At 41.4% G+C, this 1,153,433-nt stretch overlaps 5 protein-coding genes across 9 annotated transcripts in view; 2 read left to right on the plus strand and 3 right to left on the minus strand.

The window, feature by feature from the left end:
- Positions 1 to 464,222: 464,222 nt before the first annotated feature.
- Positions 464,223 to 961,392, plus strand: kug (FAT atypical cadherin kugelei). 3 transcript variants are annotated; one of them, XM_071596916.1, is made up of 41 exons: positions 464,223 to 467,806; positions 920,280 to 920,386; positions 920,753 to 920,987; positions 921,548 to 921,609; positions 922,077 to 922,241; positions 925,791 to 925,892; positions 926,558 to 926,710; positions 929,095 to 929,308; positions 929,760 to 929,899; positions 929,995 to 930,236; positions 930,474 to 930,718; positions 930,810 to 930,996; positions 931,132 to 931,360; positions 932,242 to 932,494; positions 932,904 to 933,920; positions 934,354 to 934,578; positions 938,289 to 938,312; positions 938,798 to 939,034; positions 939,132 to 939,332; positions 939,668 to 939,862; positions 940,007 to 940,312; positions 940,415 to 940,623; positions 941,475 to 941,619; positions 941,704 to 941,865; positions 942,625 to 942,948; positions 943,063 to 943,344; positions 943,503 to 943,763; positions 944,603 to 944,779; positions 945,384 to 945,626; positions 946,068 to 946,454; positions 946,584 to 946,798; positions 947,879 to 948,016; positions 948,105 to 948,248; positions 948,356 to 948,607; positions 948,909 to 949,728; positions 950,067 to 950,413; positions 952,449 to 953,609; positions 954,124 to 954,532; positions 955,224 to 955,436; positions 958,349 to 958,510; positions 959,978 to 961,392. In XM_071596916.1, exons 1-41 carry the CDS (start codon positions 464,293 to 464,295, stop codon positions 960,598 to 960,600), a joined length of 14,727 nt encoding a protein of 4,908 aa, XP_071453017.1. In that variant the 5' UTR covers positions 464,223 to 464,292; the 3' UTR covers positions 960,601 to 961,392. The 3 variants fall into 3 exon arrangements, with proteins under 3 accessions (XP_071453017.1, XP_071453020.1, XP_071453018.1); XM_071596919.1 differs by lacking the exon at positions 955,224 to 955,436; XM_071596917.1 differs by lacking the exon at positions 925,791 to 925,892.
- A 22,719-nt stretch (positions 961,393 to 984,111) lies between these two features.
- Positions 984,112 to 1,030,132, plus strand: LOC139698001 (nose resistant to fluoxetine protein 6-like). Its single transcript, XM_071596856.1, has 11 exons — positions 984,112 to 984,403; positions 998,147 to 998,433; positions 1,005,842 to 1,006,059; positions 1,011,152 to 1,011,249; positions 1,016,971 to 1,017,161; positions 1,019,978 to 1,020,138; positions 1,021,149 to 1,021,317; positions 1,025,723 to 1,025,912; positions 1,027,877 to 1,028,019; positions 1,028,132 to 1,028,240; positions 1,029,996 to 1,030,132. The coding sequence occupies exons 1-11, from the start codon at positions 984,112 to 984,114 to the stop codon at positions 1,030,130 to 1,030,132; spliced, it is 1,995 nt and encodes a 664-aa protein (XP_071452957.1).
- A 186-nt stretch (positions 1,030,133 to 1,030,318) lies between these two features.
- LOC139697876 (xylosyl- and glucuronyltransferase LARGE1-like) lies at positions 1,030,319 to 1,048,675 on the minus strand. Of its 2 annotated transcripts, XM_071596738.1 has the most exons (15): positions 1,048,653 to 1,048,675; positions 1,048,422 to 1,048,573; positions 1,045,972 to 1,046,198; positions 1,045,683 to 1,045,900; positions 1,045,368 to 1,045,563; positions 1,044,881 to 1,045,095; positions 1,042,406 to 1,042,491; positions 1,042,057 to 1,042,306; positions 1,041,801 to 1,041,968; positions 1,038,282 to 1,038,462; positions 1,037,336 to 1,037,460; positions 1,037,079 to 1,037,234; positions 1,036,593 to 1,036,772; positions 1,032,079 to 1,032,302; positions 1,030,319 to 1,031,116 (listed from the first exon to the last, which is right to left on the minus strand). In XM_071596738.1, exons 4-15 carry the CDS (start codon positions 1,045,833 to 1,045,835, stop codon positions 1,031,038 to 1,031,040), a joined length of 2,013 nt encoding a protein of 670 aa, XP_071452839.1. In that variant the 5' UTR covers positions 1,045,836 to 1,045,900; positions 1,045,972 to 1,046,198; positions 1,048,422 to 1,048,573; positions 1,048,653 to 1,048,675; the 3' UTR covers positions 1,030,319 to 1,031,037. The 2 variants fall into 2 exon arrangements, with proteins under 2 accessions (XP_071452839.1, XP_071452838.1); XM_071596737.1 differs by having other exon boundaries at positions 1,048,422 to 1,048,663.
- A 13,891-nt stretch (positions 1,048,676 to 1,062,566) lies between these two features.
- On the minus strand, positions 1,062,567 to 1,076,578 carry xit (ALG6/ALG8 family glucosyltransferase xit). 2 transcript variants are annotated; one of them, XM_071596479.1, is made up of 8 exons: positions 1,076,454 to 1,076,578; positions 1,076,070 to 1,076,342; positions 1,075,742 to 1,075,934; positions 1,074,186 to 1,074,434; positions 1,071,930 to 1,072,035; positions 1,070,437 to 1,070,573; positions 1,068,054 to 1,068,193; positions 1,062,567 to 1,063,230 (listed from the first exon to the last, which is right to left on the minus strand). In XM_071596479.1, the coding sequence occupies exons 1-8, from the start codon at positions 1,076,525 to 1,076,527 to the stop codon at positions 1,062,810 to 1,062,812; spliced, it is 1,593 nt and encodes a 530-aa protein (XP_071452580.1). In that variant the 5' UTR covers positions 1,076,528 to 1,076,578; the 3' UTR covers positions 1,062,567 to 1,062,809. The 2 variants fall into 2 exon arrangements, with proteins under 2 accessions (XP_071452580.1, XP_071452581.1); XM_071596480.1 differs by having other exon boundaries at positions 1,076,070 to 1,076,356; positions 1,076,454 to 1,076,562.
- A 14,680-nt stretch (positions 1,076,579 to 1,091,258) lies between these two features.
- arr (low-density lipoprotein receptor-related protein 6) overlaps positions 1,091,259 to 1,153,433 on the minus strand; it is a 586,167-nt gene continuing 523,992 nt past the window's right edge. The window contains exons 2-20 of the mRNA XM_071596606.1: positions 1,113,969 to 1,114,054; positions 1,113,038 to 1,113,175; positions 1,112,662 to 1,112,852; positions 1,111,775 to 1,112,065; positions 1,111,235 to 1,111,473; positions 1,109,839 to 1,110,002; positions 1,108,881 to 1,109,054; positions 1,108,155 to 1,108,388; positions 1,107,328 to 1,107,664; positions 1,106,785 to 1,106,929; positions 1,105,522 to 1,105,652; positions 1,105,272 to 1,105,425; positions 1,103,325 to 1,103,601; positions 1,102,849 to 1,103,185; positions 1,101,565 to 1,102,081; positions 1,099,730 to 1,099,924; positions 1,097,995 to 1,098,187; positions 1,095,590 to 1,095,998; positions 1,091,259 to 1,094,479 (exon numbers count right to left, since the gene is read on the minus strand). Coding sequence (XP_071452707.1) covers positions 1,093,383 to 1,094,479; positions 1,095,590 to 1,095,998; positions 1,097,995 to 1,098,187; positions 1,099,730 to 1,099,924; positions 1,101,565 to 1,102,081; positions 1,102,849 to 1,103,185; positions 1,103,325 to 1,103,601; positions 1,105,272 to 1,105,425; positions 1,105,522 to 1,105,652; positions 1,106,785 to 1,106,929; positions 1,107,328 to 1,107,664; positions 1,108,155 to 1,108,388; positions 1,108,881 to 1,109,054; positions 1,109,839 to 1,110,002; positions 1,111,235 to 1,111,473; positions 1,111,775 to 1,112,065; positions 1,112,662 to 1,112,852; positions 1,113,038 to 1,113,175; positions 1,113,969 to 1,114,054 — 5,309 coding nt within the window. The 3' untranslated portion in view covers positions 1,091,259 to 1,093,382. The remainder of the gene's footprint in view (positions 1,094,480 to 1,095,589; positions 1,095,999 to 1,097,994; positions 1,098,188 to 1,099,729; positions 1,099,925 to 1,101,564; positions 1,102,082 to 1,102,848; positions 1,103,186 to 1,103,324; positions 1,103,602 to 1,105,271; positions 1,105,426 to 1,105,521; positions 1,105,653 to 1,106,784; positions 1,106,930 to 1,107,327; positions 1,107,665 to 1,108,154; positions 1,108,389 to 1,108,880; positions 1,109,055 to 1,109,838; positions 1,110,003 to 1,111,234; positions 1,111,474 to 1,111,774; positions 1,112,066 to 1,112,661; positions 1,112,853 to 1,113,037; positions 1,113,176 to 1,113,968; positions 1,114,055 to 1,153,433) is intronic.

The raw sequence follows: 1,153,433 nt of genomic DNA on the forward strand, positions 1-1,153,433 counted from the left end.
ATCCTTGCCTACAACCAATTAAGGGATTTTAATGATTCACGTAATCTTACTTTCGAATGGAGAAAATATCAAGGCTTTAAATTAATGTGCCATTTTAATGTGGTCTCTCGAGCGAATGCGATTTTTGATCTGTTCACCTCTCGCCGTTTTGTAGTTTTAGAATTCAAAGCGTAAGTTAAATTGTTATCCTATTGAAACGTCTTTAAATGGATCCCAGGAGGGATTATCTCAACCAAGACCCTTACGAGACGGCTCTCTGCAGGTGCTTGATTGAACTAATTTTAAGGAAGGGATGTCTTTTCTCGCTGTGCACTTCCCTCATTATTTTTGTTCCGGTTTGTCGGGATAGCATGATTCCCTCACGAGTGAGATCAAACTCGAGGCCGCCATCGTTGACGGAGCGGCTCAAAAAATGCATTCGAGGACACATTTGGCTCCCTTTATCAGTTCGGCCAATCGAACCCCGAATGCGGATTGCCCCTAAAGTGCCATGATACGAAAGCGTGCGTTTATATTCTCTGGCTCTTACTCTCCAAACGCGAAGAGTGATTGTCCGCTTCGTGAAAGTTGCATTTGACACCCTCTTGTTTTCGTAAGGGATTGGTCCCTCGCTCTCGCCTTGGGGAGAATACGACATAAATCACATGTCCTCCGCGGAGGTTTTATTTTTTTCGATGCGGGAAAGAAACCGAGAGTTAAAGAGGGTGATAGAAGGTTTTTTTTCTCTTCTCTCGGGCGTCGTAGTGGAAAACTCCGACCGGAAATGAGATGGTTGTGAGGTCTGCTATGTGGATGGATGTCTGAGAGGAATCGCCAGCATCTTTAAGGAATGCACTTCACTCTTCTTTTCCGGGACGGCGGGTAGACAAAAAGAGCATGTCGGCGACCGCTCTCCGGTCTTCTCCGTTTCCACAGAATTTCATTTGTCTTTTCCTTTCTCTCGTCTCTCCCCCCCATCCCTCTCATTTTCTTCTTTTGAACTTCGACTGTGATGTCCTCGGATGAGTGAAGAAGGTCCGTTCGCCTCTACCCCATTCGGCCGGGCATCCTTCGCCTAGGAATGCAATCTGGAGCTCCTGAAGTATGCACGCGTATTCGTTAACATTCCATTAATGCGGTTTGGAGTTCCGACTGAATCAACCGATTCCCTACCTAGGAGAAATATTTGTAGTTTTCTCGTTGAATTCTATTTTTAAGGGAAAGAGTGTGTATATGCTGAAGTATATACGTAGTGAGTTGATTTTAATTATTAATTCGATAGATGTTCTTAATCTAGTTTCGATCCTGTGTAAAATGGTGAAATGTTCCTCTCTGCTTGAGTACCTCTCTCTTGAATACTCCTCAAACGCAATCGATCTTTCTCGTCGCCCAAGGAGGAATATGTTCAAGGGGTGAATGGATCATATTAAATCTGATTAAACAATCGCGGCGTTGGAATAAAGAGAGGGTTCATTGGTGTATTGCTCCCCCCTTATTATTTCATGCGTAATTGGTGCGAGCACATTCATTTATGAGGCATGATAACGCTTCTGAGTGTTTGATCGAGTGATGAATTTTAACATCGTGCATGTCTTCAAAATTGATCGAATATAAAAATTAGTTTACATCCTACTCGGCTTTTTTTGGCAGAGCCTTGGCATAAGTGAGTCGTGTGTGTAACTCCGGGAAATGTAATCGCCGGGAGAAGTGGAAGAAATTTCATGGAGATGGACTAAAATTGTTTTAGGTCAATGATGGTCGTGTGTAATGAGTGGATCGAAAAAATCCACGGCTCATTTAGATTATGAAATCCAATAGATAATAGAATATTTCTCTAATCCTTGTCCTCAAGTTTCATATTCCTATGCAGTTGTCCAACCGTGCCGTAAGGTGAGATAATTCTCTGGGCATCTGAACATGTATATTGATATCACACACTCGCACTTACAATAGTGTAGCTTAATCATGCGTAAAGTAATAAAAAATGTGTACTGATTCGCGAGTACAGAGACTTTCACAGTGTGGGAGAATTTAAAATTGGACGTACTTATAGTGTGCAAAAGTCTTTAATTAACGGTAATCAAAGGTGGAGGATATAACGATTAATTTTTTATGCGTTCGAAAAGGAAGTGGATGTATGTAAATCTATGCATTAAAGGCGTAAGTACGTTTCTATTACATTGGTCTACGTCTTTGAACGGAATTGTAATTGTGAACTTTTCATTATTTTCTATTTTTAGCGTCTAATCATTAAGAATGCATTATTAAATTAATTAAATCCAAAGATGAAGACTTAATCGTTGAAACATTAGTTTTAGTGCATAATGGTCCTGTGTAATTGAGTGCCATGCAAGGTAGGACTTGGATGTGAAGCATTGACTACTTAAAATAGTGCAATTTTTAATTTAAACGCACCTTAAATGTACCACCGTTATAAATATTTTAGAACGAGGTTTTCTGGTTTTGCGTTACGCGTGTTCTCTAAAAAAATAACGTCTTTCATGAAGCATTAGAATATCTACTTTATGCATGTTAAAATAATGTCAACCTAAATATACTACTTCACCACATTCCACCTTGTCATCGGAGGAGAGGTTTTTGTAGCGATGTCGTGAAAATGATTTGAAATGAAGGAGGGAAATTTATTCTCCAGGTCCTTACAGTGAATGGATTTTGAGTAAACGGCGAACGCGTGTATCCACGCCTTGAAAGAGGAGCGTTAATGTTTGATGAGTCGCGAACACTTCGAGTGACGGTTGGGCGGATGGGGAAAGAGTTGGGAGAGGGCGGGATGTGGGGAGTGGGGCGGTGGTATGTAAAAATTTGAATGATTAAACGGCGAGAGAAATGACCGTCGTTAGGGACGTATTCGCTGGAATTGCCCCTATCATTTAAATGCGCTTGTTACGCGATGAATTGTTGGGTTGAAGCTTTCGTCGTCTGTTGATCCGAGCGAGCTGAACAACCCACTCTCCTCGAGTAGTTTTCGCGAACTAATGAGCCGAAAGAAAAATAAAATGAAAAACAAAAAAAACAATTAAAATTCAAAATGTGTCGCCGGCTTAAAGTTGATGTCACATTGATTGTGTCGATGGCGTCTTTTGTTCATCAGATTCCGTGCTCGGAATCCTCGTGGGGATTTTTTTAAAAATAAGTCCGTGTGGGAGTAGACTGCCATTGATGAAATAATGTCTGCAGTTAATTGTTCCTATTGGGGAGGAGGGAAGGTTGGATCCGGGTGGAGTGAAAGTGGTTTTATTCCAAAAAGCCCCGCTCCCTTTTCTATTCCTCCCGCCGTAACGGCGCGGAGCCGAACTAATTAAATCGGAAGCATAAGGGAGAGGGGTGGGCGCGAAGGCTAACGAACGAGGTAGCGGCTTTTCGCCGTCGCTCCCGGTGGGACGGAGGGAGGGAGGGGGAGCGGAAAAGGCTGCGGACGCGTAATGCGCACCAAAGAGAGAGAGAGAGAGATAAATGCATTTATTGATTCGCGGATTCCTCTCTCGTTGGAGCGGAGGAAGAGGCGCGGCCCGAGGAGGGCGAGCATAAGGAAACAACACGCACACACAGTCGGTGTTCAAAAGAAATCCTTCGAGGTCTTGGCGCACTTTGGCACACCTCGCGAACTCTCGGGAATAATTAGTCTTTGTTTATTTGTGCCAAGCGGGCGGGGTGGGGTGAAGGTGGTGGGTAATTCTTTCCCTGCAGTCCGGTCGGCTTGAAATGGTGGGGGTGAGAGAATGAAGGGGCGCACTTGAAAGGCTGACGACGAGGAAACGTTTTATTTCGATCGCAGGATTCGGTTTCAGTTTGGGTTCGTTCGCGCGGAAGTTTCTTGCGTGGACGAGTTAACAAGAATGCCTCGCCTCCGCACGGTTTGGCGACTAATGAGTCCATACGGATTGCCTTTTTATTTGAGTTCGCTTTGGATTGTTACGGAGGGTAAAGGGTTCATGTTGCATTTCCCCGTACCCTCTTTTACTCTTTCCTTTGCCTCGCTCTCGTAGGTGGCAGTTTAACCTCTCTCACCAAGGCCTGAAACTCGCCTGGATTTCCACTTATAGTCAAGAGATATGTTACTCTAGTTTTAACCGCACATTTTCGCTTCCGTAATGGTCTGCAGAATTATTCAACTAAAACAACGTGATTTCGCTATTACCATTATTTAAATGTATCGTTCTGCTTTTTGCTCAATTAAACCAAAACAATAGCACCAATGAGGCATAACAAATTTTTAATGATGAAGTTAGTGTTTCATTGTCGGTGTATTTTCTTTTTTACGCGGGCGAGATTTTAACCATTATTTAACTAAGGAGGGAAAAATTCAGGTTCAAAGTTTAAATTAGTTTAGCTAGCTCCCTTTCATTTTATTTTTGTAATTTGCTCTCCAGACTAGTCAATTTCTCTCAAAATATGAGCGCGGCAAGTATATGTATGCCTTTCGTAGTCATTTTATTGACTGTTGTTTTCGTGAACAGGATATGATAGCTAGTGACCATATTTACAATAAAATATATTTCACTTTGTGCGTGTAGGACGTTCATACAAAAGATTTAAATTCACCCTTGGATACACAATACCTGTAACTTAATTATAACTAATACAACTTACTCTTAAGATTCTCACACGCGCGCATGTGCGTGCTCGCTTGTATAGAATTGATATTGATGTCTGCAAGCGCTCACATCTACAGGACTACAAACTCATATTATATTACTTATTACAGTATTTCTCCTCTTCTCCATTAAGCCTAATTCTGTTTCATCCTAATTCAGAAGAGAAGAGATAAACATGCTACGCTTCACGACGAAATGACAATGATAGCAGAAAACCAGGAGGGTCTTCAAACGTCACTAAACGTATTGGATCAAGTTCTACAAAGATACAACATGAACATAAACAAGACGACGACTAAAATCCTAGTATGTGGAAGAGAGAAGCGGAATGCAGTCGTCACACTGGAAGGACAAAAATTAGAGCAATTGGATTCCTTCGGCTGTCTCGGAAGTACCATCACATGGGGCGGAAGAAGTGCTGCAGATATCAAGCGAAGAATAGTTCAAGCTAAGAGAGCATTCACACTGAAAAGACAGCTGCTGTGTTCAAATAAGATAGGACCACAGTCGAGGAAACAATACGTGAAAATATTCGTATGAAGCGTGACACTCGATGGATTAGAAGCATGGACCATCGGAAAGGTAGACCAGAAAAGCGTAGAAGCCTTCGGAATCTGGTGCTGGAGGATTACAGGTATTAAGATCAAATGGACGGATAAAATAAGAAATTAGGAAGTACACAGAAAAATAGACGAAGAACGGACCTTATGGAACACCATAGAGAAAAGAAGAAACAGATGGATTTGGCATAACCTGAGGCACAATAGATTTGTGAAAAATATAATAAAAGGAAAAATAGACGGAAAAGTCCCGAGAAGAAGGCCAAGGGATAAATGCATGGGACAAGTAAAGAAGAAAGTACATTGCAAAAACTACCAGGAAGTAAGCCAATTAGCATAAGATAGGCTATGATGGAGGGCTGCAGTCATCCAATCTTATGATTGAATGACCAATGATGATGATGATTATAATATTTACTGGGGACATGCTATTTCAGTGGGTAGAGTGCTCGGCTGCCACCGGAAGGCCCGGGTTCGATTCCCGAGGTCACCTCTGGGCAGCCTTAGCTTCACCATAGCTGTGTCATTTTTCGAGTACCATATCGCTTTGGATAGGTAACTGGTCACCCTATCCTGATGTGTGAATTTTACTCGTCCTTAATTTTAGCACTGAGTGACCTCTACCCTTGCATATCAAATAAATATCGGGGAGATAACTGTGATTTGTTTCAGTATTATAACTTTGGACATGTGGAGTGAATTCATATTTCTTTAATGGGGTTCATTCTATTTCTTCTTGGGGTTTATGTGGAGATTGATATTCCTTCATCTTCCCCTCTGCATGCCTAGCTATTTCTGAGCAGGCGATACGGTATAAATTGCTATAAGTTATAAAAGACAAGAATTTCAGCTGATTTACTTCCTGAAAAGTCCTTTTTTTACCCCAAGGGTAAGTATTGCCTATATTATAGTATCCTCAATCTATCAATGGAAATAGAATATGTTATAGAAAATAAGGTCGAGGCAAAGATAATAAAAAAATAGGCAGTCAATCTCCTCACAGATATTAAATAATATTTCTCTCTTCCGTTTTATTTGCCTACTACTTCATCATCCTGACAGTTTGGTATAGTCGATTGTTTATTTTATGTATGTTGCGTGAAACTTGAAAAAATCTCAAGTCGGCGTGAAAGTCTAGGGTTGCCATTTTTTTCTGGCATTTTCCCGATAAAGTGTCAGATTGTAAGTTTTCGTTCGTTTTTCAACGTCAGCCGTCTCATATTTGTTTTGAGATCTTGTAGGAAATTCCAAACGGGTAATTTATTCCACAAGAAACGCGCTCATCCCATATGAATATCATTTGTCGTTTTCCATCAGTCCTGAGAATCACCTAATCGCCTTGCGAGAAAAAAAAATGATTAGGGGAGTTCCGTGGTTCATAGGTAGTGCATGCGAGAGCTTGGCTCGTGCTCCTTGAGCCCCGCTCAGTCGCTCATTCTCTCTACATCTCTGCCGCCTCGAGAAAAAATCTTAAATAAAATGAGTTCCCAGCTATCCGCCCGAGCCGAGTACATAAATACATTCGGATTCCTGCGCTTCGAATGAAAATTCAGGATGAAATGGAATAAAAGAATAGTGCCCGTACTGAAAAAGAGGATCTAAGATTTATTATATTTCAAAGTCCCCGAAAAAGTGGAAAATGCGATTTTCTTTAAAAGTTAAGCTGAGTAACAGAAAAGATAGAAGCCTGGTCTTGTTTGATTGAGCATTAATAGGAAATTTAGAAACTTCTAAATTTCTGTGATGCCAGTTATTATGTGTATGTTCAATTGATATAAATAAGGGAACGAGTGAAAAGCAACCGCGCTTTAAAATCACGAGCGTATGATAATTTTTTTAAACAATTGAAGAAAAACTTATCTTTTTGTTACTTTCTCGTGTATTCTTAATCAAGCGTGTGATTTTTAAGTTGAAACACATTTTTCACTCATTAGTTTTTTTTTAATTTCTTTTTATTATTCTTTTCCCGATGTTCGCTCGAGCACTCATGCCACCTTGTGGCATTTTTGTTCTGCAACGCTCAACTATCGCGAGTACGTTTTTTTCGTCGCGTGATTCTAACCTACGCCTGCCCCAGAATTGCATGCACATACCGGCGTGGCTTTCTGGCAATGTGAAAATTCGTAGGCAGGAGGGGACATAGGGAGATCAACTCGAATGCGAAGTCTACCCACCAAGGTCTTTCCATAGATATCAGATTGCTGAAGTTGTGTGACAATATGAAAATCCGAGGGAAGGGGGGGTCGGACGGTCGGGGTGTGGAATCAACTCCGACTTGATAAAAATATCGTATTTTCATCAGGAATACGTAAGTACGTGAAGTTTCCAGTCTGGATTGAACGTTGGAAAGTGTGTCAAAAATCGATCGCAAATTTTGGGGCGCACCGAAATAAGACTAAAAGAGTGTAATGACACAAAGAGGGGAGCTCACAGTCGCGCTTTCGAAAATCGCCGCAATCCGATCGCTTTGCCGCTCCCGTCCGGGCGATGCGATCACCGATCCTGCGGATCACGCGCTCTCACCCCTCGACGATGGCTTCGACAATGCTCCCATCCCGGAGTGAATCCGTGGAGATGTATGAGCGCTCGCTGCTTTAAAGTGCAGAGAGTATCTCGTTACCTTGGGCTCTCCGTGATTTCTGTGTCACTTCAGTTTCTGCGACCCCTCGCAAAATACCAAGCGTCGATGGACTTGCGAAATACCATAGATTCTCAATCACAACGATGTTCCGGTGTTGAACCCTTTTAGGGCGTGGCATCTGTACCACCGTTTTCTATAAGGTATCATACGATTTCATTCCATAAACTTTAACATCTGCAACTGATGCTACGCACCTTAAAAAATGTGTGTGCGTTAGGGCATCGGTATTTAATATCGAAATTGTAATACGCTGTGTGAATTGTGCGTAAAATGATTAGGCATTTGGCAATCAGCATTCCGGCCGCTGTCCAAAAAAGATACGCGGTCATTCGCTCTGGGGGAAGAAACGCGTTAACAGTCCAATTTGTTTATTATTTCTTCCCTTCGATAACAGAAGTGGTCATTCGGAGGGTTGGTTATCTAAGGCCCCGTATTATTCCATTTGGAGCTATGGGATCATTACCCACAGCATCCCCTACATCGCTGGTAAGTTTTTATCTTGGGAGTTTGAGAAGAAAGAACGGACTCAAATGCGTGCGGGTGAATGTGGTGTTTTTCGCTGGGAACTGTAGGTGTCCAATCGTATCGAAATTCCCTCCGCTAATCCGCGTTTCTTTAGTGATCCCCGCGATCGATGGTCCGGCCTCGCTATCGAACCGCCCTCGGAAGAGAAAGACACGAGAGGGAGGGAGGGAAAAAGAGAGAGAGAGAGAGAGAGAGAGAGAGGGAGGGAGGGACTGAGGGAAGGCTCAGGGTTATTCCCCTCCCGACCCCCCTCTCCTCCCCCAATCCCTCCGCCTCCTTTCTCCATTTTCGATTTGTAATTGCGTGGGCGGAAATTCAAGGGCCTTGCTCGCTCGCGCTCGCAATCCGGGTGTGAAATTGTTTTCGCCGCTCTCGTTTTTGATGCTCCGACCAGCCCGGGCGAACCTACGTGTTGAGTGAGTGCGTGTGGGTGTGTTCGGTCGTATGTGTGTGTGTGTCTGTGTTTTTAGGTCATTCTCCCTCATACAGTCCGTCCGCATCTTTGTTCTTATTGGAATGATTTTATTTCTTTCATTCCTATCCCAAATAGGAGCCCCCCCCCGTGCCGTGCCCCCTATCCCCCATTCGTTCCCCATTTGCGCAGTCCGATGAGGATAACCGACATTCGTTCGACCCCCGCATGCCACACAGACCATTCTACTCGGCGTGTTCCGTGCCTTTTATGCCCCACTCTGCGTCTCTGTACAGTGTTTGGAGCCGTTAATTAGAGTTTCAGTATTCGGGGTCCGGCGTGGGAGGTCGGCGATAAACATTATCATAATAAAAGTCTTCTCGGGAGAACTCTTATACGATTTATTTCTACTTCCAATCCTCAAGTGAGTTAATATTGAAATGGTTTTCACCAATTTCATACTCGGTCTCCGTTTGTTGCAGTTCTCACCATTTTGCTCTCATTTCTTTAGCAAAAAATGCTCCACTCCGTTGATTTTTTTGCAAAAATAATTTTTTTTGCTTACATGTATAAATAGCTGTGCTATTATACCAAAAAATAAATGCATGGTTGTGATATATACATTAAATAAGTATTAGTTAATTTACAGTTCTTGGCTGAAGAGAAACAATTTAGTCTGTAATAATTTAAATTTTCTATTTCAAAGGTATTTCCAATTTATTTATTTAAAAATGAACCTATAGGAGTGCTATCACTTGCGTTTAAATTATGAGGATGTAATTTTTCCCGATCTGTCGTAGTTGTTTCCAGAAAAAGCGATGATTTTTTTATCGTATAGGTGGCGGCTTTGAGTGGTGTACCAATACAACACGACAGTTTAACGATGGTGATGGGAAACGCATTAAGGAAAATTAAATGAATGCATTAAAGAACATGAATGCATAAGAACAAATCCGTGTACTATATATTAAATACCCTCTGTGAATATTTTATAAATGACTAGTCAAATTTTTATCGTGAATAAGTATCATATGATGATACTGTTTCAGTATTATATTAATGTTTTTTCCTTCTTTTTTCAGGTGAGAGCATTCTCATTTCATTGGAGTAAGAGTGGTTTCCACGATAGGATATTAAGGCTGTCTTCCTTGTTTGATGTCGAATCCTGAATTATGCTTGGTGAGTGCCTTTATACACGTACTTCTGCTCATCCAGTGATTTCAATTATGTTCAAAACCACCTCTCTTAGGTTTTCAAATTAGAATTTTACCATTCCTGTGCTGGATATCCTTAGGTGCCCAATAATTTAAAGAATTATAGGTTTTTGCTAAAGTAGGTGAAACCCTTTCAATATCATAAACAGTTTACTTGGAAAAACCCACCCATAGGCCTTGAGGTAGGACCTGCATTCTTGGTTGGTTTGAATATGCAGGGAAAAAGTAGTCATAAATATGCCTCTGTGTTGAATAAAACAGTCTATAAAAAGCATCAAATCTGTAAAGGTAAAGTTAGAAGATTTTACACCTATATTGTAAATTTGCGTTAATATATCGACTTTTCTGACTAGGAAAACCGACCAAGGTGTGTGAACCTTGCCCTGCTTTTCTGTCCCTCGGAAATTGATTATAATGTCATCTTAAGTAAAAGGAAACGCCGCTGGCACAACGTATCGCTAAGACGAAAGTCTTAAGGTAAACACCTTAAGACTTTCGTCTTAGCTATCGTCTAATACAGTGCTAAGGAATTGAAGGTATCCGCTTGCAGGTACTCGTAGAAATACACACAACTTGGACGAAGGGCCTTGGTTTCCCACGATTCGAGCACGGATGAAAAAGTTTTTAAATCTTCAGAAGATGATATCATGTGCGTGATCGAATATTCTCAGGAAACAATCTGCATCCTACATATCTTTGCAACACAGTCTAATATTCGATCAAAAAACCGTCAGTCTTTTGATAGTAGTGGAAGGGGAGAAATATGTATGGGATCGATATCTTCTCAGGCAGCCTTTTCGCAAGCACGTGCACGAACTTCGAGGTCCGCGCCCGTGAGTAAGTTCCCGGGGCGTATTTGAGACCTCGTTCCATTCCAAGTGACGTGACATCCTGGATGCATAGATTTTCTGAAACCCCTTCTCGAACTTACAAGGGACATGCCTACACTCTTGCAGCCTCCCCAATTCCTCTCCGTCAGCTCCGATCGGCACTTGGCCTGCGGAGGGACAAAAAACAAAGCGAGCTCTGTCGACGGGAGGGAGGAAGAGGTGGTGGAGGGAGGGGTGACCAAAGTGCAAACGAGGACAATGGCGGCCGTGTGATGATTGGATTTGATCGCGCCAAAATCCCCTTCCCTCCTCCGCAATCCCAGCCCACATCGGATCCGACGGCTCCCAGAGTGGTAGAGTGACTCCCTCGGGCGGGAGGAGACTTGTAAGACCGCCGTCATCGTGCGCAACTCGGGGCGAAGAAAGTTCTGCGGGTTTTTGCTCGTGCCTGCGAAGCAGCCCTACATTTCCCCTGCGGCCATTCTTTCAGTAGTTGGCGTCATTAAGTGTGACAGCGTGACTACCTCCTTAAATTATTTCTACGGTCGTCCCCGTCTCAATCCAGACGAGCGTACTGAACGTAGTCCATCAAATATATAATTATGGTATCGAAACCAAAGTGAGCATCCGTAATAATGAAATATTAGTAAAAACCCTTGCTATTTTTCACATTTTTGATGTTAATAGTCGACTATTTTTTATCCACTGCCATTTTCCTATTACTTGGCCCTAGCAGCAAGTTCAAAGCCATGTTTTTCTATTCAATGTCAGTTTGAAAATATTCAGTTAAATGATTTTAATTTCAGGGTCACGATTTTTACCAAGTGACGCTGGAGAGTGTCTCTAATAGAAGTAACCATAAAACCTTCACCAATATTTCCAATAATGATATATGGTCAGCGAAGCTTATTGTCTCTCTTTGTACATTCTCCCAGAATGTAATTATTTTCATATAATTTGATGATTTAATAATTTTTTTATATTTTTATTTTTGGGTTTTACACTAGAAATACGACAGTATTTAACACACGTAGCTAAAGCGAATCCAGCTCGTTCTCCATTCTTCAGTGTCGCTTCATCAGTAAAAGGTTCACAATTGTTTGCTGCCGTCTATTATTCGTAGTCCTAAAATGTTTTTTTTCGTGGTCGCTCATTCTTTCCTTGTTTTGGATAGTGAGCATTCTATCCCCGTCAACCTTATCAGATGCTTTCTCCAAATGAGACGAGGGAAAAAGTTGACTGGCCGTTTAGAATTCTCTTCGCTCTGCTATGGTAAGGTCGTTTTTCTCCACCCACTTCATCATAGAAATATGGACCGGTCACTTTCTTCTGAGATTCTAATACTATTTTCCATTTACACAAATAGCCGTAATTAGTGCGTGTATTATTATTAGACTTGCCTTTTCTGAATGGTATCGTAAGTTTTAGGTTATTTCATCGTTTCCTTGGTTCATGCATCCCAAAAATTCGTCGCATCATTATGTTCCTGTAGCAGCAAAGTAGTCGTCTCATCCTTCGACGGATTCATTTCATATTTCAGTATTGATTTTGTCGTTACTTAAATATTGCAATGATTTTCCTGTCCCTCTATTCCGTCCATTTTTTCTCCCTCTTTCTCTCTCTTTATGAAGCTTTCTTTATGAATTTTTATCTAATCATTCCACGTGCGTATAGATATCATTCCACATGGTGTGTTTTTTTAAAGAAATCCTTATCAGATTTATTCTCTGTTTCAGGATCTCACCTTGAAAGGTTACCGAGCATTATTTTACCGAAGCTAAGAATCCATTCTTTTCTGTCTTTTCCCATTTTCAACGAAATTCCAAAATTTGCTATAAATTCCATTTGTAATCATTTTATCTTTGCTTCCCTTTCTCGGGTCTTATATTTTCTTCTTTCCTCTATTGAATCCGATGCTTCCACTGTGATCCACGGATCCTCTCGACGGAATTTTTATCTTTTTTACACTTTCCCTCCTGCGGTTTTCAGATAAGGTTTATTTATTACTTCCCGACTCCTCTCTGGTGATCCTCTATCGTTTCCATATCCTAAAATTTAGTCTAGTATCCTTAGGAAGGCCAACCTCTGTTTTCCATCCTTAATTTTTTTCACTTGCGAATTATTCTTCATTTCTCTTCTTATATTCTCCTTGATTTCTTTCACGTTAGCGCGTATTCATTACCACCATGATCAACACAGAATCACATGCTATGAAGAAGTAAATTCATCGGAGGATGTTTTTTTTTCGATAAAGGTCGAACGTTCGTAAAAATTATTGTTTTTTCGGAATCAAGCATTTCTTCAATCGATCCAGATTCGTAAAATTTAACACTCCCCCTACATCCTCCGCGTCTACCTTAAAGTAAAAAGCAGACGTTATTGTCGATGTCCGCACATAGATAACGCTTGCAATCTTCGAGGTGGTTTCGAATTACATTTTTCCCCAGAAATATAATCATCTTGTGGGAGCATGCGCACAAGGTTACCGATGCATGTAAAATATATGTTTCTAGTCCCTACTTAATTATACTCAGGTCGCCCTACATGGGCGTCCACGGCGACATCCCACACGAGGATTCTTTTCCTTCCGGAATGTTGAGCGTATCCGATGGAGGATGATTTTTTTCAGGGTTAAGGAAGACTGTTTTGCGAGGAGGGAGGTGAGGTGGTACCGTCGCATCCTTTTCGCCCGTTCAAATCATGCTCTCGGTCCACCCAGCTGGTCACCACCCTCCTGCCGCATAAGTGCACGTTACGGCGGGCCCAGAATTAACGTGTCTGGCGCAATTACTTATCTTCCGCCGCGCCCCTCCCCCCGCTCATACCGCGGCCGCGATAATGACACCGGCCGCTCACCGAGATGCCCCGTAATTACTGGTTTAGCCGAGGTGGGTGCGAGCTCGCGCCGGAGAGCGATGGCTGCGCTTTTCGCACGTCAGATGTTTTCCGGCCCGATCTCTCCCCCGCGCCATTCGAGTGCAACTGGATCGCGTGCTGGGGTTAATTGCTGCAGCCGGTTTAAACTCGGGTTTTATTAATGGCATTACCTCGTCCCCTCGATAAACACCGGATTCCTCAGCGTTCGGCTCCCGGGGTATTTTACAGGTTCCATATTTCTTCGTTTGATCCGTCGCTTTGAATCATTCGTCGCTTATTTCAATGCGGAGTTTTGAATATGAATTTATCTCTCTAGTTTTCCTGGCGTGTCTGACTATTGAGTACCTACATGGATATCCAACTCGTATTCCAACTCCTTTTGAGTATAAGCTCTTGGAATATCAATCCGCAAATCTGGTCTCGATGGCTTTTAGTACGTATCCATCACTGGGCAGGTGCTCCCAGTGGTCAGTTCATAAATATAGATCGAAGGGAGCAGGTTAAGGGTATTTTGTTTTTCATTCAGCATCATTTGTTCCGATTTAATCTAATGACAGTTTTATTTGTGGCATTTATAAATTTGGAATTTTTTTCATATTTTGTGGCTTCCGCACGAAATTAAATCCGACTTTGTTTCATCATTTTATTCGTTATCGGTTGTCTCAAGGAGAGAACCGCATGTTTGACGGAGGCAAAAGAATTGTTAAAAGATTTGGTGTTTTCCCAGCATATTAGCTGCGTAAATTCCTCTCGGGTCTTCCACCGGGTTATATCGTCCATATTGGCCGACGTTTCGACGTCCGACTCGGTCATCGTCTTCAGGGCTTCTGAATGAATTTCAGAAGCCCTGAAGACGATGGCCGAGTCGGACATCGAAACGTCGGCCAATATGGACGATATAACCCGGTGGAGGACCCGAGAGGAATTTACGCAAAAGAATTGTTCAAGGTGAGGGCAGGATGGGAAAAATTAGAAAAGGAGGTTAAGTTCCTAAATGCCCTAAAATTAGCATTTTTCAACTCTTCCTCCCCCAAAAGGGAATGGACGTTGTGGAAGCCATGTTTGTATTTACGGTCTAATGATGTCCTTCGTTTCTCTGAACTATAACTTTTTAGTACCTTTACTGCAAGCATATCGTCAACCCTGTTTAATGGTGCCCTTAAAAAGCTCTAAAAACTTCTGGAAAACATACCTATTGTCAGTCTTAAAATCTGTTAAAATCACTGAAAGGCAGTTGTGTATAAAATTATAATAATACACTCCATGTCTTGACATATATTAGCTTATAAACTGAATTCCCTCCTTCGAAGTAGTCGTGCCCTCCTCGAAGCATACGTAGTCTTTTCTCTGAAGTTGCTTAGCATTTTCTTTTGCCTACGGTTCTGTGCCAAATCAAATAAAGGTTTGAAATTGGTATGCGTCATAAAATTGCTTTTCTTGCCGATGGCGTTTCAATACAGCTTGGACAGTTGCTGTGAGCAACGTAGTCAACTATAAATTAGATGGCATTTTTCCTGGTAATTCGTTACTCCCCTTGGCACAATGAATTCCCTCTGGACGAATAAAATGTCTGCACTCGCGAGGAAAATACGGTAATTGACTTAAATAAATGGCCAACTTCCATAAATTTTCTGCCCGCCAGGTGCATTCTGCTTCAAACGAATGTTAATGGCAACCTCAAATGAAGTGAAAGTACTTTGTTTTCAAGACGAAGATTATCGTGTTACCATATCGTGAGAACCGAACCCAAGAAACACTTTATTGCAGTGATGATTAACTATCACCCTATGAGAGCACAACCTGTATGCTAATATCATTACGCTCATGTGCGTCTGAAATCGAGACCTGCCTGCAGGATTTATTTCCTCATTTGCATCGACATTTAAATCTTATTTTCTTTTTATTTTCATTTATTTTTCGCGCCCGCGGAAAAGCCGGCCGCTTTCGTTCACAAGTGCGGAAAAAAGCCGTCGGGTGACGAAAGGTCTCAACTTCGCAAAAACCACGACACCCACGCGCTTCTTCAGCCTTTTTCGATGACGTCGGCACCGTTGCTGTAATTTTCCTTGATGCGACGGAATAAGCGCGTAATGAAATGTCAAAATTGTGATCGATTTCCCCACGCGGCCCACGTTTCGAGCTTGAATCATTTTTTTTCCGGGCACAGCGCTGTCGTTTCGAGTTATTGAACCATCTATGCCCCGAAGTGGATCGTACGCACATCGGTTTTGGACCAAAAACATTTAATCGTTTGGCTTTGAGTCTCCGACCCCGCACATTGATTTCGTCAAGAGTAATGTTTCAGGAGATGGTAGGGGATGGGAGCCTCGTCGATTGGAATGAAAAGCGAAGTGATTCAATTAACCATTCGTGCGGTGGATCAAATCCCCTTGATCCCGTTTAACGAATCCAAATTCTCCATCGATGTTTGCCTGACATTTTCCGCGTTCCAACTAACGGATTCGCCCCGGTTACATCCCGCGCCATTGTCCTTTGTTTTCTTAATGGGCCCATTCAGGATTGATCGGAACACAGTGACGCTAACGCACTGTGCGACTCCGTCGTCAAATTTGCCCGTGCAGCGAGGAGGCATCATGGGTGGGCGCTGGATCCCCGAAATATTGCGTGGGTTCATTGGAAACGGTTGGAGTTAACGAGTTTGGTGTTTGATCGTGTTTTTTTATGACAACAAGACAGCAACGGCAAAGAATAATGCTCCACTTATCAAGCCTAGGATTTAGAACCTTCAGCCTCCTCGCCAACCCCATTCGTCTCGTACTGGTGTACTAGTGGTCTGTTTTGGCCCATCCGTTGGTCAAAGAAAGCCTTTCTCTCTTTATTTCCGTAATATCTCCTAGAAGCTTTAACTTCCGTTAATGGTCATTAGCTGTTAACTTCTGAGAGTGATTTTCTGCTGCTCTTCTCCATTCTCCAAGAATCTTCATGTTTTTCTACTTTCCCCCTTCCACATCTCGAATAATCTCCTCCATTGACATCTTTCTCTGTATTATTAATATATTTCCTACAATTTACCCTCCATTATGGCCCTCATCAGGCCATTGCCTGAGGATTTAACTTCAACTTTTTCCCTTTATCACCTACTACCAGTGCTACCTCTGTTGGTAACGTAATTAGTCAAAGTTATTAATTTATTGCGCGCCATTGTGTTGGCAGCAATAAAGCCCATTAAAATCATCAGCTCCTCCGTTTGGTCCCTCTAAAACTACAGGAAGCGGTTAGAGCTCGACTCGTACGAAGCCCCGTGGCATGCGGAGGAGAATGTTTTCATTCCGTATGTCATTTCATTCCAGATTTCGGAAATTTTGGTATCCAAAACGGTGCATATTTGGGATTGTAGTTGGTATAGTCCAAATTTATTGCCCTGAATTTGACCCCGAAATATCCTATACATTATACCGCCTTACCAATTGACCACCACGGAGTTCGGACAGCATTTATTATCGCTTGTCCGTATAGCTCCAATTTCTTGCTATAAATAGGACATATCGTCTACTTTTCTGGAACTCGCTCAATGATTTTTACCTCTCGTCCATTCGATCTTCATCATCCGCCGTAACCATCTGTTGTGAACCAATGGAAGATCAAACATTATATGCAAGGTTTAAATTATTAGATTAAAACAATCTCAAGATTAAAGCTGAAGTATAGGAATACTATTAGCCCCAAACGTCATTCGTATGCAACGGTAATTAGAATTTTCCGAAAATTAAAAATGTTCCGAACCACATTAATCTCCATTTATTTTCATTTCTAATGAATTATGGTACTATAGCACCCTGCCAAACGCCGCCGTGGCGGCTTACAGGGTAAGACGCAGATGCAAGTACGTTGCCTCCAGCAAACTTCTTTCCCGGTGCATTGACTCGCTCAAGTCGGTGGAAGAGTCGCTCGGCCCCGCGGCGACTGGTTTCCTGTTCCCCTCACTTTCCTCGAACCATGCGCACGTCCCTCCCGAGGCACGAGGGGATGAAGAAGCATCCTTTCCCTCTTTTCCTTTTTCCATCCCGCTCTTCATCTCGATAGCGCCGCTCGAACAAAGCACCTCCACGGAGGAGGATTGACCTTCTCCGGGCGTATGAGAGAGGAGTCGCCGTGGGGGAAAAGTCACTTGCGAAGCCTCCGGTTGTACTCGGCGCATCGCGAGTATATTCCGTGGGACGGCGAGGACGGGGACAGCGAGAGGGTAGAGCAGACGCACACTGTACAGTGTGGCAAAGCGATATATTAATGTTAAGTCTACAGTTTTGTATACCAAGTCGATAATTCGGTCTAGTTGATATGGACAATATAACACGATATACTCTAGATAGTGGATATCATCCGGTATCCCCGATAAGGTCGAAATTTTTAATGGTGGACGACCGTTTAATGTAGAGCTATCAGCCTTCGTACTTTCCATTATTTTCTTCCCACTACCCCTGCTCCCTAATTCTCCCCTATGTTACATTCTTCAGCATTGCAATCAAAACGCTGTGCATTGACTTCTTTGAATTGCTCCCATAAGTATTCTCTTCTTTTGTGCTAAACTTAATACATATTCGTTTTTAGGCAATCGAAAATTATCGTCATTTCGATATATCGTCCTTATTCAACTATATTAATTTGATTTCGACGGTTTCATGCTGGAAAGAAATGGATTGAAAAGAAAATTGACGTAGAATGAGGAAAATATTAGGCTGGTTAGACGAAAAGAAGGGCGGCAGGAAGTTTGTGGAGAAATATTTTATTATAGTGTTAATTTGCAGTACGTCTGCATACAGGGTTCGTCCGGAAAATAAGTGTACTGACTCCTGGGCGGGGCGCGCCGCTCCAGGCGCGCCCAGCACCGCTCTGACGGGCTGCGATTGGAGGGGGGTATGTTGCCAAGCGACGCTGAAAAAGGCAGTCGGCTCTGAGCTGTGGTGTAGTGAGGAGCTCTGTTAACGCGAACCTCCACGCTTCGACCCACGTCACGGAACGCGATGCCGAAGTTTTTTGAGCAGCGTTATTCCATCAAATTTGCGGTAAACCTTGGGAAATCGTCTACCGAAACTGTCGGCATGATTAACCAGGCTTACGGGGAGTCAGCCATGTCCAGAAACATTATCTTTCGGTGGCACAAGATGTTCGTGGAGGGCAGAGAAGAGGTCGACGACGAGTCTTCGAGAGGTTCCCGATGATGCCTTCGCGGGAGCGTTCCAGGAATGGAAACGCCGCTGGAACAAGTGTATCGACTCACAAGGGTCCTATTTTGAGGAATATTAGCTTAAGATATGTAAAAGTGTAATACATTTTTTTTCCTGAGCTCAGTACACTTATTTTCCGGACGAACCCTGTATCTTAGTCCCCATGTCCATCAAAATGTTATCTCGACCCACTGCCACTGTTAATAATGATACTGGAAAATGAGTTCTAAGCACGCGCACGCCCCCGTTGTCGGAAACCTGAATACGGGGTCCGTTCTGCGATACTCCCACCCGGCTTCCCAGTAGACGTCTCATTCCTCCCAGCACTCCCCTTCCCGTCGCTACCCTTCCCCGCTCGCCGCGACTGCAACCAGTCGCCATCAATTCTTCCTCGCGCTCGCGACCGGGGTATCTCCCCTCCCGGCCCTCACTCTCTTCAGGGATTTCGGTTCCGATGCGAGAGCACAAAAGGACAATCCATCAATGATTGAAATCTCGTTCCGCTGCCGACGCCGCTTCTCGGTTGTTGCTATTTCACCGCCAATAGGGGCGAGAGGAGAGGGTGGTTTGAGGAGAGCTTTTAGAATTTTCCCTCTCGTTATCCGATTGGTTTGAAAACTCGTGGGGCCCGAGCGAGGAGTCTCGTTCGTCGCCCGTTGTCAAGGCGGGAGTCGGAGCGTGATTGCCTGCCTTCCGCAAAGTGGGAGAAAGTCTAATCTTTTGGACGATCCACTTCGGAGAGAGTTGAATGTGAACCTTCGTCGCTGAAGGATTATGGGAATCGGATGAGGAGGGGGGAGGGGGGCTCCTGTGTCGTACCCAAAGAATCGCGTGGGTTTATTTTCGGTCTTCGGCTAATGCATTGATGTGTATTGTGCACCACTTATGTCGAATCGTCATTCTGTACTTATTCATTTCGAAGAGTTTTGATGCCTAAATACGACACAAACGTAAAAGGGAAGCTTATGCATTTGGAACGGAATTAAAGAAAGTACGTGGAGTTTACCAGGGCTGCTATTTATATTTTCAGCCTAATAATTAAAAGCAAGTAATTTATTGCTGAAAATGACCTTTTTGTTTTTAGAATCATTCTCCACGATAATCAGTACACTCTTGCATGCGTTCGGATCAATTTTTGTGACACTTTTTCCACTCCGAACCTCCAAAGCATGGTTTTTGAATGCATCAACGGCTTCTTCAGGCGGAAAAACGTTGGCCACGCAATTTTTTCTTGATAAATGGGAATTAAAAGAAGTCATTTGGTGGTAAATCAAGGCTGTACGGAGAATGACCCATCAATTCGATGTTTTGGCCAGTCAAGTAAGTAGTTTTTTTCAGTCGATCTGTGAGAGCTTGCATTGTCATGATGAAGGGTGATCCTTCGTCGTCACTTCTTTTTCTCGTATTTCACCATACACTTCTGGCAAACCAATGCTCCTGTACAATTCAGAATTCACGGTTCTACGTTCCTTAAACGGTACGGTTGCTACATGTCCAGTTATTCTGAAGAAACATGCATTCATTTGCTTTGATGTGCTACGTGCACGAATCACTTATGTCGGATTTGGCTCGTCTTGGAAGACTCTTGCAGTGGATTGCTGTTTTGTTTCGAGCTCATACGCATAGATAGATCCAAGATTCGTCACCGGTGGATATGTTATACACAGCTTTTGATGCACCGCGATTATATTTGTTGAGCATTTCTTTGCACCAATTGACACGAGCATCGTTTTGAGCTTTGTCAAATTATGCGGAATCCAAAGCGAACAAATTTTTTTCACAGCTAAATGTTTATGCAATATCTTATTGATGCTCGTCATACTAAACCCCAAGGATGCCTCAATCTCACGATAAGTCACATGACGATCTTCCTTTTCTAGTTATTGCACAGCATCAATACTTTCTGGCACAACAACTTATTTTGTACGACCTTCACGACTTTCGTCGCTGAGCGAACAGCGACCATGGTGGAATTCGATATACCAGCGTTTCACAGTGGTGAACGTTGGGGCTTCATCGCCAAAAGTGGAAGTAAGTTGATCGATGCACTCCTGTCTTGATAATCCATTTCGAAAGCCGTAAAAAATCATCGCACGAAAGTGTCCACGAGTTAACTCCATTTTTTTCGCTGTAAAAACACAAGTAATGATCATAGGATAAAATGTTCTGAAGAAAGTGAGCGTTAAAAGGATCTAACTTCGAGATGGAATCATCAGATGGCGTTTTAAGCACTTAGTTTTGACAAGGCTCAAGATATAAATAGCAACCTTTACTCTAGTGTACGTAGTCACGTCGTTGTTGCTGTGTTGAATAAAGCTCTGTCAACTGGTGGATACCGTTAATTATCCCAAAGCTACAGTCGAATTTAAATCGAAGATCTTATATTATATATACATCAGTTATGAAAAGGAGATCATGGTATTTAACTTCCTTTCCTAAAATTATTTTTTGCGGTATCGAATTTCAGATTTGCGCTAGTATTAACTATCTGTGATGTTAAGAGCGACAGATCTAGTCAAGGTCCAAATTTTTACTGGTTAGAAAAATATTCGATCGTAGAAGTTAGTCAAACGACGGGAAATGAATGCATGAGTGTTACCATTGGGATGTCTTAATTTTTATCTGGCGATTTAGGAGATTGTTTTCTTTTTTATTCTGTTGACACTCGATTTATTTTGCGATAAGAAAAATATTGAGTATTTTGGCTGGAATCGTAGGCATATGTATGTATAAAACTTGTGTCATTCGTAGTGTTGGGCATCAACAATGATTTGAAATAATTGCTCTGGAAGTAAATAAATACATTGGATACGAAGTTTGATTAGATTAACTAGGTAGATAATGAAAAATATTATCCCACAACTTGCTTACCAAGAAATTTGTATATTTTTAAGTTTTCCGAAAGTAGGATCAATAAGTGTTTGATCCGATTTGATATTCGAGTAGTAGTTACCCTTTCGACCCAATAGGACCCAACTTGAACGCTACTCCAGCTAGTGCATCATTTGGACTGCAATTTCGTCTCATCATTGAAGAATTTGTTTCAATTTAATTTCCTTTACTTTGCTTAACTATCGTCCATTGAAGAGTTTCTCGTTAATTGTTAAGAACGTCATCACTGTTTTAGTTATTAAGTCTCACATGTTATGTTTATTCCTTGACCCTGAAGAATCTTACGATTTTATTTATTTTATTGGTGCAATCATTTTGCTGTCTTATATTCTATGGCAATCCATAGGTGTCCACCTAACATACATACAGATTGAATATTCTTCCTCAAGAGTACATGTTTAAAATACGTGCAAAAGGGGTGACTTAAATGAAAAATGAACTGCATCACCTTTTCGACCAGTCTGATGGATGCTAGTCTCCTGTTTCGAGGTCGAGCATTGGAGGATATTTCCACGGCCTTACCCGTTATCATGGGTACAAGAAAATTTTAGTATAAGAACAGGAGTGTGAATTAATTCAAGGTGAATCGTTCCAAGAAGAAAACAAGTGAGGGAAAAAATAAAACGTAGTCATTGCCGGGCTCTTTGAGCGGGGATAAAGGAGCTGAGGAAGTGTTGCATTGAATAGAATAAGTGCGTCTCCTCCACGCGCCTTCCTTTTTCCACGAGCGTTAATGATTTTGTCTTTTGATCCGTCTTCCGTGGGGCGGAGTTGACGGCAAAGGCGCGGGTGTTAGATCTTGAGAAGGTGCTTCCTAGGCCTGCGTCGTATCTTCATTAATCTCCTGCACTAATTCTCGCGAAAATCATGAGAAACATATAATCCGGTCTCGACGTAGTGAAGATGCAACCGTGCCCAGGAGGATCACTCAGCAGCAAGGGAACGTCCTCCTTAAAAACAAACTCTGCCGTTCCACTTAATTGATTTTAGACTTATATTTCCTATCAGCAATTTTCACTCGTTTTCATTTAACTTGTTTCAACTCCATTTGCCATCGCCTTTGAATAGTGAATTGACATCGTAGTTCTTTTTGAAAATCATAAGGATGTCAATCTGTGTAGCGGCGGTTAGTCCATGTTCAACTAAAACTTATGTAAATAGTAGATTATCATTAATGAGCAAAAATAATAATTTAAATCCAAAGATGTGTTTGCTGTAGGCATCCGTTCTTCCCTTCCTGATGATGCTGATTTCCTTAATACCTTTCGTCTTATGCCCATTTTTGATCAATGTACATATTTTTCTTTAAGGCTTCTACGTGTGGCCTCCTTTTTAATTGTGTTTCTGGCAAATCTAATAGTATATCTCAAGGTATATCTCAAATCCATCTGGTTGTTCATCTCCTTGTTCATAATACCTGTTTCTTTCATGGAGTGTTCTGATTGTGCTTCAAGTTAACTTTGCCATTTAGATATTTCGTAACTCTGTTTACGTATTGTAAATTTTTATGTTATCCGAAAGATTATGTGTTGCAGCATGTATACTGTTAAAGAGAAGTGTCTAATCAGGAGGCCTCAGAAATGGTTCACCATCGTTTTGTAATGCAAATTTTGGCATCAAAGGGACAACGCGTGGAGCCTCTTAATGTATCACTGAAATTGAACCGCATTTAGTTCTGAGAATTGGACTTGAGTACTAAACCGTCTTCATATAACTGGATACTAAAACCAACAATTAATGCTGCACAATCATATTTTTTTTATATTTAATGCAGAGAAGTTTCTATTCGAACCCACTCAATGGAATTCGACTAAGACTAATCATTTGATAGTGCAGCTTGAATGACTATACGAGTGTGTGCAAATGAACTCAGTTGTTGAGGCTTCCTAAGTACTAAATTACTACAAAAAAATTGAATGGCTATAGATTGGCAAGATACATGTAGTGAAGGTTATTCTACCTACCTCTAGTAAAGAGAACTTCAAATCAGTACCCACGTAATTAATTCAATAATTTGTGCTTAGAAAAGTGTAGAATAATCAATATGTACATTTATCGGACTTCGAGAGTTGAAGAGGAAAGTAATTAATGGACATAATTTAATATATGTCGTTTTTATGTGTGCCAGATAGGTAGGCTGCTATTCCCCATGTTATGGTATATGAAGAGTGACTTTCACGGTAATTATAATTTTTATCAACTATTTCTTGCAAGTTCGAGAGATCCGCATTCAAGGGTATAAATTGTGTAAAATAAATAGCGAATTTCATATTTTAATGGGTGTGTTCCAAAATCAGGCTTTTATGTTGTGTAGGAAATCATTTACAATTGTGTCTTAATTTTAGTCATGGAACATTAAATGGCGTGAAATTACGAATTCGCAGATACCTTCGAATCGCCTGTGGGATGAAGCTCCTGGGAGTTTTTTCCCGTCGACTCTCCCACTCCAATGAAGAACTGATTCCAAGTGTTCACTATCCGTTTTTTTACCCGTTGTTGATTTTGTCGTCACCTAACAGCGTTCACAATCTTGCGTGTTTGACAGTTGCGATGAAATCTCGTTCGGAAATGGTCCAATGGGCGTGTAATTGGATCACAAACAAACACCGATAATTATTCTAAATGCTGAGTGCATTTATTTACTAAGCCTTCGTGTTTACCTCATAACTCGTTCCTTGGTGAAATTACAAATGCAATTATCCCTTGCCAGGAATATCTGCGTTCGGGACCATTTGTCGATGAATCTCTGTTCACGTTCTCGTGTAAAAACTAATCTGCTGCAATAATGCGTCAGTGTAAACGCTGAGTCAAGTTATACTGCATGTTGAGAATTTCCGAGGATTTCATTTGGATCAACCTTGTTCTGATTTTTCATTAATGGAACCTAAAAGAATTTTTTTTCGCGCACTCGAGGCAAACGTATCCGTTCTCTGTGACATTCTACTGTGTGATGTTTGTATTTCCCTGGAGTTTCTTAAGTTTTTTTGATAAAGTCAGCGGTTCCCCTAGAATTTCATGTCGTAAAAATTTGTTACAAGTGAGCACAGGAGTTCCATTTTGTTATGGCTGCACATTGACTTGGATACGTGCTACTTGCAAGCTTGTGCTTCGCCAGTTGAGACTACATATTATTTTCAACACTCAAAAAACCTATTGATTCTGCATTGGGAGTGAGTACAATTCAAATGAAACACAGCCGTACACAAAGTTACTTTTCTTTTGGAGTCGATCTGTTAGTTTCAGAACTTTTCGATGTTTAAGTTCCAAAATATTCACTGAATCTAACGGAACGGTAAACGACAGGCTCTGCTCTCTTATTCTACACAGAAAATCACGACCTCTATTATTTTTGCATCCTCGCAAATTTGAATTTAATTGAAGAGGTTCGTTTTGCCTTTTTAGACCTCGCACCTTCCTGTGTTCCCTGGACGGTTCTGCTTGAGGAGTGCCGGTCACCTCCAGATGTAGGCAACGTTGATGCCGGCGTTACTTTTGTGTGGCTGTTTATTATTGTAGTTATTATTATTGAATCTGCATTTTTTTCTCCGAGTCTCCGGCAAAAATCAGGTATCGTCGTGGTCATATTGGCCGGAGACCATGTAGGCAATAAGCGCTAGGGTAGCCACTGCGTCTGCCGCCGCTGGATAGCAGGGCTCTCATGTTGCCGGGTCATGCGCACTGAGCAGACGAAGGCCTTCTGCATCCCCGCTGCAATTGGATCGGTCTCCGCCCTGCAGGCTGGGATACACCTTAATACTATTCATTAGCGAGTCTTTCACTCCACCAAGCTCGTCCACGACGAGAACAATTAACTTCACGGAGTAGCTCGGGCGCGTTCGCCTCAGTTCGCACTGAATATCTTAATATTTCATCTGTTTTTCCATCAGTAGCGGGTCCACGTTCGTTTCACCTCCAAAAAGCCGAAAAAAACTCAATCATGAACATGGAATGTGTGAGTTGGCAGAGGAGAACGATTCCAGGCTGCTGATTTTAGTCACTGGGCTCAGCCTCGGGTAGGGGTATGAGTTTGTTACACTAGATGTTACATTTACCGTTTCTTTTTGGCAGATTCGAGTACTACAATTTCATAGTGCAGAACAGGTGTCGCGTCGGGGCCACAATGTTATCTAAGTTGGAATTGTAAAACACTCTGTGCTTGTGGATGGATCCTGCCAAGGCTCAATAGCTACAGCCAGACGAAAGATGGCTCGTCATTATTATTATTTCAGTCCTCTTCCATCCCAACGAGAATGTGGCCTTCTCCACCTCCCGGGAGGCCCGCTCCTGCTTCCTGTCCCCAGGAAAGGGAGTCAGGACGTACGGGAAGAGAGAGAGAGAGAGGGGAGTTAAAAGGGGAATCGGGTGCGGAGTGTGGGCGTTCCCGTGGGAGTTACTTGGGGGAGGGGTAAAGGGTTCGAGGGGGGGATGAGAGTAAAGCTCCTAATGTTCCCCCCTCCGCCACGCCCAGCCTGTAGCCGTCGCCCGCATTGAAATATCCCTTCGTATCATTAGGCAGGGGCTTAATGGAACGCGCCGCGGAGAGAGATTTTCTCTTCCCTCAGCTTACACCCGATTTTTTTTAATTTACGCGCGTATTTTATGAATTTTCACAGGCCTTGTGGCTTTTAATGTTACAGCATTTCGGCCCCAAAACGTCTCCATTTGTGCTTTTCCGGATCGTGGTGTTCATTATGTGAACAGAATCGTCAGCTCAGGAGTTGCCTTGCATGAGTTGATTGATTTTCATTCGAGTGCACAAAGTGTTACTATTTTGAAACTGTTATTGTTGAAATATATACCGCAATTTTATTTCGTATTGTACCGTTTAAATAGGTTTTATGTGGACATGAAGTCAACACCCCTTCAATTCTTGACCACACCGCGAATAAAACTGGCTCCCCCTTACTAAATATTCTTCCATTCCGAGTACAGTCTACCTCCCTTCATTCCGTCCAATATGCGTATCCTATCCTCTTTCTTCTTTGCTTGCCTAACTGTTTCAGTCAAGTCAATGAGATTTGTACCCATAATACATTCAACAAACAATATAGCAACATATTACATTTATCTGCGACATATTATGGGAATAAAACATTATGACTTACCCATGTTGAAACAACTCATTTGTTTGTGGATAAATAACTAATATATGTGTGTATGTAATTATATGTGTATATATTAATATTATTATGAGGTAATCTACCGGTTAAGGTAGGTTTTTGGACGGACACGGCTACCAAATAAATATTTTGTGACTCCTAGCAAAAAATCTACATCATGTCCCTCTTCATCTCTGAGTACCTTCTTCCTCCCTTCATCCCGTCCATCATCCCTATCCTGTTCCTTCCCTTTCCTCGTTTGCCTAACATTCTCCCCTCTATTACAGTCTTCAACATCCCACTGCCGGTCAATACCCCCTTCATCCACTTTTCCTGCCTCCACAGGATTGCTCCCAACAAACCCCTCTCTTCGCCCACCATGCCAAGTACTTCCTCGTTTGTTTTCTTCTCTGTCCATTTCACCTTCTCCATTCTTCTCCGCACCCACATTTCAAAAGCCTCCAATCTACGTCTATCCTCCTGCTTCAATGACCACGTTTCCGCGCCGTACATAGCTACGCTCCATATCAAAGTTTTTACGAGTCTTTTCTTAACATCCTTACTCAACATCCCCGTCATCAACTCCCTCCTCCTTGTGAAAGCCTCTTTGCCTAGCGCAATTCTTCTCCTTACATCCCTACTACTTTGACCGTGTTGATCCAAAACACTACCGAGAACGTAAACTGTTCTACCTGCTCTAGTTTTGTCCCTCCTATTTCAGCTTTATATTAGCCCGTATCTTTCTGAACAACCACATAATCTTTATTAACATTTATTCTAATATTATATCTGTGGAACTGAATTTGCAATGCACTCGGCAATGGCTGTGATCCCTTTGCTAACTGACAAACTAAGGGTTGATCAACCGTAAACCTGACTAGTTTTAAAAATTCCGCGCCGATTTTCATTCCCATCTCCAATTCTTCTCATGCCCTTTTAATAATTTCCGCCGCAGATGTGTGTGGGTATGCACATCTTTATTTGTAAACGGTTAGTATATAGTATGTTATGACTGTCCTTTTCTCTGTGCATAGGTTTTACGTGTTTTTCCCCTCCCGTTTTATATACCTATACAATCGTATATTTGTCTTTTTTTGATATTTTTCTTCTTTTCTGCCCCCTCGCCGATTCAAACCTTTTCTTTTGCGTTAAGCCTCTTTCTGTTTCATTTAGCCTCCAACACAGAGTGAAGATAACCCGAGCCTGTGCATCCATAAATATTAATAGTTGTGTCAACACAGTCTCTTTTGGCGATATTTCCCTTCCATTAAACATCAATGAACATTAATTCAATCGTATTCGATATCCCGACGCTGTAGGAATTGGAATCAGTCTCAACTTGGAATATCTTTTTATGGTTAAACACCAACTCGAGGTAACCTGACCATTGCCGTGTGTTTCTTTAAATGTGATTCGTTTAAATTAATACAAAGAACGCTGTGCTGTTGTAACGCTGTCCGTTCTAGTAATAGAATCATCATCCGTCGCGTTTTTCGGTCCCACAACCTCTTGTGTTGATTTTCGTCGATGTAATGGTGCCTATACAATTTTCATGGCATGGGGAATTGCTAATACTATCCGTTTCTTTTGGTGTTTGCTCATGTGTGCTATTTTTCACCAAAGGGTGCACCACGCAGGACTTGCATTGTGATACACGCTTTGGTATTCAGTTTGATGTAGCTTCAGCGCCGAGTTATAATTCTTGGGCTGTGGAAATACGATACCTTTGTCCTGCGTGGGTAATGAACTGGATTTTACATTGTTAATAGTCCAAAATCTAGCACCAGTGGCGTTGCATCGTTGAGCACTGCGTCAAGTTGTTCCTGTTCCACCGAAGCGCATTGCGGAGCTTGTTTTCGGGCCTGGGTCGGGTGTTGACGCATTGTGTTGCACAGTTCCGAGGGAAATATTCCCTTTCAAAAACTTGATTGATATTTATCGGCACATCTCCCCATATGTAAATGCATTTTGACGGAATGAAACTTTTTTTTTAAGTGCGGCACTCACAGTGTGACGACTGCTTGACACAACTTTGGGGGAAAATAGGGGTACGCTAAAATTACATGCATTAAACATCCGAAGAGTTCGTGAGAAATTTCCATTTTTAGCTATAGTTGTATAATTGGTACTAAGAATCGGTATGCAAAGTTATGATTAAGTCGTCGTTTGTACGGTGGGCATAGATTAAATGGCTGCTTCTCTGTACTATGTACCCTATCATAGGGTACTGCTAACGTTAATATGTTAATAATCATCAGATCATTCCTTTTTTTCCAGAAAATACTTCCCCTGAAAACTTTTATTCAGTCGAGAAGGCAGCAGTATTGACAAAAATAAAAGTTCTAAGTCTGGAGGTAATATTAATTTTATGGGGTTTTTTGGTGTGTAATTTCTACATAAGCATGTTCTGTAAATCCGGTAGAGATTTATCGCATAAAATAAATAATTGTGTGCAGTTTTTGGTGAATAGCTCGTATTTAAAAATAACCATTTGTAATCTATTCGATCAGGAACTATGAATGTTGACTTACTTTTCGTTAAACCTAGTACCATGAAAACTCGTTAATGGGCAAGGGTATGATTTTCTTGCTGAATCGGGCTATCCAAACATTTATGTTCTTGTTCACGTTAGTGGGGTAAACAGGAAATTTCTCTCTAGAGTTGTAAATTCATCTTCTTATGGCCATTTTCCCATTCTCCATAAGTATTCAAAATTACGCCTCGAAATATGATTATTCCCGTGTCCACAAGACGACAAATCCCGGAATTCTCTTTCCTTATCTGTCAAAGCATGGTTTAAAGTGGTCGCGGTAGTGGAACTCTACAATGCAGTTATTTCATACGCTACCATCGGAAATTTCTCTCGGCTTGATGTGGACATGATTCCAATTTTGGTTGATATGGGCGTCGCGGCAAGGCGTGGGAAGCCAGGAGCAGTCATCCGATTGTTAGCGAACACAACTAGAACAGGCTTGGGTGAAATAAAGTATTCTGGATCGATTGGAAATTGCAAGGCTTATACGTAGAGGTATTCTGTGGTGGAATTTAACACTCCTGTGGAATACTACCCACCGCTTTCCTCTTTTACGTAATCTTATTTTCATACCTTTTCGGAATCCAATGACTGGGCGTCAATAGGGATTATACACAACGAATGAACGCCTCGATGGACATCCTAGGCCCATACTGCGATAGAAATCCTAGGCGGGAGCATTACAGTGATGGATTTTATCTGCAAAACCATATGTAATTTTGAAAAGCTTCCTGGGGCTGAGTTTTCTATTTAGTTTCAGATTTGAGTGACTCTTGATGTGATCTTTAAATATAAGACTTTGATCTCGTACAGTGTGCTCTTATCGCTGGGTTGATGATAATGAATACTATATTATCTCGTTCGTTAATATTTTGCTGCCAATTCGTAAATGATTTTGGCCAGTAAAATTCTTTTGGAGTAAATTTCCTTCGTTATTAGTATTGAGAATCGTCGTCTCAATGGATCAGTAGAAATTAAACTAAAAAATAATCTTCTCTAATTCTCTACTGTCGGAAGATAAATTATGTGGGCCCTCGAAAATCGTGGCATGGTCCAATCTTGATCGTCTAAGTCGACGCTCTTACGGAATGCGCTCATTGCGCCTGGAATAACTCGTGCCAACCCGAGCAATGAGTTAACGCGCGCATAACGGCGACGCATAACTCCGGTCGGGGTTAGATCCACTGCTCGTTGATCAATTTGAATGCAAATATGCCTGCTGAAAAGGTCCTGGGTTTCTCTACCTTCCGCAAGGGTAATGTGACAAAAGAGTACGAGAGTTGGGATAAGGGGGGCGCGAACAACCGTAGCCACATGTGCAAGATCTGAGCCCTTTATCACGTGCTCAATACGGGGTAGACATAAACAGCATTTCCATGTCTGTGTAAATCTTAGAAAAAACATTTTAGAAACTCCATATGGGTATCAATTAATGCTAAGAATATTATTAGACGCATTATTGTTATCTACAATTTGCTATTATGAATTTGTTGGTGGTATCTCAGAAATCATTCTACTCGAACAAATGCATAATGATGCCAGCTAAACACTAATTCCATTATCGTGGTTACACGCTATCGACGATTTTATCCTAACTGCAGACACGTATCCGTATCCGCAAAAGCCTCTGTTGTTTTGGGGCAGTAATAAAATTTAAAAATTCTCATTCACACAGAGTCTGAATGTATAATCAATTTGGCTTTGATTACCCGTGTAGTGTACAAAATGATGGAGTGAGATCACAGCTTTATTGACCAAATGTTTGTTGACAGCGAAAATGCTAAAATTTGGACGACGAATTAACGACGAAACTAAAAGTCCACGTGCGCTAAAGGCGACCGTGCAGTACGCGGGGAAGGATCTATCACCCTTAATGCGTTTTACGTGCCGCAGTGTTCAATAAGAGGTAATCTCGACCCTCCTACTTGAAAAAATGCTTACCTTATACGAAGTATGACATGAATGTGCAATAAAAGCGATTCGGTAAACGTTTATGAATCCTCCTGAGTATTAATACTATAGTGAGTATTGCGGGAAAGGCTATACATAAAATAATGCTTTGAGACCCAAATTTACGGTAGGAGGGTCAGCTATTCATACTGTACCGTCTGATGTTTCCACCGCAACACTCAATGGGAATGCAGAAAGGGATGCCATGTTTATGATTTGAACACTGTGTCTTAATGTCCGCGTCTGAAATATTTATGCTCCAACATGGTCAACAAGGCTGTGAACGTAATGTCGTGTGCGCATTACTGACTCCTTACAATGTGCATCTGAGTAACAAATCGATCATAGGGCGTGTGAAAGTAGATATTAGGTCCCCAGGCATTAGAATACTTGGAGTACATCGGTATTTTTTGTATCACTTTATTTTCAGGAAGTTCGAACCGTAATGCTCGATTCTTCCTACTGCCGTACGAAAATGCGGAATGTGTCCTACGTTAGCAGGACAACTGGCGTATTTCCTTGGAACTGTTATTAATTTTATTATTTTATCTGACAAAATATCGAAGATGGTGGTTTGTACAAACAAAAATGAACAGTAGTAATCCCAGTTTCTATTGTAAGAGTGAAAGCATCTGTTTAAGGCCTTACCACAAGTAATGGATTGGAATATGCATACGTAGTTAGTATAATATGTGCTTTTTACTCGCACTACCTATTGGTACTTCCGCCTTATTCTGAAATTATGAGAAAGCTTTTGAAAAGTTTTGTATAATTCATTTGTTGTTATCTGGAAAGGTACAAATAATAATATGTAGTATATTATTTTTCTTATTGATATCTTCCTTCTCCCCCAGCACAACCACTGTGTGTGTATGTGTGTGTGTTTACGCCAGGATTTATTTTGTTTCCATTCAATTTAGAAAATATTCGTTTATAGAGCATTTCTCGAATTAACCGACGGTCGCGCGGCACCAGAGCTACGGCTACTAAGCCGGAAAACAACGTAACTTAATTACGGTAGAAATTTACGCGGTGGTCAGCGCTCGCTAGTTACGCATGGCCAAACTTTACGGCTGTAACGGATGACGCGCGTAAGAACTCAGGAAGCGATAAGAAGCCGGGCAAAAAGTAAACTCGGGAGAAGGAGGGAGTGGGGAGGAGGCGCGAAGTGTTGGTTATTGTGGGCGGGTGGATGTTTTGGGCTCGGCTTTTCCCTCGCAAAACCTCGCACCACACCTCATCCCCCACACTCTCCTGTCCCGGAATCGATACCGAGTTTTCGCGCGGGAGATGGGGTAGAGTGGCAGTCGTAGTCGGAGGTTGGAGAAGAGAGGGAGAGAGAGTGACTGAGAGGAGCTGGCAGGGAGGGTCCCTCGGGGAAGATGAGGGGTGTGGGCCGAAGTCGGGAGTCGAGCCCAGAAGGGTCGCGGGTGTGGATCAGGGAGTTGGCATGGGAGAGAGAGAGCGGGGGGCTTGGAGGTCGGGACTGACTGTGTAGAGCAGGTGTGTGTGAGTGTGATAACGGGAGGAGTGATGTGGAATGGGGGAGGGGATGCCATGGAAAGGTGGCCAGTGGGTCATTTGTCCCACTTCCCTCCACGGGAATCTCCCTCGAAATTAATTGGGAAGGACGATTTTCTGCCTTAACTCCATCCGCGCCATTTGTCTCGTCTCCCCTCAGTTGGCTATCCCTCGCTCATCTCTTCAATGTGTGGAAGGGGGAGCATTATTGCGTTGCTCCTGTCTAGGGCGACGGTCACGGGATCAACCCCTCCTGCGGGGAAAGGAAAACGGCCAGGTTTATGGACTGGCTGCAGTTCATTGCGACGGGAAGGTTCGCCGATGACCCAAAAAGGAATGAAATGTTTCCGTTTGAAGGTATTGACGTTGGAGCACGGTATAGGCATTTGTTTTTAATCGGGAGCGGAGTGACATCGTCTTCCAATTTCTTTCTTCCACGCCAGTGACTCAGTTTTTACTTTTGCCTCCGGGGCTCTTTTACTCGGTTAATCCATTCTTCCTAAACATACGAAGGAGCCATTGTTACATTCCGTCCATGAGCAGGCCATGGGAAAATTAGGATTTTCGCGAAATAACTTTTACATTGGCTTTTAAAATGTCTGATACTCCTGTTTTTCTTCATTTTTGATTTTGAATATTTGGGATTTGTGCGCGATAAAATACGGAACTATTTTCCTTCATTTGTTTTCTTGTGATGAAATGGTTGTGAATAGAGTGAGCGCTTTTATTTTAAGAAATTACCCTGTGTCAAATTTTTGTTGCCCGATGATTTTTATTAGAAAATCTAAAAAATGTCTTCCCCTGCGTGGCTTTTTTCAGAAGTTCCTATTATTTTTATTATTAAGAGTAGACTAGGGTAGAACAAGGTAGTATTTTATGTCCGCAGAGATCAATCTACAACTACCACAAATCATTTTTAAACTCTGCATTAAAATGCCCCATCTTTTCCTCCCTCGCCTCGCTTACCCAACATTCCCTGTCTAATGCAGTCCTCAACATTCCTCGACCACTCAATGTGCGTTGCCTTCATTTTGCTGAAAAAAACAATAAATTCGAATTCAAGCATAATTCATTCGGATTTCCAATTTTGTATTTTGGAAAGTACTCGAAAATAAATACTCCCGTGTAGCAGTGAGTGATTTTTAAAATTAATATTTTGTAATTTATTTGTGTTGAAATATAAATCTTCAAGTAATTACTGGTAAGGTTTTAACAATTGAAATTTCGCTGAGCGAGGTGGAAAATAAATTAAATTGCCCCTGAAGCATGTAATGCGTAGCTGATTATTGCATGCCTGGTAACCGAATTAATATAGGTGTTGTTATCATATTATAACTTACTCGTATGCTATTAAATAACATTGATTTCAATGCATAAATTGAAACCCTTCGAGGCTTCTTTCGTGGGATGGTGTTTAGTCAATTTCATCAAGCTTCTCCGACACACATTCGAGTATCATGTTTTTCTCCCTTCCATCCTCTAAATGCACTCTATTGCATCGTTGTTATTTCATTGAGGCATCCCCTGTAGGTTGACATTTAGGGTAGAAATAGCGAAGGCATGTCTCCAGTAAATATTAATGTCACTTTCTGTCACCCTCTTTCTCAGGAATGTCATTTCTTTCATCGCATAATCTTGGTCGTCTTAACGGAGTTTGCAATGTTTTCATGACGAAATGACATACACCCACACATATAGGATCACAGATGTAGATTTTTAAAATATAGAAACACAAAGAAAGGACACTCACATTCGTAATTTTGACAAAAAAACAAAAAATATAACCGTCGGGATACCGGAGAAAGTCTTTCCCCCCAACCACGAGGGGAATGGGCGAGACCAACCGCTGAGGGAGGTCAATGACGTTTATAGGGAGTTCGGATCGTCCTTAACCTAGGTAATGTAACAACGTTACAATTAAATTCTTCTTCCATCTTAATTGATATTTTGTCAGCCATTATTAAAATTATTGCTTAAAATTATCTATCGGCACAAATTGCAGTCGGTAACTCAAAATCTTTAGTCAAATACAAAGCTCACAAAATGTGTTTGATTTGAAAATTGAAGAGCGACCTAACACCCCATGCCACACATCCGTGGTGGGTTTCAGGGTATATAATGTAGACGTAGATGAGTGGCGTGGCTGAAAAATCTCCGTTAGTCCTCTCTCTGCATCCCTCTCACCTCTCCTCACCTCTCCTCACCCATGTAGCAAATCTCCCGGGCCGTGATGGATGCCAGTAATGAGCCCAGAGGTGGAGTCGAAACGGAGATTGTGGGGGGACTCAATCGCCTTCGCTCCGGAGGATTTTTATGGTCCTGGTCTCCGCCGGTGTAAGTGAGCGAGTATGGCTCCTATCTTCCGGGCCAGTTACGTACCGCGTGATCTTACGACCTGCTTCATCGTGGCATTATTAATAATTGTTTCCGGTTATCCCTCGCTGTCGCCCCTCTTTTTCCCGCTGAATTATGGTTGGGTTGGCTTTGGCTAGGGATATTCGTGAGTGATGTGATGTCAGCGTGTCTTCCGATGGGGCGGGCCATATATATTCGTCGCCCTCTCTCCCGTTTGATTGGCGCTGTATGCGAAAAAAACTTGGTGTGCTAAATACATGCGGCCATAACTCTTTTGTTGACTTGGAAGCTGGTAGCACGCATCGCTCCGCTTAAGAGTTATGCCATGGGGAATCAAATAGGAATACTACGGACCGGAAAGGAGATGAAGATATCCATTGTACTGTTTTACATTGAATCAGCCGTGGTAAAGTATATTAAAATGACGTAGGAAAACGGCATGAAGAGAGGTGGATTTAATGCGGAATTGAAGGGTTTATAGTTGTGTCGGATATTAGGTTACGCGATTACGCAATTACAAAATTACGCGAGGCTTAGATTATGTAGCGGTGTTCAGTCAGTGTTCATCCAAAAACCTACCTTACCTACGGTACCCTACCCTCGGTAGCCTACGATTGGGTACCTACCTAATCGTAGGCTACCGAATAATAATAATAGGTAGAATACTTGAATTCTTTATGAATTATCAAATTAAAACATTTGGTACAAAAATTGTTGAATATGGTTTGGGGATTCAGGTAACAATTGAGGTAAATTCAGAAACTTTTAAAAAAAGATAGGAACCCTAAGAACCCTGGAAACAAAACCCTAAGAAAATATGTGAAGGGGATATTAATGAAAGATTTAATGTAGATCGTATTTTTTAATAAGTCGGCATCGAGAAAAGAGGACAAGATTTTGAGATATGTGGGTGGAGAAGAAAGGAAACATTAAGAGAACGGAGTGGAAAACAAACCAAGAAGTGCTGGACGTGGTCGGGGAAGAGGGAGTTTTTTTGGGAAAAATTCGATAGTAGTGGTACATTGATTTGAAAGGTGTTGTTTATATTTATAGTGGAGATCATTGGTTTAGCGAGATAAAGTTAGGTAAGGAATAGGCTGTTTGAATGGTTGAAGTGGAGGTAGTACATCTACATCTACTTAATACCCCGCCAGTCACCGCTAGGACGTGCGGCGGGGGGTGTTAGGGCACCACCCGTAATTTAGAAAAGGAAAAAAAAACCGCATTCAAAAGCCGCAAATTTATAGACCACGAATAAAACATGGTATACATTCATGCGAGAACCCTAACACCCCACACACATGCAAACACACAAACTACCAGCTAACATACACATGCACCTAAAAATGTACCTGATATCTTTGCAATATTTAATTTTGTTCCGACTTGTAAATTAAATATTTTTAATTTTATTTCTAAAGTGACTTAGGTTTTTACTATTATGAGTAGTATGTAATTTTACTATTACAGTAGTGTATGATTAGAATACTTAGAATTGAGTAATTGTTTATTGTTATGCTTGGTATTATATTTTTATGGTCGCGTTAGGTGGGGCTAAGAAAATATACTAGTGCTTAGTCCCCGTGTTCATAAATAAAATTACCTTGATTGTTCACTATTGCTAATGAAACAATTAATTTATTTTATTTCTCTGAATATCCGTTCATGTTTCCACTTTTCAAGGTTTATGTGTTTGTTAAATATTTTGAGGTAAATATGATTATGAATCATAATAGCCAATACGATCATAATGCCAAGTCTAAATATTCCGTTGTTATTTGAACCACTGGGGTTATAATTGCAAAATCCACCGTAGTGAATCTCATGATTCGATAACCACGGTGGTGAAGGACAAATTCAATTGTCCTATCGTGCAACTACATCATATAGCTGTTAATTCCAGACGGTGATGATACGTACTTTCCATCCCCTAAATTTGCAGAATAGTGGAAATCGAGTATGCAAATCTGATCGATCGGTACTGCATTATTTACGCTCGATAATTTCCCCGAACTCTTTTAAAATGATGTCGAATGTCCGTTTGAAATATATTGATCCTCCGGTTGAGGAAAATAACCTTCGGGGTGGGTGAAAGAGAGAATTCTTTTTTTTATATTACGTGTTTTCGTTGAGTGAAGAATGGCGCCATGAAAACCATCAAGAAAGCGTTGTCAACCGACTTTCGTAACTCGGGGCCTTTAAATCCATCATCGGTCGGCCATGAGAAATACACACTCTCACTCACTTTTGAGCGTGAGAGATTACATTCACCCCCGCCCGAAGCCCGTCATCCTTCCATTTCGCCGCCCTCACCCTCCTCTACCGCCACACTCCTCACACTCCGGAAAATGCATGAAAACGGAATAGAAAAGTGCCGATAGAATTTTCTGGCCTACTACATTCTTCCATCTGGCGACTCTATCCCATTTTTCCGTTTCCATAGAGACCAGTCATCAATCACCCCTCCCCGTCACCCTCCAACGCTTCACCTGCCCCGCCAACCCACACGCTCCACCCCATTCACGGGGGTATCCTTTTCACGCTTTCCCTCTCTCGGGGGAGGGGGTAAGGATGGAGGCGTTATTTTTTCTTTCATATTTTTTCTTGGTCCGAGGGCTGAGCGCGTAGGTGGGTGCTAAGTGTATGGATGCGTGAGGTAGGAGAATGATCAGCAAAGTATGAAGTCTTCGGCCGGGACAGCTTGGGCCATGTTGGGTTCGAACGCGAGATGGGGCGCGCATTGTGTGTGTGTGTCCGGTAGTAACGTGGGGGCGGGTGGGGATCAGCGCGGGGGGGGGGGGTTTCTGCCGAAGGTTATTTCGGTCGATCCGTGGGAAGCATCCCCGGGAGACAAACGGCAAAATTACGCTGTGCCTTTCCCTCTTCGACTCGGAGAAGGCGAGCAAGAGAGTTTTGGTTGAGAGTTGGGTTTGAGAAGGTGGAGGAAAAAGTAGAGGTATTCCCGAGCCCAGGCTCACCAAAATAGTTCGGCCGTCTGCAATCGATCGAGATCGCTCTCCAGCATAGAAGTACTTCAGTAATTAGGATCGTCCTGAGGTCTCATCGGTTCAATTAATTAATGGGGGCATGGAAGCACTTCATCATAGATGTCCAAATGTACGGCTAGGATTAGATATTTCCGAGTAACACTCGCGGAATTTGATTGAATATCATGCTAGAATAGTGTGTGCAGATTTCCCTTTTTTGCGAATTTGGTTGGGAGTTCACTTCGATACGGATACTGGCATTTCATTCTGGTCCCTTAACTTTCTATGGATCGCATTTTTTGTGGAACCGTGAAAATTTTCGAAAAAAAAGAACACGATAGATCGGTGGAAATTTCTTTGCTTACACTGACATTGCATGTCGATGTGCAAATAATACAAAGTGCTTTTTTTCTTCGGTTATTCATCATCTTGAATGTGTAATGTTTGGGAAGGATCGCGTGTAAGGTCTATCTATTGAAATGAAACAAAACACAAAGAAAAGCTCAGTGGTTAGAGAAAAAGAGTTTGGAATAGACTAAGAGTGTCCACCCAGTTTTTCCTTGGGTTGCGATCCACTGGTTACATATATATGTATATCGTGAACGATTGGTAATCTTTTTACTATTCACCAACTCCTTACTATAAGCATATAGTAGCTGATTCTATTGGTATGTAGTAAATACATCTACATCTACATAATACCCCGCAAGCCGCCGCAAGGGCGTGTGGCGGGGGGTGTTAGGTCACCAACCGTAAAAAGGAACAATACCACATGCAAAGCAACAACGTGAAAAATTACACCCACAGAGCGCACATACTCATGCAAATATCCTTTCATCCAACACTCGTGCAAACACATATACCGCAAACCAACAAAAAACTGCACCCCAGGGCAGTAATAAATGAAGATAGTTTAAAAAAATCGTATTATGTGTAACAGTAATGAAGGAGGAATAATTTTGTTTCCACGACACACTGGTAGGCGATACCACAACGATGTTAAGGTAAATTAACTGCCGAAGCGGTGAATGGAATTATTTCTCTTGAAAAAATTGTAATCACAACGGTAGGAAATATCATGTGCGGCAATTCGATTTTCCCAAAATTGAAACCGAAAAAAAACATGTAGCCAACGACTTAAGACAAAACGCAACCCAAATCGAAACACCAAAAATATTTCACAGGGGTTTGTAATTCGTCAAAAGTTTGGAGATTTAAGTAGTTAATCTTATTAATATTTTCACTCCAAGTCCTGGAATATGCGCCCTACTTTTGCTTTGATGTCTGTTAACATGACAAATCCCAAGAAGTGGTTTTTCGTTTCTTCTGGCCTCGAAAATATTTTGTATTTCAAGAAAGTGTGCATAAAATTTTTCGCTCCATTTTGAATTTTTTTTCGTTCATAATAGCTGTAATTTTGGGTGAAATTTCTTCGTATTTTGGGATATCAAATGCAGTCTATTTGTTCGTTGAAGAAGTTTTTGCCTACGTTTATATTTTTGAATCATAATTTATTTTTACTAAAGATCCCATGTCAGGGAACAACTTAATATCCCTCGGCAGATAGTATTAGCGGCAGTAATGAAAGTTCTCGCTACAGAAAACCAACATTGTTGGAGACCGAATGGAGTAATCTTTGTTGGGGAACTAAGTAACGCCTAGGTGAACCGCAAGCAGCATCCTTTGAAAATGCAAGGCCGTGGGTTAAGAACACGTGCTGTAGCACGGAAAACTTTGGAAATCAAGGAAAATATCCCGTAAGACCCTGGACCACCGTGCTCCCTTAATCCAGTGCCGCCAGCAAAACCAACTCTTTTCTTTCTTCCCTTTCCGCAATCTCATTATCGGCGCATTAAATCCCTAAAACCACCATTACACTCTCCTGCACTCTCGTTACATCCCGGATGCAAGATGTGCCGCGAGGGTGGAGCGAGGGAGGGGAGCAAAGTAATGGGATAATAAGGATTTGTTCTGCCGGCGGCTCTTCAATGTTGGTGGTGAAAAATGGGAGCGGAGAGGCGTGTAACCATTTGGCGCGCTCTGTACTTCTGGACTGGCCGACACGGCCTCGTCGTTTTGTCCCTCCGCCGTTGTTTGCCGCTTAATTGGAATGTAACTGACGACTTCGAATGTAATCATGCGACGAAATTGCTTCCCTTGGATGATGCGGTATATCACCGAATAGATTCAGGGGTGTGTGGGGAGACCGCACTATGATTTAGCGGTGTCGCCCCGTTTTCTGCGTCGGAATGTTTTTGTCGGGATCACGACAAGATAAAGCACGTTATTTGTCAGGCCGTTTAAAAGTTAAATTTTATTCTTTGCCACTCAAAAATGAGGAAAAGTAAACAGATAAGATGGGCGTCAGACTTCTGAATTGACCTAAGTTTTCTCAGATGTGCTGGCGCGAGTTGGCGACTTGGCTGTCGGAGCACCGACTGGCTACATCGCCGGCCGGCGCGCAACTCAATTGAATCGGCCGGACCCATTTGATATTCAAATTGAGAATTCCACTTTTCTTTTGTTTCATCATGCTACTCATAGCACTGCCAAATCACACAATGAACATCATGCAATGAGGTCACCCATTTGCCAATATTTTAGCCAGCGCAGTCGTCTGAACCGTTTTCCCTTTCACTGTTCTATTTTTCTGGTAAACAGATAATGGTGTATTCACGTAGATATGGTTTACTCAATTACGTCTTTGCATACTAATTTTGGGGGAATAGCTGGGAATGTTTTATTGCAATAGGTGTGAGTAATTGGGTATAGCAAAGTTTCATTTACCGTTGAAATCAACACGAAAGGTTGATTTTGGTGCTCCATTAGATTTAGTTGAAGTGCTGGCAAACGATTTCCTTAAATCTGGTACACGGTGCTATTTACATATACATAATACCCCGCAAGCCGCCGCAAAGGTGTTTGGCGGGGGGTGTTAGGTCAACCGTAATTATGAAAGAAAAAAAACCGCAAGCAAAAGCCAAAAATTGAAACTATCCACAAATAAAACATGGTATATGTATGCTACAATTAATGCCAGCCATTCAGCCTAAGTAATACGTGCCAAAGGTTACTCATGAATGATGGTGTTCAAGGCATATTGAATAAAATTGGACAAGGTATTAAAAATAATTAAAGAATTCTTTAATTTGCTTGAATCATTTTTAGCGTATTCATGATTTGAGTTAGAATTTTTGAAATCCAGCTATTGACATTAAATCAGTAAAACTGTTGCTTGCCCATGAGGTTCGATAGTGCAATTGCTGCCTTATCGATCCTAGAAATGTTTTTTTTAATGCTTATTCGTCAAGATGAATAAATACTCCCGTATCTCTACTGGCGATAATGATTTGCACTCGTAATGTACCGTTACTAATTGAGTTTCTTGCCACCTTCCTGTGTCAAGAACTAAAAGGTGTCCTTAAACACCTCTAAGATGAAATCAACGAAATTTCACTTGAAACGCATTTGAGTGATATTGGATTAGATGAATTGGGGAAATGTGCTGAGGTGATCTACGGCAGGTGTTTCTGATGTGGATGCGTCGGTCTTTCGCCTGTTTCCCAAATGTCCCATCCTTGAAGTCTGCCCCGTGATTTATCAACATCAAGAGGCTCCCCAAGCTCTTGCAAGAAGGTTCGTTATCACGACTGGAATTTTTAATGCCCGAAGAAAGCGGTCTCCCATCTGGAGGAACCGCAATTAGTGTATTTTTACGAGCACCCGTTCCTCCCCTCCCCGACGGCCATTACTTTCAAATTCAATCAGCCAACGCTTCGTTCGTGTGGACCCGGGCGTTTAAAGTCGTTGTCCTCCTTCGCTCAAGGAATCTCCCGATGGCCACTTGAGAGCATTTCGATGAGAAAACAAATATCTCTCCCCTTCCTTCCCTTCCACATCCCTCCCCGCATGTACGTGTATCACTCTCTCTCCCCCCCCCTTTCTCTCTCTTAGGAACTAGACCCAAAGATCATTTCCAACACCTCTCTGCTCCTCCCCTGCCCTTTCAAGCCTCTTCTGCCCCCTCCCTCGCCCTTGTTTCCGCAGATTGAGATCCCATTGCCCTGCGATACGGCAACGCCGCCTGAGCGTCCCGGGAAGGACGTCCCAAGGGGGTTGAAGGTGGAGGCGGGGTATGGGGATGGAATTGCGGGGGTGGTGGAGGCGGTGGTAGGGAGACCGAAAGAAAAGGCTAGAGTGGTTTCGAAGCGGGGGAGGGTACTGCTCAAGTAGTGGATGGTGGATGGAGGGGATGGTGGTTGGACGAGGTCTTTTGAAAATAAAAAGTTAATTGTGCCTATGGAGAACCTTATTCTCTATCTAATGCCCTAATTTCTTTACAGTTGGTACTCGTTTTCATTGAGTGGGCGTAGGAGCGTTAGCATCTACTGAATGTCGAATTAAAATCTCAGTAACGTTTCTTTTGTTTGTCCTATAATATTCTCTTTCCCTCTTTGCCGTAAATTCTTACTCATATAGTATGAAACTTTTTTTAATCTATCCCAGCAGTTCATCAGATTTTATTTTTGGTCTAATGAAGAATGGCCTGCAGTTTTGACGTTCAAGCCGACGATTAACGAGATGATGATCGGTATATTGATTGACTCTTTTCGAATCAGTTTGTCGTGGTAGTGGCTCGTTCTTGTATACTTACTTCATTGTGTTGAGGATTTCAATTAAAGTCTATAGAAACAGGTGTACTTTGGAGAGTCCCAGAGACTAAACATTTCCACGCATCTAACGTCTACCAGGACACCAAGGACTCTTTTACCGCGACACCAAAGATAGTCTCCAATTCCGAATCTTGTAAGGTATGCAGATCCTCGCTTTGGGCCACTGTTGTTTCGGTGTCTAATGTATTGAAATTTGGCTCAAGTAATACCGGGAAAATAAATTATGTATGGATCAGGATCACAGTGAAGTTTCTTGATCTTTTGTTATTCGGTGGACATGTAGCAAATTTCGAAGAGGGTCGAATGTCACCATTCCAGCTAATTAAATGTCAGAACTCCTCACGATTAAGCACAGCGATTTTAAACCTATTGGTTTAAAAGCGGTGCACTGTTTCAAGGATATTTAAACACAATGTATTAGAGGCATATGACACGATGGAAGCCGTCTATCGAGTTCAAGTTGTAGAGCAACAGAAACTATCAAAGTAATTTATGGTTATCTATTGCGAACTTCGTATGCCCAATTGATGTAGAATGGCTGGTGACCCAACAACCCCTGTCCTTGCGACGGCTGCTATGGTCGACGATAGTAAGAAATATCTCTTGGGGATAACAGCGTCGATAGGATTCTGCCTCTGAAGCTGCTATTATTCAAAGGAGTTAACTCGTTTTGGAGTCCATGTGGAAGGTGGAATGTAGTTTCATGTCCAATTCGATAAAAGTTCAAACTTCAAGTATCGAAGAAAAGTATCGAACAAAATGAGGTTGTTCCTTAGATAGAGCGGCCGACGACTAACTAAACATCTGAATGATTTGGATTGGTTCGCCCAATTATTTCGGATCGAAAAAATTATTTACGCCGGTTGAACTTAATTTTCATTTATGTTGAACATACGTCTCCATGCACTCCAATAAATTAGTCTTCAATTGCGCATTATTTCTGCCTCCCTTGAAGCCATCATACCTAGACTTTTCCTTTCCCACAATCGTTTTCCTCCCCTATTACTCGTAACGCCCTGAATCCGTTTTGCCTGCATATTATGAATAATGTAACTAATGGAAATTTTTACAACAGGCATGCATATTGACATTTAACGTAATACTAGTATATGCATGCGATACGGGTTATAGTAAGAGTTTCAACGAAATGTTGTGGAGGAGGTCGTGGCTCCGGGATGCGCAGGCTCATCGGCGGCAATGCGTGCAGAGTTGGGGGGAGGGCATGGACAAGGAGGTTCCCGATCCTCCAGAGAAGACCGGCCGGCCCGCAGTGCAGCTGCGATGGAAGACAAACAAGTGAGCCTATGCCTGCGTGCGTCTGGGAGTGGAGGAGGGGGTAGGGAGTAGATGGCCACATCGCCTAGCGTCCGTCTACGTGGTGTTTTCCGGGAGAGGGGGACGGGGGGGGGTTGTGTGGACCGGCGTAGGAAAGGGTGGAAGAACTGTCGAGTGGGGGGGAGGGGGTGCCTTTAAGAAGGGATGGTGTTCGTCCGAGGCAGGTGAAAGATGAGGGTTTGGTTTTTGGTAGCGGGTGCGGTGAGGACGAGGGAGGCGGGGAAGGAAATGGGTTTTCCTGGGATACCTTTTGTCTTCCTGCCCTCTTTATCTCCCTCTCCTCCTCTCCTTTTTACCTGGGCCGGCGGCTCTTTTTTTTCGGGAAGGTGTGATGCTCTGTTATCGCCATCATCATTCCCCCGCCTTCGGGTCTCCTCTCCTCTTTCTCACTAATCTCTCTCATCCTTCCCCCTTCCCATCTAGACCCTTTGTGTGTGCTTATACGTCATGCCTCCCTCCTCGTCTTCCTTAGTCGAGGATTTTTTTTTAGATTAGCTGCCAAAGATTTTTGGATCTAGACGGATGCCTTGTGGGACACCATTTAGAGAAAAGGCCCTGTGGTGTCTCGGCAGGGGTTTGCTTTGAGAGGAGATGTAAGGACAAAGGATACTCGTGATGGGACGTCGTCCATTTCCAAGGGGCATCCACTGCAATCAGTGGCAGGCAGGAAAATAATACATTCAGGGCCAGGTTTCTTGATCAATTAACTTAACGGTGTGGCCTTTGAAGTCTTGAGCTTTAGCCTGTGTAGAGATTTTTCATTCATAGTCATTGCTAATGCCGATGGTATGTTTAGCACGTAATTATTCTGGAGAGATATTTACAGATATACATTTCGTGATGTTTTGGCTTCATTTTATAGAAAAAATAATAGTTAAGTACGTAAATTGATAGATTTGGGAGTAGTTTGATATAGGTTTCCCAATTTTATCACTATTGCGCAAAAAATAAACAAAATTGGTATGTTCGTAAGATTGAGGGAAATTTCAGGAATGTTATAAATCTAAGCATATTTTACTTTATGATTTTACTTTGCCGGTTCTTGGACACTTCTATTTTAGGTCATGATGTATTAATTTAATTTTTTGTTTGTGATAATAATCAGCACTTTGAAGGCGAGGCAAATTGTTCGGTAGTTAAAATTATTTTTAAATGAATTTGATGATTGCGTTCATCTAGAAAACATTTTCCAAAATTACTCTTGTGCTGCGCAGAATCACATAGTTGTACCTCTAATAAGATTTTTTATCTTTTGTTTATTTTCTTTAGTTCTTCAAAATTTCCCACTTTCATATCTGGCTTTTATGTCTTCGCTCCTATAATATTTCCCCACTCCCAGTGCTACTCCCAGTCTCCATGTTTCGCGTTCGCCTAATTTCCGTTTTTCTATCCTTCCCTTTCCTCACCCGTTTCGCTTTTCCCCTCCATTCGTCTTATCCATTTTAAGCTCCTTCACGATCCCATTCCTCTCGCCCCCCTGCGCATTTCCCTCCGAAATGTGCCCTTGGAAAGTTTTGGCATATCATTTAATGCCCTCGAAGTATACCTCCCACGAACTCTCCCTATCCCTCTGCTTTCGTTTTTCGTCGTTGCTCTTCTTTTTTTTTATTTAAACTTTTCCATTCTCTTGTGAGATGGGAGTTGGTTGGATCCACTCACTCCCCCATCCTCCTCTGTTTTCTACTTTCTCTCTTCTCCTCCTTCGTCCCCACCCTCCCATATACTCTCATTCCTTTTATACACACCTTTCCGCGACCCATTTTTTTTCCTCTGGGATCATTTCTCAACAAGTCTCTCCTTTCTTTCCGCACCGGCTGGGCGGTTTATTTTCCTTTATTTTCCATTTTATGCCCTGAGATAACCTCCCCCACCCGTTTCTCTATTCTTTTACCACTTCACTCCTTCCCCCCCCCCCCCACAACCTTCTCCTCTCTTTCCTCCCTGCGCCCGCCCCCGGGGACATTCCCTTTCCTTTTCGAGATCCGGTTGATTTTCTATCCCATTTCCCAAATTGGATCGATTTTTTCATCGCGTTCTTATTTCCGGTGCGCGCTGCATCAACCGCTCGCCGTGTGGCGGTAACGATCGATTGCTATTATGCGGACGCCAGGGAGTGATCTCCAGGTTGACGCGGCAATGCCCCAGGACATTCGGCCATTTCGCGGAAGAAGGGCGCGCTTCCTCTCCGACAACCTTGGGTTTTCGTCGCGGGTCGCCGCGCTTGTGTCGTCTCATTTTCCGCCGGTGTCTCATAGCCTCCCACTCCCTTTTGAGGGCGGATCGTGTGTTTTTCGTGGAGGAGGTCTTTACCGGGGGAGCGCTGGAGGCAACACTTACTTACTAGACGGGGGATTTTTGTTTTGACGTTTCTATTTGCCTTGTATCGCGTCGCCTCACCGTCCTGTCGCGGGAACGTACCTATCCCTCAAGCGGACTGATAAATAAATTATGAAGTTTTATAAAAATGAGACATTCGCGCTTACCTTGGGGATGTCACAAGAATTTGTTATTTTTCCGGCGTTCAAAGAAATAAATGTTTCCCTCCACCCATTTTCTCGGGACATGATTATTTTCTTCTTGCTGCTTTCTCACCTTGTTGAATTTCAAGAGTGCATGTAAATGGCTCTTAAAGCCATTATCCCAGTAGAAGGAAGTTTTCTGTTAATAGTATCACGCAAATATTTCGAACTCTAGTTTTACAAACGCGCCTGTCAAACGTAACTGTTTCATCAAATGTATTATTGCGAAATACTCGTCGCCGAAAAATAATTGTTTTCGAGTACTTCTCTTTAAATACCTGTATAGTTTTTTTTAAATTAGTCACCTTCATTTTGCTTCCTCTTCCGAACGATAAATTATTTTTGACTCCGCACTAAAATCGTGTTTTTCAAATGCTTATTATTTATATAGTGTATGTGATATAGCCTTAAACTTTACTTTTTTTCAATTGAATGCCAAATGTTTATTTTTGGTAAAAATAATCTATTCTTGTTAGGATGTTTAAAGTTAAGTATATGCGGCTTTCATCTAAGCTTTGGGCTTTAAAAAAGATAATACCCTAACCCTAGATGTTGAACTTAAGGATGCTTGTCAGAGGCCGTGCCACGAACAAGAAGTCTTCAGAATATTTGGCCCTGCTAAATCTATTTAGGCTTATTATTAATCATTGTTATTATCAACTTAATCATTAATGACTCTCCATTCTCGGGATGTCACCGCGTAGGTTGTTTTTCTGAATGGAGAGTCTTTTATCTGAACGCCGCGAAAATCTACGATCCCATAATTTAATCATTATTTTGTAATGAGAACATTTCTCTTTTTGTACCACGTGTTTCTACTATAAATTCACCCTGATAGCGCAAGTACTTTTGCTCGTATTTTCAGTGTGGTGGACATTTCCTACAATACGTTTCCCGAAACATAAACGCCCGCCCACAGTTAACGCCTAGCCATCGCACAATTTTCGGATACGGTCAAGCGCCCTCGTCTCCCCTGGATTGGATTACCGCATCACTTAGAAGGGGGTCGATTTCGGTCCGCCTCGTCCTCCCATTTCTCTTTTCCACGGTCAACGAATCTACCCTCCCTTCCCCCACCTCCACCCGCCTCCCTTCCGATCTCCTGGGCCCATTTGCTACCCTGTCGCCCTCCTCCCGCCCCCTCCACCTCCTCACACCCATTTCCTGTTAAGACCATGTGGACCCACGGACACAGCCTCCGAGAGAAGGGAAGAAGCTTCCAAGATGACGACCGCCACATGTTGCCATAGTATCTTCCCCCCCCCCCACACACAGGTCGTCCCCGCTTCATCTTCCATGGGTAAGGCATCCCCCCGAGCCTTCCCGACCGGTGTCCCCTCCTTCCCTCGCCCCCTTGTCGCCTCCACCACCCAACCCATCCTGTACTCTCTCCTCTGCCCTTCACCTCGTCCCTCGAATCGTTCCTTCCATTCTCACTCGCCGCTTTGCCTGCCTTGGGCTTAGGGAAGTGATGGCTTTAAGGGGATCACAGCACTTCTCGTTGCAGATTGAGCTGAAGGATTTTCGATAAATTTACTTCATGCAGTAAGTTACATGTTTCGATAATCGTTATTGCAATCCTCAAGGTGTTAAGTGCGTGAAAAATGAATAAAATTCTCCCGACTCAATTTTTCAGGAGGATATGAATTTTCATGATTTTTTTCGGAGCTGACAGTGCTAAAGATATTTGAAAATTATTATACCCGCAAGTAATAGCTTAACTCTCATCACAAAATATTATAATGCTTATAAATAATTTGTTATTAAGTTATCAACGCATAGCGAATGCTTAAGGCGATGGAAAAATTTAGGGAAAGAAAGGTGAGGGAGGAAGAGTGTAATTATTTTGAATGGAATGAAAGAATATAGGAAGTAAGCAGAGCTAAAAACGCACTGCGCTGATATTAAGGACGGGATTTAAATAAATTTCGTGTCCCGTGATTCATGGTTTGGGAATGTCGAAACCTATCCTTACCCTTGTCAACTACAGCTAATAAGGGTAAATAGTGCATTATCGTTAGAAATTTGTAATATTCTAGTTTTCAACCCGTTTAGGATAGTATTTTCACATCGGTCGCAATTTACGTGTATTAGAATTGAATCGTTCTTCGATATGATTATTCAAATATGATCCCTTTCAACCCAGATTCAAAAATAATCGTTACCATATGTTATCTGCAATTGCTTGTTTTCCCTATGACTTTAGAAAGTGAGTGAAAGTTGGTTTATTATGTTTACTGTTTACTATATCTTTCTTGAGTTTGAGGGATTTTATTTTGCCAGCCCGAGGGCAATTGATCAACTTTTTCATAAAACTTTCTTGGTCTTGTTCCTTTTTTCATATCTTCCACGTTCCTCGCCTTCATCTCGTCCAATACATTTGGGATTTCTCATTTTTGTTTGCATATGGATTTCCTGTCGGATGTTTCCTTTCCGAGCGCAAAAACATTTTATTTTCAATGTAGAGTTATTACTCGGTTGGTCACATGGTTGCAGAAAAATTTATATCCTTTTTAAAATATTTTCTACGTATTTTTTCCATTGTTAACCCTCAAGGAGAATTCCGTACTTTCAATTTCTTTTATCAAGAGCCGATCCATCAGAAGTTAAGGTAATTGCTTTGCGGAGCCCCTAAAGAAATAATCTTTGGTCGTTAACTAATAATGACTAGCAACAGAAATTGAAGGTTTACGTTATTTTACGTTTATCTTTGCATTCATAGTATTCGACCTTGGACTTGATAATCCTAATATGCCCTCTTAGCTAATCCAAATCCATAGTATTCCTGCACTGAATTGCTTTCCGATGTCTAATGAATTTGCATGAATGAGGTATTTCGTTCTCGAAGTTATTAATTTTGGCATGAAGTACGTTATGGGCATTTAATAGGAAGGTTCAACTGGTCTTTGTCCATCCATAAGGCCGGGAAACATAAGTAACGCAGTGGTATTAGTTTCCCAGTGGAATCATGTGCTCCGTAGCGAAATTGGTCCAGAAACTCCCACCCCTTTTTTTACGGTAAATACTTCTTCTAATTCCGAAACTTCTACATTACTCATTACCCATTTTTGGGAAAAAACCTATTTCATTTTGAATGACGCCATATGAAAATATTGCATTACATAGTGGCAATTCATTCATGAATTTCCGTTTCTCTCCTACTGCCTGAGTTGTTTCTTCTCCTACTACCTATGGATTTCCCAGTTTTTCAACTGACCTGGTTCGGCCTTCGACTCTTTCTTTATCATTTCCCATTCTTCCCTCGTAGTTAACCTTCATATTGCCTCCCATTCATCTCTTAAGTCAATAGATTCTCATCTTAAACCCTACTGTCAATATTCTTTTATACATGCGCATTGATTTGTGAAAAAGCAGTGGTATTTTCTCAATCAGTGAAGGCATTTCTCATCCTTCCCTTTTTTTATCTCTCCTTCCATCGTGTCGTACCTACCCCTATTTCTTTGTTTCCGTCCAACTTCCTCCCCCCTCTCCCGTCCTCGCCCCGCCCATATTTCATTCTCGCTCCTCGTATCCCCTCGTTCGTTTTCTTCCCTTTTAGTTTCCATTAAGGCCACGCGTTGTCACTTGTCTTCCCTTCGTTCCTCTTTCTCGTACCCTTTTGTCCTAGCCCTTATTTCATCTCGCGCTCCTCTCCTTTTTTTTACCTTTCTCCGACATAATTCCTTTCCCTCTGCGTGCGCATTTTCGGTGTGTAGGTTTTTCGGTCGAATGATCACCCCCAGGCTTTCTTTTATTTTTGAGATTTTTTTTCTCAGTGTCTCCTCGTAATCAGTAAGGTCACTTCTAGCACATTTTGGTGCGCAGTTCTTCACGCAATCTATCCAGTGGTTCGGGGGCTGTTTTTGGCGCCGGCTGGCGGATTTACTCCTTGGCGGAAAAAAACGCACCACTTTGTTGTGCCACGGAATTTAATTTTACTGTGGCGTCCAGGTTTCGCTGGCGTGCTGCACTTGAAGATATTGCAACTCAACGCTACCTGAGTAGTGGATGTGCAGAATATTGAGTGACATTGCGGTACATTTTATTTCTTTAATCAAGAAAGTGGGGTGCCTGCCTATATTAATCTAAAAATAATAAAGTTTCCGATGAAAGTATTAAAAAAACAGAATAGTCCTTATGTTATATGGCGCTTCGTGTCTTCCAAAGGAGTTGGATCGGAAACTTTTGGGAGATTGTATTAGGGTTGAGGCCGTAGGCAATCATATTATGGAGATCTTACCTCATATGAAGGCTATTAAACATGAGCCAGTATTCTTCCTTGGATATAGATACGGAAAATAAATAGAAATAATTCTTTTTTTAGCCAATTTTCAATCTCTGTTATTTTCATTTGCCCTAGGCTTTCTACTCTATAGAAAACATGTTTCTGATTACGATAACACACCTGGCGGTGACGCAATGCGCCCGAAACGGTTTATGTTTTTGGCTATTCAATTGAAATATGATTTTTATTAGTTAATTAATATTTTCCCTTAGCTATTGTGCTCATAGTTCCCTCTGGCACTCAACTATGAAATTCCATTTCCTCAACCTCATCTAATTTCATTCCTCAACTTCAACTTCAATCAACTTCGTTATTCTCCCCGCTTTCCAAATTCCGGCCAAGAAGAATCTTAGGGACCCCACGCATTCTGGAAATATTCCTTCAAGAAGGGTTGGAGAGAGGGCAAGCATTTTTAATTTGTCATCTGACGATTTTTTCATTTCGGCAAATGAAAGGCTAGAGAAAGAATCCCTGTGTCTTTAATTTTTCCTGCGACGATTGGCCACCCGGCGCTCGCACTCCATTCTCTTTGTTCCCCTTACAATCTCCTTATCTCCTTCCTCCCTCAACAACATTTTTGTACGGTGCACAAAATTTTGGCTGGTCCTCTGTGCAAAGTAAATCTCAATAACCAGGAGAGATGGAGGTGTGAGGTGATTTTAGTCAATTTCGCGAAAATCACGGTATTACTTTTGGCAGATGATGCCCTTTTTTGTGTGCTCCAAAAGATTACAAAATAATCTTTCCACTTAGGCGCTAAATATTTCTTAACTATTTTTTATTCCCCCCCTTACCGTCTGATCCCTGGTGTGCCTGATCACTCGCAAGGGATTAACTTCCCCCTTGATTCACCACGCCAATTTCAAGTTTTTACCACCTCCTTTCCGTTTTTCAGTGCAGTAAAAAAACCCTTCACGGCTATAGGAATATATTTTCATATAGCCATTCTAAAAAAGGGGCGTAAGAAGCTCAATTTCTCCATTCCCTTAGTTTCAGTCGTGATTTTTTTCATTTAGGTAATTATAAATAGTAACTGAGGAAAGCAACAATGTGAACGGTTGTAATGTTTCATGCAAAATTTTAATGGTGTCAATGCATTTCTTATTGGGACTTAATAAAACAAACGAAGAAAGTCTGGGTATTGATGGGGAAGAATGAACATTGGGAGTAATTCGAAGACGGCAGGAAAAGAGTGTTCAGGAGAGTGAACACGGAGAAATACAGAGAATAAGCCAGGGGGAAGAAGCAATCAGATTAGGGAGTTAGATAGGAAGTCATGCAGAAGAAAGGGAGGCTTAAAATATGCATGTGGAGTTTAAGAATTGTTTATTGTAATCAAGAGAGTTACTTTATGTAGTGTCATGTTAGTAGTTCATTGAAAATCTGTTCGAATGGATAGTGTTACTTATGATAATAACGTTCACATTTCATCCACATCTACACAATACCCCACAAGCTGCCGCAAGGGCGTGTGGCGTGGGGTGTTAGGTCACTACCCGTAAAAGAGAACTAAACCACGTGCCAAATCAACACATCCATGCAAACCTACCGCAACAGTGGCGTATACAGGCATACAAAAACCCTTTCAACCTACACGCATACAAATACATATACTAATTATTATTAAGTAATCTACCGGTTAAGGTAGGTTATTCATGGACACAATTACCAAATAAATATTTTGTAACTCCTAACAAAACACAATCCGGCCACCTACTCTACATATACATATGCTATCAACTAACAAACGATTTCACCCTAGAAAGTAGTAAATATTTGTCCAATAACGTTCAAGCTAGAATTTGACTAGTGAGATGGCAAAATTGCACTACCATATGGAGTGTCGACGCCACAGGATCTCTCCCCCCTCGCAAAACTCCTGTGACTGGTCCTGGTGCGCAGATTGGGTGTATAGCGGAACCTTTCATGAATTCTGCACAATCGACGATTGACATTTAACGGTGCTAAATTTAGATCGCGCAACCAGAGCCCTCTTCTCAAGATTTTCCCTGCCATTCGCCCCCCCCCCCCCAATCGATGTCTTCCTCCGCGGCCTCGTTTTACCTTTGCCCGCGACTATTCCCACTCTCCGCCAAGGTTTTCATAAAGGGAGACGGAATGACGAAATTCGGTTGGGCGTCCCAAACATCTTTTGCCATTTGCCCGCCCTCCTCTCTCTCTCGCTTCCCGTTCTGCTCTTCCCTTGCGCCTCACCCCGCCCTTCCCGACATCCCCCCTCGCCCAAATCCCTTCGGACCCCACTCTCGGGAGTCCCTCCCACTCCGGCCGCCGGGGAAAGCCACCATCGGCCCCACCCGTCCCTCGTTCCGTGACTAATAAATGGCCGGGATAATGAGGAGGGATAGAGGGATGTTAAGGAGATGGATGTTTTAGGAAGGAAAAGGCATACCTTTTTCAGGGAGAGGAGGAGGGGGAGATGGACCGAAAACTGAGGGTTGGGGAGGAGGTTACCTCTCGGAGAAATACGGGCCACTGCCTTCCTTCGCGGACTGCAGCCCCAGAACCCTAGGGGGCGGAGGAAGGATGAAGGTGGAGGGGGGGGATGTCTCCTTTCCCCCATGATACCCCGAAGTTTTCAAGTTTTTCTTCTACCAAACGGTTTTCAAGTTTGGTCCTGGTGTCATTTCTCTCCCCACTTCTCCAATGTTATAAATTAGGCATGAGGAAATTTTAACTTTGGTGGTCCTCTGTAAAAATCGTGTGATCCTTGATAAAATTTTACCCTAACAGTCCATTAACAGCATTAGTTCGATGATGGATTCATCCGTTTGTCTTTTAAATTGATGCAAGAAGGCTGACGCCTCGTGATAAATTACCTTGTAAAGTCTTGGGGTAATTAAAACCATCAGGAAAAATCAGTTTCGCCAACTATTTCTTGCGTGATGCCAAGGTACCTCGTTATGGAAGTCCATTACATCGCCCAGGATTTTGCGTGCGAAGTCTCCTTCGCTTGGACGTGAGTCAGTCAGGGATATGGTTCCGGAAGCGTAAGTAATAATCAAGTAGCATTTTTTATGAGTAAATGTTGTTTTAAAATGCCTGCACAGCACTCAGGATTAGTGTCGGCAAGCAAATTTCCCTCTTCATAACCCGTTGCTCGACGTGATTAAAATAGCCTTTTGGTTAAGTTGTTCCTCGAACGGGTCTCATTTCAACGGAAACTTCGGTTTGACCCCGGGGCGGAGCTGACCTGGGGGATTCGGATTGGAGCCTGAGAAGACGGCGACCCTAGCATGTTGTTCAGAGAAATGAGAGGGAAATGCGTGGCGAATGGAATGGATGAGCCGAGGTACAAGGGCGGAGGGTAGGACTGCTTGGCGGGCGGGCCATTATCCCTCGGCTGAGGCGTATGAGTGACCGCCTCGGTGAGAAATATGGAGGCAGCATAATTCCTCTCACACAAAGGATAAGGCAGCCGCCTCTGGGCCTGCTGTCACAGGAGCAGGGGAATGCACACTTCGTGAAAGCTAAGATTTTAAAAACTTCGCGGCCAGCTCAAGACAGAAACGTCTTTCATAGTCCGGGGAAAGAAATGCAAAACCTGCGTCCAGCCGACCTATCTCCTCTTAGAAGTTGTGGTCCAGAATTTCTTAAACTTGGTTTTTAGTCTATGAAAGAGAAATAATTACACTGCCCATAAGGAAGAAGGTGCACCCAGAGACGACTCAATCGTATGTAGCGTTCTTAGGCAAGCCGATAACCGAGAATGAGTGAAAATAATAATCTTTAGTCGTTCTGCCGCTGTTCAGCACTTGTGCTGCGATAGGTTTAGGTCGCTGTGAGAGGCTAGTGTCGTCTGCTAGTCAAAGCGTGCCAACATAATGAAAATTTTTAACTTCACCCAAATCCTGTCATGCTGTTGATTGCCTGCAGACTTTTTAAATGAAATTTCAAATGTGCATTGCCTATTTTATTTTTATAAGCGGCTGCATGATAGCGTGTCTTCATTTTACGGGGCCATGGGATTGGTACTCAGCCTTGAATTTAGATTGTGTAGTATCAACGTTTTTTTTTGTTTGACCGACCCCCTTTTGGCAAAGCCTGTCCCCCGTCATTTGAATAGCCGCAGTTTAAGAAGTAACTCCTCCGCGTTGATGGCGTATTGGGAGACCTATTGTCTCATGGAATCCGGTTGTACCGTGACTAAAATTTAAATCATAAGCCACCTCGGCTGGAGCAATAGTACTTTCCAAAACTTCATGGTAAATACACATGTGAGTAAGTCTAGGCATTGCATATACAATGTATTAACTATTCTTATTGTAATACGTTTTCCTACTTTAAGCTGCAGATTTCCGCGTGGTATTTCACGAGATTTTGATAACGGTCAAGTAAATAAATTACCAAATGAAATCCGCGAAACAAACTATGTGAACTCTTTTCGGAAGTAAAATAATGGTTTTGAATGAATTCATTTTGTTAATTATAGTTTCTCTATGGGATTTCGCGAGGTGGGGTAAAAAATGAAATTTCAGGCGTAATGGGTGGAAAACGAATGTACGTAAATAGGTTCCAACAAGATCCAATTCCTTGAAATTCATGGGTCCATGCCCGTTCGAAGATGCACCCTGGGGGATAACCCTTACCTCCCACAACCTGGAACCAACGCTGACGGGGATTTAAAGCGTGCTGGCTACCCTAGGATGCAAAGCAGAGCGTGGGAAAGGGTGGTGATTGATTGATTGGTTATAGGCTGTATTAAAGCGAGTTGAGATTGGGTCCATAATGCCTTCCCTTCCGCTTTAAAACTAGGTCGAAAAACGAGATGAGGTGGCGGTTGTGAAAATTGGGGAAAAAACGTAAGGAATGATAGAGAAAGATGGATATATGTAATAGTTGGGAAATTAGTTTATTGTTCCCCAAGAGTATTTTTCCTTTAAGTGTGATGTTTATTGTTCTCTCTTCGTGTAATAGTCATTGGGTACAAACTTGCATGATGTTATTATGTTTCATGTTCGTCCAGATGGTTCTCCATGTTTACACGATCGATGGCGTGAATCCCAATTTCAAGATTGAAACATGCGCATAAATTCATGTAGTTTGTGATATTGTGAAGGATTTGCATCGAGGATAAGCTTTATTAATTGAAGCTTAGCGTGAAAAAGAAACGTTTACGTGCATTTAATTAAAATGTCCTAGCGCCCACGCAATATTTATCAAATCTCGAATTAGGATTTTTCTGTGGCGTAGTAGTCGGCAGTGAATATTTTAATATAATGTATAAATAAAGTTAGAATAAATTGAGTATTTTCAACAAACACTGCATAAGCCTGTTTTTATGTATTTACTTGAAATACCCATTCATTTTTAATAGACTCTCAACCCTTCGAATAGCGATCAACTCGTCTATGCAGTGCTTCCCAACAGATGTGCCGCAAAAATTAACTGCGAAGTCCTGGTTATGGGGCGACGGTTCCGGAGGGCTAAGCCGTCGAGAGTGGTTGTCGTTTTATTGCTGTTTCCCAGCTACGCACGTGTGAAGGCGACCTCCCATGATGTTAGGATCTATTCCTGGGTGGAGTGGTTGTAAACTTTTCTCTGGGTCAATTACCCTTTTCCTATTGTAATTGCCATCAGGTGTTCCATCCAGGTCTTCTCACCCAACCTCTTTTTGCATCCCCTTTGCAAGGAAGTTCGAGAAAACACTTCCCTCCTGCTATTCACCTTGTCTTCATGCTCTCAAAATCATTGAATTCTCTTTGATGATGTGTCTTTCCTTTTTCCCGCTACATTTCTTAGTAATTGTCACGCTTTAGGTCGCATTTAAAACGGGCACAGGGTTGGAAAGCACTGGTCTAATGGGCACGGGAAAATGAATCCGTATCTGATAATGCCGTGGTTGATCATTAAGGCATAATCATCAAAACAACTTTGTTTCCTGTTTGTTATCTTTTTTTGCAATCTCCTCATTTGAAAATATTGGTTAGCTTAAATGTTTCCTGCGGCCGCGGTTCTGTAGCGTTTTGAGATGGCGTTATCATCATCCCGCCTTTCCTGCCTGGAAAAGGGCCTTAAGGGGAAAGGAGCGCGCTTAAAGGAGTTTGCGGGTAGCATGGTGTAAGAAAGGGTTTATGCGAATGGCGAAGAAGGAAATGGAATCGTGTAGGGTGACAGGCCGTGAAATGAGAGCGAGGGCCCGAAGGGGGAATGGTTTTTTTTTAATATCATTATTTTCTCTTCCCTCTCATGAACGTGAATGATTACTTCCCCTTCGACGAAAGAAAGCATCTTCCGGACCTTATTATTGCGGAGAGAGAGGGAGAATAGTCCTTGGAGTGAAGTGGAATCTTTTCTCCTACGCGTAACGACAGGAGGAGACGGTGGGGGGCGCGAGAGGTCTGGAAGTTGAAGGCGAGACGGAGTTTTCTATCGTGAGACGAAAAGCCGAGTTGTTTATCCGCAGGCGGAGATGAAAACGGTGGTGACGACTGCGTAGAGGTGTCGCATAATCGAAAGGACTGTTGAAAAACACTGGGGTCCCCTAGATCTTTCCCCGATTTCCAAGGTTATTATTCCCTCCACCGTTTTTACATCAATCCCTTTAGCTCTGAAATCTCCAAACTTTTTTGACATGGATTTTATGTTGTTGAATTATCGATTTTCTTAACTTTCCAAGAAGAGGAAACATTTAAAAAAATTTTAATTCGATATAGTTGTTAATGTCTTCCACGATATACATTATTCGCGTGGGCGCTTCGCATATGCTTCTAAAGATTCTTAAAGATAAAAAATACGTACTCGCTTTACGTTGGTTAAACGTTTAAACGTTAAAGTCCAAATGAAATTCCTGGCAGTGTTATTTTTTTAACATTTACCTCATTTGGATTGGTTTTTAAAATTTTACAATAGAGTGATAATGTACATAGTTATCACACTCCCTTTTCTCAATTCTTCGTTTCGTTGAAAGATAACAATAAAAATAAAAAAAATAATTGTTCATTTCACATTTGTGTAATTGCAGTTTAAGCTGACATTGTATCTTTTATGTTTCAGGTAAGAATGCTGGAATTATTATGTGGGTGACTTGGTCGCGCCTTGCTAGTCGTGTTTCTTGTGCTTCTTTCTGGCGGTGGTAAGTTTTCATAATTCCTTATGTTAGCCGAAAAAACTTTTTATCGACATTATTTTTAACTTAATTATCATTTATTAGTATTATCCGTCGTACCTATGTTTCCTCCTGAGGTAAGTAATAAATGAAATAAAAGTTGGCTAGAATACTGTGCATCAGATCTCTTCCTACGTGATTTCTGCGCGACAAGTATTGAAGTGGAAAGGGGGTGTATGGTAAAGTTAATTTTGTTTTCATTTTTCTTCAAATTTTAAATACAAAGAGCACTAACTAATTCCCTTCTCCATCTTCCTACACAAACTTCGACCATTGTACTTTATAGGCGCATGAAGTCGAAAGGTTTGAAAGGGTATGAAAGAATGTGATGGAATGAAGCACGGAAGGTATAGAGACGGACAGATGGCTTTTAAGGGGTAAAACTGTGGTTCCATAATTTTTAACGTATTTCGTTCCTACTTCGTAGGTAGTCATCACGAAAACGACCGTGGAAAATTAAAACTCGGCAGAAAAAAATGACCCTAGGAATAAACAAAAATTTGGGGAATGGCGCGAGACACCCAAGTCGGTAGAAAGAATGTTATGGAGACGGCATCAAATGATTCAAAGAAGATGTGAAGCCGACGGGACCAGGAGGTAGTGGGGGTTGGAGTGACTCGAAGAAAAAGATGTAGGACGGTGGGGTTCTCTTATTGCGAGGGGTTCCCTGGAGTGGTGGCGAAAGGGGCATCGAAGTTGGGAGACTGGGAGAGGGGCGAGCGGGATTGAACCAGTCTGGGAGGGAAAAAGGGAAAGGACGGTAATGGGGGTATGCGTTTAGTGGTTATAGTGGGGAAGGACGAGGGGAAAGCGAGACGATCCGTGGAGGGCTCGGGAAGGATGGGAATGGAATCCAATGAGTGATTGCCCGGAGGGTGGGAAGAAAGATTTTTCAGAGGCGGTGCTTAATGACTGGTCTGTAGATGAGAAGCAATAGGAGGAGGACGACGTGAAGAGTGCGTGAGTGCATGCAATAGAGTGATGGGGGCGACTGGGGATCGGAGCGAGGGGAGAAGAGGTCGGGTTCCAGGATCATCCCTTGCGGCACTCACGGCCGTCAGTGGTGGACGACGCCTTGGGTTGAGTGCTGCTGAATACGTCTTCATAGCTGAAGAGTGCCGGCAGTTGTAAATTTATTAAAAACCACTTATTGAATAATTGGGAGTATCTTTGGAGTAACAGCAAAAGGAAATAAATAAAATACATGCGTTTCTAGGAGTGAGTATTGAATCTCGTTGAGAAGAAATATTCTTTAAAGCAGGAGCCTTAGCGTATTCTAATCTCGGCCGGTCGCCATGTATTTGGATTTATTCGCCTTAACGATGCGAATCGTCTTGCATCTACATAATATCCCGCAACCCCCCGCAAGGGCGCGTGGATGGAGATGTTAAGTCACTACCCGTAAAAGAGAATAAAGCCACGTGAAAAAACCAAAACATTCATGCCAATCCACAACCACAAAAGGTGTTTATATTCATGCAAAGTCCTTTATAACTTACATGTATGCACTACTAAATACTCAAACATAGCTCGCAAAGGATTTGCTGCAAAGATAACTAACATGAATGCGTTCCCAGATAGCGCCCGTCGCCATTCAGCTGCCACAGCGTTTTGGGGATGTCGATTTAAAACCGGGGAAACTAAACATTCAGCAAATGTAGGTTTATTTTTATGACTAATAAATTTCTCTTTATGTATAATTTTGTTCGGAGTCATGAATCATTCTCTAATAGAAGATTGTATATAATGGCAATGTAGTTCTTAATAATAAAAAATAGCAGCAAATATTTGTTCCGAAATTGTAGCTCATTGAAAAACTAGTAACCAGTGTGTTTACGTTGGGACCATTTTGCAATTGTGCATATCAATAAATAACCGTCAAAATGTTCAGCTGTTGATGGATAATTACTCTGAAAATTTCTCTTTCCCGTTTTTTAAATATATATATGCTTCAGTGATTCTAATCGAAAATATTTCCACACTGAAAGGAAACACGTTATTCGACGCACCAGAATAATGCAGTATTTCCGGTCCCCAGCATTGCTCCTTCGAATGTTGAAGAGATAGGCAGAAATGGAAGGTCAAGGTGAGCGAAGGCATGAGGGGGAATTAACGGGGAGGAAGGAGGGAAAGAGAGAGAGAGAGAGAGGATCGCTCAGTGAGGATCTCAGCCAATCTATCTTACTCTCCCCGGCCCTCCTTTCCGAAGGTTTTTTTTACGCGAAGTTCAAAGTTTTTTCCACCTCTTCCCCCCCGCGAGCTCATTGCTTATGCTCATCCGCCCTCAACTACCGTGCAGAAGTCAAGTCTTTACCCCCTGATTCCTCATGGCTTCCGGGACAGTGATTGTCCGATCCATCAGCTGCATTGGATTCAGTGGATGTGTTTTTTTGTGTCAACTCGGCTGAAGTGTGCACGTTCGTCCTTTTAACAAATGGGATTTCTGAATTGAAGCGCTTTATAACTCTAGGGGAACCATTCGTTTCCTTTCCTTATTAAAAGAAGCCTTACCGCTACCTTCGTATTTCCATTGGAATGTCTTTTGCGTGAACACAGCCTTTGTCACACAGATCTCACTTTTTCTGCCTGAGGAATGTCTAGAGTGTTTGAAAAGGAAGGTTATCGAGTTAATTCAATATTTCTTCGGCTTCACGCATACGTCCCATCGCAATTAAAAGGGGTTCGTGATATAGTTTCCACACCGCATCGCGTTCTTGGAAATTATTTGCGGGAACGTTTTGGAATTTGGAATTAATCCGTACATTTTCTCACGCCGCCTTGAGTGAAAGATCATATAAGGACCCTGTTTTAATAAGCACTTTTCTTTGGCGATAAGAAATTCCGTATATCTCCTGGAACGTTTCGAAAATGCCGTTATAATCACGCATGATAGCCCATTTTCTCCTCGCTTTGCCGAGTACCATGCTGGAATTTCCAATCTCACAGATTCCCTTTGATAGGTCCATCTCTCTTTTTTTTCCTCAATTGTTCCGAAAGTACCGGACCACTTTCGACTATATCGAAATTGGTCGATCGTCCTTCTCCCCCATTTTTTTCGGATCTCACCGATGATATTCCAATCGGAACCGATGCGGGGTGGGCGCGGGGTTATCCTCGGCTCCTGCATTCGGGGCCACTCGATCAGGTTTTGATAACCCGATTAAATCTGATCGGCCGTTTTCCTTTTTTTTTCGATGCTCACCGCCGTATCTGGACCCTGGGATCTCTCTATACCACCTCCTCCTCACTGGTCCGCGAACCATTCGGGCTTGGGACTCTTCGTTTTACGTGAATCGAATCCTTGGAATCGGCTCATCTGATAAATGCGCTTCTCCGGATCAATCATTTGCTCGAAATTGGAGCCGTGTATTTTTTCCTCGGCCTCCTCTTCTTTATTGCCGCTGGCATAAAAAAAAGAGAGCTACGCTTCCCCGCCGTGTTGAAGAAAAACGATATTCTTGTATATTATTGCTTGGAAAAAATAATGGCCAAGATGGTAGCGGAGTAAACCGCTTTATGTATCTGGACTTATGATGGTGAATCTTTTTCGCTCAGTTCGAATGATATGACAAGTTTTCTTATTTAGAGTCTAGTTGCCTCTTCTCATTCGCAGCGTACTTCAAGTTTTTTGATTCAAAGATATAAAGGAAATTAATTTAATCGTTTCCACCCTTTGACATTCCCGCATTATGCTTTTTAAGTTTTGGTTAGATCGCACAACGATTTATTCAATTACTTTGTGGCTGATATATTAATTTGAAGATTGTACATTAGCATTATTTTTATACCCGGAGATACATTTTTTTCAAAAGACGTTCCTTATACGTTGAAATGTTTTCCAAATCATTAATAAAAGATAATAGTGCTCGGGGTTTTCCAATATGCATGCATGTATATATACGGATGCCTCTTTAAGGTGGGCTACCTCATTATTATCATGATACTCATTAGCGGTATGCTTACGACATCTCTTGGAAAGGATAGGTATCGCCGTGATCTTCTGAAGCACTTCCAGGATAACTCCGTTTGTCAGAATTATTTCCGTCTCCTTTCCTTCAAATTTCCACTCCCTTGATTCCTTTCAAAAGGGTTCTTCCTCCCTCAATCCCGCTTGCCCAACATTCCCCCTGCTCTCGCAGCCCCCGACATTCCACTGTCTCTCATCCCCCCTCCCACTTCCTTTTTTGACCTCTTCGGATTTTCCCTCAAAACTTCCACTTTTCCTCTACCTTATATGACAGTTCTTCTCTCGTCCTCCTTACTTGCAGTTTTGTTCACGTTCTGTTACATATTTACACATGACAGACACACCTGAAATGTGGGCTCATCCGTTGTTCTCAATTACAAAAGCTTCTGAATCATATAGCACTCGACGAGGTATTTACTCGCCTTATCTTGCGTCTTTAACTAGCAATCCCTGTCATCGCATTACTTAATTTTATTCATTTTTCTTTCGTTGACTAATTATTCTCCTGGTGGCGTTACTAATGTGTCCATTTGCGTCCTACAACCTACTCGAATACGTAATGTGTTATTTACTTCTGACGTGCTTTACTTGTGATGTGTTATTTACATAGTAAATAACCCATCACGAACTAGGTGGTTTGATTTTATATTAGATTTTCTACTTCATAAGAATATCATTACTTAAAAACTTAAATCTGAGGAGATACTATCAACCCAGACCCTATTTTGGATTTAATTTCCCCTAGCTTTATCTCGAAATAAACGTATTATTTCTAGGTCAAATCCATTCTCGCCCATGTTACATTTCCATTAAATGTTAAGCTACCTGGATTAATCTCTTTGACATGAAAGTTCTTCCGTTCTTTCTCTCTACCTATCTCTTTCAGATCCTTTTATAACGTTTTTTTCTTATGTCTTATATTTTTGTGTATATTTTTACTCTTTTTTATTTCCTGAAGATTGTTTCCTCCTTTTGAAAAGCGCGTCCACTTCATCCTGTCTCGGAAATTTCTCCGTGTCATCGCACTGCTCTTTCCTCCACATTTCCCTCTTATTGGTTTTCGTTCTTCTATTTTTCTCTCATTTTGATTATTTCTCCTTTAATTTACGGTGTTCTCGTGCTTGCCGGTTGTAAAGTTTGTATTATTTTCTCAGCACTCCTATTTAAGTCTTTTATTTTAATTTCACCTACCATTTCTCTACGATTTCCATGCTTACCCAATTTCATTAAGTTCTTCTTTCTAATTCCTCCTTTTCATTCCCTTTAAAGTTTCTGCTATCAACTTCCTCGCGCTCCTACCTCTTTCAATCCAAAGTTCAATTGCATGCACACTAATTTCTTTTCCCAAAATGCATTTTCCCCTGGGGAGCTGTGTTGTTCCATTCTGTCTTTTTAAAATTATTTTTTTAACTGTAACATAATCTAAATCGTACCTTCCTGAGTCCCCGGGAATTTTCATGTGTACCAATGCCTGTGTTAGTTTTCGGACTAAGTGGTAGTCATTATTGAGTCCCTGTCCTTAGAAAATTCGTTTGCTGTAAAATCACTGTAATTTCTTATTCTTAAACCTTATATCTCTACCTCGCACCAAGCCCTTCATTCGTCTGCAACTAGGTTCGCTGTTATGCATTTTATTTCAGTAACGTTCACAATTATTTTCTTTATTCGATGATTTACAGTATCCAATTCTTCCACCCAATTGATGCAAGTCGGAATTATCTAACCAGGTTATCTGGATTTGTTAGATCTGTTTTCGTCTCTATAATAATATTTTGTCCCGCCAACAACCCTTTAGCTCCACCAATCACCATTCCTTGGTAATGATTTTGGTGACTCCACCACCACCTTTCCAGCCTTCTTGTGATGAACAGCAGTTGAGCATAGCCCGTGATCGTATTGTTTGGTGCAATGTATTGTTACTTGTTATATAAGGTATCTACTTTTAGTAGAATAAATCCAAGACACGAAGTAATTGAGATATGTATTACAATTTGTCTAATGGTGCTCTCAAGCTGGGAAAGTATCTGTTATAGGAAAAGGTGGTGAATCACTGATGTACAGGTACAGACACTAAAAGAAATATCTTTCTTGTGATTCCAACCCTTCTATCTCGTTAGTATGGGTTAAACATGCCTGGACCATTCATTATGGCCCCAACTAGTATAGCCCTCGGGTTCATCGAAACTTGTTCCTTCCACCGCGTCAAAATTTTCATCCTCGGGGATGGTTTTGCTGTAATTATTTTAAATTTTATATATAAGTAGCTTAATGCTAATTATTATATTAATGTCCAAGAAAGCTCCATAGGATTTTGTTATAATCTCGAGTTTCGTTTAATGTAATAAATGTTAAGTGCCCACGTACCCAACTGGTATCTCCTTTGATTTCGCTAAGTTATCCCATTAGCTAGAAAAAAATGTGATGGAAATGACTATAATCAAAACTTCAACCGATCATTAGTTCCTTTTAATAATAGACCGTGAAGGCGTAATCCTCGTCCGAATCTAGAAATTGGACTTCGGACCATTGCACCGCCCCAAGCCAGCCTTCCCGAAGAAGACCGACCGTTTGCCCTAATTATATTCTTCCCGGCTCACCTGCTTCTACAAAATGTCTCGACGGAAACGATTCCCTTGCCTCTCTTTTGTGTTCGCTCACTCGGGAGTCCTCCCGCAGGACTACTTCTTTCTCCACTCACCTCTCTTTCGTTCCGGGGCTGCTACCCTCGTGTGTGGAGGGGGAAAAAGAAACAGGTTCCCTGCCCTGTCCGAAATACCAATCCCCTGCGTGCGTGAATGCATCCCGGCAAGCCCCCGATGCCTTCCCGGGAGCTCGCAGGATACCGTGTGTATCCGTGCTCGCTGCCCTCCAGAGCTTCGGGGGTGTGTTCAAGCCGAGTACTCCCTCGGTTTAATGGCATTTCTATGGTATAGGCCTTTGAACCGTGGTGCTGGAAGAGAACTCTTAAGATTGCATCGACAGAGAAAGTGAGGCAGGAGGAAAGTATCGTAATCAGAAGAGGAAATTACCTTATAGAGAACTCTACGGCAAAGAAGAACTAATTGAGTAGTTTCAGGCGTGATGTGGAGGAAATCGAATATACTGAGTAACTGATAGTAGCACTATTTCACTGGATAAAATTTATTTTGCGTTACCTGATCAACATCTACATAATACCCCGCAAACCGCCGCAAAGGCGTGTGGCGGGGGGTGTTAGGTCACCACCTGTAAATAGAAACAATACCACCTGCAAAATCAACAACATACAAAGCTACACCCACAGCGGCGTACACACTCATGCAAAAACCCCTTCATCCGACACTCATGCGAGTACATACCATAAACCAAGAAACTATTACAACCCAGGATGCAGCATTATATCCATCCAAAAACGCGCAAGCCAGAATATGATTAGTAAGAAGGCCCATTCCACTACCACATGAACATACAACATACAACGCTCTCCTCCCCAACGGGATTGTGGAAGGTAGGGAATGTGACCCAACGCTGCAGGTAGCGGGCGGGTCCCCCACGGAGAGGGACGTGAAGTAATACACCGAAGCCCGGTAGTAAAATATTTTTATCCAATGGAATTTTGCTACTATCAGTTAATAATTAAGAACTAATTATATTGGATATACTATAAGGCACAATGGAATAGTTATAAATACAATAGAAGATAAAATTAAAGGAAATGTCTCTTGAAGAAGACCAAGATAAAAGTGCATAGGATGGATGAAGGAGGACGTAAAACAGAGAAGCTATCAGGTGATGATGGAATTAACGCTGAAAAGGGAATAATGGAGGGGTACAGTAAATCAATCTTGGAATTGAAATGCCGATGATGGTGATGATGATTTCTATGATAATCGGGACGTTTCCCCGGTCGGATATAATAGTCGATAAACTGAAAAATGGTAGTTGAAACATAATCGCCGTTATTTCCCCAATCGCCGTTATTTCCCCGCGACGATGCAAATGGAGCCATCATCACCCCACGCCGAGGTGTTAAAATAATATATGTGTTTGAAAAATGGCCATGCACTTGTGGAAAAGCGTAGAATTGCCCCTGTCGATGCGTCCATTGGAATACATCCGAGATTTATTTCTCTACGATTTTATTTGATATTTTTTCTGTTAATTTCTTCATCGGGATATTTCTTTTCAAATGTATATTGTAGCTTCCCGGGGAGATGCCGATTCGAAATTACCATCCTGGATAAACAGAACTCATTTTTTAACTTATTACTCATTTTTCTCGGTTTTACCGATGGCGTTATTTCATTCGCCTATCATCTCGTTCACCTTGTTTTTCAATCCGCTTGAAGCATTTTCCGTTAGTGAATAGAAAACATAGGAGGATCGGTATGCGGATTCCAATGCGGTTCCTCTGTAACCCTTTCTCCCGGGGCTGTTATTAAGTGCTGGACTATGCTGTGGTTTTAAGTGACAAGCATTCATTTCGGTTGAAAAACGAATCAATTTCAGTCAAAGGATAAATACCAAAAAATTCCCCATGCCCCGAGAAAGGAGCCTTCAGATTACTTTCAATTTACTACCTATTATAAAGAGGCAAGTAGCCTGTCACATACTTATAATGAATTGAGAACTATCCAATTATATTTCATTGAGCCTTTAAGTCATTTCCATATTTAGCCTAAAGTCTGTCGGCTAGCTTCGTGACACGTGCGTAATGGAAGTCATGGTGACCTAGTGGTCATAGAATTCCAGACAAAATCCGCCTTGGTATTTATTCTTTGTTATTTAAAATAAATTTAAGTTTAAAGAGGATAATGCTTAATGATTTTCAAGTAATGACAATCTAGCGGTAATGTATCAAGCGTTTACTGTCTAATTTTAAGTGTATTACCTAATTAGTTAAATTTAAAATATAAATATAATATAATTATTAACGCTCATTAAAAATATTACATTGCAGTTTCATATTTAGAATATTTGATACTCGTTAGTGTCTTTCTTTTTGAAATGTTTAATGTTGCTTTTTTTAAAAATATTCTCTAAATGAAATTTGTTGAGAATATCAGATTCGTGAGCAATAATGAAATACCTCACCTTAAATGACACGCCATCACGAAACAATTAAAGTTGCTTTAAACATGGAAACTATTTTAGTTTTAACATTTGCTGGTATAATTAAGAATCAAAATTAAACTGCATTTTACAATGATTTCGTGGCAAACAATTCTGTAGAATTCATCTTCAAACGATGATTAAAACATTCGTGTGTCTATGCCCCCCTGCTAGCCACCCCAGCGGTTGCATGCTGGGTACCATGTAGACATAGAACGTCATTTGCTAGATAGCAGTAGATTTAAAGAATGCCGGAGAAGATAAAATGGCAAAACCACTAAACTTTTAGAGCTGGATTAAGAAGGAAGCCGCATTTTTATAGGCACACGTTTGCATTTATACAAGTCTATATACACGCTCAAATTAGTGCTAGGTTCGTCGATTAATCGGTCATCTACATTACATAAATATCCCGCGAGGCACCAAAAAGGTGTGTGGCAGGAGGTGAAGGCATCAGGTGGGAAGGGTAAGTGATAGGTGCGGTTATGAGAGGGGAAGGGAAAAGGGAAAAATATTCTGTAAGTAACTATCAAATAAAGGCAAATTTGTGTACTTGCTGGCACAATTCAAAACGAGTGTTAATTCACCTAATGAATTAGATATTTGTTTTACGAAAAAAGGGCGTAAAAATGAACCACAATTTATACGACAGACCTCAACCATAACAAGACAGGCCATGCTGAACTGAAAATTAAGAAAGGCAAATTCTAATTCATCATCGGCTTCATTGTTATAGTTTAATTTTTGTGGTAATCGTGAATTGTACCATTGATTGAAGACTTAATTCTTTCGTCTCAGCTCGTATTTGTACTACTTTCATTGTTTCTTTCGTTTAGAGCCCCCATTGATTCACTTGTAAATGTTATAGATACTATCGCGAGGCACGACGAAATTACCGCCCGGTCCAACATCACCTCAACACATACAACAATTCTCCCCCAAAAAAGGGGTCTCCCCCCGCCTCCGGGGGTGGGGGGATGACGAGGTGGAGGGGGATACCCGTGACACGCGAGGCCGTCGAGGCAGGAACATTTTGACACCAAGCCGTCCTGAGGACATCTTCAGAACACATCTCCGGTAGCTCACGTCATTTTCCCCGGCAAGTCTCTCATTCCTGTGGATACGTGTGGGAGAGGTAGCTATCCAACCGACCGCAGCGACTAGGCGAACGTTGTGTACTACGTGTGCACCCACCCGTCCGCCACTCCCTCGCGTGGGTGTGGGCCAGGAGAGTCGAGAGGCGGGCGATGCCGGGGATAATGCCCTGTGGAAGGACCCCGAGGCGTGTGGGGAAGGGGACGAATCCTATCACCGTGATGGGATGATAGAGGCGGTGGGAGTGTGGGAGAGGAAGAATGGATCGGGAAGGGCAGGAGGCTTAACAGAGTGGGCGTCGGGAGAAATAGGCTGGACGTTTTTTATTTCGGCTGCACGAAATACCTTGGTCGCCTCCCCTCCGCCACGCTGCCCACGGCCGCCCCCGGCTCATCTCCAGGCATTCCTGTGCACCTTCCTCCTCACCCGCGGCCAAACCTCACTCTCCCTCCCACACACCATCGCATCCTGAAGGGATTAATGGTCCCTCCTCTGATGTTCACGAGAGTTCTGTACGGAGATGGTTTTCCTCGTCCGCAAGGACGTCGCGGAGGGCTTTAATATAGTTATACTATATATAGTTATATAGTATATTTCCCTCTCTCACTCTCTCTCTTCTCTAAATTTGAGAGCTCCCTTCCGCTCCCGTTTTGTTACCGGCTCGCTCTGTTTTGTTTATCCTGAGCGCCACCCTTAGCCCGCCTGCTGAGCTCCCCCCCCCCTCCCCTCACTCTTAAAACCCGTCCTCCACTATGTCTGCCGGGATTGGTTTGTTAAATGACCGTCTTCCTCAATTTGCTCCGTGTATACGTTATCCTCCGAAATAATATTCGTAGCGTTAAGTTAATGTGGGCATGTTAGGATTTGTTTGACATTTTCCTTGATGGCTGTCATTATAGGTAAGTAATGCATATAGATTCGGTATGCTTTTGCAGAGGGCGTTGGGTTAAGATGATTGGCTGCTTCCTGCCGAGCTACGGTAGTCTTCTGGTTGAGGTACGCTCCTCTTTAACCGCCGAAATACACCTGACCATATGATCCCAGTATTTGTTGGTTGCCAGCTATTGGAAATCTAGAATATGTAATGTTATAGTGAGAGAGGAAGTACAGTTACAGTTAAAATTGCATTCAATTCTGGCCGAGTGTTACAGAGAAAATGTGGTTGTTAATTCTTGAAGTAAGTAGTTCCTGAAATTGTTTATCCATGTCAGTGATGAAAATTAGTGGTCATTCGAATCGTTTTCATCTCGTATGTTTTATTACTTTAAGTGCTGAAAATGCAAGCCTCTCTCTTAATTATTTAACAACACTTTTTTAAAGTTGTAATTTCTTCTTTTCGGTGGTATTACTTTGATACCTCAATGGTGTTAGTTGTGCGATAGGTCGTCTCTAGTCGTTTTTTGTACTTTATAAAAAAATTCATTTGTTTGCAATCTGTTCAAAGCAAATGTCAGAACCCATAGATATGCTCATTCTTTGGAACCTTTGAATCTTCTAGTTGATGCTTTGAAAAGAGTTTTCTGGATTTATGTAATCTGGAAAGTTAGGATATGTGTATCCTTTGCTGAACACGAGGTAAATGACGCTAGATATCTTAATATTTTTTGAAGGAGTGGTTCATTCTGTAATAGTAACACATACGGATGCCAATTGCATTGTATATCCCTACGGAAAATAATCGTTCCACCTAGAAAGCAGTATGGGGTTTAGCAAATCTGCAAGTGAAAGGAAACGTTCTACAAAAGGAAAAGCAAACTTTGCTATTCATTCGTCTGCCCCCCCCCCATTTACATCAATTTAAAAAGAAAAGAAAACTAAACGGATGATTTGCGAATGCGATCCAAAGGAGTAAATTTTGTGCTTATTTATGAACTTCATTCTGTAGTGGGAGACTTAAGGGAACAAAATAAGGTTTCATCTCTGGAAACTCCATGGTATTCGATTACAGTACTTTTTCTCGACATCTTGAGAGACCGCAGTTATAAAATTGCACGCGACCAATGTTTCAAAGCTTTAAGTGTCACAATCGGTCTATTATAACACGATATATAAACCTTATTAATAGAAAGGTGGTGAGAGAGGAGATTTGGTTAAAGAGGGTCGGCTATTTCGACACTGCTTTGTGGATTAGGGAAAGAGGTAGATACAAACTTTCGACAATAAGGGTGACTTTTATGGTGATATCATGAATAAGAAGCCGAATTCATCAAAAATATATGACGAGTAATTCTTGTACTCTTTATGGTTTTGTGATATAAAAGTTTTAATTGATAATTTATTATGAATTAATAACTATTGATGCTAGATCTGTATAGATATTGCATAAAATAAAAATAAATTTGTAGCTTTTACACTTAACAAGTTCTTTTTAAACTAATGAATGTATGTGTTATGTACTAGTGTTTTTCTTTGATATGCTTATCCCGCACGATTACCACGCCTGCCATAAAATAATATTTAGACACCACAGGGTATAGATGGTGAAAGTAGGCAATGCGCTTGCTTGTCAGATCGAATTATATTTTTCATCGATCAGTGTCCGTGTGAATTCATCTGCACCACATGATTTTCCATCAAGGTTCAGAAGTATTTGTTTAGTGTTGTTTTAGGTGGGACTTGGAAACATAGCTGAACATTGGTATTGGATCCTTCAAATACCTCCCTCATCGGTGGACTTATCTTAATAATAATCTACATTTTACTACATGCATGTAGGCATATTGGCCCGTGCCATATGGTGTTAGGTCACCATCCAGGGTTGCGAAGAGCGTGAGAGCGTCTACTTCGCTTCGCCGTGGAGTATCGATTCTTTCACGTGTTTCATTCCGTCGCACGCAGTTTAAAGTGGGTCGCCAACCTATTTTGTTTTCTCTAAACCTTCGGCCCACCCCCTCGCTCCCCTTATGAAATTTCATTCCCTCATTGGTGTTGGCACCCCTGAGGTGTGAGTCGGCAGCGAGCGGTTTTGACGGAGCAAATCCGCATCCTTCCCCCATACTTCCCATCCCCCCCCCCTACGGAAGACCCCTTTTGCGGAGAATGGATGGAAAGGGGAGGGAAGGTGGGGATTGGGGGAGGTTAGGGGGGACCTTGGTCGTCTCGGGGCGAAAGACGACGACGATATCAATTTCCATTCGTTTCATCCGGAATGAAATTTTCTTACAAATCGAAGCCGATCTCTCCCTCCCTCCAACCCTCCCCCACCCCACGCCCCGGGAACTCCCTCTCCCGCATTCAATCTGACAGGTGTTTCTTCCGCGGAGGTCGATCGATAGCGCACCATAATTTATGCTGTCGTCCTTTCTCCAAACCTCCCCTATTTCTCTCTCCCCCCTTTCTCCACCCCCCTTCCCCCATCCATTCCCTGACCCCGATTTCATCTAATGGAAAGAGGCGCGGTGGCATTTCGCTATAAATCTCTCGCGTGGAGGGGATGGCGCCGGTTTATCTGGCTCTTTAGATCTCTTTTATGCAATTTTTAAATTATTATTCGCGTCGTCTTTGTTTTGTGTTGCGGTCCGCTTTTTATCCTCTCCGTCTCTCCACATCTAGCTTTCTACCTTCCGAGCCGTTCCGCGTGCCACCGCATGGGGAAGGAGATAATGTTACGCCCACTTCCTATCTCACTCCATTCCCTCTTCTAAATCAACCCGTGGGTATTATGTAGTCATTGATTTTTTTAGCTCTTAGGTGATGGAAGAAAGTTTGAGGTGACTGCGGAATCACTTATGCGTGAAATATTTTCTGAAATAATGAAACCGAAATATTGAAAATGCTTGGGAACTTGCTTCCTAATAAACCGTTGTGCGTCGTGTTTCAGTAATCAGTTTGAGGAGTGAACAAGTGTCGTAAATAAAATTGCCGTATCGGAATCCCCATTGTCATTTTCTCACATGAAGATAATCCCATTTCCACTTGTACTCTGCCCGAAAACTAATGCATAGGCGTTCAGCTATGGCTATTAAGGCGCAAGCCATGAGCAGCAGTTCAGCATATCTGGCCAGCCATCTTTTGAGAGCATTAAAACCAATGATATTTTAGCTATGCCTAACATTAGTTGCATTCGTAAGAGCGGCCATAATTATTATTTGAAAGAGAAATACAATTCTAGGATAATTAGGCAAAACTGGATTTAGGGATTGTCTACTATACCTATTGTATATATATATAAACATATATATATATATATATATATATATATATATATTATAAATACATACACACGTACATACATACATATACATTAACTTCTAGGTGAAATATAAGTGAGACGTGACTTCGTGGAACTATCTTGATATTAATGTGGGGATAAATTAATTTTGTAATTAATAATTTCTCACAACTCCTTCGGGTAGCAAGCTTCACTGCGCTTAGTTATTACAATATAGTGAAGCGCGTTGTGCTGCCCCCTCTGGATAAATGCTTAAAATGACTTAATCGGAATATGAAGACTGGCTATGATAGGAGGAGGGAATAACTCACCTAGAATACATGCGAAATTTACGAACTTAGGGTCTGGTTTAGGAGGAAACTCTTACATAATACCCACGGGTTGATTGAGAATAGGGAATGGATTGGAATAGGATGGGGGCATGCATTTGTAAATTTCTGACCCCGGTGAACATGTGATTTCCTACCTACCTCCAGTTGCTGGAAAAGCTACTACTCGTGATGGTGGGTATCCAGGGGCAACACTTGAATTGAGTCCAGAGGTCTCCAGTCAGCAAACGGACGTGAACTGCTCACGTTAACACCACATTTTCAAGAATTTTATCATCAAATTAATATTTACTCCAACTGGTAGTGCATCGAAGGATGCTTTGTCAAGTCGCAATGATGTCGTGTATGGATGTTTAAGACAGCTTTGGCCCTGTTTTACCATAGGAAATGCGGTTTAATTTCAAAGGGTGTCCAGTGAATATTGTGCAGGCTTAGCTTAGTTGGTAGAATGATCATACTTATCGTTCCGTATGGACAGGTCTGGTAATATTTAGATGATTAATTGGCTCTGCAAATTATAAAGTTTTCTCCCGAATGGAGACGTAAAAAGCGTCGTCTCCATAGTTGAATTGGTATTTTGACCGGATTGTATGATTTGAATGGAGATATTCAGAGAATGATGGAATTTGGGGAGATGGGTGAGAATTCTGTGGCTTCAATTTTAAATTCTTCGTCTTGGGCCCTCGTGGATATTTCTGAAACCGAGTGGAGTGTAATTTTGCGCCATAAAACAGTTATCCTTCACGATCCGTCGCCTCCGTGATGTAGTGGCAGGACTCAGCCCGCCAGGAAAAATAATGCTTTTACTCGGAGAGTAAGAGCTTTTTACTCAGCTCGCCAAGGAAAGAGGTTGGAGCAATCTGCATAATTTTTTACAGCTCCTTGCTAGTGAGCTTAATCGTATAATGAGCATATGGAAGTTAACCATGCGCGCGGTTGAATGGCGATGACCGCAGTGGAACTTAAATGATGATTGGATGATGGAGATGATCCGGTGGCTAAATTGTTTGGGGAAAAAATTTAATGGATTCAATCTTCAAGATTCCTGAATTTCAGCGGTGCGCTGGATCTCCCACGCGGTCATTATCGTTTTCAGAATCAGTCCGTGGTGGGTGGACATTCCGTGTTCTTTAGCGGCATGCTACGTCGAAATTACCTTCCGTTATAAGCGGACGCCGCATTTCACATACGGTCGGAGCCATTTCAGAAGCAATGCTGCACGAATGAGACGACAGAGTGTGTGGGAGTGCCTTCATTGCCATGATATGGGAGCAGTAGAAAAAGCGAAGGGCTATGGGTCGAATCTTCATCAGCATACGCAATTTATTTGTTAGAGGTTGATTTTGGAGGATCCACGAAAACGATTATGTTTATTTATATACTACACATCGCGTTGATATCCTCTTTTTTTGCCTCATTTTATTTCCTAATTCAGTTCTCAAATAAATTTGCGAGCGAAAGTTAATTCGCTCGCAATCATCTTAGAAAAGGAATGCTGATAAATTTCGTGTCTGCGTGATGAACTCTTTTTGAATTCGCAAATAAACAATTTTAAATGTAACATTAATTTAATTTATTTGCTCGCATATTATAATACTCTTTTTTACAGGCTTGGTTATAAAATAGAGCCAAATCATATATTCAGTGAAAGTAAACCACTCATTAATAATAGGTCGCGCTAAAAATTAGCAATGGCATTTAGGTCATCCAGTTGCTTCATTCATAGATAATATACGTATTTCCAAAATGTGGGTTTTTGGAAATTCCTTAACTACTTCTACTAATACTTTTTGTGTAGATCTCCTCATGTTTTGTTTGCTTATTTCATTTCATTCTTCATTTTTTCTCACTTTATACCTATATTCATGTCCTTCCAAAAGCCCCTTCTTTTCCCGCATTGGATTTGTTTTTGAACACCCCGATACATATTTATGATAAAATCATTATTTTTGTCTTGTTTCGTAAACAAATCAAAGGCGAAGTGCAGATGAAGAATTAAACCCGTGCTTCGTTCCTTGCCGCGTGGATTCGTCGGTATATCCCCACCCCTGCGGTTCATGCAAGTCGGCCACCCACAAGCCCGCCCGCAACATCACTTCTCGCGCGTTTGGGTCGCGGGCGGTCGGTGCGCGTCCCTCGTTCGGCCACGGAGGGAGTGGAGGTCACGGCCGACCCTCCATCTGGCCGCTTCCGGCGTCGTCGCAGTGACCTTATGCGACGGGCGATTCCGATTGAGACGACCCGGGACACCCACACCCCTCTCCTCCTGGTCCCACAAACGCAATCGATCGGACTCCCTGCCGCCGCCATCTCCTAACTCCCGAAATTTCCCCTTCCCGGGCCCATTCTTTCCCTGGCCGCCCCATTCGAACGCGACCTCTGTCGTTCCCGGATGGTCAGGGACGTGGACTCGGTCCGTAGCCTACAGCATCCCGGAAGAGCCGCTAGCAGGCTCCCTTTTCCACTCCCCCTACCTACCCTTCTCCCACCCGCTGGCGTGACATTCCCCGTAGGCATCTCTTACTCCTCTCGTGTATGACCCACATATACATCTACATGGTGCCCTAAGAGCCACCGATAGAGTGTGGGGAATTGGCTAATTCCACTCCTTACATAAAACATCAAAATAAATTTCTAGTTGCTTTCGAAATTTTAAGTAATTTATTAATTCAATAACTTTTATAACAAGTACCATTATATAATCTAAGTTCTGTGAACTTTTTTCGAGACGAGCTGCAGTTACAGAGAAAAAAATTAAGTTAAGATGCAGAATTTCCAGATCGTTAACATCATTCACCTTGACCGGGATTCGAACCTGGATCCATCGATACCTGCTTGAGTGCTTTATCCAGTTCAGCTATTGAGGCGTCATCTTACTCTCCGAAAGTCTTTGCTAAATAAATTAATAAAAAAGTTAAGTGCTAGATAATGTAATAACTATACGCTCAGCGGCTTGGCATAACTAATTTACTAATAGCTAACTAACACCGTGGTTTTTTGTTTTCTATTCTGGTCCTATTCACTTGTGAAAATTATATTTAATGTTCTAAATCTGTCGGTTCTTCAGTTTATCTCTCGAATTTTACTTTTTATGAACCTACATACGTCAGTATGGAGTAGATGCTAATGTAGTTTTAACACAATCGTAAAAGAGACTTAATTACAATTGATGTATGAGGTTTTAATCTTTGATTTAATCTTCTCTCCGTTAGTGATTGCATCCTAGTTTCTCGCTGCTAGGCGCGCTAATAAGTTTAGCATAAAAATTATATACCGCTTCACTACGTGCGATCCAGTTCGGTAATCAAATCTACTTCGTGAGATTCCCATATTGTAAATTATTCCTAATGAATTAAGGGTAGATGGGAACGCTCTTTTACACTCTCGTCAATTTTTATCCAATACTATTTTAATAATCCATAATTTTGTCCTCATTTCTCCACTTATTTCTCGTGTGTGTTTCCCACGAGAAAGGTAGTAAGCAAGAGTAGTATCTAAGTGTTGGGCTATCGTGATGAGAAAGATGAAGAGAAGCGAGTCGGCACGGGAGAGAGTGGAAAACTGGGAAAAATCTTTTGAATAAAGAAGGCTGAGTTGACTGGGTTAACAGGAAAGTGAAATGGAGGGAAAGTTATGTTCCTGGGAGTTTTATAGCCGGAGGAAAGGCAGGCAGCCCGTTGATAGATGTGATGTGTGGGAGGTTGCTAGCTACGGTTTATAAAATAATTAAATGACTATTTAACCACGACTCGGTGCCATAATTCAGTTGTTTAAGGCCAGAGGGATAGTCTGTTTCACAAATAAAATTATACTAAACTCACTTAGCTCGGCTCGGTAATTTCCTCATTCTTTGCATGTGGATATTGCCCCACTCCTGAACCATGGCAATTAATGAGCGTTGTGCATATGGAACTGCTCAATGATCTAGGTATTTTCCATATAAACAAAAGAACCTCACCGATGCTGGAAAAAATAATCGTGGTGTTCGTTTTAGTTCCAATTGGCGTGAAGTCAACTCAGGAGAGTCGATTATTATCCGCTCACTTCGCACTCATCTACAGTCAGGTGCACGGTCGATAAAATGTTTCGCAAATAAAACGTGAATTTGATTGTGAAAAAAATCACGGAAAAAATAATGCCTCTAAGCAACATATTATTTTTCATCATACTAAAAGACTGCCAATGTCGACAAACGCATTGCTTTAATCGGTTCTTCAAATAAGTATTAGCAATGTTAATCCATATTTTTAAACCATGATCATTCTCACATTGATCACATTCATTAATTTGAATGTGTTTTTTATGCGAACCATTCCTTCGTAAAGCTACGGTGAGGGAATATGTTCAGGGTCAGAAGAATAACAGTCGAAAACTGGTTTTCTTAAACATAGCAGTTTCAGGCTTTACTAGGTGTAATTCCTTCGTGATGAGGGTAGAGAAAAAAACTTTGCCTGATGATGATGCGCAGCATTGAAATCATGGTCGCGTAATATATTAAACCTTTTTATGTGGAATGGCAATGTTTTATTTCTCTACCCTCAATGGTTTTCTTGTTAAGAAACCTTTTAATTGGTGTATTAGTGAACGGAAAGCAGTTTCCTAGAGAAAGACAAAGTCTAATAATTTTTCTTGATAACTGGGAGTTGAAATTTCCGAATATCTAAGGTCAATATATACTTAATTTTTTTATAATGAAGCAATAGGGATACTTTCGTTGTTAATTTTTAATTACCTTCCGACTGTGAGAACTTCGATTGATTCTACACGTTAACATTTATTTTAAGTTAGATTTATTTTTCGAATTCCCAAAAACTTTTTGATTGGCTATAATATTTTAAGGCTGGAACGTATGGCTGAATGTTGGCTATTCTTTACAGGCGGCATGAAAAGAGATGGGAATATGAGAAATTGGATAAAGCACGCAAGGTTAAGAAATATGATTAATCAGAAATATTTCCGAGGCCCACAACGAAGTGTAATGTTTTCACTAAGAATGTGAAAACCCACCTTCGCAATACTGTAATGAGTAATAATACCTTAGTTTTAAACTTCAGTTTTACATCTCTGTGTTTTTAAAATATACTAAAGACCTTGTAAAATTTGAACATCCAGCCAAAAATGCATTTACTACATTTTCACGGTCCTGATTAACGAGTGTTGAAGGTTATTTTGAACCAATGCGCAATTATCTTCTTGTAAAGCTCGAAAAGAGGAAGGAAAGAGGATATTTTGGAGATATTCTACGAATTGATTTTTGTATTGTAAATCCCTTGCGGTTATAATGTTTGTTTCTATTACTTTCAAACTTCATTTGTCTTCTTTATGTATCATACTAAATATTACTACAATGTTTGAAAAATATATTCTGAACTGTTTTAGTTTTCCTCTGAATTATCTTTATAAATGAGATAGGTTTTCTGTATGGTATCTCTGTTTCGCGAATTAACTCTCTCTCTCTCGGCGTTTGGTCCCAATGACGGCTTCTTTATCATTATCGTCTATGGAAATCGTGTACGTTTCGCGGCACAGTTTCATTGCGAGGGAAAGCGCGGAGATTATTTCGTATCCATGCATAAATGCATGTCCTCCGAAAGAATGCACACGAAGCGACGGCTGTTGTGCCGCACCCCCGTCTCGAGTGTTTCATCCACGAAACGCTCACTACTAGGGCTTCCTCTTGATTGGAGGAGGCCCATTCCGTATTCTTACGTGCCGTTGTCCTTATGAAAAGACCCAGCAGTCGACCTTATTACGGGGTTTGTGGAACCAAAAAAGCGATTGGGAAAACAAATCCTCGTCACGGGATATCTCTTCCGTCCCCACTCGGGGCGGAAGAACGATGCAGCCTCTGTGAACCATCCCCTTAAATGTTCTTCGCTTGCATCTTGAGAGGCGGGAAACACCTTAAGAACCAGTCCACCCGCGCGACGAAGTGCAGCTTTGCTTCAGTACTCCTCGCTTTTGTCACATCCGGAGTGGAACCTCTGCCCTTCCCCTCGTGGGGGTGTGGGGGTCGAGACTTCGGGGATGGTACCGGAGGGGGGGGGGAAGTGGGGGCTCGCCGCTTTCGTTAAAAATGGAACGCCTTCCATTTTGTATCATGACCGTCTTGGAGTTTCTTCCGCAGTGGTTCCCTCCTTCGAGGGGTCCGTGCGAATTAACACCGTTCCCGAAACCCCTTCCTCCTCTCTTTAACGCACGCCACCTTCCCCAACCCCGTTGGTGCGCCGTGGTGATACGTGATGTTGACACTGACGCATGAATGTTTAAAAAGGACTCGCTCTAGGAGCTTCGGTGGATCTCTATTTTTGGGGGGATTTTATGGTGTGGTCCTAGCAAAGGGAGTGAGTGAGAGAGAGAGACGGAGGTCCTTCCCTCTCTAGGCTTCATCTCCGTATCCGCGTTCTCTTGATAGAATAAGCAATGCGGCAGCTCCGGTGATATTCATGCATTTTGTTTCCTCGAGAGCATTTTGAAACGAGGGTAAGAATGTTTCGGTTAAAAGTTTTGCTCCCTCTCTCTCGTTGTCATTGAGCGTGGCTTCATATCCTCTGGCAAGGATTTTCTTTTATCCTAACCTTTCAATGATTTTTTTCCCTCTTCAACACATATCATCTCGTGTGTATTCCAAGGATTATTCATCAAAATACCGTTTGTTTTGACCTGCCCGATTCGAAATATTCCAGTTTACTCACTTAATTTTTTTTCCATCGCATAGCAATTCTCTATCATTTCCCCGTTTCCTTCGCCGATTATTTTTGCTTTTTTTGCATCATGGTGCTCCATGCACTGAATCGAGATATTTTGAACGTTTGTTTAAGGGATGCATTTTTTCCAGCACCTTCTCGGAGCTTAACTGAATCTTTTCTTCTTAGACGATGATATTAACGCATCATTGGATGCATAAATTTCTTCTCTCTCATTCCGACTCCATGGGCAAAAAATAGTCGTCCATCCTGGCGTCAGCTAATCCGTCATGCGTATTCATCACTTTTTTCATAGCTGTAGGGTATTTCAAACAGTCATTGTCTTGGGGCGAGTGCAGCGCCGTAGAGGTTGGGTAACTTGTTCCCGTTCCCGGCTTAAACGACCGTCCGTGACCTCGGGAAGTTTTTCACACGACTTCGCGAGAATATTGGCTTTCGTCATATTCTTATCCGTATGCTCTATGCATGACCATTTTGTTGATCAAGATAAATATTTATGCTTCTAAGTATTGACATATCAGAAATTCTTAAATCATTGGTTATCTTCTGGACATGGCTGTGTTATCTGACATACGACAACAACTTTGATTATTGAGGAACTTTTTCCGTTGAATATCTGGGTTGACTCAGCTGCCTGGTTATTTTGAAATTGTTTCTTTCTAAGATAATACTGAAATCCCAACTTATGTGTTGGTGCTAAATTGTTGAGTTTTTATGGCTCGCAAATGCAATTGTAAACAATTAGCTCGGTATAAAATATCTTCATTTAATGCACATGTCTACGTTAGCTGCTAGTGCTGTTTAACCTAATGGCCTTAACTGTAGTCCTGGTCGGATGTGTGTCGTGACGAGAATTAGTTTGGCGTGTGTGAAGTTTCTCTTGGCATTAACACGGGAAATATTTATAATAGAGGCGCAAAAACATGATTCGAATTGGGGCATTAACTCAAACTTTGTTTAAATCTCTAATAAGAGTTTGATAGTTTGTATCTCAGTCCCTTATTTTCATAAAAGAAAAGGCCATTCAGCGGAGAACAACGGGCATGTACATTGTTGCGTAGCTTTTAGGGACCTTTCAGGGAATGCAAGTATTCATGTCATTAGCTTCGATGATAGACGAGAGAGGAAATTAGCATAGGCCATCTTCCGAGGCACCGTGGATTAAATGCTCTCGAAAATATTTCCCTAATATCTTATAGTCATAAATTTTACGTTTATTGCTTCAGTTCATTGAAGTTGTGCCGGGGGGGGGGGAGAATTTACTCCCAGCAGTGAATCGAAGCCTAGAATCTCTTTAACCATGTATAACAAACGCACGGCGAGGGAGTTAGGTACTTGAAACCCTATTTCCCGCGGTAGGCTACACTTGGATGGGAACGAATGGGTTGGAAAGGGCAATATAAATGGCTACTTATTACCCACTGGAAATCGCTGGCTTCACGTCATGGTTTATAGGAGGGAATGATTGTATATCACCATAACCTAGAACACTATTGTATGGCGTCATGCTTTCATAGCTAATCATAGTTATGACCTCAATGGAGAAATAAACTAGGTACTTATTGAACGACTCTTTTTTTGCTCGCTGTCACAAATAAAAGTTAATCCCGAAGCGGCGTTAGAATCGTGGAATGCGTCGAAATGACATCATGATTTGCAGTGAGGAAGCTATTTCCGTTGCTCAACGGAAATCATTTCAGTGACCTGGGCAATGGCGGAGCAGTGCAGATTTAAATGGAATACAACTGTTACTTGTTCCCCAAGAATAAACTGCTCGTGACTTCGTGCATACAGCGATTATAAAATATTCATGTTAGGAGGTAAGTAATTCAATGATTAAAGGTGGATTTAAGGTAATCTCTCTTAAACTTTTAAACCGCATCGTAGACTTTTTTTGCGATCCCGGGCAGCAGAAACCCCTTTCGCAGAAATTTGCTCTTGCAAATTCTCATTCTGCCTTATTTGATGATTTTCAGGACGCCTGTTCTTAACTTCTCTTTTCTTGTTTGCATTGGGATTTCTGTTTTATCAAAGCCTTCAACGAGCTAATGCCAGTCAGGATCTCCGCCGACCGCTTATTTAGCTTTCTCCGAATTTATCCCAGCGATTTTCCCCCTCCATTACCGTACCAAAAGTTTCGTCTCTTTTTCCAGCTTAATTTTCCTTATCTCCCTTCCTTCCTCAGCTACCACGATCCAACTAGATTCCTCTTACGTATTTTCTCACGTCCTATCCAAGACATTGGGCCTATGCAACGCTACGCGACACATTTCGGTGTAAGTAAATGGTCTCTCGGCTAAATTAAAAGTTTCTGTCGTCGTTTTCTTATTCTTTGTAATATTTAGTAGTTAAAAGAATTGATTACACGGTTTCCTCATTTTTTGCTCATTCTCCTCCTAAATACTCGTACCAGCCAAATACGTGAAATGTTAAACGACTCTAATTTACGTCGTCATGTTGGAAGTTCAACTTGCCTTCAGAATTCATGAGAATTTCATTGCCTTCGTTTTATGATCTGTGCTCTTCTCATGCTGACTCATTTATCACGTGTTACGTTCAAAAAAGTTAAGTCTGTTCATTTTAAGCTTAATGATTCCCAAATTGAAGAGTGACTTGATCATTATTCCGCATTAAGCCCCTCCCATGCTTCAATTAACATTTCTCGACTTGGATTGCATAGATATCACTGGCACTACAGAAACAGTAGTCACTCAAATTGAGTAGCTTCAGGCGTGATCTGGTGGAAGTCGAACATAATGAATAAGACCTGATGATGATTTAATGCCCCCGAACCCGGTCAAAAAATAAAATTTATGTAGTGGAAAATGCTAGGATCAGTTATTCATCAGTAGTCACTCGTGTGTCTATCTCATTCTGCCATCCTTACCTGTGCGGTCTCATTCATCGTCATAAATGGGTGATTTTCAACCAGTTGTTCTCCTACCGCCAGTGGTGTTTGATTTTTTGTTTTTTGACGTGCGACGAAGAGGATAGGAAAGAGTTTAAAACATAAATGGAGTCTGCCATCTTATGGTAGATTTCACTGCATTGGCATTTAAAAATGTACCCATCTTACGACACGTAAAACTGTAGTATACTAAGCGCAATTAAAAAGTTTTTCTCTTTTTTTGTAAATCAGTACTTTTTTACTATCTAAGTTAATTGTCCTAAATTTTAGTAATCGGTGGCACTCAATTATTATTATAACATAAGAAGGGCAACGTATTGCCCAATCTTCATGAAAGAAGAATGGGCCATAGGGATATTGAGGGTATTAACTTCCCACTCCAGTCTTCTCCTAAATATTGCAGTTTACAGCGCCATAATCTTCTAACTCAGAAGCAGACCCGCAACGGACAAGGGTGTCTGACAAGGTTCACCTGGCCCAAACCTCCTCACCGAGCTTCGTGGGGAGCAAAATATTCCTCCGCTGCCCACAAGCTTTCTTCCGGGTAAATCGATTTTTTCCCCTCGAGGCAACAACGGGCAACGTTCCCGGGAGCCTTTGGATTTCACCACCCTCTCCACCAATCACTCCCCCCCCCTACCCTCACACGCTCTCCTCCCTTCCCACCGGTTAACTCGCTGGATTATGCAAGGCTCGTGGGGCGCGCAGAAGGCACGTCGCGGAGCCGCGTTCATCTCTCGGGCTGCGGTCGCGGCGCCAGCGTCCCGCCTGGCGCCCACTGTCCCCTCTCCCTACCCGCGTCCTTGCGCGACCCCACGGCCTACGCTAATGGAATGACCCTCGCTGACCCAGGAATGCTATCTCGACCCTCCCCCTCTCCCCCGCAACCTTTCCGCTTCGGTCCCTCTCCCACCTCTCTCCCTACCCCGCGCGACCCCAGCTGTATGTATCTACGCTCCCTCGCCGTTCCCCTTAACATTTTATGCGTCGGCGGAATATGGGTTACTCGGACACCTTGGTTCCTCGGCCATTTCCGCGCTCCGTACCCCCACCCACCAAACTCTCTCCCCTCGATTATCAACGAAAAGAATCGGAATGGCCCGTGGAGCATCCCGAAAGGGGTGGAGGTGCGATGCTGTTTGCTACTAGCACCACCAGTCAAGGTAGGACTTATTTATCGTCTGAGGGATTAAGCACTGCCTCATTTCTATTCTACAAATAACGCGACCCGAAAATATTGTCCTCTATTACAATATACCATTTTTCAAATCCCCTGCCTCCATTCAGTATGTCCCCAATATTTCCTATTTTCCCAACTTTACCTCGCTAACCTAAAATTAATCCTCTCAATCACGGTATTCCGAACTCAATATTCACTACTGCCGGTCCTGGTTGTGGCGGAGTCACGTCCTCGCCTGTCAAACTAGAGGTCGCGGATTCGATTCCCGCCTAGGTGCGTTCTCCTCCACCCAGGGCATCGGTTTTTGTAATTGTCTCAAATATAATCCACAGGGCTTAGGCGGAAGAATGAACTATGAATGAAGGGACCCAATCTCGCGCAAAAAAAATCGTGAAAAAAATATCATAAAAAAATAAATATTTCCTCTATCCAGTTTTCCTACATTCTTCGAATTTCATGATCTTCCTTCCTTTTGTGCGGTGCCTAGAACCTTTCCGTTTGTATTTCTGACTGCTTGTTTGACCTTTTCTCTCCTCGTACAAGCATGTATCTCAGAAGTTTCCTATCTTTGTTTAATGCTTGTTTCAATTGAAGTAAATCGTTATATTATTTCCTTTGCTCTCATGAAACAGCTGAGTATAATTAACGCAGCGAATGTATTACCGGGATATATTTCATCTGAATCGTTCTCTCCGTGTTTTCCGTTCACCTGCTGCTTTCTTCAATGCGCTCAGTCTGATCATTAGATCCGATATCAAATGATGAGAAGGAAGTCAATATTTCTTCTTCTTTTTCCTCTCTGTCCCTTTAAGTTTCGTTATAGTATTCCTTTCTGCAGATTGTCATTTCTTCAAATGTGCCTTTCCAATTTGTTTTCTTTAACTTGTAACTTTTATTGAATTTCTTCCTTATGCTCTCTCCGGGAGGCTTCAACTTTTCATTTTCCTCTATATATAATCTATTCTATTTTCGCTATAGCCAATACTTCAAAGTTTTTTAATGTTAACCACATTGTTTTTTATCGTTCTTCATTTTGATTCGTAAATTGCTACGCTCCAAATAAAGCATTTCACATATCTTTTCCTCAGTTTTATATTAACTATTTTATTCGTTAGTGGTTCTGTTAAACGTTTCTAAAAGCATACATTGGAAAAACAACAAATACTCAAGGTAAATTAGTTAAAAATTGTTTTTGCATATGTTTTTTCCTGTTCAATTTAGCTCATAGACATTTTATTTCGCTTTCTGATTTTAGAATATTGGACATAGTATGCATTGCATTAGTCAAAGTTGCATCGATCTCGAAAGGATAGGTTCACATGGATTCATATATTTTCTGCGTTTAAATGTTTTATCGCTCCACGATGGTTGGATATGCTGGAGACGTAATCCAAAAACTTCGATGCGACTCAAAATCTCGGTGCATCGGGCCAGAAAGTAGCTACGTGCCACAATTACCAGGCGGAGGCTAGCGACGTGACTCGGTCCCGAGGCCACCCTATTTGGTTCCAGCACGACGGCGCACCGATGTCGTTGCACGTCGCCGAAGTGGGTTTGCGGCAAAAAGAAGATATATTCGAAGAGCGACCAGGATGAAGGTCAGTGGCTGCTGGGGGCACCGTATTGTGTGTCTTTCTGCTTTCCCCGCACACAATTCCAGTCTGCAGTGGCCAAATCTGCTTGGGAATGTTAGCTCCGCGCTTTAATTAGGGGATCTCGGCAAAAAAAAAAGAACGCCACGCTATTCCGACGCTCTCGAGGATTGATCGTAAAGCATAAGCTACGACTCGCGCGGATCGGGAACGGATTGTACGCGCGGTCCCAGCTGGTTTCCCCATCGCACTAACTCACTCATCGACCCTAATTGTTGACGGATCCGTTGTTTCTTGGCGTATCTTTGTCGAGATATTCGTTGATGTCTCGTTTTGAAGAATGCAAATTTTGATGTTCCCAATTCCGATGCCTTTAGGAAACATTTTTTGGTAGTAGTTGGGTCTTAAGTGAAAACTGAAGAATGTATTGCGGTAGCTATTAATACAACTAGAGCAGCTGTTTGGTAGTTGTGTCAATCTAAAACCAATCTTGACCATTAGATTACCCAATTATATATATATATATATATATATATATATATATATATATATATATATATATATATATATATATATATATATATATATATATACACACACACATATATATGTATTATAAGGTATGTTTGTTTATATAGATATAAACTGTCTATAAACATGAATACAGTAATCAACCCGAAGTCGGTATGGTAGGTGATGGTAGAGTTCACCCCGCACTAAGCCCGACGGCGTGTGAAATTCACACATCAGGGTAGGGGGGCCAGTTCCTTTCCCTGTGCCGGTTATGGTTTCCGAGGAAGATCTGGCACCCGAAAAATCATATTACTTAGGTGGAGCTGCATGTGCCTAGAAAAGCTTGCCCGGAAATCGAACTCGGGCCCTTCGGTCAGTAATCCAACGCTCTACCCCTGGACTACCGGAACCCACACACACACATTGTGTTGTATTATTGTAGGTAATCAATCAGTTAACATAAGTTGTGGATGGACACAACTACCATGATAATATCTTGTCCCTCCTGACAAAACACTGCCCAACATCCTACTCTACAACAGGCCTCTCTTCATCTCCGTATTCCTTCTCTCTCCCTCCATTCCGTCCAATATTTATAAAGTTAACTTTTAAAACTTGCTCCAATGATAACACGTATCTTGTTATCGCAGTCGTTTTTCACTGTCGCAATAAATAATACGGTCCAACCGTTTGATATGAGCTTCAGTTCAGCTGACAAACTCTCATTTTTCATACTCCTGCATGTATTGAAAAATGACTTCATTAATAGCACTTCCCGAAGTCAATTTATTGATCCTTGGTAACGATTTATTTTGCGTGAACGCATTTCTTAAGCGTTCCTCCGTCCTTCATAATTCTTATTGTGTTAAGTCGCAACACACGTAAAATGATTGCCCCAGTATAGGTTAAGAGTAGCGTTGTTGCCAAGATTTACGAGTTTTACCGCTCTTCTTATTCGTGTCTTAGACATATATTGTTCGAATGTTTCTGTAAATCTCCGCATGAGCTCCTCGAATTGTAACATTTTTGCTTCATTTTCTGTTCGCAAAAATTTCATTCCGGCCTCGGAACTGTGAGCAGTGACGCCAACCTATTGCTACCCATTCTTCTGCTAATATACCGGCATTGCAGCAATGTATCCTGGCCCCTATAGGATATGGAAGAAAAATAGAAACTCTTTTCCTCGGGGGTACAAAACTGCAACTTCGGCGAAGCTCAGCTAATCGAAGCAAACGGCATCGCGTTGTTTGCCCAGGAAAAATGGGAGTCAATTGGTATTGCTTCCGTGATCCGCGTCCGTTGGCGAGTTATGGCGTCGCTCTCTTCTTCCTTATCTTCTTCAATGTGGCGCTATATATCCCTTCGCCCTCGGTCTGAAACCATGCCCCGATGTGCGAGCGTGTCAGTTTTTTATCTCTCTCCCTCTCTCGCCGCCCGCGAGGTTCTTCGTTCTGCCTCGCGTGGCGCCGTGTGCTAGTCCCCCCAGTGACCCGTGGCAGTTAGGGCCGTACGATAAACTAGGCGACGTATTTCTGGTCGCAACTCAATACGGAAATGATCCTCCTCTTCCTTTCATTATTCAGCTTTCGGTGACCACATATTCCACCGCGCGGGCCTTTTCTAATTTCACCTGAGAGTGAGGCGATGTGAGTGAAAATTTTATCATCGACCAGACGAGTAAAAAGGAATATCCATCAAAATAAGCGGAGTGATGGGGGTGGGGGAGTGATTAGGACACCGCGGTGAGCGTCCTAGGTTTCCCTTTTGCTATACTCCCTCTTTCAAAAAAGAAAAAGAACCCTCGTTCTGGTTCTCTATTGTAATACTCCCCCCCCCCCCTCTCTCTCTCTCTCTCTCTTACGATCCTTTTTTTAGGCGTTTATTGTCGTTTCGTGTGCATCGGAGGCCGAACGCTTTTCTTTTTTTTATCATTTTTCCATTAGTTTCCCATACCTATCTTTTCCTTTTTCGGGTCAGCTGCATCGTATATTTTTTTTGCTTCCTTCGATTTGGACATTTTCCAGCGCGGTCCCCACCCACTCTTCCATCCTTCCCGTTCCGTTGCCTTCCGTGCAGCATTATGGCCTCCTTCCCTCCAGAGCCGAGAATGCCCCCCCCTCCTCTCTTTCTCTCATAAGCCCTTCCTCCTTCGCCTACATATTTTTGTGCTCGTGGTGAATATTTCCATTTTTCCGTCCCCACCACCACCACCACTCCCCTCGTGGGTTTTGTTTGCCCTCGTGATATTGGAATCCGCGCGATTGTTGTGTTTTTCTTTTTGAAATTAAACATTATTATTTTTTTTCATTCGTTAATCCGTACGAAATCTTGATTTCTACTCCTGTATTCATTCCCGGCTCTCTTGCGTCCCACTCCAGTGATGTTGGAGGATATGATGTGCCTGTCATCATCTCATACCTGGCTCAGTTGTCTCCGTTTCTTTCTCTCTCCCGATCCGTCCCTCGACATCTCCGTCCCGCGCCAGGTGCATCGGTTCCAGTTCCTGTTTGCTTTCGCATGGCGATGCGGATTTTGTTTGAATTTCCTCCGGTTTCCGTTTATTGGCGTTCAAATGGGGGGGGGCGGAGGAAGGAAATGGGGGAGAGAGTGGGGAGGTGTTTTCTTCTCTTTCCCTCCATCGGCCATCACCCGAGAGAGTGGGTGCCTCATCCCGCGCTTTGTTGCACCGGTTCGTCTCCCTTTCCCTTTGAGCCTGGAGGAGATGGTTCAGCGATATCCGTCGGTATGCACACTGTGGCCACATTTCGTTTTTTTTTCGTCCATTTAAATTCCGCGTACATTCCTCCTCCGTTTCCAGCTGGGGGTACGCGATGTAGAAAAAAATTCAAGTTCGGATAGTGATGAGACGCTTGGAATAATTACGCTAAGATCACCGAAATCTGGGTTGAAGAACGAAGAAGAAATCGGTGGGTTTAGGTAACTACGGGCAAATGGTACTTTTGTAATGTAATTAAATCGTAATATTCCAAGACGTATGGGGGAATATACCTCGACCGAGTTAAACGGAGCGATCACGTATTTCCCAGCAGGTTTCGACCTCAGAGGTTGAAAAAGTTTTGAAAACATGAATTGAAAAATCTTTTGCAAAATCAAAACCTCTGGAGTACACTAAAATATTCCAATTAAAAGCCTTCCCTTGTCTTGCCGTGGCCTTGCACATATATGTTGCCACCAGTTTTACAGACCTGCGCAAGATTTACTTTTTTAAGCGTTTTTAAGTCTCCTTTTTTCCATCTCCAGTCGCTCTTATATTTCTTTCTATGATGTAAATGCATGACGTATGAAATGACAGCGCAGGCAAAAAAATTATTTACAATCTTGATATAATAATCAGAATAGAATAAGAGAGATCAACTTAATTATATATATATATATATATATATATATATATATATATATATATATATATATATATATAATATATATTATATATATATTATATATTATATATTATATATTATATATTATATATATATATATATATATATATATATATATATATATATATATATATATATATATATATATATATATATATATAGATAGATAGATATACACATATGTACCCATAAACTCATCAATCAACCCTATGGTCGATTTCGTAGGTGATGATAGAGTTCACCCAGTACTAAGCCCGACGGCGTGTGAAATTTGCACATCAGGGTAGGCAGGGCAGTTCCTTTCCGTGTGCCGGTTATGGTTACCCAGGAAGATCTGGTACCCGAGAAATCACATACAGGGTTCGTCCGGAAAATAGTTGTACTGAGCTCAGGAAAAAAAAATATTACACTTTTACATATCTTAAGCTAATATTCCTCAAAATAGGACCCTTGTGAGTCGATACACTTGTTCCAGCGGCGTTCCCATTCCTGGAACGCTCCCGCGAAGGCATCATCGGGAACCTCTCGAAGACTCGTCGTCGACCTCTTCTCTGCCCTCCACGAACATCTTGTGCCACCGAAAGATCATGTTTCTGGACATGGCTGACTCCCCGTAAGCCTGGTTAATCATACCGACAGTTTCGGTAGACGATTTCCCAAGCTTTACCGCAAATTTGATGGAATAACGCTGCTCCAAAAACTTCGGCATCGCGTTCCGTGACGTGGGTCGAGCGTGGAGGTTCGCGTTAACAGAGCTCCTCACTACACCACAGCTCAGAGCCGACTGCCTTTTTCAGCGTCGCTTGCCAACATACCCCCTCTCCAATCGCAGCCCGTCAGAGCGGTGCTGGCCGCGCCTGGAGCGGCGGGAAAAAATCAGTAGTCAGTACACTTATTTTCCGGACGAACCCTGTAGCTTGAGGTGGAGCTGCAGGTGCCTAGCTGGGTAGGCGCATAGCTGGGTGGAGCGTAGGTGGAGCTGCAGGTGCCCAGAGGCTTCCCCGGTAATCTAACCCGGGCCTTCCGGTCAGTAGTCCAACGCTTTACCCCCTGGACTACCGCGTCCCACATATACAAATATATAAATGTACGAGGGTCATCCGGAAAGTAGTACCCGTTCGTGAAATAAAGACACAAAAGTAAATATTAACAAACATAAAAAATTTTATTTGAAAGAGGATACTTTAAACTACTTCTCAACATAATCTCCAAGCAAATTAAGGCATTTGTCATAACGTGTGACAAGTTTCTGTATTCCTGCTGCATAGTCCTTCGCCGCCAGCTCATTGAGATACGCGAGGGACCCATCTTGCACAAATTTTTGCATAATGCAGATGGTGTTTAACAATTTCATGAACAATTGTTCGAGAAACATTGGGAAAATGCTCACAGATGTCATCAATTGTGACGCGCCGATCGTTCCTCACGAATTCGTCAACTGAGCTCACCAGTTGGTCTGTAATGACAGACGGTCTCTCCGAACGCTCATCGTCGTGTGTGTTCCCCCTCCCCATGTTGAAGTTGCGACACCACCGCCGAACAGACGACTCGTCCATTACATTGTCTCCATACACCTCCTTTAATTGGCGATGAATATCACATGGGCGAACGTTTCTTGCATTGAGGAATTTAATCACTGCCCTCACTTCACAACTGGCGGCGTTCTCAATTTTTTTAAACATTGTAAACAATCACAGAAACAACACAGGCAATGCTAGCGTCACGCAACTTGGCTCAGAGAAGGCAGACAATCCACTGAAGCTATCTGACCTCGTCCAGCGGCTACTCGCGTCGTCAGCACTTCATGCGGCACGAACGGGTACTACTTTCCGGATGACCCTCGTATATATACGCTCGATTAAACATATTTTAGACTTAAATTGATGTGTCCTAACATTTCCTCACCTTACGCCCTTACGATAACTTTTAGGGCATTGTGTAGATTTAGATATATTTGCCAAACCAAAGAGACTCCGTACCGAGGTATTTTTTATTTTGGTAGTAAATTGCATCACATTCGGCCTATAAGTTGGGATTGTAGACGTATCTCCGTCGCGGATCGTTGATTTCAATCAAGACCATACTTTTAACGATACTGTTGCTTTTTCGTTCGATATCAGTGCACTCTTGAGAACCAAAAATATCATGGTCAGGTGTAGAATATCGTGCGTGTAGGATATCTATTACAGGGAGTTTTTTTGGAAGCAATACAAAATATTATGAGTTGTAATGTTAAAACCCATTTGCTTTTTGTGACTAGGAAATTAATTAATGTGTGTATAGAAAATAATCCCGTGGGTGATCGCCGTCACCGGTAAAATTCATGTTCCTATTATAGATGTTATAGTAATAGAGCTATGGATATAAATAATAATGTGATTAACATTTAATATAAATGATGGTGGCTATTCACATTATTTTCCAACTTTTTATTAAGAATCTCATGCGATTAACCCCCAACCGTCGGAGTATCTTAAAATCCCAATTATTGATAATATATAATTGAATTGAAAATTAAAATCTCCTTAAGTTCGCTTGCACGATTTTCCATGAAAAACCTCCCAATATTTTTTTTCATATTTTCTCCCGAGGAAGTTCCTTAGCTTATCGTTCGCATCAGTTGCGGACCAATTTGGCAAAATTATGACTAACGTCAATGTGATCTCAGACGGGAGCCGTTTCTTCCTTTTAAGGGGGTGGGCATTTTCAACGACACAACAATGTTTTTTTGAGGGTGGAGAATGGGAGGAGGGGGGTGACGGGTGTTGGGGCGACGGGAGTCGGCGGAGCGCGCCGCCGCTGTCAATTTCCTGAGTGACGGGGGTCGCAACCATGGAAACCGCCACCGCAGTCGGCTGTATCCGTCCTCGCCCCCATTTCCTGCCATTCTCTCTCCCTCCACAAGCACCCTCCTAACCTCCTCCATCCCCCTCCCTCCTCAACCCTCTTCCACCCTCTCCCCCCTCCACCCGTTCAACCCATATTAGCAATTGATTCGTGCGCCCTCCCTCAAGTCCCTCCCTCATTCGATCCCCCTCCGGAACGAAATAAAAAACAGGGTCCCGGGGCCGCATCCGTTGCATTTCTGTCGCTCTGGGCGTGGAGGACGAAGCTTCCTGGACCGTTGCCACGCCATCCGAGGGAGGTCGAGGGCACCGCATGCTTCCCCCCCCGTTTTGTCCCCTCCCAAAATCTTTCCTAAACTCTCTCGCTCTTTCCCCAGCCCCTTCGATTTCTTCGCCTTTTCTCCTCTCCTCTTCCTCCGCCTCGTTCGTACCCTCTCGTAATACATGTCTCGCGACGCGGATGTCTCCAGACGCCATTGTTGCAGCCGTCATTGTCGTTTATACATGTAGTCGCCTTTATTTACTCTCGCGGCAGACTCTCCCCCCTTCCCCTCCACACACTTGTCTGTTGCCAGGGGCGTTTTTAATTGTCTCTAGGGGTCAACGCATCAGCATTCTTCGCTTTTTAGTTTGATTGTGTGTAGGACGCGCCAAGGAACCAGTCGAGTGTTTACCTTTCCCGCCGGCTCCCTAGCTTGGACTGCGGACACAGGCCGATGGTCTCATATTTCCCTGGTACCCCCCACGGATAGGCAGTGCAAACCCTGTTGTCTATCAAGGGTCCTGTATTTACCCGTATTGCTAATTGATAGGTGACTGATGAATTAACACGGGAGTAAGATTCGAAAGTCGTGCAGTATAGTTTTAAAGGTGGTCTGCAGCTTAAGATGATTATTGATTGATATGCAATGTTCCCAGACATCGCCAACGAAGGCACAACCTCACATCCAAGACATACAATGAACCCTTATTTAATTCCGCAAACTTCCTTCCTCCCTTCATCCCGTCCTGCATAGTTTCTCTTTTGCTAAGAATTAACATCGGACGCAGGTCCCTGCGGGATTGCTAGCTTGTCTGCGCCTTTATAATGGAGTGCGGGAACACATTGTATTTGGTCGAAGGAATTCCTCCCAACCAGCTACTCCCAGATAATCATGTAACTCTATCGTACTCTAAAAATCTCCTGCCTGTAACTATGGCTGCCTGAAAAATGAGGCGAGTATCAATCAATATTCTGACTAACATTTTTAGCTGTGTCTCTTCTTAATCATGACTGCTTGGTGACTTGGCTTTCAAACGATTTTACGTGTTGTCTTCAAATCTTAAATTATTTGAAATGGAAGGCTAAGGGAGATAATAATCAACTTTCAAAATTCTGTAATAACCTGAATATAGTAGTTTAGGCAAGATAAAAATTATATTTTTTCTTCTCTAAAGTGGATACTGCCTATATGTTGTGTTCTGTCTATTGTAATCCGGTGCACTGGAGCTTGCTTTTCTTTTGAAGGGCCATATTGTTAAGTATGGTGAGGATTTGAAAGAATTTAGTACATGATTTTCTTGATCATCCTTTCCTTAAAGCCCTTACGAACCCGTTCTTTTTCATGGATTGGATTTGGGTGATTGCGTCGAGTGTGATTTTTCCTTTTATTATCCAGTTTGCCAGATTCAATTAAATGTACGCCATGCCCAGGAGACTACCACGCCTCGCGTGGAACGAAATTCCGGAACGTTTCTTAGTTTAAAATAACGAGAATTTGTCGATGAAACATTGGCAGGTGAATGGAAGATTTTAATTCCTTGTCGGGTGGTTACATTATTTTTCTTTCTCGATTACAATGTGTGAGAGGGAGGCAAGAGAATTTGAATCTAATGAGCAATAAGTCTTACTGCCTCGATGTAATCAGTTCCTCTAATTTTATCCGCGTCCAATAGTCTAATTCGAGGAAACTCTTTGAGGCAAGATGATGAGCGTTCATTAAAAACCTTTCGGGTGAGGCTATGGAGAAGAAATGGATAACATAATTTGGCGAGGAGGAGACTCCCAAACGGCGAAGTTTTAAACGTGGTAATAAAGAAAGGAAATTGCATGATGAAATCCGAGAAAGGCAAAATAATTGAACGGTAGAGGTATTTACGGGTTGTGGAATGCTGAAGGCCCTGATGGAAGTGAGAATTTACGGTAAACGAGGTAGAGAAAGGAGATCAGGGTTTTTTGACGTCATCACGCCAGGTAGAATGTACGAATAACTGAAGGGAATGTTGCACGGCAAAAGATAAGAGAATCTGAACTATACGAAAAGAGTCGTTAAATACATTCCAAAATTACGTTTTGTCGGTTGATTACCTGTGAGTCCAAAGTGTCGTATCGTATCATTCAAGGTATTTTTACCAATTTAAAGGTAGGTCTCTAATGACTACTCTTCGTATTACGAGAACTTCCCCTTGTTTGCCCTAAATTATTTCAGACTCCGTTTTGTTGTCAATTGTTGTACCGATGGGTGTTAATGATTCCCTCATTGATAAATGTTGAACTCGAATCTCCTATGCAATTTGAATGAACTTAGTTTTGATCGTAGTTCTGGTTCTAAATTCTCCAACAACCCCTTCAGACTCGTTTCCTTCTCGGAACATTTTTCACGAATTTAGCGGGTCTTCATTCCGTGCATTGTGCCTTGTTTTGTCTTCCTTAGGGCAGCAACCGCCCACGCATTACCTCTATGCAGTCGAGTGGGTTGAGGTAGGGTAGGGGAGGAAGGGGAGTGGATTCCCACCTGTTGACTAATCAATAGAATTGGGGCGAAGTGTGCGGATGAATGACGTGGGATATTCAGATGCGCGACGATGACCACATCTTTGGGATCGTCATTAAAATGTGTCCTTCCTCTCTCGTCGGTCTCTTTCTCTCTCTCTCTCCTTGCGTCGCGGATGTTTCCGGGGTCGACACACGGGGAGGGATGTGCGCCCCATTCCTCTCAGCGTCGTATTTATCGCGATGGCGAGAGCAGGGGCTCGCTTCGCCGCCTCCATGGGAAAGAGGAAGCATTGGGAAGGGCACACGGAGGAGGAGGCTACGAACCGTCCGTCCCATTGGACCGAAAGGGAAAATATTTCTCGACTGCCGCGATGCTAATCGAAGTCAAATAATGCCTTCCTTTTCCCGCAGGAACACGTGTTGGGATGTCGGAAAGGAGTTGAAACAGAACATCCATTTGTTCTCAGAACGACTGGAAGGCTAAGCGTATGTTTAATTTTAAGAGTTTCTTAGACAGTTGAAAGGGTCATCTCGCAAAATAAGAAAGGGTTTTCATTCCTGCGGATATTTGACGTTTATCGTGGATTTTGTTTTTGGTTGCCGGATTTTGTCCTGCCGTTTCCTTTTAGGTAAAATGAGAATAATATTTTCGGTAAACTTCATTTTTGTTTCTCATATTGCATTTGAAAAACGTGTATAAGTGTGCAGTCATGTACGCGGAAATTTCAGTAAACTTTGCATTGTAATTAATGGTTGACCATGGTAAACGCAAACGTTAGCCAGATAGCCAGAGAAGGTGCCATCCCTTTTTCTATAGTAAAGTACCGATTTTAGATTTAATTTTCGATAATTATCTAAAGAAAACACGAATCCGAATGAAGGATACGGTGTAGTTGATACGTTTAGATAGCCCGAAAGTCATTATTGAAAAACTTCGCCGGGGGCGAAGTTTTTAATTAATGACTTTCGGGCTATCTAAACGTATCACACCGTAACAATTCATTCAATTTCCATGGTAAAGTTTTTTCATGTGCTTAATGTTGTGTAAACGTATTCAATTTTTTTATTCTTTCTTTTCAGGTTAGTGACGGTACCACAAGATGGATTCCTTTGCCCCATCCTGTTTGGTGAGTGTTCGAACTTACATATTGACTCGCGAACAGGCTGCAATACTGATAGATTATTACGATATTTATTAGGGGGAACTAAATTTTACAAATATGTCAGTTTTAATCAATGTTCGGGTGATAGAACTGAAAGAGTTTCAATGTTGCCTCTTATAGAAGATTAGTGAATTCCCAATTTTGCAGCAAGTGATCAATTGGCGTTTCTCAATTTCTATTGTCTACACAATTACCTGCTTCCATTTTAGGATTATGGTTTTTAAAGTTGAATGGAGCAAATTATCAATTTCGACGCTTTTAATTTTCATTCGTAGATCACGATGGTAATTTAATCAGCAGCAGCATAGCTCCGGGTCTGAGAATTTACTCTAAACGGCCTTAACGAAGGTCATCTTTAAAAAATCTTTTCACCTTTAAAAAATCTCCAAGCTATTCATTTCTGTGAGTAGTAGGTTTATTTGAAAATAATGAATTATTATCCAGTTATATACTTTTTCGCCTTATTCCGTCAGAAGACTAACATGACATACATGCGAACATGCGTGCTGAACTAATGTTAGGAGTAAAATTTTCTGCAGAGCAAGGACTGTGGAATTCTTAGGACGGAAAAGTATCATGAACGCGTTAATATAACCCGAATGATTTATGGGCGTCCCCTATCAAAAATACCTTCCGCGCGACTTTAATCAACGAGATGCCCTGGTCACGGTCCCCTATTTAACGCTCGGGAAGTAGGTAATTCGTTCGGGCAGAGTGCGAAGGGCCTCCTCATCCCCAAACGCCAGGGTTCTCATCCATCCCTTTTCGATTTCGTCCGCCCGGCGAATAATGAAACCCACCCACCGCCGCACACACACACTCCTCGAGCAGATGTCCTCCATTGATTTCTCCGCCTTAATTAATTCCCGCACCGCGTCGAGACCGTCGTCCGGCGCCCGAGGAATTTCCGCACCCGGTCAATTCGTAGGGGTCTCGCGTCGTGTGTCGGTCAGTGAGCGAAGCCCCTCCCTCATTCCGGTCGCCGTCACCGCTCCCACGTCCGCCGTTTCTCACCTCCCTCCCTCTCTCCGCGACCGGAATGGGCACGACCAGACCCCGCCCCACTCCTCGCCCGCGGACGACATCCGGCCCCATCCCCCCCTTCCCGCGGAACTCCAACAATCCGGGCCATCCCGGGGTGAGTCGTTAAGGATGCAAACGAGGTGGCGGGGCTCGCACGGTCGGTCGCGGGCCGCTCCACGTTCTGTGTGAGGCTCCCCGCAAATGCAAGAGACGAGTCCCTCCTCCGCAAGCCCATTCCCGGAGAGGGGCGGGACCTCTTTACGTAATCTCACATTCCTCCCCGCCCTCCCGACCCATCTCATTCCCCGCGGTCCTCGAGTGTGCTAACGGGGAAGATTTCACTCGAAACTGTTTCCGTGGATGTTGGTTATCTTGGTGTAACCTGTGGTTGTCTTACTAATTTATAGGGAGTGGGCGCGTTGTTGTGGAATGGTGACGTGATTAGCAACGATGTAAAGAGTCAATTTACCACTGGGGGTTACAAAAATAAAAAAAACACTTTCAAACTAGACCCAAGTTTCGATGCGTTGTGTCATCATCACCAGGTGAAAATTAACTGTTAGGTGTCTGCTTGTGCGCGCTACTCAGCCAGGAGGGACTTAATTGCATTTCAATTTTACTCTCCGAGTCGCGTAGAGTGCGTGTGGCTGGAACTGTCTGGTCACAACCCAATAGTATGCAATAATCGTATGTATTTCGGTGATAAGTGGCATTCCGTACATTTTGTTCGCGAAGTAAAAATTTGTGTGAGTTTTACTTTCTGCGAGGTCCTTATCAGGATTTGTTTAAGGGGAAAATGATTCCTTATAGCTTAGACTTAGGCTCATATACATATATTATTAGTTCAAGGGGGTCATAAAATTCATGAAACATTTAATGTTGACCTACCTAGTGTGGCATCACCTCCTGCCACACACCTGCCGTTGGCTTGCAGGTGACCATCTAATAAAGGTCGCTGAATCTCATCTCTTTGTTCAATAGGGTAACTAAGTGGGCACTATGTATTTCTCTCCCCTCAATGATAATGCGGTGCATCGAAATTTACGGTCGCAGTCGAATGTTGCTAACAAAGACATTAGATTCGGTGAGATTTTGTTGCTACGAATGTCTAATATTGTTTTGGATTCAAGAATAACCAACGATTACGTCCATCAGTTTTTAGGGCTGCAGCCATTAAGAAGGATGGGGAGAAATATGTAAAAATCTCGTGCGATATTTTAATGTTTCCTTCTCTTTCTTATGAAAAAGGTGCGTGAGAAATACGAGGACCAGAATCTTTATATTCGACTCTTTTTTTTCTCTCCATTGTTTGACCTGCTTAGCCGATACGCAGCTCGGATTATTTTCCCAATCAATGGCATAACAGTTTCATTGGGGTGTTGTTTTCAACGCCAGCCAATTCAAAAGGATTAGTAGAAATAGAAGTGTGCTGTGTGATTGCCTTTATTTCCAAACAGAGGCCGAGGGAATGAAATTAAATCCCTATGCAACCACCTTTTGACCGAATCTTCCGGGCCCTTGGCCAGATTTATTTAGCGATCAAAATGCTGTCGACTCTTAAGGCATTTGGACACGTATGTTTTTTCAAGCCCTCTATCAAACCGGTGCGTTGCAAATTTATATCTGGCGTGCACTTGCCAACGCTGGCATCGTATGGAGGGAGCTAAGCCCTCCAAATGCCGAAGGCTTCTTGCTCTAATCCGCTGTTGCAGTTGAAGGTTCCTTGTGTTCTCATAATAATCATTGACAGTATTAAAATGGGTAAAAGTGGATTACTTCAGCTTACACAACAAAAGAAAATGCAGACTCGAATGATAATGCTGTATCGTATTCTTATGTTCTAACATTATGAAACATATTACTTTTAATCCCAGTGGATACTCAAGAAGATCAATGTGAGTACATACTGGATGGCAACTTAAAGTGCCAGCTACTTAAAATTCCTGCATCGTGAACTTCTTTTGAACATTGAAGAATGCACATTAAATGTTTTTGAGTTCCAAAATTTACTGTGTATTCTTCAATATTGTCGTTGTTCCACCAAGTTAAGCCTTACGACGTTACTGAAGTTAACATACAATATATCTTAAAAGTATGTATCTTTCATATATCTTTGCCAATGGATCTTTCCACTAAATTTTTATTCGGTAATTTAGTAGAAAGATACATTGATATTTGTACTTAAGTGGTAATGGATTTCCACGAAGTTAAGCCTAAAAACATCGAACTTCAACGTTAAACAAAATTAATTTCTTTTTAATACTTAATCATTCATTGTTAGCAGCTCTCCGCTCCGAAATTGAAACATGTAACCTATTTTTTTGTAAGTGAATCATTTCTCCACCGTCCATTAAATAGACGTATTATGTGTCACTTTCGTTCATCCGATTTTTTTTTCTTTCATCAATAGTAACACCTATAGAACGCTTAACAGCCGTGAAGCACGTCATCGCCTGAACACGAGCGAGTAAACAGATGCTTCATAGAATGAATGACCAGATATCGGGAAAAAAGTAAACCAATCCCTATGCAAGGCTGGGAATAAATTTAAATGCCAGGAAAAAAAAACTCTCATCACCGAGGGGATTTATAAATGTTCAAGTGCAGCGCAAACTTTCGGAACGGCCTGCTCCGTGTGACAATCGATTAAATCTGGTGTGTTTCATGCCAGAATCCATTCTCCCGCGCCCTCACTCAGACGCGTCCTGCACACAGGGAGAGAGCAGGAGAGAGAGCACCCCTTCGCGCCCCGCCCACCTCGGCCCTGTCGGAGTATTGCGAGCGTGCCCGGGTGGGGTTGGCCCGAGGGATCTCCCTTTTTATCCCACCCCCTATCTCTCTCTCTCTCTTGTCAACTCGGCCACATGCATCAAAGCGACATCGACGTAGCGTGTGACGGCGCATGGGCTCTAATGCATCCGCACTCCTCCGGGGCATAATGTGCTCATGCACCAATTCGCCCGTTGACAAATCATCACCGTCATCATCTCTTCTCCCCTTTGAGCATTGGAGAGACGCTCCCACCCATTCTCCCCCCTATCCTTCCAAACACAACCCCACTCCACCCTCTTAACTCTCCTTTTTCGGTCGTCCGACGACTGCCAAAAAATCTCCTCTGCCATCCGGCCCAAACGTACTTCCCGACGGGTCCCTCTACTCCCTTTTACTCTCCAGGTCCCCTCCCCCCGTGGAGCATCCAGCCCCTTTCAACTTCCCGTTTTCCTATCTCCCCTGGCAATCTTCCTTCGGGCTCCCCTCCCTCCTCTATGCTCCCTCGCGGATGTTCCTCCCGGGACATTTCGAAGGCGGCTGCAGCTGGCACCCCCACGCGCCACGACACCAAACCTTCCCAACGCCCTCCTTCCCCTTTCGCTCCTCGGCCAACATCCCTCCCTGCCTCTCATTCTTTCTTTCTTCCTTCCCTTCCTCTCCTCTTCCTCCAGCCCGTCTTGCCGACGACTAATAAAAAAATCAAACGAAAATTTTCAAGGCAAAAATTCCAAGCAACGTAACTTCTTTTTTTTGTAAATAGACTTATTCATTTTGATTATTTACATATTTCTACACTTCCAATTAACGTAGGACCACAAACCTTGAAATTTACATATTTTATAAATTTTATGTATAATTTTATAAAGTCGCCTCGCATGCGAAGCCATGTATTATAAATACCGTATTCCATTCCAGCTTTTGCGAAAAAAATCATTTCAATTCGTGATTTAATAATAATAATAGCTATTGTGCAAGTTTTTAATCAGTAATGGCATTCAATAGCGATTGTCTTTGCCTGGTTTGGAGTTGCATCCCTTGGGGGTGTAGCAGTGTACCGTGTATAGGTAGAAGTCTTTGAATTTACATATATTACCTTATTGGTGATATTCGCGGAATATTTTCATTTTAAACCGTCTGTTCCCAAGTCTCCATGATCGTTATTATTCCTGGATAGATTCCTAGATAGTTATTATTCATCCTGCTATGTTTTTTTCAATACTTTCCCTATATCTTGACCAAGATGGGGTGTGGGGATTTATAGTATTGATCAGGAAAGTGACGCTACGAGGCTAGCATATATTTAAAATGCTGCTTCTTCTTGGCGTCAGTTGACATTTCACGAACGTTAATGTGCTCTCAGCAACTTCGTAGCAAACACTCGGAAGGCCGCAAAGCAGCCTGCATCTGGAGAGTGAGTGCACGGGAGGAAAAGAGACTCTCGAGTCAATTTCGCGTTAATTCAGTCGACAGAGTCCCACGCTATTTTTTTCCGTAACCCAACTCGGATTTTTAAGTGAAGTCGTTCCGCGAATGTCGCCATTGGCGTAAAGGCGTCGCCAGGTCTGAGTCGACGGTTCAAGTTTTTTTTTTTCATGCGCCGTCTCCATTCGTCCCTTCTTTCGTGCCCGCGTCCCTCTCCCCCGTTCTCCTCCCCTCACACTGAAATCGTTTACGGTCCCACCGATGACCCCGTCTCCTTTGTTTTTATTACGCCATCGCCCTCTCCCGGCGGAGCGAAGGGTGGTGGAGAGCGTTATAGTTTCCGTGCCCCGCCGATGCCATTCGCTCGGGCGGAATCGCTCTCTCCTTATCACTCTTTTTTTTTCTTTCTATCACTCCTTCATTTTCTTTCCCGTCATTTCGCGGACAGGATATGGGGGAAAATGTTCCGAAAAATTCGCGCGTTTTCATCGCAACTTAACGATTGGAAATTTACTGTCGGGGACCATTTTTCCTCACCTTTGGGTCCTTGATGTACTGTTTCATAAAACTTAAAAGAGTTTCCGGTTCCGGCTCGCCCATATTGAATGCTTGAGGACCGAAATGGAATGTTATTCAAATGAGAGGAATGGTTTAAATAAATGATCGACTCATACTATGTACTGCATAATTATCAATGCTAAGTTACCTGCTAAAAATATATCCGTTAAATTCTGGAATTATATAATTTGTAGCAGTTGTCCCGTGCTCTTGAATAATAAAGTATTATCCCCATGCCAGTTCTCTCGGCTAAACAGTGACAACACATTTGATATTCCAATGTCTGCATCTATTTTGCGAGATGTTGAGGAATTAATGGAGATATTAGAAATGTTGGGAAGATTATTTTCGTAGTCTTTAAGTATAATTATGTCAGATCAAACTCCAAGGAGGAAGTAGAAGATGAAATAGTGATAGTTGCCTGCGAAATCTGCCGCATTAATATGAGTGAGTAGAGTCTAATGGAGGTAAATTCAAATGGCTATTCTAAGAAATGTTAAACCCATTTTGCGCTCTTCGGATAAAAGTACCGAAGCGAACTGCCGCAATTGGGTAATAGTTGAGTAGATCTTCATAACCCCTGCTGTTCTCACGTTTCCTATTTTCACTGTTTAAAATATTCAAATTATGATGCCCATTGTAGAGATATTCATATTAAAATGAGGAAGCATGTTTTTGGCAGTTGAAATGATAGATCATAATTGTTTCAGAGGTTTGCCATCTATTAGATAATTATAATTAAGTGTTGTGAGTAAATGGAATGTGTGGATGATTATTGTGAGCGTTATGATTTCCAATAAGTTTAGATTGTGTAGGGATAAGGAAATTATATTTCTGTCTCTACTTACCTCAGGCCCTATGATCATGTTGATAGTTGATGTTATCCAATCAATGAAAGCCTCAATACAATATCCCATGTGATTTCACTAACTATTCCGCTCCACTCGAGCCAAGTGTACATCTACATCATCTACATCTACATCATACCCCGCAAGCCGCCGCAAGGGCGTGTGGCGGGGGGTGTTTGGTCACCAACCGTAAAAGGAAAAATACCTCATGCAAAAAAACAACACGGAAAATCACACCCACAGCAGCGCACACACTCATGCAAAAATCCTTTCATCCAATACTCATGCAAACACATATACCGCAAAACAACTTAAAGAACTGCACCCCGTGATGCAGCACGAAAGCCATCCTACAACACGGAAGCCAGGACACAACAAGCAAGAAATTGAAACATCAGTACCACGTGAAAATGCACCACGAAACACTCTACCCCCAAAGAGTCTGTAAAAGGCGACCCAACGTTGCAGGTAGCAGGAATTTCCCCCCGCGGAGAGGGACGAGGGATTGAAAGGAAAGAGACTTAAAAACAGATGAACGGAACACGAATGAGGTCATTCGGAAAGAATGGGTTGTGATAACAAAACACTTAAGGTTAGTGGAAGAGCATGCATTTAAATACAACTAATTATTTTTTAGACGCTGAGGGTGGCAATTGGAATTTTTGCTATCTATAACCCTGCAGTTGCTATCCCGTATTGTCCGTGGGAAGAAGGAGTCCTTGAGTCGGCTAGTTCTGGCATCTATTTCCCGAATTTTATATGCATGATCCAAGCGACCAATGTATGTAGGAGTACGAATAATTTGCGAGACCTCGGTGCTGAAACATGCGGATCTAAATTTATTTAATAATTTCAATCTTGCATTGAATCGTCTTTCAGCCAATGATTCCCACCCCAAATCCATGAGGATTTCGGTGACGCTTTGCGTTTTATCGTAGGAATTTTTTACAAAACGGGCTGCCCGGCGTTGAACCTTCTCAATTTCCCGAATGAGACCTTTTTCACTCGGATCCCACACGCTGCATGCGTATTCTAAATGAGGCCTTACAAGAGCGTGGTAACAACGTTCCTTGACCTTCGAGTCACTTTTGCCGACAATGCGTCTAATGAATCCCAATTTTTTATATGCTTGACCGCAGACTTTACGTATGTGAGTCCCCCAAGTTAAGTCTTTTGTGAATGTGACACCTAGGTATTTTACCGTATCAACTACTGCTAGGTCACCTCCAGCTAATTTGTAAGCAAATCCCGTTGATCTTTTAAAGAAATTTACCACCGAACATTTATTATAATTGAGAGTCAATCCCCAGTTAGAACACCATTTAGTAATGCAATCTAAATCCTGCTCTAGAATAAAACGATCCTCATCCCCAGATATCTCCCGATAGATCACCGTGTCATCCGCGAACATCCTAATTTTACTTTTCACTTCGCCGTTCAAATCATTAACAAAAATCAAGAAAAGCAACGGCCCGATCACACTTCCCTGAGGTACCCCCGACGTGACTCGAACGCTGTCGGAACTAGCGCCATCAAGGACTACCCTCTGTTCCCGCTCTGAAAGAAAATCTTTAACCCAGCTTATGGCGCCCTTGTTTATACCCGCGACCTTTAATTTATGAATGAGTTTACCATGTGGGACCTTATCAAATGCCTTTTGAAAATCTAAGAAGATGGCATCCACTTGCCTACCTCTCTCACCCGATAAAAGTAAATCATGTGTAAATAATCCTAATTGGGTCTCGCAGGAGCGGGTTTTCCTGAATCCGTGTTGATTGTCACTTAAAAAGTTAACATTGTCAAGGTGTCTCATTATTGAACTGACAATTATGTGCTCTAAGATTTTGCAACAGATAGAAGTGAGAGATATAGGTCTGTAATTACTGGGATCCTCCCTGTCACCACTTTTAAAAATAGGCGTTATTTGCGCGGTTTTCCAAATATTAGGTACTTTACACTCAGTGAGGGATTTGTTAAATATAAATTCAAGGTACGGGGCAATGTTTGGAGCTAAATGTTTTATCACCCTAGCTGGTATATTTTCGGGACCCGGGGATTTGTTGGGTTGTTAAAGGTGTAGCACACCTTTGACAGCGTATTCGCTAATATGTTGCTCTGGCGTATATCTCACGTAAGTATTTCTGCTTTGAAATTAGAAACAATATACTCGCAAACTATTCACTGTACCTGGACTGGATGTCTCCCTTATTTAATAAATAATGTGCATCGTGTAAAGCTAAATACAGCCAATAATGTCGATGCTAATTGCCTCAATAATTGAAGAGAGACTGCTATAATGTTTGAGAACATTATATTGCACTCTCTTCTAATTAGTTGACGTATACGGTGCTTATTTTCAGTTTGCCTTATATTCATAATGAAATTGTTCCCTCTTCTTAGATTTAAAAATCTTCCATGTCACGTGCCCGTATTTTTCGTCTCGCCTTGTGGTCGAAATGGTGCAGTTCTCATGCAACTTGAATAATGAGCCACCCTCTATAGAGTAGTAAGGTATTTGGGCCAGCGTTGGAAATGTCTGGATTATCAAAAAGCATACCCTCCAGCCCGTTCAGTGCTCTGGAAAGAATTCTCTTCGTGCTACGTTCTCTCGATATCTATACATACGCTGTCACTCCGAAGCAAATCAAATGTTTAGAAAATAGAACTGCAAATGTCAATAGATATGTGCTCTGTTCACTTAGTTGGACGACAACCACTTCAATGCTTAGAAGAATAACCATAAGCGAATCGAAATCTTCCAAACCCTTATGCCTGCTTAAGTTTCTTGAGCGCTCTGTCGTCTTCTCTATGTTTGGATAGTAACCACTCATATCCTCCAAACATTTTGAAATAATTTTATCTTTAACGTGTATGACTGTAACGGCTGGTACCCTACACTCTCCGTCAAATGTCCTTGCAGAGAAGTAGTGTAGTTGTAGATAGCTATATACTACAAGCAGTGGACGGAGATACATCTAACTGGTACCCTGAAACCCCTCAGGGTTCGTGGAAGGGGGTAATTTAACCAGGTTATCCACTACCACATTGCATATTGCCTACTAATAGATTGGGGAATAACGGAGAAGTTGCGTAATTGAAGTGATGAAAATAAACCGTACCAAGAGCTGGGCTCACACAGTATCCATATTTCAAATACTATTCTGCGCTTGCGCGACGACCCGGTAGTGTTATTGTTACGGCCATGCAGCCTAGATTCAGTCCGTCTCTCTCAATCGCCGGAGTCGTTAACGAGATGAGGTCGTTTAATTGCTGATATACTATCGACATGCGCGGCGAAATATGGTATGTGTTCATCGTTTAAACCTCTTCGTCCCGTCATGCGTTTGTTATTTAGAGCGTGTCTCTTGCATCTGAACCATTTCCATTCACGCAGTGCATCAACCGTATAGACGCAAACTTTTTAATTGCGTTAGCCCTCAGGAATGCATGCATCTACCCTCGTTCATGAATTGTTTCTATACCCTCCCGACAAGGAAAAACGTATTACCACGTAAAACAACTTGCGAATTATGTGCGCGTCAGCGTGACTAATTTCCGCTTTGATAAATGTATCATTTGCTTGTTGATGTTCATCGAATGGAATATGGGGAACCCTATTGTATCCTTGTCTTTAAAATTGACGTAAATGTAGTTGAAATTTGAGATTTCCAGCTATCGGCGTTGCTACCAGCATTAACGGGTGTAAATTGCCTCCCAGGGGCTTACAGACAAGTAAATTAAGCCGCACAATGCACAATACACAATACGAATGCTACTAGTGCACCTTCCGACTAGACAAATGGTATGTTCTCTTCATTTCATCTTTGTGGTGGGTCCTTTACATATTGTTGTGACAGTGTTGATAAAACAATTACGATGTAATATTTATACAGGTTAAACGAGCAGGAAAACTGTCTCAAAACATTTAGAGCCTTTAATTGGAAAATCAAAAGATGTAATTTATATTTCCTAGGTCGATGAAAAAATAAACGAACAGCGATTATAGTAAGATTTCCCATCTTCCGGGTCCGTAATTTAATTTAAATAATTGTAACGTAAGTAAGCCTTTTTTTCCTTCGGATCTTCATACTGTAAACATAATAGACAATAAACACCGAATCAATCGCTATTAAGTTTATTATAATCACACTTTAAGAGTTTAATAGAAATTTTGGTATTTTAGCTGGAGCGTATTGTTTTGATATTGCCAAAAATATAACGATCTCTCTGATAAATCATGCAAAAATCTCTATTTCAATAACGAAAATCAATTCATATTTTATAAATAAAACGTTAAATTCATTTTGCTGTGTCTTATATCAAAGACACTTCAATTCGCATTTAATTCGCGGCTCGACTTTGTGACCTTATATCCACGCGAACTTAAACGTAGCATACTCGCACGACCTCGCGAGTAGGCGCCGGACGAGGGCTATTGGAATGACTACCGGTTGATTCTATTAGTCATTTCTGCATTCAATCAAGGTGTTCTATCTATTGGAGTTTGGTTTTGGACTACTATTAGGGACTATTGAAATATGTATATCGCGTGAACTTCCTTCTGTTTGTCCTATATCATGTCCTTAATTTCTTCGTCTCTTCATGCTGCTTTCATGCCGTGGAAAGACGATATTTCCGTCCTCTCTGTACCTCATTTACCAGACTTTGTACTTTCTGCCACGGCTTTTAACTACTACCTCACAATGGCTTTCTACCCACTAGCCTTCTTCATGTCCCAGCTAGCAACTTCCTCTCTTCTCCCATCATATACTTAGAACTTCCGTCTTTGGGCTTCCTTTCGTCTTACTTTTTAAGTAAACTTAATTTTTACGTTCTTCTCCATACTCACATGAGCCAGGGACGTCGAAATATAGGGCGAAACGTTAAGGGTGTGTCTGGAGTCGACCCTGTTCTTTCGCGGTGGGCTTAGCCCGGCGAGGTAAGCCTCATCGGCGGGGGAGGGGGGGGGGCATGGCCGGTGATTGCTTGTACGCTGCGAACGCATCTTCTCCAGTGGCCAACGCCGCTGTGTATCCCTTTTATTGATTCGCGGGGGCCAGTCCCCGTACTTCTCCAGACGCCAGCCGGGGGCCCAAAGGCAATTAACTCGCTCACGAAAGCCCTCCCACACCAACTCCCCCGCCCCCTCTCCCCCCGTCCCCTTAATTAGCCGAATCTTCGCTGGCTTCCGCGGAGTCGCTACTCCTAAACGTAGGTGTTCGTGCCTCGGCGTACCTGTGTTTGTGCAGTGTATCTTTGATGAAAAGATATCCTAGCCCGCAAACACCCTCTCCCTCCCCCGCCGTTTCGTTATCCTTGGTAGGGATTCCGGAGTTGTAATTTCCATAGCGTTTCTGTCCGTAATTAAGGCCGATGCTGAATTCTCGCGCTTCCTCTCGCTTCTTGTTAAACCTCGACCTCCGCCTCCCTCTCTCCCCCGTTCTCCCCTTCCTGCCCCGCAGACCGGCGTCGTCAATTAGATTTTATTTTCTCTTTTCGCGGGGCCGACCGAGGAGTTCGATCGTTCAAGGCAGTCGGACCCACGCGTTAATTTTAGTCCTTCGGTATGAAGTCATGTGATAATGATTTGTTAATGATGGTGTACTGTGCCAGTATGGTCTAATGGACGGCGAGATTTCAGCGATAATATTATTCTCTGTCCGAGGGTGCGGAACGAATCGGATGGTTATATTAGCTCATATTTTCACAAAATGATCGAATTGCATTTGCGGTTTCCAGTCATTCAAAGCACGCGTTCGTGTACGCTAAAAATGACGAAGACTAGTTGTTTTTATAAACTAACATTCATAGTTTTTATTATGCCTTCTTTTGGAGGTCTTAGGATTTATTTTGTCATGTATGGAGGAATTAAAGACAGTTCGCATTGCGTATCTGTAAAATAAATTTCCTGGGACTACAATTTTATTCCTGAATTTTATATTCCGACTGTTTCCCTTTTCTTTTGAGTACTCTCTCCACGTATCTCCAACTTTCTGTCTTACAGTCTATTCATATCAATACTAACAAAATAAATTTTGCTTGCCGATTTCTTTCCATCTTATTACATTTGAGGCATATAGCAACAATTAATTACCTTCATATCTGCGAAGTACGTGCAAGGTATTCAGAAGCGCCGCTTAATTTAAATAAAATTTTCCCAGGCACAAGAACTACATTTTGTATTGTTATGAAAATATTCATCGGGGAAAGAGTTTGTTGTGAGAGACTCATAGCAGGTAGGAAAAGTATTGGCTAGGAAAGGATTAGGCTCGCTGGACGGAATGAAGGGCAGCAGAAAACATTTGGAATTTGAGTGATTGAATGTAGTACTGTGGGTTATGGTGTTAAGGGTTGTGTTAGGCAAGGTTTTGAAGTCGTGCTTCGATCATCATAACTCCACCATAACCCGTAGACTACCTTGGATAATGATGAGGGTGAGGATGCGGGTATGTTATAAGAGACTTGGAAAAAAATGTTGGCTCCTCACTTGGATTTGTTTTCCAGTTTTATTCAGAGGTCTGACAATTTACTTTCATTGTTCGTGGGATGCACATGAGAATTTATGATGCCAGAACAAACGTCCCAGATTGCTGGTTTTCTAGTACCCTCTTCCCAGTGATCTCTCGTGTTGAAAGGTGAGATAAGGGCGGTCTCACACTTAAATCTAGGATTAATTTTAATTACATGAACTTAGTTCCATTCTTCCCTAATGACGACGAAACTCCTAAATCCTTTTAAAATGCAGTGGACTAATGTGAAGAATGATAGTGGTGCCGAACTTATGTTTCCCTGAAGGGCTTATTTTTCTTACACGAACTCGACGACCTCTTCTCCTCGATCCTCAAAGCAACCATGGCTTCGCATCACGCCGACAAAGAACTCTAAAAGCGATTCGCGAGAACAATCGCGTTTGCTCAAAGTTTTCCCCACACCCAAAAATCGTCGCCAACTTTCTCGCGCGGGAGAAAATTCTGCATCCACCGCACCTCTCCCCTCTCTCCCCCCGGGTTGGTTGTGTTCCCCCTCTTAAACTTTTGCACCCGAGGTGCCGTTTGGCCTCCCCACGCCCACATCTCTTAGCTCCCAACCCGGCCAGCCAGCCAGCCAGCCGCTCATCCGCCCGCACGGATATAGCGCCGCCAAATATTTTCCCCGACCCGAACGCGACGGAAGCACTTGTATTCCCCGAGAAATGGGAAGAAAATTCGTTCGCCCGAATATAAACCCCGCTCAGGGGGTCGGCGGGCGGACGGGTGGAAGTTGCTTTGGGGGAGGGGGTTAAATAAAAGAAAAAAAAGGAACGAAAGCCTTTTGCGTACCTCTGGTCCATCTCCTCGCCGCACCCTTTCTCTCTCTCTCTCTCTCTCTCTCTCTCTCTCTCCCATACACAATCTTTGTCTTCCTTCTCTGTCGTTCCTTTTTTTCATGCGCCTCCCTTTTGTCTAACGTTCTTCCCTCACCAGTTTTTTGGCCTCCTCATTTTTTTTCACCTCCGCGCTCCTCGCGGCTTTTTCCGATGCTAGGCGGTTTGGGGAACGCTCTTCCCCCTCCTCCCCCATGCCCCTCTCCCCGCACCGCCCGACTTCCGTCTCGGGTGAAAAAAAATTTCGCCTCGCCTCCGGACACATTTTTCTTGAATGCAGTCAAATTGCTTTCACGCCATGTTCCTTTATGTCCTTCCTCCTCGCTCCCTCGGCCCCTTTCCCTTCCTCCCGGCCGCCAGGCAACGCCCTAGTGGGACGACCGCAGGAAGGCAGCTCGTTCGTTCGTTCCCCTTCCCCACTCCTCGACCCCAAGACTCTTTTTCCACCCCTCGGGTCGCCGTTACTCATCCCCTCATCTACGCTTTAAAAGCGTGTAAACCACAAACTGGGCGTGTGGCAGGGAATGTGAGGTCGTCGTCCATACGGATATTATTTTTTTAAGTTTCGTGATGAAATTAAGAAGGCGAATTTTGGATTCTTATGCGTGTAATTTTGCTATTTTTCCTTGCATTTTTTTCACTTTTGTGGTAACGTTTTGTGGGTTATTATCCTGTATTACTTCTATTGATCTTATGAATTATTTTCATTCACTTTTCACAGCAGCCTCACATAATCACTGTATTTATAACACTTCACAGTAGTTGACTCGGAAGTTGGGTTTGATTCTTGAGAGCAGAGCATATATATTATGCCCTACAGCGTGTGAAATCCGCATATCAGGGTAGGAACGCCAGCTCCTATCCCTGTGCTGCCTCCGGCTTCCCGCAAAGACCTGGTTACCGAAAAAGCAGACACCTCAGGCAAGACGGAGGAAATAGAAAATCTTTGGGAATTCAACTTTGGGCTCTTTGGGTTAGTAGCGAGGCACTTTATCACATTACCAAGCCCTTAAAAGTAATAATGCTCTGGCTAAGGGTTAAAATCCCCTCGATGCCAGCACTAAGATCGTTATACTTGCTTTTTCACGGTAGGATAATTGTTGAATGTCGTAATCAGAAGGTAGTTGTTTCATATTTCCGTGACGTTACAATTTTACGTTATTTTCGTCCTTTCTCGCTGCGCACCCCCTTATCATCATTCATTTGGCAAATTAAGGAAAAGACGACAATGACTTAAATTCCCTCGTGAATTCGAGGTAAAAATCCTTAAAGATGATTCTTTTGAAAAAGTCGGGATGATAATGAACCATTCTGCAATTCACGGTAAGAACCGTGTTTGTTTTAGCTGTGAAACATGTACGTGTTTAACAGATTCCTTTGCCGAATAGTGAAATATGAGCAGAACCGATTGCGGTGACACCAGTGGTAGGCGCAGTGATGAGGATGTGATGCTAATTGAAATATGATTTACTCATTTCTTTTCCACATAAATTAAAAATGATGGTTCAGTGGAAGTGAGACTAATCAGATTCCAAACATCAAGGTGAAAAATTGAAAAATGGTTCTTCCGTCCGAAAAGAGTTGAGAATGATTTCTGGAAAATGAGTAGGCGCTCTGGATTCTCGCACCTGCCCTACTTTTCCTCCCGTCCTACCCCTTTCCACCCACACACCCCGCCCTCATCACCCTTCTCCTCTTTGATTCCATCAATCCTCGTATTTTCCACGTTTCCTTTCCCTTTGTGTGCCGCGCCTCTGTTGACCCCTCTCCAGGCGACTCGTCTGGGTTCGTGCGGGCGACGAATTTTTTTTCCCTCCGGCTTATCCGCGTCGGAGGCGCGTGCCGGGAAATGGTGGCGTGGATCAAAAGCGAATCGGCAGAACGGGGAAGCATCCTCAGATGAAGTAAGTAATACGTTTGCGTTCCATGGAGGCCGGTGTGAGGGGGAGAAAAGACGATGAGAGGTTGCGTTCCCCGTTTCGCCTTCCGGGACGCAGAAAAATGCTCCGAGAAAATTTTGTCCATCGGTGCCTTCCGAAGGTCCAATTGTTCGTGTATCAAGAAAAATTCAGTCTTATGACTCCGGTGAAAAACCCATTGCGAGTGAAATGGCACTTGAAGCTGTATTTTTCGTAATGTTTCGGAACGTAGCAGCTAGTTGGCGAAAATACTTTATGGATTTTATAAAAAAATGCCTATACTTCTTGAGACAGCGATTAATATTTCTGGATAGACGGGATCTCTATTTTAAGAAGTATTCAAAAATATTCGTCTAATCGGTTAGTTGCTTACAATAACTAATGGTAATTATACGTTTTGATGAACACAGTTACCGCTTCACTTTAAAGGATCATCTATACGACCCTAAGCAACATAAAACACAACTGCATATTAAGTCATTCTTCCACTCTGCATATTTTCTGCTTCCCCTCATGAAGTCCAACATGCCTGTAATAAAATAAAATTGCCTTATTAAAAATAATGACTGTTGCATGTTTTGAGGGAATTATTTTTAATTGTAGAAGTAATAGTAGTTATTTGGGGGGCGACCGACAGCAGAGATCATTTGCCCCCGAAGAGATAGGTGGATAATTCGGAAGGGGTCGGATATTCAAGAAATGGAGAAAGGGTGGAGAGAAACCCGGCTCCGGCGTTAACTTACGAAAGGAGCCAAGGGGTCAAAAATGTAACTTTCCATCCGACGGACGTCGTACTCAGTTTAAGTGCTCTCCACATAGCGCCTCAAGTAGGGATCCGGATACCACTGAAAAATATAGTCAAAACCGGGATTCGAACCCGGGCCCTCTGGTTGAAGGCTCAGTACCTTAGCCATCGCACCATTCCGGCCCCCTTATTTTAGTCTAGTTTAATTCATAGAGTTATTTCAGTATTTGTACAAACTTGTTATTAATTGTGTCAATCCAAACGTAAAATCTACGCACGAGAGTTGATGTTAGTTCCCTTAGTTGAGTCTAATTCCGTTTGACCGTGTAACCACCCTTGATGTATTCGTACTATAAACCTTCGGAACGCCATACATTATTCTCAGGGGCCACCTAACAGCTTAATTAATGAATTCCATTAATTTAAACTCTCACGTCGTACCTACCATTCGCAGTTACTTCATTATCTTGTTCGTCAGAGGAGGCATTTTCACCTCGTCAAATTTTGACTGCAGAATGTTTTTTAAACACGTTAGCATTGACGTCGTGAGTTCATTTTGTACGAGTAGTCCACAAATATCCTGCGCCACTCTCAAATCCGCATTCCTATCGGTCCTAAGCTTTCCCCCGAGGACTGCATTCTATGTATGCACAATTGTCAGTGGCTTCGTAGGCTCGGAAAATCAGCGCACAGAGTAGTGATAACAGTTTATCTCGTCGGTATACATTCAGTGTCGCTGAATACGTTCTAATTTTGGGAGTTAATTAAATTTCCTTCGCATTATACGTAAGTTGGGTTCAGTAGTTCAATTATCGAGAATCATACGATTCACTACTGCCCACTTGCGTTTTTCAATTGTTTCGTTACTCCGGATTCGGACGACTCTGTTGCGCATTCGTGTGATCTATTTGTATGTTCTAAAGCGGATTCCTGGGGAGTTTTGAGTGTAAATTTCATTTGTGTGGTGATTTCACAAACTAGGTCAATATCCCCTCCTGTTGCCCTCGCTAATCAAAGTGCAAGTATTCTTACTCGTTGCGCATCGGCGTGTAATTATATTTCATCGATTGTGTGTGTGTTTGTTACCCTCGGTTGCGCTCTGTTTTCTTAAAAGGATCGATAATTACTCTTGACTTCAAGCGTTTGAGCGAGGGGTTGGGAAGAAGAGGCGTGCGGGTATCGGAGGAAATCTCGGAGACACGTTTTCCGAACTCATTTTCCGGAAAGGGGACTTCAGAGATATAATAAATTATGGCGAAATGAATCGAAGGGATTCCATAGCAAAAAAATATAGAAGAGAAGGCGCGCGAGCGCGCCAGGACGGAAAATTTCGTGTGACCCCCAAAGCTTGAGTAAATGCGATTTCCCCTCCCACGCGAGATCCCCTCTTTGCCGGGTTTTATTGCGGAGATATACACGGAGCAGTCCATTGTGCTGCGTCGGGGCTCCGTTCCCTTTCTTCTTCCCCCGTCCCTTCTCTCCCCCCCCTGAAATCGCACCACCTCCCTCCGCTGCCGCCGCTCGCTCTTGCCCCGTCTTCTTATTTACCTTTGGCTCACTTCCAAGCGAGCTCTGAGGGAGGAGGCGAGCCGGGTGAAAGCCTTCCCAAGGGTTTTGCGAGCGCCTACAGCACTTCGTCCCTCTCTCTCTCTCCACTCTCCCGCACCCACCGCCCGCCTTCGGCTCCGCTCCGCGCTCGCTCTGTCCCGCACCTCGATCTCCCATTCTACCTCCTCTCTCTCTCGGACTTCAATTCCGTTTTATAACTTCTCGCCCCACCTCTGAGCGCCGTCCTCACCTTTCCGCCGTAATCCTCCCGCTATATCGCGTGCACCGAGAGCAGAGAACTTACGTATCTAATTACTCCTAGGTATACTCGTACATGCTTGTGTTGGGGCCTTGGTAGATTACGGTTACCGTGACCTCGGGACCCTGGTTAAAATCCTGGTTTCTCAGCACGCGGTCGACTTTGCCGGAAATGTGTGGTTTTTTTCGGGTGCCAAAGTATCCTGGGAGACCTCCGGCGGTACAAGGAATAGAACCGACCGCCATGCCGTCTCATTGTTATTTGAGGGATTCCACAGGAGACAACGGTAACTTAGATCAGAGGCACGATTTAAACTTTTACAATAGTACAAATAATTCGAGTTAGATGTTTAAACGGAAGAAATAATCGTAAAGCCAAATTAAAACTGTAGGTCAAATCACAGTGACAAGCTAAGAGAAATCAACTATTAGACGGATCGCCATTAAGAATCATTACTAACTCGCACAGATCGAGACCAGAATAGTAGGGAACATAATTTACCTGATATAAATCAATAATTACCATAAAGGCTGGTGACCCCTGACAGACGCCCTCTTGACGGCTGGCTAAGTAAGATGTAACCTCAATTAAATAAAATTCACCCGTGGTAGAGCTTACATTAAGGTGAGCTGTGCTTCACCCATCAAACTGACCTTCGGGTTAATTACTCTGTTTGTCATCGAGTAGCGGAACATTTTAAAACAGAGCATGTTTGCTTGGAAACTTTTCTCACAAACTTTTTTCATTATGGAGGGAAATAATATATGCGTTCCTCTTGTCGAAAAACTTTTTCTTCGATTGAAAATTAGCAATTTTTATGGTTACATCCTCTGCCCAAAGGCTTATTACGAGGTGAGGTGTACTATTTATTAGTTATCTATTGTATCAAAGTTCGTTAAGTGAAGAACAATTTTATTGCCACTGTCCTTTATTTTATAACACATTGTGGTCTTCATTTAATGAACACGAATTTCCACAAAGTTGAGCCAGAAAAAATAGAATAGTTTTTCTCGTATTCATCGGCGAATTGAATGTATATCAATTTCTACAGGATATTAGTCGTTGTGGAAAACTGCTTTTCTCTTTATGTATATTGAGCAGAGATTGTGGCATGCGTGCCTTGTATAATAAATTCCTCAGCAAGAAATATTTACGGATGTATGCTCTAATATATTTGTCAATTAAAGTGATAGATAATGTAGGAGTGATATCATTATAAGTAAAATATCTCCTAACGCTATTAGGTATGTTATAGGTATTGTTTGAAAGTTATTCATGATATTCTCGTTGAAACAATTTATACAATTACGTTTTCTAGCAAGCGAACGTCATAATGTAATTTCGTTAATTCATTTTCTTCCATAGTTCCTCAAGCAGGAACGAGAGAAAGAAAATTATTACTTTAAAACTACACCACCTTGGGCGTCGTGAAAAACACCTCACTTGTTCAATGATGCGCTACAGCTTGTCAGAATTCGCCGTCTGCGTGACCTTCCGCTTAACGGGAACAGTCTTCAATGAGCGGGATAATGACTTACTTTTTCAGTGCCCACCTGAGCCACTATCATTCGAGAGGATGCAATGTAGCTGACGGAGAGGAGTGTCCTGGTGCTACCAGCATAATAAGATGCCTTTCTTAGGAGCAGCATTCGCCACCTGTTTCAACGGAAGTTTTCTCACAAGTGCTAAATCATATTGCTGCGCCGTTGGCCAAACAGTACCGAATGCATGTCAATTAGTCCAAAATTTCTCCCGCCTTTTCCCTCGCAATAAGTCGTTCGTCATTAATTTTGCACTCCGCTTCTAGTTTCTCCTTTCTTATTAATTTCATTTCTTTTTGACACAAACTCGTAAATGTTCACTCTAAGCACACTAACCAGAAGTGCCTTTTTATAGTAATAGCATCTCTTGGGGATCATTAAGGTCCGATATTTTTCTAAATTATTCGTCTGCAAAGTTTTGCCTATAAAGTAGGATAATGAAGAAAAATGCCACGATAAAATTCGTCTGCCCCATTTTTTCTTGGTTTAAGAGTTTTTTTAGGGGACAAAAGATTCCTCTTATCACTTAGTAGTATGTCCTTTTTTCCCCTTTCCTTGTCATTTTGAGGCTAAATTATGCTTTTAGATCTATTCTAACTGTGGTTTGAAGCAATTAGTTCTGGGTTAGTACTGATTTTGAATATATTGTAAGGTAAACTTGAATTTAGAGTGGGAGAAATCCACGCGATATGTTACCCATAGTTTTTCGGTCTGCTCCGGACTTACCTTTAATGGTAAACTTTGATGATGACCTGGAAAGGACCTCTGAATTAGTCTATGCAAACTTTCTTTTATCGATTCCTATATAAATTCTACCAGATTCATCTCAATGTTAGAAATTCTTCCCATTCATATCTGAGAAAATTGTCAAAGGCCAATGTGACTTAAGGGGAACACTGCGGAGTTTAGTGGATTTAAATTTCGTCCTTTCAGCGCGGCATCTGCAACTGCCATTTCGGAGTTGAAGATGACAATATGGCTCTTTTAATTTTACTGATAACTTTAACTATTTTAGTTTTCGTAGTGCGCTATAGTGATGCTGTTCATGCACACCTCACTCTCTCTGTTTTAGAGTTTCATACCACCTTGATCAAAAAGTTCCCGGAATAACCACCGTGTGGCGCTCCCATCGTTCCGATTTGAGTTCTGTTTTTTTTTGTTAAATTGGTACATCTGTTGTTGATATTCCCTTTAAATCTTAGTGTCATAACTTGACATTTGCAAAAGTTACGTAGCCAAGAGTACATCTATCTCTGTGTGTGTTGGCGATTTTTTACAATTGCAGAAATGGATTTAAATTTGCAACAACGAACTTGTATTAAATTTTGCGTAAAAAACGGATTTAGTGGCGCACGGACGTTGGAAATGTTGAAAAAGTGTTTCGGCAACGATTCTCTAAAAAAAACGGTCGTTTACCAGTGGCACGAGCGGTTCAGAAGTGGTCGTGAGTCAATCGAAGATGATGAACGCAGTGGCAGACCATCGACATCGAAAGTCGGTGAAAAAATTGATAAAGTAAAAGAAATGTTGGTCAATAACCGCAAATTAACCATCAGAGAAATAGCGGAGGACTTGAACATTGCCTATGGATCCGCCCAAGACATTGTGGTTAATGATTTGGGTTTCCGTCGTGTAGCATGCCAAAAGACCTCAATTTCATGCAAAAAAGAGACCGTGTTGACGTCGCAAAAGACATGATTTGCGAGGCTGAATCCGATCCCACATTCATCAAAAGGATCATTACTGGAGACGAGACGTGGGTTTATGAGTACGACACGCAATCCAGACATCAGGCAAGTGAATGGCGTTCACCAAATGAGCCGAGACCAAAAAAACCACGTCGTTTTCAGTCAAAAAAGAAGGCAATGCTGACGGTTTTCATGGATTACAACGGTGTAGTGCATCATGAATTTTTGCCAGAAGGCCAGACAGTAAACAAAGAGTATTATTTGGGCGTTATGAGACGTTTGCGTGAAGCAATTCGCCGAAAGAGACCAGAAATGTGGGCAGAAAACTCGTGGATTTTGCACCATGATAACGCACCGTCGCACAGTGCTATCATTATTCGTAATTTTTTGACGAAAAATGCAACAAATACCATCCAACAGCCACCGAATTCACCTGATTTGGCTCCCTGTGACTTCTTTCTGTTCAATCAAGTTAAAAAACCATTACGGGGAACGCGTTTTAGCAGCCGAGAGGAAGTAATGGAAAAATCGCAGGAAGCACTGATGGACATACCGAATATAAAAAATGTTTCGAGGATTGGATCAAGCGCTGGCATAAGTGTGTTGCAGTCGATGGGGATTACTTTGAAGGGGACAATATAGATTTAGATGAATAAACTTGTATTTTTAATTTTCTGAATAAATTCCGGGAACTTTTTGATCAAGGTACTATGCACAAAATGTCTGCTGCATTTGGGAGACGTGCTAGGCTTGTCACGAACTCGTGAGAAGTTGGCAAGAAACGTCATTTCAACGTGGCAGAGAACTAAGCAATGTGATCAGATCCAACGTACTCCGTCGCCGTGTGAAAATCCCTCAATTAAGTTGTCCGTTCGAATCGGAAGTTCATTGGCCACCAATTAAATGAGAAAAATGTGGTTAGTTGCGTAATTAGCTGTCCTCGAAGGTCTAGAAGGTTTCTCTCCCATCAGTTGCAGTTATTTTAGCGTAAACTTAACGGGGCATGCGGCATGAGGAGGCACATTTCCGGCAGCTGGATATAATTAAACGTCTTCCAGTCTTCTGCACCTTCATATTTATTTACTTAACTCTCGTTCATCCCTGGCCTATCTTCCTATGAATACGTACCTAGTATCTCAAAAATGTTTAAAGATTAAGAGTGCGCTGCGTCAAGTATTCATTTTCTTCATAGGCAGCTAATTTTATCAAACGTTGCTTACGGTCTTCTTTAAATTAGGTACGTCATATATTCTAAGGAAGGTCCACACTTTTGAGGCAGCTATTTGTGACAGTTTCTTAATGAGTGAACTTCGTTATGCCCTGGAAATTTAATTGCTTATTTTTTTGAACGAGCGTTGCTGGGGAGTTCCCGGAACGAATCACTTGGACTATACCAGGAGCGAAGTCAATCGTGTTTCGCATTGCGCATGATCAAACGATTCGAGGGGTTTGCTCTTTTTCGGCGATGGGAATTAGGTTTATACAGTGCAGCTTCTCAATTGCATGCGTTTCTCAGGGCATAAAATTTGTTCGCTCTCGAGAAGGAAACTTTAGCACGTGCGCGAAATTTTTCTTGGGTGTAAATGTATAGAAATCTGATATTTCTTATTATTTTTATCTTACCCTGAATATCTTCATTTTGAAGGTAATGAATTTTTATGACAAGGAGCAGACGTTCCTATGTGGATGACTGAAACAACCCCGCGAGCAAAGATCTCGGGCAAACACTCAGGGAATTTCCACTAGTTAAATTTTGGTGGTATTTAAACAAATTTTTGTGTGCCCTTTAGGAGAGGTGTCGGTCTCCAAGCAATGGGAACTGTGGGTCTTGATCGGCGTCCTTTTCCAATATTTATAGCGTCCACTATTTAGAAGTCTTGGTTCCATAAACATTCATACCCTACCGTTAAGGAGTTATAGTGTCTTTTATTGGGACTGTCCGTTCGCACGAGGTTTTGTTTGCTATTAGGTGTCCGTTAAGGGAGCATTCTCTGTATTCGCTGGCCTCTTGACGACACGCTCGACCCGGCGAGTCGTGGACCCGTTTCCGATCCAATTCAGCTGAGTCTCCGTGGGAGTGTACTAGACGGCCACCGCCCGAGGCGCATCAATCTCTCTGTCGATGTATGCGGAGCGTATTCTTCCCGTCGCTGCCGAGGCGATTCTGGAAAATGGAACGCCGCCCAACCTACCGACCCCCCCACATGTCCGTGCCCCAAAACGACGGCCCCTGACCGAGAAGCGGGTTGAACCCTTCTCTCGAACGAAGGGCGGGTACAGTGACTCTGGCAAGAGAGAGAGAGAGAGAGAGAAAGGCGGAGAGAGATGGGTGGAAGATTAATTGGTCTCGAGCCCTAATATGGCGAGGGGGAGTGCCGAGGACGCATTCCAAGGACGTGGGTGCAGTCGAAGGCTGCCGAATGGGAAGCCAGGCGTGCCGCTGCGGTATTGTCGATACGGCACGACCGACGCGAACACGAGATTAGGCCATCGAAATCGATCCGTCCGACATTTTACGCCCTCTTCCCTCCAAGTCTTCCCTCCTCTGTCACCATTTCGTCCCCCGCGGACTCTTTCATTATTGTCCCCCTTCCCCGCATAAACCTTCTCCGTTTCCCCCTCATCCCGTCAACGGTTTATAGGATTCCTCGTTGTTCGGGTGAGCTAGTTAGCGTCTCAGAGTACATACCGCAACCCCACAAAAATTGATCGTTCGCCATCGTCATCAATCGTACACATTTCACAGATTCTGATGAGGATTGAATGCGTATTACGATGGCTTACCTGAGATCTCACTTTCGATGCTTACTATACTTTTTCGGGATTCGAGAAAATAGAAACGAAGCAATGGAATATTGAATGCGCCAGCAAAGGGAGTAATGTTGGATTAACTTGCTAGGGGAGGAAAATAATGGGCGCACTAAACGGAATGAAATGAGGCAGGTAGTACGTAGATTTTAAAAATTGTTTAATGTAATCCAGAGTATTTATTTAGTGCCTTGCTAGTTATATTATATAATATAATAGAGCGTACATGGTAGATTCATCAGAAACCTACCTTGACGAGTAGATACTATTCGTAGTAATCTATCTTAATGCGGTTCCAATAGCGCCTGCTAATAGATGAGTGGACGGGAAATATGAGAATTTTACGTTTAAACGGAGCCTTTTCTTCTCAATGATCATAGTAGTAGTAGTATTTAGGGGAGGCGACCGACAGCCGAGGTCATTTGCGCCATAGGGGATGGATAGGAAAGGGTGAAGGGTGGAGAGAAACCCGGCGTCGGCATTAGCCTACTCTTTACGAAAGGCGCCAAGGGGTCCACAGCTTAGCGTCCCATCCGACGGACGGCGTACTCACTCAAAGTGCCCTCCACAAAGCACCTCAAGTAGGGATCGAGATACCTCTGAAAAATATTCAACACCGCCGGGATTTGAACCCGGGCCCTCTGGGTGGGAAGCCAGTACGTTAGCCCCCGCACCATCTCGATCCCCCTCAATGATCATATCCCAACCCTCCTCAATGATCATATCCCAACCCTCCGCCTCACCCTCCCCGGGGGGTTAAGATTGTTCCTTCTTCTGAAAGAATCTACCTGCAGCGGTCTGAATAATAAATCATAAATTTGTTACAATTCCATTATGCATTGCGTATTCTTTATTATCTGGTCACCGGGGCGCAATGTGAGGAAATGCTCTACATGACAGCATTTCAGATAAAATTAATAATTTCATAGATCCGAAAAAGACTCTCAGTGAATTGCTGAGTAACTTCTCTGAAAATTTATCCACGAAGTGCCCGAGTTTTTTTAGAACCGTAAATTGTTTTATTGTATAGTGGGAATAGGAAAAAATCCTAAGGAATAAAATGAATGAAGTAGTATTTATTTTCTTCGAATTTTCTGGAATATTTCTGAAGACATTTTTCCTTTCAACTTAGCATTCGCCAGAATCAAATCATCTACCTATTCAGGGTTGATGTAATGAATATCATTTTGAAGCAGAAGCACGAAACGATAAGAGTACCCTGGGTTTTTATGACTTGCCAACCTCTTTTCTTTCACTTGCGCTATCCGATTCATTCTCTCTCTTACTCGCTCCATTCACCGTCCCTGGTTTGAAAACATCGTCGGAGGAAGGGAGTAGGTCGCTGATGATCGCAGGGAGATATTTAATTGGGACGTCCCCTCATTTTTTTTCGTACCGCGATCCCGTCCCCCTCACCCCGGTCTCCCATCTCTCTTTTAACCCTCCTCTAACCCCCGGCGTGTGACACGGTGGCACAGGTTTACATTCGGATGTTTCCCATTCCCCTCCCCCGTTCTCCCTTTTGTTCCTCCCCCGGGAAGACGGAAAGCCGAAGGAAGGAAGGCCGGAGGAGGATGAGGAGGCGGGCCTTACTTCTCCCCTCCCTCGTGTGTCTCCCGTCTCTCCCGGCCTCACCTGTCCGCTCGTACCGGCGACCTGCATCATTGCCGTGTACGTTCGCCGCGCTCCTCTCGCTAATCCGATGCGCCATTGTTTCCACCGCTCGCGTCTCTCCTCCCCGTTCCACCGTCAACCCGGCTCCCACATTTTCCGAAAGAACCGCGCCGGTTTTTTTTCACCCCGCCAGGCTCTGTACTTCCCCATCCCCAAGTTTTTCACGGATTCCCCGCCCACCCTCCCCGGAGCTCGATGGATTAAAAAGCAAAAGGAGGGATGGAAGGCTTTTATTTCGTCGCCATGGTCGTGGGTTTTATTTTACCGTTTTTTCTTTCTGCAGCGTATCGGAACGGGTGCATTTTTTCCATCCTGTATCGTCGTTTGGAAATCGCCTCGAAACTTTTATTCCAATTAAATCGCGACTGTCAAAAGCTTTTCTCTTTTTTTTCCCCATCCTCCCTCCTCCCCGCTGGAATGAGTCCCAAAATCTTCTTTTTCTGCTCGTAGGTTCACCGCAGTTTACTGTGCATTCCCATAACTTGAGCCGCGGTCCTCACGGTGTGGACCTTTTTGATGGCTGTGGGCAGTTTTTGTATGGATTTAGTTCTTAATGAGTATTTGGTCATGGATTAAAAACATGATTGTGATTGCATGGCCGACTAAAATTGCTCCTTTTTCCTTTTCCACAGCACTCACCCTTTAAATATACCCCTTGTTTCGCATCTTCCACTCAAGTTTCCATGACTTCCGACTCCATTCATGGTGTTTTTTTGTGGATCAAAAATGAAATTTTTTTTAGCATATATTTTAATTGAGAGTGTTTCAGAAATGTTGTACTGGTAATGCGATATTTTGCATCCCGATAAATGTTTTTTTTTCCAAAAAAATATACCACCATGGGAAGTATACACGTCTCCAAACCTTAACTCATTTTACATGAATGCATTTAAATGAGCACATTTTTAGGCTCATCCCTGTAGAGAAATTACTTCGTACTTTTTCTCTGGAACATCTCTGAAAGAATCTAAAAGGAAGTCATCAAATGACATTCTTTTTCATTGGAAACGCGTCTTTTGAACGTGAAAAACAGGATATTCTAGTGCCATTACACCGCTGTATTTGGCTCCGTTTACCTAGAAATTTCCTGAGCTCCGATGATCAACGGTCATTAAGAACGAAAATTCTTCCTGTGGATAGTCTCTTAAAGAGGTTCGTTAGGAAGACTTTTCCCCCCAGATTATTGCCCCTAACGTCATCCGCCGCTTCGCGGCGACCACGGCGCCGGAGTCATAAATCTCCGGTTTTAACGGCGCGTGGCTAGGGGAAAGTCGGGGGAAGAATTTCGTCGCGTCGCGGCCAAGGTGAGTGAGCCGGCCGGCCCAGGAGAGCTTTAGCGCCATCAGGCTCGCCGCCCCCGTCGAATGCCGTTCGGCTCCCGAGGGAAGCTGCGAGGTCAAGCCTACCTGGTCATTAAAGATAATCGCGAGAGTCGCCCTTGGCATTCCTATAATTAAAAAATAATAAAAATATCACACGAGAGTCGAAAGCCCGTATGTTCCACGGGCGGCAATCAGAAGAAGTTGGCTCCACGGCGTCCCTTAACTGAAATCAGTCTCCAGGTCAATCTCTTGACGCCTCTGCCTGCTGCACTTGCGCGGAAAAAGAAAAACGATCCCTAAACAGCATAAATCCCGTCCTTGGCGGCCCTTGGAAGGCATGTTTTCGAAAGCGTCCGTCAGGCCGCGGTCTCAGCGGGTCTCTTAAATATGTTCAAATACGTCCTTGAGTTGTTTGTATTTGTTTTGTTTGTCCGCGAGGCTTCGCCTCCTTGAGTGATTTGCATATCATTCTCTTTCCCTCGATTAATTTTCCATCAAGGTCGCCTACGACGGCGAGAGGGGTTCGAAACGAGTCCTCCAAGTCATGCGTGCTCCCATTCCCGTACCGTAAAGATCGAACAATATTTCCTTCAGCCCTCAAGTGCGTCTGGAAAATTTCGAAATGATGGATGCGGTGCAATGTGGGTTCGGTACATGTTCCCGTTTTGTTGAATGTTGACGAAGTTCCAAGTCCTTGCCTATAAGAAATGAATGATGCCATTTGCAAGAGGCCATTCATGTAGTGACGTTAGGAATCGGCTGTCGATATGGGGAAACCTAAATAAAAGCTTCTCGTCGCCACTTTGTCGATTCGACCTCTCGTCGGGCATATAAGGAATGACTCATCGGCATATGTGGTAAATTATGCAGATATTGCTTCATGCTCAGACCATCTGTGTCTGCAGAATCACCATTAAATTTTAATCAATCAATGCCCAGGCCTTGGGAACTGATGGCGGTAGCCATAGATTGTTCCAGAACAAAAATGTCGATGCTTTTTAGCGGGATAGATGTATGATTTGCACTGTGCCTTTTATTTTTGGTTTCAAGAGGAGGCAGTAGTTTCGGTGGAGATGTTTGTTTGCATGCCTTCTTTGCTTCGCAAAGCATGCTTACTATAACGTTGGCCACCGCACCGCTATCCAAGTCATATCCAAGCTTTCCACCCCCTGGATGTCCGCTGGTGAAGAATTGCTTTTAAAATCTGGGAATGCTGCGATGGGAAAAATGGGCGAGAGAAGTCCGCTTTGTGCGTAGAACTAAAATTACCTCATTCCATAAGGCTCTCAAGGGGCCTAATGGTCTCGGAATGGACTTCAGAAAAATGATGTCTGCTGTAAATTTAATTTTTCTATTCACGGATAACGGTGCACTCTACATTACGTAAATTGTGGCGGTCATGTTCTCGGATTCCTTTGTAGTGGAACAAAGATTTGTTTGTGTACATGTCCCTTTTACCCTTCTTTCTATCCAAAATCCCTTTCTCTCGCACTTACTTCCTTTCTCATATACCTCCTTCAATCTTGCTCTTTCCGCTGAAGGTGTTAGTTTTGCTGCTGCCGAAAATTCGTAATATATTGTTATATTTTAGTTTGTTAATGTATTTTTGGAGACTCTCTCGACCCAACTATTGTGCACTCTTCTGTCAGCAAGTAAATGAAGATGTGCGTTAAGACGAAAGCGTATTCTCAAGGATGAAAGTAGGAAATTAGGAAGAGAGGTGGCTTACACACACCTGGCCAAACACAAGCGTAGACATCGAAAGAAATGGCTGGTTTCGCGGAATACTCCCTGGGGCGGACGCGAGATGCGAGCATTTCACGGTGTAGAACCAATCATCTAAATGGGGATTCGAGCTCAGTGAAGTCCAACTTGGTGGAAGGATTCGGATTTCCTAGAGGATTCAAGTTTCTTCGTTCTGGGATAGAAGCTTTGTCCTTCGGTTTTCTGGCCCCTGTGACTAGACTGGTAGACTATCCAGGAAGACGTAATTAATACTTAATCTGGAGGTTTTATCTGTATGCCGGATTACCTTGACCCGTAGTTGGACAGGACTTTCGCACCCACTACCCGAAGAATATAGGAGCAGAGGAAGAGTGTAATAGGAAATAAACGTAATTGAAAATATGTATGTCAATAGACACTGATGTCGGAATTATTTATATATGTATATATATATATATATATATAATACATTCAACCACAAAATCCCGCCAAACGGCGAACAAATACTCATTTGTATAGAAACAAATGTAAGGAAAAGGGATAGGAACACACATAAAGGATGAACACAGGAGAGGTGGAGAAGGCGGAATCAAGCAGGTCACTAATGTAAAAATATTTCCTAGACCGGGATTTGAACTTCGGATCTTTCCACTTGCCGGGCGGAGGCTCTTAACCACTTGATCTATCCAGGAAAGGTAATTTACCCTGAGATCTGCGATGCTTTATGCAACCAAGTGCCCCGATTCTTTGGCCAAGAGATGGCAATACTATATGTGTGTTCTTATGTGTGTTCCTATCCCTTTTCCTTATATCTGTTTCTATATAAATGAGTATTTGTTCGCCGTTTGGCGGGATTACGTGTATTAAAGTATATATATAGTATGTATATATATATGTATATATATGTATGTATATGTATGTATGTATGTATATATATGTAAGTATATATAGTATGTATATATATATATATAACAGACATAACAAAGGATATCCAAATTGAGTGCTTAGATGCTGTGAGTTGATTTTAATGGGAATATTTTGGTGGAAAAGGGGGAAAAACAAGAATGGTGGTGGCAAGTGTGTGGGGAGATTTACACTGAGTCATAACTTAAAGAGGAATGTGTGCGGGATGGTGGAATGTTAAGGAAGGAAAGGAATAAATGGTCAGTAGGATAAGGCAAGTGGGATAACGTAAAATATGAAAACTTATTTAACGTCAAATTTACCTACCTTGGAAGCTTTTACAATTAGATGGTCATAGTGGTGGTATCAAAAGAAATTACGATATGCCAAGAAAGTTTCACTATGAGGACGAAATTGATGACGGCGGCCTTCTTGAACAAAGATCTTAAGAAAATATTAATGAAAACTTTGATATACGGCAAGGTTTTGTACGACGTGGAAACTTGATCGTTGATGAAAGATGATAGGCGTAGATTGGAGGCCTTTGAGATGTGGGTGTGGAGAAGGATGGGAAAGAAATCGAATGAATGCTAGGAAAGGATAGAGGATTGTTTGGAGATATTCTAAAGAGGTAGGAAAGCTGGATGGAGAGCATTTTGATTGACGGTCAAGTGCTGCAGGCTGTAATAGAAGAGAGGACATTAAACAAGCAAGATAGGGATAGGAAAAGAATTAGGATGTTTGACGCAATGAAGGGAGCAAGTATACGGATTTGAAAAAGGGTTAATTGTAGTGTCGGGTTGTTTTCTTGGAGAGGCTAAATGTATTGCTGTTCAGTCTATGACCATCTAAAACATAACTTAAATGGTTGACTGCCTAATAATAATATTAATTATGAACATTAGTTTTGTGTATCGATGAAATGGTGTCGATATGTAGGCATATCTCGCATCCCAACCTTGGAGGTATATTCGGGAAAGAAGTAGTCCACCAGAGAATTTCTTTCTGCGCTAGGTTTAGATATGAGAGGGAAGAGCTGCGGGAGGAAACCGCCGGGTTATCTCATCCCCCCCTAGGGTCTGGTTTAGAGAGCGTAGTTCTCTTTTTCCACCACCCCGCCCAATCACGCTCGAAACATTAACGATTAAGCTCATTTGCCTACGCTTATCCATATTAAGGGTCGTAGGACGATTATCACGCCGATGGCGAGGGTTCGAATGCTGAAGGCGGAGGTATTCTCAGTAGTTTTCGAATGTACTAGTAATGTATCACTGGCGAAGTTACACTCGTTGAGCCGGGCTTTCATTGGCTGTAGAGAGAAAAAGTAGAGGGATAGGGAAACAAGGTATTTCGGCGTTATTTTCTGTGACCTTGCGATCCTTGCGCCTTGCTGTCACTTTTGTGTCATGTAAGAACTTCAGTTTTGGTATCCCGACTGTTAGATGATGAGGGGTTTGCTCTTTTGGGTCATTTTTCTAAGATTCTGTGGAGCAAAGCATATAATATCTCTCTCCGACAATCATCCATCAATATATCCTCACGACTTCCTTTTCCGGCTTCAGGGTTGAAGATGAGACGGTGAAGTGGCGCCTTCCACTGCTCTGGTCGCGGTTTTTTCCCCGACTGATTGGATTTTTCTCCACTTAGGACTTGCTTTTTTGAGAAATTCCCTATGGTTATTTCTCACGAAAAAATACAACTTGCGGGCTTACTTTTTGAATTAGTCCTGAATCCAGTAAAATAAAATGAACGGAAATCGCTTCTGATTCCCAATTATCGTCCTACACTCTAACACGGAAGTGGCTCTCCAATCAAGAGCATTCACTAATGAGCGGATTTTCTCACCAGGTAGTATTATTTTCGGCCGATGCGTCATGGAGATGTTTTTGGTCTCCCCCGCTGTTTTTTTTGATCATTCATCACGTCTTGGATCGTGCGCACCAACACGACTGGAAAACACACATTTGCTAATCATTCATTCGATCTTCCCTTATTGTATATTTGCATATTTATTCATTACGCCATTTTTCGCCGAGGGTGAGTGGTGGGCGACATTCCGTGATGTATTGGCTTGCGTGTTCAGATGCGGGAGGGAGTTGCCGCTTTCAATCCGCGTTCAAGTCTCTTCTCTCTCTTCATCATATCTCATTATCGGTTTTTCGCCTGGCGTATTTCGGCGCCCGAGAGAGTGTGTGAGAAGTGGGGGTGTGAGCAAGCGGTGGGAAGGTTTTTGTGAAGAGATCCCGAAAATTCCGCGAGGAAGGAGGGTGAGCAGCGAAACGGACGCGGTAAGAGAGAAAGAGATTGATCGATTCGGTTTTATTGGCGACTCATTTTCCTTCGTGGGTGCCCACTTGGTTGCCCCGGGCGCCGGCGTATCTCGGAGATCGTGGTATTTATTATTGTAGGGCGTCCAGGAGGAGGATGGGCGTTGCGGGAAAGATGAGCGAGGGAAGTAACAGGGCGCTGTCGTTTAATGTCGACAGAAAAATAAAGATAATTTCGAAGATTTTGAAGGAACTGAGTGGTGGAAAGAATGGCTGTGGTTAGAGAAAATGGTATTGAGGAATGACTGTTGATCCCTGGGATGAAAATATTTACGGTTCGTCCCTAAATACGTACTTCAAACGGGGAAATGTTCCCATAGATAATGCCTGAGTGTAAGGGACGATTTATTTCATTATCAATGAACGCATCGAGTTACTTTTTTCGTGCAATATTCACTGTTGCGGGATTATTCGGACGGTCATAAAAAACAATTGAGTATCTTCATATGTTACCTGTATATTTAAAAAAATATCCAGTTGGAGTTACACTCATTGAGCCGATTCAACTGGTCATAGAGACGAAGTGGAATATTAAAAAGAGGTCTTGGCTGTGTTATTTCTATTTTAAAAACTTCATATTTAAAGGATGTTCATCATTTTTTGAAAATTAATAAATTGAAGTTAAATAACTATTCGTCGAGCTCTTCGTGAGGACGTAGGTGTACGAATAATGTAATGTATTATTCCGTGGCTATGACAAGACTATGTAGTAATATAATACTTACAATTTTAGAATTTGGGAAAATTACAGTCGATATTAGACGTACGCGATAAACATTTATTTCGCAGACTTAATATATTGAAAATATTTACCTGTAATCAATCATGAAATTAATTAGTGTTCATGAATAGTTGACTTTATATTATCCATCTGCTCGTACGAATTAATGAGCAACTCCTACTAATTAAAAATAAAAGGTAATGAAAATGTTCATTTTTCCCTATCGTTTCAATGGTTTTTCAAGCCTGGAAAGTTCATATTATTTTGGAGTCCTACCCTCCCCTCCTTTTTGTTTGGATTTAACTTCCTCTTTCTTCCGGAAGCATTTCGAAAAAAGGTTTTATTTTTCATTCGCCAAAACGTTTCTGCAGATATGATCCCTCATTGGATGACAACCATGTAACGAACTTTCGATCCTAGGATTGTTTTTGTAGCCTCCCTACCCATTCATCATCAGAATGAAACTTATCACCGTCCCGACCGTGTGCGCTAACAGTTCCCTCGTTCATTCTTGGGGCTTCTGGAGGCTCAGAGCAGAGGAGAATTCAAAGATAGGAAATTTTCATTCCCTCTGGCGATATGATGCTTATGAATTTGTAAATTTTGGAGAACGCCACCCGGCACTCCAAAAATGTTGAGTGGCCGTTTTAAATTTCCATGAGCGTTAATGCCTCCTTGATGCCGCATCTCATGTTTCGAGTAGGTAGGGGTCAATCGGATCCGGATTACTCGACCCCGTGTGGTTCGCGTAAGCCGGGGAATCTGTTGAATCATGCAAGAAGAAAGCGTAGGGGACGGGAAGTTGGGTAGGAAGACGTACTGTCCTGGGAGGAAATTTGAATTTAAGTTTATACGTACCCCGAGAGCGGTCCACTTTCAGGAGCACGGCACGAAGTTAATTCAAGCCATTCACTCCCCTCCGATCCTGCGATCTGCGGCAAGACCTTCCGAGGGTCTTGATGTGATTTTTCGAGAGAATTGAACTCGCACGATGAATAATTCATCTTATGAGAGGACATCGAAATCCAGCGCAAGGAAACTGTAACTTTAACTGTTATTGTTTGAATACGTAATCGGTATTATTCCGTAAAATTTTAAGGCTGCTCTTCCAGGCATTATTACTTGATCCCCTCTCAGCTCATAAAATATTTCCAGGAAGGAGTAAAATCAAAAAGTTGCGTTGACTTCACTGGCTCACTTGACTATCAACGATTTTTTTCCGAGTTATGATATAACGTGGAGCCCATTATGTTGCATAAAGTTTTTTTACGCTTTCAATTGTTATTATTTTGCTGAATCAAAGCCGAAGCACTTAACATTCCTGCAATATTTTGCTTCGAGGAAAAATAATTATTTAGCTTCAAGACCTGAGGCACGCTTTAAATCTTTCAACGCGTAGTAGTAGTTGTAGTTTTTATGGGAGGCGACCGACAGCTATGGTCATTTGCGCCATGAGTGGAAAAGAACGAAGGGTGGAGAGAAACCCGGCGTCGGCATTAGCCTACTTTTGTCGAAAGGCGCCAAGGGGTCCGCAGTTAAACGTCGCGTCCGACGGACGTCTTACTCACTCAAAGTGCTCTCCACAAATTACCTAAATTAAGGAATGGAATACCACTGAAAAACATTAGTTGTCTCCTGGATTAGAACCCGGGTCCTTTCGGTGGGTAGCCTGTACGTTAGCCACCGCACCATTCCGATCCCCTCAACGTGAAATTTTGAGTGAAAATAGTAGATTACGAGATGTTTGCAATAGTGTAGAAAATAATCCATAATGTTCTATGGTAAATATTTTGACTCCAAATATTATAATGAACTATTAAGTAAAAATGTATTCATCGTGTAAAATAAACCAATTAATTATCAGAGAGCTTATCTGAATTATGAGTGAATATAAGCTAATTTAGTCCTAAAAATCTTTGCATACGGTTGGATAGACGAACCATGTGGCTTAAATTACATGCTATATGGCAAATAACAACATTTGATTATGAATACTTTTGACTGATGACGCATTGTAATTATGGTCCTTGGTGATGAAAGCAGATGGAACCGAACTTGTGTGGTCGTTATGAAATTCCATTTGATTATAACTTCCTCGACGGCGGGGAACACGGAATATGGAAGTGCTTTGAGTCTCCTTTAAGTATCTTGCTCTTTGTGACCTGTGAGTACTCCTGAGGCGGAGCGTAGTGTCAGGCGGCAGCTTACACCGAAGTTTTCCCAGTAATGCCTCATTCTCCATCCTCACTTTCCATCCTCGGGATGAACTGTTTTAAAAAGTTTCATCGTCGGCGATTCAAATGATGTGATTGCTCGGGACTTCTGAGACCCACGCTATTTCATCTTTCATCAGCGTGTGGACCATTTCACTAAGTGCGGGAAACAAAAGATGCAGTATTTATTTCCCATCGTCATTATTGCAATTTTTCTCGTCTCCTCTTCCTTTTCATGTTCACTATGAACGATGTCTTTTTGAAAGTTATTGTTTTTTTTCTAACTCCCTTTCCTCCGCGTTGGTGTCTCCCTGCGTGGGATTTGCTCGACTGCCCTCGCTCTCGTCTTTACTTTGTTTCCCCGCCCACTTCCCTTGTAATTCAAATCTTTCGGTATCATTGGCCTCTTATGTCTACTCCGGTGGATGTAATTGTGTTTCTAGAATTTCCATTCGGTGTGTTTTACGTCCAAATGAATCCGATGGCTTCTATTTCGTGCTGAGAAGACTTCAGCATTCCGATTTCACCGTGTCAGTCATACCCTTTTCATCTTCTCTGTTTCTTCCCAGGATATTTTTTCAGTTCGTGGTTCTCTGATCCCCACTTTCTTTCCCTTTTGTCTTTTAAATATCCATGTCAGCATCGCAGACACTTGTCTCTTGTTTCCAAAGACGTCCTCAATGTCCTTATTTCATTTGTCTGGTTATCTCCAGTACTCAAGTCAAGTTTTTAAAGCAGGTGTAAAGAAATTCTCCTTCATTTTCGGGTTGATGAGAGGAATTGAAAAACATGGGGAATTGGATACTTGGCATATTGAGTGGGAATGGAATTTTGAAGACGCCAAGGACCTTAACTGTCGATCCCCTCATCTAATAACTATTTTCAAGTTGAACGGAATGAAGTGTGGTAGGAAATATGTGGAGAATGAATTATTGTAGTATAGGATTTTACAGTATTTGTAGCCACCTTAGACGGCTTCTAGAGGTGTTACAGTGATTATTAGTCTCAGGGTTTATCAAAAACCTACCTTGACTGGTAAACTGTTGTTATTTATGGCAATTATTTAGTCAGAATTGACTTTCATTCAATAAAAGATAATAATATATTTATCCCCTTGAATGACTCAAAGAAGTTCCATAAATGAACCCAATGTCATCATATATTTTTTGCGCGAGAACTTATTTTGTATTTCATCAATTTCGGATCGCACCATAATCGGTATTAGTGGACTATAATCATGATTTCCCTCAAGTTTTGACGTTGAAATCTTCTCCCGTAAGATAGAATATTGTGCAATAAAAAAATTATTTTCTCTCCAGTTCTTTCTTCCTTAAATCCATTCTTTACGGATTATTTAATGTTTTGTCAGGCACGAAATACTCGTATGTTGCCATTTTTTGCGATAATGTCTTTTTTCATCTGCTGTCTTGTTTCCATTCACTTCAAACAGTTGACTGACGCATTCGAGCGGACTACGTTATACCCGTCGTCAAAGTCGTAACGCTTCTCGAACACGGCTCAGCAAACTTTACACACATATATTTCTGTTTCCGCCGGGTGCTATTTGCGTGGATGACGAATAATAACATTCGCGTTTTCGTTCACTCCTTATGTTTTTTCGACCGTGCTTCGAGTTCATCGAAAAAAAGGTGGTGGCTTTGAATTTCAACCTTGAGCCGACAAACGGCGTACTTCTTCTTCCTCTCGTTTTCGGCTCCAATCGATGGCGCCTGACCTCTTTCGGCGCCCGCCGAAAAACGAGAGACGAAAGAAATGCATATTTTCCTTCATTTCGGTGTATGGCTTCACCTTTTCTCTTACTGTTGGCGCTTTTCATTCCACCCCTTCTTTGTTGTTCCCTTCGGGAATTCCAATCCCTCACCTGTCAGTAATCTCTCTGTGTTCCGCAGCTACAATTAGTGGAGAAGGGGGCTATGCGATCATCTTTTCCAAGGAATTCTACGCTGCTTCGTCCCGTTCCGTTTTTCGCGACGATCCATTAATTCCATACCGTTGTAGTCTCTCTTTTGAACTCTCTCTACTCCTGAAAATCGACCACGATGCGGGACGATGCATTCAAACATACCAGTTGTACTTTGTCCTTATTGCTCGTTTGGATAAGCAGCATTGTGTTCAATTTTTAAACATTTTTTTAAGTGTCTGATTATTTTAAAAGCTTTAATCCAGTACATCCCCTCCTACCATGAAGACCTCAGGTTTTTCGAGAACTTTGCAGCATGGGTACAGTGACCGATCCCTTCGTGCCATGTTTTTCTTTAAGTTTGTTAAAGGCTTTATAATCTAAATAATAAATATAAGTTAAAAGGCTTAGAACCAACCAATTGACAGGCATTCAATATTCAGCCTTGTTTAGTCAATCTAATTCATATAAATTCAAAAGTACGTCAGCTGAAAGCATGAAAAAAGAGGAGGTAGTTGATGACAGGTTTTCTTAATTAGAGATGAGATAAGTGAGAACTGTGACGTTCACAGCAGCGTTGAATGGCTCCGAAGTTAGGTGGTTGAGGTGTAGAGATAAGCATATAGTATGACGAATTTTAGGATGCGGCTGTGGGTAAGTATGGAAATAATCAAATCTAAGGTGAGGAAGGTAAAGGAAGTACATATTTGGGGCGGATAGATAGAAGATTGTTGGGGAATTCGAAGGAAGGAAGGAAGAATGGGTGGCGTAGATGTTGAGAGCTAATTAGATGCTCTAGACTATGATAAAGAGGAGAATGTAGGGCACGAGTCAGGGGGTGGAAAAATGTGTATATTGGACGTAATGGATTGAGGTAGAAACTGTTGAGCATAAGGACGATTTGCTGTTATGCCAAACGTTTTTTGTGCACTGCTTAAAAGTGCCAAGATTCTTGGAAGACGACTGATTGTGTGTGTGGGTTGTCTTGGTCATCTTAAACCTCCTCTGATTAGTAGACCAATGCTGATAATATACGTGTATGTTGCTAGAAATACTTGCACGTCCTATAAAGAACCTAGTAACCTCTCCTTTGGCTACCTGCCAGACATTTGATTCACATTATTAATCGGAAGTAAATTCATTTAAGTGATGTTCCGTATTTTAGGCATTTGTCTGAAATCAAGAAAATCATTAATAACGTTTAACAAAGACAATTTGAGGTTAATTTGAAATTCATTGAATAAGCGTTATTTTTTCTTTCCATTATGTGTTATTGGCATTTTTCGTATAACAATTTGATTGAAAATTGATGCACATATTTCAGTCCTTAATTTCATAATGATTTATTCAAAAAAGGTACAAATTTGAGTGAGGTAATGTTTTACGGATATGTTCTCGCCAGAGAGTTAAGCGTAACTCGCCAGCAGAAGTGGCTATAGCTCTAGCTACGAACAGTTTTTCTGTAGTGTTCTCGATACTAATATCCATGGTATCCTTCGTATATGTTGCCCGATCTCGAATTGCAAAGAAATAGTTAAAATTGATTTAGCCTTCTGTTACCATTAGAGGGAAACATACCTGTCTTCAGTTATTAAGTTTTCCTTTGGTTTTAAAAACGTTCCTAAATATTATGTTCCAATACCGCTGCTCTCAAATTTCATTAAAAACATTAGAATACCTTATACCGTAAATTCTTTCTATTAAGTATTCCCTACCCGAAAGGTGCTGATTGTATTTACATTTGTATGCTTTGTTCCTACATTTTGTTTTTTTTTTGAAACTTCAAAGAGGAATGACTTTACCAATGAGAGTGCTTTTCCCGCTTCCTCAATTGTTCCGTAGCAGTCAGGCATGATCGACGAGTGTATTGCCGAGGAAAGCCGTGATACTGGACTTCTTTCTCATTGCCTTTCCCAGTCCTATTTGCAAGTTTTGGAAAGTCAGTATTAATAATAAACGTAAATGAAATTCTTTGTGATTTACCGTCTGTGGCCCTGTCAAAGTTGATGATTATTTTAATATTTTGAATTTTGTTATTTTTATTAAAATGCTCGGTATGCGCAATTCACGAGGACTTTTGAGCATGCTGACTTGAAGCGCTGAATAATGACCTCCATTCCGTTGATATTATCAGTTTATGAGTGCATTAAAGGGTACACGAGTCGATCAATTTCCATTAACCAATTAAATTATGAAAAAAGTTCACACTCCTCGTGTATAAATGTGAATGAGATATCCAAGCATGACTCCCTTATTTTTTTGCAAAACATCTGTCTGTTTTTCTGCCATACGTACATGAGAACTGTTTGCATTTTCATAAATCATTTTTTGAGTAAATCTTTTGACAATATTTATTATTATAAATATACTTTAAAATCGAGTGTTCTCAATCTCTAAAGTTTTGTGAATACTATGCATACATTCGGCAACCCATTGCTATACTGGTTGAAGAGTTCTTGTTAACAATTTTTAATCCGTGCCTAAGGATATGCATGCGGGAATTTTGGCTAGTACATCTCTTACCCCTGACGATACTTAGAAATGCTAGTATTTTGTGAATGCTAGTATTTTACTTAGGGGCAAGTTGGTACGTCCCTAGTATGCTACATACGTCTCAGTCACTTCTGATTTCTGAGAGTTTTGCTTCTCTTGCAAGCAGATAGGCCGATTGACGAACCGAAACCATGATTTTTTGTTTCTAGTAATCATTGTGGTGTTTGTTGTCCTCTCTTCCGCTTTGTACAGATTTTATGTTTCAGATGGAATTATCTGGATGCCGACATTAAGCGACCTTTCAGAGATTTAATAATCGCCGTCTCTCTTAGTCTCTTAACCGAATTGCCGCTCGCAGGCAACGCTTGGGAGGACCAAAATACACCTCAATTAAAAGATCACGGGGATCTCACATGAAGAATGGTGCGATTAGCCTACGAAGCATCGGCGTTGAACGACCCTGCCCGGTGGGTGACCCGAGAGGTCTTCGTTCAAATATTAATTTTTATTTGGTTCAGAGATGACTAAAAAGTAACCTCAAGTCAAGCATTTCTCATTTTCTTGCTCTTGAATTATTCGTAATGCATTCCACTGCAGTCCCGGGGATTCGCAACTGTGAATCTCCCGTGTGGTGTTGAAACCAGAGGCATCTGAATGGCGCAGCAACAGTGCTTCATGTTGCTGATTGTTATGGCGGCATGAAGATGGCTCTGAATGAAACGAAGGAATGGGTCTTAGGAGTCCCCCGCCCCCTCCCCCGTTATCCCCCGCTGCGAGCGTCCCTCGCTTTGCATCGACAGCGAGGATTTCCTCCTCTTATTTTTATTTTTGAACCTTCCTTCTTTTTTTCCGCCAGCTCCGGGGAACCGGGTTCGCGTCTCCACCCCGGAGGCATCGCCCTCTCTTGCATCCCGCCCTCAAGGTAGCACGCACGGCCGTGTATACGCGGGTTCTCTCTCTTTTTCTCTCCCTCTCTCACTCCATCCGTAAGCCTGGAGATAGACCTTCACTTCATCTTCTACCCCTCCTCTTCTCTCCTCCCCTTCCTCCTTCCCGTACCGGCGGCGTTGCCAAATCTCGCGCCCGCGCGTTTACCGTGGTGTGTGTATGTGTGCATGTGTATTAACGTGTGGGTCGGTCGGTTTGGAGGGAGAGGTGAGCCAGTAAGGGTTTAGGCGCGGTGGGTGTGAGGGAAGGTGGTGGTGGCTCTTGTCCGTTTTTCATAAGTGCCGGGGCGTTGCGAGCTGGTGGGAGATAGTGACGTTGCCTGCTAGCGGGACGGGGAGGGAGTTCAAGGAGGGGGGACGTGAGCTTTCCCTGCTATCCTTGACCTCCACGCCTTGTGCGGCCCCGGCCGTTTCGCGGACTCGAAACTCGGCTTTCCCTCTCTTTTCTCCCCCGCTCATTCGCAGTGTTCATAATCTCGTCTGGTGCTGTCGATATAAATTTGCCATCACGTTCGGAGCCCAGCGATGGCATTTGCTTTTATTTGTGAAAAAAAACGTTTAGGGGCGTGGCGCGGTGACGTCGCTCGCCTCGATAGGTTCGCGGTGCCCCGCCGTAACAATGGACCTATTCATTCCGTGGCCGCTGCGATACGTTCCCTAATTCAAATCCCCCCCGATATGATCAGGTATCCTTGAAAGTTCCACCCGGTTTCACCTTTTGCGAAAAGGCGTGGAATTGCCGAGGTGGTTCCCGAAAGGGATGACGCCCGCTCCTTTTATTGGAGTAGCTCTAGAATAATCGTTAAATCTTGGGTAATGCACACATGTTGAATCAGCGATATATCCATCACCGAGTTTCATCCACACAATTTTTAGACTTCTTTAAGGAGATTTGGATATTGAAATTTACTTCGAAACCTGAACGTTTCCGAGAGGATTCCGCTTCGATGGCTTCTGCGTTGATGGTCAGTCTCTGCTTGTGGCTGTCGGATAACGTTCAACGAAATGACTCTGGAGCTTGCGCTAACTCAGCAGGAAAGGCGATGCGCTAATTAGAATCTCTCGGGCATTCGTAATCAAGGTAATCAGCAAATCAGTATGTTTGGGTGAGGATGGTGGTGCAGGTTAGCGACGGGCCAATAAGAAGTCTCTTGGGACACAAAGTCGTAGCGTTGGAGTTCACCCTCTAATATAGTATGAGCTGCTCCCCGTCTGGCGACTCGCTCACGTACTGCCCTACCTTGTCTACGGCTGGAAGCTACCAATAGCTCTTTATATACCCCTATTCAGTCATTGCGGAATTGACGTCGGTTTGTCTTGCTCGCATTCAGTTCCGAAAATAATTATTTGGTTATTCCACGTATATTTTTTATTAAACACGACCCGGGTTTCGACTTACAAATACATCATCAGGAGATCTTTGTAAGTCGAAACCCGGGTCGTGTTTAAGAAAAAATATATGTGGAATAACCAAGTATTTATTTTCTGAAATGAATCGCTTCCACAAAGTGACGCCTGAAACCATTCTATTCTCATTAAGTTGCTGAGCGGTCGATTGAGCGTTGGATATGTTCATGATGAACGAGTACTATATTCCTAAAGAGATTCTTATGCTGTATAGAATCAACTGACGAACATTTCCTCTTATTTAATTGGGTATATGTTAAAAGAATTAATGAAATGTCCCTTTTTCTATTAACCTAACTGCCAGAAATGATGGTCATTCAGTAACCGTACCAGTTTGTGTGCAAACGAAATAATATCCGCACTAATAACCACTGTCGAGTATCAGTACCACTATGTGCTGCCTTTTGCGTTTTGCATGAAATATTTTATTCAGTCGCCTAGGAGATTAAGTGTGTAAAGAGGAAGAAAGAGCGAATAATTTTCTTCAGGGTGGAGAAAAACGGCGATGAAATTCAGTATAAATACTGAATGGAGGGGTTTTCGAGAGATAGTATAGGCTGTGTAAGAATGGAAAATTGCCGGGTAAAGAAAGGGGAACGTAAAGTAATAGAGAATAGCCGAAGTGGAGGGCTGGATGAGCGGTATGAACAATGATCATGAAGATGACAATGGTAGTTGCTCCTTGGTGTTTATTTTTTCCTGTTTATGGAGAGCATAGATGTGTAGTAATCTTCGGGAGACATCTTAAGTCTTTCTACGGCGAAGACCATCAAGGTAGGTAAAAAGAATGGAGTTAAAATTAAAAAAAATATCATTATGCGTCCACCTTTTTACTCTTAACCACAATTTCTCATATTGATGTAGATGACACTTCCATTATACATACATGTATGTTCTGCGTCTGCGAGAAGAATAAATACCATGCTGTTTTTTTTATCAATACGTCTCGACTATCGAGGTTCTTCATTATCAAACCAAGCGCTTTTAATATAGGTGTTACAATAGCTATTTTCCAGTAAGTGGGAAACATGCGACCCGTTAGGTACTTCATTAATACGTATGATCTCTTGATAATGCCCTATTTGCTTAATTATACGAAATATTATTTCATCGCTCCCGGAGGATTTCTTTGGGTTTATTTCTTTCAGCGATCATCCACCATTCTATTAGTTCGTCGGTTGGTGGAAATGATTTGGTAGGCTATCCGAGGCATTCGCTGAGAGTTTGGTGAACACGCTTTGAAAGAAAGAATTTAATAATTTGGTCTTTTCTGCTCTAGTTTACTCTTTCGCCTTATTATTTTTGACTGTAACTTATTTCCCGGAACTTCTTCGACATGCTCCTCCGGACTGAAATTCTCTTGGATTTTCACTTAATTTTTAGCTATTTTTTCTTTTTGATTTTGCGTAGCGCTTTTCGAAACTATTTCTTGGTATTTGCCCTAGATATCTTATAATGGTGAATGATCTAATCCCGTTTGACCCTGGAGATATATCATTTCATGTAATTTTCGCATTGGCGTGACAAAGGCGCGCTGAGGTCTGAATGATTTTTTAACTACCGCGTTTTACCCTCTAGATTCCTTGTATACGAGGGTCATCCGGAAAGTAGTACCCGTTCGTGCCGCATGAAGTGCTGACGACGCGAGTAGCCGCTGGACGAGGTCAGATAGCTTCAGTGGCTTGTCTGCCTTCTCTGAGCCAAGTTGCGTGACGCTAGCATTGCCTGTGTTGTTTCTGTGATTGTTTACAATGTTTAAAAAAATTGAGAACGCCGCCAGTTGTGAAGTGAGGGCAGTGATTAAATTCCTCAATGCAAGAAACGTTCGCCCATGTGATATTCATCGCCAATTAAAGGAGGTGTATGGAGACAATGTAATGGACGAGTCGTCTGTTCGGCGGTGGTGTCGCAACTTCAACATGGGGAGGGGGAACACACACGACGATGAGCGTTCGGGGAGACCGTCTGTCATTACAGACCAACTGGTGAGCTCAGTTGACGAATTCGTGAGGAACGATCGGCGCGTCACAATTGATGACATCTGTGAGCATTTTCCCAATGTTTCTCGAACAATTGTTCATGAAATTGTTAAACACCATCTGCATTATGCAAAAATTTGTGCAAGATGGGTCCCTCGCGTATCTCAATGAGCTGGCGGCGAAGGACTATGCAGCAGGAATACAGAAACTTGTCACACGTTATGACAAATGCCTTAATTTGCTTGGAGATTATGTTGAGAAGTAGTTTAAAGTATCCTCTTTCAAATAAAATTTTTTATGTTTGTTAATATTTACTTTTGTCTTTTTATTTCACGAACGGGTACTACTTTCCGGATGACCCTCGTATTTTATAAATTTACTCGGAGCAAACCCGTTGATGGCTGAGCGCGTGATGTCAAAAAAGTGATCTCACGTATCCTCAGTATTTCGGTGTTTGCATTCTTTCTTAAAATTGATAAATGAACTCGAGCACCAATGTTAACACGTTATAGTCCCCGTTTTCTAACAGAAAATCTTTTTTCCAGGTAAGGATCCACAACCATGGTCAACTTGGGTGAAATTTCCCGTGCGTACTCTGCCTGTGATGGGTATGTACCGATAACATATGATATACGCATAGTTCTGACATCTATGAAGGTGGAAATTGTTTATCGTCGGTTTTATTTTACTCTTGGGCTTTCCAATGGACATCATTTGACGTATATTTCTAATATGAAAATTCATGGTTAAATTCACGAACATTTATGGATGGTAGATCCTTGCTACTCTCCCGTGTTTTTATATTTTAGAATTTCGGTACTTAATATGATCGCAATTTAGGCGTAAGTCTAGTATGTTAATGAAACATAGGCTGTTTCCGTAAAATGACTTTGGCGTTTTGGACATATTAGCTCTCCTCCTGGTTTATTGAATGTGTTTATTGGCAAGAAACGTGGGTGTGGAGTAGATGAAAATATCAAATGTACGGAAAGAAAAACAAATTAAGGAGTGCTGGTCATGCTAATGGCAGAAGAGAGTTAACTGGAAGAAATTCAAAGAAGACATGTAAAGTGGATGCTTCTTATTGGATGAAAATCAAATTTTGAATAGATACGTAATTTTCAACCTTACCTTTAACATACATGAACTTATAAAATTCGACCATGCAAAAATTGGGAGCTTTAGGTGGCCTCTAATGTGTTATCTCAGCTCGGGTTACCTCCAATTAACAAATAATTGTAATGTGAACATTTCAGCAAATAATTTTAAGAATTAAATCAGACCAAATAAAATAATTTGCAACGAACCGACTGCCGACCCCGGTGGCGTCGGGGTAACGTCCTTGTTTGCCAATTCAGAGATCGCGGGTTCGATTGCCGCCTAGGTGAACTTCTCTCCACCTAGTACTTGGGTGTTGGTTATTGTCTGTAATGTAACATGTGTGGGTAAGGTGAAAGAAGGGGCTATAAAGCCTCGGTCTCGCCCAAATAAAGTCGATAAATAAATAAAAATACAATAAGGAATGTGACCATTGAAGTTGTTACATTTTAAAATTAAATTGATTAGCAAAATGTTCCAATAGAATTTCGTTTTGAATGAAACGGCGAGATTATACCTTGCCAAGAAATGTACAAAAATCATTTGTCATCTTTATATTGTTTGGCAAAAAAGTATGATGTTGGAACCGTATGCAGAAAAGATCGACTAAACTTGGTCAAATTTGGTTTTAAATATTTTAAAATTATTCTTTTTTCATGTATTTTACCCGTATTCTTCAGAAGTGAAGGACGGTGAGTGACCACATCAAATACTGCAGAAAAGTAGAGAATTATGTGTGATCGAGAGAGGGAGGTAGAGAAATTAGGCATTCTGAACGAAATTAACGGAGAAAGAAAGTAGGAGGGGATACAAGGTCTGTTGCAAGGAAGGGTGTTTATGTGTTTAGTTTTCATTTAGGCGGGGCTTAGAAGCGTAGCAGGGATTAGTTCCTAGGTCCATCAATGTCCTATCTTAAACGATAGACTGCCGTTAATACGCAGTAACGCCTCTCTAATTTGCCATTGGTTGAATATACCACTTTCGCCTATGACCTGTGAGTAGGTCCTGCCGAAGCTGCCATCCCTCGGGCAGAGGGCTATTTACTGGCAATGTTCGAGCGTGGGCGAAGGGTTCGGTTTCTTGGTAGTTTCTGATCTGGGCGAGAGCCAATGCTGGAGGGACAGGGAGAGTGTTTTCTCCACTTTCGCCCCATACCCTTCGCATTAATTAGGGCTCGAAGCCCAAAGAGATTACTCACGAGGTCGAGGCGGTCCCCCCTCTTGCTTTCCCAGTTTCTTAAGCCCAAACTCAAACACTGCCTCTCCTGCGACCTCCGTACCACACGGGGGGCGAGACCCCTGTTTAAAATATCCGGCACCGTCCGCCTCCTTCCCCATCCTCCCCTTCCCTATCTCAGTCTCGGGCGTCACCACCGAACAGCATCGGGGGGGGAAAGGTGAGGAACTAGACCTCATCGACCCCCCCCCGTTGGTTCCCATTTCCCCCTCCCCACCCCCGAGATAACGGATGCCGCTGCATTCATCACAACCCCTCGACCCCCGCCCAGCACCAACAGTTCGAGGATCGGAGGGAGATCGAGCTCTCCACGGCTCGTCGAAAGTCAAATCCAAATTCAATCAGAGTGTGAGAGTTAATTAATCAATGAAGAACCTCCCCCCCCCCCACACCAGCCCATGGTTTCTCTCCGGGGGATCGGGGTGGAGCGCCTGTTCGTCCACCTTTTAGGATCGGGAGGACAAGTTCACGCGGTTCATCAACGAGCTACCTCGATTCCCGATGGAGTATTTTTACCCCGCCGCCCCTCGCCGTCACTTTGAAGGAGCATTCTTTCTCAACTGGGGTTTCGTGCGAAAAAGCAAAAAAATACATTTTTCGAGCTATCCGCGACGGCAATTGAGGCACTACTCACACTTAATGTGTCGAGAGTGCCGTCGTCCGTCACTGTTTCGCGGGATATAGTTGAAGTGGTTTTTCGTCACCTTCCCCAATAGTGCTTTGAACCTGATACCATCATCGCATTAAATGGCCACCCAACCGGGGTCAAACGCGTTTGCAGCCGCCTCGCTGGCGGGCAGTCGCTGTCCGGACTACCTTTCGTCGGGCTCATACCCTTCGACCTATCTAGCATCAGTGACCCAATCAGAATCATTAACGCAGACAAGCCAGTGGAGCTCTATGTTTTATCGGGGCTCGCTAACCCTTCCAGCACTTCAGGGTTGTGGGACATGAGGCATAGTCCCAATATAATAGCTGTTAGGTACCGTCCGAAACCTAGATATCTTAGGTGTTAGATTGCTAGTGATGATCAGATGATAATCATTATAACGCTGTTGTATATTCTAAACTCAGTGATGAGCCCGAAGGTTGGTATGCAATTCTATACTTATATTTGATCAAGATCTGCTTGAATTACTATATTTTTGAAAAATGCACGTATAAATTCATCTATAAAAACTACGAGTATATAGTTATGAGCCTGAAAAATATCTTATTCGAATTTGAAAGTCAGCTCATCGACTTCATTCTCTTTTTATTACACGTAATGTACCACAAAATGTTCGTTCTAAAACAAATAAAAATATTCTCGCTTTGGGAGAGATGTATAAAAGGGTGACCTTTTTTACGCAGTGGGACGACGAGAGTAACTTTACTAGAATGTCATTTCAAATATAGCTTTTGACTCTTGTGTATCTCTTAGCGAGCGGACGAGCAATCCACAGTTATGAGCGTAGTTTTGTGAATCCGAGAATGTTATCTTGTCATTAAGTTGGTCTCTTGGCGACTGCGGGCATTCGATTGATGCGAATTAAAAACTCTAATCAACTCATTGCAGTTGAATATGTTTCAGTTAACCTTTATTCGTACAGGCCAAGTTGGCTAATGAATTGAGTGAAAAAAGTCGCGATGCAATTCGCCTCTTTTCTCCTGAAATTGGGTAATTTTGGAGCACAGAAAAAAAGAAAAGGAGAACTGCATCTAAAAAGAGAAACAATAATTATGGTAATTTTTTTCCAAGCACCTGCTGGAAAATGAACAAAAAAGCGGACATCGTAATAACCGTTTTGCATTGTCGCGAACTATAGATGTTAGTTGATTGCCTTCGAACGACCGGAAATATGTTATAAATGAAACGTTCGGAAAATGGGATTCCAACACTGAATATTTCATTCGTGCTGGCTCCCTCAACCAGAACGTGTTTAACCCCTCCCCTCCATAACCCGTACGCGAATCAAATTACGTATTGCGCTAAGCGGAAGCGTACCCGTCGCGAATAACTCAATATTATTGTTCTGCGATTTGAAATTGCTCTTCGCCATTTGATGTGGACACCCGAAGTTTCTTTTTCACCCGATCTAATTCAGCGTGGATATATTTTCAGCAAGGTTTTCGTTCCCTCCCTCAGGCCCTGTTAACGCCAAATTCCTCTCTCCCCTCCCACGCCTTCTGGTTAATCGAGGGTTGATGTGGAGGAGGCAGGAGAGGTTAAGAGGTTCGAATCGTATGACGCCAACAACCACGCACCATTCTTCAACCCCCTCGATCCCCCGTCCCCTCTTCCTTCGCCGCCAGAGGCAATTAAGTAGCTTCCCCCTCTCTTCCCTACCCTTACCCCCCTCTATACCCCGCCCGGCTTGGATTTCACGCGCGACCGAGGGCTCGTTCACCCCACACCTTCCTCATTCCTACGGTTAAACCACCACACTTTCCTCATCCCCATCCAGCCACCTCTCCCGCCGACATCAAGGCGGCACTGCGGAGGGAGTCCTTCGCTCGCGCGGCGTTCGCTCAGTCGAAAACGGCGACCCGGGAACAATGTCGGAGGAATGTTGAGCCGAGGTGGTAGTGTCACGAACCCTTCACATCACGCCACCCGCCCTTCAGGGGCCGCGAGCTGTCCGGCCGCCGAGGAATGCGATCGATATAAATCGCCCCGCGACTCAAATGCCACTACGTATTTCCCGATGCGTTTGCCTCGCGATACTCCGTTTCATATATCGACACTCTGCGCTGTGTAGTTATTGGAGGTCATTGAAACGTATCGATGGCTTTCGTAAGGACTGGAGATTGGTTCGAAATGCGCCGTCAAACGGCATAAAATCGCAGAACTCCGAGATGCGACATGAAACGTGAACGACGTTCATTTATGTGGCAGTGTCGTCATTACGATTGAAGTTTTGAGGGGCTCAGTTATCTAATATCCTACTGTAATGCTCAATTCGATGGGGTATGGGTCTATTTCCGCACTGGACAGGAAGAATTGAAAACTATCCAGGGTACATTAGGACCTTTCACATCACAATTAGGTACAGTGCGCCCATGAACCGCTAATGCCTCCCCCCGTTGTGCTGCGGAAGCAGCTTCGCTCTCATGAAATCAATGATGACATTTTAACCAGTAGCTTACAGTTGATGGTAGCTTTTAGTTCCTTAAAGCAAGCATTCTATGTATTGGCCCATTTCATGTTGTAAAGCTCCTTTTTGGCTGTCTAAGGTCGTATGCTAATTAGTGGTTGCTAATTCTGTACACGTACCAGTAAATTACGTGTAGATGATAAATATTATGACTTGGTTCTCACCCTTGTTGTCCGCGAAACTTAAAAATGAATGAAAGGGAGAATAAATTCTTTGACATCCAATGTGTGGGCCATAAGTTTTTATTTTCGTCGATTCTGACGACTGCAGACATAATAAATACGGATAGAATTTGTCGAGAAATTTTATTTAATCTATTATGGAGTTTTTATGTGAATGTAACGCTATTAAAACAGAATTTTACGCCATGAACATTTTCTTTTGCAGCACTTCGACAGAACAAGGGAAATATATTCGTATTCTTTATTGCGCCATGTTTGATGAGAGACTGCTTTATGAGCTATTTCCGTGAGTTGATCGAGCATTCATTTCTAAAACTTAAGTTTTTTAACGAGCAATCAAAATGGATTCATTCAGAAATCAGCTTGAGGCCGGCCCAGAATTTATTAAAAGGTTTCTCTACCAAAGTAAAAAAATCATTTATCACATACCCCTTACGTATTCACTGCGGTGGACATAGAAATTTTGAATGGACACCGTTGGCTGAGGTTTCTGTACGCATTGATGAAGGTGCTAGAGTACCCAAAAGGATTTATGATGCTTCCATATTTCGACCTGAAATCCAGAAACAAAATGGTGAGAGAAATGACTTTCCGTATAGATTGCATGCAATAATAATCTGATTCCATTAATATGCTTAACCATTACCGTAATATCTGTGCTTGCACATGTATATTGGATTAGCCGCGACGCCTTTCTCTGTAAAATACAATTAGTGGTAAAATCTTTATGAATAACAAGTCATAAACACGTGTTGTTGCGCCTTTACTTTGCGAGATGCGGTTTCGATTCGCATAATCCGTATAACGATTGATGGGAGGAAATCCGATAAGTTAAATGCCACGTTGCCAAATCATATTACGTGAATTTTTTTCTCGCATAGGGCTTTGAAATCGTGATTGTTAAGTCATTGTTTCCTCACTCTCTTAGTGTTCCCTTAACATTCCTCGGCAGTAAACAATAAGGCTTATTTTAGTTGGGAATACTACAGTTTGGTCTCTTTTCCAAATACTCGCTTAAGGAAAGGAAACATGATACAACTGAGGAAACACGATTTTCTAAAAGTAAGATGAAGCAGTGGTTTATAAAGCTGATTGTATATTGCTTGAACTCAGGGTTGGGAATTTGAAATGTTATTTAGCAGTTGGCATATTCCGAATTCCACAGACAATATGATTTCTCCACATTTCTCCACAAATGGCCGGTCCTAAGCCTGGGAACTGGCTTCTTGGAGCGTCCCTGGCGTGACCTTGTTTCGGTCCCTTTGAACAGATTTGAGGAATTCTTGATGTCAACGAATATTTTAAGCGGAGCACCCATCCACCCAGAGGATGGAAATTATGGACTATTCCAAACCATAGGAAATTTGAATCTGAGGCACAGAAGTCGTGAAGCGTGCCTTCCGGCGATCTCAGATTTCTTGCGTGTTGCCTTTGGTTCAGCCACGTGCTCAGGGACCACAATGGCTTCTTAGTTAATGTAAATACGGAAAGGAATTGCGTTATGCGTCGTTTCGGATCAAAGATGCTCAAGTGTATTAAGGGGCGTTCTTAAATTTAGTCATAATAGTTTTTGCCTTTTCCTTACCCCATTGCACCCCACATTCCGCATTCATAGATTTTGTCTGTCAAATGATACATCAAGATTGTCAAATTACTTCCAACTGCCAAATGAAAGTTTCCTTGTGTAAAGGTACATTTTCAAGTGCTTAGTCGGTGCTACGTTATTCTACAGGGTAAAGGAACCTAGATTTTCGATTGTACCTGTTTCATTTAGGACGTAGGACGATAATGCTGTAAGTGCAGTTCCTCATTTGCTCGTGCGAGCTCCACTGAGTCAACCAGTAATTGATAGGGCGGAAAAAATCGCAAAAAATTTTAACTACACGGAACACAAGTTAATGAATATTCGTATAACTATTTTCTCTGTTATTCTCTTCTTATATATATATATATATATATATATATATATATATATATATATATATATATTTATATATATAAATTCCTGGGAATAGTCTTTTAAGCGAAGCTTTAAAAATTATTGGTAAATTAAAAAAAAGCTAGCAATCATGTAATTCACTACCAGGTTGTGATGAAGTTATCATGCGTGTTAACACGCATGAAAGTGGTTGACTGGTGATAGTTGCAGAATCGATGAATGAGAAAGGTGTAAAACGTTGTTATGATAAACTGAATATAGTATTGAAATTATTGGACGAGCTTGGGGGGGGGGGGTCGAGATGGTGCGGGGGCTAACGTACTGGCTTCCCACCCAAAGGGCCCGGGTTCAAACCCGGCGGTGTTGAATATTTTTCAGAGGTATCTCGATCCCTACTTGAGGTGCTTTGTGGAGGGCACTTTGAGTGAGTACGTCGTCCGTCGGATGGGATGTTAAGCTGCGGACCCCTTGGCGCCTTTCGTAAAGAGTAGGCTAATGCCGACGCTGGGTTTCTCTCCACCCTTCATCCTTTCCTATTCATATCCCTATGGCGCAAATGATTTCAGCTGTCGGTCGCCTCCCCTAAATACTACTACTACGAGCTTGGTTGGGAATCACTCACGGAGGGAAGGTTAAATCACAGATAAGATCTCTTGCATAAATTGGAAGGATGTCCTTAGCGATGGCGTTGAAAATGTATTATTAGCCCTTTCGTACTACGGTGGGAGGGATATTGCTAGTAAAATTATAGAGATTTAAGTGTTGAAGAGAGAGATGTGTTAAGATGTCATTTTTCCCATGAGCGATAAGGGATCCCAATAATGTTGTCCGACCGCGCTCGGTGGGATAAGTATTTAGGTTCCAAAGCAGTCTGATGTATAATCATCCCCTGCCTCAAACACCAGGGATACCTAGCAGGGTACTATTCAATAACGGTTTTTTGATAAGGCAATTGAGGACGAGACCGTTGAGGGCGTTTGTAGAAACCTTGAGACATGGCATATAATTCAGTTAATTTTCCTCAACTTTGGAATGAAGCCATGGCACATAAGTGAAATTTGATTTGAGTACGCCCTCTTCGTGGTTGCAATTGCCCAAAAAAGTGACATCAAAACCGATTGGGGCCACGGAAGTGGTTTGCAATGAAAAATTCGGATACGTTGTGTGAGTATATTCTTTGCATCGCCAGCGTCATCTGTATTAATCCTCCCGAAGGGATGTTTTGATGGGCGAGGGTGGATTTAGCCCGCAGTAAATCCTTTTGGCGTATGAAATTCACGTTTTCGCGGTGGTGTGAAGCTTGTTTTAAGCCATCCCCGGGGATTTGAGCCTTGCTCATTTCTATCAGTGTGCTGGTTGAGAATATAGATAACTGTTTCGGCTGGTGAAGGTTTTAAAGGAAAGTCTATTTAAAAACGGACGGGCATTTTTCTATTCCTAGACCATTACATTGTGAAAGAAGGGCTTTGCCGTGTTAAGCTGGGATTACTGATTAGAGAGGGGGTGGAGCTAGGGTCTGCCTTTCCCTCCCATGTCGAGTGCTGGATAACCAAGGGTGCTCCAATACATTCCTTATTGGACTTCCGCGCGGTTAAAATGCTACCGCCACCCCATATCTCTAGCACCCAAGAGCCCTGCCATAATTTATGTGTTGTTTTTGTTTATCAACGCCGCGGCATTTTCTCTTCTTGTTTACCGTTTAGGCCCCACCCCGTTACTTTCACCCCGCGAGTGTTAACCCGCTCCGAAGGCACTACGTATGCGCACCCATTTCATTCCGCGTGTTTCACGACTGACTCCCCGACGCCATTTTCTCCGCCCTCTCCCTCTTCCCCGACAACCCCTGGCCTGTCACTCGTTGCCCTAGCCCTTTTTCAGAATGACTGCGCGGACAATATTCGCGACTGCACCTTTTTTATCCTCTTAAGGTTCGGGACCATTATGGAGTCCCGTGAAACCTTCGCGCTCTCTCTTTCCGCGTTTTGCCTGTTGTCCTCCCTAGAGTTCCATAGTTTCTCTTTCCAAATTCTCGCTATCCTATTCAACATTCAAGAAGCATTCGGTTTGCGACAGTAGTATATTTCCTTTGCCCTTTGTTCTCCAATTTAGAATTGTGTTGGTGGCTGGTTTGTTGCTGTAAGGTATTTTGACACTTGAGAACGAGAAAAAACTAATTTGGTTGTATATTGACTGCTAAAATGATTATCGGACACCATCTCAATTGTCAAGGGTAGTCTACTGAAAGTAGAGATTTGGAATACTCTTCAAGTAAATTGTGTGACTGTTTGGTTCTCCGTGCAATTATCTGGTTATATATTTCTTCTTCTACTGTTCTTTCGTATTTTCCCGAAATCAGAGTTTGAATAAAAATGGCTTAGAAAAAAAAGGTAACAAGTTTGTAACGATGCGGTACATTATACTGACAGAAACGGATGGCCCTGCGATGTAATGACCCATATAGACGGTGTTATATCTCTCAGTGTATTTAATAAACTGGATCAATCTTTTCAGTGTATTATTTCAGTGAGAGATTAAGTGTAGAACCGATAAATAATATGTAATTTTTTCCACGAACGATAAAGGATCAGAGTAACACTATCCGATCACGGTAGGGTCATATTCGGGTCAAAATTAGTCTGGTGTGCATCCACCCTCTGCCACACACCCTAGCAGTGGCTTGCAGGGTACTAAAATATCTAAAATAAAAGAGTGTGTTTCGTTTTTGTAATCGGAGTATGTTGAAACGCGCTGAGTCATTGTGACAGCTTTTCCAAGACTGCTCTGTGGACGTTTACGTACACATGTTTACTTCGTGGTCCCTGACATGTTTTCCGCAAATGAGAATAGTTTCGTGGAAAGAGTTGTCCAGTAAATTTCTCAAAGATAAATGCAAATGTGATGAAATGTCCGAATCCTAGGGAAGGTGTTTATTTTTCAGTTGTGTCCAACCCGAAAAAAGTGCTCATCTGTCACATATTTTTACTTAATATTTCGGCTCCTCTGTGCAAACTGCGCAGTAAAGGCTGTTTTATAGGCGAGCGGCTATTATTTGCTTTCCATTTCAGAAATATTGGATCGTGATAATTTTTGACTCAATTTTTTTTCATTTTCTCGAACGGATTTACCCAACCGTCGACGCTCTCATTTATTTTCAGCTCGTGTAGTGAGGGCACTTGTGAAACAAACTGGCAGTATTTCGAGCGCTCGGTCGAAAGAAGCGCCGCAGTTGGAGTTCGCATGACGATGCTTTCGTTGTTGCAAAATGTTTGTGTCCGCTAGTCGTCGCCCTCTTATTTACCGCCAATCTTACCGATTTATCCTTCCACGAAAATCAAGTACTTCGTGGAATTCCCTGCGAGTGGTTTGAATAATATTTGCTTCCGTTGTAAAACATAGATCCTTAAAGTGTGGAAATTGATATTTTTGTTCTATCAAAACGTAGTTTTTCGTTGCAACGCATGAGGGAAACTTGTATGATAAATGAATTAATGCTTATGAAGCAGCAAAAGTTATTATTCTTACCTAAAGATTTTAAGCACCGTGCAGGTTAGAAATTTAATCCAAGATCATATGCCGTGATGCAACCTAAGTAGTCAATATTAAAACCTGTTGTGATAATGGCTGTGGTACGTTTATTAGATATCCGCTATGATAAATATAAATTAATATTAGGTGCTTTGTTAAAATATAATTGTTATTTTCATATCGCACGGAAGTAGTTAATAACGCTTTGTAATGGTGAAAATCATATGATCATGAAGAATCGTAGCGGGCTGTCAACACCCTATATCATACGGAGCTCGCTTCTCTGGCGAATGTTTTTTTTTTCGCAGAGCTCCAGCAGTGTATGAATCAACCGGGAATGCCACGAATTCCGAGAGCCGAACACAGTCAACAGACCGTGTGCCGCTTTAAAATCACCCGCGGTTGGGCACTCTTCGATCAAACACGATCGACAAACAAGTCCGTCGATATGGGTGGATCAGTGCGATGTTTGCCGTGTTTTTCCCGAGGGATGCCAGTGCTGACAGAAATACTCCCAGCCTTATCTTCGCGGGGCGAAGGACAAATCGAAAGCGGACTTTGGTGAATGGTGGCTAATCGACCCCGTTCACAGTTCCCGTGAGTCCCGGGCGCGAGGTCGTACTCCCCCGCAGCGATGATCGCGACGCGAGTGATGACGTGCGTCCGGGGAATGTGCGTGGGTGACTTATTCGTTTACATCAACATAAAAATACCCCGCAGGCCGCGGCAAGGGCGAGTGGGCAATATTGGAAGCGGGTAAAAAAAATTAGACCACCTCTCAGTTCATGTTGGCACAACCCCGTGCTGACAGCAAAAAAAAAAGGCATCGGAACCTTGAGAGGGATCGAAGAAAAAAAGATCAGGATTCCGAATAGCAGCGTACCTCAGTTCTCGCGTTCACTTTTGTGTCGCTTTAGTCGGCGTGGATTTTTAATTGCTTCAAATTATCTTGCAAGGCTCCTCAAAATGCGGAGGGGAGTAAGATGATGTGTCACCATTAGCCATTATAAATGAAATTTTGCATTTGGTCATGACCTTATATTTTCCGTTCATTTGCACATAGGTGAAGTTAAGAATTTAACAAACATGGCGCTTTGTTCTGTGATTAACACGAATTATGCGGTGGATAAAGGATCCCTTTAATCGCTGTTCGCCTGTCAAATTCCCTTAAGTTTTAGTTGTGGACTCGCCAACAATTGCTATTTGGGGCTAAAATTATTCTCTCCGCGCCTGAGTTAAATGTTAGTGATTTATTGACTATTGTTTCACTCGTGCATGTAATCTTCATGCTTCCAGTGGCTTTATAACCCTTCAAAGGGCATTCGATAATGAAATGACGGTTCTGATCGTTCATTTAGATCCTTCACGAAACTGGCGGCTTTTCTTTGTAACCCTTTAAGTTCTGAAACTGCGTCCTCCTGGACCTATATGGTCTCGCACGCTCGCAACATGTTCATTATTCCAATCGAACCCTCGAGTGAAAACGCCGTGAACATTACCTGACGACCTACCTTAAAGTTCTTCGACACCCTCTCCGCGATGCCGCCACCGGGCTGTTTCGTGGCCGTCCTCCGACGTTGTTTTTTCCTTTCGCATCCGCCATCTCTTCCGCCCTTTCCCCCGTCTCTCTCTCTCCTTTTTATGCGTTCCAGGCGTTCGTTGATTGATAGCGTCCAGGGCGTGGATGTTTTTATGGGGTCCTTCCGGTGAGGACTCCCCTTCTCCCCTCTCGATAATAAAGATCGCTCTTTTGAGTTATTTTTCTCCCTCCTTCCCAGCATCCCCAAAGGGGATTTATGTGTTCGGAGATATAATGCGAAATGCATAAGCCGGTCCCCCATTCTCGCTCCGCGGGACCATTGTATCCGCATCAAATCGGATATTGAGGGCACCTCCCGCGGCGGAAATGGCGGATGGGGTATGCGTCGGTCGTGAGGGTGGTGGTTGTGGTGAGAGGGCGTGCAGGCCGAGGTAGTGGTGCCAAATTAGTATTTTGGCGGATAATAACCGAATCGGGAGGGAAAATATTTTGAGCGTAGTTTACGGCTAGACCCTCGCGTTCGTGGTTCGTGTGCGGGAGGCACACTATGGGTTTCAGGGGGTTGCCAATTAATTACCAAAATCTACTTGGTACTCTTCCAGCCACCGCTGGGGCTTGTGGCAGGGGGTGATTCTGCAAAAAGCATTCGACATCAATATGATATATGTTTAAATGGTTAATTATGGAAAAGTTAAAAATTCAATTCTACAGCAACTTACTTCCGGGTACTTCCGATTTTTGGTGCAGTTCAGAGGATGTAGGGAATAGCAACAGTGATTTAATTCGAAGTTTAGCATTAGGTCACTGTCGGTGTATATGGTAATTATGTTGTTAATTGGCATCTGCACCATTTACCTACATTTTGTATTTAAGGATTAGAAACTTTGATGACAGACTCATCTTTAGCTTTGGCGTGTGTTGGTTAGGTGCACATCCGGACGAGAGTGAACATGAAAGCCGATTCGTTGCTCACAGTTTAAAGCCACCAATGGAATGTCGTTTACTCTGCTATTAGGGTTCACCACAGGATACCCTACTTAGAGCCAAAATAGTGCTGAAAATTCAGGTCATATCCGTTAAGCGAACTTGAGAATTGGTGGCTAGCGAAATTGTGCGTTAATTGTTTAGCCTGTCCAGCCATCAAAAGAAAGTTCGACACACACTAGCGCGTTTGGTTATATGTACGCCACAACTTGTGTATACAATATGTTTTTAATGAAGAAGTGCTGGATAAGTCCTATGGAGGCAGGAAAAATGGATGGAAGGCGTATTGATCGGCAGTGGGATGCTGAAGAATGTAATAGAGGGGAGAATTTTAGGTAAATGAGGAAAGGGCAGGAATAGGAGAGGGTTGTTGAACGGGATGAAGGGATGAAGGAAGTAAACAAAGATGAAGAGGGGCTTGTAAAGTAGGATGTTGGGTTCTGTTTTGTTAGTCGAAACAAAATATTTATTTAGTCGTTGTGTCCATCCAAAACCTACCTGAACCGGTAGATTACTTCAAAAACAATATGTATATGTCATATATGTGGAATTAGATGGCTGTATTTAATTTTTTATGCATATGAACGCATAATGCGAATTACACAGTCCGCGCGTGTACTTACAATGAATAACATTGGTATCATGGAAGTTTTTTGCAAAAATACTCGGGAATTTCATAATATCGAAAAAATTATGTTAGATCGCATTGATTCTGCCTCTGTGAATTCACCCTGAAAGCTTAGGATTCTGACTTTTACAGCCTGGTACGCAAGAAATTTGGAAACGTTTCAGTAATCCTAAAATCGAAAATTTTGAAAATCGTCGGTGGCATTCGACAAATTTCTAGTTATCGAATATGTCACATAAATTTCCAATTTTTTAATATGAATATTTCCGTCGAGGCAGATACGTAAATCGCAGATTCTAATCTCACCTCGAACGTGATGTCGTACAGCAGCGTACTGGTTTTTCTCAGGGGTTGCGATATGGTCTTTGCAAGAGTACCTACCTAAAAATCAATTACTACTCTTGCGTAAGATGATAAGACAAGCTCCTTTATCCGTGTAGCCCCCAATTAAGGGGCATGGATCTCCGTCTAGAAAGTTAAATTTCTCTTTGAAGGAATGTGGTTTCTTTTTACGTTAATAAAATTGTACTTGGGAAATACGGGGGTAGGTTTAAACCTCATGAGCATTCAAATTCAGCCTTGATTTATGTAAGAAGTTTGGAGAGAGAGTATTTATTTGCTTTTCTGTGGGAGGTGAAAGTGTGATAAAAAATACAAAAGTTCTTTTCAGAATCCCTTTCGTTTTTAAATTACCGGGAAATTGCGGGTAAACTTTGTATTGGATGAACAAGGATTAAGGAAAAAACTTAAATTAATCCCAGGGATTATTCATGGATTCAGTATGTGATGTTCTTCGAAACAGCTGAGTTCCTTCTTATGAATATTGCATGTATTGGTTTTTCTTTGCGTATAAGGACATCAGCATCTCGTCTTGAGTATCATTTTATCTCAAAGTTAACAACATTGAACCGTTTTCTTTCAAAGCACGATGACCTCTAGGCATATATACTGTATATGTGGATGAAATAATAGAGATAAACACCGTCACAGAGAGATTCAAGTACCTCATCTTGCCTCGCACGATACTAAGTAATAACAAAAACGAACCCAAGCGCCCGAATATATAAACTTAGAGACTAAAATTTTATGATTTAGTCAAGCACAACACTCATTGAATGATGTGCATCCATACTTTTTAATTGTAGGTATGTATGTGTGAATGTGCTAAGTGTTTTCGTTTGAAAATTAATGTGTACTCAAGTGCCTTTCTGAACTAATTTTTCTGGCTGGTGGCCTAATATCCCCCTCCACGTGATGGCTTGCATGTTATTGTTTAGATTTTTTTGAAAAATTACGCTATAAATGCGTGCTACCACGTAATTATAAAAAAACATGATTTTTATAGAATTTATTCGATGAAGGCCATGATAATCGCCGTTCATTTTACTCTTAGGGTAGGTTTGACGTAACCATCAACTCAATCATCATATTTGTGAACCCATTTGCGCCAACTATCATGTATACTATCAATTATACAATAGTGCATAATTATCTCGCCTGTGGCCTTCCTTTTTTCTTTTACGAACCTAGAGTTTTCAATGAAGTCTAGTTGTTCATTCCAACGTTTCGATGACTCAACTCATCCGTCTCAAAGGACTGAGGACTATGAAAAAGTCGCACATCGAAACGTTGAATGTGAAAACCTGTCCCACTGCAGAATCTGCACTCTCCACTCAGATAATTTTTCGCTTGACCACGAGATGCCTCTAACTTACTGTTTAAGTAGTATGTTTTATTGTTCTTTACTCAGTGGTAATCTATGTTCCAGAATGAGTCAATTATCCCCTAACTAGGTGAAACTGAACTACGGAACCCCTCGATAGCTGGGAAAGAAAATGCGTGTACATACGTATCATTGACGTCGTTCCCTGTCGGAGTAAGCAACGTAAAAAACCGGATGTTAATTGATTTCAGAGACAGATTTCCTTTTACGGATTTTTTCCCATTCTTTCATATCCTTCCATAGTTCTCTCGCCTCTTTCCATGTATTCATACGTTGTTTAATACATGCTCTTTTGTTCGTGGAACTAAAAGGTAATATTTATCATCTTGAGAGTCTCTTCAACTCATACATTCGCCATGAATTTTTCACCACTTTGCTCCTAACACCATTCATTCCACTTCGATGTACGAGTATGTATGCCCAAGGTACCACTTTTTATTCTCTCAGCATTGACAAACCTGCGTAGTACACTTCTTTAAAACCTGTGTCTCTCCGGTGCTGTATACAGCCCTCATTCTTTGATAAATTCATTCCGTTTCATGTTTTTATTCTTTCATCATTCCTCTCCCGATCGCTCGTATTTTTACCACGAACAGTACTCCATGGCCACCGCATTTCTTCTACATCATGGCTTTTCCTGGCCCACCAAGGTTTCGTTTCCATACAGCAGGTAATGTGGGAAGGAGTGAAGTTTCATGCATTGCCATTTTTGCTTCCTTGAGCATACATTTATTTTTTACATACTACCAGCGTGCGACTTTTAATATCTCCTTCTATATTTCGCAAACGTTCTACCAAGGTGAGCGGTCTCTCACTTGTTCATTTATATCGCTGTTTACATCCTCTATGCATTAATTCGTCACATCCAACACTAATAGCTTCCCCTTAACGCTCAATTTCATTCTCTTTGTTCCCGCACCAAATCCATCCGGAGCTCTCTGAAGATCTGTTGAGGGATCGAGATGGTGCGGGGGCTAACGTACTGGCTTCCCACCCTGAGGGCGTGGGTTCAAATCCCGGCGGTGTTGAATATTTTTCAGAGGTATCTCGATCCCTACTTGAGGTGCTTTGTGGAGGGCACTTTGAGTGAGTACGCCGTCCGTCGGATGGGACGTTAAGCCGCGGACCCCTTGGCGCCTTTCGTAAAGAGTAGGCTAATGCCGACGCCGGGTTTCTCTCCACCCTTCATCCTTTCCTGTCCTTCCCCTATGGCGCAAATGACCTTAGCTGTCGGTCGCCTCCCATCAAAACTACTACTACTAGATCTGTTGAGCTCTCAGACAGCAATTTCGTCGTCAGCACATAGGGGAACGAGTACGTATACATTAACATCCTTGCCCATGGCATTCATGTGACGATATGTTACACGTTCGTTCATAAAAACATTGAACAGATTGAATTGATAGGATTGGCCCGTCATGAGAAAGACATGGTAACCGTGCGCGGAAAGAAAATCGATTCGGATATTTCCCCGCGACTCGGAAATATTGGAGTAGGGAATGACTTCTGACCCTTCCGGGAACTCAACAATGCGTGTCGTCACGGTGTGGGGTCGCTTCGTTGTTGACGCGTGAAACTGGGGGGGTGTGGTTAAGGGGTACCAGTGGTGCGTGACTCTATCGTGGTGTCCAACCCCCTCTTCTTCCCATCCCTGTCCCCCACCCTCGCGGCTGGTGCAAATGCATCAGAAAATCACCGACCGATTTACGTGAGGCCGACACACCACGGCGGAGCGTCTGGCCGGCTTTTCGCCGTCCACATTGGCATTGCACGTCGAACGTTGACGTCTGCGAAATATTGTCCTTTTGAATTATTGGTTCCCACGCGCGGTGACGCCACCGGGAATGTGGCGTCCGGTTGTTTCCGGCACGTTTAAATGCGGCCACTCGTGCTACGCGCGCGAGACATCTTAAACGTTTAGGTCGTAACCCGAGTGGATGAATTGTTTTCCACCCGGAGAAATATTGAAACTTTTCGCGTGTAAGGTATCCAGTCAATTTTAAATGTTATTGGACGTCCTTGATATTTTGAATAATGAAATTGAGAAACTTCTTAACGTGTCGTTTCAATACATCTAGTAATATCTCACATTTCAAAAGAAATACGACCGATAATGTATCCCTTATCTAAAATTTGCACTTTGTTTTTTACACCTGATCTGCGCTTTGGTTTTAACATTTCGTAAGTTATGCCTTAAACTCAGTTTTTCTTAAAATGTGCAATACTTACGATGTGTCATACACTTCAGTGTAAACTCTATGCCCTTTTAGTGCTATAATCTATGGTATTTTAAGATTAATAAAAATTTTCTTTCATTGTAGAAAGAGAAAGGCCAAGTTAAACGTTAAAATAGGAGGGAAAAAATTAGAGAAGATGGAAGAGTTGACTTATCTCGGAAGTGTTTTGGACCAAAATGAACAAAGGGAGAATTGCGTGAGGCAAAGGACCTTTCACAAGGATTTGAGGACAGGGACGTTGAATGAAGATGTTAAGAAAATGCTCGCAAAAACTTAGATTTGGAGCGTAGTTATATACGGCGCGGAAGCATGCTTATTAAAGTAGGGTGATGGACGTAGATTGGAGGCTTTTGAAATGTGGGTGCGGAAAAGATGGAGAAGGTAAAGTGGACACAAATGAGGTGGTGCTGGGTATGGTGGAGGGAGGGGGAGATAGGATTATTGGGAGAAGTTCGAAGGAGACAGAAAAAAATGATGAGAAGCATATAGATTGGCATTGTGATAAAGGGGGGAAAGTTACGCAAACGAGGAAGGGAAAGGAATAGGATACATCTACATCTACTTAATACCCCGCAAGCCACCGCAAGGGCGTGTGGCGGAGGGTGTTAGGACACCACCCGTAATTTAGAAAAGAAAACAAACCGCATGCAATAACCACAAAATCTTACATCCACAAAAAAAAACATGGCATACATTCATGCAAGAACACTTACACCCCACACACATGCAAACACTCAAACTACATCTTACATACACATGCAACTGAAAGTATACCTAACAGCTTTGCAGTTTTTAACTTTGCTCCAACTTGTAACTCCCCACGAAAGGCGTGGTGTTAGAACAACCCCCAAATATTTAACTTGATTGGCCGTAGTCAATACTGAACCCTCTATTTCGTAGTTTATATCCTGTTCCTTGCTTCCTTTGTTCCAAAATTTCAAAACTGCGCATGTATCTATATTAAGTGTTAATCCCCATTTATTGCACCATTCCGAGATATTGTCGAAGTCTCTAGAGAGTAGCTCGCGATCTAGAGGACGGGATGAAGGGAGGAAGTACACAAAGATGAAGAGGGACTTGTAGAGTAGTATGTTGGGTTGTGTTTTGTTAGGAAAGAGAAAAGAATTACTTGGTTATTGTGTCCGTCCAAAACTTACCGGTGGATTACATGTAATAATATTGAATATGATGAGAATGCACATTTCACCCAATGCCTGTATATTGAAAATTAATATAATAGCCCCCCTAATATTAATTATGCGATATTTTCATTAGGAACACTTAATATTCTCCGAATCTAGTTAGCCCTAGAGAACTTTTCATTCAGGCTTTTGAGTGGGCATTCGTGTGGGCAAGTTAAAGAAGGGCATTTGTCGCCTGCAATATTGTTTAGCTCCATTTCGTTTCAATGGAATAGATTAACGATGTGATGAACCATCGGTTGCTCTTTTAGCCGGCACGGGGCCTATATCATAATTACCTCTCAGCCAGGTGTAAAATCACATTAGTCATTGAGCAGGTAATTCATGAATGTATGGGGGTGCCTTTCCGAGGTCCGCCCCACGGTTGTGGTCAGAAGACGCCCGTTCCTGCAGTTGAGTCAGGCTTTGCAGTCGACACGTGATCAACAACTGCCTTCGACGGCTTACGTTTCGATCAAGTTATGTCGCCGCAACGTTGGACCCACGATTTGATTTTTCCCCACCGAGAGGCACGGGTTCTCAACCGCGGAGGAAGGCACAAGGGATCACGTCCTGGCGCGGACTCGCGTTGACATCACGGCATCCGGAGCCCGTGTTCCATCGACTGGAACCAGATGGTCACGCATTCTCATTAGCCGCACGTTTCGTCGTAATTTTTTTCATCACTCCTTCGACGATGCAGTGGGGGCAAAGTCTTAAGCAAGGAACTCGGGCGCTCGGGAATTCGAGGAATTACTTGGGGTCCTTGGGATTCAAGCATTTCTCCTTGTGCGTTTGGTGCAAGGGCCTTTCTTTCGGGTGGTTTTTTGAAGGATTGCCTCCGCCGAAGGCCTTCTCTCTCCGGTTTGAGCCGAGCCTATAAGTTCAAGGCTAAACCCGCCGTCAGCTGTTCTCGCGTCCGCATGAGGTAAAAGCCTCCATGGGCTTATGTGCTGGGGACGAAACAAGCTGGGATTTTTTTAACATAAAATATTTTTGCTCATGGCAACTTTTGTATACCGGCGATTTTCATGCAAACATCCGAGGTTTTGTTTCGTTAATTTGTCGGTTGTAATGTGTGTGGCCGCAGCTGACCTTTGGGCTCACAAACCTGGGCTGTGTGGACAGCGCCGAGGAATACCTTGGTTTAAATCATTAAAAGTCGTTTACAGGATTAATTTGTGATATACGTGGCAGATAAATATCGTTGGTATGCATTAAAAAAGACAATCTGCTATTCCAGAGAATGTTAATGGGCTGGACGCGTTTCACCGCTTTACGGCATCATCAGATACAACTTTGAAACATTCAGTAGAGACATATTTACAAAATATGGGCTTTAAAATGGTTGAACACAATTTGTGAAGACAAAATGGCCTTTCACCCAAGTTAACTGTTGACCGTAAAAGCTATTATGTTTTGACAAATGTGTTGAACCATTTCATTTACCCTTCCACTTATAATTGTATATACAGTTATATATAATTTTATATGAAATATAATATTATTATTAACATAATAGTATACTGGTATATATAATTGTTATTATTAATATTGCTATTATACGGTTGAAGGATTTTTATGGAGACAGACTATAAAACGCTACAACTATTTCTTTGCCTCTCCTAACAAAACACAACCTAACATCCAGTACTAGAATAGACCTTTCAATTCTGTATTCTTCCATCCTCCCTTCATTCCGCCCAACATTCCTTTCCTATTCCCACTCCCTCCTCGCTTGCCTCACATTCTCGCCTCTATCACAGTCTGCAATACCCCAGCCATCGCCCATCGAGATGCTTTATCCATCCTTCATGGCTCTTTTAGATTGTGTACCGTTTGATAATATCCAAAGACAGTGGCATACGATACGTGTAATAAACAATATTGTTCCAAAGTAAAGTTAACTTTTTGTTTTCAAATATGATATTTAAACCTTAAAACTGAAGGAGTACAGTTTGGATATTACTGATGTCTAAAACCTTCTGTTCTATCCCACTCTCCAGATGTCCTTCATCCGTAGGTATATCAATCGGTAGAAATCTAGTTACCGCCTCAATATTTATTTTTATATATTACCCACGCAAGCCACCGCTGGGGTGCATGGCAGGGGATGATTTCACATTGTTCGGAATATTCTAATTTCATTGCTTCAGAAAGCGAACGTTGAACTTTTATCTGATTGGTTAACACTGGCTTCTTGTTGCTGGACTGAAATTGTAGAACCAATCAGCACAATTACCTTCGGTGTTCGTAAACGTCTACCCACAAAGATCAAAATTATTGGATAATTACTCCATGCGAACTAATCTATTTTGCTTTGGCGCAGACAGTGAGTGCCTCTTGTTTCATTAGTTTTGCTTGTCGGACATGGGATTTTATTGAAGAAAATGTTATTTATATATCATATATTTCCCCTCGTAGAAGATACAGAGGCTGCAGAAGAGAGTTGGAAATGATACATTGAGTAACTAATGAAGCGGTCTTTTGACTAAAGGAATTTGAAAACAGTGGCCTAATTGGGCCTATAATGAGGGACAGGAGTCTGTTGAAGACAGCGTTGAGAATAATTTAAGGAATAACTGTAGAGGCTCAGGATGACTTCCGAGAAGCGAGTAATGGAAGACGTTAGAGTAGGGTGCTATTAAGGAATAAAGAAGATGGTTGGAGAAGGGTAAGTTGGAGAGCTGCCACGAATGATACAGCTAGCGTCTTGACTTATTGGTGCATTGCCCATAGGTAGTACCTCCTTATGGTGAGTCACGGGTAACTGCGTGTTTGGTAGGCAAGGCCACAACAAGAAGTTGATGAATGATGCCTACCGAACAGAACTAGAAATCATTTTCTCCTTGCCAAATACATTAAGTGCGATAATTAGAATATTATTTATGGAAGGTTTTGGATGAACGCAGACTAGCTACTGATACATTTGTAATAATCGCCTAACAAAACGCCTTGGCGCACCACATTGCAATACACCCTTTTCAATTCCCCATGCTTATTTGAACTCGTCGAAAATAAAATGTTATGGAATGCTATTGTTCAACAACTACTCTAATGGCTTGTGACCTTAAACATCCTGCCACACGGTCTCCTCTCGGCTTGCGGGGTAAGGTAAAGATATTCGTGTATGCTGTCCATTAAGTTCCCTCTGAAGGTATTAAGCCGCCGTTTTTAGAATAGTTTAAACCAGGTTGGAGTAATGCTTAAATTAAATTCGCTTCCGTCGTGCTAGAGACAATGTGCAAAATCAAACAGAAGAGTGACATGCGAGTTAGCAGGGAATGCTGCAAGTAAAAATTGCTGCGAAGGCTAGGCTAAACTTGCTCATCCTCCCTTGCATTACTTACAAAAGTCAGATGAATGCCTCTTTTCGACCTACGTTGATGATTATAGGAAACGAATTTTCTTTCTTGCCGTTAGGGTGTAAGGAGGTATATATATTGTAAGGATGGGTTAGCTCCCTAAAACTGGAATGAAGCTATTGGCGGAAATCAAGGCCGCAATACACATTTCACTTTCTTTCAGGCTTATTTTCCAAGGGGAAAACTTTTGAGCGTCTCTTACTTGGCTTTCATTTCATTAATTGTGGATACATATATCAATGTCCCCGATGCATATTAAGAATAGTTTTCCTCAGAATTGTTGGTTAGGCAGCGAAAAAGGGAACTGTCTGCCTCAAAAAAAAGTATTTCTCTTGACCTCTGCGTCGCCCGTTCCTCCTTTCCTCCTCCCGGTTGCGTCACCGTGGGTCGAGAACCAATTGCAATTGAATTAGCTCCTTCCAAGGGCCAAGGCGGCGTGATGAAACCTAATAATGCACGCGTCTCGGGATGACGAAACGTTGAGGGCGGGCACGGTGACATGCGAGACGCAGTGATGGTGGTGGTGCTCGCGACTTTTAAACGGTCGCTTGAAAGTCAGAGAGAGGACGCGTCGTGAGTAAGGCGATATCTCGAGAATACCGCTGAGGGCGGTGGATTGTTGGAGGGAGGAGGTTGGAGATACGCTTCTGCAGCATTGCGCTATGCGATACGGATTGGAAGTGTGTGATGGTATGGGTAACCACTCTCAGGTCGGGTTTCGAGCTGATTTCAAACTTTACATATCTATCAATTATCTTAAGTTATTATCTTAATTATCTTAATGGCTAGATACTATTATATTATCCGGTGTCGTTACTTCTCTTATTTGTATTACTTTTATTCGTCTACCATATCATTCTTTTTTATCTAACTCCGCACAAAGAATGGTAAATTAACTCCAAATTTCTCCCCTGCGGTGATGTGTCCTTATTTGTAGCTCATCATTTTGTATAAATTGTTCATTTGGTTCTAAATTTCACATTTTTATCGAGAAACATCGAAGGATTTAAATTGTCCTTACTCCTCCCTTGTCATTTCAGGGTTTAAAATATTGTCTCACACTATGTCAGCGATGATATACCATTTTTTAGGATACTCTGCCCTTGATTTAAACATTAGGGATATCCGTTTTAACGTTGAAACTCATGCGTTTATCGGCTCCTGTGGGTTTATATGTGCCTCACGGAAGTGCCCTGAGCAATTGTTTCGTAATAATATAAAAATATATATCTGACGTCGTGTGTCTTTAATTATCTATCGGCTGTGATTTGATGTGGCCGTCTCCGCTTCAGTAAATGCTCATTGTGCCGTCGTGAGATACTCAAAGCGACGCCCCATTAATCTTTTGAGATTTATTGTTCCCACTGATGCTGTTTTAGCGTCGAAATTCGTCGAAAAGCATGCTCAAATGAGATCACCCCGAATTATTTTTTTCAACTAATTGGCTATGCCGGTAGAGGAAGCGCATTTTCAAAATTCAGCCATTTAAGTTTCCGAAAGCTGCGCGCCGATGCGTGGTTGAATGATCTCGCATCAGCCTCCTCCTGCAAGTTGGAAGTTGGAATAAGTGATGGATGGAATGAAATCACTGGTTCGCAAGAGTTTCCCCAATTTGCTGACAAACATTACGATTGGATGGCTTATGCTTAATACGGAAGTTAGATTTAAGTTTCTGCATGAGATTATGTTCCAAAGACGATGCCTACCAAGTCTTACGTAACTTATTGCCGGTGTTTTGTTTTTACTCGTGAATCTTGAGTTGGAGAATTAATTATTCGCTTAAGTTGTCCGTATGAGCTTAATTTGTTGTAGTTTTGATTATTGAAAAAAATTGCTCATTGATTGGAGGTCCCCGATTGATATTTCTTGCCCAGTGTGATAAGACTCGTAATTGCCTGTCAAATTTTTGTAATAGAACTGATTGGGTGTATAAACAAGTGTCCCATATGTTCATGTTAAATGAGCTTGTAATTTTCCACGGACTTCATTTGGAAGTTCAACGCGTTTCACCGACTTGCGGCATCATCATCAAGTAGACATTGATAGAATAACAATTCAATTTTTTCTCTTTTCACAAAAAAGTATAAACATTTTAACAAAGAACAATTTTTTATATAATCTAGAATTAGTTCCAAATTTGTAAATTTCTAATGTGAAAACAATCGAAGAAGAACTAAAAATGATTGAGGAAGTGAAGTGGCTGTTGTGATGCATTCGCAGAAGTTAGGCAAAGCGAACGCAGACTTGGAGAGGTAATGGGGTGTCGTAAACTACGATAGAAGGGAAGAATGTTGGGTGAGCGTTGTAGGGAGAGGAAAATATTTTCATGCTGAGCGGTATTAACCGAGGCAGAAAGCATTGGCTTAGGAATGGTTCTTGGAAATTTTGGTTATGGGTATTTAGGGGGGTGTTTGGCTGGAATTATAATCAACTTGGGCTCTGGAGCCATCAAAGTTTCTACTTATGAAGTGTTGACATCTGTTAATAATGAATGTATTACCGGATTAAATTTTTCCTCCTTAGCACTCGTGACATTGGTGACGAAGGATTTGAATGCCATTTGAATGATGCAGCGGATCCAGACGGTAGGATTTCTTAAATCCCATCGAACACGAGGGCATCACTTTTGGCCAAGCCTTGTTTTTGTAGGTCGGCTCAAAGATGCCGTCACGCCCAAGACAAGATTAATACGCTACCCTTCAAGTCATCTCGCCATAAAAAAAATCTGCTCCGGATCCCCAATATACATCAGTATCCCATCCCCGTGTGCGTATGACGAAATTTCCCCCGCGGGAACGCCGCGACGGTGGAGTCACACTCCCCGGACTATCGCGGTGGTTCTCCTCCCTCCTGCCCCATCTCCCCTCCTACTTGGGATGACTCTCCGAGGCCCGACCGACGTCACGAGATTGATGGGAGCGGGAATGAATGGGAAACGGGGGAGGGTGGGACATGGGAAGGGAAAAGCTGCCGAGTGGGGAAGATGCCCTTGGGAGTCAATTTCGCGCACGCGGAATAAACATGAGGGAAAGCGTGCCCGCTTCGGGTCGGGACCGACGGTCGTAGCCGAGTGCTTAACTCCCTCTTAACCCACCGCCATCCTCCGCGAGCGAAGGGATGGCTCACGCCGGCGCGTGCATTGCGATTCCACGGGTCGAATCGTGTGAAGGATTTCGGCAGTCATTACTTTTTTTTGCCAAGAGTGGTGGTACCCTAGCGGATATAATGTTCAGAATCTTTACCCTATTATATGGTATGGATCCGGGTACAAATTAGGGTTACGCCTTCGGAAACCTCAGGCTGAACTCAAGCCCTGTGGTGTTTCGGGTATCAGGACTCGTTCCTAAGAGCGGCGGGCCAACTTGCAAATCCTCCGTAAATTCTCTGTAAAAATCTAATAGAGTAAAGGGCGCACTATCTTGATGGTTGAAGAGCTCAACTTCTTAACTGTGGTGTCTGGGTTCGATTTCAGGAGATTTTGGACATCTCCAGCTTCATCGGAGTAGGATATTTTTTTTAGCGCCGTATTTACTTGGGGAATCGTAGTAGGCACACACACCGGTAGGAACTGACTCCCACCTACCTGATGAGTAAATTCCAAGTCCCACTTGATTTGAGACGGGATTTACCGTTAAAATTCCAACAAATCTTTGTCCTAATCGCTGCCACTTTTTTAATAGAGGAAATTCTTAGCTGCATATGCCGTGACGTGTTGAATAGTATAAGAGGGCATTCCAGGGGAACGTCCTGAAAGAGAAAACATTTCCATTCTAAATATACGAATGTAACCCACCGTAGGACTTGGCACGTGGTAAGTTCCAACCCACCCTCACCATTTGAGTTAGTAACTGAGGTTTAGTAAATGGGTTGCCTTTTTGTTGCAATTAAAAATATTTGTGTGTGTATTTAAGTGGCTAGAAATATAATTTATAGTATTTCGTGGGAATTAGAACTCATGCAATTATCCACGTAGGAAATTACTGGGCGGTTACATGGCTTACCAATCAGGACCCAGTTTCTTAACGTTACAATTCAGTTTGTATATCACCTGGAATAATATTAAATGTAATATGAATAATTTTAAACCGCAAATTCTCTGAAAAGTATGCGTGTTGCGTATTGGCACCAACTTGTTTCCATCAGAAGTTTCCACACGAGTGAAATACGAGGTTTGGTAAATTGTTATTTAGCTTGACCCCCAGGTTGAGGAGGTAACTGGTCTCACTGTCGCACGGTGGCTTAAAAAGAGGGAAAAATAGTTCATCTGGTGAGGAGCGACTTTAGTCTTCGAAATAATTCCGTAGCGATTTCTGTATTCAACTTACCCCCTCCTCCTGATGTGTGAATTTCATACAGTTATGCTCTTACTACCTTAGTAAAAGGCTGGACTTTTGACCTTCAACTACTAAACCAACCATCTGGTCTATTGCTAATTTTTTTTTGGCAGAGTGTTTTCGAGCCATAAGGGACAACGCCCTCGCAGTATCCGTTTGGCTACCCCGTCCACCCTTCTTCGGGAAATTTCGACGCCCGCACCCCTTAAATGTGGGTAGAGGAGGTCGTGATGACGCGAGGACACGGATGTGCAAGGGCGGAGTGACGATTGGGGGGGAGGCGTGGGGGGGATCTTGGACCCCCACCCACCGCGTGACGTCCCACTGCACCCTCATCACCTGGAGGACTCCCACCTGGGGAATATTTTGGCGTGGGAGAATTGGCTGGATTTTCTCTTTCGGTTTCACGGGATTTGGGTGGGTGCACTGCGTACTGCAATGCTTTCGATTACACGGGGAAATGTTCGTCTCAGGAAATCGGTTTCGAGGAATATCTGTGGTGTTTTCACCGTGGCCACCTTCTCAAAGTGTAATTTACAAGGGAACCCTAGTCGGGTTAAGTAATGTACGCGACTTTTACAACTTCGGAATTAGCATGACTTACATTAGACTGAAGGGGCCCATTTTCGGGAAGATTTAGTGTTTTCAACTATTGTTTTCTATATTTATTTGTTTCTCTATTTCACGCAATGGGCAAACCAATTATTGAGTTTTGAGTCATGCATTTACGAGGCTAAGTGTGATGAGCTTCGAGTTTATTGGGATCATTAACCTTTAAAATTAAATTTTCTGTCGATCAAGAGTACTGCACGTCGTAAAAAAATTCAAAATTCTTTTCTTCCTTGACTTGAGCATGTCAAGTCAAGGAAGTGTCAATGTAATTTTAATGTCAACATTAACGTTATAAATTATTGAGGCTTTAATCCAAGAGTGAGAAATGTATTAGTATATCCATTTGCCATCAATCCATACAAATCGCCATTTTGAAATCATCGTAAATGTGTTCATAATGTCTCACTTTCTGCGTGCTTTTCTGCATATTTTCATTAAAGAAACTATCCCTAATTAAATGAAAAGTTTTTGTACTCTTTTCCTAAATAAGACGTGAATTTTCATATGTTTTAGGTTGAATTAATAGGAAAGAATAAGTGCGAAGGAAAGTGACGTATCATGTATGGCAGTTCCCATTCCATCTGACGAATCCTTAATTCTGAAACTTCAACAACTACTATTTATTGAGCCGAGTAATAGGTGAACTGTACCTGGGTGATTTTGTCGTCCACTTGTAGCTTAATTAAAACTTTGAGGAGTGAACTCTGTTCCTTATTCGTCTGCTTACGAAGTTACCAAGCTCGTTTAAGCTGCCACAACGGTAGGAAAGATCATGGCACCGTCAGTTACTCGTACCCAAAGGAAACATTTATTAATTGCTTTTATTTTTGTATAGCCACAATAATACCTATTCAACTGCACGTTCGGGTGAACGTGAGGTGGTGAATAACTTAGCAATTTTTTCTTGGAACAGTCATGATTTCAGCTCCCTGCTGGATTGAATTGGGTTTTGCTCTCTTTGCTCTTAGCCAAGAATACTTCAAAGATCCGTGAGTTTTCGAAACTTTTGCCTAACAACTACCTCTGTTTTTGCTGGATTCTTCTTGATGACTTAAGTAATTGTCCTTTGACTATTGAATATTATTATTAGAGGTAAATATTTTGCTTAATCGGTTATGACTATACAGTAATGCGTGTCTCATTGTAATGTCACATATACGTGTATTATATATCTGCATCTAATTCTACATCTACTTCATACCCCGCAAGCCGCCGCAAGGGCGGGGGTGTTAGGACACCGCCCGTAATTAAGAAAGAAAAAAAACCGCATGTCAAAGCAAAAATTTATCCCATCCACTAGCTAAACATGGCATGCATTCATGCCAGAGCACTTACACCCCACACACATGCAAACGCTCTAACTACCAACTAACGTACACATGCACCCACAAATATACCTAATATCTTTGCAATATTTAATTTTGTTCCGACTTGTAAATTCAATGTTTTTAATATATCTAAAGTGACTTCCGTTTCTTACTATTATGATTTCTGATTGTTCGGGTAAAGAATGAGTATTTGTATTCATCTGTACTGGAATCTATCTCCCTCATTTTCGGTTCGTTCTCTAAACGGGGGCTGACCTAATACCCCCTGCCTCACGCCCCCGCGGCTGCTGGCGGGGTATTACAATGATGTAGATTTATGTATGTTGGCATGAATTTATTGGTTCATGTGGTTTTATTCTGTTTAACGAGCGGTGACCCAACACCATAACACGTAAACATATATTACACATTTCGGGGTTGAAATGAGTTCGTTTCTCCAAGGTCCTAACATGGTTTCTTCATTAAGAAGTGTCGGAAATGGCTCAATTTTCTTTCTGCCTCGATTGCTGTGTTTGTGCTGAGTGGAAAACACTCTGGTCTCGTATCTTCATTTCTAGTCACTTAAAGCTGCCATTCCGTGCGGCATGTCCCTCAAACGATTCTCCTTGTAGGTCACTCACGATCCGATCAGCTGCCGGCTGCTGACGTCTGCATAGAGTTAGGTGCGGCATTTACGCATTCCCACTGATTCATATTTGCACTTAAAGAGACTCGAAGTTTATCTTTTCTATCACCTCACGTCTTCTTCTGTGCATAAATTAAAATAGTACCGGCGATGAACTCCTCCTTTGTTCAACTTTGTGACTGGTTTGAATTTCAACTCTCCCGCTAGTCATTTGGATTCCTGCACCATTGTGTGAGCTTCCTTTTATAGCTCGTGGCCGCGGGATTGACAGGTGTCTTTGTTTTGATATGATCTGCTACTGGCTTTTACGCACTTCATCAAAATCACATTCAAGGTTTTTCGGATCGAGGTGCCAGGTGAGGTGTTGCTGTGAAATCTCTTTTTTGTTTTAAGAGAGACAAGATAATAAGTTGATAGTTGTGTCCATCCAAAACCAGCCTTAAATGATCGATTACCTATAATGATTCAACCGTGTGAAACAGAACTGATAGCACATTCAAATATTGGCGTACGCTAATGCGTTTTATTAAGTGTTTCACGACAAGATGGAGCTTACGACTCCCTCCGATGACTTATTAATTCGACTAAAGCCGCCTTTTGAAAAGTTTAAAGCCCTGTGCGTCGAGATCTGGCATGGCTACGGGGTTCGTGAATGGCACCGCGGAATATTTGAAACTATATTCTGCGGCTTATTTGAAAGATGAAAAAATCCTCATGGAAGTAGTTACGCGAACTTCTCCGTTTGAAGCTATAGTGGAATAAGTCACTCAAAAAGTTGATCGAAAACCGGCGCGGAGGCAGCGGTGGGGAGGGATGCCAAAAGCTGGAAGAAAGGGAGGGAATGATGGGGTTGAAGCATGAAAGGAGGTTAAAGCAAGACGAGAAAGTAAGCAGCGTTTTCGAGTGGCGTATAAACGCTTGTAAAATAGGAAAGTAGGATGGAAATTCAAAAATAGGATCCCCCTTTGTAAATGAGCATGTAGAGAAAATACTCTTTATAACTGTTTGTATTTCAGTCACCAGGTGAGCCTAATTTTTGGTTGCAGGTTTGTGTAATTAATCCCGGAAAGAGACTTATGCAAAGTCATGACTTGAAGTGATAATTTATATCAATAACTCATCTCATGATTATTAATACTAGCTCATCTGTCTCGATCCAGGATAAGCAAGTATTTGAGTAAGCAGCATGGGACTTAATTATTCTAAGTAAATGTTTTGTAAGAATTTGGAAGTGACCACTCAGAGCACCCTGTTTTGGAATCTATCAAATCAAGGAGAGATAATAATAATCATTGTATAGGGCTTCGCCTATATATATATATATATATATATATATATATATATATATATATATATATAGATACAAAAAACCATAAACACAGTAATCAACCCGAAGGTCGGTTTGGTAGGTGATGGTAGAGTTCACCCAGTACTAAGCCCGACGGCGTGTGAAATTCACACATCAGGGTAGGGGTGGCAGTTCCTTTCCCTGTGCCAGTTATGGTTTCCCAGGAAGATCTGGTACCCGAAAAATCACAAAGCTTGGATATATATATATATATATATATATATATATAAACATAAAAAACAATTTTATTGCTCTGGGAGCAAAGTCCCTTGGAGCGGAATACATGTTATAGGTGTAACCTCCTCTCCGGCAGAGTTGACTGAGATATGATAATTTTTATTTATACCACGTTCGTGCAACCGGAAGATCGATTCTAATTTAAATATATGCCCGAAATAACTCGGCCACAAAATAATTGTCCAAAAGCTGTGTTTTGTATAGGATTCCATCCCGCGTCTGGGGTATATATTTTGGGACGGATTTCGTTTAGACGCGTTTTGTGTTGAAGCACTTAAAATGCGTGCCTTTTCGAGGGCGGGGCAAGGGAACGTGTACCCCCTTCTAAGCCCTTCCGAAGGTAACTTCGTTATTTGATATTTCCCGAGCACGAATGTGTATCAAGTCATCCCAGCTTGGGCATATTTTTTCCGTTCCTATCGGACGCGGGGTGGAAAACGTTTGCGCCCGTGTCGAGTGGACGCGATATCGCGGGAGGAGTGGGTGGGATGTGGTGGTTGGGGAGGGAGAGAGCAGGTTGATCAGATGAGGCAGACGTAATGGAGAATGCATTATCGTTAAGCCCCCGCTCTCCCATTACACGCTCCCGGGCGAGCGAGCACCTGTTCGGTTCGGACGTGGGCGAGGTGGAGGTGAGGAAGCGGGTGGAGGGGTGGTGGATCTGATTGGCACGTTCCGACACTCGCCTGCCAATCAACGAGCAGAAATCGACTCGAAAGGCGGGATGCCTACGCTGCCGTCTCTGGAACTAGCAACACGATAGCCCTCTCTCTACCCTGGAGAGATGTAGGTAAACTTTTATTTACCGATCCAAGCTTCCCTTCCACCCCACCTCATGCGTGCGTTCGTAAAATTTTCCACATCCTCCCGCACACAATCCAAGGTGGAAAACCAATTGAAAACGCCCACTCCACGCCCCGCGGTAATAATCGCTCCGTTACCTTCTCCTCCGCTCGCTTCCTGACACGCCACATTCTCGTAAAATCCCACACCTTCCCACTTCCAGAACTCCCTCTTTTAAACCCTTCCAACGAAGGATAGTAATTTCACTATCTCGCGGTGTCGGTTCTACCCTTGCTTCTGTCCCGTTCCTCAGGATGGAATCAGATTAGTATTTCTCCTCCACTCATTTTTCGGAGCCATTCTGTCAGCGTCGCTCACAATCGCGTCATTCACGGAGAACACGCCGAGGCTGCGTCTGGAAGCACTGCGATCCTCATTACTGCCCGTACCCCAGGACATGGGGTACGCATTTTGAGTGATCGCTTGAGGAAAGGTGTCAGTTAACATCGGCGATAGGATATGTCCATTGTAAGTAGGTATGTAATGCCTCTAGTAAACAATAATGCCGTATTTCAGGGCTAATAGAACTTATTTTTCCAGTTCTATGAGCTGAATGAAGCTCCGGGTTCAAATCCCGGTGGTGTGAATATTTTGCAGAGGTATCTCGAGCCCTACTTGAGGTGCTTTGTGGAGGGCACTTTGAGTGAGTACGCCGTCCGTCGGATGGGACGCTAAATTGCGGACCCCTTGGCGCCTTTCGTATAGAGTTGGCTAATGCCGACGCCGGGTTTCTCTCCACCCTTCATCCTTTCCTGTCCATCCCCTATGGCGCAAATGACCTCAGTTGTCGGTCGCCTCCCATCAAAACTACCTATCTGAATGAAGCTAAGTAACTAATGCTCTACTTGGAGTGATGTGAGTCGTAGTATTTTAAAGTCAAATCCACTGTCAAGCTCATGATAATAAAAGCTTTTGCGAGTCCATCGTTTTTCAATCCAATTTACATCGCTTTGGGAGGAGCCGTTGGTGGAATTGAAAAGTTAACATTCCTGTTTAAAAAATATAAATATATCCTTAATACTTAGTCCTTCAACCTAGTTTGTGATAGCGAATAGCCAACCGAAATATCACGCGGAGATGGTGATCTATTTCAGTGGACTAAATATTATATGGAATTAGGCAGTAGTAAGTGCTTTCCCGAATTATTAGTTTCTAACAGGAACGGACGGAAAGGAAAACAAATGAAGAAGAGGTGGGCGTGGTTTGGGATGAGAAAAAGTTCGGGAGAGGCTCAAAGAAGGCGGGAAAAGTGCATTGAGGACATAATGATTGTGAGTGACAGCGGAATGTTGAAGACTGATAGAGAGGAGACTGTTTTGTTTGCAAATAAGGGGGAGGTAAAGGTATTGCATGCTGGACTGTATGAGCGAAGGCAGAAGGTTTGTGGAGTATTAAATGGTTTGTTGCAATTTGTTGCCCTTAACCATTAGACTACTGTTCATAGTAACCACTAATAAAGGATCCGTGTTATTAACCCGCAAAATACGCTATAATATATGTATGATATGACTCTTTGACTTTTTAAACACCGCTTAAACGAAGGAAACTTGGCGGAGTTCCAAAATAATCTGCATGGACATTCTCTACTATGCCTTCATGAGAGACGTTGAGGCATATCTGAAATTCATACTTGGGTCACTCACTTGATCGCCATTAGCCCGTTAAACAAGTCGACCCTGTAGTGTTTGCCCTGTATGAATAAGCCATAGACATCAAGTGGCGGAAGAATGCCTTTGTTAGTGCGTGTGACGTAATCGATATGTACGTGCTCTTGTCGGGAGTGGAGAGGGTTATGTGTCACGTGACGCGGCCTATAAGGGTTAATTCCCCTGGAGACGGAACGATTCGGCCTGGCGTGACTTCGAGAACAAGCAGCCTGAGTACGTTGGAATCCTTCATCAAATAGTGGGAGATGGCTTTAATCGGAGAAATAATATAACAACTGACTCAGAGCAATAATGTGAATTCATGAGAATCAGTTGATGTGTATAAATGAAAATACTGTCAATTTACGATACGTGCCTGGGGCGATGAAACTCCCCCTGAAAGGCAAGGAATTACGGACCATTTATCCACATAAGAGAGGGGAAGGCTGATGTTTTCAAGTATTGATCCTAATTTCTTGTCGGAATGATGGTTCGTATTTTGTTATGGTGGTAGGAATATATAGAATAACTATGTGGTAAAGAACTAAGGCCAGCAAGGGTAAACGTACAAAGAGAAAATGACGTTGATGAAGATAGTTTAGCTCCAGGCTTAGTCGACGGTGAGATAGAAAGGGCATTAAGGGAAATGAAATCAAATAAGGCCCTGGGGGTAGACAGCCTTCCTGCGGAACTACTTAAAGGATTAGGAAAATGTGGGAGGAAGGGTCTATTTGGACTAATTTGTTGCGTTTATGGGAGTGGAATATGGCCGGAAGACTTTGTGAGATCAGTGAGTTCAGTGTTAGTTGATATTCCAAAAACGGTAAAGGCTACATCATGTGAGGGCTACAGAACAATAAGTTTGATTTCGTACGCACCCAAAGTGGTTCTCAGGATCATCAACAAAAGGATGAAGAGGAGGGTAAATGATTACTTAGGGGATGATCATGTTGGCTTAAGGAAGGGAAGGCACAGGTGATGCCATTTCAGTAATTAAATCACTAATATAGAGGAACATGGGATACATTCAGAATATGTTTGCCTTTTCGTAGATTTCGAAAAAGGGTTTGATGGAGTGAATTGGGAAAAATAGTTAAAATGTTGCATAAAATAGGAATAGATTAAAGGGATAGGAGGCTAATCTGCAACCTGTTCATGTCTCAGACTGCTCAGGTGCGAGTGGGGGACGGAGAGTTCGGACGGGCAGTGTTAGGAAGAGTTGTAGGGCAGTGTTGCCCAAAATTAACGGTGGTGTTCAACGTATCTGTGGAAGAAAAGATTAAAGAGGCATGGGAAGAACTGGAGGTAGGAATGAAAGTCGGCGGAGAATTCGTAAAATCAGTTAGGTTTGCTGATGACCAAGATCTAATTTGTAAGCCAAGGGGTTTCAAGCATTGCTGAGTGAATTGGAAATCCAGTACGATAGATATGGGATGAAAATCAACATTACTAAAACAAAGGTTATGCGGTTTACCAGGAAGAGAAATCCAAGTTAAAAGTTAAAATAGGAGGGCATTAACTAGAGCAGGTGGAACGATTTACGACTCTCGGAAGTATTTTGGACCAAAATGATACAAGTAGTAGGGATGTAAGAAGGATTCATTAGGCAAAGAAGCTTTTACTAGGAGGGAATTGATGACAGGGACGTTTGAGTCCCTGTGAGAATGTTAAGAAAAGTCTCGTTAAAACTTTGATATGGAGGACGTGAAAAATTTCAATTCACGAAATCGGCCTTTGCGTACGAAGTGCAATTCTTTAAATTGTTCCGTGGCTTAAATGCTTGCTGCCGTTCTGCATTCATACCCGCCTGTTTCAGTTGTATGCTTATTTTGAAACCTCTCTAAATTACCGCAGTTATTAATCTTAAGGTTGGGTTCACAGTTGATGTTAAACCGCACCAAATACGTGGCCCAACGGCGTGTGAAATTCAGATATAAGGGGGCCCAGTTCCTCTCCCTGTGCCTCCTTTGATTTCCCAGTAATAGCTAGTACCCGAAAAATCACATAGCTTGTTTGAAGTTGCGGGGGCCCAGAGGCGTCGCCGGAAATCGGACCCTGGCCTTCCGATAAGTAGCCCAGCGCTCTGTCCACTGGACTACTTCTTTCCCCTACCTCTCAACCTTTCATTTGAATTTTCCCCATCTCCATCTGATATCTTACGAATATTCTCTCTTTGTACTCACCAACCACGTGCTACATTGCCCATCCTTCATCGATCTGTTTCTTCCTCTCGGTTGCTGACCCTTGCCTTATCCGGACGTGTCCACCCATTTCTCTGGTAGTGCACTTAATTAACGTCCAATTTTTTTGTTTTCTCGTTTTATACATCGCTCAAAGGAAATATCTATGGCAGAATTAATTAAAAACTCGATGGTTCCCTCTCTTTCCTTCTCGCCTATCGCTAGCCTCAATCGTTAATTGCCCAAACAATCACGGGCTCCGCACACGCACGTAATCACTGACGGAAGCAACGATCGCCATTAGACTTTTTCTTCCTATCAGTATTTAATGGCCGCTTGCTTGACGATCCTAAAAAAAGGAACGCCATCCGGACCTGAGTGAGAAAAAACTGAGGATGAGCGTTTTTTTAAATTTGATCTCTCCCGTCTCTTGTCTTGATCCTCCTCTTCCAAAAGCAGTACCGAACGCCTGGTTCTCTTTCTAATCGTTTTGGCAGCATACGTAAATGACATCAAGCGACTTGAAGTGGAAGGGGGATGAATGGCACACCATGGAAATGGTTGGGAGAGTGATATTTTTTTGTTAGTTACGTCACGGTAGGCGGGATTCAACTAAGCACATCACCAGTTCGCTCTAATCAACTGCCCCTGACGGTGAAGGCATTTGTTTCTTAGTTCATAGCGTAATACCCATTTATCTATTGCCCCAAAATTGTGTATTATTTCAATTCCGTTAAGTTCGTAAACTTCTCTCTTATTTCATATAATTTGGGGATTGCCAAAAGACGACAGAAACTAACGCGAACCTCGATTTGATAGTGGATCGAGCTGCTCACCTGGTCCTTAGCCGTTTGATGTGTGACAGTCGCACATTCAAGGTAACGACGGGGCAGTATCTTTCCAAGAAGATGGAATACTCTTGATATTCGATAAAATCGTAAGAGCTCGGGTGAATTGGAGGTGTCAGAGGCGCGTCACCGAGACTTGAACCCGGGACTTCTGGGAAGTACTCGTCTGCTCTACCCACTCACTACGCCACGATATCGTAAATTGTAGAGATAATTTTGAATATTTTTTCATGGTGATAGACGTCGTGTCTAATCATTTTGAAGAGAGCTATTTTTCGTGTGGACATAAATGCGAAAAATTGACAGTCGTGTGTGCATTGCGCAATACCCATGCAACACCGTGCACAGTAATGGTTACCTTCATCCCTTTTCCCGTGTGGACGCTATTATTAGGTGCTATTTTTCCACCCCGGGAACCAGAATAGAGCATCCCACCCGGATCGTCAGATTATTATCTCGGCTCCCCCTCATCCTCCCGCCCAGTGTGTTCGTCGACCCCCTTCTCTCCATCTCCCGCCTTTCCTCTCCTTTCCCTCCCCGCCACTCCCCATGCCTTCCAAGATCATTCATCGCTCCCATCCCTTTGTCAGCATCTCCACGCTCCGAGTCTCTCGTCTTTTTTCCCCTCCCGCTTTTATTTTCCCCTCTCCTTCTCTACACCGCCCAGCGCTCATCCCGCACGCCGTCAGTGGGCGAGGGCCCGCCGAGGGAGAAGACAACCGAACCGGCGGACCGCACCAGCCGACTCGGGAAAGATGTGAAAGCCGAGGAGAAAACAAACGGGGACCAAGTGTTGTTGAATGGGCGAGCGTTGGGGGGTTGTGGGAGAAGAGGGGGGTCAGAGGACGCGGGAGGAAGTGGAAAATGATAATGGTAGCGGAGGCAAAAAACAAAAGACGTCGGAGCGACGATCACCGAAGCGTATCTTTTTTTCACTTCTCCCCGCCTGCTTACCTTCTTTTTCCTCGTCTTCCTCTTCCTCTCGCTCTTCTGCTCTCTTTATTATCAGGACTCTCTCTTTCCTCTCAATCGATTAATTTATTTTTTTCTTTCGTCCCTCCTCGCCTCACCCTTCTCGCACACTTTTATCTCGGCCTCTCTTCGCAGTTCCTCCGTTCTCTTACCCCGCCCCTTTCGCGTGGGTTCCATCGGCCTGCTCGTGGTCGGCGTGTGGCGGATTTATTTTAATGAAAAGCACGTCCCTTTTTGAACCCTCACTGGGGGTGAGCATACGCGCACGGCTCACCGCACTGTTTTTCACAAATTTGTATCGTTTCGGGATCTCGGGCTGCGAAAGACAAAAGGTGTGGATGGATGGCATTGCGCCCGTGTTGTTGTTCTCAAGGTTGGTTGAGCTGTCGAGGAGACAGTGGCTCCAAAATGAGGGCCGCCTTCTCGGGGGAAGGATAAATGTCTAAATTGATATAAGTGACCATAGCACTAGTGCTGCAGGATTTATTTATACTTAAATTGCGTCTCACTAAAAAAAACTTAACGATTTCTCTGTCACTGTCTCACGATAGGTCGAATTAGAAAGTGGTCACGTTTCATTTTTGTTAATTAGTGTTGCTCAAAACTTTCAATCGTTATATCTAGCATTTCCGCCGCCTTTCTATCGTCGTGTGATAAGGCGGGAGTAATTAAGTGAACATAAGGGGGCTCCGAAGGATGGAGGTGGATAATTAGTTCCAATATCCTGCCGGAGATAGAAACAGGTCTATGCAGGTGCGCCTTGGTCACATCTCTCGTCTTTATATCTTTTACCTTTCGCAACAATTTTTTTGTGGGTGTGTTATACGCAGGGGATATCATTTTAATTGTATCCACGATATGCTCCCACGCGAAGCCTTTGCTGGTATGCCCCGTGTGTCGGCGGCTCGTGTATATTTAATGTAATGTGTTGGGGACATTATTTTAGTTGTACCCACGACATTCACCTACGCAAGACCAGTGCTGGTTCGGCCCGCGTGCAGGGTCGCGCATATTAAATCAGGAGCGTTGGCGTGTCCAGGGAAACTATGAGAAATTCATTAAGTTCGTTGGTGAAAGATCCGGCAATTTCATATGTTTCGGGAAATACGCGAACGGAGGTCGATTTCACTTTAATTTTTTGTGTTATATTCATTTTATTATATTTATATATCTTTATTTTATCTCACGTTCTACGGCTTGGATGCTTTTATTTGTAATCTTCGGCGTTTATCTTGACGAAACTAGAAAAGCTAGTGCTGACAGCGTTTGAACTATGACATACCATTGGGGCGAGACTTAGGAGGTAACTAAAAAATATAACCTGCTGGAAATAGTCTGAACTATCCCCCGATCAAAGGCGGATATGTGGGATTAATTGATTTTAAATATAATTATTCATCTGATAGTGCGCGCGATGAGATTTTTGGTGATTGAATTTTATTATAAACTATTGCACGTTGAGAAAAATAAGTCAGCGCCAAGGATCTGTTTGGAATAGCGAGGTCTCTCCTGGAAGTACCTGATGATTCTTCACGGGTCCCCAATGTTCCTTAACACTAATGATTAGATCTGACTTGCGCGATCTGACAGCAAGATGCTATTAACTACCAAGCCTATATGTTTATGTATTGATAGCGAACGTATGATAAGAGACACCGAATTTTAATTCTGCTATTTGTTTTGTTGCCTGATGAATTCCCACGAGGTATTCTATGCATTCTTAATGATATCAATTGTGATGCTCGTGCTTTTGCTGGCGACTTTCGCTGAACGGATTTTGCATGCCCCTGTCGGTGGTCGCAAAGAATGAAGTTGTTACTGTCAATGAGCGCTAATGCTTATGTATGATTTTCACTGTATCTTTGTTGACAATTTTCCTTTAAGCAAGATCCGTTTCCTCTGGAATATCGGAGAGGGAATGCTTTTTTCCTAGAATTGAACACCCTTAAGATTGTACTCTCTTTAACCGCGAAGACCTTAATGAATTAATCACTCAATCTTTGAACCTTACCCTCGTTTTATTTTCTTCTCTCCACTGATGTTTCTTACTTTTTTCCCCACTGGTCTATGCGCCGGAGACGATAGATATTCCCAGCCGGCTCCCATCATTAGTCTCAATCTTCTCTCCTGAGATTTCTTTTTGTTCGCTTAGGTTTTCCTCATTCCCTTTTCTCTGTCTCTCTCTCTCTGTCCGGATGGTCTTCTTCAAACAAGCCCGCTCCACATGTCCATGAATAAGGTTTATCTTCATTGTGAGGACGTAAACGAGCACGCGAGGGAGGAAAACGGTGGAGGCCCGCGATCTCTTCTGCATATTTGGATCCTTTATGGTCATACCTAGACGTCCTCCCGCGGGCGGCGGTTGGTTGTCTCTTATTTTTCAAGGTTATGGAGAGACGCGGAGAGAGCGTGTCAAGGACCCTCCAACCCTCTCTCGCCTTCGGAATGAGTCGGGATATCTCGGGGTCGCATTAACTTTTTACTTAATGGCTAATGAAAAAGATTAATTTAACGTCATGCCGAGGGAGACGCGAGTGTTACTTGCCTGCCGCGAGTGGGGTGGATTGTGGGGAAATGTCGTTTTCACGGTGTGGTAACACCGAGTTTTTTTTATTCTTTCGATCCGCCGGAGCGCGTGACAAAATGGAACGCGTACACACATGGTTTTATGAATTATGCGTGTCATTCCTGCGTGACCTTAATATTCTCGTTCACGTGTTTGGTGTGTATGGGGGATTGGTACATTTTCGTGATGACGGCCGGTCGCATTCACGCGCGGGTCTAAATTGATAGCGTATTAAGTGCGCGGAGTTGTGTGGATTAATAATTACCTACGTTTCGTCCAGTCGACTAAGTTCATCAGTCGTTAAAATTTTCCCTTTGAGCGGGATATCGCGATGCTCGTATTCCGGTGCTTAGTCGCCCTGTGCCTAGAATAATGTATTGCCTAATGTGAATCGCTCAATTGCAGCTATATGTTTATGCATGAGGTTGCATTGAAACGTGTGAACTCTCGGGTTAGCAGGTGCGGATAACAAGAAATTAAACTTCCCATTTAAATGACATTAAAATATAATTAAATATATATTTATATATTTTTTCTGCTTGATTACACCCCACGTGTTCACTCATAAATGCAGCAATATTTTGATGCTGTTATATCCATTTTTGAAATACGTATATATTTATATGTTAGGAAATTGGAATATTTTCTCTTTTGACCATGAAGATTTAATTTTATTATTCCCACGAGCGGCATAAGTGAAACGGCTCTCCGGAAATTACCCGTGCCTTCATCGCCAACTCGTTTTGAAACTTTTTTTTTCATTTTTAAGAGGAGAGGCATATTGAACGGGTTTGCCTTTGTCACAAATATGTACTGGGGATGGGGGAAAATTGGAGCGCTCGTAGATGATTCGTGAGAGGAATACATAATGATGGTGCAATCAGCAATGATTAACAAAATAGAATTAATACGTTATTTAATTAGTTACATTCATCACTTATGTTAATTTTTACATGGGCATATTTGTGATTGAGTGTCTGTTTAAGGATCGGGGACGCAGGCGACATTACTGATGCACATCAAATGTTTCAGTGTTTACTTTAGTGTCCATGTTTAAATCAGTTTTTATTAGTATCCTGTGCCGCCTCTGTCTAAGATTGTTCCTTGTGTGTGTTCCATCAAGAAATATTAATAATCGTTGTACATATATCCTTATGTTATTGTAATATGTAGCTTGGGGTCTAAAGTAATTTTGTGTCGCGTTAGTTAGGGCTTGGGAGCGCCGTAGTGTGCAGTCCCAGAGTCCATCAAAACCTACCTTAAGCTGGTAGACTACTACTAATGAGCTGGATAAATGAGGCAGAAAGATATTCTGATCCTCATGCTGAAGGGATTTTTTATACCAAAATGGGTTAGTTGGGTGAGTTAACGTGTTTATGTTTCTGTTGTGTGTATCACATTTGTGTCTTAAAATCGCTTCCATTTTCTCATCCATGAGTCTTCGAACTCGGGAGTTGACGTGAGGCGCAGTCGCTCGATATACTATGAAGGGCATCGCGGAAAGTATTTTGGTCGGAGCGTTCGAGGCAGCAGCTCGCTCGGAAGCGCTCGACCGTGTGCTGCCTTCCACGTATATCTTTCTTTGAGAGACCATCGGACGGAAAGGAACTCGGGACTCCCTTCTGACGGGGGGAGAGGCGGAGGACTGTCTAATGCCTTCTGCTCTACTACTGTTTCCGAAATCGTTCGGATACCGCCTCGGGGTGGATGGGGGGGGAGGAATAGTGTGGGGGGAGTCAGGTCGTCGTCGAGTGGAGGGGGCGAGGTGGAAATAAGGGTAAAAGATGAGACCAACGACGTCTTGGGGTGCGGTCTAACCTCTCAGTCGGTCATATTCCCCGCCGGGGGACGTCCCGACGCCGGGAGTTATGGACAAATGTCAACGGGCGATTGTTTATAGCGAGGCGAGGCGAACAGGTGGGGGGATCTCAACCGCCCGCGCGATGTGTGTAGCGTGTCGGTGTGTTCCAGATGGAAAGCTCGGCCGTTGGTGCTGTTGGACCCTCGCCCGTGTTTGGGTGTCGTCGCTGTGTGGCGGGAGGAGAGGGGCCGGTATATCCACCCACCTTCCCCATCCCACTCACTGCCATCCTCCCTCAGATACCATCCTAACAGCACCCCACTCCTTCCACCCATCCCCATCACCCTCATCTTCTTTTTCTCTTTCTCAACTTTACCGTCTCTCCTCCTTCTCAAGGACTCCGTATTCCCTCTCCGCCAGTCCCAACCCTTTTCCCCGGAACCTCTCCCTCCATCTCTCTTTTCACACTGTCGTATGTTTTTCCCCTTCATCTCTCTCCATCTCACCCCAATCCACCCCTTCCTCCGCCTAACCCGCCATTTCTTCCCCGGCGGTGGGGAAAAGAACTCCCCTAGTAATATTTTTGTCGGAATTCGTGGCGGAAGTTGGGCGTTTTCTCACTTTTCGAGGTTCTTTCATGGGGGTGGGCTGCTCCGTCGCGAGCGTCTGCGACTCGGGTTTGTTTTTTCGCTCTCTACCGGCTGAATTCAAATAATGTCTCTGGAGTTCGTCCGTCCTTGTGTCACGCACGTGTTATTTGTCCTATACTTTGTCCTATACTCCGAGTCCTTGTTTGGGTTCATAAATATTATTGAGCTGAGTGGCACTGAATGTTGACGAGTTAGAATGTGCAATTTTTTGCCTTTGGAGGGAAACCGATGAGAAGCCAATAATATGTCCCCATATGCTAGGAGGCTGAGACCAGTTCAAAATTGTAATTTTTTGGAACACGTTCTGAAGGAGATGGAAATTCATACAATAAAATGAATGAGGAATTCAAGTACGAACTAAGTAATAATGGTACTATATGTTACACGCTATTTGTATGAACTTGTTGTTGCCATGTAGCGATTTAAAAAATCCAAATATTAGAAGAATTCCGTATAATTTCACAGCCTATGTAACTGGAGTAAGGAGTAATATTTATATTGCGTGGGTAGTATAAGATGATCTGTTTACATATGTTTTCATTTTATGAAATGTATTTCCACTTGACCATTTACCTCATATAATGCCAATTCATAATATTCGATACCACATTATTGTGCAGTATTCTGTTACGAATTGATCACACTTCTTGAAAACAGTTTTTACTCCCAATAATTTGAATACTAAAAGGTAAATACGTATAGAAACTTATTTATATTTCCAAATATAGATTTTTTTCTTTCTAACATAAGACCATCCGACCATAAGAATTATCTCTCTGTATAGTGTCTGAAAAAGTTTTTATGGAAATCTCAGTAATTCGTTTAATTTGATCATTGTTAAAGTATGTTTCCGAAAAACGTGAAAAATCGGGGTGGCCGAGAGAACTTTCTATGCTAAAAAGTGCATTTAGTTGCCATTATTTTCATTGATCCCGGTGTCGATTTAACCTCTGGCTGAGAAGAACCGTTGGGTCAATGGACTGTACACGTAAAGAAAAACCATTCAATATTCTCTGAGCTTTATAAGTAATGCTGATTTTTTATTACTTAAGCAACTTTTTCTGGAAAAGCAAAGTTGAAATTTAAAGTGGAAGCATGCTGGTTGATAGGAAAAGTAACTTTGATGTCTTCGAATGGACGAAAATGTTAATAGTGCAGGGGTTTTCTTTAAAATTTCGTATTCAAAGCATAATTTAGCTTCTATATTACCTGAAAGAATTTAATTTTATCTCAGGTATTGATTGAATTATCCTGGCCTCTCGATAGTAGGAAAATAATTTGAGACAATTGTAAACGGATTTTCCGAGTATGGAATCTAACCACCAGAGAATTATATTCAGTTGTAAGAAAAATTGGACTTTAGCAAAAATGTAACTCAAGCATATTCGTATTGTAGATCAATCCATTATATGTTGTACTTCGTTTAAATACGTGATTCGGATGTTCTAGGGTAACCGGTATGTTACATGCCATTCTTGACGGAAATTTTAACACTTATCCGTGGGCAGTTTTTATTCCACCTTATTTCTTCAATAATAAAATACCATTTTACATTAATCTGATTATTTTCACTAATTTCATCTGCCACAGAATACATTCTCTGACTTGTTTCTATTTCGTCTCGTTCTATTCATTCCGACGTCATAAATTCTCATTTTGTCTTTTATGTTTGCCGAAATTCTCCAATGTTTTCTCGTGCCACAATCTAGTTATTACATTCAGTATAATCCACACTTAATTGTATTTTAATTGATGAGGTGCGCCTATGAAATAACCCCAAACTCGTAAGTGTTCTGAATGTAGTAGGTGGTGGAGATGATAATTCAAACTCGTCGGTTGGCGCGCATCCGTCGATTGATATGCGTTGCCTACTCGAATATGAGACGGTGGGTGCTGTAATATATTATGCGTAGTATGCTTTCACTTGTTTGGGAGAATTTCTGTTGAAGTATTTCCTTCCAAAATATAATCGCGTTTTAAAGTGCTTCGTGTATTGACTCAGTGTTTTTGACGCCCAATGTCGCCCAGTTGAGCGGGGTTTATCACGTGAGCGCCGTACTCCGTACCAATACTTGTTTGTTTTCTGACATTAGTTACGATAGGGATTTGTTTTAGTGCTAGGTGGTTCTTGGTAACATTTTTGAAATTTAATTAGACTGTCGCTAATAAATGACTCTTTCTCATTCCAGGTAAGGAGTTGAAGGTCCGCTGGAGAGCCGTCTCGTTTTCCTTAGGCAGTATTGGCATGCGATTTAGCTCAAGCTACGCCCTCGCTCAAAAACGATCACAGTTCCTCCTGCTCCGGTGAGTACTCGGCCCTATCTCCCAAGGTTTCTCTCCATTCTTCTCCCTCATACGTTACATCCCCTCCGTTATCGTAGCATGTGGCCGGTGCGTGGAAGGTGAGAATTTCTTCTTACCCTTCCCCGAGAGTCAGGAATCGCACAGCCAAGTCGTTCCCATCCCTTTCCACCTGCTACCAATTTTTTTTTATCTCCGCCAAACCCTCTCTCTCTTTTGCTCCCTCGTATACCTCCATCGTGATATTGGATTACAAGCGGTGAAGGGAGAGCCTTCGACGAGAAATAAGCAAAAAAAATAAACGTGGGGGGGGGAGACATGCGACGCCGCAGGGTTGAGCCAAGCGGTCCTGCAGCTGGGCTTAGGTGGTTAACGTGGTTCCCATCGTCGCTCTGGGCGAGAGAACAACGCATTCTGGCGACATTCAGTGGGTAATGTATCCTTTCCCGTGGGTGCACTTGTGTTGTTATAGCCTCGAAACCTCGCTGGATCCATATGGCAGGTTTTCTTTCAATTTCCTCGTAATTTTTTCGTCTTTCAAATAGGGAGCACCTATCCCAGGCTAGTCATCTGTGATCAGTGTGTATCCGGTAGTTTAGTCATTTATTTCAATAGCCCGCGAGGATAGAAAGTATTTGTAGCTTAAGAGAAATGGTTTATTGTCGGCTGGAGTGTTGTGATGTTTAGTTTGCTGGTAGTTGCGCCTGAAAAGTGTAACAATGCGTGTTTCTACGAGTGCGTGAAAAACTTGGACGTATCAGCGAAATACTGTAAATAATAAATTTATTGAATGTTAATGTTTTTAGTGAAGCCATTGTAGTATTGTTTTAAGAAGAGTTAGCGCGATCCTCATCCTTTCGCCCAGTGATTTAGTTGTGGTGGACATAATTGAATCAGCTATAGAACTCTAGGGGAAATCATATAATGAGTCCTTTGCTGTGTACTTCACGTCATAGAATGCACCCGTAGTGTTCGCACTTTCAATAACCTGACTACGACATGGTACTGCGAATGAGTCTAGATATGCTCGTGAATGGCTGTGCCCTTCGTTCCTTCGTCTCCTACTTGGCCAATGCATTATGTGGTCGTCTCTACATTCTTAGGTGATGAAGAACACATCATCACCACCGGCTATTATTCCGAGGATCGGTTTGTAGAAGATCTCCAAAGTCTCTCTCTATTCCCTGCCAATCTCTAATGCCTCCTAGTTCCTTGCCCTGACTTCTGCCATTACCTATTTGTAGTTAATCCTTGGCCTTTCTCTGTAACCCCCCCCTTGTTTACATCAGTGATGGACTACAGAAAGCTATCGTATCTCACGATGTACCCAATCAAATTCAAACTCTTCTTCATGTAAGTGTCCTCCGTAAGCCTCTCCCTTCTCCTACTCTTCGAAGAAATTCTTCACTTGATTCTCTCTCTATCCATTTTAATTTCATCTGTAGCAATGACTACATTTACATAATACCCCGCGAGCCGCCGCAAGGGCGTGTGGCCGGGATGTTAGATCACAACCCGTAAAAGAGAACAAAACCACATACAAAATTAAAATATGTATGCAAACCTAAGCCCACATTGGCGCACACATGCATGTAGAAACCCCTTTAACCCACATGCACGCAAAATCAATCATTCGTTTTTCTCGCGCACTGTTCGCGACAGCAATGACTATCAATTAGCATGCACATTAGCTCATTAGAATATAGTACAAATGTATCCAATAACGGGCCAATTAGAGTTGAAAAGTAAAAAGGCGAAATTCCGCTACCACATGGACGTGCAACATAAGTACAATGGTCTCCCTCCAAGAACACAGGTAGGGAAAATGACACAACGTTGCAGGCTGTGGAAAAGTTCCCCTTCTACTAGAATTGCTGACTAAAAGACTTGCTCGGACTGCAAGGATTGCTTGGGTTACAGACTTAAAATTTCAGAGAGCTTATTTCGATCAGTTAATATTCACCCTATCCGCCGACCGTCGCTCCCAAACTACTCCTGTTCAGGCAACGCGAGGTGAACATTCCAAGACGTTTTTAGGCTCGAACTTAACCTTTAATAGCAGTAAAATGCGGTGGCACGATTTCCAATAGACGCGCCATAATTTTTTTCTACTGCAAATGATAAGGGAAGTGATAATATGTTCCCGTTCTGTGATAAAATTTAGTAATGCACGTGCATAACGTGAGCTAAGTGGTGAATGGTTCTTCCCAGAAGGGATTTAACAGGCCTGCCAACTTATTCCTTTTTCAGCGCAAGAACTCTCATTCACTTCAGGTGCGCTTTGCGTTCTACTTTGCTCTAGTTCCTGCGCAGCGGTCACGGGATTTCGTCGATTCTGTTGAAGCTCCATCCACCTCCTCTAGTCTTCCATCATCGCAACTCTCCCTTCCATTGTTCTTCTCCGTCTTATGCCTTTAGCTCTTAGCCTCTCTCCCCATCCCTCGTTGTTGTCTCCCTGCGTGGGTTTTGCTTGGGTAGCCAAGCTTGGTCCATCCTTTGCATGCCCGCCAGCATTAAGACTTTCACCTACATCCACTTTTCCACTTCCCTTCTCATCTCTTTGTGCTTACGTTATAATTTCCATCTTCCCGGGGGTATCGAGACATCTGGCGACAGTTAATTACGATTCTGTGCATTTAACTGGGCAAGTTGTTGCCTGGAGCGTGATTTTCCGTGGCCACTACGTTATTTTATTTGTGCTTACATAGTTTTCGTCTTTGACAGCTGCCTTCATGTGAGAATTAATTAGGCTTCCTCCGTAATGAGGTGCACTTAAAAAGTCCCAGGCACACTGCCGGACGTTAGGTCTGCTTCTGTTCTCTGGGCAGAGGCTGCATGAGACGTATGTTGAGAAAAAACGATGCTCTCGGCTTGTTGAGAAATCCTTATGGAAAATAATAATAATTATTGTTAGTAGGCGGTGCAAATAATTGAATTTTCCTTACTCGCTTAGCCGCAAGCCATGTTCTAATCCCAAAGTTTAGAATAATTTCAGTTATGATCTCGCTGTATTTTCATGTAGGAATGAAAATACGAGCGACTGATATCACGCACGTGTTTTCCAATGGAGGAAATTATCCTTTGGGTACATCGTATCGAGACTGGGACCATGTGTTCCCCTCCCACTCAGTTTTTTAATGCTGCGGTTGTTTACCTCATCTTTTTCGTTCGCTGCCCAGAGGTTCATCCATTTTTAGACGAGAACACCCGGTCTCAATTTCACTCGATTAGAGTTTAAGTTCAATCATGGAATCATAACTTATGTGGGATTCTATGTCAGTGACCAAAAATAAAGGAAATAATCCGTTAAATTCCGCGTAAATAGTAACTACATGCAATTATCTGGGTTTTGGATGTCGGGTTGTATTATGTTTATAGGAGAAGAAAGGAATTTGTCATTTTTCAGCATGTGTCCATCCAAAACATAACTTACGCATAGCTGTAAAATATCGCGGAGTAAATAGTTGAATCCAATTTTCGCCACCACAACGCTATTTTTACGTCAATTTCTTCATTCAAACATACCTACGTGAATTTGCGTTTCTCATTAACGATATCGCCAAGAAAAATAATTTTCATGAGGACGCGTTTGATAAAAGCGAAATGTTAAGTAATATATCGTATTTGTTTGATTCCATTTGGTGTGAATCAGTTCCACAGCCGTTGTGTCGTAACGGGGGGGGGGTCATTCTACGGACAGTCTTTGTATTCTTCGCCACGGATTACGAAGTCAATGCATATTAAGGAAATCTGCTATATGCTTACATTTTCGCTGCGACCGGACCCTGTTCGTGTTAGGCAAAGGACCCAAATCTAAAAAAACGAATATCAAGTTATTTTTTACTTTTGAATTTTACTGATACGTGCAAAATAAAAAAGGATTCAAATATTAAAAAATGTTATAATTATTTTTCAACGTAATAGTTGATAAAAATAGTTAAATAAGGAGATAGCTGTGGATGTTCTGTTACGTACAATGAAAAATCGCTGCAGAATAAATCTTATAAGGTGTGCATTACGGTATTTCCTTTGTGGGGGTGTTTGAAACAAATGACGTAAGTGTACTGTATGTTTTCGACTCTCCTTAGACTCTGCCAGAAAGTTGAAGTGGAATAAATTGGAGCATGCGATATTCCAATTCCCATCCGCGATGGGAAATTCACAAAATATCCCATAAATATATCATTTCTTTTCTTTTCCAGCTCTAGGCACGAAAGGGACGAAGAATTCATTCTTCATCGATTGGCTGCTTCGACCGATTTGATGTAAAATGCGCAAACATGCAATGCAATCTCTTTTGGAATGGAAAAAAATTACACTCATCGTGTACCAGCTGAAAATTATCGTTTCAGTTTTCAATAAAAATTATTCTGGGCTTCGCTATGAAATTTTGGGCTAGAAAATACCTGTTCTATTTTTCTAATCGGTAACATCATCCGTGGTGACGGACATGTTTTTCTTTCGCCTCGTGAGATATTTGTCGTGGAAGCGACTATAAACCCTTGTTAGATATCGTATTTTTGAATTAATCCCAATTGAAACTAAATGTTTATACGGGATAAAACATTTCTCCAAGGAAGTCAGACCAAATTGTAATGGGCGATAGAGAACACGCAATTTTATAAGGCCTGACCAAGTACTTGGTGAACATTATGGTACGTTTAGTTATGGTAATCCCTGTGCCTTGAGGGAAAACTTGGTTGATTCATGTGAAAACATTGACGAACTGCGACGATTGGTGCAGTGACCGAAACGCGGCGTTTTGATCGGTATAATTGGTGTGGACTAAGCCCTACAGCGCATGAAATTTACACATTAGGTAGAGGGCAAGTAAGAAAAATAACCCATCTCACATTAAGCTTTTGGTTTTGAAATCCTTGGGAATCGAATCCGGGCCCTCCGGTCACCAGCCGAGTCCTCAATTACGCTCTAGGTACAATAATACGATATAGTTACCGTACATTGGGTGTGTACTGTGCTTATTGTAGTGATCACTAATTCAGTTCAACCCATATTTTACAATGTTTAATTATTTACAGTAGTCTACCGGTCAAGGCAAGCTTTTGATTTGGCCCTGAACACCCTAGCAGTCAACATTGCTGTAGACCATTTCTGAACTCGACACTGGTTCCATCCACCGCCATTTTTTCCTCCCAACGTGCCTGATATTTCCTCTTCAATGTAGGATAAAGGAAGAAGATGTTCTCGCAATGCTTAGAAGTAAATAGTCGTTGAGGACCATCCGGAACCTACCTTTAAAATATTAGAATGAATGACCCAGCAGTCTCCCCTATATGACAGTCTCCAACATTCAATCCCACTGCATTATTTTTTCCCGCCTCTTTGAATTTCTCTCGACAACATTCTCTTCCCTTGCGAGTACTAATTGCAAATCTCCCTGATTACAAAAAGTTGAATTAGTTAAATTGATTCGATGTATCTTTGGATGAAGAAAAGTTACGATGTGTCACTAAGGTGACAATGAATGCCTTATCCTTTCTCTCCTTCCCGACCACTCTCCATTCCGGCCCCATGCTGTTTCTCCTCTTTTATTCTCCCACCGTCCCGATCTCACCTTCTCCTTCTCAACCTTTCGGTGGCACCAACCAACCAACCACTCCTCCACACCCTTAAATCCTTTCCCTTCCCCTCGTCCCTCGACAAAGATCCGAACCTCCCTCTCCACGGCCCCGTTCCATGGAGACAGATGCAGAGACGCTCAAGGGTCCTCGTCTCTCTCTGGCTTAACGGGATTTTCGAACCATCGAGGTGACCACTCACCCAAGGGCTTTCTCCTTCAAAAAGGGAGTCTTTTTCACTCTCCGCCCACCCACACTCACGGGCCTCCCCGTCTCGTCTACGTCCACCCACCGGTTCCCAACTCCCCCACCCTCTGCATAAAGCCCTCCTTCCCCAAGTAGCTATTTCCTCGTCTCAAGTGGACATACAATCCATTTGGCTCATTGCTCGGAAAGGTTCCAGTTTCGTCTTTTTTTTCCTTCCAATCCACCCGTCCCGTTTGAACCGCTCCCCGATCGACGTCGCGGCCGGAGAGGTCGTTGGAGTTTTCATTCCGTGTTCGATTTTCATTGTTATGATCGCCTCCCGGGTTCTGCCGGGCCGGGCCCGTCCCCGCGCCGGGCACGCGCGAGTGGCTGCAGAAGGCGGGCGGAGTGTGCGGTATCGAGAGTGGGGGCTGGGATGGGATGTTTTTGGGGACGATGCACCTGGGCCCCCGAACGATGTATGCTCACTGGCCTAACCATCCCCGCATTACGGGCGGCTGAGCCATGCCTTGCTTCCGGAATCGAATTTCGATGGGATCGGTGGTAAGGCGGGAGGAGATACTATATGTCGGTCGTGATTGGGCGTCATTTGAAAGAGAAACGCCGAGATGGGTCGCCATCGGCGAACGGCAACCCGCGAATTGGTTTCCCTCTCTCTCTTTCTCTCCCCGCGTTCCAATTGTGGGCTTTACTCGTCATCATGTCCGTCTCATGCCTTTAGCCTCACCATCACGTCCAATAATGCGTGCCGCTTTCGTTCCATCTTCAATCTTTTCTCCGTAATCATCGCCTGCCACAAAGCTTCTGTGAATCAGAAGCAGGTAATGACGATGGCGATGTTTCCTAATGTCAGCCGTGATTCTTTCATTATTATTATTATTAAACTTAGTCTCCCGGGTGGTGGTGGGGTATTGATGCAGCCACACACACACACACTGCTGCACTCCCTATGTCCCTCTGAGCACTACCCTATTCAATGTATTCTATCATATTATATCTAAAATAGAAAATGGCTGGATAATTTCAGAATAATTTATCTGACTTTTTCCCAGCCTTTCACTTGCGACGATATTCTCTACCAAATTTGCTAATCGAACATATTTTCTCTCCAATGCGTCACCATCACGCGTTGTAAAAGAATTTGAGATTGTATCTGTTTCCTACTACTCCAATAATGCGCGATGCATGAAAATTCATCACACTAAGCGGTCTGCCCTTGTTTTCTCACGATGAAAAGACGGATCTTTTGACGAGCGAGTCGCAAGAAAGTAACAAATTAGTGAAAGTAAATGAAATTGCCCTACAATGCACAATAGGAACAGTATATGGCTGCGTAGGTTTTCGCGGCGCTGGTTTGAAGGATTCTGCATTCTCGGGCTTCACCGCGTTGTTGTCTAATGCTGACAACAGTTTCGCCGAAGTTGTATTCGACTGGTCGAAGATGAGGACTCCCGAGTCCCTCTTTTTCGACCTGAAGACGCCGAACGCAACTTCGGCGAAACTGTTGTCAGCATTAAACAACAACGCGGTGAAACCCGAGAATTCAGAATCCTTCAATAGGAACAGTAATTTCATTGGTTTATCAATACATTAAATTTGCCTGTTTTAAATTTTCCCTGGGATTATTATACAGTTTTATTTAATATAACCAAGCAGAAGAGCAAATCAGTGAGAAAAGTGTGTTATGCGTGTGAACAAATGCTATTTTACGCCGAGTTTTGTCCGTCAAGACCGTGACACAGAGGTATTGAATTTCTTCAATTAAATTCCTAACCCTCCCCATGGATTACAACCTTCATTTCCTGAAAGGGGTGACGTATTCCTATACACCCATGGAGTTCATCTTAGTAGTTGTGAATAAAATAGCACATTAGACCTTTCCCGGTTGTCGTGATGGCGCTTCCACACTGTTCAAATGGATCTTATGCTTGAGAGCACAAATCCTTGTCTTTGTTGTCTCCGTTAAGCTATTAATTATACATCCCCTGGATATATTCTTTCTCATTCCTTTGACTCTCGGAAATTGATGGCTTTCGAAGGTATGCCATTGTGTATAGTGTCAACGGATTGTGTATGTGGCCGCGTTTACGTTGCTCTTTACTCAATTATCAGCACTTCAGCACCATTAAACTGATTGGAAACTGCTAGGAAAGGCGGCAGTGGAGTAAGCAAATGTTTACTTACAATAATGAGTTGGATTTACTTTTACATATTCTGTAGTTAATTCTCCCTTGCTTCGATTTTTCAAGTTCACGTTCCACTACTCTTCATCACCACACCCTTCCTTTCTCGTTGGTGGCGGGATAATACCTTTCCTTGACTGCCTCGCCTGGGAATGATTTAATGAATACTATAATCGGAAGTGAATAAAGGAGAAATGAAAAAAAGTGGGCGTAGAGTTTTGCCAATCCCGATTTATATTTTATGGATCGACTTCATCCTATCCGGCACGAAACTTTTATCCAGTGACCATTTCGTTCGCGGAACTTGCAAATCATTGCTTATGCATCAGCATGAATGCATTCGCCGGATATCCCCAACCAATCTCTCTTTATCGACTCGCTCTTGTGACGATCGTAAATGGAAGAAAGAGAAGCGTAAAAAGAAGAAAGAGACCATTTAATCGGCCAGCGTTATAGGTATCAAACGACTCTGAGAAATTGAACCAGAATCCAACGACATTTTCCGTTTCTCCCATCTCATGAAAATATATCTCTATCGTAATGGTCCGTTTTCTCCCTTCAATTTCGACCCGTTTGTTCCGTAAAGGGAGCCCCTCCCAACGAGCTGAGATTCATTCACTAAATACAGATTATGGAAAGCTTCATCCTTAACATATGCACCCCTTAAATAAAAGTGTCTTCGCAAACTATTCATTATATCTCTCCCGAGCGCCGATTCGGGACTGGCCATCTGGTGGCCCTAGCGAGTGGCGGAGTGGTCGGTGCATTCACTCCGCGAGCACCTGCTCCGGCGGAAAAAGCGTCCACGCCTAATGTAATTATGCTGATGACGACAGTTCGGTACTTCGGCGAGGCCTTTACGGCGCACGGGTGGGTACATCTTTCACTTTGCAAAATCCGAGGTGTGTTTTTCCGTTTGGTGGAATCTCTCCATGCGATGCTCTCAAGTCATTGACGGCAAATTATGCGCACGAGAGAGATGTAATACTTGCTTTGCGTGGCTTAATTGAAATAGGTCGTAGGGAAGTTTAATTTAGCAATTAGGGAGTGATCGCGAAATACTGTAATCACTTATCGATTTATATCATGGAAGTGAAACTGTCACCCCTATTCGCCACATTTTTTTGAAGCTAGGTTGTTGCCATGAGCTTCGAGAATCCGCCATTAATTCAGATGTCGTGTTGGCGTAACAAATTTACACAGTCAATCGGGAAGTTGGGGATATGGTATTAGATTGTCACTCTTGTAAAATTACTGTTTTTATGTGATTCACGTATAAGTGGTTCAACTTACCTCTTGTCTACGTGGTTTCGCGTGAAACTCGTATGTGGTACCATCCATAGAGTGAGTGAAACCAGCTCTTTGTGGTACATACTCCTAGATTAGCTTTCTTTTGGTATTTTTAATTGCTAATGACAAAGTAGGCATGCAAGCTGTGTAGAGTAATGATATTTTTCAATGAAGTTTCTTTTATTGCTTGGTGTTGATCGGAGGAAAGTTGAATTCATTATTAGTATACGTTTTTATTGAGATGAGAGAGAAATTTTCACCAGAACAACTGAGCGACCGAAGATCGATAAATAAATACCTTGTATATATGTATTTTATCGAAGGCAATTGTCTCAATTTTTCATAAGCTTTCAGTGTTAGATGAATGTATTATTTTTAAATTGAAGTATTGCATGCGGTAGTTGGATCAATTTGAGAAGGAAAAGGATATCGATTGTTAGACAATGGGATTTGAATGGTTTTATGTAATAACGTAGTTCGAGCGCGATACAGGAAGGCGATAAGAAGTTGACGGTGATGAATGATGCCACGTACATGTCAGAGTGTTTCGGTATTCTTGAAGTACTCTCGTATATATTTTTTCAAATATCCGTTACATGTTTTACTTTAACCATTAAAATATCATTTCGCATTATATGGAAGGTCATTAAGCCGATATCTTATGTGACGAATATGTAGAAATAATCTATGGAAGTAATGAGCAAATGTTTTTTCGTAACAAGGCGTCCAATAGAATGCTGCTCTGTTATCTCTTATCACTGAAACTTTCCTAGAGTGGCGGAATGACCTAGAGACAGAATTCCGACAATGGTTAAACCATTAAAGTTGTAATGTTTACAAATCACTTCACGTAGCTGTGAGACACGGATATATGTACACGGAAAATATTCTGCTTAGCGTCGCTTATGTGAATCAAAGTCATTTGGAAGCTGCAAAAGATTTTTTTTTAATATAGCCTTATAATATTTTTTACTGTGCTTTATGGTTCAGGATTTAATGTGTTCACCGTTTACACGTTGATTTCGGTCCAATTAGTTTCTTTGAAATATTTGTGTACTTATTTTTCCAGGCCTTATTTTTGCGATTAAAATTTTCCAATGATCTCAAAGTTTTTCGTAACTATACCTTTCTCCATTTATCACAAAGGTAGCTATATCAATTTTTTTAACCTGCGCGAGACGGAAAGCTTGTTAATCCTGGAAATAGAATGCGGTCTCTCTCTTAAACAAGTTTCGTCCAGAGTTATTGAAAGGATTAATTAAGATCACCTATCATCTTTTCATCCATTATTTATTCTACTGGTATCGCCTTCTACTGATCGGCGCACCTATATCCTTATCGGTTTCGTTTTCCCTAGGCGACCTGTGTCGATAGTCGCAAATCTGCCGTCATCCAAAGGCCGTGACCTCTCAACCTGGGTTCACTCCATCTGCCCGACCCCGTCGCCACGTCACTCGGCTCACTCCTCGAAATCGTCGCCTGGACGCCCGTCAAAACATCCCGGATACCCCTCGAAGGGAGGGAGGAAAAGGCGCGAGATGTTTTTGAAGAGAATGAGAGCATCGGAGACTAAGAGTTGTTTTCGAAAAGCAAGAAGGAAAAGGGAGGGAGGTAGAAAAAAAATGAAATCTTCCCAAGGTTTATCATTTCCCTCGCGAAAAGACACGTCCGATGGGCGGCGGGGGTCTGTTGACTCGAAACGGGTTTACGAATCGACGCGTCATCCGGACGCTCATTTGTTGCTTTCGTGGGGAATGCTCCCGTTTCCATTCTCTTCCTCGTCCACCTCCATCCAAGCCCCCCGAGCCATCTCCGGTTTCATCTACCTCTACTTAATACCCCGCAAGCCACCGCAAGGGCGTGTGGCGGGGGGTGTTAGGACACCACCCGTAATTTAGAAAAGAAAAAAAAACGCATGCAATAACCACAAAATCATACATCCACAAAAAAAACATGGCATACATACATGCGTGAACACTTACACCCCACACACATGCAAACACTCAAACTACACTTACTTACTTACATACACTTGCGCCTGAAAGTATACCTAACAGCTTTGCAGTGTTTCACTTTGCTCCGACTGGTAAATTCAATGTTTTCAATATTTTTAAAGTGACTTCGGCTTCTTACTATTATGATTTCTGATTGTTCGGGGAAAGAATGAGTATTTGTACCGATCTGTCCTGGAATCTATCTCCCTTAGTTTATCTTTGTGGTCTGATCTACCTAAGTAGTGCGGTTTGCGTTGGGTGCGGTTGTCTTCGCACGGGACAAAGGATATTATCTCCGGAAACTAGGAGAGGCAGCCGGCCACGCGAATTGTTGGTTCACAGTTGGCACAACTACAGGTAAACTTGTAAACGAACCAGCCCAAAACTGTGGCATTACATCATAATTTAAACAGAGACATTTTCTTTTGATTGCCACGATTTATCGTTTTGGTCTTACAACTCGTTTCAGCCGCTAGAACATCATCATTGTACACTGATACCGTTGGCATTTCTGTCGCAAAAAGGAGTTGGCTATGTATCAAACACAATTGGTCATCTTCGGATTAAGGGAAGGTTTTGAATTATTCCGAACAACTTTATGCATTACCTCTCGCGTGGACGGCCGCTTGTGTTCTCTTACGCTATTTCCTTCTTCAGGTTTTCGTACATTTTATCTGTATCAATGCCTTCTACGTATCCTATTCTCTTCCTCCTCCTCTGCCCCAATAACTAATCATCCTCCCTTCAATCACTCCCTCCTGCACCACACTATCTCTCAATATATTCTCTATCTATTTTTTCTGCCATCTTCGGATTTCGCATATCAGCATCTTCTCTTTTCCTATCATTTTTAAAAAGTCGTCGTTAATCTTCCTCTCTTCCGAGCTTTCTTTTTCTTTTCTTTTCCGCACCCTCGTCTCAGAAGTCTCTACGCTCGTCGCTTTGACTCGCAGACAATGCTTCAGGTTCATTCTGTACTATGCTCCATGTTCAAGTTCTTCAATGGTTAACATTAAAACCTTTTTTATCGTGACCGCGAAGCCATCACCTTATTTTCGATAGCATCAGTTAACGTTTTATGTGAATTTGGATAGGAACGGGCCAATTCCTTTTCCTGTTCTTGTAGTGTGGTTTACTTGGAAGATTTGGAAAACCCGAATGATGCCACACATCTTTGTTGAAGTTCAGGTTGTCTTAGGCATCTTCCGAAAACTATATCGTCCCCTCAAGACGGTAGCCTAGTGCTGCGACAAGTCCCTTAAGATTGAAGATTTCATTTGAAAATTTTAGTTTTTGTTTCAGAGTGCATCATGTATTTGTTGTTGCTAGGCGTTGCACACTGGAATTTGAAATCACTATCGCGGGAATAATGAATAATATGGTAACTTCGGTGAAAATTGTCAATGGTTATAACATCGATCATCGGTCACTAACTATCGAAGCTTCCGGACCGCAGGCCATCGTTGACCGTCCGTAGTACGAGCATGTGGCTGGCATACTCTTCCACTCCTTTTCGCCTGGCCTCGACGCCTCTGCCCCTCGTCCCCGACTTGTCTTTCCATTTTATGTCCTCAACGGTCCCTCCATCTCTTCCCGTCCTCCAAGGACGTCGGATTCCCATCAATAAGTGTCCACCGCTGCGTCCCCCGCAACTCCTTTCAAATTCCCGTCAACTCTGCACCCACGCGGCCTGCTGGAACGCCTTCGGTGCATCCGCTCGTCACTCCCAGGTGACGCAACGCTCTACGGATTTCTTTAAAGTGGTGGGAGCGGTAATTTCGTCGTTTTTTTCCATCTGCCCTTTTTTATTACCAACTGCCTAGGAACTTCAGAACCTCCTTTTTCTCGGCAGTCATAAATATATAGAAATAAAAACATATCCTTCGTATTTTATGGAGTGTACAGATTATAGTTTTAACTTCTGCGCTCATTAAACGCTGCATTTGCTCCGCTCTATTGGATCACCGCCAAGGTTGAAATTGCGGTAGAAATTTGTTCGGTGCGAATCTGTGCGAAAATTACGGTCGTTTCTGGATATTGGTTTGAAAAATACTGTGGTGCCTATTATTTGATATCTCTCTTATTACCTTTCAGCGAAAGTGTGACTACAAACAGAGGAATTAATTGACAGGCCTGAGTCAGGATAGACAGCGACCGGCCAGCTGGTTTATCAGACAGGGGTACTATTTCCAATCGTATCGCATTGTGAGCTGAGATACTTAGCTGAAGCATACACAAGGGATAAGTCTGATTTCAAACCTCTTAACGTGCATCGAGAATAATTGAATTTTCCAGGTAACACGTTCTTTAGGTACATGAGGGTTGCTATTTATAATTTCAGCCTAATAATGAAAAGACACTAATTTATTGTTGAAAATGGCTTTATTGTTTTTCGATGTGTTCTCCACGGTAATCAATACACTTTTGCATGCACTCGAACCAATTTTCCACTCCGAATGAGGTACGAGTAACTAATTCAATAAGGTTTACTTGGAGACTAATGGGGGATACAGGCTAATGGGAGTATACATACTAATGGGAGATACTAATCTGTCGTTGCCCCTGCATTTGAGGAAATATCGCATCCTCCATAGAGTTATGTTGATTAGATCATTTCAAAACTTAAAATTAAAGATAAAATTAAGAACACCAAAGCCCATCCGTGTACCATTTTCTCCCAGGATTACCACTCAGTCCAGGAAATAGGGAAAAAGTTAGGGATTAATAGATTTCTTCAAAAATTCAGGGACAATATGGGGTTGTGGGTTAATATTTAAGAAAAATGTCAAGTTTGTTGTTCAAATCGGTGAATACGGTATGGGAATGTGGAATTCCTAGTGAGAAAGACGTTCCTCGTAATAGTGAGCTAAGTTTGTGTTTAATGTTGACCATTGCTGTTACAGAACCTATGAAAAACCGAAACTGTAACAGGACAGATTTCAATTATATAGCAGTGGCACGCGAGGTGATGAAGTTTATTAGCGGTAATCTACTTGACAAGGTTAGGTTTTTAATGCACCATAATCTAAGTGATGGGCTACAGTTGATTTCACTCAAAATGCCTATTCTCTTCCTCTTTCCATCTCGCTTTCCCAGAATTCTCCCCTCCAACAATTAGAGGTGATGATGCAAAAAATACTCGTTATTCTAACACGAAGAGAGAAATTGAGGTAAAAGATGTCATATTCTTCAGCAATAAACACAGAAAGGAGCATACGAGAAATTAAATAACTACCATGCAACCTCATTTCAACAGTTCGAGGTTCTCTAAGGAAATATCTGCGGAAATGTCACAGAAATTTACATACATTCAAAAATCAATGCATTCCCCCTCTGGTTTCGTATCGGCTTAACGGTCGCTGCGGCAAAGCGCATTTGACTCGCGTGGCGAGAAAACATGGGTTCGCGTCACGGTTCTCCTTTAAGCGGTCAAGGTTTGAATAAATAATGGAACATTTTTCCCTCTCCTTCTTCCCCGTCCACGAAGTTGAAGAGCTTTATGGGCGTTTGTCTCAGGGTGTTTGTGTGGGGGAGCGAAGGGTGTCACGCGGGACTCACCCACGTATCCCGCGAACTGTTCATTGTCGTCATGTTCATGAGTTGCAAAAAAAAAAGTTCCCTTCTTCTAGCCGTTTAACCCTTGATTTTATTCTCTTCCCTTTTGTGGAGTGATCAATCAAACCGTAATGTGACGTTTTTGGTCTTACCGGAACTGTTAACCCACCGCTGTAATTACAAAGCTCGGATCGAGCCTTGTAACGGTACTACTCTCCGGTTCGCTCGGTTTGCGGCGAGGACATACTCATTATTTGCCAGTTGGGAAGATGAATGGTTTGTGTTACTCGCTGATCTGCATAAATTGGAAGAAGGTGGGGGTGATGGAATTGAATCTTGCGAGTGGCCTGTTCCAGAATGCTGTCCACACAGCAGTTGTTGGGGTTTTTACGGTGGTTTGAAATGATAGTGCCGACTGGTCATACGCGGAGGAGAAGGATAACTGGTTTGTGACTTGCAGTGGTGATAATATCCCATTCTAAGCTGTCTGGAAAAGATGGGACGAAAAATGATGTGCATAAATTATAAATGGTGAAGAAATACCAAGTACCTCTTGACTACAGTTAATGAATCTGGCAACATGCTTGTAATGTGCGGATACCCTCAGCCTAAACTTAAAGCCAAAATATTTGAATCGGTTTCCCAAATAGGGCTAATATTATTGTTACTTTGGTTCATAACGCCTAGCTTTCCAAATTTAGTAACCAAACTGGGTTCCTTTTTATTTTTTCATTTCACTATGACGGCAAATGTTGCCGTGAAATTACATCACTTTTATAAACATGTTTATTAGTGGAAGTGGATAATCGCTCAATACCTACTTTTTCTTTCCGCTAATTGTTGCCTCATCCTATATGTTAATATGCTGTATTGTGACTGACTGCTCTGTGGTCGCACACCCCATCATTCCCTTAAACCTGAATGTTTTCGGTATTTATTTGGCCCTATTATCTTTTCCCTCCATGTTTTTTGTTGGACCACGTTAGATAGAACCTCAAAACGTTTGAATGTGTCAGAAATACCAGTAGCTAGTTGATTAAATTTGAACATATTGTTGCTTTCATTGATCTGTTTGCGTTAAAGGTCAAGTAATAGTTCCGATGAAAATTTACAGAATACCCAATGGACTAAAATCACTGCAAACGTCGTAGTAATATGTAATTTAGTTCAAAAGTCTTGACGTTTTCATTCTTCTACGTAACCTGTGAACTAGCCTACGTTACTATCGTAGCGCGAGGAAAATAAGCAACTAGGTATAATCTAAAACTCATGAACCTATCATAGAATAAACATGGAAAACATATTTGAAATAATTTGCATATTCGTTATGTTTTGCTCAAATAGTAATATTTGTAAAATGGCGTAATATTTAGTAAATAGCTGATGAGGGCAATTGACCAGGTTATGAAAGCTCAGACAATGTTAAAGCTGCCTCTGGCCAGTTCCAATATGACCTATGAGAATCTTCGTAACCGTTTAACAGTCAATATCAGATGTTCTCAGCACACAGCCTTTTGAAACTTACATAGTCAATTGAATAGTTACCGAGTAATAAACTGTTCTTCTACCGGCTTCGAGTTAAATTGTTTGCAAATACAATGAAAAATAATTAAATATTTTGTTTATACGACAGATAAATATCATTCAATCGTATCATATCCATTATCACGAAAGACAAGGTATCCCCGAATTTCTCTAAGAATCCTAACATTTGACATTATTTTCCTAATTCATTTTACATTTCCAGCTAATATTTTAGTTACAAGGGATAATAATACTTTAAACAATTGGCTAATTGCGACCATCCCTCAAGTTCAAACAGATCAGGTGCAGTGTAACTTTTTCTCTATTTTTTGCCAGATCGATGGAGAGTTTTTTCTTGCTCCACACCCAACTCCATCTTTCAATGAAACCGATCCACAATATTGAATGCTCCAAAATATCAGAAAAGTTTCTAGTCCCCAGCCCGCCGCAAAAAAAAACCGCCGTGGAAGTTGTTTGGTTCTTCTATGCATCCCCCACCCCCGTGGGGGGACGTATTATGTACCCGCTTGTTTCCGCGGTCTGGGCCCAAGGGGCGAGAGGGGGCGCTTGGAACGAAATGATGTCGATTCAGGGGCTGGGGGGACTGGTGCAGTGGTGTGGTAGGTTGGAGGAGCAAAGAGGGGGTTGCAATTTCTCTCCCGTGCCGCGAGACGTCCGCATCCGCACCGGTAATTGCGTGGAGGGCTCAATCCTTCGGAGCTAACGGCGAGGCAATTTCGCCGCCGCCGCGGTATCTGGGTTGCCGCCCCCCGGACTGGGATCGTCCCACCCTCTTACCTAATCCACAACCCACACTCCAATATCCACTCATCGGTCTCCCCTTTCCACCCTCCCAGATTTTTTTTAACAGTAATATACCGGTCAATTTAGGTTTTTGATGTTCCCGGAGACTTCAACATTTGTGATACCCATCTAACACGACATTAAATGCCGTAAGACTCTGCTCTACAAAATCTATTTCTCCACAACTTCGCATACTTCACGTCTCCCTTCATCAGTCCACCGTTCTTTTCCTCACCTAACTCCTTCGACCAGTGATCTACTATTTATCACGGTCTTCGTCTTTCTATTGCCACTCCATATGGCTTGCATTCATTTCAACTGCTGTCTTTTAATATCTCCCCACAAGCTTTTCTCCTCTGTCTTGCGTGGAAATCCTTCGTCTGTTTTTTTGTTTATATCACTTTTTTGATTCTTCTTTGCATCCACATTTCAATAGCTTCCATTTAACGTTTATCCTCGGGTCTCAAAGGCCATGTCTTATGGTCATACGCTGCATATCGAAGGCTTTAGTAATATTTAGCATTTATTGCTTCCTCTCTACGAAAGCTTCATTATATATAGTTGGGTCGAATTCCCTTCCTTTTACTGTCTCTTTGGGGGGTTGAGTGTTTTGTGGTGCATTTTCATGTGGTAGTGATGTTTCACATTCTTGCTTGTTGTGTCCTGGCTTGCGTGTTTTAGGATGGCTTTCGTGCTGTATCCTGGGGTGCAGTTTTTTGTGTTTTTTTGCGGTGTATGTGTTTGCATGAGTATTGGATGGAGGGAGTTTTGCATGAGTGTGTGCGCTGCTGGGGTGTAATTTTCCGTGTTGTTTTTTGCATGTGGTATTTTTCGTTTTTACGGTTGGTGACCTAACACCCCCCGCCACACGCCCTTGCGGCGGCTTGCGGGGTATTATGTAGATGTAGATGTAGATATAAGGTATTTCTTCTTTTCATGCGATAAACTCTTTGCCCCTCACCATGGAAAAGACTACCTAATTAGATGAACCATTCTGCCAGTTTATTCCCTCCAATTTCTTTCCTTCCATTCCTCTCTTTATATTCTTCCTCACTCCCTAATCTCAAATGCCTCCTAACTATGCTTTTCTTCCCGCCTCAGCGGCAAAGTTTATGAGTCTCGCGGACGCGATACCACCCCTCCTCTTCCCCCACTCCTTCAAATAAGAAACGAAATCCCACATCATACGAGCCACTCACTCATTGCTACGCTCTAAATTTGAACGTCAATTGGATCCCCTAGCCACCTCCTCCCTCCCGTTCCTCTCCCCTTATAATATACCCCCTTCTCTTTGGCCGATTCCCCGCACGTCGAGACCTCCGACGTAACGTGTGATGGAGCCGTGGAAGAAGAAATGAGGTGCGGGAAGGGGTTGAGTTGTGAGGGAGAGATTCAAGGAGGGGCCCGGGTAAGTAGTCGGCCGGTCGGGCCGAGTTTGTCCGCTCGAGGTCATATCGATTAAGGGCTTCTTCTTCGCTTCTTGCTCCTCTTAATTGACGGATGTTGTGGTCTCATTCAAGGTGCCAGACGTCGTGAATGCTAAGCAACGTATTTAGCATGTCGAAAGGTCAAGTTGTGTACACACTTTATTTCTCGCCTCCTCCAAAGGATTTATTGGGATTTCGTTCATTTTTACACCAATCCGAGTGTCTCAAACAACCGTTCGCGATCAGGATGGCCGAGTGTCGAAAATGATTCGACTCGAAACACATATGTCTGGGATGCATCAACTCTCTGACTGGTTAAAAATGGTCATGCATAGTATTATTAGCTAATATAAACTGAGGCTGCGAGGTCCATGACTCCTGCATACGAGTACACACTTGAAAGGAAATTTCAGTCTTGACCAATGCCAATTGCAGCGAACTCCCGTTGTTGACACATCTCTTTGAAAAATCTGATGTCATCTCTGTGGCATCACCTCATGGAAATTTTCAGCCATTTTAGGGAAAGGCTCGCAGGAAAATATGCGACGCATGTCATGTCTTCAATTTGCGCGAAACAAGCTTTTCCTCATAGGTAGTATGATCGCATTCGTTCTCGTGCGGACTTCGATTAGTGTCAGGTAGAATTTTATCGGCGTTTGATGATGGAATTTTCCTTTGTAAGGTTGCACTTGGGCGTTAAGGCAAATTTAAATGCATGAAGCTCACTTTATTTCAAAATTTTATGCATACTATGTTTCCCTTCAGGTTGCTTCTCGTCAAATGAATGGCAAAACACGTTGTTGTAATAATTTTGATTGATTGTGTTCATGTCGCAATCTGACTTTTATGGTGTTTTATTGGATGAAAGTACTTTTTATGGCTCATAAATGCAACACCCAAGTGTATTCGGTTCGTCGTTCCTGGTGCTCGCTCAGCACCGAAGGGAGGACTCTTTCGACGTTTTCTTTCTTCGCTCACCCCTCGGGGTATCCTCTTGGACTTTTTTTTTCAAAGTCACAAGTTGCTTGCAGTTTTGGCGCACTTTACAGGCCCCGGCGATTGGCTCGACACGGAAAAACGGAGGCAAAACGTTTGGGAGAGGGGAGAAGCTGAGTGCCCTCATCATCCTGGAATGCCCCCTTCTCTCCCCGTCCTGACCGCTCTTGCCCCGCACCGGCCGACAACCAGCCAGCGCCCACAACTTCTCCCACCTCGGTGGTAGTTCCGTTCCGGCGGGTATAATTCCTCCTTCCCTGGTACCCTCCTCCTCCCTCGGAACTTAAGATTTCAAGCCTTCCTAGTCCCCCTCCGGGATCGATCCGGAGGCCATCCCCTCTCCTGCGGACGCCCGTGGTCCCCTCCCCTCGCTCCACCACCTCACGCTTTTATATTTATAATCCTAAAAATATAGACAACGCCTCCTCCCTCTTCCTCCTCTTCATCCCCTCCGCTCGCTCCTAATGCCAGTGCCCCCCCCCCCCAATCCCTCTCCTACCGATCCGGTGGTCGACCCAATGTTGCGTGCGGAAAGCTGACGCGGAGGCGAAGTCGATAAATCCCGTGATTTACCCCCGTTTTATTTGCTTTCTTTTTGTTTTTCACGTTGTGAAATTTTAACCTTCCCCCCCCCCCCTTCACTAACCCAACCGTCCTTCACCACTCTGCCACCCCCTCCACCTCCCGAAAGCGTCTCGTTCCAATTCGCCGATTGTCCCCCCGCCCTCCTGTGCTGTTCCCAGTCTGCATTTGTCGTCATTTTTCGGTCGTTGTTTCCCCCGAGCGGCGGTGTGGAGGGCGTGTGGAGGAGTAGTGGGAGGATTTGGGCCGAGATAAAAACAAAATACAGGCGTTTTCAAGGTTACGCATTTTGGGAGATTCATTAAAAGTGGTCCGCGTCGACCTATAAAGCTCTTGTTGTGTCGTTCTTGATTTACGGGGTAATATTTCCTTTTATTTTCTGCCTGTTGTAGTATTAAGCTCGAAATGGATTTATTTATTCCTCCCCCACCCAATCCCAATCCACACACACACATCCCCCCCCATCCCACGGGCCGGATATCGCGATATGGGCACATGAATTTATCGCCATCTGCACACAGGAAATCGTGTGCGGAGTGCGCATTCAGCGATTGTTGCTGGGTCATACAAGAGGGGGGGGAGTTTGTGGGGGTCTATTATTTGAGATTGTGGATGGAGGGTGAAATGCAACGTAGCGGCTGCCAAAGCTTTTTTTTGCCTTAATGTACTCCGCGTTTAAGTAAATAAAAGTTTTTTTCCGCAGCTAAGACCCCCATTAAACCAGCACTCGTTTTGTGCATATGCGTTCCGAAGTGCGCTTAATGCACTTTTTGAAATTGCAATAATTCATTCACGCTGGCGTTTGGCGCAGGGATACGCCTTAATTGAACAGAAGGTGTAAAAAAATGATGATTCATCAGGGAGAAACGGTAATTATAATGCACTGTGCGTATGTCTAATTCAGTTGCAATAGTGTGAAGTTGTTGGCCAGTTTTGTTTCTATACGACGTGCCTTCCCTCCCGGCAGCATTCGCATTCTAACGCGATTCCACTCTGTTGCGAATACCCTTGTCGGAGTAGCTTAATAGAATATTAATGGGGATAATCATGAAATCATTTTCCAAGCCAATTCCCGTCTTGCGTAACCATTCTTGGAAATGATGCGAGTGCTTAGTCCATGTCAATTCCAAGAATAATATATCTTCCCGCCAAGACGTTAATTCACCTTCGTTATTCAGCCCCTCAGCGGGGCGTGGGCCGCAGCACTTAGGTAAAAATAATGAGTAAAACTTTGATCCGAACCCACTCACGTCGACTCTTGCATCGTATAGGTTGGAGATCCTCCACCCACTCCCCTTTCCCCACGGATTTCTCGTTACACGCGGTCGGTTATGGATTTATGCCGAGCCTTCCGACGGAGCCTCCGTGGACTCTGTGCCTTCGGACGGACAAAACAAGGTCTTTCCCTTCCCCAAAGGCATCTGTAATTTCCCTGAGTGCTCCTTCCGTGCCGTTTCGAGTGCGATTCGATAAACTCCGAAACTTCGCTCTCTCTATCTCTTTCCCGTCCTTCCTCTCAGATGACGATGAACTTGGACCATGTCGCTGGAGTTGAAGCGCGCGTCGTGGACTGTAACTTTAAAAATTCTTCGACTAATATCCCGCGCCCTCCCCACTCGAGTGACTTGAGTTTGGAGTCTCAATATATATCGATACAAAGGAGTATCGATAATTTTCGTATGATATTTTTGTATAAAATATTTCCTGAATATTGATATTTTTCCTTCCATATTTAATTTGATGCTCAGGTCTTTCTAATAAAAAATGAGCATGCCTACATAAGGTTGCGTAGAAATTCAAACTTATATGCTGCGTGACGCGAATTACCAAACTACAGGATGAAGTATTTTACTAATACTAATTATATGTGTGCACTGTGTAATAATCTGTATGCTTTCATGATGAATTGTATTATTTGGTACTTGCGTCCACCCAAAACCTATCTTAACCGGTAGATTTCCTGTAAAAAATGAAATGTAGTCATGTATTTTAACAACTCTATTTGTTATAAGTACTTGTTGTTTTTGCCAACTTAATACAATCTTCTTGGCCATTATAAATTAAATGGAAAGCTCAGAAAAAATATCGGCTTTTTATATGATACCGCTGTATCGATAATTTGTATTCAGTGGCCCATCCCAGCCTCTAGAGACCCTCTCACGCCCGCCAGGGGGCAAAGGGGGGCCTTCTGTGGAACGGCGGGAGCTCATTGGCCCATTTCATTCCCACCTCCAACTACCACCCACCCTGTCCCAACGACCGAGGGAGTTCGGCGATCTCCGCTGGACCGTTTACTCCCTTTCCAACGCCCTCATCCTTCCCTCGCACCCTTTTCCTCATCCTCCGGCCGTTCTCCGCGGCCGCTTAATCCCGAAGGAGGACGGATTTGTAATTTCGAGGGCCTCAGTGAATCTCCCCTTCCTCCCTCACCCCTCCCGCCCCCCACTCTTCGAGCATTGAAGCCTTTCCTATAATTCCCGAGGCCCGCCTCGCTTAATATCGCCTTCATCAATCCCTTACTTTTCTTTGCCCGGTCGGAAGGTTTGGGTTTTTCTCGGGGTGATTCCTTTCTCTTTCCTCTTGCGAAGTATTCCAATAGGAAGAGATTTTGTGCTCCATATAGTAATGAATTGGTTTTGTTCGATCTTTGCGAATAATACCAAGAGACACTCTGGTCCTCGGAATTTCTTTTGAGCAGCACCTATTAAATCCGTTGTCCAGTGTTATTCCCTTCTTCCACTCCTTACAGATTCCAGCCCGCTTTATTCATTTGCTTATCACGAAATTGCCCTTCATTTTCTCATGATATTTATGGTAATTTTTGCTGATCACATTAAGGTGCGCAAGACTTTTGTTTTTGCTATTCATCTTTTGGGGTTTTCATTCGTTGACTATTGTGGACTATTTATGTAAGAGTTCAGTCCTGTTATTTTTATTCATGCCAAGAGGTTACGCATGTTTTTACTTCTACGCGTTTCCATTGCATTAACTGCTTTGGTTGTTGATCAGTCTCTTTCTACTTCGTCCGTTTTCATAGTATGTGAATATCCTAATCTAATTCTAACCTCCTCTCTTTTTCAGTATTTTTTATTTAATATTATTTACTATCGTTTTGTTTCGGTGAATACCAGATATTTATTGCAGTATTGATTTTAATTCATCCTAATTTCATAGATTATTAGAAAACAAAATTTGACGTTTGAAACTCTCTGAAATGCTACCTCCTTTGATTAGTGCGTCTCCAGATGACACCTTCATATTTATTAAAATCGAATAGTGCCAGTAAATAAATTAAAGTGAAGAATTTGGTGAAGTAAGGTGAGGCCTCACTTTTTGATCAGTACTTTCTAATTACTTATAAATAATATTACATATCACTCGCGTGCGAGGATATGACCTTTGTTGAGGCAGTACCCTCGTACGTATTATTTTTACCAAAGATATGCAAATAATCTCCCTTTTCACCTAGCGATGTAAAAATCCTTCATGTAGCCTATTTAGGAATAAAAATAACAGTTTTAATCTTAACTTTGTTGAATTCCTTAGTAATGAGGGTAAAAAAAGAAACTTTGCACTCCCACATAAAGATTTAATACTTCACTTGACCATGGTTTCGATGCTGTGCAGCAGTCGTGTGAAGAATTAAATGTTTATGTGGGAGTGCAAAATTTCTTTTTTTTACCCTCATTATTTTGGAATAGCTTATCTGTTTCTGTTAGATGAATACAATTATCCTGTAATTCTTATATTATCTCATTTGTTGTGTAAATTACGTTCCAAATTCTATGACGCGTCTGTTTGTATATTATTGATGTCGTACTTTTGAGTTTAAATCGAAGCAAGGATTTTACGTTGTTCTTGTTATGACTAACCAAAACACTCCCGAGGTTTCCGATTGCATGAGGTATTTTAGGGAATGGGAAGACGCTAACTTTGGGAGTGCATTAACTCAGTCTTAACGATATAGAACTTGGGTTGTGCTTGAAGTAGTGTCCCCATTCGTCTTGACTAATCATCAAATGAAAATCTGTTGCTAGAGTTTGGTGTATTATCCGTGAAGTAATTGAAAATTATTTTTATTCAATTGGAAATAATTCGAGTCTCCATTACTGGATGCGGTAAAAAAATTATTTTAATTTCATCCCACCTCATGCTCTAATCATTGAAGAAATAAATGGAATAACAAGTTAAACCTGATCGCTTAATTAAGTTATGCGACCTTACTAGTCCATTGAAGTGAATATTAGTTTGGAATGCCTGGAAGGAGTACCTGGAAAATGAAAAATATTATGTAGAAACAAACTAATGTATAATTTTGCATCTGCTTTATGGTATATGATGAAATTTATATTTAATATTTTATAAGCGGTCACTTCTCGAGTACACTCCACTTTTCAGTGAACTGTGATTTGTAGTTTTCTCTAACCCTATACCATCCTGTGTTAGTAAATTTTTTCAATTGGTTATAGTGAGTGAAATTTTCAATTCTTCCGAAGAACTTAGACTTGGGTGGGATTTGGCAGCGAACGAGAAAATAGCGCATATGGAGGGGAAGGTGGAAAATCCAGGGGGAAAATATGTCAGGTTAATTTTTCGGGTGTTTTCCATTTCACTCAGGATTCATTTAAGAAATGACTCTCGTGCCGTCGAAAGCACTGGGCGTAGGGACGCGGGGGTCGCGCGATTGCGCGAGGCATCCAGGGTGTTTTAGTTGGGGGCTCATCATCTCTTCAGAGCAGCTTTAATAATGAGATAAAGTTCAAAAAAAGAAAGCAAATCAAGACATTCCTCGCTCCCTCTCTCCTCATTCATTTTCGTATGTCCCGAGGACAAAGCCCTCCTTTGGAGTCGTCATCCCTCGGATGAACGGCCGTCTTAGCGAGGGGGCGTCGGTGGGCCTCGCTCCCCCTTCGGCCGTCATACGCCCCGCCCCTGCGATCTCTCTCTCTCTCTCCTGCAGCTAGGGTTGCCAACAGTAACGTTTGAAGCCGGGGACACGGGGCGAAGCATTGTTTCTCTAGGTTCAGTGTACGTCATCTAATTCTCCTGGAAAGCTTCGAAACCGTGTAAATGGCCCTTTTTTTGCGGATATTCCATCGATTGAGCGTCATTCTCTCAGAAAATAGTGATTTAAATATTATCCTCTTACCGTGCCTCCCAGTGCAGTTACGAGCTCTGAGAAATTTCGTCAGTATCAGGTGACACCTGCTCAGGAATGTTAATACTCTGGTCTGCAACAACTCTTACAAATATCCACCTAAGGGAAAATGATCATGTAGTTTATTAGTAGATTGTGCCAATTATAATTGATAGCGAGGGTAATATTAAGAACTAAATTCTGTTTTTTGCGATTTATATCTCGGATTACATTTTAAGTAATACTTTGTAAAATTGTAATATCGTGCTTCATTATTATTTCTGGCAATCATGTAAAAAAATCAATTAAATTAATTTCTAGAGATAATAATTATGTCCTTAAAATATTTTATCCTGTTCGAGAGGGAACAGAATTTCAATAGTGCATGTTGAATGCACATACTCGTGTCCTTTCATCCCTTTTTTTGAGATCAAATTAATGTTTTTATAATATTTGCGAATTCATAAAAAATGGACATAACGTAGAGATGCTCGGAATAAAATATCAAGTCACCTAACCAAATTATTAAATTAGATTAGACGGCGTAAAATGAAAAGAGAGTCTGCCAACTGAAATTCACGGGGTCATGAGGGTTTTATGGTTGGTAACCCTACATCCTACCCTTCCCTTCCTCGCCGCTTTGCTCCCCCGCGCTCACTCTCTTTTCCTTCATCTCCTCCCCCCGCGGAGGGTTTGGATGAAAGAAAGCCTTGCCTCTTGTTTTGACTTCTTTCCATCTTGATGATCCCAAGTGCTCTCCGCCATCGCCTGCCCTTCGTTACGAGTCCGCACAGGGGAGGCGGGATGAGAATTGGTTGTGAAGCCCTCGTCTACGTCCACGTCATACCCTCATGAGCCCTCAGCGAGTGCGTGCGGCAGGGGGTGTCAGGGGGCCGCTCCACGTCGCGGAAATTCGGGTGGATGTCACTAGAAAGAATCGTTATTAATCCTGGCAAGACTCATCAGCAGTAGCCTGCCAGACAGTTGATTTTTGATAGACCTAGGAAACATAACCACCGCTCCATTCAAGCCCCGCCCGCCCGAGGATCGAAGGGAAACTGTTTTCGACGCATTATAAAGGAGAGGGGAGCTGCGTGGGTCGGGAACATGAGGCCTGAAGACTTACTCAAGACAATATTGGAAGAGACTGTGTGAGAAAAAATAGCTTGGTCAGACATAAATTGAAACATATCGATAAAATAATGGTAAATACTTGAGCTCCGGCGTCGGAAGAATGAAAACTACGGCAAACTTATCTTAGGATTGGAAACCCAAGAAGAGGTATAATATGGACTAAAATAAGAAATAAACGTATTCTGGAAATAACCTGCAGTGGAGTTCATTGATATTCGGTCTCCATGCTGCATCTTTCAAGTAGTTAAACCGTTATTTGTTGCATGTACCTCACCAAACGGCGGTGAGCGGTGAATTATTCTGGCTCTATCATCCCTACCGTATTACTCCCGCGTCTTCTCTTTCGTACGCCCGGTCGAAAAAAATATTTTTTACGTTGAACCTCGGACCTTTCGGTAAACATAGGTGTCACACGAATGCCCCCGGGGTGTCGGGCTTTCGCCCTATCACGTTTGTTCTTTGTCCTCTGGAACTGCCTTCCAATTTTTGGCTAGTGAGCAATATAATCGTTAATCGAGTGAAAAAATGGCGGCCATGTTAAAATCACGTGCTGCTTTTGCACTCGTACCATCTAGAACATTTAATATCTTGCCAACCACTCAAAATATTCAAACGAAATAATATTCTGCATGTCCCAACCATGCCACCCGAAGTGCAAAAATAAAATTTCCCAGTGTAAAAATTCTGAAAAAATAAAATGCCATGCTCAAAATTCAACCTTCTTCCTCTCTATCTTCTTTCCCTCGGCCAGTTAGCCAATGCATTTCAACACCTGCCAATAAGTCTCGCCAATTGTGCAACTTGTCTACGTGACGATTAACGTGAAATTCGTATTTCAGTCGTAGTTTGAACCCCCTTGCATCCCTGTGCGGGAAATTGCGTTCCTTTTTTTTGGTCTCATTCGATTCACATCCTTCTCCCTCCATTCCTTCCGCAAATTTTATAACGTAAACACTACACCGTATATCTCGTGACGCCCTCCTCCGGGTCGCTCCGGCTCGTCGGCCCGTCTTACGTTGGGTCGCGTCTGCGTTCGGAGACGTCGCTCCTTCCTTTTCATAGTCCTTCATCCGCGCTCCACTCTGAAATGAGGCAGAGCGGGGTGCTCTGAGAGCGAGTAAATAAGAGGGAAGGGGACGGAAATGCGCTGAGAGGATTGGAGGCGAGGCGAAAAAGGGAGTGACGGTCTCAATTGGGGCAGGGATAAGAAAGGGATGGAGACCTGACAAAGAAGGAAGAGGAATAATTTCTTTGCGCAGGGATATAAAGGAGTCTGTAGGTAATTCCGTGTGGCATGGTTCAGTATTTAATGGCATCTTTCTACGGTAGGGCTGCCCGTGCGAGTTTACTGCCGGTGTCAATTAAGGGATAGTTGGAAACGTATTAATATTCTAGACGGAAATATTCGTGTTTGCTCCTCCTACAATAAAACCCTTGAGCTCAAAGAAGATTTTTTTCCGTTATAGTATGCTAAGACGCTCCTGACGAACAATTTAATGTAAACAGAATCTTTAAATGAATGTTAAGGATGCTCGGGGAGATTAGAGCTAGAGGAGTATGAAATACGGACTTTTCACTCCTTAATTTCCATGTGCTCCATTCGACTAATTTTTCTCTGACTATCTCGAGTGATCTTCACTGGCAACGAAACCGGTTATTCGTCAGCATCCACAAAATAATGACAAACTTTTATCACATTTGTCTTCAAATCAAACAGGCCTCAGGCCGAAATGTAGGCTTATGTAGATCGTATTATAGAATGATATAACTTCAATGAACACTCGATATCCATCATCATAGGTAATCTGCCGGTTAAGGTACGTTTTGGATGGACACAACTACCAAATAAATATTTTGTCTCTCTTAATAAAACACAATTCAGTATCCTACTCTACGAATACAAGCCCCACTTCATCTAGCCTCTATCACAGTCTTCAGCATCCCACTGCCAGCCAATATACTTTGCATCCATTATCTCTGTGTCCTTAGATTTCTCTCAACAATCTCCTCTTCTCCCCCACCCCACCCAACACTTCCTCATTTATTTTCCTTTGTGCCCACTTCACCTTCTCTATCCTTCTCCACACCCACCATTCAAAAACCTCTCATCTACGCCTATCATCCTGCTTCAGTGACCTTGTTTTCAAGCTGTACAGAACTACGCTCCAAGTCAATGTTTTTGTGGGACTTCAGTATTTTCTTACTAAACGCCGGTCATTAATTCCCTCCTCCTTGTGAAAGATTCTTTGCCTAGCACAAATGGTCTCCTTATGTCCCTACTACTTTTTCCATTTTGATCCAAAACGCTTCCGAGATACGTAAAGTTTTCCACCTTATCTAGGTAATGCCCTCCTACATGTATTGTGATGTTTAACTTGGCCTTTCCCTTTCTGGGCAACAGCATAACCTTTGTTTTATTTAAATACCCCTCCTCCCATATCTGTCGTGCTGAATTTCCAATTCACTCAGAAATGCTTGCAGCCCCTTGCCTGATTGATAAACTGGCTATCAGCTTGGCTTGGTGATTAGCAAACCTAGCGGATTTTACGAATTCTCCACCGACTTTCATTCCTGACTTTCAGTTCTTCCCATGCCTCTTTAATCATTTCCTCCACATATACGTTGAACAACAACGGTGATAATGGGCAACCCAGCCTTACACCTCTTCCTAACACTGCTCATCCGGACTCTCCGTTCTCCACTCGCACCTGAGCAGTCTGAGACATGTACAGGTTGCGGATTAGCCTCCTTTCCCTCCAATCTATTCGTATTTTCTGCTATAGACTCAAGAGTTTTTACCGATTCACTTTATCTAGCGCCTATTCGAAGTCTACGAAACGGGCAAATACGTCCTGATTGTATTCTACGTATTTTACGCTCGATAATTGATCTCATTACTGAAGTGCCATCACTCATTCCCTTCCATCCCCTAAGTAATCATTTTTTCTGCTCTCCACACTTGTGTTTATGATCCTGAGAACCACTTTACCTGTGTTTGAAATGAAACTTTTTGTTCTATAGTCCTGTACGCATGATGCAGCTTCCATTGCCTCCATAGCCACGACATCCACATCATTTATATATCAGCAAAAAAATAAAGCTTCTGTGTTGAACCTTTCCTTTTGGAAATGTTGGCAACCGCCCCCCATTTTTTCCATCAAAAGTTTCCAGTAAACGTACAGTCCCTTGTGTAAATATGAATGATAGCATTTCAAGAGGAAAAAACTTGTTAGGCATTGAAAATAAGAGTGGTAAGAAGAATGCATATTGCGACAATTCCCCGAGCGAATAACTTATTATCCACGAGTGAAAAACTGATATTATATTTTGAAGTATCCTCTTCGCTAAAAAAACAAACACTATTCGAAATAGGTCAAATGGGTCTTACTGTCCGTGAAAAATCTTCGGATTCGGATATAGGTGTCACCTTATGCCGCATGCGTAGCACATGCTGGAAATCGAATATTCTGCGATCGCTTGGTTTCATTTTGGAAAACATGGATTTTTGAAAATCGAAAGAATAACGGAATAAACGCTGTCTTAATCCCTAAAATCGACTATGAAATAGATCGAAGCGTGTAACCGAATGTTGCTAGATTAATCTGTGAGGGAGTTCTACGGAGCTGTGAATTCTCATTACTTGGTCAAACTCGTCGCTAATCAACCACGTGATCTTTACGGCATCTATAAAGTACTCCAAGCCCTCACATCTCAGCAGCAAGTCAAAAAGCGATGGCAGTGAAGACAGCTTAATGATTGATGTATAGGTATATTCAAGAATCCCATATTATTTTAAGTTTGAAAATTTTCCTAATGTTCCTTTGTCGTAAAATTTAATGCAAAGTAATTTAATACTACGTTTGATTTTCATGTAGAATTACGATTGCCTCGTTTTTGCTGTCAGCAAATTCAGGTAGTTTGTTTCTCGTCCACAGACAGGGTAGAACAGCTATGTGAATTCATTTCAAGTTTCTTGATTCTGCTCAATTTCTTGGTAGCCACCGTTCCTTTAGAAAGGAAACTTGATCGCGGTCATTGTGTCTTGATATTACTCGAGGAACCGTCTTGTTGTAGTCTCTGGCAGCGCTTCGCAATCACTTTTGCCCTCCCGAATTTCCGCTCCCGAGGCATTCGACTCATCTGGTTTCCAACGCCAATGGGACACCTGGGTTGTTCCCAAGGCAATCCTTCGTGACCTGGGGCCTTGAAGAATGCCAAGCTTCTAAAATGAAGTGTCTGAGTTCGCAACAAAGCGGAGAAAATAGGAAACTTCTCCTTTCTTGCTGGATCTCGTTTGACTTCTGTTTCCCGTGCCGCACTGCCCCTTCGCGTTGTTCTTTTTTCCTGAATCAGTCATTCGTTTTCTGCGTAGCCAAACCGCTGTTTACCGCAAGTTCGTGGCTCTTCCGACTGTGCGAGGGTTTCCAGACTGTATGAGGTAATCGCTCGGGTAATTACAGTCACTTTGGTGTTACGTTTACAAAGTGATACACGGGGTGTGTTTTTCTAAATTCAAACAGAATGGGTGAGATAGAGTGCCTTTCTACTGTGTTCAATGGAGGGAAGTCTTTCTTGGGGACTGCATGCAGTCAAGGTTTATCTGGTGTGGATTCAATCAGTTCACGCCAGAGACAGGCACAAGTGGAATGATCGCCGAGCCATTCAATGGAAGCTTGGTTTTACACTAATTGTGTTTGTATTTTCATTTAGAGACACTCCGGCATTGACACAAAAGGGGAATAAATGTTTGATATCGTAAAATAGCCAGGTTTGTAAGTGCTCGCGTATTTGCGTTCTCTTTAGTGCCATCCCTTGAATTTTCTCGCATTACGGGGCTAATTAACTTTCTTCACATGCCTTTTTGTAAAATAAATTTCACCGTTTTCATGAAAACAGTTCAGTTCGGAATTCAATGAGCAAAGCTCCATGGACCACCTTTCATTATTTTTCGGAGAAATCTATTTGGACTTAAGGGTCATATTTGAGCAAAGGTATTCACAATTAGTTGATTTTCTTTAACCGAGAGGCTTCAACTGCGACCGAAGTTAATCTCGGCAGAATGGGCAATATTTACGAACAGTCGAAGGAGAGCAAACTCTATTTCTGAGCTTTTTGAAACTGCCTTCGTAAATGGTTTGATGAAATCATTGACCCTAAGAAATAATGCCTTCTTTTTAATTCTTCTCAGTCTTTTAAAACTGTGCCCTAGAGAGTTGAAAAAGGGGTCACGAAGGTTAGTAAAAGAATACGCCTCGAAATGACGTTAATAACAGAGATACAAATCCCAAAGATAAAATAGATCAAAGAAACCTTTATTTTCATTATTCCTTAGAAATCGTGTACTTAGAGTTGCTAAAGGGGCCACGGCGGGTAGTACTTGAATGTTCCCCGTCATGATTTAATTATTTGAACTGTATCATGAAATATGTTAGGTGGAACGATTAAATATTAAGTGCATTAAGGACCTGGCATGAAAATAATGTAAACGAAATTAATTATAAGTAGTCGTTATTTTTGCAGATGAGGATTTTCCGTGCGTTTCTTTAATGAGTTGATTTTTTTCACACTCGGCTCTTCTAGGCCAAAAACGAAAATGCATTGGAAAAACTTCGCGGTAGCGACTGCAGACACCTGTACATGTGTCTAACAAATGCGATAGACAGAGAAGGCACGCAGTGGAGTTCAAAAAAATAATTCGTTTTTATTTCTTTTCCCTTTTGTTTTCCTGGATGCTGCTTAGCATTTTTCCCGTAACCTTCTTTGGAAATATTTCTTGTGGTGAACATGTGTCTTTCTGCGTGTTGCTGATGTGTGTGTGTGTATGTGCGCGTATGCTTCCTCATTGAATCCTTCAAAGCGACCGAGTAGTTGTGACCTACCTTAGCGGTGCCAATACATCGTCGCATCGCCAAATCCGTGCGACAATACACAGTCCGGCGTTGATACGTTTTCCGCGCCTCCTAGTTACGTTCGAATAAAGAAGTTTCGGCCCTTGCGGGAGACATCCCCTCCTCAGCCTTTCCCCTTCAATCTATTTCCTGGAGACACGAGCCTTTCACTTAAAATCCGCCTTCATTTCCAGGAAGAAGGAGACGTTTCTCGAGTGTGTCAAGGATGGGCCTTGGTTTGAAGTTTTCTGCTGAGGTAATTTGATGCTAAAAAAATGCGAGTCGTGATTACATTTCCTTTGAAACTCGATATTGCGTCGTATAAAGTAGATTGATGCCGGTCCCCGTGCATCCACGGACCGAATATTGCCATTAAAGAGAACGGCCGTCTTTGTGCCTCCTATTAAAATTAAACGATTTTTGCCTCCTCCCCCACGTCCTCACTCCCCCCTTCAAATCTTTGAATCCAATCTCGTGGGTTTCATATTCCTACAAGATCGTATCGCGCGTTTTTTTTCTAATATAACTTCGAATAGTGGTAATTATGCCCGCACCGTCATTCTCTGTGCACTATGACCTAGTATGAGGTAGTAATTGAATTTAAGGTGCTCCGGTGGCAACTTTAATTTCGTAAAATGGATACAGTCGAGGTTAAGCCATTATGTAGCAAGGTAAAGTTCATGGTGGAAGCGAGATTCGAGGCTGAAATCTAGAGCTCAGCCGGTAACCTAGTTTGAATTAACAGCACCGCTCGGCTCGCTGTTCCACAAAGCTGCTGACAATCGTCGAACACCCATAAATGGCAAACTGTCGTCCGGAGTGCTGAACGAAATTGATCTGAACGTGGTTAAAAGTTTTACCTACGTACATGGGAGCCTTCTGGACTCGAAATGGATTTAAGTAGTGGTCGGCATGTCTTCGAGTGTATTAATAAGGGCATATAATACCTATAAAATACTCTGTCCTAGGCTGAGGGTTCATCGTGACCGTAGTATTGGTATTCGAAAGAATAGAGTCGGGAAGGATTTGGAGTTCAGAAATGGTTTACTATCTTGAAGGGTTCTACAATACATAGATTTATCTCTGCAAAATACTCCGCAAGCCGCCGCGTGGACGTGTGGCGTGAGGTGTTAGGGCAACATTCATGGTCAAATATGAATTTATACGTGCATCTGGACATAAAAGTGCATTTTCTCATGCACAAAAAAGGAACACAAACAAAAACTGATGCTGATATGAATAACGCAATTATGGATTATTCATCATTGCGCTCGTATTTGATTATTTCATAAAATTTAGTTTTATAATTAAAAAATATTGGGGTGGTTGGGTAGAGTTTTTTATGATTTTCATCTTGGATGCTATTGGGGAACGAGCACTTGTGAACCTGTCGCTGAAGGGGTCCATCTCTGTTGGCCGAATCTACCAGTGAAACGTGGGGCTATAATAATTATGTTTCTGATGTCATAAGCAATCTCGGGTCTTCTGTACCTTTCTAAATATCTTCCCTAAATGTCTATTCCTGAATCAGAGGGAGGATTGGATGGAGGGATTAAATTCCCAATTAAATTCCTCCAGCGTACTCATCACGCCTACATCCCTCTTGTAGAAATTTCTAAATCATTTAGCGTATATTCCGTATACCTTTTCCAATTCTTTAATAAATAGATGACCGTTTTAGTCGCCACGAACAATTGCCCTTCTCCCTGGGACCACGTTAAGCCCATCTTCAACAGAAAAATAATGCTTAATGAAAAATAGAGGGTGGCCAAACGCAGGGATCAATTTGGAGGTAGCAATGTTGGTTGAGCGTGGAACTCGCCTCAAATCGATTCTCAAGTCGTGTGGCATTGAAAATTTTAACCCAGCGGTGCTTCCGTTTGGAGTTTGCGGTTTCTCGCGTACATCATATGCGTCTCTCGTACGTTCATGTGTCCAGAAAGTGGCGGCGTTTGGATATTATGATGGATTGACCTAAAAGAATCGTATGTGATTGGAACCCGGTCTCTTCCGGTCAGTAGCCGAAAACTTTTCTCATTTTATCGCCAAGAAGAATAAAGGCGGCCAGCAAAACATTTTTCCGAAGTTAGCCACAGGAATTTTGCGAATCAACCCGGATGAATAAGAACGAGGATCATATTCAGTTAACGTGACATCGAATTTAATATAGCTACATATTGGTTACGCTCGTGTCCTATCATAGTTTATTACTAAAATTCCAATGGCGGAAGTGGATGTGATATTGGATCCAATATTGGGACAGTTCTTATTAAACCTCTCGGGAATTCAGGCTTCCAAAGTAAAATACCTCGGTTTTTGCCCTAGTGTTACGCGTTGTGTATCAAGACTGGCCATTGGAAATAAAATATTCGATGCTCATGATTTCAAGACGCCCAGGGTGATGGTCGCAACGTACTCAATCATCTCATGTATCTCTTTTAGTAACATGCCGTTAGAATGCTTATTATTTTAACACGAGTTTAGCTTTAACGTAAATTCTTAGAAACCTGCGAATGGTGTGGGTATGTATGTAGCTGTACATTTTGCCTCATCTTTTCTCAAATTTCCTCTTCATTAATAAAATTAAGTTTCATAGAGTTCGATTTTCTGCGCCCGTTTACCCGTAGCCCTCAGTCCTGAAAATCAACTGCATATTCGTCTTTCAGGAGAAATCAAGTTATAATAAGCCTTTGAACGAAGAGGCATTTGCAAATACCTCTTCGTCCCGTTGTTGTTCGCGATGCAAGTTTTACAGGTAGAGCAAAGTAATGTAAGCATCGCTCGAATTCCTTGAGTGGACGATAATCATCCCCTTTCCCTTCTCCACGGACCCCAAGCCGTTAATCGCGGACGCGAAATTGGGTCACCTAAGGGAAAATAGGAAGAAAAAAGGGGAAACCATTAAGGTCTTGTCCACCAGGGTCCCGTCCCTGCAACGTTAATAAAATATAAAGAGTAGAATAAGACACGACTCAGCCTCTCCACGCCGCCGTAAAGGAGAAGACCCAAGTTTCTCTCCCCCTTTCCCCGGTCATTATTTTTCGTCCGCTCTCTGCCATCTCGGATCGACAATTAAAGACGATGCTCTTCAGGAAGTCCCTCCCTCGGGCTGGTGGGTGTAAGGGATGAAGACTTCCTTCCTTTATGTGGGCCCGTGGTCGTGTGTGTGAGAATTTATATTTATTATGAATGCGTGTATATATATATATATATTATTATTAGGTAATCTACCAGTTAAGGTAGGTTTTTGGATGGACATAGCTATTAATTAAATAATTGGTGACTCCTAGCAAAACACAATATCCTACTCTACATCAGGTCCCTCTTCATCTCGAAGTACTTTCTTCCTCCCTTCATCCCGTAATCCCGTGCATATATTATATATATATATATATATAATATATATATATATTATATATATATATATATATATATATATATATATATATATATATATATATATATATATACACATATAGTACATACACACACACACACACACACATATATATATATATATATATATATATATATATATATATATATATATATATATATATAGACACACACACACATATATATATATATATATATATATATATATATATATATATACACACACATGTAATAATACTCTCGTACTTTTATAAAAAAACAGTATGTACACACACCTGCGAGACTTTTCATTCCCGCTTTCCCCCGTCCACTTTTAGCCTTTCGAATAACCAGTCCGATGCTATTACGCGTGATGTCTGAGAGAGAGAGCCAATGCGGGATGGACGATGGCAATCAGGTCCGAATTGGTCCAACTCCGTAATTTTTTTCTCCTTTCATCGGACGTTGTCGTATCACTTGTAGCAGTCGTCATTCCGAAAATTTCGGAGCGAGAATGAGGTCGTGGTGTGCAGGAAAGATGGGTAGGTGGCGGTAGTGTAGGGGGGGAGGGAGATTGTCCACGGCGCTCGCGTCATTGGCGAGCAACCGGGAAAAATTGATGGATTATATTAAATATTGTCTGCTTAATTGATGGAGCAGTCGCTCTCTCTTCCTCCTGGGATTGGTTATTTCCCGTGAGGAGCGTCCGAAATGTTTCAAATTTTACGATAAACAAAGTTGACGGTCGAGTGAAAAAGTTAAGTTCACTCGTCTTCTCACTTCGAGCGTCGTCGGTGCGGATGCCACAATTCTGTGCCTTTGAACATTGAGGCTTTTCATAACATTGCGAACTAACCAAAAGTAGTGAGTGATGTAATTTTTTTCTTTCTTTTTCGTGTCGTGCGAAAGTTTGCGAATCTCCGCGGGCTGATGAAAGCCAATAATCTTGGTTTCACGATATGATGTTTGTCGTGGAAGAATTTGGTGGCGATGAAAGCTAACGTTTCTCCGGACGATTTTTTTTAAAGAAACGGCTCAAGTTGTCATAGAATATGGCAGGCGTGCTTATGTGTCAGCTGCATTAATATTCCTGACCTCATTAATTTGATTTCGGGAATGACTGCGATATCATTACATAAATATGTTACAAAATGAAACGTTTACTTTGGTATTATTATATCGTTAATGGGTGAAGCGATGAACGTGTCAGGGAGATTATTTCAATCTGAGCTGATAAGCTTACCATCGTTGTACTCAAATTGATTCATTGGCGGAACGGTTTGGCTACCCGTTTCAGCCGTTATTATCTGCCTCACGTTCATTCTTCAGTATTCAGAGTTTCAGGAGTTATTGTAATATGTAGTAGGAGGTACAAGAATATTTAGGGTCATGTTATTGAAGGCTCAGGAGTGCAGTATTTTGTAGTGTCAAGGTCCTTAAAAAAATTCCATAACTCCGGAGACTTCCGCTAATTCCGACAATCATTTTTCGCATAATGTTGCTCCATGACTACTGTCCTACTAGCCATTTTCTTACCACGAGTCAGATTCTTGAAAAAGCAATAAATTTATGAAGCCATGCTGGGAAAACGGAAGTAAAGATATTTATCATCATAAGATATCTGCTTGTTAAAGTAAGGTTTTTACACGTTCCCTAGCTGCTACTGAGATTTAAGTTTCACGTTCACGTCAGTCTGTTTGCCCTACATTTTTTCTTGATTCAGTTCTTCGCACCTTTCGTCTGCCTTCACGCTCTCTTAAAAGCCTATTCTCTGTCTTTCTTTACGCAACTTGCACAGCATTCTCCCTCTTAGGATCACGACCTTCAATTTCCCACCACCGTTCAATATTTCCTCCAACTGCCTCCTCTGTCTTCTCTGAATTTCTTCTTCTTGCAAATTCCTCTCTTCTCCTGCTATAAATTGTCTTCCTCTTTGTGCAACATATTTTCTCCGTACCCATATCTGAAAAGGCCTGTTCATCCTTATGCATCGAGGATCTAGTCGAGTAAATTTCATTATTTTCCCAGACAGTATATTTTCATCGTGCATGTGTGAAGATTAAAAAAAAGTTCCTTTGGGGTGATAATGTTACTGATTTCTCATTTACTCTCGTTAATTTTTTTTTCATTTCACCTCTCCGATTTAGCTTTGAAAGACGCCATTCGTGTAGCTTTTAGTAATACACATAAGCATTAATTGTGGTTTGTGACTCAGTAGTGATGGTATATCACCCAAAAACTGAAGTATATTTATTGTTCTGTATTTAGTTAATTTACTTTTTTTTCTAACCAGTCGTCTTTTTTTTCTAGGTAAGGAACTCCATAAACCCGGTCGACGTGGAAATCTCCCACTTGGTTTTGCTGGCTTTGATCAATTCCGCACGCATTTGATTATCTATTACTGGTAAGTTTCCGTCACATATTGTTTACTGCCAGGTAATCCATTCTTCGGGCAGACAGACACATTAAGTAGCTGTCATCATTATTTTTTTAATATCCTATATCTGCTACTATTTTGAGGTATGTTTGAATGGTCCATTACGTCAGCCTAGGCATAATTTATTTTAATAATTTCTTATAGTCACTACCCGTATTTGTGACGTTCATTATTCCGAGTATTTCCTTCATCTCTCCTGATTTCTTGAATTGCTCTCTTCCAGTATGGATGTCAGTATTCCACCACTTCTCAGGCTCTTCACTGTGCACATTTTATCAGTTTTCTATGATACACCCCATCGCCTGCTTGCCTCTCCAATGTATTTGTGATTTCTTTGTTTCCGCTATCGTTCAGCTTATATTTTTCCATATTGATCCCTAAATATGAAAGCCTCCAAGTTTCACTCACCCCCCGAGTTTCTATATCATACACAATGCTCCATTTTAAAATATTCGAAAAGCGTTATTAATTACTACTTAATAGTACTGTTATAAAGCAATGCTTAGGCAATATTTTTGTTCATTGAGCCCCTTATTCCAGTTATGAAATCGCACCGTCGCTGAATGCATATCAGAGTGCGTAAATTGTGTTTGAGAAAGTGATCCCTTGAAGTAGATTTGTGGTCGATGCTGATGCTTCCCGTGCAACCTGAACGCAACGTGTTTGGTATCTAACAGCCAAGATGGAGAAAAATTCTTATGCGCCCTCTCGCCTGCTGCCCCCGTACTCTATTTATAAGCTATTCATTTTAGTGCACACGAAGCCTTGTCGTTTTGTGCATAATCGGCGGGTTAATATTTCCTCTTCCCCAATCCAAACGCAAGTATCATAACAGAGCCATCCTTCTCCTCTCACAGGCTTCAGTAGCACGCTCTTAATAACGAGGGATTCGTTTCCTCAGGGGTTAATTATTTGGTCTGGCTCCGCTTTAAAAAGCCCTTTGAGGGACGAGCGTCCATGTGGGACGAAGACCCGTGGTGGAGATAGGAGCACGGAACCCGTGTGCTGCCCAATGAAAGAGGCCCTTTGATACGGACTTCCTTCTTAGGATCGCCTTTCACTCCCCCCTTGGGTTCATAGCTATTCTCAGAGCCATCTATACCCCTCCCTCGGACGTGCCGGGGGAGCAGAGACCCTCCTTTAGGGTGAAAATATGTATTTTTTGATGTATTGGCTATTCTAGAATATTTATCGGGAAACATGTTTATAGACATTAGATCGTCATCTTTTTTAACGACGGTTAAGTTTTCCCCCAAATGAATTGTTTTATTTTTCATTTCAATATCTACAGTACCTGTATATTGTACGGCATTCATAATGACAAAATCAGTCTACAGGCCGAGGTAGATTTTTCATGAACCTGGTTCTAAGTGTACACACACTACTAAACTCCACCGTCCACAGAACTAAGTACCGACAGCATTACAGTAAGCCAGTTTTTAACGTCGCATTCTTTCTACCTTCCTTCACTCTTACATGCTATGTTGGGATAATTTTTGGATGCCATTTTTACAATTATTTCAAGCCTATATTTGAGGCAGGTGTTGGACTGACCCTAAAATTTTCGATACAGGGTCTTGAACTTATGAAGCGCAGCCGCACACAGACTTCTCTCAGCACCATTTTATCGTTCAGATCACAATATTTGCATCTCCCTTGACACCGTCCGAAGAGTCGCAAGGGTCATATCCGCGTCTTTTCGGAACTCTCCCTTCTCTTAAAAAGGTCCCCCCAATGTGGCGCAAATTTTCTTTCAGACAAATTCTCTTTACATTCTCTGAATTCCTTCATCCACTTCCTTTATTCTTCTGTCGTATCAGCTAAGTTCTTCTTCCTTCATCTTTTTCTCTCCCTTCAGTTAATTTTATTCATCATTCCCCATGCCCACATCCCAGAAACCGCCAAATCAGCTATTATCCACTTTTCAAAAGTTAATCCCTAGAGCAGAAAACGCCACGCTACGCGTCAGACTCAGGCATAATACGATTGCATTATGTCTTGAACAGTGATGTATTTGGGAGCTGATTTTTTTATGAGACTGCGTTTTTAATTAGGGTCATTGAATAATACAAATTCAGTAATTATCATTAATGATTATATGGAGCCGGATCTAATTAATTTTTTGTGAAAAATTGAAAATGTGAGGTTCAATTGAAATTGCAATTGTTCGATGGAGGTGGTCTGAAATATTGATGTGCAATTATAATTAAAGCCAAATTCCCATTAGGATTGATTCACGTACCTGCACCATCCAAATCACGTATGGAAATGCATTGATGCATGGAAACACGTGTGGAAAATTGGGGGAATTTCATTGGAATAACTTGTAGTAGTTATATTTCGGAACATTAAAAAAAATGCTCATCAATGCAGAAATTACTAAATTCTCGTTGCATAGTGGACGAATCAACAGAACCAGCTTTTAGTCGTGGGAGATTCCATCAATTCGTTCGCGTGAGTGTCTTTTCGCGATGCAACTTTTACATGCCTGATGCTTTTGGGAGCATTGAAGTGGAGTATTTCCACACTCAATTTTCTCTCCCTGACATTTTCTTCATGCCTAATTATTTTGGTCATGGAATGCCCAGAAATGGAATCTCTGAACTTTGAACTTTCACAACCCGGATGTCATTTGTGCATGATAAACGCATTAGCTTTATGTAATGATTTAATCATAAAATGTCTTTTCAAGGGGCGTCCTCACTCTCATCAACGTATAGCTCTTTCTCAGTCTCCCCGGTGCCTGTCTACACCCGCCGTGAGAAGAAGTTGGGAGGGTGGGGGAAGGGATTCGGTTGGAAGGGAGATTTAGTTGGTTATCGCCGGCTCGGTGGGGATACGGAGGACTGACGCTTCGGCGGACGCGTCCACCAGAGAGCGCCGTAATTGCGCGGGGACACTTGGGAAGGACCGCTTATCGCGACTCCTTTGGCCGCCATCTGCCGGCGTCCTCCTCGGTTAAAAACACCCTCCCCTTCACGGTCGACTCGGCAGTGTATTTATCAACTCCCCTTCCCCGCTGAGGGTACATGTCGCGGCTGTGTGTGTATGTGTGTGTGCGTGAAGGCCTTCTTTTGAGCAAGGATGAACGGGGAGGTGAAATTATCTATTCATCCGCTTCCCCATTGAAACCCATTCAAGCCTGCACATGCACACACATGTCCACCCGTTTCGGTGTCCGCGACACCGGTCCCCGACGCGGATGAAAACCGCCGTGCGGCAAGAAACACCGCGCCGGCCGCCAAGATCCCGGTCTCCGTGCTCCGATTCCACAAGGTCGTGTCCGGCTACATCTTCCTGGCATATCTCCCTGCTCCTCCCAAACTCTCTGTCTCCGTCTTCCGCCGCCAACGCAACCCCCTTACAAACCCCATCATGCCCCGCCCTGCCCCTCTGCGTAGCTTTCTCTCTTCTCCCATCACTTCACCAGGAGTCTCGATCGGCGCGTGTGCGTGGTCGTCTGTGCGAGTGATTTTACGGGTAATTACACATTCCCTTCCGCGAATGGTGTAGAGTGCAGATGCCGCTCTTGAGATAGACTCACGCTCGCTGGATAGCGGCTAGAGTGGTAGATATGTGACGTATTTTGGTGCGGACGGGTTAAGGATAAAAGTGAAATATGCATTCACCGCGCTTTGCCTCGTGGATGTTCCTGTTTTCGACGCGTACGTTTTCGCTTCTTCCCCTTCTCCGGATGATGGGAGTGCGGTATGGCGGTACCTATGCACTCCCTCTCTCCATGCGAGCTTCATAATGTTCACTTAGAGGTCACTACTACAAATGGAAGTCGTCCTTGTTTGGTTTTTAGCAAATTGGACAACGCCGCTGTCCTTGGGAACCGAGTCGCGTTGGAATGGATGAGTTTACGTGTCGAGAAGAAGATAAAAGTTTAAAGTGTCATTAGAGTTGGGAAATGATATTAGCAAGTTTTCTTTATGAAAGCAAGTCGCACCTTAGAGTTCGCCACTCCACGAGTCGTGCAAGCGTCCAAGCTATGCCTTTTTTCACGATACCGTGACCTTTCTCTTAAGGAACTTCTCAAGTTTGATTGCTTTCCCAAAAGAATAACCTGCCAACTCCTGTTTTGATAACTATCATGTGACATGGATATGATTTTGTTTCGTCGACTGTGTTAGTATGCGCTGAATTACGGGAAATATTAAACTATATGAAGAATTTCTGCATAAAGCATTGAAAAATTAAATTAAGACCTGTTTTTTTTATGTAATCATTATTAAGGTAGTAGTGAAAGCATGATATATATCGTCATTAATATACGTAGTAGTATACCGGTCAACGCAGTCTGTTGATGTGCCCAAGGGATGAACATTCCGACATTTCCCAACGACCCTGTGCTTAGGGTACTGCTTCACATGACGAAGTGCCAACCTCACACTATCACAACACCTACCGCATTCTCCAATGACTCCTTCTGCATCTCCATGTACTTTCCGTATTTCGTCGCTGTATTTAGCACTCCTAATCTATTCCGTTTTCTACTTCGAGAATGTGCCAAGGAAAGTGTATTGCCCATTTTAGATATTCAATAAATGAATTGAATTATTATTAAATACATAAAAATGTAGTTTGCAAAATAAAGTAGTGCTGTAGTTAAAACGATTGCTAAAGTGCTAATTATTGCCGCAAAGAAAGTTTTGGTAATGTCACGTTTCTATATGAATGCCTGGCTTACTAGGAAATATTATATTTTCACATTCAAACAGTGGTGTACTCAGATAAGTATAGCAATAATAACGGAGAAGTAGACAGGTTAAAGCAGCCGTAACACTAAATCGGATTTCGTTGCCATTCTTGTCAAACTCGTTGATGAAGGGCATTTTTTTTAATCTACAAAGAAATGGATGTGATTCCCCCGTCGTTGGTTTTCCTGGCATTTACCCGATATCACGCAGATGGGCGTGCGCACTTACCTTAAACATTCATGCTTACGTCGGTGAATTCGACTTCCTCAACATCGCATTTCCCCCCCCACCCTTTCTCCGCCCGTTGCTTGCCCTCAACCATCGCCGATGGATATCGTTCCGTGGGCGTGATTGGAGCTTCCCTACCCCCAACGACCTCTTATACTCACTCACGGAAATGCGTTTGTTTTCGTGGAACTCCATTGATTTGACGTTTACGGATCGCTGGGCGTTTATTATATTTTTTCGCCCATTCCACTCCCTTCTTCCACGGCGGCAAGTGAGCCCCGCGACAATTTCTTCCCCCTCCATTCTTCCATCTTCTTTCTCTAGTCACTTTCTCCCCTCCCTCACGATCTCTTTCGACCAGGATCGTTTTGATTACCGCTTTCGCCGCCATATCGGGAGCCACTGGCGAGACGAACCCCTTTTTTTAACAGCGACACATTTTGAAAAAAAAGGAGAATCGTACTTTCTCGTCGCATCGGACGGAGAGTAATTTCTGTATTTTTTTTGGGAAAGCCTTGCATCCCGTAGACCGGAAAATGCGGTACGTCCCTTATTCATAAGTCGAAATATAATTTTTTGTTGGAAAAGGCGAGGTGTAAATTACCAAGGGCACTGTAAATGTATTAAGTATCTCTTCAAGTATTTATTCAATCCGAAGTTCTCGTAATTTTTATTCGAATGTTAAATATTTGTGTTCATTATCAAAATATGAGGTTTTTTCATCATGTCCCTTGGGCTAAACAGTTTGACAGCTCCGCCCGTGTTTCAGTATTTGCATTACCATAGGGACTCGGCTCCGTGTACATCAAAGGGCCCGCACGTTATCCCCGGTAAGCTTCCACTTTCTCCGTGGGCGGAGGAGAGGTGTGCGTGCTAATGGAATTCGCCAAAGACGCCTTATAGACTCTACTGCGGCTAATTGGCTATGCGTCTCGTGGGCGATCAGCCATCTCGCCGCACCAACCCTCCCGGGTGCTAACGCTATTAACCCTTTCCCATCTCTCCTGGACCCTCTCCTAGGGCGATGTAGTGATATATCGATACCATTTGGACATTTTTATATCGACCGTATCGAATAGAAATGCGCGCAAGAGTTGTAATATCGTCGGGGATCTAGCATCTATTCTTGGAGACCATCCTGGCATATCTATTTGAGTAATCACATTTATCAAAACAGCTGGCCTTTTAAAATGCATTAAATCATTTTTTTTATAATCAGTAATAACCGTGTTAGTTGGTTTTCTTTAAACGCGATAACCGGAAAAATGTTCATAATTTAAAATTACGTTAGAATGTTCGAAATGACCCTTGCCGTCGAAGCACCCTTCAAACCCAACACTACTGATAATCAATCATTTCGTTATTTTAAATCGACTTCATTTATTTCTGTTAATCGATTGTGCCTCAATAAATGATTGCCTGGCAGCGACAAATGGACGGTCGATAATTATCATCGATATGACTAAATGGACGAATTGTGATGCTTCCATCATTGACGATGATATGGACATTGTTTTCGGTAATGCTCAATATGGCATTTTTTTCGATGTTCCTTGATGTAAATATTATGGTCGACTTTACCAACTATACCCAATATTGTGTACATTTGGTATAATAGTAGACCTTAGGTATTCATGGAAAAAGATGAGACCATTGATAACACTTGCATCCCTTGGGCTGTAAATAAGGCATCACGTTTTTATCATGGCCATTCTTTTTTATTTGGAGCGAAACTCAACGGGTCGGATCTACATTTGCGAAGGAAATTGGGCTCGTGCCTACCTCCATCGTGACTGCTCGAACCTTTGCCTCCCTTTCCTCACCTCGCCCGTTCCATTAAGCTTTTGCCTATTTCCTCCCATTATTACCTTCCATCTCACCATTGCGTTCGAAAAAAAATTCTGCACGTTGCCGAGTGGAGGAGAGGGAGCATTTTCTCAAGTGTGTCTCCCCCTCTTCACTGTACCCATCACCCCCAACTCGATAAAGAATTTCGGGGACGAATATGGACGAAGAAGGGGGAGGAACGGAGCCGCAGAGTGCCGCGACAAAGCGCCCCCGCGTCGTCGCGCAACTGGTGGGTTTTTGCATCCAATGGGCCCTTCCTTCATAGTTGGATCACACGCGTCCTTAGTACTCCGTCCGCACGCCTGGCCCTATCTTGTGATAATTCCCCCGTGTCTCTGTGTTTCCTACCCCTACTCGGGAATTTCCTGCTGAAATAATCGAATAGAAACGTGGGAGATGTCAAATAAATTACCATGCTGTGTCATGTAACAATTGGTACCCTATCTTTTACTATCATTAGCTTCAGCGTGTGAAAATTATAATGAAGAGTAAAATGGCTTATTTCTATGAGAAACGGGCATCAGGATCCTAGATTCAATTGGAACTCGTACGTGTGTGTGAAGACTTCACTCTCGGAAGGCACGGCTATGTGAGAGCAGAACACAAAGAGACGTGCAATCACTTGACTACATCTTGCTTCCGCATAGATGTGTCTTCCGTGAGTTTGGTGTTTGTACACTTACACTGTTCACACTAATAAAGGTCGTCTGTTGACCGAAATATCTCTATACCTCTTCCATTTGCTATATTTCTCCTACTGGTTTCTGGTTTTCCGTTTCAATTCTATTGCCGAACCGCCAGTAGCTTCTACTCCAAACTTTCTCTTTTCTAAGCTTCTAATGCAGTTCTAAGCCGTTCCAGCGATGCAGACCAACTTTTTCGTTAGTGCATAAGACACCTGGGGCAGTAATGGCTCCTTGGGAATTGGGCCCCCAAACTATCTACGGATTTCATCCCCTTGGTACATGAGGCGTTTAGCTAAAATCGCTGAAATGCGGAAAGAAATATCGTGTAAAAATCATGAAAAAGTAATCCCTGAATGTTCCTAGTATCGCTCAGAAGCAGTTCAAACCAATAGTGAAAACATGAACCCGCCCGTGCTGCCCCAAAAATTACGTTTTAAGTCCCTACGGCCTACCGATCCCGGGAGATTTGCACTACTCCAGAAATTCACTTCATAGTAGTTGCGCACTAATATTCTCTGAATCTTCCAGCACTTAAACCCTTAAGTTATCTGGATTTTAATTTAAGATATTTATGAATCTACTATCGAAGCCATAATTCAAAATTTATGAAGATATAAAGATAATATGAGTTGATTCAGCGTGTTGCAAAAATTAGATGCCGCAAAATTCCTCTCAAATTCGTATTATTCAGCTACTTTTGTTTCGACGAAGGACGGGCCCATAGACCCTCACAGTTTTCAGCGAATCACATTAGTTGGACAATTCCCAATGTGTGATAATAAGTGTGCTGTTAATAAAGTAGAGGGAGCAGTGACGCAGTTTGGGATTAATAAGAGTTTTTTTTAACGCCACCCATTTCTAAATACTATCGTTCTAGTTTTCCTGAGGAGCAAAATGATGTAAGCAGTTGGAAAACTCCGTCTCTTTCGACGAAATCCTTCATCCAACACACACTGTCCACGATTCCTGCATGCAATGAGCAATCCTCTTGCTTTGGGAATGGGTGTGGCCTTGTTAGCCGCTGCGAAGCGGAAATTAATTAGTGTAAAATTTGGAAAGTGTTTATCCCCCTACCGCCCCCCGATTTCTTCCTTCGTGCCCCTCTACCTCAGCTTTTGGCGTTTCCTCGCAGCCTTTCCTACAACATTGCCCAGGACTAATTTATGCATCCTCGAAAAAATTCTGGGACCTAATCTAATCCAGCCTATCCCTCATGACTTCGTCACGGAAGAGCTTTTCCATGGCGTAAATAGACAGTGATGGGTGAAGTGTGTGTTTATGCGTGGTAATGTTTTTCTGGTGGCAGGCGGTGAGATTCTCGCCACGGAGAACAAAACCCAATGCGCATATGAGAATAAAAATTTAATTAATTAATAAGCGGTCCCTGGACGGATCTTTCGATGCAAAATTTCCCTTTGGTGTTTTGCTATTTCGTAAGTATGTATAACTCAAAATATGGAGATTCTAATCAAATTACCACGTATTTTCAGAGGAAAGGAGTTCGAAAAAAATTCTTTCGAATTTAAGCTGCAAATATAATTTCGAGTCTGGATTATGGGTATGACAACCGTGAGAATATCTTGTGGTCTTTCAGGAACCTTTGTAAAATACCATTACTTTAAATAGTATAAAAGTAAACGTATATCTAATCAACGTATTCGAAAGCCCATATTGCCGGTGGGGGTATTTATGGCCCACCGCGTAAAATTATGGGTTGTGGTTTACCCTGTGTCGCCTCCGACTTCCGAGGGAGATTTGTTACCCGAAAAATCACGTTTTCGAGTTAATCTAATGGCGCCCAGAGTCACCTGAATTTGAACCAGGGCTCTTAGGCTAGTACTCTTCCCACTCTCCTACGACGCGACCTTCCAATAGTTAAATTACAAGTTCATGTGATCATAAAAAATATCGAAGCTGGCGAATGATCAGTTGTTATCTGGAATAATATATTTTTGAGCTCAGTCAATAAATTACGATTGTCTGATGGTTTATGATTGTCCTGCGACTTCAATCATTCAGGACCAGTTGTTTGCGTTAAAAAATAACTTGATATTTTTTTAAATTTGCATATAAAATAAATTCCACCCGTTTCACGTTTAATGGTTGGCAATCCAATAAAGCACACTTTAGGGAGAGTGAAAATACGATAAAATTATTAATATTACATTGATAAATCTCTTTTACTATAAAGCATACTTTCATTCTCACTTAAAAATATCATTCGGATTGTTTTTAGGCGATTTTCATCTTTGTATGTTACGTCCAAATGAAACCGACGAAACTTATGCTTTTGAAAAAGAAGGAACTCATCAGTTATTTTGGTAATTTACGCATGGTACAGGCATTTTACATCGAGGAAACAACTAACTACATTTTTATAGTGGAAGTGTAGTCCGGTAGAGGAAGACATTTTAAATAAATTAATTTTAATTTCCAGAAAATGATCCATATTCAAAAAGATTTGTTTTGCGCATGGGCTTAACATCTGTGAGGAAGGGAGGGCGGAGTTTCTTTTGTAACTTTCAGAGGACTGACATTGGTTTGTTATGCTAACACAAAGGCTTGTTCCTGGCTTGACCACGGATTTATAGAAGCTTACTCAATGTTGACATAACATCCACCGAGAACCTTGTTTGAACTATCTGAGTCCTAGACAAACCAAACTATTCCTAGAATGCAAGGCGAGGACGAGGAAGGGGAACGAGTTATATCCTTAGTAAATAAGCAACTTGGCTCATTTTGAAACTTATTTTAGGCACAGGTTTTTTTAGGGAGGAATAAATCATACGCGGGGCAACAGATCAACCTTTGATCTCGGAAGCGGCAACTTTGAAAACTCTTAAAAGCTTTTATCAAGGATGCAAGCGGGGAAGAGTTGAATGCCGAAGCCATGCTAATTGTATGCATGTGTACAAACTACAGTTGGCCGAAACCGTCCATAAACTTGGACGGCTTCCATCCCAGCACAGCGAAGAGGAATCAATAGTCGCGGGGTCGCGCGACAAAAGTTGGGGAGCGAGGCGGCGGGCGGTGATTTAAATACGGCGGAAAGCCCTAAGCCTCTCGAGGCATTATTTATCGCGTTGCCGTTCCTCGCTCCGCGCTGTAAAGGGTGACATCCCTCCCCCCCTTTCAGAATGGGAATACGTAAGTGGACTCGCCGCCCGCGGGAGCGAAGAGTTTTACAGAATCGAAAGCGCATCGCTTCCTAGTGGGGGGTCGGCCCTCCGTCGGTGGTTACAAGGACTCACTTCCTCATTCCCTCCCTCCGCGGGCGAATCGCCCTCCTACCCCGCGGTGATCGGCCGCCGCTTACGTAATGACGACCGGGAGGAATGGCGCGGGATTTGTTCAAGTGTGCAGGATTCCCAAGGGTGGAGTGTTTTTCGGGTCTCGCTCAGCGTGTAGGCGTTCGAAGCTGGAGCCACATTCGATGATCCCGCGAGCGTTCATCTCATCTGGGGTACAAAGTGAGCGCCTTTTAGACCGGTGGACTACCTCTAGTGAGAAAAATTTCCCTGTGCGAAAAGAATTATTTTAGACGAATGATTTTTGCGTAGTCAAAATTATCATATTTGGGTACGCATTAGGGGGTGACCCCGACATCTGCCGCAGTTTCTGTAAGCTTTTCGAAGTAGTTTGCTTTGTGCACTTTTCGTAATTTGTCGTTGCATCTTAGCAAATATGAGCTCGTGGAATTATTATTGTGATAACGTCAACAGCATTTCACAACACCACCGATTTTAGTTTGCCGATTGAATATTTGTTTAGGACGGCCACTAACAACTAACAAACATCTTGATTGGTTTCTAAGCAATTACTCCCATCATGAATCCTCTTTTTCCTTTGCACCCTGTCCCTCTTCCTTTTTTTAATACTCTCCGCTCCGCAGAAAACCAATTTTGGACTCGTCTTCCATTTTCTTTCCTGTTTGTAAAACATTCTCCGTTCAATCGCGACCTTCAACTCCCCACCTTTTCTACCTTTTTGAATTTCACCCACCAACTTCCTCCTCCCTCATCATATGCAAAACTTCCTTGTTTGTCTTCCTGTCTAGCCAGAGTATTTTCTCCTATTATTCCCATGCATACGAAAGAAGGGTATTTTTTCTGTGGTAAATTTTAAGTATAATTTACAGGAATATAGTATTAGTTTGTTCCGTTTTTCTGTTTCTTTGTAAATCGTCTTTTAAATTGTTAATATTATTAACAGTGGTCTATTGATCAAACTACATTTTTAGTGTACTGAAACCATTAATTGCTGCATTTAAACTCCCGTCCAACACGATATTAAATACCATATTGTCCTCCACCGTAATTAGCCAATGGCCCTTAACGTTTTTAATTGTAATTAGATTAATTTGCTAAATATTCTCGGGCCAAGGCATTCGTTACTGGTGAGAAGATGGTGATAGGCAGTGTTTTAAATTCATTAGTTATCAGATCTAACCAAGCGGAATGATTACCTGCGGTAGAAAAAGAAAAAAAATCGAATTTATTCATTGATAACAAGACCAGTGAAAATGTCAGCAAATCCGGTAATCGAGCGGAATGTTGAATTTATGCCTGTTCTGATAAATCTCCGCCCTTTTCATATATTTGTATTCACAGGCCCGGTCCCATTCCTCTCAACAAACCTCAGTTTCGCGGAGCCATATCACGTTACAGCAATTCAAAGTAATTAATTTTCCTTTGTCCTTACTTTCCATGCCCCTTTTATTTAAATCCCTACTTTTGGTGTAAGTTACTTTCAACGAAGTAATTCTCCGCGTTATTCGACCTCAGTGCCCATTTTCCCCCAAAATACAGAATGTGCTCTCCGTTCTCTCAATGTATGCCCTTCGGCGCTGATGTTTTGCTCAAGTCTTCATTATTTTTGAAAATCTCCTCACCAGCAGAATGGGATTTCATATTGTAAAATTTTCTTTCCCGAGGCTAAAACTTCGATAGTATTTGGTGCTGATCTTCGAGATGGCCGACCGGAGCCACATCTCAATGCGAGGTCATCTGGGACGATCACGAATGTTTGTGCCGAAAGGTCAGCACGCACGCGCGCAAAAGAACGGTCGGCGATTGCGTTTCTCCAAGGATTCTGAGTTCATTATGGAGCCGCGTAAATTTACGCAACCTTGGTTGGCGCTCACACTCGAGAGTTTTCCGAAACCACTCGTAGATATATCGACGAAAATTCTGTCCATGGGACTTTTCAGGGGCTTAGAGGTGAAAGTGTGAGGATACGAAAATATCTGAGGTGATTTAGAAATGGGTAAGAGGTTTTACGAGAATTAGAAATCGATTTTAATCACATAATTATCATCGATTTGTTTTTTTAAAGCCCCCATTCACAATGAATGCCCTCTCCCCATGCATGGCCAGCCGCCGTTCACCTCTTATTCTTCTCTCAATCGCCCCACAAAGAGCGCCCCATATCATTTCCCACTCCCGTATTCGCCGTCTTCGGCTCACGGGAGCCCGGAGACCGAAACCACGCGCTCCCTCCCAGAAAGCCCTCTGTACCTTTTCATTGCCCTTTCCTCCCTGACCGTACCCTTTCTCTCCCTCCGCTCACCCCTGCTCCAATATGAATGCGAGGCGTTTCCTTTGCGTCCTCTCCGCACCTCTTTTCCTTCCATCCAAGGCTAGAGAGAGAAATATACAGTCCGTGTTGAGTTGGCGTGTACTCCTTTCCCCAACGTGCTGTGCTGGGAATGAGAGAATGTTGTGAGGAGTAGTGGGAAGGCCTGCGGTGGGTTGCTCACGTCTCTCTCTCTCTCTCTCTGCCTTCAATTTGTATTCATACAGCCAGTGGAATTCCCCTACATCATCGTAAGGGAAGAAAAAAAGAGGCTGCTCGATTCGTGGAGAGAGGATTAGGATTCTGTGTTTTGAGGATGGCTTCTGTGCACTAGATAAAGTTATTCATTCATTCTTTCAAGGTTATATCGTTGTTCAATGTAGGTTTTAGACGGTCGCTAATGACGAAATGTCAGGCGGATCACTTGGACTTTCTCTTGTTTGCCCTCCGGTATTTTTTTCTTCAGTTATTCATAGCTTCTACTTGCTTTCGTAGAGTCTGAAAGGCCCTTCTTTCCTATACCCCGCTGAACTAATGTTCTTTTATCACGGCTTTCAACTACGGTAAGATCATTTTAATTGCATATTGGAGAAAGACGGGACGATGAGTAAAGACGTAAAGAGAAGAATTACGTTAGCAAAGAAGAGGGAGTTGATGGCCAGACCATTTATTAAAGATGCGAAGGAAAGATTAAGGATAGCTTTGACATGAAGCGTAGTTTTGTGCTGCTCGGAAACTTGTCCACAATACCTACTCATTTCCCCTCTCTGCATTCGCTTGATCAGAATTCTTCTCATTGTAGAAATACTTAACATTCCATTATCACTTAATGTGCCCTGCATCCACTTTTTCTTCCTTTTTCGAAAGTCTCCCAAAAATCTACCCTTTCTCCCAACATGCATATCGTAGTACTTATTCGTTTGTTTTGTGGTATTATATAAAAGTAATTTTAACCTTATCCATGGAATGGAAGCCTTTGAAACTTCTGCTCTTCTAGAATGAAATTTAAAAGAGATCTGGTAATCAGAGGTGAATATATTCTGCCAGGGATCTAAGGATCTCTTAGGCATTCTGTGGACGGCTGTTGTGTTATTCTGGTGTCTAATACATTCTATTATCATCTTTTAAGGTCCACGGATACGGGGCCATAAAGCTCATTGAAACGGTGTCCCTTCCCCCCCCCTGGGGTATTAATTCAGGCGTGAGCAAAGTGTGATGAAGCCAGCAGCAATTGGTGTAGTTGCGGATAGGAAGAGAAAGAAATCAAACGAGGTAGGGGCGCTCGAGAGAAGGCAGCAGAACCTCTTAAAGGGTTAGGGCTCTCCGGGGGTCGTGGATTTGGAAGGCAGTCGAGTTGGAAGGGTCAAGAAGGGCGTTGGTAATAATTTATGGGTTCATTAACAAATAATGTATCGGGGCGATATTGAGATTAGAGGGTTCCCCGTATCCGTTGCTTTTTGCTCCAACACTCGCAGCTGTCTTGGACGTGGAGGAAATCGAACCGGGTGCGCATGGGATTTCGAGAAGCCCACTAATTCTTTTCAGATTAATCTTGCGTTCGTTAAAATTCCGTGATGAAGAAATTATCAGCCAATCTCTGAAGGCACACGAGGTTGCTGGCCGGATGAATTAGAAAGGAAGATCAAGAATAAATGAGCTAAAACGCTTCTAGTTGGGAAATAATTCAAGGAACTAAGGATAGGCAAATGAGGGTGTATGGAGAAGTGAGTCGTGGCCCCTGATACCATTTACTCGGAGATTATAATCACAGAGTATTATCGAGTGAACAATTGGTGTATGTCTATTAACACAACCCCTGTTAAAATTCCTTTTCACCGAAAGAAAATGTGGAGTTAATTGGGCTTTTTACATAAATTTTGAATTCTCAACATCCTTAATAAACAGCCCGAATATATTTCTGGTCCAAGCAGAATGATCATCCCTCCGTATCACGTTAGGCTAATGGACCATTCTGGTCATTGATGGGACACGAAAAAATATGAAAGCAGCTTTTACTCTCTACCGTGCAAGATATATTTTATCAGAAAAATGAGGCAAGACACTTATTAGTTCATTGATTAGAATCAACTGAAAACTTGTAGCTTTAACTATAGTGGTAACCCAACCGTAAATTTGGTCGTGAAATGTACTTATTCATATATTTCGTAATATTTAGTGTCCTTGATGACAGTTCCAGCAATGTGCAGGATTTTATGGAAATGCAACCCATTTGTAATGGATATTCGACACTTGTTGTTTCTATGACAATACCCCAGGTTACTTGTACGAATGTAAAAGGCTATCCTCTCTGCCAGCTAATATCCTCCGCATTTTATTCAATTTGTCATTTTTTATAAGTTTGACGGCCAGGGCAGCCCACCACAAGCAATGTTAAACTTATGCTCAGAGATCCCCTCTTGGTGAGCACAAATTTTCCTTTCGTAGCGCGCAATTGTATTAAGATGCGACAAAGAGAGCAGCACTCACTAATTAAAGAATACTTACAACGAAGACAACCTTCAAGAGATTTGGGGTGAGTTGAGCCTTGGGAGGTGATTGTTGGTGAAATCGATTGTGCCAACTGGATGAGTTTAACAAATAATTGAACTTAAAATTTCTGGTCGGCATCTTTTTCAAAGGGGAAACCTAACCATTATCGACGTCCCCACTGTAAATTGTGAATGTAAAGAAACACTGATGACTCGCAGCAGAGATAATCTATGCCGAGCAGCTTTCCAGTGGATAACTGCATAAGCAGGCATCTCCGTTTGCGATGGACATGAATAAATGTCATATTGTGTCCAAATTCACTATGCTAAATGCTTGTGGAATACGGTACAAATCGGTTACTGAACTCGGGATTGGCATTGTGTATCGCGATATGCCAATTTACGAGTGCTGACAACTGGGAATTTATTGGCAGATTCATTCTCCCTAATTAAGGATACCACAATCTCATTCATCTCCCACTTTTATCGTTTTATTTGAATTTACATGGGACCTTCTCCGCTATCCAAAGGTCTGAAATTTGAGAGGTAGCCTATTATTTATTGAAGTTATTCATGGTTGAAGAGACCCTATTATCGTTACGCATTCCTCTCAGAGAGGAATAGTATTTCCTTTAGTCAATTATTCATTTTATGACGAACGATTCCAGCAATGATACTAATATATATGTAATAAAATGTTGCTAAAGTCATTGAAGAATATATTAATATTTTTCAACGGACTTAACCCATGCTAAGTTAAAGAATGAGTAATTATATTATAAAGTATGGGCTTAAAGTATATTTTGTATCGTATTATTTAGGGGTTACGAGTATAGTAGTGTGTAGAGCCAGGGTTCATCAAATACCTTTTCTAATCCGATGAACTACTGCAAAAAAAGACATTACTTGAACATAATACCAATTACTAAGAGGCTTTAATGAAATATGTACGATTATTTACGAAACTCGTTTACGTTATCTCGCGGAAGACAATGGAGCGGTACTCGTATAATGCCTTTTATTGTTTGGTTAGGGTATATTGGAATAATCACTAATTGCTCATGTTAATCAGTATATAATGGCATAGTACGCTCTTTCGTTTAATTATGTAACGCAACCTCGGGTGAAGATCCCGATAAATACAGGTATGACCTGTATATGTAGTTACGGCGGCAATGATATAGGTGGGTACAAATGTGCAATACATGAAGTGGAAATACATGTTTTCAAGCTTTCTATTTTTCTTTACATGACACTCATTGTAATAAATACGAGAATTTGCGAAAATACAGGTGCTGTTTAAACTATTATATAATAATAGTTGCATACATATATGTGAATTATAATTGACGCAAAAGAGAAAATATTACTAAAGTAAACCTAATTTGGAATGATGAATGTGTCACTCGTTATTTTTTAAGTAAATCTCGTAAACATATAAGCTAGCATAATCGCTCATAGAAGAGCGTTAACAATTATAATTTCAATAATTTCATGTGTATTCCGCTTCAATGCCTTCATGGCGTACGTTGACTGTTGATCGTCAGATACCAATCGATAATCTTCCTTAAATTCAAGTTCTTCCAGATTTCCGAAAGTTACACAGATGATCTTATTCATGCTGCGTAGGACCAGGAGTAGAATGCTCCAAGTCCACCGTTATTAAGCTCCTAGCTTTGCTCAAACATTATCGTAAAAATAACGAAAAACGATTGGTTATTTAAAAACCAAAATGCATTTATTTTGTAATGGTACGGATGGCATGCAATAAAAACCCCTTCCAAATTGGTTTTTGAAAGGAATCTAATAAGGTACCGTTGAAATGAAGAGCAAACCAATTCGATTTCACGCCGGAAAAGTTATCAAAATTACTCTTTTGCAATTTCTACTAAACGTCACCAGGTTGTTTATTGCTAAAATTACCTGAATTGCTGTAATGAAACTATTAAAACGAGCTTTTCAAGGGCACTCTCTTAATGTATCATACAAATTAATATCAACCGCATTGGTTGCTTAATTCATTGTGATTGCCCAGCGTTTTACATTAAATTATGTTCCGGGGGCGATCGCATTAAATATGAGACAACCCGCGCTTGCTCTTTCCCAAATTAAAGAGGGAGGGGGGCTAACCTTTTAGGAAGCGCGGAAAAAATTATAACTGGCGTTGTGGTGAGAAACCACACTTTTGTACGAAATATTTTCAGTGGAAACTTTTGGAGAAAAGCGATGGAGAAATAATTTCTCATCGAAATTGAATTCGGTTGGCTGGTGTGTATTTCATTGTACCTATTTTAAATTATATCTTCGGAAGGAAATCACGTGCATCGTCACCGTGTGGTATATCTCCGCTTCAATGCTTTCATGTTCGTAGAATACCTTAATTTCTCCAAAAATATTTTGAAAGAATGGGAAGCATAATTCCTACGAGTGGATAGATACCTATACTTGTAAAATTCTTTGTTATTGGCGTGCCATGATGTAATCTACTCCATTTGGTTTAATTTACAAATACTTAGTTATTCCACACAATATTTATTTGGATACTACCCGAGTTTTGATATGAATTTCATCATCGAGTATCATCTGACCTGGTGATTAACTTATGGTTGTCTTTCAAGTCATCACGTACACCTGTGGATTATGATTGATGTAGAAATCTTTCTTTCTTAACTTTCCCGCGTATATTTTCCGATTGTTATTTTGGTAATAAGGACTGCTGTGTTATAGATAACTAGACTGCTCATTTCCTTCAGTGATCACTGGTGTTAATAAGAGTTGGTAAATTGGTTTCATAATTTCATCCACAAGGTGCAAAACGGTTTAATACGACCTGCCATTGAACATGAAACTTTTGTATGTGACCCTCCAAAGTACATTTTTTTGATATGTGGTAATTTATTGTGTAAAATGAAAAAAAAAGGTATGAAATAAAATGAAGAAAAATGAAAATGAGAGTGCAGGACCCATTTGAGAATTACTCTCCAAGCACCCAGTTTATGAAGGACTAATGTTCGAAATTAAAATCACGGGAATATATTATACTAATTAAATCAGGTTACCATAGACGAGTACTCTTTCTGTTCCATTCTCTTCCGTCTACGAAGTTCTACGAATTGGAAGGAAAACATATTACTTCCGGGAATGTGCTTTTCAATTTCCTGTGGTCCCAAAATATTTCCCAAGTCTCCCCTGACGAAATTCTGCGTTCGTAAAAGTGAGTCGGCGGCGCGCTCAGTTATGGAGGACCGTCGCATTAATTGATTGAAACGCCGGCCGTACGTAAAAATAAGACCCGGAGGAGCTGATTAATGGCAGAAGTCGGCGGGGTGGACACACAGGCCCAGTCCGCGGGCGCCCATCCTCTCTCCCTCTCTCTCCCGTTTCCGTCCGCTAAGCCCGCGTTAATCCCAACGTGAATGAGCCCGTAATAACGTGGGCGTTCGCTAATGTCGCCATTCCCCCAAAATTTCAGGGGGATCCGTGAAGGGTGCGGGGTAGGGGTTGCCCCCCCCCCGTAGTCAAACCCTTTGTCCGGCGGAGTGAACATCTGCTGCTCCAGTCGCGGGCGAAGGGGATGAGAGGACCGGGATGTGATTAGCTCCCGGGGGATGAGATGTGTCTCGCAGTCATTAGGAGCGAGGCTCGACCGAGACGGGAATGCGTGTACCTACACGGCGTCGACCCACACCGTAACCTTCATACTCCCCCCACCTACTCCTACTTCCTTCCTTCCGTCCTTCCTTCCTCCCCGCACCTCTCCCAGAATAGGCACACAAAGACCTCCGTGCTGCCCCCGGCGAGATCCTTTCAAAGAATATTTCATTCAAGTGCTACCCGCCGACAGCGGGTGCTCCTTTGAGCGCGACGACGCCCTCATTAGCGATGCACGCGTGTAACGCGGGACTTTGTGGCCCGAAATGCGGGAGGGAGTCAATGGAGGCGAGGCACGCGATAGGCTCGCGTAGCTCCAGAGGATTAACTCGCCCACCCCCTCCCCTCTCCCTCGTTACGGCCCGAAAGGACAGCTCAGGGGGGAGGGTGCATGATGGGGGTGCATGTTATTCGTTGGTGGCCGCGATCATGATCCGGGTCTTGCGGTGTTCTGGCGCCTTCGATGTCGACGGGTAACATTTCCTCTCTTCTGCACCGAATCACCCGATGAAAATGCATTATTCTCGTGCCTGAGATCTGCAAGAGTGATTTCCAGATGTTGGTTTGAGAGTTCCCTTTTGACTGTGGGCACGTGGCAAAATAATGAATCCTTTGCAATTTTTCCAGGTGTTACACTAGTTTACGGCGTCACGGCGTTTTAATTAAGGCTTAGAAATATGCGGTGTTTTGTCTTTTTGTCCATCCAACACCTACCTTGATCGGTAGACAAACATTTATAATAATATAATGGAAAGGAAGTAGGGAATTTATAAAGGTGGAGGGAATAGGATGAGTTATGGTAGCGCAGTAAGGACAGGGATATACGAGTATGAAAAAAGGAAGAAATAAACATGTGTTGGAATATGTATTTATCAATCAGAGCAATTTTATGAGTCTCCTTGCATGTGTAGTCATTATCAGAGGCGATATGAAACCTGCCTATACATGACAGACTACGTGTAATAATAATACAAAAATGGTGTTTAAGTCATAACATCTCCGCCCATATTGAATAGCGAATACATAGATGTAGCAGTATATGGATGCGGTGTCTATAATAAAAATGGATAATTTCAACAAATGCTGCTCTCGAGTTTTAACTGTGGTGAAAAAGTTATCTCATTTAATCCGATTTATCTTGACACGTCATAAATGAATTTGTAATTGCTAGCTTCATTGTTTTAAAATTATCTGGAAGACCACTAATATAAAATAATGGTATGAGTGGCATTTTATTTAAACTGAAGTAAATGGCAAATAATTGTTAACCCGTATGGGACGGTGTAATTATAGGTTGAAGCGTTGAAAGGGTTGAAGTATGGGGGGGACACGTAATTGGCTGGACTCGACGTGTTCGAATTCCGGCCGTATGGTAGAATTACGTAAAAATTAATATAAAATTCTTTCGCCCGAATGTATGCATGTGTTCAGAACCAGAAATCTCTGTAGTCCACCCCTCATGTAAATGACGCCAGCTACTCCTTTTTCTCCAAATAAACTCAACTCTCTTTTTCATCCTCTCTCAGTATATACTCGCAGGAAATTGTACCTTCTGCCATGGTTGGGTGTCTTAAAAATAATTAAGAATTGCTCTGCTTTATTAGGATGCCCGTCTCTTTCTATTCTAATAGATAGAGATATATATTCTAATAGACTTTAGCTCTGACAGCCATAATCGCCGCCCGATTTGACGTCTCCTACTTGTAGTGGTGCCGAACGAAATAATTTTTATTACACTGGTAGTGTACCATCTTAGTTAGGTTTAGGATGTGGTTGCTGACTAACCTCCGCTTGATTTTTACGCCTCACTCAACACATTACAGCATGATACAGCCATTCACTACAATAAACCCTTCAATTCCGCTTACTTTCTGCCTCCTTTAATTCCTTCCAACATGACTACGTATTCTCTTCCTCCCTCTTCTTCGCTTTCGTAACACTCTCCCTTCTGTCACAGTATTCTTTATTCCATCACCAATAAAAGTACTCTCCCACCCACTTTTCTTGGTTCCTTTGGATCTCTCCCAACAACCCTCTCTCCTCCCCAAGAAGATGCCTTGTACTTCTTCGTTTGTTTCGAAACGAAATAAGTATCGCATTTCGAGGTTCGGAGAATAGGGCGCTGGAGCACCGAACTCTGAGAGAAAGCCCTCGTCTTCCCCTTTTCATCTCGTCTCGCGCAATAAGATCCCCTCCCACACGCTGAAAGCGCTAATGCACCTGTTATTACTCCACGTTGTGTCCATTGCCCTGCGATGGGCATGGCCGGCTCTCGTGACGCCTTACCCAACGCGAATCGTAGGAGGTCGTTGTTTCTATTTTTTCGTTGCTTGCACTCTTCGGTTATCATCCTCGCATACACCCCAGTTCCATCCATCTAGACAGCCATCCACACCCCACTTCTTCGGTTTCCCACGTGTTGTGTATTTTTCTTTTATTTCCCTCATTCCTGTGTTTCCCGAGTTACTGTTCGGAAGAAATAATTCGAATTCTCCATCGATTTGATATTGTCGAATTTTGGAATATAATATTTACTCATTTTTGTGAAGCATCGTCAATCGAAATTATTTGTTTAACTAGTTGAATTGAATTTATTCAACTTGATATGTAATGTTGTTTGGCTAAGCACGAGTTGAAATAGTTAATTATATGTGCATAAACGGAATAATAAATAATAAATGTGTGTTTCTTTGTTGTTATGCATGCACAAGGTTTTTAGAACCTCATATTTTACATTTAACACAACAACATAGTATCTGTAAATGATCATTGCTCACTAAAATAAACTTTTCCAATTGGTTTAAGCGAAGCTTTTCTTTGACGTAGTTAACATTGTGAATTAGTTAGGGAATACTGACAGCATTCTTTTACTCTAATTTCCCACGTTCCCACCTTCTTAGCTCTTCTTGCAAGCCGTGTTTTCGTATCCTGCCGTGTATTAGATAGCTACAATTCCTCACGCTCGTTGCTAATTCTTCACTCTTAGATTTGAGATTTTATCTTAATGGGTTTTCTGTCGATCCCATACCTTGAGGAAATAGAAAGCATTTGCTAGTAGATTTCTTGGATGCTCCAATGTTCTTGGTAGTAGTTTTGAGGGGAGGCGACCGACAGCTAAGGTCATTTGCGCCATAGGGGAAGGACAGGAAAGGATGAAGGGTGGAGAGAAACCCGGCGTCGGCATTAGCCTACTCTTTACGAAAGGCGCCAAGGGGTCCGCGGCTTAACGTCCCATCCGACGGACGGCGTACTCACTCAAAGTGCCCTCCACAAAGCACCTCAAGTAGGGATCGAGATACCTCTGAAAAATATTCAACACCGCCGGGATTTGAACCCGCGCCCTCAGGGTGGGAAGCCAGTACGTTAGCCCCCGCACCATCTCGATCCCCTCCAATGTTCTTACCATGAATGTTCTCCTATCTGGTGAGTTTCATAAATAATGCTCAAATATGTACTCATTAATTTTGTTTGTTGAGCACGTGTTAACTAGTTACGAATTGGAACTAGTTTTGATTGGAGATATTAAGAAAAAATAGAATTAAAACTTGAAGGCATGAAACAATTTAATGAATTCTTCGGTTTAAAAAAAATGAAAATTAGTTCCTGAATTAATTTTGCAGAATTCATGTTACTCTTTTGTTTGCACTAAATACTTTTGGTAGTTAACTGTTTAAGGTAGGTTTTGGATGAGCACAAACTTGGCACTACTACACATCTTGGCACCTAGCAAGACACAACGAGGCACACCCCGCTTTGTGTGTACAGGGTTTTTAATTTTATTAAGTGCTATTCAGTATTCGTTATTGCCCCACTAAATAGTTTTCATTTACCGGCATGAATTAGTCTGATAAGATGATACTAGAGATATCAATGCATAGCCATAGCAGAAGAGAATCTGTTAACTCTGTAGTTACGTGTTGGCAAACTTAATTTTTGCTACATTCAAATGGAAATTAATAGATTGGTATATAATCTCTGAATACCTGTATGTTAAAACACTCCTAAAAACTTTGGAAGCGTAGCTGATTGATTCTAAGCATCCTACAATTTCCGCTGATTTTATTTACCGTCCTTTACCTTCATTCGATTACAGAAACTTTGTCAGAAGTGATCATGCATTTAAAAACTGCCGGGAAAGAGCTTGAAGTGCCGAATGACTATTAATATTCTGATATGGGTGCCTCAGGAGACTGTTGAAGATGAAGTGGCTGATATAACGTATTATAAGAACACCTATCCCCCCTTTGGTTTTACCAGCTGTATCGAGGTAATAAACTTGTTCGGTAGGTCGAAAATTATTGACAAAATCTAAAATATACCTTGCACCATATTGATTCAAAGATTCGTTTTTGCCGATGATTCGACGAGAGGAGGGAGGAACCGATAACTCAGTGATACCTCTCGCTTTGGCCCACTTCTTCCCACATATTTGAATGGTCCCCCCCTGCCAAATGCCACTACGGCACGTTTTTGCCTTGACATAGAAGTGGGCGTTGAAGTTTTTTAAGTATCATCAGTTCGGACTCTGGTGCCATGCACCAGGTGTGACATCCTTGGAGATCCTGCGCCGGAGTTCTCAATCTGTCCTCGCCGCTGAGAGCGTGGCGTTTCCGCTGACAGGACATTCTTTGATCAGTCACTCGGTTTCCGGTTTCATTCCCCCCACCCCCCCTCACCGTTGCAGTCGTATGAAATCTTTCCCTTGCTTTCGTCGCCGGAGATGGGATGGGTGGCGCAAAATTTCTGTTCGACCTGCCCTCCCTATCTCACCCTCCCCTAATCTCTTTTTCTCACTTTCCAGCCCGCCTTCTTCGCATCCATCTTCCGACGACTTTTCCCTTCTTCTCACCCTACTCATCTTACTCACCGGGACCGTTTGTCTTCGGCCTTCGGACTTCTTTTTTTTTATTCGCGTGCTTCGTCGTTTCACCCCGATCCAACCATGCCCCTTCTTTCCTTCCTTCCCCTCGCCCTCGCTCGAACCCCTTTGACGAGCCTTTAGATCTAAGAGCTTTCTCATTTATTTTCTCCTTCTTCTCCACAAACAGTCATTCCGTTAATAAACTTTTCTTTTCCCTTTTTTGAGCGCAGTTAACGACCATTAGGATGCAGTTTTTCCCCCTTCTTCTTCCGCGCGTCTCGGGGAGAAGGAACCTTCTTTTTACTCGCGGCGACTCGCGTTCGCTTTTGAGATCCAATCCTTTTGTCTGCTGTAGTGTGTGGCCAGCTATTTCTTTGTCCGCCTTGATTCGGCGTGAAGCATTCTTTTTTTTTAATTCCCCGACGTCATTAAAGTGGTTGTTTGCCATCAATCAGTTTTCGCTTCTTGTTTCAAGAAAATCAAATGTAGAAGTGCTAGTTCATTTACAGAGCTGTTTTGATCACATTTTTTTCGTTTGTGAGATTCTTCTGCTTAGTGTCACAGTTAAGTATTACTAATTCAGTGTTTTGCGGTGAGATTCCTTTGCTGCAATTTATTTTCTGCTTGTAATATGTTCAATTAAATCGTAGGGATATGATAACAAAATTCCATGGGTCTATAACTTTGTATTTACTGAAATTTCGGCAAACTGTGAGTTGTCATAAACGCTAATACCACGATTGAAAAGACCGAATGGGAAATTTCCTTGTTCTTTGTTTCCAAGATGATATGTGCGAATTCACCCATCATGACTTTATGGGAGAAATGGTGAGGATGCTACGAATTACATAGTGTCTCCATTTGAAGTCGCTCTTATTGCGTTCTTATTTGAGTCCCGAGGCACACAGAGGCTTTTTATCTTCTCCGAAGCAGTCAGCTATTTAAACGATTTCTGAGAACCCAGCACGGCCAGGACGAGCCGTCCGTCCTTGATTCCGTCTACTTTAAGGCTATGAATGATTGCCCTTGGTAAGAAAAAGGAAAATGGCGTTTTCGAAATTCTGCAACTGTTATTGCTGGGAAGCATCATTCCCTTTCGAGAGAGAGTTTAAGTGGCCATAACGTTAAATGTAAATTGGAGAACTTTGCATGAAATATGGGGTTTCAAATCGTTCCCTGGGAAGCGGTGCTTCTCGAAGGAGCCATAACTCAGATGAAATATAGACCAATTTCATATCGCGACGAGTGATGGAAAAAGATTTACGACTCCCTACAATTATTGTTTCATAGGTCTTTCCCTTTTGATTGATTTTAAAGATCCCGATGGCTAATGTGCGAGACCGTTTGAAGTTCTAGTGTTTAGAAAGTTTTCCAGCCTCGTGTACTTGATCATCGTATCAGGCCTCGTGAGCAATATAATTGTGCCCCTTCATAGTTGGTAAATCTTGAGATGGCATTTGATTTTGGTGGAAGGGGGGGGGTCAATAAAACTTCCTTCGTTTCATTAAACTGCCGTCGTTTGGGATTGCATCGCTTGATTTAGTTTGAAAAGGGATAGCTATTAACCGGAGGGGAGCACACCATTATCTTTATTCTACCTGCTGTCATTAATCTCCGAGCAAGAATCTAATCCAAGGCTCCTAATCTCGCTAGAAACTTAATTCATTTCCTTTTTCGTTTTTCTAATCTTCCACTAGGGAGAAATTTCCTCGCGATCGCATCGTCGTCACCCGCCGAGCACCCCTGGCCCTCTTCAATACACCCCCCCCCCCCCGATGAATACCTCGATAATTTGATATCCGGTCGTATTCATTCTCATCGACATAATTTGATTTTCCCGCTTTGTTAAAATTTTCTCATCTGTGCGCGAGAGCAGTGTTCAAATCTCGGAAACGGTTGTCGGTTGGCAGTTTATTCCTCCCTGAGAGATCATGTTTTCGTTCCCTTCAAGTGAGCGCCTAACGGCAATATGGCGTGCCATCGGAAGCTTACAGGTATTTCAAACGACCTCGAGGAGGAATCTCTAGTTGCGTAGCCGTGAGATGGCTGGGAATGGTTGGGTGGGTTAGGAGGCATCCAGTTAATTCGTTCAATTTTGAGAATTGCATGCAGCGCGAAAAGGCACGTTGACAGAGAGTAAGCGAGAGAGGATCGGCGTTTCATTACAACATTTTCGCGGAAACAAATGGATGGGAACCTATTAGGACGTCGACAGGACGGAACGCAAATCTAAAGGAGTCTTGTTTTGGGGAATGGAAACATTTCGGTGGAGAAAGTTTCCCGTCCTACGAATATAATGATCGGTGAGTCGTATAAAAGTAAATAAAGTTTGAGTGTTTTTTTTCCTTTATATGATGGGATTTGTTCGATGAGGAAATCTGGTTATTCCTCGTTTCCCTGAACGCGTCTGCCGTCCTCTTAACGCGATTATATCCTTTTATCTTCCAATTTTACCCAAACGCTTCCCGTTCACCGTGCCCCCCAAACTTTATCCGCGAGTGGCAGGTAATTGGTTTGCTCAATAGGATGTCCTATAGTTGGGTCTGCGAAATTCTGTACGTACTTCTAAGGCTGCCGAAAGCCGTCTTTTCGGCGAGTGAAATTTCCGGTCAACACTTTTTTTAAAAATTCGTCGATTTTATTCCAGACGGGCCTCACTTTGCTTGGCTTTAACCCAAGCTTGCTAATCTCTACCTCAGCTCCACGAATCCCTCCTGGGGAATCTCGTGTCTCACGCATTGGATTCCCTGAGATTTATTATATGTCCTTAAGCTCTAAGATTCAGTATATCTCATAGCCGAAACGGATGCATCGAAATTATTCTTTACGGATGCCATACATTATCATCTTTCTTACCCGGTTCTTTCGCAGCCACAACGAGGAAGTAGACCATATTTATATTCATGATGATTGGAAATGGGATATTCGGGGAAATTTTATCCTCCATTGCTTTTTCCTTATTTATTCATCGAAATCGTACGCTCTGTGTTATCGCCGTTTTCAAATGGGTTTGATGATGATGCAGGGTAAGAATCTTAGCGGAGGGGTGCACTGTTTCCTAGTGTGTGGTTACTTGTGAAACGCCTTGACTCCGCATTCACAAGTTTGAATGAGTCAATGAATGTAATATAGTATGTTTCTTGCGGAAATAAGCCTGAATGCTCAAGTGGCCTATGACACATTTGCCTGATAACGCTGTTGCTGGCTCATTGAGCATTGTTCGACCCGAAATACGAGGCCGTAAAATACCTAATTTATCCCATATTTCAATAAAATTCCCCATATTTTGCGAATGGTTTGCATTTTACCGTCTATTATCCCTGAGGGCGTTAGTCTACTCAAGAAGCAGAACTGCTTGAAACCTACCTTTCTCTCCCTGTAAAAGGGCAATCCCATAGGGTCATTGCTCATGCATAGGTTAAATTTTGACGATGTACCGGGGTTATCTTCATAGATCAAGTTGAACTACTTTGGTAACACAAATTCTAAACGCGTGATATCCTCGCAAGGCATTTAAAACAGTTATGCGTAATATAATTAATTTGTGGCTTTCGTTGGCGAGTTTGAATATTCTCGATTAAGGTGGTCATTAGTTTTCTTCGCTTCCATATCCGCTAAACGCCAATCTCGATGTTTTAATTTTGAACCAACTCGAAATTCACCGCACCAGTGTTTGAGATATATAGTGAAAACAACCGTCCGAGCGGGAGAGGCAGTCTTATTCTCCCAGAGGACGGAAAAAAAACTTGATTGCTGGAATTGCAGAAACATGCGGCAACTCGATTTTCACTCGAATAATTGGAACTCCCCCAGTAGCGGAGATTGGGTAATTGGTGGCTCTCTACTTGCTTGTATTTGCATGCAATTTTACGATTCTTTCCATTAAGGAAAAGTGGGTTCTCATTTAGGGGTAGGGATCAGTGATTTTTTTCCCGATTCCGCAGTGTTTATTTTCATTTTTATTTTGTTAGCTGATCCGTGAAAATTATTTTTACTTACGCTCGCTTTCCGTGTCCTTCTATATACGTCGTTTCAAACTCGTTTTCTCATCAGTCGTTACCTTATTCGTTCTTTCTTCGCGTGGTCCTCCTGCGTGTTCATAAATTTTTCCTCACATTTTCCCCTTTCCCCTTCCTACATTATTTCACTTCATCTCCAATTATCCCCTTCAGCATCTTCCGTCTTTGGCTTTTATATTTCTCTTCCCGCGTTCCTTTTCACTGCGGCGCTTGGTTGCACACGCGCTTACATTGGGGAACAGCGCTTCGGATCCGGTCTGATCGTATCCCGTTTTCCATTTTGCAAAGATTATAAATGATTAGTATAATCGCAAACACCCAAGCCCAGGTGGAGGAAGAAACTTAACCGAAGTGTGACTTGAACCCCTGACCTCTAGAATGGTAGGCGCGGACGTTGACCTGTCGACACCGAAATAGAAATTCAGTAAGAAAATATTAATGGACTTATCAGTGATGTAGTGATTAGATTTAAGTTTGGCTAAATTGTTCCTATTTTAAGCAAATGTGACGGGCTCATTTGCAGGTTGGATTGATGAATCAGAAATCGAGAAAATAATGTATAAATACGCACTGTTTGCTTGGCAGTAAGGAGGATTACATTAAAGCAAAGGGCGGTGACGTTTACCTCGATCAGATTACGAGGCAATTCCCGTATTCCAACCCCTGCTCTACCGTCATTTCCGCTCACGCCATTTTATGCCTCCTCTTCCACGTCCGCTTTTTAAGTTCTAGCTGCTCCATTGGGAGTGGGCACTGTCGGTTTGCACTAAAACGGCCGACCGGGGGCCTTTCTATGAGATGGTATTTCTATGACTCTTCGATGACATCATTATGATAGTATTCTTCGTACAGAATGGTTTCCTGGTAGGGAGGATGTTCGTTCTTTCTACGAAGGGTCTCGGGATATGTTGAATTTGGTCTGAATTCTCCCAATTAATAAAAACCAACCCGTGTGATTAGCTGCCCCTTTTATCGGCTATGCCTGTGCTTTCCAGTATTAATTGGTCCTGAAGGCTCATGTAATGAAGATATTAATCTACGAAACTTCGAAATGCGCACCAATTAATTGGAAATTTCCGTGCAAAATCTTTCTCGTGATGTTTGGCTTTGTGTGCATTTGATATGGTTTTTTTCGAAAAAACTTATCGACAAAGACTAGATGGTTTCGAGCAATTTTTCTACTAAAAACTGATGGAAATAATGGAAGAAAAAGAAGTTTAGCTAAATAAATATAAGTCGGCGGGGGGTCTATTTCGCCGAAGGTAAAATTTCTCATCTTTCAAGAAAATGAGCGTAAATAAAAAAGTGTTCTCTCTCATTCGAAACGCCAGGATTGAATCCTGTGACCTCAAAGTCAAAGCGTCCAGATTAAGGTTATAACTCGTTAGACCGACCAAATTGGTGATATTGAAAAAAGGCGCAGCCTAAACTAAATTATATACGTTGGTGACCAAAGCCTAAGTGAATTTTATTAATAAGTCCCCGCAAAAGTGATATATTTTAGAGACTAGCCAGAGGAAATATAATAATTGAGGGAATGGAATAATAGCTTAGGAGAGTATAAAATAGAAAAATTCGGAGCCTGAATGGCATGCTGTAATTTAATTAACACTCTCCTTATTCGTCAAGGAAGTAGCAAAAACAGTTCCTTTATTAGTAGTCAATGTGAAATATGTATCCTTTCCGACTTGATTATCCTTTGGATTTGGTGATGTTGAAAGCATCTGGCTCTCACAGATAAACATTACCTTTGTTTGGATGACATGTATTCATTGAATATCTCAAATTCACACCTGAAAGAGAACATTACTATTCAAGCTTCGAGAAATAGACGCTTGGGGCCCCAATATTTTCCCCGCTGCTGCACGAAAGAATCGGTCCAGAGGGCATCCCCTGGGAACTGAATCCACGGCCCGCGGCCAGAGAGGCTCAAATCACTGGCCTCCTCCGTCCCCACCCATCCGGACTCATCCATAAATCATTGATTTCCCTGCTAAATTAGTCCGTTTTATTCTCGAAAGGCACTGTGAAGCCATTACGGTCTTACTTATTAGTCCGCTAAGTTAATTCTCCGGAATTCCCAATTCCCAAGTCCGCCGAAACACTAGCTAGTCTCTCAGTGGGATTCTTTTTGTTGGATTTCCGCTAGCGTTTCCCATTCACGAGGGGTTGCAGTCAGAAATTCAGGCGATAATGGAGAGGGTCTCTCATCAGGTTTATTTATGCATGGAGATCGAAAATTTTCATTCCTTCCCTCACTCCTGGACTGGGGCAACACGCGAAAAATTACACGGTGTATTTTATATAACTCGTGCAAATCCATCGCATTTGGGAGTCACGAATTTTTTTCCAGGATTTGTATTATACGGGCATATCCACCAGTGAAGAGCAAATTGTTTTTTCTTATATTTCATAGTGTCGACCTTCATTTTTTTAAAATACAATTTCATTTTAAAAGTTTACTAGCTCTCTAGGGCACATTGGCTACTGTGATATTCCCTTTGGTGAATATACTTTTTTCACTTTGACTTGGGTTATTTCGACTCCCCGACACGCACCGAGATACAAGGTGCATTGAAAGAACAAGTTCTCTCCATTCGAAGTGCTGAATAAATGTACCCCTCTTGTATTACACTACGTGTGTGAACATTTTAGTTAAGTAAATAACTATCAATAATTATGAGAATATCTAGCGATATCCTTGTCGCTTTTTGAAATGATAACATTGCTCTTAATAAACTTCTCGACACGGTTCTCCCGTGCTCATCTGATAAATCTTACGTTTTCGCGAGCTTATCCTCATATTTCCCGTGTGTTTCAAGCGAGAGAGGTCATGTGTAAAAATAACGATAAAGTGTGCAATCAAGTCTACTCTTTCTATTTCGGCATTTATGTTGCAGTAGACGTTCTGCAAAGTTACTGCTGTTGTAGCCTAAGTAAAGTCGGGCAACGGAGTTGGGTGCGCTAGGATCGCGTGTAGATTTCTTTTCTGCGGAGAGGATCCCCCTGGAGTGAGATAAGCGTGGTACACTTATCTTTCTCCGAGGGATATTCTCAAAGAATGCAGCTGTCTCCCGGATCGGATAAATTATTTTAGACTTCCGCAGCGGCGGCTTCCCGGGGCACAGGGGGACGATCCATCAGTCATTTACCGGGTCGTCAAATTGTTATGTTTTTTTAGCTGTAATCTACCATTTTCAGGGTAGGTTTTTGCTGGACCCTGGCATTAATCACTACTATATCTGTAGCAATCATCTAGCATGATACAAATAATCCTTAAGCCCCATACTGGGCACATATTACAATACCTCATTCTTGATCTCTGCTTCCCTTAATTCCATCCAAAATGCCTATTCTTTTATTCCCTCTATTTCGCTTTCCCAGCAGTCCTCCCTCTACTAAATTGTTAATGAACATTCATATTTTAACCAGCTTTAGCACTGGCCGGCTGGGGAATTAATTTTGAAATTTTGGACTGCTGAAGTTAACGTGAGAAAGGGAACATTTTTTTTCTCAATATAATTATTTTATTTAACAACCGTGTTAAATCTCCATAGAAAAAACAACGGAGGCTGCACTAATACCTTTTATGTTGAAGTACCATAAAACACCGCATCTATTCAGCCAAAACACTTACTGAATATATAATCGTGTCGAAGAATAAATCCCAATCTGAAATATTGTTAGTTGCGCCTCAAACCGTAAAAACCTTTTGATGAGTGGGGAAATTCTTAGTAAATATTATTCTTTGATTTTCTTTCCTTCCCAGGATTGTTTTTTAATTAAATTCTCGCAAAATAATTGTTTTTTAACGAATCAATTTCCCATACTTATCTCGCTTGCCGTGACTGTCAAGATCGACCTAACATTTGAGAAGCGCCGATTCCCATGCTTAACACGTGAATGACCGAAGTTTGTGGCTCTCATAATGAACTGAGTGGCATGGGCGATGTCATTTTCGGAGAATCATAATCCGGGAAACGGTGCTTTCGTCGTGATTTAGTGTTAATAAAATCGAAAAACATCTCCGCGGGATTAATCAGTTACGTTTCGGTTGGAGGTTATGGATATCCCTCATTTTTGCATCGTGAAGGCGACACGATAAATAATCCCAATTTCCGATTCAACTAACGCGTCCAAATATCGTCCGGGTCGCCATACAATTGTCGCTCGCTCGAAACGATATTATTGCCTAACGCAAAAGTCACCCTCCCGCTTAAAGTTTTGCATTGCTGTTTTTAGTTTTCTTCTTTTTAATTGCCGGGAAATTAATTTAATTGAGGCGGTCTGGAGCGAGCGCGTGCGGTATTTTCGACGACGAAACACGCGGCGATCAATTATTTCTGGTTCGGCGCATAGACAACGTTAGCTGCGGCGAATGCCACACCGGCGACTCCCTACTAGCCTCACTCCTTTAACCAAAAGCTTGGCCGTTTTCCTTCGGCAATTATTAATTGAAATTAACGATGAAACAGGAACGAGCGGGTTAAATCCTAACGTGCGCTTCCCTTTCGCCTTTTTTCGTCTCGGCGGTACCGTGCGCCTTCTCATCGCAGTGATGGGGGACTTGAACCATTTTCTTTCAATTGACCACGTGAAGTTATACGAGTACATCTCCTGTTTTTTTCCGAAAATTAATAAAAAAATAACATTAATATTTCCTTATTTTTCGTTTGCCCCGAGGACTATATTGGCAACGTTACACCGGGTGTCTTGTATGTATTTCTATTTGACCGTTGAAATTGTATGCATAATATGAAAGCTGCATCGATTGATCCCATAGTTGCATTGCACCATATTAGGTCATAGGTGTGATAGTTCAGTTCTTAACATGTGTTATATAAATCTATTGACATTGTAGGCATGTCATAAAAATTTTGTAGCTCTCATAATTGTAACAATAATAGTCAAATACTGTGATAGTTACTTCATAAATGTCCGATATTACGATTTATAAAAAAATTAACATGCAGTTTATCCTATGCTAAACGATGTAGAAATATCTATCGTGATCAATCATGTTCATTTTGTGGCGTATATTGTGTAATTAATACTCCTGGGACTGAATATTTTAATACACATCTCCTCTACAATGTTTCATATTAGTGAAATATTGTCGAGGTGGAATTATGGTATGTTTGTAGTTTGACGGAAATGCGTCCCACGCTTTCAAAAATGAAATCGCATCCACTCGTGAAAGAAGTCGAGACAAAAATGTGCGACACTCTGCGGCAGATCGGTAAAATCTTTGTATGTTTATAGCCACCACGATGGTTTTCATGCCTATTGCCAAAGTAAACCAACCCTATGTCTTGCGGGTAACATGAATCCTCCTCGCGAATGAAATTTATTTGTAATTACGAGGGTCATCCGGAAAGTAGTACCCGTTCGTGAAATAAAGACACAAAAGTAAATATTAACAAACATAAAAAATTTTATTTGAAAGAGGATACTTTAAACTACTTCTCAACATAATCTCCAAGCAAATTAAGGCATTTGTCATAACGTGTGACAAGTTTCTGTATTCCTGCTGCATAGTCCTTCGCCGCCAGCTCATTGAGATACGCGAGGGACCCATCTTGCACAAATTTTTGCATAATGCAGATGGTGTTTAACAATTTCATGAACAATTGTTCGAGAAACATTGGGAAAATGCTCACAGATGTCATCAATTGTGACGCGCCGATCGTTCCTCACGAATTCGTCAACTGAGCTCACCAGTTGGTCTGTAATGACAGACGGTCTCTCCGAACGCTCATCGTCGTGTGTGTTCCCCCTCCCCATGTTGAAGTTGCGACACCACCGCCGAACAGACGACTCGTCCATTACATTGTCTCCATACACCTCCTTTAATTGGCGATGAATATCACATGGGCGAACGTTTCTTGCATTGAGGAATTTAATCACTGCCCTCACTTCACAACTGGCGGCGTTCTCAATTTTTTTAAACATTGTAAACAATCACAGAAACAACACAGGCAATGCTAGCGTCACGCAACTTGGCTCAGAGAAGGCAGACAAGCCACTGAAGCTATCTGACCTCGTCCAGCGGCTACTCGCGTCGTCAGCACTTCATGCGGCACGAACGGGTACTACTTTCCGGATGACCCTCGTATCATCGAAGCAATCAGGTGTCAAATCATTAATCCTCTGCATTTTCATTCGGGGCGATTTCTCGAAAAAAGAAAACGAAATGATGTCAAAGCTTTAAAACGTAGACTTACATTTGATGATGTTAAGATGATAAAGTTACTTCGGAGAGGTTTTTCTTTTACAATTATCTGTACATGCTACAATCGATAGCTATGCCTGCCCTGAAGTTGCTAAAATATACTGCCTTCCTTTTACATCCCAGGCAAGTTTTGCAGTTTCTCTGTGTTGTACCTTGCCATTATGAATTCAGAATATTCTTCATCCCTTTTGTTTCTGATTAAGTCTCACGCTTTCCTTTTATACCCTGTTGTTCAAATTACTCATGCGTCAAATATATTTTTTTACCTAATTCCATTTGTTCTCCTTCAACCTTGTTGACGATTAATGGCACAGAATATCAATGCCATTTCAATAACGTTAACAGTTCTGTTGGATGGCTGCAAGTAGGGGGGCCATTTGCGTACTTTGATAATAAATGTGTACCCAGTCAATTTATTTCTTCGTTTTCCAGCGTTCTATGGAGAGAGGAAAAATATACTGCAGTATGCACTGACGGAGTTTAAGTTAGTGGTCAGGGAATAGTGGATTATTCACTGTACCTAGTCAAATATGCTAATACGGACTTCAAACATAAAAAGTGCTCAATATTTAATGGTAAAAAAAGAACCCTTAGAGAGACCTACTCTAGGTGCTTTGTGGAGGGCACTTTGAGTGAGTGAGTACGCTGTCCGTCGGATGGGACGTTAAGCTGCGGACTCCTTTGCGCCTTTCGTATAGAGCTGGCTAATGTCGACGCCGGGTTTACTTCCTCCCTTCCCATCCATCCCTAATGGCGTACATAATCTCAGCTGTCGGTGGCCTCTCCTAAAACGCTACTGCTATCATCTAGCTTTGGCTAGTCAGTCAGACAAGGGACTGCAATCATTGCTGCGTGCATTAGAAAATCAATGTATTGAGATGGGATGAGTGTCAATGTTAACAAAAGCAAGAGTAATGAGAATTTCGAGAAGTAGGAAGGCGAAATTAAACATAAAAGTATTCCCTTAGGAAGAAGAATTGCACTAGGCAGAGAAGCTCTTACAAGTAGGGAGTTCTTCGTTGAATTCCTCCCAAAATTCCCAAAGGAATAAATTTTTTTAATTTTAAAAAAATTTGTGTTTAATGACTAATGACGATAATTAATACGAATTCGAAGAAAAGGCAAAGCCTGAGATTGGTGGGGAAAATGCTTAAAAATACGCAGCCCATGTCGAACGCGACGAATCCGGTCAGACCCGCACGCACGAAGAAACAGCCAAAAGGCAAGCGGGGGAAGGAGAAGGGGGGACGGGGGGGCGGGTGATTGTGAGGAAAATCCACGAAAACTCCCCATCTCGGGAGGTGGACGGAAGGGCTTGAGAGAAATGGGGGTAGAACGGTGAAGGGTCGAAGGATGGTGAAAGGAAACTAAAAAAAGGGTTAAGAGGCTGGATTGGGAGGCATACAAAGGCAAGCATTAGGGTGGGTTGGGAAGGTAGGCGAGGAGGTGAAAGGGTCCCGTGGCAGGATTAATTCGTTATACCGTGTCACTCAAGGAGGTGAAAGAGAGGAAGGTTTAGTCCGCCCCCATTTCTTCGCCCCCCCCCCCCCGTCTGGTGGGAAGAAGAATGGTTCGGGGCGTGAGATTTGGGGTTTTTGTGGTCTCCTTCCGCGCGAGATTTTTTAATTAGGATCCTGGAGACGATAGCGTTCCATGAGCAGAAGGGCCTATCCCTCGTTCCCTGTCGCTTCCCTTCCCTCGCCTCCCCTCAAACAGCCAGTCTTCCCCCCTTTCGCTTTCCGTTAGATGGATCGGTCGGACACCCTCCCTCCCGCGTCAACCTTCTTAGTCCTCACCATGTCATCTCCGATTCCCACTTCGCCTCGTCTTCCGCTGGCCATTACGCTGAGACTTCCTCCCGGGAGTGTCTCGGGATGGAGACCGTGAATTGCGTCCGTTGGGAATTTTCCGATTCCGGATGTCGGTCTGTGTTGATTCGGCCTTCGGATGGACATGTAAACGGCCGAACTCAAATAGAGTGAGAATCTCATATCTAATTACTCTTATTAAGGTTCATGGTCATCGTAAATATCATGAACCCAGGTGCCTCGCACTATTTCAGGAGTGTCGATTTCTGGGGTTTTCTTTTTAACGGCGTATTTTGTCATTCATATCATCTGCTCCAATCGGTTATAGCATTTCAGTGATAACTTTTTAATTTTTTGGGAACGTTTTTGGAGGAAGCGCAGCCTATGCGAATAATGGAACGTTTTTACATAAGTATACATCGTATATATTTTGCCGTATAAGTACATATTATGTATTTTTGTACATTATCGTTCATATATGCTCGTATATATTTTACCCTTTGGTGCAAGATGTCATATCGTTTGGCTACTAATAGGGCCTGGTCTGATTATTGAGGACACCACCCAAGCTGTGTTATTTTTTGCTGTGGGAAACTTCTAGCTTTTTTCTAGTGATTTTTACGACCTTTTAATTCTGTAAATCACTCTTAAATTACCAGCAATTTAATGTGATATTTTGAGTCTAGCATTTGGACCGGAGGGTTCATAGGCCTGCCTCCACGGTTACGGGTGCCTCCTTCTTGATTGGCCTTGAACCCTTTTCGAAAATTCATGTTGGCCATTCTACGTGACATGACGTGAAAAAAATTGCGCACTTTGATTTTTACTAATTTTTTTTTTAAATTAGCTCCTTTTCAATCCGCTGGTAATTCTTGGCGCAAGAGTTGCATCCAATGGAATTGCAATGCCGGAGGGATATTATTTCGTTGAAAAACTCCATGAATGCAGCACTCATCTCGCGCGGATCGACGCCCCGTGCCACGCCAAGGAAAGTAGGTCATCGCCTTGATTACTGCGGGTGAAGAGGGTTTCCGGACCCTGCCTCAAAACCACAGCGACCCAAACTGTTGCCGTGCCTGGAAAACGTAGGGTGAATTTTTATCTCGAGCGGCAATCGGAATGAAAATTCCATTGGCATCGCGTACGTATTGTGTGCTGAGTGCGGTCCGGCTTCTCATTTTTTTTATTCCTTAGTTCCTTCCAGCTTTGTGATAGAGGTGGAAGGCGTCGTTCGTTTGCTCTCAAAAGGGAGCTGGAAGCAAAACAATCCCGACGATCGAAAGGAATGGATCTGGAACATCTGTCCTTTCTCGTTCCCGGGGTTAAAAAAGCTCTACCTCCCTACCCCTAATCGTCTTCGTCGTCAGCCGCATTTCGGGGTCAACGTTTCTGTTCTTCACGAAAAAAAATTCGACTCCCCCTATTTAAAGTAACTGTTTGCTCTCCGAGCGGAGTTACTTTTATCTTCTCCAACTTTCCGCCTCCAATTCTGAGGGAGGGCGCTAAGCGATGCAAGAACGTATGCACAGCAACGATTTAGCCGAAGGAGTTTTGTGATGGAGTTTATTTAGGGTCCTGGGACTCGAGGGAAGTTGAGCAAAATAACAGGCCGACCTCACGGTTTTCGCTTTTGTTTTCTTACGCTGTGTGAGGACCGCATTAGGCGAGCATAGAGTAAGGGAACAAACAGCTCATCGCCCCGAAAAATTAATGGAATTATCAAAAGCAGGTTTTTGATGGGCTCTGCAAGCGTATTTCAAGAATCCGTGGTTCTGTTTAGAACTGCTTCGCGTAATTCCAAGGCCACTCTGACTGCATTACGATAAATAATTTTTTTGTGGTGTATACATTCCGCGTTAATTAATCGGATAAATAGGAAAGCAAGAAAGTTAGTTAATAAGGAGGCAGCAGAATTAATACCGAGGAAGAAACGGCCCTGCGGATTCTATCATGAGTGAGGTAATGTACGTGTCTGTTACTCGTTTTAATATTCAATACTTGATCTTCGGTATTATGTCTTTGTGAAATGGTTACTTTCTGGCACGGAATTGTAACTGTTAATGAAATTATTTGAGACTAGGTTGAGTGGACTAATTTTAGAACATATACGATGGTTAAAAATGCATATTGACAGCGAATGAAAAAGTTGTCATCTATTCCCATGAGTTTTTCTGGAGGGATGTAGTTCAGAAAGTGTACTTTCTTTTATTTTTTTAGGAATGACTTGAGGAAGAATCAATGAAAGACCCCGTTTTTTAATCACTAATAATACTCTCCTATTCAGATGTTCCTGTGAAGAAATATTGTTATATTCAGGAACATCTGAATCTTCTTCCTGTGAAGATATATTGTTATTATTATCGTGTTATAATAGGCCAGTGTGCACAATAGATTCGCAATTCCCCTTTATGATGTATTTTGGAAAGGGGAGAGTACACTTAGGAAAAGTAGGTAGGAGTAAGGATAGGGAAACTCTTTAACTGTTCGATGTGAGAGTAAAAATCTTTCGGATTGCCTTTCACAAATCATGGCCGAACCCATCCGGGGGAATTCTGTGGCCCGCTCTCGCTCAATTGGGTAATCCTGCGTTTGAATTCCCTTTTCCCACACTCTCCTTATCTTCACCTCCGTCCGCCTGTTTACGGATCAACTTCTTTCAATTTCCAATCTCCTGGGCCTAATCCAATCCCACCCGCCCACAATGGTAGTTTATCTTCCAGCGTTCACCACAGCCACCGTCCCGTCACAAACGAATCTTTCGATCGCTCTTTCCTTCGCCGTGTTCATTTGCGCCGGGATCATCGCTCGCGGAGGGTCTCAATCTATACCTTACCGCTTATCGCACATCCATCAACCTGCCCTTTCTCCATCCAGCTCCCCATCCTCTCACAGGTCATTCCTTTCACACCGCGATCCGCCGGGTGATGTTCGCCCATCTTGGGGAGCCCTGGGGTGCTCTCGCGACCGCCAGTTTTCGGTTATTTTCTCCGCCGAAACCTTCGGTATTTTTTAGACCGCCGCAGCGGAAGGCTGCATTCCCTCCCGTCAGTCCGAACTCAGCTCTCTGATCTATATTATATTTGCACTCCGGCGTATAATATTCGAGGCAATCTACGGTCAGCAGTTAAAATTTTATGTCCCGGAATTTTGCAGGTTCTATCGTCTTAAATGGAAGAATTATTTAACATAATCCAGTTTTTAGGATATTAATTAATTATCTTGTAATGCAGGCCTTAGAAATGTAGCAGTGCTTAGGAAGTGGCTCCATCAAAAATCTATTTTTACCGTTAGGCTAGTATTGATAAGAAAAATTTTGCAGGTGAACACGTGGCTTTTCATACGGCATCCGTGATCATTCGATGTTAATCCCGAAGAATGAGCAATAGTAATCCTGCCAGTTCAGGTCGTTAAACTGGCGTGGACGCGTGAGATGTACTACTATTTTCAAACGTCTATGGCCAATCACCGGTGAGCCGAGAGCAGGAGAAAGGTGAAATAATTCGTTGTGTTGGCAATTGGTCGCTGCCAAACACTGGGTTCTTTCAAAGGGACGTGCAAATATTACAGCTATTGCTACCACCAGCCATTGAATGCTGGCATAACCAACGATTTTTTCACCTGGGAAAGGTGATACTCAGGGGAGAGGCATACACGAAAAGTAATCCGGAAGGGAAGTATATGGAGGTAAGGTGTGTATAGGGTAGGGAATACGGTTTCCTGTTCATCATCCGAGTAAGCAAGGTTGTTAACGTCAGCGTGCATGCGTGCACAAGAAATGTACTCCCTTCGATGAGTTCCATTCTAAACCTCAACTCACCCTAGCCAAAATCAGTTGCTCCGCAAGGCGTCTATGTGCTGCTCGGCTATCGTAATTTAACAGTGCACGGAGGCGGAATGCGAAGATGCCCACCAAAACGGAATTAAACATGTACGCCATTCGAGCGATGAGATTACATTTTTAAAACTTGTGATTAAGGGCTCGCAAGGCAACTACGTTCCCCAGTCCCCTTTCGATTTATCCGGAATTGGGTCGGGGCATATGCAGAAGCAACCGATCCCTTCCAGTTTCTTCCCGCATTCGTTTCGAGGACGCCTTTCCCTACTCGCCTATTCATCACTTTTTGGCTCCAAAATCGGTGGCTCCGCATCTGTTGTCAACCATATGATTACTCCCTTTCACTCATTCCACCCCGTATAGCGTCGCTTCCCGATTCACCCCCTCCCCACCCTCGTCTGCCTTTCTTTCCAATTTCTCGATCCCTCTCTCCCCATTTCTTTCTCCGCACGTACTGTAGGTATTCCTCTCCGTCCTCATCCTCGGGTTTATCCCTCCACTTCGCCGCCCTTCCGCCGACACCCTTTCGATTCCGCGACACGAGGACCGTGAAATTGGAATGTTTATTCCCTCTGTTCGCTTCCCAAGGCATCTCCTCCCTTCCCCGTTGCTTTTTCCTGGGAGGTTGGAATTTTGGGCGATGGCCAAGTTGGCGGCGGCATAGATGACGGTTTGTGCCCGGCGAGAGGCATATCGTATATTGACAATATGCATTAACACAATGCTGATATATTTTTCTATCTTCATCCTCGTCAGTATTTTGGCACACAAGCCGCCTCAAGGGCTTGCCGACAGGAGGTGTTAGGACATTGGCCATTCGTGCTATGTGGGGTTGTAGGTGCTTGGTTTGATTTTCTTATCGTTTCTGCGAATCATCGCATTTATTAATCTATTCTGTTTTGATTGACTACGTCGATGTCGTGATTTAGTACAAAGATACCTATGGATCTAGTCAATTTATTATTTTTAAATTTCCATTAGGTCATGGGTTGGTAATGGATGGCTATTATCGTCGACTTGACCTATAGGCGATCTAGTTAACAAACGATGCAAAGGGTCACATTCTAGAAATATCTATATTCCACATAACGAAAACCCTCCTAGTGAAGACATTTTATATTATATCCCTGTGATATACTACCTTGATCAAAAATTTCCCGGAATTTATTCAGAAAATTAAAAATACAAGTTTATTCATCTAAATCTATATTGTCCCCTTCAAAGTAATCCCCATCGACTGCAACACACTTATGCCAGCGCTTGATCCAATCCTCGAAACATTTTTTATATTCGGTTTTCGGTATGTCCATCAGTGCTTCCTGCGATTTTTCCATTACTTCCTCTCGGCTGCTAAAACGCGTTCCCCGTAATGGTTTTTTAACTCGATTGAACAGAAAGAAGTCACAGGGAGCCAAATCAGGTGAATTCGGTGGCTGTTGGATGGTATTTGTTGCATTTTTCGTCAAAAAATTACGAATAATGATAGCACTGTGCGACGGTGCGTTATCATGGTGCAAAATCCACGAGTTTTCTGCCCACATTTCTGGTCTCTTTCGGCGAATTGCTTCACGCAAACGTCTCATAACGCCCAAATAATACTCTTTGTTTACTGTCTGGCCTTCTGGCAAAAATTCATGATGCACTACACCGTTGTAATCCATGAAAACCGTCAGCATTGCCTTCTTTTTTGACTGAAAACGACGTGGTTTTTTTGGTCTCGGCTCATTTGGTGAACGCCATTCACTTGCCTGATGTCTGGATTGCGTGTCGTACTCATAAACCCACGTCTCGTCTCCAGTAATGATCCTTTTGATGAATGTGGGATCGGATTCAGCCTCGCAAATCATGTCTTTTGCGACGTCAACACGGTCTCTTTTTTGCATGAAATTGAGGTCTTTTGGCATGCTACACGACGGAAACCCAAATCATTAACCACAATGTCTTGGGCGGATCCATAGGCAATGTTCAAGTCCTCCGCTATTTCTCTGATGGTTAATTTGCGGTTATTGACCAACATTTCTTTTACTTTATCAATTTTTTCACCGACTTTCGATGTCGATGGTCTGCCACTGCGTTCATCATCTTCGATTGACTCACGACCACTTCTGAACCGCTCGTGCCACTGGTAAACGACCGTTTTTTTTAGAGAATCGTTGCCGAAACACTTTTCCAACATTTCCAACGTCCGTGCGCCACTAAATCCGTTTTTTACGCAAAATTTAATACAAGTTCGTTGTTGCAAATTTAAATCCATTTCTGAAATTGTAAAAAATCGCCAACACACACAGAGATAGATGTACTCTTGGCTACGTAACTTTTGCAAATGTCAAGTTATGACACTAAGATTTAAAGGGAAAATCAACAACAGATGTACCAATTTAACAAAAAAAACAGAACTCAAATCGGAAGGATGGGAGCGCCACACGGTGGTTATTCCGGGAACTTTTTGATCAAGGTAGTATATAAGATATATATATAAACACGGATGTAGATTTGTAGAATATAGAGACACATAGAAAGGACACTCACAATATGTTATTTGACGTTTCGACTGCCGTGCAACTATATATATATATATATATATATATATATATATATATATATATATATATATATATATATATAAACACAGATGTAGATTTTTAGAATATAGAGACACAAAGAAAGGACACTCACAATTTGTTATTTTACGTTTCGACAGCACGGCTGTCGTCTTCAGAATGGCGTTCTCGGGGAAGAGCGGAGAGGATGTGCGGGGGAGAAGTGGGGGAAGGAGAGGTAAAGGGACCAATAGGAAATGAACAAGGGGGTGGGGGGGATATGTAGGCAGCCAATTGATGCATTCAGTGGGCTTGGTTCAGCCCGGGCGGTTTGAATGATTGGGCCAACCAGATATGCGCCATCTCGCGGGTTCTCACCTCTATTATACTCGCAGATTTGGGAAGGATTTCAATCACCGAAACAGAGAAGCAGTCGTCAAAAGATTGGTTGTGGGAAGCGGTGTGAGTAGGGATGGGATAATTAAGAAAGGTGGGAGATTTGGTGGAATATCGGTGGTTATTCATGCGGAGGGAAAGTGCGGTCGTGCATTCGCCCACGTAGAAGGCAGGGCAGAAGTTACAGGAGAGGCGATGTATAATATTTTTTGAGGTACAGGTGGCGAGTGGTTGGGAGTTGGTACTGAGTGAGGGGGAGGGTCTTAAAAGATGACAGCATTTGCAGCGTGGGCGGTTGCATGGTGCGGATAGGGGCGGGGGAGAGACGGGGGCGCTTGAAGTTGGATTTGTGGACTTAAAGATGTCTCGCAGGTTCGACGGGCGTTTAAACGAAACAGAGGGACAGTGTGGGAATAAAAGTGATGTGGACTGAGTGTTATTGATAATTGGGAAGAGGTCACGGATTAGATGTTTAATTTTGTGTGTTCAGGGGAAGAAAGTGGTGATAAGATTAGGGCATTTTGGGCGGTTTGGTTTGGGGAGGGGAGTGTATTGGGTTGACGGTTTGAGGATTTTACTGTTAAGCAGTTTTTCAGGGTACCCATATTTTCTGAGGGATTCATGCAGCTGGTCCAAGTATTTCTGTTGGGAGGGGGTGTTGTTGCAGAGACGGAAGCCACGGATAGAGAGTGAGAATGGGATGGAGCGCTTTGTGTGAGGAGGATGGCAGCTGTCGAAATGAAGATATTGTTGCTTATTGGTTGGTTTAATGTGGACTGAAGTGTGAAACGTATTGTTTTGGAGGTGAATATCGATATCTAGGAAGGTAATATTCGAGTCGGATATAGAAGAAGTGAATGATACTGATCCAATACAACCAATCTTTTGACGACTGCTTCTCTGTTTCGGTGATTGAAATCCTTCCCAAATCTGCGAGTATAATAGAGGTGAGAACCCGCGAGATGGCGCATATATGGTTGGCCCAATCATTCAAACCGCCCGGGCTGAACCAAGCCCACTGAATGCATCAATTGGCTGCCTACATATCCCCCCCACCCCCTTGTTCATTTCCTATTGGTCCCTTTACCTCTCCTTCCCCCACTTCTCCCCCGCACATCCTCTCCACTCTTCCCCGAGAACGCCATTCTGAAGACGACAGCCGTGCTGTCGAAACGTAAAATAACAAATTGTGAGTGTCCTTTCTTTGTGTCTCTATATTCTAAAAATCTACATCTGTGTTTTTATATATTTGTGTGTCGCCGAAGAGCGTTCCATTTCGAAGATATTATATATATATATATATATATATATGTGTGTGTGTGTGTGTGTGTGTGTGTGTGTGTGTGTGTGTGTGTGTGTGTGTGTGTGTGTGTGTATGTATGTATATCAATGGTCGCCATTATTCATTATTGCTTAAGGAAACTCGCATTCTGCGTTTTTGCGATGCGAAGAATTAATGACTCCGTTAAGTTAAGTTACCCCTGCGGCATCTCCCGTAGTTTCATGGAATTTGTCAAAGATAAAACAACCTAAGAATAAATCTTCACACGGTGCACTTAATAGTCGATATTGACTACGTGGACGCTATGGCAGAGATTGCTCAGTGTACTCGATGCGGACGATATTTCTCGATATACTAGATATTCTCTTTTTGCCAAATGCTTTCTCCACTTCCCTATGTTTTTTCGTTTTCGATATCTATTCCATAGCGATGGCGATGTTAGAAAATGAATATGGCACGGTCCCTGCTCAGGGGAATGTTGTTCGGGGACGGGAAAAGGGGACTGGCGCCCTTCCATACGGCGCCCGCGCCTCCGCCTCCATTCCCCTCACACCCGCTCCCCCCTGTGCAGAGGCGATATGAAATTCCTCCACTCACACGAACCACCACGGGCGCACAAACAAGTGGAAGGCTGCATGGGATTCGTGCGATTCCGCCTGGCGTATTTGAGGAGAGAGAGACAAGAAGAGGGATGGAGGGAGAGAGCCTTGTCGAGTCTTTTCGCGGACCGTTTTATTTTTCTTTTAGCCGATATAATTTGTTGATTTGCGCGTAGGTCTGTCGGAGGTGGGGGCATAATCGTGCTTGTTTTACGTGTGGGAGCCCACGTTCAAACGACGAGAGAGAGATCTCGTCTCCTCTCCACCCTGAGGCCACCCAGTCTCCATCTCTTTCCCGGGTGCTGCAAATTAGGGAAACATCTCTTGCTTTGATGCTTCGAAGTTTGGGAGGTATTTCGTTCACTCCCCTCGGGGAGGTTAGGCTCATCCGTCTGGCAGTTGCTCTTGGTTATAGTTTCTCGCGAAAAACACGTTAGTTTGGTCAGTAATTAAATCGTTCGTAGATGAGCGGTTAGTCATCATATATGCCTCCATGTATGACCTATATGAGCGAAACGTAATTCATAAAATGTATGAGATTCGAGGGAATCACAGCTGCTGCATCTAAAACTTTTGGCTCGATGACCCTTCTCAGTATGATCGTAATGTTGAGATGAAAAACGAATTGGTACGACTTCACATTGTGTATTTTTTTTAGGAGAGCACACGTGATTTAACGTCTGAACAGCATCATTAAGTGTGGTCTACGTTCAGCATACAGCACGCTTGATGATAACGTCCATACGTTGAAACAGATGTGTTGCAAAAAAATGGTTTTATCTTTTATTATCTAAGATTGAATTTCACCATATCAATGATTCAACAGTCAGTTTTATAAAAGAAATGTTTTCGGACGCCTAACTCCGGTAATTAATGAAGTAAAAAGCACAAATTTGCCTCAGAACTTTCTTCTTAAAGGTGAGACTCGACGTTTTCAGTGCTGAATTACGACCGTGCGATTATTAGTGTAGGGAATTTTCTCTTCCCATATAATTTATATGAATAAATGTTTCACCACGGTGTTCGATGGTGTATAATTAGATAACATGGTTGTAAGGGATGGAAGACTCGCTTACTTAACTCTTACTGGCTTTACATTTAATCGCGGCCACATCCGGAAGATCTTAAATTCCCGTCTTACGTATATGGATGTAGTTGGTAGTATCATCTCTCCAGAAATTCATACTTTCACGACCTACACGCGTTTGTTCCTTCTGTTTCCATCTTTCGTATAAGACTAACTTGATCTCATTAAAGAAGTTAGGTAAGCTTTGGCGTAATGAAGCGCCTTCACTTTTATTTTGTTCTTCTGGAGTCCAGATTACAATCTCTGATGGGATAGATCTTTTTCCACGAATACACATGAAAGGAGTGATGAAAATGGATTCTAAAATTAAGACTTTCGTTTAGATTAATCCCTTCCTGTGCGTTGGATCGTCTATTCCAATGTATGCCTAAGCTTGTTTGAACTTGGGTGCGTACTGTGAACATCCATGGGCTTCACTGTTGACTTTTGCGATGATCCGCGTTCGAGTAAATATTCTGCTACTTGGAATCTCTAGCAAACATTCGAATATAAGCGTAGGAAATTTTTCTGGTCATAGCAACTGTTTTCAAATTTGCAGAATGCGTTGAGTTAGTACTTAAAATCATGTGAATTACATGTATATTCATTTTCTAACATCGGGTGTATATAGTATACCTACCTATAGTATACCTGTTTGTGAGGTGGAACGTTAGGAATTTCAAAATAGAAAAATGTAGGTACGCTGATTTTGTTACATTAAATTTTATGGTACTTGTATCTATCGAGCTGCATGTATTTCATATTCTTGATAAGCTGTGAGTATTCCAGTGTATTTCTTCGATGGCTGAAAAATGTACGTTCATTAAATTTTATCCCGGCGATTTGAATGGCTGGAACATTTTCGTCACACTTCCGCACATTAGTTGGAATAGCTTGGAGCATTGGTTTTAAGCCGTTTACAGTTGACCGCTATCGGCATAGCAAAGACTTAGTATAGTTATGCACATAGTGCAAACATTTTTGCTCCGCCATTCACTTCTGATGCTGATTTTCTCTCTTTTTCTAATGCTATGGCCAGCATTTTTTCCCTAATAATCCGACGGATTATTCGAGAGATCGTCTTGCTAGTTTTATATATATATATATATATATATATATATATATATATATATATATATATATATATATATATATATATATATATAATAATGGGCTGACACAACATAACACAAATAGAAAAGAATAGACACATATAAAAGAACACTTACACGGTAAATTGTTCGAGCTTTCGGCCCTCTCAGGGGCCTTCTTCAAGAGAGACTTGTGCCGCTCGTAGGAGTTTTTCCGGACAATCGTGGTATATATATATATATATATATATATATATATATATATATATATATATATATATATATATATTATAATGTAACTTACTCATTACTTCTCTATCTTCCGATGAAGACGGAGCATAATTCCGTCGAAGTGATCAAGAAATAACGTGTGAGTCATTTTTTTATGTGTGCCTATATTGTTTGTGCTGTCCAATTCATTATTCGGCACTTCCCTGTCACGTCGACGAAATCATCTATATATATATTAACGTAATGTAAAGAAGCCTCTGTGATTCATAAATATTGAAAAGAGCAAGTCATGTTTATTATCGTATCATAATGTAGACATATAAATATTTTGCTCCTCTTTCGGCTATCCTGTTGCAGCACTTACTCAGTGCTGAAATATAGTAATCATAAACTATGGAAACAAAGCACGAGTCTACATACCATAGATGAAGCTTAGGGTAAGGGCACGAAAGGCGCCGCCCCGATCCTTAATTGCATGGTACCCCCCTGGCGCATGCTAAAATATTAATTTTTTTTCATATGGAACGTGCTCGCAAGCAATTCGTAGTTGAGAACACGGTAGCGAAGGCTGGCGCGGTGACTCAAAAGCCATAAATACATTGGCTTAATGGCCCCTATGAACAACTGAGGGCCATTAGCGCCCCCTAAGTGAATTGGCGCCCCCTTAAACACCATTTTCTCCCATTAATCACATTCTGGCTACGCCTATGGTATACATACTTACTCCTTCGTGTGGCGTGACGTTTACTTTTGTCCGTCTTTTCTCCCTCAACAGCCAGCAGAGCAGTTTTCATTAGGGCGGTCACTTCTCCCGCGCTAAATGTCAGGAAAACCTTCAATAGGCGCAGAGGCATCCATCATTGCTTAATAAGTGAAAATGGAATAAAATAAGACGGAACAGGATGTGGATGATCATGGGCGTGTCACTCGCACGAGGCGAGTGAGATAGTTGACAAACCCGTGACAGTGAGTAGGCTTAGTGGCTGTAGTGCATTGCGTTCGGTCCTTGAGAATGCGTGATTTTTACTCAAGAGAAAACGGACCATTAATGCTCAATGGACGTGCCACCGCGTGGCGATAATTACACCCAGCAAGAATTTAGTGCCCAAGGGTGAAGGTTAATGACGGCTAACCCCGCTTATTTCACCTCTGATTAACCACGCCTGTAAAGTGTTTAATCGGACGGCATTATTCGAACACGAAGCACATCGGTGTGGTGAGATCACAGCCAGTTCACCTCTCTCACTAGATCATTTTAAACTAGACTGACAGTGACCTTCTCTTCCATCCGTGTATTGCACGCATATTTTCGGTTCGATACCATTTTCATGATCTTTGTCCCGACGACGTTTTGAACCATCTCCACGCAGCGAAGAAAATGTATTCGGCCGAGGGATGGGTAATTGTCGGAGCGTAACCGATGGAGATGCCGTAGTAGCAGGCCGTGTAATATTGCCCTCGCTCCATTGGCCACTCGCTCGTCAACCTCTATTGCCCCCAGACGCCCTGTCGCTTTACCGCGGAATGGATACCAGGTACCATTAAAAGGGGTTCTCAACACCCCTCCCCCCATATCTTCTCTCCCCCTCACTCTTCTCCCCCCCTTCGGCCATCATCTCAGCCAAGCGGAGGACTCTCCTGCGCGCTCCTCCCTTTCCATCCCACTCGGACGGCCATCGGCTGGCAACGTCTCAATATTTCGATCGCCCGAGAACAGTATTCACCGATCCTCACGTTGGTGCTTTAATCGTGCAGCTTCAAATATTTTCGCGTGCAGTCTCCCCACCGCCTTCATTTGTCACGATATTTTTTTCGCGTGTCCTGTGCAAAATTCATGTTGGAATCAACTGGTCGTGTGTGTGTGTGTGTGTGTGTGTGTGTGTGTTTTACCAATGTGTACAGCTATATCCAGGAGAAGGCAAGCATAGAAAAGTGGGATGAATCTCTCACCTAGAGATGAACATCCAATCGCAATTCCTTCTGAAAACCTATGAATTTAAGTATTGTTATATTTTCGTTTCTAGATATTTCCGAGCTCTTTGTTGGGGCGTTCTGTGGTTTGGTTCAGTTAAAATATCTAGTCGTCGTCAGCCGCTATTTTTTCAGAACTTAATTTATTTCTTGATCTGTGTTTAAGCTAGCGTAATCACGAGATATAGAACTTCTATATTTCCATTACGCTATTCATAAGATACAATGGAGAAAAGTAAGAACAACTTGGCTTTTATTTGTTTCTGCTAAAGTGTATATACATAGTGCAAACAATTATTAACCACAATTAATATTAGCCACAGCTCAGTCAAGAATTACTATCTCGTGATTTTAGCATTGCGTAAATAATGCCATTTCCGTTTTACTTATTTCATGTGTATTTATTTGGGATTATTCCCAGATAATAAGTATTTTGGTTGAAGTATCTTGACGTGTGGGGTTCAGTGAAAAATCCTACATCCTCAAAATAACACTTTTCCTTCCTTGTCTAAATTCTTACCATAAGTATTTACGATAAAGAATTTATTGACAGCCCTTCAATAGCATATACCTTCCATTAATACGTTCGCATAAGCTACAAGGATAAGAGGCGCTTCTTATTTGAGCAAATAAATTCTTTCTTTCCAATCGTGACTTGATCAGTGGGTAGACCTGTTGAAATTCTTTTTTAAGGCCGCTTCACGCGACGCTCATTCCAAGTACAGTAAATCGAGCTGGATCCCGTGCAATTAGATATTCACTTAATCGAAATGTTGGAAGAACACGTATGGGTTCCAACTCTCCTTGGCGATTTTCCACCATTACGCATGCGCAAGCGTTTCTTAGTTTGCGACGGTCGTCGTCATTGTTTGCGCTTGAATTGAATATAGCGTTTCGCTTGTCTCACTCGTGAAGAAATGTGATGAAGATAAGGTTTTAAGTGCCGTCTTCCAAGATTCCTTCGATATTAGAGTCTAATTAAAAGTTTCGTGGAAGAGAAGTTTGTTCCATTCTTATGTGGGCCATGCACACGTAGAAAGATGTTACAAAATATTCCTCGGAAGCTTCACCAGCTACCAAAACAGAAAGTGGAGATACGCTTAAAGAGTGAGTTTTAACTTTTCTGTGACCGTGGTACCTGAAAGAAATCAAAATTAACGGAAAGAAAGTAAACAGTGACGTTAATAGTGGCGAGGTTTGATGCAAATAATACCACGCACACCTAGCTACTTATTTGAAATGTATTCGAAAAATGAAGGGATTATTCTTTGGAAGTAGGGAAAAGCAAGGAAAAATGGGTAAATTGAAGACAGTATTGTCCACTGTAGATCCAAGTGGAATTACTTGTTGAAATGAAGGATTACCAGGGAAGTCCCAAGGATGAATTACTAGTCATAAATATTGGGAAACATAGGCTCAAGGAAAAACGACAGAATGGGGAAATAGGCTGGCGGTTGTAGAGGGTAATTAGATTTATTCAATGTGGTACATTTTTTAATCTATTTTTTTTATAATTGCCATCGCGTACTTTGAACCTCCGCTCCTCTTAGAGATTTTTTAAATTATTTGATTTAACTGGCTTTGGCAATGTGCTTCCTGATGCTAGTAATTTTTCTTTGATAAAATGATGTTCATAACGTTCCAAGTAACTCGTCATTACACTTTTCTCTCTTAAAGGCATCACGGGGGCTCACTTACTGAAGTACCGATTTAATTAATTTGAGGGTAAATAAATTATACGCAACGTGAATAAATGCGAAGGGAAATACCTTCAGATTCCCGATGGCCTCTCATCAGGAGAGAGAAGTTTTTAATGAAATTTTGTCGTAATTTAATGAAACGGCGGGGGGGGGGGTCGTGTAAAAACACCTTTAAGGAGGCGATGTAGAAGGAGAGGGGGAGGGTTGGGAGGATCTATTTCGTCGCCCATGCTGTACTGTGTAATATAAGGTTTCCTCTCTCATAGTACCCCGCCTCCATTCGGTAGACACTGCAATTCCGTGTCGAATCGAAACCAGGTTGAGAGAGGTTTTATGTTGCTTTTTTTTATTCCCTAACTCCCGAACGGAGAACTTGACGGTCTCCCCCCCCCCCATCTCCGTCCTTGCGGAACCCCCTCCCTACTGTACTTCCAAATGCCCCCGACGTCCCTGTCCGTAAGTCGGCATAAAACGGTCCATAGACATATCGGGTCGAGCGTACCGAGTTTTCCATTTTGTCTCTTTATTTTTGCATCGGAAGGGTTTAAGGTCGCACGAGTCAAGGCGGAGCTTTTCGAGGGTGGTTGATCATTTGCCTGGAGTGATGGAAGTGATTCAGATTCCCCCTTTCCTCGTGCGCAGTTCCGAAGGAATGGTCCCCTTCCCCCTCTAGCCCGAATGCAGAAATTCTCTCTGAGATTTTCCCGCGAGATTTTCATTAATTTGTTTTCAATTGCCGTCGATTGGATCAATTATAATCCGTTGCACCGTCCATATGCGTAATAATTACTGTGTTATGTTTATTTTAAATTTCTTGTCGTTGATGCACTCTAATTCCTCACAGCGCTTTTCGGTTTATATGTTTTAATCAAGCGTTAGAACAATCATACATTAAATATTTATGGATAGAACCTCGATAGTTAGTCGAACTAAGGAGTTATTGCCTGGTATCCGTATCTTCCAAGTGCGTGAGATTCGCAATATCGTATTAAAGGAAAGTTTGCGTGAATTTCGGTGTGGAATAATGCTTATAGGCTTAATTTTCTACTATTTAGTAATCAGATACCCTAAATGGAAGCAAAGTGTGTATTGGTAGGTTTATAATGGTCGCCGAATGTTATTGCAAATATTTGTGGCCTTGTAAATACACTTCTGCGCTGTATTTGAAACCTTTTTAACTTTAAATTATATTATATTCACGTCCTAACTTTTCCACGGTTACATTTCGTTCTCCATTTTTTTGTGATAGACTTGAAAAACCCGCTTCTCACTCTTTCCACACTCCCGCAACGGTTTTCCGCTTTCATCAAATTTCCTCCGCCAACTTCCTCTCTTACGCTACTCCATCCAAAATTTGTTTTTGTTCCTTCTCGCTTACTTTTTTTTCTGAATTTTTCCATGCTCGTGTCTTAAAATCCTCAAGCCTACGTTCATCTCCCCCCGTCGAAAATCAAATTTCTTGACTCTAATCCGTTAAGCTGAATATTAAATTCTATTCCGTGTAAAATGTTATTTTCGGTTGAATGTTTTCTCCAGTTATACATATCGCCAACATTTTTCTCGTTTCATTTGAACTCACCATATTTTATATTATCTAATTTCACTTATTTTTCTTTTCACTCTCTCGGCATTCAAATTATGTCGCTTATCTGGAAAGAGTTAATCGTTCTGACATGTTATATAATAAATGTTCATAGTGCGAGTCGTTTTATTATACTTGCCATTCTACCATGTAATGTCAGTTTTATACGGACATGGACTGAAAAAAGGTGCATTTCTTTACTTCTCCTAGCAGCCTGCCTTGCGACACTCCATTAAACCTATTTTCAATTCCGCATACTTCCTACATCCCTTCATTTTTAGCTTAGGGTATTATGTTGCATATTAAATGTTCGTAGTGTAATATTCACTAAATATTATTACAAAGCGGGAATTCTGGAATTAAATTATCTAACTATAAAGGGTGGCTTCTTTATGACCCGTTTTCTCTTTTTACCTTAATACACATGCCTAAGACATTCTTTCAACCTCTTTCCTTGAAATTTGTAACCAAAATTTTTTCGTGCTGACAGTAAAGTACTGTATCCTGAAAGATGCATAAATTGTTCTGCATTGACTTACCTCGCCGACAGAGTTGACGCTGCTCATCATCCGAAGCATTTAAATCAAGATTTGCTTTCCCGATTATTCCCAATGTACTGATTGCTATTTTAGACTGTCTTCTATTGCTTAGAAACATAGGTCTTCCGCTCACTTGAATTTGAGTTTTATAACTTTTCGTGCGATTTACTCGTATATTTTCTCCAAAAGACTCGTGAAAACTTTGATATGGAGCATAGCTATGTACGGCGCGGAAACGTGGTCATTGAAGCAGGAGGATAGACGTAGATTGGAGGCTTTTGAAATGTGGGTGTGGAGAAGAATGGAGAAGGTGAAATGGACAGAGAAGAAAACAAACGACGAAGTACTTGGTATGGTGGGCGAGGAGAGGGTTTTGTTGGGAGCAATCCTATGGAGGCAGGAAAAGTGGCTGAGGGGGTTATTGACCGGCAGCGGGATGTTGAAGACTGTGATTGAGGGGAGAATGTTGGGCAAACGAGGAAAGGGAAGGAACAGGATAGGGATGTTGGACGGGATGAAGGGAGGAAGAAAGTACTCAGAGCTGAAGAGGGACCTGATGTAGAGTAGGATGTTGTGTTTTGCTAGGGGTCACAAATTATTAAATTAGTAATTATGTCCATCCGAAAACCTACCTTAACCGGTAGATTACCTAATAATAAATAATAATTTTCTCCAAGTTCTGATTAAAGAGGTTCTTGAATGTTAAAACAGTGATATTTTTAATTATTATCATTTACAATATTCTATGGCTGGGGTAGGTTTTCGATGGACCGATGCACTATACGCAACCGTACGTGCAATTGAGAATGAAAAATTGAAATTGAACTGAAAAACTCAAAAATCGAATATCCTTAAACCACCTACTACGTTTTGAAGGAAGTCATTTTTAGCGCATATCACAGTAAAATTATGTCAATGTACTTCTCTTGTCAAGTTCATACGAGAATCTGTATCCATCCTAGTACCTGCTGGAAATCTACCCTCTATCTCCCCGCCTAATTTTTTTAGCGCAGATAGCAGTGATATTTAGCCAGTTTTCTCGTGCAGTGAACGGCATCATTACTTCAGAGCAACGGTCTGAAGCGCAAGAAAATGTGCAGCCGTCTCGTCTCCCAGTCCGCTCATGATCTCGATTGAAATGGAATAAAGCGCGGAAGGGAAGTATTGCATTGCGTCAAGAGATGCGTCGTAATGGCTTTCATTGTAATAACGCCTTTCCCACCCCCCATCTTCCCTTCCAAGTCTCCCCTCGCGCACGGCCCAGCCACTGCTCTTATCGGTCCCGCAGCCGTGTGCGCGTCCATTTCCTTTCCCCATTCCAGGTGTATCGCACACACGAAGGGGGATCCTTTTCCCTCCCTTGCGAAATCGTTTTGCATTCTCCTCCTTTGTGGATGTGTGCGGGTGTGTTCGTAAGCTCTTGTGTGTTCCTTGCCTTACTGTTCAATTCACTTAGCCTTCTCTTCTCCTCCCCGGGTCCCATCTCAATCTAGATTGCTGTTAGGTACCGCCGCTCGCTCATTCCTCCTCTCCTCTCTCTCTCTCCGGCAAAGATCGGCCGGAGATTCAAATTGGGTTTATTTCTCAGTTTCATCTCAGGACCCTTTGTCCCTTTTCGAGTGAGTGAGGGGGGCGGGGGTGAGAGAGAGGGAGGGATAGAGACGTAGGCAAGTGGGGGTTCTTTTCTTTTACCTCAGTCCAGGGGCATTATTCCCATTTGCTCTCCAGGGTTAACGGTGCCCTCTCATTCCTTGGGTCTTTCTCTTCCTTTCTCCCCCCCCCCTCGCCCCCGTACACTTCCCCACCCTCGCCTCATCTTATTTCTCGTTATCCTATCTAACCCAGGCTATACCCGTAGTCTGGAGGGAGGGCGGAACCGTCTTCTCTAATGAGCGAGATCAAAAGTTCTCACGGTTCACCCTTTCTTCCCTCGAGTCCCGGCCGTAAAAATAAAATGAAAAAATCGTTGCAAATTCTTATCCCCAGAGGGAGAGAGTTTGTGTGAATGTGTGCGTATGTGTGTGTGTATGTGAGAGAAAGAGAGAGCTAGAGGAAATATATGCTTAATCGTGAAAACTCTTCTCTCACTTTCCACCTTCCTGCTGTCTGCTCTCTTATCCAACTTTTTTTTTGCAATTTGTCTGGCAATTTCAGGAATCCGCGAGACCGATTGCGGCCTGGGTAACGGTTTCGTCGAAGTGATTTTCGTTCGCGAAGTTTGCTTCGCGATCTGATTTTCCAGTCGTGATCGCTTTGCGTCATCGCTATTGGGTCAATATTTTTCGGCTCATCAATTTTTCTCTCGCGGTGATATTTTTCTGCCCCTTTCGCCTACTATTGTTGTCAGGTTGGTAGCGTGGCTGGCGTGTCAAAGGTTTTGCTTAAGAATCCCTCCTCGAGCATGGATTTTCCGTCTCCCAAGGATTAGTTGATTATTTTTGATGGTTTGACGGTGTCATAGCCTGTATCATTGCAGAACTCTCAGTCAGAATCAAATTCAAGGTAAACCCGTTTTTTACGTAACCATGGTTAGCGAATTTCTGGATTTTCTAAATCTAATTTTGATTGACCTGTTGTGGGTTTACGGCAAAAATTATAGTGCATTATTTTCAGTAATTATATGAATCAATATTTTAGGAAGATATACATATTTTATTAAGCCGTCTAGAGAAGTCTACGAATATGTCAAAAAAGCTAGGAAGTGTGCAAAATGTACCCCTAATTGGTCGAGTACCTTGGAGCATATTATTGCATAAGGCATTGCATACGTGATGTGTTGTATTTCATTGAAGTAACCTTTATTCTCGCCCGAAATTTATTTTCTTACAATATAATGAATACAATATAATGAAGGTTATTAATAAAACTGAGGCCCGAACGATTGGGAGCAATAAGCTTGTTGGTTTAAATTTTGAAAACCAAGACGATTGAAAAAAGTGTACACTATGAAAAACGGGCTTGAAGAACCGAGTTGTGTGTTGAATCCCTTTGAAATTGGGTCGATGGAAACTGCATGCTCCGACTCCTGTGCTCCTCTATTCCTGGTCGGTGCCCCTCCCTTCGATAGTGTCCCGAATCCAAAAGCTCACTCCCCTTCTCTTCTCTCCCCCCTTTAGTTTGAAATTGTGTCACGTCGTGGGGTGCCCTGTTTGCCCTTTCCGAAATGGGTGCCACACTCAGTTGGGATAATTATCTTTTTTTTATTCGCGTTTGCAGCCTCCCTTCAGAAAAGTGTGGAAAGGAGCGCACTCATGAATCATGAGAGGGCGTCCTGTGAGGAAGATGTTAGCAATTTTCCAGTAAAGATAACCCAATTAGACGCTCCTTGCAGCCCCTCAAACCGTTCTGCTAAATAAGACGCGGGCGGGAAGAGTAACTAACTTCGCATCAAGTGAGAAATGATGATGACACCTTTTTAAGCGGGATTAAAAAGAGAGCTTCTGTAACATAGTTTCGAGAACGAAAACCCCCGGGACCCATCTTGCCTCTATTTAGGCCCTACTTAGCACGCCGGCGACGCTCCCGTGAAAATACATGCGAGGAGTCTTACCAAGTTTTTCTTGTACCTATCCGCTCGTAATTAATTGGTTTAGTACCTGTGATACTTGGTGATGCGAGGGAATTCTCTGGCGTTCTGAATTGAGTGCTGGTTTAATTAAGCCAGGGTCTAGTTAGTAGGACGCGTTCTTCTGTCAACCCGAAGGTTGCAGGTTCGATCATGACTCGGGCGTGGCCGTTGCGTTAACTCTTCTTCTGCTTTCGGTCCTAAGAAGACCGGTTGATGTGGAGGCGCAGGCTTCTGTGGAAGCCGGGTCACAAGGACCAACAGAAAAAGGGACAGGGCAAAAAAAATCTCCGGGCTTAACTGTGTTTTGTCGCTCCATTAACGGTGCACCCTTTAACCAGACCCGTTGTTTTCGAGTTTGAATTTCTTGTTACCCCTTGACATCAAATTATGGTAAATTTGGGTTGGCAAAGGATTTTCAGCCCTTGGAACTGTGGCAAACCCCAATCCTGATTATGCAGAACTGGATGGCCGTGGGTGGTCGCCTGGGATATATCTATGCCTTTGTCGAGATTTGGGACGAGGGTGTGTCGCGGCGTGTATTACAGGCGTAAGGAAGTCTTGACACTTGAGTCTCCTGCTACCTCGCCTCCTTTTCCCCCGTGACCGCTTGACGATCGAATTGTGATGAAATATCATTCAGTAATGAGGAAAGTAAAGCAGTTTTGGGCAAAAATTTCCCCAGGATCTTTTGTCATTTGTTTTTTCCCTTTTTCCTGAGCATCGTTTTAGGCATGTTTCCCGTCTCATGGTCGACCCAATCTCATTCCATTCCTTCGCAGGCTTCGGAGTGTGTATGCTCTTTTTCGAGAATTTTTTTTTCATGGAAAGTATCCGAATAAGTCAATGAGTATCGGTCACCCTTTTTGTTTTGTTCGGCCACCCTTTTAAACTACAGGGTCGCACCCAAAAGTGGTAGGACTGATTTTCTCTGGCGCGAACGGAGCGGTTGGAGGGGGGTCTGCCTGGCAGGGTAATGTGGAGGGGGCTCTTAGAACAGACCGACACCAACCTCAGTCGCCTGCGGGCTGTCGTTGAGTGAGGACACCGTTTTTAGTGAAGCAAGTTTTTGTCCGCGTCGAAAAACAAAATGAATCTGAATTTAGAGCAATGTTATTCCGTGAAGTTTTGTGCGGAACTCGGGAAGACGGCAACTGAGACCCTCGATATGATCAAGCAGGCTTATGGGAACACTGCCTTAAGCCGTTCCCCAGTATTTGAGTGGCACGAGTTGTTTAAAGAGGGTAGGGAGCTCTTGATGAAAAGACAGCTCAAGGGACGACGTTTTGACTCGATAAAGGCCGTTCAAGAGGCTTCGACGATGGTCATCAACGGCATCACGGGGAATTATACTTATATTAAGTGTGTAGCAGCTCAAGGAGCATACTGTGAAGATTATTAAGTCGATGTAAGTATATCGTCGATGAAATTCTTGTAAAAAAATCAGTCCTACCACTTTTGGGTGCGACCCTGTAGGTTCAGCTTAGTTTAAAGAAATCCGTAGCCACCGTCAGTCTGATTCGTTTTAAGTAGACACTTTCAGCGTTTGAAATTCACAAATCAGTTTTGAAGGGCTGTTCTTTTCCTTGTGCCTCTTGTGGTTTCCATGGAAGATCTGGGATACGAAAATTACACTGTTTAGGTGAATATGAAGGTTCCCAGACGTTTCATCCGGAATCAAACTCGGGTACTATAGCCTTATCTGAACCCTCTAGACTAACGCGGTCCCAGTGGACGCATTAAAATATTTGTGGAAAAATGTATATCAAATCTACATTAATGCTTTTGAGTTCGACTAAAAACGGAGCCATTGATAGTATTAATTAATTTAGACACTCCAAGAACACAAGATCGCATTTAAAAAGGAAACTTCTGGGGGTCAAGCGTCTCAAATTATTTGTTTTTCATTGATATCGCCTTTCCCCAGAGTATGTGGATACTCCACCCTCTGGGTTAATTCGAATGGCACCGAATGATAGTTCTTTCGTCCTCCGAGATAGATTAAGTGTCCGCAGTGCTTCTTCTCCTTGGCGAGAAAGGTCTGCAATATTAATATGTATCCCACCGTGGGCAGTAGCAGATAGGGGAATTCCAGTTCGGGGAATTGGGTATTTAGAATGCTAGAATTATCATCATCCTCCCAGTAAATTAGGACATTGCCTTTACAGCCATATTCCTCTCGTCATTGTTGCGCTTTTATATTTCTGGTATGTTGTTACACCTCTTCATTGGCCTCCCTCTTCCTTTTCGTCCAAAGATTTTTCCTTCTATTATATTTTCTAGACTGGAAGTGAAGAGGAAAGTGAAATGGACAGAAAGGGAAATAAAGGATGGAGTATCAGCCATGGTGTGGTGGGAGGAGTTTTGTTGGCAGAGATCCAAAGGAGACTGGAAATGGGGAATCACAGGATGTTTATTGTCGATGGGATGTCGAAGACTGTGACTGAGGGGAGGACGTTAGGCAATCGGGGGAGGGGTAGGAAAAGGATAAGCAAGTCGGAAGGAACGAAGGGTGGAAAGAAATATGGGAAATTGTTGAAGGGTTAAGCTTGTAAGGCGTCAGGTTGTTTTTTTTGGGAGAGGCTAAGAAATGTATTTGGGTTTCAAGCGTGTCCATCCAGTGCCTGCGTTAAACGGAGGCCTAGTTAATAATATTAATGCTAATAATGTTTTATAGTAAGTTTTTTTGCCGCAGAAAATGTCTAAAACATTATAAATTTCCTTATCTCGAAATGGTTTTTCAAATCCCTGTCCTCTTATAACACTCTATAGAACTTCTACTGTGTTGTTTTTTTTCTTTTATGACTTGTCATCCTTCTCCAGATCTCGTTTCCATAACTTCCACGCTCGACTTTTCCATCTTTTCTTCCGTCCACGTTTGCTTTCCATATGGCAACGCACTGCAACAAAATGATTTTGCAAATGATTTTATAATTTCAAATTTCATATTTATTTTCCTGAAGCATTCTTTTTGCTTTAATGTGCCCTATTTGGCATATATATGTTTTTACTGCAGTGAGGCCTCTACTATCTTTTGGAATTACGCCCTACAGGAAGGAGTATGTTTCCACGTGATTAAGGTGTGATTCCCCTATCATAAAATTTACCCTGGTTTCGTTTCTAATGACATAAGAATTAATATGCAATTAGAATTCGGATAATGATTCATGATTCTCAGGGAAGGTTTCAGTGTCCCACCGATTTGTGCATTGAGGGAGATGCGGGTGCAATGCTGCGACATAAACGATGAACACTCACAACATCAACTATGTCCATGTTATCAGTCATCAGCGATTCCATGGACACACCTACCTACGAGTATTTTAATGGTAGAAGCAAAAGCGCGTGCGTCGTTTTCATTACTATGGAAGCTGAAGATCTAATACGTTTATTCTCGTGCTTATATTGGTTTACATAGGCGTTACCGCTCCAAGTGATATCGAACTGAGATAATTGTGCTCATATCGCATGTTTGCATAATTTCGACAAATATTCCGAGGTTCGCTGGACCTTTATAGGTAGAATTCATAACTCCTAGTCACAAAAAATATCCGGGCAGCTGTTAATGTTGAAGTCAATTGACAATGGCTAGCTTTAGGAATTCATCCTAAGCCATATTGACAAATGAGTTAATGTTTAATAACATAACCGTGCGCATGGTCATTTCACAATAATTAGTGTAAATTCATGCCCTTTGAGCGGAGACATTTTCGTCCTCTAAATTATCGGCATAATTGTTCCTGTAAATTATCAATTATCTTTCTCCGGTCAGAATGTGTTAAAGAGAGAGACTCGAAATGAACTGAGTATCAATGATATAGATATCTATGCCCATGGTATATCCATGTTATCCATTATTTATATAAATAGTCGACAAATTATTATGTATATGCTCAGTGCTAAACATTTATGATGATATCGTCGTCATAAGGTTGAAGCATTTTATTAGAAAATCGGTAGTCCTTTTCGAAACTTACCTCATATCGTATTTTTGTTACATTTTTTAAGTTGAAATGCAATAAATCTTTCTTATAGAATTTATTCATTCTTAATTAAATAATAATAGCAATTTCTCCCCTCGCGTGTAAAAGAGTTCCGCAGTTCGGAAGGGATCAGTACTGACCGATTTTTCGCGTGCGGTGGTCCTAAGAGAGGGGTAGTAAATTTAAACGGTTTTTTTCTGGTGACCACACAACTCAATGGTTCCCAGAGTCGTGACTTATCGGATAAATTGGATGGCATTTCGTTAGAAAAAGTAGGTAAAAGGAGAAAGAGTGGGAATGAGATGAGAGGGGAATAGGTGAATGGGATGGTGAATTGAATGGCTTCTGATCCGATAGCTTCCACTCCCTCACCATCTCACTTATCTCCCCTGTCCTCCTGCGGATAAATAATTCGATTCGAGTATGATGGACTGTAAGTCTTCAGTCGCATTCACACCGGCACGCACACATTCCTACCACCCACCCACCCATATCTCCCGCGTCGCAAATAATCCTGTATGGCCCTACCCAGAAACATCGGTCTGCCAGAAATTATTTTCCTCGACGCCCTTACAATGCGTCGCTCTCTCGTAAAAATTAAAGAAAAACTGCTTTTCCGCCGATTTTAAAGAACAATTGCCACCTCCCGATTGATTGCATGCTAACCTGATTTTCAAACACCGGCATTGCTCTTAGAGTATTTCAAGTGATCAACTATGTATTAATTTATTCGGCGTTATATCTACGATCACACTCACACTTCAATTTCAGCCGTCGGCCATTCAATGCCTTACGTATTTGCATATTGTTTTTTGATTCCTTGCATGCACGTTTCATGTTTTCTTGCGAATCCCCAATTCCCACTGACCAAGGGCTCTCCAATTTGTTAATGCTCGCTGTGGGATAAATATTTAATGTTGCAGACCTTTCTCACGGGGTAAAAATGTACCGAGGATATATTAATGTCTTTCGGACTGCGAGAAAAATATATGTCAATGGCAATCCGAATTGCACTGGATGCTTTCGGTATAAATTATCGTTGAAACCTCTCTTTAGGATTGTCTTGATGACCTAAATTTAATGTGGTACAATCATTATGGACCGAGGTAGGTATCAAGTGAATTTAGATCATCTCAATTTTCAGTCACCCAAATGAGCCCATTATTTTTTTCTCACATCTCCGATATTTTTCTCTATTTTGTAAATGCTCCAGGGAACGTGTCCCGGGGCGAAATAAATTAATTCATTCTTCTCACTTTCTCTCCACCAACCCAAATTCCCTTTCCCGTCTCCGCCGTTGTGTGGATTTATCGGCACCTTCGATTACTCCTTGCTTTCCCATTTCCGTCTCCGCAAAAGTGAATGAATATCTCAATTTTTTTTACTGATCCGCCTGGGGGGTTTTCTTTTTATCCCTTATAATACTGCCTCCCTTGCTGCCTTCCACGGTGGTCCCTGCGGGCCCGGGAGGTAATCCCTTTTCTATTCCGTATTAGAATGCGTCCGGTCGCCCGCTGAATTATCTCCAGAATATTCCCGTGGCAATTTTGGTTGAATTTATGTCGCTCCCCCGAGCAATGAAGACAATATGGTGTGATGTCATTGTTCTGATTCGCGAAATCACTCTTTTTGTTGGATGTTATCAGTCCACCAAAATCAAATTTTGTATCTTTAGCTTGTGCTGTATTATTATGATACTTAACTGATGTTGTTATGGTAACGCTTGCTCAATTATTGTTGATAGATTTCGTTTTTGGATTAAACCTTATGCAAAGTGGTATCGGTAACAAAAAGACGTTTTTAATTTTTCACGAATATATATTCATGGTCAATGTTTTCAAACCATTACATTATTCTCAACTCTTGAAAATTCATTCTTTCTGGCTTTTCAATGCTTGACCACGATGCAGCGAATCGAAGCTATTTTTCCAGTTGAAATATTGATGGAATATAAAAGCTATGAGCTTTTAATTTATTTTTCTAGCTATAAATGCTGCAAAATGTGTTGTAAGTTTTGATCAAAAATAGTATAATTTATAGGTTTTTCGTATTGATAAAGGCCATCTGAGCATAGGTAAATCTGCCTTCGTGTAAATGGATTAGGACATTTTTCATTAAACTTCCTGCGGAGTAATACCAGGAATTTGATTTATTTTATGGAGTGTTTTATAATCCTAAGATATAAATTTCCATGCTAAAATTTGAATTAAAGTGTTCATAAATACTTAATCAAAACTCCACTCTTCCCAGTAATACGGCTAATAGCTCGGATGAAAAATAATATAGAATTCCAAGAACTCTTATTTGCTGAAAATAGTGGAACTAAGCGCAGAATTTAGGAGCGTAAGGCTAAATTCACGGAAAGTTGCTTGAAAAGGTAAATGAAATTGAGCTTATACCCATGCATCGAGATATTGTCAATCAGATAGATAATCGTCTATATTTTGGGACGGGATTGAGACTATGGAGTCTCTTCTACCATCAAACCCCTAAATCAGAGCGGAAATAAGATATTGAATCCTACGAAGATAAGATGCTGGAGGGATTTGCATTTTTCTTGCCAACCAAGTTGCAGCATTTCACTTTGCAAAGGAACTTTGGGATCGATTTGGCCCAACCTCAAAAGAAGGGTAGCTTAAATATTCCCCGTCTGGTGAGCGAAATCCTAACCATGGAAATAAAATTATTGATTTATGTATGGTTTGATCCATTCATGAGTGCGTATGGATTGGAATTATCCCACATTCCTCCGTTCACAATGCCAAGCCATTGTCATCCTCCTTAAGGAATAGCTTGACGTTGCGGAGAGAGTGGTTTTCGTGGAAAATGAAGCAAGGATTCAGGTCGATCCGGCATATGGTTTTTAAATGAAGAGGTCTGAATCGGCGTGAGATAGTTGTTTGCGCGGACGGAGGGGAGGGAGATGTAGGCAACGGTGATCGAACGAAGAGTATAAAAAAAATCGGCTGGAATTCCCGTCGCATCTTCTTTAAAAGAAATGTTTCAAAAGAAATAAAGTCAATCCCTTTTCTTTCTTCCTCCCTCTGCGCTTGCCGAGGATTTAGCCCGGGTGTGCGCATGCGAGGAGGGAGAGAGCCTGGGCGACCCCTTTAGAATTTCATTTCCTTCTTCCGGAGGTGAATAGAATCCGGCGGATTCAAGGGCCCTCGAGTTCGCGCCCGCGCGGATGGAAGTCAAGTTTGTTTTTAAAACGCTGCGGGAAGATGAGGGGAAGGCGGATTTGCCGGCGAGGGAGATCATCGAGTGCATGGCTTTGAGGTATGGGGGATAGGAAAAAAAAGGAGTGCCGGGAGAGAGGAGGGGATTAAGCATTCGATGTGCGCAAATATTGGTAGGAGCGGTACGGACGATAGTTTTCCGGTCCCCGGGTAAATAGGATGGGGTAGCAATGATTCACCCGCTACTCCTCAGTGAATGCGAGCGACGCATGAGCACAAAGGCAATTCGGGCGCGAGAGATGAAGCGATTTGCTCATTGAGTCTCGCCCGGTCGCTGATCCGCCCTTGCGGGATGCTGTCGCTCTCCCGTCTTGTTTTCAAATGAGGTGCGTGTTATTTGGAAAAGATTTACTTCTCACCTCTTTTCATAAGGAAAACCTAGAAAGCGTAAGAGCAGGGCCATAGGACTTGGGGTGTAGCAGTCGAGTCAAGACAGAGGAAAATCAAATGATTCTGACCTCTACATACTAGCAAACGACGGCATTATTTTACCGCCTGGAGAAATATAATAGAATAAAATGGTGAGCATTTCGAAGAATTTCGTTGCGTCCTCTGTTAGAATGACTGCGAATGAAATACAAGGAATATTGCACAACATGCTGGGGACATTTGGAGTTCGTTAACTCCATTTGCTGATATGTTCCTTGGACTTTCATATTAAATATTTGTCTTAGCACTTTCGATATATACATTGAAAGTGGCATTGGAATTATTTTAACTGAACAAGTCTGGGCCCGATTGTCAATGTGGCATTGGTTGTTGGCGTGCGGATGACGTGGCAGAGTAGATGCGGGAAGGATGAAATTTGTGTGATGTTGGACTTTAAAATCAAAACACTATTTTATTCCAAAGTGTACCTTCTTTCCACCTCTGTTATCTCCAAAATAGCGCTCAACTTGAAAAATATTCGCTATGCGAATTCAAAAAGTAGTTAGTGAGGTGTAGATACCAACTTAAATCGATAGAAAAGGTCGTAAATTGGTAAATCAATGAACTAACGTTTTTTAGATGGGTTTTTTATGCCAAGATTTAATGTTTTGGACCAAGAGGATCAAACAAGCAGGGACATAAGAAGAAGACTTTGCGTTGGGAAAATAATACTTCACGATAAGGAGGACATTGATGTCAGGGACGTAACAATGCTTAGGAAAGACATGAAAACTCAGCTATGGAACTCAATGTGGTACGGAACGCGGAAACTTGGTCAGATATTGGAGAATAGACGTAGATTGGAGTCTTTTGAGATGTGGGTGTGGAGAGGGATGGAGCAGGGCAATTGGACGGAAAGGAAAGCAAACGGAAATACTCGGAATCAAAGAATATTTTAATGTAGCCCGTAAAGTCAGTGTGTCTTATTGGATGAAGCTAAGAAACTTAGCGACGTTATGTCTCTGGCCATCCAAAAACCGTCCTTAAACGGTATATTACCAAATGTTAATACGTTGATACCTAGATTTTCAACGATCATTTTGACAAAATCCAAAAAAAACTGCGGGAGATGCCGCGACAGTGACTTTAAACGGAGTCACCGCTTAATGTAAATTACAATTCAACAATTTCGGAGTGTAAAAATCGATCCGGGTCAAGGAGAAAGATTTTTACACTTCGAAATTTTTGTACGATAATTTTAGTTTCGTTGTTGTCGCAGCTCAGCTTCAAACCTTAACTGGTGGGGGTTCCCCTCATACATGAGTGGGGAAAAGGAAGAATTTCAGCCGACTGTTCGGTAACCTATTTTCCATCGCTCGTGCAGATTTCAATCCATCCCTCGGTATTGATATTGAATAATGTGGTTGGTGAACTATGGACTGGTTTAGAAACTTAATTAGTTAATTAGGCCTCGATATTTTTTTGTGTTTTTTTAGATTCCTTGACTTTGGAAATGGACGTTTGCGCTCACCTCTCTGGTGGCGTTTCACGAATAAGTGTTCTTTCAGGCGGGATGAAGACAGTGCTAAGTTTTTGCTTTGTTGAGTCACACCCGAAGGAGGGGATAAAAAAAATGTACTCTGTCTCTGTGAATCGGGTGAAATCAGTAAATAGGTTCTGGTTTATTAAATTTCCTCCCACCGAGAAAATGTTTGCCAAGATTTTTCTGAATGCTTGTCAAAAGCGAGTCTTTCGCCTCTCCTCATTCAGCCCACAGGCGAAACCTAATAGTTGTACGTTCGTGGAGACCAAATCGAATGAAGTATTGAGTCACATTTTAGCGCTTCAGTCGTTATGGAGTGGGATTTCAAGTGTCACTTTTCGATCTGCATCGATCGATGGGTAAACGATATTCCTGGTGTGACCCAAGATTTTCCATCATTGCGGAAGGCATTTTTTTCTCTAAGTCAATAGAAAGTAGAAATAACTCGAATGTGAGGTATCCCAGAATTCTGGATTATAATTTATGGGGCTTGATTTTTAATTTCACTTCAGTTAATTGATCCATCTAGGTTCTCAATACGATATTTTCTCCTTTCCACTTCGATAGCCTTGAATCATTTGATTTTATTCCATTCCGTCGTTACTCAGTGAAATCACTCTCTGCCCCATCCTTTCTTAAAATATCTATGAGGTGTTCGCTCGTGCTGTGAAGGTCTTGAAATAACCTTTCATTTCGATGATTCGTGTGAATGGGATAATGATTTTTGAAATTTATCATTGACAATAATCGGAATTTGGAATCATCGTGGGTAAAATGAGTTGGATTCATCCCGTGATGGATGTGTCAATTTGGGTTAAGCACTAACCAACATAAATTCCGTGGGTTCGATGCATTAGTCAGCTGGTATTTGTAAATGTAAATTGTTGGACGTGATTACATCTATAGACGTGTCATCTGTTCGAGTGAAGCTCCTTTTCTCTTTTGTGTAAAATACATGGTGTGAGTACTGCCACTCGCAACTAACTATCTTGAACCGATCAAATTAATTACATCTCGGCCTTTGTAATGTTTCATCTGTAATCCGCTTATCTTTGTTTTGTTGTTTATGAGCAGAAACGCTTGGTAAGAGGTGTCTTATGCAGAAAGGGTTGGAATAGATTAATTAAAACTTGGAAATGACGTTGATTGAATCGTAAGCATGAATTCTATAGTATAAGGATATGTATATTTAGAGATGTTTAATCTAAATCCGGAGAATATTTGAGAAATTGAGTTGATGGGGAAAATTACTAATGGAAGAAAAGGTTTTATTTGTTTCGGGCGGGTGTTTGTTTTATTTGTCAACGGGATAAAATTGGATATTAGAGAAGCACTGAAATGCCATTATCATTGGGAATGTTCGCAATGTATGTTAATGCTGGACAGTCCCTATCGACCATTAGCTGTGTATTTATTCCGCGTGGAGTTCCCGCTGTCTCCCGTATACTATTTTATTCTTCTTCATACTGCCCTATTATCTTCATACCGTCGATGAACCATATAGATTACACGTATACCTCTTTACTATTCCTCACATATTTAGCATTCTACCTGAAATACCGCTATCGCTTTCCTAGAATCCTGCTTATATTCAATTTATAATTAACCTTAGTACCTGTCAACGTTACCCTTCTTACGGATGACTATATGCTCAACTCTTTTCTGCGAATGACTCTGCTGCAAAAATAGGTTACGAAGGGCAGGCATTAATATACAACCCTCTCCGACCGTTCCTATTCCGTCTGCACAATCCTTGACTCATCGTATCTTATGCATATGAAGGATCGGATAAGCAGTTGTTTACTTGGTCTACTTTTATATTCCGAATCCCCTCCCACTAGTTTTGTTACTGAACTGTGGGATGTAAATATTTTTGCATATTTGATAAATTTATTTAAGTCCCAGATAAAAATGAGAATAGTAAAATGTATCGCAAAGAACGCCGAAATAGAAATCTTTTTCTTTGATAATATTGAAAAATCTCATGTTTAGTAAATTTTTTGAAATAATTAAATCGTATATTATTTGGCGTTGAAAATAGAGTCAATTTGTAAAGAAAAATAAGTGGAAGTGATTGATTAAATACGAGATAAATTTAACTATAAACTACGAACGTAATGTTAAAAAATGTTTGTGGCTCCCATGATCGCTAACTTTATTTGATGAGTAAATGCCCCCCATTTGTTACCGAATTCCATTTTTGGTAGAAAACATCTTTTAGTTATACCTCCATGAATTACTCAAGACTTTCTTTTCACAGGGAAAAGACAAAGAGAAGAAATCAAAGAGTGGAGGATAGTAATTGAGTGTGATAGTCAGATATGAAATTCAGATTTCCATAAAGCAATTTTGACTACCTTAATGGTGTCAAGGAATTTTGGTTTGAAGAAGGGAGTCTAACAAAGACATGGTAGCATCTAATTAGGAGAATGATGGGTACGATATCTCTCTTTTATCGATGTCCATCTTTTCCCTCTCTTAAATTTCCATGACTCCATTTATTTAAAGGTTTGTGCAATTAATTGTGGTAACTTTTCAGATTCGTGACACAAAGAAAAATCTGATGCCCCACGCAACTCAAATGAAATGGCTCAAATGTCAAGGAATTATTGACGGTAACTTGGGAAAGTTCTGAGGAGTAATGATTTTCGTATCTGGCGTTTTCCGAATAAATTTTTCCACCGTTGACTCCGTAGAACTTTTGAATATTACAATGCACTAATTATAATTTGTAGTTTTCCATAAAATAACAAATAATTGCACAGAGTGTTTCCCCATATTGTGATAACCTTACGTAGCTTATTATGCCACAACACGGCGTGACGCGTCGTGCCATTCATTTATATTCATCGGAGAAGTACAAAACCATAATAGATATGAATGCTGGTGCCTTATGCTTTGAGCTGACAAGTGGTGGGAGGTTCAAGTTGTGCCAGTAATTGGGGCAGGGAAACTAATGACTCTCAATCTCCCCTCCTTCGCCCTGCGCCACTCTTTCCCTCTCACTCATTCTCCACCTTCCTCATTCACTTCCAATCCAATCTTCCCGCCCGATACCGCCCTCTCTCATTCTCTCCCTCCCGCCCACCTTGTTCAATTACGCCGGGAACCCATCTCATGCTCCATTCGTGCGCCTGAATCTTCATTTGGAGCGTTGTTTCCATGGCCTTCCCGCTCTCCCCTCCCACTGCCCCATTCAACCTGCCCCATTCCGCTGGCCATACTCCTGTTCGACCGAGCCCCTCCTCCATTCAACCGGCCCTTACAACTTTTTCCTCACTTTCTCAACTATTAATTCCACCTTCCTCCACCCTTTATCCTCTCCTTTCCTTCCTTCCCCGATTTTTCTCATTTCCTCCTAATTGCTTCCCGATCTATCGGGTGCAGTCCCCTGGCGTCCCATCCCCAGTCGCTGCACACGGTTTTTTTTCGCATCAGATATCTGCCGCGTGGACGAAACGTCTGGAAGTCTCCTCCTCCAGGCTCGAGGGGTGACTGACTCACTGAACCTCTGCTTCCACAACCCTCACCGGGGCGGCGGGGGCGTGTTCTCAGACCTCTCCTCCGTACGAATGCCCCCTGCCCCTAATTAAGGCTTGTCCAGGGTTCTGGAAAAATGCCAGGCTCTGAAGTGTCAGTGTTTTTGTCATCCTGAAGGCGTTACTTAGTTGCTTCGGAACTTTTTTCCTGCATGGAGACTTCATAGCAATACCTCAGAAATATTTATTTTCCATTTACGGCTTCATAGAAGTTGATCATGATGAAATTTAAAAGAATTCCGAGCATATTTCCAAATGCAGTCATTATGTGCTGGGTGGAGAAACTTGTCATTAGTGTCACATTTTATTCAAACTCATTTCTCTTTCTTGTTCTAAATATTCTTTGTTGGTATTATAATATATTATGTAAAACTAGCACGTGACCTATGCTTGTCTCTTGGTGCTATTCTTAAGTAGAATTAGGTAAAGTTTCATATTTTGTAAGTTACATGATTCTGGGGAACACCCCGAGTCGTATCTGTATTCTTCTTTTATTTACTTCTATCACATTCTTTTCTGCTTCACTCGACGGCCATTCGTTGCAAAGTGTGACTCCTTTAAGGTTTAACCATATAGAAGCGATCGCCTCATCGAGTAATAAATTATTTTCTTTCGCGTTTACTTCTGATGTGTCCCCAATCTTTCCGTTGTTGTGGGCCATTAATGGACGTCAGACCTGAACTTGAAACAAATCGAATTCATTCATGCCGTCTTGAGAGAAGATAGTTGTCGATTACGTATTATTGCATGTTACAGAGTTAATAGTATTGATGTATACAGAGTTAGGGTAGGTTTTCCATTGCCGAGGCAACACGTGCTTCTGTATCCACTTCTAAGTTAGCCATATTTTCACAAATGATTATTCCATGTGATAGATTCCCTTTGGAACAGTGGTCATAAAGGGTGTAAGCTTAACTAGCAAGGAACAAAATAACCTTAATCCCCATTATTATTATGTGGTAGTCCACCGCTTGAGGTAGGTTTCGGATGGAGACAGACTCGCTACATTTCTTAACCCCGCCTAACAAGACGTCCTGACACCCTTTACTGCAATTAGCTATTCTTCGATTCCGCATCCATACTTTCTCTCTTTGCCCCGTCGCAGATGAATAGACTTCATGCTAATGATCATTTAACTCAGTACATCTCTTCCTCCCTTGATTCCATCCAAAACTCCTTTTTTATCCTTCTACATCGCTTTGCCAACATTTGTTCATGTATCACATTATTCAGCATCCCATTGCCTCTCGGTATCTCATGAACCCAGTTGTCTTGCATTCTTCGAATTTCCCACGACTAACCTCTCTTTTCTTCCGCCATGCCTAGAACTTCTCAAGTCTTTTTCCCTATTGTGTAGCAAAGAAAAAAGAACCAAGTGATTATTCAAGTAAGATCCAATGTATCGAACTAAGTCTTAAGGCAACTTAATCTGTGATCGTCAAGAGTTCTTTCATCTCCCCGAAACTCGAGTCCCTAAGCAACCCGAACGGGCACGTGCTCTTGTGAGGAAAAAAAGAGAAGTTTTCCCCCCTCTTCGTGACGTAACTTGCCAGTCAAAATTGAATTGGTTGAATGGTCAGGTTATCTCGTGAGCGGAGCGCGGACTGGTTGGCTGGCTGCATGTAGGTTAAGGGAGGGAGCCGAGTGAGATAGGGAGCAGAAGCAGCCTTTAGGAAGAAAGTGATGAATCCCATCGAGAGAAAGAGTGGGAGAGACAGCGCCCTTCGCCCAAGTGCTCGTCTTCCTTACAGCCGATCAGCTACGCCTTCCCCCCCCCCCTCAGCCCCTCTCCAACCCACCCGGTAACTTCCTCCCTACTGCTGCCCCCCCCCCCCCAGACTGGGTCCCAGCCCTATTCCCATCTCTTCGGTCCCACTTTCCTCCTATCACTCCAGGCCCTCCCCCCAGCTCCTTCGAATCCCATTCCGCACCAAAGGCCCGCGTTAGTTTTTCGCAATTTTTTTATTTTTTTCGCCAACGCGCTCCCTCGTCCTTTTTCTCCCTCGCTCGCCATCCATACATCTATCTATCTACTTCTCTCTCCCCCCCCTTCTCTTAGTTTGCCGCGAGGACTTTTTCGAGTGTGATAAAATGGGGAGTGAGTGGCTGGGGGAGGGATTGGGAGGGCTTCGGTTGGAAGTCGAGGGGGAGGGACTCGGCGGTATACTAGGAATCATCCCGGAGATATTCGCTTTAAAGAGAATGGACCATCATTTTGGAGGATTCTCTCTACTTCTCCACTTTTGTTGTGCGATGTAAATTCTGGTATGGCACGAGGGACTGACTCCCTTCTGGAAGCCACGAGCCAATTTTCGAGCGTCCTGTAGTGGTCTGGAGCGTACTAGCACACGATGTGTTTGAATGGGAATGCTTAGATTAGAAGACTGTGTATGCCCTCTTCAAGGTCTTATGAATACATTCGTAGCTTTAAAAAACGAGCTCCTTGTATGGATTTTGTTCTGTTAAGAATCAAATTTCAATTAAATCAAAGCCCAACGTTATGAAATTTTAAATTAATGCCAATTTTTTAATCATATATTTATACAATGTATTTTGTTCACACGATTCCAAGAGAATCTTTTGAATTGCGGGTAAAATTTTAAAACTTAATTTACAATGGCATTGGGGAATTTCTTTTTTTCTTGTTGTGTAAGAGTATATTCAATGTGTTATTTTTATTTTCCATTAATGATGCACGAATATCTGTAACACATCATAATATGTTAGCTTTAAAACGTGTTTGTTGTATTTTTTTCTGTGATAAGTAGTTTGGTGCTCTAATTGGAGTTATTTTTTGTGCTGCAGATGTCACTGGTTTAATTTATTTGTCCACATTGTTAATTAATTGTTGTATTTTTACCTCCGTTCTTGTATTATACCCAAGGGGATTAGTCCCGGAACAAAATAAAGTCTATTGTGTTCTATTCTCTTTCTTCTCCCGCGTGCCCTTACATGAAATTGACATTCAGGGCAGGGATTCTAAAACTTTTTCAATCTTCCAACTCCTCTCCGAGGGAAATTTTGTTCGCTGCACAACTACCTCAGCGAGTACTTCAAAACACCCGTAAGAATCCTCCCTTATTTTATACCAAAAATAAAGTAAGCTTTGTTCAACAGTCTACTATCGTTTCTTATTTTGTGCCTAGTTTCTCCTATATCTTATGCATTTTATTTTATATTTTCAGTAGCCGTTTACTTCGTCGTCATTGCTCATTAACTAACATTTAATTTCTTCTAGTTACACTCTTCTCTCATTCCTCTTCTCTCTCTTTTTCCTCTATGTCCCTTACTAATTTGATTTAGAAGAAACAATACCGACGTCATTACCTTGAATTTGATATTCATCCACCTTACAGGGTTTTTCTTTTTCTTTATGCTTCATCTTTTACGTCCGGTTCATTAATAAACATATCATTAAATATTTGACAAATTATATGTTATTTAGAACGATGAATAAACTTGATTTATAAGTTATGTATTTTAATTTCCTGATTATTCGAATTTAAGTTAGGAATTAACTCTTAAATTTTTTTTCGTTGTTTGCCTCATTTGTATCCGATATTTTTACGGACAGGTTTCCGTTTGCAACTGCTATTTGATCCTTATTTAGTTCAGTTAATTTTAGCAATAGATGTAATTTAGTAGTATAAATTCTTAAGTTAATCCTGTAAGGTATAAATAAAAATGCTATTGATAAGGTTCACGTGACTTTTAAAGGCAAAGTAAATTAGAAACGAAGGATGATGAGGAAGTCAATTACTTTTTGTTTAATGAAAACCATGCCGAAAAAAAAACCTTTTCCTATCTTCTTCAGCTCCCATCATCCGAAAAATTTCCAAAGCCTTGAGGGATTCGTTAACCACCGCCGCCGAACCACTGCAGTGGCATGTGCCGAATGGGGGGAGTTTTGGAGGTTTTGCCACCCACTCCGCGGTCGGAGTTTATCGAAGTTCCCCAGCGCTCTTTGTCTAAAAGCTGAACCCCTTTGATGACTGCGAACCTGCCGTAGCGTTCGCAGGTCTCCGTTCCGTTGGGGATCTGTGATTCTCAATCATTTCTGCCTCTTGCTTCACTTTCATTCGCGCTTTGATGTCCAGGCACGCAAATCACGGATTTCTGTTCCCTTCGGATCGTAGCCGGGAGCTAACCATCAGCGGGATTGGTTGCGGTGTGTGTCCTAAGTCGCTTGTCAATGTCCTGTGCTAATCTATCCGGTTTGCCTTAGCGTAACATGAGGTGAAAATCAATGTTCAATCGAATTGAATAGAGGTTTTAATGAGGATCTTATTGTTGTAATGAAAAGCCTCGATTAGTTTAGTGTCAGGATTTATATGTGAAGGAATATTCCTTCCATAGGTAAAAATCAAGGGAATGGCCGAAGAGCAGGAAAAGATAGAAATTTAATTAATTCTGTGATATGCCGGATCGGTGAAGATACATCCTTTATTCAAGGCTGCCCGATATTTCTTTCGAAGGCGATATTGGAAGTATAACCATCGTATTATTTCTCATCAATTATCACATTTAATTCTTTAAAGGTTCTGCAATCAATGCTTGAAGTGCTTGGCTACTGACTGGCGGTCATGCGTTCCGGGTGATGGCTCTGGGCATTAACTGCCGTCCACAAGTTTTTTCGGGGAATTGCAGACTGCATTGGGAGAGTTGCTGATCCTCTCTCACAATTATGAGGTTAGACTTAGTGCAAGGTGTTGGAGCCTGGTGATCATCATTTATGAAGTGTCTGAAGTAATTCGTTTTGGCAAATGAGCCCACTAAAGAACCGCGACGATATGGAAAAAAATCGGCGCTCGATTACACCCACAAATTTAAAATTCCCACCTTTTCCCGTCAAACGTATTCTCTTCTCGATGAGAGATGACGTTTCTCGTTTTTAATCTTCCCCAAGGAGATATCATTTGTTCGCCTGAGAAAAAGCATGATAGAGAAAAGTAATTTCAACTGTATGACTCTTATCATGAGTGCGAGTGCTGGTAAGCGATGGGCTTAGTCCTGTACATTATCCATCGAGAGCAATGAAGTTCTGCGGTCAAATGTATAAGGATTTTTATTTTCAGAATTTCCCTCACTGCCGCTCTGATGGTCTGGAGAATCACTTGGCAATTCAAACTTCGCCGTTTTCGCGTCACAAACTTTCGGAAGGATTTTTGAAATTTCACTTTTTCGTATGGCTGTGGAAGTTGTAAACGAGAAGGAAGAAGTGTTCTCGAAAAAGCCTAACGCCCGGAGTTCTGGTCTCCATCGGCTTACCACCATTTCACATCACTCATCATTCCGCATTCCCCTTCTGCGATCGCTAAGTCCTCGTCCTCGCATCATTTCGCTCGATTGGGGAGTCGCCTACCTCTCAAACTCGCTCTTGAGGATATCGGTTTGGAATTTAAACGTGGAGGGACACTTATCCAGAATACCCGAACCACTTCGAAGAACCTTCAGAATATGGTCTTGCTCCAGATCAATCCGGGGTCGATGTTGTATTCTCCGCATTCCTCTCAGTCCTCGAAATTTCATGGGTTTTCGGAATCGATTTCATTTTTTTCCCAGAAAGGGCCTAGCTCTTGAAACGAGAGCACCCTCTCGACAAACCTGTTTCGTTAATATTTACAGATCCCTTTTTACGTGGTCTACGAATGTCAACAGCTATCGAGGATTGGAAACAATTTTCATTCGGTTGGGAGGAAAAGAATTGCCCAGTTTCGTTTGCACGCGCTTCGCGGGCATGATCCCTCTGGTGCAGCATGGTGACCCCGGGTACAGAATTGGGTATCTCGAAGATGGATAGATGAAGGTGGGAAATTGTTTTCGTGCGATTTTGTTTGTTGCCTTCCCACAAGCGGTTGCTAAACTGGCCGGGAAAAACGAATATTCCAGTGTATTTGTCCCGTGGTCCCGCCTCTCTTCATTTGTCGCTATTGTCTCACTTGTCAAATTTCAGGTTCTTGATTGGGTATAGGAGATCCGAGGGAGATGTACTGAAATAGAAATAATCAGAAAAAAAACAGAAACGTATGTTTAACTTGTGGGACTGGAAATTGCATTTTTTTCAATCGAGGCTATCATGGACGTTATTAAAATGGTAAAGTTGACTCTCACCGTGCAAATTTAATCTAACGTGGATACCTTTCGTTTCGTTATTGTGTTTTTATTGCAGAAGAGACGGTCAACATAAAATTTGAACCGATTCTGTCGGTAGTGGTAGTTAACTTTTTCATTTTTTATTTGAACAACACCTCCCTGTCCGAATTTTGTTAGGTTTAGTCAAATTAGTACCGCGTATAGAACAAACAGATACTTTTCTTCATTTTAGTTCCTACGTGATATAGTTTTCAAGTAATAATATTCTTGGCGTTTCTTTGAACATTTCCGCGTGTTCACGTATCTTACCTAACACGAATATGGCTTTTTTTTAGTGTAAAAAGTGATTCATTATGGAGTAATAAGTAATTAATGTTGGAGGAAAATTCTTGACGGAAGAAAAAGGAGCAAGAGTTGATTTTTTCAGGTGGTGGATTGCTGATGGTCATGATAAAGTAAAAAATAAATGTGAATACCGACAATTCAGGGAAGAGAAGAGTTGGGATTTTCAGACGGAGTAAATTGGGCCGGTAAGTTTTAATGATTCAGAGAAAGCAATACTGTTGGACGAGAGGTATTGTTATATTTCAAAAGTATTCCAGAATCTCTCAATAGTGTATGCTGTATTCGCCGGAGACTCCTAATATCAACAATTCCTGGTTTTCCTCCGTGACGATTCATTTTTGGGAATGAGTTTCTAATACAACTGATGCGAGTAATAAATTGGTGGAAGGCAGTTAATGGTAGGGAAACGAAAGATATATATATAGTACCTGTAATTACGACAATTAGTTAATCCCTACACCATCGCCGTCGAACAGCCATCAAATGTCATTAAGGTAGTCAGCTCTTAGAGGTTGACTTCGGTGATATTCAACCTTCGGGTTGCTAACTGTGATTGTTCGGTTGGCTTTTAGTATCTACGTCTGTGATTAATACTCCTTGCTGGCGATCGTACATGGCGTAGTCCTCGCGCCATGTGCCTCTCAGGAATTTCCTACCGGACAATTTAGAAGCGGTGCTGAAGGGCGGGCGTCTTGGCCTAGTTTAATAACGTGCTTCTTTAATATTTTCCAAGGTGGCAGTTTTAGAAGCAATTTCTGGTGCTGAGCGAACGTGAGATTGCTGAATTATGCGTACTCAGGCTGTTATTGTTGGGTATGGTGAACCAATAACCCGGAGTATGGCGCTGCATGCCCTGGATGGGGATGTAAAGAGATGCCTGAATGACGAAGGGCTGTAAAGATGTATGGATAATTGAGTCTATATTTGGAACTAGATTGGGACTTTAAATTCGCCTTTACCACCCAATCCCCGTAAGAGAGGAGGATGGTGTGAATGGATCAGGTCTCAGCAAAGAGTTGAAAGGTGGTGAATATAGAAAGAGAGAAACAGAGAGAAAGCATGAACTAGGTTCAAATACTGGGGGTGGAGATGGGAGGCCATTTGGTGAATTATTGAGGAGTCGGGGAAAGGTCTTATCGTGGTGCCCTTGTTGGATATTTTACCTCATCGTAGGGAAGGAGTAGTTGGATTAGTGTGTGTGTGTGTGTACGAGACCTTGTTTCAAGCTATCATTGTTGATTTAAGAGTATAAAATAATTTAAATATTTTATTTAATTCAAGTCTCGTGCGTCTTCATTCTCATTTCTGAACCGATATCGGATGTTTTTTCGTTTGAGGAAATAATAATCAATATCTTAGGAGCAAATGAACGGATTTGAGTTTGTTCCACTTTTTTGGGGATTTTTATTTCCGTTTCTCCATTATACTTACTGACTTCAGCAATGAATTCCTAAAAGGTTAGGCCGAAGCTGAAATTCTGAGGCAATTTATGAAAAAAAACAATGTGTCCTTACATTTGTGAATTGGCGCGACTTGAAGGCATCATAAATGCCTTTATAAGTGTCAGTAGGTGTTTAGAATTAATTTGATCTGCAGTTTTTATTTAGGTTTATCTGGACGGTTTTCAGTTTTTCTTAAAAAAAATATTTGAATATTTTATTTCGATTATATTCTATTTTAAAGAAGTACGATTAAATCATCCGGACGATGGAAAACGGTTTTGCATGCAATCAAATGGAAAACTATTCTACAACTGTTCCAATTTTGAAACTTCCTGGGTCGAACACAGAACATCCAAAAGTGGCAAAAGAAAGTTTTCCTTGGAGTTTCTGGAAACGGTCGATAAACTACCGAAAACCGTCTCTTTTTCCAACCTTAATTATTATTAATGTTAGACTCCCATTTGAGGTATGTTTTGGATGGGCTCATGGGCTAACTAACCAACAGAGAGGCACTTCAAATTTTGAAGCCTGATATCATACCACAGCGAAATCTCTCTTCTATTCCGCATTCCTTTCCATACGAAGTATTTAATTTAGTGCAATGTGCATACGAAGCCTAACTCAAAAGGAAGAAAAATATGTTTTAATACGAGGGTCATCCGGAAAGTAGTACCCGTTCGTGAAATAAAGACACAAAAGTAAATATTAACAAACATAAAAAATTTTATTTGAAAGAGGATACTTTAAACTACTTCTCAACATAATCTCCAAGCAAATTAAGGCATTTGTCATAACGTGTGACAAGTTTCTGTATTCCTGCTGCATAGTCCTTCGCCGCCAGCTCATTGAGATACGCGAGGGACCCATCTTGCACAAATTTTTGCATAATGCAGATGGTGTTTAACAATTTCATGAACAATTGTTCGAGAAACATTGGGAAAATGCTCACAGATGTCATCAATTGTGACGCGCCGATCGTTCCTCACGAATTCGTCAACTGAGCTCACCAGTTGGTCTGTAATGACAGACGGTCTCTCCGAACGCTCATCGTCGTGTGTGTTCCCCCTCCCCATGTTGAAGTTGCGACACCACCGCCGAACAGAGGACTCGTCCATTACATTGTCTCCATACACCTCCTTTAATTGGCGATGAATATCACATGGGCGAACGTTTCTTGCATTGAGGAATTTAATCACTGCCCTCACTTCACAACTGGCGGCGTTCTCAATTTTTTTAAACATTGTAAACAATCACAGAAACAACACAGGCAATGCTAGCGTCACGCAACTTGGCTCAGAGAAGGCAGACAAGATCCTCTTTCAAATAAAATTTTTTATGTTTGTTAATATTTACTTTTGTGTCTTTATTTCACGAATGGGTACTACTTTCCGGATGACCCTCGTACATGGCTTTGAAGGATGTTAGGAAACAGTGAAATTTCGGTGATATAAATAAATGAAACTAGGCATATCCTTTTTTTACGATCCGCTCTACCCGCAAATGACCTAGGCAGTAATACGGGGTTGGTGTCGAAGCAATAACATTTTGCGAAACTTATAAACAACTATTAGTTGGATACCGAACACCGTAATATATTTAATTAATTTTTGACTATTAATTTCTATGTTAAGTTTGCTCAGTTGAGGATTATTCTGGTTAACATTGGGTTATGGAATGTTTACATGAGTTTACTCAAACGTGAAAGTTCACCGAGCATATGTTAGCTTGCTTATGTGTCAGCCTTGTCGGGCCATTAACCGCGGTATCCTGTTTTCGATAACATCTCTCTCTCACCCACGTATGTATTTATATTTCGACAGTCAATTTCCCCGTTAAATGCAAAGCGATAAGATATATCTTTGCGATAAAGCATATGCTTTTGTTAGCATGCTGTTTATCCCAGTAAAGTCAATGTTATCTATTGCTAATGGAAATTAGTTATTTACCGTACTCCCACCAATCGACAGTTACACGAAAATTTTGATGATTTTTAAATAGCGTTTCCCTGTTCCAGTGAATGCTAGCATGCAAGCTGTGACGAAATTTTATGCAATGAAGTACAGTAGTGATTTTCGTTCAATAATATTTGTGTTTTGTTCCTTGTAAATTTATTCTACACTCAGATTAAAAGGGAATTCACTTTAAAATCAACACTCACTGATTCCTTAAAGCGCAGCGTAAATTATTTATCCTCAGTTATCTCACATTTTCAGTATTTTTTTATTATTTGTTGTTAAATGCAGATTCATGGATAATCTGTTTTAATCCACAGTAGATTAGATGGAGTTGATCACGCAATGCAAACTCAGAGAAGTAAGACCGATTCCTTCACGGAAAACATAGAATTACGCATTAGCTACAGAATATTGAGGAAACGGTGGGCCCTTGAAAGAAACTTCCTATTTTCTGTACCGCATTGGGCAACTTTTTATGTTCTATGTGAATTCTTAAGTTAAAATGCGGAGGGCACCACTCCTTAGAATATCGTCTTGAGCAATAAAATGTACACCATGTTATTCGCACTCCCCAAAATCCTACTCTAGAACAGGCTCCTCTTCATCTGTGTATACTTCCTTACTCCCTTCATCCCGTCCAACATCCCCATCCTATATGTATTCCTGCCCTTTCCGCGTTTGCCTAACATTCTCCCCTCTATTACAGTTTTCAACATCTCACTGCTGATCAACACGCCCTTCATCCAATTTTCCTGCCTCCGTATGATTTCTCCCAACAATCCCTTATCCTCCCCCTCCATACCCCAGCACTTCCTCGTTTTTTTTCCTTTCGGTCCATTTTACCTTCTCCATTCTCCTCCCAAACCGTATTCTATCACCTCATCCCCATTTCTTGCTTTGCCTACCGTCGCATTCCAATCCCCCATCACTATCAAATGTTTTCCTGTGGGAACGCACGCTATTATGTCTTCTAACTGATCGTATATCCTATCGACTTTTTCCTCCTTATGATTGCTCGGTGGCATGCCTACCTGGACAATGACCAAGTTCGCCGGTTCTGCTTTTATCTCTGCAGTCTGCTAATATTCAATCCGTTACCTGCTCCGTGTTGACTACGCTTCTTCCTACCTCTTCATTTAATACAATGGCGACCCCTCGTTAGCTCTCCTCCCCGCCGCTGTATATTATTCTATACTTATCACTCCAGTAATCCCCGCTATCTTTCCATCTCACCTCGCATAGACCTAAAATATCTATATTTCCCCTTTCCACTCTCGCTTAATATTCTCTAATTTTCCTGTCCTCAACAATATCCTAACATTCCAAGTTCCTATTCTAATTAAGTTGGCTTTCTTCTTCTGCGTCTTTTGTCCTGCTGCTGTCGGTTTTCCCTTGCAGGGGTTTCGTGGTATGACGACCACGGAAGCCTTGCCTCCTCCGCTGCCGGACTCTACACACTGCCGATTGGGCCGGGTCCCGTAGCTGCAGAAACTCATTTCCTCTGTATTACCCATCATAATAAACTTGGGATTAATGATTGAGCTGGTTTCCCGTTGCCATCCTCAACGGTGTTTTTATCATGACACCATGACACAATTGCCGCCCCACTGGGGTCAGACGCCTTTTTCAGCCGCCTCAATTAGGAACAGACGCTACGTGGACTACCTATTGTCTGGCTCCTTAACTTCGACCTATTTGGTGTGGGTGACGCTACCTGGAGAAATTATTATTACTCCCTCCAGCACAGCTCTAGGGGTCATCGGGACGCCCAAGCCCTTCCACCACGTCAAGTTTGTAGTCTATGTGAGGGTACAGTTGAATACTTAGTAATATAGTATTTGTATTATATGAATAACATCTTAAAAACGAAAATAGGGCGTGTATTTATCTTAGGTCGATTATTCTTTTTGCTTTGAAGGAGTCAAACTCAATTTCTGATTAAGTGCATGCACGTGCCTGTTATTCAATTGGACATCTGCTAGTTTCTTTTGTCAAAAGAAAATCAGGGGATTTCTGGTACAGTTTGCCCAAAAAGAGTGGATGACAACTCGTACAAGGCGGCTAAATTGATTCGCTTCGGCTGACACGCTTTACGGCGAACGTGCGATGAAATATATCTAGATTAGGATCTCTGAATATGTATACAAATGAATAAATACACTCGACAATACTCCTCACTCGCCTCCTTTTCATTTGGGGAGTTTTTGTCTTTCGCCCGTGAATTGATTTTCTCCCCTCTTAACCGGCCTTTTCTTAGCGTGACCGTAACCTCCTTTACCTCTTCCTCCTCTCCGCAGCCTTCGTCGCTCTTTCTTTTTCTTCCTCTCTCCCCGTCACTGTACTTCTCGTTCCTCCACAAAGCTTCGCTCGTATTCACCCTCTTGGGTTAATAAAAAATCGATTAAATATTTGTAGAGATTTATGTACATGTATATGTGCATGAGTATGTATATGTATACATGCACACACATAACTACATACAGTAATTAATCTACATAACTACGTACAGTAAAGAACTGCTGTTCCTTCCTTCTCTTACTTGAGTAAGGTGGCTCGTACCACCGAAAATTGGAAAACGTGCGAGTTTCTTTTTTTTTGTGTGTTCATGTATTTTTGTCTTTGCTCTTTTGTTAGTCCCTTGTGCGTACCTATCCCTTTTCCTTATATCTATTTCCTTGTGAATAAATATTTGTTCGCCATATGGCGGGTTTTTCGTGTTTGAATGTGTGTGTGTGTATACATTTTTTTAACATCATTGGCTGTAATTTTCCTCCTTCCGCCCTACATCTTCGTCTTTTCCCGCGGTTTTTTCATTATTTTATCGCAATGGCAACCCCGCGTGGGCGTTATTCAGAAATGTCGCCAAAGGGTTTCACTCCCCTCCCTCCTCCTCCATCCCCACCCCGTGGGTCCCAACCCTTTCCCTTTCGGAAAGCGCTCTCTCTGCTGTCGCCGCCGCACTCGATGCACGTGTGTCCTCCAAGCGTGGTCACATCCCACGCCACTTTTTTTCGGCCTCTCGTGGAAAAATCCCGGTTATAAAATGTTCATTCCTTTCATCTTTGTTGGTGTCATAACAGTAGTTATGCCTTTAAAAAGAATACCGTACAGACACCTTCTACAGGTCGATTTGGGTGCCCATCCATCTATCATTGTCTTAGTTACGGATTTGGAAGTTCACACCAAAGGCTACCAGAGACTCTTTTAGTCAGTGTTATTTTTGTTTGTAAGAGTAATATATGAATGCTATTGTCATGGAATTTATGCTTATTGTTAAACCATTGGTGTAGTTTCATTATATTAGCATTATTTTCATAGAAGATAACATTAATATGCGAGGTAAAATGTAAGGAGGCTCTTGAAGTGAGATTTCATTTTGTATGGCTTTGTAATTGAATCTTTAAAACAAGATTTTTAGGGTAGATCACAGAATTTTGAGATGTGGGTGTAAAGAAGAATGTAAAAAGTAAAATGGATGGAAATGTACACAAGCAAGTTGCCAATGATGGTAGGGGAAAAGAGAAGGTTATCGGTAGTAAAAAATAAAGAAAACAGGGAACATGGATGCAGTGTGTACGTATTATGTAGCGATTAAAGGTTTAAGACAGTTATAGAGGGTGGCAAGAGAGGGAAATGGAGAGAAATTTTAGACGTGTTGAACGGAAAAATGAGATGTATGAAGTGTTCAGTACGAAGCTGTTTCATTATAGTGTGGGTACTCCGACATTTAGTATCGGGTCAAGCAAAGCTTAGGTGGGTTAGTTGTCCTCAAAAATTTATTTTGGATGATATGAATTAGTCGAACCGAAATAATTTTCTTATTATTTTATTTCTTGGAAACCTTTAATTTATTTTTTGTTCGGGGTAATTATAGCTTTTAAAATAATTTTTTTTAATTTAACGTATTGCATTAATTTCAAGTAAAAAGAATTCTTATGTTCGCAGGAGACCATTAAAACCCCAAATAACTATAGCTAAGTGTTGCCTTTTCGTGTAAATTATAGTAGTGTGTGTTTCTTTCTTCTTTCTCCACATTCAGCAGTTATGTCTCCTCCCTCCATGGAGTTTTGAAATTGGCAGCGGCTTAATTGAACTTCGTTCGGGGCGCGAGGAATAGCCGTACTCTCCAGTGCACTCGTTATTTCGCCTCGCTCCAATAACTAGTTGTAGGGCATTGCATTTTCTCTTTATTTCGGTGGAGCCGAAAGAATCGGGATTGAGGGTCGTTCGCCATGTTTTGAGCGTATTTTGTTGCAGATGAGAAGGCCCCCGACTTCGATTCATCTGCGAATGCGTATATCGTAGCGCGAGCATTTGCGAGATTACATGCGGGTGTAGTCCCATGCCGCAACAGGAGGAAACGGAAGAGAAATGAGTCCATGAGAAAGAAGAATGAACATTTGGTAACTAGCTGGAGGAAACAAAGGTCAAAGGAGGGAAATTAGGCACAGCCAAAAGAGAAATGGTTCGTCTGTAGAATTAATTAGTATTAGTGCTGAGGCTCACTAGTTCTAGACAGAGATGGCATACGCATAATTGTGTTTAATTGGTGATTTGCATATTAATAACAGAATTAATGAGTTTCTGATGACGCGAAAAAATAAACTAACACGCCATGAATTCTAATGAAATAATGTTGTAAATATGAAAACTCATGCTAATACTGTTGGTCTTTATAAAGAAATAATTATGTATGCATTGATTGAGCCTGCGATAGGTTAGTTATAATTTCGTTGTTGTAAGAGTGAACTGATAATTTCGTATACATTTAAAATGCCCGTTAGAATTTTGTGTTAACATATCCACCGCTGTCAGTAGTCAAATTGAGAATAGGCAATGTTCATTTCTGTCTTTAAAAATTATTTTCATCTGGTTTTATATTTTGGAAATGACGGATTATGGGTTTGTGCGCAGTAATTAACTACAGATAAATTTGATGTAATAAAATCTTAGATAAGTGGCACGTTGATGCAGGAAGTAACAATGTGCGTCTACTCTTCTATTGGACGTTCATTGGACGTTGTTTCCAGTTGATAATAGCGTTAAAGAAATGTTAACCCTTGACATAAGATTAATCTGATAAGTTATTTCTGGAAGTAACGATACCGTGTGTGCGATGTTTTGGGGCCACTCTCATTCTCCCCTATCGCTAGGCTTGCGATCCAACCTCATGATATATTTCGGAATCCACACAGCTATCTGCCATCTTCCATACTGGAAATGTTCCCGATGAAAATCTCACTATCAGCCTTGGCTTGGTCCCCCACTGTTTGTTCCATGTAATGTTGCCTTTCCGTAAGATGACTCGGTAAGTTTTATCTCATTTTAATTTTGCGACAATTCATTCATGGAATAATTCGTTCCATATTCTCTTTTATCCTTCCCGGTTCAATATAACGATTCCATCACCTCATGATTAGGTTATCGTGAGAAGGTGGGAAGAAGATATTTGCAATCACTTTGATACGAGTCAAATTATGGTTTATGGCTCAGAAGCTTGGACATTGTGGAAAGAGAATAATTTTAGCCTCAAGGCCTCTGAGATTTGCGCATGTGGAAAGGGCGAAAGTAATGTGCAGATGGGGAGGGAATGTTAGAGATTCTAGATAGGGTTGGAGAGCCCAAGAAGTATGGGGAAGAGTTTGGAAGAGGGCAGAAAGAGTGAACGGGTAAGATGTTGCTGGGGTAGTGGGATGTTAAAGGGTTTACTGGAAGGAAGAACATTTGGTCGATGGGGAAGAGGGATGAAAATTCAAAATTAAGGCGATGTATGGGAGAAATTATGAGAGTCAAGGGAGGAAAAATTGTCGGGGACAAATAAAAATGAATTTGGTTGAATACTTTTTCCAGGCTCTCGGCTACATAGTACTTGAGGAGCTCACTGGGTGTAACTACTCTCTGGAACCGTACGAAATCTTTCTCCCTTCATTGTGAAATGCATAACGATTAAATTACTCTATATAACCGATTATTTCGCTTTGACGTTTTGTAAACATTCAATTTCGAGCCTATTGTTTAGCGTAGACATTGAATCCATGTGAAAAAATCAAGTTGTATGCCTTGAATTATATGCTTGATGATTAAGGAGACATTAGTTATGAGAGCGACATAAATGATCGTACCTCTGTAAACATTTTTTAATCAATTTTAATGAATGAAAATTTAGATGACATTAAGATGATAATACAATAACAGTATGCCGTAAATATTCAAGATTTACTAGCTATGTGTATTTCAGTGCTGCCTTTGGATAATGTTGCTTCCTTACCAGAATCACCCTCAGTGAAAAATTAATTCTTCGTCTTCGTTTAAATCGAATTTTTTATTTGTGCTTCCTGGTTTTTTCAATTTAATCAGGTATTTGAAAACTGCCTGTGATCAACTCATTTGATTGAAATCATGCAATCATATCCTGCAATGTACGCTGTCAAATGAAAATTCCATGCAATGATAAATGAATATTATTGTTTAATTTTAGTTTTTATAGAATAAATGAAACGTTCGCCCCCTTTCCGGCGGGCGTTTTACCAAACTGTATACCATCATATTCCATCCCCTAATGTGAAATTTTTATCTCTTTTTAGGTGAGAACCTGATTCAGTCCTAGGCCCAGTTTACGAGTCTTAGCGGTAAGTTCTTACCAAGCAAGTGCTAGTAACCTTTTTGCGTCAATACCTTATACAGGGTTCGTCCGGAAAATAAGTGTACTGATTTTTTCCCGCCGCTCCAGGCGCGCCCAGCACCGCTCTGACGGGCTGCGATTGGAGGGGGGTATGTTAAATATATATATATATATAAAGCTAGTTAATTTTCTCATCCTTTCATTACCCACTCTACCTCTAGCCCCCATTCGCCATTCTCGTCTTTATTGCACCGCCGGGATTCATCTGCGCGGCGAAATGGTGGAAATCCTCTCCCATTAATTGCTGCGGATCTCTTTAATTTTTCGCGCATTCTGCTCCATTTTTTCTCTCCCCGTTCCTTCCTCCTCGTCACTCGTGAGGAAGAAAGTGGAAGCGGCGGCGGTATAGTCGTTCGTGTACATGTGTGTGTGTGTTCGAATGAGTTGGGCACCATATCGCTGTGGGGAAGAGTTTAAGAAGACAAAAAATAGGAACGGTTGGGAGTTATGAGGTACTATACGTTGTGGCACATGGTCGGTCACTTATGCTCATCGTTCGCTGGCGAGTTCAAGCGAGTGCGTGGCGGCGGGGGGGGGGGCAAACCCCCTATCTCTCCCCCATTGAACGTTCCCGTGGGCAGGTGACGTGGGGCCCCTTCTTTCTTTCGCTTCCATCCCCCTCCACCCTCTTTTTCTCCGTCCTCGGCATTCGAGAGAGTGCATGATTCAACAGGGTGTGGTGGGGGTACACGTACAGGGTCTCTCTCTCTTTTTCCCTCCCTTGTCGTGTATGTTTGGGTGTGTTTGTTTATATCTCTTCCATAGTTTCCCGTGCAGTTGTCCGTTTGCCGCCGCCGAGCGCTACAGCGGCGTTGGGGAGAACGGGAGCTTCAAAAGGCAAACGATACAAAAGGACTCGTGAGGGAAAGAAGGGTTGGGGGCGTTGTCTCCCTCCCGACGTAACCGTCCTCTCTCTCTCACAGACAAAAGGGACGCCGAGGTATTCGGAAAAAAATGTGTGTGTGTGTGTGTGTGTGTGTGTGTACACAAGCCGCGACCGTTGTGGGGGAGGGAGAAAAATAGTGAGTTTTTTCCCGTTCTGGTGGGTTGGAAGAGGGTGTGTCGGGAGGAGGAAGCACGAGAGGTAGATAAGGCGTTGAATGAAGCCGCTGGAGAATGGGAGGGAGGCAGCATCCCGTGTGTTTCAGGGGCAGGGGGCGCTTGTTCTTCTCAGTGGTGGGGTGGCGTGATACGGTCCGAGCGATGTGGCTTTATTCAAGGGAAATTAACACCCTCCCCGCCCACAACCCCGGGTCCTCCCTGCAACCCCCTCCTATTGTGCATCCCGACCGTCAGCGGAACTAGAGGGTAGGCCGACCTGCCGTTAATGTTCCAGGATAAAAAAAGGAAGCTGGGTGTGTACACGGTATAGATATTTGGGGAGTGCGTTGGGTCCTGCACTATGGTCCATCCTTCGCCTATCTTGGTGTAATCCCTCCCTCCTTGGGTCCCTTTAAATCCTTTGTCCGGCGTCTGAGGGCGAAGGTGGGAGTTTATTTTTCGGAAACTTATTCTCCTTCTTGTACGTAGTCCCCATGGTCACGGTTTAAGAAAAGGACTTTCATTCGCCTTGCGTCCAGATGGAAGTATTTCTCTGTGGACTGCATTGAGAGCTAGACGAATTTCCTAAGTGCATCGGTTGTACGTCTTTTAAAGATGAGCTGGTGACTGTGCCTAACTATTACGTTTTACCCATCGCTTGGACTTCATCTGTTGTCAACCGATTTGGTGCGGCTTGTGGTTTATTTCCTTGATGCTGTATGTAAAATAGATAATATTGCTTGACTATTAAATGTTTCACAATGTCTTGTGGTCGATGAAGCAAGAGGCGGCATTCATTGGAGACTTGGGAGATGTAGGTGTGTAGAATGATACAAAAATTAAATGGACGGTAAAACAATCGAAGATATAATAAAACAAACGAAATGTTGTTTTGACCGGTTTAGGGAAGAGAGAAGGTTATCCGGAGGAAATCGAAGAAGGCAGAAAAAATGGATTCAAGGCATTGGTGGAAATAGAATGTTGAATACTAAGGTAGGAGGGAGAATGCTAAGTAATTGAAACAGAGGGAGAAAAAGATTTGGCTCTTAGATTGAACTAAGAGAGGGAGTATGTTAAATTATAAATAATTGAGCGTATGTATGCATGTATAGTTGTTTTATGTTGGACTAAATGTCCAATGTTGCAAACTCTGTCGTTGTACAAATACCTCCCTCAGCCGTTAGACTATTGGTAATAATAATTATGCATGGAAGAGAAGCATGTTACGAACAAAAAAAATGTTTAAAGAGTTTTATCGAGGTTAGGGAGAAAACTAAAATCATCACAAGGGTTTATCCAGCAAAAAAATGGAAGATATATTTTTAAAATTTGTTCATGTGGCACATAGGTACACATTATTATCTACCTCCCACTTCCATTATTACCGATTATTGTTAAATCATCGTTAAAATAGCAATAAGGCTGCTATAAATCAGTGACTCCCATCCCATGCAGTATTAATAAGTACTTAGCGGTAAACGATTCGACAGAAAGCGGCGAATGACGTTTAGAACGTTAATAAAATCTCACCTAATGCCCTTGTCTTTTTTTTATTCCTCGGTCAAAAGAAAAAGTGCCCGTGAGGAAGGCATCATTTTCTACAAGGGAAATGTTTTTTCTAATGTGTTACGTGCTTGGATCTTCGGTCGTATTTCCCAGATATTTCCGCATAATCCGCGCGTTTTCCGTTTACTATGTTAGTATTTTCTACCCCACTGGAATTAATTTAATGCTGTCGTAAACCATCTCTAAGTTTCCAAGGTAAATTTGATTTTTACGGACTCAGGAGTACGTCTGTGCCTGGTCAAATTAGTCCTTTCCGAATTTGGACTCAACTCAACTGCTAAATAATTTTGTGAATATTTTCACTAGCTATTATTCCCTTCTGATTTTGAACCAAAATATTTTCATCTAAAATGTGTTAGCGATTCAATAGGATTTTTCCCGATAAAGGAGATAATTTAATATGAATCGAAATACTTGCTATCGGTTATTTTATTCGCTGCATTCGGCAAGCACGATTTAATTGTTGAAACTCATTTAACTCTTCGTTGAACGTTACACAGGTTAATAGGTCGTATGTCTGTGCATCACCATACACAATTACTGTATTATTATTAGTGAACTACGCCAATTTTATTGGCCATGAAAATAAAAAAAACAATTGGGTAATGTTTTTGAATCGACCATTTGGGAAAATCAATTTTCACTCTAATCACAGACGCCATCGTTGGAATTGGGTCGTCGGGAGTAGTAAAAAATTCGTTGACCACGTCCCCCAATGGTCAGTGGGCTGCTCCTCATACATGGCTTTACGGCGGGAGTTCCCCGTATCCATGGAGCTAGATAAAATGCCTGACGACAGTGAAACAAAAGTAAAAAGACGCTTAATGGAAGCCTAAGTAAGAATGACTGCTGGGAAACCGTAAAAGCGGCTGCAGGGGAGGGAAAGATCAGTAGGATTGTGGGCGGGAACCAAGTGTCTGCATAACTGGGTCAACCTATTAAAACGTCTCAGAATAGCGAGTGGAGAGCAGGGTGACAGACGGACAGAGTGGAAAGCCGCAATGTGAGGTAAAGTGGGGGGGGGTGGATATGAGATTCCCCAAGAATCCCGTGCACACAGCATCATCACCTCTCCGAGAACGAAATGTTGTAAGGGATACACGCGACACCAAATGGAGATTTGCATATAAATTATTTCTAGCCGCACAATCAAAACTACGTGCTTGGCCGCCGGGTGTTGGAAGAGGGAAAGAGAGATATTTCTGGGGACTGGAGAATTAAATTTCGGGTAATGCGGTCAGTGAGTTTTAATGTCATGCGGACAAACAAAAATGAGGAAAGACGGTTGACGATAAAGTTGTCATTGAGGCGCGTGACTGCATCAATCTCGGTTGGGATTCTCCGTTCCCCATATCACCGGTGACAATGCCGCAGTCACGTAGCCCGCGGCCATAGAAATGAGCCCGTTTGTAAATTAATTTCGAAATATAATTTTCTGATAGAGGGTTAAAAAATGAATGAAAACGCAAGTTTTTCTGTCTCCAGCCCGGCGCTCTGTTCTGACTTCCGTGTGGGTTCACATCGAGACCCTAGCAACTATTTAGTGTTTGGGGTAGGACGACATGTCTATCTTCGGACGGGTCTCCCTCACCATTGCAACAAGAGTTGGTGCCTGTTTCACACCAACTGGACATCGACGTTCTATTGCCATTGGAGGTCTCACGTGACGCCAAATGTGAGCTAAAGTGTGTCAAGTAGGGCAGTGATATCTTTGGCCAGTTCAATTTCGTTCATCGAGGGAAACGGCTGGTGGTGAAAGGGAAATTTTTGTGCCATATACCTCACACGGGGTGGTGAAATTTTATGATTTTTCTTCACACTGAATGCACGCATTTGCGTTCTCGTTGGCCCTCTAAAACTTGATTCAAATTAAGTTCTCGCCTTCCTAAATTTAGGTTAATTTCACTCGAAATATGCTTCTGTGACTTAAATTTCCACGATTAGACTCCTTAGATTTTATAGGCGAGAGGCCTAACGAAGGAATTAATCATTCTTAGCGGATAAAAAGCCGCAAACTTTTTCATGCAACCCTCAGTTCGAGGAAAGTTGGAAATACGTTGAGAATAATTAGATTTTCTTTCCATCAGTTCAGTAATGTTTTCAGCTCATTATAACTTAAGATGAAGAGAATTCATATGGCTCATTATGATTTATTCAAGTGGTTTTAGGAGAGAGAGGGTAATTTGTTAATCGAACTGAAATGTTATTATTGAAATGAAATGAAATTATTGACTTTGTAATTACAAAGTCAATAATTTTATTTCATAAAGTTACGCCAGAGACAACACATTTTACGAAATGTTTCTTGTTGGTAAAGATCGAGTCGGTATGCTTAAAGACCGAGGATGCAATGCTGGTTAGCAACAGTTACAGGAATACCAGACACCGTTGGATTAAAACTTGGTTCAGAAAACCTTGTCAATTGCACTTACGGTTTAATCTAGAATAGATGAACAGCAGGAGTATGCAAGGACTCTCGAATCACGAGTTTAATGCTGGACGAAGAGAAGATTACAGCTGAGAATAATAAAAATACGTTTTGAGAACGGAGGAATAAAATGTTTAAGTGAAGATCACTTGCAGAAAAGGAGGAGATATTATTGACGCGATCCTAATTGGTTGTGGAAATTTAAGTAAAAAATAAATCTGGGGACTGTTAGAGAATTATGTTAGAGAATTGGATTTACAAAAGGCATTTAACAGAGTGGAGCGCACCAAATCATTGAAAGAAGTGCATGAAATGCTACTCAAGGGAATCGTTCTATACGATACTATTTGCTAGAGTTATTTTAAAGTTTTACCTGGTTTTAGCTGGCATAAATTTCGCTAATATCTAATAATCTATTATTTGCCGTTCTACAAATTACTACCAAATGATTTTGGTGTAGTTGGAGGCAGATAACTGTTAAGGGTGGCTCTAGAAAAATTCTTCCCACCAAATTTCATATACGTAGTTCATGTAGTAGGATCTTCATTTTTATTAACTTTCTTACTATTCAAATATCGGAATTTCGTATGCGCAAGAATAATTTTATTTGATATGATGTCAAAGCCTTTTGTTGAATTAGCGGTCTAGTAGATAATATAATGACTTGAAAGCATCATTGTTTTTGGTAACAACGTCCAATGTCAAGTATAATCCTGGAAGATATTCATTTTTCAGTCGTAATGAATGTAAATTTTCAGCGGACACGAATTCAAATTGAATTGGTTTGACGAAGAGGAACGAGAAACACGCCGTATTTTTCTTTTAGCGCCATTGGTGAGCCCTGGGTTTCACATTGGGAAATATTAAATTGGAGGTATTTCCAAAGTTCCAAAGCCTGTAGTTAGGAACGATGTTTATCCCTGTGCTGTATGCATATTCAACAAATCTCTATATTATGTACACAACTTATTGGTTTATTATCGTGAGCAATTAGCCAATATTAGCTTAAGTGGGTTTCATTTTGTTATAGTTGGTCAATAAATTATAAATTCGAAGCATTGAATTGAAAAAATATCAAATGCATTCGATAGTGTGTATGTGTACATATTAATTTCCCTTGTAGGCAAATGATTCCCCGTTGTTAAATTGAGAAGCGTAGGCTTATTTGGCATTTGTTGATAAAGTTACAGCTAACTGAAAATATCTATATGTACTCATTGTGTAATGGAGAATCCAATTATTTTTGCACAATGTAACTCTAGTTTAACCTATCGACTTCTTTATCAGCAGCTAGTTCTACTAAATGAGTGATGGCATTTATATGAAATTTCAAATTAGGAACTAATCGAATTTGTCGACTGAGATCCAATTACATGTATAATAATGTCGGACCCCTCGCTTTCTGTGATTAATGTCACAGTAATATATGTTCTTGAGAATGTAGAGGTCTGTTTAAAGAAATTCGGGCCAGACAAATACAAAATGCTGTAAACTTTTGAACGCTACAATAAAATGGAAAAAGGCAATTCATTGAGGCAGATTGATGGCATATTGGATGAAGTAAAGGGAGACAGGAAGTATGCGAAGTTAAAGAATGGTGTATTGTAATTTAGAATGTTACGTTAACGGAGAATTTTGAAATTTGGGTGTGGAGAAGGTTGGAGAAGGTGAACAGAGAGGAAAACAAATGAGGAAGTGGTGAAACAAAACCTGGGGGAGGAAAAAGGAATATTAGTAGAAATACAAAGGGTACAGGAAAGATGAATACAAAGCATTTCGTTTGGGAATAGAATGTTGAAGACTGTGATAGAGGAGAGAATGCTAGGCTAGAACGAGGAAGAAGTAGGAACAGGATTGGCATATTCGGCGAAATGGAGAAGGGAGGAAATTGCTGTCTTGAGATTTTACTGTCGGATGTCAGTGTGTGTTTTATTGGGAGAGGCAAGGATATGTATAACTATACTATTTTATAATGTGTCCATCCAAAACCTACATTAACCAGTAGAATACCAAGAAAAATAAGATTCCTACAGGGTTTGTTGTCGTTAGAGGCGGAACTTAGAATTGTAGAATAGTTTAGTCCCTACTTCCGTGAAAAGCATACCTTCACGGGTTGACTTCAGTTAAATATAATATTTAAATCTCGGAGTTTACATTAAGAAATTTTAGAGCCATTTAATGAAGTTAGTATTTAATATAACTGGGATTCGGGATCTTGTACAATGTTCGGACCTAAATTGCATTCATACGAAGCACGAACACCGTGTTGCATTTGTGAATGTAATCCACTCTTAATCGGCCTCTGTGAAAAAAATGAGAGGAATCAAGAATTAAGGGCAGGGAGCGGTGTGCTTCATGAAAACTGGACGATTTGCGAAGCGCAAGCGATTAGACGTAAGGGCACTAAACTGGACCTGGGAGTATCGAGTTGCTGCCGTGGGCGAGTTGAATTGGGAGCAGTGGGCGTCCGGGAGTCTCGGGAGCCGTAGGGACGGAGAGACGGGAGCGGGGAGGGGGGGACGGGTGGAAGGAGAGACGGTGCTTTTTCGTGGCCAGTCGGGGCATCCGATGCTTTTTATTGCTCCACTTTCGTCTTGCTCGCGAGTTCGTTTTTATCTTCCAATCGAAACATTAGATCCTTCGAACTGCGTGCTGCCGTTTATTTCCTTTATTTGCAGCGGTGCAGCAACACGTGGGCGCATTTCGTTTCATCGAAGCCATTGTACGTACGTAATTTGGGATCGATAAGTGTTCTTCGGGCGATGCCTTCCTTCTTTTTCACCATGCCATTCCGGACTTTTAAAAGTGGAGATGGGAGCCCATGCTCTATCATGGACAAAGTCTCCTAAATGGAACGTCTCGTCATTCGATTCTTTGGAGCAAAACTTTGTGATTGCGGATAGTTTGGTGGTTTTGGTGCGTATTGGCAAATATATTGGGGCTGGAATCTTGTAGTTAGCTATGTCAGAGAGCATGCTTTGTCATCGTTAATCGTATTCCGATTATGTACACGTTAAGTAGGGCAAATGGTCGCTGGTTACTGACACATATATCCGTTGGTTTCTGCGTACTTCCTCTCAGTTCTGTTTTTACTTGCTGAAGAGTAACGAATGAAAGTCACTAAAATAAATTAATTCATTATAAGATTGGTACCTCAATCCAAAACGATACCTCAGTTCTTTATCTCGTGACTGTAATATATGGAGGAGAAGAGCACAGAGAATTTTAGCAGTAGGACCAAGAGATTATATTTTTTTAAAGTTTACATTGTTTGTGTGCAATTCTGTTGTCCTTTTGCTAACACTTGGAATGTTGTGCCGTTAACTCTTCTTAAGTAAAGTATATGTATGTCAGTACCTGATGGTGCTTTTTCGGGTGTAATCAGTTGTACTTTAGCTTATTAAATTTCTATGCTTAAAAACTTACACAATGTTTTAAGTGTGTGAACATGTTTCGTTTTCCCTTGCATGCCAGATTAATCTTCACTGCTACCTTAACCGTTAGTTAATAAATACCCAAATATTTCATTGTTCAATACAGAGTAGAAAGTACTTTGAAAATGACGGTACGCGTATTCCTTTTCGGAGTGAGTCGTCTTGGCGGATTTAAGTGGAGATGGCCTTTGAGAGGCAGCAAGCACCCCACCCTCTTTCCGACGGAACATTGAAATAGAATGCTGTGCACAGTGCCTACCTCCTAGGATAATACGAAAGTCGATGGACTTCGCCTAGCTAGTGCATATCCCAAAATCCCTTCGGATTTGCTCACACGGAACAAACGAGAATCAGTGAAATGCGTAGCCTTTTCTGTGTACATAATTCGTGCATCAAATTTAGTAGTCCATCGCAACTCATTCGCGTTTTTTCCTCTTCCCTCTCCGCCTCCGCTATCATGTTTTTGCTTCAGGGGGGATAATATATTTCTCACTTTATCGGGTCCCACCCCTCCTTAAAACTCACCCCGTTTGATTAAAAGTCGCATTTATTTCGGCCCTCAGTGTACATCCCCCCACTCGCTCACACAACCCCTCCCCCTCCCCCCGACGCGAAACGAGTGCGGAGCGTTCTCGGGCCCCAACCTCGCTCTTCTTGAATGCTGAAAGCGACCGATCGCAATAACTCAAAACGATCCATTTTCTCCAACCATTCCAGATAAAAGTGGTTTCGGAGGGAGGGGGTGAGAGGATCTTCCTCTGCGGTATCGTGGTCCCACATCTCCCCGAGTCTCCGTCGTCACGTGGGAAAGGTGTGGGGAGGCGTAGCTATTTTCATTTTTATATTTTTCCCCAACCTTCCGATGGTATGCGTGTCATCGTGTGGCGCGTTCCCAGCATCGGAATGGGACGTGTTTTAATGCCTCTATCTCTCGGCGCGCGCGTGCGCTGTCCTTGGGAAGGAAAGTGTTCGGTGGGGCGTTCGTCGTTGCGGGGGCGGGAGGAGGAGATGATTGGGGCGATAGGCCGATGGGAGTCGGTCGACGTGCCCGTGGGATGGGTTATGTATGTACGTATATGCATATAAATGTATGTATGTACATGCCCCTCGTTCTGTTGGAACCTTTCGCTGGTGGGGCCGATGGGGAGTATCTCGCATCTACTAATGCCCGCCATGACACCGTCTCAACGTGCCTCTTCCCCCCTCCCCCGACCGTCCCGGGTCCCGTCCGCATTGAGTGTTGTCTGCCCCACTATCCAATTCCATCAAGTGACGAGTATGCGCTCGTTTTCATATTGCCTCATCTCTCATTCTTCTCGGTATCTCTGCCAAGCTAAAGCGTTCGATGTCGAGGATTTTTATGGTTCGGAGACGCTGCTCGCCTTCAGGGGGAGAGATTTAAGGGAAAGCCTCGATTTTCAACTTCGCGTCATGCTACAGAAATTCGTCCGTCGAGGGATGTTTGTGCGAGGGGCGATAAGGTGAGGGTTCTCATTCCGGTGCACGGGTGGAGTTGAAATAATTCAATGGAAATCAGTGCTAATTGTTTGTCATGGGTTTTTTATGGTCTGATGCAAGTTTATCGACAGATTATGAAGATAATACCATATGATTACGTCTATTGCCTGTAGCAAAAATTGCAAAAAAATCGTATTTAATTGTGACACAAGTTTTGGCAAAACAGTAAAGAAGATATATCAACTTTACAGCTATATCTACGCCTTCAGGAATCACTTGTCTTTCGCTTGGTTTACCCTTAATAGCAATTTAAGTATGTCTTTGTTTGAAATGGGAACTTGAGCACTTGCATACTCCTAAGCTCCGCTTCATTCAGCCCTACTGTTAGAACACCTTGACACCTCGCATTGCCATACTACAAGAGTCGTGTTGATAATCGAAAAGTTTTGTTTTTAGTGTCCACGTTGAGTGTTATTGACTTTATCTTATTCATTTACTAATATTCTCATCAAAACCTCAATTGCAAAAACTTGATTTCGTGTTGGAGCAAAACAAAAATCGGTGCGTTTTTTTTATCGTTGTCAGTTTTTAACCTTAGAATACAGTTGGACGTGTAAGAAGAGTTGATCAGTGGCGGAATTCATTTCCGCCATTTTTTTTAAGATTCTTTAGAGGGAACATAGAAAGGGGATGTGATTGGTGCTTATGACATTTTCATCTCTAAGTGAAAGGGAACTGCAGATTCGCGTCCAGTTAATCGGGTGGGATGTTGCTATGGAAGCGCTCTCCCGAAGACATAACAGTCAGGGAACAGAAATACTATCGATAAATCCTTCCCTGGGATTCGTGCAACCTTGACATGGGAAGGATACATAACTAGCTTTCGCCTCCAGTCACCTTTCCACCTCCTCTTTGCTTTCTGACACCTAAGGTCGCCACAGATTCACAAAATTCGAAGTGTGTGAGCACAAAGGGAAAGTGAAAGCCTTTCGAGAAACATCTTTGAAATTCTTGGGAACTTCCCCGGAGAGTTTGGAACTAAATAAAAGTTCTTGTCGTTGGTGGAAATAACTTCAAAACGCCGTCTCGCGACGTGTCGAAGAAGTGCCTTCAAACGGCTCTCCTTAGCAAATCGTAGTTATTATACCTAGTCTACCGTGTAGAGGGTGTTTTGGGCGGTACTGCAATGTATTACCAAAGTTCGCAGACATTTTTGAACAGTAGAATATTTTTCCCTGTCTTATTCAGCTTCTCGTGGTTTCTGCCCCCCATAATGCCGTCTAAAATATCTATTCAATTCCTCCCGCTGTCTCCCATACTCCTGTCCCATCTGTCACAGCCTTCGACGCACACCTGTCTCCGCCATTCTCTTTTTTCCCTCTTCCATGGATTTCCTGCACCATCTTCGCTTCTTGCAACCTATATATCACGTCTCGTTTTTTTCTTGCCCTCCAACCAGCTTACTTATTCCCCATTTCAACTGTTCAGATCTCAAAAGCTGCCAGGGACTTTTGTAACGTGGCAAATAGGCGTAATAATATCCATCGCCGTGATAATGTTGAACCACCATTCTTTAGAATTATTATGCAAATGAAACATGCTCATACATGGCTGGATTAGCGGAGGATGAAATGCGCGTTCGATTTTAACTGTTACAGCCCGTGGCCAGGATTGGGAGTTTTAAGCGAGTGTACATCCTGCGAATCCACCGTGACAGTTATCCGTTTGTGTCTGTGTTGAGGGGAATGAAGTAGATCTGCGTGAATTATGTAAATTTGTTGGGCGGGCTTCTTTTTTTTAAATTTAATTTTCGGAAGGTCGTCACATTTTACACGTCGGCATATTTATTGTTGTAGTGGTTTTATTTCATAAGTTATATTATTATTTATTTCATAAGTTATATAACTATTCATCGGCCCCAGTTTTCATTCCTCAGTATTTCAGAACAACTGCCTGTAATGCTAATTCAGCAGCTGATGTCGTTGCATGAGTAGTTGTAGCTAATTCACCCGTTGGTGCTAATAGTTTCACGATGAAATGAAAAATTTATCTCGGACAGGATTCGAACCGGAATCCCTCGATTTCTGGTAGAGTTCTTTAGGTTATCATTTAAGTTAGTGGATTAAATGAATGAAACGCTCTGCCGGAAGTCTAGCGATCCCGGATGCAATTCCTATTCCGGCCAATGCCTTTTTTTCACCGTGGGACGTCTCGTATTTGTTCTTTGAGAGTTTTCATCGGTCCGGTTGTAGTTTCGCTGGATACCATCTTGATTTACTCGTGCTTTGTAATATGACGAATATGACTCGGCACGTTCGGAAACGCTGCATTTCGATGGCTGCATCATATTTGATCCTCTGAAATCCCCACGAGCTCTGTGGCGGTGGGATTAGTCTCTCTTTTGAAATGCTTGTGAGTGAGTCACTTTTGTGGGATGTCGATGGGCACTTTGTTTTATGGGGTTGGACTAATCCAGTTAGTTATTTCATTTATCGCCCGCACAAAGTCTACGCTCAGTTCTCGTAAGACATAAATTGTCACAGTTTTCGTCTGACGGAGAGAGGAGGGTGTGAGAGCTGTGGGGGACCGCATTGGTTAGAAATGGGCATTCCCATCTGAATCTTAATTCCTCCTCGCCCCCCTGACTCCGTGTGCTGGAACCCCCAGGCCGCATTATTACTGGGTTTTTCTATTTACTGGCTGACTTGAAGGAAGGGGAGTATCTCTCAAACGCCAGTACAAATGGAATGTATTGATGATTGAGACGGAGGGGAGGGGTTCCGTGATCGGGAGAGGGTCTTCTTCAAAGATTCAGGACTCCGGTCTCTTCTTGGAATTTAAAGGGAGAGTTTCCAAGATGGTTTAGGGGTTGATGATGAGGCCTCGTTTTTTTGAGTGAATGGCCGTAGTAGTGTCTGCATTCCACGCTAATCGGCATTCTCGACCGCGTGCATGAGCCCACTCCCGCAGCTGTGGAATATTGTTTCTCAGTAATCTCACCACCACCCCTCCATTTTCCAAAACGCCATTACGCTCCCACCACCGATCCGTTTAAGTTAATGTACGTAAGTACTTATCGTGAATGAAAAGCCAATAATACGTTTATATTTTAGATTTATATTCCTTAAATCCTTTTAAACGAAAAGTTTGAAAGAGTTTTCTCGGCCAAAATTTTAAATTCCGCAGCAACTTGGTTGAAATAAAAGCATAGGGAAAGCAATAAACAAATTTAGAATAATATGCATTTTCATTTTTAAAAAGGTTTGCGTTTTAATGCAATTAAAATTTACCGAAAGGAAAACATTTGGGTTGCTAAATACTAAAGGATGATAATTGGTATCAATCCGACTTCATTATCAATACATTATGGCCTTAATTTTATTAGTGTCCCTTTTTACGCAGTGTAAAAGTGGTTGCACGGTGGCAGTTTTTTTAAATATTAAATCATGCTCAAATTCAGTGTGTATTCCGAGTGATTGAGTGCACATTCACATTCCTATGGCTTGGTCAAGGTTATTTTGAATCGGACATAATTATATTATGTAATTAAAATTGATTGCGTTTGGTGACTCATGGTCAATTTAACATTCTATATTATTAGGTAAAATAGCTTCCTCGTGTTTTATGAACCGTGACATAAACAAACTCACCAAAGTTAAATCGCTATTAATCGTAAATATAATGGCCGCTAATGTCAATACATGTATTCCAATTCGTATTTCATTTACTTTGTTCTATTAGATCTGGGAATATGCTAGTACAGACATTGTGCTGATTCCCTCTTCTGACATTTCGTCGAGTAAAATGAAACAATTGTTGAAAATGTCAGTTAATACATGAAATCTGATTCGTTGAATTTAGTGATAGTCTGAATCATCAGCATTACTCTGTATTCCCTCGGCAAACACTTTACATTATTGTGGTGAGTTAACTTCTATTATCAGGAAAAGAAATTCCACTTAAGTACAAACTGTTACAGATTTTATCATCAGCTTGCCGGTCAATCGATGCAAAACGACTTCATTTAAAACGGATCCGAGGCGTGCCCCGCTAAATTTTTCCCCGCGCGGAAGGAATTTGAGGAAGCCCGACGGCTTTCCCTTATGGCCCCCAACATCTTATTCCAAGGCATGGGGTTCGGGGGAGGAGGGGAGGGAGGAAGGGCTCAACGGATGCTACCAGGAGGAAGCACCACCGAACCCCCCCCCCCCCCCGGTCCCACTCAGCGGACCGACGCCTTCCTACGGCCCGTTTGGATATTCGAGGCAGGATATCGTTTCCTTCGCGGGATTGGATGCCAATCCGGATCGGAAATCTTCCTACCCGCACGCAATCGAGCGTGATGCATGTACTTTTTATTCGAGCCTGCTCCCTCTCTTCGCCTAGCCTGGTGACGGCGACGAGCGAGCGGGCCAGGGCTCCTCGGCTGCTGCCGTCTCGAATCCCGGGCGAGAAAACGGGGGTGACCCGGTCATGGGAACGGTTAAGTTGCCTGAGTTTTGGTACCTCCTTCAAAGAACGTTTTCATCGCCTGAAAAAAATATCCATATTAAAGGTTTTGGTTTTTGAAACGGAGACTCGTGCGTGGAAGAGATCTGACGTGTGGTGCTCGCAAATGGCGGAAAATGGAAACTGCGTGTTCAAAGGACGAGTTGCGACCACGCATAAAATGTATGTTAATCGGATATGTTATAGTCATGTTAGGCGAAGGGAGAAAACTGTTGAGAACAGTTCAAAGAGGGTATCAGGTCTTATACTCTTAGGCTGTCACACCACAAGCAGAGCATTACATCCCAAAGATGACTGGAGATGACAGGTGATGGAGAATATGTTGAGAGGCAATGCTGACTCTTGGATGTTGATTCTGAGAGAGGGGAGAACATAGGGTAAAGCATGTGGTAGGAGTGAAAATTATGTATTTTGGACGTGTGAAGGGAGTTAGAAATTACGAGCATGTGCAGTATTTCATTACAATAAAGGTTTTAGTAATAGATTTAGAATAGAGTTAAAACCTACCTTTATTGGGTAGGCTACTGTTATTAATAAAATAAAAACGGACACGAAAACCCGTCAGTGTTTTGAGTAACCAAAATGTTGCAATAATTAACATCAGGTATCGTCAGAGATTTGCATTATATCGATAAAAAACCTAGGTTTACTCGTCTTTTGTCCAATTGCCTGGGGTTTATTTTTGAAGCGCGTTTGCCGTCACAAGAAAATTTGATCTAAAAGGTATAATTATGACCACTTTCATAATGATCATTATTGCATAATGATATGGCACTGGTCATGAACTTTTGCATTATCTCGAAAAGATGATTGATATCATTAATTATTTCAATTAGTAAACATAAAACCTTTATTTTCTCCATTAAAACACCTTGACGCAGAGGATCAGTGTTATGGTCATGACATGAATCTAATTCACCCTAATGAAAATTTTATCTGATTACCCTTCGAATGAATGAGGGAGAGTCTCTTCTTAACTGCCTTGAATTTCACGATGGACAGTTGTATCTTCACTCTGCTTCCTTGAGCAGAAAGGAATGAGGAAAATGGAATTACTTAGGGAGATCAAAATTTCGATTTTTGCGAGCTAATTGGTGGGGCTCCCCAGGTCAGCGTTGGTTGTCAGACCAATGATTTAGAGGTATTATCGTCGCTCGAGCCAGCCAAGTGAGTTTCCATAGATTGGATATCATTCATACAAGTAGCCAAAAAGTACCATTTAATATTTAAGTTTTTGTTTCATTCCTGCTTTCCCTTACTTGTAATACGTAGGTTATATTTTCTTTGTTTTGTTATAACGCTTATGATTACTGCAATGAATCCATCTCTCGCATGTTTTACTTCTTTTGTTATTTCGGGCTCTTTGTTATAAATTTATTCATGGGTTCAATTTGATGTATTTATAAGGAGCCATTCCTCAGTCACGTTTTGGGTATCAAAGATTCCTTACGCAAAAATATCAAAATGAATAAAAATGTTTTTTCGCCTCATAAGTACCAATTCCAACGACTCGGACATATCTATCATCTTGCATTATTATTAAAATACCATTGAATAGATATTAATATTGTGGCGAGAAAATATTTGTTACCATTTTTTTTCTGACGGGCCAGGAACGATCCCATTTGGCTCGTTATTTTTATGCGGAAATCAAATTAGTAGCTAAATTCATTCATCAGTATAGTTTCTCAGTGTGTAGTTCCTCAGTTTAATTCCAAGAAATTGGATGTCGCCTTGAAGATACTAATCTGGATTACGTTTAAACCTTCGGAACTAATCATGAATTGGAACAATATTTTGATTAAATGATTTCCTATACGAATAAATTATCGCGGTCTCTCGCTAACGAAGCCTTCCTTCCTCTTGGCATGCGGGAATGAAAGGCCTTATTGGGGACGGCGTCTCCGCCTCATTCCCAGTATTAATTTGCAAAAGAAAAGAAAAGGGAATGATATATGTTTTATAACCTTTCTCCTCCACTGTTTTATACATGAGATACGTATTTTAACGGATATTTTATTTTTTAATCCGCATAATTAAAGTCCTCTTTAAGGCATTAGCATTGTGATGCTGCTTGGTATGATGCTGTTATGACAGTTAACGTAGACACAAATGTCTATGCATTATTCATTAGTTCGGAAGAATGTCATGCGTTTAAATTTATGAGAGCGAATGTTTAACCGATTTTTTTCCGATTAAACAAATTTGGCTCCGGAAAATGGAATAGCAAGCATCATAATTAACTAAATGAGCACTCTTTAAATAAAATATGAATTTTTTTCTTTCGAAGTTTTAATTAATTGGTAAACACCAGCTAATTCATTTTCCAATTCTCAAAAATGCACCACTGTGGAATGTGTTTTTCGCTGCCGCACTTGTAACAGCACCAAATTGTCCACCATATTATTTTTAATGAGTCGACCAAACATGTGATAGCATCAAAGTTTAACTGGTGTAATATTTTCGCCGTATAATTCCATTAGCGCTAAAAAATATCCACATGCGCCTTTTTTTATGTAGCGGTTAGCGATTAATTACTAGAGATAATCAAGGCTTTGTGCTATATTTTTTCCTATTAAAAATATTTCCTTCGCAAAAATGCTCAGGGCATTTCCTATCGGATATCGTCAGTTACTCGGTCTCAACGCGTACGTACAAACTGCTCAGGTGAGACTTAAAAATCAACCGCATTAATCTGGAGCATATTTTTCTTCCACAGCAGAGATTACCTCGTGTCGCACAACGAAAGCGAAAATGGCGTGGGAGTTGGGGAGGGAGGTATCTTTCCGGGCGGGAACAATCAACGCTTCGATACCGAGCCGCCCCCCTCTCGAGTTTCTGTCTGCATTGAAGTATTCCGTCTGAAGTGCTAGGGATAATTGAATTCTTCCCGTTGAAAAATCGTCTTTGAGTCCCGGTGAAGTACGTGATTACGTGTCGACCGAAATGCCCGCGGCTTTTTTTCCGATTCCATTTCCAGGCGTTAGTCCACGGTGACTCAATAATGAAAGAGTGTTTCACGAGGGAGGTGACAGTATGGCGTGTGGAGAGAGAGAGGGTGGGGGGGGGAAGAGAGGGAATGGGAGCAAACGCGCCGGAATAATCAGGACCACGGGAGACCGACCAATCGTGTTGCGGTGTCAGGGCGCCATCTTCCTTACTCGCACCCGGCTCCCTCCCGCGGAGAATAATTCCGCGTTTAAAAACGTAACTTTTTGCTGGGCGGAATTTTAAATGGCTCTCGTAACGGAGAATGCGGACCCAGTTGGATTGTCTTGTTTTTACGTTCCGTTCTATTTTTTTTAATTCCCGCGTTTATGCTCATCCTGCTCGTCCGAGAAAAGGTTTTGACCTAGAGGTGTTCAAATCGGCTTCTAGCCCCTCCCGACCTTCCTGTGGTATGGGTTCAACCAAATTCCTTCAAGTTGGACTCGTCCGAAACTTCCATGGTGGGACCCATGACCATTGAACTGATCAAGCAAATACCAAACCCAATGGGCTAGTCTCTAGACGCCTACGCCGTGATCCATAACCTTCGTGTGTTAACTAACCGCACTGCAATTTGTTTCCAATTTTATGGGCCGCATTAAGGAAATTGTAGTAAATATGCAGGGTGCGTTTCCTCAATAATGCAATTGAATTTCTTGCACCGCTCCTATTGGTCAGAGAGGGATCGAACTACTTGGGGTAGGCGGGAGGGGGGGGGGGGACGCAAAGCTTTGCCACGAAACCGGTCTCAGTGCTCTCCAAGCTGTGGAAGAGGCAGGACGTCAGTTATTGTAAACCTCTGCGCGCCGACCATGTGACGAAAAAAATGGAATTGACGGTCGACCAGCATTACGCGATTGAGGCTTGTGCTAAACTGCAAAAAATCACTTGAGGAGACTAACGAAATGATTCGTGAGGCTTACGGGGACTCTGCTCTGTCCTACTACAAGTTTCGAGGTGGGTAAAGGCCTTTAAGGAAGGAGCAAAGATTGAGCAAATCAAAAGTGAAAACAATGCTCATTGTCTTTTTCGACAGTAAAGGAGTGGTCCATAAGGAGTTTATTCCTAAAGGTCAGACAGTTAACGCTGCCTAATACGTGGATTAGTGGAAAGACTCCGAATAAGGGTCATCAGGACGAGAAAAGACATCTCCGCTCCCTGGCAACTCCATCACGACAACGAGCCTTGCCACAACACACTAAGAGTCCCCCCCCCTCCCCGCCTCTAGTTCTGATGTCGTCCCAGCAAACTTCTCTTTGTTCCCTCGGATTTAGGCAGCCCAGAAAGGAACCCGTTTTTCGACCATAGAAGAGATCCAATCAGTCGTGACGAAGACCTTGCGAGAGGTCCATGAAGACGCCTTCCAGTGCGCGTACCGGTCAATGCAGAATCGCTGGAACAAATGTGTTGAGACCCAAGGACAATACTTTGAAGAATTTTAAGTGTTTGTGCAAATATGTTCAATAAATTAATTTGAAATATTTTCATGACTTTTGTAACACACCATATAGATTACTTCTTGCGTATAAATTATTTTACTATTGGAATAGGTACATAGAGTAATTTAGAAATTAACGTATTTCGATGTCGCATTAAAATTAAACTTAACTGTATAATTAAAAAAACTATTGCGTCAAATCCCCCCCCTCTCCCCCCTCTTCCCCTCCTGATTTTTATTGCACTTATTAAATTTTAAGTGCTGCCTGGCTCTTGGGGTGGCCGGCAGCTGGTAAGTTAGAAACCTCTCCCTGATTGTTCGGTCTGCAGATGATTCTCCCCGCGGCTGAAAGTGGCGTCAGGGCAGCGGTGGATCCATCGGGGGGAGGCATGGAGGTCATGACCTCCCCTCACGCGAGAGGGCTTCCGTGTTGGCACATTTCTTTGCCAATAGTTCAAAATACCTCGAATACTTTACACGTAATGTCACACTTCATTCCAACACCCTCTCTTTTCTAAACTGCGGGTCATCGTTTCTTCTGCACGAGGACGGAGAGGTTTTACCGCTAGGGGACGAAACAACGCCCGGGGTGGAGTGACTGCGGAAACAAGAGAAGAGAGAGATGCGTTTCCAGCAATGAATAATGCACGCATGCATAGAGTTAACACGCCACGCATTCTGATTTCGGGGCTCACACGCTCGTGGAATATTTCTGCTTCCCCGGGGGATGGAATCCTGGGTCGAACGGTGAGTCGGAGAGTTTGAGAGTGAGGAACCACGGAACCGAATGCTCGCCCATCTCATTTAATTCCCGACCCAATTAAGAGATTTCCATAGGCCGCCTCCTTGTTGATTCGCTACTTAATTCCCTCTCATGTCTCTCTTTCTCCCTCCTCTCAAGATTAATTCTTCCTTCTGGAACTCTCCGTCCGCTGTTATGAATTGGTGCGTGAATGGATTAGTCTTCAAGCCTGTAGGGAAAGATAATTAAAGGATAAATGATTCCAGCACTACTCCCGTGCAGTCGTTTTAATGGAGGTTTTCTTCCGATGCATAATATTGCTTGTCTCCAAAAAAATAATTTCCCTGATTTTTTGGAAGAGTAAGTAGGTACACCCCGTCAGAAATGTACTTGTATTGCCAGTAGCCCTCGGTTTAATGAGGTATTTTAAGAAATGGACAAAAAGGGCTGCATGATAGATGTCGTTGAGGAAGATATTTTTGCAAGCGTGTTCTCGACATATGATTTTAGGTCATTTTCTCGCAATCCATAGGATGGTTAGGTAGTTGAATTTTCAGCATTATTGTCAACTTATTTTATTATTTATTTACCTATGTCAGCAGTACTTGTGGTGCTTGGTAGAAAACATTTTCGTGGCTACTATTGGTTATAACTTTGCGCGTTTTACGGGTATCATTTGGAAAGGAAAGAACAAATGGGTAAATAGTATCAGTATCAGGGTAGCGGGACGGAGTGAAAAGCATCGCTTATAATTGATACGTACAGATAAGGAAATGTCATAAAATTTCAGGCAAACACAAGTACACTGGTAATAATGGAGTAATGTGAAGTAAAAATATAGTATAATTGACACAAAACGGGTATGACACAGCTTGTCTACTGTCTTATTTCCTTCATTGTGCCCGTGCAATAATGCTTAAAATTTGCGATAAGTCTTTGCTGATGAGGAACAGACTAAAGGCTAAGCCCAGAGTGGCACAGAATAAGGTTAAAATTTGGTTGTACACAGAGGTATAGATAATTTTACCTAACCTCGTTTACATAGTAAACTTTCATCTGGTGTAATATTTTGATTTATAATTAAGGTATTCACCAGAGTGTTTGAGTTGATTCGAAAATATAAAACATATAAAAAATATAAAAGTGTGAAGGTTCAATTTATGAATAGTTAGCATCGTGCTGCTGATTCCTGTAGGGATGGGAGTGAATTCTCTGCGGATATGAATTCTGGGATGGTAATATCATTAGCATTAATGACGGCATTACCTTCCTGGCAACGATTCTCCCACGCAATTGAAGAGTCATGCCCGAGTACCGGTGTCGGTAATGATTGTTTTCCGTATTATATACGTCATTCTCATCCTTGGCGTATTGAAATCCTGCGGCTAATCCATATAGCATTAATAATAATACTCGATCAGTCAAGATAGGTGTTAATATGGACCTAGGAAGTATCTACGTAGTTTATTTTATAGTGTGGTATTTCTTCTACTTACCTTGACTGCTTAACGTTCTCCTCTCTATCAAAGTCTTCAACAGTCCATCGCCATTGAAAATGCTCCTCATCCACATTTCATGCCTTTTTTGGATTCCTCTCCATAACCCTACCGTACATCTTCCTTTGTTTCCCTTTCCGTGTATTAACGCCAAAAACTAAAATTCAAATCTCCCCTAACACGGCACTAAATACCCTGTCCTGCTACTTTAAAATATGTACATACCCTAATTTTTAATTTCACATGTGCTCTAATTCCCCGAGTCCTGTGCAGCGTACAGTACTTTCCTCTTTGAATCTCGTTTACTCATCATTTTTACTTCTTTTTTTGTCTTCAACGTTCCGCTGCTACTCAGTATGCCCTGTATCCAATATTCCGGGATTTTTTGACTTTCTCCCAACTATGTTTCGCCCGCTTCCATGCCTGTTCTCTGTTTGTTTACCTTTCAGTCTATTTTGTTTTTTCTATTTGTCACCTCGCACACATTTCACAAGTCTCCAATTTACGGTTACGCTATTCCCTCACATACCGAATTTCCGAGCTATATATAACTAAGCTCATTATCAAAATGTTCATTTTTCGTTTATATGTGTATTTTTATTTACGGTCAATCTAAAAACCTCCCTCCTGTTGGTGAAAGCTTCTTTTCGTAAAACAATTCTTCTTTCTATGTCTTCACTGCTTAGCAACATCTTCACGTAAGACACTTCATGCGTAAGTAAACTTCCACTCGCTAGTATTAATAATGTTGTCCAACTTTTATGTTTATTTCAGCTTTTCTATTTCTTGAGTCCACTCGGTGTTAAAAATTGAGCGCGAATTACTAGAGATATGTGATTAATTATGCTGGTTTTAACAAGGACTCTTTGTTTGTCCATTGCTCCAATTGCTCCAATGGTGTGGAATATGCTAGTGAAAACTTAACATGCTGTGCTTTCCATGAAATACGTGGAGTATTTATTGAATTGTCTTTTTTGCGGTGCGTTTTTATGGGTCATTCGACTTGAGTTCAGAAATTTTTACGGATAATTCTCTCAGGAAAGCTCCTGAAACGGAAATTTTTAGGTTTCATATTTTTATTTCGGTGGTTAAAAATTAAATTGAAATTGTTTAAACTTTGAGATACCTATATTTATCTACACAAACGTTTTATTTGAATTTATTGAATCTGGATTGGTTAGTTCTCATTTTTACCCTGGAGAACCTTGTGTCGGGTGCCACAAACTACCATGTCGGCCAAAACAATATGTACACATATTGTTTTGTAGGTATGTGTATATATATATTTATATATATGTAGAAAAAAAAATATATATATATATATTATATATACATACACATATATATGCGAATATATTTTTTGTTGTCACTTTTCTGAGATATTCAACGCGCTTGGGACGGCGAAGGAATGTCTGCGGGATTACCTTTGATGGATTGCCGTCGTAATGATACTTGCACCCTTATTCGAGCCGCTCTTGGGAGGCAGAAACAATATCCTGAGTTGGGTGACGTCTCGGGAGTGTAGCCTGTAGTGTAGGTGGGGAGGTAGGAGGGATAACCTCATCGCCCGCGGGGTATCCAATCCCGCCTCGACGATCGTTTCAATCAGCCGGCGCTGCGGGCCGCTCGCTCTCTCGTCTTACGACGGCTCCTTCCTTCCGTCGACTTGTCCAAAGAAGTCCTTTTTTTCTCCTCTCCATCCCACCGTCTATTTCGCTTTCCCTAGGGATAGGAGAGGAGCGCGAGGGATGGGAGTGGCGAGGTGGACGAAGGGGAAAGAAAAAGAGAGAGAGAGAGAGCGGCTTTAGGGGAGAGCGAAACTCAATTAAGATCGGGAGATAAAAAAAGTTTCGACTGCTTTTGCCTGGCCTCCGGAGTTTAAATTAAGTTTCCGTAACTCTGTAGTTTTCGAGTGGAAAAATAGAGGCCTTGTAGTGGGTATGTGTGGGCATGTGTGTCGGTGTGCGTGTGCCTTTTTAACTCTCTCTCTCTCAAACACACACACATGCTACCCCTTGTAAATAGGTGTTTATTTATGTGCGTGTATTGATGGGGGGAATGCTTGAATAAAGGCACTAATTTATTGGCCAATTTGTAGTTTGTTTGTTTGAAAGGAGCGATTATTGAGTGACTTAGAAGAGTTTAAATTGACCTGGCGTCTCTTGAATTAAAAACCAAAGAGGGAAACATGGATTTTAGGGTTCCAGAGGGATCCTTCTTTGTTACTGTGTCTAGCTTTCGGGCCTATGAAACGCTATGTGCGAAATTTCAATGGCGTGGTACCAAAACATGTGAAATCATCCCACATCATAATTTTTTACGCGTACCTTAAAGCCTGTGTACACTGATGTTGAACTGACTGTAATTACAGAAAATTATTAATGTAGGTACAGTATCTTAATTAGGAGAGTAAAACAAGTTAGGATTAGGCTAAAGCTGTAATTTGTTCTAATAAAATATTCTATATTGAACTTTTGTCCATTTAGTAAGGGTTTCCACGATCAAGGCCGTCAAAATGATGGGGGTTCATTCTAAATTCACCGTAAATTGCCGAAAATAAATTCAATGTCATGCGATAAAATATTGCCGAAAACGTTTGGACCAATTCCAGCGTAATCTTAACGTTGAAATTGTGGCCGGAGTTTTTTTTATGCACTCTCTCATTAGCGGAGCAAATGCCGTTGGTGCGGGTTGTGCAGCGAGTCACTATTTCAAGATTCCAGGGCGATTTATTTCACGATGATTTCATTTTTCCCCAAGTATTTCAGTAGGGCGGTTCGTCCGTTGTTAAGTGCCATTGACAAGCGTTCCCCCAAACCAACGGCGTGACACCTGCTCAGGCCCCTCCGACCTCCCTCCAGCGACTTATTCAATGCTCCCTCACCTCAGACGATTCTATTCGAGACGCCCCACCCCCTCCTTCTTCCGGCGAGATATTGAACCAACCGCCCCGAGGAGGTCAATAGATTTATTGGGGTCAAGGCGACGGGCAAACCCTCCACCCCCCTCCCGACCACCAGTCAAGGGAAGGAAAGATTTCATCCCGGATTCTTTTTTTTCATCGCCAAGGAATTGGCCCATTGTTGGGGCAGGTCGCATTCTGCGGGGAGGCGAAAATGTGTGCCCCGGACCCCTCCCTCCTTTCTTTTACCCCGGTATATCCCCTGGGTCGCGCCCAGAGTCCGTAAGGTATTCATTCAATCCTCCTCCTTCCACCTTCCATTCTCCCCATGGGTATCCCCCCTCCCTCCCTCGCAATAAATTCGGCCACATTCCTCGAACGCCTGCTTGCGCCCCACCCTCCCGTCCGCATAGTCCACGCAAGTTCATTCCCTTCTTGTCCGCCTCCCGTCTCCTAATGGACTTGCTTGTGTCGCGGAAGTTCAGAGGGTGACAACGGTGATTCCACGTGTGACTATTATGATTTCGTCGGATTAAGTCTCACCGTGTACGGATCAGGCTTGCCGTCCCATTTAAGGCGTGGTGCACTTCCACGAGCTAATTTGAAACATTTCGGACGGTACAGACCTTTTTGTCAAACTAAGTAAACCAACCTAATACCCTACCATTGAACCATGTAAGTAAAGTTTAACGAAAGGTCTGGAAGGAGAAAAAAAGGGATAACACCGTCCCTCAGGCATGTTTTCAGATACGATAACCCGATGGCGATGTCGTTGAGACGCGAGCGAACGGAGAAAATAGCAAAGAAAATCTGCAGATGATTGATTGGTACATGAACAAAAAAAGGCAATCGTCACACGGAAGGCATATGTTGGCATAAAGAAACTAACGGATGGAAGAATATACTGTGGAGAGTAGGATTAACTAATTTTTAGGTTTTTAAATAAGGCTTCCGCGGTGATGTGCAGTTCTTCATGTCCGAAGTCGGCCTGGATATACTGGATATATAGCCGGATGAAGCAACGCGGGAGTAACCCGAAAACCCTGGGGTCTATATTTAAGTGTTATGAACCTTATCTTCTTCACTTAGTATTAGTTTCCACCCCCCCCCCCCTTCGTGCTGTTCAATCCGTTTTCCATATTCGTCCCTGTCTATCGGATATTCTCCATCCGATCGCAAGAAATCCTCCATCCAATTTCACTTATCCTTCTCATTTCCACCAAAAACGTAGGTGAAAAGTGATAATTGCCATAGTATTTTTTTTACTTTTTAGCGGTCGAAAACAAATAAATAAATTGATTTACAAGACGATAGCGCAATCTTTGTCATCTCAGCTTATCGGTTTTCGAAAAATACTTCGGTTTCTACCAAGAAAATTGCACTGGTACCCTGGAGGTTTTGGGATGTGAAGAAGGATGAAATAATTGAAAGGAAAACGTGATACACGGGGTCGTGGTAGAGAGTTGATTGTTTGGAGAAATTCATAGAAGTCAGAGCAATTGAATGCGGGTATGTCGAGTGGTAGTGGAAATCGAAAACTGTCATATAGGGTAGAATGCCGGATAAGCTAGGTAAAGAGAAATAAAGGTCAGAATTGTTGGATGGAATTAAGGAAGGCAGAAATGGCTTATTGTACTTAATGGTTTTAGTGTCTTGTAAGACGCTCTCCGGATAGTGACCTTTTTTAAACACTGTTAAACAGATTATTCTAGTATGATCAGTGTTTGTTTCCAAAAAATCCTACCATAGCTGAATATTTGAGAAATGGAATGCATTCTAGCTGGTTAGCATTATCGAGTATGCTTTTGGTAGGGCGTGGTAGGACATTCTTATTACCCGTACCCTAAGGCTGCTAGTCCCTTTCGGTATTTCTTTTACACTCCACCGCCTCCTTCTTCCTCGACCCCGGAAAACCTTCCTCTGTTTCCCCGAGGGACTGTTGCGCTCCTCCGGGGGGCGTGGCCGGATGTGCCGCATGTAAATTTTTCTCCCCGGCTCCCTCTCAAATGAGGAGTTATTGCCGCCCGCTGTCCCCTTTATCTCCCGCAGCCTCGCTCATTCCCCAGGACCCTGGGCGCATCGCACTGCGTCTTTCGGCGCTCGTGTGAGTGAGGGGAGGGAGAGCAGGGAGGCCATCGTAAAGTTTTCTTTAGATCGTCGCCGTTTTCCTCGCCTTCCGACGGCATGGGGCTCTCATATGTGCTTTTATTTCCGCGTGGATGTGTGCAGACTTCGGTTTCTTCTTTTTGTGAGCAGAAGTGGGTACGTCCGTTGAGCTGATCAGGGACGCCGTAAACATGTCAACTACGGTAAAAGATGGCAATAAATGGGCTCATCATTAAGCTGCACTAGCGTGCGTCCGTGGATATTTTTGCTTTCGTGGTTGTTATTTCCCGCATCGGATTTTGCTCATGAACTGTGAACTAAGGAGGAATAAAAGTATTTTTCGAATCAAAATCTGGCCGTTGACTATTTACTTGCTGATTAATTTTTGAATGATCGTCGGGTGTACTGTGCTATTATATTTATGGAGAACTTCGTGATGTTCGTGACGAACCGGTGGAGTTCATGCGAGAAATTTTCGATTTTAAGTACCCCGTGAAACGTTTACATAAGTAATGCACAAATGTTACGTGTTGCTTCATCCATTTCTTAAATATCATATGCTAGAATCAGCGTTTTAATCATATAAATAAAAGGTTTTGATAGAACATTACTCTATCTCGTTTGCGTTGCAGAAATTATTTCGAATTGTGAATTGAGTGCTTTTTCTTGCTTGAGTTCACCCTTGCTCACGAGTGCGCCTGTCAGTTTAATGGGTTACTTGCGAGAGACCGTCTGTGAAAATCTTGAAACGGCTCCGTTGAACCACAGCATACATTGATATCAGTAGTCCGGTGAAATTCTATCGCTAGGTTTTTAGATGCAAAGCGTTTTGAGTCAATTTTTTTGCCGTTACATTTATTAAAATGAACTTCATATCATTTATTTCAACCGGGGGGGGGGGGTTCATGTGCCTACTCTTCCAACCACACAACGTAATTCGAACCCAAATAGAAATCGATCGAGGGAATGGTGAGGAGAGGAAGGAGTAGACTAGAAGTTTTTTAGGGAAATGCTGTGTGGCTATAAGTAGAAGGGCACAGGTCACAGGATACTATGGAGGAGTAGGTAACACCTGCCTAGCAGAAGACTAAGGTTGAATTTTAATTATTAAATGAAGAACAAAATGTATTTTTCCACTGTTTTTTATTTTGGTTCTACCAGTTTCAACGCTTAGGTGTCATTAAAATACATTGTGTTCTGCATTTAATGAACATGAGCATCCACAAATTTGAGTCAGAAACCATCGAATATATGAATTTTAATGTCCATCGAGCCGACAGCTAATGAATATTGGTTACTATTAAGACTTAATTCTTGATGATCAAGGCTGTGATTGTTGAACATTTGAATGTTGAGAATCAACAAAAGGTTGATGAAACCGGGCCTAAGAGACATTCTTATTCTAGCAAAGAAAAATTTGGTTGTTTATACTTTGTGTCATATTGAGAGCCTCTTCTCCCGTCTAACCCATGGAATACCGAGTTTTCGGAGTTGTTGGCTCTGGGTTTCTACTCTACCAACTGGTTTCCTCTACCCGAATTGGATGTGGTGCGGTGTCCTGGAGGAGACAGATCGATGCATAAGGCTACCAAGGTTTTTTTTCATTGCATACTGCGGATGTGGGTTACGTGACCTCTCCGTTAAAGTTAAATACGGGATCTAAAAAGTGCCGTCCACGGGGACTGATTACCCGCTCTCGTGCCGTTCACAAAGCAACGAGAACACCAGTTGCAGACAGGCGGTAGAAGGGGTTCCGATTTCTCATCGCCCGTCTTGGTTGTTGCAGAAGTTTTTTTTTAATTCCGTTGATCTCTCCATTCATTGGAAGTCCGACTTTTCCACTCGCAATTAATCCCTTTTCCTCGTTCTTTATTTCGCTCGTGGTCGGGAGTATTTCCGTTGACTTTATTTCTTAATTCACTTATATTTATTTGAGGATGGCGATTATGACACTTTCGTTCGAGCATCTGCTGTACTTTAAAATGAGTATTGTCAGGCGTATGTGTAATGAAAAAATATTCCGTGTAGTATATTCAACTGGCCTGCACGTTTTTGCTGAAATTAAACTTTATCTTACTTCTGAGGGGGACGTGTCAGTTCAATTATGTTACCCATCCGACACACTGTGTAACGTAATAATATTTCATTCGTGAATATGGTTTTTCAGGCCTCGGTTTTCCCTCTCACAAAGTATAAAAGTTCACTCTTCGCAGATCAATAACTTCACATAAAATTATTGAAAAATCAGCCTTGCCGTTCGAGATACAAACGAAATGGAATATTCCTTTTCAAGGTTATGGAAAGTGCAACTTTTAGGTAGACATAAGAAATTGCAATGCGTGATTTCAATAAAATTGTAAAAGTATTCAGATCGCTGTTTTCAGGTTTTTTAAGAGTATAAATACACTTTCGAAACATTATTTCTCCATTCTTCTGTACTATCCCTGAATACACCCATGTGAAATTATCTTTTTCAGGCGTATGACAGCTTTTTGACCCTGAAATTCGAAGAAATGTGACTCGCATGCTTAACATACATTATTATAATTTTCTATACTTTCAATTAATTTAATGGCCGTGAGGTTGATGATAGATATTTGTATTTGCATTTATTCGATATAGCATTTGAACAATCTGGATCCCTTGGTGTAACCGTAAGTTTTCACTCTTGAGGAAATAAATTAAGTGTCGCCGCTGTGTTCAAAGTAAATTCGATGCTAATTTTTGAACCAAGCTGCAAAAATTTGCTCGATTTAAATCATCGTGAAAATTCTTTTGACTCAAGATAATGAACGATGGCATGATTATCTTTTATGTGGCGTTACTTCTTGGCATCCCACACATTAAAAGTGGAAATAATTTATGCGTTTTCGAGGGAAACAAACGAAGATGCGAGTGAGTTCCCAGGATCCCCGTAGAAAAATGGATGGACAACGACGTCATCCAAGTCCCATATGAAGTACTCTCCCTTTTTCTCCCTTGTAATCCACGCTTATGTATTCCATGCAACGAAGTCGTAATCCTCCATTTTTGTCCCTTCTCCTCAACGTCGGCTTTTCTCCCCCTGGCTTCAACGTACGGCGTCCAAATGGATCACGCCAGAAAAAAGAACCCATCTTCTTTCTCCTCACTCCTCGTGTCCACCCCCCTCGTTTCGTCCCTGCTCGTTTGTTTGAGAAAATCTTGGCTTTCAGAGCCACAAGTCAATTTACAACCATCCTAAAAACAGTCATGAACGCTACATAAATCTTTCCCATGAAAGGTGTACAAGCGATGAGAGTTGTATCGGGTTCATATTTTATGGAAGGCTATGAATGAGGAATCTGGGGGACTTAAAAAAAAAAAGATGGATGATACTGCTTTGGGAAACGGACCTGATCTCGATTCGTTTCCCTGGAAAATTATGTTGAGGGAATTAATTGTCGGAGGAAAATGACGAAATGTGTCTCGAGCTTGTAAAAATCAAGTTGAAATTTTTTTTCTATTAATTTTAAGTCCCTCCATGCGTTTGACCATTCTTAAACAATAATGCAATCAATAAAGTTCGCTTTTCCGAATCGAGGTTAGGAAAATTCACTATTCCCAGCCCTGTGGTAGTATCGGTATCATTCGAAAACGAAATACAAGTATGTAATAATGATTGAAAAACACTTCGCAATTTTCCACGCTGATTTGTGTATTACTTGACTGGTTTCGACGTTTTGGCATCATTATCACTTGATTCGAGTTAAATATATATTTCATCTACAGTACGTGTTCTTCAGTTTGGCTTATTGATCTGTATTTCTCTGCTAAGGAGACGTGAACTGGATCACATAAATTTCCTGACAGTGCTCGAGTAAAACGTAAATTCATTGCATATCACGTGCGTCTGGCTCATCATTGCATTATCAAGGATATTAGCTTATCATTCCATGTTGAAAAAATTAGGTAAATCAAAATAGAATTTTTAATTAAATGCCGATTGTCATTATGAAAGGCAAATTAAGCTTCGTATTTTACTGATTTTCCTCTATCTCATTCATTTCCTCAGAAATTAATCCAACTCTCTTGCACCAGTATTTGCATTTGTGTTTTTTAGTTTTGGATGTATGGATATTTTTATAAATCAGCAACTAACGATTTGAAACTTGTAGCTGTTCTTTAACTATTTCGAGTTCTTTAACTAGTACAGTAGATAGGTGATGGCAACGAAAATTTAAAACTTTTCGTTGATTCTAGATCGTCAATTATAGTTATTTATCCAATTTTCCCTACGTGATTACTTTTTTTGAACAATATAACGTTCTTTGCAGTGTTATCTTGTTGGTCTGGTCTGCATGACTTTTACGAATGTTATGTTTTTTTATCCAGAATGATAATGCAGACTTTTCAGTTGACTCACTGATATCACCCCAATAATGGTTTTTCACGTGCTAGAACTTCGTTTTTTTGAATTCGTTTTCTCCCAGCTGTGGTTATCTCCACGAGTACTGAATACCGAAGAGGGAATTTTATTATACTTTCTCATCGGCAGTTTGGATTATACGACCAATAAAGTTAATAATTAGTCAAATCTACTCCAATTTAAGCTAATAGCGTTGAATAGCTTACTTTGAATACTTCTCTTGCAAATGAAACTCACAACGAATGCGTATTATGCATGTCTCTGATAAACGAGCAAGCTTGCCTTTTTCTGAGTCTCGTAGTTTTGAGCGGAATTTTCATGCGGGTATTTTCACTCCGAGTTAAGTTTAGTAGAAGAATTTTTCGTTTTTTTTGTGTGAATGATGCTTTAACCAGTCAATTTTGCATCCTCGTAGATGAACGCATCTATTCATTTTCGCTATGGCTTCGTGCATCTACTTTCATTTTTTTCATCGTCTATTTTTCATTCTACTCTCCATCTCTTTTTTCATTTTGCTTCGGTGATATTTATTTATTGTGCGTGAATATATTGAACTTTGCAATAAGAAACGCTTTAGTTCATTCTGATTGATGTATGAATGCGTGTGTATTGGTGACCTCCCCAAGATAAATGGGATAAGAGTACTCAGAAAAGTAATTGGCAGCCTCATTTTTTGTTTTCAGTGTCGTGCTTGGTTCGCTCTCCACCCAGCTCAGCCCTGTGAAATGCTATGCTTTCCGCTGAATACTTATGCGTACTGACACAAAGCAGAAGTCCAAAACTATTTTAAACACTATCCCTAACGCCATTGGTATGGGAGAAAATGTCACGCTTTTAACGCCTCTGCCAGTTTCAAGGACATGAAAACGCATTTGTATGGATGAATTTTTCATTTAAAATGTTGATTAAATTAAGGCGCGTTTATTTAACTTTTAATATATCTCCCAAGTTCTAATGAGATTTTCATTGAATAGAACATTTTTTCATTAGAATTTAAAAACGCTTTCAGTTGCTAAATTTTCACCAAGGAAGCCCGAGATGCGTGGCATGTTTCCGGGGTGCGGCAACTTAACTTCCTTTTTTAGAAGGCAAAACCTCTCAAAAAGAGGGAGTTATGTAGCCGCAGCCTGTGTATGGATGCATTTATGTTTAATATGTTGCGCCTAGACTGAACCCTTGGCATTACTGTGTGTGACTAAATATAAGTATTCTGATATCCTTTCATTTTTTCTGAGTATTTATTTGGTTCGCTTTGCGCCCCAAAAATATGGGAGTGAAAGCTTTTCTCTGAATTATTCATAAGGGAAGGAAAATATATTCACTTAGTAGGTCTATAAAATAAACGCACGGGGAAGTGTGCGTCGGTGATTCCACGTCCCGGGCGCGAAGTCTATTTTGAAGGTCTATGAGTAGGATGAAAGTTTCTCAGCGGGTTTATTTTTTCAATACCGGAGCCTACCATGGGAGCGTCGCGCTTTAACTATCTATGTTTTTCGGAGCGACTAAATGTGAACACCTAGATCTGTCATCTTCTGATTCTGACAGCGATCACGTTCCTTGCTCATTCCGCGTTTCGGGAAATTTCCTGTCTCGAATGGACCGAGAATATTTCTTTCTTCTCTCAACTCCTTTGTCTCGCATTCGTCTTATTCCTCGCCTCCAATGCTGTTGAATCCCGTCAGCTCTCTGTTTTTGAGTGAAATTTTTCTCTCTCCGTTTTCTCGGTGACACGTTTATTTTTTTCCCCAACTTTCCATCGATCACGGGGCATTTATGTCATGCCTAACGATCACATAGTCATACGCGCCATTTCCAGGCGCAAGAGGATAATTTCGGAGTCAGTAGAGTTTTGTACCCCACTTTATTTTGTGAATAGTTAAGCCCAATTAGTTATGCATAGCTTTTGTTACCAGGACTACCTGTAGTGACCCAAATTTAAATTTAACCTGAATTCCAATTTGAAGTTTTTCCAAATATCAAAACAGAATTAACATTATTTTAAAGGTTTTTTTATTTATTTTTTCTTTCCCATTTAATTAAAATTGTTTTTTTCTAATTTATTTCAGGTAAAGGATCGTATCTTATTGCTAAAATAGAGCTACAATTTCCGTCTTTCAGGGGTTGAATGTTTAAGTGCCTACGGTAACATTCTCGGTGAGTGAACATTTTCGTCATTTTTCCAATTTTCGAATTTTTCTCAGAAATATGCCATCACAGGTATAAAATTAGGTTTAATGAAGAAACGATCATCTATGATCATGTTCTACCTAGTATGGTTGGAGTTTCCGGTCACCTTAAATCCTTGAAATAGATGAGGCTCCTCTATCTTATCTTGAAGTACTTCATGGCACTCGGAATCTTCTTGATATTCTTTAAATACGTGGGTTGATTATGGCAGCAATGTATTCATGAAGCACGCCAAAATATCTGAATAATAAAGCATCGTCGCAATAGTTCAAAGAAGCAATCGTGAAATCGTGTTTGCGTCATTCCAGCAATGATATCTTAAATGCATGCTGCTATGTTATTATTCGATTATCAGTATTAAAGAAGTAAATCAGAATATTCTACAAGGTTGGCAGTGTGTATGAATTATAGTTCGAATCTATTTGACCTAGTTGCTTAAAAATAACTTGTTTTACCTTCCATATTTGATAAACATTTAAGATGATTACATCTTACGGGAAGCGGTAGTCCAGGGGTAGAGCGTTGGTCTACTGGGGCCCGAATTCAATTCCAAGGCACGCCTCTGGGCACCCTCAGATTCGCCCAAACTGATTTTTCGGGCACCAGAACTTCCTGAGAACCATAGACGGCACATTGAAAGGAAATGCCCCCCTAACCCGAATGCGTGAATTTCCCTCGCCGCTAGGCTTAGTATTGGGCAAACTCTACCATCATCTAGCTACCTTCGGGTTGATAACAGTGTTTATGGTTTGTATAGTTCTCGATACTTAATTCAGCTTCCATCTGTATGTAGGAATAATATGAAAATCGTAAATATCAGAAACACTGGAGATCCGTTGTAATGTTTGTGAGGCTTAAATGGCAAAGCCTCTCTCAATCTGAACAGTGTTTCGTAAACTGTTTATAATTCCCGAGTAAAATATTCCATAATAATTCAGTCAATGTTTCGTCGTATAATTTGTTGGAAATTGAATACAAATTTATTTAGAGTTTTTAGAGAAGTGTTTATTTGAAATTTTAGGGAAATATTTATTTAGAGTTTCTTCAATTGTGTCACTGCGTGCTTGCGGACCTTCCGGAAGACAATCAGGTATCCTTCTTCGGTTAGTTTTCTGTTTGGAAGGATAATTTGAAGTCATAGTAGGGGAAGAGGTTGTTTGGAGAATTTCAAAGAAGGTAAGAAAAGTAGGTGAATGGGTATATTGGATGGAATTTTGATATTGATGACTGAGGTAGAGGGTGGAATACATTGGTGGAGGAAGAATAAGAGAAGCATTTTGGGACGGGATGGAGGGAGATCTAGGGCTAATGCAAAATGGATTATTGTAATGTGTGGTGTTAATTTGCTCAGTGTCATGTTAGGCGGGACTTAAAAGTGTAGCAATGCTTTGTCCCTGGGTTTACGAAAAACCTACCTCGACTCCGGTAGGACAATGTAAATGAGAATAATCGGGGTTCCCAACTGGGGGGAAGGTGTGAAGGTTGTTGGAGCCCCCATCTTTGCGGCCTTGTGCTTGTCCTGGTTGTTGTGCTAGGCTGCGGAGGCCGTGAGGTTTCCTCCGAGGGAAGCATTGCGACTGCTCGTTTGACACCTATCCCCATTGAAAGGGTAAGAACCCCGTGGCAGCCGCTGTTGGGCCCACGCCCAACTGTGAACGCCTGTCCCTCTCTCGCACGCGCACATATCCGCCCTCCCACATTGACGCCTCATTCTCTTTCCCCCGGCCTTATCTCACGCCCACCCTCATTCTCTTTGTCGTCCGTTTTCCTCCCAAATAGGCGGTGGGTGGGGGAGTGAGAGAGATCGCTTTTGCAAAGGAAGCCGCTCGAGTTTCGGGTTGAGAGAAAAGAGAACCTTCCAAATCCCTGCCCTCTCACTTACTACTTTTCCCGTTCCAAAATCCGAAGTTCACTTCAAGCGAGAGTGAGAGCGGTGTCCCTTCCACTTTTTCCAGCCCCCGATCTAGGGTGGAGGGATGGGTGCGCATTCGACTGTAAAATGAATCCCCGCTCTTGGGGTCACCCTCGCCCAGCGTGCGCGAGAGCGAGGACGAAAACAATTGAAACGCGACGTCCATCCGCTATCCGCCGCACACACCGGGCGTTTATTCAATATTCCGCCGTTGGAATATTGAGTAAACAAAATGGTGTGTCGGCGACCGGACATGTGATGGCGGGGGAAGTAGGAGAAGGGGGGAGGAGGCGGACCTGAGAAGAGAGTGAGTGGGAGGACAGAAGCGGGGGTGAAGGGAGTCTCCGTTTATGCGCGTGCTTGAAGTTCGATTTGGGATTGCTTTCTTTCGGGGCCTTTCAGTCAGCCGCGTTGGTCTCCGTGCACCAAAGCATCAAACCGAACTCTTGCCTGTTCAATCTCCGCCCATTCCCCCACACGTCCTCCGCCTTGCTCTCCTCCGCTTGCCCTTCTTTTATGCATTAAACATCCCATTATTCTCCGGCGCATTGCTCTCCACTCTGCCATCTCCTCCGTTCTGTGTTTGCCCCGGGGTCGTTTAACCTCCGTTTCCTTCGGTTTGATGCGACTTTTAAAATTACTTTTGCATGAACTTGCCCCGCATCTTGCTCCTGAGCTCACTCACTTTGCTGGAATTCTTGAGTATAGATCTAGCGTACCCCTAGGCGGTCATTCGCTTTCAAATCCAACGTGGCTTTCTGAGAGCAGTTCGTAAATTATCGGTGTACCCCTGAGGTCGCTTCTTTTCGCTAAGTTTTGGAGTCTAATTAGTATTTCATATATGTTTGAATATAGAGATGAAGCGGTACTTCTTGTACAGTAGCATGTTGGGTTATGTTTTGTTATTATTATAAGGTAATCTACCCGTTAAGGTAGGTTTTTGAATGAGCACAACTACCAAATAAATATTTTGTGACTCCTTACGAAACGCAATCCAGCAACCTACTTCACGTCAGGTCCCTCTTCATCTCTGAGTACTTTCTTCCTCCCTGCATCCCGTCCCACATCCCTATCCTGTTCCTTCCCTTTCCTCGTTTGCCTAACATTCTCCCCTCTATTACAGTCTTCAAGATGCCACTGCCGGTCAATACCCCCTTCATCCACTTTTCCTGCCTCCATAGCAATTCTCCCAACAACCTCATCTCTTCGCCCGCCATACCAATTACTTCCTCATTTGTTTTCTTCTCTGTTCATTTCACCTTCTCTATTCTTCTCCACACCCACATTTCAAAAGCCTCCAATCTACGTCTATCCTCCTGCTACAATGACCACGTTTCCGCGCCTTACATAGCTACGCTCCGTATCAAAGTTTTTACGAGTCTTTTCTTAATATCTTTACTCAACGTCCCTGTCATCAACTCCCTCCTCCTCGTAAAAGCCCCTTTGCCTAGCGCAATTCTTCTCCTTACGTCCTTACTACTTTGACCGCGTTGGTCCGAAACACTTCCGAGATACGTTAAGTGTTCTACCTGCTCTAGTTTTTGCCCTCCTAATTTAATGTTTGGCTTAGCCTTTTTTTTCTAGAGAGTCGTATAACCTTAGTTTTATTAATATTGGATCTCATCGCATACCTGTCGCACTGAATTTCCAATTCACTCAGCAATGCTTGCAACCCCTTGGCTGACTGACACACTAAAGCTTGGTCATCAGCAAACCTAACTGATTTTACGAATTCCCCGCCCACTTTCATTCCTACCTCCAGTTTTTCCCATGCCTCTTTGATCATTTCCTCTGCATACAGGTTGAACAGCAACGGTGATAATGGACAACCCTGCCTTACACCTCTTCCTAACACCGCCCATCCGGACTCCCCGTTCCCCACTCGCACCTGAGCAGTCTGAGACATGTACAGGTTACGGATTAGCCTCCTTTCCCTCCAATCTATTCCTATTTTCTGCAGGATACTCATGAGGTTTTCCCAATTCTTTCTGTCAAATGTCTTTTCGAAGTCTTCGAAACAGGAAAATACATCCTAATTGTATTTCTTTCGATTATTGGACTCCTTACTGCAATGGCATCACGCGTGCTATGTTTTGGTTGGAGAAACAAAATACTTATTTGGTAGCTGTGTTTATCCAAAATATACCTTAACCCGTAGATTACCTAGCAATAATAGTAATATGTTTAAATGTTTACCTATCCAGTTATTCAAAGGATGGTTGCTTTACAGTAGATTGGGTGATGACCGGAAGGTCTGAATTAATGTGTTGGTGCTTTGTAGCAGCAAAACATTCATGCCCGTGGCGGGAAACAGAGCTTAGTATTTGTCTCTGAAGGTGGTAACTGAAAATCATTTCCATATTATGGTAATTGGTTTTGGCTTTCCGAGTTTAATGTTATGTTATGTATTTATAACTTGCAATGCATGTATACATTGTTAATTAGTAAGATAAAATCGAAATAGTGTGACTAAGTTTGGATGATAAACTTATGTTATTAAATCACAATGTAAGTTTTTTTTAAGATAGATATATCAAATGGCTGGCGTATCGTTTTATTTAGAATATGATAGCGATATTAGCCCATTGTAATTCCTTAAAAAAGTAAATTTCGACCGGTTTCGTGTCGTCAATTTGCAGGCAATACTGTTCGACGTATGATTTTTCAATTCTTATACAATTGATTAAGATGGTCGGAAGTTCGTACTGTACTGAAAAACTTTCCCTTTTGCTTTCACTTGATCACACCTTAGAGAATAATATGGCAGTAGTGAAACTGGTCGTGGAGCGGTCTTTCATGATTTTGTCTAATCTTCATTAGGTGAGACGCTGAACCGTTTCCCGTTTAAGTGACAGCGCGTCCGTAACGAAGTGGGAGGTAGGTGTGCCCGAGGCGAAATGCCCTTGGGGGGGCCCCCGGATTAGAAGTCAGCCATGCTAAACCAGTCGACTAGGACTCCTCTCACGTAGTTCACCTTTAACATTTTATTGTAGGTATTTGGCGGTAATTCCATTTGCGTCAATGACCTCCCCGTCGCCACCAGGGTAATTAATTTGCACGAACTCCCTCCTCTCCGTCCTTCTCTCTCTCTCTCTCGCATGATTCCGTATCTCTACTTTTGGAAACATTTCACTCTCTCTCCGTCCACCGGAGTTCGTCTCACTTCCAAGACCGGCTTCAACTCGGGTCGGTTCGCTTGTGTCATATCCCCTTTAATCCGATCCCGGGTTTTTCTCCTGCTGGGCCCGGTCTGAGAGAGGCCGGTGGGCAATGTCAGTCTTTCTGTGCACGAGTGTGCACCCATTTGCTTGGTCGTTGATTTTGAAGGAAGTTATGTTACCGTCAACCGGTGAAATCATCGAAGCGTTTTTATTGAATTAGGGACGGAAATCTGCAGTCTACCATTTATAACTAGGGCAGTGTCTGCTTACGTCCATGCTCGGGGTCCCTCGCGTTCCTTTTTTCCACACGGGAAATATTAGTTGTGTGGGTGTTAGTATTTCGTGTAATATACGTATACCCTGCCGCAATTCGCTTTATCAATCCTAACATATTTCACGCGAACGCAAAGATGCGTGGAAGAGTTCGCATCAGAGGGTAGTTCTAATTTGAGGGCTTCATAAATCGATTGGTTATAGCAATAAAAACCTGGTGGAAGTTTTAAAAATGGTTTCCCCAAGTGACTTACATTTTCTCTGGTTTTTAATTGTTGTTTTATTTGTAAAAATGTGTGGAGCGCATTCTAAATTTTTCTTTTAATTTAACTATCACTGATATTCAGTATGGTAGTGCTAGATGAAGAACTAGACATTCCTGTAAAAGCTTCCAGTTACAGTCTTTCAAGTTCCTACGATGGAGGCATCTTAAAGAAGTTTGAAAAGGTACACCGCGTGGTTTCGATTAATCCGCCAGAGTCACCGTGGATTAATCAAAAGATATGTTTAATCACTATCTCGGGAACAACTCCCCTAAGCATTTGCTCCAGGAACCAGTTTGCTAGTTGCGACACTATTGCATTTAATCTTCCAACCTGAAGGGTAATATTTTACAGGCTGACTTTGTGAAAGCCGAAAATTTTTCAATTTAAAACGTTCCATCCAAAGGTTAACCCGGGAGGATCGGTGGGTAAGTACCTTCATCAAGATATGCGTATACCGTTACTATATAATAAATGTGACACCGTAAATTATTTCACTCTATCAAGAAAGTCAATCGTCAGAATAACTCAACTTGCGGCTTGTCACCCTTTCCGATACCTGCCGAACAATCTTCCAGCTGCATCTCCTTGCCCCCGGGGCGTGCGGGGTTATCCACCGTTTAATTAACCGTCGTCGTCTTCGCTGGAGTCGACCGCATGAACCACAATTCCTCCCCCACCCCCTGTGAGCATTATTAAAATTAATCCGGTACACTGGAGATGCCTCCCCCACTCATACACATTTGCCTCGATAAAAATGTTCCCATGTTGCCGACGAGAAGGACCATCATCCGTGCGCCACCTGTGGGCCGAAAAAGTGGATATCATAAAAAAAAGTGACGGAAGTGGTGCGAGGGCCGGCCGTCGCAAAAGCTGGATGAGTCGTTTTCTTCGACCCAGGCGATCCTCCCCTCGGGTTGGCAACCATTCTGGCGTCCACTACATCCCATGCCCTGGAACCGGCCTTCGGCGAAGAAGGGCGGCGTGAAAGGGGGATTTTGATGATAAGATCTATGAGCAAAAGTGTTAAAAAAAAGATAGGTCAAAAAGTTTGATATGGTGCTTAGTAAGCCTGGGAAACGCGGGTTAGTGAGGCAATAGGATTAGTGCAGATTTTGTGTTATCAGTTTGAAAGAGAATGAAAAGAATATGACGGAAAGAAATTAAGAAATATCGCACTAGGAATGATGGGGGGAGTGTTTTCAGGAGAAATTCAAAGTTTGTAAGAAAATTGGATTCAGTACATATTGAGTGGTAATGAAATGTTGAAGACTGATAGAGGGGAGACTGTTGGGATGAGTATTTTCCAAGCGAGGTAGAGGGATGGATGAATGATTTATGTATGTTGGACGGGAAAAAGGCCGTTAGAATGCGTGGATAGTTAAAAAATGGTTTATGGTACGTAATGTTGGGTGTTCAGGTGCTTAGAAACTTGTTATACATGACTCAATAGTGTAGCATTGGCTCGTCTTGGTGCCCATTAAGAACCTCTCTCGACTGGTAGACTAATGCTAGAACAACGTACCACCGGCTTCCGTGTGACTTCGGTGGTGGTTACGATGACGGTGGTTGGCGTAACGGGCTGTAGTGTCGGCAAAGGGCGTTGACTCAAGCCGTTCCGTCGCTCGTCGCAAGGGTCCTTTCATGTTCAACGGGAGAGAAAACTGGCGCCAAGTTTCTTCCGCCAAACCAAACACGATACTTGAAAATTGACTGACCCAAAGTGGCGCTAAAATCCACGTCGGGCAAAGTCCCGCTCTCTACTGTAAAACGGCAATTCATTCATTTTTATGACTCCCTTAAAATGATAACTTATATAAAATCTTAAATGCATCATTTTTATGACTCCCTTAACATGATCATTTGCTCTAATTTTTTCTGCAGGTTCGTCTTGTAAGTCAAAAAGATCGTGTATGGGTAACGACGTTACCTACTTTAAAAGACACAATAATTTAGTCAGTTCCGAACTCTAGTTCGACCCCTTTCAAAAAAAGCAGCACAATTTATCCACCTTAAGCCTGATGGATGAATTGTAATTATGTCTGTCAAATCTTCCAATCTTTTAAATGATATCACCTACGTCGGTTCAAAATGTGTCGAGCTAGTTATCGCGAATAGTTCTGCTACTCTTTCAGCCCCAGAGAGCAGCGTATACGGAACGGGTTGGGAAAAAGTTGATCCGAGACTCCGGTATTTGTGATAGCTCCATATGAGTATTGCATCGCGCTAAGACATAATCCAACAGCTTTCAAGAGTGAAGGGAAACGGATATCCCATGTTGGAGAGGGGCCGACTTGAGTTCTCATACACCGCCCTCCCAACATTTCAACAATCCTTGTATGCATTCAAACAATGTTTGCATTAAAAAAATATCGGAAACATTTTGCCTGACGTGCTATGTTGCAGCGCTCTCGCGCGGTGTAGTCTCCGCAGTGGGGGGTCTGATCTTCAACACGCGCCAATCGCCTTCGAGCGTTCGTTCAGGCTAGATCGTGTTTTTAATGGACGCCAGTCGAGTTATTCTGTGCAAGCGCAAAATGCAGCGAACGATTGAACAGCGGTATGCCATCAAATTTTATGTCGGACTGGAGAAATTGGGAACGGAGACTATGGCCATGATTTTCCGAGTGTGCAAGGATGAAAGCATGTCACAAACTGCAATTTTTTACAACTTCCAGCCACTGACTCTGCTTTTGGTCATCCGTCAAGACCGTCGGGGCTTGTTTAGCGCAGATCTTTTGCATCGCCAAATTTTCAGTGATTTCCCATCATTCAGTGTCATTTTTAAGTGAATCTTATCAATGCCAATACGATCTGCGGCCATGCGCACATTTAACAGACGGTCTGAATTCAGCACTTGTGGCACACGATGTACGTTGTCGTCGGTTCTTGGCGCTTACGGCCGTCCAGCGCGGGGCTTGTCCTCCACACTCTCTCAGCCATCTTTGAAGCGCTTGTGCCTCTTAGAAACTGCAGTTTGTGATATGCTTTCTTCATTGAGCACTTGGAAAATCATATCCAACGTCTTCGTACCGGATTCCCCAGCCCTAGACAATATTTGATGGTGTACCGCTGTTCAGCCGTTCGCTGCATTTTGTGCTTGCGCAGAGTAACTCGACTGAAGTCCATTAAAAACACGATCTACCTTGAAATCACGCTCACAGGCGATTGGCGCTTGGTGCGAGTTGAAGGTCAGGACCCCACCACCGAACCTGCACCGTGCGAGCGCGCTGCGGCGTACAGGCACGTCAGGAAAAAATTGTCCCCGATACTTGTTGTACAAGCCTTGTATACGGGTTTAAATAGGTAAGTATTTGAAATGAAGTTTCACATGTGAAGTTGACCTATCACTTTGACATATATGATGTCTTAGGTTTTGGGAAAAAGAAAATATATTAAATTTAATTCGCGAAGTTAACCCTAAAAATCAATAAAAGAAGAGCCAATGACAATGCTCAAGTGTAAATTTAGTGTAAATGTTTCCTTGTGACTTTCTTGGAATCGTAACAAGGCCTTTGCTTACTTGTGTACACAAGTGATAATAATGAAAAAAAGCCAGTTTTAATTTTAATTGACCATTCTACAATTTACGGAGGATGTTTTGTGATTTTAGGAGAAACAAATGACGTTAGAGAACCCCGCACACTTTCAAGTGATTCACCAATTAAAAAAACAACGAGGGATAGCTGTTGGCTTTGGATTGATGTTTATTGGATTCAACTCTTATGTCAATACAATTATATTTGGTTAGGATTCACATGAAAGTCATCTGCGAAAAGGATGGTTTGATAAATAGGATAGAAAGGTTTGATAGATTGGATAGTTGCGAACATTGAGAGAGTTACGAGGGTCATCCGGAAAGTAGTACCCGTTCGTGCCGCATGAAGTGCTGACGACGCGAGTAGCCGCTTGACGAGGTCAGATAGCTTCAGTGGCTTGTCTGCCTTCTCTGAGCCAAGTTGCGTGACGCTAGCATTGCCTGTGTTGTTTCTGTGATTGTTTACAATGTTTAAAAAAATTGAGAACGCCGCCAGTTGTGAAGTGAGGGCAGTGATTAAATTCCTCAATGCAAGAAACGTTCGCCCATGTGATATTCATCGCCAATTAAAGGAGGTGTATGGAGACAATGTAATGGACGAGTCGTCTGTTCGGCGGTGGTGTCGCAACTTCAACATGGGGAGGGGGAACACACACGACGATGAGCGTTCGGAGAGACCGTCTGTCATTACAGACCAACAGGTGAGCTCAGTTGACGAATTCGTGAGGAACGATCGGCGCGTCACAATTGATGACATCTGTGAGCATTTTCCCAATGTTTCTCGAACAATTGTTCATGAAATTGTTAAACACCATCTGCATTATGCAAAAATTTGTGCAAGATGGGTCCCTCGCGTATCTCAATGAGCTGGCGGCGAAGGACTATGCAGCAGGAATACAGAAACTTGTCACACGTTATGACAAATGCCTTAATTTGCTTGGAGATTATGTTGAGAAGTAGTTTAAAGTATCCTCTTTCAAATAAAATTTTTTATGCTTGTTAATAATTACTTTTGTGTCTTTATTTCACGAACGGGTACTACTTTCCGGATGACCCTCGTAAAAAAGTTGTCCATTTGGAAAAAGTTAATATTTTTCCTTGGTTAGATTTCAATCTGAATACATTTGGACCATATTGAAATGTAATGAAATAATTGACTTTGTAATTCCACACACTTCATTTAAAAAACACGACCCAGGTTTCGGCGTTGAACGTCATCATCAGGTGGTCCTCATAGAAGCACGCTGGCTTTATATACCTTCTGATCATAGGAGGGGGGGGGGGTTGGTCAGAGAAAGAGGTTGGAGGGGTAAAAAGGTTACTATGAGGACCGCCTGATGATGACGTTCAACGTCGAAACCTGGGTCGTGTTTTTTAAATAAAGTGTGTGGAATTACAAAGTCAATTATTTCATTACATATCAATATGTTATGCAAATTCCACAAAGTTACGCCTGAGACAACACTTTTGGACCATTTGGGCCCAAAGATTCGATTCGAGGATTCAACAAATTGGAGGGTGAAGAACCTTGTGGTTCACAAAAAAACTGCTCTGGAAGAACACACACACCGTTGCACTATTGCCACGTAATGAGGAGTTATAGCCCGGGGAATCACCGGAAAAAATTAAAGCTTGATGACACCCATTGCAAATGCATCAACCGTTGTTTCATTAGCGACATCGCGAAACTAATCCAAGGCTCACGCCTCCAGAGTATTGCGACAGGATTAAAGGGATCTGTTGATTGAACAGTTTAATTCTAGGATACGTTTTCCGCTCTAACAGTTCTCAGTGCGAACACAACACAAAAAGAGGGAAGGTTTGAAAAATGAAGTGACTACTTTCTTTGGATTTCTTTCTCCCTTTTCCGCGACCGGTATGCCACTATGCCCATGCCCAACGCCCCCACGGATGCTTACCGGTTATTACTATCTGGATGTAGTAAACAGCATTGTATCCGGAATCACAGTAGTTTAACTCGCATTACCGTTGGGATTATCCCTAATTACGGCTAATAAAATTTATTAGTTTCACGAGAAAGCCCTGATAAAATTAGCTGAACCACAATCCACTATGGGGATTGGATGCGAAATCGCGACCAATGATTTGCCTTCTGAATTCATTACCCGCCCCCTTTGGCAAGTGCGGCAGTCGTTAGCTTTGGCTGCTAACGAGCTTGCATTTACTGAATTAGTTCTTCAAAATAGCATAAATGACCGAGTCTCCATTGCAACCAAGTTTTTAGCTTAGTTTCACGTGGAAAAATCGCATCAGGTACTTTCTTGAAAACCGCGATTTACTTCCCGGCAATTTACCTCACCGTGAACTTCCATGAAGTTAGAGGAAGTAGGCAAGGTGATTCATGAGACGTTTAACTTGTTTGAAGTGCTATTTTGGAAATAGTTTCTTTGTATCGATAGCCCTTCCCCCCTTATGTTTAGCAACTTCCCTTGCCCTCATCCCGCACGAAATGCATCAGGAGAATAAGTCGCACTGGTAAATCCAAATTCTTTTCCTGGGTTGGGTGGATTTGATTGACATAGCACTCGCATTCGTTGTTGGCATTAATTTCTAGGTCGGGGGTCATCCCGAAATGTGTGAGGAATGCATCTCATCGTCGAAATCCTTCCCCCGGGACCGTTCGGAGTCTTGGGTGTCAAGCCTCCTGGTTTTCCTTCGGCCGGACGAAGTAGATTCATGCGCCCCTGTCCAGCCCGAAATTAATTGCCTCTCCTGATGCCTCCTGGCACTCTCGGAGCTCCTGAAAAATTGAGAGATTATTTCAGGTCTCTCAATTTTTCAGATTTGAAGGTTTTGTGGATGTCCATTCGTAAAAATATTTGGAACGTGTGTAATTGGAAAATTTTCCCTATACTCGCGAGACGGTTCTTATTTATTGCTGGGTTCTGTCGAAGCTCGCCGCATCGTCGTCCGAAATCCGGATAGGGCCGACTTCACTTATTTTAATTCTTGCACACGATTGGAATTTTCAAAGGGAATGTTTATATACTTTTTGCGCCATTCGACTTAACTACGACATTTTCGGAATATGGATGGGTTTGTTTTTCCTTAATTTAGCGTGATTTTTTTATTATACGTAAATGTTATTACTACCATTATTCGTAGTAGATCGAGTATCCTTTGTGTTTCATACTACATTGTGAGTTTTTGATCAGATCACCCTGAAAAAAAGAAAGTGAAGAGGAAGTTTTGATCACTGTGAAGAGTTGATGAAAAGCCGTCAGCTGCAAGCGAATAATCATAGCACTGATTTGTTTTAGCATATAGAGGAAAGCGACTCACATTTCCTATTTAATGTCACTTGAATGTGAGGGCCATGTAACAGCTTAAAATGAATTTACTTTAGCTAAAGTCATTATCATGAAATTTTCATGATGATGGGAAATAGGAAATATCAATGTAAATGATGGAAAAAGTGAAATAACTTCCTATCAGAAGAATAGCAATGTTTTGATTGGAGCTAACCAACGTTTTTGGCAATTTTTCAAGCCCATTGTGGCACTCAATAGCACCGGGTAGTTTGTTGAGCAGTTTAAATTCTGCTTTGTAGTTGCATAATCTATTTATTGGTGACCAATGGTGGGTGTTAACGGAGCTGGACAATCAAATCTGCTTGACTGCATTAAAGTTTGTTATTTTTTTTCGCAATTTTACTGCTGAATTTTTTTTTAGTGTTGAAACTTATCTTTCTCTTTTATTTTTACGTATTGGCAAGAATTGATATTATATTTTCTCGTTTTCAATCGTTTAACCTAAGCGTAATTAATGAAAATATTGACATTGAGATCACGACTTAAGGAACTGAATTGGTTCTACTGGTTGAATGCTGGACATATTTGTGGCATCACAAATACTCTGGTTTATCCTCCGATTGTCTTCCCTAAGGTATAAGTAAATTAGTAATATTTATCTCTTGACCTTAAGACCAATGTGTTTTTTGTATGGGCCGAAGAAACTTGAGCGGTGTCTCTTAAGGATTTATCCTCGCATGTCTTCCTTGTTCGTGCGAGTGTCGAATTAAAGGTGGAAAACTTGATCTTATGACACGAGCGAACTGGTGTGGGAGAATGGGTTAAGATAACACGGAGAGACCTCTTTTCACCTCTTCGGCGAAAGTACGGACCAGCGCTCGAGAAGAATTCCCTTCGCGCTTAATCTTGCATTTCGAGACGCCCGCACGTTGCAAATGGGTTGCAGCAGCCCTCGAAAGAAATGGTGTTTTTCCAGCTGTCGGCTATGAGAATACCCTCGAAAACAGTCATTTCTGAAGAGCGGCTTCCGCACGCTCTGGTGCGAGGGAGGGGGTTTGGCCAAGAGATTTTTTTTGAAAGGAATTTCGAACGGTAGACAGGAATTTTTTTCTTTCGCATTGCTCGCCATGAATCCATCAAACGCGGCGCCGCGATGAGGTTCTGCAAATTCCAGCCGCGGGAATTAAGTCAATTTTGGGTCATGCGCTAAGTCGAATTTCTCGTTTTATCCTCGAATATTCACCCGGGGATCGGTGGGAGTAATTTCCCTGGTGATTTTCCCTTTGAATTCATGAGTCCACTTAAAGACGGCAGTCATGTTTTTTTCGTGATTATTTGCTCTCATTTTCCATTTAAATTTTTTAATCTCTGCAGTCTTGCACCACTTGTGATTGCTTCTGTTTATATTTTTGTGAACCTTCACGATATTTTATTACTCTTGATTTTTTACTCAGTTTTTCCTCTTCATGCAATTTTCCTACTTTTATTCGCAAGTTTATAGTTTATTTTGCATTTTCCGGAGCCTCAATTTCCAGTAGTAATAATTCGGGTTTTGGGGGTGTTTTTAAAGGTATGAATACGCCTCGCGGCTTACATTCAATCACAGTCGATCCATTAAGCGCGTGAAAACGCAGTTCCAGAGGTGGATTTCGAACTCGCAGTTCGCTTGTTATCCTCTGAAACGATATCTACCAGAATAAAAGGGTACTGAGCTCCATTGCTCTTGTCCGTTATCTCGCTCTTTGTGTTAAATGAATGTACCCTTTTAATTTTTTTGCCATTTTAATCAGTGGTGTAACATATTATACCTATTTGTCAACACGGTTTCACAAGCAAAGATGAAGCTAAAAACAACTGTGGACTTCATCTCGTCAGAGATTTCGTGCATTAATTTATTTTGCATTAGCGATGAAGGGCTTTACCCAAGTTTCTCAATAAAAAATTTAGTATCGCTCCAAATGTTAGTTTAATTACTTATTCATTCATTACTTATATAATGTATTAATTAAATTTAATTTGACTCGGAAGACTGTGGGGAAAGTTGGCTAATTGTAACGAATTTTAAAGCAAGTCTCCTAAGTACAGAGCTCAGGGGGGCACTACGTCGACGTCAATATATAAGAGGCACGGAAGGGGTTAATTAACAAATAAATTAACGGGAAATATGAATATTTATGTTAAGCTTTTATGCGTATCGTAAGCTTTCCCATTTCCATCCGTTGCTAAATGTTCCCAGCGCCAGGTGACTTCGACGTTTTTACCCGAGGTGTAAGAGTTCCATATGTATTATGATATTTTATTCATATTGCCCTAAGTCACCTTGAACGTAGATTAAACATTTATCTTTAAACTTGAACATTATCTTTGCGTCGTGAAGTTCGTAAAAGGTTATTTATAGGGAAGAATAATTTATCAGCTAATATTAAAAAAATAAAAGCATGTTTCACGAGTAAAATGCATCAACGTCCTTTCTGTCTCAATCGTGCGATCCGACCCGACAGGAGGGATTTTTATTGCTATAGTATCTCCATTTCTCACAATGTCGATTGTTTAAGTCAGTTGGAATTGTTCTCTTTCGCCTTGGCGTATTCCTACGGTCCTGTTTGGCTTTATCCTAGTCTCAAGGGCCTCGTGTGACCAACGACAGCAAACGGGTAATCAATCAATCAACCACCTTCCTCACCCTCTCTTTTTATCACCCCACACTTCTTTCAACCTCCAAACTAACTCGTATTCCTTTTCCCTCAGATTCTCTCCACCTTCCTCTCATTCCGTTAACTTCGCTCGATTCCCATCCCCCGACCCCCTGTCCCCTTCGCACGTGCCCCCCCCGCTCCTTCTCTCCACCCCGCTCTCGCCAACTCACCCTCCGCACTTCACTTCTACCTTCGGCCGACAATTGTCCGCCAAACGCAAGCATTACATCCCCACCCAACACTCGCTCCCTCCCTCACTCCTTCTCCGTCCTCGCCCCGTAGGCGGCCACCTGAGACCTCAATTCGAGTGCTCTCCACGAGTTCGCAGGGACGGGAGACTCTAGGGGTGACCGTTCGGGACGAGGCGTGGACTGAGGGTTTGGGACGAGAGGGTCCGGGTATACCGGAATGGATAAGGGCCGGGCGAGAAGGGTCGGAGGATGGCGGACACGGGGAGCAGAGATTATAATGGGTCATTCGGACCCTGGATTCGTTGTTTTTTTTTGTTCAACGGCACCGGTGAAAGAAATCTCGCGGTTTTTTTCACGGTCGTGCTCCTGCTCTTTTCTTTATCCCGTGATATTTATGTATACTTGTGTACATTAATTTTTTTTCCAGGTGAATAGCATTCCCATCGTCGAGTGCGAGCAAATGATTCTATTCTTACGTCGTGAGATAAGAGTTGTAGTACGCGGTCCGGCCCCCATTGTCCGCGTCACCGTTGAAATTAAAATGGCGTGCATTTCTTTCTCCCGCGTACTCATGACATTGTTTTCCTTTATTTTCAGCCCCGTGAAGTTTCCAGGGCTCTTTTTGCAGTTTAAATCTTATGAAAGGCGAACGGCATTTCATTTAACCAAGGCAGTTGGGAAATTGGCGAATCCCTCCCTGCTTTGTGATGCGTGCATGACTTGGGTATGCTTGTTTCCTTAGATCTATTTCCTTTTTATAGACTTGTCATTGTTTTGGCCGTACCAGTCCCCTCAGAACCCTCATGCTTAATTAATACGTGTGAATGCTTTAGTTTTGCAGTCAAATGAGTGTTACCCTTTTTTTTTAAACTGTTGTTGTGTTAGTCGAGGTGTACACGTGTACAAACGAGTGCATAAATGGTTTTATTTAAAAAGCGTTATTAACTACTGTTAATTAATGAATTATTTAAAGGAGCGAAGGGGCACAATCAAATCCATTTGACTAATCAAATACGCAGAAATGATGCTTTCATTTCGTCCTTTTTGCCTTTATTATTGAACATGTAATGATGTAATGAATTCCCAGCTTCCTGCACGCATTGAAAAATGTTTCAGGGCACTAGCTAAATATTTTCTAGGGAATAATAGGAATTGCGCACAATGAAGTTTTCCAAATCATTTACATGTTTGCAGTCTCGGAATTAAATCAGAACACCGCTTAAATCATTGCTTTAACTAAATTGGTTTTAATTAAATCCTGTTAATTCTTTTTCATTAAACTTTCAAATTAAGGAATGCCTAACCCCAATTCTTTCAGGCCCCCGCGGACGCTATAATTAATAGTAATTACATATTCGTTCTTTAACTCTAGCCTAATTTAATATTCTGTTGAATTCTTATGTTAAAACCGTTCATGACTATGCATCCCTGTGTTATTAACATGTTTTCAGAAACTTGGGAGTTGTTCATTCATGGTCCAACCTACTTGAAGAACGGGCTTTATAATAGTTCTGGGACATTTCCATATCACAATAGTGTTCACTTTCCATTTATCCTAGTTTTGCCTTCCAAATTAGGAGTAATTTTTGGAATGCCCTCGTGGAATTAGATGTCACAAATATCCTGGTAGATAACGTGTCCTTTTACGTATCGGCGACCTAGATAAAATTAAGTTCTCAGAACCGCGATCCTGAGAACTAAATTTTTCATAACAAGTTGTTTCGTGAAGGTTCAGTAGATTGTATGTAGCCTCAAATCGTACCGCTTTTAGTGTTTGTTCTCCTGGCATCGAGGGAGGGAGCAGTACACCGTGACGTGACAATCCCATCCATCTCTCCGTTTACGTGAAAAGGACGAGCGGGAAACGGTCGCGGGGCCGATTTCCGAATGCATGTTTTCTCTCATTCCCTAATAATTATCGACTTTCGGGAATCTCGCCTCCCGTCATTTGTCCGCGCCCCGAGCGCCATCGATTCGGCGGAACCGGTAGCGAGCTTTTCGTGGGTGGGGGGGGGAGGAGTGATAGCTTCCCCGCGGCCACTGGCATGTGTACACCTAGTGTGTCGCCCCCCCCCCCCCCCAACGCCCCAGGCCGACTGGTTAAATGCCTCCCCACCCTCCCTTAATCCCCCTCACCCCTTCCCTCAATCTGCCCCACCGTGCTCCCCAGCCCAGCACACACCACCGCACTATGCCCTCGTCCCATCTCCCTTCCTTCCTCAATCCCCAGCTCCCATCTGCCCTCAAGTGCCCTCGACGACGAATGGAAACATGGTGGGCATGATTGCCGGCAGTGGCAGACGAGGTGGGGAAACATTTCCCCCCCATTTTGATCGCCCTGCCACCTGGCGGCGTGGAACGGTGGGGGATTAACCCCTTCCCCGCACCATCGCCGTCCGTATAAACCCTCCCGCTCCCTTCCCTTCGACGCAGCCTCATCCCTCTCTCATTCGCACGACCCACGGCGCTCTCGCCACACACTCTCTCTCTCTATGTCCTCGTCGCATCTCCCCTCCCACCACACCCCCAGTTACTCCGCCTCCGGGGTTGTGAAATGTTCGCGTTTGGGAGCATCGCGGTTTGATGAAAATTGAAAAACCCAAAATGTCGCGTGTATCGGCGTCGCGATTTGTATAAATGTAGGGCAAACCATTCGATATCGACATCGCCTTTTGAAAATAGGTCTGTTTGATTCGACTACAATATTTACGACGTGTCGTTATACAGGTACATCCGCAATCCGGCTGCCGTTAACGATGTCGTCAATTTTTCGCGATGCGTACATGCTGCCGTCAACTTTCTCATACCTTACTACTTCGAGGGATTATGGAGTATTTTATTTATTTTGAGGTTTTATAGAGCGTGTATTGAAATCTGTAGTGTTAGGGTATTTAGTGGCATGTGAGGCGGGGCGCAGTGGTGTAGCAGGGCTTTAGACCCGTTTGTCATTTTTGTGAGCATCTCGGTTTGGTGAAAATTGGAAAATGCCAATTCCATGTCCATCTCTTTCGTCTCCAATGTGTGTTTACTCGTCTTTCTTAGAATATTTTTTCATTCCTCATTTTTCGACATTTTTTTGTCCTATGCGGCTAATTCTGGATTATTCGAGTGTTTTAATTTAGTGAAAATAAAAACGGCTTTTGTTATGATTGATCGGTGCATGAGAGGGAATAACCTTCTTTACTTTCCGTCATGTTTCATTCAGAACCTATTTCATGGAATTTTTCCCTGTTTATTTTGCAGTTATTAAACTCTTTATTTTACTTCTCTCTGGGAATAATTTAAAGGAGAGTATTTATTTTGAATCTAAAATCGAGATACGGTTAAGAAATAGGCTCATTCTCAATACTCTTTTCAAATATTCCTGCGGTACCATTCACCGTACATTGTCATTCGTTTTTGTTTTCCGTTTCCTCAGTCAACCTGGACCGATGTCGGGACATTTACGGTTTTAAATCCTTAGGTTCTCCTCTATAAGGGAAGACGCGGAAGAAACATAAAAAATTGAAGTACACGTTTTGTGAATTCCACAAATATTTATTATATGAATGACTTCTCCAGTAGAACCATTCATGACTATGCATCCCTGTGTTATTAACATGTTTTCAGAAACCTGGGAGTTGTTCATTCATTTTCCAACCTACTTGAAGAACGGGCTTGATAATAGTTCTGGGACATTTCCATATCACAATAGTGTTCACTTTCCATTTATCTATTTCCATAAGAATCATACAGGGAGCGTCATGGTTGTTTCGTAACCCTCTCGTAGTTCGAAGTTCTGATCTCCATTTCGGTCTTCATGTGCGGCGAGTAAGTGTATGATTCAGCGGCAGGTATTGCAGGACTTGTATTAAAATCACTGTTGAATCTGTTGTATTTCTGCCACTAAAATCTCGTGGAGGATTTCATCGATTAAAATTTACAACTCCCTCGCAGTTAAATACATATGTTGTGATAAATTCTCATCCCACACTATTCCCAATGATTTCGTGGGAATTAATATAGCTATGCGTGTTGGATTGTAGGATGCAGATGGCAATCGATTTCCCGTGATCATTGTTCGTTCACTTTGCGGCTTAATTGTGTGGAGGCTAATGCGAAGGTGAATGACTTTTTCACTGTGGACTGACTATATTGATTTTACGACGGTGGAGCATAATTGCTCGAAACATGCACTGGTCGGCCCAACATGCCCATCTGAATAAACCACCTACATTATTTCAAAAAAATTGTTTATCAAATATTTTCCCCTTTCCTCATTTCCTCTCTGTACGCGTGGCCGGCTCTTTCGCTGCTTTCGAAAATGTGTTAAAAACATAATGGACTCGATCGTAAATCTTTCAAATATAAAACTGATCGTCAGCCAAGTTTCATTGAATTTTTTCATGCGTGTATCGCTGTATGGGAATTTCAGTGCACATTACCTCCACGAATTGCCGTAGTGAATTTCAATTGTAAACTGGTCAGTAGTCACTACGACAGAAATCTTTCATTACATGTTAGCTCACTGAAGTTACACACCGAAAATGTGTAATAATGACCATATGTGGATTGTTTGGATCGGGAAATTTTTCGATAATTGGCTTCAATACTGGATAACCATGCAATTTACAATCAATGTTGCAATGCCAGCACTTGTGGAATATTTTGCAAAGTAATAAATTAACCGCGAGGGGAATATGCTGAGAAAGGGAAGTAGAGGGAAAAAAGAATAGGCTTTCAGGGTAGAATTAAAGGACAAAGGAAGTTTGCAGAGTTAACGAATGTGTTATTGTATCATGCAGTTTAAGGATGCTTTGTGTTATGTTTGTCAGGCCTTAGTAGTACCTTAGTGCGGTGGCCCATTGGAAACTTAAACCGGAATACTTTTCCTAATAATTATGATAATTATAATAACTAGCCGTTTGCACGAGTAGTAGTATGTGACATTTCGCGCGCCGTCCTGTTTGTTTCCCTCAAGTTTCTCTGCTCCCACGCACATTCTCCCCGCTCGATCCTCCCTCGACTTCCCCACCTTCTTCCTCTCCTCCCGGTTCTCCTTCCTCCTCCCCCTTTAGCCTCCGTTCCCACCTCCACATTCCCGCCCTCCAATCTACGCTTCCCCTCCGTCCCTTCCGCCGACTCCGGCATCTCCTCCTCCCACCGCTGCACGCTTTAACTGCTGGCTCAATTTTCCTCGCCCATTTATTCGCAAAACCCTTCATGCATATATACATGCCGAAGAGAAAGGGTCTCTCCCTTCGTATCCCTTTCTCTCTCTCTTCTTCTGCCCTCCGTACCCGCCCCCTCCCCAACCGTTACGGATCTTTTTTTGATCCGCGGCCATATTCTTTTCGTTATGTGCAATAAGGATTCCACTTTCTATATATATGTGTATATATATATGTATATATATATGTGTATATATATATATATATATATATATATATATATATATATATATATATATATATATATATATATATATATATATATATGCGTGTGTGTGTGAATATAAACAGGGTTCGGCACTTATATTCGGACAAGCACACGTTTCCTCGAATGAGATTTCCTCGCCGGGTTAGCGAAACCTTCCCCAGACTTCTCCGAAGCATTATACTTGGCCACAATATCATAAACAGTTGCTCTGGGGTACCAGAAGAATCGAACTATTTCTAAACATAACGCCTTGCGCGAACACTTTCGATAATAGTGGCTCTTGTGCTCCGCACTTGTACGTAACATCTCGGCCATTGTAAGGTTATGACTGTTTACTAGATGTCTATAGATGATTACTAGATTTATATGTGTATATATATATATATATATATATATATATATATATATATACACACACACAAAAATAATATACACACATGTGTGTATAGCGCCCCCCGTCCTCCGAATTGGCCATGGCGAGAGCACGCCGTTCGTCATTTCTTCTTCGTTCTTCATCGCTCTCCGCCCCTCATTTCCTCCCCTTTCTCCAAATATCCCGGAAGCCTGCTCTATATTCTCCCTTCCTCTCTCCCCAGCCAGCCTCGATTCTTCCTGATCTTGAGCTCTTAAGCATTCCTCACCACCGGAGACAAATAAATGTCCATCAGGCACTCTCTTCGTTTTATTATGTGTGCATTTTTTTATTTTAAACCGCTCAGTAGAGTTCGTGGTTACGTCCTTTTTAGGAGGTAGCGCCCCATTTCCGTTCAGTCCGGCCGTAAAAAAAAAGAAGAGCAGTGCCATCTGTAGATGGGATTCTTGACGAAAATGTCAGCTTTCGCTCTCTCTCCTCTCTCTACCGGTCATCGGGACGAACCTTGCTCCCTTCAAGAGAAATCCAAGTGGGTTTTGCAAATGTCCTGCATCATGCGGGACGATCCGTATCGCGTTGGCTTGTCCCTTCGTCCCGGAAGTACGTTTATCTCTCAGGGTGTCGGATATAGCAATCGGAAATTCACGTCTACGTCGGTGGAGGATTGAAACATAAAATATTTTGTATTTTATTGTAAAATCGCACGACTCACACGCGTTATCGTGTTATTATTATGTCAATTATTTTAGCGTGTGACACGGTACCGTTTTCTCACGCCTAAAATCAATACACGCTGCTCTATTCAAAGTTTCCGTCATTTCAGCTCGTTCTTAGTTTTTTTTTTTTATAACTTCCCTCGCTTCCATAGTGATCAGCTGGAAGGTTGGCTTGATTAATGAGGGTAAAACTCGCTTCATATTAATCCCCAAGGTCTGTTAAATTCACACTTTCAGGGGAGGGGTGCCTTCTCCTTTCCCTGAGCCACCTGCGAATTTCCAGAAAGTTCTGCTGTCACTTCCCATAGGGTTCATTGAGTGTCCTGAGGCATTGAACCCGGAACTCTTGAGGAAAGCAGTGAAACGCCTGCTTCAATAGGCTGCTGCTCTGTGCGTATGGTTTGAAATGGGAGAACAATTTTCTTTCACTGTAAAACTTGTGCGCACACATATGTTAAAGCCTGATTTCCGTATTGGAAGACAATCATTAATTTTACAGAGTATTATTATCAAAGGTAGTCTCCCAGTTAAGCTGAGTTTTAAATTGAAACGGACCCAAACCTCTGACAAACTCCTGAAGCGTCCCCTAACACGACGCTGAACATTAACACCCTTCACTGTAATGGACCAATCTTGAGACCCTTTTATTTTCAACGATTCTTCATTCCGTCCAACATGCCTATCTTTTCCTCCCCCTACTTTGCTTGCCCAAGCATTCTCCTCTCCCTCTATCATATCCAGCAGCCCTCAATCTCCACGCATCCACTTTTTCTGCCTTTTTTGAATTTCAACAACCCTCTCATCTCACAATTGTCGTCACTAGTACTTCTTCTTCTTCGCTTGTTTCTCTTTCCGTCCATTTCAGTTTTACGGAAAAGGGATATATTTGTGTATTGTTACTGTTTTTCTACAGGTACGCGGTGTATACATACTGTACATAATAATATATATCATATTAGGACTTCCCGCTTATCCTACGAGATTATCGTCCCGTGCGGTTGCTCGACCAATCTCCCTCGGCTGCGGAACGGAGAGTCGCAGTTTCAAACTGTATTGGGTGTGATGCCTCTGGACACTTCTGGCTTAAAATACGAGTGGTGTGATTTTGTGGATACCGGAACTTCATGGTAAACCTCAGGTGGCTCGGGGAGAGGAGCTGGCCCTTCTGTCCTGAGTGTGTGAATTTCATACGCCGTAGGGCTTAATACGAGCTGAGCTCGACGCTCACCAATCAAAACCACGCTTCGGGCTGAATGCTTTTGTGTGTGTGCCTGTGCATGGCCCTTTTGATTTCTGAATTTGCAAAAAGTCCCAAACTGGTAGATTGAGGACAAGTGTTTTTTTAGGGTGAAGTGGGGGGCAGAATAAGTGGGAAAGCCTCAAGAAAGTGATGGTGAATATACATATAATGTTTAAGTACCAGCATATTGTAGAGTGTGTTTGAAAGAATGCCAGGAACGACACTACCAGAGTTATAATCAATGTTTCCCGTTGTATGCAAGGAGAAGTGGTAATTGTATTTTAGCGACAGCTGAGGTCATTTGCGCCATTAGGAGTGGACAGGAAAGGATGAAGGTTGGATGGCAATCCGGCATCGGCATTAGCCCACTGTTAATGGAAGGCGCCAAGTGGTCCGCGGCTTAACGTCCCATCCGACGGACGGCGTACTCACCCAAAGTGCTCTCCACAAAGTACCTCAAGTAGGGATTGATATATCACTGAAAAATATTTACCGCCTTCGGGATTCGAACCCGGACCCTCTGTGATGGAAGCGAAGACGTTAGCTGCCGCACGATCCCTATGGAAGGAGAAATAGTGCCAGGTAGTGGTAGTACTATTGACGAAAATTTTAGGAATAAGAGAGATGAAGTAAATTCTCTTCAATTTAGCTGCCACTAAGATATGCGTCAGATGAGTATTTGTGGGGAGGAAGGAGATAAGGGGATAGGGATGGTGCCGTGGCTAATTTACTGGCTTCACACCCATAGGTTCGAATCCTGGAGGTGGCAGATCTTTTTCAGTGATATCCCGATCCCTACTTGAGGGGCTGTGTGGAGAGCACTTTGAGTGAGTACGCCGTCCGTCAAATGGGACGTTAAGCTGTGAACCCCCTGGCTCTTTTGTTAAGAGTAGGCGAATACCGACGCCGGGTTATTCTCCACCCTTCCTCCTTTCCCAACCATCCCTAAAGGCGCAGTTCACTTCAGCTATCAGTCGACCTTCCTAAAAATACAAATAATACTACTAAGGATATAATATATACGATCAAATATTGTTAGTAAGTGAAAAAAATACATTCGTAAAAACATCTTATTATAGTTAGCTTTTGTAATATTATAAAGTGAGAGTTGGGACTGTGGGGTAGAGGTTTTGGAATAAGGAATGTCTGCGTTGGGAAAATAATTGATTTCTAAGGTAAAGTTAGTTGGTTGTGTAATAACAAACGCCATCATTGGCGTAGTTATAAACGGATTGTATAATAGTTGGAAATAGATTTATAGAGGGAAAAATGTAGATAATTAAGGTAGAAGGGGATCGAGATGGTGCGGGGGCATTTTTCAATTTAAATCAAGTCGTCCTTTACGTAGCTATCGTAATGGCTTCCCACCCAGAGGGCCCGGGTTCAAATCCCGGAGGTGTTGAATATTTTTCAGAGGTATCTCGATCCCTACTTAAGGTGCTTTGTGGAGTGCACTTTGAGTGAGTACGCCGTCCGTCGGATGGGACGTTAAGCTGCGGACCCCTTGGCGCCTTTCTTAAAGAGTAGGCTAATGCCTACGCCAAGTTTTTCTCCACCCTTCATCCTTTCCTATCTATGGCGCAAATGAACTCAGCTGTCGGTCGCCTCCCCTCTAAACTACTACTACTTAAGGTAGAATGAGAAAAATATGAGACATTTTGAACGGTGTGAATGGGGTTAGGAAGAATGTGTAGCGGAAAAATGCTTTTCTGTAACGTGGGGTGCGAGGGTATTTTATGTCTTGGTAGATGGAACTTTTAAGCATAGTCCCTAGGCAATCGAAAGTCTACTTTGACCGGTAGACTGCTGTTAAACGTTGGCATGCGAATAATGGTTTTGGATGTTAATTTGTTTTTGTGTAAAATATTCATTCATTCAAGGCATTCTACATATTAAATGAAGGTTTTGGACGCTCCCAAACGACTATTATTTTGTAAGTTATTGAGAACTTCCTTTTGATTTTCCAGTTTTATGTGAAATATTCCTTAAAATTCAAATTAAATGAGAGCCGAAAGAGAGTGTAAAGGGTTGCAGGAAAATAAATAGGAAGTATTCTTAGGATTAAGTCGGTGAAATTCCATGCGAGGATGAAAAGCAATGAACATTGAGGAGAATAGGAAGGTCGGGAAATGAGAAAGGCTGAGGGAAAAGTGGAAAATATGCGCGAATAAGATTTAGAAATCAGGAATTTTAGGACAAATTTTGAAGAGGAAGAAATTGGAAGGGTTTGAGGAGGGAGGGTTCAAAAAGTTGAGTTGATGAACTTTGAATAAATTGAATAAATTATTTAACCCAAAAACGTGAAACAGATGGTAAGTAGAAAACATTGGAAGGAGAAATGTTGTAGTTTTGTTAAGTTAGTATTATTACATTACGAATTCGTGAAATTATGCGAAAGAACTGTAAGGAGGCAGAAAGGAAAATAAATGTAATTTAATACATGAGAGCGATGGTTCCAAAAATAGAAAATATGACGACTAGCCTGACGACCGAAATTTTGTTAGAAAAAAAAAGATGTATGTTTCGTAAGTGATGTAGAAGTTTTGAACATAGTGCAATACGTTTCAGTTTCAGTATAATCCATTTCTGAATATCCTTTCTGCCGTTGAAGTACCTCTAAATAAAATTGTATTCTTTATTTTATTTAAGGAGGTTTTTTGTTTCCCCATTGCTTCAAAATTAAAATCTGGCAAACTTGACCTCAAGGCCCACATTAGTAGTCAGAATGGAGTTTCGACGTGGAAAGAGCACTTACCAATGCTTTGTTCGAATCGGTTTTGTACTCACTGAGATTTAAATGAAAAGCTTTCAAATGAACGCAAAATTGCATTTCGTAATTTTTGAGCGCCCTACAGCCTCATGTGGTATAAGAGAATATATGATTTACCTACATCGTAATTACCATGTATTTTTTTAAATAAAATTATATGATGTGTGACAACTATTTTTGGTCGCCTCCCTCAGTGAACATTATTATTATTATTAGGTAATCCACCGGTTAAGCTAGGTGTTTGGATGGACCTAACTACCAAATAAATATTTTGTGGCTCCCATAAAAACACAATCCAGCAACCTAGCCTACATCAGGTCCCTCTTCATCTCTGAGTACTTCCTTCCTCCCTTCATCCCGTCCAATATCCCTAACCTGTTCCTGCCCTTTCCTCTTTTGCCTAACATTCTCCCCTCTATCACAGTCTTTAACATCCCACTGCCGATCAATACGCCCTACAACCATTTTTCCTGCCTCCTTAGGATTTCACTCGTTAGAAAACCCTCTCTTCGCCCACCATACCAAGTACTTCCTCGTTTGTTTTCCTTACGGTCCATTTCACCTTCTCCATTCTTCTCCACAACCGCATTTCAAAAGCCTTCAATCTACGTATATCCTCCTGCTTCAATGACCACGTTTCCGCACCGTACATAGTTACGCTCCATATCATTAAGATTTCAATTCGGCGTGTGCTGATTGTGAGTTAGGTTTTCCAATACATCATTTTTAATGTGGAATTAATTGGGTTTAAGTTACTCTTTCATGTGGGGTCATTTTGCGCTGCTTACTCAAAGCCTGCGAAATCCTCATCGTAAGAACACAAAGTTCAGGCAAAATACTTCCTCTGCTGGGCCAGTAAGCTTCTGGTCTGCAGGTGTAGGTCGCGTTACCCAAGAGGCCAACTGGGTTTCTGTATCGGATACGTCAGTACCTTTACTTCTTCTGTTTCTCCTTGGGTGGGCGATGGAGAAAATAATATTCTGTCGTCAAAGTTCCTCCGTGGTGCGGAGAGTATGCAACGCCATCCATGGGAACGAGCATAGTCGTTGCGAGGAAGGCTCTCCCCACCCCGTTCCTACTCCTCGGTTACACAAGCCCGCCTCGGGCAATCGCCATCTCTCCCCGTCCCGGCGTTAGCTCCGAAAAGACCTCCCGCAAGTAAATCTTTTGGTCGTTTCACGGAGATGCACGAGTCTGGCAAGCCGCGAGTAACAAGTGAGCATTCTAAAACTGTAACTTCGCGAGCGTTACATGAAGGGGGCTTGTTAACTCGTGCGGACAACTTGTGTGAAATTCTAACGGATCTTCTTTGAGGCGCGCTGGAGGAGAGAGAGGGGGGGAAGGGTTGGGACGCTGTCTTGGAAAGCCAAATTTTAACTTTTTGACGTGAGGGCTTCGTGTAGCAGATCCGCTGTAACCGCTTAGGCAGAGTGCTCGACCTTTGAGGGAATGACTACATATCTGAACACGTTTTGCTTTTGAAGTGAATGCCTGATGTAGTATAGTCGTTTCATTTGCGCTATTTTGCCTTCCTCTATGAGTTGAGTGGGCAGCAAAAATTGCCGGGAAAAAATGTTGGATGGAGGAAACGGTCAGGAATAAATCCCATTTTTCTCCTGATCTCTAAAAACTTTGCTACTATCCCAGTTTTAACTTTTTCCAGGATTAATAGTTTTAGTCGTTTTGAGAAGGTTTTATATTTATAATATTAACATCATCTTGGTCAAACTTTATTTCTGACTGTTGTAAGTTGCTTATTTTAGTATAAACTTTTGGTTTTCTCGCTTAAAATCTAATCCTCTGTTTGCGGCAGATTCTTTGTCACTATACTTGTATTTTTCACCATTTTATGCCTTTCTTCATTGAATTGAATATTTTTTCGGTGAACAATATAATGTCGATGAAACCAGTAGGGCCACTATAAATCGAATTTATTTTGAGCATTTGTAACAATATATATCTATCAATATAAATTGTAATTTCATACTTCACGTTAACATTTACGCAGACAAAAATACAACGCGGTGCTCATGAAAGGTTTACAGTAAATTTCATAGCACCAGTGAAAAATTTTTAACAAATGAAAACCGTTTTTTTAAAAAGCAAAATGAATTTCGTACCCGAAATTCTTTAAAACCGTTTCTTCTTGGGGACTTTAAAAGTAAATGGGTTAATTAAAATTTATTATATCTAAGGTCGTTTTGTGTTATAGGTTTTTTTAACTTTATCTTTAGATCAACCAGTTACTAATATTTTTTCAAAATTTTAATCTCATAACGCTCACTGTCTTCCTTTAAGAGTCCTCATGACAATCGTAAACCCCTGGATCCATGCGCAGCTTGATTCCATGCTTAATGGGCGCTATACATTTTGCAATTTAGGATTTAAGATGAAAAAGTACCTAAGGATTCATATTTTACTTCCACATTTGATAAATGGAATAGTGAGCCTCTTAGAATTCCCACAATAACGCGATGATGCAAGGATGACACGACATGAATCGTTCTTCAATGAAGGCAGCATTGAATGTTTTTGGAATTTCTATGGTACATACTCTCTAGAATCTTTGTTGTTTCCGATAATGTTTTCCCTGACCCAATCTTACTAAGGTCATCTACAGCAAATAAAGTACTACTTCGGGATCAATTCGAAATGCCATTTGAGTAAATTGGACTCTAATGTTTTACGCTCGGTATAAATATCACAACGTGATAGAATTGGTTGTAGAATAAATTTAGGGTATATCGGTGGCAAAGTTTATGTTAACAAACGTGATGCACGTAGTTCTGATGCTATGACTACCTTACGATCAACATATGCTCTGATCCAGACGGAGAAGAAATTTAACAGTCGAACCAAGGATTATTCATACAGCACGACAATGATACAAAGGTGTTTACTAGCAAATAGTTCTGCATTGATGTTCACCTGTCGTTAGAATAACCCTTGGAATTTAATTCGTCAAGTGTCACCTAAAATTGTTATTCCACTCGGTGGCTTTCGTAGGTGTATATGAACGCCTGGTCTACACGTTTGTACTCTTTTTCCAAACCCTTCTCGTGCGTTAACCTTTGTCTCTCCCGCCAATTACTCACCTTGGATCATACTATTTACTCCTTCATACTGGGTAGCGCAATTTTCCACAGTAGTGGTGCTGCAGTTCGCAGAGCGGTAACTACTGAGACGACGCCTGGACCGATACTCCCATCTTGCGGTCCCCGAGACTTTTAATGTATTTTAAACTCGATCAGAGCGAGGGAATGGAGAACCTGGGTGTGGGGGGAGTGGGCAGAAAGACTCGGGGGATGCCAGTTCGCCCATAAACTTTCAATCTGTTGTCTTCTCCGTGCCCCAGAATTAAATTTTCCACCCTTGTCACTCGGCCATGGCTTTCCATTACCCAGCCACGGGTCGTTTGTTATCCCCCTCCTACACCCGACACACAAAAGGCTTTCGGACAAATTAAAACACTTTCGGTTCGTTTTCGGAATCAGTAGTCCTCCCGTAGCTTATTTGAGAGCCCCCCCTCCCTCTTGTTTCCCTCCCGCCGCCGCTTCTCTTCGTCTTTCTTGTGCAGTTGTTTGCCAGGCTATTCCCCATCCTGTTTCCGTGCATGCCTATTCCTAATCTCCTCCATCCAACTTTCGTCTTCCGTGATGAGTGTACTCGTTCATAACCCTTCTTATTTATTCCGTGTTCTCCCGAATCCCTAGAATCCTTTTGACGCCGCCGTTATGACTTCCAATTTCGGGGATGTTCCGCATATCCCTTTCTGCCTCACCGCATTAAGTCGATGGGGAGGGCCTTGGGACACGTGATTATTTCCGTTCCTCGGGCCGCGCGAGGCGGGTGTACGAGTACGCAATTTGCATGTTTGTGAGACCTAGGACCACGGCCGAGTAAACGAGGCGGAATTATACATTCCCGGGAGAAATGCTTAACACCGCCTCCTTAGCGATCTTGCCACTCGATACCGGGTCGAAGGTTGGTTTTCGGGGATATATTGTCCTCTAGTGGACGGCCGTCCTGGAAATTAGAAATGAGGGGGCACTCCGAAAGATATGTTCATATTTTGAAGCGATCTTGCTGTGCACTTTGGCGACTCCTTCCAGTTTCGTTGATTTTCCCCACTTTCTCCCTTAAGCAGGCGTCAGGAGATCAGTAGTATAAGGGACCATTTGATTTTCAGCGTCACCCCGAACATTGAGTGCCACCACTGTGTTTGATTTTGAGCATCGTGCTGACATGCATGTTCTCGCAGAAGTGTCAATACCTCGACAGTTTGATGGAATAGATTGGACATTGCTGTTGCCTTAAACACATTTTTTTGAGGCTTGTCGATTTGATCCCATGCCACCTTACAAGTCTCGGCTATGGCTTGTGGCCGAGGATTATTCGTGTTGCGGCCTGCAGTATTTCAGCATACATAGGAGCTGTTTGTAAGTTTAGCAAATTTATAAAAAATTACATATTTGAAACTATGGCATTTGTTGCTAGCCAAACATTTATATGCAGCATATGCGTTACTTTCAAGTTGTACTATATGACTGCAACTGGATTTCTTGGTAATGTTTACTATATATTGAGAGTTGCATTTAAAAATGACTAAAATCCTGCTTTATTGTGATTTTCTGGGCCGCTTCGTAGTAGAACAAAATTGAACTGAAAAAAATTGTGTGTGTGTACCTATTCAGCTTTCTGCTCTTGGAATGCATATTATAATCTACTCATTAATATATTTACGATGACATTTTATTTTAAATTTACATAGAATTGAAACGTATTCCTCAAATTTTCTCATTGGGCGATTCGCACGGAGGATCTTCTCGCAATCTGGCCACACGGTCAAATGTGATCATGACATCTTTTGTTTTACAAATCTAACTTTTGTCATGAATAACTGATCGAAGCACTTCGATAGTGTTTCATAGTTACATAGTGCTTCGATCAGTTATTCATTATGTTCGACTTCCACCATGTCACGCCTGAAGCTACTCAATTTGTTCTAACATTTGTCCGCTGAATTTATTTTCATTGATATCCTTTCCTTAAAGTCTCTACCCTCAGGACATGTCTCGTACATGTTCTCACCGATCAATGAAAATGCCGGTTGTTACCTAGTATTGCACTCTTCACCCTAGGCTCGTCGAGTAGTTCATTGTAGTCGTAAAAATAGACTCCAATCCACTCGATACCTGTCGGGCGAAAAGTTCCGTATTACACAAGGATAAGCTACATATATCGAGTATATATTGTTAGATATCGAGTATCTATTGTGATATATCGATTATCCATTGTGGAATGTGATATTCGAATTGGAATGCCGCGCATTAACTATGATTTAGTTTTGTTAAACCGAACTGGTGATGTCGAAACCAGTCCACCAATGGCCGAACTGTTCCCTAAGAGACCCATCGAATCACATAGATGGAGCATATCGAATGTATTACTCAACTGATGCCCGTTTAACTGTGCGAATACTAATTTTTTCTAAAGTTGCGGAGGGAGACTTCGAATTCCGGAGACGAGATTGTTGCACTCCACCGTTGCCGATGCCAAGTGGAATGATTCCGCGGGAAAATCAAGAGATGGGCGTCCGATCGGGAGGCAGTTAGTTCCAAGGGTGGCCGGCTGGGGCGGGCGATCAGTCGCTGAGACTCCCGCCTCCTCGTTCCGCGTTGCCATGGGCGGGTGGGGAAGAAGGCCTCGCGGTCACGGGTCAACGCACACGCAGCTCGAGAGAAGCTTCCGCCGTGGAATCACGGCCCTCTCGCGACCGGCGTGCATTGGGAATCACGCATGTGGATTTATCCCCGTCGAGGGCAATACCAGCGTGTGCAGTCCTTCCAGAGAATGCATCAAGTTGTGATTAAACAGTAAAATACTCCAACCCGTTTATCTTGTGGGCCTGAACAATGACTTCTCTTAAAATGTTTAGGTTCACACCGCCGTATTTTAATTATGTTATGCTGTATTTTATGTTATGAGCCAACTGGTGGGTGACTAAAAATATTAAATGTAATGAATGGCTGACGGGAATCAATTTATAACTCCATTTTCTGTAATGTATCGTTTTATTGTAGTTTATGCACACACCGCTACGCGTCCGCCATTATTCTTGAGTTCTCGTTCTTTGACGTGTAGGGTTGTATATATTGTTCGGAGCGGAAACTTGGTCGTTGAAGTCAGATGATAGGCGTCGATTGGAAGACTGTAAGATACGAGTTTCGGAGAAAGATGGAAGCATTAAAATGAACTGCAGAGAAAATAAACAAGTACAAAACATGAAAGGGGAGGAGAAGGTGTTGTTAGCAGAAATCAGAAGGAACCAAGGGAAGGTGGTTTCAAGCTATAATGATTGGCGACAGAATGTTGAAGATTGGGGGGGGAATGTTAGGCATGCAATTTAGGGCGAGGAAAAGGATGGACTTGTTGGGCGGGAGTAAGGGAGATCGTAAGTACTAATGCGGAGTAGGAGGGCTTATTATTAAGGGAATCACAGTTTAGGGTGTCACATTGCGTCATGTTACGTGAGGTTTAGAAGTGTAGCGGTGGTTACTCTTTTTGTCCATTTCAAACGTACATTAAACGGTAGAATGTCATGAATAATAGTAATCCTGATGATACTCGAGGTTCGCATAATTCCCACAAGCTCATTATATCGACTAATTGATGCGAATAGCGCGAAACCTTGCATCCGCCTGTGTATTTTAAGATTTTCAATAGTGCTCCAGTTGAAAATTCTCGGGGAATACAAAAGACCTCGGCCTCGTTTTCATCGTGTTGGCGAACATAACGTTGACCAATCGTGTAGGCCATTGAATGATGCTCAAGGCTTAGCACCACGGAAGTCTGGCGATTCAGATCGCCGAGGTCGCCTCTTCTCTTCCGGCGGAGGGAACGGGAAGGGTGCCGGGCCCGCTTGTTCGCAGGCCGGAAGGAAGCAATCGTGCCGACTGTTGTGGTCTCCGGATCGATCACCCACACCCCTCGCTTCCTCTCGCCCTCCCTCCTCTACTCCTCTGTGTACCAATGGCCTTACGACCTTGACCCATCACATTCATTTTCATGGTATCTCCCCTTCTAATACCACGAAATGAAGGAAGAATGTGGATGCTGATTTTTATAACCAATTAAAACCAACCTTTTAAAACCAACTTAATTACAAATTTTCCTTAGCTAGAAAACATGGTAGGAGCCGTCTTTTATCCTGGTGTATTGGTATTTACAAAAAAGAGACTGATGTGCGTTCTGTCGTTCAGGACACCAATTTCCGCCGGATATGAATAAATTTAGTAGCGTGTTACTTCACATTTTGACATTGCGCATTCTCTAAATATTCTTTTAGCGGAATTAAACTTCATTAATGCTTTCTCAACACTTCCACCGGTGATGTTTTCCCAGCCATCTTTCTCGATGTTTTATTTATCATATTTAGAGAAGAAAATCGTGGAACGTATAAGCAGTACACTAGCGGATGGGTATAGAAGAATTGGAATTTATCAGGTAAGCTAGGAAAATGTGAAGAGAAGCTAAAAAGAACTATCGACGTTGTCTTTCACTTGTTAAGCTAAGGATGCTATTACATACCTGGGTCAATTTCATTGTCGACTTGGATGGAATGCCGTGAAGACTAGCTACGTTTTTGAAAGGACCTCTTTAGTAGCGTGACTGATTAATTATGAGAACTAAGTGGAGAATCACTCGCGGACCGGAGGTCAACTCGTACACTCTGTTTCATAAATCGGGTGTTGAATTGGCTCCCAGCAAGGTAAACTGTCGCGGTTACAATTCAAAGTTGTGGATTTTTCCATTTATTTTAAGGGTGAATTAGCCTACGGATTATTTCATTTTACACATTTAGCTATCGCTTGCATTTTTGTGTTTGTTAAACTGTATTATTCCCACGAAAAATTATATATATATATATATATATATATATATATATATATATATATATATATATATATTTATATATATTTATATTATAAGTTTTTTTTCGAATCGCGGGGATACGCTTATCCATATCAATGAAATAATATCCCTGTGTGTAAATGAGATCCAATAATGCCATGTCCTTTTTTGCAAACGGTCAGTTGACGTGGATACAATTCATTGGCGTGCTAATGACGTAGTCCTCAATGCATCACAGTTCACGAACAAGAAGGATATCGCATATGAATCCTGGGTTATCGGCGTGACTACCCATAATGTGGCCGGCAGAAGAATAGGAGTCAATAAGAGCTAAATGTTTAAAATCATCAATTTGAAAATGTAGGAACATCATTGTGTGTTTTTACTTTCACCAACTGGTAAAATCAAACATTAAATGTTAAGAATTACGACTTGTTGAGTTTACCAATTTTTGCGCTCGGTATACGGTAGCGGTAGAGAAAAAATAATTTTAGAGAGGTAAACTATATAACCGACAGGTTGTAATAGTTTTTTTGTCGCGGACGACAACGGGTTAGGATAATTCCCATCTAAGTCGTGTTGGTAAGATAAATATTTTTCCTAGGTTCCCTAGTTTTTTACATAATTCTGTGAAATATTTGTGCATTTTAAACCTTCTAGTAGCTCATGTATCTCCTGCGCAGAAATAGTTAAAACAAAGATATCAACCATGGTGCATTTAATCTGCTGTTGAATTTTTTCCATCGGTTAAATTAATTTCTGAGTTTGTCCCTGACCTGCCTATGATATTTTATTTTAATGGATCATACTATACCTTGGCGTGGAGCTACCCTCTGCCACACACCCTAGAGGTTGCTTACACGGCATCACATACGTACCTATTTGTAGAACCTAAGGCTGTGATGTGAGGCGGGAACGTGTGTGATAAAATTGGATTAGCGGATTCAAACCTCGGAAGCAGCAACGGATGTTCTAATTGAACACCTGTCTTATGAAAACCATTTTTAAAGTAACGCACCCATTTTGTTTTTAACGATGATTTCGCAAAAGTTTTGAGGCTTGGTCAAAACCTTGCCACCCGACATAATCAACTTTTCCAAATTATTTTTATTTACTAACCCAATTAAAAAGTTGTTTTGAAACTAGGTTCTATTAGCAGATTTCAGAATACTCCACGATATCACAAAACCCTTATCTCTTCTTGTTCGGCTTTTTTCACCGCTCACATATTTGGAGGACGACAAATAATTGATGATGCTAAAGAGTAATGAGTTCTGAATGCATACTTGAATGTGGTGTTCGATCGTCGTGAAATTAATGTTAATTGGAAACTAATTTCAAAAATTGCAGCCTGTGAACCGCGTATAATTTCGTGGAAACACGAAATTCCCAATAGTATGAAATTCTCTCTTGCTTCTCCAGCGGCGACTTCCCCATTTCCGTACTAATGAAGGTTAACGAAAAATAAACAAATATTCCTGAATGGCTATCTCGTAAATGTTCTTTCTCTCTCTCTCTCTCTCTTGAGTAATCAGTAGACACAATTTCAACTAACTGTATAGAAAAAACTTTTTTTCCATTGAATGAAGAGGAAGTTTTTTATTTATTCTTTTTAATTGATATTTACACAATATGATTTACCTCGCTGATTTTTTTCTCTTTTCTAATTCTCAGAAAAAGGGGCTTCCTTTGTGACCGTCATAAAAAGGAAATTATTTTCTACAGGGTATCAAATAAATCTAATTATGAGCGTTCTTTCAACTTTCTCGACATGTACAGGGTACCTTTAATGCAGAGTCGGGGAGGTCTTTCCTTTCATTCAAGCCGAGAACTCCGAAAATATTCAAGAAAAATTCATTTGGGCTAACAGAATACTAAGGAGAACATCTAGGTCTCTATTCCGGCCGAAATTGGACAACCCTGTGGTTGTCACATGTAGTGATATTGTGGCCCCATGGAATCTTTGACTGCCCCCATTCGACATCAGCGTTCATTTAATTGATTAATTGGTAATAAAACTCACTTGTTGGCTAAGTAGTTTTGTTGTTACCGGTCTATTTTCTTGCATGCTAGAAGTTGAGAGTATGTTTAAAGACTATCGAGGTTTGTGGATGGTGAATCCGGGAAAACATCCACTGGGTAGTGAGAAAATTGGGGATGGTTTAGTCCAAGGTAAGCCTTTTTAGAGTATTTTTAAAAACTGCTGCTTGTAATTCCAAAGAAACGGCGGGAGATGCCGCAACAGTAACATTTAACGGAGTCATCCGCTAATGTGCATTGCTGCGTGTAAGTTCCTAAGAAAACGAATTGTTTTATAACGGTTTCTTATTTGGTTCATTAAAAGCCAACCTTTCAATGTTAGACTTCTGCTAATAATGATAGAGAGGAATACAATATACGAGTACAGTCTAGCCTGGAAGGTTGTCATATCCATAAAGAAAGAGAAGTTTTTCAAAAATTCATTTGATTATGAAACTGAGCCCTTTCGCTACATTCGCATCCGTATTCGGGATGCCACGCTGTAGCGAAAATGTGGTTCAAATCAGGTAGATGTCATGCAGGTAAGCTAGGTTATCTAGGTAATCTACCTATTAAGATAGGTTTTTGGATGGACACAACTACCAAATAATTTTCTTGTCTCTTGTAACAAAATACTTCATCTCCGCATACTTTCTTCCTTCCTTCATCCTGACCAGCTTCCCAATCCTTTTCCTGGCCCTTCCTCGTTGGCTGAACATTTCCCCTCTGTCACAATCTTCAACATCCCACTGCCGATTAAAATGCTTTTCATCCATTTTTCCTGTCTCCATTGGACTTCTTCCAACAAACCCCTCCCTTCGCCCACCATACCAAGTATTTTCTCATTGGTTTTCCTTTCCACGCCACCTCCATCCTTCTCCACACCCACATTTAAAAAGCCTCCAATCTACGTATTTCATCCTGCTTAAGTGACCATGTTTCCGCGCCGCACATATTTACGCTCCGTATCAAAGTTTTAACGAGCCTTTCCTTAACATCCTTGCTCAACATCCCCGTCATCAAGTATCTCCTCTTTGTGAAAGCTTCGTCGCCGAAAGTAATTCTTTTCCAAATGTCTCTACTATGTGGACCATCTTGGTCCGAAACACTTCCGAGATAGGTTAACTGCTCCGCCTGTTTTACTTTATTCCCTCCTATTTTATTATTTAGTTTATCCTTGTTATTTCTCGAAAACAGCATAATCTTTCTTTTGTTTAAATTTTTTCAGTGCTCAACCCTAAAGAGCTTTGAAAAACGGCAAAGTTCTCTCATTGTACGACGAAGTAGCAAAACCAGAAAGATTGAAAAATGCAATCCCGACTATAGTTTCGTGGGTAGTCTACCGTTTACGTAATGTTTTGAATGGGCACCGACAGAACATCGACACATTTCTTAGTTTCAGCCATATTCATTGGGATGGATGATAAATTCTTCTTGTGAGTAGCACACTTTTATTGGACATATTTTCCGAAGAGTTTTTTTGTTATTTACGTATTTTTTATGTTTTTTATAATTTGTAGCCATTAACATTTGCAATTAGTGATAACATAGAGGGGAGACAAAGACAAATGAATTAGACGGAATTGGAGATGAGAGCAAGTCTGTAGGTAAGAAACCAGACGGCTCAAATGTATGTAAAGCTTAGTGTTGGTAGGTGGATGTTTATGGTTGTTGCGGAAAGGAGAATTCTCGGTAGGATGTGGAGAAGGGAATATAGTAAGGATTGATTTTTAAGCGGCTGGGGAAGTAGGAAACACGAAGAGTTAAAACAGGGTGTGCACGGCAAAGTGCTCATATTTTTATCCAAACTCTTCCAAAAGGGAATTCAAAAATTGATGTAATTGTTTTCAAGGAACTTCTTTAGTTTACCTATCCTGAGTGCATTGCGTCGACGATTTGTAATAATTCAATAGAGTCTGCCTGTTTCCGCGAGACAAGAAATAAGAAAGTATAGTGCCGGCACCTGGCCTCGCGTAGGAATGCGACATTTTATGCATACCCGCCTCTGTACAATCGGATGACTGGAGTTTTTTTTTAGCCTTGCCTTGAAAATAACCTCGATGTGTTCATCGCCTGCGACCGGTAGAACTAATTGAATAAATGTGCCTTCCCCGTGAGAGGCATTTAGACCTACGCCAGCACGTTGGAAATGCGAAGTGCGACTCGGAAGGAATTGTGGAGATTTATAAGGGGTGGTGGTGGTTTGGTGGAGAAATACGATTTGCGTCGCCAATCTCTTTCTCATTCCGCAGTTGCCTCGCCCTTCCCTTAATGCTTCACAATTGCCCCGCTTCGCTTCGAAAGGGGGAATAGTTAGTCGCTTTTGTGCAGTGCATGCGCTATTTATTCACGTCACCTCCTGGAGGGGATCCGCCTGGTGGGAAGGGGTGGCGCCCTCTCGCTGGAAGAAGCTCGTAGCCTTGACTCCCAAGTCAAAAGAGCGCAAAATATTCCGCGCCATGAAATCCATTTCATTAATGCGCCGAGCTTCCCCTTTTGAACCAATTGCTCGCTTCCTTTGTTTTATTTGTGTTTCTTTTTCGCCGTGTATTCCACGACACGCACGTGGTCCCGGGGATAAGGCGGCGAAATAATAAATCTAAAGGTGGGATCGCGAGGAGATTTTTACGCGATAACTGACTCTTCCGTCCGCTGAACTCGGATTATGGAATACTGCGTCACGTTTAGTCGTGAATGTTTAAGTTCGTGGGGTCAGGTGTTCATTTTTTACGGCGTCGAGAATGGGCATGTTCTTCGAGCTCAAATGAGACGCGGTCATTCATTCTTTAAGGGAACGAGGTGATAAAAATATGAGCGTGATGTGAAATATCTTACGACGTCAGATGATTCACACGTACCCTTAACTCCATTCCCTTTCGGGGAAGACATAGTCGAAACTGACTTGCTTTTTAAGTGTTACAAAGGCTGTTATTACCTTGTGCTCATTTCTTCCATCTGCACTCCCTTTGAATGCGTTCTTATTTCGATCCTGTCAAATTATTTTCCTATTCGTGAGAAAAAAGTGACCTTTAAAAGAAGCACCTCTAACTTTACCTTGCAATATTTGTATTTTTTTGTTGTTTATCCAGGTAATTTCATAAGGTATGGATGGAATTTCATGGAATCCCTTCCTCTGCATCTCCTCCGATTGGGATTTACTATAATTTGTATTTTTATTGAGGTGAGCGAATTTGAAGTTTTTTCTCAAAAGGATGATTGATTTCATGAAATAAGTTAAAACTCCTGACGCTCCATAGCCTATCCCTTAAAATGGAATGCTTACTTGGATAAGATAGTAGAGACTTTATTCCTTCGGCGTGACTCCCAAAAACCACGCCCTCTGCCTTGCATCTCCATTTCGCCCGATTAATTGACTCACTTTCCGTAACGCAATGATCGCATCTTCTTCGGCGACACTGTCTAAATTACGCACCTGTAGTTCCATTCGCTTGTTACCCATTGTCGTTCATCCTCCATCCTCATGTTGCCATTTTAATGCCTGTCATATTGCCATATTTCATTAAGCGGGTTTTGTCATTTGATTTCCGGCAAGTAATGGTTTTGCTTCATCATTGAAGATTCTGATAGAAGGGATAATGTTAGGCTTGCATGGAAGAGGAAGGGGAAAGATAATATTGGATGGAATGAAGGGAGGAAAAAAGTAGGCGGAATTGAAGAGGGAATTACTGTAGTGTCCGAAGTCAGGTTGTGTTTTTTTTTGGGCGGGGATACAAGTAAATGTATTTTTGGTAGAATTGTATAGGTTGTGTCAATTAAAAAAACTTCCTTAACCGGCGGAACAACAATAAAAATGTTGTTCCATTAACAAAATCACCCGTGTGTGCAAACGATTTTTTTCCCTTCCAAACTAAAGCGTGTTAGTGGAGATATGTTTTTGGGGTAATTTTTCTGGAGAGTACCCCGGGGGTGAATTGTTCCAACGAGAAGCAATCGTAATGCTTCGCCAAGATTTAAATGAGTTCACATGCGCAGGCATATATTTAATGTTGAAAATTGGTGTTTTTGTTACGTAGCTTTGCGTTCACATGCACTGAAAATGTGGCCGATGTACGTAGATCGCATCTCATAAAATAAAAGATCACTTCAAAGAAGATTTGGGAGGAGACATATGCTTCTTAGTTGAAGAACAAGCCGTCCACATGCCTAGCTGTCGTTATTCATGATTTTTGCCGAATTTTAATGTATGCTTGGAATTAGGGCACAAGATAACATAAAGAGCATGGATGCACATTAAAACAGGGGTATCTTCCTAGGACACCAGTGCTGGTAAATAACCCATAAAGTGATAAGTTTGCTGTCCATCCGTGAAATGCCTGTATTCGGGCTGTTTTTAATATCGCTTTTATGTCCGTCGTTCCCCATGAAAATATCCCACCCTCCGATCTAATAAATTCTTTTTGTAACCCCTTATCCACCCGTTCCTTTTTCAACTTGCGCCCTGGCTTCTCTCCCATACACCCTCTACTCCGCCCCGTCTCCGTCCCGCTGGTCGTATTCTTTTTGTCCTTGCTTTCCCTTTTGAGTCCCTGTCATTTTTACCATCATGTTCTCGCTATAAGGTTTTGAAACTCTTTGTCGCATGCCATTAACGACACCGGAGCGGTTCGGGAGTGAGGAGCGCGGACGTGAAATATTATGAAATTATCAGTTGCAGGAATGCGAATTTCCCTTTTAATGACTCGAAAATTAAGTAGAATTTAGTCGGTGTAGTCTAGAGTGTACACATACATACATACACATTCTCAGGAGAATTTGGCCTTTGACCCCAATGCTGTTTGATATTTTGCCCTAAAATTTTATATGTTGTGAAGCGGATAAATCTGCGAATTTTATTAGCTGTTTCAATTCAGGGAGAATATAATATTTTTCAAGTGTGAAAGAACTGCGTACGATTGGAACACAGAACTCTCTTCATACGAGAGGGAGGTAGATAAGTAGCTCCCTTTCGTGTCCCGATGAATAACTGAGCTTGATAGAATAGTTCCGGGTAATATTTGATTTACGAACCATTAGTGTCTGAGGCCGTTGTAGATTATTGTTCCTGTAGTATAATAATCCCGTTGTACCACGTGGATAGGCGATATACCGGCTACCCCTTGATAATAACCGCTCACACCGCGTCTCACTTAAAAACTTATTCCCTTAGAACTCAAGTGTTATATTCCATGCTGCCAGTTCGAGCCTCGGTTTTACTGCTTTATTTTTTATTCATGCTGAAAGACTAAAAGATAAATTCAGATTGAAATAATAAGTTCGTGGGTTTACTTTCTTAGGGTGTGTACCCTTTAAATATCTTTGGAAGTGTCTTCTTCGGCGACGTGCCTACTCTAATACATACTTGGGTCAGTCACTCTTATTAAGGGCTAGATTTTACAGATAAGGGCGTTAGTTTTTTTTCTACGCTCACGAACCAAGTTCCATATTACAGTTATCTACCTCACCATTAGTTAGTTCATTAGAGCCTGAGACACGTTGTGGTGTGTCTGCTATATCCCTTTGATTTTGTTTGAGAAGTTTCTTTCTTTGATTTGACCTTACTCTCAATTTGTTTACTTTTATAGATTCAGGACATTCTGTTTCCTTTAAATTCACATTAAGCTATTGACTCTAATTTTTCAGATATAATCATTGCTTTAAGTACAATTTGCATCCGATTCCGATCCTTTTATTGGTAGGCACTTTCATTTCGCTTCCCTTATGGTCCTTAGTCTTAACTAATTTTCTCTAAAAAAATTTTACTTTTAAACCAGTCTGCTTTATTTCCCAGTTGCTTCACTTTGGCCTTACATGTAATGTTGCTGGTGGTGGTGTAAAAGTTGTGATCCAGAAATGTAATGCATCTCGATGTATTTTCATGGAAATTGCATATTTAAATGAAAATGGGATGTGAGCGTGTTTAACCTAATCGAATCAGTCTACCTACTTTTCATATTGTAGTTTCTCGAATTTCATGAAGTCGTGGAAGCATCGGGTCGTTCAATTCCCAGGCACCAGTCTGTGTAATTTTATGCATGAAGTTTGTTCGTGACTGTTATGGAGATACTGCGCAACTTCTCATGGGAATATCCTACGTCCTATGATTCCGATTGTCTCCTCTTAAATATGATGGAATATTCATTATCCATCGGGCGAATAACGATAAGGTTGTATTGGGTTTCGTGTTGTGATATTATAAAAAAAATGTTGTAGAATATTCGTCAACGATCGCGTGAATAATTTTATCGATGTTTAGTTTGATATTGAAAAATTGGGAGGAATGGCGATGCTCGTTATCGGTCGCGTCAGTCGTCATAGCCCGCGCGAGTTGTGGTTATCCATGATTTCGCCCATGCTCATGGTCTTCCCTTTTTCTCTCAGATTAGTTCCGGCCATACCTGGCCAACGTGAGTGACGATTGACGAGTTTGGATCCGCAGATCTCATTTCAAGGACCAGCGACTACATCACGTTTAGGAATGAAAATCCCGATAACTGTCTCTCATGAAAGCGCCGCGACTTCGTAAGTCTCCAAAGACTGCTCTGAACTTATGGACGTCGCCCTTTTGGCCGATTCATATTGAATCTAATAATAACTTAACTTAAGGGACACGATTTAGGATCCACATAAGTCCAAACTACCGCTTCGTGCACCATGACATTTTATCTTCCGAGTTCAGTCAATCAATGTGCGTTTCTCTTCCCGTATGCCAACCGATAGGAGCATTCCGTGCATTTCTTGATTTTTTTAAGCCTGTCTTAGAAATTTGAAACAGTGTTACATAAAACAGAGATCTCGAAAAGGATTTCAAATATTTGTCGTATGCTTCTCTCGTCATTTTCTTGTTCTCGTAAACCGCTTACAAGGGATCGCACATGATTGGAGGACTCCTGACAGTTCTCGGCCGTGATTGGTTTTTGGCTTCGTCTTAAAAGGTGAACATGGCTAACCTTTTGCATCAGGTTGCGATCTTTAGGCGCAGTGTGAATGGTCCAGTTCCCAACCATATGCTCCGCTCCAGATTTGGCTGACTTTAGTTCGTTAAGTTCTTACGATCAACGTAAGCCGACCCTTAATCTCCCTCCCGAAGACTTTCCGACCCCCTTCCAAAAAAAAAATTAGAACCAAGTCCCTCATTCCCGGGTGATGTCCGCCGGCCCCATTGCGGGCCGAGGGGAGAAAGAGAGCGGAGCGCGCCCGTATTATTTTTATATATTTTTTTCCCCATAATCCCACTCTTTCCTTATGCTTTCTTTTTAGTTTTTACGTTGTTCTGTCCGTATAGGGGAGCAGGTCTCGTCGATTTGGTGTCAGGTGAGTTATCATCATCTCGAGAGAGAGAGAGAGCTCGAAGCGGTCACGGAGACGAAGCGTTTCGATTGCGAAGGAAGAAAAAGGAAAGGCGTCCGTCTATCCATTGGGAGGAGTGTTCTCTCTTTAGATTTACACACCGACGGGCCTCCGGGTTCGGGCCTATGGGGGCGGGCGGTGGCCGAGTGGGTTGAGCGGCCCCGGAGCAACTCCCTCCCACCTTCCGGGTCAATCTGACGTCTTATGAAACGCGAACCGCACGAGGGGTGGCTGTTGCGTGGAGGGGGAGGTGTTTGATTTCTCCCGCGGGGTTTGGGACTTGGTATGGCCGATAAACGTCCAGCCAGCTCCCCTGCCATCGCTCCCGCCGGTCCTGCTGTTTCGCCGGGAGGGGTGAATCTGGGGCTACTGTCTCCCCTCCCTTCCTCTCCTGGTGTGAGGAAAGAATATCGATAAATACCTTTTAATAATAAACCACGTTAGACCCCTATCGCATCGTTCTTTGGTGGGCGTGTCGGTTGGAATTATTGTATCACTCAATTCATTTCCAGCTATTATCTGCATGATATTTAATTTATGGTGCCCCATGAGGTTGGAATTTTGGAAATTGTGTTTAAGTTAATATATTACATTAGCTTTTGAAGAGGGAATACCAGGTATAAAGAAGGGGAGACAGACCGCGGCCCGCCACCTGTGATGTCGAATTTTTTCATTGAGTAATTTTTTAAATTGTCATTTCATTTTTGCCTGGAGAAAGTGTTCAACAATTTTGCTTAAAAATTTATTTAAAAATGCCTCTCTCTCTCTTAGTTGCTTCATTTAGCTAACAGTGCAATAAAATGCTTCATATGCATGAAGTTATTTCTATAGTTATTATAATTTTACTGATGCTTACTTCAGACTCGAAAAATATGTTGTGCGGCACTGTTAGAGAGCAATGTATATCTGGTGACCAATTGTAAAACATTTCGTTAAACAAATCTAACAATTCATTTGGGCATCACTAGCATGATCAGGAAATATAATGATTGATTACTTGCTGTATTTTAATATTATGTATGTATGCATAAGTGTAAGTAAACTAGAATAAATTCTAGAAATTACATTCAAATCAAGCTCCGACTTTGAGTAAGAGTAGCTGACTTCAATGTTGTAAATGTTACCAATTTAAAACTTACCGTCTCCCAACAAAAGGAATGTAAGGTTCTTTTTTTTAAGGGTTTGCATATCTATTGGTAAATATTTTCTGTTCGCTCATAGTTATTAGCTATCGTGTGCGCGATAGTTGTCCAATGCGTTGCTCAATGTGTTGAGACATCAAAATTTCAACTTGGTGTTAGCATCGTATGATATCGAAGCTGTATCAAGTATCGATACGTTCTAGCAATAACCACTGCCGCTACGTCCTCGGAAACCGTTCCAATACCCGGGACACTTTACGATCCGGGCCTCCCTGTCATCCCTTCACCGACTCCCACGCCTTATTTCCAATCCCCCCATGCGTCCCTTCCCTTTCCTATATCTCTCCGTCTTTCTCCCGCCCACTTTCCCCTGGCCAGTCCGCACCAGAGTGGCTTTAAGGGTTGAAACCCTCCTGCATTCAATCTCGGCGAGATTAAGTGACGGCTGCTTGTGTACGTACAATGTTTGAGCTGGGAGTATGTACTGTGTTCCACCAAATATATATATAGCTCTCACATGTGTTCAGATTTTTTGTTTGATCGTGAATTATGTTAACGTCTTTTACAAGAAGCTCAGTTCAATATGATATTCTCACTACTTACGTTTCGAAATAGCCTATGTTCTTCAATGATTTAAAATGAGATTGCAGAGTTGAAGTGAAAGATTTGGTATCAGAAACCTGCATTGTTGTAAAACGTTGATTCGTAGTACTCATATTAAAACTATTAAGTTTATCCTTTTTAAAGTCTTGGCTGTTTCTTTAGGAATTATTAATCGAAATCTTTTCGTCATCAACCGGATATTGTAATCAATTGTATGTTTATAATCATTGGATCAGAGAAGGTGTCTTTTTGTTGTTTAGGAATAAATTTCGCGTTATAAAAACCCCTATTTTCATATAAAAATGATCATGTACAAGTATGTCAAAATCCTTACTATTTATGAAAGAGGAAACAGTTATCACGATCTTTTCAACATGAATATTTCTATGATGATTACAATGAATATGCAACTCTCGGGTGTTGATTTCCCGTCAATATGATATGACACTTCTCAACTGCATTTTCCTTTCGTTTCTCAAATGTCAAATTAAATTTGTCATCGGGCATCTGTCAGTTATACATTATATCCATCTTGTAGCTGTTTTCACCATTCACTTGCTACCAACCGTTGACCTATAAATATTAAAAGCGGCAAATATGTATTTGTAGACGATCATTTCGCTTGTTTCACAATATAGGTACATGCACTATTTTTTCTACCAATCGTTTGGTTTTCCTTCCTATTTCGTGCATTCCCCGCAACTGGCTCGCAGCCTTTGTCGAAAGATAAAGTCCCTTTCCTACTGATTCCAGGCACGTCAGTTCTTGCACCATCCCATTTCCAAGCAGCTTCTACTTCGCTTTATATATTTTCGTCGATCCATTTTTCGTCTTCCCTTTACGGCAGCTGACGGAAAGGCGCAACCTCTCGTAAGATTACGACCTGTGTGAGCTCGAAACGACTCTCTTCCCACACCGAAATATTTTTGATTTTAACATGATGTGAGCGGAATTAGCTTGAAAATGGGATGTTACATTTTTTTTGTAGCTTTAACCATCGAATCTCGACGATAGTAGTGCATGTATCTATTATCTTGTATCTTATCTAATGTCAATATATTTTTTCTATAATTAGATATAATCGGATAAAGAAATTCTGCTCTTATTTGGGAGGTCATAAATGTTCTGCTGTTACATTTTTTTTTCTGTAACTTAAACCATTGAAGCTAGTGAGTGGGATCAGCGTACTTATAATCCCTATGCAGTAGAAAAGAATTGCCCGGCGAAGAATACTTTTATGATTTGTGGGATTATTTTCGATTGTCATCGTAGCAGTTTTAATCCACGCTGAGCGGGCGATGTTAGCATTTTCGACGGCCATGTGCACAAAGCACCCTAACAAGCGTATCCCAATCGCCCGCATTTATAAGTCCCCGGTTGAGCAAGCCGTCTGGGAGGGCAGTAAACTCGGGATTTAGAGGAGGGGCCTCATAGTGCTCATCATAGCTCCAGGGCCACGCACCTCTGGATATCCCCAGGCGACTCAGGTGCCTCACGCGCCGGGCACCCCCGAAAGATATTTCGTAAGACTGTATTTTACGAGTGTTTTCTTTTGCTCCGTGGACGTGATATCCGTGAAGGTGGAGCCTTCGATGCTAATGAGTCAATGTAAAGAATCTCGGTTCCATTTTCCAGTTGAGTAAGTCGTATTTGACGGTTAGTTATTTTTATCGTCGTCGTTGATTACTTTTGAAATTGTTATCTTCTTTATCCCCCCTTGGTGACTGCCCTCAGCCACTTATTCAATTGTGTCCATGATTTTACTAAGTTCTTGGCTCAGGAAAAAAATTATGGGAGATTTAACTTTCAGTTACGAATACCGATTATTCGAAGGGTGTTTGGTCTTTGATGCATGATTAATTTGCATAAAAATCTCTGGGAGTGGATTGACGTTAATTTACATCATCATTTAAATAGTAATGGTGACGCTCAGGTTTGCCAAAAACATTAATGTAATAATCTAGCTTTTGGCTCACCATTGATGTGTTGGAAAACATCTCTCTTGCGAATACCCTCAGAGCAAAGTAGATGTTTACACTTGAAAAGGCATATAACCATTAATTATGTTTACTCTTCAAAAGACATATAACCATTAACAGCTGCCGCTATTAGTCTACTCTTCCATCAACAACAAGTGCCCTGATGTGATGTAATTAGTGATTTTTAAAGCTAAATGGAAAGAAGAGAGCGTTATGCGTATAATAGGTAGGCATTGATAGGAAGGATTTTTTCAGAGCGTCACGTAACTTGTTGTTTATGCTATCATATATGTTGAATTACCATTTTTGAATATTCCAATGCGTAATATTTGTGCGTACACATTGCCTTGTGGTGGAGCCTCAATGCCATGGGGGGAAAATGCCTTGGTTTTTTAACACAGCCTCACAGTTTGCCGATCTTCCCAATCCTTTTATCCGATCCCCCCTCGCACTTAAATCTCCAGAACCCTTGCCTCTGAGTTTCTCATCCTTAATCCTTAACCCCCGAAACCCTTAGTAATGACCTTTTGTCACCCACCGCCCGCCCCAGTCTAGGGCTAGAAGATATTCATTTTCCAAAATCGAACGTCTATATAAAAGGAATATATATATATATATATATATATATATATATATATATATATATATATATATATATATATATATATATATATATAGAATCAGATACTATTAACGAGCGTATCAAGAAATATCGTTAATAGGTATCTCCCCTATCGTCAGTATCTAGAGTATCGTAATAACGTATATACTTTAACTATTTGGTCATGTGATGCAGGGATAGCATCACCATTGCCGATACATGAAGGTTTTCTCTACGCTCTCCAATTACGTCCAGGGTATCACCGGAATTATCCGCTAAGGTCAATTATCATCGATATTGTAATTCCAGTGTATTCACATCACCTTTGTCGACACGTAAAAGCTTGGTTCGTCACTTCATATCGTCATTATCTCCCATATCGCATATCCGCGTCCAGTTGATATGGACAGCAATCTTCATCTCGAAAATGTTCATCCTAGTCCGAAATCAAATCATTCGTTTCGGCATGATTGATGCGGGGTTAGAAAATATGGACGCAGTCTGTCGATGTGTATCGTCGGGCCCGTAGCCCCCCCCTCCCCAAATCACCCTCCTTCGCCCTCCCCCGCGCCGCAAATCTCCTCGCTGTGCTGCCCGATCCGGTTTCCGGTCCTACTCTCACCCATCGTCATCCGTTTACGGGGAAAACGAGGTGGGGGGATGATGTGGTGGGTGAAGAAGAGGTCTGACCGACTGGATGCGTCCCATTCGCCACCCGCTTTCCCTTCCACGCCAGTTTCGGCACTGCTCCTTCTGAGGATCCCCCTTTATTGCTGGAACTTGTGCGTATCTCTCCGGAGGCAGAGTGAGGGGGAATGGGGATCTCTTCCTCCTCAGTCCTCTTCTCATCGCAGCCAGCGCCGAAGGGCCGGTGAGGGCTTACCCACCCCTCTCTTCACCCCGCTCCGTTATCTCTCTCTCTCTCTTCCCCACCTCCCAGGGCACGCGTCATATTTTTTTCCTGCGATCTCGTGGGCGTCATTTCTCTCCTCCGTCGGACACGAGCGAGAGCCGCGATTTGAAGTGATGAATGTTTGTGGAAGAAAAGGGAAGGGGGTGGTTGAGATCCGCGGGATTCGCATTTAATTCCGGGGAAAATGGGCGTCCAGGCGGTGGTTCAACATTGAGGTTCCGTTCCTTAGGGCGGAGGTAAGGTTCTTTTTCGCTTTTGAAAATTCGGAACTCGCGCGAAATGCTCTTCGTTAAATGGTCACCGCTCCGAGTTCAGGTGCGGGATATTCGCATTGAAAATCACTGAGGACGTAAAGAAAATGTTCGGATTTATGATTGTTGTGTGGTGCCGAAGGGCGTGAGTGCGATGGTGAATTACATGGAAAACGAATCATTGCTCATTTCGCGTAATAGGTTACTGTACTGTTATATATTTCCGCCCATATTTTTTCCCCATTGAATGTTTCATGTAACGTAGGCAATCCATGTTTTCTCTGAATGTTTCGGCGTGGTTTAATGTTTTGTATTTCACATGCGAGCATATTTTGCATCAGGATTCTTTGACCACTGATGCCGAACTTGTCGTTTAAATGTATACATCCGTTCCAACGCTATAAATTTTATGAAATAAAATTACATATTTCAATAATTCAACCATAGCGGCTTTTTATCTTCCGGAACTTTAACGATACGTACGCGGAGAAATTGGCTAAGTATGAAGGAAACTGTCTCAGATAAGTGAACTTCCTCAGAGTATCTTTCCACCGATGGGTGAACTGCTCATTAACACAGTTAATTCTTTTAAATTTTGTATTTTTAATTTCTCGTCGCATTTCTCCTCGAAACGCAATAAATATATTCGAATTTTGTTCAGAGAAGTAGTATTATAAATTTAAAACAAGTTGGGATGATGAATGTGGAATGCGTAAGTAAGCCTCACATTCGACTCCATTAACCCAAAATGATCATCATGAATTCGCGCCTTTTCACTTCCTAATACTATTTTCATGTTGTATTTCTGTCTTCATTTGTTCACTTGGATCTAATATCTAAATCTTTCGGTGCCACAAGTTGCGTCCTCCTAAATTTTCATGTGGATTATATGAGTTTTCATTTCTATTATATTTAGTAAGTTTCCCCGATGAATTTCTTGTCTCGCAGGATTCGCATCGATCCGTCTGCGTGTAACTCATTACGTACATGCATCTCTTGAGGCACCACGTTTCAATTTCTCCTAGTTAGTGCATTCCTGGCACCCCACCATCTCTGCTCTGCGATGGTTCATGTTGCTAGGTATAGTCCATTAGAAAATACACGGAGGAGCGAAATGGACCCGGAGGCCTCCCTGATTATTGTAATAAGACGGCGAATACCGCCCGTATAGCGCAAATGGTACTTACTTAGCCGAGGTGTTTCGCGGAGGAGATGGTTTTCAAGCCGGAGGTGCGGTGATTACGACACCCACCCCGGCCGTTTCATTGTTTCCTCACGCCGTGCATGCTAATGCGTGCCTTGCATTCATTGGGAGCGTATGCACCTACGCCACCCCTCTCCGGTTTCTTCCTTACTAACGTATCTCTCCACCTGTCTCCCCACTTGTGATTCCTTCGCATCCTCCTCCCCTTGACCATATTTGCCCTTAATGCTCCTCCCTCTTATTCTCACGTTATTTCAACCCCCCCACCCCATTCACGTATCCAGGGTGCGCTTCTAGCCTACGGGCCCACCCCTACCTTTGTCTTTATCTTCCACTCGCTTCATTTTCTTAGTGTTTTCTACAGAGCAGGTAATTACTTGCCTACATAATAAATTATTGCTCTCGTAAATGTTTTTCTCGTTAATGCCGATGCACGAATGCATAGATATTTTGGATGCTTATTTTCTTTGCATGCTTTTTTATACGCCAGTATCTCATTATTTCTTGTTTTTCAGCCGTTTCCTGCATGTAGTGACGGTCTTGAGGGAGACTTGGTGACCAAGTCTCATAAATCGTCAATTTTTTGAGACGTCAGCGATGCAAATTTCGTACTTCATTTTATTTTTCGCGGCAATTTTCGTTGCGACGCAACGTCATGAGGGAAGTTCGACGGACCTGAAGTTGAATGTGATGCAACTGAAATAAAATCGTGTGTGGAAACTTAAAGTGATATTATTTCACCAAACTTTCTAAGGTCGCTGTAATATCTTATCTGTTATTTTTCCTAATCTTAAATGGAATATTTCGACATGTATCTTTATATTATGGCTTTGTAAAAACATTTTACGCTGTGCGACTTCCATATTTCTCATTTTTGATATGATTTATATTAACTTAAAATTTATTTTTACAATTTTTTATTTCCTATCGAGTTACTTTGGCACAAAATTTTATTTTTTCGTAACATTGCCCCCATGGGGTAACCTACAGCATAATGGACCATTCTGTTCTATTGTGTCATCTTTCCTCGAAATCCCGCTGCTGCCACCTCCCACGCGGATGTACTCGTTCTCAATTCTTCCCGTCCTTTTACACGTTCGCTCCATCCCCTTCCAGCACCCAGCTTGCTATTCTCGCAACCCCCCAGCCCCGCGGCCCAGACTCTCATAACCCACTCCCCTCACGCTTCTCCCCATGCCAATGTTCTCTCTCTTTCACGCACTATGCCTTGCTCTTCAGTGTGACAATTCCCCCAAACGCGCGCCCTTCCCTCCCTCATAATCCCGTTCTCATAATCCACCTCGCATAATCCGGCCGTGCGCCACGTTCCCCCCCTCGCAGTCTTCATCGCGTCCCGATCCCCTGCTCCCCGCCCTCCCCCTTGGGGTAGCCATGCCCGTCGTGGTGTATATCTCGAGTGTGCCCGCGAGAATGCTTAGCTCTAGGGCTTGCCTGTGCAGTTGGGGGTCATTAGCGCCCTCCACGAGTGGGCAGAGGACGATGAAGGACCGGAGATAAAAGAGGGGGCCCCGTTTGGGGGGATGTGAGGTTACGGAGAGGGTTACCATGGCGACGGCGTTGTCATTGTTGTTATTGCTATCGTCATCATCATCTTCGTGGTGATCCTCTCGGCATAAACCACCCGACCAGTGGTGTGCAAAACGGTAGGCGACAGCTAGTTCTGGAAGGGCACCAAGGAGGGGAGTAGACTCGTAATCCTTCTCTTCATAGCTGTGTCTATACGGGCGCACCTAGAATCCTTGTGGTAGTTAAAATGAACGAAGTGATTCGAGGGGAGCGTCCCGGACGCCGTTTGGGGACTCGGGGTAAAAACATAGGGCGAGGATAATGTTTAACGGGGGTAAATTTTTGTCTAAACCAAATCTTTATTCGGTAATTATGTTGCTGGCGTATACGGTGGGAGAAGAGTGGAATTTGATGGGTGAAATGCGAAGAAAGCAAAAAATTTGGGTGGAGGAAATATTTTGAGTTAGCGCGATATTGATGGCATAGTAGAAAGAATGCGGTGTAGAGGAAGGAGATAATAGCCTTTTTAGGGGAAATGAATACAAGTAGGAGATCTGAAGAGCTGAAGAAAGAAATAATACAGGAAAAAATACAAGAAGCAATTCACGTGATTAATAGAACACGAAAGCCTTTCGGGATCTTCCAAAACTTAATAATAATAGTTGCAGCACATTTGCATTAGATTGTTTTGACGGAATCGAAGAAAGGGCAAACCGAAACAATTCCAACCGTTATTCCCTCTCATCACTGTATAGTGCGCCCTATGTAGTTCGTCTTTCAACATTCGGAGGAAATGATTTAGTCGTCAATCTTTACGAGGACAAACTTCTTTTCGTATATAGATTTGGACCGGCATGCTTAGCAATTACGTATGTACAAGGTGAGATCAAAAAAAGACAGGACTGATTTAATAACTTGTTTGTTCGATGGATACAGCTTAATTAAATTTGTCGCCCTCAAAGTACATGCCTTTAACATGTCCCTAAGCTTGGCAGTGCATACCTTAGCGGCGAGTGGATCTGTGAAAGAACTTTGTACATAGGATTCTAATGGATGAAAATTTCAGAATGTGGTATAAAAATAATCGCTCAGAAAGGAGAAAATCTCGATTGGAGTTATAAGTCTATTGAATGAGATTGTTCTCTAAAACTAGTGACTCTATGAAGGCTATAAGACATTGGTTATCTTTGCAGGGATCGTTTCTTTTCAAAGTTAAAATGATTTCCTTTTTCTTTACGCTACGATGAATCTTGAACATGGAGGGTGAAGAAGGAATTTTGACCGAATTTTCGTCTGAAAAATCCCATGATTCATAACATTGAAAATATCCGCGATTCGATCAGCCGTAGAGGCATCTTGCCTCGAATATAAAGCAAGCTAGCGGTTGCATTTTTCGGCATTAGAGACTACTGTGTAGATATGCCCTGGAAATCGTGCTTCTTTCCGTCCTTAAGTTTGTAGTAGGAGGAAAGAGAGAGAAAGAGCGTGTGTGTGTGTGTGAGAGAGAGAGAGAGGGGGGCGGAAATTGGGTCAAAGAAGCTCACGCGAATGCGAATACGTGGGCCCATTTGTCATTAGCGCCTGACCCATTTTCGTGAGGCGCTCACGTTTTGGGCACCGCCAAGAGTGGATTCCCTCGTAGGGAGGCGAGCAACGCATTGAAACGCTCCGGGGGTGTAATTATCGGGGTACAACTTTTTGCACGAGTATACACTTCCTTACTAAGGTAGACGAAAGCGGAAATTAATCATATTCCATGGGATGCGTTTTGTTTCGTACGTGTGACTTGTGAATAAGTTAGGCTTCGTCTAGGACGCCCCTTGGTTTTGCTGGGCCACACGTCAGCTACACACACCTTACACCCATTGCATTTAGCGCCATGATTTTTCCAGCCTCCTTCCCCCAATACAACTTCTCTGTAGTTGCACTCTTTGCTCTTTCCCTTGAATCATTTTTTGACTGCGATTAAAAGACTAACAGTTGTGGAGATGTCGCGAGGAATCTTTCGGTGCTGATGTAGCATTTTTTTTATCACTGGCGTTTAAACGAAAACTTCATCCAGATTAATGTATCGTTAGTTCTCCGTAGAATTCATGCCTGTTTGTGTTAGCTCGTGGTGTACAAAATTTTCGTTTTAATCAAACGACTCCAACCGCGTCGGCAAGCAAACTATCATTTGCATATTCTTCGGGGAAATTAGCATTTTTGAGGCATGGACCGTGGTGGAGTTAATAGGCGTGAGACGAGTACAGTGTGGGATGGCATACCATACAGTAGTGACTCACCGAGGGTAGTTTTTTTTCAAAACTTATTTTCTTCATTATCGCCTCTTTGAAAATGACTCCGGAATTAACACTTTTTCCAACCAATTGAATTGCAAATCTCTTGCGTAATTCTCTCGGGACGTCTCCGAAAACGAGAAACAAATTATCCGGGAGAATATTTTGCGCGGAAAGTCATAATTTCGGCGCCGAGGTTGTGCGTTTGCCAGGAAAAAACTCAGCTGGGTATTCGCTATTGGGGAATGTGAGCGGGGGCGTAGTTGTGTTTGCCAAGTGCCATTGGCGGCGTCCCTTTATCGTTTCGGCGTAAATTGATTTGCAGTGACAAATCAGAAAAAAAAGAAAAAATGTTTAAAAAATGAATGGAATCACACGTGAAGAAACTACCGGTATGTCATTGTCTCCGCGGCTCGGACGTACCCGAGCCGTTTCTCCCTCTGCGGTTAATAAATTTCGGCCGGCTAAATATGGACCTCACTACTCGACGCCCGTAGGCGAGACCCGGTCAATCTGACCTTTCGGTCGAGCATCGAAGTCGGCGGAAAGCGAATCGAAGCGTTGTCCCTGTTTCGATCATCTCCTATCATTTTCCTTTTCTTTTTTGGTTCCTCCCGATTTTTTTGTCACCTCTTTTTCTTTTTCCGGAATGCAATTAAGAATGGTGGAAAGCTTTCATTTATTTTATTAAGCGTATTTTTTTCGCGTTGCGCAAATCCCCCACATTTCTCAATTTCTTGTTTTCTCACTCCATCCGGAACGCTTGTGCTGCGCTTTCTCGCTCACCCACTACCACGTCTTCGCCCCTTCCCCTGGGCCGCCAACCCCCCCCCCTTCCATCCTCGGGCACCCCTCGACCCCCCGGGCCGCGTGACGCGATCCGTCCGTCTACCATTGGCGTATTAATGATATAGTCTCTTGTTTGATGGATTTCGATTACCGCCCAACCCATGCGTCATTTTGCAAGAATGACGGTGTCCACACACCAATATCGCGGATCCATTTTACGCGGGTTTCGTACATTTTCTTCTTCGTTCTTCACTGAGTCGGATGTGTACCTCTTGTTATAACTTCGTTAATATTTCCAATGGGGGAGACTTAGTGGTTTTACTACTTCAACTGTACCTTTAGTTGCCGGCTAGAATTAAAGAAATTCTCGAATGTCAATCGGTTATTTAATTTTCCAGCATAGGTGTAATTGTAGGAGGTATATATTATTATTATAAATGCACGAGAAACTAAGCGTATTGCATACGTAGCCATACGTATCATAATGTAGCTATATTCAACCTATTATGACTACTTTGAAATTCCACTTTCATCTTATTTAATTATCCTAGTGATGGTATGGGGATCCACATTTCCGATAGAAATATGCGTTTTGCGTATTAATCTCCAAATATACATGCATATATGTGTGTTTGTATATGTATATATACGTATAAAAATATAATTATTTAATCCAAGTAATTGAAATGTTATCAATTTTCGTTTGTCTAATTCTGGTTTATTTTGTTTCAGGTGAGGAGACTGGTAATACGGTGTCTGGTATTCATCATCCGTCATCTTGGGATAGATCCATTCATCTTTTTCTATTATTAGACATTTTAATCATCTTAGGTAAGTTAATAATATTATCTTTGTATAATATTCTTGCTGCGGTGCGGTTTGCTAAAATATATATGTTTAAATAATTACTTCAAATTTGTCTTATTATCCTGAATTTCCATTAACGAATATGTACATAGTGTTAAATTAACTGCCGAAAAATGATCATGCAAAATATACCTCACGAAGTAGTTCATTTAAGGATTATTTTGCGTGGTGACTATCCTATTCAGTAGAAATCGCTTCTTCTATGTAGGAACAAATATTCTTTGCATTGAACTGTCGAGCTGACATTATAATTTTTAGATTGTCTTCCTAGTTGTCTTGTTAGTTTAAGTTACGTTTTGGATGGACGCTGCCTATTCTAATATACAACGATACATTCATTTGCTTCTCCTAAAAAACAACCAGGTATCCGACACTACAGTAAGTGCCTCTTCAATTCCGCATACTTCCTTCCTCCTTCCCTTCCTTCCTCCATTCTTCCCATTTTACCTATCCTATTCCTGCCTCTTCCTCGTTTGCCTTAAATTCTCCCCTCGCTCACAGTCTTCAACATCCTATCTCCAATCAATATGCTTTGCATCCATCCTCCATGTCTCCTTATGGTTTCTCCCAACAATCCGCTTTCCTCCTCCACAGTTCCTACTACTTCCTCGTTTGTTTTCCTTTTTGCCTCCATACTCTTTTCAATCCACCTCTGCACCCTCATCTCAAAAGCCACCTATTCATGCCTATCATCTTAGCCACCTACCCATGCCTCTAATATTGCTTCATCGACCAAATTTCCGAGTTGTTCAAAATCACGAAATAAAAAAACTTATTTTCTGTTGTTGTAACTATTCCAGTGATTCAGCATTACACTCGAACGATTGGTATACCTCCCTTTGGCTTTAAACATCCGATAGGTCGGTGCAATCTTGGTACATTGATTGGCAACCATCTCAAGATTTTTAATGCGGTTTTATAATTTGGGTTTTTCAGTGAATTCGTCTCAGCAGTGTTTATTTAAAAAATTAAATTCATCCACCGGATTTAAAACGAATTTATTTTTCCAAAAATTACGCCGCTGGTGTAGAAATTTACCTCACATTGCCGTTAGACAAATAATTTTACTCGCTTCTCGTATTTCAGAAACTTTTAACCCCACTTAAATTCCCTTGGAGCAAATCAAAATATATTTAGCAATATTTATTTTTCTAACATTGTGTTTTAACGTTGAGTTATTGAGTTATGCTTGATGGATCGAAGTACCGAAAAATAAGCTCCATCAATATAAGAGTACTGAGCACCATAGTATGGTACAACCATTTAGTTATCACGCTTCGTGACCAAGTAGTTTTTCCCTAAGATTTCCCTCGTGGATGTCCTCGTAGGACTCTTATCACCGCTAATGACGAGGTTCTCCCGTTAATTAGATAATTCTACATATCCTCCATCGGTGAAGATGTGGTAATTGCGGTTTTGTAAGAAGCCATCGAATTAAGACGATAAGAACGTAAGATTGAGCACTGGGATTCCTCTTGAGTCAGGGGGTAGGCAATTTCCGTGATCCCTCCGGCTGCGTAGGCAATTAGGTAAGCTTTTGTGGGCCCGATTCCGAATGAATTTTAGACGCATTCTCAAGAGGAATTGCTGAATTTTCCCCCCTTAAATCGCATATCTAACTTTGCGTGCGTCGTTATTGAAAGACTTTGTTGCTTAACAGAAGTAAATATGCCTGCCTTAATTAATCAGATGCGAACATCTTTGGGATTAAAAGATTTTCATATTTGATGCTGAGGAGGCTGAAAAAAATATTTGCGTCATAATAATAGTCGACAAAAGACAGGAATGCAAATTAAAGCTCGTTAACAATAGCGGTACCGTTTTTTCCCAGATGAGGTACTTGCAAATACTCGGCAGAAAATCGCCAATGAAAAAGTATCCGTTTACGTTTTTGAAGAGTATTCTCACGTTTTTCGTTTAACAAATTTGCGGTAAATATGAAAAGCGTATTCGCTATACCGCTACTCCAGTTTTTCATATTCATAATCCCCTTCATTCTGCCCAAAAATGATTTCCACTATTTTTTTCGCTTACCTAATATTCTGACATTTACGCAAGATTCAGTATATTGCTAATGCTATCTTCCACGTCCAGATTTTCTGATTTTAACTTTTCCCTGATTATTTTCTTGTTGCACCTAACAATCCTTTCGTTGTCTCAGGCGTGACTTCATGGAATCGACTTAACATAATGAAAGGAGAAACTTTGTAATTCCACATAGATTTATTCGACGGACGACCTAGGTTTCGACGTGCCACGTCGAAACCTAGGTCGTCCGTCGAATAAATCTATGTGGAATTACAAAGTTTCTCCTTTCATTATAACAATCCTTTGTTTATGACGTGCTCTTTTAACATCCATTTTCATGTCGGTATCTTAAACGCCTCAAATTTTTGTGTTCACCCTATTTCCTAAAACACCAGTGATCTGAGCCTCACTACGAGCGCAATTCTCAGCGTCTTGACACAGCGGTCCCAGGCATTAAGTACATGTTTCATAAATGATTCCTTAGCTGACGCAATTCCTCTTGTAATGGTGGATAAAATGCACATATTTTTCTTAAATAATGTCCAATTAAATAACCTCTAAGATATATGCCGTAATTATTAGGTAATATGTTAATTGTCTCCCTAAATCTTTGCAGCGCCAATATTTTCGGCTTCGTATGATTTATCTTGAGCGTATATGGGTACGTACCCCACATTGCTTCTATAAAGCTTTGAACTATGTGCAATAAATTGAATTCCTCATGCTATCTATAGCTTTATCACCCACAAATCTGACTTAATAGGCTATCCCCCAACTTTCGTCCATGTCCATATTCTGATACTTCTTTTTACAGTTTCGTCACTGGGCTCTCCTTAATTTAAATCTATGGATGATAACGGGAAACCATAATTTCGCTCGCCTTTCCTTATGGCCTGTACTAAATCGGACTAATGACTCAGTCCTCAATGCTAACACTTTCATTTGGGAACACTTGATACTTACGTGAGACGCAGGACTGAATATTCAAGGCAGTAATTTGCGTTTATAAGTTAAAGTTTTATTTTTTTCAAGATGTTTACATGAAAATAAAGGCTTAAACACCAGCGTTTACTGAGTCCATTTAATCTTTTGTTTTAATATATTTAAGTGTAGAATTGTCTGTCAATTCGTCTGAATATCGATGACGAAAATTCGGTCATAATTACGTAGGAAGTGTGCCTATCTGTGATTTTTCTACCCTGCTGCTCCTCTATGCACCTGTATGTCTAATTTGTGTCGCATTAAGATTAATTTAAGTTTTTTTGTGCATTAATAGCAAATAAAATATATATATATATATATATATATATATATATATATATATATATATATATATATATATATATATATATATCCGTCATGCGAGATGCGCGAACGATACTAGAGTTTTTAGTCTTGCTTGATTAGGCTTAAAAGTGTAGAGACATTGGGTCTTTCAAGAAACTTCTTTGACCTATTGACTGTGACTGAAAAAATGGAAGTATGTGAACACATTTAAGGTTAAAATATAAGAATATTTGTTTGTTTATTGAAATTCCGCCACTTTAAGAGAGAACTAGACTTAGAGTATGTGTACGTATTAGCGCTTATTACATTCATGGTACTTTCACATATCCACTGATTTATAGGAAGCCATCGGTTGAGTTATAATTGATTTGGAACTATTTAAATTCATCAAAAACATGGCTGCAGTTGTTATTTTGGTGCTTTTGAATAAATAAGTATGTTCGCCTTTTGTCGATGGACGCTTACAAATACGATGCGATGAAGTAATGGTGGGGGCCTTCTTCGCGCCATTTGATCCCATTGCGGAACAAATAATAATATCTCACCTGTATAATCCAATTTTAATCCCTGGGATAGTCTTGTAATACCCCAGAAGGGTCCCCGGATTACCCAGCCATTACGAAAACACCCTTTGGCTCATTCGCTGCTTGGTAGGCGATCGAAGTGACCCACATTCCATTCCATTGGATACATATTCAGGTCTTCCCGGTGTCGTCATACATGCAGACGAGAACCGACCAAGGAATGCGGCCTTCCCCGCGTTCTTAGCAATTGCAGCCGATAAACTTGTTGGTATAATGTTTCGCGGAACTATCTAATGATGTGTAGTAGGATTCTCTTGGCACCATGTAACAAGATTTCTGTTCCCATTACGACTTTGAAAGCATTAGAGCTGGTGAATCATTCCTGGATAGTGAGATTTAATATATTTTAGCCTAGTATGTAACGAAATTTTTCGAGTAGTTAAAATTTCATTAATGCCGATAAGTGGTGTAAAACTAGGTAAGGGGGATCGAGATTGTGCGGGGGCTAACGTACTGGCTTCCCACCCTGAGGGCGCAGGTTCAAATCCCTGCGGTGTTGTATAGTTTTCAGAGGTATCTCGATCCCTACTTGAGGTTCTTTGTGGAGGGCACTTCGAGTGAGTATGCCACCCGTCGGATGGGACGTTAAACTGCGGACCCCTTGGCGCCTTTCGATGAGAGTAGGCTAATGCCGACGCCGGGTTTCTCTCCACCTTTCATCCTTTCCTGTCCATCCCCTATGGCGCAAATGACCTTAGCTGTCGGTCGCCTCCCCTAAAAACTACTACTACTAACTAACTAGGTAAGGCTAGGTTTTCATCAATTGTTAACTTAGGAAAGCTTCGTGTGTTGCAGTAAATCATGTAGTAAGAACGTTCTCGTTGCAAAATATCTCATAAAATGAACAAATCATTAGGGCAATAGGTGGTGGATGTGTAAGCGCTTGGTATTCATGCGAAAGTTCTTTTTCAGGGAAAGAGGGAATGGCTGGTCCGTTATGCAGGTTCCTGTTCCTGAAATTCTGTTCGCCATGCATGCATTAATATATCCGTACACTTTCTTTTCTTTGGAAAACACTCTTAGTAGTCGAAAAGAAGTCTCAAGAGAGTAGGCTACTTGTTCCTTCCTGCTAGAAAAGTGTATCTTTGAATGCCTTTCACCGCGTCGCGAGGGAAGAGCGATTGATTTTCGCCATGCCAACGAGCGTCTTGGTGCGGAGGACCGTTTGGGCGCATGCACACCATCTTTGAATAATTTTGAGGCATTGGAGCAATATCTGTAATAAATCTATTTTTTTAACGAAACTTATCCCGATACTTTTTATACAAACCATGTAATGGGATGGGGATTCGAGGCCCTATTTACAACTCATGTGTTAATGTGTTGTATTTGCACTTTTATTCCACATATTTTCCCGCTGTGAGGCCACCGCATCTTGTGTTCACAGCGGTGAGTGACTCCGCTGGAGTTACTGCTATTTCAATTTCTATAGTGTCTGTTATTGCACCTATTGTGGTCGCCACCGATCGAAAATTCGTTGTTTTCACCTCACGGGTCACGCGACTTGTGATTCTCCCGGCACGTGGTGGGAGAACGTGAGGGCGCCTTCACCGTGTTCGCTACCGTCTTTTATTCACCAACGTGGGCGGGAAATTTCGCTAAGTTCATTCCTGCCGTCCGGATTCAAGACGTGGGCGGAGGGTGGGGGGTCCCTCCTTGTAGTTCCCAGAGGATTTGGTGGGAGGCAGGGGGGGTAAGTCGTACACCGCCCACTTCTTCTCCAGTTCGCCCCTCCTATTTCCCCCGGATCCACGAGCGTACGAAACATCGGATTTGACACCCCCACACCCTCTCCGGGGGTCGGGGGGGAACCTGACACCAAGGTCGTGGAGCCAAAGACAAAGGGGGCTGTTGCCAAGGGAATGGCTGCGTCTCCGCGGCCCCCTTGCCTCCCTCCCTTCGCTGACGGAGGAAAGGGGCGAGAGGGGGAAAAAACAGTCTCCGTTCGTGTTAATTAAGGGACGCAAAACCGTTAGCTTCCCTCTCTTTCTATCTCTCCTTTTCCAAGAGGGGGTTTGTATATAGAAGGGGTTGAGGGGCATTTGGTGAGAAACCCCTTCCCCCCGAAAACGCTTTGACTCTCAAGTCGGCCCGGGGGAGGGATGGAGGAGGGTCCGTATCCGCGATGAGGGTGTGGGGAGACCTTCCCTTATCTGTCAGGCGCAGGGGCGACGAGATCCTGTGAGGGAGGAACCCATCTTCCCAACCACTTCTCACTCACTTTCTTGTCATCCCGTTTCCCGTTCCTTTTCTTCTCCCCCTTTACCCCTCGTTTCACCAGCGAGTTTTCGCGTCCATTCCACTCTCGATTCTTTCCCACCCCCCCTCCCCGAAACCTCTCTCCGACACGAGATCGTCGTAATTTTCCCCAATGTTTATCCCTCTCTTCGGCTTGCGCGTTGAGGGAACAGTCCAGAAACTTCCACCCGCGCTCCTTGGGCCACAAAACCGATTTTCGACGAGGGAAACTTTTTTTGTGAAGGTCTGCCCTCGCATTATTGCTGCAGACAAATTGGAGGACACCAGGCACGTCTTGTCGGTGTTTCGGGGGACGAATTTTTTTTTCTGTCCGTTATTAAATCTCGCGGTCATTCCCGATGATTACCTACCGAAGCATAATTGTCGTGACTTCCATCCCACCCTGTTTTCGTCGGTTTAAACTACATTCTTCGGTCCCCTTTCTTCCTCGAAATTATGAATTCGTTAGCTGGCTTTGAGACTTGTCTCGTACTTCGAAGCCATTTTCGATCAGCGCCTTTAAACCGGAAAAGGGCCTATTTTTTCCTTCAATAAACTTGGTTCTCAATTGCAAGTACCTTTAACCTTTGGATGGGGATGGCTAACTTAAATTTGGGAAAGAATCGTGAGTCATGTCGACTGCAGTACTTTTTAATGTGTTACCTCTTCGCCGAGAGTTTACAAAGTTTAGGAGACTCAGTGTGGGATAAATATTGTCAAACATTTTATATTAGTCCTTTTGTAGTCAGGCCATAGGTTGGTACTTAGTTATTCAATAAAAATTACTCAAATCCTAAAAGATCTTGTCACCCTTCTTTCACTAAAATCGAAATACCTTAGTTTATCCTCCCCGAAGGTTACATTCTTGTGCACATTGATTCACAATCTTGGATAACCTAATGATAGGGAAATTACTTGAACCCCTAAATACATTGAATTCTGAAGTCACACAGATCCTATACTTATAAATTGCAGAATAAAACGACATAAATTGAGCAGATATTGCATGAGATAACGCTGAACGCTGTTTCTTGTCTTCAGTTTTTTAAGATTTATTGCCATAGATAAGATCCCTATGTTATCTTATTTCCCTTTGGCCATATGACTGAGGCCCCATTAAACTGCAAAATAGTTTTCTTTTATGGTTCATTCAACTTCGATCAAACTTGAACGTATAAACCAAATCAGCTAAGGGATTGAGTATTTAAAGAATGCCAGTTACCAAGCGGATCTCATTTAGATTATCAGAAAATCTCCTGGAGACCGTGGAGAAATTTGAGAACTCCTGCCGTATAAATGTTTCTGTCGCATTGCCGTTTTCATTTCCCGACGCACCCCCTACTTACTTCGATTAATGCACACAGTGGGCGCCCTCTCTTTTGCACTTCCTCGCATAACCGTAATCACGCGCTCATCCTCAAAGTACACCAAGGGAATGCTTCTTCGCCGTTAACGCACTTCAACCCTCATGATGGCTGGCTACTTCGTGCTCGCGTCTCACTTTCATTCTTTAGCTTCTCCGTCTGGCACCGCGTGCCCTCGTGGAGCCACGCTTTCCGGCCTTCTTTTTTCTTCTCCGAGCTTAATTGGATCATCCACGAGGATTATGGCGTAATGCGTATTTTCTGCGTGCATGGCCATTCCCCGGTCTTTGCGCGACAGAAACATTCCGACTCGTAAGCCTCTTTTTTTCCCCTTCCCCCTCCCGCCCTCTTTTCCTGACGCAGTCGGAAAACAGCGACCCTTTCACTGGCACGCTTAGCGGGCTTCGCCTCCTCCTAATTACTTCGTCAGTGGTAACGGCCTCACGGCGTGCATTGCACTCCATCGGGTCGCGCCACCGATCGCCTTCCCCCCCGTCGATCGCCTGGTCCTATAGTCAACTGTTTTCCGATCGGAAAAATCAACTCAATTATGGATACTCGGGATGCTTTCAAATGGCGTCTGAGAGACTCCCACCGAATTTTGCGTTTCCAGGCTTCGTAAGGATTTTCGTGTACTTAAATGGATGCCGAAGGGTGGGATGTTGGATAAGCGACGTATAGGTTGAAGATGAATTGGCATGTTGGTCGGAGCAGAGAAAGAAAGCAGATTTGAAGAATTGTATACCTAAGTGCAGGGTTTTGTAGTATAGCGTGTTGATAGAAATTTAGCGGTTTTGAGTTTTGTGTCCATCCTAAACCTACCTGGACGGTAACTTCCAGATAAGAATAGATCCACTCTGTTACAGCTGAGTTGGAAACCTGATTTTCGTAATGAAATTGATTTATTTTTACGTAAATGAGGGCTCGTTGGAATTATAGCCAGTCCTTGGGTCATTCTTCCTTTCCGGTGGAATTCACGGATGCCGCATCGCTATTTTGTAGAGTTTTGGAAATATTTCTACGCTACGAGGAGCATGAAGAAAAAATTCAAATAATAGAAACAGTTTTGTGCTTGTTATAAATCACAGAGGATTGACTCAAAAAAAGTCATGGAAAGGGAAGGAATAAACTTTATCAACTTCAGAACTCTTATCAAATCTCCATTGGCTCGAAAATTCATCCAATATTTGAGGAAATTAAAAGTTCGTGCGATGTGATTCTATTGCAGACATCAATGTTTCTCCAGGGTTGAAATTTTGCTTTTTCTTGATTTAACGAGATAAATAATGTTTGTGCCTCTATGGTTTGACAACCAACAACAAAGTTTCCAATCACTTGCATCGTAATCAATTAGATTTTAATAATTTCGTACGGTGGGCTTGTATATAGTTTATTTAAATACGGGGATTATTTTCAAACGAAAAAATAGACAGTTCAGCAACACACTTTGATGATGATATGAATTACGAGTTATTTTTACGTTGTATCGTTCAATATAGAGTCAAAAATGAGTGGCGAATAGTTAAGTTTTTAGATGTGGTTCACCGATTGTTCGATTTCATGACTGAAAATTTGAAATGAATACAGTTGCATGTTAATCATAATCAACGGATATTGCATACAAACTTGAAGGCGTTTTTAATGGCGGATATATTACTATCAGGAGGCATAAGGGAGAACTTATATCGTTTCACAGGGCCGTAAAGTAGTTTATGCGTCCAATTCCTAGTATTTACCAACATGATAATAATTCGCTTTCCAAAGGTCTACGTAGACAAGTTTAGTATTTTCCCCATCCGTTCACTAAATGTTTGCCCGGCAAAATGGCTTAGAAATATGCCATCTCAGCGGTCGTACTTCCATAATATTCCTCGCCGTTGGTCGGCCTTTGCTTCGGGAATAAGGGTATACGCGCAGCCAATCATATGTGGGATCGCTTTTAATTTCCTCGATAGCTTATTTATGTGAAGGACACCTCCTGCGCACTAGGGGAAGAAGTCGAAAACATCATCAATCCCTCGGTGAATATCGCACTCTCGCTCCTACCCGAACCGCCTCTGAATTATGAGGTTCTAGGGTCGGCGGAGGAAGGGGATGGTGGAAGGTTTCCGAGAAATGAGGGAACGTCGGCCACCCATGTCGGGGGTTGGGGCGCAAACGTAAGGGAAGGGGTGGAAAAGAGAGTGGAACTCCCGCCTGACCAATCCGAGAATGAGTGAACCTCCCTCCCAAGCACTCGATCTCACCCTCCGAAACCCCTTACAATTCATTTCCACATCCCGCCACTCAGCGGCCCTCGTCCATCTTTCCTTCTTCTCTTCAACGCTCCCCCGGCCTCCCAATGCCGCCGCTGTCCTGGCCCCTGCCTACCCTCTCCCACCCCACACCCCCCCCGGGTCGCATCCAACAATGATCTCATTGTCGCCTCACCGCCTTAAATGGGCGCGGCTTCTGTGCGGACGTTGTTTGAGTGTGCGTGTTCGTATATGCTCTGCGCTTCCATCCTTTTTTACGTCTTTTTTATTTACCCTCCGTAACCGGAGAACGGTTTTCCAGCTTGCGCTATCTCTCTCTCACTCTCCCTCCCTCTCTCTCTACAGAGCGCGAACGTTTGCGGGTTTTGTGTGCGTATGGATCCAGTGAACGCTGCGTGTCGAGGGCAGCCACGGACGAGGGGGGGGGATAGAGGGGTGCTAATTAGCGGTGAGGTCACTCGCGGTTTATAAACATATGATGTGGGATGAAACAGATGAGAGAGAGAGAGGAGCCCAACGTCTCTCCTCTCGAACCGCCCGCCGACTCGGCGTCTCCCCACGTACCCCCACCCTCCCTCCACACCCCTGCTCGCTTCCCCATGTCCTCAAACGAATCGCACCGCCCCCTCGTGGAATTTCGAAAAGCAGTCGGTTCTGGGGAAGGGTCCAGGTTTGGGGATGTGGCTTGATGTAGAGGGATAGAGATTTGATGTCGAAAGCGGGGAAGCAGAGGGGGATAGTCCTCTAATCGAGGGGGCTTCATGAAACATTTTTTTCCTCGAAATTCAGGGCCGGAATTTGAGAATTCACCGTCTCTTCCAACTGTTGAAATAAAATGTTAAATTGTGAAAGTATTCTCGTTTGTGTGCTTGAAAATACCCGACTTGAATGTTTATCTTCTAATTTAATATTATTTTTTAGAAGATAATTTTCTCCTTGTTTTTTTATTACCATTCCATGACATTTCATTCGATGTAATACGTACGTACGGATTGCTACCGGCTTGGGAGTGTGGGGAAAGCCGGGATCACTCAGGCTAGTAAAATGAATGATTATTAACAGTTTTCTACTAGCCAAATCAGATAATTAGTCCTGAAAGTTCAAGTGAGTAGGGAGTATTCGATAACACCAAATTTTTCCGGAGTTGAATGGGTGCAAAAAGAAGTATGGCATTGGTATGAATGTTTCAAAGTGATCGGGTTAAAAGGTTAGCAAAAATGTTGTTAAACTTGATCACAATATGTCTAGCATCCACTTTTCCTTCCTTTTTTTATATTTTTTATTGACCTCTTTTATCTTTCCCTGCCACCTGTTAGTGTGCTCTCCTTTTTCTTCATTTGAATTTTTCCGTTCCTCAATCCACACACATATCTCAAAAGCCTCCACTTTGCGAGTATCGTCTTTGCTGATCGTTCAAGCTTCGGAGCCGTTGTGCTTCACGCACCATACCAAGTTTTCACTAATATAACTGAGGTTACGTATGTTTATTTTAGTATAATTGAAGTGCTTCGCACTTTGCACCCACCCTGGGAGAAATACTCCACGATCACCCGCCAGTCAAACCTCCACCTTCCGCGTGTGCGTCCTGATCCTAGTTCCCCCGCATCAAAAAATAAAACTCCGACTCCGTGCCGCCTTCGTCGCGACATTCCAAGAACATCAAACGGTCCTTTGAGCCAAAGGCTTCGAGTAATGGACGGAAGGATGGATGGATAAACCGAGGCGAGCGCATGACGGCGACCACCGACATCGCTTCATTTTAAAAAGAAATCCGTTTCGGAAAGATTAAGCCGGGCTCAAGGGAGTGAGTGATAGATTGGAAAGAGAGAGAGTGGGGCGGAGAGGGAGGAAGAAGGGAGGGAGCGAGGAAGATGGGGACCGAGCGTCGAAAGGCAGCGAGAGGACCGATGATCAATAGGAGGGGTTGGGTCGGGGGAAAGACAGACAAGCCAAAGGGGACGAAAAGGCAAAAGCATTATTAGTCGAAGGACATGCCACGCCTGTCCCTACGTTCTGGAATTGGTGTAGCTTGCTGGCGTCAATTTGCATGCCATCTCACCGTGGATGACATGTCGGTGTTACCCCTTTGGAGTCATACCGAGGGAGATCGAGCATTTCTCTCGTAATCACATTATTTTAATTGAGAGTAGTCTATGGGTCAAGGTAGGCTTTTAATAGGCACGGCTAGCCAATACTACATCCATTTGCTCTGCCTAACATAACACTATATATTTAACACCCCAAAGTACGATAAACCCTTTTTCAATTCCTCATTCATTCTATCTCCCTTCGTTCCGTTCAACATGATACCCCGTCGAAGGGCCGTTGCCACCTTAGAGGGTTTCCGGAAGTCGTTAGGCATCATTAACTGGCCACCCAATGTATATGCCCTGCCTTTGGGATTGGGAACGACGTGTTTCTGTTTTTAGATACCATTTTGGAATTGGCATCAGGGGCATTCCCTGCTTCATCCGTCTGAATATTGATATATGGTGTGTGGCCTATAATTGTTTAGAAAAATTACTGCGTGTATTCGATAGAAATAAAATCCATTTATATTGGGATGCGAAGTATGTGTGGAAACTGCGAAAATCGTAAGTGTTTGCTTTTATAACTCTAAACGTAATTGTATCTTTAATCATATTCCCTCCAAATCCTTGTTTCACTTTGTCGACGTTGAGCAAGGATGTTAAGAGAAAATAATGGAAAACTTGGATATGGGGCGTGTTTTTGTACGGCGTGGAGTCATGGTTGTTGAAGCAAAATATAAGGTTTATATTCTAGAACTTCGCGATTTGGGTGTGAAGAATGGAAATAGTAAAATAGACAGAAAGGATAAGATATACATGTATTCAGAGTGGAGGAGGGGAAAGGAATGCTGGGAGGACTTTAAAGGAGGCGGCGGTGGTAGGTGCAGAGCATTTTGATTGGCGATGGAGTGTTGAAAACTGTGATAAAGGGGATTACGTTAAGCAAACGAGGTAGTGGAAGTTTAGGAATGTGGGACGAAATGAAGCTTGGTAGAATGTAGGCGAAATTGAAGAACAGTTAATTGCAGTGTAGGGTGTCAGGTTATTCCAACGTGTCAAGACTAGGAAATAGTATAGGAATGCACAGACTGTTTCTAAAAATATCATCTAAAATTGCTGTAAACGGTAGACTAATAAATAATAATAGTAAATATTAGGTTCCTTCGATAGTTTATGAAACATGCACAATTCCTAATGAGTAAATAAATTTGAGCATATGATTAATAGTGCGATAAAAGTGGTTTTTACATGTATCGTTTGATACACGAATGAAACAATAAAATAATAAAAGTTATAGGGTAGGTCTATTGAGGTGCAGATTTGTACTTTAAGTTGTATTTTTAAGTTGACTGAAGATTAATTTGTCGTTTTATCTAATCACAAATACCTTTATCTTACGTGGGTAACATGGATACCTGATAATGTTTTTCTTATCGTTTCCAGTATTCCTTGTCAGTATTTTGTGTATTATCATGTGGAATCGCTAGGCAAAAAGGAGAATATTGCGTATTTTAGTTGGAATGAAAAGTGTTGGAAGTCGAATTCGAGAAGAACTGTTGTGAGGAAATTGTTTTCATAGTGTGGAGTCAATCTCACCACAGTATTTAAAACAGCATCTCAGGATATTAGATTCTAAGTACTTATCACGGCTAAGTTGAAAATTGCAGCTGGAGAAATTGAACCGCAGTAGTTTTAACAGTTGACGTAGTTACCCTATATTAGAAGGCCTTGTTTTGTGGACCTGTAGAAGAGTGGAGGAAGTAAATTGGACCAAGAGGAAAACTAGAAAAGAAGTTTTAATATGGTGTAGGAGTGAATAAATCGCCAGGTGAAACCCGGAGGCATAAAAATTAGACGGGGGAGATGTAATGGGGTGTTGAAGACCGTGATTGAAAGGTGAATTTAAGGTTGGGGAAGGAGGAAGACGAGAATGGGCCTGCATGAAGGTGGGTGGAAGGTACAAAAAGCTCAAGAAGGAAATGATGCAGAGCACAGAGAGGAGGTTCATGCGATACGTTGTGAGCATTGAGGTTTTTTTTCGGGACCGTCCAAAAATCCGCCTCTAATGCCTAGATAATGTTCATTTGAATTGAATTTTTCGGAGGGATTTAAAAAGTTTATGAAGATGGATAATAGTTTTCAGGGACCATCCAAGTCCCAAGTCTATGCGGCGGGATACATGGAGTAATAAAAGTCCGCGCAATACGTCAGTGCAGAGGAGTGATTTGGCCCCTACGCACCTTGCGTTATTCTCATATTTAGTGCCCTCAACGGAGGAGGTTTTATTTCCGAGTGGTCAGGTGAGCACGTGGGTGTTACTGCCGGTTGATTGCATTCCCTCCTCCTCGGGAACGCGATAAATTATGACGCCCGTCGTGTTTGGATTATCTCCCTGCCTGTCTCTCTGCGGTGGGAGTCAATCGTGGACGCGCGCTATCCGATTCCGCTGGAAATTTTATCCTTTTACGACCGTACCGTGGCGGTGTGTTTTGTTTGTGATTGGATGTTTCCCCCACTTCCCATTCCCGCCCCCCTCTCTCTCTCTCTGCTTTCACGGGTACTTTTCGAGTGATTCGCCTGTGTTCACTTGATTTTGTCGATAAGGATGCTCGGGAGCTCTGAATATCAGTGCCGACGTAGGTGTCACTTTCCATCGGCATTGAAAGGGAAAATGATGTCGACAATGAGAGGTTCCTATGCTCATAGTGCATACTATTCGGGGCATCTTTTGTTTGAAGACTGAAAAAGATTTTCGGAATGGTAGTAGTACTCATCGTTACGTTATGAAAGGGGAGGTTTGACGACTGATGACACTTAAGATTTGCGTCGTTGTAGTCTGCTAGTTATAAGTTGACGGAGTGACGTCAAGGATTTAAATGACGACATCAGGTCTTTCCGCCGATGAGGGAATTCGAGATGAGCCCCCATCACAAACTTTCCCTTGTGAACTTTTCTAGGAATCCAAGGGCCGAGAGTGTATGTTCATTCTCAGAGAGGAAGGGAAAGGGAAAGAGAGGAAGGAGTAAAGAAATACGACTACGCCGAGCAAAAATTCGTTGCGCCGTCACTCTCAAATTACGACGTACAGACTCTGGAGATAGCTGGAATTTAGAGACTGAGTATAAGTCGGGGAGACGTAGCATTGGAGAGTAAAATCCTGTGTCGGTATTACTATACTCTTTAAAATAATAGGTCTTGTAGATACCGTAGTTTAACAGCGTTCCTCGCAACAAACTATGTGAAGATAGGCAGTGTTCGGTAAACGCAAGTGTGCTTTTAATTGATATTTGTACGAGAAATACCTTTCCTTGTAATTTGCTCGGTTAATGTGCAATTAATACGTATTTGGTCGTGAATATTTCATAACCAAGTGGATCATGAGAGCTTAGGAATGCTTCCCACCGTTAGAAGTGCCGTCATGACGGAGGGTTGAAGAAGTCGCTGAATTCTGCTTCTGGAGAAGAGTCAACCATCTACGCCACTGTAAGATCCCAGACCTTGAAAAGGGAAAATTCATTGCAGGGACAGAAACTGAGCTGCCTTTTCCACGCTTCGACGATGAAAGGGAAGTCTGAAGAAAAATCCGATAATGTAAGCGTATCCGAAGTCTTGAGTTTGAAAGGGCAAAGAGTCTGATGCAGGACTAATTTAGGTAAAGAATATTCTGAAATGCTGTCCCAGTCACGTACTCTTACCTACGGTGAAAACATTTCGTAATTTCGTACTATAGCCACTCATAGCCTCGGAAGTTTCGCACCGCACACCCCACCGCCACATTTGGCTCGGCGACACTGAAGTAAAGGTCAGAATACCACTTTAACGTATGCCGCTTACGTGAATCCGACTCGGGTCTCTGGTTTGATTCGATAATAAATCAAGATATTATCTCCGAACCCCAGCCAAATCTCCGCGATCCGCATGATCCCCGTGAGAAGTGCGATACCTTTTTCTTCCCGTCTGGAATTCTGATTTTGTCTATTTTCACCAAAGAGTCTTGAATTGTTACGTCCACTCGTCCATTTGCATTTGTAGGAAAAGACTTTTCGTTTCTCTTTGATCTTTTATTCATCGATAAGCCCTGGAACATTTGTCACGATTGTGGAAAAAGGAAAAAGATTATCTAATCATTTTGATGAGGACAAGCAATTTCGATATCTGCCCTAGTTGTTTAACTCTTTTTATCTTTCGGATTTCATCGTTGGAAAATGGGAGTTAACAACCTAACCAACTTCAACACTTAATCACGCTGATTGCATTCGCTGGCGGATTTTCCTCATTAGTAGAGCCCAAACCTGCGGGCTGATTTTTGTCTCTATCAGAATATGTCGTCAGTCTCAAAAAAAACTCATGCTTTGCCGTAAATTTGTGATGAATCTCGTGATTTCACATTATACATTCGCCTTGGAATTACGTATTTAATTCCTATCATCCACTTGAGATTTTATGTCCAAAATGATAATAATATCTCCGTTCTTTGTATCTAGCGAATGAAAGTGAGCCATTGCTAGATATCAAAGTCGGAGTGGATACATTCGAACCGGAGTACACTTATTTCATTTGGACAGTAACTTGAGGAAAGAATTGAGTTTGGAAAATAATTTGTTTTATTTTCAAAGAGGACAGAATTGATGGCAGGGACCTTAAATGAAGACGTGAATAAAATATCAGTGAAAACTTTGATGTGGATTGTAGCATGTTTGGTTCAGAAGTTTGGTAATTGTGGGAATATGATGAATCTAGATTAGGTTGTTTTTTAAACGACGGAGTGAATTAAACGACAGGAAAGTAAAACAAACTAAGGCATGGTTGGGAAAAGGACGAGTTTTCGAGGAATTCGAATAAGGTAGGAAAAGTGCGTGGAAGAGAATGAAGAGGCAGTGAGAAATTGCATATTTTGATAGAGGAGAGAGTACTTGGTAAGCGAGGTAGAGGAAGGAAAAGAATTGTTCTTTTAGAACACGTAACAGTGGGATGTGTGGCCTGATGGCGTGCAAATGGTGTGTGTCGTTGAAAGATTATCTACCGCAATGCAAGTGCAATTGATGCTAAGCAGTGCTTTATAATTACAAAGTTTCTATGGGAACCTGGGCATTGTGTTCTCAAGATTTATCAAAATCCAACTCTGATTGGTAAAATACCCTCATTACTACTTATAATAAATTGAATGGAAAATAGGAGCTCGGGTGAAATCTATGTGTTGCCAGGTAACGCATCCACCAAGCCTTCGGTAAACTCTACATGTCACTCCCTCTGCTTACAAATGACGAAACACCATTCATAATTCCTCCGTTTTCTGTTTAAGCTAGCCATTAAATCATCACCCTTTCCTAGGGTGTGCATGTTTGCACACGCATAAATGCATGAGAGTGCATGGTGTGAACCGAGCTCGTATGAAAGCTCAGGCACGCCCCTAACTCTCTTAGAACATGATTTCACGTGCGTGGGAAGGTGTAAGCATGCGTCTCTTCAAGTGCGCATTTAATGAGTGAATTATGTTGAGTTCTCGCACGAACGAATCCGCCTTAATGAACGAGCTCGAGAAAGAATTAATCGAATCGTGTCTTTTTTTTTCAAACGCAATTCCATTAATCTCTCTCTTGGACATGGAGTTTAATTAGGGGCTCGTGATTACCATTTGCCGAAGCGAGCCTTTCCAAATGTCTTCGCCTTTCGTCTTAAGAGACATTGGGTTCGGGAAGGAAGTGACCGTAACTGGCACGCGCGAGGGTGGGTGGGGAGGGCCGGGCGGGGGGGAACGGATCTTCGTCGTGAATCGAACCGTGCGTTCGTAATTCGCCCAAAACGAGAGCTCCGTCCTCCGCCTCCGCGCTCGCGCCGTTTCTTCTTGTGTGCTCTGCCGAGTGTGCGTTTGCGCGACTTATTATTTGAGCGTTCTCGGGGGAAGGGAGCGGGTGGGGTGGAGAAGCTAAAATCCCCCGGGAATCCGCCCCGTCCTGTTTGAGCTCGGTAATTACGATTGGCCTTGGCATCTCATCTTCCTCCCTCCGCACTCAGCGTCGTCCCTCCGGGATGTTTTCCGTCCTAACCGAGAGCCTCGCGAAGGATCCTCACCGCCCCTTTTCCCCCACCTTCTTCCTCCCTCTCACTCCTTTAAAGGGAAACGCATCATAAAAGGAGCATCTCGACCTCCTTGAGACGTCACAAGTCGGTCGATGAGCGCGTGTGTTAGTGCGTCGGCTGCAGTGTTTCTTCCAGATGGAAGCAAGGGTTATGCACTTTCCCCCGGCCGTTGGCGGTCGTCGGTAACGGCAAAGGAGGTTGAAAGGGTTGATGCGATGGGAATCGCTAGTGAATAGTGACTAAGACGTCTTGTTTGCAACATATAGTAGTCTTCATGCCTAGCGGATAACCCCAAAGGGTCGAGGACTATCCAGGGTGATGGCGTGCTGCTTGATGGCCCGATAGTATAGGTTTTTCTCGATGAATAAGGTCACCTCATGGCCTAAATTTACATGTCATTGGATTAAATATATTATTACGTGTGTGCGTATGGAGAAAACATAAATAATAGGGAAAGAGTAGCTTGGTCGATCATTGAGTAGAGCTGTTTCCTGTGGAAGGAATGCTCCGGGTTCAAATCCAGATTATCAGATGAATTATTAAATGTGCGGTCTACCGGTCAACGGACATTTCTTCTGCACTCAGGGGCACTGCCTACGATTTCAGTGAATACCGAAAAAGCAAACGTAACAGCAAACAATTTAACTCGTCCTTTCTGCCTGCATTCATTTCGTCCAACTTGCCTGTCTTCTCCTCCCTCCACCATGCCTTGTCAACGTTCTCATTTCCATCTCAGTTTTCAATTATCCATCTATTGTAAATCCGTGCATCAACACCCTCAGCTATTTATGCGTTATTGGATCGATTATTATTGATGATAGGATTACTGAGGATTTATTTCTATGACATGAGGGAATGGAGTCAAATTAAGCGGCCTGAGAAGGTATTAATGTCTTAGGACTTCATAGCAGTCTTTGACAGATTGATACTGAGAGTAATAATTGGGCTCTTATGATAGACCTATAACTGGAGTCATATCGTACTGTGAGCCTTGCGTAAAAATATCCGAGGCAGAACAACCCAGTATCCGTGCAATAAGTATTCCATTCTCCATTCAATGCTCATTATGAATGAAAGGTCAAGCATGTATTTGACACAAAAATAATTCATATTTTAAGCTGAGAAAAGGAAATTTAATGTATGATATTTATGAAATTTAATGTATGATAAAATAATGCTATTACACTGAAATTGTTTCAGTTTAATGCGTATTAGCGGATGTTTCCTTATAAAGTTACTGTCGCGGCATTTTCCGTAGTTTCTTTGAAGAATGACATGCCTAAATTGGTGGTTACAAAATAATATTATGCAATAATGTGAATTCCAGACCCATAATATAATGGATGAAATATTAAAGGGATCTTTTTAGCGGCTAGAAATTATTGGAGGGTGTAATTGCTGCTTTTGCCTCGATCCAAATGTTGGGAGTGGGGGCTGTAAGATTCAAGCCTTTAGTAGTCTAATTAGCTATTCAACCAACAGTAGCATCTTGGAAAAAGGGAGACGCATTGCCCCTCCTCCCTTCCCATGTGTAACTAGGTCGTAGTTTTTTCCACGAAATACAACGATGTCGGTCGGGGTCATGTGAACCTCATTTCATTCGCTCCCGTTGACTTCTATGAGCGTGTTATTCGTGGTGCTTTCTTTGTTTCATCATGTCTATTTAGGAGCCATCAGATCTGGAAAACTTCATTAAAATCAGCGCGTGCGAATTCAGTTGTCCACCATGGACTGTTTTTTTCGATATCCTAGTCGCGCTACGCAATCGAATTTTCAGCTGTATGTAAGAATCGTTAAATATTGTGCTTAACTGGCGAGCGCAGGTACGTGGTCATCACATTTTCCCTCCCGCTTTTGTTTACCCTTATTTATCCCAGGTAGGAATTCAAATTGAATTTTTCTTAATTCTGACCGACCCCCGTTGAAATGTGTATGCGCGTCATTTTTGTTTTCCCGCTTCCCTGGGAATCAAATTAGCCAAAATTAATTGGGGTTTTAAAATGAAGTTGGAAGTTCATAATTCTCGTGCCAATGAATCGCGCGCCGAAATTGATTGTTGTCCAATTTTTGGAATTGGGAAGAGTGGAAATGATTAGTTTACGTTTCTCGCTGAATTTTGGAGGCGTGCTGACCGTGGTGGATATAAACTCATATGCGGACAATACATTGGACATCCCGAGCTAAACCCAAGCCGTGGGATTAAGTCGAGCAGTGAAGATAGAACTTCATGGGAAATGAGTTAGTCCTGCTAACTCGAGTTCATTAATTGCACTCTCCGAAGGTTTGAGGATCTACCATTTGACCTATAAGCCCTCACCTATCAAGGGGCCGTCGTGACGTCCAATTTGGTGCCCAAAACTACATGTACATCCCGACGGAAGACTATTGTATTAAGGATTTATATCATACTCCTCGTATTCTCCATCAGCTTTTAAGGATTTTTGTAGAAAACAGAACCTACTCGCCAGAGCGAAAAAAACATTACATTGATACGTGAGGTCTCTCAAGTATTTTGTCCGCATGAAATCTCGGAAAAAGTGGTAGAATTCGTGCGTGCTTAGTAACTTTCAGGTGAAAACGACGCTTTAAAAGACGCCGGTTGAAATTCTTGGCGTTCAATTATTTACATTAGTGATCAGATTGTAACAGCGTCTAGTTCCCATTTTTTTAAATTCCAGATCCAATCCAGGAATATTCTATTGGATGTAAATACATTGAAATATTGAAACCGAAATTAGGAGGCACCTCGTAAGACATGTCAAGTGCTAAGTTATTCCTCACGTTATTTATTTCTCCCTCTAGGCATTTTTTTCTATGTTTGCTTTCCTACGGCTGTCGATTTATCCGTACGTTGTCATTATCTAGTTCTTTTTTATATTATTAAGCACTCAAATGTAATTATATTTCAAATAGTAATGCAATTGAAGATATATTAGATGGAAGAAGGTACTGCCACAGTCTCAATCTTGCCCGAATAAAACCGAATTATTATTATTGTTACGTTAGGTTTTGGGTGAGTGACTGAAATCGATGCGGATCCGAACACGAAATTCAACTAACTGGTGCCAATAGGCCGTATTTGATTTTAATAATTAATCCACTAATGTGTTTTGTGTGGTGTCAATGAAAGCCGACGGTCCGTTTCAGAAGATCAATCGGTATGCCCTGAAAATTTTCATAGAACACGAAAACCTTCTGTTTTTCACCATTCCCTACTCCGGGCGAAGGAGGTTGCGTAGGAAGCGTTAAGCAAAAAGTGAATTCGGCGTCAGTTTGGAATTGACTGGGCCGCAAACGTGCAACGAAGGAAATGGATGATAATCGAATTTCAAAGGACCAGGGTCAAGTAAAAAGTCACGAACATAAACTCAACCGCCCCTTCCCAAGTGTTCGCAAAATTAAACTAGGGATAGCCTACTCCCTTTGGTCCCTCGTAAATACTTCAAAAGATGGGAAAAACAATACCTCTTGTATGTCAAGTCGCAGTGGAAAACATCGTTAGGGAACCTCATGTCCTTGCATGTTACACGCTCAAGAACTCACACCGTGGCGCGGCAGACCCCCGGGTGGTTCCGGCAGCGTCGATGGCTCGCGCGCGGTGTGTGGCGGTGGGTGTATGGTCAGAGGGAGCTGTGATAAAGAGCTTGGGGGGGGGGGGCGAAATGCTTCGTCACGCCCCCGCAAATGCCCGACCCGCGGCGGCCGTTCATGTTTCATTCATCTCGACCCACTTAATCCTCCCCAAACGCTTAATTTTCAGTCTGTGGGCCTGGTGAACTACCCGGGTTCAGGGGTGTTGCCTTACAGGAATAAAATATTTTCATGCGGGAGAGAGATGGGTGAGGATCGGGATTGGATGTTTAATCGCATGCGCATCCGTAATTCCTCTCCCTCGCGGGATGTAAAGAAATATCGTAGGAAATATATATTCCTTGAAACTACCAATCTCGGCTTCCCGTACTCATCACTATCATCTAACTACCGATGTACTGCAGGGAATGGATTTTTCACTCTTTGCAATAAAAGTCGTAAGATTGATTCCTTTGTTGTAGTTGCAACTCATAAATCACTATACTCCTCGTTTTCGAAGAATAGTCCTAGTAGTCGTGGAACACGACTTTAGCACAGGAAAGCCATCAAGCCATCGAGTAGTCTTAGGCGAGGCGACCGATAGCCGAGTTCATTTGCGCCATACGGGATGGATAGGAAAGGATGAAGGGTGGAGAGAAACCCGACGTCGGCATTGGCCTACTCTTAACTAAAGGTGCCAAGGGGTCCGCAGCTTAACATCACATCCGACGGACGGCGTACTCACTCAAAGTACCCTCCTCTACTACCAAGCTATCGACCTTACAATTTGTTTATGGTGAAGAGCCAACCGCTAGTGAAGATAAACGAATAACCAGTGTGCAAAAATATTGGACTGGAATATAATGTTACACTCTATGGGTCATATACGTAGAGCTTCAGAAACGGAGAACAGAAAGGAATTGAGGTTGAAGCTTGGTGCTGGTGGTGGATGCTGAAGATAAAAGTGGGCAGGTAAAATAAAAAATGTGGGATTAAACAGAAGAATAGAGAAGGAAAGCGTGGTGCACTACCCGGAGAAGAAGAACCTGATGGATTGATCTCACCTTTACACAAAACGGATATCTAAGAAACGTGATGAAGGGGAAAGTAGGTGGTAAGGTCAGAACAATATTAGCAAGGAAGGAAATACTTGGGCAGAAAATAAAGTGATGTAAGTTTGAAAAGCTCCCAGGGCGATGGCGGGATTCTGATGGGGAAGAATGGATTGGCGGTTCTGTTCAATCTCCGAAACGAAAGCCTAACGAAAGAAGGCACTCGAAATCGCGTCCGTTCTCACTCTTCGCCCACACTTCGGTTTATCTCTCGCTGAATTGCATTCCTTTCCCCGCTTTCGGGATTGGTTTGCACAGTCGGTTTCTCTCGAAAAATCTCTCCCCCTTTATCTCCTCCTTATTCCCTCCGTTAATGTCTTTGCGGATCCGTGCGACATCCTCTGCATTTCGTCGAGCTTTGCCAACATTGCTGCTCGTGGACACCTAGTACCCGTCCAAAACATTTCCAGACGGAATTACTGGTACTCTCTCCCCCCTTCGTGGTTTTCTCCGCACCTCCGTTTCCGTGTCGCGTGAGGTTTACCTCAACCCGTCCCATTTTTCCAGTAAAAACATTGGACTCATTCTTATTCAGCCTACGGCGTATGAAAAATGAGAAGGAAGAGAGTAAAAATATCATCATAGTTACCCCGCGTTTGAAGCCCATGCCACGGTGAGAAAATTTTGTGTTCTCTCTGTGTTGAGGGCACTATCAAATTTAAGAGTCGCGAAATACAAGAGTATTATTTTTTGTTTTGCTCTTGTACACAGGTGCGGAATCCTTGATAATCCTGTAATAGTATCCTGTGAATCACTGGTTACGAATAAAATATGTCAAGAAGATGTCAAATTGAATTCTCGAACTTAATCATTTTTTTTAGTTCTATATGAAGCACGTGTTTTTGTGATGGAAAAAATAAGTCCAAATGCGATGCCCCAACAGCCTCATCGATTAATTTTTTTAATGTACTACTAAATATAATTATGTTCGGATGTCCTGTTGTTGTGTCTGGAAATTCAAGAAAATGTATCGTTTTACCCTTGTACAGTCTGTATCCATCCAAAATCTAATTTAACAGGTAGAATACATAAAAATAACAATAAATGATAGTTGGAATGCAAGATTTTTTAACCATCCGGTACTAAAGGAATAATTTGTATTACATTATTTTTATTTGATTGTGAAATAATTCAGCGTTGTATGATAACGTTTTGAACGCCCAGTAGTAACGGCGTCAAAAGTAATGTCATGGGAAATTGACAAAATTTGGAAATGCATTGAAAGTAATGTCATGGGGTACATTTAATTCTTTAATTTATTCGCTATAATGCCATTTACAATTTATTTAGTTAATTGTATAAATATAATTTCTCTTTCATACTTAGCATTCATTTTTACATTACCTAAAAAACGATGCGGATCTCACATTTTTTTAATATATTCACTTCTGCTGCCGGTCTAATTCAGCTATTCATTAATTCTCCCCATTTAATTTCTCTGGACTTATTTCGCAGAATTTAATCTTCTGGAATACGTTTCTACGAGGGGATTTAGTAGAAAATTCATTAAAATTCCGAGAAAATCCGTGAGTTGAAAATGGAGAGAATTTCTTCGGTAATATAAAATATTAGACATTATTTTCCGGTTCTTGTCAATATAAAAGCAGTTCTTCATAATTGTACCTTCACATTTGCAATAGAAAGGCTGTATTTTCCATAGTTTTAATACATTTTGTAAATAATCACGCGTGTTCTTCTTCATAATCATCAATTGAAGGGAAGGAGAATTAATGTTGCTGTCAATTAAAAAAATAATTGTTGAGCATCGATGCGAAAACAGCATTTTTTAAACTCATTACATCGATTTCCGGAGAAATACGTCATTCCGTTTGGAATTCGATCGCATTATTTTAACACTCAAACATTTCCTGCGATACATGAGTGGTAGATCTCTTACAGTTTCAAATGAATGGTGGAAAATGGTCCCCGTACGCTCAGAAAAAATACCACACCAGATTACGTATTCATTCAATGAGCTAATTTTGAGGAATTTAAGTTCTCTATTATTTATAAGGTACTCTTGGTGGTATATTTTGAATTATTCCGGTAAGCAATTCGGCAGTTGAGGTCGTTGAGTTTACTCAGTTCTTATATTTTTATAAATATATTTAGATTTTAATACAATCCCGTTTTCACGAACGTAAAACGAGTTCTCGAACTTAAATTATATCAAAATGTATAAAAGTTATATGTTTGTGTTTCGGAATAATATTTTTCAACCCTATTCAGGGCTATAGTTGCTGGGAGGAATTCATGGATGGAGGAAAATGGGGTTGGAAAATGATAGGTGTACATTTTGGGCGAAATAAAAGACGGTACTTATATGGAGTTAAAGATGAGTGACTGTAATATGAGTTTATGAGGCATGTATAGTGTCTTGTTAGGTGGGAAACAGTTGTGTAGTAGTGCTAAATTTGTGGATCAATAATCATTGTGTAATCCATTGATGAAATCAAACAGTGGTGGTAATCCGTCATTCGCAGAGTTTGACCGTGGAAGACTTGAGTGACACCTTGCAGAAAATCACGCTATAGGTTATCTCTCATTTTACGTTCTTCAGTCTTACTCTTCCATCTGCCAAAATTTGGCTCCCCCGCTCCCCAACTCCGCCCTGTAGTATCATTTTCCATTTTGAACTTTGAAGTGTTCAGTGGCCTTCATTTTGAACCAGTGAATCGTGAGTCTTTGACCTATCACAGTCTGGGGTGATAATTGAGCTTTGAATTCTTGGGGGTCAAGAAGGGGAAACTCCCTGGAAAAAAAACTGGCTTCCATATTTTCCACTTTTGGGTGTATTTGTGTAATTAAGATTTCTCGTTTCTGTCCATGGGTGTTTTAATTAGCATTTTGTTTCGGAGAATCGTTGTAATTAGAAAATATGCGAGATATTATTTTTTAAAGTCTCGAAGGACAATTTTTAGGCTTTGAAAACGTATCTTTCCATGGAAAAATGAATTTCCGTTTTTCTGAGCTTCTGAAGCCCGGAATTACTTCGTATGCCTCAATATTTCTTTAAACGGGACTCACTCGTTAATTATAGGTAATCTACCGGTTAAGGTAGGTTTTGGATGGACACAACTACCAAATAAATGTCTTGTATTTACTGGAAAAACACAACGCAACATTACTCAAACGCCAAGTGGAAATTTAAATGTACATATGTATGTTAGTTAGTCTTAAAATTTAGTATTATTATGGCGAAATTATATGATCTCAAATTTTTGGAAAAAAACAGTCGGTCTCCTTATGAAGAGTATTCCACCGATCTCTCTGAAGCATTATTTTATCTGGTCGTTGAAAATTATCTGTCAATTACCTATCAGCTTGAAAAATAGGGCATTCGTGGAATAAATACCTTCGTCATCTGAAATGCTCAAAGACCAATACTTCATCCGTTTCACTAATCACAGTTAACCCTGACAAATTTGATTCACATAATAATGCTTTAAACAAAATACTCTTTGGAGTTACGGATCGTGTTTGCTTATGAAGTATTAGTTACCGGGAATGGCGCAGCGCTTTTATCCACGAGGCAAACTCGGAAATGACAACATCGATGGGCATGTAATTGACATGCGGAAGTGGGTGAGAAGACAAGGGAACTGGCAAGCCTTCGATGGCAGGGATTCAAGTTCAATTTATGACGAAGAAGAGAATTTGGGGCAGCATCTGGGTCCTTCCAATATGCTGTGTGAAATAAGTCCCTTACCATCATCCATCTGACGGTTCAGCCAGCCTAGTTACTGTTGTCGGGAGCAAACCAACAGGCTAGTGATAACTTTTTCTTCGCCTACTTCCTTACTTGGTACATCGATGGCCTAATCACACCGTCGTCTTGTTGGTTCGTGTGGCCAGAGTGGTTGAAATTCTCGCCTCCAATAACCATGACATAATAAAACGCAAGTTTCAACCACTTGGTCGCATTTCCGATATTTGTGAATTTAGGTGTGTCACATCACTAGAGGCCGTTCTTATTTCTTTTATTTTAGCTTATAGCAGTAATCCGACGGCAGCACTTATTTGTTTTTTACGTCGTACTATTAACAATGATTGTTGATATAAAAATGGACATAATTACAAACAACCCAGCCCTAGGTCAAGGAAAACCCACGCAGGTGTGAATCGAACCCACGACACTTGGCTTACCAGACGAGGAGGTTACCCCACCGCCACCGGGGGCGAACGTGAATGTTTAGTGGCCAAAACTTGCGACATCTTACAGCACGTTAATGGTGTAGCCGAGTGTCTTCTTAAACGGCACTCTATTTGTTAAAAATGCGCTTATTCGGAGGTTAATTCGTATCTTTTCATTTTGTTTCTAATCCCAGCATATGACTCCATAATTTTCATCCAAAAACGGATGCATTGCAAGCCATGAAAACTTTATTTTAAAATAATTACTACTTCACAAGGAAAAATACAAAAGATAAGTGCAATAAACCAAAGTAAATTAAAAGTAGGAAACAGGTAATATCCTGGAGAACCATTATTTTGGGCTGGAAATTTTAGAATCAGATAAATGTGGCGGGCATCCCGTTGAATTGCAAAAATAGCCATGAAAATGTGTTTGTCAGTTAATAATATACTAAGGGACTTTCAATCGCCAAGAAAGGAAGCGCCTAACTAAGCATTTTTGAGAGGAACACACATTTGAACGTAACAAAATGTAAACTATAAATCCCCAAGTTTAGAAAAAGAGATAATAAGCTCTTCTTCCTTTTAGAGAGAACGAAAGGAAATATATTCACGATTCTTCTCGTTTGCTTGCCTAGCTGAATACCTGCGGCCACACACCCATCACGGGGTCTCCGTAATATGATGATTTATTTTCCGTCGGCCAAAGCCGATAAAAACTATTTTAAAAGGCATAATGGACGTGGAGTGGATTATTAACCTGTCTTCCGTCGGCATACAAGAAGGGATTTGTTTTAATAATAACGCCGGCACCCTTCCCCTCCGAATCCATTCGCTGACAAAGCGACGTGCGTTAGAGCGAAATCTTCCTTGTTCGAACTGGCGAATCCGTGGATGGGAGGAGGGATTTTCCAACAGTTGGCCTCCAGCCCTACGAGTCAATATAATTCTCGGCGTATTAGTGGAGAGAGAATCCTCTCAAACGCGCTTCGCGGGTAGAAATAAGCATATATTTGTTTTCGATTCCTGATGGCGTGTGCGAATCTTATTAAATGTGAGTGGCGTGAAAGGTTTCGATTAATAATGTTTGGTCTGCTTTTAGGCGTGCGAGGATATCTCGTGTTACTACAAATTCAGTATCGGCTTATTATATCACACGGATGGAAGCCTCACCAGATGACTGTGTATGTGTACTGTGTGGACTACGTTAAGGCGGAAACGTTTACTCATCAATTAATTTTTAATTAGTAAATTTAATCTATAAACTGGTCGAATTGGTAGTGAGTTACTAATCAAAAGAACCTGGATGTTTCATGAAATCGTGATGTTTTATTTGCTGGTTTGGGAGGGTTTTCAATTCCTTGGAGTGTATTATTCCTGGAGACCGATGGATGTTTTATTGATATAATTTTCGAATCCGGTTTTGGGAAAAAGCAGACGATGTTTGAAATGATAACCACCCAAACGCATGTACTCGGATAATTATCTAACTATCAAAATTCATCACTGAAAATTAAAACTCTATCTGAATGGTTATGGAACAATTCGTCCTATTTTAGTATCGATTTTTATTTCAGCCTCTTAAGGCTGTAGTATAATTATTTTTACCAAATGTGAATTCAGGCAAATGGTATTCTAATCATAGTTTTGTTATTTTTAAATAAGGAAACAATAATTTAGCAAAATTGTGTGAAAATGATTTCTTCCTATGCATGGGATTTTGTATTTCTCGTGGAATGTTAGCACGTGAATAATATTGGAAACAAATCACCTTTCTATTTTGCGTAATCAATTTTAGTGGTTAGCAGAATTCGGCGGCGTTCTAATGCAAACTAACTCAGCGATCTCAGGGAAGGGAGATAAACAAGACAAAGTAATTTGCGCGGTATTTCTTTGCACACAATCCTCTCTATATTTATCATTCAAAATTTATCGTACGAAGGCTACACGACTTCGTGTATCGTTTGTGCTGCGTTTGTAGACGTGTTCTGTGTATCTTAATGTATATTTCTCATTCTGGCTAGGAAGAGTGTGGGCCCATTAACGGGGACAAAGAAAGGGAATTCCGAGAGGATTTTGAGTAGGCTCGCGTCGGTAAAATGTTTGAAACTCTCTGATACCGACTTAAAATAAATAAAGCAGGATTCATCCGCGGTATTACGTGGGCTAAATGCCTTTTCTTGGGTGGCGAAAGTCGCTCTGCGGTCTCTCCCGCCTTTATAAAATATTGCCAAAATATTAACGGGAAACTACTCCGCATTAGTTGACAGAGAAACAGAAAAGTGATTGAATTAATTCAATCTACATGGTGGATGAAGTAAATTTCCTTAATCCAGTACATTCGCAGTATTTATGATTTAATTTTTATTCTCCTTGATCAAGTATTTATGTTCCCATCACATTTGTTGTGGAAACAGCCTCGAACATCCACCGCGTGTAGTCCCCTTTTGTAGTTCTTTATTCATCATAACACTAAATGCCGAGAAATTAATGCTTTATTATTCGATGGGACATTTTGGTCAATGTTCATTTGAGATGATAAATGATGCGGTGTGAATATAATGGGCATTGATTGAGTTCATTTTCAGAGAGATTTTATTCACACCGCATAATTTAGAGCTGCTTTATCTGCCTAATACATATGTCGCCTGCGGTTTATCATTTACTGCAAGGTTCGTTCATTCGTCGCATAAGCATAAATCGAACAATACGTACGGCAGGGATAAAAAAACCGCCATCTGTTGCCTCTTCGCCGATACATTTACATACTCTCTTCATAACATGCGTCGCATTGTATTCCGAGTACAAATCACTAGGGCTTACTGCAGATCAATGGGTTCCCCTTTAGATTAATTTTTCTGATAGTGGAACTCGAAGATGAAAAGTTTCAACACCTTCTCGGTGTTTCCATCTGGTATCTGGAAATCCCAGATTTTCATCGAGTTGCCGTATAATGGACACGACATAGTTCTGACAGCAAATGTGTTCCTTCTAAACTAATGGAAATTGTGGAAGTTTAATTATTTTCGGGGTTTTCGAAAAAAGGCTTTGTGGGTTTAATGCATACTCATCAAATATAGTAAAATAAAAAAACGCATTATACAACCCTTAGGTCGGTTTGGTAGGTGTTGGTAGAGTTCACCCAGCCCGTTGGCGTGTGAAATTCACTCATCAGGGCAGGGGGGGCAGTTCCTTCCCCTGTGCCGGAAATGGTTTCTCAGGAAGACCTGGTACCCAAATAATGACAAAGCTTAGGTGAAGCTGAGCGTGCCCATAGAGGCTTACCCGGGAATTGAACTCGGGCCCTCCAACAGTCCTCAGTAGTCCAACGCTCTACCCCTGTACTACGCGACCCCTATACGTAGAGTAAAGTAAAAACAGATTTGTCCAAGTTCCATTTGGTACTTCAATTTTATACTGTATTATACTTATCCGATTATTTATTACACTAGAAGGGTCATTATGATGTTTTAAGAGCTCAGGTTGGGTTCTAAACAGGCCAGAAAACACTGCCCTCAGTACTGGCAGCGCATGTTAAAGAAAACAGAAGAATTACGGTTAACTTGGGTCATCGCCCTCTTCCGCTCTAATATGGATCTATTACGAGCCGCAAAGGGGATGGGGTTTATTCAGGAGCACGGCTTTCCGGGAGACTCAGTCCACTTCAGCCACTCGCCGCGCCCACAAAGATTCTTTCAGTGCGGGGGAGGAAAGCTGCTACGGGAGTAAAGGAAGAAAATCGACGCCGTCCCCCCTAGTGTGTCACGGAGGCGCCGAGAGGTCGACGCTCACCCACTCGGTGTCAATCGGCGTCAATGTGGACGGGCACGGGGGAGGAATGGGGTAGGGTGCGGAGATCCAAAGGAACCATTCCCCCCTGGCGAGGCAGGGACGATCATTCCAGTCCCCCACCCCCCATCTCCCAGCTGACCATGGCGATAAAAAATTGCCCAGACATTTTTCAAGAACTGAGGAAAAAGATAAGAGTTTGTGTTAATCTCCCAGTACTTTATGTGTCCTATCCACTTTATTCACATTCAAGTACCTTAAGGAGTTAGGTGATACTAATTTCTAAGTGTACCGTTGAAGTTAGGTTTTGGATGGACACAGACCGGGCACCGCTACACTTGCAAGCGTACCCTGATAAGACACCTGAAGAGACCTGTCCCCCAACAGATTAATGAATGGCTCTGCTCATTCCGTTCATCGTGCCTATTTTCTCATGCCCTCGTATCTCATTTCCTCGTCTGCCTAATGATCTTCCATTCATAACTATCGTCAACATTTCATCGCTAATCAAAATTCACTGCATCCACTTTTCCTGTCGCCTCTTGATTTCGCTAAGCGATCCTCCCCCCCCAATCCATATGCCTACTACTATTGAAGTCCATTTTATCTTTTCCAACTTTCTCCGAACCACTTATCAAAGCATCTAATCTACGCCTAACAGCTTACCTCAACGACCAATTTTCATTCTGGTGTAAAATATTCAAACTGGAATGAAGAATTAGGATAAACACGAAGGACGAAGCAGTTTTTTTCTGTTTGGATTTCGAAAACTACCCCAAAAACCCTCTGACATTGTGACTTCCCTTCAGTATAACTTATGTGAGCGTCCTTTTTTTGTGAATCCATGTATAAACTAGTATCCATTTTATAATACCTCATGTTGCCGATTTTCTACATGAATGTATGTATGCCGATGTATTTTTTCCTTTCTCCTACTCCTTTCATCAGTCACTGTCGTCGCACCTCCCTCCGGTCCCTCCCTCAACTCCTTCCCCACGAGCGACCGCCATACCACACCACCACTCGAACACTCCCATTCTTTACATACTCCCGCTCGCCCAGAGCAAGTTTTCAATCGAAAATGGAAAATCCCGGATCGCCAAGTTGACGGACGTCGATGTGAGCGGAAGAAAAAAATGCGCCTTTAACTTCATCGAATGAAGAAAGGCGCTTCGATTGAGAAGGCCGCTTTTCGAAAGGATTTTTTCCTCGCGGGCACTAGAGGCTTTTTTTCCCCTTTCATCATCCGCGTTGCGATGTGCCTTTTCGTCCCATCACTTCTCTGTAAAAGGGAGAAAAAAAGGGATTGCGGTGGATTAATTCCAGTATTATAATCCTCGAATTTTTGTTCCCTCTCTCTCTTCTTTGTTACAAAGATTTTACTTGGAATATTAGGAGACGCGCATTGAATATTTTCTTAGAGTGTAATACTTGAATTAGTTTTTACAATGTTCTGCAAACTCAGTTTAGATTACTATTTCAAAATTAGAAAATATCCTGATTGGCGTGAATTAAGAAAGGCCCACTTAGAATTTAAGCCAAATTTCACTCCTTGTGAAATTGATTTCTAGCGCTTAGAGTGCTGCCACTAATTATTTCCGCTGTTTCGTACGATCATCTTGATTTCATTCATTAGCGATTTGACCCAAATTGGCTATGCGCGTGAATTATTTATTGTTTTAGTTAGTGTTAGCCAGCTAGTATTTTAAGATTTAGTTTTAATTCGTGTAAATATTCAAGTGAATTGGCTGCCGGAAATATTATTTTATTTTTTACCATCGCTCTGAGTACTTTACTGAGATACTCGGGGGATTAGTTCTAAAACAATTTTTTACTTTTCATTGGTTTCCATTTATTTATAATAGCGCCAAAGGAGTGAATTTAGGTCCAATTTTTAATGAAAACGTTACTTAACCGCTGTCTTACCTTCGCTTACCTTGATTGCCTCTCTTTTTTATTTTAAGATAGTAGAAGGATTGATCTTAATTCCTTATTCATTATTTATTTGCAAGCAAGTTAATGAATGTGAAATATTACCACAGATGTTCTCCCTGCATTTGTAGATTTAATTATTATTTATTTACCCTCCGTAGATTTATTTATTATTTATATTTCCGATTAGGGAAGTGGTTTTCCGGTTGGTAGAGCGCTGGACTACTGACCGAAGGGCCTGGGTTCATTCCCGAGGACGCTTCTGGTCAACCTCAGATTCACCCAATACGTGTGATTTTTCGAGTGCCAGTTTTTTTCTGGGAAACTTTAGGCAGGACATGGAAAGGAACTAACCTGCCCCGGTGTGTGAATTTCCCACGTCATTGCATTGCATTGGTCGAGCTCTGCCTTCACCAATCGAACCACCCTTTGGGTTGAACACTGTGGATTTGGATTATTCTAATTTTTTTATTTGAATTCATTTTACCGCTTAGGTTTCGCTGCTCTAACTCTTCAGCGAATAGCCTGTGAATTTTTCAGTTAATGATGAATTATAGACATTTTGTTGTTCAGAGACTTTAAAAGACAGTTTTTAATCGTCGTTAGTTTAATTCATTCCTCAAATACAAGTTGTCATCGCGGTTCAATTCATTTTCGAGCCTGTTAATATTTTAACCGAATATTTGCTGACCGTATTAGAAACTTTGGTTCTTAAAGTACCTTTAAATAGATCTTCAGCTTTTGTTTATGGTGAGCATCTGTGAAAACATGCCCTGTAGTACCAAAACATTTATTCCGATTTTTACTCTAAAAAGATGGAAAACGTAAGTTCTAATGTCGAAGTAACTCGATTAGAGAATTTAGCTGGTATTGATATAACGATTTCGAAGTGTAAAAATCATATATTGCATATATTGATTAAGGGAGATTATTTGTTAGCGTAAATAAATTGGAGCATTTTTAATTCTTGGGTAAGAAATTCGGAGTCCACGCTCCGAATAACCTGAACGAACTAGTATAATATTTTCCGGTCGAATTGTTGCATGTATTCCGGGCAGCATTATATTTTGCGGTTATTCATCGGTAATTAACGTCAGCTCTGTCCCGAGGCGGACGAAGTAGGTGGATATAAAAAATTGAGATACAGAATGATTTTTAAGGCATCAAGAATTCCTTTGTCCTTTTGAGAGAGTAAATGGGATTAATTGCGAAAATCATCCTTAGTCTTAATTGCCAACTTTAATGCTGCCTGTAATTGTTCTAAAAGATGGCATTTATGTCGGAATAAACAGAACGAATAAATACTCTCCATCTGCTGCATGAGAATTCATCGATATTCAAAATTCTTTATTACCGTTCTCTTTAGCTAGACAAGATACTTTCCCTTATAAACACTGAAAAATGTTACCATGAGACCTATTACATAAATTAAATTCTGCTCGGGCTTGATTACTGTTATTTCATGTGCTTCTGTTCATTTGATTTTGACGCAAATTTATGGAAATTCCCATTCCAAATACCGAAATTGCTCTACGTTTCCCTTGTTTCGTCTCCACCTTAAATGTCAGAGGACGGAATGCAATTAATGGAGGATGCAATCTCATCCCCCACGTCATAAAACCTTATTAAGGAAATGCGCCTAATTAACCTTCGCTCGCTTAGTGCTCTCGGCACCGGGCGCCCCGGCAACTATGGCCACATCACAGGGATCCGTCGATTTTCCCCCGATCCTCCCGTGCAGCCCATGCACTTGCTATTTTGCTTGGATTCAGTGCATGAATTTTACATCTCGCTTTGCGCCATTCAACCTCGGCTGGAACATCATTGGCCTTATTTCCCGGATCCCTTCCATCGCCCTCTATTCTATCCACAAAATCCTCCGTCTTTCTCCGCCTACTCATCGCATTGCATGAACGTATCTTATCCTTCGAGTTCTCGCGGCTTTTCCCTCCATTTACTGGTTCTTTCATGAATGACAAAGTTAAATTCCATCCATCTTAGATAGTTGCAATCAGGTCATTACATTTCTTCAACTTAACTCACTCCAATTGTTTGAGCAAAACCTTGTATGCGATCCACGTACAGCACAGTATCGTAGAGACGATTCGTCCAGGAACGTCTGACATGTGAGATGAACAGTATCCGATGTCGGCAATCTAAACTAGATTAAAGGAAAAGAAGTGATAAAGTACGGTTCAAGTGTATAGAACAATTTGGGTAAAATGCATATCTTTTGTATGTTCATCATGATCGCTCAGATAAGTGGATAAACAAATAGAGCGAATGTCAAAATAATTCACCAAGGATTATCTCAAGGCGATGTGCGATGCCAATTCACATGGGAACGTATCGAAACTTGTGTTCAAATCAGTGTTCGCTTTGCATCGACGAAGCTCTGTCGACGTTTTACGATGTTCAAAATTGAAAACCGCACAGTCCCAGTCCCGTTCTCCGACTAGGTAACTTGTTGCTTTTCCCTCTTCCCATTCTTTCTTCCTTCCTGATTCGCGGTCTTATCTTGGCGCGACAGCAATTCTCTGCCTCGCCCAAAAATTCTTCCATCTCTGCTCGACGCCGGGAGAGTTATCTCCCTTCGGAGCCGCTGTAGAAGTCTGTAAGAAAAGACAACGGCCTCTGCGTATTCAGCTCCCTTAAGCATTGCGCTTATCTTTGACGTCATTTGGTCGCAAACAATGGGACGGGTCGTGGGTAATTTCATCTTCGATACAAGTCATTGACCTCAATCAGCGTCTTTTATATTGCAAGTTGTAAATGACAAAAATGTTTCAAATTTTAAGCGTACTTTATAACCGCATTTTCCATTGCATTTTACTAAGTAAAGTATTAGTCTCTCCACCATGGATATATTCAATAATACGCCCTAAAGCAGGGAATTCTTTTGGTATTCCCTGCTTTGATTGACTAATGTTAAAGGCTTGGGATTCTTTTCTATGTCACAAGTATTCGTCAGAATGATTCCCAGATTGCTGTGTGCAAATTTTACACGGAGCTAGCGAACGTATTTGGTTAGTCAAAAAGCAATTGTTTCAAAATACCGGTTTGATTTTTGCTGGAGTGTGAATTTTATTCTAAAGGGAAACAGAAATATTTCATCTTATGAAGATTGAAAGGATTTTCTTATTGGGAAGTAGTGTGTGTTGAGTTTTTATTTGCACGGGAAGAATGTGGATGTGTCACCAAGAATGTGGTTCGTGTCACTGTCATTTTATTTGCAGATGGGACTATAACAAATATCCCTAATAATTTTACGTTGTGCTACCGATGGAAAATTTACCGTGGGGCAAAAAGAACCTGTGGTTGCACCCGTATGTAGTGATATACAAACGCATGAAATGACGCAAATATTTGTGGAGCACCTACATAATGGTCGGATACGTTTTCGCCGTATAAAACCAAATTGAAAATATTTGTGAAACGGTTCCCGTGATTTGCTCCTCAAAACACGGTTCTCTTCACTTCACCCTTCCGTTCCGCTGTCCACTTCCCACACCTGACCACGTTTTCACTTTCCATTCACCGCAGTCTGCTGTTTGCTTTACTTTCACCGTCCATTCCGTCCACTCTCACTCCGGCCCTACTCTCCTTTCATCTTTCGCTCCCCGGTGTTTTCGTCGTTCTCGCATTCCCCGAGGAAATTTTTAAGATCGCCGGGCTGCTGCTACCTAGGCCGCCCCCATCCTTTCCCGAATTTCCGTGTCTTGGAATCCTTTTCATCCTCCGCGGTGACGGTTAAATGCCACAGCTGACGTTATAATTGCCCGAGCGAGCAAACACACCCTTATCACCTTCCGCGTCGACGTTATCCGTGAAAAAAGAGAGGGAGAGATACCTTATCGTGACATGATCTCCTCCCTCGTGCTCTGCGTTCGCATCAGCCATTTTGGCGAATCGCTCACTTCGAGTCCGATTAAACGAGGCTTTAATAGCTGAATGCGTCTGTTTGCCACCGATGGGCTCACGTCAAGCGTCAAATGAAAAGCGTGAACTTGTTGGTTCTCAGTCATCGGCGCATGTTAACGAGAATATTCCCGCATTATGCGCGTTCATTATTGCATTGGCGTAGCAAATAAGGGGTGTAATTACGTAAAGGTAAATATAAAATATTTTCCGGCGTAGGCACTTTCATAGCCGTCCAGTGCCATTTAGTCCATGAGGTGTCAAATTGTTAAGGGGTTGGGGTATTAGCTGTCGAGTGCAATTGTTTGTTAAGTGACCTAACCCACTGGATAAATTTACTTGTTTGTTGTACATTTATAATCAGATCAATAGATTACTTGGTGAATACGTGGAAGTGAGGAAATAGAACACACGAGGAGACATCAGCTAAAACTTATTTTAGGGTTTTTTTGCTGCGTAGTGAGCATGTCAAAAACTAAAATTTTTCATGCTGAAAACGTCTTTTGTAGACGATTTAAAGTGTCCTCGTTTCTTGCTGCATTTAATTATCTCTAAGAAGTCACCCAAGACTTCAATCAAAGGCACGAAGAGATTGGTCGAATGGAGAGCATAGTTATACCATTCCTCAATTTTTCTCATGAAATGAGATGCAGTGCAGTAGTCTCGCCCTGGACTGGTTATTTTTTTATCATGTGTTTAGCTTTGTCGTATAGGTCGACTATGTATCGTACATACATCTGTCACTGTAGCCAACCATAACGAGCATTGTTCGAACGTATCGGAGGCAACTTGTTCTTCCCGGTAAAGTTTAAGCACGGGAAAATATTACCGGAATGCATTTACAATCAGTATTTTCAGTCGCTAAACCTCTTACACACATAGCAACCCTCTGTTATTGAAATTTAGCTACCCCTTTCTCCTCTCCAATTCTCCGAGGAAATACAGTGTTTGAATTTCCTTCCGCCTCATTTGGGATCCTTTGTATGACATCTCATCGCTTGTATAATTTATACTCATGCAATCCAGAGTCTTTCTTTGACATGAAAGATCTTATCGTTTGGATTCTCCTGGGTTTCATCGGGGCGGACGAATTATAATTTGATCTAATATGCCGTTGACATTGTCTTTCGGGGGACTAATTCGAGGAAAATGGGCAAGCAAAGCATTTCGTTCAGTCGGAGGGATTTGTAGCGAGAATTTCGGAGTCATTCCTATGCTCAAAGTTGCGTGTGGTGCTCGCGGTTGGCGCATGAATGATTCATCTCCTCCCCGCCTCTTCCTCTTCTTCCAATCTCGCCTCTCACCTTCGTCGTCCGCCCTTCGTACCCCTCAGGGAGAGGAAATCCCGGCGCCACCTTCCACCCTTGTCGACATCGAAACGGTTCTCCTTCTCCGCGTCCCGCCTGGCGTCGCTCTCCTCTTTGCCTTCGCCTCCGTATTTGTTCCCTTCGCCTCCGTATTTGTTCCCTTCGCAAATTAAATCATCCTCCCCCGCGTCATTTTCTCTCCCCCTTTCTCCCCTTTCAAACACTTTCCACTATGTACGTTTGCGAATATATGGTGCCTCACGTTTGCCGAACTTGTGAAGGTGTTTGATTCCTCATCCTTTTCCTCGAAGAACAAACCCGCTTCGACATTTGTCGGAAACGCAATTTTAACATAGCTGCAAACATTTTATCACGGTCTTGCTACCACCCTCTTCCCCTTGCCCAAGTGTAATTTCCCGATGTGGTAAATGGGCGCTCCTTGCCTCCGTTTTCTTTTTGTATCGCTCTATGCTCAGTGTGCGCCGGTGGGCAGTTAGTACTGTTAATGACAATCTTAATTGTACTTTTTTTTAAAAGCCCCACCCTGTTGGCTTTCCTTTCTAGTTAGGTTAAGATTTCATATTTAATTCCTAGTTTTAAGTGGCGCATTCTCGCAAACCACACTTCCACTTCAGCCATGTTTATTTCTTGCAATGCAATGTCTTTCTCATGTAGAATAACCGGTCAAGGTGAGATTTCACCCGCCGGAATGGTTTATGCTTGCCCGTTTGGGCAGTCAATGAAGATAGCGACCCCGAAGTCCCATTATTATTTCAATTAACACTAAAGCGGCCTAGTGGCTTAGTAGGCTGCGCGTTCGGCTATTGACGTGGGTTCAAATCGGTTTTTTCTTTTAGGCAGTACAATTAAAACTGAATTCATAGGTAATCTATCTGTAAAGAAATGAGTTTGTACGGCCCGTAATAACTATTACGCACCATTTATCGCATGGACTTCTTCTTGTTTGCCATACATTGTTTCCTTCATCCTTTCTTCTTAATTCCACCGCAGGAGCGCCTCGGATAAGTGCGGTAGTAAGGAACGGTTAGGCCCTGCGCCGATGCTAGATAGCGTACATGGCAGTAAATTACTTATTTGTAAAGTAATTAATCGGGCAATGTTAATCAGTTCATATGGTATATAAAAACGGAAATGTGTCATTATTTTATTAAGACATTCATTTTTTTCATCCCTGGTTCCTGATTTCAGGAATGTAGTTTGCCTTGTCTAGAATTATTCCTGTAATTAAATGATCGAAGGATTTGAGTACGAGCAATGTTAGTTTTCTGAGATGAATGATGAAGTTGGAATGAAAATACGTATCTTTGAGTTGGCAGTGAAACTACTTGCATCGCTGCTAAAATAGCGTTTTTTTCACATGTCCATATGGACTTTTGTAGGAGGAGAATGTACTGTGGCTACATATTGTTTTTGCACGTATAGAGGAGGGAGCCTAATTTCGATGTCTTTATCGGCTGTAGTTGCCGTAAAGGATTGCTAATTAGGCACGGTGACTTGGCACAGTTATCAAGAACCCGGGCGTTAATGATGCACGAATAATAAATTCTTGATAGGTTTATCTTCCTTATTATTTCTCTTTGATGCATATATGAATAGAGGAATCTAAATTAAATTACTTACTTCATGATAATTGAACAAATAGGTGAAATTTGGTACTTGATGCAAGTACACAGTGGTCTCTGTGGTTAAAATACTTCGCACTTGGACCCCATTTCTACTGTCTTCGACTGTAATACTATCAGCACCTAGGACAAATGTTATCGTTATTTCTTGGTGACTATAAACCGGTAACAAGCGCCTCGATATATATAACTGACCTCACAGCCTGAAGTTATTTCCTTTGCCCCCATTACTCTGCTTTCTTATGTCTATCTCTCTCTCTCTCTCTCTCTCTTTTCCGCCTTGATCCATTTGTCCTTTCCTCTTGTTGATTTTGACTCTCGCTAGTGAACTGTTGTTGAATCGCCTCTTACCCTTCCCCCATCCCTCTTACTCCTCTCGACTTTCGTTCACCCCCGCGCTTTCCCATATCCCTCATCGCCCCCATGCCCCCTCCCCCGCAACGCCCACTCTTCGCTAGACCTTCCTTTCTTCCCCTTCCTTCCTCATGTCTCCCCGCCGACTCCCCCGCCCGGCGTCCGCTTTGCCTCTTTTTCTTTCCCCACTCCCATGCCCACCCCCGTCGGCGTTTTCCACTCCGTTGACGGCAAATAGTGACATCATTTCCCTCCCCGCTCGACGATTTGCTTATGAATGGTGTAACTCTCCCCTCCCCAGTCCTCCCCTAACCTCACGCCCTACTTCCCGCTAACATCCCCCCCCCGCATCCTACCCATATTCTGCCCTCCACTGTTTTCGTCCCTCATTCCGCCTAAATCTTCGCCGCTTCCCCCCCCCCCCCCGTACCCATTCCTCTTTTAGTGTCGTGCCTCCGCCCTTCCCCCATCCCTCTCCCTCCGTTTGAATCCCACGCTAAAGCCTTTGGTTCCCGCTTCCTTTCACGTCCATCGCCACTTCCCCGTCCCGAGAAAAGACAAGCTCTCCCTTACACCGTCTTCTCTCCGCCGTCCGTCCTCTAGATGTTCCAATGCTCGCCGGTGTGTGATTTTAATTACTCCTCCGGTTCAGCTCCGGGATTTTCGGGCGGCGAGTAATTTCGGCGCGCGGCCGGGGGTGGAGATGTCATTTCGCGCCGTGGATTACATTTAGGACGAATTACAAGGGCGGTACGGGCGTTCGTTACGGGGATCCAACCGGATACCTTTGAGTCGGCCTCGGTGGTGTCTCCGTGCGACAATCTGCGTAAACGGGGATTGCTTGACTCATGCTTATATACATGGTACCCTCCAAGCCACCGCTAGGGTGTTGTGACAGGGTTTGATTACACACACCAAACCACTTTTGACACAAAATACTACGAAAAACAAGGACTCCGTCGGACCAGTACCTTTGAGGTGTTGAGAATTCTCAAGTCATGATTCTCATTAGGCTGTATATACGAGGGTAGGCTGAAAAGTAATGGACACATGCTTGTAGAGCGCGAACAAAAAATAATAGAAATATCGGGCAAAAATTACATACAAGTGCAATTCTTCCGTTTCAAAATCATGCATTTATTTTTCAACATAGTCACCGTTAAGGCTAACACATTTCTCTCAACGTGTAACAAGTTATTTAATTCCGTCACTGAAAAACCCTTCCGACTTTCCTCGAATCCAGGACTTGACAGCTCCATTCACCGCATCGTCCTAGGTGCAATGATTACCCTTGAGGTGTCTCTTGGGTTGAGGAAAAATATCGGGGGAATAAGAAGGGTGTGGAATCGGTTCAAATTTTCAGGGTTCGCCGTGCCCCTCCAGTTGCGCGCTAGGTGTGTAGTAGATGAGCGTTGTCATGTTGCAAGATTATTGGCGCCAGGCTGCCTTTAACACGACTGACTTCTTCCTTGGGTGTTCCATTGTGATTTGCGAAACGCTTTTGAGTGATTCGCCGGTCATTTTGAATCAAATCTTCGACGAGTTTGCGTTGTTTATCGTCTGTGGCAGTGATCGCTGTGTGTTTCATCAACAATTATGGCTTTTCTAGGCTCGCAACCCCGAAAATTTACTACCCATCCATTTACAGCAGACCTATCAACAACATCTTCACCATAAACAGCCTTTAAACGAGGATGAATCATAGTAGGAGTCACTTTTTCAGCAGTTAAAAATTCGATAACAGGAAGCTGTTTAACTCGAGTTGACATGGCATTAGAAGACGTCTTCATACTTCCGCTTCTCAAAATACACTGGATGAATGAAACGATCTCAAACCCGCGCATGCATGTTTAGGGTGAATGTAACTTCCACATGCCACCAGGAGTGCTTCTGAAGGTCATTTTGTGTGTGGTCTGCATGCATGTGTGCGTTAGTTTTCAGCCTACCCTCGCACGTGTGTTATAGCTGCATTGCCGACGGTTAAATTCATAATATTTAGGATTTCGCGGGTTGAAATGGTTACGAGAAGTTGTACTCATACTTTTTTCGCTGCAAAAAGGTGAAAGTTAGTGCGTAATATTTTCTTTGCTTTGCTACATTTTCTTGAACCCCCATGAAATCAAATATAAGAGGGACCATGACCTATAATAGTGATCTTTCTCGGATAACACGATTGACTACTGAGCATGACATGCGTCAGTATTTCACCAAGTTTATTTTACAACGAACCGCGATACCTACCTATTTTCCATAGTCATTAGCCATGAAATTAATTTAATTCCACAATCCTTTCAACACGCTTAACTGCTATTTATGTATAAAGTGAATATTATTACTCATATAGTTGAATAAATATGTCAAATGTGAGATTATACTTTACAATTACTTACCCAATAGTCTTGAAAACTATAATCTAAAGGTCTCACAAGTTTCGATAGATCTTTAATATCAGCAAATATCAACTTACCCCATGAGCATGGGGGATAAATTTGTGATTTTATTATTCTGGGATGTAAGGAGTTTTGCGATAGAACTTCTCCGTAGAACTTCTGCTATAGGTCCTTAAAATGCGCGAAAGCCATCAATAGGAAGCCATTTCCATCCGTTTCGATTTTTCTTTTAATTGCATGGGATGATTCATATCTTCTAAAATGAAATCCATAAATATTCATAGCATTTCCTAAATGTCTATTACGCTTGGATACCCGTCGTTTTTGGGACAGAATCCTTGTAGTAACTCTCTTTCTATAGCCTGTATTGTAATGACAACTCTGAAAGTAACTCTTTCTTGCAGGCCGTTTGTAGAAAGAACTGATGTTTCCACAGCAGCTCCCTCTTGGAATAGATGTAAGGCAGTAGTATTGTCCAAAATATTACTTGAAGTCGTACGAGAAGCGTTGCCTCGGACTCGGTAATTCATTCTGGCTTTAGCATCCGCCGGTAAAGAGCCACCAGATTCTGTGGCATTGACCCGTGCGTTCCACGTGGTTCGTTTGATTCCACTAGACCTCTGATAATCGCTTCCCCGAGATCGTTCACGCTCTACTTAGTGGATGACGCTTCCGTTCAGCCGTGGCTCTTGGCGCCGATGTAGCAATCAGCGAAGAGCCCTCCTTTCAATCCTTCGGGAGTGCGTAGTCATTTACTTAGGATCGCTATAATCCAAAATCCCTTTCTGAAGGGAGGTGAGATAGTGTGATCGAAGTGGGCATGTAAGCTGGACGTGGGAAGAGGAAAACGTTTATGTAAATTGTAATGTTGAGGCTGAATGGCGAATGGTAATGGAATGGGGATAAATGGGAGAGGAATCTTGTCTAAGTAACTGGGGAAGGATATCGCCGCTCTCACTGTTGAACGAAATTTCCGATTTTGTAATACACTTATGTATAGGCATCCTAAAGTTTTCCTTTACAGCATTTCAGTATTTAGTGTTTTTAGTACCCTGCTAGCCACCAATGTGGTGTGTACACCACATTGGTGTGTGGTGTGGTGTGCAACGGGGTGAGTACACACCAGACTAATCTTGAGCCGAATATTTTTACCCCTACCGCGGTCGGACAATGTTATTCTGATCCCTTATCGTTCGTGGAAAAATTGCATCTTAAATCTAAATGTTCTACACTTAATCTGTCAGATTTTATGGACATGATCTCGCTAAACTAGTACTATGGGGCTAATAATACATTTTCAACATCAGTGCTAAAGAGACATCCTTCAATTTTATGCAAGAGATTTAATCTGTAATTTAGCTTTTTCCCCGTGAGTGACTCCCAGACTAGCTCCTCTAATAATTTTGATTCACTATTCAGTTGCACATAACAACGTTTTACAAATCTAGCTCCTCTACGCTGCTCGCAATCCAATTCGGCAATCAATCCAACTTCATGAGGATCCCATATACTAGCAGCATATTCTAAATGAGGCCCAACCAGAAAAATATAACATTTCTCTTTGACCCTTCACCTCATTTACCCAGTATTCGTCTAATGATTCCTAATTTTGTTGTTATCTTTTCCACATAGTCCTCGTATATGTTTCACCCAGGGGAGGTTGTGAGTGAGGGTAACGCTCAAGTATTTAGTCGAGTCTACACATTGCATTTCGGTATCCATGATGCAGTAGGTGTTGGGAAGGGAATTGATCCTTACCCTTAAAAATTCATCACTACGCAGTTTTTAAATTTACATTTTAATTACCAAGTATTGCACCAGCGTTTGATAGCATTTAGTTAATCTGACAAGCTCTATTTATCCTTAGGACTATGGATATATATGTTAACCACTACATCATCGGCAAATAAACGTATCTTAATAGTGACTAGGGGGTAATGCTGTTAACGTAAAGAAGAATTAATAGATGTCCGACAAAACCTCCCCTGGGGAACACCCGAAGTGACTTCTACTTCAATTCAGCTAACTCAATCTGTCACTACTCCTTGTACCCGACCATTCAAAGATCTTCACTCCAACCAAGGATTTTTTTATCTATGACACATGCTTCTAGCTTTGTTAGTAGTTAACCATGAATAAATCGATAAAAACTAGAATGCTCGGCCGAACACTCCGCGGATAATCCTACAGGTCATTCATTCCTGCAATGTGGATGTGGTTGAATTCCAAATTCCGCACTCACTAAGTTTCGAAATAATACCCACATGTGATAGTCTCAGTATATGTAAACTAGGCAGTGAGTAAAATTGGCATAATTGTTCGTGCTGAGTCGACTTCAGATCTAGCCAGTCATATGATGTTTCCATTGTGCCTCAAAATCTGATAACGGCAGTCTTCCGAGAACATTATACACAGCAACGTGTAAGTCGAAATAAAGTACTCTCGATTTAATTTGAACTTTTGCTTTATCTAGCAGCGTATTGTGTTTGTGTACACGCAGTAAACAGTAAGAAGCGCGATCATATCTGGAGAGGGAAAAAAGAACCTCCCTCAGTCACTTTGCCCTTCGCCTGAATCGGAAAAGAGCTGAAGTAAAACTTTTTTGATCCCCTCCCGGTCGTAAGGGCGCCGCAGTAATTTCGAGAAACAATAGATCGACGGAGGAAACAATGCTATCTCAGCTTTCTGGGCCTTATCCTCTTCAACCGAATGAAAAACTTCTCCCCCCCTCTCTCTCTCGGAGCTCTCCTCTCCACCGCGCCACTTCACTATCAATAAAGACAATTCGATCTGGATAACATAGTCCCGACCCAGCCCACGCGGCTTTTATATATTTCCGATCTTCGATTGCTCTCCCATTCCCTTTTGCCATCCCTCTTCGTCCAGTCTCCCTTCCCACGCATCTCCCTCGCTCGCTATTCCCGATCGTCGACTGTTTTTTCTCGCTCGCGTCTTTTTTTCTTCGCTTCCTTCCCGTAAACTCGCATGGGTCCCTTATCTGCCGCGCATTGCATGTGCCTCTACTGCAGGAGATCCTCCCGAATTCTAACTCCCAAACCCAACCGAACCCCACCCCCCTTCCCCCTTACCCGTGAAAGCGCCATCAAGACACCAATGCCGCCACAACCCAGTCCTCGTTTTCCTCTCCCCAATGTTCTTCTTTTTTTGTGCGCTCTTTCATTTTTGAAAGCCGGCTCCCTCCCGAATTTTCTCCGTTCTTTTCTCCTTTCCATTCGCTGTGGTGGTATAAGTGTTTCGCTCCGTTCATCCTCTCTCTCTTCTTCCCCCCCCCGTTTACGTATTTTTCCCACCATCTCCCCCGCGGGCGATGCTCCTTTTGTTTCCCTGGGTGATTTCCTTCTTTGAGGTGCCATCTTGGTGAGCAAATGGAATACGATCGGATTTACCTGTGTCGTGTATCGGTGCACTTGAGTGCGAAGAGGGCGTGCTTCCCAGCCCTCGGAACGCCTCCTCCCCTTCCGTCCGCCCCCTTTCCTCCCGCACCCGAGGCGGCGTTTCTCAATCTTTCCCGTCTTCCGTGTGTTCTGTTTGAACCGCAGTGGCCGGGGTATCCGGAATGTTAAATTTGAATAGTTTGTCGCTCGGGCGAGCGCATGTTCTTTTTTTTGGCGGCGATGTGTTTTTTTTTGTATTTATCGCACATCGGTGTCGATCTCCTGCACGCGAAGCAGATTTTATCAGTCCTGTTGGGATTTCTAATACCTACCCTTTTGCCGCGGGCACCGCCATACCTTCGTATTTGATTTCCTGCGCGAGGTTCAAATCAATGGGTGTGTACTCACTCATAGTCCCTTCACCCCGGGGAGTGGGAGTACTTAGGTGGAAAACCCTTTGTGAACATTGAGCGTCTCTCCTTTTCGCTTGAAGTAATGTGCTTGGAGTTATCTCTCATCCATGCACGGAATGGTAACCCGAAGCATATGGCTTTCCAACCGCGTTTCCGGCGTAACAGGTCGACAGTTGGGCCAAATATCATCTTGAGAAGGGAAGAAGGGGTGAAAACAAATAATCCCAATGGATAAAACTGTACGACGTTTGACAAAATAAGTCTGTAATTCTGCGATTTTGTAACCCTCCAATTTTAAGAAGTCCGTTTCGCAAAGCTGCAAATCCTCTAAAAATGATCATAATTAATCCGATGCCCTCAAAAACGCACCACCTCTAAAAAATTGGAGTGATAAATATTGGAACGGATTTAATTTTCTTAGATGTTCCTGAAACCACAAACGGTTTATAATCATGGCTTGTTTCGTTAGGAATGATCCCAGGTCTAAAGGTTTTTTCCCCCCCGAGGGTTTAACTACGGTGTTCAAACGCCTTTTTGCCTTTCGATGCGTGGACTGTGATATGATGCACAGACGGCACAAGAGGTGCGTCCAGTCCTGGGCGAGCCGAAGGTTGACCACTCAAATACCATTTAACAAATTGGTATATACATACTTCGTTGATGACATAGTGTTTTACGCATTGAGGCAGTTTTTGTGACGACACGATCTCGGTACTTAGAGCATCCGAGGGTTGGCCTGATTCCAGGGATGCCTTTACCTACTCGTGCGGCTTCCCACTTCCGATACGCGAGAGCTCGCTAATTTTCGGCGCCCATGGTATAAAACTGAGAGCGCCCATTTCGCCTCAAGTCTCGCCGAAGTGCCGCGTTAACACGGCAGATGCCATTTTCTCCCTTTCAGCGCCACATTTGAGATTACTCGGTGGGTAGCCGAATCATTTACCGGTCGTCGACCTCGGACCTTAAACTCTTTATGCCCAGATAACAGCTTCTCACTCTTCCCATAAGAGGTGAAGCTCTCTCACTCTCTATCGTTGCTCTCTGAAATCGGCGGAAGTTTCCGAACCAATCCCTCGCCAAGGCCATCTCTGGTCTCCGTCGACCCTTGCTAGCGAGGGCGCAGGGGAGGCAGGCGTAAATTGCATGTGCCTATGAAGCTGTCGTTAGGATCGTCCGGAGGTCCATTCTTTTCTCCTCTCACGCTGCCGGAGATCAGAGGGATACCTCCGATCAAATTCCTCTCCCTCTCCCTTAACGCGTCACCGGATTTTTCGGGGAAGGGGTCACGGCAGTCGAGAGGTGATCAATCAGATTACTGATCTCTGGGACTCGTCTCCTTCGGCCATTCCCCCTGCAGCCGTCCGCTTTACTTTAAGATCCCCTCCGGCTCGCCTGTCTCCGCCTGTTCAATCTCCTCACTCCTTTGTCCTTCGTCTGTTATGTGCTAAAGGAAAAGTTCTCTGGCTAACGGCTGGGCCATATTTTACAACATCAATGGTTAAATAAATAAAATTAGTAACGAAATGGCGACGATGCGTCGACTTGTTGATAATTTGCTGGCCTATTTAGCTATATGGCCATGGCGTTCGTGCATAAATTCATGAATTCAAGTCACAAGCCACCGCTAGGGTGCATGGCATGGGGTGATTACCCACCATACTTCTTTTGACACAAAATACTTTTTCCCCCTAGCAAGGTCTGATAACGCTTTTCTGATCCCTTATCGTTCGCGGGAAAAAGGAAATCTAAAATCCATCTATTATATATATTTATCTCTCCAGTTTTATTAAAATAATCTCTCCTGCCGTAGTACGATGGGGCTAAAAATACATTTTCCAAATATTCGCTAAATAGACGTCCCTCCCGTCGAAAAATGGACTTAGTCACATTTACTTGAAAATGAATTGATACGAGGCTTAACGTATGGAAAGCGGGTGTTAGGATCACTTAATGAGGTATTCGAACTTTTTTGCATTTGCTTATAAACATAAACGTGTGTTTTCCGCTTTTGAAATCGTTGTTGGTTCCGATTTTAGACCGAAAATCTTCGTAAATGTAAAGAATAACTTTCCTATAGGAACGATTAGACGGTACTTATTGCCGTATGAGTAATGAAATTTGCACTAATGGGAAGCCTGTGTTTCTTTGATTTGAATGAGATATGTTATTATTCGGGTAATAGGGAAAATGGCCTGGAATTTTGAAGCTGTTTCGCGTGCCATTGTTGATATTTGTCTTAGTATGCCGGAGCGAGTAGATTTTCTACCAGAGAAGCAAAAATGGCTGTTCCAGGAATGGAACGGAAAGAAAAAAATCATCTAAAAAATGTATCAATTAATCCATTCACAGTCTCGACCGGGTCCACATGGTGAACGGGCAGGAATACATAGTTTTTGGTTTTATCATCCCGAGAGATATAAACATTCGGCCAATTCCCTTGCGCGATACTCTTCGGTAATGCGATCTAATAAAGCACACACACCAATTCGCATTAAACAGGTCTCCGTCAGGGTTTTGGGTTCATCGGTTCCACGGAAAACCACGAGGGACCAAGCGCAAAAATGTTCTCGTTTTGCCGATGGGACATGGAGCTTCAAATTACTCCGTTGTCCTTGCATGACTGAATGGATTTCAGGATTCGCGCCCGAAAGTCCCAACCGAGTCTGCGAATTCGCGTAATTTTGCGATTGTGCGATCCGGTCCAGATCGCTGGCAAGTTTCGTTTTTGGGACCGAGGCACGCGGGAACTGGAAAAATATAACCCTTTCGGAAGAGAGAGAGAGATTTTCTCGGATTTTTATGTAGCATTTCTCTCCCGGCCCTGGCTGGAAGTCCGTCCCGTCATCTCTTCCATCCGTCGCACAAGGGCCTCTCCGTGCACCCTCCGCGCCCCGCCTCCCAAATCCTCTTTTTCTTTCCAGTCGGGAGAGGCCAAATTAATTATTTATCACTCAAGCCCGTGCCTTTTCCTTTTGCCAACCCCGCACTCTCCCATCTAATTAAAACGCCCCATGTTTTCTGCTCGCTTCTCTATACCAGATTCCTCCGGCTTCAATGTTTCTTGCTCTCTCGCATGCCCGGTTAATTAGGATGCCTTCCCTTTCTCTCGGCATCATTCCCGGTTCCGATCGAGGCACGCGTATCCTCGCCTGCCTTCCTCCGCCCTCCCCTCCCTCCCTCGCTTCGTAATCATTCCGTCTGGCTGTGCCTACTCCCCCTTTTCTTTGTCCGGGGAAGCCTTCCCAGGAGCTGGCCACTCTCAATGGCAACGGATCTTGCGAGCGGAATATATAATTGAGCCATCGTGAAGGGGTTTCCACATTTTCCAGCCGACCAGCAGGCAGTGGCCCTAATCAACTGTTGTGCGATCGTTAAATGGAACAAGTGCCCGGTACTGGCTTGTCGGTGTATTTTCCCTTCGCCCCAAGGTTTGGTAGCCCGTCCCGGTTTTTTCTGAGGCATTGTAACATTAATGCTGTTGTGGTCCAAGCACATTTTTCGTTTTAATCGTGCTTTGGTATCGCTACGTTCAAGTTTCATTTGCTGCTCCCGTGAGCGATCCTGTATGTAATTACCTTTACCCACATGTTACAGCCTGCGCGTAGGTCGTTTTTTCTCCGATCAAGGGTCGTCTTTTTAAGTGTCCTATGAAACGAGAACGATACACATCGTACGGTCACGTGAAAAACTGAGCATTGGATTTTAGTGGAGACCAAACTTTTTGCCATCCACTTTTGTGTCCTGAAGACATGAGAAAGCTCAGTAAATTTATCGTATTAAAATTTAAAAAAAGTCATGCCATGTCATTCAACATGTTGAATCTTTGGATCTCTTGTGATTCTTCATTACGGTTTTTTCCCCCCGCTGTTTTCCTTATTCCGTTTCTGGTAGTTTTCTTGATTTTGTGCTACCGTTAGTCATGAACAAGTGGGATTAAATTTTCGAAATGTTGTTATTGAAAATTTATTTTTTTCTTTTTCCAAGAAAATTTTATTTAATTAAAATTTTTGAACTGTTATTCATATTTACAGGCATTGTTAAAGATTTCTAAAGAGTGTTTTTTTCGTTAGCAAATGTTGAATATTTCACGAAACATCAATGTTTTAGGTGGTGAGAGAGTGGCAATTTTAGGGAACTTTGACCTCGCCGCCATTTTGAAGACGATAAGATTTTTTAGCTATTTATTTTTATCGTGTGGAATTGTTCCTAGTTTTTGTAATATGTGTTGTTCACTGCTTTAGTTGATGTAGGCGGACGTAGGCGACGCAAAAGTCTTCACAGTCCAGGACGTGCTGAGCTAGTCATCTCATGTAGTACATAACCCGTATTTAAAACGTTTTGCGTCGACATCAAAAGGCTCGTGTTAGCCAATAATATCAGAAATGGACGTCAATAAAAATAGTTTTGTCATTCATCAGTTCTATTGTACTTTTCAGTTATCTTTACATAATGCTTTTTTTCTCTTTTTCGTCACAGCATCAGGCATTTATCTTGAAACATATTGACCATATTGAAACATTTATCAAAAATTAATTTTATTTTCCTCCAATTAGGATTAGGCAATTACATTCTCTGTTTCAAAACTTTCATGATTCAGTTTTTCATGATTTTGCATATCCAAGGAGTACTTAATTTTCCACGTGTATTGACTGAAAATAACGTGCAAATCGCACGAGATCAGTTCCATGAAATTAAATGCGATGGAATTGAATAAAGATCTTTTGTATTTTGTGGAGTAATGTTGTGTCGGAGTAGATGAAACTTCGAAATGTATCTATGATTAGTGTGTACGTTCAAAAACCTACATTTCATGGTTGGCTACCATCTATAAGAATTTGGTAATTCATTTTAAAAACCTAGTTAAGTTGCTATTTGTTTTAGATGTACTGATGTGTGAATTTTCACACGCCGTATAGGGCTTAGTACTGGGTGATCTCTACCATCACCTACTAAACCGACCTTCGGGTTGATTACTGTGTATGGTTTTTATATTCTTCTTGGCAAATGTTAATTCTAAGGAATATTCAGAAAAGAAAATTCGTCTTTTTGCGTAATTTTTTCGATGAAGAATAGTATTGTAAATATTCAAACAGTGTATCAAATTAAAATATTGAGTCTTCCGATTTAATTCTCTTGCCTATGCCTACTCAAAAGCGTCCCTTCCAAGGGTGGATGGGGTACAACCCTTCTTAGGGTACCCATACTTCGGGGGTCCAGTTCTCCTTTCCACTTGCGAGAGGACGAGATGCGCGTATTCCTCTTCTACATCTGCATACTTTCTTGCTCGCTCTTTCTTCCCGTTCTTCTCTCTCCCTTCGAATTTTGCGGAGACTTATCCGGGCCTCGGAAGCTGTTAAGAGCTATTTGCGCGGCGGACTCCCCCCGCTTCGGCTCCTTAGTGTGGTGAACGAGGCGAGGGGTGAGCGAGAGGTGTGTAGGCCGCGGCATTAATGGCTACCGGTCGCCTTTGTGTGTGTTCGCCCGTTCGGGAGTAATAAGGGAGGAGATAGTTTAAGCGTTTAAAAATTAAGCCCCGGTGGGAAGGTTTTCGGGGGTATTGGGTATTTCGGCATCTAGGACGAAAAGGCGAAATTCCCACTCCTCCCTTAATCCGTACTCAAACCCCGCAGGAGGGTGAATAGGAGAGGTTAAGGAATGGGGCTGAGCGCGGGTCGCGAATTGGATTTTTATCTTCGAAGGAAGAATTAATAAGAGGCAGCAACAGAGATAGCGCTTGTAATTTTTTGGCACGGAAATTTCAACTCGCAAGTTCGAAGAAGGCAGGAGGAGTGGATGCAGGAGATTTCAAGAAGCAATGACACGCTGAGGACGGTAGCATGGAGAATGTTGGGAATGCGATTTGGAGGGAGCGAAATACACAGTCGGTATTTTTAATGAAATTAAGGGAGTTAGGAAGTATGCCTAGTTCAAGAACGTATTATTTTAATATGTATTATGAATTTGAGGGATAATATGAAAAAAACCGCAAAGTAGACTTATCGTTTCACATAAATTAAATTTATTATTCCGATGGTAATGAATATTCATGTATGTGTATGTACGAAAATCTATTTTCTTGGAATGCAAAGTCTACATTGTGTTAACTTTCCTGTCATCATAATGGAATTCTTTAAGTGTCGGCCTAGACCCTTTCGAGTTTAAAGACATTTTTTGTAATGTTAATCAAGCCCTTAGAATACAGTGGTGTCTTGTGTGAAGGCTCATTGACAAATAATCCTTATTCTAAATTCTGCTGTAATTGTTAATAATAAGTACGGATAAATTATTTATGCAACCGTACGACTTCCAATTTCTTGATCAGATGGTAATTAACCTTGTGTGTTTTCTGGAGGGTGAATTTTTCCTAGTCTTTATTTCGCAATGCTTATCATTGGCGGTGGTCTAAACTATTGGTCACAGTAATCGTTAGATGGACTCAAGGATTTGCAATAAACTCATCGACACTTCTATGCCCTGCCTAACTCGACGCGAGATTCCTTTCAACCCCATATCACGATTAAAATCAGTAATAAGAACCTATTTTTTGCATTCGAACCCCTCTCGTGTATCTCATCCATCCCACCACCTTTAGCGTAAGAAAACGTTCATTGGGCCACTTCGCTAACGCAGGTAAATTGAAGTACAGAAACTGATATTTCATGGTCAGAAGAGGTTGAAAAAATGGCCTCTTCCCAGATTGATGACAGCGCATGCCTGCATATTTTTTTAACGAATTTTGCAAATTTCGCTGTACGAACGATCCATGAATTAATTATTTTGTCCCTTCGGATCAATGTCACTCATAAATTCAAGCTTGAATGCATCGACTTTTGAAGCGCTGAAAAAGGTATTTATTGATATTTTGCTCTACACTGAAAAAACAGGTTTTTTTCAAACCGAAAAATTGGCAAAATCAACGGATGGAGAAAATTGATACGGCGCCAGTCAGTTTCGGAAAATTCTACTGGATTTGAAATAATGGAGAACTGCAGTCAGTCATTCTCGGTCTTGAAACAATAATGATGAAATATGAAATCAATGTATCGCGTTACATGATGTTATATCATTCAATGTTAACATTCATGGTGTTATCGCTGTATAACTACGAAAATTGATGAAGGATAGAGTGAGAGGAAGTGGAATTTTAAAGGTCGTAATTTTTAGGAGAATGCTAGGGTAAGCTGGGAAGAGAGCTTTTATAATCGTTTAATGGCACGCCGATGAGTTCGGAGGTACGAAGGTAAGGTCCTGAAGAACTGGATAATTAATACGGGACATAAAAGAAAAGGTATACGCCGTACGCATTGCTATTAAGGGACCCTCCAAAATATACCCTGAAAAGTTGATTACAAATTATGATGGTTACTAGTATGGACACATTTAGTCTTTGTACCCATCCAAGATCAATCCCAAATGGCAAAGGACGATTAATTATAGTAATAATTCCAATCATATGGGTACATTTATTTCAATGTTTCCGCAGAATTAGTCTTCACTTGGGCTGGTTTGACGACAGTAATAGAGAAAATGTGCGTGGAACGATAGAATCACTCGGCCAAACGAATGTAATTCAATGTATTCAATAGTTTCATGCTCAACTTTGTGGAAGTTCATGTTCATTGAATGAAGAATAGAATGGATAGAAGAACAGTGTAAATATACATTTTGTTCTTCATTTAATGAATTTATGTGAAAATAACTAACTACACGTAAAAAGTAATATCAACCTGTATGCTAAAAAATCAATTTGGTAGTCCCCGAATATTTTTATTCAGTAAATATGGCTCCCGAGTCCATCACTCTATCCTGAGAGGCATTGTCACTTTGCTCCGCATTTTGTTTTACTTGGCTCCATTAATATACGCCTCAGTCCTTGCGGAATCTTTAAAGTTCGACTTCCATAGAAATTACGCGAGAAATAAGAGATGGCTGTCACTCAAAGTTGCTGGTCCGTGAAATGAGGAGAAAATTGGAAACAACGGAAGAAGTATGGGGAAAACATTTAAAATTTCCGTTCCGCCCGATCGTGGCTCATGAGTTATTTACTCCCGAGTGATCATTCCAGACCCAGAAACGCTCCCTTCACCGTGAAATTTGATTTCTCCCCCTCCCCGACCCCTCTCCCCGTCCGAGAGGCTCGACGTGGAAATGAGCGGGGTTGAGGAGGAAGAGCGAAGGCGAGCGGTCTCCGTAAGCCTAGATTGAATCGTTTCCCCAACTTTGCAACTTTCGCCGCAGTTAAGTGTGAATGCGGAGGAACTGTGAAAGATGCGCCTCGATTTCGACTGTCGATGAGTCCTCCTTTTGGCATCACAGCTATCCCGAGCTTCGAAGAAATGGTGGCTGCAAGCGATGGAAATACGGTGCCACAGAATATTGATGAAGTTAATACCTTCGGCAGAGTAGCTGAAGACGAATTAGTGACTAATTGTTCAAGTAGTTAGTTCACTGAAGTGCGGTGCATTGCACGAATTAACGCCGCTTGACTACTTACGTTAGAATTAGATTGGGAAATTTCTGGAAGAGCTAGGAAGGCTAAACAAACCAAGGACTGATATCTTTCATTATCGAAGTGCAAACATTTTTTTGCGGTGTCAAGGAACCCTTACGTAGCCCACCCCACAACGGTAGAAAATTTAATTAAATCAGAATTCGAGAATTATTCCGAATAATTCGAGAGTAATGATAAGATTAGACTGTAAACTGCCCATTTTTTCTCACTTTCGAAAAGGGACCAGTATTCGTAGGGATATGCTATGAGAAGAAACAGTTACCAAAGGATAATACTAGCCCTAGGCTACACATGATGAAGTGGTTCATCACGATGGATTTTACTTTCAACGAATGCTTGGCATGAGTGATAGGAGAGACAGTAAAAAGTAATGTGTAAAAAATACAAATATGATGCTAGAGAAGAATAATGAAAATAAAATTGAGTGACTTAGTAGATAATATGTACACGTCACTATACATGTACTGTAGATGCTTTATTGAAGAAAACGCGAAGGGAAGAATCGCTGGGAAGACACGGGTATATTACGACATTCGGGTAATGCAAGACGCAAATGCAGTGAGATACGAAGGAAATAAAAGATTGGTGACATGATAGGCGGGCTGTTTGAAACAAATATTCGGATTGATAATGGATGGTGATGACCACCTGTATTTCATATTATCCCCTAAATATCGGCTGTGGGTGATACCCAGGCATTTTAACCGAATACCGTGGTTAAAGTGTAGATTTGAATGACCTCCCTGAAATGTAATGCCCATCCTAACCAACTTCTGTCATCATAAGAACTCGTGATTTTTTGTTCGATTAATAAGTTTATCTTTTTTATTCATAATGAACACAGGAGTAACCACAGTTGGGGATTCCGGTTTAATGAACAGGAATCACTTAACTCATTAGCGTCAGGAAATTCGAGCAGCATGCATTTATGTGGTAGAATGCCTGCTAATACTCCTTTTTAACAGTCAAATTTCAATCGCTTTTTATTCAGTCTATTCTTCTTTTCGGTCATATATCCTCGAGGGACGAAAAATGAGGCAATACTCGCAACTACTTTTGATTAATTTGTGAATTTAATTTTGATTGGTTACTTCATAACCTGGCAATAAATATCGAGTTCAGAGATTCTTCAATCTGATTTTCCGCCATGGATACTTCTCATTTCGGATTTTAACTCGGTGCAGGCTCACAATTAACACGGCGGAATTTTTATCGGGAACGAGAGTCGAATGCTCCGGAGATTATTAGATTCGTGATGTGATTCCGAAAATAATTATTTTTTTTGCTTCACGCGATTCGGATTTGCCCTCGATATTGGTGTCGTTAAAAGGTTTCGTTCTCTCCACCTTAAGGGCCCGGGGAAGGGTGGGGGTGTGACTCGTGAAGTTTTAGAGGTTTACAGTAGAAGTCGTATTTAGAATCGAGAGCTCACCGCCTCCATTTTTGTCCCCCCTCGAACACCTCGCCCCCTTCTTCGCTCTCCTTTCTTCCTCCTTTCTTTCCAGTCCTCGGTTTCCCGTTTCCCCGGTCCTTGCCATATCTCGTTTACCCCCACTCCCGTCCATTTTTCCTACCTCCCAACCTCTCTCTCTCTCCCCCCGTATCCCCCCTTACTTGTCGGGTGTAGTTCTAATCGGATTGGGAAACTTCAGTGCGGCTCGCCGTATAAAGATGCTTCGGCCCACACGCTACTGCTTACTTCCACGGGTGGGTATATAGTTTATACGAGGTGAGCTATTCCTTTCGTGTAATTGGATTTGGTGACTCTGCCCACCCGCTCCTCTTCCCTTCCTCCCTCCCTCCATTCCCCCTTCTCCAAATGCTCCACCCCCGGGCTCTTTTATTCTATCGGGGAAGTGAGTGAGGGAATAATTTTTTTTCACACGTTATTATTTTTTTTAACACAGTGGCTTCCTTCGCCTCATCTCCACGAACCGGAATGAGTTCCCCCAAAAGTTATTTTATAACCTTTTTCCCTCCCCGTACCCGTCTACTTCTCTGCTTTTTCCCCCCTTCCCTTTTGCTTCAATTTTTCGTGGGTGCGACGCTGAGCCTTTTTAAAAAGGACCGCTGTTTAAGCAAGTGGCTTCGAGTTTCTTGTAGTATTTTTTCCAAATAGGCGTGGGACGGAGGAAATGTGGTCAAGGGTTTTGTGGGAGGAAGGGGTGGGAGAGGAGGGGAGACTGTGACAGCGCGTTTCCGTCCAGATGGTGGAAAATTATTATTTTATCAGTTTATGGAATTTTTTTTTCGTGGAGTCATTGTGGGATAAAAGGTTTGTGGGGTAAAAAGTTTGGGGAAGCCTCTGATAATGATACTTAATGGAAGGTTTGATCCTAAAAGTTAATAAGTCGCTTAAATTTATTTCTTGTCGTTGAGCTTTCTCACATATTTCATCGACGCATAAGAAAATGACGAAGAGCATTTTAGTCCCCTTTATCGTGCTACATTGCTTATCGATTTTATTTCGTGGACGAAAATTGAAAGGTAGAATTTGCGCGAGTGGTTCAAAATATTCGAAGGAACACAAATAAATTAATAATGTTGATCCATAAAATTTGGAGGTCTTATGCCTTCATCTTTTTTATGTACAGAAACCAATGAATATTCATTTTTCAGAAATCCACTACCGTAAATTTTTGAAGCATTTTAGGCCTTCATAAACCACCTTGAAGAGTTCCTAAGACGGAGATATTTATATGAATTAATTTCATATTGATAGGGAAATTTCGGCAGATTTAAGTACTTTTCAATGGCATTATTTCCTTGAAAAGTGTGCCAGCTAGTTTGAATTGTTGCTTTCAAGTATTTTTTTGCTCAATGTAATATACGTTTAATGATCGTAGAAAGAGTTCGTTTGATGATTAGTAGGTTAGAAGTAACGAAAAGATTCTTTTCCTCTTTCTATTCGAAGTAATAAGAACAGATTGTTATGGAAGAGAAACATTTTCAATTACTGGAGCATCAATTCATGAAGTCCTTGTACTTGTACCTGTTGCTACTAGCATTGCATTGCCTCTATAAAGAGCATCTCGCTGCTTGTCGTTCAATTTGAGAGAGCTATCGGCTCCCTTGCTCTTAACGATCCATCACCTTTTTCCTCTCCTTTTTTGTATGAGATACATTTTAGATAAATATACTTTTAAAAATCTGAATTTTCACTAGTTTTCTAATTATTAATTACAATTTCATCATTATCACTTGGGATTATTTCGATTATTAATTATTTCGGAGATGAGCTTGAATTCATAACCATAATCACGCATGAAAATTAATTGTAAAATTTAATTTATCACTGGAAAAATCATTGTGTAGACTGTACCCAGGATGGGATGCCAGTGAAAATGTGTATTACATATGATTTTAAATCCCCTCTTAACATCCGAGATTTTATAAGATCTATGCTTCTTTTTTAATATAATTGCAAATTTGGAGTCTTCACTACGTACGTTATACACGTATTTCTTATTTAATTGGTAGCCTACCGTTTAAGGCAGGTTTTGTATGGACATAGAGTGAATATTCTTACATTTCTTCGATTCCCTTAAAACACTCAACTCGGCACACACACTTCAGTAAACCTTTTTTTAGTTCCGTGTACATTCTACATTCCTTAATTCTGTCCAACATGCCTATCCTTTCCCTGCGCCTCCTTTGCTTACCTCGCGTTCTTCTCTCTATCAGCGTCTTCAGCAATCCATCGCCAATCAAAATGCTCTGCTTCCATCTTTCCGGTCTTTAATTTCTGACAACGATTCCCTCCCCTCCCCCACCATGTCCGACACTTCCTCGTTTGTTTTTCTTTCCGTCTATTGTACTTTTTCCAACCTTCTCCACAACCTCATCTCAAAAAGCCCCTAATATATGTCTATCATCCTTGTCGACGACCACATTTCTGAGCCGTACAAAACCATGATCCCAAACCAAGTTTTCACTAGTTAATGTTTAGCATCCTTAAGTAACTTGCCTGTCATAAACTCTCTCCTCCTTTTAAAATATTCTTTGCCTAGCGCAATTATTCTCCTGTTACCCTTACTACTTCGGCTATAAAAACACATCCTAGATGGGTAAACTGCACCCTCCTATTTTGATATTTAACTTAGCTTTCCTCTTTCTTAAAAACCTCAACCTTTGTCTTGTTTACGTTGATTCCTATCCCGTTCTTTATATTCTATATTTTTTCACTTCTGCGCCAGTTACATCTTTTAATCAATGGAGGTCAAGTGCAAACGTTTCATTCGTAGATGAAAAATCATTCATGACTTCCAATTAAAATTTGATTTTGCAAAGTTAATGGATTTGTAACGTTTTTTTTATAAATGAGATATTTTCATATATTTCTATTTGAGTATCATTCCATGTTTCTCATGCGAGCAGAATCGCTGCTGAAACAGGCGAATTCCCTTCTGTGTTTTCGCGAGCCCTAAATTTGCATCTGATGCTTTCTCTACCGAATATATTGAATGGTGTTTCTATAGTTTATTTGCTGTCATGGAAATAGTAAACAATGTTTCGACGTTCTCAACCTCTTGAAATGACAACTGATAATTTTCCCAATCGGAGGAAAGCATTTTATTTGTCGATTTCATTCACGAGCTCCCCTTTCTCTTGGAGTTACACTTTTTCGAAGCCCAGTGAGGAACTAAGCGTCGACTATGTCGGTGCGTGTACACATACGAAAAATATTAGTTTATTTTGAGATTTTACTAGTTTTTCATTTAATTCGGAATTTTCCACACAATTTGTAGTCTTGTGACTTGGTGCATAATACCTATTGAGTGACCGAACTGTTCCTTCAAACTCAATGACTTTGACAGAGACAGAAAGCAACCCGGTGAACGGTTATAAAGAGAATGTCAAAATATCTAACGGGGCCAAATGGTGCGGAATGTGTGGGAAGATATTGACGGGGAAAATAAAGTAACGTGAGAATCGAGTCTGCCTGCAAAAAAACTAAGTTTAATATTCGTTAAAAGCCACGTAGAATTTATTTATTTTTATCGTGTGTAGTCCGTGGAAAGATACACTCTTAAATGTATTGGGGTGAAGGATCTATTTCTCTTGGTCTTCGATCAATGTCAGCCCTATCGACATGATTAGGTGTTCGGAGAATGGGGTAAAGTTAAGGGGTCTAACTTTCTTCGCGAGTTCAAGCCCGGCTCGTATCCTCCTGTCTCCCCTGAAAGTTTCCAATCTTATTTCAGATATTGGCATCTAATCGTTTCATGTTCCCTCTCGGCAATGTTTCGCAAAACTAGACACTTTCTCTATTTTTCATTGCTAGCCAGTTATTTTTTCGGATACCAAGCAATCGTAAGGATAGGTATTCGAAATTAGATCCATGTATGCTCGTATACGTATAAAATGAATCCATCACTGTGTCGCTTTTACATATTATTCTGGCCATGAATCATCGTGCTCTGACGAGGATGTAATTGGTAGGTTATGGTGGTTACTCTTACCACCAACCTTAGTTTTGCGAATGCTTCTCCTCGACACAATTCTACGCGCACGGTTTTTTTGCAGCCCGTTTTGTTTGCCATAGCGTCGTCGATTATGATACGCTGATTGCAGGGGAGGGTGTAAGTTTGTAGAGCACATACAATGCAATAGTTGTCATGCAATGTCAGTCATTTTTCATTCGAGCCAGTCCAAGTTAAGAATGACGCCTATCGAGGGGAGTGTGTGTAATGGAAACCAGACCCACAATCGTTCCTCTACCCTCCTCCCCTTCTATTTTCTTTTCTCCCTTCAGGATTGCTGTTCGCACGCATTTCTCCGAGTTAAGTATCAATTACCTCCCCTATTATTCAAATGACTAGACACACCGACGCGGTAGATTTCCGATTGCCGTACAGGCTATGCCGAACGGATAGTAGCTGCTGTGTTGGGTAGGCTAAACTTGAAGGAAAACATTTACACAGTCATTGCCTGCTGAAAATGTTCCCTCTCCATTGGTTAAAGGTGTGCAAAGAAATTATTCTACAGCACCCGATTTTGATTTCAACATTCTAAGTAGATATTGCAATTAGGTAATTGATGCTCACCTGCAGTTGTAATATTACCTATTAACCTTTATTTTTTTCGTATATTTACAAAATAACTAAATCAGGTACCTCGTGTAAAGTTCATTATTTTGAGTTTACACTTCCAGAAACACCACTTTTTCGTATGTCAGAACGCATGCCAGTAAACAATAATCGAATTAACATATTCTTCGTTCCTTCCGAGGCCCCTTGGTTGGCGTTGAATTTGTCATTTTAGATATTTGCGTGGTTCTGAAATCCCTCGGAATGTACATATATGAGTGCGTCATCCCAAAGACTATGTTCAAACTCTTAATTTTGACTGATGTATGTATACTCATGGCAGACTGCGTGCAAAGTTGATTGAATTATTATTTTAACCGCATGTCTGAAGAAATTATTGCAAGTATCGGAAATATAACGTGTATATCAGTACATACGTATTCCGGCTCGGATCAAATCATCCACTTTAGGGGGCAAAGGGTTCCCAGGTGATATTCGTTCGTTGAGTGCGAAGAATTGTTAAGTCAGGAAATGATCGGCACTTGAACGTTGATCTTTGATTTTGAAGCCATGTCCTGTTGTTATTGGTGGCTTTTATCTCGTGTTTTTGCTCTGTATTAGCTTTTTCGCATCCATGATATGCTCGGAAACGGTTTATTTATTGTTCTGTTAGATTTCATTCAATCTAAATTGAGGTGTCGAAAGGCGGTGCGTCGCGTGTTGCGTCTCCGTGTCGCCACCGAATCGAATGTCTCCCGCGCCTCCGCCGTCGTCGTTATCTCTGGGCGTTCATTCTTCCCGGACCGACGGCAACAGCGGAGGCGAAGAGGGCGCGAGCGCATTTGGCGAGAGCCCGTCGGGTAACCTTTTTTTTTGGCCCCGGCATAAAATGAAGGAGACGTCCGGGGAATCATTCTTTCTGCCTCCACTCACCACCTCGCCCATCTATTAGCGATAAAAAAGTCATCTGACTATGAGGTGGGACGATCGGTCGTGATTGCGATCGGCCGGCCGACGTCCGTCTTGGCTCCCACGTTTCTGCGGGTCTCGCTTTCAGCTGCCTCCCCTCATTCCCCCCCCCAACCTCCCCTCTCTCTCCTTCCTCTCGACTCACTTCCCTCCTCCTCGTCCGTAATCTTCATCGCCTTCACGTGGAGGAAGACCGGGAGAAGAGTGGGGGGTGGTGGTGGAGTGCCTCTTATCGGCGGTCGTTTTTCATCGGCGGGTCGTCCGATCGAGATTTTTCGAGCGTCTCGCCATGGTCTCAACCCTTCACTCCCCCCATTGCCGATAAAGTGAGGCGCATTCGTGTCATCATCCCCCTTAAGCCGGTCGACCATCCCCGTGACGTTTACATAGCGGGTTACACGGGCGTAAACTTTAAGGGATTCCTGGCCCGAATCCAGGGAGCGTCCGAAAACTGTTAGCAATCTTTTATGACCAGCCCTCCTCCCTCCCCTAATGCTCATTCGCCGTTTTCGCCCGTGCGAATGTTGGGGTTTCCGTGTTCTCGCCAGTATTTATTTCAGTTTTCCGACGTTTTTACGGGTTTTCCTCCAGGAATAAACGCGTTTCGAATGAGCTCTTCCTCACGCACGTAATCACTTTTCACTCCTTTGAGGGAGGCTGAGTAAAAACTAGCTCCGCATCTCCTCTCTGCTCTGTAGGCCAAATTTGGCATGGATTTTTTATTTAGCTTTAGTCATGATTCCTATGTTAGCCCGAACCCAGCTATCGGTGGATGTCGGAACCTTCATATTTTGCTTCATGAATGTTAAGAATTGAGTTCCAACCCTATCGTAATGTTGGAACTGCTGAAGTTATTGTAATTCAGGTTTTCCTTGTTTTATAGTTCCTGAAGTAGGCATATCTTGTAACAGGATGTAGCAGTTTTAATGGGAGGCGACCGACAGCTAAGGTCATTTGCGCTATTATGGATGGATGGGAAAGGAAGGATGGAGAGAAATCCGGCGACGGCATCAGCCTACTCTAGTCAAAAGTGGTCCGCAGTTGAACGTCCCGTATGAAGGACGTCGTACTCACTCAAAGTGCTCACAAGGCGCCTTAGGTAGGGATCTGGATACCGCTAAGAAATATTTGTTGTCTCCAGGATTTGAACCCGGGCCCTCTCGGTGGGAAGCCTGTACATTTAGCCACCGCACCATTCCGATCTCTCGGGGGGAAGTAACAGGATTTATAATTCAAAGATGATCACTGTGTGACGGCATTGTCACTTATCCTGTCCTCCAAACGCTTTTCATTATTTCTGACGGTTTTTCCAAAATGCACTATATCTGTCATTTCGTAGCATTATCATATTTATCTTACGCTTATTGACGCGGAAGCGACTGTTGCTAAGCATTCTCGTCGCTCTGTAACACGCTCACTTTTGCTTCAACAAGTTCGGAATTTGATTTTTTTGCGACCACGTCGTTGGTGCCTTCCTCTTTAACGTGTTGGCTCGTTCCAATTTCTACTATTACTTCTCCCTGAATGATTTTGTTTTGTATTTCGTAGGTTACTTCCCATTGTGGACACTTGCCAAGTGCTTTTTCGATGCGTGAAATAGAGGCCCGTTACTAAAAGCAGGATGACTAGGGATCGTCTGGAACGATATGGAAACGTCATTGACGCCATCAACTGGCGTTACCTCTCGGTAACAGAAATACTATACGCCACATCTTTCAAGCAAAAACGAGTCTCGTCGAAATTATCAGTTCCGCCCGTCTTCATCGAATTGAGACGTTTCACCCTCGGCTCCATGGTTACCTTTTGTTTAGAGTGGCTCTCGAGTGAATGTCGACACTGAGTTTCTCTCCTCCCACTCCTCAATTTCTCTTGGTCCCCGAATTTTCGTGGTAACTAAGATCCAGCAGTACGAATTACTATTACTATTACGAATAGTTTTAACTTACATTTTGATCCATTGTCATCGTAACACTCAGCAGCCCTTAGTCCCGCTTAGAATCCTGGAGAGCTGAGCCGTGCATGCGCCTGTCCTCACCCTGCCGTCTTTCAGTTCTTATCCCGACATTTATCAACCCCCCCCGGCATTAACCACCCTCAGTCCAATTCCATTTTAATCATTTTCCAGGCCAAGCCGTGCGATCGCTTACCCACCCTGCCTATCCCGTTTGCTTTCCGCGGGAAAAAATAAAAAGGTAAACCGCAGTTGAGGATTTGTTGTCCGGCTTATCTCTCCATAGCCACTATCCAAAGGGGGCATTCCCCCATCAGGTGTAGTTTAAAATTAATATTTATCCTCGGCGTAACCTACGTTAGATTGGGTTGGCGAAGGTTTTAGTTGAGCGTCTAAGGAGTTGAAGTAGTTGTGTTATCGAGCACGGCGATGGTGCTCGAACGGACGTCGTGGTCGGTGTAAGTGCGATCATTTCACGGGCCGCGACGGGATTTCGACGAGCGGGGCATACGAGTTTTTCAACACGTAGGTCGTACGCCGGATCAGTCGCACTTCGATGCCCGCCGGAGACCGCAATCCCGTGAGAAGAGTCACACGAAAGATTTTTTTCCTTCATTATCCGCTCGGGATTTCGGGAAGTCGTGATTTCGCGACTCACTTGAGAGGTTTTTTTTAGCCCTCTCGGTGAAATCAATTTTCGGACGTCAAGAGGGATTGGTGCCGACGGAACCGGTCGCGCGCTCAATATAATCGCGGGGAGGAATCAAAACGTATCCATTTCATTTATTACCCGTCTGGAGCCATTGAATCTTATGCAAAAAACCGCGCGGATTTCTGCTCGCGCTTTTGTGAAATTCGTGCCCTCTATGTCATTTTATTTCTAGACCCTAGGGGTGCTTTCTTTATACCTCATCCTGCTTGTATCAAATGGAGTTGATCACTATGTTGTCGGTTCTACTTCAAATTATTTCGTAAAGAAATTGACAAAATGCTCAGAAAGAATGAACGCTTTAAAAAATATTTTATTTCTATTTCAAACATACCGATATTGCTCAATTAGTGAAATTTAGTGAAGAACCTGACGGACCGTGACACTAATCATTCGCAATGAGCAACCATTTCGTTATTGGCTACAAGTCTATTTTTGCCCAGGAAGCTTTGTGTATTGTATGTAATACCCTTATTCTAGTCTTTATTCAGGTATATTTTTGGGAAGAATGCTAAATTTAGTGCAAATATAGATTTTATAGTTTCATCAATCTTATCAACTATCGTGATCATGCATCACATTTTTGAAGAAGAGATTGTTACGCTTGTATATTTACTCTTCTTAGCATTGATGTTTCTAAGGACGAACCGACGTGGTAATAAGCCTTATGAACATGAACTAAATTCTCTTTGAATTTAACTCGTGCTTTAAGGCAAGTTGTGAAAAGTTACTGCTGAAATGGTGGTGTGTGTTGATCATTTTGAGTTTTGTGGGCATGGAATGTCACTAATTCAACAAAATTTGTCAAAATGTGGGTTTGATTCACAATGGATTGAATAGACTGTCGTACTAAGGCTTTGCTTGTACTAAATATCCAAAGTTAACTTTTTCATCAATTGCATTTTCAACTTGTGACTTTATTAATCATATTATACAGTCATTGCACTGTTGCCCTTAACTGAAATTTACGTGTGTATGTTTATTGAAGACTGAATATTTGATTCCATGCGGTGCTGGCCTTGTTCCCGATAGTAACAGTAGAACACAGCTTAATTACGAGGTTCTTGCTGCATACTTTTCATTAAATATGGGGTTATTTCTGGTATCTCTTTTGATGTTGTTGTAGAAATTGTGAAAACCAAAATGCACCTTCGTGCAAGTAAATTCACGCTTTGACGAAATGGACAGGTACGTAGTGCTGTTTGAAATTTCATATTATTTATTTAAGAAAGTACAAGGTAATACAGAAAGACCTATTTCTCGCCTCTTTTGTGCTTTCTTACCCATGCCCATTCCCAATAGACACTAATGGTCCGACCTGTTTACTTCCCACTTGCGGATAAAGTACCGACGCTAAATGCTAGCTTATTATTTCTCCTACCTAACTCCTCATCCTTTTGACGTTTAGGGGCTGTGGCTGCTGTCATAACGCAATGGAAGGCAAGTCATCCGCCTCCATTTTATCACCTTCAATACTCCGCTAATGAGACAGGGTGTGATTCGACACGCGGGAATCGTAAACATAATGTGGGGATAATTGACTCAAGTTCTTGGAGAAGGCAGGCAAGGATAGTCAGTGTAGAAATAAAAAAACATCAGGAAAATACCAACTAAGGGTCGAATCAAAGGGATAGAAGAGGTATTTTTAGATGGAGAATAAAACTCCATTTTCTTCGAATTCTTTGACAGGTAAGAGTTAGCTTCCAAAAGTAACGCTTTCTCCCGATGTGCCTTTCATACTGTATTAATAATGGCCTGTCGTCTGCGTCTTGTCATCCGAAACACTACCCTAACGACCATTTGGCCACAGATCCTAGAATGACTAAACGAGTCGCCATATACATACCGCTTTTGCCAGCCCTACCAAAATGTTTTGACCTGGTCGCAGCGTTTTGAATTCCACCAGATATTAGGTAAATTTTATCTTCAGACATTATTGTGATCAATGTTTGGCGTTCGTCTTGGTGGCAATTCTGTTGCATATTATCCGCATTTTTCCTGGCATGAAGAGGAGGAAAAATATAAAGGATTTGTTTTGCTTGTTCATCGCCTTCTGCATGCTTTTCTACATTTGCGTGTTCCTCGCCTGTATTATTCATATGTCATCGATGGAAATATCTTCATTCGTATTCTATGCGATACAATATATTGATACTTGTTTGAATCATTACTCAACTAAATTTATCCCACCCTTTAGTCTTTAGCAAAATTTCACCCATCCTACCTTCTTCCAGCACAGCTTTTCGGTGTGGCGAATATTTCCCTTGCCATGTGTCCTACGACAAATTAACCAAAAATGGAAATAGCTCTTCTTGGATTAATTTTATACTTAGGAGTAGGATTCGTAAGTAACTCCTTTTTAGGTATATTATATTTTACCCAAAAATGAAAATCGTTGTTTTTCTCAGTCTCTTTGCTTTTAAATCTTTTCTTAAAAATGATGGATGATTAACAATTATAGGCAATTCTAATTCTGTTAAAAACAATGTTTTCAAAAACATATATTGACAAAGCAAAATCATTCTTTGTAAATTTCAATGTAATAACATGTTCTTTGTTACTTTTCGATCTAGGATTAATTAAAATGAATTAACTGCCTTAGGTTATTCATTTTGATGTTTTTTTGTATCTCATTCGACTCCTTTTTTTATAATGCAACAATCTCAGAGTGTAAATATCATTCGCCTTGACCGGGTTCCCGGTCCGGATTTTCACGCCCTGAAATTGTTGCATAGCACATTTAGCGGATGACTACGTTAAAAATTACTGTAGTGGCATCTCCCGCAGCTTTTGCCTTTTTTATGTTAAAGAAGGTACGGTATACTTTCTGTGCTCATTGCTGTGCACACCTTGATATGTTAATTGATTGTAGCATGGATGGAGAAACGAAAAGCTTTCGGGGAAACTGGTTAAGCTTTACCGTTTTATATATTTCTCATCGATGGAAATGAATACTAAGTTTTTCCGTCAATATACTGTGTAAGAATATTTCGGCGTATGCTTTTTGACACCGTATATTATTAAATAAATTCCAGAAAGCACTCAATATTTAATTCAACATAGCCACTCAGAAGTTTTCATCATATTAGGTGTAACTGTCATATTATACCTATTTAAAATGTTTAGCTTTCTTGCGTTGGAATGCCACCATTGGCAGTGCAACTGTATGATATATTTAAAATATAAAAAATATTTTATACGCTCATTTTAAAATGTACTGCACTTTCACCAAACTGAAAAGTCCCATCTAACTCTTTTGTAACGCGACGTTGTTTCTTTTAAATCTTGTGGTGTTTAATGTCGTTTTGCATATGCTGTGTAGGTTGAAATGCCTACTTATTGTCCTTAAGAAACCATACTTGACCGGGAGTATGATTTTTTTATGATACAAATACGTCCTAATCAAAGTCTTCTCAAGCAATCTCCTTATGTTTTATTTTTCTTTCTCTCCCTTTTCGCAGAGTGCATCTGGATCGGTCGTCATGAGCTGAGGGTGCGCCCCACCCCTTCTTCGACCCTCATCCTCCTATCAGACATGGAGGACCCCCAACATCACTTCCGCCGCCGTAGGCTCCGGCCGTCGTCCAAAACCCAATGTCTGCTACTGTTGCTCATGCTGGCGGGCGCCGCCTCCACGCCGCCTTCGGCCACGAAGGACGCCTCCCCACTTCCACCTGGCGTTGAACCCGCGGGAGAAGGTCCCGAAGCGGATGACTCCGTCTCCGCGGAAACGACGGCCCCCCCACCCGCCGACGAGCCGGGCCCGCCCTCCTTCCGGTTCACAAAGGAGTCTTACAACGTAACCATCCCAGAAAACTCCTTGGCCAAGACTTACGCCACGCCCACCGACAGAATGGGCATTTCCCTCGGGGAGGAGGACTCTGACGTGGACGTGAGATACAAGATAGTGGCGGGGGACAAAACTTTCAAAGTGGAGGAGCGAGTTGTTGGGGATTTTTGCTTCCTACTTGTGAGGACTAGGCAGGGTAGTGTGGTGCTCAACAGGGAAAGGAAAGAGTGGCACCATTTAACCGTGAGGGCGACGGGGACAAGAAAGAATTCGACGAGAAGGACTATATGGGGGAGGTCGGATGATGTTCTCGAAGCGGAGGCCAAAGTGAACGTGATGGTTTTAGATGTAAATGACCTCAATCCCTTCTTCCTCAACAAATCGTATGATGCGGTGGTTCCCGAAGACACCCCCCTGCATAAGAGCATCTTGAGGGTTCAGGCCGAAGATCCGGACCAGGGAAAGAATGGGGAGGTTTATTTAAGTTTACGCGAGCCCTCCCTTCAGTTCGCTATACATCCAGTCAGTGGAGAGATCTCACTGACGCGTCCGTTACGGTTTTCTGATAAAGCGATGCACGAACTGATGGTCGTGGCCAGGGATCGCGGCTCGCTTGCCAAAACGTTCAGTTCCCATTCCGAAGTAACGGCCAGAGTGAACATTAGGGTGAAGCAAGTTAACCTACATGCGCCTGAGATTTTTGTCCACCCTTTGCCAGATCTCGTTGAGCACTCAAATGCCCACGTTTACGCTATCGTTAGGGTGGCAGATCGTGATTCCGGAGCGCACGGTGAGGTTTGCTCCCTCGAAATTGCCGACGGAGACCCCGACGGACACTTTCGCATCAGGCCCGCGGGTGATCCCACTTCCAGACCGGGAGAATTTACTGTGGAAGTCATGAGACTTCTGGACCGGGAGAGGGCACCTAGAGGTTATAATTTGACTCTTAAAGCAACAGACTGTGGTGTGCCTCCTCGGCAGAGCTACCGCGCCCTACCGGTCCGACTTACGGACACAAATGATAACGCGCCGGTGTTCGACCGAGAAATTTACGAAGTGGACGTGCCTGAAACAACTCCTCCGAATTCACCAATCATAAGACTGAAAGTTACAGACGCTGATGAGGGCAAGAACGCCCAGGTCTTCCTAGAGATAGTTGGAGGGAACGAGGGTGGGAACTTTAGACTTCATCCGGACACTGGAATGCTGTACACTGCCAAGCCGCTGGACGCTGAGGAGCGGGCCTTCCACACCCTGACTGTTTCTGCAATTGACCAAGGTAACGCCGGTACCAGGAAGCAGTCCTCGGCCAAAGTGAAAGTTAGCGTCAGAGACACGAACGACAACGACCCACTGTTTGATTCCGCCGAGATGAAAGTTGAAATGGACGAAAATGAACCCGCCGGGAGCTCGGTTGCAAAAGTGACAGCGAGAGACCGTGACTCAGGGGAGAACGGTTACATATCCTACAGCATTGCCAACCTGGCGCCCGTTCCCTTTGAAGTTGACCATTTTAGCGGCCTAGTGCGGACTACTCAAGTTTTGGATTATGAATCGATGAAAAGAGAGTGGGTATTGCGGGTCAGGGCGTCAGACTGGGGACAGCCGTACAGGCGCGAGACTCAGATGACATTGAGGGTGATAGTTAGGGACGTGAACGACAACAGGCCGCAGTTTGAGAAGGTCGCGTGCAGCGGACACGTCTCCAGACGTCTCCTTATAGGAGCAGAGGTTTTGACGTTATCCGCGCTTGATTTTGATGCAGGGAACATAATAAGCTACCGCACTGTGTCTGGAAACGAAGATGGCTGCTTCGCGCTTGATGCTACTTCCGGTGTCCTCTCTGTTACTTGCGACCTCACTGATGTCGGCGCCAACGAACGTACGGTGAACGTGACCGCGACGGATGGAACTCATTTTGCAGACGTCGTGTCCGTTCACATGGTCCTCGTGAACGCCAAACCAAGCGAGACGAACCCTCTGGAAGCCGCCGCTTTCGACTGCCGGGACACCGGGGTGGCGCGAAGGCTTACCGAAGTCCTTGCTGCCGCGGAGAAAAATAACTTCCCCAGCCAGGCGAGGGAGGATTTCGCAATGATGCCCGGCCGCTACGGAGACAACGTGCATTCTCCCGAGTTTCTCGACTTTCCCATCCAGCTGCTCGTTAACGAATCCGTGCCGATCGGATCCTCCCTGCTGAAGCTGAGGGCCCGGGACAGGGACCGTGGCTACAACGGGAAGATGGTTTTCGGCATTTCGGAGGGCGACACGGACTCAGTTTTCAAGTTGGACGCGGACACTGGAGTCCTCCGTGTTGTGGGCAGGATGGATCGGGAGAGGGAGTCGGAATACATGCTCAACGTCACCGTCTGGGACCTCGGCAGACCACCCAAGTCCGCCTCGAGGATGCTCCCCGTCGCTGTGCTGGACGTGAACGACAACGCTCCGAAGTTCGAGAGGTCCGTCGTCAGTTTTAACGTCCCCGAGAACGCCACCAACGGCACCATAATCTTTAAGGCGAACGCAACGGACGCGGACATGGGAGAAAACGCGAAAATTACCTACTCTCTCGAGACAGACACGGAGGAGTTTGCTGTGGACCCCGTTTCGGGTGTTTTGACCGTTTCGGGACCCTTAGATAGGGAGAAGAGGGCGACGTACGAGCTCCGACTGCGCGCGACGGACGGCGGTAAGGAGAAGGCCCTTTGGACGGATGCCCTGGTCAGAGTCCTGGTAGACGACGTCAACGACAACTCCCCGCTCTTCTCCCTGCCGGCTGGTCACTCGGTCAGGGCGAGAGAGGACCTTCCGGTAGGCACGGTTGTGGCCGTGGCCGGTGCCACAGATCCCGACCTCGGCCCCGGCGGGGAGGTGCGTTACTCATTGGTCGGCGAGGGCGGCTTCCCAGTGTCGGCCTTCTCTGTCGACCCCCTCACGGGCACCATCCGGACGGCGGCGGCTCTGGACTTCGAAGAGAGGCAGTCCCACCTTCTGACTGTGGTCGCGCGCGATCGTGGCTCCCCCTCGCTCTCCTCCGAAACGACACTCTTGGTCGAAATAGTTGACGTCAACGAGAATAGGCACGCTCCGCGTTTCGAGGATTTTGTAGCAACCGCGACGGTGCCAGAGAACCAGCCAGTGGGGACAGTGGTGACCAGGGTGACGGCCAAGGACGCCGATCCTCCGGGGGATGACAGCAGGTTGGCGTATTCTATCAGGGGAGGAGACGGCCTGGGATACTTCTCCATTGACGATCAAGGTAAGAATTAGTTATCTCTCTGACATTTAATACCATGTAATTCTCTTATGATTCTCGTGTAGCCGTCCATGCCTCAAATTGGAGTCTGCATACATTTTTTTCTGGAAATAGTATCATTAAATGGGTTCAAGATGTATTGAGAAATCACGTGATGGAAGGTATGGGAGTACGAGTAGTCGACATAGAGGAAGTGGTGGAAACATATTAAACTGCATAATAGTGTGTAATTTCAAATAATTTTTTATCGGTCGTGCTATGATGAAAATTACCACCAAATTAGAAAATGTATTCGATTCAGATAAATTTCTGGTATTTTGCAGTAGGGTAAATGTAAAATTTACGATCAATTGATGGATGATCAGGACGACACGAAAATGTGTTTCTCCTTTAATATTCACAAAGTGATCAATATGTGTATATTGTAATAAATAATGGCATAGGGTTTGATGTGGTAATATTGACAGAAACCACTGCTCTTGTGGGGAGCAAGAACTGAGCTTTCTTTCTCCCACAATAAATGGCATGAACACTTCTTAAAGGACTGAAAGCATTAGGACTGAAAATCAATAACTTAAATATAATATGTATTCATTTCGGACGGGACAATGATGAACATGTGAGACTCATTGTAGTAGATCGTGTTATTTTGAAAGTAGATGTGTCCAAATATCTTGAGGAAGCTATAATGTACATTTTATTCTCTGCACCCAGACAATAATTTGCCACATTTGCCCGATTTCTGTGCAAAAGACACTTTGCTTTTAACTCGGAGGCTTAATTTCAATAATTTCTATTGTATTTTCACATTTTGCTGTAATGATGTCATTGAAAATTAGGTCAAATATCGGTGCACAATTAGTTATTGCAATATTTTTTGTACCTATATGTGTAGAATTAATGTAATTCAATGTCAACTGGTTGCATGATAAATAGCGGGCAATGTGTATACATATTTATGAGGCTTTCATGGAAAATTACCAAATTTTATGATGGACCGAGGTATTCCTGCAGAGATAAAAGAGAGACTTTGATTTAATCTCCTGTAAAGTTAGTGGAAATATTATTTTTTTAAGTGTGCGTTGTATAGTGGGATTTTGAAGTAATAATGCGAACATTAACTCTCATCGAAGTCACCATATTCGCCACTATGTAGGCTAACGAAAGTAAATAAGTAATTTCGGGCATATGCGCATCTACATATCGCATTAATTAAATGTTAAAAATTCCCTGAAGTTCAGGAACGGCGGAAATGCTCAGCGTGAGAGTCTTTGGATATATTTCCTCCAGCCGTAAGGTTTCCCTTGATATTTTCGTATTAATTTTGTTTAATAGTGGTGGCATCTCTTTTCTAAGGGAATATTTTTTGGGATGTCAGCAAACGTAAAGCACTTGACTGTTGATATAATCATCTCTCTTCATTTCTGGAAATTTCAACTCCACGGCTACTTGAAGAATTCGCCCCCAGATATTAACCTTTTACCTCCACCGGGTCGTAAATTGAATGAATTGCTCTCCCAACCCCCCTCTGCATGAATTTCTTTCCCTAGTGTTCTCATCGCCGGCTCATTTGATGTCAAAGGTCAACCTTTTTCGGGAACGATATTGCGCGCAGTTGGGAGAGGGGGGGGGTACTTATTTTAAAATTTAATATCCGCGATATCTAAGAAGGAGATGAAAGTTTAAGGGATTCCGTGCAAATGCCCATTTCGACGTCAGGAAGACAAACCAATAAAAGGTCCCTTTCGAGGCCATCCCGAAGTTTTTAGGTATTAATTACTGGACGGGTTGAAATATGCGATGCAGTGTTCTGGGGTGGATTATTCCGCGAGGAATATTTTGCGGAGGAACGAATTTTCTTCCTCCGCACTCCGTCTATGTGCCATTAAAATTCCGGGGAAATAGTCCGTGCTTGATTTCCTCATCCCTTGCCTCTAATTAAAGTAATCGGCATACTTGTGTGGTCGATCTCATTTGCCTAAACGGGAAATATTTTATTCCACGTGTCCATCCCCCTAGTCATTTGCTTCACTTTTCCTAAGTTCGCCGTGGTGTGTTCAGCTTAGCCTTTCTCGCTCGTATGCTTCAACCGCTATGATAACCCCACTCCGGTCGATCAGTCATCTCTCACTCTCACTTCTCTTTGTTATACTCCTCCGAATGTCGAAGAAGGCGCTTGTTTCTACTTGGTTTCGATCTCTCCCCTTCTTATTCTTAGAGATGACTCAGCTGTGACCCATGATTTTTCTTATTATTATTGGTAAGCCTACGTATTCGACTGGGTTTGAGTAGATCTTCCATGGAACTGGGAACTACCCATAATAAAATGAGACAAAATATCGTTAAACTGACGATTGCATTGACTCTTTTATTAGCTCTACATTTTTTCTGTATGCCCTAAATCCATCCACAATCGTGGAAAAGGCAATCTTTTACCTCAAATTCTCCCCTCTATTACCATCTTCAGCATCATATTCGCAGTATCATTCTGCTCGCACTTGTCTTGCCTTTTTCGCATTCATCCAACAACCTTCAGTCTGCGCTTAGCAATTTGACCCAGCTATCACAAATATTTTATTCCTTTCCTCGATCGTCTTTTGCACACTTCTTTAGAACATCTCGAATTGGCGATATTTTTATAAAAATTCCATTATCGGCCTCATGTCTTGTTGATTGTGGGGGAAGGGTTTCATATGAACTTTCACCAAATAAAATATCCGTGCGTCAAACCATTCGTCCGTCCACATATCCCGGAAGCAGCCTTTTTTAATAATGAGTGGAGCAGATGAAAAAGGTTAAAATGTCCATTCACCCGAAGTGTTCAACGAGATAGATGGTTTTGAAATCTAGAGTAGAGCTTACGTTGGGCTAAGGATAGAAGAGAGCGAAATCCACCCGTTTTCGATAGAGAGAGGACAGCAGCACCTTTCCACGTGCCACTATTTGTTCCCACTAAGTTTTATCGACGGAAATTCTAACCTCTTGGATTTTTGAAGAGGTTATCGAAGGGCAGCACCGGTGGTGAATTGTACCAAGGACAATCCGGTCATCAGCTCAACGAACCCACTAGTCTTACACGCTATCCAGTAAAGAGCGTAAGACGGGCGTCAATTGAATTAAGGCTATTTTGGCTAATATTGACAAAATAGATTGATACTAAAGCTCATTTTATAAATCCATCCTAGAAGAAAACGTAATCTATAGCCCAGGTAAAATTTCATAATTTAATAATGTGCTCATTGGAATGTGCTGTTTTTAAAGATGATGCCTTTTGGGGAAAATTGTTTAAATTCGCATGCTTACCATCTCTCGATGTAGTTCACAAACTCTTCAATTGCATTCCTGATTTGTGTTATTGCCTCTTAGTTTCTTGGTGATTTCTTGTAAGTGCACGAGTTTAGAATTTACATTGTTTAGCTCTTAACTTGATAATTCCTAGTCTCACCAACGTAGCTTATTTTTTTCAAATCATCAAAAAGGACGAGCATCGAAGCGTTGCTCTTATTTTTTACGTGTGTTTTGGATGACGTATAAAGAAACAATCCTCCTTTGAAATATCTTGTGAGATAATTTGAAGTTAGTGGAGGAAATTCTTGGTAACGATTAAAGGACTCGCTCTCCAATGTCGGTTCATTGCCTTGTCAATTGGCGACCAGCACTTAAAGTCGCTGACGAAGCACATCAAGATTTAATGCCGCAACGATTATCGGTTGTCTCCTCTGAGAAAGACTTGAAAACCGCTCTGCATTCGAATGTCCTCACAATGGCTCCACATCATCAAGTCCATTACAATGGAAATTTTAAAAATACTAAGTTGATGGCAGCGCCTCTATTCAATATGTTCACCGTGAATAATCGCAATATCGAATATTGCCAGATATTCTTTACGATTATTTAGAGTCGTATTTAACAAGAATAAGCCGATGGGAGGGAATATGCCACTCCGCCATCACCTCTATTCGTGGGCTAGAAAAGTCCGGTCCGTTGTACTAAACCCTTGACTTTCACCTCCCACGTACCAACGCAAAAAAAAAAGAATTTAACCCGTTGATCATCAGATCCTAAATTTAAGTTTCGCAAACTTAATGTCAATTTTGATGGATCATCGCCGAAGTAGGTTTGGTCCCTCTTAAGGCATCGATGAAAGGTGAAGGGTAGGACACGTTTGAGGAAAATATACGATATACACCCGTATATTGCGACGGGCATCTCTTCCGCCTTTGCTCCGTTGGTTTTCGGGCATTTGATTGCCGATATTATATTCGGCATCGCTACTCACTTCGGAAAATGGCCTCCTTCGTTTCTCCCTTCATCGTCGGCGTTCTTTGTCCTCTTCCCACCCTTCCTCCTTCCCTCCCCACTCGCCTCACCTCGCGATGACCGCAGCCTCTACCCTCCCCCCACCCATCCGCTAAACCTCCCACTTGCATCCGCAGATCTCGTCGCCGATGTTGCCACTTCTAAGCGGTTTATCGTTGCATGATGCGCAAGTTCGCCGATCCCTTCACTGGTGCTTGTAACCATCGTGCTTTTATCTCAGTCGTTCGTCAAATGTATGGGGGAGTCCGTCCAGATGTGCATAGGGCGAGTCGGATTCCCTGCTCCGTGGGCTCTTAGAATACTATAGAAAGGAATATAAAGGACGTACACCGATGGAATTACCAAAGCTGTCCGCCGTAATTGTAGATTTAGTCCAACCAGTGGAACTGAGGCCCCTTCCCCCAACTGAAGTAATTCAATATCGATAACACAGTTCGTGAACACCGCAAAACTGAGACTAGATTTTAGATATTTGAAATATCTTCTTTTTTATCAACACTTAAAAAAACGAGTTACTTAGAAATGGAATTAAATTACGTCCCAATATTTAATGCTACCTGCCTTATCTGAAACCGCAGGTAGATAATTTTGATGAATATTTTTATGATTATTCGGGGATAATTTTATGACGGGTAATCGTATGGAACTCATGTGGTTCGCTTTCATGCATTGATCTCTTTTCATTCAGGAAATTTATGAGTTTTTCCTTTGGGTCGAAATTAAGTGTTAGCAGAAATGAGATTTCGACAAATCGAGATAAAATCAAAATTGATGGTAAATTTCAATATACTACACGCGAGGTTCTTACTCATCCTCAGGAATATCCTTACAGTCCATTATCCCAAAAGTGTCCCGAGTGAAATTCCATGACTTGAAAATGTCATGTTCACCAAATGTTGCACCAAATTTTTATGATTTAACTCCAATGTTTTCGTTTCCTTCTCGATCCCCTGACGTTTCATCTGACATGCTTTTCAAATCCTGTTTGTTTGGGCGGAATAGGACTCCAGTCATCGGGCTAACTCAGCCTCTTATCGTGCGTGAAGGGTCATCACAAGAAACTCGGGCTCAATATTTTCATCATGCTCCTTCGTGGAATTTCACGGGGATTCGGGCGCCATCCACATAGCGCTCGCTTCTTCGGCGCCGATTATTTCCCGTTTTGGATCTTCTCCCTCAGCTCCCCGCGAAGGTGGATGTTATAAATCTGAGTTGGCAACGCTGGATCTCATCATCGCCCTCCCTTCCCCCTGCCCACCTCGAGACCCATCCCGTTCCCCTCCCACACCAGACCGGGAGAGATCAACGCTCCTTTCGTGCACCTGCCATCTGGCGGTCGACGTATCCACCGCACTCGTAAACACTCCGAGATTATTGCCCAGACTGAGGATGGAGAGAGAGAGAGAGAGCGCTTTTTTTATTTCATACATGCCCAATCCTCATCCTTGTCCTCCCCACACACGTCCCTTTGGCCTCCCGGTGCTCGCTTTTTATCATCGCCCTTGCTTTGTCACCCCCGCCCTTCGTCTCTCCCACCCACTCCCCCCCACCCGGCGGTTTCTCCCTTGACATTCACCGACTCCCACGGACTCTCGTTACCCGGGCAATCTGCCCCAACCTACTTTCGCCCTCCCCGGCCTCACTATGTCCTCTCACTCTCTCTATCCCTGGTTCCCCGTGCATTCTTCCCTCTCCACCCTCCTCGTCGCCTCTCCATTCTCACTCCCCCGCTTCCTTCTGCCCAGGTCTTCCCGTGGCCACCACCACCACTTTCACTTCGCTTGACCGCCTGCCTTTTGGCCGCCCGCATTTCGTGCCCTTCCCGAGTTCTGGAGTCGGTATCGGCTTAAAGGTGGCCCAGGCAGGTCGGGAAATCAATGCGTCCTGGTAAGCGCGTTGGGAATCTTGAAATTCGACAGTTTAAAAAGGATCCCGGGCGTTGAGAACGACGAAAGTGGTGCGTGCCTATCGACTGACATGCAACGATGTTGGTGGTGGCATCGCATCGGTACCCCGAGGGAGCTTAGCGAAACGGTAAAGGATGAGATAAAGGAACATAGCATGTATTTCGTTGACAGGGACGAAGCATCTACGTTTTTGAAACATATCATGAATTTGGGCAGTTGGAGAGAGGAAGGGATGAAGAAAGAAAAAAAATTATATATATATATATATATATATATATATATATATATGTATAATATATAATAAATATATGTAATATATATGGGGCAAAGGAGGGGCTAAGGAGAGAAATTTAGAGCGATCCATAGCACATACTTAATAGCTCTCATGGTACGTCCAAAGCTTACGTTAGAAGTTAGATAACCTGTGATTGAATCATGAAGAAGTAGCGAGAACTATTTTAACGATGTTGATCGTGAGGTTTTTGCTTTTCATGACGAAATGGTGATAGTTACAGACTCATGTGAACTGGCCGAAGTTTCTCTGCAGCTCTTGTGTTACTATTTCATGAAGTATATATGTATTTTCCATCCTAGCCTTCTCCCTTAAACATTAGCTCACTCTTCACAATGCGGCCACGACTTAATCTGCGTCTATTTGGTCTACATTATCCTTCCTCCGCCCAAGTGCTCGTATGATTTAAATTTTATAGACAATGGTCAGTCTCCGAAAACCATTTCGCTTACTCGTACGTGACGGAAACAATTCCGCTCCTCATAAACAGGATTTCTCCCCGAATATCATTAGTATTCTCTTCTGCCTCTCTTTCTTAGTTTCCATCTCTTTTAAGTCCATGCTGTCCAGAACATCTCTCGTCCTGACTCTTCCACGCTTGCATAACCTCCTTAGTTCTGTCGCCGCCCTCAGTAGCCCGCTGTTTCTCAAACTCTTATTAACACATTTTTATTTTCTTCGTCAGATTTCTCGCGTGTCCTCCTTTCAATCTAGTTAATTTTTCACAACCTTCCCCATACCCACATCTCGGAAAGCACCAATCTATGCGCATCCCCTTACTTAAGGACGTTTCTTCTTTACCTTTGTGTTTGTCATGAATTAGTTTTCCATTTATTATCTGGCGTCATTATTTCTCGTGATAGTGGCGTAAATGATTTTGAGCTGTTATGAATTGAAGATTTTTTTTATTATTCAAAAACGAAGTCGTCATGAAATATTGCCCACCTGTGCGTGCTGAGTGGAATTGGTGCGTTCATTGGGTGCTGATTTACAACTATAATTCCATTGTTTGGCTGCTCAGCAGGGTTGATACTTGTGCCGTTTTGTTTCGCCTAAGGTCATCTAGGTGTAACACAGAAGGAAACGGAAACATCAATGAAAACAATTCATTTCGCTCATCGGATCAAGTGGGTAATTTCGTTGCGATTCATTGCATTCACTTCATCGAAAAAGTGTTGGCAAAGGTCTAAAAAAGAAATTTCATCATCAATCCTCATCATTAACCCAAAATATTTGTAATGGCAGGATATTCCCTTCTTAATTCATAATACACGTATACATTTGAAGTAGCTCTGGATTCTCTAATCTACGGAGACAAATTATGTCGCTATATATTAAAATGCAATTCAAGAGTGTTCTGTAATTGAAAATTACATGCTCAAGTATAAGTTTGAAAACATGCAGAGCGGTACTTTTAAATGGTATTTAACTTTTTCTTGGCGTAAGGAACGGGAATGAAATCGAGAGTATGGGAAAATTTCATTTTTGTGGTTTTATTTTCCTGGTAGTTTTTTCAATGACAAAATTAAGAAACTTTTGCATTTATAATGTTTATATTTTACATTTATTGTGTTAAAATTTCTTATTAGCCTTCATATCTGTACAAAACGTTTTAAATGGAATGATCAGTAGTGCTCTGGGAAATTAACTGATAGGAAAGTTAACGTGAATTTGTTCATCCCTCTCTTTTTACTCTTTGTATTTTCCAACATTTCCTTGCACACACAGGTGGCTTTCCATTCCTTTTCCTCCATATCCTTGTCTTTCATATCTCTCTCTTCCCTCCTGCAGTCTCCTGTGGTGTCCGAGTTTCTCTGCAGGATATAGCATAATTCGCCCAAAAGAACCACATGGCGTTGCTACCCCGTAACCATCAGAATGGCAGCGCAAGCCGTCTGTCAATTGTCTTACGGCCTCGCTGTCCTAGCCTCCCCTTCCCCACATCCCTTCTATATTGCTTTCCTCCCTTCAGGCCCCAGTTCCCATCTTGGTCTGTGATATTGCGATGTATCGGTCGCGATTTTCGATGATATTGAGGTTGGGGGCATGTTGGAGGTGTACTTCCTTATTAAAATATTATATTGAAACAATCATTACACTTGTAGGCTCTGTCATACAATGTCAACAGTATCGTAAGCTTGAATTTGTTAGGGATATCGATATTGTTCATGGAATATAGGGGAGGGGGGAGTGGAAATGAGTCAATACAGATAGAAAAATTCCCGTAGATAAATACAAGCCCTTGTACATCTATTTCCCTTAACTCTATTTCATTTTAGGCTTAACGTAGTCTTAGCAAAGCCTATTATTTGGAAACGGTAGGTAAATTACTATATTTAACCTATATCTATGTTAGCAATGTTTTAACCTGTAACTGACTGCCCACTATTGCATTCTTCTAACGCCTCCGCAGTATTGCTGAAGTTGCTAATATTAGTAATATTCCTCTCGTTTAGAGTCTATTTAGACCATATTTACCCACAGCTATCTCGATCTACTCCTTTCTTTCAAACAATTCGTTTTTCTTTCAAACATCCAAAGTGGTAATTCAGCGTTCATCTATTCTGACAATACGACCAAATCAGCGTATCACGCTTATTTCATACTTTTCTGTGGACAATGCATTTCATTCACACTCTCATGACTCAATCATTCTTCACCCTATCTCTTTCTTACGACATGAACTTCTCATGTACCCAATGCAACGAAGAGTAATTGTATTGTTATAGAGGTATCAGTAGCCACGGCCTTAATCTTAAAAATGAATAGCCAAGTACGCAGTTGTTGAATGATTCGGTGCGGAGTGGTAGTTTGCGTATTCACTTCGCTGTGCCGATACTTCAGCACTCTGGCGATACTCTTTTATTCTAAGTTGTCATCGCAACGCGGTGTTAAGCTGTGAACATCGCGCGGGCCTTTTTTTTCGTTCGCAATTTTCCACAATTTCTCTCCCTCTCGACATCCCCTCCTTAAAGTGGGGCGTCTCTCCCAACCCCACGGCAATTTACCGGGTCCCATTCATATTCGGCGTAATGGGTTCTGAGTCCTCGCACGGCAGTCTAAAGAGATCGATCATCACCGAGAGAAAACGTTCCGATCTGAGACGTCGAAGGTGTTTCGTCAGAAGGAGACCTATCGACCGCGGGGATGCTATGCGGGGTTTTTGGGAATTCGATCGAGGAATAGGAAGGAGTCTGCTTCCACGCATCCCCTCGATTCGCGAAAGACAATTTTCAAATCGCCCCCCCCCCTCCCCTCGCCTCGTAGTAATTAATGCCTTTTCGAAGGTAATCGTGTCAACTTTCGTCGCCCGGCATTTTCAATGCGACCTTAATAAGTTACCGCCGTTTGGGGGTGACGAAACAACGGTCAGGATGAAATATATTGCCGATCGAAAGCAAAAGGAGCCGCGCATTAATCAGGCCTTTCAATGTATCTTCCCTTCCCGTGGGAGGTGGTTTTGTGATCAGGCGTTTACCGTTAAAAGCATGCGGCGTTCTAAATTAAGTTATAGGCCGGGGGAATCTGGGAGGGATTTATTTTTTCAAATCCCCGTAATGTCTCTCTGGCGAATTTGTTATAAATTGCGAAGCCATTCCGTTCAAGTTAAAAAAAAGATAACTGTTAATGACTGCGATTGTGTAATGATGTCAATCAATGAATAAATTTACCATGCCGTTTGAATAAATCTTTAAAAGTATCTTAAAATTAAGACAAGCATTTAAAAGATCCATTGGTTCACGTGAATAATTGTGTGAGGTTGGTGTAAAGAAGTAAGCAACGATTTTGGTCGTAGCTCAAATTAACTCATGGCCTTTGGCAATGGAAGGGAGTCGGAAACATCAGGCGTAGGTCGGCGCAAGTATTGAAATGCGTAAGTGTAACAAGATGAATTGCTTTACATGCGTCACTCACTAAAATGAATCGGAATTATTTGCGTCATTAGCATTTTTATTGACTCTTTCCCAAGATCAAGCTCGTAAATGATTAATTTATCATGTATCAATAATTTATGGCGATTTCCGCATGAAAATATGCCTTTTCTTTTACTTGTCCAGTACGCTTAATAATATATTCTTGTCTTAGCCGTTTCGTTCATTTTCTTCTAACGCAAGAAAGCGAATTCAGAAGAACAGCATCTACAGGGAGTAATAAGTGCTTACGTAATGACTTTAATGCTGTTGGTTCGAATCTCACGTAGTGCTGGACGTCTAATATTATCATCGAGGCTCAATTTTCATCTTGAAAGAGCGGTAAACGATGACTTAAAACGCTCCCGTTCTCTATCTAAGGTCAGTGGTACACCTTGCAGCAGTGACAAAATTATGATTTCTCTCTTTCTCTCGTAGCTTAATCATTTGCCATACATCTTAATTTATAAGTATAATTATTTCAAATCCAACGGAATGCTAGTCATTGTGGATCGTGATCGAGGGGTTCTGTCCATCATCTAACGTGAGCACTTCATAAAAACCGTATAACGTTCCTTCCCTTCGCTCCATTCGGCTGTAGGGGGCCGTGATATACGCTTTGGTTTACGGTTTCTATTTAATCGTTCCGGAGAGCACACATTTCTTTTTTGCCATCCGAACCGCTCAACATTTTCAACCCTCCCTCGATTAATAAAGTATATGGGTAAACCTCTCGGTCTTACCGTTAGGGGATCGCATTACCCTGCCTTGATTTGTGTCCCCGCTCCGCGAGAATTCCCATTCACTTTCCGACCTCCAAATGTTTCCCCCAACCGGGCGTCGGCTCCGCGTCGCCGGTCCCTCGCTGGCGGCGGCGGTGGTGTTTCAAATATCGCATATTTTCGTGCCCACGTGTATAATTGAAGGGGGTCTGAAGTCATTTTCTCCGGGGGTTCATTGTCGTGTTTTATACTCCCCGGGGTGTACCTGAGGGGCCTCTCGACGTTTTCCAATTGCCCTATCCCCCTTCTTTCCGGATATGACGGGTCGGTAGGGGTTCTGGGCGTGACGATCGTAAGGGTGGGAGAGGAATTGAGGGTTTTGGGGGGGAGGGACCTTGCGGGAGACTTTTATCGGTCATTCCGCTGGAGTCGCCATCTCGCAACAGCTGCGTGCCCCCGGGTGGTATGCGTGGGAATGGTGGCGCCTCTTCTCTCAACTGTGCCGTACCCTCCTCGTCTGTGGTATGGACTTGGGACGCCCGCTGTCCGTTTTATTGACACCCCCTCGTCGAAGGCTTCGTATTCGTTCACGAGTGGGTCCAGGGGATGCATGAATGATTCACGTGGAATTACCGAATCATCGCGCGTAGGCGGAACGGAAGCGGATCGTGTCGGGAAGATGGGCTCATCTATGCCCCCTACTGCCGCCATTGGCGTGATGTTCGTGGCGTAGAGTGCACCGGGAGGGGATGTTCGATGAAACTCAGTGGTGTGGCGAGGGTCACGATTTGCCTTTAGACTATTGGATGGTGACAATAGAATAAAATGTATTTATTTATAAGTGAAAACATTCCGATTAACAATTTTAGAATAAACGGCGCATAAAGGGTTTAAAAGCCATTTTCGATTTTTTTGAAGATCATTTCCAGTCTTATTCCCATTTTTTATCACTGAAATGTGTACGCTATGGAATTGTCTTAGTGTGTCCTATTCTGTTCGCGAACGTGTACGGGAGCATTGAAATGTTCTCCCGGTTCAATAGCCAGTAATATCAGAGGTGCAGGCACTGTAGAAGTTGTTTATGTCCACGTTGGTGTAGAACTAACTCTTGCTCAAGTAGTTTTTAATTCGTCAGTACTTAAAAATTAGTTCCCTGTAGGTGGGCGTTTAGGAATCCCTCAATGACGCACTCATACAAATGTTTGCGAAAATTCCTTTGCCCCATTATAAGACCGTGACGTTGATGACGCAGTCTTTGATTTGTTCAATTTCCACGATCCGCGATATTTTTACGTGTAAGAACAATACGAAGATCGACTACATGCTCCTATTTTCCCCGCCGCAGTCCATAGTGTGTTTTTATCAAGTTTCTCAATATGTTTTTATTTCCTTGTTACGTGTTTAAAGGGTGCAAGCAAGAGTTTGTAGGCTAGAAGAATTCCAGGATGATGTGTATTATTTAAAAGGGGCCGTTCATAACATACTCTTATCAGTATGGTACATGTGATGATGATTATGTAAACATTAACACTGCATTTGGCCCATTGCCCATTATCTTATTACTGTCTTAGTCGAGAGAACGTAAAAACCGTGTGACATTTAAAAAAAGTCTGGTAAAGTGTCCGGATGAGATATTGAGAGGTAGTGGATGTCAGTGGTTATATAGTGGAGAATGTTGGGCAAACTGGGGAGAAGAAAGTGGTTCTTTAGAGGAAATTAAGACTGGTGGAAAGTTTGAAGAGGAAAGTACGAATAAAATATAAGGACTAGCTGGAGATAGTGAACGCTCTATGTTATTCGAGGTCTGTTCTGACAAGGATCGAACTTTTTTAACATCCCACCAACACTCAAAGAGTATATATCCTGCGACTATTGAGCGCTCCCAGCGGCAGATTTTGACAACGAACTGTCATTTCCCTCTTGTATAATAGATGTTAGGGAACGCTTAATGCCTACCTTGGACATGCAACGGAGTCTAAGGAGGATAAGTGTGTCAAATTGAATAGAGTAATGATATTCTCCGGGTCCAATGGGTGGGGAAGGGTTTGCGAGGAAAGACTGGGTAGTGGGTGGTTTGGAGAGAAGGGAGCGGAACCCACAGCAGTTCGGTCAGCCCGGTTGTCGGTCAAATCCGTTTGGGTTTCCCCGGAGCGCGAGTGGTCTGGAGGGCGGACGGCGGTGTGGTCTCGGTGGGAGCCGCCTGCCTTGGATGAGTAGATTTCGGGAGAAGAGGCGCGGTCTCGGTTCCCTTCCGTCCATTTCCTGTTCGAAAGTGCCCCCTCCCCCCACCCGGCCGTGTGTGCGGTGTTATCCGCCTCCACGCGAGTGCGGCACACCGATGTTGGGCTCGGTCTGTTCCTCCGCCTCCGCCCGCAAAGTCTGGGTAGCCACCGTCGACCTCCTCCTGTCTCTCCCAGCCAAGACACTCATGCGCGCGCGAGCCCCCTTCCGCGAAAATATCCATCCCAACACCCCCTCGTACCCCTCCTCCCTCCCCACTCTGCTAGATGGAAGTCCATGGAACTTCCAGAGACTCCCTCCAAGGGCGGTGACCCACGAAGGGCGAGGAATACGGGGAGGGAGAAGGTTGGCTTTCCGAAGTTTGTTTGAGGTGTACCAATTTCACGCTGCGGGATATCCCGTCCGAGTTCCGTCGTCTGCATTTCCGCGTCCGCGACGGAATCTCCAATCCATTTACCATCTGGAGAGCCGGCCGTCGAGTCTCCTGGGAAGGCGAGAAAATTAGCCAGGTCGGTCGGCCTTCACGGAGTCCTTTTGTGTCTAAGCCCCTATCATCCCGGTTGACCAACCGCTCGATGTGTCTGTCGTTTCAAATCTTGCCGATTTCGGAAACTTGAAGAGATTCGTCATTTCGCGCGGAATTTTTATGCTCTTCTTTGAGTTTTCCTCCCAGTTTTGCAAATACCCCAGCCTGTGGCCCCTAGTTACCGCCTTATTATTCTCTACTTGTGCAATCATTGCTATTTTTGGATTTGTGCAATCATTGTTATTTTTACTCTAGTAGTTTGCGGCAGAATGTATGTTTTGAATGCACAGGCCGCTAAATTGCTAATCACCGTTCAACAAAAAAGCTGAACACCCTACATTACTATAAACTTTTCTTCGATTCCCCCCACTTTCTCTAATGGGTGCGCTCATTCGTATTCAGCTGTGATGAAAAAATATGGGTGACAGCCGAAGCCATTAATCCAGTCCACGAAGGGTTGAATATTGTGTCCTATTATTAACATGAATTGTATTCTACCGGTTTAGGTAGGGTTTGGTTGGGCTCAAAGACTCTTCATCGCTAAAATTGTATGCCCCATCTAACGGAACACTACGTGACATCTTGCATCATATTTGGTGTGAAATCTGCGGTTTATTCTACTCATATAATTCTACCGGTTTTTTGGGGTGGAAAGCGGATAGCACAGATTTTGACCCTAATATAAAGGTACTTGGTTCTTATTTGACTTCTTAATTAAATACAGAAAAATGAATATCCCGAATTATATACCTACTTAATGTCTCCTTGCGTAAATGATTCGTAATAGATTGTCACGCTGAAAGAATAGCAACAAATTTTAAATTGTTTTCTCGATGGCTGAATGTGTAAACAAATACTTCGCTAAAATCACCAACTTCAGCTGAATACTCTTTAAGTTACGAGGATTAAATTGCATTTTTTTTAATTTTCTCGTTAATGCGGTCGGTATTACATAAAATTTACTATCTTTATCGTTTAGAAGTAGTTTAAGCGGATAAGATAGCAAGCAGTTCTAATCGCCTTTGCTAGCTAGTTGAAGATTCGCATACCTCATTCATTACATATACATATACGCGTAAGTTCTAGACAGTAATCTAAGTTCATATATGAACTTAGATTACTGCTTAGGTGCGTTAATTCCCTTTGCAAAGTTGAATCTTTAGCCATCCACGTAAATGATCTTCAATGGCTAAGCCCCTTCTCCCGTACCGACTATCTTTTATCCTTATATTACTCCACTTTTTTCACTCATCACGATAGAATATTTTGACAAGAACATAACCTTCGTCTTCTTCAAATCCCGGTTCTGCTGGAGACGATTGGCTATTATTTGGACCGAAGTATCAGATTTTATTTTTATTATCCCACCATAAATATGTAGATTAGGATATTGCTGCAAATCACGACTGCATCGGAGCCTCTAAGGCGGCTTTCTCTTCGCTCTCCCCTCCCACCTGGCGTGTGGTGATGGGCTTAGGTTTCAACCGGCGATAATGCGACTGGGTAATTTATGCTTCTCATTCAATAGATCAGCCGTAACGATACCTGTCCTAAGACAGCTGGATAAAATGAGTTGAATTTAAGGGTTGGCGCGCCCTTAAAAACAGGGGGTGCGAGATCTAATTTGGAAATGTATTAATCATCATATATCCCACGGCGTTCTTATTCGCTCTCACATGAGCCTGTTTTAATGATTGTCATCGATGTTCGGCTGCCTTGAATTGTTTAGTTTTTGCTTTTGCTGTCTTTTCTGCGTGATTTCCCTGTTGTTAATTATCGTGGTTTTCTACCGCGCAAAGTATGTTTTGAACGGACCCACTAAACTAATCGATGTTACATATTTAAGCTTCGCCTAACGAGGCATAACCTTGACCGCTACAGTGCACAAACCTTTCAATTCCACACCTATTTTGCCTCATTTCATTCCGCTCGACATGCATTTTCCTGTCATCCCCTAGCTCGATTGCCTAACGTCTTCCCCTCTTGTCACAGTCATCAACATTCCATCGCGAATCAAAACGCTGTGCATCCAAATTTCCTGTCTCCGTTGAATTTCTCCAAACAATCCTCTCCTCCCCTACCATGCCTTTTACTTCTTTCGTTTGTCTTCCTTCGCTCCCCTTGTACTTTTGCCATCCTTTTCCACGCCCACCTCAGAACACTCAAGTCTGCGCCCATCATCTTCCCACAACAACGTAAAGTTTTCCGCGCCGTGCAAATCTACACTCCAAAATCTTAAAGTTTTCGCAAGCATTTTCTTGAAATCGTCATCTCCCTCCTCTCTTTATAAATGGTACCTCTTAGCTGCAACAATTATAAACAAATAACCGCGTCCGCACTTTCGTCTCGCAAAATTGGACTTCCGATTCCATGGTAGTCCGTCGCGTTCAATCCGCTGACTCGTCCCGTCCCCATCTCCTCTCTCCGCGTCCCCCCACTCTCTTGCCCCCCTTTCTCCCCTGAGACTTTACCTAGAGTCCTGAGGAGGAAGGTGGAATCCCATTACTTTTTTTCCTCCCCGGCGCCTCGCGATTCGAAATGGGTAGCACGCGCTCGCGAACTTCTTTGCCTTACGAGATGGGGCCACTTGTGTTTGCCGTGCGGATCAGCAAGTCCCCCCCACCCCGTTGCTTCTGCCAAGCCGAAGAAACAACCGGGGGAAGGGTAGGGGGTGGAAAGTTTTTTTTGGCGTACGTGCGCAAGGGAGGGATTGCTGTCGGTGCGTGCGAGCAGGTGCGTCTCCCCCTCCCCCCCAACCCCTTTAATCTCCCCACTCAACGAGGTCAACGCCCCAGCACCACGCCTCGAGACTTGTGGTTTCTTTCCTATTCTCTCCTTCTCTGTACGCCTGCTATATTTTTGAGTGTTAGAATAGAATAGGGTGTTATGCTGTAACTTACAAAATGAGAAGAGTTTCGCCATAGACGTGAGTTCTGGGTTTGAAAGGTAATGGGGAACTCGAAAGGCCTTGCAAAAACTTCAAATGAGGTAGTCATGCCACGGAAAAAGTTGTAGCATTGTCGTAAAACAAAGATACACGTCTTTGTTTTACGACAACTCATTCAAGAAAAATAATATTGCAGGATGGCAGGCAGAAATAACAGGCGAGAAAAATAAACTGGCCTCAATCTACGAACGAAAAGAAAACAAGCGTGCACATAACACGAGTATAATCCAGCAGTGGTATCAACGTGAATAGAAATTATGTTAACGTTGGTGCATTGAATAACCTGATGTACTCATTGATACATTTCGTAAACAAGTGCTTTTATGAATTTGTCTTTGGAATAAACGGTGTAATTATTGATTCCCACTCTTCTCCACAACTCCGGCTGACTTAGTGTGGTATCGGTTTCTTTGTGACCTCGGTGGGACTCTGCCTGATCCAGTACGTAATGGAAATTTGTTGAAAGCGATCTGAGCGGCGCATCAAGCTCGAACCTTGGTCTCCCTACTGTCTCGAAGAATTTCGACCTGGTATCCTGGTTTTTTAAAAGATTTTCGGCGAATCCAAATGAGATTTCAAACCTTCCGAATGTTTGTTGCTCACTTCATCGTTGAAGAATGATCGAAGGGTTGGTAAGGGATCGGAGTCTTGAGATCACGGCACGCTTCGTTTTGGGAGGATGCATTTTCAAATGGGGGCGCAGTGGTGGATATTATGCATGAACGCAGTTCCCCGCGATGCCATTGTGATCTGAGGTTAATCTTTTCGGACGTTTGGACCTCCTTGCTGAAAATATTTTCAAAAAACTTAAATTATCAGTGAATAGGCAACCTTCTTTCGGAAGGATTATTATCTGTATAATACACGCGAATTGGTAGATTTCAGTATTTCTTACATTATGTTGATTATTCCATTAGTTAGATATTGTATGGCCCGCACACTTTAAGTAATAATAACGAATGACTCTAATAGTAATATCTGAGTTTCGGAAAAACTGATGCCTTTTCACGAAATTGGTATTCAAATTAGCTACTTAAATGAGAGGTTCTGGTTTGTTTTTTATCGTGATTGAGTCAAGATTGTCACATATTAATTGGCAATTCCGTGCCCTTTTATTTAATTTGTGATCAAGCGTGATGGGAGACCTTTCATTTGGCATTGCCAACGGTTATTTAAATATTCTACGCGCATGTCACGTATGCCATTCAATTAATTGTGAATGCCTTTTAAAAATCAAGCGGAAATGGCGTAAATCGTTGAAACTAACACACGGCATTGAAATATCGTCGTCTTGCGGAAGAAAAAAAAACTGGCTCCTTGAGTAAGAAAGAGGATTCCCAATTTGTCCTTTATCCAGTGAGTAACGCGGTTCTCGGAATTAACGTTGTGTTCAATCTTCGATCCAAGGTTTCAGTTCCCCGCATTTCTCTGGGCGTGTTAGATTAAATATTCAGCCTTTCTTAAACCGTTTTTCGAAAGCAATTTTTTAGAAGTTCCATTTGATGTTTTGCTCTGGATATTAATTTTCCCAAGACGCTTGGTATTGCACATTGAAGGCCCAGGTGGAGGTGATGGCAGTTGGAGTGTGGCGTGTCACCGGGCGGAAGAAAAAGTAGACGGCGAAAGGGGAATTTCAAAGTCCCTTCAAAAGGTAATTAGGGCAACGTAATTTCTCCACCCACGGCACGAGTCTGTGTGTGTTGTGTTCTCTCTTGAATCGGTCCCCAAACTCCAGGCAGGGCACACACTTGGAACTGGAATTGATAATTCCATCCGAATTTGGTCACGTCCGTCGCCGACTCGGCTGACGGAACTCCCGAAATGTCGCTTTCGATGTCTTGACCTTCTCTCTCTTTTTTGTTCTCGCTCTCTCGTACTCTATCACACACCCCGTTCGTGTCGCCAAGGCGTGCATTCCGCTACTCATTTGTCGAGCCCTTCTCCTGCGAGTGGCGGACGCGGGGGTTTCGACGTTGATATCCCATCGATCAACCTTCCCCTTTTCCTCATATCCGAGGACCGTCGTCCGAAAAGTAAAATAAAAGGAGAAAGATACTAGGGTGGTGGTGTGGGTGTGTTTTTTTTGTTTTTTTCCCGGCCCTCGCTCTTAAGAGTTGAGAGAGTACTCTTAAAATCGCCCACCCACTCCTAGCGTCGAGAAAGTTTCGCCACGATGAGTTTCTTATTGTGCCCTTGTTTCGCTCTGTTCTTGTCGCCCTTTCCGCGCGAAAGTAATCGAATTACGCCAGGCGGCGTTTTTGATTGATGGATTTATGCATTTATTCATTTCTCCCCGCCCCCAACCTCGTCTGACGTATCTCATTCTTTACCTTTCCGTCTCGAGGAATTAATTCGACGTTGCGGACGTGGATTTCGTAAAATGGCAAATGGTGAAAAAAGAAAAAAAACTTTTCGGCTTTTCGAAATTCGACCCACTTCGTCCCACCATCGTTTTCGTGGTGGAAGTGAATCTAATTATTGAAATCTGTTCATCGGTATCAGTAACTTATCTATGCTATAGTATATTTTTTGATCCCTAAAGTGAAATGTATTACGTGTGTCGTATCGCTTATTAATGATTTACCCAACATTATTTCCTTCTCGTACTCTATATTCCCTACCCGAATGCATGCCCTCCAAAAAGGCTTTTCTTGTCTTCCTTATCGTCGCGTTACCTCTTGGTATCTTTTCCACTAACATTTTCCGCCTTCTTTGGATTTCTCACAACTTTCTTCTCTCGAAATATTTAAAACGTCGTCGTTAGTTTTCAACTCTGACCAGCTTAATCTCTCATTTCTTCGCCATCTCAAATGTGTATACTATCTCCGCTCATCCTCTTGCTTCAAAAGCCATGGTAGTCTTTTACAATCTGTTGGTTAAAAATTACTTTGGAAACGACCTTGCGATAAGTTCTTCTTATTTTTTCCTTTATTCAAGCGTTTGTTAGCATTAATCGGTATTTCTTTCTTGTTTTGCTATCGGGTTATTCATGTGTTGGGAAATTAACTCGATTGAAATTCAGTACAATTTAGTTCAGTTTACAGACAAGTCAGTAAAATATTTAGAATAAGGTAGCCAATACCATTGCAGTGGTGCCTTTTTCCTTCGCGGACAATGCTGTACAGCAACAATTTTTATGAATCCTTTCCTTGGTCCAATCCCTGGAGTCTAATTCTTATTTTATTTCCCATTCCTTAAAATCATCTTTCCCCATTAGTTGACAGAATATATGTACTTATAGTAAAATGATCAATTCTTAGTGACTCGATACCTTCGTACATCATTTGCGGTGTACTCATCATCATCATTAATATTGAACCCTTTAAGATTTATTTACTGCACCCCTTCATTCTGTGAAGGGGTGCAGTACATCAATAAATATGGTAATGTATGATATTTTCTCAGAGATTAGCGAATGGGGATGTTATTAATGACTTCGAAAGTATTTGGAATGGTTTTCGTATATTTAATTTTAACTTCCCATTTTTCAATTTAAATCAAGTCGTCCTTTACGTAGCTATCGTAATGGCTTCCCACGCAGAGAGCCCGGGTTCAAATCCCGGCGGTGTTGAATATTTTTCAGTGGTATCTCGATCTCTACTTGAGGTGCTTTGTGGAGGGCACTTAGAGTGAGTACGCCGTCCGTCGGATGGGACGTTAAGCCGCGGTTCCCTTGGCGCCTTTCGTAAAGAGTAGGCTAATGCCGACGCCGGGTTTCTCTCCACCCTTCATCCTTTCTTATACATGGCGCAAATGACCTCAGCTGTCGGTCGCCTCCCCTAAATACTACTACTACTACTCGTCCTTTACCATAATTTTATTTTGAAACTTTTAAACTTAAATTAAAGTAGGCTGTTTTTTTATAGCTTTCGAATTATAATTTTAGTAATATTGTTAGGTATAGCTTTGATGAATGATACAAGTTTCCAAGCGTAATTAACTTTTAATCAATATTATTGTGTTTCTGATACTTGAAGTGTCAATATTTTTGAATGAAAATGGAATATATTCCAGGATATTAATACATTTCCAAATTAAAAGTAGTAGAATTCGTCATTTAGTAAGTCATTGTCAACTTGAAATATATTATTTTCTCAAGAATTATACCGCAGAAGCTCGTAGAAAGCTGCAGTATAAGTAACAATTTAATCAACTTCATAGTTTCTCATTGCCACTCTGGAGTTTAATAGTGCTAAGAATAGCGTGATTCAAGAGTGAGCGTTCGTGTAATCATTTTATTTCTTGATTTTAGGGAAGCAGGTATTAATCCTGAAGCTAATAAATAAATTCCTAAATTTATGTATTTTTTATGTTGCCTTTTTTAACGAGAGATACATAAATTAGATCAAGAGCGCCTGAGGAATAATGGAAATGAAAATTTATGCCTCTCGAGATGCATAACGACTAAATATTACTTCGCTCCTGGATGAAGTGATTTAAAAAATTTCGTTAATTTGTGAAAATGACTAATAGTGGTATGCCGTGCTTACGGCGAGGTGCGGTCGTTGGGTAGTGGATGAAAGTACGATAGCCATAATTCTGTGCTGGCACTTGTAATTAATGCTCTAGTACAATTTATCGTTCATCATTTGTCATCGAAGAAATGTTAAGGGAGCAGAAAAGTTGCAATTTCCTCTTAAGTCTATTTCACGTGATTATGGTTTCGTAGCGAAACAACCTCGTCCGGGATTCTAGGATCATTAACAGGAACAACCCTAGATGATGCTTCTTCGCCATGACACGCGTTCGTAAAGAATGACGTATAATTGTGGAAATTAAACAGTTTTATTTTGTTATGTCAAGTTTTCCACCATTTGGACGATTCCCACTAAGTTACCCTTGAGATGCTACTGTATGTATGGCCTTGCATTTACTAGAATGATCTTGCTTTTACGCATCCGTGGTGGCATGTACACTTCCCGCCGTCTTGACCACCAATTCGATCTCCCAATGGGGAAAAATATAGTGAATAGTGAAACGGATGGGCGAAAAAGAATTACTGGGGGAAATTGTGGGAATATTGATTGGATGCAAGGCATGTTAAGTGGCAGGGATGAAAGCAGGTGTATCGGGCGGAATGAAAACATGCAGGAAGAATGCGAAGTTGAAGATTGGTTTATTGTATTGTGGGATGCTAGTGTGTTTAGTGCCCCTCTGGGAGGGGTTTAGCAGGCTTAGTTTTAGTCCCTGCATCCATCAACAGCCTATCATGACCAGTAGACTATTCTTGATGATGATAATATTCCGCCAAAGTTGTCGTCTTAATCTTGGGCTCTCTCTCATTCTAGTTCGTCGCCTAGACAAATGTGACGATTCCGCCCTTCCTTGATATCTCTTTCATCATAGGTCGTAAACTTTACCGGCGCGACGTGTCTGAAAACTTCCCCGAAAGGAGTAATATTTTTGAGCGATAGATTACCACTTCCAAAAACTTACCCCTCCCTGTCCCCCTGTCAACCTCGATCGGATCCATTCACTCCACCTCTCTCCCTCTGCCCTTCTGCCCCCCCACCCTCCCACAGACACCCACCGGGCGCCCCTAATCTTTCATCAACCTGTCGCCATTCGCATTCCAAACTACCCAGGATGATTTGCGGCGTGACAGTGGCGGGTCGCCGCGCACTGCGGAGGATGGGAGCGAACGGGCGCGCGATTTTGAAAAATAAATGCATAAAATATGTATAGCGAATGTTTATTAAAATTTTTGTTAGCTGAAATTTTTGCCTGGGCCATGGCTGAAGAGACTCTCTCCCCCTCATCGGCGTCGAATCTGTCGAAAGGTGGTACGCCATAGTGATTCGTCGAAAAAAATTAAGTTTTTTTCGGTTTCTTTTTATTCTTTTGCCCTTTCTGCCTTTTTCTTCCAACCACCTTTCCCATGCGAGTCTCTGGCGAGGGGAAACCGGTCGCTCCGCGACAACGGAAGTGAGGGATGTGACGGTCAGTCCGTTGTCAGTCGATTGCCGCGCTTCGTGCATGTTTTTAAAGTCAACGCGATGATGGGAGTTCCGCGGGGCGTAACAGACGGCGACACATTTTTCGAACTCCAAATTAAGTCAGAGAACTCCCATTCCATCCCCTCCATCCCCTCGCGATAAGTCGATTTGAGGATGGAATCGACTGGCCGGAGTGACGTGCGAGGTCGATCAAGATTTTAATCTCCCGTGATTAGTCTCTGGGAGGGCCTGTTTCCTTCGTGAAATTGGGATTTTTTTGGACGGGAATAGTTGTTCGTTCTATCTTTCATCATGAAGGTCCACCTTCCCCTGCTTTAAAAAAATTGTCATTTTCCGGTTTCGTGATTTCGGTCTTTGCAAATGTCTTAAAACGTCGATTCCATTTTCAACTCGCGTTGGAGAGCTTATGTTGAACATAATTGTCGGTGTGGTCGTTTTCAAGTAAGAGTGCTCAAGGGAGCTAGTTTTTCCTTGCACTTATCATGAATAAATGCAAATAAAAATTACTGTCCGCAATTATTATCGTGATAAAGTCCCGAAATCATCTGAAGAGCCTGTTACTCTCCTTCTACAGTTGTTTCTATATTACTGCCCAAAATATGTTATTCCTAGCATGAGTAAATGCAGGCACGTAATTATTGTACGAAATGAGGATTCTCCCCCATTATGCTGAGATGTTACGCTTCTGCGGTTCTAATTTAGAACTATTATTTTGGTGAGATCATTCCCGTCGAATTATTTTAATATTTTATAAAACTTACTGCGATGAAAAAGAGGATTGCCTCGCGATGCGCATTTTCTGTCTAAATTTAATACTTCTCTTTTTTCCTGGTATAGGGGGTATTTTAAGAAAACGAGAAGAATGAGCGGCAATGTAATTGTTCTCGATATCTCTTGACGCCCAGCTTCTCAGCATCAGAATCCCTTATTCTGATTTTTCATATCTCGAGGACTTCTTTCAACTATTCTTTGGCTCTTTAATCACGCTAGCGTCTTCATATTTGCCATCTTTTCGCCCCGTAGAAGAAATTGCTGCTTGGAATTCCGAGTTCAGCGGCGAGGAAATGCGCGGGAGCAGGTAGTACGGCTCGTACTCCTCGGTCGGCTCATTCGGCGTATCCCAGGGTCCGGTCCGCGCCTCGATAAAAATCCTATAATGGCCCCTTTTCCCGGCGAGACACGGCGGCCGTGGAAATGGGTCACGGTAATATTCGAAAGGAGTTGGTGTGCGCGCTCGCCATTTCTTTTATCCCCCTCCCTCCCTCCGGGGCCGTATGTTGCGAGAATGGCCCCATTCTTCATCAATCGATCCCTTTCAGCAAAGCTCTATCTCTTCCGCCCCCCCCCTAAACCCCTGCCTTACTTCCAACTCGGCTGCGGTTTACTTCAAGGAAAGTGAAGGATTGTGCGATTGGAGTCATGAAAGGAAACTTTTGTGATGAAAATGATCGTCCAATCTTCGTAAATTAATTGTAATTAAAAATTCAAACTTCGTGTACGTTAAGATATTTAGCTCATTTTATTTTGCGACCCAAGTTCCGTCTTATCTTGGTATCTGTGGGATGGGAAACGACCGTGAAAATTTACTGGGAACAATCTGGAAACGGTCAAATTATGTTAAGCGAAGTATGGACATTCATCACCTGCTGGTGTAATCTTGAGGTACTGAGGTACTACTTTAAAAAAATTGTTAATCGATCCTTAATCAGCATTAAGTCACGATCCTGATCGCTTGTAATTCGTCTGAAGAGTGTAAACTTCGTCCGCGCTGCCATAATTCTTGTTGTTCCTCGCAAACAGCGCACAAACAACAGGATTGGGAAACGCTTCGGCAAAGGAATCAATCATATGACTCTTTCTGGCATATGATTGGTTCATCTGTAATGCAGCATTCATGCTCTTTCACTGTGCCAGTAATTTTTGCCTAGTGCACCGTACCGTGACCAGTACCGCGGAGAATAATAAGGTCTGTGGTTGCGGGGGCCGTAGTTTCCCCACCTCCGCGATAATATTGAATTGAAGTAATTCCGCTCCGGTGGAGTCACGTGTGGCTTGAGATGTGAGCTCGTGAAATTTCGCCGTTTTATGAAACTATCCTCTTAACGTCGATGGCATCACTTTTAACAGTGGTGGGAAACGCCTTTATCGTTTGCAAATATTTATCAGTGTGTGACGTCTCAAAACCTTTTGTAGAGAAAGAGGTACTAAAGGCACTGTTGAATCATCAGAGCTTTTAAATGTTAGAGGGAGTTTAAAATATCATTTTTCCTTTAGCGTTTCATAATTTGTGGCGCCTGCAAGGGGCTATTAACACTTTCGACGATGTGCCCTAGTCTTCGGTTGTTTCGATAGAATCCGAGATGTGCTCTTTGTAGTGGCCATGTGTTATCACGAACAAGTCGTATGAGTGCACAAGGAAGCAAACTTTTTTCAGCATTTTAATTGCTACGCACACTAATTATTTGCTCTTATCCTTCCAATTACTGTCATTTTGAGTCTTATTTTATCTTGGATCGCTTATCAAAATTACACATAATGGTCACCTAAAAACCATTTTACATGGCACGGCAAAAACTCTTTAGCGTATTGAATCACTGGTATTATTCGTTCAAACTCCTAAAACTTGAATCAAGCCTTCGACAAGGTTTTCGTATTGTAAATGAATCTTTGATTAGAATAGTTGCACCTTTGACCATCGGCGCGTAAATTGGCTCCCGGTAAACTATGTATTTCTTACAGAGTTCTAAAGAAATAAATAAGAGCCTAGAGAAATAAAAAAGAGTAACGACGGTCAATGGAATCGGAAAGACATGTAAATAATTGCATGTTATGAAAGTTGGTAATTAAATACCCTTATTAGCTGACACAAATTTGCGCATCGCTGAGAGTGTTTCAGGAGCATGAAGTCTAATCGGTGAATTTGATGCAATAGCATTGTTAGTCAAAGAAATGTTCGAGAAGTTTTCTTAAGGTGGACTTGAACCGAATCTGAAGAAGTACAAGTCCATTAAAAGTTCAACATGAACGCAGCTGCGACATAATTTACACCGAGGTATTCTGAACTTTCGGACGACATTCGATGCAAATGTTGAGGGAAGTGTGTGAGGAGCTTAATAAATAAGCAATGTGTGCGCACTTATTCGTAAATCCTGCTCTTTCCTGAATACGCTCATTGGTGCGGAGGGTTGTTGCTCGTCCCACCGGAGATCTCAAGGGAGGGATTCGGCCATTGACTTGGATTGCGTGAGGGAGCGGCGCGGCGAAATCCCTTTATTCCGAGATAAAGCCCTTTGGTTCTTATTAATCGTTTGCTTTTCCTCGGGCCCACCGCCCATTTCACCCCTGGCCGCGGAACCCGCCGCAAACGCGGTCGGCCTAATGACGTTCTAATGGCCGTCAGCGGTCGTTGGGAAACGTCCAGCGAAGGCAATCGGTAATGAAATTTAAATGACGTTTAGCGTCCGTGATTGATTCGCATGAATACTCGGGCGCTTTGTCATTTGCGATCGGTGGGCCGCGGATGGCGGGGAAAGCGCTAATGTCTCCCACCCTCTTTCTCCCACGTGTGACGAAGTTCGTTCTTTCGTATTCCGACCCCCCCCCCTCTCTCTCTCTACTCACGACCCTCTCCCTGCGTCCCACTCCTCCCCCCACGGCCTCCCTCTTTCCGGGAAAGAAATAGAGAAATAAAAAGTGCTGGAGTCTTATTTCGTGTTAGGACGACGTCGTCAGTTCTCGCAAAAAGTTCTCTCCCCACCCCCTCCACTCCATCCCCTCCGTCCATTCAAGCGGTGATGACGTAATTTTTAAAAATCCCTTTTCTCTGTGCTGAGTGAAATTACCGCCGCTGCAGTGGTTCCCTTCTTTTATATATATGAATATATATATATAATTATATAATTTAATCCTTCCTTGGTGTCGATGCGTGTAAACGATGTGGTTTTTTCACTCCGTCCCCCACCCCCCGGCTTTGCACAACTACAAGTTAGTTTTATTGTTCGAGTTGTTTTTTTCCTTCTAACCGTGCGTGACATCTTTCGTTTCATGTTTAATTCAGCGTTTCGGGAAATTTCCCTTTCGTTCGTCGTATCATTCGGAGCGGTCGCGTTTCCCCCGCCTAGGTCCTCAAAACTGGTTACCCCCGTGTGGAGTTCGGGAGAATTTAAAATGCAGCCGGAGAATTGCACCTTTCGAGTGGAAAATCGCCCCGCGTTGCTCTGCGATTTCTCTACGTTTTTCCACCCTGCAGATAAGTACATGCTTATCGTTTGAAGTCGAATTACCACTCTCAAGGCTATGTACCTGTTTTCCTGGAACGAGTCAATGCGATGCATGTAAGCCATCCGTTACGTAGGTTATTTTTTAAATGGTGGTCTCAATTTGCTTAAATTAATTTTCGTTGTGATTACTTGTTGGGATAACGTCGGGAAAAGGTACAATTGAAATTTTGATGCTCCTATGAATGTCTACATGCGACTCTTTTTATTCTTTCGAATTTTTTAGCATTTATCTCGTCGACGTCTCGCAATACATGAATTCGTGTGATACGGTGCCATATAATTAATTAGTTATATTTTTTAATTATTATTATGTTTATTTAAATGTCATATTCGGTGAAAATCCTCCTACTAAGCAGTTTTGTATGACTTCCCTGTGATAATCGACGAAAAGATTCATGAATACTTCATAACCACCTTAAAACTTACTGATCCTTAATCGATTGTGCCATATGCGGAAGCTCGATGTGGTGGCAGAAATCAAATTCCGACACTTAAGTAGGAAAATTTGAGCTCTCCACCTGAAATGGTTTCGAAATTTACTGTGAATTTCCTTGGCCGTGAGTACGAAGTATAAATGTAATTACAAGTTTGACCTTAGAAAGATCGTGAGAGTGGATTCATAGGAACTTAGTAAAAATCTCACGTTTTGCGTCGAAGCAATTTTCTTTCAGGGCGGCAATTTGAAAAATGGACTGAAGAAATTGGATCAGATGATTACCTTCACCCTTGTCACGCGACCTTGGTATCTGATGTTCTTAAAAGAAGTTAAGACATTTTTTCCAATCATTTTGCGAAAAATAGGCATGAGATTTGGGAAGTATGCATCTGAAGTTCATCATACTTGTTCCTTGAGCACCCTCCCACAAAACTGATATTATCATGTCCTAATACGAGGGTCATCCGGAAAGTAGTACCCGTTCGTGCCGCATGAAGTGCTGACGACGCGAGTAGCCGCTGGACGAGGTCAGATAGCTTCAGTGGCTTGTCTGCCTTCTCTGAGCCAAGTTGCGTGACGCTAGCATTGCCTGTGTTGTTTCTGTGATTGTTTACAATGTTTAAAAAAATTGAGAACGCCGCCAGTTGTGAAGTGAGGGCAGTGATTAAATTCCTCAATGCAAGAAACGTTCGCCCATGTGATATTCATCGCCAATTAAAGGAGGTGTATGGAGACAATGTAATGGACGAGTCGTCTGTTCGGCGGTGGTGTCGCAACTTCAACATGGGGAGGGGGAACACACACGACGATGAGCGTTCGGGGAGACCGTCTGTCATTACAGACCAACTGGTGAGCTCAGTTGACGAATTCGTGAGGAACGATCGGCGCGTCACAATTGATGACATCTGTGAGCATTTTCCCAATGTTTCTCGAACAATTGTTCATGAAATTGTTAAACACCATCTGCATTATGCAAAAATTTGTGCAAGATGGGTCCCTCGCGTATCTCAATGAGCTGGCGGCGAAGGACTATGCAGCAGGAATACAGAAACTTGTCACACGTTATGACAAATGCCTTAATTTGCTTGGAGATTATGTTGAGAAGTAGTTTAAAGTATCCTCTTTCAAATAAAATTTTTTATGTTTGTTAATATTTACTTTTGTCTTTTTATTTCACGAACGGGTACTACTTTCCGGATGACCCTCGTACAAGTAATTAAATGTATGTTTTTCCGTTCTTTATTTTATATTTTTTACTTTTAAGTAGCTGGAGTGCATTGTAACAGTTTTCATTAGCATGTTAATATGTAACATTGAACAGTTTTCGTATGCATACGCATTCAATAAACACAGAATTGGATTAAAGGAATTTCAAAGAGGTAAATAAAAAACTGACGAAGGATTTTATTGTAATATTATGGAGGAGGAAGCGTAATGGAGGACACAGTGCCGAGGGTATGAAAAGTTGGCCAACGAAAGGCGAAATTGGTGTGCTCTACAGAAAGGTTCAAGATCTATCAGGAAGTAAGAACAAAACATTCTTGTACCCTATTTAATATACGGCAGAAAAATAACTGATTGAATTAGAAACTATTTGAAAGAGATGGAAAGAATACATAGAAAATATTTGTATATCGTATGGTGCTCGTATATCGCCAGCAAGTTTATATACGGAAGAAGAATTAGACGGAGGTGGGATTAGCTTAGAGCCAGGCGTACTTGATATGAAGACAAAAAGAATATTAAGAGAATTGAAATCTAAGGAGGCCTTAGGGATACATTACATTCCCGCGGAATTACTCAAGTGTTTGGGGAAACTTGGAAGGAAGACATTTTTTGGGGTATTTCGTAGCATTAATAAGGGAGGAAATTGACTGGAATATTTCGTTGAATTAATGTTAGTTCCCATTAAAAAAAGGAAAAGGCTGCTGTATATGATGATTGGAGAACAAAGTGTTTGATTTCACACTCGACACAAGTTGTACATTACATGCACGTAGGTACATAAATAGGAGGATGAAGATGAGGAGGAGTTTATGATTACATGCGGATGATCAGTTTGGGCTCAGGAAGGGGAGAGGTACGCGTGATGCCATGGTAGTAATGAGATCACTAATTGAGAGAAACATAAAGCGTAATCATGATGTACTTTGGTTCATTTCGTAGATTTCAAGGAAGAGTTTGATGGAGTAATTTGGGTGGTATTAATGAATAGAAAATAGGAGTAGATTGTGGGGATAGGTAACCTAACCGCAACATGTACCCCTGTAAGATTGCTCAGATGTTAGAGACGGATGGTGAGTCGATATGATGATAAGTTAATCCATTGCAGTTTCGGTTGACCTCCAGTCTACGGTTTTAATCACCAAGTATATTAAAAGAGCGGAGATTGGAATTTGAAGCGCCGGCTACCGAAATGGGAAAATAAATCAGCTGTTTTCCTGCAGTCGACCGAAAGATGAGTCGAAAACTTAAATGCTGATTTCGCGTTCGACGTCAAGATGCAGGCGTGCGTTCAAACGCGAGTGGTACGCGTAGTATTTTCGCTCCATCGCCTCCCGGCTAGGTGGGGGAGTTACGGCGCTGGGGGCCTCTCACCCCGTGGCGCACGAGTCTGAATCCCCGATTGGCTCTCTTTGAGGCCCATCCGACCGTGCACAAGAGAAGGGGGCATCAAAAAGGCGAGTCCCCAACTCTCCCCGACTCCTCCTTAAGCCTCCTGCGCCCCCCACCCTCCCATTCATCCCGAGCCTTTCTCGCGGATCAACCTCGCTTCGACGCCTCCTGTTTAACTTTCTTTCCCGCGAGTCTCTAGGATCCATTTTATTTTCTCGTTTTCTTTTATTTTTCTCTTTCATTTCTCCCCCGGCCGGGGACGTCGTTATCTGCCCCCGCACTCCCCCAAGCCTCCCATCCGCGGTCACGCCACGCCCCAACAACCAGCCGCACTTCTTTTTCCCTACTTCACGGATTTTCCATCTCGATCCCCTCCCAGCCCTTTCCCGCTTTCGCACCCTTGCAACCCCACTGTGGTTTGTTTTTGTGCTCCCCGAGGAGTGGGGAGATGGAGGTATCAAGCAAGCATCCAATCTTTCTTCCTTCTTTCTCTCTCTCGGTTCGCGCCACACATACTCCCCAGTCCTCCCCGCACACTAGTGTGGTTCACTCCAGTCGTCCGACGGATTCATCCGCTCCGATAACCCCCTCCTCCCCCGAGTAAGGCGCCCAAAGCAAAAGATGGGGAGTCGGATTAATGGAGTTCGCGTCTCCCCCTTCCGTTACCACCTCCCTGCACCCCACCCTTTTCCCGCAGAGTGAAGATTGGGACGAGAGATATTTTTTTCTTTTCCCTCCTCCGGAACCCATAGCGGAAATATAAAAGCATCGTTCTCTCTCTCTTTCCATCACCTTCCTTCTCTTTTCCTTCATTCTACCCTCATCTTTCATCCCCTTTCTAGCGAATTCGGTCTTCTCCCTCATCCATTTATGTCTTTTTCTTCTCCCTCCCTACTCATGCAAGGATTCCCGACCCGCTGGCCATGGCCGCCTCACCCCGAGTTCCCTTAGCACCGTCTCGTCCAGCCGGCACCAGAAGGTAGGGGTGGGGGCGGCGCAGGACACGTGTCCGTGGGTGGTCGTCGCTCTCTGCTGCTTGTGTTTGTTGTTTCTGCGAGGGAGGAACGGGGCGGCTGCTTATTGCGGCGTTAAATGTTTAATTGTGTGCCTCGATAGGCGTGAAGGCTGTCTTCCATCTCCCCCCCCCCACGAGATTACTATGTGCGATCCGCCTTTGGAGGGAGAAGTCGGGTGGGTGTCGGCCATTCTCCGCGACTCTTTGCCGTGAGAGGGTTTCCATCGAAGGTAGCGTCCGCTGGAGAGAATGGCGCATCTGATGAGTCATCTTCACCTTGGCTGTGCCACCCTAGGGATTTTTTTGCGGCTTCGTCGCTTTCGCGCCAACTACTCCCGCAGTGTCGTTGAGTTAGAACTACTGCATTTCGTAGCCTGAGGGCAACAAGCATTGCTTGTTCTCTGGGCTGGATTTTCTGAGTCTCCCCATGATAATTTCAGAATTCACAAACTATTTCCTTATACACAAACTACCTGGGTTTAGACTGCTGCCGTGTCAGTGTTGTGGTGGGAAACCGTGTGTTGAGTTTTCGAATTTTGAATGTACACTATCGAAATATTTTGCTGAAACATAAAAAGTGTTTGATGGAAATATAATATTAATAATTTTGGAACTATCTTTTTCAATGATTTCTTCGAAAGCATGCGTTCGTATTTCGTTGTGGCAGATTCAATTTGTGTGCTCAGAAATATTTCACTGATTAACTCACATAATTTGTATTTTTTTGAGGTATCAAGGGTGCCTTTATCAATTTATCAAGTTCTTTTAAAACCAATAAAAGATAAATAATAAGTTTATGCTTACGAGAGAGTGTGTGAAAGACGTAAGTATGATTATTCATTCTTAAACTGCTAAATGAAAGCGTGTTGCTGATGTTACGTCAGTCTATTCCAGAGTGAAGAACTCTAACACTATGTAATCGGCATGCTAATTCAGCTGTTATCATTTGGACGTTCGAGTATTTCAGTAGTAAAATATTTTTGCAAGAAAACATCCTCTTTTATCTTTTGTAGAGCCAGGCCGTTAGTAGGTTAGGCTATTATTTCGTTTTTGAGACTTTTCCTAATCCTTGTGCAACTTATTTGGAACGGTTGCCTACTTCTTGTCCGTAATACTATCGGCGAAAATCGAACGGGAGTGTTTAAATTGCAGATTTTGAGCGAGTAAAAACTTGTTGTATTGAATCTCTCGACGCGCTATATTCAGTAGTAAAGAAAGTATGTTAAGTAAATGATAACTGCATACGAATTTCATATCTTCGAAGGAGAATAGGAGCGGAATAGGGTTGCTTGAATAAGAGGTGCTTGAATAGGGTTAATGGAGTGTAGACTTTATTCACGTGCATGGAAGACATATTTTTCAATTTCGAAGTGAAATAAAAGATTAATACGGAATTCTGAAATCCGACGCTCATTTAATATTGAAAGGTGAACAGGCATATAGTCTTGGGATAATGCGTCCCTCTTAATGCGCTCTTAGCTTCCTGCGAGTGAGTTCAGTAATTACGAAATTGATGGATGGGGCTTTGGTTTTATAGCTTAAACGTGAATTGAAATCTCTGGAAAATAGGTTGGAATTCATTATCACTTTATTATGTGGCGTCTAGAAATGCATAATACCTCGCTCGTGTTATTCCGCATTGAGTGGAATGCACTTCGCCGTAATTAACCCTAAATATTGATAGAATCATGATTGCCATATTTGGCGTATGTTTGCGGAGGAAAATTTTATAGGCTGATTCGTGTGCGAGATTAAGGGAGCCGTAATTGCTTCCAAAATGGCAATTAAGCATTTTACGCTTCCGGCATTTGCCTCTGCAATACGGGGCCGGCTGCCTGCCTCCCGGCCAAGGAATTCACTGACTTCACACCGCGGCGTGGCGAAGTGGAAATAGAGAGATACGAGCATTTAGTGCTCGAAAGAGAGCTAAAGCTGCTCTTCCAAGTCGCGAGCGTCCCGAAGATATTGGGGGAAATGCTTGCGTCGCGAAGCAACGCTCTTAGGAAATGGTTTCTTATCGTCGAAATTCCCGCGTTAACTTTTGTATCCTCCAAGCCTGACGTCTCCTTGGCTTTCGTACAATTCATGCGAACTCCTCGAATTCGGCAACCTGAATGGTTAATCGGTATATTTTAGATGAATCATTGAAGCTGGTCATCGTTTTTGTTTCTCAAAAATCTTTCTGCTTCCAAACAAATGAGTTATTTTATGATGAGAGTAAATGGTTTGAGAGGGAGACTTTGGCGGGAATGAAGTCATGGGTGAATGCCCTTGAAGAGACTCTCAAGACAAGGAATTATATAAGTCTAAGGGATGTGTTAGGAACTTTATATGGATGTGCCATAGTCCCAAGGACAGAAGGCATTTTGTACAAATTAAATTAGTTAATATTTTGAATAGTATTTTACCTTTTAAGTTAGGTTTTGGATGGGTAAAGGCTACCGCTACATTTTTAATCCCCTCCGACAATACGCGACCTGACATCTCACACTCTAATATACACTTTTTCAATGCCACATATTTTCCACCTCCCTTCATTCCGTCCAATATGGCTATTCTCTTCCTCCCCTACATCGCCTGCCTGACGGTCTCTTTTACCACTGTCTGGATTTTGAAGACTGTGCAAATGAAAAATTGGTATTAGTTAAAGGAAAACAGGGTAAGGATTTGTGGGAAAAAATAAGTGTGTTACCTGAAATTGCTTAAAATCAGGTTTTTCTTGGCGGTTTCTACCGCATCAAGGCAAAACCTGAATGTATATGCATGTAAATCATCATTCAGATCCTGACTGTCTCGTTTGCATAATATTTTCATTCCTCTTCTTCCCTTGTCCAAATTCTCTCTTCAGTCTCAGTCTTAAGACACCCTTTTAGGTTAGTTCTCGGCATCTCCTCCAGTACCTTCACTACCGCTTTCGATTTTTTCCCACGGTATTCTCAGAGAAGAGAGAAGAATAAATGCGATTGTTCCATGCACGTATTATTTCCGCCACAATGCATTCACGTGGAGGGCCAATATATCATGCCATCAGGATTTAATTGATAAATTAGGGTCTCTGGAATTAATTTTACCAGCTTTTTTGTTTTTAACGCGGAACGATACTGATAACATGGTCGTGAATTATATAGTGTTGATGAAAATGTACGGAAATGTCATCTTGGGACAAACTCAATTCCGTAATTATTATTGACAACATCTGTAAGGGCTTGTTTCTCGTAAGGAACGACTGCCGATTCCATTCCCATCGGGGTAGAATTTTTTTCCTGGGGACTTTCATTTTGGTTCTTTCACTTAAGCAAACACTTTGATCTTACTTTCTGGAAATAACATCTTTCTTGGGAAATTGAGGAAATGTTCACCCTCAAATGTAAACATGAAACGAATCGATGCGAGAGATTCGCCGTGGTAAAGCTATTTGTCGGTTATTGTTGACCCGAGACTCCCAAGCCTGATCGAAAGACTGGAAATGGCTTTCTCACTGCGAATTTCTCGTATTTTTGTTCATGCCAGCACGTGAAAGTTAACTTCGTCGGAGTTTGAGCATCACAGCTTTCGCGAAAGGCATTCAAGTGCGTCCGTGGTATAAGTAAATTATTTATTATTTCAAGGAAATGTGAGAAATTCCACAGCAGTAAGTTCATCATAGGCACCAGCTGGTGCGCACATAAAGGAGGGTAATTTCACTGAGTGAAATCCTTTCGCCTAGACCGGGATTCGATTACGGATCCATCGATTCCAGACCGATTGGTTTAGCCATGTACCGAGATGCCGTAAATCCAGTCCGTAGTTCTAAGGGTCTTTGAAAACACTCCGGTTGTAGTTCTCGCAGTTTCTCTAAATTTGTCTAACAATAAGTCGAACGACTACAGATATAAACGTTGCAGTAAAATTACGCCTCGTAAGCTTTGGTACGGTTACGATTAATACGTACATGGCATTGTGTTTGTATAGTAATTCGTGAGAGCTTCTTGCTCACCTTTAAAAAGTCCTTATAGCAGCAGAGTGGAAGACGATGACCTGGTAATTAGCATTCGTCCAGAAATAGATAGAGCCGGGTTCGAAGCCCGGGCTAGGCAATTGATTTTTCCGCTGTGAAATTTTGAGCACTTCCTTCATAGTCGCGTGACAGAATGCAATTTGCTTGTGGGTAATAAATGAGAAGTGCACATGTAATTATACGCGCAGCTCCCTAGTGGTTTAGCGATTTCAACGGTCGATGCTAATTTTTATAGTGGATTATCTACATTTACATCTTCATCTGCGCATTACACTGCCAGTCGTCTTGATATTTGAATTTTATATTAGTTTTTCTCGAAAATCGTGTTACCTGTGTTCTGTTTGCATTAATTCTCATTCCTTACTTATCGCACTGCCTTCTCAAGGTGCTCAGCAATGGCTAACCGCTAAGCTGACTGGAAAACTAAAGCTTGGCCATCTGTAAATCTAACTGATTTTATGAATTGCATTTAAATAAATATTTTCTAAAATAGAGTAACATTGGTGGCCATGCACTCATACGTACCTACAATATGTGGCGTGCTATAATTTGTGTGTTTTATAAAATTATTAAATGTTAGCCTTAGGTTATATTAGTACGAGGGGCGTGGGCAAAGTATAGCATAGTACTTGTATTTGGGCACTTAGGTTCGAATTTTCTATAATTAAGTGTTGTACAAGGGACCAACGAGTTATTACTATTTCTCTTATTTAGTACCGTGGATAGAATGCATCAATATAGTTTGGTTTCATAGCATTTCCCCCGGTGTCGCAAGAAAACTCAGGGGTCCAGTTCCTTTCCATTGCAGTCTTAAACCTAGTCTCCTCTTTTCGTGAAACAAAGGGCTCCGGAACTAATTCCTTCAACGTACCCGTGACGCCTATTCTCTTCTCGGAGTACTTTTTACCAAAGATAGCAGATTTTATAATGAATCTTTTCTAATTTCTTGAGTAACATATTCTCCATGTATCCCAGATACTTGCCGCGTATTCTAAATGCGGCCTTACTTAAGGGAAGCAACGCCTCTCTAATACATATTCATTGCAATATCCTGCAGCCCATCTAATGGAACCTAGCGTCTTGAAGGCTTACTTTCCCATTCTTGTAATGTGCGTTCTGAATGACCGGTTCCATGTTAGTGTACCACTCAATTATTTCAGCTTTTCCGAAATGCTTAACAGGATCCCATCTGTTTTATGATTTACGTTTTGTTCATCTTTTTTTAATTATACGCTGGAAGTGGCGTCCTTTGTGTAGAGTCCTGGGCTACCTACCGGAGGGCCCAGTTTCGATTCCCTGCGAGGCTATTGGGCAGCCCCAGATTTAACCAATCTGTGTGATTTTTAGGGTTCCCAGTCTTTCTTGGAAACACGTTGGTGCAGAGAAATGATGTTGTCCCACGATTCATAAATCCTTCCCTGCTGGAGGGTTTAGACGATCCTATCCTGATCCAATAAATCAGCCTTATTATTAATATTTTTTAAATGTTTTAATTTTTTAGTACACTGAAAGCCACCGATAGAGTGTGTGGCATTGGGTGAACATACACCAGACTAATTTTGACCCGAATATTTTTACCCTTACCGCGGACTGAAAATGTTATTCTGATCCCTTAGTCTCTAAGTGTGTTGGTTACTGTGTTTTCATCCGCTGATCTATCCTCGTATTTGTATGTATTCTCGAGGGCGTTTTCTGGGGTGTCCTCTATCATGGGAATAACAAGTTTGGGAAGTGTTATCCTTAGTGCCGACCCTGGATGAGGGCTCGAGCTGATGGAGTTATGTCGTGAGGGGTTTGGCATCCCTCTCTTCCTTGGCGCAGTGTCTGTGTGTTTTCATGCGTCCGTGTGTGGGAAGAAGATAATATGGTGCCATCGTGTTTGTTCGACTGCATTCGTGCTCATTGCCTGCGAACTTCCGCTTGCTTCCCTCGCCGCCACTTTGTTGTCAGCGAGGAAAGCCCTCTTGGCGGAGTCGGCGAGAGTGACCTTCCTCCTCATCCTTCCACACCTCGCTTCCCCGCCCGGCCTATCTGCTCTCCCCCCCACTTCAAAAAACTCTTTCCCTCCCTCTCGACTCCTCATCTTCGCCGTGTCCGTGGGCGATCACAGTCTTCTTTTGAATGGGCGAGAGGCCTTTACTTTGCTCTTTCCATCTACTTCCCTTCCTCATCTTTGTTATTTATTTTTACTATTTCCATCCGTCCATTCATTTCTTTTTCTCCCGTGTGGGCGTCGAATCCCTCTACTGTAGCCCGCCGCGTCTATGGTACGGTCGCAACAGCTGTCATCCAAGCCGAGCGTGGGACCGCGCCACCGGTGGTACGAGGCGCGGTTGTTCCCAAGCATTGATAGCGAATGCCGAAATTTACATTCGCATGGAAATTTGCCCAGACGCGATGCTGCTTCGGATCCACCGTCGGCTTCAAGAGTTCCTTTTTTTTAATCTAAAAACTGCGCAATGAATCAGCCACGGTAATAAGAATTGAAATTTTAAGTGCACTACCAGTTTCTTAGTGACTTAACTATCGAACCGGCGCTGTGGTATCCTGTTTCTTTTTACATAGCACCCTGCAAGTTACCGACCGCTAGGGTATGTTGTAGGGGGTGACTAATCACCAGAATACCCTTGGCCCAAAAACACCTTTCCCACCTATTCAGCATTCATTGTCTTATTCGCTGCTTCAGGAGGCATAAAGAGTTGAATATCCCAACCGTTATGTCAACTAATTGCTAAGGATACCATCTTAAGTTCTTATTTGAACAATAAAATTCTCAACACATTGCTCAGCTCATAACTTACTTATCTTGCGTTTGTATTGTAAACGAACCTTCCAGTTCGAGAAGTCCATGAGCCGCGAGTCTTTGTTCAGAATCAGAAATTCAGAGGTATTTCATTCAATGTTGATTCGAAAAGAATTGCGATAGTGAGCCAAAATCAATGGCGTATCCAAATGATTAGAGCATCTAGGCTGGGAATCGCGCTCGGAGCGAAGGTTAAATTACAGATTATATCTCTTGCATAAATTGGAAGGACGTCTCTTTAGCAGTGATGTTGAAAATGTATTATTACACCCATCATACTGCGGTAGGAGAGATCATGTCAATGCAGTTAGAGAGATCAAGTGTAGAGAACAGATAGATTTAAGATATCATTTTTTCCACGAACGATTAGGGATCAGAATAACATTGTCCGACCGCGGTAGGGTCATATTCGGGTCAAAAATGGCCTGGTGTGTATTCACCCCTTGCCACACACCCTAGAAGGGGCTTGCAGGGTACTAAAACAACTAAAATAACCAAAGGGTCGGCTGTCTCTTTTTTCAGCGAAATCCCGGTGCAAGAGTCGTGAGGAGCAAATTTGATATATTGATATTGTAGTACTCGCCAGGCCACCGCTAGGGTGTGTGGTAGGGGGTGAATACACGCCAGACTAATGTTGACCCCAATATTTTTGCCCCTACCAAGGGCAGGCAATGCCATTCTGATCCCTTATCGTTCGTGGAAAAAATGATATCTTAAATATATCTGTTCTACAACTAATCTCTCTAATTGTATTGACATGATCTCTCCTACCGTAGTACGATGGGGTAATTATACATTTTCAAAATCACTGCTAAGGAGACATCCTTCCACTTTATGCAAGGTACGTATTCCGTCTATTAGACGTGTATAGTGAAGTATGTATGGATTTAGTGGCGTATCTTACCTTGATGAAACTAAAAAAACGGCGCCAGGTTTCCTTGTACCATTTCTTCGCTCCTTCCTCACTCTCGGCCCGATCCTCTTCGTTGACTTTCGATTCCCTATGACGCAAGTCATATCAGCCATCGTCAGATCCCCTGATATGTCTCCAGTACGAGGTATGTGGACACAGTCAACAAGCTCAGTGCGGTGGCCATGGCAGTTAAAGGATGTGGTGAAAAACGCAACGAAACAAATTTCCTAGGTTCATTAATTTCCTTTTTGGCAACAGCGAAGTCACGAAAACGACATTTACCCCTGTGTTAATTTGAAAAATTTCCTTTTATTATTATTTATTAGTCTACTGGTTAGGTTAAGCTTTGGATGAACACAAACTACACGCTTCTCCATTTTTTGGCTTTGCGTGGCCTAAGAAATGTATTATTAACTTGTTGGAACCATGCTGCGTAGTAAAAAGGTAGGGGTGATGGTGTAGGTGGAATTGGATGCAATGCTATTATTATCAAATCCTGTTTAACAGACTCATTCGCTAACATATCATGCCAATGCAGTAAAAACAGCAACCCAACTATCGGAACCTATGAACAGCAATGTAATACAAAAACTACCCTGATCAGACCGGAGAATGGTTTAATTGCATTGCGATATGGTTACGACAGCACAAACAACCTTTTTATTCAAATTTCGAGCGGGACGGGTAAGCATCGATCGATCGGTTGCGAGTCACCCTGGGGCTGTGACTATTTGTTATGTGGGGCCACATGTTTAGGGGCCCGTAGGCGTTTGGCCGCCCTTGGGGCACGTGCGCGAATTCGAATGTGCGTATTGTATAAGTTCGCGTTGGCGTGGCGCGTGGGACGTCGGCGTGCGCATGGGAGGGAGAGAGAGAGTGGCCGTCAAAGGAGCGAGTACGGGGCTCCTCGGAAACCTCTTTGCTCCGCCGTCTTTCTCTCCATTCCCGTTCTCTCGAGTGTCCCCTGGGCGAGGAGGGAGGGAGGGATGGCCTCTCGTCGCCCGGGGGAAGAGAGATGAAAAGGCTGGCGAGATCTGGGAGGGGAGTGGTTCCAAGCACGGGCGGAGGTATGTTTTTCGAGTAGGAGGTCAGAAGGGATCGGGTGTCCATGCATGTGCGTCCTGCGAGAGACCTTTGCCGTCACTTTCCCCTAAGGGGTGTGTGGGAGCAAGCCATTGATCTCTTCCGTGGTATTCTCGTGAGTCGACATCAACACTTCCGACATTCATTCATCCCACCTCGGATTAATTTTTCATGACTTGGATCAGTGTGATCACAAACAGTGTGCCGACTTAAGGTCTTGGGTGGTCCCCAAAAATTATCGTAAGTCTTCGTGGACTCGAGATTACTTCCCCCAAGACCGTAATCTCGTACATGCCCTGCGTCATTTTCCCCTTCAGTTTTTCGTTTTTTCTTCACCATTCCGGTTTGTCCATTATGGATGTTTTCTTTGACTCTTAACAACCAATATTTTCCATTTTACTTTGTACACCCAAAATAATAATGGGAAATTCCGAGTTGGTATGCATATCTTCCACCCATTTTTTCCGCCGAATACTAATTTCGCTAAATTTTCTCTCCTCCCACACCTACTGTTGGTTTATCTCCGTTAGCCTTTCCATCCAAATTATTTTCTCCATTTATTAGTTCTCTGAAGCCTCTATCATAATATTATCCGTTGTTGTTGTGAAGATCGGGTTTCTGCTGCATTCAGCGTTACGCTCCGCATTTCATTCTCTGCTTATCTTTTATGTATCATCGTTCATTGCTTAACAGTCAACGTTCTCGCCTCCTCACTATTGCTTCTTTGGTCAGCGCGACAGCTCTCCTGTCCCAACCACTACACCCGTTCATAGTCAAAACGTAAACATTATGAGGGTTATTTAGATCGGATTCGTATCGAAGTGTTTATTAATTATTTACTTTCGATTAGTAAAGGATTTATTTTGGGAGTATTAATTATGTATCGAGTGTTGCATTCGAATGGTCCCGAAGACTTGCGAGGCTTTGACTTAAATGCCGAGTCTGTATTCCATATTTCATTGACGACTAATTGTCAATATATTTCTCTGTTGGTGGTAATTATTGGTGGTAAAACTTTCATGTTATCAGGACCAAACGTAAACCGTATCGCTAATGCCAAAGGGTCTCTCGTCGAAGTCGGTCGCTCTTGAACTAAAAGGTATTTTTATTACTGTTAATGTCCATGATTTGAAAAGAACCCCAATTTGTAGCTTATCGGTGCGATTCGCAGCCGTTTCATATCATGAAAATTACCTTTTTCCCAAGCTTCAAATTAATAGGTTGTTTTCGTACATAAAGATCAGAATCTTTGCTTTGATATGGGATTGATTACTTCAGGTTGGATATGAAAAGGATCTTGAACTGTTTTTCATCGTAACATGGTACACCTTAAAGTGGTCGTTTAAATGTTTGTACTTCCTGCATTTGTGAGGGAATAACGATAAATTAAATCTGTATTTAATTTGATTTTCTGAACGTAGTATTCTGGAGTGCCAAATTTGAATGCCGTTTAAAATCAGCTGATATAATAAGGTATCAATTCGCCTCCAAAAGAAATGGAGCAGCTAGTAATTGTTTTTTTAGGTTTGCGATATCCTCATGGCACTTCTTTGTTTGGCTATAAGCACAGTGTATTAAGTCGGATATTTCAAAGGCAAACTCATTTTAAATCGGAAAATACATTTGCAATGATTTCACCGTTCAGGGAATGGTTTATGAATGAATTTAATTTCATTACTCCTATATCCCGGATAGGAAGAAACATTTATCTAATAACGAAACTTAGGTAGGATATCATCCCGTAGTCCGGAAGCATGGGCCCGTAATGGCCTTATTTAAATGATTTTCAAATGAAGTGCATCGCCCCTGTACCTAAAACTATTAGGAAATATGCCATCAATTACCTGTTTATTTGATTAACACAGTTGATATACAAATGTTCATTAATCATTATACCTTAAATCTTTAACATTTTTTCGAGCTATTAATATTCAGTATTAGCTCTCTCTGATACTTGGCCATCTTTCCATAGGACACAAATAGTTGCCTTTAATCGCGAAAATTACCTTGACGAGTCATGCATGCTCTTAGTGCGCCAGCTGTTTATATCAAAAGGAAAGTGTTCTCTTTCCTTGAGTGTGGAACAAAAAGACTTCGGGATATATAATGCCGGTCCATGCTTAAGCGCTGTCACGGAGCATGACATTAAATTATCGCTTCCATGAATTTAAAAAGAAACAATATGACCGTAAAGTTCTTCCTCTTCAAAGTAAACCCTCTCGATTACTTTCCATGTCTTATGTAGTCTCATTCCTCAAAACCCGGTTTTGCTCCAAGGAATTGGATTGCATTGCTCGCATTGCGTACCTTGTCTTCGACCGAAATATGTCTTCTTTTTGGGTGAGTTGGACTTTCACTTTAACGCCTATAGCGATGAGGCAAGGTGCACAAGCGGCTTAAATATTCGCTTGGGCGGGCATAAATTTTGCCGTGGTGGGGCGTGATGGAAAACGTGGCAGGTCCGGGGATAAATATCGGTGAAGTTCGGCGTTCGCTCTCATCGGGGTGATGGAATTTCATTGCGCCCATGGTTCCCCCAACCTTCCCCGCACTTCCTGTGTCTTCGGGGCACATTTTAAGGGACCGTGTCCGAGAATAGATTTTCGATCCCCCGGCCAGCTCCGGTCCTCCTAGCTTTCCCTTTCACCTCCTCCAACGAGGGTACCCTTTGATAAATACATGTACATACATACACATATGTATGTATATTTCCTCCACTCACGTCCGTCCCTTCCGGCGTCCAGTTTCCTTCGCACTGCTTCCCCGAGGCGTTTTCCTCCTCGGGTCTTCTCTCATTTACCATCGCTTCGTTCGTTCCCTCAGATCTGGAAACGCGTCGACCGATATTAAGGTTTCTGGTTCACGCCTCGTTGCTACGCGCGAAAAGAAGCGTACGCCATCCCGATTAGTGCGAGATGGAGAGAAGGATTAATGCGAAATATTCGATTTTGGAGGCATTAATGATTGGATCATTAACGAACTACTACTTCCGAATTAGGTATAGGTAAATCAAAAGGATTAATCTTATCGAATGTGGGTTGCTGAGCTTTCGTTCTTTTTCCTCGCTCTCTTTGCTGGGCCGCCTATTTTTTTTAAATAAACGCATCGTATGAAATTGATTTTCTTCCCGCAAAATGTTAGTCTACAAGGTCTGTCCCTTAAGCAGTAGGACTGAGTCGATTAAAAAAAAATTTATTGCCAGAATTGATGCATGCACTCCAAAGTCTTCGAATTTGAACACTTTGGTGTCCACACACCGCTCCCAGCGGGTTTTCCACGCCTCGTACGCCTTTGGAAGCCGGCTCCCGGAATGCTCCTAAGCTCCTTCGTCCCGACCTGTTGTAACGCTTCCACCGAGCCGTGGTGACATCCATTCAGCACAGATTTGAGACGGGGGAAGAGGAAGAGGTCTGGTGGGGCATTGTCTAAACATTTTGGATCCTCACTCACATAGTCGTGAAGAAGCTCTTGGCGGATCCGCGTACGAATTTCCTTTTGTTCGTCCGAGGGCACGTGCGGCACCAACTTCGCACACATCATTCTCATGTCCTTGTTTTCGGTCACGAGTCGATTCACATCACTTTTAGGGATGCCAAGTTTATCAGAAACCTTGGGAACACTTTATCTGCGATCCCTGTCTAAGAAATCCTTTACTGTTGAAATATTTTCGTCACTTTATGAGGTCTAAAGGCGTCCTGAATGTTGGGCGTCTTCAACATCTTCTCTACTCTCCCGACAACTTGTGACACTCAAAAACCACCGATCTACCCATGGAATCATCACCATAAGTTGCCTAGAGCATGTAATGAGTCTCTTTCTCGGCTTTGCCAGGTTTCATGCAAAATTTGATGGCGTAGCGCTGTTCCAATGACCGGTTCATGACGGGGCGTGACGAGGTTACGTTATAAAGGTTTCGCAAACGAACGATCCGCACTCTGATAAGGCTGGGAGCCTCCAGATTTTCCCGAGAGTCTCCTCTCTTGAACCTAGATAGAGAAACCGCCGCCCTTCCGTCTGTCTATCCCGGAAAAAATGTCCTACTACTTTTGGAATTGACCTCGTTGTCTTCACTGTATATCGGAATTCGTGTCGAGTAAATCAGTTCGCAAGGTTAAAGATTAGTTTAATCCATTAAACGTCAAGGTATGAATTCAGTATATTAAATGATTACTATTGTACGGCTTGACTATGTGTGAATTCATAAGTAAAGGTTTTAAGGATGTCTACAACAGAACTACGCTCCCCTTATATTTGATATGCTCACTTTATTGCAGGGCATCATTTTTGGAAGTTTCATTTAATGCCTTTTTCATTCCAAATCCCCTTTCTTGTGGTTCCCAAGGCTATTCTAAACCGTGTTATTTACTCTGGCTTTGAACTAAAAACATTACTCAGTCCTGACCAAAATTAATGGGGCCTCAGATTCTACTTTTAGTCATTCATTCTGTTAAATTTCCGAACACATTGTAACTTATTTTAATTATCATTTGAGTGGACCGAAGACAACGGGGTGTGGGTATGATTCAAGTTCCTTGCAATGATTTATCGAAAGTGGAGACAGAATGGCTACATTGGGCAAAGGAAATGTCGATACGGAAGCAGTAAAGACCACTGTAATCCTAGTAGATGGCGCTCGCATTCAGGCCAGCAGGCTCCATGATCATTAAAGTCTTAAAGTCAAAGGAAACAGATTTCAAAATTACTAGTGGAAATGGGTGGACGGAATTTCGTATAATTTATCCTTTCTGAGCATACCTATGGTTATACTAGACTTTGAAGGAAATTACGATCGCAGCTGATGAACTGGAAGGGGTACTGACGGTAAAAGAAATAACGATAATCCTTCATTGCTAAGCATGTTGCCCGAGACAGAAACATTGTTACAAATTCCGCAGCATCTGCGAGGTGAAAAATATGTTGTGCCATTCGGCGAAGATTATTTCGTATTAGTGACGTCCATTAAGTAGTTTGGCGCTAAACACCTCGCCATTAAGAGCAATATATTTTTCCAATTCCTGTCTGGTTGGGCGAAATAAAGTGAGCCAGTAAGTATGTGGAATTGAAGAGTGTTTTTTAGTGATGCAGGATGTTAGTACCTCTTGTCACTTGCGGGGTTTTTAAGTTTGTGCCAATGCTTCTTGTTAGTGCTTCCAGATCCAACAAAGATCTACTTTGACCGGTAGGCTACGCTTAATGGTATAATAATAACCACTTATTCAGGAGTCCATACTTAAAAACTTGCGTTGTGTAGTTGATGATGGATTGACAATGAAACTCGTTGTTCGCAATGAATCACTGCGGAAAATTGTAATTTCCGTAATTTCCGAATGTTTTATTTCTACAAATTAGATCCTGGATCAACTCTACTCTATATACTTCTGATGACCGCTGTGGAATAGTCGAATGAGGTGGAAACATCATTTATGTAGCTTAGGTGGTGCAGAAACATTGTTGAGTCTTCACACTGGGCATTAACATCAGTCGTTTTTGTGTACGTGAGACATTTAAAAAATGTCCAATTTCCGAAATACGCTCCGTATACGCATCTGACTCCTTCCTCCCTTCTCCATCGTTGGGGTCAGTTCAGTAACGTTCTTTCCCCGCAACGAGCGTGGGAGTCGTGTAAGAGAGCTAGCGCGATATCGCACGCCCGCAAGCGTGACGTTCCCTTTGCTTATACGCTTTTTTTCGCTTCCCGTTTATTCGAGGGAAGAACCTTTTAGCCCCGCATTCTTGGGCTGGAAATAAAGGGAAGGAGAGAGCGAGCCCCCCCCTCACTTCCTCGATTTAATTTCGTCGCACTTGCTCACCCTCACCCATAGGCCATGGAATTAACAGCAGCTGCGTGAAGTGAAATAAAGTAAATAATACAGTCAAAGCCATCTTCCCGGGGCGTTGTGGAATTGTCAGGGTGAGGCACTCAAATTGTTTATACCAACGCTTTAATAAATCCTCCAGTTTTGTTTGGTTTAGCTCAAGAGTTTCGTCTTGAAGTGGTCAATTCTATGCGATATGGATATAAGGGAGTGGGCCACGTACGTGAAGACCATACGCCCAGTGCATGCGATTCGTCATTGCGAGGTTAAAACGACTTTGTAAAATAATTCAACCTGCGTACTATTCTTTACTTGTTTACAGAAAGGCTGACTGTGGTGTCCAGTCATCGTACTTAGTATGTATACTATTAATCAGCATCGCTTAAAAAGATTTAAAATTCTCGTGTAGTCTATATTTTCATTACTTAAATTGTGAGGGAAATGGTAACTGTGAAATTCAAGTGCCTTTTTCTGGCTTCCTTCCCTCAGGATGGAAAAATTAACTAAGTTAAGCCAGAAAGTGTCCTATACTTAAATTATTCAAGGAGTTAAGAATATCAATTAAGTGGCACGCTGTAAATTTCTTTTACGAGATTACTCGAGTCATCGCTCTAATGTTCTAATACATCATCTCTTAGGAATTGCAGCATTGCGATTTGGGTTATCTCTCTTTGTGCAGCTTTGTTGTCTCAGGAGTCTCTTTGTGAAGATTCTTGGTTTCTGTTTTCAGTAAGATAGAATCGCGGGGGTTATTGCAAAATTTTTGTGCACACACTTTCATTATCAAGGCGTAGATTAGGGCGATATGAAGTGCAGTGCGAAAGTTTACGATAGGGCGAAAATATTGCCAGGTGAGCGACTATAAAATTGACTGAAGCAGTAGCAAACTATGTATTTTCAATTAAAAACTATTTATCGATAGTCTTAAATGCATATTAGGTCCAGCAATGCGGCGCACGAAAATACTGTATTGAATCTTTGTTTAACTGCAAGCGAACTTTAATGAAAAAGATAACCACGGGTCGCAAGTTGTTCGCCACTGAAATATTTTGTTCGCACCATTGGGACGAATAATTTTAATGTGCGTGAGGAAAAGGCCTTTCAGTGAACTCATGTGGGCATGCGAATCCCGTTTCCCGAGGAGCCTAGTAGCCTGAGCACGCGATCTCTAGTAGTCCGAAAAAACACCTCGTTTACGTGCATAACACCGTATCTCTTCCACAAACTCCCCCCTCCGCTTGAACATGTGCCTTTGCGGAGAATCAACCGCTTGAGGGGTTCGGAGTGTGTCGTGAAATTAAAACCGCAGTTCGTTTACGGAGTGAGGCTCGGCTGTTCCTCACGTCCATCCCGTGATGAATGGGGAGTGATCGATCTCCGCGAGTGTCAAAGATTCCTTGTTTAACTTCGGACCGACGTGCGCTGTCACAACGTGTTGAAGTAGGACGTCCGATCTCTCTTTCCCCTCTCTCTTTTTCTCCTTCGGTTTCCTCCCGATATTGCATTGAAAGGCGCTGGAAGCAGAAAGTAATACCGTCCCTCACGTTCCTTGGGCTCCACGCTATCGAGAGGATTATGAATGCCGATGCGCAGCTGATGAAACGATCCCTCATGTGAGCACTTGAGTCTCAAGGAACATTGGAAGGGTGCTCCCAATGAGCAGTTGTCATAAGACACTCACTTATTCTTTCCTTTCAGGTCTTTTGGAGATAATGGAGACGCTCATTCTCTCATTATCCTTCCGAAGCAATATTGAAATAGGTTATAATTTCAAATAAGTCGTTTAGAGAAATGTAATTTTTAAAGCCCCTAGTTTAATGAAATGGTTTCTCTGTGTGTTGTTGATATGTTTATTAATTGTTAAGTTCGCGTCAAATATTGTACCAATGAGGCATGCCCAGTCCCAGTCTCCATTATGAATTACTCAGTTAAATCTCCTTCAATTTGATAAATGTATTCTCTTTCTCATTACCCAATGCTCTGACTAATGAAATAATGGGATTTTCGCTTTTACTAAAGCGAAGGCGGGTCAGTCTCTGTGAAATACCTTTTTTAAGAAAATCGGCTCACAAAAGTAATTTGTTACGAACACCAAATTTACGAGGAGTTTGATCGAGGGTAAGGAGAAAACTCCAATGCCTGAAAGTTAAGTCTTGCAGAAAAGTAAAATAATATGCAATTCACCTTATTTCATGTGGAAAGGATCATTTCTCTTCTTTCCACTTGCATATTTACTCGAAAATTATCACTTTCCTGATCAAATTAAACCCCTGCTACCTGACGTTAAAATAACGAGCCCAGCATTCTTATTTCCCCTATGCCCTCTTTTAAAATTTCACTACATATATTTTCCTTCCATCCCAAATGTCTATCTGCTGTCGTTAACGCAGCTCGTTCTTTGAACTATTTTCCTTACTTAAAAATGTGTGCGCTCAAAGGGTATTTTTTTAGGTTGAACTAATGTGCCTTCCTCTTATCTTTCAGGTAAAGATATAGAAATTTCTACTAGCCACGCGGTCTCTTTGCGAGTATCTACTCGTTCTGTAGAAATCTGATACAGTTGACAGTAAGTATATGCTTTTAACCGTCAAAAAATGCAAAGGTTTATGCCAGCTCCTCCTCCTTTTCGCCTTGCAAAAATTCCTCGTCTTGCAAATTGCTTTTGTTGCTTTTTTAGTAAATTAAAGGGTGCATATAATGTAATGTCGTACCAGAGGTGCAATTATGTGGAGGATCTGGAAATCCAGAAATATATCATTAATCGTAATATTTCTCTGGGGGCGTGGGTAATCTCAATCCGTCTTCGTCAAAATCCAGTAATGATGTGACACGTTCAAGTGCAGCACGGTGTAGGTACGTGAAATACTCAGCTACCGGGCAACATTTTTCATCACGTTTCTGCAAATGAATGCGTCAAGAGGATTAGCTGCACTCCGCGGGCATTGAACGCGCGAACATTGATTTGTACGTTGCAAAATGTGTGTTGAAATAAACATGTAGCTGAGTGGGTTTGCTTTAAATCTGGACAACCCCTTGTATGGGAAACACATGGATTTTCTTGTTATCTACCGGCTAGCGATTTACTTCCCACTTTTCCCGCCGTTCGGTAGACTGTCCTCTATGAAACACATGTTGAGACTTATCTTTTTTTTATTTTAGTACTCTGCAAGCCACCGCTACGGTGTGTGGCAGGGGGTCGGACAGCGGTTGGACAATTTTATTCTGATCCCTTATCGTTTGTGGAAAAAATGACATCTTAAATTTATCTGTTCTTCTCTTGAAATCTCTAATTTCATTGACATGATCTCTCCTTCTTGTTATGATGGGGGTAATAATACATTTTGAATATCGCTGCTAAATTTAGGACGCATAGCAAAAACTAGTTGGTTGTGGGGAGCAATTCAAAATTTGGCAAAAATCCTTCTTTGAGGTTCTGCATATTTATATAGAACGATGATGATGCATTAGAAGAGGGCTGTGGTTTGGTAACTAGATACTTATGAGAATTTTGATCCCCCGCATAACCAAGCGAAAAAAAACCATGCCCGCTGTCGACCAGTTATTCATGTTTGGTTTCGTGTCGTTCACATCGAGGCGATCAGTGCGCGGAGCGACGCTTGAATAAACCTTTCAGCGACGACGTTAAACGCAGCGCGGATAATTGGAGTATCAAGTCGTCTAGTTGTCGCGGGAGGACGCACCCTTCAGTAGGACAGGTTGAGCATCTCCCGTCCGCTCCATCCAGCACGGGAGGAAGCCCTAGAAATCAGACAGGGAGAGTTAGGGGGTGAGACCTGGGATGAAAGGACCAACGCTACTTACACCAACGGTGGCGTCTATCTGGCGCTCACCAGGGCTACGTTCGAAGCGGGGGGAATGGTCGGGGGAAGGAAAGGAAGGTTTGCTGGTAGACAGGAGGAAATGATCGCTCACGCGAAAGAATGGCTCGACTCCTCTTCTAGTCTGCCTTTAATTACTCACCGCGAGCGCACACACGGAGGCGAACAAGGGTTGGCGTCGCTCGGGGGGGCGGTGGTTTGGCGTGCAAGCAAGGAAGACCAAGCATTACATCTGCTTCCCCCCATTCGCCTCCACCCTTCCTCGTTGTCCGGTGGTTTTTCGCGGGCTTCTCATCACGAACGCATCCCTCCCAAACACGGAGTAGCCTCCCGCGAATCCCCTCGGTACTCGTTCCATCCGGTCCGGTCTGCCCCACGCCCTCGCTCCATTTGACGAGTTAATGCCGTTAGCGCCAGCGCGCCCTCGCCAAGCAGAGAGCGCGCGCTCTCGCCTCCGTGGAATTTTCCGTCGAATCAGTGTTTTCTGCGAAGTCCCCCAAGTTATTTAATTAATAACTTCGTCCCCTTCCCCATAGCTCATCTTCCTACTTCCGTCTCATCCCCCACCCCGCACCATCACGGCGGGGATGGAAGACATTTCTCATCCCTACGGAAAGCTCAATTGTTTTAAACTGAGACAAATTAATCCCCCATTGTCGGGTAGGAGTCATCGTCTTGAATAGTATGTATATTTTTATTTGTTCGCGGTGAGCGCCGTAGTGGTAGTGGTATTCAGGGCTCATTTTTTTATAAAACAAAAGAATTTGTATTAATTTACCCGGTGACGAACTTTTTTTTTAAAGTTCTGTTCTTCCAAAAGTCGCCGAAAAATTTATGGGAGATTTTAATTGAATCAGCGGGCCTTTTTCCATTTAAATATGGCCTCTCGGATGTTGTCGAGCGGTTGGATCCAATTCCCTGAAAAAGGGACGCTTCCCTCCTCAGGCAGGAAAAAATATATAGCCGAGGAAAAACGCGTTTTGTGAGGATATTGACACAATGGTGTGACTGTGGCTGCCGAATTTAAGTGTGCGTCGGGCGACAAGAGGAGGCGATGATTCGTTTTCGTCGGACTTTTTTCTAATTGTTCTATCCAACCTATCTAGTTTTTGACCTTTGACACCAATGTTTTTGCGTCTTTCTCACGCTTCGTCACGAAGTGCTTAACGTTCACTTGAATTTTATTTGTTATTTTTGCAAGAAATAAATGGGTTGTAACTCCTAATTGGCTTAACTCGTCTCAGTAAGTTTTGATAGCCGTTGAGATGTCATTTTTGTAAAGGTTAAAGGTAAGAAGATTTTATTTTCCAATATGTTGTTTCCACGTACATGCATGTAAATTGTTCCTCCATTGCCATTTTCTTCAGAAATTGTCTCGCAGTTGTTTGTTTTATTTACTGGCATTTGGAAAACTAAATTTTTATTCAACCGTCGGTGATAATTTCAGTCGTCGTTCAAAATCTTTGAAAGTCCAGGAGCTCGTAAGTAAAAATACTACTTTGCGGTTCGTTTTATTTTTTCCAGAGGCAGAATGGTATTTAGTTTCCAAGCGAGTATGTAACATTTAATCAGGTCTTTTAAGTTTTTGCATCTTCTACAAGGTGGTTTGTTTTTACGTCAATTTTTTTTGTTTCAATATTTCCCTTCAGTCTTCGCCACATTGTCCCATGAAAATCGTAATTTGATCGCTCGTCAATAAAGTTCATCTTTGAAGATCGTATGCGTTATTCGAACGAACGGGAGATCGCCTTCAAACGGAAGTTTCAATCTGTCTCATTGCAAAAAAAGGGAAGTGCTCACTTCCAAAACACGTAAATGATGACATATTTTGTTGAATGCTGGCTGCATTCGTATCCCATAACTCGGAAGGAAGGGACTCGGTCCTTCTGAAGAGAAGTTATGAACTTTTTATTTTTCCTTTCCGTCGTGAGAGGAGCGACCCATCATTTTCCTTGAAAGCACGCCTGCGCGTAATCCCAAGTTTCCCAACGCATGCACGTCGAGTTCAAGTCCACATCCGGTAATGATGATCTGAAGTGTTTCGTGTCCGTGAATGCATTCCGCAAGCTGGATGAGAGATCGCTGACTGTCCCACTGCTCTCAAGTGAGGGGAAAAAAATCATATAGACCACCCATCCATAGGCTCCCGCGAAAAACAAATTGGAAGGCGTGCAAATCCTCGGGCGTTCCTCGGATCTCAGGTGGGGAAAATATTCATCCGTCTCTCTTTCTTGCCCCCCTCTCGTCCCACATCTGCTCTTCTCGAGCGTCCGTTATCCAAGAGGGGGTCCGGAGGAAGGCTAATTTTAACAGCAGACAGTCGTAACCCGAGCGGTTAATCCTGCAGCAGCAGCGGACGGCACCACCATCGACGCCGTCAATTTCTCTCTCGTTTCCACCACGAGAGAGCAGTTCAATCTCCCGCGAAGAGGAGAGGGAGAGAGGTCCTTAGCTTCACCGTGTGTGTCCTTGATCCATCCTCCTGCCCGCGGGGTGAGACGGCTGGCGCCAGAGGTCACGTGTCTGCATCCCCGCTCCTTCACCAACCTCTCCCCCCCTCTGTCTCAACCCTCCCTCCCCGCACTTTCTCCTCCACATCCTCCCTCTTTTCCTCCCCGCGCCGAGGTTTCTTTCCCTCCGACTCACGCCCAACGGCAGCGCTTTACCCACGAATACCCCCTTACGAGTCATTTCGCAGTCTTACGACTTCTTCCGCTCTTCGCCGCCCTTCTTCACCAACCCCCCTCGTCTCCTTCCGTCGGTCCCCCCCCCCCCATTCTACACTTTCCTGTGCCTCCGTCCATTCCGTCTGCTGCCGCCGCCTCCTGGTTTTTAGCTCCCCCGACCCGCCTCTCCCTCTCCCACTTCCCTTACTCTCGTTCTCCTCCGAGAGGAATATTATATTTTACGCCGTGTCGCCGTTGGACTGCCAGATGGCCCCTTGTTTCCTTCGCCCTTCTTCGTTATCGCACGAAGCGGTCGGGGCAGTTAAGTATACTACGCCAAAAGCGTCAAAATGCGGTGTAGGTTTTTGTCTGAGGATCATTTTACAATTTCCCTAATGCCTCTTTAGCACGAAATTTACGATATCTCTGGGTACTGGAAATGATTCCATGATGTTAGTCTTTCATTTAGCTCACAATGTGGTTCGACATGGAAACACGGAATAGACTGTGTTTCACCGCTGCCGGTGGGGGTAATAAATAATGATTATCTAAATATCTAACATTTTAGGCACAGTGAAATACGACTATGCGGGCGTAGTGTGAAGTTGCTTGCCTTGAAATCCAGCTGACACCGAATCCTAGGGAATTGCTTTTCAAGTTGAAACCCGAAAGCTGCAATACAGGCTTCGAATTAGAACAAAAAGGTAACATAAAGTTTATCCATTCATATTATACCGGTTTCATTATCTTTTGTCGTATATTTTGCAAAAAAATGTCCAGACGTGCCTCTGTCATTATCTCGTGTGATGTGGTAGCTTATCTATCATCTATCTGCTTGGTAATTTTAATAATATTTTCTCAAGCATTTTTCTGGGATATCCCAATGCAGATGTAACAGTGATGAAACGGTAAACAATTGTGCATGACTCATAAAAATTATACTTGCGATAAATTTGGCAGGTGCAGACTATTTTAAGGAGAGAAATTCGTTTAGATATAGTTGGAGCAAGGTGACTTCCGTAGGAGAAATAACATTGATGGTTGTACAACGATGGTCAGACGTCAGATCCGGATGTTTGGGTCATATGTGGGCAACAGATCACGTATGGACGGAGAGTAAAATGAAGGCGAAGAGGTCGCAAAATCTCAGGGTCGGCCGCGAAAAATCCAACCCAGTGGGCGAAATTCACGGTAGCATGAAAAAACCTACGGTTCTATGCGGTTCCTGACAACTATTGTACATATGTGAAATTATGCAGCACATCCACTCAACATAGACACACCTTTCATAATATACATCATTTAATTTTTAGTCTTTCATGGTTTCTATTGTAATCCATGCCTCCCATAATGTCGTGTGTTTTCTAATATCACTTTCATCCGGAATTCTCCATACTGCAATAATCTGGAGCGCCCTTACTCCATCCTCCCAATTCATTTATTTGCTCCGTCGTCATCGAATTTCTCCCAACAACTTCCACTCTCCCCAAACTCCGCCTGCCACTTCATCGTTTGTCTCCCCTGCACTCCAATCTCCAACTTTTTTCTCCATCCCACTCCCCGCTCGCATGTGAAGAGCTTCCAATGTGCACTCTTCCTCCGCCCTCGAAGACCAAGTTTCCAAATCGTACAGCGCTCTTTGCTCCTTGCCAAAGTTTGGACTAATATTTTTCCTAATATCTTAACTCTGGTGACCCGGCCATCAATATCCACAATAATATCACAGCATAATATAATAATAAAATAAATACGGGAAATCTTTTAAGAATTCACCAGAAGGGCCTCTCTTTTCGGCATATAGCGAAATGCTTCCCTCGCCCCCTCTCTTTCCATTTCAAGTCACTACATACATACAGCATCCACTAATTCCCGCCGGCCTCCCTCGTCCCTTTCCTGGCTTGGGATATCTCTTGTCAACCCTCAGCATGTCCTTCGCTTGACGCCAGCGCGCACTCCCCTGCGGCGGCTCCTCGAGGAACTAAGTAGCCCCGTGATTGACACTCCGGCTTCGTCCCACTGGAGGAAAGGGAGAGGTGGAATGGGTCGGAGGGAGGGAAGGTTGGGAGTGGGTAAGTGAGGGAGGGAGGTATGGGGGAGGTGGTTCAGGAGCGGGGCCGGCAGCGGAGGGGAAGAGAACGTTATCTCAACGGTGCGCTTAAAGAGGAACGATGAGGTGTCCCTCTGGCGGCCGAGCCATAAACCACTCCGCTTGCTTCCTTCCTTCCTACCTCCCTCGCATCCAGTCTTAAGGGCTTTTCGAAAAGAGTGAGGCGGAGAGAAAAACTATCTCAGACTTCGAGATGGGCAGGGAGAGTTAAAAAACAAACAAGGGGAGATCGTGGAGGTAGGTGCGCCAGAGTATGTGTGTGTGTTTATGCATACGTCGGTATATTATGCGGTGGGGCGGAAGAGATATTTTTGCGCCAATCGCCCCGGGGTGAATTCTTTGTTAAGGTGCATGGGACGGTAAACAGGGGAAGCGGAGAGGCGGGCGAGAGATGGGGGCCCTTATACTCCAGAAAAATGATGACTCGTTTTTGTATGGCTCACTCCACTCCGGGTCTCCCCCCTCTCTCTCTCGCTCTATTTCTCCCTCTCTAGGTCATTGCTTTCTCTCCCCAGTCGTTACGGAAAATTATTTATTCGGAGGGATTTCCGTTTAATTTTTAAATTTGGCATTTGCTCGCATGCTAGCTCGAAGATTGTTTCGTTTACCGCAGCGAGTGCGTATTTATCTGCTCGCGGGTTCGTTGGTTTGCAGGCAGAAGGCCCACGGTCGATGTATAATTTTTTCTTGGGTACTTTCATTTGAAAATGGGCCACCGAATGTAAAATGCCATTGTTGCAGGAAATCCCTACTGTCCGGTTCTCTTTGAACTTTGGCGGAAACCTAGTGATTCTAGTTGAGTATTACATAGAGACCTCTGCCCTTTTTTTATACCTCGGTCTGAAAGGAGCGTGATGGGGTATAAAGCGCTTAAAATCTATATTGAACGAATTCGTTTACAACTCCAGTCCTGTGCATTTCCACGCTGCAGATTGTGCGGTCACGAATTGAACATTGCAATGGTGTCAAAATGTATTTTAAAAATTACTTAATCCGAAAATGAAACGCTCAAATCTAATTTATTCTATTGTTAATGACAAAGTTATTAGCTTTAGAAATTCATGAGAAATGTCTATCACTTCACTTGATTGGGATATCGAGTGCTTCACGAGGAAACGATGCGAAGTTCAAACCTGATTTTTGCGGGGCCAAATATTGTTATATTATCTATGAAGCAATACCTTCTGTATATCGCTCAAAATCAACTATATATTGTCGTAAACAAAAAGTTATAAATATTTATTTATGTTGCCCACCATAGCGTAGAATGTTCATGTTAAAACGTAAAGGGAACCATTGCCCATCAACTTATATTAGAAAAAATATTATTGAATTTCTTGCATTTATTGCAACCCAAATGCTTAAAAATAAAAAAAACCTTGTCAGCAGTAAAGTATATTTTAACGTTTATTACCTCGTAACTCTAATTTGTAAAGTTTTCATATATTCTATTATGTGAGTATTTTAGTGGATATTTGGAAAATATTTTTGAGCGGCGGGTTTTTCCGTATATAGTATATATATATATATATATATATATATATATATATATATATATATATATATATATATATATATATATGTATGTATATAATTAGTCCAGGGGTAGAGCGTTGGACTGCTCATCGGAGGGCCCCGGGTTCGATTACTGGGCAAGGCACTCTGGGCACCTGCAGCTACCCCCAATCTATGTGATTTTAGGGTACCAGATCTTCCTGGGAAACCATAACCGGCACAGGGAAAGGAACTGGCCCCCCTACCCTGATGTGTGAATTTCACACGCCGTCGGGCTTAGTATTGCGTGAACTCTACCATCACCTACCAAACCGACCTTCTCATCTATTTTTCACATCTAGTGATGCTGGGATAACTCTGTCGTGTCTCCATTGCTGATAATTTTCAGTCTATCAACCCGTTTCCTATTCTTACCTTGGAAAGTTGTCGGTTACATTTTTCGTTTCGTCTATTCGAATATTAAGGGTATTCAGGAGCGCAAGGCTCAGAGGGCACCAAGTTCATTAATTTTGCTCGCGAAAATGTGTGTAATATTTTACCACAAGGATCGTAGGAATGGTATATGTACAAAGTTTGGTCAAAGAACCTCACTTAGGGTAATGAACGTCACTGCCGGAAACTGGCAAATAAATGGAATTTTTATTATATCTACCGATTTCAACATAGTAAAGAGTCTATGAAATGCACGTCGTGGTCTTCATTTGGTTTCACTGATGCTTTTGAAAGCACTTGAATGCATGCAAGGGAGTATTCCCCATAAAATTTGATTTTTTGCGGTCCCTAGACCATTATATGCACTACAAATCGTATCACGTGAACTTCCTCTTGTTTGGCTCTCATAATTTTTATCTTTGGTTCTTCGTATCTTCCACCTTACCCACTGCCATGCAAAAAGTTCTATTCTCTTTCTTCTTCTCCCCGGTTCCCCTCAAATCCTCCCGTAATTCACTTAAAATCCAACTTCGCCCCAACGTATTTTTAAACCTATTTTTCTTCCTTCTTCGGAACACGCTAGGTAACTTCCTTTTTTCCCCCATCGTATTTGAAATTTCGCCTTCCGTTCTCCTCTCTGTACAACTTACTTTATCTTCTTTCCTCCATGTCCACATCTCAAAAGCCTACGCTCATCCCCTTTTGCCCAAGAGACCAGGATTTGCATTCACTTGGTGCCACCACGCTCCATATTGTCTTTTGCTAATCTTTTATTTACGTCTTTATAGAGCGAACATGTCATCAATCCAGTTCCTCTTGTGCACGTTTTCTTTCGCCAACACTGTGCTTCTCCTAAAGCGCTCACGCATTTCAAAATGTTGGGGCATCACCGTCGTAGAGCGAGAGTTAGTGTTCGCTTAAGGGGGGGGGGAGGATGTGACTCGGTAAATTATCCAAGAAGACAACGAGGTAAGCCTCGGCGGTGTCGCAAACGAGCTCTTCTGCACTCCGCGGCGTGCCCCAGCGATTAGTCCCGCGAGTTGTAGGCGAACCGCGCCCCCGCACACCCGGCCGGATTGAAAATTAGCCCGAAGGACCGAGAGAGGAAGGGCGCGGAGGTTCGGGGCGCCCCCTCCGAATTTTGCCGAGACCCTTCCCGCTTCCTCCCTCGTGACCCCTACTCTTTCGTTTACCGAGCGATCGGATCGTCTCGTTGTCTCTGCTCTTCCCTCCCAACCCCTCCGCCCCCCTCTCTCTCTATCAGGCGGAAACTTTCTTGGAGAGAGGGTAGGAAGGAGTGTTTACTCCGCGACCCTCGCAAAATGGGGAAGAAGCGCGCTGCGGAGGGATGAGGGTGAAGTTTAATGAGAACGGAGAAGGGAAGGTTTCGGGCGGGGCTGGGGGCTGGGTGGAGACAACCGGTAACCAAGCCCCTCCAACCCCCTTCTCGACTCCCCCGTGCGATCGCGGGGGCCCCCGAAGTTATATTGGATTTAGGGGGCGCAATTAGGTGGAACAAAAAGTCTCCATTTAACAGACGACGACGATCGGGCAAAAGTTACCAAGATCTCGGGGAAGGGGGAAGGAGGGACCCGGGGAGTGGAGAGGCCTCCGCTGAGGGTGGGCGTGGATTTGGATTTCGTGAAAGTAGCGAGGTGAGGGCGGAGGATTCTCTTTGGATCCCGTAGTTTTTATCCCCTCTCCTTCCCTGGATGGAGAGGGTCTCTCACACCACCCCCCCTCGCAAAACCCCATCTGGAGAAAGGCAACGTTTTCAGGGTCCGAAGGAGGTATTTTTTTTACTACTCCACCTCTCCGCCTTCGAAGGATTTGAAGATCCTCGCTCGGCTTTGCATAATCAATCCCCGAGCTCTGCCGTCCCTTCCACCTCCCTCATAAAAAAGATAAATGTCCCCTTTGAATCTATTTTCCCAACATATTGGATTATATGTATATATATTTTTATTAATTTCGAGGCCAATCTTTTCAATGAAAAAATCTAGTTCTACTGCTAACGTGTTGGTTGTCTTCATTTTTGCAAGTTCGTGCGCATTTTCCCTTGTCCAACTCTCACAGGGTTAGTGCGTGATTCATTTCCCTTCCCCCAGTTGCTCAAGTCGTCTCTAATTTCCGAGGAACGACTTTTTAAGTTTAAGTCCTTAATAGAAACGAGAAGATAGGGGTCTCGGAAGGGTTTGGACTTGAGTTTTTCTTATCGTGAACATTGCGTGACTTTACGGTAGGGGAGGAAAAGCAAGTCGAATTGCGGTTCCTGTGGTTCGCGGTTGCGGCCTTATCGAGTTCGTCTAAGATATCCAAGGGAAAGACGAGAGGGAATCCAAGAATCCGCAGCATTTTCAGCGAGTATTATATTGTAAGCAAAACCACAATTACTACGTTGTCTCCGTTGATACTTATGTCATGCGTATTCCGTACATGTTCAATGTCTATGATCGAGACCATTTAGTAGTAGTTCAGTACGGCTGGGTTGCAATACAAGTTTAAAAAAATGTTATTAGGACGTATAGTACTGTCGCCTTTTTCACCTAACGTTGCTACATCAAGTATGATGAGGCCTTAAGTCGTTATGTATCTTGTATTTCAATTTATAATTTTCCCGAAATCGAGCTGTTATTATTTGGGACCCTAATGAGTTAACTACTCTATTTCTGCTGTTCATTCCAGGGCCCAAAATACAATAACTTAATCCTTTACAAAATAATAAAAAATCTTTAAGTTTCTGATTTCGAACCTGCATCGTCTCGTTAAATGTTTTTTTCTGACAGGCGACAGTCTTACGTTAAGCTTTCTCTGGAAGGTATCCAGCAATCTATATCAAATAATTTATTAGTTTGCTTTAGCACTGATTACACTATTTACTTATTCATCTGGAATAAAACTCCTCGATGACTGAGCGTTATCCTTAAGTGCATATGGTAAATAATATTTGATATTCTCTTGAGAGACCTCCTTTGTTGACACTGCCTGAATTAAATGTAAATTATTGGAGGGTAAAAATCAGCTCTCAAGCTTCTTTTTGTTCCATTACGCTCTCCAGCATGTTTGAATGAAGAGCATCGGAAGTCATTATTTTAAGTGGAACCATGATCATCACGAATTATCAATCCGAGGATTGCCTTGTGGCAGCTCTTCAAACTATCTTGTTCCCTATCAATCTCTTAATTCCCTCATAACTGGCTCCTTGCGCTGACATGTTCCATTTGGTGCCTGCATTTATTAATTCATCTTGCCCTTCTTTATTTTCCTGGTGGATTGAATAAAGGAAAAACGTCCTGATTTCCCACCGGGTGACTATGAAGATTGACGGCTAATACGCCGCCATCGTGATCTTAGTTCATCTTCCAGACTTCTCCCTAAGAGTTGGAGATAGCGTTTTCCTCCATTTGCCACCATGATTTACGAGTTCCATTTATCTGGGTTGGTTGGAAGAACACATTGCCCTCTTCCCCCAACCTAGGGGTAAATAGTGTACTCGACGCTTTAATTAGGAAATTGAAAAGAAATAGAAGAAAGTCACAGAAAAATTCTTGCGAAAAAAGTTGCAAAATATTGGGACTTAAAGGAATCTACTAGTTTAAAGAAAGGTAACATGGTGTTAAAGGAGTATTAATATTGGAAACTCTAAAACGCTTCGTCCACGGAGGAAATGTGGTATTTTGTGCGGAATCCACCGTATCGGAATTGAATTACATCTAGTGTCGTCATGGGATTCGGTGAAATTCTTTGGCGGTGCACCGGTATCCCGATTCTTGTATTATGTTCCCCTTGTGGCACGAGTCGAGAAATAGCGAGCCAGGGTGGCTCAACTTCTACCTGGTTGGAGCAGCGTTACTTCGGACAGAGCGGTCGTGGAAAATTGCAACCACCCCCCCCCCCCCCCCCCGCTTTCCGGGAAACGCCGTACCGAGAGCACCTCGCCGGTTCGCAATCGCTCCCCCGTCGATTATCTATTTTCCCCGAATCCCTCTTTAAGGCCCCTCCGGTGCGACCTTATTCCGCGTATTACCCCGCGCCGCGGTAATTCCAGTCCCAGGCATTCTCCACATGCTGATGCGCTCGAGATTTTCCCCGTCCCGCCCCCCCGCCCTCCTCTTCCTCCCGCCCAGGGACGTCAGTTTTCGCTTTCATCCCCCTTCTCTCTCTCTCTCTCCCGCTCTCCCCCATCGGTGAAAGGAGCGAGCGGGCGAGTGAGTGTGAGTGACTGTGACGCGAGGGGAATATATTTTACGGCCGCATATTTTCATTTTTCCGAGAGTGAGAGATCATTTTTTTACGTCACCCCCGCCTCCAGTGAAAAGTTCTTCCTCCACGCACACACACCACACACACACACACACACACACCCTCTCTCTCTCTCCTCCTCAGCCATTTCGGCTCATCTGCCATCTTTTATTTACCCCCCTCGCTTCCCCCACCCTCCCCATCACACGCACACACACACTCACTCACCGCTTTCCTCTCCCTTTCACCTCCCTCTTTCCCTCCCCCTCCCCCACTCAGCCCCATCCCCCTCTCGCATTTTGCCTCCATTCTCCCCCCATTTGCTCGCATCACGCGGCGTCAGTCTTCTTCCCTCGGTGATGTGTTGCCTCCCCTCAGCCAGAAGCCCACCCTCCCCACCAACCCACCCACCATCCCGCCCCCCGCCTCTCCCTTCTTTTGTTAATGGTAACTGTATTCCTGGCGGAAACGACAAGTATTCCCTTCTGGGAGTGATTGTTGAATGAATGTCGGTTACCTTTACTTGTCGTTGGGGTTATTATCGACTCTCCGTACGAGTTTTTTCTGTGTGACAGTACTGATGCGCCCATTTCAATTGTGGAACGTATTAAAATACTGATTAATTTCAATAAGTAGCCAGGAATTAGACGAACTATATTTCCTCCTAGTATATGCCACTCGAGTTAATTATTGAAGATTATTACCATAAATATGTATTAGTTCACTGTTCGAAGAAGTCGCTATTTCTCGTGCATGAATTTATTTGTAACTATTACTGCTACTCGTTGTAAATACGTATATGTACGTGAACGTTGATATTTCGTCGGCGTGTTCTTCTTTCGTTATGAGTTGTGTATGATTCTCTTTCGTGGTCATTTACGTCATGATTTTTATTTTTTATTCCGATTTTCCTAATAACTAACCTGAAATTTGTGGCTTGCGGTACCCTTTTCATTTCCCGTCGTATTCTGGCGGGGTAAAGTTTTATCCGCAATATCTTCTCGCATTCCGTGAGCTTCGCCCGGTTTTTTTTTCAGTTAGAAAAGTAAGTTATATGTAATCTTCGTGCTCGAAAAAATTAGTTTGCATCAATTCTTTCAGCCAATCAAAAAGTTAGATTTGTATTCGTGCTCGTGGCAATAAATAACATGCAAACACTGCGTATAACATCGTCGCCGAATTCTTTTACATTTATAACATTTGTTTTAGTCTTTCGAACGGGAAAATGACAGATGCACCCAAAAATGTCGATGTTATTAAAATGAGGATCAATGGTCTGTGTCTTTGTACAAAAATATTAATATCTTGAGTTTATGCGGGTGAATCCATGTTGACGGCAATCGAATACGCCCTTCTAAACAATAATAAGAATTGTCTGAATTCTCTTGAAAGAGAAAAATCCCGCGTCGGCGAAGTTCCTATGCAAGTCTTCCAGAAAGGCGGTAAGTCGTCACCTCGCTCCTACCGAAACCAGGTTATGTACACAAGGATAGATGAGATCGTAATAATAAGATAGAATTAAAGAATCGTTTAATAAATTATTAAGGATAGATTTTGATAAATAGATTAAATAAAAATGATGCAATTTAATAAATTAGGTATGCAGTAAATTAAAATGTCCAATGTTAAAAGGAAATATTTCTTCAATCATGGATAGATAGTACATGGTTCATGTTATGTAATTTTTTAAAAAATATTATCTGTGATGATTATATTTTAAAAGATGAAGAATGAAATATTGGCTTATTATATATGATCCTTGATATTATTGTGATTAATATTCCAATGGTGGCATTTTTCCACAAGTTAGAAATTTTACACCCGAATGTTTCGCAATGCATCGAAACCTGTTCCGTGATAACATTTTTATCTCGTGGACAAGGACAACAATTTGGTCATTAATATTTTAGAATTCCACCGCATTTTGCGTGATACTAAAGAGTTCATTATTTTGGTTATATTATTTTAAATTTATTGCAATTATCATTTTTGTAGAAGGAGCATTTCAAAAGCTAAAAATATCTAAAGTAGGCTCTTGGGACCGTCGATATACTACGTGTATGAATGGGGTCGCGAGATGAAGAAACACTTCCCTAAAATTCGTGCGCTGGCGTTGAGATTTCCACGGCTTTTCCCCCCACCCTCCCTCCCCACTCATTTCCTCTCAGCGACTCCCCTCGCAGCCGATCCCTTCGCCTCCTGGATTTCCGCCTCCCGCCCTCGGAAGAGACGGCGCCCTTGCCCATCCCATTTGTCGCCCTCCAACTCCCTCTTACGGCGTCGAAATTTGTCGGATTCGTCCCCGGGAGTGACTGCGTCGCTTCCTCTCATTTCCCTCCCCCACTCCTCGAGTTACTCCCCCCTGCAAAGCGGTTCAAGATTTTTCCCTCCTGGGTTTCATTTCCTTAAGACCGGCTGCATTTACGCCCTCCCCGCGTTGGATCAACGTGGGTGAGTTGTCTTCGTGGATTAGCGCCGGGAATTGTCCTCGCGAAAGACTTGGGCACTTGAGAGATGCGCGAGGGAAGTTCTGGTGAGAGGGCGGAAATTCTCCCAGGCGGCATGCTCGTGCTATTGATGAAGCGCTCCTCCAGTCTCTCAGATTTTAATTTTTTTTAACGAGTGATTTATCCCAAGACTTCAATTCAAAACAAAGATTTTCAAAAACAAGTTTTTCTCGACTCCGTTGAACAATGCCATTTATTTTCTCGGTCTCACTAAGCATACCCACTGTGCGAAAGTTATAGAACGAGGAACATTCGTAAGAAAACGAAAGTGATGAGGCCCTAGAGAAGTACAAAGTCTAAGGGGAACTTTGGGAAAAATTTATACTTCATCGTGAATGTTAGATTTTGCAAATCGGTGACTGCATTAGTTTTTTCAATTTTAGTTTTTTCGTTCCCTGCAAGCCACTGCTAGGGTGTGTGGTAGGAGGTATTTGCACAGCAGACTACGCACTTTTGACGCGAAATACTTTTCAGCATCATCGATAAAGAGACATCTTTCCAGTTTATGCAGGAGATTTAATCTGTTATTTTTTCACCTTCCTTCCCGTGAGTGATATCCAACCTACAGATCCTCAACAAATTTTGATGCGCTACTCAGTTTATCAGGGCGTTTTACAAATCCAACACACTACGCTGCACGCGATTCAATGCGGTAATCTATGCAACTTCATGATGATCCCATGTACTAGCAGAAAATTCTAAATGAGGCCCAGCGAGCGAAATATGACATTTCGCTTAAACCTTTTCATCACATTTCCCCAATAGGCAATTGAAAGAAGTATTGCAATAGGCACAAATGCTTTCAATTAGATGAACTTTAGGTAAGGAAATGCGGACATGATTGGTGAAAAATTTGGACTTGGCTTGTTGTTTATCCTGCCACAGGAAATTAGCGGCTGAGACGAGAGAGTAAGTGTAGATTGGAGAATTTATAGATATGGGTCCACACTCACATCTCTTAATCCTCCAATCAACGTCTATCCACCCACCTTAGCCATCAAGAAAAATGGGAGAAAAAAATGGAGAAACGGTAAAATAAAGGCGATAACAGTTTAAAGAACTTCAAAGAAGGAATGAATGGAAGAATTGAGGGAGGGAATACTGAGCGGTAATGCTATGTAGAAGACTGTTAAGTATATAAGGCAGACTTTCGCTTACACAGCATTCTCCCATGTCTACGTATTGTGTTGTATAACGGAGAATGTTGGGTAAGTGAGATTTTGAAAGGAAAGTATTAACCGTGGTAGACTGAATGGAAGTGGAAAAGTGCGTAATTAAAAACGGGGTATAACAGTGCTGGCTGCTATGGTGCTTACTATCGCATTAGTGAAGGTTTAGAATTGTATTCATATTTATTTCATGGGACCATCAAAAATCTACCAAATCCGGTGAAATCCTCTTACCATTACGAGCAATCATACGTATGCTAGGAAGATTCATCTTACAAGCGTGCATTCCATTTCGATACTCGCAGTCATTCTAGTGTTCAGGCCCCATTAAGAGATTTGAAAGTAATTAGTGTCAGCAGTGAGATAGTCGATCTGGATAAAACGTTTTGATATCGATTTTGTTTAACTTCATTGCTATTTTAATTTCGGAATGTTTTTGAATTGTCCGACGTTCGCGCGGCGCTGTCGCGAGGACGAATGTTCCCCAGTTTTGAAGGTACAATTTTGAAAGAACACGATGCGCATTCGAGTTTTAACCAAAGAGTTCAATGAGCTGCGCTCTTATATTTGTACAAGGGACACGAGAACGTTTCCCCTTTCCATCTCCTATCTGTAATCCAAATATCGGCTATTTTACCATTGGACTCTTATGTCGAAAAAAGTTCATGTCACCACGGAAATACAGAAACGTGGGAGAGAATATGGTCGTAGCATTGCGCCCTGGTGGAAACGGAAGTAAATAACTGTGATGGTAAGTCACGCCGTAAGCCAAGGGAATGCATGCATCAGGTGTGGAGGAGTGCATTTTGTAATTTAGCGGGTCAAGGTGTATTTCGTCGGTTTTTGAGTGCCTGAGTACATTTCCTTGTCCGTTAGGTCTTTCGCGGTCGATCGAACCCTTCACGTCACCAGGGATTTTCGATATCTCAACTTTTCTGGGGTCTTACTCTTAATGGACCGGTGGCGTCCTCAGGGGGACGTCGAACCCTTAAATAATTTGCCGTTGCGTCGCTACTCCTCTCCGGTCTCCCCGTAGCACATTGGCCGTGGCGAAGGAAAAATCACCGCAGGAGCGGTGAGCGACGAAATCGCTCCGCAAATGGCCGGGACGAGAAATTTTTCGCCTTCCCTTCCTTTTTCTCCTTTTCCCCATCTAGCCGGAAAATGTCTCGGTCCCATCTCCACAAGCTATTTGGCGACCACGCATCCGCCATGCCTCACGCCCGAGCCCAATATCCGCGTAGGTTCAGCTTCATCAGGCCCGAAAGCGCCGCGTTCCACTTTTCCCCCGCCCCTTTTATCACGCTGTCTCCTTTTTTCATGAAAACCCATTCCGGATCCGAATCCAGCCTTTCATGCGCTCCCTTCGACATCTCTCCTCGCCGCTCCCAAAGGGTATGTGTTCAAAAGTAGTTCACATGAGGTGAACTACTTTTGAACACTTACAAGTACGCACGCTGACTCGCAGTGCGTCGCCTGTCGGATGTGTCGTAATCGTATCATGATGAGTTTTGTAGGCATTTAGTGTTTCAGTTATCCTCGGTAAGGACGTTAAGATCCGCATTCTACTTCAGGTTTGCTCAATTTTGATCATTAGAGAGTTCAAACTTAGTCAACTGAACAAGCTTAGAAAACGAACTTACTTAAATTTTGGTTTATATATCTTTGAAATTCAGTTTAATTTTTATTCTGTGCACAGGTTTATTAATCAATTTGAATTAATAGTTATGTACCGGTCAAGTAAGGATTGTTATGGCTACAGGGACTAAGCACTGCTGCAATTGTAAGCCCGGCCCTACATGAGATTAAATAGCCTTAAAACCACGCATTGAAATAAAATACATTTCACATACTTCATACCTACCTTTTTCTCCTAGCAACAGCGAGAAATTACAGCTAACCTCATGTAAACCAGATATATTCGCATCTAGGTATGTGAAACCGAAATTTTGAATTAGATACTGGTTTCGTTTTTTAAAATGTTTTTAGCAGTACTTGTAGATACAGCTCACACGCCACTATATTTTTTACACACGAGGTACTTAACTTTTATTTTCATCATTTTTGCTGTTTATGTTGAAAAATGCATATGTTAGCACATTTTGCTATCTGATAGGTGCAATATAGCTATTTAAATGTCCTTCATGGAATAGCGAAGTCAGAAAATACTCATTGACGTTGATCTCATTATTGGGTAGCAGTGTATTTACGTAAGTTACGTTTATATGTGGGTAGTTTGAAAGGTTCTCAAAATCACCACCAGATGTCAGCGCTATTGCAACGAGTTTCCCGCGTAGTAATAGGTACTTTTTATGAGTGAAAACGTAACGCGTCAGTTCAGTATTAGGTATTAAGTGTAGTCTCGCTTTTTTTAATTAAACGTTCAAATAGCTCCCTTCTGTCGCGCGCATCTCACAGCGTGATAGTTGATATAATGTCAGTTTGGTAGATATTTTTGGGATGTAACGATTGTAATTTTTGATTAAACATTTTATCATGTTAGTCAATATGTTAAAGTTTTGAATAACTAAGATTTCCAAAATATATTCAATCAGTGCTTTACTTATTTTTCTCCATATTATGTGGCAACTCAACCTAGTTACTTGTTATGCCTGTCCTCCGTGGGATACGGTGAGTTGTATCTACGTGGTTGGTTTGCAAATGTAAGTATGTTTGTTTCCGCTAATCTATTCAGATTTTTTTTAACCCAGTAATATAACCCGCTTCCTGGTTTCGTTAAATTCGTTCACTTTTCGACGTTCAAAAGAGTTTCCGTATGCAAACGTTTCTACGTGACGTTCCGTTAAATCCAAAAATTCCCGTTTGCTATTTGTCTCTCTAGATGTCAACGTTGCAGCATTCAAGATTAATGCCGTTTGAGATTTCTGGAATTCATTTTCATTTACTATGTTGTCCCTCACGTCATCTATCATTGGCTTTCGTAATATTTTACGTTATCTCCACCTGTTTTTCCCGTCTCTACGTCTGCTCATTCTTCCTAGTGTGATCTGAGCCTTAGTGTTCCCCACGGCCTTTTTACTCAAACTTCATTTTTATTTATATCGGCTTCTGGTTAGGCATTTTTCCCTCTCCTTTGTAGCCTCCTTTTGCCGAAATATCCACCAGATTCAAATTCCATGTTTGTGTTGGTTCGATTTCCGAAATTTTTGTCGGTGACATATGACGGCGTTTTTAACTTCCCGATTTTTACTAAGCGCTTTAGCGGAATTTTGTCGGATCCCTTTCAAGTTCCATTTGGACGTTTCGTTTTGTGGTCAGTTTTCATTCCCCCTCCTAATATTTTAACTCCCTGCGGGCACTTAGAGATGTGGATCTGCCTACTTGCCGCCGAGTTTAGTATTGGCTCAATCGTCATTTTCGTGAATATTAATTAGCGATGTCGGTGTTGGTTTTGCGGAAGTACTCTCTGGAGTTCGCGACTGTTTCAATCATGATCGAGTCCATCATTTTAATGAGTTGGAAGGGTGATTTTGGAGTTACACGTGGGGATTGTTTTAATTTCATGAAAACGACTAAGAGATTTATTGCGTGTCCTTCGAGATGGATCTTTTCTCAGACGTTATATTTGTTGACTTCCCTTCAGTATCCCTTTACTCAGGATGATGATAGTTATGACGCCATAATAACGAAAGATCGTTTGTATTTTCAAAACTACTAATTGGGAGTTATATTAGTTGATCTCTACCTTTATTTTTTTCATTACCGTGGGATCCTATAATTATACAGGATCCTATAATTATACACTTTTGTAGGAATAATTGTTATTCAGGTACGGAGCGCTTAGTTTTATTTGCTTCTGCTGGTAAACCTCTCCTGACCTGCGGACGAAGAAAAAATAACTCCCGAGTTTTCCAAGAATACTTATATTGAAAGTGTGAGTTTTAATCTCGATTTTAGTCATTACAATATGAGTAGGTAATCAAACTAAAACTGCCACGTCCAATGAAGACTTACGATAAGCATGGCTTTATATCACGTTCACAAAATAACGAGAGAAGAACAGGATTCTCTTCACCGCGTGGACTAATGATATCTTTGAAGGCAATGAAGTAATTTAGTTCTTTTTCTTTAAACAGCCGTAGACCTTGCATTCAGTCCTTGCATCTGCTGCCGTTGGAGTTCGACTGTCCAGAGTATTTTGGAAAATGAAATGATTTATGCTATAGCGGTAAAGAATATCAGTGGCTCTTTGTTCTTTGACGTAAGAGATAGCTATTCTTCTTCCCAAATTTAATTTGTTGATCAGCGATAACTTGTCACGTAATTGTTTGCTTAATTATTTTCCTTACTCAGAAGGTTGAACTCGTGTATCTACGAATAAGCCAGAAAAAGTTATCCTGATAATCTTTATTCGGTCGACATGAAATTTTCTTCCTTAGGGAATTTCTCTGTTACGTACCTCTCATCCCAAATTAGAGAAAGGTTCGTAAAACCCTTAGATGGCAAGAGAGAGATCAATATCACAGGGCTTATTGTAGCACACGAAAGGCACTTATGTTTCGCGGTAACTTGCAAATTCAGCGGTAATGATTTCTTTCGTCGGAGCGTAGGAGGAACGTTATTCACCTTATGAATGTAAATATAAATAAATATGCACTCGCATCGCAATGATTTCGTGGAAAATTATTTTCCGGGTGTAAGAGGGCCTAATCTATTTAAGTAATAAGTCTTTAAAGAAACTGGGCTCAAAGTGCATTTATTAAGAGAGTAAGTCGTGTGCTACCTCCCAAAAATTATGTCACAGTGAATATGTGCGACAAAGCTTCGGAAAATTTTGTACGTTTTTATAGAAAAGAGACATTTGGTTAGGCTTTCGAAAAAGGACGTAGAGTTTGATTTTCCCACCGATAGAATTAGATTACCACCATTTCCGGATATGCACACGAGATCATATGGAAAAAATAAAAAGAGGATTCAGGATACCATTGATTTCAAATGCTTACATCCCAAATCGTGGTCAAATCACCGCAATAATCAAACTCTCCGGCAGGCTTTGAAAGGATCATCTATTTGCCATCTTTCTTTTGGAATCTGGCCATGTAACAATGATACATCCTGTCCCTTTGTTCATTTTTTTCAGAAATGTACCCTTACAAAAATGGATTATCAGTGCCGTGCAACGTAGGTGTATGATCGACGTACAAACTATGCAGTGCTCTGCTCTTAAAGGCCTCGTCTAGGACGAATTTAAATACCATTGCACCCAATTTTGCAATAAACCAATTTTAAATCCACATATTTCGACCTCCATTCAGCCCGACATGCCTAATCTTTTCCTCGCCTCTCCAATATTCTCCATTCTGTCACCGAGGAGCAGGAGCGGTTTTATGAAATGCGTGGGCCTGAGCTTTAACATGATGACGGCTGCCTCTTGTGGTGCTTCCCCCGGGGGCCGGTCCCTCTCCCGTCCGTGCTCTCCATCCCCGCGGTCGTTTTCGCGTCCGATCGCGTGCGAGTCGCCGCTTCTCTTGCCGCGACAGCCGGGCGTGGGACCGGGCTCCGATTCGGACCGCAAAACCCGTCCCCTCCTACTCCCCACCGCCCTCTTCCGGTGGCGGTGGTCGTTGTTGGCGGTATTAAGTTTGATTTGGAGACGGCGTGGGCGGAGCAAGGGGGTGGAAGATGGGTGGTTGGTAGGGGGTGCGGAACGGAGGGGAGAGGGCGAGAAGGTGGTGGGAGAGTCACCCCGTCCGCCGCAATGCGTCCACGTGGGTTTTCCGATCCATTGCGGCGGCCAAGCCGCGATTCGCACCCAGCTGCGCCTCCGATGACGTCTCGTCCGGCCCGAAGGAAAGGGAGTCTCTTCCTTCTTCCACGCCCCGCCACCCCCTTCCCTCAATTCCTTTCCGCCATCCTTCCCTTCGTCCGTGTTTTTTTTTTCATTTCCTCAAACGTGGCTTGAGTGGAGTCGATCGGATTTTCGTCGCCTCATTCATTCTTTCCGTCCATTTTTTTTCGTAGCTCTCGTTTGCCTTTGTAATGCCGCACCCCTATTTGCGCCCCCCCCGATTAAATGGCAAACAAATTTAGTAAATGTGTCGAGTAGAGGGGGAAAGGCGATATTGACCGCGATAAGGAAGAGAAGACCCAGATGGATTGGGCCCAGCTCGAGACATCTCGATGTTAAATTAAAAGGGAATGCGCCGAGATGAAGAAGGATCGACAAATACGTAACACACGTAAAGATGTTAGACGGGAGACCTGTGGGAACGAATGGGGGAATGTAACATTAGGAGGGAGCAAATGGAATTCCGCTGTCAACCAATCCTCAGATTAAAATACTGATTACGTAAACGGGATTCTTTCGTACGCTGTGCGCAGTTTTATCGGCAAACAGGTTGCTATATTTGTATACGCAGTCATTCACGGGAATTCGCATGGAAGGAGGATGAATAATATTGGAATATTTACCTTCACGTTCAAGAACGCGGTAGTTAGTTTGATCAAGGCTAGGTAAATTAAAATGGACTCTAAATTTGAATGTTCTGTGGGTGATTAATTGAAGAGTAGTTATTTGTTCTTGGTAGGCTGTATTAATTTGATGGAAATAGTTCCAAATTGTATGATGCATAAAAAATGTTATTAATTATTTTGTATCCTAGTGAATATATGATGTGTTAATGACTAAATTATTATTTCAGTCGTGCGTTATTTATTTAATGATGCGCTTCCCCTTGAAAATTGATATAATCTCATGCTTCTAATATAATTATGTGTACATTAAATTAACTGCCCATGATATATAGTATACACCAGAAATGATTATGGCAAAATTTCTATAATTTGTGTTTTGCTTACACCTAAAAATGCAAAACTGAGGTGGATCTTGTGATGTAGATGATAATTAAAGAAATGCTTTATGCATTCAAAAATATTCCGTTTTTTTTCTCGTGGTGACCCTTTTTTAAACTTTATTGTGAGGTGATTTCCTAGACGTCAACTCGGGATCATTTTGTTCACTGGATTTGGCTCCTGAAAATTGGCGTACAGAGGCCTGGAGTTTGCAGCATGTTAAAGAATATCTCTCACGATGTTATTTGGTACTGAAAATGTCCCTAAATCTTGTGAATGCATAATAAGGACCTTGGGCTCTCGTTTCTTTCGGACGGTGCCTCCGATAGAAGATAGTGGGAAGCAGAGGTCCAAGGGAACAGAAAAAATTGAACTTGTGTATGCGCAGAGAAGTGGTTCATGGGCGTGACTCTCCTTATCCCGAGCACTTGTTTCCGAGAAGGAAATGGTGGGTTTTTATTACATCGCTCGCATAAGCCTGAAACATGTTTGTGACGGATGACATGTGTCCCTTTTTCCCTCCCTCTAGGGTAATGTGGAATTTCAGCATTCATTTTTGCTTCATCTCGCCAGCGCTAATTTTTATGAAAGTCCTTTTTAAACCGCACTGAGGCGACACTGAGAATCGGAAATTCTCATTTTGAGTTTGGAATCGAAATATTATTTCGCCTGTCGTGGTGATTTCTCGGAAATTTTCCCGTGGGGACGAAGGAATGGGGTTCATTGATAGTTTGCGAAAGCATCGTACCTGGAGGCATGTTCGTCCATGATTTTTTCATGAGGTTGAATAGGAATGAGAATGAATAACTTCCTCCCTGTAACGATCCTATTTTCCATATCCATACTTTTGCTTGCAGTAGCCTTGTGATTCCACGCCTTACTACTTGTTTCCGGAGAAACTTTCCTATGGGAATTAAACATAAGACGATCTAAAATCTTGTAATTTGCATTGAAATAGAATTTTGGTTAAGAATAGTTTCAATTTTTACGCGTAAGCATGCTGCATTTGTCGTGGAAACACTCGGGAATTCTTTTTCTCCGTCTTGAATTATTTAATATTATCTTTTAGTTGGCTAGTAGGACTTTTCATGTCTCTCATTCTATTGCAATTTTATTGCCTCATATAATATTACTGTGCAGGACATAATTATTCCATAAATATTACTGTATTATCAATAAATATTACACTAATATATTACACATTTGCCCTAAACACCTTTCGGTTTCGGAATAGGCAACACGAAAATGCCCGATTTTAGGTCATTTTATGATATTTAGCTTTATCAATACCATCTATATTTGCCTATTTATTTCGCCTCTATTCCTTTATTACTCGCCTCGTGCATGCATTACATTTTTTCATGCTTACTCTCATGTATCCGAGGGATGTTTTCAGTCCACCGCCTCCTCTCAAACGATTTACTTTTTATTAATCTTTTTGGTGATGCGAATCTCATCCATTCTGAACGCAGCACAAAGTACTACAATCCTTTCATCGTTCCCTTTATTGCTACACTAAAGGAGTCCAAAGTTAAAGGAAATATTTTCGGTTCTCACCCAGCAGTACCGAATCGGTGGCATATAGGAGCACGAATACATAGACATTTCTTATCATTACACTTGCCTTATACGTGCAACTATCTCTCACACCTTTGTCCATAAATATATTGAACATGGTGAAATTATGGATCCCTGTTTTACGCCATGTCTATTTCAAACCAATCATCTTATTCCCATTTACTTCATATTCCCTCAAAACCTTCAACCATTTGCCTCCCTTTACTCTGTCTCATGCCCACTTCGAAGGCGGAATATCTGCACAGTAAGTAGTTATCAGCACAGGAATAAATTATATTTTTAAACAGTATAATACTACTAATCAAACTTCTATTAATCATATGTTAGTTCGGAATCGTGTTTGATCCGCAGTAATTAGGTCTAATAATGGATAATGTCAACTACTAGTTTTTCTGAATCAAGTAATTTCGAGTTTTTATATGGCTTGATATACCTGTGTATAGCAGCATCGGTCCTCATAATCTGGGACCGTTAAAATAATTTTTATCATATTTTTGTCATTTACAGGTATGTACCCTGCAAGCCACCGCCAAGGTTTGTGACAGGGGGTGAATACACACCAGAATAATTTTACCTGAATATGACCCTACTGCGGTCGGACAATGTTATTATGAACCCCTATCATTCGTGGAAAAACGACATCTTAAATCTATCTGTTCTAGACTTAACCTCTCTTATTTTATTAGCATGGTTTATTTTACCGCAGTACGATGGGGATAACAATACATTTCGTCGTATGAATAGGGTCGTAGAGGGGGGGGGGTCTTAATTGGTGTTATTTTCCCCTAGTTCTCACAATCCCTCCGACATCACCCTACATCCATAGCTGAGTAGTTTTTCACTACTGCCGGGCCCGTCTTGGGAGATAGGGTGGGTAGTTTTCGCGTATGCCGCCGCCCCATGGCATACAATATAGCACTTTTATGATTCCCTCGCACGATTGACTGCCCTCACCGGACGTATTTAAATCACTCGGGCCTTTCGAACAGCGACCTTGCTGCAAGTTGTTATCACCTGCGCTGCGAACGATTATCGCATCGGATCGTCGCTGAGCCAGCAGTCAAAGACCATTACCCTGGGCTTTCCCCGCGTTTGAATAGTTGAATGCCGTCGGAGGCAGGTCGTATCTGCCGAATCCATAACGCGCTCGACGTATTATTGTGGGTGGCAGGTAAAATTGTCCGCGAGTCCCGCGAACAGCTCGTCGTTTTTTTCATCATCACTCCCTTTCGAACGAATGATTTTTAGATTTTTCGTTCCTTTCTGCCTCGGGTGCTACGAATGCCATCAACCTGAAGAGTTAATGGTGTAAAAGTTCAAAAATAGCTAGTTTCTGGCTTCTCCATTGCCTTATCTAATGCATTAAAACTTTGTTTGTGTAATTATATATTTAGTGGTGCATGGCGCCCTGAAACTGGTGGAACACGTCATCTTCGCCAAAGGAAATTCCTGCTGTCGCTAAATCTCGTTCGTTTTCGTGAAAGTTTAAATATTCTTCAAAATAATGTAAAACATTCATGTCTTAAGGTGATTGCGATTTTCCATCGTCGAATGTTTTGAAAGTGAATTTTTCCTTGCATTATTTTTATGCTCCTATAATTAGTACGTGTAATAAAAGCGGACTCGGCCCACGGTCATATATTTTTTCGTAGTTATTTATTATCCCCTCGGCAGTTCTTTTGCAACCAGATTGGTAAATGCTCGCGTTAAAAGAGTTGTAAAGAATGACATTTTTTGTATTCTGGTAATCTCTGGTATCAATCAATTAATTTATGCGCCCTAATTATTAATCGCATATATTGAGGAAGTGTTAGGTATGGGGGGGAGGAGGAGAGGGAATTATTGAGAGAAATCATAACGACAGGAAAAATCGATGCAAAGCATATTAATTAGTAGTGCGATGCTGGAGACTGTGATATTCATTTGGTAGTTATGTCCATCCAAAACCTACCTTCACCGTTGTTATACCTATAATAATAGGATTACCACGTATATCTATTCTATCTGCCCATGGTTACTCTCGATCTCTTCCTCGGCTTATGGGACCGCCTGCAAAGGTTTTCAAATCCACCCGCTGCTGGTAAGCAAGCTCGTGCGCTTGGGGTTTCTGTTTGGCCGCATCTTCCCTCATCCGTAATGATGCATTGTTTTTGGCACGAGGGGGCGTTCCGTTGCGAGGTGGGCGGGGGACACAAAAGGTTGACGCTCATATTATCACTTTATTCAGCCCACTTAGAAGGAAAGGGAGGTGCGGCGCCATCTCCAGGTAAAGCGCTTTGCCTTTCGTCGCTGTCTGAATTAAGTGCTTTTCATTCGCGGAATGAGCTTCGACTAGTTGCATCAACTGCCACACTCTCTCTCTCTGTCTCTCTCCTGCTTCCCTTCTCGCTTGTTATAATTTTTCTCATTTTTTCGCATTTATCTCTTCCTCTCTCTTTTTTTTCCTCCTCTCCCCTGGGCCGTAATCCTCAGGGATTCCGCTCGGAGGCCGAAAAGTACCGTGATTCGAACCCGCGTCACGGAATGAAGTCATTTGCTCGTGTCGTTAGGGGTCCGTAAAAAATATGTCGCTTCCGCATAAAGCGAGTTCTGCACGCATACAGAGTTACTGTCCATAATTTAGACGTCCTCACTTTGAGTCTCTCTAAGTTGGGAGCCACGAATTGGATTCCAACAGGGACCTAATATGCCTATCGCGCGTGCGAGTGGGAGATCCCAGTGAAATTACCTTTTTCTCGAATTATGAATGCCCCTAGAAATCGTATGAGGAAAATGTAATGTTATATTTGGGGAGTCTATGTATCAACCTAATTTGAATTCTTCTCAGACCTTTCGGTGGTTATCATTTCTTTGCTGTCTCGATTTCATTTCACTCATTAAACGAGACGAAGAATGAAATCGAGTCTTTCAGTTGAAGCTATATTCACTGTTATTGTTCAATCTGTTTATTATCGAGATTTACGGGAACCAATTGTTTTATGAATGAAATTATTACGCCGAGGACTTCTCTTTTTTGCTATTTAGAGAGAGATTGAGAGCTTAAGTTTGTATCGTCCGCAAAAGTTATTCATTCCAGGACTCGTGACTTGAAAAATTGGTTTGCGGCACATGAGCTATCATCTATTCATTTGCGAGATTCACATGAACTTATAATTTTCAGAATAGAGTTATTATTCCGAAGGGTACACTTATTCGCAATTCATGTCAAGCCTAAGTGTACATTATCCTCAAAATTTATTCGTCACGGGATTATGTTAACTGAAAATATTGGAAAGGTAATAAAGATGGAAAACTTGATTAAACGTAGTTCATATCTTAAAGAGATTTGAAAAATCTTAACCCCTTGAAGTCATCCGTAACTCTTGGGCTGCAAGGGGAAAATGTAGGCCAGAGAAACACGAACAGGATAATCTCTGCCAGCGGAGGGGATTTTGTATCAACATCGCATTTGACTACATATTTTACGGCAGTGTGTGGCTCTCAAGTTATGATAAAATTATCATAACAATATAATTATTTTTGAAAAAAGGAAGTGCTACCAAAGTTGAAAATACTTTTAATAATTAACACACCGTGATGAAGTTCCCTCATCCCTCGCAACTTTTGCAACACCTTATTTCATTACGTGGCAGTTATGAAAAGGTCTCATGCAATCATGTCACGGAATAAAGCAATATATGCGTGCCATTACCGGCGAAAGTAATTGCTTCCACGGGAAATTTACGAGCGAGAGGAGCAGTAACACGTGCAGTCCTCCCTCCGAGGTGGGAAAAAGTTGTGAGTCACTGAATAGGTGCAAAGTTTAATTTTTTTTCACCCGTAACCTTGTTTTTTGCTCAATTGACGACTTGGGCTGTTTCACTGTGTTTATACCTCGTTTCGTTCAGACAAATCGTATAGTGTCACGCAGCTTTCGAACCATTTGCTTCACAGGTGTGGTGTAAAGAGCACGCCACTCACCTGCTTGGCCAGTTAAAATCATGGGTAAAAATCAATGGGATTCCATGTACCCATAATCATAAAAAATTCTTAAAATCGTATTGACATCTGTGGGCGTAACGCCCTTCTTTTTAACTTAAAAGGGTAACTATGTCCTACAATGGGAGGGGCAACGTGTACGTATCTCTTACTGCTTCGGGTCAAAAGAGATGCGTGCCAGGTGATCCAAATTGTGTCCTAGTCGTCAGAATCTCCTTTTTAAGATTGGTTGACTACCTCCGTTCTTCCCTTTCAAACGTCTACTCCCTTGCACCTTGATGGGTTTTCCGTCTCACTTCCATCTTTACCTGGCTTACGTATTTATCCCGTGGCTTTCCTCGTCGGACCTTCCCTTCTAATTCCGCTTCCATTATGTTCCAAAGCAAAGGAATCCATTGTGTCAAAGGTCCATCTGGCTTTCCTTTTCCTTATAGAGTCTTTTATCCCCATCTCCTCTGGAAATACTTCCTCGTACCTCCTTTTTCGTCCATTTGATACTCAGTTCCGAGTGGAGTTGGACGCAATACCATAGTCAGCAGATCTTTTGGCTACTGAGTGAAGGGACCCGGGTTCAAATCGCGGGATATGTATTAGACTAACCCCATATATATTAGGCAAAATGCCGGTTAAGGTTGGTTTTGGATGGACACAGCTACTAAAAGAATATTTTATTTACCCTAACAAAACACAACCCATTATCCTACTCTAAAACAAAGTCCTTCTTCATCTCTGTGTACTTCCTCCCTCCCTTCATCCCATCCGACATCCCTATCCTATTCCTGCCTTTCCTCGTTCGCCTAACATTCTCCCCTCTATCACAGTCTTCAGCATTCCACTGCCGTTCAATATGCTTTTCATCCATTTTTCCTGCCTCCGTAGGATTTCTCCCTGCTAACCCCTCTCATCGCTCATCATGCCTAGTACTTCCTCATTTGTTTTCCTTTCTTTCCACTTCACCTTCTCCATCCTTCTCCAAACCCATATTTCAAAAGTCTCCAATCTACGTGTTTCATCCTGCTTAAGTGACCACGTTTCCGCGCCGTACATAAATACAGTTCATATCCAAATTTAAACGAGCCTTTTCTTAAAATCCATGCTCATTGTCCTTGCCATCAATTATTCTCCTAACGTCCCTACTACTTCGGCCATTCTGATCCAAAATACTTCCTAGATAGGTGAACGGTTCCATCTGCTCTAGTTTTTGCCCTCCTACTTTAATGCTAACTTTAGCCTTTCTCTTTCTGGAAAACCGCACAACCTTTTTTTATAGTCATAATGGCTATGAGATACAAAATTTTGAAAATTTGCATGCATTTTCACCCCAGTTACAAAAATAGGGTGAAAGAAATATTGTTACCGTTCTAGGGTTAGTATTTATTCTCATCCCATATATATCGCTCTGAAATTTCAATTCACTCAAAAATCTACTAGCAAGCCCTTGGCTGAATGAAAATTAGAGCTTGGTCATCAGCAAGCCTCACTTTTTGCAAATCCTACTTTCATTCCTACCTCCAGGTCTACCCACGCCTCTTTAATCATTTCCTCCACATATACGCTAAACAGTAACGTTGATAATGGCCTGCTTTACACCTCTTCGTAACTCTGACCATCCGGACTCTCTGTTTCCCACTCTCACTTGAGCAGCCTGTGACATGTATAGGTTGCGGATTAGCCTCCCATCCCTCCAATCTATTCCTTTTTCTGCCATATACTCATCGGTTTTTCCCTATTCACTCTATCAAAAGCCTTATAAAGCGCTAAAGGTGCCCTTTCCTGAGTGCCCGAACGCTGTGGGAAACCGAGCGGTGGCAAAGTGAAAGGGACCGCTCCCCATACTCTGTCAACGTGTGAATTTCACACGCCATAAGACTCGAGGTTCTGGGTGAGCTTTACCTTCACCCTTCAAAACCAACCGTGGGGGGTCGGCTGGTATGGAAGGTGGATTGACCGAATGATCAGTTGCGTGTTCGCGTGATTTTTTTTCGCTCCACTTCGTATGAGGAGTGATATCCTGAATCCGTAGAATAGAATCTTGTGGCGCCCTATATCGGTCAATCAATTTTGACGACAGAAAAAGATTGAAGCCGAAATTCTGGCTCTGTAAGTTCCGACGCATTCAATTTTCCGGTCTCTTCCTTTCCTCCTCCCCTCTTCCTCTATCCCTCGTGGTCCTGAGCCTTTCTCTCGTTTTCCGAGTCAGTTTCCACCCGCCGCATAAACCCCTCTTCTGGGAAAGAATAAATTATATTTCTCGAGAAGTGTGGCTTTCGGTTTATTTTGCCTCGCGCTCTTTTTCGCCTGTTTGTGTACAAAAATAATAGAATGACTTTCGAGCACCTTAAGTCTCTCCATTACGCTATTATGTTCCTGAGCGTTTACGTTAAATATTTGATTAATTTCGTTTTAGGGAATTGGACTCTAACATTGTTTTCTTCCTAATGAGGTGATTGCACGAATCAGAATTGGGGGAACCGATGATATAATGATGAGTTCAAGGCGTTAATAATCTCAACTGAGTGATCAAGTCTTTCGGAATGAAGAGAAGTGAGAGAGGAATGTAGTTGAATCGCCATCGTAAGTTTCCCTTTTCTCTCAGGAAAAGGGAGTCATGATTCGTTTCCCGCGCGCGGAATGACGTACTTTTCAGGTTGTCTTTCTATGCATTTACCGCCAATTGTTTTAAAGAAACCGCGACATTTGACCGACTATCTCCGCGGATGGATGCTGACTGGCTAATTTGTCACTGAGCAGCATTCCCACCTGAAACGCTAGGCGCAGGGTCCGTCAGATCCTCCCCTTTCAGCTGTTCCACTCGTGCTTCCTGCGCATCCCCCCTCTTTCTCCCAAATTCTTCGCCTATCAAGCTATCCGAATTGGTTGACGAGTACATTGCTTATCATGTTCATTTTCTCAAAGGTCTTCTGATCTTAAAACTGTCCACATCTTATCCCTTCCATTATCTGTTAGGCGTGCTCAAATCTAAGTTGTCCTCTATATATTTTTTTTTGATATTCCTTCCAGCGTTTTACGATCCATCTCTCCCGCAGCAGCAAGACCAAACCAACGCGTCCCGTCTTCCTTCGTAGTAGTTTCTCCAGAGTCCGCTCTTCTACATTCCCCAACATTTCTTGTTTGGCCAGTCGATCTGCCCAGCTTATCTTGAACATCCTTCTGTCGCACCACATTCAAAAAGGATCAGTCATACAAGATTACTTTATCTCTGGCGGTTAGAATTCCCCAAGCATTCGAACTATCTCACCCATCCTCCTTCTCTGGAGGGTCGCCTCGTTGATCAGGATGTGGCGGTGAATGCGGATCCGATTCAGAACAATTTTTCAAAAAAAATCCTTTTTGAGTTGAGGATTTATACGAAAAACTGGGATACTTATTGGGTGGAGTTGGAATGATGATAATGTGCTAGATGAAATTAAATGCTGGCCTAATATTTCTACGATAGACGGGTGAATAGGCAAAGATGGGAATTGATCAGGGAGTGGAGTTCGATAAAAACTTGAGAGAGTCCACTCCATTCCTCCCTTAATGGTCCACTTCACGGATGGTTGATTACCCCTTAAGAATATAAACTCTTCGAAATGATCGAAGAAAAGGGGACCATCATACTCGAAAGGTCTTGCCGTCTCTAGGAATCGGTCCCGATCGCACGTCTTTGGACGCTGGGTAATTAGTCACGGTTTGATTTGAAGAGTACCTTTATTTAAGATCGAATAATTACGCAAAAAAAGGTTTAATTCGTCCATTTTTGCGCTGTCTGGAGCAAGAAAATGGACGCTAATAAAGCGCCGGATGCAGTGCCAGGGGCGCCAAAATGGCAACGCTGCCAACGTCGGTCCCGCCGCCCATCTTCCACATTCCCTTGGGTGAGCGGAGGAGATTCTCTTCTCTCATCTTTTCCACGCCCTCCCCCTCCTGCCCTTACATCTTCACCCTTGACCCCCATCTTCCCCTCGCCCTCCTCGCAACATATTCATCTCCGTTTCCCTTCATTTCCGACCCACCCCTCCAGTTCTCCCCTTCCTGCATTCTATATTACTTATCTCTCGTGGCTCCTCTCAATTCCCTTTCCTCTCTCCCCCCTCGTTCTCCCTCCCTCGTACCTCCGCTAACGTGACCTCCCTCCCTCCCAGGTCTGGAATTTTGATTACCCGGTCCCCCAGCGCTTACCCCACATATATCACATTAGTTTCCCGAACCACACGTAAGCTCCCACACCTCTGCAAGCCGGAGACATAACGTACTTTTTCGCTTGCTCTTAGAAGCGGGCAAAGCATTACATCATATTTTGACCGTATAGAAGTAGGAACGTCTACTCGCACATTTCTCCTGCGCTACTTGAACGAAGGCGATGCCGGAAGTGGTCCTGAAAAGTGCAATGTGTAACACGTTTATTTTTGGTTTTTCATGGCGTAGTTTAATTTCTTTCAGGTTCAATCTATTAATCTTATGCTCATTGAATGTTAATGTGAGCCGTATTGCCAGTTAAGGTGTGTTTTGCATTCATTGGGGATTATGATCGCTTCTAGTCTATGGTTTAATTTCGATCACGCATCGCAAAGCCTGGTCAAGGGCATATTGGTATCAAATACGAGTTGAATACCTTGCCAAGGGAAGGATCGAGTTTATTTTCTTTGGAAGACAAAAAATGTTTCGGTCGCCCGTTGCTCATCTCCATTGAGGAAATTTTTACGCGCAAGAAAATTCCATCCGTTCTTAGAAGAGGAATATTCTTAACCAAGGTTTATGGTAAGACCTTTCGTCTGAGATAATGTATCATTCCTGCGTACGTTTGTTTCCTTACCGATAATGCTTTCGTGTTGAATAAAGTTCCATTCGTATTTCCAATTTTGATGTGGTACACGTATTCTTTTAATATCCCTCTTAGTGAATTTCGCGCCTTTAAGTATATTCCCTTCCTCATTATTGTTAACTGTATATTAGAATGTAATTCACATTAATCAAAAATCTCCATGATTCATTCTGCCCTTCCCGGCATGACCTCTATCGGCCTTTTAGCCATTCGTGGGTATCCCGCCCCTCCCTGCGTCTCACGTTCAGGCCAAGAGTTGCCGACCGTTTCCTTCTCCTATTATTCCATTATGGTCTATTTTTACGTAGTTCTCGCTGCTTTTACTATCCTCCCAATAGATAGAGCCTTGGATTTCACCCTCCAAAAGCCGGTGGCCATCATGTATTTATGCCCGTTCACATTTTTACCTAGAATCAATCCAGCTCTCTCTTCTCTTCGCATATATTCCTATTCATGCGAACAAAACGTCTACGGGCGTTGCCAGGGAAACCCTTTCTGTTAAGCCTGGGGTACGTTTCCATGAGATAAAAGCCAATTTGCACGTTCTGTTAGTTTGATCGTACAACAGAGCTTTCTAATGACAATGAATTTGTTCCAGCCTATCGCACGCATTTTCGCCAGTATATGAGATTTATAGTGCTTGATATCACATGTACAATTAGTGTGCGAAATACATATGCAATTGTGCATTTCTGCGTTTTCTCTCAATCTCTCAAATTTGATTTGATGTGATTTCTTACCTTGTCAATGGATATGTTTCGCATATGTCGCATTTTTTCCAGGTTTAATGACGTATATTTCCATATTAGAAAGTGTATAATTTTACAACCGAACACTCATGTGTGTATCTTAGTATTCAAGCACATTATTGTTGCCTAACAGCCTATTTTGCTCGCCTCAATGACGGTCGCAGCGGAATGTTAGCTAGCTAGTCAATAATTATTGTGCAGCATTATTAATTAATCATTCTTCGAAATATACACGTTGTGAAAAAATATTTCCAAACTTTATTGAGTGGTTTAAATAATTTAGCTGGAATATATCAGATAGTCATTCATTGTATAATGTTCCTGCTATTACTCCAATTTTCCTCTTGGAGCTTCTAAAGGCGTTCACATGATATCCAGAAGATCTAAGCTAATATTTAGAACCACGCTAAGAAAGCTTTACTGTTATTATAATCCGGAAAAAATCGTAAATTTTTCCTTAAACGTGAAAAAGTCAGGTAAATTCACAAAGTCGGAACTTCGGCGATCCTTCCATCAATTTCATTTTGACAGAGATAGAATTACTTAAACTTATCCAAAACATCCTTTCGTCGTCTGTCCACACGCACTTCTCCCGCCAGGCTGCTCTTTACATATTTCTACGGCATTGACTCACTCCTCAAGACTTAGATACTTGCCAAAAAACTGCTCCATCGGCAAGTTTCTTTGCCAGGAGCGATTTTTCTCTTGGGGAGGACTTCGCTCTTGTGCCGGAAGTTCATTTCCGAAAAAGACGTCCTGAAGACCCACGTGGAGTTTCTCTTCCTTTTTTCATGTATCCTTTTTGATGGCGTTTAACACTCGAAGAAATTTCCTTTGCGTCCAGGGTGCATGAATTCTTGCCAAGGTTTATCTGTGTTTTTATTTTCCGTCCTCGGAGACAACAAAAATGAGACCTGTCCCACGACCTCAGTGGTGGCGAAACTAAGAGACCACTCCCACGACCTCAGTGGTCCCTTAGTTTCGCCTCTCTTCTTCCCGTTTTTTTGGTCAGCGTGTATTTTTTCCTTATTTTCTCCTGTTCCTTTAACGTTTCATCTCTCAGTCCCCGGACATTTCTTTCTACCTTCCTTCTGCGTTTGTTGCCGCATGGTTGCCTCATATCCAATTCCGTTGCAAATTCAAAATGTATAACTCATGTGTATATGTATATAAACCATAAACACAGTAATCAACCTTGAAGGGTCGGTTTGGTAGGTGATGATAGAGTACACCCACTAATAATCCCGACGGCGTGTGAAATTCACACATCAGGGTAGGGGGGCCAGTTCCTTTCCCTGTGTTGGTTATGGTTTCCCAGGTAAGACCAGGTACCCGAAAAATCACATAGCTTGGGTGGAGTTGCAGTGCCCTGAGTGACTTGCCCGGGAATCGAACCTGGGACCCTCTGGTTGGTAGTCTATCGCTCGACCCCATGGACTACCGCGCCCCACAGATATGTTGGTATCGCTGCCCAGCGAGGCACAATGCGATTTGACACTCTATATTACAATAAACCTTTAATTACTCAGATTTATTCCCTCTTGTATGCTTATCGTTTGCCTCCTCTAACCTCTATCATTTCTAACGTTATTTGATATTTTAGTACCCTGCAAACCACCGCTAGGGTGTGTGGCAGGGGGCGAATACACACCAGACTAATTTTGACCAGAATATGACCCTACCGCGGTTGGACAATGTTGTTCTGATTCCTTATTGTCCGTGGAAAAAATGGCAAGGGGGTAATCATACATACATATTGCATTCTCTTGGATGATCACTATATAGAGCTAATATATATTCAATACCGTTAAAGTGCCAAAAGTCAATGCTGAACATAATTTATGTCCACTTCAAAGTAGCAACCAAGTAATCGGTCGATCACGGCGCCGAACAACGAAGGGTGTGGTCGCCGCGGCGCCTTAGAAAAATGAGCGAATTCCTTATGCGCCATAATTTCAAGTCCAAAAAATATGGATTCTTATTCCAATGCTTGACTATATTGACTGATTTCTGGAGACGGGAGGTTGTAATGTGGCTAAGTATTGCTCTGTAATCATTCATTGGCTGATTAAAGGAGGGTCATGACTCCCCTCACATCGGCATAGTGGTCTTGCTTTGTTCTGCGTAGAGATAGCTCTATGTAGGGACATCGATTTCGGTATCGAAGCCGTAATCGATAGATTTTGCAAAGTGCAATACTTGGGGTTTAGATTTTGTTCTGTAAATAAGCTTTAATTATAAATAATAAATCGTTGACAAATTTGTAATTTTCTAAGATTATTTTCTTAAATCAAGACATAAACCGTTATTCTCCCGAATCGAAAGTTTTATATCCGCCCCAGTAGGTATTGGGCCCATGTCACTGGGATCCCGTCGAGGGTCGCAAGAATACTCTTTCGCCCTGGTTGTCACCAAACCATTGACCGGCCTTGTTTACGTACAGTCTTGATTTTAATTAAAACTGCAGGAATCAACCTGAAGATTAGTTTGGCTGACAAATGTGGAGCTCGCGTCGTACCAAGCGCACTGTTGTGTGAAAATCTCGCGTCAGGGTAGAGAATCCGATAACTTTGCTTGTACCGCCTGTGGCTTCCCAGGAGGATTTGATCGGAAGAGAATCTCACATATCGGTCGAGAGACATTACCTGGATTGGCTCCCGGGTATAACCTATCGTAGCTGAATGCTCTAACCCATGGACCACCTTGTCCCACTTACTTAATTAACATTTACGTAATTTCGATGCCGCGAAAGCTTCGATTCATTTGCTTAGTTCTGGTTGCTTATTGATTTGTTTATCACTCATCTAAAAACCATATATTTGCAAGTCATTAAAAACTTATAGTACTATTACAGCAAGATATATCATAAACCCCTAGGTCCTAGGTAGTTAGGCACCTATCCAGGTGAAAATCGAACTGACGACCGCTCGCCCAGCAGGCAAGGACGTTACCTCGCCGCCACCAAGGCCGGCGAGCAATATCACCGCGTATTACCCCTCATATATAATATTATCGCCGGCATTCAAAAGCCGAGGGTCTCACGGCCCCGCACCGCCACGCCCACGGCCACACCCTATCCTCCCCCCTCCCATTCTGGGACGTCGTCACATCCGTCGCGGCCCCCGCGCTGTTCTTTTTTTTATCATCCGGGGGTGCGTACGACGTGTTCGTTCGCGAGGCTCTGTGAGCGTTCCGAGGGCGGACGAGAGCGTGCGTAGCTCGGAGAATCATCGGTCCACCCCTCGCCGTCCTCGCGCCATCCTCTCTCCCGTCTCCCTGCCTTTCACTCCGTTCGCCCTGGAGATCCTCTCTCCCCCCGAGTGTCGAGATTTCGCGCGGTAGTCGCGGGGGAAAGAGGGGTTCGCTCCGGGAGGGACACGGGACTTCTTTCCCGTCGCCTCTCCTCTGGGGTAGTCCTTGGCGAACAAGCGTTTTTCTTCTGCTCGTTCCGGTTTCTTCTCGCTCTCACTCCCGAAAGGCCTCCCTTCCCATCCTAGTCGTCTCGCGCTAGGCCATGCTCTAGGACAATACGAGTATGTCCGCATCATCACGGGATATCCATTTGAGAATTGGCCTGTGAGCAGTTCTCCTAGCTTCCTGTTCTCTGACAAGTACTACATTCCCTCGTAGCTCCTTGCACCCACATTTTCCATTAAATTCTCCTAGTTCATACGTTGTTTTTATCTGTTATTCCCCTCCCCTATGTTTCCTTCTGTTATCGTCTTCAGTGAACTAATATGCCAGAAGATGTTACCAGTAAATTTCCCTCAAATTCTTGCGAGTGTCATTCATCTGCTTCACTCTTCTCCTGTTCTTTTCATGAACTACTTCATTGTTTACTTTGCTCATCCATTCTATTGTTATCATTCTTCTGTAGATTTGTATATATACTATCACTCTTCTTCTGCGTACAAGTGCGAGCTTGAATGAGTGTTAATGAATAGCTTTCTAATCCTGGAGCCATTTACCATTAATAGTTGTTTCTTTAGATGGGCAGGGTCTTTAACCATTCCTATCCTGCTTATCTCCCTTGATTCTACCAGTGCTAGTGATCTTGCTGCTTTATAGTTTATCTTCTCCTAGTCATGACTACATGTTGATACCCTGTAAATAATAAAATTAATAAAATAAATTTTAATTATGATCAGGTTGGTATGGGTGTTTTAAAAGAACCGATTTACCCAACTTCTATATGTATATTAGTCAATACATCGACGAAGTTCGTATGACGATATGGACGATATTGTTCTTTCTTTGATGGTGATACGTTGATGATATAAAAAATAGAGCCACTCCTACACAAAAGCGACTGCACTGACAGCATGAACTGCCTAAAAAAATGTGGGTTTAGTTTTGGGTTAAGATATCAAAATGAAACTAAATCTTCCGGAAGAACATCGGGATATATATCCCTGCGGTATGTGACTAAATCGTTGATATAACGATGAGGGATATTTTTGACGCTTCCTGATATTCCTGAGTGGTTCCCACGTCGATATATCTTCTCTTCCTCGATATTAATTTGATATTGAAGGTCTATATTGGAATTTTAATTCCTCAGTCCTCTGGGGTCCTTCGGCACACCTTCGACACGAGAATTGTTTTTGAACATTCGGCATCATTTTCGTGGAGTTGGCCCACGTCCGTTAGTGAAAGAATCATCACGGCGGCCACCTTTTCGTTTCGATCCCCTCGAATCAACGCGTGGCAAGGTGGGTTTATCCTGTGTTGTTTACGGCCTCCCGATTTCTGTGAAGTAATGGTGGTCCGAAGTGGTTTTCGGGGCGATGAAAGTGGTTCTAGGGGTCTCGAATTGAACAGAAGGCGAATGTGAATGTTCTCGTTCGTGGGAAAACAGGGGCACTTATGAAATTGGGTATAATTTAACGCTGCGGAAAGACCACAATCTTGTGTAATCATGATGGAAACGTTCGCGTCTCCTCGGGACGTTTTCTGAATCAATCATGCGAAACCTCTCTTGGCTCCGAGTTGAAGGAATCCCTTAAGTTATACAGTCGATTTTGTTATAACTCATCTTGCGACTAATTCATTGGAATTTCTGGATCAAAGAAATGCTAGTAAAAATTTTCCCTTGGCAGTTTTTACATCGCAGATGAAGGCTAGCGTTTTCTTCACGTAATCCAGGGAATATTCATGGGAGGATTTTAAAGGGACACCACTCTCCCAAACTCGGAATTTCTGAATATTCATTTGCCATTTAAGCCTCCCTCCAACTCTAGCGGGCGTTCAAACTATGATAGAAGCCACGATGAATCAACTGATTAACGTATTGATTAATGGTATTTATACAAACATAACCTTCTCTCGCATGAATCAGAGTAGAGAAATCCTGTTGGAAATAAACGATATTAGGCAATAAAATCGCTTGTTAGAGTATAATTTCTTTTTTATTTTAATAGGTTTGGCCAACACGATGCCTTTCTTTAAAAACACGTCCACCTTCTATTGCCACCATTCGGCTATGCTTGATAATAGTTATCTACGCCTTTTGCTTTCAAATATTTTTATTAAAATGTCAATTAAACGATATGATATCGTGTGCTGCATATAATTGATAAATTGACACAAACTAAGAGTCTTGTCCGGCATCGATACACTTTCTACCTGTAGAAAAAATCTGACTGAAAATTACTTTTCGGCCCCAAGGGGCAAAAAGTGCTCAGTTGTGAACAAGCCATTAATAATTTAATCCTGAAGCATTAATGTTTTTGAAAGGCCTCTTCCTCTGCATAATCCAGTGTGGTATGAATTCAGTTAACCATGTCTTCATGGAGAGCGACTGCTGCGTCAATTAGATTTTGTTGGATATAACTTCCGTCATCAGTAGCGCCTAAAGGAGTACTGGAAGAGTTCTCATTTTTTTCCGCTTGGAAAATAAATGTATCATTCAAAGGAGAGTGACTGAGTACCAACGGAGCAAATGCAGTCACGCGGATAGGGAATGTCTCGATTTAACCCCGTTAACCAATCCGTAGTCCCCGTCAAACTCGGTCCGCTCGCACCACCGTCCCCCCTTTGCTCTCTGCCGCAGAGGGCGCCTTTGTTTGCGGCATCGACCCGGAAACCGGATCAACCGAGATTTATTTATCGCGATATAAAACTTTCATAAGTTTTAACTTCCCCCGACAAACCCTCTCGCCCTCGAACACTTCAATGCATTCATGAACAGCATTTATTTGATTTTTTTTCTTCCTCCCCCCCACACTCCTCGGCTCTTGCATAAATGATGGCCGCGTCGTCCTGTGGCGGTTGCCGCGTATCCGCGCACTTTGGCATGCGCACGATTCCGGGCGAGCGGCGAAAAGAGTTCGCGAGAGAGCCGTTCGCGTTTTTTTGGTCTCCCACGCCGAACGGCCCAACTCATCCTTCGTCATTCCCGTCTCTTTATCTTTCAGGGTCCTTCCTATCCTCCACATCCTCTCTCCCTCCCGTCTTTCTCTCACTCCTTCGACGTCGAAATCATCATCCATCCGAAGCTGTGAAGACAATGTAAAATGTTCTGAAAGTATGAGGCCTCCGGGATTTTCCCGATGTACTTCACGTCTGAGTGACGTTTGCATGTCATCGATTTGAGCTCCTAACAATTTCGATTGTTGCCTAATCACTGAAGACGACGAGAGTGGTATTCACTACCATTCTACCGTGGTAATAATGAAGCGGGTGTGCTTCTTGTCAAGGTTTCAATTCGACGTAATTTAGGAAGACGAACCATTGGTATTTGATATCTATTCAATTTATAGTGATGGGATAATTAGACGTACTGAATGTATGAGTGTGTTTATCGGGAATGAGGGATTATTGGCTGTCACTAATTTTGTACAAACAGTTTCTGCGTCAATTTTAAATGAAAATTCCTAGCATTTAAAGTCGATCCTAAGCTACTCCAAATAAATTATGTGTGAAGGATCCCCTTAGTATCCGCATATCATAATGCGTACTGTTATTGCGAAGGTATATGATTTATGCAATCATCTAGGATATGGTTTTGTGGCCCAGATGGCCGAAATTAGATATATCGCTGTTTTCAGAGTTAGGGAGTAATGATATTTTTAAGAAACCTAAAAAAAATAGATTTTACTTTCATAAGCATCCACTCATTCGGTGTGAAATATTTTGAATTTTAATCAACTATCCGGCCTCTGTGGCGGCGGGCTAACGTCCTTGTATGCCAACCCAGAGGTCGTGGGTTCGATTCCCGCCTAGGTGGGTTTTCCTCCTCCAAGGGCGTCGGTTTTTGTAATTGTCGTTGATGTAATAATGTGCAGGAGTTTGGTGGAAGAAGGGGCTGAAGTCTCAATATTGCCCCTATAAAGCCGTTAAATATTTTTTCACTACCGCATATCATTTTCATTAACTAAGAGCAAACATTTCTTTTTCAAATGAAAATTATCTTTGTCCATCGGTTGGTTGAATTTAATTACCGAGTGTGTTCGGCAGTAAAACGCCTCCTTCTTTAGTCCTCCTTGAATATTATTTTTACATTCTTGAAGATAACACCTCTTCAAACCTTCTCCTGTATTCCCCTGTGCCCCCGAGTGTGCTTCTTTTCCACGAGATTCTTTTAGTATCCTTTTCTTTTTCTCGTCTAAGTAGTTTTTAATCAATCGGTGCGAATCGCAGTTCATTGCCCAATGCTTCGAACCAAGAAAATTACATGTATGAACCGCGCAGTGTGGGTGCGTGTGTTTGGTCAGCAGAAATAGACATCGTTACATTAAAAAAAATGAAATCCTTCTCGACCTTCCGCGGATCTTTATGACACGGACTTTTCTCCTCTCTCCCAACTCCATCTCCACCCCAAAATCATCCCTCCACCTTGATGACGCTGTTCCCCTCCCTCACGCAACACACCGCCGCCTTATTTGTCTTCGCCCCCTCTCTCTCTTGCCCCTTCCGCCCTTCCCCCAATCCCCGCTCATTCCACGCGGACCTAACCCTTCTCCACACACACACCCCACACTCCTTTCTCTTCCGGCATTTTCCTCCCAATTTCCCCGTCATTCTCGCTTTTTTATTATCTCACCAACCTCCATTTCCTTCCTCTCGCAGTCGCATTCCACTCGTTAATCATTCCCCCAAATTGGTTCCCCTCTTTACTCTCCGAGTTCCCTCGTGGTCCCTTCCCTCTCCCCCAGTCCCGCCATTACCACATCCCCCTCCGCTAACCTACCCCCATCTTCTCCCCTTCCATCTCTCCGCACGCTCGTGAGAGCAGCCTTTTGTTTCCGCCGGTATCATTCCTCCCTCCCACTTCCCCTCTCCCCGTTGATGTGCGCCGTGCCGTAAGCGCGCTCCTTCCGCGTTGATCATTTGTACCAGCTAATGTGATTTTTTTTTTTAATTTTACTACCGTCTTTCGGAAATTTTTTATTCTTCTGAAGGAGTAACCGCAGCCAGCGGTTTGATTTAAGCTCGCTCCGCTTGATTAAAATGGGCGCGAATATCAAAACGCAGACGCGCCTTAGAACAAAGGGACGTACCATTCATTAAGTCACGTACGTATTCTTCTTCCTTTCCCGATCCGATCCTTTGTTCTTGTCACTCTGTCGCATTGATGTTTGAGGTCTTCTCGCTACCCTTAGTCCCTTCACCTCCGCTCCAAGTGTAAACATTCGAATCGATATCGAATGTAGGCGGGGATGGTCATCGAACCGTTCTCGTATTGGCGCACGAAACTGAAACATTTTTATGAAGTGGCATATATAAAGACCCTAGTGACCCACTCCCTGGCATCTTCCCTGTTTCGCATTTTTTCATTTGCGTTCAATTTCCACTCTCGCTACCTTACAACTTACTACTTATTACCCTCTGCTAATAGTTTACAAATCTTTATGATAATTGCCAACTGTGGACACATTTGGCTGTCGGTTAGTTCACGCATTGCAGTATAAAAATAAAGCATTTTGCAATTATAGCTCGCTTTTATTGTTGTGGTGCTTACTAGGGAACGTCCATTTCTATCTTCCTATCTACTCGTTCATGAAGTCCCTTTTTTCCATGTGGCAAACGTCTTCCAACACCTCCACCCTTTCGTGCGTGACATGACATATGCCGTATTCGAGTATGTGGGCATTCACTAATGTCGTCCATCGTCACGCCAAACTACAGTATATCCAGTGTTATAAAACACGGTTTGCCTTTCAACACTGGTTTCATTACAATAGTTTCGAGGTGATGCATCTTTTTCAAACATTACCATGTAGAGAATTCGCGTTTCAAATCATTATTGGACGTTTTCACGTTGCCAGATCTGATGCCGTACCATGTATTCGCCTCCTCCCTTTTGCCCTCCTCGAGTTCGGTTTGGATACCGCTCACGATAATCCCTGGTCGTAACTGAGGGGCCACGTGGTGCAATCGCCAGAATTTCAATATTTGGATGTAATTGTTCAAACACAGGGAAACCTCGAACCGCTCTTAATTGGACATAGCAATTGTTTTGCGATCGAGAACTATTTCGATGTTTTTCAAGACACACAATCACGAATGAGGTATTTTGTGGACCGTGCTGCCGCCAGTTCTGCATCAGGTTATATTTCTCCAATTAGCTCCGTTTTTTAGGGTCATTACGGGAAAATCAATTGCCTAGAAGAAATATTAGAGGAGTTGAGGGATCAGTCGACCGAGGCCCTGAGTAGTATCCTTAAGAAAGGACTGGCGACGACTCTTTAAGCCCAGAGTTGGCTGTGAGCCTAAGCGTAATGGTCCAAAAACTTAGTTTATGTGGAGGGATGGGGTTGGTGGATTTTCGAGATGCTACGGCGGATCCTGAAAAAAAAAAACAAAATGGATTGGACGAGGCCAACGATTGAGGGCTATGAGTGGATGGGAAAATTGGAAGTCCGTGTGGGAAATGAAATGAAAACAGAAACAGTGGATAAAGGGGATATGAAGGTCATGGAAAGGTGTCACAAAAGTAAGGATATTTGCACCATGGGAATAGTGAGAAGGAATTTTATTTGGAAGTTGGTTTCTGTAATATTCATTTTCCTATGCCGTCGAAATAAAGTTAATATCGAGATAACGACGTTACATCGACTCGGCTATACTTTTCGATTTTATCAAATCAGATCGACCGTATGACGAATAATATCGACCGTCTCGTACGTATGTCAAAATTATCGATAATATCATTTATAAACTAAATCGTTCACTTTGATTTATCGATACATTCTCATATGAATAAACATCTTTCATGTCGACCATAGTCATCAATCCTGATACGTCGGCTCCTTTAGATGTCCGGTGGTAAATATTGACCTGGTGTTGGCGGAACGTCGTATCGCTCTCTCTGAAGTGGAGTGGAAACGAGGAGGAACTAGAAATAAGTCAGTGGCGTAGGGCTAAAAAAGGTTATTTGCATGGTTCAGTAATTCTGCTCCGGGAATTCAGTTGGATTGGCATTCGGACATGGCCCAAGAAATAACACGGTGGGCTACCAAAACAAAATATTTTTTTATTCAGCCTTCCTTTGCGTCCATTTTTCATCCCTCAGTCCTTGGTGCCAACCTGGACTCCCGGTGGTGTGTCGCAAAACACGGGAATCGGTCATGAATGTGGCGGGTAGGGCATTTCTTCCGCGGCTCCGGCACGGGCTCGTCACCAGCTTTAACGTTTCGAGCAGTCGGGACGACGCGGATTGATTTGCCTTGGAATGATTACTTTTTTGGGGGATTATTATTTTCGGAGAATGTTTTGGGGAAATTTAGCGAAATGACATCAAAGGAAAGTGACAGATCGGAATGGCCGCTCGCATGGTACTAAAAATTCAGGCTTTCCACTTACGTTCCTCTCTTCCCTCTCCACACAAACACCCCCCCACCCGATCCTTTTATCCCGCGGGCTTTCCTGCTGACGTTTCGGGCCTTTGATGGCATTCAACGTTCCGGCATGTTTTACATTTTTCATGCCTTCCATGGAAAAGTTCTCCTTCTGCGATCTGAAGATAATATATAGTATGGTACGTGGAGATGGTACTGATGAAAGCTTTTAATATTACAAAAAAAATTTAATAATTTTTTAATCCAGATAATGTATAAAAACTGAAGTGCTACATGATATTTTATTCTGGAGGCGCTGACATTGAAATGGCTTTTACTAATAGGCTGTCTGAGTTGCAGACAAATAAAAACATCCTTGTGCTACGAGTAGTGGCCGTTGCCTTCCTATCCTTAAATAGGAGTTCATATGGTATTCAAATTAGCGGCGTAGTCAGTTGTTTATCGTTTGAGTGACTGGGGTATAGGAAGTGATGGAATAGCTTTAGTAATTCCTGATGCAAGTGCCTATATTAAAGCATCTTCGTAATTATATTGAACATTGAAGTACAGTGATTGTTTATCTGATGTCTTATGGCAAGCTTATTTGAAGTCATGTATCATCACTATTATTAATGGTTCTTTTATGATCTGTCTAGGAAATACGTTGAGCTTATTCAGTATGTACGACAACGCACGACTTGTGGCACACGGTTTGGAGTGAATGTTTCGAGCAGGAGGCTGGGCACAAGGGAGCATTAACACTCGCACGACCGATAAGGGAATTATTCCAAAGGATATGGACAAGCTTTGAATATTGTATTCACCGCGAGGTCAAATCGTAGGACTCCACGATTCCATTTCATTCCTCTCTCTCAATTTCGGTATTCATATTACTTTCTGGCATAACCATGTGCTTACTGAAGGAAACTTCGGCCCAGACTATCCCAGGTGAAAGTCCTCCATAATATGTTGTTCCAGCTGCTGTCAACGGTTTCCCATGTCTTTTAAGTTTTCCTCATGTTGCACTTGAGCGTTTCCGAAATTCTTTTATGACATGGCTGACTTTTGAATGATGCTCATTCCTTTTTTATTCCTTCATTAATCATTGCATATTTTGTTCCTATTTTGAAAAGCTTAGGATGAATTTCTGCAATGCTTTATCGAATGTTTCTAATTTTAAATTGGGGATCCGAATTGTTAACTAAAACAATGATAATTTGACCCAGTAATCCTCTGTTAACCTCTGGTTAAATTAGTCTTGGATTGAATGGTATTTTTGTGATGAGCAACTCTATTCCCACTGGTTTTTGCGTAGCTTAGTTTTTCTGAGGATAAATACACAATATTTGTTGGATGTACGTTCCATCAAGACCCACAGACATGCCATTAGTCATCAATGAGGGAATAGTTTGGAGTCTTTATCTCGTGCAGGAGTGTAGACATGACTTTAGTGAGCAACATACCTTGGGTGAACGATGTTTTGACTTGTATTTGTCGGTTGGATGTGACCATGAAGGGGGAAAGGATTTGGAAATTACAGTAAAGATTGGTTTCCAGGTTTCATCGATCCAGTATCCTTGATCCCTGTGGAAAAATATAAAAATGCAGTCAAATTCGATTATAGTGAGATGTGAGCGAAAGAAGGGTATTGCTCGTATTATCCTTTTCTCATTACATATAACAATATGTTACATGTTCGGTCACTCATAGCTTTCCTCTCGGACTCATACACTCGTGCTCAAAAATATACATATACTTATGCGGAGGTGAAATAAACGACAAAGTTAAACACTATGAATTTCGTTCCGATATTCCTCTGAATATGGAGTGCAAATGGCTTTAAATTGATTGGCAATCGCTCTCGCCAAGGATGTGGAAAGAAACATGGTGGAGTATTACACATAAATGAGTTAAGCTGTGTATAAAATGTCGACCTCCATTCAAACTTGCTTGCTCCGATGCGGAATACCTCGGCATTGGACCAGAATCATCGGGTTACTTAAAGAAGGACACGGAAAACTTCCCCAAAAGAATATAGCTAATTTGCTATATGTACTGCGAAAGTTTTAACAGTTTGATTAAACGCTCTCTCTTATTCAATTCGGGACCATTGAACGTACAGGTAATTCTCTCTGAGGATCTAGATATTTCCATCGATCATGGGCGATTTCAACTCCCCACCACGCGTGAGGTAGAAATTCAGTTGCGTGGGACTGGGGTTAGATCGCGCACGCTAAAATTCCGCGAGTTTTTGTCCTGCAAACAAAGAGTGCCGTTAGCTATGCAGCGATATGTTTTTTCTCCATCCCCCGTTGCCTGTTTTTTGTGCCGCAAAGTCCTGAGCCTATATCTTGAATGATATATCGCATCTTGGAACAAATTGGTTCGCGTTGCTCGAAAATAAATTCGAGAGGTATGACGAGCATCAGTTCGGGCCGACAGGCTTGATATCAAGGTTTGACAAAACGTCCGAGGTAATTAGTGACGCCGGCTAACAAATGCGATGAAGTCATTGCGGGGGCATAAAAAAAATTGCGAGTCATGAATAACTACTTTTCGGCTGATTAGTCGTCTGGCACCCGCCGAGGAGGGCGCCTGTGGCACCGCGCAGGTAGGTAACGGTGAATTAAAAAAATTCAAAAAAGAAAGAAACTCGGGAGGATGAATTTGGAAACAGTGTTGGGAATTTTAATTTTCGCATATTCTTTTTGCATGCAGTGCGGTCGGAATAAAATTGTCCCCATTCGGAGGATAACAGAAAACAAAGGTTGATCGTTGGAGGGAATCCATTTAGGTAGTCGGCGTTAGTGATGTTTCGTCGTTCGTTTGTTTGTGCCGTGATGGTTGGCTCCGCGTATGCTGTCAAGTTTTGTTTGGTGGAGGTATGGGAATGCGAATGAGAAAAAAAATGCTTGAAAAATTAATGTGGATTTACGGTTGAGTGAATTTATAACTACTGGGGATAGCGGGAAAGCAGCCTGTAATACAATGGATTTTGTTAACTTCATGTTTCGGCTTACGTTCAAGTGGAACCATTCATTAAGTAAAGCTCACTGTAGAAATACACAGATGCATCCACTATTATGAAAATATAAAATTTCATACATTAATGTTCGAAGTAATTATTGTTAAAACCGTGATATTAAGTTCATTGTACCTAATCTACCCTTCGACGTCATTTGTCGTCATGGGAAACCAAATGTCACCAGATTATCATGTTTTACATCTTTACAAAGGGCGATTTATAATTATAATTAATAGGTTCCACATTTTTGAAACAAAACAAATTAGCTAATGACGTCCCTAATGTAGTGAGATATTTTGGGGCTACGGTTTCACACACCGAGATGTCTGCCGTTATTCTCGAAATCCTTTCGAAAAAAGTCGGTGTTCAATTCAATCCTCATATAACTATAGGTATGAATTTAAATAATCATAAAAAAACAAATATTTAATGCTTCAAATGCATGTATGCCTGTGTTAATCTTTCCGTCCTTATAAACTGAATGGCCACGTTATCAGCGATAGGGCTTAAGTTTTCTTTCATATTTATTAAGTTGTTTCACAAATGTAACGATCTAATATAAGTAAACAGAAATACCCAAACAGCATTGGGTATGTGTCACCATTTCCTCATGTACAGGTACCTGTATACGTAATATATGATGTTACCAATCTTTTCCTCGCCCTACCACGCTTAACCTACATTCTCGCGTCTACCACTGCCTTTAAAATTTCATTGACTATCTACGCCCTTCGTCCGTTTCTCTTTCACTCTTTAAATGTTTCTTAAGCATCCATGTCTCCTCTTCTATAATGCCCAACACCTCTCCGTTTGTTTTCCCTTCCATCCATTACATTACCTTCATTCTTCTACAAATCCACATCTTGAAATCCTCCAATCCACCCATGTCTTCTCTTCTCGATGTCAAAGTTTCGGAAACACCCTGCGCTACGCTCCACATCAAAGTTTTCACTCACCTTCGACTCACGTCTTTACTTTAGGGTCTCCCGTCATCCACTCCAAACCCTTTAGTAAAGTGCTTCCTCAAGCCGCGAGTAACCTCCGCTTTGGGCGGGTGGAGGCACGATGTTTCGCGGCCGGAGATTCAGTCGGGAGGCGGCGTTGGCCCGGGGGGGGGGGGGAGGTGACGGGGAGGGGGGGAGTAGGGTGAAGGGAATGGCGAGCGTGGCCGGGAGAGTAAAAGGGGAGAGAGTCGCTATTTGGATCGGGTGCAAGTATAAAACCGCTTTCGCTGGGAAATACGTCGGGATCCCTCTTGCCATTCCTCACCCCGGCGACGGACCTTAATTAATGGACTTTTCGGCGTGTCGCGCGATGCTTTTCCTCTCCTTCCCCCCGCTCACACTGCCGCTTTTGTTTTACTCGCGAGCTCGTGTTGATGATCCGTAGGATTTTGCTCCTGCCGCCCCTCTCCGCTCAAGCAGTCAAGCTTTTTTTTGGTTGTCAAATCCCTCTCTCCGCTCCATTGTTAAAAGGTTGACGATTGAAAAATTTCCGTCGGAATCTGCCAGTTTTTTTTTCTTGTCCTCTGGGGGGGAAATGTGCGGTCATTATTTTATCAAATTCTTGTTTTATTGCTCTACTCGCCATCAACTCGTCTCGCATGCGTAGAGGAGTACTTTCATTTGTATACCGTAGTTCATATCGTGGTGAAAATTATTATCATAATTTGAATCAATCAAAGTTTCTATTATTGTATAGCATTGGCGATGGAATCTTGAAGATCTTGATAGACGAGAGAAAGTTAAGCAAGCGAGTTAGCGGTGGGGAAAAATAGATATATTCGGTGGAATGAAAGAGAGCAGTATGCGAGGTTGAAGTCGTAGGAGGAATATAGGGTGTACCGTGCTAGGTATCACTTTGAAGTGACACGATCTCTGTATGTCCATCCATGTTCTACCGAAAGGTAGACCATGGATTAGTAGTAATTATTGCCTATCATTTAGATAACAGTAAATATTTGATGGTGCATGCCTGGTGTGGGGGGTGTCACCCCCTGCCATGCACCCTATTATTGGTGTTTAGGGTAAAGTAGGTATAGATGCATGGGGGGGATGAAGGAGGACGAGAGGTGTTGTGGGTATCCTCGATGTTATTGTTGCATTCGCAGCATGACGAGCACCTCTCTTTTGTTCAAATCCTAGGGTTCGGCCCATCCACCTTCCTCACGGTCCTTTTTATCTCATGCCAGTGGTGAATCCAGCGGGCGTTCAATATTTGAAGCCTCCGTGATTGCCAGTTTCGGGGATTTTGGCGTGGGGATAATTCTGCTTTTCTAATTAGGACGATGGTGGCTGGTGGGCGGGATTCAAGGACGTGGATTTGTTGCCGCCCACAGGAATCCAGGCCACAGAGTTAGTTGGAAATTTTATTTTGGAATTTAAAATATATTTCTCTTCCATCGCCGCCCATAATTGTACATACACTTGTTTCACAGCGACCGAGGGCCCGCCGTTGTTTTGGCTGCCATGGGGAAAATAAACTGGTTCGTCATGCCAAATTAGCGATTCAATTCGATGACAAAAATCGAATGGTGCTCATCCATTAGCACTTTTTCCCATTTTAAATTCTAGCCTGGAATGGGATCAGATGCTCCCCGCTCTAGGTGAAGATTTTACTCACGGTTAGACTGGTATACTATACTCTTAAAATCAATAGTAGTAGTAGTATTTAGGGGAGGCGACTGACAGCTGAGGTCATTTGCGCCATAGGGGGTGGAGTGGAAAGGATGAAGGGAGGAGAGAAACCCAGCGACGGCATTAGCCTACTCTTTACGAAAGGCGCCAAGGGGTTCGCAGCTTAACTTCCCATCCAACGGACGGCGTACTCACTCAAAGTGCCCTCCACAAAGCACCTCAAGTAGGGATCGAGATACCTCTGAAAAATATTCAACACCGCCGGGATTTGAACCCGGGCTCTCTGGGTGGCAAGCCAGTACGTTAGCCCCCGGACCATCTCGATCCCCTCTTAAAATCAATTTTCGGTTCCGGGCGACGTAATTTAATCCCTTGATCATTGTGTCAAAAATAGTTTCTATTCGGGTAAAGATATTTAATTCACTTGAATTGGTTTAATTGGAATAAATCATTAGTGGCAATGTGACGATGTTATTCGGCGGTCGATTCTTCGGTTAAAGAATTCCAATCTGAAAATTAAGTAATATATAGTATTTACTTATTTTTTCGCTAAGGTTGTTATTTTTAACGCTAGTTTTAACATCAAAATTTCAAGATTATGCAGGGTGTCAACGTAACTTCCTTTTTTCCAAAGCAAATTGAATTGAATAGAGGAAATTATGTTGACGCACCCTGTAGTTATCATTTTGCTAGGATAAAAACTCATTGTCGCCCTTAACAAGCTTATATTGTTGTGACAACTTTTTGCTCTCCACTGCAGTTTAAATAGTGGACCTATGTCATCGTTTGTGAATGCGAAGATTATTATTTGTGCCATTTTCGTTTCCAGCTGCTTTATGAGACCCGATTTTTTCATATTTTAGAAATAAGGAAATAAGGTTTTAAATATACTCTCATAAAAAACCCTTAAATACAGCAATCCACCCGAAGTTCGGTTTGGTAGATGATGGTATAGTTCACCAAGCACTAAGCCCGACGGCGTGTTTAATTCTAACGTCAGGGTAGGGGGGCCAGTTCCTTTCCCTGTGCCGATTATGGTTTCCGAGGAAAATCTGGTACCCGAGAAGTCACATAGCTTGGGTGAAGTTTACGGTGCCCAGAGACTCTTGCCCGGGAATCGAACCCGGGCCCTCCTGTCAGTATTCCAACGCTCCACACCTGGACTACCGCGGCCCATAAAATATACACCATATTAAAAATAATTGTAATTGCATCAAAGGTCATTGTTTTGCGCATTTGGTTTTTTTTGACATTTTTAATTAATTTTTGCTCGACTTTGATAATAGGCAGGAAGTTAAGTATGAAATATGTGCAGTTAAAAATGTTTTTTCACATCCATCGGTTACGGTAGTTACTGTAACGTTCAGCAGCGCATGGAATTGCCGTGTACCACATTAAACGATCAACGGCGTAATGAAATATCTGCTCGTTTCATCTATGACTACTAGAACAATAGCATCTAGCCGCATATGAGTAAAAAAGCTCATTGAAAATGAATCCGGGTAGGCAATTGTGGAGATTGCGCGTCTTCCAGCTTATTCTCAATCACTTTTCTCGCCATTTTCCGAAAATAGGACATTAATGACTGATCCGCACGTATTATTTCCATTTTAATTTCCTTTTGCCGAACTCAGCGCCGTAAGTCAACCCTTCATCGCAAACGTGGCGTCATTCGGTGCAAATGAAGTCCTCGCCGGAAGACTCCTAGCTGGTGACCCACCCTTCCGAGTTTCTGGCTTCCGCTCACGATCCAGCCCCGCGCGTTGGTTTTTAATGACATTTTTATCTGCCCTTGATGGCTGCAAAAAGCACCACGCATTTGGCATGTTTCATCCGAATGTTAAAAAAATAAAGTAATATAAAATTTAAAAAGGTTTTTTAAAAATTGTCGTAAACGGTCGCATGCCGGCGAAACAATTAGCCTACGGCAGCACGTTTGGGCCATTCCCGTGGCTGGGGTGAGTATTTTCGCATGCATGCTTGCCATAGTCCCCGATATGTCCTCGGTTCTGTGTATGTTTGTGCCCAAGTGTTTGTATGCTAAGTAGTCTTCCTTATGGTCTTATTATTTTATCTCACCCTTACTTTATTTGTCCCCGTAGCTCATCGTGAAGTGTATAAAACCTAGATACCGTAGTAAATGTAAGTTGTTGTAAATATTTTCTCCTCATCTGATTTTTTTAACGTTTCTATTAGTAGCTTGCTATTAGGAGAAGTTTGATGTTGAAGCTGCACTCCTTGGTGTGGGGTCACCCCCCGCCATACGTCCTAGCGCTAGTCTCTAGGGTACCGTGTAGTTGTGGGTGCTTCTTCACTCCCACGCTTGACTGCCCACCCTCTCGCTGGACCCGTGGGCCCCGGATCGCATGAACCTTAACAACCCGTAGTGTAAACCGTCTCGTCGCCCGGCGTCCTATTCATCACCTACGCATAGAAAGCGGGGAGGGAGAATGTGGGGGACATTGCTCAATTTCGTTCCGACCTCGGGGCCCGACTCTCTGACTAATGGTCGGAGATATCTCAAAAGCGAAGCGGACGTTCGGGGTCATCGGGAATTGACCCGACGTTTGGGGTCCTCCCTCCCCACCCGATTAGCCCCGGCAACGTCCAGCTGGCCCGCGATTAATGCGGCCCACTTTGAGTGCGCGCGGCCCTATGCCTCTCCCCACCACTCCCGTGCGGTCAACGTTGAAACTCTAACACTATCGCATGAAAAGATGAACCGCCTGCCTTGTGCATCTCTCCCGAAGTGAAAGGGATCGAGTCATTCATCCAAAAATAAGCTTTGTGCGAGGGTAATCTTTAATAAATTTATTATTAATTAACATTAGAACCAATATTTCGATGACTGAGTAGGCGAGAAAGACACTTTTCCATCGTAAATCCTGCGCGGCATAGCAGTGGAAGAAAAGCATGTGGATGTACGATAGATCAGGTAATTTAGAAGGGAGAATGACAGAAGTAAACTAAGTATCATCTGAGAGAACAACATTGTGACCACCTGTAACTGAATTCGACCTATTGGATTTTTCCTCACATTGTCAGAAGTCTGTTATGCTTGTAACCAGTTGTATACTATTTAAAGAAGTTTATTGACGGATTCAGACTTAATTTGAAGCAGCAATATCAAATCGGGACGGGATTTTCCGCAAACCAAATTTTCGCGTGCCTTTGGCTTTCCATCAACACTGAATGAATAGCTTAGGCATCGATGGCAGTTGACATTGGAGAAGATGGAGTTATAAGATTAAGTCTGTTTTCGGAAATATTTTTGATTTTTTTAAGTTTTTTATCATTAATGGGATATCTATTGTTGGGGTCTTGCTATTTTCAATTTTTAATGTTCCCGTAAGGCTTTGAGAAATGTGCTAACAATTAATGTCATTTGAAGGAATATGCAAGTGTATCCAAGAACTTCACTATGGGGTTAATTAGGGAAAGCATGTTTTAAAGAGGGGCTTAGTATTTTGTTTTCGAGGCGACAGCTTTCGATTAGGTGTGAATTAGAATTTGATTCCAAAGAACTGGAAAGCTCCCCAGTTCTGTGGTTCGAAGCTTGATGTCATTTCGGTTTTTTCAGAATGCAATCACTGCTATGGATACAATTTGGAGCATGTAATAATATTTTATAAGAGGTGCGTGGAAGTGTTATCACGAGGGATACCTATTTGTAAACTGGTCGTTGGTTACGCAATCGTCCCGGTGGGAGAGGATTCGCAAAGTGAAAAAGAATATATAGGGTTCAGGATGAAGGGTGCGTGATGAACTTTTGTGTACAGGGCGGAAAAAAAGGTATGTACCCTACAGCGGAAATATACTCATTTTGTGCAAAGTATAAGGCCGTTAAACGGGAAAATGGGGAACGTTTTTGATATACGAGGTCTGTCCGGAAAGGATCTAGTCATGCAATATTTCGAGAAAAATACCCCACCTAGAACAATTAGGTCTAGGTCCCCTTCGATGTACTTCCCCTGGGACCTCATACATATAACCCAGCGTCTCTGGCTAGTTTCCGGACAGACCGAAGTTCATATTTTTAAATGACTATTATGGAAACTTAGATTGATGTATCTGGTTGAGCGTCAACGAATCATTCTGCGTAAATAAGAAACTACATCGTTGCTATAAAATTTTAACATGTCTTTACAGGTCGGTTTTTATCCGGTAGATTCATTGACTTAAAAACTGTAAAATCGACAATCGTGCTGTTGCCTATGTTAAATTTAATGAAATATCGTGGAATTTGAATCTATTCATTGAAAGTGGTGAACTCAGACTCTTCTAAATCCATCAATGACGAAAGATTGATTTTTTATTCATATTTTTATCGGAGCATGTGATCATTATTTTCCCGGTATTTCTTTTTGCCGGCAGGTAGGTGGTATTTTGCTAACTATACCTACTGAAAGTTAATTTCATCAGAAATATGTTCATTTTGTGATGTTTCTCCGTCAAGGTGTACCCGATCGATATCTGTGGTATTTTCTACCTTTGGAGTCCTCGCGGTTCCGCGGTTTGAGCCCCCGTAAGCCTGGCGATCGACCGCGGTCAAGAATCATGGGTTCGGGCAGTCTTATACGATGCTGAGAGAGGATTAAGAGGTCTCCATTGACTTCAGTCTATTTTCATTATTTCACCGTGGCTCTCCCGTGTTCGTTCTCGAGGACACGAGAGTTTACCTTGCTGTTCTAATTGGACGTTTGCTGGAGCCTAATCGGCTCTTGAAACAGTCCCGCAAACTTATTCTCTTGGAATATTTCAAAAATCAAGTGCTTCGCCCTAAGATTCAAGAATATTCGCTCCCCGACTGGTCCTTTCCCCCACGCCAACGTTTCTGTGTAACTAGTTTATAAGGAGAGAATGCATTTTTATCAATCATATTTTTAAAATCAGTGTTACTTTTGTTAATTATGATAATTTGACCTCATTTTACGATTTTTTATATTGATTTTGTTTCCTCGAATTACTTCTCCTTTTTCTTGTCTTAAAATTGTGATTTTAAAAAGTCTTTTTCCTCCACATAAATTATTTCTTTTCGCTTTCACATTTTTCTCCGTTGAATAACTTTTCATACGTTGTCGTCCAGAAATAACATCAAGGAATATTTACCATTACCGACGAGCTACGAGGCGGTAATTCTTTCTTTCACTTAGACCAAGCCTTGGTAGTCTTTCTTTCGAACTTCACATACGAGGGTCATCCGGAAAGTAGTACCCGTTCGTGCCGCATGAAGTGCTGACGACGCGAGTAGCCGCTGGACGAGGTCAGATAGCTTCAGTGGCTTGTCTGCCTTCTCTGAGCCAAGTTGCGTGACGCTAGCATTGCCTGTGTTGTTTCTGTGATTGTTTACAATGTTTAAAAAAATTGAGAACGCCGCCAGTTGTGAAGTGAGGGCAGTGATTAAATTCCTCAATGCAAGAAACGTTCGCCCATGTGATATGCATCGCCAATTAAAGGAGGTGTATGGAGACAATGTAATGGACGAGTCGTCTGTTCGGCGGTGGTGTCGCAACTTCAACATGGGGAGGGGGAACACACACGACGATGAGCGTTCGGGGAGACCGTCTGTCATTACAGACCAACTGGTGAGCTCAGTTGACGAATTCGTGAGGAACGATCGGCGCGTCACAATTGATGACATCTGTGAGCATTTTCCCAATGTTTCTCGAACAATTGTTCATGAAATTGTTAAACACCATCTGCATTATGCAAAAATTTGTGCAAGATGGGTCCCTCGCGTATCTCAATGAGCTGGCGGCGAAGGACTATGCAGCAGGAATACAGAAACTTGTCACACGTTATGACAAATGCCTTAATTTGCTTGGAGATTATGTTGAGAAGTAGTTTAAAGTATCCTCTTTCAAATAAAATTTTTTATGTTTGTTAATATTTACTTTTGTCTTTTTATTTCACGAACGGGTACTACTTTCCGGATGACCCTCGTACTATCGTTCTCTGCACAAAACCGAGAGCTTTCCACTGAGTGTGTAATTGTGTGAAGCCCTCTGTCAATCTCGGTTGACCCTATCTTCTTCGCTTGCGCCGTTTTTTTTGCTCCTGCTGCAGGCGTCTGGCCTTGCTTGTTCCGAAGCATGCATTAACCAAAAGGACATTGGAGAGAACTCTTTCTCTTCTGTCGTTAATTTTATGTTTCCGTGCTCCCTCCCTTCTTGTCACACCCACTCGGGTGTCTGCTGTAGACTCACAAGCGTCTCCATACATATTCTGCTGAAATGAAAAAATGTGCAAAAACTTGGTGGTTGTTTTTAAGACATTACGAATCCTCTCTCCCCTTGCCAGTAGGGATATGCTGATACCTTTCACTCCCTTTGAGTGTAGCATAAGGTTTCTTTTTAGGGACTGACGACATTCGGCTTCTCCCTTACCGAAAAATTCGACGCCGTATGGCCAAAAAGCACTTCGCCCGACTGTCGCAGGTATTCAATGGCTTCAATCTCGCATGCAATGAAAAATTTATGCTTACGTCCTGTTAATTACCCAGTCGCCCCACGAAAATGTTTGCCCAGTTGTTTCGGCAAATTGTTCACTCACGTAAATCACGTCGTGGTGATTTCCAATTTTCAACTGCGATCTGCAATGTACGCGCCCAGGCGACTAGGAAGGAAGTCCACTTCTCCGCACCCATTTCAGATTTCTTTTTTCCCGGTCGTCGATTTTCAAATCTTTCGACAACAGCGATGCTCCCTCCGCCCTCTCCCACCCCTCCCCGCACGTGGGACTCGTCCCGTTTCAGGGGCATACGCGCCTTTCCCGTGCCCACACCCCAATCCTCCGACGTATGTATGTAACCGCCCACCGTCCCCCTCAGCGCCACGGCCCATGTGGTCCATTGTTGCGAAGGCCTGGGCGGGTACTACCACCACGCCACATTTGCTCCGCGGACCCCCTACTCTCACCCCCCCTCCCACCTTATCTGCATCCTCACTACGCCACCTCTCCCTCTCCGGGACTCTTTGTCTTCCCGACGTTGTCCCCCCATAGTAGTCGTCCACATCCTCCCCCGCTTTCCCTCATTTCCCCACCGCCTTCTACCCTCACCCCATAACGCACAATTTCCCCTTTCACGGCGCGTCTCCCTTCGTCCCTCCGAGCCTAAACACTTAAACAATCCTTCCACCCCCTCTCGCACCCCACGCCCCTCATTCCCACCACAGCGGGACACACACTACCCTTACCATTATTCCCTTTAACGATCTCAGCGACAAAGGGTCCCGGTGGTGAATGCAGAACGGTCATAATCATATCTTTGCCCTCCGAATTTCTCTCTCTCTCTCTCTCCATCCCTCCCGCACTCCTCCCTCCTCTCTCTCGCTGTCTCCACTACATCTCAGTTCCCCAAGCATACAGTCCAATTCATTGTCTCCTCCCGACCCCATGTTCTAAGGAGGTCGTGTTTTGTTTTATCTGCGACCCCACTTCAACACACTCCCTCCCTTCTCCGGTCCATTCTAAACTTTTGCGGTCGACCCTCTCCGTTCGGGTGGATTGCATCATTTCACGCGTCTGCCCTCCTCCGTCCGATTGGAATATATTAGGGGGGGGTTCTGCCTGCGTGCCCATTGTTTGTCTCTGCCGTAAGATGGTTTAAGCGGTGGAAGGGGTTGCTCGGGGGATGAATGCATGGGCCGTCCTTCGTTTTTGCCCGGGCGGTCGCTCGAATGCCTTCCGCCGCCGACTGTGACCTAGTGCTGCGAGTTTCCAAATACCGAGAATGCACTCGAAAGGGCACGGGGCGGTAATTAGTGTTCTTGGTGAATAGGCCGTGGAACCGAGTGCAATGTTTCAGCTCCGCGAAACCTCCTCACCTCGTGCTCCCTCTGTTTTTGGCACTCGGTTGAGTTTTCCACTCCCACGGGGACGCATTTGTGCACGTGGTGTTGGTATAGTTTACGATCCAGGTTTGCATTATGCGTGTCGGTTCCTCTCGCGAATGGGGAAACTAATGCGGTTTGGTTATGCTTTATCGGGAGCTCTTATGCTTCTCGAATTGGGAAAGATGGATCGCCACGAATGAGGAGCGGTACGGAACTTAAAATGTGTAATTTCAGGTGAATTAACTTGAAATTAGTGAGAGCAGAAACTCTCAACGGAACTTCTGCTTGAACCTTAGTGGCTCTCATAAAAGAATTAGACACGAACCCGTCAATAAATGAATCACGATAAACTTGAATTACGGTCATAATGGGGGAGAACGCATGGTAATAGTTAGTCTTATGATATCAACAGTGGTATATGGGAGATAGATTCCAGGACAGATGGGTACAAATACTCATTCTTTCCCCGAACAATCAGAAATCATAATAGTAAGAAACGGAAGTCAGTTTGGAAATATTAAAAACATTGAATTTACAAGTCGGAGCAAAGTTAAACACTGCAAAGCTGTTAGGTATACTTTCAGGTGCATGTATATGTAAGATGTAGTTTGAGTGTTTGCATATGTGGGGTGTAAGTGTTCATGCATGAATGTATGCCATGTTTTTTTTGTGGATGAATGAATTTGTGGTTCTAGCATACGGTTTTTTTTTCTTTTCTAAATTACGGGTGTCCCAATACCCCCCGCCACACGCCCTTGCGTCGGCTTGCGGGGTATTAAGTAGATGTAGATTTCTCAAATTTTTTCAAGGATTCTCCTTGCTTCTCTAACGCATTCTTTTTCTCAATACGGGTTTGGTACCCTTATGAATTTTAGATTTTGAAGATTATAGTAGGTAAATAGACGGTATCTCTCACGTTTTACCAATGAAATTTATGACTGATATTTCTGCTTAATCCTCTATGCAATGGCGATGACGAAATAATCGAAAATGACGACATATTTTTGGCACATTGTATACATTTATATTGAAGGAGAGGACTTTTGGAGGAGGGTTGGGGCGTTGACCTTATTTTTTAAATAAATGATTCCCTTCGTCCGTTTAACAAGGGTAATGGACTACCATGAACGAAAATACGCAATCGAATCAAAGATTATAATCTGGATGATTAACGCGCCCGCGCGAATCTTACCCCAATTGTAGCTGGTTCGAATCACACCTCGTGCCTTTTGGACCTTTTATTGTCATGTTTCAAATATGTCCGATTGAATTTCGCAGTGAACACCCTCAAGCTTTTGGGGCTTCTCGAGAGCTCACTCAATGCCGCGGACATTTGATGTGAGTGGTACAAAGAGACTTAATGCGCATTAAAGACGCCAGGACCGTGGAGAAGGCACTCGAAAGTCCGTTGGCCCGCGTCGAGTCGGTTGAGTCCCCTATGAGAACACGCTCCACGCACCGTGAACCATCTTTCTGGTGCCGTCGCCTTCGTAACGGGTACCACGGGGGTCCCGGAGCCATCTGCCGCGTTATGAAATAATGCGTGAATCATGTTCATCGCGATGGCGGTGGATCTTTGATTCGATTTCAGATCTCTCTCTCTCTCTCTCTCCCTCCGCACCCGTCCATCTGTCGAGGGCAGGGACGATTCGGGCCATCGAGAGTGGGTTTCGAGCGGTGGGTGCAATCGGCGAATCATGCGCCTCGCTGCGTCGAATCAAGTCACCCCGGGTGCGCTCCTCGGACCTTTTCCGTGTCGCAACAGTTGTGGTCCTTCTCCGGTCCACTTTACAAACTCTCTTTCAGTCCTTAGCCCTTTTCCGGTGTGGCGGTGATCGGAATGGTGCGGTGGCTAACGTACAAGCTTCCCACCAAGAAGGTCCGGGTTCAAATCCTGGAGACAAGAAATATTTTTCAGCCGTATCTCGAACCCTACTTCGAGGTGCTTTGTAGAGGAATGAGTACGATATCCATCGGATGGGACTTTAAACTGCAGACCCCTTGGCGCCTTTCGACAAGAGTAGGCTAATGGCGGCACCGGGTTTCTTTCTCCACCCTTCTTTTCCTATCCATCCTAACGACGCAAAAGACCTTAGCTGTCGGTCGCATCCCATAAAAGCTACTACTACTACCGGTCCGGCTATTCCGAAGGGGGATATAACGGCGAAACTCTTCGGTATGGTAACTTGGGGAAGTGGTACACCAGTCAAACAAGGCTGCTGTCTCTGTACATAGTCACTACAATCCTGACAAGTGAGCGATTAACATGCAGGGCAACTGTTTTTTTGTTCGAATTTATTTAACCAGTGTATGGCCGAGGAACCCTTTCGGTCGGATTAGACGACATTTTCTCTGCACAAAATCAACTCAAATTCATTTTCTAACAATATTGAATAATTGATTTGAACATTATAATTTCTTTCTTTGATGATATTTTGTTGGCCATCTGCTCGAAAGATTTGTAAATGGTTTAATCTTTTTTTTTATTTCTGTAGTGTTAAAATCAGTCAAGTAAGGAAATGAGTAAATGCCCATACTACCTTGATCAAAAAGTTCCCGGAATAACCACCGTGTGGCGCTCCCATCGTTCCGATTTGAGTTCTGTTTTTTTTGTTAAATTGGTACATCTGTTGTTGATATTCCCTTTAAATCTTAGTGTCATAACTTGACATTTGCAAAAGTTACGTAGCCAAGAGTACATCTATCTCTGTGTGTGTTGGCGATTTTTTACAATTTCAGAAATGGATTTAAATTTGCAACAACGAACTTGTATTAAATTTTGCGTAAAAAACGGATTTAGTGGCGCACGGACGTTGGAAATGTTGGAAAAGTGTTTCGGCAACGATTCTCTAAAAAAAACGGTCGTTTACCAGTGGCACGAGCGGTTCAGAAGTGGTCGTGGGTCAATCGAAGATGATGAACGCAGTGGCAGACCATCGACATCGAAAGTCGGTGAAAAAATTGATAAAGTAAAAGAAATGTTGGTCAATAACCGCAAATTAACCATCAGAGAAATAGCGGAGGACTTGAACATTGCCTATGGATCCGCCCAAGACATTGTGGTTAATGATTTGGGTTTCCGTCGTGTAGCAGCAAAGTTGGTGCCAAAAGACCTCAATTTCATGCAAAAAAGAGACCGTGTTGACGTCGCAAAAGACATGATTTGCGAGGCTGAATCCGATCCCACATTCATCAAAAGGATCATTACTGGAGACGAGACGTGGGTTTATGAGTACGACACGCAATCCAGACATCAGGCAAGTGAATGGCGTTCACCAAATGAGCCGAGACCAAAAAAACCACGTCGTTTTCAGTCAAAAAAGAAGGCAATGCTGACGGTTTTCATGGATTACAACGGTGTAGTGCATCATGAATTTTTGCCAGAAGGCCAGACAGTAAACAAAGAGTATTATTTGGGCGTTATGAGACGTTTGCGTGAAGCAATTCGCCGAAAGAGACCAGAAATGTGGGCAGAAAACTCGTGGATTTTGCACCATGATAACGCACCGTCGCACAGTGCTATCATTATTCGTAATTTTTTGACGAAAAATGCAACAAATACCATCCAACAGCCACCGAATTCACCTGATTTGGCTCCCTGTGACTTCTTTCTGTTCAATCGAGTTAAAAAACCATTACGGGGAACGCGTTTTAGCAGCCGAGAGGAAGTAATGGAAAAATCGCAGGAAGCACTGATGGACATACCGAAAACCGAATATAAAAAATGTTTCGAGGATTGGATCAAGCGCTGGCATAAGTGTGTTGCAGTCGATGGGGTTTACTTTGAAGGGGACAATATAGATTTAGATGAATAAACTTGTATTTTTAATTTTCTGAATAAATTCCGGGAAATTTTTGATCAAGGTAGTAATTCATTTTGCGCTATGAAGTTATGCTTTAGTGCTTATAACTGCGTGTGTGTTAGGTTTGAAAGTTTGAATTTCTTCCCAGCTTCAAAATAACCGTGAGTTTTTTTTAAGTCTGAAGTTAAATAGAAATGTATGAAAGAAAAGTCATATTTAAGACGTGTAGGAACATACGCGTGGAATAAAAGTTCCTCTGCTCCTCTATTTCATGGCTAAAATTACCGCTCGCAGACATTTTCTTGCTTATGTTCCTTTTATTCATGCTCTGAAAAAGTGACTGATATTTAAATCACGTGAAGAAGGAATGCGTCGGGGCATAATTCAGAAATGCACGCAATATTTTTATCATCCAGTACAATTTCATGCCCTGACTTTTTTAATACTACACTCAAAAGCGACATAGGTCAGCTCTGAACTAAAGGAGAACGGAATCCGAAAACATATTTTTAGTTAGTACCGTGAGTGGATCTGCGTGAAATGTCTTCCACCATCCCCCCCCCTACCTCCATCAGAAATCCTCTGCATTTGCAACGAACTGTGCGGATGAATCGTCAATCAAATACACCTCCAAGTGCGTTTGCGTCGGTGAAAAAGTGCTCCTTTACGCACGCACGGTTCACGCGTGTAATACTACTTCCGACCACTTGATTCCCTACCCCGTTCCCTCGCTTTGATGCTGATCGACGCCGTTCCGAGTGGTAAATACGCGGGGCACCGAGCCTTTATAAAAACCAATCGAGACCCTCATTGGTGCGAAGCACTTGGGAGCCGCGACAACAAGGGGGGAAGTTCGGAAATTAAGGGGTTTGGGGAAGTCGAGAGCCCGCGTCGATCCTTTCAACCCCATATGCCGTCTCTTTTGTTCTCGCAAATAAAACCCTTCCCTGCACTCGCTCGCTCGCCCCCCCCCCCCGCTACCAACCCCCCTCACCCGCCTTTCCCGCAACACCCCTCGCCGAAATTGCACCGAGCGAGTGACAACCTCCGCTACCATCGGGATACGAGGTAGCGGAGGAGGGGGTCCTACCCTGCCGTGAGTCATGCACGCGCACACACTCACTGCCCCGGCGCGCGCTTGACCTCCGGTGTAGTCCTGACCCTTTTGGGCACTCCGGCTTAATCTGGTCGTGGCCCTTCCCAATCCTATTGGTTTCCCCAGAAATCGCTCGGCTCCCACCCCTTTCCCACGTCCGTTCTCCCTCCTTCACCGCCACCCCCACTGCCTCCCCGGACCCTCAAAAGCCTTCTCTTTTAAACTCCGCTCTTTATGCTTCGAACCTCGTCTCTTCTCTCTGTCCCCTTCTCTATCTCTCTCTCTCTCTTCCAACATTAAGCTCCTTTACTTCGCCCCCCCCCTCACGCAACCTCCCTTCGCAAACCCCTCACGTCCACCCCCGCACCATATAATTCCCTTTGTGCGGTTCATTTGTTTACTCAATCCGCCCGCAGAGGTTTTTGGGGGACCGACCGCCATCACGCTCATTGGCCCTCTTCTCCATAGTTCTCTCACCTCATCTTGCCATCCCCGAAATATCATCAACCTTACCCATGCCCGTCCCCCTGCTCGTTCCCAGCGGTCGGGTCGGTGCGATACGGCCCTATTTTACGCCGATATTTTACTCCACCAGATCGATATGGGTAATTTTAAGGGTGTAGATTAAGGGAAGATGTTGGAACAAATCCACCCTTGGTAGAGACATGTAAGAGGAGTGTGCTTCCCTTATTCGATCGTGTTGGGCACATCGACCAGTGTCGAATCATTAAATTGATAAACGAGAGGAGAGGGAGCGGTTTGAGAGAAAGTGGAGGACCGGGGCAGCCATGGGTGAGACTAGGAATATTGGGAGTCTCAGTAATAATGCAGGTTGGCCCACGAAGACGGGAGTCGAACCGGCGACACCAGGAATAGAAACGGGGGAGTTACCCCGCCGCCACCGATGCGTAGTTCCCATATCTTTACGTAGATATGACGTTAAGAGCACCACCATATCGTCGATGTTGTCGAGATGACGAAATTTGCTATACATTGGATGTAGATAATGGACGCGGTAGTTGATAAACGACATGGTAGACGCTAAAAATATGATCCAGGTAATATATTGAAACGATATTCCAAGCGAATAACGAAGTTCGAGTATTAATGAATCCCTTCCTTGTATATGCCACCACCAGCATTTATTTCTTCTAATAATAAGACTTCTTCCCCATTCCACTTCTCCCTACGAGGTGCCTTCTCTCTTCTTCCATCGGAATTGATCCTGGTGCCTAAATTAACACCAAACTGAATGAGATCCAAGGAAAAAATGAAAAGTTCTTTTCCTTGCCGCAGAATTGTTCCCTCCCACCCGCAGTTACGATTAGTCCCGAATATATTTTTTTGCTCCCTCCTCTCTCCTTCGCCTCTTCCCCTCCCTGCATCTATTCTTCCTCAACCCTCCGCGAGCCTTTCCCACCCTCCTTCCATATCTCCACCCCCCGCCGTCTTTTGAACTTTTATCGTCCTCCCTCCTCCTATTCCCCTCCCCCCTAACCAACCATTTTATCTCCCATCTCACGCTCCAACCGACTTCTTCGAAAAACCTCCCCCTCCCAAAACGTCTCCTCTCAGACCACTCGCGCTCCCTCCCCTGCAAATGGCTGCTGTCCTGTCTTCGCAAGTGTTCTTCGATTCCTCCGCCGAGATAAAAGGCTTTAAGATTGTAAACCCCTCTTGCCGTGAGGCCTGTCCTCTTTCTTTCGGAGGAAGGGGTGATGGGGGGGGGGGGTAAAAGGGGGAAGGTGACAATCGGGTTCCGTTGGGTGGGGGGTGGGTCAAGAGATAATTGTCGTGTCCTTCTCGCCTTTTGTCGAGGGCGTCTGTCGCCGTAATTGTTGCGGACGAGGGCCCGATAAAAAGGTCGACCTCTCCTCCTCCTCATCCACCGCCAACCAGGATTTATGCCCTTCCTTCTCGCCCACCTCTCTCTCTCTCTCTCAACCCTGCACTCCTCCCGCAAAAGCTCACATAGCGGTTGGTCACTTTTGGGAGATTTCTATCATCCTGACCCTCAGCCACCTTGTTCGAGGGCTCTCCTCCAGGTCGTACGTGAGCAATCTCCGCTGCCTCCGACCTTCTTTTGTTCCAAGCAGTTCGCGTCGGTCGATCCTCCCTTGTACACTCCAGTATTACTTTATCCATTTGACGCGGTTCTTGCTTGCGTATATCAAGAGGAGGAACTTGCTAAATTTAATCGCCTAATGGATGGCGCTATTCCACGGCCAAAGCTGGGCTATGATTCATCAAGGGTTCTTTCGTATGCAAGTATATCAATGGCAATCGGTTCCGTGTCCGTGGGTAGTTGGCTTATGTATGATACGCGTACGAAGAAATTACGGAGAACTAAATTTGCTCGCCAATCGCATGAGGTGTATTTGCCTCTTTCGATGAAAGGCTGGATGAGGGTTATGATGAAATATATTTTGAGCAAGTATTTAATTCATGTGGCAATCGTTTCGCAATTAGTTAGAACTTTTAGAAATTGTAATATTTTGACGGGCACTAATTCGTTGTACATTTTGAGTGATATTTCTCTACAGTTAATCTGAGTCTTTTTCGCGTTTCATGGAGAAATAAGGTTAATATACTCTGTGTAAGGTACTGAAGGAGCTGTTAACGTAAAGGGCAGAGCATCCGCCCGCTGAGCGGAGGTCAGATCGTGGTGACTCTCTTGTGCATCACGAATTTCAACCCAGCTGTGTGATTTTTCAGTCACTAGAACATCCTGAGGGACAGGGAAAGGTTGTGGCTTGTCTATTCTGATGTCCATTTCTCATCCTCGAATTTAAATTTGGTGAGCTCATCTATCAAACCAACGTTCTGATTTCTTCCTCTAGTTTTGGATGGGAAGACGGTAAATCGCAGCATATAAATGAAATTATTGATTTATATAAGCCCACCCTTTATTTGCACGTTTTTGTTCGTCCATAAAATAATTTTGTCTTCGCCAGAGGTATAATGTTCTTCCCGTGTCCCAATCCTCAGAATCCACACCCATCTGATGAGTGTCATCGTGTTCACAATGAACTCGGTCGTGATAATCAGTGTGGTGGGTCTTATATCTCTCTCTGTTTGTGTTATTCCATTGTTTTTTTTTCATTTTCTTTCTTTCCCTTTCGTATTTCATTCTCGCCCTTTCGATCGCCAACCGTCTCCCCACGCTCCTTGTTGCTCACCCAAAAAAGGAGCCACTGCTCTCTTTAAAAAACAAAATCCACGCTCCCGGTAACAAATCGTCGAAACGGAAAACCCGCTCTCCTTTCCCTCCCGCTCCCGATCCATTCTTCCGGACCCACCGGCTCGATGTGCGTCTCAGCCCTAATGGGGTGTTCTCTCTCCCCTCGGGATGTGGCGTCGAAGGATAAGGGTGATGGGATTCTCAGAGTGTGGACGATTCAGAGCCGGATGACGGGGGGGTAGAGGGCGGGACATCGCCCTCGATGCTCGAAAGGGGCCGTCTTTTAATTACGCAAGGCTTTTGGGGGAGTGGCGGGGACTCTGGTATCAAATTACGTTTTCTTACGGCGGTTAGGGGACGCTCTTGCTACGAGACCTCTCTTACCTAAGTTTTATTGCTGCATAATTTCTGCCAGTGCCCCGGAAAGAATTTTATTAATCCTTGATCGCGTTAAAAAAATCACTGTGCAATTGCTCACTCATGAAACTCTCGTTTCAAATTATTCGAGCACTTATCAACTATTTGAAAAAGTTTCAAGGTTTTTATTTATTGACCTTTTGCGTATTCTAATGATACTAAAATGAAAAAAAATCTACATCTACGCCACATCCCGCAAGCCGCCTCAAGGGCGTGTGGTGGGGGTAGTCTTATCACCACCCGTAAAACAGAATAAAACCACATGCGAAACCAACAATTGCAATCTGATTCAGACCCATTGGGACGTGTACATATGTACATGCAAAAACCTTTTTAACTGACTTGCAAATACATTTATTAGCAACTAACATACATACGAATATACCTTATGTCTACGAAGCGTTTAATCTTGTCCTCACTTGTAAATCGAATGTGCTGACTATTTCTGATTTTTATGCAATACAGGGAAAAATCCTTTTAATGCAAAGACGATAATTGAACAGTAATCTTATTGGCAAACGCTTCCGTCAAACCAAAACACTTTTTTTAAAATTGGAATTTGATGTCAGTGATGTCGCCGATAGTGACGTAGTAAAGGGACGAGGGGGGTATTCATATCTTGCGTATCATTACAAACTGGGACAAAATAAATCGACCTAATCGGTACGGCCTAATACACAATATAGGGACTGCCCCAAAGGGAATGGAGCGACGTTTCCTACAAAACTCCCACCTCATCACTTCCTTTGCACGCCCCGCTTTTTCTGGAAACTGTAAAACCGTGGACAACGTGATCTCTGCATAATACCCCCTCAGATCGGAACTTCTCACCTTTCGACTATGAGTGCAGAGTTTGAGCGTCCTTCTCTCCTCATGTACCCTTTCAAGTCAACCCATTAAAATTGTACTCGTCAACTACTCTTTACATGGTGCCGAGAAAAAAGCTTCCCGTTGCATGAAAAATCGTATTGACCAAAGAGAGTTGAAAGACATTAGTATCGGATATCCTTGAAGGGAAGCATTTGAAGCGCTATGATTACGTTCATCACTTCAACTATTAGGTAAATACATCATTCGGTTAACGCTGGTTCACAAGGCATACTTAAATACGGCATTGAATTAGTAGGTGAGACCGCAGCGTAAAGTTAAGGGGAATGGACGACGAACTGATCGATACAAGGAATCGGTTTGCCAGTTCGTGATCTACAGCAGTATGAAACCAAGCGGTGGGCAAATTGAACTTCATGGACGCCATTAATCACCATTCACTCTGACACCGCCTGCCACATGTCCTCGTGGCAACTTGCAGGATAAGATTCAGATGTACTCCCAAATCCACACTTACTCGTCCCGTTCCCTTTCGCACCCTTTCCGTATCTTTTCGAGAGACATTGATTATCCCCCTTTATAATGGGACATTAAGCTGCGCCCTGTTCTCTTCCCTTTTCACCCCTCCGCCACCTTCACCCTTCCTCTCCAACGCCTGCTCTCACCTCGCCCACCCCTTCGACACGACCGGGAGAGCGGTATTTGATGTCGGCCGGGGGGGTGGGCGGGGAAGGAGCCCACGAATTCTTCCTGATATTTTCTCGCGAAACGACGACTTGTCTCCAGTGGATGGGTTTGGGAGGAAGTTACTCCCTTTCCTTCGTAAAACATCTCTCCCTTCTTCGGTGTTATCGGTTGCGGATCAGGACGTTATCCGGATTGAAGTTTAGACCAGAAAATGGTTGGAGGAGATCAATATCAAGGGGGTGTTTCATTTTTTTACGGCCACTGAATCGTTATATTATTATTACTTATTAATTATTATATTATTGTACGAGAATAAAATAACATCATGCATAAGGTATTTTTTTAACGGTTGATTCGTTTTGTTCATTCATTCGGTATCTTACGCTTATAAGGTAAAATAATTATTATTAGGCAATCTACCGAATACTACAAGACTACTCAACAAGGATCACCTCAAAATCCCCTAAATACATTCAATATAATTTCTTACTATAAACGACGCCATTTGTAAATAAATTTTGGGATTTCGTCTAGCAAATACGAACTATAATGAACTTTATTGGAAGATAAACTGAATTTATTGAAATCGTGTAGAATTTTTAGGTGAATACGCAAATGCCATATCGTAAGTGATAACATATTTGTTGACTATAAAATTCCGGTACCAGTCCCTCGAATGTCTCTTTCTGAATTTTATTGCATAATACCTTAAATAAAATTATTCACAATTTGGAAATGAGAATTCACTCTTATGGAGTGTAAACCTCCTTTCTAAATATACTGCAATCGCAGTTGTAATGGGACCACTGAGATTCATCGAATAAAACTAAGGAAGACGTTTTTAGACATAGTTTTGGGCTTTGGTAACTCTTCCTGAAAAGAAGACTTTGACCTGGAAAAGTTTGCAATGGTGGGTGGCGTAACTAGATGGAACTCCTTCATAATGCGTAGGAAAGAAAAAGCCTGCCCTTCTATAAACATATAACTTTACCGCAACTGGTTTCGATACAACGTATCATCATCTGGCCAGTAATAATAATATCAATATTTTTGTGGATAGCAGTGCATTTTTCCTTCCTACACATCTTGGAAAAAGCTTAAATAGTGTCTACATATCTGTCTGCAATGCAAAAAGAGGTGTCATTGTCATTCATTTGGTAATGACAATATTTCTCGACTCATAAGACGCGCTCCAATATCGATTACAATATTCATGAGGAATTAGCAGCTGCGGTTTGCATGCATTTTCTGATTTTTTATGGAACAGAGGGACTGACTGTGTAATTTTAATTTTAAAATGCAATTATTAGTGTCTATTCCTTCACGATGGCAAGGTTATTGACGAATCTACGAGTTATCCCCCAATGTAATTGCAAAAGAGTAAGACTCTCACGAGTGAATCTAGGACAATTTTCCTGACTTTTTGTGAGATATTTTCCCACCCTTGAGTTTCTGATGGATGCCAATATATATATATATATATATATATATATATATATATATATATATATATATATATATATATATATATATACACGAGGGTCATCCGGAAAGTAGTACCCGTTCGTGAAATAAAGACACAAAAGTAAATATTAACAAACATAAAAAATTTTATTTGAAAGAGGATACTTTAAACTACTTCTCAACATAATCTCCAAGCAAATTAAGGCATTTGTCATAACGTGTGACAAGTTTCTGTATTCCTGCTGCATAGTCCTTCGCCGCCAGCTCATTGAGATACGCGAGGGACCCATCTTGCACAAATTTTTGCATAATGCAGATGGTGTTTAACAATTTCATGAACAATTGTTCGAGAAACATTGGGAAAATGCTCACAGATGTCATCAATTGTGACGCGCCGATCGTTCCTCACGAATTCGTCAACTGAGCTCACCAGTTGGTCTGTAATGACAGACGGTCTCTCCGAACGCTCATCGTCGTGTGTGTTCCCCCTCCCCATGTTGAAGTTGCGACACCACCGCCGAACAGACGACTCGTCCATTACATTGTCTCCATACACCTCCTTTAATTGGCGATGCATATCACATGGGCGAACGTTTCTTGCATTGAGGAATTTAATCACTGCCCTCACTTCACAACTGGCGGCGTTCTCAATTTTTTTAAACATTGTAAACAATCACAGAAACAACACAGGCAATGCTAGCGTCACGCAACTTGGCTCAGAGAAGGCAGACAAGCCACTGAAGCTATCTGACCTCGTCCAGCGGCTACTCGCGTCGTCAGCACTTCATGCGGCACGAACGGGTACTACTTTCCGGATGACCCTCGTATATATGGCTTAACTGACAAGTAGGCACGCCAGCGCCCCTCTAGTAATCCGGAAAAATCGGCCAGGAAAATTATGTCCACCATTCTGAGAACGTGGAAATATCTCATAATTTGGATATACTACCTTGATCAAAAATTTCCCGGAATTTATTCAGAAAATTAAAAATACAAGTTTATTCATCTAAATCTATATTGTCCCCTTCAAAGTAATCCCCATCGACTGCAACACACTTATGCCAGCGCTTGATCCAATCCTCGAAACATTTTTTATATTCGGTTTTCGGTATGTCCATCAGTGCTTCCTGCGATTTTTCCATTACTTCCTCTCGGCTGCTAAAACGCGTTCCCCGTAATGGTTTTTTAACTCGATTGAACAGAAAGAAGTCACAGGGAGCCAAATCAGGTGAATTCGGTGGCTGTTGGATGGTATTTGTTGCATTTTTCGTCAAAAAATTACGAATAATGATAGCACTGTGCGACGGTGCGTTATCATGGTGCAAAATCCACGAGTTTTCTGCCCACATTTCTGGTCTCTTTCGGCGAATTGCTTCACGCAAACGTCTCATAACGCCCAAATAATACTCTTTGTTTACTGTCTGGCCTTCTGGCAAAAATTCATGATGCACTACACCGTTGTAATCCATGAAAACCGTCAGCATTGCCTTCTTTTTTGACTGAAAACGACGTGGTTTTTTTGGTCTCGGCTCATTTGGTGAACGCCATTCACTTGCCTGATGTCTGGATTGCGTGTCGTACTCATAAACCCACGTCTCGTCTCCAGTAATGATCCTTTTGATGAATGTGGGATCGGATTCAGCCTCGCAAATCATGTCTTTTGCGACGTCAACACGGTCTCTTTTTTGCATGAAATTGAGGTCTTTTGGCATGCTACACGACGGAAACCCAAATCATTAACCACAATGTCTTGGGCGGATCCATAGGCAATGTTCAAGTCCTCCGCTATTTCTCTGATGGTTAATTTGCGGTTATTGACCAACATTTCTTTTACTTTATCAATTTTTTCACCGACTTTCGATGTCGATGGCCTGCCACTGCGTTCATCATCTTCGATTGACTCACGACCACTTCTGAACCGCTCGTGCCACTGGTAAACGACCGTTTTTTTTAGAGAATCGTTGCCGAAACACTTTTCCAACATTTCCAACGTCCGTGCGCCACTAAATCCGTTTTTTACGCAAAATTTAATACAAGTTCGTTGTTGCAAATTTAAATCCATTTCTGCAATTGTAAAAAATCGCCAACACACACAGAGATAGATGTACTCTTGGCTACGTAACTTTTGCAAATGTCAAGTTATGACACTAAGATTTAAAGGGAATATCAACAACAGATGTACCAATTTAACAAAAAAACAGAACTCAAATCGGAACGATGGGAGCGCCACACGGTGGTTATTCCGGGAACTTTTTGATCAAGGTAGTATTTGCACACTTTGAATGCTCTTACAATATCGACAAAAGGAATCAAAAATGTATCGTGTATCGTGGATTTCACTGCCTCGATGGCACGAACGGCAAGGGCTCGTCCTTAGCCCTCTTCTCTGTCATTGCCTCCTCTGTGATTATCATCCCATCCCATCGTGGCATAACAGGAAACCCCAATTTCATCGGCGGCGTTCAAAAGCGAACAGAATTGTGGTCCCTGCTGGAGTAGATACGAAAGCTGCAGAATCTGTTCCGGTAATAACGTACGAGTATCACCTGATTTGCGTTAGTGTGTGCAGGAGCAGCGTCTCTTTTTCATGATTGGCAATGACAATGAATTCGCTGGAATTTTCGCTACGTTTCAGACTCTGCGTCTGAAACTACGCTTAATGAACCATTTCGCTGCACTAATAATGAAAATTCTGATTTCCGTCAACCTGATCATGATTTAGTTATCCACAAATACTTATGTTTATCCACTGTGAGCGTCGTACCCGCTCTTACCGAGCCTGACGTGCCCACTAGTGTCCTAATTGTGTCGCATTTTTTTCCATCTGCTTGTACCAAATGGGTTTAGAGTTATCCGAGTAGTGTTGCCCATGAGCTGTATTAAATAATGCTCGCACGAAAGTTAAAAGGTCCAATGGCCTAGTGAGAATAGTTCTACTCTCTAAACTGAGTATTTATGAATCAAGTTCAAGGACTTGCTGGTTGTGAAAGAAAGATCAATTCTAAAGATGAGGCATGGACGTTTCGGGGCCCAAATGTGGCCCCGTCGTCAGCGGAAGTATGGAGCTACAGGCAAAGTTTCACGATTAAATATCATAAATTTTATTCATTTGGAAGCGACCTTCTGTCTTGACGGGCAAGACGTATATTAATATCAATACCATATTTAATGGGAATTTGGAACTATTGACTTACATTAGTAATTATATTCTAAATTCGTGAAAAATTTCTGTTTAACCTGTTTATGTGCACCATTCATGGAAGTGAAACAACATTTATGTATGTTTGTGTGTATATATTCATATATGTAAGTACCCACACCCATATATATGTACAGTGAGTGATATTTATAAAACAATATGATTTAAAATCAAATTAAGTACTCAGAGATGAAGAGGGACCTGATGTAGAGTGGGGGCTGTTGTGTTTTGCTAGGGGCCACAAATTGTTGAATTAGTAATTTTGTCCATCCAAAAACCTACCTTAACCGGTAGATTACATAACAATAATTATATATATATATAATTATTATTATGTAATCTACGGGTATATATATATATATATATATATATATATATATATATATATATATATATATATCACTCACGAGAGCAATATAATATTTGGACGATACAAACGAGCACAAAATAAAATGGAGAAACACGTAAAAGGGCAGACATTTTAGATTGCTTCAGTTTTGGGCCTTCTTCAGGTGAGAGACTGTGTGTTATCCATTTTATTTTATATATATATACACACACAATCCAACATATGTTATTTATATTTTTTGTTCGGTAATTTTCTCGAACCAGGACCTGCCCCACTTCCTCTCAAACTCAAGCCGTCCCCCATGCTGCTGATTACGTCCTTCGTTTCTTTGGACGGCGATTCAGTTTGTTAATCCAAAGGAAAGGTGTTAACCTCCTTTCTTCCCTTCGACGGTCTCCACTCTCGCGGGAGTATCGCACTGGGGAGGGGGAGGCAGGGCGCTGGCTCTGCCGCACTGTAACCGCCAACGCGCCACCCCTTGTCGCACTCCGCGGGAGAGACTTCTACGCCCATCCCACCCTCCCACCTCTCCCCTCCGCTCTCTCTTCATTGCAATTTCATTTCGTTCTCATTTCGCCTCTCCTTCCTCCGCAGCCGGGATTTCATTCGCGGACCGGGACTTCATTAAGTGACTTCTCACCTCGTCCCTGCTTCCCCCCCCCCCCACATCCTCTCAGTCCTATCCCATCCCCACTCCCGGCGACTTTTTTTTGAGTTTGCAGTTTGCTTTTTCACCTCGGGTCTTTTCTCACCACTAACTCTCTCTCTCTCTTTCTTCCCTCCCCCTCCCCAGTCTCACCAACCAGGCCCGCCCGCGTGTTTTATTATGTCACCCCGGCGGAAACCCCACCCGACGCCGTCTCTACTCTTTTATGCGTATGTACATAGGAGTATATGTGTTTTGAGCAGGCTCATGTAGGTATGCCTACGTATACCTTTTTCCAACCCTCATCTCCCGTCTCCTCTGCTCCTTTTGTTTTCCGAGTTCCAACGGCTTTCCCTCCTTCCCCCTCTCTCTCTTTCTCTCCCCTTTCTTTCTCTCCAGTCCGTCTCGTTCTCTTCCCGGCCTTTTCCTCCCTCCCTTTCCCGTCCGTTCCCTCCTCCCCCAACCGCGCGCCGAAACCCCTTCAAACCTCCCCGCCCCCTTCCCATGATTACGCGACTGTTTCCCCTTCTCGGAAATCCCTCCCACTTCCTCATGTGTTTTTTTTTTGCGCCGGCTCGTTCTCACACTGTTCTGTTCCTCTTTGCGAACTCCCCTCCCCCCGCTACAACACCACCACCACCAATTCTCTTTTGTTTGTCTCCGATTAAAGGTGGGAGAGTGGTGGTAGTGCTCGAGGCGGCGGTCTGGTAGTGGCATGGGAGACGTCTCGAGTGTTCACGCACCACTCTCCTCCACTTCGACGGTTACCGTCCCATGTTTCCTCGCCCACCCCGCCTTGGGCCGAGTGCACGCGACTCGGCGACGCAAACTTTTCCGGAGCCTTTGCCTCGCGGGTTATTTCGTTTCCCATTCCCAGTTCGTGGCATCGGTGGATACCCTGGGGATAGCTACCCCATTCCCTCTCGCACATTCTGCGGCATAGCCTTTTGTGTGGATTCAGTCGTGACAACTTCATCCCACGCGAATTGTCCCGACCCGATATGAAATTTCATCCTTGTAATTTGGCTAGCACCTCCCGCGGAATGAATATAAATTGCTCGTCCATTGTAGCTTCGCTCAGACGCAACGTCATTTAATTTGAATGGTGTTCGCCGTTTGAATTTGTCTTGAATGTTCGTCCTTTGTGTTAACAGTGCTAATTCGCTTGAGTTTTGCGTTGCCGTTCAATAATAGCCCAATTAATTGGGTGTAGCAACAAAGCCGAGGACTCAGATATCGGAAAATTGAGATTGAAATATATGTAACAGTTAAGCATATTACGATTGTTTCGATTTACTCTTCTAATACCCTTGGATTTTCTTTGATGCTATAGATCAAGGAGAAAAATTGGAATATCCTGTGCGCTTGGAAATGCTGCTTTCTAAGTATCTTTCTTTGAAATTATACATACTTGATGTATAATCTTTTTGTATTCTGTGGGAATGTTAATCCTTAGCCGTTAATTTTATATAATTGAAGCTACCATCGAAGGTAATCCGTTACATTCTGAAAATGCTACCGCGTAAATGAAATCTTTCCTTTCTTTATTTATTTTTAATTATACACGAATCAGTTTAAGAAATGGAATTAAACCCATCGATGGAAGAAGGTACCTTGAAAATTATAATTATTCTCGACTACCGTGTTTTTATGAAAACAAATTTATTGGAGTTGAGTGTATAAATAAATGCTTAAAAAAATATTTCCTCTTGGTGTAGATTGTAGTTTTTGGTAAATCGTATACATGTCCTAATTGATTTGTTTTCTTTTTAGGTAAGGCGTTTTTCACACGCGGTGTTTGATGTCTTTCTGGTGTTTTGAATGCTAAAACATGCCTACAACGGTAAGAAAATTATTTATTTTTTTATAATAAATTTAGACAGCTACTCTCATTCTTCCCATGTGTATTACTGATGTTTTTCTAAATTGGGAAGCAGTTAGCTAACAAAACTATAGAAACAATCTCTGTGTGGAGTAAGTCGCGGTTTCCGTTCAGGTAGGCAACAATTGTTAGCATACTTTCTTCCACTTAGTCGTTTACCCTTTATAATAATTTTCACATGCCCCGTCTAAAATCCATCTCCACACTGATATGTTGTTATCATCTTTCGATGAAAGGATACTATCGTCTCAATATTATCTGATCATGTGTGTCACCTATTTGTCATATAATTTACTGCATCTCTTGGTTTAGATATGTTCATTATAAAGAGCATATTACCATTTTCATCGAAAGAAGCATATTCGAAATGCTAAAATAGATTCATGTGCGAAAGTTCGGTTTCCTTTTCTTTAAATATATGTCAGTTCATTAATTAATGTAATTAATATGTACATTTAATGCAGGAAAAGATAAATTTTCGTAGAGGGCCAAATATTTTTTGAAGCAATTTTTCATCACTTTTATGCCTCATTACTTGACGTCAAGCACGTCATCATTACGGGTTTTGTCGGGCACGATGCATTTTCCTGCGTGGATGTTTCCCGAGTTCATTGGAACTCCTATTATAGAATTAAAAAACTTCTACCCCTTCACATACCAGCCGACGGGATGACTTTCCTTCAGTGCAGGAAAAAGGGCTGTTCACGAAACGCCGTTTCATTTACCTTCACGAGGCATATTTTTCATTTTCGCGTAAACATGAAATTCTCTCCCGGTATTAGGTAGAATTTTTACCCAGTGCGTTTTCCGGCAGGTTCACCACGGTCGCATTTAATACGGAGTAGATACACCATTGGCCTCCGCCGTAGGTTTTTTTTCCTCATCTCCCTAGTGGATCTCAGCGGGTTGTTTTTCTTTATGGTTGCTTAAAGCGACATGGGATGAAGTTTCCTACCCCTTTCACACCAACCCCCCCCACTCCCGGCGGTATACGTCCCGTCCCGTACGCCTTCTTCGTATCGGTCCACGCCCCCCCTCCCTTTCTACCGTCCATCCCACTTCCCCTAAGTGGAAGGATCTTCCGCACACCAAGCTTAGAAGCTTTGATCCTTACGTTTTACGAGATAAATCCCCCGCCTCTTATCTACCCACGCGCTCTCTCCCCCTCCCTCCTCCCGTCTTGTCTGTGGGATGGAAATTTTTGTCTCCCAGGTATATGTTTATATTAATTTTTTTCCTTCGAAATTGCGAGGGGGTCGTCGGTGGGGAGCCGCGAAAAAGATGGTAGAGAAAAGCTTAAACCCTTAAAGGGGACGAAGCGGGTGGTTAAGGCGTATTGAGTTTGGTAGGGATGGCGGTGAGGTTGGATGAGAGAGGAAGGGTGTTGCGAGAGGGTTCGGGTATTAAGGAAATCGACTCCTTTTAAGAAGCGGTGCGTTAGGGGTGAAATACAAGAGGGAGGTGTGGTTTGGACGTGTCGTTGAGGGCGTGGCTGGTCGAGGTCGTTCATTTTCCTCCTCGAGATGCGTGGAGGGTCGGTAGAATTCTCTGAGACGCAGGTCCTGTGCGAAATTGACACCGTGTTCAAATTTGAATGAAAAGGGATCCTTGAACAGTTGAAACTTGAACATTGCATTCTTTTACATTGCTTACAAGGGCCACTTTCGGTTTATCGACACGTTGACTCCGGGTACGTTACGTTATTCCTCCCATCAATTTATTTTACTGCGGTATCTATGTTAAACATTTTATTAATAACGCTAGTCTATTAGTCAAGGTTGAATTGGATGAACGCAGGGACTTAGACCTGTGACACGTAAGTAATGCGTTATAATCAACCAGTTTATATTTCCACTCACTAGTTATTTGTTAATTCAAATTTTCTCCAATCACGGCCCCTAGCTTGAGGTGTTGAAACTTTTTATTAGAAGTGGTAATATGCCGACTATTTCTGATATTGTTTATAGTTTTCGAATAGGAAAGCAAAGGCAATTAAGCCTAATTTTACTCCATTTTTTTCGGGCTTTTGCTTCTATGGGTTCACAGATTATTTATACGTTACTTAAGGAATAGACCATTTCGAACAATGTGATAAGTCAATTTAGGATGGCAAAATTCTCGACATGATCTTTATAAGATTAAATACCTTTCCAGCTTATCTTTTGTTACTTCTTTCGCATGTTTGCTTAGCTCTGAAATCGCAATGCTTATGTATTTTTTGGTGGAGCATTTAATTATATTGATGGTTGCCACCACACATGTATTTCCTTAGCGGCAACCTTAAGAAATTTAAAGAGACAGATTTGGGGGGACAATTTTTTCGCTGCAGTTCTATTTACCATAAATGTCCCATTACGTAGCTTGGATGTTATGCGGATTATCCTGGGATCCTCCTGTCAGTTTCTGAATGCTCTACCCACTACGCCACATTCCGTGTTAAATAGATCCCCTTATTCTGTTATTTTGTTAAATCTGATATTTCTGATGTAATTTGTGCCAATTAGGAGAGAAAGTCGGGATTAAACCAGAATCATCTCCATCATGGACAGTATCAATCTATTACAGCAGCACAATACCCTCTTTCTTCAATTCGCATCTCCTGCTAAGCATAGCAAAATCAGATAAATGGCTGCTATCATTTTTAACGATACTCATGTCGCCATGATAGAGTTCTGTTTGACTCAGGGTCTCTAAGCTCTGATATAATTCCCACGAGTCCCGCGGACGCGACACCGCATGTTGCATTACGATAAACTTATTTTTAACTCCATGCACTATGTCCCTTAATTATGTCCGTTAATTACAAGAGCAATTACGCATATTTTTTTAAATATAATATAATTATGTAAATAAATTATAATTTATTTGTATGAATGACATCTGAATAATTAATAATTACATCGTATTCAAATTAAATAACGCGGATTGCGGGATATCGTGGCTGGCGTGATTTTTTTCTAAGGGGTACTGTGTTTCGCTGTATGATTTTTTAAGTTCCTCCTATTACCCTCCTTCGGCAAATAAAAAGATGACGGATGATGAAGACGTAAACGGTTTGTTTAAACAAAGGAAAACGTGCGGCTCTTCCGCGGAAATAAAATTTCCCCTGCAAACAGTGAAACGTCGCGGCTCGTCGCCCTCCTCTTACTTCTTCCTCCGGACTTGGGATCCACTCATCCTCCCTCTCCGTCCTTCCCTGTTTGTGTGCATGAACGAAAGTCTCTTCTGTCTCTCTCGGGGAGTGGAAATGATGTCTTCGTCTGAGGGGGAGGAGATACACCACCTTTTCACCCCAATAATCACGGGAGGAGCGGGGGCGAGGGCGGCAAGGGGGGGGGGATGAGTCGGTTTGTTTTACGAGTTGACTTATTCGCGCGGGCTCATTTTTACGACGCCCGTATCTCTCGGTTGAAGTAACTCATATCTCGTGGAATTCATCCCTCCGGGGTCGGGTTTTAAATCCCATGTCAAACAGTTTTTTTGCACGGTCGGCTGCGGAGTGATTCCGTTGTTGCTGCCGCACCGCCCACTCGGAAGAACTTCTCCCAAGGGGCCCTCCTCTTCCTTTGCGATGGGGTTAATGGTTTCCAAATGTCCGCCCGTTGTGTTTCAAGACGTCGGCGGCATGGCTCCCCCTCCCCCGACCCCCCTCTGCCGCAGTCCTCATTCCGCTCACATCCCGAATTTATTGCCTGCGGGATGCAGCCGATTTTTTCCTTGCCCAAGTAGTAAAGAGACCACCGCGCCGGTCTAATATTTCATCCAAAAGGGAGACTTCGATGGATGATTTCCCGTCAATATTGTGAGCTACTCTCAGTGGTGTTTTCCTCTTGCCTCTCTCTCTTTCTTTCATGCATCGATTTGCTGGAACGTATGCTGACTCCCCGTAATCGATGGTGTGACGTACAACTAGCACTTAGACCGAGCGTGCGTGACTTAGTTCGGGAGTCTTTAATTCGTTTTGGGGAAGGGATTTCAGTGTGATTTTTAGGTTCCAGTAAATGGATTTTTGTTTCGACAATAAATAAACATAAGCATAGTTCAGTATAAGCCGGTCATTCCGAAACAAATTATGTTTTGAAACGGTAGGATGAGTCAGCTACGATGGTAATTTACTCCAGAATTCCCCCCGTACGTTATTTGGTGCACCCGAAACCAATATTCAGGTAATCACGAAGGTTTGGTTTTTTTTTACCTACCACTTTTCCGACGTTTGACGCCGTCCTTGAGTGACGCCTGGCCGTTGTTCGTTGTTTTCAAAACCCCTGCTGCTACCGCAGTCGCACGCTGTCACGCCAGGGTATACTTTCCTAAAATGACATCACGCTGTTACCGTAGGCCCCAGCTCCTGATAGTTTAGCAGAAAGTCCTCGATGATTGGGTGCGATGATTTAAAATCATCATCTCGGTTTTTATACATGCTAAATGAGGCACCGAGATAGTTGCGTCGCTCGCGTAGAAGGAATCCAGGAGGAATTGCAAAATGATGAAGAAGTCACCCAGGAAAATATTTTCATATCTAGTTGAGTAATATAACTAACTCTTGTTGACTCGAGCAGACAACTCGTCATTGTTTGATTATCAGGTATAAAATGTCTGATTTTCTTATCCTTTAGAGTAATATATATTACATTTCATGACAGATTAATAGAGCAGGAGAGCCATTGGTTATTTATTTTACGTATTAATTTGTCCATGGTGACGTGATGGTTTGCTAAACGCCTCCCACCATCCGCGTCACGATAGGCCACACCCCTTCCACCCCAGTTTGCTCGCGTTCTTTATGGTCAGCGACTCTTAACTTTCCCCAGGGGCCGGCACTAATAGCATCAAACCCTCCATCAATTTGTATTAATTGCATCTCTACGGGGGGTACTACAACAATGCACGGCGTAACTGACGCCGCAGTCAAACAAGAGTTTCCAAATTCTTTACCGTCCCGTGGGAGTGCGCGTTTACCTGCGCTAGCAAGCGGCTTTCATAAAACATTTAGAGATTCATTTTATCATGGCCTGTTTGAGTAACTATGGGCGTTTAGAAAATGGTTGATATATTTTTTGGAATTGGAAATGGACTGATAACGGAGAGAGGTGGACAATCGTTTTCTCCCATGCGATTTTATGGTCAGAATCGATCAATCAAAATAGCTGGAAAAGGATGAAAGTGAACAAAGAGTGCTTGAGGTGGGAGCCTGTATTCCGACGCGAACTGCTTGATTAATACTGAGGGTAATGCCCGCACCATGCGTGTGATGTATCTCCCGTCATTCTACTTTGGATATTTTTTTATTGCAGCAGACGCACCACCATTCGGAGATTTGATTGATTAATCATCAACGTGCCAAATTTTCAAATTCCCACTTGGCTACATGAGTGGAATATGTTTGGTAGGCGTGATTAGATAATTGGGGTATCTCGACGTTTTTGGTCATACTGTTCCACTCGCATATATATATAAATAAATAAATAAATATATATATATATATATATATATATATATATATATATATATATATATATATATTATATATATATATATATATATATATATATATATTCATTGAATTAAATGTGTTATTAAATGTTTCCTGGAAGGATTTTGCCTCAGATAAAGTGTGTAGGGGATATTGAGTGATTGTAGTGAGGGGCGGATGTTGAGTAGGCGAGTTAAACGTTTGAGAATATTTGGCATTTTGGACGAAATGAAGGATAGTGTGTACGCCGAGTTAAAGAAAATGGTACATTTTAATTTGGGGTTCTAGCGTTTTTAGTTTCGTGTTAAGGGGAGCGCAGAGGTGTTTCAGTTCGGTCAGCCCCTTGGTCGTTCAAAAACCTACCTTCACCGGTAGGTTTTTGAATACCAGTTAATGGTTAATTAACATCACGGGTAGGATATACCCTTGATGTTAATTAACTCATTTCACCGGAAAATAAATTTATAAATCTGTCGGATTTAGAAATTATCTCTTAAATCTTGTATGTATGTATGAAATCATGTATGCCATGTTTTTTGTGGATGTATGAATTTATTGTTCTTGCATGCGGTTTTTTTTCTTTTCTAAATTACGGGTGGTGTCCTAGCACACGCCCTTGCGGCGGCTTGCAGGGTATTAAGTAGATGTAGAAATCTTATTTTCATTATCTCTCTTGCCGTAGAGCGACGAGGTATTAATACATGTTTAACATCATCGCAAAATAGACTTGCTTCACAACTTATGCTTGAGATTTATTCTATAATTTAACCTTCTCTACGTTCAATTGTATAACCAAGGTAAATGACCAATCTGTTGACTTAAAATATATCTCGAGGCACTCATCACAGTGTATAACGGTGTGTATATCCTAAATGAACTCGTGGTGGCTATCCCGATTATCTTGACGGAGAGTCAAACTAGCCGTGAATTCCAGTGTAATGTTAGTGTTTCGAGATTTCTTTTATTGCTATCGGTTGGAAATGGCCTCGGCCATTCGGAGGACTAGGAGAAAATACTGCCACCGGTCCGAACTATTCCCTGTTCATGAAATTCAAATAGTGTCTTAGTGCATTGTTTTTTGAAGAACTGAAGATAGGAAGAGTTGAAGAAATAAAGAAAACGGCCAAATGTTGAAATGAAACTATGAAATTTAAAAAAAAATTATCATCAAGATTGGAGTTTGGGTCAGTAAACGATGTTTTTACATGGGTATGGTTAACTGTTCGTTTTGATTTACCGCTAATAAAATAATGCTCCACTCAAGTTCATTGACAAAGAAAATTTAGTATATTAAAAAAGAATTTGCTGCCCTCAGTTATGGGGAAATGCTCTGTAGTTGTACTGGTGTAGGGAGGTGCCCTATAGTTATGCTGATACATTTTAGAATTTGGTTTTCGATAGAGAAGGAAATAAAGGAAAATATAGTGGAGTAAAATCCATCAAATGCAAAAAAATTGGAATAGTGAGCTGATATAATCGTCTAATTTCCAATTAAAGCCCTTATAAAGACTATCCTGAAGCGAAGGAAAAAAAATCTCCTTAGAATTACTTGTATGAATAAGTTGCATTTTTGTAAAGGTGTTTCAAAGTGGCTTATAAAGGTGAAATATAAAGGCGGAAATATAATTTCGTCCGGAACTTGAAATAATTTCAGATAGTCTGGTGCGGGCTTGAAATTACCGAGTGATTAAAGACCAACTGAATCCCTTTTCGATGAAGTCTTCTAACTTTTTTTCTGAGCCGGACTTGTTAAAGTACAAATATTATCTGTTATTATTTAGGTAATCTATCGGTTAAGGTAGGTTTTTGGATGGACACAACTACCAAATAAATATTTTATTACTTCTAACAAAACACAAAGTCCAGCGTCCTACTCTACATCAGGTCCCTCTTCATCTCTGAATAAAGAAGAGATAGTAACAATTTTCCTCTAGATAAGTTAAATAGCACGACCCGGTTTCGATGTATTGCATTATCTTCAGGTGACAAAATGAATTCAAGTCAAGACTTGTGCATTGAAACCGAGTCATGCTATTAAACTTATCTTATGGAAAATTGTTACTATCTTCTCTTTATTAAGAGATATGAGGTCAAATATAGTTCGTGACAACTTCCCTGGCGTGAGCGCAGAACTCCGGTTTAGAAATGCTCGAGATCACGTCGTTAAAACTATATTGTTCTGGAGTGAATTTGCCTCGGTTGGAAACGAACGTACCATCCGTCATCTCCCTCATCCTTCCCCCCCATCTCTCCTCCGGACCCCCGTCCACCCTTGCAATCCCCTGGTTAACTTATACTTCAGAAAAAAGGCTAGACGTAACCCGTTCCTCGTAGTACCGCACCGCGGCCGATGTCAAGGTCCTCTCTCCCGCTCTTCACTCACCTCTTCAGTCCCTTTCATTTGCAGCGAGTTAGCATCTGGCCAAGTTCCCGCGGCGAGCTAGCTGCTTTACGGGGCGGAAGGGTGGGGTGGGGGGTTAGCACCCTGGACGAATTGTTATTTTTGTTGCAGTTTTTTTCCCCTTCCGAGGAAAAGCGGGAGATTATCTCGGGGATGAAGGGCGGCACTGCCCTGGGATTCGCGAGTAATCTTTTTAAATACGTCATTCGACGTGACGTCTCGGTGGACTTTCCTACATGCATCATATGAAAGTTTGTTTGTGTGTGTGAATGAATTAATATATACGTATATACACATACAATCATACAATACAATGCATACACATGCACATGTATACCTGTATATACCCACAGTATACATATATACACACCCTACACATCCCGTCATAGCTGAAATGAGTGTCCTTCGGTTGACGAAGGGGCCGTCTCCTCGGCCCGAAGCATTCCCCGTCCGTGAGTTTCACGGCATTGTTATTCCGATTATTTTAGTGTAAATTTTTTTATAAACAAATATGAAAAAATCAAAGTCAGTCAAATATCAACATTCTAATCAATCCATAGATTTGTGGGGGTAGAGATTACCTAAGCCCTAACAAAAAGCGTGTGTGAAAGTCGCATATGGTTTCGAGCTAGTAGTTCCGTTCCCCGAGACTCCTGTACCGTAGAAGGTGTGGTACGTACCCGTAAAATCACATAGCTCTGGTGAATCTCAGGGTGTCCAGAGGCGTCAATCTGGAGTTGTACCCGAGCCCTTCGGTCATTATCCTAGTGCTTCAACTCATAGCTATGTATTCTATCTATCTTTATCGTGTATATACATGTATACGCTCACATTTATGTATATTTTTTTATAATCCAGATTTCTTTCTCTCTCGCCCTCATAACACCCCTCTAAAAGCTAATTCCCTTCCAAAATCCCTCTTAAAGCTTTCGAGAGGAAAAAAATTGTGCTTAGTGCAGGGAAGGGAAGGGTGATACGGAGAGAGACGAGTGGGTGGGATGGTGGATGAAATATGGCAAGTATCTCCAGTTATGGGCATTATGTAAATGGCATGTAAATCTCTTTTTATCTGGATGAGAAATGTCCCACGTTTTCGTTGACACTGTCGGTTAGTCGTTTGGCGGGATGTCCTTTTTATCGCTTCACAACCAGGTCTTATCGGTTCCTGTGTTTTTTTCTCCTTCTCTCTCTCACTCTCTGTTCGCACGCGATCCATAAAAACTCCAAATTTCGTCTTTTCTGTAATGATCGTAGAAAATTAGCCGCATTGCGCTACAATGATCAGTCATTTTCTCCTCCCTCAGGGGATTTCTCTGGCCGGTCGGCATGTCACTTCGACGTCGCTCCACAACGCCCGGACACATCCTACCATCTGTCGGAGGAAACTCGCGAAGTGTCGATAAGTCGGAATTTCGTGTAACTCTAATACCAATCCCAGCGAGGACTCGTCAGGCATAACGTGATTTTCTGTGAAAAGAGCGTCAACGGAATGGAAATAAACGCTATAGGATTAGCGTCCAGAGTCCAATCTCCTTCGTGGCAGATTTCGTTTATATTTTTCCCCCTTAGTATTCACACATCTCATTGTGTTTGATGGAGTGGTTTACGATGAGTGAATGGGACTGTAGGAGTTAACCGTTAATAAATACACAAGCGACGAGGGTTTTTGAAACGCCATCATTATTAATTCCTCATTGTATTAAAAACAATAAACTTGATGTAATATATTTAACTTATGCAGAAACGAAGTAACGTTTGATGTAGCTTCGTGCAGTTGAATATCTTTATTGTGGTCTCGACTGGAATATATTCTCATCTATTACAAGATGTATTGTAAGTGTTATTATTTCCTGTTCTATTAATATTTTTTTTCGTAGTTTATTCATGAATGAAACGTTGAATATGAAATTTGTGTTTGCTGAGGAAATTATAACTCCTGATATATAATTCCTTAATCCTATTTAGCATACTTCAAATGTATCTTTGTCTAGATTAAACTAAAATATTACCTCAGGGGTTAACAGGTTAAATTAGTATGCACTCTCTCTTGCTCTTATTAACGCTTGAATTAACGCAAAAGAGATCATGTTAACTTGGAGTGTTATGAATGTATTTCACTTGATCTTTAATGAATATTATGATAGACTGATGTGTAGGAATTATCGGATATGAGTGATGTGAAGGCCGCGGTGCGTCTATATTATAATTTCGTTCGTATAATCGCACAAACTCGTCGAAACTGCGGTATCCATCGAAAAGTGAAGTACCCAATCGCCATTATGATGCCTCATTATCTCTCTACCCCAATACAATCGTTGTTTGGCTTTCTCTCCATTTGTGTAGTTTGAAACAAAAAATACGGTGTTTTCTGACGAGATCATATAGCCATGTTTTTTGTTCGGTGTTCCGTGAAAATTAAAACCTCGTTTTTGGGTGATTGTTCCATTAATGCCTAATGCAGTGCACATCGTCGTGAGTGGGGCCGGTTTTTTTTCGAGTGGGGGAGGGAAAGAGATTCGTGGAGTCGAATCACAGATTAAAATCGATACCACGGGGTGTATACGCGAGCTTTGGAAATGGAAATGTTTTTCCTCGCATGCAATTTCGTGTACTTGTCCATCGTGTAAGTGTTGCTTTTGCCTGGATTCTGTTTAAATTGCTGGTTGAAAATTTCTCCCTTTCAGCGTGGACGTTTAAGCATATTTAACACAGCAATCGCTGTTCATTAAAAGGAACTATCGCGGAACCGTATCCGTTCCTCTGGGTGTGTCCTATTTTGTATATTTTTGGGCATGGTAATATTCGTGGGTGGGGGATTAAGAAACCTTCAATCATCAACCATTCTATTTAAATATGGGCCAAATCCCTGTGAGAATGCATGTCTGCTTGTTTGAAGCCCCCTTATCGCGAATTATGTAAGCGATAACGATTGGCTTAATAATCTGCGAAGGTTTGAGTGCGCGTATACATCTCCGCCCCCTTGCTCAAGCTTTGTAAGTATGCTAGTGTCATTTATGTGTATCAACCGCGTGTTTACTCATTTACGATTTGTTTGTTTTCTCCCTTGGTTTCCCTCTCGAGGGAAGGGTAAAACTCTTTGCTAAGAGAGGAATTTCGACGTGGAACCTTGATGTGACAGTTGCTTTGGCAAGTAGATTGGTATCGTGGCGTCGTTCGAGATCTCGTGGGATAAGACTGGCACGCTGATCTAAAATAAAAAAATGAGCTGAAATAAAAAAATGTAATATAATTCGTCTGCTTCGCACGATGGGTGATTGTGCACACTTAAGTGTGAGAATTGATAATGAAAGGGAAATGTATTATTTTTTAATTCGCGCACACCATGAAAATTGAGTTAGGCAGTTTCGACGCAGGGTGGCGGAGAGGTGCGGTGGGTGTCCCGAAGGAATATTTGATCCTTGGCGTTCCTTCATAAATCGCTGAAATTGAGTTTATTAATATGGTAGACTGATATGATGGAATTATCGACTAATGACTTGATGGAATTAGGTACTTCGTGGACTCATTCTGTAATCGGATCAACCTTCACGCCTTGCGCATTTCAGAGATATTGCCAACTTTGGAGTGGTTGTTATTATAAATAGAATTTCGAGCGCGTTAATGTCTTAACGATGGAATGACATCAAGAAATGATTTTTAATATTTTATTAACGCTTTTCATCATGCTTGGTTGACTTCATGGGAAATTGACGGGCGTGGTGTTATCGTTTGTCTTCACATATATATCGCGAAGCTTAGTATTGATTTGAATATTCCGTCATCCAGTCTGGCGTTTAGACTTCAACGAATCGTTTCCAATAACTATGATTTAAATCGTGTTCACTCATGATCATGAACATTTCTGTGCTCTGTCTTTAGCGACTGTGACTAGCGACTCACTTAGTCCAGATGGTCTAATCTTGCGAGAGCGTTTGGGTGTGTTCAACTGTCGTGATTGCCGTTTTTCAATGTTGCGGATTCCTCGTTCACTCAACGGAGTAGCGGTCTGTTTTCATGAGACCATGGGTGGTGAATTCTGAAACAAGTTAGTTCCACATTGCCAAGAAACCGCGTGCGTATTTTACGTGCAGGAAAAGTTCTTGGAGAGAAGTTTCCCTTTCGGTGGTTTTGTTTTGTTTAATAGAGTTTCTGCAAGCTTAGCCAATCTGGTAGCGGACGGAGGAAAGTCCGAGATAATGCACATTATTAATGGTGAATTCCGGAATACTAGAAAGTGGCCGGAATTCCGGAACAATTGGGGTCAATTTTATAGGATTATCACATACATGTAGATGTGGTTATTTCATAATGCCGTCTCTCTTATTTCGGAAAATCTGAGGCATTATACCGACATTACCTGGGATGCCATACGTTTCGGTTGAATTGGGTTAGTCCCCACGTTGTGGCTTCAGCGTTGGCCCATTCCGGGCATGCGGACTCTGAGCTCGTATTGGCTCGAGATAATTATTTCGAAGTATTTTCGGCTTTGATTCAATGTCGCATCACAATTGAAAGTAGGAAATCGTATGCAAATTTGAACAATACGCGAGAGTAGCTCCCGTTTGTCGCTCGGCGTTGCATATGATTTCAGAAACCCAAATACAATCAACCCCTTTTATTTTTAATTTTACACCAGATGTTTATTTTAATTTTAAAGTTTAAGTTTACACCCTCAATCCGCCGCTGAATTATATCAAGTGATCTATTTTTTCGCTCTCTCTCTTTCTCGCTTAAAAATAAGTGATCCATAGGCGTTTGTGGTTTAGGTTTACTTCTACAGCACAACCAATAGCAAGTTTCCATAAATGGTTCTACGTCGCACCCTTCTTACCTCTCTTCATTCGACTCATGTTGTCTTTTCTTTCCTCTAACTTGCCGGACCAACATAATCTTCCATCGCAAATCAAAATACCCTCACCCCCTTTTCCTGCCTCCTTTGAATTCCCCTCACCTTCTTTTTTCCCCTACAATGCGTGGCCCATCTTCATTCTTTTGCTCTCCGTCCAGTTCACTCGCTCTCTTCTTCTCCATGCTTACATCTCAGAAGGCCTACAACCTTTACCAAACCTCTTGCCTCAACATCTAAATTTCCGAGTCTCACAAAACTGTTGCTCCCCATTACAGTTTTCCTTGATCTTTTTATGACGTTTTTGTTTAAGAGCTTAGTCATGAGCCCCTTGTTTATTGTTGTGCACTTCTATGCAAATTGCAGGTTTTTTTCTGTTTTCCTCGCCTGTTTTTTTAGCTATCTTGGCCTAAAAATGTTCGATTGGGTCAATATTATCCAACTGACTTTACAATGCGGTGGAGGTTTATGAGCTCGAAAGCGTCCGCGAAGTCGTCCACGAGAATTTCTCACCTCCGCATCTATTTCAAAGGTTTGGATCCAGAGTCCTCTACGGGGTCAGGGAAACTCAACTTCCCCGCTTGTCCCCACAATTTCCGTTCACGGAGTCTCCTTTGAGATCACGGCGCGGACACAAATTACAAAGTCCCCCTTCGCCTCTCCTGTTAAAGTGGGAGTCCATTGCTTTCTCGGTAAAGACCATCGCGAAGGGAAGAGAGGCTGTGGCTCTCTTTCTTTTTTCAGTGCGGAGACCGACCACACACGCGAGGGCAGCCTTTTAAATCTTCTTATGTCAGCTGACGCCTCCCCGAGTCATCTCGGCGTCCTTAAAACAGGCCACCAACAGGGATGTATATTACTTGACCCGAAATAAAAGTGGTCCTCGCCCTCCCTCTGCATCTCAACCGTCCCTTTTCCGTCCGTCTCCCCCTCTCCCTCCTCCACCTGGTCATCACAAAAGCGTGCGGCCCGTCCCAACCCTCAACGTCTGAGTGGCAACCTCTGGACGTCCACGCCCCCGAAATCCACTAGAGGCCTTGAGTCTGTTGGGACTTTGATGGTCGGTGAGAGGGACGGGGCCCTTGTCGGCACGCCGCCGCTTTCCGTGTCGAGCCCGTTCGAAGGGTCCTCTTGTTTGCTCCCTCTGAACACACTGCCTCATCCCCTCACGCCCCCATACACGCTTCTTCACCCGCTAGTCGAAGCTACGAGACAATTTGCAAGTCCTTGTTTACAGGAAACTTGCCGCAGGAGCAAGATAATGAGCGTGTATCGGAGGGGACTTTTAGGATGTTGTTATGGAGAAGAATGGAAAAAACAAAGCGGACAGGAAAGAAACAATCTGAAAAGAGGTTGGTAAAGCAATTTAGAAGAAATTGTTGTTGTTGGTCTGCTGTACCCCCGCGTATAATCCAGCCCTAAGGTTGATTGCTAGCATCACGATGATGTAGTGGAGAATTTAATCATATCTGTTGGTTGAAAATGTAGTATGCATTGATATTGTTTAGGATCTGCCTAAAATACCTTTAAATAACAGATCTTCAACGAATACTAACTCGTCTATATAGCTGAGAAAGTTTCAAAATAGTTTTACGAATGTTTTCTGAGGGTTGAAAATTCGTATTTGAAGCCCTCTTATCAATGCATCATGATAGTTATTTGCGTGGATATGTCAGTTGCGTATGTACGGTGATCAGTTTTTACATGTCGAACCCAGTTTTGGCAAGAATGATGGAGGCATTTTAATCGATTTTAATTGCAATCTTTTTCGCTACTCCGTTAAATATTGGCATTTGAAAGAAACGGTAAAAAATACTATCTAAACGACGAGCGATTTTAACATGCTAATTGAGTACAAATTTGAATTTAGGGACCCTGTAAATATGTACTAATTACTCGAATTCGGTTAATTAACGTTCGAATTCCAAATTATTAAATATTTACGCCTCGTTGCTGTAATTGGAGAACTCTAAATGACATAATTAAGGTTAATTAGTACTTATTATTCACGCTATTGCGTTGTCCCTAATTCCGTATCGTGATTGGAGGGAGTTTTTTGTCGAGCGTTTGAAGTCACGTCATCCCATCCAAATCGATTCTTTCCTTCAAATTGACCGTATTCTACCGAATACCCGTGGTTTAGTGCGCGGGTCGGGGACGCATTTTATCCCGGCCGGAGGGATAAAATCCGAACCTCCCTCGTCGAAAATCGTGTCAGGACGATCAAGGGTGTCCCAGTAGGCCAAGTGTGCCCACCGAAATGGATGCGTCGTGGCCTGCAACAGAGGTACATGGCGGGTAGGGAGCCTGAGTGCCCGTCTCCGGCAGGACGAAGCGTTCGGGTCCGCCAATTAGGCGCCGGCTTCCGCGCTCCTTGGACGAAAGGGAATAAGCAGACAGAATGGACGCCCGATTTAGTAGGTGGGAAGGGGAGCATTTAGTTTTTTTCCGCGTGAGGTGGAGGCTGCACAACAAGAAGAAAATGCAGTTGCATTCGAAACGTTCGTCCTCACGAAAATATTGAGCATAACGAGAAAAGCCGTTTTTGAAATTTTCCATTGTAAACGTTTGCCATGCATATTTATCGTTCTAAATTCAGCCAATAAAACTATTATTTTTTACCAGCCATTTATTGAATGCCTCTTGAAATCGAACAAATATATCGTAGTGTTTCTATTGTTGCTGTTCTGTATAAAGTCATTAAAATTCATTTGATTCATTGTTTTCTTGTTAAACATTTAGGCTAGGAGGTACAAATTAGATCGGGTAGAATAGTTAACCAATTTATAAGTGTTTTAGACGAAAATGAGCAAAGTAGTGAGGGCATTTATAAAATAATTGCGTTAGATAAAGGATCTTTTCAAAGAGGTGGGAGTTGTGGCCGAGGACTTTACATAAATATGTAAAGAACATATCTGTGTAAACCGATATGGAGCGTATATTTTCATGGCTACAAAACTTAATCGTTGAGACAAGAAGATAATAAAATGGATCAGATGAAAAGGATGAAGGGAAAATTTCGTGAAAGGCAGCAATTTTAGATTCCGTTCGTACTGGTTGGCAATGTTCAGGGGTAATGTTGCCGAAGCGAGGCGGAGGGAGAAAAAGAGAAACGCATGTTGAACGGAATGAAGGGAGGTAGGCATGATCTCTGGTTAAAAAATTGCTCATTGTGCATTTATGTTTACGCAATATTTCGCAAGTTGCCGCAAGGGCAAGTGGCAGGAGTTGTTCGGAAACCAGGCTTTTAATGTACATTACCCATTGTAAAGAAGGGTTACGCGGTATTTAGTGTCTTGTTTGGCGATATTAATGAATGTAACAGTGCCTGTATATACATTTATGAATGTAACAGTCCCTGGGTCCATGGCAACCGTACCTGTACCGGTAGACCACCGTTAATCATATTCTTTTTAATTAAAAAATATTGAGATGTGCATTGCGCACAGTTTTCCGAGAAGAAAAATCGGTCTTCCGATGAATGTAAGTTAGTCGTGGATATGTTATTTTGCGACGTTTAATATTAGGTCGCTTCCGTGGACGGCGTAATGAGTAAAATTTTGCAATCTTCAAATCACTGCCGAGCTCATTGAAAAATATTAATTTAAATTATGTCATAGGCCTCTAATTTTCAGTCGGATGACTATTCGACGAGCGTGTGCCATTGGTTTTGTTGTATTATAGGTAATATTCCATACTATAAAAAACCCGGGTCCAGCTCAATGATTAATTAATATATAAATTCATAATTTATAAAGAATTTCACTGTCAATTATTGGCCGCGATGTTAATAAACAACGAGGTAGATCATTAACTTCATTAATTGCTAATTATAAATTCTGGCTTTGATCGTGAAAATTTTCCAATAAAGATGTAATTAAATTCAATGAAAGCAGCTGGTGTCAAATCGACCAACGCCTGCATTTCGCTCGTTGGTGCATTACCAAGAAGTCGCTAGCAGTATATATTTCAATCATATCAGAAAATTGATAACATTTTTAATTAGTTAAACCTACATACCTATAAAGGTCATAACGATCTTTCATTTATTTGATAAAGATTTTGCTCAGCATTTAACGTCTTGACATTGTAATTCTCAAGAGGAAAAATGTTTCTAGCCTGTGTGAATAAAGATTAATAGAGGTAAGTTGACGCTTGTCTTTGGTTCTTAAAATGTGTAAACAAAAATAATTTAGCTACATCGCTCACGACAATCCACCTCAATGGTGTGTGGCATAGGGTGTGGAGGATTAATATTAATCTTATTAGTAGTCTACCTTTGGAATTAGGCTTTATATGGACACAGACGTAAAATTGCTACACTTCTCAGCTCCGTTCAAAAAGACACAAGCTGACACCCCGAACTCTATTCAACTCTTCCTCAGTTGCTCATACTTCCTTCTTATATACCTATCCTTCCTTATCTCATCCCTGCCTCCCTTGCCTTACGTCCCCTCTATCACAGTGTGTGACCATTTCCAATCAAAATGCTCAGCATCCATATTTCCCATATCCTTTGATTTTCTACTAACAATACCCTCCCCTCCCAACCCATTTTCCATCGAAAGCATAAATTGCGCAGTATCTATTAGACGATTGGTAAGCCAATCGAAATGAAACAAATATACTCAGAGAATCCGCCTATTGTATACAGTGTATTGTCCAATTTCACAACACCGTAATTTCGGAACTAATGCAACAAAACCGTAAACGAAATTAATGTTGGGCAGAGGAAACATGGCTATAAACAATTAATTTTCGTTATATTCCGTGTAAATTATCCTAGCAATGTTTGGAAATGAGCTATGGTCTAAATCATTCCGTGGTCTTTTCATAGTATATTGTTTTAATTTAAAAGTACTGAAATACATTAAAATATTAATGCAAAATAATGTACGGATATTTTGCGTCGTGTTTCGCTGAGAGATCTGTATGCATTGTCTGGGTCCATCAAAATCTTGCACTGTTCTGGTAGACTGGTGCTAACAATGATAAGTACGAGTAATATGCCCAACGATATTGATGATTATTTTTATCAAAAACTCGTAAATAGTCGTTTTATCCGTTACTAAAATCTTATTTCAGTAATCTGATGCATGATTATTAACACTTCTCCTCATTTTAATTTTACAGGCATTATAAAATTGTTGAAAAAAGAAAAGTTTGCTCAAAAAGAAACTCCTATCAACAATATATGAAACCTTCCGCTAATCCATGATGGCAACTAAGCACTGTTTTAGGCGAAGACATTTGCTAGACTTGATTATATGGAGAGCGTCTCGCTTGACAGGGCATTGGAAATTCATGAAAATAGTACTTGTTTGTAGGTCCTAACTTCATTCACCCCATGACCCCCCTCAACTAAGCGCAAATTATTGTCACCTCTCATTGTCTCCGTCTCACATTATCTCTTCCCGACCGTCAACCTCACTTACTCGCATCTCACACCCTGTCGTTTCGACCTTAGCTATTAGGAGGGAGAGGGAGGGGAGAGACAAAAGACGATCGTCTAGCGGCGGGAGTGAGGGTGGGTTGGCGGGCGCGGGGGCGGGGGACGCTGGGAACGAGTTTGGTTGGCGCGCACTTCAACCTGGCGGATTTTTCGTTCGTGTTGGTGTGTTTTGTGGGCGTTAAAGACCTTCATCAATCTTCATCCCACATGTCTCTGCGCGTTAGGTGTGTGCGAGAGGCTGCCCCTCCGCGCTTTCTGCCGTGCTTTGCCCTATGTCCGCTTTCGCAACCGCGTGTTGGTAATTGAACTTATGACAGATTACATTATATATATATATATATATATATACACACATATATATATGTATATACACACACACACATATATATATATATATATATATATATATATATATATATATATACACACACACATATATATGTATATACACATATGTATATATATATATACACACACACATATATATATATATATATATATATATATATATATATATATATATATATATATATATATATATATATATATATATATATATATATATATATTTATGTATATAATTATTATTATCGGTTAAAGTAGGTTTTTGATGGACACACGCTACCAAACGGTATGGCGACAATCCCTTGTTTTACTTATCAAAACACCGCCCAACATCCAAACAAACAATAAACCCCCCTTAAATTTTGAATACTCCATTCCTCCCTTTATTCCGACAACATCCCTATCCTATTCATGCCCTTTGCTCGCTTGCCTAGCATTCTCCCTTATATCACAGGTTTCTGCATCCCATCGCCTATATGTATATGCATATTTATTGACTAAGGATACCAATATATATATATACACACACACATATATATGTATATACTACCTTGATCAAAAAGTTCCCGGAATAACCACCGTGTGGCGCTCCCATCGTTCCGATTTGAGTTCTGTTTTTTTGTTAAATTGGTACATCTGTTGTTGATATTCCCTTTAAATCTTAGTGTCATAACTTGACATTTGCAAAAGTTACGTAGCCAAGAGTACATCTATCTCTGTGTGTGTTGGCGATTTTTTACAATTGCAGAAATGGATTTAAATTTGCAACAACGAACTTGTATTAAATTTTGCGTAAAAAACGGATTTAGTGGCGCACGGACGTTGGAAATGTTGGAAAAGTGTTTCGGCAACGATTCTCTAAAAAAAACGGTCGTTTACCAGTGGCACGAGCGGTTCAGAAGTGGTCGTGAGTCAATCGAAGATGATGAACGCAGTGGCAGACCATCGACATCGAAAGTCGGTGAAAAAATTGATAAAGTAAAAGAAATGTTGGTCAATAACCGCAAATTAACCATCAGAGAAATAGCGGAGGACTTGAACATTGCCTATGGATCCGCCCAAGACATTGTGGTTAATGATTTGGGTTTCCGTCGTGTAGCAGCAAAGTTGGTGCCAAAAGACCTCAATTTCATGCAAAAAAGAGACCGTGTTGACGTCGCAAAAGACATGATTTGCGAGGCTGAATCCGATCCCACATTCATCAAAAGGATCATTACTGGAGACGAGACGTGGGTTTATGAGTACGACACGCAATCCAGACATCAGGCAAGTGAATGGCGTTCACCAAATGAGCCGAGACCAAAAAAACCACGTCGTTTTCAGTCAAAAAAGAAGGCAATGCTGACGGTTTTCATGGATTACAACGGTGTAGTGCATCATGAATTTTTGCCAGAAGGCCAGACAGTAAACAAAGAGTATTATTTGGGCGTTATGAGACGTTTGCGTGAAGCAATTCGCCGAAAGAGACCAGAAATGTGGGCAGAAAACTCGTGGATTTTGCACCATGATAACGCACCGTCGCACAGTGCTATCATTATTCGTAATTTTTTGACGAAAAATGCAACAAATACCATCCAACAGCCACCGAATTCACCTGATTTGGCTCCCTGTGACTTCTTTCTGTTCAATCGAGTTAAAAAACCATTACGGGGAACGCGTTTTAGCAGCCGAGAGGAAGTAATGGAAAAATCGCAGGAAGCACTGATGGACATACCGAAAACCGAATATAAAAAATGTTTCGAGGATTGGATCAAGCGCTGGCATAAGTGTGTTGCAGTCGATGGGGATTACTTTGAAGGGGACAATATAGATTTAGATGAATAAACTTGTATTTTTAATTTTCTGAATAAATTCCGGGAAATTTTTGATCAAGGTAGTATATATATATATATATATATATATATATATATATATATATATATATATATATATATATATATATATTTGTGTGTGTATAAATTGGTACGCGTAGTTAGTAAACAAGTGCATGTCTTAATCACTCCATGTGTGTACTTGTATGCATGTTTGTATGTCTGTATATGTTTACAAAAATGTACGTCAAACAGTACAGAACCCTCTGGGGTATAGGAAGTTAGGATATAAAAACGAAAAACATTTTTCTTCAACAAGTGTGTCACTCCTCTTTCCGTTGTCGTAATGGCATTTTCCGTATGTAAATGAGCATTTGTTTAGTTTATTTGTGCCCGCAAACGTGTGGCGGTGATGACTTCCGCTTTATATATGCCGTCACGCATCGCAGGAAATAATAATACATTGATGAAGCGGTTGTGAGGATTTTGCCGTGGAAGTTGTGTGAGGTCGGGAGTCGTTCCGGAAAGCCGTTGTGTGGAGGCCTGTTCTCTGCCTCTTTCGGAGGGCCCCTCAATTTTCTCCCTCCATCACTCTTTTTTCACCCACTCAGCGTCCCTCTAAACTTCCTACCACCGGCCATGCTGGCGCTCTGGTGTTGTCTCGTCGCTAAAAATTGTACTCACACGAGAAAGCGTCCCGCTAAGGAGAGTTTACTTAAGCGAACTTTGTGGACCTAACTGGATTCCTAAATGAGTATGAAGAGCAAAAACGTAAAGGTGGAAAGGCTAACAAACATGGTTATCTATTAGGAAGCGTACGAACATGTTACTCGTGCAACGAATACGAAAACATGGCAACCTATTTCTCAGTTTGTAAATTTTGTTCCGTTGTTAGAATAGGAAGCTGATGAAGTTCTTCAAACAATTGTGGGGAAAAAGACAGGGGCTGTGTTCCTAGAGTGAGGGGTTGTTGGAGGAAATATTAGAAATATTTAAAACATTGAATCTGTACATGAAATATACCTATTTGGTGGTCATGAAGTTTCTGCATATCTAAATTAATAAGCAATTATGTTAGCGGACAAAAAGTGTATGTACCTGTGTTCCTGAAGAATTAAAAACATATAGTCCTTAAATTTAGTGCTTATCGATCGATATGAAGCTGCAATGAAAACTTTCGGTATTGTAGTGGTGAATAAGAATAGATTTCTCCCCATCCAATTTTCAAATCCTTCCATCTTTCCGTAAATTCGTGATCCAGAAATAGATAATGCATATAATCCCATTTGTATAATATATTATTTAGGGAGAATCGGTGCACTTGTCAATGATTACTGTTTGGTGTGTAAAATATATTTTTTCTCTCGCGATCCTTCTACTTTTATTCATTGGGTATCCGTTTTATATTGCGGAAGAAATATCAATTTCCGCTTCAGCCGGACAAAAGTAATCTTTTACGTACATTGACGTAATAGGAGAAATTTTTCAGTCATTTCGAAGGTTTGCCTTAGCTGTGCATTAAAATTATAATTATATCGATCAACATCGATATATGTAAGGAGGTTAAATGATTTGGGCTGGTGGGCTTATATGCAATGCGTTAAGTAATACTTAAAATCCATTGGGCACCGCCGAAAATTAAGTTATAATAGTTTTACTACCTACAGTGATGCATCACTATCTAATTTTAGATGTCTTTGGCGTACGTATGCTCATAAGTTGCCTGAAACAATGATCTTTTAGTTTTGGAAGGTATGGAATTCGTAGTCTTCGGTTTACGACAATAACTTGATAATATCTGGATTATGTAAATATTGACGTAACAAACGGTGAGTCTTGGAACAACAAACTTGTTACTAATCAATGATGATATGCATTCATGTGAGCTGCGAATTATTTAATATATTCACATAGTAGAAAACTATGTAAAATTACGTTACGCGTTATGCTACAATTATAGTTTTACCTGAAACTAACGATTTCATCTCTTACATCTAATTAGAAATGCTGTTGATTACGGCGTAACATGCACGAGTCGTAAAAATTCGAAAAGGTCGTTCACATTTGCTTCATCACCACTGTCAAAGCAGGTAACACGTTATATTTTTATATTTCTATGGTTTTATTTAGCATTACGCGTGTTGAAAAATGCGTCCTTGAATACTTCTTGTATTATAAAAGAGACGCTTCAGGCGTGATATGGTGGAATATCATGATTGATTAAAAATGGCAATTTTCCACAAAATAACTAAGTAATTATTTTGGGTAAAATCACTATTTTTAATTAACGTACTTGTATTCTTAGTAGGAGTATTAGCATCTATTGATACTCGGAGACCTCAGCCTTTGCTTCAGGAAAGTACTTCTCATTTGACGAACACAGCAAACGGAAATTTTGCGTTCCACTAAGCTCGACAATCTACTTTGTGTGCGTGTATGTGTGTATATATATATTTTTCTTTAATATAGGTAACTTAGCTCGCGTAGTGACGTAGTAAATGGCCACCCTTTTCTTTCTCTCGCTTCCCATAAATCGCACGGTTCCTCGCCCATAATTTTTATGCCTCCAAGAAACTGAAAAAAATTGGAAAAACACGGGCAGCGTTGCGGAATCTGGTGGGGAAAAAAATGAGATCCGATTTCGCTTTAACCGGATTATTCGTGTTATTGATGTCCGCCGAACCGTTCAGACGGCATGTGCTCAATCGTGTATCGCATATTTCACGGCTCCTCCGAAGGGATAATCCATCCCTGAGCGATGGGAACGCCTGCAGATGAAAAAAAATAATAAGCGTATAGATATAAATGTTACACACACGCCCCAAATAGAAACTAGTTTTCCCGACGCGCTCTTCTCCCTGTTGCTTGCGATCTCGGTCTCGTGGTGGATCCGTGTTCCCATCCCGCGGAAAAGGATTCCCTTAATCAGGAGAATGAAGCCCTTCCGGGCGTCTTCGTCGGCCGAAAAACACACCGTTATTTTCTTTTTTATTCGGCCCGGTGGGTCTTTCATCCTCCATGGATCCTCTGCTCCTTTGCGTCTATCCTGTCCGAATAGTGCGATATTCCTCTCCGATCCCCCTACCAGTGCCCCCCCCCCTCACAATCCCAAATTGTCAACCCGCGCGCCTGCCATCTCGCGCATCCCCTCCGAACTAATTTGATTGATGGTTTCCTAGGGAAGGAAGTCTTCCTCCGGAGGGGTTTTTCTCGCCTGGAAGTTGGCAACTCTTGTCTCAGGCCGTTTTCCCCGAATGGGCCGATGTGTCCTCGGGCCTCTTCTTCGTGTAAATGTGCAGCAGCGTTAGTCTTTTTCTTGGATTACGGAGTCCACCTCCGACCGATCCATTTTCCCAGGGCGTACTTTGAGGTGTACCGGTAGGGAGCTCACCGGCCACCCTGTGCCGCGGATGACAATCCAGCGTCTAGATGAAAGGTGGTAGACTTAAGTTAAGTGTCTCGGCCCCATTACTCAAAAAGGTGGATTTACCTGACGGTCCATAGCCCAGTGGGATATAGAGAAATGAGTTTTTTAATGATGAATGAACGAACGCTTCGTATTTTCCGAGCTCCATCATATAGAAATAATTTGGACGGATACGATCGAAACAGATGGGACATAAGAAATATAAAAATTGCTTTAGGAAAAGAAACTATTTACAAAGGGGGAGATGATGGTTATATTCTGTACAGCCATGAGTGAGGACGTGAAGAAAAAATTATTGGCAACTTGGGACATAGTTTTGAATGCCTCCGTAACTTGATCGTGGAGGATAAACGACAGGAATAGAATAAGGCTTTTGAGATGTGGATTTGGAGTTCGGTAAAAATAGGAAACTTACGGAAAGGAAACCAGCAAGTCATGGCATTAGAAGAAAGGCTCTTGGGTGATATTTGAATGAAGGTAGGTAAAGTGAATGTAGGGCATATTGCATGGCAATATAATGTTGAACACTCTGATACCAGGTAAAATTTTCCTTTTTCGAGGAAATGGGTGGAATAATAGCCAGAATGAAGGGAATTCGAAAAGGTTGTGTGGTTAAGTAATGTTTAGTTGTAATATGTCGTTTTAGGGTATTTAGGCCGTGTCAGTCGGGGCTTAGAAGTGCGGCTGTACTATACTTAGTCCCTGGCTCCATCAAAAGACTACGTAGGCCTTTAGATTATCTTACTGTATTTAATAATAGCCTACGTGTTCAACATTATTGTATCAACTCTTCATACTAAAATTATGTTGAATATATATTTTTATTCAATTGGGTTATTTATTGGTCAAGGTAGGTTTTTGGATAGACACAACTACCGAGTAAATACTTTGTTACTCCTAACAAAACACAGCCCCACACACTACTCGATAATAAATCCTTTTCCATGTCTGTGTGCTTCCTTCCTCCCTCCCTTCATCCCATACAACATCCATATCCTATTCCTGCCCTTTCCTTGGTTGCCTAGCAGTTGAATATGACAGAATTATTATTATATTATCAGGGTTCAGGTTACGATCTACGCAATACTCCTATTCGTAATATTTGTGTAAATGTTACAAGTCATAGTAAATCTTTAAGTTAAAATAAAAAAAATATTCCAGTGAAATGTAACCACTCATCACGTTACCTGTCGCATGCTAAGCGTCGATGTCGTTGTAGGTTTTATTGTTCAAAAATTCGGTTTTCGTTTTAAATGTTTTTGGTGTGATTAATGGCGTTCAAAATGTCTACGAATATTGGAGATTAAATTCTGTTTACACTTTTGAGGAAACAACTCGGATTATCCCAAAAAATACACCAACTCTGAGGAATTTTAAATGAGTAAGTCGGTTTAGAATGCTGAAACTGATACTGATTCTTACTAATTAGCTGTGCTGATTGATATTGTCTGACAATCTACTGTTTAAGGTAGGCTTTAGATGGGCATAGACTGAATATCTACGCTCTGAACCTCGCTGAACAAGGCACAAGCTGAAGCAACCACTACAATAAACTGTTCTTCAATTCCGAAAACCTTCTACCTTCCTACATCCCCTTCAAAATACATATCCTCTTCTTCATCCAAACCTCGCCTGCCTATCGTTCTCCGTTCTGTCATAGTCTTCAACATTCCATCCCCAGTCAAAATTTGTTTCATTCACCTGACCTGCCTTCTATGGATTTTTCCAGCAGTCCTCAATCCTCCCCATTCAGCATATCTAATATTTCTTCGCTTGCTTTCTTTTGCGTCCATTTTACCTTTCCCACACCGACATCTCAATAGCCTCCTCATTTTTCAGACACATTTGTTAGATTGAAAATATGGTGATGAAATTAAGAATACAAAGTAACTTTCCACTGTTCTTTATAAGCGTACAAATGGTTTCAACGCTCAAGCGTCATCATCGATGACGCTTGAGCGTTGAAACCGGTTGTACGCTAATAAAGAACAGTGGAAAGTTACTTTGTATTCTTAATTTCATTAACATGAATTTCCACAAGGTTGAGCCAGAAACAATTGAATATTTGAAAATATGGTGGTTCTAAACACGTCTATCGTTGATTTGTCCCGTCGGCTCGGGTGGATGTTTACTGTTCTCGACCGTAGTAATCAAGAATTTCAATTCTACGGTTAGTTTATCCCATCCCAGGATCCGCAAAACCGAACCTATTGGAACGCTGTCAAAGATGAGAGTCTATATGTGATCACTTATCTTAGAGTGAGTCTGACCGAGGCAATGGCGCCACGCCATTTCATCTCTCTTTAAGGCGACTGCCTCCCTGTCCAATTGCCATTATCCGTTCCCCTGGGGAATGGGGGACCGCTCAATCTGTGTCAGTCGAGCGAATTGAGTGCCAGAAATCTGGGAAGGCCTACCTCCCCCCACACTCTAAGCCCTTACAAGGTTCGTGTCTTTCGCGCCCGCCCAGGGGCTCGGATGTACGCCCCGTGAGAGAGTTGCCTTTCAACGATGCAACATCTACTCCTCAATTTCCATGCCTCTCTCGAAAAGAACGGATTTCAGAATCCCCATTGATTCTTGGCTGTTTAATAATGGCGCCCGGGGGTTTAGGTATTTAGTTCGCACTCATCTATAAACTCACACGTCATTCCATATTCTTTCCGCAGAAACGGCTATATACTGGTGTGTGTGTGAAAATATATATCTACATGTAACATATTATATATATATATATATATATATATATATATATATATATATATACACACACACACACGCACACGCGCACACACACACATATAGGAGACCTATGCATTACATTTTATTGACGGAGTTGGAAAAACGTATAAAAATTCAGATAATCGCAGTGAATTCACTGGTTTTCGCTCACACGACGATTTTTATATTTTTAATTATTTAGTTTAGGTTGATGGATATAGGTGAATTCTTGGGGTAATAATTGAGTTTGGTATACTCGAACAAAAAAAAATCATTTTACAATTATACCGTCCTCAGGGTGACACACTACCATAAATATTAAGGTTGTCTTAATGATTGCAAATGTAGTTTTTTGACGGTTGTCACATAGCGTCGTAGATTTCCTTAGGTCTGACGTAGTTAATATACATTTTGTTTTCCCAACGTTATTTCTAATAAATTCATATATGCATTCTACCACTGTTGAAAAGCATGTTCTCCTCCTTTCTTTCCACCCCGCTTACATAGATGGCAATCCTCCCTCTATCACGAAATTTTACAATGCATTGCCTTGAGATAAATATTACCTCCTCCCACTTTTTCTCCTTTGAAGTTCATATAACAACTTCCTCTCTACCCACACCGCGTGTGAAACTTAATAGTCGGTCTTCTCTGTCTCCCTCATTTCCTCCATTATATTCCATACTCGCATTTCAAATACTCTTATCTACGCTTGTCCTTTATAATTTTCGGGAAAGGACAGAATAAAGCATACTGCATTTCTCGCCATACCTTCATTGAGCACAATTTAATTTCATGAAATTATGCTTTGAATTAATAGTCGATCAGGCCTTTATAGGTGTTAAGTTTCAACGCGCTGACAAGCTGCGCTTAATCGTGACCGAGATGCTTGAAGGATTTCGACATTCCCGTGATGTATACTTCCGCCCCATTTTTTTCGTGTTATTCCAAACGGATATGGAAGGGGTAATCCATTCCGATCGTGGCCCATGTGATTCCCGGGACGAGACCCAGGCGACATAATTTGTGGTCCCGCATATCGTCCGGATTAAGCGCCGTCTCCTGGCGGAGCCGCCGGGACTTCATCTGGCACAAAACCGCATCTCTCGCCATCTCGGGACCATTCGTGAACCCTCAGCCTCTGACAAGGAAGAGGAATGTTTCCGTGGGGTTTAACGGGGTTGTGTCCCTCCCCTCTTTTAACGCGGCCGGGGATTGCTCGTTTGCCGTTCAACCCCCTCTCGCAGTGTCGGCTGCCCCCCCTCCCGTCTGTCAGGAGGAACGAAGAATGAACACACTACCCCAATCCCCCACACTTTCCACCCCAACCCCTACCCATTACGTAACCTCCCCCGCAATAACACGCAAGCTATCTTCTTCTCCCGTCTCCCTCCCTAGTTCCACGCCACGCTCAACCTCTTGCCACTTTGATGGATTGCGAGATTGCTGCCCTCCCGTGCGGGAGTCATTCCACTCCCGTTCCAGTCTCTCCCCCACCCACGGGAGTACCCGCCCAAATTTGCCTCCGTCTCCCCCCCCCATCTCCCGGGAAACTTCAACCCCTCTCTCCCCCACTTGCATCCATGTCCCTCCAGTCATGACTCACATCAAGCGGGGGAGGGCGGAGAACCGCACGGGAATACGGTTAAGGATTCCCAGAGGATTTACTTTGCTGGTGCTGCTTTGCTCGGGCACGGGAGTGGGATCACAGCCGCCCGGTAAAGCCAGCTTTTTTTTCCTGAGACGTTTTGTCAAAAGTCATTTTAGGCTCAGCGGTATTTTTCTAACGAAATAATAGATATCCAATTGGGTCGGGTGAAAGGTTGTATCCACAGCACATTAATACACTTCATCCGTCCTCGGTTATTTACCGTGCTTCGTTTGTCGGTGTTTCATCCTTCGGAACGCCTCAGATCTTGTTTTCTCGTCCAATAAGTATTTAAGATGAAGAGCCACATTCTCATGATTTGTTTCTTCCGTGATATTTTCATCCCGAATCTTTTGTTGCCCAGGGGGGTTATATCTAAGAGTCTCATTTGTCATCAGCCGCAGTGTAACTCCTGGCATGCATATTTCAATGAGCGTCCTTAGGTAGATAATCTATTTATGATGCGTCCGGGATGTGAGTTTGAATGTTTTACAATGTTTTTTCCCGAATAATTATCATTCACTCTCAGATAAAGCGTAATCGATCGCTGGATTACAAATTTATTTTGAGGTTGAGTTACTAACGGCTAGGGTAAAGAAAAATTGCTGCTCTTATTTCGAATTTCACGCAAAATAGGACGAGGGAATTGTGGGTGCCTTTCTTGCAGCCTCGAAGTTTTCCACGGGTATTCGATGGTGTGTTTGACTTGGAATTCATTAATTTAATTTTTTACCCTCAGTTTTCGCTGGGACGGTCGAGAAAAGAAAAATGGATATGAAAAATTCTTTAATGGTTATCATGTTAAATTACCATTTTGAAGTACATATTATTTTCTGCCTTTCGCATAGTTCTTCCTCCGACTCATGTGGCTGGAGTCCTTGCGTAGCTCTCTTCGTCATTAGTTCGGTTGCTGTGAATAAGAAATTTCTTATTAAGGAAGGATAATTGACATGGGTGACATTGTGATATTACTGTAGGTTGATACAATCCTAGTCCATAAAGCTTTATCTCAATTAAATTGATCAATTTACACCGTTAGTACGCGTTTTTAGATACGAGACTTAGATACCAATTTATCAATTAAGGTCACTTAAAATTAATGTGAAAGCACCACCGATACTACTTCGATATAAGAGTAGCTATGGATGGCTCCTTTAACGTTCATTTAATTGCATATCGTATGATATTCATTTAATTTGATCAATTTCTGTAGTTTCCGAACAAAATAAATAACATGGTAGCCACCCTTGTTGGAAATTTCTTATTCGAGATCCTGGCTAAGCATCGGAAGTAATTTATCGCAGGTCAGTTATGCATGATGATCCTCTTCTGTTTTCAAACGTTTTACATTATTCATAACACAATAGGCCATTTATTATGCTCAATGAGATGTGTCAGTAAAAAGGGCCCTACCTGCTCCGCGCAGGCAGCTAAATAGAGATCTCTTTTAAGGCGAGTGATTGATCTCCGTACAATAGATCTGCCGAGGGAAAATGGCGATTGTTGATCGAATTTCGATGCATCGATAATCGCAGACTCGGATTGCAGCCTCACCAGAATTGCTTCGGAAACAAGCGCGTCGTTGGAAATGACATATCGACATATCGGCGTTTCATTTTTCATCCGGATCTCAACCTCTCCTGCGCCCCCCTTCCCCCGCCGCCGCGCCACACCGTCTGAGGAGGCAATGAAGTGCACCCGGAGTACGTCTTCACTCACGTAGCCCTTCGCGACGTCTCGTCAAAGTCGGATTATTCTTTTTTCCGTAATCTCTTCGCCCTCTTGTCCTGCCCTCCCGGCAGAACGCCTCTCTCTGTCGCCTCCAGCCTTCTTACTGCTCCGCGGGTAACATCCCGCGAAATCGACGACTAGGGCTGCTTCCTCGATCCACGCCAACTTGACGGCACGCGTCCGAAATGACGAAAACAAATGAGTGCTGCGGGATGGATCGCCTTCACCTCGCCTAAGACCGGTCGCCCCCTTACTCCTCGTGTTCATTACGGGTTCCTTCCCCCGCTTGGAACCCGGCGAAATGGAAGTACGTCGCCGTAGGATTTATCCGTCGATTTCCATGTGTTCCTCGAATCAAAGGCAGCTAATCAGTTTTTGTTACGGTGAAATATTTTTCTTACGAAACCTATGTTTCTGCAAACATTGCTTTTTGTTAGAATTCCTGCCATGGAAGCCCTGAAACTAACAAGAATGTGTTAGACTGCTAAAGAAATACTTACTGCTTAACATAGTTTAAGCAGAAACTGATGTGACGGGAGGCATTCATAGTAGTATGATAGAATTTAGGGGAGGTAACCGACAGCCGAGGCCATTTGGGCCATGGGAGATGGATGGAAAAGGATGAAGGGTGGAGAGAAACCTGGCGTCGGCATTAACCTATGTTAACGAAAGGCGTCAAGGGGTTCGCGGCTTAATGTCCCATCCGACGGACGGCATCTCAAGAAGGGAACGGGATGCCACTAAAAAATATCTGCCGCCTCCGGATTCGAATCTGGGACCTCTGGGTGGGAAGCCAGTACGTTAGCGACAGGACCATTCCGATCCCCGGGAGGCGTTCGTTTATCATCCTATAGCGATATCAAGTGACCAATACGTTTTCCGTGAAGATAAAGTTTGGATGTGCGTTTTTTTATTTTTGAATGCCCGCCATTTTTCACACACATCCAAATCTAATCCATATTTTTAAGGCGTGTATGAATGGATAACGACTAAATGTAATTGTGGTGATTTTCTTGAACCGATACTGGCTACATTTGAGAAGTCACACATTGATTACACGATGTGATTCAGTATTTAGAAATTATATAGAATAACGGCCTTTTACGTGGATAACGCCTACTTCTAGGGTCGTTTAAAATGAGCATAATTATAGCATTCTTTTTATTTGGTATTTGCTTGAACAATCGAATAAATTTCTAATACGTATAATAAGTATATTTATCGTTCAAAGGTTGTTAGAGTCTATATAAGCGTTGCCATTATTGAAAATGTGTTGATGATACGTTTGAACATGGTCTACCCGACTGCTCTTCCAAGTGTGGTCGATTTATTATTCCTTTCGATAGAAGTCGATCAGTTACAAGTCAGCCGCTCTCTTCAACTTGAGGTGTGAGAGGAGAAAGGGGAAAAAATCGATGCACCATGGAAGATGTCAAATAGTTCAGCCCTCATGTCAATGTGACCTTGTACATTTTGATGTGCGAGTCGATTCATCGACAGTTTTTCGATACGTCGCAGTTATATCGCAGAGCCCAAGCACCTTAGCTTTTTTTTATTCGCTGCAGCCCCGAGGGAGCCCACGTGCCGGTAGTAGGTTCACCCCATTCCAGCTCTTTCAGCGTTAAGCATCCGGCTCATTGACTGTGTAGATTGGCCCAAATTTCCGTTATTATGGTAGAGAATTTATAACTAAGCGATCTATTAACTGGAGCTCCAAGAGGGGTTATTCCATCGGCGTCTTTGAGACGTCTTTGGCGTCGACGAAGACAACCCGCGTACACCTCGGAGTTTCTCACCTCTGGAGAGTGACTTGCCGGCTGGGTTTGAGACCGCGCAAAAAGCTGGTGTGCTAGCCCTAAGTTGATTTTACGATTAATTGTAGGTAGGTTTGACAAGGCCGAAAAATGAAGTCATTACTGAACGCTACGAATTCCTTTTCGGTTTATTTTTTTTTGCGTCCATGCAAATTTTTTCGGAAAAAAGGAAGGCCAAGTGAAACTAATTAGAATTGGAGGGGATAAACGAGAGCCGGTGGAACAGTGTATGTGTCTGGGGATTTCTTTGTACGAAGATAAAGTCAAAGCATAGTTGATAACAGGAATAGTGAGAATATTAAAAAAAATGAAAAATTTGATGAGGGGCGTATTTCTGTGAGGAAATTTAGTAATTGAAGAAAGAAAATGGACGTGGTTTGGAGAATTTTGAGATATGGGTGTAGGGAAGGACGCAAGCATTAAAATGGACTGAAGAGAAGACAAATGGGAGTACGAGGCATGGTGTGGAAGGAGAGAGGGTTATTGGGAGAAAATCAAAGGAGGTAAGACTATTGAATACAGGAAGTTTTGAAGGTATGCTGACTGGGGTGAACGTAGGCCGAAAGTTTGCGCAATTGAGAGGTTTATTTTAGTGTAGGATTTCAAGTTGTGTGGTATTAGGTTGTGGGGTTTAGGAATGGCACGTTGGTTGGGTTCTGTACCAATTCGAAACCTAAATAGTTTGCCATCTTTAATGTAAGCTGCTCGTAATAATAACGAAAATAATAATTGTCATACACACCCTTCACACTGGGTTAGTGACGGTGGAAAAAGGTTATCCTAGGAAATTTTGTTTTACCGTTTTCGTTGGCAATATGAAAAATAATCTCTTAATATTTTGTTTAAGTTTTAACCCATCCTTGCCCACTTCCTTCGCTTATGGCACGCTTCATGTACGTATAGTTTCACGCGTTTTCTTCCGTTCCCAAGTCTCGGAATATTCTGGCATGGGAAGTCTCTTGCACAAGACTTGCCAATGAATGGCTCCCTTAGCCACTGCGAAATTATTTTATTATGATTCCGATTTCTTTTCTGGTGTTCTTCCAGTTGATTATGAAAAATAATCTTCTTTCTGTTTCCATTCGTTAAAAGTACTTGCGTGATCGGGGTTCCGGGTGAGTTCTTGCTGGAGGAAGGCACAGACGACGCTGGTTACCTTTTAAAATATTTGCGGGCCCTGGCAACTGGGGCATCCATGAACTTCTCAAGTTGCATCATGCCCTTACATATTCCCGGGATATGGGTCGAGGCGGTTATTAAAATGTAACAATGTTATCTGTGTGGTTTCTAATTAGAATTTCGTTTGCTCTTATAGTTAAAAATTCTCCAGATACCTCGAAGCTTACTGAATAAAATCGGTTACCCCTGGAGACTTCTGTGGAGCACCTGCTACCGGTTTTTTCTGTGAAAATCTTAATTCCTCGCGACACAATTCTGGAAGTAGGAAAGGAAAAGCAAAGGAAGAGCAAAGCTTTAATTAATGCCGGTGTGTCCTTTGCTTAATTGTTTATTACGCTAATTTAATATAGCACAGGGTTTTCATGTGTGACTTTTATTTGGAGTAGGGGTGAGTCGAAGTTGACCGAAATTAAGGATATATTACTTATTAATTAGACACGTTATTGATAAAAAATATTATAGGTTGTTTTGGAAGAATTCAGTTAAGGAGTAATGGTCTTGGGAGATAGATTGGAAATAATGGGTAATTCGTCGAGTTTTATTTTATGGTGATCGCTTTCCCATGTTTCCATGTTTTCTCCTTTGAGAAAAATTTCTTTAAGATGGTGGGTAACTTCGCTATCGAAAATATGAAACCATTCTTAAGAAATACATCTACTGTTTCCATGCATTGATCATCACTGAGAAAGATATTTCACTTTATTTGCCCCTGAAATCTGATTAAAAGCGTACGAATGCTGCTAATATTTTCAGTATAGAGGCCTGTAAACCACAAGGTTAGGAATTAAACCATCGGATTTAGAATACAAGCCATTATGGCGTAAACCCATGTCCTCGAGCGGGTAGTCAGGCCGATGGTTTATTTAGATTGTTAAAAAATATACTTATAACTGTAATATGGGAATGAATGTGTTAAAATCAGATTGGGTTTAATGCCAGGGTGAAATTTATGTACAGGATGATGGTAATATACACACAGCTCTAAATTTAGTAACCAAGTTTCTATATTTCTTTTCGTTTGGAAAGTTGTGAGGGACTTAGAATAATGCTCAAAGACAACATTAAGCGCAGCGACTCCATTATAGTTGGGTAATGGGGCTAGCGTGGGATATAGACGAAAGATATTACGGAAAGAGTTTCGTAGATATTAGGAACTACGTTCAATTTTATCCAATAAGTTTCTTTTAGTATTTTTCTTTATTCACGTTTTATATGTTACATAGTAACGATCCTAACTTACCTTAAATGGTTACTCATCATGAGCAATAAAAGTTATTTATATCATATTTAATTTCGTGTAAATCTTACATTTGTTATTTCTCATGTTTGATTAATTTACAAATACAATTATTTTGAACATTTACTACAGATTAATGGAATTTTTATATTCCTTCAGTACCGGATTCTTATTATGTTTTCCCAGACGTCCATCGTTTTCGTGTTTCGTTTAAATATTTATGCTTTGCGTTCTCATTCCTGGACTTCCACTTCCCCCTAGCACGCTCATCTTCTTCGGATGCTAACCATTGTGTTTTGTCACTTTCCTTTCGAAATCGAGCATCTTCTTCCCTAATTTCGCGCCCGCTGACTTCGGGTGGAGTCCTGGTACATTGACGGAGCACAAAAAGAATGGACGTTTCAATTCGTCACAGGTCGTACCTCGCTCTCGAAGGGAATGCAGAAATGTATTCGCCAGCAGCGGTCACGTGTCACACCTCGACTCTCTCTTTCTTCTCGATCCTCTCACTTTTTCTCCGATCCGTGTCCCCACCTGTCCTCCTTCCGCCCTCCCACCGCCCTTCGCCGTGCGACGAAAGCCATTAATCATCACCTCCGCTTCCCTCCCCCCACGCGAACACACCCACCCACCCACTCCTGTCCGCGGAGCGCCCTATATCTTCCCCAACCGCTCCTCAACACTCCTTCCCCTGCCTAAGACGTTTTTTTCCTTTCGGGAAGGACGGGTGCTGGGAAGGAAAAAATGGGTTTCCAAACAGGCCCCGTTCAATTAAGGTCACGTAATTGTAATATTCCTCCCCCCCGCAGTGGTTTTCTCTTCATCCGATCGGTTCCCCCGAGTCAGCGGAGATTTATATATTTTTTATTCGGGTTCGCCCTTATCGTCGCGTGTGCGGCGTTTTCATTATAATTCACAGACCGTCGTGGAGTTACATGTTTGAGCGAGAATTAATTGATTGATCGATCGCACATTTACTATCGAGCCCTCGAACGTCGACGTAATTAGGCTCTGACATAAAATACGCGGTTTTAAGCATTTGCAAACGACAGTGTTGATTGAAAATTTTAGAACAATGAGAGCAAGTGGCGGATGAACCTATTTGCGCTCCATTTTGGGAATTTCTTGCCGTTGATTTGTATGCAGACGACATTATTCCAATTTTGCGTGAAAAACATCCTGCCTGGAAATGCGTTAAATAGCTCAGGAATCGCAACTTTAAGTTTTTTAGGAATTTTTAAGAAGGAATGAGAGCTCGGAATTCGGCACAACTGGTTCTGTCAGTCCTCCCATAGGTTTTCAACATGCAATGTTGCTTGTTATGTGTGGAGTAAAGTAAATATAAATGACCGAAACATAGGTAATCTACACACACACATTTGAAACGCACAAACTGGTAAAGGGAAATTGTAATAAAATATTCGAAATAATATAGTGTTTAAAAAATAATTTGGAACTGCAAAACAGTCTAAAATTTGGGATTTTAGTTTCAATGCTAATCATCTTATTTAGTTCATAACCATTAAAACACGTATCGTGAGTTTTGTTCAGTCATTTGGTTTCACTAGTATTTGTGCAGTGATAAGTAATTGTGAAATGGCATGCCACAAAGTGGTAAATTTAATTTTTCATTATGTAGGCACACGCTCGTCGTATTTAATATGTATGTGTACGTTAATCCACGTGTAATTTAGGTATTCTGTGTAATATAGTTAAGTTTTGAACAACCCCAAACTACAATCCAATTCTATGCCTTTGAGTGAACTTTTTGCATCATTCATTTTATTTCTTCGTACTTTCTTCCTGTCTCGATACCGTTCGAAATGCCAATTACTTCTCTTATTTCCTCTACCCCACTTAGCTAATAGTCTCTATCAGGGAAGTCAATATCCAACGGACTCTCGAATGTTTCCCTTCCTCATTTTTTCCGCTTCTTTCATATTTCACCTACCAGCTTTCACTCTCCTCCCACCATATTTAAAACGTCGTTAATCTTTATCCTTATCCAGGCTGTTTTTTTCCATTTTACGATTATTTTCTTGCCGCAAAGGCAAGGTATCTGCGCTCTTCGGCGCTGCGCTTCTCCTTTAAGTATTTGATTATCTTTTCTTTACTTATTGTACATTTATCAGCTACTTTCTTGGGAATGCGTCTTTCAGCAACTCCATTCCCCCAAGAAGTCTATATCTAAATTAATTTGGGTGCGTTCTCAGTGTCTATTTGTGAAATAGTGTGTGTGTAATCTTTATATTTTACGAAATTGATACTTTCAAGAAAATTTTGAATGTAAATGACTTCCGCGTACATTCTGCTTCATCGCAACTTTTTTTCCAGAAGTTAACCCTTTCTCTCAGGTTTAAATTGTGTTTGAGATGGCACGTGTTCACACTCTTGATATTTGTTAATATGCATCTGATGTAGTTACGTCAAAACCTTGGTCATAATAATTTAATTTCTAGCGCAGAATTGCAATTAAGTGCTTATCAATTGAGACTTCTTTGATTTAACCCATCAGCGTATTTTTATGAAGAAGGTGGAGGATGCCGATTCCGTCATTCGGGATTTTCTTCAGCCAATTCTGTCGCTTAATATTTTCGCTGTTGCGATTTCATAGAACAAGTCTTTCAACTCGTAAGTGTATCACAGTTTTTTTTCATCACCTTCGCTCACCATCTAAGTCACGCGTCTCATCCATCATTCGTCTCCACTCTACTCGAAACGCTGTAATTTTCCATCATATTGTTTGCTATCGGGGTGAAATATAACCATGCGGGTCATGGGAAGTGCTCATTTGGGTCATTCGACCGTCATTAATGACGACGATGTTTTCTTTTGGCTCCACGGAAGAGCACGAGAGAGATAATATTATTTTTTGTTTCCTTTTTGTGGAGAGCATTTATCTTTTTTCTTACACCCGGGCTCCCGCCCTCTTCAGGTTGGAATTTTTTTCATTCTCTCAAATACGCAAAATTTGCCTTAATAGCATTCCTCTGCGTTTGTGTGTTTCATTGACCAATTAAAGGCCTAGCGATAAAGAGAGAACTGGAAAAACCTAACCCAAGTTTGTATGTAAAGGCAAACACGCGTGTTCATAATTCGACTGCAGATAATTGCTGTAAGTTTTTGTTTTACTTATGTGTCTCTCTATTTCCTACCGCTGAAGAAGGTGGTTGAGCCACCAAAAGTTTTAATCAATCCTTTCGTCAATTATTTTTTGTGCATCTAAGTTTCCATTAATCTGCGTCTTCTTAGTGTTATATGTAGAGAGAGAAAATGAGGCAGAGGAAGATAAATTAGGTCCAGGCATACTCGAAAATGAGATAAGAAGGGCATTAAGGAAGATGAAATCAAATAAGGCTGTGGGGGTCGACGACATGCCTGCGGCACTACTGAAAGGTTTAGGAAAATATGGGTGGAAGAGGCTATATGGATTGATTCGTAGTATCTATGAGGAAGGAATCTGGCCGGAAGACTTTGTGAGATCAGTTTTAGTTCCTATTCCGAAAAAGGTAAAGGCCACGTCATGTGAGGACTATAGGACAATTAGTTTGATATCCCACGCAGCTATAGTTGTTCTCAGGATCGTTAACAAAAGGATAGAGAGTAGGGCAAATGATTACTCAGGGGATGATCAGTTTGGGTTTAGGAAGGGGAGAGGTACGCGTGATGCCATTGCAGTAATGAGATTATTAATCGAGAGGAATATAGAAAACAACCAGGAGGTATTTGCCTGTTTCGTAGATTTCGAAAAGGCGTTTGATAGAGTGAACTGGGAAAAACTAATGAGTATATTGCAGAAAATAGGAATAGATTGGAGGGAAAGGAGGCTAATCCGCAACCTGTACATGTCCCAGACTGGTCAGGTGCGAGTGGGGAACGGAGAGTCCGGATGAGCAGAGTTATGAAGAGGTGTAAGGTAGGGTTGCACATTATCACAGTTGCTGTTCAACGTATATGCGGAGGAAATGAATAAAGAGGCATGGGAAGAACTGGAGGTAGGAATGAAAGTGGGCGGGGAATTCGTAAAATCTGTTAGGTTTGCAGATTACCAAGCTTTAGTTTGTCAGTCAGCCAAGGGGTTGCAAGAATTACTGAGTGAATTGGAAACTCAGTGCGATAGATATGGTATAAGAATAAATGTAAATAAAACAAATGTTTTTTTCAGTAAGGGAAAGGGAAAACGTTAAACTGAGAGGGCAAAAACTAGAGCAGGTAGAACAATTTACGTATCTCGGTAGTGTCTTGGACCAACTCGGTCAAATTAGTAGGGACGTAAGGAGAAGAGGCAAAGGCTGTAGGCAAAGGGGCTTTCGCAAGGAGGAGGGAGTTGATGACAGGGAAGTTGAGTGAGGATGTTAAGAAAAGACTCGTTAAAACTTTGATATGGAGCGTAGTTATGTGTGGCGTGGAAACGTGGTCACTGAAGCAGGATGATAGAATAAGATTGTGGGGTTTTGAAATGTGGGTGTAGAGAAGAATGGAAAAGGTGAAATGGAGCGAAAGGAAAATTAATGAGGAAGTACTAGGCGTGATGGGCGATGAGAGGGGTTTGTTGGGAGAAATCCTATTGAGGCAGGAAAAATGGATGAAAGGCATATTGGTCGGCAGTGGAATGTTTAAGACTGTAGAGGGGAGAATGTTAGGCAAACGACGAAACGGTTGGAACAGGATAGGGATGCTGGACAGGGTGAAGAGAGGAAGGAAGTACCCAGAGATGAAGAGGGACCTGATGTAGAGTAGGTTGCTGGATTGTGTTTTGTTAGGAGTCACAAAATACTTATTTGGTAGTTGTGTCCAGCCAAAACCTACCTTAACCGGTGGATTACTTAATAATAATTATATGTATGTATATATATATATATATATGTATATATATATATATATATATATATATATATATATATATATATATATATATATATATATCTGAACAAGGGCCAATTTCGTCGGTTTTGCTTTTATCTCTACTGGTAACATAGTATCCGCGTCTTTTTGTATGTCGACTACGGTTCTTTCTACCTCTTTATTCAATACTAATGCCGACCCTCCCTGGGTCTCTTCCCCTCTCTTAGTATATTACTCTGTACGTATCTATCACTCCAGTAATCCCCGTCATCCTTCCATCTCACCTAGTACAGCCCTGAAACATCTATATTTCCTCTTCCCATCTCTCGCTTTTTGTTTTCTAACTTTCCTGTCCTCAACATCGGCTTAACATTCCAACTTCTTATCTAACTAAATTGGTCTTCTGTTCTGCTGCTGTCGGTTTTTTGCGAGGGTTTTATGAGATGACGACCGCGGAAACCTTCCTTCTCCCAGTGCCGGGACGACACACGGCCGATTGCCGGGATTCATATTATCTATATTGTTCATCATTGTATTCTTGGGAATAATAATTTATTCGGTTTCCCGTTTCCTGCCTTGTTTTAACATTAGACTATCGACACATTTAGTGTTTTTAACGTGACCCCATCACTCAATGGCCGCCCCACTCGGGTCGGACGCCTTTTCAGCCGTCTCCCTGAGATACAGACGCTGCGCTGACCACCTTTCGTATAGTTGCTGAACTTAGATCTATCTATTCACCCTATCATGGGCGACCCTACCAGGAGCAATGATCATTGCTCCCGCCGGCACAGTTCTAGGGTCATGGGAACGCACAAGCCCTTTCACCACGTCAAGGATGTAGTCCATGAGAGGGTAGTGCTATGTAGTATATATATGTAAATATATATTTGTATACATGCATACTTATTTATTTACGAATAATGTTACAAACAAATGTGAATATATGGTTAGTAACCTGCGTGGCGATGGTATATAAAACTTAGAAACAAAAAAGTACCATCTTTTTTTCTTGTTTTTAAGCTTCCTATGCAAACGCTACGCCTTGGACTAACCTTGCCGGTATGTATAATAAAAATTAATATATGAATGTATTTATATTTGCATCGAGTCTCATTTATTTATCGAAAGACAGAAATTAGGCAATCTGGTAAATGTCTTAACGTTTACGTCTGCCAGCGAAAAATGTGATGAATATTTTGTCATTATTTTGTAATAATTTAATATTAATTACACATTCTGAAATCGGCGCTGCTTAACAAATAACGAGGTAAAACATTTTGAAACTCTCTCTTGAAATAATATCATTCAGGAGGGAATTCGAGGCAAATCGCTTAATCACTCTTTGCTTATGTGAGCTTATTACACGAATTTGATAGTGTTGGTGTGTTAAAATGTGGGAAAACAATCCCTTTTAGAGACCCTATGTCAATTCAATGTTGCCTCGATTTCATCCCATGTGTCAATAATCCTTAATTAAATTGTTTTTGTGCTTGGAATCCCGATCAAATGCAGTCTGCGCCAAACATTTTTCCTCAAAACCTATCAATCCTCATCATGGGGTAATTATTTGAAGGGCAGTTGGGAGCAGATTTCATGTCTATTAACGGATTATGTAACTACGGTTCAAATAATTATTTCCGAGTTCAAAAGTTCACTTGATCTCTCAATTTTTCAGTGTTTTTATTTTTTAGTGCGTTTGATGAGCTTGCCACAGAGATGTGTTTTCCGATCTATTTCATCTTTCCATCCCGACTGCTACCTCCTTCAACCCAACCCAACCTCAACGTCCGTAAACATTTTAGGCATGATTTTCCAGTACTTGATACTAATATGAGATGAGTAATAAACATGGCAACGTACGAGTATTAAACATTTGTCTTAAAAATGAGAAGGTCGAGGTTATTCAGCCTACGTAGCTATGAAGAATAATGTTAATTTTGTAAATTTTAGATGTTTTGATAGGCTCAGGGACTATTCACTGTTGTATTTGTAACCCCTCTAATTGCGAAACTAAATATCTGAAAGGCACGTGGAAGGTTTCACCCTGATTCAGCTCTATACCTTTTCTTTTTCGCGTCTTTCTTTTCAACATGTTTATTCCTAGACAGTGATTTCTTGCTGCGTATTGACTGTGTTTTCAAAAGACAAAACGTTCTGTTCTTCCTACTGAGAATATCGTCAGGAGCTAACTGAAGAGTTTGCTTTTTACAAATATGTCGCCCTTTCTTGTGCGTATGGCCCCTCATGATACTTCAGTAATTAATAAGTGTACAAAATAAAAGAAATTGAGCTCTATGACCTTGTGAATTAATAAAATAAAAAGGAAATTCCTCAAGCCGTAATGAGTTTAGCGTTTTACGGTTATGGAGTTTTCATTTTATTTTATTAATTAGGATACCGACCATTTAGTTCAATCCAAGTGACTGGTTTACGCTAACTTGTTCAAATTCATTGTGGAAGCATTTTCTGTTTTTTGCAACAAGACCGTGAGTAAATACCACTTGCAAACCAATCCGCAAAAGGCAGCACTTCTGTCACTTTGTCAAATATTATACGAGTTTCTTCTTTTCATAACTCTGCTAAGGATATCTGACACACATTCAACCGTTAACCATTAGTGTATATAGCCTCCCAAGTTTCAACTTCGGTGGCCAGTTATATCTATCCTCCTGGGGATGTGCGATTACTCAATTACCAATTATCTGCTTCCATGTTTTCACTGAGCGTCAATCACGTCGATAATTTAAGGCTTTTCATGCCTTTGATGTCCCCGCAGTTCGTTAAATCGAGTACATTTGTTGCAGCGTATTAATTCCATTGAAATGCTTGCCCAGATCATTCTCTCCTATACCGCACCGAGAGTGTACGTAACATGCAAACTACAGAAAAATATTTATGTTACAGATTAAGTGCGTTTAGTTTACAAAGGAAAATCGATGTGGTTAGCAGATTTTCTCTTGGGAATGTTGGCTTCGAGCAAGCCTGGGATCGAGGTAATGCAGTTGAACTGCCTAATGGGATGCTTCATGGTGAATGATTTGTATGTTTAATATTGTGGCATGAAACATGCCGTCGCTAGCATCCTGATAAGCAAGCTCCGACGTTAGTGCTATACCCTAGAACTCTTCATGACGCCCCTACGGCCCTCAACACTATCCTTATGGCAAATTGAAACTTGTAACATTTACCCATATCATTTCTCGGCATCCTAAAAATATTGTTCTTCTCAGTTTAAAGTTAAATTATCTCCGCAAACTTTCAATATATGGCAATTATTCACGCGAAAACACCGGTATTTCCGAGAAGGGGCCAGGATATGAGTCCTCTTAAACGGCACCTATTGTTGTTGGAAGTTCCCTTGCCCAAAAATGTTTAAATAAATCCTTAGCTAAAAACTGCGAACCTCCTTCTGCTTCCTAGTTTTCGTTAAACTTTGATGGGTAATACTTATTTATTTATATTTTTGCCTATTATAATAATATTTTCATAAATAGAATACTACAGCGCACTAATGTGACAGAGGTGGAAGAGGTTTGCAAGGATAGGTAAAAAACGAAATGGAGCAATTTGACTTCCGTTACTAATTCCCTAACTTATCCCGACTGTGCTTGCCTCAGAAGCAACGCCTCAAAGGATGGTGTGTGTGTATAAAGGAATGTGTGTGTGTGTGTAACCTTAATCATCATAAAGGGGCACATCCATCCAAATTTCTTCATTCAAAACCACCCTGCGCTAACGTTTCTTGCGGTGTTGGTTGTTCTTGGTGGTGACATTAGTACAGTAAGTACGCTGGTATTGACATGGTTTATATGGCACCATAAACTTGGGGTATCGCGCTGAAACTCTTAAATCACGACTCCCTGGGGTAACATCGCCGTACTTAAACTAAAGGAAAGAAGTTCCGCACGCCAGCCATTCGCACACTGGTCTTCACCCCCCTCCAGCTTCCTTTCCCCCCCCAGTCGCCATTTCTCCAATTTTCATGGATACTCTCGCGAAAAAAGAATCCCCTCCCGCCTCATGCGAGCGGAATAACGGCTTTATCGGCGAGTGCACTCGGGCGTGTGGAGGTGGGTGGCTGTTTGGACGATTTCAGCACCATTCGCTTCGCGTCGGCCTTTTGTGGGCGAGATAGAGGAAGAGAAGGAGGGATACGTTGACTGGATTGGCGCGTGTTCCTTTCCCCACTCCCGTCTCTCCATCCTCTCGCGCCTTCCCTCGACTGCTCGTCCCGAGAAAAATTAACACGCGAACCATCGCGGTTCACTCGGTTGGTTATGTTGTATCGGATCGCGCGAGTCACGACCGGGAATCTATTTTTTACTCTTCCATCTCGTAATCTACCCGGCTGTTGAGAGTGAATCGACCCTGTTCCTTCACCGAAGGCCAGTATTTTCAGTCAGTGATGTTTCCAACGCTCACAATGAATGAGCTGATTTGAGAGAATGACGTGAGACTGCGTTACGTCTGCATCTTTTAAGTCTTCCAATTGCTCTAGTCTAGACATGTGAAAGCACTTCACTTAAGAATTTGTATGGTGTTTACTTTTCTGCGGCCGTTAGATACGGACGACAGATGCGGCGGGGGAAAGATGATTGAATGCGATGGGGATGTGTCGCTACGAAAGGACGGTGAAAATAAATCACTATGCATTGTGAGCAAATTAGGAAGTACTTCGAAGGGATTGGTGAAGAGAGAAGCCTGCGAAGGACACTCGAAAGAAGGAGAGGGAAACTAATTGGACACATTCTGAGGCAATATAGTTTAGTGAAGGTTATAGAACGCATAGAAGCAAGAATTACATGGGAATATCAAGGACAAATTACGAGACGCAGTCGATGTACGATAATATGTACGAGAAGCAGTTCATTTAAGGCAAAAGTACATAGAATTTTCAAAGAATGAAAAAATTGACCGTTGAGAGTGAGTCGTCCCTTTTCCTGAGCAGACAATAGGATACCTTAGATGCTGCAAACAGATAGTTGACTTATTATTCCATGATCAAACAGCATAACCCGCCACGACAGTTTCAAAATAAGTAACTAGCGATATTGTACAGATGGGAGGCGTGAGATGAGTGCAAATCAGTGTCTGTACCGGTACCGTATAAATGCCATCAATTCGAAGAGTAAAAAGGTAATTGAGAAAGGCGATGACGTACACTTGAGATGAATCGGTGCTTTTGCAACGCCTAATTTAAATGCTTTGTAATCGGTCGGTTGCTTATAACAAAAATGCACGCAAATTGAATGGGCTCTGCGCGTTTCCTTTTTAATTTTCTCTCTCTTCTTTCATTTATTCCGAATCCAACTCGGGGTCAAAGGGGTCAAAGCAATACTGCGAAGGCGCGAGCCACGACCAGTCCTCCCCCCCTCCCTTCAGTCGTCCCATAAATCATCCGCTTGTCGTAATGTTTTGGCGCCCCCAAAAGGTAAAGGGATGAATTATGCGGAACGCATGTCGTATTTCATACGTCTCTCTTCCCAGTTTTTTTTTAAATCCCTCCTCCCCACAGTAATTCTTTATCGTCCGCTTCCTCTCGTGCCAAAGAAATCACGCTCGTTGTTGCAGGGTTCATATGGACCAAAATGTTTAGATATTTTAGTATGCCGATGAATTGAAACCCATTAAAAACTGAGAAAAGTATCAATTTGGCGATGTAAATTAGGAAAGCATGGAGTAGGTGCATTAGGCACAAGCCGTACGCGGCATGGTGATATTTTTCTCCAATAGCTTGTGCATTGTCTCCGAGGTTTTATAGTGTGTGGAATTGCTCTCGTGTCCATCTCGACGAGCGTCGAGATATAGGATTTGTTCTTTGTGTATATGTGAGTGTATATATGTATACTTATATGTATATATATTATATATGTATATATTCGAACAATTGTTGAGTGGAACACCTTACCTGCAAAAATATTCGAGCCCTTTCCTAACAGAGTGTATACTTTTAAGAATAGATGTAAGGCATATATGTAATAATTTGATTGATGTGTGGTGTATGGTATTATATGTAATAGCTTAATTTTTTTAATTTATCTTTTTTTTTCTTGTTGATTAATGGTTGTAAATGGGATGGGGATTCACTTGTTTTGTTAAAGAGATTTGTGTTTTGAAGTCTGGTTTTATGTATTATCTTTTGCAATTATTTGGGACTTGTGTGCCACCTGACAATGTCTATTAGCACATGTGTATTTTTAATAATAATAATAATAATACTTATTTATGTATTATATCTATAGTTATATTTATAAATACGAGATACATAGTACACATGTGATTTTTTTATTACATACGTGGATCGCGGTAGTCCAGGGGTAAAATTTGCTCTACTTACCGGAGAACTTGGGTTTAATTCCCGGGAAAGCCTCTATGAGCACTATCAGCTGATCACAAGCAGTGCGATTTTTCGGGTACCAGATCTTCCTGGGAAAGCATAACCGGCGCAAAGGAAAGGAACTGACCCCCTTACCCTGGCGTGTGAATTTCACACGCCGTCGGGGTTAGTACTGGGTGAACTGTACCATCACCTACCAAACCGACCTTCGGGTTGATTACAGTGTTTATAGTGTACACATATTTATATATAGCGGCAAAATTTAATTACCTGACTTTTGACACCAATATAAATCAATTATTTTCGAAAATTCAAATTCTTTCGCATCACACATCCCGTATCCATTCCAACCCGCCATGCCTGCTGGTGCTTGATTTCCCAAGCCCTTGCACGAGGAAATTTGGCTCCGCGACGAGTCAAGTCGTGCTCTTTCCATCAAGATTGTGGGATGGTAATAAGTGGAATGATTTAAGGGGGATATTTTTGGCATTAGAGCAATAATAAGCTAGGATCATCGGCTCTTCTTCTGCTTTTCCCCTGCTCTGATTCTTCCGTCTGATGAGCCTGTGAAGAGTCGGTCGTAAGTTCTGAGTTTTCTTCCTCTCGGACCTTAAAAGTGGATTTCAGGCCTCAAGAATAGGTATTTGCGACTCTAGTGCGATTGTTGATGCGCTCCGTTGGACTCAAGATTTCGTGATCCCGCCTCTCGCAGCGGTCCTCATTTCACCTTCGCTCCCCGCGACGAGACTTATGGTTTCGTGAGGTGGACTCGCGAGCCGTTTTTACCCCGCCCCTACCCCTCTCTCCCCCCAGGCAATCAGACCGACGTGGGTGAAACCGTTAGACAAACGTTTCATCTGACACTCCCGCTCTCTTTTCCTTTCCCACTTGGCGTTGGATCCCTCGCTTCGTCTTCCTAGTCTAAATGCCGAAGGATCTCCCATAGGCCACGATGAAGATCAGTCTCAATCGACGATGCCTTCTACCTTCATGCCGTAGCGGCAATTTATCTTTGCCCGCCGCGTTCATAGTTAAATGCTCGCTTGAATCTTTTGAGCTATGCTGACATCGTCTTCTGTCCCGATTTCTCGCCCGCCCGGATTTTGTTATTTGTATTCTACGTCTGTGGAGTACAAGACCTCAAAGGGCGTGTAGGCCGGGGGGGGGGCGGATTTGAGACGCCAGGAAAGTTGTGTTTTAATTTGTAATGGTTTACCTTTCTTTGTGCGGTGTTCCTTCGTGGGTGAAACGTAATTTTCAATCAAGTTGGCTGTGTATGTATTTAATTTGAATGATGGGAAAACATTTTCCACTTAGAGGATGTATTTTGCTGAATTTCAGTCTTTCCTCATCATTAACATTTTGATAGCGTCCTCTTCTTCTTCCTCAATGATCCTCCTTTCGTCTTATATTCCCCATGCCCTCTACTACGTTAAACTCAAAACCTGGTGAACCCAATTTAATACCGCAAGTGATACCGTGCAATAGGTACTTTATCATTACGTTTCATCTATTGGTCCTCTTGACACTCACATCCCCGATCCTCCATTTGAATGACGCTCTTTTCATTTTACAGTGTTTCACGATCTTAGCAGCAATCCTGTGGAGTTTGTCGATTTTTTTAGCTATTATTTCTTTTCTTTCGAGGATCTTAAAATGCTCAAAACTTATCCGATGTGAGTTCCGTCCAAAGGGAAACATGGCAAGCGCCCTTCCTTCGCTATTTCATCGATATATTTCTCATCAAAGCATTAAAAAAATTTTAGCTTCTTCCTGAAAGCATAGGTATGCTTCATTGATTCCTTTTCAATATCAACTGCCATAATCTTTTTAGTATTTAATCATAAAGTATAGTCGCTGCATCCATCATCCTTGAACTTAACATTGTGGTGTCAGGTCCTTTTATGGATTGCCGTTCCCTCTCTGCGTATATTGCTGGTAAGTCGGTTCTCCTTTTGGTTTTCGTTGTTGCGTTAAATTAATTCATGTACATAGGAAAGAGTATGAGCCCTTTATACTTTTCCGAGGGTAGCTAGAAATAATTTGGGCGGAAGTCGAACTTAAGTTTGCTATTATTATCCCATTGTTGTAGTTGGAGAGAAATTCGTGCATCCAGTTTATTATCTGCTCGTTTATTTTACACCCTTGTGACTGGTATCTCAATTTGGCGCGCTGATGTTTATCAAAGTCTCTCCCAAAATCCATAAAGATCGCGTTTATTTCTGCGTTCCCTCCCCTCGACACAAAATATCGACTCTTAAAATAGCAATTCACATGATCTACAGTATTCTGTCCTAAGTGGTGCTGGTCGCTGGATATCAATATAGAGCCATTATATCGGGTCATTTTGATGGAATCGCGATGTAATTTTGTTTTCTTTTCTCCGTGAAACACTTTCTCAGGAGTGAAAAACGACAGCGGAATGTTCGATCAATGTTTAAATATATTGTAGTATGTTTCATAATGTGGCTAACGTCGCCGTGGTTGAAGAGAAGGCACAAAAAGATAGGTATGAAATGTTGCAGGAATACAGCTACATATATTCTGTGTCAAGCTTTGTTCTAAGCCTTTCACGTGCCTTCCATGCAGTTATCAGTTTTTTTTATTTTCGTTATCGCAGCATTTACTGACTGTAACATCCTTAAGTATTTCATTAAATATTAGAGGTACAGTTACCTTAAATTTTTTCTACCTTGATTGGTATGATATTTTATGTGATATACTTAATATTTTCCGTCAAATTAAATACCTTTTTTTGTGTATCACGTGTTTTATATTTGTCATTGAAATATTTTCCTATTGTAATTGCATAGAAATACAACCTTTCAACAGGTGGAATTACCAATTGCTGAAAGGAATCTCTTCCATAGAGAATATTTAAGAATAAAGGAGCAATTTTTCTATCGAAACCTAAAATTATCTATTTTTTATTTTGCCAAACATGAAATAGGATGGCTTTAGACATATGCACGGCGAAACATAGTATATACGAATGCAGTTGTGGCATGGCATACCTATTTAACTCTTTCAAAAAATTATGCTAACCTTTTCACCAAAAGCTGTTCGAAAAAAATATATTTCCTTGTTACACACCTCATATTTTCAGCATTATCGCTTCCTTATGATGCGTCCTCGTCACTTAAGGAATTCGAAGAACGTGCAATTAAACCAAGGAATAAAAATTAATTGAGATCCAATTGCTCGAAAAATACAGATGCAGCATTGAATGCCATTATTCCGAGTCTCAATTGCAAACAATGAGAAGGTTCAATAGAGCATAATGCTCCTCGGAAACGAGGGGAAAGAAAAGGCGGCACCCAAGGCTGGCTGGCACGTTTTAAACCGATTGTGTTTTTATGGCGAAAATTTGAGCGTCGCGTCTGTCTCGCCGGAAAGGGCGACGCGAATGCTTGCTTTAGGTGTAGGCCTTGTATTTATATTAGTGGATTCACTGTCGTCTCAACGAAGTCGCAATTCGTTAGCCCCGTCGAGAGGCACAATTCCTAGCGTCATCCCAAGCGTTGATGTTATTCCGACACTAAATTTCCGAGTCACCGAACACTGCTCCCACTCCTCCCTTAACAGCTCTACGGCCGTCCTCGCAATAACAGCGTCGTGTGGCGGGCGTATAAAAAAGCGGTACAATGGCCCGTCGGGCTATCGTTTAAAGTTACGCGGCCTTGAGGTCAGACGGGGTGCCGGAGGATCGACGGTGGAGGAGTTTGGAGGTAAGTATATTGGATACGATAATTTTGCGGCACTCGATATTCTTCATATTGACTAGGTTGATGTGGATCATCATCAGTATTTTCAATCCTAAGATTGGTTTACTGCAGCCCTCCATTCTTCCCTATTTAGTGTTAATTCCCTCACCCCCTATTAGGTTCGCTGTTTTACGTCCTATTTAATTTGCCCTATGTACTATTCTCTTTGCCTTCCTTGCGGGATCTTTCCTTCAATTTTTCCTTCTATTATCTTTCTAACTATTTCATTGTGCCTCAAGGTATGTCCAACCATCTAGTTCTTCTTTGCCGTAGAGCTCTCCATATGCTCCTATCCTCTTCTTCTCACCTATATACTTCATCGTTCATCACTTGGTACGCCAATTAAATCTTCAGCAATCTCCTCCAGTACCATGTTTCAAATGCTTTTATTCTTCGTTGGTCCACTTTTCCAATATACCATGTCTCAGATACGTAGAGTGCCATGCTCCGCACGAACGTTTTGGCAAACTGCTTCCTTATTTGCAATCATATGTTCTTTGAACATGGTAGTTGCCTCTTCTCAATTAACACCATCTTTGCTTGGGCTACTCTTCGTTTGTTTTCGGGCGAACTAGTTCCGTCCCATGCTATACTGCTGCCCAAGTAGATCAAGGATTCCACTTGCTCTAGCTTCACTCCTCGAATTTTGATATCTATATTCAGCTTATGTGGATATGTGACTTGAATATTTTTACGGTACCGATATGTTGAGAGTAAATAATACTACCAATATAAGAATATTTTCGATATGCCATACGATTTAATGTGCGGTAAAAGAGATATGACTGTAAAATATAGCTTTGACCGTAGCGGGCCCATGGAAGTCGGATTAGGGGGTAGGCTTTTCGTCATGACGGAATGTCGACACTACAAGTGTCGATATCCCATCTTATATGTCGATATTTTTTTTCATTTCGACCAGGTCAATAAATGGAGATTTTATTACGGGAACCGATTCACCAATAACGAGATCCGATATGTATTGTCGTTACGAACCGTATGGCCGCTAAGGACGATACCGCTGATATGGACGAAAATGTGCTGGTGGTGGATGACACACTCAATATGACGCTGAAACTATTGGGAAAATACCCGAATTGTGAACGATGTTTCTATATGGTCGATTTGGTTTGACATCATCGTACAGTCGAAAAATAAAACCATGAGATGTATCGTCACCGCATCGTTATTGTATTACATCGGATGTCGATGTGGGAGAATGAATATCGAAGCGGGGGATGCTGTATTGGATGTCCTCACAATCCTTTTTAACCTTTTCCCCATGCTGCCTACCTCCCCTTTTTCCCGCATTGACATCCGATATCTTGATATCTCCCACCGGAGGACGGGTGAAGAGGTGTAGTTGGGTGTGTGGGATGGGTTGTATACGGGGATACTGGACGGACGTCCGTTCGGACATGCATCCGAGCGATGGGCCGCGCGCGTGGCCCGTCTCTTCGCGTAATGATACGACGCGATGTTTGCAGGTCTTCCACATCCGAACCTCCTATCAGCCCCCCCCCCCACCCCTACCATCCTGATTTATGGAATCTGGGATGCGCTTTTATTTGCTAAACTCTCCGTTGCCCATGCTATGATTACAATGTCTGTCCTAAATGGATTATGACTTATATATTCCCGAATAGACGGACGGAGAGACGGGAGGCGGTTGACTCTCAGCCTTTGCGGAGTGAGGATCGCTGGTTTGCGAAACCTCTATAGCGTGACCTCGTTACGCTCCGTCTTGAAGCGGTTTTTGGAACAGCACTACAACATCAAATGTTGCGTGAAACTGGACAAAACTGGGAAATAGACTCATGACATGCTGAAGGCAGCTTATGGTAATAACGCCATGGGTAGATCGGGTGTTTTTTGGGTGACACAATTTGTATCTAATGCAGTTAACACAGCCACATATAGATTCGGAATCCCTAGGTTTTAATTTTAAATCTATACGAATTTGATTAACGCTCAAAGGTATGTTGAAATTTCGGATTTTGAATGTTTAACTGGTTCATTTTAGCATAAGCATGAATGGGAATTTCAACGTAAAGAACGGAGACGCCTTATTTTAATATTTTTTTCTTTTGTTTGCTCAAGTGTTAGCAAGGTTGAGATGAACCATGTCCCTGTTTAAAGTTCGACTTTCCATTGGCACCGGTACCTACTTGTGCTTTCATTTAAGCCTATCTATAAAAATTCACTGGTCTTCTCCATTGGAATAACTACAATCTGTTGGCGCTAGTTCCAGGCTATATTTTCAGATGGGTCATTCACATAAACTTCTGACACTCATATGGCTCGTTGCCTCATATCGTCGATCCGATCCAATCACTTTTCTTCCGACAACTTGTCTATAAAATATGGCCGCATTGGGTATGCTGACATTTGTTAACTCGAAAACCACATGACGTTTCTTCCTAATCCTTCTGACCAAGAGATTAATTCATCGCCAAGCATGCTCATTGGCTACCCTGCCAGCGTTTCGAAAAATGTTGGTATTTTCCTCGTAACGAAAGAGTCCTTCGCATCATTCACTGGCTTTGCATGATTGAGGCTGTTTTTCATGGCCATACGGCGACTACGTTTTCGAATATGCCTCATAAATGCTGCGGAAAAATGCAATAACCGTCCAACGAGTAAACAAACATTTTTCAATGAGGTCATTTTCAAGAAATGTATATCTTTTCTGGGTGCTCAATCTCAGGTAATTTGTGGCTCACTGCTACCGGTCTTGACTTTGACATCTTGACTGTTTCAATTAAAAAAATTGATTTCAATTAAAATTTTTCCCCGTATCTCTATTTGATATTGTTTATTCCCCCTAGTCACCGTAGATGGATCTACTCCTATATGTTTAAGTCATAACAAGCGTGAATTTAGTATCTGAGAAGAAATTTGACAAATGTCAGTCAATTTAGTATCATTTAGCCATAATGATATTCTCTTGGGCATTAAAATTGATATTTTAGTGGAAAAGTGAAAGATTTTTCTTTTGTCATTTAGATGTAATAGCCACGGTTATCGGTGGCCATTTAATAAATTTTTCACAAGTTTCACGGAAGATGAAACCTGGCAGACATCCCCTGATTTAATATCGGCCAATATTGAACTTTCTGGTTCTAAAACTGTTGCTGATAGAAGTGCATTGAAACGAGAAATCCAGTATTATATATGTTCTTAAGGATGCATAAGTTTGACGACTTATGATACTCACGTCGGGAATCGTTTACAGCTGTCATCCCTCCTTGTGTTCTTTATCAGAATGAAATCTAGCTTCCAGCAGAGACAAATCCACATAATTTTTGAGCGCAAAATTTTTACACGCGTCTTAAGCGCATCAAACCGGTTTCCAGTCGGATATTTTCCGATCCAGTCGAAGTAATTGATTACAGATTACCGAGAAGTGAAATGGGCGTCTGAAAAATGCTTTATTGACATTTGAACCCTGGTTCAATTCTGATGCCGCGGGAGCCTATTGCTTTGCATTTTTTTTAGAACGTAACTGTAATTTTCACGAGAAGGAAGGACCTATGGTGCCTTATAGTGCAACCCTCATCCCGCGGGTACCCAAGATCCAAGGGGGAAAAGTGAACTCGTTTCGATGAACCGACAAGCACTACATTTCACCTCCGGCGGCGCGAGTCAACCCTTTTCGGGGATTGAAGGATTAGTGCGGTCGTGAGAAAGGGTTCGAGGGAGAGAGAATGGTCGGAAGAAGACTTTGGTATGGCCGGGATAGGATCCATGGACAGCCAGGTCGGTGTGGAGGGGGAGAGAGCGAATGGAGGTCAGGAGGGGGCAGCGGAAGTCGGCGGATGGATGTTCTGGACTGGGAGAGGGACATATTATGTGAGCCGAAATCTCGCGCGCGGGAGGAGGGTTGCGCTAGAGCTGGAAGAAGGGGAGGAGGGGGCCGTTGGTCGTGCGCGTGGATGAGTGGAGGAAGGGGGAGGGGAAATTGTGGAGCGAGGGGATTTAAAGGCACGGAGATAATGGCTCCGATGTGTCATTGCCACGACGGCGGCGTTTTCGAGTGGGAGACGGGGAGGATGGAATTTCGGGAGGTGAACTTGGGTCTTGGGCGTCGCGTCGGTGGCTCCGGGGATTGATGGGAAACTCTACGTCTGTTTTCTTTCAGTCAGTGAACTTTTGTCCCATCCCTCCCTCCCTCTCTCTCCCGGCGATCTCCATTGCTCCCTTCTCGAATCTCGGTGAGAAACAGAAGGGTTGAGAGGGATTAAGTCTGAAAGATTTAGAGAGAGCGTTGAGGGGGTGGGGAAAGGCGAGGGGGGTAGAGTGGAAAGAGAATGAAAAGGGATCAAGTGCTATGGGCGGATATTCTAAAAAGTCCGACGCTCTCCCGGCAATGATGTTGTCGTTTGTAGGTCTTAGCTCATCCAATTTATGGCTTTTTAAATAAAAACCTGAATGCAATCACTTGTGTTGGGTGCGAAACATTCATCAAGAAATGGTCATACAGTGGAGGGTGACGAATTAATAAAATAAAAAATTTTTTGCTCTCATCAAGGAGTTTTTATTCCATCCAAGAAAAAATCACTATGTTTTAAGTTTTTCTTCATAAATAGTTAACAGCATTAGGCATAGAAAATTAACTAAAGATCACCGTAGTCTACGTACAATTCACGTAATTTAATTTGAAAGACAAAATCCCCCATCTAATGTTATTAGAGTACAATACAGGGCTCATTTATTTATGTTAGATTAATTTTTTAAAACTTTAATTAAAATCCGATTTTTTTCAATGGAATTCCTATCAAATATCACTACTAGAAGTAGACCGTCGGGATAGAGTAGGATTTCGATGGGCCCAGACACTGCAGGCTGGTGTACTTTTAAGCCTTGAATTTCGCGACTAAATTTATCCTTAGACCCAATACTACACATATTTTAACAAAATACAAATGAGTCTCAATTCACCTTAACCTTGGATTGTATTCGCACGATTGAAATCATGTCGCATGAATATATTTGTTTAGCAATATGGGAAAATTTGATTTTTATAAGATAGTTTCATCCTAAAGTTAAAAAATATACATTGAGCGCGGAATTTAATATCAATTTTGACTGAATATTGCTTGAACGTCGTTACCGCATTGATGCCGCTGAGCGGTTAAAATATTTCATTAGTTTATAGTCTGGTGTAGATATCGGTGGAGATATTAAAGATGCGCCAGAGGGGAGTATGGCTACCTCAGCTTGAGACGTAAATAAAGAATACTTCTCTCCAGGATATTTGAGTCTGGAAAAATCTCCGTTACTATCTTGAAAGCAAGTTCAACCGTGTTGCACTGACAAGATAATTGCAACGAAACACATGGGGAAGAGAGAGATTCGGAGAATTAATTTCCAGGGTAATAAATGAAACAAGTGCGCTAACTCTCATGCTCAAGGGATTGGTATTTACAAAAATATTACTCGCCCATCATCCTTCAGAAAATTGACCCAAGCACCGTCTTACGCAGGCGTTGGGGGTGTGTGGAGGGAATTTCATGGAAAAAGTGTATTGGATTATGGAGGATGAATGTATTTGATCCAGATAAATTGAAGTGCTCGAAAGGAAAAGGTCATCTTATCTAATTCAATGGGACGTAATTCGGTTCCCCACTCGCTGGCAAATTTGTCGTCTGCGGGGCCGAAGGATGGGAGCGCGACCGGGGTTATTTCATATGCATGCGTGGGTGGGGGCTGTTTCGGGACGGGATTGGAAAGGGGTCGCGCGTGAGTGCGTATATGGGGTGGGGATTGTGAAGATCGTCAGGGTACTCTCTCTGTCACACACCTTCTCTCTCATCCCGTGTTCCCTGCAGGGTAAAGCCCCGTTCCCCCATGATCACACCGAGGATGTGGCGACCCACGTTGGGGGAGGGCAAAGGGGGAGGAAAGGGAAGCAGGGGTCGGGGGACCCAACTCTCTTTCCCTCGCGACCCCTCCTCTCTTCCGAGAGACTCGAGGTGTTATTACGGAGGGTGTTCGGTCGCCCGGGGGGAGATGAATGAAATCTCGGAGGGAGTGTCGCGTAAAGGGGTGGAAGTGGAGAAGGAAAAATATGGAGACAACTCCTCCCTCTTCACCCTGGTGTTCCCGCCCACCACTACCACCCCGACCTCGACGCGCCCCCGCTATGGAGAAAAAGAGGGTTCTCCCCTACACTCTTTCCTCACGGTCGCGTTCCCTTCGGGGTGCGAGAGCTCATTTTCACCCATTGAGCTCCCGCACGCACGCCCCAATCCGATTCGCTCAGCCCCTCCCTACCGCGAGATGGTTACTTCATCGGGTCCAGGATTCGTACGGCACACTCGCTTCTATGCGTGTATAATGAATGAGGCCCTTCATCCGGCCACACACCACCCTCCATCCCCCTCCATCCCTTCCCCAAAACCTATCATTACTGGGTATTTTTTGCCGTTTCCATATTTTCCTCCCTCCGGGACGGGGGTAGCTGTTTTCTTTTGCGCAATACGTACCTCGGTGACGGAAGAGGTAATCAGAGAGGGGGGGAGCACATTCGGACGAGGAAATGGAGTCCGTGCATGAAAGGGAGGGTGTGTGATTTCCGTCTCATGAAGTGGATCCGCGCTTGTGTTTGTTCGGGTGTGAGATTTAGTGCTTCGCTGAGGACGTTCCTTGCATGTGGGTAGGTGGGTGGGTTGGACGGAATCACTCTCCGACTCCCGTCTCAGGCGAGTGTAAATAATGCGTTTCACATTGCATAATTTGGCGTTGCATACAAATGAGCCGTGTTAAATTTCGATGGCCATGTCGTTTGGTTGACGGTCGCATCCGGATGACCGGTGCTTCATTGTTTCACTCCGTTGTCAATATTGCTCCCAGCCTCGTCGGACCCCACGTGCAATTCCACGGAATGAGTGCTCATTCTCTATCATTTAATTTGCTCTAATATGACGAATGTGAAAGGAGTGTAGCCGCGGGCAGCTTCATAATACAGGGTGCGTTCCGAAAGTAATGCAATTGAATTTCCCGTGCCTCCCCAATTGGTCGGAGTGGGATCGAACCGCTTGGAGTCGGTGGGGTGGACACTAAGCTTTGCCGCAAAACCGGTCTCAGTGCTCTCCATGCTGTGGCAGTAGCCGGACTTGAGTTATTGTAAACTTCTGCGCGCCGGCCGTGTCACGAAAAAAATTGAATCGACGATCGAGCAACGTTACGCGATTACGTTTTGTTGAAAAATTCTCTGGTGGAGACTTACAAAATCATTCGTGAAGCTTACGGGGGCTCTGCTCTATCGTACTCACAAGTTTTGAGGTGGTTGAAGGCCTTTAAGGAGGGTCGATTAGAAGAGGTTTACACAATGTGGTTCGTGTTCGACAATTGTTTGACTCTGACCGTCGATTGAGTATCAAAATGGTTGTCAATGAACTGAACTTCTATATACTACGTGGATGTGCTGGAAAGAATCGGAAAAAGGGTCATCAGGCCGAGAAAAGACATCTCCCCTACATGGCAACTCCATCACGACAACGCTCCTTGCCACAACGCGCTACGAGTCCGCGAGTTCCTGGCCAAGCACCAGCTACCAAAGCTCTGATGTTGTCCTAACGTCGCCCCAGCAGACTTATTTTTATTTCCTCGGATTTAGGCAGCCCTGAAAGGAACCCGTTTTTCGTCCATTCAGAGATCCAATCAGCCGTGACGAAGACCTTGCGAGAGGTTCCCGAAGACTCCTTCCAGTGGGCGTACCGGTCATGGCAGAGTCGCTGGAAAAATGTGTATAGGCCCAAGGACAGTACTTTGAAGAATTTTAAGTGCTTGTGCAAATGTTTTCAATAAATTACTAAAAAAATAATTGTATTACTTTCGTAACGCACCCTGTATATAGTATACTCGATGGAAAAGCATGTTGCTTTCGTCGATGCACACTCGTGAATCCTCCGTCCATCGTAAGGCTGTATCTAATGGAATTCCAGAATTCTCACTTACTTAAAAGGGTCATTCTGGGAATATGAGGTCATTCTAAATTCATTAGTTTCGTTTGTTTCCCTCCATCAGAACATTCGTTCTCGTTTAGGAAGTGAACTGCGCCAAAACCTGGAAATTCTGGGTTAGAGAAATGCACCGAGCGCGCTAGATCGTGCACTTGAAGAACCGATGAATACTTGATTGGTTGGAGTTTAATATTTCATCCTGTCGGTTGAGTTTATTCTTCCAGTTCTTCTGTCGGAGCGGCCTGAATTATTCTCTTCCACACTCGAACACATGAAGGTATTCCGCGGTGATATTTTATAAACATCCAATTCGTGTCCCCATCCGTGATGGAACTTGAGATTCGCCCCGCGGCATTAATCCACGGACAAAACGAAAGCCCGAATGAGCATTCTTTCCAAATCCGCTAGGAAAGGGGTCAAACTCCGATGCGTTTGCGAGAGGGCCCGGCGGAGGGGAAACTGTGTTAATATATACGATTCAAATACGGATCCGCGTTCACCGAGGGGCGGGGTTGTGGGAGAGGTGGGGGTCAAATCGCCGTACTGCTTCGTGATCCGTAGCGCGATGGGGTGGATTTTGAAGTTTTTCCGTCCGGTTGGAGAGAGGGAGAGAGATGGTGGTCTCGGAACGGCGTCCGTGCACACGCGCCCGAAAACACTCGTGAATGGACGAACTCTCCGGGGGGGGGTTATTTTAATTTCCCAGATCCCCCCGGCAGGGTGGCGCCACGATCGAGCGTGCTTTCCTCCCGCCCCCCCCCCCCCCTCTGTCTCTCTCCCTACGGTACCCGAAGCCTTTCACCCACTCGCCCCGCTTAAGATATATTGCCATCTTCCACTCCCGCGCAAATGCTTTTTAATACCGTATCGCTTTCTCGCGTTGAATTATGCCTCCCCCCTCTCCACCACCATAGCTGCGAAGTTCTACTCGCCCACCCCGTCATTTCTTTGAATTCGTTTATTTTATCTTTCCCTTCCGGGTCGATAAATGAAAATATGACCATATTGTTCGGCGGTCGTTCGCGTCAGTATTCTCTCTCGTGTTTCCGTCCCTTTGATTTCTTTCCCCCCGTCGCGTTTTGCGTGAGAGGAGTGGACTTCGTGAGCCGCCACCAAACCGCCCGCAGCCATGCGATGGTACACTTTCCCTCGGTGCGATTTTTGGATCGGAGTCGTGAAAAATCTCGGCCTCTTTGCCAGCGTCGCATTAAATTAAGTCGTTAAGGGCTCGGGAGAGTGAGGGAGACTACGTATTCCAAGGCGATAACGCAGGAGGAATGCAATCGGGAATTTCCTGGAAAATTGGGCAATTATTCTATTTCGCCGGGTGTATTTTTGCCCGTGCCCGCAACATTGAATTCCAGACGGTGGAATTTATGTTTAAACTTGGGAAAAATTTATGGCCCTCGGCCCTGGCTTTTGGCACGTTTTGTGTGTGCCCGCTGTTTGATTTACGCCTTTTTCCTTGGTTATTGTCGGTTCCGTTGCGCGGCGTGTTGCCATAACGTCGCCGGCAATTAAGGGCTGTAACCTCGCATTATGTCGTCAGCTGTTGTGCCGCGGTCAACATTTAATGCTGGCTTCGTATCATTTCGCGTTATTTTTTGCCGCGCATAAGATTCTAATTGACTTTTCTTGTAATGTAAAAGCATTGTTGAAGGATTTATATCGGAGTGTTGGGTGGTGGATTGTAAAAGTCTTCTGCGGTTTTGGTAACTTTATATTGTGCTAACGTTGCCTTTCACTTTTAGGCACTTCATGCATGGTCTGATATACGCACTTGTAGAACAGACTAACCGCTTACGTATGTCGTAATATGGCATTTGGTAGCTTGAAGGCCCGCGTTGCCCTCACTGGGATTTGTTGTGTTTCTTTCGGTAAATAAGATTTTAATGCAGTTTCTGCGTAGGTGTATGACTCCTACTCTTTGAAAGTTTTCATATTAAAAAAAATAATTAATTAATTTTCTATCAAATTTTTGCATGGTATTAATGTTATCGTTTCGAGTACGAATGATTTCTATTTAAGAACGGACGAAGTTACAATGTTAAATGCCGTTGATATTTTTGTAATGTGGTTCAATGAGACAGTGCAGCTCGCATTGTATCAAGGCTGTTGGTTTTAAGTTCCTTTTGAAGACGTAGCTGTATACTGAGAGTGAAAATATCGTCTTTCGGTATTGCCTTTACAATTTTTGTGTTACTTGAAAAGTTAAGCATTATCATTGCGGCATTCATTACATTTATGACAACCACGTTATCGTTGATCTTTTTGATTTATCTCCTTTAAAAGCTAAGTATTTAGAAAAGTTTGAAATTCGGCTAATAGATGAATGGAATTATTGTGAAATATTTTCGAGAAAAATTAATAGCCATCGTGTACAGCACAACGGTGAAGAAATATTGACGATGATTGAACGACATCGTCGGTGAAATGGAAATATTGCTCGTAAAATTATTGGGAGCAATGCGGAATTATCTTACTGAGTATCGATATCAATCGATGTTCAATCCCATTTTTCATATTTTCTTTCGCTTCAGGCCACGATTAAAACTTCGATTTTAATTTCTACCACCGTTTAAGTCAACAAGTCAGCGGATTACATGGCAGTTTTTCACTCTATCAACTTCGATTTTTCCTCAATTTTATCCCATTTAATCTCTTCCTTAAATTTCGCAGTTTACTCGCCTGTGAGTTAAGGTCAAATTTTGAATCAGAGGTGATCTAAGGACTTTGCCTGGCACTGGAAACTGTCAGTCTACAAATAATTTCTACCGTACTAAGGATAACTCATGTCTAAAACTCAAACTTTTGGCCTAGTTTTTCATTAGATCAAGGTTATAAACGGAATACACCAATTTAACAATCTGTCCTTAATCTTTACTGCTTTTGCCGTTCGTTTCCAATAATGGTTCTTTCACACCATATTTGTTTATAATTTTTAATGCTTTATTTTAATTTATTTTTCTATTTTATTCTGAGTACCCTTAGCTTCACTCAACCTGGGTGCACGAGAAAGGGAGCTAGCCCCTCTACCCTGATGTGTGAATTTCCCACACGTTTTAGGAATTACTACAAAGTGAACTCTACTCTCACCTATCAAACACAGACTAACCCTCGCTACATTTCTGTCTAAAAAATTCGTTTCCCAATTCGAGACTAACCCTCGCTACATTTCTGTCTAAAAAATTCGTCTCCAAATACCAGTCTTGTCGTTGTTTTACTGGTTTAGTTTTATAAATAAGGCGGTTATAACGCAGAAAACTCTGTTTATTTGTGATGGCATTTTTTTCATTCCCGCTCGAGTAGTTACATTCAAAAGTATTTAATTTCTTTCGGTTTGGTCGAATGCAAGTGAACAATGAGGAGGCAGTTTTCGTGCATTTGTTTGTCTGACGGCGACCTATTCTTTCCCGCTCGACGTCTACTTCTTCAAGTCCAAAGTGAGCGAATTTCCAACCCATCCCCGGTCATAACCGTTCCAAATTATTGCCTATCGCCGTTTTATTGTGGCTTGCGCCCCGTTTCGTCGGGACTCCCCGAGACCATCGTAACTGCTTCGAGTGTCGTAAAGTCCACCCAGGGCCAATCGTTCCCGCGGACGCGAGTGTGTTTGTGTGTAAAGCGACGTGCATGCAGCGGCACCGACCATTCATGCTTCGTTTTACTGCCCCCCCCCCTCCCAAGCATCGTCCGCCCCCTGCTCTTTAGCTCCTCGCGTTGAGAGCCGACCGTCGTCGCGGTCTGTGAATCCGCGCGCAACCGCTTTGGTTTCTATCGACTCTACGCGAAGGTATGAGAGTCCACATCCCGCCCAACTCGCGGTGCCGGTCATCCTCTCTCCTCCCCAACAACAATAAGGATTTCGGACGGGATGACGACTCACCTACTTCTCCTCCCTTGACATCCTCCACCTATCTACCACCCTCTGCCCGGTGCGCGACGGCGGCATGTACGAATGCCTAGTGTCATTGTGAAATTAATCTCATCTTATTTTTTAAATTGTCATTACCACATTATTTCGTTCGTTTGGTGAGTGTGGCGCCGTTCCGAAGTTTTGGACAATTCCATATTTCCAAGAGCATCTCGTTCTGAGTGCAGTTTGCCTTGGGTTCCGTCGTGCTTTTGATTTCTTTCCGCCTGGCGAGAGGAAATTTTCGGGCTAATTTGCCCCTCCAACAGGAGAACAAGAGCGTTAGCTTTTGAAGTGGGGGAGGCAGTTGATGATGGGGACCTTGTGTAAAAACATGTTGAAAAGATTAGTGAAAACTTTGATATGGAGCGTGGCATTGTAATGGTTCCGAAACTTGATCGTTCAAAAGAGCAGATAAATGTGAGAATAAAATGGATTTGAGGCCTTTGCGAGTATGGAGATGAATGGAGGAAATAAGTTTTGGACAGAGAGGAAAAACTGATGACGAAGTTTTACAGATGTTAAAGAAAGGAGGAAGTTGCTCGGTGAAATTCGAAGAAGGCAGGAAGTGTGGTTGGAGGAGATTTTGTGAGGTAATGGGATATTCATCTCTTTGGTAGAGGTGGGTAAAACAGGAATTTTGAGCGGTACGAAGGGAGGAATGAAGTATGCACGTAGATCTTAAACACGGGAGTCCAATAAGCATGATTTATGCTAAACTGCGTTTAAAAGTGATGTGTCCTTTAAATCCATCGCATTTCATTATAGTTTTCAAGTGATAAAATATAATGCAGTTTAAATCTATTTTTAATTAGTTGATTATTAACTACTGAAGAAAATCACGCCGCAGCGAGCGTGTAACATTACTCCCCGCGGGAAAGGTAGGAATTAGCCAACTGCGCGTTTTGTTCTCCTTTGGGTTGTAGCTTTTAGTGTTATTCTTTGACGAACATGTGGCATTTTGAATATATAATAGAAAATTGTCCCAAAATTGTAATTGCTTGGCTACGATATTAGCCATTGTCATCTTTAATTATTTCTCAACATGAGGGTGGGCTTGTTAAACAAGGGTGTTCCACGCCGAAAATAGCCTCTCTTAAATTGGACAAAGGGATCTCTTAGGTTTAGGGATCCCTGCCCTATATCCAAGTAAGTTATGCCCGAGGCAGGTCACGTTCTACCTTCACGTCCTGTGCACTCGACGCCCTGCTTCAAGATGACCCAAATGGCGCGGTTGAAATTCGTCTAGTTCGGCCGTGGCCGTCTTTGATCTCGAGGGGAAATGTGGTATTCTTCTGCACCGCGTTCTGTCCTTCGAAAAAATTCCTAATTCAAGAGGTTAATCATCTTTAGCATACATATGTACTGATTCACTGTTATCTTTCTCTGGTTAGGCCTCATTTAGAATATATGCCGCAAGTACGAGGGTCATCCGGAAAGTAGTACCCGTTCGTGCCGCATGAAGTGCTGACGACGCGAGTAGCCGCTGGACGAGGTCAGATAGCTTCAGTGGCTTGTCTGCCTTCTCTGAGCCAAGTTGCGTGACGCTAGCATTGCCTGTGTTGTTTCTGTGATTGTTTACAATGTTTAAAAAAATTGAGAACGCCGCCAGTTGTGAAGTGAGGGCAGTGATTAAATTCCTCAATGCAAGAAACGTTCGCCCATGTGATATTCATCGCCAATTAAAGGAGGTGTATGGAGACAATGTAATGGACGAGTCGTCTGTTCGGCGGTGGTGTCGCAACTTCAACATGGGGAGGGGGAACACACACGACGATGAGCGTTCGGAGAGACCGTCTGTCATTACAGACCAACTGGTGAGCTCAGTTGACGAATTCGTGAGGAACGATCGGCGCGTCACAATTGATGACATCTGTGAGCATTTTCCCAATGTTTCTCGAACAATTGTTCATGAAATTGTTAAACACCATCTGCATTATGCAAAAATTTGTGCAAGATGGGTCCCTCGCGTATCTCAATGAGCTGGCGGCGAAGGACTATGCAGCAGGAATACAGAAACTTGTCACACGTTATGACAAATGCCTTAATTTGCTTGGAGATTATGTTGAGAAGTAGTTTAAAGTATCCTCTTTCAAATAAAATTTTTTATGTTTGTTAATATTTACTTTTGTGTCTTTATTTCACGAACGGGTACTACTTTCCGGATGACCCTCGTATATAGGATCCATATGAAGTTGAATTGATTTGCTGAAATAGGTTGCGTGCAGCATAGAGGAGCGAGATTTGTTAGCCGTTGCCATGATGGACTGAGTTGCGTATGAAAATTATTAGAGGAGCTAAGTTGGAAATCACTCCCGGAGGTAGTTAAAACTATTCTAAGGTAATCTAACGGTTAAGGTGAGTTTTTGGATGGAAACAACTACCTAATAAGTATTTTGTGACTCCTAACAAAACACAAAATCCAGTATCCTTCTCTACATCAAGTCCCTCTTCATCTCTTCCTTCCTTCCTTCATCCTGTCCAACATCCCTATCCTGTTCCTGCCCTTTCCTAGTTTGACTGACATTCTTTCTTCTATTACGGTCTTCAACATCCCACTGCCGATCAATACGCCGTTTATCCATTTAAGTTTAAATAGTACAGTTAAATCACTCATTTAATCTGTTGTATACATTGGGAAGAGGTCTCTCTGGCAATATTGTTAAAGATGTTAAATTAGCCCTATGGTATTACGGTAGGAGAGATAATACAAATAAAATTGAAGATATAGTGTGTAGAAAAGATTGATTTAAGTTGTCGTTTTTTTCTACGAACGATAAGGAACCAGAATAGCTTTATATGACCGCGCAAAGGGGAATAATATTTTGCGTCAAAAGTAGCACCCTCTGAAAAACACCCTCTCCTTGGCTTGCAGGGTACGATGGATGAATGAAAAAATTAATGCTGAGACATAAATAATATGCGCATTTAATTGTATACCCTTCACGCCATTTTCGTATTTTTCCGTATAATTTTATTTTTAACCAGGACATTTTACTCCGTATTACGTACTGATTTCATTCATCGCTACTAGTTTATGTTGTTCATTTCTTTCGCCCCGTTCATGCAAAATTTCAATTTCAAAGTTATTAAATTTTAAATAATACGTCGTTTATCATTCTATTCTTTGCACACTGCGCATTTTAATGGTAATTTACTAGTTAAAAAAACAGTGTCATGTGTTCCTCGGATTGATATTCGATTTTGAGCAGGCCCAGTGTGTCTGTGTGTAAGCTGTTTTGATTATTCTGGGTTTTATCTTCTGAATTGGGCGCCCGTGTAAACTAAACATGTATTCATTAATGTTTAACGAATGCGAATACTTCTTTAAATCCCTGATTTCCGTCGCAATTGGATGAAATGCAGAATACTTCCATTAAACTTCCTCCTCGCACATTAACAGATCGGGAATTGTGGTAATCTTGCATGTGTTTAGGGTGCTGTTGGTATCGTCTGTCCTTTCTCTGAGTTAGCCTTAGCGTATTCTGATATTGGATAATTGTGTCGGTATGTATAGTTTCCGTTAGCACTTGGGTGATAATAATTTCCAATTTTATTTATTGGAGGGCACTGGTGGTTGAAGATGCTTGTTAGTGAAGGTAAAAGTGCGTAGGTACACGCCATCTTAACCGGTATTCAGGCCAAGGCATCATTCCTGATGTTTGCACTTTCTTCCATCACCGCCGTTTGTTACCAGCGAAAAATCTTAAGCTGAGAAATACTGGTCGTCTCTCGTGTGATGCACTCATTCTACTCCCTACACTCCGAACGCGAGATGCGTTCTCTGCGGTGCGCCCGGGTGAAGCGGGGGCCATAAATTAGGTATCGCTCGGAGATTTCACTTCTGTCCCCGCTCCCTTCTCCGTCGCCCTCCATCTCCCACTCAGTCCGGGGTTATTCCGCATACAAATCCCTTTTGAGTTTCGCTCGCGTGTCGTGCGGCCTTCTTGTGGCGATCTCGAGTGGGAGTAGAACTGCCTGGAAATGAGTCGGGGCTTCTAATGAGTGCCCGTCTTCTTTTTACGAGTCTAAATGGTAGTTCGCGGATTATTTCTTTTCAAGTAGACGGGATGTGGTCGGATTGCGATGCCGAGACCCGCAGCGGGCCAACGTAAGCACTCTTGATGAGGAGGTTCGCCTTGCCGCCGATAAATGGGGAGAATTACTTTTTTCAACACAAAACGCTTATTTTAAGAACCCCATCCAACTTGATGTCACTGATGATACATCACTCTTATCACTGATGGTATATCACTCTTAGAATGCTCAAGGATATAATTGAGGGGAATAAGTAGTAGGAGGGAAAGATTTAAATAATTCTCTAAGTGTACTTCACCATGTTTTTTGTTAATCAGTACTTAGAAGTGCATAGTAACTTGTATTTCCACAGCATCGAGTTTCTGGGCCCAACTTAAGATTGAGTTTCTACCGGCTGACTACTGTTGTATTGTTTCATATTTGATATCAAATTATGCATGGATGTCAAACGACTTAAGGTTAATGCAAGGTGAACTCTAACCTCTCTAATCAAATCATACTCCTAGTTGGTTAGAGTGGTAGGCGCGGAGTTTCGCTACATTTTAATACGGAGAATATCGTTTTGTCCTCGGAAATCTTTTTTACGAGTTTGTTTCGTTTTGTGCGGAAAAAACTATCAGTGTGTAACTCCATGTCAACACTTTCTTTGATTGGTTGACGCTCTGGGTCAATATAGGGCATTTCTTTTGCAAAGTCAACGTTAAATATTGTTTCGATCGAAACTTGGCAAATTTGACGCCGAACTCCTCGGCGCCAAATTGTTACTCCGCCTGCCAAACTTACTTTAGGGAAGGTCTGCGCCGGAAATTCCCGGCGTCAAATATTTGGTCTCTTGCCTCCTCCATTTAGGCTTATTGGATTCATGATGTCGTGGCCAAGTCGACAATGGCGGTTAGCTCTGTCGCTAACCTGTCTCGAGCAACTCCAACCCAAGTTTATGCCCGAGCGACGCCGGCCCTCGGAGGCCGTGCAACCGATCGAATGGCTCGGGTAAATGTACATATTTACTGTTTTGATGCGCGTCATAAAATTGGCATTACTACGACAGTGTTATGAAATTAGTCGTCCAAAGAAAATTAGCGTCTCCTTCCCTCCCCTGCCAAGTTCCACATGAACCGCGATGAGTTCAGAGGTATTCTTCTCGCCAATCTTTCTTCGCGGAGACGTTTTCCGACTTTTATTTCTTCTTCTTCTTCCTCCTCTTTTCAACGTTTTACGCTTGTTTCATTTGTATGCTAATCTTCGGCTTCACCCTCTCCTCCCCTCTACCCCGGTTAAGACTCCCGCATTCCCCCGCCACATCTCGACCATATTCGCCTTTCTACACGGCCCAATTACCTGAGAACCATGCTCGGTTCGTTACTGTCCACATTTGTTAGTCTTAGAGATAAGCCTCGACTCCTCCTACAAGAGTTGGTCATTAACTAATATCCTCGGCGGGTGAGGGGAGGGACGGGTCGGGGGAGGGTTGGGAGTAGGTTGTCCATCTTGGCGTCTTGCGCGGCAGACGCCGAGTCTGCCAGCTCCATCTTTTCCGTCCTCCTTCCTCACCGCCCGCTCCTGTCCCTCCCCTCGCTATCTATCCTTCCGTTCATTTGCTCCTTTCAAAACTCCCCGCCCCCCTCCATTCCCCAAATAACCCACTCCCCTGCCTCCCCATCCTTCCAGCCACAGTTAGCCATGAATGGAAACTTCGCGTCTCATTGCGTATTCAGAAACTGATTGAATTAATAAGTCCGATGCGGAGTAGGAGACATGGTTAACGTCCGAAAGCTCTCCAAGAGTGGATTAATTCGATCTAGTGGAGCGTGAGGGCGCCTCTTGTGTTAGCTCAGGGGATAACTTTGGGAGGGTCGACGGGGTGGCTTGCGGGGGGGGGGGTTAAGGCGGTTGGAGGACGAGTTTGATAGGCAGCGGAGGAATGGACCGTGGGAAGTAATAATCTGACGTGGGAGTCCTCCCCTCCGACTCCGGTCCCCCCTCGCCGTCCTACTTGCTTCGAACACCTTCCCTCTCCCCCCTCCCTCGTTCCATTTCTCCCGGCAGCTTAACTCGCGTTGCGACTTCAGAATTAAAATTGTCCATGTTAGCCGAGTCCATCTACTTGCGAAGTCTGCATATATATATTTTTTTATTAGATCGGATAGTTCGGGGCTCGCGTAATCCTCCCGCGTGGGCTCCCGCTTGAGCAACCAACGGTGTCAGATGTCGATACTGGATAGTTTGTGGCAGGTGCATAACTTTTCTATTTCCCGTATCATTCTATCTCCCTCCTCCAGCACCCCCTTCTCTCCCCTCGATAACCATGAGGTTCGAAGTAAGGAAATTATCGGGACAAGCATCCCGTCAACATCCGATATTCTGGAAAACGTTAAGAAATAAGGCAGAGTATCCCTTACGTACACACAACTCCCTTTTTGTGTCATCACCTCGGGGGATAATTTCGTCCGCGTGTGAAATTTTGGTGAGATGCTTGCATCGGCGGAAAATTTATGACGATGTAGGAAAGGCAATATATTTTTTTAATGCTAGATCACGGCCAACCGATCTGCGCCTCACTATACACCCTCCGTATCCAGTTTTCTCAACGTTCTTCCCTCATTTCCTCGAATCGGTTATCTCTGGAAGATCACATTTTACGGTTATTCGTTTAAAAGCTTATCCAATGTCACGTGCTCAATTCGTCATTGTCGAATGAATTTATTCCCAATTTCAAAGATGAATTTTTTTTGCGAATAAGTTGATTTCTCACGTCCAGAAATGTTATTGCGGTGGATGGTGGAGAGAGATAAGTAGAAAATTAGATGGTGGAGAACTCTTCGTCCGTCCCTATAAAATAATTGCGCGAATCGTAATTGCGGGATGTTGAGAACGGCTCTCTGTAGGTTCGAATGGGAATCATCCCATCACCATTCCCGTCCCACCCCTTAAGTGAAATTCTACCTTTCCTTCAAATTTGTCCCTCTACCCCTTTGCCTCTTTGCCTCATGCATAAATTTTCCTCATGGCGTGCGAATTGATTGGCCCCCAAATAAAGATAAAATTTTCTCCAACCCCCCGTGTATTAAAATGCGCTCACTGTATTTTGATGTTTCCCGACAAATGAAATGGACACTTCTGCGGAAGTGACATTATTGTTGTCCTGTTGTGTGTTGAATTTCGTTTGGGTATACCATTTGCGTCTTTTGGAAAGGAATTTTTTTTAAGAGCGTAGAAGTCTCACGCTACTCTCATGGATGAGGGTGAGCTCAATATTTTTGTGTTCGACAAAACCCCTTTGCTATCGATTGCGGTCTATGACTGATGAACGTGTGAAAGACCCTTATGTGCTCTTGATCAATGAACGAGTAAGAATTTCGGATCAATTGCGTGTGTTTTTTCGGTACAGTAATAGCATTAGGGTCCACGGAGAATCATGAGTGTCCATTGCCATCTACTTTATAGATCGTTAGGCATGTAGTGAATCTTCGTTTGTCGTCGTATTTCTACCTAACAGTGATTTTTTTCTCAAAGCTCATGTGGCGAGTAATTTAATTGACAAAAACAGCCTAATTGTTCTACTCATCAAACCTTTCTTAAAATAATTTAGGTTTTCTCCCCTTTTGTGCACACTTACACATTTCCCTGGAAAAGAAATTTCTCAGCCTTCCGGGGTAAGGAAGCCGACTAAGCTGAATGGAAACCGAGGTGACCCTTATCTACTCGCTCAGCTTATCGCCTACTCAACTATTAATTAATTTTCGTCTGCACCTCACTCACGGATTTACAATGCCGTCTCCCCTAACGTAAAAGGGCATTTTGTACGGACGATTCGACACCGAAATTGACTTCCTTCAGTCCTGAAATGAGAAATAAACATAGGTGGTATGAATTAATTCGTTTGATACCCTTTCCGTGCGTATGGCATGCTCTCCAGACTGTAGGGGCATACAGTACGGTCATCCATACCGCTCCCCTCGTAACTCCGGGAGGGTTAGTATCAGATTTGAAAAAAAGTGAGCGGGCACCGTGCGGTATCCTTTTCCAACCCTCGTGTGGCGTTCGGCGAAGCATCGGGTTGGCGAATTTCGCGCACGTCCTCCCGAGCACGCAGTGATCGCCACGCGATTTGCCTTAATTGCGTTCCGAATCACCGTTGCGTTCCCATCCCCCTTGCCCCAACCGGCCGGCGAGCTCTCTCCGGCTCGCTGGGAATCCATGCTCACTCAATTACCGCGGCGACGGAATCCCTGCGTACTAAAACCCTCCCTCTCCATTCCTTTGAGCCTCTCCTCACCGTCGCGGAAATGAAAGAAATGCGATGGGATTCTCAGCAACAACTTAACTGCAACGTGTCGCGAAACGTCTAATGCTGACGGGTTGAAATTTTGCTGTCCCGCTGATGCTCTTGATTCAGTTTTTGGAATAATTTTCGGCCTTAGCGAGCCCTTCTCCTGTGTCTACTTTAGTTTTTGGTAGTTTTCTATGCTGTTTTACGGCAGTCTCGACATGGTGTACGTGTACGATAATATTTGGCGAATGAATTTTCAAAATTTAGGTTTTTCGTTATTTTAGCGAGTTCAATATTTTTATTGCCAAGCATTGCTAGAGATTTCTACAGAGTACTTTTTTTCGTTGAGTTTATTGATTCATTCACGTGTTATTAAACGTTTTAGATGGTGACAATGTTGAAATTCTTAGGTGATTTAACACTGCTGCCATTTTTTTTTATTTTTCTGGATTCTTCGATGATTCTTTTCTTTCTCTTTGAGACGTACTAGCTACTTTTCAAGCAGTACATCGTTCAATCCGCTGCTCTTAGTATGCGCGGAGCAGTGTGAACAAAAACGTAGGCGACGTGAGTTATACGTAGCGACCGCCGAGGTGACGTGAACTACTCTACCGAAACGTTTAAGACGTTTCAAGTAGGAAAGGGAGAAAATAATGAAAACTCGTCCGAGTGAACGGAACCCACCAGGTTCGCGAGGGAGAGGAGGGGGTGGAGACCACGGGTGCCGTATCTCCCCTTACACCCCTCGCGTTTTCTCGGAACTTGGTTGTCCGCGGGGGGGGGGGTATCGGGGCCAGCCGCGGTCGGCATCTGTTGGCAATTATATAATTAGCGATAGCGGACGGGCATACCAGCGTACGTCTCGGGGATTGGGCGGACGGACAGTCAAGACTGACGTCGGAAATCGCGGACGTGTTGAGTGTGAGTCGAGAGGGCGGGGGTTGCCATGGGAAACGGTGAGGGTTTACGCCGAAGGGGCATTTAGCACGCTCGAAACGTCGCTCCCGCCTACCCTAACCCACGTACTTGTCCCCCGACGAATGACTTAACTACCTGCTTTTTAACGTCCTTGCTCTGCGGAGAGGATTTGCCCATCCTCCCCGCAATGCGGATTACACCCACCCACCCCCTCGCTATACCATCATTTCTTTTATTAACCCGGGAGAAACGGTGTACCCCATATTTTTTGTTCCCGTGCCCCGCTATCTCTGCGTGCGCTCCAGCTATCGACTCGGCTCGTCCGTTCATCGCTAGGGAGAGAGGTCAACCGCTGCCTGCGTTCGAGACCCTGGGATCGTTAATCTGAAAAGGGTCTCCTTTGCACTTGACCAAATTAGGGAATTGCACCTTGTTTTCGCGTCTCCTTCACGTCCCGAGTTCCTTGCATCCATTCAGAGTTAAGAAAGCGCTGCTCCGCTTCGATCGCCCTACTACCCAGCCATATTCCGAGCCTCGCCCGGCGTGTCCGAGTTCTTTGCATTCTCGTTTTCTCGCCGCGCGTGTTCATAGCGCAATATTTTCACTACTTGTGCGGAATGGTATCCATATTTCGGCTGGTTTGGAAATAACGTCCCCTCCTAGCCGAGAACTGGTCCAGCATGGCGCATTATCTGGAAAATAGAGGAAAATTTGGGAATGACCCTGATTCTTCAAGAATTCTGGAATACCTGTACATGGGGCGCCCCCAGACGCCTCCGATGGTCCGTGTACCTTTTAAGTTCACGATAATCCCTTGGCTTGTCATCAGATTTCTCAAGGGTTGAACCTCCATGGAATTATCTCAGCGTCGTTACCCGAGGCGGGACCGGAAACCGCTATATTTGGCTTAGCAGGCAAGCGCGTTGACTACCTGGGGCAATACTGCCGACAAAGTCGAGAATACCAGAATATTCGAATCGTGAATATGATGTGGAAGTCGGAATTTCGTGGTAAGAACGGTGTTTCTTTAGCTGCGGGATCAATTTGTGTTTGTCGTGGGACATTTTCGCGTTCAGGCCCGGGCATAAGCCGAAACAACGGTATGACCAAAATGGTGCCCTCCTGGCGTAGTTCTCATGGTGAACCAACTTCGGGCTCTCCACCGGGTTCAATTCTAAATAACTGTCGACTTTTCGAATGTAGAATGGACCATCATCTTCAGGGCTTGAACAATCATTCAGCCCTGAAGATGTCGGACGAGTTGTTTCTGGAAAGTCGGTAGTGACCCCAAATTTTTACCCGTTTGAGTTCGCGCGAAGAGCGTGCTTTGGAGATAAATTTTGCTTGCGAAGTGATGGGGGATGATCCCCGTGAAAAAAATACCTAATCGGCCAAAAGGGCCGCGTATTCGTCGCAAAATCGGGAAAAGGTATGGGATGGGAATCTAAATAAAAATGGGTGATCAGCCGGAGGCCAGTTTTGCACGACGATCGCTCGAGAGTATCCGTTCCGCTTAATCTGCGGGATGGGGATATTTTATATATTTTTATTCGGCCGTTAATATTTTTGCGCTTCCTGCCGGGATGCTCCGGGATATCACCGAGGGCGTGACTTTCGTGAACATTTGGCATCATTGCGAATAGTTCGGCGAGACCGGATTAAAAACTTTATATAGTCGAGCATCAGGACGGTTTATCGTTTGCTGCGAGGCCTCCTATCGGACGCCGCTCCGCGATCGTGTCTTCCCCCCTCCCGCCGCTAGTAGAACGAAGTCCGTCGGCAACTGTCCAACCTAACAATTCCAGGACAAAATTAACCCCGCTCCTTTCTCCTATGGCGAGATAATAGAGCAAATCCCAAGTGACTGTCACTGTCGATTACGGTTGCTTAGTCGAATTTTAATGAGAATTGATATCGCTTAAATTTGGCGGAATTGTAAGCTCCTTTCATTCGGATGAAGAGAAAAAGCGTGTGTTTTGTAATTTATCTTGCAAATTCAAGCACATAAATAGCTCGTCCAGTTCTCAATTCAACTTTGACAGATAAAAAGAATAAGTTATTTTGCCTCGTATCATTGGGGTCATATTTCTCTTTGAATAAGGTTCAAGTACGAAAGTAATTTTCATTTAAGCTTTCTTAAAATGAATTTGGTTATGTATTTTTATTTTCCATGCGCTTTTGACATATTTGAAACACTCTCTCAATGGTTACAAAATATTCTTATTTGAACTCCTTACGTCCCTGGAATTTATTCGGCACATGGTATTCACTCTCTGATGTTAAAGTGAGATGCGGTGACATAAAGGGCATGCTATACATTTAAATGAAATAATAACTAAGGCTAATTACACTCGGCCAGGACTGCAGCTCCAATCACTAAGAGAATAACCAATTGTCCAGCTTAATTCAACTACGAACTGTTTTGAAAAATATCCTGTATCCAAACGCTAAGCTCTGAATATGCTTTTCGTCGCGTGAGATGGCTTTTTCATAGCCAGGATTGTCGGTTACGAAAATTCAAGTTTTGATTCGTGTCATAGTGTATTTCATACGAATGCCCAAGCAGTAGATCCGTATCATTTTTCTTATTTTTTGTACCCTTAAATTTATCACTTGACCATTGTTAATGTCAATCAATCCTGCAGAAAGCTGCGGGTAAACGTCACTATTAATATGCTTATTATATTATTGGGAGAGAGGAATGCTAGTATTTTGGCTACGTACGTTATCATGCGTAACGAAATTACCGGCGAAATTTGAATGTACAGTGTCAGCTGGAAATATGTGATTCCGCACAGAAAAATAATGCGCCGGTACCTGGTGTATTCCAAATTAAATTGCGAAGTTATTATTGACAGTCTTTAATGCACCAGTTGCGCCTATAAAGGTATTTTTTCTAATTGCTGGGAATTGAAATTCTTTACATAAAATGAAAAATTGCACTGCTTTATTTGCGAATGATGATTCGTCGGAAATCAGTTTGGTCGAGTCGTACTTCGCATTTACGAAAAGAAACTCCCCTCCACTGATTTAATCCCTGCCACCGCTCGTCAGTCGTAAAATTGGAGTGAACATCTCCGAGAACCGGGTTGGTGGGTGGGGAGACTGAGCTGAGTCGTTATACACCCCGAGTATTATTAGATGAAGATTCCTAGGGTTTATACTGCACTCCCTCGTTAAAACTCTCTTATCGAGTGTGTGCATGAGACGTGCAATAAACGCGAATCCCCCTTCTATTCAAAGTGGTTTGGGGGAGGGAAGGAAGGTGGGAATGGGGCTAGCAAATGGGTCGAAGGGGTGGCGAGGGAATTTACACGTGCGTGGAAGGAATGGGAAGGGAGTTAACGCGTGGGGTCTTGTTCGTTGGACTTTTTTGCCACATAGAGTGAATAACATGGGTGAAAAGACTTTAGATCGTTCATAAAAGACTCTGAGTGATGGTATCGACGCCCTAATCGAATATTTCGATGGTGAGAGCAGCGCATTAACGAGAACGTTCTGAGGAGTCGTTGATGTGGACAGTTTCAACGGGTTCGAAAAAAACGCCAGCGATGCTAAATCCTACGCAAAAAATGATACGCAGCTTTAGATCTGCGTGTGGGTTATGCAGCCTTTGTTGATGATGAATCGAGAAGCAGTGATGGAATGATAGCAAGAACTTAATTGTTTCACGTGTACTTTTCCACCGGAAGTACGTAATCGGAAAACGTACTTATGCATCGTAATAGGTATTACGGCGTTAATTTGATGAATGGAAAATGTGTATCAGGTAATCAGTCCAACGGGAACAGTTCGACGGAAATTCACAATAGCGTCTTATTGTTTGAAACTATGGTCTGAAATTGTCTATCATTGACCTGATTTATTTTCACCGGTATTGCGGCATGTCTATATTCCCTTGTAGTCAACCCCGCGAAGAGTATTCGTGTTTTTATGGTTTTAATCTTTCTGGCCCTACATAATAGAGTAAATAACGATAGAGCTAGATTTTTTAATTTATTAATTTGTACATATTACTTGTCTTTTTTTATTTATTTTTGGTGCTAGTGTAATTAACATTTTTATTCATAAAAATATCGCATGGGAAATAATCGTTTCCACGCAGGTGTGTTTTCATTTTTAAATTTGGATGCCGTAGCTTGAACTTCGATGCTACGGAAAATCTTAGTACTGTATTTAGACAAAATTTCCGCCGAGTGTGACGTTAGAAATTGTGACCCCTTGATGGTTTAGAAGCCGCATCAACGTACATCTGCACATCACCCTGCAATTCGCAATGTGTGGCAGGAGGCATTAGGTTAATAGTCGTATTGTGAATTGATGATGAATGAAGAATTCATTCATCATAAACTTAATAATCTGATGAGGTAATATTTTATTTCCTGTTAGCTTGAATGACTGTGCCTTGATTTTTTTACTGATGTGATGAAGTGGGAAAATGGTTTCCTTCCATTTGTGAGTGAGACAATCGATTTCCCTAATTTCTTATTGTTGTCCTGCCTCACATTTTGATGCTGGGATAAATTTATTCCCCTCGGATTTCCGCACTTAATATATGCGATCCATATTTACCCACCGGGTGTACTTAGTCATTAATGTAAACCTCGTGTCTACAGGGACCCCCTCATAAGCTTTCCGATAGTCGTGTGACGCTCCCCGTTCCAGCGCAACAACTGCAATGTTAACGATGCCGGAGCGGAGACATTCTTCATCCCCTCGCGACCCCCCTAGATCATCTATCCATTTCCCTAATCGCCTGTCGCCCTCGACTGGTGTAAGCGGCCCCATCTATTGAGTGGGTGCCTCGGAAAGCGTAATTGTCGGCTGGAATTTATCCGTCCCGTATGACGGCAGGGAGAAGGGGTCTCGGCGTCGGTGTCTTATCTCGGTCGCAACGGTACGCCCACACGTGCCCGGGACCTCCCGATCCGACTCGGTCTTTCCCGCCGCGTCGTCCCTACCCTTTTCACCCTTTTGGGCCGTCATTTAACTACGTAACTTTTTTTGGGGAGTCGAACCGTACTATTTCGTTAAGTTCCGTACAAAAGATGCGGGACTCAAAAGGAATCTTATGTACGGTTATTTTTATTGAATAATTTCAGCCACTGTTAATGAAATAATTCTAATTTTTTTCTATCACCAAAGAAGAGATTGCACAAATACTCCCAATGAAATTGTCATTTTAGAGTTAATTAAGCATTTGTCAACCCTCAGCATAATTTTTAACGGCGCCTTTCGCAGTTTATTATCTATTATTAGTAGTTGTCTGCCGAGTTGGGGTAGATTTTGGATGAATCCTGGCACAGCACATAGATGAGTTCCTATAAACCCTTCACATCACGGTCCAAAATATCCTTAAACCCCATACTCTATATTTTAACAACTTGCTCTTCTTGGTAATTGTAATGACGCGAAAATGAATTTTTTCAATCAGTCTTTGAAGATAGTGCATTGTACAAGCACGTAATAGAACTTACCGCTGTGAAAATCGCTCTGTCCTACTATAAAGTGATTTTTATTTTATTTTGAATAAGGTGCTCGTTTGGTATTAATGATAGCGCCGATAACATCATAAGATGAAAGGAGTTCACGTCTTAACGGATCCTTACGAAGGAGGTAAGAGTGAACAAAAAGCCGAAAATGGTTCCAGGTATTTTAAGGGCGGTTCCATCGGGTGATGATCCCCATAGTCTCCGCGTGGACCACGGGGAATGAGGTTGAATCTCACCATGCGTCGGCGACTCGCACCGTCATTCATCATCGCCGCGGTCGGCCTGCCGATTCTCCGTCCCCTCCTGCCGTAATAATCGCACTATCCCTGTTCTCGGGTCCTGGAAGGTCTGGGCCTCGACCTCTCCTGCTCCAACCATGATTCTCATCAACGGAATGGAAGCAAGTATAGCACACCTACTAGACGTAGACAATCGAGCTGTATTTCCCGTACAATCTCAAGTACTATTACCGGCGGAAAAAGACCTTCACACTCGCTGGGACTTTGAAGTAGACGCGACCGTAACCAGTAGTTAACGTTCACGCCACACCAAAATAGTATACTTTTTTATCAGCTGGCCGGCCCTATTCTGTGGACCTGCGTAGAAATTTGTGAGCATATCATAGATTTTTGCGAACACACTCGAAAAAGTTAGAACGAAAAATTCATTTAATAATTAGTTTGGCAATTTAAATCATTTGATGAACAAACTGACAAAACACCACTGCATTTTAAAGCACCTTACTCATACTCTGCAGTAAACTCATCTTCAGTTCCTCATAATTTCTGCTTCCCCGTCATTCCTTTGCAATATTCCTGTCGTTATTAGCACTATACCTTGCCTGCCGAACATTCTTTCTATCTTCTTCAACAGTCCATCGACAGTCAAAACTGCCCTGCGTCCACTTTTCCCTCCCACTTGAACTGCTTCAACAATCCTTTCCCTTCCCCCGCCTTGCTTAGGGCGTCTTCGTTTGTTTCCTTTTTGTCCATTTAACTTTTTCCATTCTTCTTCACATCTACATCTCAAAAGCATTCAAACTACGTGTATGCCTTAACGAAAAAGTTTTTGTGCCGTAAAAAATAACGCACCATACCAAAGGTTTCACTGACATCAACGTTCTTCTCTTATAAAAACTTCCATGCCTAAGGCAGTGCATAGTGCATAATTATTCTCGCCATCTTATTCCAGCATGATTCGTTGAATGAATCCACAAAAATAAATGAAGTCTCACCAGGCAGCTTGAAAGTAATCCATTGTATCTCGAACCATGTTAGGGTAGGTAAATTAACGATGTACTTCTAAAAAAGAGAGTAGTTTTAATAATAACATTATGTCAGGTTTAATAAATGATAAGTCCTTAACTAGTTATCATTGTGGAAATTCGATAATTATTTATCATTAATATTTCATTGATCCATTCTCAATTCCCGCAAAAAGTACTGATGAGATGAGTGATATAATTTGGTTCCATTTCCGTAGATATTCTCACTGTATTAACGGTGATATCTAGCAGTACATACTCTAGTTTTCGAAAAAAAACGAGTCTAAAAGTAGAAAAATATATAAGAAGAAGATGATGATAAATCTCATCTCTGTTTTCGACTCATCCTCATCAAATGGCCATCCCGGAGTCGACCGGTCCCTGGGTTTTCACCCAGTTCACTTCGCACCGGATTTAGCCCTTATCTCTTCATCACCCGCTCTCCTCACCTGCCCTCACTCCTCCTTCCTCCGAGCATGGCCCTATCCGCGCAATCGCATTACACTGTGATCGACAGGTTGGGAGGGAATTTTTTGAGGGGGGCGAGGAGTTGGGGGTGACGAAGTTTCCCCCTCCCATGTTTTGCCGGTCCAAAGTCAGGGTGCCACGGCCTGGAGCCCCTTTGTATCACTCTCCTATGGAGGTCGCCTTGACTTAACAAGGCCGTTGCTGTTCTGCTCTGAATTAAGGGACATCCTTGCATAATATATTACATGCCCAGTGGCATAAAATGGTTGTTCTCATTCTACTCAATAAAAAATTGTTGTTTCATTCTTCTTCTTGGCGACTTCTGTATTTTAAGATAGCTTGAAAAGACACTTTGTTTTATAGATATTGTGTATCAATTTTCCGTGTGTTAGAAACATTAGCAAGCTCAGTAATTTTGTGTTTTTTCGGAAGATGACTGATTCACCAGATGGGAATTTTGTCGCTGTTTCAACGAGGCGTTAAGTATTTAGTGCTTTAAAAAGTCTCAGCCTAGTTTCATCGTAAACGTAATTTTTTTGGTCAAATCTCAATCTGTTGATTGTGAAAAATGTATACCCGAAGGACAACCCATCTAATTTTGCTGCGCATGCCAGTAATTGCGATGTATCATTTTATCGAGGAGTCATCTTAGATTTTAATTTTACTTTTTTTATGTCCTAATTATGGACAGTTTTTCGAGTCTTTATAGCACTTAAAAAAATGTTTTCGAGTCTTGATATCTTGAGCCTAGGAATCGCTTTTAATAAAATTGTTTTTTTTTTGCCTCGCAATGAATTTACTCCTGAGGAGGGGAATCGGATTACATTATTTCAAGGTAAGCCTTACTTTATCTCGTTGGATAATCAATGTTGTAACGATTAGTTTTATCTGAAGTGATATATTTGTTTATGAGATTTTTACGCAGGGTTGTGTGTCATCGGGTTTCACGAACAATTTTTTCAATGTAATCATCGAGGTCTGCGATGAAATGACGACAATTTTGAAGTCAAATTCCGAGGGAAAACTGGATCGTGAGGTTTCTCTGCGTTAAGTGGATGGCAGCATTCCGCATGAATTGTCACCCGCCGCATTTCCCTCCCGAGTTGCGTCCTCTGGAACGCACCGTCCCGGCAGTCACGCCCTCCATCCCTGGGAAGACGAGAACTCCTCTCTCCTCCGAGAGTGCGTCGGAGCCCACTCCTCCCTCCCCCTGTCGGCGGCCCTGGATTTTATTCCACCCACCCTCTCTTCATTCTCTGCACCATCTGTGTGCTTTTTGCGCGGCCGCGGAAGGGACGGATAGGAGGGGGAAGGTGGGCGAAAGTCGTGTTCCTCTCCCCGGAGGAGAAGGCGGGCGGGGCGTGGAGGATGGTCGCCCCTCCGGGCGCGGTGGCTGCCGCACGGGTCGGGTGAAGGTGAGGCTGGGTGCTTTGGGGGGAAGGGGGCACGGGGTGGTCGGAGGGGAGGAGGAAATGCGTGGGTGTGTGGGCCGGGGAGGGAGTGGGTGGGAGGAAGGAAGGCGTTTTGGTCTGGCCGTCGCGTCGCCGCCACCCCTGTGCGATGGTCTCCAGCCGGCGCCCCGAGTTATCATTCCCACGCGGCTGGCCCGGAAGAGGGAACAATTCTCGTCCCGTCCCGAATCTTCTCCTTCCTCCGCCTTCCCTCCGCCAAAGCTTCCCAAATTCACCCGACGACATCCTCGTCCTCGTCGCTTGCAGCCGCCTCGTTCCCCGCTCCCTCCCTACCCCTCTCTCTCTCTCTCTCTAGCTCTCATCCCGCGAAAATATGGAGGGCACAACGAGGGATTTGACGGGTGGGAAAATGTCACGTTTGCAAGGCTGGAGATAATTGGTGCTCCTCAGTGCATGGCAATGTATGAACTCCTTTCGCCTCCGTTGGGAGGTTGTTTAGTGGCATTTTTTGCTCACGACTAGAATTTCAAGGAAAAACTACATTTTTAAGTAGTTGCTTTTCCTCTCATATTTAAATTGCTCATTTTACGCATGCCTTAAAAGTTTTAAGAAATATTTTCATATTGCAAGATGTTTCCTTGTGGCAATTTTAGGTCATATTTATTCATATTTTATTTATTTAAATTTAAAAAAATATTTTCATGTTGCAACATGTTACCTTGTGGCAACTTTAGGAGATATTTTTTCCATCATTTTGGTAATTAACACAGTTTTGGTGTGTCTATTTGTTGAAAATTTTATCATATAAGCTACTTGTTTTAAATGTATCTTAAATCATTCTTTTTCACATACCTTGAAGCGTTTATGCCTTTTTCGATTTTGTAATCGAAAGCGAAACATGATGTGGCAGGCTAAGTCAGCAAATATGTCGCAAACATCAGCTAGGTAAACGCAGAAGCTGTTACGAACACTTCATTGGGAACGGTTCAAATATCCACCGTATATTCCCGACTTACTCCCCAGTGATTTTCATCATTTCGAGCCTTTAAAAATGCATTCCGTTGGCCGATGTTTTGTAAATGAGGATGCCGTAGTTCCTGAGGTTAGTCGTTAGCTGAGACAGGAAACAAAAACGACTTCTTTGCTGCCGGCTATCAAGGAGTAATGAAGAGATGCGATAAGTGTCTGCATGAGCAGGGTGTATACGTGGAAAAGTAAAATAAATTTCAGAAAGTCACTTTCATTATAATTGTTTGTATCTAGTTTTGCCAGTTATTTATTGACTTAACCTCGTTTAAAAGTTTTTTATAAATAATTCAAATGACCTCTTCCCTGTCGTTTTTGTATCATTGGCTAAGCTTCTGTAAATAGTTAGCCAAAATAATAAATTAATGGGTGTAGTGTTGAAGGAGGGAAGCTTTTAAGATATTGTTTTTTGGATGGATTAAGGTGACTGTCTGATCAACCTGATTGCTAATTATCAAATTCCCTAAATTTATAATTTGGTCAATCTGTAATCCTTTTGCTACGAATATATTGTTTATACTACTGAGGAAAATGTAGGCAACCATAATTTCTCGACGCGTGACTATTCGCCCTTACCGTACTTCCAGGCCATAAATGTCTGAGAAATGTGTTAGAGTGTTTACTACCGACGTAGATAAAGTGTTATGATCCTCAGCGACAGTAAGAATTGAAATTACGCGTCCTAACCTGGTCTATGATTTGTCATCGCTAGAATTAATACTTAATTGTAAATTATGTGATACGACCTGCTCGTACAACCTGCTGTGAAATTTGCAAATTTGAGAAATCCGTAGTGCCTCTTTCATCTTGGAAGGAAATGAAGATTCACGTTACATGGAATCTCGTGTCGTAGTGTGAAGTGGCGGTCTCAGGGAGGTGGAAGCGGCCAATTAATAGGGCCTTGATAATGGTGATTTCGTTAGCAACGGGACGAATTGTTATCGTTGAGGCGTTGAGTTTCATCGTTTTTAACTCATCCTTAATTAATCGGTCTCTAGAAAAATGCTTGAATTTTTAACTTGGGGCCTTAAACTAGCACATCTAAGTTAATTGAATTGATAGTGTGTGACCAATTGTGTAGGCCTTCCGGGGGTCATATTAAGTTGTAAATACACTTAAAGCGACGGTTACAAATGGCTTCATATGTTCGTTTACGGTCCTTTGGAAGAAAATTTGTGTTTGTCCAGTGATCCCCTCGATGTTAGCCCTTTTATCTCTTAGAGATGAAGGATTTTACTTGAATCAGCGATAATAAAAAACCTTGGCCTTAAAATTTGCATTATTTATGGATTTCTCCGGGAAAAATGCGTTCAGGATAAAGAGACGTGTGAAGTTCTCGGGGTGCAATGCATTTGTTTTTGTGCGCGCGAGCTTAAATTAGTAAGTTTCTTTGAAGGAGCGCCAGTAATTTCCACGGGGTGGGGCATTAAAATGCTGAACCCTCTCCCCACACCCTCTTTTTTTTAATTAAATGAAATTAACGTTTTGGCAACGTAGGAGTGGCCACCCTTATCAGGCTACCTACTCTAATTTGTTTATATTCAAGAGTGGAGAGGTGGGTCGGGGGGCGGGGAGCGTAGTGTGGCCCCCAGGAATGGGGAGGGGAAGAGGTAAAAGAAAGGGGGGAGGGAGGGAATGGTGTTTTCTTCCTCTCTCCCTTCCGTTCCCACCCGAGACTTGCACACGCTGCCCGACCACAATGGCACCACCACTCGTTCCTTTCATTTTCTCTCTCTCTCTTTCTTCCCCTCCCACTCAAAATTTGTTCTTCAGCTCTTCTTCCATTCCATTCTTTCTCCCTCGATTTCCCTCTCAACTCTTCCTCCAACTCATCTCGGCCCCCACGCCTTTTGCTCCCCACTCTTTCGGACGCGTGGGGCTGTTGGGTCTCTCCCCAAACCCCCCTATTCTCTCTCTTTCTCGTATTTCACGGGGGCTCTCCTCTCCTCCAGTACTTAACCAACCACCACGGCGAAGCCTCCCACTCCCTTCTCGTCCCCGGTCTTTTCCCCTTTGCGTGCGTCCCAATTTACTCGCGCCGCGTACTCACACCTCTCTTCTCTCTCCATCAAGCCTCCGTTCTACTCCTCCGCCGCGGGGGTTCACACCGGGAGTGGACGCACTCCGCCGAGGGAGACTTCTTCCGTCGTCCTCCTACGCGGAATGCTCCTCGTTTATCCCCCCCCCCGCCGTTTACCTTCCTTTCCGCTCGGCTCTCAGTTTTTTTGTGCCCTCCCGAAGGAAAAGGCCTGCTCTAAGTGAAGCGAAGTATGTTCCTCCGCGCTGTAGTTCGAGCTCTCGGACAACAATGGCCGTCGGTGGACCCGGCGCAGCGCTGAAGAGAGAGGGTGGGGTAAAATTGAACGATAAGTAAAGTATTTAGCACTTCCGTGATCATTTTCAGTCGTTCATTGTTCAACGAGAAAAGGAGACTGTAGGAATCAGTGCTGTAAACCGCGTGGTGTTAATTTCGGGCGTGGCTGAATAGCATGAAAGCCTTCTCCAAAATGGATGTTTACGCAGCTGAGGCCAAGATGTGGTAGTGGAAAATCTCTCTTTTCGCTAAATAATTTTCTTTTCTTAAAGTGTCGGGTGCGCTTAACGTATTTGGCACAATAAAGAGATTGCGTTCTTTATATATTATCATAACAAAAGTCTTGGGATGACGTAATTTTTTTGTCCGCCAATACCCCCCCCCCTCCCGTCAACCGTATTTTCAAGATAGGAGGACGCTTAAAGGAGGAAACCAATTGTTTTGCTCAAAGGACCCTTATCCGGAGTTCTTGCTATAAATGTTGGAAATTGTAGTCACTTTTCTTGTATGACGCGAAACAAAATGAGGAAAAAATGAATGTTTTATTTTAGAAGACGGGAAGGCATTCGCCTATATATCTTAGAGGTTCATGCGTTCGGCTATCAATCTGAGGGTTCCAGGGTCAAATGAGGGTCATACTTCTGGACCCTTTCAGCTTCATCCAAGCTGTGTGATTTTTGCCATCCTGGGGAACTAAAGTAGGCACAGGGAAATGAGCTGGCCGCCTTGCAGTGCGGGAGTTCCACTCATTGTAAGGTGCAATGCGATGTTAATTTTACCTTCAGATATCGAAATATATTTCGGGTAATTTACCGTATTTTTGGAAGACATTTATTGAGGCAAATGCAGATGGAAAGAAATTTTTATAATATAGTGGGTCAAGATCGCCGAAAAGATCAACTCTGCTTTAAAAGGATGAATACAAGGCTGTATATTGTGTTGAAGAACATAATGGCAGAATGAAATAAATAGTGAATTTCAGTTGTCAGAAGAGGATTCTGTTACAATATCTATGGTAAAACACGTTAAGATGGAGGAAATGACATTTATTTAGAAAAGCATTTCGTTTGATCTCTAGCTATTCCACCCCTTTGTTAGTAAATTTTCCTTGGTAGTGGTTAAGTTTTGAAACTGCCCGACGTATAAGATCGTAAATTAAAAGTCCGGATAGTAAGAATCTTAATGCGTAATGCTTCCCTTTCCGCTTGGTTATCCCGGGTTAAAATTCGTCTCGCGTCAAATACCTGACGCTTGATTTCATTACTTTTCCACGCAGCAAATTCTCGACGAAAAGAAAGGGCCTTAAGATCTTAAGATTTCGCCCGCAGGGATTCCATTCCTGCACCTGCGGGGCGCGACGCCTACACCTCCGTGCCCGTGCCCCCTCTCCCTTCCGCCTCCCCTCCTTCCATTGTCCTCCTTTTTAACTCCGCTTAGCACCCTCCCCGCGACCTCCCGCAGGCCCACCCACTGATCCCCTTCCTTTCTCTCAATTTCCCCCATCCCACCTTTACCTTCACCCTCGTGTCCTCAGCTCTCGAGGGCAATTTCATGTCGGGTGTGAAATACGGAGACACTTTTTCTTGCGATAATTAATTATTTTCATTTGTTCTTCGGGTTAACGTAAATGTGTGCCAGGGAGTGGAAAATGCCCCGGCACATTTCCTTCTGTCAAATGGCCCGAAAAGGAAGTCCCAGCTTCTTGTTCTGTAATTAATAGATGAGCTTAGGTTCATTCTATAAAATTTTGTGCGTGCAAAATGGGGTGGCACAGAAATGTATGATGTGGCATGTAGCCGTTAATAATGAAATATATGTCGACCCCGCTTCCTTGGAAGTGGCATTTTCTTGTATCGAGTCATTCATATTATTAGTGTTAACGGTGAAATATTTTAAAAATTAACTATCATTGATGGAAAATTCGCGTTTTGATAAACTGGTGTAGATAAGCAGAAGCTAGAGCTCTTCTGCCCATGGGAGAGTATTACGTTTAACTCCTAAAGAACTGCTAGATATAATTAAGATTAGCGGCTATCCATTATTTTCTTAGTTAAGAATTGACCCCATTTATTTCTTGAATCTTTAAATGTTTCACCTGACATTTTTGTTCTTTATTTTTTACGTTTTTAATGTTGAAAAGTTTAATTTACTACCCTTAAAAGCCTTTTGCAATGGACAAATTTTATCTGCGCATGGTCCTGGTCGTAAATTTTTTATATTTTTCTTAAATTTGTCCTCCGATTGCTTCTTCTTCTATCTCACTGTTTTCAGCGTTAGAAGGAAAGGAACTGGATCGATTTTTTCCGATTTCGCATGGCTGGTGTTTTCCGGAAAATTTTCTTCTCTTATCGCCGTTAGTTTTCTCATTTCCTTGGCTTCGGTTCACTTGTTTATGGCTCAGCCAAAGAAGGGTCTGAGTCTGAACAAAAGTACCGAGTGAATATCGATACGTAGGAGTACAAAAAAGCATCAAACTTCAAAAACTAGATTGTTTATATCATACGTTTTGGCGGAGATTACGTGCTTGTTGGAGTTATATTGGGAAACCTCTTCTAAGTGCAGAAGGCGCGTGCCCCAGAAGATAAGAGTGACGCAGTTTTTTGCGAAGGTTTATTCAAATTCAAAGGTTTATTCTACTATGGATACATAATTATAGAGTTAAACGCCTTGTAAACGCTACTGGTGTTAGAGTAAGGGAAAATTGGCTTATCACAAATCGGTCTATTTATTTCAATATGAACTCATGAAGATTGGTTTTGATAGAATACTGTAATCGATATTCATTCAGTGAAGGCTTCTCTTGTAAACTGTTTCTTTAGGGGTAGTATAAAATACGGGAACTCAGGTGAATCATGAATTGCATCCGAATTTCATTGCATTGAATTTGCATTAGGCCAAATGATATTTTTTTTTATGTATTCGGTTGATTATCTCGATAAGTGTGACTCATTTGTTGTTTACTATGTTTCTTTTATTTTCCCCTCTGATTCTTAGATTCGTGATTGACAGCACTTTGTGAAAAATTCGAGCAATGGTGAAAATGAAGAAACTAATAGAAGAGGTGGATTATGGCTAATAGAAGGAGAGATTATGTTGCTAGAAGAGGTTCACTATGAATAATAGAAGAAGGGATTATGTTTCTAGGGTGGCTACTCAACTAAGTTACTCCCCTCCATCTCACCCAATGATGGAAATGAAAATTTAAAAAAGTAAATTAGCCATCATAGAAAGTCGTTCCTCCACAACCGTAACCCCATCGATCGCGGGTTAGAATTCAACATTTGAAAAGTAATTCGTAATCGTGGCTCATTTGTGTGTTAGTTTTAAATCAACTTCCCAACTTCACGAATCTCTTGTTTTGCCCCATCGAACCCGGGAATTCCGGATGCTTGAAGCGTTGGCCTCAGCCCGCGAGGTTTCGTCCAAATTCCGTTAATATCCAGCACTGAGACACCAGCTGAAGATGGTTACCCAGCAGTCAGTCGGTCGAACCGAGGAATCTGTTGCACGTTTCCTCCACGAATGTGACATTCGTCTCTCGGTAACGCCACACTATCACTCAAACACGCCCAAGCATGCATCCCCAGCGGCGGTTGACACGTCGGCTTCCAAGCCTTCCTGCTCGACCGCTCTCTGCAAGTCTTCCATGAATTCCTTTAAGCGCGTAAAATATGCCTCACATATGAAACCATATTCACCGGAATAAGTTTAGACTTCCAGCTTATAATCTCAGGAATTCACATGTTAGCAGCGTCCTGTGATTGATAGTTTTTTTTAAACTTTTTCCAGAACAAAACCCTATACCGAAATCTAGCAATGACCGAAGTGGTCCTGAAAACTGCTGTATTCATCTGCAGCCATCCTCATTAGTGTGCCTAGTAATGTACCACGCCAAAGGTTGTATTATCTTCTGACTGTCCCTCACATGGAAAGCTATGCTACTTTATTTTATATCGTTATAATTTCTCGCCTGAATGGCCGGCGTTACCTACACAAACATGGAACACCAACACAGAACACGAAGAGGATTATTTACGTAAAAAGTTAATAGCGTAGGTCAAAGGCTTTATTTTTCTTTGGTATATTTCATGGAAGGATTGGTTGTAAAAGTCAACATTTTTAGCTCAAAAATATAGTGAAAGGTATACGGTCGATGTTATGCAAATAGAGAAGGAAGAATATCAAAGTCGGGAGAATGGAAAAGTTAAAATATATTTTGGTCCGTGATAAAATGCCTTCATGTTTAACGGCAAATATTGGTGCGGAGATAGTTTATTAATCGGAAAATATATTTTACGCGAAAAATATCTAAATGAACGTAATACTTTATTATGGAGAGAGAATTACTTTGATGAGTTAATGGAATGCGTATGTTGTGAGTGTGCTGTCTCAGTTTTGACTATTTTTTTATCAAATGTACCTGTTTCTGAATGTGATGGATTGATAATTGGTTAATTTGACCGATGGGAATTGTAACTCTGAAATACTTTAAATCTGAATTCTGCGTTCCCTTAAAAGGACAGGAATTAAGTATGACTACAATGAAACTGTGGAACGTGTTAATGCGAGAGTTATTTTATCGTTTTTGATAGACAATGTGTAGGTGCTTGGTAATACACAAGGATAATTAAGTCCTCGCAAAACGGAGCAGTATCAAAACCATCTTACGCTATGGACCCCGAATCTCGGTAAAATGTTCCGGCGTATAGTTTTTTTGTGTTTCTTGTAAAATATCCAGTGGTGATGGCCGTTGTCCAGCCCTTATAAAAATACACTTGTCAAGTTCACGCCAATTTTTCACCATCTCTCTCCGCTTTTGTGCCGACTCGGGGCGTAACGAGCCCGGCTCGGGCGGTCCCTCGCAGCCGGTGCGCCCCGAGAGTCGTCGTGTTGTGCCCCCGGGTCAGCGTTTGCCGTCCATGTCGGGAGCGGAACAGAACCGATCCGGAGGGTGCGACGGATTATCTCACCGGAGGCGACGGTAGTTTCGGGGGAGGGTTATCCGAAAAATATCTCCTCTTTCCCACTTCGGTTTGTCTCGCTTATACCTATCTCGGGAGGGATGAGGAGGGGAATGCGGGATTGAGTGTGTGAGTTCATGGGCAGGTATACGAGTATATACCTCACCCCAGTCGAAGGAGGTCCCTCTCCCTCCAAGTTTGCTTTCCCCGTGGGCGTGGCTGCGGTAAGGGAAGGTACTGTATTGCGTGGTGTCGGGGGAGAGGTTGAGCTGCATTTGGGGGAAGAGAAAGGGCGTGAGGTGGGAGCGGAGTTTGCCTTTACTTTTATTCAGCTGGCCAGGGGGAGTGTCGCCACGTTGCGGGTGTTTCATTTCTGTCTTTCTTTTTTTTTGTTCCTCGAGTGAAGAGAGGGGGGTCGCAAGTGATAGTAGAGAGAGGGAGGCGTTTGGAAGGGAGAAAGAGGAGGGGGACCCTGGACGACGGGATTGCTGTTTATCCGTGCAGGGATTTTCTTTTATTCCCTTTGCCTCCCCTGCCCAAAAGCGTTTCGGGGAGTGGGAATATATTATCGGTATTTTTTTATTTCCGACCTCATCGGTTTTTTTTACCTATTTTTCTCCTGCCTCGTCATGATAAGTTCTTCCTCCACTCTTGTGTGTATTTTTTTTCGTTTATGTTTCCGAGTTTTTAGGTTCCGAGGCTGGGGGAAGTATAGGGTTTATGGCTATCGATTCGGCTGTTCTCTAGGAAATACCGGCTCGATCCTCGGTAACCTGTGTGTTGTACTGGGACGCGTCATTTCGGTATCGGGATTGGATTATACCTTGGGCGTATGCAACGGTGAATATTTTTTTAAGTTTTCATTTATTTATTTTGGCTCCGAGTGAATGGTAAGGCATGTTATGGATTTAGATAGGATTAAAGTGGCGTGGATAATTCGTTTAGATAACAGCTTGCTCTAGTGGAGACTCGAAATAGTTACTCGTGCTGAATCGCCGTTTCTGTATTTTATTTTAATTTATTTTCCCTTTTTACGATGCACACAGGTTTTAGTAAAACAACTTTGAATTCATGATGCTTAATTATTAGTCATACGAAATTCTATTTCGTGCGTTTTAATTTTATGATTCAATTTTTTTTCCGCTGTTTTACTCGCTATCACATTAATTATGACGCGCAGAACGATTTTAAACAAATATTTTTTGTTAATTTTCGTTTTTTTTCACGAAAATTTAAGGATTTCTTCATCCTCTATCATCCGAGGAAAATTTAAATTCTCCGAGCTCGCAGCGAAAAAATGAAGAGCGGCTGCATTAAAAATTAAATCCCAAATGAATTCATCTCTCGTAGTAAGGGGATGACCTGTCCTATGAAGATTTGATATTTATTTCGCGTGTCTTTACAAAAGTCAATTAAAACACCTACCCGCGTACATGCAATTTGAGCGGATTTTCTCCAAGATTATCGTGATGAATGAGTGCTTGGTTTTTTGTCTAAGCAAATGCGTGCAGCTGTCTTACTTTTGCGGTTGTAACGAGGGAGTCGGCTAAATTGAGCCCGTGTGTCCCTGCATGGACGGGCGCTCGGAAATAAATTGTAGTTTCCTTTCCATCTACTCCAGGACTGACGTCGGCACGTAAAGTCAACCTCGACCGCCTCGCTTCCACTGGCGCCTTCACTTCATTTCCTACTACTCTGTTGTCTTCCGTCTCTTTCCTTTCCTCCATGCTTCATTTTCTTCGCTTGTGTCCTTCCATCTCCTTCCCTTCATATTCTCCTCTCCGGCACTGCCCTCCATTTCAACGCCAAACTCCGTGCCTCACACCTTTGTGTCTTCTATCAGCTGTAGTTCAGCCGCCTGGCGGACGGGGACCGCGAAAAGGAATCGGCTCCGGGCAAGGGGGGAGGGGTCGTCGCGCAATGTCGGAGGACTGTGTGAGGATTTGGAGGGCGAAGAGGACGAGGGGGCACACGGAGGAAATGTCAACAGTGAACGGGGGTTGCTTAGCAAAGGCGTCGGCGATTGACCTGTCTTCGCCCACCGTTTTTCTTTTGTTCTCACCTTCCATCCCGATTTCCCTCCCCCCCCCCTAATTGTCGCCCCACAACACGCCTCCCATCCCAGTACACTGCTTTCCTCTCTCCCCATGCAGGCACCCCCTCCCCTTCCCCCAAACGTTTCATTTGTTTCGTTTTAATGAAAGAGTTTTTCTTCTTCTCTCCCTCGCTCCCTTTCGTCGTCCCCCCGCTCCCTTGACATCCCTCCTCTTATCCCTTGGAAAATGTCTCCCAACGCACTCGCGTCGTAGTCCTCGCGTCATTTAACTCCCCTGGCCCGGCGCTTGTCTACTACCACCCCCCATTAAACACTCGCCGCCCTCTTCCTCCGCGTTTCCGAGGAGTGTCGCTTATTGTGTCCCTCCCAGCGCCACGCCGTCTTTAGACTTTGGATGCGGTTATTTTCCCTCCCTTCTCCTTCGCCTCGTCCCACTCAATTCCTCTCCATCGTTACCCATACTCACACGGTCCCCTTCTACGTCCTCGCTCTCTTTCTTTTTCGTTCATTCCCTCCGAGGGCATTCCTCTTTAAAAGATTTCCTTCGCGGCACGTCCCCTACCTCTACCCGACTAAGCTAAGTGTTCGAACGTCGGAATGCATCGCTTGCATCCGTTCGTCTTTTTTTTTATAGGTACTTTCTTCCTTCCCAAGCGGTTCGGCGTTTCCCTTTTTCGTCGAGTTTACGAGCGATGTAGCGGTTGAGTGCGAGCAGAAGGGCTAACAGTGCTCATCCCTCCACTCCCCCCCCTTTCCTACGAGCCCGAAGAGTATTAAGCTCATCGAAAAGGTGGGCGAAAAAGTGTAGAATGACGCATTTTCCAAAGGCTTTGTCCTTTGGGATAGGCGCATGCTATATATATTTTTTTGCGCGCGCTCTTCTTGTCTGCGCGCTTTTGAATGAGAATGCAACTTCATCGGTGCGATGTCTCGAGGTTGGAAGTCTGAATATCTCCGAAGTGTGTCGCTGGGATGAGCGTTCCTATTCTTCTCTCGCGCAAGGAGCTCGGTGAAACTATTATATGCGGATGCATTGGATCGCGTCTTTTGCTCCAAGATGGTTATCCAGAAAAGTTGGTCAAATCGAATTTGAAAAAAAATGAGACGGATTGACGAGGAAGAATTCTTGGAAAAAATAGACGCATTCGGGAGAGTTTTTCATCTGATGCAAAAAAATTCCTTCGACGGTAAACGCCGAAATTTAGCAAAGGTCTGGAAAAGGTAATGGGAAAAATAAAGATTGCTTGAAATTGGAAATATCAGTGAATTACACCCCGCCATTTTGCCATTCCCAATTCTTTAAGTTTCCGGGCCGTTTGCATGCCAAGGCATTTCCCGTCCGATCGTGTTTTATCCACCTATGCATTCGTAACTTTTTCATTTACCCCTACATTTTATCCAAACGTACGTACTGTATTTCCTTTTTAAGTCATTTAGTGTAGTTCAATAATATACTAGGTTGTACGAATGTGAGTTAATTTTAAAACATTCCTCGACTCATAATAAATAAGTGCCTCTTATTATTCCCGGCTATTTCCTTACCTCCTGTTTTTTTATGGGGAAATAATAAATCTTCCCCGCATTAATATTCTTACGCGCAATCGATGAACTCGACGCTTCTCCCGATGTGAGCTTTATAGTTACGTGGCTGTCGTCTCTCATGCGCCCCCGTAAAAGACGCACGGTTTGATCTCCATGCTCATTCGGATAACTCAAGCTTAATCGGTTTCTGTCAAGAAATTCACATCTGCAATGGCACGCTGACAGCATTTCGTGAGTGGACGACATAGTTCTTTCGGGGAAATGGCATGGGAAATCCTCCTTTTACGCTGATGGTGACTCGTGGAATACAATTGAGAATTAGGTGCACACAAGTGGGGACGTTAAGCATTTCAGGAACGGGTCTTCCCCCTCCATATATAGTTTGGATCTGAGTGGCAGCAATATTGCTTCGGGCTATAATTGTGTTCGTGTTTCTACCTACTTTAAACTGAATGTTCCACCATAAGTTGTCTTCCTAATAGCATTATAGTCTATCGTTTTATCCCGTGGACGCCTACCGAGGCCACAGTTTCCATATTTATGTCGGGTGTGGGGAAATCTCGGAGGTAATGGATTGGTTTCATTACAGGGACATATTATTCGGGCTGTAAGATGACATTTCTAAAGAGAATGTATTTGATACGGTCCAAATAAATTCATGGAATCAGTTATTGGCTCGCGTATGTTCAACGTTAAAACATTGGTAGCAAAATCAGTGGTTTCCTTGCGAAAAATTATTTCAGCTTTGTAGAATTACAAAGTTACGTATTTCGTTTCAATATGTTATGTACATTCCATAATTTTTCGCCGGAGGCAACAAACGAAAAATAGTTTTGGCAAAGATTCGAGATATGAGATCTGTTGGTGCGCTTTTTGGGTAATTTTCTGGGACTTTACTAATAAAGCCTAGGAACTGGTTTTCCTGAACGAGTTACTTTTGAAATCCCATTAAGAAGACAGTATTATCGTGTGAGGGAAAAATTAACTGATTTCCTTTTCTCATAGCGTCCCTTCCGTATTTGGTGTGCATTTGATATATTTGGGTCGGATGGTCCCGGCGATAAGAGATTTCGAATAATAACCGAAATATGTCCGTTAATAATCGATGAGATTGTAGTTTTCTCGCCGTTCCCATCTTCACGGAATTCCATTTGGCGCGGCAGACTGCGACGATAAGGAGGAGGAATTTTCATTTTTGGTAATTGTGATCGCCTTGAATGCGAATGTCTTAAGCTATTTCCCCGTTAACGGAGACATCTTGCCAAGTGTGCTCCTAGTGACTTGGCACTTGCATTCTGTTGACATCGGACCAATAAAAATCGTCTTTAAATGGTGGAAACCAAAATAATTTAAGGGTCTTTTCCCAATTCCATGCGAAAATTGTTGAGAAAATCAACTTTTTTAATTGGAAAATTTGCGTTGTGAATATTCTAGATTTCTCTTAGATCGAGTGAACTGTGTTTCCATTCTAGCCAATTTCAGGCGTAGAAAATAAATAGACCGGCATGTACCTTAATTAATCATCGTAAGGCATTAATTGCTTTCCCAAGTACCTAGAATTTAGAGCTAACGCGAAGTAATGTGGCGGCCATAATTTATTGCCATTTTGAATGCTTTTATATTGTATAATGCTCTCTTTTTTCACGTAAACTAACTACCTCTATCACGGAAGTGTTAATCTCTTGTTTGCTTGAAAATCTTGGCCTAAAATAATTGAACTGGAACGAGTTAATATTTTGAATGTTACCAACATGAAACGTGACAATGGATGTTCGAGTAACGTAATATTACTGTTTTTTTTCCTTATCCTTTGTCAGCTCGATTTCCAGCTCAAATGATTTCTTTGACGACGTAATTAGGATAGAGGTTTTGGAAAGAAAAGGTAAGGCCGCATTCTTCTCGTCGCTTTCGGGTATCCCGTCGCAAGTTTCCCGAATCTATAAACCATAGGTCTCATTGACACGTTTGATTTGGTCTCCTTTTAGTTTTTAATAAATGGGATAAGTAAGAAAAGAATATTTTGCGCGACGTGAAAAGTTGAATAAATGATTGATCGGTCAACCTTTGCTTGGTGTATAATTTTTGTCAGTGATTTTTATTTACAAAGCTACATTCTCGTCGTGGAATGCGAAGCTCGTTAAGAAAATTGTGTCAGAGCCCTCCTTGGAAGTAAGCTACTTGCGATGTAATCAACGAGCCCTTAAATACCCACAGTCTGTTTTTTCTCGTGTGTATTATTGTCATTATATAAGTCCCCGTTATTATTCGAGAACACTCTCTTCGCCACATCCCGCTTCCTTTTTATATTCGGATTCGCAATGTTTCCTCCTCCCGGGTCGGTCATGTCTGCATCTCGTAAAATGCATTCGATTTCCAGCCGACGCCCTCTTAGCCGCGACGGCAGAGAAATTCTGCACCCCGCTCCACCACTTCTCCCTCCCTTCCAATCCACGAGTAGAAGATTCTTCGCCACAAAGTATTATTTCTTTCCATGCCCTTTCTCCCCTTCTTCCTTCCCGAGACGCTGCTGCCTCTTTGCTCGGTTTCACGAGAGGGGGGGGGGGTAGGGAAGCAAGGATTCCATCCCAACTCCCGGGGACACCCTTTAAAAGAATTTCCTCTTCCACGCACACTCTCCTTTCCTTCCAGGGACCATTCTTTTCCGACTCGGTTGTGATTGTGTACTCTCGCTCATCTCACTCTACCCTTCTTGCTCCTCTCTTTCGCCTTTTGTCTCCGCGGCTCCGTCATCCAACGCATGTCCTCCTCTCCTTTCTTTTCATTCTCTCCTCATCTCTCCTATTTTCTCTTTCTCCTCCTGTTCTCTTTTTCTTCCTGTTCTCTTTTTCCTCCTGTTCTCTTTTTCCTCCTCTTCTCCCTCTCCTCCTCTTCTCCCTCTCTTCCTCTTCTCCCTCTCCTCCTCTTCTCCCTCTCCTCCTCTTCTCCATCTCCTCCTCTTCTCCCCCTCCTCCTCTTCTCCCTCTCCCTCCTCCATCTCCTCCTCTTCTCCCTCTCCTCCTCTTCTCTTTCTCCTCCTCTTCCCTCTCTCCTCTACTTCCCTCTCTCTTCCTCTTCCCTCTCCCCTCCTCTTCTCTCTCCCCTCCTCTTCCCTTTCTCCTCCTCTTCTCTTTCTCCTCCTCTTCTCTCTTTCTCCTCCTCTTCTCTCTTTCTCCTCCTCTTCTCTCTTTCTCCTCCTCTTCTCTATTTCTCCTCCTCTTCTCTCTTTCTCCTCCTCTTCTCTATTTCTCCTCCTCTTCTCTCTTTCTCCTCCTCTTCTCTCTTTCTCCTCCTCTTCCGCTATCTTTCGTCGTAACGTGGAGGGAGGACGGGCATTCGCGGAGAATGGGACGGAATTGTGGTCGTAACCTGTATGGGGGGGGGGGGGAGAGTGGAAGGGATGCGGCAGGCTCGGGACTCGGCTATTCTTTTTCTTTAAGACGCGCGAGTCTCGGTAATGAAGGGAAATCACGGAGTCGACCTCAGAGAGAGAGAAAGGGGGGGGGTAGAAGGAGTAGGAGAAGCGTGGAAAGACAGGGAGATAGAGAAGGCGAGGGGTGAGTACGTGAAGATAGTTTGCAGTCTTGGGGATTAAACTCGTAAGCACCTCTCAGGCGCAGTCAGCGCACTTTACGGGAGCTAATGAGGAGAGGACGTCTTCTTGAAGCGGAGTGGGTGGGTGTTGGAGAGGGGTGGCAGCGAACAAAGAGGCGGTTTGGTTCCAGTTGGAAGAGAAGGGGAGGGGGGAGCCGAAGGAAAGGCTGCTGAAGATTGGGGAGGGAGGGCAGTTCGAGTTAAAATGAAGCTGTAGTGGGAATGGGACAAAACGTCAGTCCGTGCGGGAAGGGGAAAGCCCTCTTTCGCTGTCTTTTTCTTGGAGATCAAAAGAGCAGATAGAAGCGAGGGAGTATACCGTTGTGCAGAAAGAAAAAGGAGTGTGTAGCGCGATAAGGAAGAGAAAAGCTCCAATGGTTGGGGGGGGGCAATGAGAAAGAAATGGACTTGTAAGAAACATAATAGGAGTTAAATAAGAAGGGAAAGGTTCGCGAGTAAGTGCTTGCGACGTGGGCCGAGTGAATGATGTTAGGCTTTGGAGCCAAAATGGCGTAATACTCGTCAAGGAGTTAGAATCACGAAGGGTAAGGTAGTAGGTTGCACTGAGGACCAAACTTTGGACTGAAAAGATGAAGATGATACCTTTATCATTCTTATTGGAAGTTATTTGATTTTTCTCCATGCCCACCGCTTTCTTTCATCCCCTCCTCTTACTCCATTACTTCTGGACTGAGTGAATTTTTGAAACATTATTTTATTTAAATCACGAAGCGAGCGTTCACGAGAGGGCTTCGGGAGTGTTCTCCGGGAGAGCCGAGGGTGTGGCGGCGGTGGTCGGGGAGGCAGTGCCGCAGTCTGGAAGGATGGAGAGGGGATGGCGGCTCGGGAAACGGTAGAAGGTGGGGTGGTCTGATTCTTCGTTTCGTTTGCTTTCTCCTCTCCCTTTCCCCTCCCTTTGCCCGTACGGACTCTCGCCCCCGGTAGTCGGAGGGGAGCGGCAAGATGACGTCTTCTGGGAAGGAGAGAGGTGTATTTCGGAATGGATTTCGCGGCAGAGGTGCCTTCCATCTCGGAAGTCTTGGTATTAGCGTTCTACCGGAAGTTTCCGGGGCAGCGCTTCCGAAGTTGCGACGTTGCGGAACAACGGTCACTCTTCGAGAGTTCAACCGAGATATTCTCTCGTCGAAGACTCTCTTGTGACTCTTCTCGTCTGGTGTCGCGTGGCCGTGCAGGTTCCTGAGAGGTTTTTCCAAGGGATTTGTCTACGGAACAGAGACTTTAAAATGAGAGGTGTTGACATGCCTACGTTTATATAATACTCCGTGGTACTCCCTAGGATGTATCAAGAAGCCAGGCGGGAACATATAATGAAAGAAAATTGTTAAGTAGAGATAGTATTGGAAAAGCGGCTCACTGCTCAAATCTGTTGGACGCTGAATCGTCCCAAGTGTGCCATTGCTGTCCAACATTTATGTTAAAAAATCCGTAGGAATAAACCCGAAATTTACGTAATAGGTAAGAGTGGAGCTCACCTCGTGTTAATGTCAGTTGCATAAGTAAAACTACGGAAATAACGGACGATGATATATCTTTGTCTGGACTCTAGTATTTAGATTTGAACTATTGTTCTACTAATCGATACGAGGTAACTTTCATGGCTTTAGTAAAATAAATTCGGTGTATAATAAAAACCCACTGATTGCACGATTTCATTATTTCCTGGGTGACTTCGATAACAATTACTTTGAGCTTTTGTCGTTTCCGGAGAAATAACATTTAAATGGCATAACGACAGCTGTCTTCACTAACTTCAGCTATGTCTAAAATTTTACCTCACTCATCTCTCCCATCGAATAACAATGGGTTGTGTTATGCAGTTTTAGCATCGTCATAAAAGAGAACTGCTTTAAATATCCGTTTTCCTGAGACTGACTGTACGTCAAAACCTACACGCAACGGTATGGAATGTGACAGATCGGCTTAATTAGTGAAAATGGACCTTTTCACAGAGCTCAGCGGATTCTTTTCATCCGGTCACACATTCGGTCTTTAAACTCGAATTAAACTTGCGTGACGTTAGTTGCACGCAATGTCACCAGCATGTCATACCCTGTTCTTCAAAAACCAAGGCTGGAAATAAATCAACTTTGGTGCCATCAAATAAAATATAGCGTTGAATATCTCTCCTCTCTACAGTTTGTTTTTAATAGATGAGATTACTGGTCACCTCGAACCAGATCCAATTGCATTCATAACAGAGGAGGCTTTTTCTTTTCTTGTTTTACTCAAGGTTCCTCTCGACATATTTATAATCAGATTGACACTGCGACTGGATTTATTTATGCGGGGCTGTCCAAAGTCATTATTCATACGTAACCCAGGATTTGAAACCTTGACGCTAGTCAGTAGCCGACGTTTTAACTGCCCTCTGGCTACCGCGTTGTTGGAGTGCTATAAAATGTATGTAATAACTTTGCTTCTTTTATTCACTCTCATCATTATGTAACAACCTGACGATTGGTTTGTAGTAACTCTCCTAACTATCCTGCAACCTGCCAATATCGTCATCCCTTCGAAGTTCCTTTTGCTCTCATCTTCCATAGCCGCCTCCTCGTAAGCCATCATTGGACATCTCCTAAATTCCTTCCTCTTATGGTTTCGAGAGTTATGGTGTGCCGGAAACTTTAGTCCCACAGGATGCGTCCACTTAGTTTCCAATTTTTCTGGCAAGGAGCTTCTCTAGGTTTCTCTTTTCAAGCACTTTTCGATGCACTTCTCCATTTTTTACTTAATTTTTCGTGTTTATTGCGGTAATTTTATTTTGGATGTAAAAATAAATGTGGAGCGAAGTTTTTTTAGCGCGGATCAAGTACATAATGACTTATTTAAAAATCCAAGGGCACTCCTTAAAAATCGATTAAATTGTTCATTTTCTTACTAACGCGCGAAGAATGACTGCCTTAGACAGACCCTCCGAGATATCGCCAGTTTTTTCCACCGATTGTCCAAGTTGCGTGAGTGAAATCATTCAGAAAATCGCGTCATCCACAGCTAAAGTTCAATAGGGTGAACGGTTCGTGTGTGGAAAGATACTCTGGCCGGAGTGAGTATAGCTAGGCATTGGTAAGGTGTCTGGATCGGCGTCTCGTAGTCCACCCCGTTCTCAAGCCCATCGAATTCCCAGAACGGAAATGAAGCGGCTCTGGGCTTCAGGAGCCTCCCTTACCCATCCCCCCGGGCCCTCTTGGCGCCACCCTGTTCGCCCGTCCATTTCGATTGCGATTTTCCGGTTGTTTCCGCTCACTCGACGCGGGAATGAGGAGGAATAGACTTCCCTTTTCCCTCCTGGGGAACTCTCAATCTTGCTAATTCACCTTTCCCGTATTAGCGCTCCGGTTGAGTTTTTGAAGCTTTCCTCTTCTGCATAAGACACCTTTATTCTGGCTTTCGACTCATCGTTGTGGATTCACCTCATGTTGCTGTTTTTACCGCTTTTGGTCGGCAGTGATTAGGCGTGCAAGGCTCTGTGTGGCCGATGGTTGCACCGTCTAGTAGCTCGGAATGTCTTTGACGAACCTCGAAACCGGTCGTCGGTTGATTGGGTTGGGCTAATTTAGGAGCAATTAACATGGTGTGAAAGGGTCTTAAGAATGAAGGGTAGGTAGATATTCAGGGAGTGCCGTCGAGTTAACATGTAAACACGATGCAATGATTACCCCGAACGAGTTATTGTACTAGAATATCAATCTGCTGGCTATGTATAAGATTATAAGAGTTATAAGATGTTTTAAACGTAATCTAAAAAATGGAATGTCGGAGAATGAGAATTTTTGCCTCAAGTCTTAGTCAAGTATTCATTATAGAACCAGTATTTTTTTTAGATGAAAATAATTTTAGTGATTTCAAGCTATTTACTATTTGGTAGTTATTCGAGCTACATCTTTTGTGTTGGCATTGTTGTTTATTCAGACTATTGTGAAGTTTTCTGGAAAACTCCGTGGTATGAAATTGTACCAAAATTAAAGCGGGCTCCTGGTAACCCATGTTCGATAATGATTTTCTGTCGTGCGTACCCCATAGTTAACCATCGATCTGATATTGTTTCTCTTTTCTCCCTTCCCTCAATCTAACTCTTAACCTCACTCTAGCGAGCCTTTCCATTTCATTTTTGCAATGACTGCATCTATCACTCCCGATTTCACCTTACAGGAAAATTCCATCTAAATACCATGATTTTATCCCTCGCCTCATCCCGTTCATCTCCATTCCGAGACTCTGTTGCGATAATTTAGGAGATTCGCAGTTCATTTAATCGCCCTAATTAAGAGGCAGGGGATGTTCTGGGAAAGCAACGAGGTCCGATAGCCTTTCCCGAACGCGGATGACAAAGTAGAACATTTATGTGGGAAATACATGCTCACGTAATGGCGAGAGAGACGATTCGATTGTTTCATTTTGTGTTTCGGCGAACACGTAGTCGACACGACTCCACTGATTGCCTCCATAACCGGATTTTACTGCAAAATTTACCCCGACTTGGAATGGAAAAATAATGCGTTCCTAATTTTTTAAAAATAATTTATAATCATCGCCAGTCACGTCACAGAACCCATTTCTTCTTCTTGGGTCATCAGTATTCATAGTACGTAGACTTAACACCACCAATATTAACGCTTTTGGTGTGCCGTTACGTCATTTTATGTGAGGATGGAATAAATATTAATGGCGGAGAAGTGAACGATGCGTAAAATGTTTTTATTTATCGAGAAGACCTTTAGTGTTTTCTGTATTTATTGCATCTTTGCTTAGTGTTAATTATTATTTTAAGAGGTTCACATTTTGTCGTACTTGTCGGGTTGATTTTTTTGCGCGTTTAAAATTGAAGGCGGTCGGAATGGTGCAGGGTGAAGTGGTTAATTGGAAGAGGGAATGAGTTTTCTTGGAAGCCGGAGCACTTTCCACTTGAAAAGGCGATGCATTTGTTATAAAAAATATTTATTCCTGTTACCATCCACCGCTTCCTCCCGTTTGACTGTAGCGAGCCGATAAAAGGATAGTTTCTCCCCCACTCCTCTCTTGCTGTCATTCTCTCTCTCTTTCTACCCCTCGCTCTCTCTCTCTGCCTCCCTGACATCGTTACGTTTGTTGCATGAGGGGATGGCTTCGTGAAAGAAGGCGGGAGAAAAGGTACGACTGAGTCCCCCCATTTTAACCCCCCACTGTCTTGTCTCTCTCCGACTCAAAAGGACGGGGAATTCTAATAAAATGGAAGTGTTACTGCTCGTTTAGAGAAGATTAGGTGTCTTCGGTGCATGTGCGAGGTAAAAACAGACCTGATGTACGATTGAGATAGGTGAGGAATCCCTTAAGAGGAGTTGGGGGTGAAACACGGGGTCGAAGGAAAAAAAACCAGAAGGACACGAGGGCATAGGGATTGGTGGGGAAGAGGGGACGCGAGTACTGCAGCGGGGGTGATGGAGTAAAGAGGGTGGGTAAGGAGAGGAAGGGTTGAGCGGGTAGGTAGAGGGAAGACAAGGGGGAAGAGCAGAAGAGTGACTGAGGTGGCTGGCGTTGTAAGCAGCGGAGATGGTATGGGACGTCGTTAGCGCTAATGAAGACAAACTGCGACTGGGTCCCGAGAGTGGAGGGAGGCGGGAAAAGAGGTTGGCCGGGGGAATGGAGCGGGAAGGCGGCGAGGGAGTCGTGGAGGTCTCATGGCTTGGAGCCCTGCGTACCCAATTCCACATCCGTGACCCCCCCCCACCCTCTGCACTATTTCCGCATCATTCTCCCGAGATCCCCCTTTCCATAATGATTCAGTGTTAAGGAGTCTTGGGGGCCGGAGGGGGTGAGAGACGGCTATCTGAATTTTGTCCCGCCGAAGCGTTTCCGTGTGTCGCTCGGCCTCTCGATTCCCCTTCCTATGGATGGTTCCGCGAGAGCTTGATTGCTACCCCTTAGCGCCCCCGGCGACGCGGAAATATTTCGACGCCGGGCGCCGAGGGAGCGGGCGAGGTGGATCCCAACCAGCCTTCCCCTTTTCTCTCCCTTTCCGGATAATCAGGACCTGTTAAACTAGCCTCCCCTTTTCAGCGCGGGGATTTCCCTCTGTTATTTTAAACAAGTTAATTTTACTCCAGTGCTTTCGGCGTGATGCTCCGTGAAGAGGAACTTATTGCATTCATTGAAGGGGAACCTTATCACTTAAGGTACACGATTTTAATGGGTGTCCATCAGCCGTCAATTTTCCTACTGTAATTTATAAAGGGGAGAATAGGTTGCATTTCAGTTTGTTAGTTTTGAAAATTCAGGATGAATCTCGAATTTTAGCTGTACGACCAATCGATTCAAATTTATTTTATTGACGCTAATTCCTTATCGAGCGTTAAAAGTGCAATTTACGTCTAATGTCTTTTGTCGTCGCCATGCTCGTCATACTAACCCTTTGAGATACGCGCAATATAAGGACAAATAATACACGAAGATAACGAACCCTGGCTCGAGAGCTCGGCTCGGCAACGCTGGAAACGAAACAATTTCTTGTTGACTATAAGCGTTTGCTATGCTTCCATGGTGTTATACTTTCATGTTCGAGCTTAACTGGTGAATCGGGGAGAGACCACCGCCGTAGGATCATCATCAATTAGCATCATTTGAGTGCCACGTACCAGGGTGTGAGCATAAAAAAGACCACTTCTTGACTTTTCCCGCACGCCATTCAGCCCATAACATCCCACGCCTGTCACCTTCGACCTCCACCGCCCGTATCCTACTTCCGCACGCGGGGGGTATTCTCCGGAATGTTGCAGTAGTTTCGGCTGAGTCGGGAGTGTGAAGTGGTCGGGGAAGGGCAGGGGGGGAGGGGCTGCTGTGTGTGTATTTTTGTGGGGCGAGAGAAATGCTGTGCTCTGGTGGGAATTTCCGGGTGGAACGAAATAAATAAGAGAAGACCGAGGTCGGTCCCCTGGGGTGCCCCTTCCCTTTGTCCCTTTGCTGCCGTCCGTCCCTCTTGCGCGTTGGGGAGGGGGGAAGAGGTCATTCATTGGGCATTTTCACACCACCAGCCTCCTCCCGCATTCCGTCATAGCGACTGTTTGCCCGCCCTAGACGGTTCTTCCGTCCAGGAGGTCGCGCTGGGGCTTTAAATACTAGATTACCTGAACCCGTTCCCTTTTATTTTTATTTCCGGCGCCTTCAGGTTGTCTCGTCCGACGAAAAGGGATGTGTGATTGGTTTTCTCCCACTTCCACTCTGTTCGGTGTTGATCGTCGATTGAATGTTGATTTGTGTTATAGCTGGACGTGGTAGTCCATTGGGTATTGTTGGATTACTGACCGGAGGGTCCGGGTTCAATGTCTGGGGCGCTTCTGGACACTCTCATATTGACTCTAGCCCTGTGATTTTTTGGGTTCTTGAGCATCCTGGGAAACCGGAGGTAGCAAAGGGATAAGAACCCCCCCACTTGGTGTGTAAATTTCATCCGCCGTTGGGCTTAGAACTCGTACTAGGCGAGCTATCTCCGCACCGATAAAAATGTCTTTCTGGTTGATAACTGTGGTTTTTGTTTGAGGTAAATCGCTAAAGAAACGCATTATAAAGCCAGAGAGAGGTGGTAAGGCATTCATCCACCAAGAGAATGGCTTGGATGAAATCAGTTATCGGAACAATTTTTGCAGCTATGCTGCCGATCGATGGTCATTCTCTGGTAGGATGTTACCATTAGCTTAATGTTCGGTTAAAAAAGAATCGACTCAGTAGTAAATTCAAGGCATTCCTTACTTGTACCTATTTTTTATTCAATTATTTTACTTTACCCTTCGCGTAAACTTGTACTCGCGAAGAATAATTTAATTATATTTTCATTCAAATCAGAATGTTTATAAACAATATAGAAAAACGTTAGGTTTAAAACTAGTACTTCAGCATTGAATAATTGAAACTAGATCGCACTGGAAACGGTAATAATTCTGAATAGAGTTATATTTTAGTGGTAAAAAGCAGTTAAAATGGTATTCTACCAATGAATGAGAATGTCATATTAATTTTTGTTTAGTTTATAATTTGTTTAATGAAAAGAGGGGTTTTTTCAATCCATAACCTTCAAAATTACAAGTTGGAACGTCACGGACTGAAAATGTTTCCTCCCTTATGGCAGGTGGGTGAGTATTACTTTGATTTGAATATGCCAAAGTTATCAAATACTATGAGTCTCCTCATATTCATTTCTCTACCAAAAATAAGTATTATTTAATTAAAACGAATGAGATTTTTTCATGAGGCGTAAAAATAATATACTTACTCAAATTTAAGTCATCAGGCGTGATTCTATACATGCAAGTATTGAAGATCACAGTCGGCATTAGGCGTCGGTAAATTTAACCGGTGTTGTTGCTTGAATTGAATTTTTACTTTTTCATCGGTCTCATTCAATCCTATGCCTTGATGTTCTTTACTCGCGTTTCCGTTTTTTGTCTCTTATCTTGGCAGAATAAGTTTTGAGAGGCTCATTTACTTGGAGTGAGGTATTCTTTGAAGTTGCGTTACACTTGTCTTTCAGCAATCGTAATGTGTACAGTATTTATTTATTTTTATAGGTAAACACATCTCCCGTCGTTTCCTTAGCATGTGCCTGCTTTCAATTTCGAAGATAAATACCAGATATAAGTACTACCTTATGGAGGGAATCGCAGGACATTTAAGACATCGAATAGAGCGTTGCATCACAGTTTTAATGATGGATGAAATGACTTTAAGAATTTCATAAACTGAAAACAACTTCAGTGAGAACGTCATAGTCAAGATTGCAGTTAAGAAATAATTTTGTGACTCTGTGCTTACAAATTTCGGCGCTGTCATGGCACTTCGGAGCGGTCATTGCGGCACTTTCATGTGTCTTATCTTGTGTGTCCTTTCCCTAGACATTTCATGTTTCACCCGCCGTGTATAAAACAGGACTGTGGGCACAAAGAGGAGGACGTGGGTGTAGTTAACCTAATGGAAGAGCGTGGCTATTCATTTAAAACACGAATTACGTTCTCCTAATTTCTTCATAATTAATTTACACTCAGTCGATTTTCGCGCTGTCAATAAATCACTCGGCGAAACATTTTGTCTCTTTCGTTTTTTAATAAAAAATGATTGAATTCATTTCAATATTTTATTCATCATGTTTTTTTTTGGTCCACCAAGTACATCGTCCCGCCGCTGGATTTCATTGCGCGCTGACGTCGTCCCTCATTCTCGAGGAATGCAAAATTCCATTCCGGGCATTGTGCGGAGGAAATAAAAGGCAGAAAATGTTTTCCCCGTCGCTATTTGAATTTAATAACGGTGCGAATGCGCTTTTATTTTTCATTTCCCTCCTTGCTAATGAATATTCGTCCGAGATAATTCTCCTCTCCCCCCCCCCCCGCCTCTCTATATCAATTGCCTCGGAACATTCCCTCCGTATGAATTATTCCCCCCCTCATTACTATATTGGCCTAAAGTTCGCGGCTTGCCAGAGCTATGCGAGGACGCCAATGTAGCATATGCCCTTTGATATACGCCGACCCGTTTAAAATCCCCCTACGCAATATATTTATTTGATTTGTTAAGTCTGCCGGAGCTCTTATCTTAATTTATTTTTTTTTATTTACAGGTGAGGTTGGAATTCCCGGAATCCCGTTCCCTCTCATAGCGTGGGCGGCGACCGTGAGTACTGAGCGTGCATTGGTTCTATTTTTGCCGAATTATTTCCTTTCCAGGTCAGGAATGACCGTGCAATTAAGGCTAAATACGTGCCGTGTGTCATCCTGTCGAGTCGCGTGCGGTATGAAAGTACCTCGTGAGTCGAAATGTTTGATAGGTAATTTCAGAGGCGCGTGGCAATTTCATGCACCATGAATTGTGGGTTTAATTTTGCGCCCGGGTTCCCTCGCATGCACCTACGAAAGTTCAAAGTTCCGCCGTGATTCACATAAGTATAATTAGTAGTTAAGCGTTATGATGACCGCGTACTTGTTTTTGAATGAATATTCCATAGAACTTTTGTAATGGTTATACCCAGTCCGGTTGGGTGTTTTGAGTCAGAACACCAATTTTACGCCAAGGTTATATATATATATATATATATATATATATATATATATATATATATATATATATATATATATATATATACACACACATTCAAACACGAAATCCCGCCAAACGGCGAATAAATACTGCTATACTATGCTATGCGTGCCACGAAACGCACTGTTCTTTTCCTGTATGATGTTGTATGAATTCTAACCACTCTCCTTTCCTCTTGTGTATTGTCTATTTCTCCTTTGGTGGGTGAAACAGCCCCCTGACGCCATCTCTTGGCTAAAGAATCGGGGCGCTTGGCGACATATAAGACCCACGGATCTCAGGGTAAATTACATATCCTCGATAGCTCAAGTGGTTAAGAGCATCCGCCCGGCAAGTGGAAAGATCCGGTGTTCGAGTCCCGGTTGAGGAAATATTTTTACTCTTGTGATCCGTTCGATTCCGCCTTCCCCACCTCTATTGTGTTCGTCCTTTATACGTGTTCCTATCCCTTTTCCTTATATATGTTTCTGTATATATGAGTATATATATATATATATATATATATATATATATATATGTATATATATATATATATATATGTATATATATATATATATGTATATATATATATATATATATATATATATATATATAATCATAAACACAGTAATGAAACCTAAGGCCGATTCCGTAGGTGATGGCAGAGTTCACTCAGTACTAAGCCCTATACGGCGTGTGAAATTCACACAACAGGGAAGGGGGGCAGGGTTCCTTTCCCTGTGCCGGTTATGGTTTACCAGAAAGATCTGGTAGTCGAAAAATCACATAGCTTGGGTGGAGCTGCAGGTGCCCTGAGAGGCTTGCCCGGGAATCAAACCCGGGCCCGGTCTAACGCTATACCCCTGCTAACTATAAAGTCTAACGCTATGCCCCTGGACTACCGCGACCCTCACAAAAAAATAATATATATGTATATATATATATATACACATACGTATATATATATATATACATACGTATATATATATATATATATATATATATATATATATATATATTATATATACATAATTGGTGTCCTGTACCATAATGAATTGGACTGGGTCTAATTGGAAGTTGGTCACATTGAGTTTTACCCACGCCGATAGAGGCTGTCCTCGTAAAATGCCTTTCTCCAGGGCGCTGGATTTGGGGAAATGCGCGCCAAGTGGGAAGCACCGAACGATATGTGTTGCAAAGATGACTCTGGAATATTTTATTTTCGTTCTTTGCGTGGAGATGCGATAGTGAGGCTAATTGTGGCGAATTAGATCCTTATCTAAAACAGCTATAAAAAAATGAAAAGATGAGAAGGAAACTTAATCCCATTGAGAATTTGGCAAGGTTGTAAATGTGTTTGGCAATCGGGGAAGGGGATAAAAAATAGCCAAAGAACATCGGACGTAGGTTTTTTGCTATCCTCATGCCTAACATAAATCAGGATATCTTGTAGGTAATTTTTTTCGGTGCACGATCTAGCGAAAAAGTGGGACTCCGAGAGTGATACTCCGCTATAGCGCCTAGCTGAAATCGGAAGATGTGTGGTATGACTTTTATCGTGAATGTTGCTAGCCTACGTGGAACGCCTTTGTCGTGCCCACAAGATATCTTTGCCACGGTGGACGTGAATTATCGCAAAATAAAAATCAATTGCCATAGGACTTTGCCATTTGGTTGTATCTTCGCAAAAATGGCGAAACAAATGAGATTTGACAGAATCAATTCTGCGGCGGTCTATCACCGATCCGAATTCACCCCCTCTCTCCCTCTCTTGCCGTCATTATCCTATACTCTCTTACTCTCTCTCTCTCTCGGCGCTAAACCCGCAACAACTTTCTATTTCTTCCACGCGATTCCTCCGCGTTTTAGTTTTTGTGCTGAGCTGGACGTCGATCGGGCGTTGATTTATGATGATGAAGTTGATATGGTAATGAAGTTCTCATCGGTGAATTTTGTAATAAGGGGCCCGGAATGGTCCACCCTCGTTCTCTGCCCGCCTCCCCAACTCTTAAATCCTTGTGATGCACGCCATCGGGAATCTTCCAGTTTCATAGCGCGCGGCAAGGAGACGTTAGCTCGGCGCTTACGGTGTTCCGTCCGCTCCCTCAGCCCCGTTAACCGATGTTAAGAAAGGGTCTGGATGGGAGGATGATTATTACTTATTTTAGTTCAGGAGGGGGCGGGCGTTCTAATCGAATCGCTCGTCTATCGCCCGTTTTTTTATTCTACTTGCTTGCAATTAATTCTCCTTTCGCACGGGTCGTCCTAATTTACGTCCGAGGGCATTTGGAATCTGGGTGAAGGGGGGAGATGGATGCAACGGAATCGCGCCCGTGCCAGTACGAAAATGAGGATCAATAATGGCGTACGAATTTTTGACTCCTGCGGCGATTGTTGATTAATCATGTCGGCGTATGAGGCATCCAGACCACCGTCAAACGAACCTTTTTTTTTTGCATTTGTTTCAATTTGATTTTTTTCAACCTGCCATCCGTGGAGAATCGAGAAGTCCGACCCTTTAGGCGATTGGTAATAATCTTGACTTCCGGTGTTGTTTTCCCCGCGGCTTGACGTTCCCAATTGCCGCAGATTCCCTTAACATTGTGATTTCTCTCTCTTCCTGATATCCACCCTCAAACTCATTCTCGGGTCCGCACTAACTGCCCGGTAACAAACAAATGTGAAATACCCCTGGGTGGATGGTCGAGTTTCACCTGGAATGGGTCGTTAGTAGGTGGCAACGAATCGCACTCCTGAGTACAATATTATATTGCGCGTGTCAAAATTATTCGTTCAATATATACTATATAGTGGAAGTGAATGTCGATTGTGAATGTCGGTAGTAAACCTATCTTTCTCTTCGTTCATAATACTTCAATAGGATGTACTTTCAGCAATAAAAAAATATAAGAAGCACATGCAAGTTTTTCTTTTCGGCCTAGGCCTTTTTACATTTTAATTGAGAATAATTTGTTTCCCTACATTTAATTGGTCTAAACGGTGAGTAGGAAATTTTACTCTTTATAGTGAAACAGCAATATAAATGGAGCCCAAATCTATTTAGGTCAGATCAATTCTTTCCTTAAAAAATTGATTACTCTAACTTATAACTCTCCTTGAGGGTAATTACGAGTATTTTGTGCATTAAAATGTTCTTCGTTTAATTGTAAGGCATGCATGATTACGCTTAATTATTGAATTTATTCAATTACGTATTCCACCCTTCAAAGACCTTAGAGGGTAATAATTTCATTTAGACTAGTTTAGACACTTAGACTAGTTAGTAGACGCCCGCATGCAAGCGACAGAAATTATTTGGTCACATTGGTTTTGGTGTGCTACGATAAATTTCATTCTTGAATGTTATTTTTTTTATTTATACATATATTATTTTATACGATATTCGACGCATTCTCGCCTTATTCAAAAAAATAATTAATTAATATGTGATCAATGTCCGCCTTCAAGCATTTTGCTGCTCGGGGAAGTTTCCGCGTCCAAGATCCCTGCGAGGCCCATGTTTTTAGGTTGTTTCATACGGAACATTCTTCAAATTCGTATTCAATGGAAGTACGTCACGATCGCCGCCGACGGCATTCTTCTGTGATTGCATTGAGTGAAGTTTATATTCTCGCTTTCGTTCCCCGTGCAGTTCGCTATGGGTCTTCCCTTCTACTCGACCTGCTGCTCCGTTAGACCTTTATTGAATGCGGGGGCACATCCCATTTCACCGGAAAGAATGTTAAAAACTCTCCGTGGGGCGTATCTTTCTGTTCTCATGCACCCCGGCGCCTTAAACCTCTCTCTCCCCATTCTCAAATAAGGCCTGCCTTCCCGGTGGGCCTCCTCCCACCCGCCTCGAGGAAGGACCCGAGGCCCCCGCCGAGCGATGGTCCCCGCACGCAAACAATCCCAGTCCCCTCAGTCTCAATCCCTTGAACTCTCCAAACAAATACTCGTTACTACTCCTTCCTTTCTCTCCGGCGTTTCCCTTTCATTGCGGCGGGCATCTTCAAGAGAGAGGTGCAGATTCTGGAGATGCGTTGGGCCAAAAAAGTGATGCCCCCCCTCCCTCCCCCAATGCGCGATCAGCACTCGATACGCACCGCAGCCCTTGCACAAATCGATGCGGAAACCTACAATCCGCCAAAAAGAACTTACTTTCCCTCTTCTGTCGGAATACGAAAAATATCCGAACCGCCGTTGTAGTAACCCTTTCCACTTCTTTTGTTTCGCTTTCAGCCTCAGCCGACTCCTGAGTCCGGACACTCTAAATTCCCACGGTGGTTCCAGCATCTTTTTTTTATTTTTTGTTGGGATAGCAAACCACTCTGGTGTTCTGCGTGGATCTTACTTTCCGGGCTCCCCCACCCCTACCAACCCTTCCCCGTGCCCCTCCCCCTCAGTCAAGTGGTATTAATGCTCCATGGCATTCGTTGGGGAGCGATCTTACCTCTCGTCCGTCACCTCCACGGGGCGGAGAACAAGCCCGCCCCCTCCTTCTTTCAAGAGGGAGCCGTTACTACTCGCATCCCTACCCGGCGGTTTCATCCAAACTCGTCCCCTAACCCCTCCCGGCCCCCACCCCGATCCCTCCCGTCCTCTCGGGGGTTGTCGGGAAAGGATGGAGGGAGGGATGTTTCTTTTACGTTGGGGGCTGAACAGGATGAGGCGGTAAAGTTGTCGGGTGGGAGGGGAGGAAGACGTGAATGGGTGGGAAGTGGAAAATTACCCACCATTAAGGGATTTGAATGCTGCCCTCTTTCGAAAAGGGGAGATCGCGCGGAAAAGAGGTTAAGAGAGCGGGGGGGAAGATGAGAATGGATTTAGGAACTTTCTAAAGGGGGCCGGCATGATACTCCATCTGCATGTAGTGTATATTGATGTGTATTCTGGGAAAGTGGAATTATTTAGATGGCGTTGAATCCATATAAAAACATGCGTTATAATTTAAGCAAAAACAAACGAAGGAGGCTTACGAATGGGAGAAGAGGAGAGAGGGTTGCTGGGAGAAATCCAAAGGAGAAAAGAGAAGTTGATGCATTATATTTTGATTAGCGATTGATTGTTGAAAACGAATAGAGGGGAGAACGTTGGCAAGTTAGATAGGGGAAGGAAAATAGTGGATATTTTGTCAGGAAAGGAGGGCAGGTAGAAAGCAATGGGAATTGGAGGGTTTAAGTGTACAGTGATAGGTGATTTTTTTAAGAGATCCAAGTACGTGAGGCTTAGAGATGTAGCGTGGTTAGACTGTCTCCATCCGAAACCTGTCTTAAGCCTTACACTACCATAATAATTATAATAGTTACCAAGAATTGGCCTTATTTTTAAAAATAACCCATTTTTACAATTAATAACCGGTATGGTAAACTGTAATTGGCCCCATAAAAAACTTCATGGAAAATGTTATATTTTCAAATTTAACTTAAATGTTAGACATCATGGCATATGACTTGGGTTCCTGTCCGGTGAAAACCGTAGAGAACTGTTTCAACTGTAATGTAATGTAAAGTGGTCGGATGGTGGTGAATATTGTGCTTCCCTCTGATAAAAGGGGTGGGAGACAATCCGAACTCCTTCCTTCCTTCCTCCTTTATTTACTTCCTTTCTCTCTTGCGTAATTTCTCCCACTCGGCCCACGGAACGTTCTCTCTTTCTTTGGCCCTTCGTTTGTTTATCCGGGTCCCAAATGCACCGTATCTCCTACTCGGGAGGGACCCGCCTCTCACGCCCTCTTTATACCTCCCACTCGCTCGTCCCACCACCCGCTCCCGATCCCGCACCTCGCCTCCCCCCTCCCGCCCATCACCTCCCCTCCTCCGGCGAATTTATACGCCACGCGGGCGTTTACGATGCCCCGTTGCGTAATTGGGGGCCGGGAGAGTTTAACGTGTGGGAGGGCGGGAGACGGTGCGGGCTCGCTCCGATTATTTTTCTTGCCCCCGTCTCTGCCGCGGTTCTCGGGGTGCAATTACTCGGAACGGGTTGGGGGGCGACTTCATTCCGGGCGGGAGTGGTTGGATGCAATCGGAGTTTGGCGCCATCTCCCGCCCGCGTTTTGCCTTTGGCCTCGACTACACGCGGAATCACGCAGGCCCACGTATCAATTTCCTGACCATTTCGCACGCCGTTTCTACTCCTTGCGTTCAACCAAACCAACACTCCCTCTCTCACTCCACTTCTCCCTGCGTTGTAGGGTAATACGAAAGTTTTAGTACCGCGCCTCTTGAATGGTGCTTCCACCTCCTCAGTACACCAATTTCTATGCGACTATACGTGTCCATCCCCGCGATTATGGTTGATATTTCTCTGGGCTCCTTGCAGAAGCGTTGGAAAAATTATTGTTCCCTCGCCGCATTTATTTATTACTGAAAAATCAAAAAAATATTAGTTACTTCTGTGTGATCAAGATTCATCCATTAACGAATTAATTTTTCGATTCGGATTTATAAAAAGTACTATCTCCTGACAGGCTTGCTTGCGATTCGATGGGCCAAATTATTTCTTCGTGCTTTGCGTTTAGAGCGATTCTGATCCTGATTCGGTTCGGTAAGTGAACGAAGCAACGGAGATAATTAATTCATCTTTATCGACCTTCATTGTAGTTGCTGTAATGTTTGGACGTGATAGTTGTGAGATTCACATGCTTTTGAATTATCGAAATCGGGATGTCGGAATGGGAAATTGGGAGCGACTGAATTTAGACTGAAGTAATGAATAATTAAGGAACGCGAGGCGGACTTCCAAGCCGTGTGATAAATTGGAGCGATTATCCCTTTTTCCCACTGACTCAGCGTGCAAGAATTATTTCCTCGGGAATGTTTCTTGCCGTTTTGACGCTATCTTGACAAAGCCTTTCTCTGCATTCGGCCCGAGTGGTGACTTGACTCTTTACGATTGAGTGAGTAATTTTATTTTGGCTTCCTTCTCACCATCCTTGGCGAAAGGTTACCTTGAAAAGAGTTCCTGGATCCCGATCTCCGCCCGAACCGCCGGAAAGAGTGTCCAGCCGGGTGAAAACTCTTGGGAGTGCGACATTTTGGGCTGACTTTATTCGATCCGGGGGGGCGTCGAGGAGTTAAAGCGGAACGCTAACTGGGCGACCGGTGCCCGGGCGCGGGGCATGTCGAAAATTTTCGGGCCGGGTGGTAAGCTGGCCTTTCCCTCCCTCTACCACGAATATAAAAAGGACCCCTCGGATCCTGCATTCGTTGGGTTAACCGACCCCGCTTCTCCGTTACGAGCACGCCGGGAGATCTCACGTGGCGTCTTTCATTAAATTTGCCGGCTCCCTCATTAAAAAACCATGAGGGACGTGAAGAGGTCTTGCGAGTAGGTCCCGGAATCGGCGGTTGAGGAAGTGGCGAAGAGAACAGCTAATTGCTTCCAGGCGGGATGGGATCAGTGTCGGGAGTTTATTTTCTTGCGTTCCCGTGACCACGGCTGAAAACTATGTAGAATCCCGGCCAGCCGTTCTTTTATTTCGTTAGTATCCTTGCAGGTTATACAGCACGCATGGTATGTACGACAAGCTTGGTGCATACGTGCATTTAATCCAAGGGGAAGATCCTGTCCGGAGGCTGTACTCGAAAGGTTATTTGCACGCTTGGCTCGGGCCAACGGTCTGCCGGGTTGATGTGTGATTTCAGATCCCGAGAACCCGATGCCACGAACTTAAATGCAACCAAAGTGACAATGTATGTGCTCTGCATCACAAATGGACACGCATCCTTTTTAATATAGATTATAAAATTCTTGCTGTTTGAAGATAAAGCGTTGACTATGAAAGAATACTAAAAGCAAAATTTTCTTTTTTTTTAAGCATAAAATCCCAAGCAAATTAAAATGTTTGATTCTTAAATTGCATTACTATAATTTTACTCGTAAAAACGCGAGGAAAAAAGATAAGAATGAAGTGAACTAAACTTCATATAGTATGTATTACACTGTTTCAGTTCAATAGGAAAAATAAAGTCAGTCTTCCTGTCAATTAATCTTTCTTTAATCGGGTTATGTACTCGTTAGTTTTCAGGATCCATGAATGGTGAATGTGCGGTCATTAATTTTTCGTAGTTGTGGTGTCTAGCTTTCGCAATGCTACTCAGCAGAATAAGCCAACTCTGGCATACCTCATTTGATTCATTTATATTAAAAACAAGCGTAACTATTCTTTAAATTAATCGTAAGACTCGCCTTCAGTAAGTTAGCGAGAAGTCGTGACCTATTTAAATTTTTCCCTTCACTCGAAAACCGTGTATTCACTCCGTTTCATTCAAATCATTGGGCCTGTTCCCAAAGTTAAATATAAATTAAAACAAAAGTATAAGAATTTCTTGTGGACTAGGTTAGGGATATTTCATATTTTCATCACACTCCAAATGCAGGCGGTATCTCGAGGTTCCATCTGTAAAAGTAAATATCCCATATACCTGTAGTATATCGCGTACATTAAGTTTTATGGTAGCACGGCTTTGCTCTGCATTACATTTCAGCATCGCGCGACCATTTCGTATACCACTCGACACCTCGTATGGTGCTATCGCGTGCGGTTCGTATACGGTTACTTCGTAGTTGCCGTCGCTGGGGTCGCGGTGTTCTTAAAACCGCGTCCACATGTGCGATCTCGGTAAGTATGTCTCTCCGATGGTACCCGATTCGGCGTGACTTGTAATCGCGCCTCTTATGTCCAACCCCTCCTTTCCTCTCTAGATTGGAAGGAAGAAGCATGGCGTCCAGTGCTCGGCTGGGGAGTGGTTGGAATTGCATGCGGTTTACACCGAGCCCAGGGTGACATTCCTCTCGGCGATTCGCAAGGAAAAGTTAGGGGATATTCCCGAGTGAATATTAACTACCCAGGTGCTTGAGGTCCGATTAATTACGCCCGACATTTGTGGAACTTTCCTCGCAGGAATCCAGACTTGAGATAGAGATAGGGAGAGCTTCGGAGAACGGGCAATGAGAAATGGGAGTAAGGCTCGAAGATCCCGCCTTCTCTTCTTCTGACATGTTGAATCGGTTAAATTTGAGGTATTGATGTCACCATATTTTATGTCAGTAATTCATTTTTATCTTGTTTATCGTTATTAGCTAATGTAATGTCTCACAATGAAGTAAATAAAAGGGTTTATCAAGGTTTTTACAGCGTTTCAGGTATTTCAAAGTTCATTCCTGTAAATGCCTATCAAGGATTCCGGTCGCACTTTTGAGTTAAATCTACACCCAGGTGTCTTTGTGAAACAGAATTAAACGATTACTTGCATTTAGAGATTAATATATTCATTTCGGTTACATTAACTTAATATTATAAATCATCATAGCTCTTATTTTGTTCATTGAAATTTTACTGTTACCATCGTATTATGTTTTAAAATATTATCATTTAAAATTCAAAGTGGCCGTCACACGTCTTATCACATATAAATTATGGTTAGCATTGGTACTTATCAGCTTGAATATCGTCAATTATTTGAACAAATAGTTGCTTGTTTAGTTGCTTCAATCGCTTTAGGGTAATAAGAAGGTCCGGAATTCCAATTTCCTCTTGATACCATACGTTATGTTGTCATTTAATGATTCCCGATAGTTGTAATATGAGATTCAAAATTAGAAAAGAGCAGCAGCGCTTATTGTGAATCGCGTGCAACCTCCAGGGTAATTAGTGCTCTGTAGGACGGACAGGAATTAAGGAAAATAGAAGGGTGGATAGGAAGACGGTGTTGAACTAAGCCTGCCCTTAGCGAAAGGCTCTGGTGGAATTGCCATCGGAGCGTTCCATCCTGAGTGGCGGTGGCCTACTCCTAATTTCTCCCATCCAGCTGCGAAAAGTGAAAGGCCATGGAGGCGCGCGATTCCCGCCTCAAATCGAACCCAAGTCCTCTATCTGGGATGCCGCCACTGCCGATAGACGAAACCCTGCAGTGCGATGAATCCAGTCGCCTGGGGGCACGGAATACGGTCTCTGTTATTCGATTAGAAATCCGCACCGCCACCCATGCACGCGATGAAAATTATCTATGGTAGTAGAGTCGAAGCCGTATAATTTCCTTCTTACGTGTGAAGCCCTTGGTACAACTACGGCCGAAGACTGTCCACGGAAGCGTTGGGAAATGGAGAGGGGTGTCGGTTTGGAGTTGAGGGGAGAGTTGAGAACATGGGACACGAGACTTGAATGAGGAGAATAAGAATAGGCGAGGAGAGGAGACGGGAGGAGTCAAGTCCCCTCTCTCCCCCTTTCTCGAACCCCTCTCCGATTCGACCCGGATTTCCTGTGGAATTGACATGAATCATACATGAACTCATACAAGTTTCATAAGGAAGCGACACGGCGATTCCAAAGGACGCGTGGGAGTGGAGTTTGGAAGGTGGGCCGGTCCAAGTTGGGAGGAGGTGGGTGGTGGGATGGGCGGATTACGCGGGTGGTTTGTGTGTGAGAGGGGAGGTGTAACGGTGGGGGTAAGCGGAGCAGACTTAAGGGGGAAAGTTGGTTTGGGAAGGGGTTGGGGATGGTTGGATAGGGAATATCTCTCCCGCGTGGGGAACGTGGGACGTGCGGGTGAAGGCGAGGGTGACCACAGTGGAGGATATACCATGCAGGTGCGTGCCTGCGAGTGAGGGGGACACATCGCGACTTCATGATCGTCAAGGGATTTTGATTGGACGACTGAAGCGGTTTGTGCTTCTTGGCATGTTTTCCTGACTGCTTTTCGAATGTTTTTTAAGACGTGAGAGGAGGGAATGACTTCGGGGCCTTTTCGGTCCATCTGGCACACTCCCTCTCCAAATCTTTCTCTCTTTTTCCCACTCCCTCTCAGCGTATCTCATCCCGACGCCTAGTTCTCGCGATTGCATTTCGAGCAAGTGAAGGGTGATTCAGTGAATGGCAAGTCAATAATCACTGCGTTTACGAGTTAGTTACGGTTCCCTACCAGCTCCGCCGAAATCGTGCGGCAAACTGGGCAGGAAGTGAGTGCGACCGAATCAGTTTTTGCGCTTGAATTTCGAGCGCGCTCTCGCTGCAAAACTTTCTACACCTTTCATCGGATTATTCTACTTCTGTTATTTAACCATTTCTTGACTCTATTTGTTTACACTATAGGTCAGTATTTTACGAACCTATTTCAATTACGTATTTTAATCGAAAAATAATCGAGGTGTTTCTATAAGGATTGCTTAATAATATATTTTTGTATGGTTATCAACAAGTGTAAGACTTCCTTTTTCAATTTATTTATTCATTTATATAATCTTAATGTAATTAACACCATTTTGTAGAAATGTTTCAAATATGAATTATTTCCTATTATGCGATTATTTTTCTCGAAGTAGCCTTCGTGTTAATTGTAGCCTCCACGTAAAACCGTGATTGACAACTAGTTGCTATGAAAGAAAATTAGATTTCCAGAGCTGCGCCCGTCCAAGAAATAATTGATAAGTAAAGGATGTTTGAAACACTTGGATGTAATATCTTTGGAAAACATTTACTCGTTGGGCAAAAATAAGGATATTGGATCTTAGTTTAATATAATCTATTAACAACCATTCCGATGCCCCATTAATTGTATCATTAAGAAATTAGGATAAAATGTAACTGAAATTTCGAGAGAAAAAAAGCAAAAATAATGAAGTTTCTCAATTCTCAATGGAAACGTTATAAGGTAAAGTTGTAGGCGCTAGGCGAAATGATGAAAATGACCCAGTATTACCTGTCACCTTGTGCTCTAAAACATAAAATTTATTAAAATGGCAACAATAATTAAATGTAACTCATGCGGACCCTGAAAATAGCAATTGATGATATTATGCCTCCGATAAAATTAAACAATTGCCAGTGAAATAATAGGGAAGAAATGGTACTCAGTTATATGAACTAATGCTATTTAATATACTGATCTATTCAAATTCCCATGAAATATTCCCTCTCAATTTCGAGTGATGGGAAATCTCATATTTGTATTAAATTAACGATATTATTAGTCGAAGTACTTGTTTTATTCCGATTCATGAAAAGGAGTAACGATGGAGCTAGCGTATGCTCTCTCAGATGTATATTGATTTTTATTTTTACATGCCACGACATTTGGGTCTCATCATTTTGCGAACTTTTGAACGAGTCAAATGTAATCAAACCCGTCGGTAATTTGTACACGATATTGAACGGAAGAGCTTTGCTGTCCCGTCCCGGCCTATTCGTATCAAACTGGTCCCATGCCCTCGGCGGGGTGCTTCATCGGGGAGACATCGCGTTGAATCGAGGGGAACCCTGCGAACGCAAATGAATCCGGATGGCATGGTGGAGAGCCTGAAAATCCGAGATAATGGCCCATTTTGCTAACTCCTCCGATGGGACTTCGGGCGGAGAAGCCGAGGGGCGGAAAGGAAGCAATCAGCTCTCAGGCACCGAGCATTTACCGGAAGAGAACCCCGTCGTTGTGACCACGCTTGAATAGTGAGAGGAGTAGGCGTTTCAGAAACAAACTGAGTGACGTCCGGATGTGCCGCTCTGTAGGCGAGAGTGGAATGATACAAAACTGTTTCCGATCCGCCCGACTCTTTCGTCCTCCTACGCCCCCCGCATTCCTTTCCATTTCTGTCTTTCGCAAACTTGTGTCCTTTTCCACTTCCCTACTCACCATTCTGTCCTCTCTTATCCTCCATATCTGAATTCCTTATCGAGATTTCACGACATCGAAAGGGGCCATCGTCAAAGATAGTCTACCGTGTAGGGGACGGCTTAGGGTGATCACTGACAGCTATTACACGTCCCTTTGGGTGTCTAAGTACTTTTAAACAATGCGTACCCGAAACCCACTTTGCCCTTCTTCTCCCCCCTCTCGTTTCTTCCTTGTGAATTCTGTTCAAAATGCCTAATCACTTCCTCTTTCGCGATTACTCTGCATTCTTTCTACATCCTGTAGAATCCAGCCATCTTTCAGTGCATTCATCTCTTTCCGTTTTAAATTGGAGCTCGAAAGGAATAATCCATTTCACGTGAGTGTATTTGATTAACCAATAGTATACGCATATGTGCACGATCTGCATCGAGTGGAGTGATATTTTCCCTAACGAGCAAAAAGGACAATTAGATATTTATACAAAAATGGTCCTTTAGGCAAGTTCAGGCTTGGAACGGAACCCAGGAAACGCAAATTTCGCTTTGGGAGCTGTCAAGTATGCTGAAAGTACCAATGTGAGAATCTCAGAAAATATGTATTAGAATCTAGAATCTAGAATTACTCAGGAATTAGTAAGAAATTTCCAGTCTGCGAAAGACCTCAGCCCGTTATCCTTACAGAAGATTTTATGAATGATCCCTTTTACGTGGTCACTTTTTCTCCTCGATTTCTGAGTTTTTGTGATCCATTATACATACGAACCTTGTATAATGGAGATCTCCTTTAAGTTGTTTATCTCTTTTTAAATCTTCTGGCTTGATGGTCAGTGAGATAATCCAGCGGCGTTATCATTTAGAAATTTGTTGTCCCCGGCGTAACTTAAAGTAATCTTAGGTTTCTCCGCCACTTAACTCCTTACATGAGGCACAAAAGTAAAAACTTGGTACTGCCTTTCCCTTTCACAGTCTAAAACATAAAAAAATACTCAATTATTCCATATTTTCACAAATAAGACATTTGCAAGGACATCTTACCTCCAATTTCTAGGATTAGTTTTATAGTCGGATATTGTTTCATTTCTTTCAGTTTGGTTTTATTCTCGCTGATGTGAGATATTATTGGTATCATGTTGTTACATAAGTATAGTATTACCTTTTTTCAATGGATAAGTGACAATGAGTATTTTTTTAATCATAATTAAATTTATCTCAGATATAATTACCGTAAAATGTATTTTGTAGTGCCCTGGTCCATGTATTCATTCATTGTGACATCCATGCTTGTTTTAAGTGTCTCTCGTTTGATTTAACATTCTAAAATAAATGATGTCGAACCATTTACTGAGGTGATGGAAAGCGTGTTTATATCTTCGGAAGATGCCCAAATGCTCCATCTTGGCTCTCAAGCTCCCCAGGTCGTAGGCCGTCGGAGGTGGGCGTAAAGAGTTCTCTCGTACGTTTTCGATAATGCAAAAGCCGTCCACTTCCCTCCCGTCTTTTATTTTTCGTCGTCAATACTCTCCCTACTCCCGTGTCTTTCTCTCTATATCGTTCCCTCCTCCACCCCAATTGTCTTGTTTCCGTCTCCGGATTCCCCCCACTCTTCCCGTCGTCTCTTCTTTCTTTTATCCCTCTTTCCCCAACCCATTTTCCTCCTCCCCCGGATCCTCCTCCTCTTCCGTTTTTTCGTTTCCCTCCGCGCCGGTGACCTCCAGTAATTGAATCCATCCGAAATGCTCCCGGCCGTCCTCCTCCACTCGATTTTCGTCCCCCTCGGCTTTCCCTCTCGCACTCTCCTTTACTTTGGTTTTCAGCGCTCTTTTTTTCCTCCGTCTTTCTCCTCCTTTCTTCGCCTCTTCTCCTTTCGTCCTCTTCCACAACGACTACGAGAGGCGCTCCGACGTGGAAGGCTGTGGAATTTTCGTTCCCACTGGGGATTCAATGTCTCCGCCCACATCTTCAAAGCCGTGCGTCCGCCACAAGGATTTTGGCCCGCTGGATGTTTATATATTTATCGAAAAATTATCGGCATGCACCAATGATGCCAATTTATAGTGTCACATATAATGCCCGGGGCGTTACGAGATAGTCTATCTATGCATCGTTCCGTAGAATATTTTTTTCCTGAATGTGAATTGAAAACTAATTGGAAGGAAATGAAAAAATAGTAACTTTGTGTTTTCACAGAAAATGTATTGCGATACGACCCGGATTTTGACGTTCAAAGTCATCTTCTGAAGATGACGTTGAGCGTCGAAACCCGGGTCGTATCGTAATAAATTTTCTGTGGAATCACAAAGTTATTATTTTTTTCATTTCCAATATGAATCGATTCCATAAAGTTACGCCGGAAACCATCAACCAATTGGAAGGATGGGGTAACCGTTTCGTTACCACATGACATCTATTTAACAATACCTTGAAGATGACGCGTAAAATATCGATGATATAAAATCATGTCCGAAATTACCTTTTATTCATAAACGTGGAGAATCAAAAAGTTATAAGCCAGGTGCCATGGACTATAGATGATCCGCTCTTGTGGTTAATTGAAGGTAAAATGAAAATTGTGAAGTGTGTGTTGGACGGCAATATATTTCCCGTTAAGTCAACGCGTTGATTAAGGTTCAATCCAGCGCCAAAACTGGTTGTGGAATTCCTGTTAAGTACCCAGTTTCCAAATGCAAACGCAACCATCACCGCAGACGGAACAAATTGTCCTCGCGGTGCAGTGAAATATTCAGTGGCAGGCAGAACGCCAAAAAAGCGGTGAAAATTCCCGAGGCCCCACCACTCACTCGATCTCGTTGCCTTCGCCCCATAAGGCGCTCTTTTGGTGCAGTAACTTTTTAGCCTCCTCCCTCCTAGCTAGTGGCGGGTTATCAACCATTCCCCAACTTCCGTTCGAAGCGCTACTTGGAGTGATTGCGAGCGTCGAGCTTGTCGCAGTTCTTCATCTCCATTTGGTTTGGCCGTGTTGTACGACGTCTCCTCTTTACGTGGTGTAATCCATTTCACTGTCTCCCCTCCCACTCGCTCCCCCGTCAAGCAAGTTAGTCTCACTCTTTTGATCTCTTCTTCGGCCATTATTTTCACTCTCCATTCTCGTCGCTTTTTCCTTTCACATCGGAGAATTCGAAGGAAAAGAAAACGGATGGGAATGAAACCCCTAAAACAAATCACGGACCTAAACCTGAAGGTCAGGTTAATGGGATGGGGAAGAGATCACCCGGCCCTAAACCCTGCGGCGTGAGAAAATGTACACATTCAGGCGAGTTACTTTCCCTATGGTCTGAGTTTTCTTAGGGTGTTTTCAAGAATTTCGATCACTCATCTCTGAGTTTAGCTTTTGATCTCCTTCTGACTTTCCTTTATATCAGGTTGTATAGTATATAGCGCAAAACTAACGTCTAGAATGATGGAAATAAGGCCGAGGGTGAGTTTGGTAGACAAGGTACTAAGGACTATGAGGTGTATGAAATTCAATCATGCAGGGTATAGGATCCGTTCCTTTCCTCGTATCACATACGTATTCCTGCACCAATATTCTTTTAACTGGAAAGCTGGGAATATAATGGTGTCCGAAAGCACTATTGCGATTTGAAGACTTTTCGACCTGTAGCAAAACACTTTCCCCACTGGGCTGGGCCTAACAAAATCCGCTACGTCTTTCTGAGCACCCAGATAAAATCTCGATTAAATCCCATTTCTTTATCTGACTTTATAATTTTCAACGTGGATGATTTATATATTTTGCTTGTTGCATTCATTTACGATAAGCATCGCTCCGCAAAAATTGTGTGTCAAAACATTTTCCGGGATTAAAAATGGTAATGAAATTATGATACTGTTTGCTAGGCCACCACGATGTCTCTTCATTAAAAAGAATAACATTTTTTCTCGCTGGCTTTCAGGTTAGCTATAAATTATAAAGTAAATAAAATTTATTCCTTTTTTTACGTTCACATACGTGTTCAACCTTTCCGTTAGTGTACATGAGTGAACGTAGTCAAGAAATCTTGATTCAGGTTCATTCAGGGAACTTACTTCCCTGTAGTGATTTAATTCATGCTGCTCCACCTTAGCATAGTTTTCGTCTCCGTAGCATTAATGTGTTTCTCCGTATTTGCTCTTTTGCTTGTGATACTTCAAATTTTCTTTTAGAATATTTTGTGCGTTATTTAAATCCCCATGAAAATTCCGAATATATTAATTTTATTATACAAATCTCCGCCTTCTTTCTGAAGGATGACGCTTGGGTTACATGTCCTCTGGGAACGAGATTTGCCATTCATGTAACTCTGAAAAAGGTTCTTACACGCTTGATTAGTGCGTATTAATCATTTGTACACCTTAATCGTTTCCTATCATTTTGTTAAATAAAATCGTGTGCTAATGGTGCATGGTATTGCCGAAGAAATATCCAAGTATGGCGGAAAAATCAATTATTTTGCTATATTTTGAGATTGATCCGTTTACACTACCGATAAAAGACTGAAACTTACTTTAAAAAATAATTTTATTTGCCCATGGGGCAATTCGTGCGTGTTTGATCGCGTATATGCGTTACACGCTAAAGTTATTTACACTCCAAAGTGAGATTGTTCCAAAGTGAGATGGGCATTAAATCACGAAAATCCGAAAATATTTAAGTCATCGCTGGAAAATCAGCAAGCCTCTTATGCTATGGCGACGTCGGGTTTAGGTATTTTCGTAAAATTAATTTTGTCTGCTCACATTCAACCCTTAGTTTCAATGTTTTTACGAAATATCTGGGATAATTAGGAGTATTTACACAATATCTCGATAAAGGAAAGGGTCGGAGAAACTTAGAATAAATTACCTCGTTTATTGAAATTACTAAGTCGGAATAATTTCCTGAGGATTTTTTCGTACCAATTCTTAACTTTGGCTCAGAACAGAGTTTATGTCTTTTATACGATGTAAAAGTGCGTAAAACATTCCCCTCAGTATTTCCTTACTCTTTACTTTCTTAATTTATGCAATTACCTCCCATGAATCTCTGGGTTAAATTCCGTTTGTTTTGAGTGATAAGAAACTTAAAGATTGTAGTACTGTACACAAGATTATTGCTGATCTGATCATAACTTCTACCTGCCTTCATGCTGTTAAGAAAGCGTATTCTCTTCCTTGTTTACCGCAGTTACCCTAAACAAACCGAAATAATAGTAAGTTTGTGATTATTGACTTTACAATACGACTTTTTCTCTCGCGCGATGGTGAGTGCATGTTTGAAGCGATGCTTCACGATCGGTTAATACGAGGGTCATCCGGAAAGTAGTACCCGTTCGTGCGTCATGAAGTGCTGACGACGCGAGTAGCCGCTGGACGAGGTCAGATAGCTTCAGTGGCTTGTCTGCCTTCTCTGAGCCAAGTTGCGTGACGCTAGCATTGCCTGTGTTGTTTCTGTGATTGTTTACAATGTTTAAAAAAATTGAGAACGCCGCCAGTTGTGAAGTGAGGGCAGTGATTAAATTCCTCAATGCAAGAAACGTTCGCCCATGTGATATTCATCGCCAATTAAAGGAGGTGTATGGAGACAATGTAATGGACGAGTCGTCTGTTCGGCGGTGGTGTCGCAACTTCAACATGGGGAGGGGGAACACACACGACGATGAGCGTTCGGAGAGACCGTCTGTCATTACAGACCAACTGGTGAGCTCAGTTGACGAATTCGTGAGGAACGATCGGCGCGTCACAATTGATGACATCTGTGAGCATTTTCCCAATGTTTCTCGAACAATTGTTCATGAAATTGTTAAACACCATCTGCATTATGCAAAAATTTGTGCAAGATGGGTCCCTCGCGTATCTCAATGAGCTGGCGGCGAAGGACTATGCAGCAGGAATACAGAAACATGTCACACGTTATGACAAATGCCTTAATTTGCTTGGAGATTATGTTGAGAAGTAGTTTAAAGTATCCTCTTTCAAATAAAATTTTTTTATGTTTGTTAATATTTACTTTTGTGTCTTTATTTCACGAACGGGTACTACTTTCCGGATGACCCTCGTATAAACATTTCCTATCTTTCTCGTTATTTCAGTGGCTTATATCTTTCAAAAAGTATTTTTCCTACTCACAGGAGAAGCGTAGACAATCCCTCGTAAAACCTGCAGCGTGGGAAAATCTACATAGCTTTCCACGGCGGAGAGGATTTCGTGACTTCAATCTTTGCTCTTCTCCTCAAGTCTTCCCGCTCCAAAGATTCGTGTTAGCTCTGTCCCACTCTTGTTCCTGTCAGAGCACATTTTTTTCGGCCTCCCCGTTTCCCATCGAATTATTTCCATTTCCTCAAATTCCCCGCTTCAAAAGCTCCCCCGTCTCGTAAATCCTTCGCCTTTCACTTTCTGCACAAATCGTTCGATGCATACTGAAAACTAAGGCGGGCGAGGAATGTGAATTTGGTATCGAAAAATTACCTGTGCCTCGGAATTGCAATGTTGTCGCAAGATATCACGTTATGCATTTGCATTGAAATTCGTATCAGTCATCGAATTTATATTATTGTTAACGTTAATCTAACCAGGTAGGTTTTTGATGAACGTTGAGGCTAACGACTTGCACGCTTTTAAGTCCTACCTATGACGACCCTAAACAACGGAACTTTTTCAACTTTTGATCTGCCAGTCTTCAACTCCGCGTACATTTTTGCCTCCCTTCAACACGCCTGATCTTTACCTCTCTGTACCTCGTTTTTTCAAAATGCCACATAAAGGGTATCCGATGGTGAGAACATTGTTACTTCCTGTGGACATTCTATATATCCCTTGATGATAACACCCCATGTTTAGTTCATGACCAAGCATTTTTACGAATCGAGTTCGGTTGGAAGGAAACCCGGGTGTATGCGTTCAAAACTATCGCCAGCAACGTCGAAGTAGTGGCAGCGCTCAGGTCTAGGGAAAATATTCGTAGAACTTACGACGCCCGACCAGCGAGGTCATCGAGTTCATTCGTTGGGACGAAGGCGAGGTTATCCAAGCGTCGATCATGGTTGTGATCGTGAGTAAACTTGCGTAAAAAAATGACCTTTCGAGTGGACCCAAATACGAGACCACTCAGAGAAATGACTGCTTGACCACCTCGTCACCTCTCGATGTTTTTCACATCGAGAGTCGATATTCAGGATGGGATATCCCAAAACTCAGAGCATTGCGTGTTTCGGCGGCTGGGCCTTACCACGCGATCGATGTCGAGAATCGCTCTGTTCAACGCGCGAGCGGTTTGATTCGGCCCACAATAAGAGTTTGCTCTTCCTCCCCTCGTGTTTACTTTCCATTTGGACTGATGACGCTAATCATCTCAGTCACGTGTTCAACTCGGGGTAAAAGGGGAGTAGGAGGTCGGGTAGGGTGAAGCTCGAAAGAGGGAGAGAGTGAGGGGTTTTGCCCTTGAAATGGTGTCTTTCACTCACACACACGCTCTCACTCTCTCTTCCCTCCCGAGTTGTAGAGAGCTCGTGGAGTCTTCATTAAGGGAATCGAGACGGTGATTGATTCTGACCGCCGCCGAGGGTGTGGTGTAGGTGGGGGCGCAGAGGAGAGGGGGAAGCGATGTTTGCATTATTGCCTTCCCGGGGTGGTGTAGGGAGGAAGGTGGCGGCGCGTTGATGGGGGAACGAAGTTAACCAAGTTTAACAGTGTGTGTGTATAGGGAAGGAGGGGCTGAGTGGTGCGGGAGTAGTCGGAAACTACATAGAATCCGGGATGGATTTCAAGGGGAAGAGAAATTTTGCGAACGCCGAAACTCGTTCTGAATGTGATAAAAATTCTTTATTTTCCCTCGTGATTGCGCCGGAATCGAAAAGATACCCTCATTCGTGGGTTCGCAAAACAGCGTTGTCTTCGTTATTCGCCCGCCCTTAACGACAATCAATTACGGTAATTTGGCAAATATGTAGACGATGCGAATAATTTTTCCACAAGTAAGGGCAGCATTACACCCGAGTGCAAACCATGTAAAATTTCTGACGGAACGTGTCCGATCGTTCCTTTTGAAAATATTGCTTCAATCATGAATATGCTAGCATAGAGGAAAAAGCATGAAAGGAATTTTCCCGTGTACATTTTCCGGAGAATATTTTCAAATGTGCATTATCACCTTTTTATGGAGACGACATGGTTTATCAGATTTATTTCCATCATTTTACACCCTTGGTATTACGATGATAGATGCATATTTCTCATACCCTATGCATTTCAAGAAGATTTTTCAATTCAGGATCGGTACTGTCGATTGCGCTTACATTGAGCAGAAAGGCATGGGGAAAGCAGCTGTTTTACTCGGTCCGATCACTTTAACCCCGGGATGCTAAATGTCCCGCTCCGCCTTAATTAAAAATAGCTTAAGCGTTTTCTGATGATTACGCGAGGAGAGGGTAGATACTCGTGAACACTTAGATAGTTGGTCCCGGGTGGGGAGGGGAGTGAATGGTTTGGGGAGGGTGGTTAAGAGGGGGGAGGCAGACTTTGCATCATTTAGACACTTAAAACTGATGGGGAACACGCGAAGATTGACGGTCCCGAGGAAGAAGTTGAAAACTCTTCTGGGGATTTTGAGATTCTCGGGGAAGTTGGGGCCCGAGTAAGATTTTAATGATCGACTGACACTGACTGCCAGAAAGAGTAACGAGGGAGGATGGAATAGCCAAACATAAAGACTCCGAAAGTCCCTCTCTGAAAGTCTTCATCCAAAAATGTTCTGCTGCACGGTTGGATGAAAGGCATAGGATAGGCAGTTACCTTTGAGAGGGATTGAGTTTGAAGTATAATTGAAAGACCTAAGGTTGTTCTGGTTGTTCTTCAAAAGTCCAGTAAACTCTCTTTACGTTTCTTAGCGGCTCGCAAACGGAGATAAGAGTTAGAAGGGGTGATGATACGAAGTTTGGCGTACTTAACGGGACTCTGTGGTTAAAAGTCTTCTTGAAATAAATTCGAAATGAGAAGTTTGAAATCTTTCTTGATCTTTTTTTTTTTTGAGAACTATAAGGCCTTAGTTTTCCGCATGGCTCAGAGAACGTGGTTATTTAAGTAGCGTGAGTAATTTACTAAACTAGTTATCGGTGATCTGCCATGTGGGAAATGAATAATAATTTAAATATGGAACGAAAATATTATTTTGACTTCAGTCTATTTACCATTGTGCCTCTTAAAATATAGGTAGCAGAAATTACGAAATATTTTATGTGCATTTCGATGAAATGTTTTAAGAACCGTTGGCCAATCAGTTTGCCTATATCAGGAATTCTAATTAATCTAGCACCATTAATCATTAAATTGAACAGTGGCACAAGCGTGTGATCGCGTCGTCTGCAGGAGTTGTAACTCGAAAAGCTTACCATAATTTGTGAAGCGATAGCAAAATCACATGCATGTGGTATTTTTCGTGATTAATATAAGTTTTTTGATATTCTTGTTTGCATCAAGTTGCCCCGTAATCTCTTCGCGGTATAAGCGCGTCTCCATTGTTTTTATCTTTGTTAAATTTCATGTGTGATATGATTAGAATGTTGTTATTGTAAATTTATGATTAGGAGTAAATATTGTATATTCATTTCAATAAACGGAATCTATTGATGACGTGACTTCGCCCTCCGACCTCGATTTCCAAGTCATTCTTGAGGGTCATTTCTTCGGTTCCTGACGTGAATGTCGAGTGTTACATAGGAATGGATCTCTTGTCAGAGTTAACTGGTCTTTGCCTAGTGAGTATTCCTCTCCGAAGGTGGTTATCTAGTGACGGGGAAAGACTGTTTAATGTATATCCCTTGTATTTCTATTAGCCCTGAATTATCTTCGATTACCGTCGGTCATGACGTCCCCCGTATCTAAACGTGCCACTTCTAAATTTTTGGCAATTAATCATCCCTTCACTGCCTCATCCATCGAGCGTAATTCGGCACAGTTTTTCCCCTTCGACTTCATCAAGTGGATCGGCAATTTTTTTTTCCTCGCGATCCTCCGCACCCGGTTGTCTAAACTTCTTCTTGAGCTCTCGGGGTCTCGCGCCGGCCTTCCCGTCTGAATAATTTCGGCAGAAAGTTTTGGGCGTTTCGGAACGGAAGAGTGAGAAAGAGAGAGAGATAGGGAAGGGGGACTTGGGCAGGAGTGCATGCGAAAAGGAATTAATGAATATTTTAACGGAGGGAGGGGCAATGACGCAGTGATCACTGCCCTCCGCTCGCGTGGTGGGTGAGGCGAGGAGTGGGGTTGGGGAGGGGAGGTTTGGAAGGAAGGGGAAAGGAGGTGCATCCTCACGAATGCACACCAGCATATTGTCTCGTCAACGGTCGTGAGGATTTCATCCTAACCCCCCTCCCCCTGACGCCTTTTATTTCGTTACGGTACCATGCCCAAGCCCTCATCAGTCGCTCCAAGGTGGTCATTTGTTTCCTCCCAACAACCCCCCTTCCTACTCCAATTTATTCATTCGATCTTCGGCTCCCCTCCATCGTGCCCCAGAAACTCTTTTACTTTTATACTATGTACATACACTCGTATCTCGAGGCCCATAATATAGGTTTTCGTAGGTTTTACACTCTCCGCTTCACGTGTGAGTGTTTTCCTTCAGTGTATTTTTTCGTCAAGGATAGAAACCTAATGCCCCACATTTTTTCCACAATTGTGCATATCTTTCTACACTCTTTTTACTCGTGCATATTCATTGTAAATAGATTGTCATTGTCTAGTTCTTTTTTATATTATTAAGTCCTCAAATTGAATTATATTTTCATTGAATGTATTTGGCGATGGGTTAGATGGAAGAGCGGAGTGCCACAGTCTCAATCTTGCCCAAATGATGCCGAATTATTATATCATGCCCTTTCATGGGTTGAGGTTGCGCACAAAGAGTTCAGCTATTTATGTGAGGGTTCCTGATTCCGTTCCCAGAAAATCCAAGCACTTTCAGAAATACTAAAGTTGTGTGAATTTTGGGCTAATATATTTTTGTGAAGACTGATGGAGAGAATATCTTAAGGGAAATGAGGCGAAGGGAGGAAAGGGTTATGAACTATGGACATAAGGAAGTGAGGCAGAAATTGCGTAGCTGAAAAATTGTTTATTGTAATGGATGAAGGGAAGTAGAAAGTATGTTTAGTTAAAAGTTGATGATAGTACTAATGTGTGCTTTAAGAGTGTTAAATATTGCGCTAAGCGGAGCTTTGAAATTTAGCAATGCTTAGTCCTTTGGTTCATTAAACTCAGCCATGACCGCTAGCCTGGTGTTAATAACATCGTCTTAGAATTCCTCAGGCGACTAAGGGAAAGGAATTGAGCCAATTTCCTTGAATTTCAGATGCCATGTCTTTAGAACGATCTCATTTCTATGCTCGCCCCTGAAAAACAATCCTCAAGGCTCATTGCTTTTAGTTTAGAAGCTTCGAAGCATGCGCCATCATTTTCAAACACAATTACATACCATACTTTTCATTTTCTTTCGGGATAGATGCAGTCAATTTTAGGTTGTTTAGGGAATCTCAAAGCTGTCATACTAAAATCTCCCTTACTACCCTACCCATTGAAGCTTCATTCTCCTCTTAACACAGTCATTCAACGTCTCATGCATGCTCCTCTGTTCCTACGGCCCCTACTATTCATAATTTTAAGAGTCCCTTCGACTAATATCCTCCACGACTTTCTTGCCCTATGCCTTATTCTCAAGATATTTAAATTTGTTTTATATGGCTGCTTGGTGATTCGGGTAATTTCAAGTAAGTTACTAGGCCTAATGCCAAATAATACGACTCGTACTTATCGACCATTCGATTTTCACGGATATCTCGTCTCAAAACGTCATTAATAATATTTTTACAGCGAAGATGTTTGTTTAGTCTTTTGGGCTCGATATCGGACTTACTGACTAAACGAAGGAGAGCTCACCACTCACTCAGAATTGCAGCACGCGTCATCGGCAATTCAACTGCTAATAAACTTTGCAGGTTTATGATGTACATGTATTCCCGAAGGGAAAAAATGTGTCTAATAATCCGCAAAATACGGTAGTGCCACCTTCCCCTCAAACCCTGGATGCTGGAAATGCCACTTCCCTTCCTCACCCCTCACTCTCTTCCTTACGTTCCGCTGTTGATGCCGTCTTCCCTTGTCGCCACGCTCTCTCCTCCGCCCCTTCCCCGTCTCCTCCCGAGGCATTGGTAGCCCTCATCCTTAGCCCTCCCATTGCCACTATATTCGCGCCCACCACCCCCTCCCTTCCCCGCACCCCCTGGTGTCTTATCTCGTCCTCGTTCTCCTTCCCTCACCCCTCTCATCCGCCATCACCGTCCCCTCCCTTACCTCACCTCATTTACATCTCCTAAACTATGCAGATGGTGCATTGCGGTGGTTTGACGTGCGCTCCTCCCCATCCATGCTCATACTCACCTTCTTATCTCGTCACTTAATTCACTTTCAAGGTGACCTTTTTTTCGAAATTTTTTTTGAGAGATAGAAATGGAATGAAAAACGAAACAAGTGGCAAAGGAGAAACAAATAGGTTGAATTATCCGGGTGTGGTCTTCGTCCCTAGTCAAGTACCCTTATCGGAATTCCTTCCTCGACTTTGGATGTATGCAAGATGTGAGGCCTGGTCTTGAATAAATTTGTCGGGAATAAATATGCGTGTATGTATGTGTATACATATATATATATATATATATATATATATATACATATATATATATATATATATATATATATATATATATATATATATATATATATATATATATATATATATATAATATATATTATATATCCGAGGGTCATCCGGAAAGTAGTACCCGTTCGTGAAATAAAGACACAAAAGTAAATATTAACAAACATAAAAAATTTTATTTGAAAGAGGATACTTTAAACTACTTCTCAACATAATCTCCAAGCAAATTAAGGCATTTGTCATAACGTGTGACAAGTTTCTGTATTCCTGCTGCATAGTCCTTCGCCGCCAGCTCATTGAGATACGCGAGGGACCCATCTTGCACAAATTTTTGCATAATGCAGATGGTGTTTAACAATTTCATGAACAATTGTTCGAGAAACATTGGGAAAATGCTCACAGATGTCATCAATTGTGACGCGCCGATCGTTCCTCACGAATTCGTCAACTGAGCTCACCAGTTGGTCTGTAATGACAGACGGTCTCCCCGAACGCTCATCGTCGTGTGTGTTCCCCCTCCCCATGTTGAAGTTGCGACACCACCGCCGAACAGACGACTCGTCCATTACATTGTCTCCATACACCTCCTTTAATTGGCGATGAATATCACATGGGCGAACGTTTCTTGCATTGAGGAATTTAATCACTGCCCTCACTTCACAACTGGCGGCGTTCTCAATTTTTTTAAACATTGTAAACAATCACAGAAACAACACAGGCAATGCTAGCGTCACGCAACTTGGCTCAGAGAAGGCAGACAAGCCACTGAAGCTATCTGACCTCGTCCAGCGGCTACTCGCGTCGTCAGCACTTCATGCGGCACGAACGGGTACTACTTTCCGGATGACCCTCGTATGTATGTCTATATTATATATATATATATATATATATACTACCTTGATCAAAAATTTCCCGGAATTTATTCAGAAAATTAAAAATACAATTATTCATCTAAATCTATATTGTCCCCTTCAAAGTAATCCCCATCGACTGCAACACACTTATGCCAGCGCTTGATCCAATCCTCGAAACATTTTTTATATTCGGTTTTCGGTATGTCCATCAGTGCTTCCTGCGATTTTTCCATTACTTCCTCTCGGCTGCTAAAACGCGTTCCCCGTAATGGTTTTTTAACTCGATTGAACAGAAAGCAGTCACAGGGAGCCAAATCAGGTGAATTCGGTGGCTGTTGGATGGTATTTGTTGCATTTTTCGTCAAAAAATTACGAATAATGATAGCACTGTGCGACGGTGCGTTATCATGGTGCAAAATCCACGAGTTTTCTGCCCACATTTCTGGTCTCTTTCGGCGAATTGCTTCACGCAAACGTCTCATAACGCCCAAATAATACTCTTTGTTTACTGTCTGGCCTTCTGGCAAAAATTCATGATGCACTACACCGTTGTAATCCATGAAAACCGTCAGCATTGCCTTCTTTTTTGACTGAAAACGACGTGGTTTTTTTGGTCTCGGCTCATTTGGTGAACGCCATTCACTTGCCTGATGTCTGGATTGCGTGTCGTACTCATAAACCCACGTCTCGTCTCCAGTAATGATCCTTTTGATGAATGTGGGATCGGATTCAGCCTCGCAAATCATGTCTTTTGCGACGTCAACACGGTCTCTTTTTTGCATGAAATTGAGGTCTTTCGGCACCAACTTTGCTGCTACACGACGGAAACCCAAATCATTAACCACAATGTCTTGGGCGGATCCATAGGCAATGTTCAAGTCCTCCGCTATTTCTCTGATGGTTAATTTGCGGTTATTGACCAACATTTCTTTTACTTTATCAATTTTTTCACCGACTTTCGATGTCGATGGTCTGCCACTGCGTTCATCATCTTCGATTGACTCACGACCACTTCTGAACCGCTCGTGCCACTGGTAAACGACCGTTTTTTTTAGAGAATCGTTGCCGAAACACTTTTCCAACATTTCCAACGTCCGTGCGCCACTAAATCCGTTTTTTACGCAAAATTTAATACAAGTTCGTTGTTGCAAATTTAAATCCATTTCTGCAATTGTAAAAAATCGCCAACACACACAGAGATAGATGTACTCTTGGCTACGTAACTTTTGCAAATGTCAAGTTATGACACTAAGATTTAAAGGGAATATCAACAACAGATGTACCAATTTAACAAAAAAAACAGAACTCAAATCGGAACGATGGGAGCGCTACACGGTGGTTATTCCGGGAACTTTTTGATCAAGGTAGTATATATATATATATATATATATATATATATATATATATAATATATAATATATATATATTCTTACACACATATGTTTCATTCATGTTTTCGCCGAACGCGACGTCCTTTTTCCTCTTTGACTCTCTATTTTATATGTATAGTATTCCCTCTCCAGGGAGATTTATCATCATATTCCGTTAATTTTTTATTTCCTCCCAAATTGGAGCTCGATTGTCCATACGAAATTAATATCGGAGGAATGAATTTTTATGCACGCGATAGAGAAAGAGAGAGTGTGTGTGTGAGGAGGGGAAATTGTGATTTTTCGTCCCTCCCTCCCAAAGTTATTGGGGGTTGATAAATTGTGGCGAATCTGCGGTTATCATCCATTGATAGAGCCTGATTAAAGTCAATGAAAACTTTTATTCACGAGTGAAACCAAATGACAGCCTTTAGCAGCTGTGCTCGACATTATAACCAGAGGGATGGATGGAGAGTGGGGAGGGTGGTAATATAAATATAAATTTTATCATCCTTTTTACTGAAAAGGGTCCGTGGTCATGTTCATGCGTTTTCAATTTTTTACTCCTCCCCTTCCACCGAAATCTTTTCGCTTTAATATTTCAAAATGAGGTTGGGGAGACTTAAGCCAATATTTGATGAGTGCCGCGGGGCAATTTAATTTTATTCGAATCGCAGCAATTTTAATAATTCTGATCGTAATTTTTTTAACATCGATTTCTTGTTCATTATGAACGTTCTTTCGGCACACAGTACGTATCTAAGATTGTATATCTTTTAATAGTGGAATAAACTCTGGGGCCCAGTTAATGAGTTAGATAATGAAATTTTCGTCCAATCGTTGGAAGTACTATGTCATAGTTGCGTTGCCACTTTTTTTTATTTAAGAAAGTTTTATTTACATATTTTGAAGGCTCTAACTTTCTCATTTCATTTAGTCCGAATAAATTAATCTGGTAGCAAACATGAAGTGACATTCGATGAAAAAGAAAATATGTTTAAGAATATTATTTGATCGTAAATGTTCAGCTCTCCATCAGTATTCGCCTCATGAGAGTGTGCCTATCCTCATGGTTGTTTATTTCCATTTAAAACATTCATAATAAGAGCACCAAAGCTTACACATTAAAGCAATGCCTGAATTATAACTTTTTCTACTTCGGTATAGTTAAAAGGAAAGAGCTCTTTTCATTCTCGTTGAGTTTGGAGTTAAAAAGTTTTTCAAAGGAAGTATTTTTGAAGCAAATAGGTCCTGGATGAGCTTCTTGTTGATAAGTTATAAGCCTTAGCCCGTGGTAGCTGGGATGAGAATATATAAGCACTCGTGTATGAATTTATTCCGTAAGCTTAGTGTTTCCCAGGAAATGAGCATACAGTGAGTGGAGAGACTAGTGCGCTGGAAACTCGGAAAAGTCCGTGAATGGGACTCAAAAGCCTTAAAGGGATCTCTTTGTGTACCGTGCTTTGATTTTCTTGCTCAACTTCCTCCTATCGTTTCCTAATAACTAACTATTCTCTTTTTTTGTGTTATAGACTCTTTACGTGAAATTGTTTGCATTAAATAGTCTGTGTTGATTTTTCGATTGACTTATTCTCACAGAAACGTTCTCTTCGGGGTGCTCTGATTTAATCAGGAAAAGGTTTGTTTTGAGCGGGGTGTTATCGCAAAGATCGAGTTAATTTTATTAAAATCTGGGAATCATTTGCTTTCGAGTATTGTCTCTTATATTGCCAAATAATGGGAATCAAGCACCTTGAGGGCAGCGCCGATTTTTCCGGACTTCAAACTTGCCAATTCCTTAATAGAACTGTTTGTCTTTTCTGCAAATTGAGGTGACTGCCATAATGGCGAGTGAGGGAAGTGAACTTTCCTACTTTCTCGTCTCCAAATTTTATGGGATATCAAGGCAGCCGGTTGAAAGCTGTGCTTTTGAATGCCAAACCTAATTTTTTTATACGAGGGCTTGATTTCATAGTGTACATGCACCATATAACAGGCGATAGATGTTAATAATGCACAATAGCCTAGGAAAATCCTTTTAATTGAGTAGCGATCAAAATTTCCCTATCGAGTGCTATCAACAATCTGAGTCTCCCACCGCACATGAACCCATATAAACAATGCAATAATATTCCTACGAGTCAATTTTTGTTGTCATCACGCTGAAGGTCGTAGCCTGTTAAAGCCAAAGGTTGGGGGAATGGGTGGTGTGATGGGTTGTGAAACGTTTTTCCATAGTATTAAATATTAGGAGGGGGTGCAATGGAATTGCAAAATACTATTGTCCCATGAAAAACACGAATGAAACTTAGTAAAGAAAAAGTATATCAAGACCGGGACTGGATGATGGATATACATTGCGAACTCGCATTAAAAATTCTCGATTTCTACGCGATGGCTAACGGTATGCTATCACCATTATTTCAATTGTTTTCATAGAGGTCTGACCCGACGCGATTCCTGTCGCTGTCACGAATCACATGAGTTTGGTCACAAGTCCGGCGTTCGCCAATTGTTCTTAAAGGGGTAAATCCGCGTTATGGAAATGGTGAGCGATAGCGCCGGAAAAATGTTCGTGATTGTATCCCTGTGAATTTTATGAAGGCAGTTAATTTTTTTTATATATTACAGATTTTTTAATCTGCGCCCTGAGGAAAACCAATCTTGCCCCGCGAACGCCTCTAATTTCCTTCCACCGGCCGCCCGTCCTCTTCGGCTTTCACCGTTACTCCCTCTCTCCCACAGCGGCCAATCTCCGCTCCTTCATCCGACTACTGCATGTTTCCTTCCCGTCGCCGCTTCCTCCTGCACATCTCCGTGACCTTTCTCATTTCCTCCGCATCGTCGCCTGTCCCTCTCCCGCTCGTTCCACCTTCCCTCGCATTCATTTCGCCCCCCCTCCCGCCGCCAAGAAGTTCCTCCTCCCGGAGATTTCCTCAGACCATCACTCCGGAGTTTCCCCGAAGAACTCGACTCGACGAAAAATGTAAGTTCCAGACCCGCGCTAAATGCCAAGCTCCCGGAGAGGTGGTGGCGTATTTTTAATTGAATTAGCTTGGAACGTGTTTATTCAATGACTCAAAGGATGTCGCGGACAAATTTCAAGGAGCATCGCGGTCCCTTGTGACGTCGCGCAAAGTATTCTATGTATATAGTTTGCCGTCTCTTATGTATCTCCTTTGGCTTGTACTCCATCCATGTAGTGATAGTTTATGCACGTAGTACTAGTTGTGAGCGCTTCAATTAGAGTCGTTTGAGACTCCAAGCAGTCGGTGGGTGGTTATGGAAGGGTATCCCTTAAAAAGAGCCCGTTCCATGTTTTATTCATGAATAAAATGATACAAAATAACATGAAAATGATGAAATGATCGTATTGCACTTGGTGGGTTGGATAATTGGTGCTTTTTCTAAACAGCTGCATTGATTGTTAGTATTTCACTTTTTCTACGTTACAAACTAGTATCTACCATGCCTTTCTTAATGTTGATAATCCCAGGTTTTTGGATAATCTGCCATTCATGTCGCACCGTAGCGATGTTGTCTTGAGGAGTTCACCCGTTTTGCCCGGTAATCGAAAAGAAATCAACTGGAAATTGCAAAATTCACCGCCCAGAAGTGATATCGCGGAAAGAACCCTCGCGAATAGTCCTCCTTCCTGAGCTATTAAGAAAGAGCGACATATATGCAAGATTCGATGGTGGCGATGGACAAAGAGTGTAAAGTGCCTTAATCGCGGGCTCAGTGGAAAGGGCAGGAATTGTGGAGTGAACAAAATCGACCTTCAAAATTGAATAACTCCAATGACACATGTCTGCATTCGTGAATTAAAAGATATTATTCCAAGCAAAACCTGCGCCATCTTCACTGTCTATTGATTAATACAAGTTTTGCCGATCTCTATGAATATGATTTTGGGTTAGTGGAATTTAGGACGCAGACGATTAATTTGAACATAAACTACTTTGGTAAGTATATGTTCAATTGGCTCGCCTCAGATCTATCTAAGCCGAAATGACTATGACGGACTTCAAATTTGAACCTAATAGCTGGTATCGTAAATGAGAAATGAATCACTTGCTTGAGGATATCCGAATATTTGATTGACAGCCACACAAGTTAAAAGTTTGTGGTCATTGATTTGACACTCCACTGGTGACATTCGTAGAAGCATAACCCAACTTGGAGTTGACAATATCGAAGTTCATTAAATATGCTCGAATATTGTCACATTCATGTGTGCGCGACACGTTAGCGTGAGATGGATTCAGCCGTGCGTGTACGTGTTTGGTGTGGCGAGTGATTTCAAAACGTCGCCCGGTATTTAAATAGTGGTTTTGCGGCTTCCTGATGGAAATTAGACGCACGAAACCGAGAGGCATCGGATTTCCACTCCGTGGCGAGGTACCTGCGCCCTGCCCAAAGTTTGGCGGGACACCGGATCCATCCATCTTTGCGATCCCGTCGTAAAAAGAACTTACCGGGATCGAATTTCTCGGCTCACTTCCCGCGGGTATGAAACGTAGATCCGTCCGAAGTTGTTACCGTGTAGATTGTATCTTTTCTTCCTTGGTCCTCTTGAATTTTTTGTTGCGTTGATAAAAACCGCAATTTCCAGACCGAGGGCCTGTTCGATAAGGGATGGCTCAGTCCTACGACGTTGGAAATTCACTCGTGCTAGGGGGATCAGTTTGAATTCCCTTAAAATCTGCGATTAGGAAGACGATCCTGAGAGTAAGGGGTTAACTTGAATGTCAGGAGTCATCACTGAGATTTGAACCGGGAACCTCGAATATGTAACCGATCGCTCTATTTAATACTATACCACTTGACTTTCAATAACCTGTTCGTTAGAGAATAGGTCAGGCTGCGTTGAGTCAAGTTTTATGCTCTCAAGGAAACATTGCGCGTATTTGTAATATGCATGAACTCAATTAGCAAATGCCGTCGTGCTTTTCGCGCACCGTGTCTGTTAACACTTTTGGTTCAATTTATTATGGTTTATTAAATTCTTATCAGAAGGTCTTGAGTTTTGAAGGGGAGGGCCGGGAGGTTATTAAGTCGGTAAGTCTTTCGATTTATCGAGCAGTAATTAGTGACACAGCAAGAGACTGTAGATTGCAGAGTGCACTACAGGACAAATGCAAGGAATATACATAGACTGAAGATCAACCGCTAGAAAACGAAAGAAATGATTAACTCGAGAAATTTGAAGGATATATTAAACTTTAAATTTGGAGATATTAACCTACAGCTTATGGATGAGTAAACGTAGCCGGACAGTATTTATCAGAAAAATAGGAGTAGTAGTTGAGATATTTGGAGAACATTGGACTTGGAAGTGTTCGCAAAGAGGAGGTTATTAATAAAAGGCACGTTAAGCATGAGAAAAATTATTAATGCCAGAGAGCGTAGTGCTGTATGGCTCCGAAACCTGGTATTCCGTAAGAGGATGAGCGTACAGGTATATCGGAAGCGTTGGAGAAGTTAGTATGGCTTAGGATGAGGAAAATAAGTTGGACAGGGATAAATATGAGCAGTAAAGTCTTACGTATGCTGCGAGAGGACTTGGATTGATGAAATTTAGAGAAGAAAAAAGTCTATAATAAGTTGGGAGGAAATCCTGAGAGATTATGGTTACTACACGTAGGGATACAGGAGGGTGTGATAGAAGGGAACGTATTTGCACAAGGGGAAGTGGAAGTAACGGTAAGTATTTGCTTTTATGATGGCAGAAGGGCAGGCAAAAAGGTTCGGTGAGCATAATAATAGAGAGCAATAAGCATGCATATGCTCGCCGATTGCATGATATGCTAAAAACACTTAACGTATTCCTCATTTTCCTTTCAATACTAATTTAAGCTTTGAAATCAAGCTTAATGTGGTTTTTGATCGGAAATTACTTGATTTGGAGAAAGCTGATGAATGGGAAAAAAACAGATTGAGGTGTCTTGTAAAAATAATAATGCTCTGGCCCGCTTCCGTATCTATTACGGGCATCAATTTTTCCAAGAAGGCGACGAGAAGGAAAGACTTCGGTAATAATCCCTAAATGGATTTTGTGATTGTCTTTTCAGCTGCTTGACACAAAAGCGATACCATTGATTGAATTTAATTTAATTTTGCACCGTAGAATAACATGTTTTTCCTAGTGATTTTACGCTTTGGTCATGATAATATGAGAGAAAAGGCGTTGAAATGTATGCAAATGTATTCATCTATTATTTTGATTCATTTTCTGAGGTTCTTTTTCATTCTCTTGCGTCCTGTACTCATTAATTTTCTTTTATTATCAAAGAAAATGTATTAGCGGGTTCGATTTATGACCTAGTTTTCCATTTCTCTTACTTGCGTGATTCCTTACCCTCCCCACTATCCCCACCTGTTTGAATGACTTTGGGATGCCGGATTTTGAGCGTCATATTTCGATCTAAATTAAATACCGTCGCAATGTCGGTGAATCGACGTTTGCAACTTTAACGAACGGCGTCGCATGTTAAATCTCAATTACATCTCACATTCAGCAGCACTCTGCGCATCAGATCCAACATACGTGGCGATCGGGATGGTGCGGTGGCTAACGTACTGGCCACAACCCAGAGGGTCCGGGTTCAAATCCCGGTGGTGGCAGATAATTTTCAGTGGCCCGATCCCTACTTGAGGTGCTTTATGGAGGGCACTTTGAGAGAGAACGCCGTCCGTCGGATGGGACGTTTAACTGCAGACCCCTTGGAGCCTTACGTTAAGAGTATGCTAATGGCGCGAATGACCTTAGCTGTCGGTCGCCCCCTTAAAAATACTAATTCCAATTCATCTCCTTATCAGAGTTCCATTTTATACCATTCATATCGCCCTGTAGTAATCCGTGCGTCGCTAAAGGTGGGAGATGCGTCGAAATTTCCCATATATTTATTACGTAGCAATATCACACGTGAGAGTATGCATAAAAAACCTAAGTATCCTATCCGATTGATTGCAATATTACGAATCAGAATCGATTCATAATAAAATCGCAGGTTCCCTCCCTTCCACCTCGCACATTCCTTTCTTCACCTTTTACCCCGCCCTCATTTGTCTCCGGCCTCCACACGGGACCTCCTGCGGGCCCTTTCTGCTCCCGAGATCATGAAAATGGCAGGTAGTCGCAGCGCTCGTGGGGTGGCTCCATGGCTCCACTAAAGAAAAAGAAAAGAGGTGCCGGCGGTTTCCAGATTTCAGCGTGGCTGGGCGCTCAAACCACCTTGGGGGTGGAGTGGGTGCTAAAAGGTAGTAGGGTGGAAGAGAGAGAGAGAGGAAGGATTGGCTTTATGAGCCCCCGAGCCTGTTCTCGGAGATAGGGAAAATCTCGGTGGCTCCGCGATGCTTTTACGACGTCGTTGCCGGGAGTAGCTGAGGAGGCTACTAAGTCGACGCGGAATGGCTCGGGGAGAATCTACTCCGATTCGCGCCCGCCGGCCCTGCGTACCGTGTGCCTTTATATTTTTGCGATGGCGTGGGTGCCCATGGTGTTCTGGAGGCCGTGGCGAAGGGGCAAGTTGTTCGCGCGTGAGCATGGGTTCGGGTGGGAGTAGCGGAGGTGGAATATAAGGGTTTCGCCGTGCTCAGTAGAGGGGTGGACTTTTCAGGAATCGTTGCGTTTTATGCCCACGCAGCTCTGTCCCATAATAGCCTCCCTGCCTTGGACGGGAAGCGGAGTTTTAATCCGATTTATTTCGCTCGGCACGAGAGAGAGAGGGTTTGCGAGGGAGTGTTGGAACCGATTTCTGTTATACGGACGAGTTTTTCTTCCCTGGTTAATTTAAGGGACTGTTTAAGGTATCATTTCTTTCCATCAAGGGCTTTTTTTGTGGGGCTGTTTCCGCTTCTCCCCTATTCCAGGCGTTTATCTGCCTTTACCATGGAAATGAATGTCTTTCCCTTCCTTTCAGACGGCACCATTCTTTAAAACGTTCCCACGCGGGTCCGTTTAATTTCTTAATCCCCCCTTTAATTCCATCCGCCAGTTGAAAACATTCCCGAGCACCGTTTAGGGTAACGTCAGGAGAAGAAATGTCAACGTTCCTCTGTGCAATATCCATCGTTTTCATATTTGTATGCTGCCCTCCAAGAAACCTGGGTCCTCCATGTCACGAGTGGGTTTGAAATAACAGAGTCATATACAAACGTAAATTACCGCAGGGCTATTCTTCCGAGGATAAATGGAAAGCGTCTAGTCCTCGGGGTCATGGGGCGGTCTAAAACCGAACTAAATGAGCTGGCACCCGTCGTGTCTGCGGGAAAAATATTCTACGGATTGCAAATGTTTGCAGCGGACTGTCACACATCCATATGACACTTGATGAGTCGTGCGTCCAGAATTTGGTATTCCGTATGTCCTAGGGTGAAAGGTTTTGGACAGAGTTTTGGTTTCATTAAATTTTATGAGCGGACGAGGGGGTATTGTGGAAAATTTAGCCTTCCAACCCGTGGAATTATTCGAAATTTCCCTCGACGCTAGCGTGTCCACGGTTTTCGTGAAATATTTAATGTTGAAATTCACATAAGATTAACGCGTTTATCTTTGGATATATTGTTTTTTGATCCAAAATAATTTATCATTTAAAAAGGTCATTCATAATCTTTAGGGTCAAGATTGTGCCATCGCAAATCAAATGAATTCTTTATACTTGAAAGATGGGAGTGGGTCATGAAATAGTATGAATCGAATCGGCATTTGTATAAACATTCTTACATAAATGATATTTAGTCTGGAAAACTAATTTGGGCATATCAAATCCACGGTTGAAAACTAACAAAAACTTAGCAATAAAATTTTGTACTTGTTGGAAGAATTTCGCAGCCCGAAGAAGCTACGGCCAACAGCGAGTGTTGCTTGTTTTGACTATTTTCTGTGCACACATGCCAAATAGGACCCTAATCATCAAGCCATAAAAACCTTTGATACTTATAACTGAATAAAAGGAAGAAATGGTAGGTATTTAATCATGATCTAATAATAATAAGATATGCATCAATTTCATGGTAATATTTAAGACTTTTGTGGAAAAATATTATAAAATATATAAATGACATTGATTTCTTGAATACTTACAGTTTCGTTGCGATCGATAGGAAATGCAAAACTACTGACTTGTTAAAGTCGTAATTTATCAACACATTACTTTTAGATTTAGTGAAAATGGTAAATTATTTAATTAAGGAATCGTATGCTTAATTTAGAATAAAAGAATGATTCTGATTCGAGATCGACTTTTGCTCTTCCTCTTGGAGACCCTACCTTTCTTATCACGCGAATGGGTAATAGTAAAATGTACGAAAGAAGAGTAATCGAAAAGATAGTTCCTTTAGTCTTCTTCTTCCAACCTTGCTTTTGAGTATAAGTAATAGCGCCTGCAGTCAAACCGAGACGCTTCATTGATCACTTGGACAGAAATTGAATGCAAAAAGGTGGGACTGGATGTCATACTCAAACGCAAGCAAATCTCGATATTTCATTCAGTCGCCATACATTCTCCTCAGTGTCGCACTAGAGCCTGCGACTTTGGTGTCATTCACCGAGCATGAAGTCATCCCACTCCCACTCCCCCTTCCAGCTGCGACACGGACAGTGGGTTATATATCGGCCATACTTTCACGAATCCCTGTGCAAAAATAAATCCGTCGTGGCATTTTCCTCTCTAGCTCCAAAAATAATCCTTGCGCCTTGAAGGGAGTCCTTTGACGGTAACCTTCCTTTCCCGGCTCCAGATTTCCTTAGAAAACTGAGCGCGCTGAAGTGAGCTGTCTCCCTTTCCATTCTCCTCCGAACCCACCCTCACCTCTCCCCCAACCTCTCCCGTCCTTCCCGGAATTCCTCTCCGAACAAACGTCTCCCTGGGGCTGGGAGAGGAGTTGCTGCTACCCTCCAATGATTTCCTCCTCAAGGCCCCTCCATCTTCTTTTCTGAGCATCGTCCTCATCCCCTTCGCAGTACAATAATAGCCGTGATCTAACTGATCGAGGTAGGTCTTTGATGGGTTCTGGGACCAAGCACTGCTTGCACCTCAGCTCAAGTCCCGCCTAGCAATGCACGGAGCATAATCATTTTTCAGCTGCCCTTGCCTTCTGCCTCCTTTCACGTGTTTCTTTGTTTTACTGCCCGTCCTCTTTACATTCTGCAATCTTCTCCTCACATCACATCGCCAATACCTCCAAATCTACGCTTGAACTCTTCTTAGACTCTAGTACAGTCCCCTCATTCATTTGTAATATATTATCTATTTGTCCCAGAAAGTTTGTTTTTTCCCTCTGTAGATGCTTCCTTTGAACGTTAATTCTTATGAGATTAGGTTCTAATAAAATTAATTCTTCATCTCCTTCCTCTTCCCTGTCCTTCACCCCCCTCCACCTTTAGATCGTAGGGTAAGAAAAAAAATGATGGAAGAGCAGGATAAATGAATCGGAAAAAATGCCTCTTTCCTCGCGAGGAGTGGTGTGGAAAATCGAAATTACCTCTTAAGATAGAGATTTGCCCTTGCCATCATCAAAATCGAGTATCATCATCCCCTTCCACTATTCTTCCACGATTTTGTTTCAGCGTATTGGTATGGGTGAGGAGAGAGTTAGTGTGGAACGCGCTGGAGTAGGATGAGTCAGTTGTTGGTAAAAATATTACCATTTAATGTCCCCCATGGTTTTCGTTGTAACCTATCGTACGTATTGATATAGTCCTCATGTCGTCATTTATAAGGTGTCAACTTCAGGATGCCTAAAAACAGTCCTCTGAATTGGTCTACAGGAAGGGAGCTAGTTGGTTGCTCTTTTTGCGAGGGATAGTAAGAACTGGGGATAACGGTGTACAAACCAATATCTTGCTCGTGGCTCTGAAATGCGGGAGTGTACAGGGAAATCAACGGAGAGTAGGCAAGGAAAGAATGGTGAGTAGGAGATAAGTGGAGAGAAGAACAAGCAGTGATACCAATACGACCGTTCTGTATTTATCATTCGAGCGTGCCTCGACGTTTACGCACGATGTACGTGTTTATTATTTAAATATACGCTGTCCAAAGTGAGGTACGGTTAATATTTTCTGTGGACTTCCAACTTCGCGAGACGCGTGTTTGCACGCTTTCAAGTTAGCCACAGAGGATCCGTTTTTCCGGGAAGAGATTTCCGCACTCAAAATATCATAACATTCTTTTTTTGTGACTTGGGATCTTCCTTCTTAGACGTGTCTACTGAGTCGTTCCCACGAACTTTGGTTTTGTGTGGAACCTAACTTCAAATATTAAGGTTTGGTAGCAGCAGTTTATTTTAGTATGTTAAATATCTGTGGTGGGGAGGTGTTGGAGGGAATGAGATTTTGGAATATGTAATTAAAGTACATTTGATGGTAGTGGTGAAAATTCGAGCTCATTATGTGCCATTTAAAATTAACACATGTATTTTTATATGGATCGTCGCTCGATTTAAAAAGGTTCTTTAACAATTCAGCCTTAAGTCTCGCCCCATGTTAGTAAAATTTGAATCCGGAATTAAATCACTCTTGTGGCCGGGTTCAACCCAATGTTTGTCGAAATTAAGATTGCAGTCCATTGAGAAAATCTTCGTCCGGTGACACTTCACGGAATTGTTTCCGTTTGTTGAATAATTGATCAAAGAAAGAATCATAGCATGTGGCATGCAAAACATGTAAAGTTGTGCATTCTAATCTATGATTCTTTTATGCGTAAAATCAATTAAGTTCTGGTTATCGAAGGTGTGTATGCTTTCGCTGTAGCGATACCTATACTCCTTTCATAACGACATCGGGGATGGCTCTGTGTGTAAGTTCCCGTAACCATTCGAATCCACGAATGAAAGATGCGGGAAGAAATTCTCGCTAGGGAGAATTCAAAGTCAATGTCGCTCTGTGCTTACAGTCGATTTTCGGCAAATCACATCTCTCTCTCTCTCTCCAACAAAATCCAGCATCACTCGAAGAGACTTTGTGAGAGTTCGACGGGAATCCAAGAAAGAGCTCACCTAGGTCTATCCTAGCCTGATTCCAGCATTATTGGTTCTCCTTGAATCACGTAGTACAAGTACTCAAGTCTCAAAATTGACCCTCCCCCGGACCCAAATGGCATTTTGAAAGCAGTAAAGATGGTGTGTAAAAACTGGACTTTAGGAAATGACTTCTTTTCTATTTTTCATTAAAGGCTATTGATTTTTCACTCTAGAGGAGAGGGCGGAGGATTTGGTGTGTTGAGGGTTTTGGCTGGGGAGGGTGGTCAGGGTCCTTCCTTCTCGAGGATGATTGCGAGGGAAGAGTGAAGATGAATGCTCATAGATGGGGAGAGGGGTAAGAGAGGGCTGGCTGAACAAGAGTTCTGGTCTCCACATATGTCCGCGTATTTTGACTGCTCGCACGCATGCGTAGTTCGGGAGCGCGGAGTCCCTAGAGATATTCTTTAATCTGCTTAATTAAAATTGTATTAGTTCTCTCTCATATAAGTTCCCACCACTCCAACCATCTCCCCCACACCATCGCCGCTCTCCCTCTCTACGACCCAACTCTTTAAGCACTTCTGGTGGAACGGTCCTCCACGCCCAGGAGGGGTGGGTTTTGGGGGAAGGGAGGGGATGGGATCCCGCTGTCCGTGTCCTTCCCTCTTCCTCTCACCCACACCCCCTCCCTCAATGTTCCTCCTCTCCCTGCGAACCACCCCACTCGAGTCCTCCTCCTCCTCCCCTCCTGAAACCCTCTTGACGTTTGAGTCGAAAAGCCAATTCATTTTCTCCCGATAGATTGGTTTTTGGTTTTGCGGGCGTTTGATTCTTGAGAAATGATATAGGAATGAGTTTTTGATGAGTTGGCCGTGCGGCGGATCCGGTGGTGAAATTACAGCGTTTCGGGGGAGGATATTGGCCCGGGTGTGAGTACGCCCTGAACGCTTTTCAAGCTCCCGTCTTCCACGGGTGTGAATTTCATTCGTTCCAATTGGTGGGGGTCCCTAATCGCAATATAAACTATTAACCTATGATTCCTCGCTCTATGAATTTCGCTCCGTTTCTCCGTTGTATTCAGTGAAAGTTCATAACTCATGCGTTTGTGCTCCTGTGGGTTATAACCGTGATTATATGAGAATAGGCATTTTTTTAGGTCCCGTGTACCATTATCTTAGATAGTCTTGCTGTTGTAGCTACGTTTCCGAAGGCCATCAACTAATTCCAATTATTAGATATTACATGACGCGCAGACTTCCCCTAGAATGAATTATTGATGGTCTACATTGTTTCCTTAATTTTCCTCATTCATTCCGTCCAAAATGGCTACACTCATCATTCCTATGCCTCGATTTTCTACCATTCTTCCTTCTATTACGGCAATCCACATCCCACTACCTATCGGTATCTGATCCAAGCACTTTTTTCTGCCTTTTTTTGAGTTGATAAGGCAACTTTCTCTTTTGCTGAAGCATCAGCAAAACTTTATTTATCAAAGTTTCTCATTATGATCGTGGATGGTCTGCCAATTAAACATGTTTTGTGCGGTATCTTAACATTGGATATTATTATGGCATAGAATCCCTCCTGACAAAACTCTTCCACACTTTTATATAAATATTAAATAATTTTATAATCTTTCGGGTATTTTTATAATGATTTCCGAACACCGTATCTTTGAAAACTGTGAAATGTTTCCGTAAATGGGACTATTTTTCATTTATCTCAATAAAAATTGTCCATGATGACATTCTTTGGATAATTGCGGTGGTTTCTCGTTGCCATTCTCAGAAGTGTTTTTAACGTGACACCATCACTTAATGGCCGCCCACTGGAGTCAGATACCTTTGCAGCCGCCTCACTGAGAAACAGACACTGCGTGAACTACCTTTCGTCTGGCTCCTAACCTTCGACCTATCTGGCATGGGTGACCCTAACAGGAGCAATTATTATTACTCCCACCAGTACAGCTCTAGGGGTCATTGGAACGCACAAGCCCTTCCACCACATCGAAGCTCAGCGCAGAACGCTGAAGCCCTTCCACGGCGTCAAGGTTGTAGCCCTTGGGGAAAGTCCATGAAAATTTATGTGGTTTTCGAAAAAGAGAAAGGATAAGTTAAATGTTAAAATAGGAAGACAAAAATTAGAGCAGGTTGAACAGTTACCGTATCTCGGGAGTTTTTTGGATGAAAACGTCAGAGTAGAAGGAACATAAGAAGATTGCGTTAGGCAAATGTATTTTAGGCGAATAAAGTCCTCTTTAAGATTTCTTTTTCGAAATGACAGATGTGTTTTTGAGGTTTTAGTACCTAAATGTTCAGCCCCGGCGCCAACTGAACTTATGTCTTGACAATCCATGTACAGTTAGGTATCAGTATGTTATATATTTATCTCTCCGCTTGAATCTATTCTTCAATCAAATTTTGGCCATACCAATTGGTGATTAGAAACAAGAAAATAGCAGAATTTCTCTCCTCAATCGATAAATGCCTGAAGTGTTGCAAAATTTTTTCCTCCTGTCGCATTCACAAATTACTCTGCATCAAGCGTAAACTTTGAAACGCTTCCGTATGGAGAACATTCGGTTTTCGGAGAAAAACGGCACCCCTTATTAACGTCAATTCAGATTCATCAATTCTTTTTCAGCCGTGGAGGCGTTCGGGAGTCATAAGTTCCCCGACTACCTTTCCCTTTGACCTTTCCACACTCACCCTCTGTCCTAAAACAATTCCGTTAAACGAGACAGGCGTGTCGATGACCTCGCGGGGCAATTGAAATTCGAAAAGCCTCCGAAATTCAATTAAGCCCCTGCGAAGAGACGCGTATTTGGGTAGTCATTTGATTAGCTCTCGCTGAAGGTGTGGTTTCCCCCGTGCCGTCTTAAAACTCTCTCCGTCCACTTCGCACCCCCTTCCCCGCACGAACTCATCCCCTCACGATCCTGCCCCCCCCCTTCTTCCCCGTCCTTAACCCCGATCTGGCCCCTCCCAGTTTCCCCAAAGCCTCCCTCGCAAGGCTACTTAAACCACTCCGTCCGTGCCACCTTCGCTTCGGCATCCGGTCCCCTCCTTCTGCTCTGTCCCGTCACGCTTTTTGCCCTCCCCTCCCCGCTCTCCCGAGTCCTGGGTGAAGGGCGAATGGGGCTCCCTTAACGGGCCCAATTTGTCCGTCAGGATACCACCCTAGAGCGCCTCGCGCGGGCGTGCATGCATATTTATCGCACGTGGCGCCGAGGAGTATCAGGTACGCCCCCGTATTATACTCCTCCCGACATGCTCCGCGTGTATCGTCCATAATCCTAGTCGGATCCGAGGCGTGGTAGGGTTGCTGGTTCGTCGGGGGTGTGCGGCGAGGGAAGAGCGGCTCTCGCGTACGGCGTTCCTCCGGATTGGGAGGGAGAAAAGGGTGGGGTGTGTGAGGGAAAGGGTGTGTCGGGTCGGTGTGGGAAGGAAGGGGCTTTGGGACCTTCCGGGTGCGTTGCTTTGATACGCTGCGACATAATTCGAGGGAAGAGGTCCCACCAAACCCGCCTTCCCTCTCACTCTCCCCCCCCCCCCCCCCCCCGACCCCACGTAAAAGGGGTCCTATCCGTCCGAAACAAAAGCATAAAACCCTTGTCGCCTAATGAAGGCATTTTGAGAGAGTGTAACTAGGACTTTCACCCAACTTTCGTATTTTTCCCTCCGTTTGCTGGGTCCTTAAAGTGAACGGCACCGTACATTACTTTTTAGGTCTCAGGCAGGCGTGGAATTTAAAGGGAATCAGTCTATTTCTCCGTCTTTAAAGTGTTCACGTCGTTTATGAGGTGTTACATCCTTTGAAAATTTCGTTTGATCTTATTTTTTTTTAATTCGTTCCTCTTTTAAGCTTTCAACGTTGAGTGTTAAGGATTCTCACGATTGAACTATCAAAAGTCATACATTTTTTTTCTTCTTTGCATGGTGTTTTACTTACGGTGTATTTGTGCATTAGATGTTTCGTTATCATCTATAGGAAAGAAAACTTTAAATTAAGTGCAGTACCCGATAATGAGCAGGCATTTAATTTTGCCCCAAGTTTTTATGTCCTTATGTTGGTTGAAGATTTTACAAACGTGACTACTATAAGATTAGCTTGAAGAGTTGCTTCCCAACAAATCTCTGATTGACTTTAAATTTAATGGTGGGCTACTGTTGAAGGTAGGTTTTGAATGGGAACACATACTAACCACGGCTACATTTGTAAGCCTCACCATTCATGACGCAACTTGACTCCCTCCCTCTTTTTACAAAACCCGCATTCAAATCCACATACCTCCCTTCGTTCCGTCCAACATAATGTACCTATTCTGCTTTTCCCCCTACCTTGAGTGTCTAATGTTCTCCCCTCTATCACAAGCTTCACTATTCCATCACCAATCAAAGCACTCTATCCAGTTTTTTGACTTTGGATTATTCCCAACAACTCTCTCTTTAATTTCTCCCTCTGATTGATTACAGCCATAAAATGCATAAGCACTTACGCCAAAATGAGAACAGAAGCGGTGGAATTGTATGCTCATCATCGACGCGGGAACTTCCTTTAGCCCTGGAAACCACTTAAGCATCCGGAAATTCCATGGTAACTCATGTACATGTCCTTGTATTGTGCGTGCACGCGCGTCAAGGCACCCACAGATATGTGGAGTATATGCTCCCGGAATTTCTGTAGGCATCCGATCGATATCGGGATCATCAGTGGAGATTTCCCCCCCACGCGTGTGCATGCGAACTCGGCTCGAGGTAACGACAAACATCCGCTTTGGGCTCTCAAACGGGGTTGAACCCAGAAGATGTGATTTACCAACCGAATCGGAGCCGAAAAAAAAATTGCGACGGTCCGGACCGAAGAGCTACCGGAAACCGATATTTCTTCCTTTTCGTTCCTTTGGTTCAGCTCCTTAAGAGTGGTATGTGTGTGGTGCCATTGGTAGTGAATCAGAAGTCACATGCGGCCTCCGTTACAGCCATAGGCGTAGAGAAAATATTGTGACCCTACTGATAAACGAAAGTCCCTCGTGAAAAACTCAAGGAAGGAAATGAATATATAGCCTTCCTTTTTTTATCCAGACTTGAAATGTCCAATTAGACCGCTTAACCTTTTTTTATTCGTATTTGATCCTTCATTTTGGCTGTCTGACTATTTATTGATATTCCAATCGCATCATTTCCCATCAGCAGAAAGAATGAAATGTTTTCTGCTGAGTTCTTTAAATTTGAAGATGTACTTACTTTTATGTATCCGTAATTCTACATCGAGTTTATTGTCGGCGTCGCGTATGGGACGCCCTAGGTACGATTGATGACATAGTGATGTCTTTATTCGTCCTTCATCTTCATTTTCAAGCAATTTGGTATTACTTCATCAGTTTTCACTGGCTTCTGGTTAAAAAATATCTGTGTGAATGTCATCAATCGGATCATCAAATAGACATAAGAGCAAATAATTTGAGAGGTAGCGGTAGTTCGAGAAAGCAATAGATAAATGCGGATGAAAGGACTCAAGGTGATGAGTATTACAAGTATCAGGAATAGAAAAGCGTGTGTAATATGTAAAGGGTGAAAGAATCGCGAGACGAGGATAGGGGAAGTGTGGAAGGAATAATTGCAATAGAGTAAGTTTCCTGTTTAACAACCTTTTACTTTGCTGACCTTATCCGAAACAGAACGCCGTGTGAAGGTTATGTATGTAGGTATGCTAAAGAATATGCCCAAAACCTTAAGTTTCCATCAGGTCGTAAAGTTGAGTGCCCCTTACGATTCTTAATGGATTGCAAATTTAGTATTAGGATTTTCGGAAAGAATATCGCTGTCGCGCGAATTCCCAACATATTCTTGTTAGGAGCAGCGTAAGCTTTGAGCGCTGTAATGCCGGTGTGGGGAATCTTAACTAAGGGTCGCGTGAGGAAATGCATCTTGACAAGTGGGCCATGTGTACTGCAGGAAGTACGCAATTGGCGAAGCTTCCCGACGTAATATTCGCCAGGTAGACCATTTCGTAATTCCGGTACAGGGTGTTGTGCTTGGCGGATTGTAGTTACCCCTCCTCTCGAATAATGCAGTGAAAACCCTAGATTACTCCATGTAACTCCCATGGTCGAAAATCAATTTTCCAGTACACGAGGTTATAACGACGACGCTGGTCGGTGCTCTCTGAGTGCTACGGAACTAGGGTCCCTTTTCTGTCAGTCGTGGTATTTAGAAACACCTCGCCTGTTAAGATATTCACAACGCGGAGAAGGAGATCATCATAGGATTCAGGCACGAGGGAATATTGGCCAGTGGTGTAGCCCTAAGTAGTTGGATTAGACGCTGGTATCACCTTAAAAAAGGTTCCAGATAACAACCGGCCTGCTGCCACACCTTGATCTGTAGAACACTTATCTCTTTTCCTTATACGTATGTTCCAGGACAAGGCGAATGATTTTTTCGTTGTGAAATACCTGCATTTTAATTCTTTTGATTTATTTACCCTGGCTATTCAGATGGAGAAATGTTTAAAACATTGTTTTGGGGCGGTCCATATTTTTAGAATATTGGCACTATAAGAAATGTGTCACGAATCCTTTGGTGGAAGAGACTTAAGCGTGATCACAGGAGTGACTTTCCTTCTGAGGAATAATTGACCGAAATGAAAAAAAGAAAATATGAGACGTCCATAAACTGTCTCTTTTAAATCCGCATGAGGCGCGAAAATTTTATAAAAAATCAGCAGCATTTAATTCGCTGAGCGCAATGTTGTTTATAATATAAAAAAATGTTCTTACTGATATGTTGACTCTCTCTACCGTTGTTCAGGTCTTTGTTAATTCAAAACATGCCTCAAGTGGTAAACTACCCAATTAAATTAATAGTAATAATGATGATTTTAATTCTCCTTCCTGAAGGAGATGACATGCAACGGAATACATACCCGCGCGCACTTTTTTTTATTTTCAATTTTTGGAAAGATAAAGGAATAATGAGGTTGAAATAGTGCCTTTCCGGCGTCCAGCGCCTAAAAAAAGATGCGGGAAAAGGAAAAGGGCGAGATCCTTAGCGCCTAAAAGCTTTAAGAAAAAGAACACTGTACTGTTTGCGGAATTCGCCAACTCCTCTTTTTTGTCGTAAGGTGCCTTCCCACTTTCCTGCATATGGGTAGGAGAGGCCGGAGTGTGAAGTTCCCTCTCTTCTTTCTGCTCTTTTAGAAGGGTCCCGGAAAAGGAGAAGTGATTGGCCTACGGGAGAGGAGCCTTTAAGACGTTCTCTTTCCTTTTTTTCTCCTCCTTTGTTGGAAGGTGTTTTTCCATTCCTTTACACTCGGGCTCCGGGGCGAGCGTCGATAAATTTTCGGCAGAGCACCTTTAGGTGTCTCGGGCGGATGTGCAGATTGGAACGAGGACTGCGGGGAGAGATTTCTCGTGAGACTACCCTACGTTTCCTGCGGTGAATGGAACGTTGAGGCCCTCTGGTCTATATTTCGCCCAAGTGGAGCTTTTTCTACTTTCCCGCATTCCTTACTTGTGCATTCCTTCCTCGCCCGCACTGATTGAGACTCCATTCTCGTAGTACTGTAATATTTTTATGTATCAGGCGTCAGAAAAAGTGTTTTATTCATGCAAAGTAGTTATTTTTAATTGGCAAAGTGTGGAAAATGACTGCAAGTTTAAATATCACTGATGTTTAATTTCATTTATTCAATTTTCAGCGGATTAGTTTAATGCTACTGAAGAAATTTATCTAACCAGAGTTTTGCTAGATCTAACAGGGAGGTGATGCATTGTTCATTCTGTTCATTTTATTGGTGATGATAATTTGTCACTCTTTAAACTATTATGACTAGTTAACTTTGTTAAGGAAGCCTGCATGTAAACAATTGAATTCTAAATTTGTCCCTTTTAATTCCCTCGGACTTTATTTTAATAATCTGTGCAACACATTATAATGACGATAAGCATGAAAGTAAGTGTATTTTTTTCATGCGATGGCATGACATCGTTTATAAATGCATAAATTTGTTGCTAGTTTCGGAATCAGGATCTTTTTTAGGAGAGCTACTCCCATTTAGATTTTTTGGATCATAGTTAGAAACATATACTTATAATTAAAGCTATAAATCACTAATTTTTAGTCATTTAAAAATCGTTCTTTGGGCTGCCAATTTGAATATGTCAGATTTCTTCATAAAATACTTTATGAAGAAATCATAAAGTCATACTAACATTTATGTTAGTGAAAGCTTTGTTTCCACAAAAAAAACAAGTACCGTAATATAACCCACTCCACCCCGACTACATTGGAACTTTGCAATGAAGAGTATGTAGCGACAGGAAATTCGCACTTTCGCCGATCCGATTAGTTAGTTCAGTGGACGGAATGTTTTCCGGTTGTGGATTGCATTCTGGCTCGGTGTTCACGCTGTAATAATTAACCCGAAATTTGGATTTGACATTCTAGTGTAGAGCACACTCCGAGCTACGTCAAGCCATTATTTTCACCCATTGACAGAGCAGTTGGGGCAGCTCCTTTCCCTGTCCCAACATTCGGTTCTCTATCCACTAAATAATCATTGCCTCTGTCAGTACCTCCTCATTCCACTTGTTCTGACTTCTTCGAATTAATGCCAACATTCCTCTCTCTGTTGGGAGATTTTGCGATTGATTCCTTAATGAGCCCAGTCGGTGGAATCCTATTTTTAATCTATAACGCATTGATTTAAGTGGTCATTAATTGCTTTGCTTAATTAATTTTATTTTTTGTTCAAATTTCGATTAACTCAAGCATGTTCATAGATATATACCTTAACTTATATCTTGTGGTAATATTTTTGTTTAGCTCGGACAGCCATACCTGAATGGATATATGGGTGGTAATGTACGTAAGAGGAAATCGGTATCTTGCTCCCGTATTGATACAGAATAGTCAAAGTACACGATGCATAGTCACGACGGAGCCTGCTTCCTGGAATAATTAGTTTTGAAATGTGATATAATTTGAGAATTTGACGTCGAATGAAACAGCAAAAGTCAGTAAAGATGGCAAACGCCCCCCAGATCTGCTCTTAGCTTCGCTTCTGGTGAGGATAATGGTCGTGGAGCCAATTATTTAACCTCATTCAACTGGTTTTTCTCCTGTCCTTCTAACATTAGGGTTTTAGCGACTGATCGTGTGTTCGCAGCATCGTGGATTCATAAAATAAAAGCTTTTCGCAAGCTCAAAAATGGCGCTAAAATAGCGCGGACGGAGCAATAGAATAATAATGAGAACGGAAGAAAAAAAATAAGAGGGAACGAGCGTCTTATTGGATCAACGGATGATTCATCTCCGCTGCTACTTTGTTCGCGGGAATTTTCTTTTTCGGCATTTTTTTTGTTGACGGGAGCCGTGAGCGCGATCCCGGAGCTGCCTCGCGGTGGGATAGGGAACGAATGGATTTATAATGAAGGGCGTCGGATGATGATGATGAATGGATGGACACCACGGCATCAGCCAATCAGCTCGCGGTGATGATAGCAGTGGTGTTGATGATGGCGGCGGTGGTTGTAATTTCACTGCGAATGGGAGTCGTCCCTTGATGGATGGAACGAGTGAAGCGGTCCTCGGCACTCGTCGCGGCTCCTCTCTCCGGCGGCTCGCGCGACGGCGGGCAAGTAATCCTGGCAGTCGTCGTTGCCCGTCGTACCGAGGTGCGTCCTTTCTCTCCCTCTGGGATAGCCGGGGGAGCGGTGAGTCTAGAGTGCTGCGTCCAACAGGGACCAGGGGCGGTGCATAAATGTCACAGACTCGCGGTGGCGGGATGAATGACAAGAGCAGAAAGACCGTCCTCTTCGTCCTCCAGGCCTATATCTTTTGTTTCCTCATATTTGACGTGGAGTGTTGGATCAAATAGTGATCGGAACACTGTTGAAAGGTTTGCCAAGTAAAGAGAACAGGAAAAGTAACTTACCAGTATACGTGTGTTACTTACTCGTACGCTGTGTCGCCACGCCGGAAAATGCAAAACATTTCAATCAAAATATTCATGTAGTAATTGAGCGTACTACTGAATCTATCTGAATCCCGTGAGGTGTCTACCAATTTAGTTACCTGAACGTAATTCTGCACATACGAATACTTACGTGGATAGAGATGGTGCGGGGGCTAACGTACTGGCTTCCCACCCTGTGGGCGCGGGTTCAAATCCCGGCGGTGTTGAATATTTTTCGGAGGTATCTCGATCCCTACTTGAGGTGCTTTGTGGAGGGCACTTTGAGTGAGTACGCCGTCCGTCGGATGGGACGTTAAACTGCGGACCCTTTGACGTCTTTCGTTAAGAGTAGGCTAATGCCGACGCCGGGTTTCTCTCCACCCTTCATCCTTTCCTGTCCATCCCCTATGGCGCAAATGACCTTAGCTGTTGGTCGCCTCCCCTCAAAACTACTACTACGAATACTTACTTATGATGTTTCTCTTATTGAAATATCCAACGAATCCAATGAAGTATGGCTCATCGAACATGTTTTTCCGTGCTTTTTAGGAATTGAAAAGGAAAGCGTAATATTATAAGATGTATTTTATGTATGTTCCTCGTATAAAATAATATTCTATCTAAATCTGCTCTAGAAAGCGTGGACATTCCATATTTTTATGCTATTGGGGGATTCGGATCTTAAGAGCGCTGTATTAGACCAGCGGTGGCCAAACATTCAAACCTCGCGGGCCACTAAACTCGTAAATGGTTTTGATCCCGCGAACCACTCATAAGTTTTTTCTAATGATGCAGAAACATCGAAGCATAAAATAACGGTCATCATTATTCTAATTGTTACTAGTTTATTTCCTAATAGGGAAATATGAGGAACTCGTATTATTAAAGCTATTTTATTTTTTACAATATCAATAGTTAATCTGTGATTTGTTGCTGCTTGTTTGAAATTTCTCTGCAGACAAGACGTCGTCAACCGCTGTTCCAGGCCATTTAATTCGTATCGAGTGGACTCATAAAATGTATTTCCAGTAATTTATACTTGTTCATGTTTGAGTTCGAAGTTGATATCAGAAACTTTTATTTGCACTCTTTTTATAATCTCCAATTCCCTCGAAACGTTCGGTAACATGAACATCACCGTCGCCTAACGTTTTCTGAGATCCTTCCGGACGCAAATAAAAAGGATTCCTCGAAAGTGCAAAATGCGTTTGAACTTTGCTCTCGAAAAAAAATCAATCCTCTCAATCGGTTGAGCGTCGTTCTCTTTCTCCATGTAAGTAGGCACCTGCAAAACAGTCGGAAGGTTTCTTGTAGCACTCCCCGTTCTCGGGTGCGGAAGCGTATCCAGAGAGATGGATCACCTTTCTTGCGCCCTCGGGTGGAACTGAAGGGAAGACGCGTCAACGGCGGCGTCTCGCGGCTCCCGGCCGGCAGTCGTTTATCTGAGTCGAACGTCGGGACGATGCCGCGTATAAGAGTTCCCTATCCCCTTCGTCGCACATGCCGCGGGGAAATGGCACTTGCGAACAGCTCCGCTCCGTTTGCAATCCCGCCCTTCGCCGTCACGACGTCGAGAGGATAGAGCGCTCGAAATGCGACTCGCTCGTCTGAGGATGATAAAAGTTCGATTCAATCGATTGGAAAGCGAGTTATTTTCGCTCATTCGGTCCCCGGCTCCATTTCTAATGGTGTAGTTCCCCCAAGGAAAGATATTGACTTGTATGTCTCGTTATATTTTTTTTATGGTATCGCAATCGGTTGAGGTGTCTACTCAAATCAACCGTGTTGGAAGAGAAGCAGTGTGGCGTAAAATAAATGAAGTGCACACGTGGTTCTGCCCTATCATTTATTCTTACAATCACAGAGCGCACTTCAAGAATAAACAAGTGGGCGGTAATGCCATCTGTGTTCGGCATTAATTTTACGTGTATCAATGATTTGTGACTTAGTAAACAGTGATTTTACATATGTACACTATTGTCCTGTCCATTGAATTTTCGCCCAATAGCCTTCGGCCTCGGTGGCGGCGGGGTAACGTTCTCGCCTACTAACCTAAAGGTCGCGGGTTCGATTCCCGCTTAAGTGGATTTCCCTTCATCTAGGGCTTGTTGTATGTAATCGTCTGTGATGTAGGGTTAGGTGGAAGAAGGGACTATTACTCTCAACCTCGCCCAATTAAGTCGATAAATAAATAAATAAATAAAAGAAGCTGGGACTTAAAAATCATTTTCATATAAATTTCCGTTGTGCGTTGAAGAAAAATATTAGTTAATAGGCTTATTATCATGTTCACCAGCCCTTTATTTGGAATAAAAGTAAAGACGCAAAAGGTAGAATTCGTGCACGAAAGGAAAGATAAGATGGATGGACGTAATTAGTTAGCGAAGACTTTGCCTATACACATAAATCTACGTGTGAATTTAGTAATCACCTAGTCACGCGATATTTTTGCTATCATGGGATATGCTCACTGATAGTGACTCATGCATAAATATATCATTATACGTGTATCATATACGATTTAACAATGTTCGTGCATGAGAGCGTTTCCAGGCGGTGTTTTCATTCTCACTCATTTATATTCAAATGAAAATTTTCTAGATTCTGAAACCCTGGGCTTGCATACTATATCATCACCGTAAATGTTTTAATTAATGTTTACCTTTTAGCCTCCAATGGAATGTGCTCTTGAGAATGGTTTTAAAAGCAAAGTTTTGCTTTCAGCTGAATTTTTATAGCATCACACTACTTCCGCTATGCAATTCTCGGGATCCTTCTCGAATTAGGTAATATAAATGAGGCAGTGATTTATTTCATTCCCATTTTTTTCTATCAACAAAGTTTATTATAAATCTTTTTATAAAATGTGTCATTAACCATTCGCGTCCAAGCATCAAAACCAAGGAACCAAGCGTTCCAAGCATCAAAAATTGTGTACTCAAAATCCCGTTCTTGGTGCTTTTAGAGTTCAATTCTTAAAAGGCAAATATAATCAAATCATGCTACTTTAATAGAAGTCATTGAGTAGTTGAGCCCTTTTGCCAAATTTAACAGGAAAAAAGCTCTCATGGATAAAGGGTAGCTCTGGAGCAGTTTGATAGAGTGAAACAAAAATCCCTCTATCGACATTTTGTCCTTTTTTAATCCCTATTTAACTTCGTTTCACACACTTTCAAGCATTAGTGCAGGCTATTTTCTTGGGATTCCTACATTTTCATTCTCTCATTGCGACACAAAGTAATTTGCTTATACGTTATGGGCATAAAAATGTCAATGGCATTCTTCTACTTTAGCCAGTTATCGTCCCCCTCGAATGTAGCCGACTCTACGTGGATAAACGTTATTTTTTAACGGTTATTTATTTTCCCTTGGGATTCGTTCCTAAAACTCTTCAGCGACACATTCCGCGTAGGTATCGTACCAAGATCTTGGAATTGTTATCCCGAAATGTTAATCTCTGGGAACAGAAACAATGTGGATCAGTCGCCATTGGACGGTTCGCCATCGGTTGGTGCCTTAGGGCTGCTATCTTGAACCGTTCCTCTTTCCGGGAGCAGAAATGGTGGGGATCATTCACCGGAAGAGGGCAGTTTGGCACGTCACCGGTCTCGTGTCCCGGGCGTTGCCTCCTCCGACCGGTAAGGCATGAGGAAAGGAGACACCTGTTATCTCCGCCTCCTTAATGGACAAACTTATGCGGGAAGGTGTCCGGGGAGGGCGTTAGCGCACTGCGGCCGTCCAGTCACACATTTATAACGCCCCCCGAGGATGATGATCCGTTCATCTATCATCGTCGTGTCCGTCTCCCGGGGGCGGGGAGGGTGTCGCAGGACGTGCCGGCGTGTTTTATGGTTCTCCAGGATGATCGAGCGACGGGTAAAAAGAAAAACAGAATGGAAACTTGGCCTCGGGAAAAAGCATACAACCTAGCGGTTGACCTAATGCAACGTCATGCTCACAAGATCTGTCCCTCGTTTTCCTGCGATTTAAGTACCAGTCCGTGTAACTTAAGCATTTTCTTTTCTGATTTTAAAGCGTTGTTTGTAAATCGTACGGAGCATTCGTCCTATACAAACCATGGAATTCGACGATGTTGGCCTGTTGTTTGAATGAACTGTTTTGTAGCCAGGCTTCATTTAATTGGAATAATGATACAAGTTCAATGGAAATAGTTTCGAGGGAACTTGCTGTTTCATTCAAAATTCTGATATTTTATTGAATTCCAGTTCTCTGGAATTTTTGGTAAAGCCGTTGAAATTGTTCGGCTTTGTAAAAAAATAAATTTCAAGAACTAAATGGCCATGCCGTTTTAGTTATTTTGATGAAGCGAAATTAGAGCTTTTCAGTGTTTTTATGGACAAATTTACGCTCAAGAGTTCTATCCAATATATTTTTAGAGAAGAGATTTTCGATTAGATTCGCTTGCCTTCTTAAGAGATATGATGTTCAGTTGGTTGGCTTTTGATTTATCATTTAAAGTCCTTTTTCATTGAGCCGTTTTTGGTATAACTTAGTTACTTATTTTACTTTCGAATTGGTTTCTATTTTGGTCATTGGTTATCTTATCTATTGTAAAAGGCTTGACACGAGACAGTCAGGTCTGTCAGGGCACGCTAATAGTGCACTATAAATCTAAATGAATGAAGTCTAGGTATGGGAAGATCTACGAGAGACATCTTATGCTTCAACTCCTCCGGCTTAGCGAACCAACGGCTCTCATTCAGGTAGTCCCCGTTCAATTTCCCTTTAGTTCCCATGTTAGCGTATTCTGCGGTACTCGTTGTTCAAACAAGTATTCAATATCACGTTAAATATCTCAATGACGGCTGGGTATACTCGTATGTTTTGCGATTGTGTACGTCTACATGGCGAGATTTCATCATGGCCTGCACAAATGTCGCGCACTCTGTCGACGTTCGAATGCAATGCGTACCCCCATCGTGCAGGCATAAGTGCCAAAGCCGTTTCGATTCGTAGGCTTTAAACGTTTATGGGTGCAGAGGGTGGCAGTCGCGAGTCTAGCCCTCGTGTCTGGCGAAGGAGCGCAGATGGTCTCGCCGATTAATTCGATAATGCCCAATCGTTTTCGCAACTGCGGCAGCAGGCATCGCATTTCATGCCCCTTCCGTTGGTAAAAATATTTTAGGAGCAATTCTCGCTCTGACTTCACGACTTAAAGAATCCTTCGACTTTCATTTTAGCGACCTTAACTTTGTGGAGATCGAGACAACTCTAATCTTCATTCGTTTTGGAAGCTTATCGCTGGAGAGCTCTCGTGTTATTCAAGAAGAATACTCGGTTAGCGCTACATTCTTCTACCCAGGAAGAATGTGAATCGTGAAGTGAAATGACCGTCCAATCCTGACATTTTGATTTCATAGCTACGTCTTTTCCTTCTTCTTTTAGGAGCCTTTGCAAGTTATGTGAGGGTATAATATTTTCCAATTAAATTCTCCATGCGATAAAGGTTTCCTGTGGATAATCTTTGCGCAGTAATTCCCTTATTCAATCAAAAAGGTCTTTCTTCAATCAAATATTTTCAGTGTCTACTTATGAAGAATTCTAAAATCTGTCACTCGTTTATCCGAGTGAGTGCTGAATTGCATCGAATTTGAAAATGATGGTTACTAACTTGTATTCAATCGTTTCTGAATACTATTTTTTGTGTTAATACACTAATCATACCTTTCAGGTCGGGAATAGACTACGGAAGGATACCCATTGTGGTATTATATTATTTTTGTTGGTTTATCCTTATACTTTAATGCATGAAAACTACTGGCGAAATTCAACGTAAAATGCTGAACTCATCTGGGGTACATCTCTTCTTAAATTTTGCATCGATGTTTCCACATGATCGATTCTTCAGTCCGAAATCGCAGAAAATCTGCTCTTAGTGCACTCATGTAGTTACATTATTAGGATAAATGCTATTTATTTATTACAATCTGGGAAAACTGGAATATCTGGGCGAAAATTATTTTAAGGCTTGTATGACAGTTTGTTCTTCTCTAACCTTACGTGCCCGTATGTTTCCCTTGCGGCGTTTTCATATCAAGAGTCTTTGGGTGAAACCTTCATTGAAAGGGGAAGTTTTTCCATACTAAAAAGAAAGATTGTACTTTTCCGCAGATTTTATTATTTGGTACGCAGATTTTATATATAGTACCATATAATAAAATTTGTGGAAAAGTACAAGTCTTTCTTTTTAGCATGGATATTAAATACTTCCACGAAGTGAAGCCTGAAACAATAGGGGAAGTTTTTGATTGGCACTGTTAGAAAAAACTGGAATAGCACAATCTCCGGAATAATTCTCACGTCTTTTAGGGGTTTTTCAAATTTCAATTATCATGCAAGTCGTAACAGCTCAAAGTCCAATTTATTTTGCTTCCCGTTAAGTTAACTGATTTATATAAAACTAAGCAATCAGTGGAGGGAAGTTTTGACCGGAACGCAAAATACCCTTACATTTTCTTCCCTGGGACTCGTTTTTCGGCAATAGGTACTTGCCAATTGATATATTTTTTATCTCCTTTTGTAGAGGCTTCTAATGCCAATAAACCTGTGCCAACGATTTACGAGTAAAATTTCAAGAGGACGTGACATAAATTGTTTTACTTAGTGATTTCGGAGAATTATGTGATCAACGTGTATCTTTGAGAAATGGGTCATTGGACTCTTTGTTTTCTCCGATATGTTCTAATTAATTCCAAAAGGATACTGCGAGTTGTAGAATCATGCCTGCCGTTGAAAAGTATATAGCTACGTTCAGTCCTAAAGTCATCCCAGGAATATTAATGGTGCGTGAGTGAAAAGCTGAAATATGTGGGGTGGAAAAAATTCAATACGGTTCGTTGAAACCCATCGCGTCGTAATTGATTGCGTTGCGACGCTCATCCCCTAGCATTGGGACATTCATTGGATTTGGAGACGTTAAAAAAAACAATAGGATCTGTTTTCCCCTATAAACTGCAGCATATTTTCCTCTCAAAGGTTGCGAAAAGCCGCAGCGTTATCCGTAATCGTTCCCCGGTTCAAAATTGGGGGAAATGTGCAGAAAATATACGCGACAGCTTGTTTTTGTATGCTTCGCATTCAGTGGATGTCGCACTCCACTTCCATGCTTTGCACGTACCGCAGCGTGATGCCTAGGCGCCTTGGCTCCCCCTCCGCTCCATCCCGCCAAACCCCACCCCATCCTCCAAATCACCCCTCTCGTCAGGGAGTAGAATGGCGTGTGGAATTTCAAGAATGCCCGACATTGCCTGTTTTCGATTGATGGAACTGTGAGCGAGGGAATGAAATAAAACGCTTAGCATTTCCCTGGCGCGGAATATTCAATAGTCGCGGTGCGGCTGCTTCTCAGTGTAACACTTTAATTATCAAGGCAATCTTTTTTTTCCATTTGCGCCCGCGCCATGGATTGTTGAAGATGCTCGGAATCGCCGAAAATATCCCAATATTTCCGGCCGCGGTGGGATAACGTCCTATTCTGCCAACCAAAGGGTCGCGGGTTCGATTCCCGCCCGAGTGGGTTTTTCCTCCACCTAGGGTTTGGGTGTTTACAATTATGTTGATTGTTATCATTGTTAATGGTCCGATGTAAATGCCAAAAGGTGCTTTTTAGAACTAATTTTAAATAAATAAATAAAATAATTCAAGCGATAACACAGTTCTGGCCCGCAGTTTTGCGAAAATTGGATTGCTGAATGAAAAGTCATAGTGGATTAAGTATGCAGGATCTCCTATGTCGTCAATGAATCCGTTACCATGCTGGTGTGTTTAGAACGAGGCGTTCATTTCACGTTTTTCTTTTCATTTCCACCCCTTTTCCCTGCTCCTATTTGTTCCATCTCCTCTTAATCTCACGCTTTTAATCAGTATAAAAATTCAGCGGGTGAATTTCTATGACTTGGGCTCTGGCAATCCGTGTAATATTTATGGGTTATCGAGTAAATCACTGAAAAAGGTTTAAGGGTTGTGAGACGTTCAAGCCTTACTCATTTAATAAACCCATAGTCATAATTTTGGAGTTGGGGCCCGGGGATGTACCTTGTGAGGGCTTTATGGAGTAGGGACGTAAGCTGGAAGATTAAGATTAAGGACTCCCCGCCCTCTAGGAATGAGATTTCCCCCACCTGTCGAGAGCCTTTCCAGCGATAAATATGTCTAAACAAAACGCTTTGATGAACAACATAATAATTAGTTGATTTCATGAGGAAAGTCACATTTTATGCGCCCGGGCTGACTCATTTGTCGTTGCATATGTAGAAGGCAATCACTTATAATAAAGTGTATTATCACTGTGAGCTTTGTTTCGTGCTTCTGAGACAAGATTCATTCCCATCTGGTATGAAAGATATTTCGATGGAGATATTTTTTCCACCCGTAAAGCTGTAGTAGCCAATGGAATTAATTAATGGTATTTTGCGATAGAATTCAGGAAGCAATAAAAACCGTGAAATTCCTTGATTGATGATAGCACCTGATGATTAAAAGCGATATTTTCATTCGAATGGATTGTCCAGCAGAGGGAAACAAAATAAAAGATGCCTAAAATACTTTCCGTCCCACTGATACTTTCAATCTAAATACCTGTCCAGTTGCTCTTCACAGTAATTTTCCTCTTTGCCCTTTAAATGTCTTGTGCCGCGAACATCGAATTCAATAATTCGCTGTCGAGATTTAAAGTATTCATTCCGAAAGCCGCCCATTGTAGCCGGTATTATTTGATTTAATAAACACTTGTCAATCTGTGTATGCATGATCACTACCTAATGAATTTTTTGAGTGGTTTTGAATGTTTTTGTTTTGTTAAGTGCTTTGTTAGTGTTTTCGTGGTTTGATGGTGTTGTTAAGTGCTTCTCGTTCCGGGTACAAACTCTCACTACTTGTGCTATTTTGAGTAATTTTAATAAAAACAGTTCAACATCCCTTTCTCTTCACAGTTTTGGGGAAAAAATATTTTTCAAAATGATACCAAATGTTATGTTTAAATCTTACATCTGAGTTAGGTTTCCGTTCCATAGTAGTGCTGTAAATATAACTCAATCCTTTTCACCTTTCGCGAACACGTTTTATAGTTTTAATTCGAAAATACCCATGCCTGAGTTGATTTTTATGCATCGTTAAATTCGATATACTTGGCAGCAATTAATTTAGATAAGAATGTCATGTAAAACTCTTATCATGTCATGTAAAAACGTCATGGTGACACCTCAGTAATAAGTAATAGATGACTATCCGTGGTTACAAAATGCTTTATTTCAGGGTTCTATATGTTTCTGTCAATATATTCGCTACGGTCTCTCTATGAACGGTAAATTAATGCTCACTCTAGGTTTTCAAAGGACCGAGTGAATACACTCTTAAGCCCAACTTAACATGACACTAAATACTGTCCAATTGTACATTACAATAATTCATATTTTTAGACTTCATAATTCCTGTTCCCCTTCATTCCATCCATTTGCCTCCCCCTACCTCGCTTAGGAAACGTTCTATCGCATCCTTCAGTGTTTCATTACCACTCGGTATGCCCTGCATCCTTTTTCCCTTCTTCATTGATTTCCTCCCAATAACCTTTTCTCTCCCCTTACACTCCGCTTTTTTATTCCATTCATTTTATTTGTTAAACATACTTCTACACGCTTACCTCTCAAAAGTCGCCAATCAAATGATGTCATATTGCCATATTTCCATCGACAGGTTCCCACAATAACCCAGTCGGAGACGTGTGCATTGCCTCGATTTATGGCGTCTCTGTTTTATCAATTTAATCTGACATCGACATTTCAACGCTTCGATCACACGATCAAGAATGGTGGTTAATTGGTCGGGACGTCCCGCGTTCCCCTCACAAACCGTCCCTTTACCACCCTCTCCTCCAGCCTCCGTTCACTTTTCCAAAAAATGTCCCACACTGGAATAAAGTTAATCAGATACCCCGTTCGGAGTTCGTCATTCCGATACCAAATCCTCCACCCTGACCATCGATTCCTGACCCTCAGAACCACATGCTTCATTTCTCCCCCCTCTCCTTAACCTTGGAGGTCACCGTCGCCTTCTCTGCGTTCCAGTTTCCTTCCACGCGCGCTTTCCTCTCTCCCTTTTCCTCCACCTTTGATGCATCGCTGGCTCCCGTCCAAGGGTTCGTCAGCGCTGCGAAATTTTCCTTTTTGGTTTTTCATTTCCCCCCGGTGTTGAGCAAATTGTCTTCATCTGCCCCCGGCGACTTTATTTTGATGAGTTCTGTGTGGCGGCGTCCGCCCCCGTTCGTCTCCGCCCTCGTGCCGCGGCGAATGTGAACTCCCCCCGAGTTCCCTCTCGGTTTCGCCCCTCGAAAATCAATCCGTTTCCCGTCGAGGGGGTGAAGATAGGTGGGCCTCTCCTCCCCCATTCCTCCCTCCGTAATTCACACACTCTCCCTCACCTTCACACTCCCCACCATCGCCTCTCCTCGAATGGACCTCACCTGGTCGTCGAAGGGACGCGAGCTCAAAACAGGCGTGCCTCTTGCAGTGCCTGGAATTATTTGCTTTTCGTTTCTCCCTGATGTGGTGATAAGCCATTCCCAGACCCCTTCCCGTTCTCACACCCTCCGGAACTTCCGTCGATTGGAGACGACGTCTGCGTTGAGTTCTGCGTCCACCACGCCGTGAATTCACCTCCACCACTCATCTCGCTTTCGGGGATCCCGTTGTAGGAAGGGAGGATTTCAGCCGTAAATGGTTCACTTGCGTTTTGTCAATTGCTTGAAAAATATGAGCGCGATGAAAATACTTTGAATGGCGTGATAGGTCGTATTAGTAGGCCAATTTATAAAACTGTCTTCTGTTACTAAAAGAGTCAAGTTTTGTCTCTCATTAATTTGGCGTTACAATGATAATTAACTTAGTTTCTTCTGAATTTCAAAAGACGCCCTTATGTGGAATGCCAGGCTCTTTGCTCCTGTCAACATTAGAAGTAGGTGTAACTCGAGCGCAACTCAATTGGTTAGCCAGGCGAATGGGAACAATAGTTTTTAAAATTAAAGAGAGATTTTTTTTATCGATGGCCATAGCGTGCAGTAGGGTTAGATATTTTATATTAATGCTGCTGGGTAAAAGCTTTTCACCTGCTGTGTGTAAAATTTAAGTTCTCGGTAAATGTTACATTGCCCATCATCAATTGACGACACTGTTTTCACGAAACCACTGGAGGCCTATGACGAGAAAGTTAATTACCGCGTCTAGAAGCAGCGATTGTGTGGAAACCTGGAGGGCAGGAGGAGAGGGTAGATGAGGGAAAGAAAACCGACTGAGTGGTGGCGGGTGAATCCTGGCTGTACTCGGTAAGAGGTAGCAGCCCAGAAGCATAGGGTGCTCTGGAGGCTCTCGAGAGTTAAGAGTACTTACCACGAGTGGAAAGGTCTCAAAAAGTTCACTGCGAATTGGGCCTCCATCCTTTTTATATCGTGGCCCCTATTTTACTGGAAGGTCAGCAATCGACTTCGATCTCTCAGATCATTTGTCGTCGTCGCACGAGCATTCTTCATCTCTCTTCGAGGGAGTCGACCACTTCATGGTCTACTCTTTGAGTCCTAGGGTCAAATTCCGTTTCATGCCCTCGATGAAAAAAACCCAGCGATGTGATTTTCTGGATGCCAGAATCGTGTGGAAAACCTCAGGTGACATTGGCGGAATAATTATTATCCATTTCGTGAGTATGGCTATTTAAAATACTTGACTTTTCAGTGGATATGTAGGCTGTGTATATTTTCACAGTATATGTATTTTGGTGCGACCGGTTTCAACTCAGAGGTGACATAATCACTCGTTTGGCTTTTATTTGTTATGGTACCATAATCTATTAAAATAAACCTTCGTGTTAAATGAATCGCGCTTAAAATAAGTAATTCGTTATTTATTTAAATGATTTTCATAAATCGTTACTCGAGAGCAATGATTACAGGGTTGGCAGAACGACACACCACTTCATGCAGGCCATTCATTCGAAGGCTAACCAATTGCACTTAGGTATTAAGGAGAGCAATAACGAGAGTTGAAGAGAAAACTGCTCGGTCAGCTGATCAATAAACCTTTCAAGTAGCCTTCGGACGGTGATTTGACGTGAAAGGAACGTACGGCGACGAGCTTTCGGGATTTTCGGAGCCATATCAACCAGTGACATTTGGAAATCCGCCGAAAAGTTCCGAACGAAAAATATTCTCGGGCCTCGCGCTCTTCTCTGACCTCGCGTCGTCGATCTGTTCTCGCGTGACTTTTTTTTAACTCGAAAGTTGGCCGGACAGCGCGGAATCCGTTTGCAATAGGAGCATACGAATAGCGAATGACTCCTCCTCTTATCCCTCCTTCACCCCCGGACGCCGGAACTATCGGTGAACGTCGCCCACGTCCTTATCCCATCCTCTCGCCATTTAGGCGTATTTGTCATTCGCCCACCGATGACGCAGAGCTCATCGGTGGATCTGGTGGTCAAAGTACACCGATAAGAGTCAATTTGCCTGATGGGAGACTTCGGCGGAGAGTTGTAATGGAGTCGTGAATGTCGCATTTGCACGGAGAAGGAAATTTAATTTAAGTAGACTTGCCTAGTGAAAACTTTGATATAATTATAATAGGTAATCTATCGGTTAAGATCGGTTTTTGATGGACACAACTAGCAGTAATTATCTGTTCTCTCCTAGCAAAACAAAACCCAAAATCCTACTCTACAACGAGCCCATCTTCATCTCTTTGGTATAATATGATTAGATATAACGTACTATTGAGCGTAATTTTGTGTGGCTCGGAAACCTGGTCGTTGAGATGGTAGGATGACCATAGAGTGGACGGTTTTGAGACGGTGTGGAGGGGAATGGGAGAAATAAAATTGATGGAAAGGTAGACAAGCGAATGAGTAGTACTAGATATCAATGGGAGGGATTGAGGGTGGTGTGGAGGAATCCAGAAAAGGAGTGAAATGGGATGCAGGGAACACTGCCCGGCTGACAGGAATGTTGAAGGCTGTGAGAGAGGGTAGAATGCTGGGTCAGTGACTTATAGAGAGGGTGTGATTAGGCATGCTAGAAGAATTAAGGAGAGGTAGGAGGTGTGTTGAATTGATTCATTCAAGGTATTTTGCCCATAAGGTAGGTCTAGAAAGACAATTATCTACGCATCACAAGCACTTTCTGTATTATTGCCCACTTAATTTATTCTTGACTTCTGCCTTATTATTGTCTATAAAGCCTGGTCTCTGCCGTTCTCTGCCCAGATTACCCAACAGTGTTCCTTCCATCATGGCCTAAACATACCAACACCTTGCAATGTTTCCTTCATATACTTCCCGAGACTGTTTCTGATTTCTCGCAGAGGCGTCCTTTGTTCGCCATCTCTGCTTCAAATTTTGGTGTTTGTTTCCCTCTTTGTCCAACTTATTTTCTCTATTCTTCGTCACGCCCCCATTTCAAAAGCCTATGATAAATTCTCACCCTCTTGCCTCCTGGAGGCGAGGCATATGGAGTAACATTTACAATCGATTAAAAATGACTGGACAAAAAATTTAAAAATCTATAAAAATGCACACGGAGCTATTTACAACTATAAGGATATTGTGTATATTGTAGTTACTATTGTTTTTTCCTTATAATTCCCCATCCATTTCTAAATTTTCCGTACGTAGTATGTATTGTTGGTTATTTAATTATTCATTACTTTTTTCCTCTCTCTCTCTCTGCCTCTTTAACCGTTTGTCGAAACTTAAAAGTCACCGTCACCTGCCCCGAGACGTGTCGCCGACACGTTCCGGTCCAATACAAATACTCGCCTTGGTCTGCCCCGCTTCCAGGCGAGGCCAACGACGCTATTCGTTTGACGGCGTGATCCCGCGCGAGCGAACGATCGTGCGCGGTCACCAACCCCCCCCCCCAAGTCACCAGGGAGGTCAATTTCCCCTCGCCCTCGGTCTCTCTTGCGTGAATCGGTCTGCCTCGCGGACGGTGTGAGTGGGGGTGTGGGCGATTGTCCACCAACGCCACCTCCTCGAATTACTCGCTCGCTGCGGACATTCCGCGTGAATATTTCCCCATTTCCGCCGTTCTCCTACCTCCATCCTCCCTTTCGATCGCCAGGAGAGACGTAATAGCTCGTCAAAACAAAAATAAAATCGGTAACCCGTTCACGCAGTTAGAGAACGCCGACGACCCAGGTCTCTTCTCTAATCGTTCATTGCATTTCCGGGAGGTGTCGGATCCAATTGTATGAATTGTCCACGCTCTTGTCGTCGGTTTGCAATTTTCATTTAGTCCCTTGCGTATTTGTACTCGACTTCAGATGGTATTTTTGATGTGTATGGTGAATTTGACTTGGTGCTTAGCCATGGAGCGACGTGAAGTTCAAAGTTTCCTTTCCTCGTTTTACATGTTTATTTGGGCAAAGAATATAAATATGCTTACTGCTTGATTTTGAAGGTTCCAGTAAAAGTAATATAGTCGCTTGAGTGTGAAATCGTATTGCCGATAAAAAACTAAATCTTGCCTATTTACTTCCATAATTGCGATGTATTTGGTGATAACCTTTTTGAAATCCTTGTGTCTTCTTGGGAAATGGATTTTAACTTCTTCCGTCTGCGATATCCAATTCCTGATTAAAAAGGCAATTGTTTTTCATAATTAGTTACTTTTCCAGTATGGCTATTAATTTAAAGTTGTTGTCATTACTCCAAATCGAGATTGTTTTTGTCACCGACTACTCGAGTCTGCACATTCCATCTTTTTGTTCCCGAAGCAGTAGGCATTCGGGAGGGATTTTCTCATTTTCTGAAAATTCATCACTAAGTACTTTTAAACAAGTTTAATTCTAATTGCCAAGTGTCACACCAACGTTGTATAGTATTTATGTCATCTGATAAACTGCTGTGTCCATAGGATCACTGATATATCTGTAAACGATTGCATGATCGGCGAATAAACGTATCTTACTAGTGACTACGGAGTTAATGTCGTTATCGTAAAGTTGGAATAAAAGAGGTCTGATGACACTCCCTGGGGAACACCTGAAGTAATTTCTACTGCATCTGGGCCAACCCCACCTATGACTTTTCTTTACCCAACCATTCACAAAGTCTTTAATCCAGCCCATAATATTTTTATCTATGCCGTGTGCTTCTAGCTTTGTAAGTAGTATTTTATGACGTACTTAATCTTAACTTTAAATCTGGAAATCGTTAAATAAAAAAGTAACGTGAAATCTACAAAAAGAGCGTCCACTGGAACATTTCTCTCTCCCGAAATAAGACAACAAGTTTCATCAATAACTCCTGACTATATTGGTGTTCCATGATCAAACTGGCAACTATATGTTCCATAATCTTGTATGAAATGGATGTTAGAGAAATAGGTCTGTAATTGTTCGGTTCCTCTTCGTCTCCATATTTTAATATTGGTGTTACGTTCGCCGTTTTCTAATCCATGGAAACCTTGTGATATACTAGCAACTTCTTATGTATGATTTCTAGATGCGGTGGAATTTCCAACGCTAGTTCCTTAAATATACGAAGAGATATTTGATCGGGCCTGGAGAATATATTAGGTTTATTATTTTTCAGCAAACGTTCTATTCCATTATATGCGATTTCAATGTTGGGCATCGGTTGGCTGGCACGATTTGGTACGCAATTGGTGATATTTGTTAAGACATTGGTGAAGACGCTGTGAAAGAAAGAATTTAATAAGTTAGCCTTTTCCAAACTGCTGAATTACCTTGCGCCTTTTATCTTTTTTAGTGAATTAACTGTTAACTTAATATCCCCGACAAAAGAAACATAACTACGTAATTGAAGCAGCTATGGCAACCGGAGTATTTTCGTTCGAAAATAGGACGAGTTACAAATTTTATATCACAGTCAGTGAAAGAAATGTGGTGGATGTACTATGAATCGGTGTTTGAAAAAGAATGTTTGTAGGCTTTTCAGGAACTAAGGGCAGAACAGATGTCCCATTGTTTTACCCGTCCCACGGTTCAGGGCAACCAGACTAAAAAATATGCGCGTACATTATTACTATTACTGGTTGAATCATGGCGTGTGCTGTTGAAATTTCCCTATGGATGTTTCGCATGCAATTCTGGTCGGTATTGGGGGCTTGTTTTAGAATTCCAAAAATACGGAAACGGAGTGAGAAATGGAATCGTGTGGGTATCGTTTGAAGTGTAGGTATTGTTTTTTTTTGTCTTCAGTAAAAATTGAAGCATGATTTGACGTCACCGATCAGAATCAGATCTTAGATGACTACGTAAGATTCGTGTTCTGGAAGATTTCCTTCCAGTGGACTTAAAGCGTTCTTTCGTGCCCGTATCTCAATATTCAAATTTCGCCGTCGAATCCGTAGTGGGAATATTTTTTCCCGTGCGAAAACAAGACGATCGCTCGGAATATAGCGAGTCCCCTTGCACGCCGTCGGGTTTTCAGGGGAGGAATAGAGGAGGACACTCGTCTCATTTTTCCGCGCTCCAATAGGGAGAATTTACAATCATTTCCAAAAGTCTGCAGGAACTCACGGTTCGCCGAGAATCGGAAGATGAAAATTTCGTTATGTTGGCATGCAATGACTGATAGGCACTCGGGCCTCACAGTCGAGTTCTTCTCCCCTCCCCCATTCCCTGCCTTATGAAAAGTAAATTAGATTATCAGCAGGTAGTCTGTCTCTTAGAGGTGGGTGTTAGACAGTCCCTTGCAACTATTATAACATAAATCGCAGTAGGCCTCCCATGACGTAAACTCTTTTTTGCGTTATATTACTAGCTTGTTAAAATTTTTCATCCCTTTCACGAGCCTTCTTGTTGTTCCAAAAGCCCCCTTCTCTTCCGTTTGCCTGATAGTCTCCTCTCCTCTTTCACGGAAATCTATATTCCAACTTCTCTTAGTATTCCCTCCACCCACCCATTTTACCGTTCGCGACTTGCACTTAATTACTTCCTCTCTTCCCCTGTCATTCCTAAAACTTCCTCGTTAGTCTTCTTCTCTTGCTTACTATCTATACTTTCTCCATACCCAGTTCTCAAGAGCTTCATCTAAAACTTCATTTTCGCTCTTCCTCTTTGCCCGAAGGCGTGTTTTTTGATCATATGTCATATGAGGTCCACCAATAGTATGCATTTTACTCATCACGCCAATTAGAACAAAGAAACTTGGTGAAAAAGACATTTCTGAATTAACTCAGCGAAAAAGAAATGACAACAATAACGTGCTATTAAAGTTAGCGTATTCTGTTATTATTCAGTCTCGTGTTCAGTATGAGCATGCTCTTCTCCTGTGAGAAGCTAGATAGAAAGATGTAGAGATTTTTGTACCCTGCAAGCCACCGAAAGGGTGTGTGGAAGGGGCTGAATACAACTTCGTACTAATATTGACCCGAATAAGACCCTGCCGCGGTCGGAAAAAGTTATTCTGATCCCTTATCCTTTTTTCATTCCAATTTCTTTCGCGAAAGAGAATAGTTCATCTCAGGGCAGTTTGATTAGTTAAAAACTTTTGAGATGAAAGATATCGTCTTTAGAAAGAGTATGATGCTTTCAACGCCGGTTTTGGAGATGATTAGGTGTGCAAATGAAGGAATTAAAATAATATTTTGATATCTGTAAGCGGGTGGGTTCACGTCTGAAATGAAATGAAACACTCGTAGACAATGCAATTTTATCTGGCAAAGAGTATAATATTAGAGAAATAGATCTCAAGCTGTATGTTCTCCTTTTATCCGCAAATTTAGTGATACCATAGATCCTTAAACCCTTCGTCCAAATTCTACAGTCCCCGTTCAACCTCACCGTTCCGTTACATTAGTAATTCCATACATCTTCGGGTGACATTGAATCATTGGGGACTCGTAAATACATATAGGCACTAAAGTCAAGCCAGGGAATGTATTGCTTGATTTTATGGGTACTCACTAGTGATATTGTTTTTATGGTTGTCTACTACGTAGGTATGGTTTGGATGTACGCACACCGCGGATTGACCACCGCAATATTTTTTAATCCACATCTTAAAGGACGACTCTAATTTTATATACTACTTGAAGAAAATTGTGCAACCCAAACCTGACTATCTTAGAAGAGGAGTGCTAGAAGTGGTGCGTGGGATGACGGTGAACAAATCACTACAGGCGAACTGAAATCAAATAATGGGTGCTCGTTATTTTCTTCTGGAGAGTCGAAAGCTTTCCCGAAGTATATTATATGATATATTGCTCCGAGAAGCATTGAAAACACCGCGTTTGGCAATGAACGAATAAATTGTGCTCAGATATACGGGGTACCTTACGTCAGTACGGTCTCTCCTCGCAGAGTTGAAGACGGCAACCCTGCCGACACGTGCACGAGACGAAAAATTGGCGGTGGTCGTAGTTGTCGTCTCCGATTCGCTTCTTGCCTTGGTGCCTCTCCGACTCGCGTCATAATTCGCTCCCCGCCCGACCTGTCTCGGGCGACGGGGAGCGTTCGGGTGGGAGAAGAGGAATATGTGATGACTGAGTGAGTGAGTGGAGCAAGAGGCTCCCTCCCGCCCAACTTCCTCCCTCTCCGTCAAGCCAACACTCCCTACCCCGTCACCCCCCCCCCCCCCCGCCCTCACTCGGCGTTAGTGCGAGGAGCGAGAGTTGAAAGACAAATTGCTTCGGATTGTGGGGATTCCTTCAGAGAAGAGGCCCCGGGTGGGGGAGGGGAGGGAGTGGTGCGTGCGGGCGGTTGAGTGAGTGAAAGAAGCTTGGGAAAGTAGTTTTTCGGGGGGAATTGCCGGTAGAAAAAGAGCGGAGGGAGGTGGTTTAAGGAATGTTTCCGGGGAAGAAAAGAAAATCGGCCTCCGGGATGAAAATGGGGGAGGGAGGGTGTTTGGATGGTCGGAAGAGATGGGAACCGGAGGATTGGAGGCGGATGAAATAACTGGGTGGACGGTGGGGCCGAAAATGGTCTTAATTTCTTGGGGAACGGAGACCATCGTCTCCGGATCATTCCCTTTCAAACCCCATCCTGCCCACCATCCTCTTCCCCGCCCACCCTCTCATTTCCCCCCAATCCGATGAAAGAAACCCCAACCCCCCCACTTTGGACTCCTATAGAAAGTACTGGCAAAGGACCGAATCGTCTCTCCCTCTTATCTTTCCATATCTCTTACTTGTCCATCTTTTCCACCCTCTCTTAATGCCACTCCATCTCCCCCTCTCTCTCTCTTCCTCACCCTCTTTTTCTCACACTTTCTCCATCCCAACTTTACCTCTTTCTTCATTTCTCTCCCCTTTGCTTCATACCTCTTCCTTTCCCTTGTACATATGTGCATTCGCACTCCCCTTTTCTCCTCTCTTTCCCTCTCCCTTTCTCCCCGTACCTCTATCCATCTCCCTCCATCCCTCACTCTCCCTTTCTCCCTCTTTTTCGGTCTCCCTACCCCCTCGTCCTCTTTTTCCCATTCCATCTCTCCCCTCCCCGTGAGCTTTTATTTCCGTGTGCTCCCTCGCGTGTGGCCGACGGATATCATCACGTCGCTCGGGGAGCAGGCGAGATGAAGGAGGTGATGGGTCAGAGACATTTAAGACCGTTTCACGCAAGGTGTGGGCGTGCATTGCGTTGCCTGCGGTCGTTACGGGCGATCATACGCCTATTTTTTTGATAGAGTCAGGCAAAATGCCTTAGTAGGATTTATAAATTCCTTGTTGTTTAGCAACTTTTCGCTTTTACCTGATATTATGAAAGCGCAACTTCATAGTCTGGTCTGCAGTAGCGTTTTTTTACGAGCTGCACGCGCGTTCGCAATTTTTCTTCACAAATTTAAGAATAAAGATGCTTATACTGGAGAAACTACCAAATAGTTAACTTCTCTTTAAACTTTAATGCACAATATGAAAACTGAGGTAATTTTGTGGAAACATATGATATACACTGGTTAACGGTGGAGAAATATCAAATGCATTCACGTTGACATGATCGTGTTTACGTCGAAGGTGTTAATGATGATGATTTTTAGCAAAAGTCGTGTTTCCACTAACAAAATCATTCATGCGACTGCGTAATCAAGTCGAGTGAGCATAATTCGAGTTGCAAATGTTCTACTTTTGATCGTGCGATCATACGCAACGAACTTGAACGTTTTATAAAAGTTAGAGGAAGGCGGAAAAATTAATTACGAGTGCGGGAATTGCTGTATCACGTGGGGAATTTCAGTGATTGAAATGAATTGAACCATCATAATGTGGAATTAATGCCTCCTCGTATAAAAAGGGCGTTTGGGTTGTGGGTGAGGAGAAAATGTCTTGGATAAATTTAGAGGGGGATTAGTGGCAATTGTTGGCAATCCCGAACAGGGATATACATAATGCTTTGTAACTACCTTTACAGTTACAGAGCTTGTAATGTGTTTTTTTTGCCTATCCAAAGATTTTGTTTTCGTTTTTGACCTGTCCAAATTATGTAATAAAGCGAGGGATTCGGAACGCCAAGTCTTTTCGAGGAAATACTTTTTATTTGACATCTGGACTTGATTCGCTAATGTATGACTTTTTTCAAAATAAAACTTAATACCTAAGCAAGATGAGAAAGCCATGATAGAACTGTAAATTCTACTCAGATGATTTATTATTACGACCAGGCTTTTGACATGGTGTCATCTTCAGGTGGCTATAGAAGTAAAACATTTGAGTGGTATTTTCAGTTCATATAACTTCGTGTGTGATGGAAAATTTCCACATTGTGAAGCGTAAGAGTTTTGAATAGGGTAAAATAAAATAATATTTTGCTGATATATTATAATTGAAATTATCCTCTATGAAAGAGCGGATTAATTGCTAATGTTAAATACGCGAACAGTGGCAAATCTACCGAATGATAAGAACTAATGAAGATCAATTATCCTTCTAAGCCTTCAGCAAAGTGATAAAATTCATTCTTTATGATTGTATGACGAATTTTGCTATGGGTGATTAAACAACTCAAATACCAGAATGGGTTTTTTTCCTCGTCGGAATATATATCTCATTTGAAACTGAAATACTTTCATTCTGAATTTATTGTTGAAGTGTGAATCATATTGTCGTGTTTTTTTCGTTAACTGAATGCGTTTCTTCCAAAAGATTAAGGTATGATGAATTCCTGAACAAAGCACGCGTCATGTTGGTTGAATAGGTGGCAGTGCCCTGAGGTATGCGCGGTAAGCATTATGCACCAATGCCTGAGTTTCTCTCTCGGTAAAATTAAAGACGCCCACTTAAAGATAAGCTCTGTGGTTAGCATTCGTGACGGTTCGTTCAGCAGACTCGAACGGGCGGGGCATGTCCAATGCCCCGCATGCCCCCCCCCCCATCATACACACGACGTTTATCGTTCGGGGAGGCTTGAAGGAGTGGAAAGCAATGAATAAACAAGAGAATGTAGAGATACCGAAAGGGGTGGGAGAAGGCACGGCAGGCAAATGGTTAAGGGGTGGGAGGAAGCCTCGGGCTTTGCTGGGAGCAGACGGGGAAAGACCCCTTTCCATTGTAAATCTCGGAGGCCGGGAAGCGCCCCGTAAGGCCGCGGGAAAGGGGTGAAGAGAGGCATGCACGGAATGAGATTCAATTTGTGGTGAAATTAAGACGATGTGGCCTTCTCCTCTCCCTCCCCCCCCTCCCCCTGGGCCCGTCATCCTCTAGACCCACCTCTACTCCACCAAGGAGTCAATAGGTAAACTCACGTAGACGCGCGAAACTCCCTTTGAGAATCAACCTCGAGCCCACGAACAACAGACATTCTCCTCGCTATCTCGGCAAAACATCGCCCCCGCTTCGAGCGACTCATTGCTGTTTTGTCCCGACTATTCGAGTTTCCACCCCTCACCCCCCCCATCTTCTTCCACTCTTCCGCTTGTAAATGTTCTCCCGAATGAGGGAAATTATGTGCACACGCATTCCTTGTTTGGAATAAACAGATGAGATTCTTGATGTAACTCAGTGATCTCTTGGTAATTGTGAGACGAGTTGTCGTGCGCGGGATCATTTCGGGTTCGACCCCAGGCGTACGTGACGATGGCTATTTGAAAAAATAATAAACCGAAAACATTCTTTTTTCGCGCCCTCCGAGCGCTCGATCGCCTTGCGCCTCTCTTTTTTCGTCTATAAGGGTTTTTATTTTCCGTTTTGCTCCTCGCCCGGCTTACCACAGTCGAGTCATCCTCCACGCTTTTTTTCTTGGAAGTCTTACGTTAAAGCTGGGGGAGCGTTTTCGTAGCAAATGACTCCTGTGGGAAGCAAGGAGTCGTCAGTAGAGCGCGATAAACATTACGACGGAGCCCGAAAAGGTGACAACTGTGAAAGCCGAATGCGCGGCCCCGAAGCTAACGCGAGGTTGCGACGCAGGTGTTTTGAAGAATGGTCCAAAGGTAGGCATCTTCACACCATTCGGAAGAGTTACGCGTTAGAAGAGAGAGATGAATGGATTATGAATGGTTGTGTAAATTTCGTCGGATATTTTTGAAGGGATCGTTGTTTGTGGACATACCTAATTCGAAATCATGTCATTAAAATGTGAATGCTTTATGATATTTCTTTTAGCGCAATGATGAAACATTGCGTGGCACCCAAACGTAGAAAATACGCCAAATTACTCATCGACGCAACCGTTGTTATCATTTTTCTTTTAGTTTTCTGGTAAAAATAACTGAATCGACCTCTCTGTTAAAATTTCACAGAATATTTTATTTGGTAATCTGGCCCTCAAAGCAAGAATTCTTCGTTTTGGGAATTAAAAAGAATGAAAATGATTAATTCTTAGTGTTTCTAGCTCTCATTTTAGACATAAATTTGGTTCATGATTATAATTCATGCGAGGGAGGCAACTTTAACACCAAGTTAAGGGTTTAAGGTAGGACGTCATTCCAACTCAATGAGCTGAAATCAGTCGTAAATTCACCCGCATTCATACTGTTTATGTCCTGATACGTAAACTGAATTTGCGCCGTTGGCTGGATATAGGAATTATAGCAAACTTAAATGAGGTCGTGGTCTGACAGAAATGGGTCAAAACATGCTCTGCCTTAATGATATTACCCGTTTCGAATGCCATAATTCAATCTCGCCGTGTTATATTGGTTAGGGGTTGGTATAAATTTTACTGCCGAGGGATTTCGTGAAAAAAATAGAAAGCCAAGGTGACCCCGACCCTGGTGACTGTCGTTGGAGTCAACATTGAAATCAGCAGAAATAATAATATTGGAATAGAGCTGAATATATCTCAGAGACCTATTTCCATTTCGAGGCCAAATACGGATTTGGACTGCCCGTAAAGAATTATAAGCCGAGTTTGGTACCTTGTAAATGCGATTTCAACGAATAAATTTTCCGGGTGACTGGTAAAAGTGGAAGCCCAAATGTGTCCCGCAGATTAACTCCAAAAGATTAACGGAGTAGTCATTTAGACCTTCCGAATCGTCTCATGAAGAGCAATTCCTCCTATTCTTTTTAACGTGTTAATGGGTATTGATATTCGATTGGAACTGAAACAGATAACCTTTGGGAATTTTATTGCATGGCCGTAGTCGGTTATTTTCTCGCCATAACCCTTCCTGTGGTCTTCACACTTCTGGAATTGTTCCGACCATGAAAAATTATTGCTTACTCAACTTGAGGGTAGGTGACACCTTCGCTTGTTTAGTTGCGACGATGAATTGAAATGGAATAAAGAGCGCAAGACGAGGGAACGGTTTCCTATAGGGAGTGATGGAAAGTAGGTAGTTCTCTTTCCCAAGCTGTGTTTGTGTGGAAGGTTTTGTGAGCGGAAGAAAGAGACGAATGGGTGGCAAGAGAGGGCAGAAAGAGGGAGGGAGGGAGATTTACATGGGATCGGTATGGGAGAGAGAAGATGCATTGTTTGGGATACGCCCGCGTTGCCTCTTTGCTTTCCATCTCCTTCCATCAGCCGACTCCGCGACATGCCCTTACCCCAGACCTCCTTTTAGCCCCCCCACCTTTCTCCTTCTGGAGAATGCCTCCACTCTTCCCTCCACCTTTTATCACTCCATCCCTCCCACCCCCCTTTGCCTTCGTCCCACACCCCCCCGACCCACTCCTCCCTCTTCCGCCGCCCGACTTCGCCTCGTTTCCCGAACCGAGTGTTTCCCAGAACTGTCTAAATCTGGCGCCCCGCCCTCAGCCGTTTTGTCAGGAAACGTTTCCGTCTCCTCGCCTTGTAAAAATTGAACAAAGATCATTTTTCGACGTCGCCCTTGTCACATCTTGTCCTTTGAATTTTCTGTTATTTGCTCACTCGCTTGAGACATTATTTCATCATTGACTACACTGCAGGACGATGTCGTGTCGACTGCCTACCACGTACATGTCTTGTAGCAATTGACCAATATAATCGATGTGACTGGAACGACCGGCTCTCTATATAATATTTATGAAATATGAATACGAAATCTATCTTTTAGGATACGATCCGCTTTTTATGAATTTCGTTGCTATGCTTTATTTTTGGTCCAACTACTGCAATCAGCACGAAGTTTAAAAATAGGTTAAAATAGAATTCACCTCGTATGTAACCCCATGTCTTGTTGAAGTTCGCGTATCAACGTAGTGAGGACGTTTCTCAGAAAGGTCCGGCTCCCGAAAATCACGCACTGAAGCTTGTGGTAACTAGAAATGTCGTCCGGATTTGAACACTAACCCTCTGGCGAGGAGCGGATATAAAGCTCTACCCACTAGGCTTCTGAATATTTTGGCCATCCATTCTAGATATATGCCTCTGTTACTTTTTAGTTTTTGGGTTAGATACCTAGGTTGATTTCTTCTCATCTCACTCCTTCTTGTCTGTAGTCAAGTGCATTCCTGATGTGGACGGAGATGTTGATGTATCGTGGCGAAAGCGAAGGCCAGCTCGTGGATTGTGATGAGTAAACGCGCAGCATACTCATGAAATTGTTTATATACACTCTGTTGCTATGGCCATCTATATAGAAAGATCTAAAATTCAAATATGCGTCTTCTATTCTAAATAAGTACTAAAACTATTTCTGCGGAATTTGGCCGGCCCTAACCTGGATGTGGACTTTAAATCTAAAAGTTTACAAAGTGATTGCTCAGAAATTCGCAGAATAGGCAGGATTAGCGTATTTCTACCCTTCAAATACTCAGCTTCTTTGCAAAACACGTTTTGGACGAAGTATAGATTGTTTTACATAATACTCGCTATGGAGAGGCTTCAGCTCATTTTTAAGATTTCCGCTCACAGGGAAATTATTTTCATAAAGATTTTTGAAAGAGATTTACGAAGTATGTCATTTGAAAAACTTTGAAATTTAGTTCGTCCAAAAGGACCGAATAATTCTCAAACCGTACAAATTAAAAATTCTTTATCCTTGAATGTATGCCATTCGCATAACTTTTTCTCTTTCGAGTTTCAAGAGTTATGCCTCGGCGTTTTGCGGAGAAGGAACTTCGTTATTCGCGGAATTCGCTTCACGTAAAGCGGCTTACAGCTTACGCAACATTTGGTATTAGAATAAAAGTTATTCTTTTTCCCTTAAAAAAAGTCGACAAAAATTTTAGTATTAGGACGAGATTTAAAATGGCATGTAAATATGCTAGAAAATATCCTTTCTGATTATTGAAATGCGCTGTGCAGGGTTGAAAATGATGACCTGAACGAAAATGTGGGCGCGCTTGGCAGATTTGACCCCTGTGAACTCCTTTGTCCTCTCCTTTCTCCCCGGAAAATATTCTACCGACGCCACCGCTTCCAGTACTCCATGGGGACTCATTGCTTCCGCCTGTTGAGAAATGCTGCCCTTGGCTCGATCCTCTCCTCTCTCTCTCCCTCCACGCTCCGATAGAGGGCGGGCTCGCAGATAGACAAAAGACTAACGGATCGCCCGATACATCCACCAGACTCTTTTCTCCTGTCTTCGCCCTTTCCTCACAACCCTTCGCCCTCTTCTCTCTCTCCCTCGTCTCGGTGTTGTGCTCTGGGATATCTTCCATCCTCCACTAGCCATCCTCCTGCCCATCCATCACCCGGGAAACCGCCTCCTATCTCTCTACCCACCCCCCCCCCACTCTCTCTCTCTTTCTCTCGGTCTCCACTTCCCTCGGCTCTTATCCCTGGGATGGTGAGTGAGGTTAAAACATTTTGCCGGGAACCCGTGCCTCTGCTTATTTTCCGGTCCCCTCCGTATCGCATTCATTTTTTCCCCCGTCGTCTGCATTTTTTCAGCCCTTGTGAATTATAGATCACGATTTATATCTCTCTAAAAGAATCGAGGGAAAATGTTTTATTCGTTTTTTTTCAAAAGGTTGATTTGGCCCCTATAAAATTTGAAACCTATCGTTTTCACCGCCAGAGAGATGCTCCCTCCTCATTGGTGGTATTATTTACCTCTCTCTCGGAACCGTCTCAGTATCGCGGTAAGTTGATCGGTGCGGTTAGGAGAAATTGAAGTTAAGTGCGAGCTCTTCTTTTTTTTGCGCGAAGGAGAGATTTTTTTCAGTTATCCTCACGGAAGCGTTGAGATCCGCCGGGCGCTTCCGAAAAACAGGCGAGTGCTGCGAATGCGAGCATTTATCGAGTGGTCGCATGTCTTTTTTTATGCCGAATTGAAAATATTTTTCATTCGTTTTAGCGTTTCTCGTTCCTACGAGGGAATCTAATGTAACAAAATCACAAATGAATGGATTCAGAAAAAAGGATCCATGAATTCTGAGGAGTAATTTCGGCTCGTTGGGAAGTGACGATTTGAATTTTTCTTTCTGTGTGGGGCATTGTTTATCCGCAAGAAAACTGATGACTTACATAGTATGTCCTGTACGTAATAGGATTCATTATTGTAGTCTAGAGTGTTAACTTCTGTCATATATGAGATGAGGCTTGATAGTAGTGGTTAGAATGCGTCCCCGTCCAAAACTTACCTAAACTCGTGAACTACCATTATATAATTAGTTTCCCCACTATTTTTTCAGGCTATTCTATCTATAGATCATTAATGAACATTGAACGAACGAAACAACTTAAGTTATGCCATCGCTGTCGAGGTATTAACGTATGGTTCTCAGGCCCTTATCTCCGCGGCGGTGAAAGAATATCACTTTTCTCCGGACTATCTCTTTGTACTTCCCGCAAAAATCTGTGGGTTGGGTTAGTCGCCTCTATTCCAAGCGCCAACTCACCATTAAATGAATTCACTCTTGTTTGTTCGGCTAATGTCATATTGGATACGGTTAATGCCGTTATGTCGACTGCAAACTTCCTTATTGGGATGAGTGAAAAGGTGCGCCCTCCCCTCAGGAAACGGGCTGTCTCTTTTGGTGTTGTCTCTTTCCCTTTTGTGATACGCCCCCCACCCTTGGGACTTACGGCGGCTTTTTCGACCCCGAAGCCTTCCCCAAGTGGATCCACCTCTGAGGTTGATCCACTTGGGGCATTTTGGTTTTTCCCCAACTCGTGCTCTTCTCTTAGGGAAAATGAAATGTTGAGATTAATCGAAAGCTGACTGATCATATCTTCTCTGAGAGATCCCGTGGACCTACTATTGAGAATTTAATATTCCAGGAGCTTAGTGGATCGTATATATGTATGTATGTGTGTATAATATATACATGTACATGTGTAAGTATGTATGTAGATATGTGTATATATACACGTATATAATTTGTAATCTACCGGTTAAGGTAGTTTTTGCATGGACACTCTACAAAACGGCACAACGACAATTCCCTTGCCTCGTCAAGCAAAAATTGCATGTTCATTTATTACTGAAGGAATTCATTTACAACGGTCTAATGGCCGTTAATATCTCCATAAACCCTCGTCTTGGTCTCGCCTCCTAATGTAATGCTGGGCTAAAAATATTCCCTCGGTGTCAGCATTAATATCACCCAATGCGTATTAATTTGTTCTAAGTCGTGCGTGTAATCTTGGTTGGTTGGCTCTCAACCGGGTTTTTCCGATAGTAATGTGGCGCTTGAAGGCGATGTGGGATTACCTATCATGGAGTCGTTTATCGATAAACACATTGATAAGCAAGATACTTGTATGGCATGTATGGCGAGAGGACAAGGATGACCCATACATTTATCAAGGGACGGGCTAAGAACTATTTGTCTGAATGAGTGTGCGATCTATAAAATATCAATGCTAGGCATTTAGTGGCGTCATGACCTAGTGTGCAGAGCCATCGATTTGTTAGGACTGAAAGGTCTTAGGATGATGATGGCAATGTACATCCCCAATAAAAAGTCTAAGTAGCCGACTTTCAGGGTACGAAAAGTTTGTGATTAACCAGGTAGTGACACGGGGAGAGGAACCGAACCCCCGGCGCGATTTTTTCATTCACTCGCCTTGGATCTTAATTCATAGCATGCCCTTCACTTGCCAGTCAAAATCTCAGGCACCTCGAGTTGGTTATTCCGCAGTTTTAATGGTTTTTTTCATTTCAGTTGGTGGGTATTTTTACTCGAATTCTGGCTTCGATTATTTAACCCTAAATGGCTTTTCATGATGATAACTTGGCGCTTGGTAAGGGATCTCGTGCAGTATTTTAAATCCAGCTCTTCCATCGCTGCCAATAGCTTTAGAATGTAAAGTTGAATATCTGTTCGATTATTCGTGTTCGAACGAAGTTCGGACGATCAAGTGTAAGTCTATTGCCTTTTATTTTCAGGTAAGTTATACATAGGAAAGGGACCTCTCAATCCCTTTAGAAAAGCAGAAGAACTGCTTACTAAATGCCACCATCTCGAGAAGTAGATTCACTTCATGTTCGTAACTACTCACCTAATGCGCCATTACTCTTCTAACCAGACAATTTCGAGGAAAACGCTTGAATACATTTTTGAAATAAGCATCTAATCGCTCAGTATGCATTATGTGTAGCCCTTCAGTTAACCAGTTTCCGGAAAGCGAGAGAAGGGCGAGAGTCGGAGAAACGAAGAAGACGGGTACAATTGGTTAGTCTAGCAATATTTTCACGGTCTGGAGAAAATACGAAGTAAGAACGAGAAGAGGAAATGATAGAATTCTATATTATACTCTAAAATAGAAGAGGCTGAGGGAGGAAAAGATATGACATGTCGGACGGAGTGAAAGAGGGCAGAAAATATGTGGAGCTAAAGAATGATTTATTATAGTGTAGGATGATACAGAGTTTAATTTTGTATTAGGTGAGTCATCGTATTGTTGGTTTCGATCAAATAATTACGTTACCCGTTGTACTACCGGTGTAAATAAGAGAACAGTAAGAGGAAAAAGGGCATGCTACAAATTAGTCATAATCCCAATGTAATTGAGTCGTCCCCACGAGGTCAGATTCCCACGCAGTTAGTTCATTCCTTTCCCGTCGTGTGCGCGCCGATATTATTATCAACCGGTGGAAATAACGGAACGGCGAGATAAGGGAGCGTCGGCGACGTGAAAATACATAATCAATAAATCCGAACGAGTGTGATGAGCTTGTTATTCGATAACCCTTTGATTATTCACCGATTTGAATAACGGTCCGGCCTAGCTCGGTGTAAACGGAAGCAGCGTCCATGCAGCCATAACCGCCACCGGCAGAAGTGGTCGTTTCCCCTGGCATACCGTCCGCCGTTCATGTGCGCACGCCCCCTCAGTCGTAACCGTATTTCGGGTTTAATGAGCGACGTGCCCGAGGGCGGTAATCGAATGGAGGGCAGCCTCGAATCCTTTGCCGTCGGAAACTCCCCTCCGCCTACTCCGTCGGCGTGCCCTGCTGCGATCCCCAAACTTTCCTTCTCGCGAAAAAGGTTTTGTTCAATTGTGGGGGTCAGTCTCGCCCTCTTCAAATTCGGAAGTGCCCGGGCCGAAATGGCGAGTGCGCGATCACGTTGTCGTTCGGCGTCGCTAAACGTGCGCCCTCTGGCGGCTTCACGCGTGTTGGCTTTGCCTTCAAATCCCTTCGCATGTGCTTGGGGAACGATGGTCTTAAAACGAGAGTTGAAAGTTCGACATACACCAATCAATGTGTGGCTATTTGAAGTTTAATACTCCTTTCGCCGGAATCGTAGGCGAGTAAGTGCGTCAGGAGATAATGAATAAATGGGATGACTACGGTTTTGTACGTTCCGAATGAAGCAGAGCGCATTCAAATAGACTTCCCGCTATACTCCTTTGGATTTTAGAGGTTAACTTAATTTACTTGCGTGCGTCCGTTCACGAGTCAGATTTAAAGAAATCTGATGTTTGTCCGTTTGTAAGGAAAAAATAATAATTTTGCGTTAAGCAAGTCTCGTTCAAATTAAATCTGTAACTTTTTTTCGAAGGAGGTAAATTGTTTAAAGGGAAATTAATTTGTATTATTTCTTATGATCTATTGTTATTAATTATATTATCATAAACGTGAGCCTGCGAAAATTTTCTTTGCTCGTATCGAAGCCTAGAAGTATCGCTATATTTATTTCACCCAGCTCCAATCACTAGATTTTTAAAGTGTTTAAAGAGTATGTACATGTAGTATCCAATAGAGCTTTCGACAGTAGTAAGTAAATAATAATAGTACTAATAGATATTGCTCTATCTTACGTCCCATTTAGTTCCGAAAATTGCTGTTCTCCAGTGAATGATATACTAACTGGTTGGACAAATGGAAGAACCATCTAGAAATAAATATGTGATTGTCTAATGAAAGTCGCATTCCCAACGATTTTCGGAAACATTTGCTATAGAAAGCCCGTTACTGTTTAGTGTAGGTATTTAAGGGATTTTTGTTTCTCTCGAAGCCATGCAAATGGTAGTTTGACATGGGGTTCCCAACAGGTAAGCGAGATTCATTAAGCTCATTCTTAATCGGTAACATATATAAATGAAGGTTACTAATAATGAAATTAACTGGAAACTGATAAAAAGCAGCTTTTCTTTATTTTGGGATTGACACTAGGCAATGGCTACAATGCATTAAGATTTTGCATGTCGTGTTTGTTACAACCTAGACCATCTACTCTTGCGAGGTGTCTTCTGACCTGGCTTCAGTAGCTATTATCTTCGTCCTTCATTTTCTCCGAAAAAGCGAAGTATTAAACCCGTCCGATCAAAAATGCGTCCCGCTGATCTTATGTTCGCAAAGACGAAACGTACTACCAGAACGAAAAACTCTCTTTTCTCCGACTCCTCGAATTTATTCTGTACGCCAATAGATGCGTATCTCTGCTTGAAATCTGAAATTAGCTTTATAAAGGTCCTCGGATGGCTTAACTTCAGTTCATTTATTCATTTGTAGGTTTGTCTCGTGGTTCTGGACTCGATCGTTGTAGAATCAGCGTTCCAATTTAACTTCCCATAAAAGATGTAACGATGGATTTCCCTATACTCAAGTCTTACGTTATATTCGTTATATTTACGGAAGCATTAATTTATTTTTTATGTGATACTAAACCGATCAGTATGCGATGAAATTTTATTGTATTCAAGGTGAATAGCTCGCAATTAAAGCCTCGTTGAGTGTATTTCATTTGTGCGCATAAATCTATCTTGTGCAGTTTTACAGCCATTTTTATTATCGTCACCCTATGCTCTAATATTCTGTCATAAACGGTGTGTTGCACTTCATTTTAGCTCCTTTTACATTTTTAATTTTTTTCGAAAATTGTCCATGTATTCCAGTTAAATTTTATAGAAGTCATGAAAGGGATTTATTATTATTTTAAATTAAATTTAAAACTCTGGTTTATTTTTCTGGTCATTTTTTTAAGTTATTTTCTCGGAAGGCTACTGTGTGAAGTGACAGCAATAAATCTTGATATTTTATTCCACTGCATGCGTCGGGGAAAGGCGCGTAATATTAATTTAATCGTATATTTATTTCCTAGAAGCTGAAATGATGACAAATAAAAATAATTTCCCTCTCGGAAACAACTTAATTAATTTCTCCGGAAAATAGGCTAAGATAAGTAAAATGCTGTTGAAATGTAGTGCTCATAATTATTGGTAAGCTTTTATTAATACTCCGTCCCTACCTTTCATTTGTGTAATATGTGTGATTGCAGCAATTGCCTGCATGAATTAACTCATAGCCAAGGCAATGCCCGTTAATATATGCGTGACTAACACAGATGGTGTAAAACCGTTGAAATTTCACTTCGTTCTTACCTCTTTCAATTCTTATTTTGGTCTATCTAAGTCTCCACGAATTTCTTTAGAGTTTTTAGTACCTGATCCTCGTCATACATACATGGTAAACCTTTCACGGGAAGATTAACAACACCCTTGTCTTCTTCCCGTATCCCTGGCACGGCGGCAACGAGGCGATCACTGCTCGGCGACAAGCGCTCGATTAACGCTTACCGTTTAAAGAATGGGATTTAGAGGCTCTTCAGGCATTTCCTTTATCCCTCGCTCATGTCACCTCATTTTCATCTTCCCATCGCTAACACAGCGCTGGTAATTTTCACATTATCTGGTCTAACGATAACATTTTTTAAACGTAATCTTAGCTACAATTTTTCGTCCCGAGGATTATCCCGTTTTCTTTAAATAGGTGCCTGAAGTATTGGTACTTGTTTTTAACAGCGGTTTTCTGACTTTTCACTTTTATTGCGAGGATTCGCGTTCCAAAATGATTTTTATTGAAGATTGGATTAGAAGCCACATTCACCATTGCATACTCACTATGGGCAGCGTTATTCTTTTTATCGACAAGATTTCATGATTAATTGGTAACTATTCCCACAAAATTCTTGTCAGTTTACTACTTCATTGTCGAGAACCCTCCTCTGACAAACCTGAAGGAAACTTAGGATCTGGAGCATTACAATATTACAGTGATAGCCTGTATGACTAGTGATTCCTCTGTAATCGTGGATATGACTTGTACGTTATCAGAATGGTTGTGATTTTTTTCCCGTCAAGAGAAAACGGGCACAGTTAGTTTGCAAGTTGGAACATCTCGATGCGAAGAAAATCGGTGATAGTTGTGTTCTGATCCCAAATCCACTTGCAATGTAAGGCATTTCTTGAGGCTTTTTATAACTTATTCTCTCATTGAGCTCTTACTTTTCTTTGGTTTGCTTTTGCGATCTCGAATCCTCCAACTTGAAATTGTTCGTCCGTGCTTAGTGGAGAGTTGGAAGTTTTTAACGGCGCGAAATTCATCTCTGGCGTTTTCCTTCTCCAAAAGTTTTAGTTTCCCAAAGAGCTAGGGAGGAGAGCGATCTATAATTTAGCTTCTACTCGAGTAATTTCATTTTAATTTTACGCTTTAGGATGCGAATCTGCCCCGGCGTCATTTGCCGTGAAGACAGCGCTGTTGGGCCATCGAGAAGCGTAGACTCGCTCATAAACACATGCTGCTAATAACTTGGTCCCAGAAAAGAAATATTCCGAGAAAGTCGGGTTTAAAATATCCGCGATGATTTGCATGGCTTCTGATAGCACTAATACATTTTTCAACCAAAGTTGGTTTTGGTTGAGTTTTTTGGGGTAGACCTTTGGAGAGCACAGGTCTTGAAATGGTCGGTTGTGCTGCCTGCATGCTATTGTACGAATTCATATAGATATTATATTTAATGAAAACTTTCATAAAGTAAAGGGAGCGATGTAACTATTTATTTTCGGAAGTTGTGGATTTATTCCATCCCTCCAACGAGTTTTCTATTGATGTGCTGTGCGAGTATCATGCGTCAAATGCGTTCTTGCTAAAGGAAGAAAATAAACACGTTCCGGAGAAATCTCTGCTGTTGGCGGAATGTTTTGGTTTATCCCTTTGTATCTAGCCTCATGAAAATTATAGAAATTTGAATTCAGAGTTGTGGTTGGTTCAAGCATTCTCTTTCAAGCTTCCCTGGAATTTTTCCAGTGACTATATTGCAACTGAATTTGAACCCGGGGGCACAACACCTAAACTTAAACAACTTCACTACCACATTATTTGAGTTAGGCAATGAGAGTAAGCTGGAAAAGTTAATTTGGTATTTTCTACCATAATATCGGTCTTAAAATTCATGTCCTTCGACTTGAAAAAGGAGAAGCGCCAGGAATGCCCAGTTGAGCAAAGAGTTATCTCAATTGAATATTCACTCGTCTAGCTCAGATAAATATTTGAAGGAAGTTAAATTAACCAACTAAATGTTTCAAAAAATGAAAATAAATTGCGTAATTATTTTCGAGTGCATATATTGAGTGGACCCGTAGATTTTGAAACCAGCAAAGGAACATAAATATTTCTTTAAAAAAACAAACTTTTATATTCATTGTAATATACGAGGGTCATCCGGAAAGTAGTACCCGTTCGTGAAATAAAGACACAAAAGTAAATATTAACAAACATAAAAAATTTTATTTGAAAGAGGATACTTTAAACTACTTCTCAACATAATCTCCAAGCAAATTAAGGCATTTGTCATAACGTGTGACAAGTTTCTGTATTCCTGCTGCATAGTCCTTCGCCGCCAGCTCATTGAGATACGCGAGGGACCCATCTTGCACAAATTTTTGCATAATGCAGATGGTGTTTAACAATTTCATGAACAATTGTTCGAGAAACATTGGGAAAATGCTCACAGATGTCATCAATTGTGACGCGCCGATCGTTCCTCACGAATTCGTCAACTGAGCTCACCAGTTGGTCTGTAATGACAGACGGTCTCCCGGAACGCTCATCGTCGTGTGTGTTCCCCCTCCCCATGTTGAAGTTGCGACACCACCGCCGAACAGACGACTCGTCCATTACATTGTCTCCATACACCTCCTTTAATTGGCGATGAATATCACATGGGCGAACGTTTCTTGCATTGAGGAATTTAATCACTGCCCTCACTTCACAACTGGCGGCGTTCTCAATTTTTTTAAACATTGTAAACAATCACAGAAACAACACAGGCAATGCTAGCGTCACGCAACTTGGCTCAGAGAAGGCAGACAAGCCACTGAAGCTATCTGACCTCGTCCAGCGGCTACTCGCGTCGTCAGCACTTCATGCGGCACGAACGGGTACTACTTTCCGGATGACCCTCGTACTATGGTTTGGGCTAGTAATTCTTTTAGAGTTATTGGCCCTTTAACTGCAAATAATGAAGGTGAAATTCATTATGCAAGTTCTGTAAGAACTATCTAGTGTCGATGATAATCATTAATTGCTTTTGCTTTCTGGGCCACACACAAGTCCTGGAAAAATGATTTTAAAAAACATCAAAGACTTAATTAGTTTTTGGCATTCATATAGTTGTGATTCCAAAATGGGGAAACATTTTAGTTTTGATTCCGTGAAGCGTTATTGATTTTATTTGGAAACTCAAAAAAAAACGTATTTTCTCCGCTAGCGTTGAGTGCTTTGCTGTGTGTACTTACCCTCAGAGAGCATCCCCGACAAGCCACTCATCCTTCGGCTCACCACCTACCGTCACGTTGTGTGAGGAGTAAATACTCTCTCGATAGGTTCACTCCATTATCAGAACAGTCACGGATCATTAGGTTTCCACGGAGACACCGTTAATCCGCAGCACGGCGTTTCACACCCAAGCGTCCTCCCCGGTCACGCCTATCCCTCCGGCGGTTGAGTATTTCTTCCCCTCGGTGTTATAAAAATGCCCACCGTTCCGCTTTTCATCCACGGGACTTTGCCTAATAAACTTGCTTCCACTCCCAGCCACGGCTCGGCATTTCCCCATCTGATGTCTTCTGTCCGCACGTCCCCCCTCCCCTTCACCCCGCCGCCGACGGGGCGTCCGGCCTCCCTCGAGGTTTCTAACCTCTTAATGTCTTCCACGCGGCGGCGTCGTCGACCGGCCTCGTAAAAATTCGCATGCTTCCTCCTGATCGCGCGAGTTGGTTCGTCTCCCTCCTCCCCCTCTTTAGTAAGATCCACGGCCGGCAACAGTGTACCGGCAAATGTGCGAAAACTTCGTTTGTTACTCGATTGTGAGTGTGCAGATGGGGTGCGTCGAAGCACATACCATGCCATGAGGTAGCGGCGGAACTGATTCTTAATTAATTCGTAACGGAATTCGATTCTTAATTAATTCAGTAAAAGTAGTCTGCCGGTCAAGGTAGGTTTTAGCCGGGCCCAGAGACTGGGGACTGTCACATTTATAACCCACACCCCACACGACACTAAATACCCAAGAATAACACGTTGCAATTAATCATTTTTGAACGCGTACTCTGCGTGCACATTACCTCCCTTCAAATCGTCCATAACTTGCCTAGTCTGCGAATTCTTCCCTTTTTTTGCATCTCGACCACCAAACGTTTTCCCCTCAGTCACATTCTCTGACATTCCATTACCACCCATTATGTCTGACATCCACTTTTCTTTTCTTCTTAAAATGTCTGCCAACGGCCTTCCCTCTTTCGCTTTTATTCCTAGAATTTCTTGTTTTGTTTTCATAAAGGCCATAACGAGTCTTTAATTATCTTCATTCAAAAGGTTAATTAAACGAAGATTAAAGTGCAAAATGAATTAAATCTGCGTACTTTCTGCCTCGCATCATTCCTTTCAGGATACCTTATCTTTTCTACCCTTTATTTTTTTTATTTATATATACCCTGCAAGCCACCGCCAGGGTGTGTGACGGGGTGAATGTAGACCAGAATAATTTTACCCGAACATGACGCTACCGCGGTCGAACAATGATGCTATGATCTCCTATCGTTCGTGGAAGAAATGACATTTTAAATCTATCTGTTCTACTGTATATCATGTATTTCTATAGTATATCATATACTATATCGTATAGTTCTACACTATATCGTATTTATATCGTATACCATAACCTTCAATATTGTACACTCTCTCAATATCCCTGGCATCCTTTTTTCCTGCCCCCTTAGATTTTGTCATATTTCCGTTATTTAAAAATTTATATTAAAGATATTAATTTTTATTTTAATAATTGATATTGCCAACAAACTTCTGCGCCAAGACGGCTTTTCATGGTGGCACGAGGTGATATTTCCCAGCAATTCAAAATTTAATTCCGCCCTCGCCTGATTCTGGGAGCCACTTCGGTCTACTATTCTTTATACGATGACCCTGCTTCGTACCAACACGAGGCCCTAGAGGTTATGTTGTCCGTCGCGTCGGTGATATTTCTCTCCTTTTCACCAAACCCCTTCCCCCCCTCCTGCGTACCCCTCCCTCTGATTCTCTTCTCAACCTGTTTCGGTGCAAGCCGAGGTGAGAAGAATCCGTTGCTCTTCTCGCGTTGAATCCCCTGCGCCATCCATCGAGCTCACGAAATGTGCGGGTGACGGGGACGTCAAAAAGGGAAGGAAAAGGAGACCCTCCTTTGTATTCAACCGCGTGGAAGGAGACGCTCATTCGCACCCCGAATATAAGTGGAAGGAATAGCAATCCCCGCGCCCCTTACGGTCGCCCCTCCCGCCCTCCTTTAATCACTGCGAGGTTCGTGCGTGTGCCTAGAGGTGATCCGTTCGGCCATTTTTCGAAGCGACGTTTACCCACGGCGGGCGAAGACTTCATATTTTCCAGCCACGCCTCTCGCCACGCAGAGAATCCGTTCAACACATCGTGCGGGGTCGTAATTTTTGGCCTGGTTTCACTCCCCCATTCTTCCACTCCTCCCCACGGTCCCCTTGCCTCACACTCCGTGCCCCTTCTTCGCCTCTGTGTTCGGGGGAAATTATTAAGATCCATGGTACGTGGGACCCGAGAGGACCATCCGAGTAAGATAAATGAAGAGGCCCGTCCGTCCGCAGTGATGGATATGGAATGTTCCTTCCTCCCTCGCCTGAATCAAAATCACGGCATGCGCAAGTTAAAGCAAACAAAAATGATTGCTCGGCCTTGTCATCGTCCATTTTTTTATTTTACGCTTCGAAAAATAAATCGATGATTCCCTGCGGGCACACGAGGAATTTTTTAAGTATGTTAAGGGGAGAGGGGACGATACCAGCTGAAATCAGAACGGTGGATGGAATAGATTTAGGGTTAATTCAAGCTTTAATTAGAATAAAGAAGCGTGTAAATGAGTATTAAATATCATTTGCATCAAGGATAGCTGGTCACCAGGGAAAAGAGTACGTTTTAAGGAAACGTCATTGATGTGGCGCTACTATCAATATATATCTTAGCAGACTTACAATATTTTAACCCAGAAGTCATATACCTGTATGACACTCACCATGTATTTTAGATAATTTTACTGAGTGGGTACACCCGAAAAATTAAGTCTATCTTCGTGAAACAAGTTTTCTTCCTTATGTTAGGCAAGTTAAAGGAATGGATGAAGGTTGAATGACCAATGGGTGAAGATTAATTGGATTGAGAGGAAGGAGTGCATCGAAAAAATAATAACTTACGTAATTCCATCTAAGTACTCAAGACCAAGAATATAATTTTCAGGATCAGAGGAGCATTCATGAAGCAGTACGTATGAATGGCGCTGAGGGGAAGGACGTTGAAGGGCTTACAGGACGATGGGGCAGGAATAGACCAGGTATTGTCTTCATTAACTACAGTCCGATTTTCTTTAATGTGTCTTCCTCGAAACGAAATGGTGTGAAGGGTGTTTGTGTATCTGATATTCAGTTTACTAAATGCTTAGGTACAGAAGGAGAGTGTGCCTAGATTTAAATGGTTATCTTTTGAGTTTCAATAATTTTCCGGGGGGCAATTGCGTCCACTGCCCCCAACACTTTTGGAACTCCAACGCTGGCGGGGTACCTCTTTAGACTCGGTCCCTGCGCCCCTCCCGCCACCTTTACCGGATGATTTGAGGGGTGAACACTGTTTGATCTAGCGAACTGGTGAAATGGGTCAATTCTTTTAGCGCTCCCAGAGTCATCGTCTTCCTTTGCTCTTTCCCGCCCCGGCGTTCTTTTTCTTCCTCGCGTAATTTATCAGTTTATACTCCTCTGGAGAGTTGGGTGATTTTATTGCCCCGTGTTCGCGCCGAGTTGCTCTCATCCCCCGCATAACTCTCATCATTTTTCCCGGCTGTAATGGCGTCATTCTTGAAAGTAATCGCCCGCGCATATACCCTCCTTTGTCATTTCAGCGGCGAAGTGTTTATCATTCGTAATCCTTGAAATAGAAGGCTGCGGAATAGGTCACACAAAAACCATTACGGTTCGGTTGTTGGGATTGTGTGTGTGAGTGTGTGCATAAAAATATACATGTATATATATATATATATATATATATATATATATATATATATATATATATATATATATATGCACACACACACATATAAATTTTTTTCACTCCTCATATCGATTGGGGAGTAGGTACCATCGACATTTAGATTGGGGATTAAAAAATCCGTTTTACGGAACGGGCGGTGTTTTTTCATGCCCTGGTTACTAGTAGGTCGTAAATAAGGTGGTAATTTCCCCGGAAATTAGTTCTCAAATGAAAGTAATTGGAAAGAGAAATGGATTTAATTACGCATTTACTTTCTGGGCTTAAAAGTAAATTCGCAAATAAATTACAAATGGGCTTGTTGCTGGAGACATGTTGGGTACATTTTATGCGCCGGGATTCGTACTACTCGTCCTTGATTAAGGGGTTTTTCGCATATTTTACGAACTGGGTAATTAACGGACTGACCCGACCATTACTTCGGAGACGTTTTTATGTGCGGCTTGGTGGGCGGGCTGATTCCTCTCATTCGGTCATATCGGAAAGTTTACGATGTTGTCGGCAGCACGGCGGCTTCTGTATAACTAATTGAAGTTGAAGACGGTTTTAATTTTTCTTCGCCTAAAGGCGTCAGTAAGAAGGAAAAACGTCGGCTCCAGGCACAGCTTGATAGAAATGCACTTCTATGCGATTTCTCTGTCACGACTCGTAGATAGTGGGTACTTAACTTTCCGCTAGGTAGTAATTTTAACAAAGGGACGAATTGAACACGGAAAAATGCTAAATCGATCATTTTACAGGTTCGTGGCTACTGCAACAAAGTCGTCTACATAATATTCGAGCTTCATTCGATACTTTTTCAAATTAAGGCTTCCACTGAATGTTATCAGGTATTCCTTTAAGGCAAATAATTTAATTCAATGTTTAAATATGGGTTAATCATCGTGATATATCGTCCCCGACCAGTTAACTTATGGATTACAGTTGCTGTTAGGGGAACAGTATATAAGTGTGTGTGTGTGCGTTGTAATGAACACCGCAAAATGGCGAATAGATATAAAAATACAACAAAAAAACAGTTTTCAACCCCAAGGCCAGTATGATAGCCGCTAGTGAAATTCCAGGGCTAGTTCCTTTCCTCGTACCGCCTATGGTTTTCCAGGAAGATCTGGTAACCGAAAAATCACACAGCTCGGGTGAAGCTGGGGGTGGCCATACGCGTCCCCGGTAATCGAATCCGGGCCCTCTGGTCAATAGCCAAACGCACTACCCACTGGACCACCACACCCACCAAAGATAAAGGGAAAATAAATAGAAACCGCTAATAAAGACGAGCATAAGGTAAATAACATAAATACATACGTAGCTCAGTACACCTGGATGCTCCAAATCAAATGGACACCAAACGCACGAGAAATTAACCTAAGGAAAAAAAGCAGTTAAAATCCTAAACCACTTAAAAGTTTTAATTCGTTTAAATATCGTCTACTGCACCATTAAAAATTCATATTCAGGCAGCGCTAGGTGGAAATAGATATTAATATTCATTTCGAATGAGGTGGGGGATGTCCTAGCTCCTACGGGAATATTTCGAGGTCGTGACCACTCGGCTTATGGGGCATTCATGAATATGCCTTGACCTCCGAAGAGATGGAAGAGCCTGGCATTCTAAGAGGAAGCGTAAAAGAGACAAGGAGGAATGTGGACAAATGCCGAGTCCCGGCTCACAACGAGCTCGCAGGATGCGAGCCCTCCCACTCCCCCCCCCCCCCCTTCGGGTCTCCTTTTGTTTCCTCGCCGGAGATCTGTAGGTCAGCGGCATTTGTCCCTGGGATGGTCCTCTCAGCCAATTCCTGGGAATGATGTTTTCGATAGATGGTGACACTGAAACCTTGAAAACTTTAGTTCCCGTCATCTGATAATTTCAACGGTGAAAGAAATAGTCCGTCTACACGGGGATATGATCCGGGATACCTTGATTTCTGGCCAGCCGGCCACGTTTACTTGGCTAAGTTACCATGGCGTCTTCTTCACGCAATGAATTTCTGGGGTATTTGAAGTAACAAGCTCTTCCGACGAATTGCCGTTCGTACAATGTTAGGAAGTCTCTATTTGCAGTTAGTTTCCATTTAATCGTATGGAAAGTATCATTTGAGAGCTATACGAATAGATTTAGTATCAGGGGGTAGTGTCATTTGAAATTTGCTGCGTAATGTAAATGCGTACCCTGAAATTTAAATCGGGAATATCTTCTCCTTCCTCGAACGACGAATCTTCTCCGCCTCCGATAACACAGAGCGTAATCAAGAAAAATACATTTTTCCTTCGTTCTTCTTGACTTTTCAGTATTTTATTTTCGCACGAAGATGTGCGCAAGAGCATGCGCACATCTTCGTCGCATATTAGGGCGTTGTTGGAGAAAAAGAACGCCGCAGATGGGTATAGAGATAGGGCTTCCCGGCCGTCTATTGGAATTGAGTCACCAGGGACTTAGGGATGGATCCATACCGTTTCACTCTCTAGTGGAAAAACTAACACTTTCATGTATCTAAGACTAAATTTTACCCGCCGCCTACATCTGTATAATCTTATTGTTGCATTAGCACTTATGATTGCTTAATTAACTAAAATCTATATTGCTTAAGTTAATGTTCCTTCAGTCACGGGCTACTTGATAAAAATGCATGTATTCCGTCATAGTTAATTATATTAGGTATGGTGAGTGCCGCTTAAAGTTATTCTTTATTATCACAGATTGCTATAGTTTGGCTAAATGGATGGTGGCAACATTGTTGGTGTCAATATACAGACTTGTTTTAATAATATGATAACATTTCAATGTTTTCTCAACACATGAGGTATAGTTTTGTTCTGCTCCAAAACTTCGGTTGTGGCAAGAGGATACGAGCAGATTGGAGGCTTTCGAGATGAGGGCTTGGAGTGGGATAGAAAAAAATGAATGGACAGAAAGGAAAGCAAACTAAGTTGTGTTGGCCACAAAAAGGGGAGGGAGAAGGCCATTTGGGAGAAATGTCGTAGACTGTGCTACAGGGGAGAATGTTGAGTAAGCCTGCTAAAGGGAGGAAAAAAATGTGCATGTAGATAGAATGACGCATGTTGGGTTAAAATATGTATTTTTATTATATCTGAAATATAGAATGGTTATAGGATAGTTTTACTTGATTCTTTGGAGCTGTTGTATATGTATACTCGTTTAGTGTTCATTCCATTCCCCCAACAAAAGTCTACGTGTACCGGTAGTCGCCTGTTAAAAATTATGATATTCCGTTAATAATGGGTAGCCCAAATGGATTGGATGGTGAAATATATGTTATATTATATTATTATTGTTAATGGTAGTCTTTCGGTGAAGGGGATTTGGATAGGCACCGAGATTAACCACCGCTGAACTTATACGTCTCACTTAAGCCGACTTCGGCAGCAAAGCACCCGGTAGGCAATATTCACTCAACAATTAAAGCAATTTGAAACTTATTCCTTTTGTATTTTCAATATAAAGCGATATTATTTTGGTAACACCTTTATGTCGACCGTGATAACACGTAATAAAATATTTTACCCCACCCTGCTCCAAATCTTAAGCCTCATCGTCCAAGGACATCCTCACGGGACCACTGACCTAATGGAACGCCATCTCGGATGCGATGCGTAGGGGGGGGGGTACCTTTGGGAGGCGGATGATCCAGGATTTTACGCGCACGCTCGCTTAATGGAAAGTTGTATCCGAGTTGTAATTCTCTCATGACGGCCGTTAATGCCGTGCGCACCCCTCTCGGAATGGCGGAGGTCGCAGTTGGCGGTCACCTTATCCGGGCGGTCGGAAGCGACGGCTCACGCAATCCCCGAGTGTGTCGCGGACCGTGGCTCCCGAAAAAACGTTCCTGGGGGCGTGATTTACGAGCCATACGCTTCTGCGGGGTTTATTAAAACGTTTGTGGCATCTGCGCGGTGTTGAGGCGGAGGGCGAAGCCGGGCCTCGCGGCAGTAAGTAATCATGCGCCCGCGAGGGATGACTCCAGGAGTGTGACCCCAGCGGAGACAGCACCCATCGCCGGGGGATCTTACGAATCGCCTCGACGGTTGATGCGATCTTTTGCTAGCGAAATCGGAGGGAGGGATGAAGGAGTGCCGCAGCGTCCACGAATGGTGAATCTTTTCCCGAACGGCGACGTCGCTGGTTTCAACCGCTGTCACCCCGCCCCGGAGAAACCAGAACACTTTCTTCCCTTCTCGGAGTAGGCGTTACCCTCCAAGGATACTGTAATGATGTTTTTCCCCCATGTTTGAGACGGTGCTTAAAGACCACGGGTGAGAGATGGAAGATGTATTTACGACCGCGTTAATTATATTTCACGTTCCAGGACCGACAGTGAGGGCCGCGTTAGTACTGGGCCGGCGGGGCCCGAAAGATTACCGGTTCAAACCCTAATGAATCCAGTTAATGCCTCATGAGCGCGTCCAAGCCAGGCCAGTTTATGCGCATTTTTCTCCCTTCCAGGCTTTCAGCTTTATTTAGGACATTAAGGGCAGCAGAGGGAAAGGGGCTTTGCCCTTTCATTTTCCCTTCATTAATGCGTAGAGTCACGTGCCTCAGGACGCCCGTAGCAGGAAGTTAGTTGCGTCCCCATCTGCGCCATTGTGTCCCACGGGCATGGATACGCATTTTTATTTTTCTGAGTAAACGGAATAGAAGATGCTTCAAATCTTTAGAATTATTTTTCATTGCGATACCGCTGAAATGCTATTTAACGAATATCGATTTTTTTCGTCGTAGTCGACAAATCAGCACCCAATTTTCTCATGGCCGCGTGTGGTGTGAGTGTTGAAAAGTTTCTCCCATTTTTTTAAATTTCTGGGTTGCATGAATAAGCATGTTTATTTCCCAAGACATAACGGCAAATGCATTGACGTGTTAATTTACTTTTTATGCTGGTAAAAAGTTTCATGAGATATGTCACCGCAAGTGAGAGTAAGTATCGTAATAAAAGAGGATTACAGGTGGTTAATCTCGGTGTCCATCCATATCCCCGTGCAATATCGTCACTGTATCTGTCTTAATCTTGTTTGAAACTTCAGTCGTCACTCCTTGTACATCGTTCTTGGCGTGATATTGAAACTTATTCAATTATATATTCGAGTGTATCATAAGTGAAAGGATATTACATGAGTGAATAATGCATATCCCTAGCATTGTATAAGAATGCGGGACTGCATTTGTGTGAGAATCTTTATTTCACCACCGTCAGCATCATAGGTCATCAAACCTCAGATTGTTTTGACAGTATACTCAGTTTTTCCAATCGCTAAAATCTTCACGTCCATCATCTTCTCTTTGATGTCCGTAATTATAACTTGTAGGTCAATGCCTCCCATCTGCGGCATTCCATCGTAGTTCTCCCAGTTCATTTATCCCATTACCGCAGTCTCTTATCATACCGTCATGCCTCAAATTCTTTCCGACAAGCCCATCTCCCTCAGAGTTGCTATCGTGATTATTCCCTAATCATCGAAGAACCTCCGCGCTAGTTATTCAATCCGGCCGTTCAATCTTCATCCTTCAGGAGAACCTTATTCCCCATACTTACTCTCCCCTCTTTTTCCGTAGAGAAACATGCTCATGTTACATGTTTTTGTGGAAATGCTTCATGTTTTCACCGGCTGTTAACTAACCGGCTTATATTTGCCTGAGCGGTTTCAGTTACAATTACTTATTTCTTGCCCTAACCGCATTGAATATTCTGCTTCCCTATTTGCAAAATTCATCTCCACTTAAAAATTTTGATTCAACAATTACATACGTGTATGTATGTATGTATGTATATATATATATATATATATATATATATATATATATATACATATATATATTATATATATATATATATATATATATATATATATATAACACTTTTTGAAAGACTCACGGACGTGAATAATAATGTATAACACTTAGCACTAGTGGACACAGACAAAAACACAGAAACACACAAAAAAAGAGACTCACTATTTTTCGAATTTTCGGTGGTCGTTGCCACCTTTATCAAGGAGGAGAGGGACAGAACTGAAGGGAATACGAGGGCTGGAGCGATGGATGGAAGGGGAAGGTGGGGAGGGAATTCCGAAGGGACGGGTTTGGAGGGGCAGCGTTAGAAGGGTGGGGAAAATGTAGAAGGTGATGGGGGTGGAAGGGGGATGAAAATATAATTAGAACAGGGTAATTAGTGCCTAATATTGATTCCTGGCCAGTTCCAGGACTCCAAAAGCCAGATGAAGGATTGCTCTAGTGTTTTCAGTTTCAGAGGAGGATCAGAGGGTGGGAGGGATGCTATGATTGATACACTATAGCATTTATCAAAGGGAGTGTTGTGTTCGGAGGCGTGTTTGGGGATAGGGAGCATGTCAATGAAGGAAGAGTTTTTGCATGAGGCTCGGTGGTTGTTGATTCTGATATTGAGGGGTGTGGTGGTTTGCCCAATATAATAGGCAGGGCACAGTTGGCACTTCAGAAGGTACACTACATTGCTAGAAGTGCAAGTAGAGGAGGGAATTGGTGGGAGAGAGTTAAAAAGCGGGTGGGAGAGGGATGGGATTTTGGTTTTGAAAATAGGGCATGTTTTACATCTGGGTTTATTGCAAGGCGTTGGAGTGGTTTTAGGACGGGTTGGGGATTTAAGGAGTGGATTTGTTGATTTGAGGAGATCGGATAGGTTGGCGGGGCGTTTGAAAGTAACTGAGGGGCATTTGGGAAAAAGGTTGGCGGTGGCATTATGATTTTTTAGGATAGGGTAGAGGTCTTTCAGGATTGATCGTATAGATTCTAAGCCCGGGAAGTATGTAGTGCAAATTGAGAGAGGGTGGGGTTCTGCGGTGGAGGAAGGTTTGGGAGTGTACGCATGTTTTCGGATTCTTTTGTTCAGGAGGGATTCGGGATAACCTCTTTTTAGGAGGGAACAGTGTAGACTTGAAAGGAAATAATCAAGGGAATCAGGGTCACTACAAATTCTGTGTCCCCTTGTGGATAGGGAGTAAGGAATGGAGCGTTTTGTGTGATATGGGTGGCAACTATTGTAGTGTAAGTATTGCTGTTTGTTTGTGGGTTTAATATGTACAGAGGTGTGAAATGTTTGGTTTCTTAATGTAACATTTACATCTAGGAAGGTGATTTGGGAGGAGGATACTGTAGAACTGAAGGAAATAGAGGACGAAGCATTGAGGTCGGAAATGAAAGCTTTCAGGGAATCGGTACCATATTGCCAGAGGAGGAAGATATCATCGATGTACCTGAGCCACAATAGAGGTTTCAGTGGTTGTTTTGACAGGAATTTCTTCTCTGCGAGACCAAGAAAGAGGTTTGCATAGGAAGGGCTGAACCTGCTACCCATGGCACAGCCCTTGATTTGTAAGAAGAATTTGTCGTTAAAGGAAAAGGAGTTGCGGGTGAGGATGAACTCGGAAAGACTAAGGAGAAAATCTGTGCTGGGTATGTGTGGCTCAGGGCGTTGGGAGAGGTAATGTTTGAGAGCGGAGAGACCTTCTGAGTGGGGAATCGATGTGTATAGGGATGTTGCATCTATGGTGGCCATAATGATCTCAGTATCTGGAGGGAGGGAGGTTGATTTTAGCCTTTCCAGGAAATGGTAAGAATCTTTGGTGTATGACGGTAGGGAATGGACTATCGGTTGGAGATAGTGGTCTACAAATGCAGAGATTCTTTCAGTTGGGGAGTGACGGGAGGATAAAATCGGACGACCGGGATTCCCAGGCTTGTGAATCTTTGGAAGGATATAGAAATGAGGGGTGCGTGGGTGGGGAGGGGAGAGGAGGTCCAGGTCTGAAGGAGATAGACCCTCATTTGGCCCGTTGGACACGAGAAATTCAATAAGTTCCTTCTGAAGTGCGGGGTTTGGGTCTTCGGGGATTTGCCGGTATGCGCACGTATCCGAGAGTTGCCTGTCAACCTCCGTTATGTAATCCGATCTATTTAAGACAACAACTGTTGAACCTTTGTCCGCGGAAGTAATGATGATATTAGGATCCTTAATTAGCCTTTTTAGTTCAGTGGATTCGGTTGGAGACAGGTTGGGTCGAGGATTTAGGGTCTTGAGGAAAGACGGGTTGGAAATTCTGGACAGGAGAAGGTTTATAAAAATTTCAATTGGATGATTTGGGGGGAGGGGATTGGGTTCTCGGGCAGAAGCCGGCTTGAATTTATGTAAGGCGTTGTGAAGGGGTCTGGAAACTTGCTGGAGTGACGGTTGGGAATCCCAAAATGCCTTCCACCGGAGATTCCGGCAGAAATGCAATACGTCCGCGAGGATTGTCACGTGGTTTACTCTGGGAGTGGGGGTAAAAGAGAGGCCCTTGTTCAAAAGGGAGGCCATATTTGGGCTAAGGGGTTTGGAAGAAAGGTTAACCACGTGGCTTGCGGCGTCCGTGTCTTCGTCTGGCGGGATGGGGGTGGTGGGTCTGGAGGGTCTGGAGCGGGGGTGTCTTTGGGGGAAAGGCCCTCGAGGGTTCGGTGGAGGCAGATTATACATGGAAGCAAGGTCCGGTTTGAAGAGGTGTAGGGGTGGGGGAGGAGGGGGGAGGGTGGCCAGGCATAGCGGTAATTGGAGACCTTCTCGGAAGTGCGACATGCAGAGGTTGGAAAGTTTCCTGAGTAATTTTTGACGCCGACGTTGTAGCGAGCGCGCGGACGCCCTAAGAGTCTCTTCTACTCTGTGTAGGACCTCTACCCTATCCTAAAAAATCATAATGCCACCGCCAACCTTTTTCCCAAATGCCCCTCAGTTACTTTCAAACGCCCCGCCAACCTATCCGATCTCCTCAAATCAACAAATCCACTCCTTAAATCCCCAACCCGTCCTAAAACCACTCCAACGCCTTGCAATAAACCCAGATGTAAAACATGCCCTATTTTCAAAACCAAAATCCCATCCCTCTCCCACCCGCTTTTTAACTCTCTCCCACCAATTCCCTCCTCTACTTGCACTTCTAGCAATGTAGTGTACCTTCTGAAGTGCCAACTGTGCCCTGCCTATTATATTGGGCAAACCACCACACCCCTCAATATCAGAATCAACAACCACCGAGCCTCATGCAAAAACTCTTCCTTCATTGACATGCTCCCTATCCCCAAACACGCCTCCGAACACAACACTCCCTTTGATAAATGCTATAGTGTATCAATCATAGCATCCCTCCCACCCTCTGATCCTCCTCTGAAACTGAAAACACTAGAGCAATCCTTCATCTGGCTTTTGGAGTCCTGGAACTGGCCAGGAATCAATATTAGGCACTAATTACCCTGTTCTAATTATATTTTCATCCCCCTTCCACCCCCATCACCTTCTACATTTTCCCCACCCTTCTAACGCTGCCCCTCCAAACCCGTCCCTTCGGAATTCCCTCCCCACCTTCCCCTTCCATCCATCGCTCCAGCCCTCGTATTCCCTTCAGTTCTGTCCCTCTCCTCCTTGATAAAGGTGGCAACGACCACCGAAAATTCGAAAAATAGTGAGTCTCTTTTTTTGTGTGTTTCTGTGTTTTTGTCTGTGTCCACTAGTGCTAAGTGTTATACATTATATATATATATATATATATATATATATACATATATATATACACACATTACACATTATATGTTTATATTCTATTGTGTCGTCCAAGCGTTATTTCGCTAATGTGTGTGTGTGTGCTACCTTCTGCTCTTCTATTACATGCTATATTCTCTTTGATTATTTGTCCAAAAAAATATTTTTTTCATTTGTAAATAGGGACTATGATTCGTATTAAATAAATGATTGATAAGTAAAGTGGTGTTTCATGTTTTTTTTTATCTGCTGATTAAGGAAACTATCTCATCTTAATGGTCGGAATATCTTATGCAAATACCTGTATATGCAAGTTTGCGGTATTCTTAAAAATTATAAATTTCCCATTCCTTAGTCTCGCACGGACCTTGTAATTGAAAGTTAAAATATTATTGGTTTATGGAATGAGAGCGCAATTATCGTTCTCTCTCTTGATCCACTGAACCTTATTTAACCATTTTTTTCTTTTGTTTGCAGGTAAGGAAGTCGTTTGTCATGCTGCCAGCGATGTGGTTCAGCCTGCGTAACCACAGTCTCATACTATGCTCTCGACTGTGAGTACAGTTTTATGCAAGGATGTTCTCCCGATTTGAGAATTCAAGCGTTTGCCTCTTAAAGTGATGGCTTAAACGCGTAGTAAATATCCCTCGGATTCTTGAGTGAAATGAATTCCTGGAGCGCTCGTATTTTCTCATTCCGTATTCGTGAAATGGCTTCATTTCAGTGTTTATTTTTTTCCATTTCCCTGGGGTCTCGCTGTCCTGTGAGAAAATTTTACCCCCACCCCCCCCGCTTTTGTAATCGGGGAAGAGAGAGTATTTTTCTGCCATACCATTACCCGCCATACTTTTTCAAGACGCAGTAATTACGTAGCATTTTGTGCTTCATAAATTTTATGCCTTAAATGTAGTTTTAGTAAAAGGTTTACGAATGAGTGTATTTTTCATTATACTTATCCATTATGCACTTGGACGAAAGCCCATTTTCAAAACTTATAGGGCATTTCATCCTCATTGCCACTGATATGTTAGTCTCACGGCGAATTGCTAACTATGATATATTTACTTTGGTGCTCTTGTATCTGTGACTTAGGTTTCAAAAATGAAATGAAGGAGGCACCACACGACGTAGAATACGGGTCATGAAATAAATTGAAAGTTGTAATATCAGTCAGTTATTGGAAAATGGAACGCGACAAATATAATGGAATAGCCCACAATCTTGTGCGGAATGCAGAAAAATTACAGAATGGTACAAGGATGAATGCCATTGCGGTGGATTTTCATTATTTCATGCGTGCCTTTCAAGCGATCAATCTGATACCGCACGTGGTGTTGCGTGTCGGTGCGTTCCCTCTAGTTTATCTCTGGTCCTTACAAGCGCATCATGTGTACTATATTAAGCTTCTTTTATTCGTCCTTAAATCCTTGCGCCGAGCTAAGGTCGGTGGAGATAAAAGGCTGACTCCGCAGCCAACTGCGCCCGCTCTCTCCGGAGGGACCTGCCGCGTAATTGCTGTAACAGGTGACGGGTTCACTTTGCCCTCTCTTACTTTCCATCCTTCCTCACATATTGCGAATGTAATTCCGCGGGGAGGAAAGTAAATTCACGCACCGCCCGCATTCTTCCGCGAGGCCGTAAGAGAGGCGTGGAGGATGTCTACTCACGCTCGTCCTCGTCTGAGTACCCTTAAAGATAATCTCGATTAAATTGCATCGTCTCTCTTGCCCCAATCGCCGTAATAGAAAATAATCGTGGAATTCAATAATAAATGACAGGTTCAAAATATAACTCTGGTGATGGACTGATAAAATGAATCCACATAATTTCATTTCATAAAACGTTACACCCAGTGAAGATGAGGCGTCGCGCCGATGAAAATCGAACGAACTCCCGGTAAACATATTAGGCCTTCGCCTTCTCGACACTTTTGTCACGTCCTTTTATGGGGTGCTTATCTGAATGGTCTTACTTTATGATGGTCAGTTATCGACCCTGAAAGTAGGAGAGCCGAGTTTTTACTATCTATAACTGAAGCATTTATCATTGAAGCAATAATATAATTTTCTTGACTCAAAATAATATCCCCAAGTGTATCGTTGGTGGTCTGAAAACGATTCGGAGTTTAGCATGCGTAACACGACTTTATGGGACCTCGGAAAAGTTTTCCGTAGTTTAATTCATGGCACGACATATTTTGGACCTTCTATAAAAAACCGTTGAATGCAGTAAATTTATTTTTATCGTCGTTCTATTTATTTTAATTATTTTATAAAATGAAAAAAAACGTTCAAAATAAACATTGTATGCTATTTGACATTCCAGGCGCGCACTTTATGCGGCTTTTCGGTGGTCCACCACGGCTTGTTGAAATAATACCCGCCGTGCAAACATTGTTTTCAATTAGATGTTCCGGTGGAGTTAGTAATAAAAATTGCCTCTATAAATTTCATTTCCTCGGTATCCGAGTACACCCAAATTGAACTCCACGAGTCGCTTCTCCTTTCCACTCTGTGAGATTCGTCATAAATGTTATTTCAATTTCATTCCCACCGTTGTTTTTGGATGCCAAACTGACCTCCGTCAAAAGGAGTAGACATAACCTTTCTCTCCCTATTCTTTTACGAAGGGGGAGTATTTACGACGTTGAGGAAGGACATTGGGAGACGATCAGTGAGCACGTTAATATGACACGTGATTTTGTACAAAGCGGAAACTAAATCATTGAAGCAAGGCGATACACATAGATAGGAGGCTTATGAGATGTGGTGGCCTTGGAAGAGGATAGAAAAGGTGGACTTGGGGGAAAGAGAATCAAAAGCTGAAGTACGAGGCATGGGAACGGAGGAGAGAGGTTCGCTGGAAGAAATTTTAAGAAGGCAATAGAAGTGGATGCGTGGGTTTTGATTGCTGATGGAATGTTGAAGGCAGCGATATGAGAGAAAAATGGGTAGGATGAGAATATGTATGTTGGACAGAGTGAAAGGTTGAAAAAAAAATAAGCGGTTTTGGAGAAGGATTAATTGCAGTGCAGGCTCTAACGTTATGTCGTGGTAGATGGGGCTTAGGAATGTGGAAGTGGTTGGTATGTGTGTCCAAATTTTATAGATGCATACTAGCTTTAATAATAAGTAAAAAAAATAAGTTCCACCTTCAATGCGTCGCATCTTTCAACTCTCCCCGCCGGGGAGCGTCGGGGAGGTTCTAGCCCGAGGGTATCTTACGTTGCCGAAAGTGGGACGAAAGGCCGTGTTCTGACTGGCTCCCGACTCTCGCCACCCAGCGGCGAAATCCCATGAGGTTTCCATCCCGCGGCTGCAGCTGTGCGATTAATTTTCCAGTGTCGCTCGGTGATGCCGAATAAATATCGATGCACCGTGGATACAGGTGTATCTGGATATAGGCGTTACGATGTTTATCAGGCTTAATCCGTGGGCGATTGGTTGCTCAAAATTTCGACTGAAGGGATGGTGTTGGGAAAACGAGGCAGAGGTAGGAAAATAATATTATTTCGGATGAAATTAAGGGAGATGGAAAGTATGCAGAGCTGAAGAACAGGTTACTCTAATGTGCAGGGTGTGGTTTAAGGGCTTTACATTTTTCTTAAAGGTAATCTTTCTGTTTAAAGGTAGGTTTTGGACGGTCCCCAGTGGCTCTTGTCTTCTACGTGCCATGAGAACTCCCTCGTGTTTTCCGTACATTAGTCCCTTCTATGGTTCTTCGCAACTTGTAAATGCCGTCATGCAGTCTAAATAAAATCTATTCTCCTCTTTCCTCTGCTCTACTTAATGGGCGTTCTCTCTTCTAACATGTCCTTAAAAAGCGCTACCTTTTAATTTTTCCTCCGCCCAAGGTTTCTGCTTTTCTTGTTATTTAGTGGTGTGTAAGGCAGGGATCAGAAGTGCAGCTGTTTGTAGTGCCTTGGTCCATAGAAAACCTACTCTAATACGAGGGGCTGCGGTTTCTAAGAGTACATTCGACGATAGTAGAAAAGTATTCAATGGTGAAAGGATCGTACCAAGTTGTATCCAGTAATTTGTTCATGTACAACAGGAATACTGCATTCGTTGTCGTGACATGGAAGGCTGTCGCATCGACAGATACAGCGAAAACCCCCATAGCCTAACCAAAGTTTGGTTTGTTTGATGAGGTTAGGGTTCACTTCTTGCGTGTGAATTTGTGAAAGGAGCACTTTCAGGGTGAGGAGCTCCTGTTCCTTCCCCTATGCCTCCTAAGGTTTCCCAGAAAGGTCAAGTTCCCGAAAAATCAGCCTTGCGGAAGCTGGGGGTGTCAAACGTACCGGGATTAGAATCTGCTCCCTTCAGTCTGAAGCTCTTCACCCAAGAAGGTAACGGAGTTACTATCTTGGATGAAGTTGCCACATGTCAGCAATGTCGTCCCTACTGCCATATTGACAATATCATCCATATCGTTTATAGAATGTAACGAGAATAATAATCGATCCTTGATACATAGATTCATCCAAAGTATACTTATCGTCCAGTCGATGTGATAAAATATATCGTGTTGTATCGATGTTGTATCGATGCATTGCAAAGTCATCTGCCTACTAGAATAGGCGGAGGGCTTTGGAGGGAGTAGACCCACCTCCCCCATTTTGGCTCACCCCACCCACTGACTTCCCTCCTGTCTCCGCTCACCTACAGTTTCCCATTGCGTGGAAGTGCACTCGGCAATCCTCTCTTGCAAATGGGATCGCCGCCGTCGCCTGCGAACCTCCCCCACCTTCCTCTCGTCCCCCAAGTCCCCGGCCTCTCCTACCATGCCTCCCTCCCGCCAAGCACGTCGCTCTTCCTTCCCGGCCTCCACCACTCCCTCCCACTTTCTCCACCCGTGGGCTGCGCCGTGTACCTAATTCCTCTCAAGATGAAGCAGACGGCGATCCCCTCCGGGCCGTGCGCGTTGGTAGGCTCATAATGTTGGCCCTTACTGATGCATGCATAGGTGTTCTTGATAGAAAATTGAACTTATTAATAGAATTGCCCATGGGTGTTTTCTGTAAAGACACTTGTAACTGATATAATTAAGATTTTCTACAAATTAATTGCTATGCCAGCACGAATGTATTTCATTAATAACAAAAGGTTATTTGCTCTGGATGCAGTTGCCACCAAGAGAACTTAAAATTCACAGTGTGGCTCCTGTGCTTAGAGTGTACGACGACATAAAATATACATGTTTAATTCGTATTTGGAGGAGCTCTACTGGAATAAAATCCCGTAGTATAATAATTATTATAACACCAAAACTGAGGTTTATTCTGATTAACAGATAAGGACAGAAGTTATGACTATATCAAATAGATAATGCAAAGTGATGGAAGTTTTTCCAAGATCACGGCAGTTGAGCATTTCTACAAAATACTTTCTTCGGTGTTTCGGACCCTAAAATCGTGGCTAGAATCGCTGTTCCAAGGTGCATGGTTGTCATTCAAATGCCCAATTAGACCCTTTTCCGTAATTTATCCTAAGAACGATAGCGCGTGCATCGGCGACGGAGCGATTGACGCCGTCGATTGAATTAATCAAAACAGATACGAATTAAATAATTTAATTTCCACATTTTTGTGGATTCTTTATTGGTGCTGTACTCTTTTAAACGTTAAGGTTGATCGGTGGAATTTTCCTCTATGGCAAATATACTGAGATCAATAGGTGAAATAAGGCGGCAATGGGATTTCTCTTGACTTTACGTGCCCTCTTTCCCGTGCGTTTCTCAATCATCTGAGTGTTTCAAATTTAAGTATTCTTTCCATTTTTGGTTGCCATAGGAATCCATGTATTGAACTCCCCCGCGGCCTATATTGGTCTTCGACGTTCTATCAGCAGTAGCAGTCTACAAGTCTAGGTAGAATATTGATGGTAGTCTAGCATTTTGATGGAAGTTTTCGAAATCGACTTCTAGCTAGTGGTTATTATCTGGAAAAAGTCTTTATTATTAGTCCTGCTGTATCAGTGTTATATACATTTTAAACCGGGGTAATCGGATGTAATATTACAACTCGCAGAAGGAAAACACATTCAGTGGAAAATCCCCGCGTCTGTACTAACGCCGGCACTTCCAGTTTCGGACTCATTTCACCCTCCCGAAGGATCTTTTTCTATATGCACAAGTTTCGCTCTCAGCGTATCAAATTGTAAATTTTAAACCCGAATGTAATATATGTTAACTTCATGCAGCAGACTCCGTGGAATTAGGCTTTCTCTTCACTTTGTTTTGCCTCCTTACCTCATCCGCCCGAGGCCTCTTCATTTTCTTCTGAGTTGATCTCCGCCGCACCCTCTCCCACCGCCCTCTCCCGCCGCCCTCGCCCACCTTCCACCCCCGACGGACGAACGAACGAGTGCGCTGATGTGCACGTGTCGCCTTCAACGAACTCACTACCCCCCCACCCCCCACCCCCAAACTCCTCCCGCACAGGGCCGCCCCATGCGCAATTGTGTTCGTTAGCGGACGCGTTCTCCACGTGTTAATTCAGCTTTAATTTTTCTTGTCCCCGAAAGCAATCTTTCCTTCGCTCCGACGAAAGGAGGTCGAATCGGCAGGTGTTTCGTTTAGTTTCAGTTATATGCTCGGATGTATCGAAACGCTGAGATATTCCACGCATATTTGTGTTTTGTTAAGAGAGAAAAGGGATTTGTCGCGATACCGATTGGTAGCTTGTGTCAATCAAAAACTTACCTAAACCGTTAGATTAACAATAATAATATATATTAGGCCAGCAAGGAAGGAATAGGTTAGACGGAATGAAGGGAGTTTGCGGAATGTCGTATATGAGGTCGTGTTTTGCTATGGGACCCAAGGAAATAATGTATATCCTTGTACCTTTGCATAGTCTGTGTCCATTCAGATCTACCTTAACTGGTAGAATAACAGTAACTATGTACGATTTGACTTCATATCAACTGCCTTCAAGATTTAATCGGGTGGTTAAAGAGGGCGCTTGCTAATTCAAATATCGCTAGTTCGAGTCCCGCCTTGGGCATGGGTGTTTTGGTAACGGTGGTGTTTCGGTCCTTGGGTGAAAGCCAGGAGTGCCTTATCGTATTGCCAGGGACAGACTGGTCGCCGATTCGTCTGGTGAGAAAAAAATCGAATGAGACTTTTCGTGCGTCGTTACAATAATTTTGAGAAAATCGTGTCATAAATTATTGGCTTAGAATAATTTTTTTAGAGCAAACCTTATTCTTTGAATTTTTTATCTGATCTTCTCCGATGTCCCATGGTATGGTGCCTTAGCACGCGTATTCTTCGTCAATTTAATTCCAATAAATATCTTCACAAATGGGTTTGCAATGAGATGATGTGGCTTTGATGATGGATTAATAAGTAAGGACGAATTTTCTGGCTTGGTTTATCTTTATAATATGTAGGAGGGTAGAATCAACAAATAGAATTGCGAGAGGAGATATCATTGATTGGTTTGAGAGGAAGGGGTAACGGGAGAAGGTCATGGGACAATTTGGACGAAGATACTATATCAGACTTTCTTCACTTTCCTTAGTTCGAAATGTACGAGTAACTGCGTGAAGTGTGTATTATATCATACCTAATTGTTTCTTGTTCATTGTAGTGTTAATGGATTAATATGTCGACATTTTCATATTTATGTTTACAGATCGTACGGCACTCATTTTTTTGTACTTTCGAGAATACCTCGGATGACTCGGGGTCTTACATACGAGACACAGCTGTCCACTGTATTCTCTTCCACGCGAGACGATTCTTTACCGGACGACGCTGGCGTCTTCGTGAAGTATTGTCCCTGTACCCTCCGGGGCATCTCATTCTCCTCCCTCACCCATCTACCTCTATGTCTCCGTGACGGCGAGACATCATCGGTGAAAGAGAGCCTTCGGCCATCACAGCACCTGTCCCATTTTCCGATGTAGACCTTTCTCCTCTCCCATCGCCTTTCTCTTCTCCCTCTTATGACTTCCACTCGACCCTACCCCACGAGGGACCCTGTGTATATACGTAATTCCAGCGGAGAAGGCGTCGAGGTCCTCTCATAAAGCTTCCCCGTCAGGTTCTTGCACTTTCCTCGAACCCCTTACTCCGATCCGCTTACCTCACATTATTGAAAACAGCGACGTCGCTAGTATATGGGTGCCTTCGATGTATACTGAACTATTCACTCGAACCTGACTTTAGTTCAGTTTGTCTATCATAAGTACCTCAATGTTGAAATGAAATTACGTATTGCTTAAAATAATGTTGACGTCCGAAGCCATTAATGTGGATATTCATTTTCTAAGTTCTTCGGAGTTCCCTTCTTCTTTTTCCGCCAAAAACACTAATATATTTCTTCAGCAATTATGTTGTATGTAATTACAGCACCGTTTAATGACTGTTCTTATAATTTAATGGAGAATATTTTGTGAGAAGTAATTCTCAATGTTAAGTCTCATAGTAAGAATAGCCAAGGAACAGATGATTGCAGTTTTAAGAATTTGTAAACTTTTCCATGCCAATATGTTAAGTCGATATTTGTATTTGTATATACGTTTCTAATATATTTTATTGAAATATTATATATTTTGGTAACTGAGAGAGATCTGGAGGCACGTCCTCTCTAACCACGAATTCTCGATCGACTGTTCGTCTCAGGATTCATCCCACCTATATACCAGCCCGGACCCCGAATCCGAGGCCGAGCGGGCATAGGGAGGTAGGACGGTCCGAGACGGACGGTCGGCCGGATTCTGGTCCGAGGGGATGTACCTAACTACCCAAAATGTATGTGCTACTCAATCTCTAATATCAGTTTTTCTTTCTTCGCTGCGTTCTAGTCCACTGCAATTTTTTAATCTTTCCGGCAAATGTCGGTCTTATGACATGTGCAATTTCTTGATAATCATGATTAAAGCATTGATTCCTTGAGAAAAGTTTGTTAAAATGTCTTAAAATGGATGAATGCTAATCGATTCCTATTAGATCAACTGCATAGGGGTTCCCCTCCTTCACTTGACGAGAATTCGTATTTTTTATTTTCCATTTAACTCGCGAATCCTTCCTTTTGGTTCATTGACATTTGGTTTCGACAACGTCGTATGCTATAAAATAATGATTATCCGATGGATCAGTACAATTTAATATTTAAATAATCCTTCTACGGTTTCTCTCCTCATAATGACTCTTAATATTAGACACATGGCAAAATAAACTTGATTTCAAGGTAGAAAATCTTGATACCAGAGGCGGTAAACCTTTGACTCGAGTCGTAAGCTTGCTATGTAATAACTTAACCAGTTGTGATTTCATTATGTCTGCAAAAGGGAATTTTCTTACGGTTTATTCATTTGAATCATAAAATAAATCTATTGTCTTGGGTCAAGTTTCTACTTTTTATGTCCAGTTATATGCTTCATTGCGTATAATTTCTAATACTCGTATTATTCCGTCACTCAGTGAGTTTTCAGCGTGTCATTTAATCATCGATCGAATTTTCAAGTGGAGCGTTTTTAAAGGGCATCTGTCTAACTTATGTGAAAGCTTCAAATGTAATATCACTAGAGTGCAGAGTTTTCATGGAGTCTGTTGGGAAATAAATAATTTCTTCGCTTCCAAAAAATGTTCCGGCTTCCTTGTTCCTTGCTCTCCATGTCTCCTCCATCCGCCTAAGTATTCCACACTCCGAGATCTTCCACACTTAATCTTCGGAATCCGAGATGCATCAAGTTCTTCATAAAGGCACCGCTGTCACGTGCGCCCTGAAAAGTTTCATAAAAGAAGTACCATTGCATCTCCATCTCATGAGGTCGCCTCCCCTTTCACGGATGTGCTGCGGTTGTCGCGCGGGTCAGCAGACGACCCCTAAGCCTTAGATGTTGCATACTGACAATTCCGTGGTTGACGTAGCATGATTATCCAGAAAGATTTATTTTTATCCTTATTGCTAAGAATTGTAAACATTTTTTTGCTCTCATTTATTGGTATTGCTCCCTGCCTTCGACCAGTCTCGTATATAAAAAAATGTCGTGAAAATACCGTGATTAAAAATGAATGGATGAATTTTTGCCACGTGCACTATGTATAAATCATCATTGTGTTTAAGTTTCTGTGCAATTTAAAGTTCACCTGCCTGTTAAAGGTATGTACTTATGTTTCAGAAGGCCTTTACTATTATTTATTACGTATCGTGTGGACGTCATACATCTTATCTTTAGTTTATCATTTTTCAGGTTTGCAAGATCGTCGTGATGTCCATAAAGCCCCTTCTCTTCATTCCTTTTACCCCTAACGTTGTCCCCAGTATAATGCGACCCTAAGCATCCCGTTACCTCTCAGTATTTCCTCCGCTCACTTTTTCTGTCTTCTTAGAATTTCATCAAGTGACTTCCCCTCTTCCTCGAACGTATTTCAAACTTAGTCGTTAGTCTTTCTCTCCTTCCAACTTATTTTCACAATTCTTATCCTTAGTCATCCAACTTGTTTTATTATTTATGTAGTTTGTGGAGAATACTATATTTGAGTAAATCGGTGGAGTGCCAAGATACTATCGAATTAACTGAAAGTATCAAGTGCATTTTGAGCCTAAATTCAGCGATTCACAGTTCTTCAGCAATTCAAAGAGAAAGAAATAGGCGTAATTTGACGTACGTTGCTCTCCTCTACCAGGACGGTCCCAAAAATACCCGACCTAACAAAGGGAACGCAAAAATTTGTAAAACAAAATGTATTTATTTTTCAATATAATCTCCTTTCAGCTCTATGCAATTTTCCCAGCAATGTTCAATAAGTTCGATACTCTTTTTATAATGAGAACTGTCTTGCTCCTCAAAATAGCCTTTAACTGCCGACTGGAAAATCTTTGACCACTGAGCCGTTTTTTCCAGTTTGCGAACAGAAAATAATCCGAGGGGGCTAAATCTGGCGAACAGGGTGCATGAGGTAGCAATTCAAATTTTCATTCATGAGTTTTGGCCATTGCAATAACGGATTTGTGAGCTGGTGCATTTTTTCATGATGAAACAGCACTTTCTTCTTAGCCAAATGCGGCCGCTTTTGCTTGATTTCTTCGCTTAAACGTTGCAATAAGTTCACAAATACTCGCCGTTGATAGTTTTTCCTTTTTCAAGATAGTCATTGAAAATTATCCCACGCGCATCCCATAAAACCGAGTTCGCTGTTAGTTCCCTGCGTTTATTTTCCTTACAGTTTTTTCGCAATACTTTCACCATAAAAGGAAGCATGACGCCTTGGCATAGTGCGCTGTGAAGATTGCCAATTAAAACTGTGTGCTTAGAGAGGGCGAATTTGTTTTTAGGAAGCCCAAGGGGCTGGCTGCCTCTTACTTAGTTTTTAGAGTCCACGGCAGTCACTCGGGTCGGGTGCGTAATGTCGTGGAGGTGACGTGGGTCGTCCGAGTTGATCGACTTCAGGCTGGGCCGAGTTTTACTGCGGCGAAAGAGAGGAAAAAAAACTGGGAAGAGGTGCGGGATAGAGTGAACGGTCTCACGCCAGTCCAATCGCCTTCCACCCATCTACTCCACTCTCTCTCGCCCCCCAACCTTTCCCCTCTTCACCCACCTCCACTCGCCCTAGCGCCTCCGACACCCACCTTCCAAGGGAGTCCGGAAGGATGGGAAACGGGGGGTTGCAGCGCAGGGACCACCGTTCGAAATGGAAGAGGGTGAGAGAAAGCCCTTGCCACGGCGGAAACCCCCTCCCTTCTTTCCCTTCCGACGGAATACTGATTCCGACCTCTTCCTCTTTCCCACTTGAACCCCGCAGTTCTTCCGAAGAGGGCGGCGAGAGATGGGCTAAAAAAAATGAAGGCGAGAGATCGCATCGGGTCCAAATCTTCCCTTTCTTTCGCCTCCTCCCCCTCTTCCCATCTCTCCTCCACTCCCTCGTAACCACCCTCTTCCGCCGCCTTTTCTTTCTCCCCCTATCCCTTTCTTCCTCCCTCCCCTCTTATCCCCTTTCCTCCCTCCCTTTTTTTACTCCTCCCCTATTTCTTTCCTTTTCTCCTCCTCCCGGTAAAGGTTACGATCTTTGACTCGTCGAGGCGTGCTTACTTTGCTTGTTTGTTCCGTCCCTCTCTTCCTTTTCACGGACCTTCTCCTTTACTTTGGGGGAGGGGGAGGATGGAAGGAGGGAACTACATAGTGTAGTGCGGCTGTCCCTTTTCCTCGTTTATATTATTTATCCTCCATCAAAAGAGTTCTCTCCATCTCTCGCGCGAGTTTTCCTTGTGTTTTTATTCTTCTCTCCATCTCTCAGTTGTGAGAAGCCGCGGGTCCATCTCTCTCTCTCTCTCACGCACACACTCCTTCCCTCATCCCTCGGGTGGGGCGAGAGAGGGAGAGAGTTATTTCGCTGCCTCTTTATTATAAATACAGTTCGTCTTTCAGCGGGATTCGGCCAGGCCGTTGAAGCGCAGATTGAGTTTCTTCTCCTCGGTGATTGTTCGACGAAACTCGGGGTTTGCTATTCTCGGACTCTTCCCCTCTTCCAAGTCATATCGTCGTTTTTTTTCTCCAAAATGGGGACGCATTTGACGCGCTAACATTGGCGGGGAAGAGAAGATGAGAGAAGTACAGGTTTGGCATTGTGGAGGGATGACGGAATTAAGTGGACGATGGACGAAGTGAGTCACCGATGAAAGAGTTCCCTGATGACAACAATAGAGGAGGGAGGCCTAAGGGAAAAACTGCTAAGGGGAGACAGCCTAATTGGACGAGATCTATGGTAAATCGGCCCCCTTAAGACAGTTGTCCAGTGAGTGGGGAGGAACGGTAGAAGAAGATCAAGTCTGGACAATTTCAAGCAGATAATGGGATATGAGGTCGTAGGCGTTTGATAAGAAATGAGATTGTGGACGAAAATATATTGAAAGTAAGATATAAAGATATCTTTCCGCAGATAAAATGGATGCTGCATTATGTATCTCCGTTAAATGACTTTCTCAGAATATTGTACCAAGTAAATACGTTTCAGCTAGTACTCTCCGCACGCGATAAGAGCTGCTAGGAGGACATAGAATGAACAAGAGTTATAGTGGAAGAACGAAGTAACCAAGTCTGTAAACTTGTGTTTAAGCAAGTTTTTCCATTGTTTCACAACCGTAGGTACGTTCGCTTTACATTAACATAAGAATTATAATAATCGCTGCAAGCTCTGCTGCTTGATTTAAAAACTGTTTCCCTCGTTGTACTTTTCATTTTTGTTTAATACGAGTATAATACTTTGGTGTCACCTTCACATGAGACAAAACGATAGGACGATGCCGTGCGATAATATAAGCGGCGTTCCCAGGAGAAACTAGCATTTTTGAATCGCATATTTGGAAGAGATGGTGACGGAAAAGTGAAGAAAAAATGTTATAATTTGTTGGTTAACACATGAATTGGCAGCGAGTATTCCCAGGACTCGTCCCAGATGATACAGATTCAAACTCAAGTGAAGTGAGAAAGTCATTCCTAGCGAGTACACGCTTATTCCACTAAATATCTTCATGACTGGATCCGTAACACCCCCTGCCGCTCGTCGGTGTTTGGTGTTTTTTAGGGTTGTTGTGTAAATGTAAATGAATGTACGTAGCTGTTCAGGAAATCGTTCAGCGAGTGTTGGAATTTAATGGCAAGTACTTAAATACTGAGAAAGATTCCGGGCTGTCTGTTTTGCAACGAGAATGGTTGCCTCTCTCCCGTTATACCGCCTTTCCCCCTTTCCCGGCTGATTCCACGTTTTTGTAGCTTTTGAAATATGATGACGCGTACGGCACGTCAAACATTTTTTACGAATACGATAATTCTGTTAATTTAATTTTCATCCACACTTCGCCACCTACCGATGGGGTGGATTTCCGCGTGATACGGCCGCGGATGCCTTCCCGAAACTGAATTATGGACGGAAAATTCGAATATTTTATTTTTTTACTCCCACGCGGTGGAACTCATTTTCCATAAAAGCGCCAGCTTGTGTCCCTGCACAAATTATAAGGGATCGGTTGATTCGCTTTAAATGCTCCCACTCTCCCGGCGTTACAAGCGGAGGAGACAATGCTTCAGGGAATGGATCGCGGAATTATTCGAAATTTATTTCCTCGTTTGCCTGTGATGATGTATGAAAGTTAACGCGGAAGCTTTCTGTTTCATTTATTTGTTTATGTGGCAGCTTATCCGAAAAAAATTTAGTTGAAATTGACATCGAAATGTTTACCATGGGCAGTCACAAATACCCAAGTATTTTTAGGGGAAGGTGCAGGTAAACGCTTTGAGGCGGGAGTCGAACCGAGTCGACCTATGGATTAACGGGCACGCCGTCGAGGTCGGTAATACTCACTAATTTTTCCCTTCCATCTTGTATTTTTATGCATATGGCACGCATTGAAAAGTTTTGATCAATGTTAAACATATTCCAGGATTTTTAACAATTATAATCGCCGGGAGTAAATTCCTCCTCTCTCCATGTCATAATGTTTCCACGGACCTAATTAGACTTCAAAAAACTCCCCTTCGTCATTATCTTTTGCTCGGGATTTCCTCACCCACCCCTCGTTCCCCCAGTCACTCGTCCCAACTTCAACTGAGGCCCCCGGTTTGTTCTCATAATTACGGCAATCTTCACTTTTCCCTTGTTCTTCCGCCACCACGCCCAGATTATTGTCATCGCCCCGGAGGCCCGCTCGAGAAGGAACTCCATTCATCGCAAGGGGCGAAAGGGGGGCGGGCGCGGCCATTGAGAGGGCCTCCGAGGCAGCTTTTACATTATGCAAATCAAAAAAGACAACTCGCTCATTCCCGCCGCTCTCCCTTTGTGAAAAGTTTCCACGTACAGTTTTTTTTTCCGCGGCATTTCGAGGCTTCACCCATACTCCTTTCGGTACGGGGGCCTAGGAATCGCGTTCTCCTCAAGAACGGGAATGGGCGAAGGAAGGGAAATACTCAAGAGGTGGCGCGGCCCTAGCGCCTTTAAAGCTCTTTATTAACGTCGGTGATGGGCGTGGATGGAGAAGGGTGCGCTGCTGAGTGGGCGGGGTTAATAAACTGCCGAGGCATTTCTTCCTACCTCCCCCTTTCTTAAAACCCAACCCCTGCAACAGCCAAGATGTCGGTATCACCCAAAATTCTGGCGTCTCCGATAAGGGGGAAAGAATGGATGCACATAAGTACAAACCAGGGACTCAGCCAATGGAGCTTGTCTTATGAATCCCAATGCCCTGCAGTGGGGGATAGTTTTTAAAGTTGGGACGGTACGTGGGAGCTCTTCTCATATGCCCTTAATTAGGTGACTGATTGAGCAGCCGGTCCTGTCCAGTGGCACCGGGAGGTAACGACGTGTATCGTTCGCCGTCAGTGCCGTTTCGTCCTCCAGTATGCACTGCTCTGGCTTTCCTCATTAGTGGCATCCCTTTAGCGAAGTAATGCATCAAGGAAAACGAAGGTTATAGGGAACCCCATTTATCCGCGCTCATAAACTGGGCCGCCACTTGCACTGTAGAAATATTTCATCTCGAGCGGTTGGTATTGATTTTCTACACAAAATGGACGAGGATTCTGAAAATCAAATTGAGAATGCCTCAGGCCAAGCAGCGGGAAGAATTTTCACCTCTGTTCTCAATCAGATAAATTAAGCCTGAAGCGTTCACTCACCGTATAACATTGATTAAATTGAACTGCCGTGCCTTTTACTTAGATTGGCACGTTTGTGTATCTTGATGTTAGTTACTCTCTTGAATGCGGAAGTTCCACACGGGCGAATAAATGTTACGCGCTTGTTTACCTGCGTGGCTTTTTTTTGCCAAGGATCCAATGCCTATTTCGACATTTTACCGTACAGATTAATGTACATTTCATGATGGCAGTCTAGGTCCAGGCTTTTGTTTTTTTTTCAATTCCGATAGCTCTATTGAACTCTTAACTTTGTGATGACAATTCATCAGAGGCACGTGTGAGAAAAAAGGAAACTATCATATTTTCAGTAACTTATTTAATACAGTATTTCAACTTTTGTTAATGAAGTTATCGTTAAGTTTCAGTAGCTCTCAGACTTATTAAATAATTCTACTGTCTAAAAACTTTCGATAGCATCTTGTTCTATACCACATCCCATATGGACCTACCTTATTACGAGAATTTTCCGAGCCCCTGATGGTACCATCGATTGAACCAAGTATTAGAGGCGCAGACGATTATAATCGTCTGTGCCTCTGTATTCACCTTCGCATCTGCATGAAATATCGAAGGCTGAATCACCCCGAAACATTAAAAAAAGCTCATTTATTCATAAGATATCTGCACATACTGCAGATTCTTGTGGAAATTTCTAGTTATTTGATATTTCCACAAAAACTCGAGTGCGTTCCTCATGTTCGTAAACCGTTTTCGCCATTCCATTTTTGCCGTTTTCATTTTAAAATGATTTTGTGGCTCTTTTTATTTTTCCTGTTACGCTCATGGCAATGCGTTTAAAATTAATAGCATTAAACAATAGCAGTATTTATTTTATAGAAGTCACATCGTGGTTCTATCAAATGAAGTTAAAATCAATTTTTCGGAAGTCTTTCAAAAAGGGAATCGATGTATTGTCTCATCGATGGTTTCACTAAAACGCGAGCGAAAGAAGTAAGTGAATTTCCGTTTCACCTATTTCCCATTTCCCTCGATTCCGGCGCATAATGTAAAGCCCTCAGAAAACACCACATCTACATTTTTTTTGCTTCATTTTATATATTTTATAAATGTCACGAATGCGAATACGTCAATAGGAATTTTCTATCAAAAGTTTTTTTTTTGTGGATTAAGTACGCGTTGAAACTCGTCCACTGATCGATGATCCTCGGCTTACTTTTCGCTATACTCGCCGTACAAATCAAAGCGTACCTGAGCCTTCTCTTTTATTTTGATCGGTTAAAAATGAATTTTAATCGCCTAGGTGTGGGTGGAATGAATCCAATTGGGGCGGGATCCCATCGTTAAAAAAGCCTTAAAGGAAAATGACACGATTAAGCGAATATCCCTCATTTTTCATCATTCTCCTCATGAATTCATTGATCCAATGGTGTGCGAAGATATTTATTATGCGTATTCGCCCCTGGCTGTTAAAAATAATAGTGTAGAGTAGTGAACACGCTTTCTTCGTTCGAAGTGAAATTAAAAAGAATATATAACTTCTATATTCTATTCCTGAAGTGTCAGAGTTGTACATTTTTCGATCGGCTAAGAAAAAGAGCGGCTTCGCTTCTTTACAAAGTTTGCTACTTCTTCACCCGAATCCGGCAGCGTTAGCTTTTGTCGGGTGATATTTTTTTTCTTGATAGCCCTCGAGTTTTCCTTCTTAAATAATTTATGGCCAGCCGCAGCCTCCTTGACGTATTATAATGCGGCTGCAGCCATTTCAGTGTCGTGCTCTGATTCCTCTTATCACTTGATTTATTCGTCCTGTTGGAGGTTTTGCTCATCTCCGTATTAAATAATTCATGATCTGGAAAATGAATGAAAAATTTGTAATTTCAGAAGGTTGTCTTGAGATACTTTTTCATTTACGTTTTTGATTTCATTAATTTTTTTGTGATGTAAGAGAAATCTTGTCGCGATCCCAAGGAACATTGGTGACATCATATCTTCGCTGAATATTTGCAGAATTAAAGGAGGGTTATCCAGCGAACCACTGGAACCACTCGTATTAATGCCTTCCCTTTCGACGGGGTTTCATACTCGTGCGAAACTAAGAGATCCTAGCGTAATGAAATATAGATACTACATGCATATGATTCTTATGGGAGAATATGAATATGACAGCTTGGAAAACTTGAAAAAAAGGGTGAAATATCACTTTAAGTTGCGTTTTGCTATTTATAAAACATTGGATATCATTTAAATATTCATTGGTGAGTAAATTTTGTGCAAATTGTTCGATTCAGCGAATCAGCATTTCCCTCCGCTTGTTTTAATAAATACTTAAAATTATTGCACATTCGTATGGAATTTTACTTTTCTATTTTCCTAATTGTTATTAATTGCTTTTCAATTATTATCTGGAAACACTGCCTTGCATTTGCACAATTATAAGGATGGACTTGTTAATCGACTGGCATCCTCGGCGGAAAGCCCCCATATTTCTATGACATACGTTGAAACTCCATTTGGCTTACTGCCTTTAAAATCATAGTGGATCGCTTGCCTTGACATCGTTTAAGGTGAGGAAATCATTTTTTTTCTAATATTGGCCATTAACACGTTGATAGATTCTTTCAGAGTTCAAAACATCCAATTGAGTTAAAGGCGCTTAGTGTTAGATGGGAAATGCTGAAAATTATTTCTGCCTGATTACGTATTTCTGACTTGACTATCATTCTGTGATTGTTATTGAGGGTAGAATGTTAGGCGAGTAAGGTAGGGAATTGAAATGGATAGGCGTCTTGGATGTGGAATGTTAGTGGAATTGAAAAATGTTAATTTTAGTTCAGGTTGTTTCAGATTGTGTCTTGTGCAAGGCTGAGAAATAGAACGATGTATTATTTTTCCATCCAAAACCTAACATAACTTAATAGTATTCAGAATGGCAATTACCACCATGATAATCGACCCCAATGTTAGGGTAGAGTTCACCACGTACCGAGCTGTATCCGTCGTGTGACCTCTGGTCAGTAGCCCATTGCTCTACCTGCCGTCTACACCTAACCTTATCGTTTTTAATAATATCAAACAATTTTATGCCTGTTTTATTAACAGTCATGGCTTTCAATTACATGCATGCTATTTCTCATCCCATGTTCTCTATTTCATGTTTTTCCATTAAATAATAGACTTAACCAAGGTGGAGTTAATGCGTATAGATGTATACGTATAGACTCGTGCGGAACTTTAACATTTGAGTTTTTTTCAAATCCCCTCTCCCTCCTCTCCACCCACGTCCACCCCTCCAGCTAATCAATCATCGCGGTCCTGTCCTAATGCCGTCCGCTTCAACAGAAATCCTAATGAATATTCGCCCAGTTGTCACTTGCAGTTTCATCCGCGAAAAAGGCGGGAGCAATAATTTACTGGGAGGGGAGGTCCCTCGGCCGTCCGCTGGAAAGGGCGGTCGCGCGACGGGGACTCTCATCATCTCGTCTCACGTCCCCAGTTCCGTTCCCATCAGGGAAAAAATGAAACAAAAGAGAAGGAAGCGAAAAACGGGACGAAGATGGGGAGGGCTCCCGAGTTAAGCATCACCGAAGTTGGGGCGACACGGGAGAAAATGGGTTTCGCTCCGAATCGCCCTGTCCTTCACTCTCCCCCCCCCCCTCACTCCGTCTCCGAGATTGCTTCCGAAGTGGGGATTATTCTGCGTCGTCGGCGATTACCCGAACCGTGCACACACTAGCGTATCGATGCAGTCATACGTTTCGATGTTCGTGAAAGTATGCTGTGTTATGGACGGGGGATTGAAATCAACCGTGATAGGCAGGGCGGTCCATCATCTCATTTACCTTATTTCCTTCCGGTTTATGCATAGGTAAAGGGAGGAAATTAATAGGAGTTTTGGGTTGAATTAAGGGAGGTAGAAAGTGTGCAGAGCTGAAGGAGAAGTTATTCTTATAGGTAGCACGGAATTAGATGATATATCGTATCGGGTTATTCGAAGCATAGAAATAAATCAGTGTGTATTGCCTGGGTCCATCTTAATTCCACTCTAACCCAGCCGAGTAATAGAGGAATAGTGAGAGATCGTGAGTGACTGGGCCTTGGAGTGATAGTCCGCGGGTTGTGTTTATAGTAAGCCTTTTCGCTTTTAAATGATTAAGCATGAGTCATTCAACCAGTTTAAAGATTGTAGTGTTCGCTGAAAGCATTTCGAGCTGGCCGGTAGATGCATAATCAATATCAAGATTTAACGTCGGGACAAAAGATTAATGAAATTCATAGAGTGAAACATTAAAGCAGAAGGAACAAATAATATCTGAAGTTTTAGATACATAAGCTTTTCACACGAGAATAAATGAATTTATTACACCACGTTTCACTCCACTGTAGGATCTTCGGGGCTACACCCGCGGAGTTGTGGATGTGTTCGTAATGCATTCATTTAGGAGAGGAGCATTAGCATTTAATTTTTGCGATTGAAATGAGATTACATAAATTTTTGTCTCAAACATTAACTATATATATATATACCCGGGCCCTTCGGTTATTAGTCCAACGCTCTACCCCAGGAAAACCGCTACCCCCCCTTACACACGTGTGTGTAGGTTTATAAATGTATACACACATTTATATATATATATATATATATATATATATATATATATATATATATATATATATATGTATATAAATGTGTGTATACATTTACAAACCTACACACACGTGTGTAAGGGGGGGTAGCGGTTTTCCTGGGGTAGAGCGTTGGACTAATAACCGAAGGGCCCGGGTTCTATTCCCGGACAAGGCTCTATGAGCACCCAAGCCGCGTAATTTTTCGGGTATCAGATCTTCCTGGGAAACCATAATCGGCCCAGGGAAAGGAACTGGCCCCCTTACCGGTAATGTGTGAATTTCACACGCCGTCGGGCTTTGTACTGGGTGAACTCTATCATCACCTACCAAACCGTCCTTAGGATTGACTGTGTTTATGGTTTTATATGTATGTGTGTGTGGCAATAAAATAAGAAAATTGAAAAATGCTATTTTTTTAATTAAACCTATTCATGTGAAATTACGTACTAATGAAAACTTTTCGAAAATCAGAGAATTTGAAGGTGATGACCTCTCGTATTCGCGTAATTTTTCCTGCTATAAAGACTTCCGTTAGTCACCCAAATGTTAGCAGTGATTTTGGAGTGCACGACATGATCCGAGATGTAGGACATTAAAATGAGTCAAAAATATAAGGAAGGCAATGGCATCCTTAAGATGTGAGTTCGCGTATGTCTTCAACAGTTTAGCGCAAGAGTAGGAGGGAATTTAGTAATGGCGTACAAGTAGTCCTCGAGGTAAGAGAATGAGCGGATATCAGATAGAGACTTACGACAAGCGGGATTGGAGAGGGGCGGGAAAGGTAGGCTGACTAAAGAGGAACATATACGAAGAGATTCAAGGGTTAGGGTTGAAGGTAGCTTTGGAGAAAAAGGCGAGAAAGAGGATGAAGAAGATACCAAATGGTAAGTCTGCTAAAGAAGAGAGATTGTTAATTCAAAAGAGGAGTGGAAAGAAGGAAGGGTACTTTGAGTGGTGTAAATGAGAGTGCAAACTATTTAGGAGCTTCAGAAACGCCATAGTGCGAGAAGATAAATAATAAATTGTGAACTGATAAATTGCGAAAAGATAAATTGAATGTTTTAACATCTAGTGAATAACCTAGTTTTTATATTGCGAAGTCGTTATTGGTGAGTTCAAAGATACATAGATATATGGATACATTCGATTTCGTGGACATTAATAAACCGAAGTATTTCTAACGACAGAGTGGATACTCGCTAGACAAAATAGATATCTTAGCTTTCAATTTTTTTCAGAAAGTCGTCTTTGAACTTTGGAGTATTCACTGAATTTACAAATAACATTCACCTTACTTCTATTTCTATCTATTTCTCAGCATGAAATATAATATTTTTTGGCTCACGGGAGCATGAATGATTTGAAAAGACCAGGAGGAAGGATACTGCGTTTACTTTCCGTTCATCGGTCCCATCCCTCAGACGACCCGCAGTGGGGTTTGCTCTTCCTTCATTTTTTATAACCCAACCTAACCGATGGCCGGGGTCGTAAACCTACGCCCCTGAAACTCACGACCCTCTCTCAGCCAGCTCAAGGTTGTAGGTAAGAAAGACGCGGAGTCGACGTTTCACTCGGCAGGAACTGAAGACTCCCCTCCCCCGGCGACTTCACCTACCCGGCCCAACGGGGGTTGAAAGGGTTGTTCCCCGAGAGCGCGTGCCCGACCCTCCACTTAATCTTCCCCATCCCTGCGCACCCTCGATATCCTCCACCGCGGGAGCCTGGCGTTTTTATACGGGGAATGGGGGTTGCCATCTCGCAGCCCCCTCCTTTCCCACCCACTCTCGCTTCCTCCGCCATCTTAATCTCCATCTCGCGGCTCGACTGGTATTCTCCTCCCCCTCCCACGGTGCGTTTATTAAAAAAGGAAATTAGAATTAGATGATTGAAGTGGAGAAAACTGCAGGAGTATCCATATTTACTCTGATGATAACCTAGCCAAGTGATTTCGGTCATTGCCGAGCATGTTACAGTCTTTGTGATAGATATGGGATCTGAGCAATTATGAGAAAAGATGTTCGAGAGAACGCAAGATTAAACGTTACTATTGAATGGCGCAAGTAGAAAAAATTATCTCTCTAGGAAGTATATAATGAATAAAATAGAAGAATGTAACAGAATGAAAAATATATGGAAAGGTCCCACGAGGAAAGCAAAAGGGACGGTTAAATAGTCCAAGTAAAGAGGGTTGTGTAACTGTAGTGATTAGTTTTCTTTTTAAGTTCTTTAATAACTCCCAGCAATGAATAAGATTGGTATGGATAATATTATGTGAAGAGATTTGCTCAGAAAGTCAATCATTTATCCTTAAATTGTGTAAAGTTAATATATCTTAAAATGCGCCTCGTTTGGAGGTCGAGATTTTCACAGGGAAACAAAAGTATTTTTTCCTTTTTTTTGCAAAATTACTCACTGTGAACTCCCTCCCTGACTCATAGCCCCTCCGTCCTAAAATCACGACTACCTGACCTATTCGTCAGCCGCTGGAGCCCTTGTGCCCGCTGGGGTCCTGAGTGGAATGCGAGCCATTTCCCGCCGGGGTGGGCCGGAAAGAGTTGAGGATGGAATGGGGAGAAGAGGGTAACCTTCGGCGGAGAATGTAAAGGTGAAGGGTGATGTGAGGTTTCAACAGTTGCTATATTCTCTAGTCATGCGAAAGTTCTTCAGCGTGCATCCATAGTCGTTGGCATGGAAGGGTTTCTATCGAGAAGGTGATTAGGAACATCGCTCAGTGGAAATCTGACTACGGGCGGTTTCGCTTTAGTTATGGAGTAAGTGAAACGGAATTTACACGAATGAGCCCTGTATTATGCAATTCTGCTACCCTGAGAGGAGCTAGCTCCAGGGGGCCATATTTTAAAAGTTTAAGCGGCATTTGACAGCGTGCTTGCTCTCCTACTCTTATGTTCCAAGAACTACTTTGTGACTAAGACACGCGAGCCCTTTAGATGTACATTTTTCATCGCTTTCATTTGCACTGGGACAAAATATTTGCGCAACCAGTATTCCTTGACGTTTTGTATGCGGAATGGTACATTTTCATTCGATTGGTACGTTTCAAGTTGATAATGCTATAAAGATAAAAATTGGGTAATCATACATTGAATTTTAACGTTTGCATATTATTCAAAACGACCCTATTGGGGGATTTCTTTTCATTATCAATGAATCACGGATGCCCTGAATTGTCGCGCTGCTGATTTCAAATTGTAATGCTCGACTTCTTTTGGTCCCTCCTCTATATCATTGCTTAATATACCTAATACTTGCTATTTGCATACGTAGCAGTGCTTTAATGTATGTTGTATCCATATATCCATGGAAAATTATATTTTCCCCTTGGTGGTTGAAATTCCATTAACGAAGTACAGGAAGAGTATTTTAAGTAGTTGCTTCGCAAATGAACGACTCATAGGTCTTTTTAGAAATTTAAATACGTTTTTCCGCCTCTTCGAAGGTTCACACCCTACATATTTGTTTGGCATAGAAACACGTTCATCAATTTCCAGGTCTGTCAAACGCTGTAAGAGCGCAGTTTTGATCGTTACTTTTTTCTATGGCATCTCCTTTGCGTCAGATGCAAATATATTGTACTACGTTTTTTTTAATTATGAGGAAATCCGTATCTAGTAGCTGATGTAGAGGCTTTGCCCTCTACTGCCAATTACGCGGCTGTCAACCCAACGAGGAACACATGATAACTGAACAATCCGGAAAAAACAATCAAATTGTAAGATAAACGACCACAAATACCCATTTTGACGTCGTTTCATTGAGGGTGGAAGATTTCGTTACCTGTTTGGAAATCGGGGACGACAACTTACCCTCTCGACTCGCTTCCTCGACAGTCGCGACAGCAAGACAAGAATCCAACGGGAGCATCATCTCCTTTTAATTTCCGACATAAACCCTCACCCCCTGTTCCCTCCCCTCTTCCCCCCTCCACGTCGTTCTATCTTTAAGAGATCCCTCGGCAAATCCAAGCCTCCGACACCAGGCTATTCTCACGAGGCGAGTGGAGGAGGGTGGAGTGGATGATGTGGGGATGGAGGGGCATCCCTTCGGTAATCACGGTTGAAGGAGTCGTTTAGATGTCGGTTACCATGACAACGGGTCGGCGGCGTCGTAGAGAGCGGCTCCCATCTCCTTAAACCCCCTCCCCAACAAGTGGTCTCCCCCAACGATGGGTTTGTGTTTTTTTTCTTCGGTTTATATCCTTGGGTCATCCGCTTTCCTCCTATCGACTCCATCAACCACCCCTCCCCATGGCTGTGAAACGAACCCTAATTCGATCCCGGGCCGAATTTCATATGCGTGCGAACACCTCGCGGGACTGAACCAAGGATGAAGTGTGTGCGGGTGGGAATATGGGGTGCCGTAACCTATATCGGAAAGGTCCTCATGTTTCCCCCTTCTTATTTTTCGGTTCACTCGTATTCCCTCCCTCATCCGACACTCCTCTTTCCTTCTACCAACCTGCCCCCCCTTCCCTCTTCAATCTACCCTCTTATCTCGCACCTGCACACACACACCGCACCCTCGCCTGTTTCCGTGAGAAAAACAATTCGCGCGGTGTGAGGATATCTTTGGGACGACGTTCTTTCGCCGCCGAGGGTTTTTTATGTGCACGCGCATATCTTTTTTCAACCCCCTCCTTCTCCGTCCTTTTCACTCTTCTCCCGCTCCCGCTAAGGAAAATCCCCTAGATTTATTTCCACTTCTTCGTCGTTCTCTTTTTTTTCAAACTTGGCTTGAGAGTGAATTAAATACTCTTTCGGGTTTTCGCTCTCTCCCTCCCCAACATTCCTTCCCCCAAGAAGTTTGTGATTTTTTATTTATTTTTTTCTAAATGTTTCGCCTTCCTTACTCTCGGTGCCCGGGCTGGATTTAGCGAGTGAAATTGATGTTCCCGTAATTGTTTGCCGATTTAAGAAGTTTTTAATCTTCTTTCGAGCTGAGAGAGGGTTTCCATTGAATTCCTCCGGAGAAGGGAAAGGTTCGTACCTGACGGCTGGTTATGCGCGGGCTTTATGTTTATTTAATGCCCGAGGGTTTTCGGTGTTATGAATCTCGTTAAAATCTTCGTTTCCTCAGGTGGTTTCGCGCCTATGTGTTTGCTATTATTATCTCGATTCACTCTCTGCTCTCAATTAGACTCCGGGATGAAAAAATTCTTTGTGATTCTTCTCACGTGACTGAAACGTTTATCGTTATGTTGTCTCATGAGTAATTATCCATTTTTCCCGTGTGATATTCTTGTTCAACTCAGACATTTCTTGTCTGTTCTTGAGCGGCGAATTCCTTTGTAGCGCCAGTGGTTTCACATTCCACTCGCAGCCATCCTAATGCTTATCTCGCTTGAGTGTACCAACGCTATTAATTACAATATCTTGTTATTGACATTTCTCTCGTATAAATTCTTTTTCAAGTGCAGGTAATTACGTCGGACATAGTTCAGATGAGAGGTTGCTCTTGACTGTGTGTTATGCATGTGGAAAATTGATCTTATAAAGGGAGCAAATTTCCAAGTGTTTACTTGTGATTTTGCCAAATATTGACTTTATTACCACAAATAGTACTAAAAGTACTAGTACTTTTTATCCGGTATCTTTGAATGGGTAGTTTCCACATTTTTCAACCTTGAATCAGGTGTAGAATACCAAAAGATTCAAGAAGGAAAATTACGGCTGTTCGCAAAACAGATCGTTTTAGTAAAAATATAATTACTTCATACAAGTAATTCAAGTGCCAAGAGATGGCCGAGTACTAATTAAACTGGAAGTATTTGAAAGTAGGTAAGCTTGAAATGAGCGCCTGCAAAAGAGCCGCTTAGTAACGCTCTGCATTTAGCTTTTTTCTCGGAGATACCTTGGGTATGGGGAATACATATAATTTCTACCCTCTAGCGAAACCTAGCCAGTGACCTTCTATCTTTCTAAATTAGAAAAATAAGCATTCTTATTTCTCTCTATTTGTTCTCATCTCGTTCCGGGAATTTAGGTGGTTAAACTCTTAAGCAAGTCTTCTCCTAATTGATAGATTATTGCGAGGAAAAAATGGATTCATGCGCTATCATTTATGAGTCGAGGACTTACTGACGAGAGGCACTTGACCTAGAGAGGTAAGTTTTGGATGTCGTTCGACTATGACGACTCCTCATTTCACTTATTCCAGAATATCGGTTAAAACATTCGCCCCAGAGAGTCGACTCTCATAGTGTTTAGGTATAGTTTTTCTGCTTATTGTTGTTATAATCTCATGGGAGTCTAAATTAGGCCGTACGGTAAGATAAAGGTGGAGAATAGGTTTTTTAGGAGAAATAAAAAACACTTGAAAGTAAGAAGAGCTGTTGAAGGCGAACAATGTTGGAAGAATTTTCTCTCTTACGTGTGGTGACCTAACACCCCCCGCCACACGCCTTTTCGGCGTCCTGTGGGGTATTATGTTGATGGAGATGAATAAATATTCTCTGGTTGTGCCCGGACCTACTTTTCATGATTGGAATACATTATTATAATTCAGGTATTATTCCTGTTGTATCCTTAAAAGATTTCCTGCAATGGCAACTTTACAAATTATTTCATTGTTAATGTACTGAATTTTGTGTAAAAATACTTTTTCCGCGAAGCACTACCGGTTTTCATGAATACCGTCTGCATTTTGCGAAGCCTCGGGCGTCGTCGTCGTGATCTGGTGCTGTACAAAGACCAAAGACTCGAAAGTGCAGTCAAAGCGTTCCAGGACTGCACGGATAAAAACAAATAGCAGGCTCCTCGATTTATTTCTTGACGTTCCATTCTGTTCGGAATAGTTTCCTTCTGCAGTAGCATCTTCGTTTCGTTATCAAATAACATCGCACCGTTTTAAATGTGCCACTATCATATCGAGTTATTGGTTGACGGGTTCTTTCCAAAAAACCCTTTGTACTCCAAACATCAGTGGCCGTCTTTTCAAGTTTAAAACAAAACCTTACCATCGCGTGCTGCTGTTTTGCACGGTTTTATTTTAAAATATCAGAAAATCGTATCTGGGCAATGACATGCCACTAAGTGAATATTCTATGGAGAAAAACCGCGTTACTCTACCTACGTTACCTCGACAAACCTGCTAACCTTCTGTGGATTATGCAATTGGGTTAGTGTGATTTGAAAATTGAGGGCGTATGACTAAGAGGGGGGATGAAATTATTTTACTATACTGGGGTCGTGCGTCAGTCACTTGAAATATATCTCCTTGCTGGTCTCAGGCGCCATTGCAGCCGACTCACGGAGGGACAGACGATTCGTGGAATGCCTTTCGTCCTTTTCCTAACCTACGATCATTCCGGTATGGGTGTGGCCCTTCGAGGAGCCATCCTCCCTGACTGCTCTCTCCAGCCAAGTCAAGGGTCTAAGGGAGGAGTCATTGGAACGCGTAATTCCTTTCATCACGTCAGGGTCATAATCTCCCTGGATGCTTCAGATCCCAGTTGCGGGTGCGGAGTTAAGTTGGAATTCGCACGCGAATGGGGTCGGCTTCCCTCGTTTTTTTTCAGATCCCTCTCCGCTTCCGAAACCATGACCGAGTAAAGGGCGGACGAAGCGACGTTTCTCCACCGCCGCCGCGCTCGGCTCCGATGTGAGAGGGAGAGAGCTCCCTTTCGCGGAGGGGATAATCCTGTTACGGGAAAGAATGCTCGGAGTGAGCTTAAGCATCGTCTTAATGCGGAGATCCTATTTTTGGTCGCGGAGGAAGCCGATTTCGGATGAACCCGGCCGGGTTAGGAGGCGGGCACCCACCCCTACTGCTTCTCGGAATTCACTCCGCTCGTGACGAACCTCGCAGCTCTTGAGGTAAAAATTTGCCGCAAATAGGGTGGGGCACTTCGCCCTTTCCCTCCTCCTACTCATCCGCACTTGATGGCGTTAGATCGGAGTGGAGTCCTATGGAATATTACGTGGACCACTATATAAATGCAAATCACTCGAGTTACACCGACACGAGGGATAATTTTAACTCCGGATTAAATATTTACCCTCGCACAATCCGTGACCTCAACCGTGGGAAACATCACGCACAACGCTCCTGGCCTTTTGAAAATAACATTTAACCCCACGCTAATAATGGCTGATGGTCCAACACTCCCTGCCCTCTACACTCCCTTGTGATGGCTTTAATTGTAAGATCTTAAAGTCGAAATCTGAGAACTCCTCATCCAAGCTGGCATCCGGGAAAATCTCTGTCCGTGTATCACAACTCCTTTAGTACCCACACAAATTACTGATTACCTATAAATCGTTCCAGTTGAACGCTGGCACAGAGGGAATAATTGTATCCTCACAGTGCATTGTTACGCGAGACCACTACGAGAAATCGATTGCCAAAACGACCGATGCGAGGAATCTTTTCTTTCCCTCGCGCAATTTGTATTCAATACTGAATTAAGTATCGTGCAAAAAAATGCGAACTCCAGTAAATAAATTTCTGCGGATTGCCAATAATAATGAATGAATCAAATGGCTGTTGACCTTAAACCGTACACAACCACACGACCTCATGGAGGCTTACAGGATAATGTGGGCATGTTAATTGACTGGGATGACGAGTTGGGAAAGTAATCGACAAGGATACTCTTCGGCGATACCCTTGAGGAAATATTTCGTAACAATTTTCTCCTTAAAAGAAAAAAGAAACGGGGACTTGAGTTCGCGTGGAGGCTTTTTCCCTAATGCTTGAGTTGAGTGTTCACGAGTCCGGTATAATCATTTTTGGATCAAAAAATCTCTCATTTCGTTTACAGTGACGGTTGCCCTCACATTTCCTTTATCTCTCAGTTCTTGTGCTTCAGTATAATTTTTTCCGAGTCTGTGGAAAACGGGAACGATGAGTGGACGGTAATAGTCGCGGTGGGATCCTCATATCAACCATTCTCGCTTGTTGAAGCATTCAACATTTGGGTACACATAGCGGATTACAGGTGGTGGTCGAGCGACCACGAACTCCACATTGTTTCCCCAAATAAATACTTGGAAGAGTGAAATTTTAATCATATTCTAAAAAATAAGTACTTTTTGAAGGCATTTTATTCAGAAAAATCTCCCCACTCAACTCCCAAAGGGATTGCACGCAATATGCCTTTTGCCTTGAATATGAGGCTTGGATTCCTTCCAATTTTCTACTACGAAAGCATTCGTATTCTTACCCTAACATAGCAATTTGTATTTGCTTTGAAATTTTTGTATTAGATCCTCTCTTCGATTGGTTTTAATCGCAGCCTGTGAACTTAAAGCTCCGAAAACAAACCTTTGAGTATGCAAGTAAGGAAAAAGAAAGAAGAAAAGGGTGATTTAATATTAGAGCTGTTGAAAGAGAAACCTTGCTTGAAATGGAACGAAAAGATTAGGATAAAAGGAGGGAAGGGTTTTTTTTTGTGTGGAAACGCACGTGAAGCGGCAGCGGGTGTAATTAATTCGAACCGTGAGAAGAAACCACGGCCGCCTCCATCCTCCCTCTTATTCTCCATTAGGATGAGTTCCGGAGGAGGGAGTGTATAAATAGATATATCGTATAATATAAATAATAAAAAAAGGACGGAACGCAGAAAAGGAATCTCATTTCAGAGGTAACTCGTTTCGTGTTTGTTGTCGGGGAGTTTTTCCCCTCCGGGGGCATTAACCGTGAGCGCCCCTAACGAAGGAGCGGCGGCGGGAGGGAACTAGCGAAGCAAAGCAGGTGGAAACAAAAGACTGCGGCCATTGTCCGCATCGCCAGTCGTCGTCCCTTTTCCTCCCACTCCCCGCATCCCTTTCCCGTCCACATTTTTCTCCCGAGCACCGAAAAAGAAGCGAACGAATGTCAGGTGAAGCTTACGTAAGTCCGAGGGAAGGTGGCGTGTTACGGAGCGCTGTTGTGAGACGTTTGACGTCCCTGATATTAGGTTTTGATGGCGTTTCGAAGTCCCAGGTGCTGCGGGCCGCATGTAAGTTTCTGCCCATTTCGCATCAAAGATTTTTGAAGCTTGTCGGAAAGGTCTTGATTGGATATCTGAAGAGGATCGAAGGAGCGTTTCCCTCCTTCGGTGTCTTCTGTTTTCATTCCTGCCCCACCCTATCATTTAAGGCCGGTGAAGACATCCACTTTGCGGGTACCGGATGACTCCCCCATGCCAAAACTCCCACGTACGTCGCTCGGGACGTGATGCACCTTGCCGTGTTTGCTTTTTTTGAAATGTTCCTCGTCCTGTCAGAAGATCAGCAATTTTAGGATAATGCCTCATTCGGTCTACGGGCGTGGAGGATACTTTCGTGTTTTGACGACAGCCAACTCAAGAGGCTAGTATGAGATAATTATTCCCCAGCACATGAAATGATTTTGGTGATTTGTATTTCCTTATCGTCTCTAACTCTCGCCGAAAAGTTATGCGAAGTATGTCCAGCGCCTACGACTCGTGAATAATTACTGTAATACGGACTGTCTTTTACAACGGGGGGTCAATCACGCCAGATATTTTTTTTTCAGGAAGAATGACAAAAAAGAGGAAAAAATATCTCAGTGGCATATCGTTCTAGTCTTTCATCTTGTCACGTATGATGTTTCAAAAACCAGGAGAGCTGACATTAAAAAAAAGCCCGGAAGATTTTTATCCTTTGTCCTTGAGATAAATCCATTTGAAATTCGCGTTTTCATGTCCAGCACCTCCGAACTCAAAATCGAGTCAGACTCAAAATGCCCATTTGAATTCGCAATTTTATTCTCTTGCCAACCGAACGTCAAAGAGGTGGCATTCAGACTTTTTTTGTCGGCCCCAAATGACTAAATAAAATTCAAGATGACTTGTGTACGTCAGATAGTAGCTTTATTTATCTCTATTCGTCAAACGTGAAGCCAACATTTGTCTCAGGAAAGCCTTTTTGTCGCTATGATCCTTCTGTCCAGTTTTCTTCCCGAATGCCTTTATGTCCGTAGTAGTTTCATTGTAATGATTCCGCTCCTGGTATATTAATTACTATTAATCAACTGGTGGGTTTTTAATATTATTGAAATATCTCTCTAATTATTTAAATACATGCTACCTGAAAATGATGTTGCCTTAATGCGGCTAAAACTTTCTTTGTACACGAAATTTAAAATTAGTAATTGGAGTACTTCCTTTGCGTGTGCGTGATGAAAATTGCACCAAACGACTCGAGTAACAAGTACGTGCAAGAGATTTCTGGCAACCTCCGTGGAAACAATTGGGTCTTTAAAATTTAACATCTTTGTATACATACTTGCCGCCATTTAAAAAAAATTGTGAAAGTAAAATTTTTCGCAGGTGGTTTTTCAAATAGCAAAAGAAGGAGCGAAATGCAGATTGTGAGAATTTCAAATTGACTTCTATGACGTTCTAGAGTAGTGGTACCCCTCGAATTAACAAAATAAATACGTGGTAATAGAAAAGAGCAGGCGAATAGGTTTACGCTCACTAACGAGTTGTTCAGCTGAGTGTCACGGTTCATGTAAAATGTTTAAAAGTAAAATCGTCTCGTACTTGCATGTCGTATCCACTTGAAGAAGATTGTATGGTAGATATAGCAATGAAGAATTGGAGGAAAAGGCTTTTTATCTTCGGTTAAGCCTCGAATATGTTGCGGGCATTAGGCATCCATATCAGATATAGGTAAACTGATTCGAATATTGAACGGAATAGTGATGATTGCCTGCCGGTTCGTGAATAACTGTCGTTATGGGACACAAAGCATCGCTCAAGGTACATGGAACCTGGAACTGGAGAGTCTGAGACTCAACGCCAGTGTTGAACCTCTACAAACTTATCGATCGTGCACTTTTACCTTCGACGTTGAGAAAATATCCCGTTCCACACACAGTGCAAGAGCAGGTGTGTGGAATGGGAATTGTGATAATAGGATGATGAATAAATGAGCACTTTTCCTCGTAATAATTATAACTTTATGAAAACATGTTTCGGCTCAGTGACTCCCTTCATTGATGATAAATTACAACTATTAAACTTGCACTCAGTGATTGAAATTTCGTATCGAAGCAATGTCGTTATGATAACACAGCGTAAAATCACTGTGCTTTGAAAATGGTTTAACCATTATTAAACACATTTATACAGTGCATTATTGATCCAATGAGCATAGAGTATGGTTCATTAAGTTCAAACAGTACATTGCATTGAAACCACCCATGGTAATAGCTTTGAGCCCTAGTTTTATCAATTACCTGTCAGCACTGGAGTTGGACACATCCCCTTCGGCATTTGATTAATCAATAAAATTCTGTTTCGCGTGTATAGACCGTTAATGGGCGAAGGGGAAAGCGCGAAGACTGGTAAATGGTGTCCGTAGTAATGTAAGACATTGGAGGGTTAAAGTGGAATAGTGCCAATTTTATTCATCATTCAATATGATGCCTTCCCACTGTATAACTCCCGAAGCAGTGAAAAATATGCCACCGAATATATTGACCCGGTGATTCGATTTTCCCGACCACAAGTACGAGGATCCGCTGGGGTATGAAAACATATCTTCCCTTAACAGGATTCCTTTTCTCCACATTGATACACTGTTTACAAACCCGCCCGTCCCTGGCCACAAGCCCTCAACGAACAAAGGTGTATTTGTTAATAAAAAACACAAACTGATCCTGTGACTGTTGAGATCGAATAACGAAAGTAAATAATTCGTCACGCTCATTATCTTCTCGGCTTCGACCGCATTCTCGTTACTCGCCCCACCCTGCTGAGTTCGCGTGACCTTCTTCAGGTGACCTATAGCGAAATCTCTTCCTCCTTCCCATTCAGTCAGATGAATAAATAATAAGTGTTTTATTCAATATATAGCAGAAAAGAATTAGGTGATTGATTGAAAGTGAAGCTTTGGTAATACCCAAGGTTAACCTAATACACGGTGGCATCAGAAATGTTATGCTGTGAGAGATATGAAAAAGCGTCGTTATCATCATCTCGTATAAATTATTTCTGTGATGAGATTTCTTTATTTCTCATATCCTCCTTTTAAACTTGAACAGCTCAATACTTCCTTAGATTAAGTTATGGGAAATGTCTTTTCAAGGCTTTGAATAAATCTTCGTTTCAAAAATTTATTTTTATGATGAAATATATAAAATCACAAGCCGCTTTCGCAGATTTTGAGGAATCTCTTTAATGTTAGGTTGCAGGCGAAAATAACGACGTTTAAAGTTTTTAAATTTATTTATACAAGTTGGTAAATAACTTTTTCTATGAATTTCACCGATTTGAAGCAAAAGTTTGTTTTTATACTAATGGCTCTGTGAATCGTAGCCCTCCCAGTGACACTGCGAGCCCTACCCAAGCGGGATCCATTTGAAATGTGGAACTAATTACACACTTAATATTCTAGCCGACATGATCGACGATCGACTCTAGCTCATCGACCCTATCGATTATCGACGTAAGTAACATTAATTTTCAATGTGAATTATAATGTGCAGTGTACTTCATATTATTGGGATATAACAAGTTAATGATTCTATGCCGGAGAGCATGCCGTCCGGACACAATCCCACGAGTCTGCCAGGAGTATTCGAAAAAAGATGTTCGTTGAGACCCTATATTCTTAAATGAAATTAACGCCGATAGCAGCAGATGGCATTGTGTTGCAGATACAGATGGTGCACCTTCGCGACGAGTTGCGAGTATAACGAAATCAAAGAGCCCGAGTAGGTAGCTGCCCCTGCAGGATTGCTACGCCAAACTCACCGTTTCCACCCTTTCATTCCCCTTTATCCCTCCCCTTCCCCCAGGGGACGCTTCCTTCCCACGTAGCGCCTCAGCCGCACCTTTTCCCCTCCCCTCCCCACCACCCGTCCCCTCGAAATATAATGCAATGCGCATCCCCTTCACTCTTTGGAAGCGAGCCAACGCTAGGGTTGGGAGGAACCATACCTACCCCCCCTTGGGTCGACCCCCTCCATAGAATCGCCCTTACCCCTCTTCGCCCCCTTTCGTTCTCATCCGAGGGTAAGTGGCCCCGTGCCCCCCCCCCCCGTCATTGCCAATAGAGGGGGTTAGAGTTGGGGAGGGGTGAGTAGTGGGCATACCTTTCTCTGCCGCTCGACCTCCCTCCCCCTCCTCGGGTCGCGCAGCAGGCACGCAATGAATCACGGGAGTACCGAACGGACGACCCCGGACCTCCTCCTCCTCCTTTCTACCCCCCCACTCATTCCCTCTCGCCGAAGGGAGAGGGCGATGAATTTCCCAGAGCCAAATGTCGTCGGCATGACTGCTCGGGAGATACAGTGGGAGAGAGTGTGGGTGAAGTGAGGGAAGAGGGTGCGGGAGGGAGTATTGGGGTGAGTGTGACGGTGAGGGGGTTATGCTTCAACAGTGCTGGACGGTGGCGACCGTTAATCTGGAGGTCTCTCTCCCAAATCACGCCGCGGTCGCTGTAAATATTTATCGGGCGACGTCCTTCGGGGACGTGGGGTGGATGAGAACGGGTTCGTGACTCGTCGGCTGTCGCTCATGTTTCTTCGAGGACGGCGTGTTTTAGGTGCGCCTGGATCACTCATCGTCGAAACTCTCGAGAGGAGCGCTGGACATATAGTCCAGTGGACACTTCTTGCAAGAATGGAAATGAATTTGTTCCATTTGTTGAATGCTTTTTTATTACGTTGTATTAGGTGTCGTAAAACGCCTATACGCTCTCGAGTCGTGAATTTGTTGGAATTATTGAATGTTGTGGAATTGAGGATAAAATGTGTGCACTTATCATTTCAGTAATTTTTGAGAGTGCGATCTATATCTATGTATATTTTTCATATAGGTAATCTACCGGTTAATGTAGGTTTTGGATGGACTCAACATCCCAATATTTCACCTTTCTCTCCTAACAAAACACAACCTAGCAGCCTAATCTAAAACAAAGTCTCTTTTCACCTCCGTATACTTCCTTCCTCCCTCCATTCCGTCCAACATCCTTACCCCATTCCTGTCCCCTTCTCGTTTTCCTAACATTCTATCACAGCCGTCAACATTTTACTGCCAAATATCAGCAAAGAATTTTCCATAAATGAAAATACCTCGCATATTTTAATATAAACTAAATTTAATGAATATTTAGTTAATATTTTGAGTAACCTATTAAGTCAAAGGTATACGTTAGCCAACAAAATGATATAGTAAGGTTTTTTGAAACTTAATGTCTTAGAATTGACTAGACTGTATATTTGTAAAATTATTCTTCCGAATGTCATAATACATGTACTTCTGGAGGATGATAGAAAAAAATCAGTCACCGGTTGGTGCAATTTGTCTCCAATGTAAGGATAAAAATTGTACGCGGAGGAGGAAGAACATGATTTATATTGCTTACAGAATATTCACGCCTTTCTCTTTGTTTCATCCTGTTTCTTCAAAACTTCTCCACTATTATTCTCTTCTGCATATCTATTATTTTGTAACTACCCTTCCATGAATATGAGATAAAGTATGAAATAGTCACTATCAAAATAAATACCTGTCTACGTACTCCTGGGAACCACCTAACAAAGTTAGTATTTCGACGAGATACAGTTTAACAAATTTTGAAAAGGCTTTTCCCTCCGAGAGGGGAGAAAACATCAAAGTACCTATGATTTCAAAAGTACACATATTGTTTAAAAGTCTAATACTTATATAATTCCTCGTCGTAATGTGTGACACTAATCGAATTCGATATCGCAAATTTAATGATTAAATTCATTTTGCCGAGATTCGGTCGGATTCCATCGCCCAGTAAAAATGATCATCATTGGGATAAGTAGGACGCTGAGAATGAAATCGAAATATCTCATGAATTTTTCATGGTAGAATGTTGTCCTCAACATTGAATCAAAATCCCATCTTTCTCAGAATTGAATTGGTTTCTAAATGCTGCCTCAGCTCTTCGAAATTGGAAATTTAAATTTGTTTTTGTCCTCCTAAGATCGCCAGTAGTCCATATCTTCCCAGATTCTCCATAAAACATTCTTGGTTTTTCATCATGATTCCCACATTCCGAGCCGCCGTAGTTTACGCTCGGCGGAACACGAACCCACGACCATTTAGTTGGGCGCCGGGCGCGTCACCACTCTGGCTTTTCCGACCGCCTTTTATTGCATCTAGTGGTGTGAGGAAAAATGGTCGGCTAAAAATTCAATTGAGAACTACATAGATTAATACCTCGTCAGGCTTAATTGGAATCATTTCTCTTCTCTGGGGTGAAATTAACTTTTGTTTAAAACTAAGACTGGTGCTATCATTTGTGTGTGCTCATTGGTGTGGGGTCTACCTCTGATCACCACGAGAACTACCTTACTCGTGCCTTTTATGGATTGTAAGTGGATAATCCCCCCTTCCCTCACTTCTTAAACAACCTTCCCCTCCCTCATCTCTTACCCTTTCGACCTGGTGCTTGCGTCTCCCGGACACACACCCCTTGTGGTAGAATGCGGGGTATTTATGTAGATTTAGATGCGCTCTCATTTTCGAGTTTGGTTTCAATGGCGTCATAAAAGCGCGTCCATGAATATGTTTTCTTAGGAAATGCAGCAGTTCGAATGCCCAAAGGGGAAACCATAGGCAGTCACCTGACATTTAGGAGCATCTCTAGTCCATTTTCGCCGATAACTTGGGTGTGCATCTTGCTTAATGGCCGTATATATTTTTAAAATCTTGAATTAGATATCATGTATTGTGGAAACGTTCTTAGGTGGGCCTGCTGGAACATTTCACGACCAGAGCATAGCTTGGTGCCCGGCATTGCACAGAAAATTGTGACCGTAGTGTAACTATGACATTATTGCCCTAAATTTGGCACATTCGACTCACGAAGTCTAGGAATCCAGGAAGTTGCGAAGTTTAATGGATGTCTCCAATCTGAATTCGCGTGTCTAGCTTGGCCCACTCGGGGGAATACGCAAAAATTATGGATAAGTGCAAATTAAAATAGCAAGGCGCATAAGATGAAATTCATACCTCCGTGGGTCGGAATGTCCGGGCTGTATATATCTGGGAAACCCGATACAATTAACGTGGCGCCCGTCGTCACCCGCGGATTTTATGCGCTTGCCCTCGTTCCAAGGGAGCCTTAACGGCGGCCGCCAGAGCGATATAACGCATTAATTGGAGTATTTGCTAATTACTAACCGAGTTATCCCTCATCGGAGGAGGCATTAGCATTGATACGGCCCGGAGCGACCCGCGAGCACCGCGCGCGATTTATATGCATGGCTCGACTGGAAAATGCAAACTTAGTGTGTCGTGCAGGAGCGGTGAAGGCGCATTCTGCTGCCGCTCGTCCGCCCAAACCCCTCCCCACCTCCCTTTTCCCCCACTCCCTATCTCCACCACTCCGTTCCCGCATGCCTCATCCTCCGCCTCCCCTCACTCTCCTGTAGCCTCGACCTCTGCCCGAAGCCCGCACCGCAATGTCACCCAACTCATCCGCCGTCTCCCCCCCCCTCCTCTTCTCATCCCGGCTTCCCGGCGCGCTGCGTCTCCCGAGGCGATCCCGATCCCTTCTCCCCCCCATCCCGCTGCCACGCTGGCCCACGTGGACATCATTCCCTGGGCTAGCGAGCATGGTGTCCGGCAGGGACGGTGTTCAAGTCAGTCCACGTTGAATATGAGAATTGGAGAACGCAAACCTGGCGTAGACTCAAATTCTCGCATCGCTCACATTGACGACATACCTATGTCTTCCTAGTGGAGCTAATCCTTAAGCGTTTCTCACCTCGGGTCCACACCACAGGAGCACTGCGTGCGTTGTTTGATTTTTATCAAACTATAATCATATATATGGTAATCTACCGGTTAAGGTAGGTTTTTGGATGGACACAAATACCAAAGAAATACTTTATTACTCCAAACAAAACACAAAATCCATCATCCTACTCTATATCAGGTCCCTCTTCATCTCTGAGTACTTTCTTCCTTCCTTCATCCCGTCCAACATCCATATCCTGTTCCTTCCCTTTCCTCTTTTGCCCAACATTCTACCCTCTATCACAGTCTTCAACATCCCACTGCCGGTCAACACCCCCTTCATCCACTTTTCCTGCCTCCATAGGATTGCTCCCAACAAACCCCTCTCTTCGCCCACCATACCCAGTACTTCCTCATTTGTTTTCTTCTCTGTCCATTTCACCTTCTCCATTCTTCTCCACACCCACATTTCAAAAGCCTCCAGTCTACGTCTATCCTCCTGCTTCAATGACCACGTTTCCGCACCCAAACTATAATATTAATGGGAAATAGTGTTATTCAATGCTCGGAATGAGTTTCGGTCATTATACGAGTGCTTCTCGCGTTCGTTGCAGTTTATCTCGTCGACTGTTTGCATCGTTTATGGTGGTAACGTAGTTTTTGATCACTCGTGTCGCTAGAATTCAACCCATGGCTGCGCGTGATTGGAGACCATAAGCACACATTCTCGTGCGTGGTTTCGTGATTGGGGAGCCAAACGACTTCGATTTACAAGATGACCATCGTCGCGTTACGTCAAGTTGCTAATAGACAATGAAAACCATTCTTTCCCACGTTTATATTCAACTCCAAAATAAGTGCCCGTGCGGGCTCAACTTTCAGGTTTAAGCGCTCCTCCCAGTTTAGTTGCACGTATTGCTCCCCAAAAATTAACCGGACGCAGGAACGAGGGATCCATCTCGTATTTATTCCATAAAATAAAAAAAAACACTATCGGAAGCACTGTGAAACACGATGGCCTGATGAAGATTTATTAACCCCATCTTAATACGGTTGGAAAGATCATGTCAATAAGCGTTGAGAGATTAAGAAAAAAGCAAATAGATTTAAGACGTCATTTTTTCCACGGACGCCTAAGGATCAGAATAAAATAACGTTTGTCCGACCACGCTAGGAAGGAAAGGTGTTTGGGTCTCGAGTTGTCTGGTGTGTAATCACCCCCTGCCACGCACCATAGCGGTGGCTCGCAAAGTAGTTGGTAAATAAAATTAAATTAACTAAGACAGTTGACGACGAAAAAATGAACACGTACAATTTAAGGACTGAGATACATGGAGCAAATGATGACAATACGACGTAGCGGAGAAGCATTTACTCACAAAAAGGTTATTTGATTGAACGATTGAGTGGATAGCGCGTTTCATCAATCAATCATAGAATTTATGGTCGGTGATGATGATTTAATTTCGTGAAAAATGCTTAAGCGAACCTTAGCGTTAAGTGTTAAGTTATGAGGCAAAGAAGTTGATGGAGGAAAAATTGAAAGTTTGTGGGATTTTGAAGACCTAAATGGAAAGGAAAATGTTGGGTTAGTGGGCAGGGAAAGAAAGAAAGTAGGCTTTGTAGACAGTTGAGCAGGCCGGTAGAAGTTACAAATAAATTAAGAAAGATTAACGTAAGAATAAAAAGAATTTTTCATAATTTATGAAGGATAATCGTCGTTAGGGATTGTCCCAAAACCTACATTTGATAGGTAGAACCCCTCGAATGTAAACCTATGAAGTTAGGGGGCTTATGTTACCTGCGTGGCTATCCATCAAGATATGTCGGATATGAAACTGTCAGCTTTAAGCCACTTCAAAAATATGATCCGCGTCCAGCCCAGGATGGAATATGTAGTCCAAATCTAACGATGGGGGGCCGATGCCATAAATCCACCTGTTACTCACCGAGTTGGTGTTTATCACGGTTTTCATAGTGCAAGTTTAGATGCCGACTGCTCCTCGCAAGGACTCAGGCAAGGAATATATTGAGTACGAATATGGGCTCGCCGTGGCCGTCACGCAAGAAGCCGTGTGCCGTGATTCACTACGGGGATGGCGGGATATGCGGTGGCCAAGACGGTGAAGGTTTGAACCCCGGGCCGGGAATGATGATTTACGATACGCTCGGAACCGAATCGCGCCGCAGAACGACCTCGGTCTTCGGATAACCCGAAAGAGCGAACGATGTCTATCTTACCGGCGCTGTGCGATGTTCGGCTTTCGGTGCCCTCCGTAGGCGTTGTGCTAACACGGAAATGGCATCACTGCCACGTGTATCTCTCCACCCCTGAGTGCGATTTGTTCGTAGCTGCCCTGCGCACCTCGTCAGTGCGGTCAGTGTAACGTTAGGATGGATTCTCTATGGAGAAAACCTCAATTATAGGAAACCATCCTGAAAGTGCGTAAAGAAATGCTTGATTTTCCTCCCAAGGGATCTCTATAATTTTTTACCATATATCATGGCATGTCCTCATTTAATTACTAATTATCGAGAGAGAAAAAGAGGAACCATGCTTGAATTATATCCAGGAAGGAGAATTTGCGGACAAAATTATTGCCATTTAGATGGAAAACTTAGTGAAGAAGAATGCGATCTTAGAGAACTCTGTTGGTAGATAATAATTTACAGTTTTTGTACCTAGCGAGCAAAACGTGTATAGGAGTTTTTTGAATGAATTGTTGCATGAATCTGTTTGATGAATTGAAGCTATGGTACGAGTAAGTTGAAGGATTTAGGGAAAGGTAAGATGTAGGTATGTTGCTATTTATTTTTAGGAGTGCAAGGAAAACGTGTAAAAATATGAATTTAGAACATAGCAGGAACTGTCTTCACATTGTATTAATCGGCTCCAAATTGTTTAAGGAATTAAAAGCACAAACTATTTTAATGTGTATTGGTTTTGTAAATAAAAATATTTCTCCGAAGAGAGAACGCTCTCATTTCCCTTAATCATAGAAGGAAATGAGAGCGTCATCCTTTATATTTTACCATCCTAGATGTAATACTAGTCCTAATAGGCTGTATTAATAAATGGTTTAGTAATTTCGAATTTCGCAAAACGTTGAATTGCCCATCTGGTTAGTAAGTAAATAGTAGCCATTACAAAAACACTGAGATATTTCGAGTCAGAAGCTGGGGAACTATTTTTATAGTTATTCTATAGTTACTCAGTTAATAGCATCTTCATAAGATAGCATCTTCATAAGATAGCATCTTAATAAGAGCATCTTCCTAAGAGCATCTTCCTAACAGAACGCCTGGTGGCATGTGGGAGTAACATTCCCCCTCAACACGCATGTGCATGTTTGAGGTCGTTAAATTCATCCAGTGTATTTTGAGAAGTGGAAATATGGAGACTTGTTCAAGTGCTATGTCAACGCGAGTTAAACAGCGTGCTGTTATCGAATTTTTAACTGCTGTAAAAGTGACTGTTACTGATATTCATTCCGTCGTTTAAAGGCTGGTCATGGTAACGATGCTGTTGATAGGTCTGCTGCAAATCGATGGGTAGTAAAATTTCGTGGTTGATAGTCTGGAAAAGCCGTAATTGTTGATGAATATGACTCGTATGCATTAATTGCTTTTTGAAAAACCCTTATGCATGCGTATACAACCAAAAGTGTTGCGAATGGAAATCAATTGGCATAAAATGTACATACTACTGATAGCAATTTAATTGGTTTCTCCCTCCCTCTTTATACGTATGCCTCCAGCGAAGAGGAATGGATATTAGACGTGTGTCCCCGAATGTGAGCGAGGGATCTTCAGACGCACGATTACGCTGCCTTCGTCCCGAAGGGCTTAGTGTAGAGCAAAGACTCGTCCCGCTTCACGATTCCTCATAATAACGAGGCGATTTGTTCGCGACCGTCGAGGGTTTCCATTTCCGGCCATGCAGAGCAGAGAGACGGAGTTCGGGTTGGGTGACGAACGACAAAGCAGGGTCAGAAACCGAGAGTAACGAAGGAGATCGGAGGAATTGCGTGGTGGAGCAGTCGAGAGTGCTCGCACTCCGTCAGCCGGATAAAACATTCTGAATTTTTCCCGTCGAGGCGCCGTGTGGCGGTCAAAAGCGGGGGATTCTATCTGGATGACTCTTAATTCTACCGGTAAGCAGAGGTTGGGAGGATTATTGATGTTGGGAAGGCTGTAATCACAACAAAAAACAAGGTTTGAGTACCTGAAAAACAGTAATCTAAGAACTTGATTGTAATCCAATTGCATGTACTGGATACATCTCCTCTGGTAGGTACTGTTTGTGGTGTATCGGGTGTTTCTCTTAAACTATGTCGGTCATTATCTAATCTTTATAAAAGGAGTTGAATGAACTTATTTAATATTCCCCGAGGATTTGTTGATTTGAATTTGTTTTCAATGTCTCCCTTTCATTTATTGAAATTTGTATGCGACAAGGTCATTAAGGGTGTTTAAATGTTTTTGCTTTCGTTTAAAATTTTAAAATGAAGATTTACGAAAGCAGTTGACCGTTCAATGAAATGACATCATATGTATTTTGTTATAAATGTTTGTATTGTCATTTTTGTTATTGTTACTTTGTAAATATTTTTAGTGGTAGGCTAATGGTAGGCCGATAGGATATTGGTTTTTGACGGATAGCAGCAATACCAGCCGCGTAATGTCTTGGTTGTCCTGGAGACTCTGCACTGCTTCACTTCTAGTCCAGCAGATTTCCAGCACCCTAACAGGCGTATTATGTGAGAAAATAATGTAGAATTATTATATAGAAGAATATAGAATGAGTGTATGTGTTTATAGTAAAATTATTTTTTTGCTATAGTAAAAAAAGAGTAAAAGAAGTATGCAGGTCTCGCATATTGCTGCGTAATTTATGATGAGGAAGGACCTTCGGCAGTTGGGGAATTGTTTTCGATCCAGAAACCGTCATTGACTATTTTAACAGCAGCGATCGCATAATGGCCCGCCCGTCCGCGCTCGACATCACGGCAGAGGTTCGATTTAAATATAGCCGGCGTTAATCAGGGAGCGGGCGTCCCCTTCCACGTGTGCGACCACAGGAAACGAGTTTTCAAAAATACCACCCGACCGTGGAAGCCCTTAATAAAAATCCCTCCCCACCTCCCTTTCATTTATTTGGCCGTTCGTCAACGACGAAAATATTTCGTCGGGGACTCAGAAAGGGGGTATTTCAAGGGTTTTTATTCACGCTGCGAGTTTTTATTTCGGGACAAAAGGGCGCGAGATCTGTCCTTTAATCGAGGTGCTTTCGTTTGATATTGTGGTCCCTACGGGAGCACTCATTATGTTTTTTGTTTCGCCGGGCGGGGTGTAAATTAATCACTCCGGGGAGAATACGAGTCAGGGGAGCACCCCTTGGCTTTGGGTCGATATTTGAACGCGGATTCTCTTGATTTTTTTCCATCCTCTGGATCGGGAAGCGCTTCGAGAAGTTCACCTCTCTAGAAGTCGAGATTCGACAGAGGAAGGGTTCGGGGACGCTCGCGAGTAGCTACTTGTGGTTGTCATTTCGACAACTTCGCTTTGTCGTGAGGTCACGAGTTATCGAAGCGGCTTCGGTGAATCGAAAGTCTTTTGATGTGAAATACTGATCTGCGCTCACTTGTCCTTACTCACCTTACCTTTCGCCCTACGCCTTACTCACAAGACGCCGCTGATGATGCAAGGCGGGGACGACCTTCAACCACCTTTGTTGACGACAATATTGATCGTATGCGGTTCCTTATCTTTACCGATCGTCGAAAAATTGTCCGAATGATAGCTGATGAACTGAATTTAGGAAAATCAACAGTGCAGACTAGTTTAACCGAACATGATGGATGGATCCTTCATCATGACAATAAACCCGCACATTCAGCATTGATTTTTCTTCAGTTTCTGGCAAAAATTTCAATCACCATCCTTAATCATCCCCCTTATTTGCCAAATCTCGCTCCCTGCGACTTTTTGCTATTCCCAAAATGCAAAAATGTGATGAGGGGACATCACTGGGAAGTTGTGGGCACAATACAGCAAGAAACGACGAGAAAACTAAAAAGCCTAACTGCCGAGGACTTCCAAGGGTGCTGTTAATAGCGGAAAAGAAGTCGGAATAGCATAGCAACGAATAGAGAGTACTTTGAAGGGGACAAAATCGGTGTGGACTAAAATGTGCAGAAAAAAGTTTTTATGGCCGCAGATCGCGTATTTATTGGAGAGGGTAGCACGTATATTTCACGGTCGGACTCGCGTTTCTAGGGTAGCTCAATCTTAAAATGTCAGTGGTGCAGTAGCAGGCGGATGATGTTGGATCTCTCTCGGAAGAGATCTATCGGCGCAATGCATTTCTTGAGCAAGAATGTCAAGTAACAAGAACCCCAATATTACCAGTATTCCACAAGTACGAGGGTCATCCGGAAAGTAGTACCCGTTCGTGAAATAAAGACACAAAAGTAAATATTAACAAACATAAAAAATTTTATTTGAAAGAGGATACTTTAAACTACTTCTCAACATAATCTCCAAGCAAATTAAGGCATTTGTCATAACGTGTGACAAGTTTCTGTATTCCTGCTGCATAGTCCTTCGCCGCCAGCTCATTGAGATACGCGAGGGACCCATCTTGCACAAATTTTTGCATAATGCAGATGGTGTTTAACAATTTCATGAACAATTGTTCGAGAAACATTGGGAAAATGCTCACAGATGTCATCAATTGTGACGCGCCGATCGTTCCTCACGAATTCGTCAACTGAGCTCACCAGTTGGTCTGTAATGACAGACGGTCTCCCCGAACGCTCATCGTCGTGTGTGTTCCCCCTCCCCATGTTGAAGTTGCGACACCACCGCCGAACAGACGACTCGTCCATTACATTGTCTCCATACACCTCCTTTAATTGGCGATGAATATCACATGGGCGAACGTTTCTTGCATTGAGGAATTTAATCACTGCCCTCACTTCACAACTGGCGGCGTTCTCAATTTTTTTAAACATTGTAAACAATCACAGAAACAACACAGGCAATGCTAGCGTCACGCAACTTGGCTCAGAGAAGGCAGACAAGCCACTGAAGCTATCTGACCTCGTCCAGCGGCTACTCGCGTCGTCAGCACTTCATGCGGCACGAACGGGTACTACTTTCCGGATGACCCTCGTATCTTGTAGAGGGGACTTACTTACATCACCGGGGTAATGCACTCCTGAAAGATAGTGCTCGTCATCCTGGGCTTCTGAAGTACTTCTGTGCATACATATATGTGCCTCATCAGTTCTTTCGTGAACCTTTAATGCTTTTAATTCCTCTGTGTGCCGTCTAAAATACCCATTTCCTCGCTTCCGGTGGCGGCGGGGTAACGTCCTCGTCTGCCATTGCAAGGGTCGCGGGTTCGATTCCCGCCTGGGTGAGTTTTCCTCCACCTAGGACTTGGGTGTTTGTAAATGTGGCCATTGTTATCGCTGTTAATAGTTCGATGTAAAGGCCTATATGTGCTGTTTCCGGACTAATACTGAATAAATAAATAAAATAATTTACATGTTCATGCACATTAATTGACTGCGAGCAGTCGCGGGGTCATATGAGTGGGTGAGTCGTTAGAGTACCTCATTATTGGGTACTTTAAGGGTTAAGGTGATATGAGCTCAAATATAGGTATTTCGGACACAACTGTTGGATACACCTTAATTCTATTATGATCCAGAATCGTGCGACGGAGAAGAGGAGGGTTTCAGCGGCCAGTGCAACAATTACTCTTATTTTATCATGGATGGATGGGTCCAGTGTTAAAGGGATTCCCTCGATAGCGAGTCATCTTCAGCGTCATGACCTTTTCCAAAGGTCTCAGTCTCGCCTGTCTTCGTGCTTGGAGGGCCTCCGATTTCCCTTTTCTCAAGCAATCCCGTCACATTTGTTTATTTTTCGTAGCCATCTCATGACCTTGATGTAGCGTACCTTTTTCGAACTGCTAATAGGAAAAAAATCGCGATTAAAAATTTCCCTGAGGAATCCAAATTAAGTTCCGCGTATTTCAAATGAGGCAAAATGAAGCCGAAGCGACATCTCCTCAGCTTTCTCATTACGCTCTCCCGCGGTAATTCGCATTAATTGAAGTTTCTTCGCGCCTTCTAATAAGTGTGATGCGTGCAGATTGTAGGTAAGAGTAAAAATTATTTTATTTGTTCCCAGTTACGTAATTCGATCTCGTCTTTTTTTCTCTCCATAATTACTGGAATTTTAATTTTATTTTCCTCTAATTTGCCAAAACGCTAATCCTCTGGCGTTGAGATGAGCAATATATGATCGACGAGGAATCTCATAAGACGGTTATCGTCATGGGCATCAGCCATATCGGTTTCTCAAATTTGAGTGCTGATTGAATCCAAATGTGCATAAAAATAGTCAGTTTCTGGAGGGAATATATTTATTCCGTCCTATAAAATGTTGGGTGATGTTGACGTTGATGACGAGCATTCCGTTTTATCGTTTAAGTTGAAACCTCCTTCATAGAGTCATGCCGAAGCAGCAAGTGTAGTTTCCTGAAACATATTCACGCTGATTTTTCTCATAAATTGAAAAATATCCCTCAACCTTACTCTTGGCGATTGTGCCAAGGCAAAGTTATGGTACTAAATATTCGTGCTGATGGTCAAAATGTACAAGAGTAGAAGAGTACAAAATATTATGCTGTTTAAGGCGGGAGAAAGTCTTCCATACGAGTTGTGTCGTCTGAATAGAAGCATCAATCGAGAACTAGCGAACAAGCTCTCCGGATCTCGTGCAATGGACCTGCTACAAAAAGCATCCGCAAATTCACCACGCGCAAGGTGTTCGTTATATTTCTACAGCGCCACTATTATGAGCTATACTGTCGCATTACGGCTACACGGGACGGAGGAGCGTTCCACGGGGAGGATTGGGCGGCGCGAATGCCGGGAAGGCCGCCTTCGGGCGAGAATCGCCCCGTGGTAACGGGTTAACCACCCCTTTCACCGTCTTCCTCGCAGGGGCAACTAAGTGCACGGTCCATTGGGTCGCTAGCGTTCGCGGGACGGGCGGCGAACACCCACCCCCTCCTTGTCTCGCCGCATCCCCGCCCCGATGGCAAAACCAGTTCGGCGCGCCCGCCTTCTTCCACCCTCGCCGCCCGCTTCGTCTCCCCACCGCCGGGCGTCTTGAGGCGAGGGGGAGTCGCCCTCGTCCGGGCATGAGAGGGCAGGGAACCCGCTACCCCTCTCTCTCTCCCCCCAGCCGTCACTCGCCTCGTGTCTCTTTCTCTCTCGAGGGCAACAGCGGGCGTTGAATCCCTCCGAGGAGAGGCCTCGGTTCGTGCCTGGGTTCGGCTCGTTGTTGTCTGCGGGGTGGAGATATGTGAAACTTGGAGGGATGGGAAATTTGGATCGGTCGGCATTATATTCGTGGATGATAGTTTATTCCGAAACTTATTAAATTGCCACGTTTTCTTATAAATGACTCTCACCCTATAAGATTTCAGGATATCCAAATGTAATAAGTTTCTCTGGATATAGGAATGTTACAATAATCTTTACTATCTAGTAAGTGTTTTAAAAGAAGGCAGCTTAAGTAGCAGGAAAAATAAAATAAGTATTTTATTAGGAGAATGGTAAGTAAGCGATGTGAGGGAAGTAAAAGATTATGGATTGAATGAAGGGAGGCAGAAAGAAAGCTGAGTTGATGAATTATTTATGGTAGTGAAGGGTTTGAGGGTGCCTGCCATTGCTTAGAAGTGTAGTAGTGGCTAGACTCGTTACTTCCAAATATACAATAACCGGGAGACTCCCATCGCCAGAGATATCGAAAAAGCAGCCAATTTCTGATTTTCTTTTAAGCCATTTCCGTAATCCCATAAGCATCTGAAGATAATAGGTTTTTCACTTCCTGATGCGCTCACTTTCATAAATTAATTAATATACTCTCTGAAAATGTACGAAATCAATTGCATCATTCTCCGCAGGTCATCCCAGGGACGTATGACAGGGAGTGTTAAGGCACCAGCTTTCAGGATATGTGTTAGGGTGATGTATTCGTAATAAAAATCTCATGTTACAGTTCTTCGGTCAGAGTCGTTTGGGTGCTTAAATTCAGTTTTGTTTTCAAAGCGAATTGTTCGAGGGAAGAAAGATAATTGAATCTTTCCGCGTCGGAAAATAATAAGAACAGCGACATCACTAGTTAACTTTAGTGTCCTGAATCTTCCTAAAACCCTCAGCCTGTCTTTCTCCATTTATGTTTAAAGGGACTCCTATCCCGTCACGATTGTTTTATTTTTGCCAAAATATGTTACGAATCAATTGACGACGATTTATCAGTTTCTTTCTGTGCAAGAGATTACCAGATTGAGCCAGGGTTGGGTTACACTGTACATAATCAACGCATCATGGGTTGAACACTAATGATGAATTTTAACCGTGGGCGAGCTAATCGAGGTATTGTGAAGAGTAATTTCACGCGACCCTTGGTGTTGTGAACAGTTGTGTGCATACATACTTCGATGTAAGTATGCAGGATCTTGGCACCGCGCCTTCAAATATTTAAGGGCGGAGTGTTATTTATGGCAGTAATATCGGCGCCGGGGGTTATTCCATAAGTTCTTAATAAACCTCACGACCTACGCGTTGAAATGCCAAAAGGTAAAATTTCGCCTCCGGCATGGCTGTACTGTCATTTGATGCTTCTCAGTGAAGGGGATTATCTAGTAATATGATCCCGTGGTATGTGTGGCCTAAAATATACGTTGTGCTATTACAACATTATATGAGAAAACCACTAGTTGTTCAAATTCAGGGTTACGTGATGTTTTGGCAAGATTAAACTTTTGCGACGTCCTCGATTTTATGATCTCTTAAGATCTCTATTTTATGTGCTCATATCCTACACCGTGTGGACATGAAGCGCGTATCGTACAAGGAACCACGCGCTCGTTCATATATTTTAATGGCTTTACCCTTTGCCCTTCATACTGTTAACTTATTGCAGCAATTGTGACCCCTGCTCAAAATTATGACAGTTGTTCAACTCGGTAGTTATTTCAATCACGAAATTACACGACCTGCCGATTCCATGCGTCAATGTTACATGCCCGCACTAAACTTGGCGTTTTATGGGAAAGTGTAATGAGAGAGTCAAGGGGAAGTAATTGTTGACCTTTGCGAAACCGCTTGTGGAAAATGTAGGTAATACCCGTGATCCGTCGTTGAGGGTAGTAATTACAGTAGATAAATTTTAAAGACTTTTTTTTATATTCGCGAAGCTTAGAAGAAAGTGTGTATATGTGTGTGTGCGTGTGTACGTATCTGTGTAATATACTTGTATAATATACTTCTATAATATACTGGTGTAATATACAGGTATAATATTCATGCATAATATACTTGTATAATATGTTATAATATCTGCGGATCATTCCATGGAAAAAACCAAAGAAATATACTCCTACGTGAATTGAGTTTTAAAAATCTTTCATCCCTTTGCGACTGCGATCGAAGAGCCTAAATCTGGCAGAAAGAGCCACTCTCGTCCACCCAATTTTACAATATAAAGGAAAATGTTCTGATAACACCTGCCACAACCCCTTGGTACCAGGGAATAAAGTATATGTATGTAACTGTTTCTGAAAGAAATGTAGAGATTTGGCAAATGATATTATCATAGTTCTAGGGTGTGACCCCGGGGTGGCAGTATTTTCTATCCCTCCTCTTTAAAGTGCGACAGGATAGTAGGGCGTGACCTTAAATGAAATGTTTGGGGAGATTTTTGTCTGGCTGCTATTGGAGGAAGCATTTGCATCAGCGTCCTGTTTTCCATTTTGAAACTTTCGGAAAGGAGCGCGCCGAAAGTTACACCTGTATTATTACTATATGAGGGTATACAGAACAGCTTTCCCCATTTTTTTAACTATTCCAATTGTTGGAGTTTATATATTTTATCCCTACGCCTTATGTAAAGATAAAGTGTATGAAAAAAGCATAAAGTAAATGAAGTTGTATCTCCTCATTCGGACCGTCTGAAGGCCGATCATTGTTCACACAACTCGCGACACATCTACAGTTGTGCATTCCCTAGGGTGAGAATAGAAATGGGGAATGAAGGGGATCAAAGGAATGTTGGCCATGGTTAGGAAGTATTTTCGTCCTGAAAGTTCGCTGTTAGTTATCTGTAACCTAATAAGGTCGCATTCTAGAAACTTCAATAAGAATCCATTTCAAAATGAACCTTATGTACCGTGCGTTTTGGGATGATAATTACGTCAATTCTTTTTTAACTCCGACACTACGCTCTTCTTTGTTATTTTAAGACTGCTTTTTTTAATTATAAAACACACGTAATGCTAGAAGAACCAAAGAAAATTAATGAAAAGGATTTGTTCCGCAAAGTTTTGATCCATTCCAAAGGTCCTCCTTCAATGGCCAATATTGGCGCTGTTCATGCACGCTTGTTCTAGGCTCTGCAGGCTATTAGAGTTCATAGACGAGGGGTATCTTAGTGTATAACCAGGAAATTGTGGATACCTGAGGAAGTGCGTTATATTAACTGAATTGTTCCCGTCGTATTGCTTGGATGAAAGGTTCTCAGATTTTTACGTCAGCATCATACCCTGCAAGGGCGCGTAGCAGAGGGTTACGTCAACAGTCTGTAGTGTGATTGGTTATTATTAGCGTTTGGTATAATTTTATTTTCTAGAATTTCAAATTTCCTGCGTGATTTTTCCATCGGCTTTCGTCTCAAATTGTACGTGGGAAATAGAATACCTTAAATAATAATTTTTGGCTGTCGGTTTCCTTTATCGTTTTCCTCTCGGTGTGGGACCTGAATCAATCCCCTTGTGCCCAACTCGAATTCGTTTTATTTATCTATTTATTTAAGTCGTACGTGTAATCTTCGTGCTTCCATCGGCTCCCAAACCAGTCGTGTCTATTGCAATCCGACGCTTTAAACTCGTTCACCGGGTTGAGAGGTCAAACACCTGAGAGTGTATCTGTATAGGTAGGTGTAGAGTTATTTTTAAATGAATTGGCAATGTAATGGTAATTGCGACATTTCGGATAGTCATGTCTACGGAAATTTTCGCCCTTGATAAGTTACAGGGCTAAGCTGCCTCCGTCGTCCCGTGTTGCTACCTAAGAGAATACACACTGCGCGTGGTCGTCGACCACGATTCTTTAAAATAAGACGCCGAGTTCGCTTCTGTCGAGTGATCCCGGGCGTTCGTTTGATGTGGCCGTAGAGAAGAGAGGCAGGAAAGCGTTGCATCGGTCTCTCAATGCTTTCGGTGCAGCCGACGCCTCTTTGGGATTAAACGCTGCTACTCCCGGGGATGGAATTCCTTTTGTAGGAAGCACACCGTTTGTTGTTGATGCAGTAGCCTCCAAAACATAATCAGGCTGAGTTCGTACCTCCTCTTCTTCGTACCATATAATTTTAATGAATGTGCCCTATCCGCAAATTATTCGCTGTTGTAATCCACAAAAGATCTTGAAATATCCACTCTCCTTAGAGTCTAAAAGAAAATTTGGAGTGAAAAACTTCTCGTGCCACAAGAGCTGGCTGCTCGATGGCAAAACGTGATAATTAGACTTTTCTCACGGTGTCGCTCACTGTTGTTAATACCGACGATGGTGCATCTCTCTTAATTATCATCTACAGTCACGTGATTCCTATTGTTGAGCCTGTCTTCAGTGCATGATGATCATGAGCTTGAATTGTGGTAGATAGTGGAAAATCGGTGCTGCATAATTTGTTTTGGTTCAGTTGATTGTCTGTTTCATTTATCATACTACATTGAGCCGTGTTTTGGGATTTCGGTTGAAATGCTTACCGGGCTTCAAAATGCTAAGGGAGTAGTAACTGAGTTCATGTCGTACTTAATTTTCCTCCACATTTTAACGAATTTAACGGAGACGCAGCGAACGTTACCGAGTCAGGATTTTTGAATCGCGAAATTTTTTTTTTGTCAGCCGACAAGAGTGCTGCTCGTTGGGCTAAATCGGGTTAGCCATTACTTCAGCGACCATCCCTCCCCAGAACGTTTCTGGAACGAAGTCAGCGAACCAGAAGGCATCGTTCGTATTTCCGTTAGATCTATCTGTTGATTGAAGCCTGGAGATTAACCTTTTCGTTTTTTGAAACATCCATTGGGTTTTTAATCAGCAGACGCATAAAAATGTACCGTCACCACGTCGCGCAAAATAATCGTTGAATCGACGAATGAATTTTCGCGTCGATCGGCATAACTTCGCCTGCTGCAATAAGCGAAGTCAACTCCAAAAAAACCGCCTCCCTTAATTTTCGCAATAAAAGGAGGCGAGCGTCGAATGTCTCCTGGTGGAATTGCAATGCTAAAAGTCTAGTCGTGCTCGAAAGAATATTCCTTTTTGAGTGCATACCTTCATGATTAGTTTAATCACCCCTTGGGTAATTTATAATATTTTTTTTGCATGTGGGTAGCAAATCCTCTCTACGGAAACCATTTGGATCTAATAAAGTTTGAACTCATAATCGAAATTTATTTTCACCCGCGGAATAAAATGGCTGGACATTTTTTTTCCGTGAAAAGGTTCATTAAATCAATACGCTTCGCTTACGGTAGTGAAATTTTCATCGCAGGGTTCTCGAAAGTACCCGGCGACATCGCGGTGGTTATGTGTGGACCATCAATGGTGGGGTTCTGCGTCGTATTTCGCGTTTATTTTGGATGTGCGTCGGTAGGTTTCAATCAAGCCTCCCTCCCCACCTAGGAAATTTATTCTCGAATGGGGAATAAATCACGCTGGAGAATTCTAGTGGGCACCTTCGAGTGCGTAGCCCGGTAATATCATCTCTCCGGGTTACATACCACTCGTTCCACCGTAGAATGATCCGCGGGTAATCCTTTCAGAAACTAATGATGAGCTCGTCTGATACAAGACGCCGCTTCCACCAATCTCGAGGATGACTGGGGAAACCGGAATGGCACTCGCGTGCTGGAGTGCTCTCGTGTGTGGGGTTAGTGCTGGAATGGTGAGGGGGCGGGGAAGCACAGATAGAGAGAGAGATATATTCAGCACGAAATCGCATTCTCTCGGGAAGCCCTCGGGACGGCAAACAAACGGCGACCGTGCGCTCTTTGCCCTCTCGCTCCCGTTCGCCCACTTTTCACCTCATTTATATCAATCCTTTGCTTTCTTTCTTTTGCGACATCCTGGTGTCGACTCTGGTGTCGATTTTGCTGCGCAGTCATCCTTCTTGGCGTTCGAGTTTGGTGCATCGAGAAGTCAAAGGAGTGGATTATGGCCATCGAGGGCGTGTGGCAGTAGGATTCAGGGGTGACCTCAGGGTAGAGGAAAGTAATGGGAGTGAGCAAATAGATACTTTTGGGTCAACTTTTCTTTGGAACCGTTACATCATGCCTATCGTCCATTACCAGCCCCCATTATGGAATCATGCTCCCAATGTAATATCTGGGTAATCAGACCTCGCTTTTTTTAATGAATGCATTCCAACAATTGTAAACTGAAGCATCTTTGCGGCGTGTATCTCTCCGCGTGGGTTCACGTTTGCAGATTACCTCCCATGTTGTTTTACATTTATCATGTCCTCTAATCAGGTTTTTCGATTTTAAATTTGGGAAAATGTGATCGCAATGGAATGTTGAAGATAAGAGGGTAGAACGGGAGAACGCAAGCGGTGTAGAGGGAGAAAAAAAGTAGGCACGTCGGGCGAAATGAAGGAAAGCGTAGAGAATGTGGAATTGAAGGGGTCATTGAAATGTAGGGTGTTGTGTTAGGTGAGTGTTTGAAATGCAGCAATAAGTATTTGTATCCAGCAGAAGCTACCTCAATTAATCAATTACCTGTAGAAGAAATTATTTGCTAAATTAACGTTAAGCTAATAAGCGTGTTCCAACAGTTTGAGGCTAAAAAGTGGAAAAAATGTGCCATAGTGTTATATCATTTACCCGAAAGATGTTAACATTCCTGATGTGGAATTTCGTAAAAAAATCCATTGAATCTATCTTTCGCCGACTATGCAAAAAAGTAGATCAACATGGTTGTGTGAGTACGTAGCGCGTGCAATGGAAAATAATTTCGCGAGCAATTTTTTATCGTGACTTTCCTGCTATGCGCGCGCTAGTAGAATTTATTATCCCAAAAAAATATTTCAATTACGGAAAACAAGTCCGTCCATGCATGGTCTCGAAAAGAGGAAAATTTTGTTATGATGAACAAATCTAGCGAAATGTTATATTCCGTCATATCATTATGTACCCACACCTAATCCGCTAATTGGAGCCTTTTATATTTCAAGTTTGGCCCTATATCATTTTCTTTTGAGTGCGGCCACGATGGAAGCTACAAATCTGAGTCGGTGGAGCCGTGCTTCCCATTCCCCTTCCCATAGCCCCCCCCCCCACCGCCGTACTCCTCTCCCCCCTCCCACCTCTCGCTCCCACCCCCCACCCCTTTCCCGCAGCGAGCTAGCTAGTATTTCAATTCTCCAATCGACCTGATTAGGAACGAGGCGAGCTTAAAAGTGCGCAAACACAAAAGCCTCGCCAAATAAACGAGAGATACCTCCTCTCGCCCCTTCCTCCCGCCCCATCCTCCCCTCCGAGAGTCCCACTTGTACTAGAACTTCGTAAGTCGGTCCGCCTCGCATGCACGCAACACCCCGGGAGCTCTTTCCGCTACGAATCCCTACCCTCCCCGTTCTTGTGGGTTAGGGGTAGTGGGGGAGGGTGATCCTCACGAGTGGCCAGCGGGGAAGGATGTGGAATATTTATCAGGGTTTTATTTATCCATGGCTTCCTCCTCTCCGCACCCACCTCGCAGCAATTCTGGAATGGATTTATGCATCGCGGGATTTCCATGACGGAGAGCGGTAGCTGGGGAGTGTTCTTTCCACGCGCCATTATAGGATGAGAAATTTTCAAGGAGAAAAGAATACCCATCGAGAAACAAAAGACTGGGATCCTTCTAGAGCGGTATCGAGATGAAATTTGCATCGCCCGGTCGGACACGCTCCTCTACCCCCCCTCCCCCCCCACCTCACCGTCCCCCGACCCATCTCCTCCGCCCGCCCCTCCCTGTAGAATATACAACGCGAGATGACATCCGAACTCGATTTTGGGTGCAAATCCCTTAGCCCGCCTTCAGATGAGTGGGTCGTTGAACCAAGATGAAACGACAAAGGCAAGAGATTTCAGTGTGATAATCATTTGTCCTGTATCGAAGTTCGATCCCGGGTCCCTTGATATCCGGCCGAGGGCTTCAGCCAGTTAAGCTACCGAGACATCCCCTGCCTCAATTAGCTGCCTAAGTGGAGCCACCGAGTGGGAATCGATGAATCCGGGTTCGAATTCAAGTAACTTAGCGGGGTTGCTGACTGGTGTGTACAAAAAAGCAAGAAATTAAGCGGTCCAAAAAACGGTGATTTCAGGCTTGACTTTTTAAGTTTGCAGCTTGTGGAAGTTATACATCACGAATAACTGATCGTAGCACTTTTTCACTTGATAAAATTTTTATTTTACGACCGGGTTTCGATGTATTACATTATCAGGTAATACATCGAAACCCGGTCATGAAATAACAATTTTATCAAGTGGAAGAGTGCTACGATCAGTTATTCATTATGTTCGACTTCCACCTCATCACGCCTGAAGCTACTCAATTTGTTCTTATCCATAACTTTGTTGATTCAGCTTATTGTTACATTAAGTTAAATCAACAAAGTTGCAATTTTTCTATCCGGTCCAAACATCGTTAAAAACAAATTAGCCTATGCTAGTGGTGCAAACGTTTTCTCTTTCAATATTTTCATATACTCAGTGTATGATTAATGGTACCTTTCTATTTGGGCTTTAAACCCGGCTATTATGTACCCGATTGTCGGGATTTAAAGAAATAGCTGCAAACTCGATTGGGAAGCCTCTACCAAAGTTGAAATTTTGACCAGGTTCAAATCTGCATTCATCAAGCTTTGGAGCTAATGTGAATTGATACGGAGTTTTATTGTTACAGCATTGTTTATTTCTATCAGTATGTGGTAAACTTTTTAATCCTGTTTACTCAAGATTAATTGCGCAGCTAATCTCCAAGAGGTGTATAATTAAAAGAGTAAGAAAATGCCCCTTTTTACTGTTTGACTAATCACTTACGTTTACGGAATTGACGTATCGCGACTCAAGCAATAAGGAAAATTCAGTATTACCTCCAGTTTACCGAGATTCGATCTGCATATTGTGTGTCCTTCAATTACGAAAATCAGGGAACCTGAATCAAACTCTCATTGGCTGGATAAGTAGAGCACTGGTATTGAAATGAAAATATAGTATATTCTATGAATTTGGATATGAATGCGAGAAATAGGCGAAAAAAGTCATTCACTTGAATCGGGATTCGAACACTGATCCCGAGATTTCCGTTTGAGAGTTTTGACTGTTTTAGCCACCTGACCAAACCGGGAAACCGGCCGGAGCACGTGAACGGAAACAGAAGGATCCGTTCGAGAAAACAAAATTTTTCCACCGCGAATGTCCTTGCATTTGTGTGCGCGACATTAGGCGGACGGTTCTAGTATTTCCCGTAATTTCTTTTAATTTGATGCGAAGTGACGGGCCACTTTTACACGTATGGGTGTCCCGAGGTCGTATCCAATCACGAGAAGGAAACGAGGGCGGGTGGCGCTCCCCTCTTACCCCGTGCCGCAAGCTCGGACGGTGCATGTTCTGGTAAAAAGACGGCGCTGTATCAACGTGCAGTCTCCCGTTCCTTTTTGGGTCTCGTGGAAATGTCATCCGCATTAAGAGGAGACGCCGAAAAAGAATCGCGACGTCCTCGGATTGTGCCTTAGGCCCCGCGGTGCGATGGGGTGAAATTGATGGTTTCAGCTACTTACGCCGCCCCGCCCTTACCCTGTCCCCGTCGGGAAGAGCGTTCGGAGGCATTTGGAGATGGTGAATTTATAAGGAGGGTGGATGGTAAAGAAGTGCTGGATGAGTAGAGAGAGGCGTTTGTGGGGATGAAATGAAAACGAAGTAAGGAGGAGTGATTGTGGTGGAGGACATGCGTATTCGAAGGTAGCGTTTTTATGACTCGTGTGATAGAAGGAGTAAAATGTCAGCTTAGCGGGGAAGAGGAAAACGGAGATACACTACCTCAGATCAATCATGGAATCCTTAACTATGTTAATCTCCATCTTTATGTAGGAAAAATACGCATGCACACTCACACTCTAAGTGAAACTTTAATAGTTAAAATTTTTTAAAGTTATACTTAGTATTTGTATATGTTTAAACATTTTTTTCTTTCTACGTGTCGTAGATCACACTTGAATTGAGTAGAATTGAGTACATAATGGCTTAGAAAGACGTAAGATTAAGAACGAGGTTATATAACTTGTGGGAGAAGAAAGTAAGTTGCTAGTTGTTACTCGAAGAAGACATGAAAAGTGGTTGGAAATGTTGATTATTAGTGGGATTTTGAAAGCCATGATGGAAGGAAAAATGATGGAAAAGCGTGATATAAGCATTTAGACGGCATGAATGCCGACAGAAAGTATGAATAACTGAAGAAGGAAATAATCTAGGACAAACCAGAGTAAGTCAGCGTGAGACTTAGTTGTTCGGGACCTCAAAAACCAACTATTAATAGTTAGGTTATAATATATCTCTCTATTTTGGGTGGAAAAAGTTTTTTCAATGTAATGTCGTTGACTCTATATATTTGTCTGGGACACGCTCGTCTTGGTCGTTTGAGCTTTAAAGAGCGGACATGTTTTTCACAGAGGACGAAAGCTGCTGCTGTCCCTGAATGAGATAGCCGTGGATGAGGAAATAAGCACCCACCCTAACATCGGAAAAATCCGGAAAGAGTTGACGAATGTGGAAGGGAATATTGCTCGAATTTACATAGTCACATTGTCGATATTATATCACATTTCCCTGTTCGATATGGATTATTTTAAGGAATAGATATATCGAGGGTTAAAAGTCATCGCCGACACGGGGGATATAGGTGATAAATGATACTGCGATATAACATTTACCATTAAAATGAAATGAAAATAATATTTTAAAAAATAATAAATGTTTCTTCTTACGAGATCCTTGATGGCTGATATTTTTCGATATGCTTGCAAACGTCGACACCTCGATATCATCGGTAGTCACCTCGATATTTCTCGTGTATCGACGTTCGATGTTGGAAAATGAACATCGCCCACCGCTGGTGTAAGGGGAATAGTTCGTGGAGGAGCGACGGTTCAGTGGGGGGGGGGGGAGAGAGGGGCTTCTCCCCAGCTGTCTTCCCCCCCTTTCCGTTGCACCCCTTGACGCCGCCGCCGGGAGCATTCTCGCAGCAATGAACGGTTTGAAACCGCTCATAAAGTCGGAGAGATGTCTCAAGCACGTCTCCTTCCTTCCTCTTTCCTCCAAGACCCCTACTCCTCGGCACATAACTCTCGGGAAAACCACGTCGTCTCCCTCTCTCTCCTCCCCTCAGGCCTTCTTCCATTTCCACCGCCTTGCTCCCCTTCTCTCTCTCCCCCCCTCCTTAACCGACCTCCTTCCTCTTCCTCCCCCCTTCTCCCCTCGTTCCTCACTAACCCGGAAATGGCCAATTCATTCAGGACTATGATTGTTAAAATGGCGGCGGTGCCCCACTCCCGCTATCCCTAGGGATGTTAAGGGGCGAGCGCGGTCGCGGATCCCTCTTCCTTGCTCTGCGGCGTTAACCCGGGACTCGTCGTGTGAGCCGCCGTGGTTTCGGGATTATCATTCCTCACTGCCACATCGGTGGGGGAAATGTGGGTGTTTTTCTTTCCGATTCCCTCTCATTCCTTTGGTCGCTTTTTTATTTTGGCGGAATTATTTATTTGGTCGAATTGATAGGGTTTTCTGGTGCTTGCTCCGACGGCTTGGGTCATTTCCCTCCAATGGCAAAGTACGAGATGGTTGTTGGTTATCTAGATGATCTGAATAAATGTGAGTGTCCGATGTTCACATCACGATTTCTTGCTTGCATGACACGATATCTTTTTCATTGCGATTTATAGCGGTGGTTAATATCTGTGACCATCCAAAAGGTACATTCGTAGGTATGCTATCATTAATAATAATAATCCGCATATAGTATTCGAAACAGCAACAGTCTGGTTTGCTGGTAAGCTTACTATCGAGTTCCTATTTTGTGGTGTTCCTGTTATCACACTGTTCATGCTATCGAGTGGTGATATGCTATCCTTGTTGGCTCATGTTATGTTGCTGATGTCATGTTTAATTTTGCGTTACCATACTCGTTCAGCTTTTACTATTTTTTTAAGCTTTTTTTTTAGCTTTTACTATTTAACTTCACGTATTTTTTTGCATTAAAGTTGTGACTGTAGGATCGCTCGGTTCTCAACGCTTTTTCTACGGAATCTAAAAAAATAATCTATTTTTTGCCTTTGCTTGACCTCTATTTATTTCTCATTTTTAATTTTTAAGACCCTTTTTAGCATCTCCGTACGTTGAGCCCTTCCTTTCGACCGCGTTTCATTTCAACTCTTATTTTTTCTTCTATGCTCGCTCCCATGTTAATTACAGGATGGAGTACGAGAGCGATGTAGTTTTCTACGAGCATTAAAGCGGGGCATTTTAGATACCATTCCATGTACACTACGAGTCATGAACGGTGTTTTGCTCAGTATTTTAGCAGTCGCTTTCCTTGTATCCTCCTGAATTTTTTTGTACTGCTTCTGGTGCTAAGAGGAAACATTGAAAAAGTTGCCAATGTAGTTTTTTTTATGAATCCATTGGCGCGTGGTCATACGTTTAGTTCTTTACTCTCTCTCTCTCTCTGCCTTTTGTACACCTTTGCCACTTTGTCATTCAATGGCGTTCTTTTCTTCTATAGCAAAGGGAATAATGTCTTTGATTAGCGAAGCCAATACGTACTTACCGTTTGCCTCTGGCGGATGCATTGATCCATCGGTCAAAGAGTATGCCAAGATTACGTGGGGGGATATGTAAATTTAAGAGTAGTGTACATTTACGAATGTAAAATACAATAGTAAACATACAGGAAGATGAATTCTTTTGAAATTTTCAAGGGCGATGTAAGTTTTAGTAAGCCAATCAGACCAGGAATTACCATCATTACCGAGACATAACCTAGCGTTCAATTTGTAGGCAATGAATATTCATCATGAGAAAACGAATGTAAAAATTCAATCAAGGAAACAGAAAGATAAGTCAAATATTGAAGTTGTAGAGCTCAAAATAGAGCAGGTAGAACACGTATTTAGGAAGCTTGGATATGGGTAAAGGCAATTTATATTTTCTCAGATAGCAAAGAAGCTTTCACCAAACGGGTAGAGTTGATGAAAGAGCCCTTGAGTAAAGATGTAAAGAAATTTTCATGAACTTTGATATATGGAGTGTTGTTTTGTGCGACTCAACAAATTGATCATTAAGGAAAGTGGATTAGCGTGGGTTTGAGTCATTTAGACATGGATTCGGAGACGAATGAAAAAAACAAAATGAACAGAAAGGAAAACAGACATTTTAAAGGGAAATAGAGGTATTTTTGCGACAAACGCAAGCAAGAAAAATGTATGGAGGAGATACTGATACGTAGTGAGGTTATTTAGGATTGACTAAGCGAGGATGTTATTCATGAAAGGTGCAGAGAGGCCAAAATTGAGCATTTCGGGCTGTATGGAGCTAGAGATAAGTTTGTCGTGCCCAATAATGGTTTATTAGCATTTGAAATTGCTAGGGTATTCATGGTAGTGTTAGGCGAGACTTAGAGATGTATACGTTCTGAGCTCCCGACAGAACAGTAAAATTGGGTAATAGTTTTGCCTTGCCCATCTTAAACTTACCTTTAATTGGTAAACTACCGATTGTTATTAATATTGATAGGTATTTTTTTCGTCCTGAATTACATCCCCAAATTCCCAGTGACTCGAGACATCTCGTTCCACGACAGATCCGGCTGCCAGCGTTCTGAGTTTTCCGGATAATAGACCCCGAACCCCTGGTTCCTCTCTCCATCTCCCCGCCCTCGCGTTGTCAGCAGCTCACGTCGACTCGTTCTACGACCTGGTTAGAAAGGAATTTCATCTCCGTCAACCCTCCTCCTCTCATCCCCCTCCTCACCCTCTCACTCATTCTCTCAGCTCACTCCCCTTGTGTCATGGAAATAGTCCTTGCTCCTTGGATTTCCTCCCTTGAGGTATGACTTCCATTTTTACGTCGCGGTTCTACTCTTGTTCTTGTGATATTCAAGTAACCCCGACTGACAGTGCATCATGGCAATCAATAGTAATCCGTCATGGGTTTCATGGAAATTAGTGGATTTCCAATGAAAAATTTTTATTTTACGAAAATTCCCATGCGTACCAATGTCCTTTTCCTTTGAATATTCCAGTTTGGACTTGTGTGTACATTTCCTTTACTCATACGTAGCAATGTGAGAGAAAAAGACATTAGGGCAGTCTAATTAATAACTAATAGTATTTTGTTTTAAAAATAGTCACAATCGTAGGAATCCGAGTGCGTCGTTGTCTAAACATTAGGTCGCAAGCAGCCACATGCCTACGTAGCAAGGGCTTTAGGACGCGATTCTTTTAAAAGGAAAAGAAGAAGTTCACATGGGTTAAAATTTATTGATGCGATATTGTTTCTTATGGTCGTTTTTTATTTTACTCCGATTTTGATTGTTACGAATCAGTACGCCCTTAATATTTTGGGAGGTATTGTCTGTCCTTTAATGTACCAGCTACTTTCCGGAAAAAACGTGCAAAGGAAAAGAAAAGGACTGTAGAAATTGGTATTTTTATGAGAGCGCGTTGTTAATGGAGAAGTTTCAATTGCGACGTTTATCTTTGATTTTCATCCAATCAATTAGAGCAGCGAATTTCTTCCCACTGGAAAACATGTTGGAATGAGTGACTTCAAGGGACATATGACCGTTTCTCGAAAAGTGTCCATTAGTGAGAGAGAACCGTAAACAGAATTAACCGTGAAATCTTTCTTTTGGAGAAAATCCCTTTCCGTTTGAAGTCATTCGTCTATTGAGAAGCCGAGGGCGAGTATTTAAACGGAATAACTGGAAGAAAATATTCAGGAGCATAGAAACACCTTCCACTCAAAGAACGATAAATAGAGACGTTTCTTCCACCCAATTTAAGTGCTCATCGTTTCCATCCTTGGGAAATTTAAAAATTAGCTAGTTTACTTCACTACGAGGTTTACTCTACTCGTATTAGCTTAATCGCTATCTTTTCAAAGGAAAATATAAATCGTTTCAAAGAAATTCAAAAGCAGTCTCCCCATTTTTTTAAAAGCCTTTCGTGCATGTTTCAAGATTATCTCAACAAGAGGGCAACGCTTGAAATTTGGCGAAAAGCTTTGACCTCTCCATCGTCCCGTTCCCCGCCCCATTTCCTTCCGCCCGCCTCCCCTTCCGCGCCTCCCACAGATTAAACGAGTTGGGAGAAATGATCCTCTTCGCTCTGATAAATTCGTCCAGCTCTCCGCGGATCTCCCCGAGCATTTTCACCCCTTCCTCCCCTCTCCATCGACGTCTTTTCACCTGGAGAGATATTCGCCTCACTCCCCTCACCCCTCCACTAACCGAGTCCCTGAGAGTTCATCCGGGATGTTGACATAGCTCTCGGCCCCTCGGATAATTCCTGCCGAGAGTCCGACCCACTTCATTGTGGCTGAGCGAAGGGTGGTCACCGTCTGTTTTATTTTGGCGCCCTTATCCGTAGACGGAATCGTCATGTGGTCAGACCATTTATCTTCTCCGAAATTTTCTCCAGCTTTAGCTGAAGTTCTCTGATTATTGGATAGGCACGTGTAAGTTTTTGTGTGTTAAATATGCCATTTAAACGCTATCATAGTATTTATTTTCTGTTATATGAAATCTTGGTTTTGCTTATATTATGTGTACATACGTTTATGTTTATATATGTACATGCGTAGTATCAAGGAGTGTACGGCGTGGAAACACTGTCATTGAAGCAGGATGATGTGCGTAGATAGGAGGATATTGAAACGTGGGTGTGTAGGATGGTGAAGATTTAGTGGGTGGAAAGAAAACGAATAACAAAGTTCTAGGAATGGTGGATGAGGGAGGGCCGATGGGAGGTATAATTAGGAGAAAAGGGGATTGCTGGGAGAAATCATTAGGAGACGGGAAAAATATATGCAAAGCCTATTGATCGGCAGTGGGATGTTTGACTGTGATAGAGGGGAGAATGTTAGGCAAACGAGAAAAGTGCAGAAATAAGATAGGGATGTTGGACGGAATGAAGGGAGGCTTGTTGGAGAGTAGGATGTTGGGTTGTTTAGGAGAGACAAGATATTTATTTGGTAGCGGTGTCCATTCAAAACCTACCTTAACCGGTAGATTACCTATAATAATATCATATTTATTGAACTATGAAAAACAATGTGAACGTCAATACATGTCAAGGGGTCTATTCAGATTCGGTTAAATAATGGGAGGAATGCGGATGACTAGCGTAACTCAATTGATATTCGAATGTATTCCCTCAGTGGACGTTGCAGCCTGGTAGGGTAAATCGCTCGGATACTCACCAGATTCACAATCCGGATAAGTATGGGCACTCTGAGCTTCACTCAAGCGGTGTTATTAGTCGGGTATCAGATCTTCCTGGGAAACCACCGGCGGCGCACAAAGAATAGAACTGGCCCATCTACTCTGATATGTGAATTTTGCACTCTCTAGGACTTAGCTAGAGGTGAATTTTACCATATGCTCATCTAACCAGCCCTAGTTTTGACTACTTCATTTTTGGGCATTGCCATTTTGTTTAGATTTCAAACTAAACAAACCCACCGATAATAAATTCTCAGAGCTCTAAAAACGCCTCCGTTACTGTAGTTGTTTTTAAAATAGCTTATTTTTATTCTAGTGATTACTCTAGGATTTAAGGAGGACTGGGCTGTGTATCAAGTTGTTTAAGACTTAGGTGACAGTAGTGTGTAGCGTCACCCTTCGGAAACCTTCTCTAACTCGGTAGAATACGGCTAAAAAGTTGTTTCAAATTTTTTTGCGGTTATCCCGTGGATTAGCCTACAGAGCACATTAACTTACATTAGCACATCAACACGGAATTTAAATTCTCAAGGAAATCATGGTGATATTTCCAATTTTTACCCAGTGGTTTGGTTGACACTAAATAGTAAAGCATTATCAATTATATAGCATGTAACTGAATTTACAAATCAAATTGCCGCTCAAGAGTGGTCTAATAGATGTTTCCCATCTATCAAAAAATCGTTTCAGAATATTGGCTCAAGTTTATTTAGTGGCGGTTTCATCGTATATGATGGTTTCGTTTGATAACTTAGTTAATTGTCACCAGTTAAGGATTGTAGTATAGTGGGAACGCATACATCTGGGAATAGCAACTTAAAATTAGTGGATTATAATTCCGAGCCAATGATAAGCACCATCCGTGTTTTATGCCCTAGCATGTTACAATTTACGTAATGCACTAAAGGAAAGAAGTAATGGTCCGGTTGTTAGGGTGCTAGTCCTTGTAACATTTCTGATTCTAGGAATATCGTGAAGAATATAGCGGTATAAACATCAGTAACAATTGAATTTTTTTTCACGACATAACTGTGACATGATATGAAGTAAACTTATGTAGACTTGTAGTTTTTTCTTCGCTCCTGAATTTCAGGTTCTCGAGATCAAGTCGCTTGGCATTTTTATCCATTCATAATATCCACGGGGTGTGCGACGGTCACCCTGGGGCTGCCCATTGTACCTCTGATAAATCTTTTCCTTTCCCCTCCCGAGTGTGAGCCGGCCTACCAGTTTCTCCCTCCATTTTTCCTTCCTTCCCTTCTTCTGTCCTCTTCCACCTCTCTCCCTCCCTCTCTCCTCTTCCTTTACCACGTCCCGTACGCCTTCCCACTTCTCCTCCTCGAAATGCCTGCAGACGTTTTAAACCCTCCGAGAAGCATTCATTACCGCTCCGGCTCGACAGTAAACCCCGCTCCTTCCCTCTCGCTAAAATCCTTTCGCTTGAGGTCCCGCTCCTCTCCTTCGCTTCATTCTCAGAGCTTTGATTTTTTAATTCCATCCGTCCACCCCTCTCCTACGAAGGAACACCCAGAAATAATTCTACCCCGAAAGATTTTGATTTAATCTGCGTGATATCCCCCCAAGGATTTTTAATCCCCCACCTTTCCTCTTCGATATTGTTCGCGAGAGCAAAGACGCTGTTGGGGGAGGGCGGGTCGCTCCCTCATCGTGAAGAAATTATGATTGTTATTATATTTTCCCTCCGTGAATTTCCTCTCCGATCTGCTTTGTCGCTCCCTCTCGACGGGGGACCTTCCTCGGGATGTTTTGAGAGAGGGAGGAGAAGAAGGATTTGTTTCCATCCCCTCGCCTACCCCCTGAATGTTTTTGAATCGCTGACCTCATTCATGTCGAGTTGATAAATTTCGCACAGAGTGGGGCTCGGCCCGACAGTTGTGTTTCGAGTTCCGCTCGCAAGAGTTTTCACTTTTGTTTCCGTAAAGTTTTGCCGCCTGTTTTTTTTTCAATTTTTTTAAGTGTGCACAATAGAATCATCGCCGGGATCGCTCGGAAATAAATCCCGTCGATGTTTCCTTTGAAATGGTTTGCGCAATTCTTATTTACGATTCATTTGGTCGTTTGATTTCCAAGCGTCTCCCAGCAGATTTGTTTTCCCTTCCCGTAGTTCTTGATTTAATCAGTGCCCGGTCGCCTTTGTGGCAGGATGAAGGTGAGAATATCGACGCCAACTGGCTCGGTCAGGCATAGAAAATGAGGCTGAAGTAGTGTAGCGTTGAAATTTCCGATCTTACTTGAAAAATATCGCTTCTATGAAAGCGAGATTTTTCAAGTAAGATCGGGTATGAGTATTGAGAGGTGATAAATGGCGAAATAGATCCTGGGACTGAATTAAACTTCACCAGCCATAAATGTTTGTCCGTCGATAAAAACATCACCGGAATAAAACTAGTTGAATTTTTGTCTCACCACCACGAATTAAGCAGCTAGGCAAGGGGGAACGTCAACTGGACTTGAGTTTAGGGCTCTTCTGGTCCTTCGTAACCCGCATGGTAGACGCGCAGGACCCGGCCCCCGAAATCCGTAAATCTTCGGGGATTAAAGGATGATCGTTGGGAAAACATCTGAAACCGAACCAGTAACGCGATGCCATGGTACATTGACCGTTAAAGCTTACAAGTCTCGCCACACCTTAACCGGTAAAGCTTCGCCAAGTCAGAAAGCAAAGCCCGGATTACATAATTTGCTATGCCCAAAGCAGAGGTTATTGTTTCGCAGCGGTTGGGCCCAAAAATGCTTGTCTCATTATATTCGCATTAAATTTTAAGATATTTATCGTTCTGATTTTATTAGTGTGTTTCTGATGGCGACATGTTAAAATATTGTACGGCTTTAAATATCGCAAATGGCGACTTCATCTTAGACAGAGGTCAAGGCGCTACACTGTTATTTATTTAATTATGTCAGACAGACTCAAGGCAACTCTTGAGAAAAGTAGATACTAGTATTTATCTTGGAATACCTAATACGTCATGCAACCGGGCCAACGAAATCCACAGAATGGAGGATAAGAAAACTATCCTAATTTGGAGTAGTCAAGTTTTTTCTTTTAAGTTCCCATTTTTCCTGGGCATTGTCTTTTGAATATTATTGAAGAATTATTGAAATCATAAAATCGCTTCATCTCTGAGTCTACGTCGCTGAGTGCACCACGAACTAAACCCCAAATAATCCATTAACTCCTAGAGCTGGTTTTTTCAGGATTTAATTTTTGTTTGGGAAATTAGAGCCAATTGGTAAAAATAAGCTTTTAGAACTGCTTCTATAAATAACTGGTGCTGTAAATAATGACCATCATGATCTGACAGCAGTAACGTTGAACGAATATGCTGAAAATATCGTAGGTGAATTCTAAAACTCAAAAAGCTATTGAAACGGCTAAGACAATCGTCTGCCAAATTTTCAGAAACAGAGTTCCATTAGTTAGTTCCATTGCCATCCTCTGCATTCCAGTTCCATTGCATTATTCACAATAACAAAAAAATTGAATTATGAACGAATGGTCTATGTGATTTAGCTTATTCAATTGGAAAGGAAATACGTTTGAATATTGATTACTCATTGGTTGTTGCGATTTTAAGGTATAAACTTTTCCCATAGTTGTCAATTTAGTTTGATTATTGCATCTGTTTTCTATCATACTAGCTTATTAAGTATGAATATATCTTTGGGGTTTTTTGTTATTATCCTCGTCACAACCTCTTTAGTATGGTCCCATGAGGCTTGGAAAGCCTAAAGGCTTACGTTGGTATCGAAGGCAACCATTTTCTTTGTGTACCTGCTGATGGAATGAAAAGTTCAAAGAGTACTATGTGAGTTGTAGACGCTTTTAAATGAAAAAAACCGATTCGGTCTATGCAGAATTCCTCGATTATGGCTCTACCTGAGGAGGGAAACAAATTTCTAGGGCAAAAAATGAAGATAAAAAAATGGGATTTCTCATGAATTCTCTTGCACAAGAGTATACATGAAAAAGGTTCCTTTCATTTCGATAAATGAACGAGAACGGCCTCTTTTCCGCTCGCTGTTGTAAAGGCTCCCAAGGTTAAACTTTTTCATATTCCTCCGCAGTACATATTATATTTCGATTTAAGGAATCCCAACTTTAAATATCTTGGTGCATGAATGGAACATTTTGAGAGATGGTAAGCATACAAGAAGCACCACGGAATAGTTTCTCGCCCTCTCCTACTCGTAGGTGCGAGCTAACACTGGCTCTTCCCCGGCCCCGGTGGCCCTAACCCTCGGTGGGCGCGGAAGAAGCTTCCCGCTTCACGTCCCTAAGCCGTTAATCGAGGTGTGTGAAGCCCATCAAGTGCAGGTAGTTGATGGCACAAGGAAAGGAAAAACGACTTGCGACTTGGAAATCTCTGCACGGTGTGTGTAAAGCCGAATCCCGCGCGTCGGCGCTAAACTCGGGATATACGTGATTTGTGGCGAAATGGTTCTCCCTCCCGCCTTCATCCTGTTGAGGCCCCATCTTCCTTGTATCGGGAGTTCGGAGGGGTCCCTCCCTTTCAGCTCTCCCCTCCCCTTCCCCCCGAACGAAGGGCACGAGGCAGGATGTGGGCTCTTCCCCCCCGCCCTTCCCTCTTTCTTTTCTCATCATCTCGTCTTCGCTATTTCGGCGCTCACTTATTTTGTCCTCGCACACTGTAGAACCCCCTCCCCCACTTGTCATTCAGGATCCCTCCGGCCTCTGTCCCTTCCCGACCTCCGTTTTTTCTCGTCACCCCCCCCTCGAAGCGATGCGATACACGGCTCTTTCCAGAAAGACGCGTCGACGGATATGTTATTGCTAAAAATACTATATAACTCTTTAAAAATTCAAGTATGGACGATGTTTGGCCTGGGTTAGGTGCTAGGCGATTAACTTTTGACATCGGTAGAAATATCGCAGCAGTTCAGAATGGAGTCGGTGGCAATTAGTGCGCATTCCATGTGAGCATGGTACATGGTTTTTGGAAATATTTAACTTAACGTAATGATGAAAAATGACATGGTATGATAAATGGAAAATATCAATTTCAAAGGTCACAGTTTTGTCGGCATGTTGTTCCAGTTTTATTTGTCGTTCGCTTTATCTCAAACTTCTATTTTGGAGAACAATGGTAATAATATTTTGGTGTACGCGCTTCCGTTCCCAACCTCTTTTTATTCCAAGAAAATATTTTGTAATTTTAAAAATTAAAATCTCCGTGGAATCCTGTCACTAGTTTGAAATCTGAACATTAGTCGATGTAATTAATTCATCTGAAAATTTTCCGGCATGGAATTCGTGTAAAGGGGTAAAGGATATGGATTTAGTATCTTGCTTCAGCCGCTCTAAAGTTTCATTCTTTTTAATATCTTAAAAAATCGGAAAAATCCCATTTAATCTAAAACCTTGAGATTCCCAGCATTCACAGTGGCCTTGCAGACATGCATTTGGCCTTGTTGTTACATTCGCTCCATGTAGCAGCTATGTCTTTGTTTTCAATTTTTCGCATATAATTCCTCGTGCTTACTTACATATACGCACCTTGACACCGTGTTTCTTTTCTCTCCCGCGGTTTTAGAGCTAACTTCAATACCTTTGCTCTCCGCTGCTTCCCTTTAACTCTCGTCGTTATTACATCTTTTTGTCTGCCCTATCCATATCCTCGATGTATTTCTCTCCCCTCTGGGAAAGAATCACGTAACCCCTTTGAGGTCTTAATGATTTATATGTACATTCAATCAGATGACTTGCCATTTTTTCCCCTTTTTTCCTCTTGCCTGCTTCTCCTTGCGAAAAATTTCTCCACCCTCGCCCCCTCACTCCCTTCCGCCTTTCATTTTCTTTTGAGGAAGCTCGCCAAGATCAAAGGGATTACACGTCAATGGAAGAAGAAGAGTCTGGTGATTGCAGATCCGAACCAGGTCGCGGAACATCGTCGTTCCGAAGTCATAGCTTCTCTTTTAAAGTTTATAGGGAGAGGATATTGAATAAGAACAGCCACCAGTCAGTTCTCTTCGAGAAGTAGATATTCGACGCGGCCTCTTCACGTCGCGAGATTAAAAAAAAAAGTTACTGTGAACCCGAAGATTCTCGCACAATTCCTTGGAGGTAAAGGAATTTAGTGCAATGCAAAGTATGAAGCTTCCTGATGTCTCACTATACGGGCGGTTATTGAAAACTAGTCCCGTTCCTGTGAAAGGATTCTTTCTATTTTCCAGTTTATGACATTTGTTGTTTGGTTTTATTTTCATTCCGGTAAGGCTTAATAAGGTACTCGTCGCTATGCAGTATTGCTCGAAAATATTATATATTCAAATCCGCGATTCCTTGGCTTTATCACAGCCTCTGTCCCGGTGTTCTTCCATTAGTGAATGTGACAGGAGGCGGTGTAATTTGAGGAACTTAAAAATAGCAAAATCAATTGGTAGCTCTCTAATTGTATTTTTATTTAGTACAGCATTCGTCGCTTTATGACTTCCTTTTATTTATCGTTGTAATTTGGAGTTGACAACATTTGAACATGTATTATTATTTATTTAGGAAGCCCTTGTTTCGCCCCTTTTGAGTTCTTAGGAGAGGGTGTCATCTGTCCTCCGCTACTGCTTTTAAATCTGTTTTATCGTGCTTGGGCATGTTATCACCAAGATATTTACCTGGCAAGTAATTTTAGCTTAGTTTTGAAACTGATCTTGCAGCGAGCTTAGTTCCATGTTTTACTCATCACGGAGCGTTGAATTCGTGTAAATCTTTTTTCGCTTTCCATCCTTTCTGTTATCGAATGTAATATCTGAATGTTTCATCCCAAGCAGTTGTAGCATCAAGGCTTGAAAGTTTCAAACTTTTGCCTTTGCCACTAAATGCTCTCTTTCTAGAAGGCTCAGCAGCATGTCTTGAGTAACAATATCGAGATCAAAGTTCAGAATTTTTTGAAATTAATCCACCTCCATTGACAGTGCGGCATTAGGAACCTCTGGAAAAAATCAGCGACATTCGAAAATTTCCGAAGCTTCCACTCGGAGGCATCGTCATCATTCGCCGACTCTACCTATCTCAGCGTCTGCTTGCGTTCAGCATTCATCTGGATGATGAAGTCCTTCGATGGTGTCGAATATAAATATTACTCTGTCGACCTATCGAAGGGTCGGCCGTATTGATATCATGTTTTGAATTTCAATAATCTTAGACTTATCGATGTCGACACTTCAAAGTGCCTTCGCCAATTACTGCATGGCGAGGTTTAGTCTACATATTTCGGGAACCGCCCTGCTTTCTGGACATTCTTCTACTTTCCTCCAACTCCTCGCCTCCCCATTCGCATCCAAATCTCTAAGCTCCTTCATCCGCCCTCCACATTTTCGACCCCGTGCTTATTTTTACCCCTGCGTCCCGCAGAAAGTGTATCTACGAGCCGGGTACGTATTTTCCCAGTCTCCGACCCGCATCACCCGGCTAAACTCTCCCTCACTCCATTTGCAACGTGCTTCCTTCTTTTTCACTTTTATTTCTTAAACATCCGTGAGATAAACTGGTGCCCCTTGAAATGCACCTGTGTGTTGAAAGGCTCCCGGTGATTTTCGGCTGGAGTCGTTCTCTTTTACTCCATGGGGGGGGGGGGCGTCGCACGTGTTCGGGAGCGGATTTATGGTCGCGTGAAGTAGGTACGTCGCCCCAGAAGTACTTGCCCCCCCCCCCCCGTGCTTGCTCTGAGAGCCACCAGGATCACAGTTCTAAGCAATTGAATGCTGTCTCCTCCTCCGAAGAGCCCGAACCCTGGGACCCCCACGAAGCCGTAAATTCGTCCTTCCCATGTGCTATCGCTATCGCCGTTACGGCCGTCGTGTCGGGACTTCAGAATTCGTCGTCAAGGATGCAGATATGCGTCCGTTATTAGGCTCGGGTATTTCTCAGTAATTGACTAAATGTCGATGGTACCTCGTTTATCGATATTAATAATATGGGGTAATGCAGATTGGTCTATCTGTTTTAAACAAAACGTAGCTTTCATTGGTACCTGCGTGTAAAAAAAATACCCCATTTTCTCCGACCACTCTCGGTCTAAGATCTCTGGCTGGATGAACTTATGGCCGGTAATACAAAAACACGTTCTAAATATGTTTTTCGAGTTATAAATTGGATGCATTGTGCCTGGGAGCTTTTTCATTATAGACTGGACAACTGTGCTTAAGGTTGCACATAAATAAAATATTATGCTACATATTCCTTTCTCTCCAGTTTTGTGTTAATGTGCAAGTTAATGTGCAACAACCTTTCTCGAACGTATCTTAGCGATTAGCTTTTCAAAATGAAGAGCTAGTTGTCTCAGCAAGACATCTTGTTTCTTTGCCGTTTTTATTTCTGAGCTTGGATGAGAAAGAAAGCTTCAGATCTTGTGTGTAAATATAAATATTTTCTAAAATAGTTTTTTCCTGAATAAATCGAGTGCGAGAAAACAGGAGCAGTATCGCAGCTGAGTTGTCTACACGATCTAATGATACCGAGGCCTGTATGTAGTTATATAATACCACACATCCGGGTACGCGATATGATACCTAATTAAAAGTATATTGTAATCATACACACCGTCTCAGTTTCTCCAGAGGTGATTCAGTATCTCGAGAAACCGTGACCTTATCGGAGATTTTATGTGATATACGCTTTATACTAAATTTTAATCAGCATTTCAGATTAAAAAGTTAATATTACACATATTTTCTATGTAGTACTAACGTTAGTTTGGTAGTCGTTTAAATATTGAAAAAGCCGACAGTTTCCAATGATTTTCAAAAATTGATTGTTTAGGGATCTTAAAAATTTTTCTCGAGAGTTCAAAATTTCAAAAGAGAACTTTTTTTTCCATTTTGGATTATTATTAATCGTGAAATTGCGAAGGCCACTCATAACGTTTGGCTTCCGACTCCCTTGATTTTTAAATCGGACTCTCGGGTCTCTGGATTTCGTATTTAATTTTTAACCTTTAATGGCTCCCGGTGAGGTCCCGTCTTCAAAGGAGAATTACGACATCAGACACGTTGATGATGTCGACTTCTTGCTCGCCCTCCGCCTCGATATTCCATTCCTGCCCTTTTAACATTCCGCACACCGTCCCACCCCACACGACTACTTCATCTCCCCCTCCCTCTGCTGCTTTTTCATCCCTTCCACCCTCACTAGCCCACTCGATAAACTTCTTCCTCCCTCCACCCTCTCTCCCTTTTCCCATCCTCCTTCCTGTCGTCTTCCTCTTCTTCTATTTATTCCCCCTTCTTTAAGTCAGAGAGAGAGAGAGACCTCGCTCTATTCCAATCCCTCTCACGCTCTACCCTGACTCATTCTTTTCCGCCTCCCTCACCCTCCTCCCATCCTAAACGTACAGATCCTTTATATACGCGGTGAAGTAATCGACGGATAAGAATCCAAGTTATAGAACACTGGTATTCCATGCCAGGAGCTAATGCCCGATATAGGAGGGGGGTGACGGCGACCAACGTTCCAGGATTATAAAAAACTCACCGTCATGGTCTTCAGTTAATACTATTGAATCCGGATCTACAAAGTTTTTTCTACTAGAGTGCTGACCAAGAGTTTTCCTTAAAAAAATCCTTGTGATGGGTTTTAATACTCCAATTGTGTGTTCGATGAAATATTCTTCTTCGAAATCCTCAAACACAAATCTCTTTTATAGGCGATCGTATAAGCTTCTTCAAGATTCGCTTCTCTAATATTTTTTGTGAAGCCTGGCCTTATTTTTTTCAGTTTTTTTCAATGAAAGCAATTGAATAAAATTTGAATATATTTAATTCGTTATAATCCTAGAAGTAATTCGCACACAGCTGTAAACATATTAGAGAAATACGACATTAACCCAATAATTAAAAATTCCTCCACGAAGAGGAGTGTAAAAATTCTTAGCTGCGCTCTTGCTTTGTTGTAGTATGCAGCTAAATCCGAATCTTGCCGCAAGCCCATTCCCGAGGGGTATCCGAGAATATCTCGAAAATCTAATCATCCCGCATAATTAATGTACTGCAAATCATATTGGAAGGCCAGGGGGTAAATCTACGTTGAAATCCGTAGAGCAAATCCTTGAGGTCAAATTGGGACCGCTTTGGGCCATTTGACCTCAGTTACCGTTTGCCTCGAGGGGCTTTGGTCTATATTCGCCGTCTCCGCTCGTCCCAGACCCATTCCTCACTCCCCATTCCCTTCCGAGTGTATACACACAAACTTTATTTGCGTGTCCGTTTGTATATATACGCACCGCGCCTCACCATGCCCCTCCGCACCGGCCCTCCTCCGACCCCTTCGGCTTCTTGGCCCTCTCGCCTCTAATTGGGTTCCACCATTCCTCTACTCTCCGCCCAGCCCCGAAGTTGTGACACGAGCCACGCCAATCCCCTCACACTCTCCCCTTCCTTGCCCCCCCCCCTCCACGTCCTCAACCGCAGCCAGCCTTCAACGCTGTCTTCGGGCGTATTCCTTCCGTTTCCCAACGCGAGAGGGCTCGTCGTCGGGTCCCTTTCCCTAATAGCGAGCAGGTTAAGGGGGAAGAGGGGGAGGGTCCTCGCCCGCCCCTTTCCACTACCTCCATCCTCCTTCGCCCCGCCAGTCGTCTCTCTCCGTCTTCCTCCCTCCAAAATTTCGTCGAGGGTGTCGTAAGGTGTGCGGAGAATTAACGATTATTTTGTAGTATTGGTTCGGCGAACTAGGGTCGTTTCACGCCAGTAGATTATTCATTTTCACGTTTCTCTCCGAAATTTTTCTTGTTTTCTTATTCTTCATCGTCGAATGATCGGAATGGCAAACCCGTTACATTCCAATGATCAACAGGCGTTCCTGGCGGATCATTTCTCATACCTTCATCAGCTTCGCGCTAAAAGGTTCTACTCGATCAATAACTTTTCTTAGCGATATATTGACCAATCTCATTGTGCCCATTATATTATTAGCAGTATTGTACCACTCCAGATATTTTTAATGGATCCAGGGTCTAAGCAGTACTGCACCTTCAGGCCTTGTCTTAATGATAGCGTGGTTGAGCGGTCTAAGGCTCTGGTTTTATGCAGTAGGTTTGAATCTCACCCTTGCCAAATTTTTTTGCTTGCCACGTTTGCGGTGTCGCCCTCCGCCAAACCTTCTTGCCAACGTTGAAGGTATGTGTTCAATTCCCGCCCAGGTGGGTTTTCCTCCACCCACGGGATTTTTGTTCGTTAATGTCTGCAATGATATGCTTAAGGGTTAGGTTGAAGAAGGGATTGCATATCCCTAATATCTCCCCAGTAAATACGTTAAATAAATGAATAACACGAAAAGAAATACCCTTGAACCACGCGTTCCTAGACACTATTTGTTTAACTTCACGCACACTCTGCCTCCTTGCATTCCGTCCATCATGCCTGATATTTTCTTTCCCCTCTAGCGTTTGCAGAACACTTCCCACTATTCCGGGGTAATTATGCATTAATCCTTAATGTATTCCGCCTGAACTAAATTATCGATTCAACTTCTTCATTCCCCTACTTAATTAAAAATCTATCATAGAGATTGCCGCTCACTTAGCTCGAGAAATAATTAAAAATTTTCGTGAATTATTTCCCAGCAAAATGTCAATCCCTACAGAAAGCACTTTTACCCCAGATTGTTGGCTCTATTCCGACAATGATGCATAACGAATCACTAAGTTATTTGCAAACACACGAAAACTCCCAATAGTTTTCTGTGCGTAACATCTCATGCATTCAACTTCTCGTAAATTCCCAGCAATTGTACTTAAACCCGCAAACCTTGGTTAAAAATGCAGGCCGCAATAATTTAACCGCAAAAATTAACCGAATCATGGTTGGACTGGGTGAAGGTAGAACTCACATTTAATTAAGGATACAACTCACACGTCATCGTTGAGGGGGGACGTTCCAAAAAGATCTCGTGGCCGAATATGTCGGAGCAATTTGAAGCCCCGGCATAATCGGAGGGCCACCCCGGTTTTTAATTCTGGCCATCCTGTCAGCATCCTAGTAAGCATATTTTAATGGTGCCGCCAAAACTGTATGAACTCAGGACTCTGAAACTGTCTCGGTGACTGAAATCTCGTGGTATCAACGTTCTCTGTAGATTTCGATGTCGATCAAGTGTGTGACACTTGAGACGTGACGTCGCGAGTAATATTCCAAGGCAATTCAATCAATCTTCTCAACATGTAGACGCTCAAATAGGCACATAGTAAATTCATCAGTGTGTTTAAATGCCGGGGTATGATACCTAGAAAAATGAAACTAGTTACTGGGACGTAGCTGAAGAAACTTAGTTACTTCTATGTAAAGGTACCAACCTCAGTTCTCCTCAATAAATTATTTTTTTAGATACTGTATATCATAATGGTATCGATGTAAGATGCTCTTATTCTTTGACTGAAAGTGCTTTTCTTTTTTTTTCAGGTGAGTCTCCCGCTTTCGTGGGGATACTTCCATGGCGTGTCCGCCGCTGGCCTTCGGATGAATGGTCCGCCTAAGGCATCGACAGATGAGTGATTTACATTCATAATTGTACTCCCGTCGTTTTCCTGTAAGGCGCGTGTGAAATCCATAATCAGAAGGGGGGGCTTCCTTTCTCTATTCCTTTTGCGGTTTCACAGTAAGTTTTGGTGCTCAAAACAGGATACGTCTCGGTGAAGCTGGGGATGTCCAGAGAAATCACCACCCGGATGGGAACCTGAGAACTTTCGTTGAGTTGTTGAACTCTCCACTTATCGAGATATCACACCGCCCCAACCAACGCACATGAATTAACTGAATGATTTCCGGAATGAGCGCATGGTCATGATAGTGTCATGATGCTCTGCTGAACGGCATCGACTGGAATGTTAATACTCACCCATCAGGAAATCCAGTTTCATGTCCCAAGTTGGTATAATATCTAGGCATCCTCATCGACCCCAAATGTTTTGTTTTGTACGAATAGGTCGATGAGAAGTCGCCCTTGAGTCAATATGCAGTCTTTTTATGGACATAAGAATTCTGTTTTCATAGACCATCGTTAATTTTGTCGTGGGGAAAAAGGTGCATTGACAATTTTGTTCCAGAATCATTAACATACATGAGCTTTAAAAATGCTAAGAAAATGATATTTAGTGCCAATGACAAATGTTTATATCGTGTTAAAAAAAACACATTATTTAATAATTCGGGTGGCAAACACTTTTTATGCTCCGCGGATCGAGTTGGCCTAGGTCCAGAACCTGGTGAAGACACGCTGATTTAAAAGAAGGAGGTGTGCGCAAAGCCTATTTTTAATCCCTAGTTATTTATTTGCGTAAAAAGGGGACATTTTATTTTTTTCGCGCCCTCAATTTATTTCCCTTCTCCCCGAGTTGTCTTGGACTCCGTTTCAGACCACGGCTGTTCCCCAGCCGCCTCTCCAAAATCTCTCGCCTTCTCCTGCGGCCCCTCACTATCGCTCTTGTCGTCTTTCCCCTTTGTTTCATCCTCATTCCCTACTTTGGTGTATTTTTCACGTTCTATTCTCTTCTTTGCGGTTTTATCTTCATGATGTCGTACTAGCAACGCATCGGTCGCCAATGGGAAGGCTGCCTCACGGATGTGAATGGCGATATTCTCTTCGAATTTTTTTTTTAAACAATTCGTGCAACTGTCGTGAAATAGCGTTAATATTGCTGGGAAAACCGATCGAGCTTGACTAGGTGGACATGTAGTTTGTTTTTTGTATCTAATAAATACAAAATTTAGGGAATCGAAAGAGCGACCTTCGTGAGAAAAGGTCCTGCTTTCAGCCGAGTGCTTCGCCCATCAGTCTGCTTCGTTCTTCAGCCAGTCAAGATACCTTGGCAGTTCTTTAAAATTACTTCCTCCTGGACAATATATATTTCATGCGATGAAAATGGAGAGTCCTGGGATGCCTTAAGTAGGGGCCGTCCCCTCTGGCGAAAATCCTGGGGCAAACTGCTTCACCCTGAGTATTACCGACGCAGCCAGGCGCGTTAAACGGACGATCGACCACCCCTGCTTAATCTATCCCTTATCAGGAATCTGCCAGGGAACGCGGCGAGAAAAAAGAGGTACGCGAGGGAAGCCGCACGTCGCGGTGTCTCGTCCCTCCGCCCTTCCCTCCCTCTCTCTCCCGTGAGTGGGGGTGGGGGGACGACCTTTTTCCCTGGGTTTCATCACGGCTCCCCTCACGTACCGCCCACTCGGCAGATTCCCTCCTCTCCCGGCGGGAACGCCCGTCCCGGTCGGGAGTCTTATTTAGGAAGGCGCGTGTATTGTACGTTCCCGGGCATGGGGGCGGCGGAAGCGGGGCGGGAGAAAGCGAGATTACCACAAATCCCACATACCCGGGATCCGGTGGGTGGGGGCGAGGTTGCCGGTGGAAAGGGGAGGGGAGTGTGGGTTTTGGGGGTCGAGGGGAAGACGGGGGGTGGATGAGGAGCACCGAAATACGCCCACCCTCCCAATTGGGGAGGGGTGGGCGGAGAAAAAGAAAAAAGACGGTTGGTGGAGTGGGGGTGGAAGCTGACGGGGCGACAGGCGCTACGTTGTGTTTGTGTGTGTATTATTGTGGGTGGTGTAGCTCGGGGATTGCACGCGTGGCTTCACAGACGCGTGACGTGAACGCAGAGCGACACGCACCAGCGGGAGGGTCCCTCAGGGAAACGGATGGAGTTCGTCCCCGAAAGAAAAAGTCGACGAATTTTTGGAGAATTCGGTGTAGTTCCAAAGAGTTAATACAAGTTGGCCTGTAAAGAGAAGGTGGGTGGCGTGGTATCTTTAAGAATGGCCCACTTCCTCCTCTATGTTTATAATTTTCATCGTTTTTAGCCTGCCATCATTATCGGTAGGCTTAGGACGGTTCCTGACCACTATCACGTATCAACGTTTTCTTTCTTAGAGGTGATGTTGTGGAAGGAGTCAGCACTTGAATGATGAGTGTACTTGCACTTCTCCACTTAAAAAAAAACTTTTGTCGTACGTCTTTCGGTTTAATCAGGTACACTATGCTCTCTCATGTCATCATATTGTACACTTGATGATGGCTAAGAAAACCGAAACATGTTTTGAAATAAACTTGTTTGTACATCCAGAAGTGCGATCGTGTTTTGTATTCAAGTACTATAACGGAACGCTTATCACGCTTATCGCTTATATTTTCTGCTTGCCTGCCTGGCGACCAGAGAGCCCGTCATCTTCTTCCCTCTCCTTCGCTGGTCCACAGTATTCTCCCTCTAGAATATATATATATATATATATATATATATATATATATATATATATATATATATATATAAACCATAAACACAGTAATCAACCCGAAGGTCGGTTTGGTAGGTGATGGTAGAGTTCACCCAGTACTAAGCCCGACGGCGTGTGAAATTCACACATCAGCGTAGGGGGGCCAGTTCCTTTCCCTGTGCCGGTTATGGTTTCCCTGTAAGATCTGGTACCCGAAAAATCATGTAGCTTGGGTGGAGCTGTAGGTGCCCAGAGTGCCTTGCCCGGGAATCTAACCCGGGACCCTCCGGCCAGTAGTCCAACGGTCTACCCCCTGGACTACCGCGGCCCATATATATATATATATATATATATATATATATATATATATATATATATATATATATACATATATATACATATACACATATATATACATATATATATACATGTACATATATATATACATATATATATACATGTATATATATACATACATATATATATATACATATATATATATATATATATATATATATATATATATATATATATATATATATTCTAACTCGAAACATTCTCCTTTGCCTAATTAGATTTAGGCAGATTTTTTTTTCTTTTTAATCTCCCCGACATTGATGAATGAATGAATACCAACAGTTGACGTATACATAACCGTAGGTAACAGACGAAGATTAAAAGCTATTGCACCACCTTGTTATAATACGATTAATTGCCAAATTTTGTAATAGTTTTTCCGCATTTTCTTTCCTTCTTCAGCTTCTCATTGTTTTAGATACTCTTCGCCCAAGCAAATTTGTCCTTTTCCTCACTCTTCCTCCTCTTATCTACATGTTTCCTTGCTATCGCAGCCTTTAACATCCCATTGCCTCTCAACATCGCCTCCATCCACTTGCCCTGCTTTCGAATTACTCCCGCCAACCTTATTACGTCACCTCTTTTAGCTAGCACTCCTCATGTTGCCTTCCCGTCCATTTAATTTTATCCGCCGTGCTCCATACCTGCATGTCAAAAGCCTTAAAAGTACACTCATACTCTCTCCTCAACGACTAATTTTCTGAAGCATGTGACGATTTGAACCATATCTTAAGCCCATTCACGTGCATCAACGCGTCGTTGCGATGTTGTCCCTGCACGTTACCGGTTAGTTTTCTTCGTTTTAATGCATTTTAATAATGTTTTTATTAATGCATCTTCTTTGAATCTTTTACTGGGCGATAAATTTATTTTACTCACAAAGCAGATGGGAGAGTAGCGTAGTAACCTAGTTCGTAGAGCAATTGGGTTCATTTCTGGATGGAATTCGTACCTTTGGGCAGCCCCAAATAAAAATTTAAGCAATGTGATTTTTTGGTTGAGAGAACTTCAAGAGAATCGAAAGAGTGGCGCATGGAAAGAAACTGGACTCCTGCCGTTTATGTTTGAATTTTATGCCTGCATAGCTTATTTCAGGGTGAGTTTGAAATTCATCTATAAAAATCAACCGTCGGTTTGAAGACTGTGCGTGGATAAGTGAGTTACGATCATAGTTAATTTTGAAATTGAGGGAATAACATATGAGCTTTTATCGTAGTACGATTAAATAAATGAAGTCTAGATGTATTACTTTCAATACGGTTTAATATTCAGTCCAGTTTTCACATTATGCATGTTGTGAGCAGTACTATTTGATTCACTCCGGAAGGAATATGTAAAGGTAGATTTCCTCAGATCATAGTTTAGTACCCCATGCCATGATGAGAACTGTGATGGAGATTGATGGGGGTTGTGTTACGAAAGCTTGACTAATCACCCGTGTGAGTTCTTTGATTAAAAAATGAATTCGCTGGGAATCGACTCTTAGCTTCCCTCTAACTTAATGTAATATATTTAAAAGCAATAGGTACATATTTTTCATCATGCTATCTTGAGTCATTTAATTACTTAATAAAAAGCCGAGTTTCAGGCGCAACATGGTAGAAATCCTATATGATGAAAGAAGACATTTTTTTCCACGTAGAGTATTATTATTACATACGTATTAAAAATACTAATAAATGTGGAAAAACAAAGTGTCTTCTTTCATTATCTAGTTACTTATGTAGATAAGTTTTATTTCATTAGTTAATGAATTATAATTCTATAGATTTTGATAAGCACATCTTCATTAAGACCGAATTAACATATGCTAAATATCGTAGCCCTTGCATAAAACTATGGTAATTAGTCATTTCTCTGGTTATAACATGCCTATAATTAGGTACGTCGTAATACGGGGACTCAGATACATCCTCGCCATCGTAAGCATGACAGGATTTCGCGTGCTGTTAGTTTATTGAAAATATCGGAAACGTCCTCATAAATCAGAAACTAATATTATTCACGATATTTTTTTCGACATTGCTTCCTTGTTGCAAATGGTGACATCTATTTACGTAGCGCCAAGTTCGCCGCCGCTAATCGTAATATGTGCACTGCTAGGTAAACGCTTTTTGATTGGCTTTAGTCGGGCTCCTCGGCTTAACCATTTTACCTCCAACCTTGTTATTACCGCGTGAGTTTAAAATATACCCATTTCCGCTGCGCCTAATTGAAAAATTAGCTGGTTTTAATGAAATCGCGGAGCTAATGCACTTACTTTAAACTGTTTCGGAGCAAGCGGCGAAGTTCCTGGGGTTGGTTTGAGGGAATGAGGAGAGGAGGGGATGAAGAGAGAGGTTGCAGCGCCATCATTCCAGCTGCGGGGGAGGGGAGGGGACTTTCGTGGCGAAATAATAAGCGGATTTACTACGACGCCGAGGAGGAATCCATGAATACCGAATGTAGCCATTATTCGCGGGGAGGAATCGGCGGCCTGGCGCACGGGAAGAGGTTAGACGGATGGAGACCAGGGTCGGAGCGGAATGTAAACCTCCTCCCTTGAAAAATCATGTGTGCTCAGAGTGGAGTATGTTTCATTGCCACCGGATGAGTGTTTTTATTCACGTAGGTGTATGCTTACTCTCTGCATGAAATGTATTTTTTTTAATTTCACCTTTTCAGTACGTATGCTTAAAAGATGGATTACTATGTTCAACATCTGCCAAGGGGCACTCATTCCTGCTTGCGATTTGGTATACTTTTATGAAATTGTTTATGCTTACTCACTACTGCCCACCTCATAAGGAGCATTCATATTTACTTAGAGGTAGGTACGCATAGCTTAACCGCTGCATACAAAATCCAGCGTGCGATTTACCGTACACAGGATATGAAGAGATAGACACCCAGTTCGGGATATTGTAAAATCATTATTGTGGTGCGTGGATTTTTTTTAGATCAATTAGTGGTTTCCTCGCGGTTTAAACATTGGCCTTCTTCTTGGAAGGAGATGTGGTGAAATTTTGATGATGCATTTGAACATCTAGATATGATCAAAACTGTTATATGTGATTGTCTGTCACCGAAAAGGATTAAATACCACTTGATCTTCGTTTCACCTTTCAAAATATCCAACCTTCGTTATAGATAACTGTGGTTTTTAGGTATTTATGGGATTGGCGAACTGTTGTAAGAAATACTCTAATATAACTCCGAGCCGTAGGTGCATTGTAATTTCCAGATTTACTCAGTAGTATGGGTATTCGGAAACCCCAACGAAAATTTCCCGACAGCTTCATTAGCGGAAATGCTAGTTAATGTTTTTATTCAGCGCTAATCCGAAACTAGCCAAGTTTTGACCTTTTACATCAGGTTGTAAAAATGAAATAACAGCAAAAGCAATCACAACCCAGCCATAGATGGAGAAAAACGCCTGGGCGTTAGCCGAACCCGTGACCTCTTGGTTACAATACCCTATCGCCGTCGGCACCGGCGAAAATGTCAATAGACAGTAGGCACCCGAATAATCGCGAATCTTGATTGTAACTGAGGGTGCTCAGAGGGGTCACTCAAAATCAAACCCGGAACCCTCGATCGATTACCCAGCGACCTAACCGCTTACCTACCGCGACCTCTTTGCACATGATATCACCTGATTTTCAAGTATTTCCTCGTCATTGTTCATATAATTAAGGGCCGGCTTTGGTTGTAGGTTTTCTTCTATTTGCTCCTATCAATGGATTCTCCTCGGATCATACGCAGTCCTCTATTCCCCTCCATGCTTTTCTGGATTTCACTTCCTCCTGAGAGTTGCATCCTCCCACTTTCATACTCCCGGAGCGAATTCGAAACCATTGATCCAGCCGGTGCACTTGCCGCCAGACCAAGGTCCTCGAAGGGACCTGTTTTCCATTTTTTTTTCTTCGCCGCGGTGGAAGGAAGCGTTTTGTCACCGGCGGAATGCTTTAAACGCTCTGGTGACACTGTAGACTTCATTCGGTCGGTGCTTTTGCACAGTTAATTTCCTCGCCCCGTCGCCATTTCACCGAGATGAATGCCGAATGGCAACGGCGCTCTCTCTCCATCTCTCTCCCCCCCCTTTACTTCCCCCGCGCGCCGGCGGCAGCGCGGAGAGTGTCTCTTCGGCTGGAGGCGCCTTGGGAAGTCTCGCGGTTGCGGGGAGCGGCTCGGCGCGCGGCATTGGATTAACTCCTCCCGTTCCGCCTGCCGATATATTTCAGGGAGCCAAAGACTTCGGAGGAGTCTGCGGAGGAGGAATTTGCATGGCTCTGTGGCCGCGATTCCAGAATCTCCTTCCGTGGGTTAGCGATTCAAGGGCTCTCCTAATTGGCTCGGCTGAGATTGCTTCCGAAATCCGGGGGCATTTTCAAAGCATTTATACCCTCGCGCAAAGGGAGCGTCCTTGAACCGCCGTGCTCTGTCGCCGGCAATATGCCTCGCTTTACCCCCTCCCCCCCTCTGGCTTCACAAGGCGACTGTTTTTTCTTCTTTCCCGGAGTACATCTGTCATCTCTGTGTGGGTCCCCTTTCACGGCAGCTCGATTTTAAAGTCTCTCCAGCATCCACTAATACCAAATTCAAATTCCGAGTCTTTATTGATACAGCTTAAGTTACGATATCGACTGTGGTAGCTGGGAGATCGTTGGGTAGGCGGGCTGGCGGGATTAATAGTTAAGGCCAGTTTTGACGGCATTAAGGGAGGCAGCAAGGGTTGAGGAATTGTTTATTGTAAGCGTAGGTTTATTCCTTCATCGTCGGGTGATTAAAAAACTTCCCTGACCGGTAGACTCTCAGTGTGAGTAATGAGAAAACAAAATCAGAGAATGATAAACACTCGATCACTGATTATAGCTGAATAAAAGCATGTTAGGGGAGGAGCAGACACTTGTATATTACACATCTAAGGAAGCATCATATTCTGTCTGAACCAAAATAATTTCATGAATTTTATCCCCTTAGTCTGAATTATTGTTACATTTGAAGATAATTGTCTTAATTAAGAGATCGCAACGCACGCTACAATATGTAACGTTGGGGCAGTAGGTATTCATAGCTGGTCTCGGACGTATAAGTAATATTAATTTTGAATTTTATTATAGCCAAAAACATTCCACTAGGGAGATTTTGACCTCCATGGTGCAGGGTGACATTCCGGCTTATGGAAATACCTATGCACATGTTATATACCTATCTATGCGCATGTTATTTCTGAAAAAAACTATACAAGGCGAGAAGTATTTTTTCCGTAAAAGAAAGAAGGCCATACAACTAGTTCAAACTATCAATCTTATTAGCAATAGACTTCCCTATAGTAGGTCAGGTCAATCCTATTATTAGTCTAACAGTCAGAGATACGAATTTCATTGAGGCAGAAGAATTCTGAACCAGTGTACCGTATTTCCATTTTTTGTTAAATCTTTTAGGAATTAAAAAAATAAAATATAAGTAACAGAAAAGAAATCAAACAAAGAAGTGGCGTGTGTGGTTAGGAATGCGGGAAGTTTGTTGGAATAAAGTCAAGAAGGACAGAGGAAAGAATGCTGGGCGAGCGAGGTAGTGGTAGGAAAAGAATATACATGTAATTAAGGGAGATAGAAATGGTGTAAAACTGCAGAACGAGTTAAGGTAAATTATATGTAGGTAATGTGAGGTAAATGGTATTTTGAGCCTTTTTGGGTTGGACATAAAAGTGCCTGGGTCTAAAACATACTATGATACGCTGACACTACCTACTGATAACAATTGTAAAATAATTATTTCCGAAGCTCTGTTCCCCGAAACGAGGGAATCGTGAAACACAATTTTACTTTTATCTCTTTTGAAGCCAATAATAATTATAATTTTTATTTCATTGTCCCTGGTTATCAATCCTAGGTTTGGTATCACATAACACTCCTTGCGTAAATTTATCTTACGATGGGAGAATTGCGTGGAGTGTCATCTCATATTTTCAAAAACTAATTACTCGTCGATATAATTCGCTCATTTCTTCGGTGAACTCGTCATCTACATATCAAAACAACATCTGTCGCCTAATGCGGTGGTTAAACTTTGTACCCGAGAATGATTTTCTGGGACTAATATACGTATACATTTCCTTTGAGCAGATCATTCCAATGTTAGTTTTCAGAATGGATAACATTTATTGAAGTATAAGTGAACATCAAAGGATTCCAGGTACTTAATCTCCGTGAATATAAATGAGATAAACTTTTTATTGCTTTTAGTGTCGTCCCTGTTATTTCACGTCGACTGAATGAGGCTCACGGTCACTTCGAAATTCCCATTAGATTGGTCCCAAAGGACAAAATGTTTCCATGCAGTTAATTGCCCGTTGGCATCAAGTAACATTTCCTTCTGTGGTCCCTTTCTACATCGTTCAAAAAGAATTTTAAATTTCATGGGTTTACGAATGGATATCTTTAGCCAATGGATTTCGCATGGTCAGAGAAAATTAAAACGGCATGATATTCTACTGCGGAAATGTATCCCTTACCTTGTATAATTCTGCCTGCCCCGCTTCCCCAAGTGCCAAGCTCGGGAGACGGTAAACGCAACAGAGCTCGTCGGATAGCTCGACAATTTGCCGGCGAAGAAGCGTTCTAAGACCATGGAGAAGGAGTAATTGACAGTTTTTGACGCAGTTTTTCACGAAACGAGATCCCGTGCGGCGACGGCCTTTATAATAAATAGCAACTTTCCAGTTTCCATACCCGTGGTGAAAAATATGTGCAAACGAAGGAACAAAGAAGGGACTATGGTGCTCATTCAAATTTGGGACGTTGGGCGGAGTAAAAATATTTTTTACTTGAAATGGCATCGACTGGCTCAAAGTAGATTTCCGAAGCGCGGCGTGTTCCCTCTCATCGTGAGGGCCGCAGAGTGCATTCTTTGGTACGCAACAGCGCCACCCATATTTCCACTATGCCGCGTTTCATGTCGTCAAGGCTCTGCTCTTCGATTCTGAGCTATGTAGTTTTTGTTGCGATGCAATTTGGAGACCCTACTCACCCACGACTTCTCGCTAAGAGAACCGTAATGCCGGTCGAGTTTGCTTTTCGTCGCTGTCTGTCCCTCAAGTGTGGGGATATAAATACATATACATATATAATATATATACTTGTGTATATATATATATATATATATATATATATATATATATATATATATATATATATATATATATATATGCGCGCGTAATTCTTGTACCTATTTTGAAAGACGACTGCGATTGTGATGCAGCGATTTGTCTTTGAAGCCCTAGAAATGTTGTCGTTCCTTCTATTTCGAGAGGAGTCTTCTGAGATATTTCTGAAATTTTAGGCCGCGTTGAATTTGAGGGAATTCATAAATAAGGATTTCGCGCCAGAGATCCAGTCGTCAAATCGGTATACTTTTTCGTTCGGCAAATGATTACGCTCCACAATCGGGATGGGATTCACTTTTGTTTCTACAATTTGAGCCAAGAATATTTAAATGTGGTTTTCTTTGTACAGAGGTAGATATGTTATCCAAATTGATAGACCTATAATTTTTCGTTTCTTTGTTTAATTTCATTTATTCAATATCTTTGGCTTTTTTATTTTATTTATATCATATAACTGATCGGTATATGGTACAATTGATCTATATTATACCTCTTCCGGCGAATTATGCTTTTTTAACGCTTTGGTGATCTCGTGTAATCATGTTAGAATTAGTGAACATAAATCTTGGGAATTTAAGATATGGAAGTCAAAATTTCGTCGGAACATGAAACAATGAAACGAGAAGCTGTGAAAAATATCATCGAATCTTTTCAATCTTACTCTCGGCTCAGTTAACAGGTTTCTAAATGTCATTTTTTAATAGGGTTGTGTAAATCTATGCTCCCATGATACTATGAACAATTTTGATGAGATTTAGGGGGTATATTTAATTTGCGCTTGGCTCCATTTGAAGTGCATCACACTAGTTTGTACCGTAAGGTTGCCTACCGAGTTCGTGAGTAAATATTATTATTTGCGTAATAGTTTACCGAAATGGCCAACTATGGCTGTGTATTCAATATTCGACCACTATTTACAACATCAGGTACCCAAACATAGAATAAATTGTATTTAGAGATCATGCATCTTGGAGTAACGCTAAATAACATTTGCGTGTTAATTAATGTTAACAATATTGACTTTCTGCCAATGCTTTTTTACCGTGCGGTTTTTTAACTCTGTTTCTTTCCTATAAATTGGGTTTTTCTGTATATTTATTTTGTTAATTATTTTAGATATTATTTTTAATTTTTTTGTGTTCCTTTGATATGTATCACCCCTTCACCGCTATTAGGCATCCGCACATTAGTCATTTCTCAATAGGTGTGTGTGTTTTCCTGTTATGGGTTTTTTCGTTAAGGATATCAGTTCACAATTCTTACGATTTTTCCACAAATATACCCAATTTTTCCCTCATGCAGCATTTATTTAATTTATTATTATGTTTAAAATATAGTTTCCTTTTATCACTATAAAATGTCACACGCTTTCTTGTAATGGATGTTGATGTATTTACGATATGAATGTGGACGACGAGGGTTTTGGTGGAAGAGGGCGCTCTTCTAGTCGCAATTTCGCCCCAATAAGGATGTTTTATTAATGTTATTACACTGTTAGTGTCGTTGAAGACAATTTGATAATGAATCAATTTTCTCGAAAGCTTCAATAATGTTGCGGCGTAATTGTCCAGTGTTTGAATAACTTAAGTTTCATTTAGAAAGATTAAATTGTTAATTGGCAGTTAGATGATCAAAGAATACATATTTTACTTTAAACTTAATTTTCCGATACGTAGCAATAATAATTCCAAAATAAGACGCATTCAGTGTTCGTAAAATTATTTTTATGGCTGGAAAATTTTCACGTGGACGAAACCTTTTAGGCGAATATACTCTTGCTTTCATTCAAATTAATTCGTTACTATCATGATTTCTACGTGAAATTTATATTTCAATGCCTCTCGTGAAGCTTCGGTGTCAATATTTCTTACTTCTTTCAGTGGAGAGAAAATTAGAACGAAATTGAAGTTTTAGGTGAAGTAATTCCTGCACTAAGTACTGAAAACGGTAAGCATTGACAACTTTAAACCAAATTCAGTATTCAAATCGAATACGGTTCTTTCTAACTTGCGTTTACTCGGTGCTAACATTAGTTAGTGCATGGGAGCGCTTACCGAACAATCGCCGACTCAACTACGCCGTCTATTTTGCATATGTTATTTTTATTTGGGAACTAACCGTTTAAGATGTTTTGAAGTTTTGGATGGACACTGACTGAACACAAAATATATTTATACAGTACGTAATCAAAGTCCATTTTAACTTTTATTTTAAGTTTGCCAATAGCCGAAACAAAAACTGTTATCACAACTGGACCACGAGGAACAATTCGTTTGTACAAGTATAATGGCAACTTGCCAATCGAATGGAAATTATGTTGTGATAATGGTTACATCGATTTAGGCGGGAAAGAAAACGAAGAAATATTTGAACCAGGAATCGCTTCACCAGATCGCTGTTGATTTTTTGTTGGAAAACCATCCAGGCATTTTCATCTCTCAGTTTTTGCTCTCTAAGGGATTTCGATATCGGTATAAAATTCAATTTGAATAATTGGGATTTGAATTCAAGTTTCTGTGGGAAATAATTTTCTGCTAAAGGTAGAATTTAAATTAATAAATAAATCATCAGATTTTGAAGCACATGATTTTGGAATTGACCTTTTGCTGAAGGATCCGTAGTTCTTTTGTACCTTTGTTTTGAGACGTGGAAATCAAGAACCGGAACAGACCCCGGGTACAAAAGGCGGGAAGTGGTTTAAAAGTGGGTCTCTTGGCCTTGAGTTTTTCGGCGTCGTCTCTTTTGTAACGCTTTTTCGTGTGTAGGCACTTCTCAATACTTGTTTTGCTTTCATCCGTCCCTCACCGATACTTAAATGGATCGATTTGGATTTTTGGATGGCCACATCTTGCATGTTTGGCATAAAAATTAATTTTCAAGTTGATTTTGTTCTTTTTTAATATAAACAAAAATCTGAAATTTTTTATAGAATATTATCCATAACGGTAATGTCGTGACGATATTTGCTGCTAGTCGTCGTTATCTCCAAAGTGACTTAGAACATTTGTTGCTGGGAGAAACGCTGAGATGTATGGGACTGCATTACTGTAAACATGGAATCGTTTGCCCGCAAAATTGTGGAGGAACCTTGAAGTTTTGTTCGCTAACTAAATATTGCTTCATCTAGACCTGATAGGTAGCCATTTTCCAATATCATCCGTCGATATGAAACATATTGAGATGCGGACAGGCGATAATTTTTTGGCTGTACTAATGGTGTCAACAATATCGTCATATAGGCTGAATTACGTTTAATTTCAGTTCTGTCCATGACATCAAATCCGTTATTATCAAACCTCGTATCAATTTTATGACATTCATATTATCGACCGGGCCCTCAGAAATAAAATATCGGCATGACGTATATCCTTTACAGCCTTCCTCACATCGATCCACTTCGGCGATTCTCTACTCATGGGCGTTTGCTGTGGATTAATTTTACCAATTAATTGTTTTGTTCAACTTATTTTTTCTGGAGTGTTATCGGTGACCTGCGGATTTTTTTTTGGAATGGATGGAGTGTCTCCTTTCCGCAAAAATATAATCGTGGATTCCCATATTTTGTGGTCCCGGAACTAACTACCTTACACTTCTTACGCGTCCGGCGGTTCCCGAGTGTTTTTGTAATTCACAGTTTCTTCTCGATCGCTGCCTGTTACAGCGACGAGTATACTTCCGAGGCCGAGGCGATATTATATTTATTTAGGCAAATAAAGAATGAAGGGACATGCATTAGTCCAAATATTCAATTACTTACAAATTCACCCGATAGGAAGGACGCTTGTAAACGTAGTTCGCTCATAATATACAAAACAGTTTGATTACTGGCGTTGGTGGCATTTTATCATTCAACTGCTTCGACAAAATCGTACACGAGCCAAGGCAAAAACTCTTCTGGTGTAAGCGTTGGGATTTTATTAAACTTTGCATTACTCGAGGCGAAGTTTTCCACAAATCGCTAAATATACGTTCTCTCTCTTTTTCTACAAATTTTTAGGTGTGTCTGTTATTGTTAGTACCTCTTCCACCGAGCTTGTGCGCCTGCGACAAGATGGTATGCTAGGGAATTGTGCGACTTTCTCCCTTCCTCGAACTTTCCCCCAGTCTTCATACAGAGCAGCAGTCCTCCTGGAATGCAATTTAACCAATCGCACCGAATCCTCGAGTCTCGGCCGAATGTGCCACATTTGAATTCGGATTTTCATATCCGAGACGCTGGGCCGAAACCAAAGAAAACCGACTTCTGGTCCCGAAGTTCCCGAGGCTCATGCCACCATTCCGACCGCCTATCGAGCCTACCTTTCCACTCCCTTACTTATTCCCTCCACACATTTTCGTTCGTGCGGGACTCAATTCCCGAGTGAATTTCTACATCTGTCGATCGGGGAAATAGGGACTCGGGAGTCGGTCCATCCGGGACGCGATTTTCATTTCCCCCGGCCGCCAACGCGACCGGGAAAGGGGAGAGGGAAGGTGGGAAGACAACGGGTTGTGCGGTCGGAAATCTTATTCTCTTTTTCTTGTCCTTAGGGGGTGAAGGGAGGGATGGAGTGAAGGATTCCTTTGGTCCTTATATATATATATATATCCCTTCAAATCCTTTGCTGGGGGAACAGAGGAGTGGGAAGGGTACATTTTTCACCCCTCTTTGGATGTGCCGTATGTCACCGAACGTAAAGTGTAAAATAAATATCTTTTTTCTTCTATCGCCGCCGCGAATATTTTCATACGCCCGATTTTTTTCCTTGCCATTGATTGCCATGGGACCAGTTCGTTGTTTTTGCATCCGGGAATAGATCGAGGGAAGCTTTATGTGGAGATTCGCTCTGCAATCGTCGTAGTTTACGGCCGAAGGTCCGGAGTGTTATTTTTCTTTGCATAAGCCCTAGTTTTCCGCAGTGGTCCAAAAAAGCAGTTTCCAATTTTTCATAAGTGAATTTTTTATCCACGCTTTACATTTGTCATCTCTTTCAGGAATATTGGCTAAAACTTTGGGAAAAGTTATGACATGATAATCATTAACCGCTCATAGAACTACTTCAATCATATGAAATACACTTAAATTAGCATTTTAGCGTTTTTATTTATACAAAGTTAAAGGAATTGCTTTTGCTGAAAATATTTAATTATGTTCTCAATGAGGAATGAAGAAACTGTTTTAAGGAAAGAAATGTTTGAGGTTAATCTTTTTAAGTGTCCCCTATACCATGAAAGCGAAATAATTCTGCATACCATTCTATGATTAATTTATTTCCTGGACGGTGCTTTGCCCTTACCAAGCGAGCATCCCTCTTTCTTCCTCTCTCGCCCAACTACTACAGGTACATTTACCGGTGTTCCTCTACGCATTCATCTTCCTAGGTCACGCACGCCTCTCGGGAACTTAGTAATCCCTACGGTAGCCTGAAACAACTCGTCGGAACTCCGTCGGAAACATACTGCGTGCCCTGTGAGGAAGGAAAAATGCCAGTCCTTGTGTTGGTGAAATTAAAGCATTCTTTGAAGAAGGCCAGCCATTTTCGTGCGCGGGAGAGACGAGTGGTGATCTACGGCTACCATTCATCCATTACGTTATAGAAATCGAGTTCTCACTTTTCTCCGGCTCGATCAATATTATTACTACAACAATAATATATTGGTGGTCCATCGCTTAAGGCGGTTTTTGATGTACACAAACACCAATCATTTCCAAGCCCCGCATAAATTGACGCCAAACACGTGAAGGGGGTTCGACAGTGACTACACGAATCAATGTGTCACTTGAGTTCATGTACGAGTATTAATGTAGAGTGATGAAATTGATTTAACGCCTATTCCTGCGTATTTCTTAAACAGATATGAAGTGATTGTATTGTTTTTAAGTACTCTGGGATACTTATTATTTTTTTAAACATGCTCTAAAATTTATTTTGGACTAGTTTTCATGCGCCAATTTTTTAAACGATGCGATTTCGGCTGTTTCTTCACAAATTATTCAATATCATTTAAACAAAGTCGGCTAGGTAGTTGGACAAATATTTCTACTACGCCAACAAACTTAGTTATCAGCCCGAAGGGCGGATGGATAAGCGAAGGTCTCACCTAATACTAAGCCCGGTGGGGTGTGAAATTCACCTCTGGTGAATTTCACCGAACTTCAATTTCACGCGAACTCCGCGTGCAAGCGTTATTCCCATCTGGTCGTGAGTTCAGAAGCTAATTAATTATTTACTAAGAAATGTTCCTTCATTCTTTCTCTACCTAATTTAATGGATGTCATACCATTAAAGAAAAATAAACCGCCATGGTATGCGGCCAAATGAGGGAAAGTATTAATTTTCTGCACCATTCATACATAATTCTTCTGGTGGCATGTCTTTCTCTGCCTTAAAAGCATGTCTGAAATGTTGGATTTTGTATGTCGATTTCTATGAAAAAAGAAATGTTAACAGTATTTTACCATCGTCATTTGATGAAGTGCACTTAGCACCTCAAATTGAAGGAATTAAATCACACAATGACGTATACCTGACATTTCGATGCAACCTCCTTAACACCCTACTCTATAACAAGCTATTCTTCAACTCAACATACTTTCTCCTTCATTTCATTCCGTCTAGCAGGCCTTCCACGCGGGAAGGGGGGGCGGAGTTACTTGCGCCCCTCTTCGGACCTCTTAAAATCGGCCAACCTTCCAACGAACTATGACTCTGTTCTCAAGCTCCCTCATCTCATTTAGTACCGATGGCCCTCGCAGCCGCCACCTCCCCTACTCCACCGCGCTCCTAATCCCCTCTGTGAACGCCGCGTGAAACCAATATCTCCCGTCGCTCACCACGCCCTCTTTCCTTTCCATGCTTACTTTCCTTCCCTCTTTCTCTCTCTCTCTTTTTGGAAGTCGCCAATATCAGACTCGGGAGGTAACGCACGAAACATTTTGCGTTAGTTCAAAAGTTAATTTTCCAATAACTCGTAACTATTTAACTTATATGAAATTTTTATCGTAAAAGTTGATACGTTAAGATTTAGTGTGTCAGACGATAGGGATTTATCATGTGAATAATTTTGAGTTGGTTCACGCCGATGCGAAAAATAAAGGAAAGAGAACGAGATTACTTCAACTTCAGCATGGCACATCTGTCTTACTCAGAGAAATTTAACTCTTCGTTAACTTCTAGTATTATAATTATTGCTTTCGTTCAAAAGAGATCAAATTTGTGAACATGAGTTTTCGCGGGAGCAAAAATATTTTAAGGAGAATACCTACCAGTTCTGATTTATATTTTATGTATTTCAATCTTCTCATGGATGTAACGGAACAGCTATTTATTTGAACTGTCAATGTCAAGCTAATCGTTTGTGTTCACAATACCCCAGCCTTTGTATTATATCCCCTGGTTTCTCCCAAATGCTCATCGCGGTTCTTTTATACATTTATTGTAACAATATTAGCAATCAAAGAAGTAATGAATACACACGCGCATAATGTTCAGGATTAGCGCGACGAGATATCGAAGGTACTTTTTACTAATGCCAAAACGTTGGGAACCGGTTAGCATTAATTTTTCTGTTTGACATTAGGAAATTTCACTGTCTCGGCCCCAATCATCCGCTACATTTTATGAATTAAATTCTTGCATAACCGTAAATCTGAACAAAGTTTTACATATTTCTATTGAAACGATCCTAGATATTTATCACTCATGTAACGCGTTCTTGCTAATGGATTCGACCTTGAAGCCTCTATAAATCCGATTCTCGTGCTTTTCGCCTGGTTTTATGCACCTTCCAGTCTTAAGAAAAAACATTCTTCACCACCGCCAGAAGCCTTAAGCACACATAAAATCTTAAGGCTTGGAGTAATTTTCTGTAGAAAATCTTAATGTTTCAAATCACCGTTTGTTCTCTGGCATCGGCAATGAACCAAAAACGTAAAGCATGCGCACCAATAGAATCAACCTACCCTAACTTTTACTCCACTCCCGTGCGAACAAAAGTGCGAAAATAAAGAAAACCTTAAAGTCACAGGCTTGAAAATTTTGGCATGAATAACCCCTTTTTTTCACGTTCCGTGCTCGTTAAGATTTGACTGAGATTAATGTTGTTTTTCCTGGTTGTGCATTCCCTTTTTTTCCAGTGGGAATATGCGATGGAGATAAGAGAAAGGACGAGGAGTGAGGGAGGGGTGGGGCGGGGTGGGGGGGGGTAAATAAGCGAAAAAGAAAAATGTGCGACCCCCGCGCCTCGAAAAGAGTTTCGTTCCAATTAGTCCGTGGGATATTTCGTTTTTAACCTCTACGCGACGCGCTCGCTGCATAGTTGGAAGTAAACTGCCTTCCGCGCACGAGTCGAGAGATGAGCCCTCCACCACTTGGGGAATAACGCGAGGGCGATAAGAGGGGATGGGTGGGCGGGAGAGGAGATGTGGAAGGGTTCAAGGTGGTGGAGCCGCGTGGGGAAGGAAAGGGATAGTCCTTTTGAGGGAGAGGTATAAGAAATGCGATCGTTCCCCCCCTCCCTCTCCCTACCTTTTGCTACTTTCCCCCCCATGAAAATGGTGACTCCAATTATGCAAATTAAGCTGTGTGCCTTCGAGGAGGCGACGAGGTGGTCATTCAACCCTCCCCCCCGTTCCCACCCTCCTCCGCCCCTTGCACTTATCATTGGACTCACGAGAAGCAATTATAAGGACGGTGAATTTGTTTGGGAGTGAAAGAAATTGGGAGTTGCGATTTAAAAAAATATTTTCTTTTCTCACCTCTCAAGAGAAGAGAGAGTGTGGGTGAAGGGAGGGGGGACGATTGAGGGAGAAGGAGATATATTTATTTTATGAGCAAAATCTTCCCCCCCTCCCGTCGTCGCTGGAACATTTCCAGCGTAAATAGTTGTGCAATGCGCCGAGCGCTGTTTGTGCTGTTAGCTGAGACCTGTATAATGAGACGGACTAAGTTGTTTAATCATGGGAGGGGAGAAATGTAGAAGAGCAACTTGGAACTTCCTGGGCTTTGCGTCGGAACGCATCACGCCGTTGTCATTATCTTCGTCATTTTATTTTTGTGAAGGGAATGTGTATTCTTCCCCTCCTCCCGTCCTGAAAAGAGAAGTTTTGTCGTGCGCGTGTTCCATTTTAAAAGTCTCTCTCCTTGTAAAAAAAATCCGTTTATTAAGTCTTTTTGTGTGCATGTTTTCCACGCACCGACTTCATTTTGCCTCCGAATCTTCTACCTGTGCCACATTGTCCGGGGAAAATACGATGGAGTCCCACTCAGCCCCGATTCTCGAAATTTGGTTACATCTCCCGAAGCCTGAGCTCCCATTAAATGTTTCACTCTCCAATTTTGTGCCCGCGGAGCTCTTTCGCGCCGCAATTTTTTTTTACATGTGTGGGAGAGAGATTGGACGGCTAATATGAAAAACCTTCGCTTTGCCGTTCGAGGCTGCTGAAGTAGCGTCGACCCTCTTCATACCTTTAATAGAGAACGTTCGCTAGCGGTTACTGTGGGCTTTATCCTCCGGTGTTCCTATACCTGTATATGTATATCTCGCTAGTCCGAAAGTATTTTCCTCATTTACTCTCGGGATTCTTTACAGTTGACAGTTTAGCTCGTAATTTATTTATGAAATTAATTTGTTCCCAGCGGAGAAGCTCTTAGACCGAGGTGAAATTGTTGATTTTCAGAAAAAATGTACAAATTGAAAACAAGGGGGCTCAATCCAAGTAAAGATGTAATTATGTTAAAACGTTGATATCTGTTGATATTTGTGCGTATCCTTTCAACACTATTATAGAAATCCCCTGAATTTTAAAGAAACTCAACGATGTCCAGTCACAAACTTGAATATTGGTGTTGGAATGTGTAGTCTTTATCGTAAAATAAGTAAATAAACGTATATATCCAACCAATTATTCTGACAGGGAATGAAGGTGGCAACTTTTAGTATTCTTAGGTGATTGAATTATTTGGGTAACAGGGATTTTTGTTGTGGATTCAGGCGTGATGTTGTGGAAGGCGAATATGATCGATTCGTGGCTAATATTAATGCACTATTCCACTGTTAATAGAATGTATGTATTTAGACCTATGTTTCGGCGTTACTTCATCATTTACAGGTACATAATGTTTTCGCAACATGTTTGCTCAATTATATACCTGAAGATGACGAAGTTACATGGAAACCTTGGTCGAAATATACATGAACCTGTGTTTTATGAACAATGGATTATTATTTGCTTCGAATCAAACAGAAATAGTATCCTCTATTAATCGTTTCCAATTTTACTTCTCACTATTATTATTTTTATTTCATTTATTATTTTCTTTTTCTCATTCTATCAGTTCGGTATATTTTTTTGATTTCAGGCTTTAATAAATTAATATTTTCCACGATAAATATATTGAAAACGTATTGTAATTACAACGTGCATAACTCCATCCCTGCAGGAAGTACTATACTGTATTACATAATGATGTGCCGGGTAAATTTACTGTACCGACGGCAGTGAAGGTGGAGTGCTTTACTATACTGGGGAGAACGCCTCCAGAGGAACGTGTTGGGCCAGCCTGTGATTTTTATAGTACTTTTATCGCTAAATGCGTTAGTATGCAATATTTATTAGGTGAACCTCTTCATTTTGACTAAATTATGGAGAAACTTGTGAAAACTCGCACATTTTTTCCACTCTAACGTGATCGCAGACGCAGTAATCAAGCTGCGAACCGCGTTTGGATTCAAGTCCTAGTTGAATATGGCTATTTTTTGCGTCGAGAAAATATTTCCTACGTGTAATTTTTTTCTCTCTCCGAGGATGTTTACTAATTGGTAACTAGTCGGTGAACGTATTCCATCATTACCGAAGGGTGGAGGAAAGCGATTTTTGCCTGCCGCTCGCCAGGTAGAGAGACTTGTGGTTAAGCATGACGCGAGGAACTTCCTCTTGGCTCGACCTTCACCTTGTCGGGGTTCGGAAACAGCAAACTTCTTCAGATTGGCTAATTTCCGCGCGTTAATTCAAACTCGAGTCGAAGCTATACGCGAAGCGATCCTCGGCCGCCCCTGGCCCCCGTCATCACCCCCGCCACCCCTTGTCGTAATTGATGATCGATCCATGTTCCAATCTCGAGTGTGCCAGAATCCTACCAACTCTGCAAGGGTCCTATAAGGGGGCGGCGTGGGAACATTTTCCGTGAGGCCGGGTCGAGAGGCATTATGCCGCGCTCCAGAATCAAAACCTGAACCAACACAACACTTCTCCCTCCTCCCCCGTTCCCCCCCCACTCCTAGTATTTCCACCTGACTCACCTCCGCCATCCGCAAACCCTCCCCTCCCTTCGCAGTTCGGTTTTCGCAAAATCGAGCGGGGCGACACATTGTCGCAACTAAAACCACCGCTCTGCCGCGTTCCCGAAAATCTCCCATACCGCCACGCAGTTCCCCCGATCGTCCGCCAGGGGCATCTGGGAGCGTTCCCCATGCATAATCGAATCACGTCTCTTTTCACCTCCCCACTGACACCGCAGCGCCCACTCCTAGAAGAAGAAACGGGGTGGGGCCGGACGGAATCTTCTTTATAACCGTGGATACTTCAGTGTTTTGTATATAAATACCCTCACCTCTCAACTCGAAGGTCGGTTTTATAGGTGAGGGTGGAGCTCACTTAGTACTTAGCCCAGCGGCGTGTGAAATTCACACATCAGAGTAGGGTATATATTTAAAACTTTGTTATGGAACGTAGCTATGTACGGCGCGGAAACGTGGTCATTGAAGCAGGAGGATAGACATCAATTGGAGGCTTTTGAAATGTGGGTGTGGAGAAGAATGGAGAAGGTGAAATGGACAGAGAAGAAAACAAATGATTAAGTACTGGGTATGGTGGGCGAGGAGAGGGGTTTGTTGGGAGAAATCCTATGGAGGCAGTAAAAGTGGATGAAGGGGGTGTTGACCGGCAGTGGGATGCAGAAAATTGTAATTGAGGGGAGAATGTTGGGCAAACGAGGAAAGGGAAGGAACAGGATATGGATGTTGGACGGGATGAAGTGAGGAAGAAATACTCAGAGCTGAAGAGGGACCTGATGTGGAGTAGGACGCTGTGTTTTGCTAGGGGTCACAAATTATTGAATTAGTAATTTTGTCCACCCAAAACCCTACCTTAACCGGTAGATTACCTAATAATAATAATAATATATATACACGAGTATTCTTTCAGTATCTCTCTGCCTCCTTCGTGGTCTTTTCTTCCCCGCCATGTTAGGAGTCACATGAGATGTATCTCGGACGATATTTATTTCCCCCCCTTTATTTCTACCCCCTCCTTTTCTTTCTTTCTGTCTCCCTCCTGGTCGCAAAGAGGAGCTATACGGTTTGGCATTTGCGAGTGGTCGGGATTCGGTAGCCGAGACACGTACCCGCCCACGTCGGGCGGGGTGACTGAAGAGGTTGCCGCCCATTGTTTGCCGCTCCATTACTCTAAGTTGGCATTGTAATCCGAGCCATTATTTTCGTTTCCGGGTGGGTTGGCAAAAAAATCGTCATTTTTTTTGTAAATATACTCCGAAAATCTCCCCCCCCCACTTTCCTCTTGTCTGACACGTCAAGCATCGTTTGAACCCCTGATACAAGTAACACGGTTCGTCCATACCGATTTTTTAATGAATTTCTTGGTAGGGTCATGCGTGTCTACCATCCATCTGATTTCACCCATAGGCATTCGTGTCAGTGCTCTTAACGCGGGGAGCGTGAATCACTGGCGCTATTTGTTGTTTTTCAATTCATTTTTTCCCAACCTGCATATCGGATCCGTTTAATTCGAAAATTAGTTTCATTTAGATTTTCCTTCGATTTTGATGGTCGTGTCAGCATTTGATAACCTCGGCAACCTGAGCCCTACTCGACGACAGAAATTCATTTTTATTCTTCTACCCACTAGGTTAAAGTTATCGCGGAAGAAAACTCCGAAGGCATTGATTTTACGAGCATTGAGCCTCGTACGTTGAGGAAACAACTTGTGGGAAAGTTAACCAATTTTCTCATTGTCTGAATGTCCACATGGACTTCCCATGACTTCGTAAAATTGGTCATTTTACCCGATTTGATACTTTGTGCAGTTAAATTAGGCACTGGTATCTAACTGCGAGGTCGTAGGGGGCAAATAGACCTAGACACATCTCAGTACATACATAGCGAGATCGCGTAAGTTTTACGCTTTCTGCGCTGGAATTCTTATGCTGACGGTCCATCTAGGATATCAGTATTAATCACTTACATTTTTCTTACAATGGCATATGCAAGTTTGCAATAAGTAAGTATCTGAGATCCGGATGCATTCCAATAATTGTTTATAATATTGGTAGTTTGTATTAGACTAATGCTTAGCAAGCGGCATTCAATTGTTCGTCGGCAATAAAGTTTGGCGAAGAGTTAGTTGGAAGAAGGGATCATTTCTTTTACAATCTCGTCCCGATCTAGGCTCTTTATTATAATTACTGCCGTTGCCAACTCCCAGTATTTTCCTCCGTTTATTTATTTTCTATGATGTTTCGCTTTTCAGAATATTGAAGATTTTGAAGCCCTTTTAGTTCTTTGACCGCATATTTTTTCTCCTTTCCTCCGATAGGTGAGTTTCGCATGCGTAAGAAGACCTGCTGTGACATGTTCACCGCTGGTATTCGGATGAATGTTTGGTCAACGATATATGAGTGTCTCGCTTTCACAATCGTATTCCGTCGTCGTCCGCCTTCTAAGTCGAGAGAAATCCTCGTGAGTATTCGAATCAAGCTCTTTATCCGAGAAAAACACCTCCTAGTCCGAATGGAGATGACACGCCCAATATTTAGTCCATAATGATGGTTGTATTTTTTTCGTTCTTTCTCTGCACTCAGTAATTATAATTTAAAATGGAGTAAAGATACTTGGCAGTCTAAAATGGCACACACTTCCTTTGTTTGGCTCAGGCAAAGATTGCACGCAGACCAACGTACCCTAAGTAGCATTTGTTTCCTCATCACTTTTTTTCAAGTCATTAATTATTCCGTCGCTTTGGGATCCAATATTGAACTCGCGCGTAAATCTGGAGTATTGTATCCACTTTGCAATTTTTATTCCGGTTTTTAAGTTTGGTGTTTTGCTAAGGGAACTGAGATGGTGTGTTTTCGTTAGAGTTGAATGCATAATTTGGTTTATCATCAGGTACTTTTTAGACCTATTCCGTAATCGATTGTTTCGTTTAAGGAGTTATTATGAATATTTGAATTTTTGTCAATGTAGAGCAGTCTTGAAGGTTTGGAGCATTGCAGTCTTGTATGTATTTTTCAATATTTAGCGTTGAAGGTGAAAGTATTCCAATACAAACATCGTTTTAAATGGAATAAGTCCTGAGATATCAAACAAAATTGCTCCGTTTTCCTGGAAGGAGCGCGTATTGATGGAAATAATGTATTTGGTCTATTTCGCACGTGCCAGAGTTTTGTGAATCTCCCTTTGAGCTTTTAGAGTTGTTACAGATTGAAATTGGTATTGGGGTATACCAGTTTTTTTGTTCTTCATGGTACATTCCCATGCATCTCAAGTAAATGAATGCATTATGGATGCATACACATGTTGAAGGCTGTAATGGAGGGGAGAATGTTAGGCAAACGAGGAAAGGGAAGGAACAGGATAGGGATGTTGGACGGGATGAAGGGAGGAAGAAAGTACTCAGAGATGAAGAGGGACCTGATGTAGACTAGGTTGCTGGATTGTGTTTTGTTAGGAATCACAAAATATTTATGTGGTAGTTGTGTCCATCCAAAAACCTACCTTAATCGGTAGATTGCCTTATAATAATAATATTCAATAATATCGCATTCATAGGCGGAATAATAATAATATGGGGATTGGAGGCATTGACTAGTTTCAAGGTGGTTAGGGATAAGCTCTATTTATCCTTCTTGGAAACTCTAGGCGCATGAGAATTAGCTGCCAATCCACCATGAGTTTTGCAGTTTTCGCAACGCCGTCGAAAAATGATATTTGCCTCCTGGGCGTGGCCGCTAAATCGTTTTTGGTATTGCCGTCCTCGTTCTCTCAAATCGTGTCAGATTACCTCATTGCTTTTTGATTTAAATAAGGTATTTATTTCTCCAATATATTTGCCGCTGTCATCGGAGATAAGCTGTACGATGAGATCTAAAGGGAAATATGTAATGCAGTGTGTGCAGTCAGTAGGAGATAGATTCGTGTTTTCAGGTGAAATATTAAATTCATCAGTAAAAATCATCGGTCCGAATAGTGATAAAAAGGTGAAATCAGGCGAATAATTACCTACGGTTGCTCTGTGGACGGAAGCTGCGGAAAGCCGTGTCCAACATGAAATAATGGAAATTTAATCCAAAGCTTTTTGTTCCAGTTGAATTGTCGATACTTGCCTAAATCTCATTTCCGTTAATGTCGTGATGAAACCGAGCTCTATGCTCTGCACCAAAAGGTTCATGGGTAGTCAATATTATAATTTTTAAATAAAATTTTCAGATGGCATTGAAGTAGAAGCACATTCATAAAAGGTTGCGAGTGTGACGTTTTTTTTGCTTTGAATAATAAAAGTCCCAAATATTTTGTTTTCTTGCCGCAAAAAAAAGTCACTCCGAAAGCTTTTGGGTTTTGTCGATAATTCACACAATAGTAAGCAACCTAAACGAAGCCCTAAGGTGTGTGCAGTGTACACTTTCAGTGTGGGTGTGTGGGAAGCAGTTTCTTTCCTCATTTAGCTTTCCAAATGGTACAATAAAATTGTACCATTTGAATTTTAGATGGGGTTAGTATTAAGAATCATTCGCGGACCATCATCCCACCAATACTCAAAAATCATTCTTTTAGCTCGGTTATGAGTAGTTCGATTTAAAATTGTATTTTGCGATGGTGTTAATTTCGTAATTAATAATCAGTAATCGATGTTGCCATTTGGTCTAACCTCTTTGAAGCTCTTGTATAAGAAAATAGATTCCCAACCTTTCCCTTTTATTTTGTTTCCTGCTCGTACGTGATAAATCCTAGCTTTCGGGTAACAGGCAGGGTTATCCGTTCCAATGAAAAAATAATTCCATTTATTTTTCACATCTTAAATCATAAAGAATATTTCTCCTTAAAAAGTTTGAAATCGATAAATATTTGGTCTTTGCTTCCTGTTTTTCTTTCTCATTGACTTCGGCTCGTCGTGACCTCGTCATGGACACGTATATGACCGCATCTATGGCGAGCTTGAAAGCGATAGTTGATGTTACCAAATGGTGTTGGCATTTCTACTTTAATTTACGAATGTTCCCGACTTGTCCCTGATATCCCATTTCTTATTGCATCTTTATTTTCTCTTATTTTGTTGTCTTCCGTCATTTATTGATTCGCGGTATTTTCATGCCAATATTCTGTTCTTTTTTCATCTCCCCTTTAGATGAAGTCTTCGGTAAATACCGTAATAGCCACTTCCGGGAATAATGAACTGCTTAATCAAATGTTATTCTTATCACAGTTGTATACTCTCTAAAAGTGTTCAGTGAAATTTCATGTGATACGTGATACATAATACTTCTAAGAAGCAAAGCAAATAAAATTAGGTCCATCATCCTAACGCGCGCGTTCCCTCTCGTATTGCACTTCTAAATTCTTAAAATTACATGTGTCCATACGCGTACTTAGTAAATAGTTTCTTCCTCTGCATTATCGTCTTAACTTGCCGTTATTATTTCCCTACTCAGCGAATGGATGTCATTGGATTCGGTACTCCGTCACCGATCGTGCAAAGCGTTTAATGCGCGAGGAATTTTATGACCGCATCAGTGATGCGCTTTTAACGAGTGTACTTTTTATTAATGCTCACGGAAAATGTGTAATGTATTTTCCCTGCGATTTACAGCCAATGAATTAATTCCACGCCGTCAAAACCGGGTGCTCCTCCCGGGATATGGGCGATTAGGCCCGGGAGCCGCGGCGTGTAGTCCAAAATCCCGTTCACATCACGCCGTGGACGTTAAATACCCACGCAGCGTCGTTCTCCCTCCGTGTAGTCTCCACCCGCAGACCTTACGGCCTCCGTGGGCCTTCCGGTGTCTGGCAGACACCCGGCCAATGTACCCCCTCCCTTCGTCCCTTCCACGCCGACCTCATCCTGCCTCGACCCCGGCCTGGAAAGTGCATGTTTTGCGGTCATTGCGAGTGGAGCCTTGTGCCTGCTACGCATGACATGCGTGCGGTGGTATGGCGTTCATGGAGGAATAATATTTAGCTCTAGGAAATACGTTTTCCGCTGTCGCGTACATATTGTCTCCGATGGTTAAAACAAAACTGGTCTAAATTGTGCGATCAAACTATGCTGGCACTCAAAGCATGGGAAGTTTTCTTATGGAATTTATTAGAGCTGAGAAATTTTTAGTTTTCCATTCCAACCGTATATATTATGCTTATTAAAATAGGAATTCTTAGACTAGAGGAGGCGGAACAGTTTACCTATCTCGGAAATGCTCTGTACCAAAATGGTGAAACCAGTAGGGGCATAAGAAGAAGGGCTACTCCAGCAAAGGAGCTTTCTCAAGGAGGACATTGGTGACGGGAACATTAGGCAAGGATGTAATGAAAAGACTCGTTAAAACATTTATTTGGTGATAAGTTTTTGCACTGCGCGGAAACATGATCGCTGAAGGAAGGTGATTGACGTAGATTCGAGGCATTTGAAATGTGAACTATGGAAAAAGTAAAATTAATGGGAAGGAAAACAAACGGAGTGCTAGACATGATGGGGGAGGAGAGGTTATATTTGAGAGAAATCATAAGGAGACAGGCAAGATGGATTCAGAGCATTTTCAGTGGGAATGGGATGTTGGAGACTTTGTTAAAGAAGAGAAAGATAATAATAGCGTATGTCGAACGAAATCAGCCATATTAATCAATTCTTATGTGCACCATATCGATCGTATAGAAAATCGATTTGTTTGTCCCTTTATAGTTCGGACGACTTGGCCAGTTGCTACATTGATAGACATGTACATTGTCGTCACATGGCAGGTTGATTTATTACTCTCTTATCTATTTATGTGCACCCAGAATGACACCCAAATCGCCTGCATACTGCTGTCGCACTTCACGCCCCGGTTAATACAGGGCCATGAATGGCGACAATCGCTTTCTAGCACTCGCGGTAGTAGTGGTTTCCTCAACTGCCTGGGCGACGCTCACATTCGGTCGTGTTTCGGTCGGGCTCATGCCGCCAACTAGAGGAAAATGCCGTCGCGTGTCGAACGGAGGGGGGAGGGTGGTGCATTCCCCCCGGCGGCAGAGTCTCCTCAGCCGTGCCCGCGCCGTTACCCGCGAGCGGTAGTCGGGGAACGTTTTCGCGGGGGAATATCGGGTCGCGGCTCCCGGTGGTTGTTCCCTCTGGTTTCGAGCGACATTCACCTTCAGGATTTTTATACGCCTCTCCCGGAATATCCCCGGGAGGCCGAGGTGAATCTCGGGCGGCAAATGGCAAGTCGCGGTGGGGCTTGTGTACAACGCGGTCCCGCGTGGGAATTTCGGGTCGTCGCGTGGGAGTTAAAAGTGGCTTTGCGGGCTTATCCCGTGCCGTTCACCTCCCCCGACATCCTCCGGGTTATCCCCAACGATATACCTCTCGCACTCGGAAACGATTATTCTCGGTGAGGATTTTAAAGAGGTCAGTCGGGCGTATCTGGAGGTGGGGGGGAGGGAAATTTTGGGGTGGGAGACCTTAGGGTACCCTCGGGGGTTTAAAAGTTTAGTCGGGCTATTTTAAGGGGTCTTTGGGTTTATTCAGTGAGCCGAGAGAGGATCTTGGACGGTGCCGGTTTAATTTTTGGTGCTTGTCGCCTCCTTTTTTCTTCCGCTGGAGGATTAGGTGCAGCTGGAAATGAGCAATTTTGTCGGTTCCCCATGGAATCGTGTAGAGTTGCATAAGAGCCTTTTTGAAGCCGCTGGGAATATTCGAGCCTCTGTATATGTGAGGCGAGAGTATTTCGGTTCAGCTGGGGATTTCCGATGTTCTTTCGCGAAAATTGTTCTGAGAATCAAGCGAACGTGTAATCCTTATTCGTCGCATTTGAGAATTATGCCAAAATTGTGGTTGTGGAAATACTTAAACAGTCAAAGGTGCGAGCTTTCATTGGTTAGCTTTAATATTTAAGTGGTATTAATTATTTTTTGTTGAAATATCTAATAGCGCATTAGGAGAAGTACGTTGGTATTTTTCAAGATCGCCGTAGATTTGGGGCCGTTCTTAAGTTAAGGATGGCCATTTTTGTCATATTTTTTCCGATTGTAACAATCTGCGGAATGAATGAATGAATACGTATTTAGATGCTTTAGAAAGCGTTTTATCAATACAAATATATACTCATCACTTCGAGTAATTGTATGTGCTGGATTAAAGTACTCTATCGTCAAGGACGTTTTGTAAAATTGAGTAGTAATAGAGTAACCACTGAGAAATTCATCGAAAATTGGGGAACCATTGTAGCAGATTGATAGATGTTTTAATAATTTGAAGCAATTCCACGATACCTTCTTTGGTATATAGGATAATTTAATTTCTTCCTTCATGAACAATGACTGAAATAATCCCACAATAAACCATAAGTAATATTCCCCTTCACCCCCCTCTGAAAGGAAACGTAATGAAATTACACTCTCCTCCTCCATCTCTCACAAATAATAGACAACCGATCACCTTAATATGACAACACAAATCGTAAATCGAGTTACAAATCCAAGCCAAATTTAGTTACCTTCATTATTAGAGAATTACGAAAAATAGTGTGAATTCAACTGGAATTATTTTATATTCTGAATTTATTGTAAGCCTTTTTTCTTGGATATCTTCATTCTAAGGAGAACTTCTCAGCCGTCTGTTGCACCGGATAGATTATTCTGTTAAAGTTATTAAATTATGTTATTTTCTACCAAAAATACATTTTTTAATTTTTTTTTCACCCATGAAAAAAGTCATCTTCCATGTCGATTGGCATGAAAAATTCCTAATCTTTCGAGAAAATTCCTTTACATTTTCCTGTAATGTGGATATATGTACCCATTTGAAGGGATATTTTTTGTCTAAGAACCCTAAAGGTTTCAATTTTTTACTCCGCCCGAATAAGTGCGCCACATTATTTTATCAGATCCAGGACAAATTGTGAAAATGTTCCATTCCAACTTGAGCCATAATTAGTTTTTTTCGACTCTTAATCGGTCAGAGAGTTGGAGAAGTCTTCCATAAAACCTTCCGAAGTAAGTCGGGAATGTTATTGAATGGTGCTCTGGAGGTTCTGACCTCCTGAGCTTCGTGGCTCAGCTCCAAAGTAAAAATTTCTTGACCAAAAAATCCTCTCGGCCCTGCCTCCACCTTCTATCTCAATGTCGTCCGCCGGCGTCAAATTCAAAATCCTGCGATGTTCCGTCCTCCTTTGGCGTCCAGTGGCAATCCACCCACTCCCCCTCTCTCTATCTCTTGGCCCGAGCGCCCGCCCAACTCTTCCAATTCATTACTCGGGAGGATCCGCCTCTAAGAAAGAATCACTCCGAATTCTCTAGACCGGAAGAAAAAGACCCCTTCCGTGGACAAAGAGGACTTGCAGTTTGGCGCCGGAGGGCGAAGTTTTCTTTCTCTCTCTCTAAAGGCAGTGAAATGAAACAGGAATTCATCATTGCTCCGCAGGGGTGTTGATTCATGCTCGTTGAATAATGTGCGCGGTATTGCTTCGTTATTTTTTTCCATCTTGCTACCGGACGTATTTTTTTCCTGGCCATCCCAAGTATCCCAGCGCTCTTCCTGACGAATTTTTAAAGATATAATATTTTTTTCTTCGGAAAAGTTTCCGTGAGACCGTTCCCCCTTACTCTGAAAAATGTTTCAGTTCACCCACCTCGGGGGAATATCATGGAGTTTCCTCCGCTAGCAAATTATCGTAATTTCTGCGCAAATTATGCCGCGGCGATTTCAGAGCCTCTTTTGTTTTCACTCACCCCGCGTATCCCGCAACTCTCCATCCTATTCCCATCTACTGCATGAATGGATGAAAAGTTGAATGAATTTTATTTCATCTCCTTCCCTAAACGTTCATCTCTTCTGTCATTTAACGGCCGTAAATGAGGAATTTTCTTTCGAGGAGACCCTCCGGGAAACGCTATCGATCCACTCCGCGCTTCATATCGCCACTTTTCACTCTTCTGCCCGGGAATTCGCATTGCATATTGCACCCGAGGGTAACCCATGCTCTCGTCAGCAGTAAATAGTAGTTTTTGGGAGAGGCAAACGACTGATGATATCATTTGGGATAGGTGATGGGAAATTTTGGTGGATTTAGGATTTTCTGGGAATGGGGGATGGAGGTGAGAAACCTGGCGTCGGCCTATTCTTCACGGAAGACACCAAGGGGATCACGATTTAACGTCCCAAGCGACTGACAGCCTACTCCATTTGAGACCCTCTCCACATGACACCCGATTTGAGACCGGGATATTTATTAATCAAAGATATTCTGCCTATTACGTGTAGAAATTGAACGGTCCCTAATGACCATAATCATCGTATACGTATCGCGAGAACTTCCTCATGTTTGCATCATATTATTTCCTTCTTCGGTTTTGCGTGATTCCTACCCACTTTCGTGCTATATAAAAATCCTGTTCTCTTTCATTCTCTTACCCCCTTAATTAGCATTTTTCCTTCTATCGCGGCCATATCAACATACCACTCAGTATGTTTTCCTCCCACGTTTCCTGCCTTTTTCGAACCCCCCCCCCCCCCTAGGAACTTTCTGTTTTCGCCCACCTCATTGAAAACTTTCGTCCTCTCTATCCTACTTATTTTATTTTAGTTCTTCTCATTACCCTCATCTCAAAAGCCTAAAGGATCGGGGTTTCCCCAAAAATGTATATCAACGCCTGGGTTCGACCCCGGGCCCGAGTGGAAAATCAGCGCACCGATCAGATCCAATGCATCTACGATATATTATGAAGAATCTCGAGGCATTGCAGATATATCAGAAATAAATCTATTTTTCCGAAACTGTTTCCACTACCTATTATACAAACCATCTATTATCCTCTATACCAAATGGACTCGCTAACTATGGCAGTGTTGTTAAGAATGAAGACCAGACACAGGTAATGATTTCAGTAACAACGGCTTGCGACCGCGGGGAGTGAGGGGCGAGATGCGGTGAGGAGGAAAGACCTACCCCCCCTCCCCGCCCCCGGTCGTCACCATTTCTTCAATCCGCTGCGGAAACTAATTTTCACAGCGGCCTTCCATTACACAAGCAAGATTGGTGAGCGACGGTGCGGCCGGGGATACGTGCAGGGGAGACCGCTCGGCGGACCAGAAAATAACAAAAGTGACATCCGACGCGCGGGTTGTGATGCCCTCCTCCTCTTTTTTTTATTTGTGGCCATCGCCGCGGCGTTTGCGAACGAACTATCCTCCCCCGCCCCCGTTGTAATTTTCCCTCCTCCTTCCGCGTCGCCCTCAACGTCCCCGTTTATCCCATCAGCGGCGGTGGTGCATCCATTCGCCGCGTTTATTACGTGCATTCGGGTCGTTTATACTTCGGTGGGACGGCTCGGGGGTTTTCCAGGAAATCCTTCAAGCGAGGAGGCAAGAGCCGGAAACTCTTTAAAAACCCGCGTCGGCCCCTTTTTCCACCCACCTCTCCCGTCCGACCTTCCTCCCTCTTGACCCACTCACCTCCCCTTCCATTCCCCTCGAGCGTCATCCACATCCATGAGAGCGGTCAGTAGGTTTGGTTCTCGAGGCCGTAAGACCTCCCTTTGAATTAGAAGAGCGCAGGTATACGGTGATTCGGGTAATTTATTTCCTACCTTCGCTCCGTCCTCCTCAGCCCGCCCCCTACTTTCCTTTCTGGTACTTGCCGCCTGTTCGCTTCGCGTCGCGTTACTTATGCAGAACTGGACACACCCTGGCGGATGCAGAGAGAGAGAGAGATCCGCCACCGTCTCTTCCCCTGGCCTTGCGGTATCATTTGCCTTAAAAAATCTGCAATCTGTCCCAATTGCACATCCGATATCGCACGACGCCGGATAAACGAGAGAGACGGAGTATATGAAAAGTAATGCAGGTGCAGTGAGGGAGGAGGCAATGAGTGACATGTAAATAAATTGCAGAGTCGACTATTTGGTCACAAGAGATTATTGTATGCAATTCCGGAAAAAATGGGGAGTCCTTTCGATATCGACTCCAGGAATGTAGTAAGTACATGTAAGTGTACATATCTACTGAATCCTACCAAACCGACCCTCAGGCTGATGACTGTGTTTATAGGGTGTGTGTGTGTGTTTATATATATATACACACTCACACGCACACACACACATATATGTATATATATATTATATACATTATTATTCACGCTCGTGAGAAATACACTAAAGTGTTATATATATATATATATATATATATATATATATATATATATATAATATATATATATTATTATGGTGGTGGTGGGGAGGGAGGCCCAATATATTATTATATTGGCGACATATAAGACCCACGGATCTCAGGGTAAATTACATATCCTCGATAGCTCAAGTGGTTAAGAGCATCCGCCCGGCAAGTGGAAAGATCCGGTGTTCGAGTCCCGGTTGAGGAAATATTTTTACTCTTGTGATCCGTTCGATTCCGCCTTCCCCACCTCTATTGTGTTCGTCCTTTATACGTGTTCCCATCCCTTTTCCTTATATATGTTTCTGTATATATGAGTATTTATTCGCCGTTTGGCGGGATTTCGTGTTTGAATGTGTATTTGGCCAATGTGGCTCATCTCTTTCTTCTGGCTATGCGTGCCACGAAACGCACTGTTCTTTTCCTGTATGATGTTGAATGAATTCTAACCACTGTCCATTCCTCTTGTGTATTGTCTATTTCTCCTTTGGTGGGTGAAACAGCCCCTTGACGCCATCTCTTGGCTAAAGAATCGGGGCGCTTGGCGACATATAAGACCCACGGATCTCAGGGTAAATTACATATCCTCGATAGCTCAAGTGGTTAAGAGCATTCGCCCGGCAAGTGGAAAGATCCGGTGTTCGAGTCCCGGTTGAGGAAATATTTTTACTCTTGTGATCCGTTCGATTCCGCCTTCCCCACCTCTATTGTGTTCGTCCTTTATACGTGTTCCTATCCCTTTTCCTTATATATGTTTCTGTATATATGAGTATATATATATATATATATATATATTTAATATATATATATATATATATATATTTAATATATATATATATATATAATATAACACTTTTGTTGAATTCTCACGAGCGTGAATAATAATGTATATGAAGTTAGTGCTAGTGGACCAAGACAAAAACACAGAAACACACAAAAAAAGAAAAACTCACTTGGCTTAGGATTTACGGTAGTCCAAGCCACCTTTCTGAAGGTAAATGAGGACAGTCCTACTATGTCGATGCAAGCAATCTTCATCAAAAGTTATAGAAGTAGAGGTGGCCGGGAGTAGTATTAATTGAAGCATTCTAACCATCCATATCCAATTGGCATTATCAAGGGCACTAATTTAGAGTTTGGTGAAAATGAATGTTTCTCTAATTATAACTTTTCCTCTTTCCTGCCGAGAGAAATTTTATTTGTGGCCTGTACACTTGTGTAAGTTTCAGTGGCGCAAAATTTAATTTCATGACCTCATACCCTGTTATGCTCTTTGCCAATAGTAATATTTCCACCTCTTGCAATGCCTGGGGAGGCTTTTAATCCTCGTTTTCCGCATTTGAGTGGCGCAGCAGAGACATGTCACGATCTAATATGTTTCGGTACAGTAGAAAAGGGTGTAGGTAACACGACCAGGCAGGGACGAGGGAAGAGCGGTTATTATGCGGAATAATGATATCGGTTCATTCCATTGTTATTGTTGTTCATGAGCGGAGCCATAGAAAGAAGCCTTGGTCACAGTGAAAGAATGTTTGAAAAGATAAAACAATGGAACTACAGATTACTTGTGTTTGGTTTATATTACAGAAGTAAATCTGTTTTTTATGCCAAAATAAAAGAATGTTCCTTCGAATTCATCCTCATGGGGCATATCGTATGCCAAGCAGCCAATTTACATAGGCGCGTATTTTGTAATTCAGAAGAAAATGCTATCCTGTGACGTTAAGACACACTCAGCTATGCTTTATGCGAAACGAATGCGTTATCCTCAAACATTTTTCATATTCCCGGAATCTCTATTCTATGCGTTCTTCTCGGTCCGGTTTATGAACTATTCTTTATGTATTTCAAAAGGTAGGCTAAAATCTTCGTTAAGCTCTTTGATCGAAATGGTGATGGAGGAAAATTTTCAGTTCTTAATCTTAATCTAAAAGGAAAATTTTTTCTTCGTTTATGTTTCGTTTTGCGGAAAGGAAACTTCATCTAGCGTATAAAATACAGGCTCTCTGCAAAATGTTGATGTGCCATTCTTCGCATTATTTTCTTTGAGTTATACGGGGAAATTGTACTTGATCCGGTCATGGACTCACAATTATTTAATCTTGCCTGTTCTAACGCAAATGGTGCTGTCTGTTATTTTAGGCATTGGAGTCGGGGGAAAGCGATATATGAAACAATTCCCCGAATAAGGCAATACTTAAAAGGGGACAGTGGATAGCAACTATGAAAAGTTAGAATGAAATCAATAGTTTGAAACGGCGTTTCCCCTGTGCTCCATGCTATCGGACTCTTCACTGAAATTGGCCATTCTTTGCTTCTTTGCTCCGAGTGAAACCCATTTCATGAATTTCGATTTTATTTCTGTTATCATTCTTTCGTGCTAATTAAGGGACACTTTTTTTCATTTTCCGTTCTTAATTAATGGCTCATTTTATCCGTCAAGACGAAATAAATTCGTTGTCACAGAGGCCTTACATTGTACAGGAAGTCCTTTGCGAGCTGCCAAGTAATGCAATTATCTTTAAACATTTTTTAGTCCTCAATTTCATTGTATAAATCACACAAAGAGTAAGTCGTTAAAAATACTTTTGCGAGAGGACGTGATATTCGCCGAAGGAAAGGCCTTAGTCATGTGACGTTATAGCGAAATAATTATAGCCTCCCACAATCTTTTCGTGATTCGTTCGCGCTCGGAAAAATGAAAAGTATCGTTTCCAGCCACGCGAATAACGTTTTTATTTACCATTCGTCCCGAAGCCGCACACTGGGCACTTCATTACTATTTCATAACTCAAAAGTGTGTGTGTGTGGGAAGGGGGGCGTGGGACTGGCTTTGATATGCGAGTACGAAAATCCCCCGGTAAAATGCGCCGTTATTTACAACGTAATGGTTAATTTCGTTTTATCATGCTCCGAAAGGGGCTCGTTCTTTCGTCGTCGTCGGGAGAAAAAGTGTTTGCTTTGCCTTGATTCGTTTTTGTTTCCTCCTCGCCATCCGCCCTCCTCCCGAGCGGCACACTCGGCCGACCTTCCCTCTTCGCCTCCTCCCCCGGGCCTCCCTCCCGCTCTTGGCCCATTTCCCCAATCTCCCGTCGACCCCTCACCCCACCAGGCGGCGGGGAGGGAGTGGGGAAGGGGTTCCGAGTGTGTAAACTATCCGCTTTCCACCCTCCCGTGCGGCACTTGGCCACACCCTGTGCCCGAAACCCTTCACTCCCCCCCCCTTCCCCCCCGCCGCCACCCCCAAAACACACTCCTCCGGAGTCGTTGCGTGTGGAACGATACGACATGATAAGTTTATATGCGGGAGTGGGAAGTATTATTAAATGGCAGGCGTTGGCACCGCGAGAAATCTCGAAATCTAGTCAAGGAGGATAGAGAAGACAGGAGATAAAGTGATCGCGCATTCCGTGAAAGTAATAAAAGGACGAAAAAAGTCGATGTGTAGGAATCATTCGCCTTTCCCGGGACCCGATTTCGGATTACACGATGTCCGGCCAAATACTCAAGCTAATTAAGCTACCGAAGAATTCAAAATATTAGAGGACGCCTCGGCAGCCCGGCATCCTTGCCTCACTCCTCTAATGATTAACCGTTAGACAAAATCCATGGCGGAATTCTTGATCACGCAAATTTATTCATGACATACCGAGGGAAGCGATGAAAAATTCCAAGACAGAGGTACAGGTTTGTCACAGGTTTGACCACTTACTCAAATTTTTTATTTTTTATTTTTTAATTGTACTGAGTAATGAACACTGCATGGCAACAAATAGAATCGCCAGCATCGGGAACATCCGCGTCACCACCGAGGTCGGTGCGTGACTCAGACCGGTGATTTTTCCCTGGGCTCCATTTGCAAGGTTTTCAACCTATTATTGAAATATCTGAGTCGAGAAGTTGCATGTTAACTAAGTTATGAATGAAAATATGTAAACGAGGGAATACATTGACACAGTTACGAATGAGGAGCGGAAAAGTCTGAGAGCTAGAGAAAACATTTACGCCTTTCCTGGAGGTTGGCTGGGAATTCCGCTGTCGAGCAAATGGAAACATTTCATTTTTCTTCCATCGCCAAACCAGAAACAATGGCAGAGTGACAGAATAGAAGCAAACACCATGTGACCTCGTTCCGTAGAATAGTCCAATTGCTCTAATTATATAATTCGAAATAATTACAGCAGTCTTGCGTTACCTTTTTAATTCAATGCGTCACATCATTTATGCCTCGTAATCTTTATGCCTTTCTGGATGGAGAAAAAGTTTGAAACATGTAAAAATGAGTAGAAATTTAAATTTTTAAATTTTGACTGAGGTAATCTTTTTAAATGTTTAATGTTGCTAATTGACATGCATAAACCAGGCAGGAATCCAGTTCTCAATGTTAGTAAATAATAGCTTAAGTACTTACTCAGAAGGAAAAAACTATTGCCCACACTTACATATATCATTCGATTCTACATAGTCACATGGACATACAGGTATAATTAATGACGAGCACACCGGTCAAGGCAGGTTTTTTATGGGTATAGTGAAGCTCTGCTATACTTATTAGCCCCGCCTAGAAACCTCCTTGAACTACACCTCACAAAAACAATGTTAATACGTCGAAAAACCTGGTCGTTCTATTAATTCTACCTTTGTGAATATAGATTTGATTTTACAGTCATCATTTAATCATCCAATATATGGACGTTGGGTTTATTAAACCTTAGAATGTAATGTACAAACGTGTGTATATATGTTCTTATATACATACGTGTGTATATATAATGATATAATGCAAACGGAGAAGCGAGATAACGCTAGCGAACAAAAATGCAGAGAAACACACACTCATGAACCTCAAACGTATTCTGAATTTTTGGTGGCCAAACCACCTTTCTCAAGTGAGAGAAGGTACCCTATCTATATATATTTATATATAAATAAATAAATAAATATATATATATATATATATATATATATAAACAAACACACATATGCCCACACACGATATGTCCTTATCTCGTTCTAGTTTTCTTGCTTTTTTCTTGTATCCTCGGCGCGAACCAATCCGAAAAAATGCCAAGTCGTTGAAATGTGTCGTCAAGATAATTGGTCGCCCGTAATTTCCTTCCGCGCCCGGCCTGAACGTAAATATCGTTCCCGGCGGCCTCGTACCGTTTCGCTTTTGCTCGCGGAAAGCGTCGGCGACCTCCCATTCATTCCCTCGCCCCCTGAGGTCCTGCAAAACCACTAGTCTCCTCCCCATCTCACGTTTCCTTCCTACATCTTCAAGTTCCACCCACGCGTATTCGCCTCCTCCCATAGTCTTCCCCGTTCCACCCACCCAACCCCTTATCTCCCACCTCCTGACTGAGACTTGAGAGTGATAAAGCCAGCCAAGTGTGCAATCTCTGGGCGGCGGCTGAAAAAAAAACACAGCCTTCCGTCCATCCCGCGCATAAAGTCTCGTTTCGGGTAAACGGCATTAAATGGCTTAATAAACGCCCTTCTCCTCGACGCTTGTTCAAAAAAAGTGTGAGGCTAGGTCTTTGGGATCCGGGTAAATTTTTTTCTCCTCTCTCTCCCCTGGGTGTATATTTTCCTCGTGGTTGAGTGCCGCGCTCGGGGTGAAGATCTCGTTCGTGTTGAAGGGTTTGAATAAACTCACTCCCCGGGTTCTCTCTTCTCACACACACATACGCTGGTATGATGGAATGGATTATATGTTTGAGTATATCATTATAAACGTAAGAAAAGGGCATTCACATTAAACATGTGAATGTTCGTTCTCGTGTCATCTATATAAAATGAGTGTCTTTGCTATGTTTGATGTCGCCACCCTCTAGAATTCTTCTTAGAGAATGTTTTAGTGCGTGTGCACATATTACCACACACACTCGTATGTGTGCATATTATATATATATATATATATATATATATATATATATATATATATATATATATATATATATATATATATATATATATATATATATATATATATATATATATATATATACACACACACGAGGGTCATCCGGAAAGTAGTACCCGTTCGTGAAATAAAGACACAAAAGTAAATATTAACAAACATAAAAAATTTTATTTGAAAGAGGATACTTTAAACTACTTCTCAACATAATCTCCAAGCAAATTAAGGCATTTGTCATAACGTGTGACAAGTTTCTGTATTCCTGCTGCATAGTCCTTCGCCGCCAGCTCATTGAGATACGCGAGGGACCCATCTTGCACAAATTTTTGCATAATGCAGATGGTGTTTAACAATTTCATGAACAATTGTTCGAGAAACATTGGGAAAATGCTCACAGATGTCATCAATTGTGACGCGCCGATCGTTCCTCACGAATTCGTCAACTGAGCTCACCAGTTGGTCTGTAATGACAGACGGTCTCTCCGAACGCTCATCGTCGTGTGTGTTCCCCCTCCCCATGTTGAAGTTGCGACACCACCGCCGAACAGACGACTCGTCCATTACATTGTCTCCATACACCTCCTTTAATTGGCGATGAATATCACATGGGCGAACGTTTCTTGCATTGAGGAATTTAATCACTGCCCTCACTTCACAACTGGCGGCGTTCTCAATTTTTTTAAACATTGTAAACAATCACAGAAACAACACAGGAAATGCTAGCGTCACGCAACTTGGCTCAGAGAAGGCAGACAAGCCACTGAAGCTATCTGACCTCGTCCAGCGGCTACTCGCGTCGTCAGCACTTCATGCGGCACGAACGGGTACTACTTTCCGGATGACCCTCGTATATTTATTCATGCATACGAGTATGCGTGGTAATTCTTCTGCTGATATAGGGGCCCTCTTCTGGCTTCAAACGTCCACCAGCCCTGATTTTCGCGAGTCTTTTTCTACCTGTTTAAATAACCTAATATATATTTGTGTACTTGTGTGTATGTCCCTACCCCCGTGCGTCCATCTTTGCGGTCGAGAATCCTCTCGCAGCAAGGTGGAGAGGGAGGGAAACTATTTTCCTTGCGAATCCGCATGTGGCCACCCTGCTTGATCCAGCGGCCTGTCTCCGTATATTTTTATATCGGGAGGCTTATGAAGGTGAAAAAAATCGTAATGAAGCGATTCCAAACAAAATGAAAACAAGGACGCGTTTCCCCGAAACCTTCTGGCTCGGGAATTATGGGGAAGCAGCGTGTTCCGCCCCCGCGGCCCGCGGATCCAAGCCGCGTGCGGTTAAATGCGATAATTTGCATATCCCCGCGGGCGGGCGGAAAATAACTTCGATTGGATTTTTTTTTTAGGCGAGCGACAGTCGGGGTGGGCTGGCGTGGCGTCGCATGCCGTCCTCTTTCATGTCGTCGGACCCTCCCGCGCGCCGTGTACTCTTCTCGGTGATTCTGATAGCGGAGGAATCCCCTCCCCTCTCTTCCCCTATTAAAGTACCTCTTGTGTGTCAGTGTCGTGCGGAACCCACCCACTACCCTCGTGAAGATTGGTGGACCCGTTCTAATCGTCTCCCATTTTATATCATTGGTCCAGAGTAATTAAGGGTTACCTCACTGAGGGTATGGTCAATTACATAATCTGACTTAAATATATGCTGGAGTATTCTTGACATTCTTGTTGTCTTCTTGACTTTTTATCGTACATTTTCCTGAATAATGTATCTCAGTAATGAATATAAATTTTTTCATTAGGCAGTTGATATAGTTTTTGCAGCGTATGTAATTTTCATCATGACACAAGTATTATAGATTCCAAGAAACCGCGGCAGATTCCGCGACGGTACCTTTTAACGGAGTAGTGCGCTAAATGTGCTTTACAACACAAAATGGCTTTAACCTTGTGGACTGTGGCGCTTCACATACGACTACGAAATCCTGTCACATCGTCATGTACGGTATTTCGTCACATCTTGTTATTTTAAAGCTCCCTTAATTTCTGAGTGTAAGAGGACACCTCGACACTGGCTTAAGCAATCGGCCGGACATCGAGGGATCCGGGTTCGAATCTCGGCCAAGGCAAATGGTTTTTACACTCTGAAGTTGTGGCATTCTAGGACCGGTATTATAGTTGAAATACCTAACACTTCCTGACTTCATAAAGTCATAGATAATGAGTCACCAAGCTGTGGATTTCCAAATAAATGCCAGTGTATTTTTATGCATATAAATATGTAATAATAATAATAAACATATAACAAAACATGTGACAAACCTATAAAAAATGTCATAATAATAGTGATGACTTTTTGGACATTTTACCCAAACAAAACTTGACTTAAAATCTTCGTATAGTTATAACGGTTCAAATTCGTGTCAAAATAGCAGTGGCTACTGCATTGAATGTAACTCCTACTTCAAACAGGCATTGCAAACACGTTCTTAGTATTTATGTAATTCTGCATGAAATTTATAAATGAGAGCAATCAATAAATATAAGTAGTAATAATATATATGTAGCCATTTCCAATTAAAATGTTTTTGGAACCAACACATTTTATTTATATTCGATGTTTTCAGGCTTAACTTGGTCGAAATCCATTTTCACCCTCATTAAAATGTAATTGACCGAAGCTCCCAACTATTTTTGCCATGTTTAAGTGCCGATTTATTCAAAAGTGTATTTAAAATGAAATCTCATCAGTATTAATTTGGCACCGTAAAATCTCATACAGAGTGTAGTTGACTTTATTTTAGCGTATTTAATTAAATGGGGCAAAACCTGAAAATATATATATTCAGGTTGTATCCATGGGCAAGCTTTTCATCTGGGTAGCCACCAAAAAATCCCTAGTCGAATTTTCTTTTGTGCAATATAATGGTCCAGGCTACTTCTGCCGGAATCGCCTTCGAACTCTTCTCGAAGTTCGTTTCTCCCTTCCGTCTTTCCGGGCCTTTCGTCCAATTTCGAGAACCCTGAATGGCTGCGCAATAAACATGCATTGATATATCGGTATATTCGATATTTTCCCCAAGTTAATAAAGCGAATACACCTTCGAATATATGCATCAAGAATACAGCGATATGCAAATTTCTGAAGCTTAATGAGGGTTAAAATTATTTATAACCCGGGAAAACTCAGGAACTCGGGCAGAACTGTTTATATTTCCTTCTAAAAACCTCATCATCTTAATCATTTTGATGGTAGTCCACCGACTTAAGGTTAAGTTAGGATGATGCCTGACTTTTATTGCAATTAATGTTAGTAAACCCACCTCTTCAACTTTTGCTTGCCCAGTATTCCTTTCTTCTTCGGTCGTTTTTAAACGATGTTAATTTCGTCTAAAGTCTCTCTTCACTGCGGGAACCATTTGCTAACATTATATTTTTTTCGGAAACGAATCCCGTAACTCACAAGAAATCTTTCCTATGTGTATATCCCTAAATTACTTCTTACAGTCAAAAGTTCCCCCTACCTATCGCCTGTGTGCTGTCTTTATTGTTTCCTATATTTGTAATCTCTTCTCCGGATCCCATCATATATTGGAAAAATTTTATATGGGTATCCGATCTCCTCGGAAGAAGGGTGTATACGTATTATAGTCAATTTCACAATGCGTTCCCAACCATAAATGTATCTGTTGCTGTTCTTTTCGTGTAGTTTGCAGGCCTCAGTGTGAGCCGGGCGTTAGATGATGGGCTTAGGTTTCCTCAACTGAGGAAAAGAACTTAGGTTGCTGGAGCAATATAGCAGAAGAAGAAGCACCCATCTCCGGAAGCCCTTTTCACCTTCTAATCGATTCTACGTACTCGAAAGCCCCTTTATTCGGCAACCGAGTCCCTCCGGAGGGGCGGAAACATTTAAGCCCACGTCTCCCTTCCCTCGTGGGCCCCTCTCACGGCATCCTTGACACCATTCTCTTCCCAACCTTCAAACCCTTCCGGAACCTTCCTCTCTAACTCCTTGGCTCAGTTCTTCAGCCAAGTTTTCCTCCTCTCACATCGTCTCTCCCATTCGATTGCCCGTGGATGGTTCTTGGTTTCCGAAACAGAGGCCGTATCCGCTTTTTAATATCAGCGGTCACGGGACTTGGAGCGACAAATTTGTCCATTAAATATCTTCTGAGGATGTGGAGCGTATGGAAAAGCTTCCCTTCTGGGGCGCGGTTTTAATAAACCTTGAAACCTTAGATGCTCTTTTTTTTAAGGAAAAGATAAGGGAGAAATTTGACATGCAGCGTAGTTTGCTAAGACTCAGAGGCTTGGTCGTTGAGACAAGTGGATAGGTTTAGATTGGATACGTTTGAGATGTGGGTGTGGATAAGAATGGAAGAAATAAAATTAACGGAAAGAAAACAAACGAAGAAGTGCTATGCATGGAGGGGAAGGTTTGTAGGGAGAAATCCATAGGAGGTAGGAGATGTGGACGGCGATTATTTTGATTGGCGATGGAACTTGGGCGATTGAGATAGAGGGTAGATGAATATTAGGCGACTAGGTAAGGAGAGGAAGTCATAACTGAACGTGAGGCTTTTATGACGCTCTAATTGCTCATGCCATCGCGTCGGAAGGGGCAGTTTCGAGGGTGGAGAAGGGAAAGGGAGATGGAGGAAGGGGGTTCGCGGAGGAGGATTCGCATATTGGGGAAACCTCGAAATATCCCACCGCCTGACGAAATAGGAAATCACTCAGCAGGGAACGAGATAGAGGGAGAGGCAGGCTTCGGCAGGGGGGCTTGAAGGAGGCTGGCTTGGACGAGGCGGCGGGAGAGGGGAAAAAATTGGAAGCCGTACATGTTTCCATAAACGATGAGAAGGGCGTTCGGAATCGAGTCGGAGTGGAAAGAAAAAAGGGAAAGGGTAAAAAAAGACTAGTCTGAGAAAAACCACTGATGTGGGTGCGGGAATGTGCCTAATATGCGATGCAGGTAGGTGAGCTGTGGGGGTTTTGAGGGTGTATTTGGGGAGGGAGAGAGTGAGGGATCAGTGAGGAGGGAGGGTTGTGGAACCTTTGAGGGAAAGAGGGGGTGCTGCCAGGAAGTCGTCTAAGGCGACGAGATTGGCTGTTTGGCATGTCTTTTGGATCGAACGACGATGAAGGGCGTTAGGGGAGGAGATGGTTTAGATGGAGGCCCTTAGTGATAAGTTCCTCGGGCCTATGGCTCCTTGTGTGGTTTCCGAGGACACAGCGGAATCCGGTTGCCCTGGAAAACTCGTGAGTTTATTATGTAAGGGCGTTCAGGGTACTGGAACGTGTGAGGGGAAGGGTGTGTGGGAAGCTGTTAGATGCCTGCAGGAGGGAGGACAATTATTACAAGCAGAACCTTTGTCCGAAGCTCCTGAGCAAAGCTTTAACCCTGGCATTCTTACGTCACTTTGTGAGAATCGCTGGATGGTGAAGGTAGTTACCATTTTTGAGGTTGTCTTTAAATCATTCTTGACCGATTCGTTCGCAGCTGAACAAATCTAGATACTCTAATTGGAACTAATTTAAGTTCACAGCAGTGATCGATAAACTGTTCATTGTGAACTGAACTCAGTATTTCGTCACAGGGGGCTTCCACTAATATGGCTGACCGCAAATGATTGAAAGATAATGGCCAGTTGTGAAAATTCAACGGTCTCAGTCTTTGTCCTGGTTCTCTTAAAGTCTGATTTTTGCTTCCCAGTGATTTTGTTTATTTCGAATAGATGGAGTTAATTCGTGTCGATTCGCCTTTAAATCTGGTGTATTCAGGTACTGTTATTTGTCAAACATCTAATTTTTCTAAAATAATGATTTTTTAAACACGTCTTAATAAAGTGGCACTTTTTGTTCGCCTAAATAATGGCACAATCTGAACTTCTAGAAAACTTAAATGTTCATTAGTTTTCGGGTGTATGTAATCACTTCTTCCCCAATTACAAAGAAAGATTGAAAAATATGTCGGTTAGATCTTTAAAACCAAGGAAGAAGTCTACAAAAGATTGGGAAAAAAGAAATTTGGTAAATGAACCGCTAAGGAGCTATAAAAGTTGGACGGAGAAAGTGTGGAAAGGTGATGGAGCGTTGAAGGCTTTGATAAAATGTAGAATGGGAAGGAAGACAGAAAGATGGGGGGAGAGAATAAGTATGAATGGAGAGTTAAACTTTAAGCCGAGATGAATAAGGAAATGATGAAGGAAAATTGAAGTTAATGTTATGTAATTACAGACATGAAATCACCAAGGATGTGAAAGAATTTTCAAGGAGTTCCCAAAGCCTACCCGTACATGGCACTGTACAGACTATATAAAGACTACTTGCAATGATAACAAGAGAACGATTACTTGTAGTTAGTCAGTTAATTTCCGGATACTTGTGGCTATGGTCTTGTAAGTCCGTAATCATCACCGTGTTAAAGTTAGGTTTAGATAGTCTGTAATGGCTATAATGCATGACTCGCCTGGAGTGTCTTTTGTTTGACCTACATTATTTTCTTCTTCACTTCTTCGTACTTCCTACATGGTTCCATGCTGGAAAGCCTATTCTCTTCCGCCCATGCCCATTCAGTTAACATTCTTCCTTCAATTGCGATATTTAACATCCCAATGCATCTCAATTTCTCCCCATCCACCTGTTTTACTCTGAAGGAATTTCATCTGTCAATTTTCCCTCTTATTTCGCCCCATTAAACTTCATCTGTCCAATATTTTCTCAATATCCACCTGCCAAAAACCTTTATGAATCCACGTTCGTACTCTTATCACGAAGACGAGTTTTTGGATACCTACTACGGTCCAAATCAAAGCAACATCCCATTTTCTTTCTTCGAGTCTTCACTCTTCAGAGTTTGTCATCATCTGCTCTTATCATGTGTTTTTGGCTTTTTTTTTTACTATTCCCACGGTGTCTATGTGAGATGTTGTGGATGACACAGATTTCATCCACTATCCCTGAAATTGGAACTACATTTGTACAAGCACTTCAAAGGGCACTGCATGAGTTAGCGTTGCACTTGAAGGCTCTTGAGTTGAGCTTTTGTAATGGCTTTAGGACTCCGTGAGCCCTTCTCCCGCGATATGAGGATCTGTTTTCCCTAGTATGAATAATGTGAGCATAAAACTATAAAGGCACTTTCCCAGATGCAATCGCATGAGCCACACGACGTATCCTATCCAGCCGGAGTTGCTTCCCTTCAAAGACAGTGCGATAAATCTAAGCTGAGCTGAAACAGCTCTCCATCACTCCGGGAGTGCGTGGCAACTCACAACGTAAAGTTTCCCCCGGGATGACGCTTGGGCAATGCATTGCCACAGGGAATGGTAAAAGAGCTCGCGTAGAGTCATTACGTGTAACAGAACGGGGTGGGTCTCTCGCCGTTTGAACTGGACCCCTCTATGAAGATAAGAAATGTTATGCGAATTCTATGGTTATGTATTTTTAAGCAAAGTGAGCGAGCCAATATTTGTATATAGTTATTGGAAATTAATAATTATTGTTTTTGTTTATTCGTGTTCTATCAAATTACATTTATCCTCAAGCAAACTATGAGGTGGAAACCATGCAATCTCTGTTCAAAGAACGTTTGGAAGGAAAAGTGTTAAATAATTGCCTAGGCATTTGAACCACAGAATCCTGCAGTTGAAACATAGGGGAGGAAAAAGTAGCTTTACAAAGTAACCGTGTTTATTATTGCATTACTATGTTTATATCTTTCATGTTAAGTAAGCTCATCAAACGATCTTCACGTGGAATAATTATATATGTTTTGCATAATCAGTAGCTTGTTAAAAATGGCATGTTTAGAAACTACTAGATGCTCTAGAGTATGAGAGCGTATTTTTTTACTCTTTGCTCACCCGGATTTCAAGTTGTAATTTATTGAAAGACATTTTGTTGGTGAAAAGGAATGTTCTCTCTCTGGAAATAATTACTTCGGCCTTGATGTTCCGCCATATCAAGCTTGAGAGCCGAAATTTTTCAAAGATTTTTCATTTCTACTGGGCAAATCCAAGCAAAAATATGTGGCCATAGGATTGAAACCAAAGTCGATGGTAAGAGGCCAGCACAATCAGGACAGAATTCAGTGTCACGAACTTAAATTAATAGTGTGTCTCAAGTCGTTTATCTTGATAGGGAAGATATCAGTAAAATGTACGGATGATACATTTGGGAGGAGAAAATGTAGTTAGATAGTGGAATGCTGAAGGCCCTGATAGATGGGGAAATATTGTATTTATATTAATGATCATGTGATGTGCCTTTGAAATATTTTCCCAGTTACGGACCATTATCGCAGGGAGTGCCGTATTTCACGTGAAACAATTCCAATTCTATTTGTATCCTTAACCATATGCAATTCTGCACGACGCGCGTGCTTGACACGGTCCCATATCTCACCACGTGTCGCTGGCTCCTATATCATCACGCCTGTGGTTTCTTTCGCGTGTTATGTATTCGCATGAGGTGTAACCACTGAATTAATCATGTCTTCTTACGATTAAAGTTATTGTAATACGTTAGGTAAATTGTGCTTCGAAAATTCAGCATTATTTATCTCAGGGTGCCGTAATTTGTTGCGATTTCATCAGAAGAAATATACGCATCGATCATCAAATGACGACGACATTCGTCGCATCCGGCCGTGTTGTCTATCAAAAATTTAGTCGGGTCAAATGAATTTTTTTACTAAAAGATACCATGTTTTAGAGTGACATGAACCTTTGCGATGTGTGAAATACTGGTGTATGTACGTCAGTGAACTCCGCCGCCATAATTGCTGCGATATTCATTGCTCGTATGGATGTTTTTCGGAAATGTTCTTTACTTGTAATATTACGGATATGGATGCAGCAAATGGAGTAGTTCTACGTTATGAAGTGAAATATACAAAGTGTTTCCGTTATCTATGTTTCCGCGTAGACAAATATCAAATTGACTACAATATTGCATTAAATTTACGGAACCTTCATCGTATTGATTCATTTTTACGTAAGATTGGAACTGTTTGGCGCTTAAAATGATTTTAACCTCGCGAGTCCCGACTCTCCTCTCGGGAGAATTACAGTTTTCCCCCCCTCTTGCTTCGGAAATGCTGGGAAACGGATCCCACTTCATTCCTTCCAGGCCACCAATTCCCCTCATCGGGTCCGCGTCGGCAGCCGTGCTGGGGTGACAGGCGGACGTTATCCGAAGGTCCTCCTTCCCAGCCCGACGGGACCCACCTTTTTTTGCGTCCCGCTTCCCGGATCTTCTGCTTGCACTGCGCTCGTGACGATTCAATTATCCCCGTTTCAAATCCTCTGACAAATCCCCTCTCCTTCCCTCTCTCCACTTTTTGCGCGTGATGCGCCATCTTTTTTTTATTTCTCTCCCCCCCCTCACTCTGAGTGCACCGAGACGACGGCCAGGAAACCCGTTTCCGCGAGTGAACTCGCATTCGGACCGAGCACCCTGGTCGGTTTTTTTCTATTTCTATTTTTTTGTTGCGTCGGTCCTCCTACCTCAACTCCGCAATCGAGGCCCTAAACGTTGAAGTACGCCTCGGTTCGCGACGGCGAGTGGGGGGAGGGTAGAAATGTGGAAACAAATTTAAAGTTTCCGGTCTTTCGGACGACTTCCATTTTCCCGCACGTCTCGGAGAGGTAGGGGAATCCGTTGAGTTGACGGGGTGGATATTAATATACACGTCGAGGCCCTGGATACAGCGCAAACGTCTCTTGAGGCTGATGCTCAGCCCTGAAAAGGCAGGTGTAAATGCAGTTGTGTAGTCGAAGGAGGTCGCTTCAGTAGTAGTTGAGGTCAAAAATGAATCAATTTTAGTCGTTCATCACAAACTCTAACATCCGAATCGCTCGCTCATGGAAATCAGTAAGGGATTATTCCTCGTTTGAAAGTTTCGTTCTTTTCAATGATGTCGAGTTCAACTTAGCGAAATTTCTCGTTGTGAGCTTGAAATGAACGGCAACTTTGTATTAAGAAATGCGGCCTTCCGGGTTTCATTGCATGCGCGACATCATCAGGAATAAAAAAATTAATTATTTGTTGGAAATCTGCGATTGTCCCGTCTTTTCAGTTTTGAATCGTTCCATAACATATTTTGGCATAGGCACTGAAGAAAACTGGTACTACTGGTACTCGTATTCACTTAAGAATTACAGTTCCTAGTGATTGATAATATTATATGTATTAGCGTAGTTGTTGTAAAGAAAAAACGTAATTTTAAAAAACAAAATGTATTGATTTTGTTTTAATTTGCAAAAATAAAGTTGTTCTTTTCACCGTGAAACAATTCCATAATATTGCGACGAAACTTTAATTTTAATGGTTCATAATATCATGAAGAATATTACCTTAATTATGAGATAGCAGCATTCTAATGTATTTTTTAATTTATATTTTAGCTAATTGCTTTCTTTATCTTTTTGTCTTTTAGGAACCATTCGCACACTTGCAGTTCTGGACAGAGAAAGCCGGCGACATTTTTGGGTGACTGTTTATGCAAAAGATCACGGAACCGTTCCTCTTCATGCAAGACTTGAGGTAAGCCTGATTGCTTTATATTTTTTGCTGCGTTCATCAGCTCTACGAGTACATTTACTGGAATATATTTCATTCAACGTTATTTCACTGTACTCAATCCTCCAATACATACCCCGGAAATTTCAGCGGAATTAATTCGTAATACTTCAGTTATTTATCAACAATAAATTGATTTCTCTGCTATTTAATCCTATTTTTAAATTTAGAATGAATTATGATTTCCCAGGATTTTTGTTAAATATTAATTTGTCAAATGTGGCGCACCGGATAAATTTTGCTGGATTATGAATATTAATATTGGCATTTCAGTGGCGATTGAGTATTGATTGTTTGATTAAAAAGTATTGTTGCTCATTTCTTCTGCAGGTTTTCATATCCGTTTTGAATGAAAATGACAATACCCCCTTAACGGATGAGCCAGTGTATTTTCCGCATGTACCAGAAGGATCTCCATCTGGACAGGTCATTGTTCAGCTACATGCAACGGATGCTGATATCCCTGATGTAATCCCATCCTCTGATGGAGGGTATTTCCCCAAGTTGTCCTATCGTATAACTGCTGGAAACCCTGAAAGTTTTTTCTCCATTGATAGTGAGACAGGTAATTATAGAATTCTCTCTACATACTGTTGACCAGAACATTTGAACTCAACATTTTGAGAATTCCATGTAAATTAGTATTAACATGGCTTTGGAATTTGCTGAACTCAGATTAGTCATTATAAAAACAAACATATAACTTTGATAATGGTGAATTGATGCCCTCCAATGAGTCAGCAATAAAAGCCATGTTTTTTTAAGTCCTCTCCAATACAAAAAGTGAATTATTATTGTGAAAAATCTGGCAAAATATCCTATCTTTTTAACATTGCTCCAGGAGTTTAGCAAAATTTTATCATTCATACCTAAATAAACTAACCTAAAATGATATTATCCTTAAATTCCATACTAATTTTCGACAATGCATAAAATGTAAAATATAATGCAAGTAACTTCTGACCCCATGCTATTCAGCAAATAAATGTTATAAAATAAATAAATTTTGTGATCCCAAGTTCTTGAAGTATAAAGAGTTCTGCTTTCAAATTTATAAAGTAGTTTAGCAAATTAGAATAGCTTAATTTCTCTGCTAATGATCTAAATATGTTTTGTTGAATTTAGGTACAATCTTAACTACTGGTAGGAAATTGGATCGTGAAAACCAAGGGGAGCATCTTTTGGAGGTAATTATACATTCATCTAGATGACTTACAAAGACATGAATTTGACAGTTGTGGTAATTAAAGAGGAACAACAGGAAAAGCATATTGCTATATTTAACACGTAGTATTCACATATACTATGGGAACTGTTTCAACTCAAGCTTAATTTTTAAATGATTAATCTAATGCCTAATTTTTTTGTGGGTTATTGTCACCTGTATCTTACTTCATTTGGATTCAAAGTATTTAAGTAGCTCATATTGATGATATGAGAAGTGAATCAGTTGTCTATTCAGTGGTTTTATCATTTCTCATGTGTGTAGTTTCTTGTCTCACTCACTGTTCCTCCATCATGAACTATGCCTGGATGTATGACAGCATTTGTTTTGCAACTAAACTTAGGTTAATTTTTAGCATTCGTACTGTAAATGCCTTCACATTCAGTCAGCTAATTGTGATAAATTAATTTCATTTTTTGTTACATGTAGGTCACAGTGAATGATGGAGGTCAGCCTCCTCTGTCATCCACCACACGTGTTGTCATCGCTGTGGATGACATTAATGACCATGCTCCAGAATTTGAGCAAAAGTTTTATAAAGTCAAGATACCTGCCAGCATGAAGGAAACATTGAATGATAGACCTGTTTTTCAGGTAAGCGCAAATAAATCACATCCGCAATAAGATTGATAATTGAATTTTATCATCAGAAAACTTAATAATGATATTTCATAAGAGTACCACATACATGATATGAACATGCTCACATATATATTGTTTGCTCTGTAGGAAGGTAATATTTTAAGTATCACATGATACTGTGGCTGTTCAGGACATTCCTATAGCACACTAAATAAATTATTCTAAATCTCATCACAGTACAAAGTTAAAGGTTATGAATAATGTGCAATTCTTGTTATTCTTTAGTTACTGTTGAATTTCCCACATTCCCAATTCAAAATCAGAAATGGCATAATGGTTCAGCTGCATTATAGCTCTTAAATATTATGGCATAATGTAATAGAAAACGTTTTTCGATGGATAATAATTTATCACCCATAAGATATATTGTAATGTTTGCTGAAAAATTTACTCTCACAGTGCAGTAGCTAGTCCATGACCTCAATATTTTCTGTTATTCCCATATTAGTAGTCCATAACTCTTGGGTGATGTAATTATTGTCAAAAAAGCAACATGGTTTAACCTTTCCCTTTGTGAAATATGTTTGTAGATATGGTAATTGAATGAGTCATAATACCTATAAAGATTTTAACCGTTGAATTCCCATAATAGTTGATATTTATCGTTTGAATGTTTTGAAATGGTAGAGAAATGGCTCAAGCATTTGAACTTTTTTTTATTTTGCATTATTTGAGAGATGTAATTCTCCATTTAAAAAATCCTTTCTGTGTACTCTTGTTGACACAAGAAATTAATTCTCCCATTATCATTTTTCAACTCATTACTAGCTCAAATTTCCATTGTAAATTTGTTTATTTGAAAGATACCTAGAAATTAGTTACTTTTCAGTAGGTAGTTAAGATGCATGAAATAGATTCTATCTGTATTTTTTCTTTAATAGTTACTGTAAATGTTACATCCTAGTACTTCCTCATTGTGAGCATGAAATCATTGAGCATTAATTGAGCATTATTTGCTATCATTTTACCTATATTACTCGTACATTAATCGTAGTATTCTGTTTTCTAGAGTTAATCTTTCTTTCAGTATCAAGCTTTTATGTTAGATCAGTTAGTTATCTAGTTTTCCTTTGGTAAAAATACTTTTTCAGTAAATTCAGAGGGAATAAATGGATCCTGGGTTACATTTCTCCTTTTAGTTTTCCAAAATAGGTATTCATGGCATAGATAGTTTAATGGCTAGAAGAAATATTTTCTGTGTTTGCATGAAGTAGTGTTGAAAAGTTTGAGAACTTCTAGCAAAATTATTTTTGCATGTGAAGTTACAATAGTGTTTTTAATTAGCATATTCATTCATATAAATTATTTTCACATCATGTGAAGGTATTTGAAAAACAGTTAAAAGTCATGTGATAACAAAAATCTAGATGTTCTTGGTTTTCTTATGTGATTATTACTACATTTTGAAATATCTAAGTGTTCATGTTTATTTATTCTCTTGCATGTGTTGTACTCTTTAATAAAATGTTCCATGTGATGTTGTCATTCATTCATATTATATATACTTTTATATAAATAAATATTTGCAGTGTACAGTATTCAGGTAAAGTGTGTATTCATAATTTACAGTCATGTGTATTTTATTTCATTACACCATTATTTTTAAAACACAGGGTTATACTCCTGTATAGTATTTACCTGGAAATTTATTTTGGAAAGTTAAACAACTACTCACCATGTAATAATGATTTATGATAATTTCATTTAAAATGACTGTCATAAGTTAAGCTAAAGAGACTGAGCTAAATTTATTATCAGTCAAGTAATTGCCAATAACTCTGTAACAATAAAGTTTATTTTGGATGCACATTACAGTTGAGTAGTTGCTTATCATGGGAGTGATTGCATAAATTCATAAAGTTTAATGATTAAGATATGTTAGCTTGTTGAAGGAAAACTGTAAGATATTTTGGTGTGAAAGGTTTCATGATTTTACTTCAAAAGGATGTATTCACTTTCAAAGGTTGTTATAGTGATTCCGTTGTTCCTATTACAGTTTTCAGAGAATGTTGTGCATTTATGGTCCTGGAATGGAAGGAATATAGTGAAAATTTACAAGAAAATATTTCTATTGTGTGATGTCTATGATATCATCGTAATAATGATTTTTACCTTGAGATTTAAACTATCCATTTTTTATGAATTAATCTTATTAAGTTAATCACTTCCTATATAATGTTTCTTAGTAAAGCAGTTGGGATTATTAAATGATGTATTTATTTTTCAAATAAGATGACAGCTTCTTAGCTTCTTTGGAGATTAGTGTTAGATCAGATGATAAAAATAGTAGAATGACATTGTTCCAAACAAAGTAGTTCCTCTTGATGTTGTGTATGATTATATTATACACGGGCTAGCCTATCCCAATCTCATGGAGCGTGAATGTGGGTTTATGCATTCTTTCACACAAAGCCTTCCTTCTCCATATCCAGGCTTACATTAGTGATACAATTTTTTTAGTATGTTGTGCATGTTCTTATTAATGTTTGACTCACTTGAGTGAGATGCATGGGGAAATTATAGATAGATGTCGGATTATCATGTTTGGAGGTTTTTTAAAAAAAGTGCACCTGTTGGTATTGCAACTTGAATGGATAGTGCTTCATTCTAGAGCTTTAGTCTGGTCACTTAACAGTGGAGTAAGGGATAAATAAAAGCCATTTTGAGAACACATTCTTACCAGAGTATAGTTTAGTTTAAATTTCTTGTAAAACCTTCGTTCTGAACCTATGACAAAAAATGAAGCATTTTATCACATTTAGTAGATAAAACTATATTTTAGTTGCTCTGGTTTCATTGGTTTTATCCCTTGTTCCATCTTAAATAGTCCGTAGACATGCATAATAATAGTCCATATTATTAAGTACAATTGTAAATACATATTGAATGGCCACCAGATAATTGAAACAAATTAAATGGCATTGTGTTGTCACTAAGTGTGCTTATCAATGCAAATATACTTTGTATCTGCTGTCACTTTGCAATTGTCCCACAAATGTTTGTGTAATTGTTTAACTGTGATGTTGAAAACTTGTAAATTACCTGTTTGATTTTGATTATTATGATATTTTTTATTTTTTTTCACTAGATTCTGAACCTATAATCTTTTTGAAGTTTCCTTAAATGAAATTGCCCACTATGAACACACTGGCAGAACTTATTTCGTATTCTCACACATTTCCTTAGATACAGATGTCACCCTTATTTCATGTCTGCGAGTGCACACCCAAAAAAAAAGGAACTAAATGAATCATGAATAATTTGGCAAATTTTTAAGTTGTTTTTCTCGTTGTGTTTTTTTTTACTTGATATATAAGTAGCTATGGGTGTTGGTTAGGTTTCTTTGCATATACACATATTTTTCATGCCTTTCTACTTCTACCATTTATCTCCTGACAAAGTAGTTTTGTTTCGAAGCTGTTTGTTGTCTATCTTTCTGTCTATATTCCTTGGGATCACTCACCCTCTTCATTGCGTGACAACATTCTCTTTATGCCACAGAATGGCACAGTGGAAATCGAGCTCGGTGTTGATACCTTTCTTGAAAATGGAACGTGGGAGAGTTTTGAACCTGATTCGCTTGCCGGAGAGCCATTACTGAGGGTAAGGAAAAACTTCTGCAGCTGATTTGTAGTGCACCTCATTAATATCATAATATATATTGTGTTCAGCTTTCTAAATCTTGTGGGTTTTTTGCTCTCTCTCTCTCTTTATATTTATATGAAAATTTCTCTGCTTTTCTAATGTTGCATGTTGAATGGAGCTGTGTATTCAATGTGAAAGATTACACTTACTTGAGATGGGGATTGGCTTGTATTACATGCCTGAGCGCATTTATAATGATTTTTTGGCATTTGTTTGATGTGTGAAAATTTTTGAAGCTGTCTAGAAGAGTTTTTTGCCCCTATTCATTGACTGCCTATTTTTATTGTTTCATAACATGGTAGGGCAATAATAATGAATCTCCACAGGACTCGTCATTTGCTTGTGTGTGTGTGTGTGTATGTAATAGATGAGTTAATCTTCTTGCCACCAGTTATCTTGTATTTTTTTTTAGATTGGTGTTAAGACATTGAATTTTTGCCTTGTATATACTAATATTAATAATAAGTATTGAGACTTTTTTGATTTTTTTCTCTATATGTTGGGGTGAATTTCATGATCTTATTCTGTATTGCATTTTTCCTTTTAACACTAACATCCTTGTATGTTTTCCAAATCCAGACCATGTGAACATCTAATGTAAATAACCTATAAAAATTTTCTAGGTGTTGGCCTTTGATCAAGACATTGGTCAAAATGGAGATATAACCTACAGTATAAAATCAGGCAGAGGGAAAGGCAAATTCAAGATACATCCAAAAACAGGAGTTGTGTACACTCAGCGAGGATTCCAACCTTTGCAGGAATTTGACCTGTTGGTGAGTGCATAGAGAAATAGATTGAATAGATTGGAGAGTTTTGATTTTGAGTGACTGGTTTAGTAAATTGATTCAATTTCAAGAAGGTAAAGATTCAATATATATCCATAGTTGTTATACATACAGTACCCAGTATTAGGGTAACGTATTATACACATTCTATGAGCACCCATTATTTCAACAGAACGTGGTGTGGCTACCATTGGGAAAGGGAGCAGGTTTGAAAAATTTTTTATTGAATAGTTTACATTGAGATGCAGAAACAAGTAATTCATGACTGTCCATAGGGAATGGACCGGGTAAATTATGAAGTTTTTGTGTTATGTTATATATTTGTGTTATGTATTATAAGTTTTTGTGTCCAGTGTTCCCCACAGGGGGTATTCCCCTCCCAAACAAACCCCAATTAACAGCCAACGATTGACACCAAAAGCTGTAGCTCCCATTCTCTCCCATCTACATTTTAACCTTTTTTACCCCTCTACCCTCTCTTCTCTGCCCACTCTGACCAACTATCCCCTGCTGTGAAGGTATAATATACTAAGTTGTCTTTTGTGAGGACCACCTGATGATGTTCTCCAATGTTTGCACCAAAGTGCACCAGAAGTTGACGGAATAAACGGAGAAATAATCAAAGCACTTGGGGTCATAGTGAAAGATTCCCTCAATGGAATAGTCGAAGATAGCTACGACAGCAGAAGATACTAGAAGACTTTGAGAAAAGGACAATGATTGCAATACCAAAGAAACTGAAAACAGATAAATGCAAAGAACACAGAACATTGAGCCTTGTGACTAAAGCATCAAAAATCCTTACTCAGATAATTAGCCAAAGAATAGAAGGAAGGATAGAGGGAATCCTCTCAGAAAAGCAGTTTGGATTCAGGAAAAACCAAGGAGCCAGAAAGGTAATTCTCAGCTTGAGACTTCTGGCCGAAAAAATGAGACACATAAATAAGGCATTATATGTGGTATTCGTGGACTTGAAGAAGGCCTTCAACTATGTTGAATGCTGCAAAATGTTCAAGATACCAGAAGCGCTTGAATTGGACAGCAGAAGAATTATCCATAACCAATGCAAAGAATCAGGTTGCAACTATGCAAGGGAAAGTTCGAAGAAAAATAGAAGCCACAATAAACAAAGGTGTAAGACAAGGATGTAACCTCTCACCAGCAATATTCAACATATACCTGGTAGAGGCAATAAAAGAAACACAAGAATTTGATATCAAAGGAGTCAGGGTAAATGGAGAAGAAATCAACATGCTCCGGTTTGCAGATGACATCACAGTACTGGGGAAAACTCGATAGGACCTTCAAGCAACTGTAAGTGCTATGTATCAAGTACTGGGGGAATATAATGTGAACATCCACAAGAAGAAAACTTAAACTCCTAGTGTGTGGAAGAGAGAAGCTGAATGCAGATATCACAATTCGAGGGGTGAATTTAGAGCAAGTGGAATCTTTCATCTACCTGGGCAGCAGCATAACATGGGATGGAAGAAGTTCCACCGACATCAAGTAAAGAAAAACCCAAGCTAAGAATGCATTCATGAAGAGGAGGCAATTACTATGTTCAAAGAACCTAAGACTGGAAACATTGAAGTCATTTGCCCAGACTTAGTGCTCTATAGTTCCGAGAATTGGAACATTGGCAAAGTGGACCAGCTAAGAATAGAAGCCTTTGAAACATTGCGCTGGAGGAGAATGCTGAAGATAAAATGGACGGACAAAGTAAGGAACGAGGAAGTATATATAAGAGGATGTGACCATATGGAGAACTCTATGAAAAAGAAGAAATAGATGGAATTGGACACACATTGAGGCACAATGAATTGATTAGGAATATAATAGAAGGAAAAATAGAAGGGAAGATTCCACAATGAAGACCAAGAGACATGTATATAGGACAATTAAGAAGGACATAGAACAAAGAAAGTATCAGGGATAGAGGGAATTAACTTGAATAGAGTGGAATGGAGGGCTGCAGTAAACCAATCCTAGGATTGAAATACTGATGAGTGTAATTTGTTTTCTTTTTTACGGCATGTTTTCGATGTTGAAAAGTAATTGAATCAGTTGACTATTCCTAAATTTCTGTGAAGGTTGTTTGACTGTACAATGATTTCAATCATTTGAGATGCCATTTCAAATAATGTGCACTTATCAGTGCATTGAATATTGTGCAATTAGTGATATTGAAATGTAATTGAATCAATTGACTATTTCTAAATCACTGTAACGTGTATGTAATTTTACAATGATTTCTATCAATTGTTATGCCATTTCAAATCATGTGCAATGATCAATGTGTTGTAAATTATAGCGAGGTAACTAGAAAATTAATATCACTATTATTAATATCTTTATTGCCTCTTACACAGGTACGTGCTGCAGATGGTGGTCACCCAGCAAAGAGCCAGACGGCCAGGGTTGCTGTACAAGTAATCCCTGTACCTAAATCTTCACCACACCCTCCAGTCATCAAGAGCCCAAATCAGAGGGTTCATATAACAGAGAGTGATAAGGTTGCTTTCTTGGTGACACTGGTGTTAGCAGATGATGAAGATGGAGACCTGTTGTGGTATGATATAATAGGTGAGCAAAATTCAAATATTAACTAATTTCAACTATCACATTGTGCTTAAAGCCTTTACTGATATATTGTACCAATCAGTTTGTCATTAACACTAAAATAAATGTGTACAGCAAAAGTTATGGCAACATCCAACAGCATTTTCAAAGTCATAAATGTATAGGTATTACATAATAATTTTGAAATTGTACTAAATAATAAGAATTAATTGTAGTGTTTCATTAAAGTAAAAAGCATGAGGTTAAAAATAAGTCATAAATTCACATAAAATGTTATTGAGAGTACCTAATTAATGCAGTGCTATTCTTTGTGGGACCACAAAATAACATGTTAGTAAAAGGGTTAACAGCTGTGTTTAACTGCACTATAAGCCAGTAAAAGGGTTAGCAACTATTTATAAATGTACCAATAATATGAGAAGTGTTATAAAATTATTACTCATTACAATTTTAGATGGTGATGCTCGGAATGAATTTTTTATTGGAAGAGATAAAGGAAATATATTACTAGCCAAGAAATTGGACTGGGAGACACAATCCGAGTATAATCTCACAATATCTGTGACTGATGGAGTCCATGTGGTGCATACACAGGTAAATTTTAAAGCCTTGTCTCTTTCCAATTTTCATAAAGCTTCATTATTTTTACTTAAAATTTGACGTGCTCCCTGTGTGATCTTTTTTTTCAGTTGTATGTCACTGTGCTTGATATAAATGACCATCGCCCAAGTTTTTTAGACAAAGTTTATAAAGTTGAGATATCTGAAAATGTTGAAGCAGGCACAAAAATTATGCAACTTATGGCTACGGATGCTGATGAAGACAAGAGAGTGTTTTACAGCCTCCATGCAGCAAGAAATCCAGCTTCTCTGTCTATTTTCATGGTTGATTCCATCAGTGGAGCAGTTACGTTGAATGAGAAGTTGGACAGGTAAATACAGAAAGTATCAGTTAGTACTGTCATTTGAATTAATCTCGAAGACCAGAAATGCCCTACTTGGTTCTAAAAATGCCAAATTCACTCCCATTGTAATCATTCCATTTCTTATTTAGGCTCTCCTTGAAATAAATTGGCATATCAATTTCAATTTTTTTAATCGAGGGTCCTTGGATTTATTATTCTTGAATTCATTATTTCATAAATGCTTCCTCTTCTTCCTGACCATAGAGAAAACATAGAAGAGCATGTTTTAACGGTTATGGTCAGAGACCAAGGAACACCATCGAAAAGGAACTATGCCCGAGTCATAATCACTGTTCATGATTATAACGACCATAGCCCTGAGTTCACGAGTGAAATAGTTCAAGGGAAAGTATATGAGACTGCAAGTGTGGGGACAGCTGTTGCTCAAATATTTGCTATTGACCGTGATAGAGGGGATAATGCAAAAATAACTTATTCTATAATATCTGGTAAGTAATTTATCTCTGGGTGCTTAGGTGCTAACTACTTTAGTTATTCTTCTAATTGCCAAGTAATTTTGCATCTTTATATCTTTTGCAGGAAATGTTGGAAATGTTTTTGCTATTGATCCAGAGCTTGGTATGGTCCAAGTAGCGAGACAGCTTGATTTGAGTGTGATGTCTGAATATATGCTCATTGTTAAAGCCACTGATAGTGGCTCTCCACCATTGTTTTCTACGGTACCTTTGCATATAATGGTTACCATGGCTGACTATGCTCCTCCAAGGTATATTTATATGTTGTATATTTTCTGTATTCCATTTGGAGATGTAAATACATAAAGCATGCTGTTTTATTTTTGATCTTTTAATAATAAGTGCAACTCCGCCAAGATTTACATTAAAATTCCGATGATTTTCAGGTTCACCATTCAGGAACATGCTGCAGAAATATTTGAAAACCAGCCAGTTGGGACTTATGTGAAACATATTGCTGCCAGAAGTACATCTTCTCTCTTCTTTGAGATCGTAAATGGCAATCAGGATGACATGTTCTTTATCACACCAAGCACAGGCGTTATTATAACTAAAAGAGAGCTGGATTATGAGCTGAATAAATTCTACAATTTGACTGTACAAACTACGAATATGGTAGGTAACAGTGAATATTTTGGTATGGTATGCATTATAGCTGAATCACTAGTATAATGATGTAAAATCCACTGGCTATTAACTTTTATGGCTCTGCATGTATTGAAAATCTTCAAATGCATTTTTTAACATCATTTTCTATTTAAATACCGGAAGAATATTTCAAAATGACATTTTCAATGCAGCTGACTAGTTTCAAAGTGAAATGCTCTACTGTATTAGTGATTTGTAAAAATTGACTTTTTCTAAAAACCATATGTTTGAGCTCTCAAAAAGTTAAACATACTGTTATTCTGTTATAATTACTTGTCACCTTGTCTACATTCGCATTTGTAATATTATGAGCAACTTTGACTTGTTCAATTCAATAACCTTTCAATCCTCTTAATCTTCTATGAAACTAAATAAATGTCTGACTGCGGATTTCTACACAATTTAATTATTTTATGAGACAAATGTGAGTATTAATTTCTGATTTCCCAATAATTGAAATAGTTTTGTTGATTGGGTGATATTAATTGAATGGACTGACTGATATCTTGCATTAAAATCTATTCCTGAAGCTATTTACATCATCTTCCATTTTAAATTCTCATGGAATTGCCTCAGAATTAAGAACACTGGACAAGTTAGTATTTTTGAGGAATTACCCAGAGAACAATTGGTGCCAGGTTTCGATTCCTGTATCAAGGGTTTTTTGTATTGAGGACATTCATGTGCTAATGAAGAATTTGTGTAGAATCAACCAGAGAATTGTTTCCTGAATTTAAGTGAAGGATTGAACAAACTCATTGTTCATAATTTTACATTTATCGGTAATGCAGATTTTTCACTCTTGTGTATCATCTCTGTGCTATGACCTTCTCTATTTGTTTTCACAGGCATCTGCTAAGGCTACGTGTAGTGTCGTCATTCATGTTTTGGACAGAAATGATAACGCACCAAAATTCTTGCAAGATCTGTATATTGGCACTATAAGTGAAGCAGCTGATATTGGCTCTCTTGTTCTCACCAACAAAAGTACACCTTTGGTTATCAAGGCTGAAGATAATGATTCTGAGTTAAACGCTCTATTAGATTATGACATTGTGGAAAGTTTGCCAAGGAAGTATTTCCGAATTGATTCAAGCACAGGTAAGTGATCAAATGTTTTCTTTTCAATTGATAGTTTCTGTGGCCGCATGCCTGTCTTCATTTTATATACTCTAATAATCAGGGATATTGTTTAATTACAATGCTCTGTAACTCATATACACTGTTAAAATATAACGGGGTTTATAAAATATAGCTGCCTAGTTAGTAGTATTCAGCCTGGAGGGTACATGTTTCAAAACTCAGCCAATGACTTATGGCCACACATTTAAAATCCAGGTGGTTTTACATGTATTTACTTGATAATTCTGTTCACACCTATCAATTCAACCTAAGTTGATTACTGTTGAAAGAGAGTACATATTAAAGACAGAACATATATTAAATATTACTCTGCTAATAATGTCAAAATGCAATCTATTTGACCATTTGCTTTTGCTATGCATTGCAGGTGCCATTCGTACTGTCTTGAACTTGGACCACGAGTTATGGCCTGAATTCAATTTTCACGTCAAGGTTTCTGATCTTGGGAAACCTCGACTCTCTTCTGAAACAACAGCCAACGTCCGAATTGTAGTGGGTGATGTCAATGACTCACCGCCTCGTTTTCTTGAAACATCATACAATGCCACAGTCCTCCTTCCAACATATTCTGGAGTGGCCGTGGCACAGGTTTCAGCTTATGATCCAGACTCAGCGGAAGAGACAGAACTTCGCTATGACATCATCGAGGGAAATGAGGGGCGAGCATTTGCCATCCATGAGCAGACAGGCCTCATCACAGTGGCTGACCCGCGCGGCCTTGAGCACCCCCCCTCCATGAGACGGCTGCACACACGCGTCTCCGATGACAAGTTCTCGAGCATCACCCAGGTGGAGGTCAGACTGGAAAAGTCAAAAAATTCTGGGCTGAGCTTCCAGAAAGGGCTCTACACAGGTGCAGTCCTCGAGAACTCGACCAAAACTGCCCAGGTGACAGTCGTGAATGTTATTGGGGGTGCCTTGGGGGAGCACATAATGTTCTCTATCTTGAACCCTACGGATTTGTTTGAAATTGGAGTCACATCTGGAGCCGTGCAAACAACTGGGAAGCGTTTTGATCGTGAGATGCAAGACTATTACGAGCTCATCATTGAGGCTAAAAGTGAGGAGGGTGAGAAGGACAGACCAAGATTTGCCCACACGAAGGTGGGCGTGACGGTCTTGGATGTGAATGACAACTGCCCACTTTTCGTCAATTTGCCTTATTATGCAGTTGTATCAGTTGATGCTAAGAAGGGTGATATTGTGACTAAGGTTCATGCAATTGATCTCGACAAGGGAGAAAATGGTGAGGTGCGGTATGAGCTCATCAAGGGCCATGGGGAATTGTTCAGGGTTTGCAGGAAAAGTGGAGAGATAACATTAAAGCAGAACCTTGAAGGGCACAATCGAGAATATGATCTCATCATTGCTGCTTATGATGGAGGTAAATATTTTCCTTTCATGTCGAGTAAAGTTTTGTTTCTAGTGAAGATTTAATTCAGGGGCTGAATTAATTATTAATTCTAATTAAATATATTCTTGGAAACAATTTATGAGCTCTTAAATAATAGCAATTTAGTTCTTCAGAACTAATAGTTTAATATGAAATGGACATCAGTTGATATTTTTTTTATTAATATTGTATACTTCAGTCATTTGGTAGTAATACAATGAGTGATATCAAATTTAACTGTGTATATCAGCCATTGTGCATGGAAAAATTTAAGTTTAAGTGCCTTGTTCAGAAGTAAATCATATTAAATCTGTATGGAATGTGTGTGAATTTGTCTGGCATTACTTGAATTTGAATTTTCATCAATTTTTTGTCTATGTGCATGGTAATGAAAAATGGCTGAATTGTTTTGTTTAATTGACAGGAATGACACCATGTGCTACTGAAATTACTGTCCACATTAAAGTAATTGATAAATCTATGCCAGTTTTTGATAAGCAGTTCTACACAGATCGGGTCAAGGAAAATATTGAAGTCAACTCTCCCCTCTCAGTCAGTGTTCAAGCACGTTCCCCTCTTGGGAGAAAGTTGATTTACAGCATAGTGAAAGGGAATGAATTTGAAGAATTTTCTCTTGATTTCAATACAGGTAAGTACATAGGGTATTTCATAAAGCAAACCCTACGAAATTGAAGGCATGAATGTGACTTCTAGTTTCACAATAAATGGAATAATTTTAATGTAGGTGTAGTGATTCAAATGATTTTTGTTTTTTGAATTTGATGTTTTTCACTAGCAAAACTCATTGTATGGTTTTTCTTTAGGAGGTTAGTGGCTTTATTTCTTAACTTATCTGTCATCCCCTTCTCATGAACCTTAATATAGTTTCTGAGTTAATATTAGTTGAATGGTACCTGCATAAAATACAGATAATTCAGGGTGTTTTCATGAATTCTAATTGATTTGTATGTTAAATAAAAGTTGTACAGTCTGTGCAGAAGGGTTTGGTTGTTGGTTGAAAGAAGGAAATATAATTTTAAATATATAGGAGCTAGATTTAATTAAACTCTCACTGCCTCCTAGTATGACACAAGCGATGAGACTGCAAGTTATTCTTAAAATGATTTTATGGTGAATTATACTATACTACTTCAGTATTTATTGTAGCATGTACCATAAATGCTTAGAATTTGCCGTTTGTGGTGTTAAATTAGGTCCTAGATAATTATACAAGTACTATAATTAACCAAAATGACCTTTTGAATGCTTTTAACTTTAATGGATTTTTTTACATTTGTTTGTGCTGCAGGATAATTTTTATTTTGAATTCAGTTCATAATGAATTCATAATGAATAGTGATCGGAACACTGTTGAAAGGTTTGCCAAGTAAAGAGAACAGGAAAAGTAACTTACCAGTATACGTGTGTTACTTACTCGTACGCTGTGTCGCCACGCCGGAAAGTGCAAAACATTTCAATCAAAATATTCATGCAGTAATTGAGCGTACTACTGAATCTATCTGAATCCCGTGAGGTGTCTACCAATTTAGTTACCTGAACGTAATTCTGCCCATACTAATACTTACGGGGATCGAGATGGTGCGGGGGCTAACATACTGGCTTCCCACCCTGAGGGCGCGGGTTCAAATCCTGGCGGTTTTGAATATTTTTCAGAGGTATCTCGATCCCTACTTGAGGTGCTTTGTGGAGGGCACTTTGAGTGAGTACGCCGTCCGTCGGATGGGACGTTAAACTGCGGACCTTGGCGCCTTTCGTAAAGAGTAGGCTAATGCCGACGCCGGGTTTCTCTCCACCCTTCATCCTTTCCTGTCCATCCCCTATGGCGCAAATGACCTTAGCTGTCGGTCGCCTCCCCCAAAACTACTACTACTTCAATATAAACTATGTCCATTATGTAAGTCATTATATATTTGATGAAATGGTTACCCAGTCGTATCATATCAGTGCTTGGAGTCCCTGGGTTTTCTTTTGGTCTAATGCTCCCATTGTTGGCGCTAGAAAAATTCTTTGTTAATAATTATAGTAGTAATTGCCAAAGTACATGTATGCACTGTCAAAATGGAGGAATCAATATAAACACCTGGATACATTCTGTGCTGTTTTTGCTACAGGTCTTTGGTTTAAAATATTTCAGTTTTTTTTCAGTGTGGCCAGCATCAAATCCAAGATGAAACCAATTAATATCAATTAATTATTTGCATAACAGTGGTATCACATATAATTTTTTCCCTCAAAGCTATTTAATTATCACATTTTCCCCAGAATATATTGTCTTATGGCTTTTGCTTCTTGATAAATATTAAAAATGTGTCCAAAAAAATACTGAGAATACTTAATGGTGCACTCACAGACCACTGACCCTTCAGTAAAGCACACCAACTACTTTGTTGACCTTGCTAAGGGGATACCTATAAGTCATTAAGTGGTCTATCGGATATAATTAGCTGGAGCTTAAATATGAATTATCTTGATAAAATAACTAACTAAGTTAAACCTCTTGAATTACTACACATACCTACCTAATATGCTAAAAAATATGTTTTAAGACTCAAGTTGTAACATATTCCACCTCAAATGGTGATGACAGATGTCTGATTAATTTTCTCTAAATCCCCATACATTGGTGGAGGTGTTTAATTTAATTGAAAGCATATTGATAAAAACTTATTATGGCAATTGGATGTAATAATGATTAAGGTTCTACTTTAGGTTATGTCTGTAGAAAGAAATACAACAATATATTTATTATTACACTATTATAGGATATAGTTGAATATACTAGTACTAGTGTTATAGCTTTCCAAGAGTGATGTGGATGAAATTTGATAATTGTTGATGAGAGTGATTCATTGAACAGCATACATAAAAATAATGCTCTTAAAATCTTGTTCATATTACAGTAGAAGGCACTTATCCTACCATTGAAACACTGAAAACTTCACTCTATGATGTAAATTGCAAGTAATCTAAAACAGTCGGTTAATTTAAAGTACATCTCAAAGCATTAATTGATTGAAGCACATGTTCTTTTTGGTGGCATGTTTTTTTTTTGAGTTGCGGTAATAGAGAAATGCTATTTAAGCGAGAACAATTTGTAGGTTTGAAAATAAGTTATGTCCAAATCACCCTTCAGAAGCTCTGCCTGGATTTTAGTTCTCATTGTATTACCTTTGAATGTGTTCGAAATGTGATTGATGTTGTACGAGATTGGATTGAACCAAGTGGGATTGTGAGAATGAAAGAGAGATCATGTACATATCAGCCAGGTCTAAAAATTCCTGAAAGAGTCATTTGAAAGTGTAGCTAACTGCCTCCCGGAATAAGTGCAGCTATCAACTTTTACATACTGTCTCACAAAGTCATCAAAAGACACTAACTTTATCAAAAATTGCTCCAAACATTTGTCTTGAGTTGGCATAAAGAATACCCACGAGGTAATTCAAACTATTACAGGGATCGCTTATTCAGCCAGCCACCAATCATCGCAAGCAACTCTTTTATCTGCAATACTGAATAAAATCTTGTGACATATTAACTCAGTTCAGGTACTCATTAAGCATCAAAACTTGCTAGTTTGTTTGATATCCATTCCATTAAATTTGAGGTCAACCTTTGAAAATATGATTTTTCAGTCACTTTTTTTTGTGAAATATTGTTTATCCAGAATAGATACAATCCTGGGCATTCTAGATAGGTGGTCTTCTAATGTATGTATGCAAGAATTTTCTTCATCACTCATATACAAACAAACAAAATAAATAATCTATGGTGCATAAACTAATAAATTTGATGATTGATTGATTTGATGAACTCCTAGAAGGTGATTCTGCTAGATCAGATGCCTCTTGTAGATTTATAAAAATGGTTATGCAATAATTATCCTATTAATATTAATGAAGATATCCACGTCTAAATAATCCTACAAAGATATTTTACCATGTATCGGAGAAGTACCCACTTTTGGATTAGTATAAACTGTCGATGCATTGGGGAAGAACTAATGGAATCACTTATGGAGTATATTCTTTGGGTCTGCGTTCAATTGAACTTTACCGTAATTGTCATTACAATTAGATATATTTTAATTGATGACATTAATCTGACTTACTGACCTATTCAGTTTTTACTATATTTAAACATTTTGATATAGTTTTAAAATTTAGTGAGTAAGATGGTAAAGGGATACCTATTAACAGAAAGACTCATAATTTTAACAATATTAAATATGAAAGCATGCTTTTTCTTCGGAGGGAATTTTTGGTTTGCTTTCATAGTTAGAATTCTACCCATACATTGGCAATACTTATTTACACTAGTCTTCTATATCTCCATTCACAGCCCCTGACAGTAACAATGGTCCCTGTGAGTATTTCAGATTTTATATTTTTGCTTTTTCCTTCATGCTGCTTGCATGGTTTTAGTGGTAGTGACTATTCTATTTTCTATTAACCAGCTACTAACAATAATCAAAATTACTCTAATATCTTCTCACGCATAGCTATATTTGATGGCAAACTACTGTAATCATGCAAAAACAGCACATATTTTTACAAAGCTATAAATTTTCACCTAGTAGTTCATTTAGTTTTTCTTTTTCAATGCATACAATGTATTCAAGAATAATCTTGAGGAAATTTATTTGCAATTGATGATTTGTTTAACAAAAGATTTCTTTGGCAGAAACACTCTGATGTGTTTTGCTGCCTCAGTATCTCCACTAAAAAGCTTTTTTTCTTACCTGGTTGGATTTGAGTTGCATGATTTGCATACACTCTTTCATAACTTCACCTAAGGCAAGTGAATTTTTTTTCAGTGTGAAATTATCCTAATGATATTCCTTTCAACAGGTATGATATATGTTGTGGATGAATTGGATTTTGAACTGAACAAAGAGCATGAAATGACAATTCGAGCCACTGATAGTGTATCTGGAGTCTATGCAGAAGTCCTTGTGAGCATTCTTGTGGAAGATGTCAATGATTGCCCTCCTGAGTTCACTCATGATTCGTATAACGTTTCTGTGTCCGAAGCTGCACCGTTTGGTACCTCCATTTTGAAAGTACAGAGCCGGGATAATGACACAGGTATTTTTGCATATGATTAGTTGCATAGTTCTGCAATAATTAGCTTCTGATCATCAGTCCTATTGGTAAATTGAATATCCAACTTTTCTCATTTTAGGTGTGAACCAAAATGTAAGATACGTCATTCAGCATAACAGCAGTAACTCCTCTGATTACTTTCACATTGATCCTGAAGATGGGACGATTTACCTGAAGAGGTCTTTGGATCATGAATTACACAGCTCTCATCACTTCACTGTCCAAGCCTTCGATGGTGGAATCCCAACTCTATCCAGCACTGCTCATGTCTGGATCACTGGTAAGTCTTTGGGTGGTTTATCATTTTGTGCCACTGAATATTAGAGCTGGTAAATAAAGACAAATAAAACAAAATAGGAATCATTTTTCCCAAGAAATAATTCTTCACTGTATGCACAGAATGCATGAAATGCATGTAATATGTTTACATGCATGAAATTCTTTGTATTACTGTATCAGGATATACCCTCTTGAACCATAAGTTTTGGTATGATCCTCAACATAAATTCAATAGCGACCACAATTTCAATTTCCCTGCAATTATAATGCATAATTATAATTCACAAGAGTTCATTTGTATTGAATTTGTATATTTTATTCCAATTTACTTTCCAGTGATTGATATGAATGACAACCCTCCTAAGTTTGAGCAGCCGTCATATTCCTGTTTCTTGTCTGAGCACGCAAGAAGGGGACAGTTTATAATGTTGGTTGTTGCTAGTGATCCTGATGATGTTGACCAAGGAAATTTAATTTATACGATTGTTGGAGGAAATGAGCAGCAAACGTTTTCTATCGACCCCAGGAAAGGTTAGGGAAATGTGTATATTACCCAGCTATGTTTAAGTTCATTGAAGTCTCGTATCTCATATGTTAAATACATTTTCTTACTAAATTAGTGGCTGAAATAAATGTTATGACCACTTTAACAAGACTTTTTTATTCTTTTTCCAGGAATACTGTCATTAATAAACCTACAAAATTTTGCCGATCATCCTATGTACACACTCAACATCTCCGTAACAGATGGTGTTTACACAAGTTTTGCACGTGTGAAAATAGACATACTTTCAGCAAACAAAAATAATCCAACTTTTCCAAAGGTCCAATTTGATGTCAAGGTTTTGGAAAATCTTCCACCGGGTACATTTTTAACGAAAGTAACTGCAACAGACAAAGATCGTGGATCATATGGCACTGTGACTTATTCCATAGCATCTGACCGGATGAAGGAATTTTTTGAAATTGATGCTATGACTGGTAAGTGAAATTTTATAATATTTTTCCAAAAATCTGATTGTATTGATTGCACTCAATTTATTCATCATCATAATTTTTATAACTATTACTCTTTCCCATCAGGTGAAATTGTTACAAAGAAGAAATTAGATCGGGAAGCTCAAAAATTGTATGAAGTTTTAGTCATGGCTACCGATGGTGGAGGAAGATCAGGTTTTGTTACTTTAAGAGTCAAGGTTGGGGATCAGAATGATAACCCACCCAAATTTTTATTGAAGGAGTACAAGGCTTCAATTTATAGTAATTTAACTGCAGGAACTGGATTCCTGAAGGTAAGGGTTAATGAGATCAATCTACCATCTGTTTTTTTAGCAATAACAGATCCGTGAGGGATTATTCAAGAGTACTTAGGAAGACTATTGTTTATAACTATGTACACTTTCTTAAGTTCTTAATACTGTGGTCAAAGACTACTTGTGGGACTAGAATGCTTGGAACAGAATTGAGTTAACAATAGAATTGGATTCAGTTTTTAGTGTTAGATTTGAATGATGCTGATATTCTAGCACTGGAGGAATGGTACCATTTAAACAGTTTTGTGCATTTTGAGCTAAGTTAAAGTGCAGAATTTGCATCTATGAAAATCCGTTAAATAATTTGACTAATAATTTTTTTAAAAATTACTGAAGCAAGGTGAAGCCACGTTGTTTCAATTTAATTGGAATAAAGGGATTTTAAAACTTGTGTGCAAATTGGTTTTTCTTTTAGTCCAATTAACTACTTGATATCACTTAATTCCTATGTGTGAAAAAAATTACATGAATAATCTTTTTATGTTGCCATTCTATTTTCTCTATATTGAAACTTATTCAGAAATGAAAATCTGTGGGTGCATTATGAAGCTATGATGAGGGATTTATTAACAAGTGTATAGTTTTATACTTAGAATGAATGAAGTGAAGTTAGGTGCTATAATTTGCACATAATTTTTGTAACTACAATCTGAGATATGAATCTAGACCAGGTTTAATCTCGTACCTACCATATTGCCACGAATACTTTGGTGGAAATCACTGGGATTGTTTTTATTCCTTCATGGATCCACCTTTGCTAATGAAACTATTATTCTGGTCTTAAGTAGATATTGAAAGCCCATTCCTATATAAAACCATTATATACACAGGTTAAGGCCGTTGATGCTGATGAAGATTCATCCTCAGTTGTTGAATACAGCATTTATGAGGTTGGTTCATCTGGAGTAAAGGATTTATTTGGAATCTACCGTCACACAGGAGAATTGTATTTGGTTAAAAGTGTTGCTTCCAAAGGTTAGTGCACTTCTTGTCCTCGTTCAATGTTTCCAGCCTACTTTGTGTAACATATCTATAATTGTTTTTTTATTCTTATTTCAGAGAACCAAATATTCCAGTTTTTTATTCGTGCTCAAGATCGTGGTTCACCTTCTTTATCTTCTGAAGTGCCTTTGGATGTTTATATAATGAGTCCTCAAGATGTTGCTCCACTTTTTGAGCGAAGAGATGATAAATTTTTTATATCTGAAAATTCTCCTCCCGGTAAGAATATTGTTGATAACCATAGTATAGTTATTAATACAAATATGCACTAGTCTAAAGGTTCCATGGCTACATTTTTTTGATCTATGATTCATTTTTCCATTAGAATTTCTAGATATAGCCAATTACCCCAAAGCTTAACTATTTAACTTTCTATGCCTGCAGACATGAGTTATTGTAATATATGTGTAGTGTGTGGTTTGAGAATTTTTTGTGCCAAATTATTTAGGTTTTAGGTACAGTAGTGTATAATTCCTGTGTCCATCCAAAATTCCCCAAATTTGTTAGACTGCTGCTAATAATAAACTTTGAATTCATTTATTTCATAAATTATATTATATTTCCACTGGAGTGATATATGTTGAATAATTAAGCATGGTTCAACTAGTTTCTGATAAATGCAAAATTGAGTGTTGTTTCTTTTTGTTTCTAAACAAATATAAGTTTTCACTATTGAAAATGGAAAATTAGAAAAATTATCTAAAAGATCTCACCAGGGATGATTGAAGGGACAGAAATCAAGATGCAAAGTTTATGTTTTGTTGTAAATACCAGAATCGTAGCCTCCGAAAGGTAACAGGGATTTAATTCTTTAAAATAGGTATTATGTCTTTTATTGTGACCATAAATCCCTTAAACTAAATGGCTGTCCCTCTGTGAGATGTTTCTTTCACTAGATATTCTAAACCTAGTTTTTTGAATTGCAGAAAATAATTCGGATTTGTTTTCATGTGATGCAATCAATATGTTTACCCACAGGTGAAATTATTACAAGACTCAAAATGGTAACCAATGGTACGGTCAAGTTCCGTATTATTTCTGGCAATGACAATAGTGAGAATCCATTATTTGATGTCAATGAGCAAGGTCAGCTTTTCTTGGTGGGAAAACTGGACAGAGAAGTTCAAGACACTCACATAATTGCAATAGTTGCCGAGACAGACTCCAGTCCTCCACTTACAGCTCTTACAGATGTCACCTTAATGGTTCTGGATGAAAATGACAACTCTCCTGTCTTTGAGAGTAGCCCATACAAGCTATCACTTGCAGAAAATATTGAGGAAGGAACTGCTGTAATGAAAGGTATTATATCCTTTATCTTCCCCTTGTTTTTCCAGAGAGTAAATATTTATGCATCCATGATACCTCACCATTTATATGCCCTACTTATGCCTTCTCATTTTTCTTTTTTCATAGTGACTGCCAATGACAGAGATCTTGGGAATAACGGTGAAGTGAGATATTCTTTTGGGTCTGAAATTGGTGAACTGGCTAATGTTTTTGCGATTGATGCATACACAGGTTGGATCACAACGTTAGTGCAGTTAGATGCTGAGAAAAAGCCTCACTATGAGTTTCAAGTTGTTGCCACTGACAATGGAAAGCCTAAGCATTTCGCTCGCACTAATGTATTCATACACCTGAAGGATTACAATGACAATCCTCCGATTTTTACCAGCAGTCACTACATGGCAGCTGGTAAGTGTTATATCTAAGTTCTTTCAAGTCTTTTGTTTCACGGTTTGCTCTTCTGCTTGGATATGCATGCTAAATGTTCCCAGGTTATTATAAGCTTTCTCTCTAATATTCCTCCATTTTCCTTGTTTCATGGTATTAATTTTTCTCTTAATTTGTAGTGAATGAAGATGCCCTACCTGGCACTGTTGTTGTTCAGCTATCTACTAAGGATAAAGACACTAGCTTGGTTTCTCCGGTCCAGTTTTTTATTACTAATGGGGATCCCATGTCTCAATTTCAAATAAGACAAACTGGAGAGGTCTATGTTGCAAAGTCACTGGACCGGGAAAAAGTGAGCAACTATATTTTGGATGTGATATGTACAGATGGTACATATATTGCCAAAACTTCAGTCACCATTGATGTCCTAGATGCAAATGGTGAGTTAATGCATGTAATATATCACCTTATGGTTGTATAAATATGATGCCTAAAATTAATAACTCACTGAGTTTGATAGCTGCACCTTTTCATTAATTTTTTAGGGTGTATTGCAATTTTATATTTTTAGAGCTTTTCCATTATCTTTCAAATATTCTGGATGATCTGTTAGAAATATATGTGCATATAGAAACTCAGGAAATGAGTCAAAACCTCCTTGTAAAATAGTCATAGCACTTGTAAGGTGGTGTTATAAGGTAATGGATAAGGACAATACTTTTCATTTGTCATTTGATGCCATTAATCCCTCACTGTTGCACCATTGATTCTGGTTATAAGGGAAATTAAGAGACCTCTGTTCTTATTCAGTTATAAGGAAAATTAATGCATATTTAATGGTAGGTCCACCCTCATATTATTCACAAATTAATTACTTAAGATGGCATGGATTAATTATGAAAAGCATAAATGTTGGTATTCTCCATTACATATTATGACATTGGCTTATCATTTTGAGGGCAGAAGTTAATTTTTATTAGTGTTTATCCTTATATTTGATCACAAATATTTTTCTATTCATGCTCCCTAATTTCCTAGGCACACTTCTTTCTTCACATGCAGTCTTTAAAAATATGTGTACTCATACACTTTAAGTTCACTATGCTTCTTGTCATTTATGTGTAAAGTGCACCTTTGATGCTTACATAGGTACATGATTTTATTCCTCAATAAAATGCACTTAACATTTTTCCTCTGCCTCAAAAGGAAATGGAATAATCATTGTATAATGGCTGAAATGTTTTACAAATAGAAAGTACATTATTTTATGTTTCTCCAGATAACCCTCCGTATTGCTTGCGGTATCGCTATCGAGAAGTTCTATCAGAAGGCTTGCACCCTGGTAGCTATGTTCTTACAGTATTAGCTACTGATATGGACGAAGAGCCTAATGCCAACTTGCGCTACTACTTAACTGGAAATGGAGCCGAAAAGTTCATATTGGACAAAACATCTGGTAAGTACTGTGAAATTTATTTTCTAGCCTCCATGGGAGGAACATGAAAGTTTTTTTCAAAAAGTTACTTTAGATTTCATGTTGAAAATTCCTTTGAAAGTTTTTCAATGAAATTATATCAAAATGTTCATGCATTGGATAAAACTTAATTTGAATGCTATAAATTGTTCATAGGAATTACATATTTTGATTTAATAATGTTAAATAACAGGATAGAGTTGTATAAAAATACCTAATATCCAGTGTAAAAATATATTAATTTATTTTCAAAAATTGGCATTGAGCACACTTGTTACAAATTGTGAACGTTATCAGTTTTTGATTCTAACGGGAGAGAAATTGGTTGATACATTTATTTGAGGATTAAGGGTAAATAATAATTCATGAATCATTTAATATGTATTGATTCTTGGCTCACTGTATGTATGGTGAGCATCAATCTTGATTATTTTATCGCATTTGATTGATTTTTGTTGGTTGGATTGCAAATAATGATCCAGTTGGGTCATGATGAGAGATATTGCCTCTATTGTTGATTAAACTGGGCCTTTAATGTTTCTGAACTCAGGAGTATATATATCAAGCATTTTATTAACTTTTTCAGGTCATCTGAAGACAGGTGCTCGACCACTTGATCGTGAGAAGCAGTCAAGGTTTCGGCTGATAGCACACGTGCAGGACAGAGATAGGCCTGAGTGGGAATGCTCATCTCAGATTGAAATAATTCTCTCTGACCTCAATGATAATGCTCCAATTTTTTCAATGTCCTCATACAGTGCCACTCTGCCAGAAAATACAGACATTGGGACCCTAGTGGCTAAGGTCCATGCCACTGACCTAGACATTGGTGAGACATTAATTTCTCTTTGCATGTTTTTGAGAAGGTGATCTGTTATGTTTCTGGCTATGATGTCAGACTTGAGATTTAATTCCCAAGGGCTGCAGTATCTTTTAAGTGGTGTTTCCTGACCCTCTGGTGGCTCCAGTCCTCTAAAATTGGGACTTTTTGATGAAGTCATTAAATTTCATCACTCCTAAAAATTCCAAAATTTGGAGGACAGTCCTTGAAAGCCATACCGTTGTTGTAATTATTCAAAGTTATCTGTTCTTCCTACCATTTTGTAGCCACTTCTTTGTATCAATATTTGTAGTACTGCAATGTATTTTAAAAGGTTTTTTCGAGGATACAACCTTGCAGTTCTTATTATTTACACTTGCAAAATTTTCTATTTGCTGCAGAACAATTATAATTGATGTAATTTATCGTTTCTTGATTCTTCTTTTTCAGGAATAAATAAGAAAATAAACTACTCATTCATGAACTCAGCAAATCAGCATTTTAAAATTGCTTCAGACAGTGGTATAGTGACTCTAGCTAAGCCATTGGACCGGGAGCAAAGGGCAATATTCAATTTGACCATCAAAGCCACTGATCAAGGAATTCCTCAGCTCTCGACCACTGTAGCTTTGATTGTAATAGTTCTGGACATAAACGACAACCCACCTGAATTTGAGAAGAAATTTTACTCTGGTGTGGTGGCTGAGATAGATCCAGTTGGAACAGAAGTTGTCAGAGTTTTGGCAACATCAAGAGATGCCGGTGTCAATGCTGAAATCACCTACTCAATTGTTGGGGGAAATGACCATAAGAAGTTTGAAATTCATAATAAAACAGGTGATTTATTCTTAAATATTTGTACTGTATCATAATTCTCAGCAATATGCAATTTTTGTGCTGCTCTGCAGGAAATTAAATGCCTTGCCAGGGGGTGACAATGTTGACATTATTTTTTTATATCTCCAGGAATCATAAAAGTAGTTGACCATTTGGATTATGAAAAGGCAAAGGACTATGTGCTCACTATACAAGCAGTAGATGGAGGAACACCTCCATTGAGCAATCATGCAACAGTAAACATATCTGTTACTGATAGCAATGACAATCCTCCTGTGTTTACTCAAGTGAGTTACAATGCTCGAATAAGGGAAGATGCGCATGTTGGAGACAAAATACTGCAAGTAAGTAGTATTGATAGAATACATTTTTCAGGGTATATATTTGGGGAGGGAATCCAATAATCTTGTTATTTTCATCTATGTGGTAGAATTGAAATGTACTAGAAAGTGCTCTTCCTTAAGTCACTCTGCACTTTCTATCATATTCTCTTCCTGAGTCTCGCTTTTGGATATCTGCTAATAACTTTGATGTTTTCCTTTTTAATCAATCTATGAATTTCATGTAGGAATTCCTAACGTTTGAGTACTTACCTACCTTTTTTGACTACTACGTTTTTGACTTTAGGTTGATAATTTAAACCAAGTTTCCAGCATTGTTATGTTGTACATTACTTTCCATTTATATTGTTAAATTGCTATTGAAATATCTTATATAATTCTTTCAGAGTCTCATTTAAGTTACTGGAAAGGGTAAATTGAGGTTTTTTCATCCTCTTATTAGCCTGATTATATTAAATGATATTGCCTTAAGCTGTAATCGGTAAAAGCCATAAAAAGTTTAAAAAAAACTATGAAAGGTAAAAGCTCTAAAGCCGTGAAACCTTTTACAGCTTAAGGGAATATTATTTAATATAATCAGTGTATTTATGTTGCTGACAAAGTTGCTCATCGTAGATCTAGAATAAGTGTATATGCCATTCATGCCTTTCGATAAAAAGCAGTAACTCTTGCAGTGGAAGAGTTTTTCTCAATCCAATCAGAGTCAAGGCATCTCTCCCCCGTGATATGTATTTCACTATATTGCATTCATAAAACCTGCATGAAAGTCAACCGGTTTGATCCAGAGAGGTGGTTCCAATTACTACTTATGCAACCTAATATTAAAGCTGCTTATTTGGAGGGGAGGTGATGCAAGCTGCTTCATAACCACCATACCAGAATCCCCTGTCAGTAGCCTTTTGATAGTGTGAGCTCATGCTAGAAACCATTCTGCTACATGTTGGGAATGTACCTACCAGATGCAGTTAGGCATTATTACCTTGATGATCTCGTAACTTGAATGATGTAACGGCAATTTTTAAATGGTCAAACTGCACGATTACAGTGTCTATCATCTAATAATGGTTCATTGCAATCTCATAGGTTATAGCAAATGATTTGGACAGTAAGAATAATGGAAAGGTAACATATCATATTGAGCGAGGAGACAGGCACCAGCAGTTTGCTATCAATGAAAAAACAGGCTACATCTCAGTGGCCGGACGACTTGACCGGGAAATGGTAAGATATTCCTCATGGTTTGCCTGTCATCATCATTTGTGTCATCTGCAGGTCATAAATCTTTTATTAAAATATGATTTTGTTGCAGACTTCAAATTATGTCCTCGAAATCTATGCCCAAGATCTTGGAGTGCCAAGCCTTTCATCCTCTGTTATGGTCAACATTGAAATTTCAGATGCCAATGACAACCCTCCTGTGTTTTCTAAATCAAATTACACAGCTATTGTTCAGGTATGCTGCCCGACTGTATTATTTTCAGTTGTAATGTATATTAAACTATTCACCTCTATTAGTGTTCATCATGGTGACTTATTTGATTCTTTTTTATCTCTGAATAGGAGGACAAGCCTCTTGGCTTTTCTATTTTGAAGTTCATGATCACTGATGCTGATGGTCCTCCAAATGCTGGTCCTTATACCTTTGACTTCCGTTCAGGCAATGAAGGGAATGTTTTCAGACTGGAGCAAGATGGTGTCTTGCATACAGCAGCAAAGTTCAACCACAAGATCAAAGATAGCTACCTCCTTCATATACGTGTGTTTGATAATGGGACACCACCTTTGTACTCTGATACATGGGTCAGCGTCAAGGTAACTTTCCATATCAATGTGCCATCATGAAATAATTGTCGAATTCCACTCCAGCTATTATAAGAAGCCTCCAAAAGCTAGTATAGGGATTGACAACATTTTATCAGCAAATTTTGCCATTGTACGAAGAAATGATAAATTATTCAAATAGCTCTTTGTGAGAGACAAAAACAATTCATAACAAGTATTATTCCTCTTAAACATTTGTAATTCAAAATTTTGACTACATTTTGTTTATATGAATTAATGATTGATGATTTCTATGACTAATGAACCACTTCCTTCTCTTCTTTTTTCATAGGTCATTGAGGAATCTCAATACCCTCCAGTGATAACACCATTGGATGTGGTAGTGAATGCTTTTGAAGATGAATTCCCTGGCGGAGTCATTGGAAGAATTCATGCCACTGACCAAGATCCATATGATGCCTTGTCTTTCCGATTGGTACCATCAACAACTATACCCAATCCAAAAGAGCTTTTTGAAATTGGCAGGGAAGATGGCACTATTATTGCCTTACCGCATCTTGACACAGGAGAATATCGTTTAAACATTTCAGTCTCAGATGGAAAATTTGTGTCATACATCATAGTTTCTGCAATGGTGCGTCCAATAACTGAGGATATGATTGAAAATGCAGTGACCTTGCGTTTGCAGGGTGTCAGTCCAGAAGAGTTTGTTGTCAGCCATCTGAAGGGGTTCACGAAAGCAATTCGTGAGGCTGTTGTGGCTTCATCCCTCAAGGATGTTGTCATCATCAGTTTGCAACAGCCAAATGACTGGCCTGGAACACATCTCCATCGAGGTTCAAGAGCTGCCGGGTCGAAGGATCTGGATGTCCTCTTTGTGGTTCGGGCCAAAGGGGGTGGATATTACCTTGCAAAAATGGTGAAAGAATTAGTTTGGGGTCGGCGTTTGGAAGTTGAGAACATGTTAGGATTCAGCATCAAGGAAGTTTCTATTGAACGGTGCACCAACACATACTGTATTCATGGCCTTTGTCAAGACAAAATAGCTCTTGATCCCAGCTTGGTGGTCACTGTTTTAACAGATCTGGCAGCTTTTGTTGCACCACGGCACCATCACAAAGTTGAATGCAAGTGCAAAGAAGGCTATGAAGGTGAGCTCTTGTGTATCATTTAGTTTAATAATAGTCATGCAATCATAATTTATCTTCAAGGATTGCTTGCTGTTGTTATTACAGTATAGCATCCTGGAGTAATTCCTTTGTGGAAAAGAATTCATAGGCCTAGATTTTTTTTAAATACAAAAATCCTTGATGAAAACATTGTATTATGCATCCTAAATTGTTTTTACTCTAAAAAAGTGAATATGTATATTGAAAAGACGAACCCCAAGTATGAGATGTGTGATTTAAACCTATAGCCTTTGAAAATAGACTGAAGTAACAATCATTTTTCTGCTGGTTTTCTAATCCTCAAAATGTTTTTATATCAGGGGAGCGCTGTGAAACAATGGTGAATGAATGTGCCCGAGATCCATGTGTGCCTTTCAAGGTGTGTATCCCAGATGCATCAGCCCAAGGTTATTCCTGCCAATGCCCAGAAGGATTTGCTGGACCAATATGCAATATCGACATTTCTAAATGTCATGATGAATCATGCTACATACCAAGAAATCCAGTGTCATTCAGTGGAAAAAGTCATGCTCACTACAGAGTGGAAAAGTCACATGTGAAGAGAGTTTTGGAGCAAAGACTCAACCTTTCCCTTCGAATCAGGACAGTTCAACCAACAGGAAATCTTATGTATGCTGAAGGAAAAGTGGATTATAATGTGCTTGAGGTAAGTCTTGTACCATTGTATCATTTTTCATAAAATTTTAATTGTAATGGTTATCAATGAATTCACACTGTTTGCAATACTGACTCTACTGTTGTGGAAAATGCAAAACAGCATTAAGAAGTCAGTTACTATATCACATTTTAAATCATGTGTGATTGTTTGTATTTGGCCTTGTAAAATGAATTATCCCCGACTTCCCTCCTCTACAACCCCCATTATGTCACGGCTTGGTTTTCATCTAAAAACCCTCCTATTCATTTGCTGTATCTATGATTTCAGAATGAAATCAGCTTTTTAATGATTCAAAAACTTTTGTATGCATGTGTAAGTAATAATATTGAGACTTTCAGGTTAAATTAATAGTTCCCAATTAGTTTGATTATTTGCAAAGATAATATGAAACCTATTTCAGTTATTAATTATTATTATTTGATAGTTAACCATGTAAAGTAGGTTTTTGATGGGCACATGCTTAGGGCCACCACATTTCTAAGCCTTACCCAGCATCTTACCACCACAATATTAACTGACACACTGACTACAATACTGACAATATCTTAAATACATACTATATTAAACTCTTATTTAATTCTTCCTCCCATTATTTCATTGAGCATACTACCTTGATCAAAAATTTCCCGGAATTTATTCAGAAAATTAAAAATACAAGTTTATTCATCTAAATCTATATTGTCCCCTTCAAAGTAATCCCCATCGACTGCAACACACTTATGCCAGCGCTTGATCCAATCCTCGAAACATTTTTTATATTCGGTTTTCGGTATGTCCATCAGTGCTTCCTGCGATTTTTCCATTACTTCCTCTCGGCTGCTAAAACGCGTTCCCCGTAATGGTTTTTTAACTCGATTGAACAGAAAGAAGTCACAGGGAGCCAAATCAGGTGAATTCGGTGGCTGTTGGATGGTATTTGTTGCATTTTTCATCAAAAAATTACGAATAATGATAGCACTGTGCGACGGTGCGTTATCATGGTGCAAAATCCACGAGTTTTCTGCCCACATTTCTGGTCTCTTTCGGCGAATTGCTTCACGCAAACGTCTCATAACGCCCAAATAATACTCTTTGTTTACTGTCTGGCCTTCTGGCAAAAATTCATGATGCACTACACCGTTGTAATCCATGAAAACCGTCAGCATTGCCTTCTTTTTTGACTGAAAACGACGTGGTTTTTTTGGTCTCGGCTCATTTGGTGAACGCCATTCACTTGCCTGATGTCTGGATTGCGTGTCGTACTTATAAACCCACGTCTCGTCTCCAGTAATGATCCTTTTGATGAATGTGGGATCGGATTCAGCCTCGCAAATCATGTCTTTTGCGACGTCAACACGGTCTCTTTTTTGCATGAAATTGAGGTCTTTTGGAACCAACTTTGCTGCTACACGACGGAAACCCAAATCATTAACCACAATGTCTTGGGCGGATCCATAGGCAATGTTCAAGTCCTCCGCTATTTCTCTGATGGTTAATTTGCGGTTATTGACCAACATTTCTTTTACTTTATCAATTTTTTCACCGACTTTCGATGTCGATGGTCTGCCACTGCGTTCATCATCTTCGATTGACTCACGACCACTTCTGAACCGCTCGTGCCACTGGTAAACGACCGTTTTTTTTAGAGAATCGTTGCCGAAACACTTTTCCAACATTTCCAACGTCCGTGCGCCACTAAATCCGTTTTTTACGCAAAATTTAATACAAGTTCGTTGTTGGAAATTTAAATCCATTTCTGCAATTGTAAAAAATCGCCAACACACACAGAGATAGATGTACTCTTGGCTACGTAACTTTTGCAAACGTCAAGTTATGACACTAAGATTTAAAGGGAATATCAACAACAGATGTACCAATTTAACAAAAAAAACAGAACTCAAATCGGAACGATGGGAGCGCCACACGGTGGTTATTCCGGGAACTTTTTGATCAAGGTAGTATCCATCCTTTTCCTCCACCTTCCTTGCATACCTAATGTTTTCCCCTCTTTCACTTTGATGGATATTTTTTCTGTTCATTTTAGGTGGTCAATGGAATGGTTCAATATAGATTCGACCTCGGGAGTGGTGAAGGAATGGTTCGTGTGAGCAGTATTTATGTGAGTGATGGCCGCTGGCATGAAATCTGCCTTGAAAGGGAAGGAAGTAATGCCCACATTGCTGTGGATGGAAGGCATGTGGCTCATGGTGCGGCACCAGGTGCAAATGATTACCTCAACCTACAGTCAGAGGACATATTCTTTGGTGCAGAGGTCCGGCGCCATCCAACCGTCCTTGGATTTCAGGACACACAGAGGGGATTCTCAGGTTGCATGGATGACATCAGGTTAGATGGAATACCAGTCCCACTACACATGAGCGGTGGTGGAATGGGTGCTGGCGGCAGTGTCGCTTTGTTGAGACAGTTTGCCAACGTGGAGTTCCGTTGTGAGGGCCAGATGACCCCTCCAGGACCCTGTGGTTCCCAGCCATGCCTAAACGGTGGCACTTGTGAGGAGTTCCAGGTGGACGGATTGCCCAGCCATAGGTGCCTTTGCTATGGGAGGTTTGTTGGTCCAGCTTGTGAGATTGACATGGATCCATGTGCCTCATCGCCTTGCCTGCATGGGGGAAGATGTCACGCCACGACCGGGGGCTACAACTGCGAGTGTGTTGATCCACGGTTGAGTGGCAGGCGGTGCGAGTATGGTCGCTACTGCAATCCGAACCCGTGCCGAAATGGCGGGGTGTGTGAGGAAGGTGACTCAGGGCCGATCTGCAAGTGTCGTGGGTTTACTGGTGAGTTCTGTGCCATGGACGTTGACGAATGCGTGGAGGGTGCACCAGGGATGGCCGGTCCATGTCTTGGAGGTGGCACTTGCATCAATGAGCCGGGGGGCTACCGGTGCGTGTGCCCTGCGGATGCCACTGGCCCTCGCTGTGGGAGCCCCCTCCATTCGACCAGGGTGACTTCGAACCAGCACAGCATCACCATGGAAGAGTTGGTGGGCATCATTGTGGCACTCTGCGTGCTACTATTCTTGGTCATCCTTTACATACTTTTCCGTCGATTTCGTGTCAAGCACTCACGTGAGAGGGCCAACAACATCAACAATGAGACAAGGAAGGACATGGTGTTGAATTCGGCGAGGCCTGAACCCGACTTCAAGCGAAGTTCCAAGCTGAGTAACCTGGAGATCAGTCAGGTAAGTGTTCTGAGTGGATGTATACCCTCATCTGCCTTCCTTTTTTACCCTTGTATGTGCATGCTAATAAATTGACATTGAACTTGGAAACGTAATTTAAAGCAATTACTGTTACTTTGCTCGGTTGTGTCTTTTTTGAATCATTATTACATTTCCTTTGCTCTGTGAGGCATGACACCCTAAATTCCTAACTCTTACTGGTTTTCTCCCACTATTGTCACAGTATTAATGTTGCCAAAGCCAATTATTCATATTTTTATTTGTTCTTTGCAGAACTTTTTATCTTGTGAATGGTTGTGAATTGAGAAATTTATTTTTGATATTTTCATTTCTATTAATCTATAATTTCTAGTGTGTGAAATAACCTTATCAATTTTGATGTACTGTCATATTTTCATAATATCCTTCCTTGCGTTTGCTCTAACGTTTAGTGTGTGACCTAAGTGTGCTTTTTGGTTTTCCTCTCTTAAAAACACGTGCACCTCTTGGCTGGAACTTTGACCGCAACGAGAAGGTCCCTCCCCAGTGTCCCCCCCGCCCAGCCTCTTACACTCCAAGCGGGGCCAATGACCCCGCGGCAGCTGCCGCCGTTGCCTTCACCACACTCAACAATCTCGACACCCTAAGAAGCTATGGCTCAGCGGGTGACGAACTGGAAAGCACTGTTCCACCAGATTATCTCCGTAACCTGAACCATAACCACACTCGTGGGGGTGTCAGTAATGGTGGGGGGACTCTAGGGGGTGTGGCAACAACTCAGCTGCTGGTGCCAGTGTCCTCCCCAAATAGTGTTGGAGGCTCTGATAGCCTCCAAAAGCCTTGGGCCACCGAGACTGCCAATTTGGGGATGGGGGAAATGTTGGTAGTGGGTGGGGGGCAGCCCAACCCACACTTCGCGGTGGACAACAATAAAATAAAGAATGGTGAGTTAGCTTGTTGGAAACGGGGAGATGCTCTCCTTCAGAATTATTTCTTCTTAGTGGTATTTCTTCTTTATTTTACTGTATTAAGAAACAATAGGATGTAGCTAAGCTTGTAGCATCAATATTGAAATAGTTGAGTATTTATTTGTGTTAGCCAATAGAGTATTTATATGCACAAGTTCATGTATGCTGCAATCATCTTATTTATATAAGTTGGTAAAATTCAAATATTTGTAGTAATTTTTCTTCCTTTTCATATTTTATTTGGTTTAAATCTTTCATTTTATCATTTGTGAACTCTGGCATGAAACCTGATAGCTTTTTCCTTTAAACAATCTTGCAATATAATGACTACCAGAGCTTTAAAATCTATCATGATTAAGTAGTTATGCTAAATAGTTATAATTATTTAACATCTGATGACTCACTCTTTTTTCACTACTATTCATCTTAATGAGATACCTAATGAAAATCTGGCCTTTTCAATACTTGAGATTGATGACTTAACTTGGTAATGAATCATATTGCTTTAATTTACTGTATGAGCAACATATTACTAGGTATGTATGATTGGGTGAGTTTTTTTCTCGAGAGAAAAACCCTCAATATTAGGATTTGAATAGTATTTTTTTTTATAAACTGTAGTGTTGTTTTAGAATTATTTAGAAGGACCACTTCAAAATCTTTGCAGACTTGAAGTGCCCCTCGGAAGGAATCTATTCTCATGAGGTAACCTCGAGGGGGTTGATGGGTGGAGGGATTGGGGGAAGTGTGTTGCGGAATGGGATAGGTGTGGGAGTGGGTCGACCAGGGGTGGGGGGCACCAACGCCCCCCATGTGGGCATGGCTGGAACCTCTATCTCCTCGCTCAGCTCCATAGAGGACGATCCCCGCATGCTAGGGGGTATGTACGCAAGTCCCCTCCCCCCTCCTTCCTCCCCCCCTCCCACCCCATGCATCCCCATGAGGGATGTCCCGAGACTTGTTGGCATGGTTGATTATTCAATGCAGTGTGTCTGGAATGTACACCCAATTTATCCCCCTCCTCAATGCCTGGATTTTTTTTCATTCCTGCGTTTTCTTCCAACTGCACTTACATAGTTTTCTGCACCTTAACCAAAAATTATCTCACCCTGGTTATTTTCCCCTAGCCTAGTTGAATGTTAAAAAATTTTGATTTCATGAAATGTCTTTCCTCTCCTTAGGTTAATTGCTTATTGCTTGTAATTTGTGTTTTACATTCCAAAATAACCTTAATAAGGTTTGTCCTTTATTGGTCATGGAAATCTGTGAATAACCATTTGATCACTATCCACTAGTTCACATTTTGGTTTTAATGTCAACAAGATTCTAATCTGTCATTTGCTTGTACTGAAAAAAGGTATTCCTTCCTGGGAAATTCCTGTTGACCATGATAGAAGGGTCTTAATTCTGGCACTTATATAGACACTGAATCTCACTCCTCTTATTTTTGCTATAAGGTCAATAAATAATAATTGTCTTTTTTTGTTGCATAAAGATTTCTCATAATTATTTTAATTGGTTGCTTAATTATATGTATATAAATAGAAGAAGACTAAATCATTTAAAAACCATTACATAGTAAATTTTATCCAGTTACCTAATTTCAAGGTTTTTGATTCCCTCTTTAAATTGATTTTTATCCCCAAGGTATTCCATCATGACATACAAGTTTCTCCATATTTAAATTACTATTTTCAATTATTTGATATCTCATTCATTAATCACCTAGTTTTTATTTAAATATTACAGTGTAACAATAATCAAAGATATATTAAATGGTGATTTAACTGTTTCTTATATTGCCTTACTATGTATATGCATACATAGGTGCTGAGCATACTACTTGTAAATATACAATGGTATGACAACGAGTATGTATCTTAGAAGTAGGAAAGTACATTTTGGAAAATCAAAAGTGAATTTTCGTATTCTTTATTTTTTGTGCACTTCATTCTGTCTCGAAAAGCCTTAAGCTTAAATGATTAGCCAGGCATATTAACCTATTATAGTAGAAATGTATACATCCTGAATGTTTGCAAATATGTTATTACCACTGATTTTGTGAAGTTATTTAGCCTTGGGAAGGGTTATGGGAATTTAGTATTAATTTAGTAAGATATCCTATGAGTATTCAGTAGGTAATGATGTGTACGCTGACAATAATTAGTGGGATGCTTAAAATAAGGATAGTATTCTCTTGGAATATCAGCGGGATCATATTCTCAGGGAAATTGGAGAAAGTAGGGAGAGAAAAAGGTCATGAACTAAGCATCATACAGAACTAGGGTATTTATTATATTAATTACTGTTATCTGAGTAACCCAAATATGTATTATGTAAGCATGTACATATAAAAATCTACAGGGAAAATTATTTAAAATCCATTATGGAAAATTTGTTTTGAAATATTTGCAAACTTGATGCAGAAAAATTCAAGTGGTATGTATCATAACATTTGTAGTCCTATGCATACATAATTGAAGATTGAATTATAGATATTGTTTCTGTTTACTTATCAATTTTTTTAAAGGATTATGTTTTTCATATTTGATATTCAGAGCAAATGCATAAATATAGTAAACATAGTAGCCAAAATATTTTGCAATCGTGCCCTTTTTCTTTAATAGGCAGTGTCTGTAGTATTTCCTTGAGTATGGCTGCTGAAGATTTACCCTGTCACCATACCATTATTGCGAGAAGAACTTATGCTTATGCTCATTGGCCTTAGGGAGTGCTTTGTGCATTTTAGCTGTGCACTACATCATTTCTTTTTTGTTTTAAAAAGTTGCATAGCGATAATTAGTTATTTCATTATTACCAAACCTGTTCACTGCTTTGTAATATGCTTGTTAATTATCAAAATTGGCCACTACTCAAGCATACTCAGTAGTCAAAAAACCGCATTCATGGTACCATTTAATATAATATGAAATTTTTATAAGGAAAAGCATAATTTATTATCTTGAAATGATTATATGGTCTGTAAGCAAGTCAAATATAAAAACAAATTCCCTCTAATATATTTTTGGTTTTTTAACTTTTGAAACTGCAATCCTAAATAATTGAAAGATCGCAATGAAAACATTATCATATAAATGTAACATAGACCAATGGCTTTGATTTTGAAACTCATAGAATTTAGGAATGGGATTGTGATTGAATGGACTACATTTCAAGAGCATATGAAAGTAGCATACATTTGTAAAATTGCATCAATATTTTGCTGGTGTAATTCAGGGTATTTAATTTTTTGGTCATGATTCTCAAGGGAGACCCCTCAATATTATTTCTCTATGTATTCTTTCTTCGGTATGATGTAGACAATAAAGCAGGATTAGGTCATAATATATAGTACAAGTTGTTAGTAGAACTTGGAAAGGGAAAAGAAACAGTGGTAGGTAGGTAGAGTATCATGTGCATGTAAATCATTATTTATATTTATGGTGAATATGAATTTGTACTGGTAAATCTTGTGAGCTCTTATGAAAATCTTTAACTCTATATCAAGAATATCAGATGAAACAGCATAATAATGGATAAACTTAGCTAAACAGAGAACATTTCTTGTCATAAGCAAAAACCTTTTTTTTCCAGATATAGATACTCATGAAAGCAGTTATTGAAAACTTCTCATACCACAGTGTTTATATGATAAAACTATGTGATTGATAATTTGATGAACTCTAGTTAATTTGTGAGAGCATAACATTGTCCATAATTTGCTTTTACAATCAATTGCTTTTTTGCCAAAAATGCTTATGTCTTGCTGTTGTCCTTGGGCACATTGTGTAGGCTACCACTGGGACTGTTCAGACTGGGTTCGTCCAAGCCAAAACCCCTTGCCCAACATCACAGAGGTCCCTGGCAGTGAAATTCCCGACTCTTCCAGCTTCCACAGCAATGAAAGCAATGAATCAAACACTCACCACGGGGGAGGAACAATTGTTCCGGGAGGTAATAATAACACCAGTTGTTGATGGAAGTGTATCTTTGAAGGAAACATGTAAATCTTTCTGGATGTTGAGTAGTTTTGCTGCACTAATTTGGTATCTGGGATTGAAGCATTGACCAGAGTTGTTATGATGCCCTTTTCATCATGCTTTACTCTCTTTGGCTGGTTCTCAGTAACTGGGGTTAGGTAACTTGGAAAATTAAATATTGTCGCATCAGGATTACTTTTTATTCGCGATCATTGGGTTCTTCTATGAATGTACAATTGGTACTCATCATCTGTTCATCATTATATAATTGATACTCATTACCTTTCTCTTCCATTGATTGAATTTGTCTCAAAATTTCAAAAGTAGTACCCAATTAATAATTAGTTCACTGAAAGTTGTACTGCTGCTTTATACAATAGATAGTTTGTTACATCGTGGAGAGTTATGTTAGAATTATGTTTCACATAAATTTGTTTTCTTTTGGCAATGGTTTTTCTGAAACTTATATAGCCTGAATGAAATAAGGAAGTCCTAAAAAAGTGCTGAAGCCAAATATATATCCTAAACAATTGTGAAAAGTCACATTGGTATTTATTCATAGTAAAACTCCTAAACTTTTGATACTATGTAGTTGAAGTTGTATCCATCCAAAATGAAGTGGCAAGAGTTGACATCACTTTCTTAGTTTTGGTGATTATCCCATCACTACTATTTTATGATTTCAGATACCAGTGCTGTAATTTTGGTAATCATTTCTTTAAAAAAATTGGCCTGTAACATGCTGGTGCTATCACTTATTTTGCACTCTGCAATAAGCAACCTTTTTATATTACTTTTATCATCACTTATTCACCAGCTTTTTGACATCCACTGCCATAGTGCTAGCTGTATTAAATAGTGGTTACATAATATTTCAAATAATATTATTACTTTTATTGAAATGCCCTGGTGCACATTTCAGCTGAATCATCATAATTCAGAATATTTTATCTGTTATGCCTTGTTGCTAGATGTGCAATAGAAGGGTCAAATATGTATAGTGCCATATGATAAGTGATACATACCTGTACATTCATTTTATTACTAATGGAAATCATGCTACTTTTTTATCAAAGTTAATAGTTCATTTTTCATTGAACATTTTATCTTTTTGATCATTTTAAAAAAATGCAAATTTTTACAAACATCATGGCAAATTTCATCTGATAAACAATGTGTTCACACACTCTATGACATTTATGGCACTATAATTAAGAAGATCTAGTTGAAGAAAGCTTGGATAATTGACTCATTTTATCAAGCCATTTTATGCATATGGCCATTTTGCATATTTGATATTAAGTATGAATATATTCATGTGCATATTCAAATATATCATTTCAAAGGTAACATAAGTAAAATATTAGGCTGCAAAATGGGAACAGTCATCTGTGAGTTATTCTGTGGAATGTTGTTGACGTTGAGACTGCATTTCTTTCAGTGGTTAGGGGCAGTGGGATGGCCGACACAGGGAGAGACATTGAGACACTGAATGAGGAGGAGGATGGAGAGTCGGAGTATGTGGTGGACTCTGAGTGTGGGACTGAATTTGAGGGAGAGTGCCCCGACAGCCCACTTTTGAATGGTGGTAGGGATGAGGGAGGGGGACCAGATAGTGGGAGTGGTGGGGAGGAGTACCACTTCAAGAAGGATGGCAGCTATCTTCGGCACCCAAATCAGTACCTGCCAAGGTACAACGTTGGAAGTGAGACTGAGACAGATGAGGCGATGGTGCCCTTACGCGGTGGGGTAGCCAACTCGCGGCAGTTGAGTGGGGGGGCGGCAGAGGGTGATGACTCAGGTGATGAAGATGAGGCAGTGGTGGTTTATGGGTTCCCGAGGCCAAAACAGACTGCTCGTTTCGAGCCCGAGAGGTTGTCCAATGGTGAACTGGGGACCAGTTTGGGAGTCTCAGGACTTGACGAGCAGATGTCACTGTCAATGGGGGGTTGCACCAGCACCAGTGATCTCTCCAATGTGTGCGACATAGAGGACTCTGAATTTGAGACAGACATTAAAAAACTGAATGAAAAGTGGCCGGAGATCACGCATACTTCCGTTTGAGGATGGGTGGGAAGTGTAACCCTGGCCAAATTTCAGCTGTTCCCACCTAATGATGCTACATGAGGGTGGAAAGGAGTTAACTTTCAACCTTCATAGCTCTGGTGGTGACAAGAGAAAACCCAAGCACAATCCTTCTGTGATCTAAGAATGCCATGCATATGCCGGCTTACTACCACTGCTTAATGGTTTACTTTTTGGTGCTATGAAAGAAGACTGCTATTTTGGGATTGGCTATTTATAAAATGCCCATATCTTCGTCTCAGACATACACCTTCAATTTTAAACAGAATTGTACTGAGAAAATAAAAGATCCTTTTCAAATTGGTTTGAGAAAAGGCATGACCATGTGTTCCTTTTGTGCTGAGATGAATCTGTGGATATTTTGTGATAAGGAAGCTACTCAGGATAATGGATATAGAGGGCAGCACAGTGACTGTCACGCAAGTGTACTTCTCTCAGGTGGAAATTGTTTCAAACGTCCCTTTCTCACCGTTAAAAAAAATGAATGTAATGCAGTCTGTCTCATGCATTTTCATTTGCAATCCGAGTGAAAAGCATTTTTGTAAAACCTATTTGAGGTATGTGGTATCTCTTGTGAAGGAATGATTTTTTTAAAGAGACCATTCTTTTTTAAGTGCTACATTTGTGTCTCCTACTGTACTGTTTTTATTTATTTATTAATAAAACATCTGACACTGAAATAAAGAGTGGATGAAAGATATCAATCGTAGATTGAAAATAATATCTGTAAACTTGTACAGAAAATATCTTTGTACATACAAAAATGTTGAATATACATTGCCATATTTTTAAATATCCTGTAATGGTTTCATTTTTTCCAATCATGCCACTTCTTTCATTATTTTCAACTTTTTTCTAGCTTTTTTTCTCAGCAACACTGAAGAAAGAATATCAAGGTTGCTCAGTTGAGTGTATATCAATATAGTTATCAGTCAGCTATAGGGTAAGTAATGTAATGGTTATAGGTGCTATGACTGATTTTTTAGAGTAAATTAATTTGCTACTTGTAAATGCCCACACCAGTTGTTACAACTATAGGTTCAGTAAAGTGGAACCTTGCTCAATGCACACCTTGCATAGCAAGCAATTCACATAACGAGCCAAAATATTTTTTTTAAATGACTGACTTAATAAGTGACTTTCAGCGTAACAAGTGATGAGGAGAGGGGGATCCCTGGGGTTATTTTGTTTCTGTTGGTGTTAGTACTCGCCACACATTCCGCTAACATCTTAGTGTCACTAGTGATCACACATTTTTCCAAATCTGTGTTCAGATGTATTATTTGTGATTTTTTTGTGCAAATTTCAATAACCCTGGTAAAGATGTCCCTGAAAAAAAACCAAAAGAAAACAGCCAGAGGACTTAGGCCAGGGCTGACCGTAGAAATAAAGACAAAAATCATTGAATAAAAGTAGAATGAGGTGTGAATGTGGCTGATTTAGTGTGTACATACAATCAGTTGGCATCAACGATTTGTGCTATCCTCAAGGATGAGGTCAAGGACATAGATGCATCAAAGGGAGTGGGGAGTAATAAGAATAATTGCAAATACCTCTCATGTGACTAAATGAAAAGTAATTGCAATGCAATGCTATTAATGAGAACATCAATTGTGAGAAGGCGAAAGTGATTTTCGCTGACCTTGTCAAGAAGATGCCTGGATCATCAATAGCCAAAAAAGAAGTATTTAAGGGAACCCATGAGTGATTTGAGATGCTTAAGAGAAGAACTGGCATCCACAGAATTGTGAGGCATGATGTAGCACCGAGCTCTGACTCAAAGGTGGCAGAGAACTTGATCGGTGACTTCAAGAAGCTCATAGATTCTGAGGGTTACCTGTCACAACAGGATTTTAGTTGTGTTGTGATGGGTCTTTTTTGAGTAACCTTGTGAAGCATCAGCAAAAACAGATAAATGTCTCCAGACTGCTTCATAATAGAAAAGATTTAGGTGTATACTATAAATAATACAGTAATTATTTTGGTTGGTTTTGTTTTCTACAAATCAAATTTGCATTCCAGGTTGGTTCATTCCACAAAGAAGGAAAGGTAAAGATGATTCAAAATCTTAAACAATTTTTATATATATTTCTTTGAATAAACCTCGAGCATAATTTATTATTTTGGCATGGAATGCATTATTGTATTTTGCATTAATTTATATGGGAAAAATTGTTTCGTCTAACAAGTGTTTTCCTCTATAAAAAAGATTCCAGAATGAATTATACTCGTTGTGCAGGTTATATTGCACTATTTAAAATGAATTATGAATTTTTGTAAACGTTATCTTAGGTTCTAGTTGTTGTAACCATAGAAAAATTCTTATGAAAAGCCATTTTTTGTCTTTATCACTATAAATTTATAAATAATTTTAATTTCCAGTAAATATATGAGCATTAGTAATGAAATTAAAAATACAAAGTAACTTTCCACTGTTCTTTATTAGCGTACGACCGGTTACGCTAATAAAGAACAGTGGAAAGTTACTTTGTATTTTTAATTTCATTAACATGAATTTCCACAAGGTTGAGCCAGAAACAATTTAATATGAGCATTAGTGTTTACCGGAACATTTAGTTCTCACAAAAGAACATATCTTTTGTTAGAACCTAACTCTTATTTCTCAAGAGATCGAACTTTATATATGTATGTATAAAATAATAAAAACGTGTAATAAAGATACAGAAAGAGAATATGATGTAGATGAGGACAGCCTAGGTCCAGGATTACTCAACGGTGAGGTAGAAAGGGCATTGAGGGTATTAAAATCAAATAAGGCAATGGGCGTAGACAGCTTTCCCATGTAACATCTTAAAGGTTTGGTAAAATGTGGGAGGAAGAGTTTTTGGTGGATTCATTCATAGTATTTATGAGAGAAATCTGGCCGGAAGACTCGGTCAAATCGGTGTTAGTTCATATTCCAAAAAAGGAAAGATGGCCATATGTAAGGGCTACAGAACACTAAGTCTGAATGCGCATGTAGTGAAAGCGGTTCTCAGGATTATTAATCCTGAAACACTAAGTGAGAGAAAGCAGCAACAAATCATAGAGAGCAGGGAAAATGATTACTTCGGGGATGATCAGTTTGGGTTTAGGAAAGGGAGAAGCACATGTGATGCCATTGCAGTAATGAGAGTAGTAGTAGCATTTAGGGGAGGCGACCAACAGCTGAGGTCATTTGCGCCATAGGGGATGGACAGGAAAGGATGAAGGGTGGAGAGAAACCCGGCGTCGGCATTAGCCTACTCTTTATGAAAGGCGGCAAGGGGTCGGCTGCTTAACGTCCCATCTGACGGACGGCGTACTCACTCAAAGTGCCCTCCACAAAGCACCTCAAGTAGGGATCGAGATACCTATGAAAAATATTCAACACCACCGGGATTTGAACCTGGGCCCTCTGGGTGGGGAGCCAGTATGTTAGCCCCCGCACCATCTCGATCCCCCACAGTAAAGAGATTACTAATCAGGAACATAGAATACAATCAGGATGTATTTACCTGTCTTGAAGATTTCAAGAAAGTGATTGATAGAGTGAACTGAGTGGAGTTAGTGAATGTATTTCAGAAAATAAGAGTAGATTGGAGGGATAGGAGACTAATCTGCAATCTGTACATGTCACAGAGTGCACAGGTGCAAGTGGCGGATGGAGAGTCAGAATGGGTAATGTTAGGAAGAGGAGTTAGTCAGGGATGATCATATCATCCTTACTGCTCAACATATATGTGCAAGAAATGATCAAAGAAGCATAGGAAGAATTGAAGATAGGAATGAAAGTTGGTAGGGAATTCATAAAATCAATTAGGTTTGCTGGTGACCAAGCTTTAGTTTGCCAGTCTACCTAGGGGTTGCCTACTCTGCTGATTGCATTGGAAAGTCAGTGCGATAGTTATGGGATGAGAATAAATGTAAATGAAACAAAAGCTATGTAAATTTCAGGAAAGAGAAAAACCTAAGTTTAACTTTTTAAAAAGAGGGTAAAAACTGTAGCAGGTGGAACAGTTTACATATATGGGAAGTGTTATGGACCAAGATATTCAAAGAAGTAGAGACATAAGAAGTGATTTAGGCAAAACCATTTTCACAAGAAAAAGGAAATTGATGACAGGGAAGTTGGGTATGGATGCCCAGAAAAAACTCTTTAAAACTAAATAACTCTTTAAATATGGAGGGTGGATTTGCACACCACAAATACCTGATTGTTGAATCTTGAAAACAGGTGTATATTGGAAGCTTTTGAAAAGTGGGTTTGTAGAAGGAAAAGGTGAAATGGACAGAAGGGGAAACAAAGGTGTAGTCACAAGTCATGGTGAAAGCAAAGGTGAGGGAATCGTTGGTAGAAATCCAAATGAGGCAGGATAGTATATGGATACATAACGTTTTGCTTCACAATGGTATGTTGAAGACAGTGTTAATGGGGAGAATGTAAAACTAGTGAAGAAGTGGTGGGCCAAGGACATGCATGTTGAACGGAATGAAGGTTGAAAGTATTCTGAATTGAAGAAGGCTTTGTTGCAGTTTGGGTTGTCGTGTTGTTTTTTCCTTGGCGCTGATCAGAAAAGTAGCAGTGCTCAGTCTTTCTAAAATCTTGCTTAAACAATAGAATACAAAATATTACTTAAATTATTTCCAAATGAATTGTTGAGCAGAGGTTAACCTTTTTCATCACTTTTCCTGCCACATACCGTGGTAGAGAGACTAGTTGTCAAACCTTAACGTCCCAATATTTCTACTTTTGCTGGATGACACACTGCTTCATGTCCATTGCTGGATCACATATGTCACTTTCCCGGCGTCAATGAATAGGGATTATAATAATTAGGGATTAAAGTAAGGGGGAAGGTCAAGCAATTGCTTTCAGAAATGTAGTCGTAGTTGGCATTTCATTTTATTCCCAATCTCATTTAAACTAAGGGTCTTGAAACAATTTTTTAAAAATGTGGTCCCTGGGGTTTACAACATTTTGATGAAGAGACCCAAAGTTTGAAAGGAAAATATTAAATTTTTAATGATCATATTATCGCAATATATCCAGAAATGTAACAGTGGACTAAGTATATACCAAATTGATAGTTAAATATCAAATACAAAACCAGTGAATTTCAAGAATGTTCTTTCACATTTCTTGTTCAAGCTAAGTTCATTTACATTAATTCCTATTCAGCCACAGGATAAAACATGTTCATTTCAGTACTTATTTAGGATTGCTCTTGCAGTTTACTTTTTATGTGCTTTATTTCAGATTCATGATGCATCAAATTTATCAGCTTATGTTTGGTACTGTCAATAGGCCAGAATTAGATCAAAACATACTTCATTTTTTACTATACTATTTTATGGTCAATACATGAGTTACACAGCAAAACCCTAAGGAAAGGGTTCGGGATATTAGTTTAACTTTCAGTCTCGCTCACACAAAATCATATATGCATTGCTGAATCATGTATTATTTCAGAGAGTAGTAATTAGGGTTGCCACGGGATTGATTTGATTAAATTTTTGAAAAATAACTCAGTGGGAGTGAAAGTATCAAATGGAAAATAAGAGGAGAAGGGTGAGTGGCAGGGAATGTGGGCAAGTAGGGTGGGTGCAGAATTGAAATAATACACAAAAGAAAGAAATAAAACAATATTTTTTAAATTTGTCTTGATATGCTGATAATGAGTTATTTAGCACGCAAATGCTTCCTTACAAAGTACGAGTACAATAAATATCATTGGAAAAATTAAAAAAATAATTTTGAGAACCTAAAGAAATTCATGCGACCATGGAAAACAGGCAATTAAGGTCATTGAAGCATGCAGCACAGATTGCTGAAGAAGGGAAATATTAATTACTGAATCCATGAGTAAAGAGGATTCATTTCAAAGCAGAAGAGTTGATATTCTTCCATGATCCAGGCATCCTTCCATTCCACCATGGTGTCCATGACAGCACATCGACCTCCATGATGTGTGACCCTCCATAGTCCAAGAAGGTGAGTACTATCAGATGGAACCCAACAGAGCAATGATCCATCACTGCCACGGCATGTAAGGAAGAATCTGTTTGAGCGCCTGGTTGTGAAATAATTAAGAAATCGTCATTTTTAATAAATTAAAGTATGCTAGAGTTGGAAAAGGATCTGCTGTTTTCCCAGAATATGTTCATAATGAATTATCGTTGGGATAGCCACTGGGTTAAGGTCTGCATTGCTTTTTAGCGTCTTGCATCACTGGACTCCTGAATGCCCTTGGGTTATAACTGGCCACAATCCTATCACCCTTGCTATGTCATTACTATTCAGTTTTGCCATGCTTATTGCCTAAATTATGGCCACACTGCTTGGAAGGAGCATGGAGATGCCAACGCTGGATATCCCAAAATTATTTTTTATGGGACCATCGGAAGCGGGTGTCAAATGGAGCATCACTCTCAGGGAGACCCAAAACAATTTGTTCGTTTTCCTCCATCTCTCGCTGTTCACGAGAAATCATATCTTTAAGGTTTTTCGAATTTTTTGCCCTTAGGACTCTTTAGCTACCGAAAATTCGAAAAACAATTAAGACATAATATATATATGGGGAACAGTAAGAGATAGAGAAAAACAGACAACATTTGGGGGTGCACCCAAAAGGGGAGCGCCGGGTTTTGCAACATCATAGATACCCCTTTCATCCGTTCGATTCAACACGCTTAGATGTTGTCATTTGTTCGTTGTTTGAATTTTTTACCTTATGGATGAAATGACATTCAATGGATATTGGAGAGGAAAAGTGCTGCGAATTTTGTGAATTCTACTATGTGGACTGGATCGGTGATAATAGCTATATAATTATAATCATTGATTCGATTTGTGAAGAAGGAAATACTTGTATGAGTATTTGAACTATTTTAATTGATTTTGTCGGGACATGGTTGTGTTTGAAGCAATAATTTCTATTTAAATCGTTATCAAAGGTTTGCTATCATCGACATAGCTGTTGAAAGGTATGCCGGCGTTTCATTTTATTAAGTCTATTATCTATTGGAACGGATCTCCAGCTATGTTTGACATTTTTTATTTAATATTTGTATTTAGCTGCCAACGCTGTAGTGATGTACAATTGTCACAGAAGACTACCGTTCCCAGAAATATATGGCCACTTTTGCGACGGGATTCCTCAGGCATTTGCAAATTTCCTTCCTATATGCCTCCTAATTTCACCATCTAGTTTCCGGCTTCTACGAGTTAGGCTTTATTTTACTTCATAATCAGAAAATCTAGAAAATTGTGTTGCTGCAGATAAAATTAATGCAAAGCACTTTCATCATCGCAAAGCTGAGTAATATTTCATTCCTTAAATAGTTCCCCTACATGTTAAATAACATTCGTATCTATTGATCAACATTGGTTCTTTAAATAGAAATTAGTTCTTGGGCAATGTAGACATTTTATAAGAAAACATTAATTAGTGGATTAGTCAATAAAAGATAAATATTTAAATGCATTTGTTGCACTGTAGCTGTGAAGTTAATTCCTTTTACGTATTTAAAAAAGTGATAACGATGCTTTATTTACTATTGGCCGGTTCTGCATGGTTTCATCATAAAAGAATATACATCAATTTTCAGAGTATACGTCACATGAGAAAAGGTTATTTGCATTGAATAGGGATATTTAACAAAAAAATGTCAGGCTTTCTATCCATAATGTACCAAATTTATCCACTGAGTTCAAAGGTTTAACAAGCAATTATGCTCTAAGATTACAATTGATATTATTTGAAGGAGTTGCTTTCAAATCTGGAGCAATCATGATAAAAATTTGGCTCCTTGGTGGTGTGATCCTCTCCACTCAAATTAAACGATCTCGCCACAATGTGTAGGTCAAGTTCAGTACATGTGTCATTATGATGGATATTTAGGTTTTGTTCCTGTAGATGTTTGATCTCCTTTACAAACCTGATTGGATTGTATGCAAGAAGGGCAGCCAGTGGCATAATTTGCAGCCCATTAAAATGAGGCCTGCAGGAGGGTCATCTGAAAGGTACTTTGGAGATATATCTTATGCCCTGTTTCTGAACTTTAAAAATCTTATAGCTCTGGCTTGGGCTACTCCAGAATATTATGCCATATGATTATCGAGATGGAAAATTTAAATGACAAATACATTTTTGGATATTTAAGCTAGTAATAAAAACAAATCTCCCATAATATTTAAAAAAAAGGTAGGAAAAAGCATTGTCAACGCAGAGGAAGCAACTAATAGAATATTACTAGTAGAGACAAAAGCAGAACTGACAAATTTGGTCATTGTTCAGGAATGCATGCCACCAAGCAAGCATAAGGAGGAAGAAGTCGATAGGATACCTGTATACGATCAGTTAAATGACGTAATCAGGTGTGTTCCTGCAGGGAAACATTTGATTGTAATGGCGATTGGAATGTGACCATAGGCAAAGGAAGGTGATGAGGTGGAGGCCTGATGAGGTGGAGGACTGTCATTTAAGTATCAAGGAAATATGTCAAAAAAAGGGATATTGAAAACCACAAATGAAATGATAGGAACTGTTGATGGGAAAAGGACGAGAAAACCATGGCTCATGGATGAGATGACTGGACAGATAGATGAGAGAAGGAAATGGAAGAATGTAAACATTGAGAGTGAAGAGAACAGTATATGGTTTTTCAGATTTTATTTACATGATTGGTTCTCGTTAGATTTTCATTAAAATTAATCCCAAGGTTAGATGCTGTGTTATGGAGGGGTATAGGAGAGTCCAGAATTTTTAGTGATGGGAGTGCAGCTAAGTTGATTTGTTAGAGGAGCCTAGCTACTGATACTGCCACCCCCTCATAAGAACTTATTTTGGCGTTAGGGTTTGGGAAGCTTGTGCCCTTACATCCCTGCGACGTCGATATAGAAATCGTCTGGCTTTATTGTTTCCTTTCTGGCCTGTAGGGACCCCCTTGGCCTCTACATAGATAAGCGTAGAGGGGATTTCACACTGTACAGGAGCACAATGAGGAGACTCTGGGGGACTAAATGGTGTCTCGATTGGCTTCAGTCTGCATCTCTCTAAGGGGAGTCCATCCTAGGTGGAGGCCCAGCATTTCTTGAATTCCAGCATGGCTGCATCCCACCAGTAATGGAACTGGCACTCCTCATACCGATTTACCAATTCACCCACAACCTCTGCTGGTCAAGATGTCCTGCAGGGGTGAGAGGTGGCCCTTCCTCCGGGAGTCCTCCCTCAGGGTAAAGCCACCAACCTTGCAATGGATCGTCCCAGTCCTCTTCACAAGAATATCATCTCTCCCTGGACAAAACTTATTGCTAAGAGAATGTCCTATAGGCCATAGGTCTATCAATAGTGGAACATTTACTAAAACATTACATTTAAGATAATTTCCTAAGTAAATTGTTGATTTTCACAAATGTTATACTCAGTCTAAATGCTTCTAAATATGGATTTAACATTTTATGTTATAACTTATTTTCGTATCTAGCCTCTTTAAAATGTGATTTTGTATATTTTTACATATATAGTTATCTGTAAAACTATAGCAGTGTACTTTCTTAATTAGCTCCAAACCTAATGACCTGAGCATTCTCTAAGGGTAAGAGTCCCATTCTGTTAATATTTGAAATAGTTTTATGCAAACTAGGTCAAAACTTGCATTTTTACGATCATTCTCCTAGGATAAGTAGTGGCAGAGGAAATTTCAATTTGAACCTTTCTAATTGGTCCATGATAAATTATCCCAATGCAGACTTATTGTTATTTTCAATTAAGGTGAGCATAAAGTAGTGTGTATTGGTCACTCAAAATCCTATCATACTGATAAAGTATTTCATAATGAATTTTCCGTAGTTAATTTAAATTTATTTTAAGATTTAAATTTATTTTATGAAGAATACTCTATACTTTTGCCTTTTCCAGGTTACCTAGGAAATATAGGAAGAAATAAATTCATTGCCGATGGTGGATTGCAGGTTAACTTACTGAATGTGAAATGAGCCTGTACAATATAAGCAATTTTCTTGCTTGCATTTCTGAGATAGTCTTTGCCCTTTGGTGTAGAGTAAAAACATTTCCAAGGAGGAAGGTTGTCACCGAATGATGGAGGGAATATTATATTGTGATTCTAAAAACACATCTACATAAGGCGGGATGGTATACATATCAGGTTGTAAATTGTTTCAGTGCACAATATCAGTAAACTGTATTTAAGAAATTCATGGTTTATCTAACAGCTCCAATAAGTCTTTGTAGGCAGACATAATTTCTTCTACTGGAAACATTTTTCATAAAAAAATAGCAGTTTTTGGTTAATCATTTGCTTTGTGTTTAGGTGTTCATAATCATTATAGAAGTTATCCTGGAGTAATTAAATGAGGGCAATTGAAGAGCTTATTTGGAAAAGGAATATGCGTTCACGCCTGGAGAGGATTTAAAAGAGGGCATATATGAAGAGGATTTCAAAGAAGGCATATATGAAGAGGATTTCAAAGAAGACATACATGAAGAGGATTTCAAAGAAGGCATATATGAAGAGGATTTCAAAGAAGGCATATATGAAGAGGATTTAAAAGAAGGCATATATGAAGAGGATTTCAAAGAAGGCATATATGAAGAGGATTTAAAAGAAGGCATATATGAAGAGGATTTAAAGAAGGCACATATGAAGAGGATTTCAAAGAAGGCACATATGAAGAGGATTTCAAAGAAGGCATATATGAAGAGGATTTAAAAGAAGGCATATATGAAGAGGATTTAAAAGAAGGCATATATGAAGAGGATTTAAAAGAAGGCATATATGAAGAGGGTAGTCAAATGAGGAGAGTAATTAAATAGTTGTACTTCTGAAATGTCATCTTCAGAAAACATTTCTAAGATTTCATTTTCTTATGCATATTTTTAATTTTTACTTACTAGTTGATTTTTGTGGTAACTTTTAATTGAGAATACATTTAATGTTCATAAAATTTTGTTTGGCTCGGGAATGGCCTTGGATTATGTTGCCTTGCATTGAAAATATTTTTATCATTCAAAGAGAGTTTAGATAAACAGATTACATTTAATTAGAAGTAAAAATAAGTATATATTTCTCTTCGAAGAAATATTTCTACATTTCATCCTTTCAAATTCCCTTAGGTGTAAGATTTGAACTATTTTCTCGTACTAATGTTACATTGTTAATAAGGCTAACTACCCCATGCATTGTCTCTAAAGTGTCTGCATGGGCTAAAAATATATTTCCACAATTATTACTGAGCTAATTTTATCATTTATGTTTCAATGGTGCTTGTTAAAATTTGAATTCAGATAAAAATCTGATGTATGAATATTTTTCAGCCTTTGTATTTTACTTCCTAAAATGTTAAGTTATTAAGTTACATGTAATTTTCATGGAAAGTTGTTTTTTTGCTTGTGGATTGCAAAAGTTGTACTGATTTAAATAAGGTGATAAATTAGTGATTAAATGCATACCTAACACTTTAAATTGTACTTAATGGAATGTCATAATGCTTAGGGCTAAAATTGGTAAGTTAAAATTATTTTTAAGGGTATTGGTATTTTAATATCTATAGCATATTGTTTCCTTCCTGTGAAACTTACAGAAATGTGGCGAAAATTAACTATATCATTATAATAACCTATAAACTATAAGGGTTTATGGTGGACATCAGAAACTTAACAAAAGTTGAATATATCTGTTTGACATTATGGTGAATGCATTATACAGTGATGTACTATATCCACAATGGTATGGCTTTTCCTTGAAGGTTAAGTGTGTGCTATTCTGTATTATCTTGGTAATTTTCATTAACTGGGCAAATTTTCTATGTAATTAGAATACAAAAATTCATTGCGGGATTAATTCAATGAGAAAAAGCTAATTTCTTGCACTCTTTCAACACTATATTTTCTGATTACAATTAAAGTGCCTCAAAAGTATGACTAGCTTCTTCATAGCAGCAACGCATATACTGAATACCTTCTGTAAGGTAAGAGTGGTGTGACTGGAGACATCGGAAACCCATATAAATCTATCTTCCTAATCATTGTAAGTATTTTATTATGATTTCAATTTTGCTAGTAACTCACTCTTTGTTTATTTCATTATATTAAATTTGTACCAATTTTGAAATTTTTCTAAAATATTGGCCCTGTTATATTTACTGTTAATAATCTGTTGTAATGGGACCTGTATTTTTCAATTTGACTAATTGAATGAAAAACAAATGAGAACATATTATTATTATTAGGTAATCTGCCAGTTAAGGTAGGTTTTGGATGGATACAACTGCCAAATATTTTGTGACTCTTAATAAAACAACCCAATATCCAACTCTACAACAAGTCCCTCTTCACATCTGTGTACTTCCTCCTTTGATTCTGGCCAACATCCATATCCTTTTCCTGCCCCTTCCTCATTTGCCTAACATTCTCCCCTCTATCACAGTCTTTAACATCCCACTGCCAATCAATATGCTTTGTATCCATTTCTCAGGACTCCTTGTTAAAACCTCTTTGCCTAGTACATTTCTTCTCCTTATGTCCCAAATACTATGATCATTTTGCTCCAATATATGTAAACTGTTAGTTTTAATGTTAAGCTTAACCTTTCTCTTTCTGGAAAGTTGTGTAACCTTTGTTTATGTATATTGGTTATCATTCCATATTTATCGCACTGAATTTCCAATTCACTCAGCAATGCTTGCAACCCTGTGGCTGACTGACACAATAGAGCTTTGTCATCAGCAACGCATTGACTTTCATTCCTATCTCCAGTTCTTCCTATGCCCCTGTATCATTTCCTTCACATATATGTTGAATGGTACTAGTGGTTCTGGACAACCCTACTTTATCCCTCTTCCTAATACTTTCCAACTGGACTTTCCATTCCTATTCGCACCTGAGCAGTCTGAGAAGTACAGGTTGTGGATTTGCCATCCAATCTATTCCTATTGGCATGGTCATGTTCTCCAATCCTTTTACAGGTAAATAAAGTATATAGTCATCCCATAAGACTGTCTCTTAAGTGTTTACACTCTAGTGAGCAGTGCTATGCAATATCTGTAGTTCAGGAAGGTGATCCTTTTAAATGATAAAAAATAAATACGTAACTACATCAAGTGATCAAATTTTTACCCACAAGAAAAGGGCTTGTATTTCCTGTATTTGATGGTATGTAAGATGCATTTTTTTCCAGGATTATGGTTGAAAAAATAACATAATCTTTGATGTGAAGGTTCGATTTACAGGGTTAATGTACATGGGTTAATCTTCAATACTGAATGATATTTCTACTCCAGATGATCAGTTTTACCTAGTTTGACTTCATTATATTTTCATGTTATAATACATATTATTCACTGGAAGAATGTTTTTGTGTTTGTTATTAGCTCATCACTATTATGTGACATGAGCAATGTTGCTTGTTTCCGTGATTTTGAAAGAGCAAGATATTGAACGAACTTGATCATATTAATTAACAACTCATAACAAAACTTCATGAAGATCTTATCAAGTGAAATTATTTGTTTTATAAAAATAAAGATAACAACAGCTGGCAAGAGATAAAGTTGCACAATTCAATTTAAATTAAGTGTACCAGACAACACTAAGGAGAATGGAAATTATTTTTGTAGTTGTATCAATGATGGTGTCATGTATTTGGATTTTCTGAAAAGTAAGTTCTAAAATGAACTATAACTTAAGTTAAGAGTTTAAGGGTGTCACACTTTAGTGACTGTAAGAATGTTTCTCTTGTGTGCACCCTCCTGAAATGAGGGTGCATCTTGTATTTCACAAATATGGAATTCACTTGAGGGCAAACTGAAATTCACAATCAATCAACTGGAGATATATGCCTTTCTTAACTTGGAAGGTCTGGTCTCTTGCTTGAATAAGTACTGAAATAAACCATATAATGGTTAGGGAACGTAATTTATTTTGAGGAGATGAGGTATTGCATACTAAAAACTAGTGAGGAAATGGTAGAGACAACCTGATCTCACTAAGAAATTGGGGGTAGGAGAACCTTGGAGGCTCTTTCCGGTGTGGAATGCCATCAATGACTCTCATGGTCAGTAACTTGATTTTTCTAGGTTTTTGTATTTTCCTATCCCTCCTTATTCTGAAGAGCCAAGAGGATTTCCCTTCATAGGGCCTTGGTCCAGCCTGCCTGAATGCAGGTGGACTATTACACTGAGGTCAGATTATTTGTATTCAACTTCTGCAGATGAATTTACCTTGTGGGATATGCTGCCATTATCTACTTATGATTAATTACCATCTCATAGTCTGAAGGAAAGGTTCACTTACCACGTTATTTTACCTGCTCAACCTAAACCAATACATCTTATTGAAACACAGCCTCCTTCCTGAGTAGTTGGTGAGAATTTGGGTTTCCTGTTCTTGATATTATTAGCTTTTATTTTTCTTGTGGTATGCTGAACTTTGCACCATTGTACAGTAATTATTAAAAGTATTCAGTTACTTAAATTTTATGGCTCAGCATTGAGTGAAGCCAAAATATAAGATATTCAACCAAAGAGACCCTTAAGAGTTGTTTCTTTTCCATCTTGGTAATTAAGAGGAATTGAAGTAATTCTTTTTTAACATGTAGGACTTGAAAATTGTTTCTTCATCCATGTGTTGTGTAAATTTTATTTACAGCAAGTTCATTTTCAGGAAAGGGGAAATTTGTGAGAGGCGAGGGAACTGGATAATTGTTTCAAGATTAATACACCAACTTAGCATACCTTAATGCTAAATGAAGCCTTTTTTTTACATTTTAATGATCTCTCTTGTCTTTCTACATGTCAGCAATAGTTGGATTAAGTAATAACTTTGTATGATTTTGGGGAATGTTAATTACTTATTCTGGTTTTACAGATATCATTGTATAAATATAGTATTGCAAATTATGAATATGCATGATACAAAGAGGATAAGTATTCAGAAGTGTTCTTGCTTGGAGAGTCAAAGATATTCATTCGTATAATTATTTAGAAATTGTAAAAAAAATCTTATTCTATCTCACCAGGGCCCCTTAAAGAGATGCCATTAAAAATATCTGAAGAAATTTAGAATGCTAAATGTTGCTGTGTGAATATCTGTACATGTCAATAAGTTTTTCTTTATGTCCATTATGAAATCCCTATTGATACCACAAGGTCTAGATGATAACTAAAACTAATATTTATCATTTTGTACCATCATCTGGCCTGTAACAAATGCTATATTTCAAATACCTCTTCCATTTTTTCTTTTGGAATATTATTTATATTTTGTCTACGTTAATTAACATGTCTATGTTTGCCTGCTTGTATACAAACTGAAAATATCTTCATACATTGCAATTAAAAATTCTTTAATTATATTTTAATTCTCAAAACGAGTATGTAACTTTATGTAATATGTACCCATTTGTAAATGTTTTTTCATAATTGTGGAGCTAATAAATGTTTTTGTTCAACGGGTAAAATGGTTATTCTCCTGAATAAATAAATACAACATTAGGTTGATATGTTGGAGAGCATTATACTTAAAAATAAAAGGTACTGGGCAAAAACAATTTTCGTTTTTATTGTATACCTACACGATGTATTGATTCCTTATTGAAATGCTAGCTAAGCTATTTAAGAGCGTAAGTATTGACAAAATGCTTCTCTCTACGATAATGACAGTATTTCTGCATGAATTTTATCTGGACCAAAACAATTTGCTATATTTTTATGATTTTTAAGTAAGACAAACCCGAGCTCGTGAAAATCACCTATTAAAGTGTTAAGTCGAGAGGCAGATAAATTGGAAATTTCCGAATGCATTTGCACTCCCTGTGTAAAAGTATCCGGGTATTTTTTTTGGGAGTACACACTTGCGCAGCAGTGTCGTGGACAATCTGCAAATATCAATTAAGAACCGTCAACAGAGCCGAAAATCCATTTCAAAAGACATGCACGTAAAAAAAGGACGGCAAACCTTTAAAAGCTGCGCCGGTAGCAATCCTTGAACGATAAGGTAAAAGGATTTATTGCTTCAAACTCAATCATATCTCGAAAACAACGTTTTAAAAAGCTACAACACAAATGAATACTTCTACAATAATCGAAAGAACGGTTATGAGCATAAAGTCATTATCATTTATGCTGTCTACGCTGCAGAATTTACAATTTACTGTGCATTTTTTGTATCTGATATCCACTGAATTTTTGTTAAAACTTGAGAAAAAGTAAGCTGAATAAATAACAATGTAAAAGCAAAATATACATACCATTTTAAAAATAAATTTATCTGGCTGTCACCGTTGGTATAAGTTTTCACCGGGAGCTTAATATCGGGTTCCAAAAGTTCCACCAACTCTAGTAGCTGCCAAATAGCGTTAAGACGAGCGAATGAAAATTAATCACGATCGACATATGAAATATTAATTAGGAACAGAGTAAACAAACATATCAACTATCTGTTGTTGCAACTCGATCTCTGTAAATTAAATAGAAGATTGTACCAAGAATTGTTTGTCTATTGCGCCCATGATCAATACCAAAAAGATTATTTATGTGGCAACGACAATCAATCGTACAAATACTTTCAAAATAATCTGAGATTGCGATCATTAAAAAGACGCAAGGAAAATTAATGCAATGCTCCAAATATATATAAATATTGGAAATTCTGATCAGGCTGTATGCGCTTGGGAGACAATTCAGAAGACGGCATTGCAGATGGACGACGTCAACCGTCGCTATATGATAAATACATTGTTCTTATATAACCTTTTTATTTAATGAAATATTACGTATACCTGGAATAACTGTTAAAAAGAATGTAATCTATCATTTAGTGTAAAGAAATATTTGCATATCATGCGATAAATATGAACTAATACGCGAAAATGATGAAGTTCGACAGAAACCAGACGCAGCAGAGACGCTGCAACGCTGAAAATCCGGCGGTTCAGAAGCTTGGTATCCGGCGCACATAACATGCTAGGAGGTATGCTCGTAGAAGGTTCCACTTAACTCATACTCCTTCCACCGAAGGAAAATTCTCCCCCCTCGCTCACGCCCGGTAGTATCCGATTGGCAGAGAAAACTGGGAGGCGGAGTTCGCAGGACATGTAAAAGGGAATCAGCCAATTCGGTGATATCTCCCACTCCACCGTTCTGGAGAGCGGAAAAAATTATGATTGGCCGGTTGTCCCTGGTAGGGATCGAGGATCCACCCACTTGACTGAAGGGCCAATAGGCCACCTGCGACTGGTGGAGTGGTGTGAGACAATTTTCACAGTACCAGGGGCAGGAGTCAAGTGGAACCTTCTACGAGGATACCTTCTAGGGTATTATGTTCGCCGGATACAATTCTAAGAAAATGCCATGCCTCCTTCGTATTTATCACCGAATTTTTAAATATCCCTCTGAGCTTTTTGATATTACAGTCCTTTTATTTCATATCCCAGGTATGCCTAATATTAGGTGAATTGCAATGCCAGAACTATGGTGTTTGTACGGAGTTTACAAAATGGTAGTTGCCTTATTTTTATTTTAGAATATCATTTCAAATTACAATAGTCTCTTTCCCATTTATGAAAATGATTACCTATGATCAATATCTTCAATGATCATCGCTAAAGTCATAATCATGTTATATATTCCCTTTGTAATTTTTTGCGATTTTACGAAAGAAACTATTACACTTGGACGCTGCCGATAGCTACTAATGTTAGCTACACTCAAGATCAGATTTTCGTAAGGTATACGCAAAATTAAATGAAATACAATGTAGTAGGACTCTTATTTTATAGTCAGTTTTAAACTAAAGTTTATTTACAAAATCTCCATTAAGCGAATGATTTCAAATGAATGAGCAGTTGTAATGATGGTCACACTAGTTATGTATTTATTGCCAAATTGAAACTTTAACATCAAAAGCAATTATTTATTTTCGAATAATATTTTGGGCTCTGCAAAAAGAACATGTCTCTTCGCCGTCAACCAATCGCTCTGTAATAAATGCATTAATGGGTAACCACTTTATTGCATGAAATATTACGTATACCTGGAATAACTGTTAAAAAATGCATTTATCATGTAATGTAAAAAAATATTTGCATATCATGCGATAAATATGAACTAATACGCGAAAATGATGAAGTTCGACGGAAACCAGAAGCAGCAGAGACGCTGCAACGCTGAAAATCCGGCGTTTCAGAAGCTTGGTATCCGGCGCACATAACATGCTAGGAGGTATGCTCGTAGAAGGTTCCACTTAACTCATACTCCTTCCACCGAAGGAAAATTCTCCCCCCTCGCTCATGCCCGGTAGTATCCGATTGGCAGAGAAAACTGGGAGGCGGAGTTCGCAGGACATGTAAAAGGGAATCAGCCAATTCGGTGATATCTCCCACCCCACCGTTCTGGAGAGCGGAAAAAATTATGATTGGCCGGTTGTCCCTGGGAGGGATCGAGGATCCACCCACTTGACTGAAGGGCCAATAGGCCACCTGCGACTGGTGGAGTGGTGTGAGACAATTTTCACAGTACCAGGGGCAAGAGTCAAGTGGAACCTTCTACGAGGATACCTTCTAGCGTATTATGTTCGCCGGATGCAAATGTCGAGAAATCCTGCAGCGTTTTGTTACTCGGCGACTCTCGAACTTCGTAATTTCGCGTTTCCCTTCACCGAATTTGAGATTATTCTTTTAATTTGCTTATAGTTTACTTTATTTTGAATATTCAAAATTTTATTTTCAATTTGATGAAATTCAAAACTCGAACTTCCTAATTTCGTGTTTTCCTTCGTGTTTATCGCAGAATTTGATATTATTCTTTAAAATTGCATGATATTTCACATTATTTTGAATATTTATGTAAATTTTACGGACAATTTAATGAAATATATTGTTGTAAATAACGTTTTAGGTTATTTTAACATTTTCATTTAATTTTTTCTTCACCGTTGAAAATGTTAAGACAAGCTCATTCTTTTTTCGTCGAACAAATTTTTGAGACCCCATCCAACACTCATTTGCTCACTTCTCCACGCTGACTTTTAGCTGGATTTACCGGTAGTTTGTTAGGCATTCTTTTACTTTAAAGAAATCCAAACGTGCTCAAATTGAGCGGTTTCCTAATGTTAAAACATGTGTAGATATATTTATTAGTTACCCAATTAAATGGATTCCATTTTTATTTTTTCCATGGCAGATGATCGCCAAAATTATCAAGCCCAACATGCGAACAAACCAACCAAGTCTTTATTATGAAACCATAAAAAATCTCACCTCCAAGTTTCAGAAAATTGATAAAATTATAATTGAGAGTTAATTCTGAGGCTCTAAAAAAATAACCCATGCGGCCACGCGACAAGTCACTTTATTGGAGTGGCAGTATGGAATACAGAGCACACAGGCAACTTGAATGTCTTGAATGTCTTGAATAGATGACAATTCACTCCAGAGCGGCAATTGAAATTATTCCACGATAGATGCCTCGTTTCATTCCAATGTGATGAGCATCGACAGCATTGATTCTTATTTGGTGTAGTCCAATATGGTGAGTAGTTACAGCGCGACCACACCACTGTCGACTCGAGCCATCTGCATTGGGGTTCACCACTGTGACGACACCTACGGCAGAGATAAGAAATAAAAATAAGAAATCATCAGCTTTTATAAATTAAAGGGAACTATTGAACTTTTCGATGGAAAATCAAAAAAAATTAATGTTTAATTGTTGTATAAGATGTGTCTTAGGGTTATTCCAGATTTTAAATAAACCATTGGCATAACATAAAAAAACAAGAGATGGTATTTGAATATATTTTGATAAGAGCATACCTGTAGGTTGACATAATCGTTGGATAGGAAAGCTGGCTCACAGAAGATGTGTAGCAAACAGTGACGCTTTTCCAAAAGGTTTCACGATCTACTGTAAGCACAGGCCTAACAGACTTCGTGGACGAGTATCAAAGTAAATCACAACTGAGTAGCCAACGTTATAAATACGACGAAAATGACGTAGAAAGTGTTTGGTGCAAGCTCAAAGGCTATAACGACGGCAGTCTATCCTTAGGTTCATTTTATAGACTCTCAAATTCCAATATAGATGTTATACATAAGCTCGGCGACCAAATATCCGCATTTGGCAAAAAACACGGAAACAGCACATTTATAATCGCTGTTAATATAAGCCTATCGTCAACTAATTGGGGCGCGTAGGAAAATCTGCAAAAAAAATCCTGATTGATGCGAAGAACTCCTCCAAGCCCGAGATAATTGCAAACGTGAAATAATGGACGGAAACACTGACCATATAGAGAAAGAAGACTTTTTCATTCTTGAATAAATGAAAACTATGTTCGCGAAACTATACAAGGAAATGCGTAAAGTATACGTAATGCAAAAATGCAATTTTTAGCGGTCTTCAAGGAATTTTACGATAACTAGTAACAAAAATTCAAAATAAATATACAGACCGCCGATACCGAGAGCATTTGGAAGTATTTCTTAAATATTGTAAGTGAGGGAATGGAGACAGGCGTGGGTTCCTTTCAAAGCTAAATGCAACAGTAAGGAACCGAGATTGTAGAGCTGAGAAACTAGAGGGAGGTTAAGGAAGCAAAGAAGGTGGCAGTCGGATTTTAAAAAAGCGTAAGGATTAATGATGTAGTTTTTTATTAGTACATCTAAGCAGAAGCTCGAATAAAGACGTGGTAAAATAAAAATTATCAAGCGCAAATGCTTATAAACCTTAAAAACTAAAATACTAGGCTAATATCTTAAGGAAAATCCGAAGTAATTCTGATCATATGTTAGTGAAATACTACCGATAAACGTCCTAGTCTACATTATTTCAAGGGAAAAAATAGTGGATATACCTGTAGCTTGATCATGCTATCTGTAGCTGCTAACTCGTTACGGTCAGCATTAAAAACTGCCAATATTTTAAAGAAGTGTTTCCAGGGCGCCTCTAATGCGCCCTGGAAACACTTCTTTCGCCTCTAATAATAATAAGAGTGCACCAAACGAGCTCCCTCAGCCATTCGGTGAACTTATCTACACGAGGCTTAAAGATGTTACGAAAGAATACCTCAGCCAAAATCCAGTGAGGATGGTGTACATAAATAATTAAATAAATTGAGGCATATGAAACAATGTCTGGAGCGGAAGAATTAAATTCCTTCGTCTGACCATAAAAGAGTCGGGTTTATGATCGCAATCGCCAAGAAATAATCAGTTCACACCTTATGACACCATATCACCCCGCAAGGACGTCACCAGCCATACTACACGTACTCCAATACAATTATTCACCACCAAAAGGGGACGAGGAAGGTGAGGAACGACCGGACACCATTCATGCAACATCCGTAATAACAATTGTTTGACGGTTAGCATTCCACCGACTTCAAAAATATGACAAACAACGAAACACATTCAGAAGGATAGTCTGATCGCAGTCACTAGTCGTAATTACGTGGCATTCCAATCATACAGGACCGACAATTCGCAAATGCATTAGATCTTCAAATTTATCGAAGAACAGGTATAGCAGTTCATCAGGAAGGACACAGGAAGACTTGTGTAAAGCAAAAGTACCTTTTACAAGTGCGAGTTGATAACAGTTACATCAAGTAAATATGTACGGAAAAGGCTAGTGAAAACCATTAATGAGGAGCGTTTTCATGTGGCTCGAAAACTTCATCATTGAGGCAAGAGGGTGAGCGTAGATTGTCCGCTTTTGAGATGTCGGTGTGGGGAATGATCGGAAATGTAAAATGTAACGTAAAAAGAGGACAAACGAAGAAGCACCAGGCATAATGTGGAGGAGAGATGATTGCTGGGATAAACTCGAAGAATTGAGGATAAATTGATGCAGGAGATACTGATAGGGAATAGGATACTGAAGACGGTAATAGAGGAGAGAGTGCTAGAAGAGTGAGTTAGAGGGAGGAATAGAATGCACATTTTGGATGAAATTAAGGAAGGTACAGATAATGCAGAGTAAAATAACGAGGTATGTAGTTATACTTGTATGTAGTTCAGGGTTTTAGAATGTGTCCGTAATGTTAATTTTTAGGTGTTAAAAGTACGGTGATGTGTAGTGCCAGGGTCCATTCAAAACCTATACTAATCCGGTAGAGTAGTGCCAATAATAATACAAAAATTTCTAGGAGAAAATAATTTCTAGGATAAAAAAATTTCTACAACTTCTAGGAGAAAATATATCCGTTATGGGTATTAGGATAAACCGAACAACTTTCTACGTCGACGGATTTACTGCCGTCCTGTGTTGTACTAAGCTCTTTGCCGGACAGTCTTACTAGCCTGCTTCAAACTAAACGCCAACATCTTTGTTCATAAGATAATTGCTCAGGGACCCACATCGCATGCTAACAATTGGCTCTAAAGTTAAAGTTGAATACATCCCCATGACCTATATGATAGCCTACTCCCTACTCTGAGTACCCGGGTCAAATTCTTGAATTAGGAAGATATCTTAATGGCTCGTTTAATCATTACAACACCCGTTGTCCATATTCTTAATGGCAATCGGGAAGTGAAAATGCGTCGGTGGAATTCAGAACCAAATCCTGCGGCCATCTGTGAAGCAAATGTGCGCATTGTTCAGTGGAACATTCCCTCTCCCTGTGGGTTCGTTTAAATTGCTTAACCACCGAAAGAAAATACAAAAAAAGAATACCAGCCGTCCCCATACATGCTATATGGCACGCGCGTGCTTATTCGAACGTTTGTGGGCTACGCGTGGCAGCGTACGCACGCGACAGCCTTTAAATCAATGTCGACGTGAAGCAAAGACGTCTTGCTGATGCCGATACTTCCCCATTATCTCCCCGCCCCCCACGGGGCCTTCGGATCTGAAAAAGCACCGTCGTCGTCCTTGGTCTACCGTCCATCGTCGCCTTATTGGAAGCGAGGGACTCAGGGGAGGTACAGCCGTCGGCCAACTTTTCTCCTCCTTCGGCACCAGCCTCTCGGCGTCGTGCTCAATCTCCGCCTGCCACACTGCCGCGACGGATCGGTCAGGCCTGCCGTTCGGTAATTAGCGCAGGATACAAAAAAATAATCGTTGAGTGTACATAGTGTCTTCATCGAGGGGCAGGCTGCAGTGGAGCCTTAGACAGCGCGGTGAAATAGTCCGTTCGAAATACAACCCTTTACCTCAAAAGAGTTTAAAAAAAAGGATTCGGAGCCGGTAATCACTCCGATTCTCGCGGCTATAACACTTCCTCATATCAGTATTAATATCCCGTACCCACGGAAGGACTGAGCAGAGTTCGGGATATTATAATTACCAAAGATAAGTGTGGTGCCAAGTCAACGACAGACGGCCGGAGTGAAGAAACAATTCAATCTAGAAAACACAAACGCACGACTCTACAGGCTTATAAAACGAAGAAGTAGGGTCAGGGTACACCTCCAGGGGCTACTGGAGGGAATCCCCGCGGGACAGAGGACGGGAGTGGTATCCGTAAAGCGGCGTCGCGCCCAGCCATGCCGCCGACCGCCCCCGAGCTCCTGCTGCTGATCCTCGTTGCGGTGGCGGGCGGGGGACCATGGGGCGCGGCGGTAGCGTCCGCTGCGACGAAGGTCCCCGGGCCCACCTCCCCGGCCCCGTCCCTCCCACCGGCGCCACCACCTTTCGCACTCCCAGGCGGCCTGCAGACCTCTGCCCTCCTCTCATTCTTCGCACCTGTCTCCCCCAAAGTTCACAACGAAGAGTGCCGCAACGACAGCCGGAGGTACCTCCAGGAATTGCAGAACCTCACATTGTGGGCGGCGCAGAGTGAGTCTAGGAGATTCCAACGTCCGAATGGCGGCGAACATTCCGTTCATGACGGCGTTCTGTATACCCTTTTCGTACTTGATTATTTTTCATTTGGCGGATGGTAGAGAGTAGCTTCAGGTCCTCAGAAATAGATCGTAATTTATTTATTTATGTATTATTAATCCAAAAACAGCCAGTTTTTGACCTTGACATAGATTTTTTAAACTTGAAGTTAACGACAAAGACAATTGCAAACACCCAAACCCTATGTGGAGAAAAACCCACCCAGTAGGAATCGAACCTCTGGGTTGGCAGGCGGAGACTAGCTCGCTGCTACGAGGGTCGGTGAAAAGTAATTAAGTATCCTAAACGCTAATATAAAGGGGTCAGAACAATATAGTTTCAGGAATGCTGCTTCCTTTCACCACAAAATAAAAACTAGGAGGGGGCAGCTGCACCCCCTCCTACCCTCTTTTCTCGGATCTCTGGGTGCCTCGGATCGACATTTTATCCAAAGGAGAGGTTCACTTCAAGGAAGTTGTCCTACATGAAAAATAAAGAAACTGAAATATTAACTATGTTATCAATGTTCAAATATGGAGAATCCATATCTCAAATTGAAAAAGTAAATGCATAAATTATTAATAAAAGTTAACAGAATCAGATGAGGCTTCGTGGAAGTATTTGATATTAATTATGAAAATACGAGGCTTAATTCGAAACTTAGTAATGATCGTAGCTTTGTTTGACATCGAAGCGACGAGTTTCACTGCAATTAACATATTTACGAGGAAAATCTTACGCAGCAAATTAATGATGGAAAAAAGTATTAACTAAGATCTTTATCATGAATTTTTTCTCTAGTTTTACGCAGAGTTGGCATCAAACGTAGATGAATAGTGAGGAAATATGAAAACGCTACCGATAACAAGTAGGCTTTAAATCTAAAAACTAACACAATCATGCAGCCCGCTAAGAACTTACCACAAATTAGCCCCTTGTACAGCACAACTTATCTAAAACTACATTTTGAAATAAAATAAATTATTCTTCGACTCTAAGTACTCTCTACATTCCTTGATGGCATAAATACCTTTCTTACCCATTATCTCACGAACACAATATCATCCGCTCTATCACGGCATTCAAAATCCCACTACCTCTTAATATCATATAAATGCAATTTTCCCATCCTCTTCTAAAATCCATCAACAAATTCTTCTTTTCCCCTACCACGTTCAATAATTCTTCATTTGTCTCCCTAACTGTACAGCCTATTTTATCTGATCACCTCCATATTCACACCTCAAATGTAACCAGTGCCGGCTCGTAATATCTCTTTTACTTCTTCAAGATCAACGTAAAGGCAGCCAAGATTGTTATTTTTTTTACCACAAACAAAACAATTACACGATCAATAATAAACGCCCTTCATCATCCGAGGTTTTCCAAGTTGGGGGGAAACCCGCTTCGTCGGGAATCGTAACCTTAACCTCTGGCTTTGCAGGCGAGGATTGCCCACGATAAAATTAGTCTTTCTTCAGAGTTTCGGAACAGTGAAATGTTTCGGAATCATAAAACGCTACGCTCAATATCAAAGTTTTTTCTCATGTCGGTACTCAAAATACCCGTTATCATTTCCATATCTTCGTCACTGCTTCTTTCGCTGGAAAAAAGCTCACCTCCGTATACCTATACTGGTATATCCACTTTCATTTATAATAAAGTCCAAGTAAGGAAAACGTCCTTACCGCTCTAATAGTTTAGTCTAGTATACTTCAACGTTTAAATTGTCATTCCTGATTTTGAAGAGCGTAATCCCCTACTTTCATTTCCTTAAGATTAATAAATTTGTTTAATTTAAGGTTTGTTTCTTTGAAAAAATGAATATTTCATGTACTGGAAGAGTATTTATTATTTCAATTTTTAATACAGACTTTGTTAAACCATTGAAAACCATGGAATTGAAAATATGCTTGTAACTCTTCCCTGATTTACGATACCTTTCACACTAATGCTGCATCCATATCTTTCTTAAAATCCCGGCCACTTCTAATAGAAGATAGCAACACAGAAGTTGCATTAAATGACTCTTCTTTTGATGAGATAATGATAATTGAAAATTTTTGTTTCTTACCAGTTATTTCAGTGTTCACAATCATAAATATTGCATTCATGCATGGAATTTATGATTAGCAACTTGAGATTATTTCTTCAATCGTCCAAAACTTCATATACCCTGTAAGACACAACGTCCGGCAGGCAATTCACGCCCCGAAAGTGAGGGATAGCGGGTAGGAGAGAGGGTTAGAGGTTTGAAAACGGAGGGGGTTTTGCGAGGAGATTAAATTGATTCTTATATAAAATTGATTAAGAACTTAGCCGACTGAAATTTTTACCATTAAGAAGGCTTTAAGTTATACCCACGTATTTTGTTCACGTGAAAAAAGAATATCAACTTTCTATATTTTGGCAACTATTTATCCATATCTAAAACCGTGATACAGTTTTAAAAAATAAGTGAAACCACGATTGATTAGTTTCAATTCAGAAAGAACTGACGCGCTCTTGATAAAGTTTATAAAAAATATAGTTTTCTATCTTATAGAAGTACTTCCCCATCAATGACTACCGCTCAGGACTTGATCGGTCATAAGCAAAGAATCATTGCTATTCAGCTTGCATCTCTATTTAAATAATTGATGCCTCCTTAAAATCTTAAACCTCCATTTACAAGTTGATTCATCCCTAAATCTTCTCTCAAGATATCCGGAATGTGTTACGGAATTTGCAGGAGGGATGAGGGAGGGATAAAACGTGAGAATTTAATCCTTACTTTTGAAGTACTTTTTGACTTGAAGTAGTTACTTTAGTTGAGGTGGTAGCACTTACAAATTTCTAGTAATTATTTTTTATTTGACGTAATGAAGCTGATAAAAAAGAGAGTGTTGATATTCACTAAATATGCCTCGGACTTTTTTTCCTTCTCATATTCAAAGTTATTTTGTACCTTCCTCAGTTAAACTTTTAAAATATTTATCGAATGCACAGGGGTTCTTTAAAATTAGAGACACAAGAATGAATGCTTATTTTTTTAACTGTATGTTTCTAACATTTTTGAGGGAGGGATTTGGTTGAACGACTTTGTCAGATCAGTAGAGGGGGGAAAATGATTACTTAGGAAATTATCAGTTTGGGATCAGAAAGGGAAGAGGCACGAGGGATGCCATAGCAGTTATGAGGTTATTAATAGAGAGAAATATAGAATCCTACCATCTTGTATTCGTTTTTTTTTAGATTTAGAGGAGTTTGTCATAGCAAATTGGGTAGAATTAATGAACAAGTTAGAGATTGGAGTAGATTGGGGGATAGGCGACTTGTCCGCAACCTGCACATGTCTCTAACTACTCAGGTGAGTGTGGCGGTCGGAAAATCTGTTTGGGCAGGGATAGGAAGGTCCAGAATTCCCTTAACCCTCGTACCTTTCAACGTATGATTACGCGGAGGAAATAGTAAAAGATACATGGGAAGAGCTGCAGATTCCTATACCTTATAGTATTATGCCTATGTTCAGGGTTTTGAATGAGGGACTATTTAAAACCAAATTGTTAGCTCATACTTTGCCTGCGGAATTAAAATTAAACATCCTTCAGGACCATATTCTGAGGAGTTCATTTATACTAATTTCGGCGTACAGTAATACAGATGCTTAAGAACAGTAAAATGTCAAGATGGCAATAACTATTTTAAAGGCTTAATTGGAAATTTTCTAAACTCTTCAAGAAGATTCAAGGCGATCTGTAGGTTAATAAGTTATGAGAAAATTGTTACCTAGGATTACTAGAATATCTGAAATGGGACATCCGCCCATCACGAAACGAGGAAGCGAGGTTAAAAATAAACAATTCAAGAAAGTTACTGAGTGTTTGAGTGGACTCGACACGAGGTGAATTTTTTAGACGTTATACTAACTTCGCAGATTAAACCACCAAGATATAATACACTCTCATTATTCGAGCCAACGGGTATCTGGGAACTAAAGTATAACCACATTCGCGAATAGTTCAAAAATAAGGAAAATCGTTGCTGAATTTACATTCACGGAGAAGTCTTTAATATAAAAAAAAACAATACTGATTTACGACTTAGAATTAGATACCTGCGACTCAGGGGTTAACACAAAAAATATAAATGAAATTAAAAAAAAATTAAATGTGCCAAAATACTTTGTTTAATCATTAATGAGAATTATTTCATGAGTAGATTAATTTAAAATTTGTTTTCCGTTAGAAATTCACTGCACACATTCATGTTCAATAATTTCTGCGATCGCGAACAATTGACTTCCAGATATTTACTTAAGATTAACAACAGAAGTAAAGACTACTTTTCATCTCGCACAGTTATCGATTGGAATATACTTAAGTTTATTGGAACAAGACTAAGCTGAAAACTATTTTCTTATGATAGAGGTGTCATTTGCCATTCCTTTCTTGAACACTTAATGATTTTTAAAGTACGTGGCAGTCCAGTGGATAGGGTACTGGACTACTGAACACATGGCCCAGGTTTGATTCCGTGTCCGACTGACGCCTTTGGCATCCTCAAAGGAGTCTTGCGGAGAGATCTTTCGGGTACTAAACCTTCCTGCAGGACCGCAGGTGGCACAGGTGAAGGAACTGCCCCCAACCATGTTGTATGATTCTCACACGTGGTATAAGATTTTCTACTCGTATATTAAGTAAGCTCTACCATCACACCATTCTTCGGGATTATTACTTCGGTGGTAGCCCGCGCAATTTTAAACTACAAAAATACAGTTTCCTAAGTTTAATAAGGAACGGCTGGTTTCCAATTTCTGTCACACGTCCGAGGCAGGACGTAGGTTATGATTTGAACAGTTTGGTAGCAGATGGCAACACACCGTGTCACAATAGACCATGCTACCATTATTTCCAGGCAAAGAATTAAATTATCATGAAATTAATTTATTTTCCTGGCGTAATACGCAACGAGTGTAGGTTTCCTAATCTACTGCTACGAGGCAGATGGCAACGTGCAAGTTGTTTGCGAAACTCTCTCCAATAATATATATAAACAATTTTTATTGCTCTGGGAGCAAAGTCCCTTGGAGCAAAGTCCCTTATCTCCAATGAGATAAGTTAAGTGAAATAAGTCTTCCAGAATGGAAAAAGACCCGTGGGAGGAAGGTATTTTCTTGCCCTGTTGCACCTTTGACATACTAACGTGCCATATAGACATATATAGATACGATATATAGACAGGACTCTTCACAAAAAGTGTACTTAAAAAAAAGACTACAACGCTGATAGAGTTAAAACCTATTTTCCGTCGCAAAATTCTCGATCACAACAAATTCAAGAATTATAAAAAATCCAACAATTTCGATTAAAAGGACCTCTTTTCATCCCCTATTCCTTTCGTGATAACCTAGAAATTCAAGCACCTCACAGTTACGTAATGTAATTATTTTGTCCTGACAAGCGCCACCGAATACCGTCAATGCTGCTACCGGGGAATGCAGGTTTCTCCGATTAATATGGTACCCACCCATTGCGTTATCGAACACGGCTAGATTTAATAAAATTGCTTATTTTTGGATTTGGGACCAACAGTTGTGTTCGAAAGCTCAAAAGTCACTCGACCTCCACCCCTATCAAATGCAGGGAAACCGTGAGCAGCTTAAATATGGAGCAATAAAGTTATTAAGGTTCTCGCATCGCTTAAAATTGTCTCACAACTTAACAAGAAATATAAAACGCTATTCTTCAATGGGACTTGTGTCACATCCCTCCTATCTACCTGGAATTCTTCGCGTTCCCAAAAACACGTTTTTGAACGGTAGGTGCAAATGTGACTTTAGTATCGCACCCCAAGTTGATTTGGCAAGACTTGACCTCATTACAAAACGGGTTTGGGGCACGGAAACCGAAAACACAGCCAATCGACCTAGAGAAAATGCTGATCGCGAGATTAAGGATGATGCCTTAAACATACTCTCCCTGGCTGGGGAAGAGCTCGGATATCCTTGGGTTTAACCCCGGGCGTCTCCGGCATCGCCATGGCGATGCTGAGATGGTGTTCGGAACCGGTCCACCTCGTTCTTGAAAGCTTACGGCGCGACCAACGATGGGAAACGTACAAAAAATAGAGAGGAAGGATGAGAGTTAAAGAGCCACCCCTTCGTCTGCTTTTTAAAAGATTCTCTTCGATAATAAACAATCTTCAGTAACTTACGAGTCGTTCGTACTTACCAGAGTATAATTGCTTTCTTATACGCCTGATTCCCCTCGAATTCCTGTCGCTAACCTTCACAGCACAACAAGAAGCGACTTTATTAGAATACCTGCATGGAAATTAGGACTACGTATTCATATTACACACACTAGATTCGACACGCTCAACACAGTCTCAGACGCAGAGCATGCGAGGCAATCAGCGCTGACGGTGCAGCTTGTGAACAAACTAGACAGCGATCATTTTCAATCATACCCCAAAGAATTAGAGACGGACGGGAACAGTATGATTGTCACTGGGTTAAATATACATTGTGGCTGCTCTCAGATTAGCGGGACAGAAATGTGGAGACCCAACTTATGGGAGCAATATTTGTTGCCGTAAATTTCAAATGTGAACCAAAGCAATGTATTCGTGAAGAGTTGGGGCAAGGTTACAGCTCTAATTTGAAGAATACCTGTATATATTATATATATATATATATATATATATATATATATATATATATATATATATATATATATATATATATGTATATGTGTGTGTGTGTGTGACCTTGGCTTATTTACCCACAGTTTGGGTGGGATTCATGTCTGACAGTGAAATAGTATGTTCTTTTGACCAAGCAAACCAAATTATTCCGTCCGAAGGTTGGTTTGATAGGAGAGGGTCGAGCTCACCCAATAAATACCATACTAAGCCCAATGGCGTGTTAAATTCACTCTTGGGGGGACGTCGGCCAGCTCCTTTCCCTGTGCCACCTGTGGTTTTCCAAGAATCTTGGTACCCGTAATATTTCTGGAAAAAGAGCATTTCACTCTAAAACACTTACACCATACAGGAAGCCAGCATAAAAAACTAAATTCGTTGACCCTTTCAAATAAGTCCCAGGGAAACACATTGTGAAATTAGCGGAAAGACAAATAAAAAGTTATCATTCATAAAACGGATACCTGGAAAATGTCATGAAAGAGTCAAGGAGAGATTTGTTATTTTACGTTAGTTAGGCCCCACCTAGGGGATGCTGAGGGTGTATGGCATCCACTCGAGGTAGGCTTAATTTCGGAATTAGATCGAGTACAATATAGGGCAGCTAGGCTGGTGAAAAGTTGTTATGAACAAGGCAGCAGTGTCACGACATTATTGGAAGACTTAGGATGGGAGTTACAAGTTGATCGTAGGTTGAAATACAGATTATATTTACTGCGTAGACTTGGGGCAGATTACTTATCTGAGGATGTCAAAGATATATTACAGGCCTACACTGACTACGGTAGATCAGATCACGAACGTAACATCAGGGAGATAGATAGTAGAACGGATAGATTTAAAATGTCGTTTTTTCCTCGTTCCATCAGAGATCAAAATAGATATGTCCGCAGGTGTGAAGGAGATAATTAGTATTGGTAGAGTATACATTTTGGCTTTATCCTACATGCTTTTTAAATAGACGCATCTTTTTAACACTCCTCCCGCATGATTTGAATATACTCGTATGTATCCTGATAGTGAATATTCTTGAACTTATCAGTTTGATCATGCAATGGATGAAGGGTAATCACACGAAAGAAGTTTTTTTGTTTAGAGGTGTCATGATTGTGATTGTGCATGCATGGCAAGTGACCTAACACCCCCGCCACAGGCTCTTACGGAGGCTTGCGGGGTGTTATGCAGATGTAGATGAATATCGCACAGCTTACGTGTAGCTGAGGATGTCCATAGCCATCAACCGGAATCGAACCTAGGCCTTCCAGTCAGTAGCTCAACTCCCTACCCATTAGGCTATCACCCCCTCTCTTTTAACTAACGCATTAAAAAAACCCATCTTCATTTTGCACGACAAGAGTACTCTTCTAAAACGGTTGTCAAGTAAAACGGCGATGAAGAGTGGAACTCAACAGAATTCAGAGGATTTCGAGTTTTTTTTGTACCAAGTATCAATCAAGAACGCTTATGGTGCAAATTAACAACATAAAGAAAATAAGGAAGACCATCGAGAGTGATGGCAGGTGATGATCGCCCACGTAGTGTTTTCAATACCGCGAAATTGATAAGTGTGTGGTGAGGAGCCAATTAATTAACAGCCATGAGTCTGCAGCTAGGTTTTATAAATGAAAATTCTTTTGGGCGATTGGGAATTCTTTATCGTAGACATGGTACCCGAAAATTAACAAGACTTGATTAAATCTGGGGGATATTGCTTGGGACATCACTCGCCCCAAGCTACGCTGGGAGTGTCCAGAAGCGTCACGCCTGTTTCAACTCAAAATTACCCTTGTACACCATACTTATTTGTGAGCAGAGGAGCAGATTCGAAGGGTAGAAGAAAGTAGGAATGGGCAGCATGTTATCCATCACTTCGACTAACTGATGGAGGAACATTTTTAATGGAATCATTTTTGCTGCAAAAAGAATATTCTGGCAACAAAGGTGATGGTCTCTAATTTCGCAGTTCAACGCGGAAATTTGATGAGTAATCCCAAGTAAAGGTATGGTCCTTTTATCACTTAAAAATCTTCGTGGGCAGTACCATATAGGATGGAGTAAGGTTACCATTCGCCGAAAATAAGGGGAAATTTCTTTCGACAACGCCACCCTGATTGTGAGAGTTGCGATCAAGGCGAGCAACACGAGGATCTCAGACTGACTCGTCACTAACCTCGCTTGCCCGGCGAGAGCTGAATTGGTCGCCATGTAACAAGTAGCATTTGGACCGCGAAACTTTCCAGAGGTCATGGGCGCGTCGATTTGGAGTTTAAAAATCAGCCAAAATTATTTTCGAGGACACATCGATGAAGTAATCAGGCCGCATCGCGGCAATCGGGAAGACATGAGGATACATAACATAGTGGAAATCCGTTATGGAACTTTCCGATGTCTATGTTTCGAGCGGAAAGGGCTGTTGTCAAAGATTGCACCACAATTTTCTAGATCTTTTCCAATGAGCATACAATTGACTACTCAAAAATTCGAAAATATTTATCTACATTTCAAACTATATCTGTCGTACGAAAAATTAAGGGATATACGCCATGAGTAACCCACGAAAGGGAAAATTACAAAGGAAGAATGAGCTGCTGGAAGAATTTTTTTATATACCTGCAAGCCACCACTAGGGTGCGTGTCAGGGGCTTAATACACACCAAAATAATTTTATCTGAACATGACTCTACCGCGGTCGAACAATGTTATTACGGTCCCCTATCGTTCGTAGAAAAATGCCATCTTAAATCTATCTGTTAACCACTTAATTTCTCTAACTTTATTGCCATGATCTCTCCTACCATAGGACGACGGGGGTAATATTACATTTTCAACGTCACCGCGAAAGAGACGCCCTTCCAATTAAGGCAAGAGCTTCAATGTAATATAACCTTCGCCCCGTGAATGTTTTCCAACCTAGCTAATATTTTGGATACGCCACTAAGTTTATCATAACAACGTTTTAAAAAACTAGCTCCTCTACGATGCATGCGATCCAATTAGGCAATTAATCCAACTTCGTGAGGATCCTATATAATAAATGAGGCCTGTCCAACGACAGATGAAATTTCTCTTTGACCTTTTCATTACATTTACCCAGTACTCTTCTAGTATATCCCAATCTTTTGTTAGCTAGTCCACATATTCTCATATCACCCAGGAGATATCGTGAGTGAGGGTAACTCCTAGGTATTTAATTGAGTCTACACATTCCATTTTGGTGCTCCCAATGCAGAAGGCGTTTGGGTGGGAATTGCTCTTTTTCCAAAAATTCATGACTACGCATTTTTTTAAGTTTAATTCGATTGCCAAGTGAGGTAACAGCGTTGTGCCAAAAATATTCAACCCCGGATATTTTTATCTATCTTATATGCGTCTAGCTTTGCGAGTAGTTTACTATGAGATACTTTGTCGAATACTTTCTTAAAATCAAGAAAATCGCGCGAAGTAAGAATATCATGAACAAAAAGCTCAAGTTGTGTCTCGCGGTATCTACCTTTTCGGAAACCGTGCTGATGTTTTGTTAATAACTTATGATTATCGAGGTGTTTCACGATCGAACTAGCAATTATATGTTCCATAACCTTGAAATAAGTCGATGTGAGGGAAATAGGTTAGTAATTGCACGGTTCCTCCTTGTCTTTGTTTATAAATACTGGTGTCACATCAGCCGTTTCCCAATCTCTGGGAACCTTGTGATCTGCCCGCGATTGCTATTTCAAGATACGCCGCAATTTCCGAAGCTAGATCCTTAAATATACGGGCGGGTATTTTATCGGACCCGGAGGATTTATTAGGCTTGATATTTTTCATCAATCGTTCTGTTCTATTATATGAGATTTCAATTTTGGGCATCGGTTTACCGGCACGATTTGGTAAGCTATCGGAAATATTCTGTGAGATATTGGTGAAGACGCTTTGAAAGAAGTAATTTAATAAGTTAGCCTTATCCAAACTGCTGGTTACTCTTTCGCCTGTATCAGTTTTGAGTGAATTAACAGTTGATTTATATCCCTGAATTTCTCTGACGCATGACCAAAATACTTTCGGATTCTCTTTCAAATTTTCTGCTAATCTTTTCCTTTTGAATTCACTTTCACGCTTTCCGAAATTCATTCTTTGGATTCGCCCTGGTTGTCTAATAATTATAAGTGATCTCATTCTTTATGTCTCTAAAGATATCTTTTCAAATATTTTTCATCTTAGCGTGACATAGCCTTTGACGTCGTAATGTCTTTCTAACATCCGCGTTGTACCATCTAGGTTCCGTGTTATCTTTTATAAATTTACTGGGAATGAACTTTTTGACTGCTGAGTGATCGCGTGATCTCAAGGAAGTGATTCCACGTATCCTCAGTATCTCGTTGATTACTATATTTCTTAAATCTAGAAAATTTATCTGTAACACACACTTTAGGCAATTGAAGTGCCAATCCACGGTTGCCAATGGGCGCAAATATTATACTGTTAATTTCTGAGTTCATTGAACTGTATGGACTCCGAGGAAAAATCAGCGCAAATAATGAGAATTCAACAAAAAAAATTGTTTTGCACGAATAGACACAAGGTTAACGGGACAGCGATTAAAGAAAAGTATGGTGTTTTCGATGTAAATTCTAAGAATCACATTTTAGCGTAAATTTAGAAGAAAAAGATTGAATATAAAGGGAAGAACTGTATTCACCGTGAGTTTACGTTGTTTGAGTCTTTTTAGAATCTGAAATAACTGATAAAACCAAGCAAATGATAAACCATTGTTTTTCTCGTGTACAAGGGTAGTGTATACACATTCTCGTTTCTTTCACATGCTTGCCTAGTTTCATCTAAGTCTTAACACATCGTTAATTCGTTGAAAATGTCCAGAGAACTAGAGAGATACCAGTTAAAAAAATACACTGTAATTAGACATTCACTAAGACGGCGTCACTAATTCGCAGCTTAACGAAAGGAGAGATTGATAAGGGGAAGACGGGCTAAGAAACAAGAGGGGTACGTGTAATGTCGCGGCTTAATTAGGTCACCGATAAGAATAAATAAAGTAACAATGATGTGTGTGTTATTTTTTCTTCAAGGATTACGAGATGGCGTTCGACAAAGTACATTTATTGGGCACAACTGAAGAACACATGTATTACAGAATGAAATGGAAGGCTAGATGACTTATTTTAACTCTACATACTATCTCTCAGCCTACGAGGGGGGCCAGATGGAAAATCAGGATAGCGGTGATAATCAGGTGGAAAGACACCAACAATTTTCAACTGACGTTCGGGGGAAATGTTAAGAGGGGCATGAGAAGTACTGGAGGTTGAATTGAAATTAGATTGGAAATAAAAAGAGACGTTTCATGCGTAGTATGGTGAAATATCATAATTTATTAAACGTTGGCAATTTTCCACAACATAAAATTTAATACGACCGGTTTCAATGTAACTACATCATCGTTACCTGATGATGATGTAGTTACATCGAAACCGGTCGCATTAAATTTTATGTTGTGGAAAATTGCAAATTTTTAATCAAATAGATTGTAAATGTTCAAGTCAGATATACAGAGAATCAAGCTACAGTTACCTAGCCATCCAAGGGATTGTAATAATTACTCAATGCATAATAGACTCAATTTGAGAGGTTTGTTTTCAGACAGTTTGAGAATTCATAATTTGATAAAAAAGGCAATGAGGATCCCAATAAAGAGAAAAGCTAAGCCCAACACTATTTTTGGAGGGCATACCATAGAGTAGAAAGAAAAGTTTACCTAATTAGAAAATGCTTTGGGCGAAGACAATCCAAGTAGTGTGTATACAAGAAGAAGAATTGCGTTTGGTAAAGAAGATTTTCCAAAAGAAAAGGGAGTTGATTTACAGGGCCCTTGTGTAAGGAAGTAAAGAAAAGATAAGTTAAAATTATAAATTGGAGTGTAGTTTCGTAGGGGAACTTAGTCGTTGAGGCAAGACGATGAGCATAGCATTTTGGGATGTGGATGAGGAGAAGAATGAACAACAAACGAAGAAACCCAAGGCATTACTTATTTATTTAACGACCTCATTGGGATGAGATTGAGACTGTATAGTCGCTTCCTCCAGCTAACCGTAAACATTAAATTGTAGACAACCAAAAACACCCAAGCCATGGGAGGAAAATCCACCTAGGCGGGAATCGAACCCGAGGCCTCTGGGTTGCAGGCGAGGATGCAACTCCGCCGCTGCCGGGGTCGGCACGGTTGGGAAAGGGATAAGGCAAGTTGACAGTTGATTAATTTCTAAAGTAATGTCGAAAACTATGATAGAAGGGAAAATTTTGGGTAAATGAGGTAGAGAGAAGAAAGTTAGACGTGGTGAATGAGATGAAGCGAAGCAGAAATCATTTCCAACTAAAAATTGCTCTGGTGCAATATACGGTTTTATGAGCATAAAGTGTTGTATTAGGGGCAGCTTAGGATTATGGCAGTACTTAGTCCATTGGCCTATGAAAAACGTACATTAACCGTTACACTACTGCAAATAATATTAAAATGCACTAGGAGATTACTTGGGTCACCAGAAGTTTAGCATAGCAAAGAGCTTGGAATGAATTATTACATTTTAATTCATAGTCCACTGTCTGCGGGATTGACGAGGGGTGACAATGAGATACGGAATAAAGCAAAGAAAACATGAAAAAACTACTAAGGACAGAGAGAATGAGACTCGAAAAATGTACAATCCCCCAGCTGATGTCACGTATATTCTATCGCTGGCTAACTTCAAATAGGGGATTTGGCTCTTACTTAAGAATACTTTTTATCCAGTAATTGATTTGATTCTGTTTGCGTTTCCGGACAGCTGGCATAATGTTGAAACCGTTAACGTCTCAAAGAATCTTTAAAAAGCATGTTAAAGAATACTCGCAAATAATTAATACAGTAATTACGACTCTTTCCAGGTATAATTATTTTCAAACCAATGCATACTGCATATGATATTCAAAGGAGTATGAAGGTTCACTTACCTTCAACAACATTTTTTAACTCCTTTCAAGTGTTCGATGCATCCACAAAGTTCCCGGAGGGCATCCTGGCGGCCGACACCTATCAGCTGGGCCACTACGACGAATGCGTCGGGGTTGACGTGGTGGTGGGAGGGAATGGCCCTGAGGACGCCGGCCGGCGGATGCGAGGCCAATACTGCCTGGCCACCATCAAGTTCGCCCCGATGCCCAGCACATATCCCGCATTCTACCGGGAGCGGCCGCATCATGCCACGGAGGACGAAGACCCATTCAGCCTGGCTCACGATCCCTACAAGTCGGCCTGGGAGAAGATACGGGTGGGTCTAAAAGAGTTGTTACTGTCGAGTGAGTCGGAAAAGTAACGAGTATCGTTTTCTAACCAAGATCGTGGCCCATTGGCGTGACAGTCGAATGAGAAGAACAACTCACCCGAGGGTGAAAAATATTTAAAAGCAAATAATACAAATTTTAAAATTGGTAGCATATATTTTTACTATTCATTTCCACTAGCGTACTTCATTTTCAAATGATAGTTTCAGCGCTTTAAAATTATTATCACTTGAAAATAACATACGATAGTGGAAATTAATAGTACGATTTTCTTTCTGACAATAGTTATTAACTTCCAAGAGGGAATGTCATTAATTATTTTGTTATTAATTATCATGTTGTTGTTCCAAGAGGGAATGTCATTAATTATTATGTTATTAATTATCATGTTATTAATTATTATGTTATTGATTATTAGTTATAATTAATTTTAATAAATTAAATTACCGCCTACGTTTCGACCGTTACATCGATCCTGGAACAGAAAACCGAAACGAATCGCTGATCGAAATGCTTCGACTGAAACTACTGTAGCTGTTAATCAACTCACCTGATATTAACTTCAATTCCAGGTTAACAACTGGCTTGCTTCTTATCCCCTTAGAACAAACTAACCGTAATCCAACCGAAATATAATTTTTTGAAAGGATAGGAAACTGAGAACTCAACCGAAATGAATTAATCACAAATTAAGTGGATTTTCTAGCGCCACCACATTTTTAACCACATAATTTTATTTCAATGGATTTATACATAGCGAGGGTTGACTTTCTATTTTCTTATTCGGGGTCATGGCATACTACCCTGTCCAATAAATACGCGAACCGAGGCCTTAAAAACTTTATTTTGCAAAATTTAGGCCACATCAATTTGGTCCCCTTTAAAGTACTCTCCATTCATTGCTATGCACTTATTGAATCTTCTTTTCCACTTTTTAAAGCACCCTTGGAAGTCCTCGGCAGTTAGGCTTTTTGGTTTCCTCGGCGTTTCTTGATTTATTGGGTCCACATCTTTTCAGTGATGTCCCCTCATCACATTTTTGCATTTTGGGAATATGAAAAGGTCGCAGGGGGCGAGATCTGGCGAATAAGGAGGATGATCAAGGATGGTGATGTAATGGAATGTGTGGACTCAATTAAATACCTAATGTGTGGACTCAATTAAATACCTATTTAATTGAGTCCACACTCCTGATTACCCTCACTCTTGATCTCTCCTGGGCGAAAGACATACGGGGAATATGTGGACAAGCTAACAAAAGATTGGGATTTATTAGAAGAGTACTGGGTAAATGCAATGAAAAGGTCAAAGAGAAATGTCATCTGTCGTCGGACAGGCATCATTTAGAATATGCTGCAAGTATATGGGATCCTCACGAAGTTGGATTAATTGGCGAATCGGATCGCGCGCAGCGTAGAGGAGCTAGATTTGTAAAACGTTGTTTTGATAAACTCAGTGGTGAATGCAAAATATTAGAGGAGCTAGGCTGGAAAGCATTCACGGAGCGAAGGTTATATTAGAGATTGAAGCTCTTGCCTAAACTGGAAGGGCGTCTCTTTCGCCGTGACGTTGAAAATTTAATATTACCCCCGTCGTCCTATGGTAGGAGAGATCATGGCACTAAAGTTAGAGAGATTAAGTGTAGAACAGATGGATTTAAAGCTGTCATTTTTTCCACAGACAATAGGGGATCATAATAACATTGTTCGACAGCAGTAGGGTCATCTTCAGATAAAATTATTTTGGTGAGCATTCACCCCCTGCCACACGCCCTAACGGTGGATTGCAGGGTACATAAATAAACAAAATAAAAAAAATATAATGATAAAAATTCCTTCTACGATGCATACCTTTGGTGCATCATATTGCATTTGCATTCACCGTGACCGAAACTCCACGAAAAGCTGAAAGCCTCTCTCTCCCACACCCTACATTGGTCGCATGTCTCCATGAAAAATTACCCTGATATAACAGTACACTCGTATCACTTTGCCAGGAGCAACGCTGATGTCTCCAAAAGGGGTTTTTTATACGCGAATATTTAGAGCGTTCTTTAAATCTCGGATAAAAGAACTCGTCCAGTTTATTTTCCAAATCCGAGAGAAGAGGTAGAAGAGTTAAGAAGTTGGAAAGTCGAAGAAAAGGAATGAGCCTGAACTGGCGTCCATTCATAAAAGGGATAACTGATGAAAACGGAACATTGCCCGACTGTCATCGCATGAAATTGGCATGCAGCAGGGAGATATTTCCTCATTTCAAAACCAATGTACAATGACTCCAAAATGCTTGTTTTCCCAACCGATTTTACGATTTAGGATCGTAAAGAGCAACCTTGAATGAAAAAATTCTAATAATCAACCAATTTTCCCAGGGTTCAATCTATGGGATCAAATTGTAAAAAATATTTTTTCTTTATTTTCGCCACACAGTGACTTCGCACTCATTTGTTTTTACCTCTTTCTTAAACACATTAATACTTCCATAGAATAAAAAATGGCATTCCCCCGTTTTTTCATGAGTAAGACCCTCAGTTTCAACTTAATGGTGAAAATTACTTCCATTATAAATAATAAGCATTAGGTCTAAGAAGACTGCGGAATTTAGCTTTTTTTACCCCTGAGAAAATGTTTGAAGAGTTTTCGTTATTCGGTATAGGGAGAAACTTGAAACGGTTATGAGCGACCTCTTTGACCAAATTTGTGTTAGACGCATTCTCTGTAGAGCTCGTCAAGCCTCACAGATTCAACGAAGTGACATGCAATCTTAGTTTTAAAACACGCTAATGCAAAGCAATCAAATTGAGAATAAAGTGCACTGGGCGACGAGAAAATAATCCGCAGGCTGGCAATCAAGAATGTTCAAGTGTTCAAGCACAAATGTAAATCCCTCATGACAAATTCGTCTGTATCTTCTCCTTGAATACATCGCATCTTTAAATGATGACCCCAATCTAATGCATTGCTAAATTAAAATACGAGATACTCGTAGAATGATGAAACAATAAATCTACAGGACTCTGGGACGGAACCCGATTAATCGGAATAATGGCAGGTGGAAGAGTTCCGTAAATTTACTTTCGAATTTGCAAATTGTCCTCCATGTTTTTTCCTCAGGACAAAAAGTTGCGAAAAAAAACCTCGTCCGATTGGAGAAATCGGGCGCATGGGTGAGGTCACCCAAAAAAAGCAACGACGAAACCAGTGAAATTTAAGCGAATTAGTGAAAAACCAGCGACTTGTTTTCCACTCATTCATTTTCTACGTTTCGGAGGGCGGGTATCATTCTAAGTAGCCTCGGGATGGAGAGAACCCGATGCTAATTTCTCATCACCTCATTACACCATACTCGGCGGTGCACCGAGAAGGAGGTCACTGTCGTCGGTTGCACGCTCTAGTCCCCCGACCATCCTCTACTCCTGGGTTTGAGCGGGGAAAACACTCGAGTGAGTCCGCGACCCATGACCTCACCACTGTTGGGATGGGGGAGATGTGTCGCGAAAATATCAATTCCCTCGCGCCGTCTTCCGAGCAGGCGCGCTTCCAACATGGGCAACCTAAATATCCGACGCACGCGACTGGGGGACTCTCGACGCCTTCTCGGCGACGAGCTGGATGCTCGCCTTGATACAACTCGGAAACCGAGCGCAATGCACCTTTTGCTTCTACGGGACTTCTTCGCGCCTGATTTGTTGACGCTGCTTCTCTAACTGGAAGGGTCGATCAATTTGCCAGATTAATCGCAGCAATCAATCTACTTTCGTCCGCGCCGCATTTTATTCAAGCACTCAATATTGTGGCTCCATTGACCGTGCCAAGAGTCCTGGCGCAACATTCATTATCGGGAAAAACTGATTAGAAATGGGTTTTGGACGTTCCTTACAACTACATATTACCGTGGAATCCCCTCAACCCAAACTCTTGTTTAGTCTTCATTATTCAATTCACCTGTTCTTCTTTCGTCCTTCCATCTTTCAAGTCGTCTAAAAACCCAGTTCTCTCCCTTCCGCTTCCATACTTGTCTAACATTCTTCCATTCCCGTAGTGTCTTCGACATCCCAATAATCATGTTTTCGTCTAATTCGAATTCCATCGAGCAGCTTCCTTCCTTTTTCCTTATAATTTAAAACTTGGTCGCTGTTATATTTTCCTCGTTCCTCTCTATGCCTTCCGAATGCCTCTTGTATCTACTCATCCTCTAGCCTCAAAGACCAGCTTTCGGAACCAGGTAACTTTACGCTCCACATTAAAGTAGTTACTAGTCTTTTCATTAGGTATTTACTCTACGAATGCCATTAATATCATAGAAATGACAGATACTTCCTTCACCATAGCAATTATTTTTCCAATGCCCATTTTCCTCGAAAATACTGCCCAAGCGTAGCATTCTCCACCCTACTTCATTGACTCCCTCCTGTGATGATGGGAAAGTTGGCTTCCCTAATTAATGGTCCTTGCATAACTTTCCCTTTCTTGCGGCGAAAAATACATCCTACATGGATGATGATATTGAATTGGAGGCCCTCGACAAAAAATGCGATCTCTCGAGAATTACCCGACTCCCATCATCCCAAGAAAAGCCCCAGAAAATAATTTTAATCGGAAATCTGGAAGTAGGGTTAAGGAAATCGGATGGGGAGAGGTGAGTGGCATTCAGAATAGTCATTAGCGCGAAAAATTAGCTAAATTTCAATCAATCACATTCAAAGTTTCGGACATTGGAATTGGTGGAATTTTTCCATAGGTTTCCATATAAAAAACCTTCAAAACTGCGTAAATTCCGCTATTTAAGTTTTTATTCAAGGCCCAGATTTAAACACATTATGTCGGCAATAGAACAACACCTAACTTTTAAGAAAGCGGGAAATGGCATGATAAGTTGAAACCCGAGCCGTGCAATTAACGTTTTTAAAAGTGAAATTTACAAAGTTTTCATTGGGCTTTTCTTTTTACAGTCTAAAATTAAATTAGTTTAAACCTCAATTTTCTCTCATACTCATTTCCAAGTCCATTCCTTAGTTTCATTCTTTCCATGGGAAATAATATTATTCTACGAGTGAGAATTATAAACTATGAATTGAAATTACGAACAAGGCGGTAATATAATAAAGAAGAAGAACTAAAAAGATATGATGCGAGAGAAAATGGATTTAAGAATTGATGTTATAGCTAAAATTATGAGAAGCATACAAAAATTCTGAAATAAGTTGCGCTTTTTATCATTTTGAACTAAGTCTACATTACTTGCATTATATTACGCAACTACGACTTTCATATTTATTTTCCAATAGGCCGTGCATAAAATGTTTGACGGCGGAATGTGCATCACCCGGTAAAGATTATAATCTCTGGAACAAATTAATAAAATATGCTATTGAAAACAGGATACGAGTACATAAAACAGGGAAAAAGGGGTGGGTAAAAGTTTTTAACTTGGACAGCATTATGAACAGAAAGCCTAAAATCATACGTAATTAAACAATATTTATGACTCTCGGATAGTTTAAGGTATTTACAATAAATATCCGATGAGATCAGCCTTCCATGTGCTACACATTTATAAACATTTTCCCCTGAAGGGCATTCAAGCGGCTACTTCCACACTGATCTTTCATCTTTACCACATGATCTATAGGGTAGGCTGGCTTTTGGATATACGGATGAAGAAATTAGATATTTTTCACTCATAACTTCATATTCAAATCGTAAATAAAGAAAATGTGTATTTCAATGTTGGTCATCTTATTTGAATGCTGATATAAAGTGATTGAAAAGCTAAAATAATAAATAAAATTTCAGTCAACATTTTTATAAGGTGGAATTAGTTTTATTTGTATTATTTTACATTAAATAGGAGAAATAGAAAACCATTAAAATAGGGAGCATAAACTAGAGAAAGTAGAACAGTTTAATTATCTTGCAAGTGTTCAAAATGATTTGGACATAGGAAGAAGAATTACGCTAGGCAAAGGGCTTTTACAAGGAGGAAGTTGATGGCAGGGACCGCGAGTGAGGATGTCAAGAAAATATTTGCGAAAACTTTTATATGGAGTGTAGTTTTGTATGGTGTGGAAACGTTGATGGTTGAAAGAAGACTGTAAACGTAGATTGGAGGATTTTGATATCAGTGTGAGAAAGAAGGTATGGAAAAGGTAAATGAACGGCAAGATAACAAGTGAATGGGGAACTAGGTATAACAGGAGATGAGGCAGGGTTTTCGTGAGAAATCCATAGGAGCAAAATTGTGGATATGGGTAATTTTGATTGATAATTATATTTTGAAGGCTGTGATAGAGAGAATAGCGTTAGGCAGGAGAGAGAGATGGAGGGGGGAAGGGTAGAAAGAGAATAGACCCGCTGCACTGAATGAAGAGAAAGTATGAGGAATTGAAGAAGGGCTCATTGTAATGTAAGGTTGGTTTTTAGATTCGTGTGGATTAGAAATGTGTGGGTTGTTTGTCTCCGTCTCCATCCAAAACCTACCTTAAACATTAGACTGCCCTAAAAAATATCAAATACTAACATGTATGTAGCAGATTATTTAAACCGTGAGCGTACATTATTGAACGATTCAAATGCATTGTTGCAATATATCCCTGGTTTCACCGGAGAATCAATTACATTGTGTAAAACACAAATTTCTATAGCGCCCTTATGGTCCGCTTAAATTAACCTTCGGGTTGATTGGTGTATCGGGCTATGATTCCCCGCTCTCCCTACAAGCATGACTTCGTGGCAGTGATTAATGCAAGCGATAGAAAACCTGGTGACAAAACAGCGAGAACAATAAGTCCTACTTTTCGATGATGAGTAGGGAAAAAGGGGCACTAACACAAAGGTATATTTCTCAGACAGTGATTTCCGGGTCACATCAGATTCTAATTCTTTATATCACATCCAAGGACGAAGGGCTCATAGGATATGGAACAGATCCTTTGGTCAACATAATAATCAAAACCAGGGAGAAAAATTTCACCCTTCGAGGCTTCATTCCGTGTGGACTGACAAAATGGGCCACGTTCCCCATCGATCTACCGACATAGTGTCACCAGTGTCCCAAAATGATATGCATAGACAACACCATTCATAAATAACTGTAATATTTTCATATCGGGACCAAAAAGCGTTAGGGGAGGTGAGATAAGATGCAAATATAATAGCGATAAATGTTTTAGCAATATCTAAAACTTCTGCCTAATCCTGAGAGAATAAGTTTTCTCTTAAAGGAAATCTTATCAGCTTACTAGCTAATTCAACTCGTGGCACCGTCAAACATTCCTGTTATTTTAATTCCCAAATGGTTTATTTTTCTAGAGTTAAAATGTTCATATTATAACCTAAATTCCTTTACCTGTGAGTACCTTAATTTTCGACTCAATTTTATTCAACAATCCACCAGGTGACCGTGGACCCTTCCAAGAAGCGGAGGGACGAATTCTTTTGGTCGATGTGCATCCCCTCCTCCTGCACCGCCCAAGACCTGCAGACCTCGATGGACGCGGCCATGGACACCATCCGAGCCGCTTACGGCGTCCGCGTCGACATAACCGTGCAGGAGTCTATGTGCAGCACGGCCAAGGAGAGTACGGAGTACTCGATCGGGGACCACGTGGTGGGGTGCGTACGACAGAAGTGAAGTCTGCTCATCGCCCATTGGCTGGACCATCGCCTTGCGCCCTTTTCGACCCTTCCCTCCAGCTCGCATACGCTCTCCCTCTCATCCCCATTCAATCGTCTTCGCCTCGTTAGCTGTCACCTTTTTTCCCTTTCTGGATTCCTTCCCTGCTCATCGGTTTCCCCCAGCCGTGACGCAACAGCATAAGTGGCCTACTGCGACACGGGTACTGGTCGCGGCCGGCGTGTATGCGGCTACTTAACAAGGTTCCGAGGGAGAGAGAAATGGGGTTGAAAGTCTACAAATGGAAGTGAAGGGGGCGAGCTTTTTCCGGAATATTAGGGGAAAGGGAGGGATTTAAGATATCTGGGGAATGAAGCGAGAATGTCGCTCTTAACATGAAATGGTAGGGGAACTAAAGTTTTCAAATAATTGGACTTAAAAAACGACCAATTATGGGAAAAGCACTTAGTCAAAATTGTTCGGTTTGATAATTTGAGTACAAGTAGAAGGATCCGTTTAGAAAAAGAATGAAATTACAAACAGGTTACATTTACATAAATAGTAATCAATTAATTTTTAGGCAATTGGTTTAAAAAAAATGCTATAAATATGAAGGATTCTGCATTATCGGGTTTCTCGGGTACGCAGCCATATACTATAAATATAACCAAGCTTAAATGTCTACCCACGAACTTATTTACTGATTAAGCCTACCTAGAAACGGAATAATTAGCAATGAAGGTTATTTTTATCTTAAAACTTTGGAATATTTTCTTATGATTGTGTATTATTTGTTGTGTCATTAACTTAGAAAGTACATGTCAAAAGTAGAAGGCATATGGAATGTAATCAAAGCTGGAAATCTGATTACTTGAACAGAAATAATTTTATAAATAAAACTACAGAATTACTTCCCATCAGTACTTTAAAATAAACTAATTAAAGTGCGTAGTGGTGAATGTTTTGGAAAGAGAGCTATTCCCTCCCGAACGCCAACTGCATTGGGAGCACCGAAATGTAATATGTAGACTCGATTAAATACTTAGGCGTTACCCTCACTCACGATATTTCCTGGGTGAAATGCATGTGGAGAATATGTGGACCAGCTAACAAAAAATTAGGATTAATTAAAAGAGTGCTGGGAAATGTGAAGAAAAGGTTCAAGAGAAACGTTATCTTTCGCTGCTTAGGCCTCATTTAGAATATACTGCAAGTATGTATATGGGATACTCACGAAGTTCGATTGATTGCCGTATCAGTTCGCGTGCAACGTAGAGGAGCTAAATTTGCAAAACGTTGTTGTGATCAACTTAGTATCCAAAATATTAGAAGAGCTAGGCTAGGAATCACTAACGGATCGAAGGTTAAATCACAAATTAAATCTCTAGCATAAATTGGAAGGTGCCTCTTTAGGAATGATGCTGAAGATGTATTATTACCCCGATTGCTCTACAGTGGGAGAGATCATTTCAATAAAATTAAAGAGATTAAGTGTAGAACAGATAGATTTAAGATGCCATTTTTTCCACGATTCACGATGATAAGGAATCAGAATAACATAGTCCGACCGCGGTAGCATCAAATTCGGGTCAAAATTAGTCTGTTGTGTATTAACTGTCTTGCAGGGTACTAAAATATCTCAAATATATCATTAGTTGAAAATGTAATTCGAGCTGGAACTAGCGCGCGCACTTACGCGCGCGCTTGGTTACGTATCAATCAGCCCGTTGGATGCATTCGCCTCCATGAACCAAATAAGTCTCAGGTTCCGAGCGCCTCTCCCAGTTGAAGGGACATTTGCTAAGCCTTCGACGGCGTCTCGTTCTCCGCGCCGAGTGACTTGTAGAGCCCCCTCCACCTTACCCTGCCAGGCAGACCCCCCTCCACCGCTCCATTCGCGCCAGAGAAAATCGGTCCCACCACTTTGGGGTGCGACCCTGTAGCTCTTAATGTAATTTTAGAAACATTGCTGAAGAGTCGCTCATATCACAGGCATCATCTTTCAAATTTAAAGCGTTTTAAATATGGCAAAATTAAGTTTGTTATTACAAATGTATTTATTTGTCATTGAAGAGGAGTAATTTCTAAGTCAACTATTTTTTTAGGTGAGCTACCGGTTAAGGTAGGTTTTGGATGGACCAAACTACCAAATAGGTATCTCCTAACAAAATACAACCTCACATTCTTCAACAAGTCCTTCATCTGTGTATTTCCTTCCTTACATTCTTCAACATCCCACTGCCGATCAAAATGCTTTTCTTTCATTTTTCCTGCCTCCTTATGATTTCTCTCAACCGTCTCCTCTCATCGCCAACCATACCAAGTACTTCCTCATTTGTTTTCTTCTCTGTCCATTTCACCTTCTCCATTCTTCTCCACACCCACATTTCAAAAGCCTCCAGTCTACGTCTATCTTCCTGCTTCAATGACCACGTTTCCGCGCCGTACATAGCTACGCTCCAAATCAAAGTTTTTACGATTCTTTTCTTAACATCCTTACTCAACGTCCCTCTCATCAACTCCCTCCTCCTTGTAAAAGCCTCTTTGCCTAGCGCTATTCTTTTCCTTACTTCCCAACTACTTTGACCGCGTTGGTTCAAAACACTTCCAAAAAACGTAAACTGCTTCACCTGCTCTAGTTTCTGCCGTCCTATTCTAATGTTATCTTAGCCTTTCTCTTTCTGGAAAACCACATAGCCTTTGTTTTATTTATATTGATTCTCATCCCATATCTATCACACCGATTTCCAATTCATTCAATAATGTTGGCAACCATTGTTTGACTGATGTACTAGAGCTTGGTCATCAGCAAACCTGAGTTTACGAATTCCCCGCCAACTTTTATTGCTATCTCCAGTTATTCCCATGCCTCGGTAATCATTTCCTTCAACATACATTGAACAGCAGAGGTGATAATGGATAACCATGCCTTATACCTATACCTATTATTGCCCATATGGAGTTGCGTTCCATACTCGAACCTGAGCAATCCGAGACATATGCATGTTGCAGATTAGCCTCCTGTCCCTCCAATCTATTCCCATTTCCTGCAATACACTCATTAGTTTTCTCCATGTCAATCTATCAATCGCCTTTTTGAAATCAACGAAACAGGCAAACAAGTTCTGATTGTATTCTATATTCATCTCGATTCATGATCTAATAACTGCAATGGCATCACGCGTGCCTCTCCCCTTCCTTGATCCCTTAAGTAATCATTTACCCTACTCTCTATCCTTTGGTTGATGATCCTGAGAACAACTTTCTGAAACAACTGAGCAGCACGGGAAATCAAATTTATTGTTCTGTAGTCCTCACATGAGGACTTTACCTTTTTTGGATTAGGAACCAACACTGATCTCACAAATTCTACCAGCCAGATTCCTTCCTCATAGATGCTATGAATCAGTTGATATAGACTCTTCCTCCGAAATTTTCCCAAACCTATTAGCAGTTCCACAGGAATTTCGTCCACTCCCATGGCTTTATTTGATTTCATTTCCCTTAATGCCCTTTCTATCTCATCGTCGAGTATACCTGGACCTAAGCTATCTTCATCTATGTCATATTCTCTTTCTATCTAACACATTATATTGATTGAAATATTTCAGACAAACACTATTCATTCCAATTAGATTTTTAATTCAAATAAACAGTCACAAATAAAAACAGTAAACAGGGGCAGCAACAGCATATATTTTGGGTCTTGGGTATAACAGATTGGAGAATATGGAATAGAATTATTTTTTACAGAGAGAGACATGAATTCATCCACTGGATAGCGTAGATCCTTGCATAGGAACTGATTAAAGTTTAGACTTAAATGACAAAAAAATGTCTATTTCCTTAAATATTCCAGGTAATTTCAGTAATTTCAGGAATTTCACACCATCGTAACAGGGCTCTTAGCAAACATAACTAAGCTACGGCAGTTATCCTTAAGTAATTACAACCTCCTGCATCGTGCCTATGCACATTAGTGTTGGTTATCATATTGAATATTGCTTTGTTTTGCTGCACAATAATAAAAGCATGGAATGTATACATACAAGTTTGAATTTTTTAAGTAAGGCCTACAACTACTTGCCTTTGGAACTTTACCTAGGATTTTAACAGCCCATTTTTGCACCCTAAAGAGGCAATGGAATGATATCAGTGTCCCCATACAGCAATCCCATATTTCAGCTTACTATGAATGAATTCATGATAAACAGATAGCTGTAACATTATCAAGCAGGATCTCAATTTTACTCAGAAAGTAAGACCCTATGGCGACTTTAGAGCTTGTTTAACCAATACGAGTTTCCCAAGATAGATTTTCATGAATATGCATTCCTAAGAATTTTGTCACAGTAGAATATATGTTTAAGAGAGGATCTATTTATCCTCGAATGCAAGGAGGCTACAATTTTTCTCCAGTAGGGATGAAATTGGATAAATCCTGTTTTCTTATTGCTCATAAACACCTTCTATCTTCACTAAATTACGCATACAGTCAATGTTTCTCTGTACTACTGCATGGTTTAGGTTCTTGGAGGAAGTTAGGGAAGTGATTGTGTTAATGATTGATGGAGTTCAGGAGGAATTTTGTGTTAGGGAATGAGAGGTAGAAGAGGATGGGTATTTGGGATTTCAATAGAGAGGAATAACATATATAGAGTGTAAAAAGATATTATGGTAATATGGAATATTATGATATTTAGTGTTGGGATAGGCTTAGAAGGTTGGCAGAGATATGAGACTTTTAAGACTACAGAAATTCACTCCCAAAGCAACAATCATATGTTCTCACAGTTATTATAATGAAATACTTTTTGTTAAAAGGAGAAAGTTAGGATAATTACTGTAGATAAAAGAGATAACACCTCCAAGGCACCATGTCACCATATATAACTGTGAAGTTTAATGAGGAGCCAATGAGAAAATAAAGAGGTGCATTGGCTAATATGATACTCAATAGATTATCCTCCAATATACATGAGTAGCAATACAACATAATTTGATAGAATTTTTATTTTTACAAATATAATCTTTTGTTGGAAATTTCAGGAGAAATTACTAACTTATGGTTTTATTTCTCTTGGTGTCCAGGCTTGTCATCGCCATTGCTGTGACCATAACAATCATCTCCACTGGATATGACATGATAGTCTATCAGCAGAGGATACAAAATGGTGGAAAAACAGCAAGTGAGTCTAAATTTTAGTATACTCATATAGTTAAAATGCTATCATAACTTTAGTCTTTGGTGCCGTATATTAGGATTACATTGGTGTCAATGAGAACTCTTCAATAAAAAGATCTGATAAGACTACTCCTATTGTTGATATTTTACCACAACATATTTACTCATTCATAAAATGCTGTAATAATATTTAATAAATAAATATATTATTATTATTACTCTGGTTAATATAGTTTTGGATGGGCACAGCCTAGATAGTTGTACAAAAATACATTTACATTCCTATCCTATGAAAAACCAAATATGGAATCGAGCACTACAAATCCTCTTCAAATTCCAAATATGTATTTCCTCCATTCCGCCCAGCATACCTATCATCACCCTTCCCCTTTCTCATTTGTCCAACATTTGCCCATTTATCACAGTCTTTAGCATCCCACCACCAATCAAAATGCTCTGCATTGATCTTTCCTGCCTCTTTTGGATTTCTCTCAACAGTCTCCTCTCCTCCCCACCATAGCTAGCACTTTCCCATTTGTTTTCCTTTTTGTCCACTTCACCTCCTCCATCCTTCTTCATAGCCTCATTACAAAAGCCTTCAATCTACAACTACTGTCCTGCTTCAGTGACCATGCTTCTGCGCTATACATAACTACGCTCCACATCAAAGTTTTGACGAGCCTTTTCTTTGCATCCTTACTCAATGCCCAGTCACATTTTCCCTCCTCCTTGTGAAAGCTCCTTTGCTTAATGCAATCAAAACAAAAGATTCAAAAGGGGGAACTGGCTCCAAAGAAGGAGAAGACCATTTCATCTGCAGGCAAGCTTATGGCATTGATTTTTTGGGATGTGCATGGGATGATTTTCATCGACTATCTTGAAAAAGGAAAAATTATCAACGGTGAGTACTATGCAAACTTATTGCAAGGTTTGAGCAAAGAAATCAAGCAAAAGTGGCCACATTTGGCTAAGAAGAAAGTGTTGTTTCATCAAGACAAAGAACCAGTTCACAAATCCATTATTGCAATGGCCAAAATCTATGAATTAAAGTTTGAGTTGTTACCTCATGCACCCTATTCGCCAGTTTTAGCCCCCTTGGATTATTTTCTGTTCGCAAACTTGAAAAAATGGCTCCCTGGTCAAAGATTTTCCAACCGTGAAGAAGTGATGTCAGCAGCTAATGGCTATTTTGAAGAGCAAGACAGTTCTTATTATAAAAAGGGTAACAAACGTATTGAACATCAATGGGAAATGTGTACAGAGCTAAAAGGAGATTATGTTGAAAAATAAATAAATTTTTTCGCAAAATTTTTGTGTTTTCTTTGTTGGGTCAGATACTTCTGGGATTACCCTCGTGTATCAAAAAAGGGACATCAAAAGCCGCAAAAAATCGATAGGATTTATTATTAGGAAAATGAAACCATGGATTACAGATAATACAATTAGAAAGATAGAGGAAAGAAGAAAATGGAATAATATTAATACAAAGTTACGCCAATGGAATTTCAAAGATCTAAATAATAAATTAAGATGTGAAACAAATAGAGCAAATAAGCATGGTGTAAGACGCAGTTCTAGAGATAAGTCTGGAAAAATATTAGTTCAGCCATAATGTTCCAAGTGAGATATAAGGAATATATGTAAGAAATGTACAATAATAAATTAATGCCAGCAAAGTTGGACATTAAAGGAGAATTTGATGCAGATTAAAATAACTTAGGTCTAGGCTTACTTGGCAGTGTGATGGAAAGAGAATTAAGGGAAATGAAATCAAATAATGCCATAAGATAGACTACATTCCTACAGAACTGCTTAATTGTTTAGTAATATTTGAGAGTGTTTTTATTTACTAATGCATAGCATTTACGAAAGAGGAATTTGATCGGCAGAATTTTACAGATGAGTGCTAATTTGTATTTTAAAAAAGATTAAGGCTAGATCATGTGAGGTATACAGAATTAGTATAAGTTTGATTTCACATGTGGCACAACTAGTTCTCAGGATCATAAACAAGGGAATAAGAGCTGAGTTCACTTGAAGGTTGATCACTTTGGATTCAGGAATAGGAGAGGCAAGGCTGATTAAACAGCAGTTATGAGGTCACTAATAGAGCAGAATATAAAATAAATTGAGGATGTATCCATCTGATTCATAGATTTTAAACAGGCAGTTAATAGAGTAAACTGGGAACAACAGATAAATATTTTGCAGAAAACAGGAGTGAATTGGATGGATAGGAGATTAATTTGCAACCTGTACGTGTCTCAGATGGCTCAGATTGCAAGTGGGGGGCAGAGACTATGGATGGACAGTGCTAGGAAGAGGAAAAAGTCAGGGTTGCCCATTATCACCTCTGCTGTTGAACATATTTGTGGAAGAAATGATCAAAGAGTCATGGGATGAACTGGAGATAGGAATAACAGCTGATGAGGAGTTCATAAAATTGTAAAGGTTTGCTGATGACCAAAGTTCTGTAGGTCTGTCAGCCAAGAGGTTGCAAGCATTGCTGAATTAATTAACAATTCAGTGCAATAGATATGGGATGAGAATAAATGAAAATGATTCAAAGGTGATTTGGTTTTCTACAAAGAGAAAGGCTAAATTAAGCATCAAAATAGGATTAGAAAAATTAGAGCAGGTGGAACAGTTGACGTATCTTGGAAGAGTTTTGACTAAACTGGTCAAAGTAGTAGGTAAATGAGGATTCCATTAGGCAGAAAAGCTTTTGCAAGGAGGAGATAATTGTTGACAGGGACACAGACTAGGGATGTTAAGAAAAGTCACATTAAACTTTGATTTGAAGGGTAGTTATGTATGGCACAGAAACATGACAGTTGAAATAGGATTGGAAACTTTTGAAATATGGGTTTGGAGGAGAATCAATGAAGGTGATGTAGAGAGAAATGAAAAAATATGAGGAAGTGCTAAGGATGGTGTGGAAAGAGAGGGGATTTTTGGGGTACATCATAGGGAGACAGAGGAAATGGATGAAAAGCATATTGATTGGCAGTGTGATGTGTAATACTGTGATAGAGGAGAGAATGTTGGGCATATGAGGAAGGGGCAGGAATATGATAGGGTAATTGTACAGAATGAAGGGAGGAAGGAATTGTACGGAGATTAAGATGGACTTTGTTGTGGAGAGGGATACCAGGTTGTGTTTCATTAGGAGAGTTCAGATAATTATTTGGTAGTTGTGTACATCTGAAAATATATCTTAACCTGTAGATTACCAAAAAAATGGTATTTGAATCTAGTTGGCAAAGTTGCCTTCAAGCCCATTAGCTCAATTTATGATTTCTGTTTTCGTAAAGTTAAATAATCATAAGACCCATGGTCAAAGTGAAGAAAACCCTTTTTGGAATAATCATTGAAGTCTATGAAAGTGGAAAGCCACCAGAGTACTTTGAAAAGGATGTGGTGATTGCAATGTTGAAGGAACCAAGAACAGAAAAATTCAAATAATACTGAACATATTAGCCTAATGTTAAACCGTATTGTTTCAGGCTTAACCTTTTGGGAACTTTCCAAATGGCAGAGAAATGATAATTTATAATCTTATTTTCCACTGTAAAACTTTTATTCACAAAACCTGGATTTCATCACTTCATGTCATCTTCAGGATGATGAAGATGACACTTAGTGTTGAAACCCAGGTCAAGTGAATTAAAATACTGTAGTGAAAATTTTGATCGTTAATTATAATTTCTGCCTCATATTAAGTGAATGAATATGCTTGCTCATAAATGAACTAAATAATAGATGGAAAGAAACCCTAAAGGAACACCAATACGTATTCAGAAAAAACTGACCAACAAGACAAGAAACAATCATCTTGTGCATGCCTTCTGGAAAAATTATATACATGAGCAAGTGGAAAACATGTGGCATTCATGGAATTGGATAAGACCTTCTACAATACCAAATAGTACAAGATTTTCAAGATACTAGAAGTCCTTGGTATATACTACAATGAGAGAACAGTTATTGGTTGCCTCTACAAGAATCAGGTAACAATTATGCAAAGGAAAAACCGAAGGAAAATAGAATCCAAAATAAACAATGGCATTAGAAAATGATCCAACCTTTTTCCAACATTATTCAGCATGTATCTAGAAGAGGAGATATATGAAGCCAAAGATTTGGTCTTCATCAAAGGAGTCAAGGTGAATGGTAAGGAAATTATCATGCTCCTGTCAGATGATGTCACAGTATTAGCCAAAATGCACGTTGACCTGCAAGCTACTCTGAAAGCTATCAATTATGTACTTTGGGAACATAATACGAGCATCAACAAGAAGGAAACTAAAATCCTTATGAATGAAGGCAGATATCACAATTCAAGAGCAACTTGAAATCTTCATTCATCTCGGCAAGAGTATAACTCTGAGTGGAAGAAGTTCAACTGATATCAAGCAAAGAGTAGCTAAAGCTAAAAAGGTGTTCATATAGAAAAGTAATCTGCTTTGTTCAGGGAATACGAGGTTTTAAATGCTCAATGAATCATAGGAAAAGTGTAACAGCAAAGAATAGAAGCCTTTGAAACATGGTGCTCGAGATAATACTGAAGACTAAATGGCTGGACAAAGTGACACATGAGGAAGCATATAGAAGAGCAAAATAGGAAAGTTCCATATGCAGAACTCTCCAGCAAAGTAGCACTGGATGGATTAGACACATCTTGAGATGCAATAGATAAGTTACAAACATGATAGAAGAGGAGAGTGATGGGGGTATTCCACAAGGAAGACCAAAAGACAAGTACAAAGAACAAATTAAGAAAATTGTGAAACAGAGAATCCATCATGGAGTGAGGGAATTAGCATGTTATAGAGAAAAATGGAGGACTGCAGTAAGTAAATCTTAAAATTGAAATACTGTTGATATGCTACTTAGAAGATTCAATAAACATGAACTTATTTAATGGATGAAGGCATACATAAAATAATCTCGCATCCATTAATGACACCCTAGGTTTTGATTGAGACTTGAAGTCATGAAAACATTACAATTTTATGATAATGGATTATTTGAACTAGGGTAAGTTAGCACCTGATTTTACATACCAGTCAAATGCTTCAACTAAATTAGAAAAGCATTAAAAAGACAATAGATGATGCAATATGATATTTTTGGAAAATTAATATGATTGCAACAACACAGAGAACAATAATATCCTACACGAATATATCATGGTTAAAGAGTATCAACATATTTATGTCAATTTGTACATTAGGAGTGAACGCCTAACATTAGCAGTCATGCAACATAAAATATTATCTAATTTCTCACAAAGAATTAAATCCACTGTTCAGTTTCGCCAGTTTTATCTGATATTGCACTTGGTCAAACATCATGATGATACCAGGATAGGTTGGCCTATATTACTTTCTTTCTAGGTTTTTTTTATCTCCTGCTATTTTCACTTTTGCATTTTTTTCTCCATTCATGTTGTGTGCATTGCTTCATTCCACTCGTCTTTTGCTTTATTTGTCCATTATGTTATTGGCAGTATATTGCCCAAATTTAAATTGATTTTTTATTTTATTTACAAAGTACTAAATTCACACATAAGACAATTTAGCAATAACCCCAATATGCAATACTTCCTGGAAAGGTACCTGAGAGAGAAGTTAACCCCCAGATTTTAGCAGAAAGGTTATGTAAACACACAAGTGGACCAATTTCTATCCCATTAACAGTTTGATTTTATTTCCTGAAACAGGAGGCATGGAGAGCATTGTCCTTGTATTTTCTGCCTACTCCAACTTGGAGAAACTTGGGAAGCCTGACCGCACCAAAGACATGCGCATCCTCCATGGCTTGAGGCTGTTCTCAATGGTGTTCATCATCCTGGGCCACAGATGCCTCTTCTCATACGGGGGACCATTCTACAATCCAGAGTTCCTGGAAGAGGTGGGTTCACGGTGCCTGAGCCCAGTCAGAAGCTGAAAGCATCCTGCACAAAGGCTGATTAAGAGACTGAACTCGGTTCAATCATTTCTGAAGGGAAGGAATCATTGGATGCATGCTGGAGAAGCATTAGGTCAACATTTCTCAGAAGATTCAAACAAAAGAGCTGAAATTTTGTTGTTTACATTCCTATCTCATACACTTGATTTAATTTATTTCAAGTACTATTAATATTAATGTTTCAGGCACAACAATGCTGTTCTTGGGAAAGAGTGAATTCTTAGATTCTACTGACTTTGTAGAGAAAATATTTAAGGAGCAGAAATGTAGGATCGCAATGAAAGGGAAAGATGGTAACATCATTCAAAGGCTAGCATCAAAAGGGAAAAGATTAGAAAATGAGAAAAAAGAATATGTTAAAAACTGAGCATTCCATATAAGGTGTGAATGATGATGTTTTGGTAGATTTCTGTTGAAGGTAGGTTTTGGATAGACACTGCCAGTACATAAATACATTTCTAAGCCTCACCTAAACAGATAAAAATCTAACATCCCACAATACAACACAGCCTTCTTCAATTTTGCATGCATTCCACCTCTTCATTTGATCCAGCGCGCCTATTCTATTTGTCCCACTCCCTTGCCTGCCAGCCATTCTTCCCTCTATCACAGTTTTCAACATGTTTTTCCTCTCCATCCAATTTTACTCTTCTATCTTTCTCCAAACCCATATCTCTAATCTCTCTAATAACACTGTCACTCAATGGCTACCCCAGGTCGGATCCCTTTGCAGTCACTTCACTAAGGAACAGATGTTACATAGACTATGTTATCTATGGCTCCTATCCTTGAACCTTTAAGACATGGGTGACCTATTACCAGTAGTAGTAACTGCAGCACTGCAGTAATTGGAGCATTGCTCCCACCAGGTTGATTTTCTCTACAGCTCCAGGGGTAATCACAATGCACAAGCCCTACCACCTCATCATGGTTGCAGTCTATGGTTTTTTTAGGTAATCTACCGGTTAATGTAGGTTTTGGATGGACACAACTTCCAAATAAATATCTACTAACAAAACAGAACCCCACATCTTACACTAACACAAGTCCCTCTTCATCTTTGTGTGCGAGGTCTGTTCAAATAGTTTTGTGAATTTTGAATTTTTTCGGGTTACGCATATTTGATTTTTTGTGACATTGCGTTGGTACTTATGTATCTCACTTATGCCGAAAAGTTTGGCCATTTTGAATGTTCAGTTAATTGTTGCCAGCTGTTTTGCTTGGAAGTGTTTTGGCTTGTCTTCAAGTTTGCCTGTTCCAAAAAATGGATCAAAGAAAATGTATCAAATTTTGTGTGAAAAACAAAATTAAGCGCACGGACACATTCCTAATGTTGTCTGTGGCATACAGAGAAGCTACTTTGGACCAAAGCAACGTTTATTGCCGGCACAAAATGTTTACAGAGAGCCGAGATGATGGGAACAACAAAGATAGTGCCGGATACCCGAGCACGTCAACAACCGATAAAAACATTCATGAAGTGAAGAAAATAGTTTTGGCCAATCGTTGAATCACCATTAGAGAAGTTGCTGAGGACCTAAACATATCGATTGGCTCGTGCCATTCGATTTGGCACAAGTTGGCTTGTTGGCACAAGTGGCTCATTGGCACAATATTTAATGGGGTTTACTTTGAAGGGAACAAAATAGATATCCATGAATAACTACGGGGAAATAGAATAGTATTGAATATTTACATGTAATAATTAGTATATGAAAATGAAATGGTTAGAATTATAATGGGAAGAGTTCACCCCAGCCGTACTCTTATAAATGGGCAAAGGATAGGTGGGGGATATTGGAGAATTTTTTTTTTTACTACGTGCGTTTGAGTGCTTGAGACTAGCATAGATCAATGCTGTATAGTATATCCAAGCTAGATAGTATGTGATTTATTTGCAGTCCTCCATTTCATTGTTCTAACCGTTTGCGGTATTTAAATATTTCAATTATTTTCAGTTTTTTACTATATTTATTGTTAGTCTTATTTTCAGTTAATTATTTAATTTTATAATTTTTATCGATTTACTGTTTCTATTTTCTCCAATATCCCCCACCCATCCTTTGCCCATTTATAAGAGTACGGCTGGGGTGAACTCTTCCCATTATATTTATACGGCCGTAGTTACCGTTCGCTTTGTATGGTTAGAATTACAAAATACATAAAAAGTAAGTGACCATTGCCAGTAGCTTGCTATTATGCAATCACTATCCATCATGGCCCCTTGTATTTCATGTTTCTCATATCTAGGAGTAACTCTCAATTAATTTGTAATTTTAAACATAAAAAGCAGTCCTAGAACCGGGACATGATTGTCACAATGGGCCTCAGTATCATCATTTGGCATAATAAGCATGTTTCTGCATAGCGATTATAAATGCAAAAATGGAGTGCATAACTAAACTCTTTGTGTGGCAGCTGATTGTGAGACAAAATGCCAAAGGGCTACTCTGTTGGCCATGATCATTTATATTAAAAGCTACTATTGCTTTAAAACAGCTACCCTTTACTGAATTGCTACATAAGAAAATTATTATGATTTTCTGTTCTGATTTAGTACTAAGGAATTGATCAAAATATTAGCAAAAAGAAACAAAATTTTGTTAGATTATTCAAACATGCAATTTTCTTAAAAATGGTATTCTGCGCACATCACAATATTAAGGATGTCTTTAGCTGTGGATTGCTCATAGTGAATGTCACTGTCATTGCTTCCTTCTTTGAGCTTTTTCTAATCAAACCATCTCTATCATCCTTAGAGATACAGAAAGATTCAGGACATGTTCCTCCTCAATGGAACACTTATTGTGGACACCTTCTTTGTGCTGAGTGGCTTCCTGACTTGCTATTCGATATTCCTGGAGCTGGGAAAAAGGAAAAGGCTCAACATCGGTTTACTCTACCTTTACCGTTGGATGAGGTGAGAATCCCATCATCTAAGGTCCTAAAAGTAGTCATCTCTTGCAAGTTCTGTGTTGATTGTCTCTCCAACCAACTCTAACCACAGTAATCAATCGAAAGGAGGTGCTTAATATTTTGTTTTTACACAGACTGAAAATGTACCCCTAAGTGATAATTTAAATCATTTTCTGGTGGGGAATCCTTGACTAAAGGGGCCCCTTTATAGAGCAATATTTTGGGAAAACTTTAGCTAGCATACATGTCTTACCCAAAAATACTTTTAGTAACTATTTGGGAATCATAAAATAGATAGACTTACTGATCACTATGCAATTTATAGTTAGGTTATAGTATGATAAACCTCATATTTCATAAGTGAAATATTCTACAACATGTAAAAATAATATTTTTTTCAAAGAGATACAAGTGGAAAGTTGGTGGCTTCACCAGTAATTTAGCAATTATCGATTTGAAAAGGATCATAGCTTTTGGAAAATTGAAAGGAATATAATTTTTAAAATATATTATGCCAATCATATCTTTTATAGAATTGAAAATAACTGGGATGGTTATCTAAAAAACAGAAGACTAGGAGCTTTCAATTCATCCAAGCGATGGGAGATGGGCAGGAAAGAGGGAGACATCACTAACAGTGATGGAAAGGAGGATTTCCTGTCTCTGACAGAATGGTGTAGATCATCTCTGCCATTACTATTGAGCTGGCATCCACACTTTCAATTTTTATGCTTGTAGCCTTGTTATACAGGGCATTATCCTCTATCGATCTCTTTAAATATGTAATTTGTCATGATCTAGAAACAATATCATTAATTTTATTTCCCTTTGATGAAAAAAAGGTTGTTTTCAAAGACCATTGCCATGAACTATTATTAAAGACAAAAATCTAAAGACAAATCATATTTGATTAACTCAATGATAAAATTCATGATTACCAATGTAAATGTGAATGCATTCAATGATAATTCATATAAATGAAATAAAATAACCACAACTCATTCATATACACAGGTTAACACCAGTGTACATGATGGTGGTGGCTTTCTATGCTACTCTCTTGGATAATCTTGACAATGGACCAATGTGGAAAAGCAAAATGGGGCTTGAGAGAGAAAGGTGTGAACAGAATTGGTGGACTAATTTCCTCTACATAAACAACTATGTTAATGCAGATCAATTGGTAAGAATGGCTCTATATATTTACCTGCATCAATTTCATACCCAAGTTCTTTATGAAAGCAGTGAATACCCCATAATATATACATTATAGGGACCTACTTTTGAACTCATTTCTTAGCGGTATCTTTTTATCACTGAGACTTATTCATAGCAAGAAAAGAATTTTGAAACTGGCTGCTTTTGCTAGAATTTTGCCCTGATGAAGCAAGCATTTTCATTTGATTTTTATGTTAAATTTAAAAAGATCCAGGTGACAATAAATTCCCAAATTTAGAACTATGCACAATATTCCCTGCCCCACTAATATCACTTTTGTAAGTATTGCACTGTACAAAGCTTGAAACAGCATCAGCATGACTTGTCTAAAAACAAGCTGAGAACCTGAATTTGCAATTAAAATAAGTAATTTCATTGAGTTAGCCTACAAATTGTGGGAATTTCAGGAGCCTCATTTTCCTCACACTCTTATGGCATCATACAATGAGGCCTTATTTCAAAGTGCACAATGAGGGAAGGAGAAGGGCTAATATATTCTTTTTTCTGTCTGCAATTGTGAATACTTTGGATGACTGCATGAATTCCTTGCAGGAAACACTTTGCAAAAAAGTAATGCTGGAAGTATTAAAAAAAAGCATTGAAAGTAGTACATACTTTGCATGGAGACAAATACTACTACCAAAGGTAGTCAGTGGCACTTGGGGACTAGTGAATACCTACAATTGAATAATAGGCATTTACATACCCTACTGTGTACCATCATTTGTCATATAGTGATTAAAAGTTCTATGCTGTTTTGGAAAAAGACCAAAGACACTTTACATTCTAATCCAGTAGCTAAATTTAGCTGCAAAACATAAAAAAAATAAGTTGAATGGTATTCTCTATCCATCAAGGATCGAAAAAATTAAGATGAATGTGACTGATTTTGTGTTCTGAACTACATATAACTCTCCAGCCTGTATACTATAGAGTTGCTATAGTTCCTAAAATGGTTATGAAAGTCATCAGAAAAAGTGAGTGCCAAGCGACTAGTGTTTGACAGTGAAATTTTCAGAAAACATGAATCAAAATACCATTCATCACAGCACCATAGTTTCCAAATATTATATATAGGTAAGGCACAAAGCAGTAAGTAAAAACATTAAGGGTAGTATCTCAAAAATATGCTCAGTAGAATCATAGATTCAAAAACAGCAATTTCAGACGTTCAACCATTTTCCTATATTAACTTTACTAAGATACATACTAATTTTTCATTTTAATTATATTCAATGGGAGTTATAGATATTTCTTTTAGATATGTTTATTGAAACAGCCAAAAAGATGTTTGAAATGAGATTCAAAATATCTTGCATGACTAGCTATCTTCATAATAACTCGCAGAGCCCTCTAATAACAGAAATAAATTTGTACTCACCAAATATGGAATCATATGTGGTGGTGTATTATCAAACCATTGGAGAGGAATGTATTTCTCTTTGCATCTCATGGCATTGTGTAAAACAGCAGATGTTAGCAGTGCAAAATATCATGCAAATCAGAGGTTTAAATTGAAAAAGTATTGAATGAATCTTAATTACAACAACAATTGTTATGAACACAATATTGTTTCATACATGAATTGTTTTATTTGCTTTCAATTACTTATGCTGCCATGGTTCCAAAATTAATAATTCACTTTTTTTTTAGTGCATGTTTCAGTCTTGGTACATTGCATGTGACATGCATTATTTCCTGATTGCTCCTCTTATAATATATCCACTTTGGAAATGGAATAACTGGAAAGGTAAAATACCACTGGCAACAATTGTCATCGCTTCAATCATTGTACCATTCATTGTGACCTTTGTAGGGAAATATGATGGAGTCCTAAGGGTATATATAAGGTAAGATCACATTTATTCTTAAAGGTTTAATCTAATAACATGGAATGTTGATCAGATGAACATAACTGATTAAGAGCCTATTTTGGGGTTCAAAAATACTAAAATAATGTTGACAGTGAACGCACATTGGCTAATATCAGTGTTATGAATGAATGGTTAAATATGTCACAGGCTTAAAGAAGATTTATTCATAAAGTTAATTCAACATTATTAATAAATTAAATCAATTTATATTTAACTACATATACATTTAAAATTACTTTAAATATTTTATTACTGCCATCCTATTCATAGGGATGAGTTGCCTACTATTTTTAACTTATTAATTTAGTCGTGAAGAATAAAACTTTTTCACATAGCATCAATGCTCACAAGATAAAATAAAATGGTACTCTCAATTTTCAGTTTGCTTGAGGACCCTAATGCAAATGATCACTACAGAAATGTGTATATAAAGAGCCACAGTAGAGCTGGTCCCTACTTCATAGGAATTGCTGCTGCATATATATGCTATCAAATGAAGAGCTCAGAGAAGACTTTTTCAAAAGTAAGTGTTTTACTTCCATTTTACACTCCAAATGATTATGAATAAGCATCTAAGCACTAAACTTTTACCTCAATGAGAACCAGTTATGCTCTACATATTAAACTTTTTTAACATTAATGATGCATTCATTTCAGGGTAAACAGAAATTTGAGAAAATGTGAATGAAAATAATGTACCACAGTATATTGAAGTTCTTTAAACTCTTTTCATAATTATTTCCAGCTGAGAAGTCTAACAATTAGTCTTTCATATATTTGATAAGGCAAGAAAACCAGTCAGTTATTAAAATGATTACATCTTTTATCCAGACTCACAAGTACATAATTTCACATTGTGTAAAAAAATTTATTTATTTTGTGATCTATGAATGCTTTCTGCAGATAAAGCACATCAACAATTTACACTTTTGAAGACATACTACCTTGATCAAAAAGTTCCCGGAATAACCACCGTGTGGCGCTCCCATCGTTCCGATTTGAGTTCTGTTTTTTTGTTAAATTGGTACATCTGTTGTTGATATTCCCTTTAAATCTTAGTGTCATAACTTGACATTTGCAAAAGTTACGTAGCCAAGAGTACATCTATCTCTGTGTGTGTTGGCGATTTTTTACAATTTCAGAAATGGATTTAAATTTGCAACAACGAACTTGTATTAAATTTTGCGTAAAAAACGGATTTAGCGGCGCACGGACGTTGGAAATGTTGGAAAAGTGTTTCGGCAACGATTCTCTAAAAAAAACGGTCGTTTACCAGTGGCACGAGCGGTTCAGAAGTGGTCGTGAGTCAATCGAAGATGATGAACGCAGTGGCAGACCATCGACATCGAAAGTCGGTGAAAAAATTGATAAAGTAAAAGAAATGTTGGTCAATAACCGCAAATTAACCATCAGAGAAATAGCGGAGGACTTGAACATTGCCTATGGATCCGCCCAAGACATTGTGGTTAATGATTTGGGTTTCCGTCGTGTAGCAGCAAAGTTGGTGCCAAAAGACCTCAATTTCATGCAAAAAAGAGACCGTGTTGACGTCGCAAAAGACATGATTTCCGAGGCTGAATCCGATCCCACATTCATCAAAAGGATTATTACTGGAGACGAGACGTGGGTTTATGAGTACGACACGCAATCCAGACATCAGGCAAGTGAATGGCGTTCACCAAATGAGCCGAGACCAAAAAAACCACGTCGTTTTCAGTCAAAAAAGAAGGCAATGCTGACGGTTTTCATGCATTACAACGGTGTAGTGCATCATGAATTTTTGCCAGAAGGCCAGACAGTAAACAAAGAGTATTATTTGGGCGTTATGAGACGTTTGCTTGAAGCAATTCGCCGAAAGAGACCAGAAATGTGGGCAGAAAACTCGTGGATTTTGCACCATGATAACGCACCGTCGCACAGTGCTATCATTATTCGTAATTTTTTGACGAAAAATGCAACAAATACCATCCAACAGCCACCGAATTCACCTGATTTGGCTCCCTGTGACTTCTTTCTGTTCAATCGAGTTAAAAAACCATTACGGGGAACGCGTTTTAGCAGCCGAGAGGAAGTAACGGAAAAATCGCAGGAAGCACTGATGGACATACCGAAAACCGAATATAAAAAATGTTTCGAGGATTGGATCAAGCGCTGGCATAAGTGTGTTGCAGTCGATGGGGATTACTTTGAAGGGGACAATATAGATTTAGATGAATAAACTTGTATTTTTAATTTTCTGAATAAATTCCGGGAAATTTTTGATCAAGGTAGTATACAGCATTGTCTGCACCAATGAATGAAATCACAACATTATAACCCTACTGACTTAATTTAAAGCTAAATTTAGTAGCTGCTTCAAGTTTGCAGCATCATTTTTACACTTTATCAATTTCACAATGGAGGAATTAATTAAATCTCACCACAGCCTTAATTCATACATTCAAGTCAACACAATCTGTCACTTCCTCTAATACTTTTTAAAATTATTTATCACAGGCAACAATGTGGATAGTTTCTTTAATTGCTGGTTTTATTGGACTGGCCAGTATGTTTGGTGGCTGGTCTTTCTACATTCCTGGGAGGCCTTACTACATCTGGGAAAATGCAACGTATGCAACACTTCATCGTATTGCCTGGTCAATGGCAATGTGCTGGGCAATTCTTGGAAGTATCACCACAGGATTTAGTAAATATATTTATTTATAATCCATACCTATAACTTAAGTGACCGTTAATTTTTTCACCTTCATCCTTCCAATATATATTATGGTAGTAGGCCACTTTTAAAACTATTTTACTCATTAAAAACTTAAATAAATTATGCGAAACCTCTCCAGAATGTTGTGTTAGGCACATGGTTACATAAAACTGCTCTTTTCATCTTTTGATCATGACTTTCTCATACATTATTACATGAAAACATTGGAAATCATAGTTGGGCCAATATTCATTAACATAAGCACACAAAGAGCAAATTCATATAATAAGCTGCAATAAACAGAGAGAATGAGTAGAAGGTGCGAGGATAGCACATAACTTCAAGAAGAACAAAACTTGATGGGAGTGTATTTTTAAACTATTCAAGTAAAAATATAGAAGAATTTTGTTTGCTGATAATTGGAGGCATTTGCAAATTTACCTCATTACATGCAATATTAATGTTTCTGTTTTAATTAATCGTTTTTTGCAACTTGTTGCTGATTTACTTACATTAATTCAGTTTGGTAAAAAAGCAGCAATCTGAAAACATTATTTCTGCTCACAAAAATTACCAGTCATGCCTTTTACCACAATTATTGCATCAAATCTATACAAGCCATAGTAATGCTCATAGCTTCTTATTTTTTTACATTCAAGATTTCTCGGTTAGATTTATTAGACCAAGTCAGCGAAGGAAAGCAAGGCATACATTCATGGTATGACCACTTAACCATAAAAAATCATCCCACTCTTAACGCAAGTAAATGTGCCTTCAAAAAAGGTTTATTGCCTCAATCTCTACAGTAAAGAAATAATTATTGTCTCTATAGATTTTTCAAATGAAATTATGATGATCTAGAAGACTTATAATTGACTGCTTTATTATTCATGTACTTTTAATATGAAACTTATGCCCACTCCACAAAAATGTCATAGTCAAGGGCTATGGTTGCTTTGCAAGTGAGAAATCTAATTTGTAATAATTATTCAGCAATTCAGGATTAAACCTTTCCCATATTTGTGCAGCTAACCTAAATTCTTGAATTTTTTCCAAATTACATACTTCCATCCTGGAGATTTGGAGTTCATCATATCATAAAAATTATTTCAGAAGGAAACTTGTATATAAAATATTCAAAGCAGCATAAATATCAATTAATAGTGAAATGGAATCTGGCAAATAATGAAACCAACATTGCAGTTGTAATATAAAATTTAAATACTCATTATAGTTGTCAGCAATTCCCCTTGGTTTTTGAAGACTAATTCACTGAAAACAGCAATATTTTGAAAAAGAAAATGGTGCTTCTTACTCTTTATCGCTGGCAATTTTACAAGAATGGGGCACTACAAATTTACCTCATTACATGCAATATTAATGTTTCTGTTTTAATTAATCGTTTAATAGATAAAGAGGGACAAAACACTGACAAAATAATGCCTATTGCTACATAAAGCATGATATTTATAAAACATTAAGTACAGTTTAATTGATGAACGATGCATATTACACTACAGACATTTGAAAAGTAAGAACATAGCCTACTGTACATTAACAATGTACTGTATCTCTCTCAGACATTAAATTTTCTCCGTTTTTTTTAACAACCTACACTGGGGATACTCAAACCTGAGTTCTGAATTAGGGAATACAGGACCATGACTGTATACTTTAGAGGCAATACTCAGAACTTTTACACACCATGGCGTAAGAATAAGATCAGTTACAGAACATTCCAATGCAGGTTGAATGTAGAAGACACCTTATAACTGCATTGATTTCTTGCCTTCTTTTACTATGACCTCCTCAAAAAACGTCAAACGCCTGCAGTTACATATACTGGTGGTTCTGCCAAGTAAATGACATTGATGAGCAATAGCAGGTACAATGTAATTTATAATTCTTTTAGCCACAACTTGAATTTCATTTGATTAAAAATTTTTTCCTAGATGTCCTGGAGCCCATACTCAGCCTGGATGCCATAACACCACTAAGTCGACTTACCTACTGTGCTTTCTTAACTCATGGAGCAGTGGACCTCTACATAGTCAGCACTCTAAGAGTTCCACAGTACATGAGCTTTCCAAGACTGGTATGGCAACAAAAAATTCCACTTTAAAATGTATCAAATATAGATATTAAGCATAATGAAAATCAACACATGGATACCCATTTTATATTTATAAAATATCTTCTCTCAACAGTTCTGGATGGCATCAGGAGATTTGGTAATGGCGTTCATATTTGCACTCTTCATTCATTTGCTATTTGAAGCGCCTATCGGGGGTATACAGAAATTGCTGATGGCAGGAGGTAATGTTAAATTATTTATATCCTTCAGAGCAATATAAAATAAAATTATCATAATTAACAAGTCCATATTTATCAAATGAATCATAAAAAAGTTTATTTTTACACATAGACTAAACTAGCAAGACCACAGTTCTTCTTTATGTATCATTTTCACATTGGGATGGGAGCTTTTATAACTTGCTATGGAAGCTAAATTCAGTTAGGAATCAACCAACATTAAATATCAATGTGCTTTGAAATATTTAATTAATATGCAAATCAAGTATTTCCCTAAAACAAAACCTGAGACACTCTCTGATATTAAAAATATATTTCTCTTAGGAGATTCTATTCCTCCTATTCTACAAATAAAAATTATCACAGTCTTTAAAATAAGTATTTCAATTTTACAAAGTTCTACTTTTTTAAATAATATAAAACAATGTATTTCCTTAACATTGGAATAATTTTTTCCGGTTAGCCCCAAAGGACTTACACAATATATATGAGCAGATATAGTTAATAACCAGTAAAGTCAGGCCCTGATTATGACCAGTAAAAAAAGGTATCCAAACCCATAACCTAATTAAATTTCATGACTCTCACCCTTTGTAGACACACTGGCATTCGACTATTAAAACTGTTATTTAAATATTAATGCATGCACTTATACATGTATATATGAAAACCATAATCATTCACAGCTTTCAACATCTCCCTCATTTACATATTTGGCCTTCTATTCAATTTCCTCTCTTACCTCACCATATCTCAAACCTTCCAGTTTTCCTTCTTCTCAGTCCCATTTATTTTTCTCATTATTCTCCACTTTGAAACCTGAAATACCTCCTTAATCTCATTCTTCAAAGACCAAGTTTTAGACAAGTACTAAACTAAACTTCATAAAGATGGGTTATTGATATATCCAAGACTTTCAGCCACATCAATTTTGTAATCCATAGGTTTCCATTTTAGATCTCACCATTTATATCTACTGAATTAAAACAAGCCATTAGAGAACTACCAAGGGGGCTATTAATGAATTATGCAAACTATAGAAACTGGTCTTTAGTGCATCCCATTTCTCCCATGGATTCGGCTATGCTCAAATTCACCTTATAATTGATACGTACACTTCTAGTTAGATAAGAGATTACAAGAGCAAAATATTTTCAACAGCTGATTAATGATGAAACTAGCTCCCTAGAACAAACATTTTCCTCACTTAACATTCCTGTTTTAATTTTTCCGTTACCTTAACCACCCTTATATTTATAAATAAGGCAAGAATTACCTTAGGCACAACCTCTCAGAAGTTACTAGCTTATACCCAGTTTATTACAGGGGCACAGTACATAATTTGAGCACCTCTTTACTTATCTTAACTATGAAAATAAAATGTGTTCCATGAGAGGTGTTGAAATGTGTAAATTTCTCCACCAACTTTACTTTCAAAGGAGTATTTGTTGGAAATATTTCTTTAAAAAAAGACTCTCCCACAAAATCACATACATGAATGCTTTTCACATATAAAGAAATATTCTTAATCAATAATAGACTCATGAATAATCGATCAACCCAGGCTATACTTGGTGAAAATGTATTTAGTCTTAGTTACCAAACGAAAATGACATGCATATTTTCCTCCACTATGGCAATGAAGCAGATTGTTGAAAGTACGCATACCATTTCTTTGAACCAAATAGCTGCCCAGCAACATTTTCAAATATGCTCCACAATATTTTGTAACATATAACTATTTATTTAACCTTAAAGGAAAACGGCCAAGGCCCGATGACCAAGAAAACAAGAGGAAAAATCTGAATGAAACCAATGAGATGGTGGAAACTCCTAAGGGCAGTACGAATCCAGCTTATCGAGGAGATACAAAAGAAGAAACGCAAGAGATTTAGATCATTACTGTTCCAAGGGCAATCCAAACAATTTGAATAGGCCAAAAAAATTTCCCACTCATGGCTGTAAAGCAAATTGGTGATTTTTTTTCACACTTGCAAACTGCACGACTGAAGGTGAAAGGTTTTGGTGACAATAAATCAAAGAGAAGAACGAAATCCAATAGGACATTTGTGTTCACCTGTTTTCATTGACAAATGCATAAGTACATAATAATAGTACAAAAAATAGAGGTAAAGTTGTTACTCCAAAGATTAAATTTTAGTCATGTACAAGAAAAAAGATACAAGACTTTCCCGCTAATTGCACTTCAACAAAAAAATTAAAAGCAGTCAATAATCATTTCAACAACTAATAATGATCCTAAATTGGCTCAATTAAATTCAAATGCAATCCTTATTACCCATGTGGCTTGAAATATGTCGTTCATGTCCTTGCACATTTTACAAGCTTCCACTACTGTTCAACAAGCTGAGGACCCGAGCAAGGCTCAGATCCACAATGCCAAACATTAACAGAACAACAATTGAAATGAGAAAAATTCGATAAAATACATAAAATGCATCTCTGGAAAAGATGGGCTTTCTACCTCGTTATCCCACATTCTTGCTGAAACAAAAATGCCTGTACACAAAAAGGATACTGACATTTATCGTAAAACGTGTAAAAATGTAACAATACTGATATTCCAATGACATCAGGTCACTCATAAATAAACATCCAAACAAGAGGCCATTCAAACAAATGCCAGGCATTCTTAAAGTTGTTAACTCCTTTCTAATGATTTTCTTCACTCTTGCTTCATGCAAAAAGTCAACAATTTCCGCCAACTGCTCATGAGCAGTCAGTTACCCATTGAATTCACACACACACAGTCACACTCACACACAGAAACACACAATTATCACTTTTCTGTATCAAACACCTTTCCATAATATTTGTTCAGATCTTTCACAAATTCATTTTTGAGTATTTTCAAGCACCTGAAAGGAAAGAAGAACAAACAATCTAAATCAAACAGACTAGAAGACTTTACCTTATCAAGTTTATCACACTTCACATTAAATACTTTATGCACTTATAAAGGAGTGAAAATTTGGGTAAACAGAACATGAGCAGACTCTTTAATGAAGACTATTGGAAATGCTGCAGTGAAAAAAAGCTATAATGAACAGGTTTCTCTATTTTCATCCAAAATGTAATAGTTTATCAATGAGAATTAATGCATCTAGGAGAAATCCAAGGTTCATTCATTTCAACAGCTTCTCCATAATTTAATCCAAATTAATATTTATGAAGGGATATTTAACTAATTTACTTGAAAATGTTGGCAGCATTCCTTTCTAGCATGAATGTAAGACAGCTAATGACATAATTGCACACACACATCTCCATTTTCATAATTGAATTTCAAGCTTATCCACATCAAACTCATCTGTAATTATCATATTATTAATTAGAAAAGTGTTTTCTAAACCCATTATCTCGCCACGTGTGCATTTGAAATATCACCATATAAAATTTCCCAAGATAATATTATCCAAAATCAGATCTTTGGGAAGTCAGTTTCCTAGTAAACAAAGGATGCACAAAACATTTTTTGGCCATAGGGCATCAAAATAAAACAAAAAGGCTGATTTTTCAAGTATAACATAAATACGGTAGCTGTAAATTTGGAACTGATAATACAACAAATACACTTAAAGAGAAATTAATAATAGTTAACTAATACAAAAAAATAATTTCATCAAATGAATTCCAATTGAATTTTTAAAACTTTTATAGTTAAATCAAAATCCCAAGTAATGGTTAGAATGTTAATGCTAAATGAAAATCTGAACTACTGCTTCTAAGAACCTTACACCATTTGAACCACTTTTTTGACAAAACTTTTCCACTAAAAAACAATATAATGGAAGAGAGAAGTGAATACTATTATACTTACTTCCGGTATTGAGATGAGCTTCTAAATTTGGCAATGTCAAAACTTGGAGCATGGGGCATATGAACAATGAAAGCATTTGGCAAAACCCAAAACTCATATCCTCTTGCCTCCAACTCCATTATGTGTGACACTTTGTTCCACCCAAACCCAACAAAACGTGTATCGTACTCTGGGATGTCCTTTTTCACAACAATATATGGTTCAAAGTCTGGCTCCCATTGAACCTAGACAGTTGATTAAAACATTTTTTAATTTATTTATGTAAGTGAAACACATGTTCAATAATCATGTACATTTTATAAAGAAAATTTTACAGTACAATGTTTTGTTTTCATTGACTTACCATGTAATACAACTAGGAACTAGGAAAATGAGTTATAAGCACAATAATATTATTTATTACATGAGGGCGGTCTAAAAAGTTCTCAGCTTCACCAGCCTAGACATCATCACTACTGTCGTGATTTTTCCTGTCATGTTAGCACAAATGTGAGTAGATACTATGTGAAATTGCAAACCATTCCATCCAGGAGTTCACTGTAGACAATCATTTGAATCAGTTGTGGGGTGAGTGTTGTTAGAAATGGAAAAAATCGAGCAATGTGGAGTGACAAAATTCTTCATAACAGAGGGGACATCAAAATGGATTGTTGGTTAGCATACTGGCCTCCCACCTAGAGGGCTCGGGTTTGAATCCGGAAGATGGCAGATCTTTTTCGGCATTATATTCTGATCCCTACTTGAGAGACTTTGTGGAGAGCACTTTAAGTGAGTATGCCATTCGTCAGATGGGACCTTATGCTGCGGATGCCTTGGCAACTTTTGTTAAGAGTAGGCTAATGCCGATGCCATGTTTCTCTCCACCCTTCCTCCTTTCCCATCAATCCCCAATGACCCAAATGACCTCAGCTGTCAGTCGCCTCCCCTAAAACTACTACTACTATGGGACTCACACAAAAACTTCATAACATTCGTGAAAATTTGGGATCAGAAAGATCATGAAATTTAAACAATTTCATACGAGTAGTAGTAGTACAGTAGTTTTTTATAATACTATTCGTAAAAGAACACTTACTGCCGACTGAAATTCATTTGCGGATTAAAAATGCATATGGGAAACCTTCACCATCAATTTCCACTGTGTAAAATAGAGCGGCCCAGTTAAAACGTGGTTGTGGAAGCCTCCAAGATGTTGCAAGTGAAGGACATACAAAAAGTGCAGCCAAACTGATAATCATCCAAAAAGTGTACGACATGATTGTATAAGAACAGCTTATGAAGATGCATGAAATTGCTAATACTGTAGGGATAATGAAAGAATGCTTAGGTAAAATTTGCACGAGGAATTTCACACAACAAAGCTTTGCACAAGACGGGTGCCACACACCCATGCTCATTATGAATCAAAAACTCAATTGGAGAACAGTGTCCAAACAGTTCTTGGCATGCTTTACAACAAATAGGAGTGATTTTCTACATCAACATGTGACAATTGGTGAAACAAGGAATCGCGATTACAAACCAGAATCTAAACAACCATTCATGCAGTGGATGGAGGCCGGTTCTTCAGCTTTGAAGAAGAGGTATATGGCGCTAACAGTGGGGAAAGGTCATAGTGTCAGTCTTTTGGGATGCAAAAGAAATTCTATTGATAAACTATCATGAAAAAAAGGTAAAATACTAACTGGGGAGTACTATTCTATCATTCTAATCGAACTGGATGCAAAAATTCAGTGAAAGCAGAAGGCTTGCAGAGGAAAAAACTTTTCCATCAGAACAATGTGCTTGTCCACTAAAGTGTCTTGGCGATGGGAAAATTGAGGGATTTGCATTATGAAGAGTGAGAAAATCCACCCTCTTTGCTGGATTTAGCTACCTTGGACTTCTGCCTCTTCCGAAAACTCAAAAAGTGTCCTTGCTGGTCAACGTTTTTTTCCACCCAATCAAGAAGTGATTACGGCTGTAGAAGAATACTTTGCAGCACTTGTGGAAGAACGTTACAGAGAAGGGTTAATGGCACTGGAACACCACTGGATGAAATGTATTAATATTAAAGGTGATTATGTTGAAAAATAAAACATTTTGGAAAACATACATTGTCATTTTCATCATCAGGCCGAGAACTTTTTAGAAGTAGACCACCATGAAGAGGTATGTTTTGGATAACCTATGAAAACTATTAGCAAACTTATGAACTTCTAAATCTTGTCTAATTTACTCCATTAATTTTATCCAAGTTATTTGATTTTTTTAGTTACCGACAATTCAAACCCTTCTTGATGCCATCAAAAACACACCTATTCTCTTCCATAACCCTCTTTCTACACCAGACTTCAATATCTCAACAACTCTTAACAGTACATTCAACATAATTGTTTATTGGTGGCGCACTATGCATTTCGGTTCACAGAACCATCTTCAGGTACAAGACACGTCAAATAGTGACTACCTATTTACACATGTTTGAGGAAAGGGGGAAGAAAGGATTGAGGAGTAGGGTAGGCAGGGCATGGAGGGGAAAGATGGAAAACCAAAAGACAATAGCAACACCAAAGAAATGGAGAAATAAAAAGATGGGGGAAAAGGATAAGCACATGTGGTCATTATTGAGATGACAGTTGCACGTAGCTGGTACCATGGTGGTAAGGAGGGAAACATATAGAACGGTTAGACAAAAAGGAACAGAGGCACCTGCCACCTCCCTTAGGATCAATTCCCAACCGACGCCATCTGCACCTCAAAAAACATAACACCACCTCTCCTGTAACTTCTGCCCTGCCATCTACAGGGGGTGAATACACCACCACCCTTTTCCTACGCATGAATAACCACCACTATTCCACCAAATCTCCCATCTTCCTTAATTATTCCATCCCATTTCACACTGCTTCCCACGACCAATCTTTCGATGTCTGCTTCTCTGTTTCGGTGATTGAAACCCTTCCCAAATCTGCAAGTAGCATAGAGGTGAGAACCTGCGAATGGTGCATATTTGGGTGCTCCAGTTATGTAAACCTCCTGAGCTGAATCAAGCTCCCATTAGCCGCCCACCCACTTGTCCATTTCCTATTCATCATCTACTCCCCTGACCCTTCCTCCACACATCCTCACCACTCTTCCCCCAAGAATGGCATCCTGATGATGATGGCCGTGCTGTCAAAACCTCAAAACTACATATGTACGTGTTCTTCCTTTGTGTTTCTATGATTTTAAAAATCTACATCAGTGTTTTCATCTCTTTGTCATCAGTCTTTTATTTCTATCTTATCATTATTTGTTTCTCTCCCTCCTCAATGTCATAGATTAAGAGCCTTTGTGGTGTACAATGGAAGCTTTCAAAATGTATCTTTGGAGAACGAATAAAATAAAATGAATGGAAAGAACATGCAATGAAGTTCTAGGCATGGTATGAGGAAAGGCTATTGGGTGAAATCCAAAGAAGACAGGACAAGTGGATGCAGGAGATTGTGAGAGATAATGGGATACCATAGATGGTTTTAGAGGGGTGAATGCTAGGAAAGCAAGGCAGAGGGATGAGAAATTTTTCTTGGAACAAGGGAAGTAAAGAATATTCAGAGCTAATGAATGAGTTATTGTGGTTGGTAGTATAGGCTTAGGAGTACTGTGATGCCAGGGTCCATCATACAGTAAACCAACCTAACAGGGTAAACTACTGATGTATAATCTACCTCTATTTCTAGTATAACTCCTAAACTTTAATAGGTTTAAATGCATTTTGTGGGCATTTTAAAATTTTATAAATGATGCGGTGTGATTGGTGAAATTCCTTGTCGGAAGGAGAAAACTTACATAGCAAGGATATATTATACCCAGTCATTAATCAGAGGCTGAATATATCTATTCTAAAATGAGTTAAACAAAATGAAGTTTCCCATATTTTGCCCTCTTGCGAGATCACAACTGTTGCAACAATTGGCTGCAAGACAAGCTCTGTTGCAGTATTTTAGCTTTCTCCTCAGAGGTCCTAGAGACAGTTGAGGATTGGCTTACAATCAATGTAAGCTTGCTATTTGCATATCCAGCAAAAATTGGTCAAGGAATGGGTAAAATTGTGGACTGAAAAGTGCACTCAGACACAATCAAGCCACCTTAAACTCAAACACATATGGTTGTAGTCCTTCCAATCCTTTCAGTTTCAATTTTATTGACTGATAGAACAACATGTTTAACTACAACACATACATATCTAATATTGATGTTCTTGATCTTCATTATCTTTATATTAAGAACACTGGATGATTCCCTTGTTTCAAAAAATGGCATACTACTGTTTTGAAAAGCAATTTAGAAATGAACTGAAAATTAAATATTTTACCACAATTCAAAAATTGTGAAGGATCACAAAAAACCATAAGAAATTCAACAGTAACATTGCTACACAGTTATAAATACATAGTACAACTTGTCTTTCCACAGTTGTCAAAATCTAACTGATTGAACTTGACTGAGCATTTCTACAACTAATGGACATACTAAATATCCATGAAAATTACCTTGTAGGGGGTTGTGGCTGTTCTCCATTTGGCAAAATTAGTAGGAGCATGTCCTTTGGCCCAGACATGATAACGAAACGTAAATAAAGTTCCCATTTCCAGCATGTCTATCAAGTCGACTTTGCTTTTTGGAAAAGATATCCTGTATCGCTGTGTCTCAAATGCTGGTACAATTAGTGCCTACAAAAATTTTAATTAGGTTTCATTATTTATTACTAACATTTTTCACAGGTAAAAAAAAATTTGGCAAATGCGACACATACACACCAATGCTAAATTGCTTCAAAATGACTACATGCTTATAATACGCAGTACTGACAAACATATTAAGTTACAATAAAACTTTAGTTTCCTCCATACGCCAAGATTTAAGGTGATATATAGTATACCCTACCCTTTCTTCAATAGTGTAAGTTCAAAATTCAACTAAAAATAAACTTAAATTAACATCCAGGAAGAGCTCTCACTCAGAAAAATGTTACTCACCTTTTTAGAAGTGGCCAAATTTAGAAGTTGTATGGACTTCTTTAAGGTTGCATACAGGCCATACATAGGAAGAAAATCTATGTCTGTGAGGAAGACGTATGGGGTATTAACTTGTTGGAGCCCAACATTTCTCAAGAAATTCACAGGATAAAAGTTCTGAAAGAAAAGCACCATGATATACACCACAGAAGGTTTACGTAAAATGAAATTTATTCCTTTTGTGAAAATTCAGAAGTGCTATCAAAAACTACACTCACCCCTTCTTTATAAACAATATGATAACCAATATTTTTTCTGGCATTAAGCACTTCAGAACCTAATGCATAGCTCAGAAACTGTTGTGCTTCAGCATCTGACATATACAATGTCAAACTGATTGGACCTAGTGTTGTTGAAAAGAGCACATATTATGAATCAAATAAAAAAAAGTACAAACAATATTTCTTCTGGAAAACTTTGAAAGTGAGAGGATATGGTAAATATATCTTTAAAAAAGTTACTGCAAATACAGGAATACACTTACATTTTCAACTTGAAAACAGGGTCATGTTCTTCATTTTCATAGGTACATATTTTATTAAGCATATACTGAATTATCAAGTACTTATCACAGCGGTTAGAGATTTTAACAGCAAAATTAACTCATAACAAATACTCAAGAAAAAACATTACCATCCAAATATTGGTGATAAGGATGACTTTTTTTTCAATGCACACATTGATCTTCTGCCACAATATAAGCCATTATTAAAGAAAGAGGAAGAGCATTTCACTTGTTTCTTCCAACAGCCTTGTGACCAATTTGTGAATAAGAATGTGTGACAGAAAAATGAATGGCAACTGTTTCTTAAGGCAGGGTGTGATTCACTATAGCTTCCAGTTACATGAACATCTTTACAGATTCAGAAGCAAATATTTGACAAAAAAATCACACTGAGAAATGATTTAAGAACTGCTCACCCTACTGACTCTAATGGTCCTCATAAAAATTAGCAAAACTGCTTTATTCTTACAAAAAAATTAAATTTAAATTTTAGGATTCTTGAAATTATCACCAATTGAAATAAATACATCCCTTTGTCATTCTTAAAGAACCTTCATGACAGCTTATATTTTTCAGTTTTCTTTAGCTTTGGTATCCTATGAAAAGCAACAATAGGTACTCCATGCAAAAACTGAAAAATTAATGCAGACAACACTAACCTTCCCAATGTTTGCATAGGACCTCCACCATTTGCAGCCTGTCCATTGACAGCTGAGACACCAAGGTGACATCAAACTCATCAGAAGAAGGCTCATTATCATAGTCCAAAAAATAAAGATGGGTGCGATAATTATTCATTCTTGCTCGACGGAATTCATAGCATGGATCCTCTTCATTGAGCTGGCATGTAAAAGTTAAATAAATTTCAGATTAAATCTAAGAAACTACCGGAGATATCACAACAGCAACTTCGAACGGAGTCATCCACTTGATCTCATTACAATGCAACAATTTCCAAGAGAAGAAAACAAAATTTAGGAGTGTAGGATGATGCCTCGGTAGCTCAACTTGCACAAGCACCTGGCCAAAAATTGAGGAATTCAGATTCGAAACCTAGTCAAGGCAAATGATTTTTACACTTTGAAGTTGTCGCATTACAAAATAGATCCATTAATTTCTCCTAATTTATTTGTTCAGCAAACTCCATTAACTGCATCTCAATACATACAAATAATGGCAAACAAAATGGACTTGCTCGTCATGAAAACTCAACTGAAGCTTAAAAGGCAACTTTCAAATCACATAAGATATAGGGGAGAACATTACGCAAGTGAGTACCGGACAGAAATAGGATAGGGATGTTGGATGGAATGAAGGGAGGAAGGATTTATACTGAGATGAACAGGGGGTTGTTGCAGAATAGGAAGTTAGGTTGTGTTTGTTATGAGAGACAAAATAATTATTTGGTAGCTTGTGCCCATCCTAGAAAAACTACCTTAACTTGTAGATTACCTTCAATAATAATAAATCAGATAATAATCTTGGCTTAATCCTGGCAAGCCAGCAACCACTTTCCATTGAAATTTATAGGCATCAAAAAGCAAAGCTTTCTGTCCTAATGTAGTCCAGCAAGTAAAGTGAACTTATTGTATAAATTAACCAACTGATTGGTTAGAGATCACATTTCCCAACAGACTTGTAACAATATATGAACTTAAGGTACATGAAGGGTATACTACAGTGAGTATATTTCTGGGCTATTGGCTGAAAGGCCCAGGTCTGATTCCAAATGTCACCACTGGTTGGAGAGGGATATCACTTGTGTATTTTTGGGAGACCAAAGAATCTGGGTGATTTGGGATTCATTTGTACAAGTTTGATAGGATCACTCGGCTTTAACAACACCACATCTGGACAAGAAGGTCTCGACTTCTTTATGGCAATCGGTAGATGGATCACGAGGAAGGCTGACTATTTTTTTTAGACACAATGAAGTCTTCAGATTTTTTAACATAGGACTCCTTGTCTAATACCGCAACTGAATTCCCCTTATCTGCATTTGTGACAATGAGCTTATATTTTAAATGGACTTCTTTTAGGGATTAGACAGCCTGAATTACTTCTCGTGAGCCTATCTCACTGATAAAATTTAAGAAATTCCTGTATTTTGCTATTTCCCTTGAAATAAACTCTCTTGGTCAAAACCATTGTCGTGTGAAGAAATAAATCTTTTTGAGGAAGTGCAAAGTTTCTTTCTTTACATCATGAAGGAATTTCACAAAGTTATGTCTGAAACTGTAAGGTTTATGTCAGGTTGTGTTTTGTTATGAGAGGGAAGGGAATTGTTGCAGTACCATTTGGTAGCTTCAGTCAATCCAAAATCTAGCTGAACCTGTAGATTACTGATAATAATAATCTTTCTGTGACACTAAAGTAAACACCAGAAAGGTACTGGCCCTTCTACCCTGATGTGCTGATTTCAAATGTTTCAAATGGCCGGCCCCGGTGGCGGCGGGGTAACGTCCTCGTCTGCCATTCCAAGGGTCGCGGGTTCGATTCCCGCCTGGGTGAGTTTCGCTCCATCTAGGGCTTGGGTGTTTGTAAATGTGACCATTGTTATCGTTGTTAATTGTTCGATGTAAAGGACAAAATGTGCTGTTTTCGGACTTATACTGAATAAATAAATAAATAAATAAATTTATAGCTCAGAACAAGGCAAGCTCTACCCTTACCAATCAAACCAACCTTTGGGATGATTGCTGTGATGGTGACTGCTAACACCCGTTTTCTTGAAGGAATATGATTTCCATGTTAATACATATGAATTAAGATTATTCTATAAATGAATCAATAGCTTATGACACTGGGATAGTAGTATTTAGGGGAGGCAAGCGACAGTAGTAGTAGTTTTGAGGGGAGGCAACCGACACCTAAGGTCCTTTGCGTCGTAGGGGATGGACAGGAAAGGATGAAGGGTGGAGAGAAACCCGGCATCGGCATTAGCCTACTCTTTACGAAAGGCACCAAGGGGTCCACAGTTCAACGTCCCATCCGACGGACGGCGTACTCACTCAAAGTGCCCACCACAAAGCACCTCCAGTAGGGATCGAGATCCTCTGAAAAATATTCAACACCGCTGGGATTTGAGCCTGGGCCCTCTGGGTGGCCAGTACGTTAGCCCACGCACCATCTCGATCCCCTTATGACACTGGGTTATTACTGGGTGCAATAATGCAGTTTTGGAAGGAAGAGACCAAATTTTTAAAAGAGATACAGGGCAGCAGGTTCTTGCTAATTCCTTCCAAGAAATAGTAGGCCAGGGGAGCCAGGATGGGCACTGTCCATACTGGAATAATTTTTACTAGCCTAGCTAGTAAAAATTATTCCAGTAAGGTAAAAATGATTAAATAACATTTAAAATTAAGATTTTTGACTGCACATCGGTCGAATTTGAAGTTATTAGTTTGGAATGCACTTAACGCACAGTTGCTGCTATCTAAATATATTTTAATGCATTAAAAACAATGGCCAAAATTTATCATTTACACTGAAATAATGGCATTGTAATCCTACACTGTGGTAATCTACTGAGCAATTCACATATTTAGGCAGTATTTTCGAGGATTATGGGCATACTAATGGGTGAAGCTTTTACAGGAATAGAATCAATGAAAGGTATGCTAATTACATGGGTGATGAAACGATTAGTAAACACTGCATATGGAACCAAGCACTTCATGGATCTGAAGCCCTGTCTATGAGGCAAGAGGATGTGCATTGTAATAAGGCTATTGAGAAATGGATGTGTTGTGAAGAATGGAGAAAATAATTTGGATGGCTAGGAAGACAAAGGCTGACATTTTAAAGAAGTTTGGGTGAGGCGAGAAAGTTATAGGGGGAAATCCAAAAAAGGCAGAATTAGTGGTTGGATGAAATATTAAAAGGTAGCGGAATGTTTAAGGCTGTGATAGCACGGGATAGCTCCCATAGACAAGCAAAAAAGAGGAGGAAGAGTTTAGTCTTTCTAGACAGCATGAAGAAAGTCAAAAGTTACAACGAAATATAGTAGGAAATAATAATTGTTTATGACCATCCAAGACCTACCTTAAATTAGTAGAATAATTTGAATGAAATGGTGATCTAATATGTTTTTCATCCAAAAAGATAAAATAAATTTCATCTAATTACACAGAGCCATTGACCCAACGTGAATATGTAACATCAACATAATGACTGACCTCACTTAACTCCCTCTCCTTCAGAGTAGTCTTAGTGTTATTGCAGCCAAACAGTTCTCGTCTAAGCAGGTTGCCATCATATTCCAAAAAAGTTAAATACAAATTGCGAAAAAATTCCACGTGCTTGTTTTTGACCTTGAGTTTCTTTGGGGAATTCCAATGGATAACCTAAATAGGACGATCATGATTATGAAATGGGAAAAATTACACAGCATTACTAATATGATAAAAATGATATTAAATTAAGATTTATTACCTTGAGATCAGTCACTTCAGTATAGCAAAGCTCACTACGAGTATTATCACTCAATTGCACATTCCATTGGCAGGGTAGATTGTATACAAGGTAAGGATGCTGTTTAATGATGGCATTGAAAATATCTTGATCAGCCAGGCTCGTAACCAGCATTGTAATGAGATCCTTCTCGGCAATTAACCGCCAAAGATGTCCCCAGCCAAGTTCTCGAAGTCTTTGTAAATGTAAAAGAATGACCCCTGTATTGTAGCTGAAAAAAATAAACAACCAATTAGGAGATTAAAAAAAAAGAATTTTGCACAATTATCCACAGTATATATGGGCTACTCAAATTAATCTTCATACTTACCCACGTCCCAAAGCAGGCCACGGTCTATGGTTTTTCCAGAGTTTGCCCAAATACCAATCACTTTGATTTTCCACGAGGCCGATCGACTGGAACACAAATTATATTTACATTTGATCCATTTTTACACTACTTATTAAAATAGAATGCTCATTATATAAATATATAGCACAGTTAGTAAAGATAGTAAGGTGTAATGCGAAAATTGCGGATGACTATGTTAAGAGTTACTGCCACAGCATCTCCCGTAGTTTCTTGGAAGATAGTGATGAATCAAAATAGGAAGAGAAATTCTTAGGAGCAAAATACTAAAGAATATTATAGACTTGAGACATTTTATTATTAACTAATTTTATCTGAAACATAAAACCCTCAACATCTGGAATAGTAATGATAAAAACACCTACATTTCCATTAATATAAATGAGGGGAAGCAGGAAAATACTTTTATTCCAAATCCATAAAAGAACACACTATTGCCTAGCATTGAGCCTATAAATGACAAAAAAAAAGGATAATCCATATCAGATTTCATTGAGGAAGCCTAACCCAGATGCAGAAAATCCAATTACCATTGGTCAGAAGAAATTTAATCAACGAATAAGCCTATCATTGACTGAGTTAATTCGCTGATTTAAAAAAAAAAGCTGCCATAAGACCTATTTACAAAGCAGGATTTCAAAAAGATTTGAATAATTATCACCCAATATCAATACTAACTGCCATTTAAAAAATAATGGAGAGGTTTATGAAAGACAAATTGCTGAAATTCCTGCATAACTATGAAATAATATCAAAATTTCAATCTGGTTTCCAAAGAAATAAAGGAACCATACAACCCATTGAGCTAGTCGTAAACAGTATAAGAGATGGAATGGATAGGAAGTTTGACACAGTAATAACATTCATAGACCCTAAAAAAGATTTTGACAAGGTAGATTACAATATATCGTAAAAAAATTATACTGTTTAGGAGTTCATGGGCCTCCTCTCCCAAAACCTCTGGTTTTGTAATTATTTTAAGGATAGAAAGTTAGTTACTAGAATAAATAACATAAGTAGTGAAGAACAAGAGATCAGATGTGCCACAAGGATCTATTCTTGGCCCTATACTATTAATAATATATATATATATATATATATATATATATATATATATATATATATATATATATATATATAAATGATGACTATTAGTGCTTTCATTTCTGCAAGTTGAAATTGTATGCTAATGATACAGTACTCATATTGAAAATATGGAACTAAAAGCAGCTATCCAGGGCATGAAACTTGACTTGAATAATATCAGTAAATGGGTACATGATAATAACCTCATTAGCAATGATAAAAAAATCCATAGCCATGTTAATGAAACACAAAACCACTGACATCATAGATATTCAATTACAGTATCATTCACATTACCACCTACATTATCCCACCATTATAGAGGCTAATCATTGATCAAAATATTAACTTTGGCAAGCACATTTTTTGACTAAATTACAAATTAAATTACAACCTTTGCCAAGTTCACTACATTACTGGTTTTGTAAGTCTGAATGTCATAAGAATAATGTATTTTGCACTGATTGAGAGTATTTTAAGAATAACAGTATGGGGATTCGCTGGTTCAACAAAAATTAATACACTAAAGAGTAAACAGCAAAAATTCCCATAGAAAATATGAGGCTAGATCAAAAAATATAAACATTCTAGATGGAAGAAATATCTTTCAAAAATTGGGAATTTCACCTATAGAGAGGCTGTATAGATATGCCATCATAATAGGAAACTATTTTCATGAAAAATATCAAATACCTGATTTAAATAAAATTGAATACCCATTAAGGCACAATATTAAATATGTAACCAAATATGCCTAAGGATTTAAGAATATTACAGTGATTAAATGCCTTGAAAAGGAGAATGAAAGACTGGCAATTACACAGCATGGATTAGGGCTTCAAACAAAACTTGATACAGAATATATGCAGCTTTATAATTGCAACACTATAAGCCATCATTTTTGTATATGTGGCACCTGCTGTCACACCAGAACCGACTGGCTAAGCAGGACCACAATGAGTATTCCATTTCTAATTTTTTGTTTATACTACTATTGTATATTATGAATATCATACCACTATGATATTTCTTTCGATTATCTGTAATTGTTTATCTGTTTTGATTGTCTGTAATTCTGTCGTACATCATATATGATGAAGATTATATTATAATTTTATATGATTAAGATTATATGTAAATGTATGTTGTATTGTATTGATATGAAGTAATTAAATTAGAAATAAATCACAGAATATTTTTCCCGAGTACTATTTTAAATATGCTGGCAGTGCTTAAACGTAAATCCCAATCAGTATTTAATTTTCATCATTTAACACAACAAAGAAGTATATTAACTCAAGTGGATAATAAAAAACTAAATAGGTATTAGGGGTGTCAAGCCTGTCATACCTGCTTGCGGGTCAGCTTATTAAAAAATTTCCACAGGTCTGCAATGTCAGTAGCAAAGGTCACATCAGTATCTAAAACAATTACTCGTTGTAATGATTCTGGAAGAACTTTTGGTAACGTCAGTTTCAGCAACCCATACACTCCAGAGTAATGCTTATTAGGAATCCATGAAACATCTGGCACAATATTATCAGCCAAGTAAAAGCTGATATCCGCTATAATGATAAAAATTAATCAGTGCATGAAAAATTCCAATATAACATGAATAATTCTAATTTGGATCTTTTTTAGCCAATTGTCATGAGGAACATAATTTGAATTAAACCACTGTAAAAAAAAATGAGAAATTCAGAAATGATTTAGAATCTTAACTTTTTAAGTAAACACCACTGACCAAAATTGATTTTATCTAATATGACTTCTGCCATTTAAAATCATACTGGAGAATCAGAGGTGTATTTAAGCGAATAACACTTCACATACAAACCTTGTGGAACGCTCCACGATGAAAACAAAGTCTGGAGTATTACTTGGGCAACTGAATCTGATATTAGATGAAAATGAAGAGGGTTTCTTCGATAAAACAAGATAGATTTTATGAGAGTAACAACAGACCGGCTTGAGTTGTACCCAGCACATACAATAGCAACATGAATGACATCACATTTGGGAACATCTGGCTCCTGGAAAAGTTACAGAATATGTGAAATGCAATTAGAGAGCTTAAAGTATTTCTCATTACCAATTTTAATATTGTTTTGTTTTTGTCTTCCTGAAACTGTGGAGTTTATTATATACATACATGCACTTTATTAGAGCAGCGGGTTGAATGTTCATCTGCATAACCATAGTTTTCAGGTAGCGTGCCATTGTGCTTAGAATCTGACATGACAGACATTAAGTGGTCCTGAGATATACTTAGCTGCCGTCGAAGTAATTGGTTTTGCTCCTCCATTTCTCGAACACGCTCTGCCAGCCTTGCTTCACGGTGAGTGAAGCCCAGTAAATTATTGGGATCCACTGTAAAAATGGTATAATTACCGAAAATGTAACGGCAAATCGAAAAAAAAACTGTAACAGCACTTACTTACCATCGTTTCCTAAAAATGTATAATATAGAAGAATTGATGCCACTACCACGCCTAATATAAAACCGCTCAACCAACGTCTAGCCACACCACAAAACACAGCATTTCGACTGCTACGGCGAGGAATTATGATTGGTTTGGCCCCAAGTTGTAAAATATTTCCGCAACGCCAGTATGAAACAATCGTCTTCTATTTCTGCAGCGCCAGGGCAGGAAACATGCAATCACAACTGTTAAAGGCTTCAATTAATGACAACTATCATACGGGCGTCCTGAGCAAGTGTTTGTGAGGAACTTGTCCCACGCACTGCCTATAAATGGACATGATTAGGGTCGGAGAATGAGAGTAGTTGAACCGGTTTATGATTAAGTTAATCCATGGAGGGCTATTACAAATATCTCACCGCCTGCGGAGTTTACCCGCCCGCGGTGCGAGACCACCAAAAATTAGACAAACCGCCCAGAGCAATTACGAAGCATTTTAGTAATTAGTAAATGAAAGTTTCGTAAATATGAAAATTTTCTCGTGCATGCCGTCCAAAAATAGCATTAGCCAATGGCGAGTCGTTCAATAGCAGACGAAATGGCACACGAAAACTTATCCAAAAGAAATAGGGTTTATATATATATATATATATATATATATATATATATATATATATATATATATATATATATATATATATATATATATATATATATATATATATATATATATCATTAATTCCGTAAAAATAATAGATATCACCGTACACCAAATTCGTATGAGTAAATTTGTTAGGGAATGGACGGGATGGAAAAGAGAGTACAATGTGATGCGTTGTTGTCAGAGAAAATGTAGCTAAATAATTTTCAGATAAATAAGCAAAAGTTAAAATAAATATAATACGGCGGCATTACATGTCACCTTAGTGATTGAAAATATAAATACCAGGGGGAACTTTCCGAGGAGAATAGAACCTGAAGTTGAAGATTTTCAACGGCCACGGTCTGCTTAAGTTCTTGGATCAATGAAGAAAACAATGAAATTTAGCTCATGAATTTTTCATAACGAATTACTACACAGATTTTTTAAATAAAATTCATTTACTAATTCATCGTGAAACTCCGTATCAACATGAGAGGACGACGGGAATAATAATGGTATATATTTACACCAATACTGAAAGAATATATTATGGATTAATGTTTTATCTTAGGAAGATACCATATTTTGCAGGTGTCTAGACCTCTGGTGATATATGTTGAATAGAGTGTTTTGGTGATCATAGGAAATGAAATATCCACAGCGGCATCCCAGTTTGAGAGATGGACTACGTCTTGCACAATGGTATTACTTGTTGACCATTACTTATTTAATTAATTTTCCAAATTGATTTTACTCACAAAAAGTAAATCAATATATAATAAAGCAATGAAACAGAAGACATTAAAATAAACACCAATGGAAAATATTCTCAAGAAATAATTCTGTGAAGAAGAATTTGCTTTGAGATGGATAAACTATAAGGAAGGGTAGTCATCAGGAAAATTCGAAAATGATATTCTCGAAAAATATCAAGAGTTCCATATGAACAAAGCGGACAAATCATAAACCACAAAAGAACTTAATGAAGCCCTCATAGAATAGAAACATAGTAGAGCACCAAGACTAGACCTAGACAGGAGAAACTGGCTCAGTCTAAAGAAGCATTCCATGTCAATAGCAGCCTGTCAACATTTGAAAGGTATCAGCACAGATATGATACATTTAATCCTATTCATCGTCAAAAGAATTGTAATGGGTAGAAAGCTGGGCCATCCTTGAAAAAGATAAAGAAAATTTGAATTTGACTGATGATTGAAGATACTCTGGACGATTAAGCAATGGAGTTAAGGTCAGAGTGAAGGAAATGTAAACAGACTTTTAAATTGATAGAAACATTACATACTTGAATAAACAGGCGAGTAAAACACCAGACAAGACACTGAGAAAGGCACGTAAATCTGATCCACAGCAAAAAAACATGAAAGTGAAGAGTATCTTGGATGAAATTTACGCATGGATAGTAACGAAGATATTGGTGTAAGAATGAGAAAGAACTAACATTGAACTGAGAATCTCTTACAAGTAAATGATGCACTTCACTCATTAACTCTACAGGTTGTAGAGATAGAAGTATTCCTGTACCAAACTTCATGTGGTACTCTTGTCTTTCTTCTTCAAATGTATAATATGTTAAAATATCTCTAGCCTTTAGCATCGCCTTAACATTTCCAATTCTATATGCATGCTGTAAACATTTAGATTAAAAACATAAACATTTTGTACTCAATATATGGCGGTGAGCGACTGATAATCGCTTTGGGCGACGAAATTAACTGCGTGCGGCATCACTCAGTCAGCAATGAGTGTTTCGTAACAGCCCCTATGTACATATTATATATTTTCATATTAATAAATACGTACTTACCGAAGAAAAGAATAATCCTATCCAAACTTCATTACAATCGTGGTTTGATCTTCATTTGAAGGGAGCATTCAGTCATAAATCTTTTATGATAATCCTTACTACTCATCTACATTACATTTTTAACAATTGAAGAACAGGAATACATAGCTGAGCTGTACATAAAAATAATAACAACGGTTTATTGTGGCACAGAATTTGCATGTGCTTCAATTACACTTCGACATTCATTACCTTTAAGAACGTCAGATTTCTACGCATTTTCGATAGGCATTTTTTGTCAAAGCTAGTACGTGAGTTTCACCAAAGTCGAGCATAGGTATGATTGGCAGGAAATTCGAATTGGTTGTATAGCCGTGAAATACAAAACACTTAAATACATCATTTCTCCGATATCAACGACTTTTGATGATTTTTATAAGTAATCACTGGATAATTAAGGTGTGCGCCACGGGTGTATACTTCTTGATATATCACACAATAGTCTGTGCATCGTTATTCTTGTTTTCGTAATGATAGGTGAGTGTGTGTATATGTCTATGTGCATATATATTTGGAAAATAAACAGCAGTTAGCTCATTTATACTATTTTCAATATATATTATATAAAATTTAATTATTTTTGATTTTGAAAGAAGAGTAATAGCCGATTAATAATAATTATTATTAATGTAATGCAGTTAATTGATCAAGATGGTCTGATTGGGATAAAATACATATGTGTTGCATGATCCAGAGCTGGGTATTAACATTATGCCTGATATACTTGGCAAAATGTTTAAAAAGAAAACTTTGAAGACGGGTTAACTCCAAAATGGTGGCCAAAAAGAGCCAGTTCACAAAAAAAGGATGCCTGCTCAACAATGGAGCTGTAGGGTTCTTAAAAAAAATGGGAGAAATATAAATTACTTCTGCATGTAAAAATTTGATTTATCAAAGCCTAAAAAGATATAGAAATTAACAGCGATATCTTCAGAGTAAGTAAACATTTTTAATTCCATGGTCTAATAACTTAAAATAATTAATAATCATTCAATTCACCCTGATACCTAATAAGTTTTTCATGATCACTTATTTCTCGAAGGCTAACATAGTTTTGCTGGCTAAAATGTTTTTATACTATAGGTATTGACAATATAAATATGTGAAATCTTATCAAAATCACAAAAATAATAATTTCAGGTAAATGCTAGCTGGAAGAAACAATCAAATTTTTCTATCCCCCTGTTGCAATATATCTACATACAATAAAAACATTAACACAATAATCAACCCAAATGTTGGTTTGGTCGGTGATGGTAGAGTTCATCCAATACTAAACCTGTCTGTGAAATTCACACAGTATGGTTGGGGAGCTATATGCTTTCCTTGTGATGCCAATGGCAATATATATATATCCCTCCCCGGACTACAACCTTGACGTGGTGGAAGGGCTTGTGCATTCCGATGACCCCTAGGGCTGTGCTGGCGGGAGTAATAATAATTGCTCCTGGTAGGGTCACCCATGCCAGATAGGTCGAAGGTTAGGAGCCAGACGAACGGTAGTTCACTCAGCGTCTGTTCCTCAGTGAGGTGGCTGCAATGGCATCTGACCACAGTGGGACGGCCAGTAAGTGATGGTGTCACCTTAAAAACACTATTGAGGAAGGCAACGGGAAACCACCTCAATTATCATTCCCAAGAAAAATATGATGGACAATAGAGATATTTTGAGTCCTGGCAACCACGGGGCTCGGCCCAATCGGCCGTGTGTCGTGCCCGGCAGCGGGGGAGGCAAGGCTTCCGCGGTCGTCATCCCACGAAACCCTTGCAAGGGAAAACCAGCAGCAGCAGGACAGAAGACGTAGGAGAAGAAGACCAAATTAGTTAGAATAGGAACGTGGAATGTTAGGACAATGATGAGGACGGGGAAATTGGAGAATGTTAAGCGAGAGATGGAAAGGGGAAATATAGATATTTTAGGTCTATGCGAGGTGAGATGGAAAGATAGCGGGGATTACTGGAGTGATAAGTATAGAATAATATACAGCGGTGGGGACGAGAGCCAACGAGGGGTTGCCATAGTATTAAATGAAGAGGTAGGAAGAAGCATAGTCAACATAGAGCAGGTAATGGATAGAATACTACTAGTGGAGATAAAAGCAGAACCCACGAACTTAGTTATTATCCAGGTATACATGCCACCGAGCAACCATAAGGAAGAAGAGGTCGATAGGATATACGATCAGTTAGAGGACATGATTGCATGTGTTCCTGCAGGGAAACATTTGATAGTGATGGGGGATTGGAATGCAACAGTAGGCGAAGGAAGAGATGGTGATGAGGTGGGGGACTACGGTTTAGGCACGAGGAATGACCTCGGGGAGAAAGCAGTTGAGTTCTGCAGGAGACAGGGCTTAGTTATCACCAACACTTGGTTCAGACACCACAAAAGACGCAGGTATACATAGAAAATACCAGGTGACTCAGAAAGGTATCAGCTAGATTATATCCTGGTTAGACACAGGTTTAGTAACAGTGTGATAAATTCGCACTGCTTCCCGGGAGCGGATGTGGACTCTGACCACAATTTAGTGGTTATGAAATGTAGCGTCCGTTTCAAAAAGATATGGCAGGGGCGGCGAGTCAGAAAATGGAATGTAGAAGCATTAAATGGTTTGAAAAGGAAGGAATATAAACAGGCAGTAGAGGAAATCATGGAGAATGGTAAAGAACTAAGTACTATCGAAGAAAAATGGGAAAGTATCAAGAAAGGCTTGTCTAAAGCTGCAAAAGACACTATTGGAACCGTTAACACTAAAAGGACTAGGAAACCATGGATCACGGATGAGATGATTACAAAGATGGATGAGCGGCGAAAATGGAAGAATATAAATACAGAATTAGGCAAAATGAAGTACAAAGAATTGAACAATAAATTGAGGCGGGCAACAAATAAAGCAAAAGAAGCATGGTGGAAGACACAGTGCGAGGATATGGAAAGTCTACAGAGGAAGGGTGAAATCGGTGTGCTGTACAGCAAAGTTAAATCTTTATCGGTAAGTAAGAAAGGGAGATCAACGATAGCAGTTAGAGATAAGGCGGGTAAGGTAATAGTTGACGCAGGAAAGATCCAAGAGAGATGGAAAGAATATATAGAAGAACTGTATAGTAAAGAGCTTAGACCAACAAAGTTACACATAGAAAAGGAACATGATGTGGAGGAAGATAGCTTAGGTCCAGGCATACTAGACAATGAGATAGAAAGGGCATTAAGGGAGATGAAACTAAATAAGGCCGTGGGGGTAGATAACATTCCCATGGAACTTTTAAAATGCTTAGGAAAATGTGGGAGGAAGAGGCTATATGGGCTGATCCGTAGTATTTATGAGGAGGGAATCTGGCCGGAAGACTTTGTGAGATCAGTTTTAGTTCCTATTCAGAAAAAGGTAAAGGCCACGTCATGTGAGGACTATAGGACAATTAGTTTGATATCCCACGCAGCTAAGGTTGTTCTCAGGATCATAAACAAAAGGATAGAGAGTAGGGCAAATGATTACTTAGGGGATGATCAGTTTGGGTTTAGGAAGGGGAGAGGTACGCGTCATGCCATTGCAGTAATGAGATTATTAATCGAGAGGAATATAGAACACAACCAGGAGGTATTTGCCTGTTTCGTAGATTTCGAAAAAGCGTTTGATAGAGTAAATTGGGAAAAACTAATGAGTATATTGCAGAAAATAGGAATAGATTGGAGGGAAAGGAGGCTAATCCGCAACCTTTACATGTCTCAGACTGCTCAGGTGAGGGTGGGAAACGGGGAGTCAGGATGGGCAGTGTTAGGAAGGGGTGTAAGGCAGGGTTGCCCATTATCACCGTTGCTGTTCAACCTGTACGCAGAAGAAATGATCAAAGAGGCATGGGAAGAACTCGAGGTAGGAATGAAAGTGGGCGGGGAATTCGTAAAATCACTTAGGTTTGCTGATGACCAAGCTTTAGTTTGTCAGTCAGCCAAGGGGCTGCAAGCATTGCTGAGTGAATTGGAAATTCAGTGCGACAGGTATGGGATGAGAATCAATATTAAGAAAACAAAGGTTATGCGATTTTCTAGAAAGAAAAAGGCCAAGCTTAACATTAAAATAGGAGGGCAAAAGCTAGAGCAGGTAGAACAGTTTACGTATCTCGGTAGTGTTTTGGACCAACACGGTCAAAGTAGTAGGGACGTAAGGAGAAGAATTGCGCTAGGCAAAGAGGCTTTCACAAGGAGGAGGGAGTTGATGACAGGGACTTTGAGTAAGGATGTTAAGAAAAGACTCGTAAAAACTTTGATATGGAGCGTAGCTATGTATGGAGCGGAAACGTGGTCATTGAAGCAGGAGGATAGACGTAGACTGGAGGCTTTTAAAATGTGGGTGTGGAGAAGAATGGAAAAGGTGAAATGGACAGAGAAGAAAACAAATGAGGAAGTACTTGGTATGGTGGGCGAAGAGAGGGGTTTGTTGGGAGCAATCCTATGGAGGCAGGAAAAGTGGATGAAGGGGGTGTTGACCGGCAGTGGGATGTTGAAGACTGTGATAGAGGGTAGAACGTTGGGCAAACGAGGAAAGGGAAGGAACAGGATAGGGATGCTGGACGGGATGAAGGGAGGAAGGAAGTACTCAGTGATGAAGAGGGACCTGATATAGAGTAGGATGATTGATTTTGCGTTTTGTTAGGAGTAATAAAATATTTGTTTGGTAGTTGTGTCCGTCCAAAAACCTACCCTAACCGGTAGATTACTTAAAAAAAAAAAAAAAATATATATATATATATATATATATATATATATATATATATATATATATATATATATATATATATATATATATATATATGTATGTATGTATGTATATATATATATATATGTATGCAACAATAATATATATATATTTTTTATATATATATATATATATTTTATGTATATATATTATATATATATATATATACTACCTTGATCAAAAATTTCCCGGAATTTATTCAGAAAATTAAAAATACTAGTTCATTCATCTAAATCTATATTGTCCCCTTCAAAGTAATCCCCATCGACTGCAACACACTTATGCCAGCGCTTGATCCAATCCTCGAAACATTTTTTATATTCGGTTTTCGGTATGTCCATCAGTGCTTCCTGCGATTTTTCCATAACTTCCTCTCGGCTGCTAAAACGCGTTCCCCGTAATGGTTTTTTAACTCGATTGAACAGAAAGAAGTCACAGGGAGCCAAATCAGGTGAATTCGGTGGCTGTTGGATGGTATTTGTTGCATTTTTCGTCAAAAAATTACGAATAATGATAGCACTGTGCGACGGTGCGTTATCATGGTGCAAAATCCACGAGTTTTCTGCCCACATTTCTGGTCTCTTTCGGCGAATTGCTTCACGCAAACGTCTCATAACGCCCAAATAATACTCTTTGTTTACTGTCTGGCCTTCTGGCAAAAATTCATGATGCACTACACCGTTGTAATCCATGAAAACCGTCAGCATTGCCTTCTTTTTTGACTGAAAACGACGTGGTTTTTTTGGTCTCGGCTCATTTGGTGAACGCCATTCATTTGCCTGATGTCTGGATTGCGTGTCGTACTCATAAACCCACGTCTCGTCTCCAGTAATGATCCTTTTGATGAATGTGGGATCGGATTCAGCCTCGCAAATCATGTCTTTTGCGACGTCAACACGGTCTCTTTTTTGCATGAAATTGAGGTCTTTTGGCACCAACTTTGCTGCTACACGACGGAAACCCAAATCATTAACCACAATGTCTTGGGCGGATCCATAGGCAATGTTCAAGTCCTCCGCTATTTCTCTGATGGTTAATTTGCGGTTATTGAACAACATTTCTTTCACTTTATCAATTTTTTCACCGACTTTCGATGTCGATGGTCTGCCACTGCGTTCATCATCTTCGATTGACTCACGACCACTTCTGAACCGCTCGTGCCACTGGTAAACGACCGTTTTTTTTAGAGAATCGTTGCCGAAACACTCTTCCAACATTTCCAACGTCCGTGCGCCACTAAATCCGTTTTTTACGCAAAATTTAATACAAGTTCGTTGTTGCAAATTTAAATCCATTTCTGCAATTGTAAAAAATCGCCGAAACACACAGAGATAGATGTACTCTTGGCTACGTAACTTTTGCAAATGTCAAGTTATGACACTAAGATTTAAAGGGAATATCAACAACAGATGTACCAATTTAACAAAAAAACAGAACTCAAATCGGAACGATGGGAGCGCCACACGGTGGTTATTCCGGGAACGTTTTGATCAAGGTAGTATATATATATATATATATATATATATATATATATATATGTTGGACCAACACGGTCAAAGTAGTAGGGACGTAAGGAGAAGAATTGCGCTTGGCAAAGAGGCTTTCACAAGGAGGAGGGAGTTGATGAGAGGGACGTGGAGTAAGGTTTTTAAGAAAAGACTCGTAAAAACTTTGATATGAAGCGTAGTTATGTACGGCGTGGAAACGTGGTTATTGAAGCAGGAGGATAGACGTAGACTGGAGGCTTTTGAAATGTGGGTGTGGAGAAGAATGGAGAAGGTGAAATGGACAGAGAAGAAAACAAACGAGGAAGGCCTTGGTATGGTGGGCGAAGAGAGGGGTTTGTTGGGAGCAATCCTATGAAGGCAGGAAAAGTGACTGATGGGGTATTGCCCAGCAGCGGGATGTTGAAGACTGTAATTGAGGGGAGAATGTTAGGGAAACGAGGAAAGGGAAGGAACGGGATAGGGATGTTGGACGGGATGAAGGGAGGAAGAAAGTACTCAGAGCTGAAGAGGGACCTGATGTAAAGTAGGATGTTGTGTTTTGCTAGGGGTCACAAATTATTTAATTAGTTACTATGTCCATCCAAAAACCTACCTTAACCGGTAGATTGCCTAATAAATAAATAAAAATATATGTATAGATGATTTCGTCGACGTAACACGGAAGTGCCGAATAATGAATTGGACAGCACAAACAATATAGACACACATAAAAAGAGTACTAACACGTTATTTCTTGATCATTTCGACGGAATTTTGCTCCGTCTTCATTGGAAGATAGAGAAGTAATGACTATGACTGTCTAGTAACATACGTTCAGTGATAAGGTTTTTACTGATAGAAAACTTTTAACCTGCTGACATTCATCGGGAAATTTGTGATCCGTATGGATCAAATGTGATGAGTGATAGAGTTGTGCGCCAGTCTTTTCGTTCGTTTAAGAGTGAACTTTAATAACCATGATAATGGCAAAAGTGACCGCCCATCTGTAGTGAACAATGAACTGCGCCTGAAAATTGACGAAAAGCTCGTAAAAATCGGCGTTTCACGATATCTGAAATCTTTAGAAAGTTTTCCACATATTTATACGACTGTTACATGGAATGACGACTGAAAAATTAGGCTACTACATTTATTACGCTCGTCTCGAAGAGGAACTTGAAGATGCCATCATCGGTTGGCTGCGATCTAAAGCGGCAGACATTTATGCTGAAAGAATTTTAAAATTAGTTTAGAGATATGTCAACTGTTTGGCGATTATGTATTAAATTATAAAGATATGTTGTTTTGAGATGAAAATAATGCATTTTCTCAATCTATTCCTGAGTATTTTTGTAGCATAACGGAGGTTACTTTCTGAACTGTCCTCGTACTTCGCTGAATTGAAAGTTCATTTAGGATTAATATTAAGATGTACTTCGTCATCAAACATTGTCTATTTTTTCTTTAACTCCCGATAACTATTACATATCCTCAATTTGATAGTGTAAACCATGCGACTAATTAAAGTATCGTATCATGAGAAAATATCACATGCATGAATTTGATTCTATCACTCTGTTTTCTGCTGACAGCTTAGTACTATGATGCATATGTATTCGTTGATGTAAAATTATTTTACATAAGTTTGTTTTTGGAATCTGTTTTCAAACTTTAGTAATGCAAAGCCTCATCCTGTATTTCGTAAATTGTACTTCTGTACAGGATCAAATATTGGGACCGTTTAAATGAATAGTGATAAAAACTGTCTCAATCTTAAGATTATCATTTCATTTATTCCATTAAAACTATGTACGAAACACCAGTTAAAATTATATACGTAACCAGTTGACATCGTGTCTAAAGCGGTCTAAATTAGTTAAACGTATCGTGGATTATCGATTAAAGAACAGAATCATCTCAAAGGAATAAAATATCACCAAAATCTTTAGGTTTTAAGACCTAAACTAATACTACCCAGGTATAAATTAGCACTCAGTATAAAAGGGTATCTAATCCTTGTTAATAAACTGAATTTCATAGAATCAGTAAATAAATATTTTCTAAAAATATAAATTTCATCTAAAATTTTTAGAATTAATAAAAACAAAATTTTACTATAAACAAAACAAAATGAATCCTTTTCCTCAATGGTATAATCGCGGCTGCTGGCACAAAATAAACCAGAAATTAAACTATCACTATATTTAAAACACTTTAATTAATAATAACAATCACTAAAAAGAAATTGCTTTTAGGAATCAAATTTTATATGCCAATAAAATAGCAAATATAATTACAGTACATCTATCACTCACTCTATTAGGAAATACAGGGCCCACAGACTACCAATTCTCACTGTATTAATTACTGCACCAATAGCATTATTGTAACTAGAATCATCTGTAGTTTTTCTTCTCGTTCTTCTGAGCTTCCTTCCAAAGCAGATAAGCCCCCGAAATTGACATTATAAATGATATATTTTAGTGCACTGCAAGCCACCACTAGGGTGTGTGGCAGGGGGTGAATATACATCAGACTAATTTTGATCCGAATTGACCCTGCCGCTGTCGGACAATGCTATTCTGATCCCTTATCGTGGAATAAATGACGTCTTAAATCTATCTATTCTACACTTAGTCTCTCTAATTTTATTAGCATGATCTCTGCCACTGTAATAATACATTTTCAACATCACTGCTAAAGAAATCCTTCCAGTTTATGCAAGAGATTAAATCCTTAATTTAACCGGTGCTCCGTAAGTTATTCCCAGCCTAGCTGCTCTAATATTTTGGATATGCTACTAAGTTCATCATAACTACGTTTTACAAATCTAGGTCCTCTACGCTGCACGCGATCCAATTAAACCAACTTCGTAAGGATCCCATATACTTGCAGCATATTCTAAATGAGGCATAACCAGCAACATATCCCCTTGACCTTATCATCAGATTAATCCAGTACTCTCCAAAAAAATCCTACTTCTTTTTTAGCTTGTCCACATAGGCGAGGGTAACACCTGGGTATTTAATTGAGTCTACATATTCCAATTCGGTATTCCCGATGCAGCAGGCATTTGAGTGGAAATTGCTCATTTTCCAAAATATTTTTGACTTCGCACTTTTTGAAGTTTGATTCTTATTGCCAAGTGTCGCACTAGCGTTGTATGGCATCAAGGTCATCTGATAAAGCTGCCGTGTTCTCAGGATTACGGGTATCACGGTAAACCACTGAATCTTCAGCAAATAAATGTATCTTACGAGTGAATACGGAGTCAATGCCATTAACGTAAAGTAGGAACAAAAGAGGTCCAATAACACTTCCCTCGGGAACACCTGAAGGAACTTCTGAACTAATTCCATTTATGACTACTCTTTCTACCAGACCATTCAAAAAGTCTTTAATCCAACCTAGTATATTTTTATCTATGCCATATGCTTCTCGCTTTGCGAGTAGTTTACTATGGGTAACTATAATGAAGGCTTTCTTAAAATCAAGAAAAATCGCATCCACTGGGAGATTATTCTCTCCCGAAATAAGAAAATCATGAATAAAAAGTGCAAATTGTTTCTCGCATTTTTAAACAATCACGATTTGGTAAGCTAGCTATCGAAGACATTCGTTAAGACAGACGCTTTGAAGGAAGGAATTTAATAAGCTAGCCTCGTACAAACTATTGGCTACTCTTTCGCCTTTATAGTACCATTTGAATTATTATTAAAAGGACGACTCTCATCATGAAGAGTGGGCCCCGAATTCTATAGTAGGCCATGAGCATAGGTTTTGCGTACATAGGCCAAAAAAGGCAATGTACTGGGTGCACTATGTAAATTTCACGTTGAAAATATACCAATACCTGGAAAATCTACTAGAAAATGACTGTTGTTGTGGGCCAAGTGCAGCTTAGTGTTTATGTCACCTTTGGCGGGCCGTGGATCCTAAGCTAGGTCATGAGCCATGGTTACTGCATACGCAAATCATTGACATGAACCATAAATAATGCCATGGTTTGAATATGAGGTAACTAGGTATGCCCATTGTTTACATATGCAGGCCAATATAGGGAATACTATCAAGATTTCAATGAAATGTGCTCTAGTTTAGGACATATGGTCTAGCATTTTGTGACTTCAGTCGGAAAAGACGACTCTCCTCAGAAATGGTGGCCTCTGGACCCTAAAATACGTCATTAGCATGAGGCTTCCGTTCACATTAAAATAGGAGTGCTGCTTAGTGTACTTTTTCAATTTCAAGGTAAAAGATGTTGTAGTATAGGTGATATTTTCTAGTACTTCGTGAATTCTGATTGAAAATACAAATTATGGCACAAATATTGGGCTCTGGATCCTACAGGGTTTGTTCAATAAGTATCGGGACTGGTTCCAAAAATCAAATATATTGCAGTTATCATTACAATTACTTGACAATCTTCAAAATACATTCCTCCTGCATGGATACATGCTTAGTTCGGCAAGTCTGCCACTCGTCAAAAGCCCGCTGGAAGTCGGTTTCTGAAATACTGTTGAGGGCCTTTGTCGTCGCCGCTTGAACCGCCTCGATGGAGTCGAACCGATATCCTTTGAGCTACTTTTGAGGTAATAACGTTAAGGAGAAAATCTTCATCTTCCTGGATGCAGTCCAAAATTTCTTGCGAAATTTCCACCCGCGACAGTTTTTGTTCCTCACTCAAGGTTTTCGGCACCAGCTTCGCGCAAACTTTCCTCATCGCAAGATCCTCTGTTACAATGGTGTGGACGGTTCCGAATGAAAGGCCGGTCTCCTCACTGATAAGGGCGATGGTTAAATGCCTGTCAGAGTCCTAAACTTTTCTCACTTTGGCCACCTGAGCATCGATGCGAGCGGTCGTCTGACTCGGTGCTCGTCTTCGACGAGCTTCGGCCTCCCTGAAACATTTTCTGACATTAAAAAACTTTTTTGCGGCTTGAGGCATCATCCCCATCAGCCTGTTTAATGAGATCAAGAGTCTTCGCCGCGGATTTCCCGAGTTTAACGCAAAACTTCACAGCGTAGCGTTTGCTCGACAGTGTGCTGGCGCGACGACACCACAAGAAATCACACGTCACATAAATCCATCTCCTGTCTCAACGCATGCCCGGAGGCGACTGAACTAAAGTGCACCTGAGTGGTGGGGGACCTCTCTACCGAGCCGACCAGTCGGACCCCCATCCACCGCACCGTTGAGGCTACAGCGAACCAGTCACGGTACTTATTGTACGGACCCTGTATACTAGGCCATGAACATATGGTTTCCATTCACATGCAAATACAGGGTGTGGTCATTCCTTGTTCCTAAACCATAGTCCCCCACCTCACCACTCTCTTCCTTCGCCTACCATCACATTCAAATCACCCATCACCATTACATGTTTCTCTCCAAAAATCGCACACCCTTTCGACTTCTTTCTCACGATTGCTTGGTTGTATGTCTACCTAAACAATGATCAAGTTTGTGCATTCTATTAGCAGTATTCTATCCATTGCTTGCTCTATGTAATTGTAACTTCTTCCTTTCATTTTATTTAATGTTATAGCAACCCCTTGCTGGCACACATCCCCTCTGCTGTATATTACTCTACAATTCTCACTCCAGTAATCCCCGCTATCCTCCCATCTAACCTCACCTAACCCTAAAACCCCCAACTTTCCTCTTTCCATCTCTTACTTACTATTCTCTAATATTCCTGTCCTCGACGTTGTCCTAACATTTCAAGTCCCTATTCAAACTAATGTATTCCTTTTCTGCTGCTGCTGATGGTTTTGCTTTGCAAGGATTTTGTGAGATGATGACCACAGAAGCCTTGCCTACCCTGCTGCCAATTGAGCCAAGTCCAGTAGCTGCCAGGACTCATTTTCTCTTCACTGTCCATCATCAAAACCATGGGATTAATCATTGAAGTGGTTTCCTGTTACCTTCCTAAAAAGGGTTTTTTAAATGAAACCATCACTCAATAACTTCTTTGCATCTAACTCAATGAGGAGCAAATGCTATGTGGACCTTTCGCCTGGCTACTATCCTTTGACCTATCTGTAGTTGGTTATCCTACCAGAAGCAGTTATCATTGCTCCTGCCAGCACAGCACTAGGGATCATGAAACACACAAGCCCTTATTCCACATCAAGGTTCCAACATCCATGGGAGGGAAAAGAATTTATAGAGGAGTTAGGTAGTAAATATCTAGCCAGTGATTTGGCTTGACTGCCAAATCACTGGCTCCACTGAGGTGGAACTTAGACATTAGCCCTGAGTACTTGTGCCAACTCATACTATCTCTGCCTGGACCAAATATTTGGTCGAACACTTGGTAAAAAAGGAACCCATAGACTAGCAAGTTAATCCAAAAAGAAAAGATCTTTATTAGGATAGCTTAGGTCCACACATACATTATTGAAATACATATTAAGCATTAAAGGAAATGAAATAAGGCTGTAGGAATACATAATATCCCTGATTAACTGCTCAAGAATTTAGGAAAACAAGGAAGGATTTTTCAGGAAAATTCAGCAGTACGAGAAGGCCATAGAATAAATAATGCTGGATTCTGCAGGTAGCTAAGGTGGTACTCAAGGCCATCAATGAAAGAAAGGAGAAGAGGGATAATGATTATTTAGGGGATCATCGGCACCGTTCACAAAGAAGTGTGTTACTTGTGGTTCCCTAACAGTAATGAGGCCATTGAGAGAATGAAATGCAATACGCAACTTGTATTTGTATGCTTCATGGATTTCAAGAAGGCATTCAGAGTAAATTGGGTAGAAGTAATAATTTTATTGCAGAATATAAGAGTATGCTGGAGAGATAAAGACATCTGCAACCTGTACATCTCAAGACTGTTAAGGTTTGCCTAGTAGACTGATATTCAAATGGTAAATGTCAGGTAGGGGGTTGAGCAGGGCTGTTCATTATCAGGTTTATCTGCTTTTCAACTTATATGCTAAGGGAATGGTAACAGAGTCAGAGAGGATTAGGAGATAAGAATGAAAATAGGGCAGATTTCATAAACAATGGATTCTCTCAGTTGTATTTTGGCCCCTTGTGTTACAGCCTACAGGAAAACTCCACATATCCCAGTGGGCCAGTCGTGACCTGCATAGAAGGGATTGTGGGTGCAAGTGACAATTTTGCTATGGGACTAACCCTTATCAAATGCAGTTGACTCTCCCTTTCACTCAAGTCTTAAGTGCCTAATTGCAGATTGTGAGGCTACAAACTTATAAACTTGCCACAGTGAATTTCATACTTACCTCTGTCACTACCAATCAAGATCAATGACTGAATAGAGGAGGCGGAGTTCATGTCCACATCCCTGATTTGCCATAATTTTTGCTCAGTCCAGGGTATGAGTAATAGATTCAAGTTCCTTTTTATCGTCAGTTACTTAATACCACAATGACACATTTTCTCATTGCTTCCATTCAAAGTTCAAAATACCAATAAGATCTGCTTCATTTCGAGTGTTTCTGAAAGTTTTGTTTCCGAAAAATTTGAGTGAAATTGACTTTTAATATGACAAGATTAAATCATTTTTCACATGGCACAATAAGAAACTTATATTAGTACAAAGTTATCGGAAAATTTTATTATTGCAAGAAGTTAAAAGTTAAGAAAATTTAACTTTTTGAAAAACCTCCAACAAATTTTTATCTTTAATTTGTCCATTTGTTATTATCATTGTCTGGACAGAAAGAAACTCTACATTGGAAATCTCTATTTAACATTATTTTAACTTCATCGCTGAATTTTTCTTCAAAATGAATCTTCCATGATCTATTAAGTTCCTTATCCCACTAATAAAGGTAAATAAATTAATAACAGAAAATAAGTTAGCAGAGACCTACAAAAGAGAGCCGAGGAACAAATGCAATGCAGTTTATTTAAAGTATATGAAAAAATTCATACATAGTTAACCCTTCATATGATGAAGTTCATAAGAGCATCTGTATTCAAACAGCCTTCAACACCGTCTGCCATCACTTTCTGAATACATCCACAGGACAATAGACTGAATTTACAGATGATGGTGAGTCTTTTAGCCCTTTTTGCTCATGATGAGAAAGTTTACTATGATCAAAAAACATATCACAGCCTACTTTCAATAAGCCTTCCTTTTGTGAATTACTTCACTCATTGTAACAAAATGCCAGTAGTACTTCAGCCAGCAGTATGTGATGCCAATTGCACAATATGATGATGTCATCATCAATGGCAGAAAAGGATACTTCTTATTAAAACCCATTACATTATGAAAAACATTTTCATATAAAAATAGTGGCAACAAGCCCATCAGGTAAAGAGATTCAACTCTGGACAAAAATGGCACCATGGATAACTTCCTTGGAATGTGAAATAAATTACTGAGACTAACGTAGGTATATATGGAATGCATGAGGAGAAGTAGAGCCTTAAGAGGTATCTCAAATGCTGTGAAGAGCAATGGGAAGAGTGAATAATGTCCAACTGAGGCCAGGAGAAGGTACACTTCCGCCTCCCTTTTCCACACAACAGCTAACAGGCTGCAAGTAGAGAGAAATCATTCACATAATTGCAGAGATTACTTACTTAAAGCTACAAATATGTACCCTTCTGACACCTCCCATGTTAAATATACTTCAGGATGACATGCCATCTATCAATTTAAAGGATCTTATTACCCTTGAGTTCTCCAAAACAGCATTGGTCAAATAAGATCCAGTTTTCTTAGACATAGAGAAGGATAGGATATAAGTTTATGAAGGTAAAATTAGCTTTCCCACAACCTATCCCAAAAGATTCCAAGAAGACAAAATTCATTATTTTTATGAATGAAAGAAAACATTTTGATGATGAGATTTTACTGTTAACATTGAAAAGAATTAAAAAACTACTAGCTACATTTGACTGATTGGGTAGCACAAATTCATTCTGACATTTGACTTTCAACATTTTCCCAAGATGAATTCTGCATGTCCGGGTTTTCACCGCGTTGTTGTTTGAAGCCGACAACAGTTTCGCCGAAGTTTCATCCGGCGTCTTCAGGTCGAAGATGAGGGACTCAGATTTTGGCCGTCCTTATATAGGTGGTCCCGTCCAAGTGCTGCTCTCTGATTGGTCCTTTTTCGGAGGACTCTCTTCCACGCGTTGTGGAGATGGTAGCCTTCATCTCTATTGAAATTCGCCGGGTTTTTGGCTATCTCAATAGCTTCTCTGATTAGGCGTGGGTAATATCTATTTTCTTTACTTATGATTGTAGCGTCATGGAATAGAATATCATGGCCGGGTTCACTCCATTTATGCTCGGAGATGGCCGAGAGGTGAAACTGTTTGTTCGTAGTAGCCCGGAGGTGTTCTTTCATCCGAACTTTCATAGCTCGGCATGTTTCCCCGATGTAGGCTTTCCCACATGAACACGGTACTTGATAGACCCCTTCGTATAGGTCTTTCGAGATTTTGTCCTTCGGTCCGGGGAGCGCGTCCACTATTTTCTTGGTGCAGTTGAATCTTGTCACCACGTCGTGCTTTTTAAGGATTCTGGCTATCTTCTCGGATGTTCCGGATACGAAGGGGATAGTCGCGTATGCCTTTGGGTCCGGTTCCGTCTGCTTGATTGACTTGTCAGAATCTCGTCTTCGCCTTTCTTCCCTGGCGGTCCTTTTTAGGACCATATCGTTCCGATAGCCGTTTTGTTTTAGTGCTCTCAGGAGATGTTTCTTTTCAGTCAGCAAAGAATCGGCGTCAGAGATTTCATACGCTCTGTGAACTAGTGTGTCCACCAAAGATGTCTTTTGGAGCGGATGGTGGTGAGAGGTTGCGTTTAGATAACGGTCGGTGTGCGTCTTCTTTCTGTAAACAGCATGTCCCAGCTTCCCACAACTCTTCTTTTTGACTAAGACGTCCAGGAAAGGTAGTTGGTTGTCCTTTTCTACTTCCATCGTAAATTTGATGGAATGATGTTGTGAGTTGAGAAATTGAAGAAATTTCTGAAGTTCTGTTGCGCCGTGCTGCCAGATGACGAAAGTATCATCCACATATCTTAACCACATCCTAGGTTTTTTCTCGTACTGATTAAGGATCTTTTCTTCAAAATGCTCCATGAACAGGTTAGCCACTACCGGAGACAGCGGCGAACCCATGGCTGCACCCTCTGTCTGCTCGTAGAATTCTTCGTTCCACAAAAAATAAGCATTCGTGAGGCAATGCTCCACCAGTGTGGGGAAGTCTTCCGGAATGCCGTTGGTGGTTAGGCCTCTGATGATCTCCACCGATTCCTTAATCGGGATGTTAGTGAACAGTGAAACAACATCGAAGCTCACCAATAATTCGTTGCTGTCCATTGTGATCTTTTTCAGGATGTCGATGAAATGCCCGGAGTTTTTCACGAATGACGATGTTTTTCCGACGTAGAACTGTAGAGATTGGGCCAGGTATTTCGCCAGTCCGTATGTTGGAGCATCGATCTGGCTGACTATAGGTCGGAGTGGTATCCCCTCCTTATGTATTTTCGGCAGTCCGTATAATCTGGGTGGTTTGGGAGCCGAAGAAAATAGTCCACGTTGTTCTTCCATCGGAATGAGGGATTTCTTTATTAGAGCTCTGGTGTTTCGCTCTATTTTTGCTGTCGGGTCGGTCTTGAGTTTCTGAGAGCATTCTCATAATACCTGCAGACAAAGGGAATGCAACTGTGGTAATCAACAAAGAGGACTACCGGAGCAAAATTACGGAACTTCTCCAAGACGGGACGTATAAGAAAGACGTATAAGATCCGTGTTCATGTGGGAAAGCCTACATCGGGGAAACATGCCGAGCTATGAAAGTTCGGATGAAAGAACACCTCCGGGCTACTACGAACAAACAGTTTCACCTCTCGGCCATCTCCGAGCATAAATGGAGTGAACCCGGCCATGATATTCTATTCCATGACGCTACAATCATAAGTAAAGAAAATAGATATTACCCACGCCTAATCAGAGAAGCTATTGAGATAGCCAAAAACCCGGCGAATTTCAATAGAGATGAAGGCTACCATCTCCACAACGCGTGGAAGAGAGTCCTCCGAAAAAGGACCAATCAGAGAGCAGCACTTGGACGGGACCACCTATATAAGGACGGCCAAAATCTGAGTCCCTCATCTTCGACCTGAAGACGCCGGATGAAACTTCGGCGAAACTGTTGTCGGCTTCAAACAACAACGCGGTGAAAACCCGGACATGCAGAATTCTTCAAGCCACCGCCGCGAAAATCTACGCAGCCATTTTCCCAAGATTTTCTCGATTTTTGGTCTCTTGGAATCAAATGCACGATAAGGAAAATATTCAAAGATACCACCAAAATATTGGGAAAAAATTGTTCAAAAACATACTGTATGCAGTGCAACAATAAGGAGACACCTAGGATAAAGCATTAAAAATTCTGAAAGCTGAGGTAATAGAGTACATTTAATTTACTGCTCTTCTTAGCCCAAGGTAAAATCAGATGTTTGGCATTCCATGCCTGAAGTAATATTGAAGTTAGTCAGAAAACTGAATCGGCAGAAAAATGGTTCAAATCAAGGAAAATTCTCACACAAAAAGAGAATTGCTCTTTCCTTATTCAGAGCAATCCACTTCCACTGCATCTAAAATTATGTGCATGCATACCAGATGAAAGTGCTATAAAAAAACTCGCATTAGGGAAAGGCATTTGAGGATAACACAACTCCATCTTCCTTTAAATCTAAGGAATGACCAAGATTGAAACAAAAATTCAATTAAGACCTGCGTTCAACTAGAACAAAAAAAGGGATCATTTCCGATGAAGAACAACTGAGATTATGTATTTTCCAGAGCTGATATGCCACTTTGAATTTATTTTTTTAGTGTGGCTGTAACATTAGGGCCAAGGAACATGCACAAGAAGTAGGGAAGGATGCATAATTAATACGTATAGCAAGGTAACAGATTGAGTCTTCACATTCAATGAAATTTGTCACTGAAATTCTACATTTTGAATGTAGGGGCTGCAGACTCAAGTCACAGGATCATTTGGAAATTGAGCAGTTGAATAAGGCAGGGAATACTTGACATTCGTTTAAAATTCACACCTCTTGATCTAAACTTCTCATACCTCCAATCCCTCCCCATACCTACCTTCCCCTCCTTTGATCCCACTCCACAATCGCATAATGAGAAATGACAATGCACATCGACACCAACCTGCACGTGTCACATCAAACGACCACCATACTCAATGAATTTGGCTGGGATATCATCAAACACCCTCCTTATAGCCCAGACGTTGCCCCCAGCGCCTACCTTTTGTTTCCCACTTTCAAAAAACCCTTGGAGGACAGAAATTCAAGTCAGAAGAGGAAGTGCAAGAAGCAGTCGTCAGTTGGCTTCGTGACGCAGCAGGAGAAAGGTACGACGCCGGTATTAATAAGCTGCTTACAAGGATGCAAAAAGTGATTGATCGCCAAGGCGACCATGTTGAAAAATAGCTAAATGCTCAACCTTTCCAACGATGATCGCAAAGTTGAGAATAAATTTGATTTTTCATGAAAAAAAATAGGAGACCTTACTTTTTGAATTGCCCTTGTAATAAACTGAGGTGGGAAACTAATTGGGTGAAAGAAGCATGGATGATGCAGGTGCAAGAACATGAATAACATACAAAAGAACAGCGAAATGGGTGTGTTGTACAGAAAGGTGAAACATCTATCAGGAATTAAGAAAGGAAAATCCATGCACACTATGAATATACAGCAGTGATGGGATGAGAATCAATGCAAGCAAAAAAAAGGTTAGAGTTTTCACCGAAGAAGAAAATGTCCTTCCATTTACAGATTTAAATGGGAGGACAAAACTAGAGCAGGCAAAACAGTTTACATATCCAGGATGGCACAGTTTATGTGTCTTGTAAGTGCTTTAGACCATTGTTGGGAGAAATCTAACGCAGGCAGGAAAGATGGATTTAGAACATTGTGCTTCACAAAGGGATGTTGATGACTATGATAGATGGGAAAATGTTATGCAAATGAGGAAGGGGCAGGAATAGGATAAGGATGTTGAAAGGAATGAATAAAGAAAGAAACACACAGGATTGAATAGGGGCTTATTGTATTGTTGGATGTGAGGTTTTATTTGGTTAGGAGTGGCAAGGGTATTGTTGCTGTACTGTTTGATACATTTAAAACCAACCTTAACCAGAAAGATTACTTACAAAAATAATAAAGAAGAAATTAAGGTGGGGGACATTACATATATTTCACAATCAGTTGTATTTTCCCCAGTCAAATAGCATAATGAGAAATGGTGAAGAGATGCTATGGTATAACTATTAACCTAGGAGACATCACCATAAAATTGTAAGCATTTTTAATTACCTTAGGGGAACTATCATGAGGAGAACAGCTTTTTCATGGACGTGCCAACCAAACATGAAGGAACCAAACGCACAAAGAACCAAACAGCGAACAAAGTGGAGGGGATTTTTTGGAGCCATGAACAACTTCAACAGAGCAGGCTGAAAAAAGAAAATTTTACCTCTGATTAGAAAGGCAACCCTGTACTTATTTATGCAAATACATATACATTCAATTCTACCTGCTCTCTACAGCCTAAATTAGACAACAAAGCAGAAAACTTGATGACCGTGATAAGGTCTCACTACAAACAACAGGGCACACACCATGTAGATATCAACAGGATATTCAATTCCAAGCCATATCAGTAACCACTTAGGTCCCATCTTACAACGCTTCCTTGAATTGAGTACTTCGAAAGGAAAATCTCTATCAGGTTTCAAGAACACACACTCAAGGACCTCTCATGGTACTAACCAGGACATTCAATTCCCTTCCAGATATAATTTCATTATCCTTCACATTCATCCCTGCAAAATTTGTTACTTTTGATTACTAAGGCTTTAGTTTGTTGATTCTGCTAGTGATGATGCTATTTGCACACTTTGGAACATGTGGGCTATTTGGCAGGCAGGCAGTTTAGGGAATGGAGGAAGAGTGGAGAGAAACCCAAGGCATTTACAATTTAATGTTCAATCTGACAGATGGAGTACTTTACTTTAAGGGCTCTCCATGCCACACCACATTGGGAACTAAAAAATCCTACCACCTCCAGGATTTAAACCCAGGCCTTCAGAGTATGAAGCCAGGACATGTGTCACCATACAATCCCTTTCCCCTCATGGTACGAACAAAGGAGAAAAACAAGCATTTGGCCCAAAATACGGACTAACAGCACCCCTTCAGCTAGCACCCCATGTACCCTTACAGGGTAAAATCTGAGATACATATCAGCTAGCAAAGGAAGAAATAGAGCTCCATAGCTACTTGAAGCATCACAAAAGGGTAAATTTTCAGCTGTTCCAAGCAGACACTTAAACTAGAGCTCCTTCCCCTATCTTAAATGTTACAGTTCATTTGTATTTATTAAATGGTACAGTTCTTATCTGTTTGCGGATTATCTGTGCTATTCTCTTCATAGCAACTTAAAATTTAAATAAAAGTAACACAGTAAAGATAGATTAAATGCTTCAAAACTTATATGTAATTTTTTTTAAATATGAGTTTGAAATACTGAAAAACTCCAAAAGCCGTAAACAGTTAACCTTTCTAAACAAAGTACAAATGAGATTAGTTGGCTAACGCCACAAGTCAAAGTTGGGGTAAAAGGTAAAAAGCCCAAGGTACCCCAACTTTGACTTGTAGGGTTAACCAACTAATCTCATTTGTACTTTGTTTAGAAAGATTAACTGTTTACGGCTATTGGAGTTTTTCATTTTTTCAATTCTACTAGCCGTAAGAGCTCATTTCTATAAATATAGAATTTGAAATTCCTGGGCTTCTTTAAAGTTTTTGATTTAAGATATTAAAAAGTTGTCAATAATAATGAAAGTTTTAATTTAAACATATTTTTACAATCCAAATTATCCTTCCTTTGCATTGAATGAATGCCTAGAAATTCCCTTGTGGATTCCATATTTGCTATTAAAGCAAGGATACATAGATTCACAACAAAACATAAGTAATTAACTGTCTACACTGCATATTTTAATCAGTATTATATCATGAATAGGAATAAGTAATCCTTTGCCAATGTTCTGACAGCATCTTTCCTGAAATGAGTCCCCTATCCTCTCCAAGAAGCCCGGATATTAGAGCACCCCACAACTTGCAGTTACCTTTGGTAGAGTATTGAATTTCTTTTAAACAACCAAAGGCCAATGAACGTCCATTACAAACCACTATTGCCAACATTTAGTTTTTCTATTTTTGTCCACACCATACTCTTCTTTTTCCAACCATGGATCTCAACATGACTCACTCAGGATATCTTTGAAGAGATACCAAATACTTAGAGAGAGAGCATGAAAAACTATGAATTCACACATCATACGACAAGTATCAATTCAGCACAACACGAACTTCGGGACCTTGGATATAATTTTAACTCAACCACATACTCCCAGTGGTTTTAGCTCATTTCAACTAATGTCATGTTGAAGTGGAGAGCCAAAATTTCATTGAAATGTAAATTTGAAAATTTTAATCCAAGTAGGCAATGGGCGAATTCTACCTCAACTGTGTTTCTACTTAATGGACAGTACAGCAAAAAAAATGGGGTGATGTTAATTTTACTGATAGATAAATGACAATGAGATCACTCAGAAAAACAAAAGCCTCTTCCATGTACATGATCAGGTCATGAAAAACTTTTATGGCGAATCATATAATGCACTCTACTCACCAATATGGAAAGAAAAACAAATATAAAAGTAGTTCGTGGCTGAATAGCAGGTAACACAGAATGCTCATATTCCTGCACAAGTCCTCCAGTCATCGCTGCAGTGTAATTTCTATCTTCAAAGTAACCAACTTTTTTCCCTGGAAAATTGTCAAATAGACATTATTGCAGAGCAAATATCAATTGCCACTACTTGTATTGAGAATACACGGTGTATATATGAAAATTTCTACATGCTAATAGGGTGAAGTAAAACATTCTATTCAAAAGTTTCAAAATATTTGGTTCAAATTTTGACTTGATCCACTGGGCACACAACTTTTCATTTAATCCAGAAGTTATGTCGTAGTCTGAAGTAGTTCATACGAAACTAGCTTCACTTAAGTATTGTGTGAACTAGCTTTAGAAGGAAAACTATCAAGTAAAATTTCATAGGATAGATAAGTAAAATTACTAAGAGATATTTCAAGACAAAATTAAATATCATTATCAATTGTGATGATGATGTTTTAATGACAAAACTTGATGACTTAATAATGGTGATGTTCCAATGTCAAAAATTTGTGGTTGCTTTGAAATAAATTAAGAACTTTGACATGGTAGTTTTATTTTTTATAGATTAAGATGGTATTTAACAAAGTCAAGGCTTCTAAAGTTAACTCTATCTCAAGAAGAATTACATTTAGTTAAATTCGTCATTGGAGGTCCAAACAATGCATTTTTGGTAGATTTTTTCAGAGTTCAAGAGCCACGTTTACCACATTTAAACTTAATCCAACAGGAATTAAAGAACAGGGCTGCAATTTTTAGTCCTTCTGTATCAAACCTAGCCATCATCCATTTTGCAGGGGTGAGCCTTTACCTATTTCATCTTCCCTAATTAAAAACCTCACATAGCATTTTCTTTATTTAGCATGCCATCCCCAAAAAATTAATTCATCTAGGTTTCCTAGGGAAATCTGGTACTTGAAAAATCATACAGCTGAGATGAAGGTGAGTGTGTCCACATCCATATACAGAAATCCAACCTGGACCCTCCAGTCAATAGCCCAGTGAATTACCATACCCCAACAAGCAACCAAAAGGCACAAAAATCTTTATCAGACAAGCAACTAGGGTTTATTTGTCATTTTCTTGCACCAGAAAAAAAATTCTACCCCTCATATTCAATCAATGAGCATGAGGCAGTTTCTGTGGATCCAAATAAGCAGGATGTAAATGTTTTTGCAAAATTGAGTGTTCAGCCAGTTACAAACCATTGACAAACTTTAATTTTTCACTCCACCATAAAGCACACACACGGTTACAGAAGAATTTTTCCTCATCTGTATTTGATTCCAAAAGACCAATATTGTTTGCCACAACTATGCAAAATAACAATGCCAATTGGCCATTCCATGCTCATCTATTAAATTCTATTTTTAGTTTAGACTATTTAGTTCATTTTCATCAATAATGCACAACCAGATTGTTTACAATAATTTAATTATTTTTACCTAAAATGAATGCAGCCTTGTCTGCAACATTGTACAGAGCCCAAAAATTTGGAGCCCAATAAGCATGTGAAAGCCCTCTCTTAAATGGAAAGAGTCTTGACAAAACCTAAAATATGAAAAAATGAAGACAAAAATATTAAAAATCGTAAAAAGTAAAAAGATAAGTCTGTTAGCACACAACTAATGTACAACATTGGCCTGCAGCCATTTATTCCCCCCAAAATATCAGTGTCACATGTAATAATTTCCATTATTGGGGTAAATACAGTAAGGATGCTAATGTATACATCATAATAAGAATTAGATACAGGGTCGACAACAAAACGTTTTAATGCTTAAGGCATTGTAATGCATTTCTTAAATAAAACTGGGCAGAGAAACCAGGGACTCGTATGATTCTGAAAACGAATGAGCAAATTTTTATTCTCCTTCTTCAATAACCTTATTTGACATCATACTCGTATGCTCCACCATTTCAATGTCCTGAACGATTGTAAGAAATTTGCAATGAATTTAATTTAATACCACAATATGGTTAGGGCATACCATTTTTTTATGACACTACTGAGCCACAATTCAGAATTAGAGTTACAACTGATAGATCCTGGCAATTCATTCACGCTAAATATGCCTACAATTATTGCTTCTAAATATGTTTTATCTATAAACCATAAACACAGTAATCAACCCGAAGGTCAGTTTGGTAGGTGATGATAGAGCTCACCCAGTACTAAGCCCAATGGCATTTGAAATTCACACATCAGAGTAGGGGGGCAAGTTCATTTCCCTGTGCCGGTTATGGTTTCCCAGGAAGATCTGGTACACAAAAAAATTGCATGGCTGGGGTGGAGCTGAGGGTGCCCAGAGAGGCTTGCCCATAAATCAAACCCTGCCCTCTGGTCAGTAGTCCGACGCTTTACCCCTGGTCTACCGCGACCCCTTACTAAATATAGAGATGTACACATTCTTTTCCATGAAAATATAATAGAAAAAATGTACAGCTAGCAACAAATGGGAAATGCCTGATTTTGTAAGCGAATTTTCTTCATTCACACTTTCAATGGGAAAAACATTGCCTTTAACCAACTGTACATTATATTCTTTGCATTAATATTAACATCATACCATTAAGTAACCAAAACAATTGAACAAATTTGTGCAGTTATTAACTCATATATCCACATTTTATCCACATTTAAGTTCTTTAATGCCTTTGGTATGTGAAATTCTACTTAGATACGTATTGAAAGGCACTGGTCTTTCTCCAAATACTTGAACACAAATATTCTAAAATAATATAACTGCATAATAGATGCACTATGCTTATCAAGTTTGTCATCATGCAAGGAGAGACATCAATAGGATGGAATCATCTTGTTTAACTTCTTGGACCAAACTTCATCTTCAGTTTATTTTTATGAAACAGTTTGTAGAAATAAAAACAATGATAACTCAAGGTTCATAGTTATGATTAAATGATAAATAAATTGTATAAATAATATTATTATTGATTTTGATAAAGCAGCATCATATTTATTTTTAATTGGCCTTAATATCATTTAATGTGATTACTTCATGGAATAATGCCCAAAAATGTCCCTAACCCCTAGTTAAAAATGGTTTGGTTTATGTTGGTTGTTTTTCCAGCATGAGACAATAATGTTACAGTTTCATATGGCATCACATGAAACCTTAAGTAGGAATAATTAAAGAAAATTTCAAGAGCAAAAGCCAGTGAATGCTCTGAAAAAGGCACAAGAGCGAGGAAAAAAATGTTTGTTTTCTTAACAATAACATCCTTAAAAAAGCTAATAATTGTGCATCAGATATCAATTGACAATGGTCAGTAGTATATGGGGCTAGAAAATAAATATTACATTCAAGGGATTACAGGATGCCATCTGTTTTCTGGACATTGGTAGAAGCAAAGCTAGGATTCATATCTTGTAAATTTTTTACCTCTTTCCTTGCTCAAGATTGAAGATTTGGACACGTTTTATAATATTCCTGCACAACAAATTATAAATTCACATCACCATCACACTTGAACCTAGCTCAATTGATAAAACGTTGCCAATACAATTACACGTGGTGACAATCATAGAGGTAGGCAGCACATGCCAATGATCATTTGAGCATATTTTGCAGGAAACACATTCACATATTTAATATTTGGTTCATGAATTGACTGACAAATCAATGTGTACATTAATGGAAGAAATATTTAACACATCAAAATACTGAGGGGTTTAATACCTGTTTGAGCTCTCCCATTGCAATAAAAGGTCCGAAGGATACCAAAAACACAAGCCCAACAATTAAGCTCAGCTTGGCCAATTGCCTTGATGACTGAAGGAACCAATGCTTAAAGGGAACACCAGGATGCCTCTTTGGGTAGCAGCAGTTTCGTAAAAGGTAAACAAAATAAACAGGAGAAACATAAAGGAATATATGTTTCAAGTTGAGCAGAAGGGCAAACCAAAATGATGAAGCCAAGTACTGATCCTGCAATAAAAGATTAACATTACAAAAGGATACAAGAGAGGAGAAGAGGAATATAAAATTATTTATATAAGGTTTTATCAAGGAAATGGGTATTTATGCAATTGAATTTTAGTGTGGCCTTATAATAAGACATGTATATGATGTCTGACATTTATCTCTATGTAACCTTAATCACTTTTTCTAAATTATTGAGGCACCAACAAAATAAAAGGGAAATAAAGTTAATACAAAATAAATACCAAGTGAATACTCAAACCTAGTGATTAAAAATGAAATCTACCACTTTCAGGATTGTGAGTGGCAATGAACTAATGAGCAGAGATGAAATAAGTCACTTTGATTTTGCATTCTTTTGAATAGACAAAAATGAACTACAAAAAATCTTGGGCAACTAAGTTGATAAGTGCTAATCCCTGTAGGACCAGCCCGGAGTTTAAAAAGTCCATCCCATTGCCTCAATCCTGAAATTTGCTAAAGCACTTTTCCTGCGGTGGGCAAGTAAAAAATATAAAAGTTTACAGGCAACACAATTTTGATATGATGCAGCAACAATCCTCCGTCAGTTCTTAAGTTGCCACAAAATAACTTAAGGAGACATTTTCCATAAAAAACAAATCGGTTAGGCAATATTGGAACTGTTTCTTTAGGCGACGTTGAGTGCCATAGTAGTCTAATAGATACAGAATGTACTCAACCCACATTTTGTAGGTTAAAATGCAGGTCATGTCTTGCACAACTCAAGCTAAAATAAGAGTTGTTTTTCTAGATTCCTACTAAGAAAGCAAGAAAATTTCTCGGAAAGTGGCAACAGAAAAAGAACCCTCTCCAACCCAGAATGTGATATTCCAGAAACTATAGTCCATATTAAAGGCTTTATCACTTATCAAAATTCATCTCTGTGGCGCTGTGGTTAATATTTGTACGATCACAAATTTAAAACGCAATCATATGATTCATGGACCGAAGGAACATCAAAAGAAGCAATAATAATAATAATAATACTTTATTCATTTTAAAAATGGTACAACCATATTAAATGTCGTCAATATAAGTATTATTTAACATGAATAGGGCCTACAACAATGAACAAATAATAGGGCCTACTCAGTCCAGTAATACCAACCACTGAGTAATTTTTTCCTAAAATAATAATTTTAATATATTTTACGAAAAACTCAATCAAAAAATAGATTGAAAGGTAGATTTTTGAGATTTCCTCAAACAAAATTTTCCGCAAAAAAAGCAGCTTAAGAAAGTCATCACAAAAAATTGCCATTTTTACGTTATAATTACAAAAATTGATTTACCTGAAGCATTCTTGATAATGATATTAACAAAATTCCAAAAAGAAAACCGTTGTATTGGAAATGTATGTGATCAACCATTAGGAGTCCGGCATTTCCCAGTAACAGAAGAGCCAAAACAGCAGAGGGCGAAGCCCACTGCGAGCCCCATTTACTGCTTTTCCTGAGACTGCTCTTCAATAGGTATGTGCAGCATCTATTAAAAGAATTACAAAACTGTTTCTGTGGTGTAATGGAGATGTTTTCATTATATCAGTAAGTCCACGGTTGCAATGCTCATTAGTCAATACCAGATTATTTTAATAATAATAAATTGGATGGCCATACTTACTCCCAAGTTCCGTAGGCAAAAACCAGATCAGTAAAGATGACTGAAAACCTCTGAAAATATATTGTCTGCCACGAATCATAATTCAACCTTTTGACTTCTAACATTTTAGGATCAAAGATTTTAGCAATATGAGACAGTCCATATTCGAACCACGCAAACAGAGGTGGATAATCTAAAGTCCATTCTGATGTATTTTCATAGTACCATTCACTGATAGGTAGGCTATGGGTTATAGCAAGCCAATTCCTATGGACTTCGAAATCCGTTGACCTGCTGTAATATAATTACTGTAAATAATAAGACAAATATCTTGCACATAAATCAAAATCGACATGCAAAAACAAGTCCAACGCAAGTGAAATAAACACTAGAAAAGCCACTTACTATGCCGGTATGAAAAGAGCCTTCAAGCATGAGAATATTACCACAACAGCACAAAAATGAAAAATAGGCATCATCTTTCCCTTTAAACGCCGGCTCTTTCAACGAAAACTCAAAGCCCTCCATGAAAATTCTATGCCACATCAGCTGACGCAACAGAGTGACATCTATATGATTGCCGTATTTTTTCAAACCACACAAACAGCGGAACGACGCATTTATTTGAAAAACTCTGAGTCGATGTTTTTCTTAATTTAGGGGGATTATCGAATAAAACCACTTAAATATTTTCCGTAAATAACGACACTCTTCTCTTTCATGTTGAAACATCTCGAATATCCATTTCCTAAAGTGTTTCCAAAGTTGTTCGTTTTCTGTTCTCACTGTTAAGGTTCAGATCCGAAAACTCTCTGAACACTCGAAATGGCTCAGAAAAAAGTCACATAAAACGCTCAAAGACTATTCAGCGAACTTGTTATTTTACGAAGTTTTGCGTTAAATGCATACAACTGAAGCAATACATTTGAGACTTGCTGCATTTTAAGTGTTTTGAAATCGTTTGTTAGGCACCTAATTGCTGTATAATAATTGTAAGCCTCAAAATTTCATGTTAATAAAAAAATTGCAAATCGATATTGTTCCTACTAAGGAATCATCGACCGATGTTAGCCGTTATTATTCCAATATTGGCTGTCAACATCGACTTATGACAAAAATGTTTGTCAGATATTGATACTAAACATTCATCCATTATTCGTAAGCGATAGCGGAGCAGTTCATCCCTCCAATTCAGTCACTTCTTTATATGTTTAAAGACAGCATAAAGGATCTAAAAAGACTGTTTTGCATTCATGTTAGATGAAGTACAAGTTGTCCGCGGTAGGCAACTGACTTTGCTCCGCGCTAAGCTGGCTTGCGACTCTCTCACGAACGAAATAAGCTATAGATTTTTCAGCGATATTTACAAATTTACGTAGAAAATGTAATGAAAACACAAATATATTGATGTGTAAACAGTAGAACACCAATGAAACTAAGTAAACAATCAAAAAAATAATTTCCTCAGTAAAAACTGGTTAAACTGCTTCCCGTTCGTGAGAACAGTCTGCCTTTATCGCGTTTCAAAATGTAATCGACAGTATTTCCTAAACCCTGAAAGTCATCCAGTAGACTTAGCACTTTTCCTCTTAGTATCTTTTTTTCTGCCCATAACACGGCCATCCGCAGTCATTCCGTGGAATGATACGATATCGATAGACGATTCATCTATTATAATTTCCTTACTGACGCAATTTCTATTGACCATTCCTGATATTTCACGTCGACATACTTTCCAAGTCGATTGATTCTTTTTGGATAATCGGTGATATTATTTCCACCTACAGTTCCATTGATCTACACAATGCATCATCAAAACCCACAAGAGCGGGATTAGTGCCCATCGCACACATGCAGCTGAAACGGCCGGATACACAGTATATACGGCCTGTAGTTATTGCTGACTTATAACGATTACAATACGCTGCTCCTCTTTTGAAATTACTTTACAAGTGATAACGACTAATTTTTACTCATGGAGCCTACAGGCTAGGAGTCCTCCGAAATCGAATCACGCGCCGCTCTGTGAAAAATACTATCGTATTGCACAAATTTAGAAGAAAAAAAATCACCACGCCGAAATCAACGAAAACAAATGCGTGTTCGATCGATCTAGAAATACCGAACATGCATGTCTGGTTTGAGTCACTGGTAATTTTGAGGTTGATTAAACGAGGGAGAGAACTTCGCGGTAACGCAGCCTAGTCCTCACCGCTCAGTCCTTTCGACCTCGGCCATCCATCGTACCCAGCCTCCAATTCCGCTTGGATTACAAGAGACTGCCACCACTCTCGGCTGAGATTACAACACAATCCTACTGCATATAGGCTACTCTTTAATAGCTACCTTTCTTTCGAATTGAATATGCAATGAAGACGTTCACCTCCGTAAGGAATACGTCTGAATGCACGATATAACATTTGCTTGCGTGTATCTGATGATCTCGACGAGCACCATATTCGTATGCTCCGCTTGAATCATATTTTTCTCAATATTTGCTCTGGGCAAGAAAACGTAGTTTATCTTCAAGTATCTTTTCGTGTTTATTCAAATGCTGATTTCTATAACCCTCCTTTTCATATTGTGCAACATTTATTAACTTACATCAATTCAAAGAAACTGTGGGCGATGCCTCAACGGTAGCTCCTAACAGAGTCATACGCCAATGCACATTACAACGCAACAATGTTGAAAGTGTAAAAATCATTCATTGTGACCAGGTATCCCTATCACTGCAAATAATTTTTAAACTAATTGCACTTACATCAATTTTTACAGTTAAAATTATGTGCATTCCTTCTCTAGGTCACGCCAGATATTTGTTCACTGTCAGCTGCACGGTCGTAATGCACCTCGTACAAACCCAAACCAGGGATGTATTGTATACACCAGGTATGTATTACGGACATGGTACTCACTCAAAGTGCTCTCCGCAAAGCACCTCAAGTAGGAAGTCAGGATACCACTGAAAAATATTTTTCTTCAGGATTTGAACCAGGGCCCTCTCGGTGGGAAGCCTGTACATTACCTACCGCACCATTCCAATCCCCTAATAGTAGAGTAGATAGAGTAGAGGAGATTGTTGGGAGATATCATAAGGAAGCAGGAAAAGTGGATAAATGGCATATTGATTGGCAGCGGGGTGTTGAAGACTGTAATAGAGGGGAGAATGTTATGCAAACAAGAACAGGGCAGGAACAGAATAGGGATGTTAACGGGATGAAGGGAGGAAGGAAGTACGCAGAGATGAAAAAGGACTTGATGTAGCAAGAGGTTGCTGGATTGTGTTCATTAGGAGTCACAAAATATTTATTTGGAAGTTGTGTCCATCCAAGACCTACCTTAACTGGTAAATTACTAAGAAATAACCATACTAATTATGATTGATCTTTACCATATCAACTTCTTTATTATAAAGTTTACCTGGAGCCATGTAGACCTGAACTACATTTAATCAAGTTTCTTGGTTCAGCCTTTACTTTTATGAAATATGTTCCACAGACGGCTTGCTCTATGTTTATCAAACTTCTTCTTACCTTTTTCTTTCAATACAATTGCCACCCTTTACTGGTCCTTTTCATTTTCAACAGACAGAAGTGAGAGAAATGCAGATACAGTTTACACATGTATACACTCACAGGAAAATATGAATTTATTAAATGGCAATTGAAGAGTGTTGACGGGGCAGCACTACTAAAAGCAAATCTCGTTACAAACAAGTTCAAAGAATTTCAATCAATTATTAAGTATTACTGGGATATATGTTTCCCAATGAAAAAGCTAGCCATAAAAAACAAATCTGCAAATAAAGGATATAACTGGATAACAAATGAGGTTCTGACAGCTAGAAATAGGCTTAACTACTTAACTAAGGCCAGTAAAGTGGATGCCAGTCTGATAGCCTTAAGAAATTAACTGAAGTCCGAGTATAGGATGCTGCTTAGGAAGCAAAAAATCACCATATCAAACAAGTAATTTCGTATTCTACCAATCAAACAAAAGCATTATGGTCTGTAGTAGATAACAAAAATTCCAGTAAAATATCAGAGCCCGGAAAAAATAAATGTTTCTCAATAACAACTGATGGAAAAGAAATCAGCGATCCTCAAAATATGGCAAATGAATTTAATAATTTCTTCATAGATATCATTGGCGAAACAGCAGAAAAGAAAAAACGCCCTAAATGATAGCATAGAAAAAGTAATGTACATTAGTGAGTCAATTCACTTAAATCCCACCACAGAAAATGAAGTCAGAAATGTAATCAAAAAGCTAAAAAACAAAAAATCCAGTGGGCATGATGGCATATCAAATTAAACTTTGTCAAGAATCCTTCACTTTACCTATTGCCAATATAGCCAACGAATCGTTTCTAACTGGAAAATTTCCTGAAGAATTAAAAATAACCAAAGTTATTCCACTACATATAAAGGGAGCCAAAGACCAACTGAAAAATTACAGGCCAATCTCATATGTTTTCATGTATTTCAAAAATACTTGAAAAATTAATGGAAGGAAGACTATAAAAATTCTGCAAAAAAGATAAAGTTCTTTCTCAGTTACAGCATGGTTTCACAAAATATAAAAGTATAAAAGTGTAGAAACTGCATACAGTGATTATGTAACTAAAATTGCCCAAGCTTTGAGTGATAAAAAGCATGTCATAGGGGGTAAGTATGGATCTATCAATAGCCTTTGATTCTGTGAAATCTCGCATTCTTTTAAATAAACTAGGACATTATGATATCAGGGGAGTAGCTCATCTCTGGCTTACATCTTTTTTGGAAAATTGAAAACAATATGTAGAAATTGTCGCAAAAAAATTGGTGCTACCTACAAATCAACAATTAAAACTATTAAATATGGTGTTTCATAAGGTTCCATATTAGGGACTTTACTTTTCCTGGTGTAGGCGAACGACATTGAAAAAGCCATAATCTCTCCAAATAATAATAACAGGTGCTCTATGCAGATGACATAAGTCTAATAGCAGGTCATACCAAATCATCTCAATTAGAAATAGATATGTATACTGTGGTGAATTCAGTCGCTCAATGGCTGCATGTAAATAATTTACAACTAAATGCAAGAAAAATAGTTTAGTTGGTATGTAGTGATAGACACCTTCAGTCAAATATTTCCGTAGAAATAGGAAACCAATTGATATCCGAGTTAGAACATACCACCTTATAGGGTTTAGAAATAGACAACAAGTTAAGCTGGAGGTTTCAAATGGAAAATGTAGTAAAAAATTATGTTCAGCCCTATTCCTTTTAAAAAATCTTGCCAACTATTTTAATACAGAAATATTAATCCCAGTATACCATGATATATTTGAGTCCATAGCTCGATATGGCATCATCTGCTGGGGGAGTTCAGCACCAGGAAACATTAATAGAATGCTCACACTTCAAAAATGGGCATTACGGGTTATATTTAAACTAAATGCAAGAAAATCCTCAAATGTCACCAAATCATTTCCATTCCTTTAACATAAACGTCTATACTGTGATATTGTATGCCTGCACCAAAACCCCTTCACTGGTCAGAAAAAGGGATGTTCACAAGTACGACACCAGGGGTAAGGATAATCTTCACAATAATAATACTTTATTCATTTTAAAAATGGTACAACCATATTAAATGTCGTCAATATAAGTATTATTTAACATATAAACATACTTTCTTAAATGTGATGAAGATTGCCACAAAAGAATTCATCCAATGAGTAAAGTGGGTGAGCAAGTAACCAGGTATATACCCTATTCTTGAAACTCTGGATACCATCTGATTTCAACTGAGTAGGCAGATAGTTATACAGTCGTATGTTCATATTGTGAAATGTGTTGTAAGTTGATGACAATCTACAATAAGTAGTATTTAGATTCGATTTACCTCTTGTGGAATAGTTATGGAGGTTGGATCTTAATTGGTAAGTTTCTAGATTAACTTTCACATGAATCAGAGCCTTAAAGATATACAAACAAAATACAGTCATGATTCTATACCTAATAAAAAAAGGTTTGCAGGAATCACGTGGTGGTATATTAGCAAGAGAGCGAATAGCTCTCTTTTGCAGTAGCAAAATTTGTTTAACATGAGGGGAATGACCCCATAACTCAACACCATAATTCAAATGACATTGAAAGAAGGCATGGTAAAGTGTTAAACGATACTCATTTGAAATGATAAAGTTGAGCTTTCTTAACATATAAACAGCTTTACTAAGTTTATTACAGGTCTGACTGATGTGAGTCTCCCAATTAAGTTTTGTATCAATATAAATTCCTAGTATTTTAGCAGTTTCAATATCAGTTATTTTTGATTTAAGACTGCACACAATATGCTGAGTTTTGTTAGTATTTAATTGTAAATGATTAACATCAAACCATTCCTTAGCCTGTTTTTGGGTAGCACTAGATCGTAACTTTGCATCTTCTGGATGTTGACACTTTTGCACAAAAGTAGTGTCATCAGCATATAAAACAGATCTAGGTTTCATATTACAGGGCAAATCATTAATCATGATAATGAAAAGTATTGGGCCAAGCACAGAGCCCTGTGGTACACCACATTTTACTTTAAGAGCTACAGACCGACAGCCATCAAGTTCAACCAATTGGTGGCGATCATCCAAATATGACTTCATTAGTTTCAGTGCAACTCCCTTAATACCATAATATTCTAGCTTTGTAATATTGAATGATTAACACAGTCGAAGGCCTTACTAAGATCACATAGTGTCACTGAGACTGATTCCTTTTCTTCAAATGCATTAATGACATAATTAACTATGGACTCTACTGCCAAAATTGTAGATTTCCCAGATCGAAAGCCATACTGGGATTTGGAAAAGAGATTATTTAACTCAAAAAAATTACATATTTGATCTTTCATAATAGCTTCAAAAATTTTACCAAAAACGGGGACTATGGAAATGGGGCGGTAGTTAGCTAAATCATCTTTATCACCTTTCATATAGACAGGTACTGTTTTGGAATATTTTAGAGCTGTTGGAAAATCTCCTGTCTCAAAACATAAATTGACTAACATTGCTAATGGTTCCGCAATGAGCACAATAATGTCCTTTATTAGGGAGTTAGAAAGACCATAAATATCCTTACTGTTTAATTTTTTAAATTTTTTAACAGTCGATATAATATCAAGTGGAGTAACAAAATTCCATTTAAAATTTAAATTATTCGGAGGAAGATTTTGCAGCATATTACCAATATTGGCAGCATCAACTTTTCGAAAGAACAAATTGTCTTCAACAGCTTTTAAGAAAAAATTATTTACAGCATCTGGGGTGAAAGGAAGATTTTCTTTTCCATTTCCATGACCATTGCAGAGTAGCAGTATTACAAAAAACACCAGAAGTTTCAGGAATACTACTGTTTCCTGAAGAGTTAAAACGAATGCTCCCCCAAGAAAATAAAATATAAAAAATGCGAAAAAATTTCTTTGTAAATAATGTTTTTTTTAGTGTCCAAGAGTACATAGAAAGAGCCAATGTAGGGAAATCTGTTTTCTAAATCTTTAATACTCATATATTTCATGTACATTAAAATTCCCATGAATTTGTATACATGTTAACGCACCTATAAATGTAATTGACCTTCCACCATGCCATTGGTCGTCTTTGTGGTAGGACTGAATACATGTGATTAGAAAATTTTCTGCAAAATGGCGCTGGGTCGAGATGGTGCGCCGGCTATCGTACTGCCTTCCCACACTGAGGGCCCGGGTTCGAATTCCGGCGGTGTTGAATATTTTTTCAGTGGTATTTCGATCCCTACTTGAGGTGCTTTGTGGAGGGCACTTACGGTTAAGCTGCGGACCCTTTGGCGGCTTTCGTAAAGAGTAGTCTAATGCCGACGCCGGGGTTCTCTCCACCCTTCAACTTTTCCTGTCCATCCCTCTATGCCGCAAATGACCTCAGCTGTCGGTCGCCTCTCCTAAATACTACTACATGTAATTGAATCTTAATGAAGCCCATACATTTATGTATTGTTCTATGGCGAATAAATCTATCTACCTATCTATGCTCCATATTACATTATACTGTTCCGAGCTGATGCTGTCCTTACAGCTTTCCTAGCATTTCGTTAAATGACCCTGTCAGAAGCAATTGTCATTTCTATCGCCAACTCTGTGGGTCATCAGAACGCACAACTGCTTCCACCACGTCGTTTGTAGTCCATGGGGAAGGATTGATTACATGGGATTGGGAAATTACTTGCTACTTATTATGGTGAAATAAAATAGCGGGCGGTTATTATTTCATTCAATTCATTTTACTTGCACCCATTAAGCTAGCTCGCAATATATGGGAGCCTGTTTTAGGACATCAAACTATGGTGAGGAATCTACCAGAATATTTCCACATTCAGATCGCCCCAATGCTCAAAACGCATCATCAAAACCTCCGGGAACGCGATACGTGAGATACATGTATATGCAGCTAAAACGGCCGGATAAAATTATCCCATAACTTGAAACGATAACAAAAGGCGGCCCCTCTCTTTTAGAATTTTATTACGTGTAATTACGCCATATTTCTACTCACGACACATACACGGTAGAAAGCCTGCAAAATATACCGATGTTCGGTGAAAAAAGATCTAAATAGTTCAATTTAGGTGGAAAAAAAATACTTCGCCTAGTCCGCGAAAAAAAGATAAGTGTCTGATGGATCTAGAAATGTCGCACATACAAGCCCAGTTGAGTCAGTACTCGAATCTACTGATTCTGCAAGGGTGAGAGAACCTCGCGGGCACCCTCCCAAGACGTTCCCTTCCGAAGCTTGCGTTTCAACCTCAACCATCCAACCCGTCCAGCCTCCCAAGTAGCTTGGATTACAGGAGTACGCCACCACTCCCAGCTAAGAGAACGACAAATAATCGTCAGTAAATACCACCATTTCATTTACTTTATTCCTTAAATTGAAAACCTAGGGAAGACAAAACATCCACCGAAATTACTTTTTAATCGAACATACGATATTGGCTTGAATGTTCACAATTGACTCCATCACTAAAGAAGCAACATAAACTGCCCTACCGGTGGGCACAGAACTGCCGCCACGTTCACACGAAAGGTGTCTCATCTCACGCGCGGGAAGAAATGGAAGCCGTTATCGCAACTCGCAAATGAAATCGAAAACAAACAATCCACGAGGTTTGGCATCCGATAAGATATACGAGACGAGGTACAAACGGCTGAGGTAGGAATCTGAAAAATAAGTTAGGTTTGCTGATGACCAAACTTCAGTGTACCATTCAGCCGAGTGGTTGAAAGCTTTGCTGAGTGAATCAGAAACTCAGTGCGGTAGAAATGAGATGAGAATCAATATTAATACAAAATAGGTTAAGCGATTTTCCAGAAAGATAAAGGCTATGCTAAATATTAAAATAGGAGGGCAGAGAATGGAGCAAGTAGAACAGTTAACGTATCTCGGAAGTGTTTTGTACAACACGGTCAATGAAGTTAGAGTAAGGAGAAGAGTTGGGCTAGGCAAAGTGGCTTTCACAAGGATGATTTGATGACAAGGACCTAAGTTTAGTAAAGATGTTAAGAAAAGACTCGTCATAACTTTGATATTGAGCTATCTACGGTGCAGAAACATGCTCAAAGGAACAGGAAGATTGGCGTGGAGGGGAGGCTTTTGGAATGTGGGTGTGGAGAACGATGGAGAAGGCTAAGTGGACAGAAAGGAAACAAATGAGGAAGTGCTGGGTATTGCGGGGGGGATAGGTTATTTTTGGGAGAAATCATGAAGAGGAAGGAAAAATGGATTAAAAGCATATTGATTGGTAGTGGAATGTAATAGAATGTAGTAGAAGGGAGAATGTTAGGCAAACGAGGAAAGAGCAGGAACAAGATAGGGATGTTGGACGGGATGAAGGGAGGAAGGCAGTACTCAGAGATGAATAAGAACTTGATACAGAGTAGGTTGCTGGATTTTGTTTTGTTTGGAGTCACAAAATATTTATTTGGTAGCTACCTTCATCCAAAACCTACTGTAACCGTTGGATTACCTTATAATAATAATAATATACATACAACAGGACTTCAGGGGCTGCTTCTATTAAGGCAGGGTAAATGGATCTAATATACGAGAATAATTAAAGAAAATGTGATGCAGAAGACAGTGCAAAAGGACATATTTATTGCAGTTACAGCGAAGTCGAAAGGAAGGAAAATGTTATTTTATATGGAATGAACAGCATAAGAAACTATGGAGGTTTGAAAATATTACTTTAAGGAAAAGATAATTTTAAGTGATCCTTGGGAATAAAATTTGTCCTAACACGCATCAGCTAAACCCCCGGGAACGCGATGATAAGCTACCTACGAGGTCTGTTCATTAAGTATCGCCAATTTTGAATTTCAGTCGGTTACGTATATTTTATTTTCCATTTTTTTCTGGCGTTATGTTGGTTTCTTATGTCTCTTACTCATGCCGAAACGTTTGGTCATTTTGAATGTTCAGTTAATTGTTGACAGCTGTTTTCCTTGAACGTGTTTTGGCTTGTCTTCGATTTTGACTGTTCCAAAAAATGGATCAAAGAATCTGTATCAAATTTCGCGAGAAAAACGAAATTAAATACGCAAACGCATTCCCGATGTTGACTGTGGCATATGGAGAAGCTACCTTGGACCAAAGCAACGTTTATCGGCGGTACAAAATGTTCTCAGAGGGCCGAGAAGATGTGAAGGACAAAGAGCGTGCCGGACGCCCGAGCACGTCAACAACAGACGAAAACTGATGAAGTGAAGAAAATAGTTTTGGCCAATCATCGAATCATCGTCATAGGGGTTGCCGAGGGCCTAAACATATAGATTGGCTCGTGCCATTCGATGTTTACCAATGATTTGGGTATGACACGGGTCGCCGCGAAATTTGTACCAATATTACTCAATTTTGACCAAAAACAGCAACGCATGGACAGAGTCCAACACCTCATTGCTAATGAGGTGTTGGACTCTGTCCGCGACGACCCAAATTTACCCCAGAGGGTCATAACTGGTGACGAGCCATGGGTTAATGGTTATGACGTGTAAACTAAAGCTCAATCATCCCAATGGAAGCTGCAGCACGAGCCAAGACCGAAAAAGCGCGACTAGTGCGGTGGAATGTAAAAGTTTTGCCTACAGTTTTCTTCGACTGTAGAGGCGCGGTGCATCATGAGTTCTTGCCACATGGTAGAACGGTAAATAAAGAATATTACCCGCGAGTTAAGCGCAATTTGCGCGAAGCAATCCGTCACAAACGCCCGGATTTGTGGACGAACAAAAATTGACTTTTGCATCATGACAACGCCCCTGCTCACACATCGTTACTTGTACGCGAATTTTTGGCCAAAACAGCACACTAATGATGCCGCAGCCACCATTTTCCCCAGATCTGCCCCCTCCCCCCAGTGACTTTTTCTTTTTCCCGAAACTGAAGAGGCCCGCGAAAGGACGACGCTACGCTACGATTGACAAGACAAAAATAACATCGAAGGAGGAGCTGATCAAGATCACAAAAACTGATTTTTTTTAAGTGCTTAGAGGATTGGAAAACACGTTGGCACAAGGGTATAATATCTAACGGGGATTACTTTGAAGGGGACAAAATAGACATTCATGAATAAATAAATAATTTTTGAAAAAACACAAGTCAAAATACTTTTTGAACCAACCTCGTATATTTGCAGCTAAAACGGCCGGATAAAATTATCCCATAACTTGAAACGATAACAAAAGGCGGCCCCTCTCTTTTAGAATTTTATTACGTGTAATTACGCCATATTTCTACTCACGACACATACACGGTAGAAAGCCTGCAAAATATACCGATGTTCGGTGAAAAAAGATCTAAATAGTTCAATTTAGGTGGAAAAAAAATACTTCGCCTAGTCCGCGAAAAAAAGATGAGTGTCTGATGGATCTAGAAATGTCGCACATACAAGCCCAGTTGAGTCAGTACTCGAATCTACTGATTCTACAAGGGAGAGAGAACCTCGCTGGCACCCTCCCAAGACGTTCCCTTCCGGAGCTTGCATTTCGACCTCAACCATCCAACCCATCCAGCCTCCCAAATAGCTTGGATTACAGGAGTACGCCACCACTCCCAGCTAAGAGAACGACAAATAATCGTCAGTAAATACCACCATTTCATTTACTTTATTCCTTAAATTGAAAACCTAGGGAAGACAAAACATCCACCGAAAATTACTTATTAATCGAAATTGCGATATTGGCTTGAATGTTTACGATTGACTCCATCACTAAAGAAGAGCCATCATCTGTCTCCATATCGGTCTCCAACCAGCTGCCGCCATGATGGATGGAATGTGTCTTATCTTGCTATGCGTGGAAAATGGAAGCCGAAATCGCCATTCATAAGTAAAGTTCAATAATCAGCCACACTCCTATTTTTCTGTTTGCATTTTAGTACTACAACAGCTTTTCATAACGTGACCGAAAAACGAATAATTTAACTAAAATAACATAATAATTGAGACAATTAGGATAAATGAATGCGACCTAGATGATACCAATGCATATTACTCCCATAATATTTTTCTATCAGCTGCAAAATTGTTATGTTAGTTCTGAGATAAAGAACAGAATTTAGCATATTTATATGAAGTGATTATTTTGTAGCCCACCATTATTGTTTGGGCCATAAACATTAAAGGAGATACGAGGCTTTCAACATGTGGTCGTTGAGCTTAGTGGATTAAATGCAATGGACCAAAGGGAAGCAATCAACACAGATTAAGAGGCAATAGGTGAAGAGACTCCACCACTGCAATGTTTGGAAAAGTTATTAAAACTTTATACAATTACCACTATAACTTTTAGCATGATAAATATGTATGCAGCATTTATGAGAGAGGAATGTGGCCGGAAGGCTTTCTAAGATCATTGTTCGATCATATTCCACAAAAAGGAATGGCAGCCATATGTGAGGACTACGCTACAAGAAGTTTGATTTCGCGCAGTTAAAATGGTTTTTATGATTATCAATAAGCAAATGGAGAGCAGAGAAAATGTGCACCTATGTTATAATCAGTACAAGTCGAACAAGGGGAGAAATATGTGCCATGCCGTAGCAGTAAGTAAGGTCAGTAATAATAGAGGAGTGCAGAATACAATCAGGATGTATTGGTCTATTTCATTGATTTCAAAAAGCCATTTGATGGATTGAATTGAGTAGAATCGATGAATGGGAGATTAATCAAAAACCTGTACACCCCCCAAACTGCTGCAGGGTGAGTTGGGTTTGTGGATGATTAAGCTTTGATTAGTCAGGCAGCCAAGCGGTAGGAAGCAATGCTGGGTGTATTGGAAAGTCGGGGTGATAGGTATGGGATGAGAGTAAATGTAAAGAAAGCAAAAGATCAAGTTAAATATTAAAATAGATTTCATAAACTAAATCACAAGGAACATATACCATCCCAGGAGTGTTTTGGACCAAAACAGTCAACGTAAAGGAGCAATAGGGAAAGGGGCTAGCAAAGTAGGTTTCTCAAGGAGGAAAGAATTGATGACAGGCACTATATGGAGAATAAGACATGGCACATCAAACCTTTTGTATGAAGGGTGGTTTTATATGGAATGGGAACATGATCATTGAAGTTAGATGATATGTGTAGAATGAAGACTATTGAAATATGGGTTTAGAGAAGAATGGGAAAGGTGATTGGAAAAAAGAAAATAAAATGAGGAAGTTCTAGTCATCAAAGGAGAGGAGAGAAGAGAGTTAGGAGAAATCTAAAGGAGGCAGAAAAGAATGCTGAGGGGCATCACGATTGGGAATGGGATGTTGAGGGCTATGATAGAGGGAGGAATGTTATGTGAACAAAGAAGGGAATAGGATTAGCATGTTTAAAGGAATGAAAGGAGAAATACCTTGTGGATTCGAAGATTAACTTTCAGGTTGTATTTTTTGTGTCGAGAGACAAGCATATGTATTGTTGCACGATTTCATAGGCTGTGTCTATCCAAAACATACCTAAAACAGTAGAATAGCAGTACTAACTGCACATCTTGGAAGTGTTGAGGACCAATATTGTCAAAGCCACATGCACTCAGCAATGCTAGCAATCCCTTTGGAGACTAAAAGCTTTCAAAAAAAGATAAAGACTTTTGCATAAACTAAAGCTAGATTATCTGCAAACCAAACTGACCCCTTCAATCAATTTATAGTTTCTGTGCTACAGAATTTATTCTGCCCAATTCACTCTATTGAATACCATTTTGAAATCTACAAAACAATGAGCTTTTGCTTGACTTTGCATCCTCATATTGATGATTCAGAGAATGATTTTAGCAATACAGGAAATCAACTTTAATATCCTGTGGTCCTCACACATGAGACGTTTTCCATTTTTAGAATAGGAAACAACACTGATATGATGAAACCTTTGGCCAAATATCTTCTTCATAAATTACACTATATAGTCCATAAAATTCTTCCTCCCACCTGTTACTAAACCATAAAAGTATTTATTGCAGGTATGCTGTCCATCCCCATTGCCTTATTTATTTCAATTCTTTTAATAACCTTTAAATCTTGCCATCAAGTAAGCCTGGACCTAAGCTATCCTCCTCTACATCATATTCTCTTTCATTGTCTAAACTTTTTCCTTAACTGTAATGCGACTGAAATGATGATATGATATGATATGAATCATGCTTCTGAGTTGCCTGGACACTGTGGTACACAGGACACTGCCACGACCCTTACTCTGACGTGCCCATCATAGCAGTATGGGATATATGACTGAGATAGTTTCCCATTTCTATCCTCAATAGTGTTTTTAAGTTGACATCTCCACTAAAATTATCACCCCACTGGGGTCAGATGCCTTTGCTACCGCCTCACTGAGGAAGACACTGTAAATAATACCTTATGTCTGGCCCCTACCTTTCAACCTATCTCTCATGAGTGACCAGAAGCAAATATCTTTGCTCCCTCCAACACAGCTCTAGGGTTGATCAGAATGCACAAGCCTGTCCACCACCTCAAAGTTCAAATTGAGTAGTAGTAAGCCATGAAATGGTGAAAATTGAACATAATGAATAATAAAATGAATGATGAAAGAATAAAATTCATTACTCACCTCAAGGTTCTAGTCCATGGATAAGAGAGGAGACATTACTCCTTAAGGAGTATTTGAACATATAAAACAAGGTTTAAATTGTGCCATTCTTTAATATTCTAACATAATCATTTATATACAAACCATAACTTCATGAATTACAAATAGGATACTTGCAGGTTATAAAATTCTGCATAAATCTAGTAACCTGAGGTGAAGGGAATAAAGTAATCCCTTATGATCATTTTAGCAAAAACAATCAGCCGACATTAACCTATAAATGTACATAAAATATCTTAATGCTCCTTCCTTAAAAAAGCTAACCAGTTATAAATAGTCTTATTCTCACAAATAAATAAAGATTAAAAAAAATTTTTGCATAGTAAGGGTCCATGTGATAAGAGAATTATTTTACATGAATTTGTAATCACAAATAATTACACAGAACCCTTTCTTAAGAGCATTTAAAAAAAAAAAGGGATGAGATGTATTCTGTCAGCCCTATAATTAATTATAATTAATAAGGCTTTCAAAACATTTAGGGCTATTTGTAACAATAATTTCTAAAATAATGCCTAAGTGGGTAAAAAACAACTGTTATTTGCACTGTTTTACTTTTTTACTACCTTAAACGAGTTAAAACAACAGTGTACGTGAAACTCTCATTAAAATCAAATTAGGTAGCAAAGATTCAGTAATCAAGGTTTCAGGCAGCAAGTTAATTTTAAAATATATCGTATTTTAAGGGCAATGAAAGGAACATAACAAACTGAATTAATACAGGCAGGAGTAGGGTCTGTTTGTTATTAATGATAGATGGTGAGTAAGATGATGATATTTTTAGGTAACTCCCAAGTAAAACATAAAGCAATAACACATGCCACAGACCAATTTCAGACAGACTATTTCAAATAAATTGAAAATAATCTAGGGGATGTTTCGTAGAATCTATCTAGTGCCTTAATCAAAATTAGTCAAAATTCGCATTTAATTAGCACTTCTAAACATCAAAGCACCAGCATTATTTCATACAACCTTCAGTGATATGGTCAGCATCATTCAAATAATTGTTATTCAGCTAAGGCACAAAGTCCCCATCAGTTACGTCAACCAACAAATCCCTGGGAACCAATGAACAGTATAATATAAAACAACAAAACAGTGTGCAGTCCAATTTCATTCACTGGACAGGTAAATATGTACAGTAACACACACTCACATATGCACAATCCCACGTAATACGTATTCACAAAAAATCACTATGTACAAACTCACTCATTCACAGACTCACACATAAAGCTCACTTTTGAGATGATTACACACATAACAATTGGCAAGATTTTTAATTTCTTTGTAAGAACACAGCATGACCTCCAAAAATTCACTTGTACTATTATATGTATGGAATAAGGCAATGTCTTTTTGAACCCTGTACTCTTCATTTGCTAGGTTCCCGAAGGATCACAGAATTGTGGCATCTATTTACAGTGTCAGGAGAAACTTCACAGTCAAATTTTAAGGCCAAAGGAAATAAGAGATTGGAAGAGGGGTATAACATGTGAAAAGCAGTTAAGGTCACTGGAGTATGAATATGCGCATAGTGTACATTCAACAAGCAAGTAAAACAGTATACCAACAATCATAGCTTTTGTGTCGAGGGACAGGAAAATAAGGGATGCAGTGGTTTATAATACATGTCTTATCACAATGCATGCCTTGAGGTCAATATTTACTCTCTACAGTGGTCATTTCATCAAAAAGATTCCCACAAGAGCTGCTGATTCCAGTCCAATCTCAAGCTGCACACCATTTGCTAAGAAAAAACTTTCAAAGCTACACAATAGCAATAACATTTCATTAAAGAATTTATATTAAAACCACTTCCTCGCCATAACGGAGATCTTTCCAAAAAAGCACAAACCAAAGAGAATAGAACGTATATATATGACTTTCTTTCAAAAATCAACATTGGTGCAAAAGGTGGTCCCTCTTCTTCCCCCAAAAGAAACACAGTAAAGCAGACAGGAAAGGTACAAACACATGGCAACAAAAATCATCTCTACATCTCAGACAAGACTTTAGAGATTGGCCGTTAGTCTTGGGTAAGGCTGCACTCAGCCATGTCCCATCCACCAGACCATCCCTACTCAGAGAGGGAGTCAACGACGGTGTACGTGCTCCAGCATGTTCGTGGGCATGTCCCGACCCCACTGTAGGGGCGGGAGGCCCCGCGTCAGCAATCGCAGCGGGGCTGGTGGATGTGATGCACAGGGACTGGCGAGGGGGGTGGTGGGAGGGGTTGGAAGTAGGACCGCTCTGTGGACGGCGAGGGGGGGCAAGAGTAGTCCTCGCTCTGACTGTGGCCACTGTGGCAGTGGGACCGTGGCGTGGGCGGGGGTGGGAAGGGGTCACTGTCATACTCTGACCTGGCTGGTGGCCTTCTTGGGGACGGGTAGGATGACATAACCCCCCCTCCCCCACCTGCGGCACATGAGTCAGACTCATCACAGACATCCGTGCTGCAGGGAGTTGGGGGAGGGGGCTGGTTGATAGCACGGTAGTGCCGGTATGGCCTCCTGGTTGGGCCATCCCCACTCCCAACACCCGTTGAGCAGCAACAGGATGAGGACCTTGCATCGGTGGTCACAGGGCTTGGTGGTGGGTTGAGGGTTTCTCTTGGATATGGTGGTGCCGTGGCACTCGAACCTGAGCTTGATGCTCCTGTGACATGCCCCCTCTCATAGCCCATTCCGAGGTTTGACATGTGAACTGAATCCAGCCCGGGGCGTAGGGCACTTGGGTGGATGGGAGGCTTTGTCTTGGGGTGCCGACGTATGGCAGCCGCTATGGCCTGCGAGGGTTTAGGTGCAAGGGGGTCAGCTGCTGATGTCCCATCGCCGACACCTAACTGCTGGAAGGCATCTGCGCCAAAGACGGGCATTCCTGGGTGGTGCCGATCACAACGCCTAAGGTTCTCATGCCTCTGGTTGCGTCTGCGGCAGAGGTAAACAAGAGCCACCACCACTGCCACCAACGCTGCAGCTACAAGTACTGCAGCTACATACACCCCCTGGCCCTGCGTGCCATCGTCATGGTGCGTTGGTGATGCAGGTATTACGGCAGCTCTGACTGAGTCATCAACCCTTCGGTCCCCACATGCTGGTGGGGCTTCATCACTCCCATCAGCACAGTCATCCATTCTGTCACAAACTCGAGCTTGTGGAATACAGGTTCCAATGGTCACACACTTGAATTCTCCCCTTTGACAACAATTGATCTCATCATCTCCATCTGGACACTGGGCCAAACCGTCACATTCCAAGGCATGCTCTACAAGACAAAATACACAAAAATCAACAAAGATATTCAACCCATCAAAACATCCATTCATCATCTCCTTAACACAACAATTAATGTCAAGGAGGAACAACACAGACCAAGATGTCACAATTACGTTTTTGAACTTATAACTTAGTCAATATACTATTTAGTTAAGAAATACAGGGGAATCTTACTCGGCGAGCACCCCGCATAGCAAATAATTTGCATTATGAGCACAAATATTTTGCCCAGAAATCATTTGCTTAGCAAGCAACTTTTTGCATGAGGGATGACAAGGTGAGGGGAATTCCAGGAATGATTGCATGCCTATGACTTCAGTTTGTGTTTAGCACTCCTTCTTTCAACTTGGAGTCTGCAGTGATCACACATTTTTCCCAACTTGTTTTCATATCAGTGATTTTTTTGGAACAAAGTTTAATAATATTTTGAGCATGATTTTGAAAATGTCCCAGATGAAAAATCCATAAGATGACAGCCATAAGAGAATAAAAAAAAACAGTGAATGATCTAGCACACACATATGATTGGACCACATAAAAAATTTGTTTTTCTTAAAGAACAAGGACAAGATTAAGGAGATAGATGCTTCATAGAGAATGACAAAAATATCTATGGAATGGTTACATATTTTCAATGATATTGAAAGGTTGCTTATCACATGGACAAAAAAAAAGCAATTGCAATTAAAATGGTTTCTCCCATCAACCCTCAGTACTCACCACATATATACTTCATCTGTTTGAGATATTAATAACAGGATACAAAACAATGATACATAGTTAGGCGTAAAACGTTTAACCCAACTTTATGAAAGACTCCTTTTCTCTTTCCATGGAATTACTTACTAGATTTCTGTTAATGAGCACAAAAAATAAACCAGGAAAAGGATCATGGCTTGCATTTAATCTACATAACATCACAAAGAAAGCTCAAATATGAACTATTTATATTCAGGCAAGAGGCTCATAACGAATTCTCCTTTTCAAGTAATTCTATGGTTCTCCAACTTTAAATGATGCATTCTCCACAGATTATCCATGCAAGTTTTTGCATACTTTATTATGCATTCCATTCAACATGCATTCAAAAATATCCTACCTATGCAGGTTCCCCCTTGGCAATGGAACTGGTCAGCTCTGCACTTCGGGCAGCCCTTCTCGTCACTACCATCATAGCAATCCACTTTCCCATCGCATCTCCAACTGCTGGGGACACAATCCCTACCATCCTCTGGGCCACAGGAATGAAAATCTCTTTCACATGCAGGTCCTGGGGTACACGTCCTCTGGTCATCCTGGAGGATCAATCCCTCAGGACAAGCACAGTGAACTTCTCCCATATCACTCAACTTCCTCTTGTATTTTCTCCTGGATGTAATGTCAAGCTTTCCGTTATCAATATCTCCACCGTCATCAATATCATCCAAATCACGTTCTTCTGGCTTTACAGAATAGCACAAGTGTGAGCAGCCACCATTGTTATGGCTACAGCGATGGTTGTCCAGGTACTGAAATGAGAATGAAGAAATTAATAGCACAAAAATCATGCCTGCCAACTCATTTAAAATATTTAAATACCCTTTGAGAAATCAAACCTCTGATAAGGGTGGTCAGGGACTAGATTTTTTCCATTTAATTTTTGCTTGTAGGTCTTATTAAAGGATAAAGCATCAGTTTACATAGAAAAAGCAGTTTTAAAATAACAGCAGTAAAAGTAGTTTTTCTTTAGAAACTACATCATTTTTCTATTACATGATATTAATTTTTTAAAGTAAAAATTACTGTATGATATATATTCAAGCTGAGATATGTGCTCTTTTTTCAGCACAATTAAAACCCACCGTACGTTTAAAAAAACTGCTAGAAAATCACAAATATGGTGACCTTTTCTGGACCAAAAATAGCATGCATGGCTAGCAAAAAGCTATGATTTGGTACAATGCTCTTCAAGCTCATAATTTTAGGAATTTTAAAAGTCTTCATTGATCATGCCTATTGGTTTCAACAATTTTCAAAACATTGTCATTCATTCATTACGTTGAGCAATTTTATTTTGAAAGATAACAAATCTAAAATTTCCTGCAAGTGAATTTCCATTAATTCAGGGATGGATCTGGCATAAAAAATATAACCCTTCCTCTTCGAGAAACCCAGCTAGGGCATTACATGAGTTGACTACAAAAATTCATTTATTTGAAAATTTTGGATTCGGTTCTTTTTGGCATCAAGGCCCACAATTATCTGTTCATCTTCAAAGATATCTTTATGTAATCACCTCCTCTGAACATTGCCAAATTGACTTCAGGTGACTTTACCGCCTTTGACTATTAGTTTAACCGCAGATTTTCGTTGACATTTTAGACCAAAAATTACACTTTCAACTCAACGTGAGCAATGCTCCAGAAGTACTCATGAAATTATGGAGACACACTTGTTTGGATATAAAGAAGACTCAATTATCCGTGTTATCCATTTTAGTAGAATATCTGGGCTAGTCTCTCTTCCCAGTAAAATTACAATCATAAATATACTTTGCACTTTCAGGCTTTACTTTGTGGAATTGTTTAATATGGATACAATCATAAAGGTTATAAAACGGATTGAAACTCTGATATTGTCTTTTAAAGGCATTAGTTTGAAATTCCTTGGCTTTCCTATCTATTTTTAATTTTAATCACAAAATCAAAAGTTGTCAATAGTACTTAATGCTAAAATTGAAACCTTTTTTTACTATCCGTACTTTTTCATAAGTTTCCCTTGCATCTCAGCCCTCAGAATTCCATTTTCTTTAAGGCGAGGAAATATATAGTCTTTCTAAGCAACAAAGAAGTCATTAACCATCTTCACCGCATGTATGAATGAAGAAACATGAATCCATATCAGCGATCCTTTTTCAATATTCACCCTTCATCAATCATTTGCTTTTTCATGGCTATGTGATTTGTTTCGCTTTCTGACAATACGTTTTGCTATTTATTTACTAGATGATAGTTCTGTGTTCATGTCAGTCTATTATTCCCGGTTGTAAAAATGGCTGACAAATAGTAACATTTAACTTTCCATTCCTAAAAAACGTGAATTAATCACATGGAATAAAAAAGGAGACTTCACTTTTTTCCTAATCACAGTCTCTTGTTTTTTAAAAACTATTTTTACTCATTCAAATTAAATCAATTTTGTATCACAACCATATTTCCTGCATTTTTCAGTTGTCCATGACTTCAATTATCCGTGCTTTGTCATACATCCATTTTCACAGATAATAAGGGTTTACTGTAATGAGGAGTAAATTATTAACTTTCACATGCACAAAAACATTTTTAATGATTCCCATTCATTCAATAAGCAAGAGAATTGAGGATATGGGAAATGATACTGAGTGCTATTTATTAGCTTTCATCATCAGCTGTTTCCTCAAAATGGTTTCAAAACTTTTCTATGGTACAAACTTAATGATTGCCACTCAGCAAACCTTTCCCAATGAATTAACTTGTTTCTACTTACCGTATCCTTAGGGAAGTACACAGCCAAGAGATCCGTGAGATTAGGTACCCTTTTCTTTAACTTCTGCCTTTCCAAGCCCGTATACTTGTTGACTCTTTCAATTAATTGCTGTTCTTTATCCAAATAATAAAGGTAGTCACCCACTACACCAATGCTGCCAACCAACTGCACATTGGTGTCCACTAAATATTTCCTATGATCACAGAAACAAATACAGAAGCATTAGCACAATGAATCCTATAAATCACAAAAGAATCCCTTAGTGAAAGTGTTGTTGTCTACAGTAAACTGTTAACTGTTGTATTTCAAAAGTTATCCGTTGAAAGTCAACAGTTTCCTGTTGTATTTTCATTAATTTATCAACAAAAATTTCCTCGGGTATTTCAGTGTTTGAATGTTAATAATGCTTGACATAAATACAACAGTTTATCAACGATAATTTAAAATTTGTTTACAGCAAAACCCACAGTCCCAATTTATGACCAAAATTTCAAGGTTTTTTTACAATGGGATAATCACAGTAAAACTGCACATGAGTGGGTAACATTACTGATGTATTCATTGCATGTGAAATGAAACTTACTAAAGGTCCAAAACTTTATTTGGGATAAATATTTTCGATCCATCGCTACTGAATTTAAAAATTCTCTGTTTATCACCTGTCACATCTTAAATTATACTATGCTTGAGAAAACATGTGTCTATTAAAAAAAATGAAAGCATCTATGATTATACCACAAGACAAAGAAGGAGGTGCATGTGATACATCATTCTACTTCTTTATTTCAAAAAATACCTCTTTATGCTTGTATTTAAATATATTATCATTTACCAGCAGGTGCAAAAGATACCAGCGTGTCCGATGTTTAAACCTAGCTAAAATTCTTTATAACAAAGGAATTAATTTTATTACCTAAATGGATATTTTTTATCAAGGTGTGACAAGCGGTAATTTTATTATAACAAATTTCTCAAATGTATGCACATATATATTTTTTATTTAGTGTTACATATCTTATATTCATCATTGTAAAATAACAGGATGAAATGAATAATAAACGAAAAAACAATTGGCCTTTGGGGGCTTTAGAGTGACCCTTAAGTGAAATTTGATCAGTGAGAAATTTTACAAGAATTATTTCCTTACAGTGTTTTTTCCGGGTATTTTAAAATTAAAAGTAAAAAATCTAAAATTTACCTTTGTACAACATAAGTATGATTGAAAATTAATACATTTAAATAAATGTTATCATCAAATGATAAGCAGGACAGCCGTTCTGCCTTGACCTACAACTCACACTGTTTTCTTTCATAGCACATATGAACCTAACAAACCATCATGAATTACAGGAACTACTCTCCAATTGTGAGTTTGGCTGTCACTGTTCATGCATGAGAAACCTTTTGGGACTTTAACATATTTTCATAGTAACAACATTAATCAGCTCTAGAGAAACTAAATACCATTTTTGTTTAAGAGGTTTGGTCATGCCTTTAAATTAATTGAAGTAAATTTGATTAAAATGAATATGTTTCTGCCTATGGAGGTGGCATGGAACTTATTTTACCGCATAACATCTTTTGGAATTATATATAACATTTGCTGTTCATAGTATTTCTGTCCATCTTCCTTCAAATATTTTTCCTACCTGGTTAAACATTTCTTATAGTGCAAACCTCTAAATATCATAAAAAATAAACTTAAAGTAAATACCTAGGTTAAAAACATTATTACCTCTCTTTCCCATTTAGGGCAGATGTCTCTATCCTCTTTGGCTGGGCCCAGAAAAGGAGATCAGCCTCCCGGTCTACTGCTAAAGACGTTATTGACTCCAAATTGTCGGATACAATAATCTTTCTTCCTTGGCGGCCATCCATTTGAGCACGAATGATTTTGGGCTGTGAGCCAACATCAGTCCAAAACATCAACCTTAGAGGATAAGGCAAGAGAGAAATAAGCGTTGTTTCAAACTAAACTATATTCACTTCAAACAAGAAAGCTCAAATTAAAAAGACATTGCTTTCACATTTACTAGAGCAGGGTATATAATAATAGGCATCACCCTGTTAAGGCAGATGGTGATGTGTGCCATAAATTTATTTAAAATTCATTCTGAGTTACACTTTTACCAAATTTTGGAGTGACACCAAAAACAAATCTCTAGACAGCTTTCTAGTAAAAAGGAATTTGGTACGTATTATAGATAAATAATTAACAATTTATTTCCATTCTTTTTGCTGTTACAAGGTGAACATTGCTGAAGAGTCTAAACATTTAATGGATAATTTTCTTTGAATTAACCCTGCGCTTAATTTATTTTTTTCCAGCATGGAACATATTTTGGTATTTTATATTAATTTATATGCAAAAAGTTGTTTCACTAAGCAAGTGTTTTGCTTTATGAGAAAAATCAGGTAATAGATTATGCTTGTATAATGAAGTTCCACAGTACGTAGGTTTCAGAGTACACTTTGAGTGAATTATACCCAAAATTATACCATACAATTCTCCCACACACAATTTCATTTTACACAGAATCAAATTTTTTTTTAAGCATAAGAAGGTAAAAATATCTGTTTGGCATACTTTGAATAAAGTCCATAAATTCTCTCCAACCCTTCTCACAATAAAATATTTCAGTTTTATTATGTTCTATTTTTGCTAAATTTGATACGAAGCCTGGAGGCAGTTTTCCTAATAATTTTTTCCATCTTTTGGATAGTTAATTTGAACTTCACAGCTATCTTTATTTTGCATTTGTAATAATTTTTTCACTTATTCCTGAATACATTTGATCAATAATGCCCTGCATTCCATTTTCATTCCAGCATTCACTTAGGTGATGAGTGCCATAAAAGAAATTAAAAAACCAATGTTTTTTTTGCAGGGAAACACCTAGAACGCAAAACTCCACTCCGCACAAATATATTTGTTTTTCAAGATTTCCTCAGGAAAAATCATTAGCTCCATGCTTTGAAAAATTCCTAACCATGGACAATCATGACAAAAATCAATTCAATGTTTTCACTGCTACTGAGGTATGCATCTCCCTAGCTAATACCAAAATGAAAATAAAATCCATCAATCCAGTGCCAGAAATCAACTAAAAAAATCTATCAAAAATGTAAAAAAAACAATGATATAAGGCCAAAATTTACCATCGGAGAGATGGAAAAATCAAAGAAATGCTAGAATAGTTAACATAAAACATCAAAGTATAATTAGCAAAAATTAAAACATAACTAAGCTGAAAAACATGCATTTATTTGGATTGAACTGGCAACCAAGAATGCTACCAGGGAGATACCTTTTGTAACATTTAGGAGTAATTACCACATTAAACTGTTGGTTGTCTACACTCAAAAGGGGGTATTTTTGTACTACTATAGTAAAGGGGCTATCTAACTACCAAGTTGCAGTGAATTCAATCATCCATGAACAACTTTTTCCCTTTACCAGAGAAAACACGAAACCAAATTATAGCATTAAACCCTTCCTCTCCAAAAAGAAATCGTTCCAATTCCACAGTTTTTGTATCTCACAAAGATTAATCCATCGAAATAGCTCACCCTCTTTCAGGATGCAGTGCTATGTTCCTTGGCTTCTCCCTGTCAGCCTTGACCACAATCCCCACAGACGACCCGTTGAGCCTTGTAACATTGATGGCATCTGACCCAGCACAGGACCAATACAAAAGGCGTGAGTACGGGTCAAGTGCAAGGTCATACGGATGGTAATGATTTCCTGCAGCCCCACTAGCACCGTGGGAATCAGAGGAAGACGAGGGGCTTGGCACAACAATGGAGAGGAAGACTGATGAATGGTGGGAAGCAGGTGATCCAAACGATGAAACGTGCAAGTCATATGGGGATTGCACGGATCGCGCCACACCAGATTCTGTGGCACGACGGATGGCTTGGGTGCGCCCGTCAATCCACAAGACTGAGCGAGTGGTGGGGTCAAACTCAATGGCTCGTACGTTCTTAAGACCTGGGATTGGAAGAACTGTATCCGGACATTCTCCAGTGGAAACAGTAAGTCTTGTTATAACATTCTTCTGACTGAAGAGCAGGAACGACTTTGGGGCTGTCATTAGAAGAGAACAAGTATGATGTTAACTCAAAGTTGCAATGACACGAACAAAAATGTCCACTTAACACTCAAAATATAACAATAAAACTAAAGTGACAGAATGTAAATGTTCATCTTCATGTAAGACATACCACGAATAGCATAGGAACATGAAGTGTTTTTGTTACATATTATAAATTACAAATTTATACATTGAAAAGCTGGATATATTAGAGAGACCATTAAAACATACACACAAATAGAAAATGACAGATATATTTTCATTGCAGCAGTCGTGCTGCCATCATCAGACATAGAAAAATTGTTCTTAGAGTGAAGGTGGAAGGGAGTTTGTTTAGTATGAAAAGGATAACTGGAGAGGGAGGGAGAGTAATCTCAGCGGTGGTGGGGAGGGAATGGTGGCTATTGTTTCTTGGTGCACTTGGTTTAGACCAGGAGTTTCAAAGGCTTTTACACTACCTGTTCTAAATCAAATACACTAAGAACCAATAACCACCATTCCCTGCCCTCCATCACTGAAAAACTCCCCTTCCTCTACTGGGCCATCCTTAAACTTTTGAATCACCCAGTCTTAACTAAACACATTCCTTTATTTCATTCTATTTCTAAATAAATACAGGGTGCAGCAACATAACTTCCTTTTTTGAAAGCGTTTTACGTTTAAAAAAAGGAAGTTACATTGCCGCACCCTGTACATAATGAAATTACAATAGATATTCTTCCATTTTCATTACAATAGTCAAGTTCATCAAAATACTTACGCAAGCATGTTTTCTTGTCAGTGTCAAGTGTGTAGTGGGTAGGGCAGGCACAAACACGGAACTCATCTGGAGACACAGATGGCGATGTTGATGAGGATTCATCTGAGTCCCTTCCTCCAAATGAAGAAGGGTGCACTGATGGAAGTGCAAGGCATAAGTCAGAGCATCCACCATTGTTCAGTGCGCAGTGGTTCCATCCAGACTGGCGGGAGTTGTGAAACACAAGGATATCGGTGATGAACTCCAATTTTCTGTGGATCTTTGTGCGATTATCCCCTGAGGTTTTGTTGGCTCTTTCTATGTCTCCAGTATCCCAATCAGTCCAGTATATATAGTCCTGTAATTGAGAGGAAAAATTTTATAAAAGAGATTCAAGACAGCAAGATTTATCGTTAAGGCATATAAATTAATGCCAACAGGAATTAATTTGAATTGCTAAACATACAGTTCATATATTATTTAACTCAAAACATTACCTGATACTGAGTAAGACCATACGGGCGATTCATATCTTTGGTGACTAGCTGAATCCGGTTATGGCCATTAAGATCAGAACTTTCAATGGCTGGAGCATCAAATTCTGTCCAATAAAGACGCCGTTCGACAAAGTCTATGGTGAGTCCATTGGCTCGACCATACGTCCCGATCAACAGTGTTCTTTTAGATCCATCCATTGCTGATTTTTCAATACGTCCCTCCATTTGTATTTTATCATAGTGAGAGTTTCTCTTCCAATCTGTCCAATACATGTACCTGTCAAACAAGAAGAAGATGAACATTAAATGGTTGAAAATAAGCTATGCTAGAATGACCTTGATAACTTAAAATTACAAAAAATACTTAAGTATAAATATCTAAATGGTGCTTAAATATGCCACTGTAAGTTGAATGACAGTAAATGAAATACAAATTAAATTAACACTCCATTGAAAATCAAAGAGTATTTCTCAGGGAAAGGGGAGTGAAATAATTTGGCCTTTAAAGATTTCCATTGAACCACGTTGAGTGATCAAACACTCCAATTTGGTTGCTAACTATTAAAGTCTCCATGAAAGTCAATTTTAGTTCAAATATGTTTTTATAGGAAGAAATAGTCAAATGAAAATTATCACTGAATGAATCATGAAAGGGCACCACTAGGAAGAGTAAGGACTGAGAAGAATACAATGAGGGAATCAAGCAATAGGAGACAAAATACACCGCAAGAGGATTAACAATTAAAATGATACAAAACAATTTTGCAATTTATAATTATGATGATATCAAGGAAAAATAAATACATACAAATTTTAAACCTTCATTTTAAAAGGACGAAAAAGTTAGAATATTTTCAAAGGTTATTCTAATGCTCCTCCAATAGAAGTATGCTCCATAAGCTGCAGTATGTATTGAATGTGACTACACCATACAATGAGATCATTTCCTCTGGGAAAGGAAATTGTTTAATTTTATTTTCTTTCAATGAAACTATCAGCTCAGGAATGAGAATGGATATGAAATTACAATGACTGTAATATGAAGAGCAATACTACATGGCTAGGGAACTTTTCCTTTTAGAAAAGAGGATCCATTGAGCATTTCTGAGATTCAGGTATGATGTTAAAGAGTTATACGAAAATTCAAAAGAAGAAGTGTAAAATAAAATGGGGTAAGAGAGAAAGTTGAACAGAGAAACTCAAAGCGGACAGAAGAGATATTGAGAGACAGTGGGATGTAGAAAATTGTATTAGAAGGGATGCTGTTAGGAAAAAAAGGAGGAGGGTAGGAGGGAAGAGGCAATCTGGGTAGCCTGAAAGAGGGATGAGTAACAGTAGTAGTAATTAGGGGAAGTGACCGACATCAGAGGTCAATTGGGTCAGCAGATGGGTATCTGGTAGGGGTAGGATGTTATAAGAATGGAGGGAGGGTGGAGAGAAACACAGTGTCTGCATTATCTCACTCTTAATGAAAGGCACCAAGGGGCCCACAATTTTAATTCCCCATTCGGCGGATGGCATACTCACTTAAAGTTCTCTCCAAATAGCACCCCAAGTAGGGATTGGGATACTAAGGAAACATTCAGGAAACAAGGGATTCAAACCCAGGCCCTCGGGGTGGGAAGCCAGTACTTTAGCTACCATTTGATCCCGATCCCCCATACAGTGCAAAAGTGCTTAGGATGTCTAGGAAATGTTACAAGTTTTCAATGGCCATTCAAATAATACCACAGAGAAGACTGCTAGGTATATATGCCCAATATTTCCTAAATAAGGAAAGCCATGACTGCCTGCGAAGAGTTTCATGGGTAAGGGTTTTCTTTTCATTTTCCGGCCAATGATCTTTTCCATTCACGATTGTTCCCAGAGTTAAAGAAATGAGAGCACCATTCTACCCAATCATATACTCTTAAAAAACTGTATTTCAAAGTAACAAAAGAGACATACCCTTCCTGAGGGTCAAGGACAATACTCCTGGGCTCTTCCAAAGCCTCCCACACAAGAGCCCTTCGGGAAGAGCCATCAAGACGAGCCACTTCAATCCTCTTGCTGCCAGTGTCAGCCCAATAGATGTTATGGGCAACCCAGTCCACCGCCATGCCTATCAAATTTGAAGCAGAAATCATTAGAAGCACAGAAAATTAATACAACAAATTTCTGAATTAAATAGGAATAGAGCCATTAAACTAAACCTCACCTTCTGGAGAATCCAAGCCAAACTCAATTATCTTCTCTACTTCAGATCCATTCATAAAAGCTCGAGTTATCGCCTTGATCTTTGTGTCGGACCAGTATATCCTGTTGTCATTGATATTAAAGTCAAGGGCACTAAATGAAAAAGAAAAAATCAATTATTCTATTGTCACTTTGCAGGATTGAAACTTATGCGCAATTGATTTTTACCCATTTAAAAAAAATCAGTCTGATTCAAATTTTCCACAGGGAAAATTGTTCCCAAAGATGACACAAACAAGAAATCACAAACCTACACAATCTCAAAAAGAGCATACTTGCTTAAATGGTATTCCACTAGACTAATGTTGAAATATTTCATCAGTGAATGTCCATATTTTAACACAAGACGACAAACAAACTGCTACTTACACAATCAAAGCATATGAAGGTTTGAACTATGATTTGAGAGGATTCATATTTAATCACTGAGGTAAAATTAGCTGAATACTATGCAGAGAACCTCCAAATAATTTAGCAAGAAGGCTAACCCATCTTTCATCTTTGGAGTCATACTCTTGATAAATCCACAAAATAGAATTAATAAATTTCATAATATCTATTTTTGGCTGATGCATCCTTCTTATTACCCACTAATAAATATTGCTCCTAGTAGTAGTAGTAGTTTTTAGGGGAGGTCACCGACAGCTAAGGTCATTTGCACCAATATTAACTCATATAATAGTATTGATGCATGAATAGATCACCACTTTAGTGCATATTCTTCCCATCTTAAGTACAACTGATAATAATATTGCAAAAATTCATAGTTTGAAATCACAAGGAAATATGAAAATTCACATAGCTGACAATCTTGAATATATTACCAAGAGCAAAAATAAAATTGCAAAAGAAGAATTTACTTTTGTATAGCATTGTGAAAAAGTGAAGCAGATGAAATGGAATGCCATGAAAATTATGGTCCACCTGTACATTTATATTTCAACCTTTGTCAAAAATTAGCATAAAAAGAAAAGCCATCATATCTAATATTGCCCATACTGACCATTATTAAAACTCAAACTAACGGAAATATCTGTTTGGTCTGGTATCAGACAAACTGTTAAATACAAACAGAATTTGACTTTTGTTATTTCCTTTCCTTATCTTCTAAAAAAAAACTAGGATTTCCCTTTCATAACAATGGCTCCTGGTTTGCAGTATATAAAAAACAACTAGACATAAGGATACTAAAAAAAATTTGGCTGAACTTTTGGCTGCACATTACCTGGCATCTTTCACTCCAGTCACTGGAATTATCATATCATTATTGGTATTTTCAATACTGATCCGACAAATATTTTCTTTTCTTGAAAAGAGTAAAAATGCTTCAGGAACTACACATGTTTTGTTGTCTGCTATCAGCTCATAACCTGAAAAATGTGAATATATGGAAGATTTTAGAAAGGATCAAGTTTTGTTAAAAAAAACCATCCACTCAAGAATGTATATTTATTTTGGGTAAATTTAATATATATTTGTATTTCATAGCTTAGTATTAAACATATAAAGGAGATATATCTTCAATAAAATATCCACCAAAGAACGTACTTCTCTGTTTTGCGACTTCCAAAATTTGGAAATTACAGCATAACAAATTCATCACATAAAGAATCAAGATTTTTAAAGATGAATTCAACAATTTTTTCATTTTTCCACAAACCAGACCCTGGTTTCGATGTGGTTAGCGACAACTTTCAAAGTTATGATGCGTTAAATTACAAAGATATGAATTCTCTGGAAATACTGGATAATTATCAATACTCCTTACCAATCTGGCATGCACAAACATAGTCGTGAGGCCTGTTGAGACAAAGGTGACTGCACCCTCCATTCTTTTCACCAGCACACGGATTTTTACTGTTGGCAACAGAAGCAGCAGCGGCCGCTGCTCCACCTGCTAGTCCAACTGCTTTCAGTCCCATCACATTCGGCAGTTGTTCAACTATCACCTCACGCTGTTGGCCAGTCAACTTGTGAACACGATCTATGCTTCGGCGCTGCCAATCTGTCCAGTAGAGGAAATCACCGAGGAGGGCTAAACCAAAGACGTGGGGCAGATTGTCACTTATCACTTCCCTACGGTCTGTTCCATCCAAATTAGCCACCTGTAGTGGAGAGTAAATAAAGAATGACATCATGAAGGATTGAAGACTAATATCAACAGAAAATGTCTATAATAACCTCATCGTGAACATGGTACCTGTTAAATTTTCAATGACACATACAATCACAAATAGTGATAGATGAGAGAAAGGCAGAAATGGTGGGGGGAAGAGGAGAGAGGAGTGTGAATTTATTGTAAAACTGGTTGTCATGTTATAAGGCCATTGGAAAATAGCACACTGCCATGAAAATAATATTCTGAAAATTATATGAATATTTAAAGACAAATATTTTGTTTCATAATGATGTAATATTTATTATGTAAGGGTTAGGTGGAAGAAGGGGACTATAGGTCTCAATCTCGTCCAATAAGTCGATAAATAAATAAATAAAAAATAAATAATATTTGAAAGAGTACACTAATTGACAGATTTTAGAAGAAAAATGAATTCACCACAGACTTTAAGGTACAAATTAACCACATGTACAAACCTCAATTTTATCAGTCTTTGCATCACACCAGTATATTTTGGCTCGGGGCACATCGAGGATTATACCATTGGGCCATCCTAAAGTTGTGTTGATGATTTCAATGCGGTCAGTTCCATCCATTGAAGCTCTCTCTATCTTTGGCCGTTTCTCACCCCAGTCAGACCAAAACATCCAGCCGCGGTCAGGTGCCAGAGCAATAGCCCTAGGTTCCATCAAATCTTCAGAGACAAGAACCTGTAGGGAGGAAGGAATTTTTTTCTTCACGCATTCTAAAGAATACATATGTGTCAGTGGTGATCACAATGTGAGCAAGATTTTTCACTTCATCATCTAAATCAATTCTAATTAAATGTTGGTTATTACTTCAGTTAATAACAGCACATCAAACAACTTTTCAATAAAGCCTAATAACTCATTTAGCACAAACACTGATATCCCATAAAATAACATGATCGCTAAACATAACATTAAATTGGAAACAAAATACTGTCCATCAAATAATTTTGAATGTGTGGATGGAAATTACTGTTAACTCAAATTCAAAGTTAGATTATTTTTGTCAAATTCAGTTTTCATTAATTTATTCACTGGAATTAAACTTGGGAGACACACAAAGTGGATTCCATCAAATGTTACAGGTTTGGATAAGTAGTGCCAAATTTTAAATACATAACTACACAAACAAAAAAATCTTGACATCAGGTGATTTCTAAAATTAGAACTTACTTTACGGAATGATCCATCCAGCCTGCACACCTCAATACGATCAGTACCAGTGTCAGTCCAGTACAAATTTCTAGCCACTGGGTCAATGGCTATGCCATCTGGGTGCTGAACCTCTGCTGACACTATGTCCTGCTGCTTAGATCCATCCAGGCGAGCACGACGGATAGCATAAGACTGAAAAAAAATAAATGCACTTTTTTAATTTTACAATTACCCACAATTTTCATTTTATCTAACACAAGCATCAATGATGCCACCTGCAACCACATAATATAGCTAAATCTCCATAGCAGACCTACTTCAAATGATTAAATGAGAAGTTTAAGCATACATTTTTCACATTTTGTGGTGTTATAACAAAGATAACACTTCAGATAAATTAATATCTTAGTGAAAATTGATTCCTGCGAACTAATTTTCCAACTTAATAAAGGTTGATGATTATGATGTTAGGTAGTGAACATCATAAAAATCACTCTCTATTTTAAAAAATGTTATTTATGTACTTAGATGAAAAATGTTTTTACAGTGTGAACGACTACTTCAATTCTGGGTAATTCTGAATTTTATATTGTGTAAATCCTTAACTATGTGTGTAGGTGTAATTTTATTGTATTTTTCTTTTCTCTGGCTAGTAATCCAGTTACTGTACTTCTTGACTTACCCTATACGATTACATAATTGTATGATATTCTGTACCATACTATGTACTTGTCCATTGGGGAAATAAAATTATTATTATTATTATTATTATATAATACTTTACAGGGTACAGGTTTCACATGCTCATTTACAACAACTGCTTGTGACACCATTATATAACCACGTTTGATTCTGAACTGAGTCACTCAAAATGTCTTTCTACAGAAAAGTGGCCACCTTGAACAAAAGTTGGTGGAAAATTTAGAAATAAAATTCCAAAACATTAATTAATGAACAAGACAAAATATTTCCATACCTCATCATCAGTCCAGTATAAGAATCCTTCGACTGGGTCAAAGTCGATGGCAATTGCATGCTTGACTCCTTGCAATGGGATCACAAAGTTAGTGTAATCAGGAGAGTCCAGAGAAATCTTGCAGATTTCAGTTCTTTGAACAAGAAGAAGCAACTCCTGTGGGCCTGAAAAGATGCAATAACAATGATATTCAAATTTCTGCATGGTTACCACTGCATCCATTTGTTTTGTCTTTATATTTAGACAAACTCCAGGTTTCTACAGTAGTTAGAACTTGGTATTTCCATGACATTTTCTAATTTTCCACATGCAAATATCCTGGAATGTCACTGTTCTAATGAATAAACAACACTAGTAGAACAAAAATGTAGTCACACTTTGTATTTGTTTCAGAAGCATGTAAAATATGAGGCTAAACACTAATAAATTATTCCATGAAGTAGCACAAAAAATAGCTTAGTTCTGGATTAAATTTTCCTTATGCACAAAATTTTTAAAACCATACCAATATATTTAAACAAAAAAATTCTTCAAATTTGTTAAAACATTTAATCTGACTTAGTCTTCAAGTTTCGATGTTTTAGAATATGTATTCTGGTCAATACCAAAGAAAAATCACATGATGAATGGAATTTTTTGGTCATCATAGAATCACAATACGATAAACATGTCTTTATTTTCTCAATTAATGTATAAAATTTTCTTGTTTTAAACATAATATTCTAATTTAATGAAACCAAAGAATTTGCAACTAATTAAGGGAGGAAGCTAATGGCTATGACAAGAAAATTCTGACGAAGAAATTTATCCTCCAATACTTTTTCCTCATGGATCCATATTTCTGGGAAAATAGTTTCTAAGCAATACAAATCAGTGTCTTCATGTTTCCATCATTAGGAAGAGAAAATTTCAACTCTATCCTAACAAGATATAATAAGAAAACTTTTCCAATTTCCATTTTTACTTGAGTTGAAATTTATTTATTTACTTACTTTTAATTTATTTATTTATTTACTACTTTTCTTCATTTAAATGTTTCATGAATCCAATTACACTCCCAATCAGCAATGCTCAAAACATGCCCCAAAATATTTTTACTATTATCAAAGTGCTTATGTGGCTTGCATATTATTATCTCTAGGTATATCAGGCATTATTGAATGTCCCACCCTCAATTCATCAAACTCTTCACCATGCGTGTCAGAACTTTTTGAAGCATGCCATTTCAAATTAATTTTGGCCTTGTTTCCTAAACTTTCCTGTACTATACCACTTAGCATCATGCACAATACAATGCTAGACCTCTTAAGAGAAACTTCACCCTAACCATTATTCTACCATAGATGACAATTCGTTTCATTATGGATGTTTGGACAACCTGTTCTAGAAATCTTACCATCAGCACATGTGTGATTGTCAACAAGCTTAATGCCGGTGGGACAGGCACAGGTGTAGCCAGGTGGATATGGTGCTAAGAGGCAGAGATGAGAGCAGCCCCCATTGTTCCTCTTACAAGGAGTGTCCCCTGGAGGTTGCCGTTTTGGATCAAAGATGTGAATGTCGATTGGAATGAAACTCCCATTTAGGAGTTCTCTTGGCTTGGCACCAGATACATTTTCCATGACATGAATGCACCTAGATTGTGAGAGATGGTACATAGATCAGCTAAAAGTAACACTCACCAAGTTAAATACAAATTTTTAAAGCCACTGAGGTCAAAATCAAATTAAACTGTGATCATGTAATCATAAATTTTATAGAAAATACTGGTTTTGGTAGAATAAAAATGTTACCATGATTCAACATATTACATAAAAAATGGGCAATAAAATATTTATTATTGAACTAAAAGGTTTTCCGAAGGATTAATCAATTATATTTAATAATAATTCCTCCTCAGAAGCAGGAAATCTTTTACTGTATCTTAATAGCTTACCATGTTTTCCAATCGGTCCAGTAGAAGGTGTGGTTGTAAAAAGTGAGAGCATAGGGATAAAGGAGATCATTCTGGCCTATTTTCTTTTTTCTGCGTCCCTCATAATCCATCTCCATAATGAAATGAAGGCGACCATCGATCCAGTAAACCAAGTGATTCTCATAGTCGATGGACAACCCATTTGGCCAAAAGATATCATCACTCACAACAACAGTTCGCGTTCCAGGGTCTCCATTCATGCCAGCTCTCTCTATCTTGGGGATCTCGCCCCAGTCAGTCCAAAACATCAAGCTGCAGAAAATAATAATATTATGACTCAGTTTTAGGAGCATCTAGGGAGACAATTACAACAGCAAGAGAATCAGTGAACCCACTGATACATCTCCAACAAATCAGAAAATATTTTGTACTTTTTGGAAAAAATATTCTTGCATGGGATATACACCAAAACTGAAAATGCTCTCAAGATTCACATTATTTTAATCAATGACAATGACTATACATATAGAAACATTTTGATATTAAATCTTAAGAACCATTAAGTTGTCACACTGTCCAACTGTACACCTTTTAATGTGAAAAAATGTTTAATTAGAGAACATTTTTTAAAAACTTTAGTGGTGGATATGTTGCCAGAGTGGAAAATTTCAAATTGTAGTAATCTGATAAACAATACCAATAGGAATTAACCCATGAGAGTAAAAACAAAAGTGAATGATAAAATTTGAAATAGCAGGAAGCCAAATGACACATTTAAAATAAGATACCAACACAATACAATTTATGCCCATTGACTCCTTTTGATGTAACTCCTCATAAAGTTCTCCCTAGCTAACCAAGTCATCAAAAGTTAATAGAAAGCATAAATGAATGATTTAATTAATTACCTGTCCATGGGGGCCAGGGCGATGGCCCTCGGTTGATCAATGTCTTCCCAGAAGAGAACCTTGCGGTACTTCCCGGTAAGGGTGACAACTTCAATTCGGTTAGCTTCTCCATCTGTCCAGTATAGTTTCTGAGTAAACCAATCACAAGCCAAACCATCTGGAGAGATGAGCCCAGATGTGACAACTCCAAACTGCAAGTTTGTAGGCAGTGCGATTAGCAAATATTGCATTTAGAAACATGACGATAACCACATATCAATATTTACAAAAAAAAGACTAGATACATTTATCGGTAACGTCACATATTACCATTTTCTTCTCTATGAAAAAATCAGAAAACTAAAAGCACAGAGTAAGTTTAAACTTCCAAATTTACCTTGGATGACTTTGGGACAGGTGCTGCTGGGTTAGTTTTGTTGAAATTAGCACATTCTATCACCTCAAGGCCTTGATCGGCCCAACATATAAGGCCACCCTCGTAATAGAAATCAATTGCATATCCATCTTCCAAGTCCTATAATATATCAAAGAACATTGATTTAAGCAATGACATGAAATAAATTAAACATTTAGTGATATCTTAAATAATAAAATTTCAATGCATGTACATTAATTTACTTACTTAATTTACTTTAATTCAATTTAAATCAATCTTTGCTCAAGATTTCTCGATAAAGAGTGGTTGGAAAGGAGATTTTTTAAAACAATGATTTCCTTTCTTTTAAATCCAAAAAATAATCCTTGAGCTAAGCACAGGGTCAAAATCTTTAGTTAACAACTGCAAATGTTTACGATGATCACCAGATGCAAGAAATTATCTGGCATACTTTGATGAGGAAGGGAAAAAAATTTTAAGCTTCAAGAGTCAATGAACAAAAATATCCTCTCTCCATTCAAATGAATTTTAACGTCATCACACATAAATCCCTTTCCAATGTTGAAATTTTGAAAAAAAAATAGTTATCCATAAAAACTGTATAATATAGGAAGAAATAAAAATGGCCTCTGTTTGATGGGGAACAGAGTACTAGAATAAGGTTCCAACAAACAGCGGGAGATGCCGCGACAGTGAATTTTAACTGAGTCATCCACTAAATGTGCATTACAATGCAGCAATTTCAGAGTGTAAAATTCATTTGCCTTGACCAGGATTTGACATGGTGGTACATCGAAGGATTCAGGTTCGAATCCTGGTGAAGGAGAATGATTTTTACACTCTGAAATTGCTGCATTGCAAGGTGACATGTTGGAGGGAGGGGGGTTGATGGCTTTTTTTCCAAAATGATGAGATGATCCATCACTCTTACTTTTATCACAGTCGTAGTTTTGCTGTTCTTCACTGCACTGGCAAGTCGGATATCTTTAGATGTGGAGAACAGCAAGTTGGGGTGTCCTGCAAGGAAGAAGAACAAATGAGAAAATTCCACTTCATACAAACTGGGATTGTATCAAGGAATTGCACAGCTGATAGGAGATGGCTGAGCACTATGGATAAATTACACCAGGGGCCTTGAATGGGAAGTATGTATTGGCATTTACAGAAGTCTGCAGGCAGATTTCATTCCTTACATTGAACACAATGACTAGCAGCCACTATGACATCCCCAGAGCTTCATGAATCCATTGCAGCCCAAGTGCCTGCCAGGATGTGGATGCCAACATAACCACAACTTCACATTACCCCAATTCTTGACATGCCACCTTGGCGATTGCCTATAGACTGTTGATATGACAAGAAATTGGGGAATGGCGTTGGTTTGGTGGCCTAACTATTACTGGCTGCTTATATAGAGGGTCTGGGTTTGAATCTGGGAATGATCTTTATTTCATTTGTTCACCATAAGGAAACATTTTAAATGCAGGAATCTGTTGGTGAGATAGGACATTTGGCTCCTAAATGCCTTTCATTGAAGAGTACAGAAGGGAATTATTCTCCATTCCATAAACCCTTTTGAAATGTAATGGTTTCCTTCAATACATGAAAAATGTAAGATAATTCGCCGGAGCTCATCAAACTCCATGAATTTCTCATATTCTTGGGCCACCTCTGTGGAGCTCGAATTAAAGAAGAATAATTCCAAATTAAATAGGAAATTAGATACCCATTATTCTCCTTCAAGGGAAGAAGAGACGAAACAGTAACCATAGGACAAACTCATAGGAGGGCAAATTGTTTTGAAGCATCTTTCAGACTAACAACATTCAGAGGATGGCCTCTGATATTTTTCATTAAATAATTAAGCTTTCAATGACCTAAGCATATCTAAAGTACAACCTATCCTTAAATGAAGGCACTCTATTTGAAGTCCTATCCACATAACACCCTGCATGCAGCGCCAAGGATACTACTGAAAAAATCTTGCCACGAACCTAAGCCTCCAGCAGGGTGGTAAGCCAGAAGCCACTGCACCAATCCTGACCCTCCTACTTAATTAATTATTTTCAAAAAACACTAATGAAAATGTTAAAATGAACAATAGTTTTGCATCACTCAGTAACTTGGTTGTTTAAGCAAGAGGATGCACATAGATTGGAGGCTTCTAATATGTGAGTGTGGGAAAAATAAAATGAACAGATAGTGAAACAAACAAATAAGAGCCAAGGAATGGTAGGAGAGGAGAGAGAATTGTCGGAAGAAACTCTAGGAAGGTTGAACAAGTGGAGTCAGACAATTGGATGCTGAAGACAATAATAAAGGGGAGAGTGCGCGGAAAGCATTTGTAAAGTAAAGAAGTTTTTGTAATACGGAGTTGGCAGATATATTGTGCTGTGTGTTTCAGGGCTCTATCCGCACCTATCAAAACCAACTCTCAAGTTGATAAATTCGGGCATCGAGTTGAAAACATAAACAAGCATGTGTTTGCCTCATTAAACGATTTAGATGACCTCGCGAAGTGACTTGTGGCTCTGAGAAATGGGTCCCAGGTCCGCGGCCGAGGGCTGTCGCTTGTCACACGGAGCCAACATGGAGAGAAAGGTTGGAGAGACAATGCCAGACACACTGAATGCTCAAGTGGAGTCGCCCAAACGTCCAACGTGAACGAGGGAGCAGCGGGGGCGTGGGAGGGAGGGGGTGGTGAGAAAGAGCGAGGGAGCAGAGCGAACCAGCCCGCGGAAAGAGATATCGGAAAGTACTAATTGGGCGCATTTACGTGAGGAGCTTCGACCAGAACACTCAAACTAATGGGCCAAGTTCGATCCTCCGCTGGCTAGGGAGGGGCGGCGGTGGGCGGGGAGGTCGGTAGGAAGTCGCGGGTTGGAAGGAGACGGATTAGGGTAGGGGGTTAGGGAAGCTGGCAGGGGGTGAAACGAGGCATAATTGACACCGAGAATTACGATGCAAACTCATGGACCAAGCGATGTTTTCATCAATTCGGGATTTATAGCATCGACAATTACCAGCAGACTGCCGGATTAGGGTATGTTTCCGATGGACCCTGGAACGATACTCCTTCTCGCTTTTCTCTTCTATAACCGTCATCAGCACACCATTGCCTCTCAATATCTCCTGCATCCTTTTGTCCTGCTTACTTCGAATTTCTCCCAAAAACTCTTCCCTTTGTCCACCATGCCTGCCTACATCCCGCTGAGAACCAATTTTTTCATAAAAATATGGAGAATGCTACTTTTAAATTGAGAAGAGAGTTTTCATTCCATGAAACACATTTGTATGATGGAAAACCATACGACAGTGAAATTTGAGGTAAGTGGACTAGGAACATCGGCGGCTGGTTATTCGAAAGCTTATAATCGGAGGAAAGTCTTCTCCTCGATGGCACGCAAATCAAAGCTAATTAGCTAAAAATTCCAAGACATTTTTTTCGTGTTTTCTAGGAGCGTGGAACCGTTTTACAATTATCATTTTTCACCGCATTAACAAAAAGATATGTCTCCAGTTTTATAGATTAAAAATATGCAAGTTTCGCACGAGCATTAACAAAGTCAACCATCAGGAATAACGTACCATTTGGAGAAATATTTTAATTTGTTTCTCTCAGAAACGTTTGTTATAAGGTGTCAATCCCACAGGAATGCGGAGGGTGACATCGACACATTATTTTCGACACACGACAGACGCTTCTTCGATAAAAACGTGAGCGCTCGGGTCACGGCACTGCGACGTTAATAAAAAATAAAATAACCTGGACCAGTCCGAGGCCGGGGCCAAGTACGGAACCGAATAATGGGGAGATTAAGGGGGGCGCGTCAGGTATGGGTGCGGGGAGATGGGGTCTTCCACCAACGCGGGTCATTTCCTCATGCCCGTACTGTAACCTCCGCGCACACCTCGTAGGGTTCTGACGCTACATCGATATACTAGTAGTACCTCCATTTTGACGAGATGATGCCTATGAGCATCGATACACTCCCATGAGGTCGAATTATTCACATCGACCACGCCAATATGGAAGATATTACCACTTAACCGATGCATCTATCGTCGATGATTATCGTTTATATTACAGTAATGCTGACAATAACAGGGAAAATATTGCCGTTTTGATAGACAGCTAGATAGAAGGTAGCGGACGTTCATGGCGTCATGCGATATGAGCGAGGTAATTTTCACCGCATAAAACAATTTAGACAACATTCATAATATACACATAAGAGTATGACAAAAAATCATTCCACAAGAAGAAACTGGACATTTTATTCCGTCGGTAATGAACGGAAAGAAAATCAAACGAGAAAGTGAGAGGCATGATGGAGAAAGAGAGAAAGTTGTCTGGAGTGATTAAAAGGAGGCAGGAAAAGTAGATGCAGAACACATTATAGAGCAATGAAATGTTGACGACTGTGACAGAATTGAGTATGCTGAGTAAGCGAGGTAGAGGTACAAAAAGAGGAAGCATGCTGGATGGAATGAAGTCAGAAAGTACGCGGAGCTGAAGAATAGTGTATTTTAGAGCAAATTGCTTGGGGTGGTGATATGCGGCGCTCAGAAATAGACTTGTAGTAGTCGTTAAGTCTACGCCCATCAAAAATGTACCTTGACGGGTAGACTGTTATTAATTAATTAATCCAAGCAGTATAATATCATATTTTGTCGAATGCCTTTACAGCCGGAAGACACTGCCTTCTCCAGGTTCCTTAAAATTATTGCAACCTCGATGATATACGGTCGCCTCCCCGGTATTTATGTCACTCCAAAGTTCGAGAATTAAAAATGAATATCGCACAACCCAACAAGGAAGGTACGTCACCAAATGAACATGGGAAAATGCGAAGCATTTACAAGTGAGGGAGTAGAGGGAACTTTAGATCTCGTGTGTAAATGAGGATAATGAAAAATCTTATTCGGCATTTCCAATAAAACCATACAGTAAATATTGCAAAATCGGCCAATAAGATACATATTTACTGAATGCTAAGACAACGTCACAATAAACTTCGAAATTCCCAATAGAGAAACGCATTATTACCCTAAGTCTTCCATGGATAGGTCTTTTCCCGATGAAACATTTTGTGTTCTTCGTATCTCGAGATACATCGACAGATAGGCTCTTGTTGTGCGGTGAACTCCGAACAAGAGTATTTTTTTTGCACAGAAGCACGGTATTTGAATCAGAGACCTTCGTGTTAGCTGGCGAGCACGTTACTCACTGGTTTTGCCAGGCGCGCTCCCTGCATTCACCACCTTATAGATGACTTAAAAGCCATCGAGTTAAGCAAAAAATGCCCGTAACCTTGGAAGATTTCCTCCTGAATATGCACGCTATCTGCATTTCAGTAAGGGGGGGGGGATGACATTCTATAATGAATGCGACTGCGATGAACATGCGATAGCACATTTTGTCGCAAATGTAAGCTGCGCGATATTTTATCTCCGCAATTGACGTGATGAGGATATGGTGATAAGATGGCAGGCGAAAATCGCACATCCAAGAATCGATAATGTAAATTGGTCTAAAACGTTAAATGATTTCGGCAAAAGCATCGATGCATCGAAAAATGCAGGCATTCAATTTATATCGCACATTATTTCAGCGATACGCAAGAATGAACTGAAGGCTCATTTCTCCGCCCATGCCACTCAATGTCATCATCGTCTTTATCGTCAACGTACGCTCGGTGTATCCTTACTCGTACGCAACCCGCACGCCAAACATGCCGTAGGAAAAATATAACCGTAAAATAAGTTAACCGTGAAGCGAAAATTTGAATTCCCAACGCGCAAGTCACTGTTAAGTTAATAACTGACGAAAAGGTTTTTATACATTGCTTAACTATGTTTTTTAAGGAGGGAGAATGATCGTAGATTAAAAATATTTTGATCGTAGATTAAAAATATATTTTGCGGGTGTGGTGAAGAATTAACAAAAAAGTTGGATAGACAAACGACGAAGTTTAGCACATGGAGGGAGAAGATATTAAAGTTGACAGTTATGAGGGTATAGGATTTAGAGAGACGTTGAGCACCGTGATAGACCGAAGAATATTTGAAACGGGGAAAGGAGTAAAATGTAAACTTTTTTGGATGGCGTTAAGGTGGTAGAGAGCACGAAAAACTATAAAAGGAACCAATGAGGGCAACAGAGGTTTAGCTGGAGTAAGTCCCTGAGATACATGACAGTAGCGTGGGACCGTTCAGAACTTCCCTTTCACAATGCAGTCTGCGAGTGAATTAATGAATACCCTGGATATTTCGATGGCGAAATGCATCCCCGCGCCTTTTCCTACAGGAGCCTTAGTATCCATATGGGCAGTTGGTGGGGACACGCCATTAGCAGTATTTCCGCTTGCGGGCGGCGGGGAAGACGACGGAATCACGACCTCGTAGAGAGGCGGGAGTGTTACGTTCCCCTGGGGCAGGCGAGGCATGCGATCAAGATAGGACAACCTGAGCTCGGACGCGTGCGGCACGCAAGAAGGGGGAGAAGGGATTGGGGCGGCTGGAGGTGGGGGAGAGACAGGACGTCTCCGCAGCCGGACTTGCGATAAGGGCCCATCGCCATACAGAGCGGAGGTGTCGCCAAGAGACCCATGACTGATGACTTACAGATGAGCCAGTCTGCAAATGACCTCGGTGATTTTCGTAATCTACCGTGGCCTACGTGAATCACCCAAATCTTCGATTAATCGGAACACGTCACCTGCCGATTAAACGAGATCTGATTCGACTTTTCCGAATACATCATTATCCATATTAACACGATGATAAATACACAAGGAGTATACACTTATTTCAGACATATGCGTTACCATAATCTCCCGGTTACCTCACAATACTTAGACTGACTACAGATTCAGTAAACGAAGGGAATGAGATTTTCAGGAAATAGGATCGCCAAATTGAACATTAAGCTTAGAGAACATAAAGTAGAGCAGGTAGAATACTTCACGTGTATTGGAAATTATTATGGATTAAGATGAGAAAAGTCAAGGCATAACCGGAGAAAATGTTTACAAAGAATATACGGTCAATGACGGGCCAAGATAGTGAAAAATATATTATGTGCATAGTTATGTACGGCTTAGAAATTTAGACAGTGAGCCAAGAGAATAAGTGTAATCTGGGGACTTTTTAAATGTGTGGAAAGAAATAGGGAAAATTAGTAGGACGGAGAGAAAAAATACTAAACGCCCTATCCGCACTCAAGTTTTCATCGCATTCCTACGTGCATAACTCTGCCAAATGAAAGAGAAATCTTTTAGATATCCCGGATACGGTACCTGTGTTCAGCTTATATTCCGAGTGAATTATCAAGAGACGTAGGGGCCAAGGTAAGACGACGTTTTCGTCGTACTGAATAGTAGCTGTAAGCAGTTAATTTTCTGCGGCTAATTATTATTAATATTTGATAGACTATAGTTTAGGTGGGTTTAGGATGAACGCAAACTCAACACCTCTACATTTCTTGGCCTCATCCAAGAGACAACCTGACATAGCACTACAACAAACAATTAAAATCCGCAAGCATTCCACCTCCCTTCATTTCCCCTAACATTCCTATCCTTTTCCTCTTTCTTCCTCACATGCCTTAACACTGTCCCCCATATTAGTCTTAACATTTCATCTCCTACCATAAAGCTCTTCATCCACTTTCACGTATTCCTTCGCATTTCTACCACTATTCATCTCTCCTCCCCCACCACCCTTAGTACTCCTTTTGTTTTCCGTCCATTTTACTCATCCCACACTTTTCCAAACCCATGTAGCTGATTTCTAGAGTCACAAAAAGATGCACATTTACTTTTTATTAGGAGGGATTTGTCAATATTAATTATTATCTCAATTTTGTAATGAAAAGGAAACGAAAATTCGCTTCCAACCCCAAACTTGACGAACCATCGAAAACGCTGCCGCTTCAAAAAAACGGATAAGCAAATCCATTCGTCCAAAGTTTTCCCGATAGTCCACCCGCATTGGACTGGGGCTACACGACTCAACAGACTCCATTTCACGTCGACGTGATCCGAAAGAAAAATATCTCGGAGAGGGGGCGTCCGCTGAGCTCGTGCGCTGTTTGGGGGGGACTCAAATAATGGAGTGATCTCATCAGCGAAACTCGAAATATCGGCCGCCCCGGACAGGATGCAAGACTCGGCGGGGGTGAAGTTCATCCCCCTCCGCCAACACAACGGGGTACGGGAGGAGGGAGGAAAAAAGAACGGGTCGCAGGGATAACAGGAAGCGGGAACCCACACGTAAATAACCGATACGCCAGCGAAACCAGACCCATGACCCCAGCCTCTCGTCATCTCCACCCCTAACCTTTTTCACCAATATGGAAGTAGGAAGAGGAGTGGTGGGGGCGAGTCAGGGGGGTCTCCGCCGGGCCGAAGCGGCCGAATGAGAGGGTTGGAATGGAGGGGGGTAAATGAAATCTCGCAGACGACGGGTCCGGACATCCGCGAGGACCTCCACGACCTCCCCCCTATCGATAAATTCGGCTGCGGAGCCCGCGACCCGATACACCCTCGCGAACGGGAAAAGCCATTACGTGAAGTCACCCCTACTCTCCTCTCCCCGCAGAGAATGAGCCCAATTAAAAACTTGGAAGCAGGGGACGGGAGATGTTTGGGTATGAGGGAGAAGCGAGGGAGACGAGGCGAGGGATGGCGTGGCCGATGGTGAAATCCGCGATGAGGGAAGGGAAACTAACAATACGACCTACGGAGCCACGGAAGACGAATTTTACTTTCCATTTTTTTACAATGCAATGCTTTTTACAATAGGATGCAGTTTTTTATATCATAACATCGATGCAATTTATTTTCCATCACTTACTGTTATTTTTCAGAGAAACTCTATCCAATTTTGTTTAAAGTCAATGGAATTTACTTCCCGTGATACTCTATTAATTCACGTTGTAATATTAAACATTTGGACAGCGGGAGATGCCGCGACAGTCACTTAAACGGAGACAACCACCAATGTGCACCAGAATGCAGGGATTTCGCAGGGCACAAATTATTCGCCTTGTCCGGGACCCGGGTTCGGATCTCGGTTAAGGAAAATTACTTTTACTCGGGGAAATTCTTGCATAAACCATTTCTGATCGACATTAATTCAATATTTTTCCACAACATGCTATCAACTCGCACTGCAATTTTCTCCATTTCTGTTTGGAATTAATGTTATTTTTACTTATTAATATACACTATTAAATCGCGTATAATTTTTGGTCGTAAACTCCTCTGCCGAAATGCAACATAGAACATGTAAGTAAAATAGAAAATGCATGCAGGCTGGGATCACGGGGCAGTGAAATGGTGTCAGATGGGTGAGGTGACGCTAACATTGAATGGGGAGGAAAGGTTGAGCAAGTGAGGGGGATTCTGATAAAAGAACGATAGATGGAATTAATGAAACGAGTATGTCCATTGGACTTCCGGAAAAGTTTTTCTCGAGGCGCCGTTACGGAAGATAATGCGTTGAGCAAACGGGGTCACGTTCACCGAGTCAACAGGGACACCATCAAAGCCTGGGGGCATCGGGGTGGGTGGGAGAGTGGTGGACACCTATTTGAACCGCACAAATGGCGATGTGAATGGTAATGCTGAAGTTGTTAAGGGAAAGTCAGAACATTTCTGAACCTTCTCCATCCTCTCATTCACCCTCTAGTCCACACTATCCAAATTTGACATTAAACTACGTTCATCCGCTAATACATACATGTATATAAATACGTACATATGTATGTATAAGGGAAACTATTTTCTCGAACTATTCGCTATTAAATAATAGGATTACGGCGAGGGGGGATCTATAGTGGAAAAAATCGCTTTCATTATTAGAGTAGTTTACCACAGGTGTGAACCCTCAGTAAAATTCATCACAACTCACTAAAAATTAATTATCAACTAAACTCAACAGTGATCACTTTTAAATTAGACGAACCAGTTCATTAAACATTCTTATTTCACCAAATCGTAAATATAAAAGTTAATGACGGGATTCTAAGAATCTCACAGCAGTGCAGTACTGGGAACATCTCTATTTGTTTAAATGGTAGATGACTGTAGGCAATGGGATGTTGAAGACTATGATAGAGGGGAGAATGCTAGGCAAGTGAGGATGGGACAGGAATGGAATATTGGACGGGAGGGAGGAAGGAAGTATACGGAGTTGAAGACGGGCTTGTCGTAGAGTAGGATGTTGGGTTGTGCGTTGTTAGGAGAGACAAGAGAATGGTTTGGTAGCTTCAATCTTACGTCACCTGTAGATTAATTGTTATAATGGATTACTGTACTTCAATAAGTTTCGTGCCAAAACGCTCCATCACATCAATAGTTGTTTTCGACACGGCTTAGTGAAAATTCTTCATGATTACGACGGAGAAACAACTCTCGTTTCCAAAATTTTCCAAATGCATTCCACCAGCAAATTAAATCTCATACGTGAAAGCGGCGAGCCTTTTTTCCATAGCAATTTACCGCAGCTGAATTAACCTGCAAGTTATCCAGTGGCAATTCTTCAGGAAAAGGATAATAGAGCATTGTTATGAGACCTTCCACAGTTTCCGGGTCAACTCTTCAGCCTTACCTCTCCATGTTCGCTCAGAGCTCCTCCGACGCCGTTGTCTCAATTAAACACATGCGTGCAATACCCGACACAACCCAAGGCTTGTCATAACCTACGAATAAGATTGCTACGCATGAGAACTCTTAAACATGGAAATATGCAATCGCAGGAGAAAAGTTTTGGAATGCATGAAGAGATCTAGGCGAATGAACATTTTTTTAAAACATGAAGAAATTTCCTTAAAAATGAAAACCAGTAATTCTTCGGCTGTTCAACATTCATACGGGGAATTGAGAAAAATAAAGGACAGATGAGGGAATTGCGAAAACTCTCGTGAATAATCTGCAAATTCACGGTGCATATAAATAAAATAGTGTACCTGTGTGTACATGTAAATGCTCTTTAGTGCATTATTCGGCTTACTTTTCTCACCTAATCAATATTGAGGAATATTCCCTAATCGCCTGCAGAAAAAAGTGAGAAAATGTCTAAAGATTCCAGCTTATACTCGTGAAAATAAAACAATTAAACAAAAATTAAATACAATACTTCCAATTCAGCATCAACCTTCATATCCTACAAAAAAATAAACACACACACACACACAGAAACTCTGTAATAAGTGACCTTAAGGCCATATCACCTTAACGTGACATCTTATGAACACAACAACCATTTTAATTTATTTGTGCAGTTTTTGGCGCGTGAATATATCGCGATATTGAATGGGTAGAAACCACCCTGTAAGGCCGCCCCAGCTAATAAATGTCCCACATCCCGCGGGTTCCGACGACACAGGCAAAGCCGAGGGGCCCCGTACCGCCGAAGAGGGACGCCAAGTTCAGACGGCATTCCAATTTCCTACTCTTAATTCATTATTTTTTTTTTAACCTCGACCACTCTTTCGAGAGCGGAAATCGTTTCCCCACGGAGCTATTCGAAAACGAAACGGACTCGGGTACCCGCAGGGGGAGAGGGGATCAGGAGGAGGCGGGCCGCCGTCGCGAAAGGGGTGACGCGGAAAGAAAAAGTCGTGGGAGGTAGGGCAAGTGTGGAGGCGAGCATTTCGCACTTCGGCGCGCGTTGAGGCGTGCAGCCATTAAGGTGTGTGGAGAAGAAAAGGCGGGAAGGGTGGGGGAGGGGGGTTTGCTGCGAACTCCCGGAGTGCTTTGGTCAAGAATCCCTGGTTTGCGTTCACGCTCCCCTCTCCAGCCCACCCTTACAACCTGGGGGAGTTAGACAGGCTCGAGTGGAGACCACGAGGCTTTTGAGTGGGCTTGCGCGTCGGGATCCGGTCGGGGTGCACCACACGAATGGGACCTCGAATCCCCCCCCATCATATTTTTTTACGCCCGGTTTTTGATAGGATAAAAAACGAGAGAGAAAGAGAGACCGGCATGTTTTCCGTGTTCTTCAGTCCGTCGCCTAGTTTTCCGAGTCATGGGCGGCAAAACGTCGGGGCGCGCAATCAACTCTTTTTTACTGAAATACGCGGACCGATGCATATTACGTCACGGGAGCCTTTCATCGTATCGCCGCGGTGCTGCGTCGGTTGGTCCGTGCCGAGCCTCGTCCGGTACCCGAGACGTTTCCCTAGGTCTACGTCGGAGACTTCACCATTCCGGAAAATCTGTCTGACGACTCATCGGCTATCCGCGATAGGACAGTCGGCTTTAGGGAGTGCTCGTTTTCGTCTTATGAGCAGGAGACTGATGTCACAAGAAATCTTGACAGAAAATAAATTCCCCTATTCCGTCCCGTCAACCGAATCCGTATTTACATTTCATTTCCGAGTGAACGAAATCAGTGACATTGACAGTTGAAATACAGTGATTCACATACACAAAACGTACACAGCTTACAGTCGTAGATAGAATGACCGCACTTGCTGCCCTCTTAAATACAAATCTCTTCGAAAGACTATAAATCCCAGTTCCGACAAACAGGTGATTTTTTCATCAATTAATTTCGATTGCGTATAGCAGTCACTTTTACAGTTGTAATTGATGATTATATTTGTTTTAGGACCGTTTATAACTTATCGTTCAATCCAGCAACTAGCTAAGGAGTACACCAAACTAAGACACAACATTCATACGCAGATATTAATTGAATAGGTAACCTCGAGACAATTCTTCGGCAATTAGGCAATTGCCGCGTCGGTGACACTGTTTTTAACGTATGGAGGACGGTTTGGAACAACGAAATAACAATGTTGAACAACAAACGGAAAATCGCCGCAGAAATCTAATGAAGAGTTAATCGAATCTAGTATTCAGAGGTTTCAACAAAATTGTCAATTTAATCATTCCTTATGTTTACTGATACATTCGGCGGGTTTATTATTATTACCACTCCGACGAAACACTTCAAAATTACCTATACAAAGCACCGCGGAGATTTTTACCATTCCAAAAATCCCAAAGCAATGAAAGTCAGACGAAATCGTATTCATCACAAAGGTCCTACAGTGTTACCACAACGGCGGTGATTATGGTAATATACTTAAAGTTAACGCATCGACAGCGTAGAATTACGATTTTAACAGGAAGTTCTCGATTTTTCTTTGATTTAAATATTTAATTTCGGCAATGACCCCATGATGGTTTATAACTGTAGTTTTTGTTGGGTTGATGGTAGTAGATGATTGAGATAGTGGATACACGCGCAGGCATCCGTAAGAAAGGCGCGAGTTGATTTGTGCTCTCGGAGACTCGAGCATCCCTCAATCCGGAGTGGTGCTTGAAGAGTTTCGGGAGAGGATCCTCAGGCGACAACAAAGCCCGGAACTGGAGACAGCCGTGAAAGGGGATGGGCGATTGGGGGGGAGGGGATAGTAGAACGGGAAGCGGGTTATTAATGAGCTGATATTGCGCGTAAGGAGGGAAGGGAATGGGGGGAGATAGGAAGGAAATCGGTGAGAGCCAAAGAAGGAAGTTCGACAACTCTGATAAAAGCGACCATCGGTGGCGTCGTCGCGACGCGTCGCGGCGTATCATCATGACAAGAACCCACTCGTCCGCAATCGCCGCGAAACAAATCTACGAAAGGGAAGTGGGGGCGGAACAGAGGAATTCACGATAAGCACGAGCGATAATACTCCCTTTCGGAAGAGGGCGCCTTCCGCTTTCCTCCAAATCGACGGCGCCTTTCGAATGTAACATTTTTTTCCCGAGGAAAGAAGCCGTTGGATTGAAGCGAATTTCGGAGCTGGATGCTCTGTTTGAATAATAACTCCAAAGTAATCAACCCGACTCAACTACTTCTAAGCCCTAAGCGACGTGCGGAATCCAGAGCAGAGGGGTGGGGGCTCATGAAAACCATGAAAACGATGTTTTTATGATTCACCGATCAATATAATATTATTATAAGGTAATCTACCGGTCGAGGTAGGTTTTTGGATGGACACAGCCACCAAATAAATATTTTGTGACTCCTAAAAAAACACCATCCAGCAACTTACTCTACATTAGGTCTCCCTTTATCTCTGAGTACTTCCTTCCTCCCGTCATCCCGTCCAACATCCCTATCCTGTTCCGGCCCTTTCCTCGTATACCTAACATTCTCCCTTCAATCTTCAATATCCCATACGGATGCAAATTAAATACAGGCAGCAAACACAACTATTAATCTGAAACGTATTCCGGATCATCGTCCGAACACATGCTCACACCTTAACCCTTTAGAGCGTAGGGTATGTACAGGGTGCGGCAGCATAATTTTCTGATTTGAATGACAAATGCTTTGAAAATCAACAAGCTAATCAGCCGCATCCCTAACGATATTATTATTACTAATGATATTCTGCCGGTTATGGCATATTCAGCATGGAGGCATAGATACCACCACTACACTCCTAAACTTCACCAAACACGAAAATAACAACTTCACACCCTACATTACAATAAACCATTCTTCAACTCCACTAAATGTCCGCCCTTCTTAGTTCCGTCCAACACGCCTATACTTTTCCTCCACCTACTTCACTTATTCGATTATTACGCTCTTCACCAACGGATAACCAAAGGATTTAAAATAAACCATCTAAAAATTATTGGAAACATGCAGAGGTCCCAGGTTCAAATCAAAATTTATATAGAACTTGAATTTAAATGCACACTATTTTGTTCATCATCTGCTCAAAAAAATACGAAATCCTTGAATGAATTACCGAAACAGTATTTTCAGATTTCTCTTGCATATTCTAAGCGACCACGACACAATCATACCCTGCGTCTGGTACTCATAATTCCACAAATGATGATGAACCACGGTTTCGAGCTCTTCCGCAGCGACTACACGACCCCCAACAATGTCATGCAAAGATATTTTTTTTCGGTATCGAGCCCAATGCTCGTGCCCAGTTCTGCCCAAATCGCGGGGCTCGGTACGACACAGCGGACAACGCATTGTTCTCCCCACAACGATCCCATTAAAGAGCATAATATCGAAATGAAACGCCGATTAAAAAAATGCATCGAATTTTTCAAAAATACGGAAACAAAAAGGTTGGAGAAGAGGAATTAAAATAAAATCGACCATACCCATACGAAACCCTGAATCTCTCACGAGTGAGCGAGGCGAAATACCCTTCGGGGAATCGAGGGTCCGCGGAGGAGGGAAGAGGTGGGGTCGAGAGGGAAGGGCGTGAGTGAAAGAGAGTGATGAAAATGCAAGGCCCTTTGCGAGGGAAGGATTGGGGGTGAAAGGGGTTGCGGTGCGGTGTCGGGGGTCGGACGCGGTAGGGGTGATGGTAGGGCTGCCATCTTTCCCCGGTTTCATCACCGAACTGAATTCTAAAAGCCAGTCGGTACTTGCCCTACATTCGCGCCCCGAAAGACGTTTGTTTTCGAGCAGTCGATTTGGTTCTGGAGCGATTCAATCTTATGTGCTTCTAATTCCATCCTCATCCCAATAAACCCCATCAAATAACAAGCCTGCCGGTCATGGGAGAATGCATATGGACCAAGAAAATCCTTTACAGTGCTCGGATCTTATGGGGGACATCGAGGGTCTAAGAATGAAAAACCATATCTGTTACGCTAAATGATCTTTCCTCATACTTTCTTCCTCCCCTCACGTATTCCAAAGCGCCTATTTTTTTGTGCGTACACTACCTTCTCCTCTCTATTACTGCCTCCACTCGACCTTCTCCCCTCTATTACTGCCTTCAACATTCCACTGCCTCTCAACCTACCCAGTATCCAGTTCTCCCGTACTCTTCTAAGTTCTCCCAACAGCCTCCTCCCTTCCCTAATAGCGTCAATCACCCTTCGTTTGCTTTCATTTGCATTCCTCCAATTTTTACTTCCTTTTCTATAACCATGCCTTAAAAATCTATCCACCACAATGGGGATCTGAGCTTGTTCTCTTCCCTCATCTTTTAGATTCATTGAACGCTACGCTCCATATCTAAGTTTCAATAAATTCCTTCTTTACGCAAACATTTTAAGTCCCCGACGTTTAGCTTTCTTCGTGCCTATGTTTCTTTCGCTATCGTAATCATCTCCTGACGTCCTCACAACCCGTTAATTTTCGTTTAAAAAACCTCTCAGATGGATCACGTGTTTAAACTGATGTAATCTGTGCCTTACTTGCCAGTTTAAAAAAAACCAACTGCGACAGCGTACCTTCCGATGGCGACTCGTAAAACACCTGGATTAATAACGAGGGAAATGTCATAATAAAGCAGGGAATGCAATGAGATGCACTTACCGCTGAAAGTTAAGGTTCCGGAAGTTCGTCACGAAAGAAATTATTTCGCAAGACCGGGATTGGAACTTGGGACTACAAGTCGAGATACTAAATTTGCATTCGTCCAATGCTTCGTAAACCGCCATACGAGCATTTGACGGGGTGCTGGGAAACAAAGAAATAGGTGAGTAAACGGGGATAGATATGTTACAACAATATTGTTACCCCGCCTCTTCTCTTTTCGTCGTGGACGTTTGGTTTTCCTCCGAGAAAAATTAAACCTTGACTCTGGTTATGCATCAGTTATGTGCTTAGTTTCGTCAGCTTCGTCCGACGCCTTATGGGACTTGGATTATTACCCCGCCATCGAAAGTAATGTCAGATTGTTGAAGCTTTTGAGATCGGCTTACTATGGCACTGAGATTTCGAGTCTCATCCGAAAGTCTGCCAACCAAAGTATGCACTGCCATCTCTAATGCCAAACAATTGTTCTCAGCACCCTCTGTACTTTCGGGGCAATACTCCACAATCGGGCCTGCGCTATCCGTGCGTTTTGTACGATTCACGATTCGATATTTTCTCGAATGGAAATTCACCTCTACCCCTTGGTTAAAGCCTGTTCTCTTTTGTCACCGCTTTCGCTCGCCGCTTATTATGAAGAGTAGGCATATTTTTACTTCAACAAAAGGTATTATACCGTTTAAAATAAATTTTGGATGGAAACAGGACTAATTATCGCTACATTTCCAATCCTCGTCTAACAAGACACATCCTGACACTATACACTACTGTAAACCCTTTTTCAATTCCGCATATTTCCTACCTTCCTTCACTATGCCCAATATGACCATTCTTTTCCTTGTTCCCCTGCCTAATTTCCCTCCCCGCAAAAATCCTGATAACGCCCAGGTTGGCTTTTATTTTGAATTTTCAAACGAATATAACATGAAATAACAACGTAGACAATCATAAAAAAAACCCTAGTCTTACTTGGAGGAATATCCATGTACGTGGGAATCGAACCCGTGGCCCCTTCATCGGAATGCGGGGGCGTAACCCCTCCACCACCGAAGCCGGCATGCGATTTGATTAACAAATTATGAGGGTTCGAAAACCGAACGGTTGGTACCTCCAGGTAAGAGGGTTCGCCGGCAAGGTGAGGAGGGAGAAATGACCGAGGGGACTGTAGCAAACCCACCCCCCTTAATCTTCAGGGGACGAGTGGCATTGAGACCCACACCGTGTACAAGAGGGGTAGGAGGAGGTCTCGAGAGCTAAGGGGTCCGTGGTGAGGGGAACGGGGGCGCGCGGGCAAGATTGCAGGGGTATAGAGTCGAGTGGGCGAGGGGGGGGAGAGAGAGAGAGAGAGGACGAGACCGTAATAATTTCATCCGCCAGGTGACGGATTTCTGCAGCTCCATTCGGACACGTCCCGAATGCCCGTATCGTATCGATCAGGCGAGATTTTTGAAAGGAAATTAAATGGGTGATTTTTACATTAAGCGTATCGTTCCGGCGCGGAGAGATAGTCCCGGTGTAATATGCGCTCGTGAAATAGTACGATTGGAAGTGATGCTGACTCGCAGCGCACTCGAACAGGCTATTGCACATCAAAAACCTTAACAGACCATAGCTCGCTACAACAGTGCTGATTCCAGTTCGGGCGACATAAGAGGCTTAAAACCAATTCTGGAGCACAGCCATTCAATGGGCGGGATAAACGCGGAAGAGATTGAGAACCAACTACATATGTAAAACATTTAGTAGAAATCAGGCTCAGAAAATTTATTAAATGTGTAACAAAAAGTTATTTTTATGATTTTTTTCGGGTAAATCTCTGCTCAAGTTACGCTCTTTCACGATATAAAATATTTTATTCTCTTTTTTCACCTCCTGGTATCAATATCGTACATAGGTATATGTATACTAGCGAGATGTGGTCGAGCTGAACCTGATATATCTCTACATCTACGTCACAACTAGCGAGCCGTGACGGGGGTAAATGTTACTAAGTTAACTAATACTTCTATACAACAATTTTTCTCGTAATTACACAAGGAATTTCCTTATGCCTAAAGCGACTGAATGGTATACACCCAAAAGCAATCTATCCCCGCTCTTCGAGTACGAAGCCATACGCCTTTGTGGAAAAACTTGAAATCAATCCTTTAAATGACCATAATGAATTATTAGCAAAGTGTTTCATTTCGAGCGAGAACTATATGAACACATGTTAATGGATTATTTTAATTATTACTTCCAATAAATTATTATACGGAAAATAGAGCTTAATCCATTAAAAAGTACCGAAAGTGCCAGTTCAGAAGGCCGAGGGCTCGATGGCAAATCAAAATAATAGCAATTAAAACCCACCATCGAGTCATCTTATAGTTTTGTGGCATACAAGCTAGTTGAATTCATCATTCGTGCCTAAGGCGCGAAATAACCTCAACCATTGAAGCCGAAATCTCCGATTGGTTCTTACTCCTAATTTCCCTTATGCAATGCGGTTCCATCATCAAGGATTCCCTATCGTTCTGGTACATAACCTACCCATTTTCATATGTTTGTCAGACACAGGAAGACTAACTAAAACATTAAAATTGGAGGGCACAAACTAAAGTAGTTGGTACAAATATCTATTTCGAGAAATAAGAAGAATTCGTCAACCAAAAACTATATTACAAGGAGGATAACAAAGACGATGAGTAAGGACGATAAGAAATGATAAGTTAAAACTGTGATATGGAATTGGTAGTATTGTGCGGCGCGGAACCATGGCTGTCGAGGCAAGGTGATTGGCGTAGGAGGGTTTTGAGATGTGGGTTTGGATAAAGCAAGGAAGGAAAAATAAGCAAAGAAGAATACTGAAGACTGTGATACAGGGGTGGGTAACTGGTAAACAGACAAGGTAGGAGGAGGAAAATAAGAGCTGAATTGAGGACTGAATTGAGATAAAAAGTATGCGGATTTTAAATCTTCATTGTGGTGTGCGGTGTCTAGTTGTATCTTGTTAGGTGAGGCTTAGAAATGTTGCGGTGGGTAGTCAAATGTACCCATCCATAACTACCTAATGAGGTAGATCATATTTTAAAAAACCAGGAATTTTACACCTACCCCGAGTACGGCGGTGATTGAGCTCACGTGAAAATCAATTTTGGGAGGATAAAATCTACGAAAAATACCAGAATAAATTTCAGAAGGTAATCGTATCCATAACGACAGTCACGAGCCAAAAGGTTGATTTTACTTGTGCGAGTGAAGGTTGAGTTTACCTCGTACTAACAATAATCCATATGGACTATGCAATTCAAACATCAGAGTAAGAGGATCAGTTCCTTACCCTGAGCCTCCATGATTCAATCTAAGGAAGATCCCCGAATAATCCCGAATAATCACACCGTTTGGGCAACACAGGGGTCCAAAGACGACGATAACCCAACTCGATCCCTCCGGCCAGTAGTCTAACTTCCATTCAATATGATTCCACTGCCCTTTAAGGAGGTTCTTATTTTTGGTCTATCGTTTTAAGGTAGATTTTGGATTTGATTACGTCATTAACATTCTTTTGAAAGTTCTTAATACGTGATTTTTCGAATTTAAGTCTATTAAATCTAAATTCAACATCTTGCCTTTTTTTTACCAGTTAACTATTCCTGGACTAAAATATTTTTTTTTTCGTTTTAATGGTCTCCCAGTTTTAATTTACAGCAAAATAAAACATTTTTATGAGATGCCGTTTGAATACGCACGATTTCCAGTCCAGTATAAAAAAAGGTAATCCGAATTCAATTTAAAATGACTAAACAAGAGCGTGAAAACATCTTTTCGCTCTTACTCTACTGATGTATACATAGCGTTTTTAGATTCTGCACGGTATTATAATTTGGAAAATTTGACCTCAGTCAGGAAAGAGATGTGTGAGACTCTGTAATTAAAGAAATTACCGCTCAACAAGTCGAAGAAATAATATGTTGAGGCTAGAAAGATGTTCACGTTCTTTATTTCAAAAGAAAACTTAGTTGTTATTAATTAAAACCGAGGAAGGCAGTAAAGATTAACAATATAATTATACTAGTCAGAAAGATAGGTAATACCATTCACACGATGAAGTAGAAACACAACTATCTTAATTACTTCGCTATGAGTACTTTCCATATTCATTTAAATGATTACATTAATGATTTTCTAACACCTACGTTAGTCTTTTGATGGGACAGACTAACAAACAATATATAACTCTAAGCTTCATCTAACACAAAATCAACGAGGTCAAACTTTTAAATAAAACGAATAAACTTTCTGCCTCAATTCGTTCCCTCCAACACGCCTTTTTTTCCTCCCCTACCTACCCCGCCTTAAAATAAAAGCGCCCTGTTAAATATCGTTCAGGATATGAAATGCACAAACATCTTCCCTTCCCAAAAACGCTCCCTCAATTTTGGCATATCACTTCGCAACAAGGACCTTCGCATTATTTGGAGCCAAGCATCGAAAGACCAAACAATGTCCGGCAATTCACCCCTCGTGATATTTAACATTCTAGTATACGGGCGCCAATTACGGTCTTTTATGAGACCGCCGCTGACTCGATGAGTTCGAGAATTAAAAAAAAAAAATTGCACAACTCTAAAAGAAGGGGAAAAAATATGAAATCCGTGGATATTTTACACGGATTTTGAGGGAGTAAATAATATCTCACTTTATTAATGTCATAGCGAGGGTAATTTTCCTCTGAGTTTTAATGAGTTGTCTCAGGGAAATACATTACATTCTATGATAAACCATTCCCGCTAAGATATGAAAACATTTTTGACGCCGATATGTAATTTTTATCAACATACCGCAGGCTTATAGAGGAGGTTTCGGCTCAAATGTTTTAACAACTTTGGCGTACGTTTAAACGCGAAATTTTTCCGCGATTTTCAAGCGACTGTAAATACCCGTCCCTGGCATTTCAGACGGCATTAACACGGGAGAAGAAGAAGCCTTTGAGCAGAGGGGGCAGTGGCGGAAACGAGGAAGGCAACTTATCGTGGGATGCGAGAGACGAGGATTTTTGCATCAAAGAGAAGTCGTGTAGATGTAAATATTGACATACGCTTTAGTGCTCGCAGACGGCGGTGGATGAGGGATTTTGCGGAACACAAATGACGCGGGGGACCTCAAAAGGACTTTTTTTTCCGTCGCTCGTGATTACCACCCCGAAGTTCTTCAATTTATTCGTTCTCTCGCTCCAGAAATCGACGCTCTATCAAACATCGCGAGACGTAAAGCCAGTCAGAGGTGACTCAGCCGCGGAGTAAAACCACTCGAATCGTTTAAAAAATCCGCGGCCCGTCTCGCCAAAGACGTTTAAAGTGCACTTTTTTACGAGATCGCGAGAAAAAAAACCCCGTAGTCTGATGCCGCACTCGCCAAAGTTAAAATGTATTACTAAGAACGGCGTGGTGGAGAAATCAGCGAGGTCCAAAAGCATTTTACCCTCCCGAAACCTTAAACTGACTTCGAAATGTGTCCTCTCGAGAATTTTTCCTCACATTCCCTGGATATCAATATCCTCAGTTACCGGTTCCGACTTCATTCAGTGTTTCGACGCCCACGCACGGAGCCGAACCGTAATTTAAGTACGAGGAGTTGAAATTCAATTAAAATTTTTCACAAAGCAACGCGTTCAACTACGGCCAGGCTTACAACCAAAATGTTTTCAAAAAAATGTGCAATATTAATCGCTAGGCTTTCGAAATATTTTGATGGAAACGATACTTTCAGGGCATATCAATTCTCGATCCTTGGTTTTCGCGACCTTTTTCATTTTTCCTCACTTCCAATTACGAGATCGTCACGCTACGGAAAATTAATGAGGAAAACCTAATACATCTCGGTGGCAATACCTTTTTCAATTCCTGATACGATTCTTCTTTATCTCTCTCTATTTATATGAAATGCTTCGATTCTATTGCTATCATTCCTTTAGTAAACCGTCAATGCTGCCCGCATAACATGGCGAGTAGTACAATGTTTTAAAGTTATCTGGGTCCCGTTCCTCAAAGCTAGTCAATTTACAAGTCCCCTGAAAAATTGGAAATGTAATATGAAGTATTATAAAACACTTTGTCTACTAAATATTCCGTAATAAGCGTCGTAATGTATTTGTTTTCATCATAAGGTCTTGGGTGAGTATATTACGATGGCTTGTGAATTGACTTGTAGCGTTGAGAAACGGGTGTCGGATTTTTTTAGTTCAATATGGCACAAATGAAACCGAATGCAGGAAATTCTATCCAAAAGAGGAGGAAAATTAATAATAATACATAATTACCATGCACACACATCTTTCATCGCAAGGAAAATACAGGACGATGGTCAAAATCCCTACCGAAAGCCCCCGGACGCTCTTGAGGATATGTCCGGAGAAAAGGCAATGACTGGTATCCCTAACCGAGCTTAATTTGTTTTAAAAGGTAACGTCGTGATTGGTTTTCGTCCCCACAACGAATTTCGAGTCAAATTTGTAGTCACATTCCGCAGAGAGAGCGACGGGACGAACGCCGAGAGGGTTAAAGAGAAGGGTATTTTAGAAATGGGGCGTAAATAACGGTTTTTTTATGAGAGGAGACGAAGAGAAGTTGGAGGCGGGGGGGGAGGAGACTCGGAGAGCGGTTTATGCGGAGTACAGGCATTACTAAATGGACGAGGATAACAACTAAGGATGATGACGAAGCGATGGACGTGAATGAACGCCGACGATTAAAACCGTCGAAGGACGCGTCTCCGCGGAGAGAGTGAGCGAAGTGGAGGGACTGGAGGATGTAAGGGAGAGGGGGAGAAGGAGATAGGCGGACAGACAGCTCCGTTCGAGGGAGGAGAGCCGTGGCGCCGAAGTTGCCAATCAAAAGCAACCCCTACTCCCCTGCACGAATAAGCGGCCTGCGTAGATGCCGGGACTGTGAAATGCACGGAAACGGGCGGATAACGGAAAAGAAATGAGGACGCCCTGGAACAAATAAATAGAGGAATACTTGAACGAGAAATAACTTTTATCCCTCCACGATAATAATTTATATCACTAATCGCTCCAACGTTCCGACGTCCTTTCCGGAGACGAGAAAACTGCGTGTGTGAATTGAAAAGCAAGCGGAGTTTCTTCCAGGAGAGGTCAAAGCTGAGGCAACCCAAAGAGTGAGACGCTACGTTTGAAGTACTACTGCATAGGAATATTGACGCTACTATTGCTTTTTACATCGGTAATCTACCGGTTAAGGTAGATTCTGGATGGGTATAAGCTACTAAATGGCACAACGAAAATTCCCCTGTCTCTCTCTTCACAAAATACTGTCCGGCATCAAAGCTTAAACTAGGCCCCTGCTCAATTCTGCATATATCCCTCTCCCCTCACTCCATCCAACATTCCTCTCCTATTCCTACCCCTTCCTCGCTTGCCTAACATTCTTAACAGTCTTCAACATCCCATTGCTAATCATAATGCTCTACATTCACCTTTCCTGCCCCTTTTTGAAATCTCCCAAATAACTTCAATCCTCCCACGCAATGCCAAGCACCTTTTCGCTTCTTCTCCATTCTGTCCATTTCAACTTTTCCGTCCCTCTCCACACCCACGTTTAAAATGTTCCAATCTACGCTTATCATCCTACTTCAATGACCATGTTTCCGTGCCGTACAAAACAACGCTCCATATCAAATTTTTAACGAGCCTTTTCTCAAAATCCTTACTCAAACCTGCCTCTCACAAATTCCCTCCCCTTTGTGAAAGCTTCTTTTCCTAACGCGATTCTTCTCCTTCACCATTGCAAAATTTCAATGATATAAGACATTTCAATGGTTATCTTCCTCAGATTCACTTGCACTGATTCTGAGGAAGATGTAATACTGTACAATAAACCCTGGTTGTAATAAAATGCCAACAATGGGAAATAGCCATTATTTGGACATTAATATGTTCCACCTCCACTACATCACGGCTGAAACTACGCGAAACTTGGCTAAAACTGTAGTTAGATAATATGATTCCTCGAAGTTATAGGACCTGAACCGACCGAAAAACCGTTTAGTACATACCCTGCGATGCTGAAGTCAAAAGCGGTGGATTTCAAAATTATTCAGTAAATGTTTCCCCGCCTTACCACGCCAATCATTTTGAGTTAATTTTGAGTAGAATCTTAAACTTAATTTAAAACATTTTTGATCTTGGCACTGGTACCTAAAGTGTAAGTAACGAATGTGCACCTTTTGAAGATTCATATAATATTATTCACAGCAGTAAACGGAAGAATTTCGAAAATTACGCCAACTTACCCAGTTCAACCCCATTATTTTAAAATACGGCATTCTTGCCTCTAAAAGCTCCCCATGAGACTGTCAATTCAAGAGAAAGATTCGTTCAAAACGATGTTCATTAAAAATTATTAAAAAGTGGAGGCAGGACTGTGCGGATCGTACTCCGAGACGCGAGAATACATGACAAAGCATGAACGACTCCACAATAGACGAAAAGGAGGAAGACCGAGGAAAAATTTAACGGGAAAAAAGCAAGAATGGACGGGAAAGAGAAAAGAGAAGAGATAAAGCCTTTGGCTGATGACAGAGCAAAATGGAAGAAGCTGCAGAAGACAGGGTCTTTGCCTTTGTGCATAAAAGAGGCTCGGAAAAGCAAAAGTTGGCTGCGGGAGACGCGCCGTGGCTTCTCAAAGTTCCGACGGCTTTAATATCTCAGTACAACACCGTGAGGAAAATTAGCGTTCAACAAGATTGTACCCATTTTGCTTCCATCACTTCACATATTTAGCACAATCAAAATTTTACCAAGGGCCTGCCTACGGAACGGCAATAAATGCGATTCACATAGACGTCGGATATTGCAATGAATGGAAACTTGAAACGAATTAGAATGAAATGAATGCATTAAGATTAACGAGAAAAATTGTCAGCCCTTTAAGTAGAGAAAAATGAAAAAATAATTATTCATAATAATAAATCTGAAAGCTCATATTTCGGAAGATGATACATGACCAAACGAACAATATCGTACTGAATTACAAAAAACCTCACAAATTATTACAGTAAATGTTCAATTAACTTATTTAAGTTAATATTGACATAAATACGTACAATGACCAAAAATGAGGCTAGTTTTAACCTGAATATTTAATTTTACACATGTCACAAAAGCAGTAGAGGTAGTAACTTGCTCTAAGATAGCTTATAATTTTGCCATAGTCATCACCGCAAATCGAGGCCTCATCATATCCTCCGTCGATACAACTTAAACCCCATTCCAGAAAACGCTACAGTTGTCACCGAATTTTTGAGGTGCCCTGATGACGGAGGTAAAATCGCCCAGCGTGATAATCAACGGTTCAAGTACTCCTCATTGGCAGCACCGCAAGTATACTGCCATTCTCTGGACCATACCATACCAATTTAATTAATTTGAAACAATTATACCTACTTTAGGAATCGTAATTTTGTCGATTTTCCGGAAGTGCTCTAAATGCTGCATTGTGTTCTGCAACAAGTGGTGGTAATTGTGCATGGTATTTAGCAGCTGAAGAAGTTTTTATCACCGAAGGTCGCTGTGCTATGGCGGTGAGAGGGCTGGGAAAAAGTGTGCGGACATTCTTGGCCGTATGGTTGTCATCGCTTCTTCAATTCAGGGAATAGGAGACATGAAAGTCACTTCTTGCCCGCAGCCTCCAATGATTTGTCTTCTTTACAAATTTTCCAAGGGGGCAAAAGAATGGCGTACCAAAAAGCCCGCCCTTCCCCACGCCTCTGGCTGTGATCTCTTAGCGTTGCCCATTATGAAGATAGCGTGGGAGCTCGGATCCCATTTTATTTGTGTTTTTGAAATCACTTGTTTTTGTGCATGACGACGGCATTTGATTAATGGCAGTCTCAACGGGCACAAACATATGCGTGTCTCTTGCTTCATTCAGTTAATTTAGATAGCGTGCTCTGCCTTTAGCACAGTCCCTGTGGGAGCGGCAAAGTATCGTCTTCGTCCCCGATTGACCATCAAATATTGCATGAAGATTGTGTAAATATTTCAATAACATAGACATAATTGGCATAGCTATATTTTGTTTTACTGCCATGAATCATGTGCTTACACACCGTAGCGACCTCTAGCATTCGCTAAAAAATCAAACGTTCTTGAATGCAGGGCAGGGATTTACGGATGAGTGCGGAGAAGGATTGAATTAGGATTTAAGGATTGATTATTAGAGGAGGCGACCGACAAATAAGATCATGCGCGCAATTTCAAATTTATTAAAATGGTAAGATTTGGTCCGCAATATAATTGCGAATTTGCAAACGAAGAGTATTTTAAAAGTATGAATTTTGTACATTAGCGTGCTGTGCGATTTGACCTCCGTCATCGGTGCACTTTAAAAACTCGGTGACTTATATTCTGCGTATACCACTCTCCGGATTAGGCATCATGACTGACAGAAGACACGATGTGACCTCGGCCGAAGCCAAGTTAATAATAATACTGATTCCACTTCTTCTGCAATACGCCTAAAATTAAATGTTCCGTCAACAAATCGCCAGGAGTGTCACAGGCTGAAGTGTTGGCTCGATGACGACGAATTCATCATTAACGGGTGATTATTCCATTTCAATTGATCCTGAAAAAAATCCCTTATCCTAGCCTATCTTCGTTATTTTTTCATTCGATAATAAGAGAAACTCAAATCTGAATAAAAATAAATCATACCGTTCCATTTTTTACTTACAAGGTTTTAAGGTTTTAACAAATAACATTTCTTTAACGCATGGATATTGGAAAAAACATTCAAGTTAAAAATTGACAGCAGAAATATGAAAAAATAATTATTCAAAATAGGACAATTTTTATTTCACGGCCGCGTCAAACGAAAAACGAGATATGAATAAAAAGACGATATCAACCGTTTTAGCAACAATAACTACTATTTACGTTGCGATTTTACCACTGTGGATTGTGTGACGGAAATCTATGATTATAAGATCGTCAAATATATAAACTATGTCTAAATATATACACCCATACATCTATAGCGTCAGTGTGCCTATACATCACTCAATCTTTGCGGTGGTCAATCAACAGATATCTTGTCATTGTCAAGTCGATTCGCTCATTCAAATTCCTTATCTTTCCAATGAACGGAGACTGGGTTCATCCAAGGGGGTGGAGTAGTTTATGAATGAAAAATAAAATTTGATGCTTTCTCACAAGCGACTTCTACCAGTTCAACTCATATTTTAATTATAAATAGAATACATACACATATTTAAATGACGTGTATATATGCAATCACCAGTGGCTGAACGGAGAGCAAAACAGAGTGTTTTTAAAAGGGAATACCGCAGTAGCGAGCGATACTTGTACTACTATCGCCTCGCCGTGCATCGTCACAGACGTCTCTTCCATTCTCATTGACTTGCATATACTTCAGGAACATACAGGGTTCGTCCGGAAAATAAGTGTACTGATTTTTTCCCGCCGCTCCAGGCGCGCCCAGCACCGCTCTGACGGGCTGCGATTGGAGGGGGGCATGTTGGCAAGCGACGCTGAAAAAGGCAGTCGGCTCTGAGCTGTGGTGTAGTGAGGAGCTCTGTTAACGCGAACCTCCACGCTCGACCCACGTCACGGAACGCGATGCCGAAGTTTTTGGAGCAGCGTTATTCCATCAAATTTGTGGTAAAGCTTGGGAAATCGTCTACCGAAACTGTCGGTATGATTAACCAGGCTTACGGGGAGTCAGCCATGCCCAGAAACATGATCTTTCGGTGGCACAAGATGTTCGTGGAGGGCAGAGAAGAGGTCGACGACGAACCACGGCCTGGACACCCATCAACGACACTCACCGACGAAAATTTGCGAAAAGTTCGCGATGTACTGAACTCTGATCGTCGTCTTAGTGTTCGGATGATAGCAGAGCAGTGTAATGTGCCAAAAACAATAGTGCACGAGATTATTAGGGAGCAATAACAGATGCAAAACATCTGGCGGCTGCATCACGACAATGCGCCGTCTCACACCGCGCTTGTCGTGTCGGACTTCTTGGCCAAGCATGGCGTGGCAACGCTGCCGCACCCGCCCTACAGCCCGGACTTGGCACCACCGGACTTCTTTCTGTTCCCGAAGATAAAGAGGAGTTTGAAAGGAACGCGATACGGGACTTTGGACGCCGTCAAAGAGGCAGTGACGACGTGTCTTCGAGAGGTTCCCGATGATGCCTTCGCGGGAGCGTTCCAGGAATGGGAACGCCGCTGGAACAAGTGTATCGACTCACAAGGGTCCTATTTTGAGGAATATTAGCTTAAGATATGTAAAAGTGATATAATTTTTTTTTTCCTGAGCTCAGTACACTTATTTTCCGGACGAACCCCGTATGCTCATAAAATATCCGAAAAATCAAATATATCTTCCGCTTTTTCACCATGAGGAATGACAGGTTAGAGGTAGCATTTTCCGAGTGGCGAGAGACTCAATGGAGCCGTGAAAGGGTAAATAGGAAAGTATGCTCACTAAATCCCATTGCCACCATTTTATTGCAGAAACATGGGAAATGATAATATAGGAAAGAACAATGAAACAAACAATCGATGAATCAATGACTAACACGGAAATAACTAAACGGCAATCGGGGGAATAAATGCCTCTCACTAATCACTCTCAATTCGCACTTGAAACAATGATCGGTAACTCCTCGTTCTATTGCAAGCATGACAAGAACGAATACGAATGAGCAAACAAAACGTCGTCCGCATATGCTAACACAAAAATTGAAGCAAAAAAAGTGAGGGAGGCAGTAAAAATAATGGAGAATACAAATAAAAAATATATCACAACGCATTTTGAAGGCAAAAAGTATTGTGCTGTGAGGCAAGTTAGACCTCTGGGAAATCTCATGACAAGCGAAGAGTCAACGGGATCGAAAGATCGAAAACCGGCCATCAGATGCGTATGCAAGACGAATATATAACGAGCAAAGAGCGGGAGAGTACACGTAGGCAGCCGCAAAAACAGCCATACATATCTAAGAACTGAATACAGGCATTAAAAGCTTAGTTGAGCAAGCAACAAAAATGTAATTTCACGTGTTAGTCTCTGATTGGGGTAGACATATAATTTGCATAAAAACCAAGCAAATCCAAGACTTGACTCAATGAGGTAAGGAGAGAGCTTCAAACTTCACCATGGGAAATGTTCGTCCCGAGATAAAAGAATAAAACTAAAAAGATAATTTTGAAAGGTTATTGAAGTACATTGTCAGCATCAAACATAATCCTTAAAATTCAACCTGAAAAAGCCGCAGGCTTACGCAAAATTGATCATTCATAATTTTTCCCATTGGCATCCAAGGTCCTCTTTCATCACTCGAAGGAACAGTTTTTTTTAAATTCCAGCGCCACACATTTGCACGTACTCAATAAGACTAAGCTCCAGCGGTGAACGCATAACGCAATTCACAAGCGTAAACGCATGAGGACTCACGTGGGGCAAACTTGACATGACAATTGAATAATTGAATACTTGGTACTGCTGCTCGCGACGTATTTATTCTGTGGACCGCGGTTTTCAAGCCTCAAACGCCACTGCCAATATCGTAGGAGTTCATCTGCAAAGCAACTTGATTCCATTAAAACACGTTGCACAACTTACCTAAGGGGAACTGCCTACTTACATAAAGGCAACCCGCAGCCCCCCCACCCCCCGGCAAAAGTCACCCACTCCCGCAAAGGGGACCGCGGGAACACGGGCAGCACCTTATTTTCGACACCAGAATTTAGACGTCGCGAAGGATCACTCTAATCCCTTCCGCCACTGGTGAAACGTATTAATCAGATACGCAATAAAACAAAAGTGGGAAGGCAAAGGGAGCGGAAGATAGGAGGAGCGGATGGGGTTACACTTGCGGGGTGTGGGGGGGGGTGAAGGAGGCGCCAAGGGGTGAGTGAGGAGAGTGAGACACTTGAGAGGAGGGGAAGGCGAGAAAATGGGGGGAAGAAGAGCCCGTCGAGTGGCGCCCCAGAAGTGTGACGGGAGTGGCGCCAGTGTCGTCGAATGAATGATGATCTCTCGCTGCACTTCTCATCCCCGGAGGGTGGGCGGAATGGAGGAGGGGGGGTGGTCGAGGGTCTCGAGGGGGAGGGGGGCGGGGATGGTGGCGGGGGAAAGCGGGAAGGGCTCGGAGGAAGGAAGGAAGAGGATGAGGGCCTTGGTGAAGGGCCGGAGAGGGAGGGGTGTTTGAGGAACGGAGCGAGACAGTTTGGGGGTGAGAGGGCACCCTTGTTGGAGAAGACACTGCCCCTGCATTTGCACAGAGTCGAAAAGAAAGAGGGGGCGGGTGGTGGAGGAGAGAAGGATGCACCGAATGAGGTCGAGAATGAGGTCCATCTCCGGGGATGCCAACTGACTTGCTCGGCGGCCGAGTCCGAATTTCGAACGAGGCTCTCGGTGCGAAGACCACGAAGAAGGGACCTCGATCGCGAATATGTATCCGTCCCATTTCATACAGTACGCCTCCACAAGGCATTTGAATCGCCTTCGCTTCCTAAAACAACTGTCCAGTCCCCAAGTGGACTACCTCGATGTTGCTGACGTGACCAGAGTAAACGATCCGAAGTTTGATTCGACGTTTGAGGGTACAACTCACCCCACACCGAACCCCAAGCTGCGCGAAATTCACACACATTAACTGGTTATGGAGGTAGTTAATGACCACGGCCCACATGTGGCTTCTCAGGAATATCTATTATTATTATTGGTAGTCTAACGTTTAAGATAGGTCACGGGTGGACACACAACAGCTTCCGACAACTGCCGTAAACAAGCCTAACGTTGTACAACCTAGGCACCACACAGGGCAATAAAACCTTCAATTTCGGTTACTTTCCTCTCCCCTTCATCCCGTCCATCAAGCTTATTCTTTTCCTTCCCCATCCTCGCTCGCCTAACATTCTTCCACCTATTCTAACACTCTTCAACACTCTGTCACCAAACAAAATGCTCTCCATTAACTTCTCCTACCTCTTAAGAATGCATTCCAGCAACCCTCTTGATGGACTTACCCAAGGGTCTTTTCCCTCCCTTTTCCCTCTTTCCCAGTTTTCCTCGCATTATTTATATCTTAGGGTTACATGATGACGAAACTTGGCAGAATGTATAAAAAGAGCTTCTAGTTTCAGGAGAGAAATTGAATAATTTATAGTGTTCCTAAATGTTCACTAGGATGAAAGTAGAGCACTGCTATGACAAAGGCTCAGTTCTCATTTTATAATTAGACCTAATTTCTGCATTATTAGCGCTGGGCCGTGCGTTATTTTTTTTATTTACAGTAAGAGAAGTCTACATCCGATTTTGAGTTATCCGATACTCACAAAATTCTACACGAAATTAGAAGGAATTACTACCATAAAGGAAGGCAGGAATGGAAAACAAAACGATTTAAAAACTCCTATTCGCATACAATATAGTCCTCTCATACGATATAAAGTTTAATGCTTCCAACATGATTACGCGACCGTATGTTTTATTATTATTAGCAAGAGTCTACATGCTAAGGTAGATTTTTCATGGGCCCATGGCCTTAGCACTTCTCTACACTTCTAAGCCACTTTTAACACGACACCAAATTCCATAACACCCCACATTTTTCAGTTTCACATATTACTTCTCTCTCTCAATTTCGCACAACATGCCTCACCTTTCCCTTCCTCTGCCTCGACCATCCCACATTCTCTCCCATACACAATCTTCAACATTCCACTACCGCTCAATACACCCGGCATCCCTTTTTCACGCCTTCAAATCTCTCAACCAGAAACTCCCTCCTCCTCTACCATGACGACCACATCATCGCTTGTTCTCTTTTCCGCCCATTTTTATTCTTTCTATTCCCTTCAAAACCCACATCTCTAAGGTATCCAATCAATGATTAACCACTTACCTCGACGACCAAGTTTCTCATCCACTTAAATCTACCCTCCATATCAAGGTTTTCAATAACCATTGTGTTATATATGAAAGTCTAGTGCCGTCATGTGATGTTAATGTTTAAAAAAAGACAATGCCCACTAGGATATTTTTCAAAGTGCCTCATTTAAAATCAACATGAATTTTCTAATATATACATATAATTTTTATCAATAAAAACTAACGCTAAACTCCATTTAAATAGTGCGATACTAAGGAAGTACATGCATCAAGAATACGATGGGTCCCACAAGTTCGTTGTTCAACTTGATCCTTGCGGGGGATACTCACCGAGAGACTTCACTCAATAGACTTTACTGCGTGTTTCATGCAAAGATGGAATGGGAAAGAGTTCGCGTTTGAAAAAAAACCCCATCCATAATTTAATGCGCTGTATTTTCTCTTGCCCACGCTATCGCATTCCGCTCCGGCAAGCATAAGCTGGCAATAAAGAAAAGAGCTCTCCTACATGCTTGCTACTGGAGGAAGACCTCTGGGGCAATCAAGAGTCAGGGTACGGCTAGAACTTTCTGCCAATTGGCAAAGAGTTCCCAATTCATCAGCACTGCAGCGGTCTTATTATGAGAGGCAGGGAGCATCGAGGGAGAAAATAACCCGCGATTCGTTTACATTCAAAACAACTCGTACGCGGAGAGTGCCGGAAGTATGATCAAATGAAAATGAGCTAACGATTTATTGCGGCAGCCGCAACCATAAGCACTATTCGAAGCGGAAAACTCTTGGAGCAGAGCCATATAAGTAGCCCTGCCATCTCTCATTCTCTTGAACTCGCTGATGCGAAATTTAGAAAGTGGCTTATTTAATTCAAGAACGGCTAAACGAATGCCACAACAGTGATGTAGAATTTCCCAAATATTAATTCTGAAGAATTAGGGTAAAATTGATACATCATAAACACATTACCACTGATTAATTACAACTAATTTCCTAAGAGACAACGCCAAACGACACAGGAGTCGACACAGAGTAGAACCGACGTTCCTACTTCTCTTGCAAACAATATTACGAGATGCATTACAATTCAACAATTCCGGAGTGTAAAAATAATTTGATTCTGCATTGTAACGCACACTTAGCGGATGATTCCCTTAAAATTTACTGTCGCGGCATCTCCCGCAGTTTCTTGTAACATTACGAGGTATTTTCATCTTTCACTATGCATGATATATTTGTAGGACGAATTTTCATTTTTGAGACAGTTGGTATTACTTACAATTGGTATTAAACATTGAGTAATCTAAATAACACTGTCAAACTATATGGCAGACAGTAACTGTCCTAATGGATTTCCAGAATGTCTGCTTACCTCAGGCGACATCGATTCTAAAACCAAAGTGATCAACTCGCCAGTTATTTTGATAGATACAGATGGAACTCACTTCCCACTTAGCTCTACGACGCGTGAGTTTCTCTCGTCAAGGATAGGGTTGCCCGTTGTTTTCCTTATTGTAAGGACTGAAATGCATCCGTATCGATTTTTAACACAGCACGTTTGTATAAAAATGATGAGTTTGTGTTTTTGACCACTCAATGGTTATGAAAATCGAAAAACCCATTTCGTCCAAAAATGCTGTGCGTCTGATCGATCGGGATAAATACGTAAACAGAAACGAAGGGACGAACGGTGGGTGACGGGATTGCTCCCACCCAATCTGGGAGCTAAGCGCCCGAAAATAAATAAAGAATAGCCGCAAAAGGGCCGAGGGATATGTCAACATATCGATATAGAGGTCGACATTCAGCATGACTCGAAAAATACTGTATTGGTAAACGTGGAAAGCTCGGTCGAGATGGGCTACCATTCGATGGTTTCATCCTCTGTTTGAGAAACCCTATGATCATTACGGGACAAGCTTCGTGTACGTCACGGAATTCCATCTGAACGACCTGCTTCGTCGACTATTCGACGAAGCCGGTCTTTGAATGATAATAAAATACGCCAAAATAAAAATTCATAAATAAAATACGCCAAAATGCAGAAAATACACCCATGAAGAGGTATGATGAAGTGAAATTACTGCGTGACATCGTATATTGACCTTTCCGACCTACATCTTGGTCTTTGGTCGAATCAGCTTCGACATGTCGACACCGAGATCTCGAGAGGAAAAAATACACCACTCGATGACCATTCGACGCCGCGCCACAGCAAAATTTCGACATCGTACGTGCCCCCGGGAAGGCGACGAAGGGAATCCGTCCGCGACGCGAGGAGGACCTCGTTGCGCAAGCCAAGAGTCACTTCCCCGGACGTGTAAACGATACATCCGCGCACAACTTTTCGCGGTTGGCAGGCAGGCAGGGAAGGAAGGAAAGGATGAGGAGACGAGTCTCTCTCGGGTGGGCCGCCGGGCGGGGGACGAGTGCTTGTGTTTACGTGTGTGTGTCTCTCCCGGGCTTTCATTCGAGCCTTCTCACAATAGGCGCCCTGCAAAAAACAATAGTGCAGCGACGAAGCGCCACGAGAAACGACAACATCTTGGAAGAGAGAGAGGGGGGGACACATACTGCTAGGGGGGGAGTGGTACGGTGAAGGCGGATGGCCGTACAGGGAGGGGGTGAAACGTCGAGAAGCTGGCGGGGACGAAAGGGAGAGTAGTGCGGTTGACAGGCGATATGACGGGTCGAGAGAGGAGGAGAAGTAGGATCCCCTCCTACCGCCCAACACACACGCATACGAAAACACTAAGTCATCTCGGGAAGAGTAAACAAAACGGCAGAGGAAGGGAGGGAAAAATATACTCCGATAGCAGGTTGTGGGAAAGAGGAGAGGGAGGAGGAGCAGGAATGCGTTCCCGCGTGCGAGATGATCTCCTCCCACCCCTATGGCTGCAGTGTACGACAACGCCCAGACGACGACGAAAAACTCGCCATATCTGGAGCGAGGAGTGAAAAAACGAGGGATGCCTTAAGGTCTTCAGTTGCCCGCTACCTTCCGAACGTGATCTTTTAGAAAATTCGCAAGGATTAACTTCAATAATTAATGTATCGTATCATCATGGGTTCTCAATTCAAGGATTAATTTGCAGTCCCTCTCCAATCGACATCCTGTTCCCTGCCAATCACATAATTTCCTTCTTCCAGGTTCTTGTACCGACATTTTGCATCGCCTGATTTCATCATAGGCCTTCATCCATAATTCATTCCCTTCGAGTTGCGTTCAGTCATAGCCTTCATGAACCCATCGTGCCTCACGCATTTCCTTCTTCTTCTTCTTGTAAGTGTCCAGCCTTCTCAATTCGCCCACTTTTCCGAGTACTTCTTCATTTGTTATTCTACTGATTTCATTTTCAGCATGCTTCCTTTGGCACCATAGTCACATCGTCTACAATGTGCCTTTTTTCGGATGCTTTTTTCTATGAATGGAAAAGGAGTTTCCATGCATAAAATTACACGAATTTCGATTTCACCAATCCCGACGGAGGCACATATTTTTCAGCGATATCTCGATCCCTAATTGAGGTGCTTTGTGGAGGGCACTTTGAGTGAGTACGCCGTCCGTCGGATGGGGCGTTAAGCTGCGGAGCCCTTGACGCCTTCCGTTAAGAGTAGGCTAATGCCAACGCCGGGTTTCTCTCCACCCTTCATTCTTTCCTGCCCATCCCTAATGGCGCAAATGACCTCAGCCGTCAGCCGCCTCTCATAAAAAAACTACTACTTTAAACAAATCGCTTTCTTTTGTTCAAGGTACAATTTGCCATGAGAGGTTGTTTCTTTGATATAAATTCTTCTTCACCATTCCTATTCTGCACACTACATATATTTTGCATACTGCATAACCTTCTTGCTTGCTTACATCGCCACTAATCTTGCCGCATAAATAGAAAAACTCTGCTTCCGTAGTCTTACTTGAACTTTAATTTTGTTTGTCTGGAGGCTATACTTTTTCATCCCCTTCTCCATCCTTTTCAGGACTCATAGATTCTCTGCAAGTGAAGCAGACGTGTCGTCCTTGTCCTTGCTCCGTGTATTTGTATGCCACTTCTTCATTTTGCATTTTTTCCTTAATACTGGAAGAGTGGTAAATTGGAAGATTCACACCACCAGACTTATTTAAAAATAATTCTTTTTTTCCGAAAAATACCGCAATAAGAACGAGAGAATAACAGAGCTTCTTCGACTCCGATATTAAAATATTAACCTCAGAGAGAAAATGTAATTTTCGATACGTCAGATCGTCAAAAAAAAGGCATTGGAAGACTTACTCCGTAGGAGCACATTGTATTATGATTCCGAGCGCACGATATTCAAGAAAACAACAATTCATTGCGAGTACTAAGATACCATAGTGCAATACTATGACAAATTTAAAAATGTAGATCTTATAAATAATTTTTTTTACGGGTATTCAATGAGCGATACAGTTAAATACTGCCCACAATCGAAATGAATGACGACGGAGCAAATCTCAATTTAGGAAGCTACGCAAAGAAAAATACGACAAAATAGATTAAAGAAAAAGAAACCGAGAAGATATTAAGCCATCGAGTGAATGACGACGACCTGTTGGTCAAAATAAAACTATGAAAAGCGAAATGCGGAACCGCTTGCAAACTTCATGACTGCATTTCATCAAACGGAGAGAGGAGAGCGAGAATGTAAGGATTTGGCGAAAAAATCAAGTGCTGCCGTCGAGGGCATATTATAAATGCCCGTGGAGAAACAATTTTAGGACTGACACTGCTCTTCGCTGTGACATGAATTGAAATAAAAGCTCATCGACGGAATTCCTGGCCCAAAGGGATGTCGACTCCGTGGCATGCATTCTTAGGAAGGGAACCCCAGTCACCACTGAAGAGGGAAGAGAGAGCCTCGAGAAATTCCCCCCGCGCTGAATTATTTATTTTCTATCCGCGCTTATTTTAGCCACTTGCCACCTCCTCTCCGGTCGGAGAATTTGCGAGCCGCTGCCAAGTGTCATACGACAATGCACTCTGGTGTCCCAAAAGCAGGGAGGACAACGGACAGGAATCCCTCACGGGCAAAGTCGACTTCAGTTTCCAAAGGTACGTCGAAATATTCGGCCGCAAGGAAAGTGTACACTAGAGCAGGTAGAATATTTCTGCAGCCTACGAAGTGTTTGGACGAAGAGGATCGAACTATTAGAAATACGAGAAGAATAAATGCATTAGTATTTGCAAGTATCAATATTAGTAAAAGGATAACGTCAGAGCGATTAGAGTAGCAAAACAATATTGCGCTGACAGCAGGCAAGGAATCTTTTCCAAGAGGGTGGAAGTTGATAACAAGAACTGTGACTATAGTAATGTGGTAAAGAAGAGATTAATCCAAACTTTGATACGGCGCGTAGTTTTTTAGGCACGGGACTTAGTCGCTGGACGCTGATTGAATGCTTTTGAGATGTGAGGGTGGAGAAGAATGAAAAAAAATAAAATGGAAGGAAAATAAACGAAGAAGAACAAAGCATGGAGGGAAGGGGGAACGACTAATAGGGGAAATTAGAAGCATTTAGCAAAAGTGGCTGCAGAAAATTTTGATCGGGCAAGGAATGTCGAAGACGTGATAGATGGGAGGATGCTGGGCGAGAAAAGTAAAGATTAGGCACGTTGGGCGAAATGAAGGGAGTCAATGAAGTGTGAGGAATTGAAGAACGGTTTGTTTTGGTGTAGCTTGTTACGTGGGTATCAGTTTTGGTGAAGTTTAGATTTAGTAGAATTAGTGTCAATCCAAAATCAACCTTAACAGGTAGAACAACGAAAATATTAACCAAGCACCATCTTAATCTAATGCAATAGTGGTTTCCCATCGTATTTGCGAACGTAGCCCTTTTTATATCAGACGTGGCGATTAGGGTCTTGTGGGACAGTTTTCTTCAATTTAATAAAACACTATTACAATAAACATTATTCTTAACAGTAGTCAATCGGGCGGTTTTAAATACATACCGACAAAATACAAAGGGAATATATTGGGCCCAGGATTTGAATTGATAGATTTGACAGTCAACTTACAAAGTGTCACAGGAGTTGAGAGCGCACAAGAAGAATGGTTTTTTCAATAATGTGTCGAACGCGCGTGAACAACAGAGAACTGTAAATCAGAATTTGTGGAGTAGTTTGGTTTAATACGTAGACTCGCGATCTAATGTATAATTTCTGCTACTCTTTCATATTTTCCATAATTGCCGGGAAATCATACTTCCCCAATTGCTAATTTATGAACAGAAAAATGCGGTCTCTGATTGTCGGAACCCAAGGCATTTTTGATGACCATGACAATGAAGAAAGGAGGCACAAAAATGTGTATGATGCCTATAAAGTGGCTCCAAACCACTGCATACTCCGCAATGTATTCGACCGCGTACTTCATTTGCACATGCAACAGTACCTAAGTGATTGAACATATTCAGCTCCAACATAAACCGAATGCAGACAATTAAAACCAATTTGATGCGAGTGATGAGGAATGGGTCTTTTCATGGCAAATTGGATGCGAAAAATGAATCACGAAATAATTCCATATTACCATCTGACGCTTAGAATCTTAAATATTAAAATACACAATTTCTGCTAAAGCATCGATATACTATACTTAAGATCATGCACCAGCGGTGCTAATTGTTTTATCGCTCTCCCTCCAATCCTTAAGGCGCGGAGTTTAATGTTTGTCAGAGCGGAGAATCTTACGTAGTTGACTTTAATATCAATCTTGCTTGATACAATAGGAATTGCTATTGGAGATAGCATGCTTGTTTTTGTGTTTCCATGACATCTCAATCAATGGTTATAGTCTCTTCTCCAATTATGAGACACATAGTGTGAAGGATTTGAAACTTCTAATCTTTTATGCACGACTTTAACTGCAATACTTCGTGTGCTGCATATGTGCATTCCCTACGATATTCCTAGTCCTTGGCTAGGTTATCATGTATATCTGGATGAGTTCGCGTCTTCCGACGGGGGTTCCCTCATTTGATAACAGCCGGAGCGTGATGAAAACAACCGAGATCCTAAAACCGGAATTTCACCCCGAGGACTACACGCCTTCATTAAAGAAACATTCTCTTCCGACGGGAAGACGGACCTGATTTAAAAAAAATACTAATATAGCTGTAAAAGCAGTAGCATATCGCAGCAATTGTCGTCATCTGGCCCATAGTTAATCGAACCGCAGAGCAGGGACATATATGCACACGACAAATATTTAACGTCTTCCACGACCGGAAACAATGGGATGTTTCTAGGAAATTGCAAGAAAGAATCCGTAGTGTACACAAATACCGTGCATACAAAAAAAAAGAATCCTCCAGCGAGTGAAACAATGGACGAAAATAAAGGTCTTTATTTTCCACCCGTGTCGAAACGCTGGAGAAAGGATGCATAAAAAAATAACGCCGCTTTTATTTGGGCTGCCATTTGGTTCGGTCGTACGAAATCCTTGCACATGCTCTCGCGAGGAGCCACGCATAAACGAGGGCGCACGTGCACGCCATTGTGTGCGCGCCGTGCATATTATAATTCCTGGGTGGCCGTCTCGCGAAGCTCGGAGAAAAAAAAGAGCAACGGCATCGAGAGTTCGTTGCGCGCGCAAACGCTGTGGCGCGCGCGGGGACGAAACTTGAATGAAACGAGGACACGAGGTGGAATGACGAATAGGGGTAGAGATAAAGTCTCCATTTCACCGGGCGAGATTAGTACCACGTTCATCGTCCCATTCCAGACAACAATTTTTCGAATATGTACAAATAACAGATCTAGAGATATTCGAGAATCAAATTATTTCTTTTGGATAACATTTTAAACTACCATTCTCATATCAAAGTTTATATGGCCCGTGCTTACTCCAACGATTATTATAACTATTGTTATTCTTCCAGTTAAGGTTGGTTTTCGATGGCAACAGTATAACTAAACAAAGATACTTGCTCCCTAGATTACTTGTCTCTTTTAACAAACAAAAACCTGACATCCGACACTACAATACGCAAACCTCCCTTACTCTCCTCACACTTCCCTTCTAACTTCATTCCGTACAGCATGCCTATCCAATTCTTCGCATGCCGAACATTCTCCCCTCTATCACAGTCTTCAATGTCACAGTGCCAATTACAATTCTCTGAATACATCTTTCCTACCT

Source organism: Hetaerina americana, unplaced genomic scaffold (assembly GCF_022747635.1).
Source record: "Hetaerina americana unplaced genomic scaffold, ioHetAmer1.1.p SCAF_8, whole genome shotgun sequence".
Lineage (NCBI taxonomy): Eukaryota > Metazoa > Arthropoda > Insecta > Odonata > Calopterygidae > Hetaerina > Hetaerina americana.

Coding starts and splice junctions, on each gene's coding strand:
- kug (XM_071596916.1), top strand. CDS start 464,293: ATGGAGGACCCCCAACATCACTTCCGCCGCCGTAGGCTCCGGCCGTCG. Junction 939,035..939,131: donor GAGCCGGGATAATGACACAG/GTATTTTTGCAT, acceptor TTCTCATTTTAG/GTGTGAACCAAAATGTAAGA. Junction 942,949..943,062: donor AGGAACTGCTGTAATGAAAG/GTATTATATCCT, acceptor CTTTTTTCATAG/TGACTGCCAATGACAGAGAT.
- LOC139697876 (XM_071596738.1), bottom strand. CDS start 1,045,835: ATGGAGGAGCAAAACCAATTACTTCGACGGCAGCTAAGTATATCTCAG. Junction 1,041,969..1,042,056: donor CTGAAGTGACTGATCTCAAG/GTAATAAATCTT, acceptor CGTCCTATTTAG/GTTATCCATTGGAATTCCCC. Junction 1,031,117..1,032,078: donor AGCTCATCTCAATACCGGAA/GTAAGTATAATA, acceptor CTTTCCTTTCAG/GTGCTTGAAAATACTCAAAA.
- LOC139698001 (XM_071596856.1), top strand. CDS start 984,112: ATGCCGCCGACCGCCCCCGAGCTCCTGCTGCTGATCCTCGTTGCGGTG. Junction 1,021,318..1,025,722: donor ATGTTAATGCAGATCAATTG/GTAAGAATGGCT, acceptor TATTTATCACAG/GCAACAATGTGGATAGTTTC. Junction 1,025,913..1,027,876: donor AAGTATCACCACAGGATTTA/GTAAATATATTT, acceptor ATTTTTTCCTAG/ATGTCCTGGAGCCCATACTC.
- xit (XM_071596479.1), bottom strand. CDS start 1,076,527: ATGATGCCTATTTTTCATTTTTGTGCTGTTGTGGTAATATTCTCATGC. Junction 1,074,435..1,075,741: donor CATTATCAAGAATGCTTCAG/GTAAATCAATTT, acceptor CTTTTATTGCAG/GATCAGTACTTGGCTTCATC. Junction 1,063,231..1,068,053: donor CTCATGATAGTTCCCCTAAG/GTAATTAAAAAT, acceptor CTCTACTTGCAG/CCTGTTAGCTGTTGTGTGGA.